Source organism: Tympanuchus pallidicinctus, unplaced genomic scaffold, assembly GCF_026119805.1.
Source record: "Tympanuchus pallidicinctus isolate F22 unplaced genomic scaffold, pur_lepc_1.0 scaffold30, whole genome shotgun sequence".
In the NCBI taxonomy this organism is placed as follows: Eukaryota; Metazoa; Chordata; class Aves; order Galliformes; family Phasianidae; genus Tympanuchus; species Tympanuchus pallidicinctus.
Window position 1 is genome coordinate 939,562 of NW_026294748.1, and position 1,068,749 is coordinate 2,008,310.

Sequence of the window (1,068,749 nt, forward strand, 5' to 3'; positions counted from 1 at the left end):
ATGTGTTTTCTTCTAAACCTAAACAGTTTTGTTGCTTTTTTTTTTCTTTAAAGAAGACGGTGCATATTTTTATCTATTCACTGTTGCTTCAATCTTTCTGTTCATTTCTCAACAAATTGGGGTTGAACAGGTTGCTTTGGAAAGCAAGGAGAAACCTTTGTCATCACTCCAAGAAAAGACATCCTGAACTCCTCTAATGGTCCAGTCAAATTGGCTTTGGTGTTAATCAATCAATTAAGCTTTGGATTAAACACACCCCAAAATACAGCATGGCCTGGTGCGTATGTGCTGGCTGGAGGGATGCTGGTGCAGTGAGGTGTACTAGGCCCTATTCTATGGGATCACTGAGTGCTGGTGCTGTTTGTCCTGTAAATCCGATTTTGTCCCTGGGCTGCTAAGGGGTTTCCAGGAGGAGGAGCGCTGCCAGCCGTGTTTCAGGCACAGCACGCTGCCTTGAGGAGCAGCTCTGCAGCCGGGACACGGCTCACCCCAGGGGAAACCCTTCTGTACGAAGGTGAAGTTGAGCTTTGCAGACGATGGAGCTGCGCTCAGCTTTACGGAGCGTGACGGGCACGGCCCGGCCGTCGCTTAACCCGATCGCTCGCACCCGGCGCTGCTCGACCCGGCGGTCGGAGGTGCGGGGCGTTGCGCGTTTGCCCAGGTGTGAGCGCAGCGCCGGGCTCGGTGCGTGCCACCAGCCGGGGTGGGCAGAGGAAGGGCGCGCGCGAGCACACACCCCCTGCTTGCATAAGGGCTGGGTGTCACCAGCCGCCCTCCCAAAACGCGGCCCGGCCCGAGGAAGCGCGGGGAAGCCATGCGCTCCCTCTCGGACGTGGGGGGGGAACCGGGACGTCGCGCAGCGCTCCGGGCGAGCGGCGGGGCTCAGCTGCGGGCCGTGTCCGCCCGCGGCCGCGGAGGGGCCCGGCGGGGAGCGGGGCGCGGGGGCGGGGAGTGCGCGGGAGCCCGGCCCACCCTCCCGACGCCACTCGCCAGGAGAGGGGAGGAGGAGCGGCTGCGAGCTCGGCTCTGGGCATCTCAACCTGGCTGGCAGCGCGGCGGCAGGGAGCGCGGCACGCCGGGGGCACCGCACCGTCCGCAATTGCGCCGCACCCCGGGGCCATAGGTGCTCTTTATGGCATGTGGCTGGTAACTTTTTTCCTGCTGTACTCTTTGCGGAAAGGTACGTCCGCACGGGTTGGGCGGCGGGCTGGCGGTGGGCTCCCTCGGGCCGCGTTCGAACCCCCTCCTCCTTTTCTCCCCCCTCCCACCCGTCCCTCCTCGGCTGCGCGGCGTTCCGGGACTCTCGGGCTGGCCCGGAGGAGCGCACGGTGCGGGTCGGTGACGCTCCCGTAGGCGCCGGGACCCGCGGACCGACGGGCGCAGCATCCCCGCTCCCAGCCCCGGACGGCGACCCCGCGGCGCTACTTCGGGGAGCTCTGTGCATCTAAGCCCGCTTTTCCGGGACTACTTAGAGCGATGTTCTAATCCCATCAGGCTGGGTAAATCCAGCGACGCTTTAAAAATCGCAGCCTTCCCTCTAGGAATGTTGCATTAAGTGTAACCCAGTGGTTTGATATGAATCAGATTGGGAAGGGGGGGCCGTTCGGGGGGGGATCGTGGGAGAAGTATGTCAAGGAGAGATGCACACTTAAAGATTAGAGATTAATTTAAAGTTGGAGATTAAGTGAATGCTATCCAAATCTATGGAGGTAATACTCTAAACCAAGTCTGCTATAGATGCAATTAAAATAGAAAGCCAAGGAGCCGCATGGAGTGCGGGCAGTTAAATCGCAGGGCGTTTGTGACAACAATCAATCGATGTTACATAAAGGAATTGCCCATTTCCAGGTCCGTGGGAATTTTTAATTGTGCTTCTCTCATCAATTACCTCTCTGGACGTCCGTCGCCACATCTGCAGACTGGGGGAAGTGCCCACCTTGTGGCAGGTGGGGGTGCCTGGGGGATATGAAATGGCATTTGCCCTAATTATCTTTTTTTTGGGTTTTTTTTTTTTTTTTTTGACATTTGAGAGCAGGTGTGGAGGGGGGGAAATTTAGGAAATGAAAGAGAAATGAGGGGAGCGGAGCTGCCTCCTTCCATGAGACTTCTCCTGCTGTCTGTTAAATTGCACATCTATCTCAATGCTAAACCGATGAAAAATATTTACTGAGGCTTAATAGGACGTCCTGTCCGGTTGCCTGGTGATCAATTATTCCATCAATTATTAATTATGGAATAGCTGCTTTATTAGAACCGGGCTGAAACTGCGTTTGGGAGCTTTAACCAAAATTGCTTTTGTTTCGGATCTGCTGTGCTGAATGTGCCAGCGCCTGCTTTGCTTACATTTGCATTTCTAACCGTGCTACAAGGGGAGAAAAACAGAAACAAATCAGCATTGAGGACCCCACCATTCCCTGCCCCCAGCAGCCAAAATAACGAGCTGCAAAGCCAATAAACCCCGTGCCTGTTTGCAGCCCCAGCTTCTTGGAAGAACAGAGCTATCTCTTCTGAGAAGTGCAAATTAAAAGCCTCCATTAGCACAACTCCTCGTGGCCTCATTTTCTCTTTATTTTTTTGGGGAGAGGAGGGGGAATAAAACATATCTTCAGTGGTGAGCAGCCTCGGTGATGGAAAGTGTTAAAGTGAAACGGTTCCAAAGAGAGGACAGCAATACAATGGGAAGTTTCATTATAATAATGGGATAAAAAAAAAATGAATTGCTTAATGCACGATAAACCTTTCAGGCACTTAATATTTCTGGGCACCGGAGCACAGCCTTTTAATACATTCCTGCTGTAGAGCAAGAGCTCAAGTAGGAGCTGAAAGCAAATGAACGTTTGATCCAGGGGGGCTGCTGGAGTTGAGGGGTGGCTGTGGCTTCTTTCTGCCCTGCTTTAGAACAAACCGAGGCGGGGAGCCCCCAGGAAGGACAGAAGGAGCTCTGTGGTGTGAGCGGTGCGCTGAGGAGCAGAGGCTTTGAGCTGGGAGATCATCTCTTGCTGGGTCTGTCCTGGTTTATTTTGGCACTAGATTTGCGCTATGCTCCGGTGTTGGGTACAGCGGACTCTGCACCCTGCATTTATTTATATTTATTTTTGTTTTCCCTTCCCCATCTTGGCCCTCCCCCAGCGTGGCATGGCGCTCGTTTGTCTCTGAAATGAAACATGGAAGCCTCATTAAATGCACGGAGGAGAAGGCTGCGGTGCTGAGCCCTCGCCGTGCCCGGCGTTTGTTAGCCTGCGGATAGCCAACATTTCCCTGCACTGGGAGCCACGGTGGCAACCTGCCCAGAGCCCTTACCTGCACCTGGCGTAGGGTTAGGGCTGCTCTCGCTTTTGGATGAGAAATTGATATGGGTAACCCTATATTTCTTGGTGTTTGTTCTCTGGAGGAGCAGAGGCTGCGGGTGCCAGGGCCTTGCTGCCCGGCAGTGCATAGGGTGCCTTTCTGCTGCAGCACTTCTGCCCATCTGGTCCGGAGTGGAGTGGTGAGGAGCACTGTCCTCATTTGAAGCAGCTGACGGAGCGAGGATAAAACTGGAAGCGTCTCTTTGTGGCAGGAATCCTTCTGACATGGCAGCGTGTGAGTTCTGAGCTGTGCCTTGGATCGCATGAAGTCATCTCACACCCAGACAAGCAGGCTGCTAACGAGTGTGGCTTCCTAGGAGGGCATGAAGGAGGAAGGGGTTTGCTTGTCGCAGTAGATACAAAGCGTGCTGTAATGAGAAGCTATGCAGTGGCTGCCTTGGGTCCAGAGTGTTTCTTGTCTTTGGAATCTCAGCTACAGCCAGCTATGTATTTGTATGTTATAATGTCATCGATTTCTCTTTCCCTGCTTGTAGATGGTTAAGAAACAAACCCAACCGTGTACCATCTGCATCTTGCCATCATCACCTGCTAGCAGAGCTGTACCAAATATTTTGGAAATCCGTTTCCTGACTGCTCATAGCAGCTGCCTCTTGGAAGGGGCCGTTGGGTTTCATTTCTGTGGGAGGGAAGGGAGCAAGTGCAGCTTAAAGGGAAAGGGACAAGGTGAGCGAGCTGCCTTCCTCTGGCTTGCTTTATGGACAAACTCCCTCATCTCACACCTGTCGGCTGTGGGGCAGAAATCTGTGCTTAAAGCAAGTGTGCCAGCTGTGGTTTGGAAGTGAGGGGCTGCTGGCTCTGCAGGAAGGCCAGCAGTAGGCATACGTGGCCTCAGTGCCTCCCTGTCTGTTGGACCTGACCCACGTGCCTGGGGGCACATTGCTGCAGCCTGTCCTGGTCACGTTGCTGATGTCCCCTTGGGTCTTGGGTGTTCTTGGAGAAGCAAGGGTGGGCTGTTAGAGGGCAGGGAGAGGTTTTGCCTGTGCTTCCTTAGCTTGTTCCCACCTCCTGGAGGAGGTTGGGAGGCTGTAGAGAGGTGATGCAGAGCTGGGGAATGCCCATCTCCGTGCCAGCCTCCAGGGATGGGGAGGTGACAATGACACTCTAGTGTGAAGAAGCAGGAGGTGACCATTTGTACGTTGCAGGGGCTGGGCAAATGAGTGGGAGTGCTGCTCCTTCCAGGCAAGGGTTACAGCCTGCGCCTGGGTGCTGCTGCAATAGCTGGAGGTGGTTCAGGCCTTAATTTCCATGCAGATGCATTAAGGAGCAGGCAGCAGCACTCTGAGCAGGATGCACTCCCACAGGAGGTTGGAAGCTGGATTCTACTCCAGTGTTCCCTCCTAAGGAAGGTGGCTGCGTGCTCTGGGATTGCCCTTGGGGCTGCGCTTCGTTTTTGGGGGCACCGCTCTGTGGGATGGCTGTTCTGCTGAGGTCAGGGCTTTAAGATGGCTTGGGAAACTGCTGCTTTGGGGAGACCTCCTGCATGGGGGAGCTGTGCTGCCCAGGGGGCTGTGCACCTCCTGTGCACTGCTGCAGGTGCTGGGGCGCTTGGAGGAGCCCTGCTATGTGCATCTGACCCCATGTCTCACCATTCCTCTCCCTTCTGTGATGCTCAGAGATGTCAGTTCTTGCTCTGAGGACTCTCCCTTTGTTAGCAGAAGGATGGTTAGTGCTCTGATGGTGATGGAAGCTCCTTCCAAGCAGAGCCAAAGACTGCTCCGTGGATGGGTAGCATGGGATGGGTCTGTCCCACCTCCTGGCAGCAGGGAGGCAAGGTCAGGCCATGCCACCTACCTCAACTCCCACCCACTTCACTTTCTCCTTGAACAGGGCAGGTGTCAAATGCCCTTAATGAGGATAATAAATGAGTGGCAAGGTGGTGATTAGCCTGCTGTTCCTGGCAGAGCCTGTCACAGCTGGTGGCTGGGCAGCCCCCATGGCTCATCCAGCTCATCTGCTTGCCTGGTGGTGATCCTGGGAGGCACCTGGAGTGCTGAGCCCGAGGGGGAGCCTTGGGAATATGCTGCTGGTGTGGTGCAGTGGGTTTGCAGTTCAGCAGCTGTCTGCTCCACGGTGCTGCAAACCCTTTGCGTGGCAGCACAGTGCCTGGTCGTGGCAAATAGCCCTAAACCCACTTCATGTGACAGGAGCAGCTCTTCCCTGTGAGGTCTGGAGGCGAGGAAGCATTGCCTCGCTGGGCTGCCATCGGGGAGGTGCTGGCATTTCTGCGTGTCGCTTCCATGCAGGACTCACACCTACACCTCAGCTGCCTCCTCCCAGAGCACGTGGCTGCTGACAGACCCTGGGGTCGATTTATGGCTGCTCTGCCTCAGCCACTCGTTAGAGTAAATGAGTGCATCTCGTACGGCGCGTGGCTCTGCAGTGCTGAGAGTGGCTGCGCTTCCAGAGGGAGTCGAGTTTGGAAAGTCCAGCCATCGAGGCTGGTAAATATTCCTATGGGATGATAGCAAAATGACTTTCTGCTCCCAGCTCAGTGAGAGATATTAATATTTCAATACCTCTAGGTTGTAATTTACTACAATTTAAGAAGATTGCACCTTGATGACTTCAAATACGTGCCTCTCAGAGTGAGCCAGGCAGCGTCCGGCTGCGCGCAGGGCTTTGTGCAGCTCTGGAACCAGCAGTCTGGTGCTGTGCCTGCTTCACTGCACTTCCCCCGGCGAAACGCTTCCATGTGGGCTCCTCTGTAGCTGCCTCTTCTCCAGCTCGCGTGAATTAATGCCCTCGATATTTAGGTTAGGGTCAGCACATCTGACCAGATGTGAGCAGTGATTTCTGGTTTAAAAATATTGCGGCGCTATTTCTAAATTTTTAATCTCCCTCGGTGATTTGGAGACAGTTTTATGAAACATGGAATTAGAATGGTGCTCAATGCTAAATGGTAAAGGAGATTATCTGGATTTAACTCTATGCGTCTGTCACATAACTATTGCCAATCCCATAACTTCCATTTTCTATTAAAAATCCGTTTCCCCCTTTGACCTGAAAAAGCTTCATGGGTAATCTGAATTTCTGTTTACGAGGTATTTTTCCACTCTTTGCTCCCACCCTTCACCCTTCCAGCTCTAACCCTCACCAGACAGGAGGATGCTTCCCCATAGGGTTGTGGCTGCACTCCCATCGCTGCTGGGCAGGGTGTAGGGTGGGTAACATCCTGCCCTGGTGCATGTCACTGGTTGCAGTGGCAGTGCTGGATCTTGCTGGCTGCCAGTCCCCTTGGTTGCTCCGTGATGCAGCTCTGTAGGTGCAGCACTTGGGAACGGGTTGATGGTTGGAGGTCTTTTCCAACCTTTGTGATTCTACAGCTGCGGTTGGCCTTGGTGTGAGACTATAGGGCTCTGAGTAGGCAAAGGAGGAAACTTGGCCATTTTATGTGTTTTAGATGATGGTTCAGTGCAGAGCAAGATGTGGGTGCTCACACTGGGATCATAGGAACCCGGACACGGCTCTGCACAATTTGAGGTGCTTTGGGCTTTCCTTTGTTGACCTGGCTGAGAATGAGTGGAGCGTGATGTGGGCACAGATGTGGATCTTGGTGTATTTTCCCCACCCTGTTCCTGTTCTCTTCTCCCCAAGTGAAGGAATTGGGGTCAGGGAGGTCCCCAGCGGCTCGCTGGAGCCAGCAGCATGGCCCGCTCTGTGCTGGCTCTGCAGCACCACGAGTGGTGCTCCCAGGCAGAGCTATTAATACAGCGCCGAGGGCCGCTTGCTATATCTGTGTCCTTCTGCCCACGCAGAAAAATGTGGCTAAAAAAAGAAAAACGGAACTGAGTGACTGGGGGCTGCCTCGTCCTTATTTGTAGGCAGCTTTGCTCGCTGTGGTGGTAAAGGGGAGCTCGTGGTCCTGGAGTGGCAAGGGGGGTGCTGGGTGGAGAGGTCTCCTTTGCTTTTCTGCAGTGATCACGGTGTGCTGGGTGGCTCTGGGCAGTGTGAGCTGTGCTTTGGTGCAAGCTCAGGGCCACCAGTGCACGCACAGCCCCCATCACCGGGTAGTGGTGCATCTGTGCAGAGCCCGCACTGCACATCTGAGGCTGCACGTCTGGCTGAGGAGCACCCATGCGTGGGGGCATCTGGTTGTGGTGAGATGCTCGTAGTTCCTGAGCTGTGCTTCCAGCCCCTGCCCTGATGTTCTCTCTGTGCTCCGTGGCTGGGTTCGGGGTGATCACACTGCTGTGAGCATTGCCATCCGCACTGACCCTCAGACTCTGCTTCCTCTGCAGCTCACACTGAAGATGTTGGAACCAGCCTCTACTTTGTGAACGACTCCATCCAGCAGGTCACCTTCTCCAGCACAGTGGGGGTGGTGATCCCCTGCCCGGCCGCAGGGTCACCCAGCGCCGTCCTTCGGTGGTATTTGGCCACAGGTGACGACATCTACGATGTGCCCCACATCCGGCATGTCCATGCCAATGGGACTTTGCAGCTCTACCCCTTCTCGCCATCAGCCTTCAATAGCTTTATCCACGACAACGACTACTTCTGCACGGCGGAGAACTCGGCTGGCAAAATCAGGAGCCCGAATATCCGTGTTAAAGCAGGTAGGATCTCCCTGGGGTTTGGGGCTTGGATGCGGTGACGGCTTTTCTCGGATCTCCTGGCCTGCCCACCTGGTGTGGGGTGGTGACAGCAGGCTGCTGTGCTCGGTGGAAAGCTGAGCATGGGCTGTGCTGCCCTGCTGCGAGGGCACTGATCGATGCTGCACAGCCGGAGCGCAGGGGTTGGATGAACGGGAGGCAGCTGCCAATATGTCTGTGAGCTGTGTCCTGCCTGAGCTCAGAGCAAGCTGTGTGATGCAAGTCTGCTGCTGGCATGGGGAGGGCTGCGCAGTGATGGGCAGGGGCACGGCGTGTGGTTTGGGTGCAGCGATGGTGCGGCTGCATCCTTGCACCTCCCTTAAGCAGCGTAAACCATCGTGTGCAGGAGGAGCTGGGACACATCCGTCTGCAGCTCAGAGCCCCACCATGTCCCACAGCCCCTCTCAGACTGCTCTGTTCCCACTGGAGCATCCAGTCTAAGCACGCCAAGGCTTATTAAGCAAAGAAAAAAGGGGGAATATGGCAAAGAGCTGCTTCCAAAAGCCGTTATGGTAAATTATTGACCAGGCTGAGGAGGGCTAATAGCCCAGGAATGGCTTCATTATGTAACCTATTAAAAATGGGGCTAGCAGAGGGAACATGACAGAAGTGACTACAGGGTTTTTTTATTTTAATACCTTGTACTGCAGAGTAAATGGGTATTAACCCCCCTCCTGGAGTGAATTATTTACCAACATTAGCAGGTTACCTATAAACCACAGCTTAGTGGAGGAGGGATGGCAGCAGGTAGGGTGCAGTAAACGTGGCTGTGCTGCATGGAGCTGACCCATCCTTGTGCCAGGGCTCTGTGAGCTCCCTTGCTGCCCAGGGCCCACATCTGTGCTATTAGCAGGTGCAATCAGTGGGCAGCGTGCAGTGGGGCGATGAGCAGGGCCACCAGGATGGCCTCAGCTGTGCTAGCTCCAAGCACTTTGGCTCTGGAACACTTGAAATTGGTTGAAACCTTTGTGTCCCCTTGGCTATCTTGTGTTCTCTGCTTTGTGGTGGCCGTGCAGCATGAAAAGCCAATGACAGCAAGTAAGCAAGTAAGCCCCAATTAAAAATATGAGGAATTGGGAAAACTCTCAAAATATTTAGCAAAGCTAGTAGTGAGCACAGGGAGTAAATCTCTCTGGCCAATGGAAAACTGTAAACATGCTGGTCTTGATTTTAAACTACCTTTGTGGGAACGAGCAGGTTGGCACAGCAGGGGCTGTGGGGCTGGGGTTGGGGTGCTGGGAGCAGAGCCCAGCTGGGTGCCCCCATGCTCTCTGCTGGCCTTCAAAGCCTGTGAACAAGCCCCTGCTCCATGTGATTAAGGAGGCTTTGGCCGATTACGCTGCTGCAGTGCTGGTGTTCCTTTCTGTGCAGGTTTCTTTCATTCACCCCATCAATAGCAGGGAGTTGGGGGGGCAGCGGTGCAGCTGGGGCCTGTCCTTCGGCTGGCTGCTTACCTGTGGCTGCTACCTCCCCTGCTACTGTCCAGGTGAGGTGTCACCCAGTAGCACCCAGCAATGTACCCATTCTGCTCCTGATCTCTAGCAGCAGTGCAAGGTGCCCTGACAGCCAGCAAGGTGGGGGGGAGTTGGTTTTTTTTGGGGGGGGGGGAGATGAAGGATTAAAGCAAAACTAAGATGGGTTTCCATCCGGTGCTGTCATGCCACCAACCGTCTGCCCCCCTCTGCAGTTTTCAGGGAGCCGTACACCGTCCGGGTGGAGGACCAAAGGTCGATGCGTGGAAACGTGGCTGTCTTCAAGTGCCTCATCCCCTCCTCAGTGCAGGAATATGTTAGTGTTGTGTCCTGGGAAAAAGACACCGTTTCTATCATCCCAGGTAAGAGAGACAGCTGCTTGGGAAGCGCCGTGTTCCTTGGAATACCTGACCTGCTTGGTCGTGTTGGGCTGGCTCTTGTGGAGGATGGCTTTTGGTGCTGCCAAAGCCAAGGCTTTTATTGGGGACCATCCTGTGGCTTCACACCGGAGAGGCCCGGTGGTGTGAGCAGATGTGCTGTGTTGTTGTCTCTGGTGATGGTGATGCTCTGTGCATTGCTGAGCTCGTGGCTTCTGTCCCGGTGTCTGCTGCCTGCCTGAGCCATCTCACCCCCATGGCTGCGTGGCACCTCGCACTGGGTCAGCAGGAGATGTCCCATGCTATCCCCATCCTGACCTGCAGCTGGTTGGTTTCCCTGGTTTTTGAATGGCACAGAGTCAGTTTTCCAGTTTCTTGACTTGAATTTGGCATTGTGCATCTCTTTCTTCTCCTGGCACCTGGCAGCCACGTGGCCACCCTGGCAGGATGTGCTCCCACCGGTGTGACACAGGGGGACAGCAGCACCCAACCTTTTGCAGGGACCCTTGAGCTTTTGATACCCCATGAAAGCAGGGAGGCTCTGAAAGCAGGGTCCTGCCCCAGCAGGTCCCCTGGGTGGGATACAACCTCCCAGGCCTGGTGTGGGCAAGCAGGGGATGCTGCTGAATGTGTTGTGCTGGGTCCTGCCAGACTGTCACAGGCTCAGGAGCAGCACAGGGCTGTGGCAGGTGCTGTGTGGGACCACCAGTGTCCCTGTGTGCCGGGGTGACCTCCTGGCTTCCTCCCTGGCTATATTGATGGCTGTGCTGGCTGCCCGGCGCAGCGTGGGTGAGCTGGTAGTAAAGTAATCAATGCTTCTTTCCCCAGGGGATCCAGAAAGAATTAAAGGATTTTGCCTAAAGTGAGCACTCGGTGCTTGATATTTGCTCACAGGTCAATAAGTCCCGCTGCTCCCCCTGGAGCTATGCTGTGCCCAGGGGCTGCCACCAGCGGGGGGGGGGGGGATGGATGAGGGGACATCCCAGTGCCAGCTGCTGACCGTGCATGGGAGGGGATTTGCTCTAATCCGCCTTGCGGGGCTGTTTCCTAAGGAGCTTAAGGAGCAGAGTGCTTCACCTGGAAGGGGATGAGCAGCCTTCCAGAGGGCTGTGGTGGCATCTCTGGGTGCAGACCAGCTGCTGGCTCAATGCTCCCCTATGGCTGGAATGGGGATGGATGTTGGGAGGCAGCACTCCTTCCACTGTTGGGGTTTTGTAGGGTCTGTGAGGTGACACCTGGGAGCTGTGCTGGAGCATCAAGGGCGCATATCTCCACCGACCCCTGTGCCAATCCTGGTGCTGGCACCAAGCCCACGCTGGGCTGTGGAGCTGGGGCGAGGAGCCAGCTCCCTGCCGTGGTCAGGGCTCCAGCCCAGTGCCCCTCCTCCCCAGCACTGACCCACTTCTGACAGTCTCAGGATGAAATATTGCATGAGACTCCTCTCTCCGTGGTCTTCCCCGGGCAGGAGCTGGGAAGGACGCTGCTCATTGATGGGCAGCTGCTCTGTGTCTGCAGCAGTCTTGTGCCTGGAAAGGGAGATTTCTGTTTAGCAAACAGTCTTCTTGAATACAAACCTGTGTAAGCATCTTTCTGGTGTTTCAGGAGGTTTTGCAGCATCATGGAAATGCCTTCAGCAGCAGTTGTTGCTCAGGAGGAGCGCTGTTCCCTGATGGGCTAGCTTGGTGCATAGTGGCTTCTGGTGCTGCTCTTCTGCTTTGGGTGCTCCCAGTGGTGCTGGAGACCCTGGGGATGGCAGGGTGCTCTGATGGATTTGTGCTGTGCAGTGGAGTTGCAGGAGCAGAGCAGTGTCTGTGCTCTGCAGTGTCTGAGCAACAGCAGTGCATTGCCCACCCAAGCACCCATGCACACACATGATCTCAGCCAGGCCTGCTCCCAAGCTCACTGCTGCAGTGGATTTTTTTTTTTTTTTTTTTTTAAATATGATGATTTAATTAGAGTGGAACAATTTTAACATTCTAAAGCAATAATTACCCTAAAGACAGAACATACAAATTGTGTTACAGTGCGGAGTCAACACAAGCAAGCGTGTTTTGCTGTTGGATTACAAATATAGTATCTGCCTGGAGCTGATTTTCTATTGCTCTTGCTAGAACTGGTGCTGGCTTTGCTGTTACCAAACCGTGGTCTCCCCTTGGAATGGGGGGAGTAATTCCTGCTCATGCCCATGGTCTCCTGCTGCTGTGCCCTGTGCTCTCTGTGCTCCTTTAGTGCTGCTCCCAGCGGTGCAGTGCTGCTTTCTGAGCGCTCTGCCTGACTTCTCTCCTCCGGTTCCTCCATGTGTGCCTTCTCAGGAGCTCCTACTGGGTTAATTTTGGGTGAGATCTTGAAACAATGGTGGAGCAGTGCCTCGTGTCTGTGTCGTGCTGCTGCAGGAGGGACTTTGGTGCCGACTCGCGTGGTTTGGTTCACTTGGCAACGCTGTAACTTACCCTGAAATCAAAGATAAATTCTTTATGGAAGGTTATCCTGCACATAAATCATCATTAGTGCGGCTCATTTTTGTTTAATGCCTACCTAACGGTGCCGTAGTCTAAAAATGTGTGTTTAGTGAAGTCAAGGGTTGCGGAGAAATTATAGGGTTTTCAAAAAGCCATTTGCTTTGCTGGTGCTCGCGTCCAAATCAATCTTGCTGTTCGTTCTCAGCCTGGTAGCACACGTGCAGCAGCACTCTCAGTGCTCTGGCGTGGAACGTGGGCTCGTGCTTATTCAGATAAAGCAGCAGCGCTCGCGGATCTGGGGGCTGCGTGCAAGATTTGCGCTTCACACCGAGGCTGTGATTTCAAACTCTGTTGCTATTGATGAATCTTGATGTATCCTTGGGGGTGGGGTGGGAGGAGGACCGGGGAGGATGCAGCTGAGCAGCTTCCGCGTGCCTCTCCCTTCCCTGGAGGGAAACGGGGAGAAGCTGCTGCCCTGAGCCGAGCGAACGGCTCTATTAAAGCGCCGGGTAACGCGAGGTCTGGCAGCACGCGGGCTGGATTTGTCAGAGGAACTGTTGCATCCGTGACCGGAGCTGCCTCGGCGTCACCGTGCTCCAGTTGTTGTGACACAGAAATGGAAATGCGCGGCGCTGGCACGTCCTCTCTGCAGGTGTTGCCTGATGGGAAGGGATTTCAGCAGGGCTGGGCGTGCAGCCGTCCTGGGGGCTGTGCGGTGACGCAGGCAGTGAGCTGAAGATGCTGGAATGGGTTGGTGAGGAGCAGTCAGCCCTTCTGCAGCAGAGAGCTCCCTGCTGTGCTTGGTGACTTTTCCAAAACCTTGCTTCCAAACGAGGCACGTGTGTATGTTGGGTGGCCATGAAGTCCTTCCTCTGGAAGCCAACACGCGGAGTTCCGTGCCAGAACCACGGAAAGAAATGATCTGTTCTGCAAAGTTTGAACGATTTTCTGTGCACATTTTTGTTTGGAATGTAGGAAACATCTTCTAAGGTCTTTTTCAATCCACGCCGTTCTGTGATTCTATGGAGCACCTACGCTGATCTGGTGGTGCTGGCTCAGATATGAGCTTAAATCAAGTATCCTTTGCCATGCTGTGCCCAAGTCTATGGATGGGATTCTCGAGCTCATCTCAGAGACCTTTCAGTGATGCAGAGAATAAAATAGTAGCAGCTTTCGGGTGATTAAATACATCCGTCTGCCCCAAAGATGTAAGCTCTGCTCTGCTGTACCTGGCAGCATCTGCCACACACTGCATTTCTCTCTAAAATATTGGAGTGCAGCTATGCACAAATCCCGCTTTACTCTGTCTCCAAGCACAGTGAGCCCAGAGGCACAGCGTGGGGCTGCCAGCAGTTCAGCCCAATGGTGTGCATGGGTGCAATGCTCTGCGTGCTGTGGGATGGAGCAGCTGATCCCCGAGGCGTGGATAGCAGGCCAGGGGAGCAAAGCGTTGTCCTCTGCCTGATGGACTTGTTCTGAGGGGTAGCAAGCTCCTGGAGAAAAGCTGGGATAGAATTGATGTGGTGAGTTGAAAGGCAGTCCTTATGTGTGTGCTCATCCTCTATGGGATGGTTTGGGGGCTGGAGATACGTTGCTGAGGATGGTCACCACATCTTGGAAAAGACCTATAAGGTGACCGAGTCTAACCATCCCCACCGTGTCCCCAAGTGCCACATCTCCGTGGTTCTTTAGCACCTCCAGGGACAGAGATTCTGTCAAATAGCCATCTCCCAGTGAATGCTGAAGGCCGGCTCCAAAGATTCCTGAAGCTTTGCATCAGAAATTGTGGGGAAACCTGATCTCCTCCCTCCCTGTGTTGCTGGAAGTTTGGAGTCTTCGTGCCATTGCGGTGGGATGTGCCAGCTCCTGCTATGGAGCAGAGCCACCAGGAAAGCTCTGCTGGCATCTGTGTGAATGCCCACAGCTTTTTAGGGAGAAACACAGAGAAGTGATTCAATTGGTGCCTCTGAGCCCCTCCCAAACCTCTCCCTGGTGTGGGATAGACCCTTGGCAGAGGAGTTTCATGGGGTGTTCTACTTCTGATTGAACACATAGAAGCTCAGGCTCTTTGGGAGCCTGTGGTGGCAATATGTAGGCATGCTGGGACCTGAGGGCACTCTGGAGTCACCCCAACTTTATGGGATGCCCACACTGGAGGGGAAGGGATGGAGGCTGTTGCGCCACCTGTCCCTGCAGTGGGCACAGAGTGGGGCTGGCATCCATCTCACGGGCAGCAGGAAGCCAGGCTGTGACCGGTGGGCAGAAGGTGCCCTTTTCACTTGAATTTCATAGCGCTGTGGAGCAGCCTGATGTGATTCAGCTGAGCGTGGTCCTGCCCTCCCCTGGCTGGGGGTGCTGTGGAACCTTTTCCTCTGTCGGTCCCAAGATCTCCCAAAGTGTCCCGGCGTCCCCCCACCCCTCGCACCCTCTCTGGCTGCGACATGTGCCCAGACCTGTTACAGAGGGAAGGAGCTCCAGGCGTTATTCTCACCAAGTGGGGTGAGATTCTGTCTGAAATCATTTCATCCTTCCCCAGAGACTTGGCGTGAATTTTATCTAATCGCCATGGCAACAGATAAAAAAAGGTGTGAGCACATCTCCTTTTGCTGTGATAATTCAGATTTATATATTCAGATCAGATTGGAGTTAGAGATTTTAAAAGGAGCAGATGCAGCAGAAGGTGTGACTGCAAATAATGTGGCGAGAACGTTTGATGCTCCTGCCCTTTAAGAGGGGAGAGCGCTTTCCTGCAGGATTTTTTTTCTTTTTTTTTTTTCTGGAATATAATTATTCCATCAAATCCACTTTAACAAGGACTCATTATAGCCCTGATAATGCAGAGTCACGTTGGAGACGATCTCGCACACATGCACGCACGCACACAAGAAGACTAAAACGAGTCAATAAGATGCATGTGAATAGAGAGGTGAGCACCTACTGCTTCCAGCTGTGCCCGTGCTGCTGTGGGCACTGGTGGCAGTGCTGTGGTTGCAGTGTGCCCATCCCTGCAGCTGTGTCCTCCTCTGCCACGAGCTCCAGTTTTGCAGAGCGAGTTTGGCTGCCAACCTCACCTCCTGTGCAGCAGATCTCAGCTGCTGATGTTGCAGTGAGAATTGCCTGGAACTGCGGGAGCTCAGCCCGTTCTGCAGGAAATCTCTGTGCCGCTTTGGCTGCGCTGTTGGAGCACTTCTCTCCTGCAGAAGCTCCATTTGAGGTCAGAGTGAGGAGGTCCCTGGCTGCTGTGGGTGTAGAGCAGAGGGCTGCCTGTGGAGAGAAGGTGCTGTTGGTTCAGCACGTGGCATCCCAACCCTATGCACCAACCCTGTGTGATGTCCTTGCCCTCTCCAAGCCCTGTGGGTGGTGGAGCACGAGCCAAGTGCAGCACAGTGAACTCCACGGGTTGAAATAGAGATGTCCGTGTTGGAGCTGCCATCTCTGCACGCCTGTGCGTGTAAATCTGCTACTGCTCGAGGAGCTGTGGTGCTCAGGGAATGGATGAGCAGTGCACGGAGGCTGGGTGGATGGCTGTACACCTCTGTCTGACACCTCACTGCTGGGCTCCAGCCCCACATCTGCCTCCAGCACTGACATCCCAGTGCTCAGGCAGAGCTTCCAGGTGTGGAAGGCTCTGCTGGTATGAAGATGCCTGAGATCCCTCCAAGCCCAGGAGGGTCGGGCACAGAGCCTGGAATGCTGCTGGGAATGGAGGGTGAGCATGGGTGAGCTCCACCTTACTGGGAATGCCTGAGCACTTAGTGCTGGTGCTGTTCTTGGTGTGGGGGATGGGATGAGTGATGTGCAGTGGGGAGAGGAGCAGGAAATGAATGGAAGAGTGTTCTGCTGGTGGCAGCAGGGCATGCTGCATGGACTCGAGTCCCAGGGTGGCTCTGAACAGGTTTAGTTCCAGTTGTGCCCTGAATTGCAGATTGTGATTTTGCAGAAGATTTCCAAGAAGCCGAGGGGAGAAGCAAAGCCCTCTGCAGTGCTGTGGGAGAGAGGAGTGTGCTGTCTGCCACTCAAAAGACGTTTGCCAAATTGTAATGCTTCTGTGCATTTTGGAGGCATTGCTGCTGAAGCAGAGTTGCAATCCTTTGGGGTTTGGAGCTCTACAGTGCGCTGAGTCACCTCAGGACAAGACTGTGGAACCTTTTTGGGTTGGATTTGCTGCCATCTCCCTGAATGTGCTCAGGCCAGCTTTGGGGAATGTTTGGAGGGAAGGGGTTTGCTGCACCAGCTGTTTGCTGGCATGGTCAGATGCTCCACCTCAATATTTTCCTTTTAATTGTTATCTAATGGAATGAGGATGGTGCTGGTTGTGACCCTGTGACCCTGAGATCTCCAGAGGAGCTGCACCTCCCAGGGCAGCGTGCCTACAATTACTGCAGCACTGCAATCATGGTGTGCAAACCGTGCAGGTCAGAGCTCTTCTCAAAACATGTTCTCGTAAGCTTCAGCCCTTGGGGCTGTGTTGGGCTGGGGAGAAGAGAACCCACAGCTGCGTGCTGCCGAGCTCATCCCTGCCCTGTGCCATCACTGCTGACACAGCCACTGGGGTGGCTGACACGTGTGGGGACGAGGATGTGACCACGTTGCGGTGCAGGAGCCTCTTGCTGCCCCTGGGAGCTGCAGGGCTGCTGCTGGGGTTGTGCTGCTTCCTCCTCCTTCTCCTCCTCCTCCTCCTCCTCCTCCCCGCGCATCCACAGATGCAGAAACAATCGCGGTCATTATTCCTACCATGGTGACAGTGACAGTGGCAGAGATGCCAGCTTCCTCACACAGACGGCTTTATTTCATCTCCTCTGTTTTTCAAAGCCTCTTTCATTTTGTATGAGGAGACAGATGTGAAGGGCTGCGGGCTGATAAATTCTGCTGTCTTATGAAAAGAGAGGGTGGGTTTGTGTTGTGGGTGCTCCTCTCCCTCCCACCCCAGCCCCCTTCCAGCAGCGTTTTGCTGCAGAGGATGCTCCCTCCTGTTGGTGTGGGATGCAGGGATTTGGTGGACAGGGCTGTGTGATGGCAAAGACCTCTAAGATCATCAAGTCTGACCTTCAACCCACCCCCACCATGCCCAGTGAACCGTGTCCTTCAGTGCCACATCTCCATGTTTTTGGACAGTGACCTGCCTCTCTCCTTGAAACACATTGCAGTGCCTGGCCCTGCTACTGTCTGAGAGACCCATGCTGCAAATTTGCCAGCAGGGAGCTGACCTCAGTAAGGGCCAAGCCTTTCTGTGGCATTGCAGCCTCCATCTCCTCTTTGAAACGTGCCAGGATCGTGGTGATGTTGGCGCTGCCCGCGGCCCTCGCGCCTGCTCCGGTGACGCTCCTTCCAGATAAAAATAAATTGCTCCATCTTTAATTGCGGTTTAAATAACTGCTTCATTTTTATTTAAATGTGGCTCTGTAAGGCTCGGAGAACAATTAGGAGAAAATACAGGGCATTGCTCTGGTGCATATGTTCAAGCATATAATTAATATATATATATATTATTTTATCATACTGATGTTTGCCGAATCTGGAAGAAGATCTCATTGTTCCTCCTGACGCAGTCAAGCACCAGGCACTTTAGGCCTCCATTGCAGCAGCTGTGCACACGAGGTGGGCTCCTCAGCCCTCCCATGGGTGCTGGGATGGATGCACAAAACCATGCAGTAGTTTGCAGCCCCATGGCACCTTGTTTGTGACGTGAGCAGGGCGTGCTGCTTCCATCCCAGCCCATCGCTGGTGCTCTTCCAAAGGCTTTTGGTAGCCCCTGCTGCCAGTTGCTGCTATTGCACCTCCGCCACTGGGGAGAGCTTGTGCTTTTTGGTGAGGAATGGTAGGGAAGGGCCAATAAATGACTTCTGGGTGTTGGGTGAAACCTCTGCGAGGCTCTAAGTGACCCTCTCGCAAGCGAGCTGGAGTATAAATCTCATTCAGAGTCGATAGGCATTAGGTTCCTACGTGCTCAACACAGCTAAAATGCCACTCGTTGGAGGGCTGCGGGGGGACCGTATGTGGTCTGGCAGCTCGGAGCCGATCACTCAGAGGTGCTGTGCGTGGTGACAGAGCCGCTCGCAGTAAACAAGCTGCTGCCCCTTTGGATCGGTGACAGTTTTTTAACCATTTATTAAAACGGCGATGAGCTCTTCTTGGAAATGGAATCTTAATAGCGAGCGTGGCAGAGATTTTTCACAGATGGCAGCACTGCCAAGAGCAGGCATTCAAGAAAACATTCATCAAAAACATTCATTTCTTTCAAAAAGAAATTGACGTTTATAGCGTAGACAAATTTGGGACTCATTTGATTTGCCTTTCCGTTCCTGAATTTTTAGAGGTCACATTTTTCTGCACCTTTGAGGGCTGGAAGCTGCTGTTATTTTTAACCGAGAACTGAGATCTCTGCCTAAGCACGTGGTACCCAGCAGTGGGGCTGGGGTGGTAGTGAGGGGCTCCACTTCTGCACCCCCCGATCCTTAGGAGGGTGCAATTCATCTGCAGCTCATCTCCATTCCAGCTGAAGGCTGCACCACATTGGGTTTTGGCCTTACGGTTTCTCTTGAGCAATACTTCTAATTTCTGTGGTGTTGAATGTTTGTTTCCAGTGCTTCCATTGCCTGTTCTGTGTCTTCCCACTGGTAGCAGCTCTGAAGATATAAGTTGCTGTGGTCGAGCTGCACCTGCAGGTTTTAGAATCATAGAGCAGCTGATGGGGCAGCAACGATCACCAACAACTGCAGGTGGGGCCTTCCAGAGCCAGAGCAGAGGGGCACAGCCCCCTCCATCTCCTCCCCTTGCTGCCACCCCTCTGTTTCTGCAGCCCAGAGGACTGTCAGCCTTCTTGTTGGCAAAAGCAGCACCTGGCTTTGCTGAACCTCTTCATGTTCTCTCGTGCCCACTTTCTGAGCCAGTCCAGGTCCCTCTGGATGGTTCCCTTCCTGCTGTTGTGTCTGCTGCACCACTCAGTTTGGTGTCCTCAAGGCTGCAAGGCATTGCCCCACAATTCCCTCCTCCTCTATTGCATGCCCATGTCCCCATGGGCTTCCAAGAGCAAATCCTCACGCTGAGGTCCAGCCTTGATGTCAGCAGACAAACTATTGGATCCTGAAGAAGGTGACAAAAACCAGCACCAGAATGGCAGCACTGAGAGCTTCCATCCTTCAGTGGAGGGAAATGCAGAGCCCTGCTTCCCCATCACAGGGGAGTTGTGATCCCAAGTTTAACGGTTCTGCTTTGTCTTCCACGTTTGTACATATCCTGGTGTAAGAGCTGAGTGCTCACAAGGAGCTCTGTTTGCATTCTCTTGGCCTGTACAAAACCCCCACATGATGCCCCCATTTGTGTTCTTATATTCTTTTGCAGCCTGGAAAGCACTATAAGCATGGGCAGGAGTTGAACTGTTGCGTTGTGTTGGGTGGGTTGTAGTTCCCCTATAGCCCTGCTGTGCTGGATGGGATCAATTGCAGGCGAGGTTTTGTGCTGCCTGTGTCCACACTTTTGTTGTGGTGGGGCCCGTGTTTAACCCAGCACCACTTTGCTGTGCCCCATGAAACATGAACGGCTGAATTTCTTCTTTATTTGTATATGTACATATGCTACGCATGAGACAAAGCAGGTAGAAATGATGAATTGCAGTTAATGCTGCTGCGTGATGGAGATAAGGCTGTAATTATTTATTTGGGCAGCATGAATCAACACCAAAAGCCCAATGGAAAACAAAGTGATAATTTACATCTGTGTGTGTGGGTCTCCTGGGCTGTGTGACCAGGCATGAACTTATGTGAGTTGTGCTCACGCATGGCTAGAGCAGGGCAATTTGTTGTCATATCTGTGTGCCATCCTTGCAGGCTGTGTTTGGAGATTCCTGGGCTGCTCCCCAAGCACTGATGTGGTCTGCGCTTCTTTTCCCTCCTAAAGGGAGGGATATTTTTTTCCAGTATTTGAAGGGAGTTTATAAACAGGAAGGGGAATGGCTGTTTACAAGGGTGGATACTGATAGGACAAGGGGGAATGGTTTTAAACTGAGACAGGGGAGGTTTAGGTTGGATATCAGGAGGAAGTTTTTCATTACAGGGTGGTAAGGCACTGGCACAGGTTGCCCAAGGAGGCTGTGGATGCCCCATCCCTGCAGGCATTCAAGGCCAGGCTGGATGTGGCTCTGGGCAGCCTGGGCTGCTGGTTGGCGACCTGCACACAGCAGGGGGTTGGGACTGGATGAGCGCTGTGCTCCTTTTCAACCCAGGCCATTCAATGATTCTGTGATAAAGACACAGATCTTGCAGCCCCAGCTGGAGCTGTTCCCCATTCCTGTCCCTTGTGCAAACAAAATCAGTGTTGTTGAATTTTGGAAGAAGCAAACTGTTCCAAGTTTGGGTGTTCCTTTGGGTAGAAGCTTTTGTTGCAATGCTTTCTCCCGAATAAAGTGTTTGAGGGAAGGGAGGAGCTGCAGAGAAACGGAGCGGCGTAGCAAGGGTCAGACAGGAGGATGCATGGTGGATTGCTGTAGTGCATCCTGCATTACCACTGCGTATTTATATCTCAGTGTAAAGGGAAAAAATGCACGTACTATCAAACGATGCGCTTTTTTATCTTCTTTATGGCTTCTGATGCTATAGCTGGTTCTTTAAAACCACTAAAAGCATAAGCATTAAAGCAATTTTCTGGAGTAATATAGCAAGAGGTCTACAAAAGCTCTGCAACATTTGATAATAGTTGCCATCTTCAGCTGAAGATAATGATGTTAACAAATGTAATGGGAGTAATGAGTGGAGATTCAAAAAGCAGCTTTTGTTTAATTTTTTTGTAATGCAAATGAGTTTGGGAATAAAGAAAGAGAGCGGAAAATAATGAAAACTTCGTTTGAAATGAGTCTTAATCCTCACAGCCGAGAGCTGGGGAAGGACAGGAGGCTGAGCAGGGCAGGGCCAGGGGAGGGGTGTGCAGAGCTCTTCCTCCCACACCTCTCCTGGATGGAAGCAAAACTTTCCCCCTCCTGCTCCCGGAGCTGAAGTGCTTTGCGTTTCCGCAGCACCTCCGCTTTGAAGTGATGCAGGCTGAGTTCAGCCTTATGACAGCCCGGTGACTCCCTCTCCCCATCAGAACGAGTGAATTTGCTTTATTTAGATTGACTCCCAGCCAAAGTGATAGGTATGAGGCTGGCAAATAAGCATCCTTGTGATGAGGACTGGCACTTATGCATGTGCAGAAGATTCAGGTCTGTCAGCTTGTGTCAGCTCGCCTTCTATGGAGTGTTTAATCTGCTAACCCTTGGCCAAGAAATGCATTAAGAGATCTGTGGCAAGTAGGAGCTCAAGAACTGAGCAGCGCTGGAGCCTGGCTCTCTCCTGCTAATCCGCCCTGAAGTGATGGAAGAGGGCAGAGAGGCACAGCAGCGCCAGGTGCTGCGTCGCAGGGAGCGCTGGTGGCGCAGAGCAGCTCCATCCCAGCGCTGCGTCCTCAGGGAACGGCCGCCCGGTGATCGTGGCAGGGCGTTGTGATCTCATCTCCTTTTTATTTTTTTCTTTTTTTTTTTTTTTTTGGATGGGTGAAGGTGTGAGCTGTAGCATCTGGCTTCGCAATTTACAGCTTTTAATTAATCTGAAGTTTCAGCGTGGATTTTTATGATGAGCAGAGGCATGTCTGCAAGCAGGGAAGGAACCTTAACGACGATCCAAGATGAATCTGCAAGATGAAATATCAGTGCAATAAACAAGGCTGTATAGAACAGAAATGCAAAGCAAAACACTATCAAAGCAGTGATCTATAAGTGGGATTTCTTTCTGGAGCCCTTCCCTGCTGCAACAAGGGCTGTCCCTACTTGGGATCATTTCTCAGCTGCTCGGTGCTCTGGATTCATTAGCAAAGCAGTTATCTTTGCAACAATTTGTTGGCTTTGTTAGGCTTGGAGACAGCCGAGGTCAGGCTGGACGGGGCTGCGAGCACTGCTGGAGCTGTGGGTGTCCCTGTGCCCTGCAGGGAGCAGCGGCCTTCGAGGTCCCTTCCAGCTCAAATGATTTTATGATAATGGTGGAAACCAAGTCAGCAGCACCTTGGCTGTCCCTGTGCACGTGGCTCTGGCAGTTGGCTTTTCTTTCTCACTGGGACCCAAATTATTCTGACTGTGAATCCCAACACAATAATTTGTGTTCACCAAGGGCTAAATTTAATCCCTCTGGAGGGTTATTTGTGGTCACTAGATAAAACTCTCTCATTTCGGCTTCTGTACCAAACTCCTTTCTGCCTGCTTCACCCTTCCTGCTGACCTCTGCTTCCATCCCCAAGAGACAAACCAGTGCCTTTCAACTTGTCTACAACATGCTGTGCTGGGGCTCCCACCTCTCAGCCCTGTGGGCTCTTGGCACTGGCCTCCTTCCCTAAGGAAGGGGTGGGCTGTGATGTTACAGCATGAGCTGCTCTCCAGAGCACACTCCTGCATCACCCCAAGGGAGCTCAGGTTGTGCTCGCTGGGATGCTGCCCACCATGAGGATGTTGCATGGGGTGGATTCGCAGCCGAGCCCCAACCCACAGCAGCTTCTGCGCCTGCTCACGGGGGCTCCCTGCAAAGCTTGACCGAGCTGCAAATGGCTTAATTTGCCCCGCGGTAGTGGTGAGCATATTAGAAATGTGCTGACATCTACCTTGTTTGCGTATGAACGCAGAGCCTAATTACCGCGCCGATGCCGTGCTGGAGGCTGCGCAGCGAGAGCTCGCCGCGTGCCCAGCATCACTGAAACGCTTTGGTCAGAAGGCTCCAAGTTGGGCTCGCGATTGTTCTCCCTCTGTTTGTTTTTGCAGCTCTCGGAGTGGCACATTATCCTCTGTTTTCTTTCTCCAGCCACCTAAACTCTGGAAAATTGCGCTAATGAAGGGTAATGATACAGCGTGGGGAGCAGGCTTCCATTTAAAGTCTTTTAAAACGGGATAAACAGAAGCAGGAAGCATTTATTTACAAATATTTTTGTATGAGAAGGAGAGGGGGAGAAAATGCTGTTTTGTCTGGGTTTGATGTACGTGTCCCTCCCATCGGCCTGCAGGCCTTGGTGCCTGCAGGAGGGCAGCCCTGGCGTTGGGATGGTTTAGGGGGAGCCTGCATTGGTGCTTGGAGGAGGGAGGGCCGACGTGCTGTAGCATCACCCAGAAATAGAGCTGTGCTTTTTGCACTGCCCACATGGGGCTCTCTGACCGGCAGCACCTAATGGCACCTAATGGCAGCAGGAACTGAGGTCCTGGTGGCGTGAAAACCTCATTTGAAATGCAAGTGAGGGGCAGGGAATTTGCTTTTAACATCAATATTCAGAAATAGCGCACGTAAATAATAGATGGTGCTGTGAGCTGGGGCCTGTCTGTCACAGCAAACCAAGGTGACAGTGACAGGATGGGGCGGGGGGCTGTGCTCCCTCCTGGGGCAGGGGGGGCTCCTGCCTGGCTCTGGGCACTTCTCCCACCACAGGTCAGGTCCTACCTGCTGGACGGGGGGGGAGGGGGGCAATAATCTGCAGCAGGATTTGCCCGGTCTTAAATTAGCTCTCACAACTCGAGCTTAGCTCAAATCTCCACGCCTCTCTGCTTAGGTTTCTCCTTTTTTAATTTCTATTTTTATTCCTCCTATTGTGCGCTCTTTGTCTTTAAGCTGATAGCACAGGAGCAGTTCTGCTCTGAGCAGGCACAGGCTGCTGTGTTTTCTCTGAACCGCCGGCAATTAGACCAGAATAGCCGTCTCCCTAACGATAATATATGGTGCACTATCGCTGCGGTGCTTACAGCACAGTGCAGGATCCCTGATCCCTGCAAAGTTTGGGTGCTGCGGGAGGCTTGGGCTGCAGTGGGGTCCGGATGCTGTGCGGTTGGACCCAGAGTGCGGTGCAATGGGGCTGGGGCTGGGATGCTCTGTGTCTGTGCCCACCACGATGAGGGTGTCCTGAGGATGTGGAGAACCTCAGTTCGCAGAGAGCCTCAGTGTGCAGGGGGCAGAAAGAAGGGATGTGGAGAGCCTCAAGATGCAGAGAGCCTTGCGAAGCAGGAGAGCATCTCAATTCGAAGCCTCCAGCGCTCACTGCATGGAGCAAAGAGAGAAAAATTGTCCCTCCCCCAACGCGAAGAGAGAGATGGAGGCTTTACTGCACAACCCTGAATGGGAGAGAGGAGCAGGGCAGGGGCTCCTGCCGGTCCCTCCGAGCTGCTGCACAAAGCAGCTTCCCGGCCCAGCGAACAGGATATGGTGAGGGGTTTTAAAGTTGTGACCTTAGCAAATGTATCAGACGGGAGAAAAGAGCTTCTTTTTTTTTTTTCCTTTCCCCCGTTACGGTGTCAGCGTAGCTGTGGCTTTTAAACCGCATTACACAGGCTTGTCATCCAAGATAAAACGTTATTAAGATAAAATGCTGCGCGGGGAGCAGGAGGGGACTTCCCAGCGCCGGGGCTCAGCGCAGCCGCAGGACGGGGCAGAAGCGAGCGTCAGGAGCTGGGGCTGCGCAGAGCTGACAGCCAGCATGTGTGCGGCCGGGGGGCAGCCCCGGGCCCCTCCTTCACGGGTCAGGGAGCAGCCGCTGCCGCTGCCTGGCACAGCCGCGTGCCCACAAAGGGCAAGCGGAGCTGCACGGAGCGGTGCTGAGCATCGCTGCTGCCTGTGCATCCAGCCCGGAGGATGCTGGAGCCTCCTTAGCTTGATGGACAGCGCGTCGATAGTATTAATGTACTCCGGGCTCTGTTAATGTCTGTGGTAAGTCTCCTCCTGCCCCTTGCCATCACTTTTCCGTGCTGGCTGCCTGTGACATTAATCTGCTGCTCTGTGCTTGCAGCCATCACTGCAGAGGGTTTTGGAGCAGCTCGGGATCCCGGCAGGGTCCTGGTGCTGTGTGCAGCAGTGACTGTGGGTGATAACACAAAACAGATGTGGAGACAGCGTTGCATCCAAGCTCCAGTGCTTCCTCCTGGGAAGGCTGTGGGGCAGCCCAACTCTGAGTGGCTTTGGTGGTGTCTGTACACCTTAAAGATGGTGGGCCATTGAGCTTGCAGACACTTCAGAGCAAGAAATCCATCTATGAGTCGCAAATAATAAGCCCCATGAATGCCTTCTGGGTTTCCCATTTGCTTTGCTCTGTCTGTTCAAGTACCTATTGCTGAGCCCAGTGCCCCAGCCCACACCATCCCTGCGCACTGAACAGCCCCATGTGTCCATTGCTGATGTTCCTGGGGCAACATGGGGCTGACCCACTGCCCCCTTGAGCTGCAGGAGAAGGAGATGCCTCCCACAGCAGCAGATTCTTGTTTTCCAGGCACTAATGACATTTCCAGCAGCATGGAAGATGCATTTAAAATGCCATCTGCACAGATGTGCTTGCAGAGGACACCCTGGGGCTGCATCCTGCAGGATTTGCCTGTACTGCCTGGTGTCCGTGTGACTACTATGGGTCTGAAGTGCTCCTAGGAAAGGCTCAGTGATGCTTTGGGAACCTCTAAATCAGCTCAGTCTGTCCCTGAGAGGGAGCTTCCCTGTGGGTTTTCAGACCCAGCTGCCAGCGGCAAAGACATTTTCCTGCTGCCTTTAAAAGGACTTGAAACAAATCCGCACCCCGTTCCTGCTGCTGGGCTGTCCTTCCCCAGCAGCTACACAGTGAGGGCAGCAGCATCTTGCCTTGCTCGAGCCAGCCCGCGGCGAAGGAGGGACCCCGAGGCAGCGTCTGATCTGCAAGCAAAGCACAAAACAAAACAGAATGGGAAGAGCTGCTGTGACCTGACACCAAGCAGGGAACAAAAAAGGGAAAGAAAGAGAAAAAGAGGCAAGGGTGTGCTGTAGTTACAAGGCCAGGTAATCCCACTGTTGAGCCCAGTGAATGTTGAAGCTGGAACATTAACTTGTCCTGGGCATGTTCCGCTTGTAGCAGGGATGAATGTAAAAGCATTGCTGTTAGCTGCCTTATTAAAGGCTTGGTTCTAAGTCAATATGCGCTCGTCCCAGGTGGCTTAGTGCTGTAATTCCTAAAGCTTCGCAGTTCTTCGGCTGCACTTTTTGCTCGCAGGTTTCTCCGTGTCGTTTAAGCCCCTCTGCTGTGCTGTGTCCAGCTCAGAAGTGGGCAGAGGGTGGGGAAACCCCCTCCTACCCCCCCCCCCCCGTCCTTCCCCCTCCCCCCCCCGGATGCCGCCGGCGCCTCCAGGCCGCGCTTCGCTCCGCCCATGGCCCGAAGCGGTGGCGCTGTCCAGCCCTTGTGGTGCTGAAATGTCCCCGTGCCCTGCCCCGCGGTCCTCCTGTACGTGGTTGTGTGTGGGTGAGGCTGTGCTTGGCTTGCACCTGCTGTATGGGCTCCAGTGAGCAAATATTTGCAGGTAGGAGGAGATAATCCCTGCTGATACTGGGATTGTGTGGGAGCAGCTTCTTCCCGATTCCCAGGGAGAAGCAGGGAGAGGCCCTCTTGTTGAACTCTCCAGCTCCATACAGTTATGCAGCTTTCATGGTCTGCATTCGTCTGGAATTTTCATCCTCTCTCTTATCGTCTTCCATCCCAAAACCATGGTGAAGTGCTGTGCTGTGCTGTTGAAAACTGCTCTGTCCCTGTATGAGTTCTGCTTTGGCGCTCAGGTCCCATGTTCTGCTATCTGAGATGGTTGTGAACATTTCATGTTCTGATTTGTGGGGACCAAGGGTAGGACAAAGCCACGAGGCAGCCCCTGGTTTTGCAGGTTAGCATCCAGCTGCTTCTCTCGGACAGGTCCAAAGGGGGTGAATGGTTACAGCATGGGAAAAGCTGCCCTGTTAGCACCCACCAGCCCTGATGATGCAGTCAATACAGGACATGGCGTTCTCCAAAGTAATGGGATTCAGGTTTAACCCAGAGACCTCTCTCAGTGCTAAGGAAAAGCTGTACTGGTGTATCATAGAATCATTAAGGTTGGAAAAGACGACTGAGATCGCCAAGCCCAATCACTAAACCATCCCTGCCATGCCCACAAAGCCATGGCCTGAGCAAGCAGGTGTCTGTCCTTCAGCGAGGGAGCTGCCACCGCTCGCAGGTGCATCGGTCCCTGGAACAAAGCATCCTCCTGAACTTGCTCCAAGCTGGCTCCCAGCCCGTATTAATTTAATTTCATTTTTAACTCTCTCTCCTTGCATGCAGGGCAGACCCAGCTGTGAGCTTTGGCATGAGGCGCGCGTGTTGTGTGCTCCAAATGGGAGATTTGCTGCCCCTAATCCTCCGATTGCTTGGGGAGCCGGCATTCAGGCTAAAGATATGCATAATGGGATTTGTGCTCCTTGAAATATATTTGCTAGCGGAGACCATTGATCAGCGTATTGATTAACTGCTATTGATTAGCCTGATGTGAGACAGTTGGGCTCCAGCCTGCTGCAATCCATCATAATCGCTCCATTCAGCTATGGGGCTGGTTCTGTTGGGGATGTTTGTGTGATAGGGTACCTCCAGCTGCTGCTATTCACCAAATCTCAGCTCTGCCCCACTGACTCTGCAGCTATTCCTGCACTTGTGGAGCTGTAGGAGAGAGGGGAGGGAGTGGAGGGACCAGTGCTGAGCATAAAGCTGCCTTTGTGTGAGCGCTTTTGAGATCAGTGGGAGTGAACAAGAGGCGATGCTGCTGGGCTGCAGCCTGCATGTCCTGAGCATGAAAAAGCTGTGGGTTTTAGAGCAGTTCTAGATGTGAACTTCTGGACCCTGCTCCTTGCACTCTGTGATGTCAGCCCGCTGCCCATAGTCTCGCTCCATGGAACTGCTGATTTTTCTCCTTGATGGCAGAAAGAGGCTGTGCTGGGGGATGAAAGAACACCCTGACAGCATCATTAATAGCAATTTTGATGCCTTGCTCATTGATTGATCGTGGAGCTCATTCTTCCAGGAGGATTTCAACTGTTACCTCCATGTGATAAAACACGCATCCATTTGGCGCAGGGAATGCTCACATCACAGCATCCCAGGCAGTGCTAGCAGGGCTCGGACCCCTCTCTGCAGTGGGATTGGCAGCAGGACACAGCTCCATGGAACAGCCATCCCCACGCCCCCCAGGGTCCAGCAGAAGGCATGGGGTGTGCTGGGATGCACAGCGCCCACCGCAGCTCACAGAAGCTCCGGGCTCCGGCTAGTTCAGCGTAGGAATAAATGTTTCAGTTGCGCTATAAATAATGGAGCGAGTAAAGATGTTGTGTAAGTGGTGCTCTGGGTTTTGCCAGAAGGTATGTAGTTTGTTGTTGGGGTTTTTTGTTTGCTGTGTTACGGGTTTTTTGTAGTTTTGTTTTTTGTTTTTTTTCTTGTGCTGTGTTTTTACCATTTTCCCCCCGTTTTTTTCACGCGTCCGACACAGAGAGCTTCACGCCAAGGACCTGAGGGAAGCAGCTCTGCTGCAAGGGAAGGAGAAGATTAAGCTGTTGGAATGAAGTGAATCAATTCTTAGCAGCGTGCTCTGCTGCACAGCGAGTTATCCCTGGGGACAGAGGGGTCCTCTGGGGCATGGAATTCGTTCTTTTTGCACCAAGTGTGCTGCTAGCTTATGGCAACACCTGTGCTCTTGGAAGGGTTTTGGAGAGAAGTAAGCAAGCATGAAGGGGGGTTTGCTGGATGGCTTGCAAAGACACGGGTCCTGTTGTAAAGAGAGTGAGACCAGGTGTCCTGTTCTATCTGAGGATGCTTTGGTGCTCTGCTTTTTGCAAGCATGTTGACTGGCTGCTGCATGCATGTCCTACAGTGTTTGAAGCAAGGGGCAGGTGTGGGTGCTCTGAGCTGTGAGCGGGGCGCCCGCTGTGCTGCTGGAGGCGGGGGGAAGCTGTGCGTGAGGTTTGGTGATGCCCAACACAGCTGGCTGCAGTGCTTTGTGGGGCCTTTGAGTGCGACGGGAATATACGTGCTTAAATGTAATTACCCCCAAGAAAAAAATACAGCTTAATTGTGGCTGGTGATGCGCTGCTTTTGGTGCCAGGGAAGCCAGCTGCAGGCTGCGTGTGCTGGGAGCGTGGCGATGTGGGGCACGTCCAGGGAAAACAAGGGGAACTTAACTTGTTGGGTATGCATAAAGGAGCAGCCAGCTCCACCTGCATTTCACCTCACGTTGTCCATCAGCTGTGACAAACGGATGCAGATTACACAGGCTGGGCTCTTAGAGGCTCTGCATTCAGTGTGGAGTGGATTAGGAAGGGGCTTTGCTTCCTCACAGATGAGTGCTTTAAGCACTTGTGTTGTTGTGCATCCTGCTGGGAAGAAGCCAAATGTTAGGACAGCTGGCCAGACCCCTGGTTGGTGGGATTTGTGGGTAGGTGTTGTTACAAACAAGATCTCAATTGATTTATTTGGACACATGACTTTTAATTTTATGGTGGAGCAGAGCGATGCCTCAAGTCTGGATAAAAATGAGTCCATGCGGTGTCTCTGCAGCCACAAACAGGGTCTGGGTTTGGATGGGACCAGTGAACATGCAGTCCCTGTGGCCTTGTCTCCTTCCCAGCTCTGCCTGGGAATCTTGGAGGAGGCTGGGGAGAACCAAGGGAAGACCTTCCCTATGAGTTACATTGACATGAATATTTCACAGCTCTCCGCCCTGGATGGATGTGGTTATAATAATGCTTGACAGGTGCCACGCTCCCCAGCCTTCCACTGTCAGCTGTGTCCACCTGAGGCCATGGAGAGGATGAGCTGTACCACACTGTATGCTACCCACTCATCCATGTCCCTTCCCCATGGCTGTATAGAGTTTGCCCCACTCTGCTGGCTGTTTTCCTGTTCCAGCATGGCTTTAGGTTTTTTTCCTTGATTTGGTTGCTTCACGCGTATCCGTTTTGGTGCGTGCTCTGCAGAACACAGCACAGCTTCTCTTGTGAAGGGTCTGGAACACAAGTCTGAGGGGGAGCAGCTGAGGGAACTGGGATTGTTCAGTCTGGAGAAGAGGAGGCTCAGGGGAGACTTCATTGCTCTCTACAGCTCTCTGAAAGGAGGTTGTGATGAGGGTGGAGTCAGCCTCTTCTCACAGGTAGCAGAAATAGCATGGGAAGGAATGGCTTCAGGTTGCACCAAGGGAGGATCAGGTTTGATGTTAGGAGAAACTTCTCCAAGAGTGATGGAGCACTGGTGCAGGCTGCCCAGAGGGCTGGTGAAGTCACTGTCCCTGGAGGTGTTCAAGAAACACGGAGATGAGGCACTGATTGACACGGTCAGTGGGCAGTGTTGGTGGTAGGTGGACAGTTGGACTGGATGATCTTAGAGGTCTTTTCTGGGTTTTGTGACTCAATGCTTCCCCCAGCAGAGGGGCTGCACACCGGTGTTGCGCATGGCGAATGCCCAGCCTCAGAGAGCACTGCAGGAGGATCTGTTTCTTTCCCTGCATCCTTAGTCATGGTCATGGATGGTCCTGGCTCTGATGCGCCCTTCTTGTGCCACGCTCCCCGTGCTGCTCCCAGTGCCCGGGCATGGTTGGGGACATGCCAGCGCTGTCGGCTCGTGAGCTGTCACCACAGTGGCACACAGAGCGGGCGGGCTGAGCGCTCCGTCAGCAGCAGACAGCACGGCGGGGGCTTCGCTCTGGCCTCCATCACTTCCTGTAGGAAATCACTTCACTTACCCAGATGCGAGCGTACAGACGCGCTGCCTGCGGGCTGCCCTCCTCTCCCCCGCGAAGCCGGAGACTCTTACGCAAATCGCTTTTCACGCTTCCCTAATTGAAACTGTCAGATGGGCTTACCTTATTTATTTATTTATTTATTTATTTATTTTCGGCGGAGTCGCAGGACGCGTGAGTTCCGCCGCGGATATCCCAGCAGCTACGGGGAGATCGATAAGATGAGGTTGTGTCTGCGGCATGTGTGTGACGGGAGCGGCAGAGGCAATATTTCAGCAGGAAAGCGGAGCCAAACCGGTGCGCGCAGAGCGCACGGCTGGGCTGTAGGAAACGTGGGAACGAAACATGGCGACCAGGAGTTTGGCCGTGGTGATAAGGAGTCGTTTGGCCGTGGCGCAGGGGTTCCCTTTGGTCTTGGTGTGAATGCAGCAGTGGGCACGTGGATGGCTGGGGATGGTGGGCATGGAATGGGGGGTGGTGGCACCGGGGGATGCGCCAGGTTCTGCTGCCATCCCCCACTGCCTCCCTACAGAAATTCCCGTGGCAGGGATTTGCGCTTTGATTATTTTCAAATACCGGTTTGTGTAAAATTTGATTTGAGGAAACATTTTTCTCCCACATGCCGTAGGATTGAGGGCGTGTAATCCCTCCTAAATCGCATGGACGAGGTTTGTATTGCAATGCCGGTATCAGAGCTAACAAAAGGGGATTAGGAGGGAAAATTCTGTGTGAAAACCTGCCACTCTTTGAGGGCTTTTAGTACAAAGAAGATAAGATAGGTAGAGCAGAGCCATTTTTAACCCAGTTTTTAATGCACTCAGTGCCTCTCCTTTCTGATGCAAAGCAGAAGGGATATGGGACTCATGTTAACCCTTTCCCAGGGCGCTGTCTGCCCAAAAAACCCCATGGGGTTGGGTGTGCCAACCGTCCCCACCGAAGTGGATGCTGCCAGCCCTAACCCCACAGTGCGTGTCAACCTCAGCCGCTGTGCGTGGCTGTCCTGTGGGGCTGTCACACGGCTCCTGTCACATTGCCATCAGTCGGGAGGAGGCATTGTAACGGAGACAGCTGTCAACCTCTGCGGGCGGATCGCCGCCTGCAAATATATTACAGGAGCTCGGCGAGTGCCAAGGCACATCAGACCAGGGGAAGAGATGCTCCGGGGGGAGATGAAAGGATCCCGTCAGTGGAATTCATGTGGAATAAGCTTTCCACAGGAGATATTTCCTCCTAATCCTCCTTAGTGCTCAGCTGATGCCTTGAAGCATCAGGGGTTTATATGCCTTTTAAAAATTCATTCTCTCTGATACAACAGCGGGTGCGCGTGTTATCACCTGGCAGAGCCTGGATGGGCTCTTGGACCACGCTGCAGCAAGTTCCCCAGCTTGGCCGGGCGCTCCTTCAGATGCACATCCCAGCAGGGAGCAGGGTCACCCCACTGCGTGGGTTTGCAGTGGGATCCATCCGGAGGCGGGTGGGAAGTGGCTACGGGATGGGAGATGCACTTACTGCTGCTTCAGCCCCCATCCATCTGCTCTGCTAATTGCAGCTGGACTTAAAACATAATATTCCACTTATCTGGTCAAGGGATACATGTTCATTATTACAATTGATTACCACTAAAACCTGTCTGATACCCGGATTTACAGTGGGGCTGCAGAGCTAGGAGCAGCCAGGACCTGGCACATGCAGGGCTGTGGGATCAGGAGGGTTTTGTCCTATATGGTGCTCAGGTCCTGCAGAACGAGTGCTGTGCCTCTGCTCTCACCATGCAGTGTTTTATTGTGGTGGTTTATGGTCCCGGACAAGGAGAGGACAGGGGAGCTGTGTGAGCTGCTGGCTGCCAAGTTGTCTTTATTCTGCCATCTGCATGCAAGGCTGTAGATTTCAGTACGCTTGGCCCCATGGTGGGATGTGATCCTGTAGATGTTGCTGCTCACGGACTGAGTCTGGCCACAATGGCTGAGTTGAGAACTGCCATCAATCTGCAGCGTGGAATCACAGACTCATAGAATGGCTCAGGTTGGAGGGGAGCTCAAAGCCCACCCAGTGCCACCCCTGGCTGTGGGCAGGGCTGCCCCCCACCAGCTCAGGCTGCCCAGGGCCCCATCCCACCTGGCCTGGAGTGCCTGCAGGGATGGGGCACCCACAGCTCTCTGGGCAGCCTGTGCCTCACATCTAACCCACATCTCCCCTCTTGTAGTTCAAAGCCATTTCCCCTTGTCCTGTCACTATCATACCATGTAAAAAGTCAATCCCCTTCCTGCTTGTAAGCTGCTCTTGAGGCTCCTGTAGGGGATGTTTTTGGGTGGTCAAGCAGAGACCGTTGTACCACTGGTGGCTCTGGGCAACGTGTGCCAGCCCGAGAGCGCAGGGCTGGGTCCCAGGCACTGCTCCCTGCCCGCCTGCATGGGGTGGGAGGAAGAGAGGAGCCTGTGCACCGCCTCGGCTTTGCAACAGCTCGATGGCTGCATGATAAACAACTTGACAAAGTGCTAAAATCCTGAAGGCGGGGCTGACAGGGAGAAGGAGAAGGGAGGTCATAATTGCATGGGAAAATAATGAACTGCGCTCTTCTTGGAATATGTGGCGGCCTAACAAGAATTAGAAAATTAATTATCTTCTGTAATTAGTGCAATGACCTACACTATTAGAGGTTATTTACAGCAGGAATAAAACTTCCCCCTATAAATGTCAAGCTGTGCTGCTGGAATACAAAGGCTGAGCTCAGCCCCGCGCTGTGTCCGGCTGGGGTCTGGGGGTTACCATAGCACAGGCGCTGAGCTCTGGGTGTGCCGTGGCAGCAGGAGCACCGTGCGAGGCACGGGGTGTGGGGAACATCGCTGCTCCTTGCAAAGCAGCAGCTGCGTGCCGGTGAAGCTGCGCTGCTTCTTGCTCAGAGGCCCCGGTGGAGGCACGCCAGCTGCGCGTGCACGGCTCAAAATGGAGACATTAGGCTGCTATTGTTCCTCTGCCCTGCAGCCTTCATGGCTCTGAAATTGTCCTTTTATGTGACCGGGACGCATTAAATTGGTCTGTAAGCAGCGTGTTTCCAACGTGCTGCAACGGGAACGTGGCTCCAGGGGTCTCTGCTGCAGCGCCGGCACCGCTCGCTCTTTGCTGCGCTGGGGTTGGTGCTCAGAGGTACAGCAAACGGTGGTCAACCCGAGTGCTGCTGCGTTGAGTCTCGCTCTCATGGGGCTGCACGAGCAGCTGGGCACCGCGGCCTGGGGCAGGACAGGGAGGAGGTGTCGGCGTGGCGGGGGTAACCTGAGAATTGCCTGACATTTTAGCACGAGGTATCATGACTCCTGCATTATTAAACATGCGCTGATAAAATGCCGTACCTGTCACTGAGAACCTGCATCAATAATTTAGGTTGGCACCTGGTGATTAAAGTGAAATAAGCTCTGGCCCAGTTCTCTTCCCGTGACGAGTTCTCTTCCTGCCCGTGGTTTGTGTTGGGTTAAGGGATGCTCCCAGTGGCAGAAGTTTGGAGGAGTGGGTGCTGCCCTGTCTTCTGTGCAGTGCCCAAGCACCGAACTGTTCTGGGGAATGGGTGCTGCTGACATGGTTGATGGAAGCTCATTGTGCAAGCAGGCAGAGCTGTGCTCTTGAAACTGAGAGTGTATTCCTTCCAACAGACCCTTAATGTAATTTGAATGTACAATCGAGGGCTTTTATAGCTTAATATTCCAATGTTTGTGGTGCATCCTGGAATTTAAGTGTCTTAAACGTAATTATTGTTAATTGCTCACACGATTCTATAAACTCATCCAATTAAAAAAAAGTTATTAACTTTATAAAATATCGCAGGCATCCCACGGTGCAATATATTTGCAGGAAATAACAGCTGAAGCAGGCAGAGCTGAAGTGCAACAAGGTGGTTCAGGGATATCTTCATTCAGTTCTCTCTTCTCTCCTTAGCACTCTCTGGGGATGTGTTTTCTGCCCAAGCCATGCTGGTCAGGTCCCAGAGCCCTGGTTGGGGCTGTAGTTTGGGAAGTATTCTCCTGTGCTTTGCTATGGGTTGTGGTGAGGGCCTCGCTCTTGGTTTGTGCTGGAATTGTGCTGTCAGGTATGTGGTGACGTTGGGGAGCTCCCAGAGTGGGACACAGATGAATGGAAATCTCAGGGGTGAAGGATTGGGGCTGGGAGGTGGACATAGAATCATAGGCTCACCACGGTTGGAAAAGATCTCCAAGATCATCCAGTCCAACCGTCCACCCTACCTCCAATATTTCCTCACTAACCCACGTCCCTCAATACTAGACCTAAGCGTTTCTTGAACGCCTCCCTGGGCAGCCCATTCCAATGCCTGACCACTGTTTTGGAGCAGAAATTTTGACTGACATCCCACCTGAGCCTCCTCTGGCACAACTTGAAGCCATTCCCTCTCGTCCTATCACTTAGTAACACAGCACCAGAAGCCAACCCCCACCTCACCACAACCTTCTTCCAGAGAGCAGTGAGGTTTCCCCTGAGCTCCTCTTCTCCACACTGAACAATCCCAGCTCCGTCAGCCGCTCCCCATCGCACCCCATTGTGCTCCAGACCCCTCACAGCTCCGTTCCCTTCTCTCCACGCTCCCAGCCTCCACGCCTGCATTGCAGCGAGGGGCCCAATGCCGAGCACCAGAGCTGAGGATGGGGCAGGACCTGAGCAGGAACAGATGCAACAGACTGCTCCTCCGACAGCTAGAATTTACAGCTTGGGATTTATGTCCCCTGGTTGCTCTGCACTGCCATTCTGCTCGTGCCCTGCAAGAGTTATTTAACACACAGCAAGCAGAGCTGTCCTAACACTGCTGTACGCCCATACATCTCTGCCTGTGGGATGTACATCTGCCCCGGTTGTCCCTCCGTGATGCTGGGACCCCACTTGCTCATCGAGAGCCACTGTCCTGGAGGATACAGCCTCATCCCAAATGGTTCTGTTGGTAACCAGGCAGCAGCACACATTTTTAATTCTATGCTCTGCTTCTTGTTCCCTGCTCCTGCCGAAGCACCGCAGGAACACGTCACCACGTGCTGCTTCCCCTTTCCTTCTCACTGCTTTTTCAGTGCAGAAATGAATGGTTTGTGGGAAGGAGGAGAGACGGGGAGAAGGGAAACTTTCTCTCAAATGAAGGCAAAATTGAATTCGGTTCGTGACCAAAATGAAGAATTTCCACAAAAGCTTTATTTTGGTGAAGGAGTATTTCCTGCAGGTCTGATTTGATGCAAAGACCTGGTAAGGAGCTATCAGAACTGGTCGGGTGCGTTCCCTGAAAGCCACTGGTGATGTCTACCTCCTCCATCTCTCCTCGCATCCCTCTGGAAGCACTCCCTGCAGCCGGAGTGGTCCGGGGGCTTTGTGCACAGGCACCCCTGGGCAGCAGCACCCAGAGAGTGGGTGGCGATGGACCCGTCATGCGCCAGCAGGGCTCTGCAGGTGGATTTTCCATCTGAAGGAGCTGATGATGGAGTGGCTTCTGGGACAGTGACAGAGAGCACGCATGAAGCGGCATTTGTCAAATTAATGAGGCATTATAAATTATATCCACAATTTTCTCTCCCGTTTCCCATCACTGGAAGGGGGAGAGGAGCACGTGCTGCTGCTCCCTGAGGTCCGTTGGTGCCAACCTGTACCCAGGGTTGGCCGTGCTGGTGCACCACGATGTGGGAAGTGCAGCTGGCTCCCTGATCTGACTAGGAAACTCGCTGTAACTAGTATTGATCTCTTCATTACCTCGGTGAAGGGCAGCTTCATTTTTCAAGCAAAACAACCTTTGTATCTGAAATATAGAAATTGATCTGGGAGTGGGGCTGCGCGTGTTGGCGGGGAGGGGGTGGATCAGAGAGCTGTGGGATGAAGCTGAGCCACAGAATGAAAATAGAGTCCTTCCAAAGTCATGAGAAATGTCGGGCTTGTCTGATTGTATTACCTGCGATCCGGCCTGGAAATAATGGTGTTTGAAAGTCAGCAAATAAACTTTGCTGCTTCTCCTCCCGGCAGACAGCCATTCCCTTCACCTCTCCCTGGTGTTGGAGCAGGAGGTGAGGGGCTGAAAGGGGTGTTGGGTACTGGGGTCCCATCCCTGCTGGGGTCAGCTCCCTGCTGCAGCCTGCTAGGATGCCTGGGTGCAGGGAAGGGGCAGGGCAGCAGCATGGCACTGCAGGGAACGCTCCTGCTGCAGCTCTGCAAACATTTCGGATCTGATCTGCGCATGCAGCTTCATTTTAGGATTGTTACAGTCCCGCTTAATTGGCTCTCGGGCTCCCAGTGCAACTCGCCCAGTGCATCTTAATGAGGGATTCTCAAAGACTGTTCTTTTTTTTTTCTTTTTCTTTTTTTTTTTTTTTTTTCCCTGGGATTGGAACGAGGTGGTGTTTAATATTCATGTGTAGCTCTGCTCATTTGAAAGGTAAGGAGGGAGTTGGGCTCCCTGCTGACAGCACATCCTGCTTAGAACTCACCTGAGTGCAGGACCGCCTGCCCTGTCCCCAGGCTGTGCCCCTGCACCCTGCTCAGCATGGCTGAAGGGTTTCCAGCTGCTTGGGGCACTCCTCTTCCACCCATGGCCTGGACATAGTCACAGGAGTCACATTATCAGCATGAAGCAATTTGATGCTAATGTGCTGGGAGATGCTGTGGAGTGAGATGATGGCACACATTTGGACAGAGCTGTTTGAGCTCTTGCTGCAGGCTGGGCTTAAGCTGTCCTCTGACTGTTGGGGTGAGCCCACATCTGCCCACTCGGGGATGCTGGGTGCTGGGTGGGCAGTGCGGCTCTCATTGGGCTGTTGCCTTCCTTCTGCTCCTCTGGCTTCCCCCATCTTCCCAAACCTGTGAGATACGTGGGGGCACTTCCTACCTGGCCAAGGTTGGTGCAGATCAGTGCCTGCAGAGCCCTTTCCAAGGCACAGTTTTGGTGAGCCATCCTGGTTTCATTTGCACTCATTGCCCATAAGCCCTGTGCAACCCCTCATTGTCACCCCTCTCCCCTGGTCGCCCATACTCAACCCCTTGGGCACCGAGCAGAGTACTTGTGCTTGGCTCATTGAAAGATCGAACTCTTATTTATGGAAAAGATGCTTTCTCAATTTCCCCCTTCTCCCCTCCCTCCCTCCTGCTTTCTCTCATTGTCATTTCAGCCTAGATTAAAGAAAATAGGGTGCAGCGCTGTGCGCATGTTCTGAGCTGTGTCTTTTCACAGAGCTGTACTGATGCCAAGCGATAATGACAGGTTCAAGCTTTTCTGCATCACAAATGAACTGCATGCAAATGGCTAGTCCTGACCAGAGCGCAACTGTCACGGGGAGAGCCCTGCCTCAGAGGGCCGTGCACCTCACTGCAGAGCGCAGGGGTCCCCAAATAGTTAACGGCGGTGGAAACGTGGAGATAGCGGGGAGCTGCGTTTCCACTCTGATAGAGCCGAACCTGTTAGTGCAGAGCTGTGTGAAGAATGTCAGGGATTTGTTCCAAGCGTTATCGAGATGTGGCTTTACATCTGTAAATCCCTTTCCGCATCGCAGCCCAGCCGTGAGGCTTCCCCACGTGATGGCGGGCGCTGAGCTGGGCACTGCAGCCCTGGCCCCGCGTTTTGGGGAGTGGGGAGATACTCCTGACGTAACGCTAAGGATCCCCCACTGACTCGTTATCCAAGTGTCTCCCTGTCTATTGTTGCCCATTAGCGCCGCATTGAGTGCGCGCTCTCCCCACCTTGCATGCATTTTAGTGGGATCACGTTTCCAAGAAGCCAGGGGTGAGGCATGTAGATGCTTTCAGCAGACCCCGGGGAGCTTTCCCAGCTTACAGCATCCGAGGATTTGACTTAGTGCAGCTTGTTCTTGCTTGTTGTTTTGTTTTTTATCACCCAAATATTACTAGCGGGACCGGATTTAGAAAATGATTGTGCCAATCTCCAGCGCCATCAGAGAAACATGCTCCATCATTGCCTGTGATGTGTGCTGATGAGGGGGAAAAAAAAGAGCTTGTTCATCCATCAGCAATTCAGTGCTGCTGTCTCTAGGTGAGCAATTTGCCAGCGTTACCTGGTGTCACTCATTAGACACGAGATGTAACTCTCTCATTTACTCCTCGGGTTTCCTGACACTTATTCTGTGTTTGACTTTGCATGTGAAACTTGGGCAGAGGCTAAAAATGAGAGGCTTAATTTTGCTTCCTTATTGATGCTTGTTAAGCCCGGTCCCAGTGTATGGGTTCCATGCACAGGATTGGGGTTTGGGAGCCAAAGCAGTGCCTGTTGCCATCAGCCTTACAAAGCTGTATGTTTCAAAGGCAGGAAAGGAAGCAATTTCTTCCCTTCCGTCACTCTCTTAACTTTCCAAAAAGCCTTGGCTTTCACGGGATTTTGGCTGTATTTTTTATAGATTTGTGGGCGTATAATTTTGGAGCAAATCTACATTTTTTTGCATTGGATTTGATTGAAGCTCTTAGTGCCTTTAGGGCTTTGTTTCTTTCAGAGAAGGGGGGTGGGCAGAAGATGCACAGGATCTGGGAAAGCAGGGCTGGGAATCGAAGCAGGATCTCAATCTGGGAGCAAAGACCCCAGGAGCAGTTTGTGCCCTGTCCTGACTGTCTGACATGCCCTTGGGATGGATTTCAGCCCAACACAAGCAAAGAACCAAGCGATCCGAGCGATATTAAGCTGAGCTGTGGGGTGGGTGAGCAGTGCCTTGGGAATGATTCTGCAAGATACCGAACTGCAAACCAGGAGGAGGAGGACATCCCTGGGTCTCTGTGTGTGGTTCTGTGTGTGGTGCTGTGCAGGGGCTCAGCTCCTTCCCTGAGTGCCAGGGAGGCTGTGGTGCTCAGCGTGGCGCAGACCTTGTGCTGAGCACGCTGCTGTTGTGAGAACGCATTGCAGTGATAATTCTGCAAATTCCACGGCATTAGTGTTATTAAAGTGTCAGGCTGACATCTTCCTCAGCATTAAAACTCTTAATGCACTTTATCCTTTTGGGCTCGTGGTGCTCCAAGTTGGAGCATGAGAAAAAGTGGTTACAGTGCAGAGGATTAACAAGGAAGAAGAAAAGGGGATGCCCAGTCGCTGGGCTGCTGTGCAAATTGTTTTCTTGAGCTTGGCGCCCTTTGGGCAGGTTAAACTCCAGCAAGACACGCTGGCCTCCATGGCAAAGGTCTGTGGGCTGCCCCAGGCACCCACAGGGAGTGATTGCAGCAGTGCTGAGCTTCCAGTGCTAGGAAAAGGAGCTGCTGTGCTCTGTCCCCAGGCAGGGAGCCGGGAGCTGCTCATTTCTCATCTCCGCGATAACAAATCTAATGCAATCATCAAAAAATAAAGCAGCGTTTCTCATGTCTTCGCCATTAGGGAAGTCTCTTGCCGCTGCTCTCTTTTCCCTCCTACCCCCCAGATTATCGAGGCCTCGGCAGTGTTTAAATCTCATGGAAATTTGCTTTCGGATGCCAGCGGAGAGGTGGGAGTTTGAATAATCTCCGGTGCCATAAAATTCCAGAAGCGTTGTGTTCCCTTAATAAAAACATTTTTTATTTGTAAGCGTAAACGTTATTTTTCCGAAGGCATCGCCCTGAGCGGGGCTATTCTTTCTTGTCCTTCAGCTTAAGGTATTACAGCTCTTGGGAGACGTTCTCCTGGCTCAGCAGCCATAACCTTACATTTATTGCGGCTGTGGCCACGGCAGCCCCCTCCGATAATTTTGTTTAGGACTGTGAAATTTGCCTTCAAACCTGAAATTGAATCCATTCTCTGCTTTCAGCGGTGTGATGGGTTTCTGCATGTCTCTCTTTCCCAAGGATGTTTGCCGTTATTGGTGCTGAGTGCGGCTATTTATCACAGACAATCCAGAACAAAGAAGAATTTATTAATAAGTCTCCTGTTCCCATATGCTTTCCCCAGGAACCTGAAGCATGCTATTTTCTCCTTGCCCCATTTATATCTACATGATTTTGCTCCTGTCCAGTCAGATTAAATGCTCGCTGAGGGGAAGGGGATGCTCGGCAGCGCGTGCCCTGCTTCGGCTCGGTGCCTCGGGAGGGCAGTGCAGGCATCGGCCAGCAGCAGAGCAAGGGAAGAGCATGGATAGATTGGCACCCTGCTGTGGCACCTGGGCAGGACTGGCATCTCGGAGGTGCTACGTTGCTCTGCTCCTCTCGTTGCATCTGTGGCCGGGAAGAGGATGAGGAGGAGGATGGCATTGCTTGCCTGTAGAGAACCCTGGGAGGAGTGTGGCAGCCCCCGTGGTGCCATCAGGGCTGGTGACAAGGCATCAGGGCTGGGATAGCAGTGGGATCCTTGTCCCAGCGTCACTGACCTGGGACAGCAGGGTTCCTGCCAGGCCTGGAAAAGAGAAGGTGCCCAGAGCTGTGACTTGTTTTGCTTTGTTTTGTTTTGTTTTGCTTTATTTGTTTTTCCTCGTGCCTAATTAAAGGTCAGCCTTTAATTTGAATTCAGTGCTTTCCACTTGTCCCTGGGTGCTGTTTCTCACTTGGCCAAGCCCCAGTGCTGTCACTGCAGGGTTCAAGGTGCTGCTTCCACCTTTGGAACCCCAATGATGCCACCAGTCCTCAACCATCGCTGACGCCTGCCCTGATGGGAAATGTCCCCTCTGTGCTGCTCCGCTCAGCCCCACGCGACGCGTGTTACGCATTTATAGGCTTTTCTCCATGGATACACATGCAGGCACGTTGGTAAAAATATGCAGGCGTACGAGTATATTTATCTGTAGTGCAGCGAAACCCGTGCAGGCTCCGAGCTGATTCCCCAGGGCGAGCACCACCTCCCTCCCCGCGCCTTCAAAGGGGAGCTGTGCCGATAATTAGTGCAAATATTTTGAATACATAACTCATCACGGGCCTTTGTCACGGTGACAGGAGGTGACCTGAGATGCATTTCTTCTTTTGTCGTGTACCCGGAATATGTAATAAGGAAGTGACTAAAAGATCCTCATTCAGTCTTTGTTTCCCGATGCGACAGGCTGCTAGGAAATGCTGCTCCCTCCTCCCGTGCCTCCCAAAGTGCCATGTGATGAGCGCTCTCCCAGTGCCATCCATGGAGCTGCTGGACCCTCGTTTCTGCGATGCCTGGGCGAAGGCAGCCAGCCTCCGTGGTGCTGCTGAAACGCATCTCTGGGCTGTGCTGCTGCGGGGTGGGCAACTGGAGGGGTTGGAAGGATGTAAGTCGATGTTTGGGTGAAGAACACAGGAATATCCCCACACCCCGAGCTGCGCGGCACTGCGGCTGTGCCGATATTAGCGCTGCTCCACTGCGGTAAATGCGGTGTGACAGCACCTGAGCGGGGCTACGTGCAGAACAGATGTCTTCCAACAGGGGATGAGGCTGTGGCTGGAGCACGTCGTGATTTCATCAATTATAGATCGCTTCCCTTGCCATGAGCAGGCGCTCGTACACGGGGCTGTTAGAGGAGACGCGGTCAGATTGGAGGGTGAGGTAGGATCTTGGGGGAGGGATCTCCTCTCCCATCCGAGCCCTACTCAGCTCCAGCCCCACCTTGCCGGTGAGTTTCCCCTCCTGTCCCAATGGAGTTGGTACTTACGGTGCCATAGGAGCCCGACGCTGTGGGTGCCTGCCATTTTTGTTCCACCGGTGACTTGTTTGTTTGTGGAATGGTTGGAGCGAGGTCCTCTTACCTGGCAATCCCGATTCATTAAAGGAGATGCGGGGCTTTTGTTGTGTCTGTAGAGTGTCGTCTGGCGTTTCCACCAAACGTGTAATTTGCCATGTATGAAAACCATTTCCAGAATTAATTTACCTACTGCAAACAGTTTGTATTAATGAAAATGCATTTTTCATGTGGGCTTTCTGGAAAAGCTGTCTGGGGCTCAAGAGCTCACTTCATCCATCCGGCGTGAGTAGGAGATGGAATTTGTTTAAAAATTAAATAAATAACACACCCACCCCCCATTTTTAATACAATATGGCCCAGCAATAATCTCCGAGGCAGACTGTGAGGTCTGTGGAAAGCTCCATCTGTGGTATTTTAATATGCAGCATTGTCTCCTGGTTTAATATACCCCCTTTTCCAGGCTCGTGTTTGTGTAACCGAGATGTGAGATGCTGTCATCTTCCCAGGTCACATTTTGATGCTGGAAATTAACAGAAATGGAGATGAATGCAGCCATGGAGCCCTTCCCGTATTAACACGCATATTTTAGAATAATTGATGCTGAATTCATTTTGCAGCCTGCTTTTCCCCAGCCTCCCCCCACCCCCTCTCTCATACACGCATGGAACAAATGCAGTGATGTGCCCAGATGGCAGCTGGGCACTCGGCACAGCGTGGCTGCAGGGCAGCAGGGCCAGGCATTGAGCTCAGTGCCCGCTGTGCACCAAAAGGCTGCAGGGTCTGCGGCTGCCCCCTCCTCCCTGCAGCACAGCCTCACCTTTCCCATGGCTGGAGCTGCTTTTGGGGTGCAGAATCCCCAAATGTGGTATTTGTGGGTCATTTGTCAGAGCTCCTAGTGGCTTGGATTTGGATTTGTGCTTTGTTGGTGGTGTTTTTTGTTTTTTGGTTTTTTTTTGTATGGGAGAATATTTAGGAAGCGTTGGGAAATTTTATCCTAAAACACAGAGATGCCGAGCATCCACCCAAGGCCTGCAGGATGACCTGCACATCAGCTAAGCCCAGAAATAATCCTTTGGAGATCAGTGGACATTTCATGTGCTTAAAGCTAAGCCTGGACTCAGGGAGAAGTGGGTCGCAAGCAACACCATGGGGTGACCCCATGCCCAGGAGGGGAACAGAGACCCGGTGGCTCTCTGCCCTGCAGCTTGCATGTGAAAATTGCAGCTGACTAATTGAGCACCACTGCTAAGCAAAGGTATCACCTGCCAATCCACTCCTGTATCATTACAGCCTAACCTCGTGCGTTCTGTTTATCTCATTCCAGGACTACCGTCAGCAGAGCCACTCTAGGCATAAACTTAATTATATCTCCTTGGGTAGCAGCAGGGTGGTGATTTATTGCTGGCTTTTGTTTCCCTCCTCACCTCCCCTGCACATGATTGCATCGTGTGCAGGGGGGGCTGTGCTCCCATTCCCCTCTGCCAGGCACTGACACTGATTCTAGTGAAGCTAAGGGTACAGGGACAGCAAGGCTCCCCTTGGCAGCATTCTGTCCTTTAGCATGGAAGCCTGGTTCCTAAGAGGAGTGGAGAAGTTGGGAAATGGGAAGATGGCCTTCCCGGATCCCCTTCCTCCTGGTGCATCCGTTTGGGTGGGTGCTTCAGTTGTGCTTGCTTTCTGGGGAGGTTCAAGTTGGATATCAGGAAAAACTCCAAAAGAGTGGTTGGGAATTGGCACAGACTGCCCAGAGAGGTGGTGGGGTTACCATCCCTGCAGGTGCTCAATAAATGTGTAGGTGTGGTACTTAGGGATATGGTTAGTGGGCAGCATTGCTGGTAGGTGAACAGCTGGACTAGATGATCCTGGAGATCTTTTCCATCCTTAATGATTCTATGGTTCTGGAAGTGCTGCCCACACCTCTGTGCTGTGTCCAGAGCTGAGCAGCCGTGCCCCAAACCTGCAGCAAGCAGATATGCTGGAATGCTGCAGGAGTGCATTGGTGGGTTTTGACCAAATTTCTGATTATTTTTCCCCTCATGATTCCCCTGATAGAGGAGCAGGTTGAGTAATTAGTGGGTGCATGTGAACGCAGCAGTGTTTTTATAGATGAAATGTGAGTGGACTCCTGCCCTTAGCAGCCATAGTGCCAGCACAGTGCATGGCACACTCACCTCATTTAAAGACTCCATGTGCAGCCCCCCTGCCCTGCTGCTGAGCTGCCCCACCGTTTTCACTGCTCGTTGCTAGGAAATTGCAAATCGTTTCATGGTTGGATTTGCCTAACTTTGGCTTCCAGGTCCGTAGGCAGCTACAAAAAGGACAGAAGAGGGATGTCCTGCTCATGTCCCTGACACCGGGGGGATGCTGGGGTGTACTTGGTGTTGTGGCAATCGGTGGCCCAGGGACCAAAGCCATGCATCTGTTCTGCAGGGTGCATCCCGGCGCTGTTTGTTGGGTGGACAAACTGCAAGGATTTAGCAGGGCTCCGTCGCCGTTATCTCTCACAGACCTCTAAGTAGGTCGACATACATCCGCCTTGTCTTGATAATTATTGATAAGACGCAGCTGATGGCGTAGCAGCTCCTCTCCTCCTGCTGCCATTGCTGGGTCCCCGCATGGGAAAGCGATGCTCCCAGCTTTGGGGCACCTCCTTTTTCTTGCTGAAAAACACGCACTCCAGCTCTTTGTGCAAGGGGAAATGCAAAGAATAAATGTAACCGCTCACTCTGAGCCATTCAGACTTCACAGTCAAAGAGAAGGTTATGTCCTGGGGATTTTTTTTTTGCTGCCGCTTTTCCAGTGCTAATGAGCGGGGAAGAAGTTCTGCCCTTTGTTCGGCTGACTTCACTTGGCTTTTCCCCTGGTAAGCAGCAGGGAGGGGTGGAGGGGCTGTGCATGTGCCCGATGCGGGACAGCAGCAGCTCAGGGCAGCATGGGACCGCCCTGCTCCAATCCTGCATTTTGGCAGTGGGAGCTCCGTGTGCAGGGCTGCTGGTTTTCCTCATCAAATCAAAGCGTGCTCTTGGATCAGCAGGAATCGGCGCAGCCTGGCACAGTGTGCAGCACTCCTGTGCTGTTCCATTTTGCAGCAGGAGCCTCCTGGCCTCTGTGCTTCCCTATGCAAGTCCCAGGGAACTTCTTGTTCTGCTTTGCATGCAGCCAGAGCACCCCAAGCGTGGGGCTTTCTGATTCCATGTCCCCCCATCTCGCTGCATCCCGCATCCCTCTCCTTCTGGTACGGATACTGTAGGCCCCCCTGCTCCTGGCATGACGGCAAAGCGGTGGCACTGCTCATCCCGTGGGACATGCGGCTCTCGGGGTAAAGCTGAGCACCGGGGCACCTGCTCTGTGTTGGTGGCAGATTTCCTAGCAAAAAACAAAAGCTGAAGCCACACTGCAGTGTGTGCATGGCTGGGGATGAGGGCAGAGGGTGGCTTGCACGCACGTTTCGTGCTTCTGCGTCTCAGTAAGGCAAGGTTTACTGAGCAAGCTGCAAAAAAAATCATTACATATGCTGCTAGTGGCCCGGTTAATTAAGATACACAGTTCTCCGGGTAGGAAAAGACGACCTATATTTACTGTATGTAGGAAGACATCTGTCAGCACGAAGCGGAGATACCCAGCGCAGGTCTGTCCTGCTTTCTGCAGGCTCAGAATTGCTACTGTTGGAGGCTCTGATGCAGACCAAGTTAATTTTAAGATGACTGTTACTATTCTAAACATAAGGAAGGGCATATTTAGACTCTCAGTACTCAAGAAGGCAAAACCCCCTGCATGTTTCTAGTAATTTTCCCCTAACAGTTTATACAAAACAACAACAACAAATCCTATTTGGTTTCCGCAAAAGAATATGTTCGAGGGTGATCGTAAAATAGATTATTTTTAAATCTGCAGATGGTTTCCACATATTCCTCCTCAGCTCACTGCAGCTTTCCACCTCAGTAAACCGGTTTGTAATTTAGCCGAGGGCTGTGGAGCAAGCGTTCTGTCGTCTTGTTTTTCTTCCTCCCCTTCTTTATCCCCCCGCCTCGCCCCACTTCCCCTTCTCTGTTCCCATTCTCTTTTATTTCCCGTTGCTTTTCCCCTTGCAAGAGTGACTGTTGTGCAAAGGGGTGCAGCCAAACTGCAGGACATCCCACCGGAGCCCATGCAAAGCCCCATTGGTGCACAGTGCTCCCTGCAGCCGATGGGGATCTCGCTGCTGATGCACGGCCCTAAAGGAGATAATTAGGGAAAAATTGCACTCTCAGCCCTCTGATTGCAGCTCTCCCCAACCTGATCCTTCAGAAAAAAAAACCACACACACGCAGAAAAACCCTCGCTGCTTTTTTATTTCTTTGTTCTTTCGTGGTTCGGCGTTATAATTATTGAGATTTCACTGCAGGGCGAAATGATCATTTGACAACGTAAGTGGGGAAAATAACTCTCACGTTATCCAGCAGCCTCGCTCCTGTCATAATTGCAACACAACTCCTGCAGGCTTCAGTGGGGGGACACATTTCCTCCTATGCAGGTATTTGTCCTTTCAAGGTTTCTCCAGGTTTGATTGCAAACGTTAGGATTTGTTTCCTCCTGTATTTTTAATAACCCGAATTGCTGATGGATTGGAACGGGCCGAGGAACCCGTTGTTTTCCCCAGTGTTTTCATCAAACCTTTCCCATTTCTGTCACCCTCCGTGCTCACGACGGCTCTTTATGAGCAAACAGCTTGGTTAAAGCTATTCCACATTGTTTGCACAGGAATGTCTGCAACAGCAGCAAAACCCAATTAAGGAAATCAGAGGGAAATTGATGGGAAAACTGCACCATTTGGGTCTGTACCAAATGGGCCAGAGGGGGCACGGGGCAGCTCCAGGGCATCCCATGGCCAACGTATTGAGGAGGTCGGTGCTGACATCAGGCTGTTGCCATATTGTCACCCTTTCTTTAAGTGAAGAGCTTTAGTGCACGAGAGGGAAGCAGCGCCATGGTGCAGCTGGGGGGTCCCTTTGGCACTGTTGGTTCAGAAGGCTCCAGAAACCCTCAGTCCTTATTGGGGTCACGTTGGGAAGGAGCCCGTTGTCCCCCATCAGTCACCCCGAGGCTGATGAGAATGAGTTGACAGAATGGAGCAGCATTAGCCTAATTATGGCCATGAACGACACCTCGGCGGTGGATTTTCCTTTCTTAGTGACTTCCTGTTTTCCTCTTTGAGATGCAAATTTTCTGCACAGTTCCCGATCCAGATTCCCTTCTCATTAGCATGAAATCTGACGAGGTCCGCGATTTTTTGAAATAGCAAACGGAAAAGAAATTAAAAAAAAAAAATAATTAGAAAATGACAGCGCCGTCACGGAGTTGCACTAAAAACACCCACAATTGTTGGGGGGGAGGGGGTCAAAATCAGAGGGGTTGGTTGGGAGCGGGCATCTGGTCAGCTCCATGGCGGTGCCAAGCCTGGGGGCTGAAGCGTTTGGTTCACCTCTTCCCATTGAACGGCGCTCATCAGAACAGGAAGTTAAAAAAAAAATCCTAAAAAGTATCATTTGTTTCTTTGCCACGAGTGGATTATTTTCCTTTTTTTTTCTAATGCCTGCCATCCTCTCTGCTGAGGAGAGGAGAGGAGAGGAGAGGAGAGGAGAGGAGAGGAGAGGAGAGGAGAGGAGAGGAGAGGAGAGGAGCTGAAGCAGACGGCACTGTGTTGCACTAAATGTCACTCCGGTAATATTTAGCTGTCTTCAGAAATGAAAATACAGTTTGTGCTGAAGCAATGTGCTGTGGGGACGGGGCTGCCCTCAGCCCCCCCAGCCCCACTGCCAGCCCGTCCCTCCCATCCGCTCTGTGCCACATAATGAGTTTGATAAGAAATTGTCTCGTTAACAGGATTAGCCATGGAAATCTCGAGTCCCCTCCTCTTCATTTTGTAATGCTCTTCATCCTGTTCTGTAATTTTCTGCTGGAATCAGGCGTCTCTGGACCACCTTGGGAGATGGATTCCTCCTCAGTCCTCTGCGGTGCTGGGGGGGTCGGGCCAAAAAAGCTCAGCAGTGTCTGAAACCCAGCGAGGGCCATTCTGCTCCGCGTGAGCCCCGTTTGTCGGCGGCACAATTCCGCATTTACTCCTGTGGAAGTGAGTTCTGAGAGTGGCCCTTTGGTAAATAATTACTCTTGATTTAATAACTCCTCGCAGCCCTGCAGGACGTGCTGCTTCCCAGGGAGTTAATAGAAAGAGATCTTTCTTAGCATCTGCTTCCCCAGGTTTGCTGACTGTAAGGCTGGGGGGTGGCACCCAGGTTTTGGTGCACGCTGCAAGCAAGCAAACTGGGGAAGGAAAATGTCTGAAGCAACGGTGCACTGGAAATAAGATATGCACAGCGTATTAAAGTGACAGCAGCATTTTTCATTTTCTGGTGTTAAATGAAATTAGCATTTCTGTGATGATTTCCTTAAGCTCCTACTGGGACTGTGGTTGCAGCTACAAACTGCAGCCTTTTGCTCTTTTGTTAAAAAGCTTCCTGTGCACAAAACCCAAACTTCTCCTTGTGCCTCCGTTGCCCGAAGAGAAAGAAACACAGAAGGCAAGCCTATGGCACCAGTAGTAGAATGATGTAGATGCTGTTACCTGGCCTGTAAGATTCCAGGAAAGAGGAGGAAATGTGGGGCAGGGAGAGCTGGGTTATGGCATGTGGGAGCTTCAGCACAGTGGCTCTCACCCATCAGCTTCCCTGTGAGCTGAGTCATTCATTCTTCAACTTTTGATCCCTTGAATTTGGGTGTCTGCAAGCAGTTTATCTCCCTTGTGCGCAGCTCCATGGTACGGCTCCACCACACAGTGAGCAGCTCCGGTATGCAGTGCGGTGCTCCATCATACAGTGCACAGCTCTATTGTACAGCGTGCAGCTCAGTTACACAGTGCACAGTTGCATCACACAGTGCACAGCTCCAACGTACAGTGCGCAGCTCTGTTGTACAGTGCAGAGCTCTATCATATAGGGCGTAGTTCCATCATACAGTGCACAGCTCCATCGTACCATGCACAGCTCCAGCACGCAGTGCACAGCTCTGTTGCACAGTGCTTTGCTCCATCATGCAGTGCACAGCCCTGTCATGCAGAGCCCAGCTCTGTCGTGCAGCTGTTTGCAGGGGCTGTTCCCACACCGCCGCCCCCCGGCCGTAAATCCGGTGGTCAGAACCAAACACAAGGCTGGGGAAAACCAGGACGTTTCCTTTGGTGTTTATTCACTTGTCCCCTGCAACCCGCCGTCCTGCAGGTAATTCTGTACCGCATTAAGAGGTAATTCAGCAGAAAATTATCTGCTGTTGTACTGCAGCTCTGGAGGGCACGGGATGGGGTTTATTGGGGGATTAGTGCCAGACCCTGGCCCCTTGGCCCTTTGGCCCCTCGGCCCCTCCTGTGCCACCGGGAGCAGGGCAGCTGTGTGACAGCCTGCTGACAATTACATCCGCTCCTCAGCCGCTCCAGCTTCTTTTTCTCCCTCTGCCTCGCTTTTTTTGTTTCATCTCTCCTTCTCAGAAAGCCCATTTAAATGCAATTCCATTCTTAAAACATCTCCCTCATGCATGTCTAATGAATGTCAGGCAGGCGCGCTGACAATGGGCCCGAGTAGGATCCAATCTCGCCGAGTGTCTACAAGTCATTTGGAAGCAACCCTGGGAGCGCGCCCAGTTTTATTACAGCGTAATTAGAAATAAAATCTTGTTGCAAGAGGAGAATGAGAGATGGGTGTTAATCCTGTAACAGGAGGAGATAGAGCCATGCTTATAAAGGAGATTAAGGGGAGGGGGAGGTGGGCAGCTTGCCGTGACTCCCCGACTTCTTCCATCTCTGCTGTGTGGGTCTCAGCCTGGCGGGGGAGCGTAGATTTTGGGGTGGCCTTGCATGCTGCTGTGATTCAGTGCTTCTGTGGTGCTCTGGCCAGGAATGAGCGTGGGGAGGGATTAAATTTAGGTCTGCAAGGGGAGGTCCTGGTGATGCTCCGCAGCTGTCTGGGAGGGGTTTTTAGGGCTTTTGCACAAAGCTCACCGTGCGCTCCGGCTCTTGTGCACCGGCTGGCAGCTGGCACCGCACTGGGCACTGGTGAGCACACATAGAGCTGGCTGCAGGGCTGCTCCCTCGTGCCAGTATCCCCTCCATCTTCCTCTCGGGGGAACCGTTCTGGAAGCTGCCGCCACCCCACCGCAGTGCCTGGGATGCAGCAAAGCTGGGGTGCAGTGCCTCAGCCTCCCCAAAGCGACATTTCTAGGACACGGTATTCTCGTTCCAGCAAAGCCCCGTTCCTCCCGGATTGAGGAGGAGGAGAAAGAAGGCAGGGAGCCCTTTGGTGCAAAGCGTGACCCACTTACTCAGCTGGAGTCGGTGATTTTACAGATGCCCACGGAACTTCAAGGTGGAAGCGCTGTGCTGGGTGCTGGGCTGCTCAGCTTTGCATTGGCTACGTAGGAGAAATGTGTTTCCTTTGAAAGGGCTGGGGAGCCTGCGACTGCCTTACACGTCCCCTGGGATCCTGTGTGCAGGGAAACATGTAAATAAATCTGTCAGATATCGTGCAGCTCTTATTAAATTTGCATTGGGCTCGAGTCGCGGCTCCTATTTACCATCTCTGGGATGGATGGATGGATCTTTAATCTTCGCGCCTAATCCTGGCGCCCTCCGCTTTGGGTATTTGCTAAGCAGCGACCCCGAGGTCAGGCATTGGGATAAAGGGACGAGTGGTGCCGTGGCACCAGCTCTGGTCTGGGGAACATGGAGTGGACCAGGAGTCCCTCCTGGCTCCCTTTGGTGAATGATGTTTGGGAGGCTTCTTATTCCCACGCAGAGAAACCACGGGCTGTGTACTTTGGGGCTTCCCTCTCCATGCCTTTCACCCAAGGGAGGCATTTGTCACTTTAAACGTGGCCACAAATAGCACCAAACATTTATTGAATTTGTCCGGGATGCCTTGGGTTGCATATGCTCCAAGTATGGCTAATTCATAAATGCTGGCACCTATTGATTCTCCAGCATTTAAAATAGACTGCGTAAGGAAATATTGGCCCCAGAGTACCAAGGGAAAGTTATCTCATTAGTCTCATGAACTATAAAATGTGCTCTCTCCTGAAGCCCTGACCCCATTGTTTTTATAAATCTATATTGGATGGAGTGGTAACTGGTAACCTGTATCGACTGTAATTTTTCTCTTGGAATTGGAAGGCCCTTGGGACTGATGTTCGAGCTTCATGGTCACTGCAGGCTGCTGGATGGGGATGGGATTTCAGTAACAGAATGCACAGGGATGTGTGTGTGTACAGGGGGAGATCCTCCTAATGTTCTGCACGCAGGAGAGCACCACTTTTTCCTGGCGATGGGTGCCTCAGTGACGGGTGCCTCCGTGATGTGTGCTTTGGTGATGGGTTCCTTGGTGACGGGTACTCTGGTGATGATTCCTCAATGATGGGTACCTTAGTGATGGATACCTTGGTGATGGGTGCCTTGGCGATGGGTACCTCACCTGCTGATGAGCTCTCTTGATGGGCACCCCACAACAGGGAGAGGGGAGAAGGGTATTGCAAAGCCTTTGCCACAGAAGCAGCTGAAATCTGGCTGAAAGAGTTATTAGAGGCACACAGCTCCAGCCTGGCTGTGGATGTACTTAATCCTCTGCATCCTGTAAAGCTTTTCCACCTCCTGGCAGGCAGAAAGATCTGATTTTGCTCGGCGACCTTCGACGTTAATCTCGCTGGCTAACTGAGCCATAAGTCACTCCGGTGAGGTCTCCGTCAGACCTGCTTACATCAATTATTGCCCTGCATCTTTCCCTTGAACCAATGCAGTGCTCCTCAACCAAGTTATTTGTCCCTCGTTGTGAAGAAAAAAAAACAAAAAAAAAAGAATGGAGGCTGTGCTGTCAGGTTGTGTAGACCTTACATTTAATGCCATGGCATCTTTAAAGCCGCACTTCTGTCTGGCTCTTACCCAACTCACGAGCTTCATCTAGATCTGTGCATGCTGGCGAGCTCCAGGAGCCAAGTGTCCAAGGTGGCACGAGGTCCCTGTGGTGCTGCTGCTGCTCCTGGGTCCCTGCACATTGCTGCTGCTCTCCAAGTCTTTGTTTCCAGAGCACTTGTGAGCGCGCCTGGCAGCAGGGCTGCAGTTAGGCATGCACAGAAGTGCGCGCTGTGGGGGAGGCCAGCTGGGGCTGCGGAGCACTTTGCAAAATGCAGCAGCTGTTACCATAGAAACCGACTCCCCCCTTCTCAAATTCCAGTGCAGCCAAAGCTCTCTGCTTACTGGTTTGATGGGAGATGAAAAATTAATGCTTGATTTGCATGTTATTTCAGCTGCGTTTGCAGGACTGCTCCCCCTTCCCTTTTACAGAGGTTTGCATGAAGCTCTTAGTGCCACAACTGATGGTGTGGGGCACCAACCCCTCCAGTCCTGTCCTGGGCTCTTGGGATGCTCAAGTTTCTCCTGCCTGTGCCTTCCATTAAACCACAGTTCGACTTGCATCTTAGTGAGGCTTCTATTTCCTCTGTCTGTAGTCCCAAATACTCTCAATTAGAGTCAAACTCACCTGTCCAGCTGAGCTACAGTGGGATTTGAGGCAGTGCCAGCAGGGTCAGGGCTGCCCTCCACCTGGCTTTTGTGATGCATGCACTCCAGTTCCTGGGTGCAGAACTGCTTTGTGTCAATCTGCAGCCTCCAGCGCTGCTTCTGGGGGTAGGGAGAAGTTCTGCCATCCTCTCCAGAGGCTGTTCTGGTGGTTTGCTTTTCGTGCCTTTCCCACGTGCCTGGGCTTACCTAAAGGCAGCCAGGCAGTGCCACAGGGCTGTGCTGTGCCACCCGGTGGCCTCGGCAATCTTCCCCCGGTGCTCCACTATCAACTCAAGCCCTTATTTGTTTTCACATGCTTCTAAGTAAGTTAAGCTAATTATTAACTCAGCAGGACAGATTCACTTTTAATTGCAGCGTTGCTATGCAGCACACCAAGATGGGCTTCGTCGCCTGTGCTCCCTTCTTCAACTGCAGCCACGGAATCACTGCGAGCCCATGGCTGTGCCCCGCAGCATCCTGCACAGCCAGCACTGTGCAGCTGGGCACTGGCATTGGGACCACGGGCTGCAGGCAGGCTGCAAGGACAGCCCACATACCTCAGTGCGTGGGCAGGATGTGTGCCACAGCATGAGCGATGCTCCGGGGGAGTGCAGTGCCCAGGGACATGTGGGCTGCTGTTGCACACCCATGTGCAGCACTCATCTTTGCCAACCTACCCAAACTGCAGCCATGGTGATGCCGACCCCGCGAGCAGGGGTTGTGTACAGGAGAAGAGCACGTGGTGCGAGGACACACTCACCCTTTTCCTCCCTTTCCTCTTTGTGTCTCCAGAAAATAGGTTTTTTATTACTTCTTATGGAGGTTTGTACATATCGGACGTGCAGAAGGAAGATGCCTTGTCCACCTACAGGTGTATCACCAAGCACAAGTACAGCGGGGAGACGCGGCAGAGCAACGGGGCCAGGCTCTCGGTGTCAGGTGAGCGCGAGGCTCCCGAGGTGTGCCAGCCGTGTGCCCAGTCCCATCCAGCCCTGGGGACAGCACCCAGCCTGCGGGCCCCACTCTGGGTGCACCCCTGCCCCATATCCCAGGGGGCGTGCAAGGAGCACGGGGGGTCCATGCCGTGCCCCAGTGCCCGGCGGTGGGCAGCCGTGCCATGCAGCACCCTGAGCAGGAGGCGACGGGGCGCGCGGCGATGCGATGTGACAGCCGGCGATGTGAGCAGCCTGACGCGATGTGACGAAGAAGCAAGCGATACTGCGGCCGAGCGGCGCAGTCCGTAGTGCCGGCTGGCTCCGGGCGCTCCCGGCTCCGCTCACTGCCCAAATTACTCTGCTCGGGAGCTGCATCGTCTCTCCCGTTCGTCAGCTGCAGCTCGCCCGCGCTCTGCCATATGGTTTTTCTGGCCTCGTGTGCACGGTTCCCGCGCTAACTCCTTGAATTACCCCCTGCAGAGGGTTTGGGATGGGGTTGGGAATGGCTGAGATTCCTCGACCCGGCCCTGTTGGATCCCAGAGAGAAGCGTGGGCAGCCACAGGGCAGCCGGCTCCCTCTCCCTTTGCATTCGATGTGCCTCTGTCCCCTCCTGGTCGCTGTCATTATTTACACGTCACAGCGTTTTACTTCTGCTTGGGAGTAATGAAAGAGGTTTCTTTCCTCTGGAATTTAATTTCACGCCTGAGACTTGGTGATTAATTTTCTCCTTTCCCAGCCGCCTGATGGGCCCCTTTTGCTTGTAAATTTTGAAATGTGCCACAGAATTTGTGTATTTTGCACCAATTAGGTGTCACCTTGAGTAATTCCTCCAGTGCTGAGTTTATCCATCCCGCAGCCGCTCGGGTGAGGCTCCCTGGGGAGGTTCCACCGGGTGACACAGCATTGCCCCACTGCTCCCTGCGTCCCCATCAGCTCAGAGCCCAGCTCTCCACACTGGCCGGGAGCAGGAGCGCATCTCCCCTCTTTTCTCTGGGTGAGTTGATTTCCTCTCCGAACGCAGACCCAGCTGAGTCCATCCCCACCATGCTAGACAGCTTCCAGTCACGGGAGGTGCGCGCAGGCCGGCTGGTGGAGCTGCCCTGCATCGCTTCGGGATACCCCAACCCTGCCATCCGCTGGCTCAAGGACGGGCGCCCGCTGCCTGCTGACGGCCGCTGGGCCAAACGCATCACGGGGCTGAGCATCGCCGACCTGCGCGTGGAGGACAGCGGGACCTACATCTGTGAGGTGACCAACACCTTCGGGTCTGCAGAGGTCACGGGGACCCTCACGGTCATCGGTGAGTGCTGGAGGGGAGAGCTGCCTCCTGCCCATCTCTGGGAAACCGTAAAGCTTTGTATTTTGCGTGCGTGCCTCGCTACGCAGCGTGTTCGATGTGGTGCTCGGGGCGTTCGGGGGGAGTCTGTAATGCTGCTGCAGCAGATCTGCAGCCATCCCCTGATTTACCGCTTTAATCGGGACCTCTGGAAAAAGCAGTGCAATACCACAGGGTGTAAATTGCTGGATTGCAATGTTCTGCGAGGTGCCTCTGTGCTTTGTTTTGCTGATTTACATAAAATAAGCTCCAGCCAAACAGTAAATACCATCTGGGCAGGCCAAATATTTACTGCCCATTCCACTCCTGGGGGTTCCTGCAGCCACCAGCAGCGCCCGGGCTGCCCTGGCACATCTCCACTCGGCTCTGTCCCATCACAGAGCCACATCCCTGCTGCCACCCCAACATTAACACCCGTTAAGCAGCATGAGGGAGGACAGGGTTGCCACCCCTAGCTGCGTGGTGACATTGTGCATGTAGGCTGGTGATTCCAGAGACGGAAAGGCAAAGGAGGCACCCGCTGCTCAGCATCTCCAACGTGTCACCTGCTCTCTCGCACAGACCCTCTGCGTGTGACCCTCACACCAAAGAAGCTCAAGACGGGCATCGGCAGCACCGTCATCCTCTCTTGTGCCCTCAGTGGGTCCCCTGAGTACGTCATCCGCTGGTACCGCAACACAGACCTGGTGGTGGTGGATGACTTCATCTCCATCCGGGGCATCAGCAATGAAACCCTCCTCATCACAGCAGCACAAAAGAGCCACTCTGGAGCCTACCAGTGCTTTGCCACCCGCAAGTCCCAGACAGCACAGGACTTCTCCATCATCATGCTGGAGGGTGAGCTGGCTTCCTCGGGGCGGGGGTTGGTGGTGGCTTTTTCTCTGCCCCTTTCCGAGCTGCCTCATCCCTGGATGCTTTATGCAAGGAGAGAGGGAAGCGAGTGCCAGCAGGGTGGGCGCTCCGCCTTCCACAAGGCATCTTCTCGCCTTTTCTGTGACAACGGGCTGGCGATCCTTGGGTGTTGGAGCTGGGATGGGCACCCTTTGAGCCGAGGGCGCACAGGGCGCAGGGGCACGGGCGCATCCGTGCGGGTGACTGCAGCCGTGCCCTAACCCCGCTCCCGCTGGGTGCCCCCAGATGGGACCCCCCGCATCGTCTCCTCCTTCAGCGAGAAGGTGGTGAACCCCGGGGAGCAGTTCTCCCTGATGTGTGCCGCCAAGGGCGCGCCGCCCCCGACCGTGACCTGGGCCCTGGACGACGAGCCCATCCCGCGGGACAACGGGCACCGCACCAACCAGTACACCATGTCGGACGGCACCACGGTGAGCCACATGAACGTCACCAGCCCGCAGATCAAGGACGGCGGCGTGTACCGGTGCACCGCGCGGAACTCGGTGGGCAGCGCCGAATACCAAGCGCGAATAAACGTAAGAGGTGCCTGTCTACTTTTAAATATCAGAATAGGGCTTTTACTGGGCTTTTGGTTGTGTTCTGTTCCTCCTCGCCCCTGCCCTTTCCCAGCTGTGCAGATGCTCCATGCCTGACCCCCCTGCAGCCCTGCTGGCCCCCAAAGCCATGGGATGGATCTTCCTCGTGGCGCAGAGCGGGGCACTGAACTGAGTGCGCATCCAGAGCAACACTTCCCAGAGGGGCGGCACCTCCCTGCTGGGCTCTGCTTTCACCCTTCCCAGCGTTGGGTCTGTGCAGCAAGCGCCTCCATGAAGGACCTTCTGGTTGCTCGGAAGTGACCTGTGCTGTCCATTCCTCTGCAATCACCAGTGATGTGTCCCCAAACCAACCCAGGACCCCAGCTCACCCCATCCAGCCCCGATCCCGTTACAAGTGATGATGAGGCAGCACGGGGAATGATGGAAAATGAGCTTGGATGTGTTGTGTCTGTGTTTTCTTTGTCTGCTAAAGCCACAGCTGTGTGAATCACTGCGTTGTCACACTGGAGCGCGTTGTTCTGTGTGTCGTAGGGCGTTCTGCAGGGCACGGGGTGTGCTGTAAGCCCCTGCCCATTCGTAATCACCAGTTAAAGGTTCTAGGCTCGTAGGTGAGAGCAGAGTCAAGGTAACATTAATTTATCTACTGAGAAAGAGGCTTGAAGAGCTGTGTTTGTCTGTGTCTCAGGTTTGAAATGGATCTAGTGGCTTTTTGGCTGGGATCCCGGGAGAGTCTGGATTTTGCTGCCATTTGCTGCTAAATTTGGAGCGAGTTCATGTCCCAGCCACGAGAAGCAATTGCAGCGTTTTGAATGAGGATGTTTCATTGTCTTCTTTTTTTTTCTCTCCCTCTTTTGGTCCCTGACTGCCTGTCACTAGATAAGATTCAGGCTTTTTTTTTTTTTTTTTTTGCCTTGGAATTGAGCAAGTCCCTCCAACAGGCCCAGGAGACAGTTACAGATGCTAATTTATCTCTCCCTGCTCCTTCTTATGGTGCATCGGGGGGGGGGAATCCGTGCTGCTGTGCCCTCAGACACCTCCCTGCTCCATGGGGACAGAGCATCTCCCACCCAAACCTTACCAACAGCTGATGGGTGCCCCCCATCTGGGGGCAGTGGGACTTAATGTAAGGAAACACACGAAGGGCAACCTTGGCTTATCTGGAGTGTCTGCTAAGCTGTCATCCTCACCACTTAGGGTGAGGAGCCAAGATGGAGTTAATCTGCAGATGGGTTTGCTATTTTACACGACAGCCACAAGAACAATATAATTACTGAAGCATGAAACCTCTTGTTATAATACTCACCTGCAGCATGCCTCCAGTCCTCCAGCCAGCGTGAGAGCAGCTGGGAACAGGGGGCGAGCTGGCTTTGGGCTCAGGCAACCAGTGAGAGGCACGGAATGGGCTGTTTCAGTTGAAAATAAATAAATGTACAAATGGAAGGGAGGCCCCTGCGTGCAGTTCTGCACCAAGGCCATTTGGCAGAGCAGCTGGGGCGGTTGGGAGCACTCCCCAGGTGTCTCTCAGCAGCCTCTGGTGTCCCTCTGAGGGGCAGCAGCAGCATTTGCAGCGGATCTGTGTGCAAACAAACCGCCCTTCGGAATTAACCTAGCCTGCCTCTTCCTTCCTCCCCACTATGTAGGTCCCCCGAGCATCCGGGCGATGAAGAACATAACGGCGGTCGCGGGTAGGGACACTTTCATCAACTGCAGGGTGATCGGGTACCCGTATTACTCCATCAAGTGGTACAAGGACTCTTTGCTGCTGCCCGATAACCACCGCCAAGTGGTCTTTGAGAACGGGACCCTGAAGCTGATGGACGTCCAGAAAGGCATGGACGAAGGGGAGTACCTGTGCAGCGTGCTGATCCAGCCCCAGCTCTCCATCAGCCAGAGCGTCCACGTCACGGTGAAAGGTGAGGAGCTGCACAGGTGGCCTGGGTCAAACATTCAGGTGGTGCTGGGACCATCTCTGCGAAGGGCGAAGGCAGAGAGGCATTGCAGGGGATGCCCTGCAGCCCAAACGCTGTGCTTGCATCGCACCTCTCACCCACCTGTGTGCTTGCTGCTGCACCAGCTCCATTTCTTGCTACACGCAGCGGAGCAAGGATTTATGGTGTAAACACAGTGTATTAAAACATCTAACCTTTGCTCGGATCACCTTCACTGATGTTTTTCTCTGTGTGTTAGCTTTTAAAAAAATAATACTCTCGGTCTTCCGAGCGCACAGAACATCTTAAAAGCTTCTACAGGCCATCAATTATTCAGCCCCATTGAGGGAGCTATCAGTCCTAATGAATTGAATCGGATGCATTCCCTCCCAGTGACTTGCTGAGATTGTGTTATGAGCACAGTGCTATCGTATCTCCCGTCCTCAGAGTTGTCGGGTCGGCTCTGCCCGTCGCCAGTGCAGTGTTTGCAGTAAATCATTCAGACAAACACAGCCACGCTGGGACAGAGCTGGCCAATTGTCTTTCCCTCTGTCTCACTGAGCAGGGTATTTATGGACCGGATCTTATGCTGATCCCCCTCCTTCCCTCCCCTCCCATCCACCATTTTCTTATTACGAATCAGGTTAGCAAGAGAGTGCATCAAGCTGATTATAGATGCTACTACTTGATTAGCTAATGCTCTTCTCCAAGGCTTTGCTAGCGGAAGTGTGGGCTGCAGATAACCTCTGGGCAGAGCCAAGGGGATGGATCTCCCTTGCACCCTCGTTGCAGGCCACAGCCAGCCTTTGTGTTCCTCCCCTTGTACCAAAATCCTCACAGAGAGGGATGCTGAGTCACACACTTCGCTCTGTGCCCATTGCTGGGAGGTGGACGCAGAAGTTCATCCATATATCCTGGAAAGTGAATGCCGTGCAAACCTCTATGAGCCCAGATTTACTGCCTTGGCTGAGAGCTGCCACGCAGTGCCATCCATCCACCTTCGTTCCACGGAGTTACACCCAGCCCAGTCTGGCTGCTCGTGCTGCCCATTGGACAGAGGGCAGAGGGGAATTGAGCTGCCCTGCCCTCTGCTACCTTTGGAGTTCACTCCGAGCAGCAGAGTAAATAAATATGACCGTGTTGAGTGCAGGATGGCACGGAGCACCGTAAAGCTTTTATTGCCACAAGTGCCTGGCGGCCACACTAAGTGCCACCAGTGAATTACGCAGGCTTCCCAAGCAATGGCAGTAAAATCTTTATGGGCCCCTCCTGCCAGCACCTCCATCCTCTATCCGCCACCCATTTGCAAGCCCTTGCTTGCTCCCATGGCTCCCAGCCATATGTCCCAACTGGGAGCCTCCTGCATCCTCTGCTCTCTGTATTGTCGAGGTGCCCTGCAGCTCGTTATATAGCAGCAGACATCTTGGAACGTTTTAATTAATCACTTGGGGCCCTGCTGCCTGGCTGTGCCCAAAGGAAGCGGTGGGAGCACGGTGCTGGGTGATGCGGGGGCTCTGTGTGGTGCCAGGGCTGTGCCATGTGTGGGAGAACCTGGGAAGTGCTGCAGACAGAGCATGCAGCACAAGATCATTTGGGGAGGAAGGATGAGGTTTGGGCTACAGGTAAGGGGAGATGGAACAGGGAGAGCTCTTCTGTCGAGAGGCTGTGTGCTCACAAGTGGCCTGTGGGGTGTGTTTGGAGACGCACAAGCCCAGCCCTCTGCAATAGACTGCAGTGCATTCCCAATTAATTATTCATTAATTATGGAAAGCGGGCGCTGCTGGCTCCATGGCTTCAGCAGCTGAAGCCACGTCGCTGCAGCCTGGCTTGGGGATGACGACCGACCCGTATTGCTGCCCTTCGCGGCTGCTTGGATGGACTTTGGGCTCTGGGACACCCAAAAGAGGCCAGCCTGGTTCTGGATGGTCCCTGGAGCCCTGAGCAGTGCTGCTGGAGCACTGAGAGCCTTGCAGCAGGCTGGGTGAGGGGTGGGGTGGGGATGGGGCTGTGCACAGTGGCACGGTGAGCCCTGCCTGCCGGGGCTCCACGTCTGTATGAGAGGGCATCTTATTTCTGCCGAGGGGACAATTGGCAGCCTGCTAATTTAATTATGGAGGCTGCGGAAAGAGGATCTCGTCTACCAGGTGCTGAGCCTTGTTAAGCTAATTGTCTCCCTCTCTCTGCTTTCTTCCCCCTCCCACATTGCCAGAGATGCTGCGGTTGCCTAATTAAGTTATCAGGAAGATAATGGCTGGTTCTGAATCCATAGCCTTCAAGAAAAGCATCCATCTAATAACTGCTTTTCTCTGAGCAGATAAATGCTGAGGTGGAATTTCAGCTGATGCACACAGAGGGGCTGGGGCTGGCAGCTCCCTGTGCTGCCCTGCGTATGGTCACGTCATACTGTCACCTGCTCAGTAGCATCTTCCACCCCTCCTGGAAGTGCTATGGGTGGACAAAAGCCTGCCTGTTTCTGGTCAGCACATGCTTCGGGTGATGGGCCAATGGGATTTGAACTGCTGTGCTGGTCCCAAGCAGGCTTGCTCTTCTGCAAAGCCATGTCCTGCTGTGGGATGGTGCTGGGGCTAAGATGAGAGGTGATGGCCTCACGCTGCGACAGGGGAGGTTCAGTTTGGACATTAGGAGAAATTTCTTCTCCAAAAGAGCAATCAGGTGCTGGCACAGTCTGCCCAGGGAGGTGGTGGGGTCACCACCCCTGGAGGTGCTCAGGAAACGTGGAGGTGTGGCACTGAGAGACCCAGTTTATGGGCATGGTGGGGGTGGGGTGGAATTGGACTTAATGTTAGAGGTCTTCACCATCCTTAATGATTCAGTGGTATGCACGAGCCTGTGACAAGTGCCAGGAGCCGGAGACACACTGCTTTTCCTCATTCCCCTCACCCCTCTGCTGGCCTGAACCCTACAGGTGAGGGCTTCCCCCAGCTGGGCTGTACAGCATGCTCTGCCTCTCCCCTCCACAGTCCCTCCTCTGATCCAGCCATTCGAGTTCCCACCAGCCTCCATCGGGCAGCTCCTCTACATCCCCTGCGTGGTCTCCTCCGGGGACATGCCTATCCACATCACATGGCGCAAGGACGGGCACGTCATCCTCTCTGGCTCAGGCGTCACCATTGAGAGCAAGGAGTTCATGAGTTCCCTGCAGATCTCCAGTGTCTCCCTCAAGCACAACGGCAACTACACGTGCATCGCCAGCAACGCCGCCGCCACAGTCAGCCGCGAGCGGCAGCTCATCGTGAGGGGTGAGAGCTTTGGGGTCCCCCCATTGGGTGGGAAGGTGGGAGGGATGGATGGGAGCAGATGGAATCAGGCTGGGGAACAACAGGCAGAGATAATTTTCAAGAAGAGGAGGCTCAGGTGGACCTCACTGCTGTCTCCAGTTCCCTGGAGGGAAATTGTAGCAAGGTGGGGGTCAGAAAACAGCAATAGGATGAGAGCTGATGGCCTGGAGTTGCATCAGGGGAGGTTCAGGTTGGATATTAGGAAAATCTTCACTAGGAGAGTGGTGATGCGCTGGCACAGGCTGCCCAGGGAGGTGGGGGAGTCACCATCCCTGGAGGTGCTCAGGAAACGTGTAGGTGTAGTACTGAGGGATGTGGTTAGTGGGATTGACGGTAGGTGGATGGTTGGACTAGATGATTTTAGAGGTCATCTCCAACCTCAACCATTCTGTGATTCTGTGATTCCTTCCTGTTATGCAGTGCCTCCTCGATTTGTGGTTCAACCCAACAACCAAGATGGCATTTATGGTAAAGCCGGGGTGCTGAATTGCTCCGTTGATGGGTACCCTCCTCCCAAAGTGATGTGGAAACATGCCAAAGGTACGTGGGAGAGGACACAGCAGCGTGTGGGGACCTCTGTGCAAGTGGGGCGAGTACCCTTCTTGCTGGGTCACCCCACCACTGAGCCCCACAAGCACCCCCTGCCTCAGCTATGCATTCAGTGATGCATCTCTGCTTCCCCCTCCAGGCAGTGGGAACCCCCAGCAGTACCACCCCATCCCGCTGACGGGCCGCATCCAGATCCTCCCCAACAGCTCGCTGCTGATCCGCCACGTGCTGGAGGAGGACATTGGCTACTACCTCTGCCAGGCCAGCAACGGGGTGGGCACAGACATCAGCAAGTCCATGTTCCTCACCGTGAAGAGTAAGTAGCCAGGTCACGGCTGGGATGGAGCTGGGGGTGGGCTGAGATGGACAGACAGATAAAAAGCAGATGGACAGATGGGTGGATGGGGAATCACAGCCTGCTGCGTGCAGAGAGCAGCCCAGCGCAGCCCCAGCATCACGCAGCCCCAGATCATTGCGGGCATGGAGGGCATTGATTCCCCTCCTACAGGGGAGACTTCCCTTATGCTATTAAAAACACTTAGTCCTTAATAAAACCCGGCGATCAATCTACATCATACGGCAGGAAAGGAAATAGCTCTGCTAATTTGACAGGGCTGGGCCGGGAAGTGTTGTTAGACACCGTGTTTGAACTGCGCTTATTATTGGATTCCTCTCCCGTTGCTATCAGCAGAATACATAATCTCCAGCGCCTCTCTATTTATTTCGATTGTGGCTGCCTTAAGAGTTCAAACCCTCAGAAGAGGTGCAGGAGGGAGAACTCTCTCATGGCAGTGGGGCTGGCATGCAGCATGCTGTGCTCCCCACCTGCCCTGCGCCCTGGTTTGGCTCCTGCTGGCCCCCAGCACCCCTTGCTTGTCTTATTGCTGCCTTCCCAGCTTCCCCCCATCCCCAGCCAGCTCCTCGTGGGGAGGGCTGAGGGCAGCCTTTCCCCTCCCTGTCAGCTGTTTAATTTATCCTGCTGATTGATGAACTGAAATGAGCGACTTCAAACAACCCACTTCAATGAGGTGCAGGTACAAAGTCAAGGCGATTAATCCCGAGTGAGTGTGCCGAAGTCTTGGAGCCTGAACTGCTGCCGTGTCCCTGCTATCTGGTATAATTGCATCCCAGGACAGGTTGCTTGCTGACTTGAATAGCACATAACCTTATTATGCATGTGCTTTTACATTTCCCAGAGACCTCAGCAGCCTTTGAAAAGGTTCGAATGAATAGGTAGACGAAGCACCGCAGCCAATTAAGCATTATATGGGGCTCTTTGTTTTGTTTCATTTTTTGATTTTTGTTTGTTTAGTGAAATGTCAGGCCAATTAAAGCCAGATCAGTGCAGGCTTGTGCTTCAGGCCAGGCCACTGCGGATGGAGTTGAGTGGGAGTTGAGCAGAACCCAAACCACGGGATGGGAAGTGCAGCCCCATCCCTCGCTGACCGAGGCAATAAATCAGAGCAGCAGGAGCGGCCCCACTGATGCCAGGAGGAGTTAGCTGCTGCTTTGTCAGGTGGTGGCAAACCTGCGTGCAAATGCAATTTCGATGGTGCTGTTCCCAGCTGGGGCACCGCAGGGAGCACAGTGCCCAGGGCGTGTGCTGGCCCTGGGACCTCACTGCCACATCGCTCTGCTCAGCCCTGAGCACAGCACCTGTCTGAACACAGCAGCATCCCGCTGCTGTGCAGGGCTGAGGGCGTTCATCCATGCTTTCCAAAGCAACTTGTTAGCATCAGGTCCAGCGCGCTGCAGAGCGAGAGGTGTGGGCTGCTGGAGGCTGCGAGCGTGCGCCCGGGGCTGGCACAGGTGCAGGTGAAGGGCTCTGAAGTGCGTGCTAAATGGCATTTAGCACCTGCCTGCACGCTGTCCTGTGCTCCAGAGCAGAGCATGAGGCCTGTCCAAGTCCCCCAGGGCAGTGCTGGTGGTTGGGGCTCACTGGGCACTGGGCAGGACCAGAGGTGCTGGGAGGTTCGGTGTCGTCCTGCAGGAGCATCACTGATTGCTTCCATGCAATTTGAATTAATCTCATGCTTCAGGTGGAACTCAGCTAATCAGTGTAGAAAGGAAGCTGAAACGGGTGCAATCAAATTAACATCACAGAGCTGGCTCTAAACAAGAAAGAGGGGGGAGAGGAAGGCGGGCGCAGCCCTTTTCACCGCTGTCACCGTTCTCATTCAGTTGTCACTGCTGAGCTGTGCAGCTGCCCCTGTCCCAGCGTGGCTGGGGATGGCACGTGGGGCACTGACAGCTCCCTTTGTGGACAGCCTTATCTCTGCCCAGCAAACGGGACGTGGCTCTTGTCGGAGCCGTGTTAACAGGAGCTCTGGCGTGCAGGAGCCTGCCCTGTGCAGAAGGCTGCTGACGGCTGCAGGAGTTCTGGCCACGTGCATCCTCCGTCCCTTGGTCACCGTGGGCATCACCAGGCTGGTGTGCAATGGTGGCACAGCGTGCCTCCCAGCCCTGCCCATACTGCCTGCATGGCTGGTCGGGGTTTTCTTTTGGTTTGTTTTGCTGCTTTCCTCCGCTCTGGGCTACGTGCCACTCTCCTGGGACCCCAGCAATTGAGAGAAGTTGATATGTTTACATCCAAGGAGCTGCTTTTAATCAAACATCAATAAGTGCATTTCAGCAAAGCAGAGCCTGAAACAGAGCTCCTCTCCCGGGGCCACTGCGTGCAGGGAAGGGGCTGGCTCCTCTGCAGCCCTCTGAGCCTCAGGGCCATGCTCTGGCTGAAGACTCCCTGCCCTCATGCTCCCCATGCACCCCAATGGGTCGGGCTTTTCCCTGCCCTGCATCAGCTTGTAGTGATGTACCATCCTGGAGCTGCTGCAGGCAGAGTTCCCATGGGCTCTCGAGGAGTCATCATGCAGAGGAGGTGACCCCAACCCAGGCCATGCCTCATCCCAGCCACGTGGGCACAGGCTGCACCCCGCAAGCGGCAGCTCTGGAGGAGAGGTTTCCTTAGCTGCTAATTGAATTACATTGCCACAGAAAGCCGAGAAGTCGTAGCTCATTAGAGCCTCTTGTGTCCCATTATAACAGTGTGTGTTGCCTTTGCGGATTGTCATTATCATATATTACTGCGGGACTCAGCAGCGCTGTTTGTTTATGCATTACATTTTTTTCGGCTTACCCAGGCCGCCCCTGCCCCCAGCCTTGGTGCTGCAGGGGACACGAGGTGCCCTTTGTGCTGCCAGCATCCATCCCAGCTCTGCCACCCAACGCCAAGTGCTCCCAACAGCAGGCAGTGCTGGGCAATGCCTCCTGCAATGCCACCCTGCAGTGCCACCCCTCAATGCCACCCTGCAGTGCCTCCTGCAGTGTCACACAGTGATGATGCCTGCAGTGCCACCCCACAGTGCCACCCTGCAGTGTCACCTCCCAGCACCAACTGTGGGGCCATGCAGTGATGACACCCTGCAGTGCCATCACCCAATGCAACCTTCAATGCCACCCTTCAATGCCACCTGCAATGCCACCCTGCAATGCCACCCTGCAATGCCACCCTGCAATGCTACCCCGCAATACCACCCTGCAATGCCACCTGCAATGCCACCTGCAATGCCACCCTGCAATGCCACCCTGCAATGCCACCCGCAATGCCACCCTGCAATGCCACCCTGCAATGCCACCTGCAATGCCACCCTGCGGTGCCACCCTGCAATGCTACCCTGCAATACCACACTGCGATGCCATACTGCAATGCCACACCACAATTCCACCCCACAATGCCACCTGCAATGCCACACTGCAGTGCCACCCCAGAATGCCACACCACAGTGCCATTCTACAGTGCCACCCACCGTTCTACAGTACCACCCCGTAGTGCCATTTGCAATGACACTCCACAGTGCCACCGCACTGAGTGCTACACCAGGGCAGTAGGTGTCCCCTCCCCTCCTTTGCATGTTTGGATGAATATGAGAAAAAAAGGAAAGGAAAAAAAAAAAGTCTCTCCAGCATCTGCAATGCAAAGGCTGCTGCCTTGCTGCTGTGGAATCACGCTCTATATTCTGCCCAGGTTTATACGAGTGAATTATGCAAATCTGTGATGGAAAACATTCTTCCTCTCATCCTCGGGAGTGTAAAACCTTAGTCAATAATTCATACTCGCACGTCTCCGACTGGAGGCTTTCTCTTCATTATAGCGTGCGCTTGGTTATTTGTCTTTCACGTTTTATTGTCTACCCCGGTGTAATGCTATGCATTATAAAATTTATCTGCTTCATTATTTTATGATCCTGAGCCGTATAATGCAGCGAAACGCTTCCGCTCAGGGCTGCGTGTCCTCTCGGTGGGCTCAGCACCCAGCGCCGCCCCACTGGCTGCAGGGGGTGCCCGGCAGGTGGCTGAGCCGTGCTCCCTCCCGCAGTCCCCGCCATGATCACCTCGCACCCCAACACCACCATCGCCATCAAGGGGCAGAGCAAGGAGCTGAACTGCACGGCGCGCGGCGAGCGGCCCATCATCATCCGCTGGGAGAAGGGAGACACTGTCATCGACCCCGACCGCAACATGCGCTACGCCATCGCCACCAAGGACAACGGCGACGAGGTCATCTCCACCCTCAAGGTGAGGGCAGGGGCCTGGAAGTCCCTGGGTCCAAGGATGCCTGGGCATGCTCCACCAGCATGGGCCATTTTGTGCTGCTGCCGTGAATGTGCAACTGCTGCACTCAGCAGCTTTGAAAGAGCTGCCAAACGACCACTGCTGGGGTGGCCCCACAAGGGAAACCCGATGAGTTGGGTTGTCCCTGCACCAAATTTTGCTTTGCTGTTCAATGGGCCCTTGTTCGAAAGGTGCGTTGCAGCACCAGGGATGCCTCAAAGCGTGAAATCTCCATGCACGTCTGAGCAGGCGGTCATGGAATCACGGGTTGGTTGGGTTGAAGGGGACCTCAAGGATCATCCAGTTCCAACCCTCCAGATCAGGCAATAGATGGGGATGGGGCCTGGGGGCAAGGCTGTGTTTGCAGGCTGTAGGAAGTTTGGTTCTTGGGGTGCCTAAATCTGAAGGGGCTGCTTTTCTGTCCCCAAAATACCCACAGCTGAAACCGGCTGATCGTGGGGATTCAGTCTTCTTCTCCTGCCATGCCATCAATTCGTACGGCGAAGACAGGGGCCTGATCCAGCTCACCGTGCAAGGTATTGAGCTCACAGCACCATGACCTTGGGCACGGGAGCAAGCAGAGCCTCACCTCAAGGTCCCACTGCTCCGCCTGTCACCCCACGCTCCTAACCACCCCCATCCCCCCAGAGCCACCTGACCCCCCAGAACTGGAGATCCGCGAGGTGAAAGCCCGCAGCATGAACCTGCGCTGGACGCAGCGCTTTGATGGGAACAGCATCATCACCGGCTTCGACATCGAGTACAAGAACAAGTCTGGTAGGAGCTGATTGCTCCCCTGTGCCCCCCAGACCTCCACAGCCCGTGCTGTGGGCTTGGCTGTGCTGTGGGGCAGGTGGGGAGCTGGCCCTGCTGCCTCCGTGCAGGGAATATTCTGCATCCCGGCTGCTTTGATGAAGAAAGGAGAGAGCAGCATTAATGAAATATGTTAATTTATGTTCTGTGGGAGCATTTGAAAGGGAATATTTAAAGAGGCAATATTTGCAGAAAGCCAAGCTGAGAGCAGCACAACAGCAAGGCGGGGGGACACAGTGTGGCAGAGAGATCTGGGGACCGCACGCTGGCACAGGGTGTGGGTGCTGACTGCCCTTCGCCTCCTTTTCCAGATTCCTGGGACTTCAAGCAGTCAACACGAAACATCTCCCCGACCATCAACCAGGCGAATATCGTGGACCTGCACCCTGCTTCCGTGTACAGCATCCGCATGTACTCCTTCAACAAGATCGGGCGCAGCGAGCCCAGCAAGGAGCTCACCATCAGCACGGAGGAAGCAGGTTCTGCTCTGTGCTGTGGCGGCGCATGTGAGCAGAGCCCTCTCGGATGGGACTTTTTGTGATAATGCGTAATTCTTCCCTCCCACAGCTCCTGACGGGCCTCCGATGGATGTCACCTTGCAGCCGATGACATCGCAGAGCATCCAGGTCACCTGGAAGGTGCGTGGGGCCGGGGCGGTGGGCTCTCCTTGGCCACCCCCACTGGTGGGACTCTGGGACCCACATTTCCCCTCGCAGCTCAGAGAACAGCTCCTGAGATGTCACAAAACCCAGGGGCCGGGCACGCAGCTCAGCCACATCACGTGTTAATCACGTTTGGTAACGAGCTCATTATCTCATAGGATATCCATGGGGGGCCACGGGGAAAGCGAGGATAAACATGGGAAAACTGAGACGTCTGGCTGCCAGCTGCTCAAGCGCAGATCAATCGAGTTCAGAATCAGATTTATTTTTCAGGAGGTCGAATGAGAAAAAGAATTGATTATAAAATTAGGACTTCAGAATGAAGGGGAAGTCGATAAATGTAGGGTTTCAGCGTCTCCCCCCAACTCCCTTCCCCCTCCTGGAAAGCGGATTAATGAATGATAAGGTTGACTTGGAGGATAACTCCGTTTGTTCGGAGGGTGTTGCAGCGAGATGGATCGCGCCGGCTGTGTAACATAAATTCACAATCAACCCTATCGATTTCTTAATGCTTCAGAGAAACGCTGCTCAGATTGATTTAAAGGCTGCGGGGCTGTCAGCTCCGTGACGCCGCTCCCCTTTGTGTCCCCATTGCTTCAGGCCCCAAAGAAGGAGCTGCAGAACGGGGTGATCCGTGGATACCAGATCGGCTACCGCGAGAACAGCCCGGGCAGCAACGGGCAGTACAGCATCGTGGAGATGAAGGCCACGGGCGACAGCGAGGTCTACACGCTGGACAACCTGAAGAAGTTTGCGCAGTACGGGGTGGTGGTGCAGGCCTTCAACCGCGCGGGGACGGGGCCGTCCTCCAGCGAGATCAATGCCACCACGCTGGAGGATGGTAAGGATGGAGGGATGGCGGTGCTACGGCACCCATCCAGAGAGCCTCTGCCATTCCAGAAATGAGCAGAAAAAGTTTTGCAGTGCGTTCGCGCAGCAGTTTTTCATACTTAATTAAGGCTCTCGTTAGCCTGTCAAACCGTGATCATTTCCTGGCTACATTAGCACTCCTCCTGGGGTATTCAAGGGCCCCTGTTTTAGCAATAGTGTCTTTTCCATAATTATATTACCTTCATTTTGTTCAAACGGACTATCTGTATTAGTTTATTATACGCGGTCCCTAATTACATGGTGCTTATATTTTTACACCTAAGTAATACGAAACAATAATCATTTTCAAAGAGGGTCGTTACCGTGATGTATCATCATTTAAATGCTCATAAAAATTAGAGTTACCTCTTATGGGGCAATTGGATGCAATTACCTCGCATCCAGCCGGCTCGCCCCTTGCTGGGAAGTGCGGCATCCTGGCAACCCTGGGGTGAGGAGAGGAGGAGGATCGTGGCACCGGGTTTGGGGAGGGGAGAGAGAGGGCGGTGGGGAGATCCAACACGGAGCCCGTGGGATGCATCTGTGAACAGTAGGTTCACCATCCCCATCTGTGCCCTCCCAGTGCCCAGCCAGCCCCCGGAGAACGTGCGGGCCATCTCCATCACGTCGGACGTGGCCGTCATCTCCTGGTCGGAGCCCCCGCGCAGTACCCTCAACGGTGTGCTCAAGGGCTACCGGGTCATCTTCTGGTCCCTCTACATGGACGGAGGTGGGTGCCGATGCCCAGGACGTGGAGCATACGTGGGGGGCAGCACGGAGCTGATGGCCGTGTCCCTACAGAGTGGGGTGAGATGCAGAACATCACAACCACGCGGGAGAGAGTGGAGCTGCGGGGCATGGAGAAGTTCACCAACTACAGCGTGCAGGTGCTGGCCTACACACAGGCTGGTGATGGCGTCCGCAGCAGCGTGCTCTACATCCAGACCAAGGAGGACAGTGAGTGGCGCTGCGCCAACCCCTTTGTCCCTGATGATGGGATGGCAGCCAAGGAGGTGTGGTGCGACCCAGGGTGGTGGGGTTCCACACAGATCCTGGCACAGCTGGCGGCTCCTGTGCGCTGCAAGTGGGCACACGTGTGCCTCCCCCTTCCCTGACTGATAAATCACAGTTGCGTGTGTTAATTAGACATAAGAACATGGAGTGTCGAGTAAGAGCCATTGGCAAGGAATAATGAGGAGAGCATTGCAGCCCCTGGAGGAGGCGGGCAAGATTTCTCCATCCTTTTCTCCTTGCTGGGTTTGCAAAAAGCCTGAGCCCGAAGCACAGCTCGTGTGCTGCTGCCCCAGCCCAATCCACCCTCTGCAGCTCCTGCCCTTTGCAGCACCCCTTGCTTGCAGCCCCTGGGGCTGGTGTGCATGCACCCCAAGCTCCACGGGCAATCGGTTTGTGGGTCGGAAGCACTGGCAGGGTGCTCCCTGTAGCTGCAGAGCACTGCATGCTGCAATCTGCCAGAGGTCCTTTGGCAGACATATGTTCTTGGGCTGATTAGGCCGATAGGCACGCAGTAATCCAGGCACAAAGCGCCAAAGGGCCATCAAGCAGAGGGGCTGGGTGCATGTATGGGGGCAGCTGCGGCGTGCGGGGAACCCCCAGCGTGCAGCACGCAGGGCATTTCCCTTTCTATTTTTTTTTTCTTTTCCTTAAGTGCAGATATTTAAATATTTACACCCTGCCTGCCCTACTTTAATGCCATTATCTCTGTAGCAGAGCGGCTTCTGCCCATTGCAGCCCTGGGAAGTGGCAGCTGCTCAGCACACAGCTGGGCAGGGCAGGGCTAAGCCAGAGGGCAGTGAGTGGATTAAGGCGATGGCCACTCAATGCCAAACACCGTTTCTAAACCAGTGCTGCAATTAACTCTCCTGCCTCCATGTGGGCAGGAGTCTGGGCTAGCATGGAAGTGGCCACAACCATGAGCCACAGGGTTGGTACAAGTGGCCCCCATGTTCCTCCTGTGTTGTCAGTGCCATCACACACCTGCTCCTTCAGTTCCAGGTCCCCCGGCTGGCATCAAGGCTGTGCCATCCTCTGCCAGCAGCGTGGTGGTGTCCTGGCTGCCCCCAGCAAAGCCCAACGGCATCATCCGCAAGTACACCATCTTCTGCTCCAGCCCCGGCTCCGGACAACCGGTAAGGGCACAGCGATGGGGACGGGCTGGGGGTGGGAGTTGGGGAGCTATGGAGCTTCTGGATGGAGGCAGAAATAGGGTTAGGGGGGAACCTGCCCCATATGCTGCCAAGAGATGATGCAGGTGGTGCCATGCATCCAGCCTGCGGCAGTGCAGGGGTGCCCAGGGCACCCTGGAGTGATCCGTGAGTCACCTGCTGCCTCCCTCCAGTGTTCTCCCATCTCAACGCTCACTCCAGAATGGGAAACATGCAAACAGACAACCAAAAATAAAACATAAATTCAACCTGGTCCCATCCCTCCTTGGTGAGAGAGAGGTTGATGGGAGGTCTGCAGACTGGTGCTTATCAAAAGCTCCTTCTCAAACTCATTTCACTATCTGAGCCTCTGGTTTCCAGGGCAACATAATCTTTTCATCAAAGCAACTGGTAAAACCGCTGGGATCCGATATTGTTTTCCTGGCATCTTGTCAAAACTGTCATTTGGTTAAAAAAAATTATGTATACCATGCAATATTCATATAGGTGTCTGCTTGTGGGGTGCGTTCACATCTGCGGGCCACACCAGGGTGCATGTTTGGAGACGATGAATGCGCAGATGCCCACGCGCAGCCCTGTGTGCACACAGAAGTAACACGTCCATCCCTCGTGATGGCATCTCCATCTCGTGCCACGGTTGAGGCAGTGGGGAAGCGCTTGAGGATGGCTCTCCCCAGTGTGGTATGCAGGAGATGTGGCCTTGACGCACGGCACACACGCAGAGGTTGTGTGCCTGCACTGTGGGGCTGGCAGCCAGAGCGTGCCAAAGGGACCCCATGGGGCTGGGACATCTGTGGGCAGTGCTGGAGACCCTCCGGGACTTTAGGGACCCCATCTCTGCCACCGCCATGCTGAAGGGTTTGGCTGCCCCAGCTAGGGCCTACCCTGTGCCCCACTGCAGCCCGGGGCGGCCAGGAAGCATCATTTCTCTGGAACAAATCATGCCGTCGCTGCCATCTGTTCCTCGTGCACTGGCCTGGGCTCCCTGGAGAAATTACGACACCAGCCGGCTTACACCGGCATTAAGAAACACCGGGCAGAGCAGAGCTGCTGCTGGGGGGTGAAGCCACAGCACCTGGAGGAGGTGTGCTGCTGGAGAGCTGGGTGGGGCAGTGGGGCAGTGGGGCAGTGCAGCTCTCTGCCGAGTGATGGGCGCAGGGCTTAAACTTGCTGGCCTTGAGGATACCTTGGGTATGGGAGTGATGGTGGTGCTCTGAGTACCAGGGCATGGAGATGCTGGTTGGTAGCGATGCCCTGAGTATCATGCTGGTGGGGATGCCCGGATGCAGGCAGATGGCCAAGGATGAATTTTCCCAGCTGACAGTTCAGGTGCTGTTTCGCTCGTGCTAATGCTGTTCTCCAAGTGTCTGTGTGCCCAGGATGAGGGCTGTGTGAATGAGGCTCTAACAGAGCCGTGCCCTCTCCTGCCTGCCCCCCTGCAGGCCCCCAGTGAGTACGAGACCAGCCCAGATCAGCTCTTCTACCGCATCGCACACCTGAACCGTGGGCAGCAGTACATGCTGTGGGTGGCTGCTGTCACCTCTGCGGGCCGTGGCAACATCAGTGAGAAAGTCACCATCGAGCCTGCTGGGAAAGGTATGGGGGATGTGTGGGTGCCTCTGTGGGACAAGCATGCTGGTCCCATGCAGAGGATTGGCCACATGCAAAGCCAGAGCCATCGTGCTCAGTGCATCTCAGCGTGGCCACTCTGACAGTGCTCTGGGCTCAGCAATGGGTGCCAGCAGTGAGGCTGACCTCCTCCTTGCTCCCCAGCTCCGGCCAAGATCATCTCCTTTGGAGGCACTGTCACCACCCCCTGGATGAAGGATGTGAGGCTGCCCTGCAACTCGGTCGGGGAGCCAGTCCCCGCCATCAAGTGGACCAAGGACAGGTACTGGGTGCTGTAACATGGGACAGGGAGCACTGCTGGCTGCAGTCCTGTGGGGCTGACATGTTCTGCTCCCCCTGGCAGTGAGGACTCTGCCATCCCAGTGACAGTGGATGGGCACCGCCTGATTCAGGCCAATGGCACGCTGGTGCTGCGCTCGGTGAAGGCAGAGGACTCTGGCTACTACACCTGCACTGCCACCAACACCTGGGGCTTCGACACCATCATCATCAACCTGCTGGTGCAAGGTGAGGGGTACTGCTGGAACACGGTGCGTGCTGTGGGGTCGGGGTGTGCGTGGTGCTCACATACGTTTGTGCTCCTCCACAGTACCCCCAGACCAGCCTCGCCTGACTGTGTCCAAGACCTCGGCCTCCTCCATCACACTGGCGTGGATTCCTGGGGACAACGGGGGCAGCTCCATCCGAGGTACATCCCCAGAGCCACCCCACATGCTCCAAAATAAGGTTAACGCTTGCAGGAGGGATGCTGCTCTTCACGAGTGCCTCTTTCAGCAGGATGCAGGGAGTGAGGCAGCTAACAAAGGGCACGCCGTTAATTACGCAGGTGCTGGTGGCTCCAGTTCTGGAGCTCTGCCGGGCTCATCCTGGTGTCTGCGGGCTGCAGGAGGGCTGTGGGACCACCCCAGCCTCCCAGAGCCTCATTTCTGCTCTGATTCATCTGATGAATTATACGTGGAAACAGCTGCGCACGGAGGGGGGAGCGGGGAGAGGGGAAGGAGACCTCGCTTACAATTAATTAAAAGCATGAAAGTAATTACAAGCAAATCTCCCCAGCCAGCAGCCTTTCACTCCAGTGGACTCTGTTGATAAATTTGGTTATAATTGGATTAGAAATATTAAAAACATGCTGCATGTACTAAATAAATGAATGCCGGGTGGCAAGCAGTGGGGTGCTGGGTGGGCAAGGGGATGGGGACGGGGCAGCTCAAGTGTCCCGTGCTTCCATCATGGGGTGATGGAGGCAGTGGTGCAGGAAGCAGAGCTCTGTTTGGCTCCCGATGCACACGGAGAACAGCCGCTATCTTTGCTTGAGAATTGGCAAAGGGAAACATGAAAATAGCCAAATCTGGCGATGTGATGGGGAAGTAAGTGGGGATTTTGCATCGCCAAAAAGGTCAAAATGGTCACAGTGGTGGTTCCCACAGCAACGGGGCCATTGTGCACACACTGCAGGGCAGCCAAGCTCCGTCCCCGTGGCCAGGAGGTGCGTGGCATGGGCAGAGCAGCAGTGGGTGCGGGCAGCCCCATGGTGGTGGGCACCTTAAGCAGCCCCATGCTGGTCTGGGGCACACGCTCAGCACTGGGTGAGCAGCTCTGTGCTGCGCCAGGCATCGCTGCACCGTGTTCCGACTGCTGTGCCCCTGCATGGGGAAACCCAGAGTGCCCTTCTCTGACATCTGTCCGCCGGCAGCGTAACAGGTTTGCTCATCCAGGACACAGTGAGCTTCCTAATACTCTTAATCATGGGAAAGGAGGCGGCGTTCAATGACAGAAGCAACTTCCGAGCGGCTTCCCGAGGGAGCTAGTTAATTCTGGCTTTCCCTTTATAGCCTCACACCAATCAATCACGTTCCGCGCTCCCCGCGCTCCCGTGCACAACCGCAGTAATTGGTGGTGGAGGCGGGCGCAGAGCACGGAGCTGCTCAGCACGGGCTGAGGGCTGCCTGCAGCCGGGCCGTGCTGTGATGGGATGGCGCTCCTGGGGTCTCTGTGCTGGCCGTGCACGCAGCCCCCCTCCTCCTTCAACCCGCAGGCTTCGTGCTGCAGTACTCGGTGGACAACAGTGAGGAGTGGAAGGATGTCTTCATCAGCTCTTCCGAGCGCTCCTTCAAGCTGGAGAGCCTCAAGTGCGGGACCTGGTACAAGGTGAAGCTGGCGGCCAAGAACAGTGTGGGGGCCGGGCGAATCAGCGAGATCATCGAGGCCAAGACCCACGGCAGAGGTGAGCAGGGCAGGAGGGCTGGATTGACTGCTGCTGGGCTGGTGGCAAATGAACCCGGCGCTGCCGCAGTCACCGCCACTGCAGCTGATTTATTTCTGCCCTGGAACCTCTGCCATCGTACGCCTTTGTGCACAGCCCAAAGAGATGCAGGTGCTTTGGCTCGGGGGCTCCCTGTGTGCGTGCATCTCTGGGTTCGCCTGCTGCACACTTACTTCCCACATAGCTCCTTGGTTTAGAAACTCAGGGATGGGGCGCACTGGAATGGGGACACCCCGTCCTCAGCTCCGCGCTGTGACGCTGATGGCTCCCATCCCACAGAGCCCTCCTTCAGCAAGGACCAGCACCTCTTCACCCACATCAACTCCACGCATGCCAGGCTCAACCTGCAGGGCTGGAGCAGCGGGGGCTGCCCCATCACCGCCATCGTCCTGGAGTACCGCCCCAAGGGCAACTGGGGCTGGCAGAGCCTGCGCACCAACAGCTCCGGAGAGGTCTTCCTGACCGAGCTGCGTGAGGCCACCTGGTATGAGCTGCGCATGAAGGCCTGCAACAGCGCGGGCTGCGGCAATGAGAGCACGCAGTTCGCCACGTTGGACTACGATGGCAGTGAGTGGGGAACGGGGGGCTGTGCTGTCCCATGGAGGGCTGGAGTGCTGAGCACGCGCCTGGTCTGCAGGCACCATCCCACCCATCAAGTCTGCGCAAGGGGAAGGGGACGATGTGAAGAAGCTGTTCACCATCGCCTGCCCCATCATCCTGGCCACGCTGGGAGTGGCCCTACTCTTCATCATCCGCAAGAAGAGGAAGGAGAAGCGGCTGAAGCGGCTGCGAGGTGAGAGGGGCTGGGTACTGTGTGCAGGATGGGGTCCCTTACCTCTGCGCGATGTACCACGGTGATGCCTGAAGGCTCAAAAAGCTCCCATCCTCTTTTCCCCTCTTTTAACACAGATGCCAAGAGCTTGGCAGAGATGCTGATAAGGTGGGTCCCGGGGTGAGCTCCTGGCACAGGGTCTGGGGGGCCGGGGGGTGCTGAGCCCATGGCTGGTGCATGGGGAGTCCCAACCTGTGCCAGGCTCGAGCCGCGGGGGCTCTCCCCAGTAATCGCCGGGTGTGCGTCCCCTCTTACCTCACAGCAAGAATAACCGCAGCTTTGACACGCCGGTGAAGGGGCCCCCGCAGGGCCCCCGTCTGCACATCGACATCCCCCGCGTGCAGCTCCTCATCGAGGACAAGGAGGGCATCAAGCAGCTGGGTAAGCACAGAGTGGGGACTGCAGGGGAGGGCACAGTGTCCCTGGGTAGACCCCTTCCTCCTGGGGTATAGGGGTGCTCTGGTTTAGGGGGTTTCCTATCCCACCCCATCCCCACCCCAGGGATGCTCTGGTGCACAGAGGGGCAGGAGGTGCCAGGGGATGTGGTGAGTGAGCTGGGCACAGACGAGCAGGCCTTGCTATGGAAAGAGCTCTGACCTGCAGCTGCTCCCCACAGGAGACGACAAAGCCACGATCCCGGTGACAGACACTGAGTTCAGCCAAGCCGTGAATCCCCAGAGCTTCTGCACAGGCGTCTCATTGCATCACCCTGCCCTGATCCAGAACACGGGGCCGCTCATCGATATGTCGGACATTCGCCCCGGCACCAGTGAGTGCTGGGCTGGGTGTGCTGTGGGCGAGAGGGCCACGGGGCATCTCCCCCAGTGGGTAAAGAGGTGGTCTGGGACTCTGGGACTGAGCCCGCATGATGTTGTCATCACTGTGCCATAGACCCCGTGTCAAGGAAGAGCGTGAAGTCTGCTCACAGCACTCGCAACCGCTACTCAAGCCAATGGACCCTCACCAAGTGCCAGGCGTCCACCCCGGCGCGCACCCTGACCTCGGACTGGCGGACGGTGGGCTCCCAGCACGGCATCACCGTCACTGAGAGCGACAGCTACAGCGCCAGCCTCTCGCAGGACACCGGTATGTGATGGGGACGGTGCTCAACCAACAGGATGAGTGCTGGGTGGCAGAAGGATTGGGGGACAGCTTGGCCGCTTGGGGTCCTTGGTGGCTTCTGAGCCCCACTGCCGGGGACACGCGGGCAAGGGAAAGGTGGAGATGGCGTTCCCAGTCGTGGGATAGGGGTGGTGAGGACCCGATGCTCTCTCCCTCTGCAGACAAGGGCCGGAACAGCATGGTGTCAACCGAGAGCGCCTCGTCCACCTACGAGGAGCTGGCGCGCGCCTACGAGCACGCCAAGCTGGAGGAGCAGCTGCAGCACGCCAAGTTCGAGATCACCGAGTGCTTCATCTCCGACAGCTCCTCGGATCAGATGACCACGGGCACCACAGACAATGCCGACAGCATGACCTCCATGAGCACCCCCTCAGAGCCCGGCATCTGCCGCTTCACCGCATCCCCACCCAAGCCCCAAGACAGTGAGCGCGGCAAGAGCGTGGCCGTGCCCATCCCACACCGTGCCAGCAAGAGTAAGTTGAGTCAAATACGAGCGTAGAGGCAGGGCAAGGTGCTTGCTGCAAAGGGAAGGCACAGGAGCAGCCTTTTCATGCTCCCTTTGCCCCTCTCTGCCCAGTGGCTGTATTTCAGTATCATGCTTTTCGCATGCTTGTTTGCATTAAAACACAAATGGTACACGTATCGTAACACACGCGTGTCAGAAGCTGTTGGGCTGTGTCAGAACCTAATAGATGTTGATACGATCTGTCAGAGGCTGATGCATGCCAGGAGGTTGTAAGAGATTCTGACACAACGTTTAGGGATTGAGACAGAATCTAACGTGATGTCAGGATTTCCCAGAACCTGCAGCATTTCAATCAATGCTGGAAAACTATTAAAAACTATTCCGATAGATTCAAGAGCCTGACGATAAAATAGATGCTGACCGATTTTATTGGATTTCAAGAGATTCTGACAGATTGCAGTAGGCTTTAAGCGACTTGTCAGGTTGTGAAAAAATGCATTAGAGTCTGACAGAATCTGAAAGAATCTCAGGAAATCTAATAGCTCAACAGAATACATCATTGTTCCAGAGTCTTCCAAACACCAGCACGTTTCAAAAGGAATTTTTAATATCCTATCATGGAGTATCAGAATCTGGCAGAACCTGTGAGATCGGGTCAGGTTCTAATAGATCCAGTGAACAGAGGCCAGCTGTTCCAGCTGTTGCCAGATGCTTCCAGCTGTTGCACACCTGTTCCAGATGTGGCCGGCTGCTTTAGCCTACTCTTGCACATCTCTTTCCAGATGTGCAAGAGGGAGGGACAGCTGGCCACATCTGTTCTAGATGTGCCCCCCGCACCATTCCAGATGTGGCCAGATGTTTCACCCTGCTCCGAACTGCACACCCTTGCAGATGCTTCCAGATGTTGCCACGTGGCCCAGCTCTCACAGATGTGCATCTGTTCCCATAGGGGGAGTCTGCTGCTACAGATGTGGCCAACTTTTTCCAGCTGTTGTACACCTGATCTCAATGGAGCCCTCTCTTGCAGATGTTGCACATCTGTAGACAAATGTTCCAACGATCACAGATGTAGGAAAAGAGGGAGCCATGGTGCTTGGAAATCACAGGCACTCAGACCCTGAGGGATGCTGCTATCCTGCTCCTTCTCCATCGCCTTGTGTGATGCCAGAAATGGAGGAGAAGGGAAAATGGTTTCAGATGAAAAGGGGAGATTGAGGTGGAGCTGAGGAAGAAGGTTTGGCAGTGAGGGCGGTGAGGCGCTGGCACAGGTTGCCCAGAGAGGCGGTGGTGCCCCGTCCCTGCAGACAGCCAAGGTCAGGCTGGACGGGGCTGTGAGCACTGCTGAGCTGTGGGTGTCCCTGTGCGCTGCAGGGAGCGGCACCAGGCGGCCTTCAGCTCCCTTCCACCCAAACCATTCCCTGAAAAGCAGCAGGCGCAGCACACAACACGTCCCATAGCCATAAAGCAGAAATCCATCACAGCCCCAGCGCGGTAGCACAGCGCAGTCCGGGCAGCGGCGCTCAGCTCCACCCCCAGGGCGCGCCGCTCCCCATCCTCACCTCCCCTCTCCCCTCTCTCAGGCGATTACTGCAACCTCCCGCTCTACGTCAAGTCGGACGCCTTCTTCCGCAAGCCAGACTCCCACGAGCCGTGCCCTGTGGTGCCTCCCCGCGAAGCCTCCATCCGCAGCCTGGCCCGTGGTTACCACCCCCCTGCCCGGCACCTGACGCTGGACCCCGCCGCCAAACCCCCGGGCCTTCCTCCTCCCTCCTCCTCCTCCTCCTCCTCCACCACCTTACCTCAAAGGACTCTACCCATGCCCACCGCGGCCAGCACCGCGCCGGCACCCGCCCCAGCGCCCGCCGCCCCTGCCGAGCCCCCCGCCGCCACCGCCGCCGCCACCGCCGCGCACTCCAAGGTCGGGGGCTCGCGGGACTCGCTGCTGGAGATGAGCACGTCGGGCGCGGGCAGGGCGCAGAAGCAGGGCGCCGGAGCCTATTCCAAGTCCTACACGCTGGTGTAGGCGCCGCGGACTCAGCCCCTGCCCGCCCCTATTTCTATTTAAATCACGGACCTGTACATAAGGAACTCTTTTGTATAAATGAAACTATTTTCTTCTTCTCCAGATGGAAAACAAACAGACGAACAAAAAACAAAAAACAGGGCACAAAGAATTTGATGTTACAGATGAAAAGAAAAAAAGAATATAATATATATGTAAACATATATATATTTCACATCATTTTGAGAGGGGCACAAGGAAAGACTCGGCGACTTTTTTTGTTTTGTTTTGTTTTCCCCCCCTGATCTCGTCGGTGGTTTTGACAAAGGAACGTCTCAAAGACATTGCATGCTATTTTACTGTTCTGAAAACAACAGGAGTTGCTTCAATTTGCAAATGCTTATGTGTTAATACCTTTTTCTATGAAAAAAAAACCAGCGCTGTGTGCAATAAAGGTTATGTTTATAGCTGGGTGTTCTGCGGTGGCTGAGCGCCGGCCAGGATGGGGAGGGCAGCAGTTGGTGCCAGTGCTGTTGGCATCGGGCTCTCATTCACCCCTTATTACCTCTGCTAGCTGCTGCTGCTCAGCACATCCCCCTTTGCCATCTGCTTGTTGCAGTCCTACAACGCTTTAAACCCAGCGAAGCTGGAAGCTGCCTTGGCAGCAGTGGGTTTTATGGAGGGGAGACCCAGAAAATGAGCGGCAATGACAGTTTCTTGTATTTTCATCAGTTGTGGTGACTGTCAGAGCTGCCCTGTGCCAAGGAGCGCTGGGGGCGGGCAGGAATGCCCCCTCCTCAAAGCACAAATCCCAAGAGCTGTTGTGAATGGCATTTACTTTTACACAACTTCTTTCCCTCCGTTTAACAGGTGGCCGGAGACGATACGCCAAGTTTTCCAACTTGCATGCAAGGAGGACACGGATTTCATGGCAACTTAATGCTGAAGGTCACGTTGTGCAGCTCCAACAGGGCTTCTTAAGTCCTGAAATAGTGTATGTGGCTTGCTATAAGGTAAGGAGACAAGAAGGGACAACGTGAAGGAGCCAGTGAGGCTGGGAGGCACACAGTGACCAGGCACAGCTGCCCCCACCGATGCACAGCACAGAGGCTGCAGCTCTGCCCTCATCAGCTCACCCCCATATGGGGTCTGCCTTGCAGCATTCGTAAAATGAAACCATTCCTGCTCCCTCTGAATCGATGGAAAGCATGGAAAAGCAAATCAGCCTTTTCCTAGCATGTTTCTAAGAGTGCAGAAACAGTTCAAGCTCATTTCAGACATCAAACCCTGTGCAGAGTTTGCATGGAGCCAAAAGCCCATCCCAGAGCTGTGTCACAGCAAGGCAACCGTGCAGCTCTGAAACATCAATCCCAGACTTGAAATAGAGGAGGCAAGAAAAGGCAAGTGTGTTCACAGCTGTGAGAGTAAGTGGATTAGCGAGATAAAAAGAACAACAGATTACGAAGTCTTTATTATAATCGGCTAGCACAGATTTCCTTCTACATCTTAGCAAGAATTCTCCACCTCACCTTCCCCAGCAGTTCCAGACTGTGGCTTTGCATTCATTAACAGAGGCCAAATTCCTGGTGCTTGGCAAGCATGCTGCTCCAGCACTCCTTCCCCTCCCCGTGACCCCGCTCCACTTTGCCACGGCTGCAGCCCCTCCCCAGGGTGCCCCAGAGCTCACTGCCTTGCACAGCAACGAGGCAGGAGGTGAAGGACACAACATCAGCAGCTCTGCACAGAAAATCCAGCACCGTAGCCAGCAAAGAGGCAGCTGAGAACACATTGCAGTGGTCAGAGCATCAGCATCTCCTCTACCTCCTGGCCCTTCATTTGTGCCATAGCTCCTGGATCTCCTCACCTGCTTCTCAAACACTTCCTGGTTTCCCAGTCTGGCACCTCCCACCTCTGCTTCCGTTTTCTCATCTTTCTCAACAACTCTGCAACATCCTAAAGCCAGCACTCAAAAAATGGATGCTATAAATCAAGAGAACCTCAGGTCCTGTCCCTGCCTGATGTGGAACAGATGTTGTGGTCTGCAAAACTCTGAAACGAGTGACAACAGGCAGCTAAGCCAAAGCCTGGGGTGGTAGGGGGCTGCCTGGGAAAGGAGCAGCCCCAACACAATCTCATGCCCAGCCCCACTCTGAAGACAGGAGCCCCCAAGAGAACAAGAAACCAGGTCACAGCATGCAGCACACCTCCTGCTCCCTCAGTGCCTGAAGCACACAGCCTGGGGGACATCACTGTTCAGGTCCAAGAGCAAGGGAAGGAGAGGTGACTGCTCTGCCTCAGCTCCAGCCCAAAACAGAGGCACAGAGGAGGGCTGAAGCTGATGAGAAAGAGCCCCACCTGGATGCTTAACTGCTGCAAATTGCTCTTAGCTGTTTGTGCCCTGTTCTCCACATCCTAGGCTTGCAGCTCCCAGCACTGTGCTTCCACCTAGGCTGGTAAATGCCAGCTCTGCCACGTGGATGTCAGGCTCCCACCAGGAGCCCCGTGGTTGCACCTCGGTCTTCAAGGCAACGCTGTCCAGGGAAGGAGCCACCAGGAAAAGGATCTCAGTGACCAGCAGACAATCTACACACACCAAGAGCTAGGTAGCAGGGTCACCACGGCCACAAATCTCACTGGGGAACGCGATGCACGAAAGGAGGGACGGTGCAGGGCACGACGGCCAAGGCAGCTACTTCTTCCCCTGCTTCTGCTGCTGGTATCTCCTGAAGTGGGTCTGGATGGTGAGAGCTGCCTTCTCAGAGGGATCGCTGAAGAATTTGCCCTCACTGCTGGCATCGGGGGTCAAGCTGCCTATGGTGAGAACCAAAGAGCTCCGTGAGCACAGGGATATCAGGAAGCTGTGAGCCCACCAGCACACACAGGGACAGAAGGAGGCAGAGAAAAGCCCAGCCTCCCCGGCAGCTCTAAGCCCTCTATTTACACAGCTTTACTCCCCAAAGACCTCAGCTTCCCCACGTTTAATCACCACGTATGATACTCACTTACTTTCACACACACAAATAAGATTAGAAAAAAAAGCCCAGCGCTGTACAGCAATAAAGCTCTCACGCTGATAAATGGGAGCCCTCCCCACTCCACGCTTAATGTGGCATTAGGGAAGTATTGTGAAATTCAACAGGAACTGAATCAAAGCCACTCAGCAGTGCTCTTTTAACCGACTGTGTCACCGCTAAGCACCCCCCGAGCAGCGATCAGAAATCCTGATGCCAGATGCTGCTGTATAAACTCACCAATGTCACCTGAACCCATTTTTATTCACATCCTAAAAGAAATTGCGAAGTAAAAAGATACATAAAAAAGTCCACGTTGGGAATCGGCTCCCTCCTGCCCTGCTTAACAAGATACATCGTCAGCTGTAAATCCTGCCCGCTGCAAAAATCAAACGCCAGAGGCTGGGCAGCCGCTGGGGGCACTTAGAGCTGTGAGCTTCCAGAGCCCAACCCCCAGCTGTGCGGGCTGCTGACAGCTCTGTGAGAAATACACCGGGTGCAGGAGCTCGGCGAGGCTCAGCAGTGACAGAGCCCATCAATTACAGCCCACTGCTGAACCAACACGAGTGCCACCGCCAGCCCAGGAAGCCCTAGGGGACCTGCATCTGATCCCAGCAATGAAAAGCCCAGCACAGCGGCCAGGTGAGACAGAGCTGTGTAACTCGTGCAGGGTGAGCACCAGCACCCACCCCAGCGTCGCTGCACCTGCCTTCATCCGATTACTGGACGGGGTGCACTGAGAATAGAAGCAGACAAATCCTATTTGCTGAGTGCTGGAGGTCTCAGAAGAGCAGGGAGGAGGGAAAGTGGGGGACAGCCCAAGCCACGTGTTCCAATGGGGCAGGCTGCACAGGAAGGGGGAGGCAGGGGTCAAACACACACATGCTGCTGTCTGTGCTGTCAGCACTGCCTCCCCCCCAGCTCCACACTCACCTCTATCTCCAGAAATCGAGTAGATGCTGTTGTGACGTGAGCTCCTGCCTCTCTAGAAAGGCACAGAACAGAAATGCAGTCAGTGGGAGCAGTCCTTTCCAGCCGGCGGGGATGCACTGAATGGGACAGGGCTCCACTGAGCTGTCTGCTATCCATTCCCTTTGGGAAACTTGAAAATACTTACTGTTCCCTTAAAGAACCTAAAGAGCAGTGATTAATTAATTTGCATTTGTGAGAAGTCCTCCGAGGAGAAGCAGAAAGCTCTGTATCAAAAATCTGATCTGCAAGACTTGCTAGGAACACCTTAGGATGAATGCTGGCACAGCCTAACCTCACTAGGGGTGCGTTTCAAACCAGCATGGAACCGGACTGACTGGGTTGGTTTCCTCACCTCTAGCTCCAATCACAGTGCTGCAGCCCCTGGGATGCCAGGTCTGCTAAGGAACATCTTCATCTCTGTAAGATAACAGCTTGAGTTTGGCTACAAACACCATCCTACATTTTTCAGCATGCCCTGCCTCCCAGAATTACCCCATTCTCTGTCTTTCAAGGGAAAGAACAAATCTCTCCCCCTTGCCCAAACCTTCTGTTCCAAGCAGACTGTTTGGTTAACAGATGTTTGCTGCTCTTTATTTGAGCTCTGCATCAATCCCTGCCCTCGCTGCAGCCCCATGCATGCCAGGCACCCTACTTTCCATACATCCCAACCAAGGGCCTCCCATTGCCAGCACAGAGCAGTGAGGCAGCCTGGCAGCACTCTCTGGGTACAACAGGTGCCCCACGCTACCACTGCACTGCCAGAGAAAGGCCTAGGGCTGCACAAGGGCCAGCAAACAAGCCCTCTCCTCCCTACCAGTTGCCTTCTCCAGCTAAATCCAGCACTCACATCGCTGTCCCGGCTGGTGCGGCGGCTCTGTGTCACACACTGGATCTGCCAGGGCAGGGGCTGGTACACAAGGTATGGCAGGGGCTCTTCTTGGAACAGGCTGGTCCCGAGCTGGATGGAGAGAGGATTTGCAGCAGGTCAGAGAACGGGGGAGAAGCGGATGAGCAACAGGAAGAGCTGCTCCTGCGTGCACATCAACACTGATCACACTCTTGCTAACAGTGGCGATGCTCAGCTTGTCATCCTGGCACCAGATGGGCAGTTCTCACTGGGTGTTCTCACAGGTCCTGGTCCCACAGTGCACAGCCAGCATGGGACTCACAGCCCACGAGAATGCTTGCTGCCCTCTCCTCCTCCTCCACCTGACATCATGCTTGCCATCAGAGATGACTACAGGGTCACAAGCAGCAGGTCAGGAAGGAAAGATACAGAGGCAGCAGATTGTGCTGCTGAGCTCTTAAATGACAAGAACTAAAGCTAAGCAAGTCGTGAAAGCAAACACAGATGTTATGGATAAAGCTGATGCTGTGTGGCACTGTGTTAAGTTCAGGTGATCCTCCTGCTCAGGAGGGCTTTAGGATGTGTCCCACCAGACAAATGTGGAATCCTCATCCCCTTCCCCCAGCTCCAAGGGCTCAGGTGCCCCCAGCTGTAGGGTCAGGTGCCCCCAGCAGCAAGCAGGGGTGGTTTTCCTGCCTTCCAATCCCAAATTGCTCCAAGATTCTCTCCCCATTTGCGGCACCAAAGCACCAGACTGGAAAGCCTAAGTACCTGCACTTTGCAGTTCTCTGCAAAGCAGCTGTTAGATCTACTTTGCTACAGCCACGGAAATTCAAATGTGCTCAAACCAGCTTAGAGTTGACAAGATAACAACCCCCACGCTCCTAGAAATAAGACAAAAAGCATTAAATCCTACCTACTGCCAGCTCCAACTCACCTGTCCAAATGCTCTCACCACAAAAAACAGTGCTGTCATCAAGGTCCCCAGCATGACTGCGGTCTCTGAGAGTCTCCCACCGTCCTGGGAAGCCAAAGCTCTGGCAGTGATGCACTGTGGTCTCTGAGCAGCAGTGACTGAAGCGTCCCCTCCTCCAGCAGGCCGATTCCAAGCTCCTTAATGAGCTTACAGCTTGTGTTCATCCTGGCACCGTAATCACGCTCTGTCCTCTTGCTCTTCTAATCGTTGAATTTCTCCAACGTATGCAGCACCAGCATTCCAGGAAAAGCAAATCCTCTTCTTCCTTATGTACCTGTGCAGACCTATGCACACTCACACACCCAGACCCATGGCTCTGTTTTGGATTGCTTCTCAGCAGGATGACAGCACTGCCTCCCGCACCCAAAAGGCCTGCAGAGTCCAGATGTGAATTTGGGTTTCTCAGTGCCATCCCGTGCTCTTTGCCCAGCAGCTGCTTCAGAAGAGCTGTAGGGAACCAAGAAACTTGATTGCTTCAGTTATTACATGGGCTCAACAGCATGCTGAGGTCTGTGGCATCGTATTTGCTATAGCTGAGCAGGACAACGTGCAATTCAAGGTCCGGGGGTGGTTTGTGTTTTGCTCTTAAGGACGTGCATCTAGCCATCACCCACCATTTCTACACGGCCAGCAGATTCTTCCTGCACCTCATCTGTCCTACAGCTTCAGTAGCTTCCCCTCACTCCCCAGCACGCACAGCAGCAACTGCCTTCCTTCCTTCCAGCCCCCTGCATGCAGAGCACAGCTGTGCACAGCAGCAGCACAGCCCTTCCGTGTGTCTGCCTGCCTCGTGCATCCCAGCACCACATTTGTCTTTGCGTCTTGCTGCTGCTGTACCAGGAGCCTCAAATCATATTACAATTGTCAGAGTTCTCCCATCCCCATCCATCTGAACCTGGGATTTCCCGCTGTGCTGAAGTCAGAGGTGGAAAATCAAGGGCAGGAGCTGAACTCCCTCTCTCTAGCACTTCTGTCATTGTCCGTTACACACCTGCAGCCTCCCAGCACCGGAGCCTTCACTCCAACGTTTAGAGACAAGACAAGCTGAGTTTTTAACCAGACCACCTTGAAAAGTCCCAAAGGAGCAAACAGGCAGAGGGAAGAGCGGATTGTGGAGCCCCACGGCTGCTGGCAGGTGGTGGGAAGGGAAAGGACCAAACTGTGGGCAGAGGACTATGGCAACGAAAATGGTGAGGGGTCTGGAGCACAAATCTTATGGGGAGCGGCTGAGGGAGCTGGGATTGTTCAGTGTGGAGAAGAGGAGCTCAGGGGAGACCTCACTGCACTGTACAACTTCCTGTTGTACAGTGGAGGCTGTGATGAAAAAGGGTCTGGCCTCTTCTCCCAGGCAAACAGTAGGACCCGAGGAAATGGCCAGAAGTTGTACCAGAGGAGGTTTAGGTTGGACATGAGGAGAATCTTTTTCTCTCAGAGGGTGGTCAGGCGCTGCAATGGCTGCCCAGGGAGGTGGTGGAGTCACCATCCTTGGCAGTGTTCAAGAGGCGCCTGGATGAGGAGCTGCAAGAGATGGTTTAGTGCTTGTGGTACTGATAGGAATGGGAGGGGGGTTGGACTGGATGATCTTCAGGTTGCTGCGATTCTGTGATTCTATGACAGCACAGATCCAACTCTCCTTGGTGGTGAGAACGTGACGCAGCGACGCAGCAGCACAGGACCTCAAACAGCAGCTGCAAGTTCACCACTTTTAACCCAATCTGCTTTATCCAAGAGCAGCCCCAGAGCCAGGCCCCGTTCCCCAGCAGGGCGACACATGCCAGGGAGCCAGGGCAGAGCCAAAGCAGCCAGGAGAGCACCCGGAGCCCTCCTGCACCTCCCGCAGGGCTGGCCTTGCTCTGCAGGCACACAGCCCGGCTCGCAGCCTTGACACGAAGCTCAGAAAGGAGACAACCATTGTAATGAGTCTGGATGACAGTTTTATGAAAAGGGCAGGATACAAGCCCATGAAAAGCTGTCCTGCTGGCTGAGAGCCCCGTGAAGAATTGCTTTTGTAGTTTTGTTTTCCAGCTTTCTATCTGCCCCTGCGTTTGCTACCGTGGCCAGATGCTTAATAGAATAATGGTAATAAAGCTACAGCGAGCTGAAGTGGTCTTAAAAATTGCCAGAGATGACCTTGACAAGACAAAACATGAAGCAGCCTGGAGAAAAGTGAGGGGAAGATGTGAAAGGTAAGTACGAGCTGGCTATCTGAGACTACAGCTGGGTGGCTCAGCAAGCAAAAATAAAGCCGCAAACGTCACCCCATACAAAACAGACTCGTGTTGATTTAATTTGCTTACAAAACCAGATACAGCGATCACAAGTTTCAACAGGAAGAATAAACATGTTTCAAAATGTATTATTGCTAAGAAAGCAGGCGCTTCCCCCACACCACCAATCTATGCTTTTCAGAATGCAGCCTGAGCTCAGCTGCACGGCTTTGGGTGCAGCATCCACCGTGCTGACAGCCTCCCCCCACCTTCAGGGAGCCAGGAGTCCAAAATATAACTAGAGATTCTGCCACGTGTTCCACCAAGAGCTGGGAAACCAAAAGCAAAATCCCTCTAGGCAGGGATTGGCATAATCTGACAGCAGACAGGAAATCTGCATTTCCATCCATCCCTTCCTATGGAGAAGGGATTGCCCCACACAGCTGCCATTCCCTGTGGTCACACGAGGTCTCCCAGCTCAGCCCAGCTGGGATTTCTTCAGCAAGGACACGAGCGTGATGCTACCCACTGCAGAAGATCCCAGGACAAAGGCTGGCTGAGGAATTTAGAAAATATTGAGGAGTCCAGCCCCAAAAGAATAAAAATAAATGCAAACACGGACATTCTTCCTGAGAGTTTTAAAATGTTCATCAAAAATATATTTCCATTTGCATGTAAACATTCCCCTGCCACCCTCACAGCACAAATCGCTGCAATGCTGTGCCAGTGCACAACAGCCAGGAAGGGGGAGCTGTGCTTTACTCTGCTGCACATCATCAGCCACTGAGAAGCACAAACAGCACTGAAGGGTGAAGAGCAGCAACTTCGCCATCCTCCCCGCATCAGCTGTCTCCAGAGAGAGCGACTTTGAAGCTGATTTCTCACAGATGGGATCCCTTGAAATGCAGACTTCTCATCAGACAAAATAGCAAATGGTACAGCGTTTTTTTACAGCATTAAATATTTAAAGTCAGCTCGGAGGAATGACTGATAAAACAACCAAATACCACTTTCCCCACTTAGTGGTATGAAAGCACGGCCTGATTTCTCCCACCCCTCTGGTTCAAGCAGCCCCCGCCGACCTCTGCATGGCAGCAGGACGTGGCTGTGCTCTGAATGCAGCCCATCCAAAGCACCACAGCCACCTGCTGAGGTGTGAGCTCACATCGGAGCACAGCGTGTGCCAACCCCCCAGCCCTGCTCCCAGCCTTGTTTCGAGGTTTTGGGAGAGCTGCTCCAAGCAGCAAGGCCAGCGCTCAGGTCTGCCACGCAGCCCTGCTGTGCAGGAAGAGCCCCAGCTGCTGAGCTCCAGATCCCCTTCCCCAGGGCATGGAAGGATGCAGATGGGGCTTTGTCTCCTCGCAGTCACACTAGGCTGAGTTCCCCAGCACTGCCTGCACCAGCAGACACTGCTCCTCGCTCTCCTGCCATCCCTGCTCCGTGTTGCCATCAGCACATTTGTAATACATGAGCTGAGCTCCCATAGCACAGTTATGCTGCGCAGTTCTGGCCAGGCTGGCAGAAAGAGGAGGACGCAGGGAACTCTCTCCTACAATATCTGCCATGAAAACCACCCTTGGTTTTGTTCCTATTGTTTCCACACCAGAAGACAGGAACATTTCCCAGAGTCAAAATCTGCTGTTTCCCAATTCTATAGCCATTTTGCTGCCCGTTCTCCCCTGCTCATGCACTCGCCACAGAAGCCAGATGACTTGGCTCATCTGTAATTAAGCATTTGTTGGGCATCAGTGTGGGCTCATTTCCTGATACATTTCCTCTAGCAAAGTCTCAGCTAGATTCATGTCCTCCCCCTTGACCAGTTACTCAAAGTTCTCCATGATTCACAGCTATGTCTCACAGTTTCTAGAATACTAATGAGAGAACTGTTGATTTATTGAAGCCCTGATATTTCACCACTGGATTAAACAGTCTATAAAGTATATTTGGACACATTACAGGATTAGAAGAATCCACCTGGGAACTTCACTTCCTCCTCCCTCCACTCTCTTGTAAAGAGACTTTATTTCAAGGGCACAGCACAAAGACAGAGATGGCTGGGTATCACCAAAACCCACCGTACCATTAGAGAGACTGCACAGCCCCCAGCTATCATCTCTCCAGGTCCTGTGCCCAGAGTTGAGGGCTGAAAACATCAAGTCCCACCTTTCAGTAACGGTACACTTTAATTTGTCTGTTTTCATCCAGCCCTAGCTGAAGTAGGCTGGAGCTGCTGGCAGGGAGCTTCTCTGCGCCTGGAAAGAGAGGTCTGACAGCTGGGTTAAGGAAAAGCATGGCTTACACAAGAGATTAGCAGGCATGAGCACAGCCAGGAGACAGGGCAGGTACTGAGGGGCAGGAACCAGCCTCACACACACGTGCTGCCTTCAGCCCTCTGCATCCAAGTCAAATGGAATTAAAGGGGGATTATGGAATTCAAAGGAGCGCTGCGCTCAGGACAGCGTGTGCTATCAGAGGGCCTGAGGGATTTGCTGCTAATATCAGTGTACACTGCAAAGGAGATACTTCCAGCCCCACATAATGCTGTTACAACACAAACCTGGAAACATTCCCATCAGGTTTCACTCACTTATACGTCTCCAAATTGAGTTAGACAGGGCAACTCCACCAGGGAGCCCAGGGCCTCCCTGCACAGCCGTGTGGCCACCTCACCTTGCAAGTGACAGCTGCCACACACAGCTTTGGCTGTGCTCATGGCTCCCTCACACCAGGCTGCCTGTATCAACTGCACCAACCGCATGCCTACAGCAGCAGGCAAAATTCTCACATTACTGTCTCCAACTGTTGTGTTTCACAACACAAATGGGAGAAGGGAAGGAGAATCTCTCAGGTAAGCACAGCTCAAAGATGGAAAAACCAGGTCACTCGTGCTCCAACTGCTAAACAACATTCTTTTGCAGAACTGGACACTAAAATAGAGGCTAAGGCTTCAAAATTGCTGTTCAATCCTTTAGTGGCTCCTGATTCATTCACCTCCTGCTGTTTCCTCCTGCCTGCTGCAGGAAGCTGGACTACAATTAGAGACCAGACCCAGGCAAAGGATACATCCTTGAATCACTCTTGAAGTCTTCTAGCCATTTCTTGTTGGTCTCAATCATTCCTTGAATACTCATCTTGTCTGACTCACGGCTCTGGAACACGCGCATCTGCTCACTGTTGGGAGAGAAAAAGACAGAAGTGGGAAACGGGCTTAGACAGAAACAAACTCAGAGATGAGAAAAAGCATAGCTAAAGAAAGAGCCAAGGTTAACAAGCAACCTCTTCTGAGCTCTAACTGTTCTGCACAGCCACATCACGAAGGAGAGCTGGAGCAGCAACAGCCCCCCCATCCCACCTAGCTGCTGTCCTTCCTTCAGCCTGTGCAGCATCAGAAAGGCTCAGCTGGAAGGCAGCCTGCAGTGTCACCCCTCCAGTGACACTTGCCACAGCAGAGCCAGCCAGAGTTCTGCCTGGAGACAGCTGGCACCCTTGGATTCTGCTCCTGAGATCAGCGTTAGCTGCACAGCTCTGGCTTCTGAAATAAAGCTGCTGTCTCAAGGCATGTGGCAGTGAGTAACCAATGGTATCTAATTTATCTTCTTAATATCTAATTTGCTTCACTGAACAAGTAGGTAAGAAACAAAATCACCTAATTTAAAACTTATTCCAGGCAAATAAAGGCAATACAACAACAAAAAAAAAGAACACTCAAAAAGACACTCACCTTGCAGGTACATATCCCAGCTTGTTGTCTGAAGGACCAGAACTTCCACTGGATGATGGGAACCCACCTGGGAAACAAACATTAAATACATTAAATACACAATTTAGTGAGGGTCTCCCTCACTGAAAAAATCAACAGGCTTTATAATCTGAATGCATCTGCTTTCCTGCTATGGACACGCCGTCCCTACAAGTGGAGCCATCTGCCAAGAGCTCAGTGTTGTTATAAAGGAAGCTGAGATGGTGAACCCTATCTCCAATCCACGGGAGGCTGCTGCAAGATCTGGATTCCTTTTTGCTCATTTTTTTAGTAACTTTTCTCCTGTGTATGTCAGAGGCCAAACTTTTCTAGAGGCAGGATAACATGGTTGGACATACAGTGTACTACCAGGAATGAGGTTCTCGTTCTTGATCTTATTAGCACTACTCTCAACAGCAGTACAGGTTGGCATGATGAGCTGATTAGAACACGCAGCACTGAAACCAGAAGTCATAAGCAAACAGTGAGATGCAGTAAGGACAGGAGACCTACCTGGAAAGTACTTGTGCCACTTCTCTGCCAGGAAACGGTCCACTGACTGCCCAGCCACGAAGGAGCGGCTGGAGCTCAGCCCAGTGCCCCAGGCCCACTGGTCAGGCACAGACAGCCCAGCAGAGGGCCTCGAGGAGGCACCTGCCTGCAATCCTGCCAAGGTGGAATACGTAGAAAGAGGAATGCTGTCACAGGGAACCTGCAGGGGCACCTGTGTTGAAGTGAGGAGCGGAGGCTGGAGGGTGTTCAGAGAGCTCAGAACGCCAAGGACCCCATTCAGCTCGTTGGTGATGTGCTGCACAGAGTTTGTCAAGTACTGGATCTTGTCCTGCTGTAGGGCAATCTGCACCTCTGTTCGCAGGTCAGCTAGCAGAGGAGAGAAGGGAAAAAAGGAATCACTGGAAAGGTGAGGGAGACACTGTCTCCTTATCAGGACTCACTTTGTGCTGCGCCACAGTGAGCTGAGTTTGATCAGTCTCTACTCACAGACAGAGCACCAGAGACAAAGATTAATTTTAAAGGAACAGAAGGCAAATAGCACAAGCAGCAGACATGGGAAACTGCACCAACTTCTCCTGACAGAGATGTGAGGAGGAAGCCTGGACACTGACAGAGCATGACAGCTCCGTAGCAGCAGAGAAGGAACAGCTGAAGCCATGTTTTACACTCCACAGTAAAAATAAGGGTAGATTTAAGAGGCAAGTTCATGCACAGATTCCATCCCTCTCATACACCACTACAGGCAGGAAATAAGTTTTCCAAGCAAAGTGTTATATACAGAGCAGTCTCAGTCATAAATAGCAAAGCTGCCTTAGACTGAAATGAGTACAAACAGGAACAGCCTTACATACAACTGAGAGGCAAAAGGGAAAGCCAGACACTGCCAAAAGCATTGAGCACAGAGTATCAAACCAGTCAGAAACTTACACTTTGGCAAATGTACGTTTGCACTGGATATACTGTTTGTGTCCTCAGAGCTGCTGAGATCAAAAGTCACCATCTTCTTGCATGCAACACTCTTTAGTGTATCTTCATCTGAAAGCTGATAAGGGAAACATTGCAAATGAAACCTGCTTTCTGCCTCTGCAACAGCAAAGCCATTGGACTGCTGCTTACAGCTCATCTACACAGGCAGGACTGCATGGTCAGGCACAGAACAGGTGAAAAGAGAGTCTTGCGACTCCAACAGCAATGTTTGAAAAGTAAAGAGACTGTGTGGCCTCTGAAAGAAGCACGTGCATTCACTGGAGGCCAAATTTAACAGCTGCATGAACCAGCCCTTCCAGGCAGAAGTCAAAATGTTCTGTGCATCAAATATGCCTTATAGCTCTTGCAGGCTGGGTCATTTCTTTGCATCAACAGAAAGTGCTCGGCCACCAGAAGTCTTCTGCATTCACATCTACACTGCTGCTCTAAGGCCACATGCTCACAAGCACAGCTGGACAGATTCCAAGGTCTGTCCTGAACAGGAAAGTAAAGTGGATTCCACCTCACACGAGGTGACCTGCCCTCGTTCTCTCTAGGCAAAAATCATGCCGGTTTTTCAGGTTGCTTTCTGGGTCATATGCTTAATGCTGAGCCCAGATGCCATCAGCAAAGGGAAATACTTGCCATCTTGCCCAAGTCACAGACAGTTAATAAAATATCTAACAATTCTAACTGGAGTTCAGTTTATACTGTAATCTGCATATCACCGTTAACATAGATTTGCTTCTGATCTAAGAAGCTTTGAGGGCTCATTTAGCAGATTTTTTTCCAACCAACTCAAACCCTGATGCCAGTAGCCTTGACTGGCAAGCTGCAATCATGGGACAAACTCTCCATCTCAAACCTCAGACCTGGTGAATCATGTGCACCACAGTCATTCTCTCCAGCTCTTTGTCTCGCCTACTCTCTCCCACTCTTCTCACAGACCCATCAGTCTGCTCTCAAAGCACAACACAGCCAAAAGCTCTGCAGAGACTCCTGCCTATGGGAGGAGGCCAACAGTTCTGCAAACTGGGAGCACAGCTGGGCAGGTCCAAGCAGGATGCTTGTGCTCACCTCCTCCAACAAGGACGACTCCAGCTGGCTTAGCTTCTCTTCCTTCTTCTTCAGCAGCACCTGTCCTTTCCGCATAGCCGACTTCATCTTGTCCAGCTGCTTGGCTTCCTGCAGTGGATCAAACAGCAATGCCAAGGAGGAAAATTACCCAAGAACAACAGGAAATTATCTACTTTAGTGGTCACGGTGATTTTCACCATCTCATTTCTACTTGGCACGAGAAATCATGCTGCTGGATTTAAACTGCTCCCAAGTCCCGCAGAGCAACAAAAAGGAACGTGCAGAAGGGAAAGAACAAGGCTAAGGCAACATCGCTCCATGGAAAAAGGGGTGTCACAATCCTGCATCCAACAGAGTCGACAGCTTTGCAGCAAAAATCTGCAAATAGAAGTGCTCTGTCAATGAAGGAAATGAAGACCTTTTCCCTGTCTTTGGTCGATGTATCAGCAGAACTGACAAGTACTCAGGGATCAGTTTTCAAGCAAGAGCGAAGCTGCTGCAGAGCTACAACTGTGAACCTGTCCCTGCTGATGGGATGGATGCCTGCCAGTGCTCAGTGACTCACCTCTTCCAGGTTCTTGCGCATTCCCTCCAGGAGCTGGGAGTTGTCAGGATCTTGCACCACCTCCTGTGCTTTCTGCACATCTTGGTGCCACTGCTGCTTTGCAGCTTTCAGTGCTGTGTGTCTTTTCCTCATGGAGTGGGTCTGACGCACCAGGAATTCCTTGGCTTTTCTGATGGAGATTCCTTCAGCAGAGATGTAGCTCCTGACTCTATAAGAAACAGGTACAATTCTGGCCTTCTGTGCTGGCCTTTCCATCCAGCAAGCCTCATGCAGATCCCTCCCAAAATAAACTGTATGTGCAATGCATATAAAACTCAAGCAAAAACATCTGCTTCTAAAACCCAAGGAAAAAGAAAACAAACACAAGAGAACCACATTTTCTGAAGTAGCTGGTACACAGATACTCACTGATCAAACTGGAAGTTGCTGTCATCATGGCTTTGAGAAGGTGGGGAAGCAGGCTCTCTGGATGAATGCTGAAGAGTGGAAACGTTTCAAACACTGATAGATATTGAACCCCAGGATCCCATTAGAATCAAATTAGGGGCAAAAATGGATGTCTGGATGACATCACTGTATTACTGCCCTGATCCAAGACCAGTGCTGGGGATATTTTGTTGTGTGGTATTTTAAGTAAGAGACATTTCCATCTCCCACTCAAGTCCTGCTTTTGACTTCAAGGGCACTCAGGCATCCCACGCTCCTTTTCCCCTAATAATAGGCAGAAAGCAACAAGGAGTACAAAACATTGATGTCTTCTGGCAAAGAAGAATGCATCAACGCATCTGAAACGAGCTTAGGCAGAAAGAGCCAAGGCTGGAATTTACACAAAGTTACAGCCTCAGATCTCACGAGGCAAATGCCTTTGCAGACAGCTCTACTCACAGCATGAATAGTTTCTCTCAGGTCTTCAACATGGAGCTCAGCTTTCCTTCTGGGAGACTCCGCACTTTCTTCTGCCTCCAATTCTTTCAAAGTCTCCTGCTTGCTCCTGACAGCTGCCTCAAGCTCACTGCCACATGAAAAGGCAACAATGGCAGCAATTCATTAGACTGCAGGTCCTCCTAGCCCAGTAAACTACCAGCAAGTGTCCAAAGCAACCTCCAGATTCCAGACAGGAAAGGGCCAGACATGAAAGACAAGTGGGAACACAGAAACATGCTGACGACAAGGATTCACAACAGCTTACAGCTGCTGTCTCAAACAGTTTTTTTTCCCCACATACAGGAATAAATACAAATAAGAGACTTCATATAGCAGTTTGCAGATACAGACTTCTATACCCAGGGCTGGGGTACATCAGACAGTAGCAAAGCAGTCTGACAACGACCATTAAGACAGCCTACTGCCACTGCTCTTAGGCACAGCTGAACTGCTCGTGCAACACCTGCAGACAACACCAGTAACCAGGTAGATTTTGAGCACTAGAGGAAATCTCTCACACACAGGCACACACCTGATACGCTTCTGCAGCCTCTGGCTTCGAGTCTGCAGCAAATCCACCTGGGCCTCCAGCTCAGCTTTCTGGTCCTGGAGCTCCTCAAGAGCCTTACGCAGTTGCCAGATGGACTCAAGAAGGTTGGTGTGCTCCTTCCGATTCTCCTCCAGGCGGAGTTGAGAAGCTAAAGCAGCTTCCTGGTAACAAACAAGCAAAAAATCTCTCAGGCTTCCCTGACAATGGAGTGAATGCACACTGCATGCAAGAGACTTCTGCTATCTGCACAGTTCATGGGAGGTCCCAGAGCTACAAACACACATCACACGTCAATCCCAGGGGAACAAGACTGCCTTCTCTTTTTGGGAAATACCTCTGAGCTAACCAAACTCCCAGCAGGAACTCTCCAGGTCAAGCCAAAGGGGCAGGAGGGAACTTGCAAACTCACAGTTTAGAAAACAACATAACTTTCATTTTTTAAGCCATGGTTCTAGTGCGTTCCCCTTTCCATCCCCAAAACCAAAGCAGCACAGATCCCTTGCAGAGCCAAGGCATACATACATCTCTTTCTCGCTCAGTCCGTCTGTCTTCATCTAGCAGCTGCTGCTTTTTCCTTCTCAGAGACTCCTCCTAGACACAGCAGAAAAAGCAGGTGACTATGAGAACATAGAGATACCAGTAGAGGAGACTGCTGATGCTCAACAACACTTGAAATACAGAGGTCAGGCCTAATTTTCAAGATAATTCAAGATTACCTGACACTGTTCTCTGTTTTGCTTCATCCCATCCTGTAAGTGACAGAATTCATATACTGCCTCCCAAAACAGAGGAGCACTGCCAAGGCACTGACTTTCACCACAAATACCACTAACTGTGAGACTGTGCTACTAAGAACACTTAGCCCTCACAACAGAAGTTTTATCTTGAAACCTGGTAACTTGGGTGGCAAATACAACCCAGCCAGGAAGCAGCCAGGGGAGTAGCTCAGGCAAGGAAATGTCTCAAGCCCAACACAGCTGACTCACCTGGCTAAGAAGCTGCACTGATCTCGCTTTAATGTTCCTTGCACGTATTTCAAGCTCATTTTCTGAATCCTGGAGTCTTCTTTCCTGCACAGAAATGTCAACTTAAAGGGTGAATGGCACAAGCTCCTCACCCACCAGGCAGAGCTCTGCCACCAGGAGAGAATGACCTGCCAATTGTATTTCTGTTGGCTACAGAGGGTGGCAGATGCACGGAGGTGTCACAGTACCCAAGCAGCCAAGTCCCAAACTGCCAAGCAGGGTTCTCCTCACCTTCTCCCCATGCCTGTGCTGCAGTGCAGTCAGACGTTCATCCAGCTCTGCCTGCAGAGTTTTCACCTCCGCTTCATGGAGCTGTCGGAGGCGAGCCATCTCACCTCGCAGGCCTTCAAACAGCTCTGCTCTTTGCTTTCTTTCCTGTCACAGAATACAAACGAGAAAAGGCGGCCGAGTGAAACCCTTCAGCAACCATGAACACAAAGGACACACGCTCTGTATAACCAGCTCATCACACAACATGTCCTTAGCAAATAACAATTTCAGCAAGATTAAAGCCTGCTGCTTGTAGGCACAATATCATTATGAAGATGGCTCAGGAAAGAAGAAATGACCCATGATAGGGCTTTGTCATACACTGCTGACTGTGTGACAGGAAGCTTTCCAGAACAGGCAACTACAAAACCATCAAAAAGCTTCTCTAAATACAGAAGTCCACAAATGCACGTGGAAGTTGCTTGCACAGAATGCTTCGACAGGTTAACCTCATAACCTGAGCCTCAGTTGGCTCTACATAGCAGCAGAAGCACTAAAACGTATGAGATGCCCCAGTTCTAGGAGTGGCTGAGATAAGCAGAGTTGGCAAGCAGCAGTGCCAGCCCAGCTGACCAACAGTGATCTCCCAGTCCACTGCACTTCCCCAGAAGTACCTCCTCTTCATACTGATCCCGAATCCTTGCTAGGACCTCCTGGTGCTCCTCCTTCATCCTCTCCATTTTCCTCTCATGATCTTTTTCCACTTCATGGCGTTTCTCACTCATAAGCTCACTGAGCTGCAATGATGACACAAAGAGGCTTCACTGAATCACTGCACTGGCTCCCCAAGAGAGCAGCTTCCCACACGAACAGAAGGACTGAGAACCTTGCAAGTGGGATCAGGCCACAGCCTAGATAGTAGCAAAAAAGCACTTTGTGAAAGGAGATGCTGCTGTCCCTTCCCCAGCGCGCACCACTGTCACCCCTGGGCAGGGGACTCTGCATCTCAGACCTCACCAAACATCAATGGAGAACAAAGAACTCTCAGCATCCAAGACGAATACTTGCCTCACGTTCATATTCTGCTACTTGGTATGATTTCTGCTGCACTTTCTCCTCTGCTCTCTGCAAATCTTCACGCAACCAAGCCTCCTCACTCCTCTGTGCCTCCGCTATCTGGGTTTGCAGGCTGGAAGTGACCTGCCATGAAAACCACCCACAGAGACTTGTCACCCTTCTTACAAGATCTCTCCAGTGTCCTCCTACAGAGATCAAGAAACATGGCAAAGATCAGCGTGTACAGTCCCACCACCCTCTAACTTGGAACATGCCCAAATACTGAGCCAGACCAGAACCATGTTTAGGAAGTAGAAAAAAATTAATGCCACCCACCCTGCCCACACCTGGAAATGGAGTGGGATGAAAAAGCAATTTTCATTCTGGGGACACCATCTTTTACCTTCCGATGCTTCTCTTCTGCTGCAGATTTCAGCTGCTGGAGTTCAGTTGCAAACTGTTTCTCTAGCTCCTCTGCAGCCTACAGGAAGACAAGCCAAACAGTCTGCTGACAATCCTTCATTTACAGGGACAACGCCACACCAGGTGCAGCTGCAATTAACTTCTATCCACAAGCAGCAAAAGCGCAGTGAATCCCTTTCAAAACAAGTAATGCACAGTAATGCACAGTAATGCACAGTAATGCACAGTAATGCACAGTATGCTCTCTGGACGTTTTCCCTTCCAGAAGATCCCAGTGGATCTCAGACATGCCATCCCATGGAAAGACTATCAGCTGCCTCTATTCAAGAACCTCAAGCCTTCCGGAGTGCTAAAGCAACACCCAAGAGGTTTTCTAGCCTGATAAGGTAGTTTGCTTTCACTTGGCCAAGAAGAACAATATTTTTTTTCCTTCAGATGCAATGTGGCCACTGAAACAACTATTTAATCCCCCCTGTAACAAAACAAGGGGAGCATCCCCAGCCCAATCACAGCTCTACCAGCATGCCAAACATCTTTCCCTTGTGTTTTAACGTAGTCATTATCAAAGCACATGCAGGTGTTACTTAATCTTATTTAACTTCAGCATTGCAGTGCAAGTCAGGTCAGCATAAACAGCAAGGGTCTGGCTCTAGTTGGTAACAAAAGAGTCTCACCTTTTTCTTTTCCATTTCTAATCTCTCCTTAAGCTCCCTTAGGAATTGTTCCTTCTCTTTTTCTAGCCTGATTGTTTCTTTCTGTTGAGCTTCCTCCATTTCCAGCTTCATTTTCTCCAAAGCAAGCTGCTTCTTCCTCTCCAAGTTCTCCTTCTCCATTTCCTGCAGGGATTCCCACTCTTCTCTTAGTTTTTGCAGTGCCAGCTTTTGCTCTGCCCTGGTAGGGTTACAACAAGAACAGAGGAGCCAGTCAGAATTTGGTACTTTAACACTGGGCTCCATTGAGGAACCAGAGCTCAGAAGATCAGACGTGAAAACCCCAGAAGAAGTTGAGAACCAATGGACACTTTGAACAGCAAAGACCTTGGAAATAAACAGCAAACAGCATCGTAGCTGGGTCCTCATGATTCCTAGCTTTCTAACAGGGCAAGGCAGCAGCTACAGGAAGCTCAGGCTGGCTAAAGAACCCCAAGTGGATGCTGATGGCATGCAAGATGCTTCTCTCTCAAACCCACAATTTATGTCCCTAAGGATGGCAGCTTCCTGCTTGTTGTGGAAAAACTTTTCACCTTATCTTCTCCTTCTCTGCCTCAGTCTCAGAGGTGATGGTGGCTCGCAGCTTTGAGAGTCTTTCAGTTTCCTCCTTTCTCACACGTAATTCTTCCTCCTCACAAACCTTTGCCAAATCCTCTTTCAGTGTCCTGAGAGATGAGCAACCAGGAGGAAGAAAAAAAGAGGGGAAAAAAATAAAAGGTTCAGGAAGCTCTAATGTCTTCAAACCACCTCCCCAAGGCACGCAGATCAGCTCCCACTCACTGCACCTGCCTGAGAGATGCACTCCCAAGGTTCCAGACAGTTAATTCCCTTCCATACCTTCACAGTCTGGCTGCTGGTACAGGAGACACAGCCCTTAAGCATCAAGCTCCTGTGGTGTATTTTAAAGGCTCACTATACTGTCATCATAGGTGGCACTTTTTTCCCAGGTATGTAAAAATCAACTCTATGAAATGGAGGCAGATTCCCAGCTAAGGTAGCTGGATGCATTAGTATAAAGCTTCATGCTTTTGCACAACACCCTTTTTCCCACTGCTTAGACATTTCTCCCTTCAGGTACAGTTTTTGTCCTCTTTTGCACCCAAGGCAGCATCCCCACAGTGCTTCATGTCAAGGCAACCTTTTCTGGCTGCCTGTGTGCTGCTAAGAGCTTATCTGGGGTGGCCCTGATGTTTATAATACAAGTCTTGAGAGAAAAGTCCCCCAGAACAGAGGACACCATTCCTATTGCTGTTCTGCTCCCTGGGTTGCCATTAGATCTTCTTGCATTGGCTGGGTTTTGTATGTAGAAATCCATGCCCTATTCCTTAAAGTCTTGTTTGGAAGTCCTCCTGTAATACATGCAGTACCAGAGCTTCAAATAGTTCCTCTGGGGTAACCTCATCTTCTCTAATGCCCCAATTTCCAGCCCTATTACTACCACTTAGACCAAGATTTGAAAGTCTGCCAGGTGGTAAAGCTCCAAGCAGTGAACTAGAAACTTCTCCCAGGTTAACAATAAGAGACAAGTTCACAGCTCTATGAAAGTTGCATGTGTTTCGAATCATAGCTCTTCTGACAGGACACAAGGAAGATGCTCTCTTGCCTGTTACGAGGGAGAAAGCTTTCCTCAGGCAGGCTGTACTCCGCTCTGAGCATTGGCAGCACTGAGAGCAGACCACTGCCCATTTCAGGATGTGCAGATCCTTACTGCCACTGTCAGGATGGAGCCCCATGTTCCTTTCCACCACAAGAGCTCTATTCTTGCCTCCTTCACCCACAGCTCCACAAAGCAGCTCCTGTTTCTCGGTGGCCTATAACACAGCACAAACTTGCTGCCACCAGCAATGAATCACACCTGGGAAAGACTCAGGAGGAGAAATAGGAAAAACAAAAGAGTACCTGAGGGATTTTTCTTTTTGCTCATAAAACTTCTGAGTTTCTTCCTCCTCCCGTAGCCTCATTTCCTCTTGGAATTGCTGGATTTTCTCCTCCTTTGCTTGCAGTGAGTGCGTTTTGTCTTGTTCGACCTCCTTCTCCAGCTCCTTGGCTACTCCCTCCAGGGATCCTTCACTAGACTGGGTCAAGGACTGCTCTTGTTTTATTTCTTTCTCAGGTTGCCTATCAAAAGGAAAAAGCTCCTTTGGCAAAAGGGTGAGAGAACTGAGAAACACAAAGGGAACGAGCAGCGTTCCCACACACAGTATCACCTCCAAACCAAAAATCTCAAAGCCTCCTACTCCACAAGCTTTCCTCTCCATGAAGGGAAAGTAAATGCAGAATCTCCACTGGATTGCAGCCACTTGTTTTCTTTTTTTTATTTGCTGCTGTGGAGCACTTGCAGTTTTGCTCACAGGAGGTGAGGAACAGCAGTGGAGGCAGGTGGAGGGCACACAGGTAGAAGACAAGCTTGGTATAGAACTCGTGCTGTCACTGTTCCCTACAACATGCCTGGAAAACAAATCCATTCCCTTGCTTGCCAGCCAAACTCTCCAGCCTTACATCCTGAACTTTCCTGTGCTGCAGACACAGGCGAGCATTTTTACAAGGCCATTGAGGAACACACAGCTGATCCTCCAAGCTTCAAGCCAGCCTGGGGATGTTCCCAGGCACCACTGATTGGAACTCTCATTGACTTCTAAACTCTGACTGATAAATTAAACGTAATCCTAACAGAACTTAGGTCCTGAACGGCTCTTATTTGGACCTGCTACAGCTCACCTTGTGAGGGAAACACAGCCTCACCTCACAAAGGATCCAGCAGCTGTGAAATCCTGCCTAGGACCATAAAAGCAGATGCAATCAGCACCAGCTTCTAACCCAGGGATTGGCAATGTATTTCTAATGGACCAGGTATTTTTCTGCAATTGCAATCGAAAGTGTGCTGGGAGTTTGCCAGCCCTAGGCAAGAAAAAGCCCTAAGCTCTCCAAAAATTCAAAACCAATCTGTTTCTAATTAAGTATTTTTTTTTTTCAGACATAGAGTAGCAAAATTATAAGGTCTGAAAGAGGCTGAAAGGGAAGAGGGAGAAATGAAGATTAGTCTAAGGACAAAATTCTTATTCTGTGCTAGTGAAAGCTGAAGCAGCAAGGTCTTCTCATCATGCCCCGAGACTGCTAGCATAAGGCAGAGAGCTCTGTCTTGCCTGGAATCAGGGAAATAGCAGCTCTAGTAATATAACCTTGAGTCAGAGAGAAAAGGTTACTCATGCAGCCATTAGCAAAAGAACAGAGAGAGAGGAAAGGGTAGCCGGGTCCTGGAAAATCCTGTTTCACTACTGCTCCCCTGTAACACTGCACGCTCCGGGCCAACTGCACAGATGCCTCCAGGAGGTGCCATTTATCAGGCTGCTCTGCGAAGCACTTCAAGTACTTCTACCTAAAACTGTTCTTTTTTGCTCAAATCTTTGTTTAAATAACTATCCAACCAACACATGCACATTTACACAATTTCAAATAATAAAAAAAAAGGAGATACTTGTCTTCAAATCAAAGATTGCTACTCCACCACTTTGTCCTGATAGATGCATTGCCTATTTTTTCCAATTACTTCTGCTGATCTGTCATTTGACACAGAAAGCAAAGTCAGCATGTTCCTCTACTGGGAACTTCCATTGCAGTGAAACTGCAGGTACCTATCAGCAAACTCCACCAATTTACTACTGTGACAGACCACTGGCTTTTGCAGAGAAACTCAGTTCTCCCATCTTCTGCTCTGACCTCGTTATCCCAAACCAAACAGCGTTCCCAGGGACTCTAAAAGTGAGAGGATTTTTTTTCCCCTCCCTCCTTCCAATCTCAGTACTGCTCAGCAAGCAAACTGCTGTGGAAAACTGTTTATATTAGGTGTGTAAATGCTTAGCCTCATTAGTGACGCTGGTAAGGAGGCTTTTCCAAGTACAAAGTAAACAGATCTTTTTCCATACCACAGAGTCCTGTGCCACAGACCCCAAGGGCTGAGCTGCTGTTCTCACCCTCCGCAGGACAGATTGTTACCTTGGCACTCTTGCCAGGAGAACAGCTGCTTGGATTTGCATGCTGAGATGCTCTCAAGCTCTGCTGTGCCCACCAAACTGCATCTCCTGGCGTGCCAGCCTCACACAGTAACTTCAAATAATGGGGAGAACAGAAAAGAAAGAACAAAAACTGCTATGCATACAACACTAGGGACTTAAATGAAGCCCTTACGCTTCTTGCAGGGCTGCAAGTTCTTCCAGATCGATTAGGCTATCCGGCAATTCCTCATCCAGCTGCAGGGCCACAGCCTCCTCTTGATTGGCATTTTCTAAAGCAACACACTTCTGTTCTGATGCTTCACCACCACTTTGATCCCTCTCACTTCGCAGCACAAAAAAGGTAACAGAATATCAGATTAGCATAGATCAGATTCTAGTGACTGCTCCAAGCAAAGACAGAGGGAAGACTGGATGAGCAGCTGACTCAAGACGGGCAGTCTGCAGCACGAGCTCATGCCTGCCAAGGGGCTTCATTTGTCCAATATGGGGCTGCCAAAGCCCCGACAAAGCTCCAAACCATTCACACCACCTCGAGCACTGCCAGACTAACAGGCAGCTGAGGGTGTAATTTGTCTGTCAACCTCAAAATGTCGAATATCTTTGCCGGATTACTTCCCTCTCTTTGCAAGTCCTTACAGAATTTCCCCAAGATAAATCAGCCCTATTAGTAACGCTCATATTGTAGTCTAAATTAGAGATGGAAATACATTGGCAGGCATGTTTACATCTATGGCTCTACTTCATCTTGGAAGCACAGAGAAGAGAGATTAAGCAAGCACAACGTAGCTGTACAGGCAGAGTGAGTGGGGAGGATTCATAGCTGGGAAGCAGGTAGTAAGTGATAAAGAGAATTCCTTGGGCAGAACACATTTTTAGGGACCTTCGTGTGAACAACTCCTCCAAGCACAAAGCTGTGAATCCCAATTGCACACAGCCAGCCATTAAGATGGACTGCAGCTTCTTCCGTTCACAGGTTTTCCTGGCATAAGCAACAGCTTCTTCATTCCCTGTGCCCCAGAATGCTGTGTAGCTCTGTGTGGAGGCTAAGAGTTTTGACACAATTCATCTATAAACACCACGTTACAACTCTCAAAGGCAGAGCAGGATGCTCTAGAGACCACAGAGCCCTCTGCTCAGCACAACATTACAGTTGCTTTAAACAAGTTTCCACAAACGGGGGAAAATACCTCCCCTAGACAGTCTAATCCTCATAGCAACTAAAGGTTGGGGAAACCTGTGTTGCTCCTGGGGTTACAGCTGTTGCGTTATAGAGATGTCCACAAAGCAGGATAACAAAATAGCTTAGCATTTGTGCTTGGCCAAACAGAAGCCAAGTGGCTTTAAGACTCCTCTAAGGAAGGAAGTGAAACTGTTCACTTTGGAGCTAAACTCTCCTGCCAAACCAGCACTGACTGGCCCCCAAACCTGCAACGTTTGTTATCAGGCAAAGGCTAGGGCCACAAGGTACCACAAGGCACAACATAATGAGAAAACAGACCATCATGGCATGAGAGTGACTTTCACAGCCTTAGATAAAAGCCATGTAGCTATAAGGGAAATGGAAAAGCCAGCTCCACATCTCAGAGTAGTCATGAGGAGGGCAAGGCAGGCAGTTTTGCTGTCTTCCCAGCCAGAAGCTGAAACAATGCTAAAATCTGCTGAGGTGATACTAAAGGGGTGGGAGAAAAGAAAGATTGAATGGAAGAGACTGTGTGAGACACTGCAGGAACTCAGAGTGCTCTGCAGGGAACTCCTGTACAGGTTACAGTGACCTGAGCACAGCAGGGACAGACAAGACAGGAAAGTCACTTGGAGCTAGAGCTGTCTGTGCCTCCTTTCTAGTTCTGTTTGTACCATACCTCACAGCAGCTTTTCACAGAATCACAGAATCACAGAATCACCTTTTTGTTCTTTTGCTTTGCTCTTCATCTATACTGGCTTTGCTTTGGTCTTTTTCCTCTTCTCCCAGCTCCTGGGCCTGCAGGTAAAAGCAAATAGTGTGGAGTTTGCTGGCTCCTTTGCCATCAAAGCCTCCCAGACCTTACGGTGGCTCCACCAAAAAGCAGGAGCACTCTGGTCTAACATACCAGCACCAAGCCCAGGGACTAAAGTGCATCCACAGGGCATTCCACAATGCCCAGCTGAATGCATTAATTTCCTCTCTTGCATGTAACCAAGGTCCTGAGATACCATGGGAACACATGGAGGAATGGCTCCATCAGCACAGAGACATCAGGGAGCTCAGCTCTCCAGGTTATGTTCTATTATTGGTCTCAGGGTTGTTTTTTTCAGTACAGAAGATGAACTCTGCCAGCACACAGCACTCTCAACATCAGCTTTGGTTGTTTATTCCCCCCCAGAGGTCATCTTACATATCCAAGTAACCATAAACTGTCTGAATAATGCAGAACAAATCTTTTAAAGCAGGAATGTCACATATACAAACATGAAATAATGTACTGTGGCCATAAAGAAAACTGATGCACCGATTGTGACCAGAATTACAATAGTTCTGCCTTGAATCTTGGTTCCCAAACAGACCACAATGGGCATCATACGATATAGTCACACCTACCCAGAGACTTCTGACCACTCCGTCCAGAACAGATCAGTCTGGATGCTGCTGACTAAACTGTCCCTCAATAACAGGCTCAGAGTGACTTCAGGTAGCTTATTTATGAAGTAGGAAATACTTAAAATAACAAATATTTCAATATAAAATAATTAGCTGTTCTTATTCCCACCTGCCATCTACCAGGTACTTCTGTCCCTCCAGCAAGGACAGACAGACAGACAGACACACACACACACTTGTTTAATTCACCCAAGGAAGGGGAAACAGGCTCCCTCTTCAAACCCTCAGTCCTACATGAGAAAGAACCAACAGCCCATCCTGCCTGATGAGGTTTCTGGATGCTACATATGGGTCCCCAGAGCTCATCCAGAAATTCCAGGGACCACACATGGCAGGTGAGCTCAGACCTTGCCATGCAGGAATGTAATAGGGAGCAGGGCCAAAATAACACAATTAAAACAGCAGTAATTTATGCAAATGTTCAGCAGAGCAAACAGCGGAAGGATTCCCTGCAAGTGCTGTCACCTTCCATCACATCAGCCTGGTCAGAACTCTCCCAGCAGCTCCCCATCTCTCCAGCCTAAATAATGACTTCAATTCCTGAGAACTGAGGAGCCCAGAAAACATCACCTGGCTCAAAACAGGCTCTGTCACTGCTGCCTGTGCGAGGAAAGAAGCCAGAGAAACAAAGAACGAGGTCTTCTGGGGAATAAAGATGGTGAGTTACAGGTTACACTGCTGAGCCCATGTCTGGGACCTCCTCTGCATTCCTGCCCAACGTATCTCCCCAGAAATCCCTGTAGGAATACGCAGACGTATCTGGAAAGGCAAATAGAGCTTGTGCCCACAGGGAAGAAGGGCTGGATTTTAAGCCCTGCCTGTGAAGTTCCCAGAGCCTTAACCCTCTGGTTGTTCCCTGCGAAGACCCTGCGAAGCACTGAGTACTGCTGGCAGCTTGGGCTTCTGTCCTGCTCGACACCAGGCTGAGTCCCCCAGGAAAGATCTCACGCTCACAATACAAAGCCAGGATGACAGATAATAGGCTGTCTCCTCTTCGTACAGCATAGTCCCCAAGAGGCCTTGAGAGGAGGATCTCTATGGTCTCCAGCACGTGACAGCTCCAATGCCATGCCTGCTTCCAGCTCCTCACCACCATCAACCTCAGCTTGGTAACAATGCCAGCAAAGAGGATGCCAGCACTTTAAATGCCTGCTAAGTGAAGGGTGAAAGGAGCAACCTTCCCATTGCCAGCAGAGAAGTCAAGTCTAGCAGAGAGCAGCCCACACTGCCACTGCAATCTAACACAGCTCCTGCCAAAACACGCTAACCAAAAGCCTCCAATGTCGTGCATATGTAGCACCATTGAAGAGGTCTTTTTTATTCAAAAAAAAAAAAAAAGAATATTTTGCCAGTATATTCAAAGCAAGGCAAGTCCATTACATGGAAATAATCACATTCCAACGTTCCGGAGTCTCATTTTGAAATAGCCTCTGTCTTTTGAACAAAAGAGCAGCTGCAGTTCTGCGGGGGGCACCATTTCAAATCCACCTCTCCCTCCTCAAGACAAGGCTGTAAAAAACTCAAAATGTGTCTGCTCCAACAAGACATTTGTATGCACAATGACTGTGCTGTAGCAAGAGGGAAAGGGGGAGAACACAGCAGGCATATGTTTTGTTTTCCCTTCACATCTGATTATGCTCATTATTAGGCACAAGAGGACAGGTGTATTCTCCAGACAACCTAACAAACTGGATTGCTCCTCTCTGCTGGACAGGTGGTGAGTTTGCCACTCAAGGTCTCCTCCAATGCAGCTGATCAACTCACTTACAATCAGAGCAAGGCTGAGTAAACCCCAGCTGGAGCCTGACCCTCTGCCTCGCTGTGCAGCATGCTCCTCCAGCCAACGTGCTGATGAGCTGAGATGGTGCAGGAGAGGGAGAGCTGGGAGAGCTCAACAGGAGTGCAGGGCTGAGAAGGACGACTTGGCAACACGCTGAGAAGACAAGGATAAAAATCTCGAGAGGCACAGCAATCCTCAGTCAGAACTGCCATAACATAGCTACATATGGGGCCAGCGTGATATAGGAAGCAGATGCGTTCATGCATGTGTACACTCCTTCATATGCCACAGACTGACTGGAAGGATCCTGTTGTTTCCCCTACATGAAAGCAGCCAAGGCAAGCAAATGCCTAAAATTAAGTTTCTTTGTCCATGGAAGGTAACCTCCATTTCTTCATTTTCTGCTACTATGCTCTGTTACACAAGTTCTCTTCATCTTTTCTTTCTCTTAAGCAGAACAAATACACACAACAGGAAAAAAGCCAAACAGACTCTGCTTCCCTGCACTCCCTAGGAAAGCCAGTTATCTATGCATGTAACTGGAGGCAGTGAAGGCACACACTTGTGAGCTTGCATGCACGCATCACTCACAAACCAGCTCTTCCCAAGAGAATGATATGTGTAGTTTCTCCTCACAGGAGTGGCTGCAACTCCCTGCATCTCTGCAGACACAACACTGAGCTAGAACTGCTGCTCTCATCCATTCCCTGAAGTCACAGTGCTCCATCTGCCTCAAAATCTTTATGCCAATAGCTTCATCCTGCTATTAGTATGCCACAGTGCAGTGTTTTAACCTGCCCATTCCAAGATTGGTCCCTAATCATAGATAAAGCACTTACCTTGCATAGTGACTTGTCTAAAGCAGGAGACAGAGCATCTACATCCAACACCCGCTCAGAAAACTGGCTCTGGAAAGCCAAGTCCTGAAGAAGAAAGGATAGGATCAGTTCACTCGTCCCATGAGAGATCCTGACAAATTAGAAAAAAATTCTGAACACGCTTAGGAATCTTCACTCATCATCCCACTGACAGCAATTTGGTTCAAATATCCAGAGCCACTACAATTAGAAAGGTTTATAGGACATGGGAGATGGCTACACTGAAATTCAGGCCTCCATCCAAGCACAGATTCTATCTGTATCGCAGTCAGATGGCCCTGGCAGCAGGTTGGGTTTTGTTTCCCAACCCATAGGGACACACACAGGTAAGAGGTTACTGAGCTACCGGTGTGAACCATCACAGGTGGGGCCCTGGCACTGCACTGCACTGCAGCTCTCTTCCCTGATGGTCCCAAAGGAAACTCCCTGCAATGCCAGCGAGCTGCAATTCCACATAAGGGCATCATGAACTGCTTCAGGGCAGTGAGCCTTGCCACACCACCTCACGCGTTCTTCCATGCCACAGAACACAGCAGGCACAGGTGATACAGTGCATCTATAGCCCCAACCCTCTACTGCTCTGTTCCCAGTATTGGTGCAGATCTTCTGAGATATTTTTTCCTGAAGTCAGCTCCTGCAAGTTGCCCATGGGCTTCTCGCTCCGAATTCTCCCTACTGGCAGAGGCTGTGGGTTCACACACTTGGCTGCACACACAGCGTGCGAGGGAGCACACACGCATGCCCACAAGCAAGCTCTAGAAAAGGTATTGTTTGATGCAGCAGCCACTTGCCAACACAGGCTCATACTAACACTGATAGATAATGATATTCGCAGCCATTTTCTGGCCATGCTGCCTCTGCTCCCACTGGCAGATGGCAGCAGCAGTTTCCTGCAGAGATGAAGAGATGCTGATGGGCACTTCACCCCTCACCTCAGGGCTATCCTCCTGCATGTTCTCCCCCTGGAACTTTCAGGAGCCAGGACTCTCAGCCATGCACATTTCCCTTAGAAAAAGCTATTTCATCCCTTAAAGCATGATTTTATATCGCTTATTATTTTCCACTTTGCAATTATCTAAGTGGAGTCTCAGCTATGAGTGACCTACTTTGCCAGAGCTATTACCTCACCCTCAGATTGAACCTGCACTTTTCTGCAATTCCTGCTCAGTACAAGTCTCTCACCACACCTGACTGCAGAATTACCACAAGCCTCCTACCATGGGCAATACACACGACAGGACCACACAGGCAGACCTGGAAATCTTACTGAGTGCCTGACTTGGGTCTGGCTTCAAACCTGAAAGCACATCTCTGGAGCTAGAGGGCTTTCAGAGTAGGAGCTGGCTCTTGAAGCACTGCTCTCCAAACAGATAGTCCTTGGTCAAGCCACTTCATCCGATACAGCCTGTGCTGCCTCAGGAATTTGCTAAGCACAAGTGTGCTTCAGTATTCCAAGAGTCTTCCTGAATACCAAAGGGAGCTAAGCAGAGGGTGACACAGGTGATCTGTGCCAGACAGTAAGGTCACTGCATGAGTTAGGGATACAAGAGATGGCTATAGCCTTACGCTGGCTGTGTGTTCCCAGAGGGATGCAAAGCCCATAGCCAAGGGATAAGGAGCTCCTGGCGACTCACCACATGCTGGATCAGCTCCTGGTCGAGGTGGTTAGAAGCCTGCAAGTCCTCCATGCATTCACTGCTCTCAGATACTTTGGAAGGCTGAAAGGAGATATGTACATGTGTTAGCCCTGCAGCTTCATTTAGGCATTTCCAACTAAAAAGACAACAAATGATAACTGGAAGACAGATCTGGTCTCTGTATACCGTGAGGAAGAAAAACAGCAAGTGTCTGAGGTGAACGAACATGTTAGGAGACACTAAGGGTGTAACTCACAAGACAATCACAGAATGCCACAGAGAAAGGGCTGGGAAAGGAGGATGCACACAGGAGATGGGACTGGGGAAGGCAAAGAAGTGCTCTTCAAATACCCCTGACAAGGGCACTAGCTTACTGCCTCATTCCTTCTGCAAGGATCATCACAGCTCTGAGAAGCCGTTGGGCCACCAAGTAAATCATGAAGCCACACAGAACAGAGCTTTTTCCACCACTTCAAAAATCCAGCATCTTGCTGTCCCTACTTGCAGTGCAGATTCCTTATGTTCCCAGTCACAGTGAAACAATACAGAACTGCTTAACATTAACACCCATGCAGTCCAGCTGACTTCAGCAAACCAAACATGTAAAGAGAGCATTTATAAAAGCAAAGATTTCCATTTTAAGCTCTTCAGGAAAGCACACGTTTTGCAGAATCAGTCATATGGTTTATCATTTCTTAGACATTACACACCAGAGAAATCACCAAAATTATCAGGAAGAGAATAGACTGGAGAGGCATCATTCTTCAGGTCTCACTTTAACGCTTCTGGAAGACAGGTGAACTGAAAGGTGTGCATCTGATATCGTGGCTGCAGGTCCAGGCTGTTAACCCACCTGCACCTCGTGATGCAGAGCAGTTCATCTCCTGCCAGAGCCTGCACAATCGAGTGCCCCGGTGCAGCTCAGTGCTGCCAATTCTCCTCCCAGGCAGCACTACAGAGGTACTGGGCACGGGAGCCAGCCCCTAGGTATGGCCCTTCCCCTGACCTCATGCTTCCCTCTCAGCATCCTCCTGCAGAGCCGTAAACATCACAGCTGGCAGCTCACTTTACACTTTAGCCCCATCTCTACATAAGCTGAGAGAAACAACAGAAGGAGAGAAACAAAGCAGTACAGACAGCTGAGCTTGGTGTGAACTTCATCATAAAACCTGCTTGCTTAGTACAGATGGCAGCACTGAAAGCTGAGACTTATTTCTCCTCTAAGACTTGAAACATGCGTCACAGTCCAGGGTTTTTGCCTGTCAGTTGCTTTGGACAGCACTTTGTGTATGCAGAGAAGAATATTTCCTAGCTCAGTACTGAAGAAACCAATCTGGGAATTCAGAGCACTTATTGCCACCCCCACCTCCCCATAGGAACACACTGCTGATTAGGAAAGCACTTATGCTGACTAAACAGAAAATGAGCAAGTGCTCCAAATGCTTTCCTGAATCAGGGCCTTACAAAGCAATGGGAACAGCCACGGCAGATTCCACACCAAACCAAACCCAAGCAGGCAGGTCGCTTACTTTGCCAGCATCCAGCCTGCTGTCAGCTTTCACATCAGCTGCTTCCTCCCTCATTTCATTTACTATATTTTCATCAACAGACACGGTGTCAACGGTGACAGCCAGGCTTGCCAGCTGATCTGCTTCAGCAGCTTCAGCAGCTTCAGCATCTGGAGATGCAGCTCGAGGTTGCCCAGGACTGCTGGGCACGTCTGTCCCTGCTGCTCTCCCTTCCTCCAGAGACTGTGGCAGCTCATCAGCTGCAGAGACGTCACCTTGCACCTCAGCAGCTTTCTCACCCAGTCCTTCATTCCCAGTGAGTTTCTCATCAGATTCCTCTTTGCTCTGGTCAGACAGCCTACAGTGAGCATCTCCAGAAAGGGCTTTAACTGGAGTTGGAGGGCACGTGTCACCAGAATCCAAGGAAGACTCTTCTTCAGCACGTCTTGATTTTAAAGACTCCTTCTAGGCAGCAAGTCAAACACAGTTACAGCTATAACATTCTTTACTCTCTCTCTGGGAGGATACTGGGTGAAAACATCACCAGCATCAACCAGTAACAACACCAGAAAACAACGCTGGGCTCTTCTACAGCAAGCAAAAAGAATAAAAAAATAAAAAAATCACAAAGCTTTGGGTGACTTCAGCAAGACCAGCTTGGTTTTATTTTCATACAGGCTCTTTCAAATGAAAAGAACACTAAGATGAACTCATTCATTTCCTGAGGCTGAGATTACCCCACTGCTTTTGTAATCACGAGTAGCTAAGAGTGAGCAGTGGCTGCTGTAGGGACCATCAGACCCAAGAGCTCTGCAGAGGGCTTTTATATTGAGTCTGTCTCACAAGTGGAAGTTTGCAAGAAATTTAGCACAAAATAACTAGAGAAGGGCAGGCAGGATGCAGCCTCCATGCTTCCCAGTGGGACGAGCCGAGTGCAGGCACTGATTTAAGCAGCCACTCTAGTCCCAGTTTGGTTCAAATCTCAACTAAGATATTAGACAAAGAAATGTGTTTCTCCCACTGGCCTTGGGAAGAACAATCCCAAGCAAGAACTCAGTCACCCAAAGGTTCAGCTGCATCTCCCAGAGGTGGGGAGGCCCACAAAACTCACAACAAATAGTGTGACAGCCAGGAGGAAGCAGGAAAAGGTTCCCTCACCGGTATGCAAACAAAACTGCTTGCACTTCCTACTTTCTCGCTGTTTATTAATGCTGTGGTATCTTGTCAAACATTAGCTGCATCCTGAGTACAGCATGTACCATACAGACTGCATATTTTAACGATGTATTTTTATCAAAGTGCAACTGGAATGCTGTCAGTTCTGAACACGGAGCTGCGGCAAACTGGAAGGCTGTCTTGGGCACATCATTTGTCTGGGAGACCTTCTCAGGGCTGAGAGAGTCATCAATCAGAGCAGAGGGGAGGACAGAGAAATCAAATCACTGGGTACTTTCCAAAAAAACTACAGTTCAGAGCCTCACCTGCAATCTGCCAAGTAATAAATGAAAGCTTATGGCCTGTTTCCAGTTCAGTGCCTGGTTAGCAGAGGTTCACAAACACCGCTGAATCAGTAGCCAGCCACAGGAGGCTCTTCAAAGGCCTGGCTAACATCTCTGTGCCAGAACCCAGCAAAATGTACGTGGTGGTGCCATTCCTTTAGTGATCTTCCAGGGGACCCATCTTCATGATGCTTCCTTTAATCTGGGGATAAGAGCACCTGGGACGAGTCCCTAGATGTGCTTCTGTTTGGCCAGATTTGGTTTGCAGTTTTCATGAGAGCCTTTCCCCAGGACATCTGATAATGTCCAAGAAAAGATGTGCCAGATGAGACCAACCAGGATTCTTAGGCTTGTAAACCATAAACAGACCTTTCCCTTTGGGGAGCACATACAACAACATACAGATGTATCCACTGATACACAGCACACACAAAGACCTCTCTCCAGTAAAATTTACCTCAGCTACTGGAACATCCCAGAATAATTTCTTTACCTGGTAGAATCCTATTTTAAGGACAGATACAGAAGATTTTTGTTAACGCTACACCTTGATGATGACAAGTGTAGCTCTCCAGAATAGGGAACTGTGACACTCAGACACACAGGTGGAAGAGAAGGAAGGTTTTCCTTGTGTAAAAAAGAGACCATGAATTTGCTACAGATTTTGGGGCTAGGAAGAGCCAACCAGATTATAATTGGCTTTAGCTGATCTTCTCACAAGCTGTAACACATTTCACCTGCAACTGTGTGACACTAACATGGAATTTCTGCCTATCAAACACATTATCTCCAGACTTCCTACTGATCAGCATAACTGGAGGAAAATAAACAGGAAAAAAAAAACCAGCAACCCACACTGATACCAGTGGGATCAGGTTTTTGGAAAAGCATCCAAACCAGGGATGAAAAATCAGTGCAGACAGCAGCCAACAAAACTGCATCTTATTCATCTCCCAAAACAGGATGACTATGCCACTTTGGATTTTAACAGCTTGAACATGAGAGATTACAACAAAACCCTTCACAATCCTATCTTTAAAAGAGAGGGAAGAAAACAAGCCACCTCATACTGCATAGAGAATTGCTCTGCAGGCTGAACATGCTCCCCTTTTGCTTCCTGATTTCAGGTTGGTCCCAGGCAGAGAAGAACAGAGTGGGGTAGGTCTGGCAGCATCTGGAAAGCATTTGCTCTTAAGTTTACACCTCTTTCCATTCACATAATACTTCAAGCAGCAAAAGAAACAAGCTAAGCAACAATCAGATCCACACCACAACGCTGGAAGCAGCAAGCAAAGCTCTGCGACACCATGCAAGCAGGGCTGCAATGTCAGAGCCACTCATCACCTCTCTCAGACTGCCAGCTTCCTCCAGGGGACTCCTCTGGTCCTGGAGATGAGCTTCAGTGACATCAGCCAGGTGACCACCATAGTTCTCCTCCTCTGCTTTGCTGTTATCCTAGTGAGTGGGGTAACATCTGCTAGCCAATACTCACACAGCACCCTTCTGAGCTGTTGGGGTCCTCTGCCTGTGAGGGCCTGAGTATGAATGAGCACAGCAGCTCTGCATTGTGCTTCCTCAGGACGTGAAGGAGCAAGGCTGTGACACATCTGTCATCCCTCCCCTTCAACCAGCCACCGAGGCACTGATATTTTATGGATGTTTTAATATCCTTGGAACTAGCTGCTTGTGTATACATTGTGTTTAATATCCTTGGAACACTGCTGCCTGTGTATACATCTCTGCAATAACATGTACACTGTATTGCATAATGTTTATTTACAGAGAGAGCTCCCTTTCACACATCTCCATCTGCTAAGAGAGCTTTGCATGTTAATCCCCCATCAGATAAAGGTCCCCCTTGACTCCAATTGTTTACCCAGAGATTGACCTGTACAGAAGGCAAAGCAATAAGGCTTCCCAAACTGCAAGCACAGCAGCCTGTGGATTACTCCTGCTGTCATGGGACCCTCAATGCAGGCACCCAGAGGTGCCTCCAGGTCTTTTCCTCTTCTCGTCCCTTTCAGGAGGATCCTTGAACCTCAGCACATCACCACACTCTCACATTTCTTTTCTTTAAACATGAATATTCAGCCCTGATCCACAGATTTCATGAAACCAGCTGTTTTCACCCCATCACTTCCTAGATTCACCTCCCACAGAGCTTGATTTATGAATTCTTTCCTTCTCTCCATTTTGGAACAAAGCTGGGGAGATGGGATGCAGGATAAGAGCTCACTCATAGGAACGTTTTTCTACTGCCCTCTCATGGAGTTACGAGTGAATGATATTTTCCATGGGGCACTAATATTTTATCAGGGCTGAGATATCACCAATCTGAGTTACTAGCTATTGAGACACAGCCTGGCTGTTGGGCAGCAATTGCCATTTTATAATAGATTCCTGAAGCCTTGCCATGTCACTGAAATGCCAAGACAACCCTTTGCTCCTGGACACATTAACATTTCAGTGACGAATTGGGCTCTGACAGGCTTCTTGTTTGGAGATGAGAGGGTCGAAGCCTTTTTGTTCTGTTTTTTTGGGTGTTTTTTTTTTTTTTTTTTGCATCCATTTTATTACAAACATTTGCAGTTCCTGTCCAGCTCTATGAATGAGTTCTCCAAATGAGTTTACAGCTTAATTTTCTGTACGCTGTGAAAAGGATGAGGGAAATAGTAAAAACGTTTTAACAGAAATTAATTTGCCTTTCAATTGCTGGAACGGAATTTTCAAAGTGCTAAGAAAGGATTAACGTCAGCACAGACAGACTGAATCACTAGAGCTGCTTGCAACGCACTTCACATTGTCCCTTTGTCATCTTAAGCCTGATCACTGCTAAGAAAGTGCTGGCAAAGAATGCACACCCGCAGGGAAAGCAAAATGTCTGCACAAGGCAACGCGTGTACTGAACTCATTGCTGATGCTGAGAGTCTGAGCAACGGAATTCATCAGCAGTGCAAGATACAAAATGAGTTTTATGTTGCCACACACAGAAAAAGCTGCCGTATCCAGTCCACCATGAAGTTCCTAAGAGATTCTTATGGAAATGAACAACAATGTGAGGATGGTGTCTCCAGACCAAATTCCCCCTCCACTCTCCAAACGACAACGCTGCAATTTCTGCTGAGAATAAGCCTTCCTTCTGCACTGACAGAAAAAAAAACAATGAGGAAACAAACCATGCCTCTTCCTCATCAACCCTTCCTCCCACAGCATCAGCAATGGCACCACTCAGATCTGAGACTCTCTTCTTTCTGTCATTTCTTGAAAGAAATGACTTCTGCCTTGCTCATCGCACCTATGTTGCTTTAAGTTTCTCTTCATTCACTCATCAGGAATTCAAGCTCCACCTCACGCTCAGGTGCTGTCAAATCAAATGCCAACTATCAGATTGGACAGCACTCTCCTTCAAGGACAAATCTACCTTCTGATACTCTCTGTAGAGGGGCAGTGATGTGGGTATCTGGCTTCTCATATATGCTGCCCTCCCAGCCCTGCTGTAGGTTGTTATTTCTCATGAATTACAAACAGCTCTTAGGGTACAGCTCCTGGGCTCTCCCTCCTGCAGCCCACACGCAGGCAGTGCAGTGCCATAGCTCCTCTTCTATTTGGGTAGTTCTACGCTACCTGTTTGATCGTGCCTTTCTTACCTCAGATTCAAAGCTGCATCCCAGGGCACTGACGTCCATGTGCAGGTTTTTGAAGAGTCCGGTTGTCCTATGGAGACTCTAGATGTATTCAAAAAAGGAAACGGCCAAAATTGAGTTCTGATCTCTGCAATGCCATAGGCTGTGCAGAAGGAACTTGAGGGTCCGTAATTCATGGAAATAAGGGAGCAGAGCCAGAGAAACGTACCACAGCAATAAGCCTACATTCTGGAAATACAGGAGGCAGATGTGGATTTACAGAGCACAAAACAAGAGTAGACGCTTTCTGGCAACTGAGAGATACACATAGGAAGTGCAGTGCAAATTGAAGCCTGAAGTCAAACTGAATCACCACAGTCTATCAGCCATTACTGGAGTAGCATCACCGTTTTCCACTCCTTGAGGCTTCAAGCACTGTGGTTACTGACATAGATGAGGAGCCAATACACGTCAGCTACCTCATTCTCACTTCCTCTTCACTTCTCCCTTCATCTACAGCCATTGTGTTTAAAGAACTCTTCACAAATCAATTCCTTGGTCTCACCAGTGGGCTTACAGATTGTGAAGTTACAAAGGAAGGGAAATCAGAGGAGAGGCAAAGTATCAGGGGAGGTACGAACCCACCGAAACAGGCAATGGAAAGGAAGTTTTTGAACTCTGAGAACTTGCTCAGGATGATGCTGCTACCCTTATAGAGCCAGATCCAGCTAGGAGATGACATTTCTTGTGAAGTTTCACAAAAAAAAGAGGCTCCCATCCAAAAGAAGCACACCTGCAAAAATCTATCTCTGCCTCAGAACACAGATTCAGTCAAGACTGTGCCAGATGTTTTGCTTGTATCACTTTTATTAAAGGAATGTTATTTATTAGCTTACACTACCTGTACAGTATATCATGCTCCATTTGGGTAGAAATCAAAGTTCACTTCAAATCAACAGTTTTTCAACTATTGAAAATATTCTGTCTTTCAAGCTGCTAAAGAAATAAAATTTATCACTGAACCCCCTAGAAACAGCAAAAGACAAGAAACATAGTGGAACAGTAGAAGTGTTTCAGTCCAAAGCATTTTAAAACAGAGGACAGGCCACAAACACTGTCTTTGAAATGTTTAAGTAACACCAAACCTGTGACCTCTTGCATAGACTGCTTTTCTGGGCATGCTCCCAGAGAAAACAATCTTACCTGAGCTTCTTCTCTGTCTGCAACACCAGCATCCACAGAGCTCCCCATGTCTGAGTGCAGTGAGGCACGCAGGACGCCAGCTGGAGAAGCCACAGGGCCACGCAGAGGAGCAAGGTTCCCCAGGGGCACCTGCACAGGTGCTGGCAGGGTGCCTGAAGGCTAGAGGATGGGAGAGAAGAACACGAGTTCACAGCTCACACTTGCTTCAGAAGGCATTCCTCAATGCAAACACCGTTGGCTAGCACTGAACCTACCATCAAGAAGTTGTTCTTGTGAGCTAACACCAAACAATTACCAGCAAATGACATGTGTAGGAAACAGCAGATTGCTTTACCCATCCGTTTCAACTCCTGAAGACCCATCTGAATACAGTGATGGAGTTTACAGCAGCAAGGTGATCCAGAAAACAAATGACCATTACTCCAAGGTGGGAGCAAGAGCTTACCAACAGTCCGGCTAACTCACGCACCCACATGCACTGAGCACAGCACCCTCTGAGGAAGGCTCTTACCAGCACACCACCCTGTGCACATTGGGTAGCTTCCCTCCTCGCTCTGCTCCTCAGCACAGCATGAAACAAGTGAAGGAGAATCCAGCAGCCAAGAAAGTCTCTTACTTTCCACAAGCTGCAATTAGCATCTCTAGACGCAAATCCAGGCTGCTTCCTTGCCTTACACCACTGTACTTTTTCAGCAGTACTGAAAGTGGAAAGAAGTTGTGCTGCAGCACATCAGTAAGAAGCTCCTGAATATATCTTTATCCTTCAAAGCACATCAAGAGCCCTGGGAACCACCCAACATCCTCACCTCTGAACAATGCAAGCTTGACATCTCAAGTTATTTCCACTGAGAAACGCGACTGTTCAGTTTCACTTTGTGGAATTCACTGCCCAAGAAGTCTCACCTTTGATACACTGCACCAGTTAAATTAGAAGCAAGTGTACTCTAGGGTTTTCTCTACAGCATGCCAGTACGGCCAAGTGCTGTTGCTTCAGCAGAGCACATGCTTATTCATAAATCACAGTCCTGGTACTCAGTGTTTATACAAAATTACAGACTGAAAACAGAGTTAATTCACTTGCACACTGAGGGACAGGGAGAAGGAGATGAATGCATACTGATCCTTCTTCCACCAACTCAGTGCCACATCAATGCTAACAGTACAAATAATGTATTCTGGGCTTACCTAATTATTTTCTGCAGATGGCCATTAACTATGCATGTGGAGCACTAGACACTAGTTGTCCTTCAGCAAAGATAAACTCACTTCCAGTGGGCTAATTAAAACTTCTTGGATAATCTGCAGTTCATCTGATATTTATAGGTATAGTTATTATCAGCTGAGCACTACCACACGCTGTTAATTAGAAATCTGAGCTAGCAATTTGGTGGAGGCACAGCTGGGTACCTGCAGTACTACAGCAAAGCAACTCATTGCCACTACACACAGTGACTTTTTAGTTCCGGGGCACGTTTTGCTCTGTTTTCAGAACAAGAGATTTGCTCAGTTCTTATTAAATTGAGGCAATTAAGGACAAAGACAACCTGAAATGTTCCTCCCAGGGAAAGGGGGGCTCTATGAGTTGAAGGCTGCAGGACATATTCCATAGCACTGATAGACAGTGACAGAGAGCAGCACCTACCCTTTCTACTTCCCACTTCTCCACTTTCTCCCACTGCTGCAAGCTGAGTGCCAGGTTCACAGAGCAATGCTTTTCTAGCAGCTTTTTTGGGGTGTTTGGTATTCAAAGAGGAAGAAGAAAGTTACATTTACAGAGGGCCCCATCACACCTGTAAACCTTCTTGGTGTCCTAAGACCACTGCCACACTGATCCAAGGACCAGAGTGTGTTAAGTCATACTGCCTGAAAAACAACGATCTGGAACCAATGGAAGCAGTGCTACTATTTAAGGAAAGAGAATTCATTCAAATGTTTTCCTATTTTTCTCATTTAAGAGGGAAGAGAGTCCATTTGTCTACATACTAGACTTGTACGTGGCTTTGCCTTACAGTTTAACCAACACGTTCACCCTGGGCCTTCTTAGCCTCAAAAAAGCTTATTTCACCCTCAATTCAGACTGTGGGTTTTAGAGGGAAAAGACTGACTTCTCCTGTGCTTACTATGAAGGATCTTAGAGCCAAAATTAAGGACTATTTTGTATGGAATGCTGCATCCTCTGGCATTCCCTGCCAATAACCCCTTTATTTCTTTTAGAAGACGCCTCCCTAACGTAAGACTAATGTGAGAGGAAATTTTGCAGTTTGTCACACTTCCTTATATAACTTCTAACAGGATGCCTTCTCCCTTTGCTCCTGAAGGTTAGCTGCAGTGTGTGGTTTCAATCTCAATTCTCAAGATTCGTGACAGAATTGCCATCACAAAGGACAAAGTCCTACCTTATTTTCACCTGTTCCTTCACCAACCTCTATTTTGCTGTAATTCTCAGCAGTTTTTCTGGTCTGGGTCACCCTCACTTCTGTGTGCTGACAGGGACTGTTGCTTCCTTGGCAGTCAGCCATCTGATAGAGACACTCAGGAGGAGCACACGAGTCTTTTGTGCCTCCATCCTCCCACACTCTGGGATCCTGATCTGTCCTTCCGTTTCCTTTCTTCATTTCTTTCTGTCCTCCAGCAGCACCATCAGAATCCTGGACAGTGAGTCGCTCACAGGAATCCACCACAAACCTAACACATTCAGGTTCTAAGCCGGCACTTCCTTCATGTTCCTGCAGCACGTGGAACGATTTCATACTCTTGGAGCTATGTTCCCTCTCTGATTTTTGGGCAGGACTGCATGTCTGAGACATGAGTGATGTCAGGAAGGCACAAGGCAGCATAGGCTCCTCTATGAAAAAGCGCAGGTCCTTTGGGCTTCCAGACTCACGGTGTGGAGAGGAGAACTGATGGCTCACTCCCAGTATCTGGGGTGTATCAACACTACGAGAGCTGTCCCAGTCACTGCTGTCACATTCTGATATCGCATCACCTCTTTCTCCATCTTCTCCACAGCCATCTTTGACAGATGGAGAAACACATTTTGATGTACAATGGTACACATTAATTCCCCCCTTTGCATCTATTCCTTGCAAGCAGGGTTGCACACCCATGATCTCTTGAGGAACTCTGGATGGGTTCTCTGGTACACCACTGACATCGTCTGCTTTTATATCTGCTCCTAGTTCCACTGGCTCCATTTGCTTTGAATCCTGTCTCCTAGGTCTGCTGATGCTCTCATCATTCATGCAAAGAATGACAGCTTGACTCAAAGCCTCATCCTGAACTTCTCTCTTACTTCTACTCTGAGATACTCTGCTGTGAAACCTTAGCTGCTCTTGAACATATGAAGCATCAACCAACTCCTGCAAATTCCAGTCACCCATGGGACTGGAATCAAAGAGAGTCATGTCATGGCTCCTTCTTCCTTCTCTAGCTTGCAATAAAATTGGATTTCTCTTCATAGCCCCAATGGAGTTGAAAAGAACATTTTCTCGTACTTCCAAAGGTACATCTTGGCCCTGGTGGATGTATACATCAAAGCTGCTGAAAGGTGGGCCACTTCCTACAGTTTTCACATCAGTTAAGGTTTGGCGTGGCCTGTTGAATGCTGATACAAGTGTGGGATGCAGTTTGTTTGGCCTCATGCCTGCAAATTGTCTCCATGAATCATTTATGTGTGACGGACTCCCTCTGCCTTCATTTCTAATCTGGCTATCTGGCTCTGGCTCAGGATTCTCCTGCCCAGGGGACAGAACAGCACAGGGTACATGACAAAAGGATGTTGAAAGAAGAATCCCTCACTGCATTTCCTAACTAGATAAATATTAGCACATAACTGAAACATATCACATAACTACATATATATATATACACATACAAACTTATCTTACTTAAAGTACAGATTTATATCTAATAAATGTTTCACGTATATAAATTGGTGTGCAAATTTTTAGAGCACTTGAAGTGATCTGTAGGTGTTTAAAAGAAAGATAATCATATTAAAGGCTTGAGGTTAAAGATGCCTGTGCTTTTAGTGGCAACACAAAACTCTCTTTCCCCACTGATATTTACCTCTTTACAGGCTAATGGAAGGAAGGCAGGAATGAATTCCATCACTTAGAATTCTAAAGGGCATTTGGCTATGCTTCCAGCTACAAAAAGCATAGTGACCAGCCTACCTGCATCCCGTGTGTGGATATTACAGCAACAAGCACAGATACCCTCTACTGTCTTCTCCAAAAGCAAATCCAGAAAATCCCTCAGCACACGAAGTGTTGTCCAGTTTCCCTCCCTCTCTCCACAAAATGCAAAATAAATAAATGTTCTCTGCCCTAATGAAAGTATGTCTTAAAGCAACAAACTCAGGTCCAGAGCTTAACGTGGTTACTTGTTTTACTTTTCCTTCAGAATGGCCAGTATCCACAGAACCAGCCACCTTGGCCCAGGTGCTTTTCACCAATAGCATCACAGGGCTGTGAAAGAGCCACTAAAGGTGTGCACCTTTAATGTGCACCTCTGGGTGTGTGATCCCGTTTCCCTTGGATTTTCATCAGACTCATAGCCTGACGGGATCCCCAGTCAAGTGATTGCTCTTTCCATCCCAAAGCAGCAACAGTACAACATTACCCCTAATCCACAGCCACTCAGCCTCAGCCAGCCTTCTTGCTCCTCCCCAGAATCACTGCGTGCAGCAGAGCCTACTTACAGTGTGCTGCTTCGGTGACTGCTTATCCTTCTTGTCTTTCTTATCTTTTTTGTCTTTCTTCTTCTTTTCTTTCTTTTTCAAGCTGCCACGTGCCAGCAGCTTCCTCCGTTCCTGAGCGACCAGCGCTCTGTAATGGTCATCACAGGGGTGGTCCCACGTGGACTGGCCGTTGTTGAAGTTGAAATAGTAAATCTCACCAGTGACATCCTGGCTGTGTGGCAAAAACAGTGAGAGAACACAACAGCAACTTTAGCTCTGCACAGACATGGTCTCATTCAAGGGCTTTCAAAGGCTCTAAAAATATGCACCACACGATCACCTCACATTCAGTGAACAGCAATACAAGGCCTCCAAGAACCCAGAGGCTTCAGTGTGGTGAAAAAGCCCTCCTTGAGAATGATCACATCTTCATTCAACTTGTGAAACCTTTTTCCCTCTTCCTCAACTGCCCCAAAAAGAACCCAGAAGTACCTGTATATATTTTTTCCCCTTGCCAGCTGATACCCTGCTCTGACAATCATAAACACAAGCAGAGAAGGCCAGCAGAGACCAGCAATCTTATAAACCAGCTTCTGAGAGGGTTCTCTCACCAGGGCTTCCACTGGGGTGGTAATGGGGCCACAATTCCTTCCCTGGCCAGCCACATCAGCTCAGGCTCCTCCTTTGGGTCAATGCCGATGTCTCTCGCAAAATCCAGGATTTCTAGGGAAACAAAACAGGAATCTGTAGAGATGGTCTACACCAAGCAGTACACAAAGCCAGCTTCCACAGCTAAAGCAATGGACACAATGGAAATCCCACCACTCAAAACCACCCAAACAGGTCTGTGTGTCAGCGAACGTATCAACATGTCTTCCCCGGCTGGTGAAGCAGAGAGCTTGAGACTGCAAGATGGCAAATACCCTTGCAATCAAAAAGCTGGCTTTTCAACTCTACACGACATCTCCTTTTATCCACTCTCCTGAATCATGCTCTCCCCAGTTCCCATTTACTTAACACTCCTTGAAATAACATAGCAAGCTTGAATTGCTTATTGCAGCTCCTAGGAGGATGAGCATCTATTACCTTGCTCACTGGGAACATATGTCTCATCATAATCTTCTTCCAGTATGATCTGGTCACCAATGCGTACGACACCTCCTTCCATAGCTCCCTGCACCTGGCAGCAGGAAGAAAACGACACAAAAATCACACGGAGCAACTGCAGCCAGACAGAAGCAAAACTTCCCATCACACAGTGCATGGCAGTGCCTCACAGGAAACTCAGCACTGGAACTGTGGAGGAGAACAAGGTGCACTGGGGGTCACCAAGCACGGATGCAGACTGAGAACAAAGCAGTAAGGCAGCCAGAAACTGAAAACTCTCACCTCAGTGCCAAGGGGGAAGAAGATACACAGTTGGTCACAACACTATCAGCTAAGGACAAGAAGACGAGGCAGGCACAGCTCTGCCCTGCTCACAGCACTCCCCCACTGCAACACTGATCAAAGACCTGAGGCTGATGCTGACAGAGAGGTTTGAGTTCCCCAGGCTTTCCAGCACCTACAGAGAAAACGAGCCCTGGCTTTGGGCACTTTTCAGACAGATAAGGGAAGGCTGAAATAAGAGATGGTAAGAAGAAAGAGTTTTCCCAGACCGCAGAACTGCTTTTTGAGAAATCCCTGGGCTGAATCTGCTCTGCCTAGGGACGAGCCAGCTTCTCTCAGCAACCCAATTGGCCTCTCCCATGTTCCCAGGGGGCATTTTGGAAGCTAAAAGCAGATCTTAATTTACCACGTCCCATCTCTAACCTCTAGAGAATTACTTCAGTATGTAACTTAAACTCCACAGACACAGATTTGAGGCCGTGCTCCTTCAGAGCCCATCACCACGAGCTCAGCAGATCGCAGCACTCACTCGGGCACACGAACGGTTCTAGCCAACAGCTGAGCCTCCAGTGCCCTCCGTTCAACCCACGCTCACAGCCCTGTCGCAGAGTGAGGCCGAAAGGCAGCAGTTCACCCGAGCAGCTCCAGACACAGCCGTCAGGATCAGCCTACCGCTCTTATTCCTCCTCTCCGCCCCCCCGCCCACACACGCGGATAATCAACGCGTTCATGCAGCCGTAGCGGCCCGGAGGCAGAGTCACACAAAGCTGGCCCGAGAAGGAATCTTTTACGAGCAGACGGAAGCATTCGAGCTGTAGGAGGGCTCAGCAGGCCGAGGCCCGCCCCGCACCCGGCTGTCATTCTCACCCTTCGCTCGGTCCCGACGGGCGCTCATCGGGCCGGGCCCCGCCGCGCCGCCGCTTCCATGGACGCCCAGGGGTTGCCCGGGTCCACGCAGCAACCACATCCGGGTCACGACGCCCTCACCGGCCCGCCCCCCCCCGAGCGCTACTGGTCAGCGCTATCACCGCCCGGCTCTCGATTGGCTGAGGGGCGGCGGTGCGCGCAGTGCATGCCGGGGGCTGTAGTTCGGGGAAAAAAGAGGGGGCGCCGCCTCGCCTTGCCATGGCGACGCGACCCCGGGGCTCATCTGGGTCCTGCCCGAGAGCGGGGAGCTGCGGGGCGCTGTGGGGCGCTGCGGGGCCCTGGGGGGCCCTGGGGGGCCCTGGGGGGCCGGGCCGGGATCCGAGCGCTTCCGCCGGCGGGCGGGGCGACGGCAGCGCGGCCGGGCGCAGGGGCGGGGAGCGCCGAGCCGCCATGCCCGCCGCCCCGCTCGGCCCCGCGCCGCCTGCCCGCCCCGGCGCGGCCGCCCGGCCGAGGCGCGGGGCGCTGCGGGCCCGTTAGGGGCGATCCGGGCACGGGGCCGCGGCCATGGCTGCCTCCGCCTGGCCCTGCCTGCTGCTGTGCGTCGGGGCCGCGGCCTTGAGCGTCGGTCCGGCCCCGCCGAGCATCCGCTTGCCACTGCGGGGAGGATCGGCCCCGCCGCCGGGCGCCAGGGCGAGGAGAGCGCCGGAGGAGGCGGAGAGGAGGAGCGCCTTCGTGGAGATGATCGATAACTTGCGGGGCAAGTCCGGGCAGGGCTACTATGTGGAGATGACGGTGGGCAGCCCCCCGCAGAAGGTGAGGGAGAGGCGCGGGGCTGCGGGGCCGCGCTGCCACGACCCGTCCTGGTGGCTCTGGGGGTCCGCGGGGGCCGGCACGGTGTGTGGGCGCGTGCCATGCATAGCAGCAGCGGGACGGTCAGCCCAGCGGGACCTTGAGGGCCTCCTGAAATGCGTGTAGGGCTGGATTCGTTCGAGCACAGGGCCGGGATCCTGTGCTGCTGCCGCCCACGGTGTAGGTTGGCTCTGCCAAAACTCTGCTGTGCCCACGGTGGTTCTGAAATAGCAGCTGGCTTTGCTATGTGCACCTCCAGAGTGATCTGCCTCCTTCCTCGGGTGCCTGGTGGGTATTGCACGGGTAGTGCACTAGGTGGAGAAGCCAAAGGGGAGAAGAGAAGCACAGCAAGGGGTTTTCTACAACTGCCTTTGCTCACAATCGACAAAATGTTGCTTGTGGGAGTGGTCTGATAGTGACAGGACAAGGGAGAATGGCTTTAAGCTAAAAGAGTGGAGATGTAGGTGAGCTGTGAGGAAGCAATCCTTTGGTCAGGGCGGTGAGGCGCTGGCGCTGCTGCCCAGAGAGCTGTGGGTGCCCCATCCCTGCAGGCACTCCAGGCCAGGTGGGATGGGGCCCTGGGCAGCCTGAGCTGGTGGGGGGCAGCCCTGCCCACGGCTGGGGTGGCACTGGGTGGGCTTTGAGCTCCCCTCCAACCTGAGCCATTCTATGGCTCTACAGATTGTGTGTCTTGAGGTGGCTTTGTGTCAATTTGTGTGTGTTTAGGATGTATTTTTCTGTTCAGGCAGGGTATGTTTATGGGGAAAGGGAAAAAAAAAAAAGGAGATTATTTCTAAAATCTAGCTCTAAATGTGATTTCATCATCCAGCCCTGCTGGAGCTTTTGCTTGGAACATGCCATGTGTCACAGCTGCCAAATAATTTCAGTGAGAACCACCTGTTTCCAGGCACTCGTGGATTTCTGAAGCTGTCACCCTTTTGGGAAGCATCTTCCAGCCTTGGAGTGCTTCCAAATGTGGATGCAGTGTGTGCATATGCATGCGTATGTGCATGTTTGTGTGCCGGAGCAAAATCCCTCCAGGCATTTTAATGGAATTAAAAGATTCACATGAAAGGCTAAGTTGATGCATACACAGGAAATTGGGGAGCGTGGCGGGTGTTTATCTGGGAGGATGCGTGCATCCTCTTCAGAGGTACACATGCAGCCCAACGTGGTCTCACTGCCAGCCCCTCGCTCTCCTTGGCTTTCACCTTCTTTGTTGTGCTGTGCTTGAATTTTGGCTGTGAGCTGGGCTGCACTGCGCAGTCACTACCAACAATTAATCGCTCTCGCACCCCCCCGGCTCTCAGCGCGCCTGTGCCACCAGCGCTGATTCACCCGGACAGCAGGAGGAGGTGGGAGCAGAGCAGCCTGAGCCAGCGCTCTGGGACAGATGGCAGAGGCTCGGTGCCACCGCTGTGTGCTTGTCCCCCCGCGACCCCACAAGCGTGCTGCCAGCCCCGCTCTCGTGTGCAGTGTGCAGGCAGTGCTTCTGCCAAGCGCCCAGAGGGGCTGTCACATCCAGGGAGCTGCAGAAGGGCTTCAGAGAGCATCCCTGCCATACATGTCCCAGCCTCACCGCTGCACGTGTCGTGTCCTGCCCTGAGACAAGGGCTGGGCTGCGCCTGGAGGAAGTGGGGCCAATGCACGTGGCAGCAAACTCGAGGCAGCAGAGCGTAGCCTGCAGGGCAGCAACCCCACCCCTGCCTCCCACTGTCACCGGTGCAAAACGCTGCACATGCCACACAAGGAAGAGCCCAGTAGGCAGTTCTGGGACTGTCTGAACGTCCAAGGGCTTGGCGCAGGTCCTGGGCAGCTGCAGGTTTCCTCATCTTCCTAACATGGTTGTTCTTGACAACGTGGCCTCCAGAGCGAGCCTCCTCCTCGCTGCCTGTGTCCTCTCCCTGCAGAGTCAGCTCAGCAGGTATCTCCCCAGAGAAAGCAGTCCTCACCAGGTACCCTGGAGATCAGCAGCAAGGCTGTGTGCAGCAGATGGCTAATGAACGCTCCAGCAGCCACCTTGGGAATGGCAGGGCTGTGGTTGCCTGGGGAGGGCTCTGAGTGCCCCTCTGAGCAAGGCGTGCAGCGGGGTGAGCGTGCTGCTCCACTTCCTACCTGGAGCTGAAAGTCTCCTTGGCAAAAAGCCTGCCTGTGTCACGGTGTGGAGGATGCAGGACAGCCACCAGGGTCGGTGCAGGAGAGCCGGGCACCGAGGTGGGCCAGGGCAGTGGTTGCCGAGTTTGTGCTGTGTGCAGGGGAGCCGTTGCCCGTAGTTCACTGAAGAAATTCTGCAGGTGGTAGCCAAGCACCAGTGCGATTAGCACAAGCGCATTAGCTTCCTTCCTCCCTGAATCCACAGCTTAAGGCCTACAGCCCTGGTGGATCACTTGTATGGGTGAGCAGCCCTATGGCTGCACAGCCCTCTGCAACCAGCGGTGTCCTGCCAGGCCCGGCTCCAGCAGGGCAGAGGGGCCACAAGCAGAGCTTGGCCAGTGGCAGGACAGGGCTGGCCCATTCCTAGCCCGGCTGGTGGGTGCTTGCCAAGCTCTGCCTGCAAGCTGCTAATCCAGGGCAAGGCAGAAATGAATCGGGAGCGGAGCTCAGCTCATGGATGGCTGATTAGCGGACGCAGCAATCCACAGCGGCTTGTGTACTATCAGTCCTTCCCACCAGCAAATTAGATTTCCTGGCAAGGGGGACCTGGAGACCTTGCCTTGCTGCTGCTCTCTCCCACACCGGTTGCAGGGGGCTGAGGTCATACCGTGCTGAGCAGGGCAGGAGAGCTCATGCTGTGTTTGCACAGTGCCAGATGATGTTTGCTTTTTGTGCAACAGCCTGATGTTGCTGACTCCTGCTCCACCGTCCCATCCTCTCTTGCACAACTGCCCTGAGCCATCCTTGTGCACAGCATCAGCAGGCCCCTGCAGCTGCTGGGCTACAGCCTCCCTGCCCTACCCCTGGCTGCCCCATTGCTGCTCCCACAGTCCCACAAGCGTGGCTGGCACACAGCCCTAGCCAGCAGGGCAGAGCTAGGCTTGCTGCTGAGATGAGGACCCAGAGCTGTGGGTCACTGGAGCACACAGCACAGCAGCCACCATGCAGAAAACACAGGGAAAAAGAAAGCATCGCTTGCCTGCAATGCCACGCAGACTTGGGTGCACAGTGCAGCCTGAGTTCTACTGCAGTCACAAACCTTCCTTGTCTCTTCCTTCTCCAGCTCAATATCCTGGTGGACACTGGGAGCAGTAATTTTGCTGTGGGAGCTGCACCTCACCCCTTTCTTCGGAGATATTACCAGCGGCAGCTGTGAGTTCTGTGGGGACAGGCGCTGGGGGAAAACAGCACAGCCACTGGTCCTTGTGCCTGTGGCTCACCTCCAGTGATGGTGTGGTCTGTCTTGCGCTGGGTCTGGCCACACATGGCCCTAAGTCCTGGGCTGGCACAGGTAATGCTGCTCAGCCTCAGGTAGATCTGGATGGCCCCTTCTTGTGCCTATAGAAGCAGGGGAGCCCTCAGCTGCCAGTCCACCATCTGACAACATTTAAGCAGCCCATATCTGTGCTGCTGGCTGTTTTGCATAGCATACAACAGCTACAGTTATCCCGTGTGCCCTATTACTGCCTCACCCCAGGCTGCGAGGCACTGTCCTTGTGCTTCCCTGACCCTCTGTGGACTCTCCAACAGCTGCACAGGCAGAGATATGTAGTGTCATCACACAGCCATGCTGACCCACAGGCTGGACAGGGCTGTGCACTTGTAATGCTTGGTTATTATGCGTGTGCTCTGCTTGTCACTGTCTCCTCTGCAGTGGTTTTACTCTCTTTGATGCCATTCCAGGTCCAGCACCTACCGTGACCTGCGGAAGGGTGTGTATGTGCCCTACACCCAGGGCAAGTGGGAAGGGGAGCTGGGCACTGACCTTGTCACCATCCCCCACGGCCCCAACGTCACTGTCAGAGCCAACATTGCTGCCATCACGGAGTCAGACAAATTCTTCATCAATGGCTCCAACTGGGAAGGGATCCTAGGGCTGGCCTATGCAGAGATTGCCCGGGTGAGTCCTGATTGTAGCCGGGGGCCCACATGCCTGTACTGCATCCAGCTTCTCAGCAAACATAGGCATCGTGTCCCAGCACAACACACCTTGCTCAAGGGGTAGGGGTTACATTTCCTCTCTCCATAGCTCCACACAGTCCCAGTGGGCCCAAACAGGCTGTGCATTTGCACTGCTGACCTTGAGCCCTGCCTCAACAGTGTACAGAGCCAGGATTCTTGTGGCACAGAGGGGACATCTGGGTGTCCTCCACTGACACGTCCCTGTCCTGCCTCTGCTTTTCTCCAGCCTGATGACAGCTTGGAGCCCTTTTTTGATTCCCTGGTGAAGCAGACCCAGGTGCCCAACATCTTCTCCCTCCAGCTTTGTGGGGCAGGCTTCTCATCCAATGAAACGGAGACCTTGGCATCAGTGGGAGGCAGCATGGTGAGTGCTCTGGAGAAGGAGCTGGTGTGGCAGCAGGAAGCTGGGGATTCTCCACGTGGTTTGGGTGTTCCCATGGGCAGAGATGGCCATACAAAATGTGCCATGGCTGGAGATGCCGTATCAGACACCTTTCTGTTCCCATTGCAGATCATTGGTGGCATCGACCGCTCGCTGTACGTGGGTGACATCTGGTACACACCCATCCGCAAGGAGTGGTACTACGAGGTCATCATTGTCAAGCTGGAGGTCAATGGGCAGGACCTGAACATGGACTGCAAAGAGGTGACAGGGGCCCCAGGGGGAGCTGCCCTGCAATGGGTTTGCTTTGTTGCTGAAAGCACCTGTCCTTTGGTTACGGATAAAATCACTGAGTGCAGCGAATGCTGCAGGCCCTGGTGCCAGGGGATTCAGTGCCTGGACTCAGCCTGGAGGCTGAGGGCACCAGGCAGCATGGCCAAGAGTGAAGCTGAGATGAATGTGAGCTTTGAGTCCATCACAATAGAAAGAACGGGATGGGCTCAGCCTCAGTAGCTGTGCAGGGGGAGCCAGAGCAGTCAGGTGCTGGCATGGAGGGGAGCAGGGCTGGGATACCCCTGGGTCATTCTTCTTCTCGCTGTCTGCAGTACAACTATGACAAGAGTATCGTGGACAGCGGCACCACCAACCTCAGGCTGCCGAAGAAGGTGTTTGAGGCTGCAGTGAAATCCATCAAAACAGCTTCTTCGGTCAGTGTGGCCCTTGAAACTCATCCGTCCATCCCCCCCTTCTGTGGGCACATCCCCAGTGCCAGTGGAGGGCTGTGGGCAGGGTGACTGCCTGTCACCAGTCTGAGCATCTCTGCTCCCTGCCCACACAGACCCCTCACCTCTCCTTTCCCTCTGGCAGACGGAGAAGTTCCCAGATGGCTTCTGGCTGGGGGAGCAGCTGGTTTGCTGGCAGGTCGGCACCACCCCCTGGCACATCTTCCCCGTTCTGTCCCTCTACCTGATGGGGGAGGCCACCAACCAGTCCTTCCGGATCACCATCCTTCCCCAGGTGAGCGTTGGCCGGGCCAGACCCTGCCCAGCACCGAGCAGGAGGCAGTCTGGGGCAGAGCTGACAGCTCTTCTCTCCCTGCAGCAATACCTGCGCCCAGTGGAGGATGTGGCCACCTCTCAGGATGACTGCTACAAGTTCGCCATCTCTCAGTCCTCCACAGGCACTGTCATGGGTGCTGTCATCATGGAAGGTTTCTACGTGGTCTTTGACCGTGCCCGCAAGCGCATTGGCTTTGCTGTCAGTGCCTGCCACGGTAAGGAAGAGAAGCAAGGCAAGAGGGAGAGAAGGCAGGGGGCTACGGGGAAGAGGTGTGGATGTGCAGTGGTATCTCAGTGACCAGACGCTCGCCTTTTACCTGCCCACAGTGCACGACGAGTTTCGGACAGCCGCAGTGGAGGGGCCCTACCTGCACTCCAACATGGAGGACTGCGGCTACAACATCCCACAGACGGATGAGTCCACCTTGATGACCATTGCTTATGTCATGGCAGCCATCTGCGCCCTGTTCATGCTGCCCCTCTGCCTCATGGTGTTCCAGTGGCGCTGCTTCCGCTGCCTGCGACGGGACCACGATGACTTTGCTGATGACATATCTTTGCTGAAGTGACACCGGAGCGTGGGGGCAGCCCCGGGACAGCAGGTGAGGCAGCAGGGCAAGGAGAGGTAGGTCCTTTCGTTGGAGGCTAGAGCATGGAGACTGGACATCAGCATAGGGTGCTCACACAGTCAGCCCAGGCCCTCCTGGCTGCAGGGACCCAGTGCCCTTTGAGTTAATGGGCCAGGAGCAACCCAGTACCAGGAGCAGAGTGCCAGCACTGAGGCTCGAGTCCCGGGCTTGAGTCCCTGGGTCACCATCACCCAGAGCAGCATTTGCATAGCAGGACAGGAGAGGCAACACCAGCACTGGGGAGCAGGTGGAGATCAGGTCCCAGCAGCAGGTTAGGATCCCCCTCTGTGCTCCAAAGGCGTTGCCCTGGTTCTGACACCAGCCACCCCTTGCTGACCTACAGCAAAACTTCAGTGTGTACTTGCAGCCTGTCAGGCAGCAGCATGTGCAAGGGCAGCTTGGGGAGCCTCAGGCCTCAGCTGCTTTTGTCTAGGATCCTCAGATGTAGCTTGGCTGCTATTGGGTGACAGCACAGCAACCCTGTTTCACCTGTAGCCTCTGGAAGGACTGGGTGCAAGTGTCTGCTCTGGCACAAAAATGAGCTGAGCTTTCCCTAGCTGTCCTGCCAACACTTTCCAAACTGATGAGCCATCACCCCATTTCTGTCCCCCTCCTCCCCCCAGTGCTGCATCTGCCCTTCTCAGCCTGCACTGTAGGGAAGCTGCTGGCATAGGCTCTCCGTGTAGTGAACTGTGCGTGTGTGCATGTGCGCTGTAGCTGTGCCTGCCCCACGCAGCTCCCCTCCCCATGACACCTGTGAGCTGGACTCCAGAGAGTGCATCTGCAGAGCCACTGCCCCCAGGCCTGGGCTTGTAGAAAACACCACGCAGTGCCAGCCTGAAGCTCCCTTGGAGTGAGAGAAGGCAGAAGTTGGGGGACAGCTGCTCCCACCCTCCTGCTCCCCTGTACAGTGCACACTAACATGTGCTGTGGCATTTCCCCTGTCCTCCCGACCTGCCCTTCCATTGCTGCCAGCCCCAGACCTCTCTGCGCCCACCCTGCCTCGCTGCCTCCCAGGACAGGCAGCCATCCTCTCCTGACTCCATTTTTTGACCACCACGTCCCCTTGGGGGACAGGGAACTGCCTCACCTGCGTCCCACATCCACACTGTTTGCTGCGTAGAAGCTGCTGGCTGCCGCCCTCCAGCCCTGGGGACAACAGCCTCTGCTCCAGGACACGGGGTTCTCTTCCCTGCGCTTCACGGCCCCTCGGACTGAACGGGAACAAAGGAAGGAGCTTGGAACGAGCAGAAACCGCGTGCCAGGAGAGAGCTTGCCCGTTCCCCAGCCTGTCGCCTGTTTGAAAGCCATAGGGGAGCCAGCGCCGGCTCGGCGGCCCCACCTGCAGCTGCTGCCTCGCCTCAGCAGCCAGCGCCCGGCTGCAGACACGCTCGGACCTGGGCTCCTGCCCCCAAGGCAAGAGACCCCTAGCAGCACTGGGGAAAGGAGGTGTCTGTGGGAACTGCAGCATTTCTTGTTTTTCTAAACACATGGTTGTATTTATTGTTTTGTTGGGTTTTTTTACAATGCAACTCACTGTTAGTACAGCTGCGCAGAATCAGTGTGTATATAGCAGGTCCCTGCACACAGGTGTACAAATAATGGTCTGCTCCTCACCTGTACAATATATACATATAGATCTATTTTTAATTCTAGCTCCGAAAGCCACTGTTCCAAACCCAATAGTAGGGGGTTTTATCCTGTTTCGTTGTGTTGTTTTTTTAATTTTTAGCCCTCTGCTCAGTCCTGGGGCCTTGGCCAGCACCCGAGCCCAGGGCTTGCTCAGCAGCCTGGATGGAAGCACTTTATGGATCATGGGGTGACCTGGAGTTGGTGTCAGAGGAGGCATTGCGTGTCAGGGACCCGGTGACAATGATGGAGGGATGCAGGCAGAGGGCACAGCTGGATCACACAGCTGTGGTTCACAGACCAAAAGGACACGGGTCAGAGGAGGCGGTTTTGCCCTCGCTTTGTTCATACAGCAAAGGGAAGATGCCATGGTGTGTAAGAGCAACCTTTCCCTTTTGTACTCCCCTGCATCACAGCTCACCCTGCCGCAGGAGGAGGGTGCCACTGTGGTCGCCTCCCATCCCCAGAGCTCTTGAGCTTGCTGACAATTGATAATGCTGTTTCCTTAATTCTCTGCCTCAGACTTGGATGTGAAAGTGCTTTGTTCTGAACACTGAGCTTCACTAATGAAAAAGGCAGCGTTCCTCCACAGGTGAAAAGCAGAGCTACCTGCAGCGCTAGGGCCTGGGCAGAGCAAAGGCACTGGTTCAGGTGGATACTGGCTGGAGCACTACAAGCCTCCAGCAACCGCTAACATAAAGCTCATTAACAAAATCCTGCAGTTAAAGATTGCTTTGGGAAAGATGTGAGGGAGGGAGAGAGGCAGGAGGAAACACAGGGTAGGAGATCAGGAGAGAGGCAAGCAATCACAGCACCAGGCAATGCCCTGCCAGCCCATCACACGCACCCCTGCACCATCCCACTTACCTACTGTATTGGGAAACAGCATCCAGCTCCCGTGCTGTGCTCCAAAACTCATCCAGCAATTCAACTCCAGTGCAAGGTTATGCAATTGCAGAGTGCACACAGACCTCCACACCCTCGTGCCTGCCCAGGACCCTCCCCAGGATCCCAGACTCTGTTGTGGACCACTGCCTTAAAACATGCTGACAAGCGTGTGTGTGTGTGCATGTAGAAAGACTCAGACTGTGGCCAAATTCAGGCACGCCGTACCCTGGCAGCACTTGCACTGACCAACCCCAAAGCAAAGGTGCTTCTAGCAGTGCTGAATTTGTGCCACAGGCTGCAAAAAAAGAAAAAAAAAAAGAAAAAAAAAAGAAAAAAACTACAGAATAAGTACAAGATTTTAAGTGGTGCTGAGCACCTTGTAATCTCATTGAAATCCACAGAGAAAGGGTTGGTGCATCAGCCCGGGCTTTAGGAGAAAGTACAGGAGAGGGGATCCGAGGAACCGCAACTGGTTGGCTATCCTGAGCTGCAGTGCAGCCAAATTTGTTTGCTCCCCAGTGCTCCCTCACCAGGACCCAAAACTACAGCAGGAAACACCAGGAGAAAGCGTGTGCAGAACTCTGCCCAGAGGGAGGAGGGCTGGGGATGGCTAGGGCAGGCTGTCGCTATAGACTCCGGTACTCTGTAACCTATTGTCTGTGTAAGAACAATGAATGTTAACACAGTAAATTATTACATTAAAGAAAATAAAAAGAACCAAAAGCTTCTCATCTGCAATCTGTTCATTGCTAGGAGGGGAACTGCTCAGAGCACACACAAGGAGCAGCAGGCGGATGTGGCACAGGCACGTGTGACATCCAGTGAGGGGACGCGAGTCCCTGCAGGCAGGTCGTGCTTTCACACAGCGAGGTGAAAAAGGAGCAGCACCAAATCACTGCATAATATACACACTTTATTTATGAATTTGTATGTATACAGACTTTCTATACACACATTACCTATATAATAAAAATGTACATGTGTATACATGGTCGTATAAATATAGAACTGTAGAAATCTTAGAACTGATCCTGTCTATTCACAGCAACTCCTCCCGTGGGACCACTTTGTTCGAGTAGCCGTCATTTGAGACTTGGACAAAAGGGGCAAGTGTCATTTGTGTTGGTTTGTGCCCAGAATTTGATGCACTGGAAGAAAGAGAATTAGTCAAGAGCCACTGGCACAACTCAAAGGTGCTGTGAACGTGGCGTTACTTCTCCAGAAGCGATGGCAAAGGGCATCCATTTTATGGGATGGCTTGTTTGCTCCTTAGGAACAGCTCGGTCAAAAGGTCACTGCGACTGGGAGCCCTTTTCAACCGAGCTCCTGCACACAGGCCTGCTGTGCACCAGCAGTGAGGTGAGTGCAAGCTTTCTCCATCGCCCTGTGCTCTATAACCTCCCAGACTCTCCTCCTCCAGGAATGCAAAAGGCCAAGATTTAACCCTCCTAAAAATGAGCACAAGCTCTGAGGCTGAATAACGATAGCCTTGTTCTTAAAGCCACCAGCAAATGGTGGCCAGGGTGGCCCAGCTAAGAGCACAAAGTGATAGGACACAGAGAAGTCGATGGATTGATCATACCTTTCTCCTGGCAAAGTCTCCATACAACAGGAACTCACTACATACACCCAGGGACCCAGGAGAGGAATCTGCACTGGGAACCATAATTAAGGAACACAGAAGATGTACGTAGCAAGGAAGGACTTACCTCCTTGTGCAGCACATGCGAGCAGGCCATGGGATGAAGGTCGCTGGGCTGTACAAGCTTCTGGCACATGAGACATAGCTTACAGGCAGCTGGGGTCTGGGTCGAACAGCAAGAGAACACAAAGCAGACAGTTGAACTGCACAGATAGACCCACACATATTCAGTGTTGCAGCTACTGGTCTTGCAAGGGGCCCCAGTTTGCCCAGCTCTGCCCTCTGCACACCAATCCCGCAGCATTTTCTCTCCTCCTTTGATGCAGAGCACAGAAGAACCCACGCTTCCAACCCCTCCCTTCTCACCCACCAGCCTGAGCAGCTGTGCGAGGAGAAAGAGAGCTCCCTGCTCCACCAGCTCATCCCTTTGGCCACTTCTCAGAAGGGCTCCCTCTCCAGCTGGCTTTCCCTGGAGATGGTGAAGTGCACTTGGAAAAACCACAAAATCTTACATGTGATGCCGTTCCTGGGTAAGCTACCTGGGCTGGGGGCAGGAACATCGGCGTGCTGATCTGAGGCAGCGGAGCAGAAAACATGGGGGCCCTGATTCGACCGAGAGGCTGTGGGAAAGCAAACAAGACATATCAGAAATGTGCAGAAGTGAAGGACAGCTGTGCTGCTGAGTTACCTTTGGGAAAAATTGCTCCCCTAGCATGTAGAACCCAAGTTTGAGCTCTGTGTGGTCCCACCAGTGGGCCCCCATTCAGCTCGGTCTGCAGGGAGCCAGGGAACAGGAGCTGCTCGCTTCTCTCTGCCACCCAGGCTCCCTTTCCCTGCAGCCCCCCACCAGGAGCCGGCACGGCCCCCAGCACCACCCCAACAATCCTACCTGAGCCCCAGCTGCTGCCCGCTCCTGCTGCTCCGCGAGCTTGGCTGCCACCAGCTGGTTCAGCTCCTCCATAGTCAGACCCGCCATCGTCCTCCGAGCAGTCTTGATCTGCTGCAGGATGTTGGTGAGCTGGGCCCTGCAGAACAGCAGCCTGCTCAGGGCTCCCACCCGCCACCAGTGAGCCAAGCGTCTCCCCAGAGGGAAGCCCTCCATCAAAAGACCCGCAACAGTGAGACAGCCCCCCAGCACCAGGGGAAGGCTGTATCACAGCACAGGAACATGTGCTCTCATCCAAATGAGACGCATCGCATGCTGAGCTTCTGTCCCTGAAACAGCAGGAAGTGAGGGAAATCCCTGCTGGAGCAAGAGACAGTGCCCACCTGGTGCAGCACCTCAGCAGAGGAAGGCAGAGCTCTTGGCTGCTTTCAGGTCTCAGTGCTGTTTTAACTAGAGCTCCAAATCTTTCTTACGGACAGAGAGCAGCCACCCCTTGTCTTTAAGCTTCCCTTATTTCTCCAGACAAGCTTCACTTCCCCTTATCCCAGCTCGCACCTCACCCACACGTTTTCATTCCCAGGGAAGAACACCATGAGACACTTACTTGTTGCACTGGGGAAATCGAGTCAACAACTTCTCCAGCAGCTTCTCCAGCTTATCTGCTGGCTGTGACCTGTGAAACTCCGGAGTGACCTTAACTCCTCCCAGACCCGGTGGAGGAGGGATGGAGGCTGCAGGAGTCATGTGAGGACTGTGTGTGCCAATAAGCGATGCCACGACGGGGCTGTTTCTTCCTTGGGATGCAGGCAGCGGTGGGGAAGGCTGGTTGGGTCTGGAGATTGCAGGGTTCAGGAGAGGAAAGGAGAGCGCCCGAGGATCAGCGCTCGGCATGACCATGGGAACAGGAACCGGTCCTATGGGAAATGGGAGCCTGGGAGTAAGGGATGGATTGGGCTGGAATGCCGTCAGCATGAAATCTGTCTGAGAAAGAAAAACGGGGGGGGAAGAAAAGGCTGGTTAGAATAAGTCCATCTCAAAGTACAGCTGAGCATCTTCCTCCCCAGCCAGGCAGGAGCTGAGCTGAGCCACAGCCACTGGCCATTACGCTTCTCGTGGCAAGTGAGGGCCATGCAGCCCATTCTCACCAGGGGCAGCAGGTGAGCCCAGGCAGACAGCTGCCTCAAAGGACAAGCAGAGAGCTCCAAAAAGCATAGTCCTACAGTCTCCTTTCACAGACTTAGCACAGACACTGGCAGTCACAAGCCAGCAAACAGGCTATTCCCAGAGCCTCACAGCAATCAAAGCTTGTATTTGTTGGACTGGAGAGGCACTCACTTCTGAGGGTGGAGGTGGCAGTGTTGGGGTTGGGATCTGTGGGAGGCTGCTCAGCTTCGTTCCATTTCTCACCATCTGAATGTGGTCATTGAACTGATCCTAGAAGAGAGAAAAGAAAACAGGCATGTTTATCAAAGCCTCTGGCTAAGGAATTTTGGGGCTCCAAATGCCTAGAACAGGCAAATTCCCCTGGCACTGTTGCCTCAACAAAGCACTCAGCCCCAGAATGGTTGCAGGCCCCAAAGCAGACATAGCTTGGTTTTGCAGGACTGAAGAGAACGAGAAAGGACCTGCAAGGAGAAAGAGAGTAACTGCCTCTGTTATTAATCCAACACACTGCTTTCGTATCCACATGGCTTATCCACATTCATGAGCCTGGACGCAGGCAGAGCTCTGCAGCTGCTCACAAATGCTGACTGTGCTACACCTTGGGACACCAACCTCTTTCCTGGTCTTACTCTTCTCCCAAAGAGAGCTGCAGCTAAGCAAGTGAAGAAGCACCGACGTGAACCACACAGCCAAGCTGGGAGCTGCAGGAACTTACTCGGACACTTTCCTTCGTCATTCGTATCCTGTTCAGCCTCATCTCCCACTCCTGCTTTGGCCTCATGGTCTCCAGTGTTGGTGGTGCAGACCTGCAAGAACAATGTAACGTTCCCTCTTGCAAGCGTGCTGTGTCACTGGCAGCAGAGCAGAAGCAGCTGGAAGCAACTAACTCCCCAAATCCCTCTGCTTTCCCCTAACAGGGGTCCCCTCTTCTGGCTGGGGAGGAAAAAAAGCTCAAACCCGGGGGAGGAGCCCTACAACAGTGCATGGTGCTACCACAGTACAGACTGATCTGGTGCACACAGACAAACACTACAATCAGTACTGTGCCTACACAGCAGATGAGCAGCAACAGGAAATATTTAAGCACAGCCAAACAGCTCCATCCCGTGACATCACTGAATCACATTAGATGAACAAAGGAAACTGAACCACTCCAGTCAAACTGTCAGAGCAAGCAGAGGAAGAGGAGTTAGGCACACAGCTACATTCAAATTACCCTTTCAATTATGAGAGACTTACTTGAGGTAGGTGAGGTGCAGCTCTGCTTCTTTTTCTGCTTCTTCTAGTTTCAACACCAGCAGCTCCTTTCTGCTCTCCAGGGACAGGATCTAGCACACAGGGCCCCACATGAAAGCAGTTTCTTATGCCCTCATTTCCTGCTGCAATACCGTGACTGTGATCTCCTCACTAAGCACCACACTGCATGCACTGGGGCACCAATCCCAACTAATGTTTACTGCACTGACATCTGCTCCACCCTTTCCTTGCCCTCCTGCTCTTAGTTTCACAGAATCTGTCATTAATGATCCAGAATCTCAAAAAGACACCTGCAAACCAGCTGAAGAGCAAGAAGTCACCTACTAACCTCTGCTTTCCAGGCCCGTTCTGTCTCCTCGAGGATGTTCCTGTTGATTTCATTGTGCTGGTTCTTCAGCTTATCTAGCTCCATCTCCCATAGCTGCCTGCAGACAGAAACAGAACGACTCTGCTCTAGCACTGGAATCACTTGAAAGAAGAGATCCAAACTCCCACAAAGCCAATTGATCCCTGCAACTCCTGACGGAGTGGAACTGTGGAGCATTGGCAGCTTCCAGATCGTGACATCAGTCACATTTCCCAAGGCTGTGTGAGTCAGAATCCCAGGAGTGAGCGCTGCAGAGCAGCAAACAAATACAGTGCAAACACAAGTGTACAGCTTAGCAAAGAGGGCAGGAAAGAACTCCCTCTCTTCAGCAAAATTCTGGCCAGCTCCAGGGAACGGTGCACAGTTCAGGTTGCTTCCCAGAACCAACACACTCCAGTCCTGAAGGAGGAAGATGGCCCTTTCCACCTGTGACTGGGTTTGGAACTTCTCTGTGCAGCACTAAAATGCCTGAAAGGTGCCCAGCTTTGAAGTAGTTGGGCAGCTGTAGGAAACAGCACGAAGAAATAGATTTGCCTGATTTTTGGGAAGCTGAAATTCAGTCAGAAGTAGCAGCTACAAGCTGAGTCAATCTATTAGGCATAAATTCCAGTCTCGTGGGATCTTTATGCCACAAGTATCAAGGAGCCTCCTTGAGAGCAGGATCAGAGGATTTAATCCAGAGGCTGTGAGCAAAACCTGCTGGAAGGGGAGATGAAACCTCTACAGTACATAACTGGAGCACTGTGAGACCACCACCTCCAGCCTATCCCACAAGGCTCTCTGAGACAAAACGACCAGTACAAGAACGTTCAACAGCATTAATCAGGTAACAGATAAGAGCCTTACTTTTCATCAGACTGCTCTGCAATCAGAGAAGCAATCTTGTTTTCCTTTTCCTCCTGCTCCTTCAGCAACCTGCACAAACACAAAGAACAGATGGAGTCACCTCCTGCAAGGTGTCAGCACGCAGCCACTGGTGTGCGCGTCCCACCTTCACACTGTGCATCTGCACAGCCGTGTGCTCAGTGCCACAACTCTGGAGACCAAACTACACCTCCCATGTTTGAAAGCAACCACTGCCATCCTCAAGAGCAAAAATTTTGCTGTATCACAGCAGTGAGCACAGAGTGTGGCTTTTATCCAGGATCCACCACAGGGAACTGCGCCTCTCTGACAACGTTTGCCACAGTTCATGCAGGGGGAAAGGAGCTGAGTGCTGGGAGCCATTACTAAAGCAGCTTTATGCAAAAACGTCACTGAGCCTCAAATTAAGAAGTCAGATCTCTGAGACATTCCAGAACGGCTCCCTAAAAATGCCAATTCACCATTCAGAGGAACCTGAAGCCCTTTGCCTGCTTCAGAACCCCTGTGAATCTAGCACGATTCTTTGCACAGAGCAAGCTGCCTACCTGAAAGCAAAGCATGACTGTGCAGCGTGTTCCAAACCATTAGGCACAGGCAGAGTATTTGAGCAGGAAATTTACAAGAAAATAGGAATTTTACAACAGGAAACACTGAAATTTACTACAGGAAACAAGGCACTGCCAATGACCTGTCCTGCCTCCTGCTGAAAGGCTCTGCATTCTGAAAGACAGAACACAGAGCACAGCGGAGCTGCCGAGCTGTCTGCACATACAGGTACAACCACCACATCCAGCTCAAAATTCCTTTGTGGGACCACGTTTGCATGCTCACAGAAACACGCTTCCAAAGGTTGAAAGCAATCCTCTTTTACTTAATCTGTGTACAGCAGAGTTCAATTATGCCTTCCTTCCTAAAAAATGGCTTGTTCATGCCAGTACCTTCTGCCTTTCTCGCAGAGTTTCTCAATTTCTGCTTTCAGATCCTGCTCTTTCTGCAGGAATTCCTTCTTCTCTTTCTCCATCTTCTTCTTTGTCTCTTCCCGCTTGATCGTAACGGCCTGAATTGCTTTCAGAATCTCCTATAGGAGCAGAAGCAAGTAAAGAGCAAAATCCTCAAGAAATGGCTTTTGTTATTTATAAAGATGTTGTTTTCTTAACAAACTTGGAGAGGTTATAAGATCACAGGCATCAAAATCTTTCTTTTTAGTTCATGAGTTTATTGTAAGGCAACCCAGGAGACAGACAGAAGGTCAGAACTGCAGGTTCTCCTGTCTCCTTACAAGGACAAGTTCTAGCTGATGAGCCACCCATGATTCCTTCTGTGTTAACCTGAGCCCCACACAGCTAGCTGTCAATCCCTCATTCAAGCCTGGGACCCATTGGCAACAACTAGAGACATCTAAATAAAGGCATGGAGGTAATTTCCACTTCACACCACTCTCCCCACCAGTTTCCATGTGGAAAAAAAACTCTTGCATGTGTTAGAGAGATGCTGTAAGACCACCAGACACGCATGCAAGATGCTTCGCAGTTCTAAACCCTCAACACCCAGATCTGAGCAGGAATCAATCCTTAATGCTGTGAAACACACTTATAATACAAGGGGAGAAGTGCCACGCTGCGGGTCGCTGCCACTTCTTACGATGCTTTGCACCTCACTGTGCCCCTCAGCACAGGCCCAGATCAGCCCACCTCAACCACAGAACTGCTATGGGCAGATAACAGAAAGAAGACTTTGCTAATTACCTGGTGGTTCTTCATCTCTTCTTCCCTCCGCTGCTGGAGCTGTTTGAGCTGCACCTGCAGCTGGTTCTCCACTTGCCGCTGTTTGTCCAACACCTCCTGGTACCGTTCCTTTAACAAAGCCCTCTCAGACATCATTTTGTCCTGCACCAGAGAGCAGAAATTCAAGGAGAACCTTTCCCCTCCATCACACCACAGAGAGCACGGATACAAACGGGAAAAATCAGCAGAACAGTACACAGAAGCCCAGCAGATGCCAAGGCTTAATCTGTGCAGAAGCACGGCTCAGTGACTCCCATCACCAAAGCTCACACTCTGGAGGTCAGAGAAAATGAACGGCAGCGCTGCCTGAAGCTGCAGCCAGAGCTGCATTTCCTCTTCTAAAGAGGACAGGTCAGGAAGCCAAAGCTGGTATTTAAAGGGGGAAAAAAAACATCCTGTGGGAAGGGCAGGGGAGGCAGCACCAGGATGCCGAGTGCCACGAACAACCCTGCCTCCAGCTACCTCCTATACAGTGCTACAATTTCACCATAGGACATCCTGAGAGCATTTTCAAATGCCCTGGGATGCCTTGATCAGCAAATGAGTGAAAACACAGTGAGTGGTGGAGGGAAATGTTTTTGATGGTTTCCTTTTTATTTTTTAAATAAACAAGATATTTAGAAACAAACCGGCAGCGTTTCACTTAATGCGGAGCCAAAAACAGACCGAGATCCACAGCCCTTATTCACTGAACTGCCAAGATGATCTTCCTTGCTCATACATAAGACACATTACAGCTACCAGGTCCCACAGATGCTACCCCCACCACCACTGCTTTGCAGCCTTTCAGAACTCAGGTCATGTTGCTGACTGCTGAAGCACCACGAGAGCTTTCTGAGCACCCACAAGTTTCCAGAGCTGCAAGGTACAAATCGCCCCCTGCGGGAGCAGGAGCAGCAGAACCCCGACCTACCACAGGGCTTCAGTACCCACCAGGTTCTTCTCAATGTCCTGATCCGTGTTCGCATCCGCGTCGGCCGTTTTGAAGTCAGTCTGCAAAGGGCGACGGCTCCCATCAGACCCCCCCGCAAACACCCCGGCCTCCCCCCAGTCACCTCCAGCGCCGAGGCGTCCCAAAGCAACGGCTCAGCCCCGCGAGGGGTCGCTCCCCGCCAACGCATCGCTTCACTCCTTTACTTAAAAGCCGCCTCGGAAGCCCCTCACCGCCAACCCCCGTTACACCCCCGGCCCCGGAGCTTCTCCCCGCCGCCCCGCGCCCACCTGCACCGCGATGTTCTGCGAGGGTTTCACGCTCGCCTCCTCCGCCTCGTCCTCCTCCGCCGCCCCCTCGCTCTGCCCCGCGGCCTCCGCGCCGCCGCCCGGCCCGCGCTCCCCCTCGCCTCCCGCCGCCTCACCGGGGAGGGCCGCGGACTCCGCCTCTCCACCAGGCGCCGCCTCGCCGGGGCTCTCCGGGGCGGAGAGGCTGTGCGAAACAAACAGGTCACCCGTCGCCGTAGCCGCGACGCGGCCCCTCCGCCCGGCCCCGAGGCCTACCTGGCGGGCGGCGCGGCGGCGGGGCCCTCGGCCTGCGCCCGCTCCAGCGCCATGGCGACCCGACCGGAGGCTGCGGCTGGGCCCGGAGCGGCGCCGCTCGGCCCGCGTACCGCCCGCCCCGCCCCGCCCCTTCCGGCCGCCGGCGGAAGCGCCCGCGGCGACGGCGCCCCCTTGCGGAGCGGAGGTCGCGTCGCGGAGGGGCGGGCGCGGACGTGACGGCGCTGTCAGAAGCCGCGGCATCCGGCGACGGAGCGGCACCGGCGGCCCATGCGGGGTGAGCGGGGCCGGGGCTGCGGGATCGCCTTGGGGCCCGGCAGGGCGTCCGCGGGGCACGGGGAGCGGCGGGCCGTGGGCAGGGTGGGCGTCCGCCCGGCCGCGCCGTATGGAGAAGGCGGGCGGAGCGTCCGGAGCGCGGGGCGCGGGGCTGGACTTTAACCTGGTGCGGCCCGGCAGCGCTGGGTGCGCTGGGTGGCGGCCGGCAGCGAAGCCTAAGGGTGAAGCGGGTGTCCGACCGGTGAGGTGGGTTTTCCCTGCTGCTTTCCTACAGCAGAGGGCAGAGATGGGCCGGGCGGTGCCCTGCTCGGGGCCTGGCGGTGCGGGACGTGAATAACAGAATGGCCAGGGTTGGAAGGGACCCCAGAGAGGTCCAGAGAGGCTGTGGATGCCCCGCCCCTGGAGGTGTTCAAGGCCAGGCTGGATGGGGCCCTGGGCAGCTTGGTTTGGTATTAAACGTGGAGATTGGTGGCCATGCACGTGGCAGGGGGTTGGAGCTTCACGATCCTTGAGGTCCCTTCCAACCCAGGCCATTCTGTGATTCTGTGATTCTGTGACAGTGCCAGGGACCGGCAGCAAACACAGCTGGGACTGTGGCACCTGCACTGGAAGTGCTGGAAGCAGGTCTCACCGTTCCTCTTTTTAGTCGCTGTTCCTTTTTGTCATCAATATTTGCCTTTTTCGGCTCTTTTCCAGCCTGCCTGTCTGATGCCGCATCGGGAGCGGAGGTCGCCGCGATGGAGCACAGGAGTGCAGGCTGTGCGCTGCATCCACACGTGCCTTTGGCTGGGCGCTGCTTGGATCCCCTTCGTGCTGCCCCATGGACTGAGCCGCAGCACGGAGCTCGATGATGGCCACAGTGTGGCCCGTGGTCACGGGGAGCTGGCGTGGGCCGTCAGCTTGGATGTGCCGGAGGAGGAACTGGAGCAGCGGGCGGAGCTGCTGGCCCAGACCGCGGGGCTGGTGAACATGGGCCGCATCGGGGAGCTCAAGGGCCATTACCTCTTCTCCTACCGGCCCGACAGCCACCCGGCACCCGAACCCGAAGCAATAAGGAGATCAGTGGACACTTTGTTTGCACAGCATGACAGCGTGCGGTGGCATTCGGAACAGAAGCTTCTGAAGCGCTCCAAACGCAGCCTGCACTTTAATGATCCCAAATACCCCCAGCAGTGGCATCTGGTGAGTGGTTTTTCTGCCTCTGCCCTGATGGCAACGTGGGGCCCTTTGTGTGGTTACGAGTGAGAAGTCGCGTGGGCAAAGCAGCAGCTGTCTGAGCATCCGGCGCTGCCTGTGCAGTGCTGGTGCTCTGCTCTGTGGCTGAGCGGCTGTTGCTTGCTGGCTGTGTAAAACCAATCCTTCGTGACTGTCCTTGACACCTCCCTGCACTCGCCCTGGCCCTGCGCTTTGTAATTGTGCAAAAGGTTCCCGCTCTCAGGGCTGATGGGCTGCTGCTCTTCCTCATGCACTGCTCTCACTGTCCTTTCTGCTGCTCAGAACAACCGCAAGAGCCCCGGGAAGGACATCAACGTCACCGGCGTGTGGGAGCGGAACGTGACGGGGCGCGGAGTGACGGTGGTGGTGGTGGACGATGGCGTGGAGCACACCATCAAGGACATACAGCCAAATTACGTGAGTGCTGTGGGTGTGAGGGACAGTGGGCAGGTGGCTGAGCGTGGGGACGCCCTGGTGGTGTCTGCTCGTGTGTGAAAGCAGATGCCCGAGGAATCCCAGGCATTTATAAGGAGTGGAAGGAGCGGCCCTTGAGAGCAGACCTGCAGACCTGGGGGTCCTGATGGATGAAAAGTTGAACATGAGCCAGCAGTGTGCTCTTGCAGCTCAGAAAGCAAATGGTGTCCTGGGCTCCATCGGAAGAGCGGTGGCCAGCGGGGCCAGGGAGGTGATTGTCCTTCTCTACTCTGCCCTTGTGAGGCCCCATCCAGGTCTGGAGCTCCCAGTACAAGAAAGGCAGAGAGCTGTTGGAGAGGGTCCAGACCAGAGCCACAGATTTGATCAGGGGGCTGGAGCACTTCCCCACAACAACAGGCTGAGGGAGGCTGGGCTTGTTCAGCCTGGAGAAAAGAAGGCTGCGGGGTGACCTCATTGTGGCCTTTCAGTATCTAAAGGGAGCCTACAAACAGGAGGGGAATCAACTCTTTGAAAGGGTAGATAACTGCAGGACAAGGGGAAATGGTTTTAAGTTGAGGGAAGATTGAGGTTGGATGTCAGGGGGAAGTTCTTTGCTATGAGAGTGGTGAGGTGCTGGAACAGCTGCCCAGAGAGGCTGTGATGCCCTGTCCATCCCTGGAGGTGTTCAAGGCCAGGTTGGATGGGGCCCTGGGCAGCCTGGGCTGCTATGAAATGTGGAGGTTGGTGGCCCTGCATGTGGCAGGGGGTTGGAGCTTCGTGATCCTTGAGATCCCTTCCAACCCTGTCCGTTCTGCGATTCTGTGATTCTGAGTTGTGACCGTGGCTCTGTTTTCAGAGCCCAGAAGGCAGCTATGACTTGAACTCCAATGACCCCGACCCCATGCCTCACCCTGACGAAGAGAACGGCAACCACCACGGCACTCGCTGCGCAGGGGAGATCGCTGCTGTGCCCAACAACAGCTTCTGCACGGTGGGAGTTGCCTATGGGAGCCGCATTGCAGGTAGGTGCAAGCTGTGGCAAAGCTGTGAGCTGAGCGTTCTGCTCTCCCCACGTGCTGCTGGGGCACGGCCCCCCCCGAGAGGTGGCTCAGCCCAGGTGGCTGTGAATCAGGCAGGGCTTGTTGAGACTGATTCCTTCCTCAGAGGTGAGGGCTCAGCTCTTCCTCAGCTCTTCCTCAGCTCCTCTCCAGAGAGGCCTGGCAGTGTGCTAGGTGTGTGCTGGGAGTTTCCACAATATTCACCACACAGCTAAGCAAATGTGTGCCACGCTGCACAGAGATGTCCAGTCCAGTGCAGAGCTACAGGCTGCATCTGGAGGCGTTGGAAAGCAAATGTCCCCGAATACACCGCATTCCCCTTGGGTGCAAAGTGCTGCGCATCTGCCTTGTGCAAAGCTGGAAATGTGCTTTGGTTGTCTCTGGAGCTCTCGCTTTCCTTTGCAGAGGGAAGTGAGATCTCTATGCCTGACATCCTTGGCAGCGCTGCTGTGTGATTCTCTCCACACCCAGCAGATGGTGCCACATTCCCTGTGACAAGCACCAGCCTCCTGTGACAGCCCTGCTGGGGAACAGGCTGGGCCCAAGGGTGCCAGCAGGGTCCAGGAGGCACAGAGCATCCCAGGCCACTGCAGGTAGTTCCATGCCCCTGCTCTGCTTGTGGCTCCCCATTGGATGCTTCCAGAGCAGCCTGTGGGCCATAGCACAGCCCCAGTCTCCAACCTGCCAAAGGGACTGCAAACAAAAACTGCTGGTGGAACTCTGGTAGAAGAAGAGGTCAGCTCAGTAGTTTAACTGTAGCAATGTGAATGCAGCAGTAGGAAGGGGTTAGCTCGAGCTCACTGCAGCAGAACCCAGCATTTCTTTGACCTTTGGCTCTCCAAATATGTGCCTGACTTTGCAGGGTGAGCGCAGGAGGAAAGCCTTGAGCTCTAGGATGGCACAGGGAGACATGGCACGGCAGCATGGAAGTGCTGGAGCCAGCTCATCCCTAGCTGGGCTGCTCAGCTTCTCCACAGAGCAAGGCTCAGATGTGACAGTAAAAAGCCACATGCACTGTGCCGGGCAGGAGCTGAGATGGGTGGGCAGTTGTACTGTTTATAAATAGTCTTAATTGAGGTGTGTGCCTGGTTTCCATTTGTAACATTCTTTGCCAGCTGAAACTATGATGTAAAACTGTAGTTATTAAGGGTTAGGGTCAAGGAAAACTCAGCTTTGAGCTTTTTTTATACTGCTGAAGAGGTCCTGAGCACAGTAATTGAGGTGTCTTACGTCTCTTGTACCCTTTCCTCAGTCATCAAGCATGCCACCCATCCCAAAGCAATGCCTGGCCATTTGGTGGCCTGAAAGGGGAAGCAATTGCTCCAGGCAGGGACTGACCCTGAAAAGAAGCAGTAACATGAAGCAGTGCTCTGGGCAAGGATGTTCTGGAGCACTGAGGAGTGAGTCTAACGGGTGTTCAGTTGTCCTTTCCCTATCCAACTCGAATCTGGCCGTGGGACTGGAGTATTTGCTTAGCAGAAAAGCCGTGTCTGGCACAGGATGTGGAACTGAGCGTGAGGATGTGTCTGCAGTTCCAGATCCTGACTTCACTGTGCCCCTGCAGACTGATCCTGGTTATAGTTTCAGGAGATCTGGTTCAGTCAGGCTGGGAGTGGAAGCATCCCTCCTGTGAACCCGCTGAGGAATTTGTGCGTGCTGTTTACACAGCTTGCTTTGATCCCCTTCTGTCACGTTCATTGTCTTCTGTCTGCAGGCATCCGAGTGCTGGATGGGCCCCTCACTGACAGCATGGAGGCCATCGCCTTCAACAAGCATTATCAGATCAATGACATCTACAGCTGCAGGTGAGCCTGCAGCACCTCCAGTTGGGAGGCTTTCTTTGCTTTACTCCAACACCGTGTAGCTCCTTTCTGATGGCAAACCATAACGGGAGGAAGTGTTGCTGTCTGTGACTCCTCTTACATCACAGTGTCTCTCTTTGCAGCTGGGGTCCAGATGATGATGGGAAAACTGTGGATGGCCCCCATCAGCTGGGAAAGGTACAAAGCAGTTCCAGCAGCACGGGTCGCCCCTGGCCTGGCCCTGCAGTGCTGGTGGTTTTTTTCCTGCAGGCAGGGCAGGGTGTTGCTGTGGTGCAACGCAATTTTTGTTGGCTCCCATTGCTGCCAGCAGAGGTGTTACACGTTTGTGTGGTGGGGAGAGGTGACGTTGCTGTGGGAGGGCAGTGTTCAGGCAGTGCTGGATGAGCTTTCCAAGGAGAGGCTGGCTGTAGCAGGAAAGTACTGTTTTGTAACCTGTGGTGTTATTCTGACACCTTTTTGCAACCAAGGGATGCTCAGGGAGCTCTCAGCTCAGGCCAGGCATTCCTAGCACTAACAGCTGCCTGCAAACAGCTTCTGCTGCAGGATGCTGCAGTGAGGGCTTGCTGCAGGGAGCCCCAAAACTGACTCCGTGTTGCTTGCAGGATGTGGTTCTGCTTAATTTCTCTTTTGCTTGGCAGCCTCCTGCTGTACTTTTCTGACCATGAGATAGCTGTTTTGTGCCATTCAGAGCAACGCTGACACCTGGGGTATCAGCTTGAGGTGACAAATTGTTTCCAGTTACGCAGTTTGTTCTCTCGCTGCATGCAAATACTGCAGGAGGAAGCTCTGGGGCACAGTGTGTCAGGTGCACGTCAGGGCTGAGGCCTTGTAGAGGGGCAGAGAGCCTCACTCAGCAGGATGCTGGGGAAGGCAGCACCTGCAGAACTGTCCCCTCTCCACAGGCTGCCCTGCAGCACGGTGTGATAGCCGGCCGCAGGGGCTTCGGGAGCATCTTTGTGGTGGCCAGTGGCAATGGAGGGCAGCACAACGACAACTGCAACTACGATGGGTATGCCAACTCCATCTACACTGTCACAATAGGTGAGTGTACATGTCTTCTGTCTTGCTCTTTCCCAGGGAAGGAGAAATTGTTGCCTGCATTCAGATTTCCATCACTCAGGCTGTGAAACCCATGCTGCCGTGTTTGGGGAATGACTTGAAACGCAGCATTCCCTCTGTGTGTGTTAGAAAAGAAACAGCTAATCCATTTTCTTGTGGCCCGAAGCTACATGGGGGGTAGAAAAGCTGTTTAATATTAAGCACAGTGAAAGGTTGTTTTTAGTGGCTGCCTTTCCTGTAAATCTTCCAGGCTTGGAAAAATACAGGCTTGGGTCTGGTTTCCTTCCCCAGCTCCCAGGAGCAGGCCCTGTCAGTGCTCTGTCTCTGCTGGCAGTGCTTGCACTGAAAGCAGTCCTGGTGCTGAGGGAGAGCATGCGGGGCTAGGAAGCCATATGCAGCGTGGCCTGATCCTCCTCCTGTCCACCTCTGCACCTGGAGCTCTGGGGGGTTAGGATGTGCTCATGGCTTGTTATTGACAAAACCAGGTATCTGCCTGGAGCAGCAGACATTGCAAAGCATGAAGGCAACCATCCTGCCCTCCCCTTCTTCCTCTGTGTCTGGGGAAGGGAGGAGTCCACCCGCAATTATAGACCATGGTAGCAGATGGGGAAGCACAGCCAGCAGAGCAGGTCCTCAGGGGCTCATCACCTTGCAATCTCAGTGGTTAAAGTGAGACAGGCTCCATATGGCCGCTGCCTTTTGCTTTCCTCCAGGTGCAGTGGATGAGATGGGCTCCATGCCCTTCTATGCTGAGGAGTGTGCCTCCATGTTGGCCGTGACCTTCAGCGGTGGGGACAAGATGATGAGGAGCATCGTGAGTAACCACGTGAGGCACATGTCTTCCCCTGGGCTCTGCCAGCTGCAGGGCTGTAATGCGCAGTGCAGCACAGACCAGGGACAAGGCTCTGTCTCTTCTGACTACCACGCAGCTGCAAGGCAGGGAATTATTGTGCTTTTTAGCTGGGTCCCACGTAAATAGTGGTCTGAGCAGGAGATTCCTGTTTCTAGCTGTTCCCGGCGCTGTCACTGTCTGTCAGCAGGTAACTTGCAGTGCTGTGGCCCTCTCTCAGCTGGGCTGTTCCCTGGGCATGCTGTGTTCCTGGCCCTAGGTGCAGATCCTGCCTGCGTCATTTTTGCCTCCTCAACTGCAGGCAGGATCCAAAAGGGACAGGGGCTGCCTTGTCTTATCTCCTGCCCTGTGCTGCTGGGAGCTGCAGGGAGAGGCATCTTCTGGGACAGGGGCCACTTGGGTGACCCCTGAGAAATTCCTCTGCACTGTGTCTCTGGGAACGTCACCAGGAGCTCCTTCAGCGACAGCTGGAAAACAAGCTGCATCCCATCTGTGTGTGCCCCTTTTGAACAGCAGGGATGGAGCTTGGAGCCCTGTGGGCTTTCCTGAGGGCAGGGGCCAGAGTGGAGGTGGGGTGTCTGCTGTGGCTGCATCATGTCCTGCCACTTCTGTTCTGCATGGAGAGCCAGGAGCAACACTGGTCTTATTAAGCTGCTTGGCCACAGCTCTTCTGTTCTGGCACATGTGCCTTTCCCAGCTGAATATTTTTTTTCTGAATATTTTTATCAGCTTTTCCTTTTTTTGCCAAAAAATGACTTCTTGTCAACAAAATGTCCTTTTTCCCCAGGCCAAGCAGCCAGGCCTGTTTTCACCAGCCCCAGGCCTGACCCAGCGCGTTCATAGCAGGACAGAGATGCACTCAGGGAGCTGCCAGGCTACCCAACCCCTATGGCTGTGTGCTGGCTCTGTTCTGTGGTGCCACCAGGAGCTGCAAAGCCCAAGCCATCCTGGGGTGTCCCATTCCCAGAGCAGGCAGAAGAGAAATGATCCCACAAGCAGGGAAGTGTGGCTGTGGCTCTGTGCCTGAATGAGAGGTGCTGAATCTGGACTTGTCAAACAGGCTTGATCACATGTTGGGTAAACTGGGAAAACAGGGAGAGCCTGGGAGAGGAGCACAGGGAATGGGAGAGCCTGGGCTTCTTAGCTGCCCAGCTGAGACTCACAAGCCCTTGTGCAGCTCCTCTCATGGTCCAGCACCAGGGCAGATCTCGCTCACTTACTTGAGCACGGCACAATCTGCCCGGAGCAGTGACTCAGCTCATGCAGCAGGGAAAGTAAAACCCAGAATGGAGCTCATTTTTTTTTAGTATCAGAAATAACTTGAGTTGTCCCATGTTGGTTTGGAAATTCGATGCTAGGAAACAAGGCAACAGCAGCCAAGTAAGGTCTGTACTCTGCACAGGAGCTGCTGTACTTTGAGTTACAAGTCTTTGGGTTTATGTCCAGCTGCCCACAGCCTTCTGGTGGTGAGGTAGCTTTGCAGGTCTCAGATGCCCCTTCATTTTTAATACTGACAGTGATGTGGCAGCTGGTATTCCATCAAGGAGCCAGAAGGAGAGGCTGTGCAGAGCCTGGGAACAAAGTATGACAGAGCCATCCTTTTTCTTTGCAGTGATGTGCCTGCTCCTCTGTGAGCCCCTTTCTTGTTAAAACCTGCACACCCCTTTTCATAGTCTCCTGCTCTTAAGTGCCCTGTAACTGTGCTTCGGTGGTGTCAGGGTTAACTTCTGAGCCATCTGCTGGGCTTTTTTCTTTTACCAGTCTGTAAACTTTGTGTGGTTTCCTTAATGGGAAGAATTTAATACAGCTTCTGGCACGAGCTGTATTTCCTACTGAAAGTTTATGCTGCTCAGGGTGTTCTTTGTAGGACGTGCAGTGTCCGAGTGCTAACTGAAGTTGTTAACAGCTGACAGAATGGTATGGCGTCAAACACAGAAGGAAACACAAAGTGCAGCTCTTGGCAGTGCAGTGTGTCTCCCTGCTGAGAGCAGAGGGAAACAGACATTTGCAGTTTGCAAGGAGATGGCATAATTTGGGAACCTCCCAGTGCCTCTTTTGAGGCTCTGTGTGCTCCTGCAAAGCCCAGTAAGATCCTTCTGCAGGCATCCTGTGGTTCTGGGGTTACAGCGTGGTCAGCAGGGAGGATAAACCAGAGTCACACAAGCACTGTATCTGCCTTGAGCTTCTCCCCATGCTGCTTAGTTCAGGCCCAGATCCTCCCCCTCTCCAAAGGAAGCTATCTGCATTCTCTGCTTTACAACTGCAATGCGTTATCCCTGAAACAAGGGCATCCCAGGAGTCTTTATGTTGAGTTTGAGTTCCCTATAAATAGTTTCCCTCTTAATCAGCTCGTTCAAATTGGTATTTGGGTCCTAATTGCAGCATTTGAGCGTGGTGTGTGTGTGCCTGTCGATGACCAGTGCAGGTTTTCATGCGTGGGAGCAGAGCTGAGAGATGTCACCTCCCAAAGCCCCCAGGGAGGTGAACTGAAGCCATCTCATACTGGTTTCAGTACCCAAGGCCTGGCCAGGAGCTGCCTGGGAAATGTTTGCAGGCTTTTCAGCAACTAATCCCTGACCCTCTCCCCCTGCTGCTGCCCCGCTCTTGTTGTTGTTCTGGTCGAGGCTGAGGGAGGATGATGGGATCTCTGGCTGCCCCTCCTGTCTCTGAGCCTGATCTCAGCAACCACAGAGAGAAGGAAAGCTTGTGCTCTGCAAATTCCTGCCTGCTGGCTGGGGGGGAAACTGCTGGTGCGGAAGAGACTGCTGGAGACAGGCGGATTAGTGGTGGTTGATGCAGGCAGGGGGGCTTAGGACCAGCTCCCCACATCTGTGTTCTGAAGGGCGAGTCCTCAGGCTTACAAAGATTTTTCTCTCTTATTTTGTGTAAAAGCCTTGTATGTGGGGAGCTGGAGTCTGAATGCTGGCGCTGGCACGCTGTGTTCGTGCTGGGGCACTGCGTGGTGCTCGGCAGTGGTGGGGCACTGCTCTTCCCTGCCTGTGCTGTCATGCTCTGATTCCTGCTCCAGCATCCTGATGCCAAAATGCTTTCCCATCCGTTCACCTGAGATGGATGGAGTTTAACAGACATTTGTGGCTGGGCTGGCTACCTGAGAGAGAGGAACCTGCACTCCTGGCTGCACAAAGCCCACTTGTAACTGCCATGGCATCAGTGCTGCAGGGGCTGGCTTGGTTCCTCCTTTCCTGGGACAGTCTGCTCAGCCCAGGCACAAACACCCAGGGTGGAAAAGGTTTTCACCATCCTGAGCAAAGAATGATCTGGTGTCCCAATGGACCCTGGCACTGGAGGAGGGGGCTGGCCAGGTGAGCCCATGCCTGGCTCTTTCTTCTACTCCCAGTTTTTCTGAGCCCCTCTTCATGTTCCCAACAAGCCCTTGAGGGATCTGCTCTTCCTCACCAGGCTTGTGGTAGAGCAATAGCAATTGCATCAGTACTGCTGATGGTAACATACAAGCAATAGATCAACACTGCAGGGCCCTCAAGAAAACCTACCAGCTTGCATGCACCATCCTGCACGCTGCTGGGGGTGCTCATGCAGTAAATTAGGGCTCTTGCTTCCACACAGTGCCCATGGGCTGCTCTCACTTTGCAAGCTCTCCACATCTGCCTTCTCTGCCAGGAGCACAGCTGCTGGCCTGTTGTGCTTAAGCATTGCTCATTTCTTAGCTGTGCACAGCCTGCGCTGAGAGCGCTGAGAGCCCCAGAGCCTCTGCCTTTTATACTATCTCCGTAGTGTGAGGAGCAGTGCTGACCTCTGGATGTCCCTCCAGAGCAACTGAGCCACTGTCCTGTGTCCCCAGGGCTAGTGGTTGTGTCTCAGGCTGAGCCACGAAACAGGTGGCACAAGAGCACGACTCAGTTGCTCCCATTCCTAGCCCAGCCACAGCAGCGTGGCAAAGATTGGCGTGACAGGAGGCATCTCTCCTCTGTCTCTGAAGGTGACGACAGACTGGGACTTGCAGAAGGGCACAGGATGCACGGAAGGCCACACAGGGACGTCAGCTGCAGCTCCGCTTGCTGCAGGGATGATTGCTCTGATGCTGCAGGTGCGGCCGTGCCTCACCTGGAGAGATGTGCAGCACATCATCGTCTTCACAGCCACCAAGGTGAGCCAGCGGCCCTCCCTCCCGCTGCATCTCCCACAGCTTCCCTCCAAGGATGCTTCAGGATAGCCGTGGTCCTGCAGCGCACATTCTTGTTTATGTCTGTCTGCCCCTATATAAATCTCTCAGTTGTCTGGCTCCCAGCAAATGGATGGCCTTCTCCCCTCACCCCATGTTCCTTCCAGGAATGCGGCAGAGGCATTTTCCACTGTCACGGTAACAAATGGGGTATTTGCTCCAGGAGTGCCTCCATCTGTACAGGCCTTTCCCGCACTCGCCGATCCTCGCCCGCAGGTCCTGGGGCTGTGTGAGCACGCAGTGCCTGACACACGTCCCCAACCCAGCACTGTGCAGCAGGGAAGCGAGGAGCTCTGTCCTGCTCCAGCCTTTCCTTGTATTCTCCAGAGAGCTGAGCTCTTGGAAACAGACATAACAGAGAGCTCAGTGGCAAACACTGCTTTTGCTTTTGCACGGCCCCGACTCCAGCCCAGCTCCTGCTGACATGGTGGAGCTCCCAGCAGAAACCTGGAGTGGGAACTGTTGGAGCTTTTGATTCCAAAGGACAGGGCTCCTCCACAACCTCCAGGGAGCAGGAATCTATGTCCAGCTCATGCTGTATCTAAGAGGAAACTCACTTTGGCACAGGGCAATGTTTTCCACAACTTCAGGCCAGCTTTGCCTGAGCAGTACAACCTGATAAATGATGGAATACAGACCCTTCTGGCCTGAATCTTGTTGATTTAAAGGACTAGGTTTCTTCTCCCCAAGGCTTCTGCCATTCCACAGTCCATGGCTTGGGTGGCAGGGAGAAAGGAGCAGCTGGGATGTTTCAGAGCAGAGGCATTTGTGCCCTTTTGTGCTGTTTGATTTCCTTTCTGAGGAGCTGGGGAGCCTGTTTGTCCTGGGACTTGTTTCAAGCAAAGGTCAACCCGTTTCTTTCTAATGAAGCCATATAGGTTTGCCTCCCCACTGTGCAGGAGATTTCTGAGCCTCCCTTCCTTCAGACCCAGTTCATTTGCTGTGGGTTTGCAGGGCTGCCAGGATCCCCCAAGGCAATGAGTTCTTATTTCTTTCCAGTACGAGGATCGTCACGCAAGGTGGGACGTCAACCGGGCCGGCTTCAGCCACAGCCACCAGCATGGCTTCGGCCTGCTCAACGCCTGGAGGCTGGTCAACGCTGCCAAGGTAATTCTGCCCCTGTCCCAGGTGTGCTCCAGAGGCCCCTAGAGCAGACCTACCCCAGCAGCAGGGGCAGTTCCCTGTGCTGGCAGCGCATGGGGTGATGCTGTTGCAGTGCAGGCAGCAGCGAGGCTGTCGTCCTGCCGGCCCTCACTGCAAGGCTGCTTTTGGTATGAAGTCATGAGGCTTTCGGCAGTGCCTGAAACCTGCTGCCGAGCTGCTGCTCTCTCACAACTATATATAGCCATGGGCGAGAACTTTCGCTCGTGGGAGACGACAGCTCTGATTCATGGCTTGGGGAGATTCGTCAGCAGCCCCAGCACCTTCCCCATGCACACCATGCTGCAGGGAGGGCGTCATGCCCCAAAGAACAGGGGCGTTCTGAGCTGGCAGCTCTGTGTCCCGGGGCCTCTGTGGTGTGCTGTGGTCAGAGCAGGGACATCCCAACCTCTACTCCCTCATACCACCAGTTGCACGGAGACCAGAGCACTCCCCTTTGGCTCTTCATCCTCACCCACATACGGAGTGCTGCATAGCTGTGCAGGGTTGCTGCCTGTTGCCAGCAATGCTCAACTTTTCATGGGATTGTATGGTATGCTCTTCTCCCAGGGCTTTGAGTCCTATCCTGCTGTGCTACTAAAAACATAACAGCTCCTAGTAACTCCTCAAAGCCACTCGTCGCAAAGTGATGGAGACAAAACCAGAGGTGCTGTTTTCCTGGAGTCACGAGTCTGATCACCCTCCCCAGCCCACAGGCAGTTCTTTTCCTTCTGCTCTCAGACTCATGGGCACTCTTCCCCAGCCCTGCGCTACTTGTCACTGCCTGGGTTTGCAAGCTCGGCCCATATCTGTACACAGGAGGGGTGACACGAGTGGCTAGCAAGAGTGATGGGAGATGAGGAAGTGGTCATGCAGGGTCACCAGGCTCCTCCTGAACCCTTTTGCTTTCCACCTGGCAGATCTGGGAGTCTGTTCCATACCTCGCCTCGTACGTCAGCCCGGTGCTGAAGGAAGGCAGGAGCATCCCTCTGCTGCCACAGGAGCTGGAAGCCACATGGAATGGTAAGGGCAGGTGTGGTGCCACGTGGCAGCATGTGCTTCTGCTGAGGCTCTGAGCCTGTCCACCACCTACAGGGGTTAAGTGCTGGCCTGCCTGGCCCCTTCCCTGCCTCTTTCTGCTGCCCACAGGATCACAGAATGGCCAGGGTTGGAAGGGATCTCAATGATCATGAATCTCCAACCCCTCTGCCACATGCCCCTCCCCAGAGGACCTGTTTCTGTTGATTTGCACACCCTGCCTGCTCCCCGTGATAACTCCATCCCATAGATTGATGTCTCTGAAGAGCCAGACGGGCTTTAGTGCACTGGGCTGCGCTGGGCAGCAGCCAGACCTGTTCCTCTGGCTTTGACCATTTTAGGTAATGCTCCAGCTCCTGACTTGGCCGGCCGCTGTCCACATAAACAAGGTGATGCTCAAGCTGCTACCAGTGGGAAGGAGAGCTGGGCTTTGCCCTGCACCCTTCCCACCCCCAGCAGCACCCAGCTCCCTGCTGATGCCCCAGCTGCCCTGGCTGCAGCCCCTGGCAGGGGGATGGCAGTGGCCGGAGGCTGTTTCCCAGGGCAGAGTTCCCCCAGGAAGGAGTGAGGAGCTCAGGAGCCCAGCACCTCACTGCTGATCCTCTCCCTTCCCTCCTTGCTGGCCAGCTGGGAGATGCTGGGGGGGCACAGGTTGCACACTCTCCCTCTGTCCTGTCGCCAGGCTCCCTGGCTGCCCTGCAGGCACCAGCACTGCAGAACCCAAGGGGTGAGAGGGTGACCGCAGGGGTCTGGCAGCAGGGTTAGCCCTGCTGTGCCTCAGAGACGAGGGCCAGGGCTAAAGCTGCTCCTTTTGCCCTAAATGGAATTATGAGCTGAAAGCTGAGCAGCTGCAGCTTTGGGAAGAGGCAAAAAAGAGGCAATTGGGAGAAGTATGTGCAGAGGAATGTGCAGCCAGGGGCACTGTGGTCCCCCAGGTGCTGCAGACTGGCTCGAGGTTAACCCTTTCCCCATGTGGCTTCAGGGAGCACACTGCAGTCCTGGGCTGTGCCTGCTGTGCCTTTACAGGAGGCAGCAGAGTGCCCACCTGCTTCTTGGGCTGCCTGGGGGGGCTGAGCCACGTGATACAACCTGTCCTGAAGCGTGCCAGGATTTCCTCTTCTATAATTAGTGGCTTCAGGGCTGTGAGCATCTGTGGAGCTGTGAATGGTTTGAGACTGGAACAGGGAGTCTGGATACCAGGTTTCTCACCCTCTTTCCACATCTACCTCCTATATAGCTTTGGTTCAAAGCAGCCTCTGGGGCTGCTGAAAGCTTACACAAATCCAGAGGGAATGGATTGATAAGGGGCAAGGTGCTATTTCACTGCGGTGTCCACAGCACACTGGGTGGGCTGCTGAGCCTGCGGGCCCTGAGTCAGGGCAGGAGAAAGCTGGATGCCAGCGAGACCCTCCTTGGCTCCGGGGGGGGAAGGCAGCAATCAGTGTTTGTGTCCTTTTGTAGTCACCACCACCGACCTACAGCTCTCTGGCATGAGAACCCTGGAGCACGTGGCAGTCACTGTCACCATAACGCACCCCCGCCGTGGCAACCTGGAGATCAGGCTCTTCTGCCCCAGTGGCATGATGTCCCTGATAGGAACCACCAGGAGCATGGACTCGTAAGCACTGGGGGAACAGAGGCTCACACCACAGAGCAGGACACCCAGCCCATCTGGCCCCAAGCACGAAAGTCAGGGCTTGTGTCCAGCCCTGTGTCTCAGGCTGCTTTACAAACTCATGGTTCATTTCTCCCACTCTCTGGCAGGGATCCTAACGGCTTTGCTGACTGGACCTTCTCCACAGTTCGATGCTGGGGTGAGGAAGCACAGGGCACGTACAGACTGGTCATCAGGGACACCGGTGAGTCCTGCTGCTGGGGTGCTCTCGGACAACAGCTGGGACTGTGGCTGAGATGGGAGCAACCCCTCTCAGAGCCACTTGGCCAGGCTGTGCACCAGTACCATTGTGCCCTGGGGAGCTGCCAGCCCAGCATCTGGGCTGCAGTAGGTTAGCCTGATGCATTGCCAGGTGGGAGTTCCCTCTGGTCCAACCTGTTTCTTCCCCAGGAGATGAGAGTCTGAGGCCTGGGACCTTGAAGCAGTGGCAGCTCACCTTGTACGGCTCCTCCTGGACCCCAGCAGAGATGAGGGAGCGGCAGAGGTAGGAGACCAGAACCCCATCTCAGAGGGGATACAGGAGCTGGAGAGCTAAGGGGTGTTGCAGAAGTCTCTGAGCTGGAGCTGCTTGACTGGAGCAGAGCCATCATGATGTACAGGGCAGGGTGAGGAAGAGGGGCTGCAGCTCAGCAGCTGTCACCTAGCACAGGGTTGCCCTCAGTAGGTGGCAGAGGCAGGTCTTGGGTTGCGTAGAAGAGCCCTATTGCAGAGCTGGCAAAACCCTCAGTGGAGTGGAAGGTGCTCCAGAGCCTTCACAAGCTTGTCGGATGTTCTGTTGGAGTCATGCTTGCCTGTGGGAAGCACACCTCAGTGAGTGCCTCTATCTTCCAGACTGCTGGAAGAAGCCATGAGTGGGCAGTACCTGAACAGCGACTTCTCCCTGCCCTGCCCTCCGGGTCTGGAGATCCCTGAGCAGCAGCACTACACCATCACAGCCAACACACTCAAGGTGAGCCTGCCGTGGGCTGCTGGGAGGTGTGGGGCAGGCCAGGGAGTCACTGGAGAACCTGCATCACTGGGTCCTGCTGGTGCTGGGCCCTCTGCCAGGTGACGCTGCGCAGCTGTGGGGTGGTTGAAGGGTTTTGTGTCTAAAGGGATTTCCTCCTCCGCAGACCCTGCTGCTGTTGGGATGCTTTGCTGTGTTCTGGACTTTCTACTACATGCTGGAGGTTTGCCTGAGCAGGAACAACGTGGGGCTTGACCTGACCTGTCACAGCTCCGGTGCCTGCAGGTGGTACCGGCAGGGAGGGAAGCACAGAGCCCTCGAGAACGGGCTGGAGATGGAGTCTGTGCCACTCTACAGGGAGAAGGGAGTTGAGGACATCGAGGTGGAGTGTGAGCTGCTAGAGCCTGCCCAGGAGGATGCAGGGGAGGAGGGGTCCTGGACCCCCACCCGCTCCAAACTTCCCACTAGCAGCAGAGCTGCAGCCCCTGCCTCAGCAGGGTACCTGGGCCGGGAGGCAGCAGCTGAGCTCCTCGCAGACGACAGAGAGCTGCAGACATGCTAGCAGGGGATGGATGGGCTTTGGGCTGCGTCCCCCTACTCGGTACGTCCTCCTGGGCACGGGCAGCAGAGACTTCCTGAGCCACCAGGGACCACTGTCACTGTGTCCTGCGGAAGGTGCTGTTGGAAGTGGCTCAGAAACATGGAGAAATTCTGCTGGCAGTGGGAGAGGAGCTTCCCCTTCCCTTGCTCTGGAAAACAAAGCAAGCCTTAAGCCCGTTCCTCGAGGAGCTCGCTTCCTGTCCCCTGTGCTCTGGCCCCGCCGCATTGCTCTCTCCAGCAACCACGCACACGGTTGCACGCCTGGGGAGGCAGAAGGCAGCAGAGCTTCCTCGCCCATCCTGGTCATGGGGTGCAGTGAGAAAACAGTGCAGAGTGCACTGCGTGCCACCTCTGCCACATCCCCTGTGCCTGTCCCGAGCTGCAGGAAGGCCAGAGGGATGGGATGTCCCTGCCTGGGGACCTGCTGCAGCAAACAAAGCAGCCCCTTGCTGGGGCATGAGCCCGTGCTGTAAGGATGGGGCTCCATGCAGTGCCTGCTTTGGGCTGGGAATGGGAGACGGAGTTGCTCTGGCAGTGGCTCATCTGCGAGCAGGGCTGGTTTGTTCACGTGTCTTTGGATTCGCTGGTTTATTTTTTTAAAGCTGGGGGTTGTTTTTTAAACAGCAAAGTCCTATTGTGTAACTTTCCAAATAAAGCCTTCTAAAAACCCTCCTCTCCCCGCTCTGTGACTCCTCTGCCCTTCCAGGCTTTGCTTGGGTTGGGAAGCTGCGTCACGCAGTGCCGGGGCCGTGGAGCTGCCTTCCTGGGTGCCCATAGCCCTCTGTACTCTGTTTCCCTGCAGCCGGGGCTGCCCCCGGCACGGGTGAGCGATGGCCTGGGCAGGTGGAAGAAGGAATGGCAGCAGCCATTGGGGGAGTGTAGAGACCCCAAACTCGGCACCATCCACCTGTCCAGGGCTTTGGCTTCCCTGGATGCCCACAGGAGGAAACCTCGGCACGCCGCGTTAGATGAACAACCTTTTAATTTTGACAAAAACGAAGTACAAAACCGAGGCCAATTTTCTTTTCTCCCCATTTGCAAGGATCTCTGCCGGAGTGACTTTTGGCCGGTGCGGGGTGGTGGGCAGGCAGGGTGGCTCCGGGTGCTGGGGCACGCGCCCGCCCCAGGGAGGGCCATGGGGCACCGTGGGTCCCCACGAGCGCGGCTCGGCACAGCGGGGCAGGACCAGCTCGCGGCGGGGCTCGCAGGGGTGAAGCGGGGAGCGTGCGAGGCCGGAGAGAAGAGGAGAGCTCGAGAGGCCGCCTGGGAGCCGGAGCGAGCACGGCAGAGCGCGGCCGGGCTGCCCCAGCATCGCCGCGGGGGCCGCCGCTCGGTGCGTGCTGCCGGTCGAGGCGCTGAAGGGTCGTTTGGGCTGGCTGGCTTTTTGTTTTCAATAAATACCAATCGGTGAGGGGCGGTTGGAGTCGCCGTTGCCCCAGCAGCTGCGGCACGCGGGACAGAGGGAGCGGAGACGGAGGTCCTGGCTGGGGCTGGGGGAGGCGGGGGGCTGCCTAGCTGATGATCTGCCGGGGTCGGCCGTAGCTCATCCCCGCCTGTGATGCGCCCTTGTTGGTCCCCATCTGTAAGCCGATGATGTTCTTGCCCTCCTTCAGCTGGCTCTCGGAGAATTCCCGCTTGTGCTCCTGCGCCTTCCTGCACGGAACAGAGAGAGGCGATGGGGCACCCCCACGCCCCCCCCCGACCCCGACCCCCAGGCCATCAGCCTCAACCCTCGACCCCAGGGTTGTGCTCCCACTTACTTCATGAACCAGTTGGGATCCCCATGGTAATGCCCATCGTTCTTGGTCACCGCCAGGCTCCCCAGGGCCACCAGTGTCCTCTGCACCGCCGCCATATCCTTGGCTATGAGAAGGCAGCACCCTCTCAGTGAGTGCTGTGAGCCCCCCGCCTGCAGCCCCCCACCCACCCAGGCACACACCTTCAAAGAGGTCGACAGTCTGGAACATGTCTGTCTTGACCACACCGTAGTCCTCAGCCGCCTTGAGGAACTGGGCAATCTGTTCCATCTGCTTGAAGACCATGGTGGGAGGGCTGTCGGGGATCTTGACAGGCTTGGAGCCGTCAGGGTAGAGGCTGTTCACCAGCTGGCTGAGGACCTGCAGGCAGAGGAGAGGCTGAGCTCTGCGCTGTGTTGTGCCGTGCTGCACCGCATCGCAGCCTCCCACCCTTCCAGCCTTGCACTTACAATGCCGTTCTTCAGCCAGACCTGGAAGCCCAGGCGGCCCCGGTCCGGGCGGCCCACGCTGGACCCACACTGAGCCACGATCCATTCCACCAGGCGATCCTCCAGCTCATCGTCGTACTTCTTCTCGATCTTGGACTGGACGTCCCTGCTCATGCCATAGGCTGGGCCCTTGTTTGCCATGGCTGCGGTGGGCAGAGACCTGCAGCGGGAGGGGGCCGTGAGGGGCTGCCAGCCCCCACACCCAGCGTGCTGCATCCCATGGCATCCTCCCTGAGCTCATCCCAGGGCAGGCAATGGCCGTCGATGCCAATGGAGATCTGGAGGCGTGAGCACGGCCGTGATCCTTGTAGCGCACCCAGGTGGATGGTTCCTACCCAGATCTGCCTTGCTTGGGTTGCACTGCCTCGTGCCCATCTCGCTCCGCCAGCAGCCAGTTCCTGCTGGTGTGGACGTCCCCAGCTTTGGGTGGTCATGGCTGGAGCTGCCTGCAGACGCCCAGGAAGGGAGCAGGCAGTGGAGCTGGGTGGCTGTGGCACAGCAAAGTGCCATGGGCATGTCCTCATGCCAGCGCCAGCGGGGCCAGGCCATGGCAGGAGCTGTCCCGTGCCCTTGTAAGGACATGGTGCGGGCAGAGCACAGGGTGGCTGTGGTGGGCAGCGCCAGAGGATGTCAGGATGGATGCCAGGAGGGAGAGGTGGTGGGGAGCCAGCAGCTAAACCCTCACAGAGCTGGCCTTGCTCTTCCCTGCTTGGGTTAAAGCCAGCCGGGTGCTGGGGCTGGGCCATGGAGCAACACGCATGGTTCCCACATTCACTCCTTCCCTGGGCTTCCCCAGCAGCCAGCTCATACCATCCACTGGGCAGAGCCTCCCAACTGCTGCAGGACGGCACGGAGCCCTGGCACAGCACGCAGAGCAAAGCAGAGCACACGTGGGGCGGAGCAGAACATACAGCCTGCTCTCTGCCAGCAGCACAGGACCCCACGAGCCCTGCAGACAGACCTGAGCTCTGTCTCCAACGCCGCTGAACCCAGACCAACCCCACACCCACCTCTTGACCTGTCTCCCTGCACTGTGCCATGCCCCTTTCCTGCAGGAACTCAGTCACTGGGGGCTGTGTCTGCTTCTCCTGCACAGCTGGGGCTGGGTCGAGCCAGCACCCACCAACACTGCTCTTGTGAGCCACAGAGCAGCGGCACCAAAGTGGTGCTGAGTACCAGGGGCAGCAGCATGCCCTGAGCAGCATCCCCAGCCCAGGGAGCTGCAGCCCTCACCCTAGGAGCAGAACCTCAATCCAGAAAGCATCACTCCCGTCCCAGCCAGCAGCATTTCCACCCCAGCAGCATCACTCCCATCCTCACGGCATCATCCCCATCCTGGAGAGCAGCATCCCAATCCAGGGAGCAAGACCCCAATGTGGGGAGCAGGATCCCAATGTGGGGAGCAGCATCCTCATCCCCGCAGCAGCATCCCCATCCCAGGGGACGGCAGCCACAGCACACCCTCCCTCCAACAACCCCGCAGGACTCACAAGCAGCGACTCGGAGGCGAGCGGCGATGCTCGGTGGGTGCCAGCACACTGCACAGTTCGGAGGCCGACGCTGCGCTAAAAGGCCGGACAGTGATGTCAGCGGCCCACGGGACAGCCCCCAGCCCTCCCCCAGCCCCACAGCACACCATGACTCCGGCCCAGGCACCATATTTGGGGAAAGACTCCGAAAACCAGTGACTAAAGCCCGTGCCGGAGCATTCCCTGCGTGCCTCAGCCCCAGTGGTTTTGAGGCAGGGAGGAAGCAGGGCCCGGGGGCTCTGATGAAGTAAATCCTTTTATAGGCAGGCGCTCGCGGAGTTTTCTGCCCTGACTTCATGGCTGGCTTTCCCCTGTGCTCACTGCAGGGATGGGAGGCTCCTGGTGGGTGGGGGCACGGGGGGCAGCGGGTGCGAGGCTGGGGTATGGGATGGCCGCGGTGCGCACAGGGGCTCTTGGAGAGCACAGCTGAGGCAGGGCTGGGCAGCGCAGGGCTGCGAGGCGATGGGCATCCCACAGGCATCCTGCCAGGGCACAACAGGTCCTGGCTATTGCTCTGCCCCAGTGGGGTGGGCAGGATACAGCAGGGTGGGGGGCAGAGTTGATGTTGGGATGGGGTGTGATAGGGCTCACACTTTGGCACAGCCACACCGTCCTGGGCTCTGCCCGACCCTCTCTGCAGTGCCAGGAGCTGCCACGTGGCACAGCCACAGCTCCAAGCTTCTCCTCTGGGAATCCTGTGTGCTCAGCGAGGGGTGCAGCCCCAGGACCCCACACATCCATCCCCCCACACCCCAACCCAATGCCTGCAGCCAACAGCACACAGAACCCTACGCCTGGAATGTGGCTGACACCCAGCAGCACCCACCGAGCCCCCAGCCCCAGTCCCAACCCCACTCCCAGCCCCACAGGAGGCAGCAGCTGCTGTAAAGTGCAGAGACTTTAATGTGAGCCGCCCGGAGCCCAGCTGAGTGCTGAGCACTGCAGGAGCAGCGGACGGGAGAATAAAAACCCCGAGAGGCTCTGAGCCCCATGGCCGCCCTGGGGTGCGAAGGCATCGCAGTGCCCCACACCTGGGCGTTAGGCACTGAAGGTCCCACACCGGTGTGTGTGGAGCTGCGGGACGGGCAGCCCACCAGCGCCTTTCCAGTGTCACTTATCACCAAGGATGGGCGCAGTCCCAGTGCAGGATTAGGGCCGGGCACCGCAGCGCATCCCCAGAACCGCTTTTGGCGAGGACCTGTGCTGGGCAGCCCCCAGGATGGCACGGTGAGCAGGAGGTACAGTGGGGCCAAGGGACCCCGGCCTGCTGTGGGAATGGCGATGAGGACGGAGCATCCGGTGGGGACCCACAGCGCAGGCACGGTCCATGGGGTCCTGCTGGGCTTTTGGCACAGCCCTGGGTTGTGGCACTGGGGAGCAGTAGGACGGCGGGTCCCTGGGTGCCACACCGTGCCTGGCCCCCCTCCTCCAGGCTCTAGAAGACGTAGATCTTGTCCCGCTGGACGCAGTCCAAATCGTCATCCAGCGTCAGCAGCACCTGCGGAGGGGAGCGGGGCGGCAGTGGGACGGGCAGCAGTGATGGGGAGTGGGATCTGTGCAGCGGGCAGCACCTACCAGAAACGAACCAAACATGGCAATGGAGGAGAGGAAGTGCCAGATGTCGTGGTCGTCAAAGAAGTCGAGCAGGATGCAGTCACGGTTGTGCTCCCGGGACTCCGCTGGTGTTTTCTGAGCAGGAAAGGGCAGCCATCACCGTGTCTGCCCCCCAGCTGCCCCACACCCAGCACAGCCACACACCTACCTGCCAGGTACTGAGACCCTGGAAGAAGAAGAAGAGTGCAAAGCCCCAGACCACAGAGGTGCCGATGATGCAGAGCAGGGGGATGAGTTTGATGCGTTCACCGCTGCGGAGCTGGAGGAGATGGTGGGTCACTGCACACCCCCGAGGGGCCACCCCTGCCGCCCTCCCACCAGGCCCGGGTGCCCGCATGGCCAGCCTGCAGCTCACACCTTCATGATGATGTAGAAGGCGAAGTAGAGGAGCAGGTTGCAGATGCCGATGGCCAGCAGGTAGGAAGCGAAGTCATTGGGGCGCACAAGGAGCCCGTAGGCGGCGCTGAGGAGGCAGCGGGGTCAGCAGAGCCTGGGGACTCCCCCCCCCCATGCCCTACTGCCCGCTCTCTGGTTCTGCTCTTCTGGGCACTGAAGGAGCACTGGGGGCTCATGCTGTGCTTGGCTCACAGCTGTCACGAGCTGGGAATCCTCAGCCCACATGGGGCCGAGGGGAGCAGGGTGGGAGCAGCAGCAGGCATGGGGGGGGCTGGGCACAGAGGAAGCTGCATGGGGGTCTCGCCTGCTCCTGGTTCTGCACTTACAGGGACCAGTTGATGATGTTTCCCATAACCAAGAGCACCATTCGGTCCTGTGAAGGAAGACAAGCGGGGTGAAGGGGCACAGCCCCTCTCCTGAGCTGGTGGCCAGCAATGTCCCTTCCCCTCCAGTGCCATCACTCACCACGTACATGGGGCCACTGCACTGCCGGACGCAGTCTGTGTACATCACGTGAAGGATCCTGCGCAGGATGCCTGTGTCTGCAGAGAGTGGGAATGTAGTACTGGGGGCACAGAGCTGGTCCCATCCCACTGCATCCCATCCCAACCCATCTGACTGCCGGACATCCCAACCCAACTCAACACCTCATCCCATTTCACTGAATCCCATCCCAAACCGATCCAACCCATTGCATCCCATCCCACGCCACTGCATCCCATTACATTCCATCCCATCCCATCACATCCCAACCCAATCCATGCTATTCTGTTGCACCCCATCCCAACCATCCCATCCCATTGCATCCTATCCCAACCCAATTCATCTCATCGCATTCTGTCCCATCCCATCTCATCCCAACACATCCCATCGCATCTCTTCCCATCCCATCCCCTTCCAACCCAACCCATTGCATCCCATCCTATCCCAACCCAATCCAATCCATCTCATTTCCACTGCATCCCATCCCATTCCAACCCAACCCATCTCACCCCAACCAATCCCTTCCCCCCCACCTCAACCTATCCCATTTTGTCCCCTCCCACCTCGTCCCTTCCCATCCCTGCTGCCTGCAGCACAACCCCCATTGCACACCCACACTCAGCCCTCACCGAGCTTCCAGCGCCCCATGTAGTAGAGCTGGGTGCTCAGCAGCAATGTGGCCATGATGTGCATGATAGAGAAGATGATCCAGAAGACCATGTTGCCTTTGCCAAAGACCTACGTGGAGAGCCCAGTGACCAGCAGGTGGGCAAGTGGCCACCCCACACCGTGCCCAGCCCCGCAGCACGCCCGCACTCACCACACCAATGACAGAGAAGAAGATGACAACAGCCAGACAGGCATAGGCGCTGTAGGCACTGGCGTTGATGTCTGGGTGCCGTTTCTGGTACAGCTTCAGCATGCAGAGCCCAGCAATCATGTACATGAAGGAGGTGTCTGCAGGACGGAGCGGTGAGCAGGGCTGCAGCAGCTCCCAGCACATTGCTGGGATGGCACTCACCGAACTGGAAGTTGGTGTAATTGGGGCAGACGTGGTAGCAGGCACTGAGCAGCCCCTCCATCATCAGCGCCGTGCCCATGGCATAGAAGAGCCCAAAGTGCTTGGGGATGCCACACTCCTGCAGGGGCAGAGAGGAGGGAATCGGCACCTGGGGGAGCTGAGCTCTCTGGGGACACGGCCTGGTGGCTGAGCATTCTTACCAGGGCGCGTGTGTCATTGCGCATGAGCGCCCTGTTGTAGTTGATCTCCCGCTGCAGGATGATGAGCAGGAAGAGCAAGCCCAGCAGCACGTAGCCCAGGTTGCTGATGATGTTGTTGAAGGCGCTGCAGGGGGGTTCAGCCCATCAGTGCCCTGGGACCCACACCCACAGCCCTGCCTCGTGCCAGGACCCCACTGTCTCACCTGAGGTTCCCCAGCGGGTGGGCACACAGGAAGTTGTAGTAGCAGATGTCCTGGTTGCCGGTGACGTTCACCACCTACAGATGTGAGTGCAATGAGAGGAGGAGGAGGAGAAGTGGGAGGAGATTTGGGAACAGCCAGGGACACGGGCACATCCCCACTGCTGCAGAGCGTGGTGTGGGAGCACCGCCTGCTCACCGTCTGGTAGGTGATGACGAGCTGGACGACGGGCAGCGCGTAGAACACAGCGATGGTGGCAATGTTCCTGGGAGGGGCACAGCAGTGTCACCAATGTCACTGCCACCCACCTGCAGCAGTGGGAGAGGCACTGCCGGGACACATCCCCAGCCCTCCAGCCATCTCCTGCTCACCAGAAGTAGATCTGATATTTCTTCCGCAGCACCCGCTTATCCTTGCGGGCCAGGTCAGCCACGCAGAGGTATTGCTGGAAGGAGAAGCAGGGTGAGGGCAGTGCCTGCAGCACGGCACGGCGTGGCAACGCATGGGCACAGCTCGCACCTTGGTGCGGATGACGTTCTTGTCGTAGTCGATGTCGGCCAGCGTGTCGTAGTCGTCCTCTTCAACAGAGCTGAGGGAATCCAGGCGCGGCCGGCCGGCCACGTTCTCCAGCGACCGCTCTCCTGCAGCAGAGACAGGGAGGTCAGCAGGGCTGCACTGAGCCCCCAGGGCTCCTCCCCGGCAGCAATCACCCCAATTACACCCACACCTCCCCGCCGGGGCGGGACGGGGCGCAGAGCAGAGCTACACCCTGGGATGCGGCCGCGTTGGGGCCGAGGTCACGGCTGGGTCTGTGCCCAGCGTCAGGCTTGGGCAGGGCAGATTGCTTTGATTGGACCGCCCCTGCTCGGACCAACATCTACCCATGGCAATGCACTGGTGCCTCATCGGGGAGGAGGGGATGCGCCGCTTGAACTGCTCCTGCCCTTTAAAGGAAAGCGAGAGTTACTGGGGCAGGACGGGAGCCGAGCCCACCGCCGGCACCTCGGGAGCACCCCACGTATCACCGCCTCGCCAGTTGGTGATGCCCAGCTGGAGCCCCTGCTGCAGGCTGGCAACGAGGAGCTGCCATGGATGGAGCGAGAACATCACTGGTTGTGCCCTTGGAGCAGCCCCACACACACCCATGTATCCATAGGAGACGTCTGCAGAGCCCATGCTGTCTGTGATGGCCTCGGTGCTGCAGGAGGAACCATTCTCTGCAAAAACAGAGGGGGTGGGCATGGTGGCACGGCTGCTGGCCCCATAGGCATGGGGCGAGGGCCGGTGTGCAGCACTCACCAAAGGAGCCGTATCCACAGCCCACGTAGGGGGCATGCCCGAGGAAGGAGTCTGGGATGCTGTGGGCGTGCCCTGCAAGGCAGGAGGGGACACACAGCACCATCAGCACCCCAACACGGGGCTGCGCCCGCCTGGTGTGCAGCAGTGCCAGCACCTACCCAGTAAGGATGCTGGGGGTCCCAGAAAGACATGGAAAAAGAGAGAGATTCAGTCAGTTGCCCAAGTCCCAGCTCAGCCGCGTCAGCCCCAGAGCAGAGAAGACAAACCCTCGGACATCCCTGCCTCTGCTCTTTGGCACAGGAAAGGCTTGAAAGAGGAGAAGGACCCACCAGCCCCAGGCACATCCCCTCCACATGCCCCCAACCCCTCACCCGTGTCCAGGCTGGGCGAGTCCATGGCAGCCAAGAGCCCTTTCTTCTTGTGCTGACTGTCAAAGGAACCAGACGTGAGCTGCACTGCGGGGCTGGGACATAGCACTGGGAGGGGACACGACACTGGGGCTGGGACATGGCATCGGGAATGGGACATGACACTGGGGATAGGACACGGCACCAGGGCTGGGATGTGGCACCGTGAGGGGGCACTGCGCTGGGAGGGATGTGGCACAGGGGCTGGGACACAACGCTGGGACAGGAACATGGCACCAGGGCTGGGATATGGCACCGGGAGGGGGCATGGCACTGAGGATGGACACTGAACTAGGAGGGGATGCGGTGGCAGGTCTCTGAATTGGAGCAGGGTGGGAGCGTGGGACCTCACCGGCAATTCTCCCAGCAGGCGATGAGCACCGTGATGACATAGAAGGAGAGGAAGATGCCGAGGCAGAAGAGCATGCTGCTCACGTACGCCTCCGCTGCAGAGAGCCTCAGGGTGAGCAGCAACCCCTGGTCCCTGCACCACCCGGCAGCCCCCAGCCCTTAACGGCACCCGGAGCCACCTCCCACCCAGGCTTACAGGTTATGGCCGGTGACACCATCACCTCCAGCATCTTCTGCCGGTTGTGCTGATCCACTGGCTTATCTGTGGGAAGGCAAAGCCAACAGTCAGCCCCACGTGGGCCCGGCCCCATCCCCAGCACGAGCCCCACAGTGAGTACCTGGGGAGGTGCGCTTGGAGAGGGGGTAGTAGGGGAGGGCTCCTCCGCAGGCCTCGTCTTCTGTCTTCACCACAACCACCACATAGAAGCTGTTGCTGGGGAAATCCTTCCTCTGCAGTGTCCATGTTGGGGAGAGACAGGGGTCAGCAGCGCCCAGGTGGGACGTGTGGGACCCTATGGGGTGGGACATCCCCCCCACAGCCACCTGCACCGTGATGGCCGCTTTCTTGGTCATAGTCTGGTACATCCCGATGAAAGCCACGTTGTTGTCCAGGTCGTAGACGGGGCACTGTCGGGCAGAGGGACGGGCCCATCAGTTCAGCTGAGCACTAAGGGCTGCCCGGTGAGACCCTGAGCCCCATCCTACCAGGATGTCCTGGATGGAGATGACGGAGCAGGGGAAGGCCATGGCTGAGGTCACCTTCACAATCACCGAGTCCACTCCGTCGGGGAACTCATACTTGAAGTACTGTGGGCAGAAGGACACCTCGTTCCCTGCGCTGTTGCCCCTGGTGCCGCCCCTCTGCCCCAGCACAGCCCCTCACCTGCGGCTGTGATGCTGTGGCATTGAAGGCGAAGGCTTCATTCGTCCTGCAGAGAGCACGGAGAGGATGAGGGCCGCCTGGCGGGGCAGCAGGCAGGGGATGGGAGGGGGGTTCCTCACCGCAGCACAAAGTTCTCCACGCGGGTGACCCGCAGCTGGTAGGAGGCGTTGAGGGACAGCGTGGAAACGTCCACAAAGAAGTGCTGGGTCTCCACCTCCACCTTGGTCTGCGGTTGGCACAGCGTGCGGCTCACCTCCTGGTAGGCGTATTTCCTCTGGTACCTGCGGAGGGCAGACGGGAGCTGTGCCACGCTGTGCCAACAGCCCTGGGAGCCTCAGCCGCATCGATACTCACAGCCCCCGAAGGATGAGTGGCACTTGGAACGAGACCACCGCCTCCTTCTGCCTCACCACGAAGAGCACAGGCAGGTCCTTGTGGTCGGACAGGACGTTCACCGACACCCGCACTCCCTCCGTCTGTGGGAAGGTGACACTTTGGCCTGGCAGGACCTTCCCCCGGCGCGTGGACTTTGCTCAGCCTGCGCCGGCAGACGTGTCGGCCCCTGCTGCTGGGGGGACGCCTCCCTTCTGTGGGATTCTGGGCTGTCCCCAGTGCCCGGCTACACCGTCACCCCAGGCGGTGACACTGGCCTGCCTGGTTTCCTTGGGTCAGCAGAGGCACTGATTTATGCCTGGTGCCGGGGCAGCAGGGAATGGGAAATGTGCCCTGAAATGGGAAACGCGGCCCCAAAAATGGGAAATAAACCCTGAATTGGGATAATGAGCCCTAAAATGGTAGGACAAGGGGGAATGGCTGATAGGATAGTGAGGGGATGGCTTGACATGGTAAGAGGGGAGATGTTGGATGTGAGGGCGGTGAGGCGCTGGCGCTGCTGCCCAGAGAGCTGTGGGTGCCCCATCCCTGCAGGCACTCCAGGCCAGGTGGGATGGGGCCCTGGGCAGCCTGAGCTGGTGGGGGGCAGCTGGGGGTGGCACTGGGTGGGCTTTGAGCTCCCCTCCAACCTGAGCCATGCTGTGGTTTTATGATTCTATTAAGTGGGAAACATCCCCAAAAATGGGAAATAAACCCCCAAATGAGAAACATCCCCCTCCAAAAAAACCCCACAACAAAACACACCTCCAAAAAGGGAAACTCACTCCAGAAATAGGAAATGCACGCCCTATGAAAAGGGAAACTCACCCCCCAAAAGGGGAACACACCCCTTAAAAGAGAACACCAACCACCCCCCCCCCCGCCAGCCCCCGCTCGCTGCCTGCCGCGGCCGCCGGCTCACCCTGTTCCTCAGCACCGTGTGGTTGAAGGCGTAGATGTTGAGCGTGTCGGCGGCCACCCAGTCCGTGTAGATCTTGTCGAAGACGGCGTCCTTCTGCTCCACGTTCTTCTTCGGGTCCAGGGGTTCGGGCAGGGCGGACGGAGGGGCGAGCAGCCAAAACAGCGCCCAGGCCAGCGCGGCGGCCCCGGCGGAGGGCATCGTGCCCGCATCCCCGGCTCGGGGCTGCCGTGCCGCGGGTCGGGGGGAGGCGCGGGGCGGTCAGGCGGGGCGCGGCGGGGCGCGGAGCCCCATGGGGGGGCGCGGGGCTGCCGGCGGCACTTCGGATCGCCCCGTTCCGCGGACGGCTGTAAACACGGGGCCGGCGGTGACGTCAGGGCGGTGACACGCGCTCATAGGGCCGGGCCGGGGAAGTGACGCGGGGGGCGGCGGGCGGTGCCGGGCGGCGGGCGGCGGCGCTGCTCGGCGGGACGCCGCCCGGGGGAAAAACGCGGCCGGGCGGGTGGCACCGCGCTCCGTCCCCAGCGACAGAACGGGGCCGACTCCCAGGCGGCGCTCCGCAGCCCGGCTCGGAACCAGCCCGCTCCCAACACCTCCCCGCAGCTCCCGGTGCGGCGAGACTTCGCTCCGCGGGATCGATAAGCGGTGACACGTGGCACGGGTGGCTTTTCACCGCGCCCCGACCGACGGCCCGGGGCGGCACCGGCACCGCGGCTGCGGGAGAGGTGAGCACCGCCTGCCCGCATCGCACCCGCTGTTGTCCCCCGGTCTCAACGCCCCCCGTGCTCACACAACGCCCTCTGCGCCAAGCGCGGCGCAGGGTCACGCAAAACAGCTGAGCCCCAAACCTCGCAGCACAGAAAGCCCAGCGGACTGCAGGCAGAGCAGCGCGGGCAGCAGGGCAGGGAGGTGCTCCTGCCCCTCTGCTGTGCTGTGACAGCTCACCTGGAGCACTGCGTCCACAGGTGGAGTCCTCAGGGCAGGAGAGACGGGGAGCTGCTGGAGCGCGGCCAGAGGAGGGACACAGAAATGGCGGCAGGGATGGAAGCCCTCCCTGCGAGGACAGGCCGAGAGCTGGGGCTGAGCAGCACGGAGAAGAGAAGGCAAGAGAAGGAGAGCTGAGAGCGGCCCGTCAGCATCTGAAGGGGCTGTGAGAAGGGAGGGGACGGACTCTGCAGTGGGTCTGTGTGATGGGAGAAGGGGAGATGGCTTCAGACCACAAGAGGGGAGATTGAGGTGGAGTTGAGGAAGCAGGTTTGGCAGTGAGGGCGGTGAGGCGCTGGCACAGGTTGCCCAGAGAGGCGGTGGTGCCCCGTCCCTGCAGACAGCCAAGGTCAGGCTGGACGGGGCTGTGAGCACTGCTGAGCTGTGGGTGTCCCTGTGCGCTGCAGGGAGCGGCACCAGGCGGCCTTCAGCTCCCTTCCACCCAAACCATGCTGTGATTCCCCCACAATCCATCCCTGCACTCGAGCTAAAACGCAACGCCTCTGCTGGACAAACATACAGAGACGTGAGCATTGCTGCTATTGTGCACTTTATTTCTCTAGGTCCTCTCACTGAGGGTCTCAAGCACTTTTCAGGCAGTCTGTGCGGTGCTTCCAGTTGATGGGTGGTGCTGCTGCTGCCAATGGGTCGAGTGATTTGCTTGGGGACAGACAGAAGTCCATAAGGAGCCAGGAGCAGAACACAGCAAACTCCTGAGCTCCTGTTCAGATGCAAATGTTGCCTCCGCTGGAATGACTTTAAGGTTGATTTTGTAGTGATGTGCATTCCCTACACATTTCAAAGCTATCAAAAATAAATCACAGAGTCATCAAAAGCAAGCTAAAGTCTCGTCTAGGACCAAAAAAGTCAGTTACCTTCACTTGCAGAACCTTGTTGGAACTTTGGCATTGTTTTCAAAACAGTGAGTAAAAGGAAAAGAAGTAAAGAAAAAGAACCAAATCAGACCAGAAATAAGGACAGAATAAACAAGCAGTGAGGAGCCGGATGAGTGTGGCTTCAAACGTCCCAGGAGGGAACACTGCGGATTGAGTTTGGAAGGTCTCTGCTCTCCCCACCCCGAGCAGCAGCACTGCTCCCAGCAGCACTTCCCACAGCAGAAACAAAACAAGCAACCAACACAGGGGGACGGAAGACGCACGTGCAGATGCACACACACACACACTGCAACACGTTGGGGTGAAACATTTACATTTATATCGAAATATGCACTAAACAGAGCGAGTTCTACCAGCTGATGCCTTTTTTTTTTTTCTTTTTTTTTTTTTCTTTTTTTTTTTTTGCCAAAGCAGGATCACAAATTTCTTCCTGGGAAGGTTCAAGTCAGCGAGCAGTGATGGGGCAGCTGCTGATCCACGTACGCAGGCTTTGCTCCTCGCAGCTCCCCATCACGCCTGCAATGCTCTCCCCCCTCTGCTCAGTATGAGACTCTTGCTGTCCTTTCACATCTTTTCTTCTCCGCTGCAATAAATACAAAACTCGGCGATGCTCGCAGGTCACAGCACAGACAAGACACCAGGCTTCAGCACAGAACTGAGCAATGCAGCTAGGTTGTTTACAGAAGGAAAAGGCCTCAAAGGGCCACTTCTCTCACAGCCAGCCATTAACAATGACGCAGTTCATGCTGGCTGGGCAGAGGCGGCCCAACCCCGATCCCAGGGGACATCGGTCACCCAGGGCTGCAAGTGAAGCTTTCCTGCACTTCTGACAGCGAGGCACTCATTTTCGGTGCCTGCTCAGTGAAAAGGAACAATCCCTGCCTGCCCCCACACAAAACCCCTCCATGTGAAGCAGGACAGTTCATTACTAAACAGCCACAAATAGAGCTGAAGTCTCAGACACAAAGCTGCCCTTTCTTTGTCCATCGGTCATAACCAGCAACGATGAAGGTAGCAGAGGGCTGTGAACACTGAAGCAAGCACAGAACATGGCATCTTAGCACACCAAGCTTAAGCAGAGAGCCAGCAGGGTCACACTGCAGTCATGAACCTGCTAAACCTCTCACACCACACAGCGCCCCACCAAGAGCAGCTGACTCAGGGCAGGACACAGCCCCAGCTGTACGGGTGCTTAGGTAAGAAGTTACAGCTTTTCTGTTGGAGAACACGTTACTGTCAGCCAGCATCTCTTCAACCAAACGTTGTGACAGCAGGGAGCAAAGCAGGGATGCATAGGTTCAGCTACCACACTGCCTTATTACAAAAGCTGCAAAGTTCACAGGGAGCAGATTTGGGTTTTAACCCTTCTCCCAAAGGAGGGCGTGAGGAGGGGGAGGGGGGTAGTAGAACTTTTCCCCAAGAATCCTCCACTGCAGCCTATTTTTAACACTTTACACTTTCTTACACCAACTTCTCCAGCGAGCATCTAACCAGAAGTGTGAACAACATTACCTTAAAGCCCCTCTGCAAGGCAGCAGGGCTGCAGAGCACACAGGCCTGGGAGCAGCGCATGCTCAGCCTGCTTTGGGGTGAGACAGCCATCCCTCCTCTACTACAGCACTCTGGTATTTATTTCTGGGAAGTGGAAAGCTTCATCCTTCCTTCATCTGTGTGTAGATCACATATACTGGAAACAAAACACAAACTATGCATGCAATCCAGGCAGAAACCCTGCTATGATCAAATCTACAGGAACAGGGGAATGTAGTGGGGACGTAAAAGTATTCCTTAATGCTAGATTATAGACTGCATTAAACACCAGCACCCTTTGTTATAAAAAAGGGCAAACAGACTATATACAGCACCTACGTACTTTCATTGCAGCAGGGCACAGCAAGCAACCTGGACACCTAAACACCCCTCCTTAAGAACAGAGCAGGAAGTGCCTGCTCCAAAGCCACCGTTCCTCTCCAATTTACCTGCCGAGATGAGCACGTGTGGCTGCAGATTCCTCATACACTGAAAGAAGTGCAGAGATCTGTGCTGGCAGCTCTCCATCAGCTTAGCACGCTGCAAACCACTGCAGTGTTTGCACAGTGCTGCAAGCTCCAGCTCTGGTAGGTAAGCCAAGGAAGAACAGACTTCATTTAAAATTGTTTTATTTGCAAGTATGTTTATCTGTTCCCCTAGGGCTCTGCGTTTAGGGTCCAAAACGGTTTCTTTCTGAATAAAGAGAAGCTTTCATTGGAGATGAAAGGCTATTTTCCCATTAGTAGGCTATAACCAGCTCATAAAAAAAAAACAAAACAAAAATCCCACCTACCTGCAGCCCCTGTAAGAGAGCACTGCTGCAATGGCTTCCTTGGCTAGAGGCGAGCAGCGCCCAGGGCAGCAAAAGGCCACACCTCGACTTCATGCTGCAGTTGCTTGAATAAAATGTTCATACAAGTAAAACAGAAGCAATAAAGAAATATACACCTTTGAATCTGTAAAGCTTCAGACTGTTTTATGCCTGGAAAAAAAGGGGCTGTTCATGTGGGTTCTCCTTAGGAAAAAAAAAAGGGTGTAACAGTCATACTTACAAAAACAAAGCAAAAAAGAACAATGAACAGTACTGCAAAGAGCCCTGGAGCACAGGCATCCCAAAGGAATGAAATGTCAGTTCCATAGTAGCGAGGAAGTGACTGCCTTGTGTGATACCAACTGGATAATTAAAATGCTAAACTGAATGACTTCAAAAGCCAGCAATGCCTTACACAGACAGGGCTGCCATCAGGGGCACCTGAATGACACTGCCCACAGGGAAACTACATGGAATGAAGAGTGCCCAGGCTACCAAGTATGGTGAAATGAGCACAAGGACAAGCACCTGGGAGCTTTAGAGAAGTTAACAGTTTGTTCCCTTAGGTTTCTGAATTCCAGTTTCATGCTGCTTCAGAAATAAGGAGTGAGAAACAACACGTGTCACTTAAAATACCCCAGAAAAAGGGAAAAAAAAAAAAAACAACCAAAAAAAACCAACCAGAAACCTTTAAAAGGTGGGACTGAGCTTGGAAAAATGCATCTGTTCTGTTATTAGCAAGTGAAAGGTAATTCTTGTTCACAGGCTAATACACAGAGCACAACTCCTATAGCCAGGAAGGGTGGCCAGGAGCCGCGCATGGGCTGTCAGAGACAGGCTAAAAAGGTTCTAGGACAACCACAGGGCAACAACACGTGAGAGGGGCACAGAGTGACAGTCCTGTGCTCATTTTAAATGAGGAATGGTTTAAAAGTAAAACTCCTCTTCAGCTAATTTCCTCCTGCATAAAACCAAACAAGCTGGCCCTCATCTGTACAAGACCAGTTAAACATCAGCCTTCCCCCTCAAAACACGAGATATGAACATCTGTAACATTCTACAATGGAAAGTGCTTTAAGAAAGAAGGATTCTGTAGTGCCAGTGACAGAACTGATCTGATGGGCTGGGTGACGTTAACACTGACATCAGCTAATCAGGCCAGGGCAGCTCGCTTCTCCTCAGGGGTCTCCTCCAGTAGCTGCATGATCAGTTCGTGGAGGGGTTTGCAGATCTTTGCATAGGCCCCTCCTGTCAGGTGCAGGAAATCAAACATATCGTGGTACGAGATGGTGCCATCTGAGTGCACGAAGCCAGCATCTACATCCAGGAGCTGCACATTGGGTAGTTTGGGGAGTGAGGCTTTTAGCAGATGGTTCACCTTGGCATTCTTCTGCCGCAGAGGGTTTGGCTTCTCTCCACGAGGTAGCAGGCCCTGACACAAGAAGGAGGCAATGAAGAGCTTTCATTCAACTCTGATGGTGTAATAATGATTTCCCTTTCAATTCAGGCACCCTTTCAAGATTGAAGATGTCTATGATAAAAGGATCTCATTCCTTGAATCTGATTTTGTCCCTTTAGATCTAACTTCAAATGTGACTGAAGGAGCCAGAAGCACAGCTAGCATGGAATTTGCTTTTTTTTTTTTTTTGTTTGTTTGTTTGCTAAAACAAAAAATCTATCAGTTTATATTCCTTTCATAAAGTTGCAGTGATGTGCTGAGTGCTTTGGCTCACCTCCTCAAAAAGAGGGACACCAGCTGACTTGTTGAAACGGGGAAGAAAACTAAGACTTCCAAATCCCAGCTCTGATCTGTTCCTTACAGAGCATTTCAACAAAGGTGGGACAGCAATACTGCTGATGAGGACGACCACACATCTGGAGGGGCTAACAGCATAACTTCTGCAAAGCCAGGCCAGGGGATGCACGCACAGAGCAGAAGACAAATGAAACAACTGCCCTCCCCCATCACCACAACTCCCAGCACCACACAGACACACAGCAGAGAACACACAGCTTCCCCGGAGGGCTCTGCTTCTGCAGCTCTCCAATAAACATACCAGCACAATAACTTTGGCCTGTGGCTGCTGGGTATTTATCAGGCGCACGATGGCCTCAATCCCTCCTGCCACTTCTTCTGCTGTGTTTTCGTAATTATTTGTTCCAACCCAAACAACAATGACCTACGAGGAGAAGAAATGTTTGCATCTTTCTCAAGAACAAGCTGTAAGTCTTGCTGACCCTGAAAGCACTGCGTAAACATCATCTACAGTCATCAAGCTCAATCAAGAGTCAGGCTAGCTAAAGGATAAACCAAAAATGCAGGGTTTCAGCTGCCAGTTATGCTGACTTTTGGACGGTATCTTGCAAGCTTCAGATTTGGCATCCAGTATAGATGAAGAACAAGGACTTCTGAAGGTTTTCTGGACAGCCTGTGAGATGTGAGCCCACCCCTTTCCACAGAGCCTCTCGGTGGCTCTCCAGGATACCTTGGTCAAGAAGAGGGCATTTATACAGCACAGTCTAAGGCCCTGCAGGACAAGGACAACTGTGCACCTCCACTTCTTTACAAAATGACTTAAAGCTGCTAAATAACAGATTGAAATATGAGTGACACTGCCTTCCTACTGGATACTGTGGTGGGCCACGCATTGCTTTCAGTAGAGCACAGGACTGCAGCTTTAGGCGTGAAGTAGGAAGCTGTTCTTCACTGCACATATGAGCCTCTCTGCTCGCTTTCTGTCAAATGTTTCATCATCTCTATCTGAGAACATCCCTCAGGTATGAGTCACTGCAACTCCAAACAATCTAATGACAGCACAAGTGCTGATCAGCCTATGACTATAAGGCCATTTCTCTTGATGACTTCCTCTGATGCACATTAGCAGTGAAAGCCACCTGTATGAGAACTATGGCTCCATTCCCAAGCACTTCTAGCTCAGCCTAACACATTTCAGTACCTTATGCATACTTAGTGGCAACAGCTCTTCAACAAAAGTTCTCCTAAGAGTTAATGGCTCACTCAGTTTTACACCACTCAAGGACCTGATGTCTCTTACGAGTCAGCACAAGGCTGCCTTGTTTGGTTGGCTGTTTATACCTTCGGTTTAATGTTCTCCAGTTCACCATTCTTCAGTCTCCACAGAACGTGTCCAGTGGTGTCTCCACCAATCCCAAAATTCAATGCATGAAGTGGTGAGAAGAGCTCTCGCCAGATCTGCAATCAGAGGTCAGTTTCCTCTTTGAGAGGATCATCCAGATCACGAGAGAAAGATACTACAGACACACAATGTCTTCAGTAACACTGGAAGCAGCAGTAAGAAACTCTCTGAAAACTCACTTCCAGAAGTGGCATTTAAGCACAGGATGAAGCTTTACTTCATGGTCCAGATGAGACAGAATTGCTGACATTCATGCACTAATCCTGGCACAGAGGAAAGGGAAGCTCTCCTGAACAGCTATTTGGCATCAGAGATACAGAGGGAAGCTGCTGTAGATCACGGTGTCCCTCGTTTAGCTAATTACAGACTTCTAAAGAAGGCATCCACATTGCCAGGAAACAAAACTAGAAAAAGTGAACTACACTGGGAAGCAGCTTTTGGAGAACAACGTTACTCAGTTACCACCACTGTGGAGCAGCAAAATTCTTAGTTTTACTCCAGCAGTTTCATAGATTAATCAAAGGAACACAACCCAGCTTGTCCTTCATGTAAATCTCACTTCTGAGAAGATCTTTAACACTTTGTCAACAGAAAAGCAGGTGTGTCAGTGCACACAGCACCTCAAGGGTTAAACGTGTTCTGGCCGAGAAAGACACACCTACAAAGATTTCACTGGCATGTTCTGGAGAGTTTGGAATCGAGGAGAGGAAGGGTTGTGCATGCATACAAAGTGAAGGCAGTTATTAATTGCTTCAGAGAATGACAAATGGCTTATAGAGATAAATCAGCAAGACTTTGAACGGGCACTGGGTGACTAAGGAATAAACCAGAAGACACAGCAGTAAAATCAGAGTGGAACGAAAGAAATAGTCTGGACAGCGAGTAATTGTACGTTAATGGATTAGAAATTCTAATTCACATAACCCCACAATTGCCTTTTCTTTTTTTTGTTTTGTTTTGTTTTAATCAGTACCTCATATTGCTGTAGCAACTGCACCATGGAATCACCCACGAAGAGCACATCAGGTTCCTTGTCTTTGCAGTCCAAAACAAATCTATTGTGCTGTTTAAAAGAAAGCAGTATAAGCGAAAGCTCACACTGATCACTGCTCATCAGCATCTCTGCTGCAGGACAGAAAGGGACAGTTGCCCAACCAGTTCCCCCTGCTCCCTCCTGTCTGCCCTCCAATGTGCTTCTGTTAACCCATGAACTACTGAATGATCCCCTCAACTGCACAAACTCTAACAGGGGTTGCAACCTCGGCTCTGAGAAGAGCAGCATTTGTCTACTCCATGCCACCCATATGAAACCCATACGTTAGACACCCACAAAATTCAACAATTAAAGAGCAGATAAATTAACAGTTAGTCAGTGCAGCAAGTATGCTCTGACTCTTTCACTCTGCAGGAGGAAGTGTTGCAGAAAGAGACTGGGAGACCAAACGCTTCAGCTCTGCTTTTCAGCTTTATCACTCCCTTGCAAAGATACACACCGGAAAGCACTATTTTGCACTTGGTTTAACAACGGGGTTGGCAATTTCTCTCAGTTAATGGGCCAACAGGACTATTTTCTGAAAACATTTCACAGTGTAGTTTTCAGGTCACGCTGCTTTTTGCCTTCTTTCATCAATTCAAGTGAGGGAAGCATCAGAATGCTGCCAGCTGTTGGGCAGCAGAGCTCTTACAACCTCAAGTCAAGAACGTGGTCAGACAGACATGTGCAGCATTCACCCAGCAGCCCCCAGCCCTCAGGAAAGAGGCTCCCATTCCCACGACAGCTCTCTCACCTGTGACATCCATCTGTCATCTCCCTGAGTATCCTCAGCAGCATGTGGCACTGCTGCAGGATTCGAGTCTCCACAGCTCATTCTATTCCTGTGGAAAGAACATTTCAGACAGGCTGCTTTCAGCAGCTAATCCAAGCACAGGGGAAAAGGCAGGCTGGCAGAAAAACCACTGCACTTCCTGACATTCACAACGGACAATTCATGACCATTCCGAAGTACGTTAATTTTTAGCTGACAACAAAATCCATTTTACTCGGTGCAGGACTGCCAGGCTGCAGGCAGCTCTCCCTGAAGCCATCTACTGACACGCGAAAACAACGCGTTTAAAAAGACAAAGAAAAGCTCATTTCAGAGACCATCCTGCAGAAGCACACCTCAGCCGGGCAAATCCTTAACTATAATAAATGCTGGTAATCCGAGGATTAGCTCCTATTAGTACAGCGATAGCCAGCTTACGGCTACTGAGCCGCGCAGTACAGGTGGATTAAGCGGCTGCAGGAGGCTGCGCATCGCGGCCGAGCCGATCCCCAGGGATCTCGGGCAGGAAGCGCAGCGGCCATCGGGGCAAACGCAGCCCTTCACCCAGCGGCCCGGCAGCCTGCAAAGCACAGACACCGCAACAAAACCAGGTCCGAGCAGCGCGCCGTGCAGGCGCTAGGCCGGGCAGCGGGGCTGTACCCCGCGAGCTGCACCCTGCGGGCACGGGGACGAAGCCGCACTCCTCCCTCGGATGGCAGCGCTGAGGGCCGGATCCCGCCCCGCCCCGCGGCCAACGCCTGAGCAGAGCCCGCAGCCGCCGCCCGCGCCCAACGGCTCCCACGGGCCGCTCGCAACCGCTGGGCAGGGAGGGGATGAAAACACGGCGCCGCCATCCCGCCGCCCCCCACGGAACGAGGCGAGGCCCGGAGCCCTGCAGCCTGCCCGGGGCGGGGCCGGGCGGTGCCCGCACACTCACGGCGACAGCAGCTCCCCCCGCAGCTCCATGGCTCGCTCGGGCGGGCGCCTCCCTCCCTCGGCCCGGGCTCTCTCCGCGCCTGCGCCAACGCCACTTCCGCTTCCGCCGCCGCCACCCGACCAATCGCCACTCGCCTCCCCGCGGCGCTTCCGGCCGCGCTGCCGGAAGTCCCGCCCAGAGCTCCTCTGCGCTCGGCCTCTAGGGGGCACCGCGCCGCGGTGACGTCGCTATGACGTCATTCTCGAGGCGGTGACGTCGGTCTAGTCGTTCTGCCGGGCCGGTGGAGGCGGGCCCGCGGCTTGGCGTCGGGGAGTGAGGTGAGGCGGGCTGGCGGCAGCCTGCAGTGACAGGGCTGCTGTAGGTCAGTGCCGTGCAGGTGCAGCAAAACATGGCGGAACCACCAGGCCGCAGAGCCATCACTGCATTCCGAGCATCCCCACCTCTCTGTGCATCTTTTCAGTCTCACTGTGACGGGTGAGAGCTGCACGTGTTCCTCGTAGACCCTTCTTACTGGAGTGAGCTGCGCACTGTGGCATTCCCAAGGCCGTGGGCAGTTTCTGCAGCCCCAGAGTTCTGTACTTTGAAGTTAAATCAGCAAAGAGAAGACCATTTGGTTTCTCTCTCTGCTTTGTCCCGAAGCAGGAACAGGGCAGGACGAGGCAGACCCAGTGGCAAGGAGGCAGCTTTGTGAAAGCATGGGGTAAATAGGGAGATGGTGAGGTGGTGGTGGTTCAAGTTCCCTGCGCTCCAGCCACTTGCCAGTGGCTGTCACTGTTCCACGTGATCAGTGCCAGCAGGGCAAGGATTAATGATTATTAAAGGAAGGCTGTGCTTCAAGCAGTCTTTTGCTCTTTCACGGCTTTTTAAAACACATAACTAGCACACCTGTCTTCTTTCATGGGCAGCTGCAGCTGAAATGTTGCTCTTAGCAACAGCCAGACCACTCGAGGCAAATTCAGCCGTTTCCCCAGGCAACCTCAACAACAAACTTCTGGGAAGATCCCTGCGGGTGGGAGGCACTGCTGGGTGGAAATTGAGGGGTGCAAAAAGCCAGCTATGATCAAGTGCAGCGCCTGTGAACCATGGGCGGTGAGCAGAAGAATTGGAGGGTTTTTGTAGCTCCTCATTCAGGCTTTTCGGAGATTTAATCTCTGAACTACAGTTGTGCATTGCCTGCGACTCCTGCCCAGGCCCCCTTGTTTCTATGGATCCCTTTTCATGCCTGCTACACCTCTGAGGGAGGATTGCTCCTGAGGTTGCTGCCAGGAAGCACACAGAGGGCTGGTGATCCCGGCATGCTGCCAGCACCATGCCCCTGCCTGCTTTATGTAACCCTGCAGCCATTTTCCCAGCACACAACAGCAGTGCGATGAGCTGTGGGGATGTGCAGGACTGCACTGAGTCTGGGGTGTCTGCAGACCCACAGTGATATTCCCAAGTGTCCTGTAAGGGACTGAGTGCTTTGCTCAGAGCAGCCAGGCCTGCAGTTGCAAATATTTTCGAGGCTGGATGCTTGCTCTTAGAAAAGATATTTGTCATGGTTTTGTGTTTTTTGGTTTTCAGTATTCCACATCATAACATCATGTAGCGCATTGGGAGTCAAAGTGTTAACGCTCCAATTACGGGTACAATATTAAGGCAGTAGATTTTCTACCAGGCTAAAAGTAGCATTCTTTCCATCGTGCCACAAAAGGAACCAAGCACGGATACGTAACTGCGGTGAAAGATCGTTGTAGTGCGAGGAAGTGAACGGCTGGAGATCGAAATGAAGTTTGGAGAGGACCGGCCAGCTGCCCCGCGTCGAGGATTCGAACCCGCGACCTTCTGCCCTCCACCGCAGTGTGCCCCACGCGGGGGCGCCCTCCCCGCCGCGCCGCGCGGGGCTCCCAGGCCGCGCCCCTCGGCCAATCCCGCGCCTCGGCGGCCGGTGACGTACGGGGGCGTCACGGCGGCGCTGACGTCACTCGGCCCGCCCCGCCGGGTCGCCATGGCAGCCGCCCGCCCCCCGCCCCCCCGCGGATGAGCTCACGCGGTGCCGCAGCCCCGAGGGGGGGGGTTTGCTCCTCGCTACAAGATGGCGGCGGCGGCTGCAGCGGCGGCGGCGAGCGGTGCGGGGGGGCCCCCTCCGGCCCCGCGGCTGCCCCCGGCCCCGCCGCCCCCCAGACCCCCGGGACCCGCTCGCATCGGCTACTACGAGATCGAGCGCACCATCGGCAAGGGCAACTTCGCCGTCGTGAAGCTGGCCACGCACCTGGTGACCCGGGCCAAGGTGAGGAGCCCGGCCCGGCCGCGTTTCGTGCCGCCCGCCTCCTCCCGTCGGCTCTGCCCCGGTCGGGTACCGCCGGTGGAGCCGGAGCCGCGCCGGGCCGAGCCGGGCCGTGCGGGGAGAGAGCCGGGCCGGGCCGTGGGCCGCAGCCGGGCGGTGCTGTCAGACGGCAGCGCTGCCGATGGAGCCCGGCGGGGGATAAGAACTGCGGTGCGGTGCGGGCGGCTCGAAGCGCAGCCCGGAGAGCTCGGTCGCGATGCTGTCCTGCTTCTGCGTTAGCGGCTTGGGGTCGTGAGGAGGGCTGTAGCTGTCATGCTTGAGTCGCCGTCTGAATTTTGGGAGTTGCGTTCTGATTTATGGAGCCGTTTCAACGTGGGGTTGCTTTGTTGATGATTTATCTGTCTTTTTCCCAGGTAACTGCGTGAAACTCATTGCAGGGGCTGTTTAGAAATCAGTTGCTAAACATCTACTGGAGCTTTCTGTTCAGAACTGGGATACGTTTGCGTGTGTTGCATAAACTGATGTCAGTTTCAAATGTTACATGCTACAATTTAACCCGCAGTTCAGCTACTGTTGCCCTTGCACAGGGCTCAGTCACTTTTTTCCCGTGGTGGTGCTGAGTTTCCCTACTAGAAGCAGTGGTAGCAGCTTGGATGCTTCGAACGCAGAAGGCTTCTCCTCTTAAGCAGAGATCAGTCCTTTGGCTGCAAGGAACGTTGATGTATTCAGCCCTTCTTGTTGAGTCGAGGCTTCTCTTGGGTGATGTTAACTCAAAGTTTGCACAATACTGAAGCAGAGGCAATCTTGCATTCGGGTTGCTCTCTTTTTTTTTCTTTTTCCTGAAGAATGGCAAAACGTCCACAACCTTAGGAAGCTGCGTTCAGAACAGACAGGACTGACGTTAACTCTCGTGCTTTATTTATGAATGATTGAACAAGATGGAATGGCCAGCCGTGAAGAAGCTCTGCTAAACAGCAGCTTACTGGTGCCAGCAGCTCTGAAGCTAGGGAAGGTGGTTTGTTTGCTTTAGGAAGCAGCACAGCTGTTCTCAGGGTGGGATGTAGGTGCAGTTGCTGCTGTCACCTGTGAGTGAGCCTGCTGGAGTGGGAGCTGCTCCTGAGGCGGTGCTTTGTGTGCCTTGAAATTCCCCTCAGCTGAGTGGAGGAGATGAAGTCCCTCTGAAGGCAGTCATGGTGAGGGAAATACCTGTGTTGAGAACAGCTGGGATCTGTTGGCTGTGTGAGTGGCAGGGCTGGGAAGGCTGAGGTGGAACAGCTAGGAGCTGAAACTTGACCTGGAAGCTTTCTTAACTCTGAGGTCAGGTTTCCTTTAAAATCCCACCCTGCCAAGCAAATGGGCTCTTTTTGCCTGCAAATCCCCAGTGCTGTTATTTCAGTAGTTCTCCTTCTCTGCAGGCGCTGTCATTGCCAACTCCGGGAGAGGAGTGAGGAAGGAGGGGAGAGTTATTTGCTTCAAGCTCTGGGATTCTTGAGGTTAGAAGGGAGGTACTGATGTAAAATACCCTGAAAAGGGCGAATCTGTATGGGAAGTATTTTTTGAAGTGGCAGTGGGAATAGAAAACAGCCACTAAGAGGTTGGTTTCATCCCAGTAACACTTGGAACGGATTGGCTTAATGGAAGTGACTTAGAAGAAAGTAAAGGCTTGGTAAAATGGTTCCATTTGTGATCTGAAAGAATCCTTTGAACATGCTACACAAATGTAGTACAATTGGTGAGTGTGCTGGCAAACCCTTCCAGAGATGATTTCTTCCAGTAGTAGTTGCGTAGAAGAATCAAGCAGCATTCAAATATAGCCATCAAATCCCTGCACAAACTTGACCCCATGTCACGTTCTCTTAGAGAAAAGCTGGTTTGCTCATCATGGCTGCTCCTTGGGAACCATGCTCTTCTGTTTCAAAAGGAACTCCAGTATGAATATCTGTGCTCACTTGAGACATAGCGTGCCCTGTCTTTGTACGTGACTTTGAAGGTGAAATTAATAACTTGGGAGGCTTGTATTCATTGCTGCTCATGAATTTAAAAGGTAGCCTGCCTATTGATAAGGATTGGGAATCTGTTTTCCTTTCCTATGGATGTTTGCCAGGTCAAGTGGACTTTGATGTGACATCTGAAGATAACAGCTGAGCATTCCTGGCTTGTGTCCCCTTTTACCTAAAAAAGTAAAGCAAAGAAGGATTTGGTGCCCGTTCTTATGCTAAAGGATTGGGTCTTGTTGGCTGTTTTGTAGTCGAAGGACTGCGTTTATTTCCAGAAAGGAGCAGAGCTTGTGCTGTGCTCCTGGCTCTGGTGGTCTGGCACATCTTGCTGACACAGAGCATTGCAGTTTACATGTAACTGGATTTCACAAGTTGAATGTGGGTCAGCAGTGTTGGGGACGTTAACGAAAGGGAATGTTAATCATCCTAAAGGGCAGGAGGCCTGTATTCATAATTGTATTTGCTGGAACTAATGAAATAGAAAGGAACAGTTGACAATTTGTGTTAACCAAGCCAGCAATTTATGTTCAGTCCCCAGTTATGCAGAGTTAGATTCTGGACTCTGTAGGAGCCCAATTCTGATAGCTGGGAAGGAACTAGGACTGGTTTCTGTGACTGGGATTAGTTGGGCACCTGCAGGATATCTTGCTGCATCTCCAGGGCATTGTGCGTGGCTGGAATGCAATGGACATCAGAGCTCACAACCCTGAAAGAATGTGGCAACTTCCCAAGCCCTGTGACCTTCTTGCTGTCCAGCCTTACCTTCTTGCAAGCTCACGGTCTGCTTATTTTTTTACTTCCTCTGACCTGAGTTGTTGTTTTTTTTTTTGCTCTTTTTAAGAAGCTGAGCCTTTCTTGGAGGTGGGAGACGTCTCTGCTTTAGCCAGGGCAGGATGCTCCCTTCTGAAAGAACTGGCTTCGTGTCTGTGGTTTCAGAAGAATTGAGAGCCAATGGTAAAAATCTGGTGCAGAGTTCTTGGAGGTGGGCACCGTGACACTTAAAAGCAGGCTAAAATCCAGCTGTGATGGTTAGGTTTTGAGGCTCTGGAAGGAGTTTGGCCCTGACTGATGTGCTGTATGTGGGAGCCTTTAGAAGCCGCCTTGGTTTGTCTGGATTTGTTTCCTTGAGATGAGTGCAGAGCTGCTGGCGGGGCAGTCACTGGAAAAGTCTTGGCTGCTGCTTGTTCTCCTGCTCTTCCCTACCTTTGGCATGCAGCACCAAGGCATGTGACTACGGGAGAACCACAGATCATCAGTGTTCAGAGCATGATAGTCCAAGCAGTCTGTGTGCCCCTATGCTGTGGTCCTTTCTTGTCGTGTCAGAGGGGAATTATTTCACACTGGTGCTGTTTGTTTCATTATGAGCCACTCGAAGGCCTTGTAAGGTGACCTTTTTCAGTTGTTTTCCTCTGCTTTTTTGGTATTTGTTGGTGCATTGTCTGCCCTGCTTCTTATTTCTCTTGGCCATAAGAAAAGCCAATAGCTGTAATTACTAATTCCTCCGGCATCTATTATAATACTGCTCACATGGCCTTTTGTTCTCATCGTTTGTATGCTGCAAGAGAGTTGTGTTTTAGTTCTCATTTAGTGGAGAGGTTTAGTAAAAGCCTAAGAGCCAGAAATGGTCTATGGCTGAGCATAGTTGCTGCAGTGGGGATAACGGAGAATATTTATTAAACCCCACAGAGGTATTAACTATATCAACTACAAGCCGAAATAGAGACATTACATGTTTCATTAAAACATTTTTCTTGCTGTAGGAAATAACATATGGTTACCAAGAGATTAATGTGAGAGCATGGTTAAATTTGAGACCAGGATTCTTCTTGATGAGTGTAACAGTGCAGCAGTGCAGACGGATACCAGCTACCAGCAGCACTGCTCCTGCAGGGTGAGCAAACGGCCACAGAACCTGCCCTGCGTTCAGCCTTCTCAGCTGAGGGAGCAGCATGACCAGGAAAGGTAATTAGTACTTTGCTGCTGTGTCAGTGGTAGCTTAATTGGGGGCTGAGGGGGCTTATGTGTCTGGTATCTCTTCAGCGCTGCAGCCTCCCACTTTCTGCACTGGAGCTCTTCCTCCCAAACGTTTGTTGTCGTGAAGCTCTGGATCTGCTGCTGAGCTGCAGGAGCAGATGAATGCCCGTGGATGGAGCTTGGTACCCCGGGGCAGGGACAGAAATAGCCCCTGGGAGGGAGAGAACTGCTGCTGAACGGGGGTGGGAAGAGGAACAGCCATGACATAAAGATGGATTGGTGTCTCTTTTCTCAGTAGGTGTCTTGCAAAGGTTTTGTGAATGACGTGGAGGATGAATTAGATGTTCTCATTTGTGTTTGAAGGAGGAATCTTGTTAGAAGAAAATACAGAAATTACAGTGTGCTGCTCTGGACCTGGACTCCTTGGGCATTGGATGTTTTCAAAGATAAGCAGCAAACTCAACACCTTCCTCCCCTCTGCATACTTTCATTGTGTTTTATATCAGCCTTGTACAATTGCCATAAAACACACCAGCACGTGTAGCATGCTCCTTCTTGCTCCTGTTAGAATAATTGTACCAAGATAGTTTCCTGCCCCACCACACAAGTAAAGCTTTAGGCAGGTGCTCCAAGGCTGACAGGGTAGTAGAGGCTAAAATTGGCAATTGAAATTCCTCCTGGCTGAAGAGAAACGTGTGTGAATTCTTCTATCCCAAGGGGAGCTGTGCTGTCCTCTGTCAGGTGTCAGTCCTGCTGTCTGCGTGGCACTGGTTGTACAACCAAGGGTTAAATAGGATCGAGTGTCCCTTTGGAGCCTGTGCAGGTCTAACTCACTTATTGCAGACAGGGCCTTCCTGCTGATCTTAGTCCAGGGGTTTATTATGCTGCATTAACACTTAAATGAAGAAACCGCTGAAGACTGATTCACTGTTAGTCATTATGCATCTCTTTTCTAGTAATTCTGACCCCGAGTCTCTGCAGTTGAGGCTAAACCTCACCCTCTGTTAAATGGCCATCAAAGGGGGTTCCATAAAAAGAGAATTATGTGGCTTCAGCCAAGTTTCAAAGTAGTCGAATCATACAAACCCACACAAACAAACTCCCACACCCACTGGAACTGACATGCTGCGCCCAAAAATAGCCCAGCATTTGGCTGTGTGTGTGGGGGGAGATGAGCTGAGCTCGGCTTCACCAGTCAGCAGCATTTGGGGGGCAGCAGATGTTTGGGCTGCGCGCATCTGAACCAAGGTGGGTCTCACTGACAGCCACCAGCTCTCCCGTGAGGTTCTGTGACATCCCAGCATCTTAGAATCGTGGAATATCCCAAGTAGGAAGGGACCTACATGGATCACTGAGTGCAACTGCTTGAAGTGTTTGGTAGATGTAGACGTGCTGATGACTCTGAAACACTGCTGTTGCTTCTGGTTGTCCCAGCAGCCTTGTGGTCCAGGACTGGGAATGTCAGCAGTTTGACGAGGTGCAGTTCAGGTTCAGGGATGCCATAATGTTGAAGAAGTAGGAAAAAAAGGCTTCATTCTTGCCCACTGTGAGTTGGTTTGTGGTGACTGGCAGACCTCCTTGGGCAGTGCCCAGCTGACTGGGGAGCAGGCTGAGCTCTGTGCTTTGGTTATTGATGCAACCTGGTCATCTTGTGCCCAAGGCCAGAGCACAGACTTTCCTCCTGAAAGCTTTGGGTCACTGGAAGTTCGGTATGAAATCAGAGGTATTGATGTGAATGTTGATTTTGTTGGAGTGTATGAAGGTCATAAAATGTTGCGTTGTGCAAAATGACTGCTTTGTGCTGTGAGGTGACTGGCCTTTGTTCTCCTCTTGTGTAACACAGGTGATGTCTTTATTGACTGTCACATGTAATGGGTTTCATCATCATTCAGTAGCTCCTTGGTGCTTGTTGCTTTGCTGTATGGCTCAGAAATTGGAAGCTCTGCCTTCAGCTTAGAATATCAGATGCGATTCCGTTACGTTAATTGCCTGGTTTGTAAGATCATTCAGAAGAGGTTTCTCTGTAGGGCATCTGTGTGACTGGGGCTGGAGCGGAGCTGCTTCAGTTTGGCAGAGCCAGGCTTGGGGTGGCTGCTGGAGATCTGTTAGGAGGATGCGTGGTTGATGCTGGGAATGAAGGAGAGCACGAGGCTGCATCAGATGAAAGCATGTCAAATAAAAGCTGCCTTTTGAAGCTGGGGATATCTGCTGCCTTTACGCAAACCAATGCTTCTCCTTGCAGAGATTTTTAAAATATGGTGGAAGTAGTTTTGATGAAATGGACTCAGTGAAGTGCTTTCATGGCTGGGAAAGGGCACGTGGAATTCTGCAGAAGGAAACGTGAAGAAACAAACTCACAAGACAAACTGTTGTAAGGTTTTTCCTTTTCTAGACAGCTCCCCCTCAGTTTGTGCTCCCTTTGGTTAACTTTCAGCCACGCTGCTTCTCGTGCACCTTGCCTGCACGCAGTGCTGCTGTTCAGCTGTGCTCCTGCCTTTGCTCTGTGCTTGGGCTCTGCATGCAGCTGTGGCTGCTCCCAGGGATCAGGTCAGTCTAGTTCAAGCCCCCTGGCATCATGCTAGCAGCCAAGGGCAGTAGGATGGGAGCTGATCTTCTTCTAATTGTAGCTTTTGACAAGATCTAAGTCTTTTTAATGGACTTAGAACTCATCAACTTATTCCTTCAATGTAACCATGTGAAGTCTGATCTGATAGCGTGCTGGATTGTGGAGGTGTCCTAATTTGCAGCCAGCTGCTGCCTGTGGGATGGAAGGTGATGTTCACACCAGGCCCTGTGCCTGGTGCTGGCCTGCAGGTCCCCTTGCTGGGCTGTGGCTGCTTCTGAGGGCAGGCAGGGTGCATGGATCCATGGCAGATGGGTCACGTTCTTCTGAACAGGAGGGAACAGATTGAAAAAGTGCCTCTTGCCACCTGTATGCTTAGGCTCTCTGACCTCTGCCATGCCTGTAAGTGGGAAGGGTGGTGTGCTGCTGGCTGACAGCAGGCTGTCAGGAACCTGGGGGACAGTGGTGCTCTGTGCAGAGCTCCTGTCTATCTCCTGTGTCCCTGGGGCTGCCAACAGCTGGCCTCAGCAGTTTTTTGAGGTTGTCGGACTTCCCCTTGTGCAACAGTTAGTGCTATTGGGGGAAAAAAGCATTATATTGTTAAACAAATAGACTCCTTATCCAGTAACCATGAAGGAATATCATCTTGGTGCACAGAGCCCATTGATGTTCTTGCATCTTGTTTTGACACAGTGAGAGGGTTGTCAGTTCTATAACAGGCATTTGTTTTCATTACAGTCTCACTGGAAACCAATGAAAATATTCTCATTCATTCTGTATATGGTGATTTTGACATTTGGCTTCCAGTGTGGTTGCTTTTCACCTGAGCTGCTTTGGAAAGTGTAAGATGGTTTAAAAAACAAAACAAAAAACAGACCAAAAACACAACTAAAAACACAGAGTTTTCCTTTGTGTTGGTTAGTTCAGCTGTTTTATAGTATAAGAATCAGGACACAGTGCTGGTGGAAGAGAAGGAAACCTGTCTGCAGGGTTTGTTGCTGTGTGGGTGCTGGGACAACGTGCACCCCATGGCTGCTGAGTTGCACGGGGAAGCCTATGCTTAGTCAGAACCAGATACAAATACTTTCTCAGCCAAGCTGGTACTTGCATCACACAGTAAAAAGATGAGTGAGGACTGACTGTGGGTATTTTCCCACTCAGGGAGCACATCTGCAGTTCGAGTCGTTGGGTGGATGTGGGCCCTGATCTCTGCTCTGTGTTGTTTGTGCTGCTGGTCCCGGTTTGGTATGGCTGGCAGAACTGGAGCACTGCTTTCACACAGCACTGACAGCTGGGTTTGAGCTGCTTCCTCTATGGCAGCTCAGAGGCAGCTGTGATGGTTGAGCTGTTCTGTGAGATGTGGGGCTTCGCCTCCTGTCAGGCAAGGATGGAACACAGTGCCGAATTATAGGAGTGGTTGGAATGTTTTTCCCTTTGGTTTTTCAGAGACCTGGAAAACCTGAGTTTCTTCCCCATGCCTTGCTCTGAGCAGAGCCACGTTTTGTGTTGTAGATCAAAGCTTAGAAAAAACCTGTGTTGTTTCAGCATTTTCTCCAAAACAACCACGTAAGCTGCAAACACTGCACTTAGAAATGTGAGTCCCTGAGCAAGTCCTGGGCCTTGCCAAGAGAGCTGCCTTCAGTGGAAGGGGTTGGTAAGGTGACAGTGATCTTGGGGATCTGGCACTAGGGAATAGGAGCAAGTTCTGCTGATTTGGTCCCTAGCTCAGCACAGCACCTGGCTGCCTTTTAATGACTGCAGCGGACCGGAATGTTTTCTAAATGCCCAACAGATTGTTTACTTTTCCTTGATAATAGCTTCTAAATAACAGAACGGTTGTGAGGCAACTTTGTAGGCCAGGGCACAGCTTAGCTGTTTAATTCTTGGGCTCCTTGGATCTCTGAGCAGCCCACAGGGTTGCACTGACACTGCATCGCTTTCCGGGGGCATGATGTGAATCTGTTACGTATTTTCATTTTGGGGAAGGTCTGTAGTCCATGCTTGCTGCTGAATGAATTGGTGAAAGTTCTGTCAGAGGCAGAGAAATTCCTGATTCGGTGCCTAAATCTTTGCTGCTTATGTTCTCTGACCAGTATCTGTTAGTGCTGTGCAAGTTCCTTGTGATTGCCCTGCTGTCCATCCACAAAAGATAACAGTTTGCTCACAACTGCCAGAGTTTGATTGAAGAGAGGCGAAAAAAAATCAGGCATTAAATGGTAGCACATGGCTGGGAAGCTCTGGTGTGGCTGCGTGCTTTGTGCACACTGTGCCACTCAGTGCAGCGTCCCGGTGACCAGGGCAGTTTGTCCCAGCGGGGAAACGCCGCTTCCTGCCGGATTTGCATCACAAACCCCGAGTCAGCACTTCGGGCTTCGGTGCAGTCGGGTGCCCCGGCATGTTGGAGTGAGTCAGAATTCAAATCGTCACCCGCTGAACGTGCTTGTCCAAACAAGAGGTGCTGTGCAGAGCCACCCAGGCAGGCTATGTTAGAGCAGCTTGCGTATCTCCCAGGTAAACAGCCAAAAGCTTTTTGTTTTGCCACATGTAGATCTTGAAACTCGAAAACCTGTTGCATCAGTGCTTGTGATAAGACTGTTTCTTGTTGCCTGAAACAAAGCTTGCTTCCTGTCCTCCTAATTCAGATAATATCAAGTTGGAGGGGAAGGCGATCTGGGCTCTGTGGATGAGTTTTCCTTACTGGATCCCTGAAGAAAGGCTTCTCTTTGCAAAACCCCTGATGGTGTCTGTCTTCTCACCAGCGTAAAACTCAGCTGGGTGTCAGAGCCATTCTTCAGCATGTAGAATGTTGAGTTTATTAGAGTGGGAAGATCTTGCAATTAAAATAGCAATTAAGACTGCTACTCTTTTTTGATAGATTTTTTTTTTTCCTGTTTTGTATATTTTTGAGATCTTGAACTGCAATTCCAAGCTGCAGCTTGGTTTGGTCCTTTGGTTTCAGTTTGGCTTTGTGCAGAAAAGGGTACGAGCGGCTCTGCAAGAATGGCATGTGTTATTGGAAGGGCTTACTTGGCTTAGCTGCGTCTTCAGCAGAGGGTTTTCAGACTCCTTTACCAACCTGCCATGCTAATTCATGGCTTGAGTAAGAGCAATTTATGATGTGTGGCTTCAGTGAGTCACCTGATATGAGGCAGCTGTCAACCACACTGACTTGAACGCATTCCAAAAACCCTGTGCAAAACATTGGGAAATAAACCTTACCGATGTTATCCAGAGCAAGGGCACCTCCTTAGATAGCATGGCTGGGGCTCAGCCTTGTAAGCAGTGCTGCTGTCACTCGTGAAACCGTTAGAAACCTGTGGGAAAAGCAGTGCTTTGGCTCTGGGCTGCCTCTTGCTGTGGCTGTGCTGCAGCCATGGTTCCTCCCAGAGGTGCCCTCCAGGCTGCAGAGGAGCTGATTGATGACCATTGCTGTGAGAACCCAATTTTCCTTTTTTCGGTTCTGTTGTTCCTGTGTTGCTACGAAGTGTGAAGAAGCCAGTGGTTTTCTGGCTCTGCTGCTGGGTAGAAAGCCTTGTGGGACACTGTTTTGGCTTTGGATCGTGTTTGTGTTTGCAACGGGCTCCTCTGTCCTTGGGCTCTGGGTGCCTGTGCCTGGGTATCAGCGTTCCCTTGCCCCTTGTTGGCAGATTGTAAGCCAAATGTCCACACAGTTCAGTGCAGAGGCTCGCTGTTGACAGCAGTGCTTTTGGAGTAGCTGGTGGTTATACGAATTGAGCAATGTCCAGCTTTAGGTTTTCTTCTGTCTCCAATGCAGTGTAAACTTTTGGGACCAAGCGTCTCATTTTCTCACCACTTGATAACAATTACTCGATTCTGTTGCTGCTATTTAAAACCTGTGGGCCAAAGGGAAGAGTGGGATGTTTGTGTGCTTTGTGTGTTTACCAGCTTACAGATGGTGCAGTGATCTGAGGAGAGGTGGAGGTGGAGGAAGGCGACTCAAAGCGAATGAATGGCACATGGGGAGCACTCCAGTGGAACACTTACAGCTTGCTCCAAGTGTGACAGTGCTGCTAGGAAGGTCTCCACACAGGTGAACTGAAAAAGGAACTTGGGCCGTGTGGGATCAAGGGCAAAAAGTTACCATTTATCAACGAGTTCCCCAGTTCTGTGCTGTGATGTGCCTAGAAATGCTCTGAGGAGCGATGCCAAGTGCAGTGGTTTGGAAGTCAGGCTGACTGACACCTCTGGCAACCAGCTCAAGATCAGCAGGAGCAGATACAAGATACTCGGTTGCTGTTCAAGCTGATAGTGCCAGAGAAATATTTAGCACATAGGTGACACTTTTAATCTTTAAAGTACTTCATAAACATTGGCTAATCCCAGAGCGCAGTTCTTGGTTGGCAACCTGTCTGTCTTCATTGAGGAAAGCGAGGCTGGAGGACTATGTGAAGCAGCAGCACAACTTGGGCTTGATTTTTGTCCAGGGGCATCCCTGGATGCACATCTTTTCCCCTTTCAGCACTGCTCTGTCAGCAGGGGCATGCTGTGGCCTCCTGCAGGGTGCAGGGCAGAGAGGGTGGGAGAGTTGAACAGAGACCATCATAGAAATGGCACAGGAGCAGTGGAAGCAGCCTAGGAATTGCAAGATCAGCTGCAGATTTTCTTCTTTAGAGTTTGAGGACTGTGGCGATGAAGAAAAACAAACTGTTGAAGACAGCTCAGCCCCAGATAATGCAATTTGAAAGGCAGGAGCCGTCTGCATCTGGGTGGCTGCTGCTGGCTGATGGAGCAGTGCAGAGCTCCGTGGGCCCTCGGTGTGAGCATGAATGACCAACAAGATGATAACTTCAGACGTCAGCAGTTTGTTTTTTAGGAGGCAGTTGGCTGCCAGCTTTTGAGTAACTTCTGAGAAGACACCTGGTGTAAGAGTGCACTTGTTTGCTGGCACGGCCACCAGTCAGCCTCTGAGTCACTCGCTCCGTGATGGATGCCTGCTCGTGCCTATGGAGTCAGACTGCCCACACTTCCCTTCCTCCTCTGCCCTGGAAGGTTTCTGGTTATCCAGGGCAGCAAGCCTAACTGTGAGAGAGACTGCACAAGAGGCAGGCTGAGACTTCATGTTAGTAAGAATTGCAGCCAAAGTTCCTGTAAGCTCTTGCTTGCTCTGTGCAGCTGTGATGCAGAAATTCACGTAGGTTGGAATTCTGTCTTTCAGCATGCTGCCGTGCGCACCTGTGATGCACTTGAGATCCACACCTGATAAAAAGCAAATTAGAAGTGTAATTAGAAGTCATTGGAGAAATGCTCTGAAAGCACTGAAGTAGTTTTAGAAAATGTGTCCTTTGTTTCATGGCTGTGGAGAAGAGTTTCTCGGAGTCCTCGCTGCAGGGATGGGTGGCAGTGCCTGCTGTGTCACCTGCGCCGCTGCTGCATTGGCTTCAGCTTTCAAATTGCCAACCAGCAAGATGTAATAGCTGAGTGGAATCATTACTGCTTTGATTAATTTTATTTAGGAGACACTGATGTCCTTCTTGGTCACCTCTCTTGCCCTCCTTCCCTATCCTTACACCATTGTTTCACTTTCAATCTCCTTTTGAAGGACTCAGGTTTGCTGTGGTGTGATGTGTGATGTCCAACCTGTTCTGTTTCAACATACTTGAGTAGCCAGGGTCGTGTTTTACAAAGACTTGATGCTGAGCACTTGTTGTAAGTGGAAACAGCTTGAACTTCAAAATATGCTTTCTGTGGATTCAGTGTAAGGGTTTGACTCTTGTCTTAGGAACAGGTATAAGGAAAACTCTGGGACTGTGTTGTCAAGAATAGTTACTTTTAAGGTCTAGAGGTGGGTGTTAACTTTTTTCCTGTAAATGAAACTTTATGAGCCCTTTGCCGAAGCTGATGACCTCCAGTAATAGGAAATAGGTGTCAGTGTGTGATTTGCTGGTGGTCCTCGTAAGGTGGCCCTGCTACGCTCCACGTGGGGCTGTGTAGTAGCTACAGGGAAAGCAATTCACAGGGTGCCTTGGAAGGCACTTACTGCAGTGATAAATATTTCATTCAGGCAGTGGCCCATACCAATATTTGTCTAAGCTGATGAGCCTTGTCCTTCTCTTTTCCAGATTGCCTCAGCTTATCCTGAGAACTTACTGCTGCATGGCCAGAGCTGTGCTTGCACAGCTGTTCTGTGCAAGGAGCCCAGCTGCCAGGGCTGGCCCCACAGTGCCCCATCCCTGCAGTCTGGGCCCATCTCTGCCTGTTGAGCTGCCCTTTGTGTCACCCAGCTGCTCTGATGGCTGAACTTGGGGCTGCTGAGCTCACTGTGCCTACTTAATGATTTATCTTCAGTTAGGTTTCTTTGGCTCTAATGTATGAATTTTTCCATAGATAACAGAGCTATAGGCTCAAAAACTTGGGGAGGGAAAGCTACTTACTGCTCTAGAGAGCTCCTAAATCCCTCAGCTTTTTATTGTATTCATCTTGCCAATTTTGGGTTATCTTCATTCCCCCCACCTCTATATTAGATAGAAGGAAATGTGCTGGAGAAGTGCCTCATCCTGACAGGCTGAATGGTTCTGGAGGCCAGCTCACAGATAACTTCATTAAAGCAGTAGCCCAGGAGAAATTTGCTGGAGGGCAGCTCTGAGTGACAGCGTGCTGCACGGTTTACTGTAGGGCTGGTGGCTTTCTCCTGCATTAATGGAAACCTGAGGAGTTCCAGATGTTGTAAGCTATGGGAATGTTCCTGTAGCTTGTAAAGCTGCCGAGTCACAGCCTCATTCTTGGGTGATCTTTGATGAGGTGCATAAAACCCAGGTTGCAGCCTGGGCTGGAGCTGCTGAGCAGAGTATCCCTGGGTCCTTTGGGCTTCACTTAAAACAAAAAAAACCCAAAACAACAGTGGAATGTTCTGCTTCTGGTGCTGGGCGAGCAGCAGAGCAGCTGGGTGGGATCTCAGTCAGTTGCACCTTGAGCAGCAGCAGCGTGAATGACGGCCGTGTGCTTGCTGCATGCAGACCTCCTGATTGCATTAGGGGGCTTGTTTTGGAGAGAGATGGAAGTGGTGGTGTGAGGCAGATGGAATTTCATCTTGCTCCAAATATTTTGGCTTAAATCTTAAAGCTTCATAAATAAGACAGCATGTCTCAATAAACCTGTTTTTTGTTTTTTTTTTCTTATTCCTCATTTGCTTATTGGTTAAGAGAAGAGTAAATCTGGCCTTTAATGCTTTCTTTTTCCTGAGTCTCTCGAAGCAAAATGCTGTTGTGCAATTTTGATTTCCTACAAGGAGGAGAAACTCAACTTCTGCTGTTGAACTGCTTTGCTCAGCATCCTGCTCCCAAGAGAGGGGCAAACCTGTACCTGGGGCAGGTGAGTGCTTGTGGTGTCTGCTCTGGCCTGGAGTCTGCCCATGGTGGGTGAGCTGGCCCTGAGGCAAACACCAATGCCAGTAGGGAGAGAAGGGAGCTGCGAGATGATGCTGGTGGGGACAGCGAAGTGAGCTGTCTCACTGGGGCCACAAATCTGTCTTCTGAGAGTGCCCAAACTGCTGCACTGCAGGCTAATGAGGGAGGGGATGCACTGCCTCTCCTGTTGAAACTGGGGTGCTGTGTAGGAAGGAACGTAAGATTTGTATCATCAAAGACCGAAAGCAAGAGGGAACATGATTTTGTAGCCTAGTGATGAGGGAACTCCCCTGGGAGGGGAGAGGCATCAGTTTCCATCTGTGCTCCAGGGACTGTTTATGTATTTTGTGTTGAGAATTGTTGGATAAAGCACATCCAGAGCTGCTGTCTTACTGAGAAGCCAACAAGTTTCTGAGGAATAATTTGGGAGTGAGGTTGGATAGCTAACAGTATTTCACTGGCACCGTGGTTGCTGCGCTCGCTCTGTCTGCTTCACCTATTGCTCTTAGGGCAGGAGGGCACTCTGCTTATTTCCAGGGCTTGACAAGCAGTTCAGTTACTACAGCTCAGTGTATTAATCCACTGTTTACCAGCCTTCTGCAAGGAAAATGTGTGTTAGTTTGGCCTCCTTCGGGTGGTTGAGGGAGTTGGGTGTCAGGCAGCTTTTTCCAGAAGCTGAGGTGGTTACTGGGAGCCACGAGCTGACAGAGGACCAGTTGTGTTTCGACCTCAGCATTGAGAAGCTCCATGTCAAACTCAGTTTTTAGGTATCTAAATTGCTTAATGAAAGAGTATTATGAAAAACTAGCAAGTTAGGAAGCATGGCTTCCAGTAAAGCTTCAACCACAAGAGGTTTATCAGAACCTTGGGGGTGGGGGAGAATCCTGTTATGTGCTTACAAGTAAAGAAACCAGAATGTGAAGCACAGCTCCCAAGACAGAACATCTTTTTGTTCTTTCAGATTCATAAAAGGTAGAGAAGGGGAAGCCAGGTGATCTCTCAGAGAGTCGTACAGAACCAAATGCTTGCTATCAGGAGCAGAAGCTCCCAGGGCGTAGGTGCCTAAAACAAGCCTAGTCCTGCAACATTTTGTTTAGATAAAAGATAGAGCGTTGAGTGGTAACCTGCAGTTATTTAAAAGTTCTCGGTAACGTAGTGAACCTTTTCTGTTTGGTTGGTGAGGTATGCCGAGCGACTTGCTGTCCTCTTGGGAGTAGGATGTGTTGCAGCAGCATCATTGATGGTGACAGTTGGGGTGTTGCATTGCTGCCTCACGTCGGACCCCTCGCGCTGACTCTGCTCCCTGTGCCAGCGGCCTGCAGGCTGCTATGGCCCTCGCTTGGCATAGCAAGGTGGTTCTGATCCCGTGTGTTCTTTGCAGATGTGGACACAGTGCCCAGTTATACAACACCACCGGCAGACCGTTGGACAGGGAAGCTGTTCTGTTTGGTTGTGTGTTTGTCTGTGCAGGGAATGATGTTTTAATAGCAAATGCCAGTCGCCAATAAGGCTATCAGCTCATGCAAAAGAGGAAGGGTCTGAGCTTTATATAACCAAATCTGTTCGCTCAAAGGCTTTTCAGAAACAAATTTTGCGACTGTGCTAGAGGCTAATTACAGCAATATATATGCTGGCATTCTGTAGGGAATCGGAGTATCTTTGGATCTATCCATATGCTCCTCGTTGCACTGCTTTTCAACAGACCTGAAGGCAGTTGAGGGGTTTGAGAAGGGTGTGTGGCATGGGAGGGGTTCCAGCTCACCTCCCATCTGAGGGGAACTCAGTGCCTGGCTTCCAGACTGCCTGCAGGAGGATGGTGCAGAGAGCATGGCCTATGTGAGGCAGCAAGCTGCTTCCCATTCCATACAGTGCATAAAATGGCAAAATATCATCAAATCAAGCTGGAATGGCGAACTTAAAAGCTCTTTGCATAAACCCCTTTGTTAATTAGCAGTTTGTTTAGATAGCTGCTGAATAAACTCTAATCTGTAACTGTATATCTGCACTTCTTGAGTATGGCTTTGGGAGCCTAGGGAAGCATGCATGCAATGCAGAGTTTATGCTGTTTTCAACTCGGGCTTGCATTGTTTCTTTTTCTTCTCTCTGGATAAATAGAGCATTTCAGGTAGCACTTGGAGCTCTGAGGTGGGGAGCTTCTCCTAAAGCTTTACGAAGTGTGTGAATTTACTGCCATGATGCACTGAGAATGGGACAGAACTGAAAAACCTGCCTCAAATCTTATCCATTCCAAGACTCAACGGCTAGGAAGTGGCTGTATTATGCAGGTTTCCTACATCTGGGGGGTTTGGATCTTGCTTTATGCTTTCTCTGACTCTTCCCTGGTTGTTTTGTTCTGCAGCTGATAGAAGTAATTGGTGCTGTTCATCCTTTCTGCACACCTCTGCACTGATGTACGGCTGAAGCAGGGATGAGTAATGCTTTTTAAAGAAATGCTACCCTAACCTTTCTGCTGGATGCGTAGACTGAACATTTTAATCTCTAGATTTTCCATTGCATTGGAATGACTGTACATTCCTACCAAATGATTCATTCGGTTAACATAACTTTCCAACAAACCAGAATATCTCTTCAGACCCTCAGATGGGATCCTGAGTGCGAACGCAGATACCTTGTAGTGAACTGTGTGCTTTCCATGGCTGCACACAGACAGGTTGGAGCGTAATGCCGTCCTCCTCAGCGTGTAGCTGAGTTCCCTCACATTCCATTGACGTGACGTTGGAAAAGTTGTTTCTTTCTTCTTCCCCATAGGGACTCAGCAGAACTGTTTACCCTCTGCTCGCCAACTTCCCTTGGGCAGGGGAAGCCACACAGCGAGAGGGGTGAAGGATGATCGGGTTGTGGTGCCAGATCCCCATCTGGCCAGGTCTGCCACCACCACACGCCTGGTTGCTCTGCTTCCACGGCTGCTGTCAGCGCTCGGGTTGGGTTTGTGTGGGCTTCATCCTTAGGTCGTGGGATACAGGATCACAGAATGGCCCGGGTTGGGAGGGACCTCAAGGATCGTGAATCTCCAACCCTCCTGCCGCGTGGATCAATGGTCCTGCTGACCTCAGGAGGCGCACGTGCTGGCCTTGGCCTGTTACGGCTATCTCAGATGCCACTGGTATTTAATCTTGAAGACTCTACCCTATTTCATAAGCAGGGAAAAGTTCTCGCTTCCCCTGGGGCGGCTCTTGCATGTAAGGAATGTTTGATGGATACTGGAATAGAAACTCCATTTTCCTTCTGTACCTGATTTATAGGGATTCATGTCGATGTGGCTGAAGATCATTTCTGGAAAGGCAAGTTCTCTCCAGAAAGCTCTCCCACTCAGCACAGAGCTCTGTGGCTGTGCCAGCTCTGCTCACCTCTCCCTTCTGGACTCTCCAGCAGTGCTGTGCCTGGCAAGCAGGGCTGTTCCTGTGCTCACCGTGCTGCCTGATGGGGAGGTCGGAGCCTTCCTGCACCCACAGGAAATTCTGTAAGATGTCTTTCATGCAGGGGCAGCAACATAGGTGTTTTTGTTGACAGATTTGGAAGTGGTTAGCTTATGCTAATGGATCTGGTTTGTGCTCTGCAGGCGAAGCTGAGTGAAACTAGCTGTGTGCATGGGCTGCACTTGCATTCTGCAGCAGTGGGGTTGTGTAACTTTGCTTGGGAAAAGGAACCTTCAGTTTTTTAAGCTTGCTGCTGAATCCCATTTGCCTTGGGTGGAGGCTTGTCATACTTTCAGCCCTTCTCACAGTGAGAGTGACCCATTGAAAGTGACACTTCCAAACACTGGGCCTCCAAAAGAAAACCAAATGTGTTTGGTTTGGTCACGGTGGAGAAGTTGTATTTCTGCTCTTAAACTTGGCATCTGCTCGCAAGTTGGACACCTGGGAGGGGAAAAATCCAGCATGGAAAGTGATCCTCCTGGAAAGATGACAGCGTGCTGTGTGCTGCAGGAGCAGCAATCCTGACCAAAAGCAAGGCTCTGTGTCCGATGCAAGCGTGCACCAGAGAAGTTGCTAAAGGCACATTGGCTCCTGTGCATTTGGGAATATAGCAAAATAAGGTTAGAAGGTAACACTGAAGCACGCACCCAGTTGTCTTCTTCCTGGTGGCTGCTGTCTTCCTGCACTGCTGCAAGGCTGAACGGCGCTGGGGCTGGATTGAAATAAGCAGAGGGTCTATTTTAGCACCATTACTTGATCTTAGCTGGTTGGGATTTTGATACGTGGTTTGAAATTTACTTGGACGTGTCTAAAGGATCAGAGATTAGTCTGTGTGGAAATACGTTTGTTGGGATTTGTGAGGGTGGAGGTTAGAAGGGGAGGACTGGGGGCAGGGAGGAGCAGCGCTCTGCCTCGAAGGCTTCTTCAACAGCCTGCGTGTTTCTCGTGATCTTCTCTTCCCAGGAGGAGAGATTACAGCTGAAATACAAACTCTCTGGGTTATCTGGCTCCCAGCACTGAGGCTGGTTTGGTGTTACCAGCTTTGCAGTTGGTAAATAAGCTTTTTTTTTTATTTAATATCTGCATTTGAATAGAAAATAGTGGTCGGCTTTGCAAGATAGTGGCTCTGTTTTCTTGCTTAAATTGATAGAAATCTCATTTATCTGCTTCTGGTAATGCGTGTCCCTGGAGAGCAAGGTCATCACGAATGATACAAATGAATGAATAGAGGAGATCGGAAATGTGATCTGAAATTCCTGCAGGCTCGCTCATCTTGCACCCTCCGTGTGTCAAGGGAGACTGTATTTACGTCACTGTGCCTTACATAAGGATCTATAATGTGATAGCTGCTGAGGTTGTGTGGGTCTTAGGAGGCTCTTGTTTAATTGGTTCAGTATGTGCTCAGCAGAGAGCTACACAGCACTTCTGTATGACTTTGCAGCTGCGTGGAAAGATTTTGTATTATGGAACCTTTATGCAGCTCTGGATTCCTTTTTGCTTTAATATCATAATTTCTCTGATGTTGCAGCTGTTTCAGACTCCTTGGGCTTTCAGTGCATGCTAAAAATGCAAAACAGTGGAAGAGCTCAGTTAACTTGTAAATTAGCTACCCATGGCCAAGCAGTCAATATTTGGATAAAAGCTTGATATCAAAGGAACGTACTGTTTGGATTGCAGCACTTCTTCCATGCTTTCTTGTATGGCTGCCATAAATCTGCCTTGCTCAGGATCATTAAATTGCTTGTTAAATCAGCTTCCTACCTTCTCTGATTGTGCACTTCAGAAGCAATACTGCATTTTGTAATTGCATTAGCCAGAGTACATGTCAATGAATAAACAGGAACAAAGCTAGGTGTGAAGTCAAAAGTTTAAGGTCCTATGCTTGCTTATGAGTGAGGAGGAGTCTTTTTTTTTTTTCTTACTTTATGTGAGCTAAATCTTTCCAGGTTGGTTACAGTGATGGAAACGTGTGGTGTAAGCAAGTGCCCCAATTCAATGCCAGTTACTGTTCTGAGGATGATCAAAGGAGGAGATGTGGGGAAGGGATGCCTTGGAATGATCCAGATTGCTGCTCCAACCAGGCAGTGCTGGCAAGTAGGGTGTGCTTAATTACTTGCAGGCCGTGTGGCACATGCAGAGCTCGGGTTACCTGAGCAACTGGGTGCTGCTCAGTCTCCAATAAGCAATGCGCTGCGCGTGCTTTGCTTTGTGGCTGTGTCCTACTGGCAGCCAGCAAGCACCAAGCGAGCAGGCAGCGCTGTGCCTGACATTTATGTGGTGGTCTTGTGATGGTCCAGGTTTAGAAAGCAAGCAGCTTGTTTTCCTGGCCGCGCCATTCGATACCCATACAGTGTGAGCTCCTCGCAGCATACAGTGCGAATGGGACGAGTGCTGAGCCGACTGCTGTGCTGCCAGATCCCTGGATCTGGTGTGCAAAATAAAAGACTGAGTACCGAAACCCATTGCTGTCCCAGAATCTGTGTGATTGACCTCCAGTCTCCATTTACAACAACATGTGTGCAAAAAAGAATTGGTACGCCCCAACCTCCTCCATGGTTTGCTTTGCTCTGTCCTTTTGATGACACCCTTTACCTGAGTGGCACTGGAGCAGTAGCTGGGAGCCCTCTGCGTGGGCACAAGTGTGAAAATGCTTTGTGCCAGCTGCTTGGGGAGAGATTGTGTTTTTCTCTTGGATTCTGCAGTGACGTGGGCTATTGAAGTACGCTGTGAGAGGGACAAACAGGGCGTGCTCTGTTTGGTGGGTTCTGCTTGCACAAGGCAGAGGGACAGACTGCGATCTTTATGAGAATGAGGCAGTGGTCATGGTGATCTGTTCCATATATAGTGCTTCTCTGTGCTGCCATTTAAGAAAAAAAAAATATTTTAAGGAAAATCAAATGCTGACTTGGCAGCCTTTCCGTCTAATCTTTGGTAAATGCAGATGTGCATCTTGGAACAATTTACTTCTGGTTGTGTTTAGGGCTACCGGAGTGACTGTTTATTCCCACATATGGAGCATGGTTTCAGAAGGTAATTTAAACAAATGGAGTGCCACTTCCAATTTTTCAGGCTTCCAGCCTGGGAGCCAAAGCTGTTTGCCTGGCTCCAGCTCGCCCACCCTGGCTGTGTCAGCTCCCATGTGGGCTGCCAAGTTTGCAGAGAGCTCTCTGTGGTCCCCCTCCCATTTCCATGTGGAAAAACCCCTGGGCCCAGAGGTGCCTTGGCACTGCTCTGGATTGAGGCATTGGTGTGGGTGAGGGAGGCAGAGAAGTGCTGTCCCTGCACGGTGAGTGGGGCGAATGCCTGGGGAAAGCCCTGTCCTGTGCCTGTGCTGCACTAATTGCCTGTGTGTTTCTGGGGCTAGATGTTGTGCAAGCTTCTGACTATGCCTTCCATGTCTTTATCGTGGTTTGTTTTGAAATAGGAATTCAGCTAGGTATTAAGAGTATTAACAAATGCTATCTCATGCAAGGGTTTGTTCTGCAGTCAGGTCTGGTGCGTTTGGTCAGCACTGGATGCTGTCATACAGAATATCATTTCCTGGTGGGGTGCATTAGGAAGGTTGAGTTGTTAGCAGAAAATATACAGTATCTGTGTCACGTGTGAACAGCAATGTATGGGAAATACGAATACCTCTGGGTTTTGTGACTGTTGGACTCAACAGAGCTCTTAAAAGAAATCGTATGAGGGAAACCTGCCTGCACGATTCCTTTGTATTAGACTAAGAATTTGATCATTTACAAATATTTGACTGGGAGAGGTTGGTAGCTTCTCTTCCTAATGCTGAGTTGGAGAGGATGAGAGGTAACCAAATTTCCAGCGTAATGAAATCAGCCAGCCCCGTTCTTCATTTCCTGGTGGAGCTGATGGGGGGAGCCCTCTGAGGAGCAGCAGAACGCAGGAGCAAAGCAGCTTTGGGAATGGCTTGGGCATGGTCTGCTTCCTTCTTTGCACGCTGAGTGGGCAGGGAGCCTCAAGGAGCTGGGGTCTGAAGGGCAACGATTCCGTCCTTCTTTTCTTCTGTACTGTTGCACTGGTCAGTGATTCTCTGAGTTGGAGCTCCCTGCCCATCTGTGCCTTACATGAGTAAAAGGCTCAAATACCAACAACTCAGCCTTTAGGAAGTTGTGTGCTGCAGGCTTGTTTTAAGACCCCCAAACGGATCTGTGGGGTTTGTTTTATTTGTTTGGTTTTTGTTTTCTTGCAGTTTCTGCAAGCATAAAAGCAGCTTTGTCCTCTGCAGGGCCCAGAATTTCACACGTACAAGGGGAGGCATTGAGCAAATTCCAGGCTGCGGCTTTGCTTCCACGTGCCCCTGCTGCATTTACCTGTATTTAGTGCCTGTCTCTGACTCAGTGTTTACTCTTCAGTATTTAAACATTCCCTAGAAATTAAATCTTTTAAGAACATTATTCTTCACACCAAGTGCTCGCAGAAGCCCAGTTGTGCAATGCCTACGCTCATGTATTGGCTGCTGTCTTACTCCCTCGGAATATGATTTACAGTGGTAAAGCAGCAGCTACAACTACGAGAGTTTTGGTGCTACAGTTCTGAAGGCTGCTTTCAAAATAGCAGCATTTCCTGCTCTAAAAATGCTCCGTTATCCCTTGCTTTAATTTCTTTATTTAAAAATGTTGGTTGGTTGTCAGGCCTGGGAGGACTTCTACTGAGAAGGAAAATCAGATTCTGTTGTTGGAAATGGCTTCTGTGCTTCCCTAGTGTTGTAAGGTGGAAGGTGACCCTGTAAGGCGTCCTATGCAGCTATTGCTGTGAAAGGATCCTCTGTCAAGCTTGCATTGTTATGAAGTGTAAATTTTAGGCTAATCACTGTGTTCCTACAGGAAAGAACCTCCTGGAAGCTTGTAGGGGAGGAGGCTGTGTTCCAAAGGCTACAAGGAACAGGTACTTGGTGCCTTCTGCCATCGCTAGCAGCTGCTAGTGGAAATAACTGCAAAGCTTTCCTTGTCCCCAGCAAGCTATTAGTTTGTCCTTGGCAAGAGTGAGGAAATTTCTCACTTTGCTTAAGTATTCCCCCTTTTCACTGCTTGGTGAAAATACCGCTGCAGAAAAATGTGTTTATTTAAAGCCAAACTTCATGATGATACGTAAGCTGTCAACCATGCTCTTCCTTTTAACTGTTTTAACCTCCCCTGAGCACAGAGGGCTGAAGGCAGCTGTGGGCTCTGTCACCCAGCAGAGGGCACGGAGGAGACCCAGGGACATGGTTGGCTGCAGACATCAGCCGAGCTGGGCCCTGGGAGCTGAGATCCTGATGTGGGGAATCTTTGCAAGGCTGCTCTGTGATGTGAAAAAGCCATCTGTGAGTCAGGCTGCCTTCGGCTCAGGCGCTTCATCGGGCCTTAAAGATCAGCAGTCGGTGTTTGGGGTGATTTGGGTGGGAAGAGGACGAGTGGTCTGGAGAAAATGCTGAGGTGAGGACTGGCTCGTGGGTGATGGACTGCTTGGCCTTCAAGTGCTGCTTACCCTCGGGTTGCTGTGCCTTCTGCAGAGCAGGCACCTTCTTGAGGCTGGTGGAAACTGGCTCAGCGATGACATAGCACTCAGGATTCAGAAGTTCTGGCTCTTCCCCTGGCTATTGCCAACGTTTTTCACATAGAAAAGGACTGCTCCCAGAGGGAGCGTTTATATGGGTGGGAGAAGCTGCCTGAATTAAAGCCACTATTGAATGAGTTGGCTGCTGCTGGGAGCAGATGAGTCCTGGCGGCTCGCACAGCGCCTCGCGGAGCGGGGGGTTTTCATCATAAATGCTGAGGGCAGTGCACGTGTGTACTGAAAACATCATTGTTCTGGGCCTGGCATCTCGGGATGTGCTGATAGAGGGTGGGTTTGATGCTAAGCAGTAAGAAAGTGTGGTTTACATTTTGTGACGGGGCCACTGCTTATTTGTTCCCATAGAAACTGCCAGCTAATCACAGCAAACTGCATAAAGGCTGCTGCTGGAAATGCAGTCTCTAAAAATTTCTGAATACATCATCTAGATCTGGCATGTCCTCTGCTTCATCCTTCACTTTCCTGTCAAAATCCTGGTCCCTCCCTGCTAAGCGCACTTGTGATCCAGTGACAGCAATGCATTTGGCACCCTTAATCACAGATGCAAGAGTATCACCTTCTGATTGCTATCCTAAACTTGCCGGCTGGGGAGAAGCATTTATTTGCTCATAGGGAGCTAGCAAAAGATGGGAGCACCTTGCAGGGTCTCCTTCCCTGCTCACAGCCCTGTTCTGTGGCCTCCCAGCACACACTTGGTGCTCTGTTCACAGCAGGCTGTTGATTCATGCTTTGTTCATCTGAAATACTTACCTTCTAATGACCACGTGCAAAACCTTAAGGAGCTGATGGTTAGCAGCTGCATCGTGACTTGGTTTATTGGGTGTGGTTTCTACAAAACCAGATATATAAGTATTTCTGGTTGTGTAGCAAACGCTGTAGGTAGCGACATGGAAACACCTGCGTTTGGTGGACAGACAATTGCCGGGGTCCAGTCCCTCGCCATGTCCCTGCTGTGCTCTTGGTGCAGCTCTTTTAGCACACCCGTGAGTTCTGCTGAGGTCCCTGGGAGCAGATCTAGCTGGGGACTGCAAGGAGTGCTCAGAATTCAGTGTTTTGCACAAATTTCTACTGTTCGGCAGTCTTTAAGCAGCAGCGTTGTCATGCCATAATTCCCTTTTCTAACTATTGCTCTTGGCTTAGTTTGAATATCCAAGTAGATTCACTTTGTTATGAAAAAGAAAGGAAAAAACCCTACCTAGCACTTGCAGGCTTAGTCCATCACAGTGTGCACGAGGAGAGACAAGGCACCAGTGCTTCGTGTCTCCTACAAATCCACTGCTGCATTCCTTCAGGACAAGCATTGGTACCTGTGCAGAGGCACGTCCTGGTGCTGGGCCAGCTGCTTTTCCCCCTGGCAGCTTAAGGCACGCCAGTGACAGAACATAGAGAACTGCTCAGCCAAACCAGAACCACTCCTGGTGCATGCATGTTGTCTGTCAAAACCAGCTGCTGTGGGGCAGTGCTGGCAGTGTGTATGCTGGGCTGAGGCATGCTGTTGTCCTACTGGTGACCTCTGGACCCTAGTAGAGATGGTAGCAATGTAAGTGCTGCTTAAAAATGCTCACAAGCAAGTGTACAGCGTGTTTCTGAGCATTTCATCAACTCAATTTCTTTATTTTTTCTGCTTTTGCTTTTTAAGAAACCAATTCACTTGGACTCACACCTGAGTTACGCTTTCAGCCGTGTACCTGAAACGTACCACTTCTCCTTGTTTGCTCTTAAGTCATCAGAGTTGAAGCAAAATGACAAATCCAGGATACCTTTCAGTAAACAAGTAAAACCTGCCTGCTCCAATATTCTCACAGCTTCCAGCGCTCAGAAGTGAAGGCTTCGTGTTGGAATTTGAGATGTTCTAAAAGTGTGGGAGGAGGCAGCGTGCCCTGTCCTTCTCCACCTTCTCTCCAACAAGTCTCAGCACTGCAGCAAGCATGGCTTAGTTCCCCAGCGGGTGACCGGTGGCTGCTGCTGCCCGGCATTCTTGATGTGAAGCCTGCTGTGACAGATTTCTTCCTGCATGCGACTACATTTCCAAAACTGTGCTGCTAAGCAACTCTGAGAGCCCAGGGTTTTGCTCTAATGTAGTGTCAGTGAGTAACAGTCTTGTATGATTTCCTCCAGCTCTGCTGACTGCAGGCAGGAGCATTAGCAATACAAGAAACACGATAATTACAGTGCAGGGGACCTTGGAAGCAGGTCTGGGCTCTGACCTGAGCCGGCTGTGTTGGCTGCAGCAGCTCCACACCACTGTTTGGTTCTGGGCAAAGCAGAGATATGTTTGTTGCAAAGAGAGTTTGCACTCCTGCTTTTGCAAGATGCTCATTCTTCAGTGTGATGTGTATTAATAAAATTGGACCCAGCAGCCCCTTTTATTTTTAGCAGTATTGGCTCTTGAGCAGCCACTTCTCATTTTTAAAATGGCAATCTCAAAAGCTGTTACAAATCGAATGTCTGAATGGTAGTCAGTCAGTTTCTACTAAAACCACCTGGGATGCTGCAGACAAATGGGAGTTAGATGTTGGGAAACTCAGTCTTGTTTTTGTTGAATGTTTATGTTGCAGTGCAACCTTGAGGCTGGCCAGCTGGCTGTGTCTGAGCGCTCCTGTGCTGTCCCAGCATTCGGCACCAGTTGGGATGGGATGATTCTGGCTGTGATTCCTGCAAGTCATGGAGGGCCTGGCTTTCAGCAGCACACTATTTGATGTACTCAGAACCTGTCTAATTCTCCTGAGATTGTTCCAGCCTGCTGGATGGTATTGGATGTCGCTGGGGAGGCTTACACACGTCACTGGTACTATAAATGAATTCACTGTAGTCTCCTCCCCGTGCTGCCTCTGCAATTAAAATAGCAGTGGAGAACCTGGTGCGTCAGTGCCCTCCAAAGCAAGCTGCAGTGCTTTTGGTCTCACCTGGTTGCAGCTGGGCATTTCCTAGCAGTGCTGAGGCCCATCCAGTTCTGAGCTGTAGTGCAGCATCGGCATTTCTTAAGGCTGTTAGAAATGAAGGAACACCCACTGGACATTTGAGATTGCTAGAATCTTCACAACAGATGCAGTCTTCTGGCTGCACCTCAAGCAGCCTTTGGCTGCAGAGCTGAAGACTGATGCCTTTCTGCTGAGCCCTGCCGGTGCCAGGCAGCTCTGCTTCCCAGCATTGGCCTTCCCTCCTGCTCCTGCTGGCTCTGTCTCCAGGCAACCTGCCCTCCTGCAGGATCCCCAACCCGTGACGTCCCTGCTGCTCTCCCCCTCCCACCTCTCCTCCTCAGCTTTTTCCATTGCTGCTGAGGTGCAGAGCTGAATGTGTGCAACTGCTTTTTGTTTCCCTCCTACGTGCAGTTGATGTGCGCTTCTCTCCATGTGTGGGAAACGCAGCAGATAAAAGATGAGAACATCCTGTGTTGTCATCTGATTTTCCCAGGCCTTTCCTCCCTTCTCCTTGATTTAAGCGAGGTTAGTGCTGCGTCCTGATAGCCAGTGCTGCACGGACGTGGCCCAGCCTTGCTTATCTGTACTGAGACAGAAGTTTAACTGTTTTAATTCCTTTATGGAGGAGTGCTGAAAGAACTGAATGTAGTGCCCTGAAATAAAAGGGTGACCTCTATGGAGAGGGGACCAAGATACCAAGATGGGCAAGCTTCCTCCCAGAGCTGTGTTCAGTTCTCAGCTTCTCTCCATGCAGACATGGGCCTCCCTAAATTGCTGCGTTGCTGTTGCTTGCTGCAGCAATAGCACTCAAACACTGTTTGCAGAGCAGCTCGTGCTTACTCAGCCAGGATCTGCTTTTTTACCTTGCATTTGACGAGTTAACCAGCTTAGATAGATTGAAATGTGCCACCATTAGGTTTTGCGCTAGCTAAACCAAGCTCATTCAAATACTGGTTTTAATTAACAAGTGCAATCTTTGTGCATTAAGTGGTGCGATTGCTTTTAATTTGCATAGAACCCACAGAAGTAGCTCTGCAGATTGTCAGCAGATCACAGGCTGAACCAGGGCAGGATGCATGTCTGAATGCTCCTTCCTTTTGCTCCAGCAAACCCACATTGTACTTGGCTGCCTCGGTAGATCCCGCTGTAATTAATGGAGGGCCACTGCTAATGTTATGAGCAAAAGCTGCTTTCCCATTAATCATTGTCTGATGTGTTTTGCACCTGCAGCATGGGTTAGATTTGACCAGATAGTGGCCTAATTTGCAACTTAATCTCTGTGAACTGATTAAAGTATGCTCTGGTTGGGGAGATCTCAATTTCTGCAGTGGAAGGCTTCTCATTAGGTGAGCTGTGATGAGGCAGAAATGAGCTGTAAGGAAGGCAAGGAAGAGCTGGCCTGGGGACAGCAGGGGTGGGCAGAGCACCTTCGTTAGCTCCTGCTAACCTTTGCTGCCTCGGGCTTAGGCTTACGTGGTGTTGGTCCGTAGGTATCTGCCTTTGTAGCTGGGCTGTGAAGTTCAGCTAAATCACATTGGCATTCAGGTTTTCAGACCTACCTACCTATGCAACATGGTGTAATAATCCTCTGAAATGTGGAAGCTGGCTGGTGCAGTTCTTGCTCTTCCCAAGCCTGGCATCCTCCATTTGAGATGATGTTTTCTGGTGCATCTGTGTCACAAACTGAAGCATTTCCAGCTACCTGACTTGCTAGAAGAGTTTCTTCACGTACTGAAATGGTTCATTCATCTAATTAGCATCTCCAGTTATGTTTTCCTTGTCTCTCTCTGGGATCTTACCATTCATCGTGCTGCTCCACAGGCCTGGATGCAGTTGGTATGAGCTGCTCAGCAGGCAGTGGAGGTAACTTGGAGTCTGTTTCCTGCTGTTATCCAAAGTGATGAAGTAATTAAGAACAGCTCTTCAGAACTGCGCTGTTGCTGATCTATGATGCAAGGAAACAGTGACAAGTGAAGGAGAATACAATTACTGGAAGCCAGCTCTAGCAAGGCAATCAACCTGGCTTGTTCCTTGCTGAACATTATTTCTAACTTAGTGGGACTGCAGGAGCATACCTGTCATCTCTTTTATTTTTCAGGACAGGGAGAAAAAGAAAAGTAAGGATTTGCATTTGGGATTAAGTCACAGTTTGGCACTGAAGTTCATGCTGCGAAGCAGCGCGTTCAGATGTGCAACTGCTGCATGCATTCGATAGCTTCTTTTTGAAAAGAGAAGCTGCAGCTGCTGGCATAAAGTCAGTGATAAGCTGGGCAGGGAGGAATTGGTGCTTGGGCCGTCAGTGTGGTAAAGGCTGGGCTCCTAGAGGGTGTTGTGGATGAGTTTCCTCTAGCTGTGATAATTCAAACAGCGTGTAGGCTGCTGTATGCCACTGAAATGATGAGGTTTCTGTAACGGGGGTTAGCTGATATACTGGGCTGTGGATGTGAGCGTTGTTTTTCTGCCTCTGTCATTGAAATTCCAGTCCTGTTCCCCTGGGGATGAAGAAAGGTCATAGCAGAGTACAGCATACACACAAGTGGAGTATTAACACTGCAGCAGACCAAGAGGATTTGGGCATATTGACTTTTCTCCAAACACCATCAGTGTATTCTTCACCTTGTGCAAGGTACAAGTCACTGCATTGATTCTGAAGAGGGATGTGGACGAGGTGATAACTTCCTTCCTGAGCAAATGCAGCTTTGCTAGACGCATTTTGGTCCACAGTTTCCTGCTTTCAGTCGCTGCCAATGTTTGCATTTATGCCACCTCCAAAAGTCTCCGGTTTTGCTTCAGAATGGCCTAGTTTTATCTGCAGCATCACTTCTGTTTAGGTTCATTCTGATGGTTACTTAATTCTGAGGTGTAGGTAGCTCTCCTGGCCACTAGCTTGTCAAGGGAGGTTTTTCTGGTTTGGTGACAAGCATGCTGTTGTCTAGCCATGTGGGATGCTGAAGTGAGTTGGCTTTGTTCTGACCTCTGCGTGTCCTTCTCTAAGCAGTGCTTGCCTCCAGTTCCTCACCTATCACACTTTTTCTGCCTCTTTTTTTGCATTTAATCTGGCCTTTTGCAGCTTATTATTGGTTAGTCCCCCAGACCAGTGTGGATGCCCACTTTGCATTGGTTGCGTTGTGCTGTGGGTGATGGAGGAGCCGAGCTCTGTGGACACGTTCATCTATAGCAGAATACATCTGTGAATGCTCATGGAGGGTCTTCCAGGAGGATTTTGAAGCAGAGGGACTTCTCTGAACAACTCTGTTTTTCCTAAACATGCTTTATTTTTTTTTCCAGCGCAGTCAATTTGTCAGTGCCATCTGTTGGCTCCTGTTAACGTTGAGGAGATCGATTGCTGACTTAAGCTAACGCTTACTGGCACTATTATTTTGTAACTGGTTAGATCCATCACATGCTCGCAGTCTGAAAGGTGCGTGGTTTTCTTCCGATTTTTAACTTATGCCACTATCGAAACGACTGAGCTGAAATCATGAAAGTGGTTTATTTATGGAATAGTCATCCAAGCAGGAGACTTTAATCAGTTATAACTAGATAGAAGTTGCTGAGAGGTAAGAAGTGCTGGATGTTAGCCCAGGACAGTGTCTTTAGCTGTTTCTTCGCTCGGTACCTGAAGGAAGGAGGAATGATCTCTTCTTATGGCTTCTTTCCACTGAAGGCAGGCTAGTATTTCCTGTCTTTTTTCTTCTCTCTTTGACCTTCGGAGAAGTTTGCTGTTCATTCTCAGTGGTGCTTGGTCTCCCCGGCTGGCTGTGTGTGTGACTGCTTTGCAGGGCTCTGCTCAAGCACTTCAATCAGCAGGCTGCTGCACGCAGGCCTGGCTCTTCCCAGTGAGGCCGAGGGAAGATCAGCCAGCTTAGGGAGGGCAGCCAGGACTGGTTGCCATTCCAGTGCCTGTCCTGCAGGCTGCCAGCGTGAGCCCAACTGTAGGCAGAGTGGTTGCTCCCTTCCGTGCATGTGCAGTGCTGCGAGCTGCGCCTCGTGGCTTAACTTCAGTGCAAGGTGGAATTTACAGGCAGACCCATTCTGGTACATGCCAAATTCTTTTTGAGTTTGAGATGTAAGAAAAAGTGGGGACACAGAGGCATTCGGCACCCAGGTGCCTCCTGCTCCATCTGCCCCTGCTAGCAGGGATTTGTTGTCCTTGTTGGCAGGGCAGCAGTGATTCAAGGAAGTGTGCATGAACATGAGCCACATTAGCTGATAAACAGGATGTCTGGGTAAGTTTGAATTCCTACAAGTGGGTATTATTTTCTGCACCAAGACTTCTGCTCTGGCCCTTGGCACAATCCTTTAGCTCTCTTCCCAACCCAGGGATTGTGGTGGGCTAACCAGATGATGGGCACTCTGACTGGATCAGTCACCAAGCTTCTGGGCTGCCTGGGGCTTTGTGTATAATGAAGTCAGCTCAGGGCTCAGGCCGGGAGGCTTTTTCACTTGGAGTTTTGCTAGTTTTCAGATCTCTCTGAGACTGACATGTTTATTTTGTACACACGGCTGCTTTTAAAACCCACTTCCTTACTGCAGTCTCCTATTAAGAGCAGGTTGGCTGGCCCCCACCACACAGCTTCAGAATCGGGAAAACAGGGAGCAGTGTTCAGCTGGAGCACAGCAGGCAAGGAGAAGCGTGGAGATGCCATGGCCAAACCCTCTGTCCCAGAGGCGCAGCCTCACAGTCATCAGCTTGAAAGCCTCACCTTTTCTTTATGGATTGTTGTTTTTAGGAACTTACCTTTTCTTCCAAGTAACAATTTGTCCCTCGAACTCCTGGTGTGTTAGTTGGCTCTGAGAAGGAAGAAAATGAAATGTTTAGAAGTGGAGGGAACATTTTGTTAATTGGTAGCAGCATGCATGCCCCAGAGCTGGCATGTATCCTGCTGCCCATAAGCTTCATTAACTTTTGATAAAAGAACAGTTAATTTTTCAGACTACTTTTTAAAGAGCATTTCATTGTTTAAGAAATTAGATTATGGTTTTCTTCCACTTCTAGTTGTAGCTTAACTTGTGCTTTATTTAATGATGTTTAGCCTTGCTCTTTCCTCTCTGTATTTTTATGTGGAATTTGTAGGGATGAGGGAGTGCCCTTAATTGGGTTGAGTCTCGGTGCTTCAAGAGATTTGTTCCTTTTGCAGAGCCATAGCACCATAAATGTCAGCGTTCCCCTTGACTGGAGCGGGAAACCCATCTGCCAGCGCTTCTCCCTTGGTTCTGAGTGGTGAGAGGTGTGCTTGTGGCTGCAGCAGCTGTGGGCCCTGTCAGGGCCCTGCCTTCAGCCCTGCATCCCACGGCAGGCTCATCCCCAGCCGCCAGCCTGCCGTGCGTCATTGACACGGATCTGCTTGTTGCTGAAGCTGCCAACGAGGGCGGTGATTGATGGGAATTGTCTTGTGAGTGATGGGAACATTTGTCTGGGTCTTAGCTGGTAGCAGTGACGCCTGGCAGAGGGGAGGAGAGGGGTGAAGCAGCCACCTGGCTCCTTCAGACACTGCTTGGCATGAGCAATGGGCTGTCGTCCTCCTCGAGGTGCATTGCAGCCCTCTGCCAAGCCCAGAGCACTGACCCCAGCAGCATTTCTCCTGTCCCAGTGGGACAGGGACCCCGCTGAGTGTGCTGTGCTAATGGACGTGGAGGGTGCTGGTGCCTGCCGTGATCCGTCTGCTCCTAAACAGTGCCATTAGAGGACTGGTAAGAAAGCATTAGCAAAAGGATCAGGAATCCTAGAATCACTGAATGGCCTGGGTTGAAAAGGAGCACAGCGCTCATCCAGTTCCAACCCCCTGCTGTGTGCAGGGTCACCAACCAGCAGCCCAGGCTGCCCAGAGCCACATCCAGCCTGGCCTTGAATGTCTGCAGGGATGGGGCATCCACAGCCTCCTTGGGCAACCTGTGCCAGTGCATCACCACCCCCGAGTGAAAAACTTCCTCCTATATCCAACCTAAACATCCCCTGCCTCAGTTTAAAACCATTCCCCTTGTCCTATCACTACTCACCCTTGTAAACAGCCATTCCCCCTCCTGTTTATATGTTCCCTTCAAGTACTGGAAGGAATCCCAAGCCATGTTTTATGGAGAAAATAGTTACACACCTGCTTGGGCACTATTATTATGCAGCTCCTAAGAAGTGCCTGTGCTGTGTAAGGGCGCAGGACTTGTGGCCCTGATTCCAGGGCTGGATAACCTGCGGGGTCGGTTGGAGCGTGGGCAGGTGTTTACATCCTGGTGAGTGATTGAACCTCATCCTTTGTGCACTGCTGATCTTCTGATGGAGTCATCTTGGGATTTCAACAAAAAGGAGGGCTCACATCAGCCAAGTCATCTTTCGAGGGAGGGAGGATAATAGCCAGCTGGGAAATGCAGGACAGGAGGAACCAACTCAGACTGTTTTGTTTTGTTTAAGCACTCCTTCACTCTGGAAAAAAGGCGTCCAAGCATCTGACACAAACTCCACACAGTTCTTCCACCAGCCCCCAGCCCTGGCACTCCCTGCACGGTCCCTCTGCAAGGAGCACTGAGGGGATTTCCTACTTCCACCCGCGCCTGGTGAGGAAGCCTTGAATTTCCTGAAACTGGAGCACGAGGTGCTTTCCCCAGGCTTTTCCAGGAGACTTTTACCTTTTATGTTATCTCTGTCGCTGGAGGCATTTAAATTCAATGAATACGTTCGGAAGAAAATCCTTCAGAAGTGCCAGGCCTCTCCTCTCTCTCACTTTGGAGGACAGACCCAGGTTTACTCAAGGGCTACGCATCTGATGGGGAAGTAGCAGGTCTTTAAGATGGCAGTGCCTTCGTGTACCTCCCTACACAGGTGTATGTGATGGCAGCACTGCCCTGCGCTATCACAGAGGGGCAAGGAAATTCCATTCTGTTCCACTTGGGCTCACTGTCCAAGTTACATCCCTTCGCATGCTCTGCCTACCTTGAACTTGGCCAGAAGTGTCAGCTCAGCTCAGATAATTAAGCTGGGAAATGAGATTTCCTTTGAGCAAATATACAGCTGTGAAATAAGTAAGGAGCTTAGGAGTGCTCCAGACCTGTGGATTCTCATTTAAATATTTGTGCCTGGAAATGACTCATGTCTCTGGGTAGACATCTTGCCTTCGCTCTTGCAGGAAGCTTCTCACCATTTGTCTTTTTTTAAACATCACTGGTTTTAGCTTTACAAAAGCTTGTTCATAAGAAGCAAGTCCTTGGGCAGAGGCATGCGAGCATTCCCAAACCTCTTCTGACTCTCTGATGTTTTCCAGTCGACCCCTGAGTGCTGCCCTTGGAGCCTGGCCGCGTGCACCTCCAGCAGCACAGCTCACAGCTGCACTCTGCTGCATGTCTGCTGGGCCATGGAGGATGCTGCCAGCCCGGGACGCGGCAGCAACTTGTCACCCTGTTAATCACCACCCGTTAGTGCCTGGCAGCGGCGTGCAGGGGCTGCTTGTGCTGCTTCACCTTGTGCCTTGGCTCCAGCCCTGCTGCTGCCAGCTACTCCTGATGCCGAGTGCCAGCCCTGGCTGCTTTACAGCTTCTGTTCTTGCTGTAGTAAGCACGCTCGGTGACTTGGACGTCTGGAATGATTCCTCTGCTCTAAGTGCTTCAAATGAAAGAAAAAAAACCAGCAGCTTGTTGTACATAGTGCCTCTTCAGGGTTTTGCTCACGTGCAGGGCAGCTATTCTTCAGGTACGGATTTTCTCATCAAATACAAAGCTGAATTTTCATTTGCTTCAGATCATTCCTTTAAAGACCTTCAAGATAGTATTGTTTCCCCCTTCCCTCCACCAAATATGCCATGCCTCTTGGAGCATCGTTTGGCACCATTCTTGGGGTTTGGTACCGGAGGAGGAATGCCACCAGAACCCAGACCAACTTGCTGCTGGCCATGTCTGCTTTCCTCTGGGGCTGGCAGGGAGCCCTGCAGAGTGCTCCTAAGCCCCACAGAGCTCCCATGCCTGATCTGCAGCCGCAGGGCCCTGTGCTTGGCCCCGTGCACTCGGGCTTCCCCTGCTGCCAACACCTGTGCTGGGTGTGAAGGTCAGGGCTATTAGTTTGGAGCTTGGATGCGGTCCAGTCACACGTGGTGCAGTTTCTGCAGGCTGATTCGGTGTTAAGGCCTGCCTTCCGCCAGCAATATCTTGTTTGAGGGAGAAAATGGGACTTCTGTAAGCTTTTAATCATGACTGACTTCAAAGGTAATTGATTTTTCGAGATAACCATAGAGTTGTTTGAGTTGGAAGGGACCTATGAAGGCCACCTAGTCCACCTCCCCTGCAGTGAGTAGAGACATCTACAGCTAGATCAGATTGCTGTATATATTGCAAAGGACTGGACAGAGGAAGAAGTGGTGATTTCAGGAGCACTGCTTGCATTTACCGTGCTGAGAAGTGCCAAACCCCAGCCTGCTGGGGCAGTGATGACACAGTTCCTGTGGCAGACGGTGTGCAGGTGGTGGTTCTGTTGAGGAGGGCCAATAGCCCGAACCGTTCTCTTTTAAAATGTTCATCCTTTATGGTAGTGCCTTTGAAAAACCTTGAGGCAAGTGTCTGGTTGCAAGGCAAATAATGCTTTCCTGGTATCTCAGAGTGTCTTGTTTCTATAGGTGTTGTTTCTGTGCTGCCACAACTGCGAGTTGGTTGGACGCCTTTGCTCCCTGCAGCACGAATGTTGTGCTGTGTGCTAATGCCTGCAGGACCAGGACGTGGTGGTGGTGCCTGCTGGTGGAATAAAGGCAGAAAGAGCCTGCAGCTGGCCTCTGTGCAAAGCACTCGTCCCATCCCTAGTGAATGCTGGAGTCTGCTGCAAGCTTGCATTTACATAACTGGGCTTGGAGCTCCTGTGTCACATCTTTCTGATTCTGCATCATCAGCACTTGTGCCCGCAGTGCTGCTTTCAATGCCCTTCCCCTGATCTTTATGTGATTCTGCAGTCTTCTTGCAACAAAAGTCCTGCAAATCACACGCCAGGAAAGCAACCAGGAGAACTCGTGTAAAAGTGGCTGTTTTCTCAGGGAAAGTGCTGTCTCTAAGCAGAACAACTTGCTGGTTGATGTTAATTCAACACACAAATCTTGAGCTGAACTAGCATATAATGTAGCTTCTGTCTTGCACTGAGGTTTGTTGGCAGCTGAAGTTTGGTTTACAAGCAGCAGTGCAACTGTAGTGTTTGCAGCTCACAGGGTGTGCAAGGCTTGTTAGCAGCCTGGCGTCCCCTCACTGCTAACATGCAGCCATGGTGTGGGTAACACCAGAGCCCACTGCCCTGCTGCCTTTCCCTTTCCTTCATTGCCCCCATCTCTGTGTTCAGAGCCCCTGGAGCTTACTGCAGGTGAGGCTGTGCAGAGCTCCCAGGCTCTCCGAGGCATGGGCTACAAAGTACTGTGTTTAGTACGGCGGAGTCTTACGTGCAGTATTTGTTTTAAATGTTCTTCCACGTATATGATTGGGTAATTAACCTCTTTTTTAACTTTTCCCCTTCTGCTAGGTTGCTATAAAGATAATTGATAAGACACAGCTGGATGAAGAGAATCTGAAGAAGATATTTAGAGAAGTTCAGATCATGAAGATGCTCTGCCATCCACATATCATCAGGTTATATCAGGTAGGAACACTCTGCAGTGAGCTTTCCCTCCCTCTTCACTACAGCTTTACATTGTACAGTGTTCCGTAGGTTTGTCCCTCTTTCTCCTAGGTGAAGTACTGGGACAGTCTTCATGTTTTCAAGGTCTCAAAGTACATCAGTGACAAGGGGACAGGCAAGAAGTGTGGCTAACCCTTCTCTTTTCTGGGAGATCACACTTCCGCTGGGGGCTGGCCCTTTGCCATTACTTTATGGCTATTGTCTGCTTTTCAGCTTCCCAGTTGAAGCCGGATGTGGGCTACCCTTCTCAGCCGAAGGGAGAGAGTAATTCTCATCCTTTGGCAGGACTGAGAGCGTGTTGCTCTCCTCTCCCTCTGTGCACAGTTCCCCGGTGGTTTGTGGACTTGCTGATCTGTTCTGTGCTTTCTTGGAAGGTGATCAATAGCAGTGGCACACCTGCTTTTGTCCCATGTTTGCAGACTTTTTGCTTCTTTGGCGTTTTTACTCTGCAAACAGAATTGCCAGAGACAAAACCCACGTGTGCTGCTTTTCACACACGTATTCAGCACGGTCAAACAGAACAGCAGGGAAGTTGCAGCAGGCCAGAAGTGAGCAGAGTGACGGGAGGAAGGAAGTAAGAGGGACCAACACCTTGGTGAAATGCTCAGTGCTATTCTGGAAACTGATGGATTGCTGAAATATCCCCTCTGTGAATCTTTCTGATTCAAGACCTCACACAGTTATTTACAACCAAAGAGTGTTTGAGAGCTCTGTTCAAATTCTCTTCTGTTGCCTGCAATCTGATTTCTGGGAAGCTGTAGGGAAATGGCTCCTTATCAGTCCCCAGAGCTGACTGCTGCCTGCCAGGCTCGTGCAGGACCTCCTGCCATCTGCTCACAGCCACAGCCTGAATTGGAAAGGGAGGGAGCTTCCATCCAGCTCTGGCTGGGAAGTCAGCTCCTCTTTGGGGAAGCACACACATTGTCCAGGGCCCTTTATCTTGGGAAAGTATTAAGTGCAAGAGGCTAATTAAGTTGAGTAACCTGCTGTTTGTGGCTTCTCTTCTCTGATGGCAAGCAATGACATGTGGAAACTTGAAATTCTGGGGAAATAGGGGTTATTTCCTTGTCATGGGATGCTCGTGTATCATTCTAAGGGAGAAGTTAAATCCTCAGTAATGATTTTGCCATTTCTTAGAATCAAACCCTTGTCCGTTCGAGACCAGTCTGCTTCTGATCTGTGCCTGGTGGATGTAAGCCATTATTTGGACTCCAAAGAGTTAAAATGAGTAGAAGTGAGAGAGGTTAATGTTTAGCTTTTTTTGCCAAATAGCCAAAATTGAGGGGCCTTCAGCAAACACTGCAGAATTATGGCATTTTAAGATACTTAGGGAATGTCTCTTTGTAGATTGATTATTTCATGCTTTTTTCTTGCCCCAGAATCCTAAATAAAAGTTACTAAAACCTGGATTTGGGAATTCAGAGCCTTTCATTGTTTTTTTATCAGGAATCTGAGTTTAAAGCCATGTTTTGTTGAAAGCGTAGGACTTAGAAGGTAAAAAAAAGGAGGGAGGGGCTATAATAATAATAGTCATAAAAGATTTTGTTCCTCTGGAAACAAAAATATGCAATATTAAAATTAAAAAAAAAAAAGAAAGAAACAAAAACCACCCTATGTTTTCTGGGCACGTGTCATACAAGGAATGCAAATCTTCTATCGTGTTTCTTTTTGCATGAGCAGTCTCCTTTATCTGTGGCTTTTCTGTCCTTACGTCCAGGTTATGGAGACAGAGAGGATGATTTATCTAGTGACAGAGTATGCTAGCGGAGGGGAAATATTTGGTAAGTACATTTATTGCATTCTTTAATCAGATAATGCACTCATTTAAGTACAGTAAACTGAAAATAGCTGCTGTGCTCTCTTGTTTCGGTTGAGAGATGCCCTTCAGCCTGAGAACTTTCCATTGACAAAAGGGGTAAAAAAATAAATGATACCAACTTAATGGAAAAATATCTTCCACAGCCTCTGCTGCTTCTTTGGGTTTTGTTGACAGGTGGTGCTGCTCCTCTTTTATTCTGTGGTTAAATTAAATAGTTGTAGCAGGGACCAGTTGCATAGGATGCTGAGGGCTTTGCTTCCCAGCAGGTCATCTGGAATTTGTTGACTGTAGGTCAAATGCTGGCATGTGTTAATAGCCTCCAAAGACAAATAGGCTCCTGCAGTTCTGTAGTATTTCATTCTCAAAAGCATGAATATATATGTATATATATAAAGATACTGAATGTTATCTTAGCACATATTAGCTACATTCATTTTAAACTCCATTACCTGCTAACAAGGTTTTGCCTGAGATGTCTTGACCGCAGAAGCTGTTCTGTGATGAACCCCTTGGTGAGACAAGAGAACCCCCAGATGATTAAAAATAGGGCAATTTTAGCTGGGAAGTGCTGATTTCTGGTGAGTACGGTCTCCTAACCGTTCTTCAGGACCATTGTTAGATGGCAGCCATACTTTCTCCTCAACATGGCCCACATCCTTCACCTTCCTCCTCCTTTGGAAGCTGACAGCTGAGGGAAGAGGCAGTGGTGGCTGCTGTTTGCAGGGCACTGGTGGTGTGGTGAAACCTTGCTGTCACCCAGCTGAGTCTCCCAGTTGTTTACTCAAACATTAATCATGGTGCTGGACGCTCAGCAGCTCTGAGGGCTTGTGAAACTCATCTGATGTTGTGCAGCAAGCCATAATTGCAGCACAATCATCTGAATGTGTATCAGACGCTGCCAGTGGTTATGAGACTTCACTTGTATGCGGATCATTGCAGGAAAGTATGAATTCCTTTTGACTTTTTCTCCCTCTTCTGTTGAATTTGGCAGAGACAATTCATCCCTTTTTAAAATCCAGAACTATGTGCAAGCTCATATGCAAACTTGGAACAAATTCTCCTGGTTACAGAAATAGCCTTCTGCATGAGTTGAAGTGAAAAATCTAATTGCTTTCTGAAACATTTTATGCTGTAGTAAATTCAGCTCATTAGAATGGCTAATTCCCATTTTACTGCCCAGCATTTTATCCTCATTCAGAGCTGGGAGCAGATAGCAATGCCAGTGACGCAGCAGCTGTAGTGTTTTTCCAACCCATGGCTGTGAGGCCGTGCTGGGCTTTTTGCATTTCCAGGTCCTGCATGAGGCCCAGCACCCTGAAGCATTAGAGCAGAGAGAGGAAAACCAAAGTCTCAGGTTTCTGTAATCAGAGTTTCCTGAGTAGCCATTAAGATTTTGCTCTAAGAGAGGAAGCAATTTACTGGGAGGAAGCAGCAGCCCATTTTGGAAATGTTGCCTTGCAGTCTTCAGCATCTCTAGCACTGAAGAATCACATCCTCGTGTTGCCCAGTCTCCCTGCAGTGTGGGCTGCCAAGGTCAGTGGGTAGGTGGGCCTGGTGAGGCATTGTGCAGCCTGAAGAGCCCTCGAGCTCAGCTCTCACTGCATGGCCAACAAATCCGAACAGCACCAGCTCGCATCCTCACAGAGTTTGGCAGCGTGTGCTCCAGTGTCAAGGGTACGTGGGAGAAAAATGCCTGTTTTCATTGGATTATCTGCCACCTCCTGGGCATGGGAGATGTCCCCTGTATTGAACATGTGTGTTCTCTGTCCTTCATCTCATTCTTCTCTCTTAACGTCTGTGAAATGGCCTTGATTTTCTGTGCGTTGAACGCTCAAAGTAAAGCTGAGTGCCTCATAGATCTGAGTTACGTCATTGCAGCACTGTGAGCTTCAGGTTCATTTGAAGCAAATCTAAGTTGTTTCCCTTTGATGCTTTACAAGACCACTGAAGGCTTAAACTGGGCCTTACAGCTGCCAATGTTCCACAGGCAGTAACACAGGGTGGAACTTTCAGCTGAATGAGTGGCAGTTTTGTCCCAGCGGCTGCTGTGTGAGCACAGCAGTCAGTGCTGGATGCTTGCCTCTCTTGTCCCTTGTCATTCTGAGCCCTGCAGGCTCTCCCCAGCTAGCACCTGAGAGCTTTACAGCTCCTTTATCTGAATTTCCAGTACAAGGGCTGTGGCAGGGCTGATAACTCCTCTAGCAGTCACACAGTGCCGTAAGTGTCCTTGATTCATCTGTTACTGGAAGCATTCTGATAATTCACTTTGTTTGCACCTCACTGTGTGGGGACTGGGGAGAAGACTTGCTCCTGCTTTCACCATGGACTTAAGCAGCAACATCTAAACTGTCATTTTTGTCCCTATGTGTGATTTGCGTGCTGCTGGGTTGACAGTTTGACATCATGAACAAATGAACGTCACCATTTAAACATAGGATGCTCTTTGTCCTGGTCTCTCAAGTGTCTTTTTTTATTTTTTCCGAGGTCAAATAGAACAGCATGTCTGATTTTTGCTGCTTAGCATGAATGCTGTAAGGCATCCCTGGTCTCCACTGCCCAGCACAGGGCTGAGGTTGGTGGGAGTGGGCACTGCCCTGGGGAGCAGCGGGTGCTGGGGATGCGCTGCCTACAGGTGAGCCCTGGCTTTGCTGCTCAGCCAGGCTGCTGCTGAGACCACAAGGTCACCAAGTGGTTTCTTACAAGCTTTGTTTTCTCTACCATAGGCTTCCACTGTTTTGTTTTTCCAATGCAGAGACTAGCATCGGGTCCTTCATAGAAATCTGGAGAAAAACTGGTTTGTTTTTTAAAACTGTGAAATCAAATCACGTGTTGCTTCCTCTACAGAAAACACTCAGAGGATCAACTCCATGCACCTTTTCAGCTCCAGGAGGACACGGTGGCAGAAGCATTTGGTGCATAGGAGCCAGCAGCTCCTGGCTCTGGTGTGCCTGAGGTCAGCACTCCAGCTGAGCCCGCGGCCACCGCTGCACCCTCTTTGCAGAAGGGGTTTGTGCAGACTAAGCTTGCAATGGTTAATTTTGGCATACAGTTGCCCTTGGTGGTATGCAGAGTATTCTGTAGCTTCATTGTTCCTCTCCTTCCTCTGGAGCTTGTGCAGAAATGTCAGCGTGCTTCGAATGCTGCGCCTACGTGCGGAGCTCGGGGACGGGCCCATGCTGCGGGTTTCTTCCTTAAATGTGGAATTTCATGTCTTACCTAAAAGGACTTTTTTGCAGCCTAAGCAGCACAGATAATGGGGATGCAGCGTTTTCAGACCAAGTGGACAGAGCAGCTGGCAGGAGTGTGCAGCACCTGATGGCAGCAGGGCTGAGCCCAGGGCAGCGCCCAGAACCAGCATCTGCCCAGACCCTCCGAGCTCACTGTGCAGGAACCCGTTGGCTCTGCTGGTTCTGTGCTGAAATAGGAACAGTTTTCCTCTCCTGGATGTGAAGTGCAGCTCCAGCTGTGTACTTCTATACATCATGATTGTTTTCAGTTTGTCTGAGCCTCTGCTGGGCAAAAATACGCATCAGAGAGCCTTGTAAAAGCGCTCCTGCTGCAGTAGCTGGGTTTGATTTTTGCCTGTAGGAGAATGTCTTTGAATGATTTCAGAGATGTTGAGAGATGGGAACTTTGCACTTGGTTTTAAGAGCGTTTACTGCATCAGCAGGCTGTGTTCCCAGACTCGAGAGGATTACAAATGTGACCTTGACTTGTTTAGGGCTGAGCTATCTATTAATCAGCAGTGATGCTGGAGCTGGAGCAGTCCCTGTCTTAACTGTGCTTGTCCCTGTCATTGCTCTTCTGGGCACACAGTGTGTGACCATGCAGAGGACTTGGTGAAATACAGTGGGACTGTATGAGAGTAAGTGATGCTTTCTAGCAGGGTGGTAAGGGCCACACTGGCATTGGTGGTGGACTCCTTTCCTCAACCCTGATTCACGTTTGCTCATGGAATAAGTTTATCCAGTGAGTAAAATGAATCTGACAGGTTTTGGAAAGCCAGCTTCACTCTGTTGCACAACAGCAGTACAAGCACAGGGAAGTAGGCTGCTCTTCAGTCAGAAGCAGGCACAACTGCTTTCATGTGTCTCAGTAATTAGTATTTACTGCAAGTCAATTATGTCGCAGGTATTTTAATTAATGGGTGGCTGGGAAGAATACAACCACCTGGTGAGAAACCTTCAGAAGTGATTTATTTGTATGATTTTCAAGAACAAATATCCCAGTTGAGCCCTCCAGTTTGAGCAGAGTTTATGGGGTGAAGTGAAATCCCTTCAAGCTGGTTTTGGCTGAGAGGTGTTGGGGTCAGCCTAAGCAGAAGGGCCTCTTGAAGTGGGTGAGGAGAGAGGCTGAGCATTCATTCCTTATGTCCTGCCCTCACTTTGCTCTTGGAGCATCATTACAGTGGGCTGCTGGCTGTGGCCTGGTTTTGGGACATTGTGAATCTTCCTGCTTGCCTTTTTTTTGGTTCTTTTGAGACAGAGCTCAAGTGGTGCAAGAAGTATCTGTGTCCCCAGTGATTCCTTTCTGAGCCACCCAGGCTCAGGAACCCATCCAGGTTACCTTCCTGCATGCCACGTGGCGTGTGTGCAAGACAGAACTGAGGGAAGGCGCCTTGTGGAGCTGCCTTCAACTCCTTAATTGCCAATTCCTTTTCCTGGCAGAGCTGTGTTCCTGTTCTGTGATGCTCAGGACCACGCTTTTGTCTCTCCTGTTCTCTGCCACGTTTTACTGCCCATCTCCGTCCTGTTTGCCCTGACTTACAGGGCAGAATGATTAGTGGTTTCTGTAAGCCTGGTGCTTTCCAGCTGTAAGCGGATTGATTTAAGGCTTGTTGCTGTTGGATACCTGCCTTTGTGATCTCTGGTCAACTGGAGCCTTCTTCTGTCCGTGTTTGCAATAATAGCTTCTGAAGGAAGCCTGTCTGGCCACACACTGCCTTCGGGTGGTAGATTTTTCAGTGAAATTCTTGAGAGCATTCAGGTTTTCTTAGTAGAGGTAAGCTCCATTTTCATAATAAAGTGTGTTCAATATTCCAAGTGTATTTTTACACCAGATATCCAGAGATTGGGAATTTCTGTGCGTATTTTGAAGCATGGGGGACAATTTTCTTCATTGCGTCCCCAAAGATGCTCCTGAAACAACTTTGGCCCCGAGCTGTAGCACTTGCAGTGGGTGCTCGTGCGTATCAGCATTGAGGCTGGGCCTTGGCCAAGGCTGCCTTGTGGAGTGCTGTGCCCCCCAGCAGCAGGATCCTGGGCAGGTGCTCAAAGTGCTGGAGTGGGGCAGGCCTGAACTGCGGAGAAAGCGAAGGAAAAGAGTGAAAAAGCTGTGTTTTTATTTTGGTGTAGAAGCAGACTTTGAGACCTCGGGCTTCTCACAAAGCCAACTTGTGGTTTCCCAGCTCCCTGTGTCAGTAAGTGCTCTGTTCTCTGCTTTGTCCATCTCAGATCACCTGGTGGCCCACGGGCGCATGGCGGAGAAGGAAGCTCGGAGAAAGTTCAAGCAAATCGTGGCTGCTGTCAACTTCTGTCACTGCCGTAACATAGTCCACAGAGATCTCAAAGCAGAAAATCTTCTTCTGGATGCTAACCTTAACATCAAAATAGCAGGTGAGCTAAGACTACGGTGTGGGAGGAAAGCAGCTGCTTTCAGAAGTTAATAAATGTAGGCATTGGCTGCTTCCAGGTATTCAGAAAGAAGGAAATGCAGTGCAGCTAAAGGAAGCTTTGGATTTCTCTGTGGCCTGCTGCCCAGAGCTGGAACTGGCAGGTTGTAGCCAGAAGATTTATATCTCCCTTCAAGAACTGCAAAATAATTTTTTTTTTTTTTAAAGCAGGTTTGGCTTCATAGGCAAATATGCACCTGTAGATACTGCAGTGTTTCAATACACCGGGTAATGGCCAAGACAAATAAAGAAACTGACCTTGTTTTGAGAGCTGTTGCCAGGTTAGGATTTCTTCAAAGCAGGTCAGGCCAGGTGAGAGAGAAAGAATGGAAAAGTAAGTATAACAAAATTAGTGGTACAGAAGCCTAAGGGGAAAAAGCAATCTTGGAATAATTTCACTGTCTTGCCAGGGTTAGAAAATAGCCCTGGTGACTTGGGAATGTTGTTCATTTCAGAAGCTGAAGCTGAAGCTGAAAACCAGGCCCCTTCAGTCTGCCCCCAGTGTTTTGCTGGTGTTTGGAGGCTTCTTTTTCAGATTGTCTTCAATTTAGGCTAGGTATTAGAAAGAAATTCTTTACTATGAGGGTGGTGGTGAGGCAGTGGACAGGTTGCCCAGCAAGGTTGTGAATCTCCCCTCCATGGAGGCATTCAAAGCCAGGCTGGATGGGGGTTGTGAGCAGCCTGGTCTGGAGGGAGGCGTCCCTGCCTATAGCAGGGGGCTGGAACTGGGTGTTCTTGAAGCCCCTTCCAACCCAACACATTTTGTGATTCTTTTGCTAACAGCTGTCCTTTCAGAGAGCCACAGCTTGGGCAGTTTGTGCGCTGGCCTGGCACCCTGCCGGTCTGTTCCTCTTGCACATGAGGATGTACTAACTAGACCTGAGCTTTGTGGGATTGTGTAGTAACTGCTTGAAACAAGAGGATTTAGTACTGCCCTGGTCATCTCATTTCGTGGGCTTTTGCTCTGGAACAGCCAATACTTATGTTTAATTCTACTAGAGACTAACAGATATCAGAGTGTTTTTGGAAAGCACTTTGTTACCCCCGCCCTGTCTGAACAGGCTTCCTCTGAGAGCTGGTCAGCTTTTACAAGGGTTTGTAACATGAATTAAAAAAACAGAGGTGCCTAAGATTGTAACTTAATACAGAAGTCTTGGGTATGGCAGAAAGTCTGCTCAGGGTCTGTATGTAAGCAGCACAGTATGTGCTGTGTGCAAACACTCATGATCTGAGGCCATCGTGTGTCCAAGGGGTAAAATCTCATCTGTGTGGATGGGAGGAGGAGTTCCCTGCAAACGGGAGAGGTAAAAAACAACTTGAAAGCTAAACCTGGAAGAAACGGGAGTGCAGCTGCATTTCGTAAAGGAACGGCCATGTGAGCACACCAAGTTCAGTGAGTGCCTGAAAATCATGGAGGCTGTTTATCTGGGGAAGGTGGAAACTATTTTCTTTCCAAATCTCTGCTCCCAGAATGGTCTCCAGAAGGTGTTTCCCACCCTGGTAGTGGCAGTGTTTTTCTTGGCAAGAAGATGGAGCAGATTTGAATAGTAGCTTGGCAAAGCTGATTTATGGTATAGGATTTTCCGAGTATTAAGTTTTGTCCCTATAACTCATCAATTGCAGCTTGACACCAGAGCTTCCATTGTTTCAAGAGCAAAAAAAGAAAAAAGAAGCAATAGCAAGTGATTGCTTTCACTGTCGACCTTCCAGAATAAATACTGCAGACATGTACAGAACCTTGTTTTGCAGGGTGGAGGATCAGCAAAGCTTTTGCTGCCAAGCCTGTTAATGCTGTCAAACTCTGGCCTCTTCAATAACACACTTAATATATCTGTAGCTTCAACCAGCTGAACCAGCGTGCCTGATGGGGGCTCTGTTTGGCAAACTGCTCTCATTTTTCAGACCCTTCTGGTTGCCATGCAGATTACCTAGCACAACACTGTTGGTCTTTTTCACCTGCGTTTGCAGCTCTGCGTGACTTTTACTCAGTGTTAGTTAAGGAGCTGAGCTTGTAATAAAGAAGCAGGCAGATGCTGCTGCTTCTGCTTGGTGGTAACGAGAAGCATGGCTTTTTTTTTTTTGATTGATTGATTGTAACTGTGCAGCTTTTCCATAAACAGTACAATATGAGCGCTGTGACCCCAGTTCTCGTTTTCCCATGGATGCCTTTGCTTCTGTGTACCTTCGCAGTCTGAGTCAGTAGCTGCTGGCACTGTGCTCCCTTGTGCTCCCAGTCAGAGAGTTCAGCCAGGAGTTGAGATTATTGCTAAATACCCAGGCCTCCCTAGGATATGATTTCAGACAGGAATCTGATCTATGCATTGCTTTGCATTCGTTTGCAAGAGCCTGCTCGCTGCTTCGCCTTCAGAGGATAAAAGTCCTCGTGCACAGCCCAGCAGCAGCTCCCTGGGCTCTGCTTTGGGGTGACGGGAGGGACTGGACCCTGTGTGTTACAGTGCAGAGATGGCTTTTAGGTATTTTCCCTGCATTGCATCACCAGGAGATTTGAGTTTGTCCCCCATAAGCACCCTTTTCCCTTTGCTCTGTTTGTGGAAAAGGACCTGGCTGCTCCCCAGCTGTGCAGTGTTTGGATTTGCTGTGTCTCTAGACTGGGGTGACTTGTCATTGTTTGTAAGAGCATTTATTTCAATCTCTCTGTTTCCTTTGGGGTTTGGGAGATTTTGTTTTTTTACTCTTTTTTGTTGCTTTTTTGTTTGTTTGTTTGTTTTGCTGCTGCTTTGATGTTTCCAAATCCTCCCCCCTACCTTGGTGGGGTGGGGGAGCTTTAGGTGTGCATTTCCACCTCACTTGGCTGCAGTTCATTGAACACTGGTGGCTCCCAAAGGAACGCTTCCAGCCCCAAGCTCCACATGGAGCAGACGTGACCACAGCTCCCATAGGGGTCAGCTCAGCTCCCTGCAACCAGAACCTTTCCTTTCTGCCATCCCGGAGCAGATGCTTCCAGGAGCTGCTGCTTCAGCACCTTTCAGCATCCTTGCCTCCCAAAGGAGGCATCTGCAGAACTGCTCCTTGACCATCTCCTCCCCACTTTCAGTGGAAAAAAACTGAATCTGGGGGCTAATTTCAACCCAGCACAGAAGAGGAGTGAAGTCCACTCACTGCAGAAAAGGATGAATAAAAGGAAACCAGAACAATTTGTTCAAAATATCACCGAATTGGGAAGTACCAAAACCCCAGTGTGTTCTTGCACGAGTTTACAGATAAACTTGACTATCAATGCTTTGCCACTAGGAGATGGAAATTAATTTAGTGCTGCAGATTTTATTGCTTGTTCTGGCGATCATAGCTCAGACACTTGTTAAAAATCCCACTGTAAAAGTGAGACAGTAAATCAAAAGCTTACTGAGGTGGAAAAGACAATTGTGCAGCTGTCTGCTATGTCCCTCAAATTTGTCTGCCTGAAGTTGTTTTTCCTTGTGCTTTGGAAATGGAGATTATCCCATTTCCTCCAGTCAAAACCTCCTGGTTTTGATACTGCAATGTCTTTGCAGTCACTGTGCTCTGTTGTGAGCAGAGGTCTGCACCACGTTGCCTGTCCTCCAGACGGTTCAGAAGGAACACACTGCTCTGTGGGGGTCTCTGCAAGCACAAGTAGCCTCTCTGTGAGAGTTTTGCCCCCTGTGAGGATGGCAGGACAAGCTGGCTGTAACCTGGTGGCTTGGAGTTGGCAGTCGTGTCAACTGTGCCCTGCTGCAGTCAGCTGTACCCAGCTGTGCTGAGGTGCTGCGCTGGTTTCTGCTGAAGTTCTCTGAAGGAGAGGAAAGTAGTCACCTGGAATTAGGTCATGGAAAATCATGCAGGGAAACGGAGGCTGCAGGCAGGAGCAGGAGCACGAAGCAGCCATTTATTGCCTACCAGCTGGGAGTGCTGAGCACCCTGCACGGAGGGTTTGCTCTGTGAAGCTGTAGGTGCTGGTGGGAAGGTTTCTTTGTCCAAAAGGTGATGGCTGAATTGCTTTCAGCAGTGACATCAAATGTTGTAGGGCAAACTCGCAGTTCTCTGTGGTTTAGGAGGGCAAACCTTCATTGGTGGCTGAGGAACGCATGATGAGTTCCTTATCTTCTGAAGCATGGGCAGAAGGCAGTAAGGAGAAACAAGCAGACTAAATGGAGATGAATGTTTAAGATGAGTGTGTATTTATTTCAAGAAATGAGAGGACAAAGGGATGTTGTGTTCTGGTGGCAGGTGAGCCATGTCAGTTCCACGTTATTCCAGCAATGCTGCAGTTAGGAACAGCAATGAAATCAGACACAGCGTGAAGCTCTTCATGAACGTTTTGTTGCTTCCTGCACCTGTACCATCAGTTCTGGCTGTGGTGGGTTTTGGTTTGATTGGTCTGAATTTGCAGAGTATTTCCAGCTTGCCTTGTTTTGTTCCAGGATTTCTCTGCCATGAGGATCTGCTGCTCAAAGGGAAATGCTTTGAAATGTGTCCTTGTTGCTGTGGGTCCCCATCCACATGCATTAGTGTCACTCGCCCTCCTGCTGGCACACTTGTAGCAGAAAAAAAACAGGCAAAGCAGTCTGCAAATAGCTGTGGTATAGCTCCTCCTGATAGAAACTGCTTTAGGGCCCTGTCCATGGGACATGGAAACCCCTCTCTGACCATGGATTTGCTTTTATTCACCTGAGACCAAAAGAAAAGAAAGGATTCCTTATTTTTATAAGGAAAAAGCACACCTCTCTTGAGTGCAGACAGTCGTTTCTTTGCTCCTCCAGCACAAGTCTCAGCTGTGTGCCAGGAGTGGCAGGTTAATTAGCAGAAAATGCCTTTAGTGCCCACATAAGCTTACAGCTGACTGCCTGTAAGATTAAGACCTTTCTTTTAATTTCTGTTTCAGGATTTATTATTTGCTGTGGGTGAATGACTTGAGTTGGTTGGTAGAGCTGCCCACCGGAACTGAAGTTTCCAGTTCCATGTAGTGCTTTCTGGAAAATAACTTGATTTGCAGTTCTTTTTCCCTTTGTCTGCACTCTGTTCTGGCAACTGCCCTGGTCCTAATGGAGCTGTGAAACTTGTCATCGGAGGAGCTGAGGGTTGGAAATTAGTGCCTAGATGCATGTGTGGTCTCTTGAATATAATCTGGAGGCCTCCTTCCAAAGCATTCACCTTGCAGCATCCCTGGCTGGTCTGATCACTAATTTCTCAACTCCGGTGTGGAAATCATGTTTGAAAAGTGAAGAGCAAACCTTTTGCATCTTTGTGCTCTCATAAGCAAAAGCAGTATAGCTGTAGTATGTGAAACAGGCCCAACTCAGGGTGTTTTGGAGCAGGTTTAGAATCATAGAATGGCTTGGATTGGATCACGAATCTCCAACCCCCTGCTGCATGCAGGGCCACCAACCTCCCCATTTCATACCAGCCCAGGCTGCCCAGGGCCCCATCCAACCTGGCCTTGAACGCCTCCAGGAGTGGATGGGGCATCACAGCCTCTCTGGGCAGCTGTTCCAGCACCTCACTGCTCTCATACTAAAGAACTTCTCCTTGAAATCCAACCTCAATCTTCCCTTAACTTCAAACCATTTCCCCTTGTCCTGCTGTTATCTACCCTTCCAAAGAGTTGGCTCCCCTCCTGTTTGTAGGCTCCCTTTAGGTACTGAAAGGCTGCACTGAGGTCACCCTGCAACCTTCTCTTATCCAGCCTGAACAAGCCCAGCTCCCTCAGTCCTGAATAACTTATATGACCTGTATGTGGCTTATGTGTGACTTCACTAGGCACAGCAAATAATGTAAACACCGTTTGTTTACAGCAGTTGTGCTGGATCATGTTCCACCAAGCCGTTCTCTTTGTTCTTTCAGACTTTGGGTTCAGTAACATCTTCACACCCGGCCAGCTGCTAAAAACGTGGTGTGGGAGTCCTCCCTATGCTGCCCCGGAGCTCTTCGAGGGGAAGGAATACGATGGGCCCAAGGTTGACATTTGGGTATGTGATGAACCTTTTCGACTCGGATTTCATTTTTGGCTTTGCTTCTTGAGTACTTAGAACAAGAAAAGGAAAAAAAGAAGGGTGCCCAAAGAAATACTTGGGCTCTTGGCTTGTGTAGCCGTGCACTGCAAGGCTCAGAAGGAAGTTTGAGTCAGGCCAGAAGTTTAAAGGAGAACCTAGGCTGGCCCAAGGCTGAGATGTCACAAGGTCCTTTCCAAGGATTTGCTCTTTCTTTGTTATTGATCTTTTCATTTAAAGAATGCTTATTGCTGTGAACCACGGCTTGTTGCTGACTGCCCTTTGTGTGACGCAGAGTCTCGGCGTGGTGCTGTACGTGTTGGTCTGTGGTGCTCTGCCCTTTGATGGGAGCACGCTGCAGAATCTGCGTGCCAGGGTGCTCAGCGGGAAGTTTCGCATTCCGTTCTTCATGTCCACAGGTAAGGCTGCGTGCCTGCAGTGCTTTGAGTCACATCTCTGCTTACAGATTCTTGGAAACACTTAGATTTTAATGTACCGCTGATTGATGTCAGGTAAGTGGTTTGCCAGGAAGCATATTGGATGGATAGCAGGTTGTAATGGGAGCAAAAGCGAATTTTGAATCTAGAATTTAGAAACTCGAACGTTCTTACTTAAAAATCTTGACTTCCATGTGTACGTAGCTGCAAGCTGTAGCAGAACATCAGCAAAGATACATTCTTAGTAAATTCGGGGAAGTGTGAAAGCTAAAAATGGAGTAGTGATGTAGGAATATAGAAGCTTTCACTGTATCTGCTTTAGACAAGAAGCTTTTTACAGCATTATGGCACATTCATTTCCTGCAGTAGCCCCACCACAAGTGAATGTCCATGTCCTGTTTCTGAATGCTGGAGTAATAAATCTTGTTTCTGAAAAACGTGATGTGATAATTGTAGGATAAAACCAAGCTCACTTAAGAGCAGCTCGTATTTATGATACCTTTGAGTGGAAGATTTCACGGAGGGCAAAAAAGGCACGTTTCACTGTGGCAGCTGCCTGGGAGAGGTGTTCCTGCAGGAGCCCAAGCCCTGGCAGCTGTGTTTTGCCCTTCAGCCCCACAAGTTGGTTGCATCCCTTGGATGGTGCAGGGCAAGGCAAGCAGGGACAGGGTGACAGCATGCCACCTAGGGGTGCTGGCAGACAGCACAAGCGTACTGTGGCCTGGCTGCCTTCCTCCCTAGCGTGGGGAAATCCTGAATGAGGTAAGTGTAAAGGAAGCATGCTGACTTATGTCTGTATTGGCAGTAAAAATTTGCTCCGAAAGTGGTTTCAGATCAGATTTGGAAAACTGTACAGCCAGTAGAAACAGGCTCTGAGTTAGGATGATCTCATCTATAGGGGCTGCACTGGGAGCTTGGCACTGAGAGCCGATGCTGCCATTGCTCTTTGCAGCTTCAAAATGGAGAGATGCTCCTGTGCTGGGGTGGCAGCAGCTACTGAGGTGTCTTGAGAGAGGCTTTTATTCCTGTGATGACTGATTTAGACCAGTACTTAGCTAGAAAGCTGTGGGTATTCATTGACAAATACAATCCCTTTGAGTATCACACTTTCATTCTATCTGGGGGAGGCTGTGTTCTCTTGTCCCCTCTGCTGCCTACGTACGGCATCAAATTCCTGCAGCTAAGTGGTGTGGAATGGGTGTGAGGTCCAGAAGGGGAAGCAGTATTTTTGCTGCTTTTGACTTCCTACAGAGAAGTTGCTCTGAGGGAAAGGCTCGCTCCTGATCTTGTGGCACAAGGCTGCCTGCTGCAGAAGTCTTGTTCCTCACTGTGGTTACTCAGCAGTCTGTTCCCTTGCAGAATGTGAACATCTGATCCGCCACATGCTGGTCTTGGACCCGAGTAAGCGGCTCTCGATGGACCAGATCTGCAAGCACAAGTGGATGAAGCTTGGGGAAGCCGATGCAGAGTTTGATAGGGTGAGAAGCTGAAGTGAGCCAGTGTGAGTGGGACTTGTTCAATGCATTCAGGACTGCCACGGTATTCGTTTCAGCTGCTTGGGAACTCTTGTTCCAAGCTCTGGTGTACTGCCTTCCCATTTTGTCTGTGTCCCCCTTGTCTTGCTTTCCATATCATCCTTTGACTCTGATTACTTGATATTTTTTCCCCTTTGAACTGATGTACCATCAGCCTTCGAAGCTCGTGCCAGCTTGCAGTCTGAGCCTTGTGAATTGGTTCTTCGGAACGCTGTGACTCATCTCTGTGCCTTTGGGAATGTAAGCTCTGAAGTCTGTATCTTTGCTCTTACAGCTGATAGCAGAGTGTCAGCACCTGAAGACAGAGAGGCAGATGGAGCCACTGAACGAGGATGTGTTGTTAGCAATGGCAGAAATGGGGCTGGACAAGGAACGCACAATTCAGGTAACGCTCTGCAGCTGACCACTGGGTGCTGCCTCTTGCAGCAGGATAACAAATAGCTGTTTGTTGCTAATCGTGTCTGGTAACTGAGCACAGCGTGGAGCTCGTTTTGCTGCTTGATGGAAAGAATTGATCACTTCTTCCTCTTCTTCTTCTAGTCATTAAGAGCTGATGCTTATGATCACTACAGTGCAATCTACAGCTTGCTCTGTGACCGTCTGAAGAGGCACAAGAATCTGCGCATTGCCCCGTCTCCAAGCATACCACGGACAGTCACCTTCCCCACCTCTGCTAACATCCAGGTAGATCCTGCTTCTATAATGCTCTTTCAGCCTTGGAAGGCCAGACAGACCCTTACCTGTTAAGCTTAGACTTCATTGCGAGTGTTCTCATTGTGCCAAGAGCACAAAGATCTGCTGTGTATGAGAACCTTGTGTGTATTTTGGGTTCTGTAATTGTGACTGTGGATTTACCAAATATTCTTCAGACAAAGTCTAGCCTTAGTTAACCTTGTGACAGAAAAAGTAACGTGAGGTTTACAGGATGGGAAATAAAGTTTACAGACCGTGACCACTGCATGATGCTCAACTTGAGATACTATCCAAGAAATGAGTATTTGCTTTAGGAGAGGCCAGGTCGTAAGAGGAGGAGGAGAGATGCTAGCCCTGCCTGAGCAGAATTGAGGAGAGGGAGGGAAAACGAGGCAATCCCTTAAGAATTAAGAACACTTTCAGCAGCTCCAGGGTAATCTCTCTTCCCAAGTGGTTAAGTCTGTTCGTTGGTGCTAGTCCAAGCATGATTATAAAGGGGTTGTAAGAGATGCTAGTTTCTTGTCTACTGATTTTTGATCCTTCTGATCAGCAGACAGAACAGGCAGGCAATACCATGAACATCAACGTGCCACAAGTCCAGCTCATCAACCCTGAAAACCAAATTGTGGAGGTGAGGCACCCTCCTTGATGGCCTCTGCAGGTTCTTTTCCGAGACTTGCATTGAAGCCTTTTGATTGATCCTCACGTTGTGTTTCACCATCTCCCGTGTTTTGCTGCCCAGACTGACGGAACGATGAACTTGGACAGCGATGAAGGGGAAGAACCCTCACCTGAGGCTCTGGTCCGTTACCTCTCAATGCGAAGGCACACGGTCGGAGTTGCTGACCCACGGTTGGTGCTGGACTCTACCTCCTCAATGGAGGATTAAGGGCACTTTTCCTATTTGTAAACCCTCTCTTAGGTAGAATTTGGGGCAGTGCATTTTTAGCTCTCTGTGGTCTCGTAGTAACAGGCGGGGATGGGTGTATCTGTATCACAGCTAGTGTCAAACCTTTGGTTTTTTTGCTCCTGGTGTGAGTGGCTTGGAGGTATTCCTGCACGCTCAATTGTTGCTAGATGGGGAAAGAACTTCAGGGTGAACCCTTAACAAAAGTATCTTAAATGCAGAAAGTATTAAAACATCCTAGTCCCATCACACAGCTTGGTTAGAATTTGAGCTGGAGATGAGGATCTTCTTTCCTCCTTGACTGTAGCTGTGTTGACCATTATGCAAGTTAATTTCTCACCTATGCTGCACTGTTATCGCGTCCCAGCTGGAGTCTTTGTGATAAGTGCTTTCAAGGTTAATACAAAGAGCAAATGCTGGAAAAATTTAACCTAGAGGGGGGAAAAGAAAGGGCTGATGAAAACTGAAAAGTGGCCTGGTTACTCTCTGTGACCATTTTCCAGTGCAATAACAAACTTGTTCTGTGGAGGGAAGCTGAATGTACTGAGCCCATGGGTGGTTCTCCACGCATCGTTGCTAAGTCACCTGTCTGTAAATGTGATTGCACAGGACGGAGGTCATGGAAGATCTGCAGAAGCTCCTGCCTGGCTTCCCTCGTGTCACTCCTCAGGCTCCATTCCTGCAGGTGACCCCAAATGTGAACTTCATGCACAATGTGCTGCCTAGGCAGAACCTGCAGCCCACGGGTCAGCTGGAGTACAAGGTACTGACCCACGCGTGTGCCCCCTGCAGCCTGTACCACACCAGCAAGTGTGTGGCTGTGCGTTTGTGCTTGTGCTTGCCCTCCCTCTGTCTGTCAATTCCTTGGACTTCACGAATTACAATCTTGCTGCTGCTTGAGGTGTGATTCTGGCTGGTTACTTAAACTAAGAATGAAAGAACAGTGCAATATGAAATTCATGAATGGGCTGGAAAGAGAGAGGATTTTGCTGCCTGGTTTTGGAGGTGCAGATGGCAGCCTGCCAGGTAACTAAAGCAGAATGCTGGGAAACGGGGAGTTAAACACAGCTTCTCCTCTGACAGTGTCTCTGTCTGCCCCACTTCGGCTTGGAGATACCAAAAATTCCTCATTTCTCCTGAAGCCCAGAATGCTCGTCTTCTCTCATGCTGATATCCCAGTCTGTGGCCTCGGGGCTCAGGTACTGGAAGGATCTGGTACTCGATTGGTAACTGCACTGTGTTTGCTTCCCAGGAGCAGTCCCTGCTGCAGCCCCCCACTCTGCAGCTGTTGAATGGCATGGGCCCTCTGGGGCGGAGAGCATCCGACGGTGGAGCTAACATCCAGTTGCATGCACAGCAACTGCTGAAACGGCCTCGAGGTCCATCTCCACTCGTCACTATGACTCCAGTAAGTAGCCAGAGGAAAGAACAGAATTGGTGGTGTGCTTAAAAATACGTTTTCCTGGAGGCAGACTTGACAGGGGTGGTAGACTCGGGCTGTAGAACTCATGGAAGTGCAGCAGGGATCGTGCCTGCTTGCTGCCCAAAGGATCCCTAGAAGCTGAGAAGGTACTGCTCTTTGGAACTGGCAGAGGGTTTGTGAACTTTTTACTACAGTTGATTTTCTAATAGAGAGAAAACTAAAATGTCAATCTTGCTTTTAATGCATATTCTTTCTTCCTTGATGTAGCTGCATGGATGGATTTTCCTGCTAGTACCAAAAGAAGCAGCAGCCTTGCGCAGGCAGTTCTGTATGGGGGAAGGAATGTGGGAAGGGGTTCTTGGCTGAGTGCCCCATAGCTGGCATGTGTCCTTGTGGAAGCCAGTTTGGGAAGGCCAGGTGTCTGCTGTGCGGATGGGACCACGTTGGCTGCCTTCTGGAGCCCATGGCTTCTCTTCTCCCTGCAGGCCGTCCCAGCTGTCACTCCTGTGGACGAGGAGAGCTCTGATGGGGAGCCAGATCAGGAAGCTGTGCAGAGGTAACCCCCAGTCTGTTAATGTTTACCCTTATTACCCTCAAAGAGGCTCACCCTGTGGCGTTCTACTACCGAATTAAGGCACGAGCAACCTCATCACAGGCAGCAGTGTTAATTACAATGAAGGCTTAACACTTCTCTTATTCTTGTGGGTGTTGATTACTGCAGGCAATTACTCCTCTGACGCTACTAGGTGCTTACAAAACTGGATTTCCCCTGAAATTCTGTAAGCTGTTAAAGCAGTAGGTTCTCTAGAAACTCTGGAACTGCTAAACTCCTTTGCTTAGTGTGCACCAGCATGCAATCCACACTAACCTGCAAAATGAGTGCTAAGTGATTCACCCCTCCCTGCTGAGTGATGGAGGTAGGAAGATCTCATCTGTGGCCTTGGGTGTAAATGCAGCTTTTGTATCAAGACATGCAGTAAACATCCAACTCTGATGCCTTAGACAAAGTGAGCTTGCTGAAAATACAAGTACCTCTTGGCTTCTAATTTTAGCAGTGGGCCTTAGAGTAGTCTGCTCCAATAAGAAAAGAACTATCAGACATTAGTTTGGAAACTGTTGTTCTCTTTGTCTGCTCCAGATGCGTACTGGGAAGCGGGTAGAACACGCTTGTACTTCCTCAATCCATGAAAACACTAACCATTTCCTCGCTAACATTTCTCAGTAGCTTTTGTGTAGTTTCTTCTGTGCTAACCAGCTGGTGCACTGTGTTTTGGGTGTGGTGATGGAGTGCTCCTGTCTCTTACCTCAAACTTGAAAAGATTTCTGGATTTCCCCGAGTTTGTGCAGGCCATCACCTCAAGTAAGACAACATTTCTTCTGGGGCTACGCTTGGGTGAATGATTCAGATGAGGGTTGGTTGCAGGCAGAAACTCTGGGAGGGGCAGAGCTCGTGCCCCAGAGCCTTGCCAGCTCTTGTCGCTTCAGAGGATTCAAGCAGTGCTGCGTGTAGCGATGGGTTGTGCAGTGTGTGCTGATTCCCCTTTTGCCTCCCGGAGCTTAGAAGGATGTCAGGGCTGGTCCATGCGAAGGAACCTGCTTCCAGCTCTGCCTTAGAAGCAGCGCAGCCCTTCCACAGAACGCATCCTGTGTTTTCTGTGCAGATTTACACTCCAGTCCATTGCCACCCTCATCTTTGTGCTCACTCTCGCAGTGTTTTCCAGCTTCATGCACTGCTGTTCATCCACCTGCCCAGGCAGCATGGTGAAAGAAGCCGTGGTGTTGAGCAGGTGAAGAGCACAGACCCTACAGGCCGCATTCAGCCCCCTTCAAGCTGCTGTACCCTAACTGTACACTGTCCTCCCCAGCAGGGCTCAGGAGCACCAACTGTCTGTGCTGGCAGCTGTATGCAGTTGTGTGGTTTAAGAACCAGCTCGACTGGAAAGGCAGTAAAACTCCCATGCAAGTTGCAGAGGTGTTTGAATCCCACTGAAGAGCAATTTCCTTGCGCTCACGGGTCACTTTGCTGCTCTCAGCTGTGTTGTCCATAGCCCTCTCCTGTTCTTCCACCAGATGGCCCATCCAGATTGTGCGTTAACTTGCTCTCCACCCCGTTATGTTGCAACACGTAGCTAGTCATCAGAGAAGGGTAAATAGCAGTAACAAATATTTAGCTTCTCAGAACAGTGTTTCCAACGCTGCATGCAGCCACCAGCGGACAATTTTTTGCCCTTCTTAATCTGACCTTGAAAACAGTATGCATACTTTTCTCTGCTCCAGGGAACAGCCACAACTCCTTTGAGCTTTGGGAAACTTTCTTCCACCAGAAACACTGTTATAGCTCATGATTGGATTGTTCCCTGGAGGTCTGAAATAAAATGATCTTAGCAAACCACAACTGTAAAGCTCTTTGGGAAACTTTCCCTGTCTCCATCAAATGATTCTTAAACAGCTAATGGCACAGACTTTGGCAAGTTACCACAATGCTAAGCACTCTTCATTCTGTTAACTTGCTGCCTTCTGCCTAAGTGGCTTTAGTAGCTGGCAAAGGCTGATTTTGGAGAAGGCAACGTTTTTGTTGGTTGTTTTTTTTTTTTTTTTGCTTGTTGCTTTCCTCTGCTTTACAAGATGAAGCTGCATTTGCAGAGGTTAAAAAACAAAGGTGAGAATCCCCCTTTTTGTAGCTCTTGTGTCGTTGGCCAGGTGCTCTTTGCCACAGCCGCCTTATTGCTGCTGGTTCCCAAGAGCAGAAATAGTTGAGTTCATAAGCGGCCATTCACCTGCCTGTCCTTGAGTGGGCAGAGTGCTGCCCTGGTGCTCATCACAGGCCGAGGCATTCTGGGTCTGTGCTCTGTTATCTCTTCTGGCCCTGTGCCCCCAGCTGGTCCCCAGGCATCGCTGCTGCTGCTCACTGCAAGTCCAGCAGGGCACAGCCGTCAGCACCGCGCAGCCCTCGCTGACATCCTGGCTGAGGCAGAGCTTCGTAGTTTTGCTCTGCATGCTCCCCCACTCTTTGAGGGTTTGGAAGAGATGGAAGGTGCTCATTCCAATGCAGAGGGCAGCTCAGCTTAAGCCACCGATGCTGAGCTGTGGTGCAAGAGGCATGCTCAGTGCTAGGGCTGCGACCCCGGAGCAGGAGCTGTGCTGCTCACCCCCCCAGCTGTCCTTGCCCAGTGCATTGCTGGGTGATTTCCAGCTCTGCAAAACAGGATCGGGCCTAGGTGGCGCACTGTGACCGGGCTGGGTGGTGCTGCACTGCCTGCCCTGTCGTGGCGTGGCCAGAGCTCTCCTCACCCTGATCTCCAGTGGTGCTCTGTGCTGTGCTGGCCTCTGCTCGAGCCCAGGGTGTGACGGGTCCGGTCTGAAGTGCAAAGGGCAGCTGAGAGGGGGAAGCTGAGCAGCCTCTGCACTGTGCCCCTTGTGTTCCTTGCTAAGACTGTGTGTGACTCCATGAGCACGGCAGATCCCTCTGTGCCTCAGTGGGGCCTCGTGAGGGGGAAGCAGACCTGCTGCAGTGGAGTGAATCCATGCTGAAAGCAGCAGGTCGCCGTGTGTTCCCCAGGGAATAAACCGGCATTTCCCTGGAGACAAAACGTGGCTTTCCTGATGGGAAAAGCAAATGGCTTCTCTTTCCTTCTGAGAACAGCGTTGGCACGCAAGCAGCTGAAACCACGCTTGTCCCCTTGTCCCCTAAGCACTGAAGGCCTCCTGATCTGACAGGCGTGGGCAGCATGTCCATGCTGTGCTTCTCCCCGGGCGTCACTCAGCCCCCAGTCAGTTCTGAGCACTGCAGCAGCATTCTTCCTTCACCTTTACTCTGGATTATCTAACACTCCCTGTTTTTGGAGTATCATCCATCAGTCTCTTATAAAATGTGCTCCTGCTTGTTGCAGATACTTGGCAAATAGGTCAAAAAGGCACACTCTGGCAATGACCAACCCTACAGCTGAAATCCCTCCAGACTTGCAGAGGCAGCTAGGACAGCAGTCCTTCCGACCCCGGGCTTGGGCTCCACACCTGGTACCCGATCAGCACCGGTGAGTAATGACACCGGCCCTTCGGGCAGCTTTGCGCCAGAAAACCTGCTCAGATGTCACCTGGAATGGAGCACTGAAGACATCCCGCTTGGCAGGGAGGGGTGAGGAGGAGGAGGAAGCAGCAGGAGCAGATCCCCAGGGCAGACGTGTCCGACCACGCTGGAGTTGTGCGCTGGCGTGGGCTCTGTGCCTGCAGCTGCAGGCAGTGCTGGGGCAGCAGTCAGCTGGCTTGTCCCCTCTGGTCCTGTTTTTGTGGCAGGAGATGGTTTGCCAGAATGGCTGCCATCACTGCAGGGTTGAGAATAATCTGTTCATTTTAGAGAGCTTTCTCTGTTTTATTGGTAGGTGTCAAGTTAGCAGTAGGTAGTAGATTTTCTCTGGAACATTTTGGAGTCAGATGCGAGGGCAAGACTGCACCAAAAATTATCTATGCCACAGCTTAAAATCCTCACTGTTCTGCACCAGAGTTGTTTGTTTTGACTGCAAAGTCTCTTTGCAAAGCTCCTGGAGAGCCATTTTATTTCCCATCTTTAACCCCTGAGGAGAAGGATATGGGGAAGGGAAGCTTGAGTGGGAAGAAAAATTGCAGTGGAAAAGAGGGAACTGCTGCAGATGGTGTCTAAGCACACTCCAAATGTTTGAGTAGGTCATTCCTAATTGCGAGAAGCGTTAATTTGACACAGAGTCCTTGGCACAGAAGCACACTGTAAACACTAATGCCACAGAGAGAGCTTAAAACCTGCGTTCTGAACCTCTCAGTGCCAAGAGTGCAAACCAGCTGCAAAGTACAGAGTTTGCTGCCTGTTGGTCTCGACTGTTGAGGAAACAGTTGCCTACCAGGCTAGATTTGCATTAAATCTTTCAGCCAGCTCATGCTGGCGAGCTTGACAAAGTGCTTTTTATTGTAGCCAGATACCTGCTGAGCTGAGCACTGATGTAATCAGCAGAGACAGGTGAACTCTGAGCAGACTGAGCCAGTGTCAGTGCCACGCTGGAACTCTAGACAGCCAAGATAAGCACCTCTACACCCTGAAGTTACTCCCTTAGAGGTGCTTGGGGGATGGGAAGAGCAGGAGGGGGAGAGATTTCTGGGGTCACAAGAAAACCTTAATAGGAAGAGAAGTGCAGCTTGCAAAACAACCAGAACGTGCTGTGTCCTACTTTAAGGACTGCTTCAAATTGTGAAGGTAAGCTGCGTCACTCACGCACTGCAGGAACTGACTTATTTTTTTTTTTGAGGAATTGTTAAAACACCCTGTGTCAGTATGTTGGTATCACCTCTGCCTCACGGTCCTGAGGCTGTTTTGTTCATTCTGTTCATTCCACCCATGGGTTGTAGTGTGCTGTGAGCCTGCCTCGCATTTGACCCAAGGAATCATGGAAACTTCATCTGACTGTGGCCTAAACAGACTCCCCACAGTCATGTCTGAGACACACACACAGCACAGAAACCATTAGCACTCGTGTCATCATATAACTAGACCGTGGCTGTTGAACAGCTGGTGGGTTTTATTTTAGCACTTCACATATTTTAAGCCATCTTCTTTATATAGAGCACCCATTTTGGTCATGATAACTTAGTATCTGAAAGCGGATTGAAGTACAGCAGCCAGCACTGGTCTGCCTTGGCCATGTGTGTCATTTTTACCTGTGGTTTCCGCTTTGCATTGGTACAACAGGAGGTGGAACGGATCAGGATAATGGATGGGATGGTATCAAAAGGGAGTGACATAGCTCTGTCCATGGGAGGAAGTCATGTGAAGTCTATAGAAACTGATTTACGTCCTGCTAAGGGACAAGACCTGACCCCAGGGTGCTGGTAGCATTCCAGCACAGTCATGTTCTGATAAGGGGGAGCCCCAGGAATGGGGCTCAGGAATGATTTCGCTTAGGAGAAATCATTCTTCTTAGAACAGACTTCAGCAAAGAGCAATCAATATGCACAGCAGCACGAAGAGCAGTATGAGCAGTAGCTAAGACTTTGACTAGCCTGCAGTAATGCAGCTGAGGTTCGTATCGACATGAAAGCAGCTGGGATACTGTTGAATTTAGTGCCAGGCTGTCACAGGTGCTGAGATTTCATCCCAGTGCAGGCAGGAGCTCAGTGCTTAACTCTGACAACAGGGAGCCCCAGCTTTGGCAGAATCCAGCTCCCCAAAAAAGTCCTATTCTGGCTCCCCCTGGTGAAGAAGAAATCTCACTGCAAATGGAAATGTGTGCAATTCTTCGGGCACAGTTGCCTTGGTTCTAGCTGTGTCTGCTCTTCAAAGTTGCCTTTGGGTGGACGAGTTGCTGCCCGTCTCTGATCTGATTTGTGGCTGAATCATGTTCAACCTTGAATCATGTTCAACCTTGAATCATGTTCAACCTTGAATCATGTTTATCTGCCCAGCTGCTGAGGATACTCAGTAATCTTGCTTCCTCTTCATGGTACTGATGGCACCTTATTTCTTGATCTAAAACACGGTTTATTCTGGGTGAGTGGACAGGTAGAACTTGGCGTGGCTGGTTTAAATCAAGTGCCTCTGTACCGCAGCTTGTTTTTTATCTGGCATCACTAACCCACTTCCCCATGTGTTCAGTTCTATTTACAAGGACTCCAATACTCTGCACCTCCCCACCGAACGCTTCTCCCCGGTTCGGCGTTTCTCTGACGGTGCTGCCAGCATCCAGGCTTTCAAAGCCCACCTGGAGAAGATGGGCAATAACAGTAGCATCAAACAGCTTCAGCAGGTGAGAGGGGTGGGGGACTTAAGGCAGCAAACCCTGCAGAATGCCCTCTAAATGTACGTGCTGCTCAACTGCAATCTGGGAGCTTTGGGGGCTTCCGCTCCTCTCTTCCTAGGGAAAAAATGCAGGTGCTGTGCCCACATGTGGCCTCTGTGGTCACATCAGCACTGCCAAACTGCGTCTGCTGCTCTCCCACACTTCCTGGGGCAGCAAAGATTTGGTGCTGTTCCAGAATGCCTGGGAAAAGGGCAGTTCATACTGCTAGAACTGGGAGTAATATTGCATGCTATCCCGTGTGCAACCAATGCATGTCTTATCATGGCTTGAGCTGGATTTGGCATCAGGGCAGGACTTTCACCTTGCAATAGAGTGGAAATATGAGATGCTCTTTTCACCTTGAAGTTATCATTATTACAGCTTCGTGCGTGCATTTTTTAAGGGAATGCAATGCTGCCAGCTTGAGCTTGTGCACAGTTTCTCCTCTGTTATCTAAGGCTTGAGCTAGCCGTATTGTTGCACACCCAATTCCATCAAATTAAATTAGACTTTCTTTACTGGATTTCTCATGTAGCAGAGTGCCTTTTTGTCCCATAAGCGTGAACCAAACGGTCACTTCTAGGGCGTGTTGGACTCGTTACAGGAATGTGAACAGCTTCAGAAGATGTATGGTGGGCACATGGATGAGAGGACACTGGAGAAGACACAGCAGCAACACATGCTGTACCAGCAAGAGCAGCACCATCAGATTCTTCATCAGCAGATCCAGGTATTAGAGCCTGAGGTAGACTTTCTGATGTCTTAGCTGTGTTTTCAGAATGGCTGCAGATAAAACTACAGAGCAGGTCCACGTGAGATTGAGGAGATGTAGGTTGCTCAGCTTTCTTAACGAGGAGTGAGCCTGAAGGACTTCAGCCGTGGTGTTTGCTGCTGTGACAGTGAGAGCTGCAGTCAGGGACCAAGTGTTTGGAGAATGTGGATATGTCCCACTTCACTCTTCACCACGTCCTAACTGTATTACTTGACACAGTACTGATCACAAACACTTTTTGTTTTCTGATGCCTGGTTCAGGACTGTATCCGGCCACCTCAGCCTTCTCCACCCTTGCAAGCTCAATGTGAAAACCAGCCAGCTCTGCTCACTCACCAGCTTCAGAGGTAAAGAAATGGCTTTAGCAAAGCTCTGGGGGGTGGGATTTACTCTGCCTGACCCAAGGATGAGCTAACATACTTAGAGTCCAGGGCCAGGCTGGAGGTGTGTAAAATAAGAATGGCTGAGGCAGTTCACAGGTGAATGTGCACGGTCCTTTTTGTTGGATCCTCTCTGAAAGAATTCTGGAATTAGAGAAATGTGATTCAAAGGCACAAATCTGCTTTGAACAGATGACAGAGAATTTTGCCTTTTGACCAGCTTGAAAATGCGTTACCTTCATTAAGCTAATTTCTCTCATGATTACTGCTCAGAGGTGTTCCTGGGCTTCTCACATCTCTTCAGACTTTGTGTTAGGTGACAGTCCTTGTTTTAATCACCCCTGACTTGGAAATGAGGCAGGCTGAATTCTGGGAAGGAAGGAAGGAAGGGAGGAAGGAAGGAAGGAAGGAAAGAAAGAAGGAAGGAAAAGGAAGGAAAAGGAAGGAAAAGGAAGGAAAAGGAAGGAAAAGGAAGGTTGGTTTTCTTGCAGGCCACAGTGAGTCAGGAAGAAAGCTTGTGATGTTCTCTTCCCAGGATTTTTGTTCTAGCCACCAGGTTACGCTCGTTACTTACATGTTTTAAGCATGGCTCTCAAAATAGAAGGCAAGCTGCAAAGAGTTTGGGATCCCAAGCATGGGCTTCACAGTGTTTGTCTTACAACAAAAATACAGCGTTTGGCGTCAGCTCTCACAGCTGAAAAAGTGTCTTAATGAGGTGCATGTGTGATGAAAAGGTGCTTGTTTCCCTGCGCAGGTTACGGATTCAGCCATCCAGCCCGCCCCCAAATCACCCCAATAACCACCTCTTCAGGCAACCAAACAGCAGCCCACCTCCTGTGAGCAGCAGCGTGCTGCAGCCCCACGGTGAGTGCTGACAGTTGCCTGAGCCATCTGTGCTCCTCGGGGCAGCAGAGCCGTGTGCTGCTATCCAGCCTCCGGGAAAACAGTGCGTGGGGGAGCTGGGGGCTTCGGTCCCCCCTGTGCTCAGATCCTCGTGCAGTTTGCTGATGATGTAAAAGATTCTCCATCTGGCAGCAAGGGCTGCTGTTATCGAGAGCGCGCGAGGATCTGCCAGCTGGAACGTGTTGATACGTTTCTTGTCATGAGATCCTTACTTATCACTCCCGGGGGTGGGGAGGAAGGGCTGATAGTCTTGGGTTGATACAAATCACTGTGAGCTGTGCTTTGTTTCTCTTTCTATGCAAGAGGCTCTAGCTTGACCCTTGCACCCTGACGCAGCCTGTCAGAGTTGCCAGGAGTAGGGCTCTCCTTGCTGCGCGTCCTGGGGCTCTGCGTGCTGCTCTCTCCTGAGCCTTGCCCTGGGCTGATGTGGGTGCTGAGAGTCTCTGTTTTCGTAGGTGCAGCCTCCCAGTCCCAGTTCCAAGGGATGCCTTCCCACAACACGATCTTCCCACAGTCTGGTAACTGTTCCCCTCCCCCAACCATGGGGCTGACGTGTCTGGCCCTGCAGCAGCAGTCCCAGGCCCAGCAGGTCACCATCCAAGTGCAGGAACCCGGCGACATGGTCAGCAACAACCTCCTGCAAGGGGCCTCTGTGGCCGGGCAGGGCACCCACACACGGGGTATGTCCATCAGCCCCAGTGCCAACCAGATCCAGATGCAGCACCGCGCCAACCTGATGGCCTCCCTCACCTATGGCCACAGGCAGCTGTCCAAGCAGCTCAGCGCCGACAGCGCCGAGTCGCACAGGTAAGGCTGCACTGCTGCACCACGTCCCCCCTGAGCTGGGAATGGGGCTGGGTGTGAGGGGGAACTGCTGGCTCTCAGCTTCTGGGGGGTTCTTCATCAGCCCCTTGTTTTGGGGGTGAAACTGACTCCTGGCAGCAATTCCTGGCCCTGGCTGGGAGCTCTGAGAGTGTGCAAGGCTGTGGGTTTTTGTGCCTTGGGAAGCAACTTGTGCCAGGAGTGGCTGTCCCTGCCTCCTGCCAGGGCAGGGCAGGAAGTGGAAAAGCTAAGAGGAGTGCTTGAACACTTGCTACTTGAAACAGACGCTTTCCCCAGATCATATTTTCTCCTCGGTACAGTCAGGGTTCCTGCTTCCCTTACATTTACTAGCCGCACCACCTTACACTGCAGCTGCCCTCGTGGGTGACCTGGAGCACAGGATGATGGGCACTCTGCCATTGGAGTAGTTGTTGCCTCCCTGCTCTTATGCGGGTATGGTGGATCAAACCCTGTGTGAGGTGGGAGCACCAAAGACAGCCTCGTTAGCTGGAGCTGACAGTGCAGTCACTTGTTCTTTTCTGTTCTTTGCAGTCTGAACGTGTACAGGAATCCCCCCGCCAACTACGACCAGGTGCACTTACACCCCCACCTGTTCCCAGAGCAGCCTCGTGTTTCCCCCAGTAACTACAGCCCATCAGGAGGAGTTGGGTTTCCTCCAGCTCAGCAAGCTCTCAAAGTCCCACAGCTTGACCAGTATCCCAATTTCCCTCAAAATGCACATCAGCAACAACAGCACTACACTGCATCGGCACTACAGCAAGCACTGTTGTCCCCAACACCTCCTGACTACAGCCGACACCAGCAGGTACCACACATCCTCCAGGGACTCCTTTCTCCCCGTCACTCTCTCACGGGGCACACGGACATGCGGCTGCCCCAGGCAGAATTTGCACAGCTCATCAAACGACGGCAGCAGCAGCAACAGCAGCAGCAGCAAGAGTTTCAAGAGTTGTTCAGGCACATGAGTCAAGGGGATGCTGGAAACATGGGCACCAGCATGGGACAGAGCCTGTCGGAGCGTCAGTCGTTGTCTTTGCCTTATCAGAGTGCTGACACCTATCATCCACAGAGCAGCCCCCAGCATCTCCTAAAAATCAGGGCTCAAGAATGTATCCAGCAGGTACCTGCATCAGTGCCACCGCATGGATACGTACACCAGCCAGCTCTGTTCCACTCGGAGAGCATGGAGGAGGACTGTGCGTGCGAGGGCGCCAGGGACAGCTTTCCAGACAGTAAGAATTCAAATACGTTGACCAAAGGTTGCCACGAGACCCCTCTGCTTGTAAATGCAGGAGGGCACGGGGACCCAGAATCTTTGCTAGGAACTGCTAATCACGTTCAGGAGCTGGGGACGCATCAATACAGGCATCAGCCCGCTGCTGGATTCAGTAGGAATAAGGTGCCCAGCAGAGGTAAGGCTCAGGGCCACTCGCATGGCTGAAATGCTTTTCCATACTGGCTGCGTGCTGCTTGTGTTCCTGCCAGAGAGCACCATCCCTACCTAGTACTGCCATGGTTTCGTGACATATTTTGCATAGCACAGAATTACCTAGATTCCTTCTGGCTTCTGTGGCTATAAATTGCAGGCATAGTCTCTCTAATAAACAGTGTTAAATAAGAACTCTGCTAGATTCTTCTCTTCGGAATGTGACCTACTTCTGTAGGCAGATAAAGGTCAGGACCACAATAGTGCTGTCTCTGAAGAGATGCTGGGATCTGTTGGCTCATTTCTTCTTGTTGGGGTGATCCCCCATCAGGTTTAAGTAAGTGCCCAGCAAAGATCTTCTTTCTGGAAGCCCTGTAACGTGGCGCATTCCTTCTCTTAGGGGCAGAACTGGGAGTCCAGGCATTGCTAAGGCTTCCATAAACTTGCAGCATAAGAATGGTGATAGGTGCTGCTAAGTCTGCCTCACACTGCTCGTGCACTTGGGGAAGCAGCAGTGAGGCTGGAGCCCTGCTTTAGCTGGAAGGAGCTGATTCTAAAGACAGGGAGCTGAAGCTTGCCATTAGCATGTGAAGCCCTTTCCTGCTGGTTGGAAACAGCCCTTGAGCCCTTACTCCTTGGTGGCTGCATTGACAGTGATGTGCTGTCAGAGCTATAATTACAGGCCTTCTCTGTAGGAAAAAACACAGTCCTACCCCCTTGCTAAGATGGTTTTGAAGAGAGGCTTTCCAGGCTGAGCGGGGTGGATCAGTATTCACTGCAGGACTGAGCTGTACTGGTCTGAAGCCATCAGCTTGCCCTTGGCACAGGGAACCCTATTGCAGGGGAGCAGTGTCCTGGGCACAGGAGGCACTGTTTTGTTTGGGGACACAGCATGGGTTTGTTGGGAAAGTACTGGCTGGGAACAGAGAGGCGCAGAGAGCAGTGAGGGCATGCCAAGCTGTGTCCCTCAGAGCAGGGGACAGGGACAAGGCCTGGCTTTTCTGAAGTCTTCCTTGATTTTGTGTTAGTGATGTGTTTTCTCTCAGGCTTTAATATCCCCATGGTGTTTGCAGCACAAAAGGGAAGAGTAACCTCAGGTTAAGTGGGATTTGAAAGCTGTGGCAGTGCATTTTGAACCAAATCTTGAGTTCGCATCGTAATCCCTTGGTCCAAAATGTGCAAAGCGATAAGATTTAACCAAGTCAGAAGGTAAAGTTCTGCCCCAGTCCTGACGGTGCTAAAACAAGTTACACAAGGGAAAAGGACTTTAGACAACAAGACTTTGTAAATGAGTAAAAAACGAGCAAATGTTTGCGAGTTGCATTGTGTAAGCACTTCTGACAGGGGCTGTTTGGAGGGCTTGTATAGTAAACTGTGCTCTGAGATGCAGCTGCTCAGAGCTTTCCTCCTGGCTTTAATAACCCACTTGGAATCTGGCCTGTGTTACTTCACTTCCAAACAGAGCAGACATCTAGGCAGACCGAGGTACATTTCCTACAGTTCAACCCTGTAAAACCTTGCTGCAAACACCCTGAATGCCCTGCTGCTTCTTGCTTGCCTGTAGCACAACCCAAGTGTTCCAGGTGCTGAGGGATGGCAGCAGGAGCTGTGCACCCCAGCACTGGCACCCTGAGATGGCTTTCTGCAAGGCTGCCATTCTCAGACACAGCTTGGGGTTTTCCAGCCATCCCCTCTGTGGGACAGGACAGCTGAGAGGGCAAATACCTCCTCCTTCTCTCCAGCTTGTGAAATGCATGCTGCTCGAGGGAGGAGTGCAGATTTGCGGGGGCTCAGCAGGATTTATGCCTTCCAAGAGAGTGCATTGACCCTGCTTTAAAAGCCAGTTACAGAAGGTAACTGCAGATCATGAGAGTTTCAACCAAATCTGTGGTTAGGGGATGACTAAACCGCATCCGAGCGGCTCAGCTGCAGCCTTGTTCCAACCTGGGGTCGGAGCACTGCCCGTGGGAAACCTTTCCCCAGTGCTGGGAAGCCGGGTGCCAGCATCACATGCACCGACACAAAGGGATGAAAGGGTCCCTCGCTGCCGGAGCGGGGCAGGGGCAAGGGCAGCAGCCTGCGCTCTGGGCTCCTTACTGCTGCTGCTCCCCGCTGCTGGCACTGCCTGCCCCGACCATTCCCACACTTGGAAGGGCCCCGAGCGCTGTGTGGGCGGCCCTGCGCTGCCAGCACTGCCTTACCTCATGTTTTCCTTCTTGCTTTCCGGGAATGCTGGCCATTAACTGAGTTTAACCCCACAGATGTGCAAAAGGAAGGAGGCCGGCTGGGCTCTGGGGGCTCCGAGCTCCATGCCTTGCTGCTGGGATGGTGCTCCAGCAGCGCAGTCTGCGTGCTGGGGAGAAGCGTGGGGTGCTCAGGGAATGAGCAGGACTTGTTTGAGCTTCAGTAATGTTAGGGACGAGTCTCTTGCCAGCTCCCAGGGCACAGTCCCAGCCAGGAACGTCTCGCTGCTGGCACAACCAAGAGTTGCTTCCTGCTGACCGTTTCCTGCAAACCCGATCGCTGCTGTTGGGATCCACCTGCGGCCGTGTCACGTCAGGGCAGCTCCTGAGGGCCCGTGGCCTCATCCCCGTGTTTGTGCTCTGCAGGATTGCTCACCGACAGAGAATTGTTTACGTGCACCACAGCCAGCAATAGGCTTCTCCATAGCTCAGGACTTTATTCAAAACATCGTGTACTTAATGACGATAGGTTCTGCTTGATAGGAATGTAGCCTTTACCCTTGCTCAGAAGAGCTTGCAGTGCAGATGGACTTTGCCAGGCAGAATGCTCTTGTACTCCTACAGCCAGATTGGAGGAGGGCAGGGAGAAGTCATCTGATAACAACTACTATCCTGGCAGCTCTTCCAGCCAGATCTGTTGCATACGATTGCCAAGGGGCCCTGCTAAGAACGTCCTGTGTCGGAGGTGGAGGAGACCCTTCTCCTTCTCTTGTGTAATGTGAGCAATGCATGGAGGAGGGTGCAGGGCGGGAGGGGAGGCAGATGGAGGCTGCTACAGGAGCAGAGAGGTCTGTGGGCCATCCCAGGGAGTCCTGGTGCTGCAGTGCTTGAGCCAGAGGAGCCAGCAATTCCCTTCCCACCTGGCGGGCAGCGCAATGCAAGCGACATGGGTTTGTGCTGTGGTGGCACGTGTTGCCAAGAGCTACCACGGTTTGTTGTGCTAATCTGACCCTTCTCTGTTTCATCTGATTTCAAGAGTCCGTCGTAGGGAACTGTATGGACAGGAGCTCCCCGGGCCAAGCCATGCAGGTGCCTGACCACAACGGGCTGGGATACCCAGCACGGCCGGCCTCCAGTGAGCACCCGCGGCCCCGCACCCTGCAGAGACATCACACCATCCAGAACAGTGATGATGCCTACGTAAGTGGGGAGAGTCCTGTGCCCAGCAGCTCCCGGATGCGTATGGCTTATGGAGGAGGTGACGCAAAAGAAAGGCAGCACCCTGCTCTGCAGGGCTGCTGGGGATGAAGTGCTGTTGGGACGCAGCGGTCAGCATGCCCAGTTTGCTCAATGCTGAAAACATTTTAGCAGAGACCAGTGTGGAAGTTCTCCTTTGCTCACGTGTTGCCTGATTTGTCCCAGAGCTGGCTGCATCTTTCCTTTTGCCCCCAGAGTGTTTCTGGTGAAACCATTTGCGCTGCCCCAGGCTTGGCTGTGGCTGCAGAAGTTTTACAGATGCACAGAGCCCAGCTTTCAGCTCTGCAGTGCTCAGTGACCTGGCCACACCAAGAGCAAAGAGCAGCTGCTCTGTTTTCTGCATTTTGAATCTCTGAGAACAATCAGACCCAGATTGTGGCATGTTTCTTGCTACAGCTTCCTACTGCTGTAGAGGAGGGCTTGTCTCTAATTAGTTACATGTAAGTCTGGAAGGGAGTCGAGTTGTCCCTCCATTCCTCGTTGAGGTGACATTGCCTGCACCTGCACTGTCCCTGATGTGCACTCTGTACTCTTGTACTCTGAGGCCCTTGCTGAAGGCTGGCAGAAACTCCCTGGGCAGCTGTCAGAGGCAGCCGGGGAAGCCGTAGGTGCCTGGCTCTGGTCCCACTCTGATTTGTGTCCCGGTGTCTCCGCAGGTGCAGTTAGATAACCTGCCTGGGATGAGTTTAATGGCAGGAAAAGCGCTCAGCTCTGCTCGGATGTCTGATGCCGTCCTCAGCCAGTCGTCGCTCATGGCCAGCCAGCAGCTGCGTGACAGGGAGAGTGAGGGTAAGGAGCTGGCAGGCTGCAGACGTGGCGTGGGCGCTGCTGGGCTGCGGGTTGGGAGCTGTAAGGACCTGTGTTGTTCTGACAGCCTGCACTGTAAAGCCACCTCTGCTGCCAGTGAGCTCTGCGGAGCCACAGGGGTGGAAGGGTTGGCTGCCACTGTGGGATCGAAGCCCTCTCCGTGCAGTTTGCTTGAGCTGAGTTAAAGAGAGTCTCTTGGATTTCTCACTGCACTTGAGGCTTGGGTGCTGTAACCATCTCTAGCTGTGACATACTTGGGGTCCAAACCTGTGGCAGCCTGTAGAGCTCTGTGCTGCTGCTGGCCCGAGCCTGAGCTTGTGGCAGTAATGAGCTGGGCTTCTTGCTGGCCTGACCCACATGCAGAAGCTGCAGCTCTTTAGTGCTCCTAATGCAAACCCTGATGTTGTTCTTTGATGTTACAGAATGTGGGGAAAGTTTGGAAGCTCAAGAGCATCCCAACCTAGGTGATGGCAACCAGCATCTAAACACCTCTTGTTACCCATCGACGTGTATCACAGATGTCCTACTGAGCTACAAGCACCCAGAGGTGCCCTTTGGGATGGAGCAGGCAGGGGTGTAAGCAGGAGGGAGTGAGTATCTGTGTCCTCCTTTTCTCTCCAGCTGCACGTTTGGGCTCTCCTGGATGGCAGCCCTGAAGCAGCGTGACTCTGTGCATCTCCTTCCCCATCCCTTTGCTCCAGCATTGGTGCAGGGCTGGAGAAGAGGCTGCCAGCTCCGAGCTCCTCGCTGCTGGCTGCCCCCCCCGTTTGCTCAGGGCCTTCCTTCGTGCCTTTGCTGTCCTTCCAGAGCCACGTTTTGTTGGTGGGGGCTCTGCTCTGGGCTTTACCCCGTGGGTTTGGAGTGGGAATGCGGTGAGGGGCTGTGGGAGCAGAATTGCCATGCTCTGGTATCCCCTAACACACCTCCGCTTCTTCTCTCTGTTGCAGGTTTTATGTACAGCTTTGAAATGAAAAGGTCCATTTTAAACCAACAGTATCTAGCAGCATTGCGCCAAATTGCCGTAGTATTTCTGACTAACTGGAATACCATGGCCCCCTTTCCTCATAATCACTTCATCCAGTGTGCTGTTCCTTCAGTTTCTTTAATTTTTATTTTTTTTTTCCAATTTTTTTGTTGGCCACATTTGCCTGTAACTCCAGCTATCACTGAAATCACCGGAGAACCCAACCCTACGCGTCAGCGGAGCCCGAGCACCGAGTCTGGTTTGGAGGGCTGGTTTGTGAGCATGCGGGGCCGGCGGTGGGAGCAGAGCCCATGGAGCCCCCAGGGCAGGCAGGAGCCACAGTGCATCCCTGCCCTGCACTGCAACCCTGCCCTGCAGTGCTGCTCCTTGGCCCTGAGCAGGGCAGCAGGGCGCTCTGCCCGTCCCCGCAGGTGGGAGCTGTGCTGTCCTGCCTCATCTCTGCTTCTGCTCCTTCCTTCATCACCGTGCTGAAAGGATCACTTCTTCCCCTGCCCTCCCCCACCCCCTTTGTAATTTTTGCATTTCTGATCCCCATGCAATTATTTTTTCCCTTTTAATTTCTTCCTCCTGGCTTAATGTAGGGAAGACAGATTTTTTTTTTTCCTTTGTTTTCTGAGCTTTTCCTCCTGATCATCTAGGATTTTTTTTTTTTTGGTAAATGTTGTTTTATTATTATTGTTATTAATAAAACGCAAAAGGAATTTCTGTTTGAGAGAAATTTTTAACTAGATTCTGTTCTATATGAATTGTGACATGCACCTTTTGTTCAAAGTATTTTATTTCTTTTAATGACTTTGTAATTGTGACTGGTTTTCTCTCTCGTGCCTGTGGCAGAAGTGGTTTTCTCCTTTATGCAGCTCAAACGTGCATAGATCTCTTCTTTGTTCTTCTTGTTGTTCTTTCCTTGGCTGAGAGAAAGCAAAGCACCCCAGCATCCAGGCCTTGGGGAGCGCGTGGCGTCACCATTGCCTTTGGGACGTTGAAGCTACACCTGAAATCCTTCTTTAATGACACTTTTGGAGTATTTAAAAAATAGATATATATAATAATAAAAGAACCGACCCAGCCCTCCCGAATTTGCACAGAAGGAAGTGTGAAACCAGCATGGCAGAGGTTAATTCGCTATGGCTACCAACGCCTGCCCCCAGCCCCGGGAAAAGGATGCTGAATGGATTCGCGGGCTGGAAAGCTGGAGAGGAGGAAGAGCCCCCAGCTGGCAGCCGCAGCTCCTGGGGGGGGAGGAGGCGCCGAAAGCCTTTTGCTCTGCGCCTTTGGTTCGTTTTCCTTTTGTTTACACGACACTGTATTCCTGGGAGAGTCGGCCGCCCTCAGTCAGCACCCAGCACAGCAGGGACTCGCTTGTAACCGTGCCATTTCGGTGCCATTTCGCAGTATCACACTTTTCGGTTTGGTTCCGTTTTGGTTTTGTTTTGTTTTTTTTTTTTATCATGGCTTTGTATTGTAGTAATCAATACGCAGTATATGTTGAATGTATATTAATATACTTTGCTATTATTTCTGTTTTTTGGAAATGTCAGAAGTATTTTTTTTTTTTTCTTCCTCGTTTATGTTGGACTAAAAAAAAAAAAAAAGAAAAAAAAGAAAAAAAAAAGGAGAAAAGAAAAAAAAAACACAAGGAAATTTCAGTCGATCTTTGGTCCATTTTTTTGTCGGTGTTTTTTTTTTTTTTTTTTTTTTTTTGTGGGTCACTTGCAACTCGTCAATTATTCGGACAGCGGGATCATGACAAATAAAACCATGATGATGATCTTCCCTCGCTCTCTGTTTGCCTTGTTGCTCAACGCTGGGGGCGGATGGGCCGCGGCGCCGGCCGGGAGCGCAGCGCGTTGTGCTGCCCGCAGAGCGAAGGGCGGCGCTGCCCATCGAACCCCCCCTCGGGTGCCGCCTGCCCAAACCCGGCTTCCCGAGGAGCTCCGATGGGGAAAATCCGGAGCTGCAGCCGGCGGAGGAGAGCCGGGAGGGCGCAGCCGCTCCTGGAGGTGGGCTGAGGGCGTTGGAGGTGTGGATGTGGGCTCAGGGCTGCGCCACGGCACCGACCGACCCGGCACTAAGCAGTGCCCCGCTGACCGGCCAATTAACCGGCCCGTCCACCAACTGCTGCATCCACCGACCTTCCCATCACCAACCGGACCAGACATTGACCAGCGTGTCCGCTAACCTTCCTGGCCACTAACCGGTGCATCTGTTAACCAGCCCATCCCCTAATCAGAGCAGTCAGTAACCAGCCCATCCGCTCACCTTCCAATCCATTACCAACCCATCCCCTAACCAGCCCATCTGTCGTTCCTGTGGGCTCTGCAGCATTACCTATGGGCCCGTGTCTGCGCCCCCCACTCAGCCTCCTTTAGGCTCAGCCCTGGCGCTGGGGTTACGCTGCTCACGTAGGGTCGTGGCCGGGATGTGGACCCGTGCTGCAGATGCTCGGGGCTGAGCCCGAGCCCCACCGCTGGGCTCCGTTGAGGGCAGCGGGCACCCAGCAGCCGCGGGGCGCAGCTCCAGCCCTCCGCGTCGGGGGCCCGGCGGGACGCGGGAGAGGTGGGAGCGGCGGGGGGGCAGGGGGAGAAGGGGGGTGGTCTCCGTCCCGGCGAAGGATGCGGTGGGGACCCACGGCTGCGACGAGAGGAGAACGAGGGTTTGGGGTCCGGGCGGCCAAATCCCTGCGGGTATAAACCCGGTGCCCGGGCTCCGTGCCGACCCCCGGGGGCTGCGAGGGGCCTCGAAGGGGCTCGGAATCTGGGTCACCCGCAGCGTAAACATCTCCTTGGCCAACGCCGCATCCCCGGGGAGCTCCTGTTTGCTCGAGGCTCTGCCAAACCGGCGCTCCTTGGCGCGCTCTCCCGGGCCGTGTGCGCGATCCTTGAACTCTACGCGCCACATCGCCCCGCGCCGGGGAGCGATTTCTTGGGCTGCAGCGCCGGCTTATCTCCTGCGGGAACTGCCCCTCCTGCATAAATAGCGGCGGTGGGGAAGCTGCGGGCTCACACGGGACGAGCGGTGCGAAGCGGCGGCAGGAGAGCGCCGGTAAGAGCCGCGCCGTGCGCCGGGACCTTCCGCGGCACCGGGCTCTGAGCCGGCTCGGGGCTCCGGTCCTACACAGGGCCAACCCGAGCCCAACTTCTCGCTCTGCCCTCAGGTTCAGCCCGAAGATGAGAGGCGTGCTGGTGACCCTCGCTGTTCTCTTCCTGACGGGTACGTCCGAACGGGGCAGTGGGGATGGGCTGAGCCCCACGGAGCCCGCAGCTCCCCGGCGGTGGGGCTCCGACCCGGAGCTCCTGGGCACGGCACTGGAGTGGGATCTTCCCCTCTGCCGCCCCCAGCACTCCGTCTGTCCCTGCAGGCACCCAGGCCCGCTCCTTCTGGCAGCACGATGACCCCAAGACACCCCTGGACCGCATTCGGGATATGGTGGACGTCTACCTGGAAACGGTGAAGGCCAGCGGCAAGGATGCCATCGCCCAGTTCGAGTCCTCTGCTGTGGGCAAACAGCTTGAGTAAGGGGGGGATGCGTGGTGGTGTCTCTGTGTCCCCATGTCTCTGTGTCCCCATGTCCCACTATCCTTATATCCCTATGCCCCCATGTTCCCATGTCCTTGTGTCCCTGTGTCTCCACGTTCCCATGTCCCTGTCACCTCATGTCCCCATGTCCCCACATCCCCACACCATGTCTAACCCCGTGCCACTCTCCCCAGCCTGAAGCTGGCTGACAACCTGGACACACTGGGTGCCGCGGCTGCCAAGCTGCGTGAGGACATGGCTCCCTACTACAAGGAGGTGCGTGAGATGTGGCTGAAGGACACCGAGTCTCTGCGTGCTGAGCTGACCAAGGACCTGGAGGAGGTGAAGGAGAAGATCCGGCCCTTCCTGGACCAGTTCTCCACCAAGTGGACGGAGGAGCTGGAGCAGTACCGCCAGCGCCTGACCCCCGTGGCTCAGGAGCTGAAGGAGCTCACCAAGCAGAAGGTGGAGCTGATGCAGGCCAAGCTGACCCCGGTGGCCGAGGAGGCGCGGGATCGTCTGCGCGGACACGTGGAGGAGCTGCGCAAGAACCTGGCGCCGTACAGCGATGAGCTGAGGCAGAAGCTGAGCCAGAAGCTGGAGGAGATCCGCGAGAAGGGCATCCCCCAGGCTGCCGAGTACCAGGCCAAGGTGGTGGAGCAGCTCAGCAATCTGCGCGAGAAGATGACGCCTCTGGTGCAGGAATTCAGGGAGCGCCTCACCCCCTATGCTGAGAACCTCAAGAACCGCTTGATCACCCTCCTGGACGAACTCCAGAAGACCGTGGCCTGAGCTGCCGGCCCAGGGACTGACCCCAGGCCATGCCGGCCCCCGGGAGTCCTCGGGGACCCCCCTTACCCTCCTCTCCCCCCCTGACCCGGAGACCGTCTCAGCTTTGCCATTCTTTTGTCAAATAAACGTGACTTAAGTTATTGGAGCTCACTCAGTCTTTGCAGTGGATGCTGGGGAAGGGGACCTAAGCCAGGAGTGGGTATGGGTCCTTGGGGAAGGGGGCAATAGGGCGAGGGCTGGGGGGCTGCAGGATGGATTAGGGTTAGGGTTAAGGTTTAAGGTGAGCTGTTCCCCAGCCACCACTGATCCCCACAGTGCCAGTCCCAGCTCTGCTCAGGACGTGACCACAGTGACGCTGGGCTGGGAGCTCCCTCTGTGCCACCAGCCCTGTGCTGAGCACTTCAAGAACCCCACCCTGGGCTGGGGGCCAGCTGGGTGTCAGCTGAACACCAGGCTCACAGTGGGGTTATGCATCTCATCACCACTCCACACCGCAGTCCATGCTGCAGCGCAGCGCTCAGCACCCCCAGCCCACCTTCCCCTCTCCTCCTCCCCCTCCCCCCCCACTGCAGTGACACAGCCATCTCACTCCAGCTCCACTTTATTTCAAGAACCACAACAAAAGGGAAACGGTGCTGCATGTGGGATGGGGGCAGGACCTGCACCCAGTCAGCCCCCACCAGCCCACAGCCGGGCTATGAGGTCGGCGTCAGCTTCCAGAGTTCGGCCAGCTGCTCCTTCAGCCGTGCCAGCTGCTGCTTCACCAGGTTGGCATTGTCTGACAGCCACCTCCTGCAAAGGGACCACGTCAGAGAGGGCTCTGGCAGTGCTCAGCTCTGCTCCCCCCACCCCGTGCCATCACCAGGGGCGCACTGGGGGTCAGTGGGGTACGGGGTGCTGTGGGGCACGTGGTGGCACCTGGCTTGCTGAGCTGCCTCTGACTCCTGCACTGTGGTGAAGGCCGTCTTGACTGCCTCCGTGGCTTGCTTGACGTACTCCTGCACCTTCTTCACCACCACATCTGTCTTATCGGGAGCATCAGCTCCTGCAAGCACAAACAGCATGGGCACGGTGCACCACAAACCCCACTGTCCCCTCATTCCCCATCACCCTTACGTGCTCCCACCGCCAGGATGGCCGTGCAGATGAGCAGGAACAGGATGGAGACCTTCATGGCTGGGGAGAGAGCAGAGCGAAGGTGTGGGGTCAGGTGTGGCACCCGGCTCCATCCCCTGGTCCCCTGGTGTCTGTCCCGGTCCTGGGGGTCCCACACTCACCTGGCCACGCTGTGCTTTGGCTTTGCTCAGTGGGGGCTGCCCCGAGTTCCCACTTTATATCCTCTCCAACGGCTGTTTGTGCAAAGGTCAGTGGTGGTGCGGCCACAGGGAGGGGGCCCAGCCTCAGAGCCCTTTCCCCACTTCCCAGCAGGGGTTGAGAAATCCCCAGGGGCCAAGGCTGGGGGCTGTCCATGCGTGCGCACACGTGTGTGGGGTGAGGGTGGCCGTGGGGACATGCGTGGGGCCGGCAGGGGCACACGCAGCACAAGGGTGACATCCAGTGGCACCCGCTGCAAGCAGGGGATGCTGCAGGGATGGCTCCGCTTGGGATGGGGGCTGCAAAAGCAGGGGGCTGGGTGGCAATGCCCAGCCTGTGTCCTCAACCCCAAACACGGCCGTGGCTCCCTGCACCTCGCCGTCACCCTGCAGCCACACACTGTGCCTCAGCGCGGCGTCCCCTCCTGCCTCCATCCCCGTTCTGTCCCCTTCTTGCCCCAATAGGCTCTCAGCTCCCTGTGCCCCCCCTCTGCAGGCCGTACCCACACACCCTGGCACTGCTGATCCCTGGCACCTCGCCGGGCGCCGCGATGATCTCAGCTCTTCGCACACGTCAGGCGCTTCCACGTCGTGACCTTGCTAAAGTCCAAGCTGCGGTGCAGGCCTGCGTGGAAGCCGGCGTGGCTGCTTGGATGCATAAATAGCAGCAGGTGCCGCCGGCACAGCACGTCCCACAACCCGCAGCAGCACAAGGAGCCTTGCTGGCAGCACTCAGGATGTCGCTGAAAGCGGCTGCCTTCCTCTTGGTGCTCCTGGCTGTGGCAGGTGAGGCAGCGCGGGGTCCCGTCCTGCAGGGGGATGGTGGGGCTGAGCGCGTGGCTGCGCCTCGGGGTGGGAGGGAGGCAACTCTGACCCCTGTGTGCCTGCAGGGACACGGGCCGACGTCAGCCCTGACCAGGTGGCCACAGTGCTCTGGAAGTACTTCACCGAGCTGGGCAGCAATGCCAAGGAGACCGTGGACCAACTGCAGCAAGCTGAGATCACCAAGCAGCTCAAGTGAGCGGAGGGACCACCGAGGCACTGGGGCTGCGGGCAGGGGGTGGGTGCGGGGTGCTGAGTTGGATGCAGGGCACCCAGCGCTGGGCTCTGGGTGTTGGACACAGAGCACTGACTGCCCACCTTCCACAGCACCCTGCTGCAGAGCAACCTGCAGAGCATGAACTCCTACGCTGAGGAGCTGCAGCGGCGCCTGGTGCCCTTTGCCACGGAGCTGCAGGCACAGCTGGTGCAGGACTCGCAGCGGCTGAAGGAGCAGATCCAGCGCGAGCTGGCCGAGCTGCAGGCCAAGCTGGCTCCCTACGCCGATGAGGTGCACCAGCAGATCGGCACCAACATCCGTGAGCTGCAGGCCAAGCTGAGCCCCTACGCTGATGAGCTGCGCTCGCAGGTGGACCGCGGCACCGGGGAGCTGCGGCGGGCGCTGGAGCCTTTTGCCACCGAGCTGCGGGAGCGGCTGCAGGACAACGCCGGCAGCATCCAGGCCTCTCTGGGCCCCTACGCCGAGCGGCTGCAGCAGCAGATCGACAGCAGCGTGGAGGGGCTGAAGGAGCAGCTGACGCCGCTGGCTGACGAGCTGAAGGAGCAGGTGGTGCAGAGCGTGGAGGGGCTGCGCAAGGGGCTCAGCCCTTACGCACAGGAGGTGCAGGACGGCCTCAACCGGCAGCTGAAGAGCCTCACCGTGCAGATGGAGCGGGCGGCCGAGGAGCTGCGCTCCCGCCTGGCTGCCAGCTCAGAGGAGATGCGTGCCCAGCTCAGCCCGCTGGCCCAGGAGCTGCAGCAGGCGCTGAGTGGAGATGCTGAGGCCGTGCGGCAGCGGCTGGCCCCGCTGGCACAGCAGCTGGATGAACGCCTGGCGCAGACGGTGGAGGCGTTCCGGCAGCAAGTGGCACCCATCAGCGAGAGCTTCCGGCAGCAGCTGGTGCAACGGCTGGAGGAGATGAAGCAGAAGCTGGACTCGGGCACTGCTGGCGTGGAGGACCACCTGGACCTTTTGGAGAAGGAGGTGCGGGAGAAGGTGGCCACCTTCCTCAGCACCACAGAGCAGGCGGAGAGCTGAGCCCTCCCCGGCACTCGGAGCGCTCACGGCTTCTCGCCGTGGCAGAAATAAACTGGCACTTTGTGATGCACCCCATGGTCTGTGTTCGTCCTTCTGCAGCCATTCTGGCTTCCAGGTGACCTCCAAATTTGGGTCCCAGGGAGCCTGAACTGAAGCCTGGGATATCACCACATCGTAGTCTGGGTGGTATGTGGGCTTGCTTGGGGCTCTGGAGGTGTAAGCATAAACCTGAGCACCCCACTGCCCAGGCCGGGCCTTAGCAGAACCCCAACCCTGGCAGGCACTCCGCAGCTCTACACTGCCCTGCTTCAGCCCCTTGCCCCCAGCAGGACCCTGGCCCCCAGCTCCAGAGTCCATTGAGGATGGGAGACACAGATGGGGCACTGCACATTGGCAGAGTACCCCCAGAGGTAACCCTGCATGCAGTGGTGTTTGCACAGAGCAGGGAACAAGGCTGGACTTTGGCCCCCAGCCCCAGCATCATCTGGATGGAGGCAGTGCTGGAGGTGCCTGGTTCCAGCAGGTCTACTCCTGCCCCTGTTTGCTGGGTTGCTTCAGAGCAAATATTTCAAAGCCTGGGGTCAGCAGCCAGGCAGGAGCAGCCCCACAGCAGCCTGTGCATTGGGCCCTCTTCTGCTCAGAGCAGAGGGTCCAAGACCTGCACTGAGAGCACTGGAGGAAAAATGGTAAAAGAAATATACAGAGCCACAGAGTCTTTGGCATTCTGTAGGGAAGTAGTTGCTCACAATTTGCAATCAAGCAGCCCACATCCCAGGAGCGCTCTCTGGCTTGGGCACTCCCTGCCCTGCTCTCCCATTCCCTGCACAACAGACCCCTCATCCCACACACAAGGAATTTGCCCCGAGATACAAAGGTCAGATGGGAGCAAAGGTCAGCTCCATCCCGAGAAGCCCACAGAACAAACAGCGATGGCCCATTATCGCTGGGACAACAACACACACCAACACACCAGCAATCCGCCCACTGGGAGATGCTGGGGGAACGGGGAGGGCTCACTGCAGCTCTGGGGGTTAAGGTCAGGCCGGATGGCTGCAGTCCAGCTGGTGCAGGGCACGTGCAGCAGTCAGGTGACGGGCACTCACGTCATCCCCCAGGCACGCTGCTGGACCTCCACGTTGTATTTACATGGAGTGAGGTCCAAAAAGCCTACCCCTGTGGATGCACTTATCTCTGAGCTCTTCTGCCGCCCGCAGATGGGTATATAAAGTGAGCCCGTGCCTGGCTGCAGCAAGAGGTGACAGCAGCCAGGTGCAGGGCAGAGGTGCAGCCTCGCTGCGCTCCCCATACTGGGGACATCTGGCCTCTGGCAGAACGTGTCTGACCTCACTGGGCAGCCCCACGCAGGAGCAGCGCGACTCCTGACTCCAGAAGTGAGGTAAAATTGGGGAGCGAAACATAGGGACGGATGGCCCACAGGACACAGACTGTGGCATGAATTAACGCTCATCTTCTTTCTTTATCCTGTAGCGTTGCAGCTTGCTGGCCCAGCAGATCATGTCACTGAAGGCTGCGCTTCTGCTCACCCTCCTGGCCACCCTGCCAGGTTGGTGTCTGCGTGGCTCCAGGCTGCCTGGCGGCACGGGGATGGGGTGGAAAAGGGGTGTGGGGGAGCTCTGGCAACAGCCACCGCAGAGCAGAGGTGGCCACGCTCACATGGCACAGCTGCTCCGGCCCCGTGATGGCTTTCTGAGTTCCCTTGAACCCACGCCATGACCGCCGCGTGCCGACCTGTTCCCATCCTCGTGACTCAGAGCGAATCAGCAGCAGGCAGCTGGCGGCTGCTGTGGGCACGGGGTCCTGCAGAGCACAAAGCCCCAGCTGCTGTGTCCCTCGGCCACTTCAGGGGTGGCTTCTCAGGTAGCACAGAACTGGTGGAACATGCGATGAAGCCCAAGAGCACCCGTACCCCACACCCACATTCATCCACCCCATCTGCTCTGTGTTTTCTCAAGCTTTGCTCTGCATCCCCAGTTCTGTGGGCTGCTGCAATAACCACTGCTCTTCTCCTTGCAGTGTCACCAGCCGAGCTGGCACGGAATGGCTTCTGGGATTACCTCAGCCAGCTGACCAGTGACAAGGACAGCCTAGAGCAGGCACAGGGCAGCAAGCTGGGCAGGGATTTCACGTGAGTATCCTGCTTCTGGGGCTCACACCACTCTGAGAGGAGCTGGATGTAAAGCTCGTGCCCTTCCTGTAAGTCAGTGGTGCTTTATTAACTGTGACTGCTGCCTTGTACAGAAGCCTGAAGGAAAGCCTCCAGGATGGAGTCAGCAATGTGGGGAACTTCCTTGAGAAGCTGGCGCCTCTCAACAGAGGCATCCAGCCACGGCTGTACCACGACTCTGACAGCCTGCGGAAGCTCATCAGGAAGGAGCTGGAGAGTCTGAGAGTGAAACTGTCCCCTTACGTGGACGACGTGCACCACAGAGTCGGCAAGCACCTGGAAGACCTCCGCTATCAGCTGCAGCCCTTCACCGAGGAGCTGCTGGACCAGGTGTCTCTCCGTGCACGGGAGCTGCAGCGCCACCTGACGCCCAGCCGCAACGTGGCGGCTCAGCTACTGGACGGAGTGGATGAAGTGCAGCGTTTCATGGCTCACTACGCCGATAAGATCGCCTTCCACACGGACCAGGTGAAGGACATCTTCCAGCCGTACGCCGACAGGCTGGTGAGCGAGATCCAGCGCTCAGTGGAAGAGCTGCACAGGAACGTGGTCCCGCACAGCCCCGCCAGCCCGGAGCAGCTCAACCAGCACATCCGTGAGCTGTCCGCCAAGCTGACGGAGAACGCACGGGATCTGCACCGCAACATCCAGCGCAACCTGGAGCGGCTGAAGGCCAAGCTCAGCCTTCGCCCCAGCCGCCCCGGGGAGCGCTATGCCGAGGAGATGGCCAGCGAGGTGCAGCAACGCATCGACGAGTTCCGCAGGGACACCTTTCTCCAGATCCAGGACTTCACGCGCGCCGTGCACCAGGAGACGGAGGACATGAGGCTGAAGCTGTCCTCCCGGCCCCACTACCCGGAGGAGGCTGCGGGCAGCCCGGCCCCGCTAGAGGACCTGCGGGCCAGCCTGGACGCGCTCTGGAGGGATCTGTCGCACAGCCTGAGCGAGCGCGGCGGGGATGCGCCCTGACGGCCGGGCATGGGGAGCAGGGAGCGGGGCCGGGCGCAATAAAGGCTCCGAGCCACCACGCCTCGCCTCCTCCGCCGCCATCACCGTCCCTCTGTTTCCCCATCACGTGACCTCACCCAGTCACGTGATCTAACCCAATCACGCAATACTTCCAATCACGCGATACTTCCAATCACGTGATGGTTCACTCCCAGTCACGTGATCATCTACGCCGTACGCGCCTTCTCCGTCACGTGACCGGCCCCCGTCACGTGTTCGCGCGGCGCGCAGGCGCGCTGGGAGCGGCCCGGCCCGGCCAAGATGTCGGCGCTGGGTGCGGTGGAGGCGGCCGGTGTCGGGGGGGCTGCCATGTTCCGGCCTCTCAGCGCTGAGGATGGCGAGCAGCAGCCGGCGGAGATCGAGTCCCTGTGCATGAACTGCTACCGCAACGTGAGGGCGGAAAGCGGGTGGAAAGGGTGGGGACGGGTGCAGGGGTGTGCTGGGGGAGAGAGGCCTGTGGGAGGCTGGACCTGGGGGCTGTGTGGGGATGGAGCCCCGCAGGGCCGTGCAGGCCGCGCCCGGCTCCATCGGGCTCCTCGCTGCTGCAGGGGATGACGCGGCTCCTGCTGACCAGGATCCCCTTCTTCAAAGAGATCATCGTCAGCTCCTTCACCTGTGAGAGCTGCTCCTGGTCCAACACCGAGATCCAGTCGGCGGGCCGCATCCAAGAGCAGGGCGTGCGTTGTGCCCTGGCCGTGGCCTCCCGGCAGGTGAGCAGCACGTCCCAGCTCCTCTCAGCAAACAGCTGGGCTGTACCAAAGGGAGGTGGGGAGCTGCTTCAGAGCTGCCCTATGTGTGCCCTTATTCCTCATGTGTTGCTCTTGAGAATAAAAGCTCTTGTGTCGTTTGAGGAATCACTTTATTTTTTCTCCCCCAATGAGCCACTTAATCCCAAAACATATGTATTACTGATGCACTTGTGGGCATAAGAATTATCTTCCAGTGTGTTCCATTTATCTTGCCTGCTCATTGCTCCCTCGCTCTGGTGTCTGCAGTGAGCAGTGCCTGCAGCTCTCTCCCCAGATCTGCAGAGGTTGTGAGGAATCTGCCCATCCTGAGCGGGTGGATGTGGCGGGAGTTTGAGCTGCCTTTTGAATGGTCTCTGAAAGTGTAACTTCAAACTGAAATGGGACTTTTGTTCTGTTTCTGCCTCACAGCAAAGAGGGTGGCTTCTAAAATTGCCCTCAAACTATTGCTGCTTCTTCTGCAAGAACTGTAAGCCCCAGTGTGGGCACTTAGGATGTGGAAGCTCCTGGTCCTAATGCTGCTTGTGAACTGTTGTGTGCAGGATATGAACAGGGAGATTGTGAAGACTGACTGTGCCACTGTTCGAATTCCAGAGCTGGACTTTGAGATCCCTGCCTTCTCCCAGAAGGGAGGTGGGTATGTGGCCTGTGCCCCTTTGCATGCCTCTATTGTGTAGTAGGCAGTGTTTGAGGAACAGCCCTCCTGTTGGTGTGTTGTCAGGACAAGCTGTCAGGTTTGGGAAAACTGCTGGCTGTACTTAATGCAGCTTCTGTTTCTTTCCCTGTCAAGTTCTTACCACCATTGAAGGCGTAATTGACAGAGCTGTTATGGGTCTGGAGCAGGACCAGCCTGTCCGCAGGGTAAGATGCTGTGAAAGATGAATTTTCTGAGAGCTGCTTGGTTTTTTTTTTGCTTGTTTACTTTGTAATCCCTCACCTACTGGCTTTACACTCTGCTAAGTGTATCATGAGCTCTGGTTTGTGCTGTCAGCAGTGTTGTCTTCAGCTCTGGGTTGCCCCTGATATCAGTCTCCAATGTGTCCTCTTGCAGGCAACAGACAAAGAGGTGGCAAGTAAAATAGATGACTTCATTAGTAGGTTAAAGCAGCTGAAAGAAGTGCATTCCCCTTTCACGTTTGTAAGTATGTCCAGGAGTGCAGACCTGTTCTGTTGGAGGAGTGGGCTGGCTTCTTAAGGTTTCCTGTGGCTTTCTTCTGCTATAGATCATAGATGATCCTTCAGGGAACAGCTTTGTGGAGAATCCCCATGCACCTCAGAAAGATGAAGCTCTTGTAGTCACTTATTACAAGCGGACTCCCCAGCAGGCTGCTATGTTGGGTCTTGAGGTAACGTGGAGGTGTTGCGTTCCCTTCCTGCTCAGCCTTGCCCTCTCCACTGCTGGTGGTGTGGTGTCCACTTTCCTTCCACGCAAGACCAGCTGGCCTTGGTGTGCTCCCATCCACCCCTTGCTACCTGGGAGACCTTGAGTTAGAGAGGAGGCACAGGTAGAAGCTAAAAACCTTCTGTTGCAGGAAGAGGAATCGGATGAGAAGCCAGCTGATTCTGCAGAGGATCTGAGGAATGAGGTGGGTGATTTCTGCAATGCAGTGAGGGCTCTGTGCAGGTGACTGGCACGTGGGGCAGGCTTGCAGGGCCGGCTGATGCTCCCTGATTGTCCTTTTCATTCCTGTGCTTTAGGTACTGCAGTTCAACACCAACTGCCCTGAGTGCAATGCTCCAGCTGACACAAACATGAAGCTAGTGCGTATCCTTTGAGTGGTGGCATGGGCTCAGATGGGTGTTTTCTGCTGGAGTTTTCTGCTGCCTTCTGTGCAAAGGCCAGGGTATGGGCTGCTTTGTGAGCTGACCTAGACCTACTCCTGCAGCATCCATAAGGCACAAATAAATTATTTCTAGTAGAAGCTGCAGGCCACTCTGAGATTCTTCTTCTGATGAATTTTCCTTGACTGTCTGCTCCAGAAATCCCACACTTCAAGGAAGTGATTATCATGGCCACAAACTGTGACTCCTGTGGGCACAGAACAAATGAGGTAAACTATTGACATATATATATATTTTTGGGGGTTGTTGGGGAGTGTGTTCTTCTGTGCCTTGATGGGGAGTTTCTCAGAGTTGTTGGCCAGGGTCCTGTGTTCGTTAAATTTGTGAAGGGAGAAAATATTGTGTCTGGAAAAGCTCCATGTAATGAATGAGGGTAATCCATCTCCAGACCTGTGATGTTCCCTGCTTTTGAGGGGCTGTCCCCAAGCCTGGAGTAGCCTTTGCAACGCTCAGCAAGCTGAGCAGCCATGGCAGGCCCTTCAAGAGCATCCTGACCTGACTCAAGTACAAAAGTCCCATCTGCTGACTGCCACGTGTTCCTAGGTGAAATCTGGAGGAGCAATTGAACCCCGAGGCACCAGGATTACCTTTAGAATCACAGATCCTTCAGACATGACGAGAGACATCCTAAAGGTAATGAGCCTTCACGTGTTTCCCTCCCTCCCTCTTTGGCTCCTACGGCGGGTGCACGGTGGCCTGGCTGTTCCCTGAGGAGTGGGGCTGCCAGGATTCACATGGAGGTCTCTGTTGCAGTCAGAAACGTGCAGCGTGGAGATTCCAGAGCTGGAGTTTGAGCTGGGAATGGGAGCACTGGGAGGGAAATTCACCACTCTGGAAGGGCTGCTGAAAGATATCAAAGACTTGGTGAGTGGTTCTTGTTGTCTTCCGGTGGAACCCTGCTAAAGGGGCTTGTTTTACTCAAGGTGGAGCAGTGCACTCCTCTGTGGGCTTCGTGTTACCTTTGCATCATAGTGTGTCAGTTACACTTGTGGATTCTTGTCTCCAGCTTCTGTACCCCACTGCTTTGGTGACAGCAGGGGTCAGACTTGGTCATGCTGTCAGCTTGAATCCTTGCACTCTGCCTGAGAGGCAGTTCTGAACAGCCAGCAGAGCTCAGACCCCTCTGTACTAATATTTAGTCTGCCTGTGGCACAGGGATTTTGGTGCTGGCTTTCTTCTGTGCTGCATAAATGCCCGTGTCTGCTCTTCCAGGTTGAGAGAAACCCATTCACCTTGGGGGACAGCTCTACTCCAAGCAAAACAGGAAAGCTGCAGGAGTTCATTGGCAGATTGCAGGAGGTAAGTGTCCTCTGAAGTCTCAATGAGCTGTAACGTGGTGGTTTTGCCACCGTTTTTGCTGCTTTGAAGTGTGTTAACTCCTTGGCAAGTGTCACCGTACCTCTTCAAGCTGTTCCACCCTTGGCCTTTGTGCCGTCACATCTTGTCAAGCTGTTGCTGTTTCTGGGGAAGGTGTCAGAACTCTGAAGCATGCCATGAATCTGTCGGTGCTGGAAGTACTGAAGGATTACAAGAAGTATTGACACGCTGCTCTCTTTCTGCAGATAATAGAAGGGAAGACAAAGGCTGTCTTTATAATGGATGACCCCGCAGGCAACAGCTATCTTCAGGTATGGTGGCATGCAGTCAGACTTGAAGTATTCTGAGCAGCTTGAGTGTGTTTTCTTTGTGTCCTTGATGTGTGTTGGCTGTCAGGGTTTGTTTCTGGCTGCAGTGCTGAGTGGGTTCCTGTAGGCTCTGCCCAGGAGGAGAAAACTGCTTGTGGCTTTGTGGGAAGGGAGGTGGGAGCAGTGTCAGCTCTGTGATATCAGGGAGTCTGGTTGTCCTGTCTGGACTGAATGATGGGGTCTGTGGCGTGAAGGTTTTATCCTCAGTGCTGGGGTTGGATTTAAATCCTGCCTGCAGCTCTGCAGCGCTGCTGAAGCATTTGTAGCCTGAGGCTCGGGCACGGTGTGCAGGAAGCTTTTCTCTCCCTGCAGAACGTGTACGCCCCAGAGGAGGACCCGGAGCTGAAGGTGGAGCACTACGAACGCACGTTTGAGCAGAATGAAGACCTGGGCCTCAACGACATGAAGACTGAGGGCTATGAGACAGCGCCGGCCTCGGGCCGGTAGCAGCACGGTGCAAAGCAGCCCCTCCATGCTCTGAGGAGCAGAACTTGTTCCTTCCCGTGCTGCTGGCAGCGGCTTGCAGGCCTGAAGAGCAAGAACTTCCCGGTGGGGGGCAGTTTGGGGGGGTTATTTAAAAGCTGTTTGTGCGGCTTCTGGATTGCGGGGCTGCGGGCGCTGTGCTGGACGCCAATAAAGCCATCCTCAGCATGCGGGCGCGTGCGGGTAGAGCTGGAAGCCCCGCCCCTCGACGTTGCCCCGCCCAGTTCTGCGAAGCCACGCCCATTATCCCGCGCCTCTTTTCGCGAGGCCCCGTCTATCGCTACGCGCCACAACTCAGCGGAAGTCCCGCCCGCCTGGGCCTTTTTGCTGCTCTTCGCTTCCGGTCGCGGTGCCATGGCCGCGCCGGGTATCTCCAAAGCGCAGTACCTGCAGCGCTACCTCAGCGGCCCTCCCGCCGCTCAGCCCCGCCGCCGCCGCAAGAAGAAGCCGCCGAGCGGCTCCGGCAGAGCTGGGTGAGTGCGGGCGGCACGGCCCGAGCGGGTCACGGCCTCCCCTGGGGCCTCCCATCTCCTTCCCCCATTCCGGCGCGGCTTGCGGGCCTCGGTCGGGCGATCCGCTGATGGCGGCCCTCTGTCCGCACTCAGGATGCGGATCGTAGATGACGACGTGGGCTGGAGCAGCATCGCCGCTGTGCCTGAGAAGGAAGAGGAGGAGGACGAAAGCGACGTGCCCGTGGTGAGGAGCTGGGCCGGGGGCCGTTATGGAGCCATTACGATTGAACCGTTTACAAACAGCGAAAGCGGGAGGCTGGGCGTGCGTGATGGCCGTAAGAGCCTTAAAACGGCCAGGCGGGGTGAGGCAGAGTGAGGAACGGCTGTAGAATGTGCTGGGTCCTGGCTGGGAATGTAGGAAGGGAAGAGAGAGAGAGGCTGCAAGCAAAACCCTTGGATCCGTTCTTTCTAGTGCGGGAATAGTTGCCGAGTCTCTGGAGGTGTTCAAGGCCAGGTTGGATGGGGCCCTGGACAGCCTGGGCTGCTATGAAATGTGGAGGTTGGTGGCCTTGCTTGTGGCAGAAGGGTTGGAGGTTGGTGACCCTTGAGGTCCCTTGCAGCCCAGGCCATTCTGTGATTCTATAGTAGCTGATCCTTTCATTCAAAGAACATAGGTCCTTTTATTTTTTTTAAGCTGTGTTGGTTGGTCTGTTCTCTTACCTTCAGGTGGCAGAGTTTATTGATGAGCGTCCAAATGAAGTGAAGCTCATGGAGGAGTTCCGAACAAACACTAAATGGAAGCTTTTAGGAGGTGAGGGTGGATCTTGCTGTTGTTTCTGCCTGAATTTTTGCAGTTCTAAACAGTGAAATCAGGAAATACAAGGAATTATAAAGAACGTTAATGATGATTGCTTACAGATTGCTTTTTTTGTTCAGACCAGAATGAAGACTCACAGAGCTCAGATATTTCAGCACCTGCCAAACCTACCACACGGTACGGATGTCCAGCTACAAGCTCTAGCATTGATTGATCCTTTTTTGTGCTTTCATCCATCTCGTTCTGCAGTCTCAAGGTCTGCAGCAAAGTGTGAGAAGTAGCTTCCATGAGGATCCCTTTTTTCCGTGCTGAATCCACTGTGGCTGGGGGAGAACTTCCAGCTAGCATTTTGTTTGTGTTTCTGTAAAGTCCATGAGCAATTATCCCGCAATCCTTTGTGATATCAGAGCAGTCGGAGTGATGACAGCCTCTAGATTTGTAACATAGTGAGGGCGGTTGTGTTACAATGTGCCTCTCTTCTGAGGTGATTGTATGGGATGTTCTGTGATCAGAACGAGTTTAGACTAAGATGGTGTGATGGGGTGTTATTTTGTGGGAAGGTGATTACTCGAGAACACAGAGTGGGTTTATAGTTTTGAATGTTACAAGGGTTAATGAAGGCTTGAAGTGATACAGTTAGAGCTTTTCTGTGATCGAAGTTATCTTGGAGTTCTGGGATCTGTTTTGGGCAATCTGAGGCTCAGTAATGCAGATCATTGACTTTTACCTTACTGGTAGCTCTAATGGTACCCTCTACTGGTACCTATTGGGATCAAATGGTAGATCCCGTTTGATATCTTTGTCTGTTCTGAAGATGAGAAATGGAAATGAATAAGCTAACTTATTTGAAGCTTCTCCTCCTTTCTTAGGCAACAACGTCATGACTCCCCAGATTTGTCCCCTCCCAGACAAGAGAGAAATGATTCCCCCAAACTCTTACCTTGCAAGCAACGACAGGGCGACTCCCCAGGCCTGTCACCTCCCCGGAGGAAGCGCCACGATTCCCCAGATCTCTCACCTCCCAGGAGGAAGCGCCACGACTCCCCAGACCTCTCACCTCCCCGGAGGAAGCGCCACGACTCCCCAGACCTCTCACCTCCCAGGAGGAAGCGCCATGACTCCCCAGACCTCTCACCTCCCCGGAGGAAGCGCCACGACTCCCCAGACCTCTCACCTCCCCGGAGGAAGCGCCACGACTCCCCAGACCTCTCACCTCCCCGGAGGAAGCGCCACGACTCCCCAGACCTCTCACCTCCCAGGAGGAAGCGCCACGACTCCCCAGACCTCTCACCTCCCCGGAGGAAGCGCCACGACTCCCCAGACCTCTCACCTCCCAGGAGGAAGCGCCACGACTCCCCAGACCCGTCCCCACCAAAACGGCAGCGCCACGACTCCCCAGATCTCTCTCCTGAAAGAGTCAGTTCAGCAATGGGAAAAAAAGGCTGTCAAGTGTCAGGTAAGTCACTGCTGGGAGAGATCCAAGGAGAGCAGCTTCATTTTGGGCACAGCTCCTCTGACAAGTCCTTGTCACATCAGTAGCAGCAGGCTGCTCCAGATCTGTCCCCTCAGTGTAAGAGGAGGTATGATTCTGACCCAGATTCATCACTGCCTCTGAGAAAGGGCTGGGTCACCAGGTCAGAAAAAGCCGAGTAGAACAAAAGGTGAGTGTGTGTAAGGATGTATAGTCCAAAAGCGTGGAATTGTAGTGGATTGGTTATCACTTCTATTGGTAAAAATAGTTCTTGTAATGCTTTATTTAGTTAGAGAAGATTTGTCCTAAAAGTGGTCTGGGTAAGTCTTAAAAAGTTGTCCAAAATGAAAACAAAGTTTAAGCCTTGTCTCCAGGTTCAGAGGAATAGAATTTCAAGGCTGATGTCGCATGCTTGTTCTTCAGTCTGTCATCGTTTAAGGTTTTGATTTGTCTGTGGGTTATCTCATATATCCCCACGTTTGGGTCTCTAATGGTTCTTAATGCATATTTGTGTTGCAGATGCTTCCCGCGTAGAAAAGCTCCGTCGTGACTCTGATTCTCCACCTCCACGAAGGGGGACCCAAAATGCCTCTGAGGCAGACCTTTCCCCCCAGCGGAAGAATCACAGGTCAGGTCTATTCCACAATGATTCCCATAAGCGTGGTCCTCTTCAACATGTTCAGAGCGAGTCTTCATGCTCCAGTTTTCTCTCTTCCACAAAGGGCTCTGCCTTCTGGAAAGGGTCAGCGTGGTTCAAGGAGTCCCCCTGATCTCTCACGTCATCGGTACCCTGACGATAAGGGATCTCCCAAAAAGGTAAGAGTTTTGTCTTTCTGTCTGAGCTGTAATTGCTTCCTTTGATAGAAGTCTTTAAAAGCGTGAATGGCTTACAGATGGTAGAGCAGAAATATAGCTTGTAAATGCAGCTGTGCCAGTCTGTCGATTTGCAACAAGACAAAGTGTGAGGTAGGTGAAAGATGAGCTCTGACTCAGTCCTCTGCCTTTCTGGAGGTCTGTGGAAACTGTTCCCAAAGATGGCATCAAAGTGGTTTTGGAACACGGCTGTTTCTCCTGAAACTTCCCCTTGTTATACCAGTAGGTCACTGGACGGCTCTCAGCCAGCAGCAAATGTGATTCTTGTTTGATTTGCAGACCAAAATGATGTCTGGGGTCAAAGCCGGCTTGGTGTCAGCTGATGTGCTGCGGAAAGAGCAGCAGGAGCTCAGGAAGCAGGAGAGAAGTAGCAAGCACTTGGAAGGTAAAGGTCTAAAACCACTGCACAAACATCAGCTTTTTCTCTGCTTTTGGCTGCCTATTAATGCTATATCAGGCCTTGTCTTAGAGGGTTGGTTGTTAGGGTGTTGATGGAGAACATCCCTGTTGCTTGGCATCTAGGCATGCTGATGAATTCACATAGGTAAGGCCACTGGGTCTCTAAAATAAAATTTGAGTGGCAATTTCAAAGAAGGGCCAATGAAACAACTGTGAGGCTTTTGCTCCATCTGCAAGTCCTGAAGGAGCAGACCGTTACTCCAAGAGCTGATTGCATGAGTCAGTCATTGAACGGTCTGGAAACCATTCCAACGTGAGTGACTTAAGGTATCTGTTACTCCCAGAGGAATCCCGACACACAGAAACCATCTTCCGTGACAAGTCAGGCCGCAAGAGGGACCTTGAGCAGGAACGGCTTGAACAGAAGCAGAAAGATGCAGCAAAGTCAGAGCGAGATGAACAATATGCCAGATGGGGAAAGGGGTAAGGTGATTTTGGTGACATGCCACTTTGCAGGGTTGGGGCCTGAGGGTTGGTATTGTGCCTGGGACCGGGTTATTTTGTGTGGATTTACCCTGTTTGTTGGTGGGTGCTTATCAGAAATGCTGCACGCAGTGGACTGTGGTCAGTACTGCAAATTGAGCAGCTCACAGTAAATGATTCTGTAGTTTTGAGGTGAAGCTTTGTTTGTGTGTCTGTTTTCAGGTTAGCGCAAGGGAGGCAACAGCAGCAGAATGTGGAAGATGCAATAAAAGAGATGCAAAAGCCTTTGGCCCGTTACATCGATGATGAGGATCTGGATCGAATGCTGCGAGAACAAGAGAGGGAAGGAGACCCAATGGCTGAGTTCATCAAAAAAAGGAAAGCCAAAGAGAACAAGGAAAAAGGTGTGGATATGGAATGTGCTGGTGTGCGTTTTAAAGCCCAGGGAGCATAGAAATGCAGCTGCTGTTCAGTGAAGAACTTTAGGTCACCGTGGCTGCTGAGTCCTGAAGGACTCCTAGTCTAGCTTTAGTGCCACAGCAACATCTTCTCTTATTGACCCGTTAGCAGTTTCTGTTGCTATTATTCAGTAGGTTAGAGTGCAGTATGTGGTGACATAGGCAGTGAGCACACTGCGGTTTGTTTGAAGGTATTGCTGGGAGTTTCCTCTGTGAGCTCTTTGGCTCTTAGGCAGCCGGTGTTTGTGTCTGAGTAAACCTTCCAGGTTGGTGGGAATGTGCTCAGAAGATTGCACTGAAGTAACAAGTGGTTGTATTGCTGTTTCTGTCTCTAGAAAAACCTAAGTACAGTGGACCAGCACCTCCCCTCAACAGATTTAACATATGGCCTGGGCATCGCTGGGATGGGGTGGACAGGTGGGTATTCCTGGTACACTGATATCACTGAATGGTAGTACAACTAAATGGTAATACAGCTTGCTTCAGAGAGTTTACAGTGAGTGAGATTGAACACATTCAGCCTTTACCATGCTAACAGTTACAAATGGGTGGTGGAGACATTCTTGTCTGGGACAGAAGGGAGCCAAGTTCTAATCTGATTTGTTGTGGCTCATGGGAGGCACAATCTGCTGTTAGCCACAGATTGGGGTGGAAACTGGGCTGGAGGTGGTGGTGCAAAAGTAGAGGAAAACTTGTGATGTCATTCAAAAGCTTTGTGACTTTAGAAATGTGCATAGTAGCCCACGGTCTTACTGGTCTCACTTTGTAGGTCCAACGGATTTGAGAAGCAGTTCTTTGCCAGGATGGCCGACAGGAAGGCAGTTCAGGAGCTTGCATACAAGTGGAGCATTGAAGACATGTAGAAAGAAGAAATAACCATGTGAGACAACGTGCCTGAATTGAGATTTGCTTGCTACCACTGCCAGAGCCATAAGTAATGGCTCCTCTGCCTGGATCAAGCGCTGTCCTCGGCATTCAGTATCCTAGAAAACGGGTTGGTAGGCCTGGAGAGCAAGGAGCTCCTGGTGGGGGGCAGTTTGGGGGTTATTTAAAAGCTGTTTGTGCGGCTTCTGGATTGCGGGGCTGCGGGCGCTGTGCTGGACGCCAATAAAGCCATCTCAGCGTGCGGGCGCTGGCAGAGCTGGCAGCCCCGCCCTTCGGCGTGGCTCCTCCCTCTTCGACGAAGCCCCGCCCACCTCTTCCCCCTTCAGCGAGGCTCCGCCTATCACTTCGCGCCACAAACGGCGGAAGTCCCGCCCGCTTCCCCGCTCCCCTGCGCCGTTGCGCCGCCCTTCACTTCCGGTCGCGTTGCCATGGCCGCTCAGGGCGGTGTGGAGCCGCAGTCTCGTTGGTCTCGCTTTGTAGGTCGGTCGGATTCGAGCAGCAGATTCTTTGCCCGGATGGCTGACTAGAAGGCAACTCAGGAGCTTGCAAAGAAGTGAAACATTGAAGTTGAACATCTCAACTTATTTTAAAGGCTACAGTTTTATAATTTTAGATGTAGGTTCGGATGTTTATTATTTCCACGGGGGCCTCATAGCAGAGTTCGCTGCAGTACAGAATTTATAATGTGTATTAAAATTTTGTTACCAGACACCTTCTTGCTAAGATTTATCTGTGCAAAGAGATACAGGAGACTTTAGTTGGTGCTGTTGACACATAAAAATGCATCCTTTTGTATCATTGCCAGATGCAAGTTGGCAAATGCGGTGATGGCTGGTGTGGATAATAACGTATGGGCTTTGAAAAGGCTCTGCAGCTTCAGCAGGGACAGGGGAGCTGCCTCTCCATCTGCTGATGGATCAGGTGTGTCTGCAAACAGGCTGGGAGCTTGGCTGGGTTGGAGCACCTCCATCCCAGAGCTGCTTTGCCGTGTCCCACCAGCACCAGGAGAGTGGAGTGGGGTGCAGGGGTGGTGGCTCTGAGGGGACAGTAAGATCTGACACAAGTAAACAAGTGTGAATACTTCTGCCCTGTACCTCTCAGAGTGACTCCAAAGCCACTCTTTGCAAGTCTAGAGCTGGGCTCTCGTATCTCTTGTGACAACTGCAGGATCTGATGTGTGGGACATTGGTTTTGTGTGCAAGATATCCAACACACATCTGACTCGGGCAGTGAGAGGAGGAAAGCTGCCTGTGCTTTGCTGAGGGCTCCCACACCACAGGAGAGCGGTGAGGATGAGTGCTGCCTCCCCCCTCCAGGCCACGGCAGCCGGCAGAGGGTGCTGGCACACTGGGTTTGGCCGTGCCTGTGGCACAGAGGGGTGCCCCTGCCCAGGGCTGGATGCCCGAGGTGTGGGTGCAGCCGTGCTCAGCACTCCTGAGTGCTGCAGTACACGTGTGCTGGGGATGGAGGGGTATTTGGGGTGTGCTGCATATCCTAGAGCCCAACCTGAGTTCTGAGCACATGAGTTGGTCCATGTGTGTGCCTTCCTTCCCATGCTGACCCTATGCACGCGCATGTGTTGGCTAGGGAAGGGGGAGGATGGCTTGTCCCATTGCCCTTGCTCTGTGTCCTGCTTTGGCTCTGTTCTGCTGTCTGACATGGCTGTGTGTGAGCAGTTCTGGCAGCAGAGGAATTGGAAAAGGCTCTGGGATCTTGTGGGATGAGAGGGGTGATAGAGATGGAGTGAGTGGTGCTGGGAAGCGGATCTCTTGATTATTGTTTCTGGAAGGGCAACTGTGCCATTCTTGGCATCTTAACAGCAACTTTGATTAGCTTTAACCAAAAAGAAAAAAAAAAAAATTAAAATCTTAATTTAATTTAAAACACTGTCATTCATAGTCATGGCAAACACCAAGCAGAGTAATTATTATGCAAATGAGGCAGATAGAAAAAATGATTAATAATTGCACAAATTAAAAATTATTGTAAACATCCTGTGACGAGTGATAAGTCCGCGAGGAGTGCGTGCGCAGGAGGCAGCGTTGCTCTGCCAGCTCCTGCATCCTGATTTTCTCATTAGTGGGATTTAATTAGCAAATGATGCGGAGGAACTGAGCAGCGTTTTGGGGCGGGTTGGGGGTCGCTGCACCCGGTGTGTGGTTCCAGGTGACGGCAGAGAGATGCTGGGATGCAGACTGAGCTTTGCATTCAGCTCCATCCCAACAACTGTGGCTTTTAAGGTGTCTGGGCAGGGAGAAGGGGGACCTACAGCTGCTGGCTGGGGTTGGCAGTGCTGTGTTGTCCCCATATGCACCCTGCTTGTGCTCGTGCCACCCAGCCCCTGCTCTCTGCCATCCCCAGGTCCTGGGCTCCGAGCTGCCCCAGCAGCAGGCTTCACCCCTGACCAGCCCCCGAATGGGCAGTTGCTAATTACTGGGAGAGTTTGCTCCCTCCAAGAATTAATGAGCTTATTTGTCTGGCATTTTGCTGCTAATTGCATAACATTATTTTTTTCCCCCTGTTCGACTGTTTTGCTTTTATACTTTTGACAGTGAGCACGATAATAATAATAATAGGCTTACACTGGCTAATAGGCTTACGTGGTGCATTATTCATGTCAAGGACAAGCAATTAAGCTTGGCCTCACACATAATAATTAGATTTTTGTTGATGAGCTCATCAGTAATGTGTTTAGTCAAGATTAAGAGCTTAATTCCTGGTGGGTGACATCACCTGCCCCCCGTGACCCCTGGCCATGGTGTGGGGTGCAGGAGGACCGCGGTGCTGGATGAGCAGGGCAGCTTTGTGGAGGGCAGTGAGATGTGTGTCTGTCCGTGTTTCGCACCAGGAAACAGATGGAAGTGGTTTCTCTGAAATGCTGTGATTTCCTGCCTGGTTCCCAACGAATGCTGCTTCCCTGAGCCCTGCAGGGCTCAGCATGGATGGATGGATGGAAATGCGCCTTCCTCTGACTACCAGGCTATTTCCCCCCCCCTCTTTTTTTCTTAAATAGCTCTGCTAAAGTGGGTTCTGGCAGGTGACACGTTATTGTAACTCTTCCCTGCTGTGATCTCCTATTATTTTTTTAATTAAAAAGAGCCCCAGATTTGTCATTTTAATTTTGCTCTAAATGGCAGCAGCTCTGAGTGGCGGGCGCTTGGTGAAGGCTGGAGGCCGTGTGAGTCACCCTGAGCTGCTGGGACAGCCAAGAGATGGAACTGGAGGATGGGACTGAGCAATAGGGCTGGTGTGGGACCCCCTATGGAGCCCTCCATGGGGCCCTCTGGGCTCCAGCCTCACACTTTTCCCCTGTGCCTGTGAGTCTGTGGCAGCTGGCAGCGGTGCCAGGAGCACAGACCCAATAAGGCTGCCAGGTTAGTGATCGTATATGCACATGTGCACTTTTCTTAATTGTGGAATAATTAGGGGCACGCAGAGATAAAAATTACTAATAATATTTACTCTAGACTCTCTTTTTTTTCTTTTTTTTAATAACCCCCTCTCTCTTGCTTCGTTCTCTGAGTCTTGGTGGAAATAACTTTGCAGATCCCAGTTAATGAATATTTGTAAATGCAAGAACATTCAGCGCTGGAATATCCAGAGGGCATCCTCTCTCCTCCTTGTAATTCTTTTATTATATTTTTTTTTTTTTCAGGAGATATTTAATATTTATGGTTCCATATCCTTGTGAATAAAAGGAGCCACCCGCAAACCCCGAGGAGCAGCGAGGCTGCGAATATTTATGGTGCTTCCTTTTCTCCCTTTTCAATTACAAAGACACCTCGCATAATGAAGCGCTAATAACCTTGTTAATCTAGGATTGATACTCTTTCTCCTGGCCGTCTCTTAATAGAATTAAAAACAGATTAATAATCAACGGGAGGCTGTGTGTGATGAAGGGAAAAGGATGGGGCGTGGTGTCCCAGGTTTGGGATGTGGGCATGGGGTGAAGCTGGCAGTGCTCTGCCAAGGGGGGGAGGTGAGTTTTCCCTCCTCTTTACACAGCTTAAATTTTTAAGACAAACAGCCGTGTAACGCCATCTCCTAATGAAACTGTTTTATGTTAATTAATTATGTATCAGGGCTCATTTTCATGCGCAGCCTGGCTCTGCTTCCCCTCTGCCGAGCCTTTGATCTGTCAGAGGCTAAACGGGAGATAAATAATCAAATTAAAAAGCAGTCTGGATGGCAATAAACACATTTAAGCTGTGTTATTTGGTGGTTGGTGCGGGGTTCTGAGTTCAGCTGCTCTGTGGGCTCCTCCTGTGCCTCGGTTTTCCTGCAGTGTCCCCCTGCCACCATCTGGCACCCAGTCTTACATCTTGTAATTGGAGAGTGCTTTATGGCCTTAAAGAAGTCATAATGTTTGAGCCTGCCTGCGATTACCAGCTCACAGGTTTCTTCTTTAAGGGCTCTGAGCAGAGAGGGGTGCATGGGTAGCAAAACCCACATCTTGCTGTGCAATCAAAGGGAGCACGGAGAGCACTGTGCCCTCCAGGCTGGCTGCAGGCCCTGCTTTTGGGCTTCTGAAGGCTTTTCTGTGCTGCATCGGTTCTTATTAATCCACGCATTGGAGCTGGCTTAGGGGGCAGCACGCCGTGGGCATCGGATGGGCTTTTAGCTTGGCAAAACCCAACACGACCTCTGTTTCTCCAGACTCAACCAGATGGCAGCCAAGCTCCAAAAAGAAGACGGGAGGTGGCTCTCACACGAGGTGGCGTCCATTTGCAGCAAGATCTCTGCCTCCACCCAAGTGCAAAAGGAGAAGGGAAGGTGCTGTATATGATGCGTGCAAAGGCGTCGTGCTGGAGGGCTGTGCTGAGAGCTGATCAGCTCACTGCATTTTTAACGTGGCACAGGAAATCTTTATGGTTTTTTTTTTTTGTCAGTCTCATTCTTCTCCCCGTTCCCTCTGTAGGGGGGCTGAATTATTTAATGCTGGATATGAAGCAGAGCTGTTTTCCCTCTGCCGGGCTGCTGACGGTGCGTTTTGGCCCAGGAAGATTGGCAGATGGCTGTTCTCTGGGGCGGGTGCAGGGGGAACCCGTAATACCAAGCAAATTACCCACTTACAGCCAGATTTACAGAATCACTGAGATCCCACTTAAAGGCATCTCAATAAATAGGCCAGATTCGCTCGTGCGTGCAGCACCCAGCGGCTCGAAGATGCACCCTGACAGAGCGCTCCCAGCCTCTCTGTGTGGAGTTTCTTCCTTTCCTTTGCATGCAGCAGCAAAATCTGCTCCTCTCACATCGTGCCTGGTGGCCTCCTGGGATGGAGTGATGGCATCGGAAGGGCTCCAAATTGGAGCACGTGGGGTGATGCGTGGACTCAGCCTCTAGTTGGGTATCACCAAACGTGTGTTGATGGGGCCACGATGGTGATCACACAACAGGTGAATCAACACGGAGGGCTGCTCTGCGTATCAGGGTTTATCTTCTCCATTAATGGCTTTCTAAATTGGTGGCAGTGGAGCAAAAAAACCCAATTTGAACTCAGAGCATGCATGATTACTATTGTAATAACCTTGGCTAATAAGAATATGATGTGGTGTTAGGCTAGGAAAGAAAACACATTTCTCATTAGCTTTTTGATTAATTACTCCACATAATTTCCTAGGGGGACAAGCCTGGGACTGATTGCCTTTGCTTTTGACGTGCGGAAGTGGTTTACCTTAATAATTTTCTCAGTGACATTTTAATGGCAGCCCTCAGTTCAGCTCTGGTTGGCTGCAGGCTGTGCTCCCGCTCTGGGCATGGGGTGGTGCTCTCTCCCAGCCCTATATGGCCCCATATGGCCTGGCTGGGGCTCAGCAGAGGCGTTTTGCTGTAGTACCTGGGAGTCTGACAGCTGTGGTGCCATGTGAGCAGTGCCAGGAATCCAGCTGCTGGAAGGCTTATGTTTACATACAGAAGCGACTGCTTTCCTTCTGTGCCTTATAATGCAAATATGTGACAGGAGTGAAGTATTGGGTAGTTGGGTGATGTTGCCACGTGGGGTGGCATTGAACTGGGGTTGGAAGGAGGGGAAAAGCTGGATTTCTCCATCATAGCATCATACAGAACATTGATATCTTCTTGTTGTGGCAGGTGATGCTTTATCATAGGGAGTGTGATGGGGGGCATGAGCAGTGCTGGGCCATGGCCCCACGTGTCCCACACTGAGATGTGCTGCAAACCAAAGTGACCTGCCTTGGCTGGAGGCTTTTACATCGTAATTAAAACATTGGCGAGTCCATACAAATTTGCACTAACTGAAATGTCAGGGTAATTCTCACCCTGCTGCCATGACATTTCTGGGGGCATTGTCTGAGAGTGGATGGCATGCTGCTGGGCGCTGCCTTCCCTCAGTCTTATTGAGCTTTGTGTTACTTTGGTGCTCCCCAGGACCTTTATTCCAGAGCTCATCCACACCTGGGGGCTCGCAGAACTAAAAGTAGGGCCTGGCTTTGCTGGGAGCCTGCCAAGCAAAAGGGCAGAGATGCAGAGAACAGCCTCTAAATGGAAACTGGAGCACAGCATCCTCTGAGCACAGGTGAGGGGCAGGCAGGGGCCCAACAGAGGATGTGCTGAGAGCAGGAGGAGGGCAAAGGCTCCCTGTGGGCACAGGGGGTCGGGGCAGTGTCACACCTCAGCACGGCAGAGTTGCTGGCTGGGTGCAGGGAGCGTGAGCGGCGGCGATATTTATGTTTCCGCCTAAAAGCCTGGATCAAAGCAGACACTTTAATCTACTCAACAACAACTCAAGGATTAAAAAGTTGCAGGCAAATCACAGCCCTAAATTGGTAATATATTTTTGCTTGTCAGTTGACAAATCATTCTGTAAATCCGTTCTGCAGCTTTCTGTATTCCCTGTAGCAGGAAGGGATTTGCCAACCCCGACCGCTGTCTCTCAGGAGGTGGCACACAGGAGGGCACTGCTTTCCCACTGGGACCAGTTCTGTTTGTTCCCACTGACTGCTTGGTTAGGGAGCAGCATGCCAGGGCCGTTCCCTCCTTATATCTTCTCTGTTGCTCCAGTTGTTGTTTCTTTCCACCATGCACATCCCTCTCCCCGCTGCAGTTAGGGGCTGGTTGCATGCTGGGGACACTGCTGCCCCATCCCCTCTCGAAACCACTGCGACTTTTATTTGCCAGAATGTTTCATTTTCAAACAAAGTAATTACTAATTAATTGGCGAGGAGCTTTATTTCTAATCCCTCAGCTCCTAGGAGGGAAATCTGGCTGTTTTCTGGCTGGACGTCTGTGGCGGTGCTTGATGGCTGCACCATCTGGTGGGCTGGAAATAATTAGCAGGTGTCCGATGTGGAAGCAGGTAATTGCTGATGGAGAAATCTGTGTATTTCTGCATATGTTTGTGGAAGGAGCGGCCCTGCCGGGCTGCATGAGGCAGGGATACAGGCTGCGGGGTGGGCTGACGGCCGCTGGCTGCATCCAGGGAGCGCTAACGTTTGAGCTGGATTTAGGGCTTGGTGCAGCAAAGCTGCTGTTATCTCCGAGGGGTCCTTTGGATAAACACAGTGGCTTGGTGCTAAAGCCTCTGCCCGCTGCAGCGAACTGCTCTGCATGAGCATCCCCCACTTTGTCCTCCCCCGTTTTCATCCTTCCCCAAATCCCTCCTGGAGCTGGGAAGGGGAGGAGGCACTGACTCAAAGGGGCTTCTCCTTATTGGCTTCTTTTTGTTAGGATTCTTCTCTCTCTCTTCTGGCCAGTGCCAGGCGAGTTGATGAATTAGCCCAATATATATTCTGTCTGGGAAGAAAACACATATCATATATATCTTTGACAAGTTATTATTCTTCCTTATCAGAATATGTGTGCATCTCGCCATGCTATAACTCACCCTGCGCGTCGCTTGTGGGATGAGACAGGAGGAGCACGGCAGGTTCTGAAAGCTCCTCAGCGTGGTCTGAAAGTGTCTGTGTGCTCTGAGCAGGATGAGCCCTTCTGATCACAGAATGGTTTGAGTTGGAAGGGACATTTACAGGCCATCTGGTGCTGCTCCCTGCAGTGCACAGGGACACCCGCAGCTCCAGCAGTGCTCAGAGCCCCGTCCAGCCTGACCTTGGCTGTCTCCAGGCTGTTGCTGTTTGCTCATGTTGCACAAATCAGGGATGCTGGGATGGGGGCTCATCGTCCCCAGGAGAGGAGCAGCTTCCTGCACCCAACGTGTTGGACAGGAGCTGGGGAGCACCAGCAGCATCCCTGCCAGGATGGGCACATCTGGAAGGCAGAAAGTCTCTCCTGCTCCCCAGCCCTGCTGCAATGGCTTTAATGTTTAACTTATTAAGATAATAGCTGTTCCATCTGTGACGGTTTGAAACATGATCTAACAGGAATCTTCTAACAAAAGTTGCTAAGCAGCTCTGACATGATTTACTAATAGACTCCGAATGTGCTGTAACTGAGATGGAAATTAATTTAGTGATTGGGAGATTGATATATAGAGTAGAGCACATCCTGGTTTTTAAAGGCTAGGAGGAACTGTTGGGATAGAAATCTCTAGTGGCTCCTACGGAAGAGGTACCAGCCCTGTGTGATCTGAGCACATCTGCCCAAACGTGTGAGGTCTGCAGGGTGGAGGGGTGCAGGGGACCTCTGGGCAGGTCTCATACTGCATTTTGGGATGATGATGTAGGGGGATAATAGAATCGGGATGGTTTGAGTTGGAAGGGAGCTGAAGGCCGCCTGGTGCCGCTCCGTGCAGCGCACAGGGACACCCACAGCTCAGCAGTGCTCACAGCCCCGTCCAGCCTGACCTTGGCTGACTGCAGGGACGGGGCACCACCGCCTCTCTGGGCAACCTGTGCCAATGCCTCACCTCCCCCAAATGCCAAACCTTCCTCAGCTCCAGTCTCCCTCTCCCCTCTTGTAGTCTGAAGCCCTTTTCCCTAGTCCTGTCACACAGATCCCACCAAAAGTTTGCCTCCTTCCTCCATACAACCCCTCTTCAGGTACTGAAAGGGGATTGCTGATTTATCACACTGAATGCCATACCATCCTAATGCATTTGTTAGCATTGTTTTGCTTTTGCTGCCACCTGAGCATGATAACTGGGGGAAAACACACCCAGCAGCCTCTCCTACCTGACTGCATTCAGGGCAGAGGCAGCACTGGGACCGTATAACTGAAGGGAAACACGTGGGGTTTGGAGCCTGCCTCTTTTTATTTGTGTTGATTCCTTTTAACAGCAGCTGTGCATCCATATTTATTGAGGGGAAGGGAAGAAAAACCTCCCATGCTCCCAGGAAAGCAGAACATCTTGTAATTATCTCGCTAGCTTGGCTAGCACAGGCAAACACCGGCTCCCGCGAGTGGATGCTGACCATGAGCACCGCTCTAATTTCCCAGATCTGGGTCATTAGGGAGGGCAAACAGGATGGATCTGATGTTGAACACGCTCTGAACATTAATGGGATGAAAGGAGCTGGCGGACAACTGTCTCTCCTGGGAGGAGCGGGGTGGGAGCTGATTGCTGCCCTCCTTTCCAGCCCAGCGCTTGGCACTGGGCAGTGAGGTGCTCAGTGCATGGCATTGGCTCAGCCGTGGGCACAGGGCAGCCCCCAGAGCCCCTGAGGATGTACCCCAAGGTGGTACCTCCTGTCAGCAGAACTTGAGCTCTTAAAGCTGCCGCTAAGATCTCTGACAGAGGGCAGGAGTGCAAGATGAAGAGGAGCGTGCATTTATGTTTCTTTTCCCTTCTTTTTTCCTTTCCCAGCCATCTCCTTGCAAGGAAAAAACATAAAGCTCCTGGGCATCTGTGCTTCACTTCTCCCTTCCCTGCAGGTCCATCAGTATGCAGTGCCCGTTACCTCGATGAAGGACCCACGCTGCCTTTGTGCAGTCAAGGTTACCTCCACGCTGAGCTCTGCAGCAGCCTCGTGGTGCTCACACCCAGCTCACCGCCCGCTCTCCCAGCCCCAAGACCCTCCCGTGCCCAGCAGAACCTCTGCCACATATCTCTGCTTTCCTAACAGCCCTTGGAAGCCACACACCCATCTGCCAGGTGGGTTTTTCAGCAGCAAATCCTGCTCCAAAGAGAGGGTTTGGGCGAATGGGAAGTGGCAGGCGGACCCACTCATGCAATCGCATGGGCTGCCAGACACACCTGCTCCCAGCGCCGTAATGAAGGCAAATATTTAGAGAATGGCAGAGTCCAAATTGCTCAGCGTTTCACTCGGAATCAACAGCCTTTCGGAGGCTGGGATTAATTTGAAGGAATTTACTGGTGGAGTTGGTGGCAGATAAAACAGTTTGCTTATTTCACACTTGTATGGCCACCTGCTACGAACTGTTTGTTCAGTTTCAAATTCTTTAATTAAAATCAACATAAAGCAGATTGAAAACATCCCAAGAAGGGGATGCTTGATTTGCTGGAGGATATTGCAGAAGACATGCCAAAGCACTGCCAAGGCGCCTTACCCATCGGAGCCCCGGCATGTGCTGGCCGTGGGCACAGTTTGCCACGGTTTCCAGCCCTGCCAGTGATACTCGGGCACCTGTGCTCCCTGCCCCTCATTCCAGGGCACCATTTATCCACATTTCTTCCTCCTTATGTCCTCCCTGCAAGGCAAGCCCTGCGCACTCGGTGCACGGCGGCGCGTTGGCCCCTTTGTGCGGCTGATTAGAGGCCCTCCTCCACCAAACATCAAAGCTTCAATTAACACAGGCCGCTTGCAACCCTCTTGCAGAACTCAGATAAGAATGGAATTTTCCCTTGGAAAATGGATTTGTATTTAGCTGCATGTGCTGTGCAGTAAATGACCTGCTCTGTGCGGTGGCAAAGAGGGTCCGGGGACAATTAGGGTGCTCATTGGGAACCGGTTATCTGAAGGAAACAGGCACACTGCTATTTAGCTGTCTAATATCCCAATGGGAGGGGAACCAAAATTAAAAACTATCTCTCTTTTCAGAGCCATTTGAATCTGAAGGAGGATTCCTTTTTTATTCGGTGCTTTTCACTCGAAGGTTTCTTTTTTTTTTTTCCCCTCTCTCTGATTCCCTTATTTGCGGGTGGCCGTTTGCAGATGAGAAGAATGGAGAGGGGAAGGAGGGCTGACCGTGCTGGGGGGCACAGCGCTGTGCTGGGGCTCTCAAGCATCCCCAAGGCTGCTTGGTGCTGGGACAGCAGGGCAGTGGGATGGCAGGACAGTGGGACAGCAGGATAGAAGCCCTCCTCAGCCCCACGGCCTTGGGCATCCCTCGGGGGGGTGGCAGAGTAGTAGGACAGAAGGACAGTGGGACAGCAGGGCAGTGGGGCAGCGGGGTGGCAGGACAGCAGGACCAGCAGGGCAGCGGACAGAGGGATGGTGGGACAGCAGAACAGCACAGCAATGGGACAGCGGGATGGCAGGGCAGTAGGACGGCAGGTTGGCAGGGCAGCGTGATAGCAGAACAGTGGAACAGTGGCAGGACAGCGAGATGGCAGATCAGGAGGACAGCAGGACAGAAGGGCAGTGGGACAGTGGGAGAGCAGGACAGCAGCCCTCCTCAGCCCCACAGCCTCAGGCATCCCTCAAGCACGTGGCTCCTCTGCACAGCAGCAGCATCTCAGCAGAGGATCCACTGATGCTTGGAGACACCGCCGGAGCCTCTCCATGTATTCATCAAAGCTCGTGCATCCCCCACTCCAATGCATGCGAAACAATAACAAACACGCAGTGCAGAAAGTTAATATGTAGCCAGACGAGCGTTTTAATAACTGGAAAGGTTAAAAAAAAAGCCCTCTCAGGCTCCATGTGGGCTCCTGCCAGCTCGCGTTCCTGAGAGTCTGGGAGACCCAGAGTACCATGACTGTATTGATTCAATTATTCTCTACAATGTAATACTCTGCATTTGTGTGATAGCAACAAACAGAGTTGAAAGACATACAAAAATAAATGATCTGAAAGTTAATATGGCTGAATGAGCAGCTCTGAATAAGAGGAGAGAGAGCTTTGGTTTTACATTGTAAAATCAATAGCGTGCAGAACAATGTCCTAACTTTCTCCAGGGACCCGGAGAGGACCCGCCTGAATCGATCACTATGCAAATTAATTGAATTCATGAAATCCACATTGCTGGGTAATTGATGCTTCTTATAATTACCTCCGAGTTATGAGCTTTTAGGGGATTTCATTGATTCCTGTGTAGAGAGAGGGGGCGGGCGGGGGAAGACGGTGGAGCATCCAGAGGTTCTGCAGCTGTTGGGAGGGGAGAAAGGCAGATGGGTTAAGGCTGATATCGGTCTGCCCCTGATTGATGGAGCAGAGCAGAGGTGACAAAGCTGTGGCCGCTATCTGAGTTTTCCTGTTTAAACAGCCACCAGTGCTGGGATTACTGCTTTCACCAGAGGAGAGGAAACACCGCGCGGCTGAAAGCAAAGGCGGTCAATCAGTAATGAGCACAAAGCTGTTGTCACGGATGCGTTTGGCTCGCCTCCGTGGGGCTGACCTCCTCCTCCCCACTGCAGGGTCTGACCTCATTGCTTTGCTAAGGGATGCCCGACCCCAGCTGTGTGCGCAGCCCTGCAGCACATCAGCCCCACGGGGGGCAGGGTGTGGGGCTGGGTGCTGTGCCACAGGTGTGTGGGGTTGGTTGTCAGCCTGGCTGGCGGATCGTGTGAGCGAGCAGGTTTTATCAGAAGGGATAACGGGCTTACGTGGCACATTGTTTAAGGAAAAGGGACGAGCAATTGAGCTCTGCAGACTAATTAGATTAAGTTGATGAGCTCATCAGTAATGTGTGTAATTAAGATCAAGAGCTAATTGGGGGCTGCTTGGTGCCCTACATTCGCTGGGCTGTCTTTGCGTGGCGCGCTGTGGTTGGGAAGCAGTGGGGTTCTCTGCAGATGGGTTGTCCCAGCTCCAGCTCTGGTTGAAATGGGTGGAAGCAGTGGTTTGGATGTTCAACCTTTTGGCCACACTGAGCAAAGGGGCCGCGTAGAGGTAGGTTGTACCAAAAGTAATACTTCCCATTTCTTTCCATTTCTTTCCCATTTCTTTCCCATTTCTTCAATACTTCCACTACAGCAGATACAAAGAGCACAGTGGCACAGTATGATGATTTCTCAGCCTCACGACACTGTTTTTCAACGCAGTCCCCACCATGAGTTCTGCATTTTTGTCAGCAATGAACAAGAGCCTGCATGATGTGCCCATCAGAATGTGCACCAGTGGAGTGACCCACTGCTGCCACTGCTGAAATGCATGCACCTCCCAGCCCTCACTGTGCTCAGATCCGTTGTTTGTCTCCAGAAACATTCACCAACCATTGACGGATGTCAGTGGGTGAGACTGAATTCCCAGAGGAATTCAATTCCACACCTTTGCTTCATCCTCACTTCCGTGTCAGACACCATTGTGTCAGACTGCCCCTCTGCTGCCATCTGTCACACAGCAACAACACGCAATGGATCTTGGTGGGAAGGTTCCACCTCTACTGCTGCACCATCAGCATGCAGCTCTGCTGTGGTGGGCTGACATCATAAAACAGGAGGCATTACTTTCAGAGCAGCCCTCATAGAATACATATATGAGTTCATGTATGTAAGTAACGAAACTGATGTTACTCTTCTGTGCTTCACCCTTGAGCGTTGTTGTTCCCATTGGTGTTCAGCCCATGCATGGCAGCACACACCGGTAGCAGCCATCACTGCAGTCAGAGCTGCCCTGCGCCCTCCCTGTGTCCTGAAAGCACAGCAGCAGCCCCACAGGGCAGTGGGAAGGGATGGCAGTGCTGGGATGCAAAGGGAATAAAAAGCAAGAGGGATGAGGCAGATGAGAAGAACCAAATCAAAACAAAACGGGAGAGCCCAAGTTCTGAAGGAAGTGCAGAAATGGCTTGTTCTGGAGGAATAGTACGTGGTGATGGTTAAGATTTATCAATATAGTCACAGTGCTTAACAAGACAGACAATCCTCGCTGTGTCGTGGCAGCTGCAGTGCCGGTGCAGCCTCTTTACAGCTTTTATCCTTGCTCTCTCGTATTTCATATCTGATCTTTTTTCTTCCCTCCTGCATCAACGTCTCCTCTCTCATTCCCTCTCTTTATTCTCCTGCATCGCTTCCTTTTTTCTCCCGCTATCTCATCTCCCTAACCCTCCTGCTCTCTCTTCACTAAATTGGCTCCGTGCAAAATCACTGCGTGCCTTTGCTTGGCTCTCCCTGACCCCTCTCCTGGCAGCTGTAGGGGAAGGGGCTCATGGTGATGTCCGCCCTGGCGCTGTGCTCCCCTCACCACTCATTTCCCCCCATCTCCAGGATTACCCAGACCAACTCCTATCCCTTCCTGAGCTTGCATGGCTTTGCATTTTGCTTTTTGCTTCTCTTTGCTGTGGGCTGGCTGCTGTCTGATAAAACCAGGCACAATATTGAGCTGATCTCATCCCGACGTTCTGGGACAAATGCCCACGGGGCACGTTCTATAGAACACCAATTACTTGCCGTTTGTCACAAACGCAAAGGCCTGCAGGTCCCAGAGCATCAGCGAGACTTACGCTCTGACCCGTGGGGCTCTTCGTAATGACGGCCTGCAGGGTGACAATGAGGGGACAAAAAAGCAAAAAAAAAGCAAAAAAAAAGCAAAACCCGTCCCAGATGCGCGATGAGCCCGAAGTGCAGCTCGCTTCTCTCCCGTCAGCAGCAGCGCGGCGCCGCAGCTCGCGTTCCCTGCTGCTCCGTGGCCTTTCCCGCAGCGCGGCCGGAAGGTGGCGCTGCTGCACCGGCGCGGGCTGCGGGGCCGCGAACCGCAACCGACGGGACGGACAGAGCCGCAACGCTCCGTGTGTGCAGCCCAGAGACTCGGGGGAGGGAGGAGGGGAGCTGAAAGGATGCATGGGGTGCGGGGCTGGCGGTGCCGCGGCTCCTTTCCCTCCGCACAGCTTGCAGCCGCTCTGCCCCAAGCCTGCGGCTCCGCCTGGGGTTGTTGTGGCTGAAACAGCCGGCACTCGGCTTCTTGAGCTCCGTCCCGTTGGCCTCAGCCCAGCCATCGGCCCGTCCAGCTCCCTCTGTAGGGCTGCCTGCCCTCGGGCACATCCACGCTTCCCCCCACGTGGAGCTGTCTGCAAACCTGCTGGGATGCACTCAGTGCCCTCATGCACATCATCAGTAAAGGCACTGAACAGGACGGCCCCAACGCCGACCCCTGGAGAGCAGCACAGTGACCAGCTGGATGTAACTGCATTCACCACCACTCTCTGGGCCCAGCCACCCAACCTGTCTTTACCCAGCAAAGAGTGCAGCTGTCCCAGTTGAGAGCTGCAGCTTCTCCAGGAGAAAACTATGGGAAACCATGTCACAAGCTTTGCTGTAGGCTACAGCAACAGCCTTTCCCTCACCCACCAGGTGGGTCACCTGGTCATGGAAGGAGATGAGGTACCCTGTGTTACCGTTGGAGGTGGTGGCATTGAGCCCCAAGTGCCACTGCTGGGGAGAGCCGTGTTCCTGCTCACCGCAGGCTCCAGGCAGTGGTCACAGTGCCCAAAGTCTGTCAGCAGTACAGGAAAAGGTTGAAACTTCCAGCTGCTATTTCCCAGAGGGCAAGCTCACAACAGAAAGGTCTTGGAACAGGAGAGATTTCTCTCTCTTGGCTTTTCTATTTTTTTTTTTTTTAAAGAGCTCTTTTGAAGGGGGTAGTTTGGAGTAAAGAAGAGTTTAGACAGATCTGATTCCCCTATCTCAGACAAACACACTCGCCTTTCCCTGACTGCAAATCAACAGGACATGTTCGAAGGAAAGATCATCGCGAAAGAAATGGATTTTCCCCCTACTGCTTTGCCATTTTTGCTTGTATTTCTGAAAGCTGGAGTGATGGGTTGTGAACTTTAAGGAGCGATTTCTATTCTTCTCTCTCGTCTGACATGTGGGCAGAGGGACTGCGAACCTGAATAACGAGACAGAACTTAAACACCTTGGGGGAGCGAGGCAGCATCCTCTCGCCTTTGAAAGCTGCTTTTACTTCCCAGCCTTGCAGCAGGAAATTGTGCTGTGGGCAGGAGACTGGGGCTGCAGAAACTGGGGCTGCAGGGACTGACAATCTCACCCATAATGGTTGGACTCGATGGTCTTTTCCAGCTTGAGTGGGCCCCACTCTGGGGCTGAGGCCGTGCACAGGTGGCATTAGGGTGGCTGTGGGAGCTGCTGAGCCCTGGGTGGGTGCAGTGCACCATAGGGTGCTCAGCGTGGGGAGACGAGCGCAGCTGCAGCTCAGGTTTCATCTGCTAATTGCAGTGAGCAATAAACACGCAGCAATCCAAGTGTTATAATGGCGACATTTAATTAATACCGAACAACTCCAGAGCTCATATGGATTTATCCATTAGATCCACATTAACATGAGATAATCTGATCGTGGTAATGTTAAGGCAACAAACACTAGAGGGTAGCGCAGGTGGGTGTGCAGCTCCATGTGGCCCTCAGTGCTGGGCACATGAAGGGCATGGAGGGAGCTGAGAGGGGGCACCGGCCTGCGTGGCATGGAGAGGGCTCTTGCTGTGCCTGTGCATGGCCTTATTCACCATTCTTTTGCTCTGCTGATGCAGTTCTTTACAGTCAAGTGAGGGATGGCGTGGATGAATTTGCAGCTCCCAGTCCCCAGGAGGGTGTGGGGTTGGGTGTCGTACCGGAGCAGGTGAGCTGGCAGCTATCTTTTCCTGCCTGGAAAGCAATGCTGATCACAGACAAAACAAACTGAGTCATGGGCTCATCAAAAGAGCTGCATCAACAGAGGGGTGGCAGCAGGGAGGAGAGGGAGGGGGTTGTGCCCCTCTGCTCTGCCCCTGGAAGGCCCCACCTGCAGTGCTGTGCCCAGGCCTGGGGCCCCCAGGACAGGAGGGATGCGGAGCTGCTGGAGTGGGTCCAGAGGAGGGCATGAGGATGCTCAGAGGGCTGGAGCACCTCTGCCGTGAAGAGAGGAGAAGGCTGCAGGGAGTCCTCTTTATGGCCTTCCAGTATTTGAAGGGAGCTTACAAGCAGGAGTGGGAGCGACTGTGATAATGACAGGACAAGGGAGGATGACTTCAAGCTCCAAGGGAGAGATCTTGGTTCAACTGCATAAATGGGAGAGCCACAAACCAAAGCAGAAGTGGGGGAATCATGCAGAAAGCCACTGGTGTGCAATAATGCCTCCTGTCCTGTGGGGTCTGCAAGCTGAAGGGGCTCAGTGTTGTGCTTGGGTGCTCCCTGTCCCTGAGTGCCCACTCCCAGCAAAGACCTTCATGGGAGAAACAGGCTCCTGAAGTTTCAGAGCTCCGCCTCAATGGAGCTTTCAGTGCAGAAAGAAAGCATTCTCGCACCCTAGCCCTTCAGTCTTTTGAGTTTTGTATTAAACACTCATTATACCTTTGGTGTGACAAATGATTGAAAAGTGTAATTTGAAAGCTAAGCTCCCCATCACACTCTTCCCTATTGTTTATTTGCCAGCTCTGAATGGGTTGACTGCCAAGTAAAGTAATCAGAAGGTAATAGCCTGATATCGGATGAATCCCCAGAGCTGCCAGCAAGCTGGAAAACTACAATCTCGGTGCCGCCTGCAGTATTCATGCACTGAAAATAATTGTGTAAAACACTGTCGCTGGGCTCAAACTTGGGCTGACATTTTGCATTGTAAGATTTGCGTTCAGCTCGGTCTGATGTGGTTATTAGTAACTTGCTTGGGGGCACGACAGCCCAAAGTGTCTCACGGAGGGATGTCGCGATTCATTTGCCCGTGGAGATAAGACGGCATCTTCCAAACCCAACTGCATATCTTTATTGTCGTCCCCTCCCTCCTCCATCCCTCCTCTCTTCCCCCTTCTCGCCGCGCTCCTTGCAAAGCGCTGATTTTATTGAGTGTGGCAAGTGGCAGTTCATTAAAAAGTGGGAGCAGATGGGGAAGGGATTGTAGAAGAAGATTAATGATGCACACCGACAACTAAATAGGCCCAGGTTTCCGAGTAAACACAATCACGCCGGCTTCCTGGGAGTGGGTAATCCTCCTCTGTCAGCTCCGTTCTAGTTAACAGCCGTGGAGGAGCTCGGGAGAGCCGATGGGAAGAGCTGGGTGCCACCTCGCCCCAAAGTAGCTGTGGTTCTGTGCTGTGGATCTGCAGGGATGGACCTGGGGCCAGGCAGGGTGGGTGGCACCGACGGGCAGGAGCCACTGTCATTGGGACACCGAGGAGCTGGATGCTCACGAGGAGCACCAGAGCTGTCAGAAGGCTCTTTTCCCCACTGTGACAAAGTTCACCTTTCCCTACCTGCTTTGCTTGTCTCGGAGTTGTGGTCTCCTTTCGTTTTTCTGACAGTGCTGACCTATCCAGCAAGCTCCGCTTCCCTGCTAATAGAAAGGCCATCCACCAGCGAGCATCCGTGCCGCTTGATTTAAATACAGGGTACATTTGTCTTTCAGCAGGACGGCTGCTTCCTGCCAGCGTCCCCTCCACAGGACAAGCCTTTCATTATTGATGGAACTGTAATTTCGCTGCAATTCACAGAAAAACGCTCGGCACCTCAGTTCAGCAGGGAGGGGAGCGAGATGGGGCTCATTGCGCCGCGTGCGCCTCGGTGCGGGGCGCCGCCAGCCGTGCCCACGTCCTCATATGGCCCCACTGGGGGCAGAGCTCAACCCCACCTGGGGGCTGCCACCCCTTCGGTCCCAACCACGGGGCCACGTGGGGATGCCCAGCGCAGCCACTGCAAGGGGCGTAAAGAATTTAATAACGGAATGTCGGAAACGATACCGTCCTAAATAATATAATAAACCCTAATTTACTCGCATTTATCTCCTGGAGGTTTTTTTTCTTTTTTTTTTTTTCCTGAAAGCAGTAATCTTGCATCTTCCGCCGTGATGGATTAGAAGGAAGGAAACTCCGCTGGGGAATAAAAACCCACATCGTGTAGTTTTTGACATGTTATTATTCAGTTTTATCTCGGGTTGCTCGTTCCCGGCCCATTACTCATGTTCACGGGGAGTTTTCTCCCCCTTATTTATTTATTTTCACCGTGACCAGAAGCAGGAATGCCAACAAATCCAACCTCCTTGGTGTGGAGGAATGGGGCGGTGGGCACACGGTGGGGGTGGGGACGTTGTCACTGCTCCTCAGCAGCTGGTAGGGAAGGGATATGGCTTAATTAATCCACGATTCTCTTATTGGTTTAATTAATACTATAAGTCTTGTTATTTCCAAGACACTTGGGGAGCTGCTTCTAGGGGAAGGGGCTGGGGATGTTTTGGAGGTGATGTGGGGTGATGCTCCTTCCCCTTCTGATGGCCTGCTGCGTGCTTGCAGTCATTAACTCAGAGAACATGGGAGTCCTCCATTGGTAGCTTTAATTATGGCTAAATCTCTGTCTTTGTTGCTTATTTGTCATTATGCATGGCGGTACCCAGGATGCAGGAGTGCCCTGTAGGTTCTTCCTTCAGAGGGAAGGATTTTTGGCTGCACTGCTTCAAGTCACCAAGAGGTTATGAAATAATTGCAAACTCTATGAGTAACACTGGGGTTGGTGGCTCTCTCCATTACCACCGCTGCTTTGTTTACTCCTCAGCTTCAAAGAAGACTTGGAAGAGAAGACAGCAGCCAGGGGTTGGAGCTCACAGGGCAGGGAGCAGGCAGAGTGCTGCGTATCCCATCCTGCTTGGGCAAAGCACGTGCAGAAAGCCCTGCAGGTGGGTCTGTCTGTCCATCTGATGGTCAGCCCATCTGGCCAAACCCTGCAGCACTTCTGCGTCTCTTTGCATTCACCCCCAGCTGCAGGGATGCACTGATGTAGGCGGGCCGGGGGGGACCCTGGAAGGAATCCAAAGCACAATAAATGTAAGACAAACACAAAGCTCATCTGGTTGTACAAAGCAGGGCTGCTTTAATTCCTCCTCCAGCAACTCCAGCCCAATAGCAGCCGCAGTCCTGACACACAACAGGCAGTGTCCCAGGGGCTCTGCTCCTCCGCTTCCAAATGAGTGCTCCTGCTCTCATTGATGTGCTTAGCAAAAAAAAAAACCAAAACATAAATAAACCAAAGCAACTCTAGCACTGAGTTATCAGGATGCAGGCTGGGCCTTTGCATAAGGGGAGGCTTGCTGAGGGGAAAGCTGATGGCTGAGTCACACAGGTGGGCTTCTGCCCATCTCCCCCCCCCCAGTATCCTTTGGTAGCTGCCAGCTTTGCCGCATCCAAACTTTCCACCCTGCGCACAATTAGCCAGACAACAAACTCCGTGTTTGACTTTCCCTGTCTAAATTTGCTTAGCTTGAGCTGGAAGCTGCAGTAAGTAAACGATTTTCTGTTTATATTCAGCACTAATGAAGAGGCAGCAAACGCTGCCCATTAATAACGCAGGAGATGATGGTGTTTGCAGAGGGCCTGTATACAACATGTCATACTTACTGGCGAGCGCCCGACCGGCTATTGATTTCCCCATAAGCACGGCCCTGTTGGTTGTGGCTGCATTTGTTTTCTTCCAGAAGGAAATCATCTGTGCTGGGGAGGACTGGGACAGCTGCTCAGCAGCTGCTGGAGGGTGTTGAAACGTCCCTGGGATGTGCTGGTGCATAACTGACACCCGTCATGGGATCCTGCTCCAGGCAGGTCCAGGCAGACTGGCGAAGAACTCGTTGAGAGCAGCCCTGCGGAGAAGGACTTGGGGTCCTGATGGGCACAAGTGGGACGTGAGGCAGCAGCCCGGAAGGGCGACAGCCCCCTGGGCTGCAGCAGCAGAGGGGTGCCTGCTCCACTCCTCCAATATCGCTGCTGTTTCCCCTGGACCCAGCCCCGAGCTGCCAGCAGTGTCTCCCAACCGCCTGCCCTTGCAGGGAGCGCAAGGAAACAATATTTATTTGCAAATACGGCTGTTATTGAGCCAAATGAGAGGGATTATTAGGGGCTCATGGAATTGTCAGCGAGCACTGTTTAATTAGAGCTCAGACATAACACTCATCATTACCCGTAGCTCCGCTCTGATCTCAGGCTCTGTACCCCCAGGCTTCCCCGGCTGCAGGGAGCGCGGCGAGGCCGGCTCTCCCCAGCTCCCTCATCAAATACCTGCTCCTGCCTCTCAAGGTTAGCACGATGGGGGTCAGCCATGTTTAAACGTTGATTACAGAGTCGGCGGGAGCCGCTAAGATTTCTAATTAAGATTAAAGAATGCACACGGCTTATAAATGGTTCTCAGGAATGTGTAATTCGATTAGCTTGTTTTCTTGTGTCTCTTTAAGACCCGAGTTGGGGTCTCCCCATTTGTGTCCCCTCTCTGAGCCTATGGAGTTGATGCTGAGCAGCTCTGTCCTCACCTCTGTCACCTTTGCCATGCAGTCTCACCCCATGCTGGCTCTGCAAAATGTTTGCAAACCTTGAGAGCTTGGTAACACCAAGCTGCTCATCATCACTGCACGCTCAAAGGCATGGGAGCGGAGTGGGAGATGCGGTGTTTTGCTTCTGTGACATTCATTTATACGGCTTTTGCTGATTTATTTTACTTAAATGTCGCTTGGGAAGGGAGGAGGCATCATAGCTTGGCTTGTTTGTGCTGTGACAGCCGTGAACTTGAGAGAAGCCATCACAGCCCCCTCTGGGGTGTTATTGCTGGAGGACCAAAGCCGTGCTCGCAGGCAGCTCCTGGCAGTGGGAGCCGTGCTGGCAGCTGCCCATGCCTGGGGCACACAGAGCTGCCACAGCACTGCCCACATTCCTCAGAACCACCCCAAATCTGAGCTAGACACCTCTGATCTGAAATGGGATGCCTCATCCCAAGGCTTCCACGTCTGCTTTGGGGTAGTTGCTCCTCAGCTCTTGCTTAGAAAGAGAATAGTGGAGGGGAAGTGAGGCCACCAAGAGGATGCTGTGTTGTTCTGCTTGGGCGGAGGAGGCAGCATGACAAGAGCAAGAGAGGGAATGTATGTGTGCAGCCTTGGGCTCATAATAGAAGTGAAGTTTGAGCTTGAGTCCTCTGCTCCCTTTGGAGCTACAGAAACCTCTCAGGAAATCAGCTTTCTCTGCTTCCTGGTGGTCCCTTGGGTGGTGCTGCCCAGCGCCCAGCACCAACCAGCAGTGCTGGCCTGGCAGTGAGTGCAGGCAGGGGGCAGAGCCAGCAGCAGCTCCGTGTACCTGCGCAGGGGACAGCTGTGCATCAATATTTATTCAAAACTCCCAGGAAACCTGGATGAAGTGTAATTATCTCAGCTCAATCAACTTGGATTAGCATAACATCAAGTCACCCATCAGACTGGGGTTTGATTTCTGGGATCAAAGCCGTGCACTGCAGCCGCTGATGAATCAGATTCGAGGGAGGCAGGAGAAGAAAGCCACGTGCTCCGCTGCTTTGATATCCCAATTGCAGTTGAGCTCACTTTCTCCTCTCAAACTTCCCATTCCTCTGCCTGCCTACAGGCACTGGGGCTGTTTCCACCTGCAGTTCCAACAGAAGCAGGCAGAAAGGCAACCCAGTGGCTAAACTGCGAAAGGAAAGGAGAAAACGTTGCACTTGATGGGTTTGGTGAAGCAGTGCTGTTTGTCCTCATAGGAAAGGGCTGCTCCTTGGCAGGGCACATCCCCAGCACATCCCCATCAGTCCCTGCTGTGGGCAGCACTGCATGGCAGCAGCCCTCAGCACTGTGCAGGATCCTTCCTTGCAAACATCTAAACCCTACCGCCACTCCCCTTAATTAAGAACTAAATATAGATCTTAATTAAGGCACTGATGAATTTAATTTAGAGTGGCATTACTGCCTTAACTTCCAGAGCTCAATGCCTTGTTTGTATAATGTATAATATAAGCTAAATGAGTGCTTACTTGTTACCACCATAAATAATTCCCTTGCAAATCCCTTCAGATATGTCTCAGACACTAATCCATCTCCTCCTACAGAATATTCATGGGCGCCAATCCTTTTTCATCCTACCTCACAGATTTTAATAGAAAACCTCCCAGCAGCTTGCCAGCATCACCTTCCAAAACCAGTGGGTGCTGGGGCAGGGAAAGGTGTGCATGGGGCAGAGTGGGACGGAGCTGCGCTCTGGATTAGCTCCTGGTTACAGGTTGAGGAGCAACAGGAGAGCACAGTTCTCCTCCCATCCTCATCTTCCATATCCTGAGCTGGACCAGCTCTGGGAAATAGCTCCCTGAGTGTGCTGCAAAGCAAATGACTTGGGGTCCTGATGGGCAGAAGCAGCAGTGTGCGCCTGCAGCCCGGAAGGCTGACAGTCCCCTGGGCTGCAGCAACAGAGGGGAGGCAGCAGGGAGAGGAGGGGAGGGGAGGGGAGGGGAGGGGAGGGGAGGGGAGGGGAGGGGAGGGGAGGGGAGGGGAGAGGAGAGCAGAGGAGAGGAGAGGAGAGGAGAGGAGAGGAGAGGAGAGGAGAGGAGAGGAGAGGAGAGGAGAGGAGAGGAGAGGAGAGGAGAGGAGAGGAGAGGAGAGGAGAGGAGAGGAGAGGAGAGGGGGTTGTGCCCCTCTGCTCTGCCCCTGCAAGGCCCCACCTGCAGTGCTGTGCCCAGGTCCTTACGGTCTCCTCCAACCTGAGGCGTTCTGTGATTCTATGATTCCATGATGACGCATCACCCGCTGCATGCTGTCACATTATAAAAGAGGCATTTTGTCTCCCTAGCACAGTTAGGCATCCTTGCCCTGCTACTGCTGAGCGACTCCTGAGCTGCTGGCATGCGGTGTGCAGGATCTGTGCTGTAAGGGCAGTGATCACCACATGGACAGCGGGGTCAGCGCTGGTGGAGCTCGGCAGCCAAGCCCAGCAGGAGGCTGGGTAGCCAGGAATCAGCCTCTGCCTTTGATTAAGTGACATCCAACAATCAATTCCTTCTGCAGGAGAATAGCGCTTGAGAAGATTAAAAAAAAAGCCTACATTTGCTCTGCACTCAGCCATGAGCTTCGTTTTTGTCTTGCTTGCTCAAAGGATTTTTTTTTTTCTTTATAAGCCCCACTTTTATTCCTTAAACATATAGCAACATAATCAATTGATTTTTTGATACAGCCTAAGCCTGAGGGTGAGCTGGGAGAGGCGGGCTGCCAGCGCTGTGCTGTCTCCAAGGGGAGTTCTGAGCATGGAGGCTTTTCCCTTCTCTACTGGTGCTCATCCTACAGTGCTGGGTGCAGTATGGAAACCACACATGGCTCCCACTGCCCTGAGCGATTCTCCCATTTGCACCAGCAAGTGCTGACAGCAGCTACCAGGAGGGCAGCTCCCTTCCTGGCACCTCTATCCGGGCTGCGAGGAGGTTCCTCTATTCCTTCCACATACCTAAAAACGATGGGAAGAAAATAAAAGAGGAGTGTTCTGGCTGTTATGGCTTTATGAAGCTGAAGGAGTGGAGGGTGCAGAGTGGCTGCTCCGAGGGCTGCCCAGCAGCAGGACCCTGAGGGAGAAGGGAAGGGCTGGGGCTCCTTGCAATGACCCACATCCTTCTTTTTCCTCCTCATCACCTCGGTGCCATTGCCCTGGGTCAGCATGGGCAGGCAGGTTTGGCTGCTCTGTGTGGGGGACATGGGTGGGCTGTGTAACCCTGTGCATTGCCTACGCATCTCCTATGCATCCTCTCTGAATCCTCTGCAGATCCTCTGTGCACTCCCTCTGCATCCCTGTGCCTCCCTTGAGCATGCCTTGTGTATCACCTACTCATCCCCTCTGCATCCCCTCTTAACCCTTCAGCATCCACCACACATCCCCTGTGCATCCCCTGCCTGTTGCTTTGTTGTGCCTTCACCACCACACGTCACAGCGTCTCATAACAAATTTAGCTGTCACTCCATGTTTTATTAGTATAAGTGCCTTAAAAACAGATCAGAGATTCAACTAATTTACTCATTAGTAAAAGGAAATTAGCCATTTGTGATCTCTCCTAATAAAATTAGCCGTGTGACAGATGCTTTGTTGCCATCCTGATCAGGTCAGCACGCTGCTGGCATCCAAAGGCAGCCCTGGCATTGCCTCGCTGGGATTTTGGGAGGTGCTATGTGGCCACGGAGTGCTGTTGTAGTGCTGGCTCAAGGTGCCCAGCAGCTGGAGAACACGGGCCTGGAGCAGCAAAGAGGTGGTGCTGGGCATTGATGTGGGCACAGCACTTGGTTGGCAAGCCAGCTGTGCAAAGCTCTTTGAGCACCTTTGTGGCTGCTCTGCTAATGCAGCTAGCTCCCAGGCCGGCCCCTCCACTCCCCCATTATCTCACCCAGGACAGGGGCTCCCCACGGGGCTGCGATGAAGAGGACTTTTGCTCTTGCCCAGGAAGGGAGGCAGCGGAGGGGCTGTGATTGAGCTATTCAGCACTGCTCAGGGCTGACAAGCACTGATCAGGCTTTTTGTGAGTTTTTTTTTGTTTGCGCGTGTTACCCTGTCCTGTAGCAGGGACTAAAGAGCCTGGTGAAATGCAGGAGCTGCCCATTGAAAGCCGGGCGCGCAGCGGGCGATCATCTTGGGGCTCTCTGCATGGACCCAGCAATGGGCCAGGCACGTCCCCGGCAAAGAAAAGGCAGCAAGCTGGAGATGGGAGAAAGACAAAAGCGCTGCCACCGCCTCGCTAATCACTGAGGCTGTCCCCCGCTGAGCACAGCAGCACTTTCCCTATTCACCAGGCTCTCTGCATTTTCCCTATTCACCCCACAGTTCTGTGACCCGCAGTGCTGGAGATGAGAGCACATCAACCTCGTGCTCCAGGCAGGGGCTGTCCATTCCCCTTGGGATGAGGATGGGATGCTCTGCTGGAGCCCCACTAGGGTGTGGGTGCAGGTGGGCTCAGCACGGGCACTGCTGTCCTCTCCATCCTCCCGTTCTGTACTGTCCCGGTGCAATTCGTTTGCTCAGATAACAGACGACGTTTTTATCCCAAGGGACGCAAGCCTGAATATTAGGATGTCAAAACCAGCCACATTTGCAATATATTACTGTCAAATGGGAAATAAAAAGGGAGTTTCAGTTATTTAATTTGCTGGAAGCGCAGTGGTGGGGCTGCAGCTCTTCTCTTGGCTCTGTCCAGAGCCAGTCCAGGTGAGCTCTGCAGGAAGCAGCACGCTGCCCTTGGCCTGGGGATGATGAGGGCAGGAGATGGGCAACAGTGAGCAGTGCTTCTCCTCCTGGCTCACACTCTGACTTTAAAGTTGTCTGGGGCAGGTCACAGAGGGCACACGGCAGCTCATTCATCCATGCCAGGAACATTTGTACTTTAAAAAACCACGTCCTTTCTTTTTATATATATATATATATATAAAGGCTTTTTGAAGACAAACACCCCGGCTCCTTGGGGAAGGCTCTGAGTTTTCAGAATACCAATTAAAAATATAAAAGTGCTTATAAAAAAAAAAAAATAAAAAATCAGTAAAGCCAAGTTCTCAGATCGGGAGGAGAAGGGGATGCACTGTGGGGGTGGGGGTGGCACATTGTGTCCTTTGGCAATAACAAGTTGAGGGGAGGGAGGAGAAGCACTGAGTGCTGCAGAAGGGGTACCAGGCAGTGCCTGCTGGAAATCAGAGCTTTTTTTTTGTATGGGTGGTTCATTCTGCTGACAGCAGCATGGTGCATCTATCCTGGGCACTCCAAAATACAGGCTTGCAATGGGTTTTTCCCACTGCGTACCCCCAGGGGATCATTTTGGTGTTTCTTTCTGAGGAACAAAACCATCTTTGTGTCACAAGTACCACATGGTTATGGACCTGGTTGTGTGAGAGGTGACCACAAAGGGTAATCATGGAGAGTAACCATGAAGGGTGACTATGAAGGGTAAAGATGGAGGGTGACCATGAAAGGTGACCATGAAGGCTAATGATGGAGGGTGACCATGAAGGGTAAAGATGGAGAGTAACCATGAAAGGTGACCATGAAGGCTAATGATGGAGGGTGACCATGAAGGGTAAAGATGGAGAGTAACCATGAAGGGTGACCATGAAGGCTAATGATGGAGGGTGACCATGAAGGGTAAAGATGGAGGGTGACCATGAAGGGTGACCATGAAGGCTAATGATGGAGGGTGACCATGAAGGGTAAAGATGGAGGGTGACCATGAAGGGTGACCATGAAGGACAATGATGGAGGGTGACCATGAAGGGTGACCATGAAGGGTAAAGGTGGAGGGTGACCATGAAGGGTGACCATGAAGGACAATGATGGAGGGTGACCATGAAGGGTGACCATGAAGGGTAAAGGTGGAGGGTGACCATGAAGGGTGACCATGAAGGGTAAAGATGGAGAGTAACCATGAAAGGTGACCATGAAGGACAATGATGGAGGCTGACCATGAAGGGTGACCATACAGGATGATGATGGAGGGTGACCACAGCATGTCCTGCCCACATCTGGGCATTCTAACAGCATTAGGCAGGGATGGTGTCCTCCCTTAGCCCCCACCATGGCTGCCGGAGGTCACCTTCGTGCTGGGGACAGTTAGTGTCCTGCCTTCACTTGGAACATGGTGAGTGACAGCCTGCCAGTGGTGGAGGCCAGGGTCTGTGTGCTGATGCTGAGATAATGCACTGGGTAATAGTTTTCGACATATTTCATTGAAATATAACAAAATATTTGCATAGCGTTATTAGATAAATGGGAGCTGACTGGAGGCAGAGTTCATTTGGAAATCTGATATGAAAATTCATTTAAAATGAAAGAATATGGAAGCTTAAGTTTATGGTAATGGACTGATCGCAGGGAGTAGCTAATGACTCTCAACAAACATGCCTCAACCACAGTATCCTCTTCCCTTCTCCGGTGCTGCCCTGTGCACTTTCGTGCATTTGCTAGCTCCCTTATAGAAGATGGGAACACCTCTGTGCTGTGTGCTGCAAGATCTGGGTTTTAGGGTTAAAATGGCCATCAGATCCAACCCAGAATAGGATGGGGAGAGGGCACAGGGCATGGTGGGGCAAGGGAAGGGGCTGTGTGCCACTGGGATAAACACTTGGGCTTAATTTCCATCTCTTGATGCTATAGCAGATTGAAATGAAGTGACTGAAAAGCTGCAGATGAGAGGTGGGGAAATTAATAATGTGATAGTAATAGTAGTAATGAGTGGCTGTGCATGCGCTAATTAGTTCAGAGCCCTCTCTCCAACTTCAGTGTGTGTTTAATCAGCTCGCAGGTGCTGCACAGTGCTGCAGAGCTCTCAGGTGAGCAGGAATTGCTGCCCACCTGAGCTGCATTCTGCTCATTAATGACCAAGGGCCTGGGTGGGATAATTGGGCAGATGGAGAGCCTAGAAATAGAGGTGGGTTGGAGGTGTGGGGCTGGTGGGACCTGGTGCTGTAGGGAATGGAAATTGCTCTCCAGCTTTGGAAGCCATAGGTAAGTCTCATCCCAAGCATGGGATTTTTGTTTGCTTTGTTAGAGGAAAAATGCAGTTTTTGGTAGTGGGGAAATGCAGCCCTGGCTGTGGGATGCTCCTTGGATGGAGGGGTTACCTTCCTCCCATGGCCTTTCTGCTGCTCTGTGTCATGTTAGAAGGGTAGTGGTGACAATTGGGTACAATGTGGTGTTGAGAAATGATACAAAACCTTGCAAAACTGATGGATGGGCTCTGTGAGGGGTTTCCAGGGAGTGCTGGAAGGAGAAAGAAGGGCTGTGTAGTGTGGGACAGAAAGCAATGTAAAAAAGTTCTCTGCAGCCACCTGTGACAAAGATAAAGGCACACACTGAATTTCTGGCTTTCAACATTTTAGCTAAGTTTCTCCTTTTAAGTTCCTGGTAGGTGTGGGAGTTGGGGCAGTGCGGGAGGGAGGATGGAAGGCAGAGCAGATGAAAAAGGATGAAACGCAGCACACAAATAGGCAGCGGCACCCTCTTAGTGTCCGTTCAGTCACTCGCCCTTCATTTGTCACAAAGATCTGGTGAGAGCCTTGTCTTTGGGCTGTCGTGAGGGATGCTGGCTGCTGAGTCACAGGCTGGCCAATCCCCACATTGGGCTGTTGCAGGCGTCTGTTGCTATAGGGGAAATGAATGGGTAGAGATGCTGTGCTGTGTGTCAGCCTGCCAACAGCCTTGGTGGCTCCTTGGCTTGGTGTTCCTGGGGGCAGCTCCTTCCCTAGCAGTAGACCAGGGCTTTTGGTGTGCTGAAGACGGGCTAGTGGAGGGTTAAGCTAATTTAATTCTTTTTCTCATTGTTCAAAAACAAAGGCAGTCTATCTTTAAACTGCATAAAGAGTCTGCAAGCAGCCTTCGTTTAAAGCTTTCTTCAGAAATCGGCTGCCCATGGACTTCCACAGGCAGTCAATACTTTAATCTTGATATTTCACTAACAAAAATGTTGCTCAGAAGGCTAAAAAAAGGGAACTGCTACTTGTGATGTAGAAAGGTAGAGATTTTTTTTCTGCACGTAATATTGCATGAGAATAGCAGGGAGAAGACTTCCTTGCTGACAATTTAATCACGGGTCCCTCTCTCCTGTGCTGGTGCTGTCCCTATTAGTATTCGGTGTTGGTATGAGAGCCATTTAGGCCTAAAGACAGCTCTGCACTGACACAATTGAAATGTTTTTATAAATGACCAGCTGAGTTTGAGTGACATGCCCTTCTTAAGCTAAATGAAATTAAAGGTAAAGCTTCTCAAAAATAGATGAGCTAAACATCCCTTCTGCACTTCATTATGCAGATGGGGCTGCTGGTCTGTGACAATTAGCTGTATCCTTCAAGGTGCTTGATGGCTCCAGTGCAGGACATGGGCAGGGCAATGGGCCCAATCTGTGCCTCTGTGTCCTCCTTCCCATCTTCCTCTTCTTCCTCCTCCATGGGAATGCCCAAGAGCCAGTTCTTGGGATGGAAGTGTTGGCCAGTGGTGAAAGCTGGATCTCAGAATGGAGTTCCTCAGTGTTCTGCTGTCAGTGTTTGCTTGCTTTTGATAAGTGGAGTATTTGGGGTGTCTTGGTTCACCCTCTATTTACTGCTCCAATGCCATGGAGCCTCCATCAAACCCCAGCACTGCTTGAGTCGATGGGCTGCAAGTGCATCTGCCGTCACTTCTTGTCTAATTACCTCTGTCCTTGTTTGTGTGTTCTCCCCCCTACAAGCAACTCCTACTTTGATGTACAAGATGTAAGTATACAAGTTATTAATCTTTCACCAAAGCAATTACATCAGCACGGAGTTCCTCACCGATGGTGTTCTTGTTCTGCCATTGCCCCCTTATCAGGTTAGCAATTTCGGATCTGCATTAAGTGTTTAGAAATCAATTTTCAGCTTACAAAATTCGCTGTGCCTGAATCTGTGATACTAATTGAACAAGAGCAATTGATGTTTTAGTAGTAATTAAAGATGGTAATTATTACCAAATCTCCCCCATGGCCCTGTGTGTTTGCTTTGGACTTGTCAAAACCAGAGGCAGGCCAAATCCATCTTAATAAAGTTGGTGCTTCGAAGCATCTTCCCAGTAATGGCTTCCAATGAGGTTGGTGATGGAGCAATAGAGGGGGCTGGGGAGGAATTACAAAGCTTTGTGGAGTGTGGGGGCATTAATGGCTGTTGGCTAATTAGAAAAAAGTCTTCAACAAAAAATGAAACTTTCTCATTGCTGTTGAGTGGAAGGATCTCTGTTAAGAGTGGCATGGAGAACACAGGGGTGGGGGCCTTATTTTTATCAATTTCATGGGCTTTTTTGCCCTCTGGTGCCAGGCTTGAAGCTGCATTGCTGTTCCTGTGACAGCCCTGTGGATCAGCTCAGAGAGCTCCATAGGAATGGGCAGAGCACTGAGCAGCACCCCACGGTGCTGGGCTCCTGGGCCCGCGCATGGCCTGACCTCAATGGTTTCTGTTTCTCTGCAAGGCAAATGCCTTCTGACTGATGTTCGTATGAGCAAAAGCAGGATCAGGCCTGCCCAATCACAGCCTGCTTGTCCCCATGGAAACAGCTGTGGGATGCTGCAGAGCTCTGTGAAACTCCAACTCTGTGTGTCTGTGCCTGGTCCCCTCGAGGAGAGCTGTGAGCAGGGGGGGCAGCCCTGATGGCCACTTTGTCTTCAGAGAGCGAAACCCTTCTCGGGAGGGGTGGAAAATGGAAATGTAATCAGATCAGCTTGTATCGTGCAAATAGGAAATCAGTTTTAATAAAGCCAGAAGAAATGCAAAGCAGCCACTTGTGATGGAAATTGTGTTAAATAGACACCTCTTTAAGGAAAAGCAGCTCTGGGGATGTTTGTTGGAGGCACAGCCTGAGGCTCGCTCCTGCTTTATGGGATGTTGGGGAGCAGCACCAGGAGCAGGAATGGATCTATGGGGCAGGATCTATGGGGTGAGGTGTAAGCACCTGCTGGCTCCCTCTGCACCTGGGGAGCAGCTCCTGCTCCTCCGAGGCATTGCAGCTCTTAGTGATGGCTCTGAGGAGGCACTTTGGCTTTATTGCTTTCATTTATTACACCAAGACCAGTGTCTGTTTTCTGAAGCTGCTATCTGGTCAAATCGGGGTTGATAAGCAATGCTGGCCCGTCTTTTTAAGACAGCCAAAATTTATCACTTTCCACTTATTTATTTTGCAGAGCTGTGGTGGTGTGGCATGGATTTTTCTCCGAGTGACAGTTTGCGAAAGGCTTTATTTTCCCATTCAGCCCTGGGGTTGGGTGGAAAATAATCAAAGAGCCAGAGCAGCTCTGTAATAAAAGCACTCCATGTGAAAGTGAAGGAGACACCTTGGGACCGTGTGGGTGAGCTGTGCTGGGATGCCCTGGCCCTGCAACATGGCCCAAGTGAGTGCCCTTGGTGAGGCTGTGGCATCCCTCTGCTTGCTGCCCCTATAGAGGTGCTCCTTGTCCTGCAGCTCTGCATCACTGTGCTCTGATGGTACCTCCATTCTCCAAAGGCCACTTCAGTGTGTCCTGCAGCACTGCAGAGAGCTGCCAGCCCAGCTTGAAAGGGGATGCAGAGCCTGGAGTGTTCCCCAGCCATAGGGTATCCTTGCATGGCTCCTTGTCCAAGGCGCTGTGTTCCCCAATTACTGATGGGAACAAATGGGCTGAACCCACCAGCCATGCTTTCCTCCTTTTTCTCCAATGGGATGGAAGATGCTCCATGGGTAATAAGGAAAGGGCAGCGTTTCCCCCTTGGTATCAATCCCCAGTTCAGAGGGAAGTCGTGTGTTTGGAAAGAAGAGGAGCTGAAAGGCATGCAAAGCAAAAGGCATGATCTATAATTGGCCAGCTGTAATTTCATAATTCATCTCTGTGAAACACAATGAAATTAAAAGAGTTTAGATTCCAAAGTGTAATGATCATCAATTAAATTCTGCTGGGGCTGAGCTTCCTTCTCATTTTAATTTTATTTTATTATTATTTCTCTGTGATTGCAAGGAGGCTGAAAACAAAAGCTGCTGCTGTTAGAGGTTGCTGCAGCGGGGCTGGGGGGGGGGCAGAATTAGAGAGAGCAATTACTGCTGGGTGACAGAATACGGAGGGAAGGGAGGTTTTCTGCTCTGCTTTGCTCCAGTCTCAGGCAGGGGAATCCATCATCCTGAGTCTAATCAGCTAATGCTGATAAACTGCCAGCAATAACTGACAATTGAACTGGGGGTTTTGGGCTGGGAGTTCATTCATTTTGAAAGTGCCATAACTAACCCATTAAAAACAGAAAAGCTAAAAAGAAAAGCCCTGGCCCACGCCGAGGTCCCCTAATGAAGGCTGCTGTTTATTCTTTTAAGTGTGGATGATGATGTGTTTAGCAGCTATTGATGCCAGAGGTTTAGCCCAGGCTGGAAAAGCTGCTTGATGCTTTGCAGAGCAGAGTTTGCCTTGATCCCTTTGGCAGCTTTCACTCCGTGCTGGTTCTCACGTGCAGCCCTAAGGGATCCGGAGCAGCTCAGGGCTGTGCGGGGCGCTGGGGGGCAGCAGGATGGATCCTGCCCTGTGTTCTGCGCTCAGTGCTTGCAGGATCCTGAAGTACGGCACACAGCAGTGCCTGTGACAGTGTCTCCCTCGGGGGATTTACCTCCTGTTGATTGCATCACTTATTGTCTCTGTGGTAAATTACTGATGCAAACAGAGTCAGGCTGTACTCGTTCTTCGTGCAAGCTGCCTTTTAAACCGCAAAGCCTCGCTCAGGAGTGCGGCTACGCTTGGTGTGTGTTCACTCGCTGTTAAATACACACTGACAAATGTACTCCAGGTGAACACAGCATCAGCAAGGCAGAGCTGGAGCAGGACAGCAGCGTGTCCCCACCGCGGACCTCCGGGCTGCGTGATGGTTGCTGAGCTGATGGATTGCCTGGAGAACTGCAGCACTTCACCACCATTCGTCCCCTTGCTCTGCCCAGCTTGGCTTCTACCAAAGCTCCATCATAGCTTGAAGCCGTGTGGGCAGAGGTTCCTGGATTTATGGCCCCATGGGATGCAGATAGCCAGCATCCCTTAATTTAAAGGGAATAGCTCTTCCAGTAAATCATAAAGGCAGGGAGTGACTGCTCTGGTTGCTTGTCCTGTGCAGCGTGGGCTGGAGGAGCTCCCTGAGCTGCTTTTTGTTGAGCAGGGCAGATTTCTCACTCCAACACCCCATTGGGGTTGTGGTGCCCAAATACTTTTACAGATTTTCACTGCTTAATTACCTGTGTTGTAAAACTGCACCTGATGTCTGGTCTGCGTTTGCCTGGCTTTTACTGCCAGCAACCGAGGCTTTTTTACACCTTTGTTGTTAGACTGAAGAGCCCTCTATTATCAATTTTTTTTTTGTTCTCTGTGTAGGTATTTAAAGGCTTTGATCAAGTCACCTCATCACCTTCTCTTTGTTAATCTGGAAAGACTGAACTCCTTGAGACTTTTGCAATAAGGCAGGAATTGTGCCTCTGCGTCCCTCGGCTGCTTTGAAAACCCCAGCCAGAGAGTCTAAGGTTGGGCACCTGAAAACGAGAGGGTATTTAGAGAATTCACCCCGTTATGTCTCTGTGCTCCTCTTCCCCCTTTTTGCTGTGGGCTTTGAGATAACAGAGGGTTTGTGCTGCTGTAGGAAAGTTTCTGTTCATTTTATCCTTTTTTTTTTATTTTTTTGCTCCTCCTGTGATGGATAACTCCTTCTCAGAAGCAGATTTCCTGGGGAATCGCTGGCTCTGAGTGCTCCCAGGGCTGCTGTGCCCCTATGCCTCTGTGCTGGGGGTGCATGGGTCACGGAGATGAGGAATGCTGCTTTTTTATCCCACGTTCCTTGGCCTCTGCAGGCAGGGGGAGTTCTGGGATCCTCTTCCCCTTGGAGGTGGTAGGAAATCCTTTGTTAGTCTTTGGGCAGGTGGGAGAAGAGGCATCAGTGAGTTATTTTCTTGAAAATGGCTGTGTGTTCGGCTCAGAATGCTTTCATGGATCAGTCGAGGAGGGCTTGCTTTAATCTGGACCCTGCAGACCCTTCAGCACAACATGTTTAGGAGGTTGCACAAGTTAGCTCCAGGAAAGCCTCCTGGGAGCCCACTAAATCCTATCATCAAAGACACGCAGTCTTGGCAGAAAACAAGATTGTGGAAAGACTAAATGATCCAGAAAGGGGCTTCACCTCAAAGGGGGCTCTGAATTTCAAATTCATCTCTGCTGTGGGCCCAGCTCGGTCCCTGAAGGAGCAAAGTGCAAGATGTTTATGGATGTTGTTCAAGACCAGGCTGTGCAGCTGGATGTCCCTGGCACTGGGCACAACAATGAGCTCTGTGCAGTGGGCAGCTGAGCTGGTTTTCAGCAGAAAACCACTCTTGCTTACTTACAGTTTCCCCCTTCCTACCCCATTCCTTTGTCTTCACAGGGCACTACAGGGGGGTGGTGGCTGGTGGCTCTGCCCCACTTGGGAGGACCCGTCTTAGAGGTGCTTAGGTTGGCATGGAGCAATGTTCCCCTGCAGAACAATGCTGGCAAGCAGTGGAGGAAGGCTTCCTCATCCTCCTCCCCCAGTTGCCCTGCTGTAATGAGTTGTCAGGAACGTGAGGATGGACGGGGCACACCAGGTCCTGATGAGATGATACAGCAAAGATTCCATTTCATCTCGAATTTGACATTAAACTTTAATAGTCTCAAGGACAAGAAGCCAAGAGATATCAGATATAATGAGATAAAGCAAAGTTTCTCTGACAGCAAATTTGATCACAAATGGGCTCTGAGATTGCTTCTTTGATATAAATGAAACATAATTCATCTTCCAGTGCCTTGAATGGGCTTTGAGGCCATGTATAATAACAGTGTCGCCATTGCCTAGCTCTGACAAGTGCAGGAGGAGAAGGGCTCCAGACCCTGCTGCTCTGCTGTGTGGCCCACAGGGGACAGTCAAGGCAGGCTGGGAGCTGGGAGCAGCCTGGGTTGGGATGATTGCTTCATCCTTGGATGTTGGGGGCAGCTCATGGATGAGCTCACAGCTGGGTCCCACGATTTGCTGTCACCCAGCTCCAGTTTTTCCTTGCTGGAGAGCTTGGTGCTCCAGGAGCTGCTGAGCACCAATATTGCCTGCTCAGGAAGTTATCTGTGGTGTTGCACTGGGCAATGGAAGGCAGCGTGGATGGTCCCAGCAGATAACCCTCAGGAGGTCAGTGGGGCAGGAAGGAATGTTTCCACCTGCTCAGGATGCTGCTGCCAGGGCCATGGTGCTTTGAAGGGTTGGCATGGCTGTCCCATGTGATGACTTTTCTCTACATCCTCGGGATGTCAGCATCTGCCAACAGTGGCTAAAGAAGTGAGTCCCATTTCCAATTGCTGGCCATAGTAACAACTGTTTTTCATGCTCTGGAGCTTTACTTGCCTTATTTCTGCTTGTAAGAAGCCAACAGGTGATGCCATGGTTCACCTGCTCACACAAAGAATTCCCACTGCCTCGATGCTGCTCTGGAGGCTGCTGTTGCCCTGCCCAGGTGCAGTGCTTGGCTGCAGGACCCAACCTGTGGCTGGTGTTATGGTGTATGGGAGAGACATAGATGAAACAAATGCTTCTGAACAGCCCAGAGGCTGAAGTAAGCTCACCTAGCAGGTTCATTGAACAATTGGGAATAACAAAGGTATTCACTAAAAATCTATCTGATTGCAGTTAGCTGAGCGAAGGAGAGGGCCAAATTAATCGGGGAAATCATTTGTGACAAAGAGTCGGCCAAGCTCTGGTCATGAAGATTAATTAGTTAGTGTTTGAAGAGATTGAAAGGAGCTGAAAGATTGCCAAATGCTATCAATTAGCCATTCGGGAGGTAGCGTGGCACATGGCTCTGTGAGGAGGCCACGCTCTGGTTGGAGCACTTAAATCCTGTGCTACGTTTCCTTTAGTCAGACCTTCCTCTGGGACTGGGGTGTGGGTGCTGAGAGTGTTTGTCTCGATGGCACCTTGCTCTGTGGAGCTGGACTCCCCTTGCCCTGGTGCTGCTGCATGAGCTCTGCGCTCTGCTCGCCTTCTGCAGCCCTGGAGGAAGACCTTGGGGCTGACAGTGCTGACACTGTAATTATAATGGATTCATTTTGCTCCATTTCCTGATCTTGTTATTATCTTTGTCATCAGAATTAATTTAGCTCTGTGTGTGTGTGTTTTTTTTTTTTTCCCCTTTCCCTTTTCTCGTTACAAGCTTCTCAGAGAGGATGTGACAGCATCCTAATGGCCAGCATGTCAGGGTGGCACAGAGGTGCTCTCAAGTGCCGTGACCTCCATGGTGCTGTGCTGTCGCTGAGCCATAGGGCTGTGCTCCAGCACTGGGGGCATCACACCCAGCTCCTCCTGCCCCAGCACATGGCCACCGCGCCTGGGTCCCTGCCCTGCTAACGATCAATCAAAGTGGCAATCAAATATTTCCCATTTTCAAGGCAGTGTCGGGTTGGTTTTCCGGAGTCTCTCCACGTTTTGCCTTCAGGTGTCTCTCTTGAGCAGCTCTCCTGCTGCTGGCTCCAGCTATAAGTGCCACAGCTGCGAGAAGGGATTGCTCCTGCTGCAGCCTCCTCCACGCGTGCAGGCGTCTGGTGGCAAATGCCATCAATCTGCTGGAGCTGGGGAAAGGCGTCCTGCGAGGAGCACAGCTCTTGATGCGTTTTTCTAATTGGCACGATGGACTGGATTTCATTGTTAGTTAATGAATAGGCGCCTGCGGGATTGTGGTTTAGGTGTAACTTGAGGCAATGGCTCCCTTTGAGGAGCTGAGGAGGGGTGGAGGTGTGATGGGGCAGCGGGAATGGTTCTGTTTGCATGGGGAAATAGTGGTGTGTGGAGTTGGGAGCAGGGCATCAGGTGAGAAGCTGGGCTGTGAGCTTCTCCTTGGGGCTTCCCCAGCACTCGGGTTCTCGTTGGCCAGGATAAAGGCAGGGAAAGCTGCCCTTCTTTTTTGCACCATCAGTGCCCTCAGCTGAATGAGTCTGTCCTCTGCTGGCCTTGAGGAAGGCTCAGTTCACCCACTGCATTCTGCTTGGAGCAGGCTTTCTCGCAATTGTAAGTTAATTGTCTTTGGGGAAACACACAGGAGGCTTTTGCATGATAAAGAAACCCAAAAATCAAGGATGGCAGTCGCTTCATTTCCTATTTAAAAAAAAATAATCATTAAATTGTTTCTAGCAGCCTTTAATAATTTTGTACAGTTGCAATTACAGCTTTTGGAGGATTAAGCCACATGTATGCACGCAACCTGTTAGCTTAGTCCAAAGAGCAGAGTTGAAGTTCCTCGATGGAAGGAGAGCCAATTCTTCTCCTGTTTCACTCTGTTCAGCCTGAGGAGGACAAAGTGCTGCAAAACCAGAGCACACGTTGGTGTGCTGGGGTTCCTTGCTGGTCTTTGGCTGCCATATTGTGCTCCTGTCTGTTGTCCTCTTGGTCGTGCTTGCTGGAAAAGGACTTGGAGATGTTTTGTGATATTTTTGCCATGTTCCACTTTTTCAGAGACAAAAAGGCCATTTGTAGTTCCCAAACATGTCATTGAATCACACTCCATGATAACAGTCCTTTTTCCTGCTTTGATTTCCCAGCAGAGCTGGGAGGATGAGGCAGCACGTACAGTGTGCTGTCCTCACGCTTTCCCTTTCTGGCTCTGTAAAACAGCACTTGTGTTTTCCAGTGATGCTATGCAGAGAGATTTTTCATCCCCTTTGCCCCCCCTATGTGTTGCTTTGTGCTGAAATGCGATGGGCTGAGTGCAGGCTGTTGATGGGGTCCTTCCTGCCTGAAACTCCTGGTGAATATGAAAAGTCGAATTGATTCCCTCTAATAAATGAAGCAGTTGGGTGTCTCATTTGTAACTTGACATCCACGCCGGCGCTTCAGCTGCTGCTTCTCACCCCTGGCTGGGAGATGCACTTATTAAGATGGCATTCTGCAAAGTTATTGCCATTTACCAGGAGCCAATCTATCTGCAATTCGCTTCGGGTCGGGAAGGAGCTGCTGGTGGGGGCAGAGAGAGCTGGGAGGGGGGGGAGAGAGGTCTGGAAGGGCTTTTGGATGTCTACTTTCTGCTGATAGATCACCGTCTTGTTCATCGTCTGCTGCTGAAGGAGATCATTTGCTAACTTGGCAGGGGCTGTGGGAGCACTTGGTGCAGGATGGGAGCAATCCAGGTGCACACTGTGTGTTTCAGCTGCTGTGTGGGGCTGGCTGGTGCCTATGGGGTAGGTGGAGGTGCATGAAGCAGGGCTATGTGCTGCAACAGTGATTTTCTTGTGCATTCTCTTGCTGACCATCTCTAGTTTCTCTGCTCCCTACAAAGCTCATGGAGGTCAAAAATGATGCCCTCAGGAGAGGAGTGGGAAACGTGGGGATCCTCCTCCTGAGCAGCACCCTGATCCTATGAGGGCTTTGTGATGGAAGAAGCTTTACCCATTTCCCCTCCCTTCTACTTCTCTGTTGTGGCTCCTCCACAGGATTAAAAACAATCATGATAAATCAGAAACCCTCCCTTGGTCTTGGAAAGATGCTGAGAATGGAAGATAAGAGTTTATCCATCCTAAATAATAATGCACCGGAGTTGCCAGCTCCCTGCTGGCTTGATTTGCATGACGCTAAAAATCAATGACCCAGGTGACTCTTTGATGCACAGGGAAATGAGTCCAAAGGACTCAGTGCTGGACTATCCAGGGACATGCATGATGCTGGAAGCTATTAACAGTGAGGACGTTGTGTGGGCTAAACATGCCCTGGATTTCACACCAATCTAACAAAGGGAGTTGGTTGCTGCAAGAGCTGAGCCTGGGCTGATTAAATCTTTGTTTAAGAGCTCCAGAGCTCCATTACCTACATCAGGAGGGAGTTAATTAAACAAGGAAAGTGGGAGGTGGCAGCCGATGTGGCTGAGGGCATCTCTGCAGAGGCATGGAGCTGCATGGCGTGAGGCACATTTGCTCACAGGACACCGTGCCAGATGACAGCAAGCCTTCATCAAAGCCTGTCTGGTCACGTCGGTGCTGTGCTTCTCAGGGAGGGGTGAGGTATGGAATTGCAGTGTTCAGCCCCTGCTTTTATTGCCTTCACCCTGGCAATCGCTGGAAAACAGCATTTCCCAGCCTCTGGGTGCTGCTGGTTCCACACTGTGCCCTCAAAGCTGCCCTGCAGCATTGATGGGGGCAGAGCATGGGGTGTCTTGTCATCCCAAATGGCACCCATGTGAATGGGTGCAGAGCATTCACATCCCCCTTTGCACGCTGGTACATTTGGTGCTGGCGCTGCTGTGCTTGCTGGGGCTGCCAAGCACTCCTGCAAATGAGTGCAATTTTACCTGGCTCCATGTTCAAGGACCGTAGCGATAGGAAAGAAGCGGAATTCCCCTCCAACACCAATAAAACAAGTTTCTCTCCAGGATCTCCATTTGTCATTTGGATATTAGGCTGACCATAATCTGTTTCCATTCTCATTACGTGCATCCCTGTCAGGAGCCGGAGGCTCAGTGGCAGGCGCCCTGCTGCTTCCATTTGACTCTATGAGGCAATAGATTAGATTCCTGTTTGCTTGGTGGAAGATCCCCAGTGATATCAATTAGATATGTCACGGGGGCCTGGGGGAATAGTTCTGCCTTTATTTATTGGAGTGGAAGGCATCACCGGCCGTCCCAGTAGGACTTGTAATGTCTCTCTCTTCTCACACTCACCCTTTTCCAATGACTTGCAACAAATCACAGCAAAGGTTGTTTCCACGGGGAGGAGCACGGGGTGGATGGAGCAGCCCTGCTCCCCAGGTGATGCTCCTGCACATGTCTAAAGCAGCGCTGGTGCCAGGGTGCTCCGTGTGCTCCAACCAGGGCACGGTGCTGCTGGTTCCACTAAAGCAAATGTCATGAAATATGCAGGAAAACGGCATGAATAATTTTAATCTGTCAGTGCTGGAGACGGTGAGAAGTGAAAATAATGGAGGGAGCCCGGATGGTGTCTGACACACTGGTTGTATCTGCTAGGAACAGGCACTTCATTAATGTGCTGCAGTCTGCAGCCGGGCACGGGGAAGGGGAGATGTCAGCTAATGATCTCTTATTCCTCTCGGCGCATTGGAGCAGTGGGGCCAAACGCCTCCCTCCTCTCCTGGGAGGAGCTGGGGATTGGTGAAATAACTGGGAAGTAATGGGGAGAGCAGCGGTGTGGAAGGAGCTGGACTGGAAGCAGTGCTGTGTGCAAGGAGTGGAGTGCCGAAATCCCATGGATTCCTGGCCGGGCGCTGTGTCGGATGGCGCTGCTCTTTTTGTTTGGTGTGTGTCTCTGCATCAGGCGTCCTGTGGGATGCCCGGCAGCCTGGCTGCTGTTAATCTGGTTTGTATAAAATACTGTTGGCTGCTGTCATTAGATGTCTCCTCTTCCTACTGAGGTCAAGTGCAGTCCTCCCATCCATTTCAATGAGAGGAGGGCAGGCCATAAAACAAGCTTTATGAGCATTAGCTAATGAATCCCTCCCACGAGGTGCATGTTAGACAGCAAGGTGCTCAGGAATATTTCTCTTCCTCCCTCTTGAATAGATATCCCTGGTGTTCTGCGGGGTTTTCTTGCAAAGCAGCGGTCTTTGTCATCTGCCTGGGCCCATCCTGCACACATGCAAGTGCTTCTAGGGAGAGTTTGCTTGTGACTAAGCCATGGGAAGCTCGGTGCGTGCTGAAATCAGCAGCCAGAGCGCTGCCCGGCTGTGCTTTAATGCACAAACTCCCCCTGAATCGTCGCCTTACATCCAATACTCTTACACACATCTCTGGGAGTGAGTCCCATTTGAATGTTAATGCCTCTAAGATGAAACCTGGCTGATTAAATTTTAGACTTGCAAATGGATTTGGTAAATAGATGTTAGGAAAGGCGGGACGGAGACTGCCTGCCTTGATAGCAGATACAGTAAATAGCGGCACTTTGTGATTAGGTGAGAGATTCACTGGCGGAAAATGGGAGTCTCGAGGGGCTGTTTTCTGGTGAGAAATCCTTTAAGTAAATAAATTAATGGCAGTTTTTTTTTCTTTCTTTCTTTTCCCGAACAACAGCAACAAAAAGTCCCTTGGCTGTTGCTTCCAGGTTGTGTGCAGAAGGCTCAAAGAACAGCAGCCTTGCAGACGCTGCCGCGGTGCTTTGTAGAAATGGGTGAGCAGGGGTGGGTGATGCCTCCCAGCTGCTGGGGAGACTTGAGCATTGGCTGCTCCTCTCTGCAGATGGGAAAGCAAAGGCATAGAGCGCATACGCAGCCTGGGAGAGAAATCCTTCCCTCCTGCTTGCCTTGGCAGCAGTTTCTGCTGTGGTTGGGGATGTATGAGCCCTGCTTGGCATGCGAGTTTACTTTATTTTCCCTATGAAAAGGGAAGCCAGTATTTGAAATGGCTTTAAAAATGCAGATAGCGGGGCAAACCACATCGACCTGTGTGTATAATGTAAAGGAAGATTTTAATAACAGTAGTTGTATTCATTCTTATCTGGAGCAGTATGAAATATTAAGAAGAAAGAAAAGAGGAAAAATAAGCGTTGAAGCTCAAGCCTGGGTTTAGCACATATTAAACCATTTGTCTTTTGCTCCCCTGCTGAGCTCAACTGCACAGGGCTGCTCCGGGCTGAAAGTCTTGGGAAATGGAGCACAGGAAGGGGATGCCTGGGGAGAAAGGGCCAGCCCAGCAGGATGGTGCTTCCTTCTGCTGTGCTGCAGCTCGGCTCATTGGGGATATGCCTGCTGATAGGGTGCAGCTGAGCCAGGAGGGGCTGCTTGTGGCAGGGCATGGTGTGCTGCAGGGCTTGGCCCTCGGGACGGCTCGCTTGGTTTGCAGGGCTGGGATGGCTCCCTTTCCTGCCGCATGCATTTCTGAGTCTTGAGCAACGTGAAGGTCCCAGATGTCTCTGGGAGAGCTCCTGCTTCTGCGTAGTGGCAGTCAGGAGCCCAGGACATCGTTAAGCTGGTGGGGATCCGTTACCATCAGCTGGGAGTTATGCTTCCTATTTACCTGTCTGGGATTTCCATTGCTTTTCTTGTTCCGTGTATTGAAACATACATCATCTGTTCATTAAAGCATAATCTCCAAATTATCCTGGCTCCGTGCAAACAAGGTTACACTGCCTGCCTGCATTAGAATGGATCAATATTGCACTGTGCCTGCTGCAGCTATTTTGGAGGAAGCGGTGCTAAATCCTCATTTCTCTGACCCAGGCAGGCTGAGGGATGCCCTGTGTGTGGGAGGGATAACAGCTGGAATTCCATTCTGTAGATGAGCAAAACCAATGTGGAATAGGACACGAGCCAGTAGCGTGCCGTTATAGCCTGGAAAGTTTGCAGAACCCTGGGCTGCAGGCAGAGCAGCGCGGGCAGCAGGGCAGGGAGGTGCTCCTGCCCCTCTGCTGTGCTGTGACAGCTCACCTGGAGCACTGCGTCCACAGGTGGAGTCCTCAGGGCAGGAGAGACGGGGAGCTGCTGGAGCGCGGCCAGAGGAGGGACACAGAAATGGCGGCAGGGATGGAAGCCCTCCCTGCGAGGACAGGCCGAGAGCTGGGGCTGAGCAGCACAGAGAAGAGGGGTGACAGCCAAGGTCAGGCTGGACGGGGCTGTGAGCACTGCTGAGCTGTGGGTGTCCCTCTGCACTGCAGGGAGCGGCACCAGGCGGCCTTTGAGGTCCCTTCCAACCCAAACCATCCTATGGAAGAGCTGCCCATTGCACAGGAGCTGAGCTCCTTGGGGCACAGCAGCTCCTTGGGGCACAGCGGCTCCTCTCCCCCAGGAACCAGGAGGACTCACGCTGTGCTAAGCACATCAGTGCTCGTTGTTGGCCAGCACTTGGCCTTGGTGCTGCGTGTAGCCCAGGATGGCTCCGTGCTGCTCACAGCAGGAGCATGGCAGGCATTATCATTGAGAGGCACTGCTGCAGTACCCCGACCGCTATCCTCATGGGCACAGTAGCTGGTTTTGATTTGACAGCGTTTGTGGGAAAGTATTTTAAATAATACATGAAGTTTCTGTGCAGTTCAAGGCTTGTGTGCTCGTTTAACAGCAGCTGCGATGTGTTATCATCTGATAAACACGCTTGTTATATATTATGTATATAGCATCCTGATGCCAGATTCATAGGGAGGTTTCTCTGGTCATGCAGCTGGGCTGTTTGCCGTGCATATGGATTAGGTTATGTTAGCATCTCCGTTGTAAACACAGGCATAAGCTCTGCTTGCCTCCGCTCAAAGCAGCGTTGCAATGTAATGGAAAGGAGTCTAATCACTACATCTAATTATTGAGAAGGGGAAATCGATACAGGAGATTTTGGAGAGTCTTAAAACATCTGAAATTCTTTGCTCTCGTGGTGCTGCTTGATGCCTTCAGTAGGAAGGAGGGAATTTTTCCTGGGATTTCCTGGTGATGTTGAACTCATTTCCTATGGGGAAATTGGGCCCATTGAATGGTTCCTGGCTGGCTCAGACCTCCTGGATCAGAAGGCAGTAGAGCTCTGCTGTGCAGTGCTGCAACTTGTGCTCAATAGATGTTGTACTAAGGGACACGGTTTAGTGGTGAAATATTGGTGGTAGGCAGACATTTGGGCTGGATGAACTTGGAGGTCTTTTCCAGCCTTGGTGATTTGTGGTTCTATGATCTTTCAGCTCCAGGTTTGGTTCCTCTGTGAGGGCTGGGGTTGGCTGTGGGGCACCCCATGCTCACAGCCCAGCCATGAAGATGCTTTATGGATGTGCTGGGCTTCTGCATGGAGCGCTAGTGCGTGAGCTGGGAAAGGGGACAGTGCTGTTTCAAAGGCACTGATTAACTTAGATTCCAGGCAGATGGAAAAAGGGAACTAATTAAAAATAAACAAATGAGTTCGTCTGCTTTTTTTTAAAGGTTATGTATTCGGCAAATTACGCCTGCCAGCTTCAGGCGAGGGACTCTGGGTATTGGATGGAAAACAACACCACAAGTTCATGGTGCTGTGCTCAGGCCGTGTTTCACCACTGCTGTCAGGGGCATCAGCATCCAGCTGCATACACCAGCATCCCTCAGCTGTGGGGCTGAGGTGCTGCCCACCTCCCCATTGCTTGGGGCTTCAGTGAGCAGCACATTCCTGTCCTTTGGGGGAGGGGAAAAAGTCAGCTCTTAATGAGTTGCAGTGACCTGCTCCTGCCTTGCTGGGCAGCTAATTGAGGTGTGCTAGCCCCTTTCCTGTTAGGCAATCAACAGGAGTTTGTCTAAAGCAATTGCTGAGCACCGACGGGATCAGAGAGTCCAGGCTCTCCTACATGCCACGGCCCTGACTGCTGGAAGTGCCTTCTTCCCACTCAGCTCTCCCCTTCTCTGAGTGACTGGTTGACAAAATAAATCTGTGGGAGAAGGAGGCATTTCTGATCGGCTGTCATCTCCCCCAAATGCTCCTGATGCATTTTCTTTCCTCATTACATGCGATATGTCAAGTCCTCACCTGTGAGAGTGCAACTCGACATCTCTTCTGCTCACAAACCTCCTCCTGAAACGCTTCAATCTCTCCACGGCAGCTCCTTGACAGCTCCTTGCTGTGTCCTTGGGCAGGGGCTGGGCACAGGGGATCTGCCAACAGCTGGGGGTGGCTCTGTGCCCTCTCCTTGCTGCCCCATGGGGTGGTTCTCCTGTGCTGTGCACCCCTTCCCCCAGCTCCACAGGGAGTGGGGGGGTTGAGAACCCCATCGATGTGAATGAAGTAGGGCTACCTTCAGCTTGCTCCTGCTCCTCTTTACTGGGAGTTCTGGTCTGCAAACCTTGCAGCAGTTCCTGCAGTGGTGAGCACACCTGAGTGTTTACACATGTGCCTGAGATTCCAGGACAGGCTGCAAAGCTGCTTTCCTTCTGCAGCTGCGTGCTGCTGTGAGCAGAGAACGGGGCTTGGGGAGGGCTGGCAGAGCTGACTCACCTCCAGCATGTCTTTGTGGAGGAGAAGGAGCAATTAGCAGTCTGATAGCAAGATTAATAGCAGATGCTCATAATTAACTCACTATGCATGTAAGCAGCTATTGTCTCCATTTTATCCTGTGTAGATTGATATTCAGGAGTGACTCATTATATAGACAGAACCTATTTTGCCTGCGGAGCGCAGCCACCAGAATGGAAATTGCAATTAGAGTTGACTCTGTCCCTGCCAAGAGATTAAAGAGGAGAATGTGCTGGGATGGGATGGTGCCTCCTGCCTCAGCTGCAGGGGGTTGGGGGGAGGCTGGGAGCAATGTGTGGGACGGTGCTTGTGCTGTGCAGTGTGGGATGCTCTGGGCTCAGCACTGTGGCAGGGCTGTTCCCACCCTGGTCATGAACAGGGCTGGGAAACAGTTGGAAAAACTGAAGCGTGGACAAAAACACTGCAGGTCACACAGTGCATCCCTGCAGCTGGAACAGCAGTATTTCTAGCCTGCAAATCCTATCTGTCCTGTAGTTTCTTTGCTGGCACATCAGGACCCTTTGCACTGGGTTGAGGGCTTTGCCTGCTTGTTCTCTTCCTCCTGAGGAAGGCTCTGGGTGTCAGCTCAGGGCTGCAGGGCTCCAAGCCCTCCTCTGATGGAGTGGAGCTTCCCCATGCTCAGTGCCACCCTCAGAGGGAGAAGCACAGGACTGGATATGATGCACCTTTCCAAAGCATGGGAAGCAGCAGCAGTAAGCACAGGCAGTGAGAGCACGCCTATTTATGTTGGTGATGTCTGCTCGTGGCTACTGAACTGCAAGGACTTGAACCCGGCTCTGTAACTCCCTGTAATTGCCTGTGTCAGTTTGGTTTCCTGGAACAGCTTCTGGGAGGATGAGCCTCTCGGGAGAGAGGTGTGAAGCTGTGCTGCAGTCTATTTCTTTTTCCTTGCTCACCATCACCTCCTAAAAGCCCTTCACTCGAGACTGAGTCAGAGAGGGTTTATTTGTGTAACCCAACAAAGCTTTGTCACGCTGCAGAGCTGCAGGATGCCCTGTGAATACCGTAGTCCTGCTGCAGGGATGGCCTTGGGATGGACCGGAGATGGGAAGGGGGCATGTGAGGGTGTGTAGTTACTGCATGGCCACCAATGCAACCCTTTGTTTTTCTTTTGGAGAAATACACAGCTCTTTAACAAACCCCTCCTTGCGTCTAATGGCAACTGAGCATTGCTGGAGATGTGCAATAGAGCCAGAGGGCTGGACCCAAACCCTTGGCAGATTGGTGTAGCAGTGCCTCTTTATCTTGCTGCATGGTGTTGGGCAAACCCCAGCACTGCCAAAGCAAGTTATGGTTTGGTCTGCTCTCACACCTCCCCACAGCCTCGTCTGGGGATGCTGAGCTCTCCCAGAGCACATCCCAGCTCCTGCAGGGATCCTTGCTCCTGCCCATCGTCCTCGTGCTGTGCAGCTGTGATCAGCATCTTCCATTCCTCAGCACCTGCCTGGTTCAGGAGGATCCCTGTAACCTCACACACAGAACCGAGGCACCAAAACAAAGTTATTCTGCTCCCGTGCGCCCTATCAGATGTGTCTCCTCGTGCAACAATGAGCCGTGCTTCATTAGTTATGCATAACCTGGATTAAACGAGCGATACCGTCGTGCTGGAGGAAGCTCGGCGCTCCTGCTAATGAGTGTCTGCGTGGTGTGATAGGGGGAGAACCAGAGTGGTGAAAAGCAGCTCCATAATAGTGATGCGTTCTGCAATAAAGGCGAGGCAGGAGAACTCCTGTAAGACTTTGTGACAAGGCAGTGATAAATGCTCTGTAAACAGAGTCGCCTATAAATTGCAGGCACTTGAGGGGGAAATGCAATGTCTGTGCCTGGTTTTGGGGACGAAGAGCCTTGGGTGGGGTGTTCTGTGCTTTGCTCTGTCAGGTGGGGGTGGTCCTGGCTGTGTCGTTGAGTCTGGTGGTATCTGATGTGTTCTTAACCTTCCAGACCTGATAAACTGGAGGGGAGACTTTGTTGAAGAAAAGTTCCTCTAGGGATTCACAGACCAGGGGAAATGAACCAAAAATGTGGTGTTTTTTGCATCCCCCGTTGCTGCCGTGCTGGGACAACGGTTTCCCTTTTTTCCTCTTCTGCGCTGAGTTTCTTTCCTTGCTCTCACTTGTCAAGCAGAGTGATTAAACAGAATCAACCTGGAAAAGGCACTCTCTATGGGAAATATGAATAATTACAAAAAATGCAGCCCAGGTACCTCCATTATAGCTTTGGCTGGTGTGAGTGAATGTAATGGGGTGACCTCCTGCACCCTGCCAAAGCTGCTCCAGCAAGGTCTGCTGCTCCAGAGCACCGACGCACCCGTTAAAGCATCCATTAAACATGATGACAGCATACTGATGGCAAAAAAAAAAGAAAAAAAAAAGAAAAAAAAAATCAAATTGCTGTTCATTATTTGTTAATAACGTAGGCTTGGTGGATATGAAGCTGATTGCTGAAGGTTGGTTCTGTGGGAGTGATACCCCCATAACGTGTTGGGTTTGTGCTTTGGGAGGTGCAGCACCTTGCTGCTTGCGGGCAGGGCTTTGCAGCAGCGCAGGGTGTTGGTGCTGGTGGCCGTGCTCCTCCTGCACCCCTGTGCACAGCTCTGTGCACGTGGCACGGCGCTGCGGCTGAGCAAAATATTGAAGTGAGTGTTTAAGTTTCCTAAACCCACGTTTAATATATTTCCAATTAACCAAAGCACTTGAAAATGTGCTGGAATTTAAGCATGCGGTTAATTGCGTTACGGAACTGGCGGTGTTGTCAGGTCCAGGTACATCCCTAATGATGCTGCATGGATTTGGGAGAGCGGCTGTCCTCGGTCTCCCCATGAATCATGCGGGCTTCATTACCTGCCCTCACAGCCTGAATGGAGAGGGCCACTTCTGCTGCAAAAACATTGGCAGGGAAATAGTTTTATTGCTGCTCAGATGGCCGTGACTCCCTGGTGTATGGATGAGAATGTTGGTTGAGTTTCCTTGGGTGAGGAGCTCGCTTGGTGGGTGTGGGAGAGTTTACAAAGGCAGGTTTGGGATTTCATAGAATAGTTCCAGTTGGAAGGGAGCTGAAGGCCGCCTGGTGCCGCTCCCTGCAGCGCACAGGGACACCCACAGCTCAGCAGTGCTCACAGCCCCGTCCAGCCTGACCTTGGCTGTCTGCAGGGACGGGGCACCACCGCCTCTCTGGGCAACCTGTGCCAGCGCCTCACCGCCCTCACTGCCAAACCTTCTTCCTCAGCTCCGCCTCAATCTCCCCTCTTGTAGTCTGAAGCCATTTCTGCATGTCCTATCACAACAGGCCTCTCTAAAATCTGTCCCCTTCCTTCTTACAGCCCCGTTAGATATGGGAGGCTGCTGTCTGCCTGCGCTGCTCCGGATGCAGCCCAGGATATGGTTGGCTTTCTGTGCTCCAAGGGCACACCGCTCAACCCTTTGGACAGGGTTGGGTTTAGCTTCTGTACCCTATCCCAAACCAGGGTTAGGGATGGAGGTGCTCAGGGAAGCTCCCAGACCCCACTTCGGTCCCCTGCCGTCCCGAAGTGCTGCAGCGCAGCGGGAAGCCAGAGGAGGGAGATGCGGTGCGGTGCATCTCCCGGCAGCGATCGTTTCTGCCGCTCCTTTCAGAGCGGAGCCTCCCGCTGCAGCACACAAAGAGGAGTCAATCAGTGCCCCGGGGGCTGGATGCAAATGCGGAGCGCTGTGACCCGCGAGCAGCAGGGGGAAGGCGTGTGGATAAGACAGAGGCAGCGGGACTCGATGCAAAGCAAAAGATTGAATTACGCAGCGCCGCCTGCTAACAAATTATCCCATTTGCGTAATCCCCGCACCCTGAGCAGCCTTGCTTTCTGATCTCTTCTGAAACTCCAGAGATAATCAAACATTTTTTGGCTAATATCATATACAGGCATAATTAGGCAGTCGCAATTACCATCTGGGCTCTGTAGGCTCATGCAAGCCTCGAACCCAGGCGTGGGGCACTGCTGTGTGGGGCACTGCTTGGGGGCACCCCTGGAACGTGGGGCACCATCACCACTGCCTGTGCTAGCAGGGAAAGATGCCTGTGCCGTGTGGAAGGGGGCTTCTCTCTGCAGGGCCGTGAGCAGCTGTGTCCCTGTGCTTGGGCTAACAGCACCTGTGGCTTCGGGGTGCTTGGAGTGGGTGCAGCGATGCTACCTTTACTCCCTGTCCCTCCTTTCTCTTGCTCGTCCTCCTGTGCTTCACACCTGGGAAAGGTTTATGGCCATGGCCCCTCTGCAGAGCAAGGTGCTGAGCACACCGAGCAGCCTGGCTGCCCTGTTATTGGATTCGGTGAGTGGTGGCTCTGGTGGAGGCTGTGGGTGCCAGGCTGGCAGGGAGGAGCGCTTTGCTCCCAGCCTCCAGCTCTTTGCTCCTGCATCTCCCTGGCTCGCGTTGCCTACTAACAGACCGCGAAGGCGCAGGCATATGGTAATGCATATTTAACTGGTATTTACATTCAACATTGTCTCTCTGTAGCTCTGCTTTCCTTCCCAAACACTCAGATTCCTCCAGGCTCGCTGCTGGGAGGCTGCTGGGGTGCTGGGTGCCCTTGGCTGGGTCAGGAGAGGCTGTGCTGGGTCGCTGCAGCCTGGTGCTGCCCCGAGTGCTGCTCCTTGTTAGCACAAAATGAGCAAGTAGGGTGGCTTTTGGGCCAGGATCTGTAATGCAGAGAAGTGTGTGCTCCCATCTGGACAGGTCTGTGGGCTCCAGCAGCTCTGTGACGATGAGGGAAGCCATTGACTTTGCAAAAGAAAACAATGTTTTCAACTAAGGTTTGTGGGAAGGCTCTTCATGGATAGAGAGCTCGTGCTGTTGGCATGTTGCCTCCAGCAGCTGTGCTCACACCCATCTCCCCTCGTCTTGTCCTGTGAAGGAGCATCCCCCTCTTCCAGATAAGCTGCTGCTGAGGGGCCAGGGCCATAAACCTTTCCTAGGTGTGAAGCAGAGGAGGACGAGCAAGAACGTAGGGAGATGTCCATTGCAGGCTTCTCCTGGTTGTTCAGAGGAGCAAAAGCCAGTTAGGAGTGGAGAAGAATTGTTAAGGGGGAAAAAAAAAATAAAAAAATAATGAAATAAACAGCTCCTGTTCCAATCGACACCGCTTCTTAATCTCAGTGCTCAGGAGCTATCGTTATTCCAAACATAGAGGCATAATAATTAAACATAATTACTTGTAGGTTCTGGGCTGGTGACTATCTATACCTAACGCTCCTAATGAAATTTCTATTAGAAATAGACCGACTGTTTAATAAATAACAATACCTTGCTGCTGAGGCGTTCAGTAGGGGCACAAAGAGCTCGAGGAGCTCAGCAGGGCTGGTGGCAGAGTGTCACTGCGGTGGGGGTCCCCACCTCCCCCCATCCTCTGTCCCTGCCCCAAAAGAGCCCCATCGCAGCGCTCCTGCAGACGGTGCCCGAGGGTTTTTAATCTCTCCGTGTAAATTCTGTAAAGCAAATGATTATTTTAGTAACGGGAACGTCAGCGGAGCTCCAGAGAGAGAAATCACCTGTTTAGCAGGGAACCTTTTCCTTGAGAATTAATCCTAATTTAGGATCCAATTACAAACATCGAGGGTGATATAATGGCCTGGAACATTAGTCAAGGCAAATTCCTTAATTGATGACTGTTAATATGAAACAGTTTGAAAATGAGAACGCGTTTTGTTTTTAAATTTTACCTCCTCCCCTTCCTCTGAGGGATCTGCAGCTTCTGGAGCTGAGCACTTCAAGAGAACAAAGACCCTTTGAAAGCTCTTTTTTCCCCCCCTTTCAGTGCTTATCTGAAAGGACATCTTTTTCCCCTTAGTTGCTGTAATCATAAAAGCACAGGTGACAAACTGCTTCATACCAGGCATCAGCCATTCCAAGTCAGGGTTTTTTTTCTGAGTACATTACATACACACAGGCAGCAGCGCTCAGCCCCAGTGCTGGTGGCTGATTCCCATCAGCAGATCCCTATGGGATCGATGAGGAGAAGGAAGTCGGCAAACTTCGTGGCAACTTTTATCTCATCTTCTCCCTTTGCTGCAGTGCTGCGGGTGCGGTGCTGAAGGCTCAGGGGGCCGGGGGGGCTGCTGGGGTGTTCCTTTTTATCTGGCATCCCATTAACAGGGCCAGGGCTGTGGGGTGAAGGGATGCATTATTACTCCTCGGCCGCCAGCAATGCTTTGCAACACACCGTAGGCGAGCTTCTCTCTGCTTGTAAACACTTTCATCTCTGTGTTGTGCTTTCTGTTACTGCAGGAGAGAAAGATAGCTTTTAGTGTTATAGCTCAAAGTTGCCCTGGCTTAATGTCAGCAGGCTGCTGATGGAGACGGCGGTGTGCTTTCGCTAGCAGTGTGCTGATCTGCACCGCTCCGGGTCCTTCTGTGCAGCCAATGTGCTGTGATGTGACTGCAGTGGGTTGGTTTGGTCTGGGGATCTCAGCGTCCTCTAGGCCTGGTGGTACGTGGAGGTGGGGATGCTGCTTGCTGTGGGTGAGTTGGCAGCGAGGAAACAAAATAACAGCAAAAGACGCTTTGTTCTCAGAGCTGGATGGCAGATCTGCAGTCCACTGGTTAAAAGGACAAGGGAAGTGGCAACGTGCATCCAACCCGGCTCATTCAACCCGTTCCCTCCAGCACTCAACAAGTTTGTAAGGGTCAATTCACCCCCGTAAGGCAAACTCCCTGCTTCCCCCAGGGAGAGGCCCGGGGTCGGAGCGGGATGCGCCGCGCTGCCGCCGAGCGTTTCCAAGGTGACTATCGCCCTGCCGGGCTCAGCTCCGCGCCGATTTCTCGTCTCGGAACACAGCGGCAGTGCCGCCCGCACAGCTCCGTGTGGCGCTGAGATGGCTCCGCTGCCCGGGATGCTTCCCCAGCTCTGATCGACAAAGTGCTCGGGTCGGATAAGTGACTCAGGTTGTCACGCGCTCCATTAAATGTCTCTCTATAACAAACCTGCCAACAGCAGCAGTGGGAAAGCCCCCTTTTTTTGCTGTTGTTGCTGTTCCTCCTGCCCTGTTTTCCTCCTCCAGCGCTGCCCCAGGTGGGCAGAAAAGGAAAGGTGAAATGTGAGCCCCAGGCCTGGGGGGCTCTCAGAAGCCACAGGGTGAGGTTGGCGATGGGCTTCCTTGTGTTATGGAGCATGATGCCCTGCAGCCTCTGAGATGGTAGAGGTGTGGGGCAGAGGCTTGTGGGGCTGTGGCTCTGTTCCCCCTTTGGTCACAGGTTTTTCCTCTGTAATCACTTCAGCAGAGAGGAAGGAAAATCAAATCAGGCTCAGGGTTGGTTGTTCTTTGGGACCAGCTTCCCCACTGCATGCTTCAAAGTGAGAGCCCCCAGAGCCTTTGCCCAGTGCAAGGCCAGGCCAACTCCTGATCCATGAGGTTTTGCACCCAGGGCCATCCCCGCAGCCCTCAGGCACTGTGTGGTGTCACTTCACACTCAGGTGGGAGCCTGGCACTGTGCAGAGCTGCCTCTCCTTAAGCTGCAGCAGAGTGAAAGGAACTTGTGCAGTATTTAACTTGTCTTTTCCATTCCACTTCTCTGTGGGTTTCTGCTAATGATGTATTGTTCCTAGCAAGGTGCAGTCTGCCCAGAAGGAACGGGTGCTGTGCTCAGGGTGGGGCTCCGAGCTCTTTGAATTCATCCATCTGTCTCTTTGCATCTGTCTGTCCCTATTTCAGTGACTCGCTCGTTCCCAGGGCTGCACTGCCAGCCCCCTACCCCTGCTCAGAGCTTCTCCCCAACCCCACTGTGAGGGAGTAGCATCCCTCTGCATGAATGGGGATCTGTGTGGGGCGAAGAAGGGCTGGGATATGCTGTGCTCCACCACCGAGCCTCCTTCCTGGGGGTTAATTCAGTTTTAATCTTGGGCTCAGCGAGTCACGGGTCGGCACTCCTCTGTGAGGGAGGACGAGATAATCTGCTTGTCTCTGAGTCCATCACACTGTCACAGCCCTTTCTGCCTGAGGAGAATTAGTGCAACACTATTAGGGATTACGTCCCCCACCGCCAACCCTGACCTCCTATAAATCTCTCAAGCTCCACTGCCCGACTGATGTGCTGTGAGGAAGTTGTGCCAAATGCTAATAGTGCTGGATCGTAAATCCCTCCTCCTGCACTAAAAGCCTGTCATTTCGGGTCCAACTCTGTCTGCAGGAAGTGCCATAGTGGTGGTGGTTGTCAATATGGTTGGTGAGGGGGGATCTGGCTTCATCCTTGGGTACAGAGAGCATCCCATGGGAAAACCACAGGGAAGAGGCATGCAGAAAGGAGCTTTGGACTTGGGGGATGTGATCTCATCCATTCAGATCTGAACACCCAAGACTTCAGCCAGCACCGTGCTGCAGAGCTGCAGTTCCATCCTGGTGCTCGTATTTCCAGCTCCAGTGTGATGCATGCTGAAAGAGCAGATGTTCTGGAGGTTGCTCAAAAAAAGAAGTGAGAAGTGGGGCTGAGGGGCAGGAGGAGGTGGTGCTGACCATGCGCTGCTGTGCGCAGGGCTGGAGCTGCATCTGTGCTGAAGGAAACATTGCAGCACAGCACAGCCATCCCTGCATCCATCAGAGCTGCTTCTTCTGCCTCTGTGACATCCCTTTGTGAGCAGGTTTTCAAAGACGGCGCTCTGCCTTTCCCCTTCTTTGGGAAGGTTTATATAAAACTTTAATTATAGTAGCACTGTTTAAAAGGGATCATTACACCTCATGAACAAACAGCAGTCAAAAGTGCTACACAACTCCGCTGTGAAATATCAGGGTGACAAAACACTCACAGTGCTATCTGCAGCGTGTCAGCTCGTTCGGCGCTGTGTAACACCTCAATTTGTAAGGAAGATCGTGTGCCGTGCCCTATGATAAATGTTTAAATGAGGCGTTCAAATGAGTCAGATGTTGAGGAAGGAACCGATTTATCCTGCTGCAGAACAACAGCCCCAGCACACCTGCTAATAATCCTGCAGATGACAAAAGCCACTTTGTGAGCGAGCAGCGCTCCGCTCCCGTGTAGAATAGGAGGGGATAAGGGAGATTGGAGCAGATGTGGGCGCGCCAGGCTTCAGTTCCCACTTTGGTTGGCAAATGAGTGCTTCCAGGGAGTGGTTTTCATGGGTTCCCCAATGCGTGTTCCCTGTCGTGCCCTCCTCTGGACCCGCTGCAGCAGCCCTGCATCCCTCCTGTCCTGGGGGCCACAGGCCTGAGCACAGCACTGCAGGTAGGGCCTTGCAGGGGCAGAGCAGAGGGGGACAACCCCCCCAAGCTTTGTCCCAGTGCACCCTGTGCATTGCTGGGCTGGGCCACTGGGCAGCAGGTTGCTATCTGGCAGCACGGTACCATCGGTGACAATCGAGGACAACGTGCAAATAGTTGCTGAGCACAGGGGAATAAATCTCCAGTATTAGGGGTGGATGTACAGTGCTGTAAAGCAAAGCACCAATATAACAGCCTACATAACGCCATTAGGCTGGGAGCGAGGCATTTGATATAGAACTAGAGATGGCATGAGCCAGCAGGTCCCTACTTTATTTTTTTCCTTGCATTTAATACAACGCTCTGGATGCCGCTTTCTATGCTCCGTGTGTTTTATTGTTTTGCTCACCCTGAAAGAGGAACGGCAGGAGCTTTGATAAATGGATCGGAATGTTTGGCTGGCTGTCTCCATGTTTCCCTTTGCTGTCTCACTGAGCGCATCGTGTCGGGGTGAACCTGGATCTATGGAACACGGGGGCACAGGAGGGTGAGCGGTAGGGATGCGCAGGTGAAGTCAGCAGCACCAGCCCTTCTGCAGGGCCCACTGAGCTCTGCTTTGTGTGTTGCATGGTGCCCAGCCGGCGAGGCAGATGTTGGCTGGGAGCCTGTCCTGATGTCCCCGATGGAGAGTTAATTCAATTAAAAATTTTGCAGATGAAAGGGAGCTGAAGGAGTGCAGGGGAACCTGGGCGGGGAGCAGAGCCAGAACGGGTAGCAGAAGGCATCCACGGCAGCATCTGCTTCCCCGGAAGCAGTGTGGAGCTCTGATTATCTCCCTTTGATGTCAGTGGCCAAGCCTGGATCCATCCACGTTCACCATCTCCATCTCCCCATAGCGCTGTGCTCCCCTGATCAGCTCTGATAGAAGGTGTGGGGCTGCGAGTGGGGCAGCCCAGATTATCCCCACGTTGGTGTGGGGAGGAGAGGTAGGGATCTGATCCCCCCCACGGCTTCACTTTGTGCTGGGCTTCCTGGTGTTACCATAAAGCCAAACCAGGGATGCGGGAGCAGGGGATGCTCAGAGAATGGCTGAGCAAACCCAGTAAGAGCAAACTGGGGAAGGAGCTACCAACGGAGAAAGCAATTTTGAAAGACAAATGCAATCTGTGGATCTGAATATCCACAAGTGAAATAGGAGGAAAGATAAAAGGAGCAAAAAGTCGGGAAATCCAAGCAGCGCCGGTTCTACTTCAAAGGGGAAGGGAGCTGGCTTATAGATTTACTGCCAGTTGTGGTTGTGCCTGCACAGAGGACCGCCAGCATGGGAGAGAGCTGGGGATGCAAAGGAAAGGGAATTTTAAAAGCAGAATTTCAGACGTGTGTTTCCCCCTGGGTGAAATTACACAGAGAAATATTCTGGCAAAATACGAAAGGGACCGAGATGAAAGCGCAGCCCAGAATATACATTGCAAATGACATCTGTCCGGGAGGGACAGCGGAGCTGGCTCAGAAGTGAGGATGTACGTGGTCTGGGGGCCCAACAACGCCAGGTTTTTGGAGGCTGGGGGGCAGAGCAGGCATTACCTGCACGCAGGTACTGCAGGAGAGCTGATAACTCCCGTTAGACCCCTCAGCTCCTCTCGGCGCTTTGATTTGAGAGCTATTGATTAGAGCTGGGCAAACCACACAAAAATGAGCCACAGATACTCATTTGAATCTGAAAGCTTAAGAGGATTTGTGGTGCTCAGAGCCGGAGCTGGCTGAAACAAGGCGATGTTGTGAATTGAACTCTCCTGTGCGGAGTGCCTGGCATGGCGCTGGGAGCAAAGACCCTGTGCTCCATCACCAGCTTGGGTCTGCCTGCATAGGAGGCAGAACTTGGAGTTTTCCCCAGCTTCAGGGTGCAGAAAGGAATGCTGAGGCTGTGGATGTGTCCCATCAGAGCAGGTGTGGTGTGGTGCAGCGTGATGCTGGTTGAAGATGGAGTGGGTCTGGAGCACTCTTGTCCCATGGGTTGGATGCTCAGCACAGGCTGTGTGTTGTGGGGAGGGATCTGTTCACACAAAAGCCAGGAGGAGGTAGAGAATGGAAACAAAGGGAACCCAGCAGCTTCAAAAAGGTTGCTTTCGCTTGCGGCTTAAAGCGCTGGGCAATAATAATCAAGATTTATCGCTTGGCAATCACCATAGCAACATCAAAACACCAGTGGGAGCGAGATGCTCTCCTGCTCAGCTGGGAGGAAGGCAGCCCTGGTGCTTCCAGCCTGCACCCTGCAGTGCCAAACCAAACCCAGGAGAAGGCAGAAGCTGGGTGGGACCTCAGGAAGGGAAGTTGGGTTAAAATGGGGAGGAAGGAGCAATTGCAGCCTCCCAGCTGCTGCTTGAGCCCTGCGTGGCTGTTAGTCCTTGCTGCAGAAATGTTAGAGAGGGGCTGATGGCTAGCTGCAAATGGAAGAAAACATCAGATTTGTTAGTGACTTGAAACATTGGTGTCCATGGCTCCCACCAGTGAAGCTGAGAACCACAGGACAGTCCCTGCTGCACTGCCCTGCATCTGTATGGCTCCAAAACAAACAGTGCACCATTGCTTTGGCCATGTGTCTCCTTGCACAGCTGCTGTCCATGCTAGATGTGCTCCATCCCTGCTCCTTGGCTGGCAGCTGGGTGTAGGAGTGTTATTCTGTGGCTGAGACCCACAAGAGGGGCCAGGATGAGGCTGATGGCTTCTGGCGGTGCATAAAGGCTGGTTATTAGGGCCACAGTGACCTCTCATTCAGGTTGGTGCTTCTGAATTGAAGTTGGTGCACAGACTCCTGATTCACGCCGGCGTAACGCAGAAAGCAAAGCCGGCCCTTTGTGCGTCTCTATTGCGGCGAGGACAGGTGCTCTTGCTGGAGGGAGTATGTCTGTTGTGAGAGCTGCGGTGAGGAATTACAGCCTTGTATTTCAGCAGTGTGTACAGCAGAGCCGTCAGAACCAGGCAAACCTCTCAATCCATTTATCAAAGAGCTTTGCAGTTCAAGGTAGAGAGCATGAAAAGAGCAGAGAGGCGATCAGTTGCTAAAGCTTTTTAAATAAATAAGGAGATGGGGAAGGGGGTAGAAAGACAGAGGGAGAATTGTTCTTATGATTTACAGAGCTGGAGGGTAAGGGATGAAAGGGGAAATCTTCTGCAGACTACATCACAAACCTGTGGCATGAGCCGCTGCAGGGCTGGAAGCGCCGGAGCCACGTTTTCCAGTGGGAAAGTTACAAACTGACAGCTTCAGGATGTGCCCAGCAATCCTGAGGGGGGTTCACCCCCACCCACCTCAGGGTGAGATGCTCACGGTGCCTTTGGTCCACAGCCCTGAGAGGTTGGGTGAGGCTTTATCCTTTGGGAGGAGGAATTGAGCTCTGCTCCTCTTCCTGCAGCTCCGTCACTGCGCCGCAGGGGCTGAACCAGTCTGCGGAGTTAGCAAAATCCTTTATTTTACATTTGATATCTTGTTCAGATCAATATGGATTCCTTGAGCAATTCGGGGGCTTGTAGCCTCCTGATTAGCTGTCCCTTTATCCAGTTAGATTTTTCTTATCTGGAGTAATTGTTGTTCCAAAGTACATCTACGGCTGCAACATGACCTTACAGGCAAGGGTACGATAACGCGGTGCTGGAGTGATACAGTGCGTCGGGGCTGCAGAAATACGGCTCCCACACTGATTGCCTGCACTGCCCACCCTCCCGCAGCCCCCCCTGCATTATCTCCCTGTAAATTGTTTATGAAAGCTTTTGTTGCCTTCCCAAGGTGAGACGGGGCAATCCGGAAGGCAAATATATAAATCTAAACCGCTTAAAGGCCCCCGCAGCCACGGGGAGGAGGAGGAGGGATTGTTTACTGCGGCCGATTGCATATTTTAGTGGCCTGCAGTCTCCCTCCAGCATCTTTGTTCCTGATGCACTTTGATGGCAGTCGATATGAACCGGTGTGGCTTTAAGTCCATTTAAGGACCCGGTGTCTTTGGTGAGTTGGTGTGAGATGCTCCAGCCTGAGATTAGTCAAATTGGAAATAAATTGCTTGTTAAATAAGAAACCTCTACAGATGTGACAGTGATGAATGAGGGGAGATGGAGAGGATGTGGAGAGGTTGCTCCTTTCTTGAGACGCCAATGAAAGTCTTGGTTTGCTCTTCACTACACTGAGGCCAACTTTGTTGTCCACGTGGATCCGTGCCCTTCTCGCCTCTCTGACCTCAGTTTCCAGCCCAGGGAGCAATGGGTTTGAAGGCGAGACCCCGGGGCCAGGGGGCTTCCCACTTGCGTGCAGTGGTGTTGGGCTGGAGGAGCTCTCCTTGCTGCTCTTGGTGCTGTGAGATCAGCCCAAGGCCTGGGATGCTTGCTTACAGCCCTGGGACTGTGCTGATTTGAAGGCAGAAGCACAATGTTTTGGGTCACCGGTGGATACGCTTGCTGAGCTTGGTTCCCTCTCTCCTCCTTCCCTTCTGGTGGGCTCTTTCATTTCTCCTAATTGCTTCATGGAAGCAAATACAGGGCTGACAATAAAGGATAGATTTGTCGGGTCAGGCGCGACACCAGTCCCTCAACTGCCATCTGACACTGGCACAGGCTGTACTCTGAAAACAAACAGCTCTATTACATTCAGTGCATGCGTGAGCTGCTCTGGAGAGGCTGTCTCCATGGAGCACCTATCTGCTCCTCCTCTTTGTCTTCACTGGAAAAATAAGAGCAGTGCGTGCTTTTTTTTCAGTGGGAGACCCAACTCCAACTTACTGCCCTGCTGTAAAAATCAGATTGAGGTGCATCCGTGGAATAAACGACAAGAAACCAGCCCCAGGGCTGAGCTGAGCTGCTGAAAGCAGCTAGTGAGTGAAGCTGGGCAGCTGTGTGTTCTCCCCATCACCTGGCCTGTTGTCCCATTGGTGGCACTGGAAAGGAGCAGCACAGCGAAGTGGCTGAGGCTGAATTTAGCAAAAAGCCAAGGCAAAAATGATCCAAAATGCCAAACGCTTCAGCATTTGTGAAATAAAGGTGACCATTTCTTGGCTCACCCATGGATGTGGGTGACACCAGGCCAGTCCCATGGGTAAGGGGCTGCTGGGGGTCCTTCACACCCACACTGCGTCGAGGCACGGCTCTGCAGGGTGCAGCATCCCAGGTATTGAGAGGCTGCAAGCACCTGGAAGTCACTGATGTCTCCGCTTCCCGATTCTCTTCTGGCTTCCCCACGGCGCATCAACGGCCCGGAGAATCAAGAGAACATTGATTTTAGTTCCGTGCCGCTTTAGGCCTTTTTCCACTTGGCCAGCAGCGATTTCCCGGCCGGGTTGATGGAGGGAAGAGGCAGTGCTGCCGCGGGGCCATGAGGGGGAGCTCCGCGCCCGGCAGTGTGCGGGTGCTGCGGGGCGCGGGGTGCGGTGACGCCCGGAAAGCCCTCCGTAGCGTTTCCCATCCACGCTGGGGGCTGCAGCGTTCGCGTTTTACCCCTAAAGCGCCCGCAGCGTCGTGATGCGTGTGCTCGACATCCTCATCCTCGCCTGGCGGGGCAGCCCGTCGCAATGCACGTCCGTGTGCTGGCTGATGCTCTCCGTGCTGTGCTGCTTCTCTGCAGGACAGTCTCAGAGGGGAAGAAGAAAAAAAAAAAAGGCAAATCCCTTCCCATGCCTGCAATTATTTTATTATGCAGCATTAATGAAACATACACTTGAAGGCCTGAAAAAAAAAAAAAAATAAGGCCTATGGTAAAGAGTTACTTAATGGAATAAATCACTTTAAATTAAGCAATTATCCCCTTGATTTTTTTTTTTTTTCTTCCTTAAGATGCCAGCTGGCTAAAGGTGCTTTAGCTGTGTGTGTAAGGACAGCAATGTGGACGGATCACTAAGATGATCAGAGGGCTGGGCCACCTCTCCTATAAGGAAAGGTTGAGGGAACTGGGCTTGTTTAGCTTGGAGAAGGCTGTGAGGAGACCTCATTGTGGCCTTCCAGTACTTGAAGGGTGCATATAAACAGGAGGGGAAATGGCTGTCTGTGAGGGTGGATGGTGATGGGACAAGGGGGAATGGTTTTAAACTGAGACAGGGGAGGTTTAGGTTGGATATCAGGAGGAAGTTTTTCACTCAGAAGGTGGTGAGGCACTGGCACAGGTTGCCCAAGGAGGCTGTGGATGCCCCATCCCTGCAGGCATTCAAGGCCAGGCTGGATGTGGCTCTGGGCAGCCTGGGCTGCTGGTTGGCGACCTGCACACAGCAGGGGGTTGGAACTGGGTGATCTTTGAGGTTCTTTTCAATCCAGGCCATTCTGTGATGACATGATTCTATGGCACAGCACACGTGTGCTGGTTATGGAGGTGTCACTGCCAAGCAGTGCTGAGGAAGATGCCATCTCTTTCCCTTCTGTTAGGAATTTAGGGCCTGGGAATGAAGCTGTTAAAGAGTCTGCGGTGAGCTTGCATGAAAAGCCCCATTACTTCAGGAATTGGGCAGAAAAGTTGTGCAAGCACTCAGCCAGAAAGCATGTGCTGCAGCAGCAAAGGCAGAAGTGATGGGATCAGATGATGGAGGCAGCGTGGCTCTGCTGTGCTGGGAAAAGGTGATGCTCTGAGAAGGATGACAGGAGCTAGCTGATGGGACACCAGTCAAAGCCAGCTTCCCAGAGCAGCCTTCACCTAATGCAATTGACATGGGGGGCCTTTGGAGCTTACCCAAAGTCAGAGCCTTCCCTTCCCTGTTGTGGATTGGTAGCAATGCCAGGTGGTGAGAAACGAGCAGAAGCACTGAGCTCTTCAGGGTGGAAATTAGGGCTGTGAGTTAGGGAAAGTTTGTCTTTTGGTCCTGGTAACTGGGCTGTATGAACAACCAGGGGTCAGCTCCATGCCTGCAGGGCTTGTGCTCACCAGCCTGGTGGTTGTGCTGAGCGCTGGCTGTGTTTGCACCAGATATCTGGTGAGAAAGGTGTGATAAAGCTTGGCTAATACATCCATATCAACTTTCCAGTCTGCTGAGCCTTCCCGGGCTCTTCACACTCTCTGGTTGCATAACAGAACTGGTTTTATAGAGGAAAACCAAGCTGCTTTTGCAACTTTCTGGTGTAATCATGCAGTGCTGCCCTTGCAGGATGGCTGATAGCATCTGCCCACCTCATTCCTGCTCAGTAACTCGCTCTGTGCCTATTAACCTGGTGTTCCCATTGCTTTGGCACCATCCCCACTCTGCCACCAGCCTCATCCCACACCAGCTCCACCCTTCTGTGCCTTATTTGTTAAATATCCTGTAATTATATAGAAATAAAAGGCTCCTACAGATTAGTGGGTAATTACACTTAATAGGAACAAAATGAATATTCCTGGTTAACCATTTGGGTTTGGAAGGCAGATGGCACATAACCCCATGTTTACCTTAATGACGGTGCGGTAATTAACCGATTGCTCTCTGGTTGAGCTCCACACCAGGATGCTGCTGGGCTGGCTGCTGGATGAATGGGCGCTGTGATGGAGGCACGTGTCTGTCTGTCCATCCATCACCATTATCAGGGGCTGTGGTGCTTGTTTCAGGGCGATTTCCCAGCGTGTTTTCAGGCGTTGCTTTATTTTATTTAGTTTTAACTGAGGAGAATCCCTCCTCCCTCGGGAGGTGTTCTCTGCGTGCTAATCTTGCAGCCTGGCTGCAGGTGTGCGTAGATACACCCACACAAGCACACAGCCTTGTGATCTTTTTCTATCCCTCCTCTTTGCATCCAGGATCAGGAGCAAATAAATCTCGTTGCTCTTTGAGAATTAAGCCGTGTTGTGGATCTCAAACCATGCCCAGCCCTTTCAAAGGCTGCTGGAAACTTTCAGCTGTGTTTCCAAGGCTGTGCAAGCAGATGAACCCTGCTTGTGCCAGAGCTGCCATGCTGATGCCCCTTCCCTGCTGAACTGTGCCGTGCTGTGGGTGCCTTCCCACTGTCCTTAGGCTTGGGGCCAGCTGGTGACCCTTCGTGTGCCATACATGCAGGGATGGATTGCAGCTACCTGGGGACTGGCCTCAGCGCTTCTGAGCACGCCATAAAAGAGGAAAGGAGGGGTGAAGGCACCGTAAGTCCCACTAATGTGACACCCACAAGTCATTCCCAAGGGCCATCACAACCTCATTTTGCTACAGTAAATGTATCTGGCATTACCTATTCCGGAAATGCACGCAACAAGTCAATTGGAAAAGGCGTCTGCTGATGGCAGCATGACAAGTAATATCCATAACTGCTTGTAATCTTGCACAGACATTCAATTGCTCCAATCCAGCTCCACTGAAGATGAAGAGACTTCTATTATCTTGAGATCCTTCTGCCACTGATATTGCAAACTGATGCTGACGCACGGCCTGGGCACGCTCGGAGCAACGTGCTCATTAAAACACGTATTTTGTCATTGCTGGCAACACAATGGAACCAGGGCAGAAGGATGGCGACAAGATAGATGGACCTCCAGCTCAAGGCAGGATGTGGATAAGTGGGTTGGGGCGCTCGGTGTCGGGCTTTCCCCTCCCAGGAGTGATCAGAATGGTGGGATGCAATAGGGGAGGTGCTCAGGACCCTGCAGTGCGCAGGCTGCATCGCCCCAGGAGGGGGGATCTTCTTGCAGGCACCTGGAAAAGATTTATGGCTGCTCTTTGAAGCCTGTTTGAATGCGGGCTCTATGATGTGTTCAAATAGTATTAATAAATACAACAGCAGCCACGGGGAGGGCTTGGTGTTTGCTGTAAATTCAGCATCTAAACAGAGACATCATTTTGTTTTCTGCAGTTTAACACCATTCATAATTTTGCTTTTTAACAGATCTCCCCTAGGGCTCCGGGATGCCTCTTGTTTTCGGCTGTTCCCAATCGCCGCCGCGCCTCCTAAGAGCCGCCTCCCGGTTAAACGCATTCACACCCGACTTGTCGGAGCCAAAGGAGCCGTCAGGACGCACCGTGTCGGCTCCCCGGCCCCATATCTTTAACGAGACCTTTGCAGCCCGGTGCTGCTGTGAATTCGCTGGTGCCTGAGCCGAGCCCGGCCCACCTGATGTATAATTTATCACAAGGCTGTTGCTGCGCTGCCTTTCTTCTCCTCGGAGAGGCTTGGCAAAACATCGCTCATTCTGGCTGCCGAATCCCTCCGTGTCCTTTTGGGTTTAAACGTGGGGGACGCTCCCTCTTTGCTCGCTGCCGGCAGTGCGTTCTGACCTCCCCCTTTTGGGGTGCTCCTCGGGAGAGGCTCTCCCACTTCTTTCTTCTATTATCACCGCTTATCATCTCTTCTTTTATTGTAATTAGACCTGAGGGATCCTGAGCTCCTCCTGGCAGGGAGAGGTGATGCTGCTGCTCTGGGTCAGGATGTGCACGGCAAAGGGTGCGGGCTGCAGGTGGGGAGGGGTACGCAGCCCCCACAGGCATCCCTGATGCTGCTGCAGGGCTGAAGGCTTTGCTGCCGCTGTTCTCGGGGCTGGAACCCCGCTCTTGGTCAGGCAGGTCCATGAGTGGGGCTGGGGGGAAGCAGGGAGTGAGCCCCTACCCTGCAGCTCTGGGACTCGCACGTGTGGAACGGGAGGTTGAGCCACGTAATGAATTTAGATTCAATTTGCAAGTGAAAAAGATCGTTTTCTTTTGTAGCTTACGCTGCAGCCCAAATGTCTAAGCTTCTAGGGTTTAAGTCTAATTAACTGCATTTCACAGCTTATTTAAAGAAAAGAATGGAGGCATTAAAATTGTAAAATCTAATTTTTAAGTAAATCTTTCAGCACAAAATTAATGTCGCAGTCTCCCAGCCGTCTTGGCAATATATCTCTTGTCTTCAAATTTCAAAATGAGCTTTTGCAAACATGAAATTATTCATTAGACCGTCTGGTAAAAGGATAAATAAGTGTCTCTTCACATCCAAGATCTCCTGTTTTTTCCATTTAGCCCAAGATTGGCTCTTTCAGCACAACCAGAGGCGGCTGCGGGGCCCCTGGGTGCAGTGGCTGAGGGAGAGGGTTGGGGGCGCAGCTCCAGCTCTCTGCTTTTGGGGGAGCCCAGCATCTCTCGCTGAGCATTGGAGGGGAAATTCAGGGCTTGTGAGGTCCCCAAGGAAGTTTTATAAAAACAAAGATTGACAAAGAAAAATGGGACAAAATGAGCCCAAGAAAAATCTTGGAGACCTTCTGGCTTGCAGCCACTACAAAAGGGCAATGGGAGACTGCGGTGCAGTGAGGAGGGAGCTGGGAGCAGGCACAGCCCAGCTCTCCTGCCCAAAGGATGCTGCTTGCTGCCAGTGCCTGCTGGCCTGGATCTGGGGGTCAGGGGTGGGCAACAAGCTTCTGTCCCTCCCCCCCCCCCCCTTTCCACATATACTCCTAAATCTGCCAAGCAAATGGGACTCATTTATGCCCTCAGTAAGAACAAACTGATTTCACAGAAGCACAGAGATCCCTATTTTAATAGCTTCGTTCTTATATCACTTCTTAAACACTCTGGAAACCTGTCTTTCACTTGATTAAAGCCAAATAATAATCACAGGGGTGACATGCTCAGTGCTAACTGCAGAACTGCTTTTGTGGGTGATTTCTCAGAGCTTTGACCTTGAGTGGCTTCAACTCCTCTGCAGCGAGATCAAAAGCCATGGGGTGCAGGAGCACAGCTCCTCACATAACTTTCTTCCTGTGCTTTTGCTCAGTTCCCAGCAAGATTTGGCCTCTGTGTTTGGTGTAAGGCATCTGCATGTGCTCAGGACTTGCAACGTGCAAGAGGTGTGTGCTCAGTGCTGTGCTTGCTGAGAGCATCCCTGCATCATGCAGAGATCTGGGGCTTTGTTTCCCGACAAACCAACCCCAACCCACAGTAATGGAGAAGCAGTTCAACAACCCAGGAGTGTCTCAACTTGCACCAAAGTCTTTGTTCAACTCTTTTGTGGGAGGCAGGGAGGAATACCTTGGAGAGACGTGTGCCAGGAATCAAAGAGCACCTGGCTGGGGAGCTGTGTGGATCTTGGGGCACATCCTGGCCACTGTGTGCATTATTGATGCCTGTGGATCTCCCCTCCCTGAGGGAAGAGAAAGGCAGAGGCAAAGCCCCGGGTCAGCAGGAGAGGTGGATCTGCTGCTATGCAGATGTGCTGCTACCCAAAACCACCTTAATTAGCAGTGGGAGCCAGAAAGGAGGAGTAATTAACAATTAGGGATGTATGGAAAAATGATGCTTGTTTGCTCACCTTGCGTGAGGGCAGCGGGTGGCAACGCAAGCTTCTCATCCCAGCAGAGGCTGCAGCTTCCCTGTGGATCCAATGGGAAAATGGGGTCTGAAGGTCTGTGGGTTTAGCAATGCAGCCCCCTCCTGCTGTGTGGGACCCTCTGCAGTGGGGAGGGTGGAGCTGGGGGGCTGCATCTCCCGCCTGCCCCAGGGTCCCCATCATCCCACAAGTAGGCAGCACCCACCGACGGATGCCGTGACAGAGATTTTGATAGGATAATTGTGTAACTTCTGTCTAAACCTTTTGAAAAGCCCGTTTAGAGCTCCAGATTATTGCCTGGTAATTGAATAAATTAGATTTGTAAGAACAACCTCTGAAGTGAGCGAGTCCCCCTGCTTGCTGTGCCGACGACTTTGTGTTGTGGACCTGCACCATGGAGCTGCCTCGTGTGCTCTGTGGGCATTGGAGGGGAATAACAAACCACTGGGGGGATGCCTGCATCCCCCAGCCCTGGAGTATATTTCAGAGGAGCCCTCAGAGGCACGAAGCCCTTCAGTTCTGCTCTCTGTGCAAATATTTCTGTGCCTACAGAATGATGGTGGGACTGGGGATGTTTGTGTCCCTCCAGCTCAGGCACTGGGATGGGCTGCCCAGGGAGGTGACGGAGTCGTTGTCGCTGGAGATGTTCAATAAACGTTTAGACCACCTAAACGTGGGGATGTGGCTTAGTGGAGAAATGCTGGTGGTAGGTGGATGGTTGGACTGGATGATCTTGGAGGTCTTTTCCACCCTTGGTGAGTCTATGATCTTGGCATCACTGGGGCACAGCGATATCTGGGGGATAACCTGCTGCATTTCTCAGTCTTCTCCCAACGTGAGAAGGAGCAAGGGAAAAAAAAAGAGAAAAAAAAAGGAAAAAACAACCCTGAAACAGAATTACTAGAAAATGACTTTGACTAAGTGGTACATTTCATTTTAATTTTAACTTTGCAGAATATCATGCAAATGAAAAATGAAGGATGGCTGAAATCTCATTTCCAGGAGGAGAAGTGGAGTTCATCTGCAGAGCTGGGTTTCCATAGGCGCTGAGCTTTGGGAAGCACTCCCTGCCCCTTGAGGAGGCTGTAGGGGCAGTGGGGTCTGGGTTGACCCTACCTCACATAACCTCATTTTTTACTGGGCCTCCATCTGATGTCTGCAGGACAGCAATGCACTCTTTTGCCAAGCTCTCACCTTTGAGAGGGGCCAAATCCTGCCAGGACAAAGAACGGAGCACACAGCCCTGCTCAGTCCTGTTGGTGCTGCTATTTTTTGAGTCATTCTGAATGACAGTGAGTGTTTGTGGGCTCTCCTCTATTCCTGACAATCACACTGTGCTAAATCAGTCCGTGGCAATCAATGCTTTTCTAATGAATTTTGAATTCCTAATGTCAGGACATAGCATTGCCTGTTTATTTTCTCTTTGCCCTTGTCTTATTCCTCCACATTATTCCTGTAAGCTGCATAAAATACATTAGATATATATATATTTTTTCCCTCTCTCCCCTCTGCAGACCTCATTGGAAAAGTTAATGGTGTGTTTCTGGAGTAATTAGAATGATTTAAATGGCCTGGTAACAAAGTTCCTCTGCAGAGGAAACCACTTCTCACTCTCTGTGTCTGTCATATCTCTACTAGAAGAATAAGTGGAAAAACGAAGTGATAGGAAATGGAGGGGAACAGACCCCCAGCGAGGAGATCTGGGCTGGGAGTGTGAGGGAATTAATTATTGATGGCAGGCGGTTCTGCAGGGTTTGCTTTTATGTGCAGCAATCAATTAGAGCGAGTGCATGGCTGCCGCAAGGCTGTGCTGGTGTGAATCCCTCTGGAAGATTCCAGCACCTCTGCTCCAACCGAAGCAAAACGATGGCACCCAAACCAGCACCTGCCTGCCATCTGCATTTCAGTCCTCAGCGATGGCTTCGCCAACCGACTGCTCCCATGGCTCTGGATCACTGATGCTGCCAATGGGTGCCAATAATGACAGACCAGGTGGGGCTCAGGGGTCCCCATCCCAATTCCAACCTTCCCCCGCAGCCCCTTGTAGGGATGCTGGGACACAGCGTGCCTTTGGAGTCTCCTCTTGTCTTCCCAACAGAGCCTTAGAAATTAAGAATCAATCCGATTATTCAAGCCCATAAACAACATCATAAAAATAACATCAATTTGCACAGAAAGGCGCTGCATTAATGTGCTGAAATAATGATGCACTTTTACAACATAAATTTACAATCAATCTTGCTTTTAACACCGTGAAACAACAGTTGGAGGAGGATCAATCCTTAGCATGAATTAGATGGCTTGAGTCAGAGATGCTCCGGGGGTTATTTTTGGAAGCTTTTACCAGCAGCTCCTGCTAACACGTTGTCTGGGTCTGCGTGTGATGGGCACATCCAGCAGCACCCAGGAAAAGGGCTTTCATTTTAGGCCACGCAGGAGGTCGTAGTGATGTCTGCCCGTGCACTTTGCTCTCCCTTAGCGCATTGGTGGGGAATAATGCGTCGTGTTGGAAGCAAAATAAGCTGACATATGCAGCTACAGAGAACAGGCTGGGCTGTTGGCTGGCAACCTGTCCATGCACAGGTTCACTCCTGGAGATTTCTATCGCCATCTGGGGCCATCGGGTGAAGGCAGAGCTTCTGCAGGACTGGGACAGAGCGAGTCCCAGAGCTGCCCCTGGGAACCATATGTCTGAGGGAAGGGCAATTGCCCAGATAAAAACAGATAAGTGCAGCTCTGAGCACCGGTCATGCCAAGAAGTTCCTGTCTTGCACTCTCAGTTCCCCTCTGTGCTGGAAAATTCACTGTAGGAACACGCAGCCTCTCCTGGGGTCACGCTGGCGTTGTTACTGCTGGATACAACAGCTTGCATCCAAGATCTGCATCGTGCTGATTTAATTTTTCTGAGTACCTATAAATCTGCTGTCCCCATGCGATGCCAAGGCGAGGTGTGTGTGTACTGAGTGCTTCTAGGGGGTGGGCTGCACCGGGGAAGGCTGGGGTTGCAGAATGCATCTGTGTCCACAGGGAGAAATCCTACAGGAAAAGAGTGTTGTGCTTCCTTTGGGCTTGGCTGGGCCGGAGCAGCTCTGGCTTCCATGTGCTTGCATGGCTCGCTGGTGCCATGGGGTGTGGGGTTTCTCAGAGAGGGGCACAGAGCATCCCCACATGTTATCTCTGCTGTGCCAACAGCTCTGTTGGTGCCAGCATCCCTTCTGCTCTCCTCCAGCCCATGTCCTCCATCCCACCACAGCCCTTTCCATTGTTGGATCAGACCTGCTGTGCTCCAGCATCTCCAGCCCTCCCAGGGGTGCTTTTTAGCTTGTGGAGTTTCTATTTTTATTTTTATTTTTCTTGTAAATGGGCACCAGGATGAAATCTATGCTTATGGAAAGATTGATTAGTTAACCAACTCAATTATATCTTTAGCCGAGAGCTATATTAAGTAATGCAGCAAAATTATTGCTCTGTGCAGATCCATTTTGTTAAACAGCTGTTCACAGGGCCCAAGAGGGAGGAGATGGAAGTTGGGAATGCTCGGGAAGACCTGAGGACACACTGGTGCAGAAGTGTACCCGGTTCCTCCTTCTGGGGTGCCCTCTTTGCTCCCATGTGCAATAGGGCTGGAGTCTGCCACCACCCAGCAGTGCAGATTCTAATGTGATGGCATGGATCTGGGGGTGGCTCACGCTTTTCTCCATTGCAGCCAGGGCAGGGCTCACCCCGTGGGGCTGCAGTATCCCAGCTTCTGCTCCCTCCCCTCTGCCTAAGAGCTCCCTAAGTGCTGGGGTCAGCCCTGGCAGCGTGGGGCTGTCCCTGGGTGTCCCCATTGGTGCTAAGTCTGGGCATGGCACCACCGGCACTGCGCTCTGCTGTGCTCAGGCCATTTGCTGTTGTATTTTACAGCAGGCTCCAGTCAGCACTTCATAAATATTGAATGGTGAAATATTTACATACTCTGTGTCCTGGGTTTATAAATAGCAGAGATGGGCAGCGCTCCCCACACTGAGCTCATAGATAAATCCCCATGCAGTGCCCGGCTGAGGGGCTGCCCGTGCATTCTGGGGAGTGACACAGTGCCCTCCATCCCTCTGTGTGGTTGCTGTTAAAACATTAACAGCTTCCAGGGAGCTCCAGCAGCTCCAATGGGTTTCTCTGCATAATTAAAATGAAGCTGAACTCATCTCATTCGGAGTGTCTTTCAGGAATACAATTAACTTCCACACCGCTTTTGTACTTTCTAAACCTTTTAATTTAGTCATACAAGGACAAGGGTGTTATTGCCAGGAACAGGTATGTACTAATGCGAAAGGATCTGGGTCAGACTTGGTTGTAATTAAAATTGTATGCCCTGTGTTTAAGTGCTTTTCTGCATATTACATTTGCCTTTATGTGTGATTGCAAATGCCATCACACAGAGAGGGGAAAGGGCTGCTTGTTCAGCTGCACGGACCTTTCAGTGCAAGGCTGGGAGAAGCCTCTTCGTTGCTGTACAATGGGAAGTGTAAGAGCTGCAGCCTTCCAGTGGCAACAGGTTGTCAGCCAGAGACAGAGGAGCTCAGCTTGCATCCGTAACTCCTTCCAAGAGCCTCCTGCAAAACCACGTACTTCCAGCTGCAGGATTTTGGTAGAGGGTGATGTGATCCTCTGGATCAGCAGCAGTCATGGTGCATCCTCATGAGATTCAGAGGAAAAATGGCTGTGTGGAAAAGCCCTTAAGCACGGGTGCATCTTGGTGGCAGGGGTCCCAGGGTCTACATCACCTCCAGATGGGTGAAGGCACCCTAACCAGGACCCTGTAGATGTGCATTTCATCTGGCGAGGCGCTGCTGCCCAGAGAGCTGTGGGTGCCCCATCCCTGCAGGCACTCCAGGCCAGGTGGGATGGGGCCCTGGGCAGCCTGAGCTGGTGGGGGGCAGCCCTGCCCACGGCCGGGGGTGGCACTGGGTGGTCTGTAAGACCCCCTCCAACCTGAGCCATTCTATAATTGCATCCATTTCTCCCTTTGAGAAACTTGTGTGCTGATAAGCAGCCACCTTGGCGCCTTGCTGTTGGTGGTGTCCTTTTGCCCAGTGAAAGATGTGGAAGGGGTCAGCCCATCTGAACAGAGGGCACCATTTGCGTGGCAAAAGTCCCTTTGTGGTGGTTACTGCTTATTTGTGTGTTCTTGCCTGTAACTCAATAAAAGGGAGCCCTTCTGCACAAAGCCATGGGGTCACTCATTAAAGGTCTGCCCAGCAATCTGAGCAGCCTCGTAAAAGTGCCCTACGTATGATTATGATCCACCAGGCTCAGGTGAAATAATGAGTTTTCATTGCCGCACAATAAAGTTTATGGAAGTGATAAAAAACAACGAAGCTGTGTATGGATACAAGCAGGCACCTGGAGAAGCAGAGCAGAGGGGCAGGGGGAGGGAGCTCCGCCTGGCACTTGGCAGATGAGTAATTATGGGATGGCTGTAATGGCATTGCCAAGGGGACGCGATGGCAGGTGGGAGGGCTTGGCTGGAGAAGCGTGGAGGTGCTGGGAGCTGCAGAGATGGGCATGTATCGAGAGAGAGAGTCTATGAATTAAATACCAAAAACACCACCCCATTACAGCTTCACACAGGGGTCACTTGTTTTATTGACTGTGTCACAATTCAATCCATTTCCAGCCTGACATTTCTGGTCCTTCCTCCCTCTCAAAGCTTTTCTTTACACAGCAGCTCTGTTCCCCAAAGGGTTGGTGGTTTTTCTTTCTTTCTTTTTTTTTTTTTTTTTCCTTGTTCTCACTGCAATTCAAAACCTCTGGAGGATTTGTGTTTTCTCTCAGGCTGAGCTGGGGCTGCAGGTAGAGATTGGCATCAGTGGCAATGCCATGGGGACATGTGCCAAGGAGCATCCTGCTGTTGCCCCCCTCCCTTCCCCCCCCAGCTGTTTCTCTCACACGGAGCCTCATATGCAATTTTATATTCCACCTCTCTTCTTGCAGGTGACAAAACAGAAAAACAGACAAAACAAACGTTGCCTATACAATTTCTAATGAAAGCACCTCTTGGTGTTTGGTTGAGAGCAAGAGTTGAAGCAGAGAGTGCAGGAGAAAGGGTGAGATGCTGTGGGGATATCCAGGGCCTGGAGAGGTGGGTTGTGCTGGGGACACTGGGTGCTGGCATCTGCTGCCTGCTGCTGGTCCCTGCTGCAAGCCACCCCACGATGGGTTCCTGTCTTATCCTGCCCGTTCACATCAGCAGCTCTCCAGGACATGCTCTGCTTCTCTCCCCATCGTGGTGCAATGCCTTGCAGATGCTGGTGAGAGCCTTTAGGCTCCAGCACCAATGATAACAACAACAGTAACTAAGTTTGATACATATCTCCATCATCCGAAGGTGGAGAAAGTCTGGTGATGACAGCTTGGAATGGAAAAACAGTTTTGCAACTTAAATCCTGCCTGGGCTTGGGAAAATCTCTTAGGATGTGGCTCAACCCAACACTGAGCCCTAAGCTGTGGGGTGCAGAGATGTGCCCAGGGGTGAACAGCACAGAGCTGAGCAGAGCTGGGATGAGGAGGGATGGGAATGTAAAGGGTGGAAACAAGCACCTCATCTTCAGCCTCGCGCCATCCCCCGTTCCTCCAAGAGAAATATTCGCCGTGGTACAGCATTGCAAAGTTCACTATTAAATATTTAATTTGCACTTAACAACTCAATACTTTCGGCGCTATCAAAGGGTTCGGGGCTTGCTCCCAGCCTGCTCTGATTAACAAAGTACCTGGCCAGCAAAGATCTGCTGATCCAGTCACCCAGGGCTTTGTTACACGCTGTTCAGTGCCGATGGAGAGGCAGCATTAACTAGGAAGCATCGATTTCAGCATTAGCCAGCTTTTACATTCGAAAGCAGACAATGCAAGGACCTTCAATTATCTTCAAAGCAACTGAAGGGAAGGAAATTGGTCTTAGATGTGGTAAATAGACTCCACAAACTCTACTGAAGCATGCAAAGATGCACACAAGGGAATTACAGATCCTTGCATAAAGGTTTGGAGTTTATTCAAAAATGTGATTGAAATTCTATGGATTTCATATTAGTCCTTTTTTTTTCTTTTTCTTTTTTGTGGTGGTGGTGATCTGATCCAGGGCTTTGTTAATCTGATTGGGATTATTATTTTAAGAAGAGCTCCTAACTTGCCTTTTCACAAGGGGCTGCCTCTGCTCAGGAGCATCGGAAGGAAACCCATTTACCATTCAAACTCATCCTCTGAGTTACCATCGCCCTGAGCTCCCACGCTGTTGTCCCATATGGGTCAGCACTGCAGGGCTCTGCACCTGCCCAGATGCTGCAGGAACCAAACTCCACCATTCCAGGAATGGGGCCAATGAAAATTGGTCAGAAAAAACTCAAGCAAAATAACAATGGAGTTTATTCATTCACACCTCCTGGAGCCTGATGTTAATGGCGTCACTTGGAGCAGTGTTTTGTATTTGTTTTTTGTTTTCATTTCCATTTTTTCTTCTGCTATCCTATTAATTACCTGCATATGTTGGACCAGATTTTCCCAAGAGCATCGGAGCAGCAGGAGAACATTTTCTAAGGCTCCTGAATAACCTGCGTTTCGCTGCAGATGCTGAGCACACAACAAACTTGGCCCTAAATTCTCCTGAGGTGCACGGGCTGCTGGGTGCTGTGGGTGCTCCTGTGGGGTGTTGAAGCCCTGAGCAACTGATCTCAATGCACACACGTGTAGGGAACCTGGCTGCACCCGAGCCATTCACCCACAGCTTAACACCAGGGAAAGAGCTCATTAATGCTGATCATGGCTGCACCTCTCGCTGCTTCCTTCTGCACTCTCCCTCTATGCAAGGGAGGAAACATCGGCAGGAAAATGACTCTGCCATTGTGCGAAGGCTTAAATACGGAAATCCTGTAATAAATGTGTTTTTTTTTTTGTTTTTTGCTTTTTTTTTTTCAAGCCCTGGTGGTTCCCCAGCCTCGAAGGTTGTATCGAGCAAATACAGCAGATCTCTCAGACAAGGATTATTGACTGGGAGTCACATACCGTGTAAACAGGGGTGGCAGTTTTGATCTACAGCTTGTCCGTGTCAATACTCTAATTGATCCAAGCAGAGGGAGCTTAGAGCCCAAGAGGAAATCAGCCCTGGCATGCAGGCACAGAGGGAGGCACCAGGCTGACTCCACACCTGAAGATGCACGAGGACGTGGGTGGGGTCATGGGGACACAGGGACACAGGGGCCATGCAACCACACTGGCCAAACAACGGGTGAAAGCAGTGCTTTCCAGCTGAACAGGATTTATGTGCATCTGCATTGCATGCTAGGCTGGGCTTGTTCTCTGATTGCTTAGCAACACTGAAGGGCGAGCAGTCGGAGGGGGACTGGAGAGGTGGCTCTGTCCATCAGCCAGCGGGAACCTCTCCTCCTAGGGTGAGATGTGTGGGTGGCATGGCACTGTCTCTCCCAGTTTGGGGGTCCCCGTTGAGCAAAGGTGCATGCAATCCATGTGTGTGCTCAGCGTGGTTGTGCCTCGTCCTCTGCCAGAGGTGCGAGCAGAGCCACATGTGCTGCTGTCTGCACGGATGGGCAATTCTGTGAGCCTAGCCCGGCCCATCAAGGAAACTTTCCTAGAAGCCACTCATCTCATTTGTTATTTTATAGGAGCAGAATGAATCTCTCGGAGTGTGAGTCAGATGGCGACATTGAGATAGGCACCAATGGGATAAATACAACTGCTCTGACAAGAGAAATTCAGTACTGTCGCTTCCAGAAAGAGATCTGAGCGAGAGAGATGTCTGTGTGTGCAGCGTGGACAGAAAGAGAGTGTGATTTGTGTTGGAGAGAAGGGAGGGAGACGGATGCAGATTCACATTTCATGCGGTATGAAATCACTCTTCCATTTTGATTAAATGCAGAGCTCCTTCAAAACGAAAAAGCCAAAATATAACCTGCAGACACTCGGTCATGACACAGGAGATCTGAAAGCCTCGTTGAATGCTTTATTTCCTCCTCCTGCCGCCCTCGCTGTGAAACAGAATAAGGGAGAGAAGGGGCTGAGGATGGGGAGGGAAGGGTGCTGGGGGTGGGCAGCCTCAAGGAGCCCCCGCATGGCACTGCACCCCATAGGGTGGGATGGGATGCAGGCGGGTGGGGATGCAGTGCTGTGGGTGCATCCCCAGCTGGGTGTAGGGACAGGGACAGCAGTGCAATGAGCACCTGTGGAGCTGGCCTGAAGATTCCCAAAGCAGAGCCATGTGGTTCTGTCAGCCAGTTTAGTAGGGAGGAGCTCGCTCCCACTGTAAGAGGACAGGTCTGTTAATTAGCACAGAGCACAGTAACCCACGGCACACTCACTGCAGTTAGCAAATATATCTATTTAAGGAGAAAAGTGCACACGGGGACCTCTGCACCAACATGCAGTGCTCCTGGCTGGGAGCACCATGCCCCCAGAGGAGCTTTGGGCAGCACAGGGGCTCTCTGCAAAATATTTCATATTTTTACCCCCAAATCATCCTCCCCCACTCTGTAATTTCTCTTCTCTCGACGTCCGTTGTTTGGTAATTAAATCAAGCAGCACAAGTGCAGAAGCACCTAGCGAGAGCTGATCTGGCACACTATCAAAACCTCAGAGCTGCCAATCATTTGGTTTTCACGCACAGTTTCAGGCACTGCTCGGCGCTGATGGTGAGCAGATTGTTTCAGCTCTCTGGTTTCTGCTCCCTCACCCACTGCCCATTGCTCAGAGTTGGATGGGGGCATGGGGGGGCCGCTTGGACAGCCATGGATGGGAGCTCTGATGTGGTTCTATTTGAGGGAGCATCTGAGCGTGGAGCCAAGTGACAGGAGCGAGGTCCCCATCCTGGTGCCGGGTGCCCACGGGTCGTGGAGCTGGCAGGGGTTGTGCTTTGCTTGCCTGGGACGCCCTCCAAGCACCGTACAGTCAGAGGGAATTTTCAGCCTGAGTGGTGATTTGGCTTCATCCTGCAGGCAGCAGAAGGTTTTGTGCAGCGCTGGGGGACTCCAGCAGCTTGGGCAGGAATTGTGTCCTTAGGAGAGGTGGCACCAATGTAGCCATGCTGGTGGGTGGGCGCCGGAGCCAACGCAGGTCCTGGCACACCTGTGGGCAGACACAGAGCCTCCCTCACCCCTTCCCAGAAACTGCAGCCCCCAGTGTAGACCATGGCAGGTGACTTTGGGTACGTCTGAAGGCTCGCGTGTTAGAGCTACAGCTTGCCTTTTTTGCAGCAAGACCCATTGGAGAGTTCTTCCACACCCTGCAAAGGAAAATCTGTGCAGAGCCCAACTTCCCAGGCACTGCTCTCTGCTCTGCCCCACAGGTGGGGGGGCAGAAAGCATGCAGCATGCTGTGGGGCAGAGCTTTGGGATTGCAAGGGGAAGGGGCCCATACAGCATGAGAATGCCAAATCCGGCTCCCCTTCCTTGGGCTTGGGGGCTTGGGTCTGCACGGAGCCAAGTGTCCCTCCCTCCGAGGGAGCTATTTATCTTGGGAGAAACAGAGGAATATTTTGTATCTTTGACAAAGCAGCACTTTACGGGCGCTTGACACTTTATTAACTAATCTCTGGTACTTGAGTAATTTATTATGTTTAAGCTGGTGCCATCAAGTCTCTCAGCAGTGTCCGTGTGCGCCGGGAAATAAATTAAAGACTGTCCAGAGCTACTTGGCTCATCGCTGTGATTGCTGGGCCAGCCTTATGGAGGGCTAAGGTGCTCTCCTCCCGCAAATTGGAAATTAGGAATTAATAAGGCGCCAGGGCTGCGAGCCCTGCTGGCTGCAGCTGGCGGAGAGGTGGTGGCTGGGCTGCACGGTGCTGCGGCCCCTGTGGGCCCCCCAAGATGGGAGGGGGAAACCCAGTGCCCTGCCAGCGCTTCAAACATGTCAGTGGGATAATGTGGGTAATTACAGCCTGTCAGGCCACCATCAATCCCGGACAATATAATGGAAGAGCTGATATGGGACCTGATTAATAAAAAATTAAAGGAGATAATAAGTGCCAATCAACAGAGGTGCATGGAAAATAGTTCTTGTCAAACGGAGCTGATATCTTTTTGATTACATTACAAGTTTGCTTGATAAAGGTAATAATGTTGATGTAGAGCACTGCGTCTTGTGCAGGCAGTTGAGTCGGTGCTCAAAGAATTTGGATTACAGAGATAAAACGGGCTGAAGAACGTGGCAGATGTCAATGGGATTAAAAACAGGCTGGGGGCAGGTGCTCCTCTGCAACCATCAGTGCGGTGGTGGTGTGGGGTGCATGGCTTCTGCTGGCACCCCTGCCTTACTGGGTTGGCTATTCTGCTCAGCCCGAGGAGCAAAGCGTCTGGTTATGGGGGCTGAAGCCTCCAGGAGCTGCAGGAGAGCAGGTGACGAGCTGTGGTGCGCAATGGGGTGCAGCCGATCAAATCCTGGGGGCCCCTTGGTGCTGGAGCTGGGACTGCCCTCATTGGAGGAAGTGTAAAGCCCTTCTGATAGCAGCAGTAGCAACAAAATGCAAGTGGTCCCATCCATCTGTTTCCATGGCAACTCGAAAGTACTCACTTTGGGGTGGAGGGATCAGCCCTCACCTCTGCATGTGTGTTAGCAGTGGGCCGAGGCGGTCCTTTCCTTCTCGTGGCTGACATGAATTCTCAGGCAGACTCAGAGGATAATTAAAACATGTACTGTTTAACGAATGACAACAATTGAAACTTTAATTACTCGGCCTGCATCTGTGGTTATTTTTTTTTCCCCCCTCCCCAAATTGCCTGACTCATGAAAGGAAATAGAAGGAGTAGGGAAGGAGACCGAGGGCAAAACCTGATTATGTTTATTAAGCCAACACAAAAAGTCAGCACCGTAATAATAATTAAATTAATTATAAAAGCAATTTACTACCGAAAATGTGATTTGACAGCTTACAGGCTCTTGCACCGATCCAGCGGCCGTGGCTTAACGTAGGCAGGAATGCAAACCCACCCAGGAGAACCAGTAGGGAATTGTGACGAGGTGTCAGGATGGCAAACCAGAAGTGCCCCGTTCTCAGTGCTGCTGAGCTGGGCTGCGTGGGGCACTGCCATGCCTGGAACACAGATGTGGGTGAGCTGTGAGGAAGCAATCCTTGTGTCAGGATGGTGAGGAGCTGGCGCTGCTGCCCAGAGAGCTGTGGGTGCCCCATCCCTGCAGGCACTCCAGGCCAGGTGGGATGGGGCCCTGGGCAGCCTGAGCTGGTGGGGGGCAGCCCTGCCCACGGCCGGGGTGGCACTGGGTGGGCTTTGAGCTGCCCTCCAACCTGAGATGTTCTGTAACTACGAAAACGGGCATCTCGAACAACTGATTAATGTAAAATAATTGTGAGGATGGCTCAATGTTTATAACCTTTCTCATACCAGGCAGAAGGTGGTTTACAGCTTTGTTGAAAAATAAAAAATAATCTACAGGAAGATGAGAAAAGAGCTGGCTTAGAAGTGACAAGTTTTTGGCCTAAACTGCTGGATCCGGAGAGCTGTTCAAAGGAAGCAGATTGCTTTCAACCAGAAACAGTTTGATTGAAAACCTTGTTTTCCGTAGGAGAAAAAAAAAGTTTTGACAAAACACTTTCATACGAAGCTCACTCCTCTCTTGCTACCAGCGATGAGCGCTGCCTCTGCGCCTGCCATCAGAGCACTTCTCTTATCAGTGCCTTGGCAATGCCTTAATTTGGGAGATGTGTTTGTGCAGGGACTGAGGGAGTGTCACAAAGGTGGCTTCCCTCTTCCTCGGTGCCTTCCTGTGTCCTGGTGGGCTTGGTGCTGGAGTCTGGGGCAACCACCCATGGCATTGCTCCCAAGTTCCCTCTGATGCCATGCAGTGTGTGGGTCTGTGCCCTGCAGGCTGCTGGGCTGCATTTTACAGTTTTTGCCTCCTCTTTTTTTCTTTTTTAACGATGCAGGATGTTTTTGCCATGCAAACTAGGTCAGAACCTCAGCGAGGGGCTTTTCAAACACCCCGGGTTTTGAAGCTGGAAAAAAACAGTGCTTTTCTCCTCTCTCCCATCCCGCTCCCTTCTCCAAAGGCACAATGATATCCAACCACTTTAAACCACCGGGTTTGAGCAGCAAATTATAAGTTAAATTATAAATAATGCCCAGCTTTCCCAGGGCTCTGCCTATTACGCGAGACTCGGAGCCGTTCCCCCAGCCCGTCTCTGCATCCAGGCCAATGCAGTCATTATGTCTACGGGGTGCCTGGCTGCATCGATCGCCTTGAAAAATGCATGAGCATCGCTGAGCAGCGCCTGGAGCATGGGAACCTACAGCAGCTCACGGGCAGCGAGGGGATCTGGGGCAGGAGCTGAGTTTCTGCAGGTTCCCTCAGATCTGTGATGTAAGCACGCTGCACTTGTGTTGTTCTGTGCTTGTTGCTGGTGGCATGTGGAATCAGAGCTCTAAAAAAGGGGGAAGGTCAGAGCAAGCTTTGGAGAGAGGATGCTGCTTGCAGCCCACACAAGGCTCAGGATCTCATCGAGGTTCAGGGCTTGTGGAGCTGCTTCTGCAGCACACCGTGCATCACCCATGGGCTTGCATGTGGGTGTAATGGATGGGGAAGTGCGGGCTGGAAGGTCTCGGGGGCAGAGAAGACAGCATGTGAGCCATCCGTCAGGTGAGAAGGCAAAGAAGTAACATTTCAGCTCAGTAATTTTTAATAATTTATGATTTTCTCTCGGTTCCCAGAGTGTTATTACCTCACTTAATATCATTTACAAATTACATGCGGTCCCATCAATTGTAGTAAAGGGAGGAAGTGTCTGGGAGATGCTCAAGAATCAAATGCTATAGAGAAAATGAGAATTTATGAACCTGGGAATGCTGCAGTGGTGCAGGGCCCGGGATGCTGCTCACACAGGCTGTCCAGGGATGTGGTCACTGTGTAAAGGAGGGACATGGGGGCTGCCACCAGGCAGGGCAGCTGTGTGCTCTCACCCCTCTATACCCACCTTCCTCCCCATCTCTGTCTCTCTCAACCTTCTCCAGAGCTCAGGAATGCAAGCAGGGGTTGAGCATCATTAGCAGAAGATGCAGGGTTGGCTCAGCCCTACACACTGATGGCATTGGGTGGTGCGGGGTGGATGTAGTCCCTTGCTGGGGCTGTGTCTGGGGCTGCAGGGTAGGTCAGCATCCCCTGTTGGCACGAGACACCATCACCTGTTGCCTTATCTCTCATAGTGAGTGTGCTGCTTCACTGCCGTCGCCCAGCGGGGCTCGTTGCATGGGAACGAGAGCACACAAACCCAGCTCTGCTGCTGCCAGCTCAGTCATTTGGCAGAGGAGAGGCTGAGCCCCTCCTACCCAAAGCTGTTTTCTTGTTTGTCTTTTTTCCATCGTCCGTTTTTTCCTTCTTACTAGAAATAAAGAGCGAAAGAAAGGAAGAGAGCCAGCCCTTTTCCTACTCTTCTCCTCCTCCTCCTCATTAGCGCTGCATCCCAGGCAAGCTCAGGAAAGTGCAATTTCCTTTGTGTCACCAGTGGCACAGAAATCTTCTCCATGGCAACACGGCCGGCGGCAGGCAGTGCTGGGCTCTGGGATGCCTGCAAGGCTCTGGAGGTGGTTGGGAGCAGGGGGGATCTGGGGACATGGAGGGGAGATGCTGTGTGGTTCAGCAATCCAGGGCACTGCAGAGTGCAGCATCCTTGGGGGGCTGCAATTGGGCGCTGGGCATCTTGCTTTTGGCAAAAGGAAGAATTTGTGGTGTCCCGCAAACTCTGAGCTGGGGTGTTTGTGGGGACAAGAGTTAGCCAGAGGATAGCTGGTCAGAGGTCTGGATGCTTGTCTTGACCGTGCCCACCAGCATGACACAGCCCTGGAAAAAGGGACATCCATCTATCAGGATTGCAGTCATCGCTGGGAGGTGAGAAATGGACTCCTGCATGCATCTGTGGGGCTGACCCAGGGCTGCTGTCGTGCTCCCCACAAGTCAGGTGTTCATGCTGCCATTGCTCCTCCTGTGTTTCACATGGGAGAAAACTCATAGCTTCCTCCTGGAGACCGCGCTGGGGAGGGGTGGAAATGATCCTCAGTGCAGCTTCCTAACGGCATTCCTTAATTACCCTTCTCACAAGGTTCAGACACAAGCAAGTCTCTGCAGAGCAAACAGCCCTTTGTTATCTAATAACTCACAGGGAACAGCGATTTGCATACAGCAACAGGAACAGAAAGGAAAAAAAAAGAAGCAGAGGAAAATGCCTCCCTGTGAACATCACAGAAGCATTTGATGGCAATAACTCACCCTGGCCAATCTCCCTGTCTGGAGTTCTCCCTGAGTATCTGGGACGAGTGGGACTTGCAGTTCTCTCTTCTTGAAGGCACTGCACTTGGCAGAGCCTTTTAACTAAATTGAATGTCTCTGTCCTGCAAAAATCTGCTTACATGCTGCCTTTCATGCCAGCGCACCTGGACATGCTGGTGATTGCACTACAGAAGAGCAAAGCCAGATGAAAAAGCTTATGAAATGTCAGTAGAAATGTAAGTGGTCAAGAGCTGGAGTGCCTGTTCAGCAGTGGTTTTCATCCCAGATTGAGAGGAGGGAGTGAACGATCAGGGCTCAGTGTTAAACGTGGGGTTTGCATTGGTTTGTAAAGTTGTAAAGCTCAGCGTGGCACTGCTGAGTGCTCTGTGGACAAGGAGGCAGGGGGAGAAGAGGCACTGGAGCTGGGGCTGAGCTCACGGACTCTGTCTGCAGAGAGGGGCTGGCATAGGATTATTGAATCATTAAAGTTGCAAGAGACCTCTAAGGTCATCCAGACCAACCATCCACCTACCTCTGATGTTGCACACTAATGTGTCCATCAGTGGCACGTCTCCATTTTTCTTGAGCACCCCCAGGGATGGTGACTCCACCACCTCCCTGGGCAGCCTGTGCCAGTGCCTGACCACTCTTCCAGAGGAGTTTTCCCTAATATCCAACCTGAGGGCACGGAAGGGAAAGGTTTTGATTCAAGTGCATATGCTTCGGTTTCACTAAATGCACAGAGGGTACCGCTGGACTCAGTGGAAAGGGACTGTCTTATCTGCAATTGGATTATTTTTAACTGAAAAGACAGTAGCAGCTGCTAAAATGCATTGACTTGTTGAAAACATATAGATTTGGATAGCAATGCCATAGAGCGCTATCACTTAGGTGTCTCAGCCCATCTGCGTAAAGTAACTATTGATTTTGGTTGATATGCATTGATTCCAAGAAAACTGCCCTGCTTTGAAAATGAACTTCCAGGAGTTTCAAGGGAATATGCAATGCGCCGTCTCTCTTGCAGGGCTACCTTGTTTTGTTAAACGTGTCTCGCGTGTTTGAAAAACAGAAGCAAAGCCAAACAAATAGCTCGGAGGGAATTAAAATGCATCGATTCTCGGGGTGGGAATAATGGCCTTCGTTAAAAGCTTTTGGAGACGTTAACATACACTGCTTTGAATAAAGATCTCCCTCCGGCCCACTGCTCCTGCACCTGCTGCCACGACAATTATTTGGATGGGAAGGTGGGGAGCTGAAATGCAGCCGCGCTGCCTCGGGGGTCCCTGTGTGCAGAGCCAGGCCTGCAGGAGCCAGGGAGGGAATGGGAGGCATGGGAAGCCTTGTCCTGCCTGTCCCCCTGCCCAGGGACAGGGACTGTCCGTCTGTCCCTCATGGTCTGGCTGGCTGTTTGTCTGGCTGCACCTTGTGATCTGTCTGGCAGTCCCTCGTGATCTGTCCACCTGTCTGTCCAGCTGTCCCTTGTGGTCTGTCTGCCAGCCTGTCCGTTTGTCCCTTGCGGTCTGTCTGGCTGTCCTTAGAGGTCTGTCTGCCTGCCTGTCTGGTTGTCCCCCATGGTCTGACTGTTCGATTGTCCCTTGAGGTCTGTCCAACCCTCTGCTCAGCTGTCCCTTGTGGTCTGTCTGACTGACTGTCTGGGTGTCTCTCATGGTCTGTCTGTCTGCCTCTCATTGTCTACCTAGCTGTCTGCCCGGCTGTCTGTCTGCTCCTCGCTGTCTGTCCAGCTGTCCCACTGGAGGTATCTTTTCCCTCGCAGTCATTTTAATTGGCAGGGAGCGGTGAGCAATCAGGCAGCAGGTCTCAGCCAGCCTGACCTAACAGAGCCTTGCCACTTGGATCAACAGGCAGAGAGTCCATATGGGAGACCAAGCCCTGGTCCTTCCACCAAGTCCTTACTGTTAATTAAAGGTATTAATTGGCACACAGCCTGCTTATTTAAAGAGGCAGTGGCCTCTGCAGTGCCTGGTGGTAATTATAGATACACAGAGCTGCTCCTAAAGGAGCGGTACAGGTGGGTGGATGGGCAAGGGGCTCTGCTACCCCAGCTCAGGGGCTTCTGCCCCTTTGTGTGCTGCTGGGGAGGACAGATGTTTCTGGAACTGTGCTTGGAGGTGGGAAGCATCAGCATGAATGCACGGCTGGGGCTGGACCCAGTGGTACCCTGGTTCTTCTGCGCCATTCCAGCACTTCAAGCACCCAAGGGGGTGCAAGCAGGAGGATTTTACTGGTGGGCACTCCCAGAGCCTCCGCCCCAACTTGGTTAAAGTCTGTGCAGTTCAATTTCTGAACGTAGTCTGGGAGCAACATGAAAATTAGATCTAATAATGAATGATTACAACTTTCAAGTTAAGTCTAGTTGGTTGACTAATCAATTTGGTTAAGTGAAAATCCATAGCAAATGAGTCAGCCGCAGTACAACATTTCTCCATCTAATTTAAATTAAAATCACCAACCATAATAATTTCACAATTACTCTGTGAGGATTCACCAGGGACTTGCCCCTTGAGAAAGAAAATGTCAAGGACTGCAGGAGAGACACCAGGGGCACTGGGAGCGTGGGGATAGGGATGGATGCTCCAGCAGTGGGGATGCATTGTTGGGTCTCCAGGTGACACCGTAGCTCCTCAGCACCAAAGCATAGCACCTCCCATCCCCCCATGGGGGGGATGCATCCAGGGGTCTGTGCACCCAGACCCCTCTATGCAGCCCCCAGGGGTTTGGCCATTATTCATAGCGATGGAACAGGGCCGTGTGAGAGGGGAGCCTGGTCCTGTAGATCAATTTGTAATTTTTCTTCTTCGCTGTGGCAAGAGTGTGAGGGATGTGAGCATTAAATCCCCAGGAAAGTCGCCTCTGCAGCAGTCTTTAGTGGTCTGCATTATTTATTTGTGTACAGTTGTGTTACACACTGGGCCCTACCAAAATAAGTAAATAAGACCAGGGCAAGCTGTGTCCATAGCAGAGCATGTGCTTGGGGATGGGCCTCGTCCTGCACACAGGTGGGCTGTGGGGAGGGGTCTGGGTGCACAGAACCAGTCCTGCTTTCTGCTGGGTCCTCTGCCCCTGTTGTTTGTTTACAGCAGGTCATTAATTACCTCGTGTTCACCCAGAAAGCGGAGGACAAGATGATCTGGTGGTTTAATTATTCAGTGCTCTTACAGAACTCTGTGCTTGTGCAAAACACTCAGATGCACACTGCAGAGAAGCTGGCCTGGAAGGCTTTGCAGAGGTTTCTGTGCGTGGCTGCTGTAGTGGAAATGCTAAGTCATGGCTTGAAGCAGTGATTGAGCACCTGGTGGGAAGGCAGGGCCAGCCCAGGGGAGCTCAGGTGCGTGAATGCAATGCACCTGAGAAACCAGAAGGGGGTGGAGGCAGGATCCATCCCTTCCCAGACTTCATTTAAGGGTTGCCAGTGGAAGCAAATGTATCTTGCTGGAGCTCCCTGTGTACCTGAGGCCTTCTGAAGGTAAGCAGCTTCTTCCCTTTGTTTTTGTGCCTGTTGTATTTGAGTAACTCCTAGCTTGCTGTAGCCTAGGATCTTACTGCTCTGCTGTTGTTGCTGCACTTTCTATCAGGTTACAACCATAGTGTGTGCAGCTCTGCTGTTGGCATGCTGCTGTGCATGCATGTCTGGTGTGAATGTTTGCAGCAAGGCCTGGTCTCAGGGCAGCCTCAGACCTTGCTGCAGCACTGGCAGGCTCTGCTTTCCTTTCTCTGGAATGTGCTAAAAGTAGCAGTCAGATGGGTGCCGCTTGTGTGACCCACAGAGGACTGTGAGGACTGCCCAAATAAATAATAAAGCATTTCCTTGCTGTTGTGAAAGAGCTCCTGTGGGAAAAGCATTTTGATGCATTTTGATAAAAGGGTCAGGCCGTGGCCAGTGGGAGCCAGGAGACATTTATTTAATGTCGCCAACACAAAGGGCACTGAGAGCAACGTCTGCCCGCTCCCAAGCTGACATCTCTGCTTCTCATTTCCTGGGTTCAGGATGTGGGGGTTGTGCTGGGGGTGTGTGAGGGTCACTGCCTTGCAGCCACCCCCCCAGGCTTTGTGCCTTCTGTGTGCGTCTGTTGGAAGGGGAGGGAGACGTGGCTCGTGGAGCAGACGGAACCATGGCTTATTTGGAGCATCTTGTACTAACTTTACAACTGCTGCATGTCTGCAGGCTTTTAATAGTCGAGTTCCTGGGTAAATGGATAAAAAAATATGTCCTGTGGGGACTAAAGGCTTTAGGGAATAACTTATGCAAATCCTCCAATCTGAAAGCAGGTGGTAGCAAGTTTTCTGCAGTTTGCCTCATGGTGATGGTGGGAAATGTGTGGAGTTGGGTAGTGTGGGGCAAAAGCCTCATGAGGATGAAATCGTGAAACCTGCTTGGCCCTGGGCACCTGACCATCCTCTGGGAGGGATGGAGGCCATGAGGAGATGACAGCCAGGTACCTGGGAAGATGGGAACAGACAAACTATGCGTTGCTTTCTTTATTTGTTGGGTGACAAAGCTGAAAGCAGGCACCACCAGGTCTGCAGTTGGGTTGCTCTGACGCAGTCCCTTCAGAGTGCTCATGTCTAGCATTGCAGAGCTCAGCTCACGTGGGGGCTCCGGGGCTGCAGGGGAAGGAGCCCAAACTCCAGTTCTCTCTTGGTGTGAAGCCTCAGGTTTTATTGGGCAGCAGGAGCTGAGGTGTTGAAAGATGCATTATGAATGCAAGGTGTAGGGAACAGAAATTATTAAACTCACAGATAGCAACAGAGCTTCCTTTGTGAGCGGTGGAGATGGGGAATTATGCTGAAGCAATGCATTGCAAATCACCCAATGAAAGGCAAAGAAGGGCCTTTTATCCTCCAGGCCCTGAAGTTTTTCCGGTATCTTTGTATGCAGAGGCATTCCTTCAGGGGAGAAAGAGAAGCCAGCAATTTTGTGGCTGATTGGCAGGCTGTCCAGTGCCAATAAAGATATTTGTTTTTTCATAGAAGTGCTCACAGACTGAAATCTCGCTCTTGCATTTTCCATTACAGAGGAAAATGAAACTTGGAATGCTTTCTCCATTAGTGCTGCTTAGCCTCAGAGTAATAGCGATGCTTGAGCGACTTGAAAGGAGAAACAGTGCGCTCCAGCACAGCAACCAGAGCAGGCATGCTGTGTGGAGCATGCTTAAATCCCCAGGGAGCCGGGTGCCCCTGGAATTTGGCCATTATGGCTATTCTTTTGTGTTGTGGATCACTGGGGTGAGGTGGGGAACCAGCATTGGGAGGCAGGAGGCTGGGGAAGGGTTGGTGAGCACCAAGCATCCTGAGGTGGCTTTGGTGACCCACTCCATGAAGAACCTGGACGGTAGCAATGCTGAGATGGATGTAGTTATCTCTGCTGGGTGTGGGCTGTGTAAGATCCCCTACTGGTCCCCATCCCCTTAGGTGTCCCTGGGTGCTGCCCACTCCTCCACGCTATCACCCCACGCTCCACGCTATCACCCCACATGCGCAGATCCCCGGCAGAGAGGAGGAACATCTGTTAACACAAATGCCTTCCTAATTTCTCCTTAACTCTCACTCAGCATCTGTGCTGAACAAGCCCCGTTCAGCTTGTACCGTGTTTAATTCTGGAACGGATTCAAAAGCGCAGCGGAGCCGGGAGCAGAGAGGAGAGAGACGCTAAATCTTTAATGGTGTGCCGAGTCAGAACTTCTGCCGGGCTCCGTCCTAATCACATGGGGGAGAATAACCAGAGACAGAATTTCTTAATAACAAACACCTTTGCAGCAGCTCATTAAATCACTGCGTTTCTGAGGCACAGCAGGACACTTGTGTGAATAAATAGTGCAATCTCCCAGTCTTGAAGTATTTTCACATCTGAGTTATTTCCCCTGCATATGATCAGCTCTGTGTTGTGGTGGTTTTTTTTTTTTCTTTTTTGGCTCCCCATCTCTACCACGAATGGTTTTTGCTGATGAGCGCAATTAACAAATGAGAGACAAAGCCGAAAAAAACCACGTCTCCCCCCCAGTTCTTCCTTTAATGTTTTAGAGTTGAACAAATAGCAGAGGAAAATGGAGTGAGGAGAGATTTCTGCTGATGATCTGAAGGCGCAGCTTTTTTCCTCCTGTTTACTGCCTGTCTTTGTAGACAACAAAATGCCAAATGAAAAAGAAAGAGAGAGAAAAAAGGGTGCCAAAATAAAAGGAGGAAGGAAAGAAAGACCCTCTTCAGGGTGTTTATCCAAGCAGCGTATTTGCTCATTTCCTATCCCAGCTCATGCATAACGCCAATGAGATGGAAAGAGCCTGTTTTGCTCGAGAGCTACCAACAAACTGGGAGACATGCCACACAATTGACTGTGGTGAAATAAATCGAGCAAAAGGTTCCCTTCCATCACCCTGGCTCTGCAGGGTTCACAGGAGGGGTGAGCACATCCATTGCGCATGGGGCTGGGGCTGTGCTGTGGGTACTGAGCCTCCTGCTCAGCAGCACTGAAAACAGGGCAGAGCAAGTGTGTGTCTATGGCCAGGGCTGCAAGGAAATCAGGGCTGTGAGCAGAGTTTAACAGCACCGTTGATTTATGGTTATAGATGCTGCATCTAATGTAGGGCAGAGAGTGTTTGAGGAATTTCTAGGAATTGAAGAGTTTCAGTGCTCTAAAGGCAAAACCAGGCTGGGGTACCATGGGCAGGGCTGGGTGTTCCTTGGGCAGGGCTATGGGTACCAGGGGCAGGACTGGGGGTTCTGCATGCTGGGCAGGGCTGTAATGCAGGGACTGTGCTGTGGAACAGAGGGCTCACTGCTGGCCTTCTCCTGGCTCCTCACCTCTACTGCCCAAGGCTTCTGGTCACTGTTGTATGATCTTAGGGGAGGAGTTTTGTGTTCTGTGTGGTTTTGTTTTTTTTTTTTTTTTTTTTTGGAGAGAGAGAATGACCTTTTTTTCCCCCCTCTCTGAATGGCTGAGGTGAGGTAATGCATCGGAGATGAGAATGTGAGCAGAGCGATGCCATAAAGCCAGCAATAGTGCTTATTCAGTAGTTCAGCTATATGAAGAACTCTGATAATGGCATCAGAAAACTCGTGGCCCTGCAGCACTCTGCATGCTGACCTGGCTGCCTGCCCTCTACCAACTCAGTTATTTGGGGAGAAGGCAGCCAGCTCTCCAGGTGGGCACCCTGCAGCTGGTGTTCCAAGAGCTGTCCTCGTTTGGGGAGGCCAAGGCCTACACAATGCATCTCATCATTAGGGGGACTCTGACCCTTCCAGCATCAAAAACTGAGAGGTTTATCTCCTTTTCCCCTCCTGCCTTCATTTAAGAAGCATCGTGCCTATCCATGCCCCCTATTTTGTTTGCTCTCTGGCTTGCTTTCCTTTTCATATAGTGGGAATAACTGCCAATTCACGAGGAGAAATGTCCCAGTGATGTGTTGCAGTGCTGGGGGTGAAGCAGCTCAGGACCCACCTCTGGCTGATACCCCATCCCATGCACTTCACGGGGACACTGCTGCATGCTGACATCCTTAATTTATACCTGTCCGTGTGATGCTTCATAAGAAGCATTTTCCAGCACGGTCTAATTACAAGGTAAATAAATGGTCCCTCCCTTATAGTTAATTCGTTAGGTGGCTTTATTGCCAACAGGAGAGAGATGACACAGAAGGGTATTACGTACAGTGTTGCTAGTAATTATTTTTATTACTTCACACTAGTTTTATTGTGGTAGTAGGGGGAGTTTCGAGTTGTCGCTTTCTGCTCGGTGTAGTTAATGTTCTCTGAGGCTTTCTGGCACGGCTGAGCAGGGTCAGGTCCACAGGCTGTGCTGAGCATCTCCAGGAGAACTCTGAAATGGGAGAGCACCTGCTGATTATTCCCCTGCTGCTGGACCAGGGCTTTTCCTTTTTCTGTAAAACCTTGGTGGAGAGGCTGGCATTTGCAGGATTTTGGAGGAAGTGGATGTTGCTGGAGTTGTGCATGTGAGTGCTGATGGATAACGGCCTCAGTCAGGCGGGGCAAGGATTCGCTCTTCCCTCAAGCATAAGATGGGCTTTTGCTTTTGGATTTATTTCACTTCTATTGGGTGAAAATAACTATTTTAACAGCAAGCTACTTGTGTAAGCAAAGAAATTCTTTGAGCTCCGAAGAATGTTAAGGTGTACAAATGTCTTTGTGAAAGATGATGAATTCCTGTAGTCTTCTCTAGTGAATTTTGCTTCTGTAAATCTCTTCTCTTTGCTTGTGCTAATTGGTCATAGCATTAATTAATCTGATTTCATTATATCTCTTTAATTTGTCAAGATACCATTTCTTTATTGGGCAAAGAAACACGTTAGAGGATTGTCACAATTGGAATAATCCCCCCCTTCTTTAAAGTTACCAAGAGAAGTCGTTATCAATTAAGCTAATTTGCATATGCATTAGTGTAATCATTTTAGTTTAGCCAAATTTGCGAAAATTTACATAGCAAATTGACCTTCCACATTTTCACTTAAACATATAAAGCGCAAAAGAGAATTGCGTTGGCATTGATAATGAAATGGAGATTATTTTGCATGGTTCTCTTACTAAAAGAGGCCTAATTAGACCAAGTAATTTTTTATTTCATCCCTAATTGCAAAACAAATAAGCTCTTTGGCAGTTTCTTCCCTTTCCCTTTGCCCATGTCACGTGGAGGGGGAGCGCTAATAGGGAAGTCGTGTTCTCATTAAGCCACAGTTGACGTCTGTGTGCTCCTCCATCAGAGGTCCCTCGGTTTCTTCCAGGTATTCCGCTTCAGCTGTTCGAGTTGCCTGGATCACCGATTAATAGACAGCTCCCTCAGTCTGGTCTGCTGAAGTAGCAGAGAAGAAAGGGAAAAAGAGAAATAGTGCTGCTTGTCTAAAGCAGCGCAGCCATGAGAACAGGCAGTGTCTCCCTTCCCACGTGGGAATTACAGCAGAAAGAATTCCAGGCTGTGAAACATAATGGTGGGGAGTGCTAGAAGTGCTTCCACTGGGGTACCTGGGCTGTCACCGAGTCCATTGCCATGTGCAGAGGGATTCTTGCTAGGTGTGGAGGCATACAGGGAGCACAGGTGTGGCTTGGGTGGGCATGTGGTGCTGACACCAGGATGGCTAAGCTGCTCCTCCAGGTATGGAAGCAATGCAGAAATGGCATTTCTGAACATGCCTGCTGCAAACCCACTGAGCTGTGACTCAGTGTGATGCAGGAGCACTGTTAGAATTAAGGAAATGTTAATGCATGCAGCCAGTGTGTGTAGCTGCAGTGGAGTGGGGGTGTGCAGGGGACCCTGCTGCTGGTGCCTGGCGGTCTGGGCAGTGCCTTGGCTTTCCATCCCATCTCACCTCCAGCAGCCTCTGCTGCAACCCAGCAAAGGTATTTGCATTTCCTGCCTGCCTGTCCCCACCTCGCCCGCATGCAGAGGGCAGCTCCAGGTGGAAAATCTTTCCTCTCGGGTTGTTAACTGAGCTGAGTGCTTCCCCCCACCACCCTATTTTTTTGGCCTTGAGTGTTTTTAACGGCAGCCTTCATGGTTTGATGGAGGATTTTACACTAATGCAAGGCATTACCTAGTTAATTTGGCCAGAATAGAGTGTAATTTTGCACGGTCAAAGTCATTGCTACTTGAGCTAAAAGTTCCATTACAGTGCACTGCCCACCTAGCTATTTCAGAGCACGCAGAGATAAGTAGCATTTTATTAATGGGTGTCCTCGGGAGCTTATTTAAAGGATGGCTCCTTGTCTGCATTGGAGATGAATATGGGAAGGAGCCAAGGCAGTGAGGGATGCTGGCAGCTGCCATGGATTTGCCACCCCTCTCAGTATGGTGATGCTCTGTCCGGCTCCTGGAGCATTGTGCCTGCAGGCTGCTCTGGATCCCTGGTCCCAGGCAGGGATCTGGTTGCATGAGGACATTATTATGCCAAGCACTGTGTAAACATAGAACAAAAATTTGGCTCCCTCACTTACAAATAATACATGATCCTCTTGATCGCTCTTGTTGGCTGAGGGCTCCCCAGCCTCTCCTGAAGTTGGGACTTGGAATGAGCAGTGCTATGGTGCTCATTGCCCTTTCCCTACAGGAGGCCTGAAGCAGTGAGATGAGCAGAGTGCATGGCTGGCAAAGCCACCTGCAACCCTGCTCTTGTCAGCATCCCCTTGGGATGCTTTGGAACCCCCTCTTGGCTTGGATGGGCTGTGGTAGGCGATGGAGCAGCTCAATGGCCATCACAGCCTCCAAATTGCTGCAAGGCTGTTGTTCTTCTGATTCTTGTGCCCTCGCTAAGCCCAGCGCCAAGTGGCTGCCTGCTCCCTCCTCGTGCCCCTCTGCACCTCCTTGTGGCTACTGCTCATGAGCTAAATCCCTTCAATGTGGTGGTTGTTTGTTTTTGGAATTCTTCTCTATTCTCTCCTACCATCCAGCTGCAAAGCAACGTACACACCAGAAGCAAACCAACCTCTCACAAATTATTCCCCAGCTGTGACTGATTCCAGCAAAACACCTCGTGTCTGATCTACAAAGCCCGAGCTGATCCGCAAGCCCAACCAAAGCGGGTCCTTCCTCATCACATGCTTGTGCTGCCAGAGCAGGAGACGTGGATAATACTTTGGAGCTGCTACAAAAGCTTCGGAAAAGACTCTGCCATGGTAGCAAACAGCTGGTGTAGCTAATCCATTTTCCAAGCACATTTGCAAGATACATAATTAAGAGTTCTGTTGAGGGGCGAAGCGAAGCAAACCATTAGATTTGTTTATAATATTCTGGGTAGTGTAATGCTCACACAGGATATCCCTTTCCTGCAAAAGACATTAAGATGATCCTTAGGAAATGTCCCTGGGATTTCCTGATGATGCCTACATGACATTAAATTTGTGTAAGTATTTCCAATTCCATTTGCCATGGAATTAAGCACCATGAAGGATCCCATAAATTTAACTTGTTAATTGCTGGATCAATCCAGGTGATATTCCTTTAGGTTCTCTCTTCTGATTTCTGTTGTTTTGCAGGCACAAACTGGGATGGTTTGAGGAAGAGGATGAGCAAGTTCCTTCAGCCTCATCATGGCAGCACAAGCATGTTGACAAGCTATGTGTGTTTCACCTGCTATTAACTTGCTGCTTGATGACAAGCAACTGTTTCTTCCAGAGCAAACTAACACTGTCCAGGTTGAAATTAGCCTGGTTGTGGCCCATGTCCAAAGCAATGTTTGTGTTTGTATGTCTCCGAGTTTGGGGCAGCTGTTGCAATGTGGCACTGTGGATTGGGTCTGCAAAGGGAGGCTGCATGAGGGAAGAGCAGGCACGAAATACCTGTTTTTGCTTTATAAAAACTTCCCTGTGGTCTCTACTTTGTCTGCAAGACCCACCTAGCACCTCCCAGTGAGGTCTACTGGGAATCCCCTCATGGCAGGGGGGGAGAGTTGGTTTGAGTGGGGGGGGAAAAGTCCCTGATCATCACAGGGGAGTTGGACTAAATGACCCTTAAGGGCTCCTTCCAGCTCAAATGGTTCTATGGCTCTTTGAAATGAGAGGTGCCCATGGCTCTGTGCCCTTAGGGTGCAGCAGAAAAGAGAAGTGAAGCCGCGTGATGCATCCCAGCACTTTTGCTACTGGAGGAGGATATGCAGACGTTGCTGCTGTGCAGAGTGGTCTGGAGGTGTGCTCAAGCTCCCAAACACCCTGAGCCTTGCTCTACACTTATTCTGACTCTGTGTGCTTTCATGCAGGTTCCACAGCTCCGTGTGTTTCTCGCCGTGTTTCCATCCTGTCGAACACTCAGAGCCTGCCCTGCGCGCATTTCGGAAGCGAAGGACTTTCCTAATTACAGTGCGAACAATCCGAGGTGGGCTCCTGTCTGTCTAACTGTCAGGGAGAATAAGTCAGCAGTGAGTCAGAAGCAGAGATGTGGAAATGATGCGGGAGAAAGGGAATAGTCTGTGCTGGGCTTAATCACAGGGGCCAGGTGCTTTACATTTCTTCCAACAAAACTCTGTTTGCTGCGGGCGCCTGAGGCTAGCTGAGGCGGGCAGCATAGCCGAGGCTCATCAGGCTCACTTGCCTCCTGGGCACTGTCTTTCACTTGGTTGGGCATTGGCATCTCTGCACCCATTGCATCACACCCGCTCCTTGTTCTGTGTGTGCTCCCGGAGCGGCCGAGGTGCACCATGCAGCCTTCCCTTGGAAGCTATTTGCTTTGTCATCATTATTATTATTTTACTATTCTTTATTGCTATCAGCAGTAATGCAAGCCCTTTTGCCTATGGAAAGGATTTTTTTTCCTGTTGTTTCTTCTGGAGGGATCCAGGAATTCTCCACTTACCTATGTCGTATTTATTACGCTTGGTTAAAGATCATTAAAGCCTTTGTTAGCAGAGCTGACTGACAAGAAGAGTGGATTAATATTAGAACACCCTGTCAAAAGTGGTGAAAAGGCTGGATTGATTTTATGGGAAGTTTAGTCAGAGTTGTGTGTAAAGCCCTTGGGGGGTTACACTGCAGTGAATCAATCTCCTATATTAGCAACTCCCTCTGGGAATAGTCGACTTCAGTGTTTATTACAGCCGAGGCTGCATATAATAGGGATGGCAGCCACTCGCCTCCCTCTCTTCTTTCTCATAATTTGCTGCTTGCAATTGCAGCCACACAGAGGAGCACCTGAGATAAACAAAGGTGCTGGGCTCTGTGTAGCAGCAGAGCAGTGGGGGGGATGAGATGAGTGTCTGCCACCAGCCCTGTCCTGCTGCACCCACCCTGAGCTCTGCCTGAGGACCTGCTGAGAGCTCCTTTGTGGCGGCAGTTTTCATCCCAGTGCCTGGGTCGCAAGAAGAATGCACACAGGACAATACCAGCGAGAGCTCCTGCAAACATCAATTAACAGAATCCCACGCCGTGTGGGTAAGGAGGGTTTTGGCAACCCTGGAACAGAGACACGTGGTTGAAAGAGATGTGACAAGGTATCTGTGCACTTTGGATCTAATTGCATTCAATCACCTCTGGATCTAAAGCATCACTGGTGCAGCAGGGATGCTGTGGGCCAGGAGGGACTGTGCACCCCAGTGCACGGCTCATAGCACTGCAGTGATGGCATTCCCACAGCTGATGGCTCCCGACCTTTGCCACAGCAGCTGCTTGATGGAAACCATCAGCACTTTTTGGAAAGACAGTAGAGCAGTAGAGGCAGGTCCTGCAGTCTGCTGGTGGTTCCTCCAGCTGTGCCTGCATCCTTTTGTGCCGTACGCAACAAGCCAGATAACTTTCATTCCTCCTCTTCCACTGTCACTTCACTTTTTATCTGCTCAACAGCAATTCCTTTCTGCTCCCCCCCATCCTCTTCTCTCACTAATGCTCTTCACTTTCAAATGCTAATAATCTGCAGCACTAAAAGGCTTAGAAGTGGTTCTAGATTGTTTGATCTTTGGCCTGTGATCTACTTTCATCTTCCAGCTTTCAAATGTTACTTTGGATTTACTTTAACCTATTAACACGCTTGGTATTCACAGGCATGCACTTTTGGTGTGTTTTGCATCAGATCCACCCAAATTCAAACGAGCAGGGGAAGTTACTCTTCTGGACACCAACTTTTCACAATCTCTATTTGCTCACAGGCACAGCGGGGGTTTTCCTCTCCTGTTTCCATGTTCCCTGGGGATGCTGAGGATGAGGATGCGATGTTCCCCATTGTGAGGGGACAGCAGTGGCCTTGGACCTGCAGCCACCAGCCCAGCACCCAGCAGGGGATGTGGTGTAGGGGATCGCCCTCCTCCTCTTCTTCCTTTACAGTGGCACCTCTGGAGAGAACGGCTTTGAAAGCGCTGCTTATTTTCAGCAGCTCCTCTGGACTGTCTGGTCCTCAGTCAGTGTTGGATGTCTGAACAGAGACATCAGAGCCTTCCTGAAGCTGTTATAACTTAATCTGGCAGGCCAGCCTGCTCTGGCACCTCTTGCCAAGAGAGGAAGCCAGAGCACTAGATGATTTTCAGACATTAGTGACTGCCATAAATCAGAAAGCAGAAGTTATCGAGTGCTCTGCTAATGGACATTTCCTTCCAGAGTATCCCCTCTCGGGCTTTGCAGGGGCACAGAGGCTGCTCCCAGTGGGGGAAGCCAAGGGAGCTGTGCCAAGGCTGGGAAATGTGCTGAGGAAAGAGGCTGCAAGGTGAGAACCAGGCTCCAGCTCCAGCCTGACTGCTGCACTGCTGTGGCTGCTGGTGCTGCTGCTCTCTGTGGGGGCCCCCAGCCCCATAAGCACCAGCCGTGCTTTGAGAGCTGTGCAAATCCCAAGCCATCAAAGGGACGGCATCATTGGAGGCCAACTTGCCTCAAATGACTTAAAGTGCAGAAGGGAGATTTCAGCCAAGCTGAGCGCTGGGCAGGTTTAAACTGTGTAGAAGTAGTCGATGTGAGATGGCAGTGCTCTGTGCTGTGCTTCCTGTCTCCTTAGGGCTGACAGGGGAAGGGGCAGAGCCTTGAGCCCTTTGCCTTCAATGCTGATTCCCAATCAAAGCGATGCAGTCCTCAAGGAGCAGCGAACTGTTTAATATTTAAACCCAAACAGCCCAGGCAAAGCTGCTTTTCTTTTTTATTTATTCTTTTAATTAAATGCCAATTAGAGAGGGGGGGAAAAGGCATTAAACACTTAAATACACACTACACCCAGGTTGCTCAAAATTGTTACGACCTAATTATCTACTTAAGTGATCATTTGAAATTCCATATCAAGCAATTCATAATCTGCCCCAAAACTGAAGGCTCAGTGAGCATCAATGGGCAGTGCCTACCCTGTGGTTGCTACCTGTGGGATTGAAGTTTCCCCCTGCACATCCATGGGGACTTTGTGCAGATGGGGCTGGGAAAGAAGTGGTGTTTTCTGCCCGGAGCTGCAACTCAAAGCAAGGTCACTGTCAGGAGTTCTGTGGGTGCTTTTTCCCATGTTGGAGGTTGCAGTTTCCTTGCTGCATGGCTCTTCTGGTTCTCCTGGCTTCGAGGTGCTATTATCTGCTCTCCACCCTGCTGCTCTATGAACGCTGAGGGACGTGGGATGGTGGGGATGGGTGGATGACTTGGTGATCTTAGAGGTCTTTTCCAGCCTTAATGATTCTATGACAAGCTGGTGCCACCCATCTCATGTCGCTTCAGCCTGAAATGAGTTCTGGAGGAGGCATGATGGTGAGATTCCCCACTCACCAAGAAAGAGTTCAGCCCTTCTGTGCACCTTATCAGGGCTGGAAAATCTTCCACTGCATTTCCTTCTGTGGAAAGTGCTGCCCCCGCAATTAAACCCTGTGCACGTGTCTAAATGCATCCAACTGAACCCTGCTCATCTGCCCCCAGCACCACTCTGTGAGCTCAGGGTTATGAGGGCAGATTGGGGAGGCCCATCCATAACCCACAACGCCGCCGTGCCTAACGAACAATGCATTAATTAGAGGCAGCAATTCAACCTCCACCGTAATCAATTCCAGCAGCGCCCGCTCTGCCTGCACATCCGACAGCCTCTTCCACTCCCCTCTGCAAGATTTATTAATTATCAATGCTGGCTCCGGCGTGGCATGCAGAGGAGAGCAGGAGCGAGGAGGTGGTATCGGCGGCGGAGATCTGAGAGACGTCTGAAGGGGATTGGCATGTGCAGGAGACAGCCTGCCTCCTGGGGACTCGCCCGGTGATCTTTTTTTCCTCCCTTCCTCCTGCTTTTCTTTTAATTAGTGGAGTTGGTGCGATGCTCTGCTTGGACAGCAGGGAGGAGGGTGCGCGGCAGCAGGCAGGGGCTGGTGGGTGCGTGCAGCATCCCCTGCTCCCTGTATCCCATCCCCTCACCCAGGGCGATGCTTCGTGCCTGGGTCAGGCCCAAACAAACAGCCCCAGAAGTTGGCTCTGTGCTGACCCTCTCCACCCACCTGTAAACTGCAGCCCTGCCAAGTAGTAAGCTCTGGTCTTTCCACCTATGGATGAAGCGTGGCGATTTCCAAGCCTGCCAGCTGATGCCAGCGGATGACATTGTGATTTTATTGATCTCTTCTTTCCCACTGGTGCTGGGGGAGCCGTGTTTCCAAGCCTGCTGGGGGCAGCAGGAGGAGGCGGGTTGGTGTGGGATGGGAGGGCTGGGGGCAGCTCTGCTGCTCAGGCTCGCAGCCCATACTGTACCCCAAGCATTTTTTTTTTTAATACTATTAGAAAAAAATACAAAACCAGTTATTTTTATGCCCCTTTGCCCCCCTGTGCTCTCCTGCCTGCTGTGTGCAGGAGGCACTGGGGGTTGCCCCCATTGTGCTCCCCTGGGCTGGCTCAGCACAGCACACAGTGCCAGCACCAGCAGCTTTGGGCACAGCGTTGCATTGGCATCTGCATGAGAGCTAATAAGGAAACATCATTTCAAACTTCAGCCCTCATTTGCCGGCTACGAAACAGCAAAACAAAGCGAGTGAGAAAGCGTGAAGGGGGAGTATGTTCTAAATATGCCTGGGAGGATTCAAAGACACTTTAAAGTGGGGATGTGGTCTGGGGAAGAGTCTATTTTCAATGCAGATTTGTTTTTGTTTGAATTAGTTGATGCTTATTTTAAGCTCCTGTGGCACGTTGTCATCTCCGGATTGCTTGTTTTCCTGTGCCAAAGTCAACCTTAATTTTTTTTTCCTCCTTTCAAGAGGAACCCACGATTTTCCCTCTGTTGCACAGTGCATCAGATGGGCAGGACAGACCCAGCTTCTCTAAGCAATGCTGACAAGATTACCTACTGATTGCTGGAGTAAAATGTTGCATTTCAACTAAAGCTGGGGCAGATGGCAGAGGAAAGCGCTGGAAACTTGTCACTAATTTCTAGTGAAGGACAAACCTCCTGGGGATTGTGGGTTCACTCTGGGTAAGCTGGAGAAGTCTGGCTGTGTTGCTAGTGCTCATCCCATGCATCTGCATTGGGGAACATCCCTACTCCCTGCACCCCAAATTGTGCCTTGAAATGATGGGATGGAGATGCCTGGGCCCGCTGCAGCCCACCTTGGCAACCCACCTCCAGCAGGTTTGCCTTCAGCAAGGGGTAAATGCTGCCTTCACATCTGCACAAAAGCGGCCAGAGGATTTAAGTGAAGCATGGACAACCCTCAGGAATATCCTGTGTAACTTCTCTTTCATTTTGTATCAGCAGACTTGGAATGGGAACACTTGTGAAAGAGCAGCAACAGGTACTGCTTATCCTTGGGGGGCTCAGTGCCTTCCCAGAGAAGAACAAACATAATGGAAGGAGGGCTGCAAGCACAGGTCTGGCTGTGATGCTGCAAGGAGAACACAAGCAAAGCATGAAGTTCCTAAATGCATGGGTGTAAGGTATGGGCCACAAGCCCCACTCAGCAGAGGTAGACCTGGGAGAACCATCAGCCTCTGTGGGGAGCAGCAACAGGGCTCACACCACTCATACTGCTGGGAATTTGGGAATTGCACCTCATCCCCTCCCCAGGAGCTGGTGGCAGTGTGGCACTGCCTTGGGCTGCGCACATGTGGGCTGAAATCAGACAGCCGACAGAACCCAGTCCGAAAGATCAGATATTAGCTAATGAGCTAATTAGTTTCTTATCAGCAGCTAATGGCCAGGAACTTCGTCGGCATCTGTCGCCATCGCTGGCGGATGGGGCAGATGCTGAGGATGTGGGACCAAAGCAGAGCTACCAACACATCCTGTTCCACGCTGTGGGTCCCTCTGCTTCTGTTTTTGTGCTCTGTGCCGGTGCCTTTGAAGATGGGCACACCATCAATTATGTAGCGCAATAAATAAAGCTCTTGACCTTTCCTTGAGCTTGCCCCGAGACACTCCTGCTCCTACACTGGGGCTGCTCGCTGGTGTCATTACTTAGGCTGTGCCGTTTCTCATCGTGCTTTCGTCCTGCCCTGTTTTCTCTACATCAATCACCACAGAAAAGGTCCAGGGTGCACGAGAAGCCCCCGCAGCGCCAAACCCATGCATCCCTGGCTCTGCTCAGCCCCCGGGACCCTCCCGGCCACCAGCGAGATGCCTGTTGGTCTCTGTCTTCTGTCACTCCCTTAGATTTCAGCTCAATCATTTCTGAAATGTGGAGCTGTAGCTAAAACGCCTTTGCAGTTTAACAGGATTTTTCACAGCCTACACAGCAGAGGCTAGAGTTGCTCATCACCTGCTGTTGTAATCTGCACCGTTAAGCCTCCAGCTCTATACAGAAAGCTTAACTTTGCTTTGCTTATTTGCCTTCTCTATTCCCTCGCATCCGGCAGCCATATTTCAGGCAGGAAAAGTTAATCTTTTTTTCCCCTGACTCCAGACAAAGGCATTTCAAATGAGATACAAATTGCTGATGAAATTATTGGCTTTGAGCCCCGTCTGGGAAAGGCCCACTTAAAAGAGCCCCTGCTAAAGGGAAGAAAGCCATTTTCTGCAACTCTGACAGCACTGCCAGGAATCACAGAATCGTGGAGTGGTTTGGGTGGAAGGGAGCTGAAGGCCACCTGGTGCCGCTCCCTGCAGCGCACAGGGACACCCACAGCTCAGCAGTGCTCACAGCCCCGTCCAGCCTGACCTTGGCTGTCTGCAGGGATGGGGCACCACCGCCTCTCTGGGCAACCTGTGCCGGTGCCCTACCAGTGGCTGAGATGCTCTCCCTGCAGGCAATGGGATCCTGATCTGTCCCTGCAAATGCACAGAGCATAGAATCATAGAATCATAGAATCACCAAGGTTGGAGAAGACCTAAAAGATCACCCAGTCCAACCGTTCACCCATTCCCAACAGCTCCCACTAAACCATGTCCCTCAGCACAGCATCCAGCCTTTCCTTGAACACCCCCAGGGTCGGTGACTCCACCACCTCCCTGGGCATCCATTCCAGTGCCTGACCACCCTTTCTGAAAAGTAATACTTCCTCATGTCCAGCCTGAATCTCCCCTGCCATAGCTTGAAACCATTCCCTCTGGTCCATCTCCACAGCTGTGTTCAGGATGGGCTGTGCAGGATGCTCCCTTCCTTAGGGCTCATTATGAATGCCGTCTTCAAAGATAAATGTACAACTTGATGCAGAGGTATGCTCTCTGGCAAAACTGAAAAGTTATAGATGTTAGCTTTGTGGCTTTATGAAAGCGCTTTCTTATGGAACCTGAAATGACCAAGATTAGATTGAATTAATATGTACAGTTTTTTTTTTTTTACAAAGATTTCTAGCAGAAGCATTTCATAAAAATGCAAATCTCAGCTGAGATTTATAATTAGTAGAGATATGTGTGGAGCTCACAAATTATCAGCAAAGCCAAACTCTCCACGGATAATTACATGGGGCTGTGCTCAGCATCTGATGGCATCCTCTCAACCCTGCTGCCATCTCAGGGGCAGCGCAGGATGCCCTGGGCACAGGCATGGCATGTGGGAGCTCTGCAAAAGCAGGATGCAAGGGGATATCATGGAGCATCTTCTGGGAGCAGGAAGAGGACGAGGCAGATTGTGATGCAGTTGTCCTGATGCTTCCACATGCTCCTCCTCCTTTTGTGGTGTGGAAGTAAGTCTGCTGTGCTGGGAGCTGCTGGGTGAGCTGAGAGGAGCAGAGATGCAATGCTCTGGGACAATCCATCCTGCTGAGGTGAATCTGTACGTATCGGTTTTTCCAACTTCTTGTGATTTCCTGACACCGTGTGAAAAACTGCAAAAGAAAAGTTATTACAACTGCTGTGAAGTTTTTGGGGAAGGGCAGCAAACCTCTGCAGCAGCACAGCTTTTCATAGGATCATAGACTTGTGGAATCATAGCATGGCTCAGGTTGGAGGGCAGCTCAAAGCCCACCCAGTGCCACCCCGGCCGTGGGCAGGGCTGCCCCCCACCAGCTCAGGCTGCCCAGGGCCCCATCCCACCTGGCCTGGAGTGCCTGCAGGGATGGGGCACCCACAGCTCTCTGGGCAGCAGCGCCAGCACCTCACCGCCCTGACCAAAGGATTCCTTCCTCACAGCTCACCCACATCTCTTCTTTTTCAGGTTAAAGCCATTCCCCCTTGTCCTTTTCCTCAGGCAGCACTGGGCACGTCCAACTGTGAGCTTTCATTTCTCTTCCATTCTGTCTCTGCCATTTCTTCTGGAGGCCAGAAGGAGACCCTGGTGGAATATTAACTCCGTGGTCGCTGAGTGATTATTTATTGCAATCATTGCTTACGGGTCCTTTGACTCGTCTCTGTTAATTAGACTGCAGGGTGTAATAAACGTGATGGAAGGCGCCCAGGCAGGGCTGGGGATGCTGCAGTGTGTGGAGCAGCCGCTGTGCTGGGTGCAGCCTCACGGCCAGCTGAGCCTTGACCTCATCCATCCAGCAAAGGGCAGGAGAGGCTTACAAGTCTGAAATTGTATTAAAAGAGAGAGCTGGTGCTGAACAGCGTGGCCCTCCTGGAAATGAGTTCACGCTTCCGGAGTGCCTCCTTGGTGTTCTCCCAGTGCCTGGCCTCTGGGTGCTGAAGCCTGGCACCCAGATGCTCACCATGGTTCTATCTGGATGGTTACTTGTGCCCAGGTCACCCCCTTCAGCACAGCAGGGATCTGCTCCCGTGGGGCAAATGGTGGCGTGCACACCCCAAGGGTGTTGTGGGGTGGGAGGCAGCAGGCACACAGAGCTGCCCCTGCCCTGTATCTGGAGATATTAGGGAAGGAAGGAGAAATGAGCTCATTAAAATGGCATTGCAACCCCCAGCGGGGACTCCTGCTGAAGCAGACTGTGTGTAGTGCGTTATGACGAGAGCTGAGAGCAGCTCAGCTCCGAGAGTTATTTAAAATTTAAACCCACAAATTAAACAGGTGCTTTTTTTATAATGATAGAGTCCAGGTCCCGGGTCCCTGAGCACCTCTCACTCGCAGACAGCTGAAATACTTCTCTCCATGAGCAGCCTATGGGTTCTAACATCCCCTCTGCTCACACATGTTCCTGCTTGTGGCCGGGTGCTGCTTGCCTTTAGGTTGGCTATGGCTGAACCCCCCCATGCTTCCCCAAGCCTCAGTGGTGCCACGCAGAGCTCGGGTCAGCCGCAGTCTCAGCTGAGTCCTGCTTTGAGTTTTAACTTCAGTTTTTAAATTATCACTCAAAGCAAAGCCGTGGTGAGAGGAGAAGAAGTCCTGACATTTGTGTCACAAAAGGAAACCTTTTTTCCTTTCTTCTTTAAAGGCTGGCTTTTCTCCTGCTGCTACCTGTTGCTCTGAATGGATTCAGTGAAAGGAAGCTTTGGGATGGCAACACTGAAATTCTAAGCCCTGCAAGAAAAGCAGACGTCACAGGTGAGAGATGTTCGTGTCTTACAAAACAGGAAAAAAATTAGGCATCATTAAGAGCAGCAAGCTTCAATCTCTGCAATTTAATGATGCAAGGCAGTCTGCATAGCACAGCTGTCCCTCCACACAGCAGGGCAAAGCAGTGCTCTGAAGTCATGGTGGGGACAGGTAGAATTTTCCTATTGATACTTTTCCTGAAGAATTAATGTTTTAATTTAATAAGTAGGCTGATGGAATTTGTCTTTGTCCTTAAACATGTGCAGCTTTAGCTCCGAAAAGACAAGCACAAAGGAATGTTTGCTTAATCCACCGCGTTCCAGCTCTAGTGTTTTTGTGTTGTCACCTGGATGGGATTTTTGGGTTGTCACAACCATCTTTGGGAAAAATGTGCCCATCTCTCATTCCATCCTTGCTCTCGTATTAAGAACTCCTTCCCACGAGCTCCTGGGAAGGGCTCAGTAACCAGGGGCTCTGCACAGGGAGCTTCGTGCTTGTCGAATGGTGCAACACAATTTAGGACAAAAGGGAGAGAGACAGAAAGGGGGAAATTTTATTTTATTTTATTTCAGTGCAAAACTGTCCATTTTAAATACCCTTTTTATTACATTATCTGCATAGTAATACTAATAATAGATCTTGTTGGCAGTTCTAATGAGGCCGGAGAATATAAAGTTTCCAATAAAGTTAATTGTTGCCTTTAATATTCTCACACATTTATAGGTGGTAAATCTTTTAATGGAAAAAAACACCCATTTTTCTTCCATTATGCATTCAGGACTGGTCCATTCCTTGATGGGCCAAACCCATGTGCTTGGCTGGGCCAGTTACGGGACAACAGAAAAGAAATCAGCCCTGAGTTTTATTTAAACCATCAGTTAGGGAAGAGCTTGAAAAGTGTTTCAAAACCCCTTTAAAAGGTCCTTTCTAGGGTTAAATTAAAGATTTTAAGTTTATCTGAAGAGGAGTTTCCTGCACTAAGAGAAAAACCTCTTGGCATGCAGCCTGCCTGGGCTCGGGTCTGACAGGAGTGGAACACCTCTGTGCTGTCAGTGCCTGGGTCTGCTCAGATGTGCTCTGCTCCTCTTCCTATTCTTCCTCTTCATCCTCTTTCTCTTCTTCCTCTGCCTCTTCGTCCTCTTCTTTCCCTTTTTTCTCTTCTTCTTCCTCTTCTTCCTTCTCTTCTTCCTTTCCTTCCTTCTTTTCTTCTTCCTCTCCTTCCTCTTTTTCTCTTCTTCATCTTCTTCCTTTTTTCTTCTCTTCCTTTTTTCTTCTCTTCTTCTTCTTCATTTTCTCCATTTTCTTCTTCCTCTTCTTATTTTTTCCTTTTTTTTTCTCTTCTTCTTTCTCTTCTACATTTTCTTATTCCTCTTCTTTTTAGTCATATTCTTCTTCCTCTTCTTCTTTCTCTCTCTTCCTTTTTCTCTTCTTTTCCATCTTCCTCTCCAACTTCTTTTTCTTCCTGTTCTTCCTTCTTCTCCTCTCCCTTCCCCAGGATGCTGCCAACCTGCTGCTCCAGCACTGGGTAATTTATATGTGATGCTGCCATTGGCTGTGCCTTCGTTCATAACAGGTGGTTGGATAATTAAGTGTGCTTTATGCCTACAACACTGTTTTGCTCAATGTAATTGCAGATTCCATATAAATAATTCACATGGAATTATTATACTGAGGACATTGCTTGCCTCCTCATAATTTGCTTAACTGAAATAGGCTCTTTCATCACTAGCAGTGATTCGCTTTAAGACCATGTACACAGCATCCTTTACAGCCCAACTTCAGCGGAGATTACTGTAAATTTAATTAAGTTATGCAAATTGTTTGTCCACTCTGCGGTGAAAGGGCGTAAGGCCACTGGACTGTGCAGCCCAAGGGCAGCGAATGGGAGCAGTGAGCCTGGCACCTTTTGAAAGAAATAGGTGATTATTAATAACGAAATAATAACAGCAACCTACTTATAAGTGGTGCCTTTCCTCCCCGCAGTGATACTTGTGCTTTTTGCTAAGTGCATGCAAGGCAGCACGTCTTTGCTGTTAGCACTGCATGGGAGTGATTTCGGGTTGCTGCTGTCTGGCTGCATGAAGGCACTCGTTGAGAGATGTCCTCTGGTGCAGTGATGGGCACTGTGTGGGCTGAACCCATGGGGAGGGCACAGCAAAGTGCTGAGCCCAGTGATGGCCAGTAACAGTTGGCTAAACACAGTCCTGTGAGCAGCAGAAAATACACAGCAGAGCTTCGTGTTCTGATAAAGGAATCCGAGTGTTTTAGGATTACTGCAAAAGATAATCGATTTTTTGGTGTATTTGGGACTCCATTTTCAGTCAGTGTAAATACATTACCTGTGAGTTTCCAGATGGGAGGCACACATCAGTGTGCCTTATCCACGTCATCGCGTTTGGGCAGACATTTGTGAGCAACCATCTTCAAGGATGAAGCACAGGAAGAGTAACACTTCATCCAGCATCACTGAAGAGCACCATGAGGCCTCACTGAGAGCTGCAGCCTCTGCCATTGAACCGCACTGATGTGCCGGGTTCACAACAGCAAGGTCAAACATCACACTGGTCTGATGGCTTTGTTGCCCTCTTTTTTTCTACTCTTATAACAAAATATTAAAAATTACAATAAGTTTTGCAACTTGTGTACATTAATTATATTACATATATGAGGGCTGCTCTGAAAGTAATGCCTCCTGTTTTATGATGTCAGCCCACCACAGCAGAGCTGGATGCTGGTGGTGCAGCAGTAGAGGTGGAACCTTCCCACCAAGATCCATTGCATGTTGTTGCCGTGTGACAGATGGCAGCAGAGGGGCAGTCTGACACAATGGTGTCTGACACAGAAGCAAAGGTGTGGAATTGAATTCCTCCATGCAGAAAAAATATCACTTATTGATGCTTGGTGAATATTTCTGAGACCAAACAGTGGATGTGAGCACAGTGAGGGGCGGGTGGTGCTCTTCAGCAGTGGCAGCAGTAGATCTGATCTGCTGGTGCAGGTTCTGATGAGCATGGCATGTGCCTTTTGTTCTGCTGGCAAAATGCAGAGTTCATGGTGGCGACTATGTTGAAAAAGTGTTTTGCAGCTGAGAATTTAGTCTATCAGATAGTGTTATTGTGTTCTTTGTGCTCTTGTAGCTTCCATGGAAATAAACAGGGGGTACAACTTTTGGAGCAAGCTGTGTTCATGCAGCCCACAATGATTCCTCTTCACTCAGTGTGCCATGGGTTGGGCACCCACGTTGTACAGCATAGAGATGAATGCAGAAGAGAAAATGATGCCGCAGCAGGTGATAATTCAGGTAACAGCACCCCTCCCCACCCCAGGAGCTCTCTTGCCATTAGGATTTCTGTCTTCCTAGGAGCACTCAACAAGCTGCCAAATATTTATAACAATGAGAGCATGCTCTTACTCCATGTCAGCCCCTCTGCCCCCTCTTCCTCCCCTAGGCTCACAGCATCACCTGAATAAATGACCCTTCCCAACCCCCCAAGGCTCATGGCAGGGTTGTCCCCATCCAATGCAGGAGGAGCTCAGACCGAGTGATGTCCCCAAGGTCACTCAGCATGTCAATGACAGAGATGGATTTAGAACCCAGGAGGTGGCTTAAAAAAAAAAAAGAAAAAAAAAAAAAAAAAAAAGAAGAAAAAGAAGAAAAAAAAAAGGTCTTATCTTTATTTTTTTTATTGCATTTAAAAAATAAAACACCGTTATTAAATATCATAATACTCATAATAGATTTGAGACTTGAACTGCATCCAGAGATGCTAAATGATAAATATAGCTATTATCAGAATAAGCACTCAGTGAAATTGATAGCTAGCATTTGTTTAATGAGTGTGTATATATACACAGAGAGAGGCATGCATGTGCGTGGAGGGGGAGAGATTTCCGTGTGCGTTCAGAAGGGAAAATTCTGATGTAGCAGAACACTGTCAGCTCGTGGCAGTGCTTTCCTGCTGCTCAGACACCCCTGCAGAGAAAGTGTTAAATTCTGTCATCCTAAAGGTCACAGGAAGACCCAATAAATGCCCAGTTTAACAATGGGGAGAAATATTTTTATCGGTAACCTTTTGAGAAGCGAGTTTAATTGCATGCTAACAGTCATTCACTGAGGGCCGCTAGGAACTGCAGGGGAAGGCAAATGACAACAGTTTGAAGGGTCGTTAAAGTTGGACTCTGCTTTGCTGAGTTTGATGCAGAGTGATCTCAGTGCTGCTGGAGAGACCGGGGCTGGTGGCAGCCAGGAGCCCCAGGTGGCACTGCTGTGTGTCAGGTGGGGATGGAAAGGTTTGGAAAGGAACCTGCTGGATTTGGAGATGGCACAGCTAATGCACGCAGAGCGCTGCAACTGGGGTGTACAGGGTGGAAAGAATATCTCAGATACATCACACCTGGCGGGTGTCCCCTGGTTATTTGGGGTTGAAAGCAGAGCACCTGGTGGAGGAGGCAGCTGCAATGTATTATGAGGGCAGCCTATAAGATGGTGCTGCCCAGAGCAGCTTTCTTTTAGTAGGGAACGTAGAGGAGTGTGAACACCTTCCTTCAGAGCTCAGCCAGGCTCCAGGGGTGGGCAGAGTGGTGTATAAGGCTCCATTCCCTGCTTCTTTGTCAGCCAACAGCAATGGGGCTGGGGTGGTCCCAGTGCTTGCTTGGAAGGCTGCCCAAGGTAAGCATAGCATCTTCTCTCTTATCAACCTGGTGGTGTGTGTGGCAGTCACTACAACCTTTTCTTAGTGCCCCTCCTGCTGCTTTGGAAATGGAAAAGGGAAAGCCTGTGGCTGTGGTCCTTGTCCCTGAGTGTCCCCTGTCCTGCTGCAGGCACAGCTGCCCACTGTGCTCTAGGGTAGCGCTTCATTCTGCACAGCTTGCAGGTGTGGGTTAAATATTTCCCTGCTTTCTGGTCTGGGGGGACAAGGGCTGCAGCTTGCTACATGGCCTTGCACAGGTGAAAGTGATGATGGTGATAATTGAGGGCTAATTACTTTCTGCTGGCAGTGGGCCACCAGGTGTCCTGGCTGGCACAAAGTCGGAGGCTGAGAGTTGTTTTCCCCTCTGAGGTCTGGCAGAGGGAAGCAGCTGCAGGTGGTGCTGCTCCTTTTCTCTGTGCTGGTTTTCACCAGAGCTGCTCAGTAACACCATCTCCCAGAGATGCCTTATGGTGGGGGAAAGAGGTATGGGTCAGCACATTTTTTGGAGGAAGGAACAAACATAAACCATACTTCTCTTTGTTGTCATGTTTCCTTGTTGGTTTGGCCAAGCTGAGCAAATGACCCAGCTTAGAATTCACTCTGCAAGCATTTCTGCTCAGACAGTGCACCTTTCTATAACCTGTAATGATACCTCTGATGTGCTGCTTAAACAGGTTGTTTCCTCTCTATAGACTTTTAATCTCATATTTTTCCAAACTGCTGTACCTTTATCTCTCTAGCCTCTAAATGTATATTTCCATCCAGTCCATAATGCCTCGTTTCAGTTGTTGAGCACTTACAATGCAGAAATTAATGTCAGTCTTAATAGCTGCAGGGAAAGTAAGGGATGAGGGCTGCATGGTGTTATCTCAGGGTACAGAGCAGATTTAGCTGTGGCTGCAGAACAAGCTGCTCTCCTCCTGGTGCTCTCAGATGCTTGGGGCACCCCTCTGGTAGATGATCCAAACCAGCAGTCAATGGAGATCATAGAATCAGAAATCAAGGATGGGGGAGTGGTTCCTTCTGGATGCTCTGCTTTTAAGAGTGCTGAGCATCCTCAGACTTTGTGAATTAGCGCAAGCCCAGGCATTGGATGAAGTTTTGTGAGTGAGTGCATGCTGCATGGTTTGGGTTGGACACATGGCTTGCTGAAACCTGAAACACCTTGCTTGTGCTGCAGTAGCCAACAGCTGCTAGATAATAATGGCACAGCTTCCTGCAGGCATTACGAAGCTTCATTAATAAGTGTCAGGATCTGCTGCTGAAGGGGATACAGTTGTGTACAGCACTGCTACAACTGCGCAAGATGAAACAGGAAATTAAACTCAGGGTGACAGCAGTTGCTGCAGGAGGCTGCCCTGTGGGAAGTCCAGGAACTGGGGGAACATCTGCTCAGAGGACAGGGCTGAATGCTCTGGTGTCTTCAGGTGGAGAGAGAGCCCAGGGAGCATCTCTGTCCCAAGGTGTGTGCTGGGCTTTAATGGGGGCACCCTTGAGCTTGGTGCTCCTCCTTGTCCGTCCTCAGCCCTGGCCCCACGCTATTTATTTGTGTTTTAGCAGAAGCATAATATAAATGAGGCGCCACCATAAAAATGTCAGGGAAAGTTCAAACCTATTCATTACCCATTTCTTTTGGATTAAAATTTCCATCAAGGCTGCTTGGTTTTGACTTGAGTTGCTTTCCTTTTAATGAGCTTGATATAGAAGGTAAAAGATGCTAATTCATCCTTACATCTCTATCATCTCTCAGCTTTTTCTATATAAAGCATCAAGGTCGCATTCTGGGGAAATGTCTTTTTACCAAAGGTGCCATAATAATAATGAAGAAGCAATTTGTTTCAGCAAACTGCCTACAGTAATGAAGCTTAATTATAACCGTGTTATTAATACTGCTGCTTAAGGTAATTCACTTCTGAGCGGGGCGCAGAACAGTAAACTATAATTTAAACAAGAATCGAGACCTAATTTAAATCATCAGATCTGCTATGGAGAAAGGCAAACAGAGCGACTGCGATCGTACGCGGCTCGGAGTTCTCCCTCTGTTCAGCTCCTTGGGAACGTCTGGAGCTGCTGCAAATGTCTCGGCTGTTTTCTCATCGCTGTGCTCCTTTCTAAAGGAACTGAAAGCAAAGCTTCCCTCTCTGCCTGGGAGCACGTTCGTGTGCAGGCTCCTTCCTGCCGTCAGCTTTCAGCTCGCCTGGCTGTGTAACGCACAGAGTGCCCGTGTGCCCCAAGGGAAGAGCGATGCCTGCGCACCTACGTGCGTGCTGAAAGCCCCCAGGGTGCCCCGCATGCTGCCCAGAAGTGCTGTGTGCTGAGTGTAGCTGCTGCCTCCTGCCACTGCCTGCCCTCCTCTCTCTCTATTTTGTGAAACGCAGGAAATGTCTCTGTTAGCACGGGGTGGTTTCAGTTCTTCATTTGGAAGCCTTTGGACTGGTACCCCTCACTGTGTCCCTTCCTCCCCCCCCCGCCTGTCCCCTGTTGTTTCTCCCCTCTGGATCTTTATTTTCCAGGCTGAGTGCCCTATCCAGGTCCCTCCTTCTCCCTCAGCCCATTCCCTCCTGTTGGAGGTGGCTTCACAGACCTCTTAGCTCCCAGATCCCTTTCTCTCAGCCCTCCATAACAAGATCCTTCCCTTTTGGTGGTTGCACACCCTGACATCCCCCTTCCCCAATCTCTCATTAGTTCTGTTCTTCCCTGTGCTCCCTCACCTCAAAGCTCCCGCAGCCATCTGTGCTCTCTGCTGCAGCGCTCCGACGGTTACACCGGCTCTGTGAAGCCAAATGACATGAAATGATATTTCTACTTTGCTAGTAATAACGTTTCCTTGCAAACCCCTCTTCAATAGGAAATAGAGTGAGAAACCACAGCAGTCTCTCTCTCCTTTCCCATTCCTCTTTAGGGCTCGCTGTCAAATCCATACTCCCAAATCCTGGCGTGCAAAATGCATTCACCCGCACAGGGTTCAGGCAGCTCTGTTTGCTCAGTCCAGGTTCACCCTTGTCAGCACCAGGTGTGGTTCTGTTAGAAATGGTGACAGAGGAGAGAGGTGCAGAGGAGAAGTAAATCGGCGGAGTGTTTCTTGGGCAGGGGAAAAAGCCTCCATCACTGTTCCACTTGACTGCAACCTCCTGCAGGCTGTTTCATCTCATATTATCTAAGCTCCAAGGGGGTGTCCAATTTGAGGAACAATAACTATAAAGTCATTTGCAGTCCCCCGCTGAGGCACAGCACATGATAGCCTGGGTAAAGCAGCAAACAGACTTGATGGCCCCTTCTGCAGAGCTGGACTCGGATGGGAGGGGGTGGATGGACCCTCTGGTGTGGGGCTGTATTCTCACCGTGCCCCACAGTGCTGCTGGAAAGGTCACAAGGATAAAGCCGTGCTGCTGTGGTACTGCAGGCATGGGCTGTGCTGGCACTTTGCTTCCCATTTCCTACTGTTGTGCAAATGTTGGTGTGGCTCCACAGCGGTTAAAGCAGCTGTGACGAGCCCATTCACGCTGCTCCTGCCCGTGGAGCTGGTTCAAGAACAGGAAATTGGAAAAAGTGTGATAGCTCAGTGTCCAGCCTTCAGCAGTGTGCTGGAGTGCTTCCTGCTTGTCGGTGGTGTTGGTGGAAGGGGAGAGGAGGGTGTATGGCTATGGGGATGCCCAGTGCTGCCAGCATGCACTGACCCTGCTCTGCTTCAGCTGCTGCTGTTTGGTGGGAAGCGTCCTCCCCAGCAAAGCTGCTCTTCACCTCCTCCATAGCGATAACTTGCTCAGGGAGGCTGAGTGACCTGGGACGCTCACCTGTCTACCATGGGAATGGACTTTTTGTACTTGGATGCCACCAGAGGCAGCCCTGGAGCCTGGGGCAGGCAGGGCTTTGTGAGAGCTGTGCTGTGGGGCTGCCTGGGCTCTGTACTATGAGAAGCACAGCAGCTCAGCACAGAGGGGACAAATGTCTATTGCTCCCATCCTCTGCTAAGCCCTCCTTCCAGGCGCAGAGCGAGCGCTCATTGCAGCAGTAGTTTTTGCTATAGATCCTCTCTCCTGGAAGCTTGGAAGATCAGAGAGTTTGACATAACCTCAGATAGATCTGATCAACTGTTCTGCCTCCCCAGCTTTCTTCCCCTTGCTCATCATCAGGATGCTCTTAATGACACCACTGTGTGCTTAGCCATAGCGGTGACTTTGTCCCTCCCAGACAGCGGCAAGGAATGATCCATGTCCTTTGCCCCCTGCTGCTCATGGATGCCCACCATTCCTTCACCCAGCATCCAGGCTGCTCTCCTGGAGTCCCAAGGTGATGCTGGGTCACTGCCTGCCTCCTGCCTGTGGCTCAGCTCCCTGCTCTGCCTGCATGCTGCAGAGCAGTGCTCCTGAGCTACAGCCTTAATCCACGATAAGAGACTTGATCTCAGCAGGGGAGAGTCAACTGGCAAACACCACGAGTGATATAAAGCAGCCCAGCAGGACTGAATGCATTACCCAGACATTGTTTTAAAGAAAGGAGGGAAGCGGGGAAGGACCAGGGAAGAGAAGTAAAAACTAGGTGCTGAGTTTTGCTGTGTGTGAGTGTCACAGGCGATGTGCAAGGTGACTCCCCAAGCCCTCCCACGCTCGCTTGTAAGATGAAAAACAAGCCCAGCATCTGTCTGGGAGATAAAGTAATGTGTGTGGTAGTGTGGGAAAGGCTGTAGGCTTTCCTCCCTTGCTCAGTGCATCACTGGGTACAGCAGAGACAGTGGAAGGGAAGGGATAAGAGTGACCCGAAGGGATCACTGCGAGAAGAAGGGGGAATGCTGCGAGTGGATACAGCAGCAAAATGGGATTTAGGAAATTCCTCTGTGCCAGCAGTAGAAATGCCCTTGCTGGAAGCGTTTAAAGAATAAATAGCCTCCAAATGAGCAACTCAATGGCGATTTGTATGGATGTTCTACACGATTCGATACTGGGGGAGAAGGATGAACCTATTACAGTAATTAACTTCTTGCACATCAAAGCAAGTGCTGAAGAAGCTTTTCTGTGCAGCGGTTTGATTCCAGATAGGAAGGAAATGGAAGCAATAGTGGGAATGCTGTGTGTGCCCACTCTGCTGGTGTGACCTCTGGGGCTTCCATACCCAGAGACCATCTCAGAGGAACCCCTTCATGTCCGTCCGTCCGTCTCCTGGAGGAGCACCCAAGGTCAGAGCACTGTCCTCTATCCAGAGCAGTGCCCTTAGCTCGCATCTGACTTAAAACAGTTTGAGAAAGGGAGGAAAAGTATTCAGTGGGGAGTTTGGGAAGAGCATAAGTTTTAATTGGGTTTTATCTATTAGTTAATCAGGAAGTATTTCTGTGACAATTAGGTCAAAGCCTCTGGCATGTCTGTGAAGCAGACATCCATCATTAGCCCTACCTGGGTTTGCAAAGTGGTATTTATGAGCTTCCAGCAGGCGAAAAAGCCCTTCTAAGAAATTAAGGTGAAATGCACACTCTTGACCATGGGGGGAAGGCTGTCAGCTGTGATTGATGGCTGGGAGAGCGGAAGAACAGCTGTTTGTGGGGTCCAGCCACGTTTTACAAACCTTTGTCTGTCAGCAGCAGCTGGTCCCCAATTGGGATGGGGTGGTGGTGCTGAGGCCACAGGCGCTGCTGCTCGGGGTGAGATGCTGTTGGGAGCATTGCATGAGGCCAAAGCACAGCCCTGCACAGTGGGGTCCCACTCATTTCTGTGCAGTACGCAGCCCGAGTCTCTGCAGGCTGCTCTAACCTCATTGCTGCACTGAAAAATATATTTTTCCCAGCGACTGTGTGCATTCACACCAGTCTAAATGAGGATTTTTCACACAGCTCTGTCCAAACATGTTTAAGGCCTTAAAACTCAGTTATGTGCCCAGCACTATTCTGCAGAAGGGAGAGGATAGCAATGTGAGCAGCCTGGGGGGGGGATTGTCTGTTGATTTGGAGCTGGGGCTTGGACATAGCTTAGCACAGAGCGTGCTTCAGCCATGCTTTGTGCTAAGGTTGATTCATCCAAATGGAAATGATGCAAGGGGATCGAGCTAAGGAATGCTTGTTCTTGAAAATCTCCATAGTTTGGTGGTGCCCCCATCCCTGCATGCACTCAATGATGGGGCCCTGGGCAGCCTGAGCTGGTGGGGGGCAGCCCTGCCCACGGCTGGCACTGGGTGGGCTTTGAGCTCCCCTCCAACCTGAGCCGTTCTTTGATTCTAGTTACAGTATTGACTAAAAATTGTTTTATGCTTTTTTCAATTTTCAAAGAAGTGTTTTGGAAAGGAATTTAATTCACAGCAAGTAAATGAAAGATTTGGAAAACAGCCACAAATTATTTTTAATTGTTGAAACAAACGAAAAATCAGTTGGCGTTCTGTGGGTTTTGCCTGGGGATGTTTGCTGGCTCTCTTGTTTTCTTCTTCATCCACTGACCTCTTTCAGATCCTATATTTTTGGTGCAGTTTGAGATAGTCTTTATCATTTTTAATCCTTTAGAATTCTCAGTGCATCAGAGAACCATTTCCCTGGTTTTCAGGCAGATCCCCCAACCGTGGAATTCGCTCGGATCAGAAAAGTCCCATCGTGCTGCCCTGCGGGGCGCCTCTCAGGATGTGTTGTTCATTTCGGCTGTGTCAGGGGATGTACATGGAACAGCAAGATGGGGTTTTCCCAGGGGAGGTGGGGAGAAAGTCTGGAGGCTGACATGGTGACAGCAGAACCTCAGGAGCACACACACAGCAGTCTTGGGCTGCTCTCCTCCTGTGTTCATGCACAGCTGAGCTTTGCTCAGGGCTTGCTGCAGGATGCCAGCAGGGATGTTTGCACAGCTCACCGTTGTGCACCTCAAATCAGTTTCTGGGTGCAGCAGCTTCCTGGGCGTGAAATGGGAGCAATGTGTAAATACCCCTTAATGAAGGAGCATTGGGTGGAGCAGTTTGTTCAGCTGCAGAGCTCCCTCCTGGTGATCTCTGCGCTGTAGCTCCCCAGGAAAAATCTCTGCAGGGTGGGCACATTACTGGGGATCACATCTCTCTCTGCTTTCCACATGTGCAGAGCCAAAGCTGATCTGCTGGAAGTTGTTTGGCCATTAAGGCTGTGAAGTGGAATTATAATCATTTTGAAGCCTATTTTTTTTTTTCCCCATTAATTTTTGTTACAGGGATGGTTCATTAGCAAGCTGTGCAGCTCTCAGGGGAGGGCAGCTCTGCACCAGGAGCACCTGTAGGTGACACTGAGTGGGAAATGGCATCTGGGGTGGCACAGAATGGAGAGGAGCAGAGCACTATTGGCACTGGGATTACCCTGAGGCTGAGCATCTCGCTCTGCTGCTCGGTTACATGAGGTCCCCTCGCAAACTAAACAAACCCAGCAGTTTCCTTGCAAGTTTTCAGAGGGCAGGAGCCCTTCTCTTTTAATTAGCTGCAGCAGAGCTGTTCAGCAGTGAGTGCATTGAGCTGCTGGGCACGCTGAGTACGGCCCTCCTCTAGGTTAAGTGGTAATTACACCTAATTAGGAGCAAATAAATATTGTATGTGCTTTGGACTACCGCAAGTGACCAGTGCAAAGCCAGAAGTGTGGGGGGATGTCTGCGTGGTGCTGTGGGTCCTTGCTGGACCCGAGAGCCCCTCTTGTCTTTTACCCCATGTATCTCACACTGCACAATTGCTGTGCCCTTGGTCCTTTTCCCCATTCCCAGCCTGGAGCTGCAGCCCCAAAGCTGCTCCCTCTGCACCTAATCTCCCCATTGCCCTCCAGTGATCTCCCCTGCCCATTTGGCACAGTTTCTGCATTGGCAGGATGAGGCTAATAATGATTACCTGGCTTGCAGGGATGCTGAAAGGCCTAATTAGCTAATGTCCATAAATGTGGTGCCTGCACCTGGATCTGCTGTTGCTGTGTTTCTGGTACTTTTGGATTCTTTTCCTCTCCTTCTCGACTGCAGGCAGGTTACAGTACATCCTGGAAGGAAGGATGAAATGCAACTGCAGCTTTGTCTTTTATTATGTTTCTGTTCTGTAATAAACAGCAGTGGGTATTCATTATTATTTAAACACCCCATGCTTCTGAAGCCTTATTTAGGCGGCGTTTTTCCACAGCATATGCTGGAATTTACAGCAAGTGCAGCCGCTCTACAGTCAACATTTGGTTTCTTTCACCCACAGACTGTGGTGCTAATTAGGGGAGGTTTTCCCTTGTTATCCCGGGGAGGTCAGGCCCAGCAATTAGCATTTTGCAGAGAACTGAGAGGAGAAGTGGCAGAGTTGAGCCTGCAGGTAGGAAGTGGGTTGGGGGGGGGGGGGGGGAGGAGAGGGATTTGGCGCCGGGGTGCTGTGTGTTTGTCCTGGAGCTGCAGAAGGGATCCTTGGAACAGCTCTGACTTGGGATCACATGGAACACTCACCAATGTGTCTTTGGGTTTATATGGCCCTGCTGTGCGGTGGGTTCTCAGGGCTAGCAGAGCTCTGCTCCAACATACCCTCATACATAGGCAATGCCACCGCAAGCAGGGGTCATCCAGGCTGCCGAACAACCTCTGCACAACTGGGATGGGCTGTAGGACTTCATGGCACAGCTCAGGAACTCGTTTAATTAACGTGAGACTGGGGCGGGCTGCCCTCCATCGCACACCCTTAGGCATCAACCTGCAGTGAGCTTCTGCAGCATTAGCAGGGGTGGTCAGGGTGTGCTGTAAATAAGTGCACCAGAGTGTATTGCCAGTGCACAATGCAAAGCTTTCCAAGCACGGGCTTTGATATTGTAGAATCAAATTAAACTTTCTCCTCCTCTGAACTCCCTCCCGGCCGGTGGTGCAGCTCTGTGGGATAAAGGCACCTCAGCCCCCAGTCAGCACAGCTGCTTGGGCAATTTCTCCTTCATACATACGCACAGCCTGACAATGGCAGAATGGGTCCCTGCAGGCAAGGAATATCAAGCAAAGCTGCTTTTGTGCTTCTGACTGCAGAGCAAAGCGAGCCCTGCGTCGCAGCTCCAGATATTATCTGCAAGCTGCTCTGTGTAACTTTATTTAGATCTTTCTGCGTTAATTGCATGGAGAAGGGCTCAAAAGTTCAGGATGTGAGCGAGGGTTCTTTGATGTAGGAGGCTGTTGTCTCGGAATCAGGCTTTATATTATTATGTAAAACATAAAGGGCATTAGTTAGAAAACTGCTGATTAATTTAAGAACTCCGTCTTTGTGAGCTGCTTTGTTTAAGGAGAAGGGAGGAAGGAGCCTGGCTGCAGCTGAGGACAGCTCATCCAGCCCTGCTGGTGCAATGAGAAACCAGCACCTTTTCCCCCTTGCCAAAATCAATAGAGAGACATGGTGGGGGGGTCACCTAATTGGATGCTGCTCCCTGAGAGGCCATTGCAGTCAGAAACCCAAGCACGCCGCTTCAGACTACCTGCAAGGTCATCAATCACACTGTGAGGTGGGCATGGGCTTCTGCCCATCTCCATGTTCCATTGATCTGGAGCTGTAGCTCTACTGCAGGGTCATGGCAGCACAGCCCACCCCCATGCCTTGTGCTTTCCTTCCTTATGGCTTGCTAGTAAGGGTATTTTGTTCCTTAAAACAAGAGAATTGAATGGGGATTTGCTTAATTTAGTACCTGCTTTGGGAATGGTCCAACGGTGTTGGCTAGTTGGTGGTTGATGGTGATGCCCAGCCACCGTGGGGTCCTGCAGTGAGAATCACAGACTCATAGAATCACCAAGAGAAGGGGATGGGAGTGCAGCCTCCTGCTGTGCCACGGGGCTGCACCCCTTCTTCCATCCTGCGTGCCCCTTCATTAGCGCTGCACCTCTTCCATTGCTGGTGGCTGCAGATTGCTGTTTGCTGAACCACTTCCCTGCAGGTGACGTTTCCAGCTGTGGTACAAGGGTGTGAGGGGTAGGAATAGGGGCTGGTGAGTGGGGTGCACTTGACAGAGGGCAGTGATGCCTTGTGGAGGCACTCGGGGCCACCTGCTGTGCTGCTAAAGTGCATTTACTGCAGCATCCCTGGAAGAACATGCAGAAGCTGCTCACGAGCCTGTGCTCCATCAGATCCACCCAGGATTGCTCCAAGAGGAGCAGGAATAATCATCACAGACCAAGATTAAAAAAAAAAAAAGAAAATAATAATCAAAGGCTAATCCTAAAAACTCTTCTTTAATCTTTGTGCTTCCAGACCTAGTCTCCCTTTCATCTAGGACTTTGCTGTTCTTTAGTTATTCTATGGTTATAGAAACCACAAGGCTGTGAGAGGGAAAGAGAAAAGAAAAGATTAAATTAATGAGCAGGTAAGCAGGTTTATTATTTCGTCTGATCCTTCCTTCCTTCCTGCTAATTTCTCTGAGGCAATTTGGGAGGTAGAGCCTGTAACATTAACTTTGTGACAGACTATTGTATCCATTTTCTTCCTTAAACCATTTATCTGAATGATATTAAGATCCAATTTGCATAGCTACTTTAAGGAACAGCACGGCGAGTGTGTATCAGCCAAGCTGTGGTGTCTGACAGGAGCATAAAAATAATGAAAGGGATACTTTCAGCTGTGTGTAATTATGGGATGTACACCATGCCGTGATGACAGGACATCAGTGGCAGTGGTGTGTATTCCACACACTGACACGCAGAGCAGCTCACCCACAGCGAACCCTTTCCTGTCCCAAAGCAGCTGGAGGTCCACCATGTGGGAAGTGGCATTCCTAAAGGTTCCAGGAGAACTTCTGCTGCCTCTGAAATGTCCAGGCACTGAGCCTGCTGTGTGTGCCAGCTGCTGGGCAGGATCTCATCGCCCGGAAGGCAGAAGCAGAAGGTTGGGATGGGGTGCTGGCCGCTGATGCACCTCCGTGATGTTGGGAGAGGAGAACTGCAGCCTGCAGACTGTACTGCAAAGAAGGCTTGGAGTCAAGGAGAAGCCAAGAGGGCTGTGAGGGAGCAGAAGGTGGTGGCATCATGCAGGAGCTGGCCTATGGGAGAAGTGGGCTCAAGAGAATCATTCCACTTCTCATGCCAGTATCTGAGTCTAATCCCCACTTCTAGCTCATTAATTGAACCACAGAGAGCAAGTTTGAGGCCAAGTCCTCAGCTGCAGTAAGTCAATTGCTTCTGGTGGAGCTGAGCCAGCACTCGCTCCTTGGCTGGTGTGGGCTCTCCTGCTCCTTACATTGCTCCTACTTGAAATACTTTGGTAATACTTTTGAAATGAAGTGCTTTGGTGGAAGGAGAGAGTGAAACTCCACCTGTGTTGTTTTTGTTTTTAATGGTACTGTGCTCTCCAAATCTGCTCTGGTCATTCCCAACACAGTCCTTAGGAAGCAGGCTGCACATCCTGGCTATCTGACAGCCTTAGTCCTGGCTGTGATGGGACTAATTCTACTGTTCCCTATCACTGTAGAATCATTCTAATTAAATAGAATCCTGCAGTCCCATATGTACTGAGCTCTGCAAGAAGAGTGTGATTTGAAGAGCTTCTGAGTGCTTTGGGCCTCGTGACAAATGCTGTATGTGGTGGGAGAGGGATGTGGGAAGTCAGGAACGACAGGAAGCATTGGGAGAAGGCTACCCAAGGACCACAAGTTGCTCAGTTGTGTCTGGGGTTTGCTGCTGTGGGGAGGGAGGGCACAGCAGTGCCATCAGAAAGTGCTGTGGCCACATCCTTGGTTCTTTGTCCCACCAATCCAGCGAGTGAGCGGCCAAATGTGGCTGGTGATCGATTGGCCCCAATGGAAGTGCTTCCAGCCCTGGGTTGGGCTGCTGCCAGCCATGAGCACGGCGGAGGCCTCAGGGCAGGTGTGAGTGCTGGGGACATGAGTTATGGCACCTGGCAGAGGTCGATGTCTGCAGTTCTCAATGAGCCATTCAGGAAAGCAGCAGCGGTGATGGATTCTCGGTCGGGTCTATTTTGCTGGCTGATAAAGCCTTAACTTAATAGTTATGAACTGGACACAGGAAATAGTCTGGTGCAACGTGTGCCATGCTGATGGGTTGTGGTTTTAAGGCTTACTGTCTAGGAGAAGTGGTCTGAATGGGCACTGTAGATAGCCCTGCTCATCCTTGGGTGGCTATCCTATCCCCAGCCCCATGAAAGAGAGCGTTGGGCTTCTGTGTGGTGTCTGCAAAACCCACTGGGGGGTTCAGCACACAGGGCTGAACCAGGGTTTGGTCACTGCCTGCAGTGCTGCTGCTGGTGATGCTTTTCCCCATCCCAGAAGGAAGCTGCCCTTCGTGTTCCTGGGTCGGCCACCAGAGCTGTGCTATGGCTCTTGCACCCAGGGCTTGCTCCTTTTGCTTCCCTCAACTTTTGTTTTTAATGATGTTTGTTCCAAAGCTGTTTTGCTGCTTTGTTTCTTTCCATCTGCCGCCTCCTTTCAATCCAATTAGGGCCTTGTTGATAGTTCCTTGAATTTAAGAGATCGCTTTCATTTGACCCCTGACTTTGAGGTTCATCTCGCATAGCCCAATCCAGCACTGTCTGACAAGTTTCTTCATTTCATCTTCACTTGATGGAGCCGCCTGGACTGCTCTGTAGTGTCAGTGCTGTCTCCGAAGTAGAAAGCTTTTCAATTAAGGAACTTTATTTTTTAGGACTCATTAAAAGAGAGAGAGAGAGGGTTTTTTTTTTTTTTTTTCTTCCCCTAACTTCTTCTTTGTGGGTAATTATTATTAATGGCCTTTCTTTTTAGTTTGATACAATCACAAAGAAAAAGGGGGAGAGGTGGCAGAGTCCCACTTGGCTGGGGGGAGGGGGAGTGGGGATGTAACTGAAGTGATGGGGAATGATGTCTTTGCTATTACTCCTACTGCAGAGCACGTGATGGGGGTGGCAGGGCTTGGCCCCCTCCCTGCAGTCCATGCCATCCTGCACCCCTCTGCAGCACAGCAAAGCCCACTGTGTGCAGGTGAGGATGAAGGTGGCAGCACCCGCTGCGTGGCTCCATGCCTGGCGTTCTCTCTGAAAACAGGCAAATCTTCAATTTCCATAGAAATCCTTTTGTCTGTGAATCCCAAAGCGTTTCATGCTCTTTACCAACCTCACAACGCTCTGCAAAGGCAACTAATTGTATCGCTATCATTGTGCAAATGAGGAAACGGAGATGCTTCAGGCTCCTGAAGCACACGGAGGCTGAGCCTGGGAGCAGCTCAGCCCTGGCTCCTCCTCCCCCCAGGGTTGCCCTCCTCCTGCACCCTATGCCAGAGGGCTTCTTGCGGGCTCACCTTGTTTTCCTCCTCCCAGTCCCGTCACTGGATACACACTCTGTGTTCCTGTTAAGCCTTCACCTCATAAGGGCTGCTCAATGTGAGCTGGGGGAGCCCACGTAGAGCAAGGCAAACCCCCAGTAATTCAGTTTCCAGCAAAGCCAGGGCAGGCAGACAGGCTGAGCCAGGTTCTCAATCCTCTCCCTAGCCTCCCCTTCTCCCTGTGCATCAAAGCATCTCCAGCACACCGCCATACATGACCCACTTCTGTATCCAGAGCATCCACCTGTGTGTGAGAGCTCATAATGCTGCAGTAATCCCAGCTGAGTGCAGTCCCACATCCACCCCCAGGTAGAGCACAAACAAACAGCAGCCCGGAGTGAGCAGCTCTGGGCAGAGCATGGCACAGCACGTCCCTCTCCAAGGCACGGATGCTTTGCTAGCGCTGCCAGTGCGGAAAGCAGAAAATGGGACATGTCCCCAGGAAGCCCAGGTCTCAGCCTCGCTGGGAAATTGGAGCAGAGATGAGTGTAAATGCCACGCTCAGGAAACTCTTCTGCCTGCTGAAAGAAAGCGGTGGAGTGAAAATGTGAGTGGTGGATGTTTGCTGAACAGAAGAGGGTAGAGGCAGCACCCTGCTGGTGGTGCTCCAGGAGCCATCAGGGATGTGTGGGGCTGCAGGATGGGCACGCAGCATCTCAGTGCTCACGTGTGGTTCCAATCAAGAGCAGGATGATTCCATAATGCCCTTCCTAAAGAATGACTGTGCCCTGAGCAGTCAGCTGGTGAGCATCTCTGAGTGAATGCAAAGTTTCTAATGCTGTTGACAGGTGAGCCTACACTTAAACTCCTCCCATGGCCGTGTGCTGCAAGAGGATTAAAATACGGAGTGCAGTGTCTCATCAGTGGGTACAGCCATGCAGTCTTTCTCCCCAGCTCTGTTGAATGCACCAAACCCCACACAAGTGTTTGATGTGGGGACCCCTGCCCACATGGGGACGGCGCTCTGCACATCCGGGCAGCAGGCATCAGCCTTGGAGAAGTGCTGTGCTGCAAACAACAGCCAGAGAATGACTTTATTATTTTATTTTTATTATGTTCTTAATGAAAGATGAGGTTCTGGAGAAGGATGGAGAGGCCTTTGCATGACCCCACCAAAATGTCTCATTATCCTTCAGGGGTGGGCAAGCACCTATACCGATAAACATTTGACTAATGGACAAGCCTCAACATCATAAACATTGCCTCCCCGTTCGCGCTAATTGTCCTCCTTGTCACTGCTGTTTGCAGAGTGACAAATGATTTGGTTTTAATGGAGATCAAATTCCCCTGTCGCTCTTAAGTAATCCCTTTAAGCCAAGGATGAGTCATGGGGACAGGACAGAGCGTGTAGGGAGAGGATTTCAAAAGAGTTGTTCCCTCCATACCTGAGTCATCTATAACAGCAATCCCAGACCAATTTTCCCTGCAGGCATGTTTTCTCAGCCAAAGCCTCTTTGTTTCCTGTAGCACGAGCAATATTTATCCTTCCCCATGGTGCAAGACCAAGCGAACACCTGATGGAATTAATAAACAACTCGTTTAAAACTGGTGCACGAGCATGCTTGGGCAACACCAAGACAACTCAGGATTAGAGGGTCATTTTCTAGTGAAAACTTGGTAAGGATTGAAAGTAATAGGATGGACGTCCAGTTTGTTGTGTGAGAGGTTCAATGGACAAGAGGTTGGCCGTTGCTATAGACATGGAAGCAAACGTGGACATTCCCAAAACCTGAGGACTCATTTGTGTGATAGTTTTCCCCAAATGAAACAATAGCTTTCAAAATTGGATTTGAAAGGGAAAAATATCAAATTCCCAAGTCCTCAGCATAAGTTACTAAACGTGCTGCATGCGAGGGGAAGGCTGCTGCTTGCTCCATTTAGGAAGCAGCGTACTGCTGGGAGAAAGGCCTCCATCATCTGTGGCATTCCTCCAGCAGTTCAGAAGAGTTAATGGAAAACTTTCATTTACCAGGGGCTGCTAAGCATCTCCTGGTGCCTGTTACAAACTTCAGATCTATAGAAAGAGGGAAACATAGGAGATGTGTGACGCTGAGAGCAGAAGAATGGGAAGCGCTGACCTCAGGCCCTTGTGGTGGCAAGGAATTTCTTCGGATAAAGAGAAAAGTCTGCTGTGATTGCTGTTAATGTGATCTGGGAGAAAAACTCCTCCTCAACTGCAAATATGTCAATTTGGATATAAGCTATGGAGCAAGAGATGGCAGGTGGGCAGCTTGAGGCCATGCAGAGCTGTTCCAGAATTATGGAGCCTCAGTGCTGTGGTTTGCTGTGACCCAGCTCCAGCTCTTCAAGGACAGCAATTAAAAATCCATCCAGGCGCTGCCAAGCAGGGAACCTTTCTGCTGCTCGTCTGCAGAGACCAGCAGAGGAGTCACCATATTTGGTGTTAATGCAATATTAACATGGTAAAAGTGTGTTATCCCGAGCTTTTGTCCAACAGGAAATGATTGTCACATCAGAGACTTTATTCTCACTTGGAAAACAAAAAAAGCACTGTGAAGTGCAGAGATTTACCTGGAAGATTTGTCAGGAAGGGAATCAAACAAGACGCAAACAACTCCCTTTCAAAAATTATCTCGGTGACTTGATGATGTAACAAGCCTTCAAGATCCAGCTGGGTGAAAAAAAGTCTTCCAGCTGAGATTTGATAGCAGCCTCCCATCGCTAGGAAGTTATTAAAAATCCTGCCCCAGGGGAGGGCCCACTGTGCAACCACTGCCCCCCGGTAGCCCAGATTCTGTGATTTTTTTGGAAGTGTTTGGATTCCAGGAAAGAAATTAAAAAAATAAGACATAAAAATAAAAATAAAAATAAAAAATCCAGCCCTAGCAACTGAAGTTTGTGTCTGCCTGATTTTCTTATTCTCTGCTGTTTTGTTACAGGACGTAGAAGAGAAATAGAACAGTTATCTCCCAGGCCTAACTGGAGGAGCTGCATGGCCCAAACTGGATGTGTTCCAAGCCTCAAAGCCTCACTGCCCCATTGCTTTCCATGACCCCAAGGCAGCAGGAGTACGTGGGCTACAGTGTTCAGCTCCCCAAGGCTGGGGCTGCTCCTTCCTGTGGTGCCAGGATGTCACTGGTGATGGCAACCAGCACCAAGGCATGGCATGGCCCAGAGAGAGGCACCTCAGATGGCCATTAAGCTCTTGCTGGATTTCATTATCTCTATGGACAAGAGAGCAGCCTGAAACACAGCTGCTGAGCGTCAGTTCGTAGGAGCTGTATCTACACTGCAGTCCTCTGCTGACATTGCTGCATTAGCAGAGGTGAGAAACGGAGCGGTGAAACTGGGCCAGCAAAACGTTTCATGTAGCAGCACTTAAACCGGCAAAGCTGTGATTAGCAGGAACGTCTTGCTCATGGAGGTAATTTTATTATGCTATTTTAGCAGGCAGCATTGAGAAGATGACCTTGTCCATGCTAAGAGGACACAGCTGCATCCCTGGCAGAGCACACTGAGCTCCGACCTGCGAGGGAAGGACCAGGTGTGCTGGAGACTCACAAAAGCCATGCACTACCTGCCTCCCAAATGTGGAGTATTTTAGGGGAAAGAAAAAGAAAAGTACATGAAAAGATGGCATTTGGTCACTCTCTGAGGACTCAGGGGACAGATAAGAGGAAAGCAGTTGGACTTGATGGAGTTGAGGTTTCCATGCCAGATGCTAGAAGAGCAATGCAGCTGCAGGTGTGGCACTGGAACAGGCGGCTGGGGATGGACAGAGAGCCACTGACACTGCTGAGAGTGTCCAAGGGCCCAAAGTGCCTTTTCTTGAAGGCTGTGGTGTGGACCAGTGCTCCTCAAGACCTCCTCCAACTTGTGACCACATCAGCATCCCAGTCCCACGGGGAAGCCCTTACTGCAGAGCACCCATCCTCCACCCCTTATTTGGATTCATTTCCCTCTTAAACAGAGATCACGTTATCCCATGACACAAACCAAACATCACCAAAAGGCAGAGAGTGAGCAAACAGACTGAGCTGAGGGCATCCCAACCCACCGCTCTCCTTATCTGCCTCTGATCAGGGCAGTGCAGTCCCTGAGGGGTGGAGCAGCATCTCAGGTGCATTCCTGGTTTTGGTGTTATTTGTTTTGTTTTTTTTTTTCAAATCATGCTGCTGAGCTAACGAGGGTCCCAGGCTCTAAATATCACTTAAAGTCAGAGACAGATAGCATTAATGACAGGCAGCATCCAGGTGGGTGCTTTGGTTCAGGAACATTGCTCCTCTGCTGCTGCACCCCGCAGGTGCTCAGAGTAAATTTTGCATTTTCCCAGAGACCTTTTCTAGTTGTTGTTGGGCCCTTTTTGCCTCCTGGGAAGGCAGAGCAGACTTTTTGAAGTGGACAGTTGTGAGGCACAGCACAAGCCCAGTCTGCTGGTACTGGGCTTTGGTTGAGCATGGCACTGTGCACCCCAAAGGAGAGCACTGGGTGCTGTGCATTGCCCATCTCAAATCCCCCATTTTGTGCACCAGGAGAAGGACCCAGGGCAGAGGCACATCCTCTATGCCCACTCCTTGCTCTCCAGGCTGTGGCCACAGCTAATCCTTGTGAGATCATCACTCAGAACCTGTTCAGCTGTAAATCGCTTCCTGCTGAGCACCCATAATACACAGATTGGAGGTAACTTTACTCCAGAGAGCCAATTAGTGCAAATCTAGACCTGGTAATTACAGTGTGATAAGATCCTGGCTGCTGATATCTCTGGGCAGATAAGGCTCCAGGAAGCAATCTCCTAATGCAATCGCAGCGATTATTAAAGCTTCACCTCTGTCCCACAAAGCCCTGGGGAGGTTTAGCACCAGCTCTATGCTTATGGCGCCAAAAGCAAGCTGCTGCTCCAGGAACAAGGCAGGAGGGAAAAGCTGCAGCCTTCCTTCTGCCCTTACAGCACCTAGATGTTGCTCAGCATCAGCTCCTCCCTATCTGGAACCAGAGGTGAGGATTTCTTCTCGCAATGTCTTCCAATGGTCAGCAAGTATCAGCAGCAAGTGTTTACCTGCCTGGGTTCTGCATTGTATGTGGTTGGAAAGCAGTGGTGCCAGGGGCTCTGTGTTGGTATTTTTTCAGCCCCAGGGTATGGGGGTTATTTCATATGTCCTTCTTGCTGCTAAGAAACAGAGGGTCTAAAGCAGACCTGATTGCAATTGGAGATAAAGAGGATTTCTGCAGAGGAAGGAGTGCCTGGGCAGGGAGATCTGCTATCTGAAGCCTCCACGCTGTCCTGGAATAACTTTCCTCTGTGCTGGTGAAATCAGGTCATGTGTGCTTTGGAGGTGTTTTGGCTTTGGCTTTGATGCACTTTTAAGGATAAAAATTCTGGGCCTTGCCTCTGTGAATCATGGAGTCATTTACAAACAGGCCCCAAATTCTCTTCCTTCTCCCTTAACAACGAGAAGAGTGAGTTATTCCCATATAATGAAACCTGAAATGGAAGGCTCTGCATCTTACTGGAGGTGTGCAGCACTTGGATCTTGGTGTGAACCCAGCATGGGGGGGTTTTGTGTTCAGCAAGCAGAAGTGTATCTCATGGAATTTGTATATGGAGTTGGGCAAAGGATAGAAAGCATCACTGCTGTCCTATAAGTGTTCCTGGGTGCGTGGTGTGGGCTGGGGCAGCCTCACAGCACAGCACAACCTGTATGGAGCTCATGTTGGTGTTCAGTATGTGGGCAGTGCGTGGCTTTCCCCAACCTGCTGCTGTAATTGGCCTGAAATTAGGAGCTGTATAACACTGTGAACAGGGCAGTAAAGGGTCCTAAACCTCCCCGATGCTTCTGGTTGTTAATGTCTGCTTGTAGCTTAATTACATCATCAATTCCATTAAATAATGCAGTAAGATACTGGGATTTAATGAATGCACTGCAAAGAATAAATCGAACTTCTGGTGGAGCTGGAGTGTCCTTCATGGAACCAGAAAAAAATGGAACATGGAATCAATTTCCACAGCGTCCAATAATTAAGTATTGGGAGCCCAACCAGCAGCAGCAGCTCTCCCAGAGCAAGGGGGAAGATCCTGGGGTGAGCTCACAGCAGCACCCTGAGCCTTGGATGGGAGCAGCGGTGCCTGGAGGTGGGATGGATCCTCTGGGTTGTGCCATGGGGGCACTGGGAGGGCTCCTCTCTTCCAGGCATAGGAGTGGAGGTAGGAGGTGAGTTTTTAAGTAGAACAATGGAAGCTGATGGTGAGCCCAGCATCACAGCTTGGAGGCTGCAGAGAGGAAGGAGGAGAGAAGGGGCTCTGGAGATGAGAACAGCTATTAGGCAGTACAAAGGAGAAAATGGAAAGAGCTGGGGGCACAGCGGGGTGGGCAGAATCTGCTCCAGCAAGGGAGGGCTTTAAGCAGGAACTGGGGCTCTGTGCGGGGCTGATATCAGTGTCCCCTTTTTGCCTTAGTGTGGCCCTGGGGGCTCTGCCCTTGCCAGCCCCCTGCTGTTCCGATCCGTGTAAGGCAAAGGAGAAAGCAGCATCCCCATTTCGTCTACATTTCACTAACAGATGTTTGCTTTTTTGCTTAACTAACTGCAGAGTGTTTGCTCTAGAGGTTCTGAAGCACCCAGCCAAATTTCCTCTGTGTTGACGAGGAGCAAACAGTCCGGCAGAACAAGAGTTCCCAGCAACAAGCAATGTTTGCAGAGAAAATCCAGAGGCGTTGTGTGTGTTTGGAGCTGTCGCTTCATTGAGAGCGAGCGCTGACAGTGCTTGTTCTGTGTCATGATAAACCCCACCTAAGAGAGCTATAGCATCCTGGGATAACTGGAGGAGGGAGTGTAAACTGATAGGCAAGCTGCTGCTAAAAGCCTTGTGACACCGGTTTCAGCATGAGGCCAGCTGTCTTTAATTTAAATCACAACAGGTTGAGCAGAGGAGTCTATCAAGGAGGAAGGAGGTGGACTCCAGCACTGCTGTGCAGTGTGATGCAGGCACCTCAGCACGGGGAGCATCCCCTCCTTGGCCAAACACTTTAGTGCTGCTGACACGAAGCGATTACAAAGCAAATCCTCCAAACGTTTGCTTCGCGTCCCCAAAATGCGTCGCCATAAATGCGCCCTGCTCCTTTATTTCCCGGCGGCTGGAGCTGATGGTGAATTCTGATGTCCTTCTCCCCCTCGGAGCTGAACCTGCAGAGCCAGGGGTTGCTTCTATTATCCGCGCAGTGATCAGCCCGTTGTCAGAGCGGCGAGTACACAAATAACAACAGCAACCCGAGTGGGAGGGCAGCGCGCTGGAGGCATCACTCCGGGGCTGTCAATTCAGGATCTCTCACCAGTGCTAACCATGCTTTAAAATTATAATAAAGCACAAAGGGAGCTCAGGCAGAAAGGTAACAAGCTGTGATGCCGGGGAGCAGCCTCAGCTGAAATCTTCTGTCTGCGGAGCACTGAAACCACAACTTTGCAGATTCTCCAGCTCTGCTGCTCATTCTTTGCCTCTGCCCTGTCCGTCTCCCCATCTGTCGGCCTCTCCGCTAATGCCAGTTCTCCTGGATCCAATCCAAGCAGATGATGCTTTTTTTTTTTTTTTTTTAATATATTTTTTTTATTATTATTTTGCCTTAACCGAAGTTCTAATAATTGCTTTGTGCCTGTTGACAGCGAGGCCTCCCAGAGCACGCCGAGCTGCAGGCATTGTGGGGGAGAAAGGCTTTGCAGTGCGCCGGTGCCGACCTGGTGATGTGAGGCTTTGCTGTGTCCCTGCTCAGCAGTGGTGCAGTACCCACCCCCGTATCCCTGTAACCATGCAGGGACGTGGTGGTGACCGATGTGCGGGGCTGATGGTCTGTGTGGAGATGCTGAAAGGGGTCGTGACTCCCTAAGTGCTCGTCAGGATGAAGGATGACAGCCCCAGACAATGAGACACTTCTCTTCCTTTCTCTCCTGCTGTTAATGAGTGCTCCGGTGGCCAGGGCTGCAGGTTGTTTTATTTTATTTTCCCTCTGTTATTTCTCTCCCTGTTTATTTGTTTAATTAATTAATTTATTTTTTTCCCTGTTTCTCCCTCCTCCTCCTTCCTTCTCTGCCCTTCTCCTGCCTTCCCTCTGGCTTCTGCAGCTATTTGTGTTGAGCTGTTAGTGCTCTGAAAATTTAATTAGGTGTTTGGATGCAGGCTGAAAACTGGGGCTGAGCATGCCGAGCACCCAAACCCTCTTCTGTCCCAACCTGAGCCCAGCCTGTAGGGACACAGGGCAGCATGGTGGCACAGTGGGGACGTGGTGGTGCTCCATTGGTGCTGGGGTGCCCACAGGTTCACCCTAGAGCTGCTAGGTGGGATGTGTGGGGGCACAGGGAGGGATGTGGGGGCACACTCAGTGTCTCCCAGCCTGCTGTGTGCAGGAATACAGCTGTCCCCACACCCTGTGCGTCCTCCCCAAGGACATGGAATCAGGGTGGCAATATGGGGTGCCCACCTGGAGAAGGTGAGAAGGATTTAAACGAAGGCTCAATCAGAGTCCCTTGCTGTGAGTGGCTGGGGCAGCTAATTAGAGCTGGCAGAACGTTTCTTTTGTTCCCAGAAACAAAACTCGGGCTGAAAATGAAAGTGCATTTGTTAAAAAGAAACAAACTAAAATTCCCCAGCTGCTGCTCCCACGAACAACGTGCAGATTTAGCAGCGGGGACAGAGGTTTTCTCTTCTGTATCACTGTGGGGCAGGGCTGGAAAGTGCTGCTGTGTGACAGTCTGGGAAAGGGACATGCAAAGGAGCGGGGTCCCTGTGGGTGCTGGTGCTCATGGTGGGGCTGGGGGTACCCACAGCTGTGTTGTGTGCAGTGAGGGTGGGCAGTGAGGGCTGTATCAGCGTATCTGAAGAGCTGAGGCTGTTGCACATTCCCAAAGTCTTGCTTTCTTGCCTTTTCTCAATGCCTTTCAGCAATAAGCTTTATCTGGCTTTGAAGGTCTTATTCTGGAGACACTGCCTTAAAGAAAAAAAAAAATAATAATATATTGAAAGAAAAAAAAAAAAAAAACCACCCTTCTCCGGCATCTTTTCCCAGTCTCAGGGTGACACAAATGACTGATTTTCATGCAATGTTGCGAGTGCCTTTCAGAGGCACAATGGAAGGTTCCCTGACAATGTCACACGTCTATTCAAAACAACCTGCACGCCACTCACAGGCCCACACATTTGCACAGCGCTTGTTCTCCGCTGTGATAAGGCATGTTAGGGTTTTTATTATTTTTTTTTTTTTCCCCTATTCTATTTCAGAAATGATTTTGGTCTTTTAAGTCTTCGGCTTTTTTTTTTTGTCTTTTATTTTTTCCCCCTCCTTGTTGCTGAACAATAAGATGTGTCCTGCTTTCATGCATGACGTGATCCTGTGCTGCTGTCAGTGATGCATGGGATGACGAGGTGGGTGCTGGGGGTGGGCTGTGGGGTATTGATACTCCTTTGCTCCCAATTAAATGGTGTCCAAAGGGGTAACCCTGTGCTGCAGCGCTGGGTGACACCAGGGCTCCTTGTTCCCAAGGGACCAAAGTCATAGAAAGGCTCAGGAGGAGGGGAGCTCAAAGCCCATCCAGTGCCACTGCTGGCCGTGGGCAGGGCTGCCCCCCTCCAGCTCAGGCTGCCCAGGGCCCCATCCCACCTGGCCTGGAGTGCCTGCAGGGATGGGGCACCAACAGCAATCTGGGCAGCAGTGCCAGATCCTTACTCCCCTCACATCTAACATCTCCCCTCTGGTTGCTTAAGGCCATTCCCCCTTGTCCTGTCACTGTCAGACTCTGTACATAGTCACTCCCCCTGCTTGTAAGCTCCCTTCAACTACTGGTGGGCTGCAATGAGGTCTCCTCTTCTCTTCTCCAAACTGAACAAGCCCAACTCCCTCAGCCTGTTTTCATTGCAGAGGTCTCAGTGTTCAGACCCAGAACCTAAACAAAGCTTGTACCTCCCGCCCATCTCTCCCTTTTTTCCCCTCATGAAAGGGTCAGTTAGACACAGGGACTTCAGTGTGAATAAACTCAGATTTTACGTCCACATCAGCAGGATTCTTAAACTTCCGAAGTGCACAAAGTGTCCATGTTTTAACATGAGAAATTGCCGGGATTGTCTGAAGGAAAACTTCTTACATAAAACAGGGTATGCATTTGAAGGGAGAAATTCTCTGATGAAGCGAACCCAGGCAGTCATAAAAAAGTTAAACCAGGCATAAAGGGAAATGTCAGATGTGTGGGAGAGCCAGATGTCTCTCTATTTTTTTTCTCTCTATTTTTTTAAAAAATATTTTCATAACGTAGATCAGATTATGGGGGAATATATGTATGTATGAAGCAGGGAGGGGTATGAGCAGAGCATTCTGCTTCCAGCCTTTAACTTGATGTAATGCAGAGCGCTCCAGAAAGAAAAACATTTTTTTTTATTTCTAAATAAAGCACTTCAGAGTGACACATTTATGGCTGGCAAAGAATTACTCAAACAAGAGACATTGCCAGCTATTTATTTTAAAAGCTTTTTTTTTCCTTTTTTTTTTTTCCTTTTTTTATTTTCCTTTTTTTTTTTTTTTTTTTTTTTTTTTTTTTTTTTAAAGGGGAAAAAAAAAAGTTCAAAACCCCTTTTTGCTCTTTTCAGTATTTCCTTTCAAAGCTTTAAGATGACGTGGCTTTTCTGCTGCCAGGTTTAACTTCCCAACGTTGGCAGGGTGCGGGGAGAAAGTCCACATCCTTGGGGCAGCAATGGGAGCCCGGTGGGATCAGAAGGAAAGGAGAGGGGCATGCAGGTGGGTTCCTCAGGCTGACCCCACGCTTGCTCTCAACACTTGGCCTACAGGCCAAACTGCATTGGAATGAATGGCCATGAATCTCTGAGCCTGTGAGATAGCCTACAGATGCCTTTGTGTTCTGTGGCATCAGGAGTTTGTGCCCTGGCTGCTGCAGCCTCCTATGGTCTGCATCCCTGCCTATGCCTCCTATGTGCATCACACAGCAGCTCCTATGGAGAGAAAGAGAAATGCAGGCCCTGGAGCTCCCCTGCCTGAGCGCACCACGACCTGTAAATAACTCGCTGTGCTGGGACTGGGCAAAGCGCTGCCTGCTGTGCTGTTCCCCAGGACGTTAAAATATTAAATGCGAAGTCACTCGGATGTCTATTTATCCAACGCTGTGTGAGTCCCAAGAGCCTGTTGTTTAAATGTGCTGTGCTAATTTGTTTCTAAAGGAATGGGAGCAAAGAAGGCAAGAGGAGGAATTCGGGATTCTACGTCAGCAGAGCCCCTCCTATAGGCGGATGGGGGTGGGATGGATGTGGCATGGATGTGGCATTGCCACTGGAAGCCAAACCTTCATGCTGCCATCGCTGCAGGAGCCAGGCCTGCTGCGATGCATCAAGCACGGATTGTGCTTGGTTTTATGTAGTCCCGCCGTCAGGTTTTAACTTCTTGATCAAAACTTTCCATTTCTGAAGTCAAATCGGCCTTCCGTCCTTAGGAAGGAGCGCTAAAAGAGACTTCAAAAATTTAAAGGTCAAAATTGAGATGTTCCGTGCTCACACATTTTCCTGTGGTTTTGGTGTCTGCTGGCAGCTCAGGCGTATACTGAGAGGTTTTGTGGTGTTGCTTGCCTTAGTGAGGCTGCACTGATGCAGTACCACCATGCCCACAGCATCCACAGTGCCCTCAATGCCCATGATACCCACGATATCCAGAGCATCCATGGCACCTGCAATGCTCTCGGTGCTTATGGTGCCCATGGTACCCCTGAAAGCATTGCATTCCATTGTTTTGCTTTTGGGTTGGTGCTAAGGCTGCGTTGCATTCCATTGCAGTGCGTTGTGTTGTATTGCGTTTCATTTCATTGTGTTGGTTTTTTTTGGTTCTGTTTAGGTTAGGGTTAGGCTGAGGTTGGGTTACTGAGAGTGCCCACAGCACCTGTAGTGCTCACAATGCCTGTGCTACCCACGCTGCCCATGCATGGGGAGGTGCAGGCACGGTTCCTTGGCTCCCAAGCTCCTGGGTTAGCAGCGCACCCGGATGTCAGGCCAAGTGGCCAACACAACCAGAAACATTTGGAAAGCTGTGATAGTTCCTACAAGGTCGGGATATGTGAAACACCTCATTAAATTGCTCAAACACTGAGCCATGTCTTTAACCAAGGCCTTTTAATGTCAGTTCCTACAGACTAAATAGCAGAGCATTAGCATACCTGTCAAGGCTTCCCCGTTAACCTCTTATGCGAGTGCGATTTAAGTGCCTTTCTCAGCCCGTGGCACATTTCCTTTCCATCTCTTTCAAAAAAGAAAGAGAAGAAAAATGGAGCTTCTCAACATTAAGCTCCAGAGATCTTCTCTGGTTGAATTCAGGTTTGTTTTACAACATGGCAAATCTGTTCAACGCAAAAGAAACGCAAGCTTGTAACACAAAGTGGCTGTGATGTGTTTCAGCCAGGGCTCAGAATAGCTCTCCTCTGTTACTCTTTCATTCCAGCATGAATGGGAGCTGGAGTGAGGGAAGAAGAGTGGATCAAGTAGAGATCCTGGAGCTGCAGGATGAGAACTGAGCCCTTGGGTTGATCTCACTCGTTTGCCTTCCCTGCTCTGTCTGACACTAAATCCCCTTTAATTCGTCTGAGCGGTGTTACATTTGTCATTTCATTAGCTTTTCATCTCAGCTACTTTCTTTCCCCCATAGATTATTCTATTTCTCCCGCTTTCCTCCCTTTCTCTTCCTTTTACTCTATAATTGGATCATTTGCAGTTTATAGGAAAGATGAGAAACAAAAGGTATTGACAACCCAACCATCCAAAATTATGTGTCAAGCTCAAAAAAAAAATGAGATGAAAAGAAAATCTGGATCCTCTTTCTTTGCATTCTGATTTCTGAATCCACGCAGCTCATTAGTTTCCTGCATTCAGGGCTTTTTCTGTATCTGAGAAAACCAGAAATCTGCTTTTAACAAGAGCTGAGGCTCTTGTGCAATCCGTTGGCTCCGGCGGTTTGCAAGATGCAATGGTGTTAAAATCCATCATAAATGCTGAATGCCGAATCCAGGTTTCCCTTTGCTGGGCGAAGCTTTAATTTCAGGCCTAACGTTTTTACACTGCCCCTTTAAAAAGATGATCAATTATTCTCCGGGACAAAACAAATGGCGTTTGTAATGTGGATTACTTCTACTCGGAGTGAGGAGCTTGTCGCTAATTGGGCACTGGCTGCCTGCTAGGACTGAGCTGCACAAAGTACCGACTTCCAGCAAAACAATGGCTCCGAGGAAATCTGCAGCCACAATCATGGAGTTTCAGCTTCATTTGCTGAGACGCCACGTCGCTCCCATTACTGCTGAACTTTGGTTTTAGCAACTGCGTGCCGGTGCGTGACTTCTGCCTGCTGGAGCAGGGCCTGTTCCTGCTGCTGTGATCAGTGCTGCAGTGCTTCCTCGGCTGGTTGAAGGAATTATTTCTCCTAAGATACAGGGCAGGTCATCCCGCTTGCTTTTCCTTGTAAGGGAACCAAAGGGTGGCTGTGAAGTGGAGGGGCAGTGCTTGGGACAATCTGTTCACTGCTTCTGACCGAGGCTCAGAGCAATTACTGCTGGAATAAGCCCAGTCCATCCATCTCACAAATTCCCCTCCAGGGGCTGCCCCATTAGTAGCAAATAACTAATTATTGCTGTCAGCTCTAATAAAAAAACATGAGTTGAAAGATACTTTTCCCCCCATAACTTTCTAATGTGGCATACATTACTGGAGTCAAAACTAACTTCTAAATTGAGCAATTCCAGACATTTGTCAGACTCCAAGAAATGCTTTAATTAGCGCTGCTTAATAAAGTGTTTGGGTAATTAGGAGAACATTTGTCCTGCCTGTGCATTTTTCCCTCTTGCTTACAACAACTTGAAAAAAAAAATTAATTGGAGTCTGGGCTTCCAGAATTATTTGATTGTTTTTTTTTTTTTTTTTTTTTTTAAAATCATCATTGTTATTATTTCTTTGCTTTTTAAAACACATTTCCTCTGTACCAAAGTAATTGTGCAACTTCTAATAATGACTGGTGGAATCTTCCTTGAGCAATTCCAGCACGGCGTTATTCAGCTGGGTTGAGAGCTGTCAGCATGCAGGTGATGCTGCAGAGCTCACTGGGTTTGGGCTCCTCTCCACATTCCCACCCCAGACTTGTGCTGCTGGAAGCTCTCCTCTGCTCTTGAAGCAGCAGTGGGAGCCTTCCTGCTGCTGCTGTTCCCCACATCTACATGGCTTTGAGATGCTGCTTTCAGAAGCTCAGCCCTTTGGTGCAGCAAAGAGATGTTTGACAAGCTCTACTGCTTCAATTATTAAAGATGTAAGGCCCAGCTAGCCTGGTGATATCCACACAGAAGGATATTCAGTTTGTCAATTGAAGGAAACAATTGGCTGTCGATTGCATTTTCACCACAACTTTGAGTGGGAGCTGTGCAAAATCTGACTAAAACCTCACTCTGTCCTGGCAGGGTGCGCTGCGTTCCCTATCACAACTTTGCCCTTTGGATGGGTGCATTCACTGACTGCAATTAGCTGGCTTGTCTGGGTCACAGGAGTGTGGGAATGAGCAGAAGTGTGTGGGTTCCTGCTGTGTGGTTGGGGCTGTGTGCCCTCCAGCTGCCCAGCTGTGCTGCTGCATGGCAAGAAGAGCTGGGAGCCAGCAGTGTTCTGGTGGGGAAGGGCAATGCTGGCCTCCAGCCCCCGGATCAGCTGCACAACACATCAGCACCCCCAGGGAATGAAACCCAGCGCTTTCCAGTCCTTTAACCCATCGTGATATGTCACTGATCAGCACAATTGGCTCTAATAGCTCCCCAGGTAGATTCAGGAGAGCAATGAGTTGAACATAAAAATCCCTTTATTATTGCCATTTTGCTTTTATATACCCATCAAGCTTTCATATTTAATCTCCTATATCACAATAGCTGATCATTTTTAACATTTGACATTGATAAAGTGCCCACTGCTATTATTCTGACATACTATAAAACATTACACCCATTTGCAATAGAAAAGGCAAAGAATCAATACTCAGCCCCATTTTCCAGCTCGGCAGTAAATCACAGAGAGCCTAACAAATTGTTTTAAATATAAGCACCTTCAGAACCAATAAAGAACCCAACCAATCCCTGTCCATTGTCATATCTGTCAAACATCCTTTCTGTTAAATGGGCATGTGGGTGTTCATCCAAAAATGCAGTGTTGTTCCCCAGAAGGAAGTCCTACAGAGTTTGGAGCTGGGGAATGGTTGCAGGATGCTCCCTAAGTGTCCTTGGTTATCAGGTGCTGCCTTCTGACCTACCTCTGGCAAGGATGAAGATGGTTAAGCCGACATGATGGTTAAGCTGAGCATGATTCAGGAGGTGAAGTATCTCACTCAGTGATACAGAAAGAATGAAAGAAAACCAAATAATCGATGCCTGATGCCCAAGCAAAGCAAACAGCTCCATTTCCCACCTGCTCCACTGCTGGGTGCAAAGTTGGTCCTTTCTGAAGATGTCACAGAGAATTTGGCAGATTATTCCTGAGCATTTTCAATTAGATGCTGATGGAGAGAAACGAAGCCGTGGTAAATATGGGCACCTGCGTGTCCCCAGATGTTACTCCTGTGCAGGCAGCAGGGGTTGCTGCAGCTTTGGGGGCTGCATGCTCAGCTGCATGGTTGCAGAAGCATCCGTGTCGGAATAAGGGCTGAATTCCCCCAGCAGAGTAAGTTATTGCCTGATATTTCACACGCGGTTGTCCCTCCTTGTCAGCTCCGTCAGCTTATTAGTCCCCGGGTTTGGCAGTGAGTTTGCTTTGCCGGGAGTTGTGTCTGTCCCTGCTTAACCTCCACCCATCCATCTTCTCCATGTGCACCTCAGAGTGCAACCACTGCGCAGGGGGCACTCACTCACAGGAAGGTAAAACAAAGAAATCCTCATCGCTTTAACGCCTGGGATAATGTAAACCTCGTGCGCGCGGCTTAAAGAATGTTTTCAGCCTGCGTGCTGTCAAATAGCTCCTAAATAACACAGTTTACCCAGGTTGGCTGATTTATAGGGGCCCGGCTGCCAGACCCCAAGGATGACATTTTAAACACATCTTCCTTTCATTTGTAAGGGATTAAATGAACGTGTTTTGACAAGATTGATCATACGGAGGTTCAGACTATTTCTCTCTGCGGCTTCAATCTATAGCTTGTAGAACTGATAGAATATTATTGTGTCTCATTAAAATAATGCACGGCTTGCAGTGGCTGCTGCACGCAGGAAAGCAGTGAGGCTGCAGGAAGAAGTGCAACTCCTCATTGCTGTCTCCAGCACGACCTTCCTCGGCCTCCCGCAGGGATGCACTTAGTCCTTTATTGGACATTTATTTAATGTGTGCTCCTCAGTGTTATGTTCTTCAATGTTGGCCTCCAGAAGGATTGCTTGGAGCTAAATTATGCTGTTAACACCAGCTGGGAGTACGAGACAGTTTCTAATTCCTCTGTTTCTCTACAGGGAAGTTACTCCCTCTTTAACAATAATTTTCATACTATTTTTGCCAATCACTAAATTCCAGGCTGGGCTTTGCCCACTGACACACACCGGTGCTCACAGAGACATCTGAGGAGCCCAGTCGTGTCTTTTAGGCTCTAATCTTGCGAAGTGTCTTGCTGTGTAGGGCACCAAGGCTTAGAATCACAGAACCACAGAATGGCTTGGGTTGGGAAGGACCTCCAGTTCCACCCCTCTGCCACAGACAGGGCTGCCAACCACTGGATCACTTGATGAGAGAATCAGTTTGGCCCCCCCAAGATGAGGCTTTTTTGGACTTTGGTTTCCTTAGCTTTGTGATCACTGTGCTAGGCATAGGAGTAAAAAAAAAGCCTTTACAACCAGAAGAACATGTGTAAGATCCGAGGCCTTTGAAGAGCTTGGCATCTGTGGGTGCTGTTCTGGACCCCTACATGGTCTGCTTGAAGGCTTTGCAAGGCCTGCCTGGTGCCAGTTCATCCTGCACAATTTGTGCTTTCCTCTATTGCTAAGTCATGGCCATTCATTACGTTGCCCCCAGGCAGGCAGCCAAACCCAACTGGAAGAAAACTTTTCTCTGTCCTGTTTTTGGCTTGTAGACATGACATATTTCCTTCCTGGCTCAGTCCAGGCTTGTGAAGCCATTGCCCCTGGATGGCAGGTGAAGACTGAACTCTTCGAGGTATCTGCTGGTAATTTGCATTCCTGAATTATGCATGGGAAGAAAAAAACAGAAATAAAGTACAAGGAACAGGAAATCATTGCGGTGTTTTTAATCTGAAAGGTGAGATCGAACCACTGTTTGTAGGCTGCCTTTAATGGCCCCTCAATTGGTAATTAGTGTTATGTTATCACATATCTTTAATAGAATATTGATGCCTTTGGCAGAGATATAATCCCAGTGTCAAGAGTAATTCCCCTCTTTCCAGTGTGTTGCACTTATTACACACAGGCCTAGCAGAGCTGGTCGTGAGGCTCGGCTGATGCATCTCAAATCAATTAGATGCAGCCCTTCACCACAAGTGACTTACAGCTCGTCAGAGAAATGCATATTAATGGTTTGCTTTGGGAGCACGAACTGGCAGCAAGGAGTACCAGCTCTGTTTGACTACCACTTGCTTTGTGTGCTGGTTCAAGGAACGCCTTTGGGATTGCCAACTGCTTCTTGGATTGCATGCCCTCCTCTCAGCTGATGCCTTTGGGAATGCAGGCGAAGGTGCTGCAGCAGTGGGAGCTGCTTCTGGGCTGGTGTGCAGGGAGGGCAGCATCGAGTCAGGCCCCTGGGGCAGCTGCAAGAGCTCTGCAGGGATTTCTGTGCCCCAGCCAAGCTCACGAGCATCCACACTCAGTGTTCCCTCATTGCTGACTGAGGATGAACATCCATTGCACTTTCACAGCAGGTACAGCGAACCTGGGCAAAGCTCTTGATTCATTCGTCAAAGTGCTTTCAGTTTCCATTTGAAAGCAGCTGAAACAATAATAAATACTAAGCGGCGAAAGTTAATCTCTATCCAGAGCACTGTAATAAATGAGAAGTTAAACAAAAATCAATGTGGACCTGTTAATTCTGGCCGGCTCCTGAGGTCTCTGCAGAGCTGAGCTCAACCCCGCTGGGACTGCATCCAGCCCTGCCCTAACACAGGGCATCTTCAGCCAGGGCAACTGTGTTGTCTTCATGCCTGGGGCATTATCCACAAGCAGCACTGGGAAGCTGAGCCTTAACGGGAGCCTTTTACTCTGTCAGAACACGAAGGATCTTATTTGGGGAGGAGAATAAGGCCCTCCAACTATTTAGCTGAGTTCATTGTACTTGTAGTTCAGCACAAGTGTAATTGCTTAATGAATCACACGCCATCTCTCCTTGATGTACACGCGCACTGGCACGTATCAGGAAGATAATGCGATCCTCCACCAGCCGCCTCTCAAATGACAGCAAAGGGAAATTGGGATCAATACTTCCCCTGTTATCTCCATCTGCTAAAGACTTCGGCGTTGCTGGAGCCGGCAGCGTTGCCGCTCGCCGTGCAGCTTCCCTTCCTCCCCTCGGTCACAGCAATGAAAGCCAAGCCCACCGGAGCTCTGGCTCCCTCGCTTTCTTCAAGGATTTCTCAGCCATCTTTCAAGGGCACTCGCAGCCCACGGGGCAGAGGACTGCAGACAGCATCCTTCAGCCTGTCTGATCGCAGCGATCCCACTGTGCTCGGCAAGGCTTGCTGCCACGGCTCCATCTTAAAAGCAGCGCTGAACTCCGCACCTCTCTGCTCGTGAAGCCCGCAGATGTGTGCGAGGTCCCTCGTGGGGTTGGAGCCGTTATTCTCCCCCCAGGACAGCCCCTCTGTTGTCCCCTTGCTGGGTGGCACGCAGCTCTGATGGATGTGTTTGTGGAGCAGTGCTGCGTCCCAGCAGAGCGATGCTGCGCATGTTCTCCGTACATCGTAATGTCAAATATCAATCATGCATGATAAACACAGTTTGAAGGCAAAGGACATTTTGGAAGATGGAGAGAGAAGACTTTAAGGATCTATTTGGTGCTGATGGGTGCCTGGTGAGGGCAGGTCCCTCCGGCATTGATGCTGGAGAGGTTCCACCCCGACAGCTCCTGGGGATGCTGCTCTGCATGAGCCCAGCTCCTCGATTTCCCCCTTGGGATCAAAGAATGCGATTACTGCAGAGCTGCTGTACCGAGGCAGCTGTAAACAACGTCCCACACTCGAGATTGATACCGGTAATCCTTAAACCTGGAAGCTTGTGAGCTGCCAAAAGTACTTCTGGGGAAGCGTTTGAGGACAACAAGGACTTTCCCCAGGACCCCACCGTCGCTCCAGCTCTCCCTTGTCCCCCCGCCTGCCTCCACCAAGGGGAGCTGCAAACCCATCTGAGAAGGACGGACGGTTCCAGCTGGGGCTCCCGGTGCCTTCCTGTGCCCATCCTCTTCTCTCACCCTCAGGATGCACAGCAGCACTCTGGGCCCAGCAGCACCCATGTGGGTGCTGGATGGGGACCACAGCCTGCCCAGAGCCTTTTGGCAATGGTGAGTTGCCCTCTGCCCTATGGCCCCAGCACAGCCCTGCACACACTGGGGCCTCACTGGCAGCTGAAGCAGAGCGCAAGCACTGCCTCAGCTTCAGCATCCTGAATTAAAGACTGATTAAAGGATGACACACGGGTGACATCCCTGCACCAGGCTGCCTGCAATGATCCGTAGTGGAGCAGGCACAGTAAATCTGCTGGTGCTTTGCTGCTTCCATTTGCACGGCTCCCTGAGTTTTGTTTCCCTTTCAGTGCCTTTAGCCTCAATTAAGTAAAGTAGCTCAGCATTACAGACACAGTCCCGTTGACATTTACACTTAAGTGTGGTTTTCTTGAAGCACCATACTGTATGGGAGCCTTTAAATAGCCTTGTTTCCATTCTGTTGCATGTCAGTGCCGATGACAAGGTACAGAACTCTCCAGGAGATGGAGTGAGGAAGTCCACGTGTGCACATGCTGCACAACCCGCTCTCCACAACCACTGGCACAGGTTGCCCAGAGAGGTGATGGAGGCAGCCAAGGTCAGACTGGACGGGGCTCTGAGCACTGCTGGAGCTGTGTGTGCCCCTGTGCACTGCAGGGAGCGGCACACCAAGAGTCCCATCCAGCTCAAACCATCCTCGGATTCTATGATTTCTGAGGAATGCTGCCCAAGCTCCCTATACAAAAGCAGAAAGCTTCAATGAAGATGGATTGCAACCAGGACCTCTGAAACCCACCTGCGCCCACAATGTCCCTGGGCTGCTGTGCCAGGAGCAGAGAAAATGTGACCCACAGCTTTGCAATAAATCCCAGAACCGGGCTGTGGCACACAGGAGCTGCCATCGGGAGATTTCTGCTTAAGAATTCTCCCCGTGCGCTTCGAAGGCTGCGTGTATTTAACTTTTAGCAAAACACCGGCAATCAGAAATCTTTTCTTCGTCGACACAAAAGCGGCGGCTCCGAGGTCTCCCAGATAATGATGGTGATGCACATTAGCATATATTTTCCTGAGAACGGCACTGTCGTAAGGCCAGCCTTGAAAGCTATTCCGAGTATTTACAGCTTTTATGAGGCCCCCCGGGAGAGAATAATCTTAAAGTACTGCAGACACCGCTTGGAAGAACTGTGAAAAACATTCAATTTAGGAACAATTTTTGCCTCCATCTATCTATTTTGTGTCAGCACTTGCTCCTGCCACAGGTTGTTTCCCCACCCGGTGCCTGGGTCTGCTCTGCTGCAGCACTGGGTCAGAGCAGCAGCGGCTCTGATGGTGCAGGTGGGGAAGGAAGGGCTTGGGTAGGAAAGAGCAGTGGTGGATGACGAGCTTCGAGAAGGAAAAGGATGCTGTCATGCAAGTGCCTCTTTGGAAAAAAAGGGAGGAAGAGGAATACGGGAAGATAAAGCAGCTGGATTGTGTCTAAGCAGTGTGCTTTCAGTTTTCCAGTAGATTTTTGAGTCTGCCCAAATGCATGTGTCGTGTCCTATTACCCCATCCTCGGGATGCTGTAACCATGTCAACCAGAGGGAAGAAAAAGCAAGCAAGCAAGCAAGCAAAAAAAAAAAGAAAAAAAAAAGGCAAAGGAAAACCCAGCCCGAAACCCACTATCCTTCTGGATTATGCAAAGCACATGAGTACCTGATCCAGCTCCCTAAATTACAGGGTTTTACAGCTTTCTGTTTATAGTGGAATGTCACAAATTGTAATGATCTGCTCTATCATTATGGGAGCAGATGCCAAACTTAGATCTCTAAATGTTTATAAAAAGACTCTCACTTGCTGTACTGCTGCAGAGGGGGCTCAGAGCTGGTTGGCAAGCTGGGAGGACAGAGATGATGTTAGCCCAGGGGTGTGCATGCATGCAAAAACAGCTGAAAATGTGCTTGCATGGAGCCCTTTCCAGCTGCAGTGCTGGGCTGTGGGGGATCCTGCTCACACCACTCCACAGTGGGCATGGTTATTAATTAATTGCTGAGCAAATGCAAGAGTAAGTATGAAAAGAACCCAGGAACTACTAAATTGGTATGAGGAACCACAGGTAGCTGGTGTGAACTCATGCAAAACTACCTATGCAATGCAGAATGCTCAATGTCTGATCTCTTAATTACTCGAGTGTCATTTTTTTCCTCCTATTACTTAAAAACTTCAATGCAAAGCAGGAACAATCCATTCCGCCTGTGTTCTCTGTAAGTAAATGAAAATAGCAACTGGAGAGACTCCGAGTGGACAGCTTGGACCAAATGTAACAGGCAGAAAATTCCTCCAGCTATCAGGGAGATAATTTCTAAATGGGAACAACAGCCATGGAAATGAATAGCGTTTTAAATGCTGTCTGTGGCTGGCGCCATACAAATGTCTCAGTCGAGTTGTTTTCCTCACCTCAGCTCAAGCATAAATCGAGGCAGAAATTCAGCCCCTGGGCCTGGCCTTGCTTTGCTGTACAGTCACTTCAAGCAGCAATCTGAGTGTGCAAAGGGGGCAGTGGATCGTCCTCGCCCCTGCTGTGCTCCTGCCCCATGCGGAGTTCAGGTGTGGGTGCAGCACCAGCATCCATCCGATGCACCTGCTGGGCAAACAAGGGGATGCTTATTAAAGCAGCAAAACCCTTCCTTAAGTGCAGGAACCCAAGGGGAGCAACAGGCAGTGCCCCTCTTTGCAGAGGTTTGCCAAAAGGAAAAAAAAACCAACAAAAACAACACAACAAAGCACAAGCGTGTGTACAAATGGAAAAAGAAATAAGAGAATTTGTGGAGCTCATCGTCTGGGCACAGCAGAGCAAATGGCATGTTTTATTCAGCAAGGAGCAGCTGCAATACCTGGAGCAGAAATTCAACTTGTTGAGGCCTAATCTAGGTAGATCACTGAAGCTTTGGAGAGTCTAAACAGCCAGAGAGCAGCAGATCTCTCCTTTGTTGCAAGCAATATGCTCCTGCAGAGCAAGCTGCCCTCCTGTGCTCACTGCTCCCAGCATCAGAAGAACACACAGATGCTGCCCTGAGACATGGACATCCACGGTGCTGGGGCCCCTCAGGCACGCTGGGGCTGTCACCTCCACCACCTGCTCTTCACTGCTCCAAGCCCCCCTCCCCCCAAATGCCTCCTTTGGTCAAAAAAGGGGTGAGCTAAGTGGGAGATACTCGAGGCTGAGTTCTGTAGAGATGGGAGAGGGATGGATAAATGCTGAGTGCAATCGCCTGCAGTGATCTGGGACAGGGAACACAGCCTGCCCTTTGCCCATACCTTCCCCACTTCCCTGTGGGTTCTCAGGAGCTGAGGGATTCCCCTCCAGAAGAGCACATCAACAAAGGGATTCCACTTCCTCCTCACCCAGCTGTGACCCCCAGAGCATCCCTCAGTGCCATCCTCCTCCATGCAGCCTAGCAGGGCCATCCTCTCGCTTCTTCTCCATCTCCCCAAGCACTGACAACTCTGTTCTGAGCCGTCTCTTCAATATTTCATATGAAGCACGCACAAAGCCTGGAGTTTCTCTTAGAAATTTCTCTATTTTTAAGCCACATTTGGTTCAGACAGGGTGGGGCACGCACCGCTCTAAGCCGGGAGTTTTGGGATGTGGGAGCAGCCTCAGTGTCTGGGCATCCCTCCAGTTTCATCCCACTGTTTGGACTTCCCCCCTCCCTCCTTCTCCTCCCAGTTTCATCTCACTGTTTGGGCATCCCCCCAGCTTCATCTCTCCCTCCGCTGCTGCACATGGGGACAGCAGTGTCCTTGCAGGGGGCTTTGGGACACTGCTCAGCAGAGAGGGGCTCTTCGGCAAATGGCTCCCAGCATGAGAAATGATTTAGGGGAGATGGCTTGGAAGTCAGGATGATTAATGTGCGTGACTTCTCTGGCACACTGGAAATGATAAATCAAAAAGGAATGGGGAAGCAGTGCATAAATTCAGAGGGTGTCTGCTCAGAGCTGTTAGGGGGAGCACGAGGCTCAGCCTGGCTCTCAGCACAGTGCCATGCTGTGGGTGCATGGGGCTGCCCAGCCCTAATGGGAGTGGAGCACTGCACTGGGAAAGTTCTGGAGCTGCTTCTGAGCATCTCCCAGCAAACCCAGGAACAGCCCTGGAAGATTAAGGAAGCAAAAGGCCCTTATGTCTAGAAAAAGAGAGAAGCAGAGGGGAAAGATTTTATTACTAAAATGTGCCAGAGAGACTCCTTAATAATGTCATTCATCTTTCTGTCAAATACGTCACACTAATGTAGTGAAAAGGAACTTTGAGAAGATGAATTAAGACTTAAATACATTAAAATGACTTAAGGAATATTTAAATACAATACAATTATTTATTTATTTATTTATTTTGGTAGGCTCATTCCATGCAGAAGTCTGTCTGACATTTCACAGGACAGCACAAAGCTGTGAAGTGCGCGTGCAGCTGTGCATAAGCAATGCCACTTCTAATAGAGGCAAGCCTTAAATCAGTCTTTTCTTTGGAGCAGAGATAAGCGGGATGCAATTAGCTGGCATGGAACTGGCGCCAGGAGTGAACATAAGAACTGAATTCCCCTGCAAATCTGCAGCATCCCCACTGCCCCTCGCAAGCTGCAGGGAGCATGGAGAGGGAGGGATTGTGCTTTGGCATTGGCTGCTTTTAAATTCCAGTCTGCTGGTAACCTTCACCTGCACACTTCCACCTGCTGCTTCCTCCAAAGGGATGTGCATTAACAAGGACATGTTTATTTTACTGTGCAAAAAATACACCGCCACTCTTTGCTATGGTTGCAGGAAGAGGGACAGCTTCGTTTGGGAGTTCTGAGCATGGTGGGCACAGGGTGACAGAGCTGTGCCAGCATAGCCGGGACAGGGGATGGCCACCACTGGGCAAAGAATGGCACAGAGATCAGTGCAGTGATATGCAATGAGCCCTCTCCATGCTTGGATGCCAGCTCCAAGCCTGCTAACCGCACTGCAAGGGAGCACTGAGGACACATTGAGACCCCCCCTCCTCTCACAGCACCACGTCCGTTCTGCCTCTGAATGAATAAATCTGGAAGAAAAAAAAAAAAAAAAAAAAGAAAAGAGAGAGGAGGAACAAGAAAAAAAAATAAGAGAGAGAAAAAAAAGAAAACTGCCTGGAGCTGTGTCTTGTTCTGCAATGTTAGGACTAAAAATAGCTCGGCAGAGACTTTCTGCCTATCGGTGCCGCGAGTGGAGCAGACGCCTCTCCTCCCTCTCAGAGGAGCAGAAGTCTCTGCTTGTGCCTATTTATTTATTTATCTCATGGCAAGGGTCTCGGTTTACTTTCGGTTGGTTTTTGCTTCTCAACCCTAAGTGCTTCATCAGAGAGAAGGCGCAGAAGAACGGCGAGAGTAATTCAGCTGCTAGGAAGGAATAAAAGAAGGGGAGCGCTGCCAAAGAGCTGAAGTCGGTCAATGCGGGATGCGCCGTGCTGCAAAAATTGAACTTTCCTTCTGCCATACAGCGGCCTTTGAAAGCATTCAATTATCTCCCCGCGCCTATAGAAAATGTTGGAATTGCTTCCCAAAGTCTTTAAAGGCTCTGTCTCTGTGTAAAAGGTGCGCGGCAGCTCCGCGGCGGAGGAAATTAAAAACCCTCGACAACAATCTGTTTGTTTACCTGCGGAGCAGCGAGGGAGCCGGGTTCATCTGGAAACATCCTTGTCTGTGTCTGTGCTTGCTGCTGGCCGAGCAAGGAGCACTGCTGCACTGAGGGCATCATCTGAGGGCTCGTGGAGGGGAGGAGCAGGTGGATGAAGTGTGAGTCCTGCATCACCAGGCAAAGGGAGCAAAGGGCAGTGTGCAGCTGATGGAGCATGGAGAAGTTTCCCTGTCACAGAACCATAGAATGGCGCTGGTTGGAGGGCAGCTCAAAGCCCACCCAGTGCCACCCCCGGCCGTGGGCAGGGCTGCCCCCCACCAGCTCAGGCTGCCCAGGGCCCCATCCCACCTGGCCTGGAGTGCCTGCAGGGATGGGGCACCCACAGCTCTCTGGGCAGCAGCGCCAGCGCCTCACCGCCCTGACCAAAGGATTGCTTCCTCACAGCTAACCTACTTTAGCTTAGTTTAACATCAGCTCTCATGAAGTGTAAAGCCATCCTCCCTAGTCCTCTCACTATCACAAAGCGCCGCTCCCCCTCCTGCTTGTAAGCTCCCTTCAGATACTGGCAGACCACAATGAGGTCTCCCCACAGCCTTCTCTTCTCCAGGCTGAAAAAGCCCAATGCTCAAGGAGTTCTCCTTGTCTTTGTCCTTGGGATTGCTCCAACCCAAATGCAGCACCTTGCACCTGGCCTTCTTAAACATCGTCAGGTTCTCTCATGCCACTTTTTGAGCCTGTCCAGGTCCCTGAGAATGATGTTCCTCCCTTCTCTTCTTTGAACTGCACCTCTCAGCTCAGTGTCTTCACCTGGCACGTCAGCAGCTTGCAGAATTACGGCCATCAGAGGTCACTGGGTTAAATGTAGCTGGATTTAGAGGAGATGCGTAATGTTATGATCGATAATAACGTTTGTAACCGCACATGGAAGTCAGGGCTAATCAGCCCTCACACCGTAGGTGACCAGCTAATGGTTGTGCAGGTCAGGAAGGGTCCCTCTGCCATGCAGGGCTGTGCAGTGACAATGGACGCAGGCAGTGTCACCTCCCTCCGAAGGGCAGGACGCTGCTGGGGTGAGATGTCCCCTAACAGAGCTGTGCACCCACCATGCCATAATGTAATTAAACCCAATGCCAGCCACCCTTGATTCAAAGCCACCTCGGGAGAGCTGCAAGGCAATGAATCGCAGCCTCTGACCCAGTGAGGTATGCATGGGGTTCCAGCCTGCCTAGCTGGGGCAGCAATGTGACACTGCCAGAACCCCAGCTCTGCAAGGAAGCCAGAAACCAAGGAATGTCCTCCTGCTCTGAGACCAATCCCAAACTGGTGGGCAGCTGTCCCTTCCCCATCGCAGGAGGCAGCTTGGTGCCCCAGGTATCCCCATGGCTCCCAGTTCCCAAACCCATCAGAAAAGCATTTTCTTGGCTGGCCTCCCTGTCCCTAATGCTCGGCTGATATCACGACGGCAAATTGAGGGCGCAGAAATTTCAATGCAGCAGAGGCACACAGCACTGCTCTCAGCCTGGGTGACCTTCTTGCTGTCAGAAAACGCATCCTTTCTGCGAGTCTTCTGGCTGCAAACATCCCCCACAGCCAGCTTAAACGAGACGAGAGGCTTTCTCTGTACGGATCATGTCGTTAGGGCAAACTGCTTTTCTAAGATCACAATTCTCCAACTATTAAACTGCAGGTGCAGTAACTCCAGCTTTGTCTCCTCTCCTGGAGCTGGCTATTACCGAGCGCGCTCATTATTATACTGTGCAGAAATCCCTCTGAGTTATTCCAACATATAATACATGTCAAAATGCAGTGGTACCCCGTTGCCACGCTGCATGCATATTTATGGTGCATCATCCCAGGGTGGGCAGAGCAGTGCTGGGCAAGGACTTGCAAACATCGCCCTTCTGCACCGTCAGTCTGCCCCACTTTCTTGTTGCTGTCTTATCTTTAGATGCATTCTCATGCCTGAAATGCAAGCTGATGAGTGAACAGATGTGACAAATAACGGGTGTATAATTGGTGTAACTTGTCAGAGGCATTCTGCTTGTGTGTGCTGCAGTCATGCTGCATTTTAGACTACCCTGATCTCCGACTTCTGTCTATACAGTGAGGATCTGAGCACACATCCGCATACAACTGCATGGAGAAAGAGAGTGAGAGCTCACACTCGTCTTTCAGCTGCTAATCAGGATGTGTTATCCCCCTGCCAGCTGAAGTTTGGGACAACATGACAGAACGCACCCATACAACATCATTTAAAGGCATCCTGCTGAGTTTAGATTTGATGCCCACTGTTTGCTGGAATGCAATCCAATACTTGGTGAAAAGCTAGCAGATTAGACACTATCTGAAAGCAAATGATTTGCAGTAGCCACAAACAGCTCCCTGAAAATCAGTTTTTAAAGTGGATCTAGGGAGGGAACACCAATGCCTGCAGATCTCCTGGTCCTGGGCTGGGAACCACACACCTAACCTGCCCAGGGCTCCCATCTCTCTCCTCTCTTTCTCTTTAGCACAAACCCATTACTACATGTGATATATTTTTGGTCAACCTCAGATAAGTTTTCCCCTTTGCCTTTATTTTATGTCCTCTGCAGGATTTCATGAGCTTCAGAATATTTGGCTTTTTTTTTTTTTTTTTCCCTATGATGCGCTTTATGAGATTTTAATTATTATTGTTTATTATTATTGTGTTTTAATTGTCTGCTCAGGCCCCTCTGCACCCTTCAGTGAGCAACTTATAAAAAACATTATTTTTATTATTACTATTATTTGCACAGCTTTCTCACATCCTTCACATCTCCCCTCTGCCCCTTTACTTTTTTACAGGCCTAGCTGACATCCCTTTATGCCTCCTCATAAGTCAGACCCCCAGAACCCTCTTCTCTGTGTTCCCACTGGATTTTGATGCTCTTTTGTTCTTCTTTTTAGGGAAGAGCTGCAGGGCCAGGCTGAGCAAGGAGCAGAGCCCTGCACACGAGTGGGAGCACAGGCAGCACTCAGACACTGGGAGCAGCTGTGGGTGATGAGTGAGGTGTGAACAGAGAGGTGGTCCTGGAGATAAATAGGGGATTGGGGGCCCTTTCTCCCCTTGGGTTTGTCTATTCTGCAGGTGTTGCTGAGGTGCTGAGTGCCCCAGGAGCAAGTGGAGCCCCCAGGTAGGGAAGGGGAGCATGGCTGGGGGCACAAGGGGGGAATGTTTCTTTTTGCAGAGTGTTGGCATGTGCTAGGAGGCACTGAGCTGCCTGGCAATGTGGTCAGGTTGCTTCAGAAGCTTGTGGTTTGGTGGTGCAGAGCTGTGCTGGTATCAGCACTGCCCAGGCTGGGCACCACATACAGTGCATGTTCTGTGCATTGCTCCTCTTCCTCAGGCTCCATGGGAGCACATGTCCACCTGCAGGTGTGTTTTAGGTGCAGCTTTGTGCTGGAGGCTGTCCCCAGGTGAGCAGTGTTATTGAATCCCTATGGCCAGAGGCTCTCTAGTCTGGGCTGCAGTGCTGTGGAATCGCAGCTCTGTGGCAGAGCTTTGATGTGCTCCAAGTGAAAGAAGTACATTGGGAAGGGTGCAAGGAGCCTGAGGAGGTGCATGTGGGTTGGTGTGCAGCAGGAGTGCATGCGCTTAGCTGCCCTCTGGTTGGGGAGCAGCAGCCAGCAGAGCCTGAGTTCGTTCTTCCTTTGTGCTCACTCAATGAATTTCTCTGCTAATGAGTTTGTTGGCAGAAATGACTGCATGGGCAGCAGTTCTGATGTCAGCACCTGCTAGAAATGAATTTGAAGCTCAGAAAGGGGAAGGGTTCTGACCATGGCTGGAGGTGCGCCCAGGAGAGCCGCGGTGTCCAGTGCCAGAATCCCCACCCTGGGTCAGCTGTGCCACCAATGGGGCAAAGACACCAGGGAAAGCGATCAAGTTTTGCTTACTGACAACTGGAAAAGGAAAATAGCGGGGAAAGCGCACATTATTGTTTGCTAGATATCGTTTGCTGAGCTCTACTTTTGTTCTTTTATCGGAGGGCTAACCTGTGATAAGCGTGCGCTCCCTCTGCTATCTGCAGCAGCCAGAGCAGATTCATTTCCCTCCAAGCACAGGACTTGGTGCTGGTAGCTCTAATGAGGAGGAAGGCAAATCCAGCCAGGCGAGCACGCGTCTATTACACCTCTCTCAAAGAGAAGGTTTTTAGAGCTGGATTAAAGGGGTTTGTGGGAAGAAAGTCTTTGGGATTGGAGCTACAAACAGCTTTTTGAGCAAAACAAAAGCATTCATTTCTAAACCCCAAACTGTTTCATTAAACATGTTTGGGCTTTGTTTGTTGGTGTCGCAAGTGATAGGTTTGTATGGGCCTGAAAATTGAGGACTTCGAAGTGTTCCATCTTGGACTTCCAATGAAAAAGCAAATCCTATTCAAAGGTGATATGGAAGAATGAGAACAATTAAAAATTTATTTCCTTGGAGAAAAAAAGATTATAACTATTGAAGATAGAAGTTCATGTGTACATTCTCGGGTAAACTTCTCTCTGCTTTAAAGGTGTAAGATCTCTTCTGGTCTGAATAGAATAGCACAGGGGTCCTTTTGTGCCATTTGAAGCTGGGGAGGGAAGTCCGTCTGGGGAAGCAGCAGTGCTTTGCTAACGCCTGACATTTGAGGCAATCTGCCCTTTTCCAAAGGCAAACTCCTTAGAAGTATTTTCATGAGTGATAGAGATAATCAGGCTGAAATCCCAGCTCCCCTGAAATCAATGGACTCTCTTTCAGCGACCTTAATGGGGACAGTGCTTCTTTCCTAATCTCTGCCAGCAATGAATTAGCAGCAATGCAGGGCAGAGCTGCCAGGGGATGGGATCATGGCAATGCCACCGCTGCTCGTCCTCAGCCCTTCTGCAAGGAGCGTAAGGGGAAAAAGTGGGGAGATGGACTGGGGACAGAACAGAACACACTGCATTGTGTATAGCTGATGGGTAACCAGCGTGGCTTTGTAGCTCTGTAGTTGTGTTCTGTGGGGCTGCACTGTAGCCATGAATGCATACAGGAGGAGCTGCTTCTGGGGATGCTTCACAGCTGCCCTGTATCCATCATTAATGATGGACCCAAAACCCAGGGTTGGTATCCTGGCTGGACCTGGGAGGCTGGCAATCCCCCCACCCAGCTGCCATGCTCTGCCCGGGGAGGGATGAGCCAGCATGCTCTGACTGCTCACAGAGCCTTTGTAGCTGCCTGGTGGGGACGTGTAAACAGAAAGCTCTCCTGTGGCCCATTCCTAGGGGGGATTTTTGAGCTCTGTTGATAAAAAAGCAATGTCTTTCATCCACACAGGCAGTGATTATACTCCAACTGCTGAGAATCCCCTTGCCAAGGGGAACAGGATCCCTGCCCCACTGCGGCCAGGCAAAAATCTTTCTTCTATGTGGCACATCCTCTGGTTTTCATCCTGTTTCCAAGGGACAACAATCTGCAGAGCATAAGGTCGCTCTCAGCTCCCATTCAGAGGAGAGGCATGAAGAGGAAATGTATAGTGGTGCTGTGCTTTGTTCTCCTCCAAGCCCAGGCTGAAGTCCAGGCTGCCTTGGCTGCTGCCATGCAAAGCTTGCAGCTACCACTGCTTCCTGTGCCCGGAGCTCAATGCAGCAGAGAGCAGTGCTGGGGTCTGGGCTGTGCAGCATGGCCAGAGTGTGCATTGATCCTGCTAACAAAGGGAGCGCATTTAGAACAACGCAAAACTAAGCAGCCCTTTGTAAAGCGAAAGCAGCTGGCTCAACTAATTAAATGTTAAAAATACCAGCAAGATGAGCATACCAGAAAATAAACAGGCGTCACAGCCAGGATGGAAAGTGTTGGAAATGATCTATGCGTTTTGCTGTCCCTCTGTGTGCTTGTTTATATGGATGCTGGCAGTGGTGTGGCCACGCACTCGTGTGTTTGTGTGCATATGAGTTTCCATATTGATGTTTGCAGGGTTGTGCACATAGACTGGTAGGATGGTTTGGGTGGAAGGGAGCTGAAGGCCGCCTGGTGCCGCTCCCTGCAGCGCACAGGGACACCCACAGCTCAGCAGTGCTCACAGCCCCGTCCAGCCTGACCTTGGCTGTCTGCAGGGATGGGGCACCACCGCCTCTCTGGGCAACCTGTGCAGTGCCTCATATCATCTGATGTCTTCTGTGTCTCTGTTTGATTATGCATCTGCCTTAGGGATGCAGGATGCTTGCTTCCTGAGCCCACTGTGGCTGCTGTGTGCCCCCCGGGTGCCCTTGCTCGTGGCACTGCTGCCCACAGGCACGTCGGTCCCAGCTGCATCTGCCAGAAGGCATTTCCATTAGGCTTTGTTTAATGGCCTGGGGTGGGGGGGAGTGAGGGGGGTAAATATTTGCTGGCAGTGGTTTTGCAAATCGCCACTTTGCAGGGAGGAAATAAGAGCCATCCATTTGTGCTAGCACTATTAAAGATTTTCTATAAAGTGCCTACATTTCCAGTACAGCTGAATGAATTTCATTGCAGAAAACTGTTAGGGCAGAGAAGCACGGTGGAGGAAAATATCATATACAATGATTCACAAACACATAAAAATACCCTTCCCAGCTTGTCTGTTTCTCCACCACACAGCAAACACCTTATGACTCATTCTCAAACGTATGGGCGCATTTGGAAATGAAAGTTGGGTTTGAACATTAGTTGTTAAGACCTGGGATTAGTTCACTTGTCTACTTAGCTTCTAAAAGCCAGTATGCTAAGTCAGCCTAAAACACATTTTGAGGCTGTCTTGGTCACTAAACAGCTTTAACAGCCGCAGTGTTTTTCTACCTCAATGTTTTTTAATTTATTTTCCAGCTAAACACTGAAACAAAGCTTAATTCCTTGCATTGAATTAACTAGATATCTGAGTGCTGGTAGGGAAAGGAAATCAACATTTGTCTTGGCAAGCACATTTAACTTCCAGGGTCGTAGTTCTTCCTGCAGACAAGCTGGCAATGTTTAGATGTGAAAGTGAAGAGATGGAGGGTATCCATGGGGTGAGTGCAGTTGGGATGCCATCAGCTGGGAGTGGTGACCATCAAGGCATCAGAGCTATAAGGAGCCTCTGGTATGGTCTGTAACCAGGCATTAATGTGGCAGTTCTTATAAACACATCACCTCCCACCTTGGATGGGTTGTTAAAGGGAAGTTGTAGCAGCTATTCTGCTGCCTGTCACGCATGAAGGCAATACTGTGTAATGATGGCTGCAAAGCTGTAATGTAATTAATGTGTTAGTTGGCCAGGAGCATGTTGGTCTGCCCCCGTAGCAAGTCATTTTTAGCAAAGTTTGAAACTGGCTCTTCCCAAAGCTGGGGATTATGCACTTCTTCGTGTTGCTGGATGCTCTTCAGCCTTTTCCTTTGCAGTTGTAGCCTTGGCACTACTGGGCTCAGTCCCTGCCAGCAGCTGTGTTTGGATGTGTGGGGGAGAGGCACGGTGTGGTGGCACAAGGAGACCTGTGTAGGAAACCAGCTCCAACAGATGCCACTTAATTCACAGCTTCAACAGAAGTTCAGGAAAGCTTGCTAACTGGCACTGCAGCTACGTGTGAGGCTGCAGCATCATCTCCTTGCGCTGCCAATGGGTAAAAGCAGCACAGCTGTGCTTACTGCTGCTCCTGTGTGTGTTTAGTCTCATTTAATGACAGTGTGGGGCATTTTGGTACAAACACATGGATGACGTGACCACATTTCCATGATTACTCAGCTAACCGGTTGCTGCACCTAGTACAGCACGATGCCTGGAAATGCAGTACTGGGCATCCAGGTATGGCTTCTATTAATGCTTTGGTGCCCTCTGAGGTTGGTTTTGTCCTGGACCATAAACAGGGATGGCAGGTGATGGAGGCATCTCTCTTGCATAAGCCAACAGCCAGCAGTGCAGTGCTGGGGGGGTCAGAGAGAGCCGTAGGCCAGGGCAGCGCTTTCTCTGAATAATTTCACAGGACCTTTGTGAGAAGCACAAGCAGCTTGTGGGCAAAGAATCAAAATTCATAGAATAAATTATACGTGTTGAATTATTTGCCCAGCTTTGCTGATTATCTGCAGTTAGAAAAAAAGTTGGAGAGAGCTGAGCTCCTCTATGTATAAACAACATACGGGGGCCTTCAGTTGGATGAATGCTTGTTTTTTGGAGGAGAGAAGCTGCAGCCCTGGGGAGATGGGCTTTGTTTGGGCACCACAGTGTGGGATCCAGCACGTGCTCCCCTCCCTGGGCTATAGAGTGTGTTCATGGCATGGAGAGGCTTCACCCCAACATTAAGGCTGAGCGCTGCCTCTTAGAGAGGAATTGCAGTCCGACCATATATGTGAACATTAAGCTGTAGTTAACAGCTCAGTATGGTTTACCATGACATTACTTGGCTATCTACAGGTGTGATGATGTTCCTATGTGCAAAATGGATTTACTGTTTATTAACTGAATGAAATGAGGTTTATGACATTATCTATACTGTTATGGACCACTTAATGTCATAAACAGCTCAGCATCACAGAGGCACTCCAATCACTGAGTGCTGCTTTTCAGCCCCACTGACCAGCAGTAGAGCCAACCTCCTTCCTAAGGCTGCAGGAGAGTGGCAGAGACCCATGGCAGTGAAGTGGGGCACTCTGAGGTACCAAAGGTTGACTTGCATGTTTCCAATTCAGCTTTGAGGAACAAGGATGATCAGCGAATCCGTTGGTTTGCAACCGCTGAACATGAGCCTATATATCCAGGTGTTGCTCCCAGCTCCATATGAGATGCTTTGTGTGCTTTGAGTTCAGTCAGGAGCATGCCCAGGATTTTCAGCCCTGTGATGTCACGAGATACAGTGGTATTCATCGTGTGTTTGACCAAACTTTAACTCATGCTAAAGAAGAGCAGCATGTGGTGGGTCAGCCTACTGAGGGTGTTTTATCGAACCCAATGATGAATCGCAACTTGATGACTTCCTCTACATCAATGGAGCTGAACTGGCTTGGGGAAACTGTTTGATTTAAGAAGAATAGGCCTAATTTTGGAAGTGCTTCACACCCATCAATCTAAGTGAAATTCATTTGTCTGAGGCACAGCTGATATGTCTCCCATTTACATAGTATTAAGTGCCTCGAAGTCCTTGATATATTGAAACTCACAGCGGGGGGGGGAGGGCTAGCATTGCCACCCCCCTTTCACAGATGGAGAAAAGAATTCACAGTGTAATCAGATAAGTCACCAAGGAGGAGCCCACCCCAAAACCAAAGGGTTCGCAGCGCAGCTCTGGCAGCTTTAACGGGGAAATCTCACACGTGGAATCCTGAAAAATGTATTTGTGGAGAGGTTTTTGTGGAGAGCCAGAGCAGACAAAGCAGCTGAGCGTATGTGTGGGCACGGCATAGAGCAGGAGAATGGGCAGAAGGAGTCCTGAAAGTATTGTCTGACTCTGATTTAACGTGATTTTATGAAGTGTTTGGAATCGTGTCTGAAAGGCAGTGTTGGAAGGCAGACTGGGAATCACAGCGGTGTCTGATGGAAGAGATATTTAGAGGGAAGAGACATATGGCATCTTAAATAAAAAGAACCTACTCAGTGGTTAATCTCCACTTGAAAAACATCCAGGACAGACTCGTCCATCTAGCATCGCACACCCCGCCATGCAGCCTGCTGTCCAATGATGCAGACGCTGCAGTTAATGCCGTGGCTTTCTTCTGCCCCTACCTGGGTTGGCCAGCTCCTCCATCGGATAGACCAGTGTGAAGCCTCACTACTGCTCTCTGTATGCTGCAGGTTATGGTCCAGTGTGAGATAAACAATGCTGTGGCTGAGTGATGAGGTAGGGCTTAGTTTTTACGCTTCCTCCCACCCAAGAGCTGAAATACTGAGTGATGAGTATTGATGGATGTGCACCGGGGGTCTGAGGTGAGCATGTTTGCTAATGGTGCCTGGGCTGTGAGCAGGAGGGGGCAGGAAGGCACGCACCTACCCCCAGGGAGCAGTGGTTGGGTTGAGGGAGAGGAAGGAGGAGAGGAAGCAACGGCAGTGTTCTGGGCTTTGCAAAGCACCCTGACTTCTCACAAGCTGCTGTTTTGCAAAGAAGAAGCAAGGTCACACCAAGGAGGAATTCCTGGTTGGGCTTTAAGGAGTAGAGTTGGGGAATCTCAGGAATCGGGGCTCCCCGCCTCCCCCTGCTCTTGCAGAGAAGCCACCCTAGTGCAGAGAATGATAATGGGGAGGGGGCACTCAGCCAACAGCCTCAGCCTCCTTCACAGCCCTGAAAGCTGAAGTAGTCTGGAAAAACAAGTGCCTCCTTCCCGCAACCCTCTGTGGGCACTTAGGACAATGATGAAATATTCTAGCAATCACTTAATGTTTATTTAATGCCAAAACTATCCCAGCCACTTTATAAACAAGCATGAGTAATGGGAGAGAGAGGGGAGCAGAAGTTTCTTTCTCTTCCTCTCAGATCTTCTGAGTATGCAGTTCTGCCTTGATTTATCCTTGTTGCAACCTTATTGACTTACTGGGGATGTAAATCAAGCAAACCAACACTTTACCCGGAATTCCAGTTATTTATACAGAGATTGAAAGGATATAATTACAGCTGCTAAATACGGCCAGGCAGAGAAGAGAGACACAGGTGTCCATGCGTCTTGGAGATTAGGGATGGAAAAGTCCACTCTGGCACCCTGCCCATCTCTGCGGATTAGAGCATTGCTTCTGCTCTGTGAGAGAGGATGCGGGAGCAGCAACCCTGGGCTGACACACAGAGCCTGGATACAATCAGAGCTTGGCAGTCCGTCCATCAGACTTCTGGAAAGGGCCTTGCAGTGACTCTATCATTCTCCATCTTGTACACTGAGTCGGCTCTGAGATGAGTTGAGGAGAGAGGCAACAGATAACTCCTACGTGTGGCTCCTTTCACATCTCAGATGGTGTTTCTTGTCTGGGATGCAAGCACCCTGCTCACGCTATCAGTGGTCTGTGATATGCTGGCACGGATGGCTGCGCTCCTGTCAGTGAGGTGCTGGTGTTGTGCAAGACATTGCTGCTAATGCAGCACCTCCATAGCTCCGGATCTGTCCCAGGTGACCTTGCCTTAAGGCAACATACCCGTAAATCCTGCTCCTCCTACACACATCCTCATAGCATTGAGTGCTGACCGCTGATGGCATTGCCCCTCCGATGTGATCTCAGGTCACTGTGGGTTGCTCCTGCAGTGGGAGCAGGAGAGCAGATGTGGGCCACAAAGATGGTCAGAAGGCTGGAGCACCTCTCCTACGAAGACTGATGAAGTTGGGCTTGTTTCATTTGGAGAAAGCTGCAGAGAGTGCATTGTAGCCTTCCAGAACTTGAAGGAAGCTTACAAGCAGGAGGGAGAGTGACTGTATACATGGTCTGATAGTGACCCGACAAGGGAGAATGGGTTTAAACTGCAAGAGGGGAGATGTGTGTGAGCTGTGAGGAAGCAATTCTTTTGTCAGAGGGCAGTGAGGCGCTGGCCCTGCTGCCCAGAGAGCTGTGGGTGCCCCATCCCTGCAGGCACTCCAGGCCAGGTGAGATGGGGCCCTGGGCAGCCTGAGCTGGTGGGGGGAAGCCCTGCCCACGGCTGGTGCCTTTAAGGCCCCCTCCAACCTGAGTCATTCTGTGAAAATGATATGCTATGATACGATGTTGTCTTCCAGAGGAGGACTGGAGGGGTTAGGGACATGGCAGCAGCTGTGGATGGGCTATTGAAGTGCCTGCGAGATTCATGACATCATCTTCATTAGCTGATTCACTATGGCCACTTGGGAAAAGCTCCTGACAAGTGATTCAGGGTCCCAGTGAAAGCATGGTGTGGTCGGAGATGTCTCTGGCCACTGGCGATGTGCTGCCAGCAAACTTTCTTTGCTTCTCTTCGGGTGCTAAATTAGTCTCTCTCCACAGAGCAGCAATCTGCTGTTAATTAAAGAATATCCACGGAGGTGACAACAGCAGCCTGTATGCAGAGTGCAACACAGGAATGCTTCTCCCTCGTCGTGGCTCCGTGCTGGTGGCTCTCCCCAAGCAGAGCCTGTGGCTGGGCTGTGTGGGGACATGCGGGCAGCCACGCGTTCTGCCCACGCTGCTGCTGCCCACGTCACCAGGATGGCACATTAAAATAAAACTGTTACATGCTCGAAGGGATTTCAGCTATGGATGAGATGGTGGGAAAGAGATTAATGGCGTTCCTTCTCCCCCTGGTACCGGCTTGACTGGCAGCTTGGGTAAAGAAGAGCCCACTCTAAATGCTCCCAGGGGCCCTGGGAGGAACTCATTACATCTAGACTGGCAGTAGCTGGCGGTTCTGCTTTGTGAGCTGTGAAACTAATGTTTATCCACCACTCAGTTAGTCTCAGTGCCATTTAAGGAGTTGGGGGTATTAAGTGGGAGGAATGAGAAGGGTCTCACCTGGCATGCAGCTAAGCTGGACCTCTGGGAGGAGAGGAGAGTGGGGCCAGTGTGAGCATCGCAATGGGAGGAGGTGAGCTGGGACCAATGTCATCCATGCTCTTGCTATGCCCCATGGCCCCTCTCCCACTGATGCTACAGCAAGGTTTGTCTGCCTCTGACAATGCCCCTGCATAGCCCCACTGCCAAACTGGCCTTCAGCTCAAGGCAGTCACTGATGTTTCACGTGTAAGTTGCCACTTACTTTAAGAGCATCCTTCTGATCCCTTGGAATCTCTTTTTTTCTCCCAGCATTTGTAGTCATCTCCATGTCTTCCTCCCTCTGGCAGCTGCAGGGGCAGCAGCGCCATGCACCCCAAAGCACAGCATCGTGGCGTGGTCGTGGGACTGGGCATGCAACAGTGACAGAAGCTGAAGCTAAATCCCCAGGATGGGACAGGACATGAGGACACAGCACGAAGGAGATCTCATGGTGGGGTGACCTGGGTGTGATTTCAGGGGGTACGACGTTCCTATGTGCTATGATACAGACTTCCAAAATGCCCTTCTAGGACCCAAAGAGGAAAAACATCCAAAGTTTATAAATGTCAAGAAGGAAAGGAAGTGAGGATAACTAAATAGAAAGAGCATAACATCGCCTTTAAGGCTACAAATGCAGGGTGCCGGACATGGCCTGAAAGCTGTCCCATGGATCTCACCTTCCCACTCCCCAAAGAGGTCTCTGCAGCTGTGACTGATGGCTGTTAGCAAGGCATCTCCCTGCAGGATGGGGGTTGGAGCAGGTTTCCAGAAGTGACTGCAGCTTCTGGGGATGGGAGCTGTGACAGGAAGCAGCAGAAGAGCCAAGCTGTGAGCCTGAGCATTGGATTTTAGGTTATTTCCAAATGTTTTAAATAAGAAAAAAAAAAAAATTGGCCCCCTACTGGCTTCTTTCTTAATCATCCTCAGCTGGCAAATACAAAGCAATGTTCCCGTTGTTACCGTTTTAGAAGCAGTAGGGAGAGGGTTGCTGCGTGCCATACATCCTGTGTAATTACAGGGGCTGGCTGGAAATCTTCCACCTAAACGTTTTCTCACTATAGAAAGGGATATCATCAAAAGTGCAAGTCTGCATGGGAAAGTGGAGGTGAAGAAACCTGACATTTCCAAGTCACAAATGTCTTCCCATTCCATTCCATGGGAAATGTCACTGTTTAGTTTTCCATTGTACTTCATGGGAGGGGGGGGAAACCCAGACTGAAATATCTGCATCTGCTATGGGAAGGAGATGCTGATTTTTCAAAAGGAAATTGCATCGCAGAAATAGTTTAAAACCAAAAATAAATCCAGGGTTGTCAGAGTCTTCAGTATCTGTTTTAATTATTACTCTAGTGGGATTTTCTCAGAGATTATATTTCCACAGTGGTAACTGCTCTCATTTTATTTTATAGCCCGGGCTATTTGTTAGCTGTGAACGAGCAGGATCATCATCAAGAGGAGTTCCTGTATTCAGAAGCAGAGATGTTGGCTTTCATCTGCCCCTCAGGGTCCTGCAAAGCCCGTGGGTGTGCTGATGTCAGCAGCTCCTGCGCATGGCATAAAGGTGCTGGAGCGCAGTGCTGCAGCAGAGCATGCAGGCTGCAGGGTTGGTGCTTCATCATACCTGCAGGATTCAGCCCTTGTAAGTGGCACATGGACAGAAATGGGATGCCAGGCGCAGCTCGCTGCAGCGCATCGCCCGCCTCTCTCCAGTCCCGTAATTTTTGTTGGGAAGTTTTACCTTTTTAAATTGTTACATATCATGCATCGTCTGATTAATTATTGCCTCTCTGCGGGGAGGACTAGAGTTTATAGAGCAATATAGCACCAGTGTTAGCTTTATACACCTTCAAAGCCCAGAGGACGTTCAGTGGAGTACTTACGCAATGTTCTGTCGATAATAATGACTCAGCACTTGGCTGGTCTGGGGTCTATCAGAAGTGCTTTATTAACGTGGGCTGCTACATGCACCATGCAGAGCAGTGCGTGTGGGGCAAGCTTAGATTGCTGACCTGTCCTTCAGCACCAGGAATGCAGAAATAACCACAATAAAACTCCCTTTACAGCCACATCTCTCAGTCAGCTGTGAGAGCCCTCTCCCTGAAGAAGTGTTCCCTTCCAGCAAACGATATTAGGAAGGTTGTAGAAGTGATTGGGGAAGGTACTGCAGCAGGACTAACAGCAATGAAATGCAGTTGAACATTTCCAGCGCTGAGTAAACCATATGTCTTCATAATTTGATTGTGCCCCAGTCCCTTAGGTGCCTCCCAGCTCTATTGAACACCGATGGAGTTATTTAGAATCATAAATAATATTATCAAAGAGGGTCTACCGGGTAAACAGAGTCAGCGTATAAATTGTTGGAGTGTGCTATTGATTGCTGTTAGCTGACTAATGAATTATTCTGTTTAAGGACCCATGGAAATAATGTTCAACATTTTTGAGGCGAGGGCCCTTTGAAGCATTTCCTCCCAGGGCTGCTCAGCTTTGCTGTGTTGGCCACTGCAGCCCTCCCAGCCTGCAGCCAGGGACTGCACCGAGCCCATGCAGTACGGTGGCCTGGGCTGGGGTGGGCAGGGAGATGTTTATTGAAGGTGGCAACTTGTCCTGGGCAATTCACCAAAAGATTTCCTAACCCTCGATCCTACTGCATTCATCTTTTCCTCTTTGTTTTTCACCTGCATCCCTCCTCTGCTTCCCCCCGTCTTGCTGTGCAGGTGTTGGTCTATGGCAGTGCAGGGGACTCCCTTGGGTGTTCACCTGGAGCTGCCCTCAGACACTGCTGTAGCACCAAGAGCTGAGCACAGGTCTCCTGTACAGGTGGGAAGGGCTGAGCTTGCTCCAGGAGCCTCCTTCCAACCTATAGAGCTATGGAACCACAAAGCCAGGAAAAGACCACGAAGATCAACTCATCCAACCGTCAACTCATCCCCAGCATGTCCACAAACCGTGTTCATCTGTGCCACATCCCCACAGCTCTTGAACACCTCCAGGGACTCCACCACCTCCGTGGGCAACCTGTGTCAACGACCGCTTTTTTGGAGAAGAATTTTTTTCCTAATATCCAACCTGAACCACCCCTGGTGCAACTTGAGGCCATCACCTCTCATCACTGTTACCTGAGAGAAGAGGCTGGCACCCACCTTGCCCCAACCTCCTTTCAGGGAGTTGCAGGCATTGACAAAGTCTCCTCTGAGCTCCTCTTCTCCTGACTCGCTACCTGAGGTTCCACACTCCCTGCTGGTGGGTTTCCCCATCCACACTGAACCTGGGGACCTCTTCTACCTGTTGCTGCTCCCACTTCCCAGGCTCGCAGCTGTTTGAGTTGTGGCAGACTGGAGCTCTTCCTCAGAGACGCATTAGCTGTCTTAAGCCCTGCCCCAGAACGAGGTGAAATGAGCTCTCCTTTTTAACAGAATTTCCATTTTTTTTCCCCCCCACCTGCATAATACATTCTGTTAAATTTACAGTTTTTCAGTCCCTTTGATGTAAGGCATTCAGAATGCTTCCCGACTGATCTTCCGCAGCGGTGCCTGAAGTGCTAACAGCAATGGTTTGGAATATGGCAGGGAACCAGGAAACAATTATCAGCATTTTAAAGGGAGGGACAGCATTAAGAAAGAGCTCATTTCAAAAGGAATTAAGCCATTAAAATATTTTTCTCCCTTTTGTCCGCTTTTTCAGTGACAAACTCATCAGAAAAGAGGTTACGCTGGCACATCCCTGCCTCCCTCCAGGTGAGCTGTCCCACACTGGAGAGAAGTACTCCTAACAGGGGTGGGAAACAGCTGCTCATGGTTCTCCAGTATTCTTCACTTTGATGTAACGTAAACTGCACCTCCATGGCTGACCGCAGCTCAGTGGTCCCCAGCCCACGTTGGAGCCCATCTGAGCCAGTTGTGATGTGAGATGCCAGCATCCCTGCAGCCCTGAGCTCAGAATCCTACAGAGCTCCTTTTCGCACCCCCATCACCGTTTGATTGGTAGAAAATGAAAATATGCCTTAAAAGTTTCTAATTTTGTGCAATTTTCCCTTTGTGTTTTCCTTTGTGGTTTCAGAGCCTTTCAATTCTGCCTTCTCAGAAATGCCCGTGAAATGACCACTCTGGTACACAAAGCCTTAGTACAGTTGAGAGCTTTGGGGGCAAAGTTTTCTTTATTTGGAAACAAGCCCTCTGCACTCCAGGACTGCACTTGTCTACTAATCATACTGAATGTTTGCACAGAGATTGACCCATTCAGCAGCTTGTAATGAAAACTTCCATCTCAAGTTGCTTTCCATTTAGGAACCGATAATTTACGCATTTCAAACCTTGTTTCCATCTTACATTTGGTATTGAAATGTCATAAGTTATTTAAAGTTGAAAGTAAAGCAAAGTAATACTGTAATTCTGGCTGCCACAAATGCAAAGGTTTGGGGCTTTTGCTTGAGGAAGACGTGTGACACAAATGTGCATTATATGTGGCCCTGTGCTGCAGAGCTCTTGTGACGAAGTGGAGATACGCTGCATCTTGAATGCACTTGGGAGCTTACAAGCAGTTTTCATGTAGAGCATAATTTACTGTTACTAAAAAGCTGAACTGCTGGGATAGCGTTCCTGTGCACCATCCCTCCCCAGGTTAGTGCCTGGATCTGTGCTGTGTGGTTTGCTGTTATTTGGTGCCCACCCAGGGGCACTATGTGGGACGTGTGCCTTCCATGTGCCGCTGCTACCAGAGGAGACTTTTGGGCTCTCAAGATTGGTGCTGCTCTCACCACAGCTCCATTGTTTCAATGCACTGGTTTTCCTTCCCCCCTGCCCTCCCCCAGCTGTGCTTGCTTCACTGTTTTCCTTCGTTGCATCCATTTTCATGGCCCTTTTACAAGCCCAATTACTGAATCCACTTTGTTTCTCTGATACAACAGCACCTCTTTCTCCACTCTCTTTTCTTTCCTTCCTAAAGCTCATGAAGACACTTGGTCATAGCTATTGGTTTAGCATCAGTACGAGAAATCCAAGCATGAGGCTTGAATTTGAGCAAAAATTTGAGCACTGTCGTGTCTTTACCAACAGGCAGGATCAGCCAGAGCCTCAGCTTGGTGTTTCCTCAGAACTACAGTGGGTTTGATCTTTAGAGGCAATTTATTTAGTTAATGAAGATCTTGTGGGTTCCTTGAGGCTGCCCACCACTCCTCATGGGGATGCATGAGTGCTCCATGGGTTCAAGGATAGGAAGGTGTTAAATCAAGCCACACAGGACCTTAATGTCCAGCATAATTCAGACCATTTAATTAGTGTCCCATGCTCGGCATGTTCGATAGTGTTTTCCCCCCAGGGAGAAGCGTACTGGCTCACATATATTGCCTGTTATCTTTCAAGTACTCAGAGCAGAATGCTTTTTCTGTAACCTCATCAAAGGATAAGCTAGGATTCAGATAAGCTTTTCAAGGAGGAAGTCAGGGTGATAATTTTCAGAGACTTCTGAATGTCACCTCCAATTTTCAGCTCCTCGATTGGAGCGGCCGTTTTGGGAAGCCACCCCGCTTCAGATATTGAAATGGGTGACCTGTGGGCTCAGGCCGTCTCAATTCCTGGTCATCCTCAGTCTGGTGGATCCGGAGTTGAAAGTGCTTGAGATTTCTGACTTTATAATAACACGGTTTCTCAGAAGTGCAAATTACAGAGGAATTGGTGCTAAACTCCCTATTAACTATCGAGTCCAAGAAATCCTCAGTGTCCCAAATTACCTGTCACTTTCTCTCTAACACGGCATAATTCTATCGCTTAGAAAAACAGCCGTAATTTGAAATTTCAGTGAAATTTCTAATTGAAGCTGTGGTTGGCATTGCAGGCGTGCTGTCCCTGCTCAGCACGCCTGGGGTGGGCTCCCTCCCCCCATCTGGCCCCAGCCACCAGGGCCAGCAGCTCATCAGGAGGGGTTGGGAAGGTCAGACCTTCTCAAAAGTCACTTATAAATATTTAGATCTGGGTAGAGGAAAACACAGAGCTGCCTCTGCTGCTGCCTTTCTTTTGTGAAAGCCTTCAAATGCAAGCCTTCTGCACCGGCTTTTATTTTCCCTTTATAGACTCACTGCTTTGTGTTTGGCAGCGGGCACAGAGACAGGTCAGTGCCTATAGGAGTGTGGGAGGAGTGTGTAGGTTGAAAGCTGGACACCTAGATGCATGGACAGGCAGGGGATGGCAGCTGGAAGCAATTAAAAGAAGCGCTTGTAATGATGTGTGGGAGACACAGACCTCAGCTCCCAGTCAGGTGAGACTGGGAAATGGTTGTCCCATCTGGCACATCCCACCTCATCACCCTGTCCCCTGTTGAGATTGCACTTCTGCTCTGAACCATGTCAGTCAGGAGAAATTAGCTTAATGGAAAGGCTTTGAATATGGGAAGATGGGCTGTTTTCCATACTGGGAAATGCAGGCAATGGCAGTGACAGCCTTGTAGGAAATTGGGTTCTGATGTCTGTGGGGAGATGTTTTGTTGGGAACAAGAAATGAGTTTTAGCAGCGCTTTCAAGAACGTGTTTTCACCTGTGTCCAAATACAAAGACAAAAAGCAACGACCAAAATGATTTCTTCCTCAAAAAACACCGACTGGAATGGACAGCAAGCACGTAAGTTTGCTTTAGATGTGGGATTTCAGCCTATTTTTGGTTTTATTTGCTCCTCTCTGTGCTCATTGCTGGCTGCCGCTCCTCACACACCAGCACTTCCTTCTCCTTCTATGCAATTCCCACAACTTTGAAACTGCTGCTTTGGACTTATCACAGCAGGGGAGGAAAACCAGGTCCCTCCAATCTGCTCACAAATGCACCACAACTTAAGTTTTTCTCCCCATGAATGGCAACGTTGCTCAGCTGCTTTCTCTGGTAGGCTTTCAGCCACGTATAAGCACACCAATCTGGTTCATGCACACTTAAAAACTCACTGCTTCCACAGCGAGTGGCACTGCTCCCAAGCCTAATTACTTTCTCTGGCCTTAACTCACCATTGATTTCCTATTTTCTGTTCCTCTGCTGTCCAAAGCTGTTTCCCTGCCGGTGCCCCTAACACAGGTGTGCTCCTTTTGCTCCTTATCATGGTGTGGATGGTATAAATGATGTTACCCAGCAGCTGTGCTGCTTGGTCCTGCTGCAGGTGGGGACTGCAGTGGCGATGGGAATGCTGGCAAGGATGGATACAGCTTGGGTGAGTCATTTCTAATCTCATATCTTGTGTGTCAGAGAGCTGAGGTGGTCAGCAAGGGTTGTCTGGGGTGGGGATCCCTGGGAAAGGATGCTGGCAGGAGCTGAGGTTCTTACTGAAGTGTGTTGTCTGGCTTCTGGCTGCTGAGGAGGCTGTGGAGAGAAGGGGAAAGCAGCTCTCTTTGCAGAGCAATGCTCCCTGTGCAGGTGATAAGGCTCTGGCCTTTAGTTGAGGGGTGCCACCTGTTGAGCTGGTTTTCTGCCTGCAGAGGAAAAGGCCCTCAAAAATCCTAAGCTAAAACTTCTGCAAGAATACGTGCCTGTATCTGTATGTGTGTGCTCTGCCTTCCCCTGAGAGCTGCTCGAGTTCACAACAGCAGCTCCAGGACAGAGCTCAACAACAGCTCTGTGCCTTTTCTTCCCCTGTCTTTCCTTTCCTTTCTTTCCCCTCTTGGCCGAATCAATAATTAAGTGTATTCTAAGTAGTGCAGTTTTGCTTGAATTCTTCCATTTGGCTTGTGCATTAGTTGGGAATGAAATATTTAGAGGACAGAATATAGTAATAAAGCCAAGACACATTTTCTGCTGGTATATTTTATTTATTTTGTTTAATAATGAGGTTCTGTATCCATCTCTACCCCCTTCTGTATCAGTGGCTTTTTCCTCTTCCTCGTTCCTTTGGAGGCAAGAGATAATATCCCCCTTTTAAAAAAATAATAAAGTCAGGCTTGTCTGACAAATCAGGTCCTGTGCTCTGATGTTGTAAGTGTTCAAAGGAGCTTCCCAGAAGGCTCAGGGAGAGCACTAACCCAGTATCTCCTGCTAACCAGTGATTTGTTTGCAAGGGGAGAGCAATAGGAATTCCTACACTTAAGAAATATTTGTTACCTTGTGCTGAATGTTTAATAATTCCCTGAGAAGAGAATGGATCCTTTCTGTGTGCAAACAAAACGAAACGATCACTGTTGTCTCTTCTATTCTTCTGCATGTCCATTTGTCCAGTGTAAAAGGAGATGCGGGCTGACTTGTATGGGGTGTTTGTGTTTCTGCTGCCTGTAGTTTTGAAAATATTTGTAAGAATTCGTTCCTTGGGGGGAGAGTCAGGAATAAATGACTGGGAAGCTGGAGCAGAGCAGAGGCCCTTGGGGCAGCACCGATCCCCTCGGTCATTGCTGCTGCCCCATGAAGGTGTGATTAAAAAAGAGCGGAACAAAATGCCTCCAACCTTCTGTTTCAGGTGTGAAAGAGCTCAAGATAACTAATTATTTGCACAGTGTGCTTCTCGAGCTCTCCCGTGCTTCGGATAAGCACTTTGCATGCGTTTGAACTTGGAAAGGAGGAAAAAAAGTCGTATTGTGTTGGTCTGTTCTGGGTCTGGCTGCGTTTGAGAAGCTGGTGCTATCGTCTCTAGCAAAGTGGAGGTGCCAAAAACTGATGTTTGTCTGCTACTTGTTCGGCCTGTTGCTGCATACTTGGTGGAGGAGAGGCTTCCACAGGCTTTTAGATGTGCTTGGCTTGGTGGCTCTGGAGCACACGATGCAGTGCATGTGCTGCAAATGCTTACGGGGCCCAATCCTCACATTGCTCAAAGCAGGGGAGATGAGGACAATGCTGTTGAATCAATGTCACCATTCCAGCTGTTGCTTAGTTTTTGCATTGACCGTGGTCAGAAGCATCTTGAAGTCAGCTGGGTGGTTGTTTGGAGCTGTTCCCATTAGGCCTTGGGGGCTTAATGCCTCCATACCCTCCTGACCTTGGGTCAGCAAAGAGATTCTCACAGGGGATGCTGTGCTGAGCACATCTGAGTGATGCCTGCTTGCAAGAGCACTGCCTGTACCTCATTATGTGCTGAGCATTCCCCTGCTCCTATGGATACGGCAAGGGCTGGCAGCCCACTGAGCTGGGGGCTACCCAGGGATCCCCTCCCCCCCCCTTTCTGGCTCTGCACTGCCACGTGTGAAACATGGTGGGACCAGTGGAGCATCAGGCTGCTTCTGGAACACGCCTGCGGTCCCTGGCAGCCTTAGCTTGTAATTTCCTTGTATCTGCTGGCTTGAATCTTGATCCTATTCTGAGCAGCACAGGGGGAGCTTGTTTCCCTTCTATTACCAATACCATGGACAAAAGCGTTGCTGTTAACTCTCCGAGCAAGTTCGGAGGCAGTGCTGAGTTAAGCAAGGCTGAGGATAGAAGCAGGGCTCGGCGCTAATAGGTCTCGCTGGCAGGCAGGAGGAACTCCTCCTCGTCGGCTCTTTGTAGTTAATTCTTGATAATAGTCCTCCCATTGTTAATATTGTTGTTAAACTCCTGCATTCTCGCCGAGTGAAAGCTAATTATAATAATTAACAGGGAACTCGTGAACTTGTCAAACTGGTAATTATAAACCACGGGGACTTTTATCATTAAGAGATGCCATTCAGGAGTCGGGGGGGATGTTTCTGTGTGTGCCTGAGATGAGTCACAGCGCTGCCCAGCTCTCTGCAGACCCACATTGCTGTCCTTCAGAGATGATCCACCCCATGCCCTGGCTGAGCAGGGAGTTGGTGTAGCAGCTCCAAAATAACCAAATGTTGAAGGGAAAAGCTGCCCTGCAGCGCCCCAGGACAGCTGCTGTCCCTTTGGCTTTCCCTGCACAGTGCTCTGCCTGTAGAGCTGTCCCTTCTCTTCCCACCCTCCCATGTACTTCCACCTCCTGCTGCTCCCACAAGTTCTTTCTGAGGGTCCAGAGTGCATTATTCAGTAAAAGAAGCCATTTGCTTGGAGGGACTGTTTATAGAGTTGCCAGAATAAATTATATGTTTCACTCTGCTTGCACTATATTTTCGCTACACGTGCACATTTATATGTGCACAGTTTCTGATGGAACAAGAATAACAGAGCATTTTTGCTTTGACTTGATCCAAGCACAAAGGCTTGGAGCAGAGCAGAGCTCAGGAGGCCTGGCTCACCCCCAGGAAGCGGCTGCAGCAGAGCCTGCAATTTGGGGATGGGCAGGGAGGAAGGCAGGAGCTGATTTCCAGATTAACCCACATGCTTCTGCCAGGCTGTGCTGAGGGTTGGGGACCTCTCACTAACAGCAGTGTGGGCACTAGGGGAAAAGCATCCATCATCCTACAGCATGCAATGGTGCCTATGTTCAGGCTGATCAGAACTGGTGAGAAAGCAGACAGATACTTGAACTTAAATCTCACCATTCAGCTCTCATTCGGCCTGTTTGGGCTGGCTTTTCTTTGAGAGATGCTTACTGCAGGATCTCCTGCTTCCTCCTTGCTGGGTGCTCAAATGGGATGCCTGTGGGGCCCTGGGAGCTCTGTGTTTGCTGGGAAAGCATCCCCTCTTGTGCTGAGCCTGGGTCCCAGCCCTGCCCTGCTCAGCAGCATTGCTTCTCGCCCTCCCACATCGCATCTCACTTGGCAAGTTTTTGCTCCGTTATTCTCCAAGTTTCCTCTCGTGTCTATTGTGATTTTTCTCTCCTGGACAGTAAACAACAAATGGTCCTTTTCACCCAAGAGATAAGATTGTTCATCTTCCAAAGTCACCGGCACTTGTGCGTCGGGTCTGGAGCAGTTTGAATAATGAGCCTTCGGGAGAACTCGTGTTTCTCTCCGTGTCCTTTTCATAACAAAGACCTGAGACTCCCCAGGCAGCGGTGGCTCCGCCAGGCACAGAATGCGACAGGGGCTGCTTCTGAAGGGCACAAGTTACAGAGAAGATTTTCTTCTTTTCTCCTCCACTTCTCCAATTGTACTTTTGTCAGGCGCAGTCACCAAACAATTGCTCCTTTACAGAGAAATTCCCACCAGGAGCGACGCAAACGTTGCTGTGCAGATCCCCCTCCTCCCTTACAAACTGCTATCTCGCAGTGCCTCACGTTTACATTTCAATCAAAAAAAGCAAAGCGGAACTTTCTTGTGTCCTGAAAGCCTTTCTTTTTTGGCTTTTCAATGTTGCATCTCCTCATCTCTTCTTTAGCACATCCCAGCCGCACAGCTCTTGCACCCTCCTCCGCTCCCCCCAGCTCTGCTGGTTGCTGCACTCCTGCATCCCCTCGCAGCATCCCAGGGAAAGGATGCTTTTCTCTCTTGTCTCAGTGAAGGCCCTGAAATAGGTCTTTGTGACCAGAAAAACCCTGTGGCAGGCAGAAGGGTGGCTGTTAGCAGCCACTCCATCACTTTCCCTCGCTGTGTTGAGAGCTCATTGACATACTGCAAGCACGGTAACCTAGCACCATGCTGGGAGAGGTGGTTGTGGGGAAAGCACTTCTATTCATGCTCAAGATCATCCATTGCCAGGCTCTGTTTAAGCACCTGCTTAACCATCCTCACTTCCATGGCTGATGAGATGTGCTTTAAGTCTCATCTCACCTTCTCCACTGGCTCTAACTCCATGCAGGCATCTGCAGTGTTGCAGAGCACGGTGTCCTTTGCCAGAGGAGCAGCACGATGAACTGCTTTCCTGACTGCAAAACTTCCCTGGTTTGGCTGAAAAGGCAGCTGGAAAAACCCCTTTGAGAGCTGCATTGCACTGAGCATTGGCAACTGTTGCTTGGAACTGGGGCCTGCTGGAGCCCTGAAAATAGTCACCAAAATATGCAGATTATAAAATAACGGAAGGCTCTCACTCAGAAGTGAAGCAGTAAGAATGCAATTTGTTCTCCCTGCTTTGTGGTGCAGCCACAGAAAAGGAAGTGCTTTGTTTCCTGGCTGCTGAACGGATGAAGCTGGATCTGAAACATCAAGCTGGGTTTTTCTTCCATGTGTCCTTCAGAGCCTTGAGCCTGTTGATCATCCCCATTCTTTGTGCAGCGTGGCCTGCGCTGAGATCCCTGCACTGTCCGTAGCAGTGCTGAAAGGATGCAGCAATGCAGGAAGGCATTGGTGCCATGCAGTACTGGAGTCGTGGGACAGACTGGAGGAGGAAAGGAGTCTGTGTGCTCACATCATTGGATTAGTGTCCACAAAGGCTGCTGCAGGAGCCCCTCTCTGGCTGAAGTGCAGCACAGTGGCCTGGTGCAGAGCCATTGGAACAGCACATTTGAGCATTTAAAATACATTAAAGGAGCACTTCCTTTGAAGTGGGAAACTATTTCTATTTAATCAGAGAGAAACAACTTCTCAAAAGATTTCTTTTTTCCCCCCTCTTCTTTACCTTCAACTGTCTGGCTTCTCCTGTGGATAGTACCATGAATAAAACATGCATATCCCAATTAAATCTTGATTTAATTTCCCTTCTTTGCAAAGCTGATTAACTCGAGTGCTTTCATAAAGACATGAACATTAGCATTCTTTTGTGATATGCAAGCCAGTCAGAGAAACAAGGGACTCCAATCATCACTCCCATCTTTTGGCCTTGCCGGGCTCTGTGCTGACTTGGGGAAGAAACCCTCAGCTGAAGTATATCCAGCAACGGCTGTGCCCAGTGAAAGTGGGCAGATGAGATGTGGGCACAACAGCTGAGAATGGGAAGAGGAGTGGAGAACCAATGCTTTCTTCACACCAGCTGTGCTGCTGCAGTTGCATCATGGAATGGTTTGAGGTGGAAGGGGAGCGTCAGGGGCCGCCTGGTGCCGCTCCCTGCAGCGCGCAGGGACACCCACGGCTCACAGCCCCGTCCAGCCTCACCTTGGCTGTCACCCCTCTTCTCTGTGCTGCTCAGCCCCAGCTCTCGGCCTGTCCTCGCAGGGAGGGCTTCCATCCCTGCCGCCATTTCTGTGTCCCTCCTCTGGCCGCGCTCCAGCAGCTCCCCGTCTCTCCTGCCCTGAGGACTCCACCTGTGGACGCAGTGCTCCAGGTGAGCTGTCACAGCACAGCAGAGGGGCAGGAGCACCTCCCTGGGGAAAACAAGAATGGATGCACAGCGCTGAAGCTGCTCTCCTTACTTCTCCAGGTGCCTGAGAAGTTGTGGTGAAACCCACTTGTTCTTCCTTGAGAGTTTCATTGTTTTCTTTCTGGTAGATAAGGAACAGCTTCTAAATGACTTTGCTGCTGCAATGGAGTAGGAGCTGTTATTTACTGCGCTCCTGAAGTCTCCTCAGTTTAAAAGCAGAAAACAAAGACTGCTCTAATATTTTTACGCACACAAAAGTTGGCCTGAAAAAATGCATGAGTTCAAACAGGCTGTTTTTAATGAGAGCCCCTCATTCAGAGCAGCTTTAAAAGCTGGGAGCACAACTGGACAGCATCGCACCTCTTGGAGCCCTGTGCACAGCCCTGCACGAAGTGATGTCTGTAAGGAGGGATGGTGTGACAATGCAAAACTGATTCCGATGGTGTGCATGCTGCTCTGCTCCAGTTGGCCCAAAATAGTTTATCTTTCCATGTATGCAACCTCTGAAATAAATAATGCTGTTTGTGCTGATGGAGTTCTGTCCATCATTGGAGTCACTCGGCGCTAATCAATGCTTTCTAATGTTGATGGATTTGATACAAACCTGCAAATTAACTGGATTGGTGGTATGGTGCATTCGTGCTTTTCCCTGTTGTCTTAGGGCTTGATGATATGAAAATATACCAATGTTTATTCCTTTATGCCAGAAGCATTTCTGAAGCATCCAATGACATCAGATTGCAGCCAAACATGCAATGATTTTCATGGGAAAGTTTGGTAAACGGAGTTTCAACAGAGTTGAATTTCTGCAAGCAATGGGTGCACAAAAAAGTCACTTCTCCAGTAGAGACTGGAAGCACAGTGCTTCCATTAAATAAAAGAAAAAAAGAAACTCTTAAAAAAGAAACAAAAAAAACCAGAACACTTCAAACTTTCTTTGCTGTGAACAAAAAAAAAAAAAAAAACCCTCTCAGAACAAATTTCAGCCAGAAAATTGTTTTTGTCATTTCATTTTTAATAGGGATTTTTAAAATTCATTTCCCGCATAGCTCTGTACAGAGCTGCTGAAATGTCACCATGGTGATTGTCCTCGTGACATTTCCATTCAGGGCTCAGGGCAGGGGGAAACAAACAGGGCCGTGGGGCTGCTGGGTGCTGGTTGGAGCTGTGCTGGTGGTGTGGAGCTCAGCGGATCCTGCACTTGTGCTTTGGTTTCCCCACTTGTGCTGCAGTCGGGTGGGCAGCACAGCTCCCTTGGGTCGCGCTCCTGATGAAAAGCAATAGCTCTGCTGCAGCCAAGAGAAAGAAATGCTCAATGGGAAGCTGTGTGACGCAGCCATTTTCATGGGTCATTGCAGGAGATTATGGGTTCCACTTCGACCCGTTGTGGCTCTGTTCTGGGGACTGCAGCAGCCTGGGGATGAGCTTTGTGAACTTCCCGGCCGGCCCTCTGTGCAGCAAATGTCACAACCAGTATGTGTATTTTTAAAACCAGAGGAACTAAATTAGAAACAAATCCTTTCTGCTTGCTTTGATTCCTCATCCGTCTCCTGCCAGCTTCCTGGGAGCGCTCCCCAGCTCCTGGCCGTGCTGATTTACCCACCCGTGATCGATGAGTGTTCCGGGCACCTAATTTATTTTGTAAAAATAGTGATTGATTTATACAAAAAAAAAAAAAAAAAAGTTGTGCTAGGAGTTGTTCCTGATTTACAGAGGTGCTGTTGTGGGTATATGGCCTTGTAAATATTCAATTTATCGGCAAAGCTTGCAGGGCTGCTCTGGAGCCCATGAGCTCCGGCCTTGGAGTGTTTTCTGATGCAGTGAGTGGCTCTTGGCTGTGATGGGGATCTGGAAGCTCCTCTTATCTCAGAATCATAGAATGGCTTGGGTTGGAAAGGACCATCTAGTCTAGTTCAACCCCCCTGCTGTGTGCAGGTCGCCAACCAGCAGCCCAGGCTGCCCAGAGCCACATCCAGCCTGGCCTCGAATGCCTGCAGGGATGGGGCATCCACAGCCTCCTTGGGCAACCTGTGCCAGTGCATCACCACCCTGTGTGTGAAAAACTTCCTGATATCCAACCTAAACCTCCCCTGTCTCAGTTTAAATCCATTCCTTCTTGTCCTCTCATTACCTGCCGTCACAAACAGCCGTTCCCCCTCGTGTTTATATGCACCCTTCAAGTACTGGAAGGCCACAATGAGGTCTCCTCACAGCCTTTTCTTCTCCAAGCTAAACAAGCCCAGTTCCCTCAATCTTTCTTCGTAGGAAAGGTGGTCCAGCCCTGTGATCATCTTAGTGGCCCTCTTCATCCTCTGTGCTGTAGGAAAAAGGCTCTGAGCAGCCTCATAGGGTCCTACATCCGTCCCATCTTCAGCAGACTTCAGTAGCACCCGTTTCTCCTCTTCCTCTGCGCAGGAATGCAGCAGGAGGCAGCCACAATTTGTTGCTTTCTGAAAAACAAAAAGGTGCAGAACGTGGCACCGTGCTCCCTGGTTAATTGCCAAGCAAAGGTGTTGCATGCAGGGGGGGAAAGGCAAGGAATAAAGGGCTTTTACCTGCTCAGCTGGATAATTAAAATCTGCCTGAAGCACTGCTAACCTTTTTTCATCACGGCATCGTTCATTATAAAGCCAGAAAGAATTAACTATGCTGCATTATCAGATAGAGAAAAATATTAATAGCAAAAAAGGGAAAGAGAAAGGAGGAATTTTGGGTAAGTTAATTAAACTGTGCATCCTCAATGACTGATTAAGTAGCTGGACAGGCTTAGTGTGTCCCCGAGAGTGTGAGATGCTATCTTTGAGGAGAAAGCTTAGCAGTTTGAGCAACTTTTATGTCTCATGCCCAGTTTGTGCGTGGCCTTTTTGGCTCTAGAGGTGGCTGTTGTCCTGGACAAATTCTCTGTCCTATGGCTTGCTGTGCTCTGGAGCTATCCCTTGCAAGGCTCTGTCTTCTGCATTGCTACATCCTGGCAACTCTGGGTTTTGGAACAACAAGACAGAGCCATGCACTGACCAAAACTTGGCTGCCCTTAGAGTTCTGCTAACATCCCTTTGCTGGCTGGGCTTTGAACAAACTGATGTGCAGATCCTGTTGTGCACTGTGAGCCCGTGGTCCCACTCTGTGGCTCTCTCACTGCCCGCCTCGTTGTTCCCTCAGCTTTACAGCTACATCCAATAAACAAAAACTGATGGGTTCTGCAGCCCCTCCTCACTCTGCAATGATACAATTTCATATCCAGCCCTGCTGACTAAAAATGGGGCATTTCTCCCCGTGACAACGGAGCTCTCAAACCATGATAAATCATGTTGCACAGATATCGGCTCTCAAACTAACCTTTGGGTACGTGTGTAAGTGATGGTAAAACACTCTGCAGCCTGCATGGGGTTAATTAAGAGAGGCACCCTTGTGCTAAGTTGCAGGGCAAAGCTCAATTAAGTTGGGAACTGAAATGGATAATTCCATTAAAATGGATTTATTCACTGTGCTGCTGCTGATACGCGTCATGCTGAGGAATATTTTCAATGGAAGTTTATATTTTACCAACTTTGCTTGCCTGCCTTTATCATGAGTAAATGATGGCAGGAAGTGGGGAAACCATTGTGCGACAGCAGGGCCATGGCTGCAGCTTCCCAGAGCATGGAGGTGGCTGCAGGAACAGGAGGTGTGGGGATGGGAGCTGGAAATGTGGTTTCAGAGTGGGGGCTTTGCAGCCAGGTGGGAGCCAGAGCCAATCCAACTGTGCTGCTTCCTGCCCACATCCATACCCATGCATATGTTGCATGGGTCATCTACATGTGTGCAATAACTTAAGGTTCCCAAGTTTCACTGTGGAGTGAAAAGAGATAGAGCTTGGTACAGAAGGCAAGCAGTAAATAGGACACTGTTCATCTGTCACTTATCTCAGCACCATCTTTTTGGCTTTCCATTATGTTTCTATGTGTTTTCATCCTGGACCTGTTTAGGAAGTGCCAAGGAAACTTCCTTCCTGTGTTTCTGTGCTATGGTCACACATGTATGAGTGCCAGAGCCCTGCCCAGCACCCTGCATGGAACGTGGGCAACAGAAGCACGGAGCTGGCCCTGGCCATGCTGCCCACCCAGTGGTAATTAATGGGCAATCACAAAGTTAAGCAAATGCAGACTGACAGCAGCCCCGCTCGCTGTAACCTGCGCCTTTGCTAACATGAGTTCTACAGATAGACCTGCTGTCTGTTGACATGTTGCTTCTCCTCATTAATAAATAACTGCCTGAAACAATTATGTGGCAAGAACCCAGCCTTATTATTTTTTACCTCTTCATTTATTTGTTTAGCTTGTAAGAAGTTCATGAAAAAAGAAAAGCCCCGGGATGCCTCTGTGTGCAAGAGCCTGGCTATTCCCATGTGACCCTTTTGTCCCAGGTACAACTCCAGATAACGCCTAGAAATTCTAAGACTTAATGTACAAGTTCCCCCCCTCTGCCTCCTGCCCCAGCACCCAGCTCACAGCAGAGCAGACCTCTCAGATCTGCAGGCAGTGCCATGGGGTTGAGTCCCAGCCCCCCAGCACCGTGCTCTGGGAGCACGTCCACCTCTCTGAGAAGCCCCCCGCTTCCGAGAAGGAAGCAGAAAACAACCCTCAAACATTCAAGAACCGAAATTGTTTCTTTCTTTCCGAAGGTCAGTTGCTTTAAAGTCGGTTCAAGCCACTGGGGTGCCTTTTGGTTTCATTTCTTCTGTTTAATTCTCACCAGTTCATTAAAGTCTGACCTTCCGTGCTCTTGGCAACTGCTCGCGATGGCCGGCGAGAGACAGCCCATTCTGTTTTCAAGGCTGTGAAACTGCCAGGGATATTTTAGGTTCCTTTCTTAATATTTTTGATAGCAACTCATAAGTCACTATCAGAAACCTTAGCGTGCAGCACAGAGTAGAAAAGCGAGAGATAATGTGAAAGAATAGAAGAATGAAACCTCTGAATACTATTTTTTTTGTGAGCTGAGGAAAGGTCAGGCGAGATTCTGGACAGTAATCTCATTGTGCTCACTGATAAAGCAGAGGAGAGCTCATAGCTACCAGAGGCTGCCTTCAAACAAAGAGATATTTAATTAAACACCACAAAAAGACAAGGAAGGATAAGTGCTCTGGAGAGCTCCTCCAGCCTTTGCCAAAGCCTCAGCACACTTTGCATGGGAAGGGGAACCGAGCAGAGCTCGGGGCTGAGGGTATTTAAATATCGGGTTGTATTTGTTCCCCTAATTAAAACAGAGGCAGAAGTGGCTCTGCCCTGCCTGGATGTCCAGTGCCATTTTGCAGGAGGTGTTGATTGTTCCACTGCAGGAGATGTGTGGGGTGTTGGGTCCCATAAGGGTTGCAGTTTAATAAAAACACCGGCGTGATTTATCATCCCCTTTGCTAAGGGAGCAGCATCTCTCTCTCTCTCCAGGTAAAAAAAACACCCTCTGAATCTGTTCTTCTAATTTGCATAGGTAATGGTCATATCATTAACAGCTCATTAGGAAGAGAGCGGTGTGACAAAACAAAAATTCAGCAACACAGAGCTGGAGAGGTGCACAGTCCCATGCCTCAGTATTCAAACAGTGGGTTAAGAACAGGAGAGCTATATCCGGGAGACAGTAAAATATAAAGGGAAGAACCATGGGTCATTTAGATCTTATGAAATGTAACGTATGAGGAGCGATTTGCAGAATGAAGGTTAATATCGCCTTGTTGTGGCCATTGAGAGCCTAAACTGCTTGTTACGGGGAGCTCGCTCGTTTCCTTCAAGGTGAAATGGATGGGGAAGAAGTAATTGAATTCCAGTGGAGAGCGGAAGGAATGGGGCACAGTGGTCCACCAGTGCTGCTGCAGCGCTGAGGCCAGGCTGTCCCCAATTGTGTCCCACCAGGGCGCTGTTGGTGCCTTGCTCCACACACACCCTGTGAATTACTTCAGTAATTTCAAGACTGGGAAAAAGTAATAAGCTGAATACGAGGCAGCCCTGTCCAGCAGGTGCTTTTGTCGAGAGAGAAAGCCCTGGAGCCCTCAAATGAAGAAGGAAAGAAAAAAAGAAAAAGAAAAAAAAAAACAGGTGGAGACAAAAAAAAAAATAAATAAAAATGGATAACATATAAATTAGAAAAGAATAGGGGCTGGTTTCAATCAATAACCCTTGAATTATTGACTGCTCGTACCATTACAGCCTCATACCCTGGCAGTCTTATGGGGAACTCCAGGCAGAGCGCAGGCAGGGAGGCGAGATGGCCATTGTCAGCTGCCATAATTCATTCCAGCTCCCAGTGATAGGCACAGCATGTGGGTTTTTTTTTTTCCAGAAGTGATCCAGTGTCATTGCAAGTAATGTGACATCATTATATCGAAGCCATATTAAATATTATCAAAAGAGCTATCTCACATGCTTGGCAAGCTGTCACTGCAGACAGGAGAACTTGTTTGAGCAGGGACGTTTGCTTTCCTTTTTGTCAGCTCATGTTAGACAGCTTTCTGTCTTTCCAAACTTGCCAAGGCACTGAAGTTTGTGGGTTTTTTTGTTGTTGTTGTTGCTTGAAAAGTGTGTCAAGGGAATGGGAATGGAATGCATTTGGATTAAAAAAGAAGAAGCAAACGCTTTTCCAATGAGCGATACGTACGAAATTGCAAGTTCTGTGTGAGGTGGTTTGGATTTGTGCTCCCCTACAAAGGGCCTCTGTGCCCACCAAAGCAGCCCGTGGTATTGATCAGGAAATTCATCTTTCTACCCATAAAAAGTGAGCAAAATCTTGGTTTGGAAAGAGTATTTTGGAAAGGGTGTGTGTATCTATCTATCTATCTATCTATCTATCTATCTATCTATCCATATATATATTTATGGGTTTTCTTAATTTTTTTTCCCTAAATCCTAATGAATAGATATTTGAGTTTAAAAAAAATAAGTGGAAATGATAAAAATAAGAAAGCACACTACTGATAACTGTGAGTAGCTGTTTTTATGGAGAATTTCTCTACATTTCATAGAGTTGCGTGCGTCTTGTGTTTAACGTGGTTGGTCGTTGCTGCCTTAGGGGAGATGCAAACTCATGAGATGGCAGTAAAAGCTGCCGTCCTGTAATTTGTAAAGAAAACAGTGATTTTGGGAATCTCTGGTTCTGGATGACCAAATGGGAGTGCTTCAGAGGCAGTAATTTTTAGGAAGGATTGATCCACCACTCCTTTGGAGATGGGAAGAAGAAGGAAAAACATCTTCCTGCTGCGTTTCATCCTCAAAATGTGCAGGAGGGAGGGACAGTGGAGGGGAAGGTGCCCCATTGCTCTGGGTTTCAGTTCTCTGTATGCCATTGTAACACACAGGTCCACAAATCCCTGACAGCAGTGGGACCCCAATGTCCCTGTGGTATCCTTGCAATGTTCTTCTTCTAAAACTGCATTTGATTTTTGGAGCAGAGAGGGAAGAGAAGGACGGGAGCACTGGGGAAGGCATACAGTACGTGGCTTTCTCTAGGGCATTGCATCCAAATAGAAAAGCAAAGGTCCGCTGATTTTTATTATTAAGATTTACAGCTAGGAGTTATTTTCCTTGGCAATACTGTCCGCTGCCTTTATGAACAGCAATTACAAAGCATTTGGTATCATGGTAAGCAACAGGCTCGAAAGAAACTCTCCTGAGTGCAGCGCTCTGGGGAGCAAATGTGGTTGGTAATAGATGTCGGGCACCATTAGGGTGCAGACCTTCCTTGAATCACAGAATAGAACCATTAAGGTTGGAAAAGGCCTCTCAGATCCCCAAGTCCAACCCCACTGTGCCCACTATCCACGTCCCCCAATGCCACATCTCCATGTTTCATGAACCCCTCTGAGGATGGTGACCCCACCACCTCCCTGGGCAGCTGTGCCAGTGCCTGGCCTCTCATTTGGAGAAGAGATTTTTCCTAATATACAACCTCTGTCTGTCCTCCTGGCCCTGCAGTTGTGACATGGGGCTGTGGGCTGTCACTGCTCTTCTTGGGACATCATTCTTCTTTCCAAGGCTGCCCTGAGCACCTTGCAGTGAGCTAAAGGGAAGCTCTCCCCATCGCTTGCCTGGCCCTTAGTGGTGGCTGCTCTGCCCTCAGGCATAACAGTGCCCCAGGGCTTCCCCTACCAGAAACGTGACCCTGATGCTGCTCACTTTGAAAGGAAAGGGAGAGAGTGCCTTAAAATAATGACAGCAGAAGTTCTGGAAAGTCAAGGAGTTATTGTGGGAATGTAATATTGATGATCAAGGCTGCCACCATTTTTAAAGTGGTCATCCCAAAAGCAGCTCTTACTATCCACGCTGGTCTCCCAGAGAGTGTTATTAAGATAATACTTTACCATGAATTCTGGTAGCTGAGGGGCTGCTTTCTTAATGGATTGTCTAAAGATTTCTCCTATTTATAAGCAATAATTCCTTTCCTTCACTGAACCACAGGCAGAGCCGGCAAAATAATCAACAAAGTCAGAAGCAACATGTTTGTTATGTCTTTTACAAATGAAAAAAGGAATTAGACTGAGAAATAAAAGATCTTGGGAGCCCTGTAATTTTTAAAGCTTGTATTTAAAAATAACCCTGTCAGCGTGCTGCTGCTGTCATTGCTCCTCGGTACGGAGCATTTGCTTCAGCCTCCACACAACTCAATATTTATACACGAGAAAGTAAATGTTCAGAAGATAAAAAAATAAATCAGGTTAAGGTCCCACTGTGGTAGCAGAGGAAGTGAGCTGTGGAGCAGTGCTGGGGAGGCTGGGGGTACAGGGGAACCTCTGGCACGTGGAGGAGGAGAAACCCGAGAGCCCATTTCTCCACTGCTTTCATGGACTGGTTCTTCTCCATTCTTCCTCTCCCCAAAATTTTAAGCCCAATGTCCACAGTGCAGAATACTGAAGTGATGCCTCTACTCCTTGTGAGCCCTCTTGCGCCACAGAGCCATCCTTGCTATCCGCATGCTTCCTCCCCATGAGGAGCCAGAGTTTGGACCCAAGGGCTGAGACAACCTCACCTTTCCCAGCTGCTTGAATGTGGCTGGGAGTGGTCTTTTTGGTGCTTGTTTCACAGAATCACAGAATCACCCGGCTTGGAAGGGACCTCAAGGATCATGTAGTTCCAACCCCCCTGCCTAGCAGGGCCACCAGACTTGGAACAAATGTGCTATAATTCTTGCCGATGGTTGTTTATGCTACAGAAAAATAATAGGGGTGCCTTTCCTGCCCCCTTTTCTCCATGTGCAGTCCTGTGTGGAGCCAGGATTTGGGCTCTGTGATCCTTGTGCGTCCCTTCCAACTCGAGATACTCCATCGTTCTACACTAGGAACACCACACTGGCTGTGTCTCTTTGGGGGATAAGCAGAGCTGGCGTCTGGCTTGCAAAACGCTCACGGATCCTTTGGGAAGAAAAGCTGAACATAAATGCAGAACTCGGTGTTTATTATCTCCCCGTCCCCCTGCCTGGGAGCGAGTGCTTGCAGCCCTGTTTGTTTTGCTGCGGCGTGAGCGCCTGCCTGTAACCAACAGCAATTCACAGCAGCCGCCAGTTCGGCTCACCCTATTCCGCGCTCCTAAATTAATCTCCCAGGATTAGACGCTGTGTGCTGGTAACACTCCTGGGGCACTTTATTTACACATTAATAATAATGGGAATAATAAGAAGAGAAAAGCGGGACAAGTTCTGGCAACTTCCAATAACGGTCTGAAATAAAAGCAGGAGGCAGCTCCTCTGTGTGGAGGTAATTCTGTCCACTCGTGTCGGGGTTCAGCCTCTCCTTCCCAGGTACTTTTCGAGACACCATTTTCTTTCTTGAAAGCAATGTCACCCAGGAGGATGTCTGGCAGAGCAACCTGTGTCGATGCTTTGATTTACTTCTGTTTGTTGTCACTACTGCTACTCTTTTCTTTAATTGTTGTGTTATTTTAGGACAGAAGTGCAGTTGGGGGATTTATTATTTATTGCTGTGTTGCCTATCAGGCAATTCTCTCAAGCTGTTAAGCGTAAACCCAATTCTATGTTGAGGAGATATGTTGCAAACGTAATATTGAACTGCTATGCTGTCAAAATTGAATTGCTCCCCAGTCCTTGCCCCATAAAATTGGAGACATTGCCTCACTCTGCTCTTCCTCCCAGGGACAGGCGAGGGACTTAATTCTGCAGCATGCCCTGGGAATCCGCTGGGGATTTATGCTCTTGCATTGGTACAAGGGTTGAACATTTTTTTGATACCCTGGGCTGTGTCTAATGAATCAGATTGGGTCCATTGGGAGCCATCTGTTGGAGCACTATGGGGGTGGCAATGATGCCCTGTGCACCATGCTCTGCAGAAGGGCCGAGTCAAAGCCTGGTGGGACCCGGGAAAGTCCCCATCAGCAATGGAAAGGGTTTATTTTATTAGATGCTGAAGGCTACACCAAGAGTTTGATGGGCAAACCCCAGCATGGGGATTTCTAGCTGGTTGGTACCTGTGGGGTGCACGGCTCCTCTGATGGCTCTCCTCTCTCTTCATTCCTGGAGCCCTTCTGCTTGCTCACAGGGAAGGAGGCAGCACCATTGGCAATGGGAGATGCACTCAAACAACCAGCAAAACACTGACAGCTGCCACCGCCATTTGGAAGTGTTTGGGAGCTCTGGCAGTGGCAAACAGGTGCCCAGCCAACATTGCTGTTTGTGCTTTCTACATGTGTGCATTTCCTCCCAGAGCGGGAACATTTGAACATCTCCAAATGCAGAGGAATAATGAAAGGCAGGGAAGTCGTACTCCATTGACTGGGTTGCAAAAAAAAAAAACCCAGGACTATTAATGCTAAGCTTCAGCCTGTGGAACACAGAAAATGGTATTAAAGGATTTGCTTTTCATGACCATAATTCAGAGTTAATGTACATTTGATGTTTAATGTATGAACCACAGGTGATTTCAAACTGGAACGGCCTTTTCTAAATAGTGTTTTAATCTCAGGGTGATTTTTTTTTATTATTTTTTTTTTAATTTTTTTAAGGTTCAGATACTCAGCCTGTCAGACAAGAGGAGGAAAAAAAATAAGGCAAAGCTAGGTATGAGAATCCAATGTGGGCAAAGGCTTTTGTTCAGTCTTTTATTGAGGTTTTACCTCTAATCTCTGCCTTTTTGATGCAATTTAAGATTAAGGAAATGAAAGGCAAGGCTGTCTGTGAATGGTTATACAAACAGGACAGCTGAGGGGCGCTTAGAAGACAGTTTTGTAAGAGGCTTTGGGTTGCTTTTGCTGGGAAAGGGGAAGCTGGAGGCTTGGCTTGCTTGGAGGAGGTGTGGGCAGGAGTTCCAGGTTGGTGCTGGGACAGGGCTTGTGGAAGGATGGGGAACAGGAAGGGGAGCTGGGGGTGATCACAGAATCATAGAATGGCTTGAGTTGGACAAGACCTTAAAGACCACTCAGTTCCAATCTGGGATGCTGGTTCAGTGCACGCATCCTGCAGTGGCAACTGGGTGGGTGCTGAGATTGCTCTGTTGGCTGGACAGGCTAGAAAAGTACCCACATCTGCAGGCACGAGTCCATCCCATGTGGGCAGCGATCGTATTTGTAGTCACAGAAGAAATCCCTTGAAACACTTGGAAAATGGGAAAAAACAAATTCCTGCCAGGAAAAACATCTCAAATAATCAACCGCCTTCACATGGCGCTGGTGATGAATTGGCAGTACTTATCCTGACGAGCTGAAAGGTCAAGAACAGACCTTACGAAATAATTATTAAATAACTTTGCCATTTGTTCAGGATCAGTTGCAACCTCATTACTGGGATGGAGAGATGATATCTCTGCATCCTGGGCACAGATCCAAAGAGGTCATTAGTAACAATTGTCCCAAATTTTGCAAGGAGAGGAAAGATTTATCTTCAATTAACACATGTAACTTTCCAGGCTTTTGTCTTTCTGGTAAACAATATGTGAGCAGTCTGAAGATGCATCTTTTACTGTTATATATATTTCAGTAGCCTTGAAGGGGGCGAAGGGCAGAGTCAGAAAGAAATGTTCTGCCACTGCAAAGCTTGAAGCTCAGCAAAGAATAAAGAGCCATCAATTAAAACCTCCTTGGTCCATAGGACTGCTTGTGAGCTGCATTGATCAGGGATGCTCGTTTATACCCACATCAGGTCTTTAGGTTCATGTAACCGCATCCCATGGAGCCAAGCTGTGCTATTGCTCTTGCATCTCATGATCTACAGCTCCTTGGGGTTCCTGAGAGGTGTCCCTGGTCCCATTGGCCATCAGCCAAAGGCAGAATATTTCTTTCGACTTGAAATGAGTTTGTTGATCAGGAACTGGCAAATGGGAACGTGCCCAAGGAGGGAGAGTTGTTACAAGTTAAACAAAGATTTCCACAGCCCAAGCTCATGAATGTTTCCAGTGAAATTAAACACTATTTGAGGTTTTGGCAAAATAAATAAATAAATTGGCAGAACTTTGATTGAGGCTTTCCCCCAGCATGTCAACTACCCCTAATTATTCAGGCAACCATGGGTATAGCCCAACAGGTTCATCCTTTCTTCTTGGCTGTAGCTTGCCAGAATTAAGCAGACTGAGCCCTGCACCCTTGGGATGTTGCAGAACAGGATTCGTGCTTTTCTGAGCTGCTCTCCCACTGGCAGATTCCTGCTAGAATTACAAGCTTGCTGTCTGTAAACATTGCTGAATTAGCAACTTTAAGGAAATCTGTGAGTGATAAGCACACAAAGGCAGTAAGTTCAGGCTCCACTTAAAGGAAGATTCAGGGCTCCATGAGTGTGTATAATTAACCACGCACATGTGCTCTGGGGCTGACTTTGAGCTCAATTCCCCTGACTTTGACAGGTCTCTCTGATGCTCCTTGGTTGTCTTGGGTTTCCCCACGCTCACCCGTTGGAGCCCCAGCAACCACACGGCAGTGGAGTGTGGTGTCAGTGTAACGGGATCGGCCAGCAACATCCATTAGTCAAACAGTTTGCCTTTCGCTTTTATTGTGTTGAAAATTTAATTGGCTGCTGATTCAAAGAAGAAAAATCCTTCCTCTTCACTTTAATCTAGCAGTCGCTTTTGTCCTCTCGAGATTTCAGCATTGGCCACTGATTCCTTGAGGACCATCGTAATGGACTTAGAAGAAAGATGAATTTACAATGCCTTCTGTGTCTGATTCAGTTTATTAGAAAGCGTGTGTCATACTACAGCTTGCAGACAGTGGGAATCACATCCCAGAGGAGTGAAGAACTGCTCTGTAACTCAGCATTAGAGTTACTGGGGTGAATTGCAAGCAGAAGGACAACATGCATTGCTGCAGCCAGCTGAGCTCTGCCCAGTCGGTGCTGGAGGAAGTCCTCCTCCTTCTGCTTCTGGGAAATCAGACCCTGAAGAAGGATGTGAAGTTAGGAGGGATGCAGGATGTGCCAAACCAGGCATGTTCCATGCACCAGCCACTGTTCTGGTGCCTGAGGGAGTAAATGAGGGAGAAGGTGCTGCATCTGTCGCTCTGCAGCATCAGAGTTCAGATCTGACCCAGCTGAAGGAACAGAGGGCATCTATTATTTAATGCCCATATGGTGTCCTGTGCAAAATATTCAGATGCCCTGAGTCTATTTCTCATATGAGAGTAATTGTAATCAAGAAGATGTGTCTCCTCTCAGCAATTCTAGAGAAAACAAGACTGGAATCACTCAGTTTAACACCAACTTTTCAACCCATTCCTGAATGCCCCAGGCTAATGCATCTCTCATCACTGCACGCTGGCTGCATTCAGGATGGAGCTGCAACCAAAATGACATCACAAAAACACAAGGTTGGATGCTCATCCCAAGAGGCCATCTGATCTGCCCCCAGGCTGCAGGGCATGACCAGCCCCACCTAAACTCCTCCTGACAGATGCTCCTCCAATCTGTTCCCCAAAAAGGGAATGTTCCACTCTGTCCTTGGGCCATCCATCCCAAGACTTAACTAACTGTGCCAATGGAGGCGTGCACTGGGTGCTCGCTCCTTTCAAAGCTTTTACTAGCTGTGCCATTAGAAGTGTGTTTCTGATGTCTAACATGAATGCTCCTTGCTGCAGTTTATGTTTATCTTGTCATCCTCGTAGCAAACATGAAAAACTGTTTATCCTCTTCCTTTTCAGAGCTTTCCTTTAAATGTTTGAAGTTTTCATGTCTCCCCTCATCTTCTACAGAATAAGCAAACCAAATTTTTCTCACCTTTCAACATGTATCAGTGTTTTAAAATCTCTGATTGTTCTTGTTGCTTTTCCCTGAACCTTCTCCAGCTGGCTCGCACCTCCCCTGACGTGTGAAGCCTGAAATTGGACACAGTGTTTGTAGCTGAGCTTGAACAGAAGCACGGCTTCGTGTGCCTTGCAGGAAGCTCTCCTGTGCACGCAGGCAGCACCAATCCCTTAATGCTCTCCTTCCAAAGCTGGGATGGCAGGGCAGGTGGTGGACATGGTTGCTGAGCTGCTGCTTTCACCCAGGCAGCGCTAATCCACGGCCTTTCCTCGCTTTTCTGCTCTCCTTCAGCCACCCCATGAGCTGGAGCAGGGCAAGGAAGTTTCCACGTACCCTGAGCCCTGACAGCATCACACAGCACTCACGCTGACTGCGCCTTTCTATTTTTTTGCCTAATTGACAGAAAAAGCAGCAGTGGCCCCTCCTTTCTGTTCGTGTCAACAGCACACAGCAATGGTTTATCGCGCTTTCCCTGCAAAGCTGCTTGCCTCGCAAGCTGGAGGGGAACGTGAAGTCGTGGGTAGGAAAGCAAATGAAACCTCTCCCGATCGTTGGCAATATGGAGAAAAGCTGATGTTTAACTTTCTGGTGCTTTTCCCCTGGAGCAGCTCAGCATGCGGGCAGAGAGAAGGTGGGAGTGGGGAGGAAGAGAGAGAGATGCAGAAAAGCGGCAGAAGCAACATGCCACCGGAGCTTTCATTTAAACAAAGAGCAAAGTAACACTGTGCTCCATTGATTACACATTTTTTCTGACTGTTGTGACATTTGCAGGAAGGCTAATTTATTCAAGCATGGAAATCTTTAAAAACTTAATTAAGTTATTTCTGCTATTTCCAGTGCCTTATTGTTTCGACTTCACATTTAACTTTTATTTCTGGTTTAAAGAAAGAAAGAAAGAAGGAAATAGGAGGAAAGAGAAAGATCCAGCGGTAACCCTGCTTTGTGTTTTTACTTGGTGCTGTCTGAGGACCTGTCTTGGTGGAGAGAGGCTCCGTCTTTGGTGGTGTGCAGATGGGTGTCTGATTTTAGGAAATGCTGTTTGGAATGGGATGTGGTGAGCAGCGGGTCTCATATCCCAGCTCTCCAAAATGCCTCGGATGGGCAAGTGCTCACCCAGCCCTGTAGCTTCCATTGGGACAGGAGTGGGAGCAGCTGCTGTCATCTGCTCCCTGCTGCCATGGGCAGGAGCTGTCTCACCCCAGGAACGCTGTCTGCGACCCTTCAATAGCACTAGGAGGGCGTGGGATGCTGCCAGCAAGCCCCACTGCTGCATTAATGAAGTTTCTGTCGGTAAATCCACTAATTAAGACTCGCAGATGGAGCTGTAATAAACACTTGCGGTGAAACCCAGGAAGTGTGAAATCTGCCCGCGTTTGGAGGCACATGGCAGGTCTGTAAAAAGATGGGGGAAAACCTTCAGGAGTTTGGTTGAGCATCGCTTGTATCTCAGGATTGGGGTGAGAGCAGAGGTCTGGTGGGACTGCTGGCATTGCTGCTGCTCCTCAGTGAACTGGTGCCCAGCCAAAAGACATGGATGGGATCTTACAGGGGAGCCATGGAGGAGCAAGGCTTGAACCAAGGCTGACTTCTGAGGCTTCAGGTTAGAACCCTGATCGCCACAAGGTCTCCTTGTACATGATGGCAAGGCTGTATGCAAGGAGGAGTTGCTATTGCTACTAAAAACACCAGAGCCATAAAGATCTCCAGCCGTAAAAGACAAAGTGCTATAAAGCATCCCAGCGGCAGCCACTGGGGCTTTGGGAACAGAGCGATCCTCTTTCTGTCCAACATTTGCCAGGCATTAGCCTAATTTCCCTGGAGCTTGCAGATGAGACATTCTGTATTCTTGCTATACCTCTGTGTATTATTTTTAAGCCATTAATAGCAGCCTGATATTCTGTCTCAAGAATGTCTGTGGGAGAAATGTATGGCATGCCTTCCCCAGCAATGCAGCAACTCCTGGCAGTGCTGGCTGCCCAATGGGTGTTGCTTCCATCTGTGTTTTCTCTCGTGCATTCTGGCAGACATTAGTGAGATGCTGGTTAGGGAGATATGCACGTCCCTCATGCTCATGGCTGCTGCGTGCTTTTGGGAGAGCCAGGAGGGACAGGTTCCCCAGTGCACATAGCACAGCCCCGCATCCCAGTGCTGCAGGGATCTCACTTGCAGGCCAAAGGGAGCCACAGGTTGCAGGGAGCTGGGCTGCACTCAGCAGGAAGCAAATCTACTTTCTTCTCTGCTGTAGCATTTCTTTATTTCCTCCCTCTGTAGCTAAGGCAACATTTGTATTTGTCAGCCTATGGCTATCCTTTGCATATGGAATACATTTGCTTTGGGTGTTTGCCATTAACATTTTCATTTCTGTTTAGTGTCAGGAGTTTTCGATTACTGGCTGTGCGGAGCAGTGAGCTTTTGTTTTCATGCTCTCTTTGTTTTCATTTCCACATACCATCTGAGTAAATTACAGGACAGGAGCCCTGCCCTGGGGAACGAGGGGAGAAATCGAGTTACCCAACTATATTTGGATTTGGCTGTTCTCAGGCAGTTGTTGGCTGGCAGGATCTGGGTTTGTCCAAACCCATGTCATACTTGGTACACAAGCAGAAAAAGCAGAGAGAATGAAGAAACTTCCTACAGTGTCACCCTGTACTCCTCTCCTTGGTGGCCTGTGAGGCTGGGAGCTGCACCATGCTTGGAAGGTGGGCGCTACAGCCAGGCAGCTCCAGGACAGGGCCTTCTCTTCTTCTTTATTCCAGTCTTGCTCTACTTCTCCTTTGCTTTATGTCTCCGCTTTATAACTTAACTCCATGAAGTCAAGTACAGATAAAATTGCTTTATCCAGTAAAGAAATGAGGGCCGAGTAAATGCACATCCTGAGCGAAACAGCAAGCTCCATATTTCTGAAGTGCTGCTTCCCTAAAATATAATTAAGCCATAATGTTTAGAAGCGAGCAGTTGAAAGAGCAATAAATGGCTGCCAGGTCAGGTAAACACTGGAGCAAAAGCAAAGTGTTTAGCAAAGCTGAAAGCCCTTTATTGTGCGTGGAAGATGTGCTCCTGAGCATTATTGCATTACTCAGGCTGTCACCAGAAAGCCAGCGGTGAATGGGGGGAGCGGGGATGTGAAGGCTGTGGGGTGTAGGGGTGGTGATGTACAGGGGGGTGAGGCAGTGATGGGTGCTGGTAAATAGGCACAGGACTCGGCTGCTGCAGTGCCCCCATGGGTGGCCCATCTGTTCATTCCCTGCTCATCACCTTGCCTTAGTGTTTATTCTACTTAACCTTCTCCCTGGGGAGTAGGTATCCTCGTCAATAACTCACCTGGAGCACATAACCCATAGGCAAAACCTTCACACTGCTTTAGCGGAGCTATGAAATTAATTTGTCTCAGCGCAGCACCCCACTGCAGAGCCTTGGAGCCCGAGCGTGTTTACCCACAGGGCCAGGCTTCCTCAGGGATTAAGGATGGGGAAAGCCATGTCTGAAAACTGGCTTTGCACTCTGAAACACCACGCTTTGAAAAACACGCTGGTAATAATCACCAGCTGCAGGAATGTGCGCTGCGGTTGCGTTCGTAGCTTACAGCCCTCCAGCTGCGCCGCTGAGGTCGTGGCAGCACCGCTGGAAAGCACTGGGGGAAGGAAGGCACGGGGCCTGAGGGGTGGGAAAGCTCTGAATTTTTACGTTGTGCAGTAATTAATTCCCCCGTGATCAAGGAGGTTTTCACCTTTCCCTTTTCACTCCGTCGTTGTGCCGCTCCTCACCAGCAGCTCTCATTGCCTGCCAGCTCCCTCCAGCTCTGTCCGTGTTGCACGCCCTCGTGCCTGCAGTGCGTCTGCAGTGCAAGGTCTGAAATGCAGCTCGTGATGTTAAGGGTGCATGAATGAACAGAACGTCAGAATCTGCGCTGAGAAAGGGTTGAATTGATTGGGAGCCGGTCTGTATCCAACAGAATATATTGAAGTACATCATTGATTTCAAATGACTGGTTTCATATAGGGCTAAATATTTTCTAAGTAATGCAACATCTCTTTTTAAATCAGCATGACAAGCATTTTATAGCATACGTAATACAGGCATAAGGAAATATACTGTCCTTCCTTGTAGCTAAATTTCAGAAGGCGTTGGGTGAACTCCAGCTCAGCCATGAGAAATGAGGCGGATAAATCCAGCAGCTGCTGAATAACTGCACACACCTCCCCTAGAACAAGTGGACAGCCTGACACCAGCACTGCCCTTCCTCTGTGGGGCAGTCCCATAGCCAGCACCCACCCGTGTGCCCAGCCCCTTGCCTGGCACCTTGGCACTGTATGATGAACTGTTTGCTGTTGTATTTGTGCACCTTGCTCCCACCTGTAGAGCATCCCTCCATTCCAAGCATGTGCCATGCCTGTTGGACTAGGTGACCTTTAAGGGTCCCTTCCAACTCAAATGATTCATCCCTTAGCACACCACAGGGCACAGCAATGGGGTGTGGAGAGGATCTTCTCAGGAGCTGTATTTCTGCAGGCAAACGAGATACCAAGGAAAAGGCATAAAAGTCACCCAGTAGTGATTTTAAGTGCACACAGCACAAGGAAGAACTTGCAAGGTTGCAAGACTGTTGAGTTTTGCAACTATACCAAGTGCTGTTAACCTCTGATTTAAAGTCTGGGTTTCCTCTGATTTAAAATGATTTTAAAGGTTTCTGCACTCCGGCAATCTAATTACCCAAAAGATTTCTGTTAGACTTTTTTTTCTGCCCCTTTATTTCTAAAGAGGTCCTTCTAAGAATGCCACTGGGTTAGAGTCATTATGGCACATAATGCAAACAGGGCCATTTATTGTATTTTTATGAGGGTTGCACTGCACCATCTAATAAATTTTACAGGAAGGGCTCAATACAGAAAATGCTGAGATTCAGCCTCAGCAGGGTCAGCCAATGTGAGCTTTAATTTCAGATGAAAGTAGTTAAGGGAAGAAAATATGTATTTTTTTTTTCACTCTTGCGTTTTGGAAATGGTAGAGAACAATGGAAGCTGAGGTAAGAAAAAAAAACAGGAGGAAATAGTAAGTTGAAAGAGCGGATATAAATGGACTGGCTCCAACAGAATGAGAAAGTCCCAAGCTGCCAGTGCAAATGCGGTGTCTTAATGGGTTTTGAAAACATTTGCTTTTCTCCTTCATCAGTTGCATTTCTTTGTAAAGTCTGAAAACACCAGCTTGTGTTTGGCTATGGGATAGGAACCTCCTGCCAAGAAGAAATGCATGCTTGGTGGTGGGGAGATGCAAGAATCCCCTTGAAAGCCAGAGGAAACCTGCTCCACGGCCATGGGGCTCCTTGGGAGCCCACAGCACTCCCCAAGGGATCCATGCTGCCTTTCTGCCCTCTGGATGGAGCCGGGCCGATTTGCACTTGGTTTTGCAGCTGTGTTTCTCTTAATCAGTTCATTACAGCAAGTAAGGGAATCAATGAAAACAGGTTATTGATCAGAAATTCATAAGTTAAAATTGTGTTGCTAGTACCAGTTCATTTCTCAATGGCAGAGACAAATCTATAGCTCCCCTTCTCTGGAAAAACCTCAGCCAGCACAATTTCTAATAGCTTTCCATTGCACACCCCTGCAATAAGGCAGTGCTGGAGGCAGCCTCAATCCGCAGCCCGTGGGCTCTGAGCTGGGCAGTCCCATGCCCAGGTTTGGCTCAGTGCCTGCATGCAGGCAGCATCACACATGCGTGGGCCCACAGGCTTTGGAACCCAAAGACTTTCTCACAGCCAAGAGACCAAATTTCCCAGCGAATGACCACTTTCATGGGCTGCTTCCTCTGCTGTCAATACCAGAATTGAGAGCTGTCATCACCGTCCCTTCCCGCGAAAGAAATAGTTCAATTATTTCTTGCTGCCTTTTAGAGAACTAATTGTATCGCTAATTGTTTTTTTCCTGGGAGCAAAGTTACATGTGTGTTTTTTCTTCTTCTTTTCTTCACAGCTTTAGGCTGTTTAAGGGTTTTATAAAGAGTATTTCATCAAACGTGATTCAGGAATGAACTCACCGCGATGACATTTCCTTTCCAATTTTCTGTTTATATTATCAAAGTGGGGATTGCTGGAAGCCCAGGGCTGTGGCTGCCAACCTGATTCATTCCATACGCACAGACGAGGCTGAACGCAGATGAATTTTGCCAGATTGGCTGGTGTTCATATGTAATGATAACAATAATACGTTTTATCTATCTCCTGTCGAACCAAAGAGGAGTCTTCTCAGTAAGTTGACAGAAAGAGGATCAAGCTGCCACTTAAATTCTTGCTGGAGAGAACCTCTGATTACTCTTCTTCCCCCATTTCAGGCTCTCAGAAATCTGAGGGAAGTGTTCTGCTCTTATTTCTCTGATTCGTTTCTGTGCCTGCTGCAGGGATGGGAGCAGCACTGGGACCCCCAGCTCTGGAGGGATCTCATGCTTTTCTCTCTGAGCTTGAAGCAGGTGTTCTGCTACATGCATGCTCTGTTCTGCAGAGATCTGCCTTGGGTTGGGGCCAGTTTCTCATGTGGGACAGACGTGCTCGTGCCCTTGGTGGCAGAGCTTTGCAGGATGAGTTCAGTGCTGGAAATGGGGCAGGAGGTGAATGCAGCCCTGGGGTGAACGTGCAGAGGGATTGTAGCGGGGGATGATTTTACCACAAGGCTTCCTGCAAGTTGAAAGGAAAGCTAAATTAGAAGGCTTTATTCTTCATGTCTTTTTAACTATTTTGCTCATGCTACCAGGCGGAGAACAAAGGAGCAGGCTGCTGACAGCCTGATCGGCACGGAAAAACCCGCTACAGTCCTCTTGGCAACAGGGTTCTTGCTCACCATGCAGTGAGTAGCATTTCTAGGGCACATTATAGCCAGCCCCAGTGCAGCTGGGAGCTGTGTGAGGCATCCTGTGGGGAGGGCTAGAGCTGTGTGTGCAAATGGGGAACAGCAAGGAGCCTCCACTTTGCTTCCCCACATGCTCCATCCCCAGTCATCCTGCGCCAGCCATCCCCCTCTGCCTGGTGCTTTGCCTGTCCAGATGCATCCCAGCACAAAGCCACCACTTTCTTTAGCCTGGAAAAGAATGAGGTATGAGGTTCTGCCCTCATTTCCCCAGTATCAGGAGCGGAATGGGAGCTAGTGTCAGGCCAATTCTCTTTCCTGATTCTTTACAATGAAATGCAGCAACAAGGGAAACATAATACTTCATTACGCTACAATACAGCGAGCAATTTACATGCTGCTCCTTTCTTCTTTTAATGGTGCCAGTGCACCTGGAGATTGAAATGAGCTGTAAAAATAAACAAACACATACTTATCCCCAAGTCCTCCTGCTCTGCAACACCGCAGTTGGTCTCAGCATCCCGACTTCAGCTTGGAACCAAATGTGGTTATGGGGCAGGAAAAGCCCCAGTGCTCTACCAGGGGCAGCAGAGTGAGAGGAAGGTGTTGGTTTGGGCAGAGTTTGACCCCACTCTTCTTCACTCGAGTTCTACATCCTGCCTCTCCTCTACCCCTTCCTTTCACTTGGATGCTCCAGTTTGAGCCTGCTGTCTGCTTCTTATTATGGATAAGAACACAGCCAGTGATACCACACCAGCAGTGCGATTGCCAATCTTACAATAAATCAATGAAGCTTCCTTGCATTGACAGACCCTCACCACTTAAACAGATGAGAAACAGGTATGAATGAATGCTGCAGGTTCCCCCCTACTGTGAAGCATAAATCTTGAGGGAACGGCAGCAGAAAAGTAAAATAAAGTACTGGGAACACAGGACAGGATTCAGGATTTGTTTGGAGCTTCTCTTGTATACATGACTGAAAAAACGATAGCAGCGTTCTTCCTGCCAAGGGTTTGCAATTAGCACGGCTGCAGGAAAGGGTAATTTAATGGTAAGCTTGGCAAAGACCTCACTACACACGTCTTGATACCTCACAGCTCTTCTAAAGACAACAATGTATAAAATCATCTTTGACAACACGTTGCACCCCAGCGATCCTTCGGGGAGCTCTTTGCTTAAGTAAAAGCCAGAGAAGGGTTTGGCTTTGGGAAATAAGGGCGGTGAGGCGCTGGCACAGGTTGCCCAGAGAGGCGGTGGTGCCCCGTCCCTGCAGACAGCCAAGGTCAGGCTGGACGGGGCTGTGAGCACTGCTGAGCTGTGGGTGTCCCTGTGCGCTGCAGGGAGCGGCACCAGGCGGCCTTCAGCTCCCTTCCAACCCAGACCATTTCGTGATGCTGCAGTCCTATGGAATGCTGCTGCTTGGTGTGCTGCTCGGTGAGGAACGCTTGCCACACCAATAAAAGTTTGTAAGCATTCTTGTGACAGTATAAAAATGGTTGGAGGGCATCAGATGCTAGGATAATGAGCATGGTATAATTAGTCTTGATGGATAGGTAATGAGATAGTGAAGTATAAATGGGAATTAATAGATTAAACAGCCAGATTAACTACTACTATTTAAGCAGTGACTCCCGACCCAGCCCTCCAGCTGTGATGGATCTGCCTCAGCTCGTTCTGCTATAGAGCTGCAAGGCAGTGCACGCAGCCCTTTGCCTGTAAGTTGGTTGCCTTGCTGGAAAAAGGAATGCTGAAGTCATTACGTCCCCTTCCCTCCCGTTCTGAGGGAAGCCAGGCTGTGCTGCTGTGAGTAGAAATGTCATTTCTGAAAAGTAATTTGGCTGGAGCACACTGCAGGACAGCAGCAGCTGTAGAGGCAAATCCAAATAATGCTCAGCACTATAATTGCATATGTAAAAAGAAAAAGAAAGAAAAGAGAGAGAGAGAAAGTGGCCTCCTCTCCTCTGCTGGGTATTACAGATGTAGCTGTCATCCTATTTCCTCCGCTGAGTGGTTGTAGGTGTTCGGTGCTGATACTCCACTGGGTGTTGTACAGAGACTGGAATGTAATTTCTGATGCACGGAGGTCAAGCTGCGGGGCCGTGTGGGCACACTGTGGCTCTGACATGGGCTTAGCGAGCTCAGAGCTGATCCCACGTCCCTCTGCAATGCTGGTGGGGCTCACCAGCCTTGGAGATGCTCCAACCAGCCCCGTGTTCTTCCCCAAAGGGAAAAGCTGTGATGGGTGTGTGTGCAGACCCCTATTCAGGTCTGTGCTCCCCACTTGTTGCTGACCTCCCTGCATCGCTTCTCCGTGCTCTGCCATACAGAGCAATGACAGATTCTTGCTGTATGCTAACATTCTAAGTTAAATCCCTTAAGATGCTGTGCAGAAGAAATAGAATATTGTTTTACTGTGCCCTAAATTAGATGGTATGCTTTATATAGACATTAATCAATACGTGAAAGAGACGCCATTAGGGAAGACAGAGTTCTTAGCTTTCAGATGAATTCTTTGCTGTGTTACATCCCAGATTGTGAAAATTGAAATCAATTTATCAATCTAATTTTCTTTTCACAATTTATGCTTTTATTTTTCAATTCACTCTAATCAGGCGGCTGAGCTAAAGAGAGCAGCAGCTTCTGCACGCAGTCATTGTCCTTTTCCAGGTTTGCCTTGAATTCACACTAGGCTGCTCCTATTTGTGGCTGGGAATGCGCTCTATTAGATGGGATATAAAACTGACATTCCCTTGTGCTGCGTGATGATCAGAGTCCTTGTGTTATCTTTGTTGCAATTATGAGTTTACCCACTCTGGTTGCATCCTAAATTATTCATCCCCTCCTATGGGCGATGGGAGTCTTCTGTTTCCTCTCCTCCATTTCTTAGCAGCAAATCAACAGTGGCTATGGTGTGGCTGCATTTCAGCAGCACAGGAATGTGTTCATACATCTCATCCTTCACGGGAGGTATTGGAGGTTTAGTTACCTTGTGCACGAGAAGCAGCTCCTCTGAAGGATGGGATTGGTCTGATATAGTGTCAGACTGAATATTTCCTTCCATGCAGGTTGGCCAGGTAAACCTTGATGGTGTTTTGCCATTCTGTACTGTTCCAACTTTTGGTTTCTTCAGGTAGTAAATGTCTCCTGTTTCTAACAAGCTGGGAAGCTGATGGAAGTATAGAGAAAACAACCAAGCAGCAGCAGAGACAAACTGTGCAGAAAGCCATATATTGCTCCTATAGGGTATCTTCAACTTTACCTCGTAATGAGCCAGCAGCTGTGAATCTATACAAACTAGCAATGTTCCAAAGGGCTGTAATTATTAATCTGCTAACGCAGACACAATACTCTCAGCCCTCCTCTCATTCTCTCCCAGGAACGGAAAATAATGCTGTAGTGGCAATTACCTTAATGCAATTATCTCAGATGTGAAATTTCATAACAACGCTCCATGTCCTGGCTTTTAGAGAATGGTGAGGAAGCAGAGGCTCTCCCAGCACCGCTGTGCCATTTGCCAGGCATTGCCTCTCATTGCCATCCCACATCCTTGTCCCACGGTGCTGCAGAGGTGCAGACCCCTGGGCAGCCCTCATCCCACCCAGCAGTGCCTGTGCTCCTGTGCAGTGCCCAACGTGACGGATGTCAGCAGAGCTGTGTCCTGACTATGGATCTCAGAAATCAAACGGGAGTGATCAAAGCAGAGCTCACCCCAAAACTGAACAGAAGGAACTTAGGTGAATTTGTCTTGCTTAGGTGCAGCAATTTGTATCCCTTACCAAGGATAAAGAAAATATAGGAAGCCATCATAGAATGGAGGTTGGAAGAGACTTCCAAGATCATCCAGTTCAACTGTCCACCTTTCACCAATATTTCCTCACTAAGCCACGTCCCTCAGTACGTTTCTTGAACACCTCCAGGGCCAGTGACTCCACCACCTCCCCAGGCAGTCTGTTCCAGGGCCCAACCATTCTTTTGGAGAAGAAATCTTGACCCATGTCCAATCTGAGCCTCCCCTGGTGCAACATGAGGCCATTCCCTTTTGCCCTATCGCTAGTTACATGGGAGAAGAGGCTGACCCAACCTGCTTTCAGGGAGTTGTAGAAAGCAGTGAGGTTTCCCCTGAGCTCCTCTTCTCCACACTGAACAATCCCAGCTCCCTCAGCCGCTCCCCATCGCACCCCATTGTGCTCCAGACCCCTCACAGCTCCGTTCCCTTCTCTGCACGCTCCCAGCCTCCATGCCTGCATTGCAGCGAGGGGCCCAACGCCGAGCACCAGAGCTGAAGTGCAGCATCACAGAGCTGAGCGCAGAGGGATGATCACTTCCCTGCTCCTGCTGGCAACACTATTTCTGATACAAGCCAGGAATCATCCTTATGATAATCCCCGGGTTAATGGTAAGCATTAACGAAGTGATTCCTCCAGCCTGCAGAACCCATAGCAACCAGTCATTAAGGACACTCAGCGTGAAGATCTGAGCTAAAGAAAGAAAGTTCTTTGAAACACTTGTGCACGCACATACCAATCAGACAGGAAAATGTTCTGCAATTTGTTCGAGACAGACTTGAAGACTATTTCAGTGGCCCCATCTCTGAGGAAGGAAGGAACTAATGGCAAAAGGGTTTTTAAAAGAAAGATTGCCACTCGCCCAAAACAGTAAATGGATTTTACTTCCTCAGCTCTGATAAATATTTAATTATCGAATGTTAATGTGAAGCCCGGGTTTTGTTCTTGGCTGTTGTTTTTGCTAGTTTTTACACATACATTTATTTCTTTATATTCCGTGCTTTCATTGCGACTGATGCCCTTGCGTGGCATCTTCAAGCTAATCGCTGTTGTAATTAGGTGGCAGTGTCCTTTCATACCACTGATCTGCACTAATTACTCTGCAGGTATTGAGCTCCCCGCCATCCCATGCCCTGGCACCCATCTCATCTCTCTGGTTGCTTCCCCCAGGTTTCCTTCTTGCCTTCTGCACTCATCTTAAGATTTTGGTTTTAAAAATCTCATCCCATGGATGTAATTGCTCAAAAACGTTTATTTACTTTAGGGACTCTTTATGGAAAACTCCAGGCTCTTGACTACTAATATCATACATTTACGTAATTGTGTAATTAGAAATCAAATGACAAATGTTTATTTAGGCTCCATTTTTCACTCTTGCCTCCAGTCCTCCCTGTTCCACTGCTCCAGGCTGGTTCTGCTCTTCTGTGCTCTTAAGCACATGGCCTTTCACAATATCACCCCCTCTCCAGCTCGGCAACCTTGCAAATGCCCACATTTAATTCCTCCCTGGCCTCTACTCAAGGCTGATGAATTATTACTCATGCAAAATCTCATTAAAATCATTGAGAATTTGCACAAATGAAGCACCCCAGGATCTGGCAGAACAACCCTACTCCGTTGCCTTGCAGAGTGAGTATTAGAGCCTCATCCTCAGCCAACGTACATCACCATCGACGTTCGCTGCTGGCTCTGACTGACGAACCCCTACTCCATCCCACATAAACTGCAGTCTTCCTGTATCTCATTTCGTGCAACAGAATTTTTCCCAGCAGGATTGATAACAATATAGCCTCGTAAATAATGTTCCCCAATGGGATGCTGTATTGGTGTCTGGCTATTAATGGTTGTGTATTTTTCTTCATAATGTTCAACTGCCTTATTTATGATTAATGGGACTCGCTGTCTTTCTAAGGAGTAGTCAAACGGTTATTACTGGTTGGATTGTTGCTTTTAATATATATTTTTTAATTGAAGTGTTTGTTACTGTTAAAGCCCTCTACTGCTAGCAGCGTCCTTAAAGAAAAATGGGAACATCTGTTTTCCAGGCTATGGCCACATGTGACACTTCACGCAAACAACTTGTTCCAGCAAAGGCCCCCATGTGCCTACCACATCCCCAGTGCTCCCCACTCAAACAAAATACCCTCCACAGCTTTGGTGTTGGGATGCCATAAAGCTGCAGCCTCAGCTCCAGCCGGCTCTGCTTCTTGCTGCACGAAGGTCTCTGTGTCTGGCATTTGATGGCCCCAGCCTCATAAGGAGCCATAAAAATGGAAGGGCAACAGCACCTTAAGGTATTGTTTCCACATCATCTCTCCCTGATACATGCGAGCACGTTGCTCAGCATTATCAGCTGGTCCTGGCTGGGGATAAACGATGAGCATCACTTACAGTGAGAGTGACTGAGGGGAGATTTAAAAGTCTTCCCACCCTCACTCTTTATTAGAAGCTATTTTGATGAGTGCCGTCAATTACATACTGCAGAACACTGGGGCTGGAGTCTCAACAGCTGCGGGCTGTGGGTCTTGGTGCTTGGGAAGGGGAAAAGGAAAGGGAGAAGGAGCCCCAAATACCTGCAGCTCCCACTGAGCCCTCCCAAGGATGCTGGAGCTGGTGGGTCTGCTTGGCGTCAGCTGTCATCGTTTCATGAGTCCCACTGAAACTTCATCCATCAGTTAGAGACTCTGAAAGTGCAGGGGAATAAAACTCCTCGTTTATAATGGCCCCAAAAATGCCTTTTGGCAGCTTTATTGCCTGGCATGTACAGAAAAAGAGCAGATGCGATTTAAGCTTCTGCTGTGCACAGAAACCATTCTGATAATCTCTTTGATAACTACCCAAAGGGGCGGCCCTATTTCCACCAGGACAGTGGAAGCACCACATGCTACTGGACCTTTTTGGAGGGGTGCAGGGATCCCCTTTTTGGCTTTTGATAGAGTTTGGTGAGCAAGAAGAGGAGAGAAAGCTGTGCATGTCCACGGTGGAAACCTTGAGGGTCCTGCGTTGATGGCAGAAGGGATGGCACAACTCTCTAGGCACCGTATCCTGACCAGCATGGGCACGGGGGGCTCAGTGTCCACTTAATCTCCATCCTCACCACCCAGCTCTTGGCTTAGGAAGCTTCCAGTAGGAAGTGCGGGTGACTATCCTGCTATTAAAATAGAAAGGTAACTCCAGCAAAACCAATGGCAGCCCTGCCAGCATTCCAGCACCATGTCCTGCTGCCCGGCTGTGCCAGCAGATGGGTCCCCGCTGCCCAGATGTTGTCACCAAGAAGTCCTGTCAGGGGTTGCTGGCCGGGTCTCGTTCTCGCCTGTCAGACTTGACATCTTCAGCGTATAATTAAATGCCAGGACGCGAGCAGTAGAGCAGGTGCATGCTAATGAGGAGATCAATTTTAATTATGATTTTAATTAAACACCCAATCCGGTAGGAAATATGACAAGCAGGCTAGAAATGCAAAATTTCTAATGGGGAAAAAGAACGGCAAGAGAAAGGGGAGATGGCAACAAGGGGCATGAACCAGCAGGGTGCTGGGGATGCAGATTCATTACCATAGCTAATGGGCAGGGAATGATGTCCTCAAGCAGGATGGACCTGGCCAGGAGCTCTGCTGGATGTGGGATGGATGAAACCCCTCCAGGTCTTCATTTCCCCTTTGCAAAGCATTCATGCTGACCCACTTTCCATCTAAACGTTGGTTTGCCCTAAGTGCAAAACACACGCAAGCTGAAGGATGGTTTGCTGGTGAGGAGCCAGGGCTGACATTTGGGGGCATATCAGTCCATTCCCTCCTTAGCCAAGTCTGCTCTGCACTTGAGCAGCCAGCTCACTGCTGGCTCTGAGCCCTTCAGCGCTGGTTGTGGCTGCGAGCGAACGCTCTGCTCTGCAGGATGCTCTCAGCGCAATCAGAAGACGGAAAGAAGCTGGAAACATCTTATTGCTGCTGCAATGAAGGAAACCTGATGCTCAAAAAAAAAAAAAAAAAAAGAAAAAAAGAAAAAAAACCCCAAACCAAACATGTAGTGTTCCACTGTTGTTTTCCCACTCCCGTTTTCTGTAGGCCCTATACAAACACGGTGACGGCAGCCCCATGGAGGCTGCAGGAGTTGGATGTGCAGCGCTGAAAGTGAGGATGCTGGGACTGCTCCTCTCTTTAAAAACAGATGTGTCGATTTAGGCTCTGTAGCAGAGCACAGGAGGAGGGGGAAATCAGCTCGATGGCAGCCAGCTGAGAGAGAATGGAACGGAGAAGAGCCAGGGACTTGTGTGCTCGGGTAAACAATGGGGTGTGCAGCCGCATGGCAAAAATAAGCTATAAAGGGAATTACCGCTAAATGGAGGTCTTTGGCAAGAGGCTTCACAGAGGGCTGTGTGGCTGGGGGCTGTGGTTTTGGATCATGGATCAGAGGGAGCGTTTAGGATCCCTCAGTGCACAATCCGTAATCGCAACTGCTCTGGATTAACTCCTGTGCGACCCAGGGCATGCTGCAAGAGAGCAAATCTGTCCCTGATTTCACGTCTCCCCGGAGCAGGGAATCCCCCGCTGTTCCTGCGGTTGATAATTTTCACTGCTCTGCTCATCCACATCCATCTGGCTCCAGCTCTCAACATGTTGCCTTTGCAGCAGCGCGCCTTTAACCCACACATTTGTGAGCCACTTAAATCAGGTTTTTCTCTCCCCAGCATGGGCGCAGGTAGAGCCACTGAGCTGCCATCTCATCCGCACCGATGGAGCTGCGGGGCGCGGAGGAGTGGTGGCACGCAGTGGCAGTGGCATGCGGTGACAGGGACATGCCAGCCTGATCCCATGGAAGGACAAGGAGCTCCACAGCCCTAGGAGAGGAGAGGCAGCAGTAAGTGCTGACTGCCTTGCTGGCTAATCAGGATGGAGCGCTCCCGATTATGTATTTAACACGAGTACAGATGCTGTGAGCAGAGTTTTTAAGCTCATCAGTTATCAGAACTCGCCCCTGGGCCCTGTCCCTCCCCTGATCTCCCCCTAACTCTGCAGAGATATCGATTCGGCTGTTTTTCACTATTACATATTATAAATTGACTTCAGCAACCCCTTTTCCCTAACTAATGAGGCCATTAGCGATGGGGCGTGGGCAGACACATGGCCGACACGAGATCAATCAGATCAGGGGATCATTTCTGTCTGCTGGGAGCACAGATCCAAAGCATTGCAGTGCCTAATGCCACCATGTCCCTTGCTGGCTGGGGACACAGCACTGTGCCAGCTGCAGCTGCTGCATCCCTATGGGCTGCTGCAGGACGAGGGCAGGGAGCCCAGAGCATCGCTGGGATGGGGCAGGAACTGTAGAGCTCTGTGGATGAACGAGTAATATGGGATGGTCATCCAGGAGCGTGCCATTTCCTGGTGCTTATCTGTGATTAGTTGAACCTTTCTGTGCCATTTGGCTCCCAGCCTTGGGGTCTGAGTTAGGGTGAATGATAAGGAGCTGTGAATGGAGCCATTTGGTTGTGTGCAAGACACACTCCCAACCATTCCTCAAGCCATTCCCCAATGGGAGAAGCCTTCATCCACACACAGCCCCGACAGCCATTCTCCATTGGGCACTGCTTTTATTGGCTGGCCTGGAACTTGCTTTGTGGATCACTCCCTCCCGTTTAATTAGCTGCTTTCAGAGCTCAGGCAGAAACCAAAAAAGCACTGCCCGATGTTTTCTACATAGCCTCCCTGCATTTTTACCTTTCACCCTCTGGAAATGTCAGAGCTGCGGGGAATCCACACTGCTTTGTTGCCTGCACTGTTTTAATAACTTTAGGGCTCGCAGTCCTCTGGCGGCTGTTCTGCCCACCTCCTCCCGAAGAGGAGAGCACGTGGGGAGATAAGAGCCCATCTGATGTAGAAGAGGCAGGGAACAAGAGCACCACATCTGTCTTTAACCCTGCGCGTTGGGAGGGTCATTTCATTTAGGCAGGAAGGTATTTTCTGCCACCCGAGCAGCAGAGTCCCGTGCACTTTCACACGTCGGCCCAGTAAATCATTCTGGCCAGATAAAAATGAAAGGGACGGTTGGTTACTGAGCCGGGCTGCATTGAAAAGCCCGCGGTTGGAGGGGTGGGCATGCAGGAGGAGGGGCTGCTGGGGGCACCTCGGCTCACCTCTGGCAGTGGGTGGTTGTTAGCGCCGAGCCACCTCTGCTGCAGGAAGCAATTTGTCTCCGTGAGGCTGACAGGGGCTCCTTTCTTCTCCACTTACTCCTTGCTCAGAAATAAAAGGGGCATCCGCTCACATGAAAAGCAGGGAAGGCTCCAGGTTTCCCTTGTGAGGTCTCTCCCAAGCTGGCACGAACTGGCAATTTGTACAAATGACACTTCCCTGGGAGGAAAAAAAAAAGGAAAAAAAAAAAAAAGAAGAAGAAAGATCCACCCCAGCTTCCAATTTGCGCCTCATCAGTCGGTTCCAGCTCCTCTTCTCCAGACTTTCAACCTAATTTGCAACACTCAGGGTCTGCTCTCCATCTCCCCAGTGGCTGCCACCGTTAAAACAGAACAGCCCTTCCCTGGTGAGGATGGGGACAAGTGGAGATATCTGACTGATGGTTTACCCATTCAACAGCTGTTTATTTGGCCAACAGTCTGCCCAATAACAGTTCATCTGGCCGCTCGTGGTTTATTTGGTCAATGATGAACTCTGTACTCCATTGAGGCCATGGCCATGGAATCACAGAGTGGTTTGGGTGGAAGGGAGCTGAAGGCCGCCTGGTGCCGCTCCCTGCAGCGCACAGGGACACCCACAGCTCAGCAGTGCTCACAGCCCCGTCCAGCCTGACCTTGGCTGTCTGCAGGGACGGGGCACCACCGCCTCTCTGGGCAACCTGTGCCAGCGCCTCACCGCCCTCACTGCCAAACCTTCTTCCTCAGCTCCAGTCTCAATCTCCCCTCTTGTCATCTGAAGCCATTTCTGCATCTCCTATCACACAGACCCAGCTAAAAAGTCTGTCCCCTTCTTTCTCAGCCCCTTTAGGTGCCGAGAGGACCCAGCCCTGGCATCAGCACTTCTCCATGCAGGGACACCCAGGCCAATGAATCCCCATTAGCTCTCAAAGCGGATTAGCTAAACCCTAGCAAACTCCTTTGTGGGTGTTTTTATTCAGTATTAGAGTGGTTCTAATTCGATTTATCTTAATTCACTTACAATTTGCTTATAATTAAACTACAGTGAACCAAGGGATCTGATTTACCCAGCACAGTGAAATCTGATGAGGACTGTGAATCAGCCATCTCAGTTCACTGCACAGTGTATTAATATAAATTGAAATCAATGGTGTTTTACATTAATGCTTTCTTGAAGGTCCATATACGTGCATGTCTGAGAGAGAGCATGGGAGGCATTTGTTTTCAGGGGAAAACAGCAGCTCCTCTGCTTTGTGCTCATGCACCTCACCCAGGGTCAGCTCTTGGGTTTCCTATCCATTCCCCCATCCCCCAAACCTTTGCAGAACGCACAATCTAAAATTCACTCAAGTTGGAAGAGAAAATCCGGCTCAGCTGGTGAGCTGTGTGCAGTGAGCTGGGATGGGGAGACTTTACCCAGACTGAAAGGAGCTCTGGGCTTTGAGGGCAGATTTCTGGGCGTCTTTCTGTGCACAGGATCCTCCCCAGCTACGTTCAGAGCCAAGCGCTGGGAAACAGCCCTTGCATCCAGAATTACCGAGTTAGGAAGTGACAGGGGGGGAATTTGCATTTAGATACCCTCTCACACTCATTACGACAAAGGCAGAAGCGCCCCGTTGTACAACAGTAGTTACAATACATGCCTGAGCAGGGAGGGAAGGCAAGCTCCTGAGATTGAACGGCATCCTTTCCCTGCAAATGACCGCAGACGTCTTCATCTCGCACACGAGGCGAGAAGTGAGCGTCCTCGCCCGATGCCTCCCTGCCATCAGCGTGTGCGTCTGGCTAAACCCCGCTGCAAGGAGAGCGTATTTCCAGGCAGCAAGTTCCGAACCCTCCAGGAAGAAGCTGCCGAGCGGAAGAACACAGCTGGGGTCTCTCCCTGCTTTATATCCCGACCTTTGGGATGCGCATCTCCAGCACCAACACTAAACGCGGAGCTCTCAAGAGCTCTGCCCATCCGCTCTGTCGCTCCCCTCCAGCCCAAGGCCTGCCCAGGAGGCAAAAGTTTGCTTTGATTTGTAAAATAATCCGCGTAATTAGACAAAAGAGGTAAAGGGAAGGATTTATTCCGACCGGAGCGTCTCCTAAATGGCACTAACACCTGACAAAAGGGGGTCATTATCACAAGATAATGGACCTTGTCAACATTAAGCTCTCTTAGGACGCAATTCAACACACTCAATTATCTTCTAATCAGGGCCATTTTGTCAGAGGTTATTGCCCTAAGGAAGCAATTAGATTATATATACGTCATTAATATTTTATAGGGAAATCGTTCACATCAAAGTGTCAGATACCTGCTCGACTTCTTTCCCCGCACCCCGGGTACCGCACGGCACAGAGCAACGCTGGGTCCCAAATCCCAGAGAGAACGTGAGCGTCGGAGCTGCTCTCCAAACCCATCTCCTGTCGGCTCCCTGTGTCTGTGCTCTGAAGTTATTTTTAATGCTCTGAGTTATATTTAACTCGAGCCGTAATAGTTTGGCACTTAGAAACCTCTCTGTTTTATTAAGTAAGGCATTTGGGTACTTGTAAGTAGAGCTAGTTGGAAAAGCAGAAAATTGTGGAGAAAGTGATTTATATATATATATATATATATGTATGTATGTATGTATATATATATACATATATATATTTATTTTTTGTCCAGAAAAATAATTCTCTGCCACCTGGCCATTACTCCATCCATCCAGCACCTCCCATCTCCCAGGCTGAGGCTCTGGAGCTCTGCTGCTATCTGCCATGTGTGGGCACATCACCTGCTAGAATGGGGCTTCTAAAAATGCTGCCTCAGAGGAAGAGCTGCAGTAATTGTAATGATTGCACAGGGTGCCAAATGTCCTTAACATCCCCAGATTTCAGTTCTTCAGTGACATCCCCTAAAACTGATCCCTTTGGGAAGCTTTTTCCAAATACCTCGTCAGTGGGCTTGTGCTGTTACCATTCTAACAGGTGGATTTTCACGCTGGTAAAAATACAATGTAAATCACAGATTTACACAGGGTGGAAGGGAGCTGAAGGCCGCCTGGTGCCGCTCCCTGCAGCGCACAGGGACACCCACAGCTCAGCAGTGCTCACAGCCCCGTCCAGCCTGACCTTGGCTGTCTGCAGGGACGGGGCACCACCGCCTCTCTGGGCAACCTGTGCCAGCGCCTCACCGCCCTCACTGCCAAACCTTCTTCCTCAGCTCCACCTCAATCTCCCCTCCTGTGGTCTGAAGCCATTTCTGCATCTCCTATCGCAACAGACCCCGTTAGAAATTCTGTCCCCTTCTTTCTTATATCTCCTCTTCAGACACTGAAAGGAGTGAAGATTGAACTTCATAAAGGAAAAATAAAATAACTCAGCAGTGTTACAAACTATTGCAACATTCCTGCATCTTTCAGATCTCTGCATGGTTAACAGAAAATTCAGCTTCCCACTGCCTTGCTCCATGATGAGTTCACTCTCCCACGCTCCTGTGCATATCGTGACTGAGCAGTGATCATAAAATCATAGAACGGCTCAGGTTGGAGGGAACCTCAAATCCCACCCAGTGCCACCCCTGGCCATGGGCAGGGCTGCACCCCAACATCTCAGGCTGCCCAGGGCCCCATTCCACCTGGCCTTGCATGCCTGCAGGGATGGGGCACCCACAACACCTCATCCCACCCTTTGCTCCCTCTGATGGACTGATAGGAGCCCCTGTCCAGCAGAATAAAAATCCTTGTGAAGCAGCAACAGAGTTTTATACAGTGCATGTCTCTGCAGGTGTTTGCAGATCCTTGGGACCTCGTGGTGCAGAGCATTTTCCAGGAACTGGAGGTGCAGAGAAATCCCCCGCACTGCTCTCTGTCTCATAGATGCAAAAGGCAAGTGTTTCACGTTAATGGGGATTGACATATGGTGGGATTATTTTTTTAAGTAGTTCTTCTCGTTCCCTAGGCAGTTTTGATGTGAATATTAATACTAACATAATTTCACGATGATTAGAGAACACAATTAGGGGCTATTAATAATGACACAAATAATGACATTTAAGGCCCCATTTTCATGTGAGTAATACTCTGTCTGGTGGTATTTAAACAGCTCTGTCTAGCACAATTACCGTGGTGCCAAGGTGCAACCACATAATCGCAGTATCAGTCATACAGCTCCATGTGAGCTCCTGCTCCCTGAGCCATGGGAACACAAAGCAAAATGTTGCCCTGCCACGAGCACTGCGTGGTACCAGGAATGACTGTGCTTTCAGATCCACCCTGAAGCTGATGTTTCAATGAGAACCCCCCCAGCAAACCCTGTGCGATGCCATTTGGATCCCACTGACCTCCTGCACTCCCTGAATGGAGCTGGTCTGGCTTAACTCCACTGAATTTGGGCACTGACAACACCCTGTTTCTTCTGCAGTATGCTAGCTGTCAACATCAGGCCCTTGAAAGCGGCTGTGCTGTGCTAACGTGAGTTAATGGAAACCTCAGAATCAATTCTTCACTCCCTGAAGAAAATCCCCCTGCTTTATGCAACAAGAGCTGTAGTAATGAAAATGGCTGCGTGTTTCTGTTAAAAAAGCAGGGGAAGGGGAAGGAAGGTGTTTCATGTGCTGCAAGTGTCCGGGGGGGAGGGCAGGATCAGCTGAGTTGTGCCACCCCTCTCCTGCTGATGTTGGTGCTGGCACTCACCCTTTCAATTACAAACTCCCATTTATTTAAGCCCTCGAACATTTCAAACCCTACAGACCAAGTTTCCACCAAGAAGGCTCTGGGGAGACCTCATTGTGGCCTTCCAGTACTTGAAGGGTGCACACAGACAGGAGGGGGAATGGCTGTTTGTGACGGTGGACAGTGAGAGGACAAGGGGGGATGGTTTTAAACTGAGACAGGGGAGGTTTAGGTTGGATATTAGGAGGAAGGTTTTCACTCAGAGGGTGGTGAGGCATTGGCACAGGCTGCCCAAGGAGGCTGTGGATGCCCCATCCCTGCAGGCATTCAAGGCCAGGCTGGATGTGGCTCTGGGCAGCCTGGGCTGCTGGTTGGCGACCTGCACACAGCAGGGGGTTGGAACTGGATGAGCACTGTGCTCCTTTTCAACCCAGGCCATTCTATGATTCATTCTATGATTCCACCACAAGAAAGTTGTGATCCTGAAGATCACATGCACTGACTCAGCAGTTTGGGCTGCGTTTGCTTGGATCCCAACCTGATGCTGCTCCCAGGCTGTGTGTGCAGGAGTCCCCAGGAAGTGGGTGCAGCAGCACGCTCCATTTGTTTGGCACTGTGCACACCTATAATTCACACGTACAATGTGCCACAATAAACCAAGCATTTTCATTAAACTCTTAAGACAAACAGCTTCGGGCCATCCTGCATTTCAATATGCATACAAACATCTCAGTAAAATTCTGCTCGTTTAGACTTAACGTTTAAATTCACATGAAGCATTTTCATATGATTGGGCTCTCTGTTCTGCATGCATGGCGGTGCCTGCAGTTATTTTGTAGTGCAAAGGCTCACACGTGTACCTGGAAAGGAAGGACTCTGCAGTCCCACAGCCCGATGTACGGGCAGGAATGGGTCTTCAGTGGGCATCAGTAACAGAAACAGCTTTGCAGACATGGCTGTCAGACCTCTTGCAATTTGTAGGCTAAGATTTCCCAAAATTATCACAGAATGGTTTGAGTTGGAGGGGACCTCAAAGGCCGCCTGGTGCCGCTCCCTGCAGCGCACAGGGACACCCAGAGCTCCAGCAGTGCTCACAGCCCCGTCCAGCCTGACCTTGGCTGTCTCCATCACCTCTCTGGGCAACCTGTGCCAGTGCCTCACCACCTAAATTTCTATTGGCTTCAAAGGATTCTCCTCATACAGAGGCATGGGTCCTCTTACACTGGGTCCATTATCATGGGTTCATCCACTTTGAAGTTTTTCAATTGAGACAGAGTTTGGCAAGATGAGAGATGGAGAATTTTGTGGGAATGCAGTTACTTGAGGGTCTCTCCCTTTGGAACCCACGAAGACAAAGAGAAATACTGGACTGTTCTGGAAAAATACCCTAAGTCCTTGCTGATGTTATAGGGCTGAGCCACAGGTTCTTCTGGACAGGCTGCACAGCCACCCTCCAGCACAGGGAAGAGCACACAGCTTCAGAGGGAATAAAGGCCTGAAATGATGCTGGCATTTGGGCAGGATGAGGAGCAGAATGCTTTCCTGCAGGCACTCAGGGCCAGGTGGGATGGGGCCCTGGGAAGCCTGAGCTGGTTGGGAGCAGCCCTGCCCGTGGCCAGGGGTGGCACTGGGTGGGCTTTGAGCTCCCCTCCAACCTGAGCCATGCTATGACCCAATGACTCTATGAAATAGTTGGGGGCATGGCTTGACAACAGGCAGCAAACGCCACCGAGCAAGCTATTCAACCTTAATCAAACAATGCAGAAGGCTATGGAGATAATACTAAAATTTAATGAGCCAGTCTCATTGGCTTCCTGGAAGAACTGCATTACAGTAAATGTGTTGCTTGTGAAAGGGGTCTGACTTTCAGATATCAGCCACAAACCCTCCTCGGTCTTTGTTCACCAGGAGGAATGGTGTGTGAAGTAGTTCATTATGTCTGGTTAGATGAGGGGCTGCTCCCTCCTCCTGCAGGCCAGATACTGATTGTTTCTGTCACTTGCTCATCTTCCCCAAGTTATTTATTGCAGAATTCTGTCTTCTGCTTTAGAGCACAGAAACTGAAAGCCTTCACAGCGCCTGGCATAAGTGCAGAGCATCTTTGACTAATTGGGGTGTTAAATGGGTTTAAGCAGCCTGCCTCCATCTGCAGTGAGCTGTGCCTGGGGTAACCAGTGTCCCTGCTAAGGGGCTCAGCTGCCCCTCTCCCTTGAGCTCCATAACTCTTATTATTGTCCTTGAGAAAGCTCATGCTAATGTAAAAATGGGGTTGTTGCACAGTTTGGGGTTTCTTAAAGCACAAAACCAGGTCCTAAATCTAAACCACCTTCTGCCCCTCTAGCAGATATGCTAAGAAAGGGTTTGAAACAGTGATTGAGCACCTGCTGGGAAGGCAGGGCCAAGCTGGGGGAGATCAGGTGCATGCAATGAGGTCTTCTCAGACCTCATTTAAGAGTTGCCAGGGGGGAGCAAGGGTGATTTGCTGGAGATCCTTGTCTACCTGAAGCTTTCTAAGGGTAAGCAGATATTTTTCCTTTGTTTCTCTGTCTATGGTTGCTGTATTTGGGCATCTTCTCACTTGCTGCAGCCTATGACTTTGCTATTCCACTCTCATTGCTGTGCTTTCCATCACATTATAGCATTACAGCCTCAAACCTTGCAGTTGTGACAAACACCATAGCCAACTGCTGGGCAGGCCTGAAGATGTGACGTGGCAATTCAGCTTGTGGGGTGGCATTTCTTCTCTCCCAACACTGCATTTGCCTTCATTCTCCTGCAAAGAGGGCTTGAGGTTCATAGAATTGCAGAATCATTAAGGTTGGAAAAGATCAATAAGCCCAACTGTTGACCCATCACCACCATGCCCACTAAACCCTGTCTCTTAGCTCTGCTACAGTGGGGTTCCTGCACACTACTGCTATGGATATTCACAATGCAGCATGCAGGCTTTGGTCAGGTAGAAAAGAAAAAAAGCATAACTGTTTTTTGTTGGTTTTGTTTTTTTTTTTTTCACCCAAAAACTTGTTCCACCTTCCAGTTTAGGATGCAAGTAGCATAGCATCCAGAACTGCACAGCTGCATGGAGCAATTCAAAAATTGTCTTGTTGGACTACAATGTGCCAATTTCTCATATTTACAGCCATTTTCAGTATTACAGCTTGTGGCACTGAAGCCAGGAGGATTTTCTTCAGGGAGCAAGAATTGATTCAGAGGTGACCATTACTGCACGCTCCCACAGCATGGCCCCTGTTAGAGTGGGGTGGGAGGTATTAAGCACAGGAAAGGGGAGGCTGTAGTCACCAGATTTCATGGGACCAGAGGGATGATGCCTGGACGCTGCGGGAAACTGGAGGGCAAACCCCCCCCCCGTTGTTTCACCCTGTCTAGACAGAGCAGGGCTGGCAGCATTTCCTGGGCCATTTTAATATGCCTAGTTGAACTCAAGGCTTAGGGAAGTAAATTAGTCCTTGGGCTGCAGCCAGGTCCCTGGTGCTCTCGTGTTCTGCAGAAATGCAGTTGATCTGGGGGCAGACTGCAGGGATGCTTTGGGGTGCTGAGCATAGGGTGACAGCCAGACTGGTCCCATGGTATGCATGCAGCATTTGGGGCTGCAGGTGGGTTTGGCCACTGGTGGGTGCAGGCCTGTTTGCATCCCCGAGCTGAGGTTTATTTATGGATAATGGATATTGCAGGATAATGCAGTTTACTGTTCCACTAATGTGGGCTTTCCCAAAAATCCCCTATACCAGCATTTCTGGGCAGTAGCTGGCCCAGCTGGGAGCTGCTGTCACTGCGAGCAACACCCACGGGGTTCATGGCAGTGTCTGAAAGCAGCATCACGGCTGTGCATTTTACTGCTGCTCTGTGAAAGCTGCTTTGGGGCTGCCGTGGGGTTTTCTCTGACCCCTTCCCCACGCTTCACCTCATTATCATTTAAAAATACTTGGTCTTATTTGCAAACTTTGCAGCTCCTGCTGACAAGATATGCTCTGCTTGGGGTGGTGCAAGGGCTGCAGCTAACCCTGGGGCAGCAGTTGTGCATGAGGACTGTAGAGTGGGTGGATGGGGGGTGATATAATGGGGTGGGGGCTGCCTGGGAGCTGTAGTGAGTGCGGGGTGCAGCAGGGAGGGGGCACTTGTAATGCTAAGTGCTGACAGGACGTCGCTGTCAGCGCGATGTTCTGCCTTGATGAGCCTTCATATATAAAGATATTTAATGAATTAGTTAATTAATGACTGGAGTCTGATTGATGGATCATACGGAGTTCTCAGCAGGGTGAGCCTGACCCTGGGATATCACTGCTGTTGCTTAAATGCATCCCCTCTCTGGTCCGAAGCACTCTGTGTTCTGGCAATTTGCATGCATTAAGTGTAGCTCCTTAATAGGATGTAATGTTAGCGAAAAGCCAAAAGCATAGCAGCTGTAACTTAAAAGACAGCCCCATTACTGCAAGCCTTATAATTAGGGTAAGAGGGAGACTTGCGCTGCCATATGTTAAACTCTTTTGAGGTTAATAGCTCTGTAAGATTTTGCAATTTAAAAAAATTAGTCTTGAGGAAAGATGACAAGGCACGTCAATGAGGCTGCTGGGATGGGGCTGGGGCGGCTCTGCCCCACTGCAGCCTCAGCACTGTGCAGTCCATGCTCTGGGGATGGAGGTGCTAGTGGGCATCCTGTGCTCTGGCTTGTTGTTCCCCAGCTGCTCTGTACATACCCTGCTCTTTCTCCCATTTGCAGGTCGGGGCTCTGTGCTGCTACAAAGCCTGCCTGGGGATGGCTGCTCTGTACTTCTCCTGGCCCTGGGGGGAGGCTTATGTTGCAGGGGTGGTCACACCTCTTGCATTTTCCTTCATAGCTGCTCTCCTTCCTTTCCTCTGTCCTGTCGGCAAATTATTCTACCTTACTAGCCTCTCGATTTCCTCATCCATAAAACTGAGACTAAAAATGTACTTGTTAAGGGCATCGCAGGGCCTTCCTGTATCTACGAGGGCTTTGAAGTCCTCTTGTTAAAAGTACCGTGGAAGTGCAAGTCGTGTGTTATTGTGGTGACGTGAGGTGGGTGGCTATCAGGCAGCAGCCGAGCTCTGGGATGTCGATGGTGGGCTGAGCACCAGGACCTCCAGTGGTGCTGATGCTGGCAGCTGATGCTGGTTGGCCCAGGTGAGGAATTCAATGGGCAATGGTTTGTATTTTTGTTTGCCAAACAGCTGGGAAAATTAGCCCTTATTAAATAGTCAGGTGGAATAAGGTGGGGGTGACTGGGCAGCCTGAGCTGGGGTTGGCAGCCCTGCCCGTGGCTGGGGGTTGGAACTGGGTGGTCTTTAAGGCCCATTCCACCCTGAGCCATTCTACGACTTGGCTTGGGTAAGGTTATGCATGAAGCTCTGCTCAGAGGCTGTCCTTCTGCAGCTGTATGAGGATGTCAGTGGCCCCACAAGCTGAGGATGGATAGTGGTGCTGAGCTCAAGCCAGACAGCCCTGCTAAATATTCATGTTCTCTGCTACAATTGCAGGAGATTTTAAGGTCATCCTGAAACCACTTTAACAGTTTCCTTCCCCCCTCCTCCCCTTATGAAAGTGTTTAATTGCTTTCTTGTTTAAATGCATCAAGATTTCCTGATAAGCTAGTAGTCCATTTGGTGCACCTGTTCTCTTCAGGGAAGCTGGAGAAACTGAAAAATTATCTTGAAACTGAAGATTATGTCTGTATTTGGGGGAAGGCATGAGATTATTAAATCCTTTCCATTAGAGTTGGACTGCCATGAAGTTTAGTGACAATGCTGAGTACAGGGCTGCGTTCCAGCTTTGTGAATTCATGTTTTCTTTCACCTGTTGGGGGAAGATGCCTCTGCTTTTCAAATCTTTCATGCTGCTCAGGTATCATTCTGCTGGGATACTTTGTGAGGCATTTGTGTGCAATGTTTGGATTGCTGCTTGGGGGATTTAATTTTGGGGACCCTTATGTGGTCTGACATCTTGAGCAGGTTTTGGTTCTGCGTGGTGCTTGGCATGGCAGAGTCAGGTCTGTTGTGCTATAGCAATTTCCATGTAGGTGATAAGCACAGTCTACCCCTCAGGAACAGGCTGCAAGCTGCCTTTTTCCTTTTCCCATTGTGTGCTCCTATGTCAAAGGCAAAATCGCCATCTTTGGATCAATAACAAAGCCATTAAAGTGCATCTTCAATTTCAGTGCATGATGCTACTGCGTTCATCACTCCATTGGAAACTGTCTTATAACAAGTTCATTTCTTCTTGTAGTGGGGAAATACTTCACTGTCTGGTCTGCACTTCTCAGGCTGACCATCAGATGGTTGATCCCTGAGCAGGGAAGAGATTGGTGAGAGATTGTTGGAGCCAAGCAATATGGGGCTGCAAGTTTGCAGTGTAAAGGAGGATCTGCCAGCTTGCTTGTGCTTCAAAACAGAGCTGCACTTGGGGCAGCAGCAGTGTGAAAGTATAAATAACTCGCTTAGACTTCTCTTGCTCAAGGGGACTTACACATTTGCAAGCTTATCTAAAGCATGACTCTCCTACACAGGAGCATGAAAAGCCCTTCATTCCCCTCTTTCACGTTCCCCTGAGAAGTCTGTCCAGACTGTCATGCTTCCAGGGAGCAAGCTGGATTGGAAGGTTTGAGGGCTCTGTATCACTTCACTATCCCTTTCATCCCTAGTTCAGCATCTATAATATGCTCTCCCTGCACATAGCATCCAAAGCAGAGCTCCTGCCCTCTCCAGGTGGGACTCAATCTGCAGCAGCACTGCTCCTATCCAGCATCCTCCCCTGAGCTCAGTATTGACCACAGAGGCAGGGCACCCACTGCTCTCAGCCATCAGCTCTCTGTCCCTGCAGCTCCTGGCCTTGATAGCACAACTAAGTGTAGGAGGTGGGTTTGGGGGACTGCTCTGCTTGCAGAGCTCACAGTGGGGCTGGGATCTGCACCCTGGCACAGTGAGAGGCTGGCAGTGATGAGCGGGGACAGTGAACATAGTGGGAAGGCAACATGGGAATCCATCTTCTGGCTCTGGTTAAATAATGATTGTGTTGTCTAGACAGCAAAGAAATATCCTTTAGATAGTGTGACAGAAAACCTTATGGATGCTGTCAAACATGTCCTTAGCTTCTCTGGGAGCAGTGCTGATGGAGCTCCCCTCCGTGAGGTGAAACAAATGACCTTCCAGCCAGACCCGCTGCCTTATCCCTGCCCAGGAGATGGCAGAACCTGAAGGAAATGGGAATTCCAGAGCTGGTGCTGGCATCAGGAATAGCCCAGAACAGTGCAGCTCTGGGCACTGCTGAGCCCTGGGCTCGTGTTGCAAGGGTGAGCGTTGCAGTGGCAGCTGTCCCATCACCCTGCTCCTGCTGTGTTTCCCCCTGCAGAACAAAGGGATTTTGCTGCTTTGAGCAGGCCAGGTGTCCCCAATGGTGTGCACTGGGCACAGTGGTTCTTCTCTCATCATTGGCGCCTTCTGCTTGCTGTTTTGTCTTCATCCCTCCAACCAGCAATATCCCACCTGTGCTGAATGCTAAGTACTGACCTCAAATTCCATCTAAATTTTCTCAGATACGGTATACCAAGCAGCAGTTTAGTTCACAATTCCCCTTGCAAGTGGGGGGGAGGAGAGGGGTATTGAATAATGCTTTTTACCATTTCTATACCTCTTTGCACCAGAAGGTTTCCAAGCCCTTTGCAAATAGAAATGAAGAAGGCAGGTGAGGATTAGTGCTCTTGCTTAGCAGATATAGATAAAGAAAAAGCTGTGCAGAGGCAGCTGGGTGTGCACAGGGACATGCACAGGAGTCTGCACTGGGGAATGCTGCACGATGGGTTTCCTGTGGTCCTCTCATGATGGGCCCATAACAGCCTGTGCCACTGAGCTTGCTTGCAGCATTGCCTGCTAGCTTTGCTTGGGTTTTTTGGGATGCAGGTTCCTTGGTATTTGTCCTGCAAGCAGCAATTAGGAGATGCTTTCAGGTGTACTGGAGGACAGAAGTATCTGAGCAATTAGCTCCCAGGCAAGCCCAGCATCCTAGATATGTCTTCTGCCTCTTGGTTCCAAACACTGGGTGTAGGAATCCTTAAATACAGAAGAACTTGTCATGTTTTCTTTCCTCTAGTTTCATTTCACTCTTTAAATTATTTAATTGATTAGTCCTTGCTTTATATATATTCACATTAATCTGGTTTCCACAGTAACAACCAAAACCGAAACCCAAAGCTTGGAGATGTGTTTGAGTAAATAATGCCAAATACAGTCTTGGAATATTTAATTAAATGCCCCTTTTATCTTTATTTTCTGTGAATCTCCTGTAAACAGATTTTATGGAAACATGAGCAGCAAAGAAACCAGTAGGGGAGGGACCTCCTTCAGGCGGGGCTCCAGGGTGGGTGCAGAGCCAACCCTGCAGCCTCTGGTTTGCTGGCAAAATTGCTCTCGGGCAGAGCAACTCCTCCACATCCTGCAAAGTGCACATCTGTGACTGCATCCCGTGATGGTGTCTGTGTGCAACACCACGTGGCTGTTGGCTCGTGTTCAATTTGTGACCTGCAGCAACCCCGAACTTTCTGCAGTCCTGGCTTGCCAGCAATATCTTACGAGTTAATTAGATTCCCTGGACTTTTTGATCACGCTTCCAGTTTATCAGAATCGCTATTGATCCTCAGCTTATCCTCCAGTGTACTGCCAGCCTGGTGTGGGGTCATCTGCAAGTCTAATAATTCTTTCTATTCCATCATTTAGGTCAGGAATGAAAACACCAGCTAGTGCTAGACCTTGGCCCGCAGCATATCCCCAGCACATACATCCTTCTGTTTTGACAGCAGACCATTGGTAAGTACTCTTTGCATACAGTAATTTATCCCTTGGTATAAATGCATTCTCTGGTAGCAGTTTGAGTGATGTGTTTTTGCACCTACGAGAACTCATTGCTCCTGAAATAGTGCTGTTATGGCAGAGCAGCGGTCAGCTCTGGGCCACAGCGGAATGGGAGCTGTGTGCTTACAAAGGGCTGACCTAGATGGGAAGGCTCACACCGAGAGCACTGTGGGACTGTTGGCAACGTGTCTGGTCTCGTTAGGCTTTCTAATCACAGTCCTGTGCCATTAGCTTGGTTCACCAGGAATATCCCTTGAAGCTTTGTGGAATAAAGCAGAGCATCAGTTTGCCAAAGCGCTAATGCCAAAGGGATTCCTCCCCACTAAATCCCCCACAGAGGAAGGAGGAGGACAGCAAGACCTGTATCTTGGGAGTGGGAGACAAGAACTTGTGCTGTGTTCTGTCTCTGTTTCACCTCTCTGTGCACAAGTCAGGGCATAGTATTGCACATGCAGCATCAAGATGAAGAATTTGGATTTGGCTTGGTCATTTGCAGCTGACCTGCTTGTAGGTCTGTGTGAAAATCTGGTCCCTGGCCCTCCAAAGCAAAGGGAATAATTCCAGCACCTGGCCTTGTAGGAATGAGTTGCAGCCAGGAGAGAAAGTGGGTTTGTTCCACTCCCCATTGCCCTAGATAAGAAAGAATTGCAGGGATTTTGCTTTTAGAGACCCCACATCAACTTCTCTTCCACAGAATGTTGGGGGAGAGGAGGAAGAGGTTTGGGGATAGGGAAGGACTTCAACGAGCACACTGTGGTTGTACTTCGAGTCAGAGACAGAGGGAAGTGTGGAGGTTGTTTCAATAACACCATGTTACAAGTCAGAAACAGGCACTGTCTGGGGGCAGCTTTTAGCCTCTTTTATCCCTCGTGCTGCCGTGGGGAGCGAGAGGTTTAACATTGACAATATTGTCAACCTGCAGTAATTATCTTGGTTAACCTCTAGGCAGATCAATTATCCCTTCTGACAAGGAATATAATATTAATACCCAGTTGTGTCGGTTTACTTACAATAGCTCTTTGGTACTTTTCCATAGTATCACTACACATCTTAATCAGATGGTGAGTGGGCTTAATTAGCCGAAGTATAGGTTTTATTTTTGATTTCTATGACTACTTAATCTAATGGAAACACATTATCTGCTCTGAGGTCTGCAGTTTTCCATTTGTAATTATTGCTGCTCTTAATTGATGGTGCATCAGGGGTTGTGGCTGCAATATGGGAGTTGAAATATGTCGCCTTTCTTGAGTACAGCTCCTGGTATGTTACTGCTGAAGTGTCTGTGACCCCACGGCTTCAGCAGATGGGCTCCTGGTTTTGAGTTGGGGGATACCTGGCTTCTGTCAAAGGAAGGGGGAAATTCTTTGGAGCAATGGAACGCATAGCAGCTGTCAAGCAAAAGAGATTCATTGGAAAGTTTCTCGTGTTGTTTCATGGTGGAGCTCAGGCGGCTACAATGCCTGCCTATAGGATCTGGAAGCTGTTCAGGTAATGGAAGCAAACCAGCTTATAAATTTCCAAAACGAGGCCTGGCATTTATGACTAAAACTTCACATTTCAGGACATGCAGATGGTGAGGGAAGAACAGCTTGGAGGGATGGGCTAATATAAAATTATTAATTGTAGTGATTTTTTTGCACCTTTTTTTTCTTCCCAAACGAGCACTCTGGGCTCCTGTTTCCACAGGGCTTTGGGAAGGGCTGGGTGTCAGGGGGGCTGTTTTGATGTTGTGACACTGGGTTTGCTATCTGCATGCCCTTCGTGGCTGCAGTTTGCAAGGCTGTGTGGCTCAACCCCTCCTGCCTACCTTGCAGAGAAGGGAACCTGCCCCACTGGTGGGGCTGGCAGAGCCACTGATGCATGGTGACACACAGCACTGTCTGAGATGTACCCGAATAAATCTGCTCGTGAAGAGCATTTTGCAACTCCAGCATCTTCTTGAGTTTGGGGTGTTGCCTTTTCCAGTTTCTGCCAGCAGAGGGAATGTATGCAAATGTGCCAAATCCTCGTTTTCTCCTCTATTTGTTTCGATTAAAGGCACACGGAGTAGCTGCGGAGCAGGCAGGTGCTGGGTGTGACCTCTTGGGCCGCATCAGCCTGCCTGCAGGACCCCACGCAAACAGCAGTGGTGCTGGGAGGCAGTTTGTTTTGCAAAGTGTTTGCGCCGATCCTTTTGTGCCTGACCTGCTTCGGTGACAAGGAGAAGCTGAAGACTCTTCCCCAACCTCTTACAGGGTGACTGATCAGATAATGTTCTCTAAGCAAATGCACAAATAACATGAATTGGGGTTGGCACAGAGCAGCGAGGTGTAAAAAAAGCAATTTGAGGTGTTCTGAGAAAATGCCAGAGCCTCTGAGATGTGATTGCTTGTCGGGAAGCCGTGCCCGGAGCTGCTGCAGTGCTGGGAGTGTGGCTGTAGGGAGAGCAGAGGGGGTTGTGGGGACAAAGCACAGAGCTGAGCGGGGAGGATGAATCCTGACTGAATGCCCCCTTGCAGTCCTCAGCTGCAGGAACTGGTTTCTGAGCTGTGAACTGCTCAGGGTAGGGATGCACAGCACTGAGTGCGATGTTGTGAGAGCAGGAGCTGCTGCGGGCGGCGCTGGAAGGGCAGTGACTGCTGGAACAGGGCAGGAGCTGTTTGCTCCTCCTTTGGATCGGTGGAGTGGCAGGTTCAGCAGAGCTGCTATCGCTTGCTGGTTCTCAGTGACAGGCGTGGCTCTGTGCTCAATGCCATTCCCTCTGCAGCTGGAGGTGTATGTGTGCATTGCTTTCGTCTGGACTCGTCCCTTATCGATGCCCGGTCTGGCCCCGCTTGGAAAACCAGTCTGCCTGCAGCTTTGTTCAGCGCGTGCAGCTTTGCATACTTTCCCCATGCTCCAACCCCTCGTGCTCCAGTGCTGCCATTCCCATGGCAGCTCCCCTGCATGGCTCTGGGGAGCGGTTCCCCCTGCGCCTGCCTGTCTGGGGAGAGGCGGATGATATCTGAGCTGGCAGCCCTGCATTTCTGCTCCATTTCCCTCCAGCCTCTGCCGCCTCCCTCTCCTCTTGTAACACTCATTAGCCGTGGAGGGGCGAGGCTGAAGCACCGAGCAGAGGTTGTGTGCAACCCCTGCGTAACCTCGCTGCTGAGCACTGAGCCTCTGCACCCCTCCGGCTCCTCTCAGCAGAGTAGTAAGTCCTCACCTCCGTGCCCCAGCCACCCTGTGTAATACTGGTGTTCCTCATTAGTGCAGCAGAATCAACATCTGTCTCTTTTACGGTGTCTGTTTACATTGGGAAACTTCTAGGGGAAGCTTTTTATTGTTGGAGTAAAAGGCAGGTTATAAGAGACCTGGGAATTCTTTGAATTCCTATTATTTAGAAATGACAGAACTTTCGCCTGTAGCAGATAAGTGGCTTGCAGCCTCTGTGGACTGCATGGGCACCTCAACGGCCATTGCCTGGTGAGATGGGAGAGCAGGACTGAGCCTTTTGGGCGCAGAGCTGGGGCCACTGGGGAGCCTCTTTGTTCTGATTTGAGCAGAAATCACACAGGGTCCACAAGCTGAGATGCACTGCGTCAGTCCTCTGCTGTCCAAGCTGCTGTCAGACCACCAGCGTGTGCAGCTGTTTGTGAGGGATGGGGCTGTTCCTCAGCAGACCTTGATGCTTTCTTTGCTGCAGTGCTCATCGCTGAATTTCTTCTTGCTCTGTTCCCTGCCTGGTAGAAGAAGGGGGATCTGCCATGCAAGGGGTGTGAAGGAGGGCAGAGCTGGGGGCTGGGAGCTTTCTGCTCATTACTGTAAGGGAGAGGTGACAGAATTGCTGTGGGACCTGGGAGCAGAGGGAAGCAAGAAGAAGCAGTGTAGTGCAAGTGAAGGGCTGCGCTTGGGATGACAAGAGCAAAACCTATTTCAAACACTCCAAATCTCTGCATCTGGTGTGAGCAGTTGGTGAGGCTCTGTCAGCTGCCTTCTGTGCCTGGTAGATGGGCTTTTGATGTGGTGGCAAAACCAAAGGTGCTGGAGTGGTTTCAGATGAGCAGCCAAAAGCTGCCTTCCTCTCCATCTCCTGAGCGCTCCTGGTGCTTTCCTTGCATGTCTGTCTTCACTGCTGCTTGAGCATAATGCTAGGACAGGAGCGAAAATATTCTTTCAGATAAGGATGTGAGGGTGTTATCTGGAAGCCTGCAGATACCGTATGTCAGGGGAAAGGTCACTGAAAAGAGGGAGGTGGTGGAGATGGAGATTAGGTGATTTGGAGATGGCTTGAGGGATTTAGTGGAAAGACAGAGCTCCTGTGGAGCATGAATGGGCAATGGCACCTCTGACGGATTATAGGGCACCTTGTTCAGAGCTTTCCATGCTGCTGCGGACGCCAGCAGAGAAGAGACGGGGAAATCTTGCATTGAAAGAAAGCTGCAGAGCTCCAGATAGTTACATCCCTTGTTATTTCTCTACCTGCCCAGAAAGCGCCTTATCATCCAGGCAGAGCTGAAGCAGCTGACTGCTGAGCTGACAGCGGGTGCCAAGCTGCCCCTGAGCTGGGAGCAGTGCACTGCAGCAGCACAAGAGAGATGGGGACGAGGTGGCTTTGGTCTGTGAGCAGCACACAGGGTGCTCCCAGGGCTGGGCTCTGCTGGGGGACGAAGCTTGCTGTGCTCACCTCCAAGCAGCTGCTTCTGGTGCTGAGGTGTTTCAGGAGCTTGTTCCAGGCTCCGGGATGGATGTGCTGCCTCTGATGTCCTCCTGCTGCTTCTGCCTCTGGGATCTGCCCTTTCATATCCAATTTCAAACCTACTTCTGTTACTATAAGCACAGTTTACAGTCTTGATTATATTATACTGGGGCTTTTCTTTGCACCTTTATTGCTACAGAAAATATATGGCAAGCTGATAGTGCTGTGTGATTGCTGCCAAGGATGTGAACCCTGGGTAATCTGCCACAGAATCGTTATCGTTTCAGCTGGAGCTGAGCAGTGAGACCCCAGCACTACAGCTGAGCAAACTGTATCAGGGTTTGTGAAGGGCAGAGAAACTAAGAGCAGGGATTTGTAGGTCTGGCAAAGCTTAAGCCTTGCCCATGGGGATGTTCCCCAAACTTTCTCCTGGCTGTGTTCCTAGACCAGCTTTTTCCCTTGGCTGTGTTTGTTTTGCACGGGTGCTGCTCTTTGCAGTCAGTTCTTGCTAGAACATTTTCGAGTAGCACTGCGGACTGGCATCAATGTGGGCTTCAGAGCAGCACTTTGTCTATCCAGCTCCATGCCCCAGTTCCCTCCCAGCAGCTCCCAACTGCTGTCAGCATCACCCCCGGTGCACAGGAGGCGCATCCTGAAGAGCATGTTAACATTTAGATCAGGGTGATGGGCTGGGAATAGCATCAGGTTAAAAGGACCTCTCCTGAAAAGAGCACAGCAGGGCCCGGGCTGAAGAGTTCTCTCATCCCCCTGAATGCTGGCTGCTCTGTGGATTTCCATCAGCAGTGGCTCCATGCTGGGCCATCAGGGCTCAGTGGAGCTGCAGCATTCAGGATGGGAGGAGGAGGAAAGGGGTAGGAGCATGAATCTTCCTGCATATGATGGATGGTGGAGGGAGACCTTCCTCCCTGTAAGCCCAGTTTCTATGCATTATAGAGTCTGAGAATGGATTGGGTTGAAGGGAGCTGAAGGCCGCCTGGTGCCGCTCCCTGCAGCGCACAGGGACACCCACAGCTCAGCAGTGCTCACAGCCCCGTCCAGCCTGACCTTGGCTGTCTGCAGGGACGGGGCACCACCGCCTCTCTGGGCAACTTGTGCCAGCGCCTCACCGCCACCTTCCTTATCTCCAGTCCCAGTCTCTTCTCTTGTAGTCTGAAGGCATTTCCCCTTGTCCTATTACTCCACTAAGGAGTCTGTCCCCTTCCTTCTTACAGCCCACATTTAGATGCTGAAAGGAGACACTGAAGTTCCAATCTTCCTTTTCTTGTTCCTCCATTTTATTCTGTTGTCTCCCCTTACTAGTTGTTACTCCAAAGGCAGAGTCTCAATGTTTTAAAGTCTCTCCTCACTTTGGAATTTTCCACCCCCTCTCCTCCCAGCACCCCCAATTCCTCTGGTCCTGCAGGTGGGATTCCAGCAGCATCCTGGAGCTCTGCTGCCCATTGCTGCTGAGCGGTGCTGTCAGCAAGCTGTCAGCGGGGCTGACAGGCCCTCGAGCTGAGCTGACTGGATTAATTTAAAATCCCATATGGTGGAAGAGTTGACTGTCCCTCCAGCTCACTCTGTGCATGGACAGCAGCCCTCAGCTGGCAGCTTGCTGCCACCTCACCTGAGTTCCTTCTGATCTCCAAAGCTCTTTGGTCTTCCTTCAGCCTGGCAAAGCATAGCAGCTGTCCTGGCCATGTGGTGCTGTGATTCTCTCCTCTTCCTGGGATAACAAAGCACATCAAAGGCTGTAAGGGGACACCATGAATGCTCGGGGTCTTGAGTTATGGGGCTGCCCTGTGCGCCCTGGTGAGCTCCCAGCAGGGAGGTGGGCAGCTGTGCCTTAAAGCGGGGGAGCTGAGGGCTGGGTTCTGTTTGCAAGTTTGCCTTGATTTAATATAAGTTTGGGCGAGTGAATTAATCTTTCTGCATTTGTTCCTTTGGCGGCTCCCAGCATTGAGGTTTTGTTGGTTAATGTTTATAAGAGTCTTTTGAAATGTGGCTGTTGCCGTGTGGATCCAACAAAGCGAAGCAACAGTGAACAATGAGAGAGTATTTTCCAAAATACAGTGTAGTAAAAGCGACTGAGATAAGGTCTACTCTCATTAATTTAAAAAATGATATTTTTTCTTTCAATAAAAACTGTCTGCATGATAAACTGACATCTTAAACAATTGTTTAAGCAGAACAGGTTTAAATATATACTTCCTGCATACGCCGCCGGTGAGTCACTACGCAGTTATTTATCAGATGTGATGGTTCTGTAGGAGATGGTGCAAAACTGAGTTCCTTTCTTCCTGGAGTGGCACAGTTACTGCAAGCGATGAGGGTGCTGAAGTTGTGCCTGTGTTAAATGACTTGAGTTGGTTTGAATATCTTCCAGGGAGAGCTCTGGAGGTGGGCGCGTGCGGCATTGAGAGCGGTCTGAGGAAATAAGCAGTGCTTAAGTTGTTCACAAGCAGTGCTGTTAGAAAGGCATTTTGGGAATCCCAGTTGCCCAGAGCTCTGCTGTCAACTTTTGAACGCTTACAACCCTCTTCCTTTTGATTGCAAATATGCAAACGCTGTTTGGCTAATGCAGAAGTAAGTTGCTATGTGGGGAAAAGAACAAACAGACTACACAAAGGGCTGGCAATATGTGCATGAGAACTGATTTAATAAATGCATATAGACGTGCACATGTCCAATAAGCTTTTATTTGTGTCAACATCAGATGGCGTGTAACAATATAAACAACATGGGGGCGGTGGTTCGTAAGATGTATAACAAAAGTTAGTGCTGAATTACTTCTGAGTTTTACTCTTGAAAGGATTTGAGCCCTTGGCATCTGCGATTGGCCTTCAGCTGATAGTTGGGATCGCAGTGAATGCGCTCACTTCATACCCTGGCAGTGGTGTTGAGGTGAGGGCTGTGTTTACGGTCTGTACATCAAACCCAGGGCTCAGCATGCTATGGGCTGATGAGGATAATGCCATAGAATCTTAAAATCATTCAGGTTGGAAACTATCTTCTAAAATCACCCAGTCCAACCATCCACCTACAACCAACGTTGCCTACTGACCACATCCCTCAGCATCTGTTTCTTGAACACCTCCAGGGACGGTGACCCCACCACCTCCCTGGGCAGTTGTGCCAATGATCACTCTTTGGGTGAACACGTTTTTCCCCACTTCTGTGTGATCCTCAGTAGGGTAAGGAGCTGTGTGCTGTGTGCTGGGCCATGCCCTTGCCTGCTGGAGGACGAGGCTCCCAGGGTTGGGCACAAAACATCTCTATTTTCTTTTAATCAAGTTGTCCCCATGAAGCACATCTGTTACTGCTTGCCTTGCTGCTTTCATCAAGGTGAGGACAGAGCGGTCCTTTTGAGCCCACCACTGTTTATGTAAAGCACTTCAGCCAGGCAGGGCTACTTGGATATCAAAGGCAGTGACTGGAGAGGTGGCCTGCTGGAATTTGCATATGAAATTGCAAATCGAAATACAAACACCAGAAAGATGTGAAGATCAGTGTGAAGGGTGAGCATGAAAAGCGTCGGGAAAGGGGGAGTGAGGGCAGGTGGGGAGAGGGGAGCGGTGAGATATGAAAGAGGCAGAAAATGAACACACGGAATATTTTAACTAACAGAAAAGTTTCTTGTTCTGAAGACAGATGATGAAAGAGAGACAGTGAGGAATTATTAGGACAGAAGATAAGGAAACAGCGGAGATAGGAAATAATTATTTTGTATCTGTCTTTATAAATGAAAATGAAGGGCATTAACTTAAATAGGATTTAGATTTTCAGGGACAGAAGGGGATGAATTAGGAAGTGTTCAGATAACAGAACAAATGATTATTAAAGGTCGGGGGCTCTTGAAACCGACGCCGCTCCTCAACCGTGTGCAGCCACGTTGGGATGTGCAGGGCAGGGAGAGATCATGGAGCCATGAAATTATGGAGCCATGGAGTTGCTTGAGTTGGAAGGGTCCTAAAAATGTCACCTAGACCAACTCAACTGCGGTGAACAGAGATGTGATGGAGGTGGGAAGGATGCAGAGAGAGCCCTTCCTTATGGCTGGGGGGCACTGGTGGGGTTGCAGGGCCATCAGGAGGGATGCAGGGATGTTAATGATGTTGGAAGAGCAGCTATGGGTGGCACGCTCCCTCCTTGCTGTGTGCCCTCTGGGAATGGCAGTGGTTTTTTTGCCTAGGCTACTATGTCTGGTTGGCTCTGATAGGATGTGCCAGTGGTCCATCTTGCCTCTTATACACGTTGCCTGCAGCAAAGAGTTCCCCAGCATAGATGCTGGTGTTTAGGATAATGATAATTAGCAACGCTTTCCAGTATTGCTGTGGGGTAAAAAGTAAACAGCCCCAGTAAGAATTTCCTCGAGGTGTGTTTTTATCCACCTTGCACACATACCACCAAATTCAGCAAGTCAAGCATTTTATTAAGTTCTGAAGCCAAACAGCCCTAGGTCCTATTACATTTTCATGCACTTAGAGGAGCACTTGCAAAATTCTTTTCATTCGCACGTAGTTTAATTTCGGATGATGCTTTCATAAATCAGCTTCACCGCTTTGCATGCATAGCTCGGTACCTGCGGTTACTCATAAACATAAAACTGCATCTATGTAACTAGAAATGTTTGTTTGGTTTAATGGAACACGTGGGTAGTTTGGAATGTGCCAATAATTGGAGACCTAGAGGTGGGGCTGAATGTTCCAGTTAGCACTATAGGTCAAGATTTCACAGATGGCTGATGTTAAGGCTGAATTTGGAGCTCTGTGAACAGAATCTGTGAGCCTGACCTTTGGAGGCTGTGTGCTCACTGCCTACCAACCACAGTGTTGGGAGCACTGTCCATTGGGCTTTGAACCTCATGAGCCACTTATGGAAATCCATGATTGCCCCCAGCGCTGCCCATGGAAGGAGCTGAGTGATGTACTGCGTAATCTTCTCATTAAAATCCTGCATGGCAGAAGCTAGAGGAGTTCCATATGTTTGTTGCCAAAAAGAGGAACAGGATCAACCTCGTGAGTGGGCGAGTCACTTATTTATAACCCTCCCACTGAGCTGGAGTTTGTTTAATTTTCTGGAGCAGCGCAGCGCTCGCAAATGTGGCTGTATAAATTTGCTAACAATAGTCTGTGACTCTATATATAAAGCTGAGGATGCTGCAGTCCATGGTGCATTCACATCAAAGGGATGATGCATGGTGGGGCGTGCCACGTATTGTGGCATAGGAAATCAAAGATCTTAGGTTGCTGCTGGTCTGAATAGCAGGAGCTGCAGGTATGCTACCCAGTGTTCAGATCTTCACATCAGTGGTCTCTCTCAGTCTAAAGAGCTTTTAAAGAGATGTCCATTATACTGCTAATTGCTACATTCTGATGAAGTGGAGGACTTAATCTGCATGAGGGAAGCTCAGCTCGCCCTGTACATTGCCCAGGCAGAGTTAGCTTCTTCTATCGGCAAGCCTGCTAAAGTGAAAAACCACAATCACAAGTAAGATTTAGAGAGAGTTGTGGGGAAGCATCAAAGGCAGAGGCTGTGTCTCAAACAGCTGAATGACAGAGCATCCCCAAGTAGCTGGGTGGCCAAACAAAGGCACCTCGGGTGCGTGGCACAGCTGTGTGTTTCATGCTGATGTGCATGGCTGAATATCCAACTGGCAAAAGGGGCTCCTCTAGAGGCAGTCTAAGCAGATGTGTCTTATTAGCAGGTTCTGTTAGTAACCTGAGCCTTGGTGAAGAGATTTGGGAACGCTGTTTTGGAAGAGTGTGGAGAGCTGTGTGGTCTCAGAAGGATTCATACCCTGTGCGTCTGTTCCTGCTGCTTGGCATGCAGCAGCAGTAACACGTCTTAATGGAGCAAAGTAAATTCCATCAGCTCTGGAGCTGTAGACTGAACCTGGGGAGGGACTGCTGCAACCTCTGGATGAACCAAGTCACAATATGACCATCTGATGTCATGCAAAACAAAAGGTGCAATTTAAACTACCATCCTTGAGGTGTGCTGAACAGTATTGGGTTGTCAAATGTGGATTTCTTTTAAATCAGTGGTCCAGAATAACCTGGTAATGAGGAGTTGTTTGACAGCAGACGAGCTGAGAACACATACATGAAAATAATACACGAGTTGCTAGTTTTGTGTGAATTTAATTGACTTTTTTCACATAGAGCAACTTACGCAGAAAGTAATTCAGCTTAACTGCATGTTAGGGAATGAGGCTGCATAAGTAAATTGCATGCATGAGATGTATAAAAGGACCTTCAACACAACCAGCCTGTGGCAGTGAGTGGAAATGGATGATCTTCAAGGTCCCTTTCATCCCAGGCCGTCCAATGCTGATGGCCAGAGGTCAAGCATCTTCCACACGGAGCCACTGCTTCTACTCACAAAACGCATTTCCTCTCGAGCTAGCATAAAGGATAAATGCCTCATTCCTTGATTTTTACATCATTCCTCTGCGGTCTTGAAGCAATGTCTGACAAGACCTATTATTTTTCCTGTTATCCAAGCTGTCCACATCTTAACAGCTTCCTACTTCAGCTGAGACAGTCTGAAAAGTTTAATATCATTTCAAATCAGAGAGCCAATAAAACTTGACATTATTAATATGATGTCAAGGGGTTTTCCAAATGCTTAGGGAAAAACAATGTGTCCCATTAAACATAGCTCCTTGCATGGTGAAATATTAAGTGACTTTTCAATGAGTACCAGCTGGAGCTATTAGTTTTTCTTTGCTGCAGTTGATATTGAGAGCAGGTTTGGTTGGGAACCTTTTATGAAGACATTAGCTGAATCTGTGCAATCCACAAAAGCTTGTGATTTCCAAGGGACTGCACTCTATCGGGGGCTGCATATGCGAGCATGAATTATTAAAGGCTGTAAATACATTTGTCAGGATGTGCTTTCTCTCCCTTAATGCACTTGTTACACCGGGGAGTCTGGAGCATCTACTGGGAATTTGATCTTGGATTTTAATAAACTGAACCAACTTCTTAATCTTCTCCCGCACCTTCCGCTGGGAGCTGGAAAATGGGAGCATTGCAGACGTTATCTCTGGGCTGTGGTGGTTTGCTCTGGGTGTTGCTGTGGGATATCACCTAATAGCAGCCCTGCTCTTTGACCTGAGAAACTCACCTTGGCTCTGGACGTTAATATTCCTGGGCTTCCCCTGGGCATTTCTGCCTTCCCGCTGCCTTGTTTGCCTTGCTGGTGCTGAGCAGCAGCAGGAGGCCTGATGGTTCTGCAGTCTTCCCTTTACTTTCGAGTTATTGTACAAGAAAATTGCTTCATCTCTTTGTCTATCCAGACTAACCACGTTCTGCACAAAGAAGTCGAAACTTTTTATGAATGCCTTTTGGTAACGCGCCCTGGGATCGAGAAGACATTTAGTGTGCCTAGGGCTCTGTGCAGCACTTTAAAGCCTCATCTGGAGTAGGCGTATGTGTTGGTGCATGTTCTGAAACGCACCTCCAAATCCTGGTTCTTGGCTTTGTGTCGGTGTTTTGTTTCCCCACTCGTACGATAACGCTTTGATGTCTCACAGGGGAAGTGTACGTATTTAATTTAACTTCTGTGGAGTTCTTTGACAATGGAGAGAGCTCTGAATATTAAGCAGTTTCGGGGAAGTCGAGGCAGCGATGTTCCACTTTTATCTCTGATAGGAGCTCACATCTGAGCCCCAGTCCCTCAAAACGCTGGGCTCCCAGCCAACCCCAGGGCTCCCAGCCAACCGTGTTGTTGCCGTAAGGTCAACTCTTCTTGATGCTTTTAGGCAGTAAAAGCGTAATTCCCCCTTTTTGACACAATAATAAATCGTTTTATTACAGTAGCTGCTAATTTAGCTGCAGTCCTGCTTCTTCAAGGCCGGGAATTGGGATGAGAACTGGCCAGGCCATGCAGCAAGGCTGGAGGTTGTACGCAGCCCTGGATGCCTTTTGCTGCCTCTTTCCAGCTGCACAACCTTCCTTCACCTCCTTTCTTTTAATGTCTTAATCAAGGGGCTGATAAGAGAAGTGATCCATGAAAAGGACGGGTATCTTGACAAGACATAGAAGCTTGTGGCAGCACTTTCCCCACAGATCAGCATCCTCCACAAGAGGGAGAGACAAAAAAGACAGATTTTTGTACCCTTAAGCTTCCACCACTGCAGTTCAAAAGACCAATCTTTACAGAAAATAAATTTAAAGGAGAATTTTTGATGTATATGATGGTCTCTTGTGGTTGACAGGAGTGCTGCTGGCAGTATATGGAGCTATGCAAAGCCAGAGTTGGGATTACTTAAAAGTGTCTGTAGTTCTTTGATTAACCAGTGTGTATTTTATTTTTTATATGGCACAATCAGAGCCCTACATTGATAATATCTTGCTATTATTGTTCAATACATGAAACTCCCCTTTTTCCTGCAGTGTGTAGCTGCTTTTTAGGGCACTTTTTAAAGAATTCATTCTCTGCATGTTAAATGGATCGCTTTCAACCTGGCTTTGTGCATTTGGGTGCAGTGGTGCACTCAGTCTCGTGGGGTTGAGAGCAAAGGAAGGGAAGGGTGCAAATGGCAACGAGCAGAATGCTTGCAGGGGACTGTGGCACCTCCTCCCCATTGATAGCAGCAGCGTGCTGCAAGCCGCATGGAATCATTAAGGTTGGAAAAGACTTCCAAGATCGCCAAGCCCATGCCCACTAAGTACATCTCCAAAGGCCACTCTGAGGCAAAAGTGTGAGCAAAGCACCGAGGAGGGAGGTGCTGTGCTGGAGATGATGCATCAGGTCCCCGGTGCAGGCGGGAACAGATGTAGGGCCTCCCCTCTCCCAAACAACTGCGTTCCCTTTGTACCCTGTCTCATCAGCTGCCTCGTTCAGCTGTTTCCTGGGTCTGGCCTGAAGGCATGTGAGAAGTTTGCAAAATGAAGGGATAATAATAGTAAAATCTGAGAAGGCAGAAGTGAGCAAAGCGAAACTTGAGCCGCTTCAAGGGGAAGCGTGGCAGCTGTAAGCGAAACAAAGAAGGAAAGCTGCTCAGCACCGAGGGCAGGTTGGGGTTTCAGGTCTGTGCTTTGCTGTGCATTCTCTTCTGGAGTCAACACACAGCCCTCAGCCCCTGCCTGGGGCAGGCATAGCGGCAAGGCAGCAGCCTGGGCATCCTGCTCTGCCAATAATCAGCTTGTCCCTGCTCCACAGCTCTCGGAGCTTTCCCAGCACATGCAAGGCTTGATTCACAGTGGTGCATGCGAGCCGTGATCTCAGTCTGGCTGATCTCTTCTGCTTTTATCCTATGATTTTATTTATTTATTTTGCCTGTGGCCTCTTCGCTGCCAGCAGTGCTTGTTCCTGGATAGGGCTGAGCTGCTGTAGCGTTGAGGATCGCAGTCCTTGTGATGCTGTGTGATCGTACATCCCGTGCAATGCAAGAATGCTGCCGCTCTCCCCTCTGTGGCTGTGCTGCTGATGGCCCTAATGACTTGTTCCTGTCAGCTGGCAGAGCACAGGGCTCCCTGGGTGTGCGTGCAGTCAGAGAGGAGCTAAATCAACATGCTGTGTTTCCCCTCCAGACCTACCTCCACATTCCTTCTGAACAGGGAAAAAATGGTATGGAGATGGCTTGGCTCGTTTGTAGGGAAGCTTTGGCTCTGCTAAAAGAAAAGCCCTCTGCTTTTTCATGTGAGCTGCCCTGGGTTGGAGGAGCATCCCTATGGGTGGGGCAGGGAATGATGGGGTGCTGATGCTGGGAGCTGGAGGGGCATGGCATGGGCAGTGCTATGGGTGGGAAACGAAGAGAAAGTGATGCTCAGCCCTCTGATCATCTTCCTCCTTTTATAATGCTTTCACGTGAAATAGAAGTGAAGGTAAGAAGTAAATTTCCCATCCGATAATGGGTGTCTGGTTCAGAATAGGATTGGGTTAGGGTCAGTGCTTCCACAGCTCTGAGGATTTGGGTTTTGGAAGTTCCCACCCATTACTGCAGTTAGATTTTTCTAAAGGGCCACACACGGTGACATTTACAGCCAGGCTTCTCAAAACCAGTGCAGTACTTCAGATGCTGAACTCCTGAAAATCTACTCATTTAATTTGTTAAATGAGAGTGAAGGTCTCTTCAGATAATCTCTGTCATTGTAAGAGTGGAGCTCTTTGGTGAGAAATGCAGCTTATTCCTCCCCAAATCTCCTTTCAGGTCTGAAGCACATTAGCCTGGAGTCACTTTAAAGCCCATTCGAAAGGCTGAGAGAGCAACCTAAAGAGGGAAACGTGACCTCATATCAATTAGCTGAAGTTTGCATGGCTTGTCACTTAAATTCACACATGCTTTCTTTGTGGCAACGTCTGCGGTCAATGGAGACGAGTTGTGGAACGCTGGTGCTTCATTTCCCATGCAGGCAGTGGGAAGGATGCTGAGCGAGTCTGCCCAAGTGAGGGATGGCTCTCTGAAGGCAAATAAAAATACTTCTGTAACAATTCACTTCTAAGATTTCAGGAGTATCTTTTCCTTAAGAGACTCTGGTGGGCTGAGCACCGCCTGGGGAAACACAACTCTGGGCCTGTTGCTCCCACCAGTTGCAGCCTTCTGGGCAGAACTCTTCATCTGCTGCTCGATGCTGATGGGTCAGAAATCCTTGTTGGCTAAATTCAGGTGTACCAACAGGAGAGAAATGGAGGAGGAGGAGGGGGAGAGATCCGTCACTCCTGTCAGTGGTGGTGTTTCCTTTCGTGTGTATAATAGTCCCAAAGCAGCAAAACAGTGGCAGGTCAACGCGTTGCCCCTTTCATCCAGAGGTCTGCATTTCTGTAAAGGTGTGATTGCAGAAGGGCTGAGCGCTCGGAAAGCACCAGGGTTGAATGTGAGCACAATCTTCCTGTAGGTGCAGATGTTTTGGAGGGCATCTCTCTGGATAAATACCTGCCGACGGGCTGGACCTCTTATTGACCTTTTACTACTTGGTAACTGATTCTCTCCCATAATAAATACCTCCTGCAATTAATAGTCAATTGGTACTTAATTAATGAAGCAATAACAGTGGAACAGAACATTGTCACAGGGTAATGGTCTCCTGCAGCCTTTATACCGTTGCTGTCCCACTAAATCAAAATTAAGTGTGGTGTCTGCTGGGAGCACAGAGGGAAGGACTGCAGGTTCCCAGCACACTGCAGGGTGCTCCCAGCCCCCCAGCTCTGGCCAGCGAAGCAGGGAAACGGCTCTGGAGTAAAGCAGGCAGGTAATTGCACTGAAGGTTAAGAGCACAGAACAAATGGAGTCTTTAAATAATCTGCCCCGAAATTCTCCAGGAGCTGCCTGGCAGGGCTGCAGAGTGCAGGGGCTGAGTGCTGTGTGGAGAGGAAAGCTCAGCATGCACAAGGCCAATGCCACTGGTGACATGGTCCTGCTTGTCTTTCATCCTCTCCTTCCTCGTGCAAATATTTCAGTGGAAATGAGTGCTTTTCTGGAAATGGGCTTTAAGTACCGGATGCTGCAGTCTTTCCTGTAGGGATGGGGCTTTCTGGGTGCTGAGCACCATGCTGTAAAACCTCTCCCAGCTCACTCCTGCGCCCTGTCCTTTCCCAACGTGCAGCTTGTTGTGTTAAAGGTGACTCAAGCCATCTGAACACCAGCTTCCTGTTCGTTTTTTTTTTTTTTTTTTTTTCTTCCTAAAGTCCCATTTTTCTGTCTTGTCAGGTCTATTTAAGTATTTAATGAGGTGAGATAGCACCAATAAATTTAACACAGCACAATAACTCTGATGTGGGCCACAGCCTCATAAACTCCCATGCTGGGGACGAGAGGCGCCAGCTGCAATTGCTTGGCTGGGGCACTGCGAAGGTTGGCCAAGGACTCGGAGCACTGCCGCAGCCCTGCGCCTGCTCCCTGGGCACAGAGCTGCTAACAGCAGCTGGGGAGTGAGGACAGGGATGGTTCCTCCATCCCTCGTGGTATAGCCCACAAACTCACTAAGGTTGGAAAAGACCATGAAGTTCATCATGGCCAACACCTTTCCATGCCCACTAACCATGTACCCAAGTGCCACATCTCCATGATGGTGACTCCACCACTTACCTGAGCAGCCTGTGCCAGTGCCCCACCACTCTTTCCAAGAGGGAGCGTATAAACAGGAGGGGGAATGGCTGTTTATGAGAGTGGACAGTGAGAGGACAAGGGGGGATGGTTTTAAACTGAGACAGGGGAGGTTTAGGTTGGATATCAGGAGGAAGTTTTTCACTCAGAGGGTGGTGAGGCACTGGCACAGGTTGCCCAAGGAGGCTGTGGATGCCCCATCCCTGCAGGCATTCAAGGCCAGGCTGGATGTGGCTCTGGGCAGCCTGGGCTGCTGGTTGGCGACCTGCACACAGCAGGGGGTTGGAACTGGATGAGCATTGTGATCCTTTTCAACCCAGGCCATTCTATGACTCTATGAAGAGGATATTTCCCAATATCCTAGAGGCCTGCAGCAAACTTCCATGGTTTGTTAGGTCTTGAAGTGCATGATGGAGGACAACATGGATATGTGGCCATTTTTACTGCAGCTGATCCCAACCTTGGGTGGTTGGGTTGGGTGAGCCCTGCAATGGGACTGAGATCAGCAATGTTGTCCTTGCAGTTCTGCTGCAGTTTCAGAAGAAATATTGGAGGATCTTTGCACTGTGTTGCAGAGTGTTGAGGAATCCTTTACTTCTCTGTTTTAAATGTCTCCAGAATGAGTAATTTAACAGATTTTTTTCTCCCCCCTCACTCCTTGCAAATCTGTTTGCAAGCAGCTTGCTTTCTCGGAGGAGGACTTGGAATTGTCAGCTGGCTCCTGCAAACCATTTACTGAGGCATCCCTTCCTCTGACTGGCATTGGCAATGCCATTTCTCCCAGTCTGAATGCCTTGTAGTGGAGAGAATGGGAAAAGATGAGTGTAAAGCTGTATCATGTGAGGGAATCTGCGAGCTTGAGATTCATTCTGGCACTTTGGCATCAGCATTTGTGGCTGAAGGAAAGTCATATCGAAGCTGGGAAGAATTGTCTCTGTATGTCTCAAGATTGTCACTGCTTCTGTAGTGTGATACTGCCCACTCAGCAGGGGCAAGAGCTGAAGGGTTGAGGGAATTATCCATTTGATGTGGGTTCTCCACATTAGGGCAGTAGGCAGCAGGAAATCACAGTGGTTGCACGGTTCTGCTCTTGCTTCTTCAGCTGCTTAAACACACAAGGCACAAAGAGAAATTGTGCTAGCTCTGGCCCATGCCAACAGCACCCATTAGCTCTACCTGGACCTGCCAGCACCCCCTCCTTACACCAATCCCATACAAATTTGCTTTGTGCTCTCTTACAAATAGCTTTACCATGCCTGCCCATACTGAAAAACCATCCTACTCCATAACTGGCTGGGCACAAATCTAATTATCCCAAAAGGGGAGGGAGTGAGGAGAAGAAAGCGTGCAGAAATTTCATCACCTAACCTTGTGAAATCTGTGTGACTCAGAGCCCCTGAGCCTTTGCTTTGCAGCTCACCTCCAGGAACACGGCTTCCTTCAGCACGCTTCTGTTTAGCTGGTTATTTTTTGCTCTGTGCGCTGTGCTAAGGGACACGCTGCGAGTAGTTTATTACAGCTTTCTGTTCCGTTCTGCTGCAGTACAGTAGAAATAATGCAATCATGTCTCAGCTCCATATGGTCTCGGAGGCTGAGAAGCTGAACAACCTTTTGCTTTGTTTGTGTTTTCACTCCCAGCACCGGGGGGTGTTGCAGGGAGCTGCCTGCTCAGCCTCCATTGGGCTGCACCCCGCTCCCAAAAATGCCATAGGAGGGGGTGGTGGCCCCGCACTCGGAGTGATGGTGTGGCTGGAGAGGGAATCCTGTGCTTGGAATACAGCCACCGTTTATCTAAATATTTGTGTTTGTATGTGTGGGCTCCATATTGCAGAGAGCAAGTGCGATGCTTGTAGCCTTCCTACTCCAGCAGGTCAGACCATACGATCCGGGGATGCCTGCCAGGTTTGTGATGCCTCGTGTAGCAGAAAATAGCCCTGTGCTGCCCGTGGGATTGGATTGCTGAGAGTGCTGGGGGCTGCAGGAGATGAGGGGACACCTGCTGGTGTTGGGCCCCAAGGAGCTGCCGTGGGTCACGGGCACGGAGCAACTGGGAGCTCTGCTGGGAGGATGCTGCCAATCTTTCTGTTTCCATGCGCACAATGTTGGCTGTGAGCTTGACCCATCGAACACCGTTCTGTGCCCAGCACTGAGGCTTGTTAGCAGCTCACTAGCTGCTCCAAGCCAGCCTAGGGATAGCTCGCTGCTCTGAGCAGGGAATGTGATGCAGCTAAATAAAGAATTCAGTTGTTCTTTGAACAAAGGGTCGAAAGGTGCGGGTCTTGCCAGGCATGGATTGGTGCAGTGCACGCACATTCCTGAACCACTGGGTTTGCTTGGCTTTGGGGGTCATGAACTCGGCTAAATTCTTCCAGACTCCGATGCTGGAGCTCCATGAAACGAACCTGGGGAGAAGGAAAACATTCCTGGTGCCCGTGTGCCTCTGCACAGAGCTGCACTAACAAATGGTTCCAATTATGGAGCAGAGTTTGCATGTGCTGTGTTATTTCACCAAATGCCAGAGGGTCTGAATTTCCTCAGTGCTATGGATCAAGTCCGTCAGCCAACATTCGTGTAAAAATGTAAGATCCAGCTTTGTGTTTCATCAGAAAAATAAATCTGTGCCGTAGAGAAGGGTTGTGAAGGTGGGAGGGGGGGGCCAGCGAGGCACCCTGTTTCATGGAGGGCTGAACAGCAAGCTGCACATGGCAGTGTGTGTTGCATTGCTTCCATGTGCTGCTGCTGAGTATGGCAGTGTGCAGAGATCCTGAGGTGAGGCAGCCTGAAAAGTCAAGGAGGTTTTTGTGCAAAGATGGAAAGCAGCAGAGAAGGTGGCTGCTGGTTACGGAGCTGTGCTGCAGCAAGACTCAGGATGGTCTGCTTTGAATTGCTGTGGATCAGGATGCTATCTGAATATAGAGCAGATATGGGAACATAGCACATCTCTTGTTGGGTCAAAAGCTCCTGTGTTATCAGCGAAGTGACTCCTACTTGGTGCTTAACATGAGTGCTTCCCAGAACACTTGACAGAAGAAGGCAGGGATTGTGCTGGGCAAGCACTGGGTACAAAGCTGTGCCCCTGCTCTTGGAGGTAGAGAAGGAGCAGAGTGGGACCTTCCAGCCCTGCTGCCTGCCTGTGATGCAGAACAGGAAAGGCTCTGCAAAAATCTCCCAGCTAGAAGGACAGGTGACAGGAGGGAGGGCAGCCCTTGCCAAGCACTGAGCAGCATCCTGCATCCCAGCCCCCTGCCTGCACCAAACATGGGCAGAGCCCAGGTCTGCTGCCTTCAGCATCTCCAGCCTCTTCCCACATAAGAAGCGTTTTTTCTGTCTTCTGCAAGATCTCTCATGACAAGCATAATTTTTCAAATTACTTGTTCTTTCTCTGCCTTGTGTGTGCTTGCACTTCTTCAGCCTCGTGTTGGCATCCTGCTTTGGTACAGCAGCAGTAATGTCCGAGCTGGAGGATCCGTTCTGTCGTGCTGGTGAGAAATGAAAGGACTTCACCCATGACATGTGTCAGAGGTGGACAGTCTGTCCAAGTGCCCAAGCCTGGGGATGCTGCTTGTCTAAATGCCCTGCAACCCGTGGCTATAATTAGGCTGCACTCTGGCTATTTATAACTCCTCCTGGCTTTATGCTTGCAATTGCTAAGTGCAGAATCTGTCAGGTCTGGGAGGGCAGGAGGATCTCAGTGTGCTGTGTGCAGGATGGCAGCCCTTGTGCCATTGTGGCCTTTAGGGCAGGGCTGCCTGTGCTCAGGGTGCGGGTGCCAAAGTGCTCCTCCTCACCCACCATTCCAGGCACGCTCCATGCTGCCTTCCTAAATGCCCTACATATGGATGAATGTTTCTTTAAAGCCCTTAAAAGCAAACAGCAGCAAAAGAGATCCTTGGCTGCTTGACAACCCAAATGTGGTGGAAATCCCATATGTTTCTGGCTTTAACCTTCCCTGGGGTGCCCCACTTTCTCCATGTTTTGATTCCTAGATCAGTCTCAAGCAGCTATTCACAACGGTCCGGCTGCTGCTGGGAAGTCCTCCTGTCCCTGCTCCTTTGTTGCTGGAGCAAATGAAGCTGAGCTTCAGCTCCCTTACTTGAATGGTGCCCAGTAATCCTGCAACTCTTTTTTTTTTTTTTTTTTTGGGTGGCGACATAAATTTGCAATGGTGTTCTGCAAAAGCACCCTACCAACCCAGAGCTGCCTAGCATCCGTAACAAGCTTATCAAAGGGTTCCTTTGCAGCGAGATCTGAGCCCTCCAGGTTTTGATTCATAGCAGGTGAAGGCAGAGTGTGCTGAAACCTGATTGAAATGTGCGAGGTCAACAAAATAGAGCAGAGAGTGCACAATAATTGGGGAAGAAGCAGCAGCCTTGCTTTCTGCATGTGTTCCAGTGATCCCTGTACTTTAATCTCCCATTTCCAAAGGGAAGCCTGTCTTGCATACTTCATCACAGCGTTCATTTGCACAGGAGGTCTCTTGTTCCAAAAAAAAAAAAAAAAAGAAAGAAAGAAAGAACGGGGGGGGAAAAACAAAACTAAAATTAATGCTGACTTTACTCTCCTCCTTTCTTGTTAAAGCAAAAAGGGAAAAGCTTCTCTCCTTCCCACCAAGCAGGGGGTTGGGGAGAGGAGTGCTACCTGACTTCCATCCCAAGGATCCTCACCTCTCGCAGAGCTGGAGCCCCTTCTCATGCTGCAGTGCTGATGTTTACTACAGATGAGCAGATCTGAGAAGGAGGAAAGCCTCCTGTGCTCTTTGGGAAGTTAAAATCTCCTGAAAGATGAGGGCTAAGGGCTGGAGGAGCTGGGCTCCTTGGGGCAGAATGTGTTTGTCAGAACAGATTCTTACCTCTGCCTGGGAGAATTGTCGCGGATTTGGGGATCTCTGACCTTTCTCAGATATTTGGGGAAGAGGTAGGAAGAGTTTTAAGTAAATATTTTCCCAATAGTCCATAACGTTTTGTTGGAAAGGCTCCATTCCCTAACATCTGTGCAAATTAAAACCTTTATCTGCTTTCAAGTGTTTGTTCGGGGGGGGGAGGGGGGGAGGGGAAGGGGGGTAAGGGTTGTCTTTCTTCTGCATTGGGAATGGGAATATATTAAAAAAAAAAAAAAGAAAAAAAAAAAGAGGGGGGGGGGAAGAGGGGGAGGGGAAAGAAATCTGTCCCCTTCTCCCTCCTTCCCATCTGTTGTTGAATCAGCAGCTGTTTGTCCTTAAGCTTGGATTACAACCTCTTCATCAGCCCCTTCTGTGCAGCACCTCGTGCAGCAGAGTCTGGCACACTGCATCACACCAAGGGGCAGTGATGCAGGGACAGCTTCAGCCCCGCTGCCCCTCCTCTATAAACGTGAATTTCTCCTTTCTGTGTATTCCTGCTGGAAATCCCTTTGAGGTGGTGCATGGGTTTAATCCTCCCACCGCAGGGTACAGATGCTCCGGGCTGCTGCCTTTCCCTGTTGTAGTGGGAGGGGATCTGAACGCTGGCAGGTGCTCTCAGGGCAGCAGGATTCACTCAGCCATGCCTGCCCTACCCGGCGGCTGCGATGCGCCAATGAGCAAATGCTGGGTGATGGACTTGGAGCCAAGAGTGACGCCGGAGTTTTGGGATGGGAGCCAGCACTGCCTCCGTCTAGCAGAGCTGTAGGGGAAGTCAGCAGAAAAGCTGGGGATTGCTTAACAAGCTCTTCAGTGCGACTGAATGTGCTGAGCTCATCCGGGCTAGCGGCGGGTGCCAAGTGTGTTGTACCGACGGGCTTCATGCTATGGGATGAGGAGCTGCCTGTCTGCTCCCTCTGCTTCTCCTTTCTGCCCCAGCTGGAGGAAAGCTTGGTACACTGCAGCAAAGCTGAGGTGGGCACCTGCTGCCTATGTGCTGCTGATGCTGCTATCGAATGCGGACTGTTCTCAGACACCTGTGTCAGTGGGACAAGGCAAAAGTAGAAATCTGGGACTGCAGCACAGAGAGCTAAAAATGTTTTTATAAATGAGCCCCACTCCTCTTTCAGAAGAGAAAAATGTTCAAAGGGAAGGAGGGCACGGCGAGCAGCCCAGTACAGAATGAGTGCAATCGACTCGTTTAGCTGAGTTCACTCTACTGACAAAAACAAAGCAGAGAAAGGGCTGAGCTTTTGGGGAATTTCTTGCTTGATTTTTTTTTTTCTGCAGCTGTTGGGTCCAGATGCACTTTGCCTATGTGCTGCACTCAGGTGCTGGGGGGAGGTGTGGCACAGGGTGCTGTTATCTGCGTGCAATGGGGGAGGAGAGGTTGCTGAGTTACAGCAGGGTGAGCTCTGCAGACTGAGCCTCCAGCACGGCCAGGTCCAGCTCTGACGCTGGACAATATATCTGGAAGAGAGGAAAATGTTGTGTTCATAAGCATGCCTCAGATAACAGCTCAGTGGGTCACCATGGGGTCACCTGCTGCCCTGTCCTTTAGGTGAAGGCTGTGAGCAGTGGCTTTAGAACAACTTTTAATCTCTGATTTCCTGGGAAACGTAGCAATGCAAGAGCCAGGAGCTGGCTGGAGTCCGTTGGCGGCTGGTTAATGCATCACCAGCGAATCAGGGCTTTGTTAGAGGAGGGCTAATCATTTACAAGCTTTGGGTTTGTATGCACGGCTTAAATCTCATTACTTCATGCTCTGGGTATGTGCTTTAATGTCCTGGCTGTAGATGTAGCTGTGTTGGTCTTTGTGCCTCTGTACCAAAGAGACTGGCAGTGCAGCACAGATCTCAGTCTGGTGTTTGCACGGGCTGGCTGCCTCGTGTCTGCTGAACGTCAGTGTCAGCGTGGGTCTGGAAAGAAAAGCCATCTCACTGTGAACCTGTGCACGATATCTGAGTTTTTAAAGCTTTTCTCCTTTATTTTCTGCCTGTGTTAACGGAGGGGAAACGAGTACAAACCTCAAAGCAGGGCTCTTGGGGGCTGCAGGGGATGCCAGAAGTGCAGATATCAGACCTGGAACGATGCACAACGCATCCATGTGCCAAAGCCATGCACCAGAGATGCACCATCTGCTCATGCATGACTTGGGGCGCAATGGGGTCCATCCCTGCTGTCTCCAAGGCTGCCACACCCACCCCATGGCGACCTCCTTTCAGACCCCCACCCCTCAGCTCAGTGTTTGGGCTGCCCTGCAACTTTCTGCCTATCGATTTTCCTTACTAATGCACTTTGCTGCGTTGTGCAACACACACCAAACAAAGCACAGAGAACTCAATCAGCCACTTAAACAAAACAAAACAAAATAAAAAAAACCAACAACAAAAAAACACAACAAAACAACAAAGCAAATCAAACAAAACCCACTGCCTTCCCATTACAGGCCAGGCAGATCATGCAGTTAGAGCTTGAAAGGGCTCCTATTGACCCATAGCACTCAGTTAAAATGAAGGCAGCAGTGTGAATATGGGCGGAAGATGCAGGCTCAAGAGAGCTCTTTCCTTACATAAAAAGAACATTTTACTTTTTTCTTTCTTGTTACCTGCAAATGAGAAAGAAATGCTGTGCTCCTCTGCTCCGTGTAGCGTTATTCCAACCATACCAGCTCCCAGCTCCCTTTTCCCTTAGCTAATAAGTAATCATGAGCAGGTTTGTGGCCTTGTTTACTATATTTGGCCCAGAAAATGCTTTTTTTCCTCTCCTCCTCCCCTTGCCTCTTGCAGCAAAATGCTTCCTGAGATTTATTTGTAAGCCTGTAAATAAGGGGTAAATAGCTTTAATTTAATTTACCTGGTTCCTGTAAGAAACTGTATCTGCAGGCAGGAATTGTTTCAGCCTGTGAGCTGACAAGTGTGTGTGGATGCAGGATGCTCAGGTCCCTTGTATTGCTTTTTATTTTTTCCCTAAGGAAGAAACAGCTTCTGCTGCCTCTGGGAGCTTTGTTCTGAGTGTTGGTCAGACGTACAGTGCTGAACGTGACAAACAGCCATTTGGATGCTGAGAAATGGAAGGTAGGGGTGTGATCCTGCAGTAAGGACCGTGCACCTGTTGGCCCAGCTTGCTCCTAAGTCTGACAGATCCAGTGTGGACACCCTTCTGACCAGGAGAGGCTGTTTTGATATTTTCTTCCTGGTACTGCAGGGTTTGTGGATTCCGGTACTTGGCAGGCAGAGCTTGGTGCCCGACTCTTCCTATCAACTTTGTGTCTATGGAGCTGTGACTTTGGAGCGGGGTTTTATGAATGGGGAATGCTGGTGGCATATGGGAAGCAGTGCTGCGCCTGAAATCCTGGTGAGAATAAGGAGGAGGACGTGCGATGGCATCCGATGGAGGTTGGAAGGCAGGAGGTTTGGCCTGGATGGGTGCCCAGGGCTTGCAGAGCCGTCTGCAAGTAGGGGTCTTTTGGACCGAAGCTGAAGGCTGTTGCCACGTAACAGAGCTGCTGGACTGCCAGGCATCTGAGTGGGGGACCCCGTGTGCCCATTACGCAATGGCAGGCTCCCATGCAGAGCAAACAGGAGCTGGAGCAGCACAGCTCCACTTGCTTTTGGAATGGCAAAAGCGACAGCGGTGACGTGCGGTTGTAGCACCGCTTTTCTCTGCTTTCTGCTCCTGGAGCGGGCAGAAGCCGCTCATTCCTGCTCTGCTCAGCAGTGGAGCGCTCCATGGCCATGAGCCCAGAGCAGAACGGGTGGGAATAGAGGCAGAGCTGGCAGCCTTGGCACGTTATCCAAGATAAATCCTGGATAAATGAGTCAGTGACGCAGGCGGCTCGCTACGCCCCGTTTCGCCCCCATAACGGTGCCTGGCACTTTCCCAGTTAATCAAGTGTTGCTTGTGCACCAGTTCGTGTGCGGGGTTGGAGTGCTACTCCAGGCTTGCTCATCTGCCAGTGACGAGCTCAGGTAGCTGCACTGCATACTTTGTGTGTGGTTCTGTCCTCTAAGTTATAAGATTCACCAACTGAGAATGTTTTTTCTCTTTTTTTTTTTGCATCCATTTATTAGGAGGTTCCCCTCCCCTTCTCTCCCAACCGCCATCCATCCCCCGCTTTGCACCTCTTTTATTTTGTTAGCTGCCTTGGTTAAGTCTGACAGCTTATTTAGAACGGGCTGGCGCCCAGAGGTAGAATTTGCAAACAAATAACTTTCACCCAACATGACAGCATGCGATAGATTGCAAAAATCCGAGGCGATGCTCTCTGACATGACAGTGACAATAGGAGTTTTGTCCTCATTAGTTTTCCCAACAGAAAGACTTCCTGCTCTGCCCAGCCCTGATTGCATGTCAGTGGGAGCAGACTCCAACAACACCCCACTGCTTTGCAGCACGGTGTTCTGTCTCAGGGATGTGCACCCATGGCCGCGTGGATGCTGTGCAGATGAGCCTCACATCTGCAGGAGGATTTGGCCCCGCTGCGCACGAATCATCTGCAGGAATTGGAATCCAAGGCTGGTTCTGGATGGGAGGGAGCAGGAAAGGGAGGATGGTTGTCTGCCTTCTGCTGCTGAGCGTAGATCTAAGAGTTGCAGCAACTGTTGTTCTCTTCTGTGGTCATAGCAACTTCTAAATTAATTTTGCTTACTTTTAATCTGAAGTATTTGCAGATCCCAAATGAGTTGTCCTCTCCAGCACTGATCTTGATTACTTTGTTATAATCAGAGTGTGCATGGTGGCAAGGGAGGGGGAGGAGAGAATTGTACCCCTGCTTACTGTGGGCTCTGCGGGGGGGGGTGTGAGGGCATCCTGGGCTTGGAGATGGGAGGAGTGCTCCTATTTAATGCAGCTTTTAAGCATCATTGAATCAGAGAATAGTTTCAGTTGGAAGGGAGATGAAGGCTGCCTGGTGCCGCTCCCTGCAGCGCACAGGGACACCCACAGCTCAGCAGTGCTCACAGCCCCGTCCAGCCTGACCTTGGCTGTCTGCAGGGACGGGGCACCACCGCCTCTCTGGGCAACCTGTGCCAGTACCTCACCACTGATCTCACAGGAAAAATCAAGTTATCTGTTGGGATCACGGTCTCCCATATTCAAGCCTTGAAATGTTGATTTCCCAGGGGACAAGGAATCCTTTCCCCATCCCTTCCCACTCCCAGGGTGCTGCTAACAAATGCCTTTGGAGCAGCTGTTGGATGTCCATGGAGAAAAACTGCCTGTCTCCCTGAGAAAGGAGACAGATGACACGCTCCTGCTTGGGTGCAAAGGGGTGACCATTTTTCCTAATTAGTCATGATGTCTTGCCCATCACAGGAATAAATAGCAAGCTTTCCCTAAGGATGTGAGATGAGAAGCGCTATTTATCGTTGCTCTCAGAGGAAGCTGACAACATGACAGGTGAAATATCAGGAATAATTAAGAAAAATAAGGGCTTATGTACTTTATTGCATCAACAGCAGGGATGCATTGCCAGCTCCTCGTGGATCCTCACGCGTGCCCCCATCCTGACATCCACCCGCCACTTGCGCCTGTGCAGAGCTCTCACCGGGGCCCTTGGCAACGCCGCGCATCGCAGCGGGCACCGAGCGCTGCTCATTGTTCCCTTTGAGCTGCTTCAGTGAGACAGAGGTGCCTGCCTGGTGACTCAGCGATGGCTTCGATCGCAGTGCTGGTTCTCAGCTTCCCGCTGAGCTGTTGGGAAACATCACCTCCTCCTTCCCCGCCGCGCTGTGTCTGCAGCTCCGTCCTGTTTCTATGACCAGAGCTCCTTTTTTTCTTGGGATATGCTTTGCTCCCACGCGCCATGCATGATTTTTTTTCCCCAAATCGCCCCAGGTTTGCTTTGTGCCACTGTGTGTTGGGGAGCAAAGCTGCGTGATTGGTAAATACTCTTTTCCAGTAACTCTTTGTCTAGGAGAGAGGACGGAGAAATCACTAACTAAAGGCTTACGGATTTTAGACAGAGCCTTTTTGCAAATGGTTGCCTTCAGACAAGTGGCTGGGAAGCAGATCCCTCTGAGACCGGTGCTCAGGGAAAGCTACGCCCGCCCTCACCACTTACCAACCCATGCATCTTTTTTCTGTCTGGTAGCAAGAGCTCTTGGCTGCATCAGGAAGAACATGTCCTGGCTCTGAACTGCTGCTTTTTTGCACTATCCCTGCTGAAATCGATGGTGGATGATGGAGCAGAGCTGGAGGGGGGGAACAGCTTTCTCTGTCCTTGGGGTACTGCTGGGTTGGTGCACATGTTGGGTGCAGAGCCAAAGCTGCATCCTCCTGCATTAGTGAGATGTGTTTGCTTACGAGGCAGGACAGCTGGAGAGCTCAGGAACTGTATCTATTCAAACAATGTGAAAATCTGATTACAGCAAGTGTCACTGGGCATCACTTAACTCTTCCTCTGCAGCCCTGGCTTTGGCTGACAAGCATAATAGAACTCCCGGATACATCTTGTGCTGGAATAAAATGCCCGGTCAGAAGTGCTTAAAATCGCTCAAGTTTATGGAGTTTGCTAATCATGTCTCTCATTTGTTGGCTCAATGTGATTTTGGGGCTGTCCGTCCTACATTAAGCCTCATTAAGATGGTGTAGCAGCGTTGGTAAATGTGGTCAGTGGAATGTGTCTTTTTTTAGCCGCGGAGGAGAAAAGAAATTGTATGTCACAGTCCTCATCTTGTCCCCTTTGACCAAGTGCTCATTGGAACTTTTAAAGAGGCTTTTGAAAGAGGTCTTTTGTTAGAGGGGGAGGAGAAAGCGAGCAGCAAACAACTCCTGCACTGGGAAATGCTGCTCTTGGGGCACTTATATTTAGCTCGCTTGCAGCAGTGTCCCTTCAATTTGTACTCGCACTTTTGTTCCTTTTAACTACCACCACTATGGGTCTAAAAGAGAGACACCAGCGAGGGATAGGCAGTTTCTCCTTGCAGAGGTGAAGGTATTTTTAACACAATACCCGAGAGAAAGGAATTTGTTTCCTCCAACATTCAGTCGAAATCAGTGCTGTGAAGGATCTCTTGTGGAAAGCAAAAGCACTTCTGCCCACAAAAGCATCGCATGCAGCACTGGGAGCAAAATCAAACAAAAGTTGGAAGTGTGTGGGAAAACAAAGGTAGAAGTTCAGTCCTGCTCAGTGGCCCGCAGTGATTCACTGCCCTGCGAGGGATGCAAGGGCCGTGTACATCCATTGGAAATGTGCAGGGTGGCCAGGATTCCAGCCCAGCAACAGGAGAGGACGGCATTGGGTTGCAATGAGAGCCAGAATCAAGGCTGCTTTTTTGTTCTTTTAAACGCTTTTTGTGTGCTGTAGCACTTTGTACACAGCCCTGAGGCTTTGGAATAGGAAAAAATGTCCGGAGCTCTGCTGGCTCACAGTGCTGCTGCTTCAGATCTGACCTTGGGGATTTTTCACCTCCTTTTTGATTTATGGGCAGAGTGGCCCCAGGGTGTGGAGCGCCGAGGCACAAATCCATCTCAGCTGTGGCTGGATCCCAAAATGGAGTATTTCATGCTCAATGCTGTGTGCCAATGAGGTGTGTTGCCTTGGGAGAGGAGTCCTGCTGGCCCAGCAGATAAGGTGTGAGCTGAAGGTCCTGCCAAGCCCAGACTTCCCTTCCCCTCCGCTATCTTTCAAGTGTTTGCTTTCTTTATCAGTAGCTAGCTGGTAACAAGTCGGACAAGTCTTGGGTTTAAATGTGTGATTCCTCAATTCTCCCGGCAAATAAGCCAAGATAAGACCCTGACCTTTGAAGCCAATTGTAATTTAATACAGCTTAAATAGTAAACATTGAACAGTTGCAAAGGCGTGTGATCAAAGCCATTGATTTCTGGGTAGGGACATGGTGACTTGCTGAATAATTCTCAATAATGAGAAAATCAGACAAAATTGAGAACTGCTTCCAAATATTATAAGCATAAATGATCAAATAAATAATTAGTAAGCTACTCATTTAAGCTTTGCATACAAGAATGCAAGGAAATCCTTAACTTCCAGTAAAACTGCTAGACTGAGCATGTTTCTTTTGGGGAAAACAGAAAAAAGTCACCCCAGGCAGAGTTGAAAATAGATTTCTTTCACCAGGATAAGAGCAGGATGCTGACTGCAGAGCACAAACAGCTTTTTCCAAATGGCATCAATACAGCCCTACACTTTTTCCACTGGGCAGTTTACATCTCTTTGCTGGGCAGTGGATTAATTTAGGAGCACTCATTACGAGCTGGCTTGATACTGCATTGAGAGCCTACAGAAGGACTGAGGTATTGGTGAGAGCAGTGTTCTAGCCTTTTGTGCGCTCGCTGGAAGTGGTCGCAAACAAACTGACAGCAGGATAAGTGTTACTGATTCTGTTTGGAAACGTTGTTCATTTCAGAGGTTTATGGTGACCAAAGACCCCATGGATGCACCAAGTGTCGCCGTGGAGACCCCAGCCCCTTTCATAGGGTTACAGAATGGTTGGATTTGTAAGGGACCCTTGGAGATCCCCTAGTCCAACCCCCTGCAATGGATGGGGACACGTACAGCTTCATGGCACGTGCCCACCCCTCGTGCTTTGCACAGCACAGAAAACAAAAGTCAGCACGACGCTAATGGCAAACGGCACTCTCTGAAATATTTCTTCCTAATGAAAACGTCCTAGCAAAGCAGTATTTGAACATTTGTTAAAGAACACGTTTGTGGCTGGGTTTGTTTAATACCAGCTGCCCGTGGTGCCGCAGTGGGAGATGCTGTAAAGTGGCTTGGTGCTGTGCTGAGTGCCTCTGTGCATTTGGATGGGGCCCGTGCTGCCCTGCCCCGTGCTGCCAGCAGCTCCCTGCCCTGGGAGGAGCCCCTGGCTGCTGGCCCTGCTCTGCTCTGCTCATCCAGCTGCACAAACACAGCGTGCAACCCCCACCCCATGCCCTGACCCCATGCCTGCCCTTCGTCTGGTTCTGCCAGAGGAAATTGGCTCTTACTTGGTTCTGCCTTTGTACACAACCAGATCTTCATTTCTATTATGAAAAGCAATCCCCAGGGCCCTGCCTTGCTCAGAACCCCTGCGTCTGCTGTTGCTGTTCACCCACCACCACTGCACATGACGCCAAGCACGCTGGCTCTTCCAGCAGAGCAGCTCCTGCTCCTTGACCTATAGCAGAACTCTTGGCCTGGTCATACCCGGAGAGTGCCATTAAAATTGCTTCTGCTTTAAGTGCTGTCAGGTCTGGGAGAGTGGCTTCTCCTTGTTTCCAACTTGGAAACAGAGGGCGTGCAGCATTAAAAGCTACTGTTTTGGGGAACACGTGGTGCAATGCTGTGTTACACGTGGAAAAGGAGCAGAGCTGCTGGTTTGTGCTGTGCATACCTGCCTGCTGCTAGGCTGCTCCATTCCAGAGATTTTGTTCCCTATTGGCAGGTTTGGTGGGATGCACGCCATGCAGACCCCTATCCAGGTTACACTGCCTTTTTGCAGGCAGCCCCGCTGGCTTTCAGACGTCAGTATTTCAGCTTTGTCTTGTGGCTGCTGTTCAAAGGACAAAAATAGGGTGGCCAAAAATCCGGATGCAGCAGATCACACTGACAGTCACATCAGGGCAGCTCTGCCTCTCAGGGCAGGAAGCCACCATTTATTGCTAATGCCAGGACGAGGCTCCAAGTGGATGTCCTCGAAGCACAGCCACGCTCTTCCCCAGCCCTTCAGACAGAATTGAAAAGGCTTTCATGTTCTGCGGGGGTGGAGAGCACAATTTGTGGTGACCTGTCTCTGGCTGGTATTTGAAAGGTCACTTTGAGTACGATGCTATCTGAGCCCATTGATTTAAAAAAAAAAAAAAAAAAAAAAGAAAAAAAAAAAAGCCCCAGCCCTGTACAGGAGGGGAAAGCGGGGGAGAGGAAGTGAAAATAGAACCGGCCACGGCCATTGTTTAAAACCAACAAAGAGGCACTGAAGGGCTCTGTGCGCTGCCAGTAGCCGAGGCCAAGCGGGCAGCCAGGCTGCTCCGTGCAGCAGTGTGTGGGGATTTGGGGGTCTGCAGCTCCCTCCTGCTGTTGGGGGGCACACAGCCACTCCCTGGCACAGATGTCACTGTTTGAATCCCCACTGCATGACAGCAATCTGAAAGGGAGATAGGCGCTGGTAGGGTGAAATTGGATGAGCCTGGTGAATGCTGTGCGTCCTTGAGATGCGGTGCAGTGAACCCATGAGCAGTGAATTGCTCCCAGGGTGCTCCGGTTTCATGAACTTGTAGAGTGGCTTAGCTTGGAAGAGGTCATAAAGATGCAGTTGCAACCCTTTTGCTAAGGAGAGGTGTGCATAGTCCCACTGAAGGTGCGAGGATGTGCACGGCCAGCTGAGCACAACTTGCAGGGTTTGCTGTCGATAGTGGAGGAGATGCAAGTTGAGATCCTACACACTGCAAGGTAACCTGAAATGGGCCTCACCCCACTACCACAAATGGATCGTTACCTTGAAAGCAGCCGGGGCCAGGGAAGTGCCCCGAAGAGCTCAGCCAACTGTCAGATGTTTTGTGAGCATTAGTGAATAATAAGGAGAAAGTGCAGCGTTAGCCCTGCATCCATGCAGTTATCTGTCATATAACAAGGGAACTATTGGCACATTGTCATGTTTCAAACATTGCTAATCAATGTCTCGTAGAAAAATAATCACCCCCAAATGCACCCAGTGCTGTATAGATGGAGCCTCGCAGAGGACAGGGACAGCTGCCCCATGCCTGCAAGGATGGCAGGGATTCTGGTCCTCAACCTGAGCCTTTGGTGCATGCAGAACATGCATAACTGCAATTTTTAGAAGTGTAGCAGAGGACCATACTGCAAATTCGTAGCTACTGCCATGTGGAAGGGGTCAGTCTGTTACGTGCAACTTGGTTGCATCCCAGGAAGGATCTCTTTATTCAGGGTGTAGGTGAGGAGATGTCCTTTCCCTGTGAGCATCGTGGTGTTCAAAGCGGTGGGCACAGTTGCACTGAATAAATTGTTTTTTATCAGATCCATGGTCCCTGCACAGGGAACAAAGGGACGCGCTGAGGGGAGTAATGGTGGGTCATAGAATCACTGAGGTTGGGAAAGACCTCTAGGATCATCCAGTCCAATCGTCCCCCTACCAATACTGCCCACTGATCGCATCCCTCAGTGCCACCTCCCCAGTGTTCCTGAACACCTCCAGGGATGGTGACCCTACCACCCCCCTGGGCAGCTGTGCCAATGACTGCTTTTTTGGCAAAGGAGTTTTTCCTAATATCCAACCTGAAACTCCCCTGGTGCAAATTAAGGCCATTCCTTCTCATCTTGTGGTCATGGGAAGGGAAAGTTTCAGTGACAGAGACCCAGATTCAGTTTGTTGTATTGTCTTACCTTCGTGTGGGACTGGATAAATTAATCTCCAGCTCAGTGCCCTGTCTGCAAATAGGGATAATAGCATCTCAGAGATGCTCTGTGGGTGGTAAATGCATATGAGAGACACAGGATGCTCTAATGCTACCATCTTGGGAACAGTTTGAGTGCAGTAGATGGGAGAAGCCTAGCAACTGCTACCTCATTCACCTCTCATAATTAATTGCAACACGCAGTGGCAGACATTTCAGTAGTTGGGAAGGGAAAGGGAAAGACTGAAACTTGTAGCTAGATTTCTGCAGTAAGGAGGGAAAAAAGAAATTTGGCACTGCTTAGAAGTGCAGAAAGGATGCAAGGGGAAGACAGGAGGGAGGGCACAGCACCTGAGTGATTGGAAGGACAGTCAACAGAGTGCAGAGGGGATGCTTTTAGGGAGCTCACACTGGTAGGTATTTGGGGAAGAGGGATTTTCTTATCGATGTAGCAGGAGAGAGACCAAAAGGAGCTTTGCCAGTCAGTGGTGGGAACTTTCTGCTTTGGGGCATGGACTCAAAGGGGCAGTGGGATGTATTAGAATGGCAACATTCTGCATTGGCAAAAAAGGATTCAGCATAATCACTTCCAAGCTTTGGATATAAGCATGAAGGCAAGTTAAGGCACGGATTATAAAAGTGATGGATCTAAAGAAAAAGAAGAGTTTCGAAGGGTTGAAATTTACTGCCAAGTCTGGCCCAGAAATGACCCTCTTTCTCCTCCTTTGAATTTTTTCATCTTGTGCAGAAAAAAAAATAAAAATGCATCTGGTCAGCTTGACAAGTGGAAACTGTAGCTTTGTCATTAATGTGCAATGCTGAAACAATGATGTATGGCTGGCGATAGATCATGTTGGGTTTCCGGAGAGCAGGGAAGAGTAAGGCATGCGACTAATTCATGATGCATGAACGCATTGATCTTCCTGGCTCTGAAAATACAATGTAATGAACCCCCGCTAACACATCATTTTTATGCCACTGCACCTCACTAATATCTAATGATTTCACCTTGCTCTGAGATAAAACATAATTGTATGGGAGTTCCAGCTTTGTTCTTCAATATCTGAGCAGAGGTAACGAATTATGTTTTGCTCTGTAGCTGTCGGCAAGTTGGGACAAGCTTGCAAAAAACTCACAATTATTGGGCTAAGATGCATGGTTGGAGCACTGCGTGTGTGTGACACTGTGCATATATATGTGTGGGATATGAGGAAAGTGCTTCTGAAAGAGTGGTCAGGTGCTGGAATGGGCTGCCCAGGGGGGTGGTGGATCATTGCCTCTGGAGGTGTTCAGGAAACATTTAGGGGTCGTACTGAGGGATGTGGTTTAGCAGGGGGATACTGGGGGATGGTTGGACTGGGTGGTCTTGGAGGTGTTTTCCAACCGTGGTGACTGTATGATTCTTTGTGGGTGTTTGGATATACACATCTGCAGGTGTCCAGGCTTGGAGATCTCCGGATCTCATCCACCCAACTGGAGCTCAGAAAATGGCACTCACTTAGGGACAGAGGCTGCCCCTGCAAACATGATATTTGCAGCACGTGATAAACCAGCTGGTGGTTTGAGAGCACAGCAATCACTGTTTCCAAAGTCCACAATCCTTTTGAAGACCAACCTGCTGCAATTTACCTTCATAGACCTCTCACCAGACAGCTTCTTCCCTGGCCAGACAGAGCACTTTTCTTAAGAAAACAGATTTATGCTCCTTTTGATAATTTTAAGGGCCAGCACACTCCTATGCTGTTTGTACTTCACCTCGACAAAGCTGCACACCAGGATTTTTTCCTGCTTGCCATTGTCCATAAGCAGACTCTCTCTCTCTTCCAAGTCATCCTAATGCTTGCAGTCTGCACAAATGCTGACGATAAACATTTGCTTTGGGCTCCAATCAGCTGGACGCGAGCGCTGCTTCTCAGCACCTGTTGCGTTCCCCATTGCGCTGAGTGCTTTGGGAGGTGTGGGCAGAGGGAAGGACATGGGGAGAGGAGCAGCACTGGGCTGGTCATCCTGTCCATGTAGTGACTGGGAGCTCTTTGGGGGCAAGTAGGCAGAAAACTCCTCTTTGTGGTACATCATCTGCTGCTGTTGGGATCCTGGCCCTGACTGTGGCTTTTAAGCACTCTCGCAGCACAAAAACGGAGCAAGAGCGGTAAATGTGAGTTGAAGGTGAAGATGCTTGTGGATTCTTCAAAGGAAAACCCTACTGTTGCAAAATAAGCCAATGAAAGTCTAACCATTCTTGACAGTGAAAGCTGAAGTAACGTTGTACCTAATTTGAAATTCCCTCCAGGCTAAGAAAGACTTTTCCTTTCATGTGTGATGTCTGTGTCCCTTCTGGGAGCCCTTTCCTCAGTGCCATGGTTGGTTACACGTGGTGTTGACAGATGATTAAGACATGAAGCCTCTCAAATCAGAGGAACAGTCAAAGCTTTGCATTGTGTGCTCAGGTGTTTACCCACAACCATTTTAATCATTTCAGGCTGACTTTGAGGTTCTGGGCTTGCTGCCTCTTGCATCTTACATTGTCCATAGCAAACAAGATGCTGGAGGGAACAACACACCTCAGTTGAGCGAGCAGGATACAGGAGGAGAGAATTGCCAACAGTGTAGCTGGAGTGGATGATCTTACTGGATTTGCTGGTTTCCAGCCTCTACGATACTCTGATGGCACATCAGTTTCGGGAAGTGCTGCTCCTGCTCTGCCTCTGCACGTTTGCAGTGTTGCCATAACAAAAGCAGGCAGCATAGCCCAGCAGGCTGTGCTCCAACACTGCGTCGCCCCATCCAGGTTTTGGGGTATCGGGGTGGGGCAGCCAACACCCAGCAGGAATCTCACCGCAGAGCAGATGCAGCTTTGGATGTGATCAAAGGGGCTTCATCTGCAGCTGCACGTAACAAAATCCCAGCCCTGGCAGTGCCAGACAGACCCGCGCCTCCCACCAGCACTTATTTTGATGGCTTCCTTTTGTCCCCGTCCCCACAATCTCTACGTCTTGACTTTTGCAGGCACTTTCCTCCTATAAGCATATTAAACGTATTTAAAAAACACTTAGATGCTAATGTGAAACCTGAAAAGAGGATGTCAAACGCAAGAGACATGATGTCTCTGTAGAAGGATTTGACCCCGGTAATCTAATTTGCTTTACATTTCAAATGATACTTCATTCTCTTATTAAAAGGCTCTGTGTCATTGGCTCATAAAGATTACAATTTCTCGTCTCCCAATTGTAATAAATCCAATTCAAGCACCCTCTTGATTTGAAATTTGTCACAACAACATGTGGAGGGCACAGTTCCTGAGTTTTATGGCGAGGGTGCATTAGACTCATCTGCAGAGAAGATGACGCAAGACTATAAAGCAATTTGCCCCTCTATCTCTATTGTATCCATGTTTTTTTTATAAAAAATGTCTAAATTATAGCTTATTCCCTATTATCCCACTGTAAAAAGGTTAGAGCGGCGGGGGAGCCAGACTGACTGGATATTTTGTGCTTCATTGTTACACCGGGGAATCATCTGGCTTCTTTAAAACCATCTCAAAACATTTCATCTTACTTCAGCAGGCTTGGGAGCTCAACCTTCCCTCTTATAATTATTGGAGATGATAGAAAACCGATCAGTGCTTTGTGCACGCGTCGGGTTGGGCACTCAGTAATGCAGTCACAGCGGATGATGCATGGCTGCTTGCTGCTGTGCTGCTGGCCAGAGCCAGGCACGTCTCCACGTGGGCAGCAATCAGGTGTTGGCACAGAGCTCTGTGTTTGCACTGCAGGAGCATCCAGGTGCTGGGTTTGCTCGGTGCTGTGCATCAAGGGTTGGTTTTCTTTTTGTCTGCCTCCATCGTGTTTGTTTTCGGTGACAGCGGGGCGTGCTGAGCTCTGACTGAGGAGTTTTTGTTGCAGATGATGTCTGTTGGAAAACCTGTACGTTTCAGCAAAGCTTGGTGGGGATGGGGCGCAGATCCCAGCCCCACAGCTGGATGTGAACCTGGCACTCGGAGAGCTGCAGGGCCCCTGGGATCAGCTCTCCTACTTTGCCATCCTTCCTCTGATCTGCGCTCAGTTTTTCCTATGGTGTGCAACAGCTGCCCTGGGCTGCCGCTTCATTTCCTGCCTGTATCCATCAGCGACAGGGCGATCTGCGGCGGACAGCAGATCCCTGCAATGAAAGCCACGGTGCACCCTTCCAGCCTCTCACTGGGGTGCCAAAGCAATTGTAAATTCATGAAAATAGAGCAGCCTGCCCTCGCTAACCCCTTCTTTGATGGCAGTCCCACAGAGCAGCAACAGCTGCGTGCAGGGCAGGGCGATGGCACGCTGCAGGAGCCATTCGTGTTGCTCCAAGCACAGGACAGCAGCAGAGCAATGGAGCTGACAGCTGAATGGCTGCTCATCATCCACTGGTGGCATAACATGCAGCTTTTGGACAGCCTGATGTAAACAGATGCAAGAGACTTTGCTCAGAGAGAACTTTCCCACTTTCAGTAGCTGTTGCTCCTCAGGGTTTTGGGTGTTTTCTTTCTTTTTTTTTTTTGTTTTTTTCTTTTTTTGGTGTTGTTTTCTTTTTTCACAAAGGTTTGAGCCAAGCAAAAAAAAAAAAAAAAACTCCCATCGGTCTGGCTTTTTTATTAAAAGATGAAAAGGAGGAGTTCATAGGAGGCAGCATTAAGTCACGGTCCGTAGCAATCTAAGGTATTCGCTGGCTGGGGACTCTCTCTGTTTATTTCAAATACCCCTTTATCATTTTGTTGAAAGAGCGGTGTTCTCTGTAAAGCTCTGCCAATTGAAAAAAGAATCAGATAATGAAGACTGATGCTGCACTGATGACAGTCCTTCAGATCCTCAATAGGATTTCTCCAAAATCAAAAGCCTTTTTTGGCTTTTTTTTTTTTTTTCTTTTTTTTTTTTCCGTTTTGTTTTATTGTCACACTTGTGGCTTAAAAAAAAATAATTAAATTTCATCTTCCAGGCCTGGAAATGAAAATGAAAATTTAAAAACAGGCCCCCCACGCGCAGGATAGAGACAAAGCAAATGCAAATATGCAGTAGGTGTTGAAGAAAAAGTTGTCCATTATACATGAAAATATCTTATTTACAGTGGGGGCCAAGCAAACGGGCTTCACAATGACTGTATTATTGCTCCCAGCGAGTGTGAGAGGACTTTGTGTGCTCACAGTGTTTGTCACCAGGGAATTAAAGTCAGCACATGATACAGCTGTATAAATGATGCTTTCCTTGATTGGGTTGGCGCTGGTGGTTTCTGAACCATGTTGAAATGTGCCTTCTTTTCAATGTAGAGACATATGTAGGCTGCCCAGAAACAGGCAGGGAGTGCATGCTACTGCAGTGACTACATGTTGGCAGAAGTGGTGCTGCTGTTCCCTTCCCTGCAATAAGGCAAGGCTCTCCAGCCCACCCACAAACATTGCATGGGGCCACGTTGGCTGCTGCTGAGATGCTGTGAGTGCTGGGGTGGCAGAATCATGGAATCGTAGGGGCTGGAGGGGACCCCTGGAGACCATTGAGTCCAACCCTGGCTAAAGCAGGGGGGTTGGACTCGATGATCTCTGGAGGTCCCTTCCAACCCCTACAATTCTGTGATTCTGTGATTCTGTGTAAAGCAGGGAACCTACAATAGGTCACACAGGTCTTGAGTATCTCCAGAGAAGGAAGTTTCCCTATCTCTCCGTTCCAGTGCTCCATCACTCTGACAGTAAAGATGCTCTTTGTGTTCATATGGAACTCCCTGTGTTCCAGTTTCTGCCCGTTGCCTCGTATCCTGTTGCTGCACACCAGCAAAAAAAGCCCAGCCCCAATGACTTGACTCCCTGTGATATCTACAAACAGTGCTGAGATGCCCTCTCAGCCCTCTCTCCCTCAGACTGAATCCCAGGGCTCTCAGCCTTCCCTCACACAGGAGATGCTCCAGGCCCTTCGTCATCTTTGTGGCCCTCTGCTGCACTCATTCTAGGAGATCTCTGTCTTTGGACTGGGGAGCCCAGAACTGGACACAGGGCTCCAGATGTGGCCTCAAAGATGCAGAGCACAGGGGAGGATCACCTTCCTCGCCATGCTGGCCACACTCTTTAAAGCACTCTAGGGTACCATTGTCCTTCTTGGCCTCCAGGGCACACTGCTGCTCATGACCAACCTGTTGGCCACCAGGACACCCAGATCCTTCTCTGCAGAGCTCCTCTCCAGCAGGTCAGCTCCCAACCTATACTGACCCATGCAGTAATTCCTCCCCACATGCAGGACCCTACACTTGCCTTCATTGAACCTCCCCAGGTTCCTCTCCAGTCGTTCCAGGCTTTGCTGAATGCCAGCACAGCCATCTGGTGTTGCACTGTTTGTGTTTCCCCAGTGGTGATGGCAAGCAGTGGTCCAGCTTTGTCTTTTAGTTTTTGCACCCCCAAAAGTTCTGAACCAATCTATCGTTCATCATAATGGACACCAGATAAATCAAATATAGTGGGAGATGTTTGTACCGTAACAAAAGCGCTGAGTTTATATAAGGAGAGTGCAGAGCAAAGGATAACTTTGTCACAGTGTATGGAAGAGCAGAAATTAAGCTTTGCATTTCTTCCTATCCTCAAGCATAGCACGCAGTTCCTCGGATGGGACAGGTGAAGGGAGATGTGGGGAGGCCCCAGCAGGGAGCTCAGCCAAGGAAGCACGCAGCACTTCCTTCCGAGGAGCCGCTAAATCCGAAATGCTATAACTTGATTATTCCTTCCCTGGATTCCTTTTGACAAACTCCTAAATTCTCAAAGAGGTACACAGGATTTAGCCCCATGCCGGCTTTAATGTGAATTGTGTCGCTAAAATTCCATGCAGTTCTTTGAACATTTCAGAGCCGGCGCTTTTCACAAGATCGACAACTGTTTTATTTCTCTTGACAGAATATATGGAGTGAACAAACACTGCCATTTGTAGAGAAATCTTTTTGGTCTCTCAGTCTCTATAGCACCTTTAATCTGAGACTCAAAGAGCTGTGTAAGAATGGAAAGTCCCACAGTACCTGCAGAAGTTAAACACATTGTGCATTATCTCTGTTTTCTAGAGCAGAAAACTTGGGCTTTTTTAGGTTATCTTTTCCCTTCTTAGATTCATACAGTAAGTGACTGGCAAAGTGAGAGGACGAGATGGAAAGTCATTTTGGTCAGGGAGGGATCTTGGTTCCTCAGCCTGTGTCAAACCAAATAACTGGTCATGGTGGTGACATCTCACCTGAGATGGGCGTAATTAACACCAGGTTCTTGGGTTGGAAACCAGGTGAAGTTGCACCCTCTAGCCCAATTCCCAGCAGGAGCCACAGAGGGTTGGCAGTGACTTGCATAGGAACTGGTTCCATCTTCAGCCTAATGGCTGGAAGCAATTTCTGTCATCCAGCAGTCACCCAGCAGCTCTTGCCACCAGCTGTCACCTAAGTCCCTCAAAATGTATTGCCCAGTGTTGGCTCCAAAGCTTTTCTCATAAGCAAGTAACATACAGGTAACATACAGCTGAAGTTTCTGGTTCTCTCCATTCCTGTTTGGTTCGGTTTTTGTTTTGGCTCTGTATGGAAACGGTTGAGTCTTTGCCTGAACCACTGCTTGAGCACCTGGGGAAAGGACTGGGTCAGCCCTGAGAGCACAGGTGAAGGCAATTCATGACTGAGAGGGATGGAGCCTGGCTTTGACTTCATTTAAGGGCTGACTGCCACTGGGGAAAGACCTTTGGGTGGAGATCCCTCCCTTGTAGAGTCCTGTCTGTGGGCCTAGATCTTCAGAGCCAGGTGAGCACTGTTCCTTTGTAACACCATTCCATTTGCAACAGCCCCATTGCTGTTAGGCTCCTGCGTTGCTTTTCCACCATGTTCATCTTTCTGACTGTAACAGGCTCTTTCTCTAGGACTACATACCGCAGATTGCAATTGCCATTTTTATTTCTCTTCTTGACTCAAAAACTGAATTAACAAAACAATTGATTATCAGTTTTAACATGCAAAAACACCATCTGGTCTTTGAGATGTGCAGAGCAACGAGTCTGAAGGATTGCCACAAGTGGCCCACAAAAGGTTTCTGCGTGAAATTCCTGCTGTTTGTAGCCCCTGTGGAGCAGATCCAAGGTTGGAAAATGCCATCTCTCACGTGTGTCTCTACATCTTCAGTTTGGGGCCTGTCTCCCATTGCTCGGGGGCTGTGGGAATGGATGCTGGGTGCTTTTCCCCACTGCCAGGCATTGCTGAGGACTCTGAGGGCCACCAAGGGCACAGCCTGAGCACAGCCCCGCTCCCAGAGCAGGAGCAGAGTGGTTTTTCCATCACTCTGTGCCTCCTGGCTGCTTCCCCTGAGAGCTGGGTCACCGCGAGTCTCAGCAATGAGTGGCTGCTTGTCAGTGGGATGTGTCACTTTGGGAGCAACCTTGTCATGTAATGCCAACAATTATATCAGCTACAGTTGTGGGTCAGGTCAGCCTTCATCAGACCTTTCTCTCCCCTCCCCTTCCCCTGCTCCTGCCACGCTCCCCTCCGAGCCAGCCGCTGTCTCAGCCTGCCTATAACTTGAGCCATCGCTGATTTAATACAGCTTTCAATCACTGCCAATGGGGCTCACGCTTCAATATCATAACTGCTAAACACACTGTGACAAATAATCTGAGGCTAAGCTTCCCGGACAGAGGAAATCACTTTCCTCTTGAAATTAAAGTTGATGCATAATGGAATGCAATAAGACGTTTCCAGCAGGAACACAGCCAGGCTTAGAACCTCCCAAAGTCCCCTTCAATCTGCACAGGATACAGGAGTCATTTCCTAGAGTTCAGGACTCACAATTGGCATTCTGCAATCTCCTGGTCATTTAGCAGCAGATAATCTGTCAGGGTTTGTTTTAGCTGTTGTGATATTGATATTTATTATGCAAATTGTGTTTCTTACTGCTGATTGTTCCGCGTCCTATGAATACTTAAATTACTATAAACCTTTTTACTTAATACGGGTTGTCTTCCCATTTGGTGTTTGAGCAGCAGTAGGTCACAGCTCACAATACTGTACAAAACAGTCGGAAACGTGTAATTAAAAATAGACAAATGGGATAATCTGGTGCCTAATGACACAGAGGCAAAGGCAGCCGCTCCGCAGTCTCTCAAGCCCAAGTTGTTTACCAGCACTAAAGTCCTTTGGAGAGGAGGGAATTTAGCACCGTGGCCCAAGATAAACCGGGGATAAATTTGGCTTAGTTACATAATCGTGATGAGCGCGGTGGGCTGGAAGCGTGCATCTGTGCCACTGCTGGGGCAGGAAGGAAGAAGCCCTTTGCTGTGCCTATAGGGCGAAATGTTCCAGGGATGGATGGGGCTGCAGCATATGGGGCACAGAGAGGTGTGCGTTATTTCCCCACGTGTGAAACTGGGCTGGGAGCCACGGGGAGGGGGGAAGAGCTCTGCCACCTGCACTGCGACTCGACGTTGGCCCTGAGCGCTTCCAATCTGGGGCTCGGAGGAGGATGGGACGATGAGGTTAAGCTGACGCCTCACCTGCCTCAGGCTCACGTGGGATTACCTAATTAATAATGTCAGAGGTACTGACGTCCGTGCGGGGCCGGGATGCTGCTGGTTGGGGTGAGCTCTCAGATGAGCGCTGCTCACTGGTCCCATGCCCCGCTCCCCATTTATCAAGGCGGAGAGAACAACTCTCCTGGCTCGGTGCGGTTTAAAAAGAAGCGAGAAGGGCCGTTCATCGACTCGATGTAAATAGAACTGCTCCAAATCCCTCCGCAGCCCCGCTCCCGCTCCGCTGCTGGCGGCCGCCGCCCGGCTCCGCACCGCCCCCAGCGGCCGCGTTCTGCGAGGGGGGGGCGGGCGGCTGGAGCGCCGTGCGGAGCTGCGGGGAGGTGCCGCGCTTAGAGCCGCCCTCCATTAAAATCCATCCCGGCGGCGGCCGCTTCTCTCCCAGCCATCTTCCCCGGCCCGTCCCGCCGCATCCCGCGCGGCGCCGAGCGCTGGGCGGGGCTCCGGAGTAAGCGGGCGTGGTTTCGCTCAAGCCCCGCCCCCCCGGCGCCGTGACGTCGCGCATCTCATTATCGCGGCGCGCGGTCGCTAGGTGCCGGCGCGGCGGGCAGAGCGAAGCAGGTGCCGGAGATGGCGGCTCGCGCCCAGCACAGCGGCCCCGCGGCCAACGGCGGCGGCGCTCCGGCTCTCCTCCCGCTGCTCCTCCTGCTCCTCTCCGCCGCCGCCATCATCCCTAGAGGTACGGCGCTGCCCGGCCCCGCCCGTAGGGGGCGCCTCGCGGCTTTCGGGGTGGGAGCGGGGAGTGCCGCGGGGTCGGCGGAGCGGTGCGTGCCGGGTCGCGGTTTCCATGGCAGCGGTCGCTCGTGTGTTCGTATGTCCGTGTGTCGGCGTGGCTTCGAGACGAGCGGTGCCCCGCCGCCGGACCTGTTGGCAGCCGAGTGCAACTTCCGAGCGCTTCTATGGAAGCTTCCATGGCTTCTCGTGGGAGAAGCGCGTGGTGCTGCTTGGGGGGAGGGGGGAGATCGACGGGAGGGAGCGGAACGGGATGGAATGGATGCGGAGGGATGGAGCGGGGGGGGGCTCAGGGGTGATTGCTGGCGGGTGGGAGCCCGGCGGTGCGCTCCGTGCCGCTCTGTGCCGCCCGCTATTGTTGCATCGCCCTGCACTGAGCCGAACAGCCGCAGGAGGGACCGCCAGCCGCGTCTGATGGCTTTGATAGAATATCCCTCGTTAATGCCACTTTATATTTGCAGTGTGTCACTGGAGACGCACAAGGCTTCCTTTAGCGGCTCGTGCGACGAGAGGAGCTCGCGTTGTTGGCCCTGCAAGTTTGGGAGGAACAAGAGGGCCATTGAGCAATCTGTTGAATTTCGCCGATACCGAAAGGGGGGGGAAGAAAGGAGCGGGCAGCTCTGGTGAACAAAGAGCTTTATTCATGCGTGTGTCGTGCACGCTTCACCCCGTCCTCCCCAGTGTCTGTCCGGGTGTGATTCGAGGCTGTCCCGTTCGGTGCATCCCTGCGCTGCCGTCGCTGTGCTCAGAACGGGAACAGCCAGCGACAATCATCACTTTTCTTCCTCAATGCTCCGCTCCTTTCGCTTTCGGGAGCGCTGACGGGGTCTCCGAACCCCACTGAGGGCGGTTGGGAGCTGTGGCACAGAGCTGACATCGCTGTCACTGCTTCTGGTTGGGAGCTGGGGGGACACTCATACGGTCGCAGCACATCCAGGTGCCGCTGTCCCCAGCGCTGCCTGAGCGGCTCTTAAGGCGTTTTGTGTTCAGGTGGTTTCTTCCCCATTCGCGTTCCTTCCAGCTCACCGCGGAGCGCATCTGCGACCCGGGGAGCTCCCTGCAGCCTGAATTACAGCACAGCCCCGTTGCAGGCGGGCTGTGCTCGTTCTTTGTTTTGCTGTCTGGCTCCCCGCTCCTTCACTTGTGTTCCAATTCATTTTGAAGGTTTGCTTTTAACTAAAGGCTCAGGTGCTGCTCTGGTAGCATCCTCCTGTTATCTGCAGCTCTGGTAAGGGCTGTAATAACCCCGGTGAGACTATTTGAAGTGGTGCCAAGCTGGGAAGGAACAAATGCAGGGTGTGATGCTGCAGTTACGGTGCCGGTGCCTGACCTGTACTCTTGGTGTTGTCTGATAGTGAGAAGCATCACCCGGTGTGAACTGAGATGGCGGTGCTGTGGGTACAATACAACTCCCTTGCGATTTGAGTGCTCAAATCCTGCAAGCCTCGCTTTAATGTGTTTTAAACAAAACTTCCTTAACACTAACGCCTTCTTTGTTGTGGATTTTTTTTTTTTTTTTTCTTGTTTCCTTCTATTCCCCCTTTCTATGGTTACCCTCGGTGGCAATGAGTGCCGGGCAGTGATTGCGGTCCTGGTCCCGCAGGGTCTGCCTGTGCTGCAGTCAGTAAGCCCAGCTGTAAGTGGGGCTGATGGGGATGGCGGTGAGCAGTGCTGGGGCTCTGATTAAGCTAGGAACGGGATGAATCTCTGTGTTTCTGTGGCACTTTTTTTTTTTGTGTGTGTGTGTGTGTGTGTGTGTATGTGTGTCTTATCTTGATGCTTTACACTTAATTAAACTTCATAACGCCCCTGTGAAGTGGGAAGAGAGCTGAAGAGTGATTTCGGCTGATGCTGGGATGGAACAGTGCTAGGGTGGAACGCAGTGGTGCATGATGACACCACACAGCAGCTGAGGAAGAGAACTTCCCAGGAGGAGCTGCGGGAAGGAGAGGAGTGGGGTGCTGGCATCGTGCTGAAGCCAGCCGTGGTGACGGATGGATGCACGGACGTGTCCAAGGACAAGGAGCGTCCCAGCTGTATGCTGGGGTATCTGCCAGAACCATGTGCAGTAGGCCAGAGAAAGAACCTCGGATGCAGTGGGGGATCCCGTGAGGTTGTGCTGAACTGAATTCCTTTGGAAATACAGGGTGGATGTGTGAGTGAGCAGGACAAGCCTTCCGATCTGCAGCGGTTTCGCTGAGACTTGGCTGGGCTGTGCCTTGGAAAACACACCGACGTTCTGGTTGTGTTCTGCATGGAATGCAAACACTTGGGGAATATGGCAAGGAAGAGGCTGGTAAATAAAGTAATCCATCTGGATTGCAGCTTGGGCTCATTTGTCTTGCATGTAGGCAGTTGGGCACAGGTTGATAAGCGCGGCAATCTGGCTGGGGAGCCCCTGCCAAGGAGCTCCTGTGGTTCCCAGCGATGGGAGGAGGAGAGGCAGCTCTGCCCGGAGCCGGGGCAGCTCTCTGCTCCTTCAGCTCAATGGCAACGGCTGGGTTGGGCTCTGCTGGTCGTTGCAGTGTGCTGGGTTACACCTGAGGTCAGAAGGAGCCGCTTTCCTCCTGCAGACACCCGCCTTTATCAGGTGCTGTTTGTTGATGTTGCTTTGCTGATTGCTTTGTTTGCGTTCCGGGCTGTTTCTGCTGGGTGTGTAAGGAAGGCTCTGTAAGTGTCTGCTCTGTAACCCCACGTATGTCGGGGCCAAGGGTTTGCTCTGGGCTTTACGTGCTCCTGATGAGGGGTTTGCTTAAAAACATACTTTACAAAATACCTTTCTGATATTACCTTTGGGCACATTTTTTGAGGCTGTTTAGTGCTAGCTTGGCTAGGGGTTATTATCATAGTTTTAGAAAGGAGTTTAAAAATTTGTATTATTATTTTTTTTTAAATCAGTACTCTTTTCTTGAATGCAGGAGCTCTGTATATCCAAAAGATGCATTTGCTGTGCACGGTTCAGGGATTTTTAGCAGCCTTCAGAAGCTTTACAAGTAACACAAGCTGTAAGTCTGCAGCCCGCTGCAGCTGGAGCCCAGCCAGGAGGTAAATACTTCTGCATAGGAGTTGCAGAGCTGGACGTGTAGTCTGTGTCTTTGCTGAGAAATGGGATGTGTGCAGAGAGTTGTGTTGGTTTCTCTGGGGAATACTGTCTGCTCCTCTGTAGTGGTGTGTGCAACCACGAGCATTAAATAAAGAGACTCTGTTTGGAAACCTGTAATGAAGGAGAGACCCTCGCTGGAATGCTGTAATTAGGAGTGGTATGTACTTGTTTAAGTTTCATCAATCACTTTGCTGGCGATGTAATTGCATGCTGCAGCTAGCAGCTGCTGTTGTGGGTAATGGGAGCTCCACCGCCGAACTCTTTGAAGCAGTCCAGCGTGGAAGCTTTGGTGTACTCAGCTTCCAGGCAGTGCAGGAGGCTATTTCTGCATGTGTGGCAGGCAGTGCTGAAGAAAAATACCACGAGGCTTCCATCAAAAATGCAGTAATGGAAATAGGGGTGTTTTACTGCAGGGCACGATGCTCCTGGCTGGGCTCCACGGCCATCCCTGGCTGTGCATCTAAGTGCTCCATGCCTCCATACCTGCAAGTGCAGGAGCCCTGAGTGCAAGCTGTGGAAATGCCCAGAGAGGTGATGGATGCTGCATCCCTGCAGACAGCCAAGGTCAGGCTGGACGGGGCTGTGAGCACTGCTGAGCTGTGGGTGTCCCTGTGCGCTGCAGGGAGCGGCACCAGGCGGCCTTTGAGGGTCCCCTCCAACCCAAACCATTCCGTGATTCTTTGTAGCCTGGCTCTTCTCATCCATGCCTGCATGTGAGCAGTATCTACCTACTTTCTCTCAATCTCTTTTTTTTTTTTTTCCAGAGTAATATGTTTTTTTTTCTCCTTCTTTGCGTGTTTGTTGTTGAATGTGTTGTTTTTCCTGTTAAATTGTGCATCAGGCTGTCCTACATCTTTTTAGGTTGATGAAGTTAGATAGCAGGGAGCCGTGCTGTATTGTGCTGTGTGGGATTCCTGGAAATGTGACTTTGGGTTTGCTCTCATTCACCATTCCATGTCTATTACCCCCAGTGATACCAGCACCTTCATGGCAGCGATTCTTTCACTGTGTTCTGTGTGTGCACTCAGAGGCTTCTCTGTTCTGCTTCAGGCACCTGACTGGGCTGTGCTCAGAGCTTTTAATTGCAGATTAATTAGCGTATTTCTAACAACAGATTCAGGTTGGAATTGATTATGCTCATCTGTAGTTCAAAAACTTGAGTGGTAACACCTGACCCTACTGAATTCTCAAGGTGGAGCTCTGAGAACAATTGAGACCCCATTAAGATGGCGGTATATAGGATAACAATGATATTTAAGCACATCTCTGCTCCGAAATATTAAACCTCTGAGGGCTGTAGCTTAACTGAAATGTCTCTTTAGTTGTGCTTCTTTCAGATATGTGTTTGGAAGTAATGGTGTTTGGAATTTGCCCTCTGCCAGGACCAGGGGAAGTGCTTGCTCCAAATGATGGGTGTCACTGCCCGATTCTCCACTAAAACAGCAGAAATCCAAAACTGGTGCTGCATTTTTTGGTCTCCTGGCTAAGCAGTGGATGCTTGACAGCAAGAAATGATGTTAAACGCTTTGCTCAAATGGCTTCTTCTGAAGAGGATTGGGTGCTGATTGCCTTACGTGACAGTGAGCATCCCTTTCTGGAGTACACACAGCACCCTGAAAATGAGGGCAGTCTGAAAAATGCTTTTGCTCATTGCATTGAGCTGTGGTACGGGGTGGAGCTGCTGGAGTGCACAGGCAGGGAGTGGGGCTGGGGATGTGCAGGGAGCTGGGATGCTCCTCCAGTTACAGCTCCCAGGTATACAGAGCGCTGGGCTCAGGTTATGGCTGGGAAGGAACCTCTTTAATCTGGCCGTGTCCTTTCTCAGCAGTGTTTGCAAGCGGCTGGATCTGATTTATAATCTCTTCAAAGGTCTGCCTGCAGAATGGGAGCGTTATTGTGTTCCCTGAGCTATCAGCCAGCGGCACAAGCTGATCTCCTCCCAGGTGGACTGGAGTGGCTTTCTTCTTCATACAAGATGTACTTCAGCACTAATCCAAAATGTGACGGCTTGGACCTTGGATATGTCAAAACCTGGTGCAGAGACACAGTGCTGGAGGTGGATGGGATCTCATTATGGGGCCACAGCTCTTAAGTGTGTGGTTGGAGTGCCATCACCGCAGTGCTGCAGGGAATGGGCACAGAGAATCATTGAATCGTTAAGGTTGGAAAAGGCCTCTAGGACCACTAAATCCAGCCACCAACCCATCCCAACCAACCCACATCCCCAAATGCCACGTCCTGCTCCTGTTGCCTGCAGTGTGTGCCTCCCTGGGAGCATGACAAGGAGGAAAGAAATGTCAGGCAGCAAAGTGATGCTCCCCTCCTCCCCTGCCCACCCCCCATTCAGTGATAGAAATACGACTCTGAGTCTGCAGCATCAAAAGGGAGATCAGAGTAATCGGATCAAGCACGAGAAACTGCTTGTTGCTGCTTTTCTGTTTACAGACAAGGCTGCCTGGCAGCTTCCCTCTAAGTACACCTGAAATATTAGTGACGTTCATCTTGAGAGCTGGGGTTACAGCTCAGGAAGGCTCAACAGAAAGTAGGCTGGGAGGAAAACTTTCTGCATGAATTTTGAGTATTACGTGTAAACAGAACTGGTGCACTGATATGGAGGAGCATCTGTTGCATGAGCACACAGGACCAAGACAAACACTCTGTATTGCTTGGTGCTGTTGGGTTATGTGTTTGGTTATACAATTCTGTAGGTTTTATTACAATGAATTCCTAAAATATTCTCACTGAGGTGAGTAGCTGTCACTTGGTAGGTACTTATTTATTTATTTTAAATTTGCTTCCTAAGTTGTTCAGTGTATTTGGTTCTATGGTTCTGACTTGGGCTACCCATTCCTTGCCTCTTTGCCATCCTTGTCTGCGTGAGCTATTGAGGAATTGGGTTGTGAAGATAGAAAACGTGAGGAGGAGCAGAGGAGCTCTGCAAGTGGCCCCTCCTGCTTCCCTGGCTGGTAGGTGATGCTCTCGTTAGATGAATTTGTGCCCAAGTGCTGTTTGTTCATTGCTAGGGGGTAACCTCGTTCCACTGTTGGGGCAGTGCATGATGCCATTCTCACCATCATTCCCTAATGCCTGCCTCTTGGAGCAGGGTGGGAGGCAGCTCGTGAGCACCAAAGCCATCCCCAGGTGGGCAGCAATGACTGCTGGTGTTGGGGAGAGCTCTGGAACATGGCTGGGGATTCGCCTGTGTCATGTGAAGTGCTTCTGTGGTGACAGTGGGAATCTAGGTCAGCTTAACAGCAACTCCAGCTCTCTAGGCAGATTAGTTCTTTTTTTTTTTTTTACCACCCTAGTTTCTTACCATGCTGTGCGGAGTCCATAGAAACTACGCCCAGTTCCTTAGCACATATTAACCAACGGGGGGTCAGATTAAAGTGATGTACAGAAAGGTTTTGATTTGCAGTTGAGCAGTGGGTGTAGTTGGGTTGTGATGGGGCATCCTGCTGAGCTCCTGGTGTTTCCTTAGCTCTTCTGCAAACCAAAAGGCTGTGTGCTGAGTGCGGGAGGTGCTGGGCTCCTCTTGGATGCAGGACCTGAGGATGGTGCTGGGTGCAGGGCAGCAGGACGGTGGGTTTGGCACAGCTCTGCATCTGTGTGCCAGTGCCCATATTGCTATCGTGTGCTCCCACGTTGCTGCTGGTTCTGACATGGAGCTGCTCCTATGGTGAGGGCAGAACTCATTGAGCTTGTCCCAGGTTTGTGGTTATGGCTGAAGCATGGGTGCATGGGAAGATTCTTATGGGCGTGTGAAAATGTCGAGTGTCGCTTCTCCTCCGTCACTTGAATTTTGCACTTCTGAACTTCATTTTCCAACAGTTAACTACTGTTCAAATTAAGACTTCCTCTGTGTCACTTAGAGCATGTAACCATGACCTTATGCACATGGCCGTTTGCTGCCACACTGCAGTTAAGCACCTTTCCTCCTCCTCCTTGCTCAGCTTCTGCTCCGAAAGAGCCATTATTCATTAACCTTGTAGGCAGAGCTGCTGGAGATGCCTCCCACCCCGAGGCTGTGGGGCTCTGTCCACTTTAATGGCCTTCTGTTCGATTTAAAGGTCTTACACTCTTAATCGTGCCATATAATCTTTAGCAGAATGCACGCATTGAGTCAACTCTTCCTGAATCCATACCTGCCAGTGGCTGCTGCTTCGGCGTGTGAAGTGTAGTTTCATCTTTTCTTTTTGGTAAAAGCAAGGATTAAAGTGAGATAGATAGGAGATTAACACTGTTCCCTTCGGACATCTTCAGGGGAAAATGGAGAAAATTGTAGACAAGAAATAAAGAAAATACTTGGAGGCAAATCATTTCTTGCTATATAGCAGTATATAGAGCTGTGTAAACAGAGGGTTTATAGCAAACCCAATGATGTAGGTCTTTAAATCTCTCTGGGAGAATTTTGAGTATGTGTTTATGTGACTCCACCATCGAGGCTTTTTTGTAAATTGGGTCCTCAGTTTTCAAGTATGTTAACACAACGCCGGGTGTGTAGAATGCAGAGGCAAAGGTGTGTGTGGTGTGTTAGATATCACTGTCATTTTGTCTTTTTCGGGGGGCAGATTTTCATTTTTCAGCTTCGTGTTGAAGTTGGATCATAGAATTGCAGGGGATGGAAGGGACCTCAAAAGATCATCGAGCCCAATGGCCCTGGTAAAACAGGTGCCCTACAATAGGTGGGATGGTCTGTGGATCTCACTGCTGGTCATGACTGTGGAAGAGGGCTTTAGTAAGAGCTCCTCACAAATATAATTTAAGTGTTTAGTGTAGAATTGCTTTATTGCCTTACAAGATTAAGATGTCCTGTGGGCTGCGCACTTGTGGACGTTTGCAATTCGCTTTGTCTTCCCCCATGCCAGCTCTTCTCCACCTACATCACACCTCCAAAATCTGACTTCTTTGGTTTAGTAACATGGCCAAAGCAGGGATAGAGAGCAGAAATCGGTGGCTGAAGGTGATTGGGATGAGTTACCATCTTGAGTCCCAGATTGTTAGGAACTCCTGGAATTAACCCTCAGCACAACAAGACAGCATTGGTGGGACAGGGTTGTGCGTCTGAGACATTTTGGAATCGTAGAATGTCTTTAGCTTGGAAGGGAGCTCAACAGTCATCAGGTTCCATCCCCCTGCCACAGGCAAAAGTAGAGTTAAGGAGCGTTGTTGTGTTTTGTATGGATTGTATGGATTGTCTAAGTATGTTTTCAGGGTTGTTTTCTTCCTTCCCCTTCTGGTTTTTAAGGCAGGAGCCATAGGATCTTTGCAAAGGTTTGGCTGCTGATGCAGATGTTGAAAGAACTTCAAAACAAGCCAAAATTGCCCATTGCACCAATTCCCTGCACGTGAGCACAAGTCTACAAGACTTGAAGAGCTCAAAGAAACCTGTGGTCCATGCAAATCGCCAAGGAATTAACAGCTAATAGCACTTGTATGGGCTCAATGGGCAAAGAGGCAGCTTATTTTTTTTTTTTTAATGAATTGCAGCAGCGCTGAGGAGTTAAACCTGCTCTCTGCAGCAAGCTTCAAATGGAGTGTAATCTTTGGGGCTTTGCTACTCCGTGTTGTGTTCCACTGTGAAATGACTGTGGCTTGGTTTCTTCTCAAGGACTCTGTTATGAGCCTGAAGGGCGTTGGGATGAGCACATGCATCTGCTCTAGTGGTACAGGCTGAAAAATCCATGTCACGTTGTCCCATCCTCCTCTTTGTTGCGTAGAAATCCTTCTGCAAAAGAGGGAGTGACTTGAATCACCCCGCAGTAAATAAATAGGCATTAGGAAGCTATTTTAAGCTTGGTCATCTGCCGCTCTGTCTGGGGAGAGCCGAGCAGCCCGACCTACAGAGCTGGCTGTCTGCATTAATAGCTATGGGAGGAGTTCTGTGCTGGGGCAATCCAAAACAATATTAAAGTTCTAATAGCTCGGTGCTTTTGTTGTGCCAAAAAAAAAAAAAAAAAAAAAAGAGAGAAATCAAATTACTTAAAGAATAACCTTTCCTGGCTCAGCTGATTTTATAAATGCCTCGGAAGTATTTTGCCTAAACCTCTGTAAAAGTTGTTTGAGTGAACTGGCTGCTGAAAAATTCTTGTCAGTTTAATAAGCGTAATGAAACGGTAAGTCCTTGTGGGGAAAAAAATAAAATGGGCCTCTGAAATTGGTATCTTTTCATTTTAAATTGGTTCCTAGGGTTTGTAAGAAATTCAAAGGCAGGTGGAGAATGAACAGCTTTGGGTAGGTGTTGGAGCAACGCGTTCCTGTTTTTTTGGAGGGGAATATGTGGATGGTGTGGAATGGGAGCTGAGCTCTGAGAAGGGCTGCACGGAAATCACTGCTGCCTGGCAGAAGTATTTGTGGGTGTTCTCGGGGCAGCTGCTGATTTCTCCTCTGCACAGACTTCAGCAGCGGCACCTTCCTGTATCACTGCTATGCTCGCTCTTCTCTCTCCCTGCCATCCGTTTGTTTGGACAATCAGCATGCAGAAGAAGGCTGACTCGTATTTACATGATTTAGTTGTAAATACGGTAAGTGTTGATAGATATTGTTGTCAGAAGCGCTTACGGCTCCCGGCCTCATTACTGCATTTCTCCCGTGCAGCTCCGTGCATGCGAGCAGCATCCCAAGGGAAGAGCATGAAATGAGCTGTGGCTGTCACGTAGGAACTCCTAGGTGTGGCTGTGTTGTGCTGAGCTGCTGGGGAGGTATTGTTTGGCTGTAATAAAGAAGAAATACAAGGTGATTTTTTTTCTTCTTTTTTTGTGGGAACAGATGCCATTATGTGGAAGAACTGTTTGGGGAGGATGTGCATAGAAAACATCTGTAACACTACATTGAGGGCTTGGTGTGAGTGGTGTTCATTCAACAGGGGTTGAAGGTTGGAAGATTGAGGTTGGATATCTGGGGGAAGTTCTTTGCTATGAGAGTGGTGAGGTGCTGGAACAGCTGCCCAGAGAGGCTGTGGATGCCCCGTCCATCCCTGGAGGTGTTCAAGGCCAGGTTGGATGGGGCCCTGGGCAGCCTGGGCTGCTGTGAAATGTGGAGGTTGGTTTGATGGCCTGCATGTGGCAGGGGGTTGGAGATCCGTGATCCTTGAGGTCCCTTCCAACCCAAGCCATTCTGTGATTAAATGCTTTATTTGCCTGTAGTTCCTTTTTAGCTGACCAATACGCTCTGCCTGAAGCACTGTTGTTTAATAGCATTCCTTCCAGGATCCCCACCTGTGGGGTCAGGAAAAAGGGGAGAAGAAGGAATCTTGAGTACTTAGTATGGGCAGTGTAAGCTTTGCAGAGTCACAGATCCAGATGGATTACATGAGGAACTTGACATCTTGTTTAAAAACAAATCATTCATTATGTAGCGATGAATAATCAAGCATTACAGTTTCATCTCTGGAGGTTCCTTTTTTTGGTTGGAATTTTGATAGTTCAGTAATTAAAAGCTGAAAGCTATTACACTGTCTCCATGTTGATCAATTGGTAATTAAAAAGTTGATGATAGATATGGTATTTCATGGGACTGGTTTGTTACGATCAGATTTCCTTAGTGTGTTTTGGAAATTGTCATTTAACTTAGCACTTAAGCGTTTTTCAATATTCATGGACTATTTTATTTGAATGTTATAAATGCCGTTAAATTATCAAAATTTGCATACAGTAATTTGAGATTCTAATGGATCGCATGATTTTAATATGATCTGAAAGGTTGGTTTTCTCTCCGTCTATAGAAACGCCTTTCAAGCCTGTGTAAATACTCTTCCTCTGGATGCTCTGTAATTATTTGGCTGTTGTATCATTAATTTGCTGCGGCAGATTGCTGTGGCTGGTTTAATCAGCCTGAATTGAAGGCAAGCACTTAAGTGTGCCTGAGGTGTGACCCTTGTCCTGGGACTTGCTCCATGCAAGCGTGCCCAACGTGTGCTTGCAGGGGCTGCAGATGCACCGGGCTCACTGTGTGCACATGGAGGTGATGCTCAGGGCAGGCTTTTGCCTTCTGCTTCTGTAGCATGAAGGCATCAATCTTCCCCCAGGAGAGGCTGCTGCAGATTGCTTGTTTGCAATTGCGGCGTTAAACGAAGAGGTCTGGAAGGATCTTTAGGCTATCAAAATACTGCTTTATTTAAATTGGAGGATTTTGTCCAATTGATTTTCAAAGGGACAAGTAATAGTGGTAAGTAGCACACTTAAAAAGCACAGTGCTGCGCTGCAGTATCCATATCTTGGGTACCATAGGGCAGCTTGCAGTGCCGGAGCGGCTCCTGCTCTTTCAGCTTCTGGCTTCCCTGCTTGATGAATATTTGAAGAGCCCAGAGGCCTGCTGAGCCCCTTACAGCTGGGGAAGGGCTGAAGATGAGTTTGGTAATACAATCAGGGATAAAGCAGTCCAAAATGAAGGAAAACTGTGCTGGTAATGGCCTCCTTGATGGAAGATTCATTGCTTCAGGACTCTAATCTGAGACCAAAATGAAGCCCAAACCTGACACTCTTTGGAGAGTAATGCAAGATTTACAGGTCTGCCACACTCCAGAGATTAAAAAATAAAAAACCTCCAGACCTCCCTTCCTACCTTTGCAAAACTTCAGGGAGAAACAGGAGATTTGTTTTCTTGAGAGCGGAGGGGGAAGGGAAAGAAAAAAAGGCTTGCCATCTTTCTGCCAAGACATTCAGATCCCTCGCTTTCCTGATGCTCTAAGCTGGCAGCATGGAGGTGATGGGGGAGATGCTGTTGGGTTGCAGCAGTGGTCCTGGTGCTGTGGGTTGAACCAGGTGTATGGGGCAGCAGCTTGGGGCCGGGCAGCCCGGCTGCTTTGCTGGGTGAGCTTTGTTGGTTCAGAAATCCTTCTGGAGCAGTTGATGACTTGGCTGGGGACAGCCTGGCACAGCGCCCCGCCAGAGCTGCGCTCCTGGAATGGTTCTGCTGTAATTGGCTTGAATGCAGAGAGCTGTTCAGCATCCCTGCCAAGCTGATCTACTGGAAGACTCCTTCCTATCCACTAATCTGGCAATGCAGTAAACCTGGGAAGGGAGGCAGGGCTTTGGTAGCAGGCACCTGTTTGGGGGAGGGGGGGATGTGAGCCCATCCCTCACACAGCGTTACTGGGATGCTGCTGGAAGGTCAGATCCCTCAGAATGGAAGGGGAAGAGAAGGGCAAAGCCCTCTCAGTTCTTGATGCGACTGCTTGAAGTCCTCCTGTACCGCAGGGCAGAGCTCCGTGTGCTCATCTAGTGGTATAAGCCCTCACTGTTGCTTCACCCACCTTGTTTAGGCACAGACGGTGCCTTCTGTTCCCAGGGGTGTTCAAGGAAAGGGCAGATGTAGTACGTAGGGATGTGGTTTAGTGGGCAGTATTGGTAGATGGTTGGGCTGGATGATCTTAGAGGTCTTTCCCAGCCTTAATGATCTCTGAATCTGCGTGAGAGGATGACAAGTCTGTGGTGTGAACATGAATGACTTAGAGGCTTTCTAAAAAGCCACTGGTTTAAAAAGCACTCTGTCCTTAGGTACTTGTTGCTTTGTGACAGCTGGTTCCAGTAATTTGTTTTTATAGGGCAGTTTGTAGCAAATGAATGACATGCTGAATATTTTAGTGAGATTTTAGATTATCTAAAGAATACTTTCTGGTTTACTAATTGGTAGATAATGCAGAGTACATTGATGTTGACATGAGCAAATGGATTTAAAATGATTTTGAAGCGAGCCTCATTAAAAGATGCTCTAATTCAGTCAACAGGAAATGTCAACTAATATGTCCGTGCCTGCTCTCAGACCAGACTGTGGTTGTGGTGGAGATTTTACAGGTCTGCATTCATTACAGGCAAATATGACCGCTGCATGTGGATATTGATAAGTCTTGTTAAATCCCAGGTGACAAATTCTATGAATTCAGCTCATCAGAAGGTGGTAAGTGTGAAAGCTGAATAATAAGAAGGCAGAATTCCTCTAAGTGGACCCGCTTTGATGTGTATTTTGCTATGATGCACAGGGTTTTCGTTGGCAAAGGTGATCAGGTCCTCAGCCTGGATTCTGATGAGCAGATGAGTTCCAATCCAAAAGCACCTTGCTTTTAATCCTAAGCGAGGGGGTGGATTTTGCTGTCTCTTCAGGTTTTTAATAAATCACGGCAGTGTCACAGTGCTCCAGCCCTCTTTGGTTGTAATGGAGGAGACACCCAGATTAGGATCCACCTTTTGTGAGTCTTCTGTCAGTTGAATTACTTTGCTGTCTGTACAGAATTATCTTTGCTTATTACTTTAATCTTTGAATTACTTTGCTGGGTAGTACTTGGCTGCGCTACTTTAGTTTGCCTGTAGCAGATCCATCAGTGCAGTGGTGATGGGGAGGGCTCCCTCCAGCACTCACCAGTTCTTGCCCTGTTCCATGCTGTCCAGATGGATGTTGTAATGGTGAGCCTGGTGGTTTTTCGTCAAAAATTCTCATTCGCATGTGCTGTAGAAGGTTATTCTTGCAAGCATTCCTTGCTCTCTGGACACCATCAGCTTCAGGTCGTGCAGAAAGATGCTGCTGTGCTGCCTTGCAAATGGCGCCTGAGGTTTTGAACTGGTAACAGTGGATTTGGCTAAACCTCTGATATTCCTTTCCTCAAAAGACAAATGGGGAAATCAGTGTGTGTGCAGCTCTAGCCCAGCGTTACCCCTTGTCTCTTTCAGGGAAAATGAGTTTCTCTGAAGCCTAGGGAATGAAGGCACAAATGCACTGGAGACACGACTAACGAGCCAAATATGTGTTGCATAAACCTATTATGGGTGTAATGTGATGTTGTTTCTAAAGAGATTCAGGGTGCTGGGACGAGTGAGGAAACAATCTTTTTCAGTAAACTCCGGCTTGATGAATATATTTTTAAACAAAATGGAGAAACTTAGATTTCTCTTAGAGAATTGTTGGGCTTCTCTTCCACTTCGTCTCTCTAGCTGCAGCCATCTGGCTTGCTTAGGGAACGTGCTGTTCCCTGAAATAAGACTAATGGCTGAAATATTTGGCTTTACTAACAGGTTGAGTGCAGAGGAGAAGATTGCCTGTAGTCTTTGCTAGCAGTCTTTAAATCTTGGAGACAGGGGAAGCAGTGTGTGCGATGTCACAGCTACGGTCACGTGGGCAGAGATGCCACTTGCTCTCCAGACCTCTGTTGTATTGGCAGTACCAAATGCTGACAGTCGATGCTTCTGTTTGCCTACTGCTGTCTTGTTTCCCAGATAGTTATTTATGGCGATGGCTCTCATGCCATGTGTTACACAGTGCAGCATTCGTGTTTGTTATGCCTTCTGGTTGCTGCCCTATTCCAAATTAACAACATCATTGCTAATGTTAGAGGAAAGCTTTCCCTACCAGGCCTAAGAATAGAGTAATAGCATAAAATAGGAGAGAATGAAGTTCCTTTTCTTGGTACTTCCTTGCTGCTTGATTCCCATCCGATTCCTATGGGCCAGCCTTAGAGGAATAAAGGTTGATGTGACGTCAGCAGGTGAACAAATGCTTTTGTATGCCCAGTGCTACACGTTGGCTATGAGAGATGATTGGGAATATTTACAAAGGCTGAAAGATTCTTTTGATGTCTCTGAGTTAAAACTGAGCAGCTCTGGATTGACTTGATAGGAATAACTCTTCCGTTTCCCAACGTTGATCTCCATGGACAAATTGTGAATGAAAGCTGCCAGGAAAAAAATAAATGAGGCATAGGAATCCTTCACTAAAAATACTTTCCCATACAGCAAGGAATCTTGAAGGGTTTTTGGTTTTTCTTTTTTAGAAGGGAGGAGAATTCTCAAAACCAGGAGATCAGCTTTCCTCTGTCATTATGGACATGCCAGGCTCTTCGAATGGGGCTTGAGCTGCTCTGAGTTTTCGTCAGTGTCTAAAACAAATAAACACAAGCGTTATCCATTTAGTGGGTAATCTCTTTGGTAGACTGCGTGTAGGCAGAATCAAAGGATGCTTAATGTATTACGTTACCTGGGATGTTGGGGGGTATTTTTATTATATTCTGAAAATAGTCTGCGAGATCTGATGTGAAGAGACACAAAGGGTTGGTTGAAAGCAGACAAGAACCAAATCATTGAATTGAATAAAAACTGCATTGTGCAAGCCGTAATGCTCTTTACCATTCATTACTGCAATTATAATTATGGAACCCAAAGTATTTAATTGGCCTTGCATACTCTTTACGCTGAATAGATTGCATTGTTACTATTTAAAAAAAAAAAAACCATCCTCTTATGCCTTGCAAATACACGTACGTGTTGCTCTCTGGTTCTCAAGAGGTTTCTTTGTTTACATGATGAGTGATTAACTGAATTATGAATCTCTCCTATGTTGTGTCAAACTGAAATCGAATGGAAGAATAATTCTTATCGTGCATCAGATGAACTTAAATAGAAACTTAAAGGGAACAACTTCCTACATTTAAAAACTCCACCCAGAGCCAAAGTAACTCAGACCATTGCAACTTGGAAAGTGTGGCAAGCTCTTTTTGAAGGAGAAAAAAAAAAAAGGCAAGATAAAGCTAGAACATCAGTTTAAAGGATGAAAAAGTTGTGGTTTGGATGCATTTTATGGAACTAACTCTTGGAGTGGTGTGTTGAGGGTGAAGCTTCAGTACGCCAAGCAGCCACTGAAGGGCAGTGGTTTTGTTTAAAGGGCCTCACAATTGTTGTTCCTCTAACAATTGGCAAAGAACTATTTTTATTTTTTCTGTTAATGAAAACTGCTGGCCAGGCAGCAGGGAACGTGGCTGGAAGGCTGGAATTTTGTGTCAGCACAGCTTTGTATTTTTATCGTCTGTGACAGGTATTGCAAATTTCTTTTCCTTTTAGAGAGAAATGAAAAAGTCAGCACTGTATGAGGTTTGGTTTTGTTTTTAAACTAAACACGCACATTAAGCTTAGCGGCCAAAACTGTAGTGGGCAAAGAGTTCTGTGTTCTGCTTCCCTCCAGCTGCAGGCCAGTCCATCACACATCTGTTCAGAGACTTCCATCTCAGGTATGGTTGGTTGACGTGCTGCTCTGTGAAACGATTTTTGTCTTCCTATCCTGCATAAAGCTCTATCAAGATTTTAAAAGCGTGGTTCTACCAGTTTGTTTGCACTGCGAATCCATCAGCTGAGCTCACATCTGTTTGGCTTTGATGCTCGTGCTGCTCTGGGTTAACGTGTGGCATGTGCTCTCTGTACCATGCAAGGTGCCTTCTCCATTTCATTTTGGGTAAGCTAGCTCAAATGATCTGCTATACTCAGCTTTGCTCTTTGTGTACCATGTGAAACGAGCAGACATTTTTAATAGCAAAGCAGTAATTCCATCAGCAAGGCTCTTGTGAGCCCTTCAGACGTTGGGAGAGCCTTTTTGTTCTCCATTAAGAACAGAAAAGTGCAGAAAGGTTTGTTTTTCCCTGTTTGCTGTTCATACATTAGTTATTGTCTTTTCCCGATCTTTTAATGCTTCCCCAAATGGAAGGACAGTGAATTCTGATATACCCAGATCATAACTTCCCTCTTAAATGGCTTTTTAAATGGAGCGTGGTTTTTTTTCTTTTATTCTGAATTGCTGCTGCTTCTTGTTGGCTAATCTTTGCTGAGGGGCTGGTGGGGGATGCGGGCTGAAGTCGTCATACACAAAGATGCTGTGTGTAACACTTGGCAGGAAGACTTGAAATTGGATTACAAGCTACTATTCCAGCAAGTAAATGTCCGTGGTGTTTTTATAGCTTATCTCTATTCATCTATGTTTGCCGGGCTTTGCTTGCCAAGTGTTAATGTAAACACTCTATTTTGAGACATCGGTCCATTTGCCTTCTGGAAATCCTTCTTTTATAAGGTGGTAGTAAACCTCTGTACACAAAAATAAAATAGCCCCATGGTCAGGACTGCACACAAACTAACGTTGCTGGTGCAAAGGGTCTGGCAGCAATCGCCACCTGTATCAGCAGATGAGCGTGCTCAAACTGGAGCCTGATTTCAGTGAAATACTCTTGCTGCAGGCACCAAAGCTTGCTGTGGGTTTGTTGTTGTCCTTTGGTTGCCCAGTGGCTGCTTTGGGCTCCGGTGCAAGCCGAAATGAGCCATGAATTGAGGGACACAGTCAACGAGGCCTGGTTTGGGGTGTGAGGCTCACAGGTCGGTGCCCCACGGGGAGCTGTTTGTGATCCGTGGGTCCCATGCGCCCATCGGTTCCTTGGGGCCTCCATGTGCACAGTGGAGCCTGCTGAGAGCAGCCTGCTCAGGCCTCTTCCTCCAGCAGTCCCTTGCTGCCATTGAGCTTTCTGTCTCACGGCTTTGTGGCCTGAAGCTGGGCGACAAGTCTGTGTGGCCATATTCATGTTTGAGGTCCCACTGGTTGACCATGGCTACTGAATACAGGTGACTGCTGCTGGAGCACGACCCAGGGTCTTTCTTCATAGCATCATAGAGTGATTTGAGTTGGAAGGGAGCTGAAGGCCGCCTGGTGCCTGCAGCACACAGGGACACCCACAGCTCAGCAGTGCTCACAGCCCCGTCCAGCCTGACCTTGGCTGTCTGCAGGGACGGGGCACCACCGCCTCTCTGGGCAACCTGTGCCAGCGCCTCACCGCCCTCACTGCCAAACCTTCTTCCTCAGCTCAATCTAAACCTTCTTTGTTGAAGGCAGAGCTCCTAGAAGACAAGAGCAGACCCTGGTGGTATTTCTTTTTTTTTCTACTGGTGAGACTGGAGGAATCTTACAGTTGAGTCCGGAAGAATTAAGTTGACTTAAACAGAGTTCCTTCTGATGGCTCTGCAAGAAGAAGGTTTATAGACTTGATGCTCAGTGCGAAATGGCTAATATTTCAAACGTTCACATGGATTTAGGAAATGCTTTTTATATGTTGTTGTTTTGGCTGAAAAATGGTTTAGAAACATCACCTGAAAGTGACTGAAAAGAGAAAATGAGCAAACTTGTGTGTCCAGCCAAGCAGTAGATTATTTTGGTGGTATATGTTGTACAGTATCTTGGAATAAGCTGTCCTGGTTCTCTGAACTATAGCCTGGAGAATGTGTGGGGAATTACAGTATTCTGTTAATGTGTGATCTGTGTACTTCTTAGAGGGAACACGACATCAGATGCTTTGTATTTTGTGGTCCATAGTACCTGAAATGCTGTAGTGATGCTGGGTGGAATGTAAAGCACAAATGTCCATGATACTTCGATTCATAAACACACTTGTGTATAACAAAATGCTTTTATGCCGTGTTACAATCTACATGTTTATTGTACAGCGCTGCTTCACTCTTGTTTAGGACAGGGGAACTCAAGGGTCAGCTGTGCTCTGCGTGGTCTTATGAGAAGTGTGTGTGATCCGCTCCCAGAGTGACAAATGGTAACTGTCACTTAATTTTTATCCCCAATTATGTAGCTCTGGGACCAATTTTTCAGGTGGAATGTTGGAGCCATTAAAAAGAAATAAGTAAACTATACTGTATTCCATCATTTTTGGCAGCTGCCCAGTGGTCTGTAGCTTTAATATATGTATTTCTGTATGGATATTTTTCATAAGGCTTCTGCAAGAGGACTGTTTAACACTTCGCTTGTCAACTTAATTTATGTAAGATGCAAGTGTCAAGTAAATCTTGAGCTAGGCTTTTACATGTGGAGCAAATTATGCTTCTGTGCTATTGTTCCCAGAGTTTGTAGGTAAATTGGTAGTAGATATGTTTAATACTTTAATCTGCAATATTTCCAGCCTCAAATAAGGCAAACTCTTCACAGAACCATGAATGTTTAAGGAAGTGACATTGCATTGCTCTGCTTTTTTTTTTATACTTATCGGATTAGAGGTAGATAAACTGGTCTGTGCTTTTCACTTCTTGACACTGCAGCAGTTTCTGCAACTTACTTGTAATTTAAAGGCTGGCACAACCTTAGTTTTATAGGAGGCAATAATGTGCCGTATAGAGGCTTAAACATTATCAAGCTTTGCCAGTTGCTCTTAATATTTTCTATAGGAAGCAATAAAGATCACGGTTTTCAGATGGTATAATATTCAAATAAATTTTCAGTGCTGCTAGGCACGTTATGAAGGTTCTTACCTCCTTTGTTATGGGGGACAGAAGTCCCATATCATCTGATGCACGATTTCCAGCCTGCTAGTTCACTTTCAAGTTGAAGGTTTACGGTGTGTTGCAGAGGTGATTCAGCGTTTTTTAAAGGTAGCTTGGGAGAAACTGGGTTTCATTGGAAGCTGAAAGAATCCATTCTTGGTGTGGGCTTCGCATGGACTTCAGACCACTGTGAGTTTTTGATCTTGTTTTGCCAGGGAATCTGTCCTCACGTTGGTGCAGTCTGCTTGGTTATGAAGTTGCCTGCTATTAGCAGAACAGGGTGCGATTTGTGAGTAGCGTTGATGTCTGCCTTTGTTTTTCATCGGCCATTTTAGGAAGGGAGCGCAGGTATTCTATTATGAGTGACAGAACAGGCCTTCGATTGTGTGCCCCTTCTCAGCTGCTAATCTATTTAATGAGCTTACTAAGTTACAGGAAATACGCACGAGTGTATCTGTTTCTTTAGCAGATTAATACATGTATATGCATATCAACCTATATAAAAACGAAAGCTTCTTAGCAGCTGCAGTTCTGGACCCACACCAGGCTTGTTGGACACGTGGTCTTTTGCTTGCTGCCATTGACACGATGCAGTGGCTGCAGTTGGTTAGCACACTGCCTTCCCTGCAAATATTGAGATTAGCATGTGCTGGATTTTTTTCCCATGGGGGATTTTCTGACAAACTTGTTATCTTCTTTAAAGCGGAGTGAATATTCTTAGCATGCTAACTCTGTTATAAACTGAATATGTCCCTTTGTTTGCATCAGCCCAGGCCAGTGAACTGGATTAGCCTTGCTCGTGCACAGGTCAGAAGGAGAAAAGCGAGGTCGGAAGCGAGGTTGCCTTTACTGGGCAGAGTCGCTATCTGTCACTGTCACAGCTTCGCCTTGCCTGGATTGCTTCTGCCCAACTCTAAGAAAATGCTTCAGATTTTGCATTAGTGGAGTCTGAGCCTTGCTTTCTAAAGTTGTGCTCTTCTGCTTTCTAAAGTAGGTGCTCTCTCCCCAAAACTTTGTGTCCTTCAACTCCCTTGGGTGTCTCCAATGCTCCTGATGTCACTTAGATGCTAAGCTTCAATTGCCATTGTCAAGCTGTTTGTTAAAGTTACACATGAAGAAAGCAGTTGATGTCCTTTTTGAAAGTTAATTTCTCTGTATGGTGGGATTGGAATGAGAGTACACTTAATTGCAGGCTGCATTATCTAAAATCCTTGCAGTGGAGTTCATGCATGTTTTGGAGTTTCACTGTTATCTTTGCAGTTCTGGGTTTGGGATAATTATATCCAGAATGAAGCTGCTGAAGTTTCACTCTAAGATAAAGCCCCGATTCTTCAAAGTACTGCAGGTTTATCTGTTGTCTAGTAAAGTTACTGTATTGAAGTGGCCAGGTATAATAATAGTGTTAATTAGATGAGTTTTATTGACCTAAAATAGTTGTGCGTCTTAAGGTGTCACTTCTTGACTAGCGAGCATCTCCAAGCTTTGATGGTGAATGTGTCCTTAGCTTTGCTTCTCTAAATTTTCTTGTAGTTAAATGAGCGATGAGAGCACATGCACAACTTTGGAAGGGACAATGTGGTTCTTGTGCAGGGCTGTGCATGGTTCTGCTTGTCTGGGGGAAGTCAGCGCTGAAGGCTGGAAGATAATGAAGTTAATGAGTACGCAGAGAGTCAGCAGAGTTCTTGGACTGAGAACACAGTGAATGGAAGACGTTGTCCTTGGTTAAACTAATTTCAATAGAGGCTTGCTTTGGGAAGCATACATGCCTTTCAGTAAAAGCAAGGTAGAGATTTATTGCAGCGTATTGAATTTTACTTCGTGCTTATTAGTCACTACTGTTGAAAATAAATGTGCATTGATACCATACTTGAAGGTGAGGACGTTCCAGAGCACAAGGAAAGCATGTGTTCATAGGTGTTCCTCATAGCATAGCTGCCAGTGGCATTCTTTCCAGAGACAGCGGAGCTCCTATTCTGTGGAAAGATTTAACCCTTTGAAGAGCAGCAAAGAGGATGGTGGAAGCACTTGCAAAGTTAATATTACTTAAGAAATGGCTTCTAAAACTGGTCAAGCTTGAAATATGGCATTTTTTATTTTTTAATAAAGCACGCTTCTGCTTTTGAAAAAAAATGCATCTGAAGGAATCCAATTCTTCTCAAAAAGCTCAGTGATAGGAAGTACAGGTATAAGCACCCTAGACAATAGAAAGGGAGCTGGAAGAGATTATCTTTATTTCTGAGATAGGATCAGATGTATTAGATGATTTCTAATTTAGTTTTGAAAATCCTCTAGTTACAGCGTTCCTGTAACGTTCCTTGGCAGCATTTACACATGCTTAGCCAACCTGATAGTTCCTGCATTTCTAAGTTTTCTAACTATTAGGTTTAAATCTTGCTTGCCGAGGAGGTTGTGCTGTAAAATTGCTCAATGGGATTTAAACACATGTGCAGCAAATTGCTGAGGGCTGAAGCACAGGTGCTCTGGATATGGAGTATTTTCCTTTCACTGACCTTAGCCAAAGAAGTAAAAAGAATTCAGCAAACATGATTCAAGATAATGCGATTTGCTGAAAAGTTATATATATTTTGGAGGGTTTATTACAGAGGTCTGAAGTTATGTGGACACTTTGCCGCTGTCAACAAGGGAAAAAAGGCATCTCCAGTTCATTTTTGTAATAAAATCAGTATTTTAATAAACCTTTTCCTTAAAAGCTGAAATGTTTTAATGAATCATAGGCTCATAGGACGGCTCAGGTCGGAGGGGAGCTCAAAGCCCACCCAGTGCCACCCCTGGCCATGGGCAGAGCTGCTCCCCATCGGCTCAGGCTGCCCTGGGCCCCATCCCACCTGGCCTTGAGTGCCTGCAGGGATGGGGCACCCACAGCTCTCTGAGCAGCCTGTTAATGAAACTTGCTTTGTCGTAAATCAGAGCACTTATTCCTCTGTAACCATGAAGTCTGAATCAGGCTGGCATTTCTTTTATCCTGGTGAATAGTTCTGATGCTGTTATCTGATTTGTTTCCTTATTTTCTTTCGGAATAGTGCATCATCTGTAGGAAATGATTCTTAAGGTGTCAGTTTATGAATTCAGCAGTAAGCTAACCCTGGGAGTTGTGGCGCAGTGCTGCCACGGAGCGCAGGAGCTAGAGCAGCAGTATTGATCCTCTGCTGCCTTACGCAGCGATGCATCTAAAGCCCTCATTCCCGATTCCTCCTGCAACCTCTTCCTTCCTCTGTCGTACCGAACAGCAGAGGTAATGTTTGCTGGGAGGCTGAGCTGCGTTGCCCCGGCTCAGTGCCGCCTCCTGCATAGGGACAGTCAGAGCTCCCCGTGCCCTGACCAGTGCGCGGCTGCTTGAGGCTTGCAGCAGATCAATAGCAATTCTGTTATGGGCCAGATGTCAAAGCACAGAAATATGCTTTCAAATCCCAGGGACTTGCTGTGACAGCCAGTGTGCTCAGAGACATTTGCTTGGCAATCAAAGGCATTAATAGTGGTTTTTGTTGACCACCTGTTCGGGGGAGGTTTTTAATTACCTTTTTGGTTGCTGGCCAGCGTGATAATGCCTCTACATGTTTCTTTTCCTCTGTTTGGTTCCCCCAGCTTGAACACAAAGCGAGCATTAAATTGCCTTTTCAGAAGTGTCGAAGCCGTTGGAAGGAGTAGCGTGCTTATTCCATATCTTGGTTGTATCTTGAAACCTGGGGTGACGGGAAGTTGAATTTCAAGGGAAGAGGCTAAGAATAGGCTTCAGCAGTAATTGGCAGTCTTTAGGCTGCTTGCTTTGTTCAGGAAGTTTGCATGCTAGGGGATGGATGGGAAAGGCACTTCATTACCGGTGGCATGAACTGGAAGAAGAAAGGACTGCTGATGTCTGTGTAATTTTTTTGGATGCAATCTTCCAATCTGAGAACTTGAAAATGTGTAGTCTGACAAACACCTGAAATGTGTTTATTCCAGTGTGGATCATCAACCTTCAGATTCCTGTTAAGAGACCTCTGTCTCCTGAGCTAATGCAGAAACATTGCAGTAAGCTGTTATTTTCTGTGTGAACCAGTCGACAGAAGAGGGATGAAATGTGCACTGGTGAATGGGTTTTATAGATATTTGTTGACAGCAGTAGAGGATTGCAGTGTTCTGGTCTTGCTTTGGGAGCTCTGGCAACACTCTGCTTATAGATTTTCTTTGCTTTTACCCCAGGCTATCTCATTTCCTGCTCGGTTTACTTTTTGGTATCTCCCAGCTTGTGTAACCTTTGATTTGTCTGCCTCCTGAATCCGGAGGTGGTGAGCAGCCTCTATGCTCCCTTCTGGCTCATCTTCAGGAAACAAACAAACAAACAAACCGTGAAGCCCACATGCCTTCAGCCATGGAGATGGAAATCCCTCAAGTGGGGGCTGTTTGGCAAGGAGTTGGGCTTTGATGGTTGGCCTGGATGGTCCTAGAGGTCTTCTCCAAACTTCACGATTCTTTGAAACGAGGGTGGTGGAGGAGCATTGGGAAGCCGAGATGCTATGGCAGGGGCTGGTGGGCTGAGGCAGAGCAGAAGAAAGCCTCCGCCAGCATAGCTGTCAGCAGTGTCTTTGGTGTGGGGAGAGGGTCGTGCCAGCCTCTGAGACCTGTTAAGGATTAATGTTAACACAGGGCTTGGAATATGTCAAGCACTATGTAAATACCAGAGGAGGCTTTTTTTTATTGGTACCCCCACATGCTCTCTGTAACCCACGCTGTGTGCCCCGTGGGCACTGCATGGGATGGGCAGGGAAGACAGCCCTCAGTGTGCCATTAATGTATGCCTTGCCTTTACTCTTAAGTGGGATGTTGAAAGGGGGAGGATTGTTTTTTAAACACTTGTTTGTGTATGTCTGCAGTAACAGGCAAAAACCTTTTTCAGCCGCTGTCTCCTATATAATTCTTATATAAGGCTGAAGTGCTCAGTTCAGGACCTCATTTTCAAAACATCACGTTATGCCTGAGAAACTATGGAGGGTGGGAATTGACTCTTTGCCAGTTACTTACTTAAACTTAAGAGATCTTTGCATTCAAATTACTTATCTGGAGTGCTGGCAGGCTAATAAATTCATGGGACTGTTCTAAACACCGTCAATCTCAAAATGTAATCCTATTAAAATAATTGAGTATTTTCCCTCTTCCTGCTGTCCGCAGCACACAAGAGAAAACATGAAAGGCAGCCTGGAGTGTCCTCTGCACATCATTGAGCCGACCTCCGCATGCGCTGTGCGATGCCTGTCTGCCAGGACTTTGGGGAGACAAAGTTTGTGACACAGGACAGGCTTAGGGTATCTGTCATTGAACGCTGTGCCTCTTTTGTGTGGGTAATGTGAGCGGTTTTTGGCCTTGCTCCGTGGCTGAGTGGGGCAGTGCATCTTGGTTATGATGGAAGACACTCTGTTATCCTCCGGGATTTGTATTTGGAATGCCAGGAATGCTAACCTAATGTGACCTCGTAGAGGGGCCAGCCCGTGAAACGGCCAGATGTGTTGTGTGCTTAATTCAAGTAGGAGGCTGCTGACCCCATAGCAAATTTATTTTTTCCTTCTGATCTTTGTGGGCAGTTTTATGTGTAGGTAGGTGCTAGCAATCCCTCTGCCTGTGTGCTTTTTGTCATTTACAAGTCAGATCAGCTCTTTGGGTTGTAGTGCAGCCCCGCAATCGGTTGTTTCAGGGGAGCCAGGACAATGGAAGCTCTTTGTGGTGATGCTGCTGTCGAAGCCCACAGGACATCAAAGCGTAGCTTCTGTTACTTTTTCAGAGGTGACAGTTTCTCCAGTTTGCCTTTTGATAATCTTCAAATGCAGGCATGACCTGAATTTACGATGTGGAGAAAGAGAGAAACGATAGGAAAAATATATCTCTGAAAGCCTTTAAGGTATCTTTGACAGCAGTAAACTAGAGAAAATAAGCACAAGCTCTTCCCTCTCCCCTTTATTTTTGCAGGTCACTTTAGGGGAAATCTGAGCAAATCAGAGTACTTCAAAAACACCTCCCAACCCAATCACTGCCAGCATCCAATCAAAAAATCTGCGTGGCCCACAGATCTCAAATTCTCTCTGGCAGCCTTGTGTGAAAACCACCTTTGAATGACTTGCCACGAACGAGACTTGAAGTTATCCTTATTTGAGAAAGTGAACAAATTTATAATGCTTAACATATTGTCTCACTGCTGAAGCTCATGCTTGTTGCAGTAGTGGCCAAGGCAGCTGACCTGTGTGTCTTCCCAATCATCTCGACAGGCAGCATCATTTGGCAAACGATGGGCTGCAGAGGTGATTCCTGTTGTTTGTGTATCATAAGGCGCAGTATTGTTTAATCCACCGTTTTTGCTGTGGAGTGTAATCTCTAACGTGTGCCCATCTAGCTTTGTGTGTGTGCTCTGTTTCCCCCATCAGCTCGTGTTACCTTGAATTGAGTTGGTTTATGGCGTGCCGTTTTCGGTAAAGCGGCAAAAGAAATGGTCACATAATTCAGCAGGGCTTGCCCTTGGAGAGATTTAGTTACGCTGGGTGATGGCTGAGGAGCCTTATTGATTTGGAGCTCCCATTGGAGCTGAATTGGGAAAGCGTTGCAGCACCTGCAAGACACTCGCCTGAATAGAGCTACTGAGAAAAGCATTTCAGTTATTGGCATTGCTCCTAATGCATTTTGTATGTGTCTATACCACAGGGAGGAATGTGTGGTTATTGTTGAAATATTATCTACACAGGTTTTCAGAAGATGAAGAAAAGGCACTTTGCTGCAATAACTGTTGCGGCCATGCTATTGTGATAATGCTTTGGCATTTTTATATTGAGATGTGGCTCAATATATTTTCTCCTTGCCGTGTATGTTTTTAAAACAGTCAAGCAGAGAGATTCTGATAAATGGTGCTTTGAAGGCTGCTTTCTGCTGTCCAGTAATTTCGGCTTGAAATGTTTATTTGAACCATTATTTTGTTTAATCTGCTTGGATCTAGTAATACTTACCAGCTGTTCTAGTGGCTGCACCACGGATTAAGCATGAAATAGCGTTGGTCATAGGAATATGAAGGAATAAATGAATCTCTCTGAATTGCTTTGTATTGATAGGTTGATTTGGTTGAACTTAAAGGAGGAGATTTTCTTTGGTCATGGCTTTGCAGCGTATGCTGCAAAACAGCTCTAAATGTGTCATGCAGCTGGCATATTCGTGTGAGGAAATGCTCTGTGTGCGATGACTTTGAGGAAGGTTTTGCAATTATTTGCCCTAACAGCGCAAATCCTGTGGCTTTTTCTCAAATCCATTTTAGATACGGTTCATAAAGAATCCTTTAAGTGGGTGAGCGAGGGGGGCTTTGTGTGAAAGGCAGGAAGTTGGTTCTGGCCTCGAGGTAAACGGCGCAGCGTGGAAAAACCCACAGGTAAAGATAGGAAAGCTATTTTGTATCTCGACATTTGTCTTGTTTGCTAAATTTCCACTCTTTTATCCTTGCAAGGCAAACAGGAGTTCATTGTCTAATCACCGAAGTTGCAGAGTAAGTACTTGCGTCCAGGGTGATAGTTGTCAGTGCCAGGAAATAGAATTGAGCAAAATTAAACCGAAGCCTTATTAGTGACCTACTTACAAGATGCAGAAGGGTCTGGGATTCTAGCTGAAGCAAATTCAGATGCTGTATTTCGTTGTTTTCCCTGGATGAAAAATATCCCAGTGAAACGTCGGTCAGGATTTTGAAAACAAGGAAGCAACTTTAAAACATTACGTTTATTTTACCTTGGGAGAACTTAATTAGCTGTCAACAGCGCTGCACATGAATGGTTGCTTTTGAATGAAATTATCAAATCTTTAGTCCCGAGGCATTTTTCTCCCTCGTTCCAGGATAGAGAGAAACACAGAAGATTTGTTTAGATAGAAACAAAGTGATTTAGGGAAGGTGCTGTTGTGCATGCAGTTTTCTTGTGTTAATTGCACAAGTGTAGAACTCTTCCTATGTGAAAGTGAGTGACTTGCAGGAAGGGGTTATTAAATCAGGTTGGGAGCACACTTCCAAGCGAATACAAGATTGTGGTCTTGTGGTTCTCCATTTAATGGGCTAATTTCTTAAGTGATTGAACTTCGATCATTCAACTGGGTACCATGGTAATTTACTCATTTTACGAATGCAATAAATGGAAGAAAACCAGCAAATCACTTGAACAATCCTAATTTAAAGCTCCTTGCTGCCACGTGAGAGGAGCGGTGCGAGGTTATCGGGAAACGCAGCGCGTGCTGAGGGGAGTTTGAGGATGCAGTATCACAGGAAAGCGAGGCAGTTTGAAGTGTTAAAGCAACGTAATGTTTTGATAGGTTTGTTGGCAATGATGTGAGTTGGTGAGACAGTGTGCCAGTATAAACAGTTTTACTGGAGCGCTTATGTTAAAGAAAACTTGCTGGTTTTAACCCAAGGCGTGTCTCTCGGTAGGAGCGAATTATCCAAACGAATCCTCTAAGCTTGTATTTTAAACACCACCTTGTTTCTATAAGATCTGGTGCTGAACGTGCCATTCTTCAATGGTTTCTCAACAAAACCTTGCCAACTCGTTGTTGAAATGGAGATAGTTGCATCTCTTTGGGAAAACTGGTGTATCATAGAATTTCTCAGGTTGGAAAAGACCTTAAAGATCATCGAGTCCAACCGCAACCTGACCATACCACCCTAACTAACAATCCTCTGCTAAATCTTGTCCCTTAGCACCACAACCAAACGAGGTGTATGCCTACTTTGATGATCAAACCTTCAGTCATACCTTAATTAAATGGTAATAGTCTTTTTTTTCCAAGACCCTGTAACAGGGAAGAAGTCTAGACACAGAAAATATTACTGAGAGGCTATTGGAGCTTTTGTTAAAATCTCTTTCATGCTCTGAGCTCAGTGTTTGTCAAGAGTCAAAATCAGTTGGCAATCAGTTTAATAAGTTCAGGCCTTTTTTTTTTTTCTTTTTCTGAACTTAGGGTAAGCTCTAAGGTTCATTACATGGGTCAAGTCCCATGAGGCTTCCTCTGCCTGGCATAATCTTGTTGTGTTGTGTGAAGCATCTTCTGTCACCGTGATGTCTTTAGTTCTTATTCGGAGCTGTAATTCATCTCTTTGTAGCGATGCATATGTTTTGCAAAACAAATCAGTGGCTTCTCTAATCATTCTTGAAGCTGTGTTGTTTTGTCACCTCGTGAATGATCTGCGAGGCAATATTCGCAAATGGGAAATGCTTCTGCCGTTCACAAGTGATTACATTCAGCCCATGATGCCCGAGCACCAGAAGAAATGAAGTCAGTACCACTAATGGCACTGATAAAAGCAAATTTCCTGTAGTCACTACATCATCTTGACCAACAGGAGCCGTGAGTGGATTCTTACACCAGATGGTGTTGAGTTGGTGGTGATGCAGGAGCTCGTTGCCTCTGCTGGGCTGTCTCTCTTTCTAGCTGGTGATTCTGCATCTTGACTGGAGTTCTGCAGTCGTCTGAATTAGGTCTGGTGTACTCGGGGCTCTATTTTAATTTGTTGAGAATGTGTGGATGGTATTTGTGTTGTATCTATTCTACCTTATAAACTTCCCTCCTTTGTCCCATGACCACAGTCCTCCTGTGTCTCAGCAGGGACGCACATTTGTTAAATCTGCTTTGAAATAGGGACGCACAACACAGTATGGAAAAGGTTTGCTCTGGCAAAACCTGTAATGTATAACATTGGGATTGTTGTTTTCAATCCAAAACTAGCCTTCAACTTCACCATCACAGGTCTTTGTGGACCTTCTGATTGAGCTCTCCTGCCTTCCAAGGCAACGCGGAGAGAAACAGTAAAGTTCTCCCCACGTATTTGTGGCAACTTGTGACAAACAATTTAAAATTTGGCAGATGTAACAAAATTGTTAGCTGTATCCTGACACTACTTCTGGGGCTTAGGAATGCGTTTTCGTAGCAGATGGAGCTATTAGTTAGCTGTGCTATCTTGAAGAATTGCTTTCCCAGGTAATCAGCTCTGCTCATTTAGGATGTCGTTTCCCCACCTCGATATGTCAGCGGAGGAAGCAGGAATGATTAATCACTGCGGCTTGGACACTGCACAAGAATAACTGCGGAGAGGGAATCGTTGTGTGGAGCGCCAATGCCACAGGGAGTTTAAAGTGTTCTGATGCAAAGCAAACAAGATGGAAAAGATGACCGTGATGCTTCCTGATGGCTGTGTGTCAGTGCGGAGAGTTTCTGTGGCAACCTGAAGATTTGCAATTCATAGAAAGCCTGGAGCGAGGCAAAACTTTTAAGCCCTGGCTGTCACTGCTGTGCAGCGGGTGCCACCAACACCTGGCGACCTTCTTCCTTGCTTGCTTTTCACGCTTGGCAGAAGAAATCATATAAAAGTAACATGCACAGTTAACTCTTCTTAAAATATGAGTGGCCTTCTGTGTTTTCAATTACTTTACACAAAAGAAAGGCTTATGGGAAGTGTTTTAAATGTGTGTATCTGCTGCATATCCTAGCTGCAGACTTATTGTTGGTAATACTGCTTTCTCTGTCGTCAGATAGCAAAAATACAAGGAAAGAACTATTTGGTTGAAGACTGAAAATCATATAATCATAGAATCCCTTGAGTTGGAAGGGACTTTTGGTGGCCATCTGGTCCAAATCCCCTGTAAGGAACAGGGACACCCACAGCTCCATCAGGTGCAAAATTAAGCAGCCTTGAGTTGGTGATACGCAAGGTATTGTTAGCTCTGGAGCATGACCCAGTAGATTAAGCTTAGTAGGCAGCCTCATATATGATGGATGCCAGATTTCCAGCCTTATCCTTTCTGGTTGCAGCCTTCTCTCGTGTCTTTCTCTGTCAGTGCTTTATGGGCTGATTTGGCCATAAAACCATGACATCCCCCTGGGCCGAATGCTCTTTGTGCTGGATTTCCTGCTGCAATTGGGAAGTCTACATACCTGGAAGGAGAGTGCCAACAGGACTTAGGGTGGCTTAGCTTAACGTATGAGACGGGAGGTAACAGCAAAGGATATTATTTTCTGCTGGGGTGAATAAGAACAAATTAAGTCGGTGGAAACCACTAAGCCAGAGCTATGGGAGTTGATGCTGGTGAGCTTAATCTTTGCAAAGCTGTCAACTTGAAATACAGACGTTGGGAACTTATTAGCTGGCCTGCACTTGTTAACCGTTAGGGTTAATCCTCGTTTCACTTTGGTTGTGCAGCAAATGGTGAGCTCTGGGTATAAAAGTTACAGCAGTATTAAACCTTTTGCAGCGTGTTTTACGGCAGATGAATCGACAGGTGTAAAACGTGAAGGAATCTATTGTAAAAGCCCACCAGTGGCTTTGGGTGTCTCTGGGCATCCCGTTTATGGCTGGTGCTGCTGGTCAGAACCCAGCAGTAGTGCTGTCAGCTGTGCTCACCAGCTGCTGAAGTCACTTCACAGCGAGCGCTTCCTGACTCTGCCTTAAAAAGTCACCACAGCACTGGAATAACTCTTCCACATATTTGCTCTGGGGGTCTCTTGGTGAATGGAGAGTTTCCTGTGGCTTGGTGAGTGTTTTTTTTCCCTGTTTTCCTCTCTGAGCACAGTGGTGGTGTCTGAAAAGCATCCATCTGCAGTTATGGCTGCTGGAATAACAAACTATTTCCTCAGCAGAGCTTGGGGCTTGTGTACCTTTGCATTTTCTGCGTTCTCTGCACCTAATCCTAGATGTTTCCAAAGTTTAAATACCAGGTCGTACATATTTAGTACATCTGATGTAACCGTGTTATTCTGTACTTAAATGAAAACAGACCGAGTAAGAAGTTGCATGCATAGTAAGCAAGATAATATGCAGCTCAGGGCTGGTTGTTTTCCAGTGTGTGTGTTGGCCCCAAGGCACTGAGGCATGTAATTTGTAGTGCAGAAAAGTTATTTACCTTGAAGCGTGTTTGTGAACTTCTGTTATCCTTCCCTAGTTTAGTCATGTCTGTTTCTGAAAACATTTGTGTTTAGCTTCAAAGCACCCAATGCCTGTAGCAAAATTCTGCAGTTAATTGCCTCAGTATATAGTGCAAGGAAAATGAAGTGTTACAAGAAGATAGCTGTAGATAGAGGGGTTGAGAGAATAACCTCGGGGCATCTGCCTGTGAGCAGGTATATGTAAAAATACTCAATTTTGAACTTCTGACTTCAGATGTTTTGTGTAAAAGTGTTTAAATACTTTTGTTTTGTATCACATTTGAACTTCTCGAGGCACGGAACCTTTTTGTGGTTGGCAGAGCTCCTGTAACGTATTTCTTTTTAAATAATCTCTGAAGTTGTCAGGTGCATTTGTACAAAAGTGCTCGATGGAAAGCTGCACAGTTTGTTCAGGAGGTGGCATAGAATGGTTTGGTTTTTTTTTTTTCAGTGGAAATGGAATTGGCTTTATGAATCTGTTCTTAATGTTTAGGAGGAGGTTTGATGTGCAAACGCTTGGGGAAGTGCAAGCACAGCTGCTGCTTGGTTAGTTTTCCCAAACACTGTGAAAATACACAGTGCAGTCTGTGTTTTCAGGTGTAATCTGTATCTTGAACCTGGAGAGTGAGTCCTAAAATACAAAATAGAAACTACAGGGGTGTGAGCCTTGTTTTTTCGAGATGTTTGTATCTCAACTTTCACAATTTGTCTGCCCCCTCCTCCCCACCATGTGTTGTCAGCGTGATGGATGAATTTTTTTTGGCTACTGGTTCCAGAGTTGTTTTGACTGAGTAGGAGCATCCTGACACACAGAATCATACCAGACTGCAGCTGAGTCATCAATGATTGAACTAGTTAGATTATCACTTCCTACACAGGCTCTCTGAAGTTGTCCTCAGAATCCAAATGAAGGGAACTTCATTGACAGTGGGAAAAGCTCTGAAGACTTTGATGCGATAGTGTGTGTGTGTGTATAAATGTGTGTGCACATAAAATTCTTGTCCACTTTTAAACGTCACATCATGGACAACCCAAGAGGTCCATGCATTCCTTGCAGGTGGCTTTGCAGGCCTTCTGTGCGTTGCAGAAGGTGTGTTTTCGAAGCACTGGAGATGACTTTGAGGACAAAAGGATTCTTGGCTGGGGCAGATGATCAGAAATTGTCAGATCCCCTAAGCAGTGTGATCTGGTGCCTGGTTTAATCGTTGGCAGCCCTGCCCATGACAGGGTGGTTGGAACTGGATGAGCTTTGAGGTCTCTTCCAACCCAAGCCATTCTATAATGTAACATTAGCAAGCACGCAGCAATGCTCGTCAGGATGAACCACTTCACTGTAAATAATTCAGAGTTAAGAAATACATCATAAGAAAAGCAGAACGCTCCTGACGTGTTTCATAAGTCAGGAAGAACCGAGCAGATGCAGTGAAATTCTTGTTTCAGTCTTGAGGTTCCTTTCCCAGGGAATGGTAACTCAGGCTGAAGGAGTCTTCAGATAGCCAAGAGGCCATTTTTGACCCGAAAAAGATGGACAAGGAAAGAAGAGCAGCAAGGACATAGCAGATGAAAAATGACATTTAAAAAAAAATAGATCATATTCTGCAGAACTGTGGTCTTTCTAGTAGGGAACAGCAGCAGTGTCCAGGCTGATGTGGTTAAAGTTCAGTTCGTGGCTAAATGTTTTGCTGAGCCTAGGACTTAATGAGGTGCCGTTTTGGGAAGGTCGTTATGCTTGCCGACACGAGCCCATGGTGAAGTGTACCTTTAATAAGAAGTGTCACTTGTCAAAATAAATGAGCAAGATTTTTATTGCATGTTCAGTCGCTTGTAAAATTTGCTAGTCTGCAGTGGCTCTTAATCATTAATGTGAATTAGCCAGGTTCTCCTGTAGTTTAATTACTAGTATGTCATGTTTACATTCCCTCTTGATGAACTAATGGTTACATTATATGCACAGTTTCGTAATAGGCAAAATAAAAATACAAAAGATGAGTGTAGATGTGTAAAGTGCTTGTTCTGCAGAAGACTGAGAGATAATTGCAGCTGGGGATGGAAACTAGGAAGGGAATGCAGGGTCACTTTGTCCAGTCCTGTGCTGAATGCAGAATGAAGAGCTGCCCTACATGAGGGCACGTCTCACCCTCATCCAGGGGTTGCTGCTCAGTGTTGGTGTGCCCAAGGGGGGGGTGGCATGGTGATGCTGCTGTAGCCAGAATTTCCTTTGGATCACCTCTGCTCGTACCTGTGGTCTGCTTGGGATTCTGCTGTCTGTTGACATCGTGTTGCTCGATGTTGTTACGTGATGGTATCCGTTCCATATTCGCGGCCCATTTCTCATAGCAAGGTTTAATTATTTTGACAAGCGAAAGCTTTCTATTGTTTCATGCTTCTTTGTTCCTTGAGGATTAATGAGGAAGTTGGCAGAGAATTGACCAAAGATGCAGACTTTTGAAAGGTTTTTTTTTCCCTGTATGATATTACTTACAGCTTTTCAATAACTGAGAGAGCTTCGAAGCTGTGTCACTCTGTGGAAACGTTGGATGTTAATTGTTTGACTCGGTTTTTATAAGACGACTGAGCTTCAGTATTTAAACAGAATGGCAGGTGGAGCAATAGATAACATTAAACTGAAAGTCGTTGCAAGCGATGTACTCCTACAGATTGTCTGAAATTCAGCTGTGGCTTTACTCATCTCTTCAGCTAAGTAAAGCAGAGCCAGTGACTGAGCCTGGGGAGCGGTGCTGGGGGAGTGCAGCCTGGCCTGGCTCTATGGGCGTCTGCCAACGCACCCTTCTGGTGGCAGCAGTTCCACCTCCTCCTCTTTCCTTGACCTCTCGCTGAAAATGAAATTATTAATTACTGAAAAAACTTGATAACTGAGTCATGCTGTGTGTTGTCAAAGAGACAAATAAAGCCCACTGAGATCGTAGAAACCGTACTGGAGAGACAGGCACGTTTCCTCTTGGTTGTAGAAGTGAGCGGTTTGAGATGCTCAAGTTCTCCAGATGTTATGTACAGCTGTTGCCTGAACAATATAGACTTCAAAATGACACATACACAAAAAGCAAACTTCTTCCTGCCTTTCTCTGTGCTCCCAGGGAATTCTCCGTTTATGTTGGCAGTGCAGGTTTCTAAGTAGCCACGTTGGATAATGACTGCGTGAGTAGAGACGAGATGTGCAGAGGTCATAATTGGACAGGAAATAATATTTAAGAAGTGGGAAATTGAAGATGCTTTCCATATGGAATAACAGGTAATCAACCTTTTAAATGCGAGGACTGCCTGACTGCTTTTTTGGGCACAAAGTGTTCTGCAAATCACCTGTAGCAGTGAGCTAGATGTGTGGCCTTGAAATAATTAGATAGGAAATCAGAATTAGTGTCCAGTATTCGTTTCCTGCTTCTATTTGTTTTTGTACGTATTATTTGTTTATTTGCAGCTGAGAGGATCCAGATTCAGACGCGGTGCTTTGTGAGCACTTTGCACTGCTTTCAGCTGCCATAAACGTGAGCCCGTGCTGTGCTGTGAGCCCATTTTGCTTTGAGCTCGTGCCTGTGCACAGCGGTGCCGGGTGCGTGTTCCTGCTGTGCCTGTGTCTGCAGGGCTCTGGGAAGGGACCCACGGCTCTTCTAGGAATATTTATTTCTGGATTTACTTGCGTGAATGGATCCGAATGATTTCCATAATATTACCTTTGGTAATTCCCAGGACTTGAGCGGTTCTTACTGAAGAGCTGACGAGGTGAGAGTGGTTAATGCTGCAGCAGCTCCTGGTCCCAGGCTGACCCCAGGGCTGGATTCTGGCGTGCTGCCTTTATCATGGTCAGGTCACTTTTTTTTTTTTCCTACCAGCATAGACTGAAATACAGGGCATGAAGTAACTCCAGGACCTTAAGCTTTGCGTGAAGCCATTACAAACACAAATCTGAGGATGGGGTACGGATTGCCTGCATCTCTGAGCAATGGCCAGTCAAGCTGCTTCACGTTCAGATATATCTCTGCAGTTTGCTGAGGTGATGCTGAGGATGGTTTTACACTCGTACACCTGCCTTCTGACTCAGGGCTCGGAAGAATCCAGATGCATCCCCATCAGTGTGTCTGCTTAAATTAGAGGTGACAAATTATTGATAATTAGCATCGGTTTTTTTTGTTTCACCATTGCAAAATGTGAATTTATAAAAGGCAATTTATTTTTATCTTTGGCCTCAGGAACTCCAGAGCAGTTGTACTTATTCTTAATTGCTTGTTTTATGGGTGAAAATTAGGCTGTAACACAAACTGCAGTGTGAGGAGTCGCAGATAGAATGCTAGCGGTGTCGGAACATCAAGGAGGAAAAACTGGTGCTGGGCTTTGCCTGATACTTCACAAATTCCAATTTTTATTAAGTTTAACAATGCCACCATTTCCAAGCATTCTATAACTAAATATAGTAATGAAATTTTATTTGAAGTCAGGAACGTTATCCAGATATGACTTGATGTGTGTAAGATACTGCACATCAATGGAGTGGTACAGATTGTGTTAAATGGGCCTGAAATAATCTTCGGGAAAGAAAATCGTTTTCTATTCTTCTTGACACAAAGTGTTTGTCACAGATACGCGTTCTTATCCGCATCTTGTTAGTGAAATCATTATACTTTTCATTACAACTTTTATGCAAATACGCTGGTTTTCCTTGATTAGGTTTGCACGAATACGCTGTAATTACAGGCTGAGGTGTTATTAATGTGTAACAATTAAATATGAAATTACGATGTGTAATTACAGCTTGAAGAAAGTGTTGTAATAGCTCGCGCGCCACGCCGGCTTGCAGGCAGGGTGTTGCCCACGGGAGATAACAGCTCTGATGTTCTGCACATTTATCCTAACAAATCTTCTTGGCAGAGGAGCATCCTCAAGCAGAAGGAGCCGTTCTGGCTGGGCATGTGTGGGATTAACCCATGCCCTGTGCAGGAGCTCAGGGCATTGGAGGGCAGTGGGGGGACGCTGCTGCACCATGCACAGCTCCGCTCTACTGCTGCGTGTTGGATTTTAGGAGTGAGGACCCTTCCATCCCTTCTCCAGCTCCCGGTGCTCAAGGATGCACTGCCTTGGGGACTTGATGATCCTCGCGTATGCTCTGTTTGATGCCTGATGGATCCCCAGGAATACATCTACTCCTGGTGGAAGGACTTGGTGCCCAGCAGGGGATTGAGTTTTTAGCTTCAGACTGGTGCTGTAGTTCACTGATTCTGCTGCGATTCGGATGTATGTATATATATGGGTGAGAGGGTCTGTGCTTAAAAGGTGCTCTCTGCTTTCCTGTATGGTCCTTTATAGGTTAATAGGACAAGGGGAAATGGCTTTAAACTAAAAAATTGGACTTGTCAGTTAGTCATTAGGAGGAAATCCTTTCCTCAGAGGGCGGTGAGGCGCTGGCGCTGCTGCCCAGAGAGCTGTGGGTGCCCCATCCCTGCAGGCACTCCAGGCCAGGTGGGATGGGGCCCTGGGCAGCCTGAGCTGGTGGGGGGCAGCCCTGCCCACGGCCGGGGGTGGCACTGGGTGGGCTTTGAGCTCCCCTCCAACCTGAGCCTTCTGTGATTCTCTCCCTCCTGTACATGTGAGGAGAAGCTCCATGCTCAGGCTGTGGCACTGCTGGAGGTCCACCGGAGCTCATGCTGAACTCTTCTCTGCCGCTTTAACACCTGCTGTGAATTGGGGCTTTGCTAGAGAGAGTCACTTAAGGGCAACTCTTCAGCCACGTCCTGAGGATGTGCAGAGTGCTCCTTTTACCTGGCTCTAGGACAGGTGGTTGGTTATGTATATCTGGAGATGAGGTCTGTTTTCCTTTTGGTGTTTTTTTGCTCTGATGCTCTGAGGATGGTTTTGCTTTAGCTCCTTTCCATTGAAGTGTAGGCCAAGCAACAAGAATGCCTGGGGGGTACATCTTGAAGAGGGCTACCACGAAGCAGATAAAACAGTAATACTTCTTCTGCTGGAAGAATACCAATGAGGGACTGGAAGAACCTGCTTAACTTCAATTTTATCTGTACTAAAAAAGTAACTGAGGAAGAATTCAGATCGGGCACAGTTAAAACACGCCTCCTATCTGCATTGCAGTGAGGACTCGAGCTAATGGCTGGAGGTTCTCAGATAGGTGAGGGAAGAAGGTTTGAGGTGATGGGAACCAGCTGATGGTATCCTGGTGCTGCCCTGTGTGAACACAGAACTCCTGTAGGAGGATGGCTGCGTCCCGGTGTGGTGTTGCTTTGTGGCCTGCAGCTGCACGTATGCTCCTGCTGTGCATGCACAGGGGTCTGTCCTTGCTGTATGACTTCTAGCAGAGCTGCCACAGAAAGCAGATAGATCCATTATGGCGATGTTAACTCAGGGCTGCTGCAATTGGAGTTACTGCAGCTTTTCTGTCCTCAAACGAGTTATTTTTCCTTGGTGAGCTCTCTGCAGTGAAGTGTTGCTCCTCTGTGTGCTGTCTGTGTTGAGGATGAGCAGGGCACACTCTGGGGAGATGTAGGCAGAGTTAAAATCGACCTCCAGGATTTGTTCTATTGAAATTGATACGAAGAAGCATCCCAGCGGCTACCTTCTCAAATGCATTAATAAATTAAACCCTTTGCTTCAGTGTCTGGAAGCTCCACGTGGAGGTGTGCATTCAGTTCTCTTAATGCTGGAAGAGTGCAAACTCCCTTCAGGTTGTTCCTTTTGTGCCCTCCCTCGGCCTTGCAGTGCTGTCCATCTGCATGATGCTCAGATGCTATTTGCATTCCTTCTCTTGCCTACTGGAACACACGTGCCCTTTGAAGTTTTACATCTCTGGAAACTTTTTTTTCCAGGCACCTTATTATGTCTGGTTTAATTTCTGTTAATCCACTTGTGCGTGTGGCTTATGAGTTCTAAATGATGGGATTTTTTCCTCTGTGTGACACTTTGCTGCGTTTTCAATTGGCGCTGGCAGAAAGAATACAAAAATAAAAATGAAAAAAAAAAAAAAGAGAAGAGAATCGGTGACCTCAAGGTGCTTGCTGGAATTCTCCTCTTGGAAAAAGGCCAGAAGAGCTTTTCCAGTGGATTCAAGGTCAAGCTGGACCAGGAGCATGTGACTGAGCTATAGATGTCCCTGTTTGTTGCAGGGGAGTTGGACCAGATGGCCTTGAAGGGTCCCTTCCAGCTCAGACGATCCTATGATGAAGTATTAACGCACTTCCAGATACTGAGGATATCCATTTCTTGCTTTGGGAGGATCGCAAAGGGTTTGTTTCTGTTTGTTCCCTGTGGGAGGAGGGATTCAATGTCAGCAGTTGTAGAAGTGCACTTTGGGAGAGGTCTGGGTGTAATTAAAGACGTGTTGGCAAGGGCGTGTATTTAAATGGCTTTGCTTTTTTCATGGCATCCTTATTACAGCTGCAGGGACACTTGACTTCCTTTATTTTTGCTTTGGAGTTGGGTTTTTCAATCAGTTGACGTGCAGCAAGAGCTTCTCTTGGAGAGGAAGGGCAGCCCCTGTTTGCTGCCTTCCTGCTGCTTTGCGTCCCAGAGCACGAGCTGTGCTGGGATTCCTAGCACAGAAACACTGCTTGCTGTCTTAGCTTGGAGAAACGAGTTATTGTGCCGGCAAGAATTGTTTGAAGAATTAAAATTGACCCATTTCCTTCAGGCGCAGTGAAGTTAATACTCAGGAGTGTTAACATCGTAGGAGTGATTTGAGAAGTATTATTTGTCAAATCCCTGAGCTAATATGTATGTAGGTATAAATAAAAAGGCCTCAAAGGTTGTTTCAGTATTTATTAACCTCTCCTCTTCTTCAGGGGCCTAACTTGGCTGCTAAAGCTTGGCCAAGGCTTTTAGCTAGCTGTGTGGATGCTGTTTCCCAACATTCTAAAGCATCTTCCAGGAGGAAAAAAAAAAAGGATGTGTTAACACCTGCTATGAGAAGTTTCATGGCTGTTGTTGCGTGCTCTGCTCTATTGTTAAATGGAAGGAATGTGGAGATGTGGCACTTGAGGATGTGTTTGGTGGACGTGGTGAGGATGGGTTGGACTTGGTGATCTTGGAGGTCTTTTCTAACCTTGATGATTCTATGGTTCTGTGTTTCTAACTGGTGTCATGTCCTGAACGCTTCTGTCTGCTGATTTGTGGTTGTTGTCATACATCTGGGCATAAACGAGGAACTTCCAGAGGCTGTGGGTAGAGTTCCTCTTGTTTCTTTGGGAGCAGCACACCCTGAGCAGCAGCTGGCTCTGGACTGAGCTCCAGATGAAGTGGTACCCATGCAGCCACTGGAATGGGTGCATGAGAGCTCGGGACAGCCCTGCTGCTGGGAAGCATTAAGTCACAGATAACATTTAGCACCTTTCATTTTTCTGTGATGTTACTTGAAACTGGGGTCTATATTCATTGCATTTTGATACTACAGAATAAAAGCACCAAACGACATTTTTCCTCCTCTAGGTTTCTGGATCTAACTTGCTACATTTGTACTAAACTGACCTTTTTCTTCCTATTTTCTTTAGGTAAGTGGATGCGATTTGAGTGTTAATGTTCTGCATTGGACGAGTGCTGAGTCTGGACACTGGAAACCGTAAGCCTTGTGTCAGCTGGGAGATGCTGCATGCAGTAGTGAGTCCAGAAGCGATGGACCAGCAGAGCTGTGGTGTCCCTGCAGCACAGAGTGGGGTCAGCACGTGTTGGTTGGAGGCGCCACTCCTGGGTTACAGGTTTTTGTCTTTTTCTGGTATTATCCCAGTGGACTGAGGAGAAGAGAGTTTGAACTCTTCCTTGCCTGTTGCTGTTGTGGAAATGCATTTAGCCTTTGCCATGCACTGATTTTTATTTATTTATTTTTCCCTGATTCTTCTGTTTTTCCATAGTATATTTGCAACTGTTACTCGTTCTTTGTTTACAAATGCAGTTTGATTCCTTGGCTTGGGAGTGTTCTTCAGCTTAGTGTTGGAAGGGAGCGTGAGGTAAAGGCAGGAAGGGATCTTTTATTTCTTTATTTATTTTATTATTATTTTTAAGTAATGCTTAATCTAGAATTAAATTCAGAGGAGTGCCTGGAGAAAATAAGATCTCTCTGATCAGATTCTATGAATACTTTTTGTCTTATCTAATAAGCAGGAGAAGCCAGTAGAGGGAATTATATGCTGGAAGGGGAATTTTAATAGCAACCGATATGCAAAGAGGAAAGTATCTCAAGTGAACAAAGGATACAGACTGGCAAACGATGGATCTTTTCCCTGCCTGAAAAATGCAACTTCTTTGTGGTACAAACCTAAAGCCTGGCCTTCCTCGCTTAAGCTGGAGAAGTCTTAGCAGCTCCCTCGGGGTTCTGGAGTTGTAAGAATCTGAGGTCCTTCCCAGTTGATTTGGGAGCCTCCAAGTAGAAATAGAGGTATACCAACTGCTACTTTACTGCCTGTAGCATACTCAGTTCTCATTGTAGAGGCCTTGGTTATGTAAATGAATTTGTTTTGCAACCCTACTTTGAAGTACCTGACTGTTAATTAAAAGCTGTCTTGATAAAGGAAGAAATTTAAACTTGACTGTCCTGTGAGTGGTGATTTCAGCTGAGTTAGTTATAAGAGAGGATGTTGCCTCTTAATGGAGGTGCAGTCATGGTCTGCTGTCTGAAGTCAGGGCTGTTTCCTTCTGTTCCTGATGCCTGGCACGTTACAGCAGAGTACGAGCATCTTGCAGTGGGTGTTAGCTGCTCTCACTACCTTCTTGTCTAAGAACCCAGTTAGATAATGCAGAATTCTGTCTGGTTTCTGGAGGTGGTATTTCGGGAGCTGCGTGCTGGGGGCAGGGCTAGCAGAAAAACCCGGGGTGCTGGCAGATGTGGTGTCATTAAATTGGAGGAGGCAGAGAGCTGAGCGCTACGGGCAGCCGAGGAGCTGGTGCTGTTCAGGGTCGCTCATTTTTCATTGTACTGCAGCTAATTCCAATTAAAGCAGAAGGCATTTTGTTTTTTTAAAGTAGGAAATACGAAAAACTTTGATTTCTTGCGGTGAGTTGCTCAGAGCTGGGCAGTCGAGTGCCATCATGCAGGGCTCCACGTTGAAGTCATGCAAACCGTGGGTCCAACAGGTGGTTTTCAGGGGGGGATGTGTGTGTGATAAAGGTCTGGATGAGCATCCCTCTTTGCCTGTGCAGCTGGAGGCACCAGTCTTTTGTGTGTGCTACCAGACGTGTGGAGAGTCCCTTAATGAGAAGGGGAAAATGGGAATGAGAGCAAACGAAATTATCGTTCCAAGCAGGGCACACGTAGGAAAAAAAAAACAACACAAAACCAGGAGAATATACTTGGGTAATGTGTTAGAATTCCATTTTTGAGCAATAACACCCTCGTCGTTGTATTCAAACACTGAGATAAATGCATCAATCTAAATTCATGATTTTGGTTTTCCCGTACAGTTGCTAATTATTGAACATAACTAGCTTATTCATAATTTCTTTTCTCCTTCTGCTTGATAGCCTTAATCCTGTATTTGTGCGGCTGTCATTCCCATGGTAACAGACTAGTGTCTGAAGCAGAAGATTATTAAATACAGAATAGCACATTAAAATAATGTTAAGGTTCTGACTTAGAGACTTTCACATGGGGGCAAACTTCAAAAAAAGAAAAAAAAAAAGAAGAAAAAAAAAAGAGAACATCTTTACAAAACGCAATTTACTTTGCCAGTAATGTTCTCTATTCCCACAGCTATTACTGAAGAGATTTGTTTGAGTAACAGCCTGCTCCCTCACAAGCCATCTTCTCCTCCTGCTTTGCAGAGAAATCCTAATCTGATGTTTATGTCGTCAGTCTGTTTCCATGGGAACTTTGTCACCAATGTATCATGACCTCACAACAGGGCGGCAGAGGAGGAAAATGTAGGTTGAGAAGCAGTATTAAAAATGATGATTTAAAAAAAAAAAAAAAAAAAAAAAAGTCAAGCTCTAGTAGATGGAACAAAACAGAATAGAGAAAAGGGAAATGGGGTTGTCGTGCACTTAGCTCGGGGCTTCTTTACGTGCATGTATACGGCCACGTTTGTTTTGTCTCCCAATCTTACCTTGCAGAAACTTTCCTATAAAGACATGTCAGTGCTATGGCTCTGTTTATCCCTTTGGGTTCGTGGCAGCGTTGATCATCCGAGGCTGCATCAGCACACAGCAGGGGTGGACACAGAGTTTCCTTCAATTTGGTGCTGGCTGCTGCTGGGCTGCGGCGCATTCCTCCAGTGGCTTTCCTGGAGCAAGTGCACCCATTGGTGTCGGGAGCACAGAGGCAGTCCTGAGTGCTTGGCAGACTTGTGTGATCCCCCTGAGCTGTCAGTTAAGGCATGGTGTGGGTGACTCTGGTGTTCATCAAGGCAGCGTGGCTCCCAGCTGTAAGGGGTGTCACCATGTGTGTGCAAACCCATCACCACAGGGCGCCACGGTGCTGTGTGTACATTCATATCACCATCAGGTGTCACCGTCTTGGTGCATACACAAGTCCTGATGGGGCACCACCATGTTGTGCGTGCTCCTGTCACCATGGGACGCCACCACGTTGGTACAGATAGGGTTCTGTGGGGTCACTCTGCCTGGAGGTGTTCAAGAAAAGGGTGGATGTGGCACTGATGGACGTGGTGAATGGGCAGCATTAGCAGCAGGTGGTTGGTTGGGCTGGATGATCTCAGAGGCCCTTTCCAACCTTTATGATTCTGTGATTCTAGGCAGAGATCTCCGAAGGGATGGAGGTTCTCCTTCTCATGCAAGAGGCTGCGTGCTGGAGCACGATGGAGCCTCTGGGGTGTGCTGACTGATCTGTATGCCTGGGCTTGGAGCAGGGGCTTGTATCACCCTGCTTTTCAGCTCGACCATTTCCTAAATATCAAGCGAGTAGCAAGCCAAGATGATAAAAATAGAGAGCTGCATACGGAAAGACGCAGCTGCTCAAACGTTATCTTCATTTCCAGGTGCTTAAAGCAGTGAAGCCACATAGAGAAAGTGTGATTGTCTGCATACATCAGGCATTTTTAATACAATCCTTCACAGTGCTAATAGATCTTTGTGCAGCTTGAACATCAATGAGTGCTACTGGCCACTCCAAATAGTAATGGATAGGTGAACGCTAGGCTTTGCAGACAGCTGATTTGTAGTGTGTGCTTCAGTATTCCTTTTCTCTTATAAGCAGGTTCTCTCACTTCTAAAGAGCTTAAGCATCATTTTCCTCTTCAGTTGGTAATGCTGCAAGAATCGTGCAAGTACAGACTTCTATGTTCTGCCTGCAACTTAAACCTTCTCTTCTTTATTTGCTCTGTTGGTGCTTTTCACGTGCTTTTTGGTTTTAACAAACAAGATTTTCCCCACAGATATTAAAAAAAAAAAGGGGAAAAAAAAAAAAAGGAAAAAAGGCTATAAGGAAACATTATCAGAGTATCTTGTTTTGCTCTTAGCCTTAAGAAATCTCTGACTTCAAAAGCAGGCAGCGTTTGGTCTGCTTGATTTTTTTTTTTTGTACCTTTCCTTTGTTCCATTTACAACGTGTGCTGCCTAACTTTGTTTTAGTCTACAGCCTGTGATGGCTTTACAAGACAGTTTTGTAAAATCAGAGAGCTGTAACGTTTCCTGCAGTGGATTTTGATGTTTCTTCCATCCCTGACACGTCCCTCTGGCTGCCAGGGGGAGTTTGAAAACTTCCACTTGGATCGGAGCGGGCATCCCCTTGAGTATCCTTCATAGGTGCATTTTAGAAGTGGGAAATGACAAAGTTAGCAGAAAAATATCCTTTGTAAGTAGGGCATCCTCTGTTGCAGAGCTGCTGCTGTTTTGTAGCTGTTGTCTTGTCCCCCCCCCCCCCAGCAGCCCTGCGCCTCCCGGGTAATTTATGACCAAGGCACTGAAATTCTATATTTGGGTGATATATTGAAAAATCCATTTGCTATCAATGACTTCCTTTAATATAAAGGGAAGCGGATTTATGGCAAGAGGAGCACTGGCATCACAAGCACCTGTTATCTTTGCTCTTTTAGTTCATTTGCCCCAACCCGTGTTGCTGTGATCCGGGTGCGTTATTGGTGCTCTGAAAGAAGAGCATTTGAAACTGTAAATTTCACTCTGGTTTCCACCTCCCTGGAGATAACCCGAGGATGTGGGGTTTCGGTTGCATTGAAGCACTGAGGCATATTCCTTTTTGTGCTGTGCCTATTTTTTAATCTTTTCTTGAGCTTTTCCTATTGTAGGTAGAGGGGGAAAATTTCAAATGTATGAACTGCAAAGCAATGATTTTTTGGCTTTTAGCTCGATTCTTTTCCTGCTTGTGTGCAAAAAAATAAAATAAAATAAAATAAAAAGAGCTGGTGCTTTAAAAACGATGCAATAACTGCCTTTGGGGATGTAATTCAAAGTTGGTGAAAGCCATGGTTGTGACCTCTGAAACGTGCATTAGAGGGGTAAGGTGCTGCAACCAGGAGCTGAAGGTGGGTGATGGGAGACGATGGGTGAGAGCAGTGACTTCAGTGTCTCTGCAGCAGCAGCAGCTGAGGGTTGAGCGCCTATCAACAAATTATCTTCAAATCATCTTCTCTGCCTCCCTTTTCAATTCAACACTCATGCCAGCGTGCTAATCCCTGGGCTCCTGCAAATGCAAAGAGCTGTGGAGCAGTGAGGCAGGGCAAAATTAAATTGGCACTGGGGTTGTTTGGTTGAAGGGGACTGGAGATGACGTCTGAACTCAATGCAATTTGACTTCCAGAACAATTGAATTGTAGGTAAAAATATTTCTTGACAAAAGGGGTAGAAAAGCTCTGAGGTTTGTAATGGAGTACTTAGCCTAAAATAATTTCAGTGGGTTTCACGGGAAGATTGCTTCCCACATTAATTGACTTGTACTTAAAAGGAGGATTGCTCCGAAGTAACGAGGCTCTATTTCAAGACATCTGAAGAGCTGCCCTGGGATATTTCCCAAAGTCTGGGAGGTGCAGTTGTTGGGGGGATGCAGCATGTGCTTTCAAAAGGGAACAAGAATTAGATGGCAAATTACTGCGGTTTTGTTCATTTTGATGAATTCTCCAAACTGCATGTCTAATTGTGCTCAATTATTACAGCCTGGTGTAGATAGGTTAATAGTTTCTAGGCGTTGATGTACATTGATTCTTTTCACAGGCTTTGAGACAACAGTCAGTGTATAAAGAATGGCTAACTTTGGTTTACTGTCATTTTTGGGGGGTGCTTTTTATTTTTATTTATTTATTTTTGCATTTCTGCTGCTGTATTATTGGCAGCCTTTAAATTGATCCAATTTGGAAACGGAATGAGAAATTAGAGTGTACTTATGTGGACGTGTTTCAACTAAATTATTAAATGAAGTGGTTGACTTTTCTATCTGAATTAAACCAGCAGAAAAAACTATAATTAACTACTTCATTGACTGAGGAGAAGCTGGAAATTTGACATAAGGCATTGACCTCATAGATTTTTCTTCTTCCCCGACCTGTGGAAGCCAGGGGAAACTTAAGCAGGGATAAAAGAGGAGACGGGTACATCTAATTTGCTTCCAGAAATAACAAAAGGTCTTCATTCTTGCAGATCTCTCCTGCCTTATTTCTCCTTTCCCTCACAAAGGTTATCTGGCGGTTTCTGATAGTTGGCAGTGCAATGATCCTTGCAGCTTCTCTGGTATCGCTCACCCTTGTAAAGAGGTGCCTTTGGATGTGCCAGAGGCTCGGGCTCCTTGGGGGACCTTGCCGTGCTCTGACGATACAGCATGCAGTTTTAATTATGGCTCAGAGGGATGGGGAGAAGATGGGTTTCATTTCTTTCATAGGAAGGGCACGCAGCCGCTCCGATGACAGGCAGTGTGAGGCTTTGTTGTGTGCCTGTGTAGTGAGTGCCGTGCAAGAAGTCATGTTTTAAGTTCTTAAGCTTACAGCAGAAGCAGGCTTGTCCCAGCGTGGGTTGTGTGCCCTCTGTTTACCCCATGGGATAGGAATGAAGTGCTCTGCCATTACAGAGTTCTGATGCCGTACACTTGCAAGGTGCCTCGCTGATATATACCCCCTGGTCTGTGTCTGTATGCTGCCACAGCAATTTTGTGGCACTAAACTTGCTTTTTTGGACAATGATGCGGATGGAGGAGGTTGAGCAGTGGGGAGGTGCACGTTGGCACAGCCCTGCTTTTGCTGTGGTTTGTTTTTGCTATTAATGAGCGTGGCTCACAGCCCCTGCCTTCACCCAAAGTGCCCAGCTGTGTACTCTGCAGAGCTCTGCAGCCCCACAGCACTGCTACCTGTGGTTCTGGTGGTCAGGAACCACCTGGAGATGTGGCACTGAGGGATGCAGGTAATGGGCAGTGTTGGTGGTAGGTGGGTGGTTGGGCTGGATGATCTTAAGGGCTTTTTCCAGCCTCAGTGATTGCATGATTCTGTTGCAGTCTGACTTGTCTGTGCTCTCCTCATAGTTGTTGGCTTTTCTTACAGAAAAGAAACAAAGCAATGCAGCACCGCCTCTGGTTTGGATATTTGCTTAACAAAACGCGTGTGCTGCTTACATGACAGAATCAGCTTCTCCAGGAAGAGTCCAGCAAGGCTCAAATAAGACAAGGTGCTCTGTTCAAGTCTCTGGGATGCGAGCAGATGTCCTGCACCCGTTGTTAGGCTGGGATTCGACAGCTGCTCTGCTGCCAAATATGTTAAGTATGATGGGTAGACACTTACTTGGCACAGCTGCCCGTTCCTGGTGAAATGCTGGAAAATGCATCGTACTCATATCTTGTGAAAGCAGCGTGTAGTAAGTGGTTGGTGAGAGCCCATTGAAACAACCACTGCAACACTTACCCCCAGCTCCACAGGGCTTTGGTTTACAAATAGGCAGATGGAGATGTTTGTAGGTAGAAAAACCAAGGTTTGGAAGTGCGTGGCGTCTTAGTATCAACCAGTGATGTAAACCAGCGATTATGCAGTAAATCCTGCTATATGAAGTATCACCAGCTGTTCATTACAGAAGAGTACATCATTGTTATCTGAATAGCAGGCATTTTTCTTTGCTTTATTTGCATGCAAAATAACGTACGCTTCCTTGAAAGCTGGATGCACGTGGATCTGTATCACACGACAAACTGAGAAATGAAGGATCACATTTTCTTAGCAATACGTGCTATGCTGCTGTGGTACTTAGAGCTCCTTTGATCTAGGAAAATATTTGCTTTTTATCAAGACTATCCAAGTTACTTTGCTAATATGAAACCATATAAGCCATGTAAAAGCAGATTTCTTGGCACTGTGTGGCATTAGTAATTAATTTTTTTGTTGTTGTCGTACAAATGCAGTGCATTTTATTTCCTATCTGAAGCATTCACCTGAATATATAAAATGATATTGTTGCCTTTATTAAGTTCATACTTAAGGTTTTACTGGGGACTTAATGGGGTGCGTGCTCTATTTTGCAACAAGGACAGGTGTGCTATGTACGTTTCCATGTGCAGAATAATAAAAGCAGAATGCTTTTAATTATTATTTATGATAATTGTCTTATTTTTAGGATCGGCTCAGCCAGCCCAGCCTGCCTTGATGCTGGCGTGCTGCTGAAGGTTCCTCACTGTAATGAAAACCCCTGGGTGACCTGAGGGAGCGATGGTTTAGTTCTGCCAAGTGAAATTCTTGTAAGCCTTGTATGACACTGTGTGGGTCTGCTGAGCTCGTTCACATATCCCTGTCTTATACATGGCGACTTCTTTAACCTTATCTATTTTTAATCATGCTATACTGCAGTAAGTATATATGATAGCCAGCTTGGTGGGAGAAGCTAAAATCGCTCTGAATACAGGTTTGCTGTAAGGTTTCTGAGAGCAATAATGGGATGCATTTGAGGTATGCTGTTACAGAAAGGTGAGCTATCCATCAAAGGCGCAATCTTGGATTTGAGTCTTCTATTTAGATTAAGCGTGTTAAGAAAGATGGATGGCAAACGTGTTTCAGCAGCATTGTCCCCCAAACCAGAATGAAATGTAAAGACGCTTGAAGGATTCAATTACGTTAGCAAATAGTGTGAACAGGAACTGGGTGAGAAGGAAGGTCATAGGATAGTGGAATGCTAGCTTTAGATTTATGTCGTTTTAAGGTAAAAACATTATTTTCATTTGCATTCCCATTCTACTTCATCCCCACAAGCTGCTTCTTGGGTGTATTTATAAAGATACACCTCTTAGTTTCTTAGCCCAGAGATTTTATGGCACTTCAGATGCGTTGATATGTATGCAGTGTTTTATGCAAATTCCACACCTAATTAATATTCATGTGAAATTCTGTAGAGTTTTCAGGATTTGGGGTTGGTTTTTTTTTTTTGCCCTATTATGTTGGGAATGGTCGATGTCACTGCCTTTTGAATCGTGTGTGTGTTGTTTCTGCTGAGGAAGCACAGCTTTTGGGTTGCAGGATGGTAGAGTGGGGAAGCGTGTTGGAGATCCTCCAATGTTTGCTGTGCTGATGGATTTGAAGTGCAATACCAAATAGGCTGGAGTGCAGGTAAATACATTCAGTGCCTGGTTTTGGTTACAGGAACAAAAACAAGCACATTCATCTTGTCTTTGGGTATTCTTTTCTTAAAGCAAAGTTATGTCAACAGCTGGGAAGCTGCTGTGACTGGTGGCTGAAAGGTGATGTTGGTATTCAGTGCCTTAGGCACATGATATTGGGAGAGGGATGGACCTGTTTGAGCTCTTAATTTGCACATCCACTGAAGAGCTCTTTTTCTTACGTGCTGCCACACAACAGCAATGGCAGAGTGGCCCATGGCCATGGTCCCATCCTGCAAGCTGTGTCCCAAGCTTTGCCTTCTGGTTCTGGGGGTGGCAGAGAAAGTTCTGTAGGTCAGCTTGGAATCAGCATGCTTGCAAGGGAAAAAAAAAATCAAACTCGACTTCAAAGGACAACTCTGACACGGTCAATTAATAATTAAAACAGTTCTTTAATGAGCTATGCAATTACCTGTGTGTCCCTGGAGATGATGGTTTATGGTATTACTGCACAGTGCCCTTTCTTTAGTCATGGCAGATGACATCTGTAATTTAAAGCAGGCTAGACATTAAAGTGACAGAACTTTCATTAACCTTGTCTGAAGTTTGTTAATGACAAATGTCTCATAAAAAAAAAAAAAAAAAAAAAAAGCTTTTGTCAAAATAGGAGTGTGGCAAATAGGAGCCTTTAACCCCATGGTTTGAGGGGTTTCATTTCTGTTGGCAGGTATGGGAGAATCCTCATGATGTCAGCAGAAGATGCTGGTATTGAGACACTTGTTTCCTTCCCCATTTCCCAATGCCTAAATTGGGCAGTTCTGTATCTGTGTGTTCTCCACCTCCTTCTTGTTCTCCAGTTTTGGCTTCCGTAGCAATCAGACCTGAAGTGTGGACTGCAGGTCGTGGCTTTGAGTTTGGTTTGTCACATTGAAGAACGTGTTGTGGGCATGGCAGGAAGGCTCCAGGAAGCAGAAATATGGCAGAGGGTGGGAGGTCAAGGCTGCATCTGCTTGATGAGCTGCACTGCTGCTGAATTGCAGTCGGGTTTCCGTATGTTTTCCCAGCTGCAAGGCACAAACCGCTGGCTGCTGTCAGGCCGCTCTTGATGCCTGGCATCTCTGGCTGCTGGGAGCTGGGATTTGTGTAGGAAGGAGAGGCAGGATGTGAGGATGGTGCGTTTGTTTTCGTGCATCGAGCAGGCAGCTTGTCTGGGAACGCTGAGATGCTTCCATAAATACCTTCTATATTGTAATATATTGGTGGGTCTGACAGCCTTAACTCCTCCAGCGTGACTCCTCTGACGCAGTGCTTTCCATTTGTGGTGCTGAGAAGTTAATTTGGTTTCCTCTGGAATCTAGATTAAAAACAGAAATTATCTGTTTGAATCACGAGCAACTTTGTAGGAAGGGGATCAGCCGCAGTGAAGGCTGGTGGGGAGAGATGCATTAGTGAGGAGATTGCTTTGAAAAGGATAAATCAGATCTTAACATCAGCATTGAATATCAGGCTGTTTGGAAATGGAATTTTTTACAGAAGCAAAAGTATTGTTGGAAAAAGCACTTTGTTTGGTATTCTGCCTCTGGTCTGAAACAGGTAGGAGGTGTTTTCAATTATTTTCTTCTGGTGAATTTTTAAGAGTTCATAGCATCTCATTGGCATCCTGTTGCCTTGTACTTGGTTAAAGTGGATAAACTTTTCCTTCCAGTCCCGTGAGATTTAACAACCTATTAATACTGACTGCAGTATTTAGGAAATATATTTCATGCAGAACAGTTACTTCTCATGTATTTTGAGAGCATGAGACCTGTATTTCATCTGCCAGAAGGAAATGTTATTTCCCATTTCAAATTAGCAATAAGGAATGCAAATGTCTGAATAAGGGTAACAATGTATTTCATGCCTTTCTATTTGTTGTGACAAATTGGATTTTAAAATCTTGCTTCTGCAAGAGTGCTTTATTTGCCCCGAGGAAGGGATTTGCTATACTTGTTGGAGCCCTCCACCATTACCCTGTGTGCATGTGTACCTGTTTGCTTATATGGACTGAGCTACGTGTGCAAGCATTTTCCTCCTTGTTGCTCCAGTTGGTCAGAGTTGGAGATTGTGGTACTGGGACAGGAGGAGTTGCCTACCTTTGGATGGTGGTTTGGTGGCGAGGCTGGGATGCTGCTGTTCCTTTCAGTGATTTTCACTAACCTTTAATGGTTTTCCATTTGTGTTAGTATATTTCTTGTTGTTAAGGAGGGGTAGTCTCTGTATCTCCTGCAGAATGTCACTTGCATTCTTACCATTGACTTCAGTTACAAACTGAAGGAGCAAAGGGCAATGACAACAGCCTGCCATTACATCTTGCTCTTACGAGCTGAACGTGGCATGGATTTGTCTTGGGAAGTAGGCTCTGTTTCTACTTAATAGATGTTTTTGAGGTTCTAGGCCTTTCATAAGATTGCTCAAGCCAAAATCACGTGTATCTTTCCTTTTTGTGCTGCTAATGGAGATTTAAGCAGTGCAGATAGCACCTTCACGTCCTCCAAAGGTAATGGAGCAGGATGGGTATGAGCCCCCTGCCTGTTGTTATGCCATCTTACAGAGGCATTGCTAATGCCAGTTTTTCTTGCTCATCTTCTCAGCTTAGGCTTCTAGCTGGTCTTTCACTGTCACCTGCTCACCACGGGATTGGTTTGGCAGCATCCCTGATTTGGGCAGGAAACAAAACACCACGCTGCTAATGCAGCAGTTAAAACAGAGCAGTCCCTTCTTTCTATATTCACTTTAATTTTCCGTTTTATCATTTTCCAGTTGAAAAAGCCATCTTCTCAGGTGAAGGACATTGTAAGGATGTGAAGTGCTGTTTACCGTGTCGTCTTTTTTTATTCCTGTCATTCGCTGTGTGTTTTTGTTTTTTACTATTCACAAGTCCTTGGGTTCGAATGCAGTCCATGGAAACGTGAGGATTCCCACACAAATGTGTGTTGCTCCTGCAAATCACTACTAAATAAAGACAAGACAAAGCAAAGCAGATCCTATGGATTACTGTCATCGAAAATCAGAGGGAAAGGGCAGAGAGGAAGCCTTGGACTACATTAGTAGTAGTGGGTTTTGAAGGCAGCTTAGATATACAGCCTTATAAGTGTGCCTTGTCATTCCAGGAACACGCTTTAAATCCTCTGTACACCCAAAAAAAGGAAACATCATTTCCTGGGTAGCAGGTTTGACCTTCTCCAGCATGAAGGTACTGAACCTTTGTGGTTATTTAGTCAATTAGCCAACTAGTAATGGAGCTGCTGAAAGTAGATGGGGAATAGTGATTATGTGTATTTATCTAAGTAAAACGTAGTGTGTATTCCCTGGATAAATGTATCATGTTGCCAAATTTTTGTCTACAAATTGCTAAAACTATTTATGCAAGCATGTTTGCAAATGCACATGACTCTGGGGACTGTGCTTTTGTGTAAAGTAGCCCATTAATCTGAAGAGAACGTTTTAAATAGTTGGAGATGATTTATTTCTAAAAGCTTAGTTGCTCTGATGTAACAAGTAGCAGATGAGCAGATGTGCTGATACTTGTTCCTATGTATGATAGATGGGCTTGGGAGGAATCTCAGCTTGCACTGACATTGCAGTTCTGCATAATGTTGGTCTCCTGCAGTAGAGAGAGCTAAATTGTAAGGATGTTCAGTAGTGGGCTTTCTGGTGCATTGAACTGCTGGTATGCCAAAAGGCTGAGAGTGAATATGAGGTAAACAGTTGAAAGAACTGATACATAGATGGCAAACAAAAACAACAACCCAAAACATGAACACCATTGGAAGATGGCTGTGTGCATCAGGCACAGCTTCAGGAACTGATTGTATTGCAGAATGCTTGTCTTTGTAATAAATGTCTTCTTGAAATTGACTTGTATGTCTTGACAACTGTATTTAGTTAGCACACAGCAGTGGCTGCAGAGATGGGGTCATGCTGTGTAATATGAAAAGCAAAGATTAGCAATGGGACAAGAGGAAATGGCCCCCAGTTGTCCCAGGGGAGGATCGGGTTGGATATTAGGATGAATTTCTTCTCAGAAGGAGCTGTCAGGTGCTGTGACAGGCTGCCCAGGGAGGTGGTGGCATCACTGTCCCTGGAGGTGTTTAAGGAAAGGGAAGGTAGGGTACATAGGGATGTGCATTGGTGGTAGGTGCACGGCTGGATGACCTCAGAGGTTTTCTCCAACCTTAATGATTCTGTGATTTCATTTTGGTGGCTCTCGGGATGGAGGGGTTACTCAAGTTCTGGTGACTTAAGACAGCATGTCCTGAACTGGAAGATGACTTCCTGGTCTTCCAAAGCCATCTGGCCACCATCTGTGTGGCTTCAGCGAGGACTGAGTTTACCAAACCCACTCCAGTCATTGTCAGTGTGTTTTTAAGACAGCTGTGACTGCCTTAAGCAATCCATTTCGGTGGTTTTTATACTTGAATAAACCTACTGTGCTGTGGTTTCAACCTGTTGCAGCTTGCCAGATCTGTAATGCATATGCAGAACGATATATCTTCCCTGACGACACCTCTGAGGAATTTGAAGACCATTATCTTTCCCTCTGTCCTCTCCAGCATGAGTAAGCTCACTTTGCTTAGCATTTCTGCTCAGGTTGTGTCATTTCGGACAGCAGTGAGCCAAGCCATTGCGCTGATCCAGCTGAGAGGAGGCACCTGGTTTTTGCAGCTCTTGCCAGGTCAGTTTTCAGTCCAAGACTTCCCTGTCTGATTGTTTCACCACTTCTTGCTGGTTGAGTTGATCTCTGGACCTGCCAGTAACATCAGGATGGCTGTTCAGGCCTTCTTTCTAATATCTGCCTGTGTGTGTGAAGAAGTGCCTGGTATGGCATTGCTTTGCTTATCGGGATGGTGGCTTGCTTTTAATTGCAGCTGGCTGTTGCATCACTTTGTTGCAGACCATTTGGCTTGCCAGTGTTGAAGAAGGCTGAAGGAATGGGAACAGATTTGGTTTAAAAGAAGGTGAAATAGCTGATGCACAGCTAACCTGTGATTACTGCTGCTCTTGGTGTTTTATAACCACAAAAATATCAAATGTTGTACAGTTCAGGACTTATGATGTTGGGGGGAAAGCAAGGTTAAATAGCATCTCACACCTTTTGCTTCACATCTCATTATTCATTGCTAATAGAAGCCTGCACCATCTGTCTCCACGCAGAGCATTTGTGTGACAGGCATGGTAGATGTTACAAAACTTTCACTTTGAGATGTTTATTTATGGCTGCTCTGCTGTTGGCATCCCTGCAGCTCTTAAAGAAGAGACCAGCAGCTCAGCGCTACTGCACTTACCCAGTTGTGATGCAGTGGCTTGCTGTATGCTTTCTGGGCAAGCAGGAATGGATGATGTTTCCTTTCCTCTTACATTCTGTTGACTTGTAAACAACCTCCCCAGAGTCCTTGTGGATTTTTATCACATATTAGAAGTGCTTTTCTGGCAACAAACGGAGTATTTTTGCTGGTATCTGAGAAGGTGGCTTTGCCACATTTCATTCCTTTGGTGCTGGACAACTGCCTGCACCCGGGTAGGAAGCAGAATGCCTCAGCAAGATTGCAGTGCTGCTGTGATCATTGACTGCAATGAAGAGCTTGCTGCAGTTCCCTCTGCTCCAGCAGTGCCTTAATACCTCTCACAGGTGGTGTTCTGGTGCCTGAGCTGAGCAGAGGAGGTGGGACAAGCTGGTGCAGATGGTGTCCATTCACCCCTGGAGGTGAACTGGGAAGGGAGGAGCAAAGGGCATTTTCCTTTAGCATAGCGTGCTCAGAACTCCCAAGAATGCCTTCTCTTTGTCTTCCTGCAGTTTTGCTGTAGAAATACTTAGAATATCAAATACCCATCTTCCCTGGAGGGAAAGAACTGCTGTGGGATTTTTATTCTTATTTTTTATTTTTTTTCTGTGTTTTTTTTTTTACTGCAGCAATGAGGAAAAAAATATCTGCTTGTTTCCATCAGTTAAATTGACGCCTGCAAAAGATTTAACAAATACTTCCTTTCCAGTCATTTATCAGGTTTGTGAATTTGAGCAGTAACCCAAGAAAAAAAACCACAAAGGGCTGCATTGAGTAGAATTGCTCCCCATTCAGGTTTTGGTCATTTTGGTGGCTATGGTGCAATTCAGCTCTGTCAGTTGTTTGCAACCCCTTCCCTCCCCAGAGGAGAGGGACTTTGTATTTCTGAATCAAACTTGCAATAGGTGAGTAAGGGATAGGAAAGGGAACAAAATTAACACGCTGCTTTTTTGGTCTGTAAATAACTATAAACGTGGGTTCTTTGCTTTAAGAAGCAGAACAGCCCTGCTGCAAGAAGCGAAGGCAGACAAATTGTAAATAAGGGCTCCAGCTTTTGCTACGCAGCACACACTGCAGTTGGCATCGCAAGGCATAAATGTGAGTGGTGGTGTATGGGAGCAGAGAGCTGTTTATACAAAGCACAGAGGCTGCGAAGAAGCACGAAGCTTTGCATCCTGGGTCGGAATGTCCGTATGCTGTGTGTCTCTACGTGAGCAGCCGTTATGAAGGACAGAGATCAATGTAAATGCTGAATAATTTAAGGGAAAAGTGCAGCGCGCCAGGCATTAAGCCTGGCCACTTAAGTAAGAGATGATAGATTCCTGCAGAATCCATTTTTCTCACTTTTTGAAGACGTTTTAGGGAGACAGCCTTCCTAAGGGGATTGAGGTCATCACTCTTTCCTTTTTAAGACCCGGTGAATTGCCTCTTGGACACTTTATCTTGTGAATGACATGGTGTTCAGTCAAGGGGTTCTGCTGACAGCATAAACCACACAAGTACAGCTCGGTTTGTGAACATCAGCAGAATCGCAGATTGAAATACCACTGTAGCGGTTATGATTTAGTCATGGAATGTAAAGAGTTTTCAACAGTAAATGCATCAGGTTTTGAAGTATTTTTCTCCTCTGCAGAGCTCTGAGTTAGATGCCAGTGGGATATCAGTATTCATGTTAAAGAATGTTTTCCAGAAGATATTTTTCCTATTTTTGCCGCTCTGATGTTGTTCATATTCAGTTTCTCTGCTATCAATAACTGTAGAAGCATTCCTAGCAGAGTTTGCAGAAATTGCTTTGTCTGTGTTTTATTCCTCTATTATTTATTGGTTGGCACTAAAACATTATTATTTCTCTGTGTCCCTGTTAAGATATGGCTTTGAAAGATTCTATCCCAAGGTGCAAAATCGGCGGTTTTCTTCTGCTGATTAATTTGCACGAGAACAACTGTTTTCATTACAGGTAGCTGATCTGAAAATGAATCCTTTGGAAGCTGAATGTTAAGGATTTGTAGTTTGTTCATTTATTTACCTATTTTTAATACTTAAGGAGATAGATCTCAGGTGTGGTGAAGCAGTACTGTTTCCTTTGACGCAATGCATGTGATTGATACGGTTTGTTTCAGGGTGAGTGAGAAGCATCCCGCTGCAAAGCCAGGCTTGCAGTACTCTGTCTTCATTGCTGCTAAATTCCCTGTAAGTGTTGCTTAGGTTTCTGGAGTGCTGCTCATTCCCTTGTTCAGCAGGAAGCCAAGCCATTGCATTGTTTTATTTTCCTGGTGCATGACAGGGAAGGCATGCGCTTTCCTTCTCACTCTTGAAGGATGAATGGGAAGATGTGAGAGGAGCCCGCAGTGTGGCTGTGTGATCTGTGCTGGTGCAAGATGGGATGTGACCATCCTTAGGGGCTGCTGACCCTTACTGCAACACTGTCGGCAGATTCGTGGGAATCCAGTAGCAAATTTGGGGTGCAGAATCATAGAATCATAGAATCACCAAGGTTGGAAAAGACCTAAAAGATCATCCAGTCCAACCATTCACCTATTCCCAATAGCTCTACTAAACCATGTCCCTCAGCACAGCATCCAGCCTTTCCTTGAACAGCCCCAGGGTCAGTGACTCCACCACCTCCCTTGGCATCCATTCCAGTGCCTGACCACTGAGATGAGGAGGAGCCTGTGCAACCTCAGCATTGAAAATAAAACTTCAGAGCTCGTGTGGGAATGGGTGGCGCAGTTCTCTGCTTCCAAAGGTAGGTGTGTGAGGTATGAGTTCGAGACACATGTCTTTCCATCTCCTACAGACGTCAGTTTCACAGCAGCTTTTTAGAATGCTTTGAGCTACTCCTGCAGATTTGAACTAGCAGAGAAGGCAGGAGACGGTCAGAATTCCTTGTCTGGGGTGGTTCTTTTGTGCGTGGCTCCCTCTGATCCTTTTACCCTATTCTTTTGGGAACGCGGGAGGAATCTTAAGCTATGTTTCTCAAGCAACAATTTTGTCAGCGTAAGCATTTTTCCCAGATCAGTGTTTTTTAATAAACCTAGCAGTACTGTTTTTTACTGGCCTGCAGTACTGGATGGCAGTTGACTGAGATGAATAATTGATCTGGAGGTTCTGCGACCCCTGGCCTCGTAACACCCAGCAAAGAGCCGTTGGAGGCCGTTCCATCTGTTGGGAAGGGGTTGCTGTTGGGAAGGATGTTGAGGTAGATTGTTAGATCACATGAAGCTGATGTTCTGCAGTGAGCCTTCAAAAGTAGAATTTGAAATTCTGGAATGTTTTTATTTGGTTACACATAAAATCTGGTAGCAAGGAGAAGTTAGGATAGTACAAGAAACAAGTTGCTTAACTCACCATCTGCAATGAATCTCTATTGGCAGTACGTGTCTTTGAGCTGTATATTTTGCCACTGAGCTGGAAAATTGTTATCATTTGTGAAAAGGCTATTTTTAGTCAGCAACATCTGTGGAACACCATTTCCTCAAACTTTCACTATCTTTTGACAAGTCAGCCAGATGTGACTCACTTGAGCATATTGGGTGGAGAGGAAAAAACAATGTATTGTGTTTACCAGAAATGCAAACATGACCTTTTTAGGATGGAGGCAGCCTTCATTCCAATCTCATGGAAGAGGCAATAAGAAAAGATGGATCGTTATCATCAGTATTAAACATTCTTACAATTTAGTATTTCAGTGTAATGTTGTTGTGGAAGTCATCTTGAACAGACTTCTGTAAAAAAATCTCATTTTCTCTCTGCTAATTTCAGAACTGAAGGGGAAGATGACTGTTACACCACTGTTGTCACGCCGTGCGTCATTCTCTGTAATAAACTCTACTTAAAGCAAGATGCTTTGTGTCGTCCTTCATTTCCAAGTATGTGTGAGAGCAGTGGGGCTCAGTGGCACTGGTTTTTATCAGGAATACTCGTCCACTTGATCAAAGATAATTTTTCTTGTTCTCTTTCCGCGTCTTAGCTTGTATAGTTAAGGTTTTCACTGCCCCTTTGTAGTCTTTGGTTGGTAGTTAGCATGCCAGCATTGCTGCAGTCGGCTGCTGCTTCCCTTGCCTCATGGGCTGCTGGGTGACACTCAGTCCTCAGAGCAGAGCTCCTGATCAGCCCATCGTGTGCATTTTGAGAACGTTAGTTGCTACTTAAAGAGGGGAGGTTGAGGCTGGAGCTGAGGAAGCAGGTTTGGCAGTGAGGGCGGTGAGGCGCTGGCACAGGTTGCCCAGAGAGGCGGTGGTGCCCCGTCCCTGCAGACAGCCAAGGTCAGGCTGGACGGGGCTGTGAGCACTGCTGAGCTGTGGGTGTCCCTGTGCGCTGCAGGGAGCGGCACCAGGCGGCCTTCAGCTCCCTTCCAACTCAAAGGAATCTGTGATTCTACAAGGGGACTCAGTTATCTGTCTGCTTTATGGATGCCTTGCTATGGAGAGTTTCTTCTCCTTTCAACATAACTCGTGAGAAAGCCGTTCAGCATTATTGGCATTTTATGAATGATGAGATGCATCTTTTATTCACTGTTTTGGGTGTCTTCAGCATCGAGATTTCTGTGCTTCTCCAGGCTGCAGTGACATCATTTGCTGAAGTCGGCACTTGGCTCAGGAGCTGCAGCTCTTCGGCTCCATGTCCTCGTGCAGCACAGAGCTGGGAGCTGTGCGGCGTGCTGGTGCCCTGCTGTCATAAAATGCTTCTGAGTGGGTGGAGGTTTGTATTGGAAACGGCTTGCAGCTTGAGATGTTACTGAGTAGGAGTTGGACCTTGACTTGGGACCTGAAAAACAGGTTTGGCTTAAAATCAGTTGCTAACTAGTATAATCACAAGCAGATTTGTTTAAGTTGCTTTTAAAATTGGACAGCATAAGTTAACTTACAGCAGTGTATTAATCACTTGCTTCCTGCCCTCCTGCAGACATCCACAGAGAGGAACAGACCCTGAGGCTTATAACAGCTCTTTGAGAAGGCTTTGCAGACTTTCTGTAATCCTGGTGTGGTCTTTGAACCATCGCAAGCTGAGGCAGAATAACCACGATAGACTACAAAACGGCGCATCTCACTGCATGTGAGAACTTGCTGAATTAAAGTGCATCTTATCCTTCAATGCTGCCTAGTCAAAGTAAATAGACTCCAAGGAAATATCACCTGCCAGGCTTTGAATGAGGTGTTAGGAGTTAGACCTTGACATTTGATGCCTCTGAAACAGGTTTGGCTTAAATTCACTTGTTTACTACTGCTGCAGTCATGAGCAGATTTGTTAGACGGGACTAATTATATGTGCATGTTCCAAGCTCATTTGGAATCTAACATTTGTTGCTTTTGAAACGCTTTAAAATATGCAAATATTTCATACAATGAAGAGAACTTAATTTTTTTTTTAATCAGGAATCCACGGATGGCATTAAAAGCAAAACATGATTTCAGCAGAGGAACACAGTGAATCCGCTGTATGTCTTGAGAAGATGGGAGGAGGACAGGGAATCTACCTGTACCTTTTGGTTTAAATGTACGTCAACCCAGACAAAAAACAAACAAACAAGTGGAGCATTTGTTTACTCTTCTCTGTAGGAAGTTGTTGAAGAAGAAGTAGGAGGGTGACCAGGAAATCTGTTGGGTTACAAACAGTGATCTGTGGTGATGCTTGTTGATGTGGGCCAGCTGCTTCGTGGTGACACACAGCAGCTAAGGGTGGCTTGCATTGGGGAGCTGAAACCTGTATTGCCTTCAGTATTTGAGCCCCTATCTCTTAAAATGAAATTGCTCCTTACATGTTCGTTAGTAAAGTAAGCATGCAGTTGGTGCTGCTTGAAGTTTGTGGATGTGGAGGGCCCAGAATTAGCTTCTCTAGTTAGTAAGGAAAGCAAGCTTTGAAATCTAACAGCTGCCAAAGCGAGACTCGCGGGGCTCAAGTGAGCTTTGAATTTGCTGCTTGTGTCATTTCACCATTTCTCGTGCTGGTCCATGCTGTCAGAACCGTAATTAGTAAGTTTTTACTGAAACGTGCATGTTTGCTGCATTTGTCCTCCTCATTCATCCCTTTGTGCCTTTCAGTTGCTTTGCTATTCCCTTGGAGATGGGATTTGAGGCCAAGGCAGCCCTTGTACCTTGTGCTAGCAGGATGCTGACTTCAGATTTACCCTGCCTGTTGCTGAATGCTGGCATCTGAAAGTGTTTTCTATAGGGCAAGAAAAGCCACGGAGGAGAAAACCTCCATGAAAGCTGTTAGTGTGGTGGGAGTTGCCATTGCATTTCATATTTAAGTCATGGATAATTTCTTTTTTCTTTAATGCCTCCTTATTTTGTTTATTTCTTTGCTTGAAACCATGTCTATCCACCAACCTTTCCAAAATGTCATGATGTAATTATTTTAACAGGCAATCTGTGCTCCTTTATTTGGGGGATATTAACCTTTCTAAACAAAAGAAATGTTAATATACATTGCAGATGCAACTAATGGGATTTCATTTTTCTTATTAGAAAGGACTTGAATTCTCTTTTTAAATTATTGTAAAAGAATTCAGCAAGTCAAGTAATTGCCTTCAGCTAATCCATGATAGCAAATTTGAACATGAATATCCAGATCATTTTGTACGGATTGGAAAAAGCAATGTGATTTTCTTGTTTTTTATTTGCTTTGGCTAAACAGTGTTGAAGGATGATATAAATTCATTGGAGCTGGGACAAAGAAAATGCTAATTATTAATGCAGTAAGCTCTGATATGCTGTAAACTGTAGTGTTTAATTTGCGAAGCCTATTGTGGCCTGTTTATATTTCATTGCATCCCGATTCAAGCTTTGTGCCAGGTTCAGTATCTTTCCATGATAGCCTTCAAATTCCAGCTTGAGCTCGTGGGCACTTCCCTCTGGTTTGCAGTAGGAAGCAAATGAGGTGAATGATGCCTGACTTTGGAAGGATATGGCTATTTCTGGTTCCTTGGATACCGTAAGCCAACTTTTGGTGTGACGTTGGTTTGCTAAATTAGGCAATAGAGTTTGTAGCAGAAGGTGAGGATCTACTTGGATGTGCTGCTGTGGACATATTGTATAGAGTTTGGCTCAAGTTGACTGCGTTAATTAAGTTTGCATACATGCAATCTACACTTAAAGCTGTTTGCTGGTTACCAAATAGCTGCTTGGCTGTAATGCTATTTTCAGTGCAAACACTATTGCTTTTATGAGCTGATGCTGCATTTCAAGTCCCACTTCTTTTTACTTCATTCCCCAAGGTACCTTGCAGTTGGAATGCGCCGTGATAAATATCCCAGGCTCCAAAGGATTTATCTTTCAATCTTGATTTTAGAAGAATATTTCAAAGCGCTCTAATCACCTTGCTTTATCTGCAGTGAACCTGATGTATTTTGCAGTGCTCTCACTGTTTCAGCACCTCTCTTGAAGTTATAAAGAAGCAATGCTTACAGTTAACAGATACATAATAGAATTTAATATAACCCCTTGATGCATAAAGGAGGATAAGTGGAAAGCAAAGTTGATTGCATGTCTGGAAGAATATTTGAGCCTGATTTATGTTCTAATTTTAGTATTGGATTTTCTTTGTGATAGTAAAATGTCACATTAGCATGGCCCTTTTAATCTAATACGTTTCCAGTGAAAACAAACACCAGCGCTGAGCCGGTACTTCATGCTCCCCCAACCCTGGTCATCTGATGACTTTCTTAGAACATGGTCTTGCTTAAGGTAATCTTCCTTCCTACGTATACATAGGAATATCTGAATAATGCTTTCCTTTCTTTTCCCTCTCCAGTCTCAGAAATGCCCACTAGTAAGCAGCATCTTATCAGCTGCTCGGGGAGATAAAACCATCATTTAAATGAACGTTGCTTCCTGGGTGTCATGACCTCCAGTTTGACCTTCCGTGCTTGCCCAAAGGTTTGGCTGGGGCTGCCCAGTGTGGGTGCTGCTAACTGCAGGCACTGGAGGTCTGATCTTTGGTGGATCTGGAGATTGCTGCTGAACTAACCATGGTGTGCAGAAATTGACAACTCGGGTCTAATCTTGGGAAGAAAATGAGTGTTACATTTGATTAGTAAATGACAGGTTGCAGCTTGATATTTGCATCCTTTATTAACAGTCTTGTGAAACCCACCAGTAACACTATAAGCCTCTTTATTTGTGCAACTATATTGCAGCTGCCATCATTTTTCAGAGGAAAAAAAAAACAGCGTTGATTTTCAGATCTTCACTTTCATTTTCATGCAGTGCCTTTCTCTAGTTCTGTGCCATAGATGAGTCACTGGTTTGTCTTCTGGCCTTCCTGTGATTCCTTTGCCAAATGCCCCAAGATTTCTTTTTGAGGTGATACGTGGTGGTTAACCATGACTTAAATCCTGCCCACAGATTGTATGTGGGATTTGGGGGTTTTTATCAGGCGGTGGAATGAAACGTGCAGTGGAGAAAGTAATAGCCATGTGCTGTGTACCTGTGTTCTGATCCCAGGGGCCGTGCCTGTCCTGGGAAGCCACCTGTGTCTGAGATGATAGAACCATAGAATCCGTTAGGCTTGGAATAGAGCTCTAATAGGATGTAATCCAACCTACCAGCATTATTGCCCACTGACTGTGACCCCCACTGCCACATCTCCACAGTTCCCAAACACCTGCAGGGATGCTGAGCTCACCACCTCCCCGTGCAATGCATGTCAGTGCATCACCCTTGTGGAGAAGTTTTTCCTGACCTTCCCCTGGTGCAGCTCGAGGCCGTTGGCTCTCATCCTATCACTGTTACCCTGGAGGAAGGGCTGATCCCCACCAAAGGGATGAGCTGCTGATCGCACTGGGTATCATCTGATCATTCCTAGCTGTGCTTACATACATGATGCTGTAGTTTTGCTGTGGGATAACGTGATTTTGGAAATAGATGCTTGAGGTGCTATGGCTGTGCAGCATTCTCCTCACGATGGCTGTGCTTGACGTGGCAGAGTCGGAGAACACGGAGCAAACAGCAGCTGAGTGCTTCGAGGAGAGCCTGCGGAACAAACATTTTTCCTGAAGGCCTTCAGGGTGAATTTACACTCGAGCCGAAAGCATTGGTAATAATGACAGTGCTGTCACCCTGCATCAGGAGCATTTCAGCTACAGCAATGCTTGCTGGTAGTATTTGGCACAAAAAGCCAAGCTGTCGATGGCAGAGGTGCTGATAAATGGAACGGGGCTGCAGCCACCAGGCCCAGAGCAGTGCTTTCCTCTGCGTGGGGATGCGTGATGCAAATGCTCAGCGTGGAGTTGCATCGCTCTCACTTGGGATGATGCCGTTAAAAGTTGTGCTGCTTTTGTAGATAAACACCAAGACATTCGCTTTCAACTTCACATTCTTTAACCTTGTTTTATTCCTTGCTGAGTGCTGACATTTTCAAGGCAGATGAAAATCATACTAAATTTAGCCATGAGAGAAGTCCCCTATTCTTCCTCCCCCCGCCTCCCCGCGCTCCCCGTTGCAGGCACAGCGTCTGCATTCTTTTGATTAGTTTTGCCCTTGGTTTCTACCTCAGATGTGAAGTTTTCTAAGGCAGAGCTGACGAGCAGTGTGTTTTGTATTGGAAGGGGCACGACGTGCTGCTACCATCCCATGGCCACCAGCAGTGCAACCTGCAGCATCTGGACCTGCAGGCCTGGTGCTTTCCATTTGCTTTTATTACTATCAGACTGCGTAAAAAGCTGCACCCCCTCCTGCTTGTAAGCTCCTTCCAGGTATTGGGAGGCCACAATGAGGTCTCCCTGCAGTTTTCTCTTCTCCAAGCTGAGCTCCCTCAACCTGCCTTCACAGCAGAGGTGCTCCAGCCCTCTGAGCATCCTCGTGCCCTCCTCTGGACCCACTCCAGCAGCTCCGCATCCCTCCTGTCCTGGGGGCACCAGGCCTGGGCACAGCACTGCAGGTGGGGCCTTGCAGGAGCAGAGCAGAGGGGTACAACCTCCTCCTCCCTTCCCTTCCCTGCTGCCCCCCCTGTTGCTGCAGCCCAGGGGGCTGTCGGCCTTCCAGGCTGCAGGCGCACACTGCTGCCTCACGTCCCACTTCTGCCCATCAGGACCCCAAGTCCTTCTCCGCAGGGCTGCTCTCAATGAGTTCTTCTCCAGTCTCTGCTCCTGTCTGGTGCTGCCTCAACACAAGTGCAGCACTGACTGGTCCAGCCTTCAAGTCCGTATCTCTCCGGTTTAGAGCAAGGAGGAGTTATTCTGCTGTGTTAGGATAGCTATTCAAACCTGAACCCTCTGCAGAAAGAACTTTTGGAGGTGATTGTGCTTCACAGTGTTGTTTGAATTCTTGTTTTTGCATTCGGACAAGCAGAGTTGGTCCTTGATAGTCACAAGCTCTGCTCCAAATAGAAGTGGTGAGATTACAGCTGCTTCAGCTGCACCTGGAACTGGCAGATAAACATGCGAGGTCTGTAAGGGGAGATACCAAACCTCCCCTTCTCATTGCTGAAATGGAAAACTCAAATATCTTGAGACCGTATGTGTGAGTTTGGTCATCCATTCTATCGCGGGAAGTATTGTGAGAGATGTTATTCACAGCTGCCTCATCTTTTCCAAAGAATGCTGATGAATTGTTTCCCACAGCTGACCGATGAATTTTGTCCGGTCCTGAATAGCCAGCAGCTCATCTGCCCTCCCATGTATTGCTGCGTCTTGATTGTTGCATTGTTTTCCAGCCTTTCATTTAGCACCAGTTGATTTGCATTTTTAACAAGGAGAATTTGGTGATATCTAAGGATTAAATAACCCCCATCACTTGTGAAATTAAGTTGTCTGGAGTGCTAAAATGCTACTTAGATGGCAAGCGTGCATTTCTATTATTAGTCTTAGGCACACAGCTGAAAAATGAGACTTGCTGTAACGTTATCTCCTTCTGTAGCCACTTAAGCTTGCATGTGTCCTTCTTGGAACAAAATGCACCTGCGTAAATCTTGTAATTTTATACAACACAACGCAAAGGCGAGGCAAATCTTGAACTACCATTGCTTTGGCACGCAGCCATCGTGCCGTGGATGAGGACGGTGCTGGGTGTGAGCTCTTGGGAGGAGGAAACAGCGTTTCTAGCAGCTGTTAGGATAAATGGGAGAATGCTGCTTTTATTGAGCTGTGGGGCACGAGTTCCTCTGTCATCTGTGGCACAGCGTTGTGCTGCTACGTAGTGCTTGGCTAAAGCACTGAAGGTGCCACAGCAGAAAGACGTACTGGAGATTTTCTCTTTAAGTAAAAGCATTTTCCTATGCCGTTAAGCATTTGGCTTCCTGAAAAGCTACCTGCGTTCTGTGCTTTGGAAACAAAAATGATGTATGTAGTATTTCGATTTAGGATCAGAACTTGGATTTTCCCAGCCCTAATCTCATTTCCTTATATTACTGTTTATAAGAAAATTATGGCTTCTGTAGATTCTTTTGAAATTGATATGTTCTTTAGCTATTATGCTGGTAACGTTCTTATGCAAAATATATCCATGGCTCTTCAGTATGATAAATTGTCACTGTTTTTTAGGTCCTCTATTAATTTTGTTCCCAAGGAATTAAATTAATCTTCTGCTATAGGGTGGTGTAACGTGCACATACAGCTATTTTTTATGGTTGCCTTAGTTCTTAAGGTAAGTTAAAGTTATTTCAGTTGTTACTTATCTTTGCAGTGACGGTCGTGACAAATGACTGGTGTAATTTCTTTCCTTAGGAGATGGGTATAAAGGGAAGATATTACACGGGCTTCTCACCCAGTGCACGCGTTTTTAGATTGGGAACATTGAATTAGGTATTGAAACGTTTAAGTTGACAAGAAGATAGAGAATTGTTTTCTGATCTTGTTGTTATAATAAAGTGAAACCCGCTTGATGAAATTTATGTTGGCAACTTTCTGTTGCTCTGTGGTTTAGATACAGGAAGAGCAATAATCCAAGAGATAAAGATTGCCAGGCGTTGTTTTAAAGCAGGTCTGCACCTTGGCTTTCCATGCATTGTAATAAGCCATGAAAGAAGCTGTGGGATCTCGAGTGTGCGTGGTCTGCATGTGGCCTTGGAGGAGCACAGGGACCTCAGGGTGGGGTGGAATGTGGGGCAGTGACCCCCGTGTTATTTGTCGGCCACAGCGCTGGGGGATGCGGTAGCATGGAGCCAAGGAGCACGGTTCCTCCTTGGGATCACTTTTTGACTTCTGGAGGTAACCAGGGTGAGATTTGCTGATGCACACTTTTTTTTCCTCTCCGTGAAATGAAGTTATATTTAGCATGATGTTAATTGGGTGCTACCCTTCAGCATGCATCATGTGATGGTTTTGGTTTGCACGATGGGTGAGAAAGGAGTAACGCAGCTGAAATGCAGAACCGACACTTGTGGCTCCATGACTGCGTCTGCACTGCTTATACTTTCATTTATAAAAGGAAGAGAAACTTTGGCTTCGGTTTTGCCAGCTATAAAGAAAATATTTTGATTTGAGCTCATGAGTCATCTGAGATAAAAGGAGAGAAGCGCGAGCACTTGAGCTGCGTGTGGCTTTCCCAAATAGCAGAGCAAGGAGCCGAGCCAGGGAACGGCCGCAGGGCTGAGGAGCAGCTCGCCTTATTGTGCAGGCATGGCTGCCCTGCGCCTGCCAGCTGTGGTGCCCATTCTGTTCCCATTTCTTGCTCAGTGAGTGGGGCTGCAGTACCTGCTGGGGGCTGCTGAATGCCTCCGAAGCTTCATCTCCAATCCAGTACAGACCCATTTCCTTTTCCTCTTTCTATGGAGGTTGGAGGTGCCCTCCAAGGTAATCCGTTCTGTGATTCTGCCTCCTTTAGGCTGCAGGTATGTCTGCTGTTGGGACTGCTGCCCTGCTGTGGGATTGCACCAGGTGGAAAGCTGTGGGCACTCAGTCAGGTTCAGATCTGGATGTTATTGCACAGGCTGGAAAACGGACTGAAGTAATCATAAAATATTTGAGTTGGAAGGGAGCATCAAGGGCTGTATGTTGCTGCTCCCTGCAGCGCACAGGGACACCCACAGCTCAGCAGTGCTCACAGCCCCGTCCAGCCTGACCTTGGCTGTCTGCAGGGACGGGGCACCACCGCCTCTCTGGGCAACCTGTGCCAGCGCCTCACCGCCCTCACTGCCAAACCTTCTTCCTCAGCTCCAGTCTCAATCCCTCTTTTTTCAGTTTGAAAGCGTTTCTCTTGTCCCATCACCATCAACCCTGCTCAAGAGTCCCTTCCTTCCTTTCTTGTAGCTCTCCTTTAGGTGATGGAAAGTGTAGTATTATAGAATCATTAAATCAGAATTCATTAGATCTGGAGGAGGAGCCCGTGAGATGCTGCAGGTTGTTGTTAAATGAGCTTGTTAATAAAGATTGTTTAACTAAAAAAAAAACACTGGGGGGGAGTAGTTTATTAATCCTGTATGAGTTGTTGGGGAGGTGCTGCAGATGCAGGAGAGCAGAAGGATGACAGAGCGTTCTAGAATTACTTAAAAATGAGAGAGGAAAGTAAATGACCTGGAAGCATTTAATGAATCCACAAGGGAAATATTGACCTGTGGGAGGAAGGGGGGAAGGGCCGTGGGAGCTGGCAGGTGGGTGACAGGGCTCCATGTGAGCGCCAGTAAAGCAGCGCTGAGCTGCTGTGCTTGTTCAGACTGGGAGGTGAGATGCTTACAGCCCTGCTGGTGTTGTATTGCACTGAAAAGAGCATTTCAGGTGCTGATAACTGGTGCAGCCCCCGGGGTCTGCAGGGCTCGGACACTGCGGTGCAGGGAGGGTGCATGGAGTTGGTGCCTGAAGCAGACAGCCTGTGCTGCTCGGACCTCTGTCCAGGAAAAGAATTGAAAATAGCAGGGTGAAACATAAGCTGAGCAATGTGAAGTGATGAGATTTATTAGACTGGAATAGTCTCCCAAGAGGAACGATGGAGGCTTAATGACTTGTCATTTCTGGAGTAGACTGGGCAGAGCACCTCGGTGCACATTACAGCAAACAGCTCTACAGAAAGGCAAATGGACAGGCCAGGCAGCTCTTCCATTTGTAATTTTTGATATACTGCTTTTTAAATGATATTAATTTAGCGTTCATCTCTCATTTGTTGGATAGTTGGCTGAGAAAAGATGATTCTTTTTTCCATTTTGTTCTGTACGTTTCAGGATAGTTACCGTCAGAAGCGTCTGTCTCAAGGTGGGAAAATGGCTCTTAGAATAAATAAAATAAACGCGTGTAAATCTGTGGCAGATCAGGAGGAGGGGAAGAAAAGCAAAGGCTGCAGCATGGAAACCAGGTAGTATGGTGCTCTTACTGAATGAATCCCTTAAAGATTCTGTCTGAAACGTTGCATACAGGAGAGCAAACACGTGCCAATGCTTCACCATGAGCAGGTTGCCCAGAGAGGCGGTGGTGCCCCGTCCCTGCAGACAGCCAAGGTCAGGCTGGACGGGGCTGTGAGCACTGCTGAGCTGTGGGTGTCCCTGTGCGCTGCAGGGAGCGGCACCAGGCGGCCTCTGAGGGTCCCCCCCAACTCACACCCTCCTATGACATGGTTATGCACGGAATACAACGTTGGTTTTATTCAGTATAGCATTCCAAACGTTAATTTGGAACCATATCAGTTTGCTACTTATATGGTGTCATGCAAATGAATAGAATCCTTTGGTCTTCTAGGGACTGTTTGTTCAGTATAATTGCAGCTTTAAACAAATTCAGTGGTCAGAAAGCTATAAAACATTTGTAGGCGAAAGCATGCTTTTAATATTCATCTTCTTTAAGTGCTACCAAGTGACATCTAAGACAAACTGGGCAGATATGGGTGCCAGGCAAAACAGGGAACAGGAAATCTTACTTGCTAATTGGTATTCTAGATGTAAATCTTAAATTAGTTTGAGATTTTAAAATGGATTTTTGAATGCCAGGCACTGAAGAGACGAAATTGATATTAATATTAATAAGCTTCAAAAGATATGTAGTGAAATATTTGTAAAATTTAATTTTCTTCGTAATCAAGTCAGAAAACTAGCAAGTGTTGGAGCATGGGAGCAAGGATTGCAGTCCGAGTGGTCCAGCAGCTCAGCCTGCTTGCACAGAACTTTACCACTTCGGTGTGAATGACTGGGACACCTCGTGCTGAGGGACTGAAATCTGCTCTCTTGCACCTTGGTGCATGCTTTGGGGGTGGTGGGTGAGCAAGCAGGCAAGCCGAGGTCTTCTGCTGCTCGGTGATGCTTCTTAATGGCTTAGGAAGTAATTAGAGCAGTTTACCCCAGGTGGAGGGGAATGGCTGATTGCCTTGGAAGTGTGCAGTCTCATGGTTGGAGTGTTTGTTTAAACAAACGAGAGCTCAGAAGTGGGAAAGAATGGTATCTCCTGCAGACAGAAATGAAGCGAGGGCCGTTACATGAGGAGGAAGAGAGGAGAAAGTGAAATATTAATGAAGATATAAAGCACTGCACCTACACTGAGGGCAGCGTGATGTTCTTTGCTCATCTATTCGTGTTCGGATAGCTGGAGCTTGAAATTTTAACACCTGGGTTGGGGAGAGAGGGTGAATTTCAGTGTCTCCTTGCAGTGCTGTGGTTGTGCTCATCAACACCCGGTAGCTCTGTGGATGTGTACGTGGCAACAAGATGCCATGCACGAGGTTGGGGGGCTGCCACCAGAGCCCTGCAGCTCCCCTGGGTCCCCAACCAACCCAGCAGTGCTGGCATGGCTTGCTTTGCCCTGAATTCTGCAGGGCTTTGCCACAGTTACCTCGCAGTCAGAAATGATAGCAGACTGTTACAGATTTTGTGGCAAATGGTGGTGAGATGGAATATAGGATGTGCTGTGGGGTTCAGTAAGTGGCCCAGATGTAGTGCTGGTGGTACTGCCAGGCCAGAGGTACGTTCAGCTCCACTTTCTGCACGTCCTCCTTTTCTCAGCAAGGAGTTTGCCTCCACCTACAGGAAGCAGAAAGCAAAAAAAAACAACATCATGCTTCCTTCTGCTAGCCCTTGTCTTTCGGGGAGCTCAGTAACGCATCCCATCAGTCTCAAGTGCTGTGCAAAGCTCTCAGGCGAGGTACTGGAAGGTGCCATGGTGATCTGAAGGCTTCTTGCCCATCAGACAGGTTTTAATTCCCCTTTTCTCATAACCCAAATCTCGAAAAGGAGAAGGTGTAAAAGCTGACAAGCTAGTAATTGAATTTTGGTTGGCGTTAGTGAGGCTTCCACTGGGGCTCATGGCTGAAAGACAAAGCAGGTATTTCCGAGGAGAGCAGTAATAATGCTGGAAGGTTTTGAAGACAGCAGCTTTGGGAAAGTAGAGCGTTGAGTGTTGTCCATCTGGATTAGGCTGTAGGCAGGCAGCACAGCAACTGTCTCAATCTTTCTCTCTGGGTGAGAAAAGAGGACCGGGGTCAATTATTCACAGCTGTCATGCCAGACAGGTTGGGCAGGAACTTGAGAGAAGTGGATGTGCTAGAAATCCCTTTTCACATAGAACAGGCTGCAGAAGGAGAATGTGGGACCTTTATTGCCCATCCTGGACCCAGTGCTGAGAAGCTGAAGTTGGGCTCGTAGAACCATAAAGGTTGGAAAAGACCTCCAAGGGAATTCAATCCATCCATCCACCTACCATCAACATTACCTGCTCATCACGTCCCTCAGTGCCACGTTACCATGATTCTTGAACACTTCCAGGGATGGTGATCCCACCACCCCACTGGGCAGCCTGTGCCAGTGCCCAGCAGAAGAAGGTGATGCTGTCTGGGTGCTGCTGGCCCCCACCAGTAACCCCAGAAACCCCAGGGAATTGTGCAGTGCCTGTGAGGTTGCCTTGCTGTAGCAGCATCCCTGTTCCCCGCAGTTCCTCTGGCTCCCAGTGCTGCTGCTCGAGTGCTGCCCAGCCCCTCTGCTGCCTCTTGCAGCTGCCCAGGAGCTGTCTGTCACCATTCTTTGCTTCCATTCTTTGGAATGTGACAGCAAAAGCAGCCTGTGGCCAGCTTGGGCTTGTTTGGGGTTAAGTGCTGCTATTTTAGTCGTGTTCCATATTTACAGTTCTGTTTCCCTTTTCTCTGTATGAATAAGCAGAAGGAAAAGACACAAAGCATAGACAATTCCTCTATGACTTCTGTACAGAAAGTATGGGAATCTGTTTGTTCCTGTTTCATTCCTGTCATTGCCGTCAGCAGGGCTCAGTTTTTACTGACTGCTACAGTTGAGAGGTCACTGCTGTAGAACTCAGATTATTGCAGTGTGAATCTGGAGATAGGTTTTGTCAGCAATAACCAACGTCTAATTGAGACATGCCTGCAAGAAGGACTTACCCCTTGGAGGGCTTTGTGAGCTTCAGTGCCCAGCAGCTTTCAAATCGTAGAACCACAGAAGGCTCAGGTTGGAGGAGACCTCAAAGCCCACCCAGTGCCACCCCTGGCCATGGGCAGAGCTGCTCCCCATCGGCTCAGGCTGCCCAGGGCCCCATCCCACCTGGCCTTGAGTGCCTGCAGGGATGGGGCACCCACAGCAATCTGCAGGGGCATGGAGGGATGTCTGAGTGATGCCTGGCCGAAAGAAACTCCAGCCTCTGTGTTTTATATACAGAATACCTGACAGTAAAGCTGTGTGATGACCTTTATCTTTATGAGCTGTGAGAATTAAGGAGTTCTGTATTTTAGTTTAATTAAGCAATAAGGCATAACAGATGGTGCTTTTCTGGGTGATTATTGAATGTCTCTGGTTTGACTGAGAAGTGCAGGGACGCCGCACGCGTGAGCGTATTGTCATTGGAGGTATGTGAGCTATTTGTGAACATGTGTCTGATCGAGCTGTCTGTCATCGGCTGCGTTATCAACCAAGTCTCTGCACCTCTTCACTTTTTGCAGCATTTTATAAACCAGTGCCAGTGCTGCAGCTGCGTGCTGCCTGGAGGTGCTGCAAGTGTTTGGCAAAGGATCATTAGGGGAGGCTTTGCCTGAGTTGCTCTATATAGAGGAGTGCTCACAGCCCTGCTTCTGATCTGTTCTTGTTGTTACTTGACAAGATATTGATTCCCTTTCTCCTCCGGCACTCAGAGGTCCCATCAGTTTGGGGCAGCTTTTTGCAACTGGAAGAGTGGTGTTAAAAAATAAAAAAAAAAAATAAAAATAATTGTGAATTTAAGGCAGAAATAGCAACGTTTTGTGGAAGGAGGGCTGTTGCTCGTGCAGTGTGGAGAGACTTCATTTAACAAACAGGGTTAACTTACAGAACTCAGAACTGGGGCTTTGGAAGTTGCTGGAAATTTTTTTCCTGTTCCCTTTAACCCAGGTGATTGTTGGAGGAGACAAATTGCCTTCGAATTCCTAAAACCAAATGGATTGAGGTGCATCTTCCTGTACAAATCGCAAGTTTGACAAGAGCATTTTGTGATCAGTGCAGTGAGGAGAGGCTGGGAAGCTCAATGACCAGGAAATCCAAACCTGCAACTTGGGCGTTTTGCAGGCAGCTTCTGTCCTTGTGGACTGGGAGCACCCAGAGCACCAATGATGGTGTTACTGCAGCATTGGTAATGTGTAAACTGGGCCAGGCATTAAAGATGCACTGCAATATGATTTGTGTGTAGGTACTCAGACCTGGGGAGCCAAGAAGAGCCGAATTCATGGCAGGTTGACCTGCTGTTTGTTTTTTCTAACTACGAGAGAGCTTTGCAAATGTTCTGCGATTGGTGTTCTGCACTCTCGCGTCTTCCCTATTTACTCCAGAGGATGTTAAAAAGCAGCAGAAGCAAGGAAGAGCATGGAATTAATTGAGCAAAGCTCACCAATCTGTGGCTCTTAAAGGAGCACGCCAGACGGTTAACTTGAGTTGCAGTGACTCCTGTGGTGTGCAATAACTTGTGTAATAACTTTCCCCTTTTTTTTTTCCTGCTGCCCCCTAACGCTGTCAGAGATGCGAATTGCTTGCAGCCTGGCACTGAGCTTGTGCTCATGCAGTATTTTAGGTCGCTGACTAATATGCCTAGATTTTTCTCATTAATGGGTTATTTGCAACGATCAAAATGAAATAGATTCACTTACTGGCTGCGGAGTTGTTATAAAGATGATCTGTGCGAAGTTTTTAATACAGCTGCAGTTCCTTTAGAGAAAATCAACCATTCGTCTCAATCTGGTGCTCCCGAGGAGCATCCCTGAGCATCCAGAGTTCAAACTGCCAAGGTGCTCCGGTCCCATTCAAACCCAACAGCATTTGGCACGTAACTCAAGGCAGCTCGTTTGCACTGATGATATTCAGTGTGCCAGGTTAATGGCAGCGCTCTGCCTGGCGTGGGCTCTCCCACAAGAAGTGCCCTCTGCAAAGCTGCCGTTTCGAGTGCACTCTTTAGGAACCGTGCAACACAATTAAAGTAAATTCTTGGTTGCAGATTAGTTGGCTTTGTGCCATTTTCAGAGACAATGTCCCACTTAAATAGCTTGGATTGGGCTGAGAAGAATAATTGCCGCTATGAAATAATTTTGCAATTACCACTGTAATTAAGGGCAGTTTGTTAATGAAAGTGCTTGGTGAATAATGACTGCAGGGCACTCCATCTTGCAGCTCCATACCAGATGATTGGTTCATGTGGTGGAAATGGTTGGGGAATCAGTGACACAGCTGTCACAGTTGCAGGATGGATGTAAATACGCGGCGCTGCTCGTGATGAAGTGCGATCATTAGCCTTCTGCCCTATGGGAACTGGTCAGACAAGGAAAAATAAACTTAAAATATGATGGCAAACGCTATTGCTTATGGCTTCTAAAGCCTCCTTTTTTTTATCCCAAGCATGTTAATTTGATATGCAGATGCCCTTAGCTAGTTGATTCATTGTTCAGTTGGGAACCTCTGAATCCATTTTTTCAGGAACAGGAGCTTACTTGGGTTATATTTTCGAAGCTTTACTTGTTTTTGAGCTTTCTCTCCTGCTTGTTTTCCTTTTAGAACACGGTGGATTATCCCATTGCATAGGTTAAAAAGAAGTAAGTTAGAAACTGTTGACGTATTTGTACTTCAATGCATGTATACACATCTGTTGGCTGTGAAATCTGACGTTGTCTGTTTGTAGGTAAGAACTCTTGACATTTTTGTGCGTGTTCTGCTATAAGAGTTAAAGCAAAGCCAGCATTTTGAGGTGCTGGAATCAGGCAGGCAGAGATGGATGCGTTGCCCATAGCCTGAGGATCACTAAGGACTCACTGAAGCAAACACAGTAATGATGGCAACGCTGGCATTATTAGGCAAGCAATTTTTAGAAGCTTCCCATGTTTTCTGTATGACCCAATACCTTACTTACTCCTCTTGCCTCCTTGTGATGCTCACAAATAGATTTTGCAGTGTCAGGGGAAGGCTAGAATGGGGAGTTGGGCTCATTTCCTCTAAAATGTGTGGCTTTCCCAAGAGCTGCAGGTACCCCATCGCTCATCTGGCGTCTCAGTGCTAGAATTAGGCTAGCAGTGACAGAAACTGAATTCTTGGGGTGATGCTTCTTGTCAGGCAGCTGCTAAGTACTTCCCCCAGGAGGTCACAGCCGTTGCCTTCTGCTGGTGGAATCAAAGGGCGATGAACTTGGGGGAGAGGTGGGAATGGGACGGGTTGAAGAGGCACTGAAAAGCAAAACCTTGAAGGCTCAGTTGAAAAGCAGACTGTTTGGTGGTAAGGGCTGAGGGACAGGTGAAAAACCAAGTGCATGATGCTGTTTTGTGTTTAGGAGAGAAAACAGTGCTTTTTCTGATTCCTTTTGCTCTTCCATCATCCAGTCAGGAGGAGGCTTCTACAGAGAGAAAGAAACTGGTGTTGTTGGCTTGTTTTAGAGAGTGGTGAGATCGATGGGAGAACTACGCGGCCTCTGAATGTTAATATTTAAAGTCACTAAGCACTTAGAATTATTATCTTTTCTAATTTACTGACTCTGTTACCACATAGCAGCGTGTTTTGCTCTCATTGGATCTGCAAACGCAGTGAAAATGCACAATTTACAGCATCTACTTCAACATGCGTGGCATCGGAACTGCAGAGTTGTTCCTTTGACCATCAGTATGAAACACCCCAAGCTCTGGACATCACATTTGTTCAGACAATTTCCAGCACCGTGCAGTGTGTGAGGAGGGCTCTGAGCCTGTCTGCTGTTTTTGGATCCTTCCTGGTTAGTGCTGTCTTGTGGCAGCAAGAAAGTAAATACGAGGAAGCAGCCTGTCTTCGTTTATGCCAGGCTTGTCAAAGGTTTTATAGATCCCCATAATGAAGATGGATCAGGTTCATTCTCATTGCCAGTTACTCTATCAAAATAGTACTAATTACTGGAGTTGCACATGTTACATGCTACCACGTTCTTAAGTAGCTTAAAAGCACGTTTTGTACCACTTACAACAGATAAAATTAAAGCAACTTTTTCTGTTCTGTTTTGGGAAAAGTAGTTAGTAAAGGAGAAAGAAATTGATTTTGGTGTCACAAAGGACATTTCTGACAGGAGCATACTTTGAAATGATTCAAGGCATCTGTTTCTGTTGCAGACACCCAATGCTGCTAAGAGCTGTACCTAAATTAAACTGTTTAACATGTCAGCTCTGGATGTGAATGCAATTTACATCCCGGTGGCACGGTTGGAATTTTTATCGTTTAATGAACTTTCTCACTCAATTTACGAACAGAGCCTCTCCTACAGCAGCTGTTTTTGTAGCATGCATGGAGCTCCAGACTCATTCCCAAGGTAGAGCAGCCCAGGCTTGACAGTGACCAAAGCCACTCTGGTCCTGGCCACCAAGCTGAGCCAAGATCCAAGCATGTTGGTGTCAGTGAGCTGCCCTAAGAAGTCCTGCTTGGGGAGGGAAGTTCTTCCAGTGCCATCCATGGGTGTGCTGTAGGATGGCAAATTTTGGTCGCACCGCACTGGTTGTGGTGCAAAACTCAACGTGGCCAAGTGATGGCTGCCTCCAAGAGCAGGACTGGCTCCTGGTAAGGATCCTTTTCAGTCACTGGCATGGGGAGAGAGCTTTCTGAAGGTGGTCTCCTCTGTCCTCAGTTTGCATAAAGCCAATGGTTTCAAGGTGAGCGTTAGCATGAGGGCCTTGTAGAGCTCTGCAATTAAAAGACCTTTTACTTTCCCCACTTCAGAGCAGATCTGATGGCTTATTGCTAAAGTCTTGGCTCGGAGCCTGGCTGACCTTGGATCTCTGCCTTTCAAGTATCAGCAGGGATTCTTGTGCGCCATCATGGCCTTTTATGCTAAGAACAAGCAGCCACTGTGGCTGTGGGCATTGCAAAAGAGCTCACCATAGTTGGTGGGGTTCACAGAAGGTGGCACACTTGATTTTTTTCCCTTTTAAATGCATCTCCCACTTGTCACTTGTTATGCCAGTTGGGTTTTTGTGAAGGTTGGATACATTTTCTATTTAGATGCGTATCTTGTGTTATTCCTTTTATTTGACTCCATCCTCTTTGTAGAGTCCTCCGTGACCACCATAAGAAGGGAGGGAGCATCCTGTGATGCATTGATAGAAAATTGATGCTTGGACTGAGTCTTTTGCTGAGAACTGGAAACTTCTGATGAAAAATGCTGTAGGTAAATACAGGGTTATAATCTAGACTGTTGAAGCAGAACCTGTACTGCTGTACTGAACCCACCCCACGAGCTTAAGATAGAGAATTAAAGGTGCCTGTGCTGTTTTTGACACGTCAGGAAGACTGCTTTAATGCAGTTTAGGAATTCCTTTACCTAAAGTAAATTTTCACTCAACTTGAGTCATCTGCTTCAAGGGGAGAATAAATATTAGAGCGCTAACATAAGGAGCGTACTTAAGAGGTCGTGGGTGACATGTTATTATCATTTGTATTAGTTTATATTGGCTGAAAGGATAAAAGGGGAAACAAGAATATTGACTTATGTAACTTAATATTGAATTAGCATCCCTTTGCGAAGGGCTGCTGGTTTAACTCCTGCCTGTAAATAGCTTCCACCCCAACACGGGTTGGAAAGCTTCAGAACGTGGGAGCAGGGATGTGTTCGTTGCTTCTGATGTTCACAGGTAGCTCTGCCCATTGGGATAGATTGGGATAGGTTTCTTTGCAAGCTGAGTAGGTCTGTTTTACAGCTGCCACATTCAGGCTTGTCCTTCCTGGAGCTGCAGCCTTTTATTCCTGCACTTAGAGCTGCTCTCCTGTTGCAGACACTTGCCTGCTAGTCAGCTTCAGTTCTGCACCCAGACCGGTCTGCACAGTGTGGAAGGGGATGAGTGCCAGTTAAAATAGTATGTGGCATGGTAACTGTTGGGCAGCATCTGTTATTGAAGGGAGAAACAGGGTGGACAGATTCTGCTGCTGGTAAAGACGTGAGGATTTCAGTCTGGAGAGGGGAGTGATGTCCATAAAGTAGCATTGCAGAGCTTCCTAAGTGTTTTTTCTTCTTTTGAATCTGTCTTTCATCTGTCTTCACCTGTGTCTGTGGGTGCATCATTTGTGTTTATAGAGTTGCTGAGTTTGAGGGGATCCTGGCGTAAACGTGTGCTATTCTAAATCTAAACTTCATTAAGTATGTGTGGGTAAACAGCGCTCTTGAGAGAACGGCTCTGATTTCAGCGGGCGTTTCCTGGGGGATGGAGGGAGCTGGCAGATGACTGGAATGCACGTTTTCATTGTCCTCACTATGAGCAATATGGAAGAAAGAGATAAAGCAAAAAACATACGTGGTTCTGGCTTAGAGCTGCTCAAGCAAGATGTTGTGGTGAAATTAAGATATATGGTGCATGCAAGAAGAGTTTTGGAGACTGCAAATACAGGAGATGATATCGCTGGAAATAGAGGGGATTTTAAGTCTTTGGAATGAGTTTCTGATTGTTTTCTTTGTGTATACTCCTTGGGTCCTTTAGTGGAGCAGCCTGGTGCTGCTGTCGTTCTTTGACATTCCAGCTGCATTGCTGTCACTGCAGAGATCGATCACAGCTGCTGCCCTGCGTGCAGTATTGACAGACAACTTAAATGCTTCTCATTCTAAGAAGTGCAGCATGGATAATTAAGCAATGCACTCTACAAGTTGGTGATCAGCTTCTTGTGGAGGACCGGTAATGAATAAAAAGTGCGTTAACCAAATTAAACTTTTGATGCCTTCAGGTCTGCGAACGTTGAGGTGCCTGTATGAAATTCATTACCATTTATAGGAGTCGTGTTAATCAAAAGACTCCTGCAGACAGTGTTCTGGGGTTTAGAAGTTAATCTTCATTCCGTACTGTTCAGGATGGAGATGTGCGTTGTCACTGCTGTCCTGGCTGACTGGGCCCATCGGTGGAGCAGTTGTTGGAATAGGCTGCATGGGGGTGGTGGGGTCACCATCCCTGGGGGTGTTCCCTGGAGATGTGGCACTGAGGGATGTGGGCTGTACTGGTGGTAGGTGGGTGAAGGACCGGATGAGGTTGGACTCCTCCAACCTCAGCGATTCTAACGAAAGCTCCGTACTTGGTTGTGTATGGAGTGCAACCAAACAGAGATCCCAACAGATTGTCTCTGGATCCGTAAGCTCTAACATATGCGTGCAGTGAAATTTGTATTTCTTAATGAGCGCTGCTCGAATGCATGGGCTCTGGTAAATGTCTGCCACGCATCCTGCTCTACGTATGGTGCTTTATTGAGACTGCCTTCTTCAGAGCTCAAAGCTTGAGTTCCTTGAGCTGCAACACGGGAGGGCTTTCCATGGGTGTAACTGCAGCGTGTGCTGTGGCTGTAACTACATGTGCTGACGGTGACCTTAGCTGTGCCGTGGAAGCTCTGTGGACTCCAGCCAAGCAGAGGCTGTGCTTGCAGCCCTGGTGTAAAGCTGTTTTTCGACTCATGGAAACATACTGTAAAATCCATGTTTGCTCTCCTAACTTTTTTTTTTCTCGTGTGTGTGTGTATGTGGAAAAACTGCCAGCTGCGAACTTGGACGGGAGCCATTTATTTGTAGCACAGTCAATCTTCCCTTCAAGAAAACCACCAGCGAATTAGCTTTTGCATAGTGTTTCAATCAAAGCATTTGATCCTTGTTTCTGTGAGATAATCCTAAGAACTTCTTATTTTGAGAATAGAAGACCATGATGGATTTAATTCATAAAGGGAAGCAGCCGTAAGGAATGTAAATGTAAGAGGCTGATAAGGTAGGATTTCCTAGTTGCTATGACAACCCCTGGGTCATGAGCCTGAGAAAATATAAAGTAAGTCCTGAAGCTGTGAAGATGATTATAAAATTTAACTGTCATTCTTCATTTAGAGTTGATGGCAAACATTATTTACTTAAGTTTATCTCCAGGCAGGCAAGGATCCTTTCTTCCTCTTTTAAATCCGAGGCTTGGATCACAAATGACTGTGTTGTGCATGTCTGACACGACGCAGCCAACCCGCTATTTGTGATTCTGAGCAGACAGTTTGAAGGGAATATCCCTGTGGGTTGGGTCGGGATCCTATAGAAAGCACCCTTTCATCCCTCCTAGCCGCGCTCCCGCGGCTCAGCGCAGCGTAATGCCGGCCGTGCAAGAAGTCATCAGCAACCCCTGCGTTCACCTCGTGGCTGCTTTGCAGTTGTTCAGCATCCTCTCGTGCCCCGGCAGCACCAAGTTGTCATTTTAGGGGTGTTTCTTTCTTCTTTTTTCCCCGCTCGCCGGCTCCTGGTTTAGAACCGCTCGGTGTTCACAGCGATCGTTTTGCAGTGCTGAAGGATGAAGGAGTGGAAGAGAAGAAAGCGTAACGCGCTCCCGTGTGTGCTGCTGACATTCCCAGGATTAACTGCTCTGGGAGCTGTGCGTCATCTGGGTACGAGCAAACAGCTGCCTGATGCCACTCTGCCCCAGATCCTCTGCTGCTGCATACATATAGATTAGCTTTGTAAACGCTGGCCTAAAGCTCTCTTCTAGATGGGTATCTGCGGTCTGTGGCTTGGCCGGCAGAGCTGGGGGTTTTCTGCGGGCTGGATGGCGAGATTGTCTTAAACTGAGACAGGGGAGGTTTAGGTTGGATATTAGGAGGAAGTTCTTCCTCAGAAGGTGGTGATGCACTGGAGCAGGTTGCCCAAGGAGGCTGTGGATGCCCCATCCCTGCAGGCATTCAAGGCCAGGCTGGATGTGGCTCTGGGCAGCCTGGGCTGCTGGTTGGTGACCTGCACACAGCAGGGGGTTGGAATTGGATGAGCGCTGGGGTCCTTTGCAACCCAGGCCATTCTGTGATTCTATGGCAGACGTTCCTGCACTTACCTCCCTGTGCATAAAGCAAATGGCCCTCCGTTCAACACTGAGCCTTGTTTTGATGACTGCATCATCTTTGCCTTTTTTAAAAGACGCAAAAAGCTCTTCCAATCAGTTTAGGAACGTGCCAGCCCTCGTGTTGCAACATCCGATGTGAATGTAAGGCACTAAAAATCATCCAGAAGCTGAGCTTGGATTTTTTTTTTTTTTTTTTTTCCCCTTCATTTGAAAGGAAAATCATTTTTCTATTGGTATTCAGTCTTACTGAAGGTGTTACAAATGCCCCTTCTCTTCAGGCACTCAAGGCCAGGTGGGATGGGGCCCTGGGCAGCCTGAGCTGGTGGGGGGCAGCCCTGCCCACGGCATGGCATTGGGAATGGGTGATCTTTAAGATTCCCTCTAACCTAAGCCATTCTGTGATCCAATGGTTGTATGAAATAGCTGGATTAGAACATGAGGTAATTTTATTTGGAGGCTTTCTGCTGGTGGGTGAGGTTAACATGATGCTGTTTTCAAGCTTGAGTCACCATTTCAGTTAGGAAAGGCTTCTTCCCTTGTGCCTTCTGTCCTACAGTGCTGGCGAACTAGAGAATTCTACTGCAGGTCAAAGCTTGAAGCCGTAACTAGAGAGAAGCATCTCTTGTAGGAATGATGTAGTGAATTATTGCTGCACTGTGACAACCAGAATTTGTTACCTTTCCTAGGCTGGTAACTTCTGGAATGAACCCACCCCAATTGAAGCAACCCAGAATATTGGTTTGAGGTCTGCTGAGCTTTGTGCCCACTGTTGCCAGCTGGACATGCCAACAAGGAGGCAATGCATCGTGCTCAGCTGTGCTGTCCCAGAGCTGTCTGGCTCCATGGAAGTGATAGAAAATCACAGGCAGGGATGCTCTGCAGATGGACATAAGCTTCTGAATGCTGTGTGTGTGTGCAGGAGCCGTTGTCAGAATGAGAGCTGACACTGTGCCCTGCAGGGTCACGGCTGAGCCGCGTGACTCAGCTTTTTAGGACACAGAGTTACTCTGTCAAGTAGGAATCTTTTAAATAACTGTTTTCCTGGTTTTGTAATGTGGGCATTTTGGCTGTTTCATAAGATGTTCTTACCACCTCCGACTGGAGGTACAGTACGGGAAAAAAAAAAAAGTTCAGTTTTTCTAGTGTTAAGGGGTAACGTGGCATTCTGTGGATGGGAGATGCATTCAGATCCTGACTCTTCCAGCCCTGCACTTTGTGCTGCACCATTTCTTCAAGAGGAAACACTCAGAGGAAATCTGCAGACACCCACCCCCTCTGCTCCCAGCTCTCTGCATTGCTGGGTTTGGTGGCTCTAAGAGGTTAGCAAGGGCGAGGAGCTTTGATTTCTGCCATCTGCAGTGTGCTTCCCTTTCAGCTCAGCCTCTCCGATGCTTGAGAAAGCTGGCACTGCAGCTTTCTGTTGCAAAACACCCTTCATGCTCGGAGTATAGCAGTGGTTAGGAACTGGAGCAGCCTCCCTTGCAGCTCCTTCAGGTGCTTGCATCTGTACTGCTCATCTCCCAGCAAAATCTCTGTGCTCTGTATGTGTGGAGGGGGTGGAGAAGATCACAAATAGTGGCCCTATCCTGGCTGTGCTGCTGCTGTTTGCTGCGGTCCTGGGCTAGAGAACAGAGCTGGAGAGCAGTGAGATACCAGATACTGAGCTTGTTTTGTCCTGACTGTTGCTATCCTTGCCTCTAACATGTGCTCTGGGGGCTGAGGACTGTTTTACTGAGTGTCACAAAGGCTTCAAGTGATACCTAAATATGGAATAACATCATCTGTTTCCATCTTTCCAACACACTTGGGAAACAGAGGCCTATGATGTGATTCTGTCCTCGCTGAGCACAGCCCTCCCAAAACAGCAGAAGAATGGGGAGCTGTGGGTGCCCCATCCCTGCAGGCACTCCAGGCCAGGTGGGATGGGGCCCCTGGGGCAGCCTGAGCTGGTGGGGGGCAGCTCTGCCCATGGCCAGGGGTGGCACTGGGTGGGCTTTGAGCTCCCCTCCAACCTGAGCCATTCTGTGATATGATTCTGTGATTTCTGCAATAAGTTATTTTGAGAAAGTTTTGCTTGATACCAAAGTGATACTTTTCTCCTTAGGACAATTAAGATGTTTCCCTGTCCATAGCCTAATTTAGACCAGATAAAGTTATATTTGCGCCCACCACCCATTCACAGTAGCTATTCTGAAATCACGCTTTTCTATCACAAAAGGAATTATAACCAAGCTAACGTTGGAGTGTTTGATTTTTATTTTGCCAAGTTAGATTCCTTCTGCACGCTGCTTAAGAACTTTCTCTTCTTGCCTTTGCTAAAGCATTAGCAATTCCAGTTTCGACCTTCATGGAAACATCAGTGTGTTTCATAGTATCGTAGAATGACCTGGGTTGAAAAGGACCTCAGTGATCATCTAGTTTCAACCCCCCCTGCCACGTGCAGGGTTGCCAACCACCAGACCAGGCTGCTCAGAGCCACATCCAGCCTGGCCTTGAATGTTTCTGTGGTGGTGATTCACCATAGCCCCCTCTTTGGAAAGGTGCAGCACAAAGTCTGTTCCGTGTGCTGCCCTGGGAGAGGCTGTGTGCTCAGCTCCGAAGTGGAGAAGAGGATCGAAGCATCCGAGCACAAAGCAGCACTTCTATTTAGCGTCTCCTTAAGCACCACAGTGCTCTAAATCAATGGGAGCTTTAGTTCTGTGCCTGTGTTATCCTTAGTTTAAGATGGAAAATACTTTTCTTTTGCAAGAGTGAAGGTGAAAGCCTTTGGAGTTAATTATTTCTGTGAAGAAATGAGCCGTGAGCCAAGCTCTGCAGTTATCCCTCCGAAACGCAGCCCTGGTGCTGCTAGTGCATTGATATGGCCTGACCCGACAGCATCCAGGTAACATCAGATTTCTCTATAAAATGGAGGTTTTGAACAAAATGCAGGAGACTGTTCATGTAAATCACTGCCAGAAATAGCTACTCTTACAAAGACTGACAGGTACATGCCATTCTCTTCAGCTGGCACATGTTGTCTGTGATACCGCTATGAGAGCTGGCAACAGCCTTGCAGTGGTGGGTGGTGAACAAAGAACGTTCTGAGAAATATTTTCCAGACAAAGTTAGAATTAAAAGCGCCGAGCTAATATAAAATAAATGAAGATAAAGATAAGGATGGAGGGAGTTGCTGCAAATACATAACTGAACCAAAATTGATACAATGAGATGTTTCTTCTTCTTGTATTGAGTTTTCCGGTGCTGCTCTCTGCTTTTTGTGAAGCGTGAATTGCTTGTGAGCTGCTTTGGCTGCTTACTATTGATACAGCGGTGGCGATCAATAATTCATGAACGTACGGAACTGAATTTGCTCTCGAGATGAGGTCGCTTATTGACTCTGGGAAGAGATTCTTGCTGGTCCATCTCTGGTGAGCTCAGTCTGGGTGCTTACGCTCACCTTTGACCAAAGCCCATGACGCATCTTTGACTCACCCCAACGGCTGGAGGTGGAGAGGAGACATTCATCTGCCAGATCTCTTTCAAGAACGAGCAAAATTGGATGCAAATGCCTGCTATTTCCCTCCCACAGCCACCCTACACACTGCCTTGAGCTTTAATCTCACCGCTCATAAACACTCAAATGGTGTTGGTCCTGATAGCTCTGTGGAGCCCACTCTTCCCTCTGCGAGGCTAATCGAGTGAAGGCTGCTACTCGTTTCCTGTTTTTGGTAATAAGGGGGAGTAAGGAATATTTTTAATCTGTTTGCTGGCAGAACTGGAAGAGACTGAGCCCTGCATGCTCATGTCCCTTTGCAAAGGGTCTGGTAGTGACAGGACAAGGGGGGAATGGCTTTAAGTGGCAAGAGGGGAGATGTTGGATGGGAGGGTGGTGAGGCGCTGGCGCTGCTGCCCAGAGAGCTGTGGGTGCCCCATCCCTGCAGGCACTCAAGGCCAGGTGGGATGGGGCCCTGGGCGGCCTGAGCTGGTGGGGGGCAGCCCTGCCCACGGCCGGGGGTGGCACTGGGTGATCCTTAAGGTCCGCTCTAAGCTGAGCCATTCTATGAGAATCCCAGATTCTAGAAGATGTAAGCTGAGGGACTCCTTTGTGCATTTATATGGTAGAAGGGATCTGACTCAGCTCCCAGTAAGCCAGTTGACCTCGTGGCTCATAGTCAGATCCTGTTGTCACGCTTGGTGGCAGTCATCAGAAACCCACAGTCCTACTCATACGCCTCAGAAGCTGGCAAATCATCCTGGTATTACTCACATGATGACGGTACATTTCACAAAGAAGCGCTCATAACATTCAGAACAGACCTAGGGGTGCTTACACAACAGCACGGCAGTCATTTTTCCCTTCAGCCTCCCTTGGTAGGTGTGGGAGGTTACCAGCTGAAGCTTTACTCCTGCTGGGCTCCAGCCCAGTCCCAGCTAACCTGCACGGAAAAGATGGCCTGGGGAGCGTGGCTTTGCAGCACTGAGGCAGCTGGGTGCTGGGATGCTGTATGGGCTGCAGGGCAGGTGGAAGTGTGTGAGCATCTGTGGCTGAAGTGCAGTTGGACGGCGGTGGGTGTGTGGATAGAATCCCATGGTGACATTTTAGATACCTCTAACTAAAATAAGAGATAATTGCAAAACAGCAGTGGTAAATGTCATGTGTTCTGCTTCTGTTAAAGAGATGAAGTAGTGCAAACAAGCAGGCAAAGATCATGCAACCAGTGAAGAGCATTATGAGTAAGCACAGAAGCAGAAGATCAACCTACCCCTTCATTGCCAACTTTTTTAGCTGCCAAAACGTAACGTTTGTTAAAGACACGGATTTCCAAGCAGATCATGCTATTGGTGGGTGTACTGTGCTGTGGGTGGTGATAACTCCTTTGCTCCCTCGTACTGGAGCGCAGATTAGAACTCCCACCTCAACAGTGACTGTGTTTTATGGAAGTGGTACTGGTTTGGGTTTTCTTGGTGTGTTTTAAATACTGGATTGGAAGAGGAGCAGCCTGAGGGGGCTGTAGGCATCCCTGATGGTTGCAGAGGAGTTGGACTGCAAGATCTGCAAGGGTCCCTTCCTCAAACGGTTACGTGAGGTGTGTTATGGTCTCTCTTGAGTGCTCTGCAAATAGTTTTATCCCCCAGGCTGTGCAGTTCTTAGCTCTGCTTCCAAGTGTTTTTTCACCTTCACTCGGTTTCTTTGAAGATCTTAAGGAACTGATAACTTCTGAGAGGAAAGGTCTTATTCTCACCTCAAGTTTGCTTGCATTGGAATGTCTTTGTATATAGGTTGCGTGGGGCTCTGGGCATCCTCATCTGGTGAGTGGCAACCCTGCTTGGTTTGCCCATGGCTGCGTGGACTCAAAGGGCATTAAATAACCCCTGCACCGTGTGGTTTGTGGAAACTTTAAGGGCAGTGTTAGAAGAGCATGTTAAGATGGTATCGAAACTGTGCTTAATTTATGGAAAAGAAGGGAGGTTAACACGAGACAGAAATCCGCTATTCTCTTTGTAAGTGAAAGGTCATGTTACTGAGCACTGCAGGGTGGATTTGTGAAAAATGAGCTCCTGTTTGCTAGGAATTAGAATGAGTATCTGATGGGCTTTTTTTTTTTTTTTTTTTTTTTTTTCCTTCCACTCGTGACCTTTAAAGATGCTGCTCTTAGATTGATAAGCAGGCTGATGCTTTTAGCAACCCAATCCAAAATTTCTTCCTCGTAGAAAGGCTATCTCTCACACTCTGCAGGTATTACTTCTGCAAAACATTTCTATAAAGCCCTCCAGGGAAAGAGGTGTGATGAGTGCGTCTTACCTGACATACAAAAGGAAAATTCAGGTTTGCTTTAAATGGGTAAAAAGGCAAATTTTCCTGTGTTCTAAATGAGAGGCCGTCAGGTCCCTCTGTCTTTGTGGTGTTCTTTGGGTCCTGCCAGATCCGCAGCTCCTGTGAGCAGAGATGTTGGGAAGGGAAAGCTCGAGTGGCCAAAATAAGGCCAGGAGATGGGCTGCAGGAAGAAGAATCCTGGGAACAGGTTGCCCAGAGAGGTGATGGATGCCTCATCTCTGCAGACAGCCAAGGTCAGGCTGGACGGGGCTGTGAGCACTGCTGAGCTGTGGGTGTCCCTGTGCGTTGCAGGGAGCGGCACCAGGCGGCCTCTGAAGGTCCCTTCCAACTCAAACAATACAACAGCAATGGAGAAGTTCCATTTTCTCCAGGTGTGGTGCTGCATCGACAGGATGCACAGGGGCAGCTCCCCGGCCCTGCCTGCCTCTCTTAATTAAATGGAGGGCTGCTGTTCCAGCTTGGCAGTCGCACTAAGAGGCTTTCACTATGTTTATTTTATGTTCCTAGAGTGCTTTTGGCAAGTGAAGTGATGCGACTGTAGGCACCCTTAGTATTTAAATCCCTGTAACAGGGCTCTCCTGTGCGGTGCCGTTCTGCCAGCGCTGTCGGACGGGCAATCTCCTGCTGTCCTGGGCAATTACATGGGACTGGGATCCTTAAAGGAGGAACATGTGCTCCTGAGCAGTAAATGCTTTTCTGGTGATGTCTCCTTCCATTGACCTTTCTCACTCCTTGTCTTCCGCTTCAAGCAGGAACTGAAGCTTTGGGTTGTAGCAGGACTGCGCTCTCAATCATGTGAGAGCAATTAACAGGAGGAGTCCGGCAGCAGCACCGTTCTGTTTGCATTTCCTGAGGAGGACAATGATGCTCAAGTAATTCTTCCATCTCAGTTCTGAGACCTGTTTTCTGCCCTGCTTCTGCATTTTACCAAGTTTGCTGTTAGTTCCCTGCATGGTGCTGGGATCCCATAGCCCCGATTCCCTCTGCAAGGCGACTGATGCCCTCTGTTGAGCTGTCAGCAGCTGCTTTTTGAGTCATCTGCACTGGTTCTGGCACAGAGCAGGGGTGGGTGCACTGTGCTGGCAAAGCTGTGACAATTTGGGTTTCCTCTGCCTTCTATCCCTAGGCTGTCAGCTTCTCAGCAATTAGTTCACTGATCCTCTCAATTTAAGATGCTCTCATTTCTCATTCTGGCTGGCTTTGAGTTTTTACCTGTGAAACTCTTTAAAATAAAGATGCTGAATTTCTTTTAGATGCTACGTGGATTACAGAACAGCAGAGAAACGTGCACAAAAGCCTGAAAAGTGCAAAAATGTGTTTGGATGATGTGTTCAGCATCTCTGAGCATTATTTTTAACTAAACGGTGCGCTGAGTTCTGATATGTCAAAGTGACATTGTGGAGTGTGGATCTATATATTAACAGCACTGTTTCTTATGAAGAATAAACTCCCTTCTGTGCTAAGGCATGGTAGTCTCACTTCCAGGACGTTTCAGCTCTGTGCTGCTGGAACAGCATTATGGAAAGCCAAGCGTTCTGTTTGCTGCAAGGAAAGCTCACATCAAGCAGTGATACTCTTTCTTTTAGTATTCATTTGTGAATGCCACCTTTGCATAAGTACAATACTTTGGGTAGCGCAGTATCAGCATAATGGAAATCTCATTGGACCAGCCAAGTTCCCTGGTTTGGAGCCAGACATCTGGGTTTGGGTTTTTTATTGCATTCTTTAGTAGTATTAGGGAACCTAATAAAGCCTCCTCTCCAGGGTATTGTGTTAAGAACCATATTCCCAACCAATTACAAAACTGTTCTACATCAGTAATGAGCCCTTGCTTTGGGATGGCGGGAAGGCAGGCACAAAACTTTCAATGAAAGCTGTGAAACCTTTTCACTTGAATAGATGTGCGCCTGTTAATTGGGATCACCATCTGACGTGTTCCCTTCAGCTCTGGTTGTGTCAGCAGTGGGGGAGGGAGGTGTTAGCAAAGGGAGAAACGATGGAGAAGCTGATTTTGTGGAGTTTTGCTTTTAATAGTTTTGTGGGGGGGGGTTTTGGCAGCGATGTTGAGGCACTGTTGGGCATTTCTCAGACCAAAGGATACCCCAGTAATTTTCTCAGCTGAAAAATCCCAACTTGCATTTGAGATGACGACTGAATCGAATATAGGGCAGTGAAGAGAAGCCCAGGGTTACGACATGTAGTCCATGGAGAACCCAAAGAGAGCAGTAGGGTCACGGTGTTGGCAGTGCATAGAGCTGAAGCAACAGGACTGATTTCCTGTCTGCTTTGGGCTACGTATGAGCATCAGTGTTGTGGGTGTTGGTTCAGAAGATGGCTCAGGAGCTCCTGTGATGATGGGCACCGGTGCGGTGCTGAGGATGAGGTTTGGAGGTGCTCTGAAGCATTGCCTGGCAGTTGCAAGAGAAAGTGACGAGCTTAATTAATTATATGGCCTTTCAGATTGAAATGAGGAGAGTGGCAGCTAAATTTCCTTCTTTTCCAATTCCCTACCCCTGTTAGGTTACACTATTGTTTCTTTGGGCATATTAAAATAGAATTTGACTTAAGTCATTATCTATTGTCCCCCACGTTACCTCCATGTAATCGGCTTGTTGTACATCCTCAAAATCCTTAGCTTTTTACAGGAAGGTTTGTTAATGAGCAGAATGTAATTCCTTTTTTTTTTTTTTTTTTTTTTCTTTTAAGAAATTATAAGGAACAACATCCCCATAAAATCTTATGATTCATGATCGTTTGTTTTGTTCTCATAATGCAACCTAAACTAAAAAGCCATTCATCAAACTGTAAGGGCTGCTCATGGCTGTCTCTGGGTAGCAAGCAAGGGATAATTCATCCCAAACCAGAGAAAAGCACATGTTCGTTGATCCATTTCCAGGCGTGCTGTTTAGATTCCCTTATTCAGGGTTGTGACAGGAAGATGAGCTGCTACCAAATTAAATGTATGCAGTAGAAAAACGAAATTTTCCTGGTTGAAGTAACCCAGCTCATTTTTGATGTTAAGCATATGGCGTCTGTGTCAGAGTGTTTCTCTACAAAACCTGAGTGTTTTATCTCATCAACCGAGCTTAATAAATTCCATTCACAGAATCTTTATTCCATGGTAATGAGTTTCAAGCAGCAACCGAGCGAGCTGGCTGTTGAGGTGAGCTGTGCTGGTGCAGGAGGGATGCTGGTGCTCCAGTGTGGGCGAGTTGTTGGCCTGGCTCTGTAGGTGGAATTCGTGGAACGCCTTGCAACGATGGGGTGATTGATGGTGCTGTGGAGCTGCTCCAGCTGACAGCTAACCTGCATGGCTGGCGTCGTTACGTTGGTTTGTCATCTACTCCTAAGCGTTGTGTAGTTTTTCTCAAGGTAGGTGGGTTTAAAAGAACAGAAGAGCCTCCCATCGAGGCATTGCAGCAAAAGCCATCTTAAAGTTTATCAACTGCTTTTAAAATATCGATCCAGGCTGTAATTTTGGTGACTTGCTGGAAGAATCCCTACGATGGATTGCACTTAGCTTGCAGCTCCAAAAATGTGATGTATCATGCAGTTTGTTGTCGTTATTGGAAAGTTGGCCTTTCTGGATTTAAAAGAAGAAAAAAGGTGGTTTTGATCAACCTTATCTGGGACATAGAGGGTTTCTTAATAAAATTTTGTTAATGCAGGTGGTCCGTTTGGCTCGTTTTGGCTGGAGTACAAAAGCAATGCCATCTAGTTGGGTTCCTGGGAAGATGCCCAACTTTGAACCTACCTGCATGCTGTTCAAGCTTTGAAAAATGGCTGATTTTCCAAAAGTGTAAGAAAAATGATCATTTGTCCTTTAAAAAAAAACGCTGCTTACCAATGCAAAGCCTCATTTGCACACTATGAGTGTGCAGCAGTGCTAAACGTATGTGTGGAAAGTGAAGCTTTATTTAATTCTAATAACAGTAGAGGGAATGTTGGCTTTGCGATAGTCTGAGGCACAGCTGTTGTGTAATATCCATGTCCTGTGAATGGCTGTAGCAAGGTATCAAACCTTTAAGATTTTTTTTCCTTGCTATTTGGTGCTTGAATGGATCGCATTGGTTTATTGGAGTAGTGCTGACTTTGTGCTCGCAGTAATTAATTCTCTTTTCCGGGGCTGGGGGAAAGTTGGTTCTAATTTGCTGCGTTCTTTTATCATAAGGCCAAAGGAGAAACTCAGCATAGTGAGCAGATAGGAGCAGTGCAGGCGGGCATTTTAAATTCAGTTTCAAGCAGTTAAGAAGATAGATTTTCAGTGGAGTGGTCTCTCTTTGTTAGCACACAAGCCTCAAAGAAGGTGACCCAAAGGATTGGTGCGAGGATGTGCTATCCATTTCAGAGATCTCTGCTGAAAGAAAGCTGGGGCTGAAGTTGGCTTCATCTGCATCCTGGTAGGGTGCTCGGCACCCAGTGTCCCATCCACAGGCACCAAGGGAGCCAGCGCAGCATTGGTGCCACCAGTGGGCATTGGGGAGCACCATTAAGGCAGTGGTTTCCAACTGCTTGTGTCCTTCCCTCCCCTCTGTGCACGCGCTGTAACTTCCTAGAAGTCTGCAGTCTGTTGCCTTGCCAACACCGGCATCGCTTACGGGTGGGAAGCAGACAGCAGCACGGAGCCCTCCCAGCAGCACAGGAGGGCGGAGGGGAAAGGGAGAGAATCTCCATGATCTCAAATCACGCATTTACAGTCTGGGGAAGTGGGGAATTAATGCATATTTCCAGCAATCGGTGTGGGACTGTAGAGTGGCTCAGCTTGGAGGGGACCTTAAGCATCACCCAGTGCCACCCCCGGCCGTGGGCAGGGCTGCCCCCCACCAGCTCAGGCTGCCCAGGGTCCCATCCCACCTGGCCTTGAGTGCCTGCAGGGATGGGGCACCCACAGCTCTCTGGGCAGCCTGACAGTATTCCTTGCTACTTCTAAGATAGGACAACAGTGTAATTTTTTTAATGATGGCTGATCATGAACCGCATCCATTTCAAATCTGGGTTGCCTTAATGTCTGAAGTCAGAGCTTGATGCAGTTGGCAGTCAGCTCTGTGCCTGCTGTCCTGGTACCCACTGATGTTTACCATGTGCATGTCATCTGCAAATTGAAAATTACTTCTAGTGGTCTCCATTTGCATGTTGTTGTACTTCTCAAGGGAGAAGAGAAAATTTAAAACAAATTTTAGAAGTTCTTTAAGCTTTTAACATGCAACAGGCACGCCAGCATCTTGTAATGCACTCTGCTTGTATTTTTTTTCTTCCTTTGATGGTTCATCCCCAGAAAGCAGCCACACAAACACACACACACAAATGGCATTTATCTCAGCTGATGGCAGTTGTATGGTCACTGCAGAGGTGATGGTCACGTTGTCCAGGTGGGCAGGGACACATTGGTGGCACTGTGCATCTGTTTCTGCTCCACATTTCATGTTCTGTGAGCAGGATTCCTGAGCTGCCACCAGCTCAAAGGCCTTTGGCTCTTTGTTTTGGATTTACATTGCATTCAGCATTGGCAGCTGGAGAGGTGTAACCTGGAAGAACCAGAGCAGGTGATGCTGGAGGGTGGTGCTGAGGTATTGCCACGTTCCACAGCACTGCTGAGCGCCTGCAAAGCCCGGTAAGGAGTTGTTCCTCTTTTCACAGTGGTTTGTGAGAACAGCAGCAGACGTGGCAGCTGGCAGTGCTTCCATTGCAAACAGTTCAGTAAAGACATAACCCTGACCCCTTTCCTTGCTCTCCCCCATCCCCAGCACTGTCCTCAACCCCACAGCTCTCACTCCTTTTGCAGCTCCAGTTGCACTCTGACTTCAGCAGGCAATGGATAAACCATCCCGCTACGCATGGGAACGTAGCAGAAAATTAACATTACAGTCAAAAAGATGAAAATATGAAATGTGAAGGCTGATATATATTTTTTTTTTCCTGTGGTTTTGCCTCGCAGCTTGCTGCTTCAAAGAAGCAGTGAATTGAAGTCACTAGCTGTAGCTGTCTCGTTCTTTCTCGAGGCAGTGTTTTGATAAATGTTGATGAGTTTAACTGTAAAACTAAATGACATTTATAGCACGATGTATGCTTTACCCACTGCTTAATTATATCTAATGGTGTTGCATGTAAAAGGCATTTACCACTTTACTTTTGTTTAAAACGACAATCTAAACCTCAAGGCCTGTGTTGTTTTTTAAAGGAAGACGAAGACTTAATTAAAAACTAAATACAATCTATTTTTAAAAGGCAGCCACAACTTTTAATATGTGATAGGAATTGCCACACGTTTAATACAAGTGCTTATGAATTCCGAACGGGTGGACTCCTGTTGTTGGAACTGCTCACTGCTGCATGGAGGTGCCAAGCAAGCAGAAATGTTCCCTTTCTCCTCATTTTTGTATTGTTTCTGTAAGTGCTGCATCATTGCTGTAAGTCCAGAGGCAGCAGAGGGGATAGGGCTGATGTAGTTACAGAATGACAGAATCACAGTCACTGAGGTTGAAAGAGATCTCTGAGATCATCTGGTCCAACCACCCACCCACCAGTGTTTCCCCACTAAACTGCATCCCATAGAACAACATCTGAACACAGCAATGTGCTCAGGAGCACAGAACCAAAGAATGGCCTGGGTTGCAAAGGAGCACAGTGCTCATCCAGTTCCAACCCCCTGCTGTGTGCAGGTCACCAACCAGCAGCCCAGGCTGTCCAGAGCCACATCCAGCCTGGCCTTGAATGCCTGCAGGGATGGGGCATCCACAGCTTCCTTGGGCAACCTGTGCCAGTGCCTCGCCACCCTCTGAGCATCTCCCCTTTTTGGTTCAGTCACAGGGGCGTACTGAAAGTAAATCCCATAGATAGAGGGGGGGAGAAAAAAAACAAACATGCATTGTCCTTTCCTATGTGTATTTTTTATAGTTTGTTTTTCCCCTTGACTTGAGAGAAGCACTGGGTGTGGGCTGACAGAGGGACCTGCAGATTCCATAGCAAGTAGATTAATGCTTAAAGACACTGGCATTGGTCTTTTACTGCCATTTATAAACCTGATGGGTGGCAGACTGAGGGCTGCTTCCACATGTGTTCTCCCTCTCCTGTGAAATAATAAATATGGTAAAATAGCTCTCAGAACTGCCTTTATCACAGGGATGAATCAGGACAGTTGGTGTAGCAAGAGACTTAAAACTTACAAATATGTTGCCCTTTAGGCTAGCATTCATCATTGTGTCTGATCTGGAATCCAGACTAAAGCCTTTTGTTATTATATACCTTTTTATCCTTTTTTTGGAGTAGACGCAGGAAGGCGTTCTCACTTTGATTGTAATGCTGAGGCTTCTTTCTCCCTTTTTTTTGGGGGGGCGGGGGGGGTTGTGTGGCTGATAGTGTCTGTCATTCTTTCTGTGTCATGAAAGATGTTGTCTCTAATCTCTTCCTTTAAGGGAAAACGAGGAAAAAAAAAAAAAAGGCAAAAATCCCCTAAGCACAATGCCCCCATCAAACTGTGATGTGCAGATATTGAAGTGACCCGTGGCTCTTAGGACTGGATTTCCCAAGCACTGAAAAGCAGCAGCAGAACTTCAGCAGAGATGAAGCAGGAAGTTTCTCAGCTCTTTTGTAAGCAGTTATTAAGTGAAGGCAATGCAAGCAATGCTACTTATAGAAATGACTAATTAGAAGTGTAAAGCCCACCCAGTGCCACCCCCAGCCATGGGCAGGGCTGCCCCCCACCAGCTCAAGCTGCCCAGGACCCCATCATTGATTGCCTGCAGGGCTGGGGCACTCCATTCGCCGCCACTCTCTGGGCCCATCCATCCACCTCCTTGGAAGGTAAATGTTCAGCATCCTCAGGGACAAGCATTTGCTTCCACGTTGCCCATCCTGGATTTCTTGGATGCCTTCTGCAGAGGTCAGTGATGGTGTCAGCGCTGGGCCTGGCGGCCCAATGGATGGCTGTGGGGCAGCAGATGCAGGCGGTGCTGAGCTGCAGCCCTGCTCAGTGCACTGAGAGCTGCTCCCTGCCTGCAGACGTGATGGGACTGCAATGCAAAGCCATGACACTGGAGTGCTTACTCTTGTTTGTCCAAAGAGAACATGAAGAGTAGGCAGATAAGGCGCGTTATCAACTTCTTGAGTTGCTTTGCTATTGCGGTGCGAATTGAGATCAGCTCTTCTCCCATGATTTCAAGCTGTGTATTAACTTCAAAGGGTGAAATACAAACTTAATTTAATCCCTGGAAGAACTCATCCTTTTGCATTCGATGTTTGATGTGTTTGTACATGGAAGCGCGGTTTAGATGCATAAGCTTACAGTTGCTCAGGTTGGTGGATATTTTAGCTCTCTCGTTTCGTGGATAAAAGTTCTGGGGGTTTTTGCTTCAAGTCTTACAAAATAACTCCTGTGTACAGCACAGCCGATAAAGCGCTGTGGTTTAAGTCTATCTTAGAGGATGGGAATTGGCCAGAATACCTCACGGAAAGCACCGTGTTCCAATTTATCATCTATTATCCCATTGTGCCTCAGGACATTTTCTGCAGGCTTGCACATTTGTTACTAATTTTATCGTTTAATTCTCGCCTTTTGCAGTGACAGAACTAAAGATTCGAGAACAGCTTTAGATTACATGCGCACACAGTTAAGGGAGATCCTTTCTTATGAAGGAGATCAAGCTGTTGATCAAAATTCATCTCAGATACTTCATGGAAATAAAGATTTCTTGGATTTAGAAGAGATTATTAAGCTGCACATTGTGACAGATGCTACTGACAGTAAAATATTATGGATATTAAAAATCTGCGAGAAGTGGGTTATAGGTATGAATAGAAGAATTATCTGCTCGTTAGAATAAAATGGTTCCCATCATCTGTCTTAAAACAGTTTTCCATCGTTCTGTGTTGGCTTTTTGTTGGGGTGTGGGTCATGTAGCATCTAATAATTGAGTGCATTGAGAAACGGATTCTGAGAGTGACAATAGAACACCTGAAAATCACAAAGCCAACCTCACAGGTGGAAGGTTAACCTCTGCTTGTCCTGCACCCATACAGGCGTCCTTGGCTGCATGGGGAAGACGTGGCACCGAAACAGACCTTGCTGTGCCCTGTAGGTGATGTGTGCTGTTGGGAGCATAGCTTCAGTGGCCTAGGGTACGGCCATGGGGCTGCTGCCAACCTGCACAGTGCACAAATGGAGGTGACGGTGCAGCTGGCACCCCTGCAGGCATGTTGCTTCCTCCTGGACTTGGGATTTCAGCGTGGATTTTACAGCTTTGTGACAGAAGCAGGACTGAAGGCAAGTCAGGTTGTGCTGCTCAACAACGCTGTTCTAATAACACAAATGCACTGAATGCACTCGTTGTCTGTGAAAACAGAATATTTTATTAATGCTTCCTTTTCCTACCTGCAGCAACCTGCTGTACGCCGTCAGAGCCCCGTTCCTCATAGCACAAGTCAGAGCAAGTGCAGGAGTATCTGTGTATTTTAAACTCTGGATTAATCAAGGTCTCCTTCCTTAGATCTAGGCTCTGTGTGTCCTTGGTAGCGGTGTAGCTGGAAGATAAAAAGCAGATAAGAAATTCTGTATTAGAACAGCATTAATAATAAATGAATGTTGATCCTAATTGAGTATTATTTAAACATACTGGATGGAGGCAGCATTCTGCTGGGACCATCTTATGTTGTCAAACTACATCTCCCTTGCCAGTGCTGCCTCTGAACATCTCTCTTTGGTAGCACGAGTGGATTGCTGGTTCTCAGGCGGTGTCCTTGACGGATGATGTCTTGCAGTGGTGACAGCAGAGCTGGAGGAATGCGTGCACAGAACTTGTGACAGGTGCACGCAGTGCATTTCTTTTGAGGCTCTGCACAGCTTTGCCCTTTGCTTTCGTTTTTGCTTTCACACCCACTCTCTTCACTTCTCCCTTTTCCACATGACAGCCCCATTTAGGGGCCAGCAGGCACCGCTCAGGGGTGACCAGCTGCTCCTGCTCAAGCAGCAGGTGACTTCCACGTCCTGCCTCACCAGTACCTGCACTTTCTGATTCTTTTCCACAGTGCAGCCTTTGAGGCATGATGAGTGGTGGCAGCGTGAATCGAGCAGCTCCTGTCATCTGAAGCCCTCACTGTTTCTAAACTGCTGTGTTTGTGATTGAAAGCATCTTGGAGCCAGGACTTGGGCACGCGGAACTGAATGACCCACATTGCTGTTTGAGATCGTGTGGTTTCATAGAGCTTTTTCCTGTTTGGTAAAAACAAAAACGTTCCTTAATTTCCTTTTCCCTACTTAGTGAGTGATTTTTAATTGGGTGTTTGTCTCTTTGCACAAGGCAGAGCAATGTGGCTGTGCTGCAGTGTGGCTCAGTGCTCAACAGTCCTTCAGCCTCTAAAGCCAAACCACAGCTGCTTGCAGACCAGACCTGTGTTTCTCCATCCTGAGTTATTGGTAAGGCTCCCTGAGAGTGCTTCCTTCCTCATAATACCCATGTACAAGAAATGCTAACCTAAAATAGGAAGTCAGTTCTCTGCAGCATCTTGGCTTGCTTTCTGCTCTGAGCTCCTCTCTCTGCTCCCATTCTGTCCACAGTGGTTTACTTTTTTCCCCTGGAAGGAAGCTTTGTGGGTTTTTTTGAGTCTTTTATTATATTTTTTCCTAAGTATTTTTGTGACCCTAAACTGGACGAAGCTGCTCCATCACAAGGAACTTGCAGCAACATCCTGTAAATCGTAGAGCTGTAGAATGGCTGAGGTTGGAGGCTGTGTGTGTGATGTGCTGCAGCTGAGGACTGCTGCTGCACAGATGTCCTTCGGCTCTGCAGTGCTGTGATAAACCCCTGACCTTAGCAGTGCAAAGCAATGGTTTAATAAGTGACCTTTTATTGTTTTGCAGTGTACTGTCTATTTCCAGAATAGGTGGAAAAGATTGGCCTGTTCCTGAAAGCTGCTCTTGTGGTGTGTTAGTTAAACAGGGCAAAGCATCCCTACCTGTAAATATAGATAAATAAAAGGCTGCAGTATCAACACCATTTATATACGTGAGCTGCCAGATGAGGTAAGAAATGAGTTCTGAAAGAGGAAAAATACAGCCAGCAGCTTTCCAACTTAGCCGTGGCAGCAAAACATATAAATTGTGCTTTTAGCCATCATTGTGGTGAGAGTGACTGGTAGGGTTCTTGCTCTGCGTGGTCATATTCAGAAAGGCAGAATTTCTGGCGATTGCTGTAAATTATGTTCTCTTATGAGACTTTATTTGGTTAGAAACATGGAATGAGAAGAAACAGATCTGTGGAACAACGGGCTGTGTTGCAACAAGCTGCATTAATCCTGAGAGCCATGACGGATTCCTGTGTGCTGCGTTCCCGTGAGCCTTGTTTGCAGAGCCCCACCGAAGGCAGTGGCAGATAAGATCTGTATTGATTCTGAGCATCCTCTGATGGTAACCTTTGAGGGGACAGGCAGTGTATGGCCGCGGAATTTTATCTATCAATATCTGAGTAATAGAAAGACAAGCATGACATCTAATCCCAACACAGGTGACAGATGATAAATCTGAGCTGGTGTGGTTGCTGGTAATGGGAGGCAGTGAGAGGGGAGGCTGGCGGGGCGGTGACGGACGTGGTCAAGTCAGGAAATGCTTTGGGCTGAGAGATGCTTCAGCCAAACGTGTGTAGGTTTTCATTATAGGTAAAGGGGTTTTATTCCCAAATGCAGTATATAAGATGCCAATCGTTTGCATGAGCTATGGACTGCTTGGTTGTTCCTAGCAAGTGGTGCAGAATGAAAGACTGATGCTCTCCCCATGCGTTAACCTCAAAGCAGATATTTTGCAGGGGTGGTGCTGGGCTGGCCCTTGTGTTTGCTGCCCCACTCCTGGATCCATCCCATGGCTCCGTGCTGCAGCAGCACAGTGTGCTCCACGCTCCCTTTGCAAACAGGGCTCCCAAAACTCCTGGGGCTGGGGCAGCCAGTCAGAAACAGGGCTCTTCCAGCAGCTTTGGGAGTAAAGAATGCTGAGAAATTTAATAATTCAGATGGAGAGTGATTCAGCAAAGGGACCGCTCGCCTTTGGACTAACAATACTTAGCCAGCTATGTTGCTTTAGCAGTATTTCAAATCAGTTTTCTATCTTTATACCATTCCAGTTGCACGCCAGCAGAAAGAATTCCCCGATGCAATTTCATCATGCAGAAATTCACAAATGTTTAAAGTAAATATAACCCTCAGTGTCAGTTTGGAGCTATTGTCATCTTTTATTCTTACTCTTTAAACAAGAAAAGCACTAAAGGTGGCTATAGCGTATTTTTTTTTTTTTCCTTTCCTCCAGAAATTTAATAGCTCTGCACAACTTACTCAAATTCGCAGTATATTTTCCTGAAGTGTGTAATTCTTAACACAAACACGCTCTCCATAATAAGCAATTTTTTTAGCACCATCTTGCTTATTCTCTCTGAAGCCAGGAGAGCACTTCAGTGGAGGAATGTTGGCTGCGGCTCAGTGAGAGCTGGGCAGAGGGTTGCTGTGCCTCGCTGGGTGAATCAGCGATGAAAGGTGCTGAAAGCATTCACACGTGTGTACACTTGTTAAAATATGTATCGAGAAGAGAGGGAAATAGGCTCCTGCAATTACAGAGGTTGAGTAAAGCGTATGACAAGAAAATTAAATAGCTTGCTGAATGGTGGAAGTGTTTTTGTCCCTGCAGAAAATGTCAGAGAAACTTGCTGAAATTCACAGTGAATAAGAGAATGGGAAGACTTGTGGTGGCCAGGCCCAGTGGTGGCGTGGCTTGCAGTAGTCCAGTTGGATTATTGGTCATCCAAAATTAATGTGTGCAGATTGGGTGATGTCAGAGAAGGGCGTCACAGAATCATAAAGGTTGGAGAAGAGCTCTGGGATCGTCCAGTCCAACCATCCACCATCACTGCCCACTGACCATAGCCCTATGTATTCCCCCTTCCCTTTCCTTGAACACCTCCAGGCATGATGACCTCCCCACCTCCCTGGGCAGCCTGTGCTGATGCCCAGCCACTCTTTCTGAGAAGAAATTCTTCCTAATACCAAAGCAGCCCTTAGAAAACCAAGCAGAGTGAATGGAACGCAATGGAAGGTGGGTGAAGAGAAGGCGTCTCCCACCATTGCTGCATTTAGGGCTGACCCTGGCTCTTCTTATAAGTTAGTATGGAGCTTTCATCTGGTCTCCCTATCTTTTTCAGTTCACCTTCTGAGAAGTGATGAACCTTACCGAAGAATTGTTCTCTAGCTGGAAAAACAGAAGCATTGTACTTAATGCCAAGTAGTTCCTTAATTGATGTGCTTCATTAGTGACAGGCAATAGCTGTGTTTTTACAGATACTGGAAGTTGGGGAATAGTTTCTGTGAATATTAATCCCCCACCTCCTTTTTTCCACCGCAGAAGAACTTTTTTAGCTTGTGCTCTTCCACAGTGAACACATGAGGTGCTACCAAAACTCACAGCGACAGAATGGACGTGGAAATCAGCGCCCCTCATCAAAGCCACCCTTTTTAATTCATGCTTTTTTTTTTTTTTTTGGTCGAGGAAGAATAACACGCATGAAAATTTGAAAGCAAACACGAATGCAACGTGAGCATTACCATATCAATTTGCTGTAGTCAGAACTTCAGACGCAGAAGTGGAGATGCTTATATCCCATTTCCTCCATTTCCTTTGAGCGCCGTCTGCTCCGTTGGGTTCTGAGGCTGCAGTGGATGCTGTGCTCTGAAGTAGCTGTCACTCACAGAACGTGGGGATTTTACACAGAGCACAACTTCACATCAGCTTATTGGAGATGACAGCAAAACAAACTTGAAAATGAGATTTTCTAGAGTTCTGTTTGTTTGCCAGCAGTACTTTTTTTTTGTTTGAAGAGCTCTTTCCCAGAGGAGGTACAGTTGCATTTTGGCCATGCTAAGACAGTTGCTCGCCATAGAGGAGGTTTTGAAGAGACAGTAAGAGCTACTTGAATGCAGGAAAATCTCAGAGATACTTGACTGAAGGTCACAAAAGTGGTAATTAGATCTTATTAGAAAAGAAAGTTGCTCTTTCAAAATGTTAGATGTAAATCTTGGTTGAAAATAATTTTTTTCTTCAAGGTTGAGAATGAAATTGGAAGAATAATTGTTCCTAAACATCCATGCGCAGCTTCAGATTCTGTGGCTTTGGAGGGTTTCCATTATTATTTTTACCTGGGCACAAAAGGAAGACTTCAGGGCGGAAAGGTATCAGTAACTGGCAGCCAGCTGAAGTGAGCAGATCCTCACAGCGGGCTGGTGGGGCTGAGAAACCCAATTTTATGCTAAGAAATTGCTCTTCTCACATTATAGGCCAAAACCCCTTGGCTTCTTCAGCAGAAATATGAGTAATTTTCACGATGTGGTATTGTTCAGTGTTATTGTTGTCATCTGTTCACAGCTGTACCTTGAGCAAAATGTGTTCCACTCATTGGGGGCTCTCTTAAGGTATAAGTGTGAGCTCTGGGCACCTCTTGTGCCCATCTCCCACCTCCCCGCTCTGTGTGATGGTGGTGGATGCAGACACATGCTCCTTTGTGGTGCTTGGGATGGCTGTGGGTGCTGAGCATGCTCTGAAGTGGTGTCTGTGGTGGCCGTGGATGAGTGCTCCGGTGCTGAGTCTGATGGCTGTGGACATGTGCTCCAACGTGGTGTCTGGTGGTCATGGACATGTGCTCCAGTGCTGTGTCTGGTGGCCATAAACATGCTCCACTGTGGAGTCTGATGGCTGTGGACACGTGCTCCAACATGGTGTCTCTATTGGCAATGAACACATGCTCCAACGTGGTGTCTCTGTTGGCAATGGAAACGTGCTCCAACGTGGTGTCTCTGGCCAAGGTCGCATGCTCCAGCTTAGTGCCATGGATGCATGCTCAAAGGTGATGCCTGCTGCACACCAGCACTCAGCCCTGCTGCTGTGTCACTCGCAGCTTTCAACTTGCAAGGCTTTCAGCATCTCTCTTTGGCAGACAGAATGGACTGGGAGATGCGAAGAGACTAATAATAGTGCAATTACACTCCCTCAGCCTGTCAATACTAACAGGTGCCCTTGAAGCTGGTGCAGTCAGTGTCTGAGTCTGGAGTTGTGCTGCTCATGGAGGCAGAATGGTGCATCTTAGTGCACATCAGCTCCGTGAGCAAAGCAGTGCAAAGGCACTGACTTAGGACTCGTTCCTTGAGCACATTTTTCCTACGTGCCATAAGCTGTGTCTCATGCTCTTACGTGCACGTACAATTTCGTAGACAGCCCGATCTAAAATTGCTACCATTCTCTTGTGCATGAAAAGATGTCATGAAATTAACTCTGTGGGAAGCAATTGCCTTTTGTTGCCGACACAATTAGTGTGGATTGTCCATTCTTCTCGAAAGTTCGAGTGTGACGAGGCTCTGTGTTAGAACAGCCTGCAGGGCCAGATGCACTGAGCTCCAGCAACTTGCTTTCAGCACGCCGTCGTCATTTCTGTCCCATCTCCTTAAAGCCAAATCGCCAAGTCAATGGCGATTTGTTTTCCTCCTCCTTGCTGCTCCATAGCTTCTGATGGCTGCAGAATGCCTGTTCTGTTTCTGTGGTCTTTCTGAAGAGGCAGATTGTAATGCTTCGTGGGGATGCTGGTCTTTGTGATGAGTGGGAAGAGCACAGGAGCTGCTTGGTGGAATAGCAGTGACAAGGAAACAAAGCCTCTGATGTAGGAAGGTTGCAAGGTGTTTATAACCCTTCTACAATGCTTCTCTCAACCCTTAGTTGGTTGTTTAATCGTTTCATTCTTCTTAGATAGCTGAAATTGGTAAGTTTTGACATCAAAATTACATTAATTCTGTGAATTGATCATCATGTCATGTTTTTCCTCCAAGACACAAACAAATACTCTGTATATTTCAGTGTAGGTTTCTGGTTGGTTGGTTGTTATTTTTTTCCCTTGACTCAATTTATTAAGAGGAATTCTGTGAGTTTACATAGTTGAGGTTTCATGAAAATTACTCTTTTTTGAAAAGCGTTTCTGTTTTCTGTGTATGGAATCAGCAGTGCTATCAGCCATGATGAGTACCTGTGGCTGGTGTTGTGTTGGGAATTGAAGAGGCATGTTCACAAGCACGTATTTCTCATCTTTCCATCTCCTCCCCCGATTCTTCACTCCATCCTGATGTGCTGCAAGTGGAAAAAAGAATTAATTTTCAATGTTACCACTGCATATGAGCCAAGGTCCCTGCACTGTGCCCACCTAAGAGAAACTTGTTCTAACACAATTTGCTGTTCAAAGTCTTCTTTCTTTGCAGCCTTAGAAACAAATACTGCAGTGGTCCAATCCAGAAATACAAGTGTAAAAATTGTTTAGCTTCTAGCCAAAATCTTTCCCTGAGTGCATTACTTCCCTTCACCTTGTCCTTCCTTCCCGTAGGTTTTCTACATTGCACAGCCAAAGAATTGCTTGATACAGTAAAGGAGACACACAGAGCATTTTTTTGCTTTCCCTTACATTGTATCTGTTTTGGTTATTCCATGTGCTCATTGATTTTATACATGTATGATGCGTGTATATCATAGAATGGCCTGGGTTGAAAAGGAGCACAGTGCTCATCCAGTTCCAACCCTCTGCTGTGTGCAGATCACCAACCAGCAGCCCAGGCTGCCCAGAGCCACATCCAGCCTGGCCTTGAATGCCTGCAGGGATGGGGCAGTTCCACATACAGCAGTTCCCCCTGAAGCCCATCTCACAAGCTGGCTCATCTCACGTTCCTGTTTTCCTCTCTCAAAAGCAATGTGTTACACTTCAGCTCAAGAATATTCTTGCATCTTACGTCAGGTGTAAGTCATCCAGTTTGTGTAGGCAGCGATGAGAAGCTCAGTCCAGGAAAGCATGTTTTGAAGAACTGCCTACCTGTGAGCACAGGTTATGTGTGTGCACAGGCAGAAAGATTGCCTGCTGAGTGTGGGTAGGGCTTAAAAAAACTGATTTTCATTTGCAATTTTTTGTTCTCTTTTTCTATGGCCTTAATGACTTCAGAAAATGGCTGCAGTTTTTTCACTTCCACTTTTTTCATGCTAGGCTCGATCTCCTTGTGTGCATGCTAAGGGATTCAAACACCTTGCTGGAAACAGAGGCTCGATTCTCTTCATAGCTTTATAAACAGAGCCCAAAGGGAAGTGAATTATGTGGGCAAAATTGAGATTTAATCAATCCTACCCAGGTTTGAAATACGAAGTCTGATCTTTGAATCTGTCCCTTATGTTACAGAGCACTGAGGAGAGTTCTTTATCAGTAGTAGCCTTCCTTTTTTTTCTTTCTTTCTTTTATTTTTTTTTTTTTCACTCTCTTTCTGTGATTCCATTTGATGTCTGTACAGTTCAAAAACTGACAAGTTGTAGATGTTGAGAAGCTGTGGGTGCCCCATCCCTGCAGGCACTCCAGGCCAGGTGGGATGGGGCCCTGGGCAGCCTGAGCTGGTGGGGGGCAGCCCTGCCCACGGCCGGGGGTGGCACTGGGTGGGCTTTGAGCTCTTCTCCAACCTGAGCCATGCTATGATTCTCCCCCTCTCTATCCAAATATGCCATTAAAAGACGTTGTGGTGCTTTAAATGTCTGTATTTTGGTGAAAGTAATACTCCCTGGAATGCTTGCATAGCGCTGGTAAATATTAGCAAATAACTTCCCGAAATGTTTAAGTGAAAATGGGTCTAGAGAGTTCTCGCTTCACACTGCATGTTTATTTAATTTGAAGTTTGTAATTGATGCTGTTCTTGGTAACTGGGAGCAGATGTGAATGCAGATAACCAAAAGCTTTAACTCGTACTGCCTTGTGCTGTTAGTTAAGCAAACAAATTTAGGTCAGCAGAGCAAAGGAATCTGTGCAAACAACAGCCGGATGGGATGCCCTCTGGTTCAGAATAAATACACAGAAATCAACTACGGTTGAGCTGATGGCTGTGTCAGACTGTGGGGTGTTGTCCTCGTGTGCCCTGTGCCTCTCATTAACCCCAAAGCCTGCGGGTGTGCAAATATTCCTTGAGTCAGATCCTGACGCCGGCCTGGACCTCGATGCTGGACTTCCAAAGCAATCAGTCAGCAGGCTTAACGTAGCAGCATTCCAGCATGAAAAGCTTCAGTGGCTTAAACTTCAAATAATTTATTTCTAAATTACTTCTACTGTAATTTTTATTAATTCAAATAGGCTTCCAAGCTGATGTAAAACTCAGTAAATGCAAGGAACAGTTTAATGAATTGAAAATAGGATTGAGTCTTTTAAAGTAAATGTAAAAAAATATGCTCGCAGTAATTGCTTAGATGGAAATCAAGTCTTAATAGCTTTGTTAATGATTTGTAGCGAATATTGCATTTATGAGAACATATCAAGCTGATCCTTGTGCAAGAACCTTGTTTTGAATGGGTTTGATAAAATCATTCCCTGGGAGCAGTTAGTGGTGAATAGAATGGAATCATAGGATCATAGAATCCTTAGAGTTAGAAGGGACCTCTGAAGGCCATCAGGTCCGACTCCCTTGCAGTGAACAGGGACACCACATCTCCATTAGGTTGCCCTGATTTTGGCTTGCACTGCTGCTGGAATCTTGCAGCGCAGCCTCTGCTGGAGCCTGGCTGTGGGCAGGTGGGGGCTGAGGATCACTTCTGGTCGTTGGTGTGCTACCCACAGCAGTCTGTGATCAGCATCAGACCCAGTTGGCTGTGTGTAAAGTCTTATATCGCGGTGGTATAAGTTCCTAAGTGAGTGATGCTATTGCATCCCCTAGCTTTGCTTAGGTAAGCTGTATGTGACAAACATTTGTGCTGCCGTGGTTGGAAGTGTTGAAGAAAATCATAGTGGGGCTGTTGGTAGCACATTTGTGTGGCTGGGTGACCCAAGAGGTTTGACCATGGTCAGTACAGTAGCAGTTCACTAAAAAAAGGTGGAGAAAAGGCAAGTAAAAAGACAAACCAGAGCATAACAACCATCTCTGGGTATTTTGAGTCTCAAAGTTTCTCCCCCTTCCTTGGGCCACCTACAAGTGAAGCTGCATTGCGGTTCTCCCCATGTCCATGCAGGAGGCAGACAAGCTGTGAGCTGCCCACAGGAGGGGCTTTGGTTCCTCTTCCCCTCTCCAACAGAGCTCTGCTTTGCTGTAACCTGACGTAGAAGGTGTGGAAAACATGAAATGCAAAATGCTTCTTTTTTTTTTTTTTTTTTTTTCAAATCAAGGTCCTCTGCATTCTTTATAACGCGAACCAGATTTCTCCATGTGCATCTGATGCAATGATTCAATTCATTAGAGAGAGAGTTTGGAGGTGGTGACCTGTAAATGATTACAAGACTCCCACGGCATAATTGCATCGAGTTCGTCTTTCCCACCTCTGGACATTAATAGCACCCACTGATGAGATGTAGTAAGCGAAAACCAGTTCACAAAAGCATATCTGCTGAAGTCAAAGGACAGATGCTTCCGAAAGCAGATTTTTCTTTTAAGGTAATTTAACAATATTCATCTTTTTAAGGGAGGAAGGAAATTTCTGCTGTTCTCATGCACATGGCATGGAACATCTGCTCCTGGGACTGGTATGAGGAATAAGGCATGGAGAGGTGGATAAGTCCAGGGAGATTTTTCCCTGCTCATCATTTTTGGTCATTATTTAAAATAGAGGGAATGAAGTGACTTGTTTGCTCTGTAATCACAGAATCACAGAATTGTAGGGGTTGGAAGGGACCTCCAGAGATCATCGAGTCCAACCCCCTACCAAAGCAGTTCCCTATAGCAGGTCGCACAGGTTGGCATCCAGGCAGGTCTTGAACATCTCCAGAGAAGGAGACTCCACCACCTCCCTGGCAGCCTGTTCCAGTGCTCCTCATCTCACTGTACAGAAGTTCTTGTGCACAGGTGCAGAACTTCCTATGCTACAGTTTCCAGCCGTTTCCCCTTGTCCTGTCTCCACTCACCACTGAAAAGAATCCGGCCTCGCCATTCTGCCCCCCACACCTTAGGTACTGATAGACCTGGATCAGGTCCCCTCTCAGCCTTCTTTTCTCAAGGCTGAACAGACCCAGTTCACTCAGCCTTTCTTCATAGGAGAGATGCTCCGGGCCCTTCACCATCCTTGTGGCCCTCCGCTGGACTCTTTCCAAGAGATCTCTGTAATGAGGCCGTACGGTGGTCATTTGGCAAGCAATTAGCTGTACAGCAGTCATTTTTCCACTATTCCCATCATGGACCTCTCTTCCAATTACTCCTCTTTAATTCAGTTGTTTCCAGGATGGTCAAGAGGAGGAAATCCATCCTCAAATTTCCTGGTGTTGCCATCTTGAGTATTCCAAATGAAACTTTCAGACGTCGCTTATGATTTTCATATTTCCTCTTCCTTTCCTTCCTAAGGTGATGGCCAGAACCTGGTAACAGAAGATGTGACGGTAGTGGAGGGGGACGTTGCCACCATCAGCTGTCGAGTCAAAAACAGCGACGACTCCGTGATTCAGCTCCTCAATCCCAACAGACAGACGATTTATTTCAGAGATTTCAGACGTAAGTTCCATTTTTTTATTATTTGGTAACAACTTTTCCTGCACTTTGCTCGCAGTTAGGATAAAGGATATGCTGAGATCTTCTAATTTTATGTTGGACACTTAAAGTTTAGTCAATTCTTTAGAGGGCAGATCAGACAGGCAATCATAATCTTTCTCCTTAATGGAAACCTTGATGGACCCCTTTAAAAGTCAGACCATCTTCTTTGCAATAGGAATTGATTGTAGTAATTCAGGGTGAATTGCAATTGAGTGCCAAATATTTAGCTGACACAAACAAATTGAACAGGGCAAAGCAGAGACAGTGTAATGTTCTCAGAGGTAATCTGTTTGGTGGCAAAGCTGAAATTTTCAAGATGATCTCTGCCTCATTATAGCCAAAGCAAAATCTCCAATCACCATGGGGTCTGCTGAGCAAACCTGGCTTTGTTTCCTCTCGTGACCATACCACCTCATCATAGCTGGAATGAGATGTTTAAAATGGTCTGTAGTGTCACAGCGGGGACCAGAGACACTGGGACATTGTACTGGGTGTTATAGGAACGTCTGGCAGAGCACGTTCTCTCCTGAAACACCTTGTGCCCTGTCTACCTGCAGGCTGTGGAGCCTGGCTTGTTTCACTTGTGCTGACATTTGTGGTCTCTATGTTTGCTGGTAAGATTTGAAACATTCAGTTTCCAGATTTCTAAACAGCCACTACTGGTCATGGAAACAAATGTTAAATTATCCTTTCCCTACTTCTTTTATTTTTCATGCTGCCCCTGGTTTACTCGCTGCACACAGTCTGAAATGCAGACGTATAGGAGTGGATTTTCACAATAGGCAGTTTACCTCTGCATCATTAAGCTGTCTGAGCCATAGAATCATTGAGGTTGGAAAAGATCTCTCACATCCCCATCCCACCATTCCCACCACATTCCCCAGTGCCACATCCCCATGGTTCTAGAACCCACCCAGGGATGGTGACAACCCCCCCACCCCCCTGTGCAGCCCATCCCAGTGCCCAACCACTCTTTCGGAGAATAAGTTTTTCCTAACACCCAGCCTTACTCCATTGGCACCTCTGAAACTAAGCCTTGATGCTGTGCCTGGCTGATTTACTTCTGTTGATTCTTGGTAACGATTTGAGAACAGAAGCATTCGATAGATCCCAGCTGTAACTCAAGAGCAGGATTCCAGCTACAGGCAGGAGCTGCTTTAGATGCTGCTCAGATCTCTGCAGACTTTTGACTTTGTGTTGGGAAGAGGGGCTTCTGCATCTGTCGCCGCTGACGATCCCTTTGCTCCACAGCACTGAAGGACAGCAGGTTTCAGCTGGTGAATTTCTCCAACAGCGAGCTCCGAGTGTCGCTGACAAACGTCTCTATTTCTGATGAAGGACGGTACTTCTGCCAGCTCTACACAGATCCCCCACAGGAAATCTACACCACCATCACAGTGCTTGGTAAGGACCCTACGGGTGCTCGTGGCGAACCTCTCTAATTGCTGATGAATTTTGTGCTTTCAGTGGTCAGACTGATCTGATCGTACACTCAATATTCCCAAACTCGGGGATGTGAAGGATGATATTATAATGAAGATAGACAGCATCTTTGCCCATCCGCGATATTCCTTAAGGGCAATTATTACCAACAGCGTAGCTCAGGAACCTCCTACTATATGAAGATGCATAAGTTTTGCATGTTTCTCTGTTGACTTATCCAGCGAAATGGAAAGCCAGCTAATGGGAAGTGATAGTTTCCTATTAATTGTAGCAATTTTTTTTCACGCTTAATGGAAAATAAAGTCTTTCGCTCCCCATCCTAAAGTTGCTCACTGCTTTAGGAACTGCTGTTTGAAGAGTTGAAGTTAATTCTGTCTCATCCCTCCCATTCCCACCAGCCAAAATACGTTCACAGCAGGTCACGCTGAGCTCTTGCCTTGCCTTCTCTTGATGCTTTGCAGGGCTGTGGTGGATGTGCAGCTGTAAGGCTGTGGTTACCAATAATAGCAGCTCACGCTATTAGCGCTCGTTCTGCAGATTAGCTGTGGCTTTTAAGATTCTATTAATAGGAGAACCTGAATCACGGAGGATGATATGATGTGAGATCTCACTTGCTGATTAGTTTAAATCTTTCTCCTTTTATTTAATGAGATTTGGTTCTTACGTTTCTATATGTTGCTTAAATAATGTTTATAAGCGGTTCTACTACAGCTGTTACGTTTATCAACAGCTTTTAACTTCTAATAGTTTCCAGTTTCCATGTGGATGAGGAGCTCTATTCCAGCTTTTCTCAGTAATCACACCTAAACAAAAATACTGTGTTGTATTTAATTTCCCTACTTAACTTGAAATAATGCTATTTACTTGATTCATCTGTAAGCTGGGACTGCATGTCTCCCAAGTGGGAGATGTAATGCAGTTGGGTTTTGGTGGTTTTCCTTTTAACACACGTTAGGCTTTAGAATTCAAGGAGAAGTCTGATTTATTTTCTTTTGTAGGTCTTTTGCTTCAGTTCGTTTCAGATGTTCAGTATGACCAGTGTGTGCCTGCCTCTCCCTGGCATTCATAAAGCTGTGAGCCTTTCCTGTGAGCCTTCATCACGTGCTCAGGCAAAGCCATAGTTCACAGGGCAGGCAATAAAGATAGATGTTTATTATTAGAAGGCTGAGGTGGGAAGTGTTTATCTTAGCTAACATTTGTACTTCGAGACAGGATGTGCAAAGCCAAGGATAACATGTCTGTCTTTTCTTCCATATTATTGACTCTCCGATTAGGAGAAAAAATGGGACTGGGCTGGGGAGTAGTTATCCATGTCAGTACATCGTCGGTTCTCCTGGGGATTCATTCTCCACCAAAGATCTCTTAGTCATTACTCAGTCTCCTCTATATTTTAAGTCCTATCGAAGAGTAGTTTTGCTGATCTGCTTCTCTTTGGCGAGCAGAACAAAGTTTTGAGGCATCCTTCTTTGTAGTCAGTGTTAGAAGAGAGCTTCACGCTTTCCTTTCCTTCAGTAATGTTCTTCCCTCCTCTTCCCCGCGACTTTAATGCCTTCAGTGAGACTATATGTAGATTTATTCATGCTTAATTGGAACATGTGAAAATCTCCAATATGTAGTCTGTTCTGTTCTTCTTACAGAAAAGCCACAAGTGACTAATTAGTCCATTTGATCATCTGGATGATATTTATACATATTTGTTCTTCATTAGCTGAAAAACGCGTTAGTCACATTTGAACTATACAGTTGCTTAATCACATCGATCAGAGCAAAGTTGAGTTTCCTTTGGAAGTTCTCATTTTTTTTCCCTGTGAGTGCAACTCCACGCCACGTGAACTCTTGATGTTCATTTTTTCTCACTCTCCAGCTACTGGTGCTTCCATGGGGAGAGACTCCTTGCTTCTGTGTCATCACTGTTAAGCTTGTTTGTCACGACTCTGTGTTAGGCTGCAGGCTGAAGCTCTGGCCTGTTTCTGAATATTACTGCCTTATGTTTCATGCAGGACTCTTGATCTGTAGAGGAAAGTGGGGAGGATGGGCAATTACCATCCTAAGGAGGCTGCCGTGCGGTGCAAGAGTTGGGCACTGGCTGCACAGTTGACTGTCTCCTCTTCCTGGGGTGCTTTTGGGTTTAGTTTGGTGACTGCAGTCCCATGTGCTCCTGTGCTCGTTGCCTTTTGAGCATTTTCAATGAGCTTGATGGTCGCTGGCCTGCTTCCACTCCTTAAGGCTGAGACTTGAAACTGAACAGCAGGAGAGAAAAATTGCCTTCCGAGGTTAGAACTGCGGTAAGTAATGCGCTTCCAAATGTCAGCTTTGGTGTTTCCTCTCCCTGTCAGCACAAGTCGAGAAATGTGCGTGAAGTCAAACTGTATTTTTAAATAGCAGCGTACACAACTGAGTGCCGTGGAAGATTCAGGCTCTTCTGCAGAGCGGTGCCTTGGTAGGAGGCAGAACTGAAAGATAAGGATTTGATAAGTGATAATTTGTGAAACCACTCTGATTATTAGGTGGAGAGTGAAGGCGCTTACTCTGATTACTGCAAAACCATCTATCAAAGGACTTGATCGATTGAAAGATCAAGTAAATGCTGGTGGCTAGTGTGCTCCAGTAGGCTTTATGGGTTTTTCAGAAGTCTTTCTTGTCTTGTGTTAGCGATCAGAAAACGTCTTACTTGCCTTTTCATCAGGCATGTGTTGTGATTTTGGTTTTTGTTTTATTTCTCTTTCATTTTAGTCCCACCACGCAATTTGGTCATTGATATCCAGAAAGAAATTGCTGTTGAGGGAGAAGAGATTGAGCTGAACTGCACTGCCATGGCCAGCAGACCAGCAACCACCATCAGATGGTTCAAAGGAAACAAGGAGCTGACTGGTATGTGCATCCTCCCAATCACCTTTTTTTCTTTCTTTCCTTTTCACATGCTGAAATGATTTATGTAACATTGTCTGCTTGCTCTCTGTTGTCTCCTTAAAAAAAAGAAAGAAGAAAGCAAGCTGTTTTAAACGCCAGCTCAGGAACAAAGGAGTATGTGGGCAGACATAAATTATCCTTTAACACAGAAGGGCTGAACTTCGTGTTGTCCTCTGCCTACCTGCCAGACTTAAGTATAGGGATCTGGAGCCTTTCTGTAACTGCAGGTGACCTCGAGGAGCCCTAAAGCTGCGCGGAGAATTTATTTCTCTGCCTGTTTGTGTTTTTCTGCCCTGTTTTAGGTATGAGTAAGATTGACTGTGCTTTGAGCTGTGCTTTGACTTTCAGTTCATCTTCATACCTCACTCTTTTGTTTATGGAGTATTTTTCCTGTGTTCAGTTGCATATTCATACAAGAAGTGTTTCTCCTACTCCCCTCAGCCTGGTTGCTCCTGGTATTAGCACAGTCGAGTTGCTGACACTGATTGCATGTGTCATGCTGTTAGTTTTTAAGTCTGCATGTAGATGTGAGCTTGGTTGACAACACCTTTGCGCTGAGACAGTGAAGGGCTCTCTACAGAAGTCCAGACTCATTACTTTAAATGCAACCCCCCTACAAGGGCAAGATAAAATCCTCTATTTAAGTACAACACCTACAAGCATCTGAGTATGACACATGCTGAGCGTATGCTGATAAAGGTGGAATGCAAACCTGCTGCTGCTTGAAGTGGTGCCCCACTGATTTCCAGCACCTGTTGTCATCTAAACGTTACACAGATCTTCAAATGATCTCTTTCTTGGTTTTCTTTCCTATTCTGGCTGGCAGCAGTGCAATAGTTTTTGACCCTTCATGCTTGACCTGTCCAGCTTCTTGATTGAGTTTTCTTGCGTTGGCAATTGAATCCCAGTTTTGCTTTAGCTTTGAAGACTGCTGGGCTGAGTAGTAGCTTCTTGAAATACCAGTTCACCCTGTGGAGTCTTTGGATGTTTTTTAAACAGAAGTCAGGAAACTGAAATACTGGGTTGAGAATAGATTTCCTCTAGGCATAAAGGGAAGTCACTTTCTGCAGCTCTCCTCATGTTTTACTCAAATGTATTTATCCTGAAATATTTTTGTGTTTGAAAGACCTCTGTTGCAAGTTACTCCTAACATTCTGACCGTGCAATCTGGGTTCTTAAATAAAAAGCCACAGATAAGAGTATTTGGAAGCACAGTGGAGGAACACTGTCAGCAAGTGATTGCAGAAGGCATGGCAAAATCCTCTCTCCTGTCTCTTCTTTCCTTTCTTGGTTCTGTGTTGTGTATCACATCACCTTTCAGGTGGTAAATCCTGCCGTTACTCTCATGGTTACTCTCTCTGGAGTACAGCTGAAATATTTCAGCCTATCAATATGACTTTTAATTAAGTTAATCTGTTTAATCACCTTTCTAGCTAATCGTTGATTCCAAAGTGGGAGGGGATTTGTAACTCCATTGATTGAAGAGTTCAGGGATTTGGGGATGGTGTAAAGGGATTGTTAATCATTGTGATAGTATATGGTAGATTTTAATCAGAAACAACTTTGCGGGGAGGTGTGTTGCTCCATCCCCACATACCTCCCTGCCATAAAGCCTTGTGTCTAAAGAAAGGAAACAAGTGTATGAAGGCAGCGTGTCAGCTGGGCACAGAAGTTAGGAATGTGCATAGATGCATCCGTGTGATCGCTTTCTGCTCTTCTTTTCCATTTCCTCCCCAGGCAAGTCAGAAGTGGAGCAGTGGTCTGATATGTACACAGTGACCAGCCAGCTTTTGCTGAAAGTGGGGCGGGAGGACGATGGGGTCCCTGTCATCTGCTTGGTGGATCACCCCGCTGTCAAAGACTTGCAGACACAACGCTACCTAGAAGTCATGTGTGAGTAGCAGAACTTCTGATGGTTTTAACATATAGAATCACAGAGGAGCCTGGGTCGAAAAGGAGCACAGTGCTCATCCAGTTCCAACCCCCTGCTGTGTGCAGGGCCAACCAGCAGCCCAGGCTGCCCAGAGCCACATCCAGCCTGGTCTTGAATGCCTGCAGGGATGGGGCATCCACAGCCTCCTTGGGCAACCTGTGCCAGTGCCTCACCACCCTCTGGGTGAAAAAATACAAAATTACTCACTGAAGAGTTCAGGAACTGCTTGCTGTATGTTTAGGTGAAGCTGTGGAGGCTGTTGGTGGAACTTATGGCCTGTTTTCAAAAACTGAAATTGAGTGTTGTTTACCATTTAATTGGTTAAGTTTTGACTTTCCCCAGCCCTTTCATTTACTTCAGATTTGCACCATAAAAAGTTCCTGGCTGAGCGTTATGATCGTCAGAACAGACTAAATCTCAGGGGGTTGGAAGGTTGTTGGTTTTTTTTAGCAAAAATCTCTTTGAATGCTTTTCTCTGATGCCACATAAAAATAACTGGCCACCATTGTGAGTTTACTGCAAAAAAAAAGAAAGAAAAAAAGCCACTGTGCAAAAGAAGCATTGGTTTTGTGCATTGTGAACGTACAGCTGCAGCTGTTTTTCTAAAGTAGGGCAGGATGAAGTGCATGGAATCTCTAGTAGCATCCCTGACAGAGGCCAAGCCACTTTCACTGTTATGTCCCCGTCATGTTGGGTGTTAATAATGCATTGCACTTTGTTTAGGAGCTGTTCTGCTGTATGTGACGTTAACAAGGTCTCTGAGCAGTTATCTGGAAATACCTGTGGTCCCAAATGCAGACGTGCCTGACTTCCAGCTGCTCTATGCATATGCTGCTGCTCAGAAAGAGCTCCAAAACCAAAGTGAGACTGTCCTCACTGCATAGCTTTGGTGCCTCAGAAAATCAGGGCTGCGCAGATGATTCCCAGTGCTTATTTTTGCAGGTTGACATCGACTGCAACATTACGCTGAAAGGGAAAGAGGAGGTTGTATTAATTTTATTTCATTTGCTTCGTTATGTAGTTTCATTATGAACGTCTTGGTTACAATTCTCATATCTCTGAAACTAGCGTGAAGTTATGTTCCTGTAATGAGGAAAACAGAAATGATCAGATACTTCCTAAATTGGCAGATACTAGATTTCTTGTGACTGCGGTAATGTGTAATTCATTTATGCAAACTTAATGTCCATTAACATTTCTTGTAGAGCTCCATTAGCTTTAATAATACATTAGCACCTTTGTGAGGCTTGATCAAATACTTAACAGGGGAAAAAAAAAATCCTATCTCCCCTATTATGTTGATATTGAAATCTTCCAGAGTTTCTTCCCCTTGTTTGAAAGGGCATCAGATTTCCTTTAGGCTTCCTTTTAGACATTGCACTGAAATCCCCAATACTTTGATGGATGGGAGAGGATCAATGTTTGTGGGGAGGACAAAAAAAAAACAGTAAAATCTGTTCTGTTTTTCCTCTCTATCAAATGAATCCCATTTGGAGTGCTTTCATTTGCTGTCTTTTCAGGGTTGCTCATACAATGAAGGCAAATCACATGTAAAATACAGTTACTTGGATGTCCTTTGGGACGCATGTGATCTTCTGATAATGTGTTGGAGGCTTCTGCTGCAAAGATTTTACCCTTACCACTGATTTTAGTGTTCCCTGTGGTTGTTCCTGGAGCTGAGCATGTGCCTGTTGGAGTAGAACTAACACAGCACCTCCTTGCGAGGGTGAGGGGGTGGGTATGAAAAGGTCTTTTGAGTGCTCTGGTCGGAGTTGAACTCAGAGCTTGCTAACAGAAGCTATGTGTATATTTACGGGGAATTGACCCGTGTTAGTCTGGTTAGTTTTTTAGTGGGCAGGAGCAGATGGCTTGAGAGAAGAGAACCAGGAGAAAAAAACACGTAACGTCATAACCTTGCAGCTCCCAGCAATTAGTGGCTTCGGGACTTCATGTGCTGGAGGACACCCAGGCATGAGCAGTTGGTTCTTCCTGCTGGACCTGAACCTAGGGTAGAAAAGGAGTTTGGAGAGCAAACCTTTACCCCTGAGCTTTTCTGGCTTTAATCTGATGACTGCAGCTCAGTACTGAGGGAGACTATGAGCAGGAGGAAAATCTTGTCTTCACCAACCAGCATCTCAATCAGTGCTTCTGTTGGCACGAACTCAGCCTCTTGGGGAACTTTGACAATCAGGCTTAATTGATACTTTCTCAGTTGCTTTTTAGATACGGGACTTGCAATCAGAGCACCGGATCCCTTCCGATGACTGTTGATGCACTTCTACTGACCATTTTTACTTTTCAGGCACACAAAATGCCATACCTCCAAAAGAAGCAGTGATTAGCAGTCACCCATCGGGCCAATGCATTTGGTTTTTGCTGCTTCTCTTGCAGCCACGGAGGCATAACTCCAGATCAGTCAGCTGCACGACGTTGGTTGAAATGTCTGCTGTTCCATTCTCTCCCTCTAAGTCTTGCCTATCTGTACCAAGGGCACAACGGATCCACCTTTTTGGCACACCAGCAGGACGTAGTAAAGTATTTTCTCAGCACATGTTGTATTTCTCTGCACTTAATGTTTCCAACCTGAGCATGTTGGGGAAGGATGGGAGGATGATGGATGGAGCCTTCTTGGATAACGAGGTATTGTTGTCTGACTCAATTTCAAGGCATGGAGAGATTTTTCTTGAAGAGATGATTTAAAAGTTTAAAAACAAAACGAAACCACTGAAAACAGCAGAAATAACATGTTTTGAGGTGGGGGGGTGTTTGTCCTCATGGAAACTCCTCAAAGCGCAGCCTGCAAAAGGGAACAGGCAGTGAACTCAGTGCTGGTTGTATAATGTTGAAATGAAAAAAAAACATTAGAAAAAGGTATTTTCAGAGGTCACACTCCCACACAGCTCAGCCATTTTTCAAGAGAAGGTTATTTCTGCTGTTCCTCATGTGCTCCTTGTGGGAGCAGTGCCTTTGTGATGCTTCCAAATGGAGGAAGCAGAGCAGAGATGGGTGCAGGGTGTGTGTCCGGCTCCATTGCAGCCCAGTGGGAAGGTTGCAGTCCTTTCTCCCTCCAGTGTTTTTATTCTATGTCCAAAACATTACATTTTCTCTTTCTCAAGTAGTTTTCTTAAGGAGAAGCGTGCCAAATATGGTTCAGGGACCTTGAGGTGTCACTGAAGATCGGGGATGCTCGTTCTTGTTTTGGTGCGTTTGGAGGCGTTGCCTGAAATAAGCATCTGTTTAATTGAAATGCTCTTCTTGGCAAAGAAAGGGGAAAAAAAAAACAACAAAACTGGTGCAAAAATGGAAGTCTGCAAAGTGACCTCCTTCACTGTGTTCTGAAAGCAATTCATTTCAACATTTTCGCCTGCAATGTAGTTCAAAGGAAATTGCCAACTTCAGGGTTTCTGGGTAACTTCAGGAGCGTATTTCAGGCTGGCCCTTGGCTGCACCCCAGGCTGCAGTTGCTCCAGTTGTCCTGAACCACAGAGCAGCAGATAGTGCTCATGAAGGGAGACGGGCACGGTGATTCCAGACTCTGCAGAGTTAATGTGTGGGGTTTGTGATAATGTTGAATCTTGGAGCACCCCATGCATGTGCAGCACTAAACCTGGTGTCACCATAGCCATCATTTAACAAGGCAGTTGTTCTCTATCCACGGTGTGATTTGTCTTCTTGTTGTCCTCTTCTCTGCTTGCTTATTTCTAAGTGTCTCTTCCAGTGCTGAGCGTGTAGAATCTTTAAGGACAGGCACAGTTGTTTTCTTTGTAACCTGAGAGATAGGAAGGGCTGTTTTGCTCCTGCTCTGGCAAAATAATTAAACTGTTGCATGATCTGATAAGGGTCCATAGTACATTCTGGTAATTCATTACTGTACCATAAGCTAAAGTTGAAAAAAATGAATAGCAGCTTCACCCGAATCTGAGCAGTGCATGTAGTGGGTTGTGGGGAGGGGATGTTTTGCTGTAGTCAGCAGAGTGATGACTAAGATGTATTCATGCTGAGTATTAACTTGTCCTACTCAGGGAGTAAGCTATTTATTGCATATGTAATGTGGCACAGCCTGGCCCTTTGTGAAGCTCTGAGATAAATGCTTCCCTATGAACGCAGAGTGTGTTATTAAAAAGAAATCTCTGCAAACAAGCATTCTGTAATATTTATGAAAATCTCCTGGTAATGCTTTTTAAAAGCAAACAGAGTTTGACAGATAGTGCCGTGTACTCACAGTAACAACGGAATTTCATGCTTGATTAATAGCCAGTGAGCACACAGCCCTGTGCAGTGGATGGCTGCAATATGTTGTGTGGTGCTGGCTTGGAAATATATGTTGAGTTGGGCTCATGTTGCTTTCCTTTTGTGATTCAGATCATTCAGTGAGGGGTGGAAGACCAGGGTGTTGAGCGTAATTTTAGAAAGGAAATGAAGCACCAAAACACATTAAAATATCATTAAGGAATTAAATGGAACCAGATAATCTGAAACATTTAGGTTCAGCTTTTGTGGTACTTTTCTTTATGTCATTATGCGATACTGGAAATGAAAGTGTGGAAGTCCTGATTTGACTCCTCTTCTCTTCTCTTCTCTTCTCTTCTCTTCTCTTCTCTTCTCTTCTCTTCTCTTCTCTTCTCTTCTCTTCTCTTCTCTTCTCTTCTCTTCTCTTCTCTTCTCTTCTCTTCTCTTCTCTTCTCTTCTCTTCTCTTCTCTTCTCTTCTCTTCTCTTCTCTTCTCTTCTCTTCTCTTCTCTTCTCTTCTCTTCTCCTCTTTCTGAAGTTATAATGAGTAATGTATTCCACTTTTTTTTTAATAGCTATAAGTGTACATCTAAAATATGCACCAAAGGAATCTGTTACGGCCTCTGCTGTTACGATGGGAGAATGCTTTGCACCCAATTATGTTAAAAATCAACCATATATGTATGCTGTCACATCTTCAGTAATCCTTATATTTTTATCGAGTACAAATATTAATTGCATAGTATGCAGTGAAGTGATTAACATCAATGTAATTTATCATCTGGAGGTTTCTTAAAATGAATAAATGAGTTGTTTTGTTCAGTGAGGTGTTGACCTCTTCAGAAACTTTGATTTAAAGCTCTCTTTTTTTTTTTTTCTCCCCCTCTCCTTTTTAGAAATATGAAAAGCACCACAATCAGCCAAGTGTTCAGTTATTTGATTTTCTGGGGCATTAGCCACTCTTGTTTGTGACATTTCCCAGTTGGGTGCTCGTTTGCAAGCTCATTAATAAGGTTTTCTCAGAGGAGTGTTGTTGGGAATGAAAAGCACGCAGCACAGCCTGGACGTTGAGCTTTGGAAGTATTCAGCAGGAGCATGCAGCTAAATATTGGGCATAGGGATGTTTTAGGTACAACTTCCTGTTCCCCTGGGTATGCCTGAGCATGGAGTTCAGTTGGGGTGCAGTCCCTAAGAGCCAAGTCCTGGCCACTGATGTTAGAGGTGACTCTGCCCCCACCAAAGCGAGGTGAAAGCCCTGGTTTGCCAGGTCTGTGCTCTCTCTAACTTCATTCTTGATAAGCAAATCTGCTTGATGTTGGATTGAGGCGACAGTTCATCTCTACCTGTGTATGGCTGTCAACATCTCTGACTTGTTTTAATACTGAAAGATGTATTCCTGCTGAACGTTCCCTAGCGTGTGAGCGCTGTGAGATATAGAAACTGCTAGGAGACAGATTCTGAGAATGGTTTATTACTGCTATTTCTATAGACAATGCAGCTTGTTGGTTTGGGACACAGAACAAAGCAGAGCTGAGGATCTCTGAAAAATAACCGTCTTTCTTCAGATGGGCACTAGAGTGTATTCTGGGTGATTTTGAAGCCAGAATTACCTAAAGTGGGCAAAAACTCTGCTTGACCTGCAGGATCCATCTCCTGAGAACACCATCTGTCATCATTTCTGCAAAGAGGCGCACTTGGAGAATTAATTCAGTAATCACCAAATGGATTTTAAAACTTGGATTCGCTGCCTAATTTTACAGTGCAGGCAAGAGAATTTTCAGCTGAATCATTGAAAGAATCCATTTTGTAATTTTCTCAGTTGGCAAACAGTCTGGTGATACGAAACCCGTCCTTGTCTGCCACGGAGGAGCTGACCATTATTGTCACATCATTACTTAATGATGTACGTGTTCAGCTGCAATTTGGTGATGGTGTGGGCCAGGGAGGGTTGGCTGCTTTGTCACTCTTGGTGGTTGGTGAGCACTGGGAGTCGGCTGAGTTCAGAGAAATGTCCCTCCTGCTGAAGAAATGTTTTCCAGAATGTTTTAACTGTGGTATTAATGACTGTTTCAGTGCAGTTTTTTGTGCTTAGAGTGGACAGATTGCTGCGTCGTAGGAGCCGTATCACTCTGAGATTGCTGGAGGACCAGGAGCTGCTGGAGTGTGATGATTCAACTCAGAGATGACTGGCACGGCCCCAGAGAACATCCACCTCAAGTGTGATGTCGTTTATGTTTTGCAGCTCGTAGCAGTGGAATTACTGGGTGCAGCCACACACTTAAATTTACTGCACACGTTTTCCTCGTTAAGAGTATTCTGAATGTGTTTCATGGGGGAGACATGAGGGCAAGAGCATAACCATCATTCACCTGCCTCCTTGCATTTCCCAAGTAAACCATCCTTTTATTTCAGGTCATATTTCCATGTAGGAGTCACATCTAATATGCATTAGCATCCTTGTGGGCTGCAGTGTGTGGGAATTCAACCACGGGCTTGGCAGTTGGAGAAACCCATGCTGTTACCATGCAGCACTTAGTGCCTGCAGAGGGGTGTGCTGCCTCCTGTCATGCTGCCGTTGGGTTTAGTCCTCTTACAAACGAGATAAATGTTCTCAGCAAAACTTGGCTGCCTTCCTCCAGTTGGTAACGTTACGCTGAAGGCACTAATAGAATTAAAGAGTCATTGAGGTTGGAAAAGACCTCTAAGATCAGCTATCCTTCCACCTACTACCAATCTTGCCCACTAGCCATGTCCCTCAGTGCTGTATCTCCATGTTTCTTGAAATGACGTACCTGTTGACTGGAGGAGCCCTGAGGGGATGGCACAAAGCCCTGATGTCCCAGAGCCACACAGCAGAGCTAGCATTGGGCTGTGCTGGGATCAGGCTGTCCCAATCAGTCCGGTGTCACTTCCTGAGACGACGAGCTCGTTTCTGTCTTTGAGATCATAGGTCTGCCTGATGAAAGTAAATGGGTAGAAATAATGGGCTTAGGTTTTTGTAAGACACTGAACTCTGTATTACATGATATCCTGACTGATTAATGAGATCTAAGCATAATCGATGGAGCGCACATTTAAGTGGATTAAGAAATCACTAACTGGCAGATCTCAAAGAATAGTCATTAGGGAGTAATCAGCAAGTGATGGTATTTTTAGAGTAAATGCACCGGCCTGGGTGCTTAGCCTGATGCTCTTCAGTGCTCCCATGACTCATTTAGAAGTTCTTTAAAAAAAAATAATAATCAAAAAAATCGCTGTTAATAATCTTTGCTGATGGCACAAAACTGCCTAACAGTTAATAAGAAGAAGAGTCAAGGCGTATGCAGAATGACTTGAGGGTCTGGGTAATTTCTGAACCACAGCGTTTTAAAACTCTGGAAAGTGGGTGCAGCCCGTATCCCTTCTTCACAGAAGTGGAGCTGCATCTTGGCAAATGGAATGGTTGGAATGCTGCAGCAGAAGCTTTCCGTAGAGAAACCAGCGCTTCCATGTGTGTGTGAGGCAAGGAGCTGGAGCTGAGGTGATGGTTTTTCTCTACTAGTGCTAGTGTATCCAATCCTGGAGTCTTGCACACATCCTGGTGTGTAGACTTCATAGAAATCCTGCTGGAAGATTGGATCAATTGTGGAGGAACTTGACAGGCATGGGCGATACACGCAGGAAGAGCCTTAGTCCAACTCCACCGTGAGGGACTGATAGCACAAGAGCTATGGGTACAGGTACATATAACCTGAGTACAGGTTGCATATTAGGAAGAATTTCTTCTCTCAAACAGCAGTTGAGCATTGGCACAGGCTGCGCAGGGAGGTGGTGGAATCAGCATCTCTGGAAATGTTGATGAGATGAAAGGGTAGATGTAGCACAGGGACGTGATTTAATGGGCAGTATTGGTGGATGGGTAGACTTGATGATCTTAGAGGTCTTTTCCATCCTTAATGATTCTATGATTGTATTATTTTTCCTTTCCTGGTTGCTTTCAGGAGTGTGGGAGGCTGAGAGTTTTGGCCTCATGCATGCCATAATTGACAGGCCAGGCAAGGAGCAGGGCTTGCTGTCGCCTCTCTGAAGGCTGCTTTTCAGTTGTCTTTGAGGCACACAATGCGTGTGTTGTAAAAGAAATCTCATCAAATGCAGAATGGTTTTGTAATAAGTTTTTCAAATTGGTTGCTGCTGCAGTGTAACCTTTAGACTACTGGTATTTAACCTTGTATATCACTCGTAGGTTTTGAATGAATTTAGCTTAATAAAGGTGCCTTATTAAATTACTAGGGTTTCTTTTTTTTTTTTAAGCCACTAGAAATAGGCATACTAGGAAATAGCTTGAGGTTGTTTCATCTAATTGGCTGCCAGTGGAGTGTATTGTGGCTCAGAAGCATAGATGCAAGCATTTATTTTTATGCAGTAATCAGGCAACGTGATGTTATGAAGTTCCAAGTTGAGGATATCAGGCATTGGAATGCACTTGGTAGTAAAAGTTCTTCTGCTGTTGCTTATGCCCTGGACTTCCATCTGAGATGGTCATTGCCCCACATTGTACTACCATAGATGTCACTACTGGAACGTGGCCTTTTTAATGAAGTGGTTAATAGGTGGCAAACCATTGGTACAGACCTTGAAAAACATCATGCTGGTGTTGGTTGCTAAATGCCACAATTCCAGGTAGGATCTGAGCTCAGGATCTGGCGTTTTAGACAGCTTTACTTAAGAATCCATAATCTGAAGAAGAAAGGTACCGACTTCAACTGAGCAGCAAAATTAAAGATTATTTATGTCCTTAAAAAAAAGAAGAAAAAAGAAAAAAGACAGTCTGCTCCAAATTCTTGGTCAAAGCAGGTGGAATTTTCCCTGTGTATTACGTGCCTAATTGAAATGTCAGTTCTCTGGAGTGACCAGCCATCTTTCAGCATTTTGAAGCACTTCCCATTTCCATAAGTGCCTTCTGTAATTACTTGCTTGTTGATGAGTCCTGCTTAGAAGAGACAATCATTGTGATAACTCTATTGGGAGCGTTGTTGTCTTCTCAAGTGCAACTGTGTGTTAATGAAGTCCGGATTTATACTGTGTGTGTGACATAGAATCACAGAATGGTTTGGGTGGAAGGGAGCATCAAGGGCTGTATGTTGCTGCTCCCTGCAGCGCACAGGGACACCCACAGCTCAGCAGTGCTCACAGCCCCGTCCAGCCTGACCTTGGCTGTCTGCAGGGACGGGGCACCACCGCCTCTCTGGGCAACCTGTGCCAGCGCCTCACCGCCCTCACTGCCAAACCTTCTTCCTCAGCTCCAGCCTCAAACTCTCCTCCCCATCCCTACAGTGTGCAAATCCAAGTGGTGTAGATTCACTTTGCTTCTTTCATTTGAGTAATGGAGGCTGTGGGGTGAGAAGCTGGAATGGAAGGACTTGGCTCTTGTAGTTTTGGGAGAGCCTACTTAGTTTGCAGTTCATTCTCAGTACAACGAGCCTTCAGTGTATTCCTCTTGATTGCCATAAGTAATTGACAGCTGTTAAGCATCTCATTAGAAATAGGGAAATTTGTCTCATTGGAGCAGCAGAAGAGGCCATGCAAGATGGTCTCCATTTTCCCCTGTAAACAGGGCTCAGAAGCTTTTCTCCTCTTTCATAGAATCATGATGGTTGGGAAAGACCTCTAAGAGCATGTCATCCAACCAGGCTTGTTCTGGCATTAGCCCTTAGTTACCTTAGCATCACCCACTGGGGGTCAGCTTGTGTTTAAGGCATCCTTCAGCCTCGTGTTTCCACTGGAGCTGGGACTCTGCAGCTCACACACATCCGTGACACCGTAACCTGTGTGCAGACACTGCTTGGTTTCGTGGCCACAGGAAGCGTTCTGTAATGGGATTCGTTTGTAAAATGTTTGTGGTGCATCGTCTCAGGAGAGGATTTACTGGTGTAGCTTATTCCATTACTGAAAATTAGGAGAGTTTAAATTGGTCAAATCCTGACTTGCATTTTTTTTCCTAATCTCTATTATTCCATAGGAAGCACGTTAATGAGTTAAACACAATTAATAAAATACAGCAAGCTGATAGTTTTGGTAGCAGTGAACTCTCAAAGGAAAGAGAAATGTTTGAATTGTTTCAACCTTTATGCATACTGATTTATTTTTTGCCTTCCTTCATTTCTTACAGTTGAGTAAATTCCTGAAAGATACACACGGCCTAATGGCATCTGTAGCACTGATAACATTGATAGCAGTTTAGCTACAGCTCAGATTGCATTCTTAATCTGCTTTTCAGTTATAGGAGGCAATGAATTTTTTAATCACGGGCTCCGGTGTGTTGTGGTTGTTTTTGTGGGTTTTATTTTTCCTGCAGGGTTTTGCTACAGCGTGTTTGAGCTGGCTGCCTCACTGTGAATGCTTTAATTCTCTGTGTTTATTTTAGGATTTAGAAGAGCTTCATTTCGACTAACGAAAATCTTGGGTTGTTCAAACAAAAGCAGCGGTGGCTGTGGTGCCTTTTTGTGTTTCTAACAAGCATCTCTTGTAAAGCCCAGACGTATTAATATGCGTGGACACAAGGTGTTGTCATACAGTAATATATGATACACGATAAAACATATCAATTCCGAGCACCGCAGATATCACCGGTTTCACCTTAGCATGAAGGCAAATGAGTTCCTTTTAGCTTGAGTGAGTTCAGAGATAAACTCTGGTGCAGCAAAATGCCTTTCCTGGGGAACGGTGGTGCTCAAGTCAGTGCAGATCTCCTATCTGCTCACGTTTCCCATTGCTCATCACTCCGTCTTGAAGCAAATAGCAAGTTCTGATTAGACGAGTGGCATAGAGGGGGCCAAAAGGAGCGGTGGTGATGACTGTCTTTTGGTGTTGGGTGCGTAGAAATGGGATTCTGTCTGACGAGGAAATTTATGAAATGATGTTTTTGTCACGCAGATAAGCCTCAAGTGCGGGTTTCTCAGAATTACCCAGTGCAAGGCCTCACGAGAGAAGGGGAGCCGCTCGAACTGACGTGCGCAGCTTTTGGAAAACCACAGTAAGTTGGGAACTGCCCAAGGATGCACCAGGCAGTGATGGAGCTGTGCCCCAGAAACGTGCTGGGCTTTTTCGGCCTCCTTTGCTCTTGCAGAAATTGAATACGCCATTCTCTGCTGCGAAGACGATGCGACAGAATGAAAGAGTGGAGAGATCCTTTCTGCACCAGCATTCGTGCTGCCCAGTCGTAGGTTCCCAGAATGGTTTGGGTTGGAAGGGAGCATCAAGGGCCGCCTGGTGCCGCTCCCTGCAGCGCACAGGGACACCCACAGCTCAGCAGTGCTCACAGCCCCGTCCAGCCTGACCTTGGCTGTCTGCAGGGACGGGGCACCACCGCCTCTCTGGACAACTTCTCCCGCAGATCTAAATTAATTCAAATGAAGACATCTATTTTGATTTGCATTTATTCCTATGTATATATATAGATATATATATATATAAAAAAGAGACTGAGGAACTCTTGCTGTTAGAGCTCCCAGGAGAGGAGCAAGCCCTCTGGTGTAGAAAGGACAGGCAGTAGCACAGGTATTGTGCAGCCATACATCTCTTCCCCAGGGAATGGCGTAGGTGGCAATTGGTTGCAATTAATCTGCAAAAGCAAGGTCAGTGGCCTGTGTGTTGAATCCTAATAAGGTGCAAGTATGCAGAAGTATGAATGGCCCAAAGAATTGAGCACTTGTAAAAGTGGAATGGATCTGTAAGGTAAGGCAATCTGTCTTTCTGTTTGTATTGACTGTATGATAATTCTCGATTTTTGGTGACCTGTGTTGTTTCTATGAAATGCAAGTTTTATCTTTTCTCCTTCTGCCATGCCCTTGAGGCTTTCTTATATTGTTTAAGAGATTTATGCATCAGGAAATTCCTGACGAGGGAGGGTACATTTTTTTCCACACTTCCATTGTTGTTCTAATTTCAATTTCGTTGACTTTTTTTGGTTGTTGTTTTTAATACTTCCTCTTCCACTTGGATTTATGGCTGTCAAGTATTTACTATCCTTTTTTATTTTCATCATGTCCATGAGATTTCTGCAAACATCCCTGAAATCTGTCAGCGTCTCCTTGGTAGCGTGCCCAGAACTGAAGAGTACTGCAGGTGTAGTCTAACTTGAAGTCATCCAGTTTGACAGTTCTGCTTCTGTGGGCAGGGACAGGAAGGGTCTATGCAGCTCAGAAGCAAGAAGGCTTGTGATACTGTCATCCTCCACAGTAGTCTCCTACCTCACCTAGGTGATTTTGTTTATTCCTCCTTCCCTGTACTTTAGAGGCTGGCACATCCCCCTACTCCCCGTTCAGAATCTGTCAAAGCCCCCTTGCATTTCTCCTCTCATGGGTAACAGCAGTTCCTCCCATTTGCTATCATCTGGGAATTTGATGAATAGGCTTCCTTACTTTTTTTTTTTTGTTTTTTTTTTTTCAGGCTATGAATAAGGCATACACACATTAACTAAGACAGACACCTCTCCCAGGCACTATGCCACTTAATGTTATGGTGATGCTAGTAATGTGCTAGGAATTTACTTATGTAGTCATTTCACCCGTGTCTCTCGAAGCATAAGAAAATATACAGTAAAAAAATACTGTGTTTAGCTCTTTGCAGCAGTTTAGGATGAACAGAGATGTTTCTTCAGTTAGACAAAAGCATTTCTCTGCAATATTTTGCATCATGAACATTAGGCTAGTGGGGAAGCTCAGGGAAAAACAAAGCCAGAATGTAGAAATTTCTCTTTTGTTATTGCCCAAGATAAGACAGTCAGAAGGAAAAACACAAGAAAACTCAATGACAAAAGTAGGAAGATGGTGAAACTGTCACTTTTAGGATATTCAGTTCTTAGAGAAACAGGCTGCTGTGTAGCACATACAGCATGTGAGGCCTTGGGGCTCCATAATTGCTCTTGGAAAATGGTAGCTAGGAGCATCAGAAACCTTTCCCCTAACACTGAGGTAGAACTGCAGCTACAGCTCTCGTGAGCGGTTATGGGTGTATTAGTGGTGTGCTCTGCAGTGAGTGCCCATCCTGCCACGGGTGGCAATTGTAGGACCATAGAAGGGCTTAGGCTGGAGGGGGACTTTATCATTTTTGTTCCAAGCCCCAGCCATGGGCAGGCTTGCTACCCACTGAATCAGGCTGTCCAGAGCCCCATCTACTCTGGCCTTGAGTGCCTCCAGGGATGGAGCAAAGCAAGGAAGAGCGCGCCAAGCCTTTGTCTGAAATCAGATGTCAGTTTTCTATGAGGCAGCTGAGAACCGAAGGGTTTTATTGAATTTTGCAGCCATTCCAGTCGAGTGGCTGGGATGCTGAGAGTTGAAGAGCTTTGACTTCACTACAGCAGTCTGCCATAAGCCTGAGCTCTTTTGGTACCTTCAACAGCACTAGCTCCCAGCAAAATACAACCTGCAGACTTTGCTTTTGGAAATAGGCAGTCTGAAGAATGTGTTATTGTTTAAACCTCCCTTTATTCAGAGATCAGTGTTTAGTCATTCTGAAAGCTTCTCTATGTTTTTCTTGCTGGTATGGGCTGTCTCAGAGGAGTAGCTGATCTGTCCTTACTGCTGTTCAAAGATTTTCATAGTAATAATAATAATAATAATAACAACTCCCCAGGCCCTGCAGCATTTGTTTTCCTTACTGGCTTTACCAGCTCTAACAAAACATGCTAATTTCATTCCCTAAATTATCCAAACGTGATGCTCATTTTGGTCCCATTAAGTAAAAGGATGCAGGAAGCAGGCTGCCAATGGGAGAAGCAGAACTGGGGAGAGAAGAAAGGTGCTCCTGTTTGCTAAGCAGCTAAAATGCTATCACTGAGCAGCAGAGCCAAAATTGAAGTAAATAAGTCTATCACGTCTCTTTGTGAAATGGTTCAAACTTGATGCAAATGTACTTGTTCTGTCACATGTCCAGATCTGCACTCAGCACCCTATGGATGCACATGTAGTCCATAGGCCTCAAAGATTTCAGATGTACTGATTAAGCGAATGATTAACCACTAATGAACTTTCTTCCTGCTTGCATTAGTGTCTTCAGAAAATTTAAGGTCTGGATACAGTTTCCTGTGGGGTTAATATAAATTTAAATTGAGGAAGCCCGACAGCATCTGGGCTTGAGTAGTGCAAAAAAGCATGTGTTATTTCTTTACAGTTTTTCTTGGTTTTGGGCTTTCTGTCTGTGGATGAACTATTGAAGATGCCATCTTTACCGTAGGAAAATAGTAATGTGCTTATTTCTTTTTCTCCCTCCTCTGTAGGCCTACGGACATGAGGTGGTTAAGAGTAGATGATGAGATGCCTCAACACGTTGTAGTGTCTGGTTCAAACCTTCTCATTAGTAACCTAAACAAAACAGATAATGGTACATACCGCTGTGAGGCTTCAAACGCGGTGGGGAAATCACATGCGGATTACATGCTGTTTGTATACGGTACGTGAGAACAACCACCGTTCTTCTAGACTCATTTACACGTAATTGCAACATGCTGCTCTCGGAAAGCTTTGAAAGAAGTTAACTTTTTTTTTTTTTGCTTCCTGGAAGGATGACAGATAGCTCCCAACACACCTACCAGATACCGGGGTGGGCTAGGGGCTGGAAAAGCATTTCTTTTGCTTCTGTGACTCTCGGTGTTGTGCGTCAGGTGCAGAGCCATTCGCTTCCTTTCCCTGGAGCTGTTGTTGGGGGCTCACCGAGGCACGTGCTGTCAGATGAGGCCTGAAACAAAGCTGGAACAGAGGCATGGGGAGAACTGGGAAGTTCTCTAGCCTGGCAGGACTTCTCTGATGATTCCTTTTTCCTTTTTGTAATACCTTTTTTCAGTGTCTTCAGGGTTGGTTTTTTCCCCCAGTCTTTTATTAGCGAGTTAAATGACTGAAGAGTCAGCCAGCATCCCCCAGTAATTGCAAACCAGTAAATAAATGGGAGGAATGAGATGTCCTAAGCCTATCCGTGGCTGCTGAGCAGACACTAAAACATGTCTCAGCCTCTCTTTAAAGTGCTATTAAGTACCTACTTTAATTCCTCAGTTCCTCTACATTATTTTGCCATTGCTCTAAACCTTGTTGTACTCCTGTCACGAGGTGTTGCATATAATGGAGATTCAGAGGCACTCGAAGAGTGATCCCCTTCTTTAATTACAAAGAATTCCCCTGGGCTGCATATGTGAACCTTAGCTGTTAGAGTGGTTACTGAATGGTGGAGCTGAGCTTGTGGTGGGTATTGCCTGATATTCAGATGGGGCAGTAACATGCTTTGGTTTGAAGTTCATGCTGTGCAACAGCTTCTGGAAGCTCTGCAGCCTAAATTCTCTTGTATTCTCTCTGATGCCAGTAATTAGTGTGGAACCCAGCATCACCACTGGCATGGGACCAGTTGTAGGTCCAGTTTTAGAAACCTGCCCAGAGATCGAAGCCTATATCAAAGCTAATAGCTCTGTGCTGAAATTGAACTCCTATACTCCAGCATGCAGGTAGTTTTCTGGTGTCTGTAGCTCGGAAAGACTCCAGTGTGCAGTGCTTCCCCTCTCTGAGAGTTAAGTTCCAAATAACAGTAAAGATGGTGCCGTTCCCAGGGGGCATTAACTTGTGGACTGCAGAGTTCAACTATCCATCAGATGCTGTAGCATGTAGGAAGGCTTCTCGTGGTTTGTCAGGAACTTACAGCCAAGTAATGGTTTCTCATCCCACCACATCCTGTTGCTGTATGTTTGGCTGTGCCCCGCTACGACTCAGCACTCTGGACAACATAAAGAACTCCTTCAGCCCTGACTTTAGATGGGAGAAATCCAGAGCTGCTGTTGTAACGGAAGTGATTGGGCTGTGATCATCATCTGAAGCCCTCTAGCATAGAACCTTAAGGAAACCAAAAGGAATCCAGTATTGCTGTGGTGAGCTTGGAGAAGAGCTGCTGGTCTCCCTCCACGTGTCAATGGAAAGCATGCACTTCTCCAGACTTTGCTGCATTTGGCACCTCTCCCCCCTGGAAGACAGTGAATAATATATAGGCTATGGAGTCTGTATACCTCTGTTGGAGTAGTGTGAAAGCCAGCAGGAAGATGTGCTCACTGCTTGCCCCCTGGGACTCAGCCCCCAGCTCCCATCCCCTTTGTGGGGGATGCACTCCAGGGCAGGTAGAGCTGATTTAGTCTCCACACCAAACGAACACACCTACATTTCAATGGTATCAAGTGCAAATGATCGCCAGCAGCCAGGGCTTGCAAAAGAGCGGCTGCTGATCAGTGCTTTGCACACCTTCCTCTGTTGCACACATGGTGTAAGGATATCTAATTGCATTGACACACATTCCTTTCACGCTTTTCCTCCCTATGGGCAGCTGCATCTTCTAGAAGCTTCTGGCACAATTAGCACACAATCATTTCTTGCATTTATTAAGGGAGAGCTGCCACACAGCATCGTCCCCAGTGCAGAGATGGGAGATGAGCTGGGTTCAGCCACCACTGCTGGCTTGCTGGAAGGGCAGGGTGATTCTTCCCTCAATCCTATGGAGATGTGACAGCATCTTGGGCAGAAGAGTGAGAAGGTTCTCCAGCGTAAGCATAGGGACTGAGTGACTTGGAATGTAGGAGCAGGACAAAATGGTTCTCAGCATATATGGCCAATGTCTGTAGCTGTCTCCACACTGGAGCGAATTCCAAGGTAATGTCTCTTAACTTTCAGGAAGTTGTGCAGAATACAATAAAGGTGCAGCACATAATTAAAGTTCAGATGTATTAATTAGGGAATCTGAGAGCTTTCTTGGAGATAAAAGAGTAGCAGATGTGTTAGTGATGGAAAGCTGACGTGCTATAGAGAAAACCTAAAATCAAAAGCCTATGAAATGTTTCATGCTCTATTATTGCGGAACGAATCCGTAGTTCAAAGTCTTCCCAACTACTTAGCACATTCAGTTTGATCATCTGGGCATTGATACATATTTTTTTCTTTCACATCTTCTCATATCTTCCTCCTCCTGCCCAATAGTTTTGATGAGGATGTGCCCACGTACGTAATATAACTATGGGAAGAGCGGCAGCATTTGATTCTGAGCAGGTCAAGTGTCTGTGAGAAGTGGTTATTAGTTACAAAGAGAAGCATCTCCGTATCTGTGTTTCTCATTAACAGTGTGCTACGAGCCAAAACAAGAGTGTTAAAATAAAACTGTCAGAGAAATACTGACATTTTTATGAAAAGATCTTGGTGAAATGGATATTCAGTAATGATGTTTTCATTTCTTTGTATTTATTACTATCTTTGAAGTAGTTTTTAACATCCTGCTGACGTGTATTCATAGAGGAAGAATAGAGTGAAGTTAACAGCCCTGGAAAAAAAAGTGAGATATATTCGTGTGCTGTTGATATTTAGTCTGTTAAGCACAGCAGGGCCCCTCACACAAACCTCCCACCTGGATTTCAGATGTATATGTAGACAAACAACAAAGCACCACTGTGTCTTTCTTTGTACATGTAAACTGTTCTTTTTTTGTTGTGGAAAGTGTGCAGTTTATTTTTCTTACAGCTTTCCCATTCCATTTTTTCTCTCTCTCTCATTGACTAATTTATGCTGGGTTTTATTTGTTTTTTGTTTTTTTGTTTTATTTTGTTGAGCGTTGTAAGAGGCAAAAAGGGGGAGAGTTTCTGGGCCAGGTTCTCCATCTGGACTGTCCACACGTAGCTCCCTCGATGGGGATCGAGCTGGAGGTGACGTCCAGCTGCTGAGGATCTGGCCCTTGGCCTTTAAAGCCAGCTGGAAGTTCCCCACCTGGTTTTAGAGGAGGAAGGGCACCCAAGAGCCATGCTGCTTCTTAGCGTCCTTGTTTTTTCTCTGATCATTATTGATCGCTGTTGTGTTCTGCTTGTTTTTTCTTAATTTGCTTTTTTATTATTTTCCTTTTTATATTTTATCCAGATCCCCCCACAACTATCCCTCCTCCCACAACAACCACCACCACTACCACCACCATCCCTACCACCATCACAGGTATGGTACCTTCATAACCATTGGAAATGTCCTGAATGTTTATTGTCTTTTATGTATGTAAGCAGAGCTTGAAGCCTGGGGAAAAACAACAAACCAATCACTTGATTTCCATTTTATTTTTTTTTTTCTCAAATGCACCCACTGTGTGAGTCCTAATCTGGCAGTTGAAGAAGTTGGGGCATCTTGACTGCAGGTGTTTCTGAAGCATGGAAATCGCCATGGCAGAAAGAGCTTTTGATTCAGTTACTGGTGGCTCATACTGGGTACTTCCAAATGCAGGATGTAAACAGCCTTAGAACTAGGTTTGTACTTGGAATCGTTTTACCCTCGACCCCATCAGTACCAATTTCTGAGCACTTAATTACTTGGAAGCATAAAGTATGGTCTTGAGTGATTTAATTCACCTAATGTGACTGGAGATGCTTTCTGTCATGCATTGGTGTTTCGTCCATTTCTGTATTAAGCTGCGTTCCTCGCTCTCCCACAAAAAATGAATCCCACCAGGCATTTTTTATTGAGTCAAAAAGTCTCTGTCGGAGCCTTTTTGAGGAGCTGGCTTTAAGAACGTTGAGTTTTTTGCCTGTCTGGTAAGAAAAGATGAACAAAACCAACCAGCTGATCACCAAACCCCTCTATTTTACACACATCCATCATTCTTCCTCACTAGACCCGATTCTCTCCACCCATAACCAAAGCCCTTTTTTATTTTGCTGCATTCATTCGCATCGCCATTTTTGTTTTCCCTGATGTTTTCTATTTCAACTGCTGCTTTTGCTTTTGCTTTTTTATTTATTTGTTTCTTGAGGTAGAAGTGACAAGCAGAAGGTGAGAATGGGCCGTTGAGTAGCGAATGGCGTAACGTTTATTGTTGCTGTAAACCCTTTGTAAATACCTTCGCATTTATCTGCTTTGATGACTTTGACTCTAACAGTGCTGTTCAGGGCATCTTGTGGCTTTTTTTCCTTCCTGAGGTTTTTACAACCAAATCAGGCTCCACTAGCATGGACAAGCAAGTCTTCCAATGTGCCTTAATACGCGCTGTCTGTGCGCTGTCTTTCATATGTCATTGTGTTGTCTGGACTTTGCCATTTTCTGTCTTCCTCTTTCCAGGTGGTTATTAATAATCCCAAACTCCAGCACCCAAGGTTCGGATGCTTGAGGACGCTTCCCCATTTTATGATGTAGTCACTTTATTTCAGTTCTCTGTTTTTAATCTCTTAACCAATTTTTGTTTCAGAGTAGGCTTCAAACTTTATTATTTCAAAGTCTCCCTAAAAGCCCTTTGCAGAGAAAACTTGGTCCAGTGTGTCTCAGTGCAAACCAACATGCATTCAGTTTTCTTTTGTTTTGCAGTAATTTGTGAATTATAGAAGGCTAAAAGGAAGAATCTGTCCTGATGCTTGATTGACCCCATTATGTTTATGTCAGTGCCTGCTAATATTAACCATTGTCCTTTTCCCTGGAACTGAATTACAGTCAGCCTGTCATTTCAGGGATCACCTGAGGACTGTAACAGTGCATGCCAACCTCGCCTGCAATTTCAAACTCCGTAGCAGTGGTTGTTAATAATAAACAGCAGTGTTGTTGCTTGCTCTTCTGCTGTAATCACTGCCTTAAAATGTGAGGAAATTCCGTTTTCTCTTTGAATAATTCTCACTCTTTCTTCTCTAGCCTGCTTCCCCATCTAATGTTTCTCATCCAGCATTCAAACCTTAGCCCTCCTAACATAAACTGACCTCGCGGTCCTTCTTCAGACATGTGAGGATTCCCTCAGCCCTTGAGGAGCTGCCAGCATGATACTCCCCTGTGCTGGGGGGTGAGTTGTCATCACCTCACATCTCCCAGCCATCAGACAACCTGGACATGTGCCTCCACGGAGGCTGAAGCCTCTCTAACCCTGTCGAGCTTAGCAGCGTGGGTTCTGGTTCCCAAAAAGAATTGGCTCCATGTTAACCACGGTCTTTCAGGAAGCGAGGGCCTTCGGATGTGACATTTCCCAACTGTTCCTCCTGGGTTACTTTCCACCAGAACAATTTCCCCAAACCCACTCAGCACTACTTCTTCTGAGGTTGTTGTGCTGTAAGGAAGTGTGACTCAATGGAGCAGTGCTGCGGTGTGTGCTAGGGCTCATTGGCTGCCAGTGCTTCATTTCCTTCGCAAGCAGAACTGTGGAAGTGCTGTGGTGTCAGGAGCACGACTGCCCTATGCTTTGCTCACATCTTTATTTTCAATGCTGGAGAATGTACCAGTTTGCTGTCCTCCTACTTACAAAACCCAGACAGGTTTCCATTGCCTCTTTGATGCCTTTCTGTACTGGTTTTTGAGCTACTGTCCATGTCCCTGTCCATTGCAGGGGAGTTGGAGTAGATGACCTTTTAAGTCCCTTCCAACTCAAAAGATTCTATGATTCTATGCTCAGGATGCTAGAAATGTAACAAAAATGCAATATAGTCCACTGATACCAACAGTTCTTCCTAACAAGAATCATAGAATCCCCAAGCTTGGAAAGGACCCCTGAGATCATCCAGCCCAACCATCCACCTACCACCAATATTTCCCACTAACCATATCCCTTAGTACCACATCTACACGTTTCTTGATGAAACTGATAAGAGAGATTTCTGTATTATTTCTGACGTAGAACCTTCCTGATGTGGATCTTCGCGTGTTCTGCCCACATGGGTTGCTTTTCTCACAAAGAAGAGCTAAGGTTTGGCCTCACTTCTTTGTGCATAAACGTGCATATGTATGTTTTCTGTATGTGTGTTAACCAGGTGGCATGTCTGTGTGTGCACCCCGGGAAAGTAAGTGATCCCAGACTTCTGCCTCTTCCTTAGTCCAGAACCAGGCAGTAGGAAACCACGGAAATGAACTTTCTGCATTTGAACAATGATTTTTTTGGGGAAAAAAAAAATAAATCAGGTCAAATTAACATAATCTTTAGAATTACATAGCATAGCAGTGTTGAAACACTTTTTAAAGCACAAGAGACAATTGATAACTTAATTCCCATCATCACCAAAATGTCGAAAGATTCGTCTGCTGTGGCATAATGGCTTTGTTAGCAGGAAGGAACGTGTCTGGTTTCCACCTGCAGGCAATAGGTGCAAGCAGTCTTCCAGCCAAGCTGGCAGCATTTCCTTAGGGAGAGGAGGATTTCCAATCTGTTCTTTTTCACCATTTTCCCCTTATTTCTGGTATATTTCTGGCCTAGCCTGTGTCCCCTGAAACCACAGAGTACAAAGAGTTTTTTGGTCTAATCAAAACGGAAAAGAGGGAGGCAGGGGGTGGAAGAAGAGAGGCCTTTCTGCATCCAAAGCTCGTGTTTGTAGGCGAGCTGCCCATAGAACGTTTTCATGGAGTTATCCTTTTGAGTTATTGGAGATAACCTGTTCTGGGTTCATTTTTCCCTGCTGAAGCTATCTAACAGAACAATCTCAAAGGGCTGCATTTGCTACTCCGCATGCATGGTAAGTTACTCATTTTGAGCAGCTTCCAACGACAGGCATCTTTTGTACTTGCTTACATACAGTATTTCTAGTCGAGCTGTGTTCAGACATGACAGGGAAATGCAATTCTGCCTCAAAGAGTTTATCTTTGAGTGATGATAGACACTGCTCAGCAAATACGAGCCGGAGCAGCAGATACAGCAAATAGGAGAGGACAGGTAATGCAGTATGTAGGTATGTGGTGTAATGTGGTCGTTATTCCCCAGCCCTGGGGTTCAGTGAGCTCCCTGCTGTGCCCAGAATCCCTCCCCAGCCCCCTGAGGTCCCTGTGTAGAGCACAGGGTCCATTTAGCAGCTGCTCCTGCTGGACAAATCAAAATCCCATCTCAGCACTGCTGTAGACTTGACCTACAAAGGCATGCTGAGCTGATAAAGTGGTTTTACAGCGTGGAGGTTTTGGGGGAAGATCACAGCTAAACTTTGCAAAGCTAACATACTTCTTTTTTCCAGGAGAAAGGAAAGCAGAACAGTGGTGAAGTTTCCAAAACAGCACGACCTTTAAAGCTTTTCCTCTGCCACTGTTGCTTTGCTTCAGTGTAGGTGCTTGAAAAGATTTCTTGTGTGACAGTTTGATCTTTTTAGTATATCCTCCAACTGCATTGATATTCTGACCATCCTTTGGTGTTTCAGCTGTTATCGCTGGCAGGCCCTTTTTTTTTATCAGTCCAAATTGTCCTTGTGGCTTTGTTCATTAAGATGTACAATATGATACAGCAGAGCAAACCGCATAATTTGAATTAGCCCTACAGACGTTACTTGAAATGCTGGTATTGGACAGCTGTTGTTTCCTGGGAGATAAAGGTTCTTAATAATAGCAAAGCCCTCATCTTTGGGCAGAACGTAAAATGGAGTGCTTCAGCTTGCTATTTCCAGCATTGTTTTGCTGCCTTCTGGACTTGCTTAGCACACACCTCCATAGCCCAGGATCTACAGAATTACCTGTACATACAAATGTGCATTTGTCACACTTTGTCTGCACATAGATCTTGCAGGTGTCTTGGCAAATGTTTCACTAGAGACCTGGAGGTGCAACACACGCACGTCACCACTGTTTCAAGCCTTGCACTGGGTGCTGCTGCTGCTGCAAAACCCCGGCTGTCCACCTTGCAGCAGTGCCAAGCTGGCAGGTTTCACAATTATTACATGTCCATAGTGCAGTTTAAAAAAACATGTTAAAACAAAATCCCTTAGGATGTGCAGTAAAGGGGCTGGCTGAGCTCTCCCTTCTCCCTGAGGGGCCATGCACTGCCCTATGGCTGTGAATGAGGGCAGAGGTTGCTTTGTCCCTCCTGGGCAAGAGCTCTGGAGATGCCAGCTCTGTATGATCCATGCAGAACAGGTGGTTTTGTCCCATTTCAGTGACCTAAGAAATAATAATGTGTAGATATCTGAAAATATTGAGAGGGAAACGGCGCGATGCGTTTTCACACCATGCGGTCGCGTGCACAAAACCGCCCTAAAATGTGGAACAGGCCGATTTAATCCTCAGCAGAAGTTGTTTGTTTGGGTTTTTTTTTTTTCTGATTATCGTTGGCTGCGTGGAAGAAAAGCTGCTGGGTAGGATTTATTCCAACAGCAATCCAAAAAGAGGGCGGGTGGGAAGAATGCAAGAAGTCATTCTTTGCACCAGTTACCTTGCAGTGGGTTGGTGGAAGGTGAAGAGGCGACGTGGGGATTCCCGAAGTACCCACACACTTCTCAGGCTTGATTCCTCATCAGGTATGGTTGCTTGTCTTGGTTCTTGGTGGAGGTGTTTGCACAGCCTATGTGTGGCTGCAGCAATCTGCACACAGGCACTTGCAGTTCCCAAAGAACCGGTGTTGGCCTTCCCCCAAAATGATGTCTAGGTGTGGTTTTCCCTTACGCTGCATTCAGGGATTGAAATAAGAACCAAACCCTTGTAGATCTCGATGGAAGACGTGCAGAGGCGTAGTCTGAGCTGCAGCACTAATTTAGGAGTATTTTTGTTCTTGTCACACACAGCTTCCATACAGATTGTGATTATTTTTGTGAAACATCTGGTCTGCAAATCAAACTGTCTCTGGGGTGCATTGCAACATGCCCGTGCACAAATGCTTTCAGCACAAGCTGAAATTGCTTTACAGAGGCTCTTCATATAGGATCGTACCACAAAGTAGGTTTTCATCCATCCTTCAGAGGAGTGTTGGAGATGGGAAGGATCGCTGTGGGTTTGCACACTGGGGGATGATCTGGGGCTTCTTTTGCCTCTCACCGTCCCGCAGTGTGACTGAACTACAATATGGCTGTTACTACAATATGGCATTTAACAGGGGTTGGCAATCATTCGGAAGGTTTGCATAGGTTTGTTTGTTTTTACTTGCCTTAAAGCTTTGAAATGAAGCAGGAATCTTGTGATACTGCTGTGAAAACGGGAATGTGAAAAAATCCTGGTCACTCAATGTGAAACAGCATAGAAAATCAGAAAGGATGAGCGCTCTGCAAGTGGGTGCTCAGCCTGCATTTGGTTAAGGAATCAATTTAAAAAGCACTGCATTGAATGGGTCCCTGTAATTATTAATGCCTCTTGAAGATTTTTAATAAGAGTTCTGTATGAAAGGTGCATTCTGCCATTACTTTGGGTCGGTGCTGCTGTGATGCTCTTTGCAATAGCAGTGTGCTTTAGGCTGTAGCACTACGGTTCTCACGGAAGAAAGCAAGCCTTCAAGTTTTGTGAATTCAATTTTGCTGCGAGGATTTTAATTTCCCTCATTGTGTTGGAGGCTGTGGACTAATTATGGGCTGGTTGAAAGGGTCCAGTCCGTCACACTCAGTGAACAGTTGTAAGTTGGAGAGAATCCATTTGAAAAAATGAGAAGGCATAACAGTGGAGCTCATAACTCAACTAAACGTTGCCCAGATGCCTTCCTGCAGTAATTTTATGAATGTGTGCATCTCTATGTGTGTGTGTGTGTGGCTGCACAGCCCTTAACAAAGTGATGAGTGCCTAAAAGTTGGATCATGCTTGAGTGTTCTTATTTGGCAGATGACTCCATCCGTATCACAGCACAATGTATGTTACTGTCTTCATTCACTCAGGGTCTGGCCATGGTGGAATCTGTTCTTAGTGCCAATACTAAAAAGAGGTCATTAAGAAGAGAAACGCAGAGCTTTGCGGAGGCCCACAGTTCCTTTCTTGGGTTACCTGTGTAATTATGATTCAGTCCTCTAATGAATTTCTGTACAGGCAGACTTTAAAGGACCGTTCTGTTGTTTTTACTCTTCGTACAGCAAATTTTGTTGAGTCTTCCTGGTAGAAATCAGGAAAAGAAGCCTTGTCCGTGTCATCTTTACCTTAAGGTGAAAAGTGCCTAAGTGGATGGAGCCTCTTTGTCTCTCTGCTTTTCTTCATCCTCTCTGCTTTGCTTTGCCACGTCTTGTAAAGCAGCCCTCGTGCAGCACCAGCTCATTTGAAATGATAAGCATCACCTTTGTGCAGTTCACACCTGTCAGTTCGGGGCTGGCTTTGCTAAAGCTCAGCAAAGTCAGAATCGCACCGCATACGTTGTTGTCACTCCATGTCAGAGGAGGAGAGGGGAGATGGTTTTTTTATCCACGGTGTGGGGCAGAAGTCTGATCTGCAGAGGTCTGTATGTCTGGTCTGGCACATAAAGATGGCTATTCTTGAAAATGAAGTAACGGTGAATGGCACGTAACTTGAATTTGAAAAAGCTGGTCTCAGGTTAGCCTATCTGTCTTAAAATTCAGGCTGTCTTAGCAGCAGCACTGCAGGGTCTGGAATGTTCCTTCTCACATAAGGCAGAGCAGCGGTGGAGCTTGGCGCACGCACAGATTTGTGTGTATTCATTAATTTCATACCAAAGCAACAATGACAATTTTTCTCTCCTTTGCAATGCAACCCCTGTAGTAGCGTGTGTGTGTTGGGGGGTATTTGCTTTGTTTTAACGTGAGATTATTCCTTTGGAGCACTGTGTATGTGCAGTCCTTCTTAAAGAAGACTCTGGGATTGAAATGGACATCAGACAACTCATGCTAAACTTTATCTGGTCTGTGTTCCCTATTGCAATCATCCAAACCATTTGCTAATCATAACTTTGTCATTCCAGCTGCAGCCAACATCTTGTTTGACTTGGATATTTGTTCGCACTTACAACTGCTTGAGAACTTTATTTTTTGTAACCTGTTGGTCTCTGTCCCCAGATGGGGAAGCGAGATGCACTGTCCACTTTGCACTCCTTCTTGACTAATATCTCTTCCAGCACGTGAACACAAGTTTGCTTTCAGCAGATTTTCTATTAAGTGTAAAAACTGACGTAACCTTTTTGTTTCAGGAAGACAGTAAATTGAGACTATTTGTAGATGCCAAGATGCTATCTCAGGAATTAATACTCAGTTTTATAATCCTTTCTAAACGCAACTTCCCCCTTCACCTTCACCACCATTTTCCCCTTCACCATTTGCTTGGTTAAAATGAGGCATTATTTGGGGATTGCAACTCGAAAACAAGGAAGAATCCCACTCTTGTTCTCATCTGTGCTTTGGAAGGCTTCCCTTGCAGCCTCCACCAGAGTTCCCAGCAGGAGAACAAGTGCTAGCATATTTAAGTGTGTGTTAGATTTGATTGCCAAGATGAGAACAGTCTATGTTGGCAGTGGAAACAGGCTAATGACAGCTTGATAATCTGTTATGCAAATCTTGGTGTAGTTTGTTAAATTGTGCAGGGTTTATTTGTTTTGCTCTGATAATTAAAGCATGTAGACCTTGTATCTGTGAGCATTGTGTATACCTTGTATGACTCTTGTCCTCACTGGTGCTTCAGAAAACCAGACTAGGGCTGTCCTCAGCTAAGTTAAAAAAGGAACGAGTCCTCATTTTTCCACTGCTGCTTCTGAATGTGCAGGAAGGCTGCCCTTCCCAGGGTTCTCCAGACAGCATGTTAATTAGGGGAAATGCCGATGTGAATTGCCTATTGTTGGTACAAAACTGAAGTTCCAGGCTAGTTCTCAGAAACACACGTGGTAGAGTGCTTCTCTACATGATTTTGTTCATTTAAACGTTGCCTGCATCAAACCAAGTGGAGTCCTGTGAAGCCCCATCTTTGCTGTGGATGACCACATCTGGGTTTTACTGTTGGCTTGGTAGGTATTTGCAAGGTTCTGGTTATGTCCTGAAGAATCATCCCTTTAAAACAAGCAGCCAACAGGTCTGTCTGTGTACGTTCCATCAGAGAAGAGGAGAATGTGTAGGACTAGATGAAAACTGAGTTACAAGGTAACTAAGTAAGCCAGGACTCCAGATAACGTGACTGAAATGTGATTTAGACCCAGTGGTATCTGAAATAACACAGGGCACTGTCAGGATGGAGTTCTCTAGAAGATCTTCTCAATTTGGGTCAGTCTCTAAAATTGTACATTTCAAACACCTATGAAGGGATGAAACCCAGTGGGCAAGGTAGCACTTCCAAGACATTTCCCATGACTTGCAATGTCAGTGGAGTAAAGTAAGCTTCAGACTAACAACCACCAAAAATCTTAAATATATTATAGCATAATCATCTCTTAACCACAGTAAAAGTGATCATTGCAGGTTGTGGCCCAGTTAAAGTCAACTCCAGAATGTGTTTCACAGTATAGGAATGGGTGCTATCTACCTGCATTCCAGGACAGCATGCTTTGCACTGAAAGGGTGCTGCATCTGATCCAATGCAAAGAGGCCATGTACACGTGTAGTGTGCTATGAGATTCTTTTTGTTTGCCAGCTGTAAATATGGCCTGGACTCAGGGGTTTTTAGGATGCTTGGAAGTGCCCTGCGTTGAGTGAAGGAGGAGAAGAAACTGAAACATTCTCTGCCCCCACTGGGTGCCCAGACTTGGAGGCTGGAGGGGGGATTTTGGGGCAGGCAACGTTTGAATGCATATAATCTGTATTCCAAGTGTTAACTCTGTGTGCTGCTCCTGAGCTTCTGTTTTGGTACTTACCAACAGAAGAGTTGGTGTTGGTGTTCTCCCCATCTCATGTTCCCCTGACTTTGCAACCACCAGTAATTGTTCTGGCAAGGTCCAGGAAAAAAAAAAATAAGACAAATTTACTGTTTTCCTCAGGCTCATAGCTTTTGAACTCGAGGCATGTCTTCTAAACAGTGCAACTCACTTCAAATGCTTTTTGCCTTTCATTTTATTATTGCTTGTCACGCAATGTTCTTTGAAAGCTTGCTCATATATTATCTGTTCCATTTTTTCCATTTTCCCTTTTTTTGCATGCTGTTCCTCCTGTTTCTTCCCTTCCTCCAATCCTCTGTTCCCGTGTGTAGACACAACGGCGACGACAGAACCAGCAGTTCACGGTTGGTATCACATTCCTGTTTATCTTATTTCTCAGCACTGCTGAGTGGCAAGACAAGCCTGGGAAGGGGAAGGAAAAAGAAAAAAAAAAAAAGAAAATGCAGTCTTCAAGGGAAAACCACGTTTCAAGTGAACTGATCTCATAAATATCTCATCGTTTTTAAAGCTTGAAAGTCTGTCTAGTCTTGTCATTTCAGTTGTGAGTTTCATAACGGTTCCAGGCCAGCACTGATTCCCAAATGCAGTAGAAATGACACACGTGAAAGAGGAGCACAGAGGGAGCAAGTGACCTTTTTCAGTACTCTTGATTACTGAGGTCATCGTTCTGGACTCTAAAATGAAACCTGGCTTGAGAAAATAGGAACTGAAATTATTTTTTTAAGCCATGCGTGAAATTTTCGGCGTTTTTCTTCTATTTCAAGTCCATACGAAACGGCCTCCAGGAGCTGCACCCAAGCTGAGCACCATGCTTGAAGTTCTGCGGGTGCTCGGCAGCTGAGCCCCTCACCTCAGAGATCAGGAGGGAAGTTTTTGTTATTACACTGCAGAAGGAAATTTTACAAACAAATAGCAACACTTTCTTATCAGCATAGCAGTCTAGCAAACTAACCCTTCTCATCTGCTCAGGGAAGTCTAGCTAACAGCTTGACAGCTTCCTTAGCTTCCTACATTTTCAAAGTAAGCCTAAACAGTCACTTCAGACTGAAAGTTGAGCATACAGTTTTTTGGCACAAACTCGCTTTTCAGCTGAAGAATCAAAACCTCTGACGATTTTAATTGACTGAACCATATTTGTGTTTGCTGTTTTCTTATCGTTCGCAAATCGACTGTTTCTGTTGCTGACGTGAAATGGTGGAAGCCAAAAGTCTGTGGTGCTGAACAACTTTATCTTCTTGCCTCCTTCCAGCAAGACACATCTTGGGCAATATTTTGTGGATGGAGGACTGAGTAGAGCTGAGTCTAAGTAGTAATCATAGTGGTGCCCCACATCAAATTGAGGGAAAAGCAGTTTTTGTTCCAAATAGCTTGCCTACATGGATGCATTTTTCCACTTTATGTAAAAAACGAAAGCATTCAAGCTTGCTTCTGTTTTCTGTATGTTGCTGATCTCCCAGTTGTTTTTAATGTTGGGGTTCGACATCATGAGTTTGTAGCTACAGCCGTGGAAGTCATAGCAAGGTAATAGGAGTCTCAAGTGACATCTCATCACGTGCTACCCTAAGGCCTATGAAAGTCAGATGAAGGCAAAACGTTAATCACCCCATCGTTACCCTAGGGGAAAAGCCTTCAAGGCTTTTGGAGGCATTGAAAAAGACAATGAGTATGGTTTAATTAAGTAACAGCTTAAAAAAAGAACTTGGTAGTTCTTGGTAATCGATGATAAAATATGAATAAAATTGCAGGAAAACACAGGTTAACCATTTAGCACTTTTCGTGTAGGTGGGACTGTTTTCCACAACTGTAGAAATTAATGGTGGCTGGTGTACGTAAGCACTCGGTGAATGTTACTTCATTGACTCTTCTGCCCTTGGGGCTGTGCAGTGGGTTTTGCCATCAGCTTTTGGCCATCGCCATGCACTGAGCACAGACCTGGTGTGGGGCAGGGGCTGCCAGAGCAAAGTGCTCCCCACCAGAGTGCCCACGTGGTTCTTAAGCACAAATCCTGGTGGCTTTCGTCTCTTACTTGTCATAGCCATACAAATAATGCTTTTTATTTGAAGAAGGTCAGAGCCCTTCTTCAAATAACCTCTACGAGGGAGGACTGCTTCTGTATGAGACTGACGACTGAAATGACAAGCAACCCGAAGCAAGTTAGCTCTGGCAAACTTTCCTGCCTTAAAAATCTAACCTGTTTTGTACTAAACTTCACTGCCTTTGCCCTCTTGGGTTCTTTTCCTGCGAAGACTCTGGGATTTCTTTCCAAGCTTGTGTTGCTGGAGTGTGTATGGGTATACCAGGTGTTTATGTACGTTGGCCATTTGTTCTTACCAATGTCCAATCGGAGTGAGCATGTATGTGAATGACTAGAAATGCATGGGCATGAACTAAAGCCAAATGGATTTTCTCCAAAAACGATTTCAAATGAATTGGGGGAAGAAAAAATCAACAACAACAACAACAAAAAAAAAAGTAAACAACCAAACCCAGAAAGATTGATAGAAAAGAAAATGAAATGGAAGGGTAGTATGGAACCAGCACAATACTTCAATCTGGGAAAGGAATTTTGAGTCGTTTCATTTTTTGGAGTGTATCCTAGAGGACTGGGGGGAAAAGGAGTCCTGTATGTGTATGCATGTGAAAGCGGTAGCAAAACCCCTGCCATTCCTGTTCTCTGATGGAATGGAGTTAACAGCAGCAATGCATGAGTGACTTAAAAGCACGAACATTGTTAACTCTTCTTCTGTTTGAAAATGAGAGCTTAACTGTAAATTTTCTGATGCACTTTCTCCTTTCTCTGCACTGTTCATTGCCAGAACTCCAATAACAGCATGGTCATGGCCGGCAGGAAGGCTTGTGCTTCTGCTGCACTGCACTACATGGGGTTACTGAGCGTAAACCCTCCTTCCCTTCTCTTTTGCACTTCATGTGTCAGGGTGCCAGTGGGCTGACGCACCGGCGCACCACGAATTCGCAGCTCCCAGCCTACATGCAGGCAAATCGAGGGCAGGCATTGGTGTGGCAGTAGCTCTGGAAGTCTGCCAGCCCTGAATTTGGAAAATCAGTTATTGTTGGTTTTTTGTTCTTTTTTTTCTTTTTTTTTTTTAACACATTCCCTTTCTTCCCTCCTGTCCCGCTCCCCTCCAAAGGTCCTAATGCAGATTTGCTGCTTCCCAGACGTGATTCCTCCTTTGCAGGCTGTGGAGCTCAGCCCTCTGAGGTTGCTGCCCTCTTTTGTGTAAGATTCCCCAGCTCTCTTTTTGCCTCCTGTACCAGTAGAGTGCCTATAAACAGCCATGACCTCGTACACCATGTTCTTTTGCTACAGCAAAAGTAACACACTTTGCATTTTTTCCCCTCGAGTTTTGACCCCATCCTATTATAGGCAAAGAGCTTTAATGAACTTCTTTGTGATTTTTGAAGAATGCAGCCAATGCCCATTGCAGTGAGCTGTGCTCCCTGTGTGCATGGCAGGTACTGGGGCACCTGTGTGTGCTGCACCCAGAGCATGTGAAAGACGTTCTGCAGAACGTCTGCAGAAACTAATTAATGAGAAGATAGGGTGAAAAAAGGTCTTTCCTGAAGCAGGCAGAGCACGAAATCTGGAGTGTAGGGTAGCATTGTGAGAAGATCCCGGATGTGAGTGAGGAGTGGCAAGAAAACACATTGTCCAAAACAAAGCAGATAAATTGTTTTCTGAGATGAAAATACTTCCCTGAAGGCCCATATGAATTTTTGGTCTTAGCAAGGTTTTGAATGGGAATATTTAACACTGCTGTGTTAAGCTCTTGTTGCTTTTTCCAGTTGTGCTCAGTCTCTGAAATGAGTTTGGCTTGTCTGAAGCTGCAGCCAAAAGCTCAGCCGTGCCAGAGCTCTCCTCAGTTTGCACATCTTGCCAAATTAAACAGCATACAAGGAAAAAATAAAGCCCCAGTGCTTTCTGCGTGAGCGTTATCGAGCAGCTCTGGCTGTCCAACCCCCTTTTTTTGCCTTCCTTTTTAAAAATGCCCTACTTAAAAGTGCAACTGAGAGTAAATAGGTTTCTAAATACAGACCTAATCCTTGGGGCAATTGAATAAAACATCACAAAGATCCACGCGCATGTTAAGATTCCTCTTCAGTCTCGTAAAATTCTCCACATGAAACAGAATCTGGAATTGGTTATTTACAGTTTGATACAAAGGAGAACTTACATTTTGCTTAAAAATCAGAGGTACCCCGTGAAGAAGGACAAAGCATTGCGTTCTCAATAAGCTTGCCAAAAAAATGTCCATTTAATTGGCCTGATGCCTGCACCAGGCTGCAGGAGATACAACCCAGCTCTCAGGTTGCACCTTTTTCAGATGTGTTCTTCATCAGGAAAGTCTGTCTAAAAGAAGCTGCAGCGGACGCCAAGTGCGTCCTGATCAGAAGAGGAAATAAAGGACTTTAATCGTGGATGTGAAAGTTTTAAGGAGGAAAATCAAGAAGTGATTTACCACAGGTCTGAAATCCCCCATGGAGCGTTCTCATACCGTTTGGTGGCAGGTAGAAACCGAACTGCCAAATGTTTTACATCTTCTTTTGCTTCATTAAAAATGGAACATTGCCCTTGTTTTTCCATTACAGAGGAAACGTAGTTCCCTGTAAGCGAAAGGGAAGAATACACAGGAGCAGTTCTGAAGGCAGAAGAGCTGAATGGCTCTTGCTCAGAGCACAGGTTTGCATGTCCAGTGCTTCTGTGCTCCACTCTGATTATTTTTATAGATTACAGTAAAAACAGGTGGCTCCCTGGAATTCAGCAGTGTTGCAAAACCGAATTTCTTGCCATTAATCTGAGCGGCTTCCCTCTTTAGAAGATCATTCAGGCTATAGCTTCAAGATGATATACTTTAAACTCTATTGCTAAAGAAGGATGTCTTTTTTAATGAGCTATACGTATTGCTTGTAGCTTTCCAACAGGGCACAAGTGTTCACATTGAGTGTACAGTATTAACACCTTTGTTTTTTACAAGGAAGCCTTTGCCCTGCAAAAATCCATCTTGAGCCACTGTTGCTCACTCCTCTCCCACGTGTAAGAAAGAGATGGGGATGGAGGATTGCTGCTCCTCCAGGCTCCAAAGCCCCTGGAAGCACAAATAACTTCCTCCAGCATTTTCCAGGAGCGTATTGAGGCTCCATGAGGCATCTGCCTTGCTCTTGAACAAGGTTATCCCATACCACAAGTAAAACCAGAACTCAAAGCAGCACCCATTAGCGTTCACTGGACCCATTTGGCAGAACGTGGGTGAGTACGGAGCACATGTCAAGGCACCCAGTGGTTGTTGAGAGCTCACCCTCCTTCTGCTGTGTTCAGTCTCACCAAACGCATCAGGGTTTGGTCAGCTCATGCTGGAATTGTTCCGGTGCTGATAGTTTGTGGTCACAAGAGTTTGTCTTGATCAGCTTTGAGGATAGGTGCTTTTTTTTTCCCCCAGAAATGCATTAAAACTGGGAGACTAAAATATTTTTGTCCTTTTTTTTTTTTTTTAAACAGAAGGTACAGCCTGCAGTCTGCATCTACGATGCCTTTCAGTTTTGAAATGTGCTCCACGATATTCTTGAATTCATAAATTTCCATACTTGTCAACGTTGCCCAAACCCACTGAATTTCAGTGGAAAATTGGAAGAAAAATTGACATCAAAACGTTTACGTAACCCAAATCAAACCAGAATTAATTGGGAAATTGTCCCTATTTGATGAGTCAAAGGCTGAGTCTGGGGGTTTCTGCATGCTGTTATGAATGAGTGACTTTGGTTCACCTCCATGTTCCATGTGTTAACAGTGTAGACTGAGGAATGTTTCTGCCAGTCTGTCAGTAATAAAGTAAATGATTGGAATCCCGAAATACAAGTTACTTACTCTGCTCAGACCAGCAGAAGATGGCAAGTGATTGACTCATTTGTTTCCCCTCCCCGAGAAATTCACCCTCGGTTCTTAAGTGTGTTGTTTATTGTCACTTGAGGAATACAAAGAAAAATGAGTTTGTTTTTGCTTGTAAGGCTTTACTCAGTTGCCAAATTCCGCAGAGGAGCTGGACTATGGGGATCTCTCAGGTAAGGGCTAGCACTAGGTAAAGCACTGCTGTTCTACGCTAGATACCGGTTCCACGTTGATTTCTGCGTCTTGGCCATTTTGCATTGTATAGTCGCTGTGGTGTAGCAATTAATGGCACACGGAGTCCCACAGATCAGAAGCACGCTGCTGTCTGTTGGGTTTTCCCTCCCTATTTTTTGGCATTGGCACCATTTTGTGAAGGGAGTGAAAAGGGGATGGGAGGAAGACGGGGTCACCTTTCGGGCTGGCTGCCAGGCCCGCTGCCCTCTGTGGCATGCAGGAGCTTTTCGAATGCTAATTTGGAGGCCTGTTGAGTTGGAATTTAATGTTTGGAAAACACTCAACTCTGCTGTAATGTGTGAAACTGTCTTTGCAAAGTGCAGCCGGCACTAAATAGAGGCTGCCCGCTCATTTCTTGGAAGGGGAGTGTCAGATTGGGAATCAAGAGGAGGTCCTGGTTTCATCAGCAAAGACAAAGCCAACAATTCAAACCTTTTTTTTTTTTTTTAACCCACAGGCAACTGAAAGCTGCATGGATGCATCTTTATGGTTGATCCTTGCAAATTCTTAATGAATAAGCAAAAGCATACTCAGTGGGTGACCTGGGGCAATGGGTATATGCAAAATGAGCACCGTAGCACAGTCTGAACCTCTGATCTCCGTGGTTTGGCAGGCTCTCCTCTGGAAAGCGGTGGAGCACGGAAAGCACCGGTGCCTGGTCCCCATCCCAGCAGGTCTCTACCATGAGGTGCACCGGTTGGCTTTGGTCCACCACTGTGTTGTTCTGCAGTTTAAAAACCTAACGCTGGGTACCAAAGCCCTGAGACCTCAGTCTTTTTCCATAAAATGCTTTTCTTCAATGAAACTAACAGCTTCTCTTCCTGTAAGCCACTATAAGGATGCTTTGGCCAAGAGGTTAGAAATGATTGATTAACTCGATATGTATTCTAACACCTGAGCAATACTAATAATTATTATTGCAGGCCTGGGCCAGATCTCATAGGTAAGAAGCACTAGGTGTCTGTTAAATATCACTGTGTGGGTGGAAAATAACTGTTTTGCTCTGATACTCTTTTTTTTTTTTCTTTATTTTTTCTTTTTTTCTTTTTTTTTTTTTTTTTCCTTAAAGAAAACACATATTTTGGTGAACAAACAGAAGGATGGGAATTAAATCAACAGAGGAATTCCTCAAAATGGGTGTCTGCTAGCAGCACTGCCTCCCTTTGGCTGCAGCACAAGTTGGGTCTGCGCTGCTTGTCTCCGCCGTACCCTCCCTGTGCCCTCATTCACTCATGCACTCACTTTGCAGTGACACATCCACTTTTCTCAGAGAGCTGTGGATGTGCTGACTGCTGATACGCTCCATATTTTTGTTCTTTTTGTCAATTTGAAATTTAAGTCCGTATTTCCCATGGGCTTTTCACAACGCAGTGCGAGCAGCAAGCAGGTGAGCGAGCACCTTTGTGCACTAACAGACACCCATTTTGGAGCATCAATTTTGACTGCTGATGGTTTTTTTCCCCCAAGAACTTGGGTGTTTTTTTTGCTCGTTGCAATCTTAAGTTATTTGTGTACAACCAAAGGATGGCTCTCCCAAGTCAAACATACCAATATTACTGGAAAACAGAGCGGCAGCCCAGCACTGCTCGCTGCTCTGACCAAGTCTCTGCCTTCCATCACATAACTCATGCCCAGATTCCCGAGAAACTGACATAGGATCCCGTTTTGGATTGGTGGCTGCAGCTCAGAGGGCAGCACAGGTGAGTGCTGAGCCGAAGCCCATCCCGCAGAGGTGCGTGCTCAGCCTGCCAGGCTGTTGAAATGTGGTATAAACTGAATGTGCTGCTCCCGCTGCAGTGTTTGCTCAGTGTGCTGTTCGTTTCAGGTACTGGCGTCCTGCTAAATGCTTCAACGGAGGCTCTGCCAACTGTACAAATAAGTAATGCATCTATTGCCTTGCATCCAGGTAGCTAGTTCCCAGTGCCGCGTTCACTTGTGTGTGTCTGTGCCTCTCAGAGCTGTGCTCCTAACGTAGGATGTACGGGACAGAGGCGTTTGTCTCACACTTCCGCAGCACAGATTGACTTCTGATTCTACTGCAGCGTTTTTTCAGCCCTGTAGTGTTACAGAGACAATTCCTGCAGTGCTGTGAGTGACGAGTCCAAACTGCTTTGTATTGGTGTGTGTATATACGTACGCACGCACATAAATATATATGCTGCTGTGTGTGATGATTGCAGTAATCCAGTTAATCTAATTCCGTACATCTGTATTTTCGGGCCCCTCAGGTGCATTATGGTCTTCTTGTTTGTCTCAGCAGTGTTGATACACATCTTGTAAAACACTGAACAATCAAGAAAGACCCGTGTAGCCTTTACATCTGGTTTGATTAACTAATCAAAACCTGATTAGCACCTTTGTTCAAGGGGTTGCTGATTAATCAATTACTATTGATTGTAAGTGTCGCTCCATTTTCTAGCGGAGGGAAGTCTGAAGAAACAACCAATAAACATTGAGCAGCTGTCATAGTGATTAAATTTATTAAAACAAAATGCATTCTTTTTTATGAAGCGAGCTTAAAATGGGTCACTGAAGAGAAGCTTATTGATTGAAGAAGGATGAACTCCTTGAATTTCTCCAGCTTAAATTAGACCAAATTCAATTACAATACGACGAACAGGTTGACACTACTCTTTAACAGTCCATCAATAAATTAGAGTAGGGGTAGGAGCAGCACACTTAATGCTGGACTATAGCAATGAATAATATTATTGCTCATCCTGCTGTGCAGGCAGTGATTACTATCTCCCAGCTGGTAGATGAGCACTGATGATTATTTTCCAGTGGTTCTGAACTGAAGACACCCTGTTCTCCCTGCTCTGCCCACCGACACCCCAACGGCTGCCCCACGTTTTAGTGATGTTCCTTGATGTCAAAAACGTGGTTCTCCAAAAGGATTCACCAGCAATTTGTCAAAAGAGCAGCCAGTGGGAAAATGTCAGCACCAACCTGGTTTCTGACCTCTTAGGAAAGGGGAATAGTTGGTTCATCCAGCGAGGTAAAGTCGTTGCACCTAACTCATGACCATGAGGGAAGTATGGAGACTTGCATCATTTTGGTGTTTTAACTGCATAGTAGGCAAAACTTTAAGAAGAGGAAAAAAAGATTGATGAGTTGGGAACTCTTCCCTATCACGATGCATTTATTGCATCTGGGAAGCAGGGTAGCTGTCAGTGGAGCTGCTGTGTATACACATACGTGTGTGCGCACAAATTAAACCCATGTTCTCCAGTGTCCACAGCTTGAAATTAATTTTCACCAAGAAATAAAAGAGAATTTTTTTGTGTGAGTGCAGGAATAAGTCTAAATATGCCAGAATTCCTATCTGTGCTACGTGCTTGTGAAAAGAACTCCATCCGTTTTCTGCTTTAATAGCACAAATGGCTGCAGAAAAAAGTTCAGAGCTGTTCAGATGTCACAGAGTGGGGCTGTAGATCAGAACTCAGCCAGAATTGGCTGAGGAAGTGGTGGAGTCACTGTCCCCAGAGGTGTTTAAGGAAGGGATAGGTGCAGTACTGGGGGACGTGTGGCAATAGTGGCGGTAGGTGGATGGTTGGACCGGATGACCTTACAAATCTTTTCCAGCCTTTGTGATTCCATGACGGGTAATATCTCCTAAAGCTTTGGTTATTTCATGTCCCTGGTATTTAAAGAAATGGAGCCTTAATCAAAAGCAGTGCTGGAGCACGTGAGGTAAAACAGTGAGCCATGCTGCTCAAGGTAAAAGCAGTACCAGAAAGTGAGGACTGGCGTGAAGTCGCTCTGGAGTTTTTCAGCTAAATAAAATGATTTGTTCCTAATAGCTCTGAAGCTTTTAACTCAGATGTGATTGATATGTAATTAAAAACCAGCTAGTAAAGTCAGTCAGGTCCAATCTGGTCCTTTCTTTTAATCTTGAGATGCTATCACTTAAAAAGAAGAGCTGGCGTATACATTCATATATGCGTATATGTGTGTATATATAAATATGCATATCTCAAAGCCTCATTAAAACCAGAATTGATTGGAGCCTATTCATTGAGTAGCTGGGAGGAGAAAAGCTTTCCGTAAGCTAAACCTTGCTGTAAGAGCTTGACCCACATTATGAGGATATTGCTATTAAAATCTGCCAGCTTTTTTTTTTCCATGCTCCCGAGGCTGCACTAAGTGATCTATTTTTAAGCAATTACTACTGCAAAAATGCTAAGAGAATTTGAGATTATTATTAACACTTACTTAAAAAATAATAATAATAAAAAATCCTACTAATCGTAAGTCACATAACGAAGATTCGTCTGGCTTAAAATAGGGATCTCAGCTGAGAATATTCATATGGGAGATAATCAACATCAGTGTCTCCTATGGGTTCCTCGTTACCTGAGTCACTTTCCATGCTCAGATAATGGGGCTGATGAGTGTCAGTTTTGCCACCTGCATGGGTTTGTCCTCAAGCCAGGAGAAAAGTGAGCAGAGCAGCATGGGTGTGCTGCCAAGTGCTGGATGCTTGCTTAGGACTCTGTGTATTTAATGCTAAGGGAGTTAGTATGGAGTGGAGTAGGAACCAGTCACAAAATGTCTTTCTCTGTGTAGTGTCTGAACAAATCACACTTTCTGTTTAAAGGAAAACTTCAGGACTCTCGTTGGGAGCGCTGTCATTTATTGTTGTCAATTAAAGTGGAGCTTGGTTAAAATAATGAACAAAACCTCGTTTAAAAGCTGCCAAAGTTTATCGGCCGCAATTTTAAATGGGGCTGCAGTGCTCTCTGCTGCTGTATATTGTGCTGCATCTCACGCTGAGAAGTTCGGTGCTACATCAGGTAAAAATATGGCAGGGCACAATCGTCCTCTTCTCAACGCAGTAGTTTAAAACAAAAAAATTGATTTTTTTTCCCTGCATATATTGACTTACGGTAAGCAGACGGTGCCATTATCACTGCAGTTTTCCTTTAAGGTGCTTTGATATAATCCGCCCTATTTGGATCACATCAAAGCACCACCCTCTTAAACGGGGTCCAGCTGAGGTGCAACGTAGCTGTGGAGTAGCAGAATAGTTGTGCATGTTGTCCCCAACATGCAGCAGTGTCTCTGTGCTGACTCCTTCCATCCCTCCCTGCATCCCTCCCCCCTTCCACCCTAAGAAAACACAAGCAAAACAGAAAACAAAGCCATCGTAGAAACATTCTGACTATTGGATTTAAAGGCCAGCGTGCTCCAATATATATTAACATCTTAATGGGAAAGCTCTGCATGTATACATTTACTACTCTCTGACAAGAGGGAATTAAATGTCAGAAGGATTTGTAGCATCTATAATTGAATTGGTGCTGAGAAAAGCAAATCTTAAGGAAGAATAACATATTAGGATTAGCAAATAATGTGGCATTTTGTCAGTTCCTGCCATCTCGTCTGTTCCCTCTTCAGTAATAAAGTTGTGATTTCTTTTTTTAATCATAGATATGAAGCGGGAATAGCTTTTGTGAATCGGAGACAGCATTTTAAAGCAGATTCTGGTTTTTAAGGTCAAGTTTGTCTTTCTTGGCACAAATTTGGGGAATGATTCCCCACTCCGAAGTCTCAACACTTTGTTACCGAGGAAATAATGAGTGGCATCCATTACTGATGCTCATTCAATAGGAAATAATCTGCAACCTGGGATTATTTCTGCTGGGTAGCACCCCAAAGTAAAGGCAGTAGGAACCCCTGTGAGCCCTAGAAGATGCAGACTGATGACTTTCTACTGCCTTGTGCCTTCTTCCCTATTTAAAAAGGAGAAACAATTTGGCGAGAGGGCTTCCGCTTTGAAAAATCTGATTTTTGTGCTATTTTAATTTGCAAGTGGTTCCTTCAGAGAGCAAATCGATGCAACGTAGGAAGGACAGGAAGAGGAGTTAATTCCAGTAAGTGCAGGGGTTGTAGTGCTTCTAAATGCGATGCATTTATTTTTAAACAGAGCTCCTGCCTGTTTTGTCCAGCACATTCGCAATTAGACACCAAGAGCCATTCCTTGGGTAATTAATATGTAAATATTAATATATCTTTAAAGTCAGAAGTGCACCATCGGCGGCTGCACGGTTGGGTATCGCATGGTTTGCAGCCACTGTGGGGTTGGGTACATCCTTCAGAGCTAACCTTGATGAAGTAGGTATTTAGCCATGTATCTGACACAGTGATTATTGTCTGAAGCTGCAGTGGCCCCAGCACAGCCCAGGCTCTGGTTTTACCTGGTTGCTGTTGCAGCAGCATCCCTGCCCCAGCGGGGTGGTCTGCTTGGCATGGTGCTGCACCACCCCGGGCATCATTCCCATCAGCGAGCAGGGATATCCTGCTTCTTGCCAAAGCAGCAAATGCTGGGAATTGCTCACGACACAGTTTGTTCCTACTGAAGATGATTTAAAAAAAAAAAAAAAAAAAAAGGAAGAAAAAATGTCCTTTTTTAGAGGCGGTTTGTTCTGGCAGCTTGCCACAGCAAGTAGAAATCCTTCAGTCGGGGCTCCAGGACGTGCACCACGTTCCTAAATGCTTATTGTTATTTGCCTTCACCAGAAAGCTGGGAAGCATTGACCTCAAAGGCAGCACTTCCCCTTGGACGTGGAGCTGCTGACAGTTCAAGATGTGTTAATTCTCACAGAGCTGTGCATAGGGCTTTTCCACCAATGAAGTGTATTCTGGGCGGTTTCACAATTAAGTTTTATCCTCTGAGTGCACTTTGGCATTACAGTGTAAGGGAGAATTTTTGCATTTGGGTTCTCTGGGTCTCATTTTTATTCTGATGGTGAATTCCTGTGCAGTAACTGGCCCGTGGCACATGTTCACTTTGCTGAACACCAGGCTTTAACATGCATCCTGGCTTGCTCCTCCCACTGCTAAGTGACCCGGCTTTGGGTTGTGTGGAAACAAAAGCCGTAAGGTTTACAGCGGTGTCTTTTTTGTCCCGTTGAGTTGAGCTCATTAGGCGAGTTCCTGGAAGGGGGTTCTCCCTTCATTCTGCTGTGGGCTGTTCTTTGTTTTATCCCCCAGCGTGCACCAGAGCCTGGCAGCATCAAACCATTGCGAGTGCCAAAGCTGCTGCTTCGAAAAGTTGAAGAAATACTCCAAGGTTTTTTCTTAAATTGTTTTAATTAAAGCGTGCTGTACAGCGCTCCCAGTCACGAGTTATTTACTTGCATCCCTTAGTGCTTCATCTTAGAACAGAATTGGAAATATCGATAGAGAGCGTAAATCCTGGGCTCCTGCTTGAGAGCATTGTATCAGGTTTCAGCTCAAAAGAGCACCATTACCTTTAGCTGTCACGGATCTGTACGCTTGATCGATAAACTTCAAATATTATTAGAGGTGGAGGCTTCAGAGATTTGCTCTGTTCTTTGGAGAGAGACCGGGATAAATCTTTCTTAAAAATTGACTTGAATTTGCACTCTCAGTCTTCCTGGTAAAATGCATTTCTCTTAGGTGCCTGGGCAGCTGCACGCAGGGCAGATTTATAGGCCATGTGCTTCTTGTAGTGAAAGATCTAAATGGTAAATCCTTCACATATGACTTCACAAATCATGTAAAGTTAAAAGATTTTTACCGTTTCTGTTGCTGCTGTGCTTAAATTGTAAGGTATGGCCAGTAAATCATTTTAATGGAGGTGTCGCGCTTGACTCAATAAAAAAAAAAAAGAGAGACAATGGTTTAGCTTCTATTCCAAAATGTTAATGTATTAATCAACGGGAGAATAATTGTTTTTTACTACGTTATAAATCTCAGTTGCCATTAGAATTGCAGCGAGGGTTGATGTAGCTGCGTTCTTAAATTAAAATTGTTTACACTGCTATACATTCATTTTACATGGCCATAGCTCATTCCGGGTTCATTTTGGAGTTGTTCCTCAGCCAAATAAGTCATTCCTCTCCCGGTGATGGCATCCTAAGGGAGAGATGCTTATAAAAGAAAACTAATTGCATGGTGAGGAGTTAAATAAATAAAATAAAGCAGTTGGAGGCGATGCACAATTATTGCTCACTATCTGCTTTTGAAGAGGTTTTTATAGTCGGGATTAAGAGTTTTGTGTCTCCGGACGTCGTGAGCTGTAATGAACAGAAAAGGTCATGCTTAATTATGTAATTTTGAGTTCTTATTTGGGGAGATGATGGCTGTAGATGCATTTACAGAGCTCGGTTGATTGTTTCTTTTTGGGCTGATGTTAAAGTGTTTTCACCGGGGCACTTGTTAATGATGTCTCTCCAGAGCTAACGATTCACATTGCCATATTGTACCGCTACTTGCTGTGCCCTCTGCCCGTAAGGAAGACTGGAGTTTGGGGAGTATCCTAGGGGAGCCTCCAAAACCTCGTGCCCACCGATGATTCCACATCTCTTCTCCTCCTTTCCCTGTCCCAGCTGCCCACCAGTAGTGGTAGTGCTGCTGCTTGTAGCGGGAGGCACCTGGCGAGGTATCGGCCAGATCAGTTCACCCTGAACTCATCTGTCTGGATAGCTCCACGCTTTATCCCTTCTCCTTTGGAAAGCAGAAGGGTGGCTTTTCCAAACCGGAGGGCGGCTGCAACCAAAACCTTCACGTTGTCTCGTAGTAAGTCCCCAATTCTTACTGCTCTTCTAATCTCAACAGATTCTCGTGCAGGTGAGGAAGGGGCAATAAGGAGCGTGGACCATGCAGTCGTCGGTGGTGTCGTGGCCGTGGTTGTATTTGCCATGCTTTGCCTGCTCATCATTTTAGGGCGATATTTTGCGAGACATAAAGGTAAGACAAAGACTGCAACTGGAAAATGAATGGACTTGGCACGTGCTTCAGCTTCCGCGTGGTGTTTTGGCCCTCTGGGTGCTTTAGAAGAGCATCTCTTCTCTTTTACACAAGGAAAGCTGTGGCAGGCAACCAGTGTGCTGAGTGTGCTCGGTACGCAAGTTAGAGCTGAAATTTGGAGGTCTGGCTACAAAACCTCATTGACCTGGGGTGGTGCATATGTGCCAGGTGGATTTTTTGTAACATGATGGGTCTGTGAGGCCGAGCCCACGTGCAGTGCTGTGACCACTCCAGCCCCTGTGATTGCACCGAAGGATTTATGTTTACCAGCTTCACTGAGAGCATTTGGAAAAGCTTCCGAGTGTTGGAAGCGAACAGGAGTTGCACGGTGGGCTGTCTCAGGCGGGACTGTGGAAACCACTGGTCCATGTGCTGGGTTTTGTGGTGCTCTGGGACTTACTCTCGGGCTCTTTCTTTTTGATGGTGTCGATTGCCCATCCTGCTCGTGGCTTTGTTGCTGGCTCTTGCCATGTCACACAGCATAACAATTCCTTTGCAGGTACATATTTCACTCATGAAGCCAAAGGAGCGGACGATGCAGCCGACGCAGACACAGCTATCATCAATGCAGAAGGAGGGCAAAACAACTCCGAAGAAAAGAAAGAGTACTTCATCTAGAACAGCCTTGGTTTCAATGAGGTGTCCAACCGTGGACGGTTACTGGCCCTATTTAAACGATAAAGAGACAGTGATATTGGAAGTTGCAACCAGCTTGTGTCTTTTTTAAAGAGAAACGCAAATGGGTGGAGAGCTGTGAGACTGGGAGGGTCTGGGATTTGCTGTGTAAAAATATTCTTCGTAAAGTACACTCTGCTGTTCGACACCTCAGTTCGTTTGGGTTTTGTTTTTTTGGCCAAGTCCGGCTTGGGTTTAGTTTAGTGAAGTCATTTGCAGAAGATTCTGTGCCTTGTTTTATTTCTGTTTGTTTGGGTTTGGGAGGAGGCTGGGAAGAAGAGGGGCTTTGTGCGTTAGTTCCCTTCGGGTTTCTGTGGTTCTTTGTTTCCCCTTTTGTCCTCTGTTTCTGGAGTTGCCTGCTGGGACCCCTTGGAATAGGTTGGTTTCTTTCAAGGTGTTTTTTCCTTCTTTTTATCTTCACTGTTTTCTGTTCAAAACTCGGTTTCATCGGAGGAGAACCAGCACATTTTAGATTTCATAGTTTGCAATTCGCTGTACTCATATTCCATTTTCTCTATTGTCGTAAAGGCTTGGATAAACAAACAAACAAGAACCTGTTTGTGGCTGCCCGTGTTCCAAATGCTTTAGATTGATGGAGACTAGAAAATAGCCCGCAACTCAGAAAAGGTGCTGCCCGTCCGCGGTGCATCCATCCGCACCCAGGCTCTGCTCCCAGCCAGGTGTCCTGCAGCCCCCGGCGGCTCTGGAGTGCAGGATCTGCCCCACAAAGGGTTTAGGGCAGGATTTCTGCTCGGATAATGTTGCAAACTGCTCTCTGTCCTGGCTTCTCCCCGATTTGCTAGCACAGGAAAAGCCCTCCCAGATTGCCAAAGGCTGCGAGTGTGCAGCTCTGTGGTTCTGTCCCCCTCCGTTGGTGTGGTGCTTGGAAGGCATCATGGTGGGTGTGGGGTTGGGTGCTCATCCCACTGGGATGGCCCACGTGTCTCCAACCCCAAAGCCATCGCTGCGTCCCACACCGTGTCAGGTCCGAGCCCTGGGGCGGCTGGACTGGTGCAACTGCCTTTTATTTTATTTTGTTTTGATCTGATGGATAAAAAGTGGGAATTTGCGTTAAAAAATTACAGTGCTAACTGACTTATTAAAGCCATAGGTAAAAAGGAGAATTTAGGTAGATTATAGATCGGTGACAGATAGCAAATCGCAACGAGAAGGCGCTATGGGAATCCTACCTGAATTTGGTGAATTACCTTGGATGTAGAGAGGTACTTTTTTTTTTTTTTACTGTCTTTATGTGGAACGTGTATGCTGATTTATTTAAGGGTAACATTAATCAGGTGGGTTTTTTTTAGGGGGCTGGGAGGGGGGTCATCTTTCCGTGTGGTTTGTTGGGTTTTTTTTTTCTTTGTTTTTAATTGTTTTTGGCAGAACCATTGTAACGCAGGATCTGTTGGGAATGGGATGGCATGAAAACAAACAAGTCCGTTCCGTAGCAGTCGGTTTTTTTCCCTTAATGCAAGAAGAAGAAACTCACAGGAATAGCTTTTTTTTTTTTCCCTCCTGAGCAAATTTTGTCGAGCGCAGCTCTTTTCTGAGCCTTCAGCACCATTGCCAAACCACACCATGGTGAGAAGCATTCAGCATGTAGAGTTCGGGGGGGGGGGTGGGGGAGCTTTTTTACTCGTCGGTCACAGAATTGGCATCCTGTTTTTGGACAGCCCATCTTTGTTTTGGAAGTGTACAGTAGTGCAGTGTTACCGATGTAACTTTGACTTAAAATGTTGACATGTCTCAGGTTCATGTGTTTTGATTGGTGTTTTCCGTCTCAGGTAGATTGCAAAAATTTCGGCCCCACACATTGGAAAAAGAAAAAAAACAGAATGATAATAATAATAATTAAAAAAAAAAAAAAAACAAAAAAAACAGGAAATTACGAATTTTAGTTGTATATTGGTTTATGTATTTTTTCTTCAGTATACAGTGCACTGTTTGAAATGTATTGTTGAGTATTACTTTGTACAGCTTTAGGTCATTAGGATTTTTAAGTGTGAAGAAAGAACAAACACGTTTAAAGGAGAATTACAAATGAAGGAAGTGTGACTGATGCTAAACAGCCTTGTTCTTTATTCACCCAGCCTTTTTATTTTTTCCCCTTAGGCCAGTTCTGTTTTAAGGTGTCCATGGAAGATGTTACAATGTAAGAAAAATACATATCCATCTGTTCCCATTCACATTTTGTATCGGTTCATGTATACCATTTTTACAAAGAAAAAAAAGTACTATAAAATATCTGTCTTCTTAATAAAAAAAAAATTAATGTTACAAAACTACCTTTGCCTCTCATCCTGCACTCTTTGCTGCTCAGCAGGTAGCAGACAGAGCTCTGCATTGCATGGAAGGTTGGTGCTGGTAAATTAGGTCTGATTGTTGGGTGGTCTTGCACAGAGCCAGGACTCTGATCCTTATGTGTTCCTTCCTGGTTGGGATTCTGTGATTCTGTATCACCTGTTTTAGGATTTGGGGCACCTTCTTGCCTTTGCTGATGCTGCCTTCCAGTATCTCCTGCAAGTCTGAGAAGGGAGCCTTGCTCTCTAAAAGAGGTTGGCTCCGTTGGGAAATCTCTGATGCATTTCCCCAGGCTGCTGAATCCACAAGAGTAGTGCTGCAGCTCAGCTCCCCTCTGGGAGGGGACCAACAGTTGGAGAGCCATAGGTCAGAGCAGTGCTTTGCCTTCTCCCAGCACCATTTTGTCACAAACTCACCCAGTTCTGCAAGGGAACATTGGCATGTGTCAGTCCATTGTAGCAGTTTGAGCAGTACTTCCTAAAGGGCCAAATGAGAAGGAGGAAAAAGCTGCTGGAAGTGCTTGGGCTGAGCACTTCCAGTTGCTGTATGAAGCTGATATCTGACATTTAAAAGATCATTGGTTGGTTTGCTGCATTGCTTTGTTTAGCTTTGTTTCGTTTTTAAAGAAAGATGGCTATCTCAAGTATTTAATTAGAGTTTCAGCATAACGTGCTGGTTGCTGAGCACTGTAATAAGGTTGCCTTGCTTTGTTCAGCTCCTGGGTGGGGGAGGACAGTCCCTGTGGGAAGCACTTGGCACACTGTGCGCACACCTGTGCTCAGCAGTGCCTGCTGGCAGTGCAGAGCATTTCAGTGGTGGGAGGGACATGGCAACGTCTTTTGGGACAGCCAATGCAAACACGAAAGGTTTTGCTGCCTTGGGAGATTTCTAGCTGTTCTCAAAATTAAAGTGTTATTCCTTAAAGCCTAGAGGAGCGCTCCATGATGTGGTGCTGAGATGGGTCTTGGGGAGACCTTACGGGAGGGACAGGTTGGATATGAGGAAAAACTTCATCTCCCAAGGAGTGGTTGGGCACTGGAATGGAGCTGCCCAGGATGGTGGTGGGGTCACTGTCCCTGGAAGTGTTCAAGAAATGTGGAGACGTGGCACCAAGGGATGTGGGCAGTATTGGTGGTAGGTGGACAGTTGGACTGGATGATCTTAGAGGACCTTTCCAACCTTTATGATTCTTTGCAGATCACACGTTCAGAGCAAGCAGAGCTTGCTGTAAATCCCATGGGAAAAAAAGGAGCTGGAAATTCAGCTCTGGTGCGAGTTCAGATTTCCAGCCCTGATACAGGGTGTTGTCTTTTAGTGACACTTGGATGTTCAGAACCAGTGTGTAAACCCTGTGGCACTTCATTCCTTAAGCAGAGTTGCACAGCCATTGGTTCTTTACGAAGCACCTGCTTCCCAATGCACAGCACTCTGTGAACAACAGCAATGCAGTTCATAAGACAGAGAAGGAAAGGACTGAGCAGAACACAGGCGAGTGCCGGGTGGCAACGTGGGGAAGATATAAGTCCACACCAAAATGGGGCACTGCCAGCAAAACTGAGGTCCAGAACTGGGAGAAGACCTGTGAGCACAATGCTGGCTGTGGAGGGCAGCTCACCCCAACTCACACACCTGATCCCTAAAGCCAGAGCTGCCGCTGAGCAGAACAAAAAGGAACCATGGGAAAATCAAAGCGTGTTTGCCTCCTTCAGTCTCCGCTGCCTTCCTGCATGCACGGCTTCTCCTCTGCTCACATTCCTGATGCAAGAGCCTTAAATCTTCCCTAAGTGATAGCTTCTCAGGTTAATTAATCTCTAGGCTTAAACTTGCTGCGAGCAGCGGGAAGTCCAGCCCGCAGTCAGCAATGTTACGATTGCATCTTCTAATACTGTTTATCCTGCATTAGTGTTTATTTGAGGAGAAAATTGATCTGTAACTGATATTTCAATCTTCCAGAGCTGGCGTTGGGCAGCCCAGTGCACAAGCTTTTAATAGCAGATTGGTATTTCAATCCTGTAACAGTGGGGGAGTGTTGGGATATGTGGTTTTCTCCACCCTATCCCAATTCCAGGCTCAATTCTGATTATTTTCACCATTGTTTTCCACTGAATAGATATTACGGAGAGATACTTCATCTTAATGTCTATGCATACAACAAATGCGCTTGCAAGGAGCTTTCCATAGCCAGCCTTGGCGTACCAAGGCTGCTGTTCAGTGCTTCCAAGTTGAACCCACCTCTTCAAGTAATGTTTTTCCTACAGACGTTCTGACACTGAGCAAAAAGAATCATAGAATCACAAGGTTGGAAACGACCTATTAGATCATCTAGTCCAAAAAAGCTTCAGGGCAAGCCGGAAAAGGGAGTAATTCCTCACCTTATATGAAATGAGGATGAACATATGTTCTTTGATCATTAGCGTGGTTATTGTCTAATTATTTCCATTTATAAGAGATGTTAGAATCACAGGTCTGAAGCTGGCTTGCGGTGCTTCTCTCCCCCTTAAAGCCAAAACCAACTGCAGCACACGCTCGTGGTGTCAGAAACAAGGTTACGGAGTTGATGAGCGATTGAATTCCTTCCCCACCTGTTCCTCGCTCCCCTCTCTTTGAACACTTTCTGGTCATTACCATTCAGGCAGCAGCGTTTCTGTCTGGCACAATGTCAGTAGAACAGGTGAAAGAAAAATTCGGGAATCTTTATTCCGCTGGGAGAGAGATAATAATTTAAGGAGCGAGAGAAGGCAGCGCGAGAGAAATGTGCTGAGCGCAGCCAGCGCTTGGCACCGCTTCCAACGACGAGGAGTTGAAAGCGCGCTGTGGGCCGGCGGAGGCACCACGGCAGAGTGCTCACATGCAAACCACATCCAAAGAGCTGCATTGTGTGCATCTCGTCGCGTTGGTGCCGCGCTGCTCCTTGGCAGGCAGCAGGAGATGTTTGATGGCGAGCCCATCGGCGTGGAGATACCTAACGTGTGCCCAGCTGCCGAGGGAAGGAGCTCAGCGCTGACAGCTCATCATCTTCCAGTGCCACCCTGTCTGGAGAGTCCTCCGTCGCGGAGAATAAATCCATTAAAACACTATAAAGACTGGGAGGAATAGCAAATCGCAGCAACGCTGTTGTCTCATGAATTTTAGCTGTATTCGGCAATGGCATCGCCTGTATTTTGCCTGCAGAGAACAACGGCTGGGGGAGTGGGGCAGTTCTGGTGCCAGATGCAGTCCCTCCCTGCGGCAGATGCGCATTGCTGGGCTGAGCTGCCGAGGCCCAAGGAATGAAGCAGTGAACGTGTTAACACGGCCTGACCTCTTCCATCTGCCCCAGCCCCCGTGGATCCGTTAATAAGCAGTGCAATCTGCAAAAAGAGCCTTTTGTGGCTGAAAGTAGAAATCTATACAAAAAGTAACGGGAGAGTGCTTTCACTCCTGACTATTTCTGGGTGTGGTGGAAAAAGTACAAAGGCGTAATAACTGTTATTCAGGAATACTTCACATCTTAAAAATGTGGTACCTGTTTTATGGAACAGGTTACAATGATTTTCTTTCTTTTTGACAGACTGAGAATCTCATTCATCAGGGAAGTATTTGATAGAATCGCAGGACTGTAGAGTGGCTTGGGTTGGAAGGGACCTCCAACACCATCTAATTTCAATGCTCCTGCCTTTTACTGGGAGATAACAAACTAAATGGTAAACACGCTGTCCTATTAAATAAGCTGGGAAGCAATAAATCAGTCTGTATCTGCAGATGGGTAAGGCAACACGTGAAAAACTTCTGTCTTGCTTACCACTGCAGGTGCAGTGAAACTAGGTAGACCTTTCCATTCTGAGACAGTCTACATGTCTTTGCACTGAAATCTAAGGAAAGAATAGAAAGACAGCAGCATACTCTGCTGTGGAGCCAGGAGTCAATGATCCTTCAGCCTGGTCTACTGGTTAGTAACCCTGCCCATAATAGGGAGTTGAAACTGGATGATCTTTAAGACCCCTTTCAAGCCAGGCCGTTCTGTCTTTCTATGATTGTTTTGGGACATTCTGTGGCTCTCGCATCTGCAGGGAGGAGGGTGGTGCCCACCTGCTGCACATGCACACAGCACCTCTCAGTGCTGGTAACATTTATCTGCGTGGCACACATCCACATGCACCTATAGGTGAGTACCTCGTGAACACCAGAAGCTGATTTATTCTGCTCTCTTTCCGCCACAAAATGCCCACGTGCTGCAATGGGGAGAGGTTCTCCATCGTCCCCACTGTCTTTGCTCTTTGCCACTCAGCCCCGAGGGCGCTGGGCTGTGATTAACGCTGTGTCCGCCTTGAAGCACAGTCCTGCTGCTCGTTGTGGTCATTTTTAATAACTCAGTAAGCACAGAGAGGGATGTGGGGAACAGCAAAGCCAGCACGAGGCAAAGCTGCTGCGGGAGACAGGGAAGGGATGGGGCCGCGTGGTTGTGGCCACGTCTCAGCTTCTGAGTTAAAACTGATAGAAGTTTGATTGAGCGTTAATAGCCTATTAAGAACCCAGTTGTGAACATCGCTCAGTGAAAATGCTGCCAGCCCCGGCTTTTGTGAGAGCAAATAAGCTGCCTGTTGCAGAGTTCATGATTTATTTATGGACATGTGTGGCTCATTCATGCCATGCCCCAAATCGGGACATTTCTCATTATTCTTGCGTTTGCCAGCGCCTCTGTGCTGGGCAGGAGACGCAGTTGCTTTGCTCTCAGGCTGTTTACCTTCTGTGAATGTTGAGCAGAGCCTTTGCCAAGACTTTGGATTCAGCTCCTCAAATAGCCCAGCTATTTCCCCAGTCATGTGTATTAAACCACTGCTCCCTTTAATCTTGGCAATTTCAGGCTGCAGCATCCATCTGTTTGGAAAAAGAAACCCAAATAAAGCGCTGCTTGAAATGATCACAGATTTACTTCGCTGTAACTTCAAAAGATTCTTATTTATACTTCATTACGTCCCGGGGAATAGGGAGGTCTGCCTGGGACAACCAGAGCTTAATCCACACTCTTAGATGACTCCAGTAGACTTGTGTCAACATCCAATCTCTTGAAGTTATCCAGCAAGTGACTGCATTGTGCCTTTGTCTGGCCATTTAGAGCCATGCAGAGAAGGAAATCCACCGAGAAACCTCTCTGACTGCATTTGCTGAGATCTAAGAAGCAGCAGCAATTTTCCATGCTGCCCGTTTTGTGCACCCAACATCCCCCCCTTCTTTCCTTGGCCATCACAAGCCAACGCTCTTTGTCATTGAACATCCAGGCATCTTGGCTCCTGGAAAGCCCTCACAGCCCCAGGTTTTCCAAACAACCCCACGGGTTAATGGGGCAATGCTCTGCATTAACTCTTCACGCACCAAAACAGAAGCACTGCTGATAAAGATGGAATGAATAGCATGCAGAAATGAGAGGCTCCCAATCTAACAGCCCTGGGAGTTGGCTCCAGCAATGCTCCCCTTGGGCTGTGAGCCTGCTGCTGGTGAGTGGTTTTAATTAAAAGGACCGAAGGACATTTCATGAAATTGAAGAAAATGATCATTACTTAAACTAAAAGTGTAATGTTTGCCCTGAACTTAACATCTTTACAAGTTGTGTAAGTAATTTGGAACTAATTGCACGATTATATTATTAGGTAAGAAATACAATTCTTTATTATGACGATGATGATTATTTTTTAACTAAGTACAAAAAGGAATTATTTTAACTTCTGATTGTATAATTACTGCCTTTTCTGCTAGGCTGGTATTTCTGGAAGTCAAGGCAGCTCGTGCTACATGAAGTAAGAGCGATAACTGACACTTTAAATTATATCGGGTAAAATGCACCTGAATTCTGAGCTCAGTGATTGAAATACTCTTGTGTTAAAAAAAAAAAAGGTGGAGAGCTGGGGTGAGGTGCAACTGTCCAAGTCCACAGCGTTGATCCAAACCGGCCAGTCAGTTATCATCAGAAGTCCTGACACCAGACTAATAGGTTTTTCTGAAGATCCAATCACATTTTGCAGGCAGTGGCTCCTGGTGTGCCACATGGGATCACATCTGCTCCTCAACGCATTGATCACGCCAAGAGCTGTGCTGTGCAGGCAGCACGGGGCAAGGCAGAGCAACGCAAAGCAATGTAGGGCAATGCTGGGCAAGGCAGACTGATGCGGGGTGATGTGGAGCAATGAAGGGCGATGCAGGGCGATGCAAAGCAATGCAGAGTGACACAGAGGAATGCAGGGCAATGCAAAGCAGTGCAGGGTGATGCAGGGCAATGCAGAGCAATGCACGGCAATGGAAGGCAGTCTTGGACAATGCAGAGCAACGAGAGGCAATGCAGAGCAATAAAAGGCAATACAGGGCAATACAAGGTAATGCAGGGCAATACAGATCACTGCAGGGCAGTGCAAGGCAATGCAAGGCAATGCAGGGCTGCAAACACAGCACAGACACAACATCTACAGTACACTCATGGAAGTGAGTCGTACATGAGTCCTGTGAGCCTGGGCACAGCAATTCAGTCCTCCACACTGAACAAGCCCATAATTCTGGTGGTTCCAATTTACCAGCCATTTGCAGAAAATTATCTCCCTTGCACATATTATCCTCCTCTGATTTTAAATGAACCCCACATATCTGGATAACTTCAGCAAAGGGAGAAAACAAATCCCAACTAAAAAGCCACGCTCAGGCTAATAGTTTAACATCTGAATTAGTACAACAGAGAAAATAATTTAAGTTTAATGGCCAATAAAAGTTTAAACTGGCTTTTCCTATTTCAAGAAACAGTCATAGAGGCATTTCCTATTGTATGCTGAAGGCTTTTCCTGGAAAATGTGACTACATTGGGCCCAGCTGCATTAATACGTTAATAATAGTGGTGGAGTCACCATCACTGGAAGTGTTTAAGGAAAGGATAGGTGTAGTACTGAGGGATGTGGATTAGTGGGCAATACTGGCAGTAGGTGAATGGTTGGACTGGATGATCTTAGAGGTCATTCCCAGCCTTCATGATTCTGTGACTGTATGAAAACCTGCTTTAAGCTGTACGTCTCTGCCTACCTGCTGCACAGCCCTGTGCCTCCCTCCCGTCTCTTATCCTGTTTTGCAGAGCCAGAGCACTCTAAGTAATAGATGTAGAGTAGCATGGGCACAATAGGAATACAGGATATAGATAGAAAGGACAAGGCTGGATACATTCAGCAGTTCCTCAGCCAGCAATGGGGGAAAATCAAAGGCAGGCAGATCTATCAGGCAGATCTATCAGCCCGAGTTTAGTTTGGGGGCAACTCTGACCTCGGGCTACAAAGAGAACTGTGCTCCTTCAGAGGAGGGCATGCGCACGGCCCCTCACGGGGCTTCCTCCCATCCCAGGACTGTGCCACATGCAACCCCTCCTGCCCGTGCCCCTCTGTTCCCCACACACTGCTGCTGGGGTCCTTGCCTGGAGCCCCCGCTCCTCTCTGTACTCTGCTGGGCTGCAGCTGTCTGTTCTGCTTCCAACCGCTCCCTCTGAAATAAGGAGCATTTATCCCAGTACAAAGAGGGAAGGAGTCCCTGGTGTTTAAAACGATGCTGAGACTCTCAGCACTCGCTAAGAACAGGGCTATTGCAGGGATCTGCTGCCTGCTTGGAGCGCTCCGCTGTAACCACCGTTGCTTTCTGCAAATCCCATTTTCCTCTGAACGGCTTAAATAAAGATTTGCTTCATGTCCTGCTAGCACTGGTGTTGTCCTTTGCCTTTCCTCCAAGTCCCACCCGTATGCCCTCAGCATCCTTTGGGATGAGGGGGATTCCTCTGGCTTTGTAATGCATGCTGGGCATTCGGGGCTGCTCCTATTTCAGGTTAAATATTAGGAAAAATTTCTTCTCCAAAACAGCAGTAGGGCATTAGCACAGACTGCCCAGGGAGGAGGGGGGGGGGAGGGGGGGTTAACGTCCCTGGAGGGGTTCCAAAACAGTGGAGATGTGGCACTGAGGGTCAGTGGGCACAGTGGGGACGGGTTGAGGTTGGACTTGGTGGTCTTTTCTAACCTTAATGGTTGCATGGCTTTGCTGGGGCATGCAGCTCACTCTGGGCTGGCCCCACTTGGTGTGAAGGCAGCTCTGCTGCACTCCGCGCTTCTCTCTTCTTCCTGCAGGCTGGGTTTGATACTTCACCTTTCTCACTGAATGAAAAGCAGACAGGATCCAGGTGCTCTGCCTCATTCTTAAGAACCAGGAGCGGCTCAGCCACTTATCTCCTTACTTCAGGAGCTGACAGAGCATCCCTGGAATGACAGCAAAAGCTTGTGTCCAACCTCATCCTGTTGCTTCCAATACACACCAATCCCACATGCCAGGCTCTCACATTTTGCAGGCTGCTCACTGCATTTACACACACAAAGACCTTACAACGAGCCCAGCACAGCCACACTACACACACAAGGCTTTGCAGCCTCAGGAAGCACTCCTAGCCCTGCTGATGTTCCCTTCTCTGGGCAGCACTGTGCTGAGCAGGAGCAAAGACGTGTTTGTCTGTGACTGAGGAAAGGTGTACGTGGCCTTGATTGCCAATGAAAAATTAAGGCCCCGTGTCTTGCATTCATTCCTCCTTGATTACACGCCAGTACATAAACAAACCTTCAGCCTGCTGCCTGAGGGGTGTCAATGATCCACCTTTGCTTTCACTCGCCTCTCCTCCAGCAAATCTATAATGCATTTAATCTTCAGCAGTCACTCTCCTCAGTTTTTAAATGTCTAATTTGCTGCCGAGCGTGGCTTCAATTCTCTCTGTGCCACCGTTTGAATGCTCTGCCTCGTGCTTGCCCAATTGGATGTCTGCTTGGACAGACTGCACCTGATCCTTGGGAAGGAGGGAGGGAGGGAGGGAGCGAGGAGCACACTGAAGAGCAGAGATTTGCCAGCACTGCTGTCCAAGCAAACCCCTCCATGTTTCAGGAGCCCACCTGTTTGCTGGTGCCACATTGATAGCAATGGGGCACAGGCTGCTCGGCTCCCACAGCCCTCCTCGCCCAGGGATGTGCATGCAATGAGGCACATCAACAGGACAGCAGGGAACAGGGGTTCCTCCAAGCTGCTCTCAGCATACAGCTGGGTGCTGTCCCTGCCCACCCTTCCCCTACTCCCTGCTGTCACCCCCAAATATCCCCACCAATGTGGCAGACCCCATGCACTAGGGATGCAGCTGTGTTCTGTGCTCCTGCCCTGCCTGTCCTGCCCCATGTGCAGCCACTTCCCTGCCACACCTGGGGATACTCAGTGCCCATCACACCCCACCTGCTGCACAGGGCTGGTGGGCAGAAAGCGGTGTTCCCTGGGCAGGAGCAACATGTTCCTGTCCTGCGCTGGTGTTGTGTCCATTCAGGATTGAACTCAGCAGGTAAGGAGGGCTGTGAGATGCAGCTGGTTGTACTTTTTCCATGGGCTGTGGGTATCCTCTGCAGGCTTTATTTTTTCTGTGAAACCTGAGTTTTGTGTGCTGCTGTGGTGTCTGAGCACTGTGCTCACACATATTATTGTAGTGGGCAGTGCTGTGCTGTCAGCCTGCCTGGGCTGTGGGGTAGTGTATGGGAGCAGCCTGGGATTTACATGAATGTTCAGGAAGCTTCTAAGTAGGGGGAGAAATTAAACCTGAAGGAGCCTGGTGACCCTCCAGTTCTCTAGCTGTGTTGCTGGAGTGCTTTAGTGCACAGAAATGCAAAGGAAAGTGAGCTGAGAGACAGAATCTCTGAGGACATCTGTGGAAGTTCTTTTTGTTTTTATCAGTTAGGTCAGTGTCTTTCTCCTTCTGGGAGACTTGAATTAGAACAGAATGAAAATCACATTTTCTTATGGCTGTGAGGTTTGAAGGACTGAAGACACTCAGCCCTGAAAGTGTTTTTATTCTTGTTTTTCTGAGGGTTGTCTCTTTGCTTATGCAGAAATGGGCAAAATGAGGGCACTGCTCTGGGGCTGCTTCCATCCCCTTTGGTTCTAGGAGCTGTGGGTCAGCACTGGGCTGAGGCTGCATGGGCAGAGAGCTGCCAGCTCCCAGGTCAGCATAACACAGTTGGGTGCTCAGCTTTCCTGCTGCTCTTCTCCTAGGATTTCTCAGCGATGTGTTTGAGATGCACTTGTGTGAGAACAGTCTGCTTGGAGCAAAATATATTCAGATTATCAAACTCCCCATAAAATTTATAAGACATCTTTCCTGTGTATGTGTCTGTATGCTTCTTTATTTTTCTCCAGCCCTATCGAGGTCTGAGGCTGCTCTTTCCCCTAGCTTTTATCTCGTCATTGGAAATGACTCCTACAATATTTAATCTTTACCAGAAACTGTAAGCCTTGTATTTATTTTATGGGTCACTTCTTCATCCTTTTTCCTTGATGCACTTGGGGCTGGATTACATGGAAGGGAAGGGGGAAATAAAAAAATAAAATTAAATTAAAAAAAAAAAAAAAAAAGGAAGGGGTGGGGAAAAAAGCCCCACTTGTTTCTCCCTGTCAACATTTGTCCAAATGACAGGCAAACAAATCAGAGCTCTGAAGGCTAATAGCAGGAAGATAAATCTGGCAGAAAGTAAATGGTTGCATGAGGGGATGGTGGAAATTTCCATCCCCAGCTATCTGGAGAGGACGGGAAGATTGCAGTGGGGTGGAAGCACTGCTCTGTTTGCATAACCATGGCTCTTGCAGGAGGAGGGGAGGGTGTAGGGGAAGATTAAGGTCAAAACCCACATGGCTGCTGAGGGGGGTTCCATCTGTAAAAGGTTGTGGGTGTCATACAGGGACTCTGTGTCCCCCAAAGAAAGTTCAGAGCCTTAAATTCCCAATACCTGCCTCAAAGGCAAAATACCCTTTGCTCTCAGTGCCTTCTCCGCTATCTAGAAAGCTTTCACTTAGAGTGGCGATGAATAAAAGATTAGCATTCCAGGGGAGAGGCAGCACTGAAGGTAAAGGTGATCCACTGAATTTACTGTAGGAGCTGCAGAGACAGAGATCTGAAGGAGCAAAGTGCTCCCTGGGCATCCTAAGTCGTGTTTAGGATCCCCCGTGTGGCCTCAGGTCCTCCTGTGTAGGACATTCCTCCACATCCTGGGAGCTGATACGGTGCAGTGATGGAGACCCAGGGACTGGGAAGGGATGGCTGGGAGTTATTTGGTGGTACAGAAGTGCTTCCTGGTTTGTAGACCCCGCATGTAGACAAAAGATGAATATTTCATGTCTTAAACAGTATCTGAAGCGTGGAAAGGCAAAGATTCTCTTTTTCTTCTCCTTGCTGTTGTGGTCTGTGTTTTTTTTTTTTTTGTTATTGTTGTTTTTTCCCCAAAGTCAGGAAAATCTGTCAAAACGTTTATCAGAAATCTGTACAAACTGGCTAAGCACTGCAAAGAGCTAATCTGCACAGGGCTAATAAGGAGGAACGAAGCCACCATAGGCTCGCCACGGGCGCTCTTGATAAGGATTTATTGTAGGAAACTCAGGTGAAATACAAACCGCCCCAGGGAAGAGCAGTGCTGATGTGCTGCTGTGAATGGCTGCAGCCCTGGGGAGATGTCAGGCTGTTGGGAAGGGGAGAGCAGGCTCCAGGCAAGGTCACAGCCAACCGGACCTCAGCTTTGTGACTCCTGCACAGGACGTGGAGTTGATAAAAGAGTGGCCTGGCAGAGTGAGGCACTGCTACTCTCTGATGGTAACCACTGCAGTGTGCACTGTGTTGGTCTGCATGCTCTAGCATGTGGGTGTATGGATGTATGTGCCTCTTAGCAAAGAGGGGTTGGGTGAGGAAGCTGGGGTCTGGAGGATGCTTTCCAGAAGTTTTGGTTGTTGCTGAGATGCTCAGAAATTGGTGGCAGTGGAAGACATCAGTGAGGAGGACTGGTGTTTACCTCTCCATCTGCATACAGGCTGTGGGGAGATGTCATTGTGGCCTTCCAGTACTTGAAAGGAGAGTATAAACAGGAGGGGGAATGGCTGTTTACATGGGTTGATAGTGATAGGACAAGGGGGAATGTTTTTAAACTGAGACAGAGGAGGTTTAGGTTGGATATTAGGAAGTTTTTCACACAGAAGGTAGTGATGCAGTGATGCACTGGAACAGGTTGCCCAAGGAGGCTGTGGATGCCCCATCCCTGGAGGCATTCAAGGCCAGGCTGGATGTGGCTCTGGGCAGCCTGGTCTGCTGGCTGGTGACCTGCACACAGCAGGGGGTTGGAACAAAATGATCGTTGTCCTTTTCAACCCAGGCCATTCTATGATTCTATGATACAGTACATACACAGGGAGCAGGGGGGAGCCATTAATTAAGCCTAATGAGAGATGTGTCCAATTCTGTGTTGCTACCTGAGCTGGCTTGGGTACTACGTGTGTGCCATGAGCAGCCCCATTCCTTCAGCCAGCAAACTTCAGATCCCTATTTTTAATACAAATCTCATAGTCAAGATTGCCCTGATCATCTTTATGAGCCTTGGGGAATCTCTAGGTGGCTTGTATTTAACTGAAAATGTAAATAGTCTAATTGGTGTACTGCTGGAATGGGCTGAGAAGCTTGTTGTTTGGGAGGAAAAATCTCTCATTCCCCCATCAATTAAACTCTGGCTGCAGGAGGCTGGAGCTTGTGTGTCAATGGGAAGATATGCAGCTTGCAGGAAACCAAAGTGGAGCAATCAGGTGGGAGGAAAGGGAGATCACACTACAGTGCCATCCCCATTCTTCCTCTCTTCCATGGCTCCCAAGCACTCAGGACAGAGCACAGAATAAAGCCCAGCAGTGAAACTGCCCCAGTGAAACTGCTGGCCCTGCCCCAAGTAATGAGGAAGCCCACAGACCAGCTCCTGCTGGGGGCTGCCCCTTGCCTGTGTACTCTCCATAGCACAAACAACTTTCCTCCTGCTTCACTTTCTGCAGGAGGCAGTGCTCCATCACGAGTGCAAAGTGCCCTCGCCTCGACCCGAAATTAAATTAGAAGGAAGATATTTCCTCTGCTAGATGAAGAGTTGGACAGAAAAAAGAGCGAGGGCTTGAGCATGCAGTGCACTACCCCTCGTGTGTAATAGCCAGGTCCATTCTCATAGCGATGTTTTAGGTCACCTCTCTGCATCCTCCTTGTCCAATTGTGGAGAGCTTGTTCTTCTGCTTTGTTCCGTTCCTTTCATTTTGGAGGGTTAAACGCTGAGTCCTCCTGTCAGCTGTCACTGCTGAATGTCTTTGCGATTGACCTGCATGGAGAAATGGCCTAGGATCTCGGGGAAAATGGCAGTTTGAAAAGCAGGCATTTTCCAGGCTGTTGGTTCACTGATTTGCATTGCTCTTAGCAGTGGGGCATTGCTCACATCGAGTGCAGCTGTGCTGTGCTCTGCCACTGCTTTTGCAGCACTCTGGCAAAGCAGCCCCATCCCGGTTAAAGCATTCCCCCTGCAGGGCTTGGAGCCAAGCTTTGAAGCCTTTTGTAGCTCTTTCCTTGTGCTTCAGGTCCACATCCTCACCCGCCTGCTTGCTGCAGCCTTCTGACCTTGCAGATCTTCAAACACACGACATCCCCGTGGTTGCACTGATGGCAGGTTAAGCATGTTGGCCTGGCAGTGGAAGCTCGCTGTGTCCCAGCCGATGCGGGTTCGTCTCTGCAAGGTCTGAGATGCACAAAGTTGGCTCGTTTGTGTTCTGAGCTTTGTGCTGTCTCCTCCAAAGCAGGCAGTGGGCTGGCCTCACACATCTCACTGTGTTTTAAGAGGGTCTGGGTGTCAAAGCATGAGCTGAAACAGTGGTCTGAGTGTTGTCTGGAGAGAACCAGCCTGGATTTGGTGGAGACAACTTTTAAAAAAACCCTCATTTAAGTGAACACAATGAGAGGACTCTTGGGTAGAAGAATTAATTAATTTCATTTCTATGTAGATACGTTTAATTAAATGTAAGAGCAGGGTCTTCTAAAGTACATGGAAAAAACAACCTGAGCCATTGTACTGCTCTGCCTGGAAGGAGGAGGGCAGAGCCAGAGAGAGGGGTTTTTTGAGCATTAAGGAGGAACGTGCATCAGTATGCTGAGATCTTCCAACCTCTGGGTGCAAGCAGTCAGGATGCAGCAAGGATGCTCCTTCAGTCTGGTCTCCGTGGGCAGGAGGTAGAAAGGCGTTGTCCTGACTTGCTGAACGATGGCTTGGTCTGGCTAAAAGCAAAGCCCTGTTTCCCAGAGATGTAAATGGAGACAGGCTTTGTCCTCACCTGCTTTATGTTAGGATTGAAGGAAAAATGAGTTTCTTCTCATTCCCTGCTGGCGTTTTAATGAGGGAGGCTGTAAAACAGCTGGTAGGAGCAAGATATATCAAATCACACAGCCAACCAGATACTGTTTGAGGAGTATGGACCTACGAAGTCTCCCTTTGGCGCACTAAAGCATGAAGGCATGTTGGTAGAGGTGAGATAGCAGGCAGAAAGGGAGGGCTGGGATACCTCAGGCCTTTTGAGATCCCCTGCCTGTGTGTCAAAGGTCCTCTGCAGGTCCTTTTAGGCCATTTCTGATTTATGGCTGTGGCTGCCATGGAAACACTGCAGTGCCCCTCTTTGTGACTCAGTTTCCCCATAGAGATAGCACTGATCACAGAATGGTTTGGGTTGGAAGGGACACTCAAAGGCTGCCTGCAGTGCACAGGGACACCCACAGCTCCAGCAGTGCTCACAGCCCCATCCAGCCTGACCTTGGCTGTCTGCAGGGACGGGGCACCATTGCCTCTATGATGCTGGTAGATAGCTCAAAATGCAACTCTTAGCCCCCTTCCATCCTAAATCCCCAGCATCCCCAGCTTCTTGAGAGCAATTTGGGTCTGTGGGGCAGTAATACAAGAGAGGCTGAACTTCAGCACATGCTTATTGTCGAGCTGCCTGAACAAGCCGGCAATGATTCCCTGACTCCTGGAAACCCCAAACACTAGCAGGTGATAGATAGGCATAATTAAATATTTATGAATTGTTGGTTTTTGACAGACGTGGGGAATTCAGCCAAATATTGCTCTGTTTTCTTCTACCCTTGCTTAAAATACGAAGAAGATAAACAAGGAATGGGAGTTGTGTGTGTGCTCCTTCATTAAAATCCTTATTCCCCCAGTCCTCTCTAGGGGAACTAACTCCTATCAAATACAGTTGGTATATTTTTCCCTCCTAGATTTAACAAGGGAAAAAATAAAGATTGGAAAGCTGCTGCGATTTGCTAGGCTGATGGAGCATTAGTGGAGCACTGCGTGCTGCTCTCAGACATTAAATATGCTCTGATGCAAGTTAGAAACAGCTGGGCAGTATCCTTGATGAGGAGTCCAACCAGCAGACGTCCACCACTCTATGATTCAAGAGTCTTCCTCCTCATGCCTCCATTCTTGTTGGATCTCTCACTGGTGCACAGGGCTGGATCTCCATGCAGGGCTCTGCATTGCTGTGTATTCCCAGTGCTCTGCTTGCTTTCTTGCTTGCTTCACATCTTGCTCTGTCTTCTCCCTTCTATGATTTCTTATACTAGTAGCTTGCCCCCACTCATCTGCAAAACCTATTTAACATCAGGAAACTCTGTCAAGCATGGAGAGCTGACAAAATCATAGATGGTTCAGGCAACAGCGGCGAGATGTGCTGACTGCATTTTCACAGCTCAAATTATATTGTGTTGCAGCTCGGGCTGAAAGTGAAACGAAGCTGTATCCAAGAGAGAAGGAGTGAAATTTAATAATAGAAGTGTGAGATCTCCAGGAGAAATGTGCAGTGCTGTCTGGACAGTGCCAGCACTTTCCTGTCTTGATCTGCCACAGAAGTGCCCTTGTGTTTGGGACCCCATAACTGAGCATATTTTGAGGGAACCTTTTCAACCCATTGGTAGAACAACTAACAGCATGATTTCTTTTGGACACCAGAAACTCCTATGTTTCAGGACCTTCCATCTACCTTTTTGCATCTCATGCTTGTGAGCGTCTTGCAGTCACCTGTGACGTTGCCCAGTCAGACCTTACCTGCTTTCTAAAGCCTGAAGTTATCTCCCTGATTGTGGCAGCCTCTCAAAGTCTCCAAAAACCACTGTTGGAAGAGGATTTGCACCTTGGTTCTGTAGCAGCTATTGAAAAGTGACTCATCCCCTCCTCCTGCAAAGGGTCAGTGGAGCTAGGTGAAAATGAGCCCGCACTGGAAAGGTTACTCCTTACTAATGTCTGCAAATGTAGTTGTTTGCTGAGTTTATAGGTATATCCATTGGACAAACAATTTTGCAGGTGGATTGGTTTCATTTTATGAATGGTGCCAGCTGTTTGCTGTCCACAGGTCTGTAGCCTGTGATCCCTCATTGCACTGTTGTTATTTACTGGCTGGATGCTGAAACCACTGTCAGGAGAATGGCAATCAGCAAAAAAATGCATCCCCACTGGTTTAGTTTCCAAGGCTCATCTGAGTCTTTGAACATATGGCACCCCGTCAGAATGTAAAAGTTGAATTTAGATATGATGATCGAAGGAAAAAACCCGAGCACAGCAAAGTGGGATGCTTGCAGTTACATTAAAAATAAAATCTGGTGTATCTATTATTCCATTAACTCTGGGGGCCATCGGGTTGTTTGGAGGACTGTATTTGCTCATGTGGATGCAGATTGTGAAATACTGTAAGAAGGTTGGGTGCTCTTGGTCGCCCAGAGTTTCTGAGGCATGGAATACTTAATCACACTAATTTAAAAGAGGGAAAAAAAAAAAAAAAAAAAAGGCATTGATCATGTATTCTTTTTTACTGTGTAGGGTGACTAATACAAAATACTGAGATGACACACAGCATAGACAAGTCCCCTTGGCAGGTTCAAGGTTCTTCTGTTCCGAATCGCTGCCTGCTCACTTTTGTGTGTCTTTGCTGGTGAATAAAGAGTTGGTGACAGTGCAAGGGCATCAGCCACTGCCACAAGCTGTCCCAGATGTCAGCTCCCTGGATCTGTCCTGTGTTTGGACACCCACATAGATTTCTCAGCTTGTTCTGTGCAATTACTTGTTCCCTGCTGCGGGTAGAGCCGTGCTTGGTGCTGAGATGTGTGTCTGGTCGACCTTCCTGTGGGTGAGCAAGAAACTAGAGGGGAATAAGCTTGATTCTTCCACCTTGCTTGAGATAGCAAGAGACTGAATCCCTGTGCTGCTTAATGAGGGACAGTGGTGAAGATGGCTCCTTGTATGGCCTCATAGTGCAGCGTGGGCATAGGGTATGAAGTAGCAGAGCAGGAGGAGAAGAGCACAGCCAGAGGTGCTGAGACACCTGGGTTAGCACATGGTTTCTGTTGCTCATCTGGGTGCTTGGGTTTTGTTATGGTGTTTTGTTGTTGGTTTTAGGGACTTGTTGTAACAACCCTTGAGCTCAAGGAACACTTCCAGCTTTTCCCCAGGACTGAGAAGAGTGTTGCTTTATTATCCTGTCATGTCTTGGTGAAAGGTGGGAACGTGGGTCTCCGCAGCTGCCCCTTGCCATGACAGCATGCTAATGAATTGAGAAATGGCTCCAGAATTGGCTCAGTACTCCTCTGCCCACATCATATCTTCATTAGCATCCTTCTCCCAGAGACCGCTGTGATTAACATTGTCACCACAAACAGGAAACGAATGAATAATAATGGCTCATCTACTTGGAAGTGTTACAGTGATGGCACCTTGCGTCGAGATGCAGAGCAGGGACCCCATGGAGAACCTCGGCTCGGAGGTTAGACACTTCCACGTTGCCTTCATCAGTATTTATTAACCAGCTGTTGGCTTTTTATAGAAAGAAAGTCCTTCTGGCTTCAACTGGAGCAGGAGCGTTGGAACCGATGACCGCAGCACCCAGGCAGCAGCAGTTGTGTTGGATTGAGGGGATGAATTCCTGCTGTGGTCGCTGCAGGTGTGCCAATCTGCCCACGCTTCCCCGCGGCTGGCCCGAGGCTGCCGGCTCGTCAGGCCCACTGATAATTGCAGCGTTCACATTATTTTAAATTGAAAGCTCAGCCGAGGTGAGAGCCGGGGCTCTCCTGCTGCGTCTTCCAAAGCCAGCCTTCAGCTGCCAGTTAAAAATAAACCTGGCTTAATTTGCTCAGGAAGGCAGCTTTGGTGTCAGATCCCAAGTACTCCGTCCCTGACACCTCCTGCTCATCCAGCAGCTCCGAGTTCTCACCTGGGACTTAGAAGGAGGAACGTGTAATGAGTCTCTTGCTTTCCCAAGGAGCTCTTTATTAGATGGCAGAGTTGAAAGCAATGAGTTGTTAGACAGATGCCATCCTGCACACGTGGTTAGTGACTTGAGAGGAGAAAGGAACAGTCACCCTAAAACACCAGCACCTGTGGCTTTGAGGCACAATGAGTAGGAAAAAGCCCCGTTGTATGGAGCAGGCTGTTAAGTTGCATAAAACTGAGGAACTTGCAGAGGTCAAAAGAATAATTTACGATAATTTGGGGGTTTTTGTGGGTTGTTTATCTCCTCTGTTTCCAAGTCAATCTAATCAAATGCGGATTTGCTACAATCACGGCTCGTGCTAACCTTCACCTGGAGGGTATTAATATGCATGATGCTCGTTAAGTGTTTGTTTAATTTTTATTTATGGAAACGAGAATCTGCAAAGTGTAGCCGAGCTGGGTGTAAGAACATGTGCAGAGATTCTGGGCTGGGAACCCGACAGTGAGTGGGTTGGGTAAGTGCCATGGGCAGAGAGGCTCAGGAAAGCTGTGCCACCAGCTCCAAGCAGTGCTGTGCATTTGCAGAGACCCAGTGTGGCTGCTTCAGCAGTGCAGACACAAACAGCCTGACTCTGGGTTTGGAAATCTCTGGGCTGAGGTGATGTTTCCTGAAGTGAGTCTGAGTTCAGATGCTCGGTGTCGTGGAAAGAATATCTCATGCTGTTGGATGACTTTCGGCTGAGTGGTGGCTTTCCAAAACAAGCAGAGCCTGGAGCAAGCTGCAATGCCTTCTTTCCCAGCCAAAGCCAAAAGTAATGTTTCTCTAAACCTGAACAGAATGGCAGAGTTGTCCCCAGCCCTTCCAGGAGTGCCAGTGCAGGGCTGGCAGTGCCAAACAGAGCTGCCCCACTGACACCAGCAGAACATCCCCACCTCTGTGAGCAGGGCTTGTTCTTAGGCAGGCTGAAGAACTGGCAGCAGGAGCACACTGTTAAATAGAAGTGCTTAACCCCAAGCCCTGGATTACTGTTTAATGATCTGAACTTTGTGGGCCATTCTTTTAATCTATCGAAGATGTGCTCTCAGCTCACTTAAAGGGCGATAATGTTGTGCTCCTGAGAGAGAGGGGAGCTCTGTATAATGGAGGATTTTCCAGGAAAAAAAAAAAAAAAAAAAAAATGGCTTTTAGTTTCAGAATTGGCTTCTGGGAGATGGGGGAAGAAGGAAAGGGAGCAGCGTGTACTTTTGGTGTGATGGATATGCAGGTAGGATAATGGGTGTGCTTGGTCTCTCAGGCAGCCTGAGGAGAGACTGCCTTGGTTTTGGTTTGGAGGAGCTGTGCTCACACTTGGCTGAGGTACAGTGAGTCCCTACTAATGCTGCCCCAAGTTCCTGGGGCTGCAGACTTGGTGATCTTTGTTAAGGTTAGAAAACACCTAACATCACCAAGTCCAACCCCAGCCCACCCCTGCTATGCCCATTAACCATGTCCCCAAGTACCACATCTCCATGTTTTGGGGATGTCTCCAGGGACGGCGTCTGCACCACTTCCCTGGACACCTGTATAGCATGGGGGGCAAAACAGATTGTTGCCACTCTGCTCTGTGAGCACTGGCTCCAGCTGTGCTACTCTCAGCATGTCAGACCTGCTGCATGCTCTGGAAGGGCATTTGTTGAGCAAGGGGTGACTTGGCTTCAATGCAGCATCCCTTGCCAAAGAGCCACATTCCCAAACATGCTCAGCACGCTCAGAGCCATCTGTGGAGGTGCTGAAGATAGGAAGACATTTGAATAATCAATAAACTGAAAGAAATCTAAATAAGCACGGGGTTATCCATTGGGCTGAAAATGTGGAGACAAAAAAAATAAAAAAAAAAATCAAATTGTTGAGAATTATCTACTCTGCTCTATGTGTGAGTAGTTCTTTCATGGATGAAAGGCTCCACTGCCCCATTATTTAAATCAAAGAAATGTCTTCCTAAAGCCTGCCCTAATGCTTGCATTGCAAACAGCACTTATGTGAAGGCATTAATCTAAGCTATAAAGGAATCACAGTCCTTATGTTTGCACCAAGTCTATAAATAATAATTTATCATTGACCTCTCATTTGCAGGCTTTATTGAAAGTTATGGAATTGAATGTTTTTACACCAAGCCCGGTGCATTTCAGCAGTCAGTCCTAATCTTGCAATTGATTATAAAGTCAATATTTGCCCAGCTTTGTTTTGATCTCCCTGGAACAGCCTGTGGGTGGTGAGCACGTCGGGTGCGTCCTGCTTCTGGGATCCAGCAACGTGTTCCTCACACAATAGCAGCTGATGTTAATGCTGCTGATAGTGAGAGCCTGAAACGAAGCCACAGAGCCGTCTCCTGGAAACCCTTAACGTAGTCGTAATACAACTATTTGTGTATTGAAATTAACAAAAAAAAGAAAAAGAACCAACTGAAAAAGCCTTAACCTTGGGGAAGGGTGGGTTAAAGGGAAGGGAGAAAGGTGGTGGTGATTAAAGAAAGCTCCGTTTGTTTGAGCAGTATTAAATACAACCGGAGTAATGACGACTGGGAGATCTGATAGAATGTAGAGAAGGCTGAAAATAAAGGGCTTGTATTTTTCCCTGATGTAACATAATGGTCACATTTTTCTTTCACAATGGTTTTTCTGAGATAAAGAACAAATTATACTGATTTGATTGCTACTTAGAAATACTTAAAATTGAAAAAGACAGCAGGTGGGCATGGTTAGAAAGGATGGTTATTTTAGCATAACAGATGCATGCATAAAGCATTGCAGAGCCATTTTTAATCGTGAGATCGAACAAAACAAAACAAAAAATTAAAAAAAATTCCTTCAGATTTTCTTTGCATGATGGGGAGGGGATGTGGAGAGTGGCTGCTCCTCCAGCAGCACCTGGGGCAAGTGCTGCCCATGGGAAGCCGTGGCTGTGGGCATCCATGGGTGCTGGTAGTGAGTGAGCTGCCCTATCCCTGTAGGCTTCAGTATGTGGTGGAGGGAGGGGAGATGCTCCACACTGCAGCTGGGGGTGGAAATTCCCTTAAACAAAACACACAGTAACTCTTAATTATTCCCACAATGAAAACAAAAATAACTTGTTTGCTTAGATTTAAGCAATGCTAATAAATATGACTTGGAAATTACTTAGTAAACCATGGTTAGTTCATAAAAATGCCGTATATAAAGTGACTGCGTCTCTCTCTAAATCAATTAATTTCCAGTAATTAAATACTAATTACTATCAGTTACTAGATGGGGCTCCAATGTTCTCTCTGAACGGACACCCTTGTTTACAGGCACTGATAAATTCACCCTACCATGGTCCTGTTGTTTTCTCTGGCTGCACCTCCCCAAGGTACCTGGGGGTGTTTGTGTGGGTGCAAGATTTTGGGCTGCTGATGAGCTCTGGTTCTCCCAGGAAAGCTGGGACTAAAGGAAAGCAGCTGGGAAGGACTGGGGGACTTTGTGCAAAGGGCAAGAGGTGAACGGTGAGGTTTGTGCTCTGTTGGTGCTGCCTGAAGCTGGATGTAGCGTGCTGGATGGCGTGTGTGCAGCCCTGCAGGCTGAGTGCAGGGCATGGTGGCTCTGCAGCCCTGGAGCTGAGTGTGGCATCGGCACCGCAGGTCGGCGTGCAGCCAGAAGTTTGTGCTTAATGAAAGAGCAGAAAATCACTGCCAGCTCAGAGGTGGTGATGGTGGTGGGCAGTGGGTTGGGCTGGGCAGTGCATTGCAGAACTGCTGCTGGGAGTGAGCACGGAGCGATGGGAGGGGAAAGCGAGCAGCTCTGCACTGCTGAAAAACAGCAGCCGCCACCAGAGCCAGGAGCGTGAGCAGCCAGTTGCAAATAATGAAAGACAGCTGAGTTTTTGCTTTGCCCCAAAGGGGATTTCTTACAATACAGAAAGCACCAGGCACAGGAAGAGCTGCCAAATAACCAAGAGCAGGCTTCTCTGCAGCAGTGGGACCGTTGCTTATGCTGCAAAAGCATTTTGGGGATTTGCATGAATAATCTAGCTACACGGTAACACTGGGAAAGTCTCACTGGTGTGCTGCAGCATTGGTCCCAGCTCAGCTGGAGGAGCTGTGTTTGTTCAGTTCGGGGCAGGGCTGTGTCTGCTCTGAGCAGGGCTGATAGCCATGGGCAGTGCGAGCCTCAGCACCGCAGGCGCAATGCTGGAGTGTTGCATTGATTTGATTTACTTTTAGGGCTCAGAGTCTAACTCAGGATTTGCTGGGCTGATGTTTCTTTCCGTCTGTCAAAATGAGAACTGTTAGCCCTGTGCCTGGTTTCATTAAGGTTTTCATTTAATTTTGTTTTATGAAGTTTCACGACTGTGTGTCCATTTTCAACAGTCTCTAGATGAAACCATTTTCTGTGTTGATAGCCCAGAGAATGGGTGGTGAGACAAAAAGCTTGAAAACAAACAAACACAGAACTGTTGATTCGAAAACTTCCCAGAAAATATTAAGAAACTTTCATTAGATGGATGCAGGTGGGTTTCAGTCCTCCCCCCTGTGCTCCTCACTGCAGGGCCATGCATCTGTAAGGTTGTCATGGAAGGATGGAGATCTCCCAGTGCAACGCGCTCGCTCTGAGCTTCGTGTTGGGCTGTGGCAGAACAGTGTTTGATAAAATCAGAGATTGTTTATAAAAATAAATGAGAACAAACCTTCCACCCTGACGTTCCTGAGCTGCCTCTGCAAGCCTCGTCAGCTGGCAAGCCCTGCTAATTATTTTGTGTTGTCAGCTGTGTGCACGGAGATGGAGCAATTGCTGTGAAGAGTGAAGCTGGGGGGTTTATTGCCTGTGTCTCAGTGCCTGGGAGGCTGCATGGGGTCGTATGGATGCTTGCAGAGAGCAGGTAGGGGCACAGTGGGTGCTTGCACCAGGAGGGTGAGCAAACAGGTGGGTTTGGTGTCTCTTTCTTTTCCCTTTTTCCTTTTTTCCCCCTCAATATTTGCTTTTCTTAGTCCTGCTTGTCCTGTCACATCCACCAGAGTCTCCTATAAAAGTATGGATTTGTCTGGCTCCTGTGTTTAATCCTGAATCTGTCAAGCCCTGTTAAAATTGATGGTGCTGAAAGGTCTGGTGTTAAGCAAACACACAGTGACCAGAGCCTTTGATGGGAATCAGGCTGAAGCCTCGTCCTAAAGTAGTGGCTTTATCCATAAGCCAGGAGGCCTCAGGGTAAGGATGAAAGCTAGCTGCTTCTCTAGACTTTGTGCTCTGTCTTTTGGAGAGCCCTGACCTGCAAGGTGCTCCTCTCCATCTGCTCCCAGCATCGACTGTTGGGTGGCACCCAGCCTGGCACAGGCCATGCCTGGAGGTGTGGGGGCTTGGAAGAAACTGGGCACAAAGCTTCTGAGCATCCCCAGAGTGCTGGGCTGTGGTTAGGCTTTGGCTGAGGGCACAGTTCTCCCATCCAGAGGAACTTTCCCCATTGGGTAGAGCTGCTGCAAAAAGTGCAATGGGATCTGGTTAAAGATTCGTGCAGAAGATTCAAACGCTTTGCAAAGAGATGCTGAAGCAATCAGCAGCTGGACAGGGTGGTGTTGGCTGATAACCACACCTCTGCCACCATTCCCAGCCCCACTTCCAGGTCTTGCAGCCTTCCCTAGGGCCTTGCTGTTGCCAAGGGGCAGCTTGGTTCTATATTTCTATTCCTCCTGTGGTTTTGTGGGTAATTTCTGGTTTTGGAATCTCCTGTTTTTTTTTGCTGTGATCTCTTTGGTGTTCTTTTTTCTTTCTTGCCTGCATGAAACAAGGCTTTGCAGACTGCACAAACCAAGCAGAAATCACTTGCAGGCTGTGTGGCTGCAGCTCCTGGCTGCTGCAGGAGAGCTCAGCTCGTCAGGAGTGGAGCAGAGACCCTCACGTTGCTATAGGACAGCCCTCCCAGTACTGTGCTGCAGGTCCCCGTGTCACTCCTGAGCTGTGTATCCATTCTGGTTTCTTTGTTTGGAACCATTTGTCAGGGGAAGTGCACTGTGGCATTTCTTTGTATTGCAGTATACGCCATGGCCAAAGGTAAGCTCTGCTGTTCCAGCTGCTTTCTCCTCTCCTCTTGGAGGGGAAGAAAACAAAGAACTAAAATTACAGTTCTGTATGAGAGAGCACTGCAGAGGATAATAACAATGTGCAGATTGCACCAGCGTGATCTCAACGCCCTCCTCAAGCTTGTTTGCACTCCACTTCACAGGTACAGGATACACCTAACCCTGTCCCAAAGCCTGGGAGAGAGGCAGGCAGGGAGAGTGCTAAGCAGGAATGCTGCTGGCAGGCAGGGCTCATTCTGCAGGACAGTACCTGACCCCTCCATTTGGACTCCCTTCTTTCAGCCTATAGCCCACCACAGAGTGCTTTTAATGATGTAGGTATTACTGGTCATGTCCTTGAAACTCAACACTTCGTATTAAACTGAAATGCAATGAGCCTGGAAGGAAAAGGAGGTGACCACCCTGTGCTCCTGCCTTGTTTCTGCCACTCCAGTGAGGAGCAATTGTTGCCCTGCCACAAACCTGCTCCACAATATTGGCTCTAAATGCACTGTGCCAGGACTCAGCCCAGTTCAAATCCAGCTCCTGACTGCAGGTATTAGACCATTAATTAGCTAGGCCTGTGTTCCAGGTTCACCAAATGATGCTGACCATGTGCATTGGTGATGCACACAGCCATGGTTGTGATCTGGCTGCAGATGTGGCACTGTGAATGGGACAGGAGGGCAGGGCTGGCTGCTGCTAGGAGCCTGGCTCACAGATGAGAGCAGGAATGAAGATGTATCCTCCCCCATCCACAGAGAAAACAGAGTGTTGTGCTTTGTTGTTTTTTTTTAAATTGAAGTAATTCATTGTGCATCTCCAGACAAATTTGCGCTCGTGCGCCGTTATTAATATGGTCTCTGTTTTTAATTTGATTTTTTTTTTCTGCCACTAATTACCTGTCAGATAAAGAGTTATCTACTGTTTCATGTGCATGGAATAGCTGCTTGGGTAGTTAGCAAAGGAAGGAGATACAGCTGCTTTCAGACCTGTCTCTGCTTTCTCACAATGATGGGCATGGGGCGATCTGTGTAGCATCCATTGGCCTGGGTAAACCTCTGTGGGCATCACGGTGCTACAGGCATGGAAGAGAGAAAGTCGGTGGTCTTGAAAACTGGATATCAGTGTTACCAGAGCATTGGGATGAGCTGCACAGCGGGCAGCAGCCTTGTGAACCTGGTGTCCTCTGCTTGTATGGTGAGCAAACCCCTGCTCTGCAGCTGTGCTGTCCCAGCAGCAATGGGCAGCCCAACCCCTTGTACCAGGGGGATGCTGCTGCACGTACACAGCACGATGAGATGCAAGGCCGTGATTTAAAGAGCAGCAGCCCAGCAGTTCTGATGATGGGCTGTGATTTGTGTGCCGTACAAGGAGCATTATTATCTTTACTACCAGGGGTGTATCTCCCCAGCCATCAGTAATTCCGTGATTCAGGATCAGATTATTCATCTCCCAGGTGTGTTGGGAAGCCTGTATTTTGAGCCATTTTCTGGTTTCTTTGCATAAACTCGTTTTCTGATCTGATCCTTTGCATAGGTCCAGAAATGTCCTTTGTTTATTTCCTCTGTTGTACTTTGGTTTGCCTTATGTCAATAAATGAACGAGTTGTTTTTGTGAGATGTAAGAGGATACGTGTTAGATAACTGTAACACATTCATGGAATGAATTACGGGCATGGTTATAAGAAATTATTGATCTGTTGTGCTCTAATCACGCAGTTATTCATCAAATGATCTATTGCTCACCCGTTAACCCCTTGCAATTCATGCATGTGTTGAGGGAAAAGTTTTTGTTGTCACCACGCTCTCTTCTTTGGCTCTCATGGTAACCATAGTGGATGGTTACCATCTGCAGGGATGCCAATGGCAACAGGTGAGAAATAAGCATCTGTAAAGCGACAAATCCTCCTGACGTGTTTGATGGCCATCCAAATTGCTTGCCCTGCCCTGTGAGAGCTGCTAGAGCTGAGATGAGGGACTGAGCCCCGTGCTGAGCTCCCTTCCACTTCGCTCATGGAACTGGCTTCAGACCTTGCCTCCGGGGACCCCAAAAGCTTTGTGTTTCTTTCAGCAGAATAATGCAATTCCTCACATTTTATTAACCGTAATAACCACCAGACTCCAGCCATTAATACAGCCACATATGGATATTTTTCCAGCCTTCCAATTATTTCAGCTCCTTGTACAGCTGTCAGAAAATACATTTGAGCGCAGTTAGCCAGCTTGCTGCTCAACAAGCATTAAGTACCAGTGCAAGCAGAGCAACCAGCACGCAGCCCACTCTCCCAATGACCACAACCTACAGGGAAACCCCGTGGCCATCTGATGAGCTCTTGGTGTTTCTCTCCTAGCCCAGATGAATCCTTAGCACTCGCCGGAGGTCGTGTTAAAAATCACGGGAGCTATTTGAGAGATTTACTCCCCAGAGAGAATGTGTGACAGTTAGGCCAAGCTGGTGTGTGTTTCCCACTTCTCCCTCAATGGGCATTAAAACTGACTGACTCCACAGCTTTGGGTGACTCTGCAGGGTGTTCGTTGGGTGATGGATCTTTCCCCCCCTCTCCTTTGTGTGACGAGCACCTGACGACTCCAAGTTGCAAACTTTGGGTTAAATCATCAACCTTTTGGTTTTGCATTACGAAAAGTATCTGAAACCTGATTTGCTACATCAAACCACATTAGTTGTGTTATGTTATTTTCTAAAAACACATTTCGGAGAAATAACTCCAATCTGTGTTGCATTTTATAGAGCAAAATAATTGAATGGCGGCTGTTTGTGATTTTAGCAATCTCTTAACCTTAATCATATTTAATGGCTTTTCTCTTCAGGCTAACAGGAGGGGAAAAAAACATATTTCAGCTCCATTATATAACAGCACTACAGTAATGCACTCTCGTCTCTGGCAGGCACTGTAAATTCCTGCTTTCTGAATTGTTGGTTCAGGACAATCATTCAGCAGGGAATTACTTTCTCATCTATGAAATAAATGAGATGTTAAACTAGTTTTCTGCTTCCTGTGGTACAAATGTGGCAACGCACAGACCTGCGGAAGGCGAAAACAAATGCAGAGCTCCCATTATGTCAATAGAGAGTGTTGAAAAGAACCTGGGGTGAGTCGATCGATGAAATATCCGGGCAAAATAAATAAATCGAGCAAAATCAAAGCAGGCAGAATAGAGATGTGCTTGCAAACAAGACAGCATTGGTGAGCCTGGATGGTGCAATGTGCCGACTTCAATGGGGAGCCGAAGGGGATGGCTGGAAGGTGCCTGTGCTCCTACAGGGGACACGCAGCTCTGGCCCCTGAGGATGCAAGACCTGCACAGTTTTGCTAGGTGGCAACCATTGCTGATTGCTGATTACTCTTTGCTCCCAAGCTCGGAAATCGATCTTCTATAAAAAAATGCTGCCCTTTCCTGGCTTTGTGTGGTGGTATCTGTTGGAGTGATGCAGGCTTTTATTTTGTTTGTGTGTTGTTTTTTGTTGTTTTTTTTTTTTTTTAACATAGTTGACTGAGTTAGAAACACTTCTGTGATGCTACTAATTAAAATTTCAATTGCCTTTGTAATTGAAATGTGCTTCATGGATGAGCGTATAGAACTTCTTACCAGCACGTGATTGTTGCCCAGTGGCTTTTGGAGAGTTTCATCCAAAAAGAATGCAAGGAGCAGACAGCACGCAGGTGTTTGCAAGGAGGCCAGCTCCCGTTTGCAGGAGCTGCATAGAGATACACTTCTCTTAAATTATTTTAGATTGTGCCCTGTCCCTCCTGCAGCTACTGTGGCCTGGAAGGAAGCCTGGTAAAATAGCCTGCTGTCATTGCAGAGCCTGAATAAAGAAGGGAAAGGAATTAACCTAATAGCTCGCATTTATGGGGTAGATTCTGCCACCCCTTCCTCACACTGTATATTACTTCTGTTCTGGGCAGCTCTGTGGAGAATTACCGTGCTGCCAAGAGGAATAAACAACCATTATGTCTCAGTACGAGGAAGGTGGTTAATTTTTCCCCGTTGCAGTTCTGCTGCTCTGAAACATTTTCCCATTGTACTCATGAAAAATATGTTAGTATAATTATGGATACTGGTCTGGGCAGCAAATGAAAGGCATGATGGTGATTAATGGAAGTGTGTGTGTAAGGTCACCTTTCCTCACCCTGGTATGGAAGTGAAAAGTTCTCTCTTTTCCCCCAAATCTGCGGGAACTGATTGAGTGGCAGTGCAATATCTGCAACAATGTGCAGCGTTCTGTGAGAGAGGGCAATCCTGAAAAGAGGGGGAGAAATTCCCCCCCAGTTTCTGACTTCTCTCAGTTGGAATATTAATGCCATTTAAAAGATCTTTTATATTCCATTTCTATAGATGGATTCTTTTTCAGTGATGGCAATAAAGAAAGGCAGACTGTCCTTCCACCCCATAGATCCCAGCTTCTGGCTCGCATCAGAGTGAAGGAGGAGACCCAGACTCAGCGACCTGCAGGATGTCACTGCTCCCTGACCCTGAGGTTCAGCCTGCACTCTACCTGTGCCACTTAGGGAAGGGCTATAACGAGAATGGAGGAGTCAAAATGCTCCACATTTCCAGTTTTCCCCCAAAAGTGAAATTTTAGAGCTGCCTTTTGGGCTCTTGCAGTGCTATGAGCCAAGGACTTTATCACGTCCTGCTTGCAGCACTGGATACAAACAAGCCTCAGCTTTGCTGAGCTTCTGGGGGCAAGTCAGGCATGATGGTCTGCACCAAGGACACCCAAACAGGCTGGCATTCCACCGTAGTGCATCCATCTTCAGAGTCGTGTGCCCCAATCTTTGGGCCACCCAAGCCTGTTTCTCTGCAATCTCTGAAAGATGCAAAGCAAAAATATAGAAGATGCATCAGAAGTGAAACTTGGTGGCGGGGCTGTGCTTATCTCCAAGTGAGCAGCCCTGCAGCATCCCCTGGCCTTCCTCCCTGTTCCTGCTCCTGGCGGCACCTCGGTGCTCAATGGCATCTGATGCTTTGCGGAAGGAAAATGCTAATTGCCTTTTTATTCATTTCAATAGCATCGTGAAGCATTAAAAATGGATTGGGTTGGTCACATGGGAGCTTCATCCATCAGTGACTCGGTGTGCAAGAGCGCACAAGAGAGTTTCTCCCACTGCAGGCAGAAGGCAATATTAAAGAAACTAATCATTAAAAAAAATAGTACAAATAACCTAGTTGTCTGGTGAGCCTAATGGCTTTATTTTCCCGTTCTCCAGCATAATGAGAGCAGCCTGGGCTGCTTGGATCTGCCTCTTCAAGAGCCTAATTGTTTTTAAATGTCTTTGCTAACCACTTCACATAGAGCCCATAAATCTGGTTTGGGGTAACTGAGAGCCAGGCTTCTGAGCTCCCTTTTAGGATGACACATTTGTGTGTTAATTAAAAACATGCTTAGGAAGATGTAATCCTTCAGTCTTTAAATGCACTGTGCCGGAGAAGGGTCTGGGTGCAAATTATCCTGAGCAGCAGAATGACCTCCTGCTGGGGCTCAGCAAAAATAATGGTTCCCAACAAGCACTGAGACGTTTTGTTCCTTGCTGTGATATATCTGCCCTTATTTTGAAGAAGCCTTTGGAGATTTGATGCTTGCAGCCACCGTGCGTGCAGCTGTGGTTTGTTTTCCATCCGAGTCGTTCCATCATGATTATGGTGACAGAGAAGGTTGCTTTATTTAATGGTGCCCTATGGCATGACTGCAATGATCCTCAAGCTCCTCTGCTATTTCCAGAAATACTCGTTCCTGCGAGGTACATTCTTTGAAGCTAAACGGCAAAGAAAATCTGAAGAGGGAAAGATGAAGGGAATGGGTAAATATATTCAGATTTTGAACTGTGGAAAAATACGAAATGAAACAATGGAGGCAAACAATGAGAGGGGAGGTTCAGCTTGTCACCTGATTATCTACAGCTAGTGCAGAAGTGTTTCTGTGCAGTCTACCACTGAGGTCTTTGTCCACATTAATTTCAAGTGATTTAAACACTTGTGGTCTATAATGAGAGCGAGCTGGAAAATGAGGATGTTTTTCCCCGAAATGTCAGAGTTTCTACAGAAAATCAGAATGATTTTGATGTGGAAATAGGGCTGCAGCGCACAGCTCCCATGAGACCCATTCCTTGCACGTGGGGGCAATGTGTCCTGGCGTTCAAGAGATGTTTAGATGTGGTACTGAGGGATATGGTTTAGTTGGGAAATATTGGTGGTAGGTGAATGATTGGACTGGATGACCTTGGAGGTCTTTTCCAACCTTGGTGAGTCTATAATCCCATGCATCACAGGAGATAGGGGTCTGGTCATACTGGTACTTGAGAAGGGATGCATGGTGGAATTTCTAAGAGCATTTTGATGCCTTATCTCTAGCAGATTTATCACAAAAATTGTATCTTAGTTGAAAAGCACCCTGCAGTTGAAACCTCCCTTTTTTTGTTGTTGTTACAACCCACATTTACTGATGTTTTCCAACCCATTCTCACTCTGAAACTTCTCCAGTTCATCTACTGCCCAACGGAATGCTGGAGGTACTTGTTGAAGGCCAACATGAAGTGCCCCATCCTTATTTCATTCCTTTTTCTCCCTCATTTCTTTCCCATGGTTTTACACCACATTGCTGCTTCCTTTCCGTGGCCCTTTTCTTTTTGCTTTCCTCTTTTAAGCCCAATGTCTAGTTGTGTTTGCTGGCTCCCATGGAGCATGCATGCAGCTCTGAGGAACGGAGCTCTGCTCCCTGATGACCACGAGTGAATGAACATCCTGCCTGCAGGAGCAGCCTTCTGAAAGCAAGCAGGTTTCCAAGAGGACGTGGGCAGAACATGGCATCCTGCTGCCTCCCACCCACATCTCCCCCTTATGGAGGACCTTCCAGCTGCTGGGGCTGCTCTGATAATGCTCTGCATCTGTTTAAAAGCCACATACATTTCTCTTAATTACATTTGGCCTATGTTTTCCCCCCGTTAAATTAAATGATGTCTGAAATGTGCTGTGACCTTGAACCTTGGGCTGCATTTAACCTCTAAAGCAGGAGAATATCACTTTTTTTTTTCTTTTTCTTTCCTTATAACCTACATGCTGAATATTCTTCTCCTTGGAAGTATTAACTATATCTGTTTCAGTGCAATTTTGTTTCAATTGCCCCTTTACCTGAACTGCGAGATGAAGCTAATGCAAAGGGATATAAATCAGGCACGACTTCCAAACAGTTTTCTTTTAAGCAGCCCGTTATACATTAACCTGCAAGACAATATGTTTTAAGAGAACCTTGTTCAGCACCTCAGAAAAGTGAAATTAACATAATACCTGGCAAAGAACAATGGAGATAAAAAATGTTAGTCATTGTTGATTGAACAGGTAAGTTTCAGTGGCATGATCTGTTGAATATTCATACTATATTGTTTTTGACATTTAAGAACTCAATTATCAGTTGACTAATCAGTCTTTTACAGTACGTTATTTTTGTGATGGAAAATGAAGCACTGATAAGCCTCAAGGGAAAAACTATTCAGTTTGATTTTTTTTTTTCTTTTTCTTTTTAAGACAAGGCTTTTTCTTTATTAAAAGGATTAATGCAGCACTTCTATTAGTGAGTAATAGCCTTCTGGCAGGGAGGATAGCTCCCATCCAAGCTCCGTGCGCAATGTGGTTCAGCTGCAGAGCCGAGCTCAAGATGGAGCCCAGGGGCTGGAGCAGCAGGTGGGTGGCGTGGGTGCAGAGTGATCAGGGAATGGGGCTGACACATCAGCTTTGGGCATCTCATATGGGATGGGTAACGCTGAGAGCCTTTCTTCGGCCAAGCTGAGATGAGCAGAGTCTGCGGCACTTTGCTCCCACTTAGTGTTTCAAGTTCAAGGCAGTGGTATGCTAATAAAAAGCGATGACAGCCACAGAGGAGCCTTTCATCCCTAAAAAAATAGTTTTGTTTGCTTGTTAATTAAATGCTGAGTCTTCGTCTGTTGTGATAGAACTGGGGGAAATGGCTTCAAACTCAAAGAGGGGTGATTGAGACTGGATGTAAGGAAGAAGGTTTGGCAGTGAGGGCGGTGAGGCGCTGGCACAGGTTGCCCAGAGAGGCGGTGGTGCCCCGTCCCTGCAGACAGCCAAGGTCAGGCTGGACGGGGCTGTGAGCACTGCTGAGCTGTGGGTGTCCCTGTGCGCTGCAGGGAGCGGCACCAGGCGGCCTTCAGCTCCCTTCCAACCCAAACCATTCCATGATTCTGTGTCTGTACTTCTTTATTCCTTTTTTTTTCCCCCCATCCTTCCTATCTCTGTGTACACTGAGTATGGCAGGGCCATGTTTCTCACTGTGCAGAAGGGACAACTACTTTCTTCCTCACTTCCTTCTGGCTGGGAACTGAGTCTGGAAGGGAGATCTTCAACACTCCACAGCACACAGTCATTGGGCAACAGCAGCAGTAGTGATGAAATACTGCCAGGCTGTGGCACAACTTGGAGCTCTAAGCCATTCTCCTACTTCCACTTTGGGTGAAAAAGGGTGCGAGCTGCAGTTAGCAATGTGTCCACGCTTATCTCAGAGCAATAAAGGAATGGGATCTGAGAGTTGACAAAGAGCCCCCAGTTTTGTCCTATTCTCCTTTTTTATCTCTTTTTTTTTTTCTTTTTTTTTTTTTAGAATATATTTTGGAAATCAAGCAAATCAAGCAATAATCTTTGTGTAATTTACCTCTTTCATTGAACAGCTCAGGGACCAGATTTCCCCTTGATAGATTATTTTGACATATTTACTCATAGCTACGTCTGTCTCGGCAGCATCCAGATAAAAACCCTCAAACTTTAAATTAACATGTAAGGATTGAGATTTTTGCCTGCAGTCGAACAATCCTAAAGATGCTCTCCTCCCCCTGGCTCTTAGTTATATTTAGGCCTAAAGATGTAACTACAGTAAAGCAGCAAAGTGCTCTTTTTTTTCTTTTTTTTTTTTTTTTTTTTTTTTGTAGAGCAAAAGTTGAGGCACCATTGAAGAGCACTTGTCTGGATGTTGAGTCTCTTTGGAAAATGTGTGTTCTGGTTAGGGCAGCTCAACATGGCCACCCCAAATTTAAGAACGGTGGTGGTCAATGAACTTGCAGTCATGAAAGCACCTCTGGAACATGGCACACTGTGTGCTGTGACCAAAGCTGTTGTGTTGTGTGGATGGGTGTGAATGGAGATCTGTGCCCGTTGAACTTGGGACAGCTTCTTCTTGCCTGCTCCCCAACCCTGTAAGGAATCTTAATGGCAATGTTTAATCACAGAGGAAGCTAATAGGTTGTGTTCTTTGAAAAGAGTCTTTCCTGAATACAGATTTGCCTGAAGACCGGCTCTCTTCCTGCTTAGTTTACTAATACAAATTAATTGCTTTGACAGTGGTCCTGGCAATTTTTATCACTTCCTTCGTGGAGAAAATAACCAATGGGGGCATAAGTGGTAGGGAAGGATGTGGAGGCTCATGTATAAAAGCTGGTCCTTGGCGAACATTTCCCTTTAAATATATCATGTTAATGAAGCATTTTGCTGCTGTATTGCTTCACTGTTCTGCACTGGCTTAAGGATACAAAAGGGTGGGGGCAGGAGGACTCAGACAATTCCCTACAGGTTTGTTTTAATCTATGAAAGAAAGAAAGCACATTATTTCACCTTCTTGGAATGTGACAGTTATTAATAACCCTATTAAGAGCAATACTGCTCGGCTCTATTTAAGCAGGCAGTGCCTGGGTGATTGCTGGGAAGGAGGAAGGCTGCCCTGCCTTACAAAGTTAACAAGATGTTGTGTTGCTCAACAATGTTTTTCTTTTTTTTAACAAGCTGTGCTAGGGGTGTTGCAGGTCAGATCAATAGGAATGCAGGCCCCCTCCATCACTCCCAAGAAGAGGGGAAAAGAACTTCAGCAAAAGGATTTCTTATGATTTTTTTTAAAATAAGCTCTTTGCTTTATGCTCTTGATGAGAAGCCTTCTGTTTTTTCTTGCTATTATGAAGCTTAGCCTTCTGACTAGCAGCATGGCTGCCTGCAAGGTGGAAGCGGGAGGTTGTGAGAGGGGTTTGCTGGGTGCTTTGCTCCCTGTGGCCATGCATTTTGGCTCTCGTAGGGAGGCTCTTGGCACTGCAGCTGGCTCAATCAGCATTGCTGGCAGCACTGCAGTGAGCACTGGCTTGTCCCTGTAGGGCTGCGGGTGCTCCGTGCTGGTTTGTTATCAGAGGTGGTTTGCTCATAGCACTGCATATGCCCATAGTTCATTTGTCAGGTTGCTAAGGGAGCTGCAGATGTGCGTGTGGGCTTGCTGCGGTGAGGTTGCTTATGAAGGAAGAGAGAGAAAAAGCCTCAGTGCACATCACAGTGGAAGAGCCAGGAGAAGCCTTGGGCAGCTCATTCTCTCCTCCCTCTGCTGCTTCCACAGCACTCTCTACCGGTTTGTTATTTATGGCTGCTGATGAGGGGGGACAAGGGGTCAGTGACCATCAGGTGACTCTGTGGGATACACCGGCGTCTCATAATGAGCACATACTGCAGAGCTCAGTGTTTGTTTCTTTTCCTTTCGAATAGAAAGGGAAAGTGAAGAGCATCGTATCTCGGTTGTTGGTTTTGGGGTTGTTTTTTTGTTTTGTTTTGTTTTTTGAGAGTAGAAAGCATTACAATTCTTGGTAAAGCCTGCATTGTATCTACATCCATGTATATGTGCAAGCGCTGCTTTATCTCACATGAAAATAATGATGTCTAGTTTTACAGAACTTGAATAATTCATCAGCATAAACGCTTTGTGCCCAGAATACAACCATGCTTTCCAAAAAACAAAATCAAACCCAAACATTAACGAATAATTGGATTTGTTGGGTTTTTGGATGAGTTTTGGAAACCAATTTCTTTGGGAAGTGGGGGCTGAAGGGTCCATCCTCTCATTCTGCACTGGGCTGTGGACTTTGCTCTACTGCCTTCTCCAACAGAAAACACACTTTCTCCTTTTGAAAACACACTTGTGCTTTATTTCAAACATCACCACGTTGGCTGGGCCAGGCTGCCATTTCTTTTTCCAGAGAACAAAACAGGCTTCTTTTTTTTTTTTTTCCTCCTGCAAATAATTCTGCAGTTAGAAATCAAAACACCATTTAATCCCAAAGATTAAAACCTTACGTTGTCGAGGGATCCTAACGTAGAACACTTATTTTCCTAGCACTTATTTTCCTTCTCTTTTCTGATGGAAGCAGTTGTCTTTCTTCCTTGTCACAAGGCAGACCCCTCCGTGTTGCTCCCAGGGCTATTACTCTGTCACATGTTACCACTCTACAGAAAAAAGGTATTAAGCAAAATAGCATTCTCAGAAGCAAGAATTGCTATTGTTAGCAAAACAATACCAGCAAAATAATTTCCTCCTGACTGAAGCCTCATTTCTCCCAGCAGCCAGATAGGAGGGACAATTTATTAACTAGTATTGGGTTGGCTGCCTCTTCTGACCCCAAGTGATGCTCCTTGAGATGTGTGGGGGATGTAAGGGAGGGCTGTCCAGCATTGTTCTTATCCCTTCTCATATTGCATGGATGGGAGTTGAATTGATACCACAGAGGTATCGAAATGAGGGAAGCAATCATAGAATCATTAAGGCAGGAAGAGATCTCTAAGGTCATCTAATCCAGCTGTCAATAACTGCTGTCTCGTGGCCGCCATTCTCTTTGCTGTTCAGACTTCTTCCACGGTTTTGTCCCAGGTAATGTTCAAGAAAAGTAAAACTGAAGGCTCTGAGTGAAGGGATGCTCTAAGAAATAAGCCAGAAATAAGGACTTTTGTCTGACCCACTAAACCTGAGGATTTTTGCTACCTGTTGTAACCGTGAGCAAGGAGTTTGTGAGGATCACAGGGCTATGGCAGTACATCGTGCTTTTCTTATTGCCTTCTTTGGTAGGTCACGTCACTGCAGATTTTCCCATTCATCTACCCATAGAAAAAAGAGTAATTCTGATGTTTGGGAGTTCGGGGATTTTGCCTTACATTTTTCTACATTTAATGGTTTCCCATGTCACTTCTGAAGGATCAGAATGCCTTCATGTAAAGACATTTGGAGCACAGACAAGAGCCAGCAATGCACTGCTGACAGAACAGGAAATTTAGCTAAGGATGGTCTTTCAGTGGAAATCCACTGACTGCCTGAGCTGAAATGCCAGTGCCTGGTTTTTGCCCTATTCGCTCATCCTTAGGGCCAGCAGATGCAGTGATGGGCAACGAATGTGGAATGCACCATCACGTTTTTCTTACATCTGTCATTTTCTTATTTCGTCTGAATTTTGTCCGACTTTGTCTAAATTCCAGTTACTGGAGCTCTGTGTACCTCTGCAGGTTCTTTGTTGTGGAACGTTGAAGGGTAGATGTCACAGTGAGTGACACGGCTTAGTGGGCATGGTGTGATGGGCTGATGTTGGGCTAGATGATCTTAGTGGTCTTTTTCAACCGTAATGATCCTGTGGTTCTGTAACTTATCCACTAGTATTGGCTATTCAGAGATGATCTTGCTGTGTTGTCCAGAAGAGTTTATCTGAAATGAATCATGAAGAACCACTGGGGATCCACCAGCAGTCCTAAGTGCTCTCGCACACTGAAATCATGCAAGAAAGAAAAAAAAAAAAGGGAAGACAACTTGTAGCACAGGGAAAAATGTGGGTTTGTTGGGGATTATTTTTCTGACTGTAAAAGAAGAAGATGTCAACCCTCGCAATAAATAAGCACAGGTTCCTGCGGTGGCAGAGCGCCAGACCTGAAGATTCGCTGCTCATTTTTTCAACAACAACAATTAGCTTCTTGAGCTAATGAGGGGTTTCATAAGCAGCCATGAATAATAGTGCTTAGGGACTCTTGGCAAAAAAAGGTGTTTTGAATAACATAGCCACCGTGTCATTAAAATCAAAGAAGAGACTCCTTGCACAGCAGTTTCCCCTCCAATTCATTTCCTCGGCAGACAGGCTGGAAACACCATGGGCTGTCAGGGAAGGAGATGGAAAGGCAACAGAAATAACCTCCAGGTGACTGAGGAAGGATGCAGGTAGTTTGGTTACCGGTATCTCCAACACGTCTCTCAGGGAAACAATGATCTGCTGCTGCAGACGCAGTGGGTTCTATTGGAATACAATGGCAGCATTAGGAGACACGGAGAGACCCTTCGATCCCATTGACAGGGGGAGAGAGAATATCAATTTTATCGTTCTGAATTAATGAACTATAGTCTGAAACTTGCAACCTGGTTAAAAACATTATAGATCTGGCCCGCTTGCTGCTCAGAGAGAGTTTCTGTTATCCCCTTGTTCTCTCCACAGGATGCTGGGCTTCTTGGGAAGCTGCAGCCCCACTCCCAGGGCCAGATGCATACCAAGGACATGGGATGTGCAGAGCTCCTGCCCCACTCCCTGCAGCCCCAAAATAGCCACTCTGGGGGCAGGCCAGTCCCTCCAAGGGGGATGGAGAGCAGAAGCATCAGTCATCACCACTTATAATGGGGTCTTCGCTCTGCAGCGTCTTGCTAAGTGCGAGGCAGCATCAGCTCTCTGATTTTAATTTTATTCATAAAGCTGCTATTACTCCATCTGGATCGCGCAGGATGAATACTAATGGGTCTCTGGATTGTTTTAAGTGCAGATCTGAACCTGATACTCGCTTTCATTTTGTCAGAGCTGTCGCTTTGTACAGAGATTTGTGGAGCATTCCTTCCAACCAGCGCTGGATGTTGGTGTGTGTGTTTGTCAGATGTTGAGCTCTCCTCCAACTCTCTGCCCTGGGAAGGTCAAGGTGTGCCCCTCTTGGAGCTCAGGACGTGACCAGCAGCCTTGCTGTCCCCTTGTAGGGTACACTCTCGTGTGCTCCTTTGGTAATTGCAATGTGAGTGAGGGTGGCTGTCAGCCTGCTCCGAGGGCACTCCTGCGCTTGCAATGCATCCGAGGGGGGAATTATGCCATTTAGCAAAGAGGATTAATGTTTCATAACAAAAGGTAATTTATTCAATTGTATGCAAAAAAGGTAGCTGCAATGGCATGTACAAAGCCCGCTGTATTATTGTCTATTGTATTATAAATTTAATTCCTGTGAAAACATTGCTAACTCCATTGTGTACCTTTGGGGAGAACTTGACCAGTCCCAGCCTGGATTGGATTGTCTTAATTAAACACACTTGACTTTGACAGAGGAGGATCCTGATGGGCTTCCAGTGAAGAAGCTTAAACATCTGTGAATTGCAGCAGGTGGTGGGGCAGAGGCAGAGAGCCTGGGAAGGATGCAGGGCTGGCACTTGGCTTGCACCAGGGCATTCCAAAGGCAGCTCTGGGTGGCAATAGAGACAGCGACTTGAACTTCCACACCTCCAGTAACTCAGGTGCTGGTTTTTGGAGAGCCTGTCTGTTCTTCAGTGTGTGAACTGGCTGCTCTCAGCCTGGGAGATACCACACAGAACCAAGCACACAAGCTCACCCATCACTTCCACATCACTCTCCTGACTGTCATCGTCACATAAAAGGGAAAACAATATTTTTTTTTCCTATCAGTGCATGAGTCACTGGCACGCAGCCGGAGTTCGGCGTCCCTCGTGTGCTGACAGCTTCTGGGGGTGTTGCACGTCGAGAGGGTTCTGCTGTTGTTGTCGCAGCTGTCACGCAGTTGGTCCCCGAGCGGCTGTGAGCAGAGCTGCAGTGACAGAGAGAGGTGTTTGGGAGCAGCGCCCGCTCCCCTCTCTGTGCCTGAGCCCTGGCACAAAGTGCCCGCATCATCCCTCTCTGCACCTCAGGAAGCATTTATAGCATTCCGGGAGCTTTTGTGAGCTGTGAACTCTTGAAATAAGCAAGGCACCGAGTGCTTCTACCTTCTGGGGAGACTGTAAAAGCCTCAATATCTGCATTGATCCAGCTCAGGGATTTGCATTAATTACTTCCTCTCCTCCGGTGACTTTTTTTGCTCCCCCTTTCCTTTGCAGTACACACAGCAATGATACAACCACCTACAACCGCTCCATGTGCCCACGTAGTGCTGCAGGAGAGCCCAGAGTAGGAGGGCAGGGAGCTGGGGAGTGGGCTGTGCTCTTTGTGGATGCTGTATGCTTCAGTCTTGCTTCAGCTGGGCTGACACATACCTTCATTTACAACAATTCCAACTGTGGCCAGTTGGTGCGTTCATCTTATCCTGCGATGTCTTCAAACATTGCAGCCTTTTGTTGGGCTATGGAGTAGATATCTGGGCTGTCCTGCATCAGATGAGGCTTATCTAGCTCAGTAGGAATGTCAAAAACAGGAGTGGAAGGGTGGTTCAGTTGTGGCTGTGACCTGTGCTTCTGTCACTGCATCATGAGGACATTTGAGAGCTGCAGAGCCATCTCCTATCATCCTGGTGAGCAGAGAGCTCTCAGCACTGGCTATATCACATAGTGCTTGTGCTAAGGTCTGTGCATGGAAAAGCCATTAAAAACCCCTATAAAGGTGTAGCCTTCAGTAACTGGGTTGCAAAATGAATCTTAGTTCTGCTGAACTGGTCAAGAAATAAAAGCAATGCCATGTGAATGGTCAGCACAATTAAACACCCCATTTTGAGCTCAGGACGGCTCCAAAATAATGTACAAAGCCAGCAGCAGTGGGAAGGAGCTAATTGTTGGAGAAAACCGTGGTCAGTCCATGACTGCTCAGACACTGAAACAGGGAATTTGATAAAATAATTACTGGAAATTATCACTTATTTATCACAGAACTTTTTTTTTTACCACTCCACAGACCCAAGCCAAAAAGCGGAGCCTTAGGAACTCAAAGGTCCACTCCTTGGATTTTTGGGGGCTCTCCAGTTAGGGTGCTGCAGGACTGTCCTCATTCAGGTGTGATCACAGCCAGGTGTGGGGCACCAGCTGCGAGCACTCAGACCTCACTCAAAGCTCTGAGCCCATGGGTGGAAATCTGGATGGTGGTGTGGCTGGAGGTGCTGCTGGTCCAGGTAAGAGCAGACAGAGTGGGTTCCTGGTGTCACATGCTGAGAGCACCCCCTGCCATGTGTTGGTTGTCCTGTTGTTAGTCCTTCTGCCCCATTGGGATGCAGGCTGCAGGGCCACCTCCTTGCTGCAGTGCCTCTGCTCCAGCAGCAGCTGTGTTTGCTGAGCCTGTTCTGCCCTTTGCAATCAGGGTAGCAGTGCTGCAACCGTTAATGATGAGTTCATGAAAGCCTGCGATGCTTTGCGTTGTCTCTTGTGTTTCAAAGCCCTGTGTTTTTCTGCTGGGTTCTGTTGCAGAAGTGTTTTGTAAGGGCTGCAGCTATTTGCCTTGGTGTTGTTTTTGCTGAGCCTGGAGGAAGGGCCCTCTGTTGGGATGCTGCTTTCACTGTGCCTTTGTAGGCTGTTGCAGCAAGGAGAATAGCAGAGAAATTGTGGCTGGGGATGATTAGAGGCAGCGTGCCTCTGGGGTTTACACCAGGGCTGCTCTACAGTTGTGAATGGTGAACATCTGTTAGTACAGGCAAGTTTGAAGACCGTAGATAAATGGAAAGGGCATATAGCAAAGCCTGCTGAAGAAGCATTGGTTTGTAGATGATGTTGCTTGACCGCTGTAAAATGATGCCCACTATAAAATTAGGAAGCATCTATATGCTTATGTCAGAGAAAATCCCTGCCCTATAGTCTGAAAAGACAAGATATTCAGTACTCTTTGGTGCAAATGGCAAGTGGGAAAAAAAACTAGAAATCTAATACTTCAATGCAATGGCTTATTCTCACCCAGAAATGTGTGCTGGGTTCTGACTGATTTACCTCAAAAAGGAGATTCAGAAGAAATAAAAAATGATAGTAATACTTCTCTGAATAAAATATAATTGCTCTGTGAAATTCCCTGCAACAAGTTATTACTGATTTCGAAGTGCTTGGCAGAAGTCATAGAAAAATAGATTGGAAGATACCTTACTGGTCTCAAAGTTCAGCATGCGGCACTCCACAGCACCTTTGTCATAAAGACTTTGGGTTATTTTCTGAGTATCTCTGCATAAGATAAATTGCATAAAGGAAATGAACCTTTGTTCATCAGGATAAAATGCAAACCTTGTGCTCGTAGGGCACCGGAATGCGTTTCCTTGATTTCATACATAACTGTTACAAGAGCTTTTTGCATCGTGCTCCTCTAAGCAGCCAGGACTGGAAGGTGCAGGGTGGGATGCTGGGAGCAGTGGGTGCCTTTGGGGGTGCAACATGGGTTTGGGGTGCAGTGCTGCGTGTGGACTGTGTTCAGTGGTTACTGACAGTTTGGCTTCCTTGGTGTGTGCATTCCTTCAGCTGTGCACTCAATGGGGTTGCTGAAAGAAATGCAGCGATTCCAGGGCATCTCCTGGTACAAATCTCCTCTGAGTCCAGTCCATAGATTACCAAACCGTGAGCAAGGTCTGGCCTTGGGCCAGAGTGATTTGCCTGACTACAAATTCTCCCCCACTGGTGTCTACGTTCTGGTATAAATAAACAGGAGAAGAAAGATGGAAGGAAGGAGAAGGACAAAATGCCCTCCTGCGGTCTGGCAAGCTGGAGAAATGCAGCAGGTGGACCAAGTCTCAGTTTGCCTGACTTGAACTCCGCTTCCCTCAATGCTCACAACCTGTGACATTGCCCCTCTCCTCCCTCCCAAAACCGCAGTGCCCCCAATTAGACCTCCAGTCCACTGTGTCTCAAATGTGCCACAGGGATAAGCTACCCGCTTGCAAGATTCATGGCACTGCTTCTCCCCCCCCCAGTAACTAATAATTCTAGAGCAACATTCAGAATTGCAATTTATTCTGGTTGTAAAACACAGAGAAGGTAAATCACAGAGAGCATAATCATTTCTTTTCTTTCTTATAAATCAAGCCACATCCAAATCTTGCCCTCTGCATTCTCAAGCAGACTGTTGTGTTTGGGGGCCAGCAGGAAAGAAGAGGGGCAAGCTCTCATGTGCATACATGTGATTTCCAGACCCCTTTGCCATCTTGGTGTTGTGTACAATGCTGCCCTGCTGCACCCCTTGTGATAGCACTTAGCCCAGCCTGGGCTGTTGCACTGCAATTTGGGAATTTTGCTTTCCAGAGCTTGGACCCCTCATTAGGAGCCATCCAACAAGTTACAGTGATTTGAACTTCCTCTCATTCTTCAGCATACAACCGGGGTGATGAGGGAGCTTTATCCCTTTCAGCTAAAAACTTCAAAGTTAATCTGTGTTATTAAAAGCCATATCCTTGCAGGTAATAATTACACCCCAGTGTGCAGATAGAGGCACAGGGAAATTGTGCGACTCCTCTCAGGAGACACAGTGAATTGGCAGGAGAGCCAGGGGCGATGCTGAGAGGAGAGCCCTACCCTTAGCACAGGTCTGCACATCTTCATAGCAAGAAGAGATGAAAAGCACTTTCAGTCGTTGGGTCTGACTTAACCACGTCGTTACGGAACTGCAGCTTGTTTCCATGCAGCATCAAAGGGAGTAAAGCTTGCCCCAAAGACAGAGCTGAACGCCGAAAATTGTGTACTTACAGCTCAGCCTTAGGGGCTTGGGTAAAGGGACAGTGTTTAAAAGCAACCGAGGCAAACTCTTACAGTCTACAGAGTCATTAGTATGCCAAGTCCTGCAGGGCTTCCCGCATCCTCTTGGACTTGATAAAATTATAAATCAACCAGCAAAATTCCTTTTGGAACAGACTGTGCTTCGGTCCAGGGCTGCTCGCCAGCGCCGTGCGGAGCCTCCTCCACCCGCGCAGGCAATCATTCGAGTTAGTTCTTTTGGTTTGGAAATGCAGTGTCATAATCAGGGCAGATATGTACCTGATATTGAGCTGAAACAACTCAATTTACTGTGCACTGATAGCTGTCAGCACACACAACATCATTTTCATCTTGTTCCTTTCACCCTTTCTCTCCCTTTTTTTCCTGTATTTGCTCTTTCACCACCTTCTTATTGTTTGTTTGCCCTCCTCTGGTTCTGCTTCCCCTCTGCCAGAATCACGTGCCCAGCCTGCATTTTAGTTTCTCCCCCCAGCCTGGGGCTAGGAAGGATGTCGTACTGCTGCATCCCATCCAACAGAGGACCCAAGAGCTCTTGGCCCAGCTGGTGACCTCCGGCCATAGCAGAGGCCCCAGTCTCAGCTGGACCAGCACAGATCTGAAGGAATTTACACTGCATTTATAGTGATGAGAATGAGATCAGGATCGTTATCGCTGTATTCTCACCAACCTTTGTTTCAAGGAAGCACTCTCATCCTGTCAATATCATTTTTTGCCATCAAACATGGCCCAGATGCTACTCCAAGCGCAGAGCTGAGGGTTGAAATGATTTGTACTGAAATTACAACTCGAAAAACGATTCCCTTCCCTCCGTGGGCAAACCTCCCTGCCCCCATCACCGCCTGTGCAGCGGAGATAATTGCTGGGACGTTGCTCATGGGACAGGACAGGATTAATATGTTAAAAAGCACTCTCAGTTGGATTAGCTTTCCTCCCCTTCAAACTGATGACAAAGCTTGCACGGCCTTCAACAGAGGCAGTCACAGTGCCAAAGTGGTTTTGAAAACCATACCCTCGTTGTTTGCACAGCACTCTGCGGGCGTTTGGAGCAATCCAGCAGTACAGGGACAGGCTGCAGCTTTGCCACTGTATTTATGTCTTCTCCCTTGGCTTATGCCTCTATCATTTTGTAGGAAGAAAAAGTCTTTCCATTAGCCAGACTCCTTTCATGCACTGGTCTATACTGTTAATGGCCATTTTTGAAAAGAAGGGCAGAGTTGAAGTTCTTTTTTCAGGTCTACAGTTGAGTTTGCAAGATTTGAGATTCAGTAGTGAAAGCACCCACGTTTCTTGTTAAGCAAACGTGGATTTACTGCAGTAAAGACCTTAAGTGGGACTGCTAAAAATCTGAGGCAGACAACAGGAAGACATTGGGAAATATATTCCTAATTCTCTGCCCGTTCTTCTGCCCAGCCTGGACTTCAGTGGCCAAAGTATGGCCAGTTCAGGGTCCTTCTGAAAGTCAGGAAAACCATTCTGCTGTGAAGTGACAGTACCTGGGGTCTGCTTCTGCCTACGCCGCCACCTTGAGATGCGAGGATCATCCATCTCCCCTCCTGGCAGGAGAGGCTGTGATCCTGCAGTCCCCCCACCCTCCCTTTCCCCTCCAGCCCAATCCCAGCAGGAGGGGCTGGGTGGGCTGAGCAGGGCCCTAACGAGCCTGGGACTGAGCTCTGATGATGGAATCTTCAGGCGTGAGACAGTAATGAATGGTAATTCTTCAAGCCCAACCATTGCTCTATTTTTTCCCCTTAACAACTGAACTGATTAGAATGAAACTTTGACTTGATTAGTGATTATTGTCTCTGTATGGCAGTTGCTTGCAGCCCTTTCATTTCCTTGGTTTGTTTTTAAAAAAACATTGGCTGGCATTTCATCCCCTGATTTAATGCTTGGGTTCTCTGCTCCATATTCATCCCTCTCTCCCTCTCTCTTCTCCTCCCTCCCACCTAAAGAGATCCAATTATTGTTTTATTGTCATTTAGTGTACAGAACCAGGGCTTCCGAGGTGTCTGCTCTCCTTGATTCCTATCACTGAAGGGGAAAAACACACACAGGATTGGGTGCACTCCATGATGCGGGGCGATGGAGACAAAGCTGCAGCAGGCCCTAATTACAGAATAATATGCAAGAGCAGCTCCATATTTCTTTCTCCAGGGTTCCAGCTCGCTGAACTGCTTTGCTTTTCAAGCTCCTACACATTGGAGGCTTATTCAGCGTTATTTCTGTTAATTATTGGCATTAGAAGCATTTCTAGAAATCCTGGATGAGATTGGAGCTGTTGCGACAGTGATTTATTGCCTTCCTCATCCCCTACGAGGCACAGACAAAGCCAACCCTGCGGCAGCTGCCGTGCTGCTCCTGGTGCTCCATGGCACCAAGCCTGATGCTGAACCCCCCTACCTTCCACCCACACCACGAACACTGTGCAAAATATTTATAGTGGGGACCAGCTAGATCCCAGCTCCTTCTGGGAACGCAGCTCACGCACTGCATATTTCAATAACAATGACTTATTAAATAATAACTGACATTTACCTAGCTGCTGCTTGTCCTCGGAGCCCCCAAGACTTGGCAAACTTTAATTAATAGTTGTTTTAATAGTTAAATAACCTTTATAACTGCATTTCATTTATTCAGAGCCCATCAGAAATAAAGTCATAATGATCTGAGTTGAGCGATAAAACACAACATCTGGTTTAATGTTTGCAGGTTATTAATGAGCTGAGTAGCCTGGCAGATGAACAATATATTTATTTCATTTTTTCTTGCAAGAACGTGCATTATTGAGAGAAGTGCTGATGAGGTCCATGTGTTTTCTCTTCTGCTGCAGTCCCTTCCATGCCACGCATCCCCTATGGATGTTTCTGCTCTAAGAGCAACGCATCTCAACCACTGCAGAGCCCTTGCTATGGTTTGGTTGTCCTCACTGTGTGCCTGTCAGGGAGTCCTGCTGCATCGGAGACGTCCGTGGGCAGAGTGGCAGAAGCACTGCTGATTTATCTCTGGATACAATCTTTGCCATCTGTTTTTATATTGCTTTCAGCACAAGATAAGTAGTTCCCATATAGCGCGCGCTCCATAGACTGTAAAGTTCATGAGTCTGCAGAATTTATGATAAGGCAGAAAATTGTCTTAGCGCATCATTCATGTGAGCAGGGTCCAGAACAAACGTTGCAGCCTCCAGATGTTGCTTTCCATCCTCTGCCGGTGCGTGCCGGAGGGATGATGCCCCTATCCCTTGCATGGGGTCTTTCTCTCTGACTTTCAGCAGTCACGCTGGCTCCAACTCACCCTGCAAGCATTAAGCAATCTGCCTTGAACTTCTGCCTTGGTTTGCTCCATCTTTTCCTGCAGCCTATTATGACTCTGTCCTGACTAATGTTGCTTAGCGCAGCTCCCACTCCCTGGTTCCCAGAGCACAGCGTGCACAATGAAATGAGCTTCCTCAGGCACATTTTTTGGTGCTTTTTTTTTTTTTCTTCCCCCCTGCAACATTACCTATTAATTGCACTCAGAAAATATTCCAGAAATTTACTTATGCCCCTGAGCTGTAGTCGTGTTTATTTCCATAACTCTTTGATACAATATTTGTCTTTGCCTGAAATAGTTTGCCAAAAGGAAAGGAAAGGAAGAAGCAGCATGCGAAGGATTTGGATTACTTCACATCTGCCTTTCTTTAAGCAGCCCATATGGGAAAACATATTCTTTTGCACAGAATTTGCTAAAGGTTTCATAAAATGCATCGCATACACATTTAACACAGAACCTAACAATATTTATATTTAAAATGGGTCCAAGCAGATCCATTTGGTGAGTGTTGGAAACACGTAGGGTGGCAGTGCACATTGAGAATGTAATAGTCTTGTTATCTGCTTCAGCTTGTGGGATCTGTTCCTGCCATAGGTTTGATGGGAGGAAAGAAGTGATACAGCTTGTTAAGTATAAAAATCATAATGTGTGTGATTTTATGAGCACACTTCGTCTGTGATGCTCAGAAAAAGCAACATTACCCATAGTCTCCTTTAAGACCAAGTAGCTGACTAAATGGGAATTGACATTAAGAGATCATAGAATGGTTTGAGATGGAAGGGACCCTCAAGGCCATCTGGACCTGCTCCCTGCAACGAGCCAGGACACCCCTGTTCATTTTCCTGCCTTCTTTCTGCCTTCCAGATACTTCATCTGTTTCCTCATTGCTCACGTGCTGCTCCGTGAACCCATAGCTTCCAGTAGACCCACATTCTGCAGCCTTCCAATGAACACCCACACCTGTCCTAGTGCTGAGATGGGCTGGGAGAGGATACATCTTGATGCAAAACATCTTATTTCTAATGTCTTCAGTGCAGTGATTACATGTATTTTTCTCTCTCCCACCCCTTGTGCATTTCACTAATGCATAGGCCCAGCACTGAAACGAGAAGGAATGCTCAGGTTTAACAAGTAAAAGGTAAAAGCAGAGACTGAAGAGAGCTAATCAAATTCGATTAGCGAGTTTCAGACTTCACTGGGTTTTGTTTGGTCTGGTTTATCTGAATCTTTATTAGATAAGCTTGAATTGGCAACACTGGTGTATGATGCAATACCCGACGTGATTGCCATCCGAAATGGCGTGGGGCAGCTCAACAGCCCTGCAGCATCCTCCCAGCACTGCTCAGCTGGCTCTGCCTGCCTGCCTGCAGATAATTTTATTTAATCTTGGCAATCTTCCGTTGTATACGTAGGTAAACAAAGATCAAGCTACTCACAACCTTAATTAGGCTACACATAAATAATAGATGACTGGATTAGCCAGGAGTATAGAGGAGACGTGAGAGTAAGAACAACCACAAGGCCACTGGTGTTCTCCTTGCAGAGCAATGCACTGCTCGTCCCTTCCCCTGCTCCTCCCCACTTAGTGCTTCCCATTGGCATTTTTAAGGCACTTCTGTGAACAACACTGTGGGTTTTGGTTTTTTCTCTGCAACAATGCTGAGCTAAGCACTGGCTTTGCCCTTACAGCCATTTCCTTCTGCTTTCTGGGTTTTTTGGTTTCAGACCCTCTGATGCCACAGGGCTTTGTCACACAGCACTCTGGAAAACATAATGGAAAACAGGGGCTGTCCAGCATATGAGCTTTTTAGTGCATGTCTCAGCGTGCTGAGCAGGCACTGATTGCAGATGTTGGCACCTTTGGGCATAGCTTTGGTGGACTCCATTGCAGAGGACAACCGCAGTGAGTCCTAACAGTGCTGCCTCCCTCTGCACTGTTGGCAATGGGTGAAAATGTTCCTTTACCACACATATTGCTCACTGACACCTCCTGCCTCCAAGTGATGGAGTGATTCAGCCGAGTCAAAAATAACTCTCTGGCTGTGGTAGTTCATCCTGGATCAGCAGTCCATGTGGTCTCTATCTATCAACGTGTGTCCTATACTAACGATGTGATAGCTTTGAAAAGTTGAGCTATTTACACAAGGTCACTTTATTAGTAGGGAAATCGCTCTTATGATAAATGAGCACTCTGCAGCCTGTCATGGGCACGCTCCTGTCCCGCTCAGCAGCTCACTCAGCTCTGCAGCCTTAGCAAAAAATACACCTTGGGTAAGAAAACATAGCAGGAAAAAGAAGCTGGTGGGCGTCTGTTGTCTCTTTTCCTCCGTGCAGTGCTGGGAGGGAGGAGGGTATCTCTGCCCACCAGATAGAGGTGGCTGCTTCCCCGAGTCCTGAGCAGAAGGTGTAAAATACCATGAGAAGATATTTCTCAGGCAATGTGCTGACTCAGCACCATCTCTGTTTCTTAACTGGGAGTGATGTATGAATTATCTCAACCTAAAGCCTGAAATATACATTATAGGCCGTATCTTTCTGTGTTTTATTTGGGCTGTAAAGTGAGACCTTATTATTTCTCCCCCCTGGGCATCCTTTAATGAATCTAGATTTGAAAGTGAAATATTTATTATATTCCACGAGGTTAACTGTGGAAGGAGAGGAGGAGAAACATGCAAATTTGCAAGAAGGCTTTTTTTAAAAAAGCCCCTTTTATTAAGAAAAAAAAATGTGCAAATGTGCATCCCTCGAGATGCTGAATGGCTGTCTCTAAAAAGGGGTTTACCAGGGATGCTGGCTGTGGGAAAACACCTCGCTCTCCTTTTCACAAATGCTGCTTCGGTTCATTTCGCATTTATATTTTTAAGTCACACTATTTTCACTCAAGAGTGCGTGCTGATAGCATACTTGTCCTGGAAGGTGGCAGACCCCACTGATCAGCGACACAGGCGGCAGAGCTGCCTCCTGCCTTCCCTGACACCCAGACAGAGGAGCTGAGAGAAATAACGTGTCTCAGGAGATGAAGGATCCCTGCAGAGTGACATTTTCTCTGCCTGATGTACTGCTCTGTACCTGTTGCCAGGCAATGAGGTGCAGGGCTGCCAGCCGTGCTGCATGCAGGGTGCCTGGGGGATGAGCCCCACCACTGTGCAGATGTGTGATGCTCTTAGGGGTGCGTGCACTGCTCTTGATTTTATTTTACACATGTGCATATGTATGTATATATGTATGTATGAGATCGCAGCTGGGGATGGGCGTGATTGTTTCATGTCTGAAAAAGATGTACAAGTCTCATTCCTCTAAACAGTGCTCCCATGCCTGTCTGTAAAACACGTAAAGCCAGGTTTGTCAGCATGGTTAAATAGTGCGGAAAGTTAGAATGATGGAAGGGTTTGGGTTGGAAGGGAGCTGAAGGCCGCCTGGTGCCGCTCCCTGCAGCGCACAGGGACACCCACAGCTCAGCAGTGCTCACAGCCCCGTCCAGCCTGACCTTGGCTGTCTGCAGGGACGGGGCACCACCGCCTCTCTGGGCAACCTGTGCCAGCGCCTCACCGCCCTCACTGCCAAACCTTCTTCCTTACATCCAGTCTCAGTCTCCCCTATTCCAGGTGCTCAGTGGCTCCCCCCCTTGCATAACCATGAGTTTCAAAAACAGTGCAAAAAAAAGTCTTTTGGCTGCAGTGGTATCAAGATGAGCCCCTGCTTCATTAGAATGAATGCCATTTGCTTAAAAATAGAAATATTATGCCATCCTCCAGCAGCAAAAATGAAATACGCTATTAAAGGATTATGATTCTGTGACTTCAGACCTATTGTAGTCTTAATATTTCATGGTGCATTGACACAGAGTACATAATATGCTGAACAGCACTGTTGGCTTCAGCTGTTGCAAACAGTATGGTGCAGAAATAATTGAACTAAAAAGAAATTACAGCAACTCGGAGAGTTGCGCAGATGTGGGATGGTAATGCTGAGCCAAACGTGCTTTAACAAAAAAAATAAAAAAAATAAAAAAAGACCGACAGAAAAATGTTCAGTAGGTTGTCCTTTTGCTGGCAGTCATTTGTGGTAGGACCAGCAGTCACTGCACTGCTCCTGTGCAGGGAAATCTGATTTGTCAGCAATATATAAAGCTAACGAGTATGGAAAATGACGCCTTATCTATACAGAGGCTTACGTTCATTTCAGGAAAGCTGGTGTGAATCTCTGTTTATGCTTTTAAGTCTCAGATGCACCATCCAGTTACTGCAGCTTAACAAGTCACTGTTTGTCAGCTGTGCTGTTAATAACAGCGTACGCACACTTAACCCAGCATAGGTATGAGGCAAAGCACATCAGATTACATCTTTCATCTGTTTTTATTTCAGTTTGTTTCACTTAAAGTAGTTCCCTGCCATCAAACAGGGATTGTTTCCATCAGAATCCCTATCTGGACAGACTTCTTGTATCTTAACCAAGATATAGTTAAGAGAACTTGGATGATTAATCACATTCAGCTATTGTACAGGAGGGTGGGGGAGAACCTCCTCCTGCATGGGTAAGACATTGGGCTGCAGAGGTCAAAGGGCATCTGCTGTTATTATTTTATTGCTGCTGCACTTAATATAAAATTGCTCTGTTTCATTTCCATCCAAATAACATCAGAGTCTGGATGGGGAGGAAGCAATGGTGTGAAAGGTTGGGACCTTTGGTTTTCCTGGAAGCTGCCAGAACTCCCCTGTCTCTGGCCGTGTGCTCTGAGCAGAAGTGTGACCATCAATCTGGAGATGCTGAATCTGGCTGGCTCCTTGCTGCTGCCTCTGCAGTGTGGGTGCCTTTGCCTGGGTGAGCTCTCAGACCAACAGGTTAGAACTGCACGTGTGTAAATCCTCTCTTGCTGGACTACAAGGCAGAGTTGAGAGCAAGGTATCAGAATAGAAGGGTTTGGGCTTTGATGCAGAATGGGCAGAGGCAGCCAAGCTGAATCCCCACAGCGCTCCTGGCCCTCACCCAAGGTGGTTTTGATGCTAGGATTTGTCTTCTCCTTCTGGATGGCCTCAAGCACAAAGGAGCCCAGGCACAATAGAAGTGAGTGATGCTAATAGCAACATGTCAGGTATGTCTCCAAAATTGAGGAGCTAGAAATGTGCTTCTTGTTGCTAATAATCACAGAGCTTGACAAGCTTGTTGTTTCCACCCCTGTTCCCGTGTTGTTCCCTACACGAACTGACCTGATCCTCCGTGTATCTGCACAAACAACTGTGGGACATCACCCTCAGCCCTGACAGCAGCAGCTCTGTGCCTGTTGCTCAGCTTCCCCGCCTGCTGCTGCAGACGGTGAGCTGGGTTAGCTGGATGTCAGCTCTCATCCAGCATGCCACTTGCTGCATCCCTGTATTTCTTAGAGCTGTTAACTGCTGGGCTGCCTGTCACTCAGGCAGTGACGAGCTGTCACTCCATACTTGGCATCCATGTGACATGAGCTGTGCCCAGGAGGACTCCCAGGAGGAGGGGTGCCGGGTGCAAAGGGACCTGCAGGTGCAGCTGGACAGACAGCTTGGCTGCAACACCATTCTCTCCAGGAACATGATGTTGCTCAAAAATACACATCTATTTTGTTTTGTTTTGTTCTTAAAAGCCATTTTTGATCATTTCAGTGTAAGCAAGAAATGAAAAGGGATGCTGGAACAGGTTGCCCAGTGAGGCTGTGAATGCCCCTCCATGGAAGCATTCAAGGCTAAGATGGATGGGGCTGTGAGAAACTTGATCTAGAGGGAGGTATCCCTGTCTATAGCAGGGGGTTGGAACTCAGTGATCTTAAAGGTCCCTTCCAACTCAACCCCTCCTATGATTCTATGATACAAAATGTTCCAGCAGCATTGAAATGTTTCACCGGTGCCAGATAACAGCATGGCAATATTTCATTGAGAAATAGATTTTTCACTTGAAATGTGTTAAATGTTGTGTGTCAACCAGGAAACTCCAATGTTTTGATCAGTGGGAAGAGTCTGTTGGAAGGGTAAATTTTATTTTCTTTTCCACAAGGGATTTTGAAATATTTGATTTCTAACTTGGAACAAAGGCAGATTTCAGTGTGAGGAAGTTGCTCTGAATGTCTGCCCCATGCTTGCAAATACTGCATACTGCATGCTGGGGGCAGGAAGCCTTTGTACCCACTCACATCCTGAGAATGAGAAATCATGTCAATGCTTTCTGGACCCTTAGCAGCCTGTTGAGATGCCCTTCACGTTCAGGGAAATATCTCCAGTGCCGGTTATGATATATGATATGTTATATATATGACACATATGATATGTATATATGATATGAGATACATGTGTGATGTACGAGCCCTTGCTTGGTGAGATGTTACAACATGTCTGTAAGTACATAGATGGAAATAATCACTGGATATGATACACACATTGCCCAGAGAGCTGTGGGTGCCCCATCCCTGCAAGCATTCAAGGCCAGGTGGGATGGGGCCCTGGGCAGCCTGAGCTGGAGGGGGGCAGCCCTGCCCAGGGCCGGGCTTTGAGCTCCCCTCCAACCTGAGCCATTCTACAATACACGTTTTTCCTGTGAGTGCAGCTCGTTTCTTAACAAATAGGGCTACCTGCATCTCAAGTTGCAGTGCAGCACTCTACAATCTCAAAGCCTCAGCATAATACTTCCAGCCTGTCCCAATGACTGATGCAATGCTGCCAGAGCAGAGCAAGCCCAGATCCTGGCAGGGCTTCTCCTCTCCTCTCTTCTCACTGTGTTTTGGTGGCTGTCGTTCCTGTAACTTCCTCTGGAGCTCAGTCCTTTTCAAGGGCAGGCTATTGGGGATGTGTCCAAAATACATGTTTTCTAATTAAAGGGAATTGTTTACTTGATGTAGAGGGAGGAAATAATGGTCCTTTTGGCTGGATGTTTCTTCCTGAGTAAGATGCATTAATGATGATGCTCTTTAATTTCCTTTTCTCCTCCCTAATCTGCATCCCTTCTTCTTCCTTCAAAGACCTCACTGTTCTCATTCCTTTATTCCGTTCTCTTTCCTTTATTCCATTCTTCTTTCAGCCCTTTCTACCCTCTTTGCTTACAGCCACAAATCAGCTCTCTCTGCTCCACATCAGGCTGTTTGCTAAGCCAAAACCAGCCATGTGCACTGGTCCACACTCCTCCAAAGCAGAATGTAAATTCATGTGGTTTTAGTGCAACGTGTCTTGATCAAAATGTATGATTTTTTTGGCCAGGAAAACATTTCCTGAGAATTTTTTCACCCTCATCCCTCAGAGCTGCACAGTTTTGCAGCGCACACATCCTTCAGACACACGTATTTAACAAACCATATTCAACGGGGCGATTTGCAAGTCGTTAAGGAGTTTGACAGCCAATGGCATGAGGAAATGGAAGGATATTTTCGAAGCAGATCAATTTTTTTGTCAGATAAGGTAAAGAAATCAATTCATTGGGCTAGAACTCTTCAAACCAAATGCAGATAGAGAATGTGATGTATTTACTAACATCCTGAAGGGGGTGGTGCTAGCAAGATAGAGACTTACGGATAATTTTATTTGGAGAAAAAAATGTCCCAAAAGAAGGCACGCTGCTAATAGGATCTGCCAGCAAAAGATTGTGCAGATGAGAAAGTGCTAAATCTGAACACGGCTTTATGGGATTTAGAATGTAGTTTCCAGGCTTCAGTGGTAAATAATAATGGAACAGAGCGCGTGTGCTTGTCATTCAGCTAAAGGACGTTTGTGGGCACTTTGCAATCTCAGTGCATCTATTGTGTGACCACCTCACGTCAAGATTTTGCAATTAAAAATTGAAAATAAAGCGCATCTCTCAGAGAAGTAGGGCGATCCTATTACTGAGATGCATCCACCTGTGGCAGGGAACACATTGGCTGCTTAATCTGTGCCCAAATACTCCACGCTGCTGTTCTGAAGAAGCAGCAAAGAATTCTCTGTTCTCTTTGTATGGATGAGAAAACAAATCTGGAGGCTCAGGAGGCAATTCAACCCATTGCAATAGGACCACATATTCAGGAGCCGCATTAGTTGTTTGGTTTAGCAAAAAGGACGCTCGGATCATCTGTTGCCTTGGGGACCCCGTCTCCTTTTCCCATTTCTGCAGCATATATCTCTCCCCATTTAATGGCATGCTGAAGCATCATTTCAGTACCAGCACAGAATGAGAAATGGTTCCTAATGGCTGATAATGCTTCTCGTGTCGCTTGATCTTTCCTGTCTCCCTCGCTCCATGCCTACCAGTGGAAAAGATGGTTCTGTCATCCACGAGAGGGGCTGCCCCTCCCTCTGGGAGCTTCAATGACGCCGCTCCAGGAAAATGACCTATTTGTTATTTTTGAATAGAAAAACTCTGCTTTGTGACTTTGATACTTGACATGATATGGGTTCTTAGGAGATGGGGAAATTGAAGAAAATGTGTGTTGGTTTTTGTTTTTTTTTTTTCCCTTCCTTTATTTGCCAGGCATTAGTGCAGCAGAAGCGAGCTGGGTAATGTGAGAGCCTGGATCTTCTCATGGTCAGTCACAGTTCTTAACCTTTCTCTTTTCTGCTGTAAGTGCCCTTGGGACTGTTTGCGTTGTTATTTCAAGGTTCTCTCTGTGAATGCAAACAGGAGGGGGGGATGATCACACACACACTGCCCTCTGAGTTCCCTTCTCATGGCATTGTGCATACAAAGGCAGCACCATCCAAAGGGCTGAGGGATTTTCAGGCTCATTTGTAAGTATTGTCATCTCAAAGTTTTTGTACAAATGAGCTTGTTTTGATAAAGTGAGCACCATTGTTCTGCTGGGTTCACACCAGATGAAAATCTAGCTTAAAATATATATGAGAGTTTGGTCATGTATATGCTATCTTTTAGATTTTTATTTCTTCCCTTTATTTTTTGCAAAGCACACAAAATCCCACAGGCTCTGTCTTACAGTGTTTCTATAAATGTGAAGCTCGAGCCTTTTTGGCTGGAGTTCCAAAACCTTGAAAGGTTTGGAAAGAAATAGAGCACAATGTTTTCTTGCAACTAACGCTCTGCTCCATGCCAGTGTCTTGTTAGTTTTGACAGCAGGAGAAAAGCTTATGGCCAAAGATAACGAAGTCGGAGGTGTATTCCACAGAAAGCACTTTAATTTTTCCGGGTTTCTCCTTCTCTATGTTCACCCCTATGTAGGTGGGTGAGAGCTGCCTCAGTACCACCCCAACCATTGGACGCTGCAGGATGGGATTAATGTTACATAGGCAGAGAGTGAGGAAGTTCTGAGCGTGCCTTGGTCCTGCTTTGGGACTGTTACAAAGGGAGATCCTCCCCTCTCTTGTTTCTCCTTCTGCTCAGAAGATGCTCACAACGCTGTATTTATCTCAATGTCATTTTCTTCGAGATGTGAGCTGGAACAAATCCGGAGCAGCTGCTTCATTTCTAAGTGTCCTTTAGGGATCCCTTCAGCAGACACTTTGCAGAATATAATGATGACATTCTAACGAGCATTAATGCACATGTTGTCATCTTTCTATATTTACACTTCCCACAGGAGGCATAGTTCTGAAAAGCAAAAGAGAGAGGGAGAGAAACTTTTATGCAGAAACTTCAGCGTGTGAGTTAGGTCTGACCAGAGCATCCTCCTAATTAACAAAGCCAGAGTAATAGCTGGATGTCGGGGCTAAGCGGGAAGCCACAGCCATTGTGCAAAACTTCTCAGTGCAAGAAGAAAGATCCTGACTTGCAGCACCTGCTGATGAGACCAGTGAAAATGGGGGAAAAGGATTCCATTGACAGACAGACCAGGAGTAGGAGCGCAGGGCATCAATGCTATTTGTCTCCTCTATAAAAGAGACCTTAGAGCAGAGCCAGGATTGCTGTAGACCTCGTGAACTTCGGTCTGAGTAATTTAACTGCAAACTGTAGGCACTATATATTCAAGCATATGCTTGCTCTTTCTCTGCCTAGCCCAGAAAGATGAAGCATGGAACATATACCTGGCCTTTGTGGTGGATGCTTATTAGCCACATCGTTAAATGAGCCCTGTAATGGTCTCAATGAGCAATGCACTCAGCACTGACCACTCATGCAATGCCCTCTCCATGTGTTTCCATTGAAAAGACACTTCCTGAATCACAAATGTAATCAAATCCTCTTTGTCCAGAGGGTCTTCGTGGGGAAACAAACCCTATGAATTCTTTTCCCCAGCAGGAATGTTGCATACGTACATAAGCACACGTCTGTGTTTATATTTATATGAAAATAAACGTTAAAAGAACGAACAAAATAAGTGAAATGAAAGTACACACACTTGGTGCTTCATAACATAAGCAGTTGAAATGGATAAGGTCGCAGCTTTGTCCTCTGCTTACTGATCTGATCAGGGAAAGATTGTATCAAATAAATAATATATCAAAAGATTCCTCCCTTCATCTCTTCACACGTACACTCTCGCAGTCCCCGCGACATTATCCAAATCAGGAGTGAAAATCCAGCCTGTATGATAAGTAGTAATAAATGGCTGTGCTTGTCAGTGGAAATTTTGTTGGCAAATTTCCGAACCAGATTAAAAAGTAAATTAGATTTCTTCTGGAGAGTTATTTTCAAGGGGTTTTGTCTGCTGATGCTCTCGTGCAAGATTGCAGCTTAGCCAAAGGGGGAAGAGAACAAAAGGAGAGGATAAAGAATGGAGGTTGCAATTATCTGACTGAACAAGGCTCTCCCGTGCAAGGCACCTAATCAGGAAAGTCTCAAATTTGCTTAAAATACAAGGTGCAATACCACATTTATTTATAATCTGCCTCACCTGCTCAGATAAAACTGTTTCTAAAGCCAGGCAATTGCAGGAGACAAGCTGTAAAATGGAACAAATGGAATCAAATCAGGTATTAATAACAGCAGAATGAAATAATAATAAAAAAAAGTGTCTTTTAGCAGAGTATAATTTCTGTTTTACAGAAAATACCAATGAAGCAGAGTGACACGGGAAAGTATTACGGAGTGGGAAAAGGTGAGAGGGATGAGGAGGAAAGGGAGGCGAGGATGGTTGTTCAGCTGCTAATCCTTAGGTACTGTGAGGGAGAGAATGGGACCCCAGGTGCCTGAGGGTGAGTAATGAGGGGCAAACGAAGGGAGCAATGAGGATGCTATATTGGGGGCAGGTGAGGCTCATGCTGTCTTCTGTTCCTGGTGCCATGTAGTTCACAGACCTTTCCTTCAGAGCTGCATGCAACATGGTGCCCTTCTCCAGCCTTCCCTGTGGATTTGGGTGAGTCTCTTTGGCTTTATTTCCCATTTATACAGCAGAAATGTTGTTTTCTTGGTGATTTAAAGCGTGTTTCTGGTATCTGTGCACACAGAAACTGTTTGTTGTTGACCTTGCTTAAAAACTTGAGGGCCGGAGTAGAAGTGTGTTTCATGTGGAGCTGAATGTTTGTTGTCTGTCTCCTGATGTCCGGGGGCTCTTCCTCCAGCTGGGCAGATGGAAGGGCCTTACAGCACTTCAAGAGTTGGTCGTGTGGCTGTTATGGAAATCTCTCTGGTTTATAATGTGTTTGCCCATTGAAGGGCAAGTGGCTACTGTGAAATGCTGGGATCAAAGCTGAGAAAGTGATTTATCCCCCAGTGTTTATGAAACAATTTGCTAGGCAGAGTGACACGCTGTTGCACTTAAATGTTTGCAGAAACAGATTGATTTGCTTGTGAGTGCGCTGGCTTTGGCCTATTACAGCATTATGGTATGCTGCAGAGCAGTTAGTTTAGGACTGTTGATAAATATTGTCTGGGCAGGTGGCTGTTTGAGGCATTTGTTTGGAGATGCTTGTTTTGGATGACTCTTGGTGGTGGCCTGGGAACTCTCTCCATACAAACAGCCCTTCTGCATCTGTAAGCCAGGTCTCTGGGAAACATACTGACCTCCTGTGTAACCTGTGCTCCTAAATGGCTCAGCTGTATTGAACATCTGAAAATAAAAGCTTGAGGAGGAGGAGGGGGCAACACACTGTTCTACTTCTTTTCACCATCCCATGCTTTAAAGAAGTGCAGGTGTGCTGCTGGCGGTAGGCTATACTCATCCAATAGTGGGGTGATGGTATTGGGTCTCTTGTGATGCACAGCATGAGATGGATTGTGCAGGACAACCAGGTCTGAGCAGCCTGCAGGGTCTCTAATTGCTCTGAATGTTACTTTCCTATGCCTCTGATGTCCTGCTTTTGTGAGGTCATGGTGAAAACAATCCAAGTGCGTTAAATTAATGGGAAAAACTTGAAACAGGCGTGTTCTGTGTGGCAGCTCTAGGAACCTGCAGGTGGGGGTGGTTGGGGTAGTGGGGCGTGGGCAGGGCTCAGCATTGGCCTCTGCTGAGATGCTGCATGTACCCTATGCACACAGCCAGCCCTTTCCCAGGTCCTGCTGCAGTCAGCGCCCTTCATTTCACATGTATTTGGGTAGCTGAGTTTCCAGGCACTGAGCAGCTGCCTGCCTGACATGAGTGACGCACCCAGCCCGTGTGGTCTGACTTCTATAATTGGGGTCAATCACAGAAAAAACCCTGTCACAGCAGAAAGTGCTTCTCCGTGCTGGGGCTGCCACAGACAGCAGCACTCCGGGGACTGAGAAAGAGCCTCACTGCCCTCCCTGCCCTCTGCTTTCCCCTCCTCTCTGCTGCTCATCGCCTGCTGTCTGTGCGCCGCTCCTTCTTGCTTGCTGCTCTGCAAAGGGAAACGTGCTTATCCTGGTACTGGGCTCCTGCAGCAGGCCAGGGCCATGTTCCCAATCCCCATAAGGGAGGCAGCAGGGTGCAGCTTGGTGTGATGCTGAAGGCTGGGGTGGGTGCATGTTGCTGTCAGTGAGGGGACAGAGTAGGGTTTCCCAACCTGACCAGGCTGTATGCAAGTCATGCCTAGGAGTGGACTGATGATTTATTTATAATACTGGGACTCTGAAAACCTTCTGAGAATAGTTTTTGGTTCCTTTGCGGCTTTGTGTGGGGGCAAAACCTTCATGCTTTTTGCAGATTTTTCATTCAGTTGGAGTAGTGGTTTCCCAAAGGAGGATTTATCCTCGCTCCCTGCATCGCTAGCATCTCTGGAGGTCCTCTGGAGTTAGCAATTCTGGCATGTGTGCATACAGTCCCAACTTGTGGTGCTCCTGAATCTGCGATGGGTCAGTGCAGAGGGCTGGTGGCTGTGTAGTGGTGGCAATTGGTTCTCATGGTGAAAAACAATGAGAAACCAAAGGTGACGGATGTGTATCATCAGCATGCAGGTGGTGAACTCAGCAGCATTTGGTGCACAGAGCCTGCTGCTGGGGATGAGCAGCAGTCAGAGCTGGGTTCTGCCCCTCGTCTTCCTGCCTCTGTTATGTGATGGGGCCCACACTGGGCACCTTCCAAGCAGCGACAAAAAGGGTAGTGATGTGCCAATGCACGAGGGTTGGAGCCAAGCGATAGCTGGAAAACACAGAGAGCAAAAAAAACAAATCTTCAGAGAGATGTAGTGGGCTGGATTAGGAGCAAGAGGGTTGCTCTGCATCTATCTTGTTTGGCTAAGTCCAGTTTCGAGGTAAGGAAGGACTTTCCCTGCAGTCTTGCCCTGGGGCTGGCAATGCTGAGCTAAAGGCCAGGTGGGAAACCTGGTCCACGCTGGAGAGTGGGAACCAGAGATCCCTTTTGCTTTGCTGTCATCCTCCATCCGGGAGGGATGAGCAGGATTTGTGATCTCCTGAGCTGCAGTCGGAGCTCAGGGGTGGCTCTGCTTCCTGTGGCAGTGCTGTGAAATAAATAAATAAGCATAGATCATCCTCATTCCTTCTGCTCACCCTGCCAGTCAGTGACAAAAGGAGCAAGGGACCTTTCATTGAGATAAATACAGTGTAAGTGGGTAATTAAAGTGACTGATTTCTCCGCCCTAGATGCTTTCCAAGGCTCTTTCCCATCCTTGCATTCGAATGGAGGAGGAAGGAGCGGAGCCAGAGCGGTCCTGAACGGCTCAGAACCGGGGACAGCAGTCTGAGAGGGGACCTCGGCTCTCCCTTCGTGCCGACCTTTAATCAGATGTGCTTAAGCAAGCGCAGGAGGTCTGAAAACATTCATCTGGAAACCAGCAATAATAAGCATCTCGTTTCTCTGCGAGGTTGTGTTAGTGAGACCTTTTCTGTCTCCTTTTCTCTCCCTCCTCTGTCGGAAAAAATAGCATGGAGGAAGGATTCACAACTCTACGTTGACTTGTGAGTTTTTGCCCTTAGCTGTTTTTATGCTTTCCAAAATCTGGGGAGCGGGAGTCGGGAGCTGTCATAGCTAGAGCATGGCTGACAAATCTATTTAGAAGGTGAGATATGAAAGTCACACAACTCAGGCTTTCTGGCAAAGAGGGTTTTGCAAATTCGCAAGGAGGAGGAAAAAAAAAAAAAAACAACCTAACGAAGGTAGAAGGAACGCGGCAGCTTTCCAGTGCTGCTGGCAAACGCAGATAGGGCTGTGTTGGCCATAGCCCCCATCTCTGCCAGGTCGGAACTTCCAGATCTGCTGCCTGGATTAGCATAGAAGGAAGCTGTTCAGCAAAACCCAACCAGCCCTATCGTGCTCTGCCCTACTGCAAGGACGTGCTGGTCCCATGGTTTTCCCCCTCCGCCTGCATCTATATCTCACCAGGACTGGCAGCCCCATTGCCCCCAGCTCCATGGTGCTTTCCCCAATACTTCTTGGTATTACTCCTTTGTCTCTGCGCAGCTTCACTACAGGCCTTCCATCACTTATCATAAAAGAAAATGTGTCTTGCCTTGTTTATGAACGATAAATGGTTTATACACTGCATGTTAATCATTGCCCTGCACCTTTAATCTGAAGTGTTATCCAAAGCTGCAACTGGGGGCTCATTTAGATTTCTTATTTGTAGCAATAATATCCTTTTAATATGCTAAATGAGAAAGCAAATGAACCTTCCTCACACTTACGAGTTTTTAAAAACATCCCTTCTTTAGTGGTTGAAGGTCATTCTTTTGGCAGATTAATGCTTAACTATTAGGCCCTATTCATTGTCTGGGGTCAGCGCTGCTGCTGTCATCGCATATTAAGAAGTGCTGGCTTGGAACAGCGACAACAATGCTGTGAGGTAGGAAAGAGCTGCAAGGCCCAGGTGAACGTGGCAATTCGCATCTCGGGCTCTCGTTAGTGTTTAAATCTGTAGGGCATTAATGAATTTTAATCCCTTCTATGCTTCACCTAAGTGGATTTCCATCAGCCCATTTTGTTGTCTCGTACTTGAACCGGCACCCACAGTGTCTGGGGGATACTGAGGCATTGCACTGAGTGAGGTTGGTTGTTGGCACACATCTCCTCGCAGCTCCCCACTATTACTACCACTACTGCTACCCACTGCAGCTCGGTGGGTTTGGGGGAAGCTCTGCTGGTTGCACAGCACTGATCCATGGGGCCTGATTGCTTATTCCAGCAGTCAGTGAGCATCACCACACCGCATCTAGATCCAGGCTTTGATAAGCCTTGTGCTGCTTCTCGGCACCAGACACGTCTCCTCTGATGCTATCACACATTCCTCTCTTTTCTCTTTGCTCTTCCTAGGAGCTGGTGTCCCGGTGATCTATGAGTTGTTTGGAGAAGCAGCAAACACTACTTACGCATTATATACATGTCTTGTCTGTTCCACTTGATAATGCCATTCTTTAATATGCTCAGCAGTAGCTTTTTAGCTGGCTCTTCCTACCACCCCCCTAACGCCTGCTTGGCATGCGCTGAGGCCTTTTTATTCTTCAAATAATTTAGGGGATTTTATATCTAACTTTGTTTTCCTGCATCCTTACATAGAAGAAAAAGCCCAATAAAGCAAAAATCTACCTCGGTAGCCTGGAGTGTTTCTGTTCTTCTCCTTGCGAAGACATAATGGCTCTGAGGTTTGCTCAGAGATCAAAGCAGAAAAGACAATGACAGATTAGTACGTCTGAAGCCCAGTGCTGTGATAAAAAGGAGGTGAGGTGATGCCTTTTCTCAGCCACTGCAGGTCCATGTGTGGGCCTGAGGATGGGTGGGAATAGTCCTTCCTCTGCGTGTGCACCAGGGTTTGGTGCTCAGGTTGGCTGTGGGGCTCTGGCGCTCCATCACAGACAGCCCTTGGCCTTGGGGATGCTGGAGGCTGGTGGCTGTGCCCCCATCCTTCTGCAGCTCCAATGGAGAAGGGGCAGTGTGGCTGCTGAGGGTGAGAGGGCAGAGGCTCATCTGGAGATGGAGAGTCACTTAGGGAAAGGGAAAATCTTTCCCAGCCCTCTCCTTCCAACTGAGAGGATCTGACATTGCTAGTCTGATTCATGAAAATCACTCTGAGCTCTTGTATTGATAGCTTCAGCTCTCTGAATCCACAGGAATCTTGGCCTTATCCCTGAACTCAGTTATTTTAGTTGTTCTCTCTCCAGATACACTAAATAAAACACTTGATGTACCGCACTTAAGGCTCTCTGGCTTAGCTTGGTACACGATGATGGCATGTTCTTTTTGATTCCTGTGTACAAAAAAAAAAAAAAAATAACCTGTCTTCCAGCTTTCTGTTTGCTCATCTCTTGAGTTTTGCACAGTGGGGGTGCATATGTGCTCTCACACTGCTCTTGCTTGATGAATGTTGAATAGGGAAGTGTACAGAAAGCAAGAGGGCTATGAAAAATATGGAAATGCCCCAGGCTTGCTGGGCACAGGGACAGGTTCAGTTTCTTCTTCTCCCTGGACTCTGCTTTCAGTTGCTGGAGGATAGGGTGGGCTGGGAACCTCCTGGTTCCCCACTTCATCCTTGGCACTGAGGCTGCATTAAGAAATGCCCCTCTCCCAATAGACTGCCTTTCTCTTGATTGATTGCTATCAAGAGAGAACACACAATGGATAAGCTTTAAAATAAAGAAGTCCAGGATCAGAGTTTTGCCTATAACATGTAAATAACGTTAGGAGCAGAACCATCTCCCAGCTGGCACGGAGACGAGCAGCGCGCTCACAGCCCTGTGATGGAGTGCTGCCTCGGGGACGTGGAACCCAACAGTAAATAGGGAACCCAACAGCTGTGAGGCACCTCGATGCAGAGCACAGCTCATGGAGAGCAACACTGAGGCTGTAAATCTGTTTGCTGCTCGCATGGAGTTTCCTCCTTTTATGTCTCCTGTTGGCAAACAGCTCTCTGATGTCTTATTCTGGAGGGCTTCATGCGGAAAACTATCCCAACTCTGAGCAAATGCTGCTGCATGGGTAAATGATGAGGGAAGAGGTGGGGGGGGAAATGCCTATATTGGCAAATAGAAGTGTGCTGGGCTGGAACTTGCAGGGAGCAAGGCTTTGTCCCCGCAGTGATTCCTCCTCTGGGCAGGCAGCACCCAGCTGCTTGAGTCAGCATCTGCAAAGCATAACTTGACCTTGCTGGGAAAGAGATGTCAAACAAATCTTGGTGCTCGTCACACATGGTTTGACACGTGCACGTAAAGTTCCCCACAAATCAATCTCTTTCACTGGCTGGGCCACTCCATCCTTTCCTGGGGAGGGATGTGAGGCTGTGGTGCTACACCGTTATCCCACTTCCTCCCCCTCTGCTCCAGTCATCCCAAGAGCCTGGAGATATAATGGGGTTATGGGAAGCTTCACTGAACAGCACCCACAGGATTATGAGGTGGTCAGACAAGCTCTGGCCATAATATTTAGCACAGTAATTATGCCTTGGAATGTCCTTAGGGGATTTGCAGAGGCACAAGAAAAGGGAGCAGGGAGGATGAACAATGGCTTCCCAAATGGCCAGATGTGATGACTGGCCCCAAGAAGCATTGCTAAGTGAGAGGACAGAGATATGGATTGGTGTGCAGGCTGCCTTATAGGGAACAGGGGGCTGGGAGGTGGTACTGGGGCTTTGGGTGACACTGTAAGGGAAATTCAGTAGAAAGAGTCAATGGGATGAAGGCAATGAACTCATTCTTTATGGGCAGAAAGCAAAGGGAGCAGCCAGCCCTATGTCAGCTGGGTTCCATTGCGGGGTGACAGTGCCTTAGGGCAGGGGTTGGAGGCATGCTGACCCTGTACAGGCTTATTGGAGTCAGCTCATTTAACTGCTGCTCCCTCTTTGGTGTCTAATCCAACAAACGCCATGGCAACGCATGAGCCGCTCTGCTTACCTGACCTCACCTGCCCCCACTGTTAACATCCTTCTTACCAAATTGCTCTAATGTGAGTCCAAAATACCACGGAGGCTCTTCTGGCTGAAGGAGGAGATGGAATGCAGAGGCTGCAGCCCTCCCTGCCAGGCTGGAGTGCCACATTGGCACAGGGGTGTGCGGGGAGGAAAGCTGAGGACGGCTGCTGACAGCTGCTCCATACATGGGAGGGCGAGAAGTAATGTTCAGGGCATAGTATTTATTATTTTTTTTAATTAATGGCAAAGGTTCTGTGCATCCATTCATAGAATGGCTTGGGTTGGAAGGTACCCAAGGATCATCTCGTTCCAAACCCCTGCTACGTGCAGGGTTGCCAACCATCAGACCAGGTTGCCCAGGGCCCCAACCAGCCTGGGTTTGAATGCTTCCAGGGACTATTGATTATTTATTACTTTGTAAGATGGCACACATGACCCAAGTGAGATCTCTGTGCTGCTACGCTGCACTGGGACATTCCATAAGACACAATACCACCTCTGGGGCTTTTGCTTGGTTGGGGGCGTGTGGGAAATAATATCTTGTGCAGCATCACCTGCTGCCCCTCGTGAGACCAAAGCACCGTGGTATGGCTTTAGTGGCATGTGGCAAAGGAGGAAGGTGAGGCATTGGGATTCGTGGCCAGGACAGGGGTTGAGAGCAATACCTGCTTCCTGGCTCTGCCTGTGAAACACTACCTGAGAGTGAAGGGTGGGCTTGTAATGAGCTAACGAGTATGGTGAGAGCTGCCACAGTTTCGTGTGGGTTGGATGTGGCACGGCACTTCCCAGCAGGCATTGTTTACGGTGCAGCAGCATTTGGAGGCTTTACAACAGTAAATAAACAAACAGTGAGAGACGCACTGTGCTCCTGAGCTCCAATGATCTTTGTTTGGGTTGAATTCCTCCCCATGCTGCTGTCTCAAGCTTCAGACAGCACACACAGGAGGGGAAAAAAATGGCTTTAAATATATGCGCTGTACTATAAACATATATTGCCATAGCCCTGTGCAACAGAAATGTTGCGGAATCCAACACTCTGCAAATGTGAGTGCTTTTCTTAAGTTGAACTTAGCCCTCCTGTGTAACATTTCAGCCCAGACAGTTAGTTTGGCAATGTTGTAAGTGATTGAAAATGGGTTTGTAATGGGAAGCGATGAGCTGCTTTGACATTAGGCAGTGCCACCAGCTTCAGCTATAATATTTCCTTTATTGGGATGCATCCAGGCTATTATAAGCAAACGGTGAAATTAGGGCAGTGTCAAACATACAAGGATAAAAGGGTTTTCCTCTTGGGAATAGAAAGAGGTTAATTAAAAAGAAGCAGAAAGAAAGACTTTGCCTATTTCTGGAGTGATTTAAGTGCTGGGAAAATACGTTGTGTTCGCAGCACTGAAATTGCAGCGCTGTATAAGCGTTCCCCCTGCAGCCCATGTCCCATATCTGCACCCCAGCAGGGCCAGGGATCCCCATGCCCCATCCCAGCCCCACTCTCTGCTCCATCCCACAGTGCTGTGTGCTGGAGAGGAGAATCCCTCATAGATGCCAGCTGTGGGAGCGAAGAGCAGGCAACGAGCAAACCTAGATGCTGCTGTTTGTGCAAGCTTTTATTGCTGGGCTTTACCCTCTTCCTTTTGGGACAAACTGTGATTTTATTACTTAGCAGCAAGATGTTCGTCGCAGCCCCACAAGCACAGCATAGCTTTCCAAATGCCCCCCCGAGCCCTTCTCTACTGATTTTTTTTTTTTTTTTTCTCCACGAAGTCCCCAGTGAAAACAAGTCGAGATGAGTTTTTCCCCCTTGTCAGCAGAGAAGCGGTCACCGCTGCAGGGTGCAGCTGCTGTTGCCACGTCGGGGTCTCGGTGCTTTGTGCTTGATGAGACAGCAGCATCACTGGGGACTTGGGGCTCAGGGCAAGGAAATGTGCTGTGACACCAACAGCACCAGTGATCAGGAGCGTCCGCCTGGTGCTTGGATACAGCTCGGATCAGAGGGGAGAACAGGGAGAGGGCAGCGAGGAGGGGTTGGGGCTGAGGGAAGCTCTCTCCATTTTAGGGCAGTACAGCCCCGAACTGCAGCCATCATCCCTTGCGCACTGCTCGATGGTTTGGATCTGAATTAACACACCTAATGCAACAAACTGAAGGTCCTCACAGGGAACACCTGGTTCTCCTTAGTTTTCAGCCCCGTGGCCATTCCGGTGTCATTGTCTTTTTACACAAGAATTGGGCATGTGGGGAGCCCAGACTGCGGCCAGGGCTCAGAAACGGGCCTCATTCCCAATTTGGTGACTGAAGGAACATCGCCTGTCTCCTTTCTCCATTTCTTCATGAATGTTTGGGGTGGGGAGGAGTTTTAACTATTTTTTTTTTCTAGTGCAAAGACATAATTATACCTGCCTGATTAATCTTCAGACTGAGCCAAGCGCTTGCCATAAATCTTTGAAACAAACATGTCTATTTATATTTTAATTATCTTTTCTCTTCTTTCCTAAAGTTCAGGTTGATTTCAGCTTCTTCTACGTATTTATAAATTATAGAGTTCTCTCTTCACCTTTCCTATGTGTTATGTTTGTGAGGCTCCATTTTGCCCTGAGATGCATCATACTCCTCAGTGACTGCTCCATCATAGAGCCGTAGACCAGCTCAGATTGGAGAGGGGCTCAAAGCCCACCCAGTGCCACCCCCGGCCATGGGAAGGGCTGCCCCCCACCAGCTCAGGCTGCCCGGGGCCCCACCACACCTGGCCTTGAGTGCCTGCAGGGATGGGGCACCCACAGCTCTCTGGGCAGCAGTGCCAGCCCCTCACAACAGCTCCCTGGAGCCAGACTCCATCCTTAGACCCTGAGGTCCCTGAAGGATTTCCGAGGCAGGCACAGTTGGCAGAGATTCATCCCAACAACCGTTCCCATTGGTGTGCCATCACACACCCTAGAGTTGCACCCCTGTGCCCTGTGGCGCAGTGGGAGGAATGCAGTGGGATGGCAGTGCTTTGCTTCTGGTTACCTTTGGGGCCACTCCTTTGAAGCTCAGCCCTTCCTCTGGCAGAGTATTTTAAGGACTCAAACCCTCCAGGCAAACAGCTCCTGCTTTATTCTTTTCAATCGGAATAATTAGATTTATAATTACGAACTGATTTATATCTATAAGTGCTCGGGCTCAACGTGCCTGTAGCCTTGCAAGGAGAGGTTGTTTCCAGTGGCTACTTGAGCTGGGTGAGAGAAAATCTGTCTCCCAGGGAGCGAGGATGCGAGCGCCTGCTTTCCCCGGGTAACCATTCCAGACGTCCTTTCATTTCCAGTGAGTCGTTGTAATTTGTAAACATTAATAACCATTATTATTATTAAAAAGGAAAGAAAGTGAGTAGCCCTGTAACTAATTACTTTAAGTGTTTTCAATGAGGCACAGTTCAACTCCTTTATAAAATCTCCTGCTGTGAAGACCAGATTGTCATTATGATCAGATCTTTCCTTAGACCTATTAATTTTACCCAGAATAACAGCAGAACAGATGCGGGGAGAAGGCTAGTCTGATTAACATAATTCTTTTCAAAGACCATTTCCTCCCTAAAGGCCACCACACCAGCTCCTCTATCCTCTCTCAGATCTAATTACGTTCAGGAGAATTCAGACACTGATTGGTGATCTCGGCAGATGTCACTTCTCAGATATGAAGCCCCTTCAGGATATGAAACCTTATCAAAAAATCAATTGAAATTAACAATCCTCGTGCTGCTTTCCCCTTCTTCTGTGGCCAGATGAAAGTTGCTTCTGAACAGCAACGTCCATTTTCTAGCCAGAGAGGCTGAGCTTTAAGAACATCCATCAGCTTGCGGTTTGTTCCTTAGACTTTGAAATACTTCTCACTTCCCCTATCTATCTCTCTGTTGTTCTCTGCTTTATGCCACGTCTGTTGGCAGAGAAGCGTGAAATCTCAGTGCAAATTGGCCACCAAGAATTAAAAGCACAGCATCATTGTCCCACTTCAGTTCAGACAATGGGAGCTGATGACTGCTTGCTTTGCAGAGTTCCTTGCCCTTCATTTGGTGACCATTGCACTTTGCTGTGTGCATCACTCCGTGGAGCAAGGTGCATCCCCTGCCCCTTCTTCCTCTGCGGCGTATCTAAAACACCATTCTGTGATGAAATATGTTTACATCCCTATGCAAGTGCCCACATGCCATTTAAATGAAGCTTTTAACTGAGCATTGCAGTGGCATTTCACACGGGGGAAATTGCTCCAGTATTTACTGCTATTAAATTAATTTCTCAGTAGAGGATTTTAGACTCTTGTAATTCATGAGGATATTTTAGGTCCTGTTTACTGTCTGGTGCTTAAAAAATGGTCTCAAGCATTTGTTTGCTGAATATAACGTTGTTATTACATTAGCTTTCTCTCACAGGAGAGACAGGGGTTCATTAATGTTGATGTGGAGCTTATTGTATTGCCGAGCACTCCAAGCAGCAGGTAATTTTTCATAACATACATGTGGCAACACGCTGGCACGTAAGGATGAGCTGGAAATGTTCTTTCTGCAGCCTAGTGCCCACTATGTCCTGAAGGACAGAGGTTCTGAATGGTACCAGGGGGAAAACTATGAGACCTGTGCTTGGAGGAAGGCTGGAGCAGCGGGCTGAAGCCAACTGTACGTGATTCTACAATACCAAATGTTAGGTGCTGCCCTTGGGTCATAGTAAGCGCATGCAACTTTACAGGATGGGCAGGGAAAATGGATCTGAGGATGTCAGTCAGCAGATGGCTGGATGTGAGCCAGCAGTGTGTGCAGGAGGCCAAGGAGGCCAACAGCATCCTGTCTTGTATCAGGGAAGCGGTGGAGTCACCATCACTGGAGGCGATCTGGAGCCGTGCAGATGTGGCGCTGAGGGACACAGTTTAGCAGGCGTGCTGGGAATGGGGTGGCAGTGGGAATGGGTTGGCAGTTGGACTTGATGGTCTTAGATTTGCTTTCCAACCTTAGAATCATAGAATCACCAAGGTTGGCATAGATCTCCGAGGTCATCCGCTCCGACTGTCTTCCTACCACCAAACATGATGGCATTCCCACCAAACTGCATCCCTTGGTACCACGTCTAAATGTTTCTGGGTGGTTTCACCAACTCCAGGGATGGTGACTCCACCACTTCCCTGAGCAGCCAACCATCCACCAGCACCCCCAGGGCCATTTCCTCCAACCTTGGAGCATTATGAGATGAGCATTACGCACAGTTGGCAGCAGAATCTGACACCTGGGCAGGATGCGGCCGGTTCTAGAGTAATGTAGAGCAGCAAGCTGAAAGATGCACAGCCTGAGGTGGGAAGGGAAAAGAGTAATAAAAAAGGCTTCATTTTACATGTTATGAGTATCTTTTAGTAACTATTGCCTTCCCCTCCAAACCATGACATTTCTGCTATGGAAATTGGCAGCAATCTGACATACAAGTGTTGGGAAGAGGTTTACTTGGACAGATGAAAGAAAACCATTTTCTTCTAAATGTCTGTGCCCACAGCTAGATAACGTGGCTTTCTCTAACTATGCAGGCTAGAAATGGGCATACAACTCCTTCTCGTGTAAAATATAACTACCTGGGTAATGGTGGAAAGCAAATCTAGCTTAGATAGAGAAAAGTGTGGGGTTTTTGTTTTTTGGGTTTTTTTGTGTGTTTTTTTTTTTGCTGTTGTTTTAAGTAATAAGATTAATGAAAGGATTTATGATAGGTGCGATTGAAAATGCAGGGGTGAGGTGGGCTGGGCATGTGGAATAGTGCTCTGTGCCTGTAGGCACATATGCATCCATACACGGGTGTTTGGGAAAAACCTTGTGGAGCAGGGAATTGGCATCATGGAGACCTTGTGCTCATGGGGAAGCCCCTTTAGCCTCATGCAAAGGGAAGGAGGGGACAGGAGCCACAGGACTGTCCCAAATCATAGCTGGTTTGAAAGCCAGGCCCATCAGGAACCTGATATCCACGAACACCAGCCAAGGACAAGGGTACCACACAACCACAGCCCCGCTGCAGTCATCCTGTCTGTGAAGGCTGAGTTAGGTGTTGTTTTCATCTAGTGATAATGAAAAGCTCAAATCTGATTTCTTCATCTAGGCCATCATTTAGCACAGGGTTTTGATCAACAAAATGATGCTATTTGGATCTCCCCCACTTCCACCCCCTCTTTCTTCCTTTCTTTTTTTTTTTTTTTTTTTTTTGAAGTAGAAATCTGAGGAGGTAGGGGAGGGGTGGAAAGAAAGCCTGTGAAGACAACTGGACTTCTCAAAGCAAAAAAATAATTATTATCCTCCTGAGAAAAGAGCTTTTCTCTGAGTCCTATCAAAGCCACACTGCAGCCTTCAGATGAAAGCCCCACATTTTACCCTGCTCCTTTTAACACCTCATTTGTTTATAAGTGCTGCTGTACCTAAATGAACAAACACTTTGTCTGCTGCACCCAAAATAAAGGAATAAGCAAGGGAAGTGGGTGTGGGCTTTGATACCGTGCTCACTTTTCAGCTCCCCTAACAACAGCATCCACAGCTCTGCAGTGAATCCTGCCAGACCAGAGCTGGGCAAGATGAAAGCTTTTGGGTGTTGGTGCATCAGTGCTTTTGCATTTCATTGCTTCCTGGTGGGCTGCACCACACGAGCAGCCAAGGGGCTGAAGTAGAGGAGTCGCGATCTTTGGTTGTTGTCATTTTAAAAGGAACATTCTCAGAGGTTCTCCATTTCCTTGCAGGGAAATGAGCAGCTCTATGACACGTTAAAGGCTGCAATGTTTGAGCATTAAGCAATCTGAAGGGCAAGGATGCTGCAGGGTGATTTTTTTGAGCATCACTAGTTTCCTCTTAAGCATCCAGTGTTCAAGAGACGTGTAGATGTGGTAGTTAGGGATGTGGTTAGTGGGCAGTATAGGTGGTTGGTTGGACAGATGATCTTCAGTGGTTTTTTCCAACCTTAATGATTCTATGATTCGTGTCTGGAAAGAGAAAGCCTGTTTGGGGTGCACTGGTGTGATGTGCCTCAGCATCTCTCCTTGCTGTGCCAGCTGCTGATGGGCAGGAGCCTGTCAGATTGTTCAAGAGAGCTCAGCAAGCACCAGACGGCAAAAATTCCACGTATTCCAATTATTTTTTTTTTTAATAGAAATAACAAAACAAATGATAGCAAGCAGCAGACGTTGCAAAATGTAATTACCACCTCATCAGTTTGGCCTCGGTGATTTTTCTGTTTGTTTGTTTTGTTTTACTTGTTGGTTTTTTGCCTCCTGCCACTCACATGTGAAGGCCTGTGGGGGGAGTGGGGCAGCCCGGCAGTGTGGGTGCAGGTGGGGCAGGAGCTCCCACATTCCCATCAATGTTCTGCTATGGGCTCCTCTGGGCAACGCTGCCCCAGCTGTGATGTGCGTCCCAGGTGTACCTTGAAAATAAGGCCTGGAAACTTCATTCTCTCCAAAATCAATACTTATCTTCAATCTCTTCTGGTCTCTTGAACTGAACTGAGTGGCAGATCAGAGAGGAGCAGAGCAGGCGGCATTCAGAGGGGCTTGGCAAATTGCTACATCTGTTTGCTGTGAGGCTGAGCGGTGTGATATGGGATTACTCCTTATTAAATATATATGCTCTCTGTTTACCTTTGCTAGACTCGCAGATCCTTGAAACCCTCTTTCCCTGTGTTTGGTTTCTCTTATTTAAACTATTTTTAAAAGCGCTGAAGGGAGCAGGAGGGAAAGGGACACAGTGAGTGCTGTGCTGTGCCATTACTATGACTGCAGGCTCTGCATCCTATGCTCATCCATCTCTTCTTCACCTCCTCTCTCCCTTCCACTGGAAAAGCCCCATTCGGAGAAGCAGTAACAGCTCTGCTCTCAGTCGGCGTGTCTGTGCCCTCCCCGTGATACTCAACATGTGGGGCACAGAGATGGGTTTTCTTGTAAGGAACTTGAACATTGAGCAAAACAACACTTTTGCTTTATTACCATTTGTTTAGGCATTCTGGACAAGCACGCAGGTTTATCTCCCATCCTTGTGTTAAGAAGAGAGCAGGAGGCTTTCAAGTAGCATTTCAATTAAGACTTTAAAACGAAGAGATCCAAGCCAGATCAGAACAGAGTCTGATCTCTGAAGCCCCCCTCCGCTCCCTGTTTGATATTCAGAAATGTCGTGTTCTGTAGTGCTGCATCTCCGATGCTGTTCACTAACGATTACATTTGTGTGAGCGTTACCCAGGAAGATCTGAACTGAAAGGGTTTGTTTTCCTCCAGCTGTCCCCCTCCCATAAGGAGAAGGATGGTTGGAGAAGAAAAACTGAGCCATGAAATTAATCATTCAAGTCCGGAGTTAAATCCCTTTATAGTTGTATGTAATTTTTTAGGGTGAGCTCTCATCCTGCAGTAATATATCTATATTCTCTGTTGTTTTTTTTTTAAAACTTTTATGTTTTGGGGAAAAATTTACAATTCAAGGCATGAAGCAGACAGTCCTATAAAAGCTGGGTAGGCTGTGCTTTTAACCAAACCTGGGACGCACAGGGCTGAGAGCTGTACCTATTGCAATAACTGCTGGCTGCCAGTGCCATAAGCAGCACCTGCATCGTGCTCCTAGGATGGGGGCTGAGAGGGGCTGCTCAGCATCTGAGGCCTCGTGACACCACCACGACAAGCAACAATATAAACATGCAGAGTGCCGTCTGATTCCTCTCCAAATAATCTTTACCTGTAAATAGAGAAGCTGGAGAGACATTTTTCTGTAGCATAACTTATCATTGAATTCAGTCTTTGTGAGATCCAGAGCTGCAGGCAAAGTTGCACGAGAACAGGCTTTTTTCTTTTCTTTTCTTTGGAGTTTCTGCTTTATAGCATCGCTTATCAAATTTCAGAGTCCTTGCTTCGGGCATCACCTGGGATCTGAGGCAGAGAGGCCACTATAAATATAAACACCTATATAAATATGTGCGTGCATTGGAATGTATGCAGAGTTATCCAGGGATCTCAGCCTTGTAAAGTCTTCTCCAGCTTGCTCTTTCATTTGTGTTTTGAGCGAAAGCTCTCATCCTGTCTTATTTAAGGCAAGTTGTTCGTTTAGATGGAATAATGATTAAAAAAAGCAGCCAGACCAAAAGCTCCAGGGGTCTCGCAGCTAATTAGTCGTACAGTTGCAAATGGCGACCACCTGTCAGTAAGATATAATCCACAAATAATGGATTAACTTGGCCAGCTGACAAACCCAGGCAGTAAAGCGGCCCCATGGAACCAGCCCTCCTGTTCTCAGCACCCCTTCCCCACTCACAATCAAAGAGGTTCAAATAAATCTCTCATAGGGCACGCTTGGAACGTCTTCAAGGAGATGATCTGTTGGGGGCTGGTTCTGTTGCCCCCAGTGCCACTTAACTACAGGCTTTGCAATGCCAACCCTTGGCATGGGAACAACAGCACTCACTGCATAAGGTGAACCAAAGTATTTGCAGCTCTGATGGGTTGAAGTCCAGGATGCAGCCGACCTGCGTGCCCAGAGTTAAAGCACAGCTGTTGCAGACAGCCTGTCTTATCTCTGCTTTCTAGTGGGCTCAGTTTTGTTGCAGAGGGTATCTTGTTGTCGTTTTGTGGTTATTCTTCTCTTCTCTTTGCTCACAAATCTTCCTAAGCACGCAGGGACAGCAGCCCACGGTGCTAGAGCAGCCTGAGTGTTAATCTCCTGGACTGTTTCAGCTGGTGTCTGCAGGGCATTTCTGTAAGAAAGGAACAAGGAAAGTCCCTTTATGGGTCTGTACATCCTAGGGGATAGTGTGAAAATGCTGTGACTGGCTTACTTGGGACTTTCCACTTTGCAGATGATGTATCTCAGGGGATAAGATGAATGTGCAGCACTGTGCTTAGATAGGAATTAATCTGTATGGCACCATTTATCTCGGGGGGATGATCTGAAAGCACCGTTTAGAGGGGAGCGATGCACTCTGGGACCGCTTCCCCCAGGATCACATCAATATGCTGCGTGGTGCTCATCTGTTTTTTAGGAGAGCAGGTCATCTCAAGGGGCAACGTGGATGGCCCACGCCATGCTCAGGTATGGTGTTCCATGCTGGATGACCTCTCCTTGATGAGATGCTACAAAGCATGAGCTGCCCAGTGCGCTGCAAATCACCGCCCCATCGGGATATATCCATCCATAGGACCCTGGCTCTGATTTATGGCACTTAGAGGGCCCCAGCTCCATGATTTGAGCCTGGAATGCACATCCTGTAAGAATTACTGCGGCACTGGTGGGTGTCACTTGCAGATAACCGATGAAACCTGTGATTACACCTCTTTGATGCTAACCACCAGGCTGGTGCAGTTGCTTTGTGAGGTTTGTGTTATCCTTCCTGGCATGCCTCTCTCTGTGATGAGCGTAGCAATTACCCCAGAGCAGAGGAGGAGTGAGGATCAAAGGGCTCCGTGATCTCCGTTTCCCTCAATGACTGCTGGAAGATGGAGAGGGAGCAGGTAGAGCCTCCTTGCAGCCCCAGAGGTGTGCAGCTGCCTGTGCGCTCCCCTGTTTTTAGCCTTTGCACTGATATGTCACACGATTGCCCTCCACGTTTTGAACATGAGATCCATTCTACAGAAATAATACCATCGCTAATTGCAGGTTTTTTGATGAGGTTTTGTTGGCGCGTGCTACAGAAAAGCTCGTTCTTCCTGTGAACCTGAGAGAGAGCCTTCCCAAACACCCCACCCAGAGACCACAGGAAAGCAGTGGAAAAGGGACTTCCTTATTCTGCTCTGAGTATTTATAAGAAAAATATGAAGCCTTTTTTTTTTTTTTTTTGTTCAGCTTTTAGTGTCTTAAATCTAAACTGCCGAGGATGCTCAGTCTTTAAGCTTCTTTTAAGGACTCCTGAAAGCTGGACCTGCCTGACCTCACAGACTCATAGAACTCTCTGACTTTACTATCTCTTTTCTTACCATGTCTGCAGAAATATAAAGCCGGGTTCATTTCAAGTTGCCGGAAAAATGAGGAGTAGTGGGAAAATCAATGTTCAGCAGAGGACAGCAGTGACTGGAGGGCTGAGGGGGAGGAGGTTGCTTCCAGTTTCCAAAAGGTTATTTTAGCTAAAGACAATAAAAAATGCTCGGCAAAAAGAAAGAGCGGCTCTTGCAAAGTCCACCTAATCCTCACGACGCCCATTGTGTTTCATAACTTAATTGCAAGAGCACGCGAACCTGCGCAATGAATATTATTCCTGCCATGACAATCAATTCCCATTTTACGTGCTGTAATGTCACAGTCTGAAGATTTGCTACCACTCGCTGTAACCTAGTGGAAAAATCCAGTGGAGATGTATTTGATCTGCGTTGTAGGTATCGTGGCATGAGCGTGGCAGAAGGAGAAATGACCAAGGCTCATAGGGATTCCTCTTCCTTTAGGATGTCTTAAAGGATCACTCTCTTTGTCGTAAGGGTAATAGAAAGTAAATGGAGGATACTTGCTAAGTGCCAGCCAGTGACATTTTTATTCTGCTCTAGAGGAAGGTGGAGTCGCTCTCAAATCCTTGATGGATGAGCACGTTATCAATTCCTTCCTCAGAAGTGGGATAAAGAGCAGAATTCTACCCAGGGACAATTCTACCCTGCCTACTGGAAAATGTTGTCTTCGGTCTTTAAAAAAGAAATATGACAAAGGAAATAAATTTTCCTTCTCTGATATTGGAAACAGGTTTAAAAGCAAGGGCGTCTTGAGTAGATACAATGAAAATGCATTGCAGAGGTTCAAAAGTCTTTGAATCTTTAAGGGACAGGCTTGTTGCCAAACTCAGAATGAAGAGAAGCGCCTCTAACAACAGGTCTAAAAAGCAGATCCTTTCAGATATCTGCCTGAAGCAATTAAAAAATCTCAATAACTGGAAAAAATAGTTGGAGTGCCTTTTGTCAGGGCTTTCACATGAGTTGGTGGTGGAGGTTATGTGTTGTTTGAGAAGTCCATCCCTGGGCTGTGAATAAAGCATTGTTCAGGCTTGGCGCAAGACAGTGGCTCAACCACTATTACAAAGTAATAATTGTCTCATTTGAATTTTATCTGCATGATATAAATTTAATAGTTTCACTGGAATGTGCCATTCACGTTGTCATAACGTAGGAATAGTTGGGAACAGTTCAGAGGTGCTTTAATTAGCTAAGTTAGTTGGGAGGGCACGTCGCATTATCTTTCTTTTTTTCCCTTTCTCTCAGACGCTACAATTTATGGCAACCAAGAAGTACATAAGCTTTGCTCCACCTAATAAATAGAGGGGGGTTCAAAGCCAACAGTTAGTTTAGCTTCAAAGGACAGGGGAGAAGGAGGTCGCTGGCAGGCAGTTTATTAGCTGTCATTTTCTGTTCTTTCCTGTGAAAATAAACAAACGTGAGGACAAGCACTGCGTGGAGCTGACATCCCGAGGCAGCCAGCATTGCCTGTGCCAGCTGCGTTCCCTTCTCCCACTGCCATGGGTGCTGCCAGTGCCTGGCCAGGCAGTGGGGCTGGCAATGGGGCCTCCATCCCATCCATCATGTCCTGACCCGACCTTGCAGAGCTGGGCGTTTCTCCCAGTGCTGGGATGGAGTGTGGGCTGACTGTGCGCCTTGATGCTTCCTTGGGAATGTCTCTGGTACTTCCTCCGGCACAGAGACCCCTGCCAGCAGCCGTGGCAATGTCCTCCTGGATGCCAGGAGGAACTGCTTGTGCATTTGCATGGGATTCCCGTAGGCACTCTGTTCTGTTTTTCTGTCCATCTTTCTGTCTCGTGTCCCAGGCGTTTAATGCAGTGCAGTTTGGCTCAAAGCCCAGTGGACTTAATGGAAAGATTTCCATGGTCTTCAGTCTGCTTTGGAGCAAATCCAGGCACAGGAGCATGATGAAGACATCCGCTTGCACTCGTGGTGACCAGTGGCCACCAGAAGGGGAGGCTTCTGCTCAGCCCTGCCCTTATGTCTTGGCCCCAGGAGCATCACACTCCTTGAGCACAGCTAAAAGCAATGATGCTCAGTTCTGGCATGCAGCAACGCCTGCCCATCTCCCCAACTGGGGTGGCTATGCTTGGAGTTGGGACTATCTGCCTTTGTGTCTCGAGTGCTTCTCATGAAGCAGCCCGCTCCTAACAAACAGCAGGAGAAGGATGGCATTTTTCTGCTGCAGAGACACAGTGATAGGCAAAAAAAAATTCTGATTAACTTTCCCACTCCTTTTCTTGTTCTTTCTTTCTCCACATCTGAGAGCAAGGAACGCAACTGATTGCAGCCCTTGTAAATTAATACTGTAGCTAAGGCTATAAGTGGTCAATTATGACCCACGGAGCGTGCTGGAAGTCAGATGCGGGGCTGTGCAGGAGAATGGAGAAAGCACAGTGCAGGAGCTGATGCCATGCCAGAAAAGCAATTGTGTTGCCTTCCTGGTACGTGCATTGATAGATTTTCAGTATGGCCTTGAAAAGTGAGGGAAACACAGAGAGGACAGTGAGAAGGAATGTTCCCCCAGGGGTGTGGGGACCCAGCTGGCTCTGCTCGGGGCTCACGAGAAGCTTTCTTCTCCTGGGCAGGGCTTCAGACACCTCCCGCAGCCCTCACCAGACCAAAAGCACAATCTGGCCAGCAGTCAGGTGTGCAATTGGTATTCAAAGGGAAACGCGTGGAGAAAACACAGAGGCGAGCAGGGAATGGGGAGATGCGGTGCTGGGCTTTTCTACCGGGTAATTTGAGTGAACTCAGGCCAATTAAGTTTTGCACAGAATTGGTGCCAAATTCAATGGGTTCCAGTGGATTCGCTGCTACCGGCGACTTAAAGGAATGAAATATGCCTGAATTGAGAGAGGAGAAAAATATTCCCACCAAACTATTCAAGACTTTACCCCCTATAGCTCTGCTTTCATGGCGATTACTTCCTCCCTGAGCTTGTGCACATGAAAGGCTCCCTTGAAGCCGCTCCTTCGGCTCACTCATGGACTCAGATTCAATTCACCAGGAGCAAATTGAGAAGTCTTTCAGAAGAACGTAAAAACTAACACCTCTTTTTCTTCTTTTTGGTGAAATCTGGCTCCCGTTAGCGAAAGTTGAATTAGAAGAGGTTATATATAAATTAATATTATTATTTTTTTTTTTAAAGCAAAATCATTTTGTTATCTACGTTCGCAAAAGTTAGTCACATTTGACTGAAGATGTAATTTGACAAGACAAGTCCTGGCTGTCAGTCAAACCCAAGTGTATAACACATGGCACACGCACGACCTGCGAGCGCCTGCCAATGCCATCGCTTGTTTACGTGGAGCTGTCACCTTCGTAGCTTCAATCTCCAACCAAAAAGAAAAAAAATCCAGGTTCTGAAGGGCAGATTTTAAAGATTGCAGGGAGACATTTAGTTATGTCGAAATAAAGTATGAATTTTAATGTGGCGCATTAACATGAGCTCTTTTAGGAATAACTACAGGACTTCATGATGAACGTATTAGAGCGTTGCTTCAGTACAGGTGCCTGCCAGTCTTCATAAATCAGCTCAAACAAGTTAATTCTTCATAAAGGAGGACGAATTTGAATCGTGGGGATGGATGAGTGATACATAAGGAAGGCAGGAGCACAGCAGGGCGTGATTGGGTGCTGAAAGGTGGGCAGCGTGGGATGCACTCAGCCTGGCATTGACACCCATGGGTTGGGGTGAGGGACCCTCACGTCCTCTGCAGTGCCTTATGTCAAAGGCAAGAGCTGCTGCAGGTGCCAGGCAGCAAAACGCAGCTCTGGGCATGGGGCAATGCTCTTTTCCATGTGCTACTTGATCACCTTCCCTATAGCATGCTTCTCATGGTAGGATGCACAACCTCCTCACCCCGCTGTGGGGATGCTGCTCTCCCTAAGCCTGCTTGAAGGCAGCTGAGGTGTTCCCCTTCAAACCTACCTCACAGCTGAGCCAGGCTGCTTGTTATTGTCTGTTGACTTTATTGATGTTATTGAATTTTTCATGGGGCACTTTGGGGACGTTTGCATGACGGTGTGCGCGAGCCACAAATTGCTTGATGTTGCACAGCGCTTAACTCGCGCTCTGCACCAGCGAGAGGAGCGGGTTTTATTAAGAAACTTTTGTAGTAGTTGCTATTGTTTTTATGATAAAATATATAATGCAGTCATCACCACTGTGGCAACTGGGTAAGGCAGAATAATGATGTGTCATATAAGCACTTTCCAGATAGTAACAGAGGGATGCAGAGCGCAGACACATTGCAAAGAGCTTCCTGTGCTGTAGAACACCACTGCAACAGATAGGCAGCATAAGGGCAATTTCATCACAACGCAGTAGAGATACAAAACTGGGGTTGATACTGCATGGTTATCCCTAAGCCAAACTTCTGCAAGCAGGGCTTTGCTCTCCTGTGATCAAATGGTAATTCAGGCAGTGAAAAAGGCTTTTGGGAGGACAGAGGGAACAGGGTGCAGACGAGTTTGGTTGCAGCTTCCCCTGGAGCCCGCTTGTCCTTGCTCTTGTTGCCCTCCTCGCGAGCAGTTCAGAGCAAGGCATTAAGTGTTGTTAGCAGAGGTTGTGTAGATGGAGCTCTGGTAATGTGGTGTTGACACAGCAACACACAAACGCTATTAATATTTCAATACATGGGTAAGGAAAGGAAGAACACGTTTTTTTCCTGTAAATAAAACAGGATCACTTGTTTTCTATTCCAGGACTCACAGCCTGTCTGAGGCAGTAATATTTTAAAGTTGATTGGATCTTAAAATTGTAAGAGGTCCCCAGTGGTATGACTTGAGCTGGCATTATCAGCTCAGCCATTGTCTTACGAAGCAATCTTCTATTGAACCATTCTGTGCTCCCTCATCCTTTAAAAATGCACAGCCCGGAAATGGCTCAGTTCTCCAAGGCAGCTCACTGGGGCTGCATGGTGATGGTGAGGAATGAAGATGAATATCTTCATGCAGGTGACCTTGGCAGCAGCCAGCCTTGTCCTTGGGGCTCTCAACACCTTGTTTGCTTTTTTTATTCACCGGGGACTGGTTGACAGTGTCATCCTTCAGTCTGAAAAATACTGCAAAGGAGAGAAGTTGGAAGACGTGTGGCAAGGCGGGGGAAAGGAAAAGCAGTGGGTGTACATGGGGATGGATGGCAGCATGCAGACCCTGCTCCTGTGCCACAATCCCCTATCAAAGCAGCATCCCCACCCATGTAGGTGCTTGAGGCCGGGTGGGATTGGGCCCTGGGCAGCCCATGGCGGGAGGTGGCACCGGGTGGGCTTAGGGTCCCTTCCAACCTGAGCTGTTCTATGAAAGCAGCCTGTGGTGAGCAGGCAATGTCCTTCTAGCAGCCTCCAATGCATTTTGTAGCATGGAGCTTTAGGAGAAAGATCTTCACTTGCCCTCTGCAACTTTTGCATGGCAGAGTGGTGGTGATTGTTTCCAGGAAGAAGTGATAAATAGCTCTGTGCTCATCAGAGCCTTTCTGTGCTGAAAAATGTCTTGGAAGAAGCAAAGTAAAGCAAGGGGCAAGGTGCGCTGTAATGATTCACAAAGGGATCTCCTGCATTTTCTACAGCTATCAAAAGGAGAAGGAGACTTCTGACAGTAGATGGCTCTTTAACAGAATGGGAAAAGGCAAAATTATATGTAACAGTCAGGAACAGAGCCTAGACGAATCCAGGCTAGAAACACAGTGCAAACTCTTCGCAGCGAGGTCATAAAACATGAGAGCAGTTTACCCAGGGATGGCAGTGCAGCTTCCTGAAGTCTGTAAATCAGCACTAGATCTCAGTTTGAGAGATCTGCCATAACTCAGGCAGAAGCCTCAGGGCTCAGTGCAGATGTGTCTGGGTTTGGGGCCTGTGTGTCTTATGCAGAATGAATGGTCAAAATGCTCTCTTGCGTCCTGAAGATCACAGTGCTTGCTCTGGAGCATCTGGTGCTAGGTGGTGGGGAAAGCAAGGGGAGTTAATTGTGTGTTTGGGAGGTCGTAAGGGGCTCGGTCTGGCCGCAGCCACATCGCAGAAATGCCCTGAGCCAAGGGTAATTTATGTGAGGGAAGCTAATTACATTATCAAAAAATCTGGGAACAACATACGCTTCTAATTTTTATCCTGTCTCTATGAGTTGAGCAACATATTTTGCTTGAATTGGAAATAAACTTGAAATTGTTTTCCATGGCATTGCAACACTCTACAAGATTTTGCTGAACAGTGAGCATTTTCTGACCGAAAGGCAGATTTCCCATCAAGCCCATCCTTCCTCTGCCCTCCATTGCAGCCCTTGGGGCTCTGCCTCTCGAGGGAACCACCCCCCATAGCGCAGTGCCATGATGCCCAGGGGACAGGCAGAGAGCAAAAGGCATTCTCTGAAGGCTGCCTTTGCTATTGCAAGGTTAACTCTGCTTTTAGTTAGGAAGAACAGAAATCCTGGCAGTTGGTTGGGATTTGTAGTGAATTTTCCCTTTGGCTTTTGTTTGAGCGCTGTGAAAACAGGGTTGTGTGTCTGCAGCTTTTATTTCTGGCTTTAAGTAATTCTTCCAAAATATTCTCTTGTAAAAAATGAGACCAATACTTATGTGTCTGTGGTATCTAGGAGACTGGCAGAAATTGTGCTCTGTGTGATTATCCAAAGCAGTTGTCATGTTTTTCTCATTGCTAATGGTATATAATTACGTACTAAGGCTCACTCCAGGTAGAGCATCTCAGGGCAATTAGAACAAACAGAAGAGGACACGGCAAAGACCCCAGGCCAAGGGACTTTGTTCCCCTGGGAAAGGGAAATAATAGTCCCAAAACATGTTGTGCTTTCTGAAATTCAAGCTGATTCATTAGAGAGAGCAGATCTTTCTAGAAAGACCTCATTGGAGCTCATTGGAAAGCCTACAGCGGGCGCAGAGCAGGATGCTACGGGATGTGGTGGTGGTGTTGGCTGAGCTTTCACCCATAGGGGTAAGGAGAACTGTGCTCCTGGGAAGCAGATGCAGGCATCAGCCTCCCCCCAGCTGGCCACACTCCCTCGTTAGTAACAGTGCCCTGCAAAGCATTTGGGGCTCTTGGTGCAGTCAGGCACAGCAGAGCAGCATCCCTGCTCCAAGCCCATCAAACACACGCGGAGCACGCCCGCCTCATTCTGTGAAGCTGTACATGAAAGGAATACATTTCTGCTCATCTCTCTCTCTCTTTTTTTTTTTTTTTTATCCCTGATAACCTTTTGTTCCAAAGCGGGTGATTTGATTAGCCCCCCGTTTATCTACTCCTATTATTGATGATTAGAAAATTGCACAGACCTTTTAAAAGCCGGCTGTGATATTTGACGAGGTGGATTCTTGTGGGTGTGAGCATCGAGTTACAAACAGTATTATATCTGAAGCACTTTTCTTAGGGGACATCACTGCAGAGGTGTAGGCTTGGCTTGTCAGCAGGTCCTGCCCATGCTGGCTGGGCATTGCATGTGGGTTTTTGCACTCTTGATAGCTGTGAGTGTGCAAATGGAGGGAATCCCCTCTTATCAAGAAGAGATACATGTGAATTTCTCAGCCAGCTTCCTGCAGGGAGAACGGGGAAGAGAAGGGCACCAGGCACTACTTAGGTACAGTGCAGGAGGACAGAGACAAGAAGCTGGAGGTGATGTATTTATTTTAGAAAGCGTGGGAGATGAATGCCTGCATGCTGAGATGCACGGTCCCATAACAAATGGCTCCAGTGCGGCTCTCTGTCTCCCCGAGCCCTGTCTGCTCCATCCCTACAGAGCAGGAGGAGCTGGCAGCAGGTCCTGGAGGTGCTCCTGTGTTTGCAGCGCGGTCCCCGTGCTGTGGACGGGGCACGGAGAGCTGATAGGCTGCAGAGGGCACCCAGCAGCTCTGTGCTGCTGCATTAGGTGGGAGAGAAGGCAGCTGGCAGAACGGCAGGCACCCAGCGCAGGTCGGGTGGGATGCCATCCCCAACGCCACGTGCCACGGCCGCAAACGTGGGACAAAACCACGCTCCTTTCGGCAGGAGATTCTCCCCCAGTTCGGAAACAAGGCGGAGGGGCTCTACCCGCACCTTGAACACCTCCCTCTGACCGCAGCAACGTTGCATTCTTAAAATAGCAGTCCGAGGGCTCTGCGCCGTGCTCCAGCGCTATGGCTGCTGCAAAGCCTCGGAGCTGCTTCCCCTCGCCACCACTCCCTCTTCCCCCCCCCCCCCCCCCCCCCCCCCACGTTCCCTGCTCGCAGCTCTTTGTCGTCGGGAGACACCTCAAGACCGACTGCAGCAACAGCAGCGGCTCGGAGGGATGGGGAGGGAGCTGCGCTCGGGGTCTGGGAGCTCGAGCAGGGGGAACGCAGGGCGGTTCGGAGCCGTGATTGCGGCTGAGATCGTACGGCCTGTCAGTGCACTGCTCATGTATTTTTCATGCGGACCTGTCGATGGGTTCTGTGCACAGCGCAGCATCTGAGCGGCGCGGTGCGGGCAGAGCGGTGCTGATGGGAGCTGCCAGCCGAGCAAAGGCTGGGGGGGAGAAGGGGGTCCTGCTTGTGTTTCCCCTACATACACAGCTGTCTCTTTGCGTTCTTGCCCCGTGCCGTCACGGTCAGCTCATTCTGTGTGGGAATGCAGGATGGTCAGTGCTAAGCTGTATCTTTGTCCTTCAGCCTTCCCTTGTCTGAGTGCGTGGCCGTGCTGCAGGCTCCCAGCTGTGCAGCCCTGGCCAAAAAAAAAAAAAAAAGACAGCTCCTGCCCCAAAGATCTTAGTTAGCAAACAAGAGAAAACAGAAGGACACAACAGGTTGGAAAACTCTGGGGGACGATGAGCTGATACAAATTGTCTGAATAAGCAGCAGGCAAAGCACAGGAGCCTTCCACCAGCTGTTCGCCAGTCCTCTGGGTTTATTTGAAGGTTTGTTGCAGATATCAATTCAGACACATCCCATCCAAAAAAGGGGTTGGCATCTGCCCCACAAACAAGCTCGTGTCCAGGCGTGCGCGCCTGTTTGCAATGAGATCTGACACAGCTGCAGCTGATGGGGGAGGTACCACTAAACACAAAGCCCCCAGAAGGGTTTTTTGTTTTTTCTGCATGGAATGCTTTATCCCAGAGGAGGCAGTGGTACACGCAACACCTACCCACCCTTGCACATCGAAGAGTATTTAATTGGGCCCACAGCAATCAAAACCTATTTTTTCTTTAACAAACAATGTCAGCGTGAAGTTGCATCTCGCCACAAGCTGTCCCCAAAGGGAGCCCTTGTCCGGCTGGAGCAGAATGGATTAAACAGAGCAATCAAAGCCATCACGATCTGATTCTTCCCATCTCTGTGCTGTATGGAGGCTGGCAGCCCACTCCCTGTATCCCAAACACTGCCTGTGTGACAGCACACAGACGTGGAAGCCTTTTTCCCTTTCGTTATCAGATGGAGTTTTATTCCAGCTGAAGCGAACAATGCGAGCAGCTGCTGCAGAGCGCTGCCTGGCAATGGAAAGTTTCTCTTAACCAACAGAGGTTCACTTCAAAGGGGTCTGTGAAGAGGTTCTGTATTAATTATGGGGAGGAAAATGGCAAGTAACCTAATTAATGCATGTACTCTTAGTTAGGAACATCTACTCACACACGTGCATCCCTTAGAACACGCAGCATGGGAGTGCTGCAGAGAAGCAGGCAGCGTTGCAGTGATGCTGCAGTCCAGCAGTTAACAGAACCTACTCCTCTGCTGGGAAGTCACATTTCTGCTAAGCAGAAAGGAATCATGGTTTTATTTTTAACTCAGCTATCTAAAGGGAAAGAGAAAGAAGTATCATGCGGTCAGACCCTGGAGATCCCGGCTCTGTTCTGAGCTCTGCTACCAATTCCCTGTGTGACCCTCAGCAGGTCACTTAATCTCTGCGCTTCATTTCCCTTCTGCAAAGTTTGGTGAGCGCTCTCCTCCCCGCTGTGCCCAGAGCTGAGGGCAGGCACTGCTCCTGCATTGTGCCCAGCACCACTGGGGCCAGGGGCCGTGGAAAGTCTCTCCAGTCTTTTCCATGGGAAGCAATTCTGCACCGGGCACCAGAGTTGCGTGATTTCATCCCCTGGAGAGCAGGATGGGGGAGAAACTCTGGCATTGATTCGAGTTTGCTGCAAAAGAGCACAGTGTGGGAGGAGAGCAGTGGTCAGGAAGGAGGAGGCTGCAGGGCTGCTTCTCCTACCCTGCCTTTATTTCCAAACACTGTTCTGCAGAGAAGAGGTGTTGTTTGCAGAGCAGGAAGGCTTTACAGCAGATTAAAGCAGCCTGGGAGTGGATGTCCTTCTTGCAGCTTGATGCACGTAGACAATCCCTGTTGTTGTTTGCTCTCCTGTAGCTGTCAGTCTGTTCATTGTGCAACTGCTGGCCTTACAGTAAAAGAATGGGCATATAAGAATATACATATGGAGCAGTGCCTCAGCTGAAGGCGTGTGCTATTACAGGTGTTCTGTGGGCTTTAGTGTGAGCTGTGCTGTGAGGACAGTCTTGCTATGGAGACCATGATGGAAATGGGAGCTCCAGGAGCACGACTCAAAGCACCTGGGCTGATTGGGGTTTGTGGCCTCAGCTCAGGCTCTTGTCTCTGATATCTTTAGGGGGAAGAAGTCTCCAGATGTGGATGTTTTTTCTCATAGTAGAATTTTTGATTGAGGGAAACCCCCACCCACCCCATAGTTTTATCAAGCAAGTAAAACATTCTGTGATAAAATGCCAAATAAGCACTCTGCAAAATGAGCAGAATACCTTTTGCTTTTTTTCCTTTGGAGCGCAGGGAAGGTTTGGGGACCAGCATTCAAAAGCATCGGTCTCCATGGCATTGCAAGTGTATTTGAGGAGGAATTCAAAACATCTTTAAACAGCTTTGTTCTCAAGTAGGGAAACAGAGGGGGGGGGGAAGGCCTTCAGCTCGGGCGTGTCTCAGCCTCTGCCGAGGCTTTTGCAGGGTTCATTGCGGTGGTGAGGAGCCCGCAGTGCTGCCCGCCGGTCCCGGGACTCCCCCAAGCGGTTTTGCATTTGCATCGGTCAATTTATTTCCCGCAAGACATCGGCCGTGCTCGGTGCTAGCGCAGAGCCCCGGGGCCGAATTCGAGTTGTATTGGGGTAAGCAGAGAAGCTCCGTGCCCGGAGCGATAGGGAATGGCTGGGAGAGGCGGAGCCGGCAGGGAATGGTGACGGGTGGTTCTCTGGAAAAAAGGGATTTCCACGGTAAACAACGGTCTATCTTGCTGCCGACACCCATTGATTCCTTTCCATCCACTGCTGACCACGTGTTGGGATGGATGGATGGATGGAGCCCAGTGATCTTCTCAAACAGCTGAGGGTATCCAGCTGCAATCTCTGCATAACTAACAGCAACCAAAGCGTTTGGGGATGGATACAGCAGGGCGCTGGGAGTTGTCCGTGTTTTTATCGTGCCCAGGCGGGCGCCCATCTGTCTCCCCTGGCACTCGGTGCTGATCTCCATCACCTCTCCCTCGCGATGCCACTTGACACATGACTGACAGCCAGTGCCCTGCACGCAGCTCAGAGCCCACTGCTCGTGGCTCCTTCAGCACAACAGATAAAACATTGCTTCGGTACCCGGCAATTTATAGCCATTTTGTTCTCATCCATCACTCGGGAAACAGAGCAGAGAGGCAGCTCTGCCTGGCATAAGCAATGGGTCCCTGATGCCAGAGAGAGCCTCCATCTCCTGTTCTCTGCATGGAGAGCCTTGGTGACATCAGGCTGTGTTTTCCTTGGCTGTGGCTGTGTTAGTGGATGGGTTGTGGGGCTGCAGCCCCCCAGGTCTGCACTGGTCCCTGGGCAATGGATAACCTGGGGGCAGTCGTCTGTTTGCCCAGCAGACATGAGGGCTCACTGTTTGCCCATTTTTTGTACTTCTCACTTTCTTCTGTTCTCGCATTCTCTTCCTCTGCAAGGACAAAACATCAGGGCACTTGTGAATCTTTCTCATTTTAATTGGTGACAACTGGTACCGCTCATCAGCAGAGTCCATGTCGTGGGAGTTTAATTTGATCTGATGACCGGTTAATGAAAGCTTTCCCATCGGGACCTGCAGAACTGTAGCCTGCGAGGAGTTTGTGTTCTCTCCATGCCAGCTCCCTGCCCATCTCTGGGACTAGGGGGTCCTCCTCATGGTCTTCAGGCTTGGGGACAAGGGCAGGGTCCAGACGTGGCCGTGCTGCAGTCACACAGGGCAGTGCTGGTTCATCCTGGCCAGGGCTGTGCATCTGGAACAGCATCCGAGTGCCTGACAAGTGTGTTTTATCAAGGATGGGCAGGATAATTTTGCACGTCCTTGTTTTGTCATTTAGGGCACTTAAAGTGTCACTGAGATTTCAGTAGCCTAAAAGCTTATCTGTCAGCATCAGTGAGTTATTCCAGTAAAAGGCTATCATCAACAGCAGCAGGAGGAGGGGGGAAACCTGAGGGTTTTATATTCCAGGTTCTCTGCGGCCAATCTCAAGCCTTTTCTGCAGCCTTTGTTTATCTGCACAGTGGTGGCCAAAGCTGGTGGGCAGCAGTGCCCAGAGCAAGGCTGCAACCATCCAGCTGCATCCCCAGTGTCACAGCAAGGATTTTGCTCAGGGTTTGCCATTTCTGAGTCCGAAGCTGCAGGTTGTGGGTGTGCATCACGCAGGGCTGAGCGTGGGAGACAAGGGGAGAAGGGTCACAGGGATTTCTTGGAAGGGACAGAAAATTGGAGTGGGGCAGCCTTGAGCAAAGCAAAAGTGAGATGTGCACAGGTCTGGTTCTCTCTCCATTTGCTTCAGTGCCCTGAGAAATATTACCCCTGATTTGCGCCTGTCTTTGGGTTGCACCCCAGTAGCACAGTGTGGAAGGATGGAGGGCTGAGAGGGATGCAGGAGGGCAGTGAGAAGTGATGAGGAGTGGATGGATGGGCAGATAACTGCCTGCTGCCATGGGAAGCTCAACTGCCTTGTGTTGGAGCCGGGATCCCAAATGAAGAAGTCATGGCACTGTGCTGCCTTCAGCTGCAGGGATGCTTTTTCCAAACAGTGAACTGGAAAACAAACTTGCCTTGTGCAGTAAACAGATTTTAATGTGCTGTTAACTATATTTATATGACTTTCTGTCCAAGGAGGTGGATTTACAAACATATTAAATGGTTTTCACCCTGGTACATGACTGCTATGCCATATTTCATTTACTCTGGAAATCCAGTGGCAGACTGGATCATAAAAAAATGTTGTATAAACACACATAAAATATTTGTTCCAAGCACAGAAGCAAATAAAAAAGGAGATGAGCTGGAGTGGGAGCCTGGGGGCCTGTCGAGCAGGGGAAACAGGGAATTCAGAGGGAAATCACACAAGTGCTATCTGCAGCGTGGAGTCAAAACACAAACGTTTTTCTGCTTCTGTCTGACGACGACACCTGCAGTTTCTCTCTTAGTTTTCAGGCTTTGGCCACCTGGTGTATGTATCGATTCGTGCCATTCCTCTGCTTTGAAAAGCAAAATGAAGCTCTTGTTCTTTGCATGCGTTTTGTGATATAAAAAGTAAATATTTGCAACAGAACCTGAACAGTGACGTTGTCCCAACACACGCAGGAGCAGCGCTGCTTCATCCCAGCGAGGCACATCTCTGGACAGCTGAAGGCTGTTTTCCCACCCTCTTCTCTTCTCCCCCATGTGGGAGTTTCTCTGTGCCCTCTGATGGAAAGCCCACACAGCAGAAAGACCCAGAGCATCACCAGCAGGCAGAGAAAGGTTTTGTTCCACGGTGAGAGGGGGACATGAGCTTATCAGTGCCCTGTCACCGTGCCTGGGTGATGGATGCCCACACGGCGCTGCCCTGACCTCCTGCTGTCCCTGGTTATCTGCTGGTGGCCAGCACCAGCTTTCTGCTGGTTCAAATCTTTCCATCATCTGCACCATTAACATCCCTGCCCAGAGCGCTGCTGCTCTGAGAGCTGGCAGCAAAAAAAAGAAAAAAAAGAAAAAAAAAAGGTCAAAACCATTCTCTAAAAATTGATGTACTTATGACCGGTGCTTCCCCAAACACTGAAAGAATTTTCTTTTTCCTACTTCCTTTCTCTCAACCTTCCTTCCATTTACAACAGTGAGTTGCCGCAGGAAGGAGAGGAGTAGGGCTAAAGGGGCAAAAATGAAAGCTAAAAGGAAAAAAACACCCTTTGTAGTCTTCATTTCTTCCTTTGTTGGGCTGGAGGACGGTGGTGAAAAGAGGCTTTTCACTCTAAATGCAATGAAAGCAATGCTGATGGATAGCAATTTTTGGCCTGTGTTCCTTGACATGAGCAGGGAGGAGGCATTCCTCCCTCCAGGTGTTTTCTGGAGCCAAGGTGGTTTGGGCAACGCCTGCCTGATTGAATGTGATGATCGATACGTGCTGTTAATGGGAGCTCCTGAGTGCCCTCTGCTCCTTGCCGTTTGTCTTCTGTTTGAGTCATGAACCGTTCGGGTTGGAGAACAACTCTAAGATCCCCAAATCCAACCCCAACTCATCCCACCGTCCCCATTGACCGTGTACCTGAGTGCCACATCCCCATGGTTTTGGAACAGCTCCATGAATGGTGGCCCTCCCCCAGCCTCCCTATGCAGCAAATGCTGACCACTCTTTTGGAGATGAAACTGTTCCTAATTCCCAACCTGCTTGCTTGTCTAAAGAGCAGGGTCATACTTCTGCTTGCGCCTTTCAGTGATGTGAAGGGTGGGTGCTTCCAGTGGAACAATTGCATATTCAGGGCAAGGACAGCTTTAAAGCTTCAACAGAAAAAGCATTTTTTAAAAAAACTTCCTTTGGAATTGTATCAGTAATCCGTGGTTACTTTATTAATGCGGTATTAAAAGGACTTGAGGCCACTCACCAAATTCCTATTTCAAATAAATAATTACTGTAGCCAAGATAATTTATTAAATTAAATTGAAAAACCCAGACGCGCTCTATATTTGCCTTCAAGTAATTTATTTATTTTTTTTAAATACCGCATCCAAGACGAAGCTGATTCTCATACTGCCACATCCAGGGCTCTGCACTTGGGCTGGAATGCCAATGTGGCAGCACAGGGCCTTCTGTGGGCTGTGATTCTCTGAAAGAAAGCTCAGCTGCAGTCAGTGAAGGGCAGATACAGATTTGTTCTGAGTGGAACAGCGGGTGATTTTGGTGTGATTTAATGCCCGTGGTCCAGCACTGCTGGACAGGGTCCTCATTTTGCATTTTGTGTCCCCAAGCAAAGACATGGATGGACTCTTCTGAATTCATTTGGAAGCAAACAAACAGAAATTGTTATCATTTCTTACACCGAAAGTACATTGGCAGGAACCAAAGGGATGCATTATATATTATGTCATTTGCGTCCCATTTGCCTTTTAAAGAAATGAGAGAGAAAGATGAAAAGGAATGTTTGATGGCGCTTCCTATCATCTCTACAAAAGAGCTCTGTGCTGAAGTGTTGGGCTTCTGCAAGGAGCGCCGCGTGATTCAACTTCCACACGGCACCAAAGAGCAGGGAAGGGCAGGAACAGCACATACCCTCATTTCAGCTCCTTTCCATGCCTTCGTTTGTGCTTGGGTGATTTAACGCTAACGTCGGTTCCTGGATGGACACACGATGCCGACAGCCCTCTGGTAGAGAGATCCCTTAATGGCAGCTCGTACAAGATTTGGTTGTATCTCATTTGTTGGTCATTTACAAGCAAGGCTGTTTCAATCAGTTGGTAATTTTTCAGAAGGCGTTTTGATTAAATAAATAACGAGAGCGCGAGCGCCGAGCGTTGTTTTATTATTCAAAAAACCTCTGCAATCATAAGTGCTCCATTGATTGAGCTTTCCAAGTGCCCTGCACATAAATAACCATTCAAGTAAATAACGCCGTCAAAACCAACGGTGGCATTCGCCAAAGGAAGGCAGCTCTTGCTCAGGTGTGGGCAGGGAGGGGTCATGAAATTCCCTTCTATCGTATGCATGGAGAGATCCATGTCCAATAGGAGAACGATGACTGTGAGAGCAACAAATGTTGTTAGGGTGCTCCAGTGGGTGCTGCTGTTGCCTCGTTTGAAGCCGATGTTGTGTTTGATACTGGGTGTTTCTAGATTGCTGGGTATCACAGGGCTCCCCCAGCCCTGTAGGGCTATAGGGATTGGCCCCACCGAAGGATGGAGAGCTTTGTTGGGATTTTATCTGTGGTTTACCAAGACACATAATGAATCGGTGCTAAATCTGAACCTCAAAAAGATGCTGGTGTTTAAAAACAGGAAAGCTGTTGCATAATAGGGGAAATTGAGATGAGAATCCTTTATACGCCACGGTTACTTCAGAAGCAAGAATAAACAATATTTAAAAATGTATAAACACAGATGGCATATTTTCCTTAAAAAAAAAAAAAAAGAAAGAAAAAAAATGAGAAAGTTTTGAGAAAAATAAAAGCCTCTTAAAATAGAATAAAATATGAAAAGAAGGAGAAGTAGGTCGCCAAAAAAAATAAAATAAAATAAAATAAAATAAAGGGAATTCAAAGTGAGGGGGGAAATAACAAAGTGGAAATCAAAGACAGAGCACTGTGCAGCAGCATGGGGTTGTCACTGGGATCTGTATCTCTGGAATGGGAGTGGGAGGAGTGCAGTCCCAGCCCTGTGGTGATGGCAGTGGTGAGGATGGTCCTCTTGGTCCACTGTGCTGGGGATTTAAAAAGCAGAGTTGCATTGCCTGGGAGTCACTGAGGAACAGGCGTGGAAGGGGAGAGACGTTTGAAAGACTCATTTATTTGCATCATTAACCATTTTAACTGCCTCTTTCAGATAGCAACGATTGCAACGGTTAGGAGAGCAGGTGTTGGAGTAATAAGGGCGATTGAAAAGTGTTGGATGGTCATTATTATTAATACTGATCATAAAAAGGAAATAGGGATGCGTATACGCCCTGTGTTCTTTTATGCCCTTCTGTTTTATGGACTGGTGGATCTCTTAGCTGGGCTGTCCCAGGGTGAGCTGCTTTGGTCCTGTCCAACCTCAGCATTTGAAGGCGTTCATTCTCCATTCAGAATCAGTAGCAAATTGTGGTCAGTCGTGTCCTGCTGAAACCTCTGCAGTGAGAACTTAGCGCTTAATAGATTCCAGAGATAGAAATACAAGTTCGTTTGGTGGTGTTAATTTAAAAAATATTCCCAGGGATGAGTAAACACACAGGTTGTAATAAGGCACAGATTGTGTGGAAACAAGCTGATTCTGTAAAAATAGTGCTGATGGAGCAGCACCTCTGCTACTGCATCAAGGTGAGCGTGTGGAGCCTGTGACGTTCTTTGGAGAATGTGTGTGGCATGGAGGGAGCTTTGGGTTAACAGGGACCCAACCAGTGGGAAAACTGAGCCAGAGAAACGCAGCGTGGAAATGCCACACACCTTCCTAACAATGAGAGTAATTAAACTCTGGAGCACTTTAACAAAGGAAATGATGAATTTGCCATCGCTTGCTGTCTTTGAGTGGAGATTGGATGGGTTCCTAGAAGATAAGCTTTAATTCAAGTGCACGATTGGACTCTGTAGTGTTAAATTATGGATAAGATGAGTAACTCCCTCCACCAAAGGACTGAGGGGTGCGATATTCTGACATATGTTAAGCAGTAAATCAGATTAGACTATCGGAGCGGCCCCTCTTAGCCCCGGAGCCCATAAATATTCACTTCCATTATAATTAGCTCTTGCACCGCTTGCACTCCGGTTTACCAGGTGACCATAGAAACGTCAAAGTGCTTCGAAGCAAATCTTGTTGCTACAGGAGAACATATGGATTGTGTCCTTGGCTTTGGTGAGAGCTGGATCGTTCAGGGCACAGTCTCCGACCCAGGAAGGTTGGGACCTCGCTCTAATCTCACCCTTAGGCTCTACAAGGGAAAATGGCAGCTCTGGCTCTCAAGCTGCTATTTATTCATTCGCACTTAAGGCTACATTTCTTGCTGAATCAAAGGCTTTAGCAGCAGATCTTGTGCTTTTAAGTCGGCTCTGTTTGATGAGGGCAGAGCGGTGGTTTCTCCTTTGCTCTCCCAGCCCCGCGAAGGACCTTTATGCTGGTGGGCAGCGAGGGAGATGTGGGGCAGAGAGCTGGGGAACCACTGCACCTGGATCATTGCAGTAGGGCTGGGATGAAGCATGCCCACCCCACCCCGAAGCCCTGAGCTCCTCGCTCCAGGCACACAATGCCTCTCAGGGCAGAGCATCACTACGGGTTGCTGCTTGTGGAGGGTTTTCATGCTGTTTATTGAAGGTGTTTTATTTCTGAATTGTAGCTTCAGGTTAAATTCCTCCCTGTTGAAGCCGGCGGCTGCAGCAGCACCTCAAAGCTGCGGAGGTATTGAATGTGAGGGAGAGACTTTTTTCTTTGCTGAGAATCAGCATTTTGTGTGGTTTGTTGCCACCAGGAGCAGGATTAGAGTCCCTGCAGGAAAACTGGCAAGAACAGCTTTCTCTTTTTTCTTCTTTTTTTTTTTTTTCTTTCTGCCTTTAAGTTGAGCAAATAAGTCAATGGAGGGAAAAATGGGGAGTGTGAGCACCCAGCAGGCTGGTGAACCATTCCTCTGCCTATCTGCTTTTAGCTCTGCTCCACATCCCAGTTTGGTGCAGGAGAAGGGGCGCTGCTGGCACCTCTGGGACTGCCCTCTGCCCCACTGGTGCTGGGGGAGCACAGGAGCAGGGATGCAGCATTGGGATGTACAAGGGGTTTCCTGGAGCTGCTCTGGACACTGCCAGAGTGTCCACACAGTGGGAACAGCAAGCAAACAAAGCCTGTTGATATTAGTGAGTCATGAAGGTGTATTGGTGTGGAATCAGCAGACAGTTGTGTTTAACTCAAGTGAGGAGTACATAGGAGATATCTGTGTTGTTATACATAGGTCTACCATGTATGAAAGGGCATTTGTATATTCAGATGGCTCAGGACATGATCTTGTCATGGAAGGCCAATGTGTTAAAACATGCTGCCTGTACAGTGGGAGCAGAAAAGCAACAGGTTTTCATTCTGTGTGGGACAGTAAACGTGATAATCTTCCCCTCTCATGCTGTTTTGGGTAGCAGCCTATCACCACATACTGCAGTTGCAGGCCATGTTGCAACAGCAAAATGGAGATCTCTAGAAAACCACTCCAGGATCAGTGAGGGGCTGTGTGCTTCTTGCTTTCTGCAGTGCATTTAGCTCAAATGTGCTCCGTTTGCACAGTGTGTGGTTTTCCTCCTAGCCAGGCCCACAGGCTGACCCTGGGATGTATCTTGCTTGCTTGCCTGTTGCTGATAATGGCTCCTCGATTAGGATTTGGCCAACAGCTGTGATGCTGTGAAAAGCTGCATTGATGTGGATGGTGGGAGTTCAAAGCAGGGAGCAGTGTGAGCACGTGTGAGATGGACCATGGCACCCTGCACACCTTCCAAGCGCCAGCCACTATCATTGTAAGCCCACGTAAGCTGAAGGGTGTTTGGTTCACAGGCTGCCCTTTCTGTATGTGATGAATTCACGTAGAACAGGAGACCTGAATATGCATTTGGAGTCACTGTCCCTGGAAGTGCTCCAGAACCGTGCACATGTTGCACTCGGGTTTAGTGGCACGGTGTGGTTGGGTTGGGATTGGGCTCGGTGACCTTGGAGATCTTTTCTAACCTTAATAATTGTCTATTTGAAAACAAATGGGTTCTGCTGGTTTGAGCCGAGCTGCGCTCACACCAATACTGTAACACGCTGTGCTGTGGGTGTTCCTCCCCATCAATTAGAGCTCCATCCTAAAAAACGAATGCACAAAATGGTTCAATGAGCGCATAACACTCCCATTAAATCAGTGTGACTCCTCATGCACTTCAAGTAAAGCCTGTACGCTGTTTAGCAAGCTTTTAACCTATTCATTCACACTGCCAAGGGAGTCGTGGAAATATTAAGCACTGTAAATGGAAGTGAAAAGGGGAAAAACAAAGAAAACACATCAGGAAACGAGAAATCAGTACAAGGGCATGGGGAGGTTCAGCCACAGAGTGTGAGGATGTCCTGGGAGGCCGAGGAACCCTGGTGCTCACCGGGCAGCAAAACATCACCAGCAAATAAAAAGCAGGAGAACCATCTGATCCCTCAACAGAAGACTGAGAAGCCCACCAGTCCCATTTCTGAAGAATTCAACAAGAGCTGATGAAAACTGTGGATGTGGACCTGATGAAGAATGGCATCACTAGTGCTAGTGTGTGCCCCAGTGCTTCCCAGTGCTCACCTGCAACTGACTTGAGATTTCGTTGCACAATAGAGAGGTTCTGTGCCAATTACTACAGTGCACTGTAATATAGATCTGAAAACCTGAAACAAGCTTTGAAAGTAGGAGCCATGAGCTGAGAGAGGAGACTTGAATCGATTCTTCAGTCAAGCACCCAGCACAGAAAAAGCAGCTGCACAGTTTAATTGCTGCTTTTATTCGTGGCACAACCACGCTACTTTTAAACATTTAAATATTTATTCTTTGTTTCTTTTGCCATTAACACTTAAATGCTTTGATCTCTCATATTGAAGAACTCCAGATTTTTGCTTGCTGTGGAACCAGATTTAATTCAGAGCAAAGACAGCCCATAATCACAGCCCGTGAACGTGCGATCAAAGAAAATGAATACATCTCTCATGAATCAACAAGCTAGCAGGGGACAGATTCAGACATCACCACAGTTCTGGGCCAGCACTTCAGACCCTTCCCCACTGCTATTTTCATTAGCAAAGAGCTTAATGTTGGTAAAGCTCTGCAGTACTTTCTCCTTAGAAGCTGCTACATGAAGTAATTACCAATGCAGCAAACATCAGGGACGTGCAGACGCAGGAAGATTCAATTACTTTTGTGGTTTTGCCCAATAATCAGCAATAGATTTTTTTTCCTTCAATCTCGATGCTCGTGTCTTTGCATTTTGGGATGTTATTGTCCCTGCTGCACGCGCTGACCCACCTTGCCACGTGATCTGCCTTAAGAATTGGGAGGTACATGGCAGTTCTGTTATAGAGCAGAGTATTTTAAGAACATACATCTAACATAAAAGAAAAACTGCATGAAAATATCCTTCAACAGAACTGTTTTTATTGTGTAGTGAAAGACTGCATCTAAAACCAGAGGAATAGGAATATCAAACAGCAGATTTTACCTATTACGTATAAACAAAGAAGCTGTTGAGATTTGAGTGTGTAGATTTGTTACTCAAACAGAAAAGAAGCAGTGACTTGGACTTCCATCTGCATTTGATCAACTGTTAAGAAACAAGGTAACATAAGGGTGCAGCATCTCAAAAGACTGGCAAACAGGAAAGAACCTGGAGATTCATCTAGTATATGCTATGGGATGGCCTGGTAAGGTGAGCAATCAGCTGGCAGTTTTATCACTTTCTCCATTCTCTATTAGTTTCCTTTTCTTTTCATCCGTTTTCCTCTTGAAGATGCTATCTCTGTAGAACTGAAGTTCTTTGATGCTTTCCCTGATGTCATCAAGCGCTCTGAAAGAGAATTAAGGAGAGTTTCAAAATGCCTGCACACGTCTCCAGCTACATCTAGACTCTAATGCTTCTAAAAAATTCCAGGCAAGAAATAAAGAAATAAAACTCTGACATGCATGGATCACAAATCTGTCAGAAATAAACACAAGCCTCGCTATTCTTAGGTACTTGGAAAGCAATAAAAGTCTACCAAGGCTGGCATACCAGAGAGTAATGTACAGCTTATTAGTTCGTGTCACTGTGGGACATGGAAGCTCTCAAAAGCCAGCAGGTTCTACAGCTTCAACTATTAAAAGCAATTCACCATCGATCCAAGACGACAAAGAGACGAGGGCTCAAGAGACCTGTTTGCAGCTCCTGCTTTGGCCACTCATCTGCTTTCTCCATCAGCACAGGTGACTGACTTGTCTGGACCCAGTGCCTTTTGTTACCGTGCTCTGCCTGTGTGTCTGTGCAGTACTAGCAATCTTACTGCAGGTTTTCACTGTGCAGCACACCTACCTGTGACTCCCACCACAGCCTGCTCTCCTGCCTAGCAAAGCCACCTCAGAACAAAGAGGTAAAGATGCAGCTACTTCCTTTCACTGCAATTTAGGAAAAGTCAGAGCTGCACGTACCAAATAACACCTACAAAAAGGCAGGGTAGGTGTTCCAGTGCATGGGTGTGCAACTTGAGTCTGAGCAGATGAAAGAGCAAAATGGATACACTCATTGTGCATATGGACTTAACAAAGCCTATGGATCCCAAGTTTTACACAAGACCCACAATCTCTATTCAGAAGAGCTCGCAATATTAGCAAATGTAGCATTCTAGAAGTTACGTGTCAATACTACATAGAATATTTCCTTCAAAAACCTCAAAGCAAGCCCATCTTTTAAGGATGCCTCAGATGCTGGCAGGAGCGAAACTCAAAATGAAACCTTTTCACAAAAAGGAGAACAAGCTCTGACATATTACAAACTCAGGAAATAGCCAGGAACAGAACTCTTATCTCCCTATGTGCAGTCTTCCAATTTTAGAGTATCTATGAACAACTTTTGCCCAATTCAAGGACAGAAAAGAAGCCCCGTTCAGCTAGCTTTTTCATGTGGTTTCTCACCGTGATGCCTAAGAAGTGATAGATGTATCCACACTGCCAAACAAGCATTGTGGCTTGAATAGTAAACACATGGAACGAGAACAGATAAGGACGTTTTTGATTCTCTGTATTTTTGTAATTCCTTTCCTTACGCTACCCAAGCTTTTGGCTGGAGAATACAAACTGTGTGACAGGGTGCACAATCGTACCACCTCTGCTGCCTTTTTCATTAGAACAAACATGACTGGAAATCAAAGGAAGCACACAGCTCCACATTCTGCCCATGAGGCGCATGGTTCCTGCGTGACAAGCCGTGCTTTGTTAGAGATAAAAGTAGGAACCTCACCTGTGAGAAGCTGCTTTCTTTGGTGCAAATTCATATTCTTCTGGATACCAGCGTCTGTAAGTGGAAAGAAACCTCACTTTAAAAGGAAATTGGGATTCAGTAACATGCCCAGGGGCTGCTTTGGGTTTGTTACAATTGGTGAAAGAAGCTCAGAAGTTAAACTGGCACACAGGGAAGGCACAACCCTGTGAACCCAAGCACTACAAACACCAGAAGACCCCACTCTGAGTTGTTTATGGCTCATTCTGTCCATCAGCCTGAACAGAAGAGAGGAAGATATGAAAGAACGAGATGGCCATGCATTGCGCTGTGTGCCTGGAGCATGCTTCATCCCAGCCCTACTGCAATGATCCAGCAGCCTTCAGCCTTGTTTTAGAAAGGTGCATGTCAGTGCCACGTCGCAGGCTCCCCTAGATTATCTTCTATAGAGATATTCAATTTGGAGAATATTCACCTGCAAAGTTCTTTGACGGTGCTCACATCAATGATCCTGTAATGAAGATGCCGCATGAACTGAGGCATGTACTTGTCAAGAAACTTCTTATCTGCATGAACAGAGTTACCTACAAAGAGACAGAACAAGACACTTCTTCAAAGGCACTGCAAAGCTACTATGAGCATCTAAACTAGAAACAGGCTGAGCAAGCTTGGGAAAGATCATAGGGTATGAAAAGCTATTCACAAGCAGCTCATATATCTCATTTTCTAGCAAATATGATTGTAAAGGTTTGTCAGATTCTCATTTCAGGATCACACATGGCTTAAATACATAATCCCTATATTAATTCTTCAGTTACTACAATTTCTGTCACACAGATAAGTATCAAAGCATTACACAAGAATTGGGTTTTCCACCGAGCGAAAAGAGGCATCGGTATTAATTTCATGTAGGCAGAATCCCAAGGCCGTATGTAAACGTCCCGAGTGCAATGCCAGGTAACAGGACAGCTGGAAGGTTCGTGTTTGATACTTGGTTTGAAGGAAAGATGCTGTTCAGTTTACAGTTCAGATTTTTACAGTTGCTATCGGCCGTTAAGTTGCCCTTCCCAATTATAACTGTACAATGAATCATTAATGCTCAAAAGAACTTTCAGCTTCCTGCAGTAACGACGTGCAACGCCTGCTTTAGGGAACCCATGGAATAGATGATGCCATTACTAAACCTTTCTCCACTTGCAGATTTTGATTTGCACGCTAGATCTCTGTGCAGAAAACCAAAGCATCCCTGCCATGTGCATCAACCAGCCTTTCAGCATCCAGCTGGGAACTGCAGGAGGGATGACATTATTACTATTGTTAAGAAAGAACCCATTTTACCTGCAAGAGGACAGAGACCGGGGGGCGTCTGTTGTCGTACAAAGGACAGAAACTCATACTCCGCCTGCTGCAGTGAAATTTTACTCTCCTTCACAGCCTTAGTAAGGCCAGACTGCAAGAAAGAGCCATCCGTCAGAAACGAGACAGACATTATCTTCACAGATATTTCTAGAAATGCTCAGCAGCAAAAGATCAGGCAGACGTGCGCTGCTTGCTCCCAGCACGGCCGGATGAGGTAAGAGGACAAATTCACTTTGTTTTGATAATATTCTGGCAGGTCCGATGGCCTTTGTTCACTCTGGATATCTTTAGGGCACCTCTTCAAGACGTGCAAACCATCACAAGTGAAGGTGACCACAGAACTTTCTTAATGACAGCGACGTTCCTCTGAGTTTCCTCTCTGTTGCTGAACTTTCTGGGGTGTTACTCTCAATTACTGAGCCATTATGCAAGCCTCATTTACACCTGCATGTACATGATCCAGGAGAGTATTATATTTCTGCCTAACGAGAGGCATTCGCCTCCCCAGCATAGAGCAGTATGTATAAATAAACAGAAATAATCAGAATCCTGGCTTAAGTGTTTATCAAGATTCCTATAAATCAGAAAAGCTCCTTGCTGCTTTTTTTTTCTTTTTTTTTTTTTTTCCAATAGTTAAATGTCAAATCTGCTCTAAGTGTTCTCAGTGATTTATTTCCATCTGGCTATGCTATATATTTCCGTGACTGTGCCGCAAAAATCTACTTGACAGATCCAAGTGGTGGTTAAAAAATTCATTATGTGGCTGCATTTTCATCTATATTCTAATTGCTTCTCTTTTCTTAGTCAATTAAAAATAAGTAGCTCCTCAGGAGCAGCGATAACGTACGCTACCATCTTCAATTCACTTGTGAGCTGAAGTTGAGTTTGTGTCCTCAACTGCAGAAGGGGAAAAGCTCCCATCACAGTAAATTAATATTCATTTTCCAAACCCTTGCTAATCCTTCCTAGGGAGAGTAAGATGCTAAAGGGGGGAGGGGGGAGGGGTTGTGAGTGTCTTAAAACTTCAGCACTTAATTGAAAACTGCCTTGAATTTAAATTTGTAATCAAGGATTTGAAAATCCATTCACTTTCTTGCTAAGGGCAAGGAAGAAGTTTTCCTTGGTGACTAAAAGAACCAAAAAATAATCTATTCTTGCAAAAGTTAAGTTTTCAGTGGAAAGAAAAAAAAAAAACAACTAGGCTTACAACGCTGAGGGGGACAGGCAAAAACACAGTTAATCAGTCTGTTTAGTTATACAAGTGCCTTAATTTTCACTGATAAGTTTGCTTTTTGCCAGCTCTGGACTATTCTTTGCCAACTTTGTAGCTACTGTTAGCTGGGGCTTTGCAGCAGGTCCTGCTCTTCTCTGTAAGAGCTGTTCTGTGCTTATTTCACGCCATGCAGAGGAGGTCTGACAGGAGGGACTGGCTGAGGAGTTGCAGGGAACTGAATCCAACTTAATCGCATGCTGAGGGCCACAATGCTTTGAATGTGGCAATTAGCAGCGGGCATGAGAGAGCTGGATCCTATTCACAGAGCCGCCCAGGCTTATCTCACCCTGTCTGCAGCTTTCTGTGTGCTGTTGCTCTGTCCCTCTCCTGGATCCATTCGCTGCCTGTTGTCCTTTGCTGATGATTCTCAAGTTAGAAAGCAGCTTTGAGCACTATTCAGACTTATAATCACAGAATGGTTTGGGTTGGAAGGGAGCCTCAAGGGCTGCCTGGTGCCGCTCCCTGCAGCGCACAGGGACACCCACAGCTCAGCAGTGCTCACAGCCCCGTCCAGCCTGACCTTGGCTGTCTGCAGGGACGGGGCACCACCGCCTCTCTGGGCAACCTGTGCCAGCGCCTCACTGCCCTCACTGCCAAACCTTCCTTATCTCCAATCTAAATCTCCCCTCCTTCAGTTAGAAACCATTTCCTTTCGTCCTGCCACAACAGACCCTGTCAGAGAGCCTGTCCCCTTCTTTAGCAATAAGCCCGGATGCCAACCCCACAACCAAGCAGTTCCCAGCGTTACAGACACACAAACACGGCTGCAGCGTACCCTGAGCGACACGTGGGACTGCGGGAACAGCCTCACAGCGCGGCCCTTGGGCTCAGAACAGCTCTTCTCCCCCTGCAGCTGAGATCGCCACGAGCCATAACTCCGACCTGCGCCGTTCCCCGGCCGTACCTTGCCGTGGTGCTCCTTGCACCACTCGGACATGCCGTCCAGCAGCTCGTCGGGCTGTTTGATGATCAGATTGGGGCCCTGCGGGGAAGAAAACGGCGACGCTCAGCGGATCCCATCCTGAGGATCGCCGCCCTGGGGACGCCGAGGCTCCCCGGACCCGGCCGCGCTTACCTCGGCCAGCACGTTGAGGTCGGAGTCGGTGATGAGGCAGGCCATCTCCAGGATCTGGTCCTTCTCCACGTCCAGGCCCGTCATCTGCCACACAGCGGAGCGGCACCGTCATCGCGGCCTCCCTCCCCCTCCGCGGGCCGCCCCGCCGCCCTCCCCTCGACCCCCTCGCCCCCTACCCCGGCACGCCCCGCACCTCCAGGTCCACCCAGACCATTCGCTGCCCCATGCCGCCGCCTCCGGCCATGGCCGCCGCCCGCCGCCGGCCCCGCCACAGCCGCCCGGCGCAGCTCCGCAGGCGACCGAGGCCACCGCGGCTGCCGCCGAGCATCGCGGCCAGGCCGCAAAGCGCCGCCGCCGCACTACATTTCCCGGCATGCCCCACGGCGGCGGCCCCAGGGCGAGAGCGGGGGGAGAGCGCAAGGGCCGCTGGGAGACGTAGTTTGGGCCGCGGGGAGCGCCGGGAGCAGCGGGCGGGGCGCGACGCGGGACCTCCCTCAGGGTACCGGGGGCGGCTTAAAATCTTGTTTGCTTCTACCCTTAGGGAAATGCGTGAGGCTGCAGCTGGTTCCTGCGTGGCTGCAGTCAGACCAAACCGGCTCCGATTCCCAGCCACCAAGGGGACTTTTCGTGAAGGAATTACACCATCAAAGGATAAAACGCAGGTGAGTCGAATGAACGAAACCAGACTGACACAGCATTAAAAGGAGTATGGTTTATCCACAGGGAGACTTGGTAGGATTCTTCTCCAAGACGAGGGGTATACAAAAGGAATCATTTCTGTATCAAAACACGCTGAGATGCCACAAAGCATCGTACCACTTAAAATCTGTTTAAAAAGATGTGCAGCTACACCTGGAACAGAGAGGCCTCCCTCAGCTGCACTACAAAAATACACAGACTCTTTATAATGCACGATGCTTTCTCTGAAACTGTGGCACATTTGTTTTCTTGCATAAAGCCCTGAGGTGTAGAGTTCACACGTTTAAAATCAAGCTGCTAGGTTTGGAGGATTACGACGTCACTAGATTTACAAATGTTAAAAGGGAACTTTGATTTATCTTTCTTTTGCATAAAGTTCTTTAAAGCCCACGTGTCAGTGCCGCGTCAAGCGCCAGCTGCCCTCTCGGTAGCTCTCTCTTCTGCTGTCGTAATCGTGGCTCCATGCACTGCGATTCCTATCGTCGTAGAATGGCTCATCTCTGCTCCCTCGGTAATGGTGCTCAGAGATGTGCCCTCTGTCTTCATAGCCATCCCTTTTACCCCTGCCATAGTCAGGCCCCCGGTCCCCTGCACGCTGTTCTCGGCCCAAATGCCTGTTGTCTGGGTAGTAGGGGTGGGAGCCCATCCTGTTTTTGCGCAGCACTGCAATGTCCGGACGCCGCAGCATGTGGGAGGCTGATGGGTGAGCGAGGGAATGGCCGTGCTGGTACCCAGGCACAGCAAAGCCAGGCTGAGACTGCTGCCACGCAGCGCCGTGCATCTGAAAAACAGAAGGAAAAAGGCCCGGTGGATTGAATGTGCTTTCCTGCTGGCAGGGCGCTCAAATTATTCTACGGCACATTTCATACTCCTCTGTCAGCCTCTTTGACGTTAATCAAGCTGCAAATGCAAGGGAAAATGGAAATGCACCAACAAAAGGAGACTGAACACAGACTGGCTGCTACTGACTGCTTTATCTGCAGCTCAACTTGTAAAGCCCAAAGACTGCCCCAGTGTTAAACAGCTCAGCAGAAGGAACCGTCTATCTTCTGCAATTGTCAGTTGAACACTCCAACAATATGTTCCTGCGATTTAATACAATAATTACAGGAAACATCTGAGTACTGAAAAGTGGCAACAACTCCTCTGCATGTCATCATCCATCAGCTCTGAGTGACTGCAGGGTTAGACACCATGAACAGAAGAGCACAGCTTACCCCTGCTTGTCTCTGAAGGTTGTCATGAGGTGGCAAAGACCTCTGCATAGATGAGAACCCTGCTGCTACCATACCATCAGTATTCCTGTCGTGTCTGCAGAAAAAAAGATAAGGAAAGTTAGTCTTAAATGTTTCTAACACGAGACTATGGCCAGTCTAAGGGGCATTAGCAGTGTAGTCGCGTTGCTACCATTAGGATAAAGAAAAATAGATACCCTTAACTAATGTTGTGAGAAAGTGCAGACAGGCTTGCACAGGGTATGAGGCAGCACTCGCTTCACATCACCAGATCTTTTCTATGCTTGTATGAAAACACCTTTTAATAAGAAATGTCACTTGGGCCAGAAGCACTGGTGAAACAGATCTTCTGAAAAAAAACACTTTCAAGATGATGCCGTTCTTTTTTGCATTGGGTTTTTAGGTACCAATAATGTAGGGTGCTGAGGGTAACAACAATGCAAGTACTTAATCTACAGGGAAGAAAGGCTGAATTGTGCTTGGAATGAGAATCAGGAAAGCTAAATGTGTGAATACGTTTTCCAGCTTCAACGATGCAAGTGTACTACTGGTGCAGCCTCATACCTGCTGGCTGGATGTGGTGTGCCAGAAGGGCCCAGGCTGGCTGCTCCATGTGGCAAACATGACGAATTACTGTCCTGAGATGCGTGGCTGCTCCCTGAGGAGAAACGTGAGATCCGCAAACACAGGTTGGAGCAAATTGGATAGGAAACGAACTTGTAAGATGCTAATTATTTCCACGTGATTAATTAGCTCTTAAGTATCATCAGCAATCTGCAAAAGTACATAACCCAGCTTCCAAAACAAGATACCATAAACTGCCTTAATGCCCAGCTGGGGAAGCTGCAATCAGGCTGTGCAGTTCTGGTCAACATGCCTCTCTTTACCTGAGTCAGATGCAGAGATTAGCACTAGCATGATAATTCAGAAGGGCCTTCAAGGGTACAGAAAATAATCAAAATCAAAGAAAAGCCTCAGCTTGGGCACTGCCCATGCCCAAAACTGGCAGACAGATCCCCCGCTAAAGCACAAGGATAAAAGCACAACCCTATGTGACAGCACTGCTCTACAGCATCACCAGGGAGCAGGTGAGCAACACTGCGACAGAAGCACAAGCAACAGCTGCTATAAGCCAATAACTGTAACTCTGCCAGATCAGGAGGAAGGAAGGAGGTGGCAGTTTTCTTTCCATCTAGCAACAGGGCTACTGAATGCTTCTGTGTACCTGAGCGGAACTGGATGTTGATGGGCCGTCCATAGAGCTTGATCCCATTAAGGAGATTCATTCCATATGGGACAGATTCTTCATGCTTGAAACTCACAAATGCAAATTGCTTTTGTTTACCATCTTTATCTTTAGGGATCTTAACTTTAATTACCGGGCCTGCCTGTGAATTATAAAGCAAAGCAATGTTAAAGGACAAATCAAGCAGCTTCCCGACAAGGAAAACCTAAACGAAGTGGCATGTAATGGAGCAGCAGGAGAGATCCCACCAATGCACCAGGTGATATCTGACTCACAGAATAGCTCAGGTTGGAGATCATCTGGTCCCAACCCCCGGCCGTGGGCAGGGCTGCCCCCCACCAGCTCAGGCAGCCCAGGGTCCCATCCCACCTGGCCCTGAGTGCCTGCAGGGATGGGGCACCCACAGCTCTCTGGGCAGCAGTGCCAGTGCCTCACCGCCCTGTTCTGGTATTCCTCTGGATGACATCCCTTCCTTGCATCGTATCACTGGCACCACTCAGCTCGGTGTCACCAGCAAACTGCTGAGGGTGCACTCGATCCCACTGTTTGTTTTGGACCGCCACGGTGACGTCTGTGGCCGCACATGAGATGCGGAGCCCACGCGGGGGCGCTGCTTCGTACTCGGCAGAAATTTGTCCTTCCGCAGCCACCGTACGCAGCCAGGGCCCGCCCCGCTATGGCGCCGGGAGGCCGCCCGTCCGGCCCCGCCCCGCCCGCCTGAGTATAAAGCGCAGCGGGCGGCATGCCCTACCTGATGGAACAGCTCGAAGATCAGCTCCTCGGTGACCTTGGGGTCCAGGTTCCCTACGAACAGCGTCCGGTCCGCCTCGGCGGCTGTTCCCCCCATTCCGCGGCCGAGCCGCCCGCGCTCAACGGGGCCGCCGTTTGCTCCTGCGCAGGCGCCGAAGGAAGCGAGGTCACGTGGTGAACGCGTGCGCGTACCGCCTACTTCCGGCGGCCCGGGCGGAAGTAGCGGGCGGGGTGGGGGTGGCTGTGGCAGCGTGGTGTGAGGTGGGTTGTTTCTCAGGAAGCAGCAGGGCAGCGCGCTGTGAGCTCGCAGTCTGGCCGAGGGCCGGGTAGCCGTGGCCTGGTGGTGTGTGGGCTGAAGCGCTTTTCATGAAGAAAGGCTGAGGGAGCTGTAGTTATTTAGCTTGGAGAAGGGAAGGCTGTGGAGAGTCCTCGTCGTGGCCTACTGGTGCCTAAAGGGAGCTGCTAAGCAGGAGGAGAGTGAGGTTTTTACATAGGCAGATAGTGTTAGGACAGGAGGGAATGACTTTCAACTAAAAGAGGGGAGGTTTGGGTTAGATGTAAGGAAAGGATTTTTTCAGGGCAGCGAGGTGCTGGCACTGCGGCCCAGAGAACTGTGCGTGCCCCATCCCTGCAGGCACTCAGTGCTAGGTGGGATGGGGCCCTGGGCTGCCTGAGCTGGTGGGGGATAATGAGCCCACAGCAGGAGGTGGGGATGAAGGGATCTTGAGCCCTTCTATGACCTTGCCCTTGTTCTATGAGTGGTGGTTGCTTAGCTGCATGAGCAAGTTGCTGCTGCAGCTTCAGGAGCAGGCAGTGCACTCAGTGAAGCTGCTCAGTGCAGTAGGGGAGGCTCCTGGAGCCCTCACTGATGACGGCAGCTGCCAGCTGGTAGCTTGAGCACAGTGGAGCCAACTGCGGCAGGTCATTTCCATGCTAATATAAGGGGCCTTCAAATAAATATCAGATGGTTCTGATTAAACATCCCAGTTTAAAAACTGGGATACAGATTTTTAAGATTAACTAAATGGGTGGCATACAGGTGCAGGAAAGCTTGGAATGAGTCTTGATTCCTGGAGGGTTGAGAAACTGTGATGGGAAGCTTTGTGTGTCTTGTCCTTGTGTTCTCAGCCTTTTCTTTTTACAGGTTGCTACTTTGAGAGCTCACCTGCAAGCAGTAGGATGAACTTCTTAGAACTTTTCAGTGCGACTACAAATAGCTGTTGTGAAGCCAAGCCTCCAGGATGGAGGATAGTTGTTTTTTGTTTTCTTCTCTTTAATAATAATAAAAGGAGAAAAACCTCACAGCGTTGATTGGAGAACTGAGCACTTCATTTCTTCATTCTGTTTTATTGCTGCAATACTCTGTCTGATAGCCTCTACCATCCCAAGTACTGCCTCTTGTAATGACACTAACCTAGGCAGGCTGCTTTGTATTCCTTCTTTAAGCAGCTGCATTACACTTTAATGTGAAGATGAAACTTCTGGTTTTATGTTTGAGCAGAGTTCTGGACAGTTATCTTTCAAGTAATGTACTTCTCCAGTGTTTTCCCATGTTGCCTGATTGTATGGTAAGTACAGTTCTCAGCAACTGTAATCTCTTGAATATTTTAGAATATGCTGGATGTAAAACAAGGATATTTTCCATCTGGGAAAAAAATGCCAAAAGGGGAAGTTCTGCATTCATTTTTCATTAGATTTCAATGCATTATGGCATATCCTATTTTCTTGTTAATTGGACCCTGTTCATTTTCTTCAGTTCATTACTTACTACCGCACCTAGAATTTATATTCATTTGGTTTAATCGTGTTCGCCTGGTTAAATTCTAAACAGTTACTCATTCAGAAAGGAAATTATTACCCTACTCTGCCAGGACTTCCACTTTGGCTTAATTTCCCTGGAGCCTCATTTACTTTCTTCTGTGTTGTTTTTTTTTCTTTACTGGGTCCCCTTGGGTTTGGCTGGAATTGTTTGACAGCTTTACCATCATTAGCTTTCTACACATGGGTTGGGCATCTCCAAATGGGTGCTGCTGTTCTGCACTTGCTGCTGTGCTCAACTTACCAAGTTGAAAGCTGTGGGATGTGGTGATGGACACCTGCTTGCTTGTGGCAGTCTTGCATGGCCTCTACTTGAAAAAATACCCTACAAGAGAAACTGTTTCAAATTTTGCACATGTTTTTCCTAGCGCTGTTTGTAACCTTGCCTTCCACTGCCTGACACTTAAGAATCATACAATGGCCTGGGTTGAAAAGGACCACAATAATCATCTTGTTCCAACCCCCTGCTACATGCAGGGTCACCAACCACCAGCCCAGGCTGCTCAGAGCCACATCCAGCATTCCTGAAAGCTTCCAGGGATGGGGCATCCACAACCTCCTTGGGCAAGCTGTTTCAATGCATCACAAGAAGAGCAAGCAGTTCTCAAATCGCTGCTTTTTCTCCTGGGCGATGTCATTTCCTCTTCCCAGCTCACAGGCTGAAAAAGAAGCATGGCTGCTTACTGGCCTCACTTACAGGTTGTTGTTTTTGGCTACAGATCCCTGAGCTTCCCTTCTAGCAAGGCACGGGGCTCCAGCAGTGTCAGGCAGTTCACGAACCCATGGTCTGTCTGTCCTACGCCTGCAGTGCAGCCTCAGAGCTGATTGCACGTTGGCAGAGCCTTCCCTCTCGCCTGATTGCACACGTTTCTGGGTTATTCAGCTGCCTCGATGACTTCTCCGTGCAGATGACAATCTTTTTTCACTGCCATGGTAATGGGGCTGCTCAATTGAAAGTAGATGCTTGAAAATTCTCCATGCCCTGCTATCCTGCTAGAAAGCGGGTGCCTGTAATTACACCAAATGATAGAGAGATCAGTCAGACAAAGCCATCGCAGATGACAATTCTTTCACTGGAGAGCCTAAAAGAATGGGTCACACCAGCTAATACAATAACAGCACACCTTATCCCTACATGCAATTTTCATTAGGGCCATTGAACACCTGTGACTGACACACGTACAAAGAGAGGGCGAGAAGCAGAAAGAATAGCAGCTTCAAGCTGAATAAACTGAGCTGTAGCTGGGCTGCCACCTCTTTCAGCATCCTTTCTCACCCTTTTACGCCGGCAGTGCTGTGTTCAATCTGAAACTGCCTGCACTGCTTCCACCTGCATTGCTTCCACCAGCACCTGCCAGGGATGCTCCAGCTGCTGATGCTGTGCTTTTTGCCAGAGAGAGCAAAAGGCAAGCAGGATGCCCCAGCTTGCTGGCTGGGAAAGACTTTCAATTACTCCTGACAGGTTGCAACAGAAGGGTAATTGTAGCTACAAACTTCCCCATGAAGGGAATCATTGTGCTTTTTAAACAGACCATAAAAATCTCCAGCGATGCTGATGTTCAAACAGTTAAACAGCGATTAAAGGCACCCGCGCTACAAGACCTGGCCATGTTATTTGCAGAGAACATGTCAGCAGCTGCTGGATCCCTGCATTTACTGCGCCTCTGTGACAGCCACAAAGGTCTTTATAGAAACAATTATGTTATGCTCAGCATTAAGTGCTGAGTGTCAGAGAGGTTCTGAGCTCTCCAGCGCAGCGCAAAGCCTGCACTGGTGCAAACATTACAGCACAGCCCTTAGGAGCTCCTCTGGGGCTTTTTATGAAGTTCTTACCAAGAAAATGAGAGGAAACCCAGCGGAGGTGGACAAAACCCTCTGTTTCCTCCCTGATCTTGTGTCACATGAAGCCTTTACGATACTCGCAATCTTTGACTCATTTCAGCCTTTCAGCATCTTCATGTGCTATCGCTCTTATTTGATGCTGGATTGTTCTGGCAGAAATAGATTTGCGAAGGGCCTCTTTTTGTAGAGATCCAGTGAGAACATTCTCAAAATCTGCGTCGCTTTCACAGCTTCTCTTTTACAACCCAATTTTCCCCCCTAAGAAATAAACTTGCTGCATTTCACTCTCATTCACGACCAGTATAACCCCATGACCAATATCCCTATGTGTGAAGGCATTCAAGGCCAGGCTGGATGTGGCTCTGGGCAGCCTGGACTGGTGGTTGACCCTGCACATAGCAGGGGGATGAAACCAGATGATCATTGCAATCCTTTCCAACCCAGGCCTTTCCACAATTCTGTGTGTTTTCTGTTGCTCTCTCCATTTTTTTCTTTTCCCCCACTGTTTTACTTCTTCCATAACACTTCCTATTGCAATTCCATCAGCAGCCCCTGAGCCACACAGTCCCCTTTACAAATGACTCCAATTAATGACAATCCCTGGGAGCACGTTGCATGTCCATGGCTTTACAGTAATTGACAGCAATAAAGCATTACAGTGTGAATCAGCACAGCTGACTCCTACATCTTTGTAAACAGTGTTAGAGCATCCGAATGTACCTTAATAGCATAACCAAGTCATATGAGATGATAAGCATGGAGAAAAGAAGGCTGCAGGGTGACTTCATTGCAGCCTTTCAGTACCTAAAGGGAGCCTACAAACAGGAGGGGAATCAACTCTCTGGAGGGGTAGATAACAGCAGGATAAGGGGAAATGTTGAGGGAGGGAAGATTTAGGTTGGATGTAGGGGAAGTTCTTAACTATGAGAGTGGTGAGGTGCTGGAACAGCTGCCCAGAAAGGCTGTGGATGCCCTCGTGATTCTGTGATTCTGCAATAAGGAAGTTTTAAGGCCATTCAAAGCCCTGGCAGAGGGTTGCTGTATTCTCAGCTGTAGGAAGGATGAGGAATCACTTCTCAGAATCAATCTATGAAGTTGGAAAACACCTCTCAGATCCCCAAACCCACCCCCACCATGCTCACTGACCGCAGCCCCGAGTGGCACATCCCCACATTTCCTGAACACATCCAGGAATGGGTGACCCCACCGCCTCCCTGGGGAGCCTGTTTCAAGGCCCGACAGCTCTTTCAGAGAACAAATCGGTCCAGACACCCAACCCCACCCTCCCGTGGAGCCACTCGGGGCCGTCACCTTCTTCACCCGGTGCCGCACATCTCCGCGCTCCTCGCCGTTCGCTGTTGCGGCCGCGCGGTGTCAGCATCGCCCCGCGCCGCATCCATCGGAACCCGCGCCGGCGTTCGGCTTTGCAACGCAGACGTACCTGGGAACCCTCAGGCCGAAGGATCCCGAGGTGACTTCGCCCCATAAACCCTGCTTCTCACAACCGGTTGCGTGGCCGGAGCTGCTGATGTGAAACCAACTGCCAAAGGTATGAGTGTTAAAATAATGCCAGCTCGGATGAGGAGTGCTCTTAAATGGGCTGCTCCGTCATCGTGTCTCCTTGGAGCCCGGGGCTGAAAGGTCTCTCAAGTGCTCCTCCTGACCCTTGGAGCTTCTTTGCACTGGGATGTCCCCAGGCTGCACACTGTAAGTGTTCCCCCCTTGCCATCATACACAGCTTGTGGTGCACTAGAATAAGTGGTAGTGGCACCAAGGTTGTTTGCCTGCCATCTGAAATGGGAACAGAGATGCATGTTTTTATAGCACACAGACCTTAGCTTGGTACTCACATGTACCTGTCCTCACCGTGAGCTAAGGTCTGCCAAGCTGCTCTGGGGCTGCTCAGGGCATTTCTGTGCCAGAGCAGCTGTCCTGGGGCCTGGGTTCAGGCTGAGCTGCTGCAGGGCAGAGCCAGCCCCTGCCTGGCCCTGGGCTCAGGAATGGTTCCCAAAGGAGGAGGAGTTCTGCCTCCTGTTCAATTCTGGGTGCTCAAGGAAAGACTGAAAGTGCTGCATGCTATGCCAACGCGCAGCTGCCCTGCCTCATCCCCCCAGGTATGTGTACCAGCTGCAAGGGGAACACTCTCACCAAAGGGAAGATGCCAGCAGTAAATCTAATGCTGAAAATGAAAATCCAGTGGTGCTGCAGCCTGCGCCCCTAAGGAAAGCACTGAGGATGTAGATGAGCACTGATGTTGCCCTCTCAGCCCCAGGCTTGCTGCGGGTCACAGAGAACAAAGCCAGGTCTACGTGCTTGTGAACTTGCCCAGAGTTTAGATTTATTACCTTTCAAGATATTGGGCTGAGATCTGTAAGACCAGATTGCGATTGGCAGAGGCAGATTCCTGCTCCTTTGGCTCATTCCTGGAGCTCTTCACCAGCACAGCTCCTGTGCAACTGTCTGCAGCCTCCCTGTGCGTTCCTGCCTCCCTGCTTTCCATCTCTATTGAAATCTCATTGCTAGACATCTGATTTCCATTTTCCCTGGTACTTTTAGTTCAATCAAAGTATGTGATTAGGGCTCTGTGGGCTCCATTGTCATCTCTACCTAAGTGCTTCTCTGATTGATATAAACAGCATTTCGATATTTATGCTGTGGTGAGTGGAATGTGTTTCTCTGGTTACTTTACTGGATAATGCACAATATCTGCCACTAAAGGGAGGAAAAATTGAGAAGGAAAGAAAAAAAAAAAGTTCCTGCAGAAATGGCGTAGGGAGGGGAAGAACAGAAGGCTGATAGGACAGGGCTGTGCTTCATCCTGGGTTCATCAGCACCATAAGGAGCACCTGCAGCACTGTGGAGGTGATAAAGGGTGTTTGGGAAGCAGGGTGCTGCAGCATCTCTGGGTTTTTGTTGTTTGGGTTCTACCTGGATCTTGCTGCTGTGATGTCAGTGCCAATTTGGAACTGAGTTAGCTTGTGTTACACCTGCAGAGTGCAGGATCAGACCTAGGCTATAGTTGAGGATTGTTTTTGAGCTTTAGCAGCTGCTGGGGGTGATCCAGACCCTGCAACACCAAACCTGCTGCAGCACACCTGTGATGCCCCCTCACATGAAGTGCAGGTGGATCCTCGCCCTCGGGAAGCAGGTAGGTGCAGTGTTGTGTGGCACAGAGCTGCTTCTCAGTGTCATTGACATCTTTATGGAGTTGTGTTCCCTGTGCTGCCATCAGAGTGTTCCTGAGTGGGGGTCAGAGAGAGGGATCCCTGCTGGGCATAGCAATAGTGGATGCCCACCTCCAGCGTGGGCTGGTATTTGGGTGATGACATGGGTGCTGCTTGTTCTGGGAGCCTTAAAGTAGAAGCACTCTTCTCTCTTTTTTACATAATTCTTAAGTGCAATGAAATTAGATGTCCTCTTCTGTTATGTTTGCAGGAAAATGCATAAGGCGAGTGCTGCAGAAACAAATGGTTTCAGTTTCAGATAATTTTAGAGAAGGGGAACAAGTATTTGTTGAAAATGAGTTATTTGAATGATATGAAAAGTGGGAAAGGAGACAGCTGTATTCTTAAAAGGCAAAATGTATTTATTTTCTGAGATGCAAGCTTCCAAACAGCACCTGCCATACTGCTTTCACACACACAGGGGCTACTGCAGTTCTGTAGCTTTCTCCCATAAGCATCACTGGAGTTGCAGACACAAAAGCTGGTGGTTCTATTGGCAGCAGGTTTGAGTCTCACCCCTTGCGTGGTCTCAACCCCAAGACTCACCCTGCCCTGTGCGCTTGTTACCTCTCACCCTTGTTTCCTCTTTTACTCATTGACAGATTTAAGCAGCTCTCTTTCTGGTTGAGGTTTCTATGCTGCAATTAACTACTGTAGGAGTGTTTTACAGTCCTGTGGAAACCCTTTCCATCCACTTTGTTTTAAATGGTTCTATCTTTTATTCCTAGTTTCCAGGAGTATAAAACTTTACTACATTTGCTGCAAACCTTCATACTTTGCTTTGCGGTTTATTGCTCCCTCTGCAGATATATCTTACTCATAAATAAGGCTTTCATCTCTACAGTGCTTGCTAAGAACTGTAATGGATCTGAGCAGTTTCATTAATGGGGCTTTGCTGAGGAATCCCGGCGTGATTCATATCACACCTCAGCCTTTGCTTGGCCCAGCAGTGCAGAACTCAGAGAGCTGGGCAGCTGTAGGTTGCTTGGCTGGGTTTATTAATGCCCCAAATGCAGCTGATGTTTGGGAGGCTGTTGGGACTTGGGCTTGGTGGATGGCTGCAGCATTGGATTTCAGCGCTGGGGTTGCTTTGAGCTGCCCAGATTTGGGCATGGAGGCTGAGCCACGTGAGCCTGCTGTGTGGTTGCTGCAGTCCTGCTTTCTCCTTGGCTGCAGTGAGGCACAGCAGATACGGATCAGTGCTTGTTTCTGGGTTGGGGAAGCCCTAGCTTCATGGCTTCTCCCTTAGCAGTGGGTGGTGTAAGCACAACTTGCTCAGCACCTCATGCAGCAGAAAGCAGGAAATAAGGCATAACTGAGCTCCAAAGATGTCATCCTTCACGACTGCCAAGGGAAAGCAAGCACTGTCCCACAGGCATGGCTCGTGAAATGGGGCTGCATGGCCAACCCCATGTCACAGCATCAGCTTGAGCCTCAGCATTGTTCACTCAGCCCAAGCACACTGAGCTCTGTGAAAATATTTATCCAACTCCTCAATGAGCTGGAATCAGTGGCATAACCACACTTGGGTGTGCTGCTCCACAGCACAGCCTCTCCAGGAAGTTTTGGCATGTCCTTTCACTTTGTTTGTCAGGATTCACCCCTGCCTCCCTCCCAACACAATAAGTCAGCAGACAAAGCTGCTGGGTTTGATGTGACAGTCAGGAACATGAGCTGAGAAGGGCTTGGGAGCAAATTCACATCTTGCTACCTCCTTGCTGGCAGCAGAGCAAAGCGATGCTCGTTACAGTGGCAGTTTACCCCTGACTGGATAGTGGGGGGGGTGAGTGGGAGCAAAGCATGCTGCGTGGAGGCTGATGCTTGCAGATCCATTTGTTAAAATGCATATTCTTAGAGTCCAATCCCTGGTGGGTGCAAATTGGTGCTGGAGTCAACAGGGCAACAGCAGCTGCAGTTGGTGGAGTTGAGTGTAAACTGCTCTAAGATTCCCTTAGCTGGAAGGTTCTCTGTAGTGTTGATATTTATTTTTAAAAGCTCTTAATTCTGGCTTGATTAGGAATGAATCTGACCATTGCCAGCTCCCCAGATGTGTGTGAGGGTCAAGTGAACGGGTGCAAGTAATGTGTTTGAGTTTCTTATGGACTGAAGGCGTGGACTTGCTGTAGGATGTAGAAGGAACAGTAAAAGGAGGTTTCTACTGTGGAATCATAGGATGGTTTGAGTTGGAAGGGAGCTGAAGGCCTCCTGGTGCCGCTCCCTGCAGCGCACAGGGACACCCACAGCTCAGCAGTGCTCACAGCCCCGTCCAGCCTGACCTTGGCTGTCTGCAGGGACGGGGCACCACCGCCTCTCTGGGCAACCTGTGCCAGCGCCTCACCGCCCTCACTGCCAAACCTTCTTCCTCAGCTCCAGTCTAGATCTCCCATTTTAGTTTGAAACAGCTTTCCCTTGTCCTATCACAACAGACCCTGCTAAAATATCTTTTGTCCTTTCTTACAGCCCCTCTTCAGACACTGCTTATTTCTGTGAAAATTCCAGGGATTTGCTATCTTTGAAATTCCTGCTGTCCCATAGACAACCACCTCAAAGTAACCCGTTCCTCTGAGCCCCCTCTGAGCAGCATTGCTAAAAGCAGCTCTCCTGGACTCGGTTCTCCCTGCCTGCTGGCTGCCTGAGCCCTGCTTCCCCACGCGGGAGGGCTGGGGCTGGCAGGTATCACATTATCAGATGGTTTATGGCCCCATTTGCCAGTGTTGAGATCTGCTACCAAGCCTCCAAATGTCAAAGCCAGGAGCGGGGATGCAGACAATGAGAACAGGTGGGCTGTGTGCATCTCTGGGGTCTCACTAATTTGCAGGGATTCACGGGGAATAAATTAATGATGGCAGTGGATACCAAGTGCTATTCTGGGTGCAGGTGATGGAGCAATTCCCTTCTGGCAGAGGAGAGGGAGACCTGTCATGATCAGACTGCATTTATTTCCTTGTCTGAACTAGCCTTAAAGATAACCTGCAATCTGCATTGACTTTGCTCTTGCTTGGAGTTTTGGAAGCAGTGGCAAATCTTCTCTTAAAATAATGAGGCTCTCTGTTAATTGCACTGGGCTGCCTGTGTGTGGTACGAGCACATCTCTCCCGTAGGAGATCCAAAGGTTTCTCCAAATCCTGTGAAGCCTGGGAGTGTTCAGGATTTGTCACAAGCACACCTGGAAGAACCTCAGGAGTGGGTTTGTTCCATCCAGGAAAGAAGACCAGAGATATGAGAAGGGATGGATGGAAAGGTGAAGCACCAAAATGCTTCAAAAAAGGGAAAACAGAGCAACAATGTGCAGCTAATAAGGTGTGAAATCAAACTGTTGTTACCTATGGTGATCTATCTGCATGGTTTCCATTTTGTGTGTGCCGTTTTTATAGGATTCCTCAGTTAGCCTTTGGAGAAGTAATATCGTATTTTGGACATCCAGTTAGGATTTTCCCATAGTAGCAATGCTACAGGGATTATATTTTCAGTTTGTGACTCGTCTGGGAGGGGAAAGGTTAATGAACACCTGCTGTGTTACTGTTACATTCATTAAACTCGCTTAGAAATTCCACTGCCACATTTGTACTCCAGGCAATGTCAGGTCTCCCCCCTACAAGAACAGGGGCTTTAAATCTTTTTGCTCCTGAGGAAAATAAATGCACGTATATGAGCAAAGTTTGGGGTCCGCATGCTGCAACAAGGCTCCAATTCAGCGCGTGAAAAGGAGAGTGGCTGTTTTATTAATTACCAGCCTGCCTGTGATTATCACGGCCGTATTTATGGTGGGGCTGGCCGGCTCCATAACAAGGCAGTGCTGTGTCCCCAGTGTGGTTCTGGAGCCCCTCTGGATCAATGCTCAGTAACTGCTAGGTGAATGTATGATACGCATTGCAACGGCTTGTAATTTTTTTTTTCATTTTACAATCCAGGTTTTTGCGGCTTATTTAAAGCTGCAAGTGGCCATTAAGGATATCGGTGAGTAAAGTCACTTGGGTGATTACATTAATTATTAACTCGGAGATCTGAGCCTATAAATGGGGCTGCGGGGAGCCCGGCGGCGCGTGCCGCTGCATGCAGGGACTGCGGGCTCTTTGCAGTGCTGCCTGTAGGAAGCAGTCTGGCTCCAGACAAACCCACGATGGGACAGAGCAGGACTCTGAGAGATGCTGCCAAGTGCACGTGGTGCACCCTCGGCTGGGAAGGCTGGCAGCAGGGAAAGCTGCACGCCAAAAGGTGCCATGGCACAGCAGAGGCTGTGATGTTTTTCCTGTAGCTGGTTACCAGCTAGGAGAAGGGAAATGCAGTGCTTGGAGAGACCTGCACACCCTGGGGGACACCCAGCTGGGCAGCAGCCAGGAACCCATCATTGCTTTGGGCTTGGGTAGGAAGGGGATGGTTGGGCTCACATCCTTCTGCAGTCCTTGTATTGCAGCACCAGTGTTGGGTGGGCATGGGATGCGTGCCCGTGTGTGCAGCGTGCAGGGAACGGGCACAGATGGCAGGGACATAAATGACACCATCTCGTTACTGTAGTAGCTTGGCTGTAATTCCTAACAGACATTTATTGGACGCAGCCTTCCCTCTTCCAGAGACTGTGACTCCTTGGGCACAGGGAATTGTGATGAGAAAGGTAGAAAGAGAAACCCGATGTTAATAATGAGAGCGGTGCCCAAAACCCCATCCATTCCTCTCCTCCAATTTTCTCCTGTGACAATTTATAGGTTAGTTTGATGCTTGAATAGCTGTGTCTCTCTAGTAATATGTATTCTCCGTAAGTATTCCCCGCTGTGGCATATCCTAAGAGAACTCCATCAAATAATTATCTTCCCTTTTATTTATTCACAGTCTTTTCACTCGATCTGCATCACTATAAAATATTCCAATGGTTTCCTCTTAGCACAGAGCCTTCCTGAGATTGTAAAGTGTATTTATGTACAGTATTAAATCCACACTCTGCGACTCTTTATCTTGGCGCTCTCCTCATTGGATGCTACAGTCGGGCGCTGGCCCCAGCCACCTTCTGCCTCTGCAGCAAAGCCTTCCTCCAGCAGCAGCATGCTCAATCTGCATTGCTTGCCCAAAGCCCGCAGCACAAATGCAGAGAGGGCTTTGCATTTCTTGGTGGAGCTGAGCTCGTGCAAGGTGTTGGCATTGCCTGGAGCCCAAGGAAAGCTGCTATTCCCACTGCTGCTTGGTGGGAGCAAGCACAAGCACTATTCAATTGCTGGGATCAGCACAGGACCAGCGTACCTGCTCTGCTTGTTTTCTGCCAGGGCTTGGCAATGCTGAAGCAGGAGGGGAGCTGGCTTTGTGGCATCCATTCAGCACAGAGCAGGTCTTGCCTGGAGGACTGCAGCCCTCCTGAATGAGCATTCCATAACCCTCTGTATCTTCATGTGGGCTTTCATGTACTTTGTGTCAATCTGAACAGAGAATATTTGGTGTTCTGGACTTCAGTTGGCTTCTTTACAAAGCCCTTGCACAAGGTGGCGGGGACAGTGACTGTGCAATAGGGCGTGCATGGCCAGCATTTTGGCAATTGCCAGTCCATGGGCATGGCGCCCATCTAAAGGTTTTCTGAGTGGAGAGATTTCACATTAAAATGTGATCCCATGCAATCCCAGGGAGGTGTTCAAGGCCAGGCTCTACGTGGCTCCGGGCAACCTGATCTAGTGCTTAATTGAGCAGTTGGCAGCCCTGCCCTCAGCACGGGGGGTTGGAACTGAATGATTTCTGAGCTCCCTTCCAACTCCAAGCATTTTGTGGTTCTAAGATTCTGTTGCTCAGAGTTCCTCCGTTCTCCAGGGCTGAAGAAGCTGAAAATAAAGCAAAATTCCACTTGCAAGTTTCCTTGTGCTCCTCTTGCAAGTGCTTCACAGAGGAGCTCCCAAGCAGATGCAGCACCTGTGCTTTGTGCCACTTCTGGCTGCTGTGATTTGATGGCAGCAGTTAATAAGTTGGTGACTGCGTAAAGTAGCAGTGACTGTCCACAATCATGGCTTTGACTCCCTGCTTTGCTGGCAGTCAGCTCGACTGGTGCACGGAGAGGCTTTAAAAGGCTCCTTCCCAGAAGAGGGAGATGCAGGGAGAGAAACTGTCCTGATGATGACCATAATGCTTACAGTCATTTGTGTCCAGTACATCTTGAAGAGGCTTCCTATCAAATCGAGAGGAGAGTTCCCCAGCAAGGGTTAACTGAGTGTATAAAATTGATTGCGATTTTAGTAATTCAGTATAATCACAGTCTACCAGCAGGTTGCTTTTCCAGCAGGAGGGTTTGGAATTATTTTCTGGAGTTTGCAATATAGAACTTAAATTAAGCCTCAGAAGTCAGAGGAGCTCTGCTGCATCTCTAATGTGGTGCTAAATTCTCAGCAGCACATTCTCTGTATTAAAGCCTTTGCTAGCAATTAGGTTCATTAACTATCACAATACCTTATTTATTACTCGGCATGCCATATGGTTTCCCAGCTAAAGAATGGCACCCATTCTAGCACAGACCATTTGGCATCATAAAAATGTTAACAAATAATGTTATGGCTCTCAAGGGCAAAAGGGCTCACTGGGTTGCAGGTCTGAACGGCAGGAGAGAATATGAAAACATTTTTCTTCTATAGCAAAATAAAGAATTCCTCAAGACAGAAGTATTCAAAGAATATAATGCTCACATAACGCAAATGGGAGTTTTATACATGCCCATAATGGTTCTGTCAATATTTGCAGTAGGCAGCGCTCTCACTCATTCCTTTTCCTTTCCCCACTCTTCTCTTCCCTCTGAGCACCAACAGCTTTGGGAGGAACGATGGAGGAGGACCCATACAGTCCCTGGTGCAGGCTGGGTGCTGCTTGGATGCATCCAGGAGTTCAGTGCTTCTTGGCAAAGGTCTGCCTCAGCCTTCTGTTTCTCCTCCTGGAGAACCGTGGCAGCTTTGCCTCATTTTGATGGGGGAAAAGAGTAAATTGTCAGTTCTGGCAAAAGCAGAAGGCTGTCTTGGAAGCGTTTGATTTTTGCAGTCTATCTTCTGTTCCCTTGTTGTTCACCCCTTCCTCATCATATTTCAGCATCCTGGGGGTTAGGTATGTGGGTGATCTCTTGGCTTATCCATGGCCGAGCACCTGCCAGAAGAACAGAGTTACTGCAGCTTGAGGTCCAATCTTACGTATCTTGGGTTGTTGTTTGCACCACTCTTCAGGCGGTATCTTCAGCTCTTGGAGGTTGCAGTTGATGGTTGGGATTTGTCCTTTGTTAAAATCCGAGCTTCATCCTTGTGGAAGCAGTTCAGGGCGCTGCGTCAAAGCTCTTTGGATGCTGGCACATTTACACAATGTGGATTTTTACACTGCAAGGGGTGAAGTTGTGCCAGTGGAAAGAACAATCAATAGTGGGATGTCAAGCGGGGTGTTCTGACTCTAGGAAGAGTACAAACTCAGTCTTGGAGTTGTTCAGTGGGCTTGGGAGAAGAACAAGATGGGTGTTATGCAGCATACAGCCCCACTTGGGTCCTGTTTCCAGCAGTATTAGGAGGTGGGGATGGCAATGAAGCTGACAGCCTTGAGTTGGCTCACCTTGGATACTGTGGGGCAAACAAGTAGGCAAGAACATATAACAGATGATTGTGATGAAATGCAAATAAAAGAAGTGTGATGATGACAACGCAGATGAAATCAGACTTTTTGGTTCCACTACAATCCCTGTGAGCCTCTGTAACCCACCTGACACCATCCATGGACAGAGGCAGTTGTGGTCACCTCTGATCTCTTGAGCAGTGCTGGTGGAGGAGCTGACCTTCTGGCCAATATAGCACCTCTTCATGTCTGAAAGAAAGCCAGATTTTTTAGGGTGCCCGTCAGTTTTATGTCCTTTATTGCAGCCTGTGCTATGCAGTAGAGCCAAGCGTACCAATCTTGGCCTTCCCTCCATCTGCACAAGGCACTGGGGGATTTGGCAGAGCCATCCCTTCCAGGTGCTGGGCTGGAGCAGTACCTGTCTCTGACACATGGTGGAGGGTCAGAACTCTGCTCTGCAGTATTTGCTGATGGGAAGATTGCTTTTCTGTATCCTGTTTCCAAAACTTTGAGCCGTTCCTTTGCCCATGATATCTGATCCACAACCAGGGTTAAGCTCTCTGCACGCTCAGAGTCTTTCCCCCAAATGGTCATTTTAAAATTGCCTTTCTGCCAACCTCGGTGCCCCTTTTAGAGGCAGCAAATCCCACAATCATTGAGCACATGCTGTCCCCGCTGGCTGGGCTCTGGCCAACCCCTGGTGCATTGGCAAAGGTTAACCATGCTTGGCCAACCTGCGAAGGAGGCAATCCTGCAGCCCTGGTGGAGAGTTAGGGAGGTGGTGGTGATGCCTTCTGGAACAGCTATAAAATGAGATGTTAGTGTTCTGCATCATTCATGCCAAACTATTCGCTTTCAGGCTTTTCAAATTTTTCTTTATTCCATTTCACACTTCTTAGAGGTAATTACTTTTTTTTTTTTTTTTTTTTGTGAGAGCTGTGATTAATTTTTTTCCCCCCTCTGATTATCCTGAGGGGGATGCTTTGACAGTGTGTCCCATTAAGGGTCTCTGGGTTGGAGCCCCAGCCAGGGCCCGTTTTCCAGCTGGCACTGGGTGCCAACTGGAACTTCTTACTGGGACTTATGTAAGATGCAATAGGAATGAAATTCTGATCCCTTTGTGGTGGAGTTGGGATTTTCTGTACTGTGAACGAAACACCTGATGCACAAGGAATGGAGGTGGAAAAGCTCATTAGTGAAGAACAGCAAGCTGGGAATGAGAAGTTGCTTTAGAGGAATCTGGGGTGCTTGGAGCCCCTGTGATGGCCGTGGGCTGCCTTGTTATCCCAACCCATCCACATCCTTAGCTGCTTGCAGCAATACTTTGGAACCTCTGGCCCCCAGCAGATTGCTCTTATCCAGGAACAGCTTTGCAACACTGTTTGCTTCCATTCTTCAGAGGCTGAGGGGGCCCCCCCAGCAGGGAAGGTGTTTTGGGAGAGCACAGCCAACCTTCCTCCTGCATGCATACCATGATGGCTGAGGGCGCTGCAGCACCTCTGACTCAAGTGCTGCAGAGAGTGATGGGGAATGCATCTCCCAGCCTTCACAAGGGGTTCATAAATATCTCTCAAAAAGGGTCGTTTGCAAACTGTGTTGATGCACAAACGTTATCTGAGGCTTTGGTCACTTAGGAATTTTGGGGTAGATAAGATACTGAGGGTTTATTGCGTCTCCTGGCAATTATTAAGGAAATAAAATCAGTTAATATCTAACCTTGAACCGAAGACTGTAACATTTGGCTTCAGGCTTTCTCCTGCCCCATTTGTAAGACCTGGAGTCGTATAAATTTTAGAGTGGTCTTAGGAATGATTAAAGTGATGAACAGAAATCTTGTTGGAGGTGGGGTTACCTTCATTACGCAGAGCATCTTAGATTTCTGAAATGCTTCTGTGTGATTCAACCACTCCTGATGCAAGGAAGAAAACAAGGAGGAGCCCTTCTGACAAGTTTCCCCAGCTGTGTAGGCATTGAGTGAGAATCTTCAGCATTCGGATATGTTAAGAAAAGGGGTGAAAAAGGCTTCCATAAGCGTGGGCTTTTGTTTGCACTGTCAGAAATGGCAGTGCGCCCTGCACGCATGCTGGCATGCACACACAGGCAGATATGGCTTTGGAAAGGGGAACAGATGAGTCATGCAGCTGGAAATGGGATATGGAGCTTTGCCCTTGATAGAGGAAAGATGAAATTTGGGGTAAAGGTGTCCACTTGGTGACCAGGATCCAATATTTGGCTTGCTCGCATAGCATGAAACTGAACAAATCACCTCAGTACCTCAGCCCTGCTCGCTGCTTTCCATAGGATGGCCAAATGCTGTCGGTATTCCTGAGCCAGTTCCAAAAGTGAGATCTAACCTCCCAAGTCAGAGGCTCTTGAAAATTGTACTATTTAAAGGCAGTGAAGGCTCTAAGTCATGTTAATGGTATGTTAATCTTGTGCTCAGAACAGCGTGTGATAGATCCCTAACCAACCTGAGCCTGGCCATGATCCTTACAGAACAAACATCCCCTTAGGTTGCTGTCCCAAGGCAGAACTCTGTCCTGTGTTCCTGGGGGCACACAAAGCAGTGCAGATGATGCCTGGCTTGAATTAATTCTAAGGAGAACCGAAAGTCAACGCTGCGGTTAGGGAGATAGAGAAGCAGGATGGAAGGTGTGGAACAAACCTTATTAGACCATCAAATATTTCCAGGGCCGGAATGAGCCAACCCAGCAGTGCTGTGGTGAGGCTCCAGTGTCGATTCTGCTGTATTTTAAGTGTTTTTTTTCCAGGGTGAACTTTACCAAGCAGGCGTGCAGCCTCCTCAGCAGCATGCAGTTGGGGCTGACATTTAAAGCCCTGGCACATCTTCCTCCCGGTCCCATGCAGGATGTCAAACATCTTAGGTTAAGAGAAGGAGAAAAGAGGGAAAACAATTACGCAGTGCATTGAACAAAGCCAGCCTCCCCCCTTGCTTATTAAGACTTCAAAAAGTTGCTGCTTGTGGACCGAGCGATCTCGAATCCACACAAAGGGTAAGGCTAAAAATAGGTACTGTACAAATGATTAGGTCATAGCCTGCTAGAGGGAGACATTTTATTTAATTACTAACTAGGCTACCCGTTGATGGGGGGGGGGGGAGAGTACATAAACACACCAGTTCAAAGCCCGGCTGCTTGCTTTGCAGCGCTGTAAAGTTGGTGCTCCTTCGCTGAGTCACTGTGGATAAATTCCCTTTTGTGTCGGGGGATTTAGAGGAGGAATGCGGGAAGGCTGGGCTGGACTGCCACCGTCCTGAGTCACAGCTCACAATGATCCCCGCAGTATTTGCAGGCTTAGGGCCATAAGCCACTAATTAGCCCTATTGTCTTACAGGGCTTCACAGTATAAATAACCTGGACAAAGTGGGGTGGCGGGGGGGACTCGGGAATGGAAACGTACAAGCTGAGGAAAGTGAGGAAATTGTGCACATGGAAAAGGGGCAAATGGCAGTTTCTCTTCTTTCATTGGGCTTTTGTATCTTAAAGCCCATCATGCACAGTTCAAGAGGAGAACCGATCCTTGTGCTGCAATGGCATCACCTTGCTCCTATTGTGGCCATTGGGGCCCAATGGCAGCAACAAGAGCCTGGCACTGAGTGATGTCACTGACTCGGAGAGGTGCTTAGAGCAGCAACGTTGGGCAGAAATGTGAGTTTTACTGTGCCGTGCTTGTTATTGGGCTGCAGTGCTCCTTAAAGCAGCCCTTTTAGAAAGAAGGAATGGGGATTTGGTCAGCCTGACTGCTGATTTGTACCACGTGTATGTGGGCAACAGCCCCACTCAGGTGCGTGGAGCTGCACAGCGCTGCTGTGGTGGTCAGGTGGGTGATGCAGTTATCTGTACCTGTTGCCATGCCTTCTGCATATGCTGACCTGTTTGCATGATGCTATCAGAGCTTGGGGCCAGCAAATGTAAGGAGAAGCAAAGGGAAAGGATGATGGTCAGACTTTATCTTCCCATTAACTGGAGCAAATCTGCCAGTGGTGCTGGGTTGTTGCACTGCTCTGACATAGACTGTAAGACAGATAACTTTCAGCAAAGTGCAGAAGCATCCCCTGTGCAGCAGCAGCACGCAGGGCTGCATCCCCTGCCTCACGCCAGAGCCCCCAAACCAGCTGCATCCTCTCAGTGACTCTCAGGTTCCCTTTGTGCCACCACTTGCAGCACAATAAAAGGACTGTTCACCGCTCCCCAGTGCAGCCACAATGCGCCCGGGTCCGATATCTGAACGGCTCAGATGGATCCTTGTGCTAATCAATGGTTTCACAGGAAGCTTAACGTGCCGTGGCTGCATGCTGAGCAGCCTTCCAGGGGCCCACGGCAGTTTGCTTCCCTCCTCCTCATAAACAGCTTTGTCTATGTATTTTTCTTAAAGTCTAACACATTTAATCAGCTCTTCATGAGCTGTCAGCTCGTCTCGCATGTGGAAGCAGAGCTGTACCCTATCTCAGAGCAGTGCTAACATGCCTGACAGCGTGCTGCAGTGCTCCTGCATGCACTGCTCTCGTGTGTGCACAGGAGTGTGGATGCTACAAGTCCCTCAAAGTATGGAGGAATACCCAAAACCAGTTTTCAACTTAAAGGAAAGTCGTGCATTTTTAATTGGAGTTCAAACATCTCAGTTTGCAGTTCATCCCTTCCCACCTAAATGCTGAGCAACGCTTGGAATCTTTGTCCCACTGTTCCATAGCTCAGTGAGATGGGGAAACCCTGCAAAAGCCAAGGAAGTAAAACCAGTCATAGAAAAGCCGAAAGGTTCTGGGTGAGGAAAGTCAGCACGTCAAGTCAACACGTCCTCACCCTGTGTGCAACTCAGGTGGGCAGCCATCGTGCTCCAAGGAATCATAGAATCATAGAATGGCTGGGGTTGAAAAGGACCACAGTGCTCAGCTCCAACCCCCTGCTGTGTGCAGGTTGCCAACCAGCAGCCCAGGCTGCCCAGAGCCACATCCAGCCTGGCCTTGAATGCCTGCAGGGATGGGGCATCCACAGCCTCCTTGGGCAACCTGTTCCAGTGCCTCACCACCCTCTGTGTGTAACGGGAGAAAGAAGTAAGGCAGGGGGATGCCAAGGTGAGCAGAGCTGTAGAGGTATGGCTTGTGTTGCCTCTATGGCTTTTAGTGCCTGGTGAGTAGGAGAAGTAGATGTTGCACTGTATCTGTCTCTGGGATGTGAAGTTGGAGATAAGGAGTCTGTGGCTGCAAAGGGCACCTCCCCAGTGCTGGAGGAGACAGAGCAGCTGTGTGAGTGAGGGTTTGGGGTGACAGAGTGGAGCCAGCTGGAGGGCAGCCCTGCAGCCTCTGCTTTTCTGAACATCCCAAACAAGGATGCTTTTCCCCTTTTTATTGGCATTTTGGAGTCTTCTAACAGGAGGTGGTTGGAGATTCTGGGTTGTTCTGGTGCAGCTCCTTGGGAGGATAGCAGTACTCTGCATGGTCCATTCGTGTGAAGACCTTTCAGAGAAATCATGGAAGTCTCACGAGTTTAATGCCAGAGGTTAATAATAACCGCAATAGGCAGCACATCATTGCCTCTGTATCTGGTTGAGAGATTTACAACTTAAACTCGTGGCAGAGGAAGAAATTGCCTCAATCACTTGGAGTAATGGCACATGGAGAGCCACTTGGGCGTGACTGCTATTTAACACAAGAACCCAGCTTGGCTTCATTTAGCGTGCTGGTTCCTTTCTAATAAACATGTTACACTACAAGGTGGGGATTAAGTTGAGAAAAGTAAATAAATTGGAAACTGATGGGGAGAGATGGGAGCGAAATGGAACATCCTGGGGGGGTGTGATGGCCGATTAACTCTCATGCTGGGGTGCTGGGAACAGCCCTGCAGGCCAACACTGGAGCTTTTTGTGTTGGGATTTGGTGTTTTGGGGGTCGGAGGAGGATGCAGGTGTGGGTTTTTACCTAGTATTTCCTCTGTGTAGCATGTGGAGGCCATCGGTCGGAGAGAACGAGATGTTGCTTAAGGTCACGGGTGAGAGATTTTGGCTTTTTTCCCTGCTTTATGTGTTTTATGATCAGTCCACTTCCTTGCTAGCAAGGACTCTCCCTGCTCTGTACATGCAGGTGAGAGGAGCAGTCAGAGTGGGGAAGAAAGCAGCATAAATCCCCCTAAAAACTTGTAATTTGCTTGCATGGTTTAGCTGGCCATTGCTGTGTGTGTGTGCATACAGGTGTGGGCAGAAGGGTGGTGGAAAGCATCGCAGAGCATCCGGGCAGTGTGTGAGGAGGTGATGGAGCAGCAAGGCACGAGTCTGCCCTGGCCATGTGGCAAATGGGCTGCAGCTGTCACTGGATGCTCTGTACAAAAAAGGATGATTGGTGCTGCCTGACTCATCCTGTCCCTGAAACAGCGCCGGTGAGCAGGGCGAGTCAGCAGCACCCGGTGTGCTGACAGAGCAACGGGGTGGGGGGAGAGCCCTGTGCTGTGGTTTGGGGAGGACGAGGGGTTTTCAGCGTTTGCTTTTGTTCAGGGCACTGCGAAGCAGAAATCCCCAAGAGAAGGAGGTTGCTTTTGGGTTTTGGTTGACAAACGCAAACTGGGGAAAGATGTTCTGATGAGCTGTCCGAGCAGCTCTTGTGTGCTGCTTCATCTTTCAGCTCTAAGACAGACTCCAAATTCAAAACCTGAGCTGTCCATGGAGGTCTCTAAAGCACCAGGGCGCTGCATTTAGAGAGAGCTTTTCCCAGGCATGGGGCATGAAGCTGCAAGGGGCAGATGAGCTCAATCCCCACGGGGCCCAACTGCTGCTCCACTCTTGGTTTTAACCCCAGTTCAGCAAATATCAGCATTTTGGAGAGAGGCTCCTCACTTTTTGGGGTGGTTGTGCAGAGCCTACAGGCGTGCTATTGCAATGCAGGTGGCAAAATCAAAGCACAAGCCCAGCTGCTGGGAGTACATCTGCCTTCCTGCTACTTCAGCCCATGGTCCAGAAGGGCTTTGGTTCTCCCTCCAGCCTGGGAACCACTGCAGCACAGTATAAGGCATACCAGTACCTACAGTGCACCTGCAGCCTGGAGAAGTGTGGGATTTCTGCTCCTAGGACTGACAGTCCAGTGCCTTTTTGGGAGAAAACAAGAGCTGTAGGAAGCAAGTCTCTTAAACAACCCAATAGCTTTTACTATGTGTATTAAAAAAAAAAAAGCAACAAAAAGTGCAATGCTTCAGTTCACTGGAAGGACTGGGGGGTTAATTTTCAGGATGCTGCATGGGAATTTAGCCGTGGGATTTCCATTATAGCGAATGGGACTCATGCAGCTTAATTTCATGTGAGCTACACTAAAAACATACCCCTAACTGTCTTTAAAATTTCAGCCCTGAAATCGAGCCTTTTAAAAGTTAGAGGAGGGTAAACAAACACCTGAAACCACACCATCTTTGCTATTTTCCCCCTTTCAGTCGGTTTCAGTGGAGGGGGAGGGAAGGCAGGCAGTCGTAGGCAATTAAAAAAGAAAAAACATATTGCTCTCATCCTGGCTGCCTGCGTTCTGAACTTCAGCTTTCTGCCAATTGAAAGGGCAGAGTGGCAACCCCTGAAAAATTGGGGTGGCTGATGCCTTATCCTTATCCTGAAGCGTTGCACAGCGAATGCTGCATCGCAGTATGTATCCAATAACCCCAGCACCACTGCCTCCATCGTGGGTCCTCGGTTATTAGGCCGTTCTTGTTAAATGACTGCTATCATCTGGTCCCAAAGTACATTAAATCCCATTATAATTATGAACACACTTCCCTATAACGTTCTCCTTAGATTACATTTGCACTGCTTTACCCCAAGGGGATTTTTGTACTAATGCCGTCCTTATTTGTTATTTTAGCTGACAGGGCCGGGCTGCAGGCAGTGCTGGCAGCAGCGATCTGTGCTCCCCTGTCCCTGCAGGTCCCCGATGTGGGCATTGCCGGTGTGTGCTGTGCCAACACCCCCAGCGCTGCGGGTCCCTATTTCTGTGCTCGGCGCGGGCTCGTTGGCTTTTCGCGCTTCCTATCCGAACTCGGTGCCGCTCGGGGAAGGGGTTCGGACAATCGTAGCTTTACCAAAGCGACGTGCGTGTAGCGTGACGTTCAGCTTTCCAGCCGAAAGCTGGCGTCGGGCCCCTAACTTGGATTTTGGTGACCGTCCCTACCGCTTCCATTCGATCGCCGCGGGCTCTTAGAGCCGGGCCGCGGCTCGGTTCCCCGGGAGCGCTTTTGTTCCGAGCTGAGGGGTGTCCCGGCGGGTGAGTGGGTGCGTGCCCGCCCGCGGGGCCGTCGGGGGGCGGGCAGCCTCCGCCCGTATCGCGGCGCCGGGAGCGCGGCGGCTCGGCGGGGCGGGCGGGGGGCAGCGGTACGGGGCAGCCCCCGCAGTCGGGCGCCGCTCGCCACCGTCGGCTCCGGTTCATTGGCTCCTCGCGGCCGCCGGCTCCTCCATGTTTGTTGTTGGCAGCGGCCGGCGGAGCCAAGCGCTGTCCAGCAGCCGACGCTCGCCCGCCCCGGCCCCGCTTCTCGAGCCCCGGGCCGCCGCTGGGCGCTGGGGCGGGCCCGAGTCGCGTCGCAAGGTGCCCCCGCGGGGCCGGGAGGGAGCGGGGAACGCGGCCCCGAAGGAGCGGGCTGAGTGCAGGCAGAGTGCAGGCGGCGGCGCTGCCCGCGGAGCGGCGCACGCGGGGCCGCGCAGGATGCGCGGGGCCCCCGTCGGGGCGGGCCGGGGCGGGGCCGGGGGGGCGGCGGCGCCAGCAGTCAAGATGGTGCGGGCGGCGGCGTCGGGGGTGGGGGCGGCCTGACGTGGGCGCGGGGCGGCCCGTGGGCCGGCGCCGCGGTGATTTGCTGCGCGGCGCGGCGAGCGGCGGCGGCGGCGATGAGAGCGGGCAGTGCGAACTGCCGGAGCAGCCGCCGGCCGCCGTGAGTGCGGGCAGCGGGCGGGCGGGCGCGGGGCTGCCGTCCTCTTCTTCTTCCTTCTCGTCCTTCTCCTCCTCCTTTCCCCCCTCCTCGCCCCGCAGCGATGCGCGGTTGCGGCTCTGGCGGCTCTCCGCTGCCTCTGGGCGCGGAGCTGCGCCGGGCGCGGCGGCTCTCGATCTGCACCTGATGAGCGCCGCGCCGGGTCCGAGCCCTGCGGGCGGGACGGGGCGGCCGCCGCTGCCTGCCGCTGCCGTGCCGTGCCCAGCTGGGCGTGCTCGCAGGCTCCGCGCACCGGGCGATGCGAGGCGATGCGCTCCTACGGCTGCCGCTCTCCTTCCCGAGCAGCAGCCGGCGGGACCGCGGTTCTCAGCGCGCCGGAGCGCTGCGGATGCCGGCCCCGAGCCGAGCGCACAAACTTTTCAGAGCATCGTGACTCGCCGCCGCCGAGCTCCGGCTAACCACCCTCTCCTTCTCTCCTCCCCCGTCCCTCCTCTTTTTTTTTTTTTTTTTTTCTCCTCTTCCCCCCCTCTGTCTTTTGTTTTCGCAGATAGTCGGCACACAAAGCTAGTCCCAGATTTGAGCGACGGTAAGGCACCCTAATGAGTGAACCTCGGGAGCGCTATGGATTTGACTAAGATGGGCATGATACAGCTCCAGAACCCCTGCCACCCCACGGGGCTGCTGCACAAAGCCAACCAGATGCGCCTGGCGGGGACGCTGTGCGACGTGGTCATCATGGTGGACAGCCAGGAGTTCCACGCTCACAGGACAGTGTTAGCTTGCACTAGTAAAATGTTTGAGATCCTCTTCCACCGCAACAGTCAGCATTACACCCTGGACTTCCTTTCACCAAAGACTTTCCAGCAGATTCTGGAGTATGCTTACACGGCCACCCTCCAGGCAAAGGTTGAAGACTTGGATGACCTGCTCTACGCAGCTGAGATCCTAGAAATAGAGTATCTAGAAGAGCAGTGCCTGAAGATCTTGGAGACCATCCAGGCATCCGATGACAACGATGCCGAAGTCACCATGACAGATGGAGGTGCCGATGAAGAGGAGGACAGGAAATCGAGGTACATCAAGGGGCTCTTCATCTCCAAGCATTCCAGCGAGGAGAGCGGCTACGCCAGCACGGCCGGGCAGAGCGGACCAGGCACTATGGTGGAGCAGAGCCCCTCAGTCTCCACATCCTTTGGCCTCTCCGCCATGAGCCCCACCAAGGCAGCGGTGGACAGCCTGATGAGCATCGGGCAGTCACTGCTGCAGGGTGCCCTGCAGCACAACGTCCCCGAGGAGCCGCACGCTGCCGGCCGCCACCCCGGCCCCAGCGAAGTCAAAACCGAAGTGATGCAGGTGGAAGATGCCTCCAGCCACGAGAGCCCACGGCCGGTGGAGTCGGGTGCTTCCAGTGGGGAGAAATCTGATGACAAGAGCAAGGAAGACCCCGGCACCCCGACCCGCAGCAGTGTTATCACAAGTGCCCGCGAACTGCACTACGTCCGCGATGAGAGCGCAGAGCAGCCTCCCGAGGCCGCCCAGGGGATGCTGGTGGGGCCGGAGCAGTCCGTGGCTGCGAGCGAGAAGCCTTTGGGTGTCTACTCCGTGCTCCCTAACCACAAAAGTGACTCTGTGCTCAGCATGCCGCCCTCCATGACATCCACTCTTCACATGCAGCCAGCCCTGGCCGTGTCCATGGACTTCAGCGCTTATGGAGGGCTCCTGCCCCAGGGCTTTATTCAGAGGGAGCTGTTCAGTAAGCTCGGGGAGTTGGCAGCCGGCATGAAAACGGAGAGCAGAGCCGTGGGCGAGCAGTGCAGTGTGTGTGGGGCAGAGCTCCCGGACAACGAGACCGTCGAACAGCACCGGTGAGTCCTCGCTGCGTCCGGCTCCACGCGCGCCTTCGGTTGCTTGTTTTGCTGTTGCCGAGGTCTTTTCCTCTGTTTGTTGTTGTATTTTGCTCTCAAAGCGAATGTGACGCTTGGGCGTGATCTTGGTAGTGGGTTTTGATTTCTGACTGGGTGTGCTAAAGGCTTAGCATCAAATCCATGCTGTGAGCCCAAAATTGGGATGTGGAGCAGCGTGCGCTCTGCCAACCTCACACGGAGGGAGAACTACCTTAACTTTCTCAAGGCTGGCAGCTGTGCCAGAAGCTTCCTTTCAGTGAGTGTTGGGTGGGGTGCATTGCTCAGAGGAGGCTCGAGATGTTGTAGGTGTTTCTTGCTAGCACAAACCCTGCTGGTTTCCCTGGCTGCTGTCTGCAGAGCCCCATACGGTCGCTGCCGTTTGAGTTTAGGGATCTGTGCTGCAGATTCCGTGCTCTGCAGATCCTCCCACCCTGTGCTGAGCCCCTGACCCTGGTGTGAGTGCCCCGTGCTCTGCAGGGTTTGTTTCTGCAGGGGAGATAGAGACCTGCTGCGTGCTCTTATCCTACTACCTGGATGACATTTGGGATTGCTGCGTTGCACGGCTCGCCGCTCCTGTAGTTTAACACCAGCGTGGTGGTGTTGCTCAGTCGCACGGTTTAGGAAATATTTGCACTTTGCCCAAAGTAACATGCAGGTCAGGCTGGGATTGCTTTATCACCAGGTCCAGCTTTTATCCTCTGGAGGGGGCGGCTGGGGGTGGGTGTGCTCCGGGGGATACCGTGGTGCTCGGTGCCTGTGGGACTGTGTGCTGGCTGCTCCCGGTGCGTGCTGCTATCAGATGCATGCTGCTATCAGATACACACTGCCAGAGTTCCTCGCAGCGTCCCCAAAGTGCCCGAACTGAGCATCATCTCCAAATATTAATGAATCAACAAGTTAATTAGTCCCGATGCTCACAACGTCGTGCACACGCAGGGACGGTGAGGGTGCTGCTAGCAGGGGCTGCTCCAGCCCGTGTGGTCGTGGCCATGCAGGTGACCCCCGTGAGAGCAGCAGCAGCTGCATCTCTGGTGCTGCAGCGTTCAGCCCTGCGGAGCTCCGTGAGCTGGTGGTGCTTCGTGGCTCGCCGTGCCGTGCTGACAGCCATCCCCCTGCCCCGGAGGGTCCCTCCTGCTTTGTGCACTCGTGCAGCAGGGTTCTGCTTTGTTCCCCTGCATTGTAAGTGGGAGAGCTGGGGTCTGTGTGTGTGCGTGCGAGGGGCAGATGATGCCTGCCTAAAGCTTTTCGCTCGGACGAGGATCCAGCCGTGCTTGCCGTAGGGTGATGCAGGCTGAACGTCACCAAGGGAGAGCTGCAGTGAATGCTCAGTGAGAATTTTAACGTGGCTTCTGCCATGCTCACCAGCACCTTCCCTTCTCCCTGAGCGCAGAGCAGTGACCGATGCTGGAACTGGTTCATAATCCTGATCTTGTGCCAGGGCTGCTGCTGCTGCTCCGCGCTGTACCTTGTGTTCTGCTGAGGTTTGGGGCTGATCACACAGCAGAGCAGCGTTTGCTAAAAACACGGCCCCAGAAGGATGGTTTGAGGCAGTGCGGAACTTGGTGCGCCCCTACTTTGAGGCCATGGCTGTGTGCAGTCACTGCGTGCTGGTAAACTTTTCAGAGTTAGCCAAATCCTTTGAGCCGTTTTTAAACTGATTAGTAAGATGGTCTGTGTTGAAAGGTGTTGGGCAACAGTCAAATGAACTTTAAAAGAGGAGGAGAAAAAAAAAAAAATCGAAATCCAAGGCAGTTTGTGCATAGACAAGGTTTCATGTGGCTTTTTTATAGTGTTTGCTTTCTGATACGTGGTGAAAATTACCATTTCGAGAGGATTTGTGGGATCCCATTGTATTTATGGAGCTGTTAAACAGCATCCACGCTACGCTGGGATCTATAACTCTCTGCTGGAGCAGTTGTGCAGGTGGTGGCAGCTGCACCGTGCTGCTGCTTTGCTCCCAGGGTGTGCCGAGTGACAGCGGTGTCACCATGGAGCCGCTGCTTTAGGTGACCTCTTTCTGCTGGGCGCCTGTTGGTGTGGTTTTGCTTTTAACCCTGCCCTGGGCACACAGAAGCAGCCCTGTCCCCTGCTGTGTTGCAGGCTGCAGTTGGATGCCCGCTGCTCTGTCTCCTGCTGGATGAGTGCCTGTCTGCCCATCCGTTTGTTCCAGTCCTGTGCTTTCAAGGTGTTGGATTGATGGGCAGATGCAGCACTTCCAGCTCTGTTGGCACTGCCTGAGCTCTTGGTTCGGTGGCTTTTGTGTGCTGGAGTCCCGGCAGGGAGAGGAGAGACCAAAGTGCTCTGCACGGAGAGCACTTAATGAGCCAAGAGCATCCCAACATGTACAGTGTCTGTTTATGTTACGTGAGTGACTGCATATGGTGTGTATGTTTGTTTACACGCACACATGCCTAGATGCGTATAAATATATATGTTTAGAGTCTGAGAACCTTCTGAGCGCTGCCCCTGCCTCCTATGGGAAATATGTGCACGTGGGGGGAAAAAAAGACCATGGTGCTTCCCCCAGGCCCTGGTTTGGGTGTTCTGCTCAAAGAACACCCAGGGGTGCAGGTCCCCATAGGGTCCCCAAACCCCAGGAGCAGCCTCACAGCCACCCTGTGCCTTTTGGATGGCTGTCGGCCGCTTTGCGATCCGTCTTCCCTGTTGACCAAGCTTATGATTTTGACTAATTGAGTGCGTATTGAGTTGGTGACTCTTGAATTTTTTTTCTTTTCTTTCCTTTTTTTTTTTTTTTTTTTATAAAAGATTTCCTTCTAGGATCAACAAAGTTCAAACTTAATCTAATGTTAGTATTGATTGCTGCTTCTAATTGCAGACCAAAAAGCTGTAGTTCAGTGGCCCTTTTCCGGTTTGTTTGTATGAAGAAAAATCTCCGCTTCTGCAGGGCTGTGCTGAGCAGCTGCCTGAATCCGGGGCAGTTTGTCATCGTGAGGTTAAATGCGTTCAGACTTTATAAAATGAATGTTTCATATATATATATATATATATATATATATTCACATCGAAAGCAGCAGAGAAAGCTGTCAGGGAGATGTGATTCAGTGCTGTCCGTGAGTGGCACAGTTCTCCCTTTTTCCTTCGGTGCATCATCCTTCCGTTCTGCAGGGAAAGGGTTTGAAGGGCAGAGCATCCAAACCCACAGTGTGGTCCTTTGGGGCCACCCCGAGCAGAGCTGTGTGCTGGCAGTGTTGTCCACATGTCCCTCTGTGACATGAAGATGCCCAGCTGGAAAATGAAAGTTCTTTGTGCCAGTGTTGTCTAAGGCAAATCATAACCGGCACCACGATTCCCATTGGTGCTGTTTTGGCTGGAAGGTGCCTGCTCCTCTCCCCTAAATCCATGTCAGTGCATACCTTGGGAAACCTCTCTTCAAATTCCCACATCTGATTTTTGCACAGATTGGAAGGTGCTACAATTGAGCGTGCTCTGGTGGATGATTTTAAGGTTAGGTTTGCCCTGTCACCTGGAACCCCGAACCTTTGCTGCATTCCATGCTTGTGCAGCACAGAGGAGCAGCAGATCTGCTTGCTCACTGCCTTGCCAATTGGGCTGCTCTGGCTCCCCAGAACACACGAGCCTCTCCATGCGATCCCTGCGCTCCTTGATGCGGTGCAGCGAAGTGGAACAAACCGCGGGTCCCTAACAAAGCCCTGGGTTTGAATGGACCCATTGGCTGCTGCTTGTCACTGCGTGCACTGGGACACCTCCAGCAGCTCTGTCTGCAGCAGTGCCGAAGCAAATCTTAAGTGGCTGCGTAGGGAAATATTGCTGCTTTTGGCTCTTTGCTTGCCAACCTCACCTCCATTTGTCTTCGAGTGGATTAGCTGAGCATTGTAATACTAATGCCATTAGGCACGTTGGCACCGCTCAACATGTCACAGTGAGAAACAGATGCAGTATACCATTAAAGCAATAAACGTGATAAATCAGATCCCAAGTGCTTTGTGAGATGTTATTAGTGTTAATTTTGGTAGCCGGGTACAGTAGTTGTTTTTTATTTCATTTTAAGCATTCGGTGATTTATGTTCCGCTGAAGTCGGCTGCAATCGAAACTTTAAAAAAAAAAAGAGAAGGGGGGGGGGGGGAGGAAAAAGAATAAATAACAAAAAGGCAGCCCCCAAACTCTGCCCGTGATTATTTCCAGAGTTCGAAGACAACTTGGCAGCTCTTGTTTCTCGCTGATGGGCCTTATTAGTGGCACCTGGCATCATAACCGCCTAATGGAAACCAGCGTTCCCCCACTGCGTGGCCGCTGACAAGTAGCTCTGTCAGTGCAGGGCTGCCATGCGAGGAAGCTCTTATTAGCTTTATGGGCAGGGGGACCTGCCCTGCTCAGGAAATGAATGTTGCAGCCGAGGTCCGCGGCGCTGACCCCGAGCGTGTAACCTGTGAGTGCCAGCCGAGACCCCGCGCAGGATGCTTGGGATTTCGGGCTTTCTCTGGTTCTTGTCATAAGGAGAGAGGGAATACGTTGTGGTATGTTGCAGCCTTGAACTTTTGATTTATTCGGTGGGGGACTTAACCATTTCCATGCAGTGCTTGGAGCGCGGAGGGGGAGCGGCTCGCTTTGGCTTCGGCGCTGGGCGGTCGATTATCGCGCATCTTGGTGGTGGATGGCGGCGCCTCTGCAAGCAGAGCTCTGCAGCTGCCCTCAGAAAACACCACGATGTTTTTTTGCCCTTGCCCAGCAACGGGCAGCAGCTCTCCTGGCTGGCTGGTGTGGCAGCACCTGCGTGGGGCAGCACGCGGCGGCATGCAAGCATTGCAGAGCTTTCACTTCTTGTTATCATTCGCAAAGCGCAGTTTGTTAAAATGGCATTTATTGGCTGCATGCAGGATCCCTTTCACAGGGAATGCACTGTTTCAGGGTGACACTGGCAAATCTTTTTTGTTGTTGGGTTGGTTTTTTTCCCCTCAATGTGTGGAAGTGCTGCGAGAAGCACAGGTTTGTAGCAGGCTCTCTGTGCAGCCTTCTGTGCCGTGCCGCGATGCTGCCCGTTCCCTAACACTGCTGCCCATATCTGCATGGTAAGAAGATCTGCGTTTTCTTTTTTGCTCATAATTAGCATGAATTTTCTTTTTACTTTTCCCCCCCTCTCCCCTTGACAGCTTCAAGAGAGACTTTAAATGAGTAATTACTAAATATTTCCCGGCAGCCAAACACGGGGCCATGGCATCTCCTGTTGCAAAAGTGAAAAATATTTCTGTTTGCAGTTAATTTTAGTGGCAGGCAGATCATGTTAACTGGGTGTAATTGCTTCCAGATATGGCAGAGGGTTTTGTGTGTTAGGATGAAGGGTCTGGTAAGTGCTCACTTCCTGTGTAAATTAGCCTATTCCATTCATTCTTTCTTTCTGGGCAGCCCTGGATTGTGTCATTCTTCTTGCAATTTTTTTTTCCCCTCTCCGGCCTGTGTTAGGCAGCTAAGTGCTTTATAGTGGGTTTAATTCTTCATTTGGCATCACCTTAGCAGCGAGGCGGTGTCCAGATGCTCGGGATGGGGTCTGTCCCCTCTCCTCCAACCCTTTCCTTTGCAACAAAGCCCAGCGCCGTCCCGCTGCCCTGCGTGGCTTTGGGCAGCTGTTGTATTTTTGGGGTTGCATGGCCCAAGAGAGTTTGCACTCCATGGGATGGCTCCATTTTGCACAGCTCTACTGTTTGTTTGAAGGACGCACGTGGCCGGTTGTGCTGTCTGCCCAGAGATTTGCTTCCTTTCTGGCTACGGTGAAGATTAGGAATTGAGAAATGTCCGTGCAATGGGCGCCCAGAGCGTGGCATGTAGCAGAAATTAAGACAGAAGAGATTTGTGTCATCCGAGGAACAGAGAGAGCTTTCTGCATCGTTGCGATGAGTCAATGCAAATAAGGCAGCGGGGAAGGTTGGGGACCACGAATTTGGGCTCGTGAGCTCGAGGACTTTCCATCCCTTTGTGACACCGATTTCTGTTCTAAGCCCTCAGCCTGATCGTAAAGCACTGCTGGGGGGCACGCAGAAGTGCCGCCTGGTTATTGGCTCCAGATAATTCTTTATCTGCACCGCAGTGATTCTGAAACAGCCGTTATCATTTTGGAGCACCAGTTTGCACTGGCAGCGTTTCGGATCACTTCCGCAGCTCGTGTGCAGAGATACCTTTACAGGGATAACAGCTGCTGCTTGACCACCAGTTGTTCACGGATAAAGGTGGTTTTTTTTTTCCTTCTTTCCATCCGTTTTCCAACCGGAGGGAAGTGCTGGGGCACTGTGCTCAGCACCCAACCCTATTTGGGGTGGTAGGACCGATGGTGTTCGTGCTCTGGATGGCAGCCAGCTCAGCCTCCATCATTTTCACTGTAGTGTTCTTAACTGATTTTAAGTAGATTACGGCTGGATGCGTGCCCCACTGTGCTAGTTGAGTTTTCCATTGACTTTCGTAATCTTGTCGCTGTTTTTGTTGGCATGTTGTTTAATAAACAAGCTGGCAATATGTAATTTAGGAAATATTTCTCTATTTAAGCAAGAGGGGCATAATTCAGTTGCAACTCGAGCTGCTTGTGGTAAATCCCTGTTGAACGCAGGGCTGTGTTACCTGTGTCAGCACAGGGGTGGTGGTTATCTGGGTGCATCAGTGAGCTGATAACCCTGTGCTCTGCTCATAGGGGTTGGTGTGGGGTGCCCACATGGTGCCCAGGGCTGGGGGGCGCTCAGGGTGCACATCCAGCAGCACACAGAGGGGACGTGGTGCTGTGCCGTGGTAGGAACCTCTGGGTGACCTATAAAGCAGTCAGAAATGGAACAAGTGGAAAAAAAAAAACAACCAAAAAACACGAAAAGAAACTAAAAAAGCCCGAAACCCCAAACACCAGAGCATTTCCATTACCTGCTTACCAAGAAGGACGGAAAGAGAAGAAATAAGCTGGAGCCAGTGTTTGCTTTTAAAGTCATTTCTCTGGTCATTTTTAGACATGTGATGTAATTCAGCTTTTGTCTGCATGTGTATCTGTGTAAGCATATTTCTATATGTGTGTGTATATTCCTATACACCCATCTATCTATGTGTATATATATAAATATATACACACATTTATGTGTATTTATGCACACATGTGCAAAACTACAGAACCATTGCTTAGCATTTGATCTTGTTTTGAGGTTTCTGTTGATGTGCTGTACAGCAGACGCACTCTCCTTGCAGGTCCAAAGTGATTTTGTGCCACCAAGTTTGGGGACAGCGTGCTGGCAGTGAGCTCAGTGCACTTTGCTCTCTGTCACCATCCCTCGTTCTTTTCTCTGTGCATTATTTATAGTAAATGATATTAGAAAGGAGTGTTAAGGAGGAAGTGTGATTCATCCTCCTTGAAACCATTGATGACATAAATAAAGGCTAAGTGCTTACTATGTGCTTTTTATTATGGTATTTAAAGGCAGGTTGTACTAATTTTGGAGTGTTCAGGGTAAACCCACGAATACTGTGAATCTAAGAAATTAGATTTAACCACAGCACGTAATACATGTTAAAACAGATGCAACAAAACCCACCTGGGCTTCTTGGAAGTGCACACACATGAGAGCAAAAGGCTTTCGGAACAGCTAAGGCATTTCCAGATTTCACTCCATCCTGTTGGTTTTTCGGTTAGCAGGTCTGAGGTTCCCATGGGTTTGATGGGGCTTTGAGTGGTGTGGAAGGTGGTGTTGGGAGCCCTGCCTTGCTCTTCATGGCTGCTCTAATCTGGGGTGAATGTGAGCCCTGCTGTCTTAATGGGAATACAGTGCTGGGAGGTGATGGCCTTAAGCTGTGCCACAGGAGGTTCAGGTTGGATGTTAGGAAACGTTTCTTCTCCAAAAGAGCAACCGTTGGCACAGCTACCCAGGGAGCTGGAGAGGTCTGTCCTTGGAGGTGTTGCAGAACCGTGGGGATGTGGCACTGAGAGATGTGGTCAGTGGGCACGGTGGGATGGGCTTGGAGGATCTGAGAGGTCTTCTCCAACCTGAACGATTCTGTGATCTCTGGCAGCAGATCTCGCTCTGCAAACCTCACGCTTTCACTGTCACCCCGCTTTCAGTATCCGCTGTCAGCATCAGAAGGTGACGCTCAAATCAAGCTGCGCCTTGAAGCAAAGCCGTGCCACAAACCCCCATCTCTGGGATCGCTCCGTGGGGCTGAGCTGCAGCTGGCAGTGGGGCCGGGTGCTTTATCTCAGGCTGGGCACAGGCTGCGGTCGCTGAGTGCCGTGCAGCAGCAGGGCTGTGCGTGGGAGAGCCATGCAGCGGCGCAGCGCTGGGGCTGGGCTGTGCTCTGGGCTGTGGGCAGTGGGCACAGAGCACGTCCTCCGACCATGGGGCCTCTTTCTGTGAAAAGATGAAGGGCTCAGAACCAAATCTTTCTTTACTTTCTTATTCGGCTTTTTTTTTTTTGGTTTTGTTTTGTTTTTAATATATATGTATTTTTTTTACCAGTAACAGAGTGACTTCCTCTTTTCTTTCTTCCTTCCTCCTTTTTCTTAGAAAATATCCAAAGTAGTGACAGCGTTTCTGCGAAGGAGAGGGGCCGTGTGGCTGCTGGGGGGCTTTTGGCATGCAGAGCATCTTTGGGCACATCCACCTGTGGCCATCTCTTGGCTGCGGGTCAGTCGGCAGGAGCCCTGATTCCCTCCAGAGGGATCTTTAAGAGGAAAAATTTAATCCCAGGACTTTCTCACTGGGAGAAAAAAGTGATAACTTGCTGTTATTTTTAAGCAGGAGCCTATCTGGGGGGCTTTGTCGCTTCTTGCAGGGCGAAGTTGGAGGGCATTCTCTTATTTCATCTTGCTGTCCTCAGGCATTTTGGTTCATTTGAACTTGGGTGACAGGCAGGTTTTCAGTAGTTTTAAGGGTTTTTTTTTGGCATTTTGGGGGTGGAGGGCCCTGTGGGAAGTGGGGCACCCTCAGCTCCCCAGCACTGTGCTGGCAGCATGGGGTGTGAGATTTAAGGATGCAGAGGCAGTCGCTGGTATTGATTTCTGGCTTATCTGACCCTTTAGCTAGAGGCAGCTCTTCCCTCAGTGTCTAACCAAATGTAACTTAAAGCAACGAAGAAATGTATATCATCCTTCCCTTGTGTTAATTAGGGCTGGCCGATGCATTATTTATTGGGGTGGGAGCTGAGATGGGCTGCCCCAGAGCAGGTGCTGGGATGTGCATGGGGAGGGGGCTGCGCTGCCACTGCTTTGCACAGGATGAAGACCGACCTTATGATTCCAGAAGGGATTCATCCAACATAAACAGGAGAAGACAGCAAAAGAGCAGAGCTGGGCAGCCCAGAACACTGGGTTCAGTGCATGGTCAGGGTAGGGCTATCAGCATCATGGTACCAACATCTCCATCCCAGCACCAGTGTCCCCATCCAGCCCCGCCACAGGCAGCATCTTCCACCCGCTGGAGGTGGAAAGCAGCTCCCTAATTAGCACCCTTTGTTGCTAAGTGAACAGAAGCCATGGCCGGCTTCCTGATAGTGATATGTGTCTCAGGGAGGGGGTCATCAAAAGCACACACAGTGCCTCATTGTGTGGCCACAGGTATGAATGCACCGCAGCCCGTCTGCTCGCCTCGTGACAGTGGTCAGGTAGTGCAGGCCAAGGACAAGAGGCGAATGCAGTTTGTTTTTCTCTCTTCCCTCCCACCCCCCTTCGTTTGCGTGGATGTTTGGTGCTGCCCACAAATGCAGTTGGTGGGGACTGATAAGAATCACTGACCTAAAGCGAGTAATGGAGACTTTCTTCCTGCCAGAATTACAACGCAAGAAAACAACAAAAAAAGCCCCACACAGCTCTGTGTGTAGCACAGGTCTCACGGGTCATTGTGTTGTGCTTTTTGGTCTGGTTTGCTGAAATTTCTCGTATGTTCAGGCTGTGAATGTTGGGGTTTGGGGCTTTTTTTGCATCTTCAGTGCTCAATCCCCTGCATGAAACCAGGAGCGAGCAAACAAGGACTGATGTTCAGTGCCAGGGGGTTTGAGTTCTCTTCTTGATGAGCCATTGGCACGGTGTTGTCTTTTTTGGCTGCTTTTCCATCCATTAGCTCTGTGATAAACCCAGGCTGCGCTGGCATCTCCTCACCATCTAAATAAATTTGCCTTTGCAAGGCGCCTGTTATGCTGTGATGGAGCTGTGTTGAAAAGGACCAAACCAAAGGCTGAACTGTGCCCGTTTCCACCTTCCCACCCCCGTCCTCCACCCTCCTGTTGGATTCAGATATTTTACAGCAGAAAGCAGCAACGCGTTGTGCATGGGTTGGTTTTATTTCTCTTTCTGCATGTCGACTCAGTTCCTGCGTTATTCTCCATCCACTGCACTCTCCCTTGGTAGGATCTATTTTCCTCGTTATTAACTAATGAGCTGATTCTTTCACCGTTTTGAAATAACTGTATTTTGCCTTCAATGTGAGAAAAGGAAAATGTCTTAATAGCATAGCACTCCAAAGCCATTGAAGGCATGAATTTACTATTATTTCACACAAATATGTGGATTACTGCACTTCTTATTGCTTAAGCTTGAATTACTGAATCATGGAAGCAGAGAAATAGGAAATGTTTGCATACATGATTTTGGTGGGGGGGAAAGAAAAAAGGAAAGCCTGCTTTGTGAGCTGCAGGAGCAGCTGCAGGGTTGCATTGGGGTTGGCCACGCACTGGGCACAGCTCACTGAAAATGCTGTAATGTCAGACTGAGAACATCCCTACCTGCAACCTTCTGAAGTTGTGAACAAAGGAGGGATTGGATAATGAGCATTTGGGCATTTAATGATAGGATGGGAGGTGATGGCCTCACATTGCGTCGGGTGAGGTTCAGGCTGGATGTCAGGAACAGTTTCTTCTCCAAAGAGTGGCTGGGCACTGGAGCAGGCTGCCCAGGGATGCATGGGGGGGAGGAGGAGTCACCATCCTTGGAGGTGTTCAAGAAGCCCATGGAGATGTGGCACTGAGGGACACAGTGAGCACAGTGGGGTGGGTTGGAGTTGCACTTGATGACCTTAGAGGCCTTTTCCAGCCCTAATGATTCTGTGAGGCTCAGGACAGGACCTTGTGCACTGGCAGCTACCCAGAGCTGCCACCTCTGGGTGCAGTCACTGTGGGGCTGTTGTTAGGGCCACAGCCCTGCCCAGCACTGTGCTGCTTGGATGGCCCATTCCCTTTATTTCCTCCTGCAGCATATTCCACATCCTGAACCTGCGCTGTGGAGTAGGGTTTTATTATTTTATAGGTGCTGTAACAGTCAAATAACATTGTGCAGAGGTTGCTGATGAGCTCTGCCACTGTGCTCCACGGCTGGGTGCTCTCTGGCAGCACCGGGAGCAACAGAGCTGCTCAGCTCCCAGAGTTCAGCCCTATTGTCTGCATCAGCTCAGACCTTTCCATCACAGAATCATTAAGGTTGGAACAGACCTCTAAGATCATCAAGTCCAACCACCAACCCATCACCACCACATCTGCTAACGGTGTGTGCCACATCTCCATGTTTCCTGAACGCCTCTTAGGTTCTTCCCAGCACTTGGAATGCTCTTCCTGGGGGTGCCCTCTGCTTTCAAAAATGTTTCACTATCATAATGCCATCAGGAAAAAAAAGCCTGCAGAGGAGCATGGAGTTGTAACCACAAAGCATTCCTCCTTGGGCTGGTTGAGGATGTCTGTTTGCATTGTAGCAGGCCATTCACTGCAGAGCAACCAGGGTAAAACATTACCTTGCAATTGCATGGTAGCAGTTTTCTAACTAGCGTGCTGTAAACGTGTGTCTGAAACGTTGCACATATTGCTGGAGCAGAAGCTCTGAAACATATTTTTCTTTAAAGCAAAATAGTCCCTCATTTGAGACTATTCTTCTGAAGAGTGCCAAGAGGGGTGAAAAATTAATGCGTCTGTCTTTGCATAAAGATTTGATTGTTCTTATTGTTATCCGTACTTAGCTTTGCTCTCAGAGAGATGGGACTGTCTTAAGATCTGCAAACAAAGTGCTCCCAAACTAAATGCAAAACTGACTGCGGTTGTTTTCAGTGCAGCGCTGAGATGATCACAAAAAAATCCCATACGAGGGAGAGAAATCATGCGGAGGAGAATTCTCACATAACAAATTATTGTTCCTGCAAGAGCAGCTTTGAAATCTATTTAACTTTTCAATGTCCCGTACCCTTTTAAATGTTTCAAGTGTATTCTCGCTGATAGGTTACCTTTTCTTTCCCTGCAGGCTATAATTAGTGTCCTTTACACAGAATTGGCTTAGAATTGGATTTGAAGAAGATAAGAATCAAATTACCAGTATTTATCTTGTAAATTCCAAAAGATCTACTTAAAGACACTGTATAAAAGGGATTTTTAAAAAGTTTGTGCTATGAAAATGCAAACTCTGATAGGTGCAACGAAAGCATCTCCAAGCACTGGGTTTGCAAATCGCTCTTAAATGCGAGATTGCCCAAGTGTTGTTGCATGGAGGAAAGCATTCCTCCTCCTGCTGTACCTCTGCAGCTGTGAGGCAGCTCTGCTGGCTTTCATACCCAACTATTCGTAGGCAGTTGTGTTTTTATTGAATTGGAAGTCGCTGTCTGCAGGTGTGATCCTCCAGCAGCCCGTTCTTGCAGTAATGCTGTCCTGTTGTAGGCGCTGACTCTGTCCCTACACTGGTAGACCAGTCGGTGCTTTTGGGTGCACGTCATGGGGGCTGTCCCATGTTTATCTGCCTATCTATGTGTAATAATGCATGCCAGGTATAGCTGAGGTTTATAACAGGCTTGTTATATGATCTCTTGTGCCTGATGCTGGATTCATGAACTACTCTGAAAGCAAGGGTTGCATTTGGTGCATTACACGTTACGTTATCTTCAGCTGTTTGCTCAGCAGCACTGAAGAGCTGTACTTTCATGACCCGATGGGTGATGGTGTTTTTTCAGTCTGGGTTAATACAGTGCAGGTAGTGATGGCTGTGACACCACAGCAGAGCAGCTCCTCCAGGTCAGGGTGCAGTGGTGAAGTTTAGTGCCAGTCTGGTGGAGAAATGTGAGAAGGTGGAGATAGAGCTGAGCACTGCAGCATCTGTAAAAAGGGTGCTTTCAGTCTTTGCTCTCATGGCTGTTCCCAGGTAGGCTGGAATAGATCAGAGACAGCATCCAAATTCCAATACCTTCCCACAGTTTCCTCCTGCTTTGTGGGGTGGGCAGTGGGATCACAAGGCAAACCGAGCGCGAGAAATGGATGGCAGTAATTTCGGTGGGTTCTGTTTTGACAGAAATTAAGCATCTGAATTTAAATGAAGGTGATGGAGAGCCCGGGCAGCTGAGACTACTATATTTTCATAGCGTAAACAGTTGCAGAAGAAGATTAATAGCATCTGTGTAAACAGTTTGTCGTGGTGGAGAGGGGCTTTTTGGATAGTTGGGAAATACTGATGGCTGCGATGCGCCCCTCGCCTCCGTTTGCCTGCAGCCCGCACGCATTCAACCTTCCCGTCGATTCTACAGTAAATATTTCAGACACCCTCAGTCTCGCTCTCCCTTCTCGCAGTAAATTACATATTAAAGTAGCCTGGTAACTGAGCACTGGTTGCTGCGCGATAAGGTCCGGGAAATCAATATGTTTGCCATGTGCCTGCTTGTTTATGACACCTGCCTGCAGAACAGTTGAGCAATGTTCTGTTTGCCAAGGCTGCGCTTCGGAGGCTCGTATCCTCCTGAAACAGAGTCATGATCTTACAGGAGAAGGTGCAACAGCAGCTATTGATTTTTGCTCCCTCCGTGCGGTGTTACACGTGCAGAACAGGGCTGTCTGACAGCCGCCCGCTGCCTCCCGTCGCGGGGGAGAGGCGAGTGGTAAAATAATGTGAGTGATGCTGTTGGACTGTGTGGGATGAGGGGTTGGGATGCGGCCTCTGCTGTCTACAGGGCTTCTCCTTGGCCCCTGCCCTTGGTTTTAAGTGCTCCCGTAATGCGTCTGGGAAGGGAGGTGGCTCTGTGGGAGATGCTGATATTTAGTGATGCAGGGGAGCAGCACAGAGGATCTGTCCCTGGGTTCTGATGCAGGACAGCCTCGTGCCATGAGCACCTTCCATCCAGCCGAGGCTCAGCCTCTACCACATTTCTGGGCTGGGATCAGCACTGTGGAAGTGCAGGAAATTCCTTCTGTTGACTTCAGAGGTCCAGCCGTGCATGACTGACCTGGTGTAGGGAACCTGCTTTGGCAGGGGGGGTTGGACTCAATGATCTCTGCAGGTCCCTTCCAACCCCTACAATTCTGTGATTCTGTGATTCTGTGATTCTGTGGTGGGATTGGCTGTAACGTTGAGGAGGGATGCTGTACATCACCAGATGCTTCTTACAAGGCTCCTTCCAGGTGAGAAATCACCTCTGGAGGGAGAGGAATGTCCAACATGGCCATCTCCATGAGGAATAGCCATGATCACCCATTGCAGCAGTGGTGGAACGAAATCAGAGCCCCTGCTCTCATTGGTGCATTCATTTGAAAAGCCAGAAGTGCAGAGAGAGAAAGAACAATACAGGAATTAAAGGGGAAATCTGTCTGCATGACTCACCTCTTTTTTTTTTTTAAATCTATAGTTAGCAAGCTGAAGTAATTGACCTTTTGACCCAGATATGAAGTTGGGAGGTAAAAGGCACGACTTGCAAGATTTTTGTAAAACTGTTGACCTCTTACAAGATTAAGTCAGAGATAATAGTAATTATAAACAGCTTACGGTGGGTCTAATCAATAGTGAACTTTACCTCCTTCCTAAAACTGAAGGTCAGGTTTTTACTGCAGTAAAGATAGTGACTGCTGGTTTTCCCACCATCGCTAGCAGTAAATGTCTCTCTTTGTAGGAAATCTATGAAATGAGCGTGTATGATTCCCGTGGGTGCCTGGGTATGAGGAGGGGGAATGGAGCTGCATGCTCCTGGAAGTTGACTTCTGGCTCTTCTTGCAAGGGAGAAAATGAGGTCTTTGCTTAGCATCGCTGTGAGCAATTAGGGAGATTGCAGAAGGGAAGGTTTCTGCCTCATCCTTCTCTAAATATTGTTGCCCTCTCGCTATTTTACAGCGCGAGCAATTATCCTCTGTATGCAGTTAGATTCCTTAGCAAACCCGTCACTGTAAGAGCGATCAAAAAATCCTGAAAAGCAGAGCTCCTGGCTGCTGGCCATTCCTTACTGTGCTCCATTTCGGATACAGCACTTGGCAGAAGGGAAGCTGGAAGCATGGCTCCTTTCCCTCCCTGCTCGCTTCCCAGCATTGGTCGGGAGAAGGTCGGCTCTGGAGCTGTGCTGTGTGATGCTCAGCCGGCACCCTGTGCTCCTCCACCGCCTTCCCCTTGGCAAGCTGGAGCACAGCCAGTGTTTATGAAGTTAAAAGCAGTCGGGTATACTGTCAGACTTAAATATTGGCAAACAGAGGCAGCGTATGGAAATTTGTTGCCTGTCATTTGTTATGGGGAAGTTACACTTTATCCATCTCTATTCCCCTAGGAAAGAAACCACAGATTTGCTTCTAGATAGCCGTAAATACAGGCACAGTGAATCTAGCTCGTTATTGCGGGTGGTGATAGGATACATATAGAACAGTTTACATGTGCTGTGTCATACCGAGCAGGGCAATGCTGCATGTGAGCACCGTTGGGCACCCATGGGACAGCCCCAACCCCATGGAGACACGCAGCACCGGGACTGGCAGGGCTCAATGTCTGCAGTAACAACCCGGAGTTGCTGCAGAGCTCCGTGCCTTCCTTGTTTGTTTGCAAAACGCTGCCGAAGCGAGGGTTTTTGTTATGTTAAATCTCGTAGGTAAACTTAGAAGGAAGACAAACACCGTTCAAACTGTCGCCAAGGGTGCTATAAACAGCGCGTTTGGACAGTGGCACCATTGAGACGCGCGCTCGGGAGAAGTTAATACAAAGGGAGCAGGGTAGCGCTGGCGCGGCTATGAAAAGGCAGTTTCTCTTCGTTTAGCTTTTAATTGCTTTCTTTCACTTTTTATGTATAAAAGATTGTCCATTTAATTAACTCAAGAATGCAATTTCCAAAACGCTAATGCTTTACACATGATGGCTTTTAAAATAAAAGTAGCATTCTAATATTGTGCCGGGCTTTTTACGTGGGCGCGTTAACCTTTGCGGCTGCAGATTATTTGAGAGAGGAGCGATCCCCCCAACAGCCCCTGGAACAAAAGGGGATCCTGAATAGGAACCAGAGAGATGGTGAGCTTTTGATCCTCAGTTTACCTTGTTAATATTTCTGGACTGGCAGGAGCTCCCCTTTAGCAAACAGTAGGTGATTCCATCTGGTTCTTTGTCTTTCCCTGAATGTCACCTTTTAATCTCCCGCAAACAGCATAATGAGCCATATCATCTTTTCTTCTGCAGCCCGAGCGCTGGAGCAAGTGCTTTTGCATCGCTTACAAAAGATCTCGGGGTAGAGGGGAAGAGGGGTAGGAAAGCAAGATGAGAAACCCTATTGCAGTCCTTGCGCCTCAGCACCGGTTTTCACGATGCTGACACTGCTTTGCCCTGTGCTGGGCATGCAGGAGGACAAATGCATGGGTTGCAGTCCATCGGTGTCCCCCAGGGGAGCAGCTCTCGATTTGGGAGCGTCCTTCCAAGCTCCTGGTGTCAGGAAGGGAACCGTCGACCCCGTTTCGTTAACATTCATAGAGCAGAGCAAATGCAACCTCCAGCAGTGAGTCACCAACCACCACAGAGCTCCTGGAGGAAATCTCAGCCTGCATCCCTCTGCTCCAAGCTCGCAGTGTATCTTTTATTATTATACATTTTTTTTATGGAGCTGCTTTATAATGGATGCGCTCCCGAGCACACCCTTGCCACGACCCCTCGCTTAAAATACCCATTAGGGCCTTTTAAGGTTTGTTAGCTTTTAATGGACATGTTTAATGTGTACCAAATGGGCTGGGGGCAGGGGGGAGAGGGGGAGCAAGAGGGCAGGCGATGGGGAAGGCGACTCATCCTGCTGAACTGAAACTGCTGCAGAACCTTTCCGCCGTTGCGCTGCTTCCTTGGGTGCTGTTCCTGCTGTCGCGTGGATACGCATCCAGGCAAAGCCTGGATTGAAGCAGCAAGTCCATGAATTCTGCTTTATGGACAGCCCTGGGTCACCCGGAGCTGGACCTGATGGTGGTTCCCCTCTTGCAGCTGACACTTGGCAACATCTTGTGCTCCGAGGAGCCGGGTCAGCTGCTTAATGAGTTCCACATTGGCCTTATGAGATGATTAAAATGGGGCCTTGAGTCCATGAATTAGCACTGTAGCCTGAAGACCTCTTTACCCAAAAGGATCTTCTTTAGCACAGAGGCTTCATGGGGAGACTTCTTCAAGGAGACGTGCTTGACAGTTTTTTGCTTCCTGAATGGTTCTGATTTCTCTTCTGAACACCTGGTTTCCTTACATGAAGGGAAATCTGCCCAAAGTGCAGCTTGCCCAGCTTCCCCCAGGGCTGCTACATCCACAGCATGCAGGGGCACCGACAAACCCCATGTTTGGGGCTCCTTTTGATACCAAAGGGTGTTTGTTTTTCGGTGTTTTCTTTTTTTCTCCCCTTTGGATCAACATGTGCTTTTTTATATTTTTTTTTCCACGAATCCAGGCAGGAAAACCTTGTGGGAACTTTGGAGCAAGTTGCTGGGTTTGTTTTTAAAAATCTGCACGCACACATACCCCCTTTTTTTTTTTTTTTTTTTTTCTTCCCTCTCTTTTTTTTGTAGCTTAGAAACCCTCTCTTTGTGGCAGAAGGCTGGGAGGGTTTGAATACCACATACAAGCGTAGGAGGCTGACTGAGACCATACGGCTTTATCATTCATTAATTCCTGTGTTCATTCATCCTTCTATTTAAACTTCTCTGTAAAGACGGTAGCTACAGATGGTCTTTTGGTACACGCTTTAGCTCGGAGACCTTGGCCCCGACAAAGGGGTACAGAGGGAGCAGCAGAGTGTACAAAATATTTCCAACCATTAGAAATCAAGTTCTTATTCACTGGCAGCGCCTGTTTTGAAAGTGAATTTATGCGAAAGCGTCATAACTCGAGAGCGGGGTGTTTCCAGGAGTCGGGCTTAATTAATAGGCAAATGCTCGCCGCACTTTGTTGTTTATTGCTGCGCTCCAGAAACGTGAGCATTTTTGTTAGCTGCCTGCCTTTGTGTTGTACAACACAAACCCCTCTGCTTTCCCTGTGTTTTACAAAGGGAAATAAGAAGGACTGTGGGTTTTGTGCCTTGTTTTCGTGCTGGATCACCCTGTGGTTTCTCTTAAGCCCTCTGGCAGTGTTTTCTCGTTTCCCAGCTCAGGGCAATGCCGTGGTTTTGGCATCCCTCTGCCCTGCACAGAGCAGGCATTGGGCCCGTTGGTTACCTGTAGAGCTGCTCATGGGCAGGATGATGGCCCATCCCTTCTGTGCCCTTGGGGCAGTGCACGATTGGATGCTGTCCATTGGTGCACCTCTTGGGGAGCAAAGAGGAGATAAAGGTGTAAAAATGGCAAAGCTCGGGCCTTCGTGCCAACGCTTTAATCATGGTTAAGAGCAAAACGTATTGCACTCTGCCTTGTGTGTTTCACAGCGACTGCGTGGCAGGGACAAGCATCGGCACTGTCTGGTTTCCTTTGTAGAGACAGGATTGGAGGGTAAAACGTGCAGTGGGATGTGTGCTGCATGGGGAGCAAAGCATGACATGAGAGCACCCCAAAATCCCATGACGGAAAAGGCAGAGCAGTGGGACTGGGGACTGCTATCAGACATAGAGAGCTTGGGGAAATTCTATCTGGCTTGGAGGTGTCCTTGCCAAACCTGGAGCGAGCGTGCCAGGTGGTGACAGGGAAGCTTTTAATAACCCCAGTCCCAGCGCTGGGGCTGGGTGTGGGGGGAGGCAGCGTGCTGTTCCCTCTGCCCCCAGGACGTAGGTTCTAATCTCGCCGTGATTGAGCTGATTTCGTTTTATAGATTGGAATTTCACTGTGATAGGAACGGATGAGCCTAATGTGAAAAATCTACTTAATAAAAAGCCTCATTACCTGATGCTGAGGGGCTGAGAAAGCAAAAGCGAGCGGCGTACGGAGCACCCCGGGTGCATTTCATCCTTCCTGAAGGAAAACTGGGACTAAAAAGTTTTCTGCAGGAAAAACCGAATTCTGCCGTCTCGTTTTTACACATGCTGTGCTTAAATATTAACACCAATTGAGCAAATTGCCTTTTAACTGCCTTTATTTGCTTTCATTAACAGTATAATTTAAAAGCTCCAGAATTTGCATGGAACCTGTTGTGCATGTTGGGGAGGGGGGTGAAACCGTTCATAAATTAATTAATGGTGAGAAAGCCTCTTCCGAGAGGTCACAGAGCACAAGGGCAGCGGTGCCGTCCTGGCAGAGCACACCGTGTGCTCTTGGCTGCAGAGAGCTGTGTCATCTCTTGGCGAACGTGGAAGATATCTGTTTATTTTTAAGCGGAACATCTTTTCAGCTAAGTAAAACTCATTACGCCGAGCCGAAGGCGATCCTGTGGGTGTTGGCGTAGCAGGGGTAGAACTGATGCCAGGATGCGCTGAGGAGGTTCCTCCAGGCTCACCAAAAAAGTGGGGATAAAAGGAAGAAGCTCCGACTTGTTCTTGTCCCCCTCTTTGCTGTCCCCATCCCCATCTGCGCAGCCCTGGCGTGAGCCGCCGACCTCGGTGTTCTTCCAGTGAGTGACATCTGCCCGCATTGTTCCTCCATGAGATTACTCGAAATATGCTAAAAGTTTCCAGCATGATTTCACTGCATCGCTCGCTTCCTTCTGTACAGATGTTTTTGTGGTTTCGGAACCGGGGCCAAATCAAACATTATGAATGAGATACAGAGACCACCGTGTGCCACGGGATATTGACAGCTCCTCCGGGAGTTGGTTTCTACAAGCTATTCTGACACCTCCGGATTCGATAGCATTACCCAAAAAGTGTGTTTTACTTAGGAGAGTTTCGCTATCAGATGGACTTTCTGATGGACTCGTTCCAAGCATTCGCCTTCCCATTCATTCCTGCTGTCAGTCACGGCCGCTGCCCTGCACCAACAATGCGCCTTTCTCTCCCGCGCCGCACGCGCCTCTTTTTTTTTCTCTTTTTTCTTTTTTTTTTTGGCCGTAGGAAAAATATTTTCAGAAATCACGCTTATGAAACGCTGATAATAAGCATTTTGTTTCTCCACACCTCGGGAACTTGTTTGGAGAAACGTGAGGTTTGTGGCTGCAGATTTTGCCCAAATAGCCCTGATAAAAGCGCTCGTTGTTCTCAGTTTTCTCTCCAACCTGGCGCTCCTGGCCATCCTCCTTTTTGCCATCTTGGAGCATTCATTGGCTGCTACCAGGGGGACCCTCAGCATTTTAAAGAGGAGAGGAAGGATGGGGCGAAGCGCTGATTTCTGCACAACACTTCTGTTCCAGGCATCTGCTCCTGAAAATGTTGGAATATGTTTCTAGCTTCTGCTTTCACACAGGGGGAACAGCTGATATCTCCTTTAAAAAAGCCAGAAGGATTAAGGTTACAAAGCTGGCTGCAAGCTGCATGTGGGGCTTTGGCTTCTCCCAGTTGTGGCTGGGAGTTGGTTGAATGGCCTGAAGTTGGGGCTGCCTCACTGGGATTTGGGTTGGGTGACTAGGGGTGGCATTGGGTGTCTGGGGGTTGTGTTGGGTGACGATGTGCTTGGCCATAGGTGGGCTCCCAGTGCACCATGCCAGCCAGGATGGTGCCCCATAGTGTGCACTGATCCCTCCTGCTGCCACCCCCCTCTCTCCAGGCAGTTCAGGTTCTTGCCAGCTGAGCACGGTTCAGGAGCATTAATTTACTAGCTCATCGCCTGGCTTCTAATTGGACGTAATTAGTTCTTTGTCAGCCTTTCGAACTTGTGAGGTGATGAAAGGGAGTCAGGTGAAGGCAGCAGTGGGTAGGGCAGCAGGGGGTTGTGCTGCCCCATGGGGCTGCCTGTACCCCACTGTACCCTCTGTTGCTTTTTGTCTTCCTGCTCCAGCACGGGGCTTCTCCAGACCTGTCAGGTAAGGTCAGCAGACCCTCTCCTTGTCTACTTGTTTCTCACTGAAGTATGAGCTCTGGCTCTTTTTTGGAAGGGAGTAACTCTGGTTGCATCATAGATCAGCTTTGTTCTGATTATTTAAGGAACGACTGGGAATTGTGGTTCTGGTTTTGTGGCATTTTGGAACAATTTGCGATCCTGCTTCTGTTGGTCTGTGCGGACAGAGTATTTCCAGCCCAGATTCCTTAAGCAGATGTGGAAACTAAGTTCAATGCGTTGTGGTTGGGCTGTGGGGCTTTCTTGCATGGGTACAAAGGGCAACATTCCCCACTTCAACTTCTACATCACTGATCTGCTGGAAAACGGGGGTCTCAGTGGGGCAAGAGGAACACAAGCAAGAGCTCTGAAAGCTTTGGGTTTCCTCCCCCATGCCCAGTGCTGGGACCAGTGAGGACTCTGCAGAGGGATGCTGCCAGCCCTCCTTCTGGCAGGAATTGTGGTTTCACCTCCCTCCTCTTGTTTGAAGGCACGCCACAAAAGGATAGGGAAGAAAAAATTAATTCATTCCCCAGCAAAACCGAACTGCGGCTGAGAGGAGCCTTTCTGGGGAAGCCTTGCAGGTCTCTGTGTTTTAAGTCTGTCTGAAGGTATCTATCTCTTCGGGACTGTCTGAAGAAAGGCTGTGTAACAGCCAAGTATTAAGGTTTCATTAATCAAAGACACTTCCACTGCCCCTTTACAGAAACACAACTGCTTTGGCTGTCCTTTGCTGACAGCTTGCTAATTCATCTTCCTAGGGAAGGGGGGAGGGAGGGAACCTGCTGCTATCTACTGCTGCAAAAACTTCAGCAATTGCTGTGCTGGGTGCTGAGAGGCTGAGGGGATGTGTTTGTTTTAGAAGTTTAGCCTCTGTGCTTCGGGTGGTTTTCCATGGACTTGAGTGTTACGCATTGGCCCCTGCACCTGTGAAGCACCCCTGTGTATAAATGGAGAGGTCTGCTTATTTGCAGAAGACATTTTTGCCAGAAGACCCTATGGGGGTGAGGCTGGATGTGCACCCACGAGTGCTTGGGTGAGAGGTGGTGGGGGGGGGGTTGAAGAGTGTTCTGAAGGAATGAAATTTCGGCATCTTTCCTTCTAGCTGCAAAAAAAAAAAAAAAAAAAATGTTTTGGAGTCCTTAATAATAACAAAGTGTTTTCATCAAAGTGCTTTCTTCGTATATGTGCTGACATCTGGAGAGCAGAGATAGATATTTTCCTTAAGACTGTATTTTCAACCCGTGAGCTCTTCCCTTGCTGTTAATTAATCCTTTGTAGTTTAGTGACTGATGAAATCATGACTCTATGAAATTTTAATCCTTGCGCTGTATAGACACAACTGACATTATCAGAGGACCCCAGGTGTGTTCTTGAAATTAGTTTGTTGAATCTATTGCATATTTGATTACCTTATAAAAATCCCCAGGATCTGGGCCATGCGTTTGAAAGAACGCGCTTCCCTGTAATTTCTGTGTGTCTGTAGTGAATGTGTGAAGGTAGCAGCCTGGCTGCTGCCAAGGGAGGGGAGCAGGGGGCAGAAAACAATGACATGGGATGCACTGGGGATGGATGGTGGCTTGGGGTGGGAGGACATCAGCATCTTTGCAATGAGGCGAGCTGCTGGGAAACGCACGTTTCCCTGTCGTGCCGGAGCAGCTGAGCTTGTGATGGATTTATTTCATCCAGCACGACTGACCCCAGAGGAGCTGGCAGTGGGGAGGGGGGCACGAGCGCTGCTGTGAGCTGATGGGGTGAGAAGTGGGGTACTCCTGGTGCTGACACACTGCCAGCCGTGTCCCCGTGGGTTGGGTCTGGTGGCTGCACCATCTGCATGGGGAATGGAACCATAAAAACACCCCCCGCCCCTCACATTCCATTCTTGGTGAAGTCTCCCCTTTGTTTCAGCCATGCTCAGCATCCTCTTGTTTTCTTCACTCTCTCTTTCCGTCCTGTTTCTGGCTCGCTGTGGAGTTGGGCCATCTCACCCCCAGGCACTGGGATGGTGCTGCCGTGGCTGGATGGATCCCACGGGGTCCCTTCAGCATCAGATGGGGGGTGTCAGCCTTGTGCCTGTGGGCAGCCCAGGACCAGTCTGCGTGCATCACACAAGCAGGACAAGCTCTTGTGTATAATTAATGGCACTAAGCATCTGAAGTCATGCCAGAACCATTACCTTCTGCCTCTGAAGTGGGACATCTGGGCAATTAGGAGCTGCGGGGCTCTTATTTAAGGAGCCCTGCGCTCTCTTGGCTGCTTTGCCAAAACCTGAAGTACTTGCAGGCTTCACGTACAAGCTGGGCGTCCAGCCTCTGTCTCCAGAATTCCAGAGCTTCCCCAGCAGCCTGGTCCCAAGGCACAGCAGTGCTTGGAACAGCCTTGCTTAGCGTGTCCCCATGTTCCAGCACTCCTGGTTGAAAGCAGTGGAAGGACAAACCTAGCACTTCACAACTTGCAGGCTGCTCCAATGGGATCCATGCTGCTAGGGAGACCAGATGATGAATATATTTTTAAACTTGGAACCCATGAACCACTTATTATTTCTGAATTAGGAATCAAAACATGTGAATAATCACTCCGTTGCTGCAGCAGATGTATTCGGCTTTAAGGTCACTTTGCTTTTTTGTTGTTGTTGTTGAAATTCTGTATTTTTAAAAATAAGTTCCTCTGGTTCTCTCTTTGACATGTCTGACATCCATGTCATGTTTGCTCAACTTACGAGTCAAAACAAGTGTTATGCCAAGCGCAGCGCTGCAGGGTCAGTGTAACCCATGCAAGCAAACACTATTCTTTTATTTTTCAATACATCAGTGTCACTGGATGCCCGAAGAATATGGACGATGGTTTTGGACTGCCAAATTAGCGTTGGCTATTCTAAGCAGGGCTCTGTGAATCAGGAGGCATTAACCCATCGGTGCTCGCACGCTCAGCCTGCTGGTGCCCAGGAATTGCTTTATGCCCACAGTCCAGGGCTTTGCTGCAACAGCTGTGGGCAGTGGTTGGGCTGGGGATGGATCCCCGTGGCAGTGCTTGGCGCAGGGGTTGGTGTTATTCCATCAGTTTGTAAAAACCAAGAGCAGGGAGGGAGGTATTGGATTTTCAAAGTGAATATCGCCAAGTGCAGCTAATGCGAGCATGGAAAAGTACTGAGAGCTCAAAATGGGGTTGATCTCCAATTTCAAAATCCTTTAGCAGTTGGATGGAGACTTGGGTGCCTTTTCTAATGTTTTGGCGTTGCTCTGAGGTGCTGTCAGAGTGGTACAATGGAGATCATACAATCATTGAGGTTGGAAAACACCTCTTCCAGCCCCACCATGCCCACTAACTGCGTCCCTGCTGGTGGCATTGCCCTGTTAAGCAGTAGAACTGCTTCAACCACTTGTAACTTTCGTGCCCTTGGTGACATGCAGGAGTCACATCCAAAGCGTCATTCCAGAACACACGAGAAGATAAATGAAATCTCTTTAGTCCTCTGCTCTGTTGCCTGTTTTCCTTTGTCCTCCGGTGTGGGTTCATAGGACTGGAAGTCCCCAGGAGGCAGCAGGGTGGATAAAGGTGCTGCTGCGTGTGCTGACTTGGGCGCACAGCGTGCTGGGACGATCCCTTCCCTTCCACAGCGCTTTAGCACATGTGGGATTTAAAAAAAGAAAGGCAGACAGCACGCTTTGAGCATTGTTTGGTTTGTTGGGTTGTGTTTTTTTTTCATGTAAGATGAGGCAAAGCAGGAGGGATCTGTTTCTCAACTTCTTTAGACACAAGAGGAAGTGTCGGCGTGTTGGTGTGATGAGGTCAGCGTCCTCTTGAAGCTGCAATGATGAGTTTCTTCATCACAAATATCACACGGGCACTGGGTTTTAGTGCCCTGTATTGATAGCTCTCTCCTCTGCCCCCCCCTTATTTCCTTCTTTATTAATTTAGAAATAGTAAAATCTTTATTTCCCGCTCCCATGAGGTTTTATTTAGAAGTGCAATGGCTGTTTGAGGGCAACTTTTTTTTTTTTTTTTTCTGCTTTTTAAATCTGTTAAACCAAGAGGAAGGGCTCTGCTCCCTTCCCCCCTTTCCTTACGCCCTTAATAGCTCTTTCTGCTATTTTAATCTGCTGTGTTTGGAGATGAGGGCCCTGGCAGCGCTGTAGCGGTGCCATCGGCTCCAGCCGGCACGCGGTTGGATGTCATTGATCTGAGCTGCAGATGTAACACTCTGATCTGAGGTGCATGCACTTGCTTTCTCCTTATCACCAGCTGTAAGCAGCCATTGGATGCTGCCTCCACTTCTGCATCACTGCTGCCCATGGGTGCGTGCCCCCATCCCTCCCAGATTGCTTTCTATTTAGGCAAGCTTGGTGAGCCAAGCTGGCACCACGCGGTTATCGTTGCATCCCCGGGCTCCTTCCTTATCTCTGCTCCCAATTTCATTCCCTTTTCTATTTGCAGCCAATATAGAATGTGGGTTTTGTTGCCTGCGATCCACCTGGTGACCTTGGTTCTCCACGAGGTTCCTGCTGTAAATGAGATGTGGCATCGCCGCGTGGATCCTGATAAAATATATCAGCAGATTAATTGATTTTCATATTGATTTGCTGGGGCGAGAGGGGTGCAGGTGAAAAAAACGAGCGTCCCCTGATGGTCTCCTGCACCAAAGCCATCGCCCAGTGCTCTCAGGGATGCAATGGAGCCGTGGGGTGGGCACAGTGCTGGTGGGGCAGGATTGATGCTGAGAAGCAAAGGGGGAATTTGGGGCCAGGAGGCACATCTGGCACGCTGTGAGCTCGGCTGCGTGCGCGCTGACAGGTGATTGGTGTTATTAGGATAAGTGAGCTCACCCCACAGAGATATTGCTGGTGCTCTCGGCGAAGAGCACGAAGGAATGCGAGTGAACCTGTTATGGAATTGCTGGTTTGTTTTTTTTCTTCCGAGTTATTTAACTGGATTTCATTTGGGATGCTGAGCCACGCCGGTCCTGTGCCGTCCGCCTTGCGCTTTATGTGCGTTGTTTGCAGCAGGAAGGGAACACAGCAGCCGACGGTTCCGCATCTGATGGAACAACGTATTTATAGCCTGATATAAATAAAATCAGAAGGTTCCTATAAAACTCTGTTATTACTGCAGTACAAAGTTAGAAATGCTTGAGGTTTCTGCTGCTTGGCTCTCACATACGGCAATGAATATTTTATAGGAAAGGAAATACTTAGTGTCTGAATCTTTTTATAGTGCTGCTACTTACAGGGGTGGTAACCTTCCAGCTCTCACGCGCAATTGCAGCAGCTCCTCCGCCTCTCACAGCACCATGCACAGGGCTGTGAGATGCTGCTGCTGTGCTCCAGTCCGGACACATGTACTGAGCACCAGGGAGGTGCATGAGGTGCTGAGGTTCAGTGCTTTGGGCACAGCACTGGGATTTCTGACTGTTGCACAGACGAAGCATAAGGAGCATCTGTGAAATGCAGAAGGGTGGATTTCTTTCTGTGCTTTCTCTCTTTCGAGTCAGTGCAAGACTCTTAACGTTGTGTTAATGTGTATTTTTACTTTGCTTTTAATGCAGTAGGTCTCTGAGATGTCACTGATGCATCCTGATCTCCCTGTTTCAAGCTACAGCAGGGGAGATTCAGGCTGGACATGAGGAAGTATTACTTTTCAGAAAGGGTGGTCAGGCACTGGAATGGATGCCCAGGGAGGTGGTGGAGTCACCGACCCTGGGGGTGTTCAAGGAAAGGCTGGATGCTGTGCTGAGGGACATGGTTTAGTGGGAGCTATTGGGAATAGGTGAACGGTTGGACTGGGTGATCTTTTAGGTCTTTTCCAACCTTGGTGATTCTATGATTCTATGATTGTGTTTGCAGCAGTAAGATGAGAGGGAACAGCACCGAGTTGCACCAGGGGAGGCTCAGGTGGGATATTAGGGAAAACTTCTTCTCTGAAAGAGCGATCGTTGGCACAGGCTGCCCAAGGAGATGGTGGGGTCACCATCCCTGGAGGTGCTCAGGAGCCATGGAGATGTGGCCCTGAGGGACATGGTTTAGTGATGTTATTGGTGGATGGTTGGGCTGGGTGATCTTAGAGGTCTTTTCCAACCTTTGTGATTCCATGATTTCGTAGAGTCCATGTGATTTTCAGTGAGCTGGCTGCCCCATCAGTGGCTTTATGCATAGCATCACATCTGTTTTGCTCAGCCCTGGGACATCTATGGGGAGAAGCTACCGCATGCTGCCATCTCCTTGTTTTTTTTCTCATTTTCTACTTTCTCTGCCCAGCACAAGGCACAACAGCCAACCTGCTCCTCCAGAGCGCGTGCGCCTGGTGCAGTGTTTATTGCTGAGAAGTTATTGTTGCCAGCTGACCTCTGCAGCGGCCGAGATGGAGGAAACTGATGCAGCTTTTCATTGCAGAGGGACGCTGGCAAGGTTGCTGGAGCAATCAATCCTGGGCCAGGGGTTTTACTGGGGAAGTCTCTGGGTGCAGCCCTAGAATCGAGGAGACCCAAAGTGAAGGGCTCTGCCCCCGTGCCACGCTGTTTTTCCCCATGGAGAGTCAGGTGTGACGGAAAGCTCCGCGCACAAATATCAGAGGGGACAAGCAGCTGCTGGGGCTGCTCTGCTGACAGCGGGTCGGGGCAAGGCTGTGCGCCCTGCAGAGTGGGAAGCAAGCGCTTAACCTTGCTGTGTGTGTCACCTCGCCTTTATTTATTAGCTGGGCTCCAGCAGCGTTTCCTGGCGGAGCCCCGCGCCGGGGCTGTTTGTGCCGATGGATGTGTGTGTCTATTTCCATCCTGGAGGTGACCCTGGGAGCCCTGGCTGCATGTCAGCAAGCGCATGGGGCTGGGGCTGGAGCTTTGCTCTCCATTCAACAGGTATTTAGCAAAACTCCATGCTGCTGCAGCCTTTCCTTGCCAGCGAGGCTTTTTTTTTTTCCCCTTCTTCCCTGCCTTTCCCCGGTAGCCGTGCGTCCTGCCAAGTCTGTGCACAAGCCTTGAAATGACAAAGTACCCTTTAGTTAATTGCACAACGGATCGCCTAGAGTTAAAAGTTCTGATTTATATGACTATAGCTCTAACTGCTCAATAACACAGGCCTGTAATCTACTTTCATTTCAAACAGAACTGTGATTTATGGGGCAGCATGCCGCTTTAGCTCAGAAATGAGGTGTTCAACATATGCTCTGTTGACATAAATTTGGAATTTATCGCTCTTGTCAAAACTGCCTGTTGGACAAAGGTGCGTATTAAGGCAATAAATGGCTCAGAATAGTTTTCTGTCAAATTTCCTAACCATTGTATTCAGTCTATTTGAGGGAAAAAATATATACTTAAAAGTAATCAAATGTCCCAAATTCATGCATGTCGCTCTGAGAGGAAGGGGCTGCAGGGTGAGGGGGGAGCTTTCCCTGCGTTGGGTTCTGTGGGGAGGGGGGCTGTGTTTTGGGGAGGCGGAGGGGGGCTGCTGGGAAAGAGAAGCGTATCAAAGCGAAATGGAAGGGGATGGGTTTTGTGTAGCGGTGCCATGGTGGGGTGGGGACGCAGGCTGCCCCACGTCCCCTTTGCCACCAGCCCCATCCTTTTCACACAATGCACCCCGTGGGGAAACCTCATAATTTTTACACCGCGCGGTCTCGACTGGCCGAGCCTGGAATTACTGTCCCTTTGAAGTGCTTTTTGCGGGGCATTTACGGGCCTTTTTAATTGCCTGCAGCTTGTGAGGGGCCTGCCTGCATCCCAGCTTTTGTCCGGCTGTGCTCCCCCAGGGGGGGTCCCGCTGCCCCTTGGCACGCGGCTGCACGTGGGGCAGCCCCACAGCCTCCTGCCATCCATCCCCTGCATCATCCAGCGTCACCTCCTCACCTGCAAACCGCAGCTTCCGCTATTTATCCTAACAGTAATTAAAGAGAAAACTATCTTAGAAAAATAGCTTTGAAATATCACCCGGTGAGGGCAGGTGTTCCGGAGGTGCTGGGCTTCTTTTCTATTAAAGGGAAAAAAAAGAGAAAAGGAGCTTTTCCCAATTGTCATCGCTCTCGTTCCCGTGAGCATCCTCCTGGTTAATATGCTTGGGAGCGCACGGAATAAAATTTCAGCATCAATAATAAAGTGGAGTTTATCTTTTTGTACTTAAGTTTGGGCATCGCTTCTCAGTGGTGCACTTCAATATACTTCCCCCCCCCCTTTTTAAGGCACAACTTCAGTAAAACGGCACAAACACATATTGATCTTTCCCCTCAGATCTTAACAGCCTGAGCAGCTGTAATACCTTGCTTACATCTGCCAGGTTTTTTTTTGTGCAGTTTTGCAACATCTCCTTAATCCAGTGAGCATAAATAGAACATTTCAATCATATTTTGCTACCAGGAACCCGGCAGATAAAGCGCTTTAAGACCTTGTTGAAAGAGCCTGTATAAGATTGCGAGCGATAAGATCGTCCTATAAGCAGCCGCCAAATGAAAAACTTTTGTTCCCACTGAAATTTGTTGATAAAGATATTGAAAATAAATTACTCGGCGAGAACTTGAGCGCTTTAAAACAATAAGCAGGTTATGTAACGACTGGAAAAATCAGCGCCCAAGTTTGATGGCAGATGCAGATTTCCAGGAGCTGCGGCACCCGTGAGATTAATGGGCTCTTTTGTTGGCCGTGGCACCCAGCCCCGCTGTTTTTCTCTGTTTTGCTGCTTTTGCTGGAAGAGGTGGGAAGGAAGTCTTATAAATTTATGAGTGCTTGTCGAGTTTTGCACTGGGCGTTGTTGTCTGTGTTATGGTGAGATGGGTGAGGATGGGCGCAGAGCGCTGTGGGGATCCATGCGGTGCCCATTGGTGCCTTCATGGAGGAGGAGCAACGCTGTAGGGGTCTCTGAGCATCACTCCTGTCCCGTGAGCATCCCTGCTGTCCCACCCTGCTCATCCCATACCCCCTCACCTCCAGACCTGCTCTGAGCATGGCCGCCTCCAAAGCAGGTCCCACTGCATTTTGGCACAGCGCACGTTCAGCTCTTCCCATCTCGACATTTTGTTCCAAAAAAAAAGGAAGATAATATTTCTGTTGGCTAAAAGCTAAAAAGTTTGATGGCTCTTCTTGTTGGTTGGTGATTTGTTGGGTTGTTTTTTTGTTTTGTTTTTGCTTTTGTCTGCATTGAAGATAAGGAGCTCTCTGGCAGAAAACATTGCCTGTGTCTCCATGCTGGCATTGGCCCTTAAGGACAAACAGAGGGGGGGTTGAGGGGACAGCACAGGGCAGGGGGAGATGTGGTCACTGAGGTCTGGCAAGAGTTTGTCTTCACTTACAGAGTGACACCCATAGAAAAGCAACAGTAGAAAATGGCCGTTGTATCCTTGAAACAGAATTGGAGAGTGGTTTGATTTGGAGGGGACCCTCGGGGGCCGCCTGGTGCCGCTCCCTGCAGCGCACAGGGACACCCACAGCTCAGCAGTGCTCACAGCCCCGTCCAGCCTGACCTTGGCTGTCTGCAGGGACGGGGCACCACCGCCTCTCTGGGCAACCTGTGCCAGCGCCTCACCGCCCTCAATGAAAAAGACTTGCTTGGATGCAGTCAGTCTCGTTAGATATAATACTTTATTTCTCAAAGCTAAGTGTTTGTTGTTCTCAAGATAGCTTGAAAAGAATTAAAAAAAAAATCCAAACCAGAGCTATGCATTTCTTAAGGCTCCCTTAAAAACCACCAAAGTTTTACTTGAGCTAATTAACCAACTCTATTTTAATTCACTGAGAACGCTTTCTGGCCCCAGAGAGGTGAGCGCTGCAACTTTGGCTGTGCTCTCCCCAGCAAAAGGGTTTGAACCTGTAGGTGCAGAACTCAGCTCAGCCTGAACCGCGGAAGTGTGACAGGCATGTCCATAATTAAAAATGCAAAATTAGAAGATTGTCACTTATTTAGCTGACTTCTTGGCAGTAGAAGTCTGTCGGGAGGCTTGTGTTTTATTTATTTTTGCAAGGCAGATAAATCCTTTGGATTCTAAACTGCCTTGGCCTGAATTCGTGCATGACTCTTAATCCTTTGCTATGACACAGTGAATTCAGGACAAGCTTGATTAATAATTATATTCCACAGAAAAGTTGAGGGTTGAAACAAACTTGCTCTACAGCTTTTCACTGCCTTCTCTTTGTTTGGGAGTTTCTGCTCAGTGCTGGGTGTCTCTCTGTAGCCCAGCATTCCCAATGCTGCAGTTCAGCATCCTTGGGTCTCCTCATTACTGGGCAGTTGTGGGGCTGGCTGCCTTGCACGCGACCTGAAGGAGCCATCTGTGACAGCCACGATGGGAGGTGACTTTCTTGCAGAGTGCACTGCACTGCTGTGTTGTCTCGAAGCAAGTCGTGGGCTTTCCTTCCTGGTGCAAGCTTGGGAAGCACATCTCAGGGCTCTTTAGTGACACGGTTTTCATTAATTTCTAAGATGATTTAATGCCATTGTGCTGATTAGGTACTAAAAAAAAAACCAAAAAAACCTCTCTCTAAGAGTGGTGCTTTAAGATATTTAATTTCTTTTGGTCTTCTTAACAGATTAAGCATCTGTAATGTTGACAAATATTTAGACGCAATCATTTTGCATTGAGAAATGCAAAGGAATTTCATTCCGTGTGCAAATGCAGTGATTGAGTTCTTTGAGCAGGCGAAAAACGAGGAGAGGGGGAGAAACTCCACGCCAATTCTTTCATCAATGCCTTTGACCATGGGTGCTATCCTGACACCCAGACCATTGGGCACGGAGGTGAGGACAAAGCTGTGCACAGTGGACACTGCTCGGAGCTGGGCTGCGTCCAATATTCACCATCCAGACCCATACAAGACCATTTCTGTTTTGTGGTTGGCAGCAGCACAATAAAAATATACTTGTCTTGTTGCAAAGCAGTGATAAATGGTGGATTCGATCAGAGGTTGGCGTGTAGCTGTTTGGTGTGGTACTTCTCCAACGCACACAAATGCTTCTCTGTTTATGGAATCTGATTTTGAAATGTTGCATGTGCTGCTGCTCTCACGAATTCTTCCATGCCACCAGTATGAAAAGTTTGTGTTAGATGAGGTGTGTCCCTTAGGCAAAAGCCAACAAACTTGGCTTGAAGCATTTGTTACTTGGGGACGGTATTTTTTAATGCTTCTGTCAGTTGCAAAGCTGCACTTGTTTGCAAAAGCCTGAGCTTATCAATGCTGTGCGCCTCCTTGCAATGTGGGGCACAAGGTCTTGTGGGTTGCAGTTCTGGTTGTGCAATTTGGCAGAGGCACGTGTTGTTTTATACACCAAGACGTGGTGAGGGGCACATTTCCCATTGGCTGGCTGATGGTTAATTTTTTGTGTTGTGATTGTAACAGGCTGCATCTGGGTAGGAATTGAGATTTGATAACAGATGCGTCCAGGCAACCTCTTAGAGTTACACTGCTTTGTCTTAAAGGGCACAACACATAGGAAGGAGTTTACCAGAAGATACTGTATGTAGACATCAGGAATGGCTGGTGGATACGAACACATATCCCACATTCAGTGCTGAGAAACGTAGGATCTTACACAGCATGGCTTGGGTTGGAAAGGCCCTTAAAGATCATGGAACTATGGAACTGTAGAATGGTTTGGATTGGAAGGGGCCTTGAAGATCATAGGACCGTAGAATAGTAGAATGGGCTGGGTTGGGAAGGTCCTTAAAGAGCATATAACCATAGAATTGTGGGGTGGGAAGGTCCTTAAGGGGGATAGAACCATAGAATAGTTGACTTGGGAAGGTCCTTGAAGATCATATAATCGTAGAATGGTTGGGTTGGAAGGGACCTTACAGCTCCCTCAGCCCCAACCCGTGCCATGGGCTGCGTGCAACCCCCTTCAGGTAGCCTGGCCTTGAGCAGTTGCAGGGACGGAGTGCCCACAGCTTCTCTGGACAACAGCTGACGTAGAACCTCCCATCAGGACCTTTTTAAAACTTGAACCCATTTCCGCTGGCTCCTGGCTGCACGCCTGCATAAAATGTGTAGATTTCATTGAATATTTTGGAAGTTCTCCGGGTTCACATTTGGAACACCGTCTCCCCTTGCACCCTGCCCTCTCACACAGAATCACAGAATCACAGAATCACCCAGGTTGGAAGAGACCTCAAGGATCATGTAGTTCCAACCCCCCTGCCTAGCAGGGCCACCAAACATCCACATTCAGATCAGGTTGCCCAGGACCCCGTCCAACCTGGCCTTGAACACGGCCAAGGACGGGGCATCCACAACCTCCCTGGGCAGCCCGTTCCAGGGCCTAACTACTCTCCTTGTGAAGAACTTCCCCCTAACATCCAACCTAAATCTTCCCTCCTTCAGGCTCCCAGCAGCACTGACCTGTCTGTGTTTTCCCCTAGGAAGCTGCACAGCGGTATGAAGACGTACGGATGCGAGTTGTGTGGGAAGCGGTTTCTGGACAGCTTGCGGCTGCGAATGCACTTACTGGCACACTCAGGTGGGTCGGGTTTGGGGTGCTGGTAGGGATGTGTTCAGTGTCCACTTACTGCGAGTTCCTGATGCATGCACTGCACCCAAAGGTGGCCTCGTCCCCTTTGCAGCAGCAAAAATGGCAAACGTCTTCTCCAGCACCCATCCCTCGAGATGGGACTTTTTGGTGTTTTGTTTTGGGTTTGTTTTGTTTTTTGGTTTGTTTTTTTTTCACCTTGTTTTTAAAGTTCGTTTTCAATTCTGTAATTTGGGAAATATTTTCCATGCTGAGCAGCCTGCAATAACAAACTCCATGCAGTGCTCAGTGCTCTGTGCTGCTGCCAGAGGGCTCAGGCAGCGTCTTTGCTCCCGTGTGCTGGGCAGTGCACGCTGATCCTCACGTACAGATACCCGGCGTGGCTTCATTAGCAAAACTGTTGCAGAATTAGGTATTCTCTGTCTAATGAATCTAACTATCGGGTTCAAATTATGCAGGCCCTTTAATTAAATAGATATAGGAAGGCTGGAGCGCTGCGCTGGTGAGGAGGCTTCTGCAAGTCAATTTAGCCTGATGTTCCTGTTGGGCATGCAGCCCCATGTACGGCTAAGGGTTTTATTTAATTAAAACTAAAAAAAAAAAATGCAGGTGGCCTCTGGGTTCGTTAGCAGAGATGTGGTGGGATGCTCCACGGGGAGCAGCGCCGCGCACTGGGGTCTCCCAGAGGGATGATGCTGGGGAGCGTGCTTCAAGTTGGTGGCAGAGATCCTGAGCTCGGTCGCTTTACAAAGCAAAATCCCATTCTGCATGGGGCACAGGAGCCGGAGGGAGGGGGGTGGGGCTCGGGGCAGGCAGCGTCGCCCCGGGGCTGCAGGGCACGGACGTCCCCCCCTCCCGCGGCGCTGGCGTGCGCGGCTCGTGTTTGTTACCGCCGCTTTGGCTCTCGTCCCGTCCCTGGCCGGCTGCCAGCCGTGTGGGTACAGTATGTACAGTGCGCGCCGAGCCAAGTTTGTCATCGCACAGGATTAATTTTTTCTCTAATCTGGCAAGGGTTAGGGAGGGGTGGGGGCAGCGGGCAGGGCGAGCTCTCCCAGCGCTCGAAAACAGCCGCGGCGGATTCCAGCGCTGTTATTTATTAAAGCAGGAGACCTTTGCACCTCTCCCCTCGCCTCCCCCCGGCCGGGATGGAGCTCGGCTCTGAGGGGTCGGCTTGTTTTCCCGGTCAGCTTTGCCTTATACACAAGCTGATGATTGAATTGGGAGCATGCCCCAAAGGAGATGAGTGTCTCCCCTTCCCCACCCCACCCCCAGCACTGGTGCCCCGCTCTAAAGATTGAAGGCAGTGAATATCATTTTTAATTGCAGTTTGCATTTCAAACTTACCTAAGCAAGCGTTTGGGGGAGAAACTTGATGATAAAGGTGCTGTGCAGCTAATGGGCAGATTAGGGAGCACGTCCCCATTGCCCCTGCACTGCAGACAGACCTCATCCCCTGGCATGGGGTCGTGGGCATCACAGGTGCCACGGAGCTTTGGTTCTCAAAGAGCTGCATACGTCCCCAGTCATCTCATTGGTCCTATTTTGTCTTTTTGACCAAACTCTTCCCATAGTGGGTCTGAAGAAGCAATGGCCTTCTTCTCGAGCTGAAATGCTCCAGCACAGAAAGGCAGGAAACTGCAGGAGCCCAAATGGACTATTGCATGTTTTATTCTCATGGCTCTTGAGCACTCTCCTACTTAAGCCCATGCCTTACCCTGTGCCCCAGGGTAAAGGAGAGGGGAGCAGGGTGGTCCTGCAGGGAGAGGGGGTGGGAAGGGGCCAGTGCCATCCTTACATCTGTGTTGTCCTTGCGCTCTGAGCTTGTGGGGCTGCGTGTCTCGTGGAAATCCATTTGGTTTCTGGTGAGGAAAGGATGGATAAGTGAATCCAACATGAGTAAATGTAATAATTCTCATCTTTATAAATGTCCAAGCCAGCCTTATGGGGGTTTTGTGGTGCGCGCTGTGACGCGGGATTATTTGGCACTCTTATCTCAGCAGCTTTCAGGTGCATGATAAATACTCTGCCAAATGTTTACATTGCAATATAGGCTTACTCTTAATGAAGTGCAAAGTGTTGGTGCATGCGTGGCGTGGCTGCATTATCACTGCCTGCTCCTAACTGGGATGTGTTTGCAAAAACTTTAAAGATTGCATTAAGAGGAGGACAGAAAAAAACTCACTGCCAGGGAGAGGTGGGGGGATTTGGGGATTTACTCCTTCCCTGCTGCTTGCTTTGCCTTTGCTTCTGGTCTGAAATCTCTGCTGTGATGGAGATGGATGCTGTAACTACCCAGACTGCAAATGGGGACAAATGTGGGCAAGGCCATGTGTGAGGCTACTGCAACGCACGGGCAGTGCTGTGCCCTCCTGCAGCACCTGCACTGCCCGGGGGCTGCGGGGGGATGGAGGAGCAGCGCCGGGAGCTGCGAGGTGCTGGGAGCAGGATGCGGCTCCGACCCTGCTGCGATCCCATGGATCCCACGGGGGGCACCTGAGGGTGCTGATCCTGCCAAGCTCTCGCACTGCAGCCTCATTGCCCGCTGCACGTCTCTGATGAACATCAACTTTCCTTCCTCGCTGGTTATCTCCCGCTGAAGATGTTTGATCAGAGATGGAGGCGATAGCCCCTCGCCGCGCTCCTCCCTCCGTGCCCAGCATTGTTCGGTGAAGGGAGCAGGAAGGGAAGTGCTGGAGGCTCAGCGGGGATTTTTCCCGGCCCCCCCCCCCCCCCGCCTGGCCGCCGTCCCGCGTTCGGTCCCCGAGTGATGTCAGCGGCCTGCCGGCAGGTCTGGATGTTCTGCCAGCATTCCTGCGTTTATGATCATCCGCAGATGTGCATCCAAGAACACACTGTACCCACAGCAGAAATTAATGCAGGCTTGACTGCCGGCCAACCCGCACACACAGGAGAGAGGAAGAAAGAAAACAAAAACTGTTTAATGCTGTTTATAAATTATACACTGGCTGATGAAAAATACATTTCTCCCCCCTCCCCTTCCCAACCCCCCAATCCTTTCTGCCTCGGGAGTCTGAGCTGAGACCAGAAGAATATGGTTTGCTTTTTAGCTCCTGTTTTGGCTCCGTTCCTAGACCCGGCTGCTGATTCAGAGCCAGCTTATTTTTTCCCCCCTTACCTGATGAAATATATTTATTTTTCACCCGTCACCGCTTCTCCTCTCTCCCCGCTTTTTGGCTGCTCTTTGTTATTTAAGGTGTTCTGCGCCGCATTATGCGGAGCGCGATGCCAGGACCCATTACAGCATAGTGCTCTCTGTAGCAAATAAATCTTACGCACATCTGTCTACATTAATACCTCTAAATATATGTGATCATCGCGGCGCAGCCCGTCGCCTTCCAGGTTCCTCGTCGTGCATGCTAGATGGGAAAGTTATGGAAGTTCAATGCAGGGCACCGTGCCGGAGCCCCCGGGGGGGGTCGGGCTGGGACCTCTCCCCATGGCTGGGAGCCATCCCCTGCCCCATCGCCGCGGCGCCCGGCCCTCCCCGCGTCGCTCACAATCCATTTACATGGCTTTTGTGTTTTTTAATACTGCTAATGTTTATCATTTGCCCAACAGGCTTGACAGATTTTGTTTCCTGTAGAGCATCGCGGCTTTAAAGCCCCCTTGTTGCTAAGTAGCAGCCTCCCTGTACTGTAATGGGCTGATTTCGTATTCCGTTCAGCACTGTATCTTATTTTTGTATGCAAGACAAAGTGTTTTGATGGAGGACGATTGCAGAAGTGTCTGGAGGCTGTTTGGAGTTTTATGGGCTGTATAGTACACTGTGTGCTTTCTGAACAGAACACAGGCTGTTGAATTTTGGATTGGATTTGTCATTTTTTCCCCTCTGAGAGGAGGCTGTCAGATAGAACATTACTTTAAGGGTGGAGGAAAAGTGGAAATTATGTAATAACCTTTTTTATTGTTGCTAAGCTGAAATTATTGTTATTTTTTTTTTAACCTGAAAATATCCCCTTCTCCCCATTAATTCTCCCTGTGTCCCCGAGCAGCGCTCCAATCAGCAGATGAAATTGGCATGGTGATGCTGGTGGATGCTCTCCCCACCTTTGGTGCATCCACCCCATTTTTTTGGGTGGTGTGTGAGGGAGGTGCTGCTGGGTGTCTTCCCATGACAGGTGATGTGGCACAGCAGTGGGCAAAGTCCCCAGCAAGGGACAGCCTTCACCCCGTCCCCCTGCCCGGCGTGGTGCAACCACTGCCACCCGGCCAAGCCAACAGCATGGGTGCCAAAATGAGCCCAAACCCCAGAGCCCAGCCCCGGTTCATCCCCTGCTGGCAGGCTTCCCCTTGAGCATCACTCCTGCTCTGCTCTTTGGGATGCAGACCCACTGCCCTGCAGCTTGAAGGCAGCTGCAGAGGAAGGGTTGCACTGAGCATCCCGTTAGGGCACCACTTGGGTGCCTTTGGTTGCTCTTTGCTGACAAGCTGGAAGGAACACGTGACAAATGCTTGGGTTTACACCTTCCTCCTCTGCTACCTGGCGCTGCTGTCTGCCATTTCCCCATGAAGCTGCCCTGATAGCACTGAGGATGAGCTCATCCTTTGGGGCTGAGGTTCACACTCGGTTCAGAAGCCTTTGCCTTCTATAAAACCCACACCTTCCATTTTTTAATATTATTTTTATATTCAATTATCGCATTTTTATGGCAGTTTAGAGAAAAGGATGAAAAGAAAACCCTTTCACGTCTCTCTAAATCCAAACCTGGTTTGCAGCTTGATGTTTTCGGCCCTTCTTAGATTTCTTTTATAGTTTTAGTGGAAAGTACTGGAGATTTTACTGTCTATTCCACTTGGGTGAAATAGGGGAAAGGGAAATAATAATAATAATAATAATAACAATAATAATAATAATAAAAAGCAGCTTTATGTGAGCAAAAGAAGAAAACAAGAGAATGGGGTAGAGAACAGGCTAAATTTAAAATTGTAATTGGCTGACTTCCACAGGCTTGCGGGTGTTTTAATGACTCATAATAACTTCATTTAAAACCAGCTGAGCAGAAAATAGATTGGAGAGGAGCCTCAGGCCATTATGGATTTGTTTTTTTTTGACAAGCTCTGTTTTCGGCAGCCAGGAAGGCACTCACAGAGGGCTCGGCTGTTTTCTCTCTCTTAGAGTTGGTGGTCTGCCCAAGAGAGATTGTATAGAAACCAGGGCTCGGATTTTTTTCTTTCTTTCTTTATTTTTTTTTTTTTACTGATTAAAAATAGATGCCTTGAGGTATTATTTTAGCATCACTGTGGGTTGGTTGTTTTTTTTTCTCTCCTTTGCACTTTTGATGTGGTAAATGGAACATAAATAAAATTGTTTTTGAAATTACTGAATTAATTAGGGTAGTAAAGCGACGACAGTGCATAAATTTACTTGGCACTTTTTTTAATCCATATTTTTCCCTCTCTCCACCTTCTTGCCGATTACAGCGTTTTAATAATATATAATCCCAAATTTTTATTAATCCCTTGTGCTTGAGGGCGGGGACTGGAGTCAGTGCTGTATCACAGGGCTGTCGCTTTGGTGTTGCAGTTATGCAGGGTCTGTGTGTTCTGCTGGCATGGAGCCCTGCCTCAGGACCCTCCTTGAGATGCAGCACGGGCAAATACTGCTTTTCCTGTTTTCTGCCTCAAAATAGCAGCGATACGTTTGTGTGGGTTGAGCCTTTTGTGCCCATCCTTTGGCTGCGTTGTGCTTTTTGTTGAGTGAGGCTGTTGGAAGGCTGGGCAGAGCATAGGGCTATAAGCAGACATCCCATGATGGCCCTGGTCCTGCTGGCTGCTCTTTGCCATGGCTGGGGCCCTGAGTGGCAACCAGTCAATGTCAGAGGTTGGAGCTGCATGGTCTTTGAAGTCCCTTCCAACCATCTTTGGTTCTGTGCTCCTTAAGGTCCCTTCCAACCCAACTCATTCTGCAATTCTATGGCTCTATGGTCTTTAAGGGCCCTTCCATTCCAACCTATTCTATGTTCTCTGTGCTCTTTAAGGTTCCTTCCAATCCATTCTAAATTCTACGTTTCCATGATCTTTAAGGTCTCTTCCAACCCAACCCATTCTAAATTCTGTGGTTCCATGATCTTTAAGGTCTCTTCCAACCCAACCCATTCTAAATTGTATGGTTCCATGATCTTTAAGGTCCCTTCTAAACCATCTTATGATTCTATGATTCTTTTTCCTTCTGTTTTTTCGAGGCACATGAGTTACCATTTATATTTTTAAGTACCTCTTCTCCTTATTGCCTCAGCCTCCTTTCAGCTTTCTCCTGGCCACCAGCCCCATAAAAGTTTATCACAGTCAGGGATGGTTAAATGGGCGCAGGAAAACAGTGGTTTAGTAAATTGTAAAATTAGTTGGGAAGGTTAATGAGGCATGGCTCATCTACTGTCAGAGGAGAGCAGCTTTGCAGGTTTGTGGAGGTAGCAAAGCACCTTGCAAAGGTGTCCCCACTGCCACCTCTGTGACCCTCACAGGATCTGTCTGTCCCCATCTATTCATTTTTATCCTAACTCTGGAAAGACCACCACTGCACTTGTTGTAACGCAACACCTCAATTACAGGAGGTGCAGGAGGTGAAAATCAAAGCTTTGGAGCAGCCCAGCAGCTTCAGACCTGCTGCCTGTGCTGCAATTACGGTCTTGGGAACACCAAAGGCAAGCGGACGAGTGTCATTTTTAACCAGTTAGAACATTTTACTACTTCCTAACATCACAAGCATTAAACCTAGAGAGCCTACTCCTTGTCCTCAATAAAGTAATTAAGCTGAATGGGCGTTGGGAAGTATTATTAAGGCCGATAGGGACTAAAAATAGGAAGGCTCTGTTTTCAGATCCACAGAGCCTTTTCCTTACAGTTTGGAGCCATTTCAGGGTACCCCCATGCCAGGATGAGCTGTTGAGATGCAGGATGCTTTGCAGGAGGTGCGGTCTGGCACTAAAGCTTGTAGTTTGCTTTATTCCATGGGAAAAGTTGATCAATTGTTTCCACGTTTCACAGAGTAGATGCCCGGGGGAGTCTGAAAGAAGCTGTTGTTTCTTTTAGGTGGGTTAAAATAGTGGGATGGTGTCTGTGGGTCCAGGTGTGCAGTGACTGGGTGCACTTGGGCACAGTGGGTGCCAGTGGGCTCGGCATGGCCAAAGGATGCCACTTGATCCCAGTGCTAGAGCAGCTGTGCAGCCTGGGACTTTTGGGGGAAAAAGATGTGGAAAAGGGATCAAATGGCAGCGCTGCATCTATGGCTGCCCAGTAGGTAGTAACTGGGGGCGAAACTCCGAGCTGGGAGCCCCAGGCACCGCATCCATCCCGCTCGGGGGCGATGTTCAAGCTGGCCATTTCTGGGATCTAATTTCCGAGAAGCCGAGCGCATCGCTCACGCCGTGTCATTAAAACAAGCATCATTCATCCCCATGTCACGGCACGAGCAGCCTTAGCCCCGCAGGGAGGAAAAACCTGTCCAGCGAGGAAGAAAAGGGCCAAAAAGCACAAAAAGCACGTGCTGACCCCATCCCGCTGCGTGCCGGGCGCTGAGCGAGCCGCTTCTCGGCGTGTTTTTGCCAGCCTGCTGCCGCGAGGACCTTTATTAGGCAGGAGCTATAAATTTGCTCGTACAGATATAAATGTTCGGTGGAGGCTTGTGTGCCAATTACAAGGCATGCTCCAAAACACAGCTGATACTTGGCAGCACGTTAAGTCCCATCCCCTTGGGAAGATCATCTGAAGATATCTATGTACTGTAGGCAATAGAAGCCACTCGCTAAAAATACCCTCCCAAAACTTCTGTTTACATTTTACTGGGCTAATAGTTTTTACGGGTGTTATTTAAAAGGAGAAAAGAGTAAAGAAAAAAAAAAAAGAGGGGAGAAAAAAAAAAAAAAAAAGCCCTGACACAGCCTCTTGATGTACTGCTTTCAAATATGTCATGCTCCCTCTAATAAACATCTAACTGTTTTTTTCTAAGCCCTGTTATAATAAGCTCAGATGTTGGATGACATTTTTCCTGGTGACTCACATAGTAAAATTAACCTTGAACTATTTACATATTCAATCGCCGTACTCTCTCCTCCCCCCTCTCCTCCGAGTGTGTGTACATTACAGGAATTCTGGCTCCAGATCAGTTTTTGTTTTGTTGATTAAAAAAAAATTCCCTGCCTGGAGTACACATCTACTTGAGTGAAAGAACACACAGTCCTGGCCTTTGGAAATTGGCAGGCAGCGTGCTGTTCCCTGACTGATAAGAGGTACTGTAAATAAAACTGTACAGCATAGCCTGTTGTAAAATGCCCCATGTCTGTACTCATTGTTCTGACAGCTTATGCTTTTTTTGGGTATGCTGTTTTGGTACACTCTGTACTTCCTTATGTAACCCAGCGTGCATATCTCATCAGAACATTCACCCTGTTTATTTTAAAATCTCAAGGAATTTTGCTGTCCCCCTGCCCTCCCCGCCCCCCGGTCAGCTGCTGGCGGGCGCCTCGTGCTTTGCTTTTCTCTGAGCTGTTCAGCAGTCCCTGTGCCTTCCCGCATCCCCCCCCCTGCACCCTGCACTCATGCCCACCTTCCCCTCTGCATAGGATGGCACTGTGTTGAAGCTGGGGGCCGTGTTGGAGCTGAGGACTGCGTCGATGCTGGGGGCTGCAGCTCCGTGCTGTCCCCACCGTGGCCCTGCTGCGGTGGTGGTGATGCTCACGGGGTCCTGGCCCCTCATGGTTCATCTGCTCGACACGGGGCCAACTTGTTGCTCCATCAGGTTGATGTAACCTCGTGGATTGCGCTTCGCAGCAGTGGGTCTCGGAGAGCTCAAAGTGGAGATGGAGAGGCATCGCCTTGGCAACTGCCTGCTGTACATCAGCCGTGCTGGAGGCTGATGGGGAGGGGAGGGCGGCGCTGCCCTATTGATCAGGGTCCCATGGGTGCCCGGGAAGGCTGCCCCAGTCCTGTACTCCCAGTGCCTGTCCCTTCAGCTGGTCTGGGAGCTGCCCCTCTGCACTTCATCGAGATGCTCGCCGTGCTCTGTGCCTGCTTTGGCTCAGCAGGATGGTTTGGGTGCTGAGTGCCCATCATTTAGCATTCGCTGGATGAGGTTTTGTTGTCCCCATGTGGACAATGCCCCGTGCCCCCTGTTCAGCCCTGGGTATGGCATGCAGTGTGTGCTTCTGGGGAGAAATGAAATTACGAAGAAAAAAAAAACAACCACCCAACCCAACACAGAAACCGTGGCATGGCCCTGCTGGCCTTTTGGGTCACTGCTCCAGGAACAAAACATCCCGAGCAAGCTCCTGAACAGCAGTGACCTCTCTAATTATGCCGGTAATAGAGCCCAGCTCGTTATTAAAGCCGTCCTTGGGCAAAGGGAGGGGGCAGCTGGCATGGGGCTGTGTCCCCACATCCCTGTGTCCCCCAGCACATGGGAGCAGGGCTGCAGCCGTGCCGTGATGTCACCAAAATGCACTTTCCTATTTATTTTTTTGCAAGCAGCCATGTGGTTTATGCACACTTGAGTTGTTTTGAATGCAAACTTGACATCATAGGGAAGGCAGCAGAGAACAACATATGCACAGTAAACAGGCAGACTGTCTTATTGATTAACAGATGAGACCTCTATTATCGATCAAAGCTTGGCGAGAAAATTTATCACTTTTAATTTCGCTGCTGCCAAATATTTCTGCCTGTGAGCCAGCCGTTACTAAGACAATTTAAAGGCAAAGGAATTCTTGTGGTAATGGATTTGGTGGTACCTCCGTCTCTCCTTTTGTTCCGTTGCACTGTGCATCCCGGCGTTGGTTCCTGAGCGTGGATGCGGGCGTGGGGAGCAGCTCTGTGTGCCCCTGTCCTCTGAGCTGCCCCTCCGCGCTCTGCTCCACGGATGGGTCCCTACAGCAGCAGAATCGAGCTTCACGATCTCACAGCCTCGTTCACAGCTTTGTCCTGGCAGCCTATGCACTGGAGATAGTGTGCATTGTTAATCTGGTTTTATCTGGAAGTGACTTATCTGCTGTTAGACATCCTGTTTTTTTTCCTTGTTCTCACCGGCACCTCTGACCCGCCGCACGCGGCACATGTTGATAGTGATTTTCTAAGAATTCCCCCAAACACCACATCTCTCTCACAGGCAAAGGAGTGTCTGTGCTTCTCACTGAATGGTGTTGTTTCTGCCGCGTTGCTTATCAGATGGTTCTGCCTTCGCTTTCCTCCCATCCTCTGATACTGGTGACGACGCTACAATAGGAAGGGGCAGGAAACCAATTAAAGTTAGATCAGTTGCCACTCTAATGAAACTCATTGATGTTTAATGATTTTTTGAAAACAAATATTTAATTTCTTCTTGGCAAGCAACACCTCGCAGTGAAAGAGCTGTGCAACGTCAGTGGTACATCTGTGCACTGTGCTGTGATGTGGAACTCACGGAGCAGTGGGACGGAGGAGGGCGGCTGCTTCTTGCTGCTGTTTGTGGACTATAAAATACACATCCCTCTATCCAATAAATTCTGCTTTTTATGAAGTGAATGGCTTTAAAAATGCATGCGTTCCTAGAGGAGTCCTCTTCATATCGCTTTCATGTTGTTTGCTTGCGTTGGTTCCGTGAGAACCTTTCTCTCCAGGAATGGATACATTCTCCTGTCAGATCCTGGTTAGGAGCTTTGATTTTGGATGCTTGCTGTTGAGTTGCTCCATCCAAGCCCTGTCCCCATACATGGCTTCAGTCCCGAAGATGCCTGTTTGTGCCCACCCCATCCCTTCTGCAGTGCTCTTTGCCACTGTGATTTCCCACCTTGCTGTGTGCTGTAGCTCTCTGCTGTGCGTGCTCTCTGAATAATGCTTCTCTTCCCCTTTGTCTTTCCAGCGGGTGCCAAAGCATTTGTCTGTGATCAGTGCGGTGCGCAATTCTCAAAAGAAGATGCCCTGGAGACACACAGGCAGACACACACTGGTATGTTGACTTTTCCTTTTTGTTTTTTGCCCAACTCCTCCAAACAAACAGCACAGAAGGAAGCGCTGTGCCTGCTGCCTCTGCCCCGAGCAGCCAAGCTTTCTAGGAGATCCCTCTCCCAGCTCTGTTACTTCTCCCCCAATGAGCCTTTATGTCCAATGGAGGGATGCTGTGTCCCAACACCCTGCTTGATTTTGTCCAAGCTAAGCAGTGACCCTTGCTGCCGTTCCCTTCAGGGATGCTCAGAGTTAGGCTGACTTTCTGCAGTCGTGCAGTGATGCAGTTGCTGGGGAGTGCAGTGCTTTGCTCTCGGTGTGGTTGTGGTGCTGGTTTCACCCCAGTGGGGTTTGTTTGTTTCTTGGGGAACGAAACTTTTGCTGGGGGGAATGGTTTTAAGATTGTTTTAAAATGGTTTAAACTTTTGCTAGCGGGATGGAGGGGGGGGAATGGTTTTAAGCTGAGACAAAAGAGGTTTAGCTTGGATATTAGGAGGAAGTTTTTCACTCAGAGGGTGGTGATGCACTGGAACAGGTTGTCCAAGGAGGCTGTGGATGCCCCATCCTTGGAGGCATTCAAGGCCAGGCTGGATGTGGCTCTGGGCAGCCTGGGCTGCTGGTTGGCGACCTGCACACAGCAGGGGGTTGGAACTGGATGAGCATTGTGCTCCTTTTCAACCCAGGCCATTCTTTGGTTCTGTGATTGACATGATTCTAAGTGCCTGTTATCAAACACCATTTAGACCCAAGTTAGATATTTAAGCTTCCTTTAGAAGTTTTGGCAAACCACAAGATTCACTCTTTGCGAATCCTGGCTTCTGACCTGCCCAAGTCCATTTCAGTCTTGAAATTAGTTCCATTAAGGTAAATCAGCCTGCATTTTGTTGACCTCTTGGGAATATTTTTGAATTTGTGTTACAGTTTGTGACTCTCAAAAGGGAAACATCCCCAGGTGGGTGCCTGGGAGATACTGGTGGAAGGAGCAGCACAGCTGTCTGTGGTTCAGCTCAGAGTGTCGTTGTGTTGCTGGATGGCCACCCTTGCTCTGTGCACCAAGCACTGGCCATGATGCAGACTGACCAGTATCCATAGGATATTGGCTTTAAGAAAAGTGAGAGAGGTGCTGGGAACATGGAACCAGCCCTGCCCTTGCCCCATACCCAGGAGCAGAGGTTTGGAAGTATGGAAGTGTTGCTGTTGGCAGGAGTTGCTAAAGGAGTTGCAATTTCCTTCCAGATAATTGGTTTGTTGCTCCCTTGATGTTGTAAACACGGCTCTAAAATTCAGGTGTAACTCTCATCAAACTTTTACTGAATGTGACCAGTGCGATGGCACTTGGCTACCATTTCAGATTTTAAGAGAAGCTTTCCAAGAGATAAATAACATTGTCAAGACTGTTCTGATGATCGGGAGCCTAAGAGTGATGCATTATAAATCATTTGAGAATCTCAGCCTACACCAATCATTCTCTTCCTGCTTTCAAGCATCTCTACAAATAATTGCACTGCACTGGGGCTCTCTGTGGGTTTCGCCTTGCAGCCATGAGGTCTGTGTGTCGCTTCTAATGGGATGCTATGATGCTGAGTGGGATGAGAGCAGGAATGCAGCCCTGGGGGGCCTTGGGGTTCCTTTCTTGGCACAGGAGCAGAACCCCATCTGTTATCCCAACATCACACAGTGTTCAGGCAAATAAAGAGCCATCAGTGCGCCGTGAGTCCCTCCTGCAAACCACTGTGTGATACGGCAGGCTGATAAAGAAGGCAACTTGAGTTGCAGCATTGCTTTAGCTTCCGTGCTTTGTAAGGGTGAGATAGCCTGAGCTCTTCTTCCATTGCAATGTAGACACGAGGCAGTGATTCACTGAAGCACTGTTGCTTTTATAGCTTAGCTCTAAAGTATGCATGTAGGAAACCATTGTGCAGCAAATACAGCGTAATATGACTGCTCCCTCTGTGAGGAAAACGTTGCTCCTTTCCAAAGAGCTATCAACAGTTGGCTTTTGCCACGTTTCTGTTATTGTGCTTTCCAGCTCTTTGGGTTGGATACGGCTGGCTGTGGATAAGCATGAGGAGCTCCTTCAGCCCCATACAGGGTGACAGATGCACACTGTAAACACTGCCCTTCCAACCCACAGTGGGTTTGTTAAGGGGCACAGAGGAGTTCACATCAGGCAGTCCGAAGTGGAGTCTTTGAGCAACTCCTGAAATCAAAATTGCAGAGAAGAGTCCGCTCCTCTCTGTGCCATACTAAGGGCAGTTTAAATTAGAGCAAGCTAGTCTTTCAATGCTGAAAAAACTGATAGATGCCATTAATGGCTGCATTTATACTCAAAGGTTGAAATTCGATGTGTGGACGCTATGTTGGCATGCAGAACATGACCGGTTATATGCCAGAGGTTTTAATGACCGATCAGTAATATAAATTGCTGCGTCACTGAGCAGGAATAGGCTCAGCACGTCATTTGATCTGGAAACTTTGCTTGCCAAGCAGCAGGTAATAAATTTTAAAGTGATTGCCCTCTGTATTCAAAGTCATGCTACTTGAGGCTGAACTTTACAAACCATAATCTTTTTAGCAACTGTATACGCTGTAGGTCAGGGAGGGCAGAAGAGCTTACAGGAGCCAGCCAGCACATCGAGGGGTTGGTTTTGGTGCATGCCCCATGTAGGGCTGGTGAAGCAGGCTCTGTAGCATGGGTTTGGTAGTGCCTATATGTGGTGTTACATGGCACCACCAGACATCACACTCCCAGGGCTCTGCAACCCCTACAGGCAATGGCTTGGTCCTAAGCCATCCTGAAAACCACGCAGAGCAGTGTGGAGATGGGCTGTCGCTGGTGACCTTGACAATTCTGCATGAGTCAGTGTTGGCCTGATGGGAAACCTTGGGGCTGGACCATGGCGGTCTGTGTGTGTGCCAAGGCTCAAAGGGTGACATGAAAACTTAGCCCAGCAGAACACGATGACCCAGGTTAAACAGGTTTATCATCACCTCTGTGAGCTGTAAACACACACGTCTCAGTTACACATCAGAAATGGGCTCTATGGTCAGAGGAGCCCGCACTCACTGAAATTAATAGCTTCCTGTTGTTGGGCAGCACTCAAATAGCGCTGCCTGTGGCAGAAGAAACATTCCTCCAATACAGTTGCTATAATTAGCTCTCTTTCTAAATAATGACATCTCCCAATAAAGGTTTTGGAGCGTCGTCCTCTCGTCCTTAGCAGCAGGTTGTTTGGCCAACTCAGTGGAAGACCTTCAGACTTTGCCAAAAGAAAAAAAAAAATGCCCTTTTTTGGTAGATGTTGGGGTGGATGGCTTCAGGGGTGGTTCAGACGTTTCTCAGGGAGAGGCTGAATAAATAAGGACTCCTTTGGCACAGATGTACCAAACAGACCTGTTTTGTTCAGAGATGCAGCTCTTATTGCAGGGTGCAGCTCCAGTTTGCAAACAGCCAACTGACGGTTGTTGGTTTTGTGGATCATCCAGAGCTTGGGAAGTTTTCTGAAATGGATGAGTAAGGACTCTTGGTTTTTTTTTTCCACGTGGGGAGATGTTTCTCAGGTGAACAGCTTGGATGTGGAACCCCATTTTTCTCCCATTTTTCCGTTGTTCTCACTGCCCCTTCCAAAAGACAGTGCACTAGGAGGAGCTGGACTTGGCAATCCTTATGCAACCCTTCCAACTTGGGATACTCTATGATTCCAATTTGATGTAAATTTTCTGCCCGGTTACTGCTGTAAAACAGTCTCCATCTCTTATGGTGGAAAAATTAAGCCCTTCTTTCAGCTGCAATGTAAAAGGTATTAAAAGACAAAGTCACTCCTGCTTGTAAACACAGGGATGGCCGGCTCTGGGCTGAGAGGTTCTTTCTGGGTGTTCACTTTCCTTGGCCTCTGTCCTACAGCAATAGGAAAAGCAGCAACTGTTCTGGCTCATCTTCATAGCAGCGTAAGCCCAGCGCCATGCCGGAGGGAGAGTGTGGAAAATTACTTACTGTGCTCTTCTAATGTAGAGGAAAAACCAAATGTATCAGGAGAAAACCAATTACCACCAAGCAGTGCATCCACAAATGGGGCTCCAGTAGCTCATTGCTGGCGTTGGCGGTAATGGGGTTGGGGTTGGCTGGTGTGCCACGCACTTTTAGAAGGTATCAGAGGTGATTTGTCTAGTATTTCCTAAAAGCAAGAGGCTTCATCCCGTCTCTCCTCCTCCTCTCTACCATCACTCCCTTCTCCCACCCACAGCAGACATTTCCGCTGCGATGACTGGGGTACAAACAGCAGAAAGGAGTTAATAAAACCAATGTGTAACTGAAAATTGAAAAGCTATAAATCTCCCTTTATTTTTTTTCTTTTCCTGGGATGTTGGTAGCATTTTGATTTAATAGTTGGACAAACACAAGGGTCTATTTTATTCAGAGTTTACAGGCCTCAGGGCTGTTATTCCTCCAAATTTAATAGCATTGAAATTGCAGGGTTTGCGATAATTTGCCTATCACTTTCTGCTCTCCCATTGATGTTTATTGTCAGCGGGATGGAATCTCAATCCGATTCACTTAGATAACATGTCTGTTAAACATTTAGATAATTGTGCCATCATTAACTTGTCACATTATTTTAGAGATTCAAAACAGTAACGTGGTAAGCAGAGGTACAAAGGGAAAAAAATCCAGCATGCAAGAGCAGAGTATGGGGTGAAGAGGAGCTGGGAGGGGACAGCACTGCCCTGGGATGCTCCCACCAGAGGGATGCTCCTGTCCCAGGGAACTGGGAGGAGGCAGAAATGGGGAGTTCAGCCCCCAGACCCACCAGCAGCTCCACTCCTCTCCCCAACCCAACGCTTGCAGCATCTCCCGGCGTGCTTGCGACTTTCTATTACTGTTTCACAGTACTCTGGAGGGTTTTAACAGAGCTGCTTGATTGGGCTTATGGGGAAAATACCATCAGATAGCATTTTTCTCCATAGATAGAGATAACGTACGGTAGTATTAAGTATGTTTACATGTAATTATCCCTCCTGTACTCGGTTGTGTGAACCCAAGTGGAAGAATAGAGGATGCAGGAGGCGTGGATGTGGGTGCAGGTGGGTGAGTGACCCCAGTGAGCTCCGTGCTCTGGGCATTCTGCAGCACCACAGAGATCAGTAGGAGTGCATTGGGGAGCTCCTGTTGGACCATGCAGGGTCGGTGCAGGAGGAGGGCTGCATTACCAGCCCGTGCCCCATGTCCTCTGTTCCCAGCCAGAGCTGTTCAGATTGGGGCTGTCCCATTTCTTTGTTTCATTACTGATGTTGCGTTGGCTACTAGCAAACAAACAAAACAGTTACACTTAAAATCATGCTGCAGGCTTTGGTGGATGATGCCTGGCTGAGCGAAGCTTTGACATATCTACCCTGTAATAGCTCCAATTTCAGATGCAAGTACAGGCAAGGGAACAATCAGCATTTTGGTTTTTCATTAGGAAGTGAAAACGTTCCTGCGTGCTGGAGTCTGCAGAGCACTGGGCTGCTTCCTTCCTTCAGCATGGGGTGCTGGGGATGGGACATGGTGCTGCGATGGGGCTGTGGGGCGAGTGAGCTGCAAGCAAAGGGGACGTGGGCAGGAGCCATTGAGAACAGGGACAGGAACCTTTGGGAACGTGGTTAGGAGCTTTTGAGAACAGGGACAGGAACCTTTGGGAATGTGGGTAGGAGCTTTTGGGAATAGGGATAGGAGTCTTTGGGAATAGGGACAGGAGCCATTGGGAACATAGTTAGGAGCTTTTGGGAATAGGGACAGGAGTTTTTGGGAACAGGGACAGGAGCCTTTGGGAATGTAGATAGGGGCCTTTGAGAACATGGACTTTGGGAGCCTTTGGGAGCATGGATGGGAGCCTGCATGAGGGCCAGGCTGTTAGGGAGAGGAGAGGGAAGGCGTTACCATTTGTCATAATTGAGCTCTCTGACCACACGTAGGTCTTTACAGGTGGAAAACCATCCCCACTGCCCAGGAGGTGATATCCCCCAGCCTGCTGCTAGAGGCTGAGCATTGCCTCCCTGCACCCCAGCTGCGATCCCAATAACGAATGAGACAAGAGAGGGTGGAGGAGAGGCCGAGCGGCGAAGTTGGAGAGTGCACAAATTGTGGATTTTTCCACAGTGTAACAAAGTTTTGCTCCTCATGTGCCAGCAAAGAATGTTTCAGGCATCGCTGCCAAGTCTTGCGATATTTTGGCAGCTCTTGGAGTGCTTCACGGACCTGGAGTCCTATGAACACATCTGAAAGGATCGCAGAGAGAAAAACTGTAAATACACAAGAAAACATCGGCTCCAAAGCTGTTTTATTACATGGCTGTGATTTTTCTGTTGGAGGTTGGAGCGCTCGGGGATGGCAGTGCTGAGGAGACTTCATGCATGGGGCTGGGCTACTGGTGCAGGCTTTGGTCCAGGTGTGAGCATCACACGACCCCACCTGAGGAACAGATGGGAGCAGAGATGTGGGTGCTTGGTTCTGGAGGTGAACTGCAAACCCTGAGCATGCCAAATAAGTCTGGTTTCCCTCAAAACGCTGCTTTCCTTGCCGACATTTTAGCTGCCACGTGTGGAGGGTGTGAAGATGCTTTTGGCATCTGATGTGCCCAGGAGATGAAATGGGAGTGATTGCAGGCAGAGAAACCATCTTCTGACACGAGGTTTGCTGCTTCAATAGCGTGGGCACCTATGGAAGTGCAGTGGCAATCCTGAAGGTGCTTTTATGAAGGTTTTCAGGGAACGTGCAGATGTGGCACTGAGGGATGTGATCTGGTGGGCATGGTGGGGCTGGGTTGACAGCTGGACTTGGTGATCTTAGTGGTCTTTTCCAACCTTGATGACTCCGCGATTGTATGGCTGGAGGAGGAGGGGAAGATAAATGCATAGCTGTGTCTGGGTGGATGTTTTGCCCCCCATGCCACTGTTTTTTCCTACTGGTGTCAGTTTCCACTCTTCCTTCAAAGTCTGCATCAAAAACTCACAGTAACATCTTCTGATGAGCTTTGGATCAGGTGGACATCCAACCTCTGAAATGTTTGTTATGGAACTGAAAGCTGAGTTTTGGGCTGCGTGTTTGGACACCTTTTAGGTGATCTAACAGAAGGGAAGTTCTGCAGCACTTCAGTGCTGGTTGGAGATCCCAACCATGCTCAATCCTGGGTGTTCCTTGAGGGGAGGGGTGTGTTGGCTCAAATGTTTGGGTGCGGCAAAATGGGATGGAGAAGATGACCCAAGAAAGGACAAAAAGACGATTTGAAATCGGATGATCGAAAAACACTCAAAACGCAAACTCCTGAGTTTTGTAAATAAAAAAGATCAGTTTTGTTTCCGAACGGTTTCCAAACTAAAAATGGCAGTTGCGAGAGCATAAAGAGGCAAAGCATCTGTCTTAATCAGATCACGATGGGCTGATATCTCATTAACCCCGAGCTGCTTTTGGCAAGCAACCATGTCCGCAGAGCAGAGGCGCTGCCCTGGGGCTGGGAGCTGCCAGCAGCTGGAGCTCCTCTTGGTGCAGATATAGCAAATGTAGCATTTCAAAGTTGTGTCCCTTTTCAAAAGCTGCGGCCCAGGAGGGTCCCCCCTTTAACTTTCTACACCTTCCCCTTGTGTGGGGATGAGCTGTGCATTGTCCCCTTTTTGCTTTCTGCTGAGCAGCGCGGGGCTGCAAGGGCCCTTCCCAAGTTTGTTTGTAAAAGGGACTGAAAACTGCAAACAGAGGGAAAGGTGAGCACCAGCATTCAGCTGAAAGCTTTTGCCTCTCCTGTGCTTCCCTGCTCCTGGCCCAGGAGCTCTGTATGTGGAAGCTGACATCTTCCAAGGAACGGAGTTTCTTTGCTAACGTTTATTTCTACAAAAACAATGACTGTGACAGTGAAACTTCCCATCTTAATTTAGGAGCATAATTCACGATGACAGTTTAACAAATGGGCAGCTCTTGCAGATGAAAACGAGCACAGAGCAGTCACTCCTTCCATGGAGTCCAGAGGCAGCAGCACAGCCCCAGAAGCCCATGGCCATGAGCACAGAGGTGCCACTGGGGTGCCAAGGAGTGTCCCTGTTCCCCACAGCCTGGCAGAGGAGCTGGAGAACAACGTGTCCCCAACTTACCTCCCCCAGATCCTGCTGCAACCCGACCCACAGGGTTTGCAACCCAAACACTTTGCTGTGTGTCTTGGCTCCCTCCTAGCAATGCCATTCCCAGCATTCCTGCCATGCAAACAAGTCCCATGTCTCTCAGAGCTGACCCGGCCAGCATAGCATTTGATAAAAGCTGGAGATGTGCACTGTGTTGAATGCAGCAAAGCCAAAAGTTCTCCATGTGCTGGAGGCTGCCTCTGCCCCTGCTTCTTTGCAGAGCTCCCAGAGCTGATGTTTGTAAGCACACAAAGAAACAGGGAAGTTTGTTTCTTGCTGTTGCCTTGGGGCAATGCTCAGCATCAGCAGTGGGTCAGATGCTGCAGTTTGGAAGGGACTTTCCCCGCTGGATGTTGATAGGAGCTTGCTTTGGAGTTGTAGTATCTTGTGTTAGCTGAGTATGTCAGTGTGTAGAGCTGTGAAGTTGCAGTGTAGCCCTCTGACAGTGCTCATAAAGACCCATTTCCATGGCTCAATGTAGAGAATTTTCAGCTGGATGGCCGTTTTGAGGAGGCAGAGAAATTATAACACCCTGATCTCTCCAAAAGCTGTTAGGTTTTAATTGGTGCCACGCACCGATGTGTATAACAGGAGCTAAATGAAACTGGGGGCAGACATTGGCATGCATTGTAGTCCATCCTCACACCCTGCAAGAGGCTCTGCTGATGGAGGGTTAAAGGAAAGAGGCCTTTGTGCTGAGCACCGCACGCGCCCTGAAAGCCGCGTTGTGCGTTTTTAGCTTTGGAAAGGACATCAAAAGGCATTTGGAAAAAAGTAGTGGTTGGTTTGGGACACAGCTCCTCTAATCCAAATATATCTCAGCAGCACCACGTGACAGTGCCAGGCTGCTGTTACCTGACTTGAACTTGGGATCCCTGTGCTGCTCCATCTCCGTGCAGCACACACAGCCTGTCCTTGTCATGCTTCGCCATCCCCATCTCACCTGGAGTCTTGTGGTGCTGGATACATCCAGCCCCATTTTGGGCCGAGCATTTATCCCGTGCTTCAACATTTTGCATTCAGAATACCAGAATTCCCTAGTTGCGAGCTGTGGGTGCTGGGAGCTCTCACTGGAGGGGTGATGGAGGGGTGATGCGTTACCCCGAGCTCCTGCAGCATCTCTGGGTACTGCAGGTTTGCACCGTGCATTGGGAACCCATCCTCAGCTCCCAGCCCGAACCCGCGGAGCCGCTCGGATCCGCAGCACAGAGCCTCTTTGTCTGACAGTAATGTTCTGTGACAGTGCTTGAAATCTGAGTCTGAGCACACATTCCTGAAACCGGGAATCGCGCTGCCTTTCAAACCCGCTTCTTTTCTTAACCTTTAAATTAAAGGAAAACAAAAATTCCCTGCCCTTCCGAGAGAATTTATAGTCGGGAGATCGGATCGGACAGGAAGTGCGACGAGATTGGTGTTGCTGTGATCAGACACATTTGCCTAAAATCAACAAATTGAAAGGTAGCAGACCCATGTGCTCACGTTTAAAATGAGCGCCCAATGGTCTACGTTTAATTTTCCTGTGCAAATACTGTTTAAACTGCAATGAGAAAAGCCCTCTTGCTAAGCTACAGAAAAATCTTTCTTGTCCTTTAATTCTAGATGAAGGGGATTAGTGTGAACATATTTAACCTCTGACCCTCAAACAAAAGCATTATCAAATTTAGTTGCCAAGTGGTTCCCCATTTAACTGAACCAGTTCAGTATCTCAGCAATTTTTTTTTTCCTCTTTTCCTTTAAAGCTTTAAAATCTATTGTTGCCCTCGGAACGTTCAGAGGGTTCGCACTGCCCTGTTCAGGCTGGAGATGGTTGTCAGAGCTCCGATAAGGAAAACCAACTCTGTGCAGTTGGTGTCAAACTCACGAAAGGTTCAAAAACGAAAAACACAAACGAAACCGCCCCAAACAAACAGCACTTGCGGTGGCCTCTCTAGGTGAGGCCGTTTGCACCTTCGTTTTCCTGCACCCGCCCTGCTGCTGGCGATGCCCCAGCCCTAGGCTAAGGTTTGCTCACCGCAGCGCCGGTGCCTGTGCTGCACTCCCCCAAAGCAGGAAACAAAAGAGCACTCTCTGCTCACTTAATCTCAGTTTCCCCCTGCGTGCAGCTGGGGCACCCACAGCCTGCAGTGTGCCGCTGTGCGCCTCGAGGTGCGTTGTGCATCACCTCCTTTTGGGGTGAACATTTTGCACCACCTCCAATCCACGCATGGTTGAGCATTTTGCGTCGCCTCCATATGGGGTGAGCATTTTGTGTCTCCTCCAGTCGGGGTGGGCATTTTGCATCTCCAGATGGCACGAGCATTTTGTGTTGCCTCCATATTGGTTGAGCATTTTGCATCGCCTCCATATTGGTTGAGCATTTTGCATCCTCTCCATTTGGAGTGAGCATTTCACTTCACCTTTGTACCGGGTGAGCGTTTTGCATCCCTTCCATTTGGAATGAGCATTTTGCATCACCTCCATCTTAGCTGAGCATTTTACACTGCCTCTCTTTGGAGTAAGCATTTTGCATCAGTTCCATACAAAGTGACCATTTTGCGTCCCCTGTTGGTTGAGCATTTTGCATTGCCTCCATATTGGCCGAGCATTTTGTGTCCTCTCCATTTGGAGTGAGCATTCTGCATCACCTTCATGTGGGGTATTTTGCCTTGCCTCCATTTGGCATGAGCATTCTGTGTCCTCTCCATTTGCAGTGAGCATTTTGCATCAGTTTCATACGAGGAGAGCATTTTGCATCCCCTCCTTTTGGAGTGAGCATTTTGCGTTGCCTCCGTGTGGGACGAAACATTTTGTAGCACCTCCATACAGGATGAGCACTGTGCATCCCATCCATTTGGGATGAACATTTTTCATCCCCTCCATACAGGGAGAGGCCGCAGTGCTGGTGCTGCCGGATGTGCCGGCGAGGAGCACTGTGGGGCTGCATCAGATAGTGATGAAATGTGTAAAACTAGGTGGCCAGGGTCTCCCGGCCTGAGGAAAATATTCCGGCTCCGTGGAGGAATGCAGAGAGGGGCCTCCCTTAAAAAGCTGGTGTCCATTTACAGTGCATCTCTCATAAACTCGGCCACTGGGGTAAGGGCAGGGGGACCAGCCCTCCTGGTATGTGATTGATTATCTGGTATTTATGCCATTGAGGACTTTTCAGCAGTTTAGGGTCAAAGGGTCATCTCATGTGTCTTGCTGCAAATCCGCTTCCTTTTGTACAGTGAGGGCTGGGTGAGCAGACACACAAAAACAGCTTTTTCTTTTCCTTGGGAAAAAGGGGAGGGGGGCGGGCTGGTGTCAATGAATTTTTTTTTTCAGTCTTTTCTGAATAGTGTCCTTTTTAATTCTAAAGAACTTTTAATTAAAAGTAGCAGGAAAGTTCATCTTGACAAGGTTTAACTTACCTTACCAGTTACTTTTGTGTCCTGGGATCCTTGTCCTCCCCACTTAAAAAAATATAAAAACATATGAAGAAAGTGGAGATGTTTCTCTCCGTTATACTTTCACATCTTCATGAGTTGGCTGCGAGATCTTTTTCATCTCTTTTCTTTTTTCTTTTTTATTTTAAATAATGGAGCTTCTGGAATAAAAAGCGGATGTTAGGAAATGTTGCTTTGTGTCTCTCAGCAGCCCTCTGTACAGCATCCTAAGGACAGTTTTACTTGCTGGTTTGGCAACCAGGGCTGCCCCGTGTTTCCTCGCTGCCCCTCACTGACAACCCAGACAAATGCAACTTGTACCATGGAAATGTATGGGGGATGCTCTGTGGCACTGGGTGGGATGGGAGTGCTGTCACTGAGTTAAGACACATTTCCAGCAGGAATGAGGGGAAAAAGAGTGAAAATTGTGGAAATACAGCTTCCAGTTGGAAAATGCTTGAGGTAGAGACTCTCCAGCCAGAAAGACACCAGGGGCCAGCATTTAACTGGTGAGGATTTCGTCTCCTCCTTGAGGCTCTTTGTGTAAGGATGGAGACCTCTGAGTGGTTTTGAGCAAATTAATTGAACCATCATTCAGCAAGCCATGGGAAAAATGTGTTTTCGGCAGCGAATCAAGTTATTTTTTCAGCTGGTTCCATTTGAAATTCCTTTTGGGAAAGAGAAATGCAGGCAGCCTTAGTGGTGGCGATGAGTAAGCAGTGAGATGACAGCTTCCCCAGCGATGTGGTGGCAGAAAACACCACGACAGTGCTCCTTCAGTGGGGAAATGCCTGCTCCAAGGGTGATGCTGAGCACAGGTGGGTGTGCCTCCATCAAGTGAAACTTCTTTCCCTGGGAAATATGGGCCAGGAATTGGGCAGCCCAAGCTTGTGCCAGGGCAGAGTTTCCCTAGGCTTTGTCTACGGCTGTGCTTGCCATCTTTCATACCTGGTTTAAGGCTGAAATATCTTTGCTGTCTCTTGCCTGTGTCTAAATTCAGACCCGTTTGTCTCACTGAGCTTTCCCCATTCAGCTGCTGGGCCAGATGGGACTCTACAGCAGCATTTATTTCTCTAGTCAACATGCAAAGAGGTCTTTTGTAACTGCCTCAGTCCCGAATTTGCATTGTTTAGCATCAGAAGGACGGAAACATCACCGTCTCGTGCCCTTCCATGCGGTCTCTGTGGAGCAGCTTATATTCCTCTCATCACAGTTCCTTTGGTGACTAACTGGTACCACAGTGCCTAGTGAGTGCATTCAGTGCTGAAAAGTGGAGGTTGGCTCCTTTGATGCGCTCAGTTTTTGGCCACCTGAATGGCACGGATACAGACTTGATAAGAAGGGCCTTGGCACCAAGGCTTTGCGAAGACAAGGAGGCAGTGCTGAAGGCTCAGCGTTGGTAAATGTCTTCAAATCACTGTTTGACCTCAGACATGGAATTAGAATTGAACACACAGAGCGCCGCTGGTGTGAGATCTCCCCAGTGCGCTCCCAGCCTCGCGCAGCAATAGGAGCTGGGAAATCTCGGCATAGAATCGCAGTAAAATGTAATTGTGCCGTAAAGAAGCCATTCTTATTTTCATTTCAAAACACAAGCTTTGTGCAATCCTGGATTTCCTGGGGAGGAAAACCTGTCCCAGCGGTGCCGGCACTCCTGGTGGATGCGGTGCGCGGTCAGCAGGCTGCACCACTCTGTGGGCTTTGTGTCTTGACTTGGGGAGTGCATTGTGCCATAGTCCTCATCTGGAATGAGTGCCCCCTCCCAGATACACGCACTGCAACCAACACTTTGGGTACGAACCCGCTCACTTCTGAGCAATTTTTCACCTCGAGTCCAGCTGCCGCCCTGATTGACATAAAGCCATTCTATAAATAAAGTCTTTCTCTCGTCTCATAAAGACTTTGTGGTTTAGTTTGCTTTCAAGGTCAAGATCAGACCTTTCTAAATAAACACATATCAAAGGATCATTAGCAAAGCAGCACTGTTAAATTGAGATATTAACTTCTGTCAACTGTGTGTTTCTTTTTTGTTCTGTAACTCATGACTGCAGTAGGTTTTTATTATTTTGGCCCTAGGCGGTAGCATCTGGCTTCTGTAGAGACTGTAAAAATTAAAAAGCAACACAAATCATTGCGAGAGAAAAGCAGTAAATTCAATGATAAGAATTTAAAATTAAAATGTTTCAGTGCTTTTATATTCCGCAAAACATGAAACGAATGAGTTCTGCGCCTGTTGCAATAAAGCTACCACTGCTAATAGTCACTTGATGTTTGCTTGGTTGTTTTTTTTTTTCCTCCCATGTAATAATTCTTGGTAGAGCGATGGCAGAAAAGTATAATAAAGAGGTAAACTGAGGAGGAGGATGAAGGCTGGCAGGGGAGAGAGAGGAGCTGGTGTAGGCCTTCCTGATGGGGAACGAAGGGCTGAGAAGTGGGGATTGTGATGTCCCAAGGTGCCCCGGTGCTCAGCACAGACACGGGGTGATGCTGGACCCCATGGACATGGGGTGGGAGCCCTGGCACGCAGCGAGGCGCGGGGCCTTTTGTCTCCCCCAGCCCTGTGAACTTCGCCAGCCAAAAGAGAGGTGAGAAGCGGATCCGGTCATTTTGCCTCACTAAAGGAGAATGAGAGCAAGTGTGAAGATTAGGGACGGAGAGGTCGAGCGAGGAGGGTGTGACTAATGCGCCGGGTCATTCAGATATGGGACCACATTGTTCCCCTGTCCAGATGGCCCTCGGAATAAATCACCTCCGGCGGGCGCGAGCTTCCCGGGCAGCAGCGTTTGTTCGGCGCTCACCGGCTGCGAGAGCGGCACCGACAAAGACGTCACCGCGCGGCCGCTGCCCGCTTTGCTTTTTGTGCCGCCCCTCTGCTTTTGGGGAATCTTCTTCTTCCTCCTCTTTGGGCACTGTCTCCCTTCCAGGTTTCAGGCTCAGCCTGCGGTGCCCGTTTTGCCCAATCCCCGTGGCTCCCTTCTGACTCAGGGATGTTCTGTGATGCCATGTAATTCACGTTGGTGCTTCACCTTTCTGTTTACAGTATCCTTTCGTATGCACGTGCTCTTAAATATCTGAGCTTCTCCAGGTCTGATAAACCAGTGCTGGTTAAAAGAAGAGAGGATGTGTGCACGTGCTCTTGTAAAGAAGCATCCCCATCCTCCATGCCAGGGCATCCCTCTCTGCCACCCAACCTGCAGGGGAAGCGGGCGGCACAGGAGGCAGCTGCCTGTGCTGCTTTGTAAGAATGAATTTTTGCAGTCAGTTAAACATGGGAAGAAAGCTGTAGTATCTCTGAGTAAATAATAATAATCAAACAAATACCCCCTTGAGAGAGTTTGCCTTCCATAAAGATGTTAATTAGCATGAAAGCTCAGTTGTGGAGTCCAGAGGCAGCAGTTGAAACTGGGATGATTTGGTGATTCCAGCACAAAATGAGTGTCTCATTTCTTTTTCTGCATGGGTTTTCCCCTCTCTGTCTGTGGGGCAGCCAGGTGGACGTCTCTGGTTTCCATTTCCTGGATGGTAATGCCTTTGTTTCCTGCAGAAGGGCTGTGAGGAGGGCATGATGGGTTTGCCAAGGGCTGGTGCAGCATCGTACACAGTGCGTGTATCTGTGTGTGCAGTGCATTCTGTATGTAGGAAGCGGTTTCCAGGACAGAGCTGTCATCGTGGGGCTTTTCTGTATGAGCTTTCTTTGGTGCTGCCAACTACTAATGCCGTTTTTCCTTTCAATAATCAGGAAAAGGGTTACCAAAACTAGGTTAATCTCCTTACGCCAGAAGCTCATGTCTGACACTGGTGGGGCAAAGCACAATCGCAGCACGCCGCTGCCTTGGCCAGCAATGTCTGCCTCACCTTCCCCCCTTCTCCTCCTCCTCTTCCTCATCCCAACAGGATGTGCACTGCAGTGTCCCCTCCTCCAGCACATCCCTGGAGATCCCACTGCCTAAGAGGTCTAAAGTATGTGCCCAAGTCCCTCTGCTCTGATAGCTTTCAGTCCTGTCCCTTGATGCTGTTCTGAGCAGTGGTTGATCATCAAGGAAAATCATTGAATGTTAGAAAAAATTTCTTCTCAGAAAACAGCTGCCCAGGGAAGTGGGGGAGTCACCGTGCTGGAGGTGTTCAGGAAATGTGGAGATGTGGCACGTGAGGACATGTGTGCATGGTGGGGATGGGTTGGGGTTGGACTTGGTGATCTGGGAGATCTTTTCCAACCTTATTGTTTTCCAAACCTCTATGGTTTTATGATCACTTGTCCACCTCACTTCTGCTAGGACATCTGCTCTTGGCCAACGTGAGTCAAAGCCAATTGGGGATGAAGGTTACCCATGGCACCCTGATACCAAGGCTGATAAAAACTCCCCCTGCTTCCATGCAGTCAAACTCCAGCGTTCTCTGCATTGTCCAGCAGCCGGTGGCTGTGAAGGAGCCATTGACACAGTGACAAAAAAATTCCAAACATCTCTGAAATCTAATCTAGCAAGAGCCAACAATCCCTGGACTCTTGTTTGGCGTACCAAGAATTTTTGGAGCCTTCCACTTCACTCTTAGCGATTGCAACAACAATTTTGTTGCATGCCTCTATTGCATGCACATAGTTTAAGACATTCAATATGAAGAGTAAGTGAAGACTGTTTTGTTGGAGGCACTGACCAGCTGGGATTTGTGTGCATGTGGGGTGTGTGTGTGCACGTGGACGTATATAAATGCATCTTTTAGTTGCGTAGCTCACAGCTAATGCTGATGTCATTGTGCTGCTGTTGTTCAGTGTGGGATGTTTTGGGGCTGGCTGTGGGGATGCTCTGCAATCGTGGGAATGCTGGAGGTGTTACCATGAAGGCAGCAGGCAACGCCTTGCCCTGCTGGTAGCCTACACTGTACGTTTGCACCCACTGTTGTGCCAGAGCCTTTGATAAAAGATTTATAATGATAATAATTATTATGGTGATGGACAGACAGAACAGCCAGCCACCAGAAGCAACAAAAACGCAATGGGTGTTTCATAGGGCGTAGCAGGAATATTCTGCAGTCCTGGTGCCTTCTCCAGGTGCTCATAAGTGCCCAAGTTTCATTGGCACCAATGCCCTGGGGCACCTTCCTGCACCCGGGTCCCAGTGCTGGGGCTGCAAGAGCTGGAGGCGAGGGCCGGGACGGAGCAGCCACATCTCTTGCACACGCACACACACGCAGAGGGGAAAACTTGAAGTCAAACGTCTCAAAGTCAGATCCCTTTTTAGTATGAATTTGCTGTATCTCATTCTGAGCACTAATTCCAATTTAATTGCAAGTGGCCTGAAGCCTCTTCAATAGGAGTAACAAATGGTTTGATTTTGTAAACTTCATCAGACTGCATTTTAAATGCGACACACTAGCCCGGCTCGAATGCCAATGAAGCACTGAAGTAGCTCTCTGTTTACTAATTATCCGTTTTTACTTCAAGCCACGCTGGCTGGCTTGTCTGATTAAATCGGATTTGTGGGATAGAGAACAGCTAGCAGAGTTTTCTCTATAGTAAACGAGATTGAAACTATGGACCGCCTGGCTGCACACTGTAAATTATATTTCCTTTTAAAGGGGACGTGTCTCTTTTATTTCTTCGGCGAACCTCCGGCATGTTAAACTTTGTGGTACGGAAATGCACCGGGCGCCTTTTAAAAATAAGAGGAAAAGCAAACCTGTGTTCCTTGCCATATGCCTACGTGTCTCGGAGCGAATTTCATTTTAATTCCTTCTAGTGTGGAGTCAGAGCATGGAAGAAGTGTTGTGTTCAGTGCTGTGGTGATTTTAGCATTCCTCACCTGAAGTTTGAAAAGGGGAGTCCCTGAGTGATGGGAAATGCATCTCCCTTGCCTTTAAAGACACGGGGAAAAGCACTTTTTTGGGGAGCCTGGAAAGCAAAGCGTAGAGATCCACACGCACAGCTGCGCTCTCAGGGCTTTTCCTCCCTTAAGCAAGCATCAATCCTGCAAAAATCACATCTCCCATCACCTGTTATTTAAACCTGCCTCGCACGGAGCGGGCGGCGCTCTCTTCCAAATAGTTAATGCTGCATCCAGGATCTCATCTACATGGCAGCCTGTCGCTCCTGCCTTGGAAACCCGCAGCACTGCTACACGCGGTATTAATTGTTTACTGCTGCAGGCTGGAGGCAAACAGCACATCGGCTCTGAGAGGAGAAAAAAGAGAAGATGGGAGAAGGTGGCTATTGAATGCGGCGTAATAGGGCTGTGCTTAAACCTCCACTGTTGCTAAGACTTTAATTCCACAAGCTTGACCTATTCTGCCCTCTCTCTTGGTATCTATCTTTGTGCCTAGAGCTTTTTATATTTTAATTTGCTTTTGAATGTCCTACAAAATTAATGGTATACTTTTTGCCATTGTGCAGTGTACAGTACAGGGAAGGCCCCGTGGTGTTCGCTGATAGCCGCGTTTCCCTGGAAATGAATGGTCACCGCACTTTCTGTTCCATATTCGCCCCTTTTAATTGTTGACAGTAAAAAGCGTTTAAATGCTGCTTAATTTGTAATCATCTTCCCGAAAAAAGGGAGAGAAACCATTAAAACGTCAGCGAAATGAATAAATCCGTCTTCCTCTTTTTGTGCCTACGTGGCGGCGGCGGCGGTGTTTATTTATCCGGGGTGATTTTTCTTTCAATGGCCACGCATTGAAACGTCCCCACGGCTCCAAAGCCAACGGGGTGCCGCCGCGGGGAGGTGGGGCTTTTCCAGCATCACCCCTTTTTCTCCTGCCAGCAGGTCCTGTGCCTTGCCAGCTGTGCTTTTGGAGGTGGGTATGGTTGAGTGGTGGGCTCCGCTTGCGCATCCCGCTTGGAGGTGCCTGGAGCAGCGGGACGGTGCCCACGTGCTGTGTGATGATGCAGCGCGTGGTGGCTGTGGAGCTGCATTGCTGTATCACCTGGCTGCAAACCCCACGTCTCCCCATCCCAGCGCAGTTGGGCACGCAATGGGATGCGGGCTGCAGCTTGTCCCCTGCCACTCATCCCCGTCCCTGTCACCTTGTCCTTGGCCACCCATCCTCATCCGTGTCACCTTATCCTTGGCCACCCATCCCCATCCAACCATCCCCAGCCCTGCAGCCACATCCCACTGGACAGCGGGGCTCCCCACACAAGGCAGCTCCTCTCCAGCACGGCGGCCCAACATAGCCCAATTTTTCAAGCGGGGGCCAATTAGTTTCACAAATGAGGGCCCTATGGTGCCAGGGAGGATTTGTTCCGGGCCTGCGCACTGGCCCGGCCGCATTGTCCTGCCCCCACCCCCGCAGGAGCCCATTGTCCCCGGCCCCAGCAGGGCTGCTCCCGGCGGATTGATGGGGGCTGGCATCCCGCCGGCCGGGGCCCCCGCGGCACAGCTGGCTGCGGCACAGGGGCTCGGCCCCGCCGACCTCTGACCCGTCCTGCTGTCACCGTGAGAGCGCGGCCGGGCTGCATACCGTGCAGGATTTGCTCCGCACCACCCGCTCGGATGGGCTTTGTGTCTCCAGGGCTCTTGGGAGAGTTTTGTCTGCAGCTGCGAGCAAGCGCGCGTCCCCCGGATAAATCCACGGGGAGGGAGGCAGCAGCATCGCCGCCGGGGCCACCTCGCTGCTGTGTGGTTTTATTTCTGTTTTGCTCATTTATTTTCATATTCTCAGCCTCGCTCGCTCGCACGGTGCACAGCTCACCAAGGGGATGGCCGGCACCGAGCCAACTCGCTGCACACAAGGGCATGTGGAACCTGCCCACGGAGGAGCACGGCCGGTGCACGTGCACTCCTGCTCCTTGGGCTGTGCAGGATCTCTGCACTACTTTTGGTGCATTTTGCCAGTAGCACCGAGCCTGGACCCATCCCCTGTGCTCAGCAGGGTGATGCTGCAGCCAGGGATCCATCCACAGCACTGCGGGTGCCAGTGGCACACAGTGCCCAGAGCTCCTCCAGCACCCCTGTGTGCAGTGGCTTTGGTCCTCACCACCCCTCAGGTTAATTTTGGCACTGCAAAGAGCAGCCCTCCCTTTCCCTACTGTTTCTTAAAGGTGTTTGTTGGTTACCTTGAACATCTTGCTGCCGCTAATGAATTGCTAATACAATTTTCTAGATAATTTTATTTCCATAGTCCTCACGTTTTAATGTCTCCAAAAAAGCTAGCATTTATTTGCTTAATCTCCCAGCGTAATACAATTTGCACTGACTCATAGGTTCTGAACAATCAGCTATGCATAAACTAAAACAAACTGTTTAATAACACAAAGGTCTTATATTTTTATTGACTGTGTGTAAGTATCTCTATTTTTGTGCTGGTGTTTATTTTTTATGTACTCTTCTGTTGATGCAGCCAATTTTATAATTGTGTATGTGGCTCATAGGATTAAGCTTCTGGTGGTATTATCACTGAGGGTCACAAGCAGTGCTGAGGGTGTGCACGTGGTCCTCCTGTGTTCAGCCCACTGCTACCCAGAGCAGCTTTGCATGGTGCTCAGGCATCCAACTGTCATTTCTTTGGGTCCTGTTTCCACCTGCCATCAGGGGCTGTGTCTCACACAGGTGCATGCAGCCCATCCCAACATGGGGAATTATCCAAGCAGGTGCTTCGCATTTGGGTTGGGGGCGTGGAGATGCAAGCCTACAAGGGATTTCCAGCTGCACCCAAGGCAATAAAATCCCTCTGCTCTCTCCTTGCACTTCTTTTCTATGCTGAAGGGTTGGAATTGCTGCAGTCCCAGTGCCAGCCCTGCTGCTGCCCCCTAGGAGTGAGGGCTGTGGGTCTGTGCCCTGTTCAGGAGTTCTTTCCATCCAAGGATGCTGTGTGTGCAGCTGAGCACACCAGGCGAACGGGGCAGGTGTGGAAAGCAGGCTGCTGTCTGTAACAAGAGAGCTGGAGGCTGTGAGCGGTCACTGGGGCTCGCAGTCCCCTTCCTCGCAACCACCCCTGGGAGACCCCCAGACACTTCCTCACTTTTCTGTCTCCTCTCCTGCAGGTACAGACATGGCTGTCTTCTGCCTGCTCTGCGGCAAGCGCTTCCAGACGCAGACTGCCCTGCAGCAGCACATGGAGGTGCACGCCGGGGTGCGCAGCTACATCTGCAGCGAGTGCAACCGCACCTTTCCCAGCCACACTGCCCTCAAGAGGCACCTGCGTTCCCACACAGGTACAGCCAAGGCCACTGGGAGCAGTCCTGTGCCGTGGGGTGGGAGGTCCTGGTGCTGCCCGTGGAGCCCCCATCTGGGTTCTGAGCTCTGTGCAGGAGAACTTGGGACTGGCAGCTTGGTGGCAGTCACCAGCTGATGCTGAGCCATGGGTGGAGCTGGAGGAGCGTTCTTTGCTGGAGCTCCAGCTGCAAGGAGGGCTGGGACAAAGATGTTCCTTGCTAAAAGGCACTTTATCATCTTTTTAATCTTAAAAATGTGGAGGCAACTGTTATCCATAACGGAGGTTGCTTGAGTTTAAAAAGAAGAACGAGAAAACAAAGGGAGTGGGGGGAAGTGCTGTGTGTAATAAGTTGATCCGGTATAATGTGACATGTGACCTTCTTAGGGGATGTGCGATCTTACCCCGCTTCATCGGCTTAAATGCAGTAGATGCACATAATCAGCTGGTGCTCGGCTCTAATGGGATTACAGTGACCTGGGCTACGTGTATATAGTATTTACATTGCACACCCACCGAGGTGCTTTTGGGTTAGAGGAGAGCTGGGGTATGAAACCACGGATTTGACCGTGTTACTCAGTGTCCTCAAACCACCTGCCTGATGTTGGCCCTGTCCTCCTGTGCTTTGCTCCTGCTGCGAGTCTCCGTTATGTGATTGTGGCTGTGGGACTGCAGTGTAGGGAACAGCAGCTCTTAGAACATAAGATTGCCTCGTATTGTGCCAGGGGTGGTTCAGGTTGGATGTTAGGAAAAATTTCTTCTCCCATAGAGTGCTTGGGCACAGATGCCTGTTGAGGTGGTGGGCTCACAATCCCTGCAGGCGTGCAAGAAACATGGAGATGTAGCACTGAGGAATATGGTGGGATGGGGTTGGGGATCCGACCTCTCGGGTTGATCATATGTAGGAAAGAGGTGTGAGTGCATCCCTTCCAAAGCAGAAAGTGAAAGTTCCCTAACAGGTTTAGTACCTGAGACTGGTGCATTTGGGGAAAACCAAGCAACACTGTAGGACTTTCCACCTGCATTTTTTTTTGTGCTATGGAGAAATGGCCCTTCAAGCTCCTGGTGAGGGGTGGCCTCCCATGGTCCCCATGTGCCTCTGTCCCCAGGAAGGAGCTGCTTCTCCCCTCGCTCGTGGCAATGAGTTTGGATTCAGAGCCTTGCAGCACCCAACACGTGCAGCAATGTGGCGAGGCTGGGGAGCTGACCCTCACCCAGCTCAGTGATTAGCAGGATTGTGCCGCTCCACGCAGCGGAGAGCTGGCCTGTAATTTGCAGCCCAGCTATGAATCAGAGCAACTGAAATTGCTTTTTGCAGCGGTGGGGAGGCGGGGATGGTTTGCAGGTGGGTGGAGGGAATGCTCCTCTCCCATCTTTTCCCACACCAGTCGCAGGGCTGGCGCTCCAGCAGCAGTGTGATTGCTGGGGGGAGGCAGATGCAGATTGTTTGCATCTCTTTTCCTTCTCTTTTTAACCAGCTTCCTGCATACACATGTGCTGGGTGCTTGGGGGCTGGGGCAGCGTCATGAGAAGGTCTGCATCGCCAGTGCCTGTTTGTCCTGCATCCATGCTCCCAACCAGGAAACCCAGAATCGCACAGCGCTTATGATCCCATTAATGCTGAGTGGAGCAGCTATTCATAGCAAGTAATCCAGTGACCTGGGCTGTGGGTCACTCTGCGTGGGTTCTGCCCCCAGCCCCTGATGGTTTATTAGCTCTTGGCTTTAAAAATAAACCAGGATCCTCGGAGCCTTATGAGTGGTTAGTTGTGCTTCGTGGTTATTCTTGGAGTGGGAGCGCAGTGCCGAGTCCTCAGAGAGCTCGTGATGTGGTGCCCAGCTCTGCCTGGCAGCATCCCAGAGCTGGGAGAGCACAGCAGGAATTGCAAGGTCTTTTATCACTGTGGAGAGCACAAAGGCTGCAGCCCTTGAACATATCCCGGTCTTGTCAGCCCCCCTTTCTGCTAGGCAGGTCGGGGTAGTAGAAAAGAGGGGATGTTGGTGTTGTATTGGAGAGTGAGTTACATTGGGGCTTCTCTGCTGGTTGTTTGTAATCCAAACCCTTGCACTGATCCTCAGTGCCAGTGGATCCACTGCTCTGCCTCCATGGCGCAGAGCACCAGGTAGCAGTGCAGAAGCGGGTCACAGGTGCTGGAGGGGATCTAATTAGTCCCCTTTGTCCTGAATTTAATGTTAGGCTCATTAAAGGTTCTGCAAAGTTAATCAGCGTGCCACAAATTGGATTTTAATTTTTTTTCCCCCCGGTTCTGCAATCAGAGCAGTGTTGCTGTGGGGACGTGGGTCCCATTAGTGTCCCTGCATCAGCACTGTGTGTGTGTAAGGAGGGTGTGGGTCTGGCCCTCGAGATGCCATATTTAAACTCATTTACCACATGATCAGGTTGATAATTAAATTCATGCGGATCCTGTCAAACCAGCTCCTGAGTTTAACACTTCACTTAAAGTACCAGGGTGCTATAAAGAAGCAGCAGGAGGAAAAAAATCACTATTCTCATGGGTGGCTGAGGCTGAACAAGAAAATCCTTCACCTGGCTCCCATCTGCAGGTGTTCTCTTAACTATTGAGCAAATGGGAGTGCTGAAAATGGGCAGCTGGCTGTCACATGATAGAGTGGTTTGGGTTGGAGGGGATCATCCAGTTCTATGGGTCCGTTTGGTTTTAGGTACGAGGAGTTCAATGGAAAATAGAGACAAAGCTGCAGTCTGCACAGTGCAACGTGGTTAAAGATGTGTTGGTTTGGGGGCTGTGTAATGGGAGGTGTTTGCACCCTGTGGGATCGTTGCTGGTTTGCAGCCGTTGGGAAACAATGCCGTGCACAGAGCAGCAGACCTCTCTGCAGGGCTGGGGAGAGAGCAGGCAGAGAGTAAAATATCATTGCAAAGAGGAAGTGAAAGCACAGGCATGTGAGTATATAACTAGAAGGACAATTTATGCCCAGGCACGAGTGCAGTTTGACATGGGGATAATGAAAAAACGTAGGTCATTGTGGATGACTTAAGCCTTCACAGCTGAAGAAAATGTATGAAATGCGAGGAACATTACACGCTTGGCAGCTCTGCACATCTGCAGTAGGACAAGTGAAATACAGTTGGCCATTCTTTACCATAAACTGTGGTTGTAGGATATGCAGCACAGAGAAATTGTAATTACAGTGACAAGACAAATCAGTAATATTTAAATATTCATGAACAAAGTCTTGGACGATCAATCTATCTTTATTGTCCTTGCCTTCACTGCCATAATAAATAAGTAGCTGGAGCCCTCACCTTTCATTCAAATAATTCTGAGTTTGGTGCTGAGCCCAAGTTCATTTATCAGGGTGCTGAGCAGCGCTGCGGTGCGGGACCGAGGCAGGCAGAGGGCTCTGAGTGCACGGCCCTGAGCTGTGCCCCCGTGCCGCTCCCCACATGCCCACCATGGGGCTGACCCACACGTGCTTGCAGGTGACCACCCCTACGAATGCGAGTTCTGCGGCAGCTGCTTCCGGGACGAGAGCACGCTGAAGGGCCACAAGCGCATCCACACTGGGGAGAAACCCTACGAGTGCAACGGCTGCGGCAAGAAGTTCAGCCTGAAGCACCAGCTGGAGACCCACTACCGCGTGCACACGGGTAGGTGCCGGGCAGCGAGGCGGCCGCAGCGCCAGGGCTGGCTGCTGGGGAGAAGGAATCATTGAATGCATCAGCATGGAGCTATTGTAAATAGCGGATCAATAGTTAGATCACTTTTGCTGTTCATTACTTCATTATTCGCTGTGTCTGTGCACAGAGCGAGTATCGATATTGGGCGCGCTGGGCAGTTAATTACTGTGCTCGAGCGAGGCCCCGCAACCTCGTGTAGTGCTGAAAGCCTGTGCCATGCTGACCCCGTCCCACTGACCCTATCCCACTGCCCTGTTTCCCACAGGTGAGAAGCCCTTTGAGTGCAAGCTGTGCCACCAGCGCTCCCGGGATTATTCGGCCATGATCAAACACCTTCGGACCCACAACGGTGCTTCCCCGTACCAGTGCACCATCTGCCTGGAGTACTGCCCCAGCCTCTCCACCATGCAGAAGCACATGAAGGGCCACAAGCCGGAGGAGATCCCCACCGACTGGAGGATAGAGAAGACCTATCTCTACCTCTGCTACGTATGAGGGACACGGAGGGGACGCGGGGCTGAGTCATGGAGGACTGGGCAAAAAAAAAAAAAAAAAAAATGCATCGTCCATGGCCTTTTGTTTCCATTTTTTGTTTGTTGCTGGAAGGATCCCTCACTGGGGTTGAGGATGGGGAGGTGCAGGCATGTGGTGCTCACTGTGCTTGCAGCATGGGGTCCCATGCTGGGAACACTGCGGGGCTGCCCTTCCCATCCACGGCCCCTTCCCCTCCCCAGCCCCTTGGCACTCTATGGGGTGTGTGTCTACTTACCCCACTCCCTTTGCCACTGCCAACCAGCAGCCGCCATCCCACCCCGCATAGGTGGCACCGGATCGATTGCGTACGAACAGCATAATTCGTGCCTCACCCCGACATCGTGCATGTGAGCAGCGATTTGGGAATGCTTTAATTTCATTTTCTCCCTCTATCCCCGTCGATGACCCCTTTGGAGGAGCTGTCGCAGACCCCTCTGGGCGAGGCAGTTACCCTTGGGCCCGGCCCCACGTTCGGCGGGAGTTCAGCACCCCGCAGGTGGGACAGCGCCCGGGGCTGCGCTCACCCGTCGGGCCCCCCGGGGGTGCGGTGGGGTGCAGTGCGGTGCTGCCGGTGCTCCCACAGCTTTGGCAGAAATCTGGAGCAAAAACCTCTGGTTTGCAGGGGCTGCGTGAGGCCGCAATCCTCCTCCTGACCAAAGACCTTTCTATGCATTTCTTTTTCCTTTTCTTCTAATTCGGGAGGTGAAGACAAAGCCTTCAGCGGGAGGATGAAGCTGGGGGCTGCGTGCTGCTCCCTGTCCCCATAGGAGCTGCAGCTCCTGTCCCACAGTGCCCTGGGTGAGCTGTGGCGATGCTGGGCCAGGAGATTCTCTTTTCTTTGTGTTTTCGGGTGCTTGGAATGTGCCAATGCTTTTTTTTTTTCTTTTTTTTTTTGCCCAGCCCTCAACTCCCAGAGTCTGCGGTGGAGCGGACGGTAACAAATGGCTTTGCTCTGTTTTGGTTTGGGTGTTGTATTTTTGGTTGGTTTTTTTTTGTTTGTTTGTTTGTTTGCTTTCGGTTTGTTTTTAAAAGTTTTTGACTCTTTCTGTGTTTAGCACATTTTACTTGAAATTACCTCGTTTTTTTGTGACCTCATGAGCTTTTATTGATTTGGGGAAGGGGGGGGGTTGGGGAGGGGAGTGTTGAAGTTGATGGGGCCGGGTGAGGGCCGCGCTGGGGCAGGTGACGCGGAGATGCCAGGGAGGGGATCGCGTGCTGGGCCCCATTGGCCACCTCTCGTGCATTATCCTTTACCAAAATGGTATTTTTTGGAGCGGCCTGACGGAGCCTGGCTCGCCGGTTCGGAAAGCTACCTCTTGTGTTCGTTTTTGTTGTGTTCTGATTTATTTTTTTTTATTTTTTTATTTTTTTTTTTGCAGTGACAGAAGCACAGTTTGCAATATTTGTGTTTGCTTTGTGATGCCATTTGGGTTTTCATCTCATGCTTTACTTGCAATGGTGTATTATTTTGTAATTTAGCTGCGTTTGTATTAAATTGGGGAAGGGGGAGGGGGAGGGCGGGAAGAGTTAGGGAGAGGTTTTGTAGATGGGAGTAAAGGGAAGAGAGCAGGGTGTCTGTACTGCTGTCCCCTGTCCCCTTGCTCCCTCACTGTCGGAAACGTGAAGGCCTTAATCTGGGGAATTCGCTGCCGTGTGACAGCGTGGTGGGGCAGGGCGCAGCCCGGCGACTGTCGGTGCTGCAGGGAGGGGAGTGTGAAACTTGAATAGGAGAGCGGAGCAGTTGAGCGCCATCTGTGATGTGAAAGCCCGGTGTGCAGGGCTGGCATCGATGCCGCGAGCTTTGGGGCTCTGTGCAGCTCCGTCTGAGCACCGAGCGGGGCGGGTTTGCGATTGTTCATCTGCAGAGCATCGCCCTTTGGCTACGCACAGGGCTTGCTGGGGGGATGCTCATGGGGGCAGAGGGCTGCGATGGGGACCCTGAGCCCTGGTGGTGCTGCTGGGGGGGGGTCTGTCCATGCAGAGCAATGCCCCGTGTGCACCTGCGAGCGGCGGCACTTTGGCTGCTCCGCACCGAGGAGGTGAAGCGGGGCAGATGCTGATGTAGTACAATCCAGGATGTAACTTTGGAGAATGGCTTGTTTAATCTTTGTGCCTAAAGAGAAACACACACATACACACAACCACCACCAACAAAACAACACACCAGTTCTTTCGTATAAACGGTTGCTGCAATTTCTCACAAGTGTATGGTACCTTTTTGCAGTGAATTGGTACTGCTGGTCGTGGGTGTCATGGTACTGCTGAGCGCTCAGCTGAGCTCACGTGGCTTTTGTTGCTTTAACGTTCCCTTCCCTCTCACTGTCCCTTTCCTCCCCTAACGCAGACGCTGGCATCGTTTGGCTTCAGAGCTCAGCACAGTGCAGGATGGGAATCGGGATTCCCATTGGCTCCCAAACAGCACGAGCAGAGTCACTGCAAGGCTGTGTCTGATGATGGGTTGCCCAGCTGCAGGGTGACGTGGCGGCCAGCTTCCCTCTGCTCGTGGGCTGAGCCGTGCTGAGCCACGCGCAGTGCGGTGCCGTGTCCGTGTGCCCCACGTTGGGCAGTGCAGCACAGCACAGCGCCTCCCCCACACCCAGTCCCAGTGTTTGAGTGCACATCTGGTATTTGTTTCACGTAGTGTGACGTATGCATGAACTTCTGAGGCTGCGAAGCCATGGTAAAGCTCCATGACACCTATCCATATATATATAAGTATATATATGTATATTATAGCACTGAGGACCAACTGCCCTGCTGGACCAAGCAAACTAAGGCTTTCTTTCATCGCTTGTCTTTTATGTCGTGACAGCCCAAGTGCCAGTCTGATTGCTCTGTATTAAAACTAGTGTTTGGAATTAATTGATGTTATAGTTCCGTCTACCTCAGCACCTCCTGGTAGCCTCATTTTAGAAGGTGCCCAATTTTTTGTTTTTGTTTCTTCAGAGTATGGATTACTATTTTTTTTTTGTACAATTCTGTTTCCTCGCTGTTTGTTCCTTTGCAGTACTGCTTGCGAGTCCTATCTGTTCTTTAGCCACAGATGCAGTTAGCTAAAATTTCCTGAAAAATGAATAAAATAAAAAAAAAAGTCCCGAGTTGTGGTGTCTCCTAGTTGCAGCTCTCCGCATCTGCCTTCATTCTGTGTAGATTCAGATGCATTTCTTTGTAAAACTTCAGTGTTTCTGACAGGAAAAAAAAAAAAAGGAAAAAAAAAAAAAAAAAGGAAAAAAAAAAAGATTATACTGCTGCAGGTTTTTTTCTCTCCATGTGTCACTAAGTGAAGTTCGTGCCTTCTATAGCAAAGAGAATATTTTTTACATCCTACTAACAGTAGATTTTTTTGTAGTGGACATTTTTTGTATTTTTATTTATAAGTCTCATAAGGAAAATAGCAATGTTCAGTTGTATACCTTGAATCTGCAGTTAGAAGAAACAATAAAGTTAATTCAGTTGTCTCAGCCTGCCGTCTCCTGTCGCTGTTCTGTGCTCGGATGCCGGCCCTGGGAGGAGGAAGAGGAGGATGTGGTGGCAGCAGAGCCCTGCAGTGCTGCGCTGTTGGCACTGGGTGTTCCTATGGTGCAGGTCAAGCATCCTGAGCATTGCTGGAGGGTGAGGAGGGCTGGGGCGGATGGGGGATCCATCCCTGTGCACCCCCTGACCTGTGCTCTGTCCCAGGGATGGATGGTGCAGAGAGCAAATCCCACCTCTATGATCCTGGAGAGATGGGAGTCCTGCACAGCAAACAGGAGCTGCTGTTTTTCTAAGGGTGTGCAGCCTGGAAGATGCTTTTCCGTGGAAAATGGAGGTATGTGATCGTGGCTCTCAAGAATTTCTTTTTCATTAAGAGCCACGAGCTCCTAAAAAGCTTCCTTCTTATTTATGCAGGGCTCCCTCCGTGCTTTGGCATAGGAGAGGGGCCCTTACATGGGCAGAAAATGAAACGTGCCTCCTGTTTTAAAGTCCCCTGGCATCCCTGGAGACCGTTTCATCGTGCGCCACATGATGCTCGACAGGGTGATTTGCTGCTGTCCTTTATTTTTCCTGTTTGAGGAGAGAAGCAGCAGCACGGACAGCTCTGCTATTTGGGTTCTGAAGCCAAAAGGGCCATTCCCACCCTGCGTGGGTGCCATTCCCACCCAAGGTTGGCTCTTCCTTGCTGGGATGGTGCATGCACAGGTGCATTTGCGTTGCTTGGGAAGGGAGCAGGGCCGGTTGCAGGCTGCCTGGGTGATGTAGGAGCAAACAGCAAGAGGAGGATTCACAGCAGGAAGCCCACACAAGGGCTCCCTACTGCTGTGGGGTGCAGGGGGTGCAACCCTTGGCCCTGCTTGCTGCTGCCAGTGCAGCCACTGCTGCTGCATGCACAGCTCGCTGGGGAGCAGAGCGGGTTTGCCTCAATGAAAGTGAACTCGTTCATTTAAACCTGACTGCAGAGTAGTCTGGCCCCCCGCTGTGTTAATTATCCTGTAGTTCTAAACTGATTGCTGTACACTAAGCTTAAGCCCTCCTTTATTTATTTACTGACTACATTAACAGCAAAGTCTGCACTCCTTTTATGTTGCTGTATGGCATGCGGTACTCGGCCCGGTGCGCTGCAAGCTGCTCCCTCCCATCCTTGGTGCCCCCCAGGGGGGCCAGGGTGCAGTTACGTGCCCATCCTGTAGCAGACCCAGTGCAGTCACTCCCTGTAACACATTATTCATTTTTCAGGTGATGGATGCAATGCACTGTGTGGTGTGAGCATGGGCTCTTCCTATGCCCACAGTGAGCTGTGTGCCCACCCAAGGCTCCCCCGGGGCAGCTGTGCCCCATCCTCTGCTCTGTGCGTCCTGCTGCAGGGCACAGCCAGCATCAGAGGCTCCTGAAGTGCTGGTGGCAACGCATGAGCCTCCAAGTGGCAACTGCCTCTAGGTGCTGCCTCTTGGCACAGCCCCTCCTAGGGATGTGTTGGGCACCCCTGGTTGAGGTGTCCTGCTTGCAGCAACCTGCTGTCTGCACCATCCCTCGTGGAGGAAGGGATAAGATCCCACTGCAGCGTTTGGCCTCATACAAAGGAGTTATTATAACAGGGAAATTGTCATAGGACTGGGCCTTTGTCTGTACATTCACACAGCAGCTGGGAGTGATTATGCTGCAACAATGTTCTGTTCCATCAACATTATGTCCTCATTAAACCTTTATTAGTAGATTAGATTCAGATTTATTGATTTTTTTGTTGTTGTTTAGAGGAAAATCCAGGCTCATCTCGTAGAGATGCCTGTAACTTTTCCTGCATGCAGCACTTCCCAAAGCCGTGCGAGGGGAAAGCACTAACCTGAAAGGGAGAAAGCCTGGGTGCTGCCTCCTGCTCTGCCTTAACTCATTTCCCACAGCAACCTGTGGAGCGGGTGAGGGTTAGCAGCTCTGCACTGGGATCGAGTCACATCGGGACCGGGATGGCCAGAGAAGTGTTGTCTGTGGGATCTGTGGTGGCAATGTGAGCTGTGGGGCAGAGGGCTTTCGTGGGGCATGGCTGAGGAAGGAGATGCTGTGGTCCCACCGACCCCAGCCCAGGTCTCGTGTGGATGGGAGGCGTCGCACGCCCGGTTCAATGGGCCCATTGGATTTGTCTGTTGGAGCGTTTGATGTTACATGAAGGCAGCTCATTCCAGAGGGTGTTAATTGCCCGCTGCAGTGATCAGGTCTGTAGCGCCATCGATCTCGGTAGGATCAATGGGCTGATTTAGTGTCTCACAAACTCTTTAACTGGACACCTCATCAATAGCCAGCCACTTACAGACCATCAGCGCATTAGCGCTGGTTGGGGCTGCCAGGAGCCCACGCCGCCCAGCCAGCAGCCCTCCTGTCACTTAGCAGGGAGTTTTCCTGCATGTGAAGGCCTGGGAGGGTGTCTGGCCTATGGATTGGGGTTGGTGGGCTCGGAAGTGGACACAGAGGTGCCAGAAACTGTGATATCTGTGTTCCTGCCAAGGAGCTGCCAGAGCAAACAGGATGAGGCCTCTCTTCATCTCCAGTACTTCAGAGGATGGTGCCTGCGCTGGATGCTCAGGTAAGGAACAAGTGTGAAGCACATGTCTGTACCTGCACAGGATTTCAGGAACCACCCTGAAAATGCTATCAGTTTGGCTTTTTCTCTTGGCAGACATCACAGCTGCCTGACACACTACCCCTAGTTTGCAAACACGCTGTGCAGGTATTGCACTGGGCAGAGCAGCTCTTTACAATTTTTGGCTCAAATCCCAGTCCTGCTGTTCTGGGATGCAGGAGCTCCTTTTCTCTCCTGTTAGACAGCAGCTTCGTGCCACTACCCTGGCAGAGGTATGTAGAGGGAGCATGCTTATATACGGCAGCTTTGGAAGCCTGCAGTAGTGGAGGACCAAGACAGGTAACTCTGTCTCTTCCAGCATTGCATTCCTATGGAGACAGACCCATTTGCACTGTGTATTTTTGTTGTGGTTTTTTTGTTCCTCTCCCCCCACCCCACTAGTTCTCTCCCAGTTACTGTACTGATGGGTAGGAATGTGGAGGGGATCTGCTGGTCAAGCATGCAAAAAACACTCAGGAGAAGAGAAGACATTGACATGCAGGATCTGAGGCTCTGGTTGAAGCATTAACAAAGAACAAGAAACAGATGTGCAGCTTCCAGTGTTTCGTGCAAGGTGAGTGGAGCTGGTGAGCACAGCCCTGCGTGGAGGGCAGATCCATGTCCCTCTGCCACAGCAGGTTGCGTGATGAGGATGGAGGTGTGACCGGGAAGGAGTTGGGTGGCCCCGGGATGGAGGAGACAGCAGGAAAACACCCTGGGGAGGGGTGGAGAGAGAGGTGGGCATCCTGATGACCTGGGCTCCAGATGAGCCTCCGCTGGGCAAGGTGAGGGCTGAGCCCCACGAGTCCAGGAGAGCGGGATTTTGGCTGGGACCGGGGAGCCCTTGAGGGAGCGGCGCCGCCTGACTGCGCCGCTGCCGCTGTCCGTGGTGCTGAAGAGGCGGGCGGGAGCGGGGCCGCGCTGTGCTCGTGGCCTTAACCCGGCTGGGAGGAGGATGAAGAGGGATGGGTGAAGAGGCTGCAGCCAGCCGGGAAGCCCTTGTGAGGTGAGAGAAAGGGAAAGGAGATCGGTTGGAGCTGATAGCGCTTCAGTTGGGGTAGGCGTGCTCGGTGTTTGCTCGTTTTTCCTCAGCCCTTATCTTAGTGCTCAGATGCTGCTGTTCCAGAGCTACTGGAAGTGGGGCAATTGCACCAGATCTCTGTAGTCAGAAAACACAGACAGGTCTGAGTGCATGAATCAGGGAGTAGCCTCTGGAGCGCAGCAGCATCTGAGGTCCTCACATTGCCTGCCCCAAAATGCAGCTCAGGCATACTGCCACACCGACCAGAGGGTGCCCAGTGTGACAGTGTAGGCCAGGACAGCCACCAGGTATGCTCGGAAGAGCAGGACGTCCAACACGTAGCCCACTTGCAGCCACTCACGGGCGACATCACGGAATTCATCACGCTTCTCCAGGAACTGGCGGATGGTGGTGATCTCGTGCAGGATGCTGTGAATGAGCAGAGAGCCCTCTGCTGGAGTGGCAAAGGCAGGGGTGGGCCTTGTGCCTCCTGCCACCTCTCGCTCCCGAGGGTCTTCGGAACCATAGTGGTTCAGCTTGGCTGCAGGATCAAGAGAGAGAAGTGAGAAAAATCTTTTTAAATGCAGAGCTGAGACTTATGCATGTGATCTGGACATCCGGATTGCTGTGCATGTGCCACAGTGCTCCAAGAGAGATGATGATGAGAGCTAATTGAAATAACAAATGCTAGTTCTGATAATACACCACTAGAAGAGCTTTGGGCTTAGTTCTGACTAGGATTCAGTTCCCTTCTATTTCTGCAGGACCACTCTCCCCAGTCCTTACCTGTGCTGTCATTGTTCTCCACGTGCCTGGAGATGTCTGAGCTCTGTGTTCTGCTTTGGCTGAATTTCTTTCTGTCCCAGATGCAGAGCAGTGCAGTGGCACGTTCCAGCAGTAAGTGCTTCACCCAGCTGGGGACGTGAGGCTGCAGGTCTTGCTTGTGTACCAGGCGCACAATGAAGATGGTCTCTGTGAGGCTGATGACGAGCAACGCCATGCACACCACAAAATAGATGCCTGTGGAGATGCCAACAAGGTGAGTGGCCTGCATTGGCCAGCTCAGTCTTTAGATCGATGCACAGTGCAGGCAGGTCTTGAGTGAATTCTTCCTGCCAAGCCCTGCAGCAGATCTCTGGTCACGGCATAGAGCTGCAGCATACAACTGCTTTGTAGCCCACCCCATCCTGTTGGCAGGATGTCATTCTGTTCTCTGGGCTGCTGTGGCACTGCCTGCGCAGCCATGCATCTGCTCCAACACCGGAGCTCCAGTGCAGCTCTGTCAGATGCGTGGAGTAGCCTTGATACCTCCAAATCCTGAGCTATTTTACAGCCCCCATTTCTGTACCGACCCACATTTCCCATTTCTTGCTCTTGTGTGAAGAGCTCTTGCCCCAGCACCAGCTCGTGCTGCCTCACCTATCAGTGGGGTGCCAACAGCAGTAGCTGGAAGCGTGTCAGATACGATGATGAGGAAAACTGAGTAGCCCAGGAGGAGAGTGATCTTGAAAGACACCCTCTCACCACTGTTGGGAGGCAGGTAGAAACCTACAATGTCCATCACCATCAGGAAGATGCTAGGGAGCAGCAGGTTGATAGTATAGAAGAGAGGACGCCTCCGGATGACCACCTATTGGGACACAGGGAGAGACAGGAAAGGTTTAGTGAAGGCAGAGCCCTGCTTGAAAGGTGGGCTTGGGCTGGTCTGGGTCTCTACTAAGGCAGGTGAGAGTGGTGGGCTGCACTGCCCAGACCCTTGGGATGGTGGAGGGATGCACCTCAGCACGGGGCTGGGGAGCAGCTTGAAGTAATGGGACCAAGGGCAAAACTATGCCACAGTGTCTCATCTCTGAGAACAGCGGCGCTCAAAGCAGGGCACAGCATTGCCCCAAGAAGGCAAGAGCCCTTACGTAGAACTTCATCTCGGCGTAGCTGTCGCTGCTTTTGACGCTGAACTCCTGGAAGTGGCTGAGCACGTAGAGCAGCTCCCACTCGCCCTGGTTCATGAAGACGCTCCTGTCGAATTTCACCAGCTCCGGCTGCCGCCACAACGAGAGGTTGATGTCGCGGACTGCAAGGGAGGTGGGGACGGAGCTGCAGGCTGCCGGGCACGGCATTCCCGAGCCGCTGGGGCCACCTAGAGGGGGACGCGTCCCCTGCACGGAGCCGCCCGCCCCGGTCCCGTCCCCGAGCCCCCAGCGCTCACTGTTGTGCAGCCAGCTGGTGAAGGTAAGAGAGCAGTTCTGGATGTCGAAGGGGAAATTGTAGATGTCCAAGCTGCAGGCTGTCACCACCTGGATGGGCTTGAGGTTCTGGACCTCTCCGTGGTGGCGAATGTAGACGTAGGGGACGTCAGGGGACTTCCCGACGTCCACGCTGGAGGGCACAGGGACAGAGAACATAAGGGTAGGGAGCACTTTGGGGAGGGCTGCAAACAGCTGGGCTCCTCCTGGCAAGCTGCGTTTGGGATGGGGACTGCCCAGCACTGGGACCTTTCCTTGCTGTTCTGCCAACGGGTTCTTTTGGAAACAAGTGGAGGTCAGGGGAAAGGGCCAAAGCAGTAGCGTAGCACACTGCCCTGCGTGGGCACAGCTGCCCCATGTCATTACCGTGCTCCCCGTGCTCTCCCAGAGCAGCCCAAGACCATATGTGGCTCTGCCTCATGGGGGTCTCTGCAGCATGAGATGGTGGGAACACCTTAAATCACAGCAGAAGTGGGGGTGGGGAAGGACAATGGCTGGCTTTGCAGGGAGGGCTGGCAGCTCTGCAGCTGCCCTCGCATTGTGCTTCCTTAACAAAGCCTTTCCCCAAATATCTGGATCCCACCCCCAGCACAGCGTGGGTAATTACAAATGTGTGCAGTTAGCCAGCATTGGAAATGTCCCAAGTGCCAAGCCGTTCCCCATCTGCAGCCCACTGCACACGGGGGCAATGCCAGTTCTGTGCCAGGAATACAGAGCAAGGCACAGTGATGGGAGAGGGAGGTTAAAGCCTCGAGCTCTCTTCTGGGGTTTGGGTTGGGGCTGTGCTGTACTTACAACTCGTTGATGAGGATGTCGGGCACCCAGATGCTCTCTGCAGGGAGGGAAATCTGCGTGATATTGTCAAAGTGTGCTGGATCCCACTGGAGGAACTCATCTGTCCAGTGCTGTGGGGGCAAAGCAAAAGGGGATCTGGAAGGTAACACTGGCCCTGCCAAGATTCAAACCCAATGCCAGCAGTCTGTTACAGAAAGAAACCCTAAGTGTCTAAATGTCTGAGAGAAAGGAAAGCCCATTTCTCCAGCTACACAACACTGAGAAGCAGGCAGTGTGCAAGCTGTGTCTTCAGAGTCTTGACTCGTGCCCTGCAGAGGTCCCGTTATGTCCTGCAATAACGGGGGATAACCATGGTGTGAGCTGGAAAGGCATGTGCTCACAGAGACACATTTGCCTCCCAGGGGTGCTCTCACAGGGATACTACCCCATCTCCAGCAGCATCTCCCATGAAAACAGAAATGCCTGTCCTGTCTCTTCCTGAAATTGCTTCCTTCTGCACTCATCCAGGTGCTCTGTGTCTCGTGGGCCTTGTTTGAGGGTGAATTCATTGACTGATACCTGTGCAGTTGCAGGGAACAAAAACCAGAGGTGAGTGAGTAGCTGAGCAGACAAGGAAGCTGTCTTTGGGGAAGAGGCTTACAAATGAACTCAAAGGAGATTTTCCTTTCTGTTGAATTTAGTGCTCCACAGCCTTCCTGCATTCTTGCATCCAAGGGAGATGGCCCCAGTTTTGAAAGGAGCCACCGTGCCAGGACCTGTCTGCAGGGCTGAGAGCTGGGATGATGAGGTAGGCAAATATCAGGGCTGGCTGACAGCCGCCTGCCTTCCCCCATGCATCCCTCCTGGGACTGGCACATCCCTGCACACTGTGGGGCAGAGCCTCGGTGCTGACAGATGGGGCTGAAGGGAAGATGGGGCCGGAAAGGTCCGTGGGCTCACCTGTCTGTACCAGATGTAGGTGGTCAGCACCTGGTTTTTCTCATCCTGTGGGAACAAGAGGAGGAGTGATTGGGGCAGGGTGACAACAAAACGTTGCTGGTGTAGATGGGTGGAAGTAGCCAGGGGGAATTCGTGCAGCAAGAATCATTCCTTTTACAGAGGAATGAGCAGCAGCACAATGCCGTGGGGTGGAAGGGGAGAGGTTGGTTAGGAACCCCTTGGTTCCCCATCAGAGCTGGTATGGGAGGACAGCAGACTCACCACGCTGAGGATGGCATACACCATGACATCGATGGCCACGGTGGTGGTGGTGCGCCAGTCCCGCACGGGTCGGACTCCCCTCCTGTAGTGAGCCAGCAGCGTGTCGGACAGACGGAGTAGGGCTGGCGTGGAGGGATCTGGCTCTGGGCTCCCCTGCAGGGCTCCTGTTGGGATGGGGAGAGGCAGCTCATATTTGTTGTTTGCCCCTCTGGTTCCCTGAATCACCCTGACCTTCCCCTAGGCTCTTCTTGGGTCTCAGATGGCTGTGTCCCACCTGAAGCTGCTGCCTGCCTCTTCTGCAGGAGTGATGTCAGGGCAGTGGGAAACTGAGAGGGAATCCCTGCCCCAAGATAAGCTTTCTAACCCTTATTGGAGAGACATTACTTCTTTACTATGAAGGTGAAGGCTAAGGTTAAAGATGAGCTAAGATGCTAAATTTATGCAAGGTAACAAAGAAGACTAAAATCTGTCTATACCAGATAAAAAAAGGTACCTGTTCTAATCCTGGGGGCTGCACCACGTGTGTCACCAGGCTTTGCATCCAGTTCCCCAGTGCTTTCTATGGCACAAATGCCTGCAAACGCTGCTGGCCAGTCAGTCTCTTGGAAAGCAACTGCATGCCAGCTGGGTTTTTTGGCTATTGGTCAAATATCTGTTCCTTAGCTCATCTTTGCTGCCCCGGTGCGTTCATGCAACGCTGGGAAGGTTCTGTGCCACTCCTCCATCATTTGTGGCTCTGAATGGCACTGCATCAAGGCTGAGGAGCCCAAGTAAAGAACAGCACATCTTCTGCACATTCAGATCTCATCTCCTTGTGGCACACGTGAGAGTTGGATGCTCTGAGCCCACAAAAGGAGGAGATGCAGCACAGGGCTGTGTGATTAGAGCTGGGATAGCAGTGCTCTGTGCCATCCCTGCTCCAGGCACTCCTCCTGCCCTATATGTGTAAGGTGTATGGGCTGAAGCTGAAGAAGGACCCATAGGGTTGGTGTATGCATGTGTGCACGCAGCGTTGGCCCTGTGCTGCTCTGCCAGGCTGTGGGCATTGCATCTGCAGCTCCATGTTGCCAACCTGGCATCTTTAGCTACGAGTGACATCACTCTGTTGTGCAGGAGCAATGTTGGTGTTGGTATCTCAACCAACAGAGCCTGCTCAGTATGTAACCAGGGGCACTCATTGAGTAGATCTGCAGGAACTTGGGAAAAAAACTGCCTGGGAGGAAATATTCATCTTTTTTTTTTGAGCTAAGAAAAAGCAGCCCCAGCCCCTCCAACTTTACGTGCAACCCATAATGCTCCAGAGCTGGCCATGCTCATGACCCTCATCTAGACATACGTTAGCAGTTGGAGGCAACAGGGGTGAGAAGCAGCAATCAGAGGGATGGGAGGAATGGGAGGAACTCAGGCACTGCTGCCACTGCACCAGTGGCTCTGGCCAAGCTGCAGCTGCTCACAGCTGGCTTAGGGCACCTGTTCCCAGTGCATGGAAAAAGCCACATTGGATGGGGCTGGGCTCACTGCAGGGTCCCAATGCTGGTCTCAGGGCTTGGCTGGCTCACACCATCTGCCACACTGCAGGTAAGTGCTGTTTGCTCACTGTTTTCCATCTGAGCTAAAGGGAAATCTTGTCTATGAAATTAAATAACTAGGAAACTGACTGACTTTGAAAGGGCAGAAAGCCCCCAGTTGCTACATGTTGGCTGGCAGCATCCTGTAACCAAGTATTCAAACTTTGTGATGCAATCAGCATCAACCACAGAGTGAACTTATTTCAAAAAATGCCCAATGGTAAGACTTTTTTTAAATCCAGGACAAAATATCTGTTTCCCCCCCCACCTTTATCCCTTTCATAAGGAAGACAAAAACAACACGCACTCCTGAAACCACTTGCATGGCCCTGTACTGGTTGCCTTTGACTATTCAACATGAAGAACATTTGGCCAAAGCTGCTTCCCCTGCTCAGCCCAGCAGTTGGGCCGTGGCATGGAGCCACTGAAGTGGGGTCACAGCACCATGTCTGGGGATCCTTCCTTGGGATCCAAGTGCTCCAAAACCCCTGATGTGCCCAAAACTCTGTGCTGGGTTCAGGTAAGCCATTACCTCCCTCTCTTTGCAACCACACTCAGTCAAGCACGCAGTGCCTTGGAGCTCTTTCCAAGCTCTTTCCAAGAGGTTACCCTTGGTTGGATTTACCCATGGATGCAGATTTGGAATCATTTTAATCTTAAAAAATACTTTAAAACAAACAAACAGCCAACAAACATCAAAACAACCCTAAAGTTTGCATGCTCTATAGAACCACTGCTTACATGAAGGTGCTCCAACGTGCCTCCAGCTGCAAGAAACCAGCTCCTTCTCCCACCCCTGAAGGTTTCCCCATCGTGTCCTTACCTGCATCCTGCAGCATCGACACCGGTGGCAGCAGTGCCAGGAGCAGCAACATGACAGCCACCGCCAGCACCATGGTGCCCCACGTCCCCAGCTCCGTCCGCAGTCTGCGCTCTCCTCTAAGTGAACCCAATCAGGGAAGCAGGCAGCACTTTTTGCTCGCTGTCCCCCAGCCGTCAGGTTTGGGAAAATGCGTAATTAATCTTGCAATCAGCCTCCTCTGCTGCATCGAGTTTCAGGAGGGGAGGGAGGAAGGAGGAGGCCGCCCGCCCCACGGCTGGCATGCTGCGAATGCTGAGTGTCTGAGCCCCCTGGCCATGCAGAGTGCTGGGGGGAAGCTCCTGTTTCTGGGAGGACTGGGAGCTGGCTGCATCATCTGCGGGTGGCAGCACTGTGAGATTTCCCCATCAGAGCTGTGCTACTGTGGATACTGTGCAGGTGAAGGATGAAACCTGTGCCAGGTGCTCGACATGTGGCTGTGCAGGTTCGCTCTGGGGGACTGTGAGCCGTGGAAGAGAGCAGGGGCTGCAGGAGGTGTGTGGGGAGCAGTTCTGGTGATGGAGAGAGCCACAAGGCTGTGCCAGGAACCCTTTCATGGCCTGCAAATGAGAGAGGTGAGATCTGTGCCAGGGACGTACAAAGAATAGAGCTGTAGAATGGCTTAGCTTGGAGGGGATCTTTAAGGTCACTGCGCTCCAAGCCCCTGCCATGTGTAAGTTGCCAACAACCAAACCAGGCTGCCCAGGGCCCATCCAACTTGGCCTTAAGAACCTTCAGGAGTGGGGTGCTTGGTGTGGGTACAGCCGGAGCTGCTGCAGGGCAGGGTGGGCTTCCAGCAGCCAGGCAGAGAGCTCTGGAGCTGCACTGAGCAGTGCTGGAATTGGAGTTGCTATATGGGAAGAAGAAATAACTGCTCAGTGGCAGGGATGAGCAGGGCAGGCTGGAGAAGGACTTTCCCCAAAACCTCACGGTGCTCCCAGCTTCTCCAGAAGCTCCCTCGTACTGGGAGGGCTGGTGAGGCAGCCAGGCAGGATCGGAGCCCTCGGCTGCGGCAAGGAGCAAATTGCATCAGATGGCAGCGTGGAGTCACTTAAACGAGATAAGAATTAGTGCACGGCCCTGATGAACTCCCCCTCGGCTGCCAATAGCGGTGTCAGGGAAAGAGAGAGTGTAAAGCTGGGGCTAATTTGATTTCTCAGCTCTGTTAGAGGATGGTAAGTCACCTCCCGGGGAGCGCAGACAGCTCGGAGCTGTTTGCTGTTATTGAATCTGGATAATAAAAATCACGGGCAGCGCCGCAGCGGGGCTGGGGATCGTGCCCTGGGCTGCAGTGCTGGGGAGCATGCAGAACCCACTGCCACCACCGTGTCCTCCTGGCACCTGCAGGGAACGGGACACGATGCACTGCAAGGGGTCCAACCGAGGGTCCCAACAACAGTGCAGGGTCCGGGGTGGAACAGGACAGTGAGGAGCAATGAACCGCAGCCTCAGTGGCAGCATCATTAACTCTGTATCCTCTCCCTTGGGTTTTATGTCTTCATCTTAAAGAGATTTTAATGTAGTTCCTATCAGGCCTCCTGTTATCGGATATCTAATTAGTGTGATCTATTATAGCCTTGTATTACGCGCGTGCACACACAGTCTGTACGTCGGGGGCTCTTACGGGACTTTTTGTGGGATGTCTGATATAAATTGGCAGTATCCAGATCAGATTTACTTTCTGAAATGGTATAATGGGATTTTATTAGCTCTGTAATCTGCTGCACAGTAATTGCTTTTCTGAGAATCGAAGCGCTCGGCATCTCGAGTTTCCCTGAGCTCAGCCCGGCTCCCTGCTCCTGCAGCACTGCCACGACTCCAGCACAGCTCTGTGCACCAAAACCTGGTGAGTCTTCCCTCCTTAAGGGCTAAGGATGGTGCTCAAATCCTTCATTTTTCCATGCAGAGCTGAATATGTCAGCTACGTTGTGAAGTCTCTCTGTGGGTCCTGCATGCAGGTTGCCCTGGTTGGTGATGCCATGCCACGCTGTCCCCTGTTTTTAAGCATGCTTCAGCTCTGGCTGTCTTTCAGGAGGCACCAGTTGTGGGAAAGGATGTTTTCCTCAGTGCTGGATGCTTCTCAGAGTGGTGACCTCAGGGTGGGGGGCACTGGAAGGTAGGGGCTGTGCACGATGTCCTGGTGATGCGCACAGTGCTCTGCATCCCTCCCCTCACACCAATCTGTGCCAACCAAGAATGCAATCAGAGCCACCTGCTGCAGCTGTGGGCTCAGCCCTGGGCTGCTGCATGGGGTTGGGCCTCACTGATGGACACAGAGGAGCAGGAGGGGCAGGGAGGTTACAAATGGGATGATGGCAGAACGATGCTTTGTAGGTTGCAGAGCGAAGGGCCATTCCTTGCTTCTATGGAGACAGCTCCCCATAAAGGCTAATAGGTTTTTGAAGGATACAGAGCATGGACAGATCTGTTGGCTCCACGAGGCCATTCTTTTAGTGCAGGGAGCAAGCTGGGTGCCCAGTGAAGGGGTCCATCCTCCAGAACCCCTACAAAACACATCCAGGATGCAGCTGGAGGGCAGTTTTGGGAGCCAGGCTGGAGGCAGGAGCTCCATTAGGCACTTTGCTGATTTAATCACCACCATGGGTCACTGCAGATCTTGATAGCTTTGCTCTGCACAGGGAACTGGGCTGACAAACACCTCACTGCCATGCTGGCTGCCTCAGTGTGAGCCCATAAATGTCTCTCAGGTAAATAGAGGTAAGGGCTGGAGTAACATGCAGATAGGGCAGCATTCAGCATCGGCAATGCTGCCGTCCCACAGCCCCCCAGAGCCAACCTCCAAGTCTGCATTAAGCAGGTAACCCTGAGATCGTAACAGAAGAACAACTACAAACATTTCCAAGGATCTCACCGATGCACTGGTTAAAACAATTATTTTTTCCCCTCGTGGGTATGCATCGCATGTAAGTGGTTCCTGCCATGGCAGTGCAAGTGCACGACAGCAGCAATGAAGACAAAGCGTTGGTGGAGTATCCTTCTGGGGATAATCACACACGACTGGGGGATGAAGAGGTGACCCGCTTGGTCTCCTCCATCTGCAATTCTTGTTTACTTTGTTCGTCTTTATGAGGGAGTGCGATTATGCAACTGCTGTAATGAGTTTAAATTTATCTCAGCAGTGCTTTGGAAATAAGATTTTATTAGAGCGATAGGAAAGCTTGCCCAACTCCTGTCCCCATCCTCACCAATAAAAATGCACAGGGGTCATAAATAAGCAGTGCTGCAGTGGCTGGGAAGGGGAGCGCTTCCACAGCCCCACCGTATTTCATGGTTTAATTATCAGCAGCACAAAGTTCTGTGGGCCTGGAGGGGACAGTTAAAATGTCTCTGCAGAAAGTGCTCTAAAGTGACGCTCTGTAATGAACGTGAGGCTGTCTCACGGTGTAAGAGAGTATCTCCTCCAAAACGACTTGGTTTTAATCTCCTTTGAATGCTTTGTGACAAATGGGCCAGGCTGCATGGCACCAAGTGTCACTGGAAGGGGATCACTTTTTTGCAAAGTCATCTGTTGGCTTTCAAAGCCCTCCAGCTCTGAGCAGAGGCAGGTGCTGCAGGGGGGGCAGAGGTTGGAGCATCAGTGCAATGAGGGAGCAGCCCTGGGTGTGGGGTGCAGCCCTGGGCAAGGGGGGCAGCTGGCACCTGCACAGAGTGTAAAAAGGCCTTAGTGCAAACTTACAGAGCTGCAGCAATGCTGGGATGAGCAGCGCTGCAGGGCACAGCGGAGGGAGCTGAGCCCAAATCCAGCTGGCTGCAGGGTGGTTTTGGGGGATGGAAGGGTGTCAGGATGCAGCTGATGTTGCTCTCATTTCATTAACAGCAGCAGAAGCATTTCACGGGCAATTGGAGATAAATACCAGCGCCGTGCAATGAGCAGCAAGAGGCAGCTGCAGGTAGGGGCTGGGACAGTGCCTGTGCAGAGCAGGGGGGGCTGTGAGCTCTCTTATCTCAGTGCCTCCAGCCACACTCCTACTGCTCACAGGGCTGCGGATCACCCCTTGTCACAGGGCTGCCCACAGGACAGACAGGCAGGTGGGGTGGTCACCACACAGAGGGTGCTGAGCATCCCTGGGGCAAACAGGAGGATGGAGACAGGAGGGGGGGGCTGACAATTTGGAGCACAGCAGCCAAATGGGCACAGCTGTAGCCCGGTCTCAGAGAGCTCAGCTAAGGAAGGTTCTCCCTCTGCAAGCTGCTCGTATTTACTCATCTGCTTAATGAACTCCACTTGGAGCAGCTGCAGGGATGAGTCACGCTGTATTTCAAGGCAGCAAGTGGTGACAGTGCTGTGCTGGCATCAGGTGCAGCTCAGGCCAGGGGGCAGGGAGTAGCCGTGCAGTTTGGGATCTCATTCTCACAGCAATGCTTGCTGTATGGCTGTGAGCCCCTTTTTCTTCTTTGGGCTGTGACAAAGTGTGAGCCATGCCCTTCTTTGCTGTGGACCGGTGTCCTGACACAGTCCCTCTGTTGTGCTGCCCTTGGGGACGTTGCCAGCAGAATGCTGGGCATGGTGGTGACCTTGGAGCTGCCAAACCCACAGTCCTAGGGAGGATGCTGGGATCCCTGTGCTCCCAGGGCTGGGAATGCAAACCCGGCAAAGAAGCTTGATGCCTTTAAATCCCCCATCAAAGCACTTTCCCTTCAGTTCCATTCACCATTAGACACCCTTCAAGTGTTAGCAATATTATGCCACAATTTCATTATCCATTAAAGCCAGGTAATAATAAGTACACCAAGGTATTTGGAGCCCATTGGCGTTAATGGAGGAGATCCATCTCATTCTGAGCAGGTACAGCTCCGCGCGTCAGAGATGCGATATTACCCAAGGTTAGGCAGGAATTGCCTTGCTGAGAGCAAACCCAACAGTATTTAATCTTGCATGGCTGTCTTTATGGCACAGTGTGAGCCTGGGTGCCCGATTTGCTGCTTTTCTCCTCCTTTTATTTTGCTGCTGCACCTTCCTGACCTGGTTAGGTGGGAACACGCCCCCAGTTCAGGGGCGTTTCTTCCTATCCTTGCTTTTTAGGGGAGGCTTGGTGCATCCCCAGCAGTAGATGTGCACCAGGAGCTGTGCACATGCCAAGCACTTTGAGGCACGAGCATTTCAAAATGGAATTTCTCATCAGTGCCTGCTGCTTTTAAACATGACCCTATGGTGTTTCTGGGAGAGCAGGTGAGGGTTATTTGCTGTCTTGTAAGAGCAAGTGTTTGGTGTCCATTGAAATCCCCCCCACACTTATGCTCCCTGAGTGCTGGTAAACATTTCTGGAACATTTTTCATTCTTTTTTTCATTTAACAGTGCAGATTGATTGCTTCCTTTTGATAAAATCAGGCTGGATGGAAAGATCTGAAGGTATGGGAGGAGAGGGATGGGGGCACATCATCAGCTCCCACTTGTTTTCCATCCAAGAGCATATGCCCCTCACCACAGTAAATTATCTTTGATATAACGGCACTTGTACTGTGCTTGACACTGCAAGAGAATCACCAGTATCTGTCTTGCACCCTAATTAGTTACTGTGACATTAATCAGGCTGCTCAGCATAACACATACCCACAGCAAACCCAGAGCTAAAAATACGAGGCTGAGTTTCTATTGGCAATCAGGACATTAATAATTTTTTTGAAGGAGTTGTCTCAGCTGCTTTTAGCAGGGATTTGTGTTCGTTCTCCATGCCTATAGATTTTGCTGCTCATAAAACTGATAAGAGTGACCTCAAGGTAAGTGTATTTTGTATGAAATGATGCACGCAAATCCCCTTCCTGTTCAAGCCCTGGCTTCTCCCAGTGGCTGCAGCCCTGGCTTTGCTTTACGGATGTGCTGGGCTGCAGCCAGCTCAGTTCCATGGCACGATGGCACAGCCACGTCATGTCTCTCTTAGTAAGATGGTCAGATATTGGGAAAGATTTCTCTTCAGAAAGAGTGGTGCTTTATTGGCACAGCTGCCCAGGGAGGTGGTGGGGTCACCGTCCCTGGAGGTGTTCCAGAACTGCAGAGATGTGGCAATGAGGGACGTGGGCATGGTGGGATGGGTTGGGTTGGACTTGGGGATCTCAGAGGTCTTTTCCAAACTGACTGACCCTCAGACTCTATGATTCTTCTGCAGGAAGCCATGGAGGAGGAGCAGCTCCCTTCTGGCCTCCTTGGGGCTGGCCCAGAGCATCCTTACATGGACCGCACAATCTGGCTCCTCCTCACCAAGTTAAGCACCAAGTTTTGCAGTGCCAGCTGGCTGCTGTAATTGGCTCTCTCGTGGCGTTATTCACAGCTCTTCCCTCTTTCTTTCCCAGCTACCTTCCATCTTGCTTGTTAAAAGCAAAGGATATTTCGTAGAATTGGAATTCATTAGTCTTCCTAACAGAGGGAGCCTACTTAGACCTAAATTGGTGGTTAGCAAACGCAGAGATAATTCCCATGCGTTTGTATTTATCTTCCCAGTTCGGCAGCGTGTCGAGACAGCTGCCTCGGCGTCTGTCGGGGAGGCTCCAGCCAGCAGAGGGGAATACAAAGGTATCTGCCTTCCGCAGTTGGCGAAACTCAATATAAGCAAATTGGAACTCCGACTCGATTATCTCCCCGATCAGATTTCCCCAAGGCCCTAGCAATAACTTGATATTCTCAGGCAAGACTAGTCTTTTATGTGCGGGAAACAGGAGGCAAAAAGATCACAACAGAAGTCGGAGACGGGCCGGGAGCTGCACGGCTCATCGCTCGGCGTGGGCACCAACCGGAGCCACGATAACAGCCCCTGCCTTTGGGATGGCATTGGTTCAGGTGCCAAATCTCAGCATCTTTGCTCATCTCCTTCTGAAACTCCCCTTTGGGGGCAGGAAAAGGGCGTCTCATGGAATCATTTGGGTCGGAAGGGGAGCTCAGAGGTCATCTGGTCCATCTCCCAGACCTGTTCTCTGCTTCTCCTGCTAAGGATGGGTAGGGGGGTGCTGAGCAGGTACCCATGGGACACACTTTTTCTACCCTAAACTTTGTGTTTCCAGCTGCTCCGAATGCAATTTCAGTTCAGTGGGGAGAAGGAGCTCCGTTTCTGCAATATTAGAGCTAATTACAGTGCTTGCAGTTATTCATTAAATTCATGTAGCATATTTCCTGTAATTAATACCATGCCCACACAGCCCTGTGTTATCACACTTGCCAGCACCTGAGACGTATTTTAGCAGCTTTTGTGGGATATCGGAGTAGGTTGGAACATCACAGATCTGCTGCTGGGCTGAAGGGGATGCTGCAAACTCCAAACTCAATAATATCAGCTCTATTGCTATGAATAGCCCTGCAGACATGCGAAATTGACAGGTTTTTACCTCTCGCTTTGAAAATATCCCTCCAGATACAGCTTGAATGCTTTTTCTTTTATTCTTGGAGCCAAGATGACCCCTAAGAGGCCATGCTGATGCTCCCACACCTTTGCTGATGTTCCAAGCACCCGCACTGCGAGGCAGCCGGAGAAATGAGGAGCTGCAATTGCATGTGACACGTTCCTGAGTGTTCCTCCACAGATGCAAAAAAGGAATTTTGCTTCAGCCCCGGGGGAGCTGAGCCCAGCCAGGTCATTGGGCCGAATCAAATTGCCAATGTGCGGCGCTGAAATCTCATCTGTGATGTCCTACGTGTGCAGCCGGGGCCGGGGCTGCTGACAGCCTTCGTGATGAGCTGCTCCACATCTGAAATCCAGCAGGAAACTGTAAATGAGATCTCATCTCGCATCGGCATCCGCGGCACAGCCTCGTCCCGAGCAGAAGTCATACAAATGAGGATTTATCAGAGTGCTCTGAGCCCTGTGGCCTGTGTGCTTCTCATCTGCACTGAGCACCCCTGCCCCGATGTGGTGCCTTCTGCCTCCTTGCTGAGCCTCCTGGTGCCACTGCTTTGGATGGTGGTGACTGGGGAGGAGAAGCATTTCAAAACAGACTCACAGAGTCACCGTGCCTTGCAGATCCTCATCCTTCCCACATCTTTGAGGGGAGAACCCCCATGCTGCAAACTAAGAGTGCTTGGGCTCCATGCTGAGCAAAGGGATGCGGTGCTGTGCATGGGATTGCAGCAGTTCCGTGCAAGTGACTTGCAGATGCTGCTGCTTCTGCAAACAGAACAGTTCTGTGCTATTCTATGTGAGAACAGAGGATTTCTGAGCCTGCTTCCCACGCTGCTCCCTGCCCTGCACTTGGTGCTTTGGTGTTCACTGGGACCTTCACACCAGGGACTCCCTGCAGAGGGCTCCAGCACTGCAGCTCTGTCCCTGTGTTCCCAAGGGCGTGCATTCACCCTTACTCATGTGATGTGCACTGCTGCAGGCACCTTGCAACAGAGAGGCTGTGTGGTGTGAAGTACATGCACCTTGCAGCAGAGGTTCTGTGTGATGTGCAATGCATGCACCTTGCAGCAGAGGTTCTGTGTGATGTGCAATGCATGCAACTGACTCTGCAGGGCTCATGTAGCGTGCATTGCATGCACCTTGCTCTGGAAGTCTCACGTGATGTGCACTGCATGCTCCTTGCACCGGCCATCCTCACATGATGTGCGCTGCACGCACTTTGCTCCACAGCGGTGAGCGCGTCCCTGCACACACCTTGCACTAAGACATCTATTTTTATTAAAGCAACGAAGGGATCTCAGCTGCATTTGCAAACGGGGTTTCCAGGAAGCCAAGAAACAGCAAGCAGAAAGAAACTTTTAATGAAACCCACGAACCGCGCACCGCTTCACTCCCGGATCACCGCCGGGGTCGCCGCGCGCACGGAGCAGCCGCGCCCCCCGCCCCTCCCCGCCGCGGGACGGCGCATGCGCAGCAGGGCGGCAGGGAGGCGGTGAGGCGGGCGGGCGGCGCGGCCCCGCGGCGAGGGGGGTTGGGGGGGGTCCGGCCCGGAGGGATGACGGCCGAGCTGCAGGCCGCGAGCGGCGGCCTCGAGGCGGTGAGCGGGCGGCGGAGGGGGGAGGCGGGGCGAGGCGGCCCACAGGGGTGTCGGAGTGGGGCGGGAGGAGCGGCCCGAGGCCGGGCGGGTGGGTGGGGGGGGCTGCGGGATGAGCTGCGGCGTGAGCACGGCGGTGTGCGGGGCCGTGAGCGGGGATACAGCGTGCATGGGGACACAGCGTGCACGGGGACAGCAAACATGCAGTGTGCACGGGGGGCACAGCACGCGTAGGGGTACGACATGCGCGGGGACACGGCACACACAGCATGCATAGGGACACAGCACGCAGTTGCCCGTGTGCTGTGTCTCTATGCTGTATCCCTGTGCATGCTGTGTGTGCTGTATCCCCATGCACGTTGCCTGTGTGCTGTGTGTCTCTGCACGCTGCATCCCCGTGTATGCTGTGGGATACAGCATAGGGATACAGCATGCCCAGGGACACAGCACACAGGCAACGTGCATGGGGGGGATACAGTACACACAGTGTGCACAGAGACACAGCATGCATAGAGATACAGCATGCACAGGGACACAGCACACAGAGCATGTATAGAGAAACAGAAAACATGCAGCGTGCACAGGGGCACAGCATGCATAAGGGTTCAACATGCACAGGGGCACAGTATGCATAAGAATTCAGCATGCACAGGGACACAGCACACAGGAATCGTGCTTTGGGATACAGCACACACAGCACGCGTAGGGGTGCAACATGCATAGGGACACAGTGCACACAGACACAGCATACACAGGGACACAGCAAACGTGCAGCTTGCATGGGGACACAGCACACACAGCATGCGCAGGCACGCAGCGTGCATAAGGATTCAGCAGGGACACAGCATGCATCGGGACACAGTGCACACACAGTGCACAGGGACACAGCACACAGGCAACATGCCTGCAGAGTACACAGCATGCACAGGGATGTAGCACACACACAGCATGCATAGGCTCACAGAGTGCACACGGACAGAGCACACAGGCAGCATGCACAGGGACACAACACATGTAGTATGCACGGGGATACAGCATGCACAGGGAAGCAGCTCATACACAGCTTGCACTGGGATGCACTGTGCACAGGGACAAAGTGTGCACAGGGGCACAGCACGCATGCAGCTTGCACAGGGATAGAGAATGTACGGGGATACAGGAGGCAGAGGGACACAGCAAGGGCACAGCGTGCACAGGGCTGCAGCATGCAGAGGTTTGCGGTGTGCACAGGGACGTGGGCTCATTCTTTGGGCACATTTGAGCCCTTCAGGAGCTTTTCTCAGGTGCAGCAGGAGGCATGGATCGTTGTGTGTTTTGCACAGGTGCTGGTGTGGCAGTGGGAAGCTGTGGGTCTGTAAAAGGTTCTATTTCAGCAGTGCAGGTGCTGCTGTTGCTGCAGGGTTGGAGGCCTCTTCACATCCATTTTCCCACTTGGATATAAAGCATGGCTGAGCTGCTGTGGCTGAAGGTCATGGGCTCCCATCTGCCCTGCCCACTGCTGCTCCTGGTTCCCCTTGAACTCATGCTCCACGTTTGCATCTGTCCCTGCTCTGAGTTTCTCCTCCAAACCAACCACTGTTGTGTGCTGTGATTCGTAGGGTATGAAAGAAAACAGCAGAGCTGCTGCTGTTATCGCTCGTTAGCTGGCCTTCTAATTATTATCTCCATTCCCTCCCTACTTCCCAGCCACTTTTCAGGTTTGTCTGTAGTTTCCAGACTCTAACATCAATAGCACTGCTGTTGTGACTGCTGTTTCTTTGCTTTTCTTTTGCTCTTGGAATTGCAGCTGGCATTAAGCTACTGCTGCTGTTCTGAGCCCTAATGGCTGGTTTGACTTAAAGGACAACAGAGCATAACCCCAAAAAGCATCCAGACAGACCAAAACCAAAACTGTTCCCTTCCAGACTTCACAAATTAGAGGTGCAGAGTGTGATTCCCAGCCTCAGTGTGCTGCACAGTTCAGCCTTCTGCTGTTGATACACGTGTTTCTTATGAATGAAACTGGCCTGCATATCATTTATTAGGTGGTGATGTGGAGCTGTGGGCTGGTAATTAGTTCTTCTGTTTCCTGCTGCCTCTGTGAGTTCTTCTTTTGGTGAAGAAGGAAAGGCCCCAAAAAAATCACGCCCTGTCCTCCTCTGGATTGCACTGTTGTGATGTGGTTTTGCAATGTGGGTTCTTCTCCAGTGGAAAGATGTGCCCTGCAGCATTAGGTGGTGTTAGGCAACCAGAATACAGCGTGGAGGTGGGAAATTAACAGCGGGGTGTAATTGGTGTGCTGTGAGTATTCCTGTCCTGAGGCTGTTGTGCAGTTCTCATGGTGCTGAGCTGGAGCACCCCAGGGTGGGGGTGTGCATGCAGACACAGGGAGCCCTTAAAAAGTGCAGAGCTTTGGGGAAGTTGACTTCTGTAGCATTGGACACTGATCTGGTTCTAATGACCTTGAGTGCATTCCTCAGCTTTGTTACCTTCTGGGCAATGATATCTGTCACTGCTCTGTAGCTGAGGCCAGTGAGTCCCTCCCTGGGCACTTTGTGTGGCCAAACCAAGGCTGCTTTTTACTTGACCACCTCCTAAAGCCTATAAAAGCTTAGAGAAATCTGTTAAGAAAACAATTAGAGACATTTTCTCAGGTAAGAACGCATTGCTGGCTGTGCGAGGACCTGCCCAAGCCTGGAGCTCCATGGGGTGGGGAAGAAAAGCAGTGGAAACCTCTTGGGCCCTTCTTCTGTCACCTCATTGTGAGTGAGAGGTGACGTGCACAAGTGGCATGTGCAGCCAGGCTTAAAATAGCCCCCAGCAGCCCACGGGGAGCCTTATATGTCCTGCTGCACATGCTGGGCTTGGGGAGAGGGCTGCCAGGGCCTGCCAGCATGCTCCTGAGCATGCAACAGGTTGAAAGCTAGCCTGGAAATAGCAGAAACTAAGAGTGGTGTTCAGACTGACGTTGGCAGTACTGTCTGGCACATGTGAGTGAGTTTTCATGTCCACCTGTCAGTGGAAAGGAAAGAGAACAAATGCTCCGTTGAGAGGCTGGCAGATGTTTCAGGGATGGGTTGATGTCGTCTTGGTCACCTTTTAACAGGAGCCTTTCTTTGTTTCTTGACTGCAGGATTACCAGGTTTTAAACAAGATGAAAGAGATAACAGGAATTCAGGATGCAGATTTCCTTCACGCTGCTCTCAAGGTTTGTATGTGCTGTCACTGCCCTTTGGAAAGAAGGCTGCTGGTGTCCCCAAAATCAAGCAAGTTCAGGTTCTCCCAAAGCATAACTCAGGGTTGGTGTGTGCTGGTGTTTTTATGGGCTGATAAGAAGGTAGGAAAGGCACTGTGTGGCCTGTGATGGCAATGCAGCGTGTTCTGATATTGGAAATTGTAATGTTAAATGGGTTGCAATGACATCAGTGCAGAATCATCACTCACCATTGCCCTGAGATGTATGGGCAAGAGCTGAGTTGCGTTGTTTGTATGCACAGAGAGTTGCTTTTGAAAACTCCCCAGTATTCCATTGGGAAGTAATGCCCACAAAATGTTAACAAACATGGACTGAAAGGAGTTTAACACTTCACTTTGTGGTATAAAATGAGGTAGAAAACGGACATCTTTGAGCTCTTCTTTTGAAGAAGAGCCATGCTTAGCACTCTGCTGTCCTTCAGACAGTCTGTGCTGTGTCGTGTCACCATACCCACACACCATCCATGTAGGCTTTGGTTCCTGGGAGTTTCCCTGTTGCACTTTAATGCACTGCAGAGCAACAGCTACTTGAATCTCTAGCCAGGGAAAAGAAATTAGATAATGGAGTCTATATTGTCCTAGTGATGAAGGCAAAGTGCTTTCCATCAGATAAATTTTAGCCTTTATTGTTTCTGTTTTTAATGCTATTTGTCACCAATAGATAGATAGCTTTCTCCGATGGCCAGAGGAAGCCAAGTTGGAGCCAGTGTGCCCATGTTTGCTACAGATGCATTAAATTTCATACAAATGCAGGTAAATTAACCCTGGAACTATGGATTTTTTCCTTGTCTTTCTGCTAGGCTGCTAAGGGAAACCTGATGGAGGCACTCATCGTCCTCACAGAGGAGCGTGATCAGGAGCCTGTTCAGAACACAGCTGCTGCAGAGCCATCCTCTTGGGAAGGCAGTGCAGTGGGCAAAGAGCCCCCTCAAGGTAAGGGGCCCATCTGCTCACACTGGGTCTCCTGAAGGCTCGTTGTGTCACCCGAGCTGAAAAGGGCCATGTTGTTCCTTCTGCTGGGAATCCCTCCTGTTCCTGTCCTGGCACTGATTTTGTTAGTATGGGGATCTAAACTAGCAGAAAGCACTTTGGTGTTGGTAAGGCTTTCCTAGAACCTGCTCACCTTTGGGTCAGCTAAGTGCCAGTTTAAGGAAGGGGAGCAAGAATGCACATCAGTAGCCTGTGTCAAATAGACGTATTGGGTGGAGCCCCTCTTCAAGCAGCTTTCATGCTTCTGTATGGCTGAAGGGTTTATTCTGACTGTGTTTAGTATTTCTTGATAAAGGAGAGCTGAATCAGAAAAGAAGTGACTTAGTAGTGTTGTAGTCCTGTTTGTCAGTAGCAGGTCGTGCTGCTGAGCTGTATTTGTTCTAAACAACCAGTTGGTTAGCACAGAAAGCCCAGAAGACTCCTAAAGCAGAGAGAGCAGATAGAGAACCAAATTTCCATCAAGGCTTACTTTTCTTTCTATGCTGGCAGAGCAGGTGGATTGAGTTTCCTTTGAAGTATTTTCATGAAAATGTAGAAGGAAATGCTATTTGAACTAGTGGTTAGATTATGCAAAAAATTGTTTCTGTAATTATTACAGTTATTGGCAAAACTAGGCTGGCAGTTTGGTACATTTCTATTAACTGAAACTTCCCCAAGCGAATTTGCCTCTGGACACATTGGTGATGCCAAAGATCTGTGCTGGGAGCTTAGAGGTAACACCTAGAGCAGTGCAGCTGCACTTTGTTCTATTGTCTGAGGCTTCTGTCTGTTCCAGAACTGCTTATTTTCCTTTCCCCTTTCCTCTGTAGCCAGTAAATGAAGTGGCTCAGTTAGCTGAGCATCCTGAAACAACTGAAGGAAGCTGACTGTATGTAAATGTGCAGATTGTATTAAATGAAAACCCTTTATTTCTTAAAACAGTGTCAGTTATCACCACTGGTGTCAAGGCATAGCAAATACAAGCAGCAGCTGGTGTTCCTGATTCATTATTTCAACAGGTTTGGAGCGTTCCCATGAGCTCTGAATTGGGGTGTGAGGAAATCTGGCCTTTACGTGGCTGCATGATCCTAATCAAGTGCACTTAATGGGAGCTTTGATTTTACAGTGTGATCCAAGCTAACAGAATTTGTATTTAATTTTTTTTTTTTTTTTTTTTTGCTAGAAAATCTTTCTTTTATCATGTCAAAAAAAATCACACTGGCGAAGTGCAATGTTTTGTAGAAGTTCTTTTTAGAGAAAACGTTTCCCTGCTCGTGATGGAAGACTGATCAGAATGCTGTCCTGCCTCCAGGTGGTGCTGCATTTGACCCAGAAAAGAAAGGAGACATCCACTCAGCTGTTGCCTACAGACAGCTGGAATCACCAAAAGCTCATGCTGCTGAGAGGTTGGTGGAGCTGTGGGTTCAGAGCTGAAACATTTTAGGAATTGGATGGGATTTATGTTGTCTGTAGTGCCAGGTATTGCCTGACAGCTCTGTGCTGGCATCCTGCCCGTGGCTGGGCTGCATTGCCAAGGGAATCTTTGTGAGGTGGGATTTCTCACTGTCCTTCCTGTCTTGTGACAGACCACAGGAGGTCCATTCTCCTGAGAACAAAAATCGCTCCAAAAGGAAACGCTGTGAAGTCTGGGGAGAGAACTCCAAACAGAGCGACTGGAAAAGAGTGGGAGATTGGCCTGTTGGGATGAAGAACATTGGCAACACGTGCTGGTTTAGTGCTGTCATACAGGTAACGTGGTGGAGAGGTTCTTTTGTCACTGCTGCAGCCATGGAGACAAAATGTCAGTTAGAATTTAGCATTTAAGAGGGAGTGCTGACATGTAAGTGAGTGGATGTGCCTATCCTCAGAGATAAAAAAAAGATCTCTTTTTTATTCAACATAATTAAGATTTCCTCTGAGCGTGTGCCAAAAAGAGCATTTAAGTGGAGACTTTGCATCACAAGATACGGATGCATGCAGTCTGTGTGCATGTATGCAGTTGGGTTTTTTTGGTGCACTGATGTACAAGTGCTTACTGAATGACAGAAACTTGATTGGAACTGATGATGTAATTATACTGGTGTTATTGTTAGCTCCATAATACATGGGGTATCAGGTTCTGCTTAATGGGATACAGTGGCACAGACATTGGAACTAATAAGAGCTCGGTGGTGTGTATTATCAGTGATAACCTAAACGAGAAGAGACAACAGTAAATGGAACTGAGCATGTTTGCTTCTTGTAACCATTTTACATCAGCAGATAAATGCTGATCCATTGGCTCCCCATTCTTGAGAGGAGGTGAAGTAGCTGCAGTTGGGCTCCTTTCTCTGTGTCACTTGCTCCTGTGTGCTCTTCCTAATGCTTTTTTCTAAGCCAGTTTTATAGCCCGAGGATGGGAGGTTGAGATCTTTGGGAGGCATCTGTAGGGCTGTGCTGCTCTGCCACTCAGGCTGCTCACTCCGTAAGTGCTGTCTGAGTGACCTGAAGCCAAGGGAGAATGAGGAGTGAACAGAAGAGGCTGTGGAATGCATCAGGCTGAAACGAGTCAGCAATGTGGAGGTGTTGATCAGTATTTCTCTCTCCATTTCTTTCAGTCTCTTTTCCAGCTGCCGCAGTTCCGGAGGTTGGTGCTCAGCTACTCCTTCCCACCAAGTGTCCTTGAGAGCTGTCGGACGCGCACTGTGAGTTTTCATCACATAAAGTTATGGTTTCCCTCCTGTGCTGTCCTGCTTTGCTATTTCTTTGAGCACATTACATTGGGAACAGGCTATCCCACACCTCTATCCATATGTTAATGACTTCTAAGCCATCTAGCTGCTTTAGGTTTTTTAAAGAGAGAATCACTAGAAAGAAGAACAAACAAACAGAGTGATTCTCATAAAGCTTTCCTCTGAGCAAGGGGCAGGAGAAACCTGCCACATACAGCTTATTTGGCAGCTCCAGGTTGTTATTTTGTTTGTATTCCCATAGAAGAACTGGTGTTTGAGTCAGCAATTGAGTGTAGTGTTTTCGCACAGAGGGTGGTGAGGCACAGAAACAGGTTGCACAAGGAGGCTGTGGATGCCCCATCCAGGCTGGATGTGGCTCTGGGCAGCCTGGGCTGCTGGTTGGTGACCCTGCACACAGCAGGGGTTGGAACCAGATGATCATTGAGGTCCTCTTCAACCCAGGGCATTTTGTGATTCTATGAGTCAGTGTGAGGGTGCATCCAACCCCAGTGCCTTCTGAGAAAGGTCAGCAGAAGGTGCTTACAAAAGAAATGTGATACATAGAATTATCTTCTGCTTGTTATGCTGTTCTGTTCTCCCGTTTAGGAGACTTTGGTGTACTTGCTTTTGTGTGTGCTCTTAGTAAAAACAGCCCAATGCTCAGACAGAATAAGCTGATAAGCTCACTGGGTTTTTGCTTTATGTTTTAGCCCTTTGGGCACCTCAAAGTTATTTTTTTCCTCCCATGCATCCCTTGGAAGATCACATTGCTTCTCAGCAACACCACATGTCCTTCTGCTTTTATCCTTTTTCATGTCAGCTCTTCCCATGGTTGTTAGCTTGGCTGTTAAGGTGTGTGCACGTGGTGTTCTGCAGCTCCTGGTTTACAGTGCAGGGAGGGTTTGTCTTCTTTTTGTGTTGCAGGGAAAAAGAAACATTGCATTCATGCAAGAACTCCAATGTCTGTTTGCTTTAATGCTGGGAACACGTCGGAAGTTTGTGGACCCTTCTGCAGCACTGGAACTTTTAAGGGATGCTTTTAAATCAACCGAGGAACAGCAGGTAAAACCACGTTAGAGAGCCTTTCCTCAAACCAGCACTTGATAACAGAGAAATCCTGTGTGGTTTCATCCTCTTGTTTCCAGAGGTCTCTTGATGTGCTTGGCAGCAGGCAGACAGCTGGCTCTGGGTTGTGTGGGTACAAGCTTGGTCACTGAGCAGCCAACACAATGCTGCTGTGCCCCATGCCAGCTGGGTGGTTCATTTCCTCTTACCTGCACGTGAACAGGATGTTCATTACTGGTGAAACTGGGGTTTCAAGAAGGTTCAAGCCCTTCTTTCAGGTGGATGGTACCAACTGGATTTTATTAGAGCTGGTTTGTGAGACCAGCAGTGTGAAACCACTTTCTGCTCTGTGTGTTTGACCTTCGACTTCTGTCTCTCTTGCAGCAAGATGTGAGCGAGTTTACACACAAACTGCTGGATTGGCTGGAAGATGCATTCCAGCTCACTGTGAATGTCAAGTGAGTTTTTTAAGATACCAGGAGTTTGGCCTGTCACTGAGGAGAAACAGATTTTAGATGTGACTGCTTAGCATAGGAGAAGGCTTTGAGGAAACACTGTCCATGTCTGAGAAAAACTTGCTTGCTGGCTGATGGCAATCCCCTTCAGCCTGAAGTATACTTATAAAGTGTTGGATCTACGTTTCTTGCCTAAGTGTAGGACTGTATTCATGGCCAGTATGGCCTGCAGAGCACACCAGCTCTGGGGGAGCTCTACAGATTGGTGTAAACAAATGGAGGTGTCCTTATGGAGCCGTGTTTCCATGGGACAATGCCTGCATGTCATTTTCTTTCTTGCCAATGTAAGAATTATAGTGTGCTTTTGAGTATGAGAACAGATGACAAGCTTCTCCTGTGTTCTGTGCTGTGATAAAAATGCTGCTTTTGATCATAGAATGATTTCCAAGCTGAGGGTTGGATGATGAATTTGGGCTTTTTTTTTTTGTGACCTGCAGATGAATTCTGTGCTTTTTCTTTCTGAAACAGAAGCCCTGGGGACAAATCTGAAAATCCAATGGTCCAACTTTTCTATGGGACTTTCTTGACTGAGGGTGTCCACGAGGGTGAGTGAAGGTTTTGGTAGACCCGCTTTTTAAGTCCTTTGGGTGCTTTGACGTACGGCACATCAGTCCTGATGCATGGTTTTGTTGCACACTCTTGTTGGAATTGCCTGGATTTTCAGTGTTTTACAGTAAACCTGCCAATAGTCTTCTTTCCTTATAGAATTGTCTTTAACATTTATATAACGTGACTTCTGAAAACCTTTAATTCTCATAAGTGCTCATGTATTTGAAAGCACTCGTTTGGGAGGAGGCTTGCCCTGAGAGACGTGCATGGAGAGCTATGAGCACTTCATGTCGTGCACCTAACCCGGTGTTTGCAACAACCTCTTGTGTTAATCGGAGTTTTTTTGCTCACTGAAGTTAGTTCATGGGTTTTGTATCGTTTTCATCATTCAGGCAATACTTTTTCCAAGATCGAAACCTTTGGTCAGTATCCCCTTCAGGTAAATGGTTATCGAAACTTGAATGAGTGCTTGGAAGGAGCCATGGTGGAGGGAGAGATGGATGAGGAGACAGCAACTCAGTCAGTGAAATATGTACAGGAGGTTAGTTGGAAGTTTTGTTGTTGAGCTTTCGGTTGCTTTCTAAAGAACAACTCACTGTGTAGCACAGGTGTGTGTCAGTGTAGTGTGCTGACTGCACATGGCAATTACAACCAGTCTCTCACTGAATACAACGACGTTTTCTGGCTGCCTGGGGTCTCACGTCGCTGCACGTCAGCGGTGAGATGCTGAGTCTGCTTGTGTGTAAAGGTGTGTTGTCCTGTATAACCAATTCAAGGGGTTTGTGTTAAAATAAAAAGGTGAACGTATGCTTCTGATGCAAGTGTGATAAAGTCTCTCTCTTTCTGTTGAAGCCTACCTGTACCTGAGTAGGGGGAGAACCACTGCCTCCTTATTTTCGGAGGGTAAAAGTACAGTGCTTATCTCTATGGTATGCCATTTGGAATTTGTATCTTTCTCCCTATTACAGTGTGTGTTCTTCTTCTCATTTTCACTCTTCTGACTGTGCTGATTTATTTAATTTACCTTTTCTTTGTTTTTTTTTTTCTTCTTTAAACCCACAAATCACAAATCAGTCATAAACTACTTGTAAATGCAGCAAAGTAGAAAGCTAAGATGTGTCATTGCATTCAGCATCCTGTGTGTATTAAGAGCAGCTGAAGGTTGTTTTGAGAAAAGCACAGAGGTGTCTGGCTTAGAAGGGACTGAGAAAAGTATTTTTATTCTGTGGAAACGTGGAAAATGTGCTGTTACTTCCTAGGAAGGCTGCATGATAGGGGGCATAGAGGAGAAGGTGCATTTTGTTGTGTGAGTGAGTGCATCAAAGCGTCAGTGGGGTTAACTAGAACTTACTTTTCCCTAAGTAATAGGTGTAAAATCTTCCCTTCTCTGTTTTTATGTTGCCTTGTTCTGAAGGTGAGGCTTCCCCTCTGCTAGCCGCTTTAAAAAGCGTTTCAAAAACCCAGTTCACCTCCACTGTAAATATCTTAGATCTAAAATATGCTGTGGCACTTGGGTGTGGGGCAGATTCGCTATGGCAGGACGTGAGACATGAATCATGCAAAGGAAAATGCATGAGTGTGTTCACAAGGAATGTGGCAGGGAATGGTGTGCACAGTGCTGTGTCAGGTAGGTGGGTGCACCTGGGGATGCTTGAAATGCTGTGAGCCCAGAAAGGCAGAGGAAGGAGAAATTCAACCACGAATCTTTCTTTCTGTGTGGCTCTTTGCAACAGTCTATTAAATGTATGGGAAGTGGATTTCTTGTCTGAATCTCCTCATTTGAACTGTTCATAAGCAGAGAGGATAAGGAATAAGGCGCTGCTTGAGGACTCCTGTCTTGTTACTCATCATTGCATGTGATGTATGTTGGAGAATGGCTATCTGTTGGAGGCTCTGACATGCAGAATTGATGCAGTGTCTGTAAGTTTTGTAAACCTCAGTTAGCAAGCTGTGGATTTGGATGTGTCAGGCAATGAAAATGAACTTTCTGAAAGCAGTTTGGAGGCTGCTTAGTGGTAGAAACATAAGATGCAAACAGAAAACCTAATCTCATGTAGTGCAGTTTTCTGCCTAGTCACTCCATGCACACAACATACATCCAGTATTGACAGACAGATGTTTAGGATGGGTCTGAGATGTGATGCTGAGCAGTCATCTTAAAACAGGTCCCCTCGGGGGCGTTTCTGCTTCTGTTGCAGCGCTGGTTCACCAAACTCCCTCCAGTGCTGACCTTTGAACTCTCCCGATTTGAGTTCAACCAATCCCTGGGACAGCCAGAGAAAATCCACACCAAGCTGGAATTCCCTCAGACCATTTATATGGACAGGTGAGTTACTGTTTTGTACAGCATGTTGAAAGCTGGTGAGCAAGGATGGATTCTGAAGTGCTCATGGAAGACCACGGATCTGAGAAGTAAATAGATTCCCCATGGTGAGGCTCTGCATTGTCTGTTCAGGTACCTCTACTGCAGCAAAGAGCTCATTCAGACTAAGAGAGAAGAAATGAAGAAATTGAAGGAGAAAATGCTGGTTCTGCAACAGAAACTGGAAAGGTGAGCAGTCAGCTACAGCTTTACTCTTGTGTGGGAGTTTGGAAATGGTTTCTCTTAAACAGCAAGACAGAAGTGAGCACTGGAATCCTAGAATCACAGAATGCCCTGGGTTGAAGAGGACCTCAATGATCATCTGGTTCCAACCCCTGCTGTGTGTAGGGTCACCAGCCAGCAGACCAGGCTGCCAAGAGCCACATGCAGCCTGGCCTTGAATGCCTGCAGGGATGGGGCATCCACAGCCTCCTTGGGCAACCTGTAAGGAAGGTGGAGTGTTGGGTCCCTGCGTGGCGTTGTGCTGGTCTGGCTGGGATGGAGCTTTTGTCCTTCCTAGCAACTGGCTGTGCTGTGTTTTGGGTCTCTGACCAAAGAGCAGCTGATGGCATGCCAATGTTTTGACCACTGCAGGGCACCAAGGCTTCCTCTCTTTCCCTTTGCTCATGAGGGTGTGCAAGATGTGCTTCTCCTTGGAGGAAATGTGAGGCTTGGAGAGAGGTTTTTGCAGCACGAGGCTCCTCTTGTCGCTGCAAAGCCTTCAGAACAGCAGAAGAGCTGCATGCCTGTGGGACACGAGTGTGTGTGCATGGGCACCACGTGGTTGCAGGGTCCAAGTTTTTGTGTTTTGAACCAAGTCTGGATATGTTGTTACAGTGGAGCTGTGTTATTGGGGTTTCATTCCTTGGTTTTTTGTTTGTACACGTAGGAAATGGTATGTGCAAGGATTAACTTGCCTTAGGTAAGTAATGAGTTATTCCACCTTCACACAAAGTGAAGGAATATTTTGGTACTAAGGCTATCTGTCAAAAAAGAAGCAGCGCTGGCTTTTATTATATGAATAGAAATTGTTGAGAAATATATCAGTAGTGCATGGTGGGATCCCAGAATGGCAGCTTTAGGAATGTTCCGTGAGGAAATGTGTCCTGGGGTTATCTGGTACCGTATTTATTTCCCAAACAGGCATAAATAAGGGGTGTCAGAACCAGATACGTAGTTGCCTGTTTGTCTCAGGTTGAGCCAAACAGCTCTATTCCTTCATGAATGGAATGTTTTGCTCTGGCATTGCAGGTACATGAAGTACGGCTCTGGCCCAGCACGCTTCCCACTGCCTGACATGCTGCAATACGTTCTGGAGTTCATCACTACAAAGCCTGCTGGTGCTGTGTCCTCTGCATGTGTATCTTCTACTGAGGACTCTCAGGTGCTGGACAGGCAGTCCCAGGGCGAGTCGCTCATTCTGGGCACACCTTCACAGCCTGACAGGTTGGTAAATGGAAATAAGAACCATTTGTTGGAGAATATGTGAACTTTCATCTAAGTGCTACTGGTTTGAGTTCTGAAAGTCAATTACTGATGTGGGTAGTTGTGATATATGAGCAGTTAGTGGCTACTTTTCATTTAGTTTGGTCTATCACTGCAAGTAGTCTGCTGGTTTTTCTGGTTGCTTCGTTTTATTTTTCCTTTTCCAGCAGTGTTGCCATATTCCTATGGATGAGCAATGATCCTGAGTTGAATTATGTACCTTTTCCTATTTTTTCTCTTTCATTAACTGTCACATTCCTTCAGTATTGGATGATCACGAGCCTGCTCAGCATACTTGGCTTACACTTGGCTTTTGCTTTGCAGCATGCTGGATGGAAAGGATGGTAAGCCTGAAGATGAAGCTGTCCTATTGGCAAATTCTTCAACACAGCAACAACTGAGCACACCTCTGCAGCCTTCTGCTCCACCAGCAGAGATGTTGGACTGCCCTGCTCCTCACATGGTTTCTGAGGAAGAGATGAACCTGGTTACAGCATGTTTGCAGCGATGGAGGAGTGAGATTGAGCAAGATGTGCGAGGTCGGCCCTAAATGTTGGTTGTGATTTTTGTGTTTATTGCCAGCCCGAATCCCCCTCTGTTGCTTTGGCTGAATGCATCCTGAGCTGTGCCCTCAGGTCTTTCTGCTCATCTGAAAATGACTCTTTTGTATGTTTTGAGGTAGATGGTAAATCCACCGGGCTTAGATCTACCATCAAATACTCATGTATTGCTTTCAGCCCTGCTGTTCAGTGCATTCAGTTGTTACTGTCTGGCTTCAAGCTTTCTTGGCATTTCTAGGTATGTTTTTAATTCGTGGTGTCCTTGGCAGATCTGAAGGAGTCCATTGCCAGAGTCAGCCTGTCCATTGATGAAATGTACAGTGACCCTCACCTCCAGCAGGTAGGAGATGCCACTTCATGCAGTCAGTATTGGACAGATGATGCTGATACTGGGTCTTGTTAGTTGTCAGTTCAAGTTACCCACTTTGCTGTATTTTGAAAAGATCCCAGTGTTACAATAAATCACATTTTTTTAAAAGCAAATCCTAATGTTGCTGTTTCACTTAAAAGCCAGCTCTTACTCATCAGTAAATGGAATGTATGAATCAGTTCTAGCACCAAAGCAATGGCTGCGAATGTATTTTACAACTTCTTCATGAAGATCAGACAACTTCCTTTACTGAAAGTGAGTCTGACAGCTCTGTCCATGTGAACTTGCAGGTTCCCTATCACTTGCACGCTGTCTTGGTGCATGAAGGGCAAGCAAATGCTGGTCACTACTGGGCCTTCATATATGACCAGCCTCGGAAAAGCTGGCTGAAATACAATGACATCTCAGTGACAGAATCATCGTGGGAAGAGCTGGAGAGAGATTCATTTGGTGGCCTGAGGAATGCCAGTGCTTACTGCCTGATGTACATAAGTGATAAGGCATCCCACGTTGTTGCAGGTAGGGGAACTAAAGCTGTTTTGACTGGTGCATTATGTTCTCCCTAACGTGCATCATTACCAAGTCCCTCAGTGTCTGTGGGGTATAGCATTACCCCTGTCTGCAGATGCAGAAATAGAGCAGCAGGAGGAGGACTGCAGCTTGGGTGCTGACAGGAGAAAGGACCATGTCTGGAACACAGCCAGCTTGTCCTGGTCACATCAGGCTGCAGTGTTTTGGACAGATCAGTGTAATCTCTGGATTTGCTGCCACATATTCAGCCCTCTTGTTGTAGGAGCTGGCCAGGCAGCAAGCAGATGCTTAGGAGGCAGTTCACCCAATATGCCCATGAAGTAGTTTGTTCTTTTCTGAGTCTCTAATATAGAAAAAGGGGAAAACTGAAGAGAGAAGTATACTAATACAACACTGTGTATTCAAGCTCTCTTTTTGCCTCCTATCTGGCTTAATCCTTAGTGATATCATCACACTGAATCCACATGGGTCTTTGGTTACACAGCCTTCTCTGTTACATGAGATGAATTATTGGTGATTGTGGCTTAGCCTTGCAAGCCTGTTTGCACTGCCAGCATATAAATAGTTACGTGGATGAATTATTGTGCACATGGCACTATACATGGCCAGCAGCTGTAGAAGAACCTAATAATTTCATGCGTGGTTCATTTTGATGTAATCAATAGCAGCAAACAATAGGGGACTGTTGTTTTGTTCATTGCTAAACATTGCTGATGAGAATTTGGGAGCTGTTCTTTGTGATAGGTCTGTTTCTGGAGTGAACCCACAGATTATTTTTTCTTCTATTTAATACAGTTTCTGTTGCTTTAAAAAAATGCTTTCTTTGACAATGGGTGCACAAGGAAAGATGGCTCTGGTGGAGGGAATTGTCATTTGCTTTGCATGATTGTAAGATTTGTGGTGGGTTTTGTGTTATTTCAGATCTAGAAGTAAAGGGGATTGAAGCCAGCAGGGAATTCATGCTTGGGAGCCTACATGGCTCCCTGCTTTTACGTGATGCTGTAGATAGGATGTCTCAAGCCATACTATGACCATTGGGGCTGCAGGCAGCTTGAGTGCTGCACTCTGCACAGGGGCAGCCTTGGAGTACAGCCACGTTTCTGACCTTCCTCCAGGTGAAGGTGATGGCTCAGAGGTCGGGCAGTTCCAGAAGGAGGTGGAGGCTTTGCCCCCAGAGCTGAGGCGTTACATCCAGGAGGACAACTGGCGGCTGGAGCAGGAGGCAGAGGAGTGGGAGGAAGAGCAGTCCTGCAAGATTCCTTCAACTGCTTCTGAATCTCAAGAGCTCTCTCCTGAGTCGGGGCTAGGTGATGCCGCGTCTGATTTTGCAAGCTGTGCTGAAATTAATGGTCAGAAAGACTGCTGCTGTGGAGCCTTGTTTAATTTCTGGGTATCTAAAGGGCTGTTGAAGTAGCAGAGGTGCTGGTGGGGCTGTGTCCTGCCAATACAAAAGGCTGTTCTACTTTTTTTGCACGTTTTTGTTTCCAGGCTTGTCGACAGAAACGCTGTTTTCCATTCATTTCGTGGCAGTGAGCTAAACTCATTTTGCTTCCAGGCATTTTTTATTAATAGAAATATAGAGTGGAGAATGTTTAAATGCTGCTCTCTCGAGTGGGAAAGCATCATTTAGCAATCCGGCGTGTGCCACAGCCTCTGAAAAGGTTTTGTGATGGAACAGGTTCGTGTGGGATGGATGTAGCAGCTGTTCAGCCATGCACAGAAGTGCTCCAAAACATTTTAGAGCAAGACAGGGAGAGAAGACATAATGGAGAGCAAATGCTCATTATGACCCTGTGTTTTGATGGAACTGAGCAGCAAGCTCACTCCAGACTCAGATGTAGTGTTAAATTAGCATCTTGTATCACGTCGTCTGGCGGTGCAGCAGTTTAAGATGTTAATGAAGCCATTACTTTATCTTGAGCCATCATTCCTAAGAATGTGCACTTCTGGTGGATGGCTCCATCTCATTAAGGGCCGCATAAGCAGGTTTATAACAAGGTGGGTGATAATTTCTAATGGGAGTGATTGTGGAGTGCTGTTGACAGATGAAGAAGTTGCTGTGTGTGCTTAGGAGGTGCAAGAGAGCTGCTTCGCCCTCATGCACTTCTGTTCACCTTTTGCCCTCTGTGCGTTTGGACCAAGCCCTGCAGTTCTGCTGGCTCACACCGTATCTCTGCCCTGACAGATCCATCTGCAGCCCACGAGCAGAGCCTGCGCTCTCTGTCCTCAGAGCACGCCATGATTGCAAAGGAGCAGACTGCCAAAGCTATTGCCAATGCAGCCCATGTCTACGAAAAGAACGGCGTGGAGGCAGCGCTCTGCGAGGTGAGGAACAGCCAGGGAGCAGCCAGCTGCTGTCTGTGTGTTATTCTTCTCAAAGCAGCCCTGGCTTTTTTCATTTCTTTGTGGTTCTGTAGCTGTACCACGTTTATCTCAGCCCCCTTCTGCTTTCCTCTGTTTTGCTTTTGTTTTTCTTTTTTCTTCTCGGCCACAGACAGAGGAGGTAGATCCAATGAAGGCCCAACTGGGAGAAACAGCCTTTACAGTTCAGGCAGAACAACCTCAGGATGCTAAAGAAACAGAGCCTGCTGCCCAAAGTAGCTCACAGATCTCGGAAGTGGAAATCCCCAGTGTGGGGAAGGTTCCTGTTAGATCTGATGCAGATGGATATAATGAGGAGGTACAGCTCCCAGCGCAGGCACTAATTGCTGTCCATCACTAACCTCTAACTTTGTAGTGGTTGATTGCAAGCGTTCCTCACTTGTCTGTCATCGAAAAAGTGCTGTTTTCAAAGTAAATTTTTCCCCCTGTGGAAGTGGTCAGGCCAATTTGTTTAGCAGCTTCTTTCCTAAATGCCGTCAGAGGAGCAGCTCTGTAGAAGCATTCAGTCATTAGATCTGCTCAGTGTTCCTGCAGGTCTTCTTTCTGTATCAGAATTGGTCCTGGATGTATTTACAAACCTCCTTACTGCCCTCAGAGCTTTGTCCCATATATGTCAAAGGGATGGAGCACTCGCAGTGTAACTCACAGTATCCCAGCTCCTGGTTTGTCCAACCTGGTTAACTTCACACACGCCCAGCAGCATTCTAGAAGTTGTCTTTTCACATTCTGGAAGTGGAGTTCACTTATAGGAATATAGAGATAGGTACTGCTTGAGTATGTTTAATGCATGCCTGTATGAACTCAGAACAGTTAATTCCACTGCCACATGCACTGCTCTCTTGTGTTGCTTGGGAAAACTGAATGGGATGCAGAGGGGATATGGCTAGTGGTTTTCATGTTCAAAATTCAAAGTTCTTTCCTCTCTTCACCGTGTTTTCTCTTCTTTTCCTGTCTGTTACTGTTTTCCTCGTTCTTGTTTGTGTTTCTTTTCCTGCTTTCCATGGTAGGTGATGCTGAGTCCAGCCATGCAAGGTGTCATCCTGGCTATTGCAAAAGCCCGCCAGACCTTTGATCGCGATGGGTCTGAAGCGGGGCTCGTTAAGGTATCCTGCTCCTTTGCTTCATTTCCACAAGCATGGAAATCTGTGTTCACAGAATGAAGGATCTGTGCTATGTAGAAAGACATACAAGCAAGTGAAAGGAAAGGTCCATGTAGTTGTTTTTCTAGACAGTGGCTTTTCTGTCCTGCAGTGTGTGTGTGCTTGCATAACGCCATGTCCTCGCATCCCAAGCAAGTCTTGGAGCTTGTAAGAACTGCCTTCTCCCAGAAGGCTATTTGCTGTTTGTACTCCTTTTTCTTTCAGTGTTGGTAATTCTCTTGGTCTGGGTTTAAAAATGAGGTTCTCTTTGTCTTTCAGCATCTGTTGCACGTCCTTGGTGCCGCAGTCAGGAAACAAGCGCTCGTGAAATTTGTTGTGCTCTGGAATGTGCATGCTCATGATACCTTCTCTTGTAAAAGGTGGCTTCATGAAAAGAATGCATGGAATAGGGGAATCTGCAGCAACACAAGCTGCCCAATGTTGGCTCTGGTGTTAGGTTTTACCAGCAGGTAGATTTAATTAAAAATACAGCACGGGGAGAAACCCCCTGTGTTCTCTATCTACAGGAATATAAAGGACAATATGCTCACAGATATAAGATGACTGCAGTTGATTTTTACAACTCTTCAGTTTGCAAGAGGATTACCAAACCTGTTTTATATATCCCACTCTCTCAGGAAGCCATTCAGATACCTGGATGCTTCAGAAAACCGCATGTTTGCTGCATGTGCTTCTGCCTTGGAATGCATCGTTCCCAATGCTCATGGGCTGCTGTTCACCAGCAGAGCACAGCTAAGCAGCAGAGCTAGTTATCCCCTGTGGGCTCCCCATCATTTTGGGGCAGTTCTAAGCACTGCATCAGCCGCTGCAGAATTCAGACTGGTGAAAGGGTGGACGCCTCAGTGTGTGTGCTTTCTTGCCAGGCATTCCACGAGGAGTACTCCAGACTTTATCTCCTTTCCAAAGAGACCCCAACCCCTCAGAACGATGCCCGGTTGCAACACGTCCTCGTTTACTTCCTTCAAAACGATGCTCCCCAGCAGATTGTGGAACGGACCCTCCTCGAGCAGTTTGCAGACAAAAACCTCAGCTATGATGAAAGGTTTGTGCTGTGGGCTCCGTGATGAAGTTTTTCTCATCTGGAAGCAGCTGAGGCCGTCCTTCTCATTTTCTCGTCTCTTCTTATGCGGGGCAGGTCAATTAGCATTATGAAGGTAGCACGAGATAAACTGAAAGAGATCGGTCCTGATGAGGTCAATATGGAGGAGTACAGGGTAAGTGCCACCTTTGGCCTTCTTGCAGTCAGAGCTCATGCTTTCCAAAGCAGTGTGTGGGAAACTGGGAATGTGGTTCAGAGCAGTGCCAGCGCAGAAAGCAGAAGGGAATTAGCTGGACTTTAAGGGATAGAGTGCAGTTGACTGAGTCAATTTGTGGCTTCTGAGAGAATTTTAAACTCTCAAAGGGTCAAATCAAATAGATTTGCGAGTTGTGAAGGAGTGTGAAAAGTGTTGGAGGTGAAACTGACACTGTTTTCTTCCTCAACAGAAATGGCACGAAGACTACAGTCTTTTTCGGAAGGTGTCTGTTTACCTGCTTACAGGGTTGGAGCTGTACCAGAATAGAAAGTAAGTATATTTTAATGGTGACTTTATTCCAGATAAGCTACAGCCTAGAAGTAGAGGCTCTTCTGGAAGAATTACTTCTTTCAGACCTTCTTTCAGCCTTGTGGTAGAGGCCAATATAGTTTATTCCTGACTCGCTGGTTGCCCTTCCTTGAATGCAGAGCCAACCCTGGTTATGCTGAGTACACCAGCTAGCTGTCTGTCCTTAGCATCCCCTCGTCCTTCTCCCAGTGAAGCTGTACAATTGCCATCACTTTTTGGCCCTGTGAACTGCTATACTAAAACTAAACTGTCTTGAATTAGGCATTGTAGTGGGTTTAAGCCCTTTTTGGAGACCCAGAGCTTGCAGGCTCGACAGCTGGCTCTCTTCTTGTAGGTACAAGGAGTCCCTGACCTACCTGATCTATGCCTACCAAAGCAACACCGCTCTGCTGAAGAAGGGAGCCAACAGAGGAGTGAATGAATCACTGATCACCTTGTATAGAAGAAAGTGTCTCTTGGTGTGTAAAGGAGGAGCTCTCGAGCCATTTGGGAGGGTTGTGGAGGGGTGAGAGCAGCCTGGGGATCATCACGGAGATGTAGAATAATTCACTGAAAAAATGTTTGCGGCTCTCGAGGAGATTTGGTAAAGAAGATATGAGAACCAGAATTATGAGTAAGCTATGTATGTGCTGTATATTTATATAACAATTTGTTAATATGTACATAATTACATATGATAAATATATCAGTTTGTTTTCTGAAGTATGATTGCTTTGACTAACAGTAGTTGCTTCTCCAGAACCTAGCAGAGCCCAGCACCTGGTTCTGTTTGACTTTGTGCTGCACAGCTGTCCATGGAAAGGAACTGAGCTCTGTGCCTTTTCTGACAGCATGCTGATTCTCAGAAGACCGTGGTTGCTTCCTAAAGGTCTTTCTCAGATTCTCTCTCCTCTCCTAGAAGCTGAATGAGGTGGCATCGGCTCTATTTGTAAGCTGTGAGGAAGCTCATGTGGCAGAGGGCATTAGCATCCTGAATGAGCTGATCATCCCCTGTATGCACCTCATTAACAACTTTGACATCTCCAGAGAAGACATGGATGCCATCGAGGTCATGAGAAACCGCTGGTGCTCCTATCTGGGACGAGAAGACATGGACGGTAGGGAATGGTGAATGGCCACCTGCATTACCTTATCCATGCTGTTGGTGTGCTCTGAGGGCTGTGTCTAGGTCTTAACTAGAAAGGAACGAAGGGACTGCTTAAAACACCTTCTTAAGATCTTGAAATCAGTATTGTAGCACATTTTTCAGCACATATTTCGGTTCCAGTCCCATTGATTGTATTCTCCTCCTCCTGCAGCGAGCCTGCAGATCAGGCTGGGCGAGCTGCTCCCCCGCCTGCTCGACGGCTCCACGGAGGTGGTGGTGCTGAAGGAGCCCCCAAAGATCCGTCCCAACTCCCCATACGACCTCTGCAGCCGCTTTGCAGCGGTGATGGAGTCCATCCATGACGCCTCGACTGTGACTGTGAAGTAGATGGCAGAGCTGGCGCCTCGGAGTGGCACACTGTGAAGCATCCGTGCGCAGCGTCCTCCCGCCAGGAGGAGTTCAGAGAGGGAAGAGGTGATTTCGTGTTGAGACCTGTGTGCTTTGTAAATAGGAGCGAATGAAAAGCAATATTGCACTTTTGAGATAAGATGTTAAGTGAGAATGCAAAGGACATGAACCACTGTACTAATATGGCACAGTAGGTACCTGGCAGTTCCACCTGGCTTGTTTTCCTAGGACCAGGCCAGGACACTTTTTCTATTGTGGCAACTTTGTACGCTGCCCAGCAAGCACACATCAATGTCATCAACAGAGGAACAGTTTGGAATGTCTGGTGAGCACTATTGGCTGTCGTTGATCCATCAGACACGTTTACATCTTCCTAAATTATTAGCTGCATTATATATTCAGATCTTGCCAAACTTCTGTCTGAGAGGAACAGCAGCGCTCGCTCTGTGTGTTGCGTGCAGTCACGCGTGCAACTTCAGTTAAACAAGCATTTCCCTTTTGTGTTCTAACTGGCAAAAGAAAAGCAGGATTCTTCCTCTGAGAAAGGCAAAATCAAATAATGGCAGTGACAGGAGACAGGACAGAGCTGGAGGTTCTATGGGTGCTGTGGTGTTAGCTGGCTGGTTCAGGGCCTAACCCCCAGAGTGTGTTACCCTCCTGGGTTGGAAAGTGAACTTCCATCGCATCTGTGGTGGATATTCAGTGCTAGATAAGTGATGGTAACTGCAAGGCCTAGAATCAGCCCCTTTTTCTTTTTAATTAACTTCCTGTAAGAAATAAATTATGCCTCGTTTGGAGTTCCTTTTGCGGGCAGCCTATGATTGTGTTTGAACTCTGACAGTTGTTTAAACCAAACATTCTGAGTAGGTGGAAGAGGAAGCCTGTTAGGACTATGCAGTTTTTCTAAAAGTGCAATAAAAGCATTTGTTCTATGTTAGAATGAAAAAGTTCCCTCTGTGTGTTTTTGTGTTGTTTTTTTTTTTCCCTCTGTGTTACACCTTCAGGGCTCCTCTTGGCTTCAGCAGAAAGAAGCGGAAGCAGAGGAAAAGAAATCCATTTGCAAAGCAATGCAGGAATGTCTGTCCTTGAATGCAGCTCCATTGGTAGCTCTGCAGTGCTGTGGTTGACAGCTCCTCTTGGCGTCTGCAATGGCAGTGAAGTGCTTGGGAGCTCAAAGTTCTCTCCTGCTGCTGTTGGGACAGCATGGGGGACTTCTGTATGCTTTGACAGAGGAAGAGTTGAGTGCAGTGATTGTGACCACAGAGTTTCGTTTGCTCTTCAGACCTGACAGCTTCAGCTCAGCCCTGAGAAGGCAGGAATTGCAATGAAATGTACAGCAGTGCCTTAACGTCGTCGTGACACACAGAGCAGCCAGGTCATGCTGTGCCCTGAGGTGAAATATGGCTCATGTGTGCACTGCAGCTCGTCTGGTCTGTGGCTGATGCTTCCATTAGCCAACGCATGCCACAGTGGGAGCACAGGTTGTGATGCATCTGACTGAGCCTCCTCTGTGCTGGTGCCGATCTGAAGGGCTCTTTAACTACAGCTGGGACACTGAGCTGCACTCTGGGTTACAGTTCTGTCTGGTTTTCTGTCTCACCGTTCTCTGTTTCTGCTATTCAGATTGAGCAGTGTGACCAAGGGTTCACGTTCAGTGCTGCTGTAACTGAAGGCCACCAGCCCAGCCCTGCTGTGTCTGCAGATAACGGCGTGCTGGCTGGGAGGGCTGTGCTTCCCTTGGAGCTGCAAGGAGCTCTGCTTCCCCTCCTTTGTCCTATATTCCTGCACATGGTGCTGAGAAAATGCCTCTGCTGGTTATCAGTGCTTGCTGGTTTCTCCTGAAGTCTCCTTTTTCAGATCGCCCTCTGTTAGCTGGTGTTGTTTTTGAGGGAGGGGATCTGATTGCCAAAGCAAGCAGTAGGAAATAGTGCATTCACATTGAGTTAGTAAAGAGGAGGAAAAAATCCATGTTTTCAGCAGCCAAAATCTCTGAGTATTTTCCCCGTTAATTGGGGAAATGAAACATTTAATTGCATATTGAGCTGCTAACGTGGTCCTACATTATAATGGAGCCTTTACCTTCTGTCATTGTGCTGAGAAAATGCAGATTCTTTTCAGCAGCTGAGGAGGAAAGGAGAGAAATACATGTGGGTGTTTTTGGACAAATTGAAGGCAGATGTTCGTGGGACTTCTTGGTGCAGCGTTGGTAGTAATGAGCAGATCTGTGGTTTGAATGAAATTGTCAACTGGGTCCCACTGCTCCATCAGTTCCTACAGAGGAATAACTAACCCCTATGGGAGTTGGTTTATCTTGAGTTCTCCTTAAGGCTGGAACAATTATCTGTAGAAACTCAAGCTGTGTGTGTGTAAAAAGTGAGCCAAGCCTGTTGCAACTGATGGCTGTCACAGAGCAAGAGCTGCTGCTTTTTCAGCCTTGCTGCCTCGCTCCATGCTGCTGTGATGGAGGGGACCCTGAAATGATGGGAGCTCTGCTTTGTTCCTTAGGGCTCCAGGGTTTGAATGCAGCGTTTTTGGTGCCACGTTCTCCATCATTTGCTCACGGCAAGGAAATGGCCACAATTTCAAGATAAGTTTTGCAATATTGTGTCATTCCAAGACATTCTGAGTTCCAGGTGACCGGGATGTTGGCTGGGGAGACAGCTCACAACGTTGGTCCTATTTTGTTGCTGCCAAAAATAAAACATCCCAACAAACATGCCAAAAAAAAAAAGAACAAGGGCTATGAAGCCATGAGAGTTGGGATCAGGTGTGGAAGAAGGAGCTACTGGCACTGAGAAGAAACTATTGCTCAGCGTCTTGCCATCATTCTCCCTCCCCCTGCTGTGTCTTCAGGGCGCGGGTGATGAGTTCAAGTCAAAATAGAGTCTCTGCTTTGTGGGTTTGTGTAACTCTGAGGAAAAAAAACACGTTTGTGTCTGAGAAGTGCATTCATCAGGCAAGAATGCTGCCCTTCTGGCCCCTCCGTGGTGCGCGCTCCATTGCTATGGCACTGCTGGTCCCTCTGAGCTGAGCTGTGCCCCCAGCAATCCCTCCTCAGGGTAACAAATGTTTGGGAATGGTCTCTTTTCTTTCTCTCTCTCTCTCTCCCCACTTCTATTTTTGACTCTTCGCTGGACCAAAGTGCGGATTTCAAAACGGGGCTTTTGAAGAGCAGTGAACTTTGGTTCCCAAAGGAGCGCTGCTGTTGGGCGGAGGTTTCCTTTCTTCTTCTGCTGTGGCTCTTGGCGCTGCCAGGTTAAAGCAGCAGTGAGCTCCCTTGTGGAATAGCACTGTGGCAGTGGGTTTCCTGCAGTCTGTTAGCTCAGCCTGGTGTAGCGTTAGGAGCAGAGAGCAAATGTAAAAGCAGGCTTAATTTCTTTTTTTTGAGCGGAATCGAGGAAATAAGGGAGATCCTCACAGGCACCCACAAAATAGCATCTTTCTGTGGTTACTCTGATCTTTGCTTTTGATGCCCAGGTAAAGAGTTCCACTGTAGAACCTTCTAAATGAAGGTTGCTGCTATTTTTGTGACTTGATCAACTCTGCGGATGGCCATCAGCTCATGTTTCTGCCTCCCCACCTCTCTCCTCCATCCTTCTCTTTCTCCCTAAGCTTTGCTCAATGAACAGCCACCCAAGCAGTGATTTTGTTCCCTAGAACCCACACCCTTCGTCCCCGCTCTTCCCATGCTCTCATCATCAAACGCTCATCCCACGTAGGATGTTCTGCTCTCAGAGCACAGAAACGTACTGCTAATGGCTGTAATAATTTATTTAGAATACATCAAAGTGAAATGGACATTCAAGGATGAGCTTTTCAGCACAGACAGAGGTCTTACAGCGATTACATTCCCGGCCACTGGGGATTCCCAGGGAATGCCAACACAGTGTAATCAGTGAGTATACTGCAAATGTAGCCAGAAATACAAAGTGCTCTTTACTGCCCTGTGTTTGCCTTCTTGGCTTACAGCACTGGGCTCGGTTTGTAAGTATTGCTTGGAAAAAGGGGGAAAAAAAAAAACAACAAACCCACAAAAAGTGAAGCAGACAGACACAGATGGAAGAAAACCAAGCTGCAACGAACAGCCTTAGGAATCAGCAAATCATCCCTTAACGTGTGAGAACCATCTCTGAAATCCAGACAGCCAAAACCTGCAGTCTCAAATTACCAGGTCGGCGTTTTTGGGGTGTGAGTGGTGGCTCCACGGTGACATCGTGGCTGGGCTGTGTGTCGCTGGCCGCAGCGGGCGGGTGGCTGGAGGTGCAGCGGGCGTCCCAGTCCGGCTCAGGCAGGTGCTGTAGATAAGAAGCAGCCCACCTGCTGCGAGGAAGGACCCGGCGAACCACCCCAGGAACATCGCCTCGCCAAACTCCCACCGCGGGACGATGTCGGGAACGGCTTCGTCCCAGAACTCCAGGACTGTGGTGTAGGCGACCCAGGAGATGGGCACGAGAGTGGTGATCCCCGCCGCTCCGAACGCTGCTCCTCCAGCCAGCAGCAGCTGTTTCTTGGCATTGGGTTTTCCTTCACACGTCTTCCAGCAGTCCAAGCCCACGCTGGCAAAGAGGAGAGCCAGGAGCCCCAGCCCGTTGGAGAGGCACATCAGGACGCGGGACACGCGCAGCTCCAGCGGCAAGGCGAGGAAGGAGTCGTGGGCTTTGCACTCCGTGGCCCCCTCCTCCTGCATGATGCACACCTGCCACAGCCCCATGGTCCAGATCTCCAGTTCATTCAAATCCAGGTTGAGGTTCTTCCAGAGGGGCACGAAGGTGGTGACGCAGGACGAGACCCACCCGAAAAGCGCCAGCAGCATCGCGCCCACCTGGACCCTTGCGTTGCAGCTCCACGCCATGCTCACACGGCTCCTGCGAGCTGTGTGCCGGCTCCGCTGCTGGGGCTGAGATAAGCTGAGGTGAGCAGAAGGCTTTTGGCATTAACACTTTTGGAGCTGCGTATTTGTGGTGTGGATTTCCATGAACGCACCGTTTCAGTTGGCGGTCACGGTCAGAGCGCTGCTGTTTGTTCAGAGGAGTTGTGTGTGGGGAAAGTCAGGCTTATACCTCTAATTCCTGGGTGTGGCCTCGATCATTTTCATGTCCTGTTGGTTTTGCTGCGATAGAAGAAGGCACCGCTGGCTAGGCAGGAAAAACTGGGTGCAACGGAGAGCAAGGCTGCTCTGAAAGCCATCGTCGGCCTCGCGCTCTGCTCCTTCTCCTCCACTTCTCCATTGAGTGCAGTGCTTTAGCACGGCCCTGCTCCGTGTGTGTCACCAACCACCCCATCCCTGCAAACTGGGGGATGTTCTGGGCTGGCTCCTGGGAGAGGACGTGTCCATGACACAAAGGGTTTTGTCCCCGTGTGCAGGCAGCATTGCTTCAAGGCAAATGCATCTCATGGGCTGTAGCGGGTGCTGCCTCTCCCGTGCTGTGCACAGGAGGGTTAAGCAAGAAGCACGCAAATCCCCTGAGCCCCAGGAACCCTGAGGAGAGAGTTGGCAAGAACAGCTGCAGGTTTGGCAGGGGAGAGAGGGGCTGTGGGCAGAGCATGTGGTGCCTGGGTTCTTCCCAGGGGGATTTAAGGCCCCAACCCTCTTTCAGCCCTTAAATAAACACCGTGAGAGGTGCTGCCAGCTGTCCCTGAGGCTCCCATGGAGGAGCAGCGGCCCACAGACTGCTCTGTGTGCTGGGTCCCTGCTCCAGGAGGCAGAGATCCTGGAAAGTTTCCGTGTTGCAATGGGGCTGGACTTTATACCCTCCTCCTCATCCTCAAAAGTGCTTTGCAAACATTTGCGCCTGGAGCAGCCGCTCCCAGGGGTTATCCAGGGGAGATGGGATGGAGGCAGAGCTGGGATGTCACTTGGGGAACAGCGTTGCTGCAAGAAAATATGCTGCTGTAAAAAAGATAGGGGAAAAAGGAGAGGAGGAAAGCTGTAACCTTCTGATGACACTCACTTCCCATCTGTTCCTGCCCAGCCACATGCATGAACCCCAGGTCCAGCTTTTTAGATTCATCTTCATGGGGGGATTAGCAACTAATCTCTCGCTCATCTGCTTGCTTTGTTACTAAGAAGGATATGAGGGGGCAAGGCCAGGAAATTGCTGCTGCTTCCTTAGCACAGTGGTGGTCACAAGGAGGACCTCCGTGTCCCCAGCACCGCTTCATTGCCGCTTTCCTGGCACGCAATGATTGGAGGCCTTTAAAAAAGGTGTGAGGACAGCAGCACCTATTTGCTCTAGGGATGGGGAGCCTGATCCCTTGGGTACACATCCTGCTGCCATCTCTCAGCGCCGGCTGAGGGCTTCTCTGCTGCATCCTCCCATCAGAGCCCTACAGCTGGGCACGGTCGCCGCTTTCTGCCCTTTGTGGGAAACTCGGATGTCTGGGAACTGCCTGCCCTGAGCACGGTCCCGTGGTCCCACCGGTTCCAGGCTGCCCCCAGGCACTGTCTGTGGCCGCTGTTTGCACTGCTGCAGTCCTGCTGGGGACAGCTGTGTCACCTGCAAGAGGAGCAGGTTGAGCCGAGCGCTGCAGTCACGAGTGCAGCTGGTGGAGTTGCGTCGTGCCGTGTTGGTCACTCCACGTCAGGCTGGACCTGAGCACTATTTATAATCTTGGTGTTGCCTTTTGCTATCTTTAGCCTTCGTGCTGTAGGGATCCGGCTTTAAATATAGCACAGAGCGTGGCCCTGAGATGTGCTGACTGGGTTCTGCAGGACAAGGTGCGCTGGGCACTGAGTTAATGGCTCACGCACACGGAGGAAACCACACAGATGTAGAGAATGGCCTGAAGCCTTTGCTGATGACCCCATCCCCAAAACTAGGGGGAATGGTGTGGGTGAGGGCTGGGATCCTCCAGCAGGGGATGCCCTCGCCAAGCCTCCGCAGCGCGTCTGCCCCCAGCCCTTCCAATTAAACCATCTTGAGGTAATGCTGCCCGTCATTGAGGGGGATTAGCGAGTGACCTTCTTCTCCTGGAGCAGGATTGGAGGACGTGCCAAGCTCGCCTTCCTTCTCCTAAGCTCTGCAGCACAGCCAGGAAGGGATTTCCCCCCCAGAACTGATGGGAAGATGCCCAGGGGCAGACAGGTTGGTGTCCAGGAGCAGCTGTAGGGGCAGGCAGAGGCCGAGGGGCTGTGTCTGGAGATGCGGTAGGTACTGCAAGCGCGGGGGTTCATGGCCAGGGGAAGATGGGCAGGGATGGGGCAGGAGCACAGTGCTGGGGGTATCCGTGAGGCCAACTGCTCTGTGCTGGCTGCTGGGCATCACCAAGTGTTTGGGAGCCGCGCTGTGGGATGGGGCAGCAGCCATGGGACCATGAGACACATCCCTGCAGGAGCAGGACAGCAGCAGTGCAAGGCGGGGGGGCTCAGTGACAGGCAGAGCGGTGCTGCAGTACTGCTCTCATCCTCATTCTGAAGGTGAGAGCTCCATGCACGGGCATCTCTACTAGTGCCATGTTTGTAGGACACTGGACACTGGGTGCAGGCATCCAGAATTCACACCCATGAGTCTCACACAGTGTTACAGGAACTACACACAGTTTGGGAAAACTAAATATAAGCAATTGGCAGGAGCTGTTGCTATAGCATATCAAGGGAAATCATGGGATCGTTTAAGCTGGAAGGAACCTTGAGACATTATCTAGTCTAACTCCAAATTATCTTAAAATTCAGGGATTCAGAATTTTCAGAACTTCCTGACTTTACAAAGAGTCTCACCACTGATCTGCTGCTGCTCTGCCTACAGGAGCTGAGTCCTCCAAACCTGTGTGCTCTCCTGCAGCTTTTGCACTTGCTGCTGCTTCCCCAGCCCCGCACCCGGGGTGTACAGATGTCGCTCTGCGCTGCCAGAGGAAAGGAATAATTACAGCAGATAATTATTTCTGAGATAACACGCTTCCCCCAGGGCTCATTAGCCCAATCCTCACAGCCTGGTCCGGGCAATGCAGACACAGCACAGTGCTCAGCGCTGTGCTGAGCAGGGATTGCTTTCCACCTTCCCTCTCCTTTATTCATTTTTCCTGCAGGTTGCAGCTGGGATGGGTTGTTTGTGTGGGTTTTTTTTTGCAGGATGCTCCCATGCAGAGGCTTGGGGCTGCCCGGAGCGTGCGTGCTACCCTGCAGCAGGGTCGCTCCGTGGCAGAATTTGTCTGTTTGTAACTTCTCTATCCAGCTGCCCCAAGAGCCGAGCCTGTGGGCCCCAGCGCTGCTCGACAGACGGACGGAGCGCCCGCGCCAGGACCGAGCGGCCAGGGCAGAGGATGCTGGATGAGGCAGCGGGGCCCCTCGCCTTGTCCCTGGGGGGACCAGCGCCTGGAGCCGTGCTGGGGCCGGTCCTGCTGTGAGGCTGCAGCCCGCTGACGGGGAGGAGGCTCGGCCAGCCAGGTACCCCCACACCGTGTGCCCCACAGGGCTGGATCCTGTGCCTGGCAGGGCTTCCCCATTCCGAGTTACGTTTCTGGGTGGTGTTAAAGCTGTTTTCCAGAGAACAAGCTGCAGGTAGTGACCGTCGGAGGCTGTGCCTGCTTCACGCAGTTTGAGGGCTGCACAAGTGGGCTGAAAGGGAGGAAGCCATCCCCAGGTGGTGCAATGCAATTAGGGCAAGTAATTGGCTTAACCATCTGGTGCTTCCTGCCCAGCTCAGCTCCATCACCTGACTGAGATACGGCACGATAGGGTGGCCCTCAGCACCCGCCCCAGAGAGTTTGGGTGCTTTGGGTACCAGCTGCAATGGATGCACAGTGGGAGGGGCCACGCTGCCGGCTCTTGGATGGCTGCAGGGTCAGCATTCCCCCTGCTCTGTGTCACAGCCCCATGCCCAGAGCAGCACTGTGCCGAAGCTGCTGCAGAAATGCAACTAACGGGATTATGGTTTAGGTGGGACTCAGATTAATAACCCACTTCCTCCAAGAGATCCCCAGGGCCCTCGCAGTTGGGATTCTCCCCCAGGTCTGCCTGCTGCACGTTGCCTCTCTTTGCAGTGCTCCCGCACTCAGCACGTCCTGTCCCAGTGCATGCATAGGGGTGGCACTGTGCTACACTCCTAGCAGCAGCTGCAGCTGCGCTGAGGGCTGCAGAGATGCTCCCCAGCCCATGACACCCCAGTGCAGGTGCACCATATGCGGGTTGCAGCTGGGATGGGCTCCAGCCTTGTCTCCGGCTCTGCTCAGGGCTGCTGTTTGCATTTTGAAGTAGCTCTTTGGGTCACATTCAACTTCCCTTTCAATGAAAACCCGTATTAAAATAAACATCGACTCTTCAAGTGTGTGGGAGATGATGGCCAGGCAATGTGCTGGGGCTGTCTTGACATCAGCAGTACAGGTGAAGGCTTTGGGTCTGTTTCTCACCCACGGACTACTTTCCAAAGCACTCAGGCTCAAAGGGGGCTTCTGTTAGTGATGGTTTTGTGTCATCCTGAGGAGCCCCAAGGCTGTGGGATTTTCACAGTGCTCTCACTGTGACCGCATCCCAGTGCAGGAAAGGGGCACGGAGCAAGCAGGGCTGAGGCACCCCAGTGGGGAGCACTGCTTCCCTCCTTGCTTGCTCACAGCCCCACGACAGTGTGGGTGCCCAACCTTTCCCTCACATGAACATCCTTCACCTGCCACAGCCCCAAGGAGCTGTGAGCAGGACCAGGCAATACCCCCCCCCCAGTATCCCAACCCTGCACTGCCCACACACCCCACAGCTCCACCTGACAACCCCGCTCTGTTCCCACAGCATCCTGCACTATGGCCGCGGTGCTTCCAGCCGGCAGCAGCACGGAGCCTCAGCACAGCCTCTGCACCCACAACAGCGTGGGCAGCACCTGGCTTCCACGCGAGGAGCCCTGGGGTCGCAGGAACTCCATCCCACCCGCGCAGGCGCCCACCGCCAGGCACATGCTGGCCTACCTGCCACGGCCACCCACCGACACCAGCCGCTATGGCACCTTCCCACAGAAGGTAGGGCCACACGGCCTCGCCGTGCTGCGTGACGGCGCGGAGCACGAGGAGGGTGGTTTAATGCTGACTGGAGCCTTTCCCTTTACAGCCCGAAGTCCCAGCTGCCCCCGTGCTTCTCGCAGATGCTGCTGCTGAGAGAAGTGCCCTGGTTCCAAACGACCTCTTTTCACCTTGTGGCACCGATGTTCCTAGCGACCCAGCTCCCATGCAGAGCTGTGTAGACTCGGAAGCCGTGGGATCCACCAGGCGCTGGCCCAGTGTCTCCATTACCACCAGCGATGTGCCCAAGCACCGCCGGGCCTCACGCCAAGACCACCCGCCTGTGCTGCGTGACGGCGCCTCTCGCTGGTACCCGCGGCACAACCGCAGCGTGCCCAGCATCCTCAGCCCCACACAGAGCAGGACGCCCAACCGCAGCATCGTCTCCATCCCTGCCTCTGAGAGGTTGCAGAGCAGGCGTTGCAAGCTGATAGAGGACGAGCGGCCGCTGGGTCTGGCCGGCAAGCAGCGGCGCCAGCGCTACGTCACCAAAGTGGGCAAGTGCCAAGTGAACCTGGGCAACATCCAGGAGAAGAAGAGGTTTCTCTCGGACATTTTCACCACTATTGTGGACCTCAAGTATCGCTGGTTTCTCTTTGTTTTCATGATGTGCTATATTGTCACCTGGCTTGTCTTCGGCACCATCTATTTCTTTGATGCGTGGATAAGGGATGACGTCAACCACATCGGGGACCCAGAGTGGAAGGCGTGCATCGAGAACGTGGACAATTTCATATCTGCCTTACTCTTCTCTGTGGAAAGTCAGAGGACCATTGGCTACGGCTCCAGGATCGTGACAGCCAACTGCGCTGAGGGCGTCATCCTGCTGATGGCGCAGTCCATCATCGGGTCCATGATTGATGCCCTTATGGTGGGGTGCATGTTTGTCAAGATCTCCAGGCCCAAGAAGCGTGCCCAGACCTTAATCTTCAGCAAAAATTGTGTCATCTCCCACAGGGACGAGAAACTCTGTCTGATGTTCCGCATCGGGGACCTCCGGGAGAGCCACATGGTGGATGCAAAAATAAGAGCCAAGCTGATCAAATCCCGACAGACCAAAGAAGGGGAATTCATCCCCTTGGAGCAGTCGGAGCTGAACTTAGGCTACGATACAGGGGAGGACAGGTTGTTCCTGGTGGAGCCCCAGATCATCTGCCACGTCATCAACCAGCACAGCCCCTTCTGGGACCTGTCGGCAGAGTCACTGAAGAGGGAGCAGTTTGAGATCATCATCATCCTCGAGGGCATTGTGGAAGCTACGGGTGAGTGAGGAGGGGTCGGGGTGGCTCTGTCGCAGCCCTGTGGGGGGCCAGGCCCGGTGCTGCTGAAGCCATGCTGTGGGCAGGGGTCAGGCAGAGCCGGGCGCGAGGGACAGGGAGCGGGGTCTGCGGGTGGCCACCTGTGTTAGCATGGTGCAAAGCCCACCGCCGCCTCTCGCCATGTCCCCGCCGCAGGGATGACGTGCCAGGCCCGCACCTCCTACACCGAGGACGAGATCCTGTGGGGGTACCGCTTCGAACCCTGCATGTCCCTGGAGAAAGGCGCCTTCCGCGTGGACTACAGCCGCTTCGAGCTGACCTTCGAGGTGCAGACCCCAGCAGTGAGCGCCAGGGAGATGCAGGAGATGGCAGAGCTGGAGCGCCAGGACCGCTCCACACCCAGCCTGTGCTGGGAGCTGCTGCCGCAGCCCTGCGGGTCCTGAGCGGGTGGACATCGAGGCTCAGTGCGACCGCAGAGCTTTGGTTTTGTATCACGGGGCAAAGAACCCCTCAGCAGAACATTAAAACCTGTTCATGATGATGGTGATGTCAGTGTCTGGTGGTGGCTTGAACAGACCGGGCTGTGCCCAGGGCTGCTCCCAGAGCTCTTCCCTTTCTGAGCCCTCAGCCAAGGCAGTGCTACTGAGCCAGTGGTACTGGGACAATGGCACCAGGACGAGGCCTCACGGGATGGGGCTGGGGGAAAGTTGCAATGCATACATATAGAATCATAAAGGTCGTAAAAGGTCTCTGAGATCCCCGAGTCCAACCGCAGCCCATCCCCACTGTGCCACCAAACCACAGCCCCAAGCACTGCATCCCCACGATTCTGGAACATCCCAAGGGACAGTGATGCCGATGCAAGACATCCATAAATCAATATCAGGCCTGACGGCTTGTGCATAAATGTGCGAATTCCAACATTAGCTAATTCATTAGCTAATTAATGCATGCGGGTTGCACCGGTGCGTTTTTGTTTACATGCCGAAGCCCTCCTAGACGCCAGGGGGCGCTAAAGCACCGCGCGACTCTTTAATCCCTCCCGCCCAACTTCCGGCTCTCGATGATGACGTCAGTAGAGTGCGACGCGGTGACGCCCGCTGTCTGGCTGAGCAGGGGGTGAGCGCGGCGGCCCCGGGCCTGGCCGGTGCGGTTCCGTTCGGTTCGTCGCCGTCACAGCAGGTCGGCCCGGCCCGGCCCGCATGGCGCGGCGCTGAGTGGAGATGACCGATCAGGAGAACAACAACAGCATCTCCGGCAACCCCTTCGCCGCGCTCTTCAGCTCCCTCGCCGACGCCAAGCAGTTCGCCGCCGGTCAGAAGCAGCAGCTGCGGCAGCTGGCAGGTCAGGGCCGGGCCGTGGGGCTGGGCGAGGCCGTCTGCTGCTGGGCCGAGGCGGGGGAGCGGGCGGGGGGCTGCCGGCTGGTGCCGTGTGTTCCTGCGAAGCCTTTCCCCGGCTCAGAGTGCTGAGGAAGAAGCTCAGGAGCTTTATTTTGCAGGAGAGGAAACTTCAGCCAGCCAGGATGACTCTGACAACAGCGTGTCCGAGAGCCTCGATGACTGTGATTACTCTGTGGCCGAGATCAGCCGCTCCTTCCGCTCCCAGAGGGAGCTGTGCGAGCAGCTCAACATCAATCACATGATCCAAAGGATTTTTCTCATCACTCTGGATAACAGTGAGTGCTCGTGCTGTTGTTGATGTGGCTTGCCTTGTGAAGGCTTGCTTTGGGCCTCAGGGGGATGGGATGCTGGTGTTCTCTGGGTGAACAGTAGGAGACATGGCCCCTCCTCAGACGGCAAGCTCTGCTCTGGTTCTTATGCTGGTGTAAAACAGGCTGGGAGGAATGCGAGGTGGAAAAGGTCTGTGTCCTCAAAGCGTGCAGCTGGTTCCTATCTGATGTTCCCAGAACCTTGAACAGAGCTTATGTGTTTGCTTTTCACCTGTGAGGGTTAGAGAAAACAATGTTGTGCAACTGCTGTGAAAGACTGTTTCTGCCTCTATCATTGAAAACAATCCTGGCAGTTAACAGCTCTGAGTGTCGTCCTCTGCATGCAGCAAATGGAAGCATCACTTAGCATGTCTCGGAACTGGCACCAGCGTGGCACCTCTGGCACCAGTGTGCTGAGGAGCTCGTGCTGCTCCTGCTAAGCGGGGCCACATGGGACAAGGGTGTGAACAGAGAAACTCCCCGAGAGCTTGGGGTCTTGTACCACCCCTTCCCCTCCTCTTTATCTAGTGAGGATGTATCAAGCTGTAGCCCAATATGTAGTATGAATAGTATGAATACCCCGAAACCATCTTATACAAGTGATATCAGTGTAAGAGTGCAGCTTCTAATGGTGTGGGTTCTGTGCTTGCAGAAAAATGCCTTGCTGAATTCCCTAATGAAATGTGTTTTAAACAGGAGCTTGTCAGATCTGTGTGAAATTGGACAGGGATGCTGGGAGGTGGGCAGTGCTTCCCTGCAGCAGCCAGTAGCAGACGACTGCCTTTGCCACAGGCAGGATCCTGCTTGTAGATTTCACTTCCTGCAGCTATGTTCTATCAACCAGGACAGCAAATTATTTACGTTCTCATCAGGTGACCCCAGCATGAAGAGTGGAAATGGGATTCCAGCTCGTTGTGTGTATTTGGAAGAAATGGCTGCAGATCTGGATGACCAAGACTGGCTTGACATGGAAAACATCGAACAGGTATAACAACTGCATGCCTCATATCTCATGCAGAGCAATGACTGTCCAGATAGAGTCTGCATCAGTGCTACAAGAGATTTGCTGGTTGTAACTGGCCAAACTCTTAAAATCCTAGCTCACTTGGGGAATTTAGTATCTTCCATTTGAGATAGGTTGTCCTGTAGCAACGGTGACAGATGAGGAGAACTTTGCAAGTGCACAGCCTGTTTTTAAAAGATAATGGATTTTTCTGTTTGGTTTGTTTGTAGTTTTTCTCCTTTCTGAAGCTGTTTCACTTTCAAGCTGTTTTTACTTGTATCTAGGCGCTGTTTACCCGCCTGCTGCTGCAGGAGCCTGGGAACAACCTGATTTACATGACCTCTGCTGGCACACAGAATCTCTCTGCAGATCGAGATGCAGGGGAGAAACAAATTCTACGCTACCTCTATGCCTGTTTCCAGAGGGCAAGAGAAGAGGTGGGTAGGAGTTTCTGAGAAAGAAGGTAGTGCTGATATCTAAAAGCTGATGTTTTCATGGCAAGAGGTGGATATGCAGCCTCAGATGTGTTTTATTCTTTCTGTGCAGATAACCAAGGTTCCAGAGAACTTGCTGCCCTTTGCTGTGCGCTGCCGAAATCTGACTGTGTCAAATGCTCACACTGTTCTTCTCACCCCAGAGATTTATGTCAACCAAAATGTGTATGAGCAGCTGGTGGACCTGATGCTGGAAGCATTGAGAGGAGCACGTAAGTTTGGGTGAACTTAATGTATGTCTTAGCGAGGTTACTGTTAGTGGTTCTGTTCTGTTTGAGCTGTGTTTCTCTGCAAGTGTGTTCGGCCCTGTGAAAGTTTAAATTTTGCAGTCAGAATGACAATGAGATCTCCTGACTGCACTGAGGAGGTGGCTCTAAAAGGCACTCTGAGTTCTTGCATCTCACTGGTAAAAGCAGCAAGAACAGCACTGTGGCTCAGATAAAGCTTTGACTCCCTCTGTCATGAAAAGGAAGACGAAGAGGAGGGCTGTGTTCAGGTTGCAGTGGGCACATGCTCTACGATCTGGCTGCACTGAACATTGCCAGTAATTGTCTTGTGTGCCTTGCTAGATTTTGAAGACATGACTGAGTTTCTGGAGGAGGTCATTGAAGCCTTAACGATGGATGAGGAAGTGCGGACGTTTGGGGAAGTCATGGTGCCGGTGTTTGATGTTTTATTGAGCAGGATCAAGGACTTGGACCTCTGTCAGATCCTGCTGTACACTTACCTGGACGTGATCCTCTACTTCACAAAGCAGAAAGACGTAGCAAAGGTGCGTGCTCTTCAGTTATGGAGGACTGTTAACTTGTTTAATTGTTATGGGCAAACCCAGCTGGTTGGAGTGGTATCATCTTAGTGGTGTTCAGTGAATGCTTCTGTAGTGTCACTCAAAAAGGCAAGAGGTAGAAGTGGAAAAAGAGGTTGCACACGGCAGCAGGAAAGCAGACAGTGATCCTAGAAGCAGGTACCTCTGGTGTACCTGTAATTTTCTGTTCATGGCTGATCTTTGGTTTTTTTAATGATGTTTTTCTTTTTTTTCTGTGACACATCTTGTGCTCTTCTGATTTATAGCAATTCATCTTCACAGTGCAGCTTTGGTGACTGCATTTCAGTTAGGCTGCTGCACCTTCAACTGTTTTCCCTAGGTTTTTGCAGGGTACATTCAGCCCAAGGATCCTAGCAATGGACAGATGTACCAGAAGACTTTGTTAGGTGTCATTTTAAATATCTCCTGCTTGCTAAAGACTCCTGGTGTGGTAGAGAATCATGGGTATTTCTTGAATCCATCCCGATCCAGTCCACAAGAGATCAAGGTGCAGGAATCCAACATTCATCAGGTGAGACTGAATTGTAACGATGCTGCTTCCCAGTGGGTTTTATTGGTCTCTGCTTCTGGGTTCAAGTGAGAAGACTGGAATGTGGGGTTGTGTTTTTTGCTGGCTCTTAGCCTGGCTTGTGGCTAAGAAAGTTGCAGAACCACTTTAGCCTGTGGATTCTCCATCTGTAGGACATGGATGGGTATCACTGCTGAGCCAGGTCGTATCCCAAGTCTTCATACTGACCTCATGTTTCTGCTGCTTGAGAAGTCATTGCTTATGCAGTCGCTTCCTGAGCTTTGGGAAAATGATACGGTACCATAATGCACCAAAATGTAGGGCACCATAACTTAAGATGATGTGTGGAGATAATCTCCCTTTACTGTAATTACTGTGAGTTTTTTCAGTACCTTTCCTCAACTAAAACATTGGCTCACAAGCAGACAGAACGACGAGCAGCGCTTTTCCTCTGTGAAATTAAAGAGCCTCCTTCCTGAGACCAGCAGTGCTAGCAGGGTCTGAGGTTGTTTCAGAAGAGAGAAGCATCACAGAGTAGGACACAAGTGGGGAAGCACACTCAGGTGCAGGTGTTTTTCACAAGGAATGAGATTTCCAGCCATGCGTTCATTCAGGGTTGTTGTTTCTGCCAAAAACATGTGAAGGATTTTGCTTGTATTTCCCACAGAAACAACTTGCATTTCAGTGTGTTGTTAATTATTCTGGCCTTGGGTTCTGAGCTATTGGTAATGCGTGCCTGAGTGGTGATTAACACAGGTGTCACAGTGATAATTTACTTTGAAAATCCTTCCTTTTGAGGGTGGGCTGTGGTCTGGAAATGGGGCAGCTCTGGAAGCATTAGTGAGGTAGTCAAAAGAAGCCTTCAGATCACGACTCCTTCAACCACTCTCTGTTTCCTGTTACAGTTTATGGCCCAGTTCCATGAGAAGATCTACCAGATGCTCAAGAACCTGTTGCAGTTGTCTCCAGAAACGAAGCACAGGATTCTCTCCTGGCTCGGAAACTGTCTGCACGCTAACTCAGGCCGTACCAAAATTTGGGCTAATCAGATGCCAGAGATCTTCTTCCAGATGTATGCCTCAGATGCCTTCTTCCTGAATTTGGGAGCTGCCCTCCTGAAGCTGTGTCAGCCCTTCTGCAAACCAAAATCTCCTAGGCTGCTAACCTTTAACCCCACTTACTGTGCCCTGAAGGAGCTGAATGAAGAGGAGCGGAGGAGTAAGAATGTACATATGAAAGGTATGTCCAAAACTGTGGGAGCAAGTGAAGTAAAAAGGGATCTTCTCAGCTCTTAACCTCTCCTGTGCACTCTTGCTGTATGTTGGTTAACGTTGAATTAAGTGAGAGATTGCAGAGGAAAAAGGGAAGGGATGAGTTCAAATAAAACACTGTCCAGTGTCACTTGCAGTCATTTCATATTATCAGGAGGAGCTCTCTTCACCCGTTAACAAAGCTTAATGCAAAGATGCTTTTAATTCTAGGTTTGGAAAAAGAAACGTGTTTGATACCTGCTGTGACTGAACAAGAGCCAGAGTTTGCAAACAGCTACAATCTGGTGACAGAAAACCTGGTTCTGACACAGTATACCCTTCACTTAGGGTTTCACAGGTAATAATTCTAGAGCTGTGTGTGTTCTTACGGAGCTGGACTCTGAGAAAGTGCTAGACGTGCTGCTGAGGCACTTTGAGAGAGGTTTTATGTCTTTAGGCTTGAATAATTAATATTCAGAAATAACAGCCAGGTGCTGGATTGCCAGGGCTCACTCAGTTCTGTCACCTTCTCTGGGACAGCAGGCCTCTGTCCTTCTGTTTATGTACTGGGGAGCATCTCAGTGGCAGAGTGTGAGGTGCCTGAACTGCTGCACTAAATTGATTTTATCCAAAGCAGCAGTGCAAGGTAACTGGCCGTTTCCAGGAAACAGTTTTCTGGACACCAGAATGCACTATTTTTATAGCTTTCTTCTCTGAAGTGTTGCCTGGATACTATGAGGTCACCACTGATTCAGGCATGGTCCCCTTCTGGTTTATTATCTAAATATAGAAATAGATGAAAAAGTTGTGCAAGTGGCTCGTTGCTGGGAAACTGAAAATGTCACTTCCCAGGCTTACCCACAGCCTGACCTTGGTAACCCAACAAGGTTTGCAGCTGCGTGGGTTTGTTGTCTGCACCACTGCAGAGTGCTTCGTAGGAGCTGCTGCTTTTCCAGGCTGCTCAGCAGACCTCTTTGGTATTTCAGGAGGATTTCTTGTCCTGTCAAGTCCTGGCTTGCCTTTCTTTATACATTTCTTGTTGCTGACCCTTGAAACTGATTGTTTGCAAGCAAATAGCTTAAACAGAAAAGATGCTTTCCTGCTGCAAGAATGTCTCTGACAAACAAGCTAAGCTCTAGCTAGCAAGCACGGTGTCCTCTGTATTGCTTGGGCAGGCTGTACTGAACTTACTTGCTTCTTGTCTGAGCTCTTGCCTTGTTTTCCCCAACCAGGTTGCACGACCAGATGGTAAAGATAAACCAAAGCCTTCACCGCCTGCAGGTAGCGTGGCGAGAAGCTCAGCAGAGTTCCAGCCCTGCTGCTGACAGCCTCAGGGAGCAGTTTGAACGCCTGATGACCATCTATCTCTCCACGAAGACGGCGATGACGGAGCCGCAGATGCTGCAGAACTGCCTGAATCTGCAGGTGTCCATGGCAGTTCTCCTGGTGCAGCTGGCCATAGGAAACCAAGGGACTGAGCCTGTAGAGCTGACGTTTCCATTGCCAGGAGTGGAAAACAGTGCGTTGGCCTATGTACCAGGTGAAGCCACTTCTCCTGCTGGTTTGTGCTGCTGCTGTAAGGGTCTGAATCTCAAGCAGCTTAAGAAATGCTCTGTTTGGAGTGTTTATGCATACTTATTCTTTATGATCCCTTAAGCACCAGGGTTTCCCCTTAGTTTTTAGCTTTGTGAAGGGCGAGTTATAGAACGTGTGAGAGAGTGTAGTGTGAGTCAGCTGCAACTTCAACGATAACAACACCCAGAGCACAGCATCCAAAACAGGCAGAGATCTCAGTTAATCCAGCAAGCTGGTCCTGATGATGCCTAGATGAATACTGGAAGCTCTGTCCAGGGAAGTGCTTTGCTTTCTGGGGGAGAGGATGCAGTGCTACTGCTGATAGCATTTTTCTTTGCACAGAATATTCTCTTTGAAGGGGGTCATTAACTCTCCTAACATTTGCAGCTCTTTCAGGGAACACTTCAGATTTTGATTGCTGCTGACCTTTTAATGATCCTGTGCATTGCCATGTTGCTAAGTTTGGCCAAATCCTGCATTGATTTACTGTTCTCCCTGTGCACTGAATTCTGTTGTGTTGAGACTGTCTTCCTTGAGCTTCTGCTGCGTAGCAGTGCATGATATCAGTGGTGAGCTGCTGGAGCCCTGTGGAGTGACTTTTGAGATGAGTGATGTGAATCCTGTGTGTTAGGTTTCTTCAGGCTGTGTATTCTTCACGATTTTGGTATTCTAATAAAACTCCCCCTTTGTTCTGAAACCTTAATTGGAATTAGAGAGGTAAGCTAAGTGCCACTGCGTGAGCTGCCTGATGAACTAACATGCAATCTCTCCTGACAGAATTCTTTGCAGATAATTTGGGTGACTTCTTCATTTTCCTGCGGCGTTTTGCTGATGACATCTTGGAGACTTCTGCTGATTCTCTGGAGCACATCCTTCACTTCGTTACTGTTTTCATGGGTGATGTGGAGAGGTACGTACAGACCAGGTCTAAAGCCTTTGTGCTTACTGCAAAGCACCTGGATAGAAACAGAAAGGTGGGAATTGTCAGAGGTGCCTTGGGGCTTGGCTCATACACCTGTAGGGTTGCTCGATCTCTTTGAAAAACTCAAATTCTGCTCACAGAAGGCACTAAAAGCTGCCTGAAGAATTTGTGCTTCACGTGAGGCAAACGGAATATTCAGTGCCTAAATACTTGTTTAGTCATCCTGTGGGGGAGCAGAGTCACCCAGAAACGAGGTGCCAGTGAACACTGAGCAAGGGAGGTTTGGCTGTCGCTGTAACAGTGACTGCTGCTCGTCTCTAGATGCTGTTGAGAGAGTTTTTCCAACACTCTCAATGCTTCTTAGTACCTGAAGAAGTTACTTCTGTGCTTGCTGGCACCCTCATCTACACAGAGGGCATATGGCAGCAGGAGCACTACGAGTATCCATCAGCTGGAAATCACTGCCTAATCAAATTGTACTTGAATTACTTATTCTGCTGCTTCCCTTGGTGCTGTATACACAGAAATGAGCAAGTGTGGTGCTGAGTAGAATTTAGATGCTAGTTGTGGTCATCTGGCTGTATTTAACAAAAACTAGTGTTGAAAGGATGTTGAGTGGGAGTTGAGTGGGAGAATCAGGTGTTGTTCCCAGCAGAATCTGTTTGTCTTTTAACACAGATGCTTTGCTTTATGCTCCTATATGACATAAGAAACTGCTCTGTTAGAGATGCTTTGCTAGTTGCTACAGGAACATACTGAAATTGATCTTTTTTAAGTATCCCTTTGAATTCTACTGTTTTTTTGCTTACAGAATGAAAAATCCTCATCTGCGAGCCAAGCTGGCAGAAGTGCTGGAAGCTGTGATGCCTCATTTAGATCAGGCCCAGAATCCCCTTGTCTCCAGTGTGTTTCATCGCAAAAGAGTGTTCTGCTCTTACCAGTATGCTGCCCATCTTGCTGAGGCACTTATCAAAGTCTTTGTGGATATTGAGTTTACTGGTAAGCATGGAAGGTGAAGAGGTGTCTTCCTTAAAATTTGTTCAGGTTTTGAAGTGCTCTCATTTAAAAGAAGGAATCTCTTTGTGCTTTGTTAAACTGCTCAATTGTATTCCAGCAAAGCACCTGTCTTTCCAGAGTTCTGACTTGCACAAAACCACACGGCTAGGAAGTATAACTGTCAAAGGGCAGCTGTTTGTTGGTGCAGCAGTGCTTGTAATTTGCCATTTCCTTCTGCTGTGGAATCGGTTGTGTTGTTTGGAAGTCAGTGACAGGTCTCTGACTTCTCCAGGAGCTGGTTTTTATAATCCCCTGAGAGCAATAGGAAACACATGCTGTTAGAGGAAATGCATATGTGTAGCTGAGGCGCTCATTTTCCTTCCCAGGGGGTTCTGTTGGACTCTGCTGGTTTCCTGCAGCCCTACATACGACTGGCACTTCCTGCACTTTGAAATTGGAGAATTGCTCAAGAGCTGGAAGTGCTGCCCTTCTCACTTGCTTGTGTCTATTTCTGCTTGGGATGCTGTCAGGCACACTGACTGTCCAATGAAGGCACCCTCCTCCTGTAAAACTATCCCAGGTGATCTGAAGTAGCTGTGATCCCAGCAGCCACTCGTGCTTTTGTTCCACAGGACTCGTTGTACCCTATGGATGCTTAGCTTAGCCTGCTCACAGCAGTGGTAACAGAACTGCTGGACCCTTTTGTTGAGGAAGTGGTGAAGCTGTGCTTTGACTGCTTGCTGCATTCAGTACCCAGCTGGGTGATCAATATTCAGCTTTCTGAAGAAAAAACGCAGCCTGCTCCCACACGGTGCTGAGCAAACATTGAAAAGGGATTAAAAATCTCTGCCTGTAACGTGGTGCTCTCACCTCTGTCTAGGTGACCCACATCAGTTTGAGCAGAAGTTCAACTACCGCCGTCCGATGTACCCCATCCTGAGGTACATGTGGGGCACGGATTCATACCAACAGAGCATAAAGGTGAGACAAGCATGTGAGCGTGTCTGTCCAGCTCTTTGTGGAGCTCACAGATTTGTGTCTTGCAGTTTGGGCTGTGTCAGAGCATTGACAGTCGCTGTCTTGTTTGCAGGCTTTGGCTGATTATGCCTCAGAGAATCTAGAAGCAATGAATCCCCCTCTTTTCCTGCGCTTCCTTAATTTGCTCATGAACGATGCAATTTTCCTGTTGGATGAAGCCATACAGGTAGGGTTTTGTGTGTGTGCTGCAGGCATCGTGTAGAAATGGTTCTTACTCCCTTTTAGGTGGCTGATTACAGCAGTGAGCTTTTATCTCCAGACCAATATGAATATGCTTTTGCTCTTTGGATGAATCCTTGCAGTAGACACTTGCTGGGAAACTCAGCTGAGCCAGGTTCAGGATCTTGCAAGCATCAAGTCTGGTGTAGCAAACACCATGGAAGGGATTAAGGCAGAAGTATGATGGGGTCTGGGATGGCTCTCACAGGGCACTTGATTCCATTCCCCTTCATCCTGGGAGATGGATCAGAACAAAAAGAAACAGAAATCTTTCTTTTTTTCTTCCCAGATGTGGAATGAAGTGCTAGCAGAGTCAGAAGGAAATCTGCCTGTTGTTAATCTGGATGCAGCCAGGCTTTAAATGAGTGCTGCAGTTTTTGATTATCAAATCCCCCTGGCCTTCCCTCAGGTGGTGTAGGCTAATAAGGACCTTTTGTCTCTAGGCAATTTTTCATTAGGTTTACAAGGCAAGTTTCAGCTGAATTCGTGTCCCTGATGTGTGATGATTGTCTCACCATGCCTTCCAGAGCCTCTTGGTGCTGCCAGAAAGTGCTTTTGTGGAGCTTTGACCTGTGGCAGAAGGGAGGCTGGCAGATCAGGCAGGTCATGTGGATGTTGCTCATTTGGTTTTGAACATCTGCAGACTTCATACAATTTGTCAGTACGAGCAGTTGTATGTTTTATTAAAATTATGCAGTTATGAGCCCTTTCAAGTGCTCTACCTTTTCCTTCCATAACTGGCCCCTGTCAGAGTGGAGCAGATAGTATCTGAGGTCTTGCCATTAAGTTTCCTAGGGTGGTGAGAACACCAAGGCATTGTAACACAGGTGAGCTCTTATTTCTTGCTTGTTACAGCTTTTGGAATTAACTCATGACATTCCACTCTTGAAAATGCTTTGGTTTTTCTGCCTCCTAAGATCAGGCAGATGAGCAGTGAGGCTTGATGCTTTCAGTTAATGTTACCTAGATGTGTTAAAGTGGAATTTGCCTTAGGAAGAGATGGTAACATTGTACTGATTGACCAGAGGAGATGATTTGGAACGTGGATGTTCTCTGTGCTAAGCACTCAAAAGCTGTGCTGGATGTCTCTGACAGTTTTCTTAGTTCACTAAGGTTTCTTTTCTGCCTACGAAGGTTACAGAACGAAGGTTCTACGAGGAGCAATCCGAATGTAATCCATATTCATTACAGGCATTCTGGTTTTTAGCATCTCCCTGCTAATGCTCTCAGGCAGTGATCAGGGAGCACTCTGGGTTAGCTGCTGCTGCCTATTTATTGCCTGCTCTCCTGAGGCTGCTGTAGGAGCTGTGTTCCATGCTTCTCTATCAAACACATGTGCCTCTTCTGCGCCCTGAAGTGACTGGTTCAAAGGAAAGCATCTCAGCCTGCTTTTCTCACGCAGCTGCTCCCATCTGTTTCCCTGCTGTGTTTTTCAGTACCTGAGTAAGATTAAAATTCAGCAGATAGAGAAGGACCGTGGTGAGTGGGACAGCCTGTCCCAGGAGGCTCGTCGGGAGAAGGAGTCCAGCCTGCAGATGTTTGGTCAGCTGGCTCGATTCCACAACATCATGTCCAACGAAACCATCGGTACCCTGGCCTTCCTGACATCAGGTAGGAGGAGCAAATCCTGCCTGCTGAGACAGAGCTGCATTGCCTGGGGATTGGGCGGGTGTGATTGGGTTTAAGGATTGTCAGAGAGGGACTGGATTACCGTGGAGCTCAGGGAACTATTGGTTTCTGTTCCAGAAATCAAGTCCCTGTTTGTGCATCCCTTCCTTGCTGAACGCATCATCTCCATGCTAAACTATTTTCTGCAACACCTGGTTGGCCCTAAAATGGGAGCTTTGAAAGTCAAGGATTTCAGCGAGTTTGACTTCAAACCACAGCAGCTAGTTTCTGACATCTGTACGATCTACCTGAACCTTGGGTATGTGACAAGGGAGTGCTGGAGGTGGGATGTCAGAAGCGCTCGTGGAGAAGAAAGGCCTTTGGGTGCTTTTAAGTGTAAACAGGTTTTTGTCGTCTCTTGGACACTGAAGATGTTTGCAAGGAATTGGAAATCTAATTTGGCCTAGAGTGGGACTGGCTGTGATGTGCACAGCAAAACCTGCACTGGGATGGGAGCTGCAGCTGCAGTTAGGTGAACATCTGGGGTTGCAGAGCCCTGTGACCTCCTTTGCCACAGGGTGGGAGTGTTTTCATAGGGGCTGTGTGAACAGAAGTCCTTAGTGGGCCTTCCAGAAGCATGGTGTGCTTTTCTGTAACTGTTGTTGGATTACACAGGGCAGACGGCTGCAGTGCAGCTAGTAGGAGTGGAAGTTGAGCGTCATCACAGTTAAATTCATCCCTTCTGTGGAGAGGACCTAGGAAGAACATTTGATTACAGTCAAGCTTTTCTCTTGATACCATGTAACTCCAGTTCCTTGCTCTGGTAACACAGCTGTTGAGGGCGCTGTGTTTTGCAGCCAGAGGAATATGAATTCTTAAGCTCTTGTTTTCTTTCAAATTGTGGTCCAGGGATGAAGAAAACTTCTGTGCCACAGTACCGAAGGATGGCCGTTCCTATTCACCAACGCTCTTTGCCCAGACAGTAAGGGTTCTGAAGAAAATCAATAAGCCTGGCAACATGATAGTGGCTTTCAGTAACCTGGCTGAGAGGATCAAGGTGAGAAGTAGATAGGATGAAAGCCAAAAAGAAAGGAAACTGGCATCCTTTTCCATCTGTTCATGGCCGCACCTTTGCCATGAATCTGCAGTTCTGGGGAATGGTGCTTTATCTGAAGTGTATGTTTGGACAGCTGAGCAGGCTCCTTTGTGGCACAGACCCCTATAAGTTTTGGCATTACCTGAATGCATCTACAGATGTATCTGTATTTCTTGAATGCATCTACAGCATGAGAAAAGAAGTGCGTGGTGGCTTACAGTGAGGCTTGGCTATTGAAGTTTGTCAGCTTCTAGTGGCAAATGTGTTTGTGTAAATCAGGCTCCCCTACCTGTTCTACGTTTCTGTAGTTTTAACAGTGCCTCTGTTAAACAGCCACCACCCTGCCCAGCTCTGATACTTGTGTGTTCCAGTGAAGTGTTTTCTCATGATGTTACAAGCAAACCTGTTTTTGAAGGAATTGGAACAGCACTGGGAGCTCTGGGATTTTAAAAGCTGTGTTTGCCTGCCAGTCTCTTGCAGACCGTCAGCAGCAGGAGGAGGAGACATATGCAGATGCTTGCGATGAGTTCCTGGATCCTATCATGAGCACTCTGATGTCTGACCCAGTAATCCTGCCTTCATCCCGTGTCACTGTGGATCGATCAACCATAGCCCGGCACCTGCTGAGGTACGAAATGTAGGCTTAACTGCATCCTTGGTTATGTTAAGCTTCCTTTCTCACTGCTTTTCGTGGGGCAAGGACTTGTGCTTTTCCAAGTTGGAAGCTTGGGATAGGGTGGGGTATACAGGTAATACATTTCACTTATCTAATGATATCCAGTGACACGTGGGCTCAGTGTTGGCTCAGTAAATTCACTTAACAGCAGGAAGATTGCACCAATCTTCCTGACCAGTTTTTTTTTTTTTTTTTTTTTTTTTTTCCTAGCAAATGGGCTGTCAAGGTAATCTCCTCCATGCTCTCTTTCAGTGATCAGACAGATCCTTTTAATCGGAGCCCCCTCACTATGGACCAGATTAGACCAAACAGGGAGCTTAAAGAAAAGATTCAGCAGTGGCTTGCAGAAAGAAAAAAGCAGAAGGAGGAGCTGGAGGACACACTGAACTGAGAACAAAGATCTCCATACCCAGACATGCAATCATTGGCGAGATAAATGCCTTGCAGTGGTGACAGCAGTTTCTCCAGAGCATCCATGAAACTTGCCGTGTGAATGAGGAATACATCCGGTGTATTTGCACCACATCTGGAATCTCTCCTAGTACCTTCTTTTCTCTCTTATTCTGTCTTTCCTTTCAAGAATTACTGTTTAATACCAAGAATTTCCACTGCACTGTAGCTTCCTCACCTCTGCATCTTGGGAAGTTTCAGCCTCTTCTGATTGTCCTATTGCCCTGTCCCTGTACTAACTGTTCTCTGTGTTGGCTAACAACTGCCGTGTTACTTTTCCAGTGACACCAAAAATGTTCTTTGCTACCCCAGCCTCTGTTCTGTTGCTGTTGACTTCCAAGTTGTTAAAATGATGTAATCTTGTTTACTGTGAAAGTGATGCCTTCGCATCTGCAGCAGCTCTGAAGTTCAGAGGGGGACATGGACTGAAAGGGGACAGTTCTGCAAACGTGTACGTGCTGATTGTGGACGGGGTTTCTTTTTCAGATGATATATGGGACTAAGGGGTGACAAAATGCAATATTTAGATACTTGTACAGTCGATCATGAAGGTCTAGCAGCTCATAGAGCTCCTGCGGGGAGAAATTAGTTGCAGAACAGCTTCTGCTTTAGCCAGGAGGGATGACGAGGCTGCACGTTCTTTTGGAGGAGCTTGTAATTAGCGGTCTGTGAATGAGAACACCTGTTGTTTCAGAGCTCTTCCGGAGCCGCGTTGCCTCCCTGCCCAAGGCTGTGTACGTTCTCCCGAGGAACGCTATAAATCCTCTTTGCCTTCACGCCGTCCCTCGCCTGGTTTATCGCCGCGTTTGGGGGCACGGGGAGGGCCGGCATCGCGCGGGTCTCGAACCCGGGGACCTCGGGGCGCCGCGCTCCGCCCCGCGCGCGTGGTGCGGGGTCCTTGTGGCTCCGCGCGGGCTGCCCGCGGCAGACGCCTGACGGGAGCACGAAAAGCAGGCGCCGCGGGCAGGCGGGGTCCTGCGGCGGCAGCGGGGTGACTTTGAGGCATGGCGCAGGCCGCGCAGAAGCTGGTGCAGCGCCTGAGCACCCGCGGGCCTCAGCTGCTGAGCGGTGAGCGCCGGGCGGCCGCTCTGCGCCGACGTGGGACGGGGCGGGAGGTCCGGCCGCGGTTCTCCGTGCGCTGCGACGGCGGGGAAGGGCGCCGGGCCGGGGGCCGGGAGGGACGCGTGTGAGCGCACCGCCGGGCTCAGCTGCGCGCTGCTCCTTTTGTCCCTTCTAGCTGCCGTGGCCTACTCCAAGCCTCGTCTGGCCACGTTCTGGTACTATGCCAAGGTCGAGCTTGTGCCTCCGACTCCCGGTGAGATCCCCAAAGCCATCGACAGCATGAAAGCCATGGTCAGGAGCTTTCAGTCCGGTCGCCTGGCGCAGCTCACGGTGAAGGTAACGGCTGGGTGGGGATGGACGTGAGTAGGAGGCTGTGCTTCTGTTCTGGTTAACAGATCCCAGGTAGGGCTGCTCACGGCAGCCTGCCTTATTGCATCCAGAGCTTTGCTTCTGCTAATTGTTGCCTGCTTAAACGAGGGTGCTTGGAAGACTGTTTTCCAAAAACGACCAAAAACAACCAGCTAAAATCTGCCCTCAGAGCAGTGACTGGCTCAGTATCTGTTCAGTCATACGTCTGTAGTTATTGGGTGCTTCTACCCTGCTGCGTTTGCATTAGGAGTGTTCACAAAGCCAGGGGTTGGGCTTTGTGCTTTGCATCTACAGTCCTTCTGTCCTCCGTGGGCGTTTCTGATCCTGACCTTGGTGTCTGTTAGTAGCAGAGTGATAGAGCTGTGTAGCAAACAGGCGTTCAGCTTGTTTTCTGTTTTCTCGTTCCTGGTACCCATTAAGTATTCTAAAGTGTGTTTAATCTCCAGAGTGTTTTGTTGTCATGAGGCTTAGGATCTGTTCAGAATAATTCTGATTAGACTCAGTTACAGGTGAAGACAACAATTGTCTTTGGATGTTTCTTATAAGGATGGTATTTTAAGCTGAAGTAACTTGTGGAGATAGGAGCTTTAACATATTTGTCTCGTACTGCCCTTGAGTGAGGACATCCTCCTGCTCAGGCTGGACAACCTGTGTCCTGCTTGGCTGCTTAATCCTCATGTGCTACAAGTCAGAGATGTGCAGCACTGGTGCTGCCTCCCAGCGCAGTGAGCTTCCATCTCATTGCCTGCATGTCTGTGAGGAGCTGAGGCTGCATTTTCTGCCCAGAGCCTGATGTTAGGTCATCTACTGCTGCAGTTTGGCTGCCTTTATTGGTGACACGCTCCCCAACCCAGAGCTGCAATGAATATGAAAATCTAATCAGTTGGATAAGGAACAAGTCAGTCAGTTGGGGTAAGCTTGCCATCACTCAGGAGAATCCCTCATTTTAGATGAGGTTTTGATAATGCTTGTAATTACTAAGGCACATTAAGGCATGTGTTATTCATTGTGACCATTTTATTCTCTGCTAGTCAGCTTATTTTCGCAGTGTTGCTTTTTGCTGTTAAAAGGACCCTTTGCTACAACCCTTGAATTATTATTTCTTCTCAACCATCTACCCGTGCACCTTTCCCTGTGTTTCTTTCAAGTCCTTCAGAAGAGGCATCCCATTGCCTCTTATGTTTTTGAGGCTTTATTGCTGCCTTTTACCTGCTGCCTGCAGAGAAGCTGGCTCAGACTAGCTTCCTTCCTCCTGCTGCTGCCTTTGCTTAATTCGGCACACTAAGCAACCTCATCTAACAGAGGATTTCAGCTTTGCCTGTGGAGGGCATCACATTGTCTTTAATGCTCACAAAAGCAATTAAAAAATGTTTAATATGCGTGAGTAAGATTTACAGCTTGTGAAGGAACAGTGCTGGCTGTCGCATGCAGAGGAAGTGCGTCGTGCGAGTGAGATCAGTGTTTGTTAAGAAAGGAGCACAGAGAGGTGTTCTCTGCAAACCCAGTTCAGCTCTTTGTGAAACCATTCCCCATGGGAACCAATATGTGTTACGTAGGTGTTCTGAACTCAGGAGCTGAGGGCTGGCATTTCAGCAGTGTGTTCTGTTCACTACCAGGCTTATAAGAAATTACACACACACAAGCTTGTCGTGTTTTCCTGGATGAGCTCAGGGATGGAAGAGTTCTGCAGGCTCTTCAGGCTCTGACAGTTGCAGTCTGTGAGCCGCAGGCAGTCAGCACACAGTGGTATTTTCAAGGCACGGTTTCACCACCAGCATTCTAGCTTGACATACTTTCCTGAGCTGCTGGCAGCTGGCTTGAAGCTGGGAGCATTTATAGGTCAAGAGTTGAAAGTGTTTCAGTGTTTCAGCATTGTTTCAACTCTTCCACAACTGTACCAGAGCTGCGCTGCGTTCCCTTGGCTCCTGGCATTACCTGCTTCAGTGGAGAGAGCAGGGAATGGATTTGCCCAGCAGCCTTAAAGCTGTGTCATCTGTTTGGTGCGTTCTTTGCCCTGAGCTTAGATTTGTTTCCTGCAGGTATGGTTTTAGAGCCCTGTAAGGCGATGACTTCTAAAATAAAATCTCAGCTGATGTGGTATTGAACGTTTCAGAGCCATTTTACCAGCGTGACCTGTTGAGGGGTGGAGGAAGGTGATAAACAGTAACTTTGCACATCTGGTTTTGGCTTAAACTGTTGTCTTGCCAATCGGATGACTGCTTTGCTAGTCATGCATGGTGTTTGATCACAAGAGCAAGAAAGGAAGCTGTTGCAGGAGCAAATATTCTAAACTGTGGCTTTTTTTCTTTCAGGAAGCGCTGAGGAACGGTTTGGTGGCCACAGAGGTGCTGATGTGGTTTTACATTGGTGAGATCATAGGCAAACGAGGCCTGATTGGATACAATGTTTGAAGACTCGACCTGAGTAACACAGCGTTTGCTGCTGCGGCCCTGAGCCTGTAACACAAATAAAGCCAGGAGCTGATGTAGAGTTGTTGTGGTCTTTTTGTGGTGGTTGGGATGCGAGCCTGGCAATGTCACCAGTGTCACCAATGGCTTCTCTAACACAGCTGCCTGAAGGGCAGTCCCCTTTGCACAGCAGCACATGCTGGTGAAGTGACTCGCTTTCCTCTGCCTATCCCTCAAAACATGAGGCAGCATTAAAGCTGGCTTGGGTCATTTCTGCTGCTTGATCCTTACTGCTGTGCAACAAGCACAGTGCTGCGAAAGTAAAGCAATTTCAAACTGACTGTATAAAGGCTTTCACTTGTTTCTGAACGTATTTAACATCAGACAGTGAGAACATGCAAGAACTCGCAGTATTTTAAGGTGTCAAAGGATACCTTGGCATTGTGTGTATTGTATGGTCTTACAGCATTATTCTGTGCAGTTTGGTTTTGGGTGAAACTTGTGCTGGAAGACTTGAAAGGTAAGCAGAATGGTACTGTACACATCATCTTAAGTCACACATGGCTAAAAGTGTGAGCTGTCTAGAAGTTCACAGCCCTGCTTATTTTTAAACAAATTCTGTACAGCCATATCTATATAGCAACTTAGTAAGATTAACTGCATTGCAACACCATCCCCTCCTCTCTAATTTTAAAAGGAGGTCTTTGAAGGTTTCAGTCTTGTTTGGATGAGGCTTAACTGGTTGGTTTTTTAAAATTGTCTTTACTGTCTTAGAAAATGGTCTCCAGTCAATGTTGCTTCTTCTTGTTGCATTACCTGGGACTGTTCTCAGGTGGTCCTTTGATCCCCTGGGCTTTGTGTTAAGTTCCTTGGTGACCCTCAGCCCAGCTGCCCCATGTCGCTCACAGCTCTGGGGAGGTACTTGTGGCAGAGCTGCCTTTTGTGCCTGCAGCAGTCTCAACTCCCCCAGCAGTCCATGGCAGGAAGAAGCCTTGTGTGGTCTCTGGGACGCTTTGGATAGGCAGCACAGGAAGCAGCCACAGGCAGCAAGTAACACGTTAGAGATGTGCAAGTATTGTTCTGCTTATTTTCCCAGAGCTGGTAGCTGGAGTGCTGCTGTGCCTGCAGTTCTGTTGACTGACCATGGGCTTCAGCTACTGCTGTCTGCTTGGCATCACAGCAGGCTGCCAACAGACAACGCGTTTCTGTTGCACAGAAGGGTCCTTGACCCAGCAGCTGTGGGAGCGCTTCTGAGAAAGTGGAGCACAAGATGCTGATGGGCAGCACTATTTTCTCTTGTAATCTGCGTGTGCTGTCCATGTCCCATCCCAGAGGCCAATGGCCTGGTGTTCACAATTCACCAAGGAACAGATAACTGCACCACCGCTGTATGAAGGGAGCACAGCTTCACAGGAGGACCTCCTGCAGCTCCCCACTGGGCTCCTGATCCAGATACCAGGCAGCACAGGATGGCCTGTAGAGAGCACAGCTCCCTAGTGGCAGGGCCACAGTTCTCACTGCTAACAAAGGATGCATAGACAGGAGAGATTGCTTGAGCTAGCTTTGAGGCGAGCAGCTGCACAGCATAGGTTACAAGGTGACAAGAAGGCACTGGAGTTATTTTTTGGAGTCTGAGACACTCTCAGCCCTTTCCATGCAAAGTTTGCCAGAGACTTCATTGCTGGAATTCTTACACCTGTGACCAAGGTGCTAATCATCTGCACAAGACAGATGGGGAAAACAAAGCTGAAAGAACTTTTGGGCTTCCACAGGTAAGTGCATCAGGAGTTGGGCTTCCAACCTGTGGTCCAGAGCTACTGCCTTGCTTTCTCTTTTCCCCAAATGCTTCTGAGGAGGTGAGTGTTTGTGCCTGGCACAGCTGAGCACTGTGGGCCTAGAAGAGCCCTTTCACACCTGGAAGTTGCTGGGTGCAGCCATTAGTGACTTTGCTGATATGCACTGTTATTTTTCACCAATCTCTGAAGGTGTGACTCTAACAAAGGGCTGAAGCCTGATGCCCCAGCTAAGCAGTGAGGGCATGCACAAGCAGGGTGCTTTTTCCTTGCTCAACAATACCTATGCACATCCTAGTGTGTACTGGGTGTTTGGGGCTGATTGCTCTGTGTCAAGTAATTGAATGGCACTTAACTAAAGCATAGCTGTCTCCAGCTGCTTGGGAAGGGCTCTCCTGCCTCTTCTCTCACACTGCTGTCAGATACGTTGCAGGAGACTGCAGCAAATCCCAAGTGTGGTTGTATACATTGGGTCCGGCGTATTGGAGGAGCCTGTTACACAAGTAAGCACATGATTAATGTGTGTGGAGGGGCTCGTTTCTTCTGCTGCTGAATGACAGCCTTATGAACTGCTGCTGGGCGTTCCAGTTCCGTAATCCATCACCCAGCTTCGAGGGGAACCTGTTGAGCCTCATAGAGGTGGGTTGTAGCACGTATACTGGGTGACAGAGAGGTCAAGTGTGGAATTAGTATTAAATGTGGAGGTTGGTGGCCCTGCGTGTGGCAGGGGGGTTAGAGACTCATGATCCTTGAGGTCCCTTCCACCCATGGCCATTCTGTGATTAAAAGCACGACAGTTCTGCAGAAGGGCAAGTCTGCAAGAACCCCCTTGTGCCACTTGTATGTTCTGCTTTTGCCAGGCTGAAAACTTGCAGCCAAACCAGGCAGCTCTGGGCCCTGTGCTGCAGCTTCCCTTCATTGGGAACACGAAGTTAAACTTGACTGCTAAAGGCTTGGCCATGCTCCAGTCCTCTTCACGCTCCCTGGAGCGGCAGAACCCACCTTATTTTAACAGACACTGAGGTCCCGATGAGAAATCCTCTCCCCCACCCCAACCAGCCCGCACAGCCCGTTCGTTTCCATTTGCAGGTATTTCCATCCTGCACACACCGTTTTTCCCTGACAGCCGCTGCTCGTGTCTGGGCAGCGCCGTTTTCCAAGGGAACAAAGCGGCACTTGTAGGAATTTAACCCCGTTCTCCCCGCACGGCGCAGAGCGGAGGTGAGGCCTCGCCGTGACATCAGGGCTGCCGAGATCCGGCCTCTCTCCGGCACCAAACCCGCTCCTCAGTGGCGACGACAGGCGGGACGAACCCCGCGACCCCGGGGAGCGGCAGGTAGGCAGGGAGCGGGGCGGGGGGAGAGCGGCGGGGCCTCAGGCACCTACCTGCGGCGGGCCTGGAGCCCGGGCCGGCCCGAGGGCTTTGCGGCCGCCTTCCGCGTCGCGGCCCCCTCTCTTTCCCCCCCGCCGAACCCCGCGAGGACGTCGCCCGCCTGCAGGCCGCCTGCCTCGCGCCCCGCGCCCGACCTGGGGCTGCGCCGAGCGGAAGCCCCGCGCCCCGCATACTGCCCGACGCTATACAGGGGGCTCGCGGGGCGCCTTATGTCTTATGCGCGGTCCCGGGTAGCCGGGATTCGCGCTCTCGCTCGGCATTGCCGTTACGGTTATGTGGGTTGCTTACGGCCGTCTTGTGAAACAGCCCGGTTCTGGGGTTGGTGTGCGCGGTGCCCCGCATCTGTATAGCGCTCCGGGTTATGATGAGCTGCCGCGGCGGCTTACTGCGCTATTCAGGTCGAGGGGGCGGGCTGGAGCCTTTGCCCGGGACTCTGTATATCGCCCAGCGTTATGCCGGGCTCGCATCGGTCGCGCGCGGCTTACCCACGTGCCGGGGCGGCGAGATGGCGGAGCCCCGCAACCTGCATAACTCAGATTCTTATGCAGGACCTTTGCGGGCCGACGACGAGATATGCAGGGCGCGGGGGTGCGGCCCGGCCCCGCTCTCTGGCTCGTCGCCTCACAGTAAAGATGGCGCACAGCGGTCGGTGGCGCTTCCCTGCCCGGCCCGGCAGCGGCGGATGGGGCCGCCGAGGGCTGGGGGGGTCCCGGCTGCGGGTGCCGGCCGTGCGGAGCCTGCGAGCGGCCGAACCGGCGGCCCCGGAGGCGGCGGGCGACGGGGAGCGCGGCGGCCCGTGCTCCGGCGGCGGGGCGGCGGGAAGCGGGGGAGGCGGGGCAGCGCCGGGCTCCGGCGGCTCCGGGGGCCCCGCGGCCGGGGTGGGACCGGGCTTCGACGCGGCTCTCCAGGTTTCGGCCGCCATCGGCATCAACCTGCGGCGGTTCCGCGCGGCCTGCGGGGCCGAGGCGGGCAGCGGAGAGGTGAGGAGGGGCGGCGGGGCGGGCGGGCGGGAGGGAAGGAGAGAGGGAGGAGGGCGCGGCGCGGCCCGGAGCGCGGGGTCCCGGCCCGCCAGCATCCCCGCTCCGCCCCGGCGGCCGGCACACCCCCTGCCCGCGCACCCCCTGCCCGCGCAGCCCCGGCCCGCGCCGCCGGACACACCTACCGCGCCGCGCCGCTCCGCACAAAGGGCGCGCCCCGCCGCCGGGTGCCCGCCGGGGGTGGCGGCGGGGGGCGCCGCGGGAGCGGTGCGGGTGGCGGCCGCCCCTCCTCCGCCTCCGCGCCGCGCGGTCCCTCCCCGCGCACGCGACTTGCCGCCGGTGTGTCCTCCCCGCCGCCGCCGCCTCCATTATCCTCCTCCCGCGGCTCCTGCGTCGGGAAGGGCGGTGGAAGGCGGGTGAGGAGCGCGCTCCGCGGTACCGGGAGGAGGAGAGGGACCGAGTGCCGGCCGCAGCCGTGCGTCTCCCCGGAGGAGCGATGCTCGGAGGTGTTCCGGTCGCCGGTCCCTCGGGATCGCCGGGAGGAGGCATTAGGGGGGGAGCGCGAACGGGCGGCGGCTGTCGGGACTGGGGGACGAGCGCCGAAGCGGAGCAGAAAGCGGAGATGTCGGCGCCCGCCCCTCCTGGGTGCCGCGGGCACCGGTCCTGCGGTGCTCCTCCTCCTCCTGCCGCCCCCGGCTGCACCTGGCTGCTGAGCTGCACCCCGGGGCAGCAGGGCCTGGCAGGGAGAGCTGCTCGGTAGCAAGGAAGAGCCGTGCTTCTGTGTTTGTATTTTTCGGTTGTTCTTTTTGCCTTCATTTTTTTTAAATTTTTTTTATTTTTTTTTTAAGCCATTCTAATGCAGCCAGAGCAAGAGTCTGACAACAACCCACCTATTGACAGAGCGGGGAAGACATGATGGGGATGTGTTACTTACTACAGGCTGCAGCATTCCTTTTCCGTGTTGCTTGCTTTGCATCACTTGTTAGCTGTGTCCTTGGGCTGGCAGGAAAATTCTTCAGTTTCTGTACAGTAAAAGGCATTTATGCTTATTTTCTTTTTGAGAGGCGTGTTCTGTCTGTGGTTCTAAGGGCAAGCTGTGGTGTGCATGAGTCCGTCATGTTAAAAAGCAGCTACTTTGCTTTATCATCACTGATTGATCATAATATCGGAGGTGATGAAAACGCATGTGAGGGTGCATTCCACTTTGGGGCTTGTTCTCAGGGCTTTCTGGCAGGTGAAGCCATGTGCAGCTCTGAGCTCCCTGCTCCAGGTGGGGGCTCAGAGTCACAAACTCAGAAGCAGTCTGGAGGTGCTGCCAGCCTAACGGTGCTTATGGTCACCTGCTGAAGGCATGCTGCCTGCTGGCATCCATTTTGGTTGGTACCGAAATCCTCGAGGAGGCTGGTTGATATACTGGTAAATTCAGCTGTTTGCGATAGACCAGGTTGGTGAGAATTTTCTATTTACTATTTATTATAACTGCTATCTCATAAGTGTTGGTTCAGGGACAGAAACAACTGTCATCTCACCATCTGATCTAATGGCACAGCTAACAAGTTGCTGCATCTTCTGTGAAAACTTTTCAGCTTGTTTTATTTCTTTTTTTCTTAACAGCATTGGATTTTCCTCTTCTCTTTTTTAAGTCTCACTGTGTTTCTCTTGAAGCACACTTTTTCATCTCAAAAGCCAAAGATATCTATGAAAAATCTTTGGCACATTGGCTTTTATGGCATCTTTGCTTTAAAATGGCTTCAGTACATTTTTGGTACCAGCAGCTGGTGAGGAAAATGTCCATTGGATTTCCAGATGCTGTTTTTCTTCTTAGACCTGTTTTCTATTTAACTACTAAAAACTTCTGTAACAGTGGAAAGTAATGATGAAGGTGCTTTGTGACTTGGTGTCTGTAGCTGAGGTCTGTCCATCCATGAGCAGAGAAGGAATAGACCCAAGATGCTTTTTCTTTGACACTGCAGTGTTTTCTTGTGTACAGCCAGGAGAGCTGATCACAGGATCGTGGAATGGCTCAGGTTGGAAAAGACCCCAAGGATCACGAAGCTCCAACCCCCCACCACACGCAGGGCCACCAGCCTCCACATTTCACAGCAGCCCAGGCTGCCCAGGGCCCCATCCAACCTGGCCTTGAACACCTCCAGGGATGGACGGGGCATCACAGCCTCTCTGGGCAGCTGTTCCAGCACCTCACCGCTCTCATAGGAAAGAACTTCTGCCTGACATCCAACCTCAGTCTTCCCTCCCTCAACTTCAAACCATTTCCCCTTGTCCTTCTGTTATCTGCTGTTGTTTTCCCTCCTGTTTATAGGCTCTTGAGCATTCGGTTCAGGGTGCCTTAAAAGTTGGTTTGTTATCTTTGTTGCTCCTGTAAGAAGGTGCCTTTCCTTCAGTGATGCTCCAAGTATTTTAGCTTCAGACATCTTTAACCACTGACTTACTCTGTGTGTTGCAGTCGTAGTGAAGAGCACAGCACCAGGAAGCCTAGGACACGCTCTTCTCTCCCACAGCACACGTTTCTATGTGGAAGGAGCAGAGGATGTGAGAAGAGCTTTAATTCATCTAAGCAATGAGTGTCTGGGTGCTGCCTGTGGTGTCTTGAAGAGAGCGTGGCTGTGTGTTGGTGCTGAAATGGTGAGGTTGTGGTGCCTGCATGGCGCCTGGCTGTGGGCACAGCTGTCTCCTAGAGAGGGGCTTCCATGAGCTCCCACTCACTGGGCTCATTATGCACTCACTGGCAGCATGGGGCTTTTTGTCCTTCCTGCATCACATCAGCTGCTGTCTTCAGCTGAGGTTGCGTTCTGTATCAGAAGTCAAATCTTGATGAGTAATTAGTGTTTAGGTGACCGAAGTCACGTGGAAGAAGCCATGTTTCTGTTTTTAGGGCCATTATTTTGTAGGAGGTGGGCTTCCTTTCCATGCAGAAGCTCACAGTTCTGGAATGTCGCGGCACACTTCAGTGGTGCTGTGTGAGCACTTCTGCTGGAGTTCAGTTTTTCATTGAGATATATTGAAACCATTTAGCTTTAAGAGAGTTGTGATACTTGATGTTGGCACAGCGGGAGCTGGCAGAGGGGATTTTTGCATAGCAAAGCTTTCCTCCCTGGTTGACAGCAGTGGCTCTCGTACCTTTCTGCGTGGTGGGAATGACACTTAAGTAATAAGGGGAATTTGTTTGTGTTTTCTGCCTGTGTTCTGTAAAACGTGGTATGAGAGAAGGTGGTGTGTGGTTGTTGAGTATCTCTTGGAAGTGTCACTGAGAGCTCCCTCAGCATCACTGCAGCTTAATTGAAGCTTCAGGACATAAAAGCTGACAGTGTGTCGGATGTGTGCTGACAGTTTACTTCATAAATCTGCATCAGTTGGAAAAGTTAAAGCTAAGTTGCAGAAACTCGAGGTTGGAAATGGGATATAATAGCAGTGATAGTGACTCTAGTAGTGCTGCTGTAATTATACATGGATCATAATGCTTTATGAAGCGAATGTTACAGCCTTCGATGCTGGCTGACGGTTGCCTTGCTTTGAGATGTGCCACAGCGTGTGTGGGGAGGAGTGGCTTCTGTGTCACCCAGCTGAAGTATGGATAGCTTCTTTCCTCCATGAGCACGGCAGTTCTGGCAGCCTTGGGATTCTCCTTCCTATTTTGTGTCAAACTGTTACTGCAGAGCTGGGAAGCACGGCTGTGGAGCTCTGCCTGCTCCAGTTGATGTTATCAGTGATTGTGAGTTGAGGCAGGGCTGTTTCTAGTTATTGACATAAAGCAAAAGGCGTGAGATGAAGGTTGTACAGATTGCAGCCTGAGAGCGGGGGGCTCCTTCACGCTTTCCTTTCCTTTCTGAAGAGTTAGGAAATCATTGTCAGAAGTGTGAAAATAAGAGTACAGTTTTTAACCACCCTGTTTCGGCAGTTCAGTCAGCGTTAGCAAGTACTCATAACCCTCTGAGTATCGGTTCTGTGAAGGTTTTTGGAGGACTGGAATTTGGATTTCCCCGTGAGAAGCTGTTCTCAATGCAGGGGTGTCACTCCTGCCATGGGCAAGTGGGGCAGCCTCAGAAGGAGCAGGGATGCTCACTGCTCTGGGGGCTTCTTGGTGCTGGAAAAGCCAGAGGGCAGATGTTTGCAGGAGTAGCTCTCGCTGCCTTTTGTTGTACTGTAATAGAAGTGCTGAACTGCAGCTTTTACTGTACTGTGGGTGAAGGAAATGAGAGGAGGCTCGCTAACTCTGAGTCAGTTGTTCATCTCCCAGCCTCTTTAGCTGGCTTTTGGGTGCTTCCCGGCTGAAGCAGCATCCTCCTGACCTGTTGAATGCATAGCAGACTACTTGTGGCTTCCAAGAGCGAGCAGTTGCTTTTCTGCTGTGCCCACATGCAAGGTAACGTGCCTGCCTGCTGCACATCTTCCAGCTGTGACACCAAAGCTTGCAGCTCAATCAGCTTTTAAGCGGTAAGAATGAAATGGAAAAAAGATTTTATGTGAGGCAAGGAGCTGCCGTGAAGCAGCGAGGTGTTGTGTTTTCAGTTGTACTATGTTTCAATAAACTGCAACGTGTTTATCTTGCACTCACAGTGAGTGGTCAGGCAGAGGGGTTGGGTTTTGATGGAAACCACTGAAGGTTTTCCACTTCAGCAGAGAAGATCACTCTCTCTTCTTGACCTCTTCTGTTAGAGCACCTGAGTAAAACACACCTGGCAAGTCTTGGAAGGCACCCTGATAGCCTCCTGATCTACTTGGAGCTGATGGTTTTGCAGTCAAAGGTTGGTTGGTAAAGGGCAAGTGGAGAGAATCACCATGCAGCACTGATCTTGCTTTTCCTTACAGCATTGGTGGCTGCTGAGGATGGTGATGGAAAGGAATGCATCTTGCAAATTGTTCACTTGTTGTTTTACTGTCAGCATTGAGGATTTAGCCCACAGTTCAGCCTTGTGCATTGACAGCAAGAGAGCTCCTGGACATGAAGTTACAGAGATGCTGCAAAAGATCTGACAGGACGGTGTGCTGTTTGCACTGAGTGAAGCAAGAAAGCATCTTTGAAATACTTTGTAATACTTTTATGCTTCGTTAGGTGGCATGCATTTCTTAAGAAGTGAAAGATGAGTCATTGCTATTGAAGATAATTTTTTTTATCCTTTGATACAGCAACTATAGAGCATAACTCTGTGCGTGCAGAAGTGTCAGAAGCACTTCAGGCCGTGTTCCGGTGTGTCTGGGCAGCGCCATGAGCTGCGCCTTTCATTTACCCACAGCTCTGCAGTTCTTTCCATCTCTCAGTTGTTGAAGTTCAGCTGAAGCACTGCTTCATAAGTGCTCGTTGTAGAACAGAGTGCCAGTGCTCTGTGAGATGCAGGCTGAGGCTCTGCTGTTACCTTTCTCTCGCTGGGTGCAAGCAATAGTACAGCTGACCCTCGGTGGTGGCACTGGAAGTGAAGCAAGCATTTCTCAGCTGCTTTAAAAAGTATTCCTACTGTGGATCAGAATTCTTCATGTGGAGTGCTGGCTGTAGGGGACAGGCTGGGCTGATGGAATCGTAACTGTGCAACACATGTGAACTGCTTGTGTTTTGTTAGTGGGCTGTTAGAAGTGAGCCTGTTGCTTGAGGTTCGGGCCAAATAGTGACAGACTGGCTGTGTTGTTCCGCCCTACCACTGGATGTTCATATTTTCCTTTTAGCAAGCTGGCAGTGCTGACCAGTGCACCTTGTGAGATTGTCGCAGCAGGTTGCTCTGTATGATTGTACACACTCAAGGAACTCCCAAACTGGAGCTCTAACCAGGGCTGTGTTGTTGCAATTAGTGGCTGAGAGCACTGCTGCAAACAGTGGCGGGGCTGGGTCTTTCTATTGTCTTGGGAGTTGTCATGGGGAGGTGAATAGTTGAGAGTTTCACTTTGCTTTCAGGATGCTGGGGCTGTTTTGAGGCAAGGTCCTAGCAGGGTTCCTGCATGGTTCCCGTTAACAGCATTTGGATATTGAATTAGAGCAAAAGGGCAGCTGGACCCTGAGCCATCTGGGCTGGATGTGGCTCTGGGCAGCCTGGTGGCAACCTTGTGTGTAGCAGGGGGCTTGAAACTGGATGATCATTACAGTCCTTTTCAACCCAGGCCATTCTATGATTCTATATAACATTAAACCCCTAAGTTCTATTTGTTAGCGAGGCTGCCCCTAAGTAACACCTGGGCAGCATCTCCCAGCATTACCAGGGGTTTCCACCTCCCACAAAGCCCTGAGTGCCCCAGAGCTGTGCTCAGGGTTTGCTCATTGCTGCCCTCTAAGGATGCTCATTCCTTCGGAAGGAGTCCCTGAGATACAGAGCTGTAGTTACCAAGCGTGCTGCTGCATGAGGTGCTCAAAATAGCTCCTCTCTTTCCAAGAAGATGAAGTGCTGCGTAACCAGGGCCAAAAGCGGCACGGTGAATAGGAAGAGAAGTGAAGCAAGGTTCAGATAGCTCTGCTTTTAACTGATGCAGACCTTTGCGAGAGCCGGCTGGATCAGCTGCATCACTGAGTTTAGTGCTTCTGACAACATGGGTGGGAGACCTCCGCAGTTCGACAGGTCTGTGGTGGTTTGGGTTGTAGTATTACTCAGAGACCAGAAAACCAGTTCCTTCAGGACAGTTTTGTGTCTGTAGCTGGATTTTCCTCTGAGATCTTCAATCAGAAGTTCTTTGGAAAGTAATTTTGCTCCAGAGTGCTGTGGTAAGTTGAGTTCAAATGGGGATGTGCTTGGGACTTTCCTGATCTTGCAGGAGCCAGCTTACTTCAAGGCACGACTGCGCTCATCAACTCACAGCCTTGAGGTCTGACCTGGGCTGTGAGCTGAGTGTTGGGTGGGGAGGTGCATGGGAAGCTGTGCAGCCCACCTGGGGCAGCCCCTGCACGCAGAGCTGTTTTGAGCCTTGCCCATCAGGTGAGCCTGTCCTCATCCCATTACTTATAATCCCGACTGACCTTTGTGTTGCGTTATTCTTTCTCAGGTAAATGAGGTCGTGTGCAAACCGTCGTGGTTTTTAATCACTCTCCATCTGTCATGCTTTATAACAACTGCGAAAAAAAAGGAGGGAGGGAGGCTCCCTGCTTTATTTGTCTCCGTATTCAGTTTTGCCATAGGACTGACTGAATGGATGACAGCCATGCAGATGCATACCGGTGCTTAGCAGCCTTCTCCATCGTTGCTAATTTGGCTAATTTACATGGCCTCCTTCTTACTTTGTGAGAATGACCACTTGGAGGTCAACGATGCCCTCGTGAACATCACCAAACGAACTTGAATGGCATATTGGTCATGCTACTTCTGCAAATGGAGCCAAAGTAATTATTTTTTTGGAGAGCCTCTTCGCTGTAGACAATTCTTGTGACTGCTTAGTAGGAAATAAGAGAGGACGACCATCCCCAGGGTACTGGGCTGAAGCCAGGGTTTATTTAACCCACTGGACTTGTAATTTAACAGTGGTCAGTTTGAAAATGATGCAGGTTCTGGTTTGTGGATTATGGTGTGGATGGTGAAAAATGTAATTAAAAAAGACAACGCAACAGAAAACAGCATTCATATTAGTGACAGTAACTTAGAGGCACTCCAAATCAGGACTGTTGGACAGTTGTGTTTTATCCTATTTGCTTCATGGCCCCAGGCTCCGTTTGTTTGATGAGAGGTTGTGTATCTCCAAGTTGTGTTGTGATGGCTGGGGTGGGATGGTAGCTTTGTGAGATCTTACAGGACGCTGCTTTTCAGAATGGCAGGAATGGGGATTCTTCTGCAGAAACTGTGCAAGTTTCCTTGAATTTTCTCCAGCTTTCCTCCCTGTGCACTTGTAAGGAAGCCCTGACCTGGGTCAGACCGCAGGGAAGCAGATGTGAGCAAACTTCTTAGGGGAAGTAAAAGTAGTGCTTGAGTCCTTATTTCTTTTCATTAAGCTCAGGGAAAGGTGGAGGGGGTTACCTGGAGCCCCTGCGGGCTGCGCTGTGAGTTCTGGTTTCTTCAAACCCAGCATTCTGTTCTGGGCAGGGGAACCATTAGGAGTGAGGCTTCTGCCTGTCCCACGCTTATCTTTGAATGCCAAACTGCCACCTCATGGCAATAACTACATAATTGTTTTATTTTCCTAGGCTTTAACTGCTGGTACACAGCGCCTTTGCCCCTTTGTTATTTTAAGTAAGCTTATTTTTAATTGCAAGTTTCCAAGGGCTTTGTATAATATAAGGTGGTGACGGCCTTTCTTGGTGGGGCATGATTTTCCTCAAGTCTCATTTATTTATTTTTCCCAAATGAAGAAGAAACCCCAACTTACACAACTGTACCTGCTGGGATTACGAACTTCCATGTAGGACAGGCTTGTGTGAGACCCGACGACCAAATCTTCCAGTTGCTTTTGGTATTAAAAGCCTTAAAGGGGCTGCTTTCAGCAGTCTGTTCTGTAGAGGTGCTTTTTGCACAGCAGCACTGTGGGTCCAGAGCTGCAGCTGTGAGCTCCCCTCGTTCAGCGCTGTTTCTGCGCAGCAAATGAATGGAGCACCGGGGGATGTTTAATTGGAGCTGAGAGACTTGGAACTGAATTGCTTTATGGAAAGAAATGGTTGCTATCTTTTACACCAAGTGGTCTTTAGGATTAATAGTTATTGTTAGCCTTCTTCTCAGCAAGGAGTTTAATTATTTTTTCCCTCACTTTAGCTCAGCAGCCCCCTTATGAAGAGCATTCTCTGCTCCAAAGCCTGTAGCTGTCAGCTTGTTTCACATGCATCCTGCACAGCTCCATCCGCAGTCTGTCTTAGTGCTTGAAGAGGCAGATAAGATTTTGGGTGAGCAGAGCGCAAACAAAAAAATCCAGAGCAGGTCAGGTGGATGTGCAGGGAGCATTGGGAGTGGGAATGGGTGGTGTGGCTCTAACAGCAGCTTGGACTCTCGGACTTGTCAGGAGAGAGCACCGCAAGCAGCGTGGGAGCATCGCTTTTGTGATCTGCTCTTGTAAAACAGAAGGACAAGGAAGAGAGAATACGAAGCTATCGTAGTGGGAGTGACAGCTACATTAACGGGGATGTAAGGGAAGAAAGGAAGGAAACTGAAAACCAGTGAAAGTTCAGGGCTGAATGCCAGTGGCTGAGCTTGGAAGGCACTGTTTAGAGGAGAGATTGGGAATCGATATTTTGGAGGGCTGTGGTTTGGTCTCAGAACAGCTCTGCTCTGGTGCTGCTCCCTGCGGCCTCGTGCTGAGCCTGATGGACTGGCAGCGTGCTGCTTGTCCTGACGCCTGGATCTTAGTGCTGCTCTGCACTGCTGGCTCACAGCTTGGCATTGGCTTCTCTTCCTGTTAACGTGGAATCAACGTTGGGAAGTGGTGGTTTATACCTTTCAGGGAAAGGTCATGGATTCTTCTGCCCAATGCAAGATACATCAGGTAGAAACAGCACTTTTTGCCATTGGGGTATACTTTTTTTTTTTAATTGAGTTATGAGTTTATGTAGCACTGTTTGTCTCTATTGCAGTAGGTGTGCTAGAATGTTTTCTCTTCTGAAAGCTTGAATGGCTTCTCAATGTGTCAAGTTCCATTCAGCTAGCAAACTATTGGGGTGTGAAACCTCCAGGGGTTGGGCTAGCTCAGCTACCCAAGTAGATTTGGTGTGTTTTGGGTATGCGTTTTCTAATACCTGAATGAATTTCCAATTCCTGGGGATGGTCATAGAGATTAGTGGCAAGTGGATTAATTTCTTTAAACCTAAACTATTGTTTCAGCAGTTGAGTGTAAGTGAATTAGGTATTTAACATATGAAGCACAAGACAGGGAAAAAGCACTGTTTCAACATGCTCTTGAATCAGCCCAGAGCTAAATTAAGCAGTTGCTGTTGATTGGCACTGCTGAAGGTCTCCTGTTCCCTAGTACTGCACCTTTGTCCTTTCAGCATACTATTTTCAAGTACTTCCTCTCTCAGAGCTCAGTGAAGACTTGAGTTGTTAGAAAGGGATGCGAGTAGAGCTGTGGCACCTTCCTGGTAGAACAAGAAGTTACTTTCCAGCATGCAGCCAGGGTGCACAGGTGATTAAAGAAGCAAGCAGCAAGTGGCATATCTGTTTGTAAGTGCAGAGGGAATTGAAGAATGGAGAACAGAATTGCTCGAGGTGAAATTGCACCTGGAAGCACAGATCAGCATAAAAATAGAGTCACAAACATTGGTGGCACATCACGAGGATTTACATTTGCATACTCCATGAGAAACCTGCCTTCATGTGAACGGAGTGCCTGGAACATTGCATTGGAATATTGATTTGCTTTGCTGTATCAAAAATGGCCATTTCACGACTCAGCAGCTTTTTGTAGCATGAGCTCTTTTGCTAGTTGAGATGAGCCTTGTGTTGGTGCTACTTAGTTTGTTGTCTGCGCCTTGTCTTACAGCACTTGTTGTAGTGTTTTGGTCTTTTTGCCCGATTCTTCTTGGTTTCTGTTTGCATTGTCAGGATAAAAAATAAGCCATAGTGGTTAGTGCTGTTTTCCATACGCTCAGTGCTGTTGCAGGTGTCAGTGCTGTTACAGACGATGCCTTCAGGATTGCTCCGTCTTCACGTCAGCAGCTGGAGTCGAGTCCAGCCTGTTGCTCAGCTTGGAGGCCCTTGGGTGGTAGAAGTGTTGAGGTGGGCTACATCTGAAGGCCTGCGAGGTTGACAGAAGCCATGCAACTGTGTGCTTTCCTTCCAGGGGCTGTGAGCGTGGCTCTGGTGGGAGCAGGGAGAAGCTGCTCAGAGTGGGGGCTGGAGGGAAGTAAAGGCCCTGCTGAAGCTCCCAAATGTTAATCCTCTTTTTTGTTTCAGGATGAACAGTTCCTAGGTTTTGGTTCAGATGAAGAAATCAAAGTACAAAGTCCCACCCGGTCCCCCACAGGTATGTTCAAGTCACAGGAATGTATGTTGTCTTCATGTGCTCCTTTGTGATGCTCTTCTCTTGTCTTTCCTGCCTCTTGTCTTAAATCTCATCCACCACAAAGGCCGTTGGATGGTCCTTGGATTCGGTTTAGTTTTGGATGCTGTCTGTCATTGTGGTGTCTTTAGGTTTGGTTTGTTGAAGAGATAGGATGAAATCACAATGGGTTTGAAAGCAAATGAGTGGTTTTGATTTTAGGTTCTTGTCAATAATTGCTCTCACCACAGTACTCTGCTCATTCACCACAATGCTGTACTCAATTTGGCCTTGCCAGTGAATTTTATTGTGGACAGCCTTACTAATAGGGCATTTAACATGAAGAATGAAGTATGTAGTGAGAGCTATGTGAAGACCCAGAAGTGGAATAGCTGGGTATGAACTGAGAGGCACTGGCAGAGGTGAGTAATCAAGTCGTGCACATCTGCTTGATGATTCTAACGGGAGTCTTGAATGCTGAATGTATTTCAAAGCTAAAGCCAGGGTTTTGTTTTCTTTTGTATTACTTTACTTAGAGATTTTTAAGAGATTTACTTTGTGATGGAATTCTTTATCTACATATTGATAAAATGCTCTTTTTATTTGTTAACGAACTGAGGTATTTTAGCAACTTGTCTGTGTTATGTGATTTATACTGAGTAAATACCTGTGTGACCTGGATAACGCTGAGCTGACACTCAGAGAAATTTAATGTGTACTCTGCTTTGTCTACTTCCCTCTCAGTTAAATCTAGTCCACGAAAACCTCGTGGGAGGCCCCGGAGCAGTTCTGACCGAAGTTCAGCTGTACTGTCAGACTCTTCATCAGTGTGCTCCCCTTCAAGCAAGTCTGAAACCACGTCCATGGAGAAAGTAAAGAAGAAGGATCTGAAAAGCGGGGAAAAAAGACGAGGAAGACCTCCAACGCTTACTAGTGTAAAGTTCAAGTTGTCGCAAGTAAAGGACGCATCAGATGTTCAGAAGGGAAGCAAAGAAGATAAAGAGAGTCTGAAAAAAATCAAAAGGTCACCATCCACTACATTTCAGCAAGCAACTAAAATTAAGAAATTAAGAACTAGTAAACTCTCCCCACTAAAATCTAAATTTAAGCCTGGGGCAAAGCTTCAAATAGGGAGGAAAAGCGTTCAGATTGTGCGCAGGAGAGGAAGGCCGCCATCTTCTGAACGTTTAAAGACTTCCTCGAGCTTGGTCATAAATTCACAGCTGGAGAAACCCCAAAGGATACGTAAAGAAAAGGATGGCACGCCGCCTCCTACGAAGGAAGAGAAGACTGCTGTCAGACAGAGTCCACGCAGGATTAAGCCTGTTAGGATCATACCCTCCACAAAAAGGACAGATGCAACAATCGCTAAGCAACTCTTGCAGAGGGCTAAGAAGGGGGCACAAAAAAAGATTGAGAAAGAAGCAGCCAAATTGCAGGGCAGAAAGGGGAGAACCCAGCTGAAAAACATCCGACAGTTCATCATGCCAGTTGTAAGTGCTATCTCTTCACGGATTATTAAAACACCCAAGCGGTTCATTGAAGATGAAGACTACGACCCTCCTATTAAAATATCCCGACTGGAATCCACGCCAAACAGCAGGTTCAGTGCTACGTCTTGTGGATCCAGTGAAAAATCCAGTGCTGCTTCTCAGCATTCATCTCAGATGTCTTCAGACTCCTCCCGGTCCAGTAGCCCAAGCGTCGACACGTCTACGGACTCTCAGGCTTCTGAGGAGATGCAGACGCTGTCTGAGGAGCGAAGTAATACTCCAGAAGTTCACACACCTCTACCCGTTTCTCAGTCCCCTGAGAATGATAACAGCGACAGGAGAAACAGAAGGTTTTCCATAACAGAAAGAAGTTTTGGCCAGAGGGCTGCTAAAAAGCTGTCAGCCTTGCCAAGTGTGCCACAGCAGCAGTCCTCCTCCTCTCCTCCTCCCCCTCTGCTCACTCCTCCTCCACCACTGCAACCTGCTTCTGGCATCTCAGACCACACTCCCTGGCTTATGCCTCCTACCATACCTTTAGCTTCACCCTTTCTTCCTGCTTCTGCTGCACCAATGCAAGAGAAACGTAAATCAATTCTACGAGAGCCAACGTTTAGGTGGACCTCTCTAAAGCATTCCAGGTCAGAACCACAGTACTTCTCATCAGCAAAATATGCCAAAGAGGGTCTTATTCGCAAGCCAATATTTGATAACTTTAGACCCCCACCGCTGACACCGGAGGACGTTGGCTTTGCATCTGGCTTCTCGACGCCAGGTGCTACGGCTCCAGCACGTCTGTTTTCTCTTCATTCTGGAACAAGATTTGATATGCACAAGAGAAGTCCTCTGTTGAGAGCTCCGAGATTCACTCCAAGCGAGGCCCACTCCAGAATCTTTGAGTCTGTAACTTTGCCCTCATCCGTTGGTCGAACCACTACGGGAACTTCTGCAACAGGTGTCTCTTCTAGGAAACGAAAGAGAAAAGTGTTTAGCCCTATCCGCTCAGAACCCAGATCTCCTTCGCACTCCATGAGGACCAGAAGTGGGAGACTTAGTACCTCTGACCTGACAACTCTCACCCCACAGTCTTCTGTCTCTTCCTCATTAACTAGCATTTCTGTTAGTTCTCTTGCCACTAGTGCCTTAAATTCAACTTTTACTTTTCCTTCCCATTCCCTAACACAGTCTGGGGAATCAGCAGAAAGAAGCCAGAGACAAAGGAAGCAGACTAGCACTCCAGCAGAGCCTTTCTCATCTAGTAGTCCTACTCCTCTCTTTCCTTGGTTCACAACAAGTCCCCAGACAGAGAGAGGCAGAAACAAAGACAGGGCAACAGAGGAACTGTCCAAAGATAAAGACGCTGATAAGAGTGTGGAGAAGGACAAGAGCAGAGAGAAAGACAGAGAGAGAGAGAAGGAGAACAAACGTGAGTCAAGGAAAGAGAAAAGGAGAAAAGGGTCAGAAATTCAGAGTAGCTCTGCTTTGTTTCCTGTAGGTAAAATGCCCAAAGAAAAAGTTGTCAGTGAAGATGTTGCAGCATCATCTTCTGCAAAAAAAACTGCCGGGCGGAGGAAGTCTACAGCAATAGATCCTGTGGCAGATGTTTCCACTGCTGCTCTGGTAGATACAACAGCCATCAAAACCAAAACATCCAAGAAAGGTAGAGGGGGGTTAGACAAATCAGATCTGGACCTCAGCCCTGCTGTGCCGGCTTTGGAGAAGGAAAAAGCTCTGCGTCTCTCTACTCCTGCTTCAAGCACCGTTAAACATTCCGCTTCCTCCATCAGCTCCATGTTGGCTCAAGCAGACAAACTGCCAATGACTGACAAAAGGGTAGCCAGTCTTCTGAAAAAAGCAAAAGCCCAGCTGTACAAGATCGAGAAGAGCAAGTCCCTCAAACAAGCAGATCAGCCAAAAGCACAGGTATTCTTTTATTATTTTCTTTTTCTTTTGCTGGGGTCCATCTTGTTTGGCATTTTCACTGCAGATCACAAGCAGCTTTCATATCCTGAGCATGAAGAATAAACATGCCAGGCTAAGAAGCTGTTAGTGCAACAGATGGTAAGGGATCCAAAAATGAGAAGGCATGGGCAGAAGTTGAGGGGGAGAGAAAGCTGCTGTGTGCTCAGCTCAGGGGGAGCTGGGTGCATTTTTGGAGAACGCTACAGTGGAGCTGGTTGTTAGGTTTCTCTGTACACATGCAAGCAAAGTGAACATCAAGGGTAATGTGCATTTTTAAAAGCAGGGTTCTAACAGACCGCAGTCGTTTTTCTGAAGATGGAATTAATCTTGAGCTCTCTTCTGTTACTGTCTCATATGATGATCTGATCTGTTACTTATGGGCAGAAGCAAAATCCATTGGGATTTTGCATCTGGTTGGAAAACTGATTCCTACTGCTTTCCTGTCTTCCCTCTCTGCATTTGCCCTACCACAAACCCACCCTGCAATCTATTTAGCTGTCAAAAAGGTAGGTGTTACACGATAGCAATACCTTTTCACAGAATATTTCCTTTTTTATTTGAAGTGTTACTTTCCCTGAGAATGTTCATGTTAGAAATTACTAGTGCTTGTCTTTTGGCCCCGAAAGGAAAACGTGTATGCATGTTTTATGTTTATACTAAGAAGCCCAGACCCTTGCAATTAATTGTTTGGAGAAAATTGCACTAAGCTGCTGCATTTATCACCTCAGTAAACACAATGCCCTCATCCTTGCAGCTACAAAGCTGTGAAAGAGCCTGATTTAAACAGCTTGACTGACTTCTGTCTTCTGCCAGATCAGTTTGTGCCCAACATTAGCCTGTTTATCCTGATTCCAGTCAACTCTGGGTTTTAATGCCACTGCTTTGGTAACAAGACTTCACGAGTGAGTTTGCTTTCTACTAGCAGGTAGAAACTTTGTAAATCCAAACGAATAAAGCTTCTTGTTGTTCTGAATTTTCTTCTCGTGGATATCTGAGGCTTAGAAGGCTGAGAGTCTTTATTTTTACCTCGGCTCTTACAAAAAGCAAGATAGGGCGTACTTTAATTCTTCTTAATTCTTCTTAGGTTACTTAGAAGTTTCCATTGCATGTGTCACAGCCCCACTTTTGTGCCTTTCTTAGGAACACTGTTTTCATATCTTGAAATGCAGGGACAAGAGAGCGATTCATCAGAAACGTCAGTCCGAGGACCACGAATAAAGCATGTTTGCAGGAGAGCAGCTGTTGCCCTGGGCCGTAAGCGAGCGGTGTTTCCTGATGACATGCCCACTCTGAGTGCCTTACCGTGGGAAGAGCGAGAGAAGATTCTGTCTTCCATGGGGAATGATGGTAAGACTTCCAGTTTTCACTTGTGGATTCGTGGAAAGCCTGCTTTCGTTGACTAGTTGGGTTAATGGCATCTTGACATCTGTAATAAGTACAGCCATGTCTGAGCCTGTGAGAGTGAGATCTTCGAGCAGTTAATAAGGGGTAGTACGTTAAGCAGATCTGGGCTCCGTGTTAACATGCCACTAAGACAAGGTTAATCCTTTTAACCATTGTTAATTTTTATAAAAGTCTGTTCTGTGCTGCACTTGAGGTCTCTTGGGAGCAGTGTGTGTGTATGTACCACGTGTGTATGTGTGCATGCATACAGACACGGTCGCACACGCCCCTTATGTGGCTCTGTGGATGAACTTAGATTTAACACAGCAGATTCCATGAGCTCATTAAATACTTCTGAAAGATCATTGGACTTGCGTGAATTCAGCAAACTTTTTTTCTAATAGACAAATCATCAATAGCTGGCTCCGAAGAGGCTGAACCTCTTGCTCCACCTATCAAACCAATTAAGCCGGTAACGAGAAACAAGGCACAGCAGGAACCTCCAGTGAAGAAGGGCCGACGCTCAAGGCGCTGTGGGCAGTGCTCAGGCTGTCAGGTTCCAGAGGATTGTGGTGTCTGCACAAACTGTCTGGACAAACCCAAGTTTGGTGGGCGGAATATAAAGAAGCAATGCTGCAAGTAAGTCTGAGTGTTTGAGAAACTGCTTGGTTAATCTCTGTGTGGAGCAGGATAAGCACACCCACACGATGGGATGGGAAACAACAGGCTTTTAGTCCTGTTGTGTAGGCTTTGGATGAATGTGGCCTGAGCTGAGGCTGGATCACTACAGGGAATTAAACGCAGTTTAATTTAGGAGTGTTGATCCTGATTCAAGGCATGCTTTTCATGAGGTCTTTTTCTGAAGTTCACTTCCAATTTATTCTTCCTGCTTTGAAGAAATTATCATAGTAGCACTGAGAGCCATTTGAAATGAGACCAGTGACTTTCATTCAGCAGAATGGCTCATTGATAGAATCACAGAGTGGCCTGGGTTGATCAATCTGGATTGAACCCCCTGCCACAGGCAGGGTCACCAGCCACCAGACCAGGCTGCCAAGAGCCACATCCAGCCTGGCCTTGAATGCCTGCAGGGATGGGGCATCCACAGCCTCCTTGGGCAACCTGTTCCAGTGCCTCACCACCTTCTGAGTGAGGGATTATTATTGCAAGAATGGTGATGTATGCATGTATATTTTACCTCCAGTTCTCCCAGAAGGCATTTATGGAGGGCTTCTTTTTTCCAAATGAAGTTTATCTCATGAATATACACTTCATATAAAAGGATGTCTCTGGATATCATTAAGAAATAACTCCCTTACTTAGTTTTTCCATCGTTTTATACATATCACTTAGTCTGAACCTTTTGCTTTTTTAATTGCTCTATCAAACTGATTTTTCCAGACTGGGTAATCTGTCTGAAAAGGCAGCAAATGAAGTGGTATCAGAAAGATTGTTGTCATATAAAAGCTATTTATAAAGTGCAGCTCTGAGAATTGCTGTGGAGTGCTCATCTGTGTGAAAACAGTCAGCAGACTTCTGAACATAAGTAGTCTAACTCCTAGCAGCTTTGCTCTGGCCTTGAGCTGGCTTTCAAAACCACTGACTTTCCTACAAGAACGAAGGCAGAAACACAGTCTGTTGCTCAGTGTTTAGAAGACAGCATGCATTAGTTGTGAGGAAAACAGGAACTGAGCACTTAAAAAATATTTGGTCACACTGCAATCCCACTTCATGGAAACAGAATATATGTATTTTTTTATCTGAAATGACCTGTTTGTGTTACATAAAACCTACTGGTGAGTCTTTGATGTTTTAGAGTTCTCAGAATTGTTCTGATGCTACTCAAATGCCAGTTTCTAAGAAATGGAAGTGATGGGGTATTTACCAGTGAAGCAGAGTTTTATTATCTTCGAAACTGTGTTGTAAGTGTAGGGGAGAAAAAGAAAATACAGGAAAATTAGATTCTTTTAAATGTTTCCGAAGAGGGAGAGAACGGTTTGGAGAAATTTGGTGGGTGCATGGATAATGGGTTTGTTTGCTGGTTGTTTTTTTTTCCCCATCATGTTCAGTGTTTACAGAATGCCTTCCTAACACCTGTGTTTTTCTTCTGATTTCTGATTGGGTGACTTCTTCTTTCTTTGTAGAATGAGAAAGTGTCAGAATCTACAGTGGATGCCTTCAAAAGCATATCTCCAGAAGCAAGCTAAAGGTAGGCTGGGAGGTTTGGCTCAAGTGCAGGACGAGAGAAATTTTCATACCTTCAGTTTTGCTCTTTGCTCTCATTGCAACTGCTCACAACTATAGAAGTTTAGTATGAAAGCAAACGCTAACAGAGAGCCTGACTGTTTTGTTGGGTCCTGTAAAAGTTGTAGGAGAGATGCGAATACAGCGACTGTAGACAGCTAGCAACTGTAAACAGACAGCAGTTATCTTTTTCAGCTCTACTTGCAGTTTCTCCTCCTTTCTGTAAGGAACAGCTGCTGGCAGCTGATGAGCCTTCCCTCAGCACTTAAGCTCAGCCAGTTCTCAGAGGTTTGGTTCTTTGTTCCTAAGTGATATGAGGACTGATAAATCCCTTGGCACATCTTCATCTCTGACAGAAGCCTTAAGTGAGCTGTGTGTATGTCATATGTATTTTGTTAAATCCCTGTGTCCTTGGCACTGGACCTCTGGAGGTTTGCATGTTGTCACAGTGGTCAGGATGCTGAACTCCCTCAAAATAAAGCTTTTTAAATGCACCTGAAGTTGCATGATTTTATATGTGTTACTTCACTGATGCTTTTTTCTTTCTAGCTGCAAAAAAGAAAGAGAAGAAATCCAAGACAAATGAAAAGAAAGAAAGTCATTCTGGGAAGAACCAACTGGACTCTGGACAGAAACCAACTCCTCCAGCTGTTGTACCAAGAGAAGACAGTGCTGTAAAGAAGAGCAGCGAACCTGCTCGAAAGCCTGTGGAGGAGAAGCATGAGGATGGGAATTCCTCTGTGCCCCCACCAGAGCCCAAACAGACCCCTGCATCTGGTGCCAGAAAGACTGGCAAACAAACAGCCCAGCCAGTACAGCTCCCTCCATCTCAGCCACCAAGCTCAGGACCTTTGAAAAAGGAAGCACCAAAAGTTACTGCTTCTGAGCCTAAGAAAAAGCAGCCTCCACAGCCAGAAATAGGTAAATGGGACTGTTTATCTTCAATATGTTTGAATCGTGAATCCCGTTAAGTAACAGTATTAATGCTGCTAAAATCTGTTGGATTTTAAGACTGATAAATGCCTTATGATCTGGTGAAATTAAAGCAAGTTATTTTGGGAATTTTGTTTAGAACTGGCTTCCTTTTATTGAACTGCGTAATTTATTGGGATGGGAAGATAAGTGACGACCTTTAATGTGATTTTTAGTCATGTAGTCTTGACAGTCTTGAAGTATGTTTTCAATATTGTGAAGTTTGCTGACAGTCTGAATGTGAAACAACAGGAGTGTGATGTCTTAACTACAAAACATAGCCTAGTGTTGCACGTGGACAGTGACCAAAAAGGCAGCTCCAGGACTTCTGTTGCTTTGCACCTGGGACACCTCAGAGTTTTAGCAGAGCAGGTTTGACTGGCCATGCCTTGCAGATTGTCCCAGTCGTAGGTGGTGATGCACAGTCACAAAGATGGTAGAAAAATGGAGGTCTAAAATTCATCTCATTATATGGTTGTTGTTTTTTTCCCTTCTCTGCAGGTGCCTGTTAGTTACTTGAAATACTCATAATTTTTCCCCCCTTCCTAGGCACAGAACAAAACAAACAGAAAAAAATTGCTCCCCGTCCAACTTTCCCTGTGAAACAGAAACCAAAAGAAAAGGTGAATACTGTTTTTTGTACACAGTCAAGAGATTTCGAGAGCATCCCTCTGTCTGTCTAGAAAGTAAAACTGTGTTATTTAACCCTTCTGCACATTTTTGTGTACTTGAAATACCTGTAGGAATTCAGTCCTGCTCCTCTTCCTTTGAATGCTGATTTCAGACCGATCTAACTCGATTCCTGATGCTACTCAGGAGCTTTTGTGGGATTTGAGGAGGAAGTTTTCAGTCTTGTCAATGAGAAACGTGTCATTTCTTGTGAGTTTGAGCAAATTGTACAAACGCTAGGCTTTACCTTGTGCCAGTAGGTGGATGCCAATTTATCTGGTGTATGCCCATACTTCAGCTTAGGTGTTAATTCTTACTGAGCTTTGTGTGTCGTGGGGTGAACGTTAGGTTGTCCATTTGAAGAACAAAGCACAGCAACACTTAAATCTGAGAGAGAAATGTGTTGGTCGTAATTGCCCCAAGAGTTGCCCCACTGGAACAAAGCAAAAAATAACACTAATCAGAGAGAATAACCTGATGGTAGGGGGAGATGCAACAAATTGAACTAGAAATGCAGTTGTTTGTGGAATGCTTTCAAAATGGATTGCAGAATGGTTACCTTATGGCAACTTTTATACACATGTTAATTCTGTCATGTTATGAATTGGGTTTTGTTGTCGTTGTTTTTCTGGTACATAAATCATGTACAGTGTTTAATTACTGTTGAAGTTTTGATGTCTGAGGTTGGGATTAATGCAGGCTCCTTTACTTGACTAGGAAAAGCCCCCTCCTATAAGCAAGCCAGAAAGCAGCACGCTGAATTTGCTCAGCACTTTGACTAATGGGAGCAGTTCCAAGCAAAAGCCACCTACAGATGGAGTCCACAGAATCCGAGTGGATTTCAAGGTAGAGGACAATATGTTTTAAGTATTTGAATATTAATTGACTCTAAACACTTGGAAGTAGAGTCCCTCAAGAATGCTGACAGTGACTTCTGAGTTTGTGTGTCTGGTCCTAATCAGAGAGAACTGTAAATAGGAACCTTCCTGCCTCGGTTAATTCTTAGAAGTTTGTTATGCCTTTTTTTTTTTTCCTTATAATTAGAGTACTGGATGAAGACTTAAAGCTTTAAACCTTAACTTTCAATGTGAGGATGAGCAAGAATTTGAGGTTTATGAAGATTGATTCCATTAAGATGGAACTATAAAACCTTACCTTGGGTCAACAAGATTTGGGGAAAATGTTAGTAATTTGTAATTCACAGTATTTTGGGGATATCTGGGGGTTCAAACTGATCAATCATGTACTATTTTGAACAGCGATGTTGAAATAATAAAAATCAATATTTTCCTAATATTTTTTCAGTCATTTATCTAAGTGTTAATAATGGAGATTATAGTGAGATCTCGTCAGTGTTTTGATACAAACGTGGATTTTTAATAAAGTTCAACTATTGTGAAATTCTGTTTTTAGTGATAAGCAATCGTGAAGAAACTTTCTCCTGCTTTTTAGGCTTGCTTTCTGGAGAGGGAAGATTAGTGTTTGCTTGAGCTCTCTTGACAGGAGGAGTGCTGGGTTGTGATTATTCCAATATACGCTATAAAGTAGACCGAGGTAGAAGTAAAACTGCTGTCTGTTGTAGAAGGGCCTTATTGAAGGCAGCAATGTGAGCACTTTGTACTGATGTTGTGTTGCCTTTTTCTGCATGGTGATGTATCCTTTTGTACTTTCAGGAGGACTGTGAAGTGGAGAATGTTTGGGAGATGGGTGGGTTAGGCATCGTGACCTCGGTTCCTATTACTCCCAGGGTGGTGTGTTTTCTCTGTGCCAGCAGTGGACATGTGGAGGTAAAGCATTGTGTTCTGCTGTTGATGACTTAATTACAGCACCGTATTGTTACCAAAAAGAAAAAAGAACGTATGCCAACCGTAATCCTGAAGAAATTAAAATAACACCTTTAAATCTGTCCTTGCTAAGCTTTGTCCTAAGACACTGAAGTGAAAAGCATTTGAATTGTCTTTGAGGAGTTCTGTGGTGCTTAGTTTATACGCGAACGCTGTCAGCCATAAGGAATGACATTTCCAAGAGCCCCTGCATCTCTTCTAAAATGTAATTTGGGATCCCGCAGCTGAGGTAAAGCAGGCAGTTTGCTTTCTCTTTACTTGAAATTAAAACGTCTGCTCAGTAGTTCTGAAGCGGTGTGAGGCAGTGTTGATTTTCCCTGGTGTGTCTCTGCCTCCAAAGAGTTGCAGATCATTGCTGAAACGTGACTGGCAAGATTCTGGTGCTGCATAAAGAGCTGAAGTTAGGCTTAAATTCTGGTAAATGCATTTCCAGGAAAAGATAGATGTCTTCTCAGAGTTTTCAGCCATCCTGGGAAGGTGATGCTAGCACTCTGGAAAAGCATGATTAGCAAAGTGAGGGAAATGGGTTAAGTTCTGCAAGTGAACATCAGTGCATTTGAAGATTACAGAGGTCCAGTGGCATGTGGAGCCAATCTCCTTCTCTGTCAGGTTGCTCAGGTGAACCATTCTTCTGTCCTGTTTGAGCCTGCAGTGTTTGTGCCCCAAGGACTATTCTTTTTTAGGATGTCCAGCCTTGCAGAGGATACTTAGAGCTTTCCAATGAAGCCTCTAAGCTAAACAGAGGGCAGAATGTCTCTTTGCTCCGTGTGTCCCTTCCTTCTCTGCTAAATGTGTCTTCAGCTGTGTTGGCTTGTGTTGCAGCAAGGGAGGGAAGTCCTGAAGAGGCCTATAGGCCTTTACCAACGCTCAGAACGTGTAGACAAAAGATATCAGACTCCTGTATGCTGCTAGATGCATAATCTAGGTAGGCAGGCGTATATTTAGGTGCTCCAAAGTACACACACCATTTCCCCAGAGAGAGATACCAATAGATGGCCTTGTTCTGTTAGTTGTAAAGCAGAATTCAGAGTAGTTTGGAGCGGGAGCGGGAATTCAGGAAAGCTTTTGACTTGCTAAAACCTCCCTCTCCCCCCTTGCAGTTTGTGTATTGTCAGGTCTGTTGTGAGCCTTTCCACAAGTTCTGCTTAGAGGAGAGCGAGCGGCCCCTGGAGGACCAGCTGGAAAACTGGTGCTGCCGTCGCTGCAAGTTCTGCCACGTGTGTGGGAGACAGCACCAGGCCACCAAGGTACCCCCGACCTCCGGGCAACCCAGCCAGCCTTCCCCGTGCTGCTCCTCGAGTTCTGCTCTCTAACCCTCAGCTGGGAACCAGGACAGCAGGCGGTGCGGCGCAGGCTGTGCACGCTGCCTCCTGCGGTTGTGGACTTAGCTCGAGTCTCTTAGATGCAGCTTCTTCCTATTGCTCTGAATAGGAGATTAAATGTAAAATGCAAATGTCCAGGATTTTGCATTCTTTCGAGTCTTTCTTCCAATACTTTCTCCCATTATTCTTGTAGCAGCTGCTGGAGTGTAACAAGTGCCGAAACAGCTATCACCCTGAGTGCCTGGGCCCAAACTACCCAACCAAACCCACCAAGAAAAAGAAAGTTTGGGTGAGGTTTTTTCAGATTTCTTCTTTGGGTAATTCCCTTGTTAACTGATCGTAACGCTGTGGGCCAAAGCGCTGCAGATGTTTTGTTCCAATGCATTCACTTAGCAGTTTGTGGAAGGGCACCTGTTGCATGGGAAGATACGTCTGGGAATAGGTTTCTCACCGAGGTGGGTTGCTGCTAAAGCAGGTGGGGCTTGTATGAGAAGGATTTGGAAGGTTTTACACCTTTCTCAGTTGGGATAATTCTTCTGATTGTAGCCTCAAAAGGTGGAAGAAGTTTTAAAGAGTGGAAGTGCTTATGTCGTTAACAGATTTAGTGCTAAAGCTCTGCCTGCAGGTGCATTTGGTACTAATTGTTTTTACGTGCTCTCTACTACATTGTACTCAAAGTAGGAAAACTGATAAAATACAGTGTTGTATTTTAAGTCAGAAGAAATGCTACAACTAGGCCTTCTTATGTGAAGGAAGGGGTGATATTTTCTGAAGTGCAAATATGAAACTTTTTTTTTAAGGTTTTGTATTTATTTTTCCTTTTCTCGTATCGGCGCCATCTTACCGTAAAGGGAGGGAGCTCTTTTTTTAGTAGTGGAAGTTCTGGTGTTTGAATCTCGTTGTTCTGTCATGTAAGCTTTCAGCTTTCATTTAGTAAGAAAACCATTACGTTTATCATTAGAACAAAGGAACAAATGCCCCTGGATAAAAACAAATAACAAACACATCCTTCTTCCAGATATGTACCAAATGTGTTCGCTGCAAGAGCTGTGGATCCACAACGCCAGGCAAAGGGTGGGATGCTCAGTGGTCTCATGACTTCTCACTGTGTCATGACTGTGCCAAACTCTTTGCTAAAGGTACATAACGTTGTAATTGTTTATGGTGAGCACCTTCTCAGATGCTCTGTTTCTAATGGTGTCAGCATGAGTTAAAATGAAGGCCTGGTGAGCTTGTCACTGGTAAAGACCTGTGAAACCTGGTGTCGGGCCGAGAAGCAGAGCATAGTTTGAAAGCTCTGTTCATGGGTTTCACAGTGCATAGCAAAAGTCACTGCTGCAATATTGGGAGAGTTTGAGACTTGAAAAATTAAGTGCCATACCATAGAAAGCAGTTATTACAGACCTGCTGGTTCAGGGCTTCAAGTAACTGGTGAGGAAAAAGGTGTTTTAAAGGTCTCCTGACTTAAAAGCAGCAGATTTCCTATTGTAAAATAATAGTTCGTTGTTGTGTTAGTTGTGAGGCCTTTGAATCTAGGAGGGATCACCCCGGGGAGAAATCTTGAGTATCCCTTCTACATTCTCAGCTGTGTGTCATCCTTGTCATTTTCATTCTACTCTGTAAAGCTCAGTAGTACCTCGTTAGTCTCACTACCCCACATGCCTCCCCTCCCTGGAAAAAAAACAACAAGCCCACAAGGAAGGATAACTGGTCTTTCAAGCAGGTTGTTTTTGTGGCCACTGTCTTCAGTGTTGTAAAAGTGGCTGCAATTGTATTGGCAGCTTAGCAGTGGGAGGTTTCAGAGAGCTTCTTTCTTAGCACACTAGTAAGTAACCATCTAGCCTTTAAGGTGCATGTGACTGTTGAACTTCTGAGTAAAAACATGTATCTCGTTTCTTGTTTGCAGGGAATTTTTGTCCCCTCTGTGACAAATGCTACGATGATGATGACTATGAGAGTAAGATGATGCAGTGTGGGAAATGTGACCGCTGGGTACACTCCAAATGTGAAAACCTTTCTGGTAAGGCAAATTCTTATCTCCTCAGCTCCTAAGAACACGAGGCAGCTGCAGACAAGTCCAAAATGGGATCGCTTTGGTCTTTCTCCTCGAGTGTTGCATTAGCACTCTCGCTTGTGATCTGCCTGAGAAAACACCTAACTAATATCAGTAATAACCTGAAAGCTTAGGACTCACTTCAAATGCAGTTACATAAATGAGTTACACAAGATGCTTTAGTTACATGAAGGGCATCTGATGTAAACAGTAGGTGCTGTATACAGAGTAAGGCTTTTCCCCACATCTGTCCTTGACTAAATTAGTTCAGGTTGTTTTGTGTTTTTTTTTGTCTCCAGATGAAATGTATGAGATACTCTCTAACTTGCCTGAGAGTGTAGCATACACCTGCATTAACTGTACAGAACAGCACCCTGCGGAATGGCGTCTTGCACTGGAAAAGGAGTTGCAGGTTTCTTTAAAACAGGTTTTAACAGCCCTGTTGAATTCTAGAACCACCAGTCACTTGCTGCGTTACAGACAGGTAAGCGGAAGCCTGAAATGTAATCAGAAATAAGACTCTTGAAATAATGAGTTTGATCCTTATGGCTGACCACTGCCCTGCTGTATCCCTTACAGATCAACAGCAGAAAGCTGTTATTTTTGTCCTTCTCTTCTGGACAGGAATTGCAAACTTGAGTCTCTTTCATGTTAACGAGAATCTCTATGCTTGTGAATGTGCAAGGGCAACATGGGTAGCATCCGCACTTCAGTAGCCAATATCTGTCTGTTTCTTGATACTGACAGGCAGCAAAACCACCTGATTTAAATCCTGAGACAGAGGAGAGTATCCCATCGAGAAGCTCTCCAGAAGGCCCTGATCCTCCTGTCCTAACAGAAGTCAGTAAACAAGAGGAGCAGCAACCTCTGGATATGGAAGGAGTGAAGAGAAAAATGGATCAAGGAGGTTACATTTCTGTGGTATGTCAGAGTTCCAGTGCTCCATTCTAATAATAGGTTCTATGAACTGCTTAATGACCCGTGGTATTTATAACTGAGCATGCTTAAGCCTTTTCTTTATGAACGAGGAAACAGGCTAATATACTGCTAAAAATAATTCTGTCTGGCACTCGTGTTAGTGTTGGCCCAAAGACGTGTAATTTACACTGCTGTGTGCCTCTCTTTAACCAGCAGTGATACTGGGTTAAACTGCTTTTGCTCTTAGTTATTTATGGTCATGGAAACCAAATAGGACATCCTTTATCTGCAGATTCTAACAAAAAGCCCAGCGAAGTAGCACTGCCAGTAGTCAGCTGGAAGCCAATAAACTCATGTTGTGGAGGTGTGATCTCTTCAAGGATCGTTGTTCAAAATGTTGACCAAGTTTAAAAAAATGAAAATACTTTCTCCTTCCTGCAGAGCCTGTAATCTTAAGGAGGTTTGTGTGTAAAGAAGTCCCACTGCAAACGTGCTGTTGCCAGATTTTGGCCAAATGCTTGTGAGGTAGCTAATGCAGTAGGTGTGAAGTGTGTCAGCAGCCAGGTCCTGGTTAAAGAAAAAAGGGGAGAAATGACAGGTTGGTTTGTGCAGCCATTCTGCCAGCTAGTCTGCAACTGCACAGAGCTGCTTGCTTCTTCACAGCCAAATTCTTGCAGGAGTCAATGCTCTGGTTCAGTCCTTTTGTCACCTGAAGTTCACCTGTTACCTTAAAAGCTAATGGATGATGAAGCTGTAACAGGAAACAGTCTTGCTAATGAAACAGTGCTGTGCTTTTCTTGCAGCTGGATTTTAGTGATGATATTGTGAAGATAATTCAAGCAGCAATTAATTCCGATGGAGGGCAGCCAGAAATTAAAAAAGCCAATAGCATGGTCAAGTCCTTCTTTATTCGGGTGAGTGGGACTACAGGTATTTTGAAATCTCCTTTGTTTCACACTGCTTTGTAGCTGTTGGAATCCAAAGTGTCCATCATGCACATTTCTAAGAACAAAACAATAACTTGTCAGAGTTGTTCATGTTAATGAAATCTCACTGGTTGTGCATTTATAGTAGATCTTGGCTAAATTTCTTCCAGTTTCTGGGTACCTTGGATAACATTTCTAATGGAATGTTGTTTTCTTTCAGCAAATGGAACGTGTTTTTCCATGGTTCAGTGTAAAGAAGTCCAGATTTTGGGAGCCAAATAAAGTAACAAGCAAGTAAGTAGTTGTCCTGTGTCTGACTGTGACACTGTATGTGGTTTGACATCTGTCCAAGCAAAAAGTATTGAGAGCCTGTTTGTGAGGTTGGCTTTTTATGATAATTATGATGCTGGCTTTAAGAAGTAATTGCATTTTTTTGTACACGCCACTGTTCTGAAGCAGAGAAATCAAAAGTGTTACTTAGAAATAAGTATGTTGTGTGTTGGCTGGTCAGTGCTCTCCTTTCTTATCGCTCCTCTCCCTCATCTCATGTTGACCCTTCATCTGTTATTCTCCAAAGAAACACGGCTACATCACAGACTTTAAATTTAAAATGATTGCTCACAGCCTTTGTGAGAGCAGGTGTAGACTGAAAGCGATTAAAGGAGTTGTTACAGTATGTTGCATGTCTGTAGTGTTCATACACAGTGCAGGAGTTCATCTGGTGCAGCCAGGTCTAACAGCTGGCTCCTTGTGTCTTCAGCAGTGGTATGTTGCCAAACGCAGTGCTCCCTCCTTCGCTTGACCACAATTATGCTCAGTGGCAGGAGCGTGAAGAGAACAGCCACACTGAACAGCCTCCTCTGATGAAGAAAATCATTCCAGCTCCAAAACCCAAAGGACCTGGAGAGCCGGATTCACCTACTCCTCTACATCCTCCTACACCACCTATCTCTGGTAAGAAAACAGATTGCAGCACTGTTAGCCCCAACCCCAAAGTGCTTCGCTTTGAGCCCTCTTGTCATAGGGAAGGTGGTATTGGTTCTTCATGTGACTGAGGAATTGTGGAGACCCGTGAGACCTGAAATCATTCAGAGGCTGTTACATATTGATATGTTTTTGAACAGAGCTTTGGCCTAGAAACATGTTTTCACCTGCCTCTCTTTCCCCCAGACAAGGGCTGCGTGGAGGCAGCTGTGTGCTTTTCCTTGCTTTACGAGCTGATTATTCAAACTCTAGGCTGCTATTTGGCTTTTCTGCCCTGTTCGCTTACTGAAAGTTCTTCCACATAAATTTTGTCCTTTCTGGCCTTCAAGAATAAAAAGCATTCTTTCTTTTAACGCTAAGGTTCTGACAGAAGCAGAGAAGATAGTCCTGAGCTTAATCCACCTCCGGATGTAGAAGACAACAGGCAGTGTGCCTTGTGCCTGAAATATGGTGATGATAGTGCTAATGTGAGTATCTGGCATGCGCCCGTTTTGATAGTAGCTGCCTTAAGCAGTGTTACAGATGTAGTACTGTGAATAGGCCAGATGAGGGGTGAAGCAGTTTGGTTTTTTGTTTGTTTTTTTTCCTTGCTATGCCTTCTTTGGAACAAAAATGACCTTTAGCTGTCTGTTCTGCTGCCTAGAAAGTAGCGTGGTGTTTGTTAGACGTGTCATGAAGAAATTCACCGTGTCACTTTGCATCAGTATGTGGACTGTGTGCATTTCTTACACTGAAGCCTCTTGCCATTTCTTCAAGAATAGAATTTTTTTTCTTCTTAAGGTTGCTTTTTATATCACGTGTGCTTAGCTGCAGTTTTCTCTGCCTACTTAATGTTCATCTTTTAAACTCTAAAAGTAATGCTGTCTTGTTAAACTTTCGTTGGGGAAAGTTTAAATCCAGTGCAGCTGAAACCTACGAGGCTTTTTGTGCACTGCTGTGTCTTGTGGAACATTTTGGGGGGGGAGGGCAAAAATGGAAAAAAGAAAAAAGGTTTCCTGCCATTCCCTAGGATGCTGGACGCCTGCTCTATATTGGCCAAAATGAGTGGACACATGTGAACTGTGCTTTGTGGTCAGCAGAAGTATTTGAAGATGATGATGGTTCTCTGAAAAATGTGCACATGGCTGTGATCAGGGGAAAGCAACTGGTGAGTCTATGTATCCTACCATTGCAGAGGAAAACAGCTGGCAGTTATTGGTGTCTGATTTTAGAATAAATAAATGTTTGCCTTTGGTTTTGCTTTTGTAGAGATGCGAGTTCTGCCAGAAGTCAGGTGCCACAGTGGGCTGCTGCCTCACTTCCTGCACAAGTAACTATCATTTCATGTGCTCACGAGCCAAGAACTGTGTTTTTCTGGATGATAAGAAAGTTTACTGCCAGAGGCACCGTGATTTGATCAAAGGAGAGGTGAGAGTCATCTTTCACACTTGCTTTGTCCTGGAGGTGGGGACAGCCTGTAGCTATAAACATTTCTTAAGAGTTAACATTGAGTGTGTTCCTTATGAACGAGGGCCTGACCACAGTGCTGTTAAATCCAAATTTGTGATATCACTGTCATGAGGAAGTTTGTCAAGAGGTACTGTGTGCTTCCATAGCAAACTGAAGACCACCCTGAGGACATAGTAAGACGGGTTGCATAGCATATTTGTAGTGGTTCCTTTAAACTTACTGGGATGTTTTGTGGGTTCTTGCTCCAGGTGGTTCCTGAGAATGGGTTTGAAGTTCTTAGGAGAGTTTTTGTGGATTTTGAAGGGATCAGTCTGAGAAGAAAATTTCTTAGTGGCTTGGAGCCAGAGAACATCCACATGATGATTGGTAAGGTCTAGTTCCTGAACACTTGTTTCATCTTTGGTGCTGGAGCTTTGTTCATGGAACTTTTCTGTTCCTCTCTCTGCTTAGGTTCAATGACGATAGACTGTTTAGGAATTCTGAATGACCTCTCAGACTGTGAAGATAAGTTGTTTCCCATTGGCTATCAGTGAGTATAAGCTGTTTTGTGACAGTGTCTCTTACTGTGTCAGAAGTCAAACCAGCACTGAGGTAACATAGGTAGAAATCAACTGCAGCTTTCATAAACTGTTAACGAATCTTGTGACTAAGCTATCTGTGCTGTATGTTACACCAGAAAGCCTTCATCCTGTGTAATTTCAAGAAAATGAATATGTGAAATAATACCAGGGCTTACTGGACTGTTGAGTGAATTATTTTACGTATGTCTGAATTATCTTCCAGGTGCTCCAGGGTGTACTGGAGTACAACAGATGCCAGGAAGCGCTGTGTGTATACCTGCAAGATCATGGAATGCCGACCGCCAGTCGTAGAGCCTGATATCAATAGCACTGTAGAACATGATGATAACAGAACCATTGCCCATAGCCCAGTTCCCCTTACAGGTAATGTTTGAAGGACTTTCTTAAGGTACATATTTTCTACATGTATTTGCTATAGTGTCTTCTTAGCAGAAAGTCAGGTAGTAATTAGGACTTTTTGGCTTTTAAATCTCATTTGGACCAGAACCCTGTTTGTAATTCCAATGCTGAGTGCACTGGCAGCTTGGTAAGCAGGACCCAAACAGAGATTATGGTAGTAATGCTTTCTAGTTTACAGAGCTGAGATTTTTCTAATGGTCTGAAACATCAAATGTAAGTTCTAGTGTCAGTGTTCACATGTAATTTGTGGGTCAACAGGTAACATGTTGATAACAGGTATTTAACAATGTTCTTGGGGGAGAAAAAACCACATCAGATGGCAAGGAAGCAGTAGTGTTTGACTTTGTATCAACAAATGTCCTGATTCCTCATGTGAAACCTGAAGGCAGTACATGCTTAACCAGATCATGGCGTGTAGGGTTGAGTGATGACTTATACAGTTGTTTCTCTTTTATGCAATGACAGAAACTCTATTCAAAGACAGCAGAAACACACCTGAAATTGTAAACCCACCATCTCCAGATCGTCCCATGCATTCTCAGACCTCCAGTTCCTGTTATTATCCTGCAGTCTCAAAGGGTCTTAGGATCAGGACACCAAGTTATCCATCCGCACAGAGGTCTCCTGGCTCCAGGCCTTTACCCTCTGCAGGTATTTCAAGCATTGTTGGGGTTGATTGTTGTTTTGATCTTGTTTGCTTTGGAGATACTGTCAGTTGGTTGGTTCGATGTCTTTTTTGACTGCATTCAGAACATGATGTTTATTTTTGTTTTTCCAAAGAACGTGGAAAATGTAAATAGGTTTTGAGAGAAGGAACCTTCTGAAATATATGTAGTGGAGATGACCTGTCAAGAAATGTGTGATTGAAACAATTAGGTATGTATTGATTGTGAAGGATTCCTATCTCTTAACGGTCTTCTTGTTCTGTTTTCTCAGGAAGTCCTACCCCAATGACCCATGAAATAGTTACAGTGGGAGATCCTCTGCTATCCTCTGGACTTAAAAGCATTGGTTCTAGAAGACACAGCACTTCCTCATTGTCACAGCAGCAGTCAAAACTCCGGATGATTTCACCTACGCGAGCTGGGAATACTTACTCCAGGCACAGTCTGTCTTCAGTTCCCAGCATAGGGTCCTCTTCAGAACATGAACAGACTACAAAAACTGCTGACCACTTTGTGGGATCTGTGAATTCAGGTACCACAAGTGCTCCGGTTCAAAGCTGCTCTTCAAGTTCAGGCTCCCAGAAGACAGCAGCTGCAAGTGGAACTAAAACTTATCAGCTGGATGCATCTCAGTCTACAGAAGGAAAACATCCTGGTAGTTCGGATTTGGTTGCCAAAAGCACGCCTTCAAAGGGAGAGAAGGTGAAAACGCTGACCTCAAGGGACCCAGATTATTCAGCTCATAGTTTTTCTTCTGGAGGAAACTCCAAAGCATCAACTCAACCAAACAGTTCATCAGGCACAGAAATAAATGTTAAAATAGGAACCTTTCAAGAATCTGCGGGATCATTTTCTTCTAAAGAAACAGTATCCTTTCCATCTTTGCATCAGAGAGGCCCAAGGAAAGACAGAGATCAGCACTTGGAATCTGTACAGCCAGAAAAAACTGCTTCAGTTGATGAGATAGATGCAAAGATGCTGAAGTCTGCAGGAGTAAATAGCAGATCTCCTGCAGCAGGCGAGCAGGTAGTTTCTGCCACCAGAGACAGGCGTCAGAAGGGGAAAAAGATAGCGAAAGAGAGTTTTAAAGAGAAGCATTCCTTGAAATCTCTCACAGATTCAGGTCAGGCAGTAGGCAGTGATGAAGGAAATCTGACGTCAGAATTTGGTAATCAGGGTTTGGTGACTGAACAAATTAGTCAGAGGTTGTGTAATAATATTCCTGCTGAAAAAACTGTTGAGAAGTCTCCACCTTCGCAGGGGTCATCTAAAGGTTCTGTAGTGCTGCCTGAAGTGGCCCCTAAGGAGTCACAGGCACCTAGAAAACGCACCGTCAAAGTCACTCTGACTCCTCTCAAGATGGAAAGCGAAGGCCAGTCTAAAGCTGCACAGCAGGAAGGTGATGCTGAACCTCAGCCTGCAGGGACAGAGCTTGCCTCTTCAGCAGAGCCCTCCTCCAATTCTGAAAGCCCAGAAGGTAACTCTGTAGTTCAAGGAAGTCCAAATAAAGCACCGACGCAGGAATCTGAAAATAATGCATATGAAAACCTGCCTGTTCAAGATAACAGCTTGATGCTTCAGGATGGGACCAAAGCTCAAGAAGAAGGCTCATACAAGCGGAGGTATCCACGGAGAAGCGCTCGGGCCAGGTCTAATATGTTCTTTGGACTGACTCCTCTGTATGGTGTGAGGTCTTATGGAGAGGAAGACATTCCATTCTACAGTAACTCAACAGGGAAGAAGCGAGGGAAGCGGTCTGCAGAAGGACAAGTGGACGGTGCGGATGATTTAAGCACGTCAGATGAGGATGACTTGTACTACTACAATTTCACCAGAACGGTGGTTTCCTCCAACCCTGAGGAGAGGCTTGCATCCCATAACTTATTCAGGGAGGAAGAGCAGTGTGATCTTCCAAAAATCTCCCAGCTAGATGGTGTAGATGATGGGACTGAGAGCGATACAAGTGTCACAGCCACAACTAGAAAAGTAAATCAAGTAACTAAAAGGAGTGGTAAAGAAAATGGAACGGAAAACTTAAAGCTGGATAGAACTGAAGAAACTGGGGAGAAAGTGCAAGTCACAAAAAGCCCTGCTGTCCACAAAACCGATCCAAAGATGGATAATTGCCATCCCGTGAGCAGGGTTAAAACACAAGGTCAGGATTCTCTGGAAGCTCAGCTGAGCTCTTTGGAAACGGGCCGTAGGGCTCATGCAAGCACGCCTTCTGATAAGAACTTGCTGGATACTTTTAACACAGAACTTCTGAAATCTGACTCTGACAATAACAACAGCGATGATTGTGGAAACATCCTCCCTTCAGACATCATGGATTTTGTACTGAAGAACACGCCGTCCATGCAGGCTTTAGGAGAAAGTCCAGAGTCCTCCTCGTCTGAGCTTCTCACACTTGGAGAAGGTTTAGGCCTTGATAGCAACCGGGGCAAAGACATGGGTCTGTTTGAAGTGTTTTCTCAACAGCTGCCAACAACTGAGCCAGTGGATAGCAGTGTTTCTTCGTCCATATCAGCAGAGGAGCAATTTGAATTACCCTTGGAACTTCCTTCTGATCTCTCCGTTCTGACTACTCGCAGCCCAACGGTGCCCAGTCAAAATCACAACAGACTTGCCGTCATTTCCGAGTCTTCGCTGTCCTCTTCAGGAGAGAGGTCAATGCTGGCCTTGCCCTCCACGGAATCTGGGGAAAAAAGAGTTACAGTCACAGAAAAATCCACCTCTAGCGAGGGCGATGCAGCTCTTCTGAGTCCAGGAGTAGACCCGAGCCCTGAAGGGCACATGACTCCTGACCACTTCATCCAGGGTCACATCGATGCAGAGCATATAGCCAGCCCACCCTGTGGCCCGGTAGAGCAAGGACATGGCAGCAACCAGGATTTAACTAGGAACAGTGGGACTCCAGGTATCCAAGTGCCCGTGTCACCCACCGTTCCCCTGCAGAACCAGAAGTACGTTCCCAATTCCACAGACAGTCCCGGAGCCTCTCAGATTTCTAATGCTGCAGTACAGACAACACCACCCCACCTGAAGCCAGCTGCAGAAAAGCTTCTCGTGGTCAATCAAAATATGCAGCCACTCTACGTCCTCCAAACGCTTCCCAATGGCGTTACTCAAAAGATACAGTTGACGCCTTCTGTGAGTTCAGCACAGAGCGTAATGGAGACGAATGCCTCAGTGCTGGGGCCTGTAGGGAGTGGGCTCACACTGACCACAGGATTAAATCCAAGCTTGCCCTCATCTCAGTCCTTATATCCTCCCACTAGTAAAGGGTTGTTGCCCATGTCCCATCACCAGCATATACATCCCTTCTCCACAGCCACTCAGACTGGCTTCCCACCAAATATTGGCAGTCCTTCGCCAGGTCTCCTTATTGGTGTGCAGCCACCCCCTGATCCTCAGCTGTTGGTGTCTGAAGCTAATCAGAGGACTGATCTTGGTACCACTGCTTCAACACCAGCTGCAGCCCTGAGCAAGAAACGGCCGATATCTCGACTGCAGTCAAGGAAGAACAAGAAGCTGGCTCCCTCTGGAACCCCTTCTGCAATAGCTCCTCCTGATATGGTCTCAAACATGACTTTAATTAATTTTGCTCCTTCCCAAATTTCCAACCACCCGTTGGATTTGGGAACCATTGCGAATTCGACGTCCCACAGAACCGTCCCCAATATTATCAAAAGGTCCAAGTCTGGAGTAATGTATTTTGAGCAAACCTCTTTGCTCCCCCAGAGTGGGACTGCAAGTGCAGTTGGCACATCTCCTAGTGTTATTGGGCCAGATGCTGGTCACCTTCCAACAGGGCCTGTGTCAGGGCTAGCATCAAGTTCCTCGGTACTGAACGTGGTATCCATGCAGGCCACAGCGGCCCCTACCACCGGTGGGTCAGTTCCCAGCCATGTTTTGGGACAAAGCTCAGTAACGTTAACTAGCCCTGGATTATTAGGGGACCTTGGTTCCATAAGCAATCTCTTGATCAAAGCTAGTCAGCAAAGCCTTGGTCTTCAGGAGCAGCACATGACTTTACCACCAGCTTCTGGGATGTTTTCACAACTGGGAACATCACAAACTCCATCTACAGCAGCAATGACAGCTGCATCAAGCATCTGTGTTCTGCCTTCAGCTCAGACTATGAGCATGACAGTTGCCCAGTCATCTACAGACCCAGAAGGCTCTTATCAGCTTCAGCATATGACACAACTCTTGGCCAGCAAAACTGGGATTGCTTCCTCACAGCTGGACCTCGGTGCAGCTTCAGCCACAGCTCAGCTGTCAAGCTTTCCACAGCTGGTTGATGTTCCCAATAGTACCAGACTGGAACAAAACAAGGTTTCCTCATCTGTGCTGCATGCCAGTTCAGCATCTCCTGGAGGCTCCCCGTCGTCTGGTCAGCAGTCTGCAAGTAGCTCTGTGCTTGGCTCATCGAAAATGAAACCGAAAATCAAACGCATTCAGCCGTCTTTGGAGAAAGGGAATGGAAAGAAGCACAAAACTTCTCACATGTGGACCGGTTCCTCTGAAGCACATGTTCCTGACAGAGGGACCACTGCTGCACCCCAGGTCTCAGCTGCACGGTAAGAGAAGTGCTTGCTTTGCTCACCTGTGAGATTTTGCAGCCATATGAGAGAGAATGTTGCATCTGTTTCTGTAGCAGATTTGCCTTTTGATTGATAGTTTCTGACGTAAAACCTCACCTGGCTTTGGAGAGCAGATCTCTAAAGAAGTTCTTAGAAGTTCTCTCTGGAAAGGGAAGGCTGAGAAACTTGAGCCTTTTAGGGTTAGGAGGTTAGGAGGACTTCTATTCCCTGTTGGCACCTCTGACAAATTAAGGATTGCACCCCTTATTTTCAGTTCTGGCTGTATTAGAGATGGTCCCAAATAATTGCTGGTGCTAAAGAACATCAGCATTTTGGTAACTGAGAAACACTGGACGTGACTTCTGTGAATAAGTCTGCTTCTTCAACTGCTGATTCAGAACTCTTTAGTCAGCTTAACCTCTTAACATAGCTTTTTGTGCATGTGTGTTGTTGATTACTTGCCAATTTGTTTCAGTCTGTAAATAATTGCTGTGATTGTGTCAGTGTTCATCACTTGAGCCCTGAGGTATTGCTTGTGATTGCTCAGAATTGTTCCTCTTGCAGCCAGACTTACCCTTCTCCTTCCTCTTCAAGTGCACGTCCTGAATCTCACGCAGTGCTGGGAATGCGATCTGTTTTCTCGTGTCATAGGAGCAGCTGTTGTTACTCCTCTTGTAGTTTTGCTGAACTGCTGAATCACTTGTTGGAACTCCCAGTAGATCTATTGCTGCCTTCCAGTCTCATGGATAGCATGCACGATTTGGAAGGTGGTTTGAATGTTCCTAACTCTGTTTCTTCCAGGACTCCTGCTGTGAAGACAGATGTGCAGGATGCAGCAAGCACAGATCAGCCATCACAAACACAGTGTGGCCAGTCTACAGGGTAAGCACAAAGCACACCTTTGCATCAGGTTTTGGTGGCCTGATCTTAACAAAATAAATTAAAAATTGTCTGGAGAATGCAAGGGCTCTTTGCTAACAGATTTATCTTGGCAGTTTTCAGTCTGGAATGAGCAGTCACGTTTTTTATTTGTTTATTTTTATTTCTTTTGATATAGCTGTGGGAAATGCATTTCTTAGGCAGATCATGTGTTAGCATACACCGTATTACAGAGTAGGACTAATGAGAACAACAGATGACAGGTTCTGTTGAACTAGTCTGCTATCTATTGACTGATGGACAGCACAAAGATAAATGCTACTGAACACAATCCTCCTGTTCATTTCCAGATGAGCTTACATTAAAACACATTTAGCAATGGTTTCAGGTGTAGTAAAATGGTTATGAAGTATTCTTCATTTTCACTTCCTTCCTTCTGAAGGCAAACTGCAGTTCTCCCAGAATCTCAATCAACACAGACCTCAACAAGTGAGCAAGAGGATGCAGGTATGTTGCTTCTTCGTGTGCACCAGGCCTTGGGGCTCTCCATGACTGGGAAATTCGTACCTTGTTGTTCTAATTTGTCTCTCTTGTTCTCACAGAAAAAAATCTCAGAGCTAATAGTCTTGTTATTCATGCCTTGAAGGGAGGAAAGGTTTGTTCACTATTAATAAAATCTGCTCCAATAGTTGTTTCTATTCCTAGCTTGTGGGAATTTCAGTACTTGAGGTTTTACACTCTCACTGCAGTGCTATCTAGAGTTTTTTTCCTTTGAGTAAAATCTCTTTGACATCTCAATTCTTAGAAAGTATATTTTAGTATGACTGCCAGATATGAGAGCTCCTAGGCCTTTTTTGAGTGCTTCAAAGTAAATCTGGAAATGTAGACTGTTGTCTTTCATATCTTCCCAGTCCAGTGTCACTTATATACAATTGCAGTAGTGTGAATAGTTCTCACAAATAAAATAATAAGGAGTCTTTCTGCTCTTTGTCGTTACTGCAAATCATGTCCTGTGGAAACCTGGTTCTCCTGTAATGGCTGTTTAGAAGCTACTAATGTCATCTGTTGTTAAAACAGCTTCAGAATGGATAGGTTTTGTTTCTTCACCGAGATGTGAATGTTGGTAAATTCGTATGAGTCCTTACCTGAGTCCAGTTGTAATTTGAGTTTTGTAGGTTCTTCTTAGCCACATTACTGACCTGCCATTTGACCACTATATATAAGTAATTGATTCAGATGTGGGAAAAAAGCTTCTTTCTGCTTGATTTCCACCTTCATACTAGCTTTTGTCTTTCCTAGGCTCAAAAGCTATTGAGGAAGAAGAGAGCACCTTCAGCTCCCCACTTATGTTTTGGCTGCAGCAAGAACAAAAGAGGAAAGAGTGTCTTGGTGAGAAGAAACCCAAGAAAGGTTTGGTTTTTGAGATCTCAAGTGATGACGGCTTTCAAATCTGTGCAGAAAGCATTGAAGGTGAGAACTGTGCTTTTATTGTTATGCTGGCTTTGACTTTCCCTGCCAGAAGTAAAACTGTGACTTCTGAGAGCGTTATTTATTTTCACAGACCTTTAAACAGAAAGGAGAAACAACTTCTCCTAATGTACAGCCCTAGAACAGTCCTAGTTCATAATAATACATGGTTTCTGTTGAAAAGTATGATGTCACTATCCCAATTTTATCTGTTGACCAATGGTTTGAACCATGTGTTGGAAAGAAATGGCACAACTCAGACAGTACGACACCTAGACTTGTCCTACAGGAACTGAAGAAACTCATTTCCCTTTCTTCCACAGCGAAGTTTGGAGAATTTATAGTCCACAGGTGGAATGAAAGCTTCATGTTCTCAGTTTATTTGATTTAGATATGAACATTTTATAGGAAAACAGCGTACTGCACACGTACATAAAAGTCTGCTGATGGTGCTGATGGAAATGTGATGCAGTGTGCCAAAACTGACAGCAGGGCTGTTGTTACAGTGCTCCTCGGTGCCCAGTGCTTGTTTGCTCCTTCACAGTTCTGTGTCTGTTTGTGGAATTGCAGATGCCTGGAAGTCACTGACTGACAAAGTCCAAGAAGCCCGCTCCAATGCCCGCCTGAAACAGCTGTCATTTGCAGGTAACCACCAGTGCCACCACCAGGGTCAATGTGCTTCTGAATGTGTAAGAACAAACAGCTCTTAGGACTGCCTTCGGAATTTCAGTTGAGCTGCTGTTTTTTTTAATGGAATATAAATTCTCCTAATGAATTGATTAAAATTGCTTACCTGGAGTGTTAGCTAGTTAACACAGTGCTGCTGGGAAAATTTCCAGGCTTTATTTAATGGGCTGCTGCTCCCATTCCCAATATGCTTGGTCATTTTTGCCATTCTTGTGCTCTATTTCCTGTTCCAGGTGTGAATGGTTTGAGGATGCTGGGGATTATCCACGATACCGTTGTGTTTCTGATTGAGCAACTTTATGGAGCAAAGCACTGCCACAACTACAAGTTCAGATTTCATAAACCAGAGGAGGCCAATGAACCTCCTCTGAATCCACATGGCTCTGCTAGGGCTGAAGTCCACCTGAGGCAAGTGTGAGCTTTGCATTTGTTAAGGTTAACAAGGACACAAGCAGGAAATCTCGAGAGTGCTGAGAGCTCTCAGTTTATAAGTAAATGTAAGCAACTTTCTCCAGTAAATCAGCTATATTGCATCTTCTTTGTCTGCACCTTTTGTTGTGTTTCTTTGTTTAATAAAACTTTCCTGGCTGGTGCCTTTATTCACAGTTCTCAGAAGCTCTTGTGTGTCATCCTGATGCATTAAAAGCTGTGAAAGAGGACAGACTGGGGAAGGTGTAAAACAGTAAACATGCCAAGCTGTTCTGCCAACCAAATGTTTGCATTAATTTTAGTTAGTAACACAGACTTCCTTTGTTAAATTACAGGAAATCTGCATTTGATATGTTTAATTTCTTGGCATCTAAACACCGACAGCCACCAGAATACAACCCAAATGATGAGGAAGAGGAGGAAGTACAGCTGAAATCAGCCCGGTATGCGGTAGGGTTTAAAGGGGGGAAGATAATGCTGGGGTGTTAAAACTGAGAGATTGGCTTTCGTTACACCTTGTTATTTTTTGAGGTAGTGCTTAAGACTTCAAAGCTACCAAGCCCTAGGAAAACAAGGGGGGTTCCTACAGTCCTACAGCAGCTGAAGGCGGTCAGCCAGACCAGTTGTCTTTTCTACATTTCTTTTTCCTGCTGACACGAGACATTTTGATGACAACTTGAGGAGGAAAGAAGTTATCTGCATTGAACTTGTAGGAAAGATTGCTTGTTAGCAATCAGGATACAGGATTTAAAGATTAAGATACAGGATTAAGAACAGCTCTCCATTCAGTCTGTGTGTGTGTGTGTGTGTGTGTGCATTTACATTACACTGAATTTTGATGGTGTTCTCAGCAGGCTGCGGTGCCACAGTGATTGAATGTTTGTGTCCTGGAAACTATCCCAGATAAATACATGGCATGGGCTCTCGTGGGTGTCATCACTCAGTGGTGTCTCTGTCTTCCAGGAGGGCAACAAGTATGGACCTGCCAATGCCCATGCGATTCCGACACCTGAAGAAGACTTCCAAGGAGGCAGTCGGTGTCTACAGGTGTGGTTTTGTTCTGACAATCTAAACTTGATGTCTGGGACAGAGGAAGGTAAAAACTGAAAACCTTGCTGACAGCTAAGGCAGCAGGAGAGACCTACTGTTGTTCTCACTGGCATTACGTTGTAGAAGTGTAACAGTACTACTGTGGTCCCTATCATGAAATTTGTTTTCTGCAGTGCTGGTGCAACATTTTTGAGTTTCACTTGTGCTGTTTGAATACTCTCTCACCCTGTTGCTTTTCTAGGTCTCCCATCCACGGCCGGGGCCTGTTCTGCAAAAGGAACATTGATGCAGGTGAGATGGTGATTGAATATTCGGGCAATGTCATTCGCTCCATCCTCACTGACAAACGAGAGAAGTACTATGACAGTAAGGTGAGTTAAGGGCTTTCACAGAACTTCTTAAAAAGCCTTATAAGCCCCTTTCCCATTCAGTCGTCCAAGGAAACGGGGCAGACAGAGAGCTTGGTTACTAACGAGGCTTTGGGATTCAAGTTGTTTGTAACAAAAACGTGTGCTGAAGTTTCGAGTTCCAGAGCCAGCGTAGTGCTTCTCATGGGCAGGGAATGGAGGGAAAGTGAAGTTGATTTTTATGGTGCCGTGAGTTAGAGAATCTTAAACAGTTAAAGATCTGTGCTGTGCCAGAGGAGGTGTCACAGGTGAGAGCAGAGCTTGAGCATTCACAGCATGAAGAAGTGTGTAAACCAGAACCCTCAAACAAAATCAAGAACTGATCAGTCCTCCAAATTAAAACCTCTTTGTTGCATAGTAACCTCCCTGCTACAAATCGCAGTTGTTTCATGAAGCTTTTGGCATTGCTTGGGAGAAGCATTTTATCTAAACGAAGCCAGGCCAAGTATAATCACAGAATATTTAGAGTTCTCAAATGCTTTTAGCGTTTGTATTAGTGACCTGAAACAGTTTTCAGTGCAAAGTAGTGATGTATATGGGATGAGATAAATCACTGTGAGACATGACTGGTGAGGTTACTGTGTAGGCAGAGGAGCCTGGGAGAACTAAGAAGTGGCCCTGAAGGTAGGACAAGCATAGAGCATGTGAAAACTGCATTTGAAACATCAGGCTTTGGGCTTCATTTCTTCCCATGGGCAGGGAAACGTATCAGTGTGGTCTCACCTTGCAGCTCCAAAGAGCGAAGGGTTGAAATAACTGAAGCAGGGTTGCAGATATTCTGAATGACTTGACTCTCAGCACGCAGCACGTTGCAGTAATTCAGCACAGCTGTCCATTAGAGCAGCTTTCGACTTCCCTGCCATGACTGTCTGTCTGCTCTCTGTGTGTAGGGGATCGGGTGCTACATGTTCCGCATTGACGACTCGGAAGTGGTGGATGCCACCATGCATGGGAATGCGGCCCGCTTCATCAATCACTCCTGTGAGCCCAACTGCTACTCTCGGGTCATCAACATCGATGGCCAGAAGCACATTGTCATCTTCGCCATGCGCAAAATCTACCGGGGGGAAGAACTCACCTACGACTACAAGTTCCCCATTGAAGACGCCAGCAACAAACTGCCCTGTAACTGCGGCGCCAAGAAGTGCAGGAAGTTTTTAAACTAAGAACTTCCGCGGGCTGCAAGTGAGCCCTGAAGGGCGTGGGGCGAACCAAAGCTAACAGCGACCCCCTGCCCTGCCATTCGTGCAGGGAGGGGGAAGGACAGAGGCAGGAATGAAGATCGGCTGGGCTCAGGGACCCAACTGGCGGCTGTGTTTCTCTGTCAGAGTCCACATCTTCATGTCTTGCATGCGCACACTTACCCTTACGAAAGACACGGGCGACTGGAGAAGATCCTCAGTGTGATTATGTTTTCGCTATTCTCTTTCCCACCCCAACCCTCCCCCCCCCCCCAGAATTTGTTTCTCAGAACGGGGCTAATGAGTGGGAGTGGGGAGGGAAGGCAGACCCGCACCCAAGTACAGAGGACTGATGGCAGATCCATCCCTTTGACCTCTCTTGGCTCAAAGAGGTGAATGTGGAGCTCACGTTTTCGTTCGGTTGCTGTGTCGTAAGTTTCCATAGCACAGTACGTGACTGCGCTTTTCTCCTAGGGAGAGAAACCGTACCCCACCGACCAGCTGCTCTGAGAACTGTGTGAGTGTCTGTGGTTCCTTGTGTTACGCATCTCCAAAACACTATCTGTGAGTTGGTTGGTGTGCTGTGTGGTGTAGGTGGCTGCTGTGCCGTGTGGCTCCGGCTTATGTGCTTTAATCTAGGAAGACTGAATGGGAGAGAGGGTCGTACAGCAGCCAGAAGTAAAGTGAGAAGGGTTTGGATAGTGTTTCACTCTGAAATTCCAGCTGGAGTGCAAAGGGAATTCCTGGCATTCTTTAGCAGAGAAAGGGCTTGTGCCAACTGGTTACAGAGCTGTAAATCTTTGTGAGCAAAGGCTTTCTTTCAGCAGCACCCTCCCCCTGCTATGAAGGAGGGAAGCAGTCTTTTCCCATGCTTCTGCCTTTGGAGGCTGCCTTTCTCCTTTGACCTAGGGACCGAAGGGCTCCCCTGCCACCGTGGGACTGCTCCCCAGGGAAGAAAGCAGTGGTGGGAGCTGCTGCTGCTGTTGGCTGCAGAGCAGGAACTGGGAAGGGGGGATTTGTGTGCAGCCCCACTGAACAGCATCCTAGGGAGACAAACAAGTGGTTCTGTAGGCGCGTGCCTGTCTGACCTGCAGTCAGCACGTGGTTTCGTAATCTTCCATGAAAGGCACAGGAAGAGGCACCAAAATGGAGTGTAAATTCACTGAAGATGCAAGGCCAAACACTAACCAGCCTCGTGGACTCCGTGCAGCACTTAAAAATGCACAGGAAACAAATGGGCGATTGGCACGGTTGAAAATCACGGTAGCTGAAGAGTCAGACTTAGTCAAAGTGAATCGAAAGACACTATTGTCCTGGTTCAAGTCAATGCTCCTCCCTTTTGGGTCTGCTCCACGCCTCCAAAAATTAAAAAGAAAAAGAAAAAAAAAAAAAAAGAAAAAAAGAAAAAAGAGAAAAAAAAAAACAGAAAAAAGAACGAAAGAAAAAGCCCCAAGCCTAACAAATTGAGACATTGGATTTTACTCTGTTCTGTTTACAGTTTAGTATTTAAGGTTTTATAAATGTAAATATATTTTGTATATTTTTCTATGAGAAGCACTTCATAGGGAAAAGCACTTATGACGAGGCTTTTTAAACAGTGGTATTATCCTAATTTAAAAGAATCTGTTTTTAATAATTTTTTTATTTTCATAGGACGGTTATAGGAAATATCTGGCTGGACACAGTCTGAGCCTTTCTCCAGAGAGAGGGGTACACTTTATTTTTATTTTTTAATCTTGTTCTGCCTTTTTGACTTCGGTAACTGTTTCTGTGAGGTTTGGCTGGACCTTAAACTTGGATTTTCTTGTCAAGATGGGGGCAGGAGGGAGATTTGCCTGGCTTTGGAGGAGTTGTTGGGAACTCTGAACAACTGCTTGTGCCCCCAGGCGGGAGGCATGATTCTGCCTTGCCACACACCAGTATCCTGTGTGTATTTAAGGAAAAAAAGAGAGAACTGACCGTAAATAGCTTCACCCCTTTTGCCTGGTGTTCAGAATGAGCATTTCAGTGGGAAGCGTGGCTCTTCTCACCCTGAAGCGTGGGGAGTCGCAGCCCTGGGGGCAGTGAGGGGCTCTGCTGGCCCAGCCTTGTGGCACCTGTGGGGTCTCAGCATCCCTTTCTGTCCGGAGCAGCTTCCCCAAGGGAAGGCCCTGCTTTTCTGCTCTGGGGGAGCCCACATCTTTGCAGACACACAAACGCAGTCCTGTGGAAATGTAGTGGAGCAGTAGGGCCCCACAGCTCCACCCGGGGCAGCGCGGGGCTCCCGCCCGCCGTGCACTCCTCATCCCCGACCCAAACACAGAGTGGATTTTCCTTGGAGCAGTAAACTCTTGAAGCACCCTTGCTTTTCTGAGCTGGACCTGTGGGTAGGCGAGCTGGGAAAGGCTGCTGTGAAACAGCATCAGCAGCTGGTAGGGAATGGAGCGAACTGAGCGATACCCCGGTGGTCGTGATCTCACACTCCGTTATCTGTGCTCTTCAGGCCCCACGACCTCTTCCTCTGACCTGGGAATGAAATACAGCTCTCACAGGGTCAGGAACTGCTGGTTTCCTTTCTTTATTGCACTGTGTGATTATTATTTGGTAATAACTGTTGAAAGAAGAATCCAATCGAAGCTGCATTTGTTACTGAAACGATTTGATGCACTGACAGTTTGGGAACGCACATAACCTTGAGAAGGCCAAACAACACGTCTGGGGGGGGAGGGGATGTCGGCCCTGCTCCACGGACACGGCTGCTCTTTGTCCTTGTTCTGTTTTGGACAGCAGTGCTTGGTTAAAGCCAAGAACGGTGCGCAGGTTGCACAGCTCAGCCCGGTCCCTCACGGCCGCGCTGCGCAGTTGGGAGCCCCAGCACCGCTCCTATAGGAAATGCTGGAAGAGAGGGGTGGGCAGGAGAGCCGTGGGACCCCCCCAGGAGCTGAGCACCAGGAAATCTCCTCCTGTGAGGACCGGCCGAGCAGAAAGGGTCCTTTAGACCCGGCTCGCTGTTCGCTTTGCTGCTATACCTGTGGCGGCCGCCGTGGCGGCACCGCCGTGGCCAGTGAAACTGTCTGTACCCAGAGAAGGTGAGCTGTGCTGCTGGGCAGGGCCCCGACCCGCTCCCAAAGCCCAGCGTGGGTGCTTGAAGGAAGGCAGGGAGAAGCCTTGGCAGCTGCTGTGTGTTTTCCATCAGGCACCACGCCGAGCCCTGCCCTGCCGCTGAGCGCAGCACGGCTCCCCAGTATATGAATGTATATTTTATAAGGACTGACACAGATCATGATATCTGAAAAAATACTACAAAATGGAACCTTAGGGCGTTTATTTTTATTTGTACAAACCGACTTTTGGGTTTTTTTTCTTCTTTTTCTTTCTTTCTTTTCGTTTTCGTAAAGGAAAAGCGGGTCATTGCAAAGGGCTGGGTATCTTTCTGTTAATTGTTCCTTCTTTCGTTTCCAAGCAATACCAGGTTCTTCAGCGAGATGGTCTTTGTGCAGAATCATGCCATTCAAACCCATGCTACTGGTCCACACTCAACACCTGCAAGTTTTTTTTAATAACTATAAATACGATATATATAGGAACTAATATAGTAATGCACCGTGTAATGAAGCCTAGTTCAGTATCGGTCCATGGCTTTTAATTCTCTTAACACTATAGATAAGGATTGTGTTACAGTTGCTAACAGGGGCAGGAAGGGCGCAGGCTGTGCGTTCCCAGGTGGTGCCTGGATGAGGGCTGGGATGGGAACGGGCGGCCCGGGGGCTTTCCTGCCCTGTATTGTTACCAGTCAGTACTTGTACAACTTGGTTTCTTCCTTTTTTTCCTTTCCTTTTGGTAATGAATGTTGGGGTACCACCTGCATATAGGGAAAAACAACGTGCTCTGTGCTTTCCTGGTATCTTTTGAACAAGGTACAGTAGCTTTTGTCTATCAACCGAGATCTATACTTGTGGTGTTTCTTTTATTGAACTTAACGGTCTCTTTAGTAAATACAGGTAGGTGAATAATTGTTTCGATTAAAGAGAAAAAAAAGAAAAAAAGAAAAAAAGAAAAAAAAAAAAAGAAAAAAAAAACTCCGCCAAGTTATGTTCTAGGATTACATTTCCTGACAGCTTATCATGTATAACAAACCTTTATTTTATTTCCTTGTGTTCTTCCGAGCTTCTGGTTTTCTTTTGGTTAAAAAAAAAACCAACAAAACAAAAAAAAAACGTGTCTAAAGTACATCAGTGTTAACTCCCTGGCACAGGGAAGAAGGAAATACTTTAATAGTTAATTAAAAAAAAAATAATAATAAATTGCTGAAAGCTCTGCAAAAAGACTGAATGTAAAAAAAAAAAAAAATAAAAATAAAAAAATAAAAAGTGTACATAGTTGTAAAAAAAAAAAAAAAAAAAAAAAAAAGGAAAAAAAAACAACGGAAAAAAAAAAAAGACGACAAAAAAAAAAAAAAAAAAGGAGTTTTTAAACATGTTTATTTTCTATGCACTTTTTTTTATTTAAGTGATAGTTTAATTAATAAACATGTCAAGTTTATTGCTGCAGAGGGCTGCTGCTCGTTTGTTCCGAGGCCGGGCTGCCGTCCCCCGTCCACGGGGCGCTGATGGCGCCGCGGATCCCTTGTCGCAGCCCGGCAGCGCCGCGCTGGGGGGGATGTGGGAGTCGGCCGCGTCGGGGGGCGGAGGAGCCGCGGCCGGGCTGGGATAGGAGGCGATGGGTGAACGTTAACAGGCGGCCGGGCGCCCCGCTGCCCCTCACTGCGCCATGGCCACCGCCAACGACAGAGCCGTGCTGCAGACCATCTTCAACCCCAGCACTCCCTTCGGTGACATCCCCGGGCTGGACGAGGACGAGGACGTTCGGCACGAAGGTGAGGCAGACGCGGCTCGGAGTCCCGCTGGATCCTTGCACGGGGGCGGAAGGGGCTCCGCCTGCACTGAGCGCTGGGGCTCCCGCTGCTGCCCCGGTGTCGCCGCGCGCCGGGACGAGGGACGGCTCTTCCCCGCACAGAGGAGGAGGCCTTCGAGCCGGAGCTGCTGGAGCAGGTGAGGGAGCTGGAGCTGCAGGGCGTTTCTGCTGCCGAATCCGGAGATGTGAGCGCGGCCCTGGAGCGCTTCAGCGAGGCCATCCGCCTGCTGCCCCAGCGCGCCTCGGCCTACAACAACCGCGCACAGGCACTGCGCCTCAAGGGCGACGTGGCAGGTAAGGACCGCGGCACCGGCTGAGCGCCTCGGCCCCGGGCCGCCCCACGTTCCCCCGCCTCCTCTCGCCCCGTCCAGGCGCTCTGCGGGACCTGGATGCCGCCGTCCGCCTGGGCCGGGGCTGCGGCCGAGCCGCGTGCCAAAGCCTGGTGCAGCGCGGTCTGATCCATCGGCTGCAGGGCCGTGACGACGACGCCCGGCGGGACTTCCAGCAGGCGGCGCGGCTGGGCAGCGCCTTCGCACGGCAGCAGCTGGTGCTGCTCAACCCCTATTCTGCCCTCTGCAACCAAATGCTGAGCGAGATGCTGGGGCGGCTGCGCAACCCCGACGTGGTCGGCAGTGACTGAGGCCGCCGCACCGCCGTGCTGACCGAAGCTCAGGGGCGGAGCTGCGCTTGGAGGACTCTGAGGGTTTAGAGGAGGCTGCAGCACGCAGCCGCTCCTCGCTCCAGGGCCGTCGTGGGGAAAGCTTCCTGCACCTCAGCTTTGTCGTGGCTCTGTTCCGTGGCAAATAAACCTCGCTGGCGGCCCAGCAGGGCTCTGGTCCTGGTGTTATGGGTGGTTGCGGCGTTGCTTCCAGCCACACTGCGTGTGGAAGCAGAGAAATGGGCGTGCGAGGATGCCTGCCCTCTTCCTGAGCGTTCTGGGAGTTGTGCTGCAGCCGGGGTGCAGCAGGACCGACCCCAAGATCGCAAGTGCTTCTGAGGGCAGGTTCTGCTCCGTGGCAGCACCCACAGTGAAGGGGTGCTTGGGGCCAGGTTTCTGTGCACAGCTGCCCCATGAAGTGGGTAGGACGCAGGGGCGATGCTCCAGGTAAGGTATGGCCTGGCTGCATGCTGGGGTGACAGGGACTGGATCGGGGATGTCCCCATGTTCCACTCCACCTGCTGCCAAAGGCTGCTGTTGCCTGCTTGGTGCTTGGCTCTGGCCCACCAAGTGAAACCCCGGTGTGGTGATGAGCCCCTGGCTCTGATGCACCATGGTGGGGATGCAGTCTCTTCCACTGCTGGGCAGTGTGCGTGCTGCAGGAGGACAAGAGCAAGGACCAGAGAGCAGCTCCTGTGCTCCATGACACCTCTGTGCCTCCGTTTTACCCGGGTAAGCCAGGTGCCCGCTGCCAGGGAGCGGGTGACCCTGGGCTCCTCCTGATGCTCTGTGCTGGTGCCCACCTGCATCACATATGTGGACCAGGATGAGCACATAGCAGCCACAGCACCTCCAGATTCTTACACCTGGATGCCCACCAACGTCCCCATGCCTGCCTCCATCTTCTGGGTCAGTTCTGCCTCTCAGGTGGGTGTCGCTGGGTGCAGAGACAGATCTTCTGTTTGTTCCTTCCCGCTTTCTTTGCCAAGGTAAGATTTCGGGAGCCACAAGGTGTGGATCTGCACTCTGAAGCCCATTAAGTGTAGCTGATAATTAAAACAGGCTCTGGAAAGCAATGGTCCCAGCTCACAGGTGGCTGTGATGGGCTGATAAGGAGCTCTCCATAACTGATCCATGCTTGCAGGCACAAATGAGTGCGATGGGCAGCGATGCCAACAGGCCGTATATCCACATTTGCCATGTTCTGTTGTGTTCAGGCCACTCTGCAGCTCAGGGTGGGTTCAGCCATTTCTTTCCCAGGAATTTGGGGTTCAGGTTTGTAGCTCTGAGTCCCACACGCTGGTGGATTCACTGTGGTTTTTACACCTTAGAACAGTGTGGGGCAGGGAGTCAGAGCAGGGAACTCTTCTATTTTCCCCTCTAGGGAGATCTGAGCTCTTAGACACTTATTCTTGGCATTACCGTGTACCCCTTCAGCTCAGACCCCCAGAAATGTGCAAACTCTTTGCTTCAGACCCAACTGATGGTGGAAAAATAATGGTCAGAAATAGGAAATCCTGTTTGTGACATCCCAGCTCGTGCCACGAGATGGTGCTGTGAATCAGACCGAAGGAAACCCTCCCTAGCAAACGCGAGTAGAATAAGTCAGCTCCCAAAACCAACCGGACAGCAAAGGGAGGGGTGAAGAGCAGCAGTGTTTCTCTCGAGGCACACGGGGGTGTCTGGAACACGGTTTCCAGATCTCCTGTTGAAACCATTTCGATGTCTGAGGGCTTCCCTGTGTTCCCCAGTTTGTTTCACGCTATGCCTCAGCCATGTCCCTGTTGGTTGCAGGGCAGCTGGAAGAGGTGAGCTTTAAGGTGAGCTTTAAGGATCCCTTCCAACTCAGATGATCCCACGATTCTATGGACGTGACAAGGGTAGCACTGTTTTACTTGGCCCATGCAAAACCCTTGGCTTAAACTCACTGCATTTATGGAGCACAGTCAGGGTTAACGTTCTGTGTCCACGAGCCAGAGCTGCAAACACACCTTTTTGACGCTGGGTACTCGAGCCACCTTCTCTATTTACAGCCTTCTTTTCAAAGGATCATTTACTTGCTTAGCTGTTAAAATACGACGCCGTGGCTGGCAGCCAGGCACAAGGCTCAGTTTCTCCATCTCTTTCATAACTCTGCCTCTCCTGTTGTCTCAGCCCTGTCCCTGACAGCCACAGCCATGCGTTGCTCCTTGAAGTCCTTTCTTACGTGCGTCGAGAGCTGAGTTACCGCACATGAAACTGAGCTCCCGCATACAAGCTTTTCGGATGGTTTTCATTCATTCATCCCTTCTGTTTGAGAATCCTTTCTTCTTGTCCTACTGTGCTTCTAAAATGCTCAATAATAGGCTGGTTGGTTGGTTGCTTTCTGCTTAAGACTTGGTTTCCATGTCAGGCTTGTTGGTGATCCAGAGCAGGATGTCACTCTGAGATACGTGGCTGCTCCTTGTCGTGTTTTCTCTTGTAGTATCTCTGCTCTGCCTTTTCTGGCAGGAATTCAGCAAAGCACTTAAATTAAGTGCAAGCTTGACATGAAGCACAGAGTGCTATTTGTATTGGGGCCTTCACACTTCTTTCTTTGTGGCAATTGAATGTTCCTCCATGAAGTTCCTCGATGCGTCAGCTTTCACATCAAACTCATCTCAATGATCTCAGCATCTCATCTCTGCGTTTGCTCTTTGAGATGTGCAAAACCTCGGGGACTGAATGCACGGAGCCGGTTCCGAAGGCAGTGATGTGGTGATTCTCCACTGGTGATGCAAGAAAGTGTTAGAATGGAAATATTTGTTACCTGTGAGATTTTCATGCATGTAGAACCATAGGATGGTTTGGGTTGCAAGGGAGCATCAAGGGCTGTATGTTGCTGCTCCCTGCACAGGGACACCCACAGCTCAGCAGTGCTCACAGCCCCGTCCAGCCTGACCTTGGCTGTCTGCAGGGACGGGGCACCACCGCCTCTCTGGGCAACCTGTGCCAGCGCCTCACCTCCCCCAAATGCCAAACCTTCCTTTACATCCACTCTAAATAAATCCCCCTGTTCTAATTGGAAGCCATTTCCCCTTGTCCTATCAATATATATTTAATACAGGGCGTGTGTGGGCGAACAAACCCACCCCAAAACTCCCCATTAACTGTGTTCCATAATGCTTTGCCCATTTGTCATTCTGCTGTAGAGCAGCTGAACCAAACCAGAACTAAGATGGCCCAAACAGTGAATGCTCTCCTATGAACTGCAAATTAGCTCCGTCACAATTGACTTCTTTAAGGTTAATCATTAAAAGGAATGCCTCAAGTGGAGATAAGCCAATGAAGGCCTGAAGTCCATTTTTCCCTTCTGAACAAAACTGGTGAGAGTGGTAGACAACAATAGGTGGTAAATTGGGGTCAGGTTTCCCGGTCCCTTTCCCATACACAGAGGTCCCATTTCGTTCCCAATGGGCTTCACCCAATCTGTTCGGCACTGTTGGCAGGTAATGCTGCCCCAACGTGGCTGCAGCAGAAAAGGTTCTGTAGAACAGAGCTCGGGATGCCCAAAGTCAACAACCTCGTGGTGAAATGTGACCCAGACACTGCTGTGCTAATCTCTGGACAACAACACAATGAATAAGAGCAGAACCCTGAAAAACAGGTCTGTGAAACTGCACGGAGGTGATTGCGCTGCTTTATTTGCTCAGGGTTGTGTGTAGTATTTACTCTTGGCTTTGCTTTAATAATTGTGACATCTGGTATTTATCTGAAAATAAGGAAGTGCACCTTATTAGCCAACAGGTCTGAGAGACACATCCAGCTGCGTTCGGTTCCACTGCAGCAGGATAGGTGACAAGTGGTGTGCGAGCAGCTCTGATAACCAGACCTTCATTTCCTCTTGAGCTCAGGCACTAAACTGCAAGAAATGGGGGTGTAGAAGAGAAACACCACAAGAAGTGGGAAAGTATAAGGGAGAATTTGTTGAAGAGGGCAAATGGGAAGAGTGCTATGCTTGTGCAGGTCTCATCTACAGATATATATTCATTAGTGGCAGGTGATAATTGCTTCGGATTGTTCTTGCTCTGTTTGTTCTTGAGTCATGAATCAGTATGTGAGAGTTGTGCCTGCTGCAGAGGATGGGACTCTCAGATCGAACCAGTTTAACGCAGGAATTGTTTGGGTTGGTTTATTGCCACGTTGATTTTTCATTCCTGGGTGGTAAGTTCCCATGAAAGCTCTGCTGTCTTCCCTTTGATTGAGCTAATCTTTCGTTATAAATTCTGCATCTCCCATCAGACCACACTGAGCTGGGAAGGTCTGCTACTGAGCCAACACACAGCATGGTCCACAGGAGGGCCACAAAGATGAGCGGAGGGCTGGAGCACCTCTCCTATGAGGAAAGGTTGAGGGAACTGGGCTTGTTTAGCTTAGAAAAGAGAAGATCCAGGGAGACCTCGCTGTGGCCTTGTGTGTACTTGAATGGAGCATGTTTATGAGGATGGATAGTGATAGGCCAAAGGGGAATGGTTTTAAACCGAGACGGGGAGGTTTAGGTTGGATGTCAGGAGGAAGTTTTTCATTCAAAGGGTGGTGAGGCACTGGCACAGGTTGCCCAAGGAGGCTGTGGATGCCCCATCCCTGCAGGCATTCAAGGCCAGGCTGGATGTGGCTCTGGGCAGCCTGGGCTGCTGGTTGATGACCTGCACACAGCAGGGGGCTGGAAGTGGATGAGCACTGTGCTCCTTTGCAACCCAGGCCATTCTTTGGTTTTGTGATTCTATGAGTGCTCTGCTGTGGTGCAGCCATCTCACGTTGCCCAGAAATGCGCCTGATGTCAGGGGAGGGGGGGAAGATGGTGCAGCTCTTTGGGGTATGGAGCTGCCTGAGGGTGAGTTTGTGTAGGGAAATGGGGAAATGCAAAAATGCAGGTGTTGCTTGGAGTTTGGGCCTCTTTATCCAGGGTCAAGAGGTTAATGGAAGCACAGCTCGAGTGAGGTCTTACCAAAAAAAGAGAAAAAGAAAGAAAGAAAGAAAAAAGGAATTAAATATTTACTGGGTGAAAGAAATGCCGATTGGCAGATTAAATACGCAGCCCCTTTGTTATCATTCCAATAATTCCAGAGCAAAAAAGTCAGGAGCCAAATGGGGAACCGAAGCTACGGTGCAAACCTCAGAGCTGTGCAAAGCAGGAGGGGACGTGTGCTGCCTGGGGCAGGGGGGGCAGCAGCCCTGAGAGCACTGCCATTGATTCTCCACATCCTTTTCCAGCTCAGGTGCCCTTTCTCCTCCCTGCTGTTGGATGTACTGAGGGCGTCAGGCTTGTGATGGGCTACGAGTTGAGGTAGAAGCTCTGTGCAGAGCTGGGATGGTTTGCACCAAGTCACAGCTGGGTCCCTTTGATGGCTTTTACAGGCTGCCGTGTGGGTTTGTGTTTTAATTTCCCTGACCCCCTGCCTGTAAATTGGAGATGAGAGCTGTGCCTTTTTGTCACCCATTTCTTGGATTAGGCTGTAAATTCTTTGGCACAGAAATCCATTTTCTTGATGTGCACACAGAGCACCCAGTCACACAAGGCTAGTGCTCTCCATGGGGCTTGTTAAGATATAAACTATTAGCAACAAACCTTTGTGTTAGCATGCAGAGACTGTTTGAGAGAGACAGACAAGCTTTGGATTTGGCTCCTGTACACACAGTAAGAAGTGGCTTTCTCCAGCCCTGATAACACTGCTGTGCAATGGGAGCTACCCAAGGTATGGCTGTGACCACTGTCTCATTTCACTGCAGGACTGAGTTTTGAAGAGTGACGTGGAAACAACGCTCCAGTTTCGATGGACCCTTGATGTTCTGATGGCAGAACAACTCTTTCTCCCTCGAAAGCAGCATAACCTGAGTCCTAAGGGGCAGTGACCGCTTGGAGGTACTTTGAATTGATGCCTGTGTGGCTCGTGCCCTCTCTGTTGAGGATGCAAATAGAGTGCTGGCATGCAGACCTCAAAAGGCAGATGTTTTTCTGCTAACACTTGAGCTGTTTGGGTCAGTGAGGCACTGGAGTGACACTACAACCCTCAGTAACAGAGGGCTTCATCTGACACCCCATTGCACTCCATAGCTTTTGTATGTTCTGCTTTCCCCTGGGACAAACTGTATTTTTACAGCCAGCTGAATGGCAGCTGATATAATCAGGAGCACTGGGAGCAACAATTCCTCAGGGCTGCAACTCACCTGGGCTGCCGTGTTTGTTCTTCCCAGGGAGTGAAGCCCTTAACAAAAGCATGGACCATTCCGTACGCATTGCTCAATAGGACAACTTCTGCTCTCAGTTTACAAGTCTGAAAACAAAGTATATACGATACCATCAAACTGCTTCATTCCAAAGCCTGCTGCTCCTTCAAACGTCAAGGCTGTAACCTTCAGACTCTGAGCTCTGAACCTTTGCATTCCTGGGGATGCTGGTTGGACCTCGCTGTGCTTCAGGGCAGTGGGTGAGCTCATACCTCAGTCCTGAGAGAAACCCAGCAGAGGAGGGATGATGCCACGTGAAGTTCTGCGTGCTGCTGAAAGCTCTTTCTTAGAAAACTTTATTCCCCTTGTAGTCTATTTCTGAATCGTAAATGTGCTCAGCTCACGTGTGCACGTTCTTCACACTTGAGGTCTCAGGGATTGGCCTTCTTTAATTAAATGAAGACGTGCTCAACTACTTGCTTGCAGGTGTGGGATCTTTAAACGTCACAAATTTCCAAATAAACCAGAAGAGTCAGGAAGGAAAAACAACAACAGATCTCAATACCTGTGAGCTGGTGATGAAGCACCGCCAGAGGCCTTTCTCTTGCTCCTGCTTTGACCCACTTCTCAGCCAGTTGCTCAACCTCTCAGGAGCAAATCTGCCAACCTTACTCTTCCTGCAGGACGAGAGGCCATTTCAGCGCGGGTCAACAACAGAGAGCTGTGATTTCAGGGTCAGAAAAAGGCAATGCTCCCCATAAAACATGCTGAGTCCCATCCCAGCTGCCTTCTGTCCAGGTGGAATGCAAGAGGAGTTGTCCCAGAAGCATCAGGCGGCGGCATTGGGATCCATCTTCACCAAGCCTTGAAGACATCAGGGATGGGGATGGAGGTGAGCTGCTCCCCACAAGTATGGCCAGATGGAGAAGGAGGAACTGTGCTGCACTGTGCTGTGAGCTCGGCCCTTCCTGGCCTCCTCTCCTTCCCACTTCTTATTTTCTGTTGTCAGCAGTTGGGTTTGTTTTGGCTTTCAGTGCCCACAGATTACGCAGAGCGCTCTGCATGCTTTGCTGCAGCCATTCGTGCTTTGGTCATTCCTGAAAAGTCTCCCAGTGGACAGATTTCCTGGAAAGCACAGGGCATGAGTGCACCTTGTTAATTTGCGTTAATTAACCGGTCAGGTTCTCATCTGCTGAGGTGATGCATGCTATAGCAAAAGCTCTGGAATAAACGACTTCACGTGGCCCTGGGGCCAGCAATGGTATTAGTGGAGATTGAGCTCTATTCCCCAAAACAGCAAAAGTCTCCACTCGTTTCACAGCTGATGCCCAAGAGAAGCTTCACACTGGAGGGAAGAGGCAACAAATGGTGCAAAAGATCATCTGCCCCAGCCAGGGAGGTGTGAGGTCCCATCCCTGGGCATCCTACCTGTGGTTGGCTGTGAGGTGGTGGTGGTGTTTTATGATATATGCAGTCAAAAGGTTGGTGTAGTTTCTGAGTATCCAGTGAGTGAACGACAGGGCAGGATTCAGTGCTGTGCTCTGAGCCTTTGCACCTCCCTTGCTGGGCTGCAATGCCCCATTTCTTCAGACAAGGCTTGAATTCTGACTAACTGAGCATCGACACGGCTGGCAAGCGAAACTGAAAGCAATGCTTTTCCCTTCATAAAAACACTGAGCCTCTCGGTTAATTTTATGAGCGTTTCTTCTTTTGTTTCAGATGTTGTCTCTCAGATGTTAGAAGGAACAAATTAGAATAATTGAGTCAGAATATTTTCACAATATTGAGATGTTTAGCTGGGAAAGTCCAGCTTTGCCTCACTGTAGCGACTCATAATTGGAACAGTATGATCCGATTTGTTTCATTTTTCTCTGATGTTATCAGATAAAACAGAAAATATTAGGCAAGTACTGGGGAACCTTAAGGACCTCCGGCACGGTGCAGGTTCGTGCCCTGTGCTGAGGCAGTGACTTCAAAAGGCTGAGAAAATTCATTCCATTCCAAGTGTAGGAAGTTCAGACTTCAGTCTGATTCCAGCAAATTTTTGTGCTTTTTCTGGTCAGGAGTTTTGGTGGAGATAAATGGGAAAATGGGGTGTTGGAAGGAGAGCCAAATTTTCACCTCTTGTCGCTGCTCGAGGTTTTGGCCAGGAGCAGGGAGGAAGACAGGCGTAGAAAACGTGATCTATGGCTGAGTGTTTCCCATAGCCTTCGTGTCTGCCATTGGCAGCCCTGTCCTGAAAGCTCTGAATTTATTCACCTGGCTTGGCACGCTGCTGGGCGATGCACTTAAACTCCAAGGGACCCAGGCTGTGTGCTGTAAGGGGATAAATGATTATAACAGTTTAATGTGTAATCCAACCCGCGCGGTATGAAAATTCGACCCTTCTGTAAACATAAAGGAGACTTAAAATTCTTTCTTTGGAAATCACCTGGCCTGCTCTAGTCTGCAGAGAAAAAAAAAAAGCAACAAAACCACAACGGACTCTTCATATTTGGTGTGTGATGTTTGGTTTTAGGTGCAGAAGTGGACATAATCCAACGAGGAATGAGGGCATCTGCGTGCTGGTTGAGGTCAGGTATTTGTATTGGACGTGGAACTCTACAGTGACCCAAATGCATGGAGTTTCGAAGAAAAAAACAAGAGTTTTAGTGAATGCAGATGTCATTTCCACTTGTGAGAGCATGTTTTGCCTTTTCTTGTGTTCTTGCCATGATGTCTGATGCACTGCAGAGCACAGGGAGACAGAAGGAGGAGAATCCCACAATTGGTGCTGCTCTGCTCCGTGTGAATCCTGCTGTTTTGGGTGAGGGTTCCTGAGGGCTGAGTTGCTCTCATGGCCAACGTTCAGCATGGATCTGTGCCTGGCTCAGAGCACGTGGAAGTGAAATAGTGCGGGATATAAGCTGTATAAGCAGTGAGTGCAAAACCGATGACTGGTGAGCGAATGAGAAATGATGGAGAGGATCAACTGGAAACTCAAGTGCAGCTGTGGGTATTTCATGAGAACCATGGGTACAGCGAGGGCTGGTTTCTGCACCTGCATTTCATGCAATAGAACATTGCACAGTGAGAACTTTGCTCGCTGGAAGAAAAGATAAGGCTGGAGGAGGGACTAAGGAAAGTCCCTCCGTTTCCAGGGAGCAGACAGCACTAATGAAACACGTTTTGTGCATCTGGAATGGAAGGAAGCATCCCATAATTCTGCACTCAGGATTACGTAGCACTGATGTTTAGACAGCTGTCAGCGCTGCGTCTTACATGGCAGCGTCTGGATTGAGCGTTTCTCCTTCGACCTGCCATCGGGTGCTGCTGGCGTGTTGCTCCCACGGCTCGTGCTGATGTGTTTGGACATCGCTGTGCTTCCAGATGTGCATTTTGACGAGGGTTGGATGAAGGGTGTGGGTGAGGGCCGGCAGGTGGCAGCTTCGCCCAGCGGATGGGTGACAGAGGGGACACAGCGTGTGCCACCGTCGGCTGTGGCAGCGGGATTCTCCTTTCTCACCCAAACACAGGTCCTGCAGGGTGCAGGAAGAATTCCAGCTGCCAATCCCAGAGCACCGTTTCGCTTTAGAGCAGACCCTGCTTGTTGCTCCAGTGGCAGCCACCGCAGAGACGTAGAATGGCTTGGGTTGGAAGGGGCCGCTCAGATCATAGAATCACAGGATGGTTTGAGTTGGAAGGGACCTTTAACATCACCTAGTGCCAGCCTGCTACAGGCTGATTCCAACCAGAAAGTGCCATTTCTTCTGTTCCTGCTGACCACAGTCGGCGTTCATCCTTCCCTCCCAGCGCAGAGCTGTCAGCAGTATGCATGTCTTCACGGCAGACAACGCTGCTTCCACTTTACCAAGCTTTTAATTCTGCCTTTTAGTCCAGGTGCTGTTTTGGTTGGGTGGTTTATCTTTGTTTTTTGAGTTTGTTTTTGGTTTTCCCATTCTTTCTGATCAGAAGCAGCACAGATTCTCCCTCTGAACCCCACAGTGCTGCTTTGCAAACTGACCCCCAGCGTGGCCTGACCAGGAACCAGAGCTGGGCATGTGTTTAGTTTTTTTTTTTCCTTCATGTGGATATAAAATCAGTTTGTAAAGCTTGCAGCCTCTCTTAAGCACGAGGGCCAAAGGAAGATGTAACCCATCTCCTTGTCTAAACTGGGTTCAGTGCTCACAGAGTGGGGTCAATGTTTCCAGCCCCAGCCATTCTATGATTCTATCCCAACGCCCATCGGTGTCTCTGGAGGCAGGTGACACAGCTCCATCTGTGCTTTGATGATGAGAACAGGCTGATAAATGCTGCTTTCAGTTAGTCGAGTGGAGACAGGCTTGAAAGGCCTTCTACGAAACCAGCAGCCATCAAAGAAGAGGGGGAAATTTTGCCAATGAATTATTAACTCGATTATTAAAGGTGTAATTAAGCCCTAATGGGAGCTCCCAAGGGAAACAGCGTAGCCAAAGGCTGAATAAGATGGAAAAAAATCCTGTTCAAAAGCCCAGTATGCAACTGAGCCAGCTGCCAATCTATGGGGGACCTGGATAGGAACCATCCTCCCCCCCTAGAAAACTTCTGCAGTTATTTTTCCTTAGACTTCCTAATGGCTCCCCTAAACCAGGCTGGCTCAATTTCCTTAGTGGCCAGCTGGGGTGGGATCTGCAGGCGGATTGCACCTTGCCTGGGCTTTCCCAGCTGTTCCAAGGAGGCCACAGAATAGCATGTGCTGAATGATGTGGTGGGAACTTCTGTGCAGGTTCACATCTTGCCATGATCCCTCTGCTCTCTGCAGCTCTCTGCCCACTCCTCTGCAGCTGAACACTGCAGGTTTCGGGCTGAGGATGCTGTGGAGCTGCTGAGTCCTGTTTCTCGATGGAACTCCAGGGCCAAATGTGCTCTCAGAGAGCTCTCAGTGTGGAGGTTTCCAGACAGGATCACACGCCGGCGGTTTGACTTTCCTTGTGACAATTTGGGCTCAAGTTTTTGCCTTGGTAACAGGGGCAGGGCTCAGGCTTGGAATGAACCAGCTAGAGGCAGCCCCACGGTGTGGTTTCTGGCACAGGGTCTGATCTGCAGTGGCAGAATATCTACCACCAGCAGCTGTGCAAGCCTGGGCCAACATCTCAATGGCAAAGGAGGAGGTGAAGCCTCTGGTTTGCTCTACTGAGTTTGGGCTCGTGGCTTGGTTGGATACAGCTTTTTGAGCCATTGGTAGCTGTGTTTGGGAGTTACTTGCACCGTGTGAGCCCAAAGCATGATGCCTTTGTAGGATTTGCAATCCAGTCAAATGAGAGGCTCTCAGAAAGCGAGTTTCATCTGAAATCCGTGTCAACAGTTAGGCAAATTTTGAGAACAGCTTTACAAATGGCGAGTATTGGTCATAAGAAGTATCACTGTTTTCACATTACACAAAGCCTTCCTTGTTCATCTGCAGAGCTTCAGTTTTGCTTCAGTGAGAGGAAAGTGAGGCTGTTAATTACATGTTCCTGTAAAGAAATGCTGTTGCAGGAGACTCAGAAAAGGGACCCAAGCCCTCACTGTAGCCTGTTTCTGGCTGTTATGCAGGACCACTGTGCTGGGACTCCAATGGAATGAGCCCTTCTGCTGCACTGCCTTCACAGCTGCACAAACCCCGTCCTTCCTCGCAGCCTCACCCTGCAGCTTCCAGAGCCAGTCATGCGACCCATGTGAGTAACATGCAACGATATTCTTGCTTGTACTTTTCCCTTGGTGAATCATTTGAGATCTTCAGATTTCTGCCCCTTTTCAGGTTGATTTTGGGGGGGTGAATCTGCGTGTACTTTCTCAGCAGATAGATCGGACGGGTGGTTTTCTTCATGTTGGTGCACAAACCCTGAAAGCCATCAAGACCCAGGGCTGGCGCTACTTACTGTAGGTGGGAAAGTTAAAAGGCGCCTTGCTCCTTCCCTTTTCTTGCTGCAAAGCGAGCATTTCTACATGCATCAGTGCACAGTGCCCATAGGACCATTGCTGCTCTTTGTCCTCTACCAAGAGGACAAACTCTGACCATAGTTGGCTTGCATCATACGAGCTCAGAGTGTTGGCTGCTGCTGTTCCCACTGCCTGACTCAGCGCCGGAAACTTTTCAGCTCAACGTGACTGCAACTCATCTGCAGACAAACACCTGAACGTGTGAGTGAGGAGCAGGAAGGGAGAGGCAGGGACAGGCGAGTGCTGTGCCTGCTGCAAGCAGCTTACAAGTCAAGCTCGGAGAAGTCTGTTAGCAAATTTGTGTTGGCTCGACTTCTAAATTAATTTTCAATATGATTCGTAGCCTTGAACTCAGAATGCTCTTGAGGACACTGGGGAATAGGGTCACCTGCATGCAGAGGTTCTGAGGGCTTTCATCCTCTGTGTCTGATGTTGGATGTGAGCAGTATGGGGCACTCAGCAGGACCACTGAGAAATGATTTCAGACTCAAAGAAGGGAGATTTAGAGCGGATGTAAGGAAGGTTTGGCAGTGAGGGCGGTGAGGCGCTGGCACAGGTTGCCCAGAGAGGCGGTGGTGCCCCGTCCCTGCAGACAGCCAAGGTCAGGCTGGACGGGGCTGTGAGCACTGCTGAGCTGTGGGTGTCCCTGTGCGCTGCACCTTTGAGGCTCCCTTCCAACCCAAACCATTCTACGATTTCTGAATGTGAAAAAATACATGCAGCAACCATGGGGTGGAAGTGGAATGTCCCGGGTTCAGATCCTCAGCTTGTGTGTGAGAGGTCATGAGGGTGACGGTGCTTTACACTGCCCAAGGGCTTAATGCTGCCAACTGTGTATGGAGGATGCCTCATTTGTTCCTTATTAAAACTGAGGTATGAATCAGAGCTCGTTTCAGAGGGCCAAGTGGGAGGTGTGGGGCTCACGTAGACAAATAAAAATATTACGGAACTTCTTCAAGTGCAGCTCATTGTGCTATAGCTGCTTTACTGTTATTTATAGCACTATTAAAAATGGGTGATGTTCATAGGATCGTTTGAGTTGGAAGGGACCCTCGAATATCACTTAGTCCAACTCCCTGGCAATGAACAGAGACACAGCAGCTCCATGGGGTGCTCAGAGGCTGTTGGAAGGATGCACTTACAGAGGGGGGGTGACATTGTGTATGGCTGTGCAGCACTCCCAAGGAAAACCAACCAAATGTATGAGTACTGACAGCAGGCTTCTGCAAAATAAGTGCACCTTTGTGTTTGTTTCTCTGGATCCGTGACACACGGAGATGTTGGAGCAGGCTGTAATTGGTAATGTTGTTGTAATTGGTAATGTTGGTGATGCTGACTGGGATCAGGACATCAGAAATCATGTCTGTCTTTTCTTTTAAGTCTTCCCACTGTGGGGCATGGAGTAAATTCTGGCATTTCCCAGAGAGTTTTGATGAGATTTAACACAGAATTCACCCCAGGTCTCTCTGGCCCTGCTTGGGTTGTTTGTGATCTCCCTCCTGCTGTGACTCACGCTGTCCTGGTAACCCTCAGAGTTTCTGCTGAAAATGGGAAACTTTCTTTTATTTTTCATTTTTGACTTTTTTGGGGGCTCATTGACTGAAGTCACCCTTTGCATTCCAAACACGGGTTTTGAGGGTTTGCAGGCGTTCTTTGCAGGAGCTCCCAGAGGTAGAGGTGCTCCCAGGCTGTGTGATACAACTTACACCAGTTTACTGGGATGGATCCTGGCCTCGTGCTCTGTGCACTTCTGTCCTGGATGGCCTTTCTGTATTCTCACATCCAATGTCATGCAATAGAACAAAGATGCGAGATAGAGAATTTGCAGTCTGAAATACCTACCCTGGTTCAAGCAGACGTTATTGCTTCCAGTGATACTCAGCTTCTCAATCTCTGCTCCCTCTCCTGATGGATGATGGAGGAAATTTCAGAAGGAACCTTGGCTTAAGTGTGGTTGTCTTTTAAACTCATTCAGAGCTATGAGATAGAGATCCTCTTATTAAGTTCATTATTGCATCCTCAAAGACAAATGTTTGTGCTTGCAGACCGCAGAGCTTTCTGAAATACCAGACTGCTGTTTGTGTATTCATACTTCTGACTTTGTATGGCAGGATTAAAGCACTAATATTGACACATGTTAAAAAATATATATATAAAAGGGTATCTGTCGACAGCATTAATCCTCTTTTTGGAAGAAAATTATTTATGAGCTCAACTGCTGTCCTGGGAGTGAGGCAATAATAAGGAGATAAGGGGAGGGAGTGCCTAATTCATAACCTGCAAGGTAAAGCTCGGGATCAGATAGTCAAACACAACTTACTCTTATGGAGGCATCCCCAGGCAACATCCCCATCCCTGCAGGCACTTGAGGCCAGGTGGGATGGGGCTCTGGGCAGCCTGAGCTGGGGGGGGGCAGCCCTGCCCACGGCCAGGAGATGGAAGTCTCCTCCAACCAAAGCCATTCTGTGATGATTCTATGATTCTATTTTGTTTGTACGCCCAGAACTGTGGCAGAACTGTGTTGTCTTTGAACCTTTTGGTCTGTGGACACGACTCAATGCGTAGCCACCAGGAAGAAGAGAAATCTCACCCAGATTTGGGGCAGAGATGCTAGCAGGGGTCTCACTGGCTCCAAGACATTGAGCTTATTGCTTTGGTGGTGAACTGGTCAAGGCAGGACTGGGAGGCATGGAAACGAACATGGTAAGTTTACTGACTGTGGGTATAAATGGAAATGGGTGATTGTCAGCCACCGAAGCACCACCACTTGTTTCATCTGTGGATATCCGTGCCCTTTTTTTGCAACTTCCTCATTTTAGATATTTGTCACCAGACTTTATCTGGTTTCACGTTCGTAAAGTCCCGATGCAAAGACCTTAGAAACAGCTGAATGCTGAGCAATTCCATGTCACCCTCGGCATTCCTAAGTACAACCACGGCGTGGTTTAATGTGAGATGCTGGATCTGGGTGTCAGCACAGCACCAGGCCGTGAGCCGCCTCTGCATGCCCTGGCAGCCTGCTGTGTACGAGCCTCAGGCAGCGCTTCTGCAGATGTACGCGGGGTGTGTTCTCACATTTAAAAATAGAGGGCCATTGGTGGCAGAGACCTGCTGGAGGCCTTCACTGGCCGTGCTGCTTCCAAGCAGCTTTGTGCTGGCAGAAGTCTGATGTTCCCAGAAGAAAACTGCAGCAGAGCACAGTTGTGGAGTCGCAGAACATCTCATGTTGGAAGAGACCTGTGAGGATCGCTGAGTCCTGATTGTGATCGCTGTTTTCTCATGCACTGACTCAAGCCAAATGCCCTTAGCTTCTACCATTGCTTCCTGATATTGCTTCCTGCACCGTGAGCTTGAAGTAAATCTGAATGCCTGACCAAAGCAGTGATAGTTGAAGACCATCATTTGTGAGGTAGAGGTTTTGCATTGCTAGAAAAATAGCAGTTTCATTCTACACGTTGAAGGGGTTTGTTTTTGTTTTTGTAATGAAATCCTGTAATTGCATTATTTTGGGGAGAAATCCAGTAGTTACTGTGCCAGAGATAGGAGAGTGCAGATATTCCTTCAGCACTGATGCAAATGGAATGGCACTGAAGGAGGTTCCAGCGTCGTCCTTCCGCTCATCCAGCAGCACAGGGCTGTGAGCTGGGCCCTCCCCTGTCCGTCTGCATGGTGTTAGCTCACAGCATGCCTGCTATTACTAAGCACTTTGACAGCAGAGAGGATATGGCAGCGTGCAGCTGGTAGTAAGAATGTATGCAGATATGCAAAGTGTGGCAGAACAATGCTGAGGAGGTGGGGGCCTATTGCTGAGAGCAGCAGCGTGGAGCTGCGTGGTCTCCTTTGTGTCATTGCTTGGTTTGGAGGTTGTTTCTTTGTGGGGTTTCTTGGGCAGAGCTCTTGTGTTCAAGAAACGTTCAGATGTGGCACTAACAGACATGGGTTGGGGGGTCATATTGGTGGTAGGTGGATGGTTGGGCTGGTTGGTCTTGGTGGTCTTTCCCAGCTTGGTGATTCTATGATTCTGTGATCTCTGTTCTGTCAGTCCGTCGGGGTTTTTTCTGTTTGCTTGTTGGTTTTGTTTCATGAAACACGTACCAATGTTACACTGCAAAATGGTTTGCAGTATGAACCCTCTCCCAAGACACATTGGGCATACTGGGAGGGCTGAAATCCCTTTGATATACTCGTGGCCAAAAACAAAGACCAGACCCCATCTTGTTCTTTTAATGGGGATGCCAAGTTGTGAAAGAGGACATATTCATGCAGTGGTATGAATAGGTCAGATACAACAGTGTTGTTATGATTAATGTTCAGAACGTACCTGAACTCCTACGGCAGTCTATCAGCCTTCCTTCATCTCTCTGCAAGGCTCTTTGGAAGGGCCAGCTCTTCCTTTGTAGGAAGTGCTGTATTTTGATAAAAACAAAACAGAAAAAGGAGAGGTTTCTTTTTTAAATGAAGGACGTCCTCGTTTAATGAGGCTTGAAGTGTTTACAGGTGTTTCCTCACCAGTTCAAATTTAGCGGCCCCAGGGAGTTGAGATTCTCACAAGGCATGGGCGAACACTCCAGTTTTGTGTTTTAAAAGCTGTGAGCATTTAAAGGGCCCCACAGACACGGAGCGTGTGTTGGTTTGGTCTGGTTGAGTGCCTGGAGCCCAGGATTGCAACAGGACGGTCACTGGACATGAGCTGAGGTCATCCACAGTGCCACAGATGGTCAACGCCTTGTTAAAAACCCCATTTGTTTTTCTGCTGTGTGACCCCATTTTTGCAAATCTCCATCAAAAGCCCCATGAAGGCAGGTTCCAGGCTCGCTGGTTTGTTTAAATGGATCTCGGTGATCTCACGCGCTGCTCGATGCTTAATATCTTCCAGAGCGCGTTTGGTCTTGGAGGAACTTTTTAGCGTCATGAAGAACAACACAGAGCAAGGGAAAATATAGAAGTAGTTGTGGTTGGAGGATGTGATGACATCACAGAGTTCAGCGGGAACACGGGGCTTTTAAAAAGCTGAAAGAAACATCCTGACACTCAGTGATCGCGTCCCCCGAAAGGGAGTCAAGCCCACGTTGGCTCTTAAAGAGCCCGACTGTCTTCAGCCAAGACACAAAAGGCTCCGTCCCACCACTCAACATGCACTGGCAAAAATGTAAGTGAGCTCCGGTTGCCTTTGTTTTCGTGTCTGATACAAGAGGTGTGATGGATAAGTGAGGGTTAGCACAGCATGGGAGAGATGCTCAGGAGAGACAAATGAGAACGTGATGCTGATTTTCCAGCAGGGATATCAAGACAGCATTGCTGCTTTGTTGGCATTCATCACTATGAATCAAGTGGAAGACTATGATTCATAAAAACAATAACAGGATGCAGGTATTATATCAAAGGTTACGGTGGTTTACATACCAGAGAATTTTCCTTTTTAAAAGTGAAACCTGTGAGAAAGCTTATTTCTGTGTCTTTTTTGATATGTACTTTTTTTTTCTACATCTAATAATAAAGATAAGGAGCGAAGGCAATACGGTTATGAGTTTACAGGAAATCAGTTTTCTTGTTTTCAAGGTAATTTCACTACTCTTGGCCCACCTTTGCTCAGATAATTTGCCGATCCCAATGCAGGTAGGTGTTTGCTCTGCTTCTGCAGCTCTTTCATTCTCACTGTGTGGATCTGTAGGCTGGATGGGGCCCTGGGCAGCCTGACCTGGTGGCTCATGGCAGAGGGCTGGGATGTGGTGGGCTTTGAGGTCCCGTAAGCCGTTCTGTGATGCTGTGACTGTGTTCATTTCTCCATCCTTAGCACTGCACAATGCCGTCCTTTAGCCTGGAATGATATAATGTGTCTGACTGGAAGAAGCTTCTTTCTTAATGTCTTACTTGACATGGAACTAAGACCAATCTTTTTCTCTCTGATGTTGCAGCCTGCAGGTTATACAGAGATGGGTTTACGATGCCCGCGTCTTTCTGAACTTACTAACATTTAATTCTCTTCTCCCTGCTAAGAGCTTCTGTTACTCTTTTCACTCAGGAACTTTGGAAGCTCAGATGTGTATCTGTGAAATTACATTGTGCAAACTTTAAGTCCTGAAGTAAGAAGCCCAGGCTGCTTACATTGTGGTGTTTCAGTTTGTGTGATGAGTAGTCAGCAGCAAGCGGGAGCTCTATGGTAACACACCTTGTTTCCGATGATCTCGTGCTGTTTTCAGAACCAGTAGGTATATGATGTGAAACATGCTGCAAGGGTCAGATGTTATCTTCCATCTGAGAAGCCTATCAATCTCCTTTTTATTATTACTTCTTTTTTTTTTTTTTTTTACTGCAATGACAAAGCAATACTAACAAGCTGTGTTGTAGGTAGAAGCAGACTGGCGACTGATAAGGTGTTTTCCCCATACGTTGTTTCTTTGACACATGCAATGCTTTCACAGGTAAGCAGGAATTGCAAGCCTGCAGCAGAGGAGATCAAAACACATGTTTCTAAGTCACCCATCTCCCCACTGGGAGATTCCAGCCAACACCATTTCTGCCCATCCCTGTGTCCTCCCCTGCCTCTGAGCTCCCAAGGACTGGACTCTCCCATCATGGCAATGCTCCCTGCTGTTCTGAAAGACAGCAACTGCCTGCATTTGGCTCCTCTTGCTGCAGATGGAGCAGCCAGGCTTCCCTCTGCCCCTGGGCTGGTCACTGGATCAGCCTGGCATTGTGTTAGTTGAGACATGGAAGGAGTTGAGAGCAGGTTGCTGCCTGGTTGCTGTTGGTGTCGGTTGTGTTATGGCATGGTTGGGGTTCCTCAGCCTCAGAGGCCTTTGGGTTTTTTGCTAAACCTAAATATAGGATCATTTTTTCAAAGATACGCTGTTATCCTGCTTCTTTCCTGTTGCACTGCAGCGATGAATCACTTTGGCTTCAGGTGTAGCCATGAGCAGTGCTCTGATGGCAGCTGGGGTGCATTTACCTTCTCTGTGCTGACTCTCCACACGTTGCTGAGCCTGGTGTTGGGTCTCAATGATTTCAGTGGAAGTCAGACTTTGTGATAGTTCTGTGAGTCCTCATTTAGTCCCACTGTCCTCTGCCACTGTGACCAGCTGTGGGCTCGTGTTTCCTGCACCATCTGGTTCAAAGCACCTGTGATGCACAAATGGATGTCCTTGTGCAAGTCACGAAGCCATTAGTAAGTCCAGCTCTGTGTGCTGTAAAGCTGCTGTACAGCAGCTTTCTGTGGGCTGTTGCTCTGTCCCACTCCTGGATCCATTCACTGCCTGTTGCCCTTTCGTGATGGTTCTCAAATTAGAAAGCAGCTTCAAGCACTATTCAGAGTTAGACTAACAGAACGGTTTGGGTTGGAAGGGAGCTGAAGGCCGCCTGGTGCCGCTCCCTGCAGCGCACAGGGACACCCACAGCTCAGCAGTGCTCACAGCCCCGTCCAGCCTGACCTTGGCTGTCTGCAGGGACGGGGCACCACCGCCTCTCTGGGCAACCTGTGCCAGCGCCTCACCGCCCTCACTGCCAAACCTTCTTCCTTACATCCAGTCTAATATTGGCTTTTCACAGCTATGTTTGCAATTGAGCTCAGGGCAGTGCCAGCTGGAATGCGAAGGTAGAGGCAGAAATCTTTGCTCCATCTGTACCTGGATGAAAGGAGGCTGCACAGAACTCCTGGCAGCGTCCTCCATCAGGATGCCTCAGCATGGATTTAAATGGTTTTTAGCAGAGTGGGAGGTTTCAAAAGGAATGGTATCATCCCCATATTCTGCCCTAGCCATGAAATAAACAAAACCAAAACAAGCGAAGATCAAAACAAACAAACTGAGAATCGAAGATGCGGTGATTTGAATAGGTGTCACCTCACCAGAGGGCATTTCTCGTGGGCACTTCTGAAGGGCAGTTTCCTGCTTCTGCAGAGGACCTTTCAGCAGAAAGCCCTACAGGAACAGGACAGCCCTCAGCCCTGCGGTGACCAGAGGCCCTCGTCCTCTGGGGATTCTCGCATGGCTGGAGATGCGCACTGTGCCGTGACGCTGCGGGAGCTTCTGTGCAGGAATGGGGCCCAGAGCTTCCGCTGAGCAAAAGGCACAGCCTGAAAGCATCCCCTCCCACGGCAGGAGCAAAGTGACTGTAGGGGCTTCCCAGCTTTTGGCAGGATTCTGCTGGATGGGAGCCGGCCGCTCAGCGGGATGGGAAATTTCTATTGCGCAGCACCTTCCCTCTTACGTGTCCGTATGCAGATAGCAACTCCATGTTGTATTTTGATGACAAAATGAGCATACTTCTCATGCAAATTACTTCTGTTATGAGAGGGCATGCGAGCAGGTTGCAATTCGGCAAGTGTTTCACATTGACGTGGTGTTTTTGGTGAGGTCAAAAAGCTTTGGACACAACTCCTACTCAAGTCCTGTGGGACCGGTGCAGGTAAGGCAGGATTCCCGTGCAACAGAGAGATGTGAATCTTCCCCTTTGCAAACCTCTTCCCAAATGCTTTTTAAGCCCCCGAAGCCTTTTCTGCCCTCAACAGATGTGGGCTCTGTACAGCCTTTCTGAAAGTATCAGATAATGAGACCGAGAGGTGAAACTGCAATATGTCGCATCTTGTGAGTCTTAATTTTGGTAAAACCCCACTGGGAAAGATGGATAGCACGAAAGTCGAGCCCATCCATGCTTTACGAAGCAGGTGTCGGGCTCTATGAATGACCACATCGGCAATTAAATGGAAGGCTTGCATTACTAAAATGGAAAGAGTATTCTGGGCTGGGAGGAATTGGGACATGCGGGTGAGACTTATGGTTAAGCCACTTTCTGTCTATCTCAGCTTCCCCTTTGTAGCAGGAGTTCTCTTATTCTGAAACAGATCATTTTTGGCAGCCCTCACCACCACACGGCCAATGCAGCCATCCCCCCATGCTGGAGCAGAGCACAGGTTCTGCACAGTGCTCCCATGGCTTCCACTCCTTTACATCTCCTGGAGGTGAGGAGGAGACCTTTCCTACAAGGGCGGTGTGCAGAAGCATGCAGGAAGGATGCAGGCAGGGCATGATGGCACATGGATCTGCCAGAACTCAAGGCTGCTTTGGTGCTTGGCCATCTTCCACTTGTAGACAAAAACGAAGGGACTGGGCATAATTGTGCAATAAAGTCCTGTGGCACTGATCTGTTTCACTCCGTTGGGCAGCTGTAGCGCTAAGCAACTGAGCAGAAAGAGGCCAAACACCTCACTGAGTTGTTGGTAAGCAAGTGAAATATTTAGTCTATTGATTTAATTACACTAAGGAGCCTCCCGAGTTCATTTCCTTATGCTGAGCAATGAACCATCGCTTGTCTCCTTTGCTCTTGCTCTGAGTTTCTCTGTTTATTGTACAGCAGATTCTCTGCCCAAGATGTTTGCTTAGCACTTTGCATTTAACTAAATCCTTATTGAGATACACACCCTCAGCGTGACAAGCAGTGTAGGAAATAACCTGCTCCGGTCCAGTTCTCTTACTCTCTTGTCTTATGAAAGAATGGCAACACCTCACAGGAGATTTGGGATGTGTCAGAAGCACGGAGTGACTTCTGGCCTCCAAATGGACACACCACGCCAACACCATGGCCTCTGGTCATCATTTCAAGTGGAGAGACTGCTATGAGATGACAAAGTTGGTAATGACCAAAGGCAATATGGGGAAATGCTACATTTGGAGTTTCTTCAAGGTTTATCCACACAAAAAATGCTGTGTGCTCTGTTTGTCAGCCAAAGAATGGTCTGTTGGTTGTGAGTCCCAGAGCCTACCAGCCAGCCCAACCTGTTGCTATCAACACAACTCCCTAAAATTTTGCTAGAAATAAGTCTGTCTGCTTTGATCGTGACTCGTTTCCAAGCAGCAACAGCTGCAAACCAATGCTACCAGATTGAATACTTCTAAAAAGCATTTTGAAGAATGCTGAGTCTGAATTGAATTCAAAATGCAGACAAATGTAATGCAACGTTCAGTCTCTTGCTTCAATATTCCTCAGTGGACATTGGTTTCTTAATGTAAAAAGATCTGAATTAGAGTCGAAGCATGCAAGCAATGTATCCAAAGCTACACCTTATTTTTCTCCCCTTTCTTTTGAACTTTTTATTCACCAAAGTTCACTGCACACCACAGTGGTGTCAGCAGCTGCTCTATGGAATTTTCAAGACCGAAGGCCAAATGTCAGTGGTTTGTTAACTAAAATGCAGTTTTTTCTTGTTATCCAAGAGGAACCGTTTGCTTTTTGGCGTTAATGTAAATAAGAAAAAGATTTCTGTTGTATTTCTTTTCAATTTTCTTCTCTTACATTGGAAGGAAAGAGCAAAATGTTTGCTCTGGTTGCACTGACTGGTTGATAGCTTATCAAAATAGAGCACGAGCACAGAGAAAGGGAACCTTGTGAAGCGTGTTGCTTGCTTCTCTGCAATCTCAGCAAGCTGAACGGCAGAGCAGCTTTCAGCCCAACACCTCTATGGGCTTTTTGCTGTTGTCTCTGATGCATAGCACTGCAGGGAGTGCTGTGTTTGGTACCGTTTGGTGCTCTCCATCCACTTGGAGAGATTGCTCCGAAGGGTTTGGGGTTCATGCCAGGCTTTTCTCAGCAATCAGCAAATGCAGCGAGTGATAACATTGATGAAAGGAGCTTGGTTTTGTGAGGCGGCCTGACCAAAGCGTTGCAATGAGCTCAAATAAGTTTGCACACAGAAACTATGGCCAATCCTACTGGCTGGGTCGAGTTCCCTCTCTTCTCTCTACGCTTCCAATGCTTTGTACAATGCTCCAGCTCCAGCAAACAGCTGCAAATTGGACCTAGTGCCCGGTAAGGAGGATGTATGGCTGTTGTGCTGTGCACGCTTGGGCACCAAACTACATGTGATGCTGTTCTTTATTTGTTTTGGGTTTGTTGGTGCATTGCAGCTCAGTGTAACAGTCTTGATTAAGCATGAGTTCAAGGTAGGCTTGATGGTTCATTAAGGCAACCCTGATAGAAGAGGCTGGAGAGCACTCAGTCCAGCTGCATTCTCACAAGGATGCTCAGTGGTCATCACTTCCCAAAATACTTGTAGAAGATCAAGTTATTTTGCTTTATGAGGAATTGCACGCTGAAGGCCAAGCTCAGTTTGCTCTCTTTTTTCTGTGCTGCTCAGACATGGTGCACACTTGAGCAGTGGAAAAGCAGCTGTGCTAGCATTATTTTTATTTCTGGAGGTCAGCTTGGGGGGAACCGAAATATGTCATGCAGACTTTGGTTTTATTTCTTATCTTTTTTTTTTTTCTTTTTTTTTTTGGTTACTCTGCTTACACCGGAAACTGTGAATAGGTATATTTGTCAGCTTTTACAGTAAATTTCTTCTCTCCCATCCCCCAAACCTGGAGCCAGAAACCGCCATCCTTCCCCACCCAGCCCTGCAGGGAGGAGCTGTGAGGCAGTGTGGACAGGGCTTTGCCAGGGGGGCGTTCTGCCCCTCGTGCACCCTACAGCATGCTGGCTTTGGCAGAGCCAATGGTTTTGCTCGCCATGAACAGCAGCAACACCCAGTTGTGAGACATTCTTGGTAAGGTAGCAATGCGTCGCTTCCATATCAATGTCATGCAAGAGCAAGAAGCACCTTTGGGATGGGTTTCATTTCAGACCTGTCCTGTATTCAGTTTTCAGAGTTATCAGTGCAGCCCGCAGCACAGTGCTGTGTGGCACTGCCTTTAATTAGCGTTCAGAGAAATTAATGCCAATTAACATTGTAAAAGCAGAGCTGTATTAAACAAAGTGACTTTCATTCCCTGTGCTGACTGCATCTCCAAAGCCACAGGAGCTATGAGAATGCAGGCAACCTGCTTTGAAGTTCCACAAGGAATGGTCAGAGAGGGCAAGTGCGCATTAGGCAAAGGCTGAGAAATCAGCTCTGCTTCAGCTATTGCTCCAAAGCATGGAATTTTCCCTATATGCATAAGGGTAACAAACAAAGAGAGCAGTTCCACGCATAACTGTGGTGTTATCTGCTGCCAGAAGTATTTATAATGGCCTCTGAAGATTTTGTGATTAAATGGTATGTGGTGGGGCTGAAAGAGCAAACTGGTGGTATTGCAAAGCTGAGGGAAAGTAAGGATTTCGTTTTTAAAAGGAGTCCAAGCAGAAAAGTTAATGCTGTCAAACATTTTTGAGGTTCTCCTGTAATTTTAGACTCGGTTTTTCATTTTGTTCTGCAGTGCAAAGCACAGATCGTAAATCTGAATCAACGCTTCCTACTGGGATGGTGCTTTTCATGGATGATTTGAGCTGGATATCCAGCTGGGCTTCTTCATAAAGCCAACTGCAATCCTCAGAAATGGAAACTTACCAACTGACATGCTTACAGACCGAAGGGCAGCAGCAAGTCTTGCTATCAGTGCTTCTGAAAACACAGGGCCTTCCTGAGCTTTGCTATCCCGTGGTCTCCTGCTCTAAACTGCCTCCAGTGACACTGTGTGTAACGTTGGGTGATAATATCTGCTGATGAAGAATGGTGTTTGCTCTGCACTCCTTGTCTCATCATTTACCTTGCTGAGCCCTCCCTGCCTGCTCCAAAAGCCCTGGGGCACACGTGTCCAATGAGAGATGGCTGCAATGGCTGTCCAAGTGGGGATGCTCTTCACGTTTGGTACTGTTTGCTTTTGAATAACATGTTTAAACCATAGCATATTTCTCCCAAATCTCTCATCACCCAGCCTGCAGGTTCACTCGGACCCGTTTGCCCTCCAGGTTTTGTAAATCACTGCACTGCACACCTGTGGCACAGGAGCAACAGGAAGCAGACAGACCAAAGGGAAAGTGCATCATGTAGGAGTGTTCTGCAGGAAAACGGGGGCAAGAAAAGACAATAAACACCACCTGTCTGTTTGTTTCTTTTTCTTTTTTACAGCTTCTGCTTCAGAACAACAGCCACAGCCTCGCCCCTACCAAGGGGTCCGCGTCAAAGAGCCAGTGAAGGAGCTATTGAAAAGGAAACGGGGAAATGTTCATAATGCCACTGCAGCAGCAGCCACAACGGTAGGAGGAAGAAAGAAATGCAGGAGCAAAGCTTGGTTGGGTGGCTGGGAGGCCCTGGCACCGCTTTGTGCAATGAGAGAAATCTTTGTATCACCAGAGTGTTCAGAGATAGCGGAACCTCTCGTTACCTGGAGATACTATGAAATATGTTTTAAATGCAATATATAAGTTAGATGTAAATGAAGACCATGTTTTGAGCAACCTGGGAGTTGTCCCTGCCTATAGCAATTGGGTTGGAAGTATGTGATCTTAAAGGTCCCTTCCAACCCAATGCCTTCTATGGAATAAATATGTTTGCACCTTTACAGTTCTGGGCAGCTTCAGCCGCCATTGATTTGGCTGAATGGAGACAGGGAGCTGCTTATGGTATTAATCCTTGGATATTTTTCTTCTCTTTTCTAGGTCGTTTTGCCCCACCAGCCCCTCCCTTCCTACACACCAATGGGTAATACTTCCTTGATTTTCTACCTGTTTCTCAGCCCCGCTGCAGAGAAAGCCACACAGAACTGAGCTGTGATCCCCTCCTGTCTTCCAGGCCAGCCGTGTATCGACGTGGATGCTGCTGCCCCTCCACTGCCCAGCACAGAGGAAGGAGCACTGTGTTCCAGCTGGCTCTCCCAGCCCTCTCCCTCATCCCTGCAGCCTCTGACTCAGTGGACCACTTACCCCGACTACGTGTCCCACGAAGCAGCCAGCTGTCCTTACACTGCAGACATGTACATCCAGCCTATGTGTCCCAGTTACACGTTGGTTGGGCCTTCGTCTGTACTGACTTATGCTTCTCAGCCACTGATCACCAATTTCGCAGTAAGTCGAAGGCACCTGGGTATAAATGATGGCAAATTCCCCACCTTCCAAAAAGCGTCAATGGGGAGTGCAGGATGGAACTCATATGATTTAATTATTGTCATGCAGCTCATTCTTGCATGTATTCTCATAGTGTAGCCCCTTCTTGGGCATTGGAGAGCTCTGAAGTTGCTTTGAAATTGGAGACTCCTCTGCCAGCTCTGCCAGCTCTCCACACTCCTTTAGCACTTTTCATGTTGCTGATACAGCCTGTTCTTGCTGCTGTCCTGAGAAATGAGTCATCTGCCACCATGTCAGCAACAGGGCTGCCATTGCCTTGAGTTTGTTTGGCTCTGTGGACGTTATTTATTGTCAGGGAGTATTGTTTGCAGCTCAGGAATGTTAATGGAGAGTGTTCAGCTTACTGTTGTCATCGGTTCCAGCTGGAGTAGGGGTTCTTCATCTTGGATTTGCAGTAGCTGAGAAAGCTGTAGTTCTGAGTGGATTTACTCTATGGCTCATAAACACTATTGTCAAATCAAGTACTTAGGATCATAGAATGGCTCAGGTTGGAACTCAGAGATCACCCAGTTCCAACCCTCTGCCACAGGCAGGGCTGCCACCCATTGGTTCAGGCTGCCCAGGGCCCCATCCCACCTGGCCCTGAGTGCCTTCAGGGATGGGAGGGAAGCTGTCCCTCCAGAGGTCTGTCCAGTCGTCATGGGATTCTTCACTATTTAATTCCAAATATTTGGAAAAAAAACAAAACAAACCAAAACAAAAACAAACAGAAGTGAAGGGAATTCTGGGAAACACCCACTGGACATGCCAGGAAAATGGCTTGGTAAAAAAATGCTGCCAAAGAAGGCAGCATTCAGCGCAGAGCGAAGCTGTCTCGTGGCCTTGCAGCGAGGGTGGGACTGGGAACAGAAAGCTGAAGGGAACTCGTCATGAGCACAAGCTACTGCCCGCGAGCACCTGGGACACCCACAGCCACTGCTCTCATGGGAGCCAGCGTGGGAAAACTGTCACCTTGGGTGTAAAGCTTCCCCAGAGAGACAGGAAAAGGGATGTTCAAAGTGAGACTGAGCATCCTTCCCCTCGTTTCCCGTCCTCCCCGCGCCCCACCCTATGGCCAATGGTTTTATTCTGTCCAATGTCTCTCCTTCCCACCAGCCCCGAAGCAGCACCCCGGCCGTGGTGCCCCAGCTGGAGGTGACGGAGCAGCAGCCACCCATCACCTACTTCCCGTGGGCTCAGCCCCTCTCAGCACTGCCAGCCCCCACCCTGCAGTACCAGCCGGCCTCTTCCACGCTCCCCACGCCGCAATTTGTGCCCCTGCCCATCTCCATCCCTGAGCCAGCCCCGCAGGAGCTGGAGGACGCCCGCAGGGTCATCGGCACACTGCCCCTAGAGAAGCTGCTGCTGGAAGATGAAGACAATGATACGTATGTGTTAAACCACGCTCTCTCTGTTGAAGGGCTTTAAGCTGCACGTCTTGGGTCCGGTCCTCGTATACTCAATGCTCCACCACGAGCACTGAGTACAGAGGAAACCCGGCCCAGAGTTGACTTGGGGTTTTATTGTCCGCCTCCAGCACACCGTGGCTGAGTGCTGAGTGAAACTTGCTTTGTCCTGGGGCCCAGCACCCAATGTCTGTGCTGTTACAGCCTCAGCACGAGGTGACTTTCATCTCACAGCCTGAAATGGACAAACCGTAGTGTAGCCGTGGCCAACTGCAGTGTTGGGTGAGGGTGCCCTCGCCTCTAAGTGTTGGCAAGACCTTTCCAGTAGGACTGCTTTCTAGAGCTAATGCCTTGTGTATGTCTTTGCTCTGTCTGTAGAGCTGTTTATGCCGCTAGAAAATGTTTGGGGGCCTGCATTGGTACTTTTCAAAATTGAACCACCCCTTTGGAAAACAAGAAGATGTAGAAGGTCCATTTGTTCTGCTGGTGCAAATGGGTGCATCAGTCCAAAGATGAAAAGTCGATACAGTTGAACTACATGACAGTGCAGTAGGGTTTCCCTGTGCGCAGAGCAATGCAAAGTGGCCTGGGTGAAACCTCTGATTTCACGTGAAGGTGAAACTCAAAGCTCTCACCTTCTCTGTCCCTGTAAGACAGATGTGTAGGCATTGAAGGACAGTGCTTTGCAGTCGTGATCTTTCATCTACAGAGTGCTTTTTGGACTCTGAATTTTCATCTCGGAGATGGGGGGCTGATTCTGTGGCTGGCTGGTAATGCTGCGTGTTCTACCAATGGACAGATCCTGGTCCCACTGACGCCACCGAGAGTTTTGCCTGAGTCAGGATTGCACAGCATGGCCCCATATCAGCAAATCGTTGAGAAGACAGGGTCTTCCAAAACCTGGACTTCAGCCTAACAAGAAATTTGTGACATTACTATTAGCTGGCAATACTTTCATTTCTTCTGCAGCATTTGAGTACGAAGTTGTCGGTGTGCTGAGCCAGGGAACCTTAGTGACCTCTCTTGTGCCTTACTGTTATGGAAAGTTCCTCTGCGTTGTAGTTTCCCAAGCTCACAGGTGCACACATTCTCTCTTATGGCTTTCTGGTTTTCTTTCCCAGACAACGAGTAGCTTTACCTTTTCCTCTGATGCCGCTGTAAATCTTGTTGTTGATGTTCAGGAGTGCCATGCCACAGACATACTTGCAGATGTACCCCCTTCTGATTTTTGTTTATCGTTTCCTTAAAAAAACCTGGGGGCTCTTGTCTGGTGAACACAATTTCTCTGGGTTTTTCTGCTTTCTGAAGCCCAGGATCCTTAGCTGAATTCAGTACTTGTGAGATTATGCAAAGTAATTTATTGCACTGCTGACTGCCTGGTGCCCAGCACTCCAGTTGCCACCCAGGCAATATTTCAAGTAATGTTTTATGCCTGAGTGAGGTTTGCAAGATCAGAGCAAAAGTCTTGAGGACTTTCAAAGCGTATTTCATTGTTTAATATTCACAAATCTAGAAACACGAGCAACAGATCATGTAAGTGATCATAAATCACTTGAAAATAGCAGAAGTCCAGGCGCACCGAAATTAGTGGCTTACATTTGCAGAAAAACCCAGCAAAGAAATTAATTAGAAGGAGTTTGGTTCACTGCTGCTTACTCCAGTTTTATGAGTACAGAATCATTCGGTAAAACTGGGATAACAGGTGTGAGAACCAAACCTGTGGTTGCTAAGATTGCATTTTAATTCCTTTCACTTCAATGTATGTAAATTCTGTGTGTGGATACCAAAGATGAACTACTTCAGAATTTCTTTCTGGGTTGTTCTGGTTAGAAAAAAAAAAAACAAATTATTCTCCAATAAAGATCTACAGTAACTTCCATACGCCTGGAGTGTTTTATTTCCTATGCAGAAGTATAACCCAGCGCTGGGTTAGCAGTCAGCCCATGAGTACAGCCCAGAGCCCAAGGAGCTGTTGGGCTTTCTGCTAGTTTAGCACGTTGAGGCAGGCTAAAGAGGATCTCTGTGGTCCAAATGTGGGCTGGGAGCACTGCTTGCACTGCACTGCTGCTGTTTGGGTGTTGGTTTGATCACAGTTACCTGCTATTGGTAACCATGTAGATGCATGGTGTGCACTCACAGCTCATGCTGAGCTTGACTGCAAACCAGACCAGCCGTGAAGTTGCATTTCTACTTCCTAAAATTGCAAGCTGTGGCTCTGGGGTACAAAATCACCTGGGGGAAGAAGTGACTGCCCGCTGGTTTATATGACTAAGAAGTGTTGAACGTTGCTGTCTGGAGAGGAGCAAATTGGGCTGCTAGGGTTCCTTGTGCCAAGGTTTTATGCTACCATGGCACGCAGGGCTGTGTGACCCCAAACCAGTGGGAGCCCCAACGCTGAGTTTGTGGGGGACTTTGGTACATCGTGGCACAAGTGTCAAGCTCACCCGAGGGAAAGTGCTGATGTGGAAAGGAGCCAGCAGGGCAAAACCCAGGGTGCTGAGGGATTGGGAAAGCAGCAGTTTTATTGAGGTAGGAAACCCAGTTCCTGGAAATGGGGTTATCTGAACCTCAAGCCCTTGGGGTTATGGCATAGTTTGGGGGAACTCTGGGTATAAAACCCCCAAAGCAGCGCTGTTACCCTGTAAAACTGTTTGCTTCCAGGGTGATCCATGGCCAAGCAGTGATCGATGTCTTTATTTACTGTCTTAGAATTCTACATATTTATGCAGCTAAAGGTATGAGGGCGTTTACGTTGGCAGCTGCAGAGCGCATGAAGGAGCTGCGGAGACTCGATGCCAAGGAACACAGAGGAAAGGTAATGCTGAGCACCTCCTGCAAACAGCAGCATTTGGGATGGCACAGGCTGCGTGGCCGAGAGCGACCGATGCTGTGAAAATCCCCTTCAGCCTCCCTGTTACTGCAGGAGTAGCTCTGAGCAGTTGCTATGCCTTGCTCTGGCGCTCTGAAAGCGCTGCACTTGATTTGCCATCTGAATTAGGGCAGGAGAGCTCAGCAGGAGCTGGAAGTGCCCCTCACTCACGGTGCCACGGGTTCTAAACCTGCCTGTGATCTCCCCTCGGTTTGTGCACCACAACCCTTGGCCTTCTAGATCCCATCCGACCCAGCCTGCTCTCCCTTTCTTTTTTTATGATCACATCTCCTTCCAGACTCTCAGGGCTCTCTGCTGTGCTGCCATTCCAGACCCCGCTCCTGGTGGCCGTCACTGCCCGGCAGCCAGCGATCGTCCACGATTTGATCCAGGCAGGAGCAGATGTCAATGCTGTAGACAACAAAGGGCAGTCAGCTCTGCACCTTGCTGCAACGTATGGGTATGCCCAGGTTCTCCAGGTAGGAAAAGCTTTCATGGTTTAATTGCTAGCAATGTAAGCCTGTGTTTTTGTCTCATTATCGCCGTCTTTAAAGAACTTTCAGAAGGGAAGATGTCTGTAAGCAATTAAGATTTTAAGAGGAGAAAAAAGTGTATCTTTCCATTCATGTTAGGATCTTCCCAGGGTTTTTTTTTTCCTAATTTAGGATTTGCAGCCAACACCATCACAGAAGGAATCTCCTCAGCTTATCTGTAGGGGAGAATAAATTCTTCCTGCTGAGCTGATGGCGGGCTGGATGAGGTGGGCTCACTTGGGTTGAACAAGACTGCAGGGTGTTGGACAAACCCAAAGCTATGGGATATACAGCTCCAGCAGCCATCAGTTCTGCTTGGCACACGTCCTGGGAGGGCCAGCAGCAATGGTTAATGTATAACGCGGGCAGTTCTTTGGAAAGCAGGTGTTTCATTTAAAGCACCGTGCATTCAGATAATTCCATCAGTGCCAACTGGAGTGGTGGAAATGAATCTGTTTTATTCTTCTCAGTGTTTATTTTTTAAACATAAAAAGAGGAATCAGAGGGAGCAAGGAATAGTGCACGAGGGTTTGCTCCTTGCCTGGGTCACAGGCATGACATGCAACAGCATTTTTTGGCTTTGTTCTTCTTCTTAGCACCTGAGACGTCTAATCTCTACACATCAGCTCAAAGCCTCTTGTCAGTGTTTGCTTTGGGTATATTTTATTCTTGTTATGATAAGAGAGCACAAGCCCTAACGTTTCTGAGTAATCCTCCTTGTGAAGTCACCACGCAGCCAAATCCCCGTGCAAGATGCTGTAATGAACAACATGCTGCCTTCAGTCCAGAGCAAAATATACACAATCTGTAGTCTTTCAGACAAGGAGCTATTTGGCAGCATCACATCAGATCTGTTCTTTAAGGCACTTCTTTTGCTCCGTTCTAAACCCAAGCAATGCTCACCTACAGACCACTGTGTCACTCCTGCATGCTTATCCTTGCTAAGAGTAACTTGGAACAAACGTGAAGTGGGGTGACCAAGGTATGCCTGTGCTCAGTGCAGGGGAAGTGTGAGGAAGTTAACACCCTTGAGCTCAATTTTAGGAACTGAGAATCTAGTAGAACCCAACGGGGTATTCTTGGGTTCGTTTTAGGGGACTTAGGGAACGTGATCAGCTTGTGAGAACCTGAGTGACATCCCTGCTAGGAAATAGGACTCAGCGTGCCAAAATCTAGTGCCAAACTGCTTAGCCTACAGTTAAATTATAATTACCTCTTGTCTAATTGCCTCTTCTGGGGGGGTTGGTTGGTGGTCTTTTCCCATCTTTTGTTAGCTCCGACTGTTGTGATTCAGACAATGTTCTGCTGAGCTAAAATTGTCCCAATTCTCTGTCACTCCCAGGTGATTCTTTCACAAGGCCTCCCTCTCGATTTAGAAATGAAGGATTTTGAAGGTGAGACCTTATGCACAAGCATTTTATAGTGGTCCTAAAAGAAAGAAAGAAAGAAAGAAAGAAGTGATGCCATTGATGTCAGTGGCTGATGCTGATGTGCATTGGGGTCGGCTGATGTGTGGGGTGGTGGGCTCAGAGGCATCGTTGCTGGAAGCTCAAATGTCACAGAGTTCAGTGGTGCCTCAGTGCACACATGGAGCCGAGTACACACCAAAATGCCCCCAAATTGTCTGTGCAGCCAGAGTGGGACTTTTGGAATTAGAGAAAGGTCTCGGGGCTTAAAGACACCCTTGCCAAGATATGTGCATAGTATCTTTGGAGTGGAAAGGACCCTTAAAGGCTACCTGGTCCAACTCGCCTTCAGTGAGCAGAGACACCCACAGCTCCATCAAGAGCTCACATCCTTCCCTTACGGTGCTGCTCTGATGGGGGCCATCATCACTCCCTCCCCAGGCCATACCCCTCTGCACTGTGCTGTCCTGGCCCACAACACACTGCTGCGGGACCGGGGCCGCCTGGCACTGCCAGAACAGCAGAGTGAAGAGCTGCAGCTCCAGAGCTGGGAGCTGGAGACCTGTGTGCAGCAGCTGGTGCAGGCGGGAGCTTCCATCTACAGCCGGGTAGGAACTGCTTCTCCCCATCCCTCGTTTGTCCCCCTGCCGTTTGTTGGTATGGGGATTCTGCCTTAAGATGCTCTGCGGAAAGATTCTCATTTGGTTGTGTTTGTCTGCACTGAAATAGGATGTGAAAAGCAACAAGACAGTTCTTCATTACACCGTCCAGGATGGGAACGTCTCCCTGCTCCGCTACTTCCTGGAGCTGAATGCTTTCAAATCCAAGGACTTCATCAACAGCAAGGTGAGCCCAGACAGAGGCAGCGCAGAAAGCACTGGGGTCCTGCAGAAAGCACTGGCTCCCCTCCCAGACATGTTTTTGAGCAGCAGAGGCACTGATATGGGACTTCGTGCAGGGTTTGGGCTGAGCCCTGGCAGCAAGACAGATAATGGGGGGGAGAGGGATGTGGGAAATGATTTCTTGGGGAGGGATGGGAACTTTGTGAAGTTTAGCTGGGCTGAAGGTTAGCGTTAGGGTTAGGGTTAAGGTTAAGAAAATAGCTCAGCAGTGATGTGATGCTTTGCTGTTGGCAGTGTTTGGGGCAGCTGTGTGTTGGTAACCTGCCCCGGCAGTGCCCTGCACAGCAAGGGACAAAGCTCCAGTGCTAAATGCATGGAGTCGGGCACTGCTTACAGAGCTGAGATGTTGCCTCAGTGTGGTGTTTCTATGGGCATGGCCATCCTGGATGGGCTGGGAGCTTCCCAGCCCTGCTGCTGTCACCCACCCCCTGCCTGCCCCACGCTTCACCTCTGAGCAGACACATAGCAGTGACACTATCTTGCAGCTCCATCAGCTGCACCCATCCTCCTGAGCAGAGATCCTGACATTCCTGTGTGTGCTGAGCAATTGCCCTGCACTGTCAGCCAGAGATCCCAGCAGCTGCCACCTCTGTGCAGCTCTGGGGAAAGATTTGGGTGCTCCTGCAGAGCTGAGCTGTTTGCTAGGGCACAAAACCCAACCTTTTGGGCTGGAGGATGGGAAAACATGTTTGGTTTAGTGTGTACGCACTGGGTTTTTATTTTTCTTTTATTGCATTCTTTCTGTATCTTTTAAGAGCCATCAGGCACGTGCTATCTTGTCCAGGGGAGTCTGCTGTTGTCTCTTGATCACAATGCTGGGAGAGCTTCTTACCGCGATAGGATCGCTTGGAGCTTTGTTGGTGGGATGCCTGGGACAGGGAGAAATGCAGTGGCAGGGTTGGCTGCTCCTATCTGGGCTTCCTACCTCTTCCAAGCACGGCGAAGAGAAGAAAATGGAGATTTTGTGTTTCGGCTTTCCTGGCTCACCCTTTGCTTGCTGCAAGTTGTCTCATTCCAAATTCAATCGACTGTGGATCTCACGATGAGAAAACCATTGAAGGTTCTGAGGCATTTTTCATCTCACCCATTTCGAGAGCCCAGATGTGCTCTGAAATTGTGGCTCACACAAGTCCCACTAAAGTCAGTGGAGGGGCTTCAAGATCAAGCACTGCCAGCTGGCCTGGCCCTCATGGCCTTGTGCCTGGGCTTGGAAGCTATCGAGTGCCTCTGCCACCAAGATGCAGCAAACAAATGCAGACGTTTCCTTTTTAATGAGCATTCGTATAAAGACCTTATAAACTTTCTCTTGAGTTTATGGGATGGTAAAATTGACAAGTGCCTGCTTGTTCGGTGCTTGTAAAAATGCCTTGCCTGCGAATAGCTATTGAGATTTCCATTCTAATTCGCTGTTTTGTTTCGTGCTTCCAAGTCTCTGAGGTCTGGCTGGTAAAAAGGAGGTGAAAATCACACACGTCCCTTTTCGCAGTTGGTGCCATCTGTGCCCATCTTTCCCAAACTCATCAGAAACGTCTGATTGTTTCAGTGAGGAACAAACAGATACAGCTGCCCCAGCGAGACTTGGTGCCGACTAAAAATACCTCTCCTTGTGCATCTGCATGCTTGCTGCTCGCCGTGTCAAACCGTTACGGGTCATACCCCAGTGGGCAGCGTTAGGGTTGCATGGGCAGGTGCCATGCCTCGTGCTGAGCTCCCCTGCTCAGCCTGTACTGCATGGAGGGATGTGAGCTGCTGGAGCTCTGGTTCTCTGCACCCTTCTGCAGTGCCTTCCTGAGCACCTCCTGCTGAAGCCATGAATGGGGAGCAGGGGTAGGGATACTCTCTCGGCTCTGGATAAGAAATGGCGTGAGGTTTCTTGATGTCCATTACGAGGGCAGTTCTAAAAAAGGGGCACGACCCTTCAGAGGGTTTTTCTTTATTTTTAGGCCCATGGAAACACAGCCCTGCACATGGCGGCTGCGCTGCATGGCGACAAGAACCAGAAGGAAATCATTCAATTGCTCCTTGACCACGGGGCAGACCCGAGCATCCGAAACTTAGACAACGACCAGCCGATCCACATGGCTCCTTCTGGGAAAGCTGGGGACCAGGTGAGTGTTCCTGCTGCTCCAGTGCCCTCTGCCTTTAACGGAGGAAACAGGGAGGACAGCCTGGGCAGCCTGGTCTGGTATTAAATGTGGAGGTTGGTGGCCCTGCATGGGGCAGGGGGTTGGAGATTCGTCATCCTCTGAGGTCCATCCCAACCCTGGCCATTCTGTGATTCTGTGAGGACGCTGTGTGCCAACAGTGCTGGCCAAGTTGTGTGGCATGGGGCTGAGCTCGCTGGGGGATCCCTACTTCAGCAAATCCAAAATGAAGGAGCACAAAGCAGGCTTTAGAACCAATGGATCGTTAAGGTTGGAAAAGACCTCTAAGATCATCAAGTCCAACCATCAGCCCACCACCACCATGCCTACTGAACCACAGCTGTGCTATACCAATCTACAGCTGTTCCCCAATGGCAGCATGACTCAAGGGAAGATGGGGTTTCATGTCTATGGGTATGAAAGGGCTCCTGGAGCTCATTTTAGTCTCAGTGAGTTAGAATGTATATTTAGTCTGGGAGTATATTATGGGGGGGGGGGGTGTATGCATCTTAGTGTCCACACGCAGCTTGTGACTGTCACTCCCCACAGCTTCACGTGGTGCATTGTAATACACCATATATATATCATATAATACACTATACAATAATACCTTTGCATATTTTTTTTTGCAGGTCAGGCATTTGCTGAAGAGAGGGAAAGTCACATCAGCATTCATTTCCTGCTGCCGAAATGCCAGATCCTAGGTTGGAATGGCTTCAGCTTCAGCCTGTGGCACGAAGCCCCATAGAACAGCCATGAGGATGGTTAACCAGCGTGTCTCTGCCCCCAGAATCTATACGCTGGGGTGGGATGGCAGTGTTTCTCAACCTGTGGCCTTTGGACCACGAGTGGCATGGGAGATATCAAGAGATAAGCTCTGAGATGGCAGAGAAGCTTATTTTGTCAACAGGGAATGCTAATAATCCCAGGACACAAATGAGCAAACATTTAACATGCAGCCAAGCTTTGATTTGGTGGCAAAGGGCAGCCAGGACACAAGATGGTCCTTGGTAGCAATGGTTGAGAAATACTGCTCCAAGCCCTGCTCTCATCCTGTGCAGGGGCACTGGGTGAAACGCTGAAGCCTCTGTGATGTGCAATGAGCTCGACTGTCCTTGGGATGCACAAACCTGGGGGGAAGGGGGAGAAAGACTGGACCGAAGAGGTCGGCACCAAGACTGCAGTTTCCAGGGGCACGGCTGAACTGAAGACCTCCACGGGAGGAGGAGCAGCTCGTTCCTGCAAGCTGCCGCTCTCCCTGCTCTTAGCACTTTGAGGAAGGGAGCTGAATCAGCTCTCCATTGCCCCATCGCTCACCCCAACCCTTGAAAGGAGAGCAGATGCTTGTGGGAGCAAGCGCGTGGCGCGGCTTCTCTCCTGTCCTCGTCCCACGTTAAGAAGTTCTTATCCTTTCTGTGAAATGATTTGTGAATTGCTGTGCAATCAGCTGGCGGTGTGCGGGGCAGGAGGAGTGAAGGCAGGTGCCTGCAGGGGGTGAGAGCTCTGCTGGGACAGCCAACACAGAGGTTCTCATCCCCGGCGCACGCTCTGCATGTTGTTCTCTCAGCCTTGCAGAGTTGTTTTCTTCCACTGGGGCTGAACTGATTAAGTTGAAGGGCAAATCTCTTAAATCACCCCCGTGACTTCCTCCATCGCCCATTAACTCAATGCAGCAGGGCTTTGTTAAGCACTTGCGAGCCCTGCAAACCCTTCAACGACTGTTTTGCAGATCCAAACAAAAGCTCTTAAGAAATGCAGGAATCCCGATTAGAGACCTCCTGACTTCCTCATCCCTCCTCTTTGCTGGTTGGCTACCGCTTCTCACTACATCATGCCTACAAACCTGCCAGCGCCCTCTGACAAAAAAAAAGCGGGCGCCTATTTGCATGTGTTTGCATAAATTTGCATGTATCTGGGCACGGGCCGGCTCAAGCATGTGCTTCCTTGCTTTGATGGGATGCTGTAACGAGACCCAAATGAGTGAGAACTGCATTGACGAGGAAAAGTGGGGAATAAATTCTCTTTCTCGACCTTGAGACGATCCCTCTCGCGGCTCAGCAATGATCCCCGCGCCGTTCTGTGCCAAAATGCATTTCATCCCTTTGGGTCTGATCGCAGGATCTCCACTTCTTGCAGCTATTTTGAGGAGGAATGTCCCTTTTATAACATCAGCAGCGCTGGCAGCGCTAATACCCCTTGTTTGCACACTTTATCTCTTCCTACCCGTGGCTTCAGATAAGAAGAGAACAAAGGCTCGTTAACGCTGAACAAACGCTTCCAAGTGGCACCATGGAAAAGCCATTGGGCGGCTGGCAAGGAAAGCTTTTTGATCAGATCCTCTGAGCAACCGGTTACAATAAGAGCCCTTTATTTCCTCTGTAACTGCAGGCTGCTGCCGGAGCAGAGTGGGGAGATCCTCATTTCTGAGTGCCCACGTGTTTGTCCCACCTGGCGGGGACCGGCGCTTGGTAGCGCTGTGCCAGTTCTGTTAGAGCTGCGGCATGAGCCACTGTCATGTAATCAGCTTTTACAAGGGAGGAAAGCAGGGAAATAACGTGCTCCTCACGGCCACAAAATCCACCGTCAGCCTTTGAATGGTTTCCCCCTCTGTTGTTTTTTCCTCCCAGTTCACAATCAGCCCAGGAATCCTTGTGTCAACAAGGGGCGAGCTTCGGCTCGCACTGCACGTGTGCAGCTGTTGACACAGCATTGGGGATTGGTGACTGCAGCCCCCTTGCTATGGGGAACTGCAAAACAGCATAAAGAAGTGCAGCAGGGAAATGGGAAATGGCAGCCAGGGATGGAGGGTGACTTAGTTAACAGATGGGGACAGTGTCAGCCCTGCTGTGCTAACGTGGGCGCTCTCCTTGTATGCTTGCAACCCATTGGCACATGTTGTTTCCTTTGCTGCACACGAACACACTCTGGCAGTTCTTGCTAATGCAGCCAGCCCACGGGGAGGATGTGGTCATCCCATTTCCACCAGCAGCCTCAAACATCTCACCTCTGCCTTATCCTCCCGTGGCTGTTTAATGTTGGTGAGGATGGACTTCAAAGTGTGAGGCATCGAGGAGCTCAGCAGCGTTGGGGCAGGAGGTGACCATAACCCCACAGAGAACAAAGCACCTCCAGCACCACTAAATGACACGTGTTGGAGCATCACAGAGGTGATGGCACTTTTATCTGCAGCAGCAGCACAGCTGCTGACTCCTATTTATAACAGGTTTAGTGCTTGGGCTGGCTCTGAGCACTGGCACAGGTTGCCCAAGGAGGCTGTGGATGCCCCATCCCTGCAGGCATTCAAGGCCAGGCTGGATGTGGCTCTGGGCAGCCTGGGCTGCTGGTTGGTGACCTGCACACAGCAGGGGGTTGGAACTGGATGAGCATTGTGCTCCTTTTCAACCCAGGCCATTCTATGATTCTGACCAGGTGAAAACAGGGAAGAGAGGAAAGCATCACTGAAGGTTGTGGTGAAGGTGGAGCAATATTGCTTGGGTTTGTTGGTTGTTTTTTTTGGTAGAATGGAGGAAGTTCCCTATCTGCCAGCAGATTTGTTGAGTGTTTGACTGCCTCCAGCTCTGGGCAGAGGGAAGGTGTTCAGTTGCAAGAGCCACCAGAGAACATTACTGGGGAAGCTGAAGAGCTGGAGGTGTGCTGGGGGTTGAGGGCTTCTTCCTCATCTTTGTGAGCCTCCATCATTAGCCAAAGAGAAAGTTGCTGGCATTCAGCACACAAGCAATGGGCACTGTGAGTACCAAATGATTTATTTGTGACACAAAGAGCTGGTGTTAGTGACACGGGTTTGGTAAGGCAGCTGGGGGGAAGTTCTTAGAAAAACAAAACCAGGGAATAAAATAAAGACCAAATAAAAAAAAGCTACCCCCGACCACAGAAAACAGGAGGATGAATGTAGTGGCAACACCATGTGCGAGTAGTGATGAGTTGGAGGCAGTGCAACCGTATGCAGTTCCCAGGCAACGATGCCAACGTGAAGGCAGCGTGCAGCCCCTCCCCATTAGCTGTAACAGATGTCCCAGCTCCTGTCCCTCCTGAAGAAGTCGTCAGTGGGTGGCAGGCAGCCCGAGCAATCCGTGCCAGGGCAGGGGAAACGTTGTGGGACCTTGGGGTCGGTGTGCGGGGGGCTGCAGGCAGCACAGCAGCAGGCGAGGGGCGTGTAGGGGGATGGGGGGTGGCAGGGCCAGCCCTCTGCTGGGCAGCCGTAGGGCATGGGGTCCAGGGCAGGAGGTGGGCTGTGGGTCAGGGGGGTGAATGGGGGCAGCTGGGGAGCGGGGCAGCCGTGGGGCAGCGCGTTGGGCAGATCAGCTGGGCTCGGGGATGCTGCAGCCTGCAAGGGAGAGAAATGAGAAAAGTGGGTTTTGGTTTGGAGTGTCGTCTTGGGGATGCAGCGGGACAGCTGGGATTGCTGCAGTGCTGCCCATTCAGAGGGTCTGGCTGCACAGAAGGTGGGTTGGCCCTTGGAGGATGGCCTGGTTTCAGCTGGGATAGCTGGGATATTCTCCATATTGCCTTGTGTGATGCTATGTTTTGGCTTTAGGAGAAAAACACTGATAACACACCAATGTTTCTTGCTGCTCCTCAGTATTGATGCACAGAGCCAAGGACATTTCAGCTTCTCATGCTGCCCTGCTAGCGAGGGGGCTGAGGGGCACAAGGACTTGGGAGAGGACAGAACCAAGACAGACAACCTAAGCTGGCCATATGGATATTCCATCCCATGTGGCATCATCACAGCAGCAGACTAAACCCTGTTCCAGTTCTACGAGCACTGACAGAGACCTCCTCTGAGCTCTGTGGGATCTCCATGCAGAGCACCACCTGCGTTGTGATGCCTGCACTTCTGAAGCACCCCCGTTCCCAAATCAGCTCGCTGCTGCTTTGCCCCATGCTGTGACCCCATCCCCAGCATCTCTCGGAGCACACAGTGCTTACCAAGCCCTGGTTGAAGCAAAGAGGGACTGGCTGGAAGGAGTCAGGGATGTAATGTGATGGTGTCTGCAGAGTGCCCAGGGATGGCTCGAAGGCTGCCTCCGCCTGCAGGTAGGAGTCCACCAGCTGCTCCAGGTGGCTGGGGCTCTCCTCGCAGGAGAGGCAGTTTGAGAACTGCCTTGATGGGCAATAGTTGGGAGCTGAAGAGATGGGTTCTGCATCAAAAGGTGCTGGGGGAGAAGGTAAAGCAAGAAGCAGTGCATTATTCAGTATCTGTTCTCCCAAAGGTGTGCAGGTGCAAGTAGGAGCGTGTAGCTGGATGGGGGAAGGAGTGAGAAGTACCCACACTACATTAACAGATGGAGATTTACCACCCTGAAAGACCTTGAGTACATCTCATGTTTCTGTATTAACATAAGCAAATTGATTCCTAAATATTGATGATTTAATCATTTCCTTGTCCACACAATGTATATATTCACACATGCCCAACCCTTGAGGTCTCTTTGCTTTGGCTGCAGAATGCTCGAAGGACCTGAAAGCCCCGAATGCCCTTCCCCCTTTCCTTGGATATCCACTGAGATGGGGAAGGAACTGAAAATCTGACACTCCTCTCACTGCTGCAGGGGCTGCCAGCAGAGCAGGAACAGCCAACAGTGCACAGTGCTCCCAACCCATGGGCTGCAGCCCAGGGACAGCAGTGCTCTCTGGGGCTGAGCATCCATTGGGGAAGGGGCTCTGCCTTCCTGCAGTGGGAAGCTGCCCAAGCAGAGAGTTGGATGGTGCTCCTGCAGAGGGGATTATGTCCCCCGTTGGCCTCTCGGCATCCTCGTCTGCATTCCATGGGCTCCATTCAGGTGCCCATTGGCTGCACTGCTGGCTCTCTGCCTTAACCAAGGGCTGGAAGGACGCTGGGCTGAGGGAATGGTTGGGAAGGGACGCTCGAGTGGGCTTTGTACCAACCTGGGTGAGGAGGAGACACGGACTCTGCAAACTGGATGCTGTTGCTGCCCCAGGAAACCTGGCAAAGAGAAGGGGAGAGGAGGGTCTGGAGGTGCTGTAATGCAGGAGTGTTTTTCTGCACTCTGAGGTAAGTCGTTTTGCTTCAGGCTATTCACATAAACCTCATTTCTCTCAGGGCTGAGGCACTGTAAGCTTCTCTGGAACCGACAGAGCAACATTCTCAACCTGAGCTTGTGCAGATAACGGGGCTGGAGGAGCACAGCACCTGGTGCAGAGCTTTCAGTAGAACATCGTCAGCACGCTCTGCCTGCTGCCTTGTTGCTGTCACTGCAGCAGAGATGAGGCTGCCTTGCAAACCTCCCCATGTGGACATCTCTTCATTCCCAGCATTGTGGATCACCAGGAACTCGTAGGGATGGGTATGAACAAGAGCAAGCCATTTAGTGCAGCAATAACTGCCTTGAAGTGTGACTAAAGGCATTCCAGTTGTCTCCATGGCCAGGCATCTCTGGATCACTGGGGCTGATGCCAAAGCTGTTTGAGATACAGCACATCTCCCCCTAACACAGCTCTGTGCCCCCATGGCAAGTGCTGGGATTCCCAAAGGATGCTGCAATCTGCAGTTGATGGGTCTGTGTTTGTTCCAGGAGCTTGACTGGAGGGAAATCTGTGCCCCAAAAGCAATGGGAATATTGATGCTTGTGCCCTGGGACTAGGATTTTACTCTGCAAATGCAAATCCTCTCTCCCCTCTCCCCCCCCAGCTGTAACTTACACAGGCTTCTACTTCTTTTCCTCTATTCAAAATGCTGATAGCTCATTTTCCTGCTAATAGCTTCCTCTCCCCACGTGTTTAAATCATTAAACAGTGGAGCTGGTAGGCCTGCCCCTCCTGGCTTTGGCTGCAGATGTGCACCACAGCAGAAGACTTCAGGCCCAGCTCAGGCAGCAGCCGATCCCTCTAGGACAACCAGGAATCCACAGTGGGAACCTCCTGCCCTCTGGCCTCCATTTGGCTTTTTCCTTTATGGGTCAGATCAGCACGGTGCCAGCTGGCTCCAGGAAGGAAACCAATTGCACACTGCGCTGAGGCTGCGTGGGAGCAGAGACCCCCCTGTTCCCAAAGCCCAGCAGCTCCGTGCTTTGCTGGCCCCGATGGCTCCACCTGGCTTCCAGCCTTGTGCAATCAGCTGCCATCAGGGTGCAGGGAGATGAGATCTGAGAGCCATGCCAAGGTGTGGTGTCACGAACCGGGAAGCAGGAATGATTTATTGATCTTTTCATGCAAATCCCCAGCGCGGCTGGAGCTGGAGGGCTCTCACACCGATGGGGAGCGTTGGCGTGCGTGCGCTTTGCACACAGGTGAACCCACCTCCTTCCTTCCCCTCTCCGAGAAGGGACAGAGCTCAGGTTGTGCTGGATAACACAAGAGACCCGGATTCCCGTATTCCCAAACCCTGCTTGGTTTCAGCACGGCACACCTTTGCCCTGGCTGCCATGGACACATCCTCCACCTGCACCAGGCTCTGCCCAGCACCGCTTTGCACCACTGCTGCGGTCCCGACTGAGTTTCCTTCTTCCCTATCACCCCGCCGTGCTCAAATCCCACGTCACATAGATCACAACCTTGGCAAAAACATTACATAAACGATGAAGGGAGAAGGCGCACAGCAGACACCAAGTGGTTTCACTCACCGCCGCGCCGGTTGCTGCTTGCCGTGCCCTTCTCTGCTGCAGCAACTCCTTAACAGTGATCTTTACTCTGACACCTTGGTACACTTTGGGCTTTCCTGAAAGAAAGGATGGAAAAACTCTCCTCAGGACGGGAGGCTTTTTGGGAGCACGTGGCGTGTTTGCAGGCACCCCCTGCTTACAGCTAACAGTTCACTGCTCTCTCTGTAAGCGACTTGCAGTGGCAATTCTTTCACACCTGCTAATCAAGCTTGTGACAAGCAGGTATTTATGAGGGAAAAACAAAACAGCAGTTGTTGATCATACATATTAATCATATAGGTTTTATTCTTTGGTATCTCCTTCTATTTTTCCCTCCAGGTGTCCTAACATCCAGCTCCATCTGGTACTGCTGCTGCATCCCTTTAAACCCCCTCGTGTTTGCTGCTCCCAGGACCTGAAGTGGGGACTGCTTTGTCTGACAGATGAAGGGCAGGAATCAAACAATACAAATACATGGGTGGTTATTCAGAGGGTTAAATAAAACACAAATAAAATGCCTGCTTTCATGCCTTTTTTTTTTGGCAAAGCCTGGATTGTCTCTTTGATTCACTCATTCTGTGCAACTCCCATTGCCTTCAAACAAACCTTTAGGATGCCTTTAATCCAGCTCCAAACAACCATCAATCATCAGTCACTACCTGAGCAGGGATTTTTAGTACAGGAAATGGCAAAGAATTTATCTCATCTGAAGAACCACTTTCACCTGTTGTACTCATGCTGAAATCCTTAAAGCCTCTGGCAGTTCAGTTTCCGTCCTGACTTTCTGCTGTTATTTCCATCCCACAGCCAATCCTACGCACACCAGCATGGTCCCAGCCCACGGCTGCTTGCAGGCTCCCTGTCCCATAGCAGCCTGTGCTCACACATCGAAGAAACCCCACTGCAGGCACTCTGCTCCCCCTGCTGTGACCTCTCCCTGCTGCTGATGGATGTGCAGCATCTCTCCATCCCGTCTGACCTCCCCTGGTTGAAGGGATGCTGCCAGAGGTGCTGGATCCCCCTGGAAGCAACTCAGCAAGCTCAGTTGGGGCTTCTTCCAGGAGACTTTGCTGAGCTGCACCCTCAGCTAAATTGAAGAAGTCCCTTTAGCAGGCCCTATAGTCAGGAAGGGCACCCAGCCTCCTGTAAGTTTGGGATGCATGCAGCACGTCTGCACAGGGAGGCAGGCAGGGCTGCCAGCTGCACCACGAGTGCTCTCAGGACAACACACCAGCTGAGGAATGGTCTTATCTCTAAGCTCTGGACCGGCTGGGGGGGTGGGGGGGAAGCTGCGCCCCGAGCAGACTGGTGGGTAAGGCTGCCAGCTCCTCTGGGCTGAGCACGGAAGGGGCGAGGGATGCGGGGCCGGGCAGAGCGAGGGCAGGCTGGGGCAGAGCGATAGCAGAGCGGCGGCTGGAGGAGCGGAGGGTCCCGGCTGCGTGGCCGGGGCTGGGGGGGGATCCGTCGAGCAGCTCTGCCCGCTGCGCTCCGTCGCGCCCCGGCCCCGTCGGGCGAGAGCCGCGCTGCCTCCTCCCCGCTCCCCGCCCTCCCGTTTCCTCTTCGCCCGGGGAGGCGACGCTGCCTCATCGCACGCCGAATGACCCCGCGGAACTCCGAAACGGCCCCAAACCGGGCTGATGCCGTGGGCCGGGGGCTTACCGGACATCCTGAGCGGCGGCGGCAGCGGCTCGCCCGGCGGCCCCAGTGCAAGCGGCGGCGGCCCCGGCCCCGCGGCGGGGGATGGGGGCTGGAAGCGGCGAGCTGGGAATTGGGGGGCCGAGGGACCCGCCGGCCTGGTGGCGATGCCAGGTGGTGCCCGCTCAAATATTATTGTTTTATACCTACGGGTATAAGTTTGAGTTTTTCTCCCCTTATGCCAAGTATTTAAAACCTCTAGAAACCAATGATTTGACAATCAATGATTGCGCGATACTTTCAATTTGAATATTCAAAGGCTCCACAAAATGGGCTATCTTTTTGTGAAACCGAGCACATCCCCATCTAGCAGAGGGTCTGGGGGAATAAGATCCAGTGGGGCTGCCCTCCTCACCCTGTGCTTTTCTGACATTTTCAGGGTTTTCTCCATCTTTCCCCAAACGAAGCAGATGCCTCGAACCCAGCTCAGCATTTTCCCCTCAGACGTGCAGGCTGGGCTCCAGCCCTCTCATATTTCATGTGCTACCTGCACAGAGGACTCCACAAGGGACCGAGTGGCTTTTTGCACAATTTGTCCCCTTTTAAGGGGAAATACTCTGGATTTCGGACCAAAATGGCACTGGGAGGATGTGGCCAAGCAGAAAGGCCACACTGGGCATGCTGGTGGAAAGCACCCAGACCCTGCTTCTTCCCAAAGCACTCCTTTCTCTCTCCCCACATGCTGGCCTGGTGCTGGAGTTTCCATTCACGTTCCCCTAAATGCAGGCTGTGTGCTCTCCCTGCACAAGGCAGCCCCTCTCTCGGGTGCTGCAGCACTGGCCTGCCCCCTGTGCTGCAAGGAGAGGGGCTGCAGCCTGGAGGGACGACGCAGATTTAGGGCAACTCCTGCTTAATATCAGTGTATTTGGGGTTTTTGGTTTTGTTTTAAGTCATGTTTAATCTTTACATAGCAGTGTCGGGCCTCAGGAATAGCTGGCTGATGCCAGAAAGCAGGCCGGGCTGTTAATCATCTACCAGCTGCTCAATTGGGGTTGTTGTTGCAGCTGAATCTTTTCTTGAAGTAGAACAAATGCACTCAATTTAGGGGAGGAGGGGGAAGGTGGTGATCCCTTCCTTTGCTCTCCACTTGTGCCGGGTTCAGGGATGCTGCCCCAGTGAGGAGCCCTCTCCCCATCCTGTGATGTGGCACCTGATGATGTTAAGTGTCCTGATGCCCTTGCATTGCTGGGGATGCTTCCCAGAAGCCACAGTGGTGGTTGCCTGTGGAGCTGGAGATGCAGAAAGGAGCCTATTCTTGGATAAGGAGAGTTTCCAGCCTCAGTGAAGAGCTGAGTGCTGGAATGGGTCAAACACATCCAAAAGAGCTCTCCTGGAGCTCGGCTGCTGGCACCCTCCATGGGCCGAGTCTGTTTCTCCCCCCGGGCAAACAGAAAGGTGCGGTCCGAGGGCTTCGGGGCACGAGGAGCCGCCAGGGTTTGCATTTCCCAACAGGTCTGAACAGGGCTGGGGAATCAGGAAGCGACAGCGGGGCGGGAAGCCAGGACAGGACCGGAGCCGGGTGCTCCCGGCCGGCAGCAGCCGCACAGCGAGGCTCTGCTGGGGGGTACCGGGGTGAGGCTGTGGGGCTGGGTACCGGTACCGGGACACCTGAAAGCAGAGGAGTACGCCCCGATCTCTGGTTTGGGGGCGTTGTAGGGTACGGGGGCTCGGGTGGAGCCCGTGGAGCGTGAGAAATCTTGGTGGGCTGCGGGAACGCGCCGGGCTGTGGCTCATCGAGGATCTCCTGCCGCATCCCTGCGCACCCGCGGACGCTGGGATTCCTCCCGGAGGGTTTCGCTGCCGGTTCCGTGGGTACCCGAGGGAAGGGGCAGCGCAGGACTCGCGTGTTCGTGTGAGCAGAGCTACCTCTAGCGGCCGCCGCTGCGCCCCGGCGTCGGGCCCGGTGTTCGCTCCGGTACCGGGCGCTGCCGGTGGAATGGAGAGCAAAGGGGTGGGGGGGGGGCGTCCGTGGGAATTGCTTTCATAAGCTAGATGTGATGTATCAGTGCCTCTGTTTGCACTTTCTGCTTGAAGGATCAGCTAGGGAAAAGCACATAAGTAACTCAATTGCTTCAGTAATAAAGTATTTTCCTTCTCCAGCTCTCAGAGGCCCTAGATGGATCTTCCATCTTCCTTTGCCCAGGCAAGGGTGTGGTGAAGGGCTGAAAGTTTGTTATGGGGTGAGTGGAGTTGGGTCGTAGGGAGCAGCAGGGATGGGGAGCTGCCCAGACAGCAAAGGATGTTTCTAGAGACTTCAGCAGGCTTAACGGAGCAGTTGTCTGGGGATAGGGAAAGCTATTTGTTTAGGTCTTGATCAGGGAAAGGATGAGATGGAAACAAACAGAAGGTGGTGATGCACTGGAACAGGCTGCCCAAGGAGGCTGTGGATGCCCCATCCCTGCAGGCATTTAAGGCCAGGCTGGATGTGGCTCTGGGCTGCTGGTTGGTGACCTGCACACAGCAGGGGGCTGGGACCGGATGAGCATTGTGCTCCTTTGCAACCCAGGCCATTCTATGATTCTGTTAAAGTTTCTGCTTGCAGTAGCTGGGAGGAACAAACCTGCTGTGGGCAGGAGAAAGGGATGGATGAGGGGAAAATCACACCTGGGGAACCACAGAGCCCCTTTGCAGGGGCCAAGCAGAGCCCCCTCCCCAGGTAGGAGTCAGTGTGGCTTAACCAGGAGCATCAGCCCAGAGCTTGCAGCACCTGAAGCCAGCACATCTGCACCTGCAACAAGCCAAATGTGCTTGGGGAAGGGAGAGGGGTGAGCCTGTGTCTGGCAGCAAAGCCTCCTGCCTCTGTCCTTTTTCCTGACCCAGGACCTCAAGGAACAGCACTGTCAGCTCCTGGCTTTGTGCTTTTTCAGCTCCAGGGAAGACAGGAAGGCAGAGAGGAAGAAGGGATTTTCCATGTGCCACCTCCATCAAAACAGGTGGGAGCTGTTAATTCCCCCCCCTTCCCCCCCCCCCCCCCATTGGGATTTCACATAAGGCTATAGTGGTCTTCCCTTTGTTATCACTGCTTTTGTGTTAACTCTTTTGAATGCTTTCCTCTGGGGCTGTGTCTTTTTGTCCAAACAGCACAGAAGGCATTTATTTATTGGTGGGGAGGGAAGGGGCAAAAAGATGACTGAGTTGTGTTGCCACTGACCCACAAAAGATAAAGGCACGTTACCAAATGTCTCTTCAAAGCAAGGTAGTTCACTGAGCACGGAGCTCAGGAAGGTGTTGGCGTGGCTGCAATGCGCTGCCTGAGCCTTGGTGCCATCACTATGGGGAGATTATCTTCGAGATTTCAAGCCTGGGGCCTCTGAGGTTTAGCAGATGTAGGCTAAGAAGAGATTTCAAAGGAGAGCCGGTGGCAGAACTATCAAGATAACTGGTTTCTTTCCCATATATTTCAAGGTCCCTCAGCACAGCCACAATGCTGAGCAGTTATTTCGGCGTCAGCACAAAACAGGTCACAGTAAGAGTCGATATATAAGTCCTTGGCTCATCAAAACAGGCTGAATCTGCACGGCCCAGCTCTGTCGTGCTGCATTTCTCTGCTGCAGAGCCTCTTGTGCTGGCTCCTGGTGAGCTGTGTGTGGAGGCAGCAGTCTGTAGCTCCTGGCTGGGTGGTACAGCAATGCTGAGAGCAATAATAATAATAACAATCTCTTCTTGACCCCAAGGTACTTAATTAGCCCTGCGTGACCCTATGTGCTCTGTGGCAAAGACATCTGTTCCTTGGGGGCAGAGCTCATCCGTGGGGCTGTGATGAGCTCTGCGTCTGGACTTTGGCTGGCTGGTGGTGATTCCATGGCTGGTGGTGATTCCATGGCTGGTGGTGATTCCATGGCTGGTGATGGTGCCATGCTGTGTTCAGTTTGCATAGCGCAAACAGGAGGTTCCTGCCGCAGCAAGCAACCAAATTCAGAGGTTTAAGATTTGAATTAAATTTGCCAGCGCTAAGACTTCCTTTTGGTGCTGAGGGAGGCTTGCAGCTGCTCCCTGTTCCAGCATGGAAATGAGTCCTGAGCCCACACAAGTCACAGGAGGTGGCAGGAAGGAGCCCTGTGGCCTGCGGGCAGACAGGATTCACCCCTCAGGGTTGGGGCTGCACCTGCCCAGGGCTGGGTGTCTGCATGGCAGGGCACTCAGTGGCACCATTGCTCCAGAGCTGGAGCTGCCACATGCAAATCGGGGCTCAGCAGACACCCTGCTTGCTGCATGAGCTTCTGCCTGCCCATGGCTACAGCATCTTGCTGCCATCTTGTCTGTATTCTCTTCTGAACCTTTGGCTGAAGGTAATGTTGCTGCCCTCTGCACGAGGATTTGGGCTCCAGTCTTAGCAGGAAGCAGCACTGCTGTGTGACAAACCTCCTTTAGGGAGGGCTTCTCCTGCCTTCATTCAACCGCAGTGCCTCTGCAGCTGCCCTCCCTTGGCTTTCCCTGCAGCAAGCACACTCGTGTTGCAGGGAGCTTGATTTCCATTGCCTCCTGGCTCCTTATCGGGTGATGAATGGTGCAGCTTAATTTAAGCCCATTAGTCCATTTCCTCCTGCATGACTTCCTCTCAGCGCAGTGGGACTGGGCTGGCTGGGCTTCTGCAGCACATCTGCTTAGCATCAGTGCAGCCCACACGTGTTCAGCTGTCAGAAGCCCCGGCCCCACACGCGCTTGGGCTGTGCCATAGATCTTTCCTTGCACAACAAAGATGTTCTGTGTTTGGAGGCAAGATCGCGCTCAAATAAAAGATGCCGCTCAATTAGGCGGCGTGATGAATATACAAAGGGTTGTTTGGTTATCTGCTGTTTGCTTTGAGTCTGGATTGTGTTATCTGTCAGATAAAGAGCTGCTCTTACAGCTGTTTGTTCCATGATGTGTTGCAGTGCATGTGCCGTGCGCAGCGATGTCTTTTGTCTATCAGAGGGAATTAGCAATAAGGCTGATTTTTTGCATGAGATACACAGGACTACTGAGCTTTGGGGTATAAAGCAGAGGTCAATAGAGGAAGCAGTGCCTGTTTTATAGCTCCTTGGGCTTTCCACTGTGCTTGTTGAAGTGCTGAACGGAAAAGCTGCCTCCAGAAAGGCAGTGAGTAAAGCTGATAGTCCTCAGGGAGGAGGGTGGGAATGCAAACACAGCCATTCCTTCCCAGTGCTCGCCAAAGAAGTCTTTCTGAACTCCTGCCTGCTGTGGGAGCAGTTTGTCCCAGTGCCTGTCTGTGGCTCAGGGGTTCTCCTGCCTGTCTGTGCTGCTTGAAGGCAGGTCTTGCATTGTTTGGTTGGGTCTGTGCTGCTTTTCTGCCTGTTTTGTCGCAATGTGCATGAAAGGAAAAGCGCTTGAGAGTCCCTCCGAGGTTTGTCCCTTTGTTTTGCTAAAGGCAAAAAGCCCGAAACAAACGCCCTTGGGGGATGGGGGTAAGAGCATCACAACTCCAAGAGCCTTCTGTTGCCCATAGTTCGGGTTTCTGCTTGCCTGGAGAAAGCCTTGTGCAATGGGGAGGTTGTGTGCAGATGGAAGTGTCAGCACAGTGTGTTAACTTAAAGCTCATGGTTTAGCCTCTGGTTGATTCCGTGCACCCCAAACTGGAAAGCACAATGCATTCAGGGTGGGGATGCACTCTTGGCTGCAAGATGCCTCCCTTGCTCTTTTTCTCTGCTGGAGTTGCTGGGGAGGGCCATCTCCCCATGCCTTACTGCAAGGGATCTGTGGGTGTCCCCTGAACCCCCCTGTGCCATTCCTGCTCTGCTGTGACCTTACTGTCCTGACCTCTGCCTTTCCAGGTTCCCACAGAGGGGAACCACTGCATCCATGAGGATCAAAGCACCCTTCAGCCTGGTGCTGCCCACCACCCCTGAGCAGCTCAGTGTTCTGCCCCACAGCAGGTGGGGGTTGTTGCTTCGTTAGCACAGCTGAGCCCCTTTAGAGCTGGCACAGACAGACATCTCCAAACCTTTCCAATGAGGCTTGGCCCTCTCAGACCAGGATGTCCCCATGGGTACTCCCCTACTGCAAGCCCAGATGGCCACAGATGTCTGGCTGTGCAGAACATGGTGGCAGGGATGGAATGAAGGTTGCCCAGAGTTTTGGGAGAAAAGCCTGTGATTTCATTTCTGCTTAACGTTAGCATATCATTTTTTCAAAGGTTTGATGGTTTTGGACACTGACAAGCTGGAGAGGAGCACATCCAAACTCTGCAAAGGTTGGACACTGAAATCCCCATGGCACACAACTCCCATCTAACAGCAACAGAGCTGAATCTTCCAGCAGCCTCACCTGAAGGCTGTGGGATGCCCTGGGCAGCAAGCTTTTTACTGAGGCCCTCTGCCCTGTGAGCTTGGGTCTGTGCCATACAACAAGCTCGATGAGCAGGTACATGTTCCTTACAGCTGGAGCTGTGAGTGCAAGTAGCTGCTGTTATATGCAACAGGCCGGTGCAAGCTTTGTGGAGATGAAAGATGGCTCTGAGTCCCTTATGGGCTTCTTTTTTTGTCTCCTTTATCCTGGCTGATGGGCTGTGCCATGCAGCTTGCACCTGCGGGACCAGGGAGGAATGTGCAGATGGGCTTTTGTTGAGGTCTTCCGGAGAAAAATTGAACTTTGAAGATAATCCCCTGGATAACACCCAGCTGTGTTCTCCAGGGAGAACACAAACAGCCATTCCACAGCTGACACGTTTGATGTCTAAAAGTGGGATTTACCATTTTGCCTGACTGATTTTCAGGATGTGCTGTTTGGTTCCGTTTACCACTGAAATTCATATGGCACTGTATCCCCAGGAGCACAGATA

The 1,068,749-nt window shown here is 49.4% G+C and overlaps 30 protein-coding genes and 4 long non-coding RNA genes across 113 annotated transcripts; 23 read left to right on the forward strand and 11 right to left on the reverse strand.

The window, feature by feature from the left end:
• The first annotated feature begins 993 nt into the window (after window positions 1-993).
• Window positions 994-80,347, forward strand: DSCAML1 (DS cell adhesion molecule like 1). 2 transcript variants are annotated; one of them, XM_052697472.1, is made up of 33 exons: window positions 994-1,180; window positions 7,607-7,924; window positions 9,648-9,794; window positions 53,724-53,870; window positions 54,889-55,167; window positions 55,765-56,040; window positions 56,341-56,637; window positions 58,292-58,564; window positions 61,561-61,839; window positions 62,299-62,418; window positions 62,567-62,743; window positions 66,803-67,002; window positions 67,478-67,574; window positions 67,687-67,815; window positions 68,163-68,330; window positions 68,419-68,489; window positions 69,114-69,354; window positions 69,967-70,113; window positions 70,185-70,340; window positions 71,391-71,530; window positions 73,009-73,162; window positions 73,340-73,457; window positions 73,539-73,702; window positions 73,785-73,883; window positions 75,231-75,419; window positions 75,738-76,025; window positions 76,096-76,251; window positions 76,368-76,398; window positions 76,553-76,671; window positions 76,907-77,059; window positions 77,182-77,376; window positions 77,574-77,885; window positions 79,459-80,347. In XM_052697472.1, exons 1-33 carry the CDS (start codon window positions 1,138-1,140, stop codon window positions 79,899-79,901), a joined length of 6,126 nt encoding a protein of 2,041 aa, XP_052553432.1. In that variant the 5' UTR covers window positions 994-1,137; the 3' UTR covers window positions 79,902-80,347. The 2 variants fall into 2 exon arrangements, with proteins under 2 accessions (XP_052553432.1, XP_052553433.1); XM_052697473.1 differs by lacking the exons at window positions 61,561-61,839; window positions 62,299-62,418; window positions 62,567-62,743; ... (20 more) ...; window positions 77,574-77,885; window positions 79,459-80,347 and having other exon boundaries at window positions 1,036-1,180; window positions 56,341-56,630; window positions 58,292-58,423.
• A 7,601-nt stretch (window positions 80,348-87,948) lies between these two features.
• CEP164 (centrosomal protein 164) lies at window positions 87,949-125,456 on the reverse strand. The gene is given in 31 exon segments (XM_052697260.1): window positions 87,949-90,159; window positions 90,957-91,064; window positions 91,615-91,681; window positions 92,146-92,511; window positions 93,073-93,187; window positions 94,189-94,296; window positions 94,754-94,961; window positions 95,162-95,229; window positions 95,639-95,765; window positions 96,210-96,388; window positions 96,750-96,818; window positions 97,214-97,297; window positions 97,484-97,627; window positions 98,137-98,259; window positions 98,531-98,662; window positions 98,922-98,999; window positions 99,616-99,832; window positions 100,185-100,316; window positions 101,551-101,769; window positions 103,837-103,986; window positions 105,524-105,642; window positions 108,919-109,002; window positions 110,592-110,675; window positions 112,124-112,567; window positions 114,946-115,056; window positions 117,249-117,326; window positions 118,428-118,586; window positions 123,130-123,340; window positions 123,720-123,831; window positions 124,195-124,288; window positions 125,365-125,456. Coding segments are annotated over 30 exon segments (4,278 nt in total). The 5' UTR covers window positions 124,277-124,288; window positions 125,365-125,456; the 3' UTR covers window positions 87,949-90,059.
• Window positions 125,457-125,903: 447 nt separating this feature from the next.
• On the forward strand, window positions 125,904-135,263 carry BACE1 (beta-secretase 1). Its single transcript, XM_052697225.1, has 9 exons — window positions 125,904-126,177; window positions 129,431-129,519; window positions 130,051-130,267; window positions 130,556-130,693; window positions 130,841-130,975; window positions 131,317-131,418; window positions 131,579-131,728; window positions 131,813-131,984; window positions 132,097-135,263. Exons 1-9 carry the CDS (start codon window positions 125,929-125,931, stop codon window positions 132,336-132,338), a joined length of 1,494 nt encoding a protein of 497 aa, XP_052553185.1. The 5' UTR covers window positions 125,904-125,928; the 3' UTR covers window positions 132,339-135,263.
• A 544-nt stretch (window positions 135,264-135,807) lies between these two features.
• On the reverse strand, window positions 135,808-144,461 carry RNF214 (ring finger protein 214). 4 transcript variants are annotated; one of them, XM_052697224.1, is made up of 15 exons: window positions 144,374-144,461; window positions 144,101-144,302; window positions 143,813-143,872; window positions 142,841-142,981; window positions 142,034-142,173; window positions 141,078-141,146; window positions 140,193-140,289; window positions 139,847-139,935; window positions 139,323-139,413; window positions 138,779-138,877; window positions 138,048-138,424; window positions 137,447-137,582; window positions 137,097-137,177; window positions 136,625-136,720; window positions 135,808-136,063 (listed from the first exon to the last, which is right to left on the reverse strand). In XM_052697224.1, exons 1-15 carry the CDS (start codon window positions 144,424-144,426, stop codon window positions 135,998-136,000), a joined length of 1,797 nt encoding a protein of 598 aa, XP_052553184.1. In that variant the 5' UTR covers window positions 144,427-144,461; the 3' UTR covers window positions 135,808-135,997. The 4 variants fall into 4 exon arrangements, with proteins under 4 accessions (XP_052553184.1, XP_052553182.1, XP_052553183.1 ...); XM_052697222.1 differs by having other exon boundaries at window positions 137,070-137,177; XM_052697223.1 differs by having other exon boundaries at window positions 135,808-136,720.
• An 82-nt stretch (window positions 144,462-144,543) lies between these two features.
• Window positions 144,544-161,334, forward strand: PCSK7 (proprotein convertase subtilisin/kexin type 7). Of its 2 annotated transcripts, none has more exons than XM_052697251.1 (16): window positions 144,544-144,647; window positions 145,343-145,828; window positions 146,144-146,278; window positions 147,132-147,297; window positions 149,048-149,138; window positions 149,279-149,333; window positions 150,059-150,197; window positions 150,929-151,029; window positions 155,024-155,191; window positions 156,266-156,373; window positions 157,327-157,429; window positions 158,906-159,062; window positions 159,209-159,303; window positions 159,510-159,603; window positions 159,951-160,068; window positions 160,232-161,334. In XM_052697251.1, exons 2-16 carry the CDS (start codon window positions 145,355-145,357, stop codon window positions 160,625-160,627), a joined length of 2,400 nt encoding a protein of 799 aa, XP_052553211.1. In that variant the 5' UTR covers window positions 144,544-144,647; window positions 145,343-145,354; the 3' UTR covers window positions 160,628-161,334. The 2 variants fall into 2 exon arrangements, with proteins under 2 accessions (XP_052553211.1, XP_052553209.1); XM_052697249.1 differs by lacking the exon at window positions 144,544-144,647 and adding an exon at window positions 144,876-144,892.
• Window positions 161,335-161,629: 295 nt separating this feature from the next.
• TAGLN (transgelin) lies at window positions 161,630-164,475 on the reverse strand. Of its 2 annotated transcripts, none has more exons than XM_052697253.1 (5): window positions 164,417-164,475; window positions 162,872-163,088; window positions 162,605-162,782; window positions 162,426-162,528; window positions 161,630-162,318 (listed from the first exon to the last, which is right to left on the reverse strand). In XM_052697253.1, exons 2-5 carry the CDS (start codon window positions 163,049-163,051, stop codon window positions 162,177-162,179), a joined length of 603 nt encoding a protein of 200 aa, XP_052553213.1. In that variant the 5' UTR covers window positions 163,052-163,088; window positions 164,417-164,475; the 3' UTR covers window positions 161,630-162,176. The 2 variants fall into 2 exon arrangements, with proteins under 2 accessions (XP_052553213.1, XP_052553212.1); XM_052697252.1 differs by having other exon boundaries at window positions 162,872-163,070; window positions 164,401-164,475.
• Window positions 164,476-165,319: 844 nt separating this feature from the next.
• Window positions 165,320-172,814, reverse strand: SIDT2 (SID1 transmembrane family member 2). 4 transcript variants are annotated; one of them, XM_052697311.1, is made up of 28 exons: window positions 172,588-172,811; window positions 171,648-171,769; window positions 171,413-171,574; window positions 171,294-171,339; window positions 171,116-171,217; window positions 170,954-171,037; window positions 170,749-170,860; window positions 170,607-170,672; window positions 170,412-170,505; window positions 170,024-170,079; window positions 169,811-169,822; window positions 169,653-169,724; window positions 169,496-169,570; window positions 169,235-169,297; window positions 168,873-168,994; window positions 168,725-168,798; window positions 168,552-168,618; window positions 168,357-168,430; window positions 168,154-168,277; window positions 167,954-168,071; window positions 167,753-167,889; window positions 167,562-167,670; window positions 166,915-166,991; window positions 166,776-166,822; window positions 166,411-166,516; window positions 166,202-166,312; window positions 166,015-166,128; window positions 165,320-165,937 (listed from the first exon to the last, which is right to left on the reverse strand). In XM_052697311.1, exons 1-28 carry the CDS (start codon window positions 172,783-172,785, stop codon window positions 165,875-165,877), a joined length of 2,607 nt encoding a protein of 868 aa, XP_052553271.1. In that variant the 5' UTR covers window positions 172,786-172,811; the 3' UTR covers window positions 165,320-165,874. The 4 variants fall into 4 exon arrangements, with proteins under 4 accessions (XP_052553271.1, XP_052553274.1, XP_052553272.1 ...); XM_052697314.1 differs by lacking the exon at window positions 169,235-169,297 and having other exon boundaries at window positions 172,588-172,810; XM_052697312.1 differs by lacking the exon at window positions 169,811-169,822 and having other exon boundaries at window positions 172,588-172,809.
• A 215-nt stretch (window positions 172,815-173,029) lies between these two features.
• LOC128087600 (uncharacterized) lies at window positions 173,030-176,777 on the forward strand. The gene is made up of 2 exons (XR_008209903.1): window positions 173,030-173,309; window positions 173,550-176,777. It is a non-coding gene; the product is annotated as an uncharacterized LOC128087600 (long non-coding RNA).
• PAFAH1B2 (platelet activating factor acetylhydrolase 1b catalytic subunit 2) lies at window positions 176,607-182,825 on the reverse strand. The gene is made up of 6 exons (XM_052697310.1): window positions 182,706-182,825; window positions 181,751-181,838; window positions 180,937-181,026; window positions 179,903-180,019; window positions 178,863-178,985; window positions 176,607-178,237 (listed from the first exon to the last, which is right to left on the reverse strand). The coding sequence occupies exons 1-6, from the start codon at window positions 182,732-182,734 to the stop codon at window positions 177,959-177,961; spliced, it is 726 nt and encodes a 241-aa protein (XP_052553270.1). The 5' UTR covers window positions 182,735-182,825; the 3' UTR covers window positions 176,607-177,958.
• A 2,011-nt stretch (window positions 182,826-184,836) lies between these two features.
• Window positions 184,837-257,009, forward strand: SIK3 (SIK family kinase 3). 4 transcript variants are annotated; one of them, XM_052697166.1, is made up of 25 exons: window positions 184,837-184,974; window positions 220,274-220,390; window positions 222,147-222,210; window positions 227,702-227,863; window positions 233,740-233,864; window positions 234,181-234,304; window positions 235,682-235,800; window positions 236,132-236,242; window positions 236,398-236,541; window positions 237,104-237,181; window positions 237,293-237,402; window positions 238,067-238,220; window positions 238,710-238,865; window positions 239,366-239,436; window positions 242,771-242,914; window positions 245,497-245,647; window positions 246,285-246,410; window positions 246,714-246,799; window positions 247,587-247,696; window positions 248,191-248,542; window positions 249,110-249,990; window positions 253,224-253,387; window positions 254,101-254,233; window positions 254,674-254,841; window positions 255,199-257,009. In XM_052697166.1, the coding sequence occupies exons 2-24, from the start codon at window positions 220,349-220,351 to the stop codon at window positions 254,829-254,831; spliced, it is 3,765 nt and encodes a 1,254-aa protein (XP_052553126.1). In that variant the 5' UTR covers window positions 184,837-184,974; window positions 220,274-220,348; the 3' UTR covers window positions 254,832-254,841; window positions 255,199-257,009. The 4 variants fall into 4 exon arrangements, with proteins under 4 accessions (XP_052553126.1, XP_052553127.1, XP_052553124.1 ...); XM_052697164.1 differs by having other exon boundaries at window positions 184,840-184,974; window positions 237,101-237,181; XM_052697167.1 differs by lacking the exon at window positions 242,771-242,914.
• Window positions 257,010-258,191: 1,182 nt separating this feature from the next.
• On the forward strand, window positions 258,192-259,684 carry APOA1 (apolipoprotein A1). The gene is made up of 4 exons (XM_052697321.1): window positions 258,192-258,278; window positions 258,391-258,446; window positions 258,595-258,748; window positions 258,947-259,684. Exons 2-4 carry the CDS (start codon window positions 258,404-258,406, stop codon window positions 259,542-259,544), a joined length of 795 nt encoding a protein of 264 aa, XP_052553281.1. The 5' UTR covers window positions 258,192-258,278; window positions 258,391-258,403; the 3' UTR covers window positions 259,545-259,684.
• Window positions 259,685-260,129: 445 nt separating this feature from the next.
• On the reverse strand, window positions 260,130-558,700 carry APOC3 (apolipoprotein C3). 5 transcript variants are annotated; one of them, XM_052697471.1, is made up of 4 exons: window positions 558,696-558,700; window positions 260,661-260,724; window positions 260,463-260,589; window positions 260,130-260,336 (listed from the first exon to the last, which is right to left on the reverse strand). In XM_052697471.1, the coding sequence occupies exons 2-4, from the start codon at window positions 260,716-260,718 to the stop codon at window positions 260,240-260,242; spliced, it is 282 nt and encodes a 93-aa protein (XP_052553431.1). In that variant the 5' UTR covers window positions 260,719-260,724; window positions 558,696-558,700; the 3' UTR covers window positions 260,130-260,239. The 5 variants fall into 5 exon arrangements, with proteins under 5 accessions (XP_052553431.1, XP_052553429.1, XP_052553428.1 ...); XM_052697469.1 differs by lacking the exon at window positions 558,696-558,700 and adding an exon at window positions 433,751-433,754; XM_052697468.1 differs by lacking the exon at window positions 558,696-558,700 and adding an exon at window positions 408,557-408,561.
• Window positions 261,489-263,004, forward strand: APOA4 (apolipoprotein A4). The gene is made up of 3 exons (XM_052697463.1): window positions 261,489-261,643; window positions 261,748-261,874; window positions 262,007-263,004. The coding sequence occupies exons 1-3, from the start codon at window positions 261,595-261,597 to the stop codon at window positions 262,932-262,934; spliced, it is 1,104 nt and encodes a 367-aa protein (XP_052553423.1). The 5' UTR covers window positions 261,489-261,594; the 3' UTR covers window positions 262,935-263,004.
• APOA5 (apolipoprotein A5) lies at window positions 264,125-266,146 on the forward strand. Its single transcript, XM_052697464.1, has 4 exons — window positions 264,125-264,330; window positions 264,423-264,498; window positions 264,969-265,080; window positions 265,194-266,146. The coding sequence occupies exons 2-4, from the start codon at window positions 264,450-264,452 to the stop codon at window positions 266,086-266,088; spliced, it is 1,056 nt and encodes a 351-aa protein (XP_052553424.1). The 5' UTR covers window positions 264,125-264,330; window positions 264,423-264,449; the 3' UTR covers window positions 266,089-266,146.
• ZPR1 (ZPR1 zinc finger) lies at window positions 266,374-271,021 on the forward strand. Its single transcript, XM_052697462.1, has 14 exons — window positions 266,374-266,517; window positions 266,676-266,837; window positions 267,416-267,506; window positions 267,664-267,734; window positions 267,925-268,011; window positions 268,097-268,219; window positions 268,406-268,459; window positions 268,572-268,638; window positions 268,854-268,924; window positions 269,259-269,348; window positions 269,469-269,579; window positions 269,928-270,014; window positions 270,278-270,343; window positions 270,713-271,021. The coding sequence occupies exons 1-14, from the start codon at window positions 266,389-266,391 to the stop codon at window positions 270,845-270,847; spliced, it is 1,344 nt and encodes a 447-aa protein (XP_052553422.1). The 5' UTR covers window positions 266,374-266,388; the 3' UTR covers window positions 270,848-271,021.
• BUD13 (BUD13 homolog) lies at window positions 271,138-288,616 on the forward strand. 41 transcript variants are annotated; one of them, XR_008209930.1, is made up of 16 exons: window positions 271,138-271,356; window positions 271,489-271,579; window positions 272,062-272,146; window positions 272,272-272,329; window positions 273,022-273,131; window positions 273,171-273,608; window positions 274,143-274,251; window positions 274,346-274,439; window positions 274,776-274,881; window positions 275,240-275,378; window positions 275,601-275,782; window positions 276,172-276,253; window positions 276,606-276,830; window positions 281,378-281,494; window positions 286,440-286,727; window positions 287,635-288,616. XR_008209930.1 is itself a non-coding variant. In XM_052697430.1 (15 exons), exons 1-15 carry the CDS (start codon window positions 271,238-271,240, stop codon window positions 276,697-276,699), a joined length of 1,629 nt encoding a protein of 542 aa, XP_052553390.1. In that variant the 5' UTR covers window positions 271,138-271,237; the 3' UTR covers window positions 276,700-277,430. The 41 variants fall into 41 exon arrangements, 36 of the variants coding, with proteins under 36 accessions (XP_052553390.1, XP_052553400.1, XP_052553398.1 ...); XR_008209927.1 differs by having other exon boundaries at window positions 286,440-288,616; XR_008209931.1 differs by having other exon boundaries at window positions 276,606-276,716; window positions 286,440-288,616.
• LOC128087659 (uncharacterized) lies at window positions 368,506-372,194 on the forward strand. The gene is made up of 2 exons (XR_008209934.1): window positions 368,506-369,162; window positions 369,233-372,194. It is a non-coding gene; the product is annotated as an uncharacterized LOC128087659 (long non-coding RNA).
• On the forward strand, window positions 424,791-427,525 carry LOC128087658 (uncharacterized). Its single transcript, XR_008209933.1, has 2 exons — window positions 424,791-424,847; window positions 426,998-427,525. It is a non-coding gene; the product is annotated as an uncharacterized LOC128087658 (long non-coding RNA).
• On the forward strand, window positions 491,451-506,690 carry LOC128087660 (uncharacterized). Its single transcript, XR_008209936.1, has 2 exons — window positions 491,451-491,541; window positions 506,406-506,690. It is a non-coding gene; the product is annotated as an uncharacterized LOC128087660 (long non-coding RNA).
• On the forward strand, window positions 534,585-693,032 carry CADM1 (cell adhesion molecule 1). 6 transcript variants are annotated; one of them, XM_052697456.1, is made up of 13 exons: window positions 534,585-534,756; window positions 640,995-641,141; window positions 642,432-642,584; window positions 645,357-645,494; window positions 647,271-647,426; window positions 658,608-658,707; window positions 661,951-662,123; window positions 665,597-665,668; window positions 675,467-675,499; window positions 681,177-681,230; window positions 683,117-683,197; window positions 689,878-690,009; window positions 690,569-693,032. In XM_052697456.1, exons 1-13 carry the CDS (start codon window positions 534,648-534,650, stop codon window positions 690,685-690,687), a joined length of 1,467 nt encoding a protein of 488 aa, XP_052553416.1. In that variant the 5' UTR covers window positions 534,585-534,647; the 3' UTR covers window positions 690,688-693,032. The 6 variants fall into 6 exon arrangements, with proteins under 6 accessions (XP_052553416.1, XP_052553417.1, XP_052553418.1 ...); XM_052697457.1 differs by lacking the exon at window positions 681,177-681,230; XM_052697458.1 differs by lacking the exon at window positions 683,117-683,197 and having other exon boundaries at window positions 534,586-534,756.
• Window positions 693,033-789,110: 96,078 nt separating this feature from the next.
• On the reverse strand, window positions 789,111-794,980 carry REXO2 (RNA exonuclease 2). Its single transcript, XM_052697466.1, has 7 exons — window positions 794,846-794,980; window positions 794,653-794,736; window positions 794,482-794,559; window positions 792,284-792,395; window positions 791,421-791,529; window positions 790,967-791,020; window positions 789,111-789,541 (listed from the first exon to the last, which is right to left on the reverse strand). The coding sequence occupies exons 1-7, from the start codon at window positions 794,978-794,980 to the stop codon at window positions 789,412-789,414; spliced, it is 702 nt and encodes a 233-aa protein (XP_052553426.1). The 3' UTR covers window positions 789,111-789,411.
• Window positions 794,981-795,349: 369 nt separating this feature from the next.
• On the reverse strand, window positions 795,350-798,748 carry RBM7 (RNA binding motif protein 7). The gene is made up of 5 exons (XM_052697323.1): window positions 798,584-798,748; window positions 797,812-797,974; window positions 797,151-797,244; window positions 796,569-796,662; window positions 795,350-796,132 (listed from the first exon to the last, which is right to left on the reverse strand). Exons 1-5 carry the CDS (start codon window positions 798,677-798,679, stop codon window positions 795,746-795,748), a joined length of 834 nt encoding a protein of 277 aa, XP_052553283.1. The 5' UTR covers window positions 798,680-798,748; the 3' UTR covers window positions 795,350-795,745.
• Window positions 798,749-805,275: 6,527 nt separating this feature from the next.
• On the forward strand, window positions 805,276-893,156 carry ZBTB16 (zinc finger and BTB domain containing 16). Of its 4 annotated transcripts, none has more exons than XM_052697063.1 (7): window positions 805,276-805,390; window positions 822,465-823,782; window positions 857,192-857,289; window positions 868,148-868,234; window positions 888,754-888,924; window positions 892,386-892,553; window positions 892,849-893,156. In XM_052697063.1, the coding sequence occupies exons 2-7, from the start codon at window positions 822,539-822,541 to the stop codon at window positions 893,076-893,078; spliced, it is 1,998 nt and encodes a 665-aa protein (XP_052553023.1). In that variant the 5' UTR covers window positions 805,276-805,390; window positions 822,465-822,538; the 3' UTR covers window positions 893,079-893,156. The 4 variants fall into 4 exon arrangements, with proteins under 4 accessions (XP_052553023.1, XP_052553021.1, XP_052553022.1 ...); XM_052697061.1 differs by lacking the exon at window positions 805,276-805,390 and adding an exon at window positions 821,805-821,920; XM_052697062.1 differs by lacking the exon at window positions 805,276-805,390 and adding an exon at window positions 821,805-821,920 and having other exon boundaries at window positions 822,469-823,782.
• A 5,705-nt stretch (window positions 893,157-898,861) lies between these two features.
• On the reverse strand, window positions 898,862-906,928 carry LOC128087548 (5-hydroxytryptamine receptor 3A-like). Its single transcript, XM_052697202.1, has 10 exons — window positions 906,856-906,928; window positions 906,811-906,813; window positions 904,465-904,628; window positions 904,204-904,248; window positions 903,265-903,374; window positions 902,433-902,602; window positions 902,137-902,297; window positions 901,646-901,856; window positions 901,013-901,246; window positions 898,862-900,767 (listed from the first exon to the last, which is right to left on the reverse strand). Exons 1-10 carry the CDS (start codon window positions 906,926-906,928, stop codon window positions 900,469-900,471), a joined length of 1,470 nt encoding a protein of 489 aa, XP_052553162.1. The 3' UTR covers window positions 898,862-900,468.
• An 8,728-nt stretch (window positions 906,929-915,656) lies between these two features.
• On the forward strand, window positions 915,657-937,773 carry USP28 (ubiquitin specific peptidase 28). Of its 11 annotated transcripts, none has more exons than XM_052697231.1 (26): window positions 915,657-915,730; window positions 918,945-919,019; window positions 919,867-919,999; window positions 921,348-921,457; window positions 921,629-921,784; window positions 922,633-922,719; window positions 923,671-923,808; window positions 924,196-924,269; window positions 924,795-924,871; window positions 925,268-925,416; window positions 927,074-927,201; window positions 927,331-927,426; window positions 928,489-928,683; window positions 929,047-929,261; window positions 929,552-929,622; window positions 929,943-930,171; window positions 931,299-931,532; window positions 932,369-932,508; window positions 932,678-932,863; window positions 933,573-933,668; window positions 934,589-934,767; window positions 934,861-934,939; window positions 935,211-935,290; window positions 935,664-935,787; window positions 936,228-936,426; window positions 936,628-937,773. In XM_052697231.1, the coding sequence occupies exons 2-26, from the start codon at window positions 918,966-918,968 to the stop codon at window positions 936,801-936,803; spliced, it is 3,405 nt and encodes a 1,134-aa protein (XP_052553191.1). In that variant the 5' UTR covers window positions 915,657-915,730; window positions 918,945-918,965; the 3' UTR covers window positions 936,804-937,773. The 11 variants fall into 11 exon arrangements, with proteins under 11 accessions (XP_052553191.1, XP_052553186.1, XP_052553187.1 ...); XM_052697226.1 differs by lacking the exon at window positions 915,657-915,730 and adding an exon at window positions 915,732-915,835; XM_052697227.1 differs by lacking the exon at window positions 915,657-915,730 and adding an exon at window positions 915,732-915,835 and having other exon boundaries at window positions 936,231-936,426.
• Window positions 937,774-940,983: 3,210 nt separating this feature from the next.
• On the reverse strand, window positions 940,984-941,676 carry CLDN25 (claudin 25). The gene has a single exon (XM_052697238.1). It carries the CDS (start codon window positions 941,674-941,676, stop codon window positions 940,984-940,986), a length of 693 nt encoding a protein of 230 aa, XP_052553198.1.
• Window positions 941,677-946,200: 4,524 nt separating this feature from the next.
• Window positions 946,201-948,589, forward strand: LOC128087565 (G protein-activated inward rectifier potassium channel 4-like). The gene is made up of 3 exons (XM_052697239.1): window positions 946,201-946,766; window positions 946,855-948,067; window positions 948,260-948,589. Exons 1-3 carry the CDS (start codon window positions 946,554-946,556, stop codon window positions 948,505-948,507), a joined length of 1,674 nt encoding a protein of 557 aa, XP_052553199.1. The 5' UTR covers window positions 946,201-946,553; the 3' UTR covers window positions 948,508-948,589.
• A 554-nt stretch (window positions 948,590-949,143) lies between these two features.
• UBE4A (ubiquitination factor E4A) lies at window positions 949,144-963,209 on the forward strand. The gene is made up of 19 exons (XM_052697019.1): window positions 949,144-949,408; window positions 949,563-949,739; window positions 950,645-950,757; window positions 951,060-951,212; window positions 951,322-951,481; window positions 951,839-952,041; window positions 952,415-952,606; window positions 953,509-953,842; window positions 954,085-954,211; window positions 955,086-955,393; window positions 956,206-956,338; window positions 957,162-957,349; window positions 958,227-958,327; window positions 958,437-958,550; window positions 960,040-960,214; window positions 960,350-960,530; window positions 961,121-961,268; window positions 961,778-961,935; window positions 962,236-963,209. Exons 1-19 carry the CDS (start codon window positions 949,288-949,290, stop codon window positions 962,372-962,374), a joined length of 3,225 nt encoding a protein of 1,074 aa, XP_052552979.1. The 5' UTR covers window positions 949,144-949,287; the 3' UTR covers window positions 962,375-963,209.
• A 149-nt stretch (window positions 963,210-963,358) lies between these two features.
• On the forward strand, window positions 963,359-966,354 carry ATP5MG (ATP synthase membrane subunit g). Its single transcript, XM_052697021.1, has 3 exons — window positions 963,359-963,501; window positions 963,671-963,831; window positions 966,177-966,354. Exons 1-3 carry the CDS (start codon window positions 963,438-963,440, stop codon window positions 966,273-966,275), a joined length of 324 nt encoding a protein of 107 aa, XP_052552981.1. The 5' UTR covers window positions 963,359-963,437; the 3' UTR covers window positions 966,276-966,354.
• Window positions 966,355-970,075: 3,721 nt separating this feature from the next.
• KMT2A (lysine methyltransferase 2A) lies at window positions 970,076-1,013,319 on the forward strand. Of its 4 annotated transcripts, XM_052697015.1 has the most exons (36): window positions 970,076-970,438; window positions 981,235-981,304; window positions 982,064-984,732; window positions 985,941-986,118; window positions 986,559-986,793; window positions 988,299-988,363; window positions 988,948-989,319; window positions 989,920-989,993; window positions 990,757-990,885; window positions 991,713-991,826; window positions 992,984-993,130; window positions 993,399-993,494; window positions 994,224-994,344; window positions 995,112-995,225; window positions 995,558-995,742; window positions 996,006-996,179; window positions 996,980-997,090; window positions 997,323-997,396; window positions 997,863-998,056; window positions 998,447-998,553; window positions 999,096-999,233; window positions 999,335-999,493; window positions 999,784-999,901; window positions 999,986-1,000,064; window positions 1,000,319-1,000,479; window positions 1,000,981-1,001,166; window positions 1,001,452-1,005,763; window positions 1,006,568-1,006,648; window positions 1,007,088-1,007,152; window positions 1,007,945-1,008,115; window positions 1,008,683-1,008,757; window positions 1,009,033-1,009,207; window positions 1,009,564-1,009,671; window positions 1,010,192-1,010,275; window positions 1,010,520-1,010,649; window positions 1,011,576-1,013,319. In XM_052697015.1, exons 1-36 carry the CDS (start codon window positions 970,091-970,093, stop codon window positions 1,011,849-1,011,851), a joined length of 11,895 nt encoding a protein of 3,964 aa, XP_052552975.1. In that variant the 5' UTR covers window positions 970,076-970,090; the 3' UTR covers window positions 1,011,852-1,013,319. The 4 variants fall into 4 exon arrangements, with proteins under 4 accessions (XP_052552975.1, XP_052552978.1, XP_052552976.1 ...); XM_052697018.1 differs by lacking the exons at window positions 970,076-970,438; window positions 981,235-981,304 and having other exon boundaries at window positions 982,070-983,764; window positions 984,305-984,732; XM_052697016.1 differs by lacking the exons at window positions 970,076-970,438; window positions 981,235-981,304 and having other exon boundaries at window positions 982,070-984,732; window positions 997,866-998,056.
• A 3,246-nt stretch (window positions 1,013,320-1,016,565) lies between these two features.
• Window positions 1,016,566-1,017,586, forward strand: TTC36 (tetratricopeptide repeat domain 36). Its single transcript, XM_052697020.1, has 3 exons — window positions 1,016,566-1,016,721; window positions 1,016,862-1,017,053; window positions 1,017,131-1,017,586. Exons 1-3 carry the CDS (start codon window positions 1,016,616-1,016,618, stop codon window positions 1,017,397-1,017,399), a joined length of 567 nt encoding a protein of 188 aa, XP_052552980.1. The 5' UTR covers window positions 1,016,566-1,016,615; the 3' UTR covers window positions 1,017,400-1,017,586.
• Window positions 1,017,587-1,022,280: 4,694 nt separating this feature from the next.
• Window positions 1,022,281-1,048,914, forward strand: POU2AF1 (POU class 2 homeobox associating factor 1). 3 transcript variants are annotated; one of them, XM_052697291.1, is made up of 8 exons: window positions 1,022,281-1,026,176; window positions 1,029,157-1,029,278; window positions 1,042,421-1,042,548; window positions 1,042,951-1,042,993; window positions 1,043,084-1,043,355; window positions 1,044,511-1,044,782; window positions 1,047,510-1,047,615; window positions 1,048,002-1,048,914. In XM_052697291.1, exons 1-8 carry the CDS (start codon window positions 1,026,151-1,026,153, stop codon window positions 1,048,170-1,048,172), a joined length of 1,140 nt encoding a protein of 379 aa, XP_052553251.1. In that variant the 5' UTR covers window positions 1,022,281-1,026,150; the 3' UTR covers window positions 1,048,173-1,048,914. The 3 variants fall into 3 exon arrangements, with proteins under 3 accessions (XP_052553251.1, XP_052553252.1, XP_052553254.1); XM_052697294.1 differs by lacking the exons at window positions 1,047,510-1,047,615; window positions 1,048,002-1,048,914 and adding an exon at window positions 1,034,420-1,034,692 and having other exon boundaries at window positions 1,022,285-1,024,495; window positions 1,044,511-1,046,681; XM_052697292.1 differs by lacking the exons at window positions 1,047,510-1,047,615; window positions 1,048,002-1,048,914 and having other exon boundaries at window positions 1,044,511-1,046,681.
• A 17-nt stretch (window positions 1,048,915-1,048,931) lies between these two features.
• Window positions 1,048,932-1,055,908, forward strand: NFKBID (NFKB inhibitor delta). The gene is made up of 5 exons (XM_052697307.1): window positions 1,048,932-1,049,596; window positions 1,050,050-1,050,216; window positions 1,050,338-1,050,454; window positions 1,052,454-1,052,618; window positions 1,053,287-1,055,908. The coding sequence occupies exons 1-5, from the start codon at window positions 1,049,581-1,049,583 to the stop codon at window positions 1,053,356-1,053,358; spliced, it is 537 nt and encodes a 178-aa protein (XP_052553267.1). The 5' UTR covers window positions 1,048,932-1,049,580; the 3' UTR covers window positions 1,053,359-1,055,908.
• A 512-nt stretch (window positions 1,055,909-1,056,420) lies between these two features.
• Window positions 1,056,421-1,061,615, reverse strand: POU2AF3 (POU class 2 homeobox associating factor 3). Its single transcript, XM_052697304.1, has 5 exons — window positions 1,061,001-1,061,615; window positions 1,060,259-1,060,353; window positions 1,058,565-1,058,622; window positions 1,057,605-1,057,831; window positions 1,056,421-1,056,999 (listed from the first exon to the last, which is right to left on the reverse strand). The coding sequence occupies exons 1-5, from the start codon at window positions 1,061,011-1,061,013 to the stop codon at window positions 1,056,670-1,056,672; spliced, it is 723 nt and encodes a 240-aa protein (XP_052553264.1). The 5' UTR covers window positions 1,061,014-1,061,615; the 3' UTR covers window positions 1,056,421-1,056,669.
• Window positions 1,061,616-1,068,749: the final 7,134 nt, after the last annotated feature.

Excerpts from the sequence above, each read along its gene's own strand:
- DSCAML1 (XM_052697472.1), top strand. The coding sequence starts at position 1,138 with ATGTGGCTGGTAACTTTTTTCCTGCTGTACTCTTTGCGGAAAG. Across the intron at positions 67,816-68,162 it reads CGAGTACAAGAACAAGTCTG|ATTCCTGGGACTTCAAGCAG; the intron begins GTAGGAGCTGAT and ends CTCCTTTTCCAG. Across the intron at positions 70,114-70,184 it reads GTCCCTCTACATGGACGGAG|AGTGGGGTGAGATGCAGAAC; the intron begins GTGGGTGCCGAT and ends GTGTCCCTACAG.
- BACE1 (XM_052697225.1), top strand. The coding sequence starts at position 125,929 with ATGGCTGCCTCCGCCTGGCCCTGCCTGCTGCTGTGCGTCGGGGCCGCG. Across the intron at positions 129,520-130,050 it reads AGATATTACCAGCGGCAGCT|GTCCAGCACCTACCGTGACC; the intron begins GTGAGTTCTGTG and ends ATGCCATTCCAG. Across the intron at positions 130,694-130,840 it reads CATCAGTGGGAGGCAGCATG|ATCATTGGTGGCATCGACCG; the intron begins GTGAGTGCTCTG and ends TTCCCATTGCAG.
- RNF214 (XM_052697221.1), bottom strand. The coding sequence starts at position 144,426 with ATGGCGCTGGAGCGGGCGCAGGCCGAGGGCCCCGCCGCCGCGCCGCCC. Across the intron at positions 143,873-144,100 it reads CGCAGAACATCGCGGTGCAG|ACTGACTTCAAAACGGCCGA; the intron begins GTGGGCGCGGGG and ends CGCCCTTTGCAG. Across the intron at positions 142,174-142,840 it reads AAGAGATGAAGAACCACCAG|GAGATTCTGAAAGCAATTCA; the intron begins GTAATTAGCAAA and ends CTGCTCCTATAG.
- PCSK7 (XM_052697251.1), top strand. The coding sequence starts at position 145,355 with ATGCCGCATCGGGAGCGGAGGTCGCCGCGATGGAGCACAGGAGTGCAG. Across the intron at positions 146,279-147,131 it reads AGGACATACAGCCAAATTAC|AGCCCAGAAGGCAGCTATGA; the intron begins GTGAGTGCTGTG and ends CTCTGTTTTCAG. Across the intron at positions 159,304-159,509 it reads ACTGGTCATCAGGGACACCG|GAGATGAGAGTCTGAGGCCT; the intron begins GTGAGTCCTGCT and ends TTTCTTCCCCAG.
- TAGLN (XM_052697253.1), bottom strand. The coding sequence starts at position 163,051 with ATGGCAAACAAGGGCCCAGCCTATGGCATGAGCAGGGACGTCCAGTCC. Across the intron at positions 162,529-162,604 it reads GACTGTCGACCTCTTTGAAG|CCAAGGATATGGCGGCGGTG; the intron begins GTGTGTGCCTGG and ends GCCTTCTCATAG. Across the intron at positions 162,319-162,425 it reads GATCCCAACTGGTTCATGAA|GAAGGCGCAGGAGCACAAGC; the intron begins GTAAGTGGGAGC and ends TGTTCCGTGCAG.
- SIDT2 (XM_052697311.1), bottom strand. The coding sequence starts at position 172,785 with ATGCCCTCCGCCGGGGCCGCCGCGCTGGCCTGGGCGCTGTTTTGGCTG. Across the intron at positions 168,278-168,356 it reads CACCCGCTGGGGAACCTCAG|CGCCTTCAACAACATCATCA; the intron begins GTGAGACAGTGG and ends ACCCCCCTGCAG. Across the intron at positions 166,313-166,410 it reads CCTTCTACATCATCATGAAG|CTCCGCAGCGGTGAACGCAT; the intron begins GTGTGAGCTGCA and ends CATCTCCTCCAG.
- PAFAH1B2 (XM_052697310.1), bottom strand. The coding sequence starts at position 182,734 with ATGGAGCTGCGGGGGGAGCTGCTGTCGCC. Across the intron at positions 181,027-181,750 it reads ATGACAGATGGATGTCACAG|CACAATAGATTTGTTTTGGA; the intron begins GTGAGAGAGCTG and ends TCTTTTAAACAG. Across the intron at positions 180,020-180,936 it reads AGTTGCTACAGCAATATGAG|ATCTGGCGAGAGCTCTTCTC; the intron begins GTACTGATTAAA and ends CTCTGATTGCAG.
- SIK3 (XM_052697164.1), top strand. The coding sequence starts at position 220,349 with ATGAAGATGCTCTGCCATCCACATATCATCAGGTTATATCAG. Across the intron at positions 235,801-236,131 it reads CCGATGCAGAGTTTGATAGG|CTGATAGCAGAGTGTCAGCA; the intron begins GTGAGAAGCTGA and ends TTGCTCTTACAG. Across the intron at positions 236,243-236,397 it reads ACAAGGAACGCACAATTCAG|TCATTAAGAGCTGATGCTTA; the intron begins GTAACGCTCTGC and ends TTCTTCTTCTAG.
- APOA1 (XM_052697321.1), top strand. The coding sequence starts at position 258,404 with ATGAGAGGCGTGCTGGTGACCCTCGCTGTTCTCTTCCTGACGG. Across the intron at positions 258,447-258,594 it reads CGCTGTTCTCTTCCTGACGG|GCACCCAGGCCCGCTCCTTC; the intron begins GTACGTCCGAAC and ends CTGTCCCTGCAG. Across the intron at positions 258,749-258,946 it reads GCTGTGGGCAAACAGCTTGA|CCTGAAGCTGGCTGACAACC; the intron begins GTAAGGGGGGGA and ends CACTCTCCCCAG.
- APOC3 (XM_052697471.1), bottom strand. The coding sequence starts at position 260,718 with ATGAAGGTCTCCATCCTGTTCCTGCTCATCTGCACGGCCATCCTGGCG. Across the intron at positions 260,590-260,660 it reads CATCCTGGCGGTGGGAGCAC|GAGCTGATGCTCCCGATAAG; the intron begins GTAAGGGTGATG and ends TTGTGCTTGCAG. Across the intron at positions 260,337-260,462 it reads GAGGCAGCTCAGCAAGCCAG|GAGGTGGCTGTCAGACAATG; the intron begins GTGCCACCACGT and ends GTCCCTTTGCAG.
- APOA4 (XM_052697463.1), top strand. The coding sequence starts at position 261,595 with ATGTCGCTGAAAGCGGCTGCCTTCCTCTTGGTGCTCCTGGCTGTGGCA. Across the intron at positions 261,644-261,747 it reads GGTGCTCCTGGCTGTGGCAG|GGACACGGGCCGACGTCAGC; the intron begins GTGAGGCAGCGC and ends GTGTGCCTGCAG. Across the intron at positions 261,875-262,006 it reads GAGATCACCAAGCAGCTCAA|CACCCTGCTGCAGAGCAACC; the intron begins GTGAGCGGAGGG and ends CACCTTCCACAG.
- APOA5 (XM_052697464.1), top strand. The coding sequence starts at position 264,450 with ATGTCACTGAAGGCTGCGCTTCTGCTCACCCTCCTGGCCACCCTGCCA. Across the intron at positions 264,499-264,968 it reads CCTCCTGGCCACCCTGCCAG|TGTCACCAGCCGAGCTGGCA; the intron begins GTTGGTGTCTGC and ends TTCTCCTTGCAG. Across the intron at positions 265,081-265,193 it reads AAGCTGGGCAGGGATTTCAC|AAGCCTGAAGGAAAGCCTCC; the intron begins GTGAGTATCCTG and ends TGCCTTGTACAG.
- ZPR1 (XM_052697462.1), top strand. The coding sequence starts at position 266,389 with ATGTCGGCGCTGGGTGCGGTGGAGGCGGCCGGTGTCGGGGGGGCTGCC. Across the intron at positions 266,838-267,415 it reads TGGCCGTGGCCTCCCGGCAG|GATATGAACAGGGAGATTGT; the intron begins GTGAGCAGCACG and ends TGTTGTGTGCAG. Across the intron at positions 268,639-268,853 it reads CACAAACATGAAGCTAGTGC|AAATCCCACACTTCAAGGAA; the intron begins GTATCCTTTGAG and ends TGTCTGCTCCAG.
- BUD13 (XM_052697420.1), top strand. The coding sequence starts at position 271,238 with ATGGCCGCGCCGGGTATCTCCAAAGCGCAGTACCTGCAGCGCTACCTC. Across the intron at positions 271,357-271,488 it reads AGCGGCTCCGGCAGAGCTGG|GATGCGGATCGTAGATGACG; the intron begins GTGAGTGCGGGC and ends GTCCGCACTCAG. Across the intron at positions 274,882-275,239 it reads AAGTAGCAAGCACTTGGAAG|AGGAATCCCGACACACAGAA; the intron begins GTAAAGGTCTAA and ends TGTTACTCCCAG.
- CADM1 (XM_052697456.1), top strand. The coding sequence starts at position 534,648 with ATGGCGGCTCGCGCCCAGCACAGCGGCCCCGCGGCCAACGGCGGCGGC. Across the intron at positions 642,585-645,356 it reads CACCACCATCACAGTGCTTG|TCCCACCACGCAATTTGGTC; the intron begins GTAAGGACCCTA and ends CTTTCATTTTAG. Across the intron at positions 658,708-661,950 it reads GCAGCTTTTGGAAAACCACA|GCCTACGGACATGAGGTGGT; the intron begins GTAAGTTGGGAA and ends CCTCCTCTGTAG.
- REXO2 (XM_052697466.1), bottom strand. The coding sequence starts at position 794,980 with ATGCTCGGCGGCAGCCGCGGTGGCCTCGGTCGCCTGCGGAGCTGCGCC. Across the intron at positions 791,530-792,283 it reads CGGTCTCTGTCCTCTTGCAG|GTAACTCTGTTCATGCAGAT; the intron begins GTAAAATGGGTT and ends GTCTCTTTGTAG. Across the intron at positions 789,542-790,966 it reads AAGAAAGCAGCTTCTCACAG|AGCGCTTGATGACATCAGGG; the intron begins GTGAGGTTCCTA and ends ATTCTCTTTCAG.
- RBM7 (XM_052697323.1), bottom strand. The coding sequence starts at position 798,679 with ATGGGGGGAACAGCCGCCGAGGCGGACCGGACGCTGTTCGTAGGGAAC. Across the intron at positions 796,663-797,150 it reads ACACCACATCCAGCCAGCAG|ACACGACAGGAATACTGATG; the intron begins GTATGAGGCTGC and ends TTTTTTCTGCAG. Across the intron at positions 796,133-796,568 it reads ACCTTCAGAGACAAGCAGGG|ATGCACGGCGCTGCGTGGCA; the intron begins GTAAGCTGTGCT and ends TCTGTTTTTCAG.
- ZBTB16 (XM_052697063.1), top strand. The coding sequence starts at position 822,539 with ATGGATTTGACTAAGATGGGCATGATACAGCTCCAGAACCCCTGCCAC. Across the intron at positions 823,783-857,191 it reads GAGACCGTCGAACAGCACCG|GAAGCTGCACAGCGGTATGA; the intron begins GTGAGTCCTCGC and ends GTTTTCCCCTAG. Across the intron at positions 868,235-888,753 it reads ACACAGGCAGACACACACTG|GTACAGACATGGCTGTCTTC; the intron begins GTATGTTGACTT and ends CCTCTCCTGCAG.
- LOC128087548 (XM_052697202.1), bottom strand. The coding sequence starts at position 906,928 with ATGGTGCTGGCGGTGGCTGTCATGTTGCTGCTCCTGGCACTGCTGCCA. Across the intron at positions 902,603-903,264 it reads GACATCCTCATCAACGAGTT|CGTGGACGTCGGGAAGTCCC; the intron begins GTAAGTACAGCA and ends TGTGCCCTCCAG. Across the intron at positions 902,298-902,432 it reads CACCAGCTGGCTGCACAACA|TCCGCGACATCAACCTCTCG; the intron begins GTGAGCGCTGGG and ends CCTCCCTTGCAG.
- USP28 (XM_052697226.1), top strand. The coding sequence starts at position 915,794 with ATGACGGCCGAGCTGCAGGCCGCGAGCGGCGGCCTCGAGGCG. Across the intron at positions 932,509-932,677 it reads TGGAGGCAGCGCTCTGCGAG|ACAGAGGAGGTAGATCCAAT; the intron begins GTGAGGAACAGC and ends TCTCGGCCACAG. Across the intron at positions 936,427-936,627 it reads GGGACGAGAAGACATGGACG|CGAGCCTGCAGATCAGGCTG; the intron begins GTAGGGAATGGT and ends CTCCTCCTGCAG.
- CLDN25 (XM_052697238.1), bottom strand. The coding sequence starts at position 941,676 with ATGGCGTGGAGCTGCAACGCAAGGGTCCAGGTGGGCGCGATGCTGCTG.
- LOC128087565 (XM_052697239.1), top strand. The coding sequence starts at position 946,554 with ATGGCCGCGGTGCTTCCAGCCGGCAGCAGCACGGAGCCTCAGCACAGC. Across the intron at positions 946,767-946,854 it reads ATGGCACCTTCCCACAGAAG|CCCGAAGTCCCAGCTGCCCC; the intron begins GTAGGGCCACAC and ends TTCCCTTTACAG. Across the intron at positions 948,068-948,259 it reads GGGCATTGTGGAAGCTACGG|GGATGACGTGCCAGGCCCGC; the intron begins GTGAGTGAGGAG and ends TCCCCGCCGCAG.
- UBE4A (XM_052697019.1), top strand. The coding sequence starts at position 949,288 with ATGACCGATCAGGAGAACAACAACAGCATCTCCGGCAACCCCTTCGCC. Across the intron at positions 950,758-951,059 it reads ACATGGAAAACATCGAACAG|GCGCTGTTTACCCGCCTGCT; the intron begins GTATAACAACTG and ends ACTTGTATCTAG. Across the intron at positions 952,042-952,414 it reads AGCAGAAAGACGTAGCAAAG|GTTTTTGCAGGGTACATTCA; the intron begins GTGCGTGCTCTT and ends TGTTTTCCCTAG.
- ATP5MG (XM_052697021.1), top strand. The coding sequence starts at position 963,438 with ATGGCGCAGGCCGCGCAGAAGCTGGTGCAGCGCCTGAGCACCCGCGGG. Across the intron at positions 963,502-963,670 it reads CGGGCCTCAGCTGCTGAGCG|CTGCCGTGGCCTACTCCAAG; the intron begins GTGAGCGCCGGG and ends TGTCCCTTCTAG. Across the intron at positions 963,832-966,176 it reads TGGCGCAGCTCACGGTGAAG|GAAGCGCTGAGGAACGGTTT; the intron begins GTAACGGCTGGG and ends TTTTTCTTTCAG.
- KMT2A (XM_052697015.1), top strand. The coding sequence starts at position 970,091 with ATGGCGCACAGCGGTCGGTGGCGCTTCCCTGCCCGGCCCGGCAGCGGC. Across the intron at positions 986,119-986,558 it reads GTCTTCCATGGGGAATGATG|ACAAATCATCAATAGCTGGC; the intron begins GTAAGACTTCCA and ends TTTTTCTAATAG. Across the intron at positions 1,010,650-1,011,575 it reads AGAAGTACTATGACAGTAAG|GGGATCGGGTGCTACATGTT; the intron begins GTGAGTTAAGGG and ends CTCTGTGTGTAG.
- TTC36 (XM_052697020.1), top strand. The coding sequence starts at position 1,016,616 with ATGGCCACCGCCAACGACAGAGCCGTGCTGCAGACCATCTTCAACCCC. Across the intron at positions 1,016,722-1,016,861 it reads CGAGGACGTTCGGCACGAAG|AGGAGGAGGCCTTCGAGCCG; the intron begins GTGAGGCAGACG and ends TTCCCCGCACAG. Across the intron at positions 1,017,054-1,017,130 it reads CCTCAAGGGCGACGTGGCAG|GCGCTCTGCGGGACCTGGAT; the intron begins GTAAGGACCGCG and ends CGCCCCGTCCAG.
- POU2AF1 (XM_052697291.1), top strand. The coding sequence starts at position 1,026,151 with ATGAGGGCATCTGCGTGCTGGTTGAG. Across the intron at positions 1,043,356-1,044,510 it reads CACTGATCACCAATTTCGCA|CCCCGAAGCAGCACCCCGGC; the intron begins GTAAGTCGAAGG and ends CCTTCCCACCAG. Across the intron at positions 1,044,783-1,047,509 it reads GAAGATGAAGACAATGATAC|AATTCTACATATTTATGCAG; the intron begins GTATGTGTTAAA and ends TTACTGTCTTAG.
- NFKBID (XM_052697307.1), top strand. Across the intron at positions 1,050,217-1,050,337 it reads GAGCTTCCATCTACAGCCGG|GATGTGAAAAGCAACAAGAC; the intron begins GTAGGAACTGCT and ends GCACTGAAATAG. Across the intron at positions 1,050,455-1,052,453 it reads AGGACTTCATCAACAGCAAG|GCCCATGGAAACACAGCCCT; the intron begins GTGAGCCCAGAC and ends CTTTATTTTTAG.
- POU2AF3 (XM_052697304.1), bottom strand. Across the intron at positions 1,057,832-1,058,564 it reads CGTGTCTCCTCCTCACCCAG|CACCTTTTGATGCAGAACCC; the intron begins GTTGGTACAAAG and ends CTTCTCCCCCAG. Across the intron at positions 1,057,000-1,057,604 it reads TTTGCTTCAACCAGGGCTTG|GCTGCAGCATCCCCGAGCCC; the intron begins GTAAGCACTGTG and ends TCTCCCTTGCAG.